Below are 1,153,433 nucleotides of genomic sequence, written 5' to 3'. Positions count from 1 at the left end.
AGTTAAGTTATAAATGGGTGATACATTCCGTCTTTGAACAGACGGCCATTTTGTCTGATCATTTGTGGGAGGACAAGCTCGGCCGAATGCCTTAACCTTAGTAGATCCAATGGTCGATGCTGACCGTCAAGTCACATATCAACCCTGCAGCCCGTGAACCCTAGATTTCACACAACCGGTACTTCTATGATTATTTCCCAGAAGGTGTATTTACATATATCACATAGAAGACTGAATGGTATCATTTCCGATAATCTGTCCAGTAACCAAGCTCAGTTCTAGTCCCTGCGGATTTCCAAGACCGGAATTGTGCTGCGTTATTTTCTCATACTAATTATAGTTATTAGACGTTATATTAATGCATTTGGTGTTACATTAATCTGGAAAGTGTGGCAGTCATTTACAAATATTTCTATAAACAAGTCTAAACATGATGCCAGCATTAAAATAATTTCTGGAGGCACTTTGTAGCTAAGCAGATGGGTATAACCATCTTGTGGGAGGAGCCTGGTGTCCGGCAGTTCTTGATATGTTTGCTGAAGTTCCTTGTGCATTCCCGGATTACATGCGGAACCTCTAGCACGGAATGTTTAGTATCATAGGAGACATTGCAGGTCCTGATGTAGAAAGCTTCCTATAATACCATCCAGGTCATGCACGTGCGGGTACCATGACTGTCAGATGGTGATAATTTTGTTCAAAATATAGACTAAGGGGAACTGTACTGGGTACAGCGTAGCAATGCTCAAAGATGGGAACATTTTCAAGGACCAAAATTCTTAGTTATTATTAGTTAGTACAATTGCATTTGTGTTTTTCACGGATAGGAAGCATATATGGTAAATATATAAATAGTATATGTAATTATTATTTAAAAACTTTCTAAGGCAACGTCTGGGAGTAAATGTATCAAGCTGAGAGTTTTCCGGCGGGTTTGAAAAGTGGAGATGTTGCCTATAGCAACCAATCAGATTCTAGCCGTCATTTTGTAGAATGTACTTAATAAATGATAGCTAGAATCTGATTGGTTTTTCAAACCCGCCGGAAAACTCTCAGCTTGATACTTTTACCCCCTGGTCTCTTATTGGACGTCGTATTTTATAGGTACCACAACACATGTACACCTGACCATACTAAACGTGGTTGTATAAGCAAGTGCAAAAAGAGCGTGTGGGAAGGTGATTACATCGTCTGGAGTAAACCAAATGACTAGGCTTTTTAAATCAGATGCAGATTCCATTGCAGCAATTATTTGTATATATAGTGGTCAAAGCAAAAATGGACATTTCATGGCCCGCCTCTCCCTCCCCCCCCCCTATACTTTGATATATCACGGTGCCTCTCAGACTTTAGTTCCGACATGGCATCTTCAATTTGCATGTGGCTGCCTCTTTCCTTACCCCTCACACAGCATTTTCTACCTGGAAGAGCTAGCCATGCATCAGAGTTCAGTCATTTTGGCCACGGTGCCCTAAATAATTAAAGCAGCAGGCATAAATATCCGGCATGGCATACCGCCACATACTGGCCCACCTCGACCACTGCATGTGTGACATAGGACGTGGAGCGAGGCCTATTTTGCAAACTGAAGTCCCCCTTTTGGAACCAAAAGGTATCTTAGGGAAGATACTGTGTAGATAACCCTGACAGGCCTTGGTGATCATCCAAGTACTATACCTGGACGTCTATTACATTGTCAGCATATGTCACACAGAAATAGTCAGTCGTGGGGGTATATTTACTAAACTGCGAGTTTGAAAAAGTGGAGATGTTGCCTATAGCAACCAATCAGATTCTAGGTATCATTTATTTAGTACAGTCTACAAAATGACAGCTAGATTCTGATTGGTTGCTATAGGCAACATCTCCACTTTTCCAAACCCTCTGTGTAGTAAATATACCCAATAGTGTTTATATTATCCTTAAGATCATATACACAGTGGAGGCATTTTAATGGCTGAACCTCTATTCACGAGAATGGAGGCTATCACTTCACTATAAACCTGTGACATCACTGAGGCACTAGGAGAGGCGGCCATTTATGATCATGCAGCCTATCAAATCACCCAAAACAAGTGACATCACCGGAACATGAGCCAACCAGCAACTAAGTAAAACACTTTAGCGTTGTATATTTTGTCGTACGAGTCCCATTTCTGCACTGTGCATGTTCATCAGAAATGTCTGGTGTAATGACACTCAAGGATACGGAAGATTTATCAGCAGCACTCTATAGCCGCTTCTGATTGGCTGATTGCATATGACCAATCCTTCAACTAATAGTACTTAAATCACTAGTGACTGTATTTGGACTACAGCAAGAAAGAAGATTCCTATTTGATTTTTTAAAGGAGCAAACAACAGATGCAAACTTCGCATTTATTAACAATTGTCAAGCCAATATTCTCTCTCTCTTATGACACTTTATTACATTATTATTCATGTAATATTGTGACTGTACCATTAACTACTGACACTGTCAAGCCACATATCTGTGCTACCGTAACACACTTATTACGTCTGACGTACAACTGGGGCAGACATTACTGTTCTTACGTTGCAGGCATCTCGGGATACATCCTACTCATCATATACACCTTTTTTTTTTTTTTTTTTGCTTGCTTGCTTCTTTTTCCTATGCACATTTGTGTCAATTTCTAAATGAACCCCAATGTATTTAGCCATGGATAATATATTACATAGGACAATCCATTATAAATAAGCACCTATGCTGGCGGGCCGCAGCTGCATGTTTGACAGAAGAAAAATATAAGAAAAGTGAATTTTTGGGGGCATATTCAATTCTTGGCGTTACTGCCAAAAGTAATGCGCCGTAAATACCGTTATTACGGTACTTTTCTCGCTGGATTTCAGCTCAGGGAGCTGCGAGCTGAAAGCCGGCTTACTATTACCGTAAATAACGGTAATAGTTTTCCGCGGCAGAGACCGCGGAGAATTGAATATGCCCCTATAAGTCTCATAACCATTAACAAAATATGTAAGGATTATTATAGTATGATGTGCGAAATGTATTACAGTTTTTACATTATTTGATAATATAGCGTGTAATTTGTGACTGCGGTTACAGTCCCTCGCTGCTTTACACAAAATGTCCCAATGTGTTTAATATTGAAGATATTCAAACATTCGGGACTGTACCTCATTGCTGTGGAGTTTATAGCCTTGTGTAGTGACATTAGCCATTTTGTTCTCCAACGTCTATCAGGCTTTGTGTACCACTGCAGACCATCTTCTGAAATAGGAATAACATTGCTGTATAATACCATATCCAATGCATTTAAAAAAAAAAAATACCATGTTTTCTTTTATAAATAGTGAACTGTTGGGTCTATACGTAGTCTAGCACCATGCCCCCGATTGTACCAGTAGACAATTACAAGTATATAGCGCATAAACGAAACGGCCACATGCATAAGAACACAGCTGTGTGAACGGACACTGAGGACGCAGTACCTCACAGGGGCGACCCCTGGTGCTTTGGGCTCCTCCACACACAGACACTGTGGCCTTTTCATGGGTGGGGGGAGTAACCCTTACAAATAGATAAATAATCCACATTGTCTTCCAGCAATGAATATTATTGACTTTTTAGCACGACAGCTGCAGAAGGCCCCGGCTTACAGAGGCTGGGGTGAGGGGAGGGAACGGGACTTTTAGGTAATGAAAGAAAGCCAGAGAAGATATATACATATATTGACTGCGATCAAAGATGACGCACGAATATAATATGGAAGGGAGAAGAATCTCAGACTGCAAGGTGTAAAAATAATGCTATAATTAATTCCAAATAGGTTTTGGACTATATTTATGATTTGTTCTGCCTTAGGCATTGTGAGTGAATATACCCTAAATTAGTAATTACACATCCCACATGCTGCCCACCACTCCCTATTCCATTATTTTTATTGGGAAAAATTAGTGTTTGGTAACTACTGATTGCTAGTTGCATTTGTATGTGTAGATTGTTTAATAAACCTCAGATGCTTTATATATCAAATATGCACCTAATGCTAACTTGGAGGAGTCAATGTACACGGCTTCAGAGAAAAGTTGCCACCTGCTGTCCAAAATCAGAACTGCAGCGTGTATGCTGTCATCACAGGAAATACATCCTAATACCTTGGGAATCTCACCTGACAGGCGTCATTTACTACTGTTTGCATTTTCCAGCAAGCACCTGTCACCTATAAACGTGTGTGAGGTACATAACAAAGGAAGTAGCGTGCAAAACCCTATCTGATGGTGCATGGGTCATGGAACAAGATGGCGGAGGAGTAGAAGTTTGCCCTGGGGTGAGAGGAGCAGGGCGGACTGCATTGGGTGGTGCACCTGGCTAATTCAGGACCTCAAGAAGAGTCTTCCTACTTACCTGAAGGACAGTCTGGCCTTAATCACATTAAGGGCATAAGTTAGTAGACACAAACATTAACTGACAACAGAGTTCCTATCAATGTTGAGAAAAGAGTAGTCTAGTAGCAAGTTAAGAAAGTAGTTCTCTTTTCATACATTGACTGTTGTACTTTTACACACAACAGCCAAGTACATTGAAGAATGCTAGACAAACAAATCATTAGGAGAGAACCCTATAACCAGCCCCAGACCAGGCTAATGACTTCAGAAAGACCATCAACCCTGTCTGGGGATTTAAACCAGGATCTCCAGCATCATAGTCAACAACTTGCCTTCTAGTTGAGACTTATCTATTGCGGGGGCGAGAACCGGGAGGTTGCCCTGCTCTCCCGGGAGGTCTCCCAGAAATGCGAGAGTCTCCCGAACATTCCGGAAGAGTAGGCAACTATGCGTTAAAGAAAAGCAGCTAATAAATCTCTAGAGACTGAAGTGTCTTTTACATTTCTGTCTCTATTACTGAAGTCATGTTGTCTTACCTGTCAGTATTTGATTAAATCTTGGTCTCCATGAAAATGGCCACTTCCATAGGCATCAATACATGGACATAGGACACAATTTCTGAACTGTGTCATCATTCCACAGATGGCGAAGCCAACCGCGTCTTGTACTGGCTCAGCATCAGGGAGAATGCCAGACTCTTCAGGGAGTGAGGGAGATCACCACTATTTCAGGGAGTCTCCCTGACATTCAGGGAGATTTGGCAAGCATGCCATCAACGTCAATATGGCTCTCAAAATCCTATCAACTAATATCAATGGTCTCAATTCCCCAAGGAAACGTTCCATAGTCCTGGGATCCCGCAGGATGGAAAAAGCAGCTCATCTTACCGATACTCATACTCAATTACAAGGTAGAAAATGCTCCCAGACCTAGTTCACCTCACAAGGCTGCAAGAAAAGAGGCACAGCAATCCTTTCACACAATAATATCCCGTTTTTAAACACTTACACTTAGTAGTGCTTGCCACTCTCCGCTCCATTAAGGTCCCCGCTCCAAATCAAGGTCAGGACTGATTATTCACTAAATTATTTTAATGCATTAAGTGATGACCCCCACTTCCTCGCATCAAATGTAAAACACCCCTTCCAGATATTCTCTGACCCTGAATATCCTATTCCAACAATAAAACTTATATGACTCCTGGAGCCATACAAACATTTTCGGCTCCTCACCAATTATACTCATGCATGGATATGATCCACATTTCTCGCTCAATGACAGATTCAATTATGGAAGCAGGAATCACTCCTTTTTCGTTGATAGGGGGAGTATATACCTTTCTAGAGATAATTCTGTCCTTTTCACACACTCACACACTCATCGATGGCACTGGGACGATTCAATGCTCTTAAACACTGATGCTTTTTCTGCAATCAATACAGTGATCCTGGATTATTTTATGGGCAATCCATCATCAAAAATCGTGCCAGAAATCGTGTGGGAAGCCCACAAAGCCACAATATGAGGGCATCTCATTAGCAGGGTCTCAGAAATTGACAGCTGCAGAAGTAGCCCTCTCTTGAATGGCAAATCTCATCACTGCTTGCCCAGCATAAACCATGCCCAAACTCTAGCCTACTCTCTTAGATCGAGGCTCTCAATGGCCAATTAAATACACTCCTCTCTTGCAGAGCTGCCTCTATCATGAAGAAGATTCAGCAACACTTCTATGGTATGGCCAACAAGGCCGATTCTGTGCTAGCGAGAAAATTAAGGCTTCGGTCTGATAGACCGAAAGCTCTATCAGAGCTTTATTTTCTAAAGAAGAAAAACGCCAGGTCTATTACTTTTAAACCTATGGAATTTGATAATGTATTCCAAGATTATATTCCCTAAAACCTACCCAGATCGACACCGAGGGGGGATCTAACCATTGATAACCTGGAGGCATATCTAACGCTCTCCCAAACTTAACATTCCTCAACTTTCTTCCTTAAATGGAGATACCACACAAGACTAAACACTAGCTGCTATAAAGTCTATCAAGAACCCTTCTGCTCCTGGCCCTGACAGCTTTAAAGCCCAATATTGCAAAAAGCTTTCGGAGGTCCTTGTTTCTAATTTAACAGATTTTTATAACAAAGTGCGGAGGGGGCATCCGTTGATTCGCCAGCCACCTTATCAAGCGTAACTGACACCGAAACCTGAGAGGGACCTTACCCAATGTTCTAGCTATAGACCAATATCCCTCCTCAATGTTGATCTGAAACTTTTTGCTAAAATTTTAGTGAACAGATCACGTGTCATCCAGACCAAGTAGGATTTATCTGGGGGACATAGACTCCGGATAATACCAGGAAGGCCATCAACCTGTTCCACTCCATTCATACATATCCTCTCTGGTCCTTGTGCTAGACGCTGGAAAAGCTTTTGATGGTATATCTTGGCCATTCATGTTTGGAGTGCTTGGGTCAATGGGCTTCCCTGGGAAGGGATATGGGCTCTATATCATTCCCCTTCAGGTACTACGCTTATTTTTGTGCTGGTTAAAGAACGATAGCCAAGATATGAGCTAACAAAGAGATATCTGATATCCAGGTGGGCGCCGTGGATCATAAATTGGCTCATTACGCTGATGACGTCCTCTTGAAAGTAGCAATCCCCACTACTCTCGGAAATTGACTCATAGGGGCAGATTTAATTGTAAAAAAAAATCGCCGTGTAGTGTCCCGGAATGGACACGAGACACTATGCAGTGATTTTTCTTTTTAGTGAAATATCCGCTCACTTTTGCTCGCGCTCCATAGATGCGAGTAAAGTGAGCGTTACTTTTTACCGTATAAAGTGAGCAGGGTCCTCTTCCCTCCTGCTCTCATTACCTATAACTTTTGCCCCCCAGTTATACTGCGCACCTCCTCATTGAGCTCTCTGCCCCTTGTCTACACTCCTCCATTGTCTTTGCATCTCTTTTAGCGGCTTTAAACCTGTTAGTTGCACCCCCGCTAATGGGAACAGGTTTCAGCCCTGTCCTCAATACACCCCTTGCACCCCATTATCTGTGCTGAAAGTTGTAGTGTTATTAGCTTACTGTATTGTACTGTTATACCATGTATCGTCTTGTTGTTTTCCCTCTGTACGGCGCTGTAGACCTCACGTGGCGTCCTGTAAATAAAGGTTATTAATAATAACAATAATAATAATAATAATAATAATTACTTCATATGTTATTTTTCATTGTTTTATTACTTGTTATTCCAATTTTGCTTGCAATGACTTGACCCTTTATAAATAAATGATAAAAAAAAAAAAAAGTTCTTAATGGTATGTAAAAAACAAATGTTTTTCCTCACCAAGGGACGAATACATGTCTTGGTCAATATTTATTATATTTAATATTTATTATTTATACAGATGTAACCACTGCGCTGCCGGCTACCTGTACCAACCTGGGGGCTGCAGATCTTGGCAAGTTCTACCAGGGAACCCCCAGCCCAACTCACTTCAACAACTGGTGATGACTCACACACACACACACACCAGGGTAAGAGTTAAACACCACTTGGTATTGACAAGCAGTTCACTAGTTCAGGTGTTTCGTCATCATCATCATTCACCTGCCCCTGACCAGCCGCAAATAAAACCACTTTTTCAGCCATATCAGCAACTGCGTCCAAGTCTGAATCTTTACGCAATTGTTTGAATACGCCCCTTACTGTACACCCCCTACATTAGAACACCCCTTCACGGCCCCTGTTCACACCTCTTCAGGTGTAAGGAGTCAAAAATAGCTGTAGTTGTGTAGGTTCACTTAACTGAGCATGCGCACTCAGATACGCTACTCAAATGGTCTACGTCTCATTTTGAATCAGGCCCTATTACTCTCGCTTTGAAGAAGATAATGATGGGGGTAATAGCATCAGTAATAGTAGTAGCAACTATGAGGCTAAAAATAATGATATGGCCATTAGCTGCAGAATCTGTAATATTTGGTAGTAACCCCTGAAGCAAGTGCAAAAGATGAGATGAGTGGAGGAGAAGTCCCGGCAGTGTGGGTCAGTTCAAGGTCACAGTACTGATGATTACCCCTGTGAACGGTGTTGTGCAGTATATTGTGGATTATTCACATTTGACAGTTCTGGATACCTGGTGGGTTCTTGAAATACAGGTCAAAGACCTGTATAGGCCTCCAGTGGCTCTCCTCAATAGGCTGTAACATAGAAATATCAGTAACAGGAACAACTGAAAAGGATCAGGGTATTCTGATAAAAATATAACTCTCTGACAATGGCAGACTCCCCTCTGGGTTATGCAGTTTGCTCTGTGTCTCTGGCAGCTCTCCCTGTTAGATTGGCAGCTCTTTTGGCAAGGCTGGCAGCTTTCCCTGCAAGGTGGGCAGCTCACTGTCAAACATGCAGCTTTTTCTAAGGACTCTAGTAATACCTGCCTCTTAACTCCCAGGACCCGTCCTCACATACAGGTGAGCACAGGGTCCAGGAGCTACACAGATATGGGATCTATTAACAAAAATGTTCGTTATCATTTTCTGGATAAGAGCGTTTTCCATAATCTGGAGCACCATAACTAAAATTGGCTAAATTGCAATTATAAAATACAGCAATATTTTCCCACACCATCACTGGCATTATCTTAATCATTATCTTTCTCATCACTTTGTGTAGAAAAGCACTTTATTGCAATAGTGGGAGGAAGCAATTGGAACTCATGCCTGTGTGTATTGTGGCAAAGAGGGATATTTTCCACAGTTCCCCTATAAGAACAGGTAGGAACAAAGTTAGTCTGCAGGGTTAAGTTTTCCCTAGGTTCCTCTCTTAGCACACACACACACACACACACACACACACACACACGTTCCACATGGGTGTGATTGGTTTGCTGTGATTTGTTGTAGTGCTTGGGGTGGAGGATAAAGACACTGTCTGTATGTGTGGGTGGGACCACCGATGCCAGTAAGTGGCCGGCTTGCAGACAGGGAAGTAATGTCTAGCCAGATGTAGGTGGTGGGGATTTTCGTGTACTGTTACTGGATATGATTGCTGTACCAGCATTGGAGCTGTTTTACCATCCTGACAACTGCTAATAAACAGCTAAATGTGTCCGATTCCTGTGAATGGTGTACGTTCTCACAGTATGACATTATCACCATTCAGCAATGAGTTACTTTTTCTTCTTTCTGGTTTTTGGAAGTTTCTGGATAATGTGTCGGTGAATTAAAGATCCCCTATCGGAATGTCATTTCACTTGTTTCGTTAATTTAACTTTAAAATTGTATGTGAAATCCAAAACCGAGGTACCACGCTATTCCCAGATTTGAGTAGAATTTATTGTTTTCCGTATCCTCAGCTAAACTCTGCTGTTATTTGATCTGCCGGGGATATGTAGCCAAGCTCTAACTTCAAGAATTGCCAGAAATTCCAGATTTAAATGAGAGTTACACTGGTACAGTGTAATATGGTGAATTATTCATACAATGTATGGTAGATTGACAGTAAAAGAAAATATTTAGGATTTATAAATGAAGCCTACAAATGTCTTTGTATTTTACTGCAGGAACCCCTATAATCTAAGGCAGCAGGGGCAAAGGCAGGATTTGTAGAGGGGGTTCTCCACACCACGCCGCCAGTGGGCGTGACCAGCATGCATGGGGGCGTGGCTATAATTTAGACAGTGCTTGGCTACTCTCCAACTTTTCCTATCCCCATAATATACTAATATACATGGACAATGCTGCCTGCACTACTGTTAGGTGCACGCAGCTCTCCCTTTTCAAGCAAAGCCGTGTGAAGCGGGGCAGGGTCCAACCACCTCAATTATACAGTGCCTCAGGCTTGGAGGGGGGTTTCTAGGCACTAGGTAACCTCCCCTCGGTTTGCCTATGGGCAGGTACCATGAAAACTGCTAGGCCTAACGGGACTAGTCAGGGTTCTGTTTTCAGCCCGAATTCGCCCAGGCCTCTGGATGAGGATAGTCCTGACATGCTGCCATGTGTCTCATAGATGAAGAAACAGCCAATATGGGCAGGGAGTTTTTTGAGGTGACCACTCATGACAAGGCCTGAATAAGGCTTCAGGACTAGGCTAAGGCTGGGTACAAAATACAGGTTTTTTTATCTAAGTATCGTGGCAATCATACAATAAACGACCGTTGGGTCCGATAGAGCATTAGTGTGTACACTCCAATGATCATGTCTTACCGCACCAAAGCACATCATATGGTTTCATTTGATTTTATAAGCAGACTAAAAATCTTGTTCCACGATGGAGCGATGTTGTTCCAATGCTGCAGTGTGTACGCACTCAGGACCGGCAGTGTCCATAGATCTCTATGTAGTGTGCAGAGACACAATCTTCTCAGCCGATGGTTATGACAGATGAAGAGCACAGATCTGATGGTAAATCATGTAAAATGTTTATAGTGTGTACACAGGAATCAACTGCTGATCAGGACCTTCAGTCGTTGGTAAAATTGCTAAAGATATCTCATCGGGGAAAAATTTCTGTAGTGTGTAACCAGCCTCATAGTGTCCCCTCGCCACACCAGGCTATTACGCAGTAGGTAAAAACAAAGTTGTTCTTAATGTAAAAGTCGGCTTCCTTCACCAGATGTTTATGTTCCTGTGATTTCGAAACTTGTGAACGAGCGCTACTGAGGGTGAAGATGTGAAGGGGGAGGAGTCTGTAACACCTGTGCCTGTTGCCTTCTTTGTCTATCATACTCGCTTATCCTCAAGCATTCGTCCAATGATGACTCATTGTCTTCATCCTGTGCGAATACGTCAAAAATTAAACTTTACTACATTTTTCTTGCATGCTTTTTACTTTGGAGAACAACTATTTTTATCCTTATTATTATATATTTGCTAATGAATTTCAGTTTATACCTCTCCCTGTCACAATTTTGCACCCCAAAAAATGTTGTGCCCTAGGTTGCAACCTAGTCACCCTATTGTATAATCGGGCATTGCTCAAGACTAGCTTCTGACCGAAGGATAATATAATTAATGATGATGATGAAGGATAAAAGTAATTAAAAGGACAGGCAGTCATACAGGCAGGAGTAGAGTCACTAACCTGTGGTTTGTTCAAACTGCAGGTTTTCTGGTGCTTTGATGTGTGATTTGTAAACCAAGTGATTTTCATAATCACAATAAAGCGCATGGTTTTAAACCTCAAGGATTATAATTGCCATCCTGGTTTTTATAAATGGGAAGTTTACATATTCTAAAAGCCCAGTGCTACTCAGCAGGGCCCAGGGGGCTAGAAGGGTATACCCGGCCCCTCACCCAAATTTTGCTCTGGGGCCCCTAATGCCTGCATTATATTGAGAATTGTTTGCTTTTGTTGTGTTGCATATGGAACGACACATGGGCAAAGCTTCTTTCTGTGAAGACGGCCAAATCGCCTTTCCTCTGGAATGTGGATATTTGCACAGTTCTGGGTAAGAAAAGTTCTCAGGGAATACATTAGTCAGACCTATATCATAATGGGCCCCCACTTGCAAAAAAAAAGATAAAATATGTTTAATGTTAAAAAAAAAAAACACTAAATTGTGCAGGTTGATAACCAATAATGAGAGTTTTTAAATTATTATTAACTCCTTTGAAAAACGTATCTCCTTGGGTAGATTTATTAAACATTCTAAAAAGGAAAAGTGGAGAGGTTGCCCATAGCAACCAATCAGATTCCAGTTATCATTTTTTTTAGAATGTACTAGTTAAATGGTAGCTAGAATTTGATTGGTTGATATGAGCAACACCTCCACTTTTACTTTTTTAGAAAGTTTAATAAATCTGCCCCAGGTTTGTGTGCTTCTGATTTCAACAGACAATTTAATTTGCAGATACAAAGTATTGGGTCACTCACCCTCATTGGAGGTTATGGAAGGGACTGCAAGAAATTTCTGTACCTGGTCCTGATATTTCTCTTGGTGGCCCTGCTGGTAGGCTAAGAAGATTGTGTATTTCAGTGTGGAATGAGTATACATTCTCTGTATAGCGCTGTATTATACTTTGACGCTATATAACTAAAGAGTAATAATAATCTTCTTTAAGCTTTAATATGAACATAAAAGTATACGGTTGTGACTTATTAGGGGGTATTCAATTGTTTCTTTTAACGCGCTAAAACAAAAAAAAACGAGCGCTCGAAAAAAACTTCATATTATACGGTAATTTTGTGCGCGTAAACAGTTAATACGGTACTTACTCGCTGCCAGCGGGCTGAATTTCAGCTCGCTGCTCAGGGAGCTGCTCGATGAAATTTAGCGAGTAATTACCGTATTAACGGTAATATTTTTAGAGCGCTCGTTTTTTTTGGTTTTAGCGCGTTAAAAGAAACAATTGAATACCCCCCATTGTGTGATACCATCATTGCTCTACTCACTTGTGAATCCACAGAACGGGCTGCTGTAGCAGTTTGCTCCTGGTAATCCCAGGAAAGGTTTGGCGTACTAGCCTGCCAGATTTTTATAAACTGGTCAAAATGTAACTATTTTTCATCTTCAGATATATTCTACAGATCATAACTCAAGCCGGGAAAGGCCACTCTGTCAATTACACAACCTAATTGAATCCTGTGAGACGTTCACTAAGGGCTCATACAGACAGTGTTAATAAAAAAAGTTATAGCACAGACAAGACCTTGTAATCAGTCCTGGCTTTTAACAAACTCTTCAAAGTTTGTTCTCAGAAGCATCTTGCAGTGTATTGTATCATGATAATAATGCCTTAAAACGACATTATAGTGTACTATGTGTTAACACTTTTGGACAGTACAGTCCATCTGCTGCAAGCAGAGTCTGTGTACAGTATGTCTGATTGTATGTGGGCTGGAAGGGGATTGTGTGTGTGGTCTTGGATCACTTTGGACCAGAGTTCAAGGGTCAAGCTTGTATTTGTGCAACGCAAATACAAACTTGACCCTTGAACTCTGGTCCACAACCAGCTCTAAGATTCACTGGTCTCTGTGAGTATCAGGAAGGTCCTTCTATTTCCTGCCCCCCTCATCATCATCAGCCATTTAAAGCCATTTAAACCCAATTGTAAAGCGCTATGGAATCTGCTGGCGAGAGACTAGGGTCAATTTAATAGCAGCCAATTAACCTACCAGTATGTTTTTGGAGTGTGGGAGGAAATCGGAGCACCCGGAGGAAACCCACGCAAACACGGGGAGAACATACAAACTCCACACAGATAAGGCCATGCTCAGGAAGTCATGACCCCAGTGCTGTAGGGCAGAAGTGCTAACCACTAAGCCAACGGTTATTCCAATGAGTAATTGTGCATTCTGTGAATCCTATCCCCTTTCATGCAATCAGTGATCAGTGCAAACGCTGCAGATTTTTTTCCACATAACATAAGACCATATTTTGATTATATCTTTCCATCAGGCCTATATGAGCTTATTTTTTAGGAATAATTTCTTTTTTTTAAAATCGGTGAATGGTTACTTATGGAATTCTTTTTGTGAATACCCAGTTGGATTGCAGAAATGCCAAAATGTGTTAAATATTACGAAATTACTGTCAGTAACAATACCCAACAACACCCCCTTTGTTTTGTACCATGCCATGCTATAAAATGTACCAGCATACGGTTCTAATTTTAAGAAAAATCCTTTCCATCTGTAGTTGATAGTAGATTATCCTTAATAAAACTGCCACTTGTATAAACTGGTCTCCGGGATTCTTCTATTCTGGTCCTTGTGTACAGTTTAACCCAGTGGTTCCCAAACTTTCTCAGTTTGAGGGACCCTTAGGCCAAAATAATTACCGGGTAGTCCAGTTTTTTAAGTAGTTGGGTCACAATAACGTAAGAAGTATTTAGGCCTCTTCACCATAACATTGTGCCCCTTCATCATACCACTGCACCCCTTCACCATATCAGACTGTCCCCCTTCATATCACACTGTGCCCCTTTACAATATCACCATGTGACCCACTTTTTCACACTGGATCCCTTCACTGTTTAACACTGTTCCCCTTGTCTATTTCCCTTTGTGCCCCTTGTCTATTTCACCCTGTGCCCCTTGTCTATTTCACCCTGTGCCCCTTGTCTATTTCACCCTGTGCCCCTTCTCTATTTCACATTGTGCCTCTTGTCTATTTCACCCTGTGCCCCTTGTCTATTTCACCCTGTGCACCTTGTCTATTTCACCCTGTGCCCCTTCTCTATTTCAGTATGTGCCCCTTCTCTATTTCTACCCTGTGCCCCTTGTCTATTTCAGTATGTGCCCCTTGTCTATTTTAATCTGTGCCCCTTCACTATTTCATACTGTGCCTTCTCTATTTCACTCTGTGTCCCTTTTCTGTTTCACCCTGTGCCCCTTCTCTATTTCACTCTGTCCCCCTTGTGTTTCACCCTGTGCTCCTTCTCTATTTCACTCTGTGCCCCTTCTCTATTTCACTCTGTGCTCCTTGTGTTTCACCCTGTGCCCCTTCTCTATTTTACTCTGTGCCCCTTGTGTTTCACCCTGTGCCCCTTCTCTATTTCACTCTGTGCCCCTTGTCTCACCTTTCACTTGCCCTTCTTTCTTCTGTGTTCTATCTTCTGGCTCTTCCCTGCCCCGCTTTTCACTGAAAATGTACGGCATAATGATGTCACACCCAACATTCAGTGAGAACGGAGCAGGGAGGAGGGGAGAGGGGAGGGCACCTGGGCGCCAGGCAAAATAAAAAAAAACAACGGAAAAACGGGGGGTGGCCCGCTCACCGCTGGCTCTGGCTTTGGCAACCCTCTTTGATCATAGTGCACAGCTTGGGAACCGCTGGTTTAACCCCATAGCTACTGGGCAAATCTTATAACAATGCATCAAATAACTTTTTTAAAATGTTTTTATAAAACATATGAACCAGTCACCAGTATCTTCCAATGGTCCCGATTTTGGAGGGACATCCCGATTCACGGACTGAAAAAGGGGTGGGGCTATACGAAAAGTGGGTGTGGGTTACAAAAATGTGCTTATTCATGGGCTGAGTTTGTGCTAAACAGGGGCGGGACTTATTTTGTTATGCTTTTGGGATTCTAAATGTTGGGGCTATACAGTTACCAGTGTGATGAAGTCCACTCTCTCTTCTCTCCCTTCTACCTGCCAACTGGATCTCAACCCCTCCCACGACCTTCGCTCCCTCTCCCCCACTGCCTACTCTCACCTTGCACACCTCTATAATCTGTCGCTCTCTCCTGGCATTGTCCCCTACTCTTTCATACATGCACTTATCTCCCCCATGCTTATCAAACCTAACCTTGATTCCTCCTCTCTAGCTATCGCTCCATGTCACTTCTTCCCATTGCCTCCAAACTACTTGAATGGATTGTCTGCAACCGCCTCTTCAGTCACCTCTCTGCTAACTCCCTCCTTGACTCCCTCCAATCTAGCTTCAACCCCCTCCACTCCACTGAAAACGCCCTGGCCAAAGTTACAAATGACTTCCTTTTGGGTTTGCCAACCACTCCTTTTCTATTTCCACTCCTGACTTATCCTCACCCCCTTCCGCCCTCCCCATTTCCTGTCCCAATTACTGTAACCTTCTCCGTACTGGCCTCCCCCACTTCCATCTCGCCCCTCTTCACTCTATTCTTCATGCAAGACTTATCTTTATTTCAGGCCGCTCTTCTTCTGTCTCCCTCTCTGCCTTGACTTACACTGGCTCCCTTTCCCCTACAGAGTCTTCTTTAAACTCCTTACCTACAAGGCCCTCTCCCCACTCCACTGCCCATTATATCTCTAACCTCCCCTCCATCCACACTCCCGCACGTTCCCTGCGTTCGGCTAATGACCATCGCCTTTTCTCCGAACTGATCACCTCATCCCACACCAGAATTCAAGACTTCTCCAGTGCTGCCCCCCTCCACTGGAATGACCTTCCTCCCTCCATCCGTCTGTCCCCTAATCTTAGCTCCTTTAAACGGGCTCTCAAAGCCCATCTGTTTCTCAAGGTCTACCAGCCATCCATCTAACCTTCTCCATCCTTGTTCTCCTCACCTCCCACCTCCCTGTCTCCACCTATGCTTGATCCCCTCTACTGATTCCTCTCGTACCTACTGTCTGTCTCCCCTCCCCTTAGTATGTAAGCTCTTATGAGCAGGGCCCTCTTCCCTTCTGTCTCAATACCATTTCTTCTACTCCTACACCACTGTATTTTGCTATGTCTGAAGATATTTAAGTCTTGATTATACTCGTTTTACTCTGTACTGTTGTACCCTGGTATACTGTCTGTATTGTATTTTGTACGTTGCTGTGGATACCTTGTGGCGCCATATAAAGAATAATAATAATAATATAATTATTAGTAGTAGTAGTAGTAATATTAATAGTAATAAAACAAATGTGAGGAGTCTGTGGAAATTAAGGGGGTATTTCTCAGATGTATAATTGCCAATCTGTATACCCAGTCCACAAACATAAGATTTCGGTTTGCAGGGTGGTACATTCAGCTGATCAGAAAAGGAAGGAGATGCGTCTATGTTCAGGCGTTCACCATTTTACAGGGTGCTGCAGAGTATTTTAGCAGACCTGAAATTTTCGCTGCTCCGAGATGTCTGGTATCAGCACTTTTCCAATCATTTCCACTATGTCCCTTCTCCTTACCGGTGCACATGATGTACAATCTGCCTAAATAAGCACTTTGTCACTTATACAATTGTCAGCTGCTACTTGAAGAACTTACTTGAGAGTTAAATGAGGCCAAAGAGAACAGAATCCTGGGAGAAAAACAGAAACGTTAGAATTAATAAGGGGGGCAGGAAAAGTGTAAAACTCTGGTTATTTGGCTTATAAGGTCATAGTAATAGCATTGTTACAGTTTGATTTGAGTGCTTTATGGTTTTCATAGCTGTGCATAATATAAAATATGCTTTACATTAAACTTTGGTGAGATGCATGAGTCTATCTACAAACACAAATAGCTCATTTGGCCACAGAGCTAATGTAAACGGATAGAAAGTTGCTAGGTAGTGAAATCTGCTGTGTATGGGGAAAATGTTCACCCTATGATCACAGCTTTAATGCCCCATTCATTTCAATGGGATTTCAAATAATGCATGTGTTGAAACTCCCTTTTTTTCAAGGGAGTTTCAACACATGCATTATTTGAAATCCCATTGTAATGAATGGGGCCTTTGAAAAGCATTAAAAACAGGCTAGTTATGGAAAGCTGGGAGTTCTAGACACCATAGAGGTGTTAATACTCCCCAAAGGATAACTGTGATGTATGTTATATTACATTTCGGAATCTTTCCAGTAACAATAATTGTTTCTTTCTCTCATCAATAAACAAAACCAAGACCCGACCCGTTACCAAGGCAGACACCAGGGGAGGAATCTTTGATTATTGGAACATATTAAATTATTGTGAAACACATTGCTATGGTCAATTGAAAAGTTTGATACGATCAGTTAAAATGATTATACATATGATAGCACCTGCTCTATTTTATAGTATTATATGTTCTTCAGACATTAACCCCATCTCATCCACAGCTCTGCGACACCTGTAAAAACATATGCCATATTTCCTGACTGCAGGGGCTGTTAGGAAGTACCAATAACTGGTGCGCACAGCAATGTACAGTCATGGCCAAACGTTATGAGAATGACACAAGTATTGGTTTTCACAAAGTTTACTGCTTCAGTGTTTTTAGACCTTTTTGTCAGATGTTGCTATGGTATACTGAGGTACAATTACAAGCATTTCATAAGTGTCAAAGGCTTTTATTGACATTTACATTAAGCTTATGCAAAGAGTCAATATTTGCAGTGTTGACAATTGTTTTTTAACTTCAATAGTATTTTTATTATTAATTTTTCAAAAATTATGGGGTACAGAAAGAAGAAAGGGATGGGGGGTAAGGAAAGGACACAAAATAAAAAGGGGAAGGATTGAAGGGGTACATAGTGGGGGGAACACATTAAACAATTCTGCTGTTAAACCATATTGAACACATGGGGGAGGGAACCTAATAGGATCCCTTCCAATTCGTGAAAGTTACACTGGTCGAATGGTCACCATGGAACTACTAATAGGGACATTGGGGAACTTCGCTAAGTGTAGGAGATGCAGGTAGTAAATCAGAGTCTATTCGGTCTGGACGCGCTCCCTCTCCGTCCGTAACATACACATGCCAGCTGAACCACTTCATTATCGGGGACGAGGTGGCAGTGGAGTAGGGCATCCCCTCTGTCTCCATTTCAAAGCTGAATTGCACCTTGGCCACTACTTTCGATATCAAGGGTATCTGTGGTGACTTCCAACCTTGAGCTAAGGACGCTCTTGCGGCAATCAGAATATGACTTGACCATTGTTTTTGAAGACCTGCAATTCGCCCTGGCATGCTGTCAATCACTTCTGGGCCACATACTGACTGATGGCCGCCCATTCTTGCCTAATCAATGCTTGGAGTTTGTCAGAATTTGTGGGTTTTTGTTTGTCCACCCGCCTCTTGAGAATTGACCACAAATTCTCAATGGGATTAAAGGTATGGGAAATTTCTTGGCCATTCACCCAAAATGTCGATGTTTTGATAACCGAGCCACTTAGTTATCACTTTTGCCTTATGGCAAGGTGCTCCATCATGCTGGAAAGGCATTGTTAGTCACCAAACTGTTCTTGGATGGTTGGGAGAAGTTGCTCTTGCAGGGCGTTTTGGTACCATTCTTTATTCGTGGTTGTGTTCTTAGGCAACATTGTGAGTGAGCCCACTCCCTTGGATGAGAAGCAACCCCACACATGAATGGTCTCAGGATGCTTTACTGTTGACATGACACAGGACTGATAGTAGCGCTCACCTTTCCTTCTCCAGACAAGCGTTTTTCCAGATGTCCCAAACAGAGAAAAGGACTTTACCCCAGTCCTCAGCAGTCCAATCCCTGTACCTTTTGCAGAATATCAATCTGTTCCTGATGTTTTTCCTGGAGAGAAGTAGCTTCTTTGCTGGCTTTCTTGACATCAGGCCATCCTCCAAAAGTCTTCACCTCACTGTGCGTTCAGATGCACGCACACCTGCCTGCTGACATTCCAGAGCAAGCTCTGCACTGGTGGTGCCCGATCCCTCAGCTAAATCAACATTAAGAGACGGTCCTGGCGTTTGCTGGACGTTCTTGGGCGCCCTGAAGCCTTCTTCACAACAATTGAACCTCTCTCCTTGAAGTTCTTGGTGATTCAATAAATGGTTGATTTAGGTGCAATCTTACTAGCAGCAATATCCTTGCCTGTGTAGCCCTTTTTGTGCAAAGCAATGATGACTGCATGTGTTTCCTTGCAGGTAACCATGGTCTACAGAGGAAGAACAATGATTTCAAGCACCACACCCCTTTTAAAGCTTCCAGTCTGTTATTCTAACTCAATCAGCAAGACAGAGTGATCTCCAGCCTTGTCCTCAACACTCTCACCTGTGTTAACAAGAGATCACTGACCTGATGTCAGCTGGTCCTTTTGTTGGAGGGCTGAAATGCAGTTGAAATTATTGGACTTTGAAATTATTTGCAATTCATCTGATCACTCTTCATGACATTCTGGAGTATATGCAAATTGCCATCATAAAAACTGAGGCAGCAGACTTTATGAAAAATAATATTTGTGTCATTCTCAAAACTTTTCCCCATGACTGTAGTAGGAGGGTTTATGAAGAAATGAATGGCAACTGGTACTTTTTCTGGACAATAACTTTATTTAAGCCTCTCTACTCCATGTATGGTCTAATGCCTCTATCCTTTTTGCTGAAACAGTCTAATCAATCCCTTGTCCAAATTTCTGTTTTGTTTTTTTAATCATTAGGTTTATTTTGTTTCACGGGAAGGGATACATAATTGCAAAAAGGGGAGGGGATGGTGGTACAGGTTTACAGAAACTGTAGCCTACATGAAAGATTTTACATAATTGTTTTGTATGATACAGACGTTTACAGAAAGGTTTCATATATAACAGAGACAATCTAGTTTGTGCATTTGGGGGTAAGTTTATCAAGCTGCGGGTTTGAAAAGTGAAGATGTTGCCTATAGCAACCAATCAGATTCTAGCTGTCATTTTGCAGAATGTACAAAATGAATAACCAGAACCTGATTGGCTGCCATAGGCAACATCTCCACTTTTCAAACATGCAGCTTCATAAATGTACCCCTTGGTCAGCGATCGGTTTTAATATATTTAGGTACCCAAATAGTGGAATTTCATGGCAGAATGTGGCTGACAGCAAGTCATAGTGTGTAAGAGCATTGAAAGCATTTGGAAAACTACCTGAAAATTGTGTTCTGTATTCCGCTAGGAGATCTTCAAAGATATCACATTAATTACCGTATATACTCGTGTATAAGCCGAGTTTTTCAGCATACTTTTGTATGCTGAAAAAGGGCACTCGGCTTATACACGGGTGAACTTACCTGGTGTCCGGTCCCTCGGCTGTCAACTTCTGCATATGCGTTCCAACAACAGGAAGTTCGGCATTTGGAACGCAAACTTGCGTTCCAAATGCCGAACTTCCTGTTGTTGGAACACATATGCGTTCCACTGCCGGGTAAGTGAAAAATGTTTATCATTTTCTAACCTGTGCTATCTGCCCTTGACCTTTGCAAAGCTCTGTCCTTGGACTGCTGTCTGACCACCGTGGTGTTAATCTACAGCTGCCTTGCAAGTCACAATCTGTGTGTTCTCTGTGGAAATCCATCATTCACTTTCAGAGGTCCCTGGTGAAAACTGGAGTTCTCATCAAACTCTGTGCCCCAAGTTAGCCAGGGCAAATCTCTAGCATCATAGAAGTGGACCAAAAGTTACATTTCACAAATAGATCTTTCTCTCTCTCTATTTTCTATTTTATTTTATTTATTTATTTTATTTTTTTTCCTCTCTCTCTCTCTCTCTCTCTCCTTTTTGTTTTTTTGTTTTTTATTTACAGTGCAATTACATAATCAACAAACAATACAGCCACCATGTTCATACATTTATATCCCTACCCCTTATATACCCCTTTATTTAGGTTAGGTTGTACCCAATGATTTTATAATCATTTATGAATGTTCCTTGTCATCTAGCTAAAAATGATTTCATAGATTTTTATTTAGGTTTTTAAATTAGCGCTCTTTTCCACCCTAGGCTTATACTCGAGTCAATAAGTTTTCCCAGTTCTATGTAGTAAAATTAGGTGCCTCGGCTTATATTCGGGTCGACTTATACTCGAGTATATATGGTAACGCTATCAAGTTATTAGCCTGGGCCAATAATATTATTTTGAATACCCGAATGTGACCCGGGTGCGGGGCCAAAATGATGCAATTTGTGGTGTTCTGCCCCCTCTGCATTTGTACTTAATCCCCCTCCCCCTCCAGCGGGTTTTGCAAATACCCCCAAGCCAGTGTAGATGCCCTTAGCGCTGGGCAGACTTGACATTTGCTGGGCAGAATTAATGCATAACTGATCAAACCACAAACTGCCTTGTTTAGATGGTGCTTTCTAGAGCCCTTCCAGTAAGTATCATATATAAGGTTCTATGTCTATATAAGGTATGCATGCTGCTATTCGGGCATAAATTGTTTCTCAGTAAAATGTGCCATGCTACACACAATGCTTTTTGTCTAAGCATAGAGCACTATGCACCGTCCTTATTTTGTGTCAAGAATAAGACTGTGAAAATCAGTTTATAAAACGTTTGTAAATGGCTCTGTTACAGTTTTTTAGATCAGTCTCCTTGGAATTGAGATTTGTTTTTTTTTAATTAAGTGTCAAGATGCATTTGAGCCTGGAACGGTGGTATGTTAGAGCTGCGGTGAGATTTCTGTGTGTTTCAGGTGGTATCTGGATGCGGCCAGCCCCCCTCTCTCTCCCCCGTGCTGGATCAGTAATGAAGTTATATGCTTCCATAAATTGTGTTTGTTTCAGCTCCTTTCTCTCTCTCCTTTCTCCGCCGTAAAAGCTGGAATATCTGTCCCGCTTCAGCTGGTTTCCTGGCAACAACGCCTGAGAAAAAAAGAAAAAAAAAAGAGGAACAAAATCCGCTGATCAAGACAGAGATTTTGGTGATGTGACCTCTCTGTTTGAGAAGGAGCGGCCGTCAACTGGCCCTAATGCCCTGCGCTGACCCACTAGCTCTTGACGTGGGAGGGAGATCCAGGTTTAAGGTCCGCTCAATCCCGTAATTGGGGACGGTGAAGGGTCTTTGGGTCTGACTAAGGCTTCCATCTGCTCACACAGCAAATACCAAAAGTTTGTTGGAGCAAAGAAATTAGTGTCACATCACAGAGGGGTAAAGACGTGACCACTTTGAAGGGAGGTGGTGGGAGAGACAGCAGCCTTTCTTCTGCCTGATGAATACATCTAATTAGTAAAGTCACAGCGATATGTGACGGATTCCTATACTAGGGATGGTACTTTGACAGAAGCTTTCAAGCAGTGTCCTTTTAAGAGGACTATGAGATTATTAATCTCTAAATGAATCATTACGCCATTGTGATGATATCATAGATCTAAATCAATCTCCAGTAGCCTATTATAATACACAAGTGGTATCAGAAAATTAAAGCTGTATAAAAGTGAGTTCTGATGTCATCAATTCAGTGCTCATTGGGAAAACATGAGTATTATAAGAAATAACGCACCCAGCCCCTGTGGGGAATGATTACAGGTATTAGAGGTCACCTTGGAATTCTGTGACTTGTATAAGCGCACTCTGCTCACTGCTTTGTGGCCTTAAATCTCCATATAACTTGCAGCAGGGAGTGCGTCCTGCTGTCTACACAATGTGCTAGATTTCTGCAATGCTGTACTGCATCATCAGGTCGCTCGGTACATTAGAATTATTGGGCTGCAACAACATCAATAAGATGCTGGCTGCCAATATCTGTTTATAAGTCAAATGCCTACAGGGGAAATTCTGCTCAGTATTCTAGAGTTCACTATTAGAAATTCTCAGCCTATTACAATCTCCCCAGCAAACAGTGGAGACGGTCATTATGAGAGGTGAACCGATGATCGATGAGGATGCAGCCATCGGTTGGCCATGAATTAATGATATTACTGAGGCATGAGGAATGCGATGCCTCGTGCCTCAGTGATGTCACAAGTTCCAAGTGCATTGATAGGCTGTACAATCAAGGATATCATTTTAGACAATAAAAGTTTTTTTCTGTAGGCCCCCGACAGCCGAGAGGGGGTGTAGTCACTCTGATGGCAGATTTAGTGACGGCCAGTCAGTAAGAGATTTTATCCTTGGTTAGTGGATTCAGGGTCATTTGGCCATTCACTCGTTTGGTTCAGTATTCAATTGTTTTAGCTGTCGCGCAGTTAGCTTTCTCCGCCACCAATTAATTCACTTTAATAAACTGTGACTTATTTTGCCAAAAAAAAAACCCCTGAAATAATAATTGCATTCGAATCTATAGATGCAAACTCTCCCAGGACTTGTCAGAAGGATATTTGCAATAAAGCTGAGTTTAATGAAACATTTCCTCTATGAACACCGGACTCTCCGAGTCTATTGCCCAAAACAAAAGAGTGCAATTTGGAGCCTAAAATAAAAAAATTACAAGTGATAAAAGCTTGTCCTCAGCTAGAGTAAAAGAGTAACCTTTCAGTCTCTCTGGTGATATGGGAGCTTTAAAGAAAAATACCGTCACCAATACAACATAGGGATGCCGCCATTTTGTGGTCTGAGCCAATAATCAGCCTATTAAATTAACTTTGTGCCTCATACCTCATGCCTCGATGATGTCCAAGGGCTCCAAGTGAACAGAGTCTACATTCAGTCCACAAAATGGCTGCCTCCACTGTGTGTGGAAGACGGGTACGCTTTAAATACATATTTGTCACATAATACCTTTCCATAATGGATTAATTTGTATTTCACATGGAGAAGGCAAACACCTCCACAACATAGTGTGACACACCTGTGTGTATATCACACGCTGCCATACTGCTGTCTCAGACACTGGAGTTTAATGTGCAAAGCTCACTGTTTTGGGTGCCAGGAAAAAAAAAAAGCCTATAAAGTCTGTAAGAGACTTCCAGTCCCTCCCAAAGACAGCAAAATATTTCATCTATAAGGCTGGAGCTATAAACGCGAGCCGGATTGTCTGAGACCACACTCAGGGACCAGCCAGCCTGGATTACCAACTAGGGTAAGAGAAGTGTGAGTGTGTAACGGTGTATAATATAAAGTTTTCATGCTTAACAGATGACATCAGAAGTTTAAAAAGCAGATTTTACAATTGTACATGTAACATATAAACTAGGTGTGTACAACATCATTTTGTGTAAGGATAAAGAGATTTTTACAAGTGTGTGATTGATATTATATAATATCGAGTACAGAAGTGCAGCAGTGAGAATAGTTAATTACCAGGATGATGTAACAGGTGTTATATTATGAAATAGAGCTTGTAATGTATTAAGAAACTGGACAATAGTGACAATTTATAGATACTGCTGACATAATCAAGGTATCCTTTATAAATACCGTGCGTTACCCTATGAAGTTTTCCCTGTGAACTGAAAAACAGACGAGCGTGCAAACATTTATCCAACTTTCAATGCGTTCCTGTAAAACTGTAAGTGAAGCCCAGAAACAGAACATCAGGCGTTAAAATAAGAACTGCTCTAGCTCAACGCAGCGCAACAAGTCTCTGTGTCAGACGTACTGCGCAGAAGATCATTCTTCATGTTCCTCTTATGTTATTCGCCATCATCTGGGGAAGCCAAAGTGATCTAAGATTATCCTGAAAATGTTGACGTGATCCATACATACGACTTTGCTCGAAGTCAGTCAAGTCATAATAGCATCTTGGAACCTCTATACATATAGTATATATAATATTTTGGTTTATATTTGGAGTAGGGTCCAAAGTGGTGGCTACTACAGTGGGGGGGGGGGGGGCCTGTGCGGACAATCGCCATCTGTCAGAGAACCATAAGGGACACACAGAATCCGGCCCTGTCTGTAACAATCACAGCGCAATATGTGTATGTGGAAACGTGCTGGATGCTCTGCGCTGCGCGAGGTCGCAGTGCTGTTAATGAGCGAACAGGGTGCCGCTGATCCTTGCTTAACCTCTTCACACCCAAGCGACTGCACCACCGTCCTTCCCATTGCATTCAAATATGCGCTGGAAGGGCACCGGTTAAACAAAAAGTGCGGTTTGCCAAAACCGGTGCCACGTCAACCACTTCATTTTCCCAAGAATGTGACTGTTATGTTTTTTTATTTGAATTATCTGCCCACGCAGTACACCAGGACACTAACGAAGGGACTGGTGGCACTGCTTTAAATCCTTAGACGCTAGCTTCCAGGTTTAGGTAACCTGTGAATCGCTAGACGAGGCTGGCAGAGGATAGTGGGCGATGTAGTTCAGCAGCAGCTGGTGAGCTTACCAGCAAGCGGTACATATCAGCACTCAAGATGTTAATACAAACGTTTCTTTTCTATACTAATTCCCAGGGACTTTTTGACACCTCGCTGACACTTTGTCTTCTCAGTAGGAGCAGAACAAACCCTCCCAGGTCATGAATCTCATGGTTTTTCTATGGGAATGGATGGGTTTGGGTGTGTGTAGGAGGTGAGGGGGTTAGAGGTCATTGTGGCTTCACAGGTCATCTGGAAAGAAAACCTTTAGAAAACTGCCCCTCTTCATCACCGGCCACAAAGCGCGCTACCAGCAGGAGACTGGCACGGCCCTTCAGTCCCTAATGGGCCCGGGTACTGCCCAGCATCTGGAAAGCAGGGACAGAGGGCTATTGTGTGGTGGGGACAGTCCTTTGTCATCACCACAGCTGTGTTGGGATGCACTGAATAACTAAGGGTGGAGTGGATTTAAGAAGAAAAGAAAAAAAATTCAGGGTCAGCGAATCCGTAACTGATCACACCAGATCAGCAACAAAATGAGATCCAAGCACTTGTTCCTCTCTATAATGTTATGTTGCAGTAAACATCAGCAGTGAGTATATATAAGAGGACTATTATCTCAGGCATGAACTGGATTTATGCCTGTCCTGTCGTGCTTAAATTTAATTTGCCCTCTGCTCAGGGCGCCGTCCCAGGAAGCACTTGTATATTGATCAGTTAAATGGCATAATGTTAGACCCCAAGCTTCATAGCATCATTCTAGAACATCCCCATTACCCGTGTGAATATTTTGATGCCGCTGCTTTTACACATTTTATGCTCTAGACCAGATACAGCTCTTGTGGAACTACAAGTCACAGAATGCTTTTAGAGACAGAGGCTTTCAGGCAAGTATTCTGGAACTTGTAGTTCCACAACAGCCGGCGAGCCACTGATCGCCTAACCCTGCCCTAAACAGACATATTTGGTTAGTGGTTTTAAAATCGGCCACTTATTAACTTTTAATTGCTAAGTCATAGTATCTGTGTTGCTATGTACCACCGACCCTAGCAACCAGCATTTAGAAATAGTATGTTGATTGCTGGTTGTCAGGGTCGGTGAGACATAGCAAAGGACTGCCTGGATATTGCAGGCGAGAAATATTGTCATATATGTATAGGTGGACATCTCTACAAGAGGGGACTGTGTCAGTGCCAAAAACTTAAAAGGATAACTGTCTCATGTCCGGCCAGTCCAGGAAATTAAGGACAACTCCACATATGCAGCTCAGTGATTGCGTTTGCAGATTTTTACAAGTTGCCCCACCCTAAAAACTAACAGCACTAACATTCTCTCCACAGGATAAATACATGGCAGCTTCACCAGACGCCCAAATCATTACTGACAGTGTTTACCAAAGCAATCGTAGTTCCAATTCCAGTATCATTCTTTAATAGTGGATATTAATTGCATTAACAATTGTATATATGTAAAATTGTACATGTTTGGCACTGTTGCTGAGCTATTTTGTATTGCTCTAAAGAAACTGATCAGTTTGGCAGCTTTCACAGAGTATGTGTATGTCCTGCCAAAATAAGAAAAAGTTCACCTAATGGTTTAAAACTGAAATCTGGTCTTTCAATCCGATTGATAACAATCACATCTGTAGGCAATTTGGCCATACATGCAAGCTAGCCACGCATGCAAAGTTTACTTACTGTTTCCTGGTCAGCCGATGACATCAAACATTCGCTAAAGGCAGGTAGTAGTGGTTCTGCCAGTACAAACCCTATCGGATTGGCTTTTGAACATTTAGATTGTGCGACCATGCATTAGTCTGCCAAGTTGGTCTAAACCAATCAAACCTTCCAAATCTACAGGTTTGTGACCAGTATGAGCTGCGAGATTTTGCTAAATAAAAAAACTCCCCACAACTTAGTTTATGAATAACTTGTGAAGCTTTTGTAGTATCTGCCAAAACCCCATCATATCCGTTTTTTAAATATGCATGTGATTAGTGGTAATGTGCGTTATTTGTTACTAATTTTACTTAAACCAGACACATACGACATTAAACACACATGCTGCATTGCAGTATGTTCCGAGACATGCCAGCATTAATTACTATGTGTATGACAAGACAGAACACTCGAGTTATCTAGTTTCATTCATAGTAGGATTAGACAGGTGTGAAAGTATTATAACTTCAGTATTAATCAGACATCCTATGCAACGTATAACATATCCCCTATACTAATGTTCTCAGCTGTCTCAGGACTCATTACTGACATGTAATATCCTTATAATATTCAGAGATGAGGGTGGCGATGAGTTTTTCTGGTGGGTATATGGATCTTGTATAACACTACAACTTGCACAGAACATACTGTCCTCTGTACAATCCAATGTTCTCTGCAGAGTTAATTGTCCGAAAGTGCGGACATCAGCACAAATTCTCCCATATAAACACAGGACATGTTCACATTTGTCTGGATGGGGAACTGCTGAGCAGAATATTCTTTAATGGTGACATTAGTTGGCCTTATTGTATACTGGCAAAAGTGACCAGTTCAAAGCTCGATGGGAAATGATAAATGAGAGGTTAATAGGCTGTTTGTGTCCTTGTGTCTTTGTGTGCAATAGTTGCTCTTCTATTGTGTGTAACTGTGCAATTGTTTTCCTCTTGTGTCTGTTTTCCGTCTATCGGGGCTGGAGAAAGGTCCCCAAATGTTTGGAGGCAGCGATTGTGTGAGAGAAATAGGAGAGCAAGGTAAAATGTGCAGACTATGCAGAAATACCGGTGTCTGGATATTTAATACATCGATAGTTATTTAATCAAAGCAAACTTACACAGCACCATACCTAGAAACAACCAGCATATAACTGGAGAAAGAGAATACATTATATAGTGAAAACCAGACAATCATATCTAACATACTCTTACTACAGTACATACCAGACTATATCCTGACACAACATATAAACTGGTGCTATCACTGTATATACTATATATTTAGTTCACTGCGTCCAGGGCGGTCGTCCCTATAACACACCCCTAGTTACGGCCCTGGGAATCCCACTGGACTCCTGGCAGAATAAGAACCCTCATCATCATCAGCAGCAGCTATTTACATAGCGCTGTACAGGGAATTCATCAGTCCCTGCCCCATGGGAGCTTATAATCTAAATTCCCTAACATACACACAGACACAGACACAGACACAGACTAGGGTCAATTTGACAGCAGCCAATTAACCTACCAGTATGTTTTTGGAACTTGGGAGGAAACCGGAGCACCCGGAGGAAACCCACGCAAACACGGGGAGAACATACAAACTCCACACAGATAAGGCCATGGTCGGGAATCGAACTCATGACCCCAGACCTGTGAGGCAGAAGTGCTGACCACTGAGCCACCGTGCTTGGTCCTGGATACTGCTTCACTTTAGCCTGAATTGGGATTGGCCTTGATGACATGAATTGATAGGAAACGCAACATCATGACCCCGCCCTCTACCCTGTGATGATGCAAATTGTGTCATTCTACAGTGGGCGGGGCTATGATGACGCAAATCGCACTGTCACGCCCCCTGTTTATTTTTCCAGAGGGGATGTACAAAAAGTCTGGCATCAATGGGTAATTCTAGACAGTACTGTACAAGAACTGTTTAGCTTCACCTAAAGTATTGTGTACCTGTAAATTATTTTATAGGGATTATAGCACCATTTTTATCGCCCTGACAGTTTACTTTCCATAAGTTTAAAGTTGTTGGAAAGCACAGATGACTATAAGTGGCAAAAACGACTTATATATTCCACTGTAATAAATGGTAATGTATATATCCCTATTTATCACATGAGCTTGGGTATTCACATTTAAATACATGCCCATAATTTATTGATGCCCTTTTCTGCATACTACATTTATGGGAAGGAAATACCATACTACAGATATATTTGGTTTAAACTGGAGAATATTATAATTAATGTGATGATCGACTGCACATTACATTATTATAAATGGTTGTGATGTAGAAAATTATAGTGGGAGAATTCGGCGTCAATGTTAGGTAGACTGTTATAACATCCTATCTGCTGTAAATTATAAAGATCAGGGTTGTGTTGTGTGATGATGACATCTATGACCATTGCTTTTGTCTGTGATCTTTAATATTCTCAGCAAAGGGTGCTGCAAATTAAATGTACAAATTGAAATAAATGATATAGGACTGTGCCCAAAAGTGTTCAAAATGAGGCATAATTTAAACATTATTATGAAAAACCTACTATAATATAGGACATCCCTCATAAACCATTTAATTCCTTTACGCATTTTGACTTTTATAGTTAGGATGAAATAAATCGAGGATTCAGTTTAACATTCAGTGAGTTGTATTTTTTTAAGCAAGAATTTTATTCTGCTGAATCATAAAATACCTTCTCACCAGCCAAAATCTACGAGTGTCACACGGAATTAAGGTGATTCCAATTGCCTTAAAAACACCAGTATTGGGGGAGCCTGTCCTCATTTTTTTTAGCGTCCAATTCTCCCTGCGGCGTCAAACCTTCAATAAAATACACATATTTGGCATTTAAACCAAGAAAAGTAGCTAATCCCAATTTGTAGGACTGTTCTAACTACATATAAGTATCTATAAGAAGTGTACTAAGTATAAAAGAGTTTAGATTTTCCTATGTGTGTAAATGTGCAGTAGAAAATCAGCAATTAGACATAATTGATTTAATGCTAGACAATGAAAGTTAAAGTGATTGCTGTGAGTTATTTTACACTTTGTACTTCTCCAAGATGTGTTCGGCTGGGAACACACTACGGAAAATTGCGATATCTTTAACAATTTTACCAATGATTAAGAAAAATAAAAAAAAAGTCCCGATCAGCAGCCGATTCCTGTGTACACACTATATACGTTTTACACGATTTACCTTCAGACCTGTGCTCTTCATCTGTCATAACCATCGTCTGAAAAGATGGTGACTCTGCACACTGCATAGAGATCTATGGACACTGCTGGTGCTGAGTGCAGACACACTGCAGAATTGGAACGACATTGTAGCATCGCTGAACGGGATTTGGTGTTCAGTTTAAAAATCAAATGAAACGCTACGATTAGCTTTGGAACGATAATCGTTCATTGGTGCAGCGTACACACTAATGCGATATCAGGTCGAACCGTTGTTTATAGTGTGGCCCGAAATCGGCTGAAAACCCTGTAGTGTGTACCCAGCCTTTATAACTGCAGCTACACAGAGATAGGGGTTCTCTGTGAAGATTGATAAATACCTGTATGCGTGATTCAGAAGCCCACTTATAACGCATGTACGTGTTTGAAGTATTTTAAATGCACGTTTCAGTTTCAGGACTGAATAATGGGACCTGTGTCACTGAAAGTAAAGTCTTCTTTCATGACTTAAATAGCGCATAAAGAGCACAGGGAAGGTGGTTAGATGGGATTGATCCCTTATTAAACATATAGGAAAACAAAGTGAAAATAAATAGCACTTATAAATCTTATATAATCGTATACTATAATTCCCCTGTACGTGGTCCAGTTTTAGGAAAGGTAGCCCGCAGCTCTCCTTCTGTGGCGTAAGCCCCAGCATCACTAAGGCTAATAAGGGGTAGTAATGCTGTGAATTTTCTGCTGCTGTAGTACCACAAGTCCCAGCATACTCTTGGGCCTATGTATTAATAATAAACGGTAGTTTTCTATCACTGCTTATTGGGGCAACAGAAGACCTCCCATCATTTAATTAGCTGCAGAGTGATACTGGCCCATAGCGTTAAGAGGTAACTTCCCGCCTAGCCGGGTCAGTATGGGGGGGATTCTGCAGACGGCGGTTAAAGCATGTACAATTGAACTTGAAGTTCTGGTTCCACTTTTGATTAGAAAAGAAAAGAGAAAAAAAATTAGAATTAAAAAAAAATAAATATGTTAATGAATTAACATAAGAAAAATGCTTTATTTAAATAAAGCATTTTCCCACTGTTATCTTCTGCTATTGCCATCTACCACAAAGGAACATTTACGCTGTCCTTGTTAAATTGCCGTCCGGAAGCGTACTGCATTAATAATTAATAAATAGGCCCCATTGTCACCCAAAGTCTGGCTCAGTGGTGGACATCCTGTCGCTCTCAATAGCTTGAAGAACTACTAGTCTCAGCATGTCCTGTCCGTCAGAAGCTGGATCTGAGGTAGACATTCTGGGCCTCATTCATTAAGGAGCGTAACTGGTGAAACGTTGCGTATAGCGCGCTCAATTACTCCGCGTAGGCCCAGAGCCGGAGCATACGTCATAGAGCGCAGCAACGTCCAATTCATTTTCGAGCGCAAAGGACCTTACTACAGCTTACGATATTAGGGGCGGAACAGGGAGGGGAATGGGCGGATGCGCGTAGTGCCAAGCTCGAGCATGCGCAGCCATAGGCAAACCGAGGGGGGTTTCCTAGTGCCTGGAAACCCCCCTTCAAGCCTGGGGCACTGTATAATTGAGGTGGCTGGACCCTGCCCCTGCTTCACACAGCTCTGCTTGAAAAGGGAGAGCTGCGTGCACCTAACAGTAGTGCATGCAGCATTGCCCATGTATATTATGGGGATAGGAAGAGTTGGAGAGCAGCCAAGCACTGTCTAATATTATAACCATGCCCCCATGCATGCTGGTCACGCCCCCTGGTGGCGTGGTGTGGAAACCCCCCTCTACAAATCCTGCGTTTGCCCCTGCGCAGCGGAGTCCGATTCAAGCTTTGGGTATCTCTGAAGTAGGTGATTTTCTGCTGTAGATCCGCACCAGCTATAGGTCTGGTCTAAGTGCCGATTACTAGGGATGTCGGCTTTCTATGTATGCTGCTAGAACATGTGTTTGCAATCAGGAGCAACTGTAAAAGTGTATTTTATGTACAGTAGACATTAATAACATCCTAACAAATGTATTTCATGGGGGAAAAAAACAATTAAAAAAACAAACTTTATTTTATAATGCTTTGACATTAATGGGCCTGATTCATTAAAGAAAGTTAAGCAACAGTAAGTAAGTAAGGCAAAACCATGTTGCATTGGAGGGGGAGGTAAATTTAAAATGTGATGGCAGATTTATATTTGGGGTAGGGCATGTCCTTGATCAACGTTAAATTTCAGTGTACAAATAAGCTATCAAGTATTTTTTTGCTACATGAAAAAACAGACAGTATTTTCCTTATGTGCAAAAAAATAAACTAATTTGCACCCCTTGTATTGCAAGATGGTTTTGTCCAGAAAACTTGAATAAGAGAACTTAGTCAATTTTTTTGCTAAAATTTCCTTAATGAATCAGGCCCTATATTATTATTAACAGGTGACACTAATTGAATGGTTCTTTTTTTTTTCTGTGTGTTTTTTTGTGACTTGATATAGCACATACGTATTAGACGTATCCTGCGGTGTATTGTCTATTAGAGCAGAGTGGGCCTACACCTGTATTCATCACCAAACGTATTTTCACATTGTTGAATACGGACGTGTGCACAGTGGCGGATCGCAGGGTCTTGCTGCCTGCGGCTGCACACTATGTGCAGCTCCGCTCGGCAGAGACAGACAGACAGACAGAGAGTCCTTCCCGGCGGCTGTGATTGTGTTTTAAACACAATCGGAGCAGACAGGCAGCACACTCTCCCTGCCTGTCTCTTCCGAGCGGACGGACCTGTACATAGTGTGCAGCCGCAGCTGTCAATAAGGGGGCGGGGACTAAACCCCACCCCCACCCCCAAATCACCCCCGGTAAAATTATATTCTAGATCTGCCCCTGCATGTGACTGATTTTTTAAACGCTGCGTCTCATCTGAAACAAACCTTTCCATGGGCTTCTCCCATGTTAATATTTAAGCATTGGGATTGGAATACGGTTCCCAATGAAGCTGCCGATACAGAAGACGATACAACGGAACAGGCACAATATATAAATATGATAAGACAAGGGCTGGTGTTTTGCAGTGTAGGGTGTCACCGGGGACATCTGACATTCCGCGCTTGCAGGTGATGCCAGAGGGAGATAACAGAAAAGATGTCTGTTCGCGGTTTGATTAATGGTTTTGCTCACGGTTCACTTGAGTCTTTATGAACAACTGAATAGCTTTTTTCTTGTACATTGTGGCTTTCCATAACTCAGCTGTTTTCCCTATGTCAGTTCAGCACAAATGAACTGGGACTTATGGTAATGAATTATCCAGCGAACCATCGGTGCCAGTTACTGTGCTTCAAAGCGCTCTACCATATTACTTTGCCATTACTTGTAGGAAGGCGCAGGCACCGATGTATAGAGAGGGTGTTAACGAGTCGGTGTCATTGGACGATGAATACAGCCATCATACAAGAGGCAGGCTGCTATTGGCTAAAGTAAAGAAAAGATCTGATTGGCTACTATTTTCTTTTTCTGTGGCAGACACGTACTGCTAACTGGAAAATCCATTATTTAAACAACATCGGTTCCAGCGGAGCAAATAAGAATCTCAGCCCTCGCCTGGAACAGAGCAGCGACAATGCAATTCAATACATGCATACCTCAGTCTTTAATTTAACCCTTCTCTCCACATGGGAGACACGTCATGGAATTAATACGGTTTAATGTACTTTTCTGCAGAGAAATATGTCTGGCAGCAATCGAGGCGGACGTTATAAATGCGGGCGTTAAAGAGAGGGAGCAATAGAGCAAAAAACTGCATTGGATAATATTTAGGTCAATAAAATCGTATATAAAGTCCATTGAATAACACGGTTCTAATAGTGAAAATGGAGTCTATTTATGACCCATCGGATATTGCTCATATTAATTATCATTTCTTATTGCATTAAGAAATTAATTAGCATACCAATTTATTACAATTCATTAGCCGGGACAGCGACTTCAATAGGAACCTGTCCTGAAAAATAACCTATAGTACAGGTTCTTCTAGTCCTGCACAATTTACGATGGGGGATGATCACAAAGCCTACCAGGGAGGGATTCCAAGATCCCCCTCCTGCGATGCTCTCGGCAGAGTCTTAGCACACACTTGTCATGTCTATATTCAGTGCTTTTTTTGTAAGAAAAAAGGTGCCGGAACTAACCTCTTTCTGCCCCCCTCATTTTTCTGTAGCCCTCTCTTTCTGCCCCCTCGCTTTTCTGTAGCCATTTCTTTCTACCCCCCTCATTTTTCTGTAGCCCTCTCTTTCTGCCCCCTCATTTTTCTGTAGCCCTCTCTTTCTGCCCTCCTCGTTTTTCTGTAGCCCTCTCTTTCTGCCCACATTATTTTTCTGTAGCCGTCTTTCTGCCCCCCTCATTTTTCTGTACCCCTCTCGGCAGAGTCTTAGCACACACTTGTCATGTTTATATTCAGTGCTTTTATTGTAAGAAAAAAGGTGCCGGAACTCACCTCTTTCTGCCCCCTCAGTTTTCTGTAGCCCTCTTTCTGCCCCCTTCGTTTTTCTGTAGCCCTCTCTTTCTGCCCCCTTCGTTTTTGTAGCCCACTCTTTCTGTCCCCTAACCCTCTCTTTCTGCCCCCTCGTTTTTCTGTAGCTCTTTTTCTGCCCCCCTCGTTTTTCTGTAGCCCACTCGTTCTGCCCCCCTCGTTTTTCTGTAGCCCTCTCTTTCTGTGCCCCCTCCCCCGCTTTCTGTAGTCTATACTTACCTTCTATGCTTCTTTTCTCGCTTCTCTGCTTGATCGCGGCTCCTCTCACTGACAGCGTCGTGACGTCACGACGCTGCCGGAGTCGGAAGCAGGACACACGCTAAGATGCGGTGCTGCACTGTAGCAGCACCGCAGAGTGAAAAAAAAATGTTATAAAGTTAATTAAACTTTGAAAACCCATGGAAAAAAGGTGCCGGAACTCCGTTCTGAGCGTTCTATGACAAAAACAGCCCTGTCTATATTGTACTAGAAAAGAAACAGCTCAAATCGGATTGGTCGCTGCCATTTACTGCATCTCTTTTTATGTACATAAATTTTTTTACAAAACAGTAGGCAAATTAGAAAAACAAAGCGGATGACTCCCAATCGTTCCCAAATGTGTTTTTTATTTTTTTTTATAAATCTGATGAAGTGAGTGAGTCAACTGAAGTTAAAAAGAGGAAAAATACAAGATACGTCATTTAAAGACTTGGCTAAGTGAATATGCTTTCCTGCTGTCTGTCTACAAACTGGTTGTCTATTTTAGAGTCTGGCTTTTTTGTTTTTTACATTTAAGATTTATTCAGAAATGTATCCTTAGTGACAGTATTACTACAACATCTAAATAAGAGAAGTGGAGGTGTCGCTCATAGCAACCAATGATCTTCTAGAATGTACTAGGTAAAAGAATAGTTAGAATCTGATTGGTTGCTATGGGCAACACCTCCACTTTTCCTGTAAGAAGGTTTAGTAAATCTACCTTTGGTGTAGATTAACTAAACTGCAGGTTTGACAAAGTGGAGATGTTGCCTATAGCAACCAATCAGATTCTAGATGTCATTTTGTAGAATGCACAAAATAAATTAAAGCTAGAATCTGATTGGTTGCTATAGGCAACATCTCCACTTTGTCAAACCTGAAGTTTAGTAAATATACCCCTTAGTCTTTAAAGACATAACACTGAAAAACTACTTTCATTTAGATAAATGTGTTTAGTAGAGCTTTTCTTTCTAAGAAATACAAGGATAATACCCTGTAAGAGGTATGCTTTGTATAGCTAATTGAAATAGCCATCATTTATAGGGCTTCCATATGTCCTAACTTTTCCACTCAGAAACTTTAACTCGAGATGTGTAATTTCCCATCATGCAAAGTCTTGACGAACTCAGAATGTGTAGACAGGTTTCTCTAACCTCTCCTTATGTCAGACCTAAAAGGTTGTATGGGGTAGATTTTATGTCCCAAGCAAACTTCAGATCACATGGGTGTCCCATTTTATCTATTTCAAGGAAGGGAACTCTAATCATGTGTCCAGTTTTTATGTTACTCAGGCCACCAGGTGGCGCTATTCTTTTAGATGAGATGGATGACAGATTTGCCCAAATTAAATGCACAGAACATAAAATTGTCAGTTCACTGTGTTATACATTCTTTCCACATATGTAAAATCTGTATTTCATAGGTGTGGCACGATGGTAGAAGAGACATAGCATAATTATTACCCTAAACCAGTGTTGGCTAACCTGTGACACTCCAGGTGTTGTGAAACTACAAGTCCCAGCATACCCTTCCAGCAATAAGCTGCTATATATTGGCAAAGCATGCTGGGACTTGTAGTTGCACAACACCTGGAGTGTCACAGGTTAGCCAATACTGCCCTAAACCATGCATAATATCTACAGATGGTTTGATATATAAGAAACAAGATAACAGACTACAACTCCCTGCGGACTGGTTGGAAAATGATATATGAAAAGGAATTGAGGCCCTTCAGGCCAGGCCTACAGAGCCCTCTTGTAGCTGGTCAGGGAGGGTATTCCCAGGAATCCATGCACCTGCTAGGATGTGTTCACTCAATACGTCTGATGGTGCAATACGCCCCCTAGTGTATGCTGCGTGCAGGTGTTGATGAGGTTCTTAGGCAGGCCTGGTCAACCTGTGGCTCTCCAAGTGTTGTGAAACTACAAGCCCCAGCATGCTTCGCCAGCAGCTAATCAGCCGAGAGCTGGCAGGGCATGCTGGGACTTGTAGTTTCACAACACTTGCAGAGCAACAGGCTGGCCAGGGCTGGTTCTTAGGAATATTGGCCAAAAAACGCACAGCCCTGTGAGTACTTATGCAGTGTGAAAATCTCCTCACACGTGTAGCCCTTTTTCGCAGTCAAACAATATGTTTTCCTGCCTAGTCCCATTCTGATTATAAATACAAGTATACATAAAAGTAAGAATAATTAGGCCAGCTACCCACCGGTGCTGCATTTGTGGTTTTTTTTTTCTTGTTTATTGCTAATAAAAACATGAGTTTGACACTTTTTCACTACGAGCATTACCCCGTTTACCCTCTGTAAACGCACAGCGAGCTGCAAGCTGCATTCGGAAGAACACAATGTAATGCACCGGAACGCTAGTAAAAATGTGAACGTGTTTGATGACATTACAAAACAATTGGTTCTATTGTCAGACACATTGCGGTAGCTTAAAAACACCAATAAAAACAGTAATAAAACACATAGAATTGGGTGGCTCTGTGGCACAGTGGTTGGCATTGCTGCCTCACAGTGTTCACAGATCAAATCAAATCATGAGGTAATTTATTTGATTCCAAGCAAGTCCCTATCTTGGAGCAGAGACTGAGGTGAATTATTAATTATTCTCTGTAAAGAGATGCATAATATGTGCTATTTAAATAACTGCTAAATAAATTAATGCCAGTGGTTATGAGGACTTAAATATATTTGTTATAATTATTATTAACATTTCTTTATATAGCTCTAGCACACTCTGCGGAGCTATACAATCGGGAATAAACGCTAATAAAACAGGACTGCTTATAATCTATAGGAAAATAGGATTTTGATACATGAGCCACAGATTGTGTATTGGTTCAGCCAGGTTGCAAGGAGAAAATGTGATTAGTGGCCCTATATGATCCAGTAACACAGAAATGCTGGTTTGGGGGTCAGAACTGTGTGGGGGGTGGTCATCAGGTAGATTAATCTGTGTGGGGGGGGGTGGTCATCAGGTAGATTAACCTGTGGGGGGGGGGTGGTCATCAGGTAGATTAACCTGTGGGGGGGGGGGGTGGTCATCAGGTAGATTAACCTGTGGGGGGGGGGGGGGTGGTCATCAGGTAGATTAACCTGTGGGGGGGTGGTCATCAGGTAGATTAACCTGTGGGGGGGTGGTCATCAGGTAGATTAACCTGTGTGGGGAGTGGTCATCAGGTAGATTAACCTGTGTGGGGGGTGGTCATCAGGTAGGTTAACCTAGGGAGGTTAAGAGGTAGTTTGCGAAGCTTGCATAAAGAATTGAATTTGTAACGATTGTAGGCTAAGGAATGATCTTGTTGTATGAGGGGAAAAAGTTCTGCTAATGGGAATAGAGGCAAATAAATTAGGGGTGTATTTACTAAACTGCGGGTTCGAAAAATTGGAGATGTTGCCTATAGTAACCAATCAGATTCTAGCTGTCATTCTGTAGAATGTACTAAATAAATGATAACTAGAATCTGATTGGTTGCTATAGGCAACATCTCCACTTTTTCAAACCCATACTATTAAAATGTAGTGAAATAAATACGTATTTTTCATTCTATCCGCCTCTATACAACAGGTGCTCCAGCGTTCAGTTACATATTTCCACTCTTTATGTACTGAAGTCCCTCCTGGTTCAGTGATGTACTGGACTTTATACAGCACATTCTCTCCAATATCCTATTTCTGTTCCTGTAGAGGCGTTAAGCAGTGCGGTTTAGGTGCGGTCTCTCTGGTCACCTGTATGAATGGTGCAAACAAGCTTTCCACCGACTGAATAAATCTCTCTGCATCCTACTTGGCTGCTGCCGCTAGTGAAGTCGTGTCAGGAGAGGAAGCGGGGACTTCTGCCAGGTAATGGATGAGAACCGATGAGAGGACTATTAAAAAAAAGACACAGAGGAAATTCTGGGTAATCCAGGTGCTAGAAACCAGCACGAAAAAAACAGATCATAAAACGTAAAAAATATCCAGCGCGGAGGCGTCAGTGAGAAGGAAAGTGAGATGATTACAGAGATTCAGGGCTGAAACTGGACTTCAAGGGGACACGTGTGCAATTTGGCTTCTGATCAGTAATACAGAATACATCTGGAAACAGGAGCGAGTGGCTTAGAGTTGTTTAAAGCTGCAGCAGACGGCAGATCTCTCCACAGCGGAGACTACCCGGGATGGGGAGAGAGCCAGGTCCGTCCAGAGGAGCAGAGGGTGAGTTGGAGAATCCCGATGGGATCGCCTAAAACCGTTATCCGTGCCTTTGTGTCCTTCTGGCAGAGACGGGGTTAAATATGTTGCCCGGGACTTGTTGGCCGCAGATTGAAGCGATGAAAACCCCATTGTCACCGCTGGGAGCCGGCGGCGTTGGTGGCTCTAGTTGTTTAGCTTTATATTTAGAAAACACTGAAGCACCAGCTGTCTCCATGTATTAGTTATGTCGCCGATTTCTGAGCCAAGAAATAACATTGCTGACATGTCGCTGACATTGTTTGTGAGGGAAAGGATGAATACACAGCATGTGACTTTTTTGAAGAAAAAAAGTAGCTTTTATTTGTGTGTTGGAGACATATGATCGAGGTGAGGAAATCTAATCTTTTCAACAGCTATGGGAAATAACTTTTACTTTGCAATCTGTTCCTGACGTCTATGGCAGATTAGAAGCAATATATAGTTGGCATTCAGAACCCCCTGCATGTGGGTAACTTTGGAGAGGACCTTTATCGACATTCATCATCAATATTTATTTATATAGCGCCAGCAAATTCCCTATTATAATATCCTTAATAAGCCGAAGCATTGATGGTACTTTACTGTAGTTGCTAAAACCAATAGCAACCAATCAGTCATTTGCTTTCATTGTGTAACTGGCACCAGACAGATGAAAGCTAATTGCTGATTGGTTGCTGTTATTGCACCTTTGTACAGTTTTAGCAAAATGGACGCTGCATACCTTTCACAAGTCTCCTCAGCCCCATTAAAGAAACATACTTTTCCCCCGACATTGGGTGAATAGCTTAGCATTATGGGGGGATATTGTTCAGTAATGGACAATTGGCTGATGGAACAAGGCTAATATAATATAATACTGCGATCATGTAAAACATGGCGTCACTCAGAGACAATATAGAATCGTTCTTTACGTGACATAGACGTCAACACTATATCATGTACAAGGAACGTTACATTAATCTTTTAGTGGTGTAGCTATCATAGCTCATCATCATCATCATCATTTATTTATATAGCGCCACTAATTCTGCAGCGCTGTACAGAGAACTCATTCACATCAGTCCCTGCCCCCATTGGAGCTTACAGTCTAAATTCCCTAATATAGACACACAGAGAGAGAGAGGGTCTACAGTCCCTAACGTACACACACACAGACAGACAGACAGAGACAGACAAAGACAGAGAGACAGACAGCCAGAGACTAGGGTCAATTTTTAATAGCAGCCAATTAACCTAGCAGTATGTTTTTGGAGTGTGGGAGGAAACCGGAGCACCAGGAGGAAACCCACGCAAACACGGGGAGAACATACAAACTCCACACAGATAAGGCCATGGTCGGGAATCGAACTCATGACCCCAGTGCTGTGAGGCAGAAGTGCTAACCACTGAGCCACCGTGCTGCCCACTACACCACTAAACCAAAAAAATAATGGTCAGTGATTTGTAATGATAAAAAGCAGTGTTAATTCAGAAACAATGGGAAATAAACTATATAATTTATTATCTGGTAGTCTAGTCCAATTAACAAATGCCAACGAGCAAGGTTAGGGGGGTATATTTACTAAACTGCGGGTTTGAAAAAGTGCGAGATGCCCTAATATTACATTTGTTTGTAAATTTAACTGAGACAGGCAATATTTGTCAATGTTTAATAACACAATGCAGTGATAAAGATAAAAATAGTACAAATAGTAAAGTATCGCAATAAACAGTACCGTATGCATATAGCAGAAAAACAATCAGAGTCTTATTATGTTTCAAAGAAGGTATCATAATGTTAAACTGTATCTATTTAAAGTCTTCAGTACCTATTTTATATCAGTCAGTGATAATAGCATCAATAACGCAGTCTTAATTCTTCTGGGCTCAGTTTTCCTAATAGAATCTGCAGTCCAAGTAGTTTAGAAGTTTCCGTCAATAGACGGTGTTTAGTTGTTGGGAGTTTCAGCTTGTCTCCTTAGAGGTAATATTGTCCTAGATTCTCTCAGTCTGCTTCGTTCAAAACAATAAAGAGAGGTATCTGTACTCACTATTCACTAGTCCGGCCGTTACGGTCCCCTCAGTGTGTTCAGTGTTTTCCATGTGCACGCGTCCTTGGGGAGGTCCGACGTCAGGTGAGAGGTTTTTCTCCAAGATCGTATCGGCTCCTGAGTGCTGCTGTGAGTGGTGGCGATACTTCGTTCGGCAGTTCTTCCTTGCAGGACATGTTTTGTTGCCCTCTGGTAAAGAGAGTATTGATTAGTCTTAACTACGCGTTTCACCTTTGCTAGTCTTCATCAGGGATAAACAGTATAAACAAATGGCAATTAGACTAGACGCATAGGGCCTGATTAATTAAGGACCGCAAGTCCATTTACATGCCGTCCATTTGGGCAGCACGGTGGCTTAGTGGTTAGCACTTCTGCCTTACAGCACTGGGGTCATGAATTCAATTCCTAACCATGGCCTTAACTGTGAGGAGTTTTTATGTTCTCCCCGTGTTTGCTCCGGTTTCCTCCCACACTCCAAAAACATACTGGTAGCTTAATTGGCTGCTAACAAATTGACCCTAGTCTGTGTGTGTGTGTGTGTGTGTGTGTGTCTGTGTGTCTATATTAGGGAATTTAGACTGTAAGCCCCAATGGGGCAGGGACTGATGTGAACGAGTTCTCTGTACAGCGCTGCGGAATTAGTGGCGCTATATAAATAAATTATGATGATTTTATGTATTTCCACTCAAATCATGCGTGAAACGGAGACATGTGACTGCCTAGGGTTTGCAGGGCGGAACATGGTGGGTATGGGGAGGACAACATACATTAAGAGCGTGCCAAGGGAGAGTGCGCACAGCAGCGTCTGATTCCAGCTTTGGGCATCTCACCAGCTACAGATCAGGTGTACGTGCCGAGTGATAGTAATGATGGACGGGTTTGTATGCTAGAACTTTTCTAGAGCTAGAGTTTTCTCCTCGACAAAACCATGTTACAATACAAGGGGTGCAAATTAGTTTATTATTTTGCACATAAGATAAATACTGTCTGTTTTTTTCATCTAGCACACAAATATGTGATAGCTTTATTTGTACATTGAAATTTAAAGTTGATCTAGAGCATGCTACACCCCAACTATAAATCTGCCATCACATTTTAAATTTACCTCCCCCTCCAATGCAACATGTTTTTGCCAAGGTGCAAAGATACTCTTTTTTTTTTTTTGCGTTCCTTTCCTTAATGACTCAGACCCATTGTGTGTAATGTGATATGATCAAGCTTGATGGTATCTTAATACAAAGTTAACCTGTTACAGTGAGAAACCACATAACAATTTCAATTAGCAATTTGGCACATTGAGGTCTTAAATATACAAGAGGAATCAGAGCCGGATTTACACCTCATGGGGCCCTAGGCAAGATATCGGTTTGCCCCCCCCCCCCCTCGCACACACATATTACACCTTGCTGGGTATTATTACTGGACATATTACACCTTGCTGGGTATTATTACTGGACATATTACACCTTGCTGGGTATTATTACTGGACATATTACACCTTGCTGGGTATTATTACTGGACATATTACACCTTGCTGGGTATTATTACTGGACATATTACACCTTGCTGGGTATTATTACTGGACATATTACACCTTGCTGGGTATTATTACTGGACATATTACACCTTGCTGGGTATTATTACTGGACATATTACACCTTGCTGGGTATTATTACTGGACATATTACACCTTGCTGGGTATTATTACTGGACATATTACACCTTGCTGGGTATTATTACTGGTCATATTACACCTTGCTGGGTATTATTACTGGTCGTATTACACCTTGCTGGGTATTATTACTGGTCACATTACACCTTGCTGGGTATTATTACTGGTCATATTACACTTTGCTGGGTATTATTACTGGTCATATTAAACCTTGCTGGGTATTATTACTGGTCATATTACACTTTGCTGGGTATTATTACTGGTCATATTAAACCTTGCTGGGTATTATTACTGGACATATTACACCTTGCTGGGTATTAATACTGGTCATATTAAACCTTGCTGGGTATTATTACTGGTCATATTACACTTTGCTGGGTATTATTACTGGTCATATTAAACCTTGCTGGGTATTATTACTGGACATATTACACCTTGCAGGTTATTATTACTGGACATATTACACCTTGCTGGGTATTATTACTGGTCATATTACACCTTGCTGGGTATTATTACTGGACATATTACACCTTGCTGGGTATTATTACCGGTCATATTACACCTTGCTGTGTATTATTACTGGTCATATTACACCTTGCTGTGTATTATTACTGGTCATATTACACTTTGCTGGGTATTATTACTGGTCATATTAAACCTTGCTGGGTATTATTACTGGTCATATTAAACCTTGCTGGGTATTATTACTGGACATATTACACCTTGCTGGGTATTATTACTGGTCATATTACACTTTGCTGGGTATTATTACTGGTCATATTAAACCTTGCTGGGTATTATTACTGGACATATTACACCTTGCTGGGTATTATTACTGGTCATATTACACCTTGCTGGGTAATATTACTGGTCGTATTACACCTTGCTGGGTAATATTACTGGTCGTATTACACCTTGCTGGTTATTATTACTGGACATATTACACCTTGCTGGGTATTATTACTGGACATATTACACCTTGCTGGGTATTATTACTGGACATATTACACCTTGCTGGGTATTATTACTGGTCATATTACACCTTGCTGGGTATTATTACTGGTCATATTAAACCTTGCTGGGTATTATTACTGGTCATATTACACTTTGCTGGGTATTATTACTGGTCATATTAAACCTTGCTGGGTATTATTACTGGACATATTACACCTTGCTGGGTATTATTACTGGTCATATTACACTTTGCTGGGTATTATTACTGGTCATATTAAACCTTGCTGGGTATTATTACTGGACATATTACACCTTGCTGGGTATTATTACTGGTCATATTACACCTTGTTGGGTATTATTACTGGTCGTATTACACCTTGCTGGGTATTATTACTGGTCGTATTACACCTTGCTGGGTATTATTACTGGTCGTATTACACTTTGCTGGGTATTATTACTGGTCGTATTACACTTTGCTGGGTAATATTACTGGTCGTATTACACCTTGCTGGTTATTATTACTGGTCGTATTACACCTTGCTGGGTATTATTACTGGTCATATTACACCTTGCTGGGTATTATTACTGGTCGTATTACACCTTGCTGGTATTATTACTGGTCGTATTACACTTTGCTGGGTATTATTACTGGTCGTATTACACTTTGCTGGGTATTATTACTGGACATTACACCTTGCTGGGTATTATTACTGGTCATATTACACCTTGCTGGGTATTATTACTGGACATATTACACCTTGCTGGGTATTATTACTGGTCATATTACACCTTGCTGGGTATTATTACTGGTCATATTACACCTTGCTGGGTATTATTACTGGTCATATTACACCTTGCTGGGTATTATTACTGGACATATTAAACCTTGCTGGTTATTATTACTGGTCGTATTACACCTTGCTGGTTATTATTACTGGTCGTATTACACCTTGCTGGGTATTATTACTGGACATATTACACCTTGCTGGGTAATATTACTGGTCGTATTACACCTTGCTGGGTAATATTACTGGTCGTATTACACCTTGCTGGTTATTATTACTGGTCATATTACACCTTGCTGGTTATTATTACTGGTCGTATTACACCTTGCTGGGTATTATTACTGGTCGTATTACACTTTGCTGGGTATTATTACTGGTCGTATTACACTTTGCTGGGTATTATTATTGGTCGTATTACACCTTGCTGGGTATTATTACTGGACATATTACACCTTGCTGGGTATTATTACTGGTCATATTACACCTTGCTGGGTATTATTACTGGACATATTACACCTTGCTGGGTATTATTACTGGACATATTACACCTTGCTGGGTATTATTACTGGTCATATTACACCTTGCTGGGTATTATTACTGGACATATTACACCTTGCTGGGTATTATTACTGGACATATTACACCTTGCTGGGTATTATTACTGGACATATTACACCTTGCTGGGTATTATTACTGGACATATTACACCTTGCTGGGTATTATTACTGGTCATATTACACCTTGCTGGGTATTATTACTGGTCGTATTACACCTTGCTGGGTATTATTACTGTTTATATTACACCTTGCTGGGTATTATTACTGGTCATATTACACCTTGTTGGGTATTATTACTGGTCATATTACACCTTGCTGGGTATTATTACTGGTCATATTACACCTTGCTGGGTATTATTACTGGTCGTATTACACCTTGATGGGTATTATTACTGGACATATTACACCTTGCTGGGTATTATTACTGGTCATATTACACCTTGCTGGGTATTATTACTGGACATATTACACCTTGCTGGGTATTATTACTGGTCCTATTACACCTTGCTGGGTATTATTACTGGTCATATTACACCTTGCTGGGTATTATTACTGGTCGTATTACACCTTGTTGGGTATTATTACTGGTCGTATTACACCTTGTTGGGTATTATTACTGGTCATATTACACCTTGCTGGGTATTATTACTGTTTATATTACACCTTGCTGGGTATTATTACTGGTCATATTACACCTTGATGGGTATTATTACTGTATTACTGGACATATTACACCTTGTTGGGTATTATTACTGGTCATATTACACCTTGTTGGGTATTATTACTGTTCATATTACACCTTGCTGGGTATTATTACTGGTCATATTACACCTTGTTGGGTATTATTACTGGTCATATTACACCTTGCTGGGTATTATTACTGGTCATATTACACCTTGCTGGGTATTATTACTGGACATATTACACCTTGCTGGGTATTATTACTGGACGTATTACACCTTGCTGGGTATTATTACTGGACGTATTACACCTTGCTGGGTATTATTACTGGTCGCATTACACCTTGTTGGGTATTATTACTGGTCATATTACACCTTGCTGGGTATTATTACTGGACATATTACACCTTGCTGGGTATTATTACTGGTCGTATTACACCTTGCTGGGTAATATTACTGGTCATATTACACCTTGTTGGGTATTATTACTGGTCATATTACACCTTGCTGGGTATTATTACTGGTCGTATTACACCTTGCTGGGTATTATGACTGGTCGTATTACACCTTGCTGGGTATTATTACTGGACATATTACACCTTGCTGGGTATTATTACTGGACATATTACACCTTGCTGGGTATTATTACTGGTCATATTACACCTTGCTGGGTATTATTACTGGTCATATTACACCTTGCTGGGTATTATTACTGGTCGTATTACACCTTGCTGGGTAATATTACTGGTCATATTACACCTTGCTGGGTATTATTACTGGTCATATTACACCTTGCTGGGTATTATTACTGGTCATATTACACCTTGCTGGGTATTATTACTGGACATATTACACCTTGCTGGGTATTATTACTGGTCATATTACACCTTGTTGGGTATTATTACTGGTCATATTACACCTTGCTGGGTATTATTACTGGTCATATTACACCTTGCTGGGTATTATTACTGTTTATATTACACCTTGCTGGGTATTATTACTGGTCATATTACACCTTGCTGGGTATTATTACTGTATTACTGGACATATTACACCTTGTTGGGTATTATTACTGGTCATATTACACCTTGTTGGGTATTATTACTGTTCATATTACACCTTGCTGGGTATTATTACTGGTCATATTACACCTTGTTGGGTATTATTACTGGTCATATTACACCTTGCTGGGTATTATTACTGGTCATATTACACCTTGCTGGGTATTATTACTGGACATATTACACCTTGCTGGGTATTATTACTGGTCGTATTACACCTTGCTGGGTATTATTACTGGACGTATTACACCTTGCTGGGTATTATTACTGGACGTATTACACCTTGCTGGGTATTATTACTGGTCGCATTACACCTTGTTGGGTATTATTACTGGTCATATTACACCTTGCTGGGTATTATTACTGGACATATTACACCTTGCTGGGTATTATTACTGGTCGTATTACACCTTGCTGGGTAATATTACTGGTCATATTACACCTTGTTGGGTATTATTACTGGTCATATTACACCTTGCTGGGTATTATTACTGGTCGTATTACACCTTGCTGGGTATTATGACTGGTCGTATTACACCTTGCTGGGTATTATTACTGGACATATTACACCTTGCTGGGTATTATTACTGGACATATTACACCTTGCTGGGTATTATTACTGGTCATATTACACCTTGCTGGGTATTATTACTGGTCATATTACACCTTGCTGGGTATTATTACTGGTCGTATTACACCTTGCTGGGTAATATTACTGGTCATATTACACCTTGCTGGGTATTATTACTGGTCATATTACACCTTGCTGGGTATTATTACTGGTCATATTACACCTTGCTGGGTATTATTACTGGACATATTACACCTTGCTGGGTATTATTACTGGTCATATTACACCTTGCTGGGTATTATTACTGGACATATTACACCTTGCTGGGTATTATTACTGGTCATATTACACCTTGCTGGGTATTATTACTGGACATATTACACCTTGCTGGGTATTATTACTGGACATATTACACCTTGCTGGGTATTATTACTGGACATATTACACCTTGCTGGGTATTATTACTGGACATATTACACCTTGCTGGGTATTATTACTGGTCATATTACACCTTGTTGGGTATTATTACTGTTCATATTACACCTTGCTGGGTATTATTACTGGTCATATTACACCATCTCAGAACGGTCATAGCCAGGGGTCAGCAAAGGAAAAATGCTTTACCGCGGACATAAATTTTTACCGATTACGGTAAAAAGTAAATCCAGCTTTTTGTTTGCACCTTTATAGGTTACTTCTGTAAAAAAAAAAAATAATCTGCACAAGGTGTCTCGTGGACGTTCCGGAGGAACCTCGTGCAGATTTTTTATTAATTGAATCTGCCCCCATAGTCTCTTTATGGCATCTAGTTAGGTGCACTTGTTGGGAATTATTATTAGCCAGTGCCTGTGGTGTGGTTGCCACCTAGTGGCCAACAAACTTACTTTACGTTAAATCCAGATCTGTCTAATTTGTCATGTTGTCTTCAGAACTGAAACTGTGAATAGTACAAGGAGCTGTATGTTACAAACTCAAACAGGAGGACAAAACGGCGGCATTGATCAAAGAAAGTAAATGTTTGCTGCAGGGGTTTGGTCTTGGTCACAGAAGGAGTTTGTTTCGTACTGAAAGAAGCGCACACAGAGGAATAGCCCATTGGAAATCAAACTTTTGACAGCAAAGTGTTTTTTGTTTATTAGACTGCACTAAGAAAGAAGTGGTTGTGTAAACGTGCTCTTTGCACTATAGCGCACGTCTGGTACAAAATATTCCTTTTGACATAGAGTGACGGATTTTGCAGCTATATCAACTATGAAACTATGCTACAACCATAAAATTCTGCAGTATACAGGCAGCCACATTACTATATGCTACATCATATGTCAAGCAAATGCAAACATAGAATTTGGCACTCCCCATGCTGCATTCTATAACAAGATGCTTAATTTACACCTGCTCTGTTCACATTTGAAATTATGTGCATTCAGAAAAGAGCAAGTAATGCAATATGTATACATAAATATGTATATATTACCCTTTTTATTGAACAAAAATGGTTGTTAACAGTGAAACTCGATTAAAATATTGATGTGTAGACTTTCCTGTGAATTTGCAAGGTGTTGGCCATGTCGTAACAAAGATAAATGGCACCATCTGCTGGATGTGAAAAGGAATTGCAGCCTAACCATTAAAATAAATTAGACTTTTTTTCAGGGATAACATCCCGACATATTTTAGAAATATCTTTTAAATCTTTTATCTTTTGTTTTATTTAAGAACCTTCATTTTATCATTTCCCTCTGTATTAGAAAGTGAAATTAAAAATGGTTACACTATTTTAAAGGTCTAAAACAATCGATATCTGATGTGTAAGAATATATAATAACTAATCGTAGCTGGTATTTTAAGCAGGAAAATAAAAAGCTAAAATAGTTGAAAGATGCGATCACCTTTTATTATTATTATTATTATTATTATTATTAATTTTTATTTATAGGGCGCCACTAGGTGTCCGTAGCGCCGTACGGGGACAAACGAAATTACAATACGAGGCGAGACAGCACAGTACAGTAAACAATAATCACAGTAACTCAGTGAGCTCAAAGCACAGCTAGGGCGGGGGGAGGGGGAGAGGGGAAGGTCCGCCAACGACGGAGTCCAAGAGGGAAGGCACGGATGACAAGGAGACCCCCAAGGGGAGAGGAGGGAGCGAGAGGGGACGTGGGAAAGAGGGTCCTCAAGGAGGCGGGCTAAGTAGCTGGAGAGCAGAGTTAACAGTGGTGAAGACAGGAGGAGAGAATACCCTGCTCAAAGGAGCGTACAATCTAAGGGGTGGTGGCAGTGTTTCCCAAACCCAGTCCTCAGGGACACCCAACAGTACAGGTTTTCCCTATATCCTTGCTGGAGCACAGGTGTACTCATTACTGAGTGATACAATGTAACAGATCCACAGGTGCTTTAATTATCTCACTTGTCACCTGGAAAACCTGCCCTGTTAAGAGTCTCTACATAGGTAGAGAAGCAATTAGTGACAAGTCCAATAACTTTCATGTAATCCATGTAACCGCAGTGTGCTTTGAAAGCCATTTTTCTACACTTACTAAAACAATACATTTTAAATAAGAAAAATAAATATTTATAATAAAAACAGGTTTACTAAAGATCTACAATTGAAATACAATATTTTAAAATACTGTACAAAAGTCAATAATGGAATCAAATGTCGCAAACTTACCATATTTATAATTAATGTTTTGATCTGACGCCCGTTTTCTACAATACATTTCTACTTGAACAGAGCTTTTATTCACAGACAAAACCTCTTGAGGATTCAGCCGTCTAGAACAGCTGTAAATAATAAAATACTAAAGATGGGAAACAGATAACAAAGAATGAAAACTGTGAATTTTGAGTGAAATAGATTACAAAGGTTAACTTATGTTTACCTTCCTGACCAGGCATGGTTGCTATTCACTCTCGCTGCTCCGTCTCAGCTGATACAGACGCAGCAGGTGCTAAGATAATGCACTGTGGAGCTTTAAGGAAACCCATCGCACAACTTTCCAGTCCCCTTGGCAGCCCTTACCATGAGTCAATGCTTTGGTCAGATGAGCAGAGAAAGGAAACCCCTCCAGAAGCTATAAGGACTCTTCCTAGGTGTCGCCTTTTTCCTGTCTCTTCAGCTGAGAAAGCAGTGCTAATAACAGAGGTCATTTTATTATTTTATGAATTTGGGCTTACCTGGAAATGTTCCTGGACAGATCCGGAGGGTGTCCTGCTCTGGGGGGGGAGAGCTCACTGGGGACGGGGGTATCTCCCTGGTCTCTCTATCATTTACCTGTCCGCAAACTATCAGCATCCCGTTCCATTGTCCGCAGTGGTCTCTTACCTGTCCGCAGACTATCAGCATCCCGTTCCATTGTCCGCAGTGGTCTCTTACCTGTCCGCAGACTATCAGCATCCCGTTCCATTGTCCGCAGTGGTCTCTTACCTGTCCGCAGACTATCAGCATCCCGTTCTATTGTCCGCAGTGGTCTCTTACCTGTCCGCAGACTATCAGCATCCTGGTCCATTGTCCGCAGTGGTCTCTTACCTGTCCGCAGACTATCAGCATCCTGGTCCATTGTCCGCAGTGGTCTCTTACCTGTCCGCAGACTATCAGCATCCTGGTCCATTGTCCGCAGTGGTTACTTACCTGTCTGCAGACTATCAGCATCCTTGTCACGGGCACTAGGAGTCTTTACCCAGGGATCACCAGATGGTAGGCTTACCAGAGCAATGTAGATGGTAATAGGGTACTCTGGTAGCTGGGTGATCACGGAACATGAAATGATGGCCGATGAGATGCTCAGGAAAGTCTATGACTAGCAACACTGGTAATAATGAGGTAATGATACACAAGGAACTGTATGGACAAGGAGACGTGAAGGTAGTCAGTGGTCTGCGATAGCAAGTTGTACCACTGCTATAGTGAGGAGGAATGTCCAACAGAAACAAGGAGGTGATGAGAGTCAGCGGTCTGCGGGTAGCAAGTTGTACCGCTGTCTGAGTGAAGGAATGGAATCCAAGTGGAGGTATCCAGGTAGTCAGTGGTCTGCGGTAGCAAGTTGTACCACTGCTATGTGAGAGGATAATGGAACAGGTGATACCGGAAACAGGGATCAGTGGTCTGACATCAGCAAGTTGTACCACTGCATATATATGTGAGAAGGTGCACGGGGGAAGACTGCAACACAGGATATACACAGGCACCTTATACACGATCCACAGTAATATGCACAATATAGGTATATATATATGTAAATGACTGATCAGGTCTGCAATCTAGAAAGTCTCTTGAAGTAGTCCAGCACAATGATAACACAGTCAATGATGGCAATAGACTCAGCGGATAGCAGACTCCAGAGAGAACCAAACACAGTCCAGCAAGATATGCAATACACAGCACAGTCAATGAGAAGTATGCATACCGTGGTTCAGCAGTAGCAGTCAGATGGGATTGCAGCGGTACCTGAGCGGCTGGAGGCCGACTGGATAGGAAGTCCCTGGATAGGAGAAGCAGCGGTCTAGCAGGTGCAGCGCACAGGTGAGTAGACCGACAGGGACACGAATCCACAGGAGTCAGCAACACGTGGAACTGGACTCATAGGAAACCCAGGAGAATGGAGATGATCCAGCAGAGGGTAGTAGAAGAGATACAAATCCAATGCTGACAGGAGGGTAGAGGCCAGTGGAACACGTGAAGGCGTGGAGAGTGGATCAGCAGGAGATGGACGATAGCGCTGACCACAGCGGCAGGACTCAGCGGCACACGGAGGTAACCAGTAGCAACCACAGGAACCAACAGCGATGGGAAACAGGAGTGCAGCGCAGGGCAGGAGCTGTAGATCACGAAGTGTAGCAGATGGTAATGAAAAGCGGCAGTCTCGAGGAAGTCACAGCAAAGATGAGATGAGAGTGTAGTGCACGGAGGCAGCGGATAGTAATCAGCTGGCAGTCACGATGTTGAACACAGGCGAGTTGCAAGCAGGAGACTGTAGTGCACAGAGGCAGCGGATAGTAGTCAGCTGGCAGTCACGATGTTGAACACAGGCGAGTTGCAAGCAGGAGACTGTAGTGCACAGAGGCAGCGGATAGCAATGAGCAAACAGTCACATTGATATAAAATAACGTTGAAGTGGTGTAGAAGACTGTAGTGCACGGAGGCAGCGGATAGGAATCAGCAAACAGTCAGGATGATAAAGTTGATGGTAGAAGTGGTATGGAACCACAGTAGTAGAAGTGGTTTGGAAACCACAGGAATCAGCAGCACTGAATACACAAGTAATACAGGAACACCTTCAGAGACTCATGAGGAATGAGACTCCAAGATCAGGCAACGTGGTAGTGACCACAGGTGCTTAATATAGGGAGGTTGCCTGATCTGCCAATTAAGTTAAAGGGGTATACACTGAAGTATAGAAAAGGGCTGCGCATGCGCAGACCCTCAGGATGGTGGACGGCCACGGTTCCTAAATGTCCGGGAAGAGGCACTCACGGTCCGGTGAGTGACAGTACCCCCCCTTTTAAAGGTGGGCACAGAACGCCTGGAACCGGGCTTGTCCGGATTTTTGGAGTAAAACTTCTTCAAAAGGGCAGGAGCATTAAGATCTTCAGCTTTGATCCAAGAGCGCTCCTCAGGACCAAAGCCCTTCCAATGAACGAGGAAGTGGAGGACTCCTCGCGAAATTTTTGCATCTAGTACCTCGGTAATCTCAAAATCCTCCTCCTGATGGACTTGAACTGGCTGCGGAGCTGAGGGAGGAGTTGAAAAACGGTTGATAATAAGAGGTTTGAGCAAAGATACATGGAAGGCATTAGAAATCCGAAGACTCTTAGGAAGAAGGAGTTTCACACATACTGGATTGATAACTTGAATGATCCTATATGGACCAATAAAACGAGGGGCGAATTTCATGGATGGAACCTTCAAACGAATATTTTTTGTGGATAACCAGACACGATCTCCAATTTTTAGTGGTGGAATAGCCCGCCTCTTCTTATCAGCGAAAGATTTATATTTGACAGATGTCTTCTTCAAACAGGTTCTAACCTGAGACCAGATATTTTTAAAGGTCTGACAAACAGTCTCCACCGCAGGAACTTGGGTGGGCGGGAGGGCAGGAAATTCCGGAAAAGACGGATGGTGACCGTAGACCACAAAGAATGGAGTTTTGGATGATGACTCATGGTACATGTTGTTATGGGCGAACTCAGCCCAAGGGAGTAACTCTACCCAGTTGTCTTGATTGGCTGATGAAAATATCCTTCTAAAAGTCTCAAGATCTTGATTGACACGTTCGGTTTGTCCATTGGATTGTGGATGGTAAGAAGATGAGAGTGCTAATCGTATGCCCAAGGTTTTACAAAGGGCTCGCCAGAATCTGGACACGAATTGTACTCCTCTATCAGACACAATCTCAGATGGACATCCATGGATACGGAAGATCTCTTTAATGAAATGTTCAGCCAGGATAGACGAGGAAGGCAAACCAGACAGAGGGATGAAATGAGCCATCTTCGAAAATCTGTCCACTACGACCCAAATAGTGTTATGGTTCTTACTAGGTGGTAAGTCAGTAACGAAATCCATACTAATATGGGTCCATGGTTTGGACGGAATGGGTAGTGGTCGCAGCAACCCTGCTGGGGTTCTGCGGGAGGATTTGAATTGCGAACATAATTCACAGGAAGCAATGAACTCTTTGACGTCTCTCCTCATTGAAGGCCACCAGTAACTTCGAGAGAGGATCTCAAAAGTCTTGTGTTCACCGGCGTGTCCAGAAAAACGAGAGGCATGGAACCACGAAAGGATTTTCCTCCTTAGAGTAGGAGGCACGAGGGTCTTCCCAAATGGTAGCGTTTTGGTGGATGAAGCAGCCAGTGAGATACATTTGGGGTCTAGAATGGTATGGTTGGAAACCTCTTCTATATCAGAGGACGTAGCAAAGGCTCTAGATAAGGCATCAGCTTTTTTGTTCTTGGCAGCTGGTTTGAAGGTAATTATTAATTCAAAACGGGAAAAGAAAAGAGACCATCTTGCTTGACGAGGGTTCAAGCATTGGGCAGACTGGAGATATGACAAGTTCTTATGATCCGTGAAGATCGTCACCGGATGGCGAGCTCCCTCCAACAAGTATCTCCATTCCTCTAATGCGGCTTTGATAGCCAGTAATTCCTTGTCTCCGATGGTATAATTCTTCTCTGCGGGTAGGAGACCCCGAGAATAGAAGGCACAAGGGTGGAATTTTTGCTGTTCCGAGCGTTGGGAGAGAATAGCTCCTAAGCCCACATTAGAGGCATCTACTTCTAGGAAAAAAGGGAGTGTCACATCAGGCTGACGAAGGATTGGAGCCGAAGAGAAGGACTCTTTTAATGTTTGAAAGGCTTGAATAGCCTCAGTAGACCATTGCTTAGGATTAGCCCCTTTACGAGTCAGGGCCACAATAGGAGATGCAATGGAAGAAAAGTCTTGAATGAAGCGTCTATAGTAATTGGCAAAACCTAAAAAACGCTGGATGGCACGAAGAGTAGTTGGCTGGGGCCAATGTAGTACAGCATTTACTTTGTCAGGATCCATCTTCAGACCAACTCCGGAAACAATATACCCCAAGAATGGAATCTGGGGTAATTCGAATGAACATTTTTCTAATTTACAGAACAATGAATTTTTCCGTAGCCTGGAGAGGACTTCTGCCACATGTTGGTGGTGAGAAGGCAGGTCCTGTGAAAAAATCAATATGTCGTCCAGGTAGACGACGACACATACATATAATAAGTCCCGAAAAATCTAATTGATGAAGCCCTGAAAAACAGCGGGGGCATTACATAGCCCGAAAGGCATTACCAGATATTCGTAATGCCCGTCTCTGGTGTTAAACGCCGTCTTCCATTCGTCACCGGAACGGATTCTGATTAAATTGTAAGCACCACGAAGATCCAACTTAGTAAAAATACGGGCTCCCTTAATGCGGTCAAATAGCTCAGTGATCAACGGAATGGGATACCGGTTCTTGATAGTAATGGCATTGAGTCCACGAAAATCTATACAAGGGCGTAATGATCCATCCTTCTTTTTGACAAAGAAGAACCCAGCTCCAGCGGGCGAGGTGGAAGGTCGAATGAACCCACGCTGGAGGTTCTCCCGTATATATTCAGATGTAGCTTGAGTTTCAGGTAACGAGAGTGGATAGACCCGGCCTCTGGGAGGAGTCTTGCCAGGAAGAAGATCAATCGGACAATCCCAAGAACGATGAGGAGGAAGACGTTCAGACTGAGCTTTATCAAAAACATCGGTAAATGAAGCATATTGAGGAGGGAGTCCCGGTGAAATAGCTGAAATGGAAGCTTGCTGTACCTTGAGAGGAATGACTTGGGAAAGGCAATGATGGTGACATTCAGGCCCCCAAGACGTGACTTGAGGGGTGCGCCAGTCAATCTGGGGAGAGTGACACTGAAGCCATGGAAGGCCTAGGACAATCGGACTTGTCGTAACAGGAAGAATTAAAAACGATATCTCTTCATGATGCAGAGCACCAATCTGAAGGGTTACTGGAGACGTACTCTGGGTGATGAGACCGTTGATGAGACGTGATCCATCGATAGCCGTCACAGTAATGGGAGTTTTTAAGGTAATCATTGGTAGAGACCATTGATTAACTAACGATTTGGAAATAAAATTTCCTGCTGCTCCGGAATCAATCAATGCCTGTGACTCAAAGGTCTTGGTAGCAAAGGAAATAGTCACATCAAAAGCGCAGACTTTAGATTTCATAGACGATGGAGAGGACTCCAGGGACCCTAACTTCACCTCTCCAGAACTAGTTAGGGCCTGGCATTTCCCGATCTCTTAGGGCAGGAGCTGAGGACATGAGTGGAATCAGCACAATAGATACAGAGTCTATTCTTGACTCTTCGTTTCCTCTCCTCAGAAGATAACTTGGAACGTCCAATCTCCATGGGAATCACAGCGGGTGACACTGGACGAAATTGAGGGTTAGAGCGAAAAGGTGCTTTAGCAGAAGTCGTTTTCTCAGCCTCTCTTTCACGAAATCTCATATCAACACGATGGCATAGAGAGATCAAATCTTCAAGTGACGAAGGAAGCTCTTGGGTAGTCAGTGCATCTTTAATTTTATCGGAAAGCCCCTGCCAGAAGGCGGCAACTAGGGCTTCAGTGTTCCACTGAAGTTCAGAGGCTAAGATCCTAAATTGAATGACGTACTGGCCTACAGTATGAGATCCTTGTCGCAGACGGAGGATGCTGGAAGCAGCGGAGGTCACACGACCTGGTTCATCGAACACACTTCGGAATGTAGAAATGAATTTGGCACTATCTTGTAATATTGGATCGTTCCTCTCCCACAGAGGGGAGGCCCAAGCCAGGGCTTGTCCTGAAAACAAAGAGATAAGATAGGCCACTCTGGAACGATGGGTAGAAAAATTTTGAGGTTGGAGCTCAAAATGGACTGAACATTGGTTAAGGAAACCCCTACAAGTTTTGGGGTCTCCATCGTACTTTGACGGAGTAGGCAGGTGAAGCGTGGAAGCTATAGACACCTGGGATGGCAATGGGGAAACGGAGGAAAGCACAGGAGCTTCAGTAGTAGCTGTCACAGTCTGTCCAGATGTTCCTTGGGAGGTTAATGACTGATAACACTGAAGTAACAGCTGTTGGCGGGCATCCTGTTGCTCCACACGGCTAACCAGATGTTGCAGCATCTCTTTGGCGGTAGGTTCCACATCTGGGTCTGTCATGGCCTGATCTTACTGTCACGGGCACTAGGAGTCTTTACCCAGGGATCACCAGATGGTAGGCTTACCAGAGCAATGTAGATGGTAATAGGGTACTCTGGTAGCTGGGTGATCACGGAACATGAAATGATGGCCGATGAGATGCTCAGGAAAGTCTATGACTAGCAACACTGGTAATAATGAGGTAATGATACACAAGGAACTGTATGGACAAGGAGACGTGAAGGTAGTCAGTGGTCTGCGATAGCAAGTTGTACCACTGCTATAGTGAGGAGGAATGTCCAACAGAAACAAGGAGGTGATGAGAGTCAGCGGTCTGCGGGTAGCAAGTTGTACCGCTGTCTGAGTGAAGGAATGGAATCCAAGTGGAGGTATCCAGGTAGTCAGTGGTCTGCGGTAGCAAGTTGTACCACTGCTATGTGAGAGGATAATGGAACAGGTGATACCGGAAACAGGGATCAGTGGTCTGACATCAGCAAGTTGTACCACTGCATATATATGTGAGAAGGTGCACGGGGGAAGACTGCAACACAGGATATACACAGGCACCTTATACACGATCCACAGTAATATGCACAATATAGGTATATATATATGTAAATGACTGATCAGGTCTGCAATCTAGAAAGTCTCTTGAAGTAGTCCAGCACAATGATAACACAGTCAATGATGGCAATAGACTCAGCGGATAGCAGACTCCAGAGAGAACCAAACACAGTCCAGCAAGATATGCAATACACAGCACAGTCAATGAGAAGTATGCATACCGTGGTTCAGCAGTAGCAGTCAGATGGGATTGCAGCGGTACCTGAGCGGCTGGAGGCCGACTGGATAGGAAGTCCCTGGATAGGAGAAGCAGCGGTCTAGCAGGTGCAGCGCACAGGTGAGTAGACCGACAGGGACACGAATCCACAGGAGTCAGCAACACGTGGAACTGGACTCATAGGAAACCCAGGAGAATGGAGATGATCCAGCAGAGGGTAGTAGAAGAGATACAAATCCAATGCTGACAGGAGGGTAGAGGCCAGTGGAACACGTGAAGGCGTGGAGAGTGGATCAGCAGGAGATGGACGATAGCGCTGACCACAGCGGCAGGACTCAGCGGCACACGGAGGTAACCAGTAGCAACCACAGGAACCAACAGCGATGGGAAACAGGAGTGCAGCGCAGGGCAGGAGCTGTAGATCACGAAGTGTAGCAGATGGTAATGAAAAGCGGCAGTCTCGAGGAAGTCACAGCAAAGATGAGATGAGAGTGTAGTGCACGGAGGCAGCGGATAGTAATCAGCTGGCAGTCACGATGTTGAACACAGGCGAGTTGCAAGCAGGAGACTGTAGTGCACAGAGGCAGCGGATAGTAGTCAGCTGGCAGTCACGATGTTGAACACAGGCGAGTTGCAAGCAGGAGACTGTAGTGCACAGAGGCAGCGGATAGCAATGAGCAAACAGTCACATTGATATAAAATAACGTTGAAGTGGTGTAGAAGACTGTAGTGCACGGAGGCAGCGGATAGGAATCAGCAAACAGTCAGGATGATAAAGTTGATGGTAGAAGTGGTATGGAACCACAGTAGTAGAAGTGGTTTGGAAACCACAGGAATCAGCAGCACTGAATACACAAGTAATACAGGAACACCTTCAGAGACTCATGAGGAATGAGACTCCAAGATCAGGCAACGTGGTAGTGACCACAGGTGCTTAATATAGGGAGGTTGCCTGATCTGCCAATTAAGTTAAAGGGGTATACACTGAAGTATAGAAAAGGGCTGCGCATGCGCAGACCCTCAGGATGGTGGACGGCCACGGTTCCTAAATGTCCGGGAAGAGGCACTCACGGTCCGGTGAGTGACAATCCTGTTCCATTGTCCGCAGTGGTCACTTACCTGTCCGCAGACTATCAGCATCCTGGTCCATTGTCCGCAGTGGTTACTTACCTGTCTGCAGACTATCAGCATCCTGTTCCATTGTCCGCAATGGTCACTTACCTGTCTGCAGACTATCAGCATCCTGTTCCATTGTCCGCAATGGTCACTCACCTGTCTGCAGACTATCAGCATCCTGGTCCATTGTCCGCAGTGGTTACTTACCTGTCTGAAAGCTATCAGCATCCTGTTCCATTGTCCGCAATGGTCACTTACCTGTCTGCAGACTATCAGCATCCTGTTCCATTGTCCGCAATGGTCACTTACCTGTCTGCAGACTATCAGCATCCTGTTCCATTGTCCGCAGTGGTCACTTACCTGTCTGAAAGCTATCAGCATCCTGTTCCATTGTCCGCAGTGGTCACTTACCTGTCTGAAAGCTATCAGCATCCTGGTCCATTGTCCGCAGTGGTTACTTACCTGTCTGCAGACTATCAGCATCCTGTTCCATTGTCCGCAATGGTCACTTACCTGTCTTCAGACTATCAGCATCCTGTTCCATTGTCCGCAATGGTCACTTACCTGTCTGCAGACTATCAGCATCCTGTTCCATTGTCCGCAATGGTCACTTACCTGTCTGCAGACTATCAGCATCCTGGTCCATTTTCCGCAGTGGTCTCTTACCTGTCCGCAGACTATCAGCATCCTGGTCCATTGTCCGCAGTGGTCTCTTACCTGTCCGCAGACTATCAGCATCCTGGTCCATTGTCCGCAGTGGTTACTTACCTGTCTGCAGACTATCAGCATCCTGTTCCATTGTCCGCAGTGGTTACTTACCTGTCTGCAGACTATCAGCATCCTGTTCCATTGTCCGCAGAGGTTACTTACCTGTCCTAAAGCTATCCTGTAATCTGCTCTATTGCCCACTGAGGCCATCAGCTACCCCATAGACGATCTTGTTTCATCTACCACCGCTGACCTGTTCCTCGTGTATCCAGGTTCTCCTTACGGGTCTCACCTAGCGCTTTCTCAGGGGACCGCAACCTGTGGAACAGAGGACGCAAAGTCCATACCGCCTTGTGGGGGTCCCTGGCGAAGACCACCTGCTCCATTAGACTCCGCGCCTCTGAGTAAAGTCAGGCAGACCTAAAGTGGTTCTTACCTTTCCTCCATGACATCTTAGTACCCATTCTGAATGTGTCGGAGGAAAGAAGAGGAATAGCTTACAGCCGTGTTTGTGGAGCATGTGATAAGGATACTGAATGACCCTCTACTCCAGGATCTTTAGATCCGTTAACAGATTATGAATTACCATCTGATTATGAAGATGCCTTGTAGAACACCAGGTGATTAAAGTTTGATTAACAAGGAATGGGAACAGTTGGATTAATGTCAATCTATAATCAACATCATCATCATTTATTTATATAGCACCAGGAAATTCCGTAGTGCTAACCCAAGTAAGACTTAATTGCATTTACCCTTTCCAATATAGTAAAGTGACAAAGTGGTATTTAATGCCTAAGGTTGATGCTGTTGTAGTGAATATTTCAGCTCAGGCTACTGTACCACTGGAGGTTGAGGCCCATCGAAAGATCCAATGGACAACAAAATATAGAAATGATTTAAGAAAGTTTCCGCAGGAATGGCAATCAAGACGGAAGTGGCAATAGCCTCATTTGTAGAGCACTCAGAATTTAGAGTAATACTCTGCATGAGGAAGTCCAACACAGAGGTAATTATAGAGAGCATTATAGAGAATATTGATGTTATGAAGAAAGAGGTTGATTTCATTGCTGAGGCACATTTAGATTCAATTACACTTCCCACCAAGAGTACGGCTTCTGCAGTGGTAGTTAGAAGAGCCCTTTGGCTGTGGCCTTGGGTGGCAGACCCACGGTCTAAGATTCGTCTGACAACCCTTACCTCTGAGGACAATTTACTTTTGGCGATAAGCTCAGTTTGATGATTCAGAAAATCACAGCAGGTAAATCCCCTTATCTGTCACCGGATCTTACAAGGTCTTTTCCCGCGTCTCCCTCCAGGCTGCACTTTAACAAAGTTTTCTTCTCAGCAGACAATTCGGGTAATAATTCTGAACAGTCCTTTTGTCCCTTCAAGGGCAAATAGGTGGGCGAAAAATTCCCAATGACTGGTGTTTAGGATAACTTACAATGGATCTGATCGGTAGCAGGATCTGGAGTTATATGGAAGTTTGGAAACTCACCAGTCAGGAGCACTGGGTATGGGACATTATCAACCTGGAATACAAAATTTGAATTTCAAGGAATACCCAGGAAGGATATATTTTATAATATCCCGGAGCCCAGCTTCCCCAGTGCAATCAGAAGGATTATGCAGCAATTTACAGATATAGGGGCAGATTCAATTACACACCTTGCCAGCTAATAAGGTACAGAATTCTCTGCTCGTTATTGAGCACATATTTTCGTAAAAACTCTGAAGCAATGTGTCTCCGCGGACCGTTCCAGAGACACATCGCATCACCTCGCTGCTAATTGAATTTCTGTTAGAAATCAATAAACTCTGTTCTTCATGCGTTAGAGAAAGATTTTCTCACATCCATAAACTTACAGGATGCTTTGTCTCCACATCCTAGTGGCAGTGCAGAATCATTGTTTCCTCAGAATCATCATTCTGGGTTACCATTTCCAGCTTACTGGCCTGACATTCGGTCTGTCCACATCCCAAAGGACCTTCACAAAGTACTAGTGGTACTTATAGCCACCCTCCGAAAGCATGGAATTGCAGACTGGCCTTGCTTAGACAATCATCATCTTTTATTTATATAGCGCCAGAAACTTCCATACAATTGGGAACAAACACAGTAATAAAACAATACTGGTTAATACATACAGACATAGAGGTAAGAGGGCCCTGCTCACAAGCTTACAATCTATAGGACAATGGGGGTCTGATACATGAGGTCAAGTTCTACACATTGAAAAAATTGGGGGTGTCACTTTGCGCTCAAACACATTAGTGAGGAGGTGTACGGAATGGAATAGATATGAGATGCTCCCCTGGGGGAACCGGATGGTGGGAGTGCCCAGGCAAAATGCAACAGTGAATATTAATAACAGTAATACAATAATCAATCAATAATCAAAATTCAAAAATACAGACAATGATGATGCAGTTAATGTTAAATCCACAGTATGACGATTAGAGTGGCAACCAACTATGGAGGTGCAGATGTGTTATGACAGTTCGCAGATGGTTAACCGTTGTAGGTAGCGTAAAGAGTTTGGAGAAATGGTCGTAGTGTGTCTCCAGTTTAAAGGCAATATGATGCAATTACCTTTGGAGGGTAGTTAAACCGCGTGTAACTACCACACATGGTTCAATCCTGTGTCTTGCGCCCGATGTGTGCTGCATGTGCGATGTATATGTGACCGGTTCCCATGGCGGATGCTGAGACCAAGTGCGACCGTGGGGTTGCAGGGGGCTGCAGTCGTCCGTTTGTCCGGGTGTCTACGGAGGGCACTACTCCCTTTGCGCCCTTCTCTGCTACGTGGGACGCCTGAGTGTTAAGATCCGCGCATGCGCGTGTACGCGGTTTGGGAGAGACAAGGAGAAACTACATAGTGAAGTGCTGCAAGGAATTTATTCTTAAACAGAAGAACAACCGCACTTACATTCAGGTGGTGAAAAAACAGCATATAACACAGAGTGTAGGAGGCGATGTGATGTCTCCGACGCGTTTCGTCCGTATCACGGACTTTCTCAAGGAGTATGTAGTGGCCATGTTTAGTAGTTTATAAAGCCCGGGTGTTTCCGTGATAGGTGGGCTTTGCGGGAATGGGATTGGATGGAGAGATTGAGAGGCGGGTGTCAGAGCTGCTGTGGAAACGGTGGGAGGGGGCGGGATGGGGACTGGCATGTCACACTGTTAGTGTGAGTACGAGCATGGTGATTGGAACAGAAATACAAAATATTTGATGGCGGGGTGTGTAAGAGCTCAGATAGGGTGAGGATATACAATGATAAACCATAATAAACAATAAACAATATAAATAATAAACAATATTATACAATCTCACAGGTGTATCCTGGGCCTAGTTGCATACGTGCTGTGATGACTGTTGTTTTACAATTGTGTTGGTGAATTGCAGACTGGACTTGCTTAGACAATCATCATTTATTTATATAGCGCCAGGAACGTCCGTACAATTGGGAACAAACACAGTAATAAAACAATACTGGTTAATATAGACAGACATAGAGATAAGAGGGCCCTGCTCACAAGCCTACACTCTATAGGACACTGGGAGTCTGATACATGAGGTCAAGTTCTACACATTACATATTGTTCTAGACAGAATGCAGAGTTAAAGGGTAACAGAGAGAAGAAAGCACATCGCCCAATCCAGCAAGGTCCAGGTAACCTTGTGCCTTTGCAACTGCAGTATAGATAGACAGTGAGAGACAAAGTATTATTGTCAGAGGAAGAGGAAAGACTGTTCAAAATACAATGTCTGGCACAGCAGAAAGTCTTCATTAGGTTGTTCTATTAACAAAGTTCTCCTCCAGGACCAACATCCTTCCATGGGCAACTTGACATATGAGAAAACTTTGGCTGGATCTCCGCAATCACTCGGGTCAAAGTTCCGGAGAGTCAAGCTCACCAAAGACACCAGGAAGTCGCTCTGCTGTTGTCAAAACCCAATACCGGAAGATCAGGGCGTTACCCTTTCAGAACCAGAATGGATAGTGCTAACAGATTCCAGCTCCAGAGGCTGGGGTGCGCACCTACATACAGAAGTGGTGCAGAGCACATCCAGAATGAAAGGAAGGATGGCAGATTATCTGAGTCACTATGAGATACACCCAGGAGTAGGAGCATTGCACAAAGACATTTTTCAACTTTTGGTTGAAAAGCTTGGACATCCCCAGATAAATCCGATGGCTGACGTCATGGTGACTCCAGGGCGAAACCTTGGAACTTTCATTTGCGGTATGTGTTCCCTTCTTTTCCTCTCATTGCACGCACTTTGTGGAAGGTCACAAGAGAAGCGGTAGAGGTAATAGTAGTCCTTCCATTTGGGCCTCGCCGACCTTTGTCAACGGTTGCATGGGAAATGCCCCTAGAAAAGCCTTGATCTCTATCACTGTGACCAGATCCTCCGAGTCAGGGACTGATTTAACACCTAAAGCAGGACACCCACTCATTGATGTGGTGGAGATTGAGCAGTTGTTGCTAAATTGCAAGGGAAAGCCCGATAAGGTGGTTATCATAATGATACAGCCCAGAAAATAGAATTCACTGGAATATATTTATTATATTGTGAAAGACTAAAGGGAATAAATCAGGCCTCACCCAGAATTCCCCAAAGTTCTTGATAAAGAGAAAAGCCTTGCACTTAATACTCTAAAAAATTCAAACTAATCCTGAATCCTTACCGAAGGTAGATTTCACTTTTCATAGTAATCAAGAGACCATACTTCCATCTCTCTGTCCAGAGACAACCAATTACAGAGAAAAACTAATCACATACCCAATTTATATTTAACTTACCAGAACAAAGGAATTTAGACTGGCGAACCAGCTCTTTGCCCTTCTACAGGTGTAAGAAAAGGGCACCATCTAAGGATACTCTAGTAAGATGGATCCAAAAAGTTATTGCACGGGCCTTCAGGGGGAAAAGATGTGAAGAGACCGAAAATCCCAAGAGCTCTGCGAAGCAGCAGGGTGGTCGCCTCTTCATACATTTAATAGACATTATCATCCGGATTAGTCTCCTCGGTGGCTGCCCAATTTGGGAATAGGATCCTTTAAGCAGTGGATCAGTAAAATTGTTTAAAAAAGATAATTTGGAACTAGAAATGGTTCAGAGAAGGGCGATAAAATTGATAAAGGGTATGGAGTCATTAAGTTATGAGGAAAGGTTAGCCAGTTTAGGCATGTTTACTTTAGAAAAGAGGCGTCTAAGGGGAGATATGATTACTATGTACAAATACATTAAAGGTCAATCCAGAGAACTTTCATGGGAACTTTTTACCCCAAGGACTATACACAGGACACGCGGTCATCCCCTAAGGTTAGAGGAGAGGAAATTTCACAACCAGCAAAGGAAGGGGTTCTTTACAGTAAGGGCAGTCAAGATATGGAATTCATTGCCAGGGAAGGTTGTGATGGCAGATTCAATAGATGTGTTTAAGTAAGGGTTACACAAATTTTTAGCGGCAAAGTGTATCCAGGGATACGACCGTTAATTAAAATTAAGAATAGTAGTGGATATAGGGTAAAAATAGGACTGTAATAATGGGCCTGGGGGGATTTTCACAATTGAAACAGATTGGGGGTTGCTTACTCTGGATCAATTTCAAGTGCAGGATCGCAGGGGATTCAAAATAGGTTGAACTTGATGGACTGGTGTCTTTTTTCAACCTTATCAACTGTGTTACTATGTATTACAAATTCAATGTTGGTTTGCTTATGAGCTCACAGTTCTCAGGTAGAGCTTGGGACGTTACACAAAGACACCTAGGAGTAGGAGTCACTATATACCCTCTGGTGGTGTCATCCTTCGCCTGCTTTCCTGTGCTCAGCCGACCAATGAGTTAACCCATTGTAATGACTGCCAAGGATTTGACAGAAATTAACAGGTAAACACAATAATTTCCTGCTTAATTACTCATGTCCATGTGCCATGTTTCTGGTAACACGGCTATGGGTGGGAAAAACATTGTGTCTGAAAGAAGTGGGTGAACCGTCCTTTTCTTGTAGGAGAAATCCTCTCCTCCAGGTACTGAGGCGCCTGCCTGTGACATCATAGCCGAGCGCCACACTCCCAAGGTAAAACTGACATAAAGGAATAAAAAGTTTAGTTTCAAGGGTCTAGTGTTTCACAGGTGAAACTCATGATGGACAGTAGGTAATCTTGGCACGTTTGTCTGTATCTGTGCTTACAAGTTGGGCCATGGTACAAGCTGATTATACCATGGCCCATGTTACTCCTTTATCATCATCATTTTATATAGCGCCACTGATTCCGCAGCGTTGTACAGAGAACTCACTCACATCAGTCCCTGCCCCATTGGAGCTTACAGTCTAAATTCCCCTAATATAGACACACACACACAAACAGACAGCGAGAGAGACACAAGGGTTAATTTAGAAAGCAGCCAATTAACCTACCAGTATGTTTGAGGAGTGTGGGAGGAAACTGGAGCACCCGGAGGAAAACCACGCTAACACAGGGAGAACATACAAACTCCACACAGATAAGACCATGGTCGGGAACCGAACTCATGACCACAGTGCTCTGAGGCACAAGTGCTAACCACTGTGCTGCCCACCTTTACGTCTTGCCTCAAATTTCTCTCTCGGACGGTTTTGTAGAACGAGCTGATGGAGAAGGCTGAGATGACTAATCTTTTCTTTTTTGGCCTAGAAAACATCTGTTTCCACTCGTACTGAGTCTGAACCTCTGTGGTTTACTCATTTTACCAAACGTATTATCTCATGGTCAGTTTCTGACTCCAGAGATGCTGTGTCTGTGCTTTGAACACAGAGTATATTAAAAGCCAAAGTACTTTTCTGAATGCTTAAAACCAGTGGTTCCCAAACTTTCTCAGTGCGAGGCACCCTTAGGATCTCCATGATTTTTTCAAGACACCCCTAAGCCAAAATAATTACCGGGTAATAACCTAATAAGTATTTAGGTCAGGACAGAATTACTTATTAAGTTATAAAAAAAACCAATTATATTTATTTCAAAGAACAATTTACAGTACTCATTAACAGGAATAAGATCAAACAAAATAAAACAACAAAAAGTACATAAATGTGCTTGGTCATTAAAGAATGTTATAAAAATACCAAGCTTATTATTATTATTTATTAATGGGACGTGTGCAGCTGTTGTGTATTACACAACTTTTCAAACCTTGGACTCTGCCAACCTTATTTCCTGTTCCACATGTATTTTTGAATGGTACTTGCTTTTTATTACAGCAACAGAGGAAAACCCAGCTTCACACAGATACATTGTCGCAAATGGAACGAGGATTCGCTGCGCTTTAGCACTTAGGGGGGTATTCATTTGTTACGAAATCCCGCTGCGTAAAAACTAGTACCGTTATTACGGAAGTAGTTAGCTGGATTTCAGCTTGCGGCTCAGGGAGCTGTGAGCTGAAATCCAGCGAGAAAATTACCGTAGTAACGGTTTTTCTGCGCACTATTACCGGCCACGGGATTTTCCGCGTTTCCGCCGACAATTGAATACCCCCCTTAGCATCGGATTTTCCTTAATGGATATCCAAAACTCTTCCAGTCCCATGCTGCTAAATTTTACTTGTCACAGGAAAGCTCAATGACTTTTTCTTCTTCTAAAGAAGTAAATCCAGATAGGGCATTAGTACTGAATGGGTCTTGGATCCATACAAATTTCTCCGTATTCTCAATATTTTTCAAACCAGTCGCTGAGCTTTGTTAGGTATCCTCAAAAACTGATTTAAGTTCATGTGTCAAGTAAACATCATTGGATGTAACAAACTGGTGCAGCAGGGGAAACAGTCATTGGGCCTAAGTCATTAAGGAAAGTAAGGAAAAAAAATGAGTAAATTGTTCAGGACAAACCATGGTAAAATGCAAGATGCAAATTAGTTCATTATTTTGTATATAAGATAAATACCGGCTCTTTTTTCATCTAGCACACAAATACTTGATAGTTTTATTTTTACACTGAAATTTAAAGCGGATCGAGCACATTCCCTGCCCCAACTACAAATCTGTCCACACATTTTAAATTTACCTCCCCTTCAAATGCAACATGGTTTTGCCCATGTGCAAAGTTACTCTTTTTTTATGCTTTGCTCTCCTTATGACTCAGGCCCATTGTAACCATCTTCATTTAATTTTCTTTTCCATGAAAGCAGTTTCTTCCTACAAGCTGATACAGTCTCTGAGAGTTTAGGAAATGTGTGTGCTGCTTCCCTGCTGTGAGGGGTTCAATGCATTCAGTTTGTCAAAGAGGTCACACAGGTGTTCCAATTTGGGCAAGAAAAATCAGTATCCAAGTAGTTATTGGCACGATCGTGTACTTCTTCTACGAGATAGGAGTAGAGTTCCTGCCGTAATTCAGACACAGGAAAGTAGATTGACACGACAAACAAAGATGTGTGCTCAGTTTTTATGGAGTTCACCACTTTCAACACGCTTTCCATGACTGCATTCGGAGGAGGACTCCGCTGCATTCAGAGGAGGACTCCGCTGCATTCAGAGGAGGACTCCGATGCATTCAGAGGAGGACTCCGATGCATTCAGAGGAGGACTCCGATGCATTGAGTGGAGGACATCGCTGCATTCAGAGGAGGACTCTGATGCATTCAGAGGAGGACTCCGATGCATTCAGAGGAGGACTGATGCATTGAGTGAAGGACTCCGCTGCATTCAGAGCAGGACTCCGATGCATTCGGAGGAGGACTCCGCTGCATTCGGAGGAGGACTCCGCTGCATTCGTCGGAGGACTCCGCTGCATTCGTCGGAGGACTCCGATGCATTCGTCGGAGGACTCCGCTGCATTCGTCGGAGGACTCCGCTGCATTCGTCGGAGGACTCCGCTGCATTCAGAGGAGGACTCTGATGCATTGAGTGGAGGACTCCGCTGCATTCAGAGAAGGACTCCGATGCATTCAGAGGAGGACTCCGATGCATTGAGTGAAGGACTCCGCTGCATTTAGAGGAGGACTCCGATGCATTCAGAGGAGGACGTGTACGTGGTGTCCACTTGAAATGTTACAAGCTCAGTCAGAAAATTTCTCCAGATGTGTTATAGTTACCGATTTTACCAAGAACTGGAAAAAATAAAGTCCCGATCAGAATCACAATTCATGTGTACCCACTATACACGTTTTATAAGATTTACCTTCAGATCTGTGCTCTTCATCTGTCATAACCATCGGCTGAAAAGATGGTGACTCTGCACACTCCATAGAGATCTATGGACGCTGCTGGTGCTGAGTGCATACACCCTGCGGAATTGGAACGATATCGTTGAACGAGATTTTTAGTCCAGTTCAAAATTCAAATGAAATGATACGATGAGCTTTGGAACGAAAATCGTTCATCATTGGAGCGTACACACTAATGCGATATCAGGCTGAACAGTCGTTTATCGTGTGAATGGCACGATACTTGGCTGAAAGCACTGTTGTGTGTACCCAGCATTAGTGTTAATGTTACATATTGAGGTGTAGCTAGATAGTCAGTATGATTGTGTTTAGTGTATGCTGTGGGGGTCTAACAAGGTGAATTATGCTCTTTAAATTCAATTCTGGGTGTTCATGTCTGGATCTTGTAGTGTGTTGAAGATAACTGGAGTTCTGTGTGGTGTGGGTATCTACTGGTAGCTTATGTGCAATCAGTATGCTGTGTTAATGTGTGGTAGATTGGATCCTGTGTAAAGTGACTGGTTTCAGTTGTTAATATATAGCTTTCAGCTCTGAGAAGTCTTTTATAGGATATGTTTGTTCTATAGCTGATATGCTCTGAGAAGGGCACTTAATTGTATTAAGTACGTCTGTACTTAATTACTGGCGGTCAGCTGTGGTCGTTCTGTTCTCTCTGGCTGCCTCCATGGGTGGAATCCTTATTGTGTTCCACAGGCTTGTCGCTTCCTTCCTAGTGGAACGCACAGGTGCTGGTGAGTAAACCAGCCTGCTTTTGCTTGAACACCAATGCGTTTCGACCTGTCTTAGTGGGACTTCTTCAGGGATGTGGAGAGGTGAGGTAGTTTCATCGGCGTTAAGTACTATTTTTGGAGTCGCCCAATGGGATGCGCGGGAGCTTTTGGAGGGAATTAAAATTATTGGATGTGGTGGAAAAGTGGGAGGGATAGGGGAAGGGAGTAAGCAGGTGTGATAATATGCCACCAATTATGTGTAATCCTATACAAAATGCAAGAAACCTTGGAAGTAAAGTTACTTTTCTGTATACAAGCTTGATTGATGGTGACTTGTGGAGGTAATAAGAAATATCTGTTGGTGTAATTGCTGTGGATAAAGATGGGTGTCCTATCAAGGCATATGGGAAATGTGTGGTTCAGAATGAGTGTGAATGATTAATAAAAAAAAAAGGGAAAAAATGGTAATGACAAAAGAATTGTTCATGCGCTTTATAGGAAGGTTCCTAGGTCGAAGTCTATGATGTTGGGACCCTTGGGTGACAGGGTGCCTAAAGTGTGGATCCATTTTGATTCTTTTTTGAATATTAAGAGATATGTAATCTCCTCCTCTCCATTACTTCTTTACACGTTTTATGCCTAGGAAGGTTAGTCCTGATGGGTCGTGATTGTGGTGTACTCTGAAGTGTCCCGATACGCAGTGGTTTTGTACTTCACCGGTATTCTGGTTCTTAGGACTCTAATTGTTCTCCCTATATACTGTAGTCCAGAGGGGCATTGGAGGAGGTAGATGACTCCAGTGGTGTCACAAGTGATCTTATCTCTGATTTTGTGGGTTTGGCTTTGGGTGTTGGAGGTGGTGGGTTTCGGTGAGGTGTGATTCGTAGTTTTGCTTGAGAAGCATCTGTTGCAGTGGTACAACCCGTTTCTTTTCCCCCCTAGCCATGTGCTGGTCTTTCTGGCTTCTGTGGGGATGATATAAGGACGCTCTTTCTTGTAGATGACTCTCTGGCCCTTTTGGAGTGTTTCTTTCAGTAGTTCATCTTGTAGGAGGATGTGCCAGTGTTTTTACAGGATCTTTTGTAGTCATTTGTGGTGACTGCTAAACTGGGTGATGAGTGGTTGGTCCGTTTCCATTATCCAGTTTTTGTCTGTGTAGTTATGTAGGGATTCCCTTGTTGTCAGTCTTGTTTTTCCAAGTTCCTTATTGAGGAATGGAAGATGGCATTTTCTTTTTTGGAATTTAGCTTATAGCGTAGTCGCTTCATTCTTGAGGTTTAACATGGTGGAGCAGTTTTTCTGAGTCTTTTGAATTGTCCTCCGGGGATATTCCGTAGCCGTAGTTTATAGTGGTTGCTGTACGCTGGGATGTTGTTGTTGCAATCTACTGGTTTTATGTAGGTTTTGGTGTGATGCTCTCCGTCTTCAATGTAGATGGTAAGATCTAGAAATTCCACCGGCTTGTTTCGGATATAGGTGGTGAACTTGAGGTTAAGATTGTTGTTGTTGACGTGGTTTGTTAATGTGCTCAGGTTTTCGTGGTTGCCTTTCCAGATGAAGAGTATGTCATCTATGTATCTTTGCCATATGACAAGGTTGTGGAGGTGGGCTTGTTGTTCTATATGAAGTCTTCTTCTCCCTTGGTCATAAGAGGTCCCTTTGATCTGTCTGCAGTATGTTCCTTCATACCAGAAATAGTTGTGGTTGAGGATGAAGTATATTCCGTCTATGAGGAAATTGGTTTGGCTGTCTGATATAGATGCGCCTTACCGTAGGAAGTGTTTGTTTTATTCGCAATCTTTATGGTGGTCGATGACCATATACAGGGAGGTGACGTCGCAGGTGGCAACTATGTAATCTTCTTTCCACTCGAGTTGTGGATTTTAGATAGATAGTAAAATACTGAGATTGTTAGGTGGGGGTTGGAAAGATACATGTGTTCTTTCTTGTGGCGGATACCTTTGATTAGTGTCCGTTGAGTATTTTGATGAGGTCTTTCTGGTATCTGAAAGTTGGGTTGCTTTTAAGTTTTTTGTAGGTGGAGATATCCTCTAGGTTTGCTTCTTCCTGGTAGTTTTTTTCGTTCAAGATACCGCCTTCTTTATTTGATGGTTTTAGGATAATCTCAGGGTTGTTCTTTAATTCCTTAAGGGCTTCTCTTCCCTGTGGGGAGAGGCTATTTGTGCTTACCTTATTGCTGTTGAGTTTTTCTAGGTCTTTCTCCACTAGCGTTTCGAATGTCTTCATGAAGACTCCTTTGACGTGTTGTGGGCAGAAGTTTGATCTTGGTTTCAGGATAGTGTGGATGTATTCTGTATCTTTAGCACTGCGTTCTATGTCTGATTCTGCGTTCTCCTCATCTTGAGGCAGAGTGGTGATTTTAAGTATGTCGATGTAGGTGTTGAATTTGTCAAGATGATTTTTTTGTGGCAAACTGAAGCTCTTTGTTGAGTAGGGAAGATATTTGTTTGGTGAGTTTGAAAATGCCTTCTGGTATGATCTCTTCATCTTGCACGTTCTTTTCCTTACTTCTTTTTGCTTTAATTCAATTGAAAAACTCGGCTACAAATTGCCCATGTGCCTCACCCTCCATGGCCAGTTAATAAGCACAGTGGGGGGGATATATATATATATATATATATATATATATATACACACACATCAGCATAGCTGGATTCTTCATTCATTCAGACAGGGCCACTATCAGGTTTGGCAAAGGTTAAACATGAGGTAAAAATACAAGGGCAGCACGGTGACTCAGTGGTTAGCACTTCTGCCTCACAGCACTGGGGTCATGAGTTCAATTCCCAACCATGGCCTTATCTGTGTGGAGTTTGTAAGTTCTCCCCGTGTTTGCGTGGGTTTCCTCCAGGTTCTCCGGTTTCTTCCCACACTCCGTTAGGAAATTTAGACTGTAAGCTCCATTGGGGCAGGGACTGATGTGAGATCTATGTACAGCGCTGCGGAATTAGTGGCGCTATATAAATAAATGGTGATGATGATGAAGGTTGGTATTTTTATCCAGAAAAACATGCAACACTGCACCTCCAGGATCCAGCAGAGAGTCAACCACCTACTTAGGTCTGGATATGATAAAGGGCCACATAGGCCCTGGTCCTACGGCAACATGGATGAAAGATTGGCACATTTTTTATTTTATATGTTCACAATTAATTAGAGCTGAATCATATATTCCCCTACAGAACTGGTTGCCACAACCACGGAGGAAGTCCCATTGCAGTGAGAAAAATGTTCTTAACCAGTCTCAATCCTGGGTATCCCCCTGTAAGTGTTCCCTTGAATCTTAGTTAAGTATCTTGCTCCACAAAACAAAATGTTTGCACATGGGTGTCAAATAGGGCACACCTGTGTACCTAGCCTCATTTAGTTATCAACACACCTGATCAAAAGATGCGGAAGTTTTCACTCCACATAGATGGCACCACCATGGTCTGCAAAGCAATGCACTTCTCCCGTAAACGAGGGCACACATGTATATACATAGGCTCATGACTTTGCAAAATGCCAGTCTCATAAATTATTATTATTATTATAAATCTTTATTTATAGGCAGGGCCGGATTAAGGGAATGGAGGCCCCTGGGCTAAGGGGGCCTCCATTCCCCCGTGAGGGCCGCCCCCCCCCCCTGTGATCCGAGCCGCCATACAGTGATCCGAGAAATGAGGCTCACGAGATCTCCTCAGTAAGGAGAATACAGCGCGCCGGGGAAGTACTGCAGTGAAAGTGCTCAGCAGCACTGATCAGGCTGGGGGCGCCCCCGTCCCCTGACCGATCAATACTGCTGCTGAGCACTTTCAAGGCCCCCCTGGATGCCCGAGGCCCCTGGGCTGTAGCCAAGTTAGCGCTATGGTTAATCCCACCCTGTTTATAGGGCGCCACATAAGGTCCGCAGCTTTGTACAGAGAGAAAACGACAAGACAGTACATGGTATAACAGTACAATGCAGTAAAAATATAACATTACAACCCTCTATATACCCCTTGCACCCTAAACCCGCTACTGGGGTGCAAGGGGTATATTCAGAAACCTGTGCCCATTAGCGTGGGCACAACTAAGAGGTTTACAGTTAATGCAAGAAGTGCTAAAACAATAGAGGAGTGGAGTCAATGGGCAAGGAGGAGGTGCGCAGTGTAGCTGATGAGCAAAAGTTATGAAAGTTATAAATCACCCTTAATACCGGTCAAAATAAATCTTGATCTCACCTGATGACAACTCATTTACAACCAGTTTAACTCGCCTGCTTTTGGAAAGTTGTATCATGACTGGGACCCTTTTTCACCTGCCTGAAAGACAAAAACACACCCTCAGTTAGGGCATCAAACTCTAATCATTTCAAAGTCACGTTGTCGCTAAAGACTGAAGAGGTGATTCCAGATACTCAAATTGGCCACGTTTCAATTCTTGAATCGCTGTGCTAAATCTTCTTGAATTTTAGAAACATTAAAACAAAAAAAGAAGAATGACTTGTATGCTGACAAAATTGTTCTTTCCATCTCCAAACTAATCGTAACACTTCCAAAACATTTTCAATTAACTACACCAATTTTGTTCCTTTTCAAATTTCAATGGCAAAAAGCTAATTTATCTAGGTATATGTCACTAAGAATCTTGACTCTTTGGAGGAGATTCAGTACAGTGTGATGTGTCTATGGAACAGCCTGTGGAGCCAATTCCCCATGGTGAAAATATGCGCATGCGAACATCGAGGCAATGTTCGGCGGCACCCCACCTTTTCCCCTACTCATCTCTATTATTAAATCAGAGCTTACCTGGTACAAATGACTTATATCCTGGGGCAGCACAGTGGCCTAGTGGTTGGCACTTCTGCCTCACAGCATTGGGGTCATGAGTTCAATTCCCAACCATGGCCTTATCTATGTGGAGTTTGTATGTTCTCCCTGTGTTTGTGTGGGTTTCCTCTGGATGCTCCGGTTTCCTCCCACACTCCAAAAACATACTGCTAGGTTAATTGGCTGCTATCAAAATTGACCCTAGTCTCTCCCTCTCTGTCTGTGTGTGTGTGGGTGTGTGTCTCTATATTAGGAAATTTAGACTGTAAGCTCCAATGGGGCAGGGACTGATGTGAATGAGTTCTCTGTACAGTGCTGCGGAATTAGTGGCGCTATATAAATAACTGATGATGTGCATGTGTGTGATAGAGGATATATATACATTGTAAGCTTCAGTGGGGCTGGGACTGACGTGAAGTACCAAATATTATCTGCAAAGTGCAGCATAATATGGTAGCATTATATAGATAAACATAAATATTGTTTAATTCCACAAAATCTGATTATGGGCTTACAGGTTTAATACAATAAAAATATGATATGGCTGTTAAAGATTTCATATTGTAAAGCATCTCAACTTTTTCTCTCAATAGTCTCTTTCTAACAGGCATCTTGATTGCTAACACTGGACAAATCATATACAAACCAAATGCATTTTCAAATAGGTTATTGTTTTTACACGAGGCTTATAAAACAAAATACCACAGCTGCTGCAGAACCCCTTTGGAGATGAATTGCCTCATTTCACATAAAAAAAGTGAAGTAGTTTCCTCTTTAAAAAGTAGTTTCATGGAAAGCCAAGGGAAAACCTGGAAGTAATCCTGGAATACAAATGGCGTTTAGCTGCCAAAGATGTTCTGCAGCAAATGCATCATCCCATGACCCAGATCTGCATTGTGTTATGAAGCCCTGACTTATATATTCGGTGTGTGACAGGCAGCTGAGAGGAGCAGCAAACTTTACCGGGGCCCCACTCCTTGCAGACAGTGTACCCCTCCCCTCCGTCCTGCTGAGAGCCCCCTCTCCCCTCCTCTCTCTGCCACACGGCCCTCCCCGCCTGCTCTCCTGTGTCTCCCTCCTCTGACACGTCCCTCCCGGTGCTCATCCATGGACCCTGCCGCTGTACAGCTGCTGCTGCTCCTGCCCGGCCTGATGCTGGCCGCTGGGCAGGAGACAGCTCCCGGTTCTTCACCCCCTTCCCTGGTCATCGCAATCCTAGCCCGTAATGCGGCTCATTCCCTGCCTTACAGCCTGGGGGCGCTAGAGAGGATGAACTACCCGAAGGAGAGGATCTCGATCTGGTGAGAGGTCTGGGTGTGACTGGGGGTATAGTGTGCAGTGCATCCCATAGTGTGCATGTGGGGGGCACTGTGTGTATAGTGAGGTAAGCTTTGGGGGCAACTATATGTGGGCAATTCAGACTTTGTAACCCCCATTCAGGGGCAGGCTGTGCTGGGGGACACAGGTCTGGTTACATAGTGGGCTACCCTGGGCTGGGTCACTGGGCCACCTGCAAATTTTTTCTTTAAAATTTCCCTGATACAGGGCCATCTTTTCCATTGGGCATGATGGGCAGCTGCCCGGGGGCCCCACGGGCAAGGGCCCCATAGGCATGGCTCTTAATGAGAATAAATAATCCTGCAAAAGAAAAAGACCTGCATAAGAAACCTACAAGGGTCACTGAGCAAGTACATCTATCTATCTCTATCTCTATATCTATATCTGTATCTGTATACATCTATATATCTATATCTATATCTATATCTAGGGGCCCCGGTGCACTGTTTTGCCCGGGGGCCCATAATGTTAAGATGGCCCTGCCCTGATAGGCTGCTGAGTCCGATTTCCCCCCTCTCCCCCTCTCCCCCTTCTCCCCTTCTCCCCCTCTCCCCTTCTCCCCAAGTTACAATTTGACACCCCTCCCCTGTCCCCAGTTTATTTTATGCAGAAAGCCTGGTCCTATCACTTCTCATCATATTGCTATCTTGTATCAGTTATTTTCTTATTGCAATAACCTACTGTGGTTAATATTCATTGATGTGAAAAATTAGCTTTCAAATCACTTAATTTTGCCCAGGTTAGGTACACATGTAAAATAAATGGACACATGGGGGCAGACACCTGTGTGCCAGGTGAAATTGTTCTTCTTGGGACGTTTGGGAATTGACTAAAAACATATTTATTTATTTTTTGCACCGATGAAGTAGTTGTTTTTCCTTTTGATATTAGATCTCAGGTATTGCTCATAGAAGTAATGTATCCGCCCCCAGACACACACACAAATTTAAGATGGGAAAAGATACACAAAAAAATTGGTATGAGTATACAGAAGGTCCTCCATCCGTCTGCTGTTCACACAGCACCAGCGTAAAAATGCCAGCAAATAGCACATGCACGACTATGGCATTTTGCTGCCAACCTGTGTGGACAGGGGCCGTGTGCAGGCATGCAAGCCAATGGTGTAAATGTCTGCAGCATTTTCAGAACTGCCTTCTTGCATTACATTCCACGTACACCGTGGATTGAAAAGGCTCTTTAAAAGCACTGAGGGCATATATATCTACACTGATGTTTTCTGAGTGCTTTTTAAAAACCTTTAAAAAAAAAAACACCCCCAGGCGATAATGTCAAAAAACAGCTTATGCACGATCTTCTGGCCTTACGGCCTGAGCTTTGTGATATACTGCAGCCTTATATTTCTGCCTTGTGTGAATGGCAGACGATTGCTGGCACAGGATTCTTCTACTCTTGTATCTGCAGCTTTAAAGCTTATCAAATGTCTGCTCAAATCGCATTGTGTGAAGCTTTGGAAAAAAAGTTCAGGCACCAGCCACATGTATGAGATCTGACAGGAATTAAAGAGACAACACTGATCTATACCCCCATATAAGGAATGCACCTAGTTCTGTTCAACTGCCTGTCACATCTATGCATTGACGTCTGTGTATGAATGTTGGTGGGGTTTTTGTCAGGCGTATTATTCACATTTACGAGCGAATAGGAACAGGTAGGAGGGTGAAAAATGTGTCCTAATTTTTCATGCTCCAACACGTCCAACACACTGAAAATTCAAGTGGATGTAATCTAATGTACAAGATAAAAAGATTTACACTTTGTTTGAAAGTATATAAACTGATGTATTAAATGTCTTCTATTATGTATTGATTATATATATATATATATATATATATATATATATATATATATCATCATCATCATCATCATCATTTATTTATATAGCGCCACTAATTCCGCAGCGCTGTACAGAGAACTCATTCACATCAGTCCCTGCCCCATTGGACCTTACAGTCTAAATTCCCTAACATACATACAGACAGACAGAGAGACTAGGGTCAATTTGATAGCAGCCAATAAACCTACCAGTATGTTTTTGAAGTGTGGGAGGAAACCGGAGCACCCGGAGGAAACCCACGCAAACACAGGGAGAACATACAAACTCCGCACAGATAAGGCCATGGTCGGGTATCGAACTCATGACCCCAGTGCTGTGAGGCAGAAGTGCTAACTAACTATATATATATATATATATATATATATATATATATATATAATCTTTATTATTAAAGCTGTTTAGAAGAATGAAAAATCATTCATCTATGGGTCCACTCTGAAAACAGCCACGGTAACTAGGATTACTCTCTGTCTCAGGTATAATTTCCATGACGTTATTAATGTGTTTGGTAAGATTACATACCTATGGTCCTATATCAGACCAGTCAGTTGTGTATGACATCCCACTGTACAAGTGAATGCTGCAAACCATGAATTATTACCACCGTTCCTCCATCTCTGCAGGTGCGTAACTGACCATAATGAAGACACAACGCTTGAGGTCTTGCAGAAGTGGCTGGAGTCTGTGCAGCCATTATATAATTCTGTGGTGTGGACATCACAGGAGAGGCCCAGGTGATTTATCTCCACCACCTGCATGTTCTGAATTAACATGTATGAACACGCTGAGTGCATGCTGGTGTTTCCATATTATATTCTCCTTACAGCAGTGGCAAAAATGTATAATCATATGCCTACCTACCTCAGATTACATTAAGGGGTCACTATACCTAAAATGCAAGCTCATTCAGTTTCTTGCAGCAATGTATGTAAACGTTATCAATATATGTGCACTTGTTTTCTATTTCACTATTGTCCTCTGTTATCAGCCCTTTAGACTCAAAGACTCAATTTACCGTCCTTCATTAGGGCTACTGACAGGGAGTTTATTGTACATAGCAAAAAGGCTTCCCCCCCACAATCAAACCCTCCTCATAAATATCTTCAGTTCTTATAAGCTCCTAATACATTTGTAGATGTTAAAGAATCCTTTTTTTTTGTAGACAGCAAATTAAATTTTAGGGTAATTGGCCGTGAACGTTCCTTTGGTGTAAATGTGATTTGTTTTCTTCATTTATAAGACTCTTGTTTCTTAGGAATAGTGACAATAATTACCCAGAGGCGTCTTTTCTCTCTCTGGGAGCCTGCATGAAATCCCAATTAAGTAAAGCACTTGCCTCCTCTAACTCCATTTACATTGATGATCTGGTTGTAAAGTCCTTTAATTCCTTTTTTGCCAGCAATAACAATAAAGGGGGTTTCCACATTCTGACAATTTTAATTTATAGGCTTGTATAGGCCCACTTTAAATACATTGCTTTGTTTTCCTAGCTATCTTCTGTGTTTTTCACCAAAGACTTTATATCCTCTAGACCAGGCCTGGCCAACCTGTGGCTCTCTAGGTGTTGTGGAACTACAAGCCCCAGCATGCTTTGCCAGTATATAGCCAGCCAATAGCTGGCAGGGTATGCTGAGACTTGTAGTTTCACAACACCTGGAGAGTCACAGGTTGGCCCTAGACAGTTGTTTTGACTTCCTTGCCTTTGGATACGATGCTAAACTATTCTGTGGATACTGTATCTAATGTGCAGAGCTGAGCAGTGTTGTACCCAAGAGAAACAGAATAAACAACTTTGCCAGGACTATATAAAAGCTTCGGTAAAAAGCACAGTATGAAATCAGAAACATAATGTAATACATGTTGTAAAACATATAGGCAAAAAACAAGAACATACACTTTAATACATAATTTTCTAATCTGCTAGAAAAACTTTGAATTGACCTTATTTAAAACAAAACAAATTGTCTTGAAATGAAAGGTCATACTGCCAAACACTACAATATGTATATTGTGTATATATTTAGCTGTGGATAACTAGATATTGTTTTACTTATTCAATTCGGCTTTAGGTCACCCCAAGAACTGCAACCAAACAAGTTTTCACTATAGGAGACCAGTCTACTTTTCTCTGTATATGTCTTTAGGTCAGCCGCCAATGAAAGCCATCACATAATCTTCAATCGATGGGGAGTGACTTGTTTTATATTGCTAGAGTCAGGGGCACAGTGTACAGGGGGTGTATAATTATTCTGGCCGTTTCATTGATGTACTTGATGGTTCACAGGTGGTATTCAGAGGAGATTGGTCCAAAACAGTGGCCCAAAGAACGCTATGAGCAAGTCATGAAGCTACGACAGCAGGCTCTGAACTATGCAAAGGAGCACAAAGCCGACTACATCCTGGTAAGGTTGAGGTGCTCCAGGGAATCTTGCGCCGTTTATAATAGAGCACCGAAGTGATAGGCACATTGGAGGACAACCGGAAATGACTGTGCTGTACGTTCGAGATGTATAGATAAGTGTTTCTAAGACAGCATATGTTTCCCTGTGCTACTCTGCATTAAGCTGTGTAAACACCAGTTTTGGAGGGAGACGTAGACTGTGACAGGGATGAGCTAAGGGAAAACCTGGTTCAGTTATTTGGGACAGGGAACCCGCAGAAACTGTTGCACAAAGAAAAGTTTTTCCTTAAAAAATAAAAATAAAACATTTCCTGGGTATTGTATCGTGACTTGTTGTCTTACAGTTCACAGACGCAGATAACGTCCTGACCAATGATGATACAGTGCAGTTGATGATGGCGGAGAATAAGACCTTGGTAGCGCCCATGTTGGACACACAGACGGGATTCTCTAACTTTTGGTGTGGAATAACCCCCCAGGTGAGTGACCACTAACGGGAGTGGTTTTCGGTGGGGATGGTAGACTAAAAACTCCTTCTGCCGAACAGAACAGGGGTATAAACGGGAGACCCAGTTCTTTTGTTTAGTTTAGTCCAGCTGCCATTTACGGGGTGCAAATACAATTTGTATTGCATGCAGGGAAAATAACCGCCTACTGCATGCAGCTTGTAAATAGTATTTTAGAGTTGTGCTAGGACACGCCCCGTCCCAACTCTAAATCTGTCTGCACATTTAAAGATGGTTTTCTAAAGGGATTCACTCTTAGCTCTTAGCAAGTCCCAGGATCCACAATAATACACTATTTAAACTTTTTGGAATGTTTCAAAGTTCATAATGACTTTTAACAATCGATCCCTTTAATAGCAATGGCAGATTTTTGTTGGTTTAGAAAGGGGGATAGACAGGTAACCGGAGACCACCTTTACAATGATCGAATAACGTAATGGGTCTTTGGATTTGGTGTCCTCCATATTACTAAGCTCAGCTGTAATTCTACATTCTTCTTGCCAGGGATTTTATCGCCGGACGGCTGATTATTACCCCACCAGGAACCGTCAGCGCACTGGCTGTTTCCCGGTACCCATGGTTCACTCCACCTTTCTCCTGGACCTGCGGAAGGAAGAGAGTCACACACTGGCTTTTTACCCCCCTCATCCTCATTACACCTGGACTTTTGATGATGTCATTGTGTTTGCTTACTCATGCTTGGCCTCAGGTACACATAGGGAGGGAAGAAGTTTAAACGATAAGTGTGGAGATTACTGCTCTTGGTCCTGATCTGGTGCCCGTTTAGTTGAAATGAATGTAGTTAACATTTTAATGGTGTTTAAAGCATGTCGGTGAGTGTAGGACATGCAACACTGGGATGCAGGCTTAAATGTTTTGATCAAAATATGAACCAATACCTCATGTTTTCATTTTACTAGATACACACAGATATGCAGTGTTCAGGATAAGGGCTGACAACAGCTGTCTTTTTTTTAAAAGTTTTGGATTGTAGTTAACAGTCTTTGTTTGTTTCAGGAGTACAGGCTTTCGTGTGTAATAGACAACGCTACGGTTATCTCAATGTCCCAGCACAGCCTCAGCAAGGCCTGGAGGACGACAAGCTGAATTTCGTGCACCTTACACTGGAAGCAATGGGTGAGAATGGACTTTATTGTCCCTAGTGGAATTTAAAAACTGGAGCATTAAAGCAAAGGATTTAATTTGTGGCATGGTTTTTTTTTTTTTTGGTTACTTCACTGATCTTTAACCTTTTACTAGGCTGTAGAGCACTTTTAAGAAAGGTGGGGGCAGGGGAAGGTTATACAGGCCCGTCCCGTTTAATTATTACACTCTCTTATTTCTTGCAGTGGAAGGTTTTCCCTTCGTTACGTCTCAATATGTATCCCCACTGCCGAAGCTTCCGGACAAAATGGGGTTTGACGAGGTAATTGGTTACTAGGACCATTCTGAACTGTACAGATGGCATTTTGTAGTATTCTTATATTCCCCATGTATATTAGGGTTGGGAGACTTTTCTGCATCTTGCGGCTACTGTACTACATCGCACGTGATGCCCACACGGTCATTTGTTGTAATTCACTAACAAATATTGTGTTGTCGATTATCATTCATTTATTACCTGATTATTTTCCATTTTACTCCACTGTTTCATTTCTCTTCTTCATGCCTTATGAAAGAGTTCCATAGTAAATGACCAAATTATGATGGTTATCCTGTGTCTTTTTTTAAACCATTGCCGTGTTTTATTTGTAAAGTATCCCTGTCCTTGTTTTATTTCCTCATCCTTGGTCTCATGCTCTTTGCGTCTTGATAATACAAATCAAGTCCTTTGTCTGATGACTCTACCATTGCGGCCTTTATGCCTTGGTAGTACCACTCTAATCCTTTGTCTTCTGATCGTACCATACTAGTCCTTTGTCTCATGATGGTACCGCTCCAGTTCTTTGTCTCATGATGGTACGCTCCAGTCCTTTGTCTCATGATGGTACGCTCCAGTCCTTTGTCTCATGATGATACCGCTCCAGTTCTTAGTCTCATGTTGGTACCGCTCCAGTTCTTTGTCTCCTGATCGTACCGTACTCAGGGGCAAACGCAGGATTTGTAAAGGGGAGTTTCCACGCCGCCAGTGGGCGTAACCAGCATGCATGGGGGCGTAGCTATAATTTTAGACAGTGCTTGGCTGCTCTCCAACTCTTCCTATCCCCATAATATACATGGGCAATGCTGCCTGCACTACTGTTAGGTGCACACCGTTCTCCCTTTTCAAGCAGAGCTGTGTGAAGCGGGAGCAGGGTCCAGCCACCTCAATTATACAGTGCCCCAGGCTTGGAAGGGGGTTTCCAGGCACTAGGAAACCCCCCTTGGTTTGCCTATGGTACTAGACCTTTGTCTCCTGATGATATCGCTCCAGTCCTTTGTCTCGTGATGGTACCACTCCAATCCTGTCTCCAGTCCTCTGTCACTCGACAGCACCTGTCCAGTAACACCAGTGCCTCTGTCTACCTTAGATATATCTGATTAATCTGCTCCGTCGCCCTGAGAAACGTGAGAGAATGCTCCGCTCTCTAAATGAACAGGAGATATCGTGCCATGTGTTGGATGCTGTTGATGGAAGGTAACTTTTTTTTTATCAGAAACTGGCCTAATAATAACAATTATTTTATGATGCTATTTCCAGTATCAACTACACTTATGGTATAGGCACTTGGGTGGGTTGATCTACCTGTATTTTATTTCATTTGAGTCCAAGAGATGGAATGTGGATGAATATACACATGGGGTCCATTGATTCCTGCGCAGGGGCATACGGACCTTGCACTGAGACTTTTTAAGAGAACCAGTGATAGAACGTTGATTAGAGACAGTAGAGCTCATCCTTCTTTATTCTAAGGTTCAGCATCTGTTCTGTTAAGAATCCTGGATTTGTTCCTTAATGAAGCTGTTATAATGTTGGAGGCTTTTCAGTATGAGGATCACTAAGGTGCAATATTAAAATCATGTTCAAAAATGCACCCACTTAATTCCTCCCATCAGATGACGCAAACATTTTGCAGATGCCACCATTTGGGCCTATATATGCAGATTTCCGTAAAACCCTTGATTGGTCATAAATTAACATCTAGCAACTATTGTGCTTTCCTGATTTCCTGCAGTGCTCTGAACAGTAGCGGCATCAAGCGTCTGGGTGTGAATTTACTGCCGGGATTCTATGACCCATTCTCTGGTCGGACCCTCACGAAAGGGGAGGTGGGCTGCTTCCTGAGCCACTTTAAAATCTGGCAAGAGGTAATCTGTTGGGCATTACTTTTATCTCACAAATTAATAGATGGAACTGAATAAAGCGGGAATTGTGATTGTAAACATTGTTTTAAAGAAATAGCAAACTTCAACCCTCTATATTGAAGAGACTAAGGGGTAAATGTATCAAGCTGAGAGTTTTCCGGCGGGTTTGAAACACCAATCAGATTCTAGCTGTCATTTATTTAGTACATTCTACAAAATTACAGCTAGATTCTGATTGGTTGCTATAGGTAACATCTCCACTTTTCAAACCCGCCGGAAAACTCAGCTTGATACATTTACCCCTCAATGTGTTGCTTACTTTTGGATAACATTCCCCTCTTTAGAACCCCCTTTCCCCCAGACCCACAATATTCGTTCTGTAGTGCTACCAAAGTGTAATCCCCATTAACCCACCCACCGAGACCCCAGCATTACCTATAATGAACCACTGCGTTTCCCAGTATGGAGAGGAGATCACCATTAGTATAACTGGCCAGGGGTTTCAGAATACCCAATCTTGTGTGGTTACAAAGGCACCTGACAGTAGACTCGTATGACAGCTAACTAACGAGTTGAAATTGTCAAGTAGTGGACAACCCTTTCAAAGGAGCCAACCTCTAATTTTGTGTGTATTTCACAAGAAGTAACTTTGGCAGGAAGGAACATTATCCAATTAAAGCTTCGGATAAATGGGAGTTGTTTCCGTTCAGAGATGCATGATTGGCAACCTGGATAAAGGTCACTTCACTCTTTGTAGTAGTCACGTGTCTGCCACACTCTCTCATCCAGCACACTTCTCTCTAATGTTCCCCATCTTCCCCCTCAGATTGTAGAGCGGCAGCTGGATGTGATCCTGGTGTTTGAAGACGATGTACGGTTTGAATCCTTTTTCAAGAGAAAGATGATCCGGCTCCTGGATGATGTCCGCACTGCCCAGCTGGACTGGGACCTGATGTATGGGGTCACTTACTACAAAGATATCTTGCAATATACCAGTGATGGCTAACCTGTGACACTCCAGGTGTTGTGAAACTACAAGCCCCAGCATGCTTTATCAGCTAGTTATCTACTGGCAAAGCATGCTGGGGCTTGTAGTTTCACAACACCTGGAGTGTCACAGGTTAGCCATCACTGCAATATACGATCTCGTATGGTAGATCTTAACCGGTCTCCCTCTTACAGATACATAGGGAGGAAACAAGTGACTACAGATCCTGAGAAGCCAGTGGAGAATGTGCCGTACCTGGTGGAAGCTGATTACTCCTACTGGACCCTTTGTTACATGATCTCCCTGCAGGGCGCCCAGAAGCTGATGAACGCTGAACCCCTCTCCAAGATACTTCCTGTAGACGAGTTCCTTCCCATCATGGCAGACACACACCCAAAGTAGGTGCCTTGGAGACCATGTTTTGTTTCCCTGAGATTCCAGTTTAACTTTTCTATCTTCCCTTTATCTCTGCTGTCTTTTATAATCCCTACATCCCGCATTTGTCCATTCACCCAGTAGCATTTGCGTCTTGCTACTCTCGTGTTTTGTCTTGTTTCACAGTGAGGAGTACAAAGGCCACTTTGTCAATCGGAACCTGAGGGTGTTCTCCGTCCACCCTCTTCTTGTTTACCCCACACATTACACCGGTGAGCCCAGCTGGCTCAGTGACACCGAGACCTCCACCCTCTGGGATGATGACAACGTACGGACAGATTGGAGCGGATCGCAGAAGACCCTCAAAGACACGCGGAGGAATGTACCACACGGGCTGCGCTCCACGTCACGGGACGAGTTGTGATCTTGAGTCATAAGATGAACAGTAACCTTAGGTGATAAGCAGTCACTTACTGCACAGCTTGGAAATAGGAAAGAAACGAGAGGCGTGCTAAGGCGTTATTCGCCATCCGTCTTCCCCTTTGGACTATGTTGTCCATCATTCCTGCACACAGGAACGTACAGATACCATCTTTTAGACCCTTCTGCGGCCATTGTTTCAGAAAATTCTATACCGAACAAGCTCTTATTGGACTACCAGGACCGTGAACATTTTCATAGTTTATTGCATTTTTTATTTTTATTTTTTTAAAATGTATAAAAGGGAATTTAATGTATTTTTTCTACTCTTAAAAAACATTATGTAATTGACAATCATCATCAAAATGTATATTTATCATTCGCTCCCACCGTGCTTTTCAGTTTGTTTGTTTTTTGTCTGTTTTTTTTAGAATCATTTGCTGTTGAGATCAACTTTTTTTGTCTACTTTTGCAGCCTGGGGCACTTGTTGAGAGGCTGTAGCTTACGTGTGTCTCTTCCTGTGTGAATGTGAAACACCTTTCCTCTGATTACCCTTCACACTAATCTTCATATTGTAGTATAGGTAGAACGCTGTCACTATGACTCCTGCAACACTTGATTTCGCTATTAGGGCTGCATTATTTAACATACAGATGTATATAAAGGGAGAGAGGAGGCAGGGTGAAGATGATAACGATTGTCACCAACATTTATTTATATAGCAACAGTGCTTTACAATTGGATACAAGCACAGTAATAAAACAATACTGGGTAACACAGACAGAGAGGTAAGAGGGCTCTGCCCGCAAGCTTACAATCTATGGGACAATGGGAGTTTGATACAAGAGGTTAAGTGCTACATATTGCATATTGGTTCAGCAAGATTGCAAACGTAAAAAGTGCTTAGTGGGCTATATGGTCCAGTCACACATCAATGTTGGTGAAAGGGTTGTAGTCTTGTTTGAACTTTGTAAAGGGTGGTAATAGGGTAGCCTAGGGAAGTTAAGAGGGTAGTAGAGGAATATTATAAGCTCGCCTGAAAAGGTGGGATTTCAGAGAACGCTTGAAGGTTTGAAGACCAGAGGAAAGTCTTACTGTGCGAGGGAGGGAATTCCAGAGAGTGGGTGCAAACTGAAAAAAGTTGTGTAACCGGGAATGGGAGCAGGTAGTGAGTGTGGATGAGAGACTCAGGTCTAGTGCGAAAAGGAGGTGTCGAGTTGGGAGATATTTTGAGACAAGTGCGGAGATGTATGTTGGTGCAGTTTTGTATGGTAGTAGACAATGATGGTGCATAGACATCAACCTGACACATTTCATTCAGGTGATGTTTGTATGCTCCAGAACTTGTCACTGACTGTTCCTAAATTTATCTGAGCTTATTTAATTGATAATAAATTGAGCTCAAGTTAACTAAAGTAAAAAAAAGAAGTTCAGGAGCAGACAAATATCTCCTGGATAATATGGGTTAGGTTATTGTTTCTGTAGGTACGACTGAGGCCTTACCGTGGCGACAAAGGCTGTCTACCACACAAAGCTTGGCCTTAGCAGAAGAGTCTCTATGTCCTCAGTTATTTTGATTATAACCCACACCGAGAATATTCTATGTCCAATGGAATAGATGGTAGTTGTGGTCGGACAATGATGGCATCTCAATGTTTGTGCAGCCATCGTCCAACCGCACCATGGTAGCAACGTCATATAAGGACTCATTCCAGTAAGTTATGTGTGCCTATTGTTTGATTATTGAACTCTTGCATGTTTGTGTGTTAAGTACTTTCTAGAGGATGGGGCCAGGACCATCTCATAGCCATGCGGAGCATTAGAACCTTTAGTTATCAGCCAACTTGTAAATTTTGAATACACTACATGGCCAAAAGCACGTGGACACCACTTCTGATTAGTGTATTTGGCCGTTTCAGCCGCATCCATTGCTAACAGGTGCGTAGAATTAAGCCGACAACCGTACAAGTTCTATAGACAGACATTAGCAGTAGAATGTGTTGTTGTGAAGAGCTCGGTGACTCAATGTGGCACTGTCATAGGATACTACATGCCAAGAAGTCAGTACGTCAAATGTCTGCCCTGTTAGAGCTGCCTTGGTCAACTACAAGTACTGTTATTGGGAAGTGGAAAGGTCTATGAGGAATAACAGCACAATCTTGAAGCAGTAGGCCGCACACAATGCGCAGCAAGTAAAAATAGTCTGTCCTTGGTTGCAGCACTCACCATCGCGTTCGAAACAGCGCAAGGATTGTTCGTTGAGAGCTTAATGGATTGGGTTTCTATGGCAGAGCAGCTGCGCACAAGTCTCAGATCACCATGCGCAATGCCAAACGTTGAGTGGACTGGTAAAAGGTACACGAACATTGGACTCAGGGGCAGTGGAAACGTATTCTCTGGAGTTATGAATTACGTACTGCCAACTGTGATGGAATAATACTCTGAGATTGTTTTTAATGGATTTGTCTAGGCCCCTTAGTTTCAGTGAAGGGAAATCTTAATGTTACAGCTTGTAATGACGTTCTAGAGAAACGTTTGCTTGCAACTTTGATGTAATAATTTGGGCATGATAATGCCCCCATTCACAAAGCGAGGTCCTTCAAGAGATGTTATGGGAGTTCGGTGTGGATGAACTTGACTGGCCTGCAGAGAGCCCTGACCTCAACCCCATCAAACACCTTTGGCATGAATTGGAACACAGACTGTGAGCCAGGCCTTATCGCCCAACATCAGTGCCCAACCTCACTAATGCTCTTGTGGCTGAATGGATGTGAACACCCACAGCCGTGTTACAGAATCTAACGGAAAGACCTCCCAGAGGCTTTTATAGCAGCAGAAGGGGAGACCAACTCTATATTAATGCCCATGGTCTTCGCATGAGATGTTCAACAAGCAAATATGGGTGTGATGTTGAGGTGTCCACATACTTTTGGCTCATTATATATATTCTCCCACCCCCCACCCTTTTTAATGAATAACATTTATAAATGGCAATGGCACACTGATACTTGGGGTCAAAAAACAATGGCGCACTTGTGGGGGGTCCCTATGCAATGGTACACTGATACTTGGTGTAACTGAACAATGGCACAATGTCACTTGGGGGGGTCCCTGAACAGTGGCTCACTGACACTTGGGGTAACAGAACAGTGGCTCACTGACACTTGGGGTAACAGAACAGTGGCTCACTGACACTTGGGGTAACAGAACAGTGGCTCACTGACACTTGGGGTAACAGAACAGTGGCTCACTGACACTTGGGGTAACAGAACAGTGGCTCACTGACACTTGGGGTAACAGAACAGTGGCTCACTGACACTTGGGGTAACAGAACAGTGGCTCACTGACACTTGGGGTCTCAGCTAAAAAAAAAGTTTGAGCGCCACTAATGTAGAACTTTGTTCCATAAACAAAATATAATCTCAATTGCCAAAAAAGTCAACAAAAATATCTTGAGGTTTGTAAATAACAAGCACATTTAGAGTTCTTGGTTTTTAAATAATAAATCGATTTGCCAACTAAAGCATTGTTTGCGCTTGTTTATGACATGTTGCCAGAAGCAAATAGTTTATAGATGCAGGATTTCCCTCTTGCCTTATGGTGTTATATAACAGCAGATGATAGAGCCTGCACTCTCCTGTGGATTTGCTTACATTTCTGACTCCACCATAGCTACCAACGATGGGATAGTGTAACACTGACCTCCAGTGACCAGCTGGTTGTGGCGCTAAATGGTGATGACTAGAAAGGTTTGTCCCTAAGGTTTCATATAAACGTGGCTTAAGCACTTTGCATACAAAAATCACATGCTGTGTAGCTGAGCCTTCAAATAGGTAATCTGCCAGCCCTAACTCTACTCTCCCTCTTGTGAAGAATTAATATATCAATCAGCGAGGAGAAAGAAACAGAATCGCATTCTAGCGTTTCTCCCTGGGAACTATATTGCCGGGACACAGCCCTGCTGTGACTGCTGTTAATTAAGGTTCACATTAATTATATGTTAATTAGTGGCAGATCAAAAATCTGGATTGATTCCATTTCTCGAGTGTCACGCTCAGCCACAGATATGGCAAGTGTAAAAAGAGAGTGAGATGCCATGCAGAGATGTATTGGTATTTACGCCATTCTGAGATTTCATCATGCCAGTGGTACTTGATGAGTACTCCAAGTTAAGTGTTAAAGTTTCACTGAGCTGCTGGAGTCCTGGGGACCGCATGGTGAAGTTTTCAACTCTGCTGAAAACAAGGCAAGAGCTGCGGCTGTCTGGACCAATAGGACCTCGCACGCAGAAAGTTGAAGGATTTTTATTGGTCTGCAGGGTTACACCCCCTTCTGGCAGGCATATTCCAATAGTTGACACATTTAACCAGCCGACTAAGGGGCACATTTATCAATATTCACATAAAGTAAAAAGTAGTTTTCAATCCTTATCGCAATGATAAGGATTGAACTACTCACATTTATGTACAGCCCTGCACAGAAACAGCAGTTCCGAAAAACTGCTGTTTCAGTGATAAAAAAAATAATACTTACCCCCCTCTTCGGAAGCGCTGTCTTCGGGTCTTCTCTTCACTCTTCAATTGCGCATGTCCAGTTCCAAGAACACAGATCCCCTCTCTGTCTCTGCAATGATAGTTGCAGAGAGAGCGCGCTGAGTGACAGGGAGGGATCATGTGATCCCTCCACACATGCGCTGTCCAGCTCTGCTCTCCGGAGCAGAGCTGATAGCATTAAATTTCCTCAATTCGGATGATGTACGCCATGATGATGATGTAACATGACAAGTTCCCGAAAAAAATGTTTTTTTCGGGACTTGTTAGATTGCGGCCAGGAGCAGTCACCATTCTGTTGAATGGTGACTGCTCCCAAAAACGAAGAGGAATGCAAAGCAGCAGATATCCATGATATCTGCTGCGATGCCCCCTTAATAAATTTGCGGAGGACACTGTGGGACCTTAATGACCCGTTAAAAGCACTATCGTGCTTTATTAAATATGCCCCTAATAATCCTGTACTCATGTCACAAAAATTGAGAAGTATCTGGAAAGATTGCTTCAGTGTGCAGTTCCCGGGGAACTCACTATGCAGGACGAGCAGATTAGTTAAACATTAACATTTAATTGGGAGCAGTCTTTAAAAGGCTATTTCCGACCAAAACTAAAAATTTTGGTTTGGGTGTAATCAGTTGACCTAAATAAATCACAATGTTTTACTCGTCATTGTTTGGTGGCTCCTTTGATTCATCTGAAGGTCCAAGCAGGAGATCTTGTCCCATTCTCTTATGGGCCTTGTTCGGGTGTCAAAATACCACCCCCACAAAACACTTCCCATTCTTATGAATGAGAGGTTTGTTGGTGACAGATTATGATAACTCCCAAAAAGGCCCACCGAAGCAGGAGCGAGGATCTTGTGCTTGAACTATTAGGAGCTTTGGGGAACCCGCTAAATCACTGTATACAACAAGTACTGGCAAGGAAAAGTTTGAGTTTTCAGTCGCATAATTCCAACCAAGACTATTTCTTTTACTTTTCCGTGGAATTAGATTTTACATATATATATATATATATATATATATATATATATATATATATATACACACACATACACACACGTTTTACATCTGCAGACAAACAATGAATTAGGAGTCTGAAAATTTACTTTAGGAGACTACTGATTCGCACTAAAACTATTGTCTGGAACAATCTGTGTAATACAGACAAATCTGTTGACTTTTTAGAGTGTTGAATACTTTTGTAAATCATCTTTATTTTATACCATTTCCACCATTAAAACAAGAGCATTATCATTGTTTGTGTGATTCGTCATTCCAGATATTCCAGATATTCGCCTTTGTATGCTTGTTTTATTTTATTTTTTATGTCAATGTTCCATTGCTGTAAATGTAAATATACAGTTGTTGACCAAATGCTCCTGTAAGGTTTGCATTTGCTGTCTACATTGCTCATCATCATCAGCTATTTATATAGCGCCACTAATTCCGCAGCGCTGTACAGAGAACTCACTCACATCAGTCCCTGCCCCATTGGGGGTCTAAATTCCCTAACATAAACATAAACACACAGAGACCAGGGTCAATTTGACAGCAGCCAATTAACCTACCAGTATGTTTTTGGAGTGTGGGTGGAAACCGGAGCACCCGGAGGAAATCCATGCAAACACGACAAGAACATACAAACTCCACCCAGATAAGACCATGGTCGGGAATTGAACTCATGACCCCAGTGCTGTGAAGCAGAAGTGCTAACCACTAAGCCACTGTGCTGCTCCTAATGATGCCACCCAAAGCTGAAAGGAAGCCGGCTGAGAGGTTCATACACTAAAAATAACTTATGAAGGAGCTGTGATAGTGGGAGCAGAGTTTCCAACTCTAGGATAAATGTTAAATGCATTGTACAAAGCACAGAGATCAGATTTCGGAAGTTTATAGAATGTCAAGAAGCTCTAGACAACCAGTCTATATGAAATAACCTTAAACTAAAATTGTCAATTGGGTATTATTAGGGGGACACTGACCATACCTCTAAGGACTCAAGTTTACCGGTATTGAAAGAGTTAACTTGATTTGTTCAGAAAAATATTGTTCAGGCCTTCAGCTTTGCAAGTCACAATAGGCTTTAGTTTTATTAACAAGTTTCCAAGACATGTAAAAACTGCAACTATGATTTGTAACAGTTATGTCCAGTTTCACAGCACATGTATATCTTTCTTTGTTCTTTGTAATATTTGTTGACGTTGGACTTTGTGATTCACGCTTGCGCAGTGCTAAAATGTCTACGTGACTAAAACATTATATATAGATGATGATTTGTTTTGATAAACTCGGAGCATAAACTACACCCCACCTGTGCGTGTATTTATTGTCTCTCCGGCCGTAATGATATTTTTCTGATCACTGACCACTAAGGAAATATCGCTATCAACGATAAGTGCGACACCTGCGCCTCTACCTGTAATTCTTGGCACATTGGAAATTGATGTTCCAGTCAAGGCACTTGATGTCAAAGAAGTAATGTACAATTGGATATACTATAGATGCAATGCTAATCCTTAAGCTGGAGGGATCAATATGCAATTAGCCAATGAAAAGCAGCTAGATGCTACTTATGGTAAATATTCATCATGCGTATCGTTACACCAGCTCTAACAATTCTAAAAGGAGTATCTGGGGATTCGTCCACATCTAATTGGGTCACAATTGTCAGGTGCCGTCCCCGCACACACATTAGGAGCCAGGGACGCCTGCCTGCTTTGCCCTCCGTGCGTTCCGTTGCTAATGGGATGCTACTTCCGGTTCTCGGCCGAAAGTTTGGGTGTATGCGCCCGAACATCTCATCTTCGTTGCAAGGCAACGGAGACCCCAGCAACGCTTCCTGGTGGCGGTCAGCTGTTCTGACCGCCGATCCCACGTCCACCAATGACAGGCCACTATCATTAACTTAAACCTGGCTCTGGTACCATTAGGGTGCCAGAGTAACTAGGTCTCTAGTCTCCAGCACCTTGTTTGTCTCCAGCATAAACCAGTCTTCTTGGATTCTGACCCGGTTCTGCCTGACTACCCTTTTGGATCTTCATCGGGACGTATACTGATTTCCTGGTATTGACCTTTGGCCTTCTGACTCCGCTCCTGCCTGTACCCTCTGTACCTGTATTGCCCGCACGGTTTGACCTTCGACTTCACGGCTACTCTTGTTCATCTTACACTTCGCTGGTAGCTATCTGGGAGGGCCGCAACCTGCACGTCCTTGCAGCGAACCTCAAACTTCCTTGCGGGGCTCCCTGGCGAAGACCAGAGGCGTGTTAAGACTCAGCGCCTCCTAGCTCAGCAGCGCCAATACCGGCAGGTAAGACCTTCAGAGCAAGTCTGTTCATGACAACAATTACCTGAATATGCCTTTAGTGTAATCAGTGTACACTTGACCACCTCTGTCAGCCTCCGTTCTCTCTCTCCGTTTGTAACAGGATGCAAATCAGTGACCCAGAAAACGGTAGAGACGGACATAGGCACAGCACAGAGATTCATATTCTAAGTAAAAAGAAGTATACCCCGGGATCTCATTCTGGCCTGTGACAGCGGAATGGCTCACTTCAGAGGGATGTTTTTATACTGATGATATTTCCACATTTGCTCTCTGGTCAGTCCTTAAAGACTGAAGAAGATTTAATATCTACAGCTGCTTTCACTTAAAAAGAACAGAATAAGTAAACTGGTTTATTGTCGCAGACAGTGCAATCCCTCTCTGAGCAGGTACTGAAAGAATTGGAGTTAAGGGATCTTAAACGGGGAGAAACATTGAAGGTTTCAGAAGAATCCCTTATTTACTTCATATGAAGGGGAACAAGCTATCTCTTCAATCTAGAGAGGATTTGAATGCGCCTATAAGTAGGAAAGAGATTTGGGGCTAGATTTACTAAGCTGCGGGTTTGAAAAAGTGGGGATGTTGCCTATAGCAACCAATCAGATTCTAGCTTTCATTTATTTAGTACCTTCTACAAAATGATAGGTAGAATCTGATTGGTTGCTATAGGCAACATCCCCACTTTTGCAAACCCGCAGCTTAGTAAATCTAGCCCTTGGAATCTCTTGAACCTAAAACCACCAAAAAAAACCTCGGAATCTCAAAATTATTTCTGCATAAGGTGCAGGAGACAAGTGGTTCCATATGTCCAGAGATTCCTTAACGCTTTATGAGAGGATAAATATCCCTCTTCTGAGCTTATAAAAATCCCATATGGTACTGATTCGTAAGAGAGGGAAGGATCCAAACAACTGTGACAGTTTCAGATCAATATCTGAATAAGGCTTCTCAAGCAGGTCCTGGAAAGAGGCTTAATGGCACGACTGTGAAATATATCATGTGCATAGATTTTAACTGAAATATGTAATGGAAATGACCATACTAGATGGTAATACAGGGCCTCTATATGGGAATTAAGTTACTCCATTTTTTGTAACATGTGGAATGTTGGTATTTCTTTTTTAGCGAAGAGTATGGGTATAATTAAGTATAATTACGGGCAGCACGGAGGCTTAGTGGTTAGCTTGTCTGCCTCACAGCGCTGGGGTTATGAGTTTGATTCAAAATTCAGCTCCACCTGGCTTTTTGTAAAGGTTCTCAGCAATCTTTGTCTCTCATTTCGTCTTCATTACAATCAGAACGGAGACATGAACGAGCGCTACTGAGGGTGAAAATGTCGCGGGCTGTCATGCCTGTGTCTAACGCCATCCTTGTCTCTCCCTTATCCCTCAAGCGTCCGCCCGAGAATGACTCACTGTCTTCAGCCTTTACCATGGGAACACTTCAAGATTAAAATCTTACAACATTTATCTTTCATATTTTCTTTCTACTTTGGAGAGCAATTATTCTCTTATATTTTAAAATGAATATCAGTTTATACTTCTCCCTGTCATAATGATGCACTGCTGAAAACTTTGCGCCCCCCCCAAAAGGCCTTGCGTCTTAGGCTGAAGCCTAGTCAGCCTATTGGCTAATCAGGCCATGTTTAGGGCTGTAGTATTGGTGATATAAAAATCACATACCCTGAAAGGCATAGACAGGGGAGGAACACTGTATGCTTGGGCCTCATAGCAAAATTTAGATGAAGGTACGATGATGGGGGCCTGGAAGGGAGGAGCCACACTATGCCCCTAGACCCGCCCATGCTCAGAAGAGGCTGAGCCTGGGGAATGCAATCCAGCATTGCTGAGCCCCCGTCACTTCTGGGCTTCGTAGTCGCCACACTCCCTGCAGTGGTGTTAGTTCCACCTCCGGGCAAAGAGAAAACCAAAAGCACACCTCACAACTGTCCCTATTTTGGCGGGATGTCCCGAATCGTGTCCCGCAAATGGGGCGGGGCTTAATAGGAACGTGGGTGGATTTTGACAAAAAATTGTAATTTCTAGGCAGGATTTGGGCGTAACTGGGTGGGGCTTATTTTGACGGGATTTTGAATGTTGGGAGCATTGTATCCTTAGTATCTTCCCCTATATATATATTCTCAGTGTTTTACTTTTTATTCTACATAAAGAGAACTGCTCAACGCCACTTCTATCTTTCTTCATCCTAAAACCCACCTCTTCAGACAAGCTTATAATATTCCTCAACCACCCTCTTAACCTCACTACATTACCCTATTACCACGCTTTACACAACTACCCCTTGACCAACATTGTTGTGTGACAGGATCATTTAGCTTATGAGTCACTGTTACTTTTGCAGTCTGGCTGGGCCGAAATGCAAAATGTAGACTTAACCTCATGTATCAGACTCCCATTGTCCCATAGATTGTAAGCTTGCGAGCAGGGCCTCCTCACCTCTTTGTCTGTTTTACCCAGTTTGTTTATTAGTTTACTATGTTTGTCCCCAATTGTAAAGCACTATGGAATATGTTGGCGCTATATAAATAAATGATGATGATGATGATCCCTAGAGCTAATTTCTAGAACTGATTTTATTATGTATGATGCTACAATCTGTTAACAGGGTTATTTTATATAATATAAATTACAATATGCCATTGTATGCAGGACGGACAGATATAATGTTCAGGACTCTCATATGTCTCAGATTCACAGGACAGTCCGATTTCTTCTGAAGTCTTTAACTGACTTCCACTGTAGGCAAAGTGCATTTAGACCAGAAGCTGCATTCTTTGGGCATTCAGTTACATTTTTTCAGTTACATTTTTATGCACGTTCTGTGTGAGGGATGACAAGAGTTTGCCGTAGGGCTCAATAATTCCTGTAACTGTTGTTGAATTTTATCCTCCAATATAAATGCACTTCAAAGGCACGTTCACTGCAACTGCAGACATGTGAACAGGGACTAATAAAGTTTATATTTCTACATGTAAAAATCTCCATAGCGCCTTTGAAACAGATTTCCCATTTGCGTAAGGTAGTATAAAACAGCCCTTGGTATCACACACAAATTCTGTGCTTACCACTGATATATCCCCAGTTAAATAAAACATGCTCAAAAGGATTAACATCATCGTCATCATCATTTATTTATAAAGCGCCACTAGTACAGAGAACTCACTCACATCAGTCCCTGCCCCATTGGGGCTTACAGTCTAAATTCCCTAACAAACACACACACAGACACACAGACTAGGGTCAATTTGTTAGCAGCCAATTAACCTACCAGTATGTTTTTGGAGTGTGGGAGGAAACTGGAGCACCCGGAGGAAACCCACGCAAACACGGGGAGAACATACAAACTCCTGACAGATAAGGCCATGGTCGGAAATTGAACTCATGACCCAAGTGCAAACATCATAACTAAACAATGAATCTAACTGAAAAAAGCAGTTTATGGGAGAGAGCTTTGTACTCTGGGATGGATGGCTCCTGCTCTGGAAGCCCACAGGGAAAAGCTTAAAACATTCCACAAACCCTAGTGGAGCGCATCTACACCAGCAGTAGCACGTCACTTCTAAACAGACTTGACTTCCCAAAGACCGCATGGTGTACCCAGCTGTGCAAGTGCCCTAGGTCCATGCAAGAGTATCGGACAGCCATGAAACCTCTCATGGAATATTAAGGGTGCAAGATATAAAAATACCCATTTCCCCTTTGCGTTGATTGCTTTAAAAAAAATGAAACCTGTGCCTTTAAAAAGCTAAGACAAAATATTCTCATTCATTGGTTCGCTGGATAACCTCCCAGTGAAACTCCAATCAGGGTCCGTCCTGTTTAGCTCTGACATGCAAAGCCAGAATGCACAAGACTTAGGGCTAGATTTACTAAACTGCGGGTTTGAAAAAGTGGAGATGTTGCCTATAGCAACCAATCAGATTCTAGCTGTCATTTGTTTAGTACACTGTACAAAATGACAGCTAACATCTGATTGGTTGCCCTAGGTAGCCCAGTGCCCCCTGCCCTAGGTAGCCCAGTGCCCCCCCTGCCCAAGGTAGCCCAGTGCCCCCCTGCCCAAGGTAGTCCAGTGCCCCATGCCCTAGGTAGCCCAGTGCCCCCCTGCTCGCCAGACCTTGTTGCTATCGTTAGCTCTGATCTTTTAGTGGGCCTGGGACCAGTCACCTCCATTGCCTGAAAATACACCAACAGGGTCAAAGGCAGTTTTTAGTCTCCACCTTACAGAAGTTATTTGAATACAGGAATTATATGATGCTACTAAAGAAACCCCCTTGGGGAAGTGAGCGGGAACAGACAGATAAGTCATAAAATTTTATAAGGCATTTCAAGATAACGTGAGACTATTTTAGCATTTCGGTTGACTATAGCTTTCCAGCAAACACCCTGGAGGCACGCCGGGTAAAAGACACATTGCCAATGGGAACGTTACAGACCCATTAGTGTTTTAAATGTGGATCTCGAATTAAATAAAAAAAATAATCTGGCAAACTATCCTATATGCATTCCAATTAAATATGTTAAGTCTATTAAGAAATTATTTATTAAATTCATATGGGCAGGCAAACTGCCACACATTCAGTACAAACTTCTTTACAGACCACTAACATGGGGTTGGGTGTTCCCAATCCTGAGGCATGCTAACATGCAGTATAGTGTGCTAAGATTGTGGACTGCAGCTAATATACAGCACAAGATGTTGGTCATCTTTCACCATAGAGCACCGAGTACACCTCTAGCTTGTGTCCCATGGATACCTAAAAGTGAGAGACACCAAATACACACACAGAAAATATAGCATTAGTTTTGAACCAATGAGATAGACAACCTCCCCCACCAAATTTGGAGTATTATGCTTGAATGACAAACCATAAGCTCACATTATAGCTAGGATTTGTACACTGGTGCTTATTAAAGACCCAGACCAACCGCAGTTATTTACGTATATATATATGGGAAACAGACCTTCATAAAACCATGATTAAGGCCTAATTACATGTTGGCAGCATGGTGCCTCAGTGGTTAGCACTTCTGCCTCACAGCACTGGGGTCATGAGTTTGATTTCTGACCATGACCTTTATCTGTGTGGAGTTTGTATGTTCTGCTTGTGTTTGTGTGGGTTTCCTCCCACACTCCAAAAACATACTAGTAGGCTATCTGGCTGCTCTCAAATTGACCCGTGTGTGTGTGTGTGTGTGTATGTTAGGGAATTTAAACTGTAAGCTCTATTGGGGCAGGGACTGATGTGAGTGCATTCTCTGTACAGCGCTGCGGAATTAGTGGCGCTATATAAATCAATGATGATGATGATGATGATGTTGGCAATTAACTATCAAGGGCTCTCCAAGATTCAGAAGACTGACTGTCAGGATGAGGGACCCAATTAAAATATTAAATGGTTAAAAAGAAATGAACGTGATTTTCTCTCAGATAAAAGTTTTGTTTCCTTTTTAAAACAGTTGGTCAATTAGCCCAGTGGAAGGTAATTAGTTTGAGCAGACCCTCTTTGAGGAAACCAACTTAATATATGCAGATCAGAGACATGTATTGTCTTTAATCATATATTCCACTTCCTAATTAATAGAGACTCCCTTTCAATAGGTGTTGTAAAAACAAAATAACCACTGGGTGTAAATTAGGGAAAGCCATGTGCCCAGGTTAGATCCTTGTCGACAAAGGCAACCCATGAAAGCTATCTATGCAGGTATAATGAAACATTAACTTCAAAGAAAATGCCTTCATATTTCCTATATCGGGAAATCCGTGTGCCACTCCATTTTGAAGGGCAGAAAACACATCAGGGTTGTGAATTATACTTACTAGCAGTACCAGGGAACAGCTATAATCACATGTCTTTGGGAAAGTCATGTCATATTTTTATAATTCCCTCATGTTTGGTATTTAAATGTGTGGGAGACAATTGACGGGGGAGTTATGTCTCTGGGATATATCTGAGAAAAGTTAAGAGAGGTCAACACTTTAGGAATAGTTTTGAACAAACCCTAGGTGACACCCATGAGACATTTCCATCCCCACATTAGCATCCACACTGCCCCTGTGAATTTGATTTTGCTTAAAAACCTGTGTTGTGAAGGGACAAAGGGTCAGCTCTCGGAAATCAATCTAATTGAAGGATTGTCCATCTCTTCTGTCTGCCCCAGGCATACAGATTATTATACCTGAGTTATGCTCTGTACATTCATCCCATTTGTTTTTTTAACGGTTATGCAATTTTTATTTGCATGTCAATTGTTTATTGATTGTTTTCATAACCTGTAAGCATTGTACTTTTTGGATATTAAATAAAAAAATGTAATAGTGATGTCCTTATTGCTCTAAATGAATTCACTGCCTGTTTAGAAGCGATAGATTGCTTGGCTGGGTTAACTCTTTAGATACCAGTGTGTGAAGTTGTAACTGTTTAGCTACCAGAGCACAGAGTGCGCGCAATTGGGTGATTAAGTCATAGGTTTGCTACGGGCCTTATACACTGGTGGCAGCGTGTCTGTGTTGGGAAAAGGACCAGCTATATCTGTAGCCTAAGAGAGAGGTTAGAGTGAGGGTTAGACTGGAATCCTGTGTGTTCCCTTACAGTAGCTTCCAAGTCACGAGTGCGGTTTGTGAAAGAGAAAGGGGGTGAGACGAGGTATATTTACAAATTAGAGGTGATATATATTGTTTGTATGAATATACGATAAGATATTAAATCAGGAAGTAGCCAGAGGGGGCTACTCCAGGGCCGTCTTTCCCATTGGGCACAATGGGCAGGTGCCCAGGGGGCCCTGCAGCCCAAGGGGGCCCGTCGGAGGCAGCACGGAGGAGGAGACCAGGGAGGGAGCCGGATCGCCAGCTGACCACAAGGTAAGTATTCTCTTCTTTTTTTTCAGGTTTATTTTTGTGCTGCTCCGACGGACCCCCCTGGGCTGCAGTTCCCATATATATAGTCACTTTTTTTTTTAATATATATATATATATATATATATATATATATATGTATATATAGGAGCCCCGGTGCACTGCTTTGCCCGGGGGCCCAACATGTTGTTAAGAGGGCCCTGGGCTATTCGTGACACTGACTATAAAATATTATTGAGCTTTTGTGAACTAATGCATATTAGCTATCCTCCAGTTTGTTATAGGTGCTAGAGATGTAGAACTGCAGTTTACTTATTGCATTTTTTCTGACATTGAACACATACACCGATCAGCCACAACATTAAAACCTAATATTGTGTGGGTCCCTCTGGCGCCACCAAAATAGTTCTGACCCATTGAGGTGTGGCCTCCAGAAGACCTCTGAAGGTGTCCCGTGGTATCTGCCACCATGACATTAGCAGCACATCCTTTAAGTTGCATGGTGGGGCCTCCATGGCTGGGACTTGTGTTTCCACCAAATCCCATGGATGCTCAATTGGATTGAGATCTGGGGAATTTACAGGCTAAGTCAACATTGTGAACTCTGTCATGTTCCTTAAACCATTCTTGAACAATTTTGGCAGTGTGGCAGGGCGCATCATCCTGCTGAAAGAGGCCACTGCCGTCAGGGAATACCGCTGCCATGAAGGGGTCTACTTGGTCTGCAACAATGTTTAGGTAGGTGGTACGTGTCAAAGTAACATCCACATGAATGGCCAGAGAATCACACTGCTTCCACCAGCTTGTCTTCTTCCTATAGTGCATCCTGATGCTATCTCTTCCCCAGGTAAACAACGCACGCGCACCCAGCCGTCCCCATGTCGTGATTCATAACACCAGGCTGCTTTCTTTCAGCAGTGGACAGGGGTCAGCATAGGCTCTCTGACTGGTCTGTGGCTACGCAGCATGTGGTGATGCACTGTGTGATCTGACACCTTTCTATCATAACCAGTGCAATTACCTTTACAGCAATCTGTGCTACAATAGCTCTTCTGTGAGATTGGACCACGACGGTTAGCCTTCCCTCCCGACAAGACCTGGCGTTACAGAGATGCTCTGACCCAGTCGTCTAGCTATCACAATTTGGCCCTGGTAAAAGTTGCTCAGATCCTTCCTCTTGCCCATTTTTCCTGCTTCCAACACATCAACTGACTGTTCACTTGCTGCCTAATATATCCCACCCCTTGACAGATGATATTGTAACCAGATAATCAATGTTATTCACATCACTTGTCAGTGGTTTTAATGCTGTAGCTAATCGGTGTATAGTATAATTTTGGAAAGAGGTTGTTTGTTAGGAGAAGATATCCATCTGGTCCTTGGCTAATGATACACCAGATGGAGGACTACTACGGTGCCCTCTCTCAGAGAGTGGATCTGCTTTATACAGTAGGTGCGATTGATATTAAATATTACATGTGAACTTCACAATACAGAAAAGTTGTTCATAGACACTTTGGTCAACAATATACATTCGGAATTCCTCCCTAAATATATTGCATGTGGAAAACTTCAAATGTATTTAAAAAAATAGCACTTTACAAAACGCAGTTAATGTATATTTAAAAAAACAAACCTTCAAAATGCCATTATAAAGTTAACACAAAACACATGCAGGATAATGTTACAGCCTAGGTCAGTGGGGGGAGGTGTGCAGGCCTTCTGCAGGCATCCCAGGTATGTCAGTATGACAGATCGTCACACGTGACCAGCCGCCTGCCAGCATGGCATTCTATGGGGTCCTACGGAGGGCCGCCCATGTCCTCGGGACACGCCCATCTCTGACGCACATGCCAAACGGGCGTGGTTATCTATGGAGCGCCGCCTTGCCGTTGCTTAGCAACCGGACGCTACACTGGGTGACAGTAACCTCAGCGGGCCGGGCACGGTGCACGATGCCGCCCAAGAAGAAGCGGGGTAAAGGCAGCGCCGCCGGGAAGGGAGCAAAGGGGGCGGAAAAGACCAAAGCGGAGCCCGTCTCTGATGAGAGCAAGGAGTTTTACCAGCTGCAGATCCGGGACCTGGAGGACCGGGTGGAGAGGTGAGGAGGGTGGCCGGGGCTCAGAGGTGGGGGACCTGCTACTGTACTGTAGGTGCCAGTATAACCTACCAGGGTCCCAGCGGGAGTTCTACCATAGCTGGGGGGTTGCCTAAAAGGTCTGTCCAGACTGAGAGACTGGAAAGCCAAGGACACGAATGACAGGCAGCACTGTCCAAGAGGTTCTGCAGGAGCTGTGGTCTGACATATGCCCAGTTTTAAAACAGGGATAGGGTAGTCATGCATTAATGATGATTATGTGAAAGTTTAAAGCAACAGAATACTGATAGTAAATCGATAACACTGCATTGATATACATACATTTATGCATATATGTATATATATATATATATATATATATATATATATGTACAGTGCTTTTTTCGTGAGAAAAAAGTGCCAGAACTCACATCACGTAGTCAATCACTGTACACACACCCACATGTGTCAGTTGTGTAACGAAACATAACGGTCGCCGCCCGCAGTAAGCACTCAACGTGCGATCACACGACCAATCACAAGCCGAGCAGCGCCATCACAACCAGCGCAGATGATGTACGCATGCATCGGACTGGACACACAAGCAGCCTGCATGCATCGTTTTAATGATTTTGCCGCCGACCTGCTACGCCCAACAGGGCGATTCAAGTCCACGTGGGCCAAACATCAAATGTTCAGAAGTTACTTTTAAAACTTGGAAAATCCGTCGAAAAAAGGTGCCAGAAATCAGTTCCAGAATATATATGTATATATATATTTGCAGAATAGAAGTATAGTGACTATAGTTTAAATTGCATCAATTAATTAACATTTTTTTGCACCAGATTAACAACAGATGTGATCAGTTCAGAAGTATGTATTTGTTGTTAAGTCTGTTGCAGTGTTGTTCACCTACACATTGTACACAGAAATATCTTATCTCTTCAAATTTTGTCGACGCTCAACCCATCCTCTTTCATTACTAGATAAACTATATCCTGACAGTGATGCCTGTATGTGTTATTTGAACCAAATGCACATTGTTTAGTAATACATGGCATTTAGAACCATATTTCTTATAGTAGCCTCATTGGTCAGTTTTCTTCTTTTTTTTTAAACAACGATATTTACATCTTTAACTGTGCACAATGAAGGGGTAAAAATATACGTGTATAAATGTATAAGAAGTATCACCTAGTAGTACATGGCGTTCAGAGATATATTTCTTCCACATTTTGCCAGTTTTAAATATTTTTGTAACTCTAGTAAAGATATTTAATTCCGTATGAACATACTCCGTCCTATTCTCTTTCTCTTCAACTATCACAGATATCAAACAAAATGGGACGAAGTTTCTGCAAAGGAGAACGTGTTCCAGGCTCAGTATAACCAGCTTTCCAGCGACAAAAATGAGATTGTGTCGTTTCTCAAGCGCACACTGAACCAGCGCACGGATGAAATCATTGACCTGAATGACCAGGTGGCCGGCCTCCAGCAGGCCAAAGACGCTGAGAAAGACTTGTATGAGGCGCAGCTTACTCAGATGCGACATGAGTACCAGGAGACCAAGGACCATCTAACCTCTGAGAACATGATGTTGGGTAATGCTAAAGGAAGCTTTGCACTTACTATTATTTTATATGGTTGGAATCTTAGACACCTCATATAATATATGTTATTATAATACCATTACATGTTAAATCATTTATGGGTGACTATTATTTGCGGATTCATGAAAATTGTTCAAAGGCTGCACACAGGTATTAGTGATTCATCCCCCCAAGGGGTCTTTTTATGCAAATGCAGCCTTTGAGGGACCGTCCTCCTTTATTAGGTCCGGGGCTTGGAGAAGGGGAACCACCCTCAAAACATGTGTGTTATTTTCTGTGTTTGCATTAATAAGCACATCCCATCAAGGGTGGTTGAATCACTAATACCTGTTACAGCCGTTGGACAATTCATCATCATCATCATTTATTTATTTATATAGCACTACTGATTCCGCAGCGCTGTACAGAGAACTTACATCAGTCCCTGCCCCATTGAGGCTTACAGTCTAAATTCCCAAACACACACACACAGACAGACGGACTAGGGTCAATTTGATAGCATCCAATTAACCTACCAGTATGTTTTTGGATTGTGGGAGGAAATCGAAGCACCTGGAGGAAACCCATCCAAACACAGGGAGAACATACAAACTCCTCACAGATAAGGCCATGGTTGGGAATTGAACTCATGACCCCAGTGCTGTAAGGCAGAGGTGCTAACCACTACACCATGGATACATACTTTATTTTGTGGTAGAACTTGCTCTTGCATTGCACCATGCATAGGGGCTGGGAGGCCGTGGGAAATCTGCCTGCCAGGCCGTACTCACAGTGGGCTCATCACTAGGCCACTTGGGCTGGATCACTAGGCTACCTACATTTTTTTCCTTTAAAATGTTCCTAATAGGCTGCTAAGCCGAGTCTTGCCCCCCGGGTAAAATTTGCCAGCCCTAACCTGGCACATAGAGGTAGTTGTGGTGTGCTCCATTTCTGATATACAGGTGGTCACACTGTACATTTAGGAAACACTGTGCAAGGCAATTTTACAAAATTATTACTTTTTATTTAAAAGGCGCCATCATTTTACATAATTCCAGTGCAGCACAAACAGAGGGGGAGAAAAGTTAACAATGATTACACAAGGCAGAAGAGGAAAACAAAAAGCAAACCTACACGGTCATAGGAGCATTAGACAAACCACAGCCGGAGTATCAAAGTATCAGACAGTGAGTGGGATGTAAACTAGCGAGATAGAGACAATGCTAGAGGTGAGGGAGAAGGATGCAAGGGGAGGACATGGTGGGGGCATGGAAGAACACACGATGAAGGAGAGCCCTGTTCCTGGCAGCTTATATGCTAAATTGGAAGGGGCGACATAATAGGGGTGACATGGAGTGGGGACGTGGCTATAGGGAGGGTGATCCTGCTCACTATCTCGTCAGGTACATTTTTCACCTAAAATACTACTAGCTCAAGTCTTTCATCTCTTATATAAATTGTGAATATAAGGAACCACCAGGGCTTTCTTTATTAAATGGGTACATTTGTATGTTTTTATGACATTGGTAGTTATGCACATAAACATTTAATTTTTCCTATAAAGGGCCAATCAAGTTGTCATGTACACACAGTAGAGTCAAACAGTATTCAGGACAATGCAGATTCTCTTTTCCATTGTTAACTGGATAGGCTGCACTGGATAGGATGAACCATCCCTCATTTCTTCTCAGTCCTCCCATCCCCGCCGCCTCTTTGCCACCTTTAACTCCCTACTCTCTTCCCCCCCCCCCCCTCTGTCCCGCCCTCCCTCTCCGCTTCTGACTTCGCCACCTTTTTCTCGTCCAAAATTGAGGCCATCAGACTGAACACCTCCTCCTCCCCTTCCCCCGCCACCCTCATTGCTTCACCTCCCCCCAACAACCAACTCTGGTGCTCCTTTTGCCCCACTACAGGTGAAGAAGTCCGCTCCCTTATTCTCTCCTCCCCACCCTCTACCTATCCTCTCGACCCCATCCCCTCTCACCTCCTTCGCTCTCTCTCTCCCACTGCTTGTTCTTACCTCGCTCACCTCTTCAACTTATCACTCTCCTCTGGTATAGTCCCCTCCTCTTTTAAACACGCTCTTATCTCCCCTATCCTCAAAAAACCCAATCTCGACCCCACCTCTCTTGCTAACTATCACCCTGTCTCACTACTCCCCTTCGCCTCCAAACTTCTCGAGCGGATTGTCTGCAGCCGCCTCGCCAAACATCTCTCTGACTATTCCCTCCTTGACCCTCTACAATCCGGCTACCGTCCCCTCCACTCCACCGAAACTGTCCTGGCCAAGGTTACTAATGATCTCCTAACGGCCAAGTCCAAGGGTCACTTCTCTATACTTATTCTCCTCGACCTTTCCGCAGCCTTTGACACAGTGGACCACCCCCTCCTGCTGCAAACCCTTCTCTCTCTTGGCCTCTCTGGATCTGTCCTTGCCTGGTTCACCTCATACCTTGCTAACCGCTCCTTCTCTGTATCAACATCTGGCTCCTCCTCCTCCCCCCACCCTCTCCCTGTTGGAGTCCCGCAGGGCTCTGTTCTCGGTCCTTTACTCTTCTCGCTCTATACTTCCTCACTTGGCGCTCTCATCTCCTCCTTTGGTCTTCAGTATCACCTCTATGCTGACGACATCCAACTCTACATCTCTTCACCTGATCTTTCCCCCACCCTCCTCGCTCAGGTATCTGACTGCCTCTCCGCCATCTCCTCCTGGATGTCGGAGCACTTTCTCAAAATCAACATTTCCAAAACTGAACTCATTGTCTTTCCTCCTCCCAGCCACCCATCCCACCATGACCTCTCCATTGTCGTTAACAACACTACCATCTCCTCCGCCACCCAACTCCGCTGCTTGGGTGTCACCCTTGACTCCTCTCTCTCTTTTGCCCCCCACATTCATTCCCTTGCCCAAGCCTGTCGCTTCCAACTACGCAACATCGCCCGCATCCGTCCCTTTCTCTCTCAGGAGGCCACCAAAACCATCATACACGCACTCATCATCTCCCGCCTGAATTACTGCAACCTCCTCCTCACCGGCCTCCCCCACTCTCGTCTCTCCCCCCTCCGCTCTATTCTCAACGCGGCCGCAAGACTCATCTACCTCTCACGCCGCTCCTCCTCTGCCTCCCCTCTCTGCCTTGCCCTTCACTGGCTCCCTTTCCCCTACAGAATTCTTTTCAAACTCCTCACCACCACTTACAAGGCTCTCTCCCACTCTACTGCCCCTTATATCTCCAACCTCCTCTGCATTCACACTCCCGCCCGCTCCCTGCGCTCGGCTAATGATCGCCGCCTCTCCTCCACTCTGATCACCTCTTCCCATTCCAGAATCCAGGACTTTTCCCGTGCAGCCCCCCTTCACTGGAATGACCTCCCTCGTTCCATCCGTCTCTCTCCTACTCTGTGCTCCTTCAAACGTGCACTCAAAACTCACCTCTTTCTCAAAGCCTACCAACCATCCACTTAACCCCCATCTCCTCCGCTCATTCTCCCCTCTCTCCCATTGCCTCAACCGGCTCCTCTTGTGCCTGGTCTGTCAACCCTCCTTTAGGATGTAAGCTCGAATGAGCAGGGCCCTCTTCCCTCCTGTCTTCTCACCTGTTCTTCTGCTCCATGCTTATTGCAGCAGCCTGCCTGGAGTTTCTGAAGTATTGGTATTTTTGTTTCTTGTTCTGTACTGTTTCACCCTGTATAGTCTACTGTTTGTACTGTGTACGGCGCTGCGGAAATCTTGTGGCGCCTAACAAATAAATTATAATAATAATAATAATAATCTAGTCAGTACCCATTGGTTAAACTGGTTGGAAGGAAGTTATTCTGTGCAAAACTATTTCTCTGCATGTGGCTACATATGATGATAAAAGTCACCATTTAGCAAGGACTTATCATAAACTCTAATCGAGCAGCGCCACCCAGTGGTTACATTTGTATGAAAATGTCAGAATGATTGTACAGATTTGACAAGTAAACTCTTATTAAATGACTTTAGTAGGCATGGGAACACCAGTATTGGGCAAGAAGATATCTACTAAATTTAGACTATTTTGAAATATTTAACAAACCTGGCACCTTTTTCACAATGTAGTAATAGTCTTTCCCACTTTAATAATTTGGGTTGTATTAGGTAATGGATGAAAAAAAAAATGCCTTTCTCTCTACATGATTAATTCAGCCCATATTATAGCAATCGGAAAACAAATTGGAAAATCAGGAGCAGACTATTATCACACCATGAAAATGATGAGGTTGGTATGGTTTAATGACCTTGTAAAACCTGTAGGCCGCATGACTGACCTATTTCCCCTAATCACAGCGGGTAAGTTGGCCTCCTTGGAAGAGTTCAGGGTACAAAAAGAGGAACTGATGGCCAAGTTTGCTGCGCTGGAGGAGAAGTTAAGAACACAAGAGGAAGAGCACAAAGATACGATGTACAAGCTGGAGAAGAAGGGAGTGCTGGATAAGGACAGGTTAGAGACGACGATGGTTGAATGACATTGGTTAGGCACCTTCTGCGTGATCTAGAACAGCAACATTTTGGGGTAGAAACCTTCTAAAAAGGAAAAGTGGAGATGCTGCCCATAGCAACCAATCAGATTCTAGCTATCATTTATCCAGTACATTCTAGAACTTGATAGCTAGAATCTGATTGGTTGCTATGGGCAACATCTCTACTTTTCCTCTTTAGAAGTTTTAGTAAATCTACCTCCTTATCTTTGCTGTTTATCCCAAATTTGAACACAACTATACATATTAATTTATTATCTTATCACCCTTTGGCGTTATATATTTCTCTGATGATACCATAATTACTTGAAATGACAAACTTTCTGGCCTGAGTAATACAAATCCCACCCTCTCCCCCAAGCTCCATCATAGCCTGGATTACTGACATAAGTGTTGCTATCTCCAGCCTTACGTGTTTAATAAATGGCATGGCCCTTACTTTTTTATGGCTTCACTCTCACAATCATACAACCTCTTACATCATGCAGCTGACGTTTAACTATTCCTAGTGCTGAGCAGGGAAATCTAGTTTAGACCTACCATTTATGCCAATCTCTTCAAGACGGTGAGGATAAGGACCAGAAGCTGGTCCAGAAACAGGTTTGTGAGCCAGACAAACCTTATGCTCATCTTCCCATAGGTTAAAGAAGGAAATGGTGCAGCGGGTCAACACCGTGGCGGCTGAATTCCGCAGGGTGTCCGACAGCCAGATGGCGGAGACCACAAAGCGAACGATCCGCGAGAACGTGTCTATCAGCTCTCAGCTCACCAAGATGTCCGATAAGAGCTTGGAACTGATCCAGGAGAACGAGGAACTGAAAGAACAGGAGTGGGAGTTGAAGAAAGAACTGAAGATACTGGAGGAGAATGAGAAAGAGTTGGTGAAAAACAACCTCAGCAATAAAAAGGTGAACTGACCGCTGGACATTTAGAATGATTCCATTAGATAAGATACCAGGCCACTAACATGAACAGATGGGGCTTTAAATTCTGGTTGGGACCTTCCCTGTGGAGAAACACACACTCCGTAAGCATGTAAACAAGTATTTTCATATAACGGAACATGGGTGGGAGAAATTAAAATTGCTCCTTCCCATATGAGCTACTTCCCATCTTCTTAGCTGTGTGTTACTGTGGGCAAGATTATAATTATCCTTGATTACACGGGGCTGTACAATAGGCAGAGCATATTATAAATACATTGGGCCTGATTCATTAAAGAAAGTAAAGCAAACAAATGAGTAACTTTGAACCTAGGCAAAACCAAGTTACAATGCAAGGGGTGCAAATTAGTTTATTATTTTGCACATAAGGAAAATACTGTCTGTTTTTTTCATGTAGGACGCTTTATTTTTACACTGACATTAAAAGTTGATCTAGGACATGCCCTATCCCAATCATAAATCTGTCCTCACATTTTAAATTTACCTCCCCTCCAGTACAACATGGTTTTGCCAAGATTCAAACATATTCATTTTTTTGTTTTTACTTTTCTTAATGAATCAGGCCCATTATATTCAATAATGTGTAGAAACAGAAGCTAGAACTGACCGAGTACCAAAATAAGTTACGATTTAAAAGATTCAGGAAACACAAGAAACTTACGATAGTAGAGACGTAACAGTGGTAGCAACAGATAGGGCCGTTGGAAAATTCAGTGCTAGAGGGCGAGTAGGAGTCAGGGTAACTTTTTTTAAACAGATAGAGGTCCGCATGATTTTGCAGGTTATGGAGAGTCTGAAATTTTGCTTGGGAAGACATACTGATTCAGGAGCAGACATTAGGTCATTGGAAGATCGCAGAGTGTAAAGGTGATTTTTTTTCTCTCTTACGCCAATCTGATTATGTGACATTTCAGGTGATCCGTATGTTGACAGAGAAATGTCAAAAACAGCAGGAGATGTTGGACCTAGCGGTCCAGAAGGAGGAGGAGCTTAATAATTTGCAGAGGGAGGATCTGTCCCTTCAGGAGGAGGCACAAAGTCTGAGGTGAAGTCCACGAAAAAGGTTACAATTAACGTCCATAACACACATGGATAGACTTGCTGCTGAGATTAGAGGAAAAATGGTACAAATACAATTATTTTTTATTCTGCACAATAAATAAAAAGCATATTATGAGGTTGCTCTCTGATGCTGGCAATTCTCTGTCAAAGTCCAACACAGGCTCCCTTGCATCTCGATCAATATGCTTCCTCATTAACCGCAATATCAGCTACACTTCTCTCATGTATCCATTTGAAATATCATAATAACACATTTTGAATGCAAAGTATTTCTTATACAGGATTTGCTCTGCTCTTAACATTTATATCAGAGAACCATTTATTTTGAGATATCATAATGGCATCTCCCAGTCAGGTAAAGTGGTGGGATCCGATGGACACCAAGGGCTAGATTTACTAAGCTACGGGTTTGAAGAAGTGGAGATGTTGCCTATAGCAACCAATCACATTCTAGCTGTCATTTTGTAGAATGTACTAAATAAATGATAACTAGAATCTGATTGGTTGCTATAGGCAACATCTCCACTTTCTCAAACCCGCCGTTTAGTAAATATACCCCCAACAGTTTATCACTTTCACATCACATGCATACAGAGATGTCTGTTACGTGTTTGGTATTATCACAGTGAAACTTCAATGTGTTTTCTCTAGGCAGAGAATGTCATCTCTAGAAGAGGAGGTCCACAGATTGATGGAGGAGAAGGACAAGGTGAACGGACAGCTGGACGATGAGAAGAGGAGGAAGCAAACCGTAGAGATGGTCTTGAGTCAGACAGCTTTCGCTCTGAAGGACATACTTGTGGTACGAGCTTGTAGACCACCACACGACCCCCAGTTTCATAAAACATTTTGCAGAAAAAAGTAAAAACTCGCCCTATAGTCTGATTTTTTAAAAAAACCATTATGAACATGTTGAAACTATACCAGTTTTGATTCATGCCCAGTCGGTGTTTTGCCATTAATGGCTGTAAACAGAAAATGTGTATTGCCACAGAGATCAATGATCCGCCAGCATACTGTATTTTCATTCATGTTTGTCTTTGCCAATAGCATCCCCCATTGTCAAAGGATGGAAAGAGAACCCTCAGTAACAGAGATCTATAAGGGGTAATAGGCAGTTGTTTAACCCTAGTAACCAAAAGATGGCCTAGTTCTAATTATAAAAAGCAAAACATCAACCCAAACTTGAAACTGAGCCCTAGACATTAGTTCAAGCAGTCATGTAAACCTACATTGTTTTCTAAAGTTATACCTAATCCCATCCCAAATAGTAAAACTCAAAGAAACCCCTTATGTAACACAATTTGTTGCATAGTACTACTAATTTATCATCATCATCACCATTTATTTATATAGCGCCACTAATTCCGCAGCGCTGTACAGAGAACTTACTCACATCAGTCTCTGCCCCATTGGAGCTTACGGTCTAACTTCCCTAACACACACACAGACAGACTAGGGTCAATTTGATAGCAGTCAATTAACCTACCAGTATGTTTTTGGAGTGTGGGAGGAAACCGGAGCACCCGGAGGAAACCCACGCAAACACGGAGAGAACATACAAACTCCTCACAGATAAGGCCATAGTCGGGAATTGAACGCATGACCCCAGTGCTGTAAGGCAGAAGTGCTAACCACTTAGCCATCGTGCTGCCCAAACTTATGAATCTATGAACACACTAGTTTTGGGAGCAAGGTATTAATTGCAGGATATTAAGAAGCATGGGGACGAGATGTGCTACAGAGGCAAGGGGGCCCAAAATTCTCTTGGCTTCTCTTTCCCTTTAGTACTTTCAGCGTTTACATATTTAGGTAAATTGTATTGTGCCCCTTCCAATGACTACAATCCCCTAACGTGGTCCTCACACCCCAGCTCTAGATCCTATCCAATTTACCAAATAAAGCACAACATTGGGAAGAAATACAAAACATAAATACAAAACTCTGTAGTCAATCACTGAAAGTGGTAGGCACTGGCCTCAATCTTTCATCAACAAATGTACTTAAATGACGTATTAAGGAGTGGGGGTCTCACTAATGTCTTAAAGCGGCTATCCAAACCTCCCTAAATCCACTCTCGTGCATCAGTGAGGGCGTCATCCTCTGGGTTTGGTAATTACTGTCGCACTGGGCTCCTGCGTTACGGTTGCTGTACTCTTGTGGTGCGCGCGTCTACAAAACCCCTGCGAACCACACCAATAAACTTGTGTGCCACGCGGGGTGTCTTCATGGTGTCAAAACTGATGGTAAATACGTATTCTCACATTGCCCGTTTGTGTCTCTGCAGGAGAAGCCGAACGAGGAAGTGGAAGAAGCAGAAGTCACATCACTAGAACGGCGGAATCAGATGCTGCAGAAACTCTTATTGCTGTTAAACAGCGCAGCCAGCCTGGGGGTGGGGCCTTCCTTAAACGACTTCCAGAGCAGAGAGCCTCAGTTTATGGAGCATCACATGACATCTAAGGGCAACAGGTACAAGTAGATTTGTAATGACTGTATAGTGTTTCATTACTCCAAGGCCAGGGGACCCTCCCTAACTGGATAGTGTGAGCAAACTTGGAAAACACTTCAACATCAAAACACTTTATAATCCTTCTCTACTTAATCCATTTATAAAAGCCAATCGATGTACGGTTTTAAGATAACAGTAACTAAACAGACTGATGTCCTTTCTAGGCAGAGGGTGTCATCGACCTTGAAGGGCCCTGGTGTTATTCCTCACTATAGAATGGGAGATCTGGGACTAATGCCTAGACAAGACATACCTAATGCTGTGCTCAGCAAAATAGGGATGCTGTCCAGAACCACCAGGCTTGGTCCAATCCAAGCTAACCCTGCTGTAGAAAAGGTAAGTCTCTTCTAGTGATCCAAGACAAGTCCTGCCTCCTGTATTATATACGTTACATATATATGTATATTTTCTTTATGTTTTCAGGACCTGCCTACACCACCTCAGAAGACAAAGCTACCAAAACACAGCACATTACCAGGAATCCCATCATCTGTACCTGCCAACAAGACACTTCTTATAGCTAAATAATGATTAGCTTGTAAATAGGTGTAGTGTAGAATAAATGAGGTCACTGTAAGATTTACCCATCCTCGCCATAAACACTGAAAAGAAAAATGTCCAGGACGAGTATTTCTGGACATTAGGACATGCAGCCTCCAGTACGAATTTGTACGGAGGATCCTTGCTGGAGGTCAGGGACGGATTCAATTAGCGGCAAGGTTTATCTGTGCACAGTGCAGACAATTACAGTACAGAAGTCTTTGCTCGTTTTTGTGAAAAAAATGGGTGAAGATTTTAACCATAAATATCCCGTGGAGACATCGGTCACGAAGCTTCTCAGCAACCTTGGGACTAAATGAATCTGCCCCTTGGTGTAGCAACATGAAATGAGAAGAGGGGTTCAATGTATGGGGCTAAAATGATAGCTGGCTGCTGAATGGATTATTGAATCAGAAGCTATAATTTTAGCCACATGCAATGGACACCTCTATTACAGTTTGCTAGCTCACTACACCAATGCTCCAGCAGAGATCCTCATAAGTACTGGTCATGGCTGCAACACCCAAAATTCTACACAAGGGGGAGTTCCCTTTCAGTGGAGAGTGTGTCCATGTGTTGTGCATTAAAGTACATTTAGAACAGCGCATGAGCATTGGGCATTAATATATTCACTTACTGTTGATTTCTGCATTATAAATAAAGCAGAGTATATTGTATTACATGACCGTGCCAGCTGACCTATATTCCCAGGAACATTTCAGCCTCAGTAAGTATAGTGCATCCTGGGCCAGCACTAGTATTAGGAGAACTAATGTGGTCACCTCTGAGGCCAACATTTTGGGACTAAGCATTGGCCACTCGGGGAGTTTAAATTACCCCCCTGATTCCTCAATGGTTGACAGGGGAGAAGGTGGCGGTGGAGCAGGTTTAATTATTTAAATGAACTTGAGCATGCCCTTCAAGTAAGTACTTGTGAAGTGGTCGAATGCTGCCCTTGGCCAGTGATAGACTTTAAGGCTGGCCCAATGCGCTATCACTAACCCTGACTGCACATGCATACCAAGTACATATACAAAGGTGCATATGCAGCTAGCCGCGGAGTGCCTCCGGAACGGTCGCAAAGGCGCTCAGCAGTGATGTAACACCGCAGATCTCCCTTCACACACATCCCCCAGAGGTGCGAGGAGAAAAGCTAATTGAGCTTGTCCCTTACAGTCCAAACAAATCATTGTACATTTAAGGCATGCCCCCAGTGATGTCACAAACAGGGGCAGATCTAGAATATTATATAGTGTGCAGACATGACAGCTAAGGCTGCCTGCAGCTGCACACTATGTGCAGGTTAATTCAGCATGGAACAGGCAGGGAGAGTGCGCTGCCCGGGCACTTTGATTGTGTTTAAAATACAATCAGAGCAGCCGGGAAGGACTCTCTGTCTGCCTGTCTCTGGCGAACGGACCTGCACATAGTGTGCAGCTGCAAGCGGTACCGGGGGGAGTTGGGGCCGGATCCACCACTGGTCACAAATCTTTTGCTACTAGGTCACACCTAATTATTGTACTGTGAAAATTACCACACCTCTAAGTGACATAGGAGCTCTGAAAGGAGATACATGCATTATGGGGAAAGAAAGTGAAACAATGGCAACTGTACTGAATGGTGAGCTCTGCAAACACGCTTGCCTGTACCATAATGAAACTTAAAGTGGAAGTTAAGTCATTACTCTACATTTATATATAAAAGGCTGCTTATTACTGAGCCGAATAATAAAAATGAAATAACTAGTGTTTATGCTCACAGAGCATGGGCAACATGTAGCAGCTGGCTAGATTTACTTTGCAGAAATGGACTGTGTTTATTGGTGGATTAATACGCAGGGGTGGGGCCTGTGGTGACACAGTAACATGACTATATTCTCACATTTCTGACCTGCATCACATCCCATTAGATATCTGTGCTAAAGATGTGGGAGGAGCTTCAGCTGGCTGCTGTGGAGCGGTGAGGGAATATGAAAATTTCAGGTTTGGCGTTTAGCGGTCCTTTATAGTCCTAGAAAAATGCAGGGTAACCGAGGCCGAACCCCCACTGAATACTATATGAAAAGCACTACTAATTTAAACCTAAGATATGGCGACCCCCCCCAGCCATCTTGTCCCTCCCCATAACACTATAAGGGAACATTACTTACCATCAACGCCCTTAATGTCCAGTCCTAAAATTCCTCGAATATCTGTACTGGCACCAGAACCTTGTGGGTATTGTTTTCTTCATAAATGATTCATTATGTGTGGTAACATAATCTGTGGTTGTGGCAGACATTGTTACACTGTTCCCCTTCATCTCTCACACAAATATTCCCATCATTGTGTCTTTATATATGTTAGAATCTTGTTTCATCATCACTTATTGTTCAAAACAAACAAAAAAAAAAAACAACAAACTTATAGAAAGTTGTTTCAAAAGAATGCAATACAATCCCTTTAAAACTAGCAACACACTGAATTGATAATTCTTAAGACGATGACTACAATTACCTATCTCTACCTTTAGGCTGATGAGCCCCCCACAGCTTTTATAAACATCCACTTTATTATAGATGTGCCTTACAAATACCCATTACCATTGTTTCCTGGTGCTTCATTACTGTGCCCTGTGAGAGGACATCCAAGTGTAACCCAACCAATCTCAGCTTTTCCTGGAAGAGGCGGCTGTGTGTGGAGCAAAGCATTGTGGGTATAAGAACTAAGTCAACTTTCTAAGGGCACTAAGTGATCACTTATTAGTCATATCTAGGGGTATGGCTGGCAGAGAAAGAGCCATCATCCTTATTTGCATAAAGCCAGCTTCCTAAACTTAGGTCCTAACTAAATAGCATTTATGCCAAAACATAAACCTAAAGGGTCACTAAAAAACTATATAGTGGAGGATATATAAATGTCAATAATTTATTTGTTTGGAAATAAGACACATTACTCCTTACAGGTCCTCTTTTGGTTTGAAGTCTATCTCATGTAAGATGACGTTGGTCTTTGTAAGATATGGTCTGATCCTACTCATGTAGCCATATCCATACAGTGATCCGTTTTATGCGCTGTTATAAGTTGGTGTGACTTGGTTTGTGCATACACAAGGCCGGACAGACTGAACACTGAGTGTGTTTTCAACCAAGCTGCAATTCTGGCTCAGTTGTCAGAGTTACACTGGAGTGTAGGTAACATAACTCCTACAGCTAGCCATGTCCTTCTCCATTATGGTGTTCGATCCATAGAATGTTGAGATCACACGAACAGAGACATACAAATAAATATATGTGCCTTGCAATATTCATGTTGCTTCAGGTTCACTGTAAAATCCGATGAAGACCCGATGTCAGCCCATGTAGTGTTAGACCACGTTTGATATTTAATATAAGTACTGGCCAAGCTCATCCTCTGTTTTCCACCGTCTTAGTACATGTCGTGGAGTCCGTCTTTGTTCTCTGCCTAATGTGCGCTAACAACAACTCCACTCCCCGCTCCATAACTTCAGATACCATCTCCTGTTCGGGCTTTGTGAAGCGTCCAAGTACATATGTTGTCACCGAGGAATTGTCATCCGGACGCCCGATGCCAATCAAGAGTCGAACCATCTTCTGCAAAAGTAGATACATCATTCATAAAATACGGATTACAGAAACCTAGTATATAATAAGGTGGGCATTATTGAAAATAATGAGTATATACTTACATCGGATTGAAGATATTCAATGCAGGAACGGACACCATTGTGGCCCCTGAAACACACAGAGACATATTCATAACAACAGTTAATATAATAGTATTAAACAATAAAATAAATAAACATAGACGGTCATAGCCTAACTCCACTTACTGCTGTCTTAATACTGGGGCTGTGAGAAACAGAATGTAGAAAGGAAAGCAAGTGGATTGACAAACATCCCATTAGAATATTTTGTGCATATTATATATCCCTAGAAATGGAATATTTCACTTATTGTTGACCTTGGGATTAAGCTGGACAATAACCAGAGATAGACGTTAGTACTCAACTACCACCATCAGAGTTCTTCTCAGGGACCATGATCTTAGAATAGCCAACACCAAAGCCCAATTGTTCCTTGTGGGGACTTTGTGAATACCAGCTGTCTAAGCATCCTGGGAGGTTCTCCAGTGTATTCACAAATTCCATCAGGATACCCTTCACAACCTGCTGATACCACCTATTTCCATGGCTGCCCAAACGAGCGGCATTGCATTAATGAGGTCACTGAGCCTGCTTCCAACAGCAACAGAAAATATTAATTCTAAGGTTTAGTATCATGATGTAGTACCGGATTTCCATATAACCACTTAATGTTATTCAGTATCTGAGAAGGCTGCACTGGTCACCTACTGTTAGGAACCCCTCCAGCCGGCACAACACAACCCGGAATCTACTCTGCCAGTCAGGTGTTCACTGGAGCCCCTGATGGTGGGGACAGACTGGGCCGCAGACTGACAGAGGGTCGTGAAGTGGGTACCAGCTGGGGAGAACCCAGGCAAGAGGAGTCAGGTCCACGCAGAGGTCAAGGGCCGGCAGCAGACAACAGTATCGATGAACAAGCTGAGGTCAGGGGTCACAGGCAAATAGCAGAACGGGTAAACAGGCCAAAGATCAGGGTCACAGGAAACACGAGCAAGGTCCAAATCAAAGCCAAGGGCCATACACGGGGAGTCAAATAGAGATATCAGGATACAGGACAAGAACTAGCAGGTTAGCAGCCTGGAACACAGGAGCTATAAACGGCAATGAGGCAGCAGACCTCATTGCCTTAAATACCAGTGGCCACCAATCAGAGGCTAGCTCTGAATTAGACACAGCCCCCAGCATAATTAATAGGCTGCATTAATTAGCCCACAGGCTAGAACATATGGTGAGCGCTGCGCCCGGCTTTCTCTCATTGCCGGGACGCAGCGCTGAAGCGTCTTCTCGTTGCCCCGGCAACGACCGGGTCAGGGCCGGAAGTGACGTCCCGGTCGCCATAGCGACGGCCGGGACGCAGGTGAGTGAGTCGCGGCGGTGCCCGTAACACCTACACACAGCTTGTGGGCTGAATTCATAATCCTGATGATGCAGCCTATCAATTCACCAGGAACTACTGAGATAATGCTCACTGTATATGAAAGCTTGTGTAACAAGAACAAAAGAAAGGACATTGATTATCAGGGGTATAAAGTTTAAAATCAGACGTTTCTTGGGTCTCAAAACTGCTCGGGCAAAAAACACTGAGGCTGTTGTCACATGGGCAGATTAGAACACAGAACTCTTTCCTCCTGTGCACAGAGTGACAGCTGATGGACAAACTCTTCACGTGTGTCAATATAAGAGCTTCAGAACACTGTACATTTCTAGCAGAAACATAGTAGGGCGGCGGATCATTCTCTAGGAGAAAACTTGTGTGGTATTGCAGTAGAGATTGTGTAAAATAACTACTGAAATCTCAGCCTCCATTCACTTTTTGAAGAGAGACAGGCAACCACACAGAAAACCACTGAGCTCTATGCAGAAAGGTTGGTGCGGTGCAAACTGTTATCTTCGTAAAGTGGATGATAAGCTCTACATTTCCCCATCCCTGGTGACTCTCTGCTTTGGTAAGTCTGCCTTATGCACTGCAGCAGCGAATATTAACAATCTCTATGCGAGTTCCCATTTCTAATACAATTACCAGCAAAATATAGAACAGAGGAGAGATGGTGGCTCAGTGGTTAGCACTTCTGCCTCACAGCACCGGGGTCATGAGTTCGATTCCCGACCATGGCCTTTTCTGTGTGGAGTTTGTATGTTCTCCCCGTGTTTGCGTGGGTTTCCTCCAGGTGCTCCGGTTTCCTCCCACACTCCAAAAACATACTGGTAGGTTAATTGGCTGCTATCAAAATTGACCGTAGTCTGTGTGTATGTTAGGGAATTTAGACTGTAAGCTCCATTGGGGCAGGGACTGATGTGAGCGAGTTCTCTGTACAGCGCTGCGGAATTAGTGGCGCTATATAAATAAATGGTGATGATGATGACAAAATAATGTTTGCCGGTACTCAAACTCAGGCTGGTGTCACAAGTGCACTTTAGTGCTTTTTCTGGACAGAGAAAAGCATCAGTCTGAAGCTGCCGCAGTGACAGTTGTAGCAGCTAAAGGGCTCTGTTGATCTTTTGTGTAATAGGGAAACAGCATTTCCCACTTAAAACTACCGCTACAAAAGCTTCTAAAATGTCCATGTGACATCAGCTTTAAGTTTCCAATTCCAGCAAAGTTATATACTTTTATATGCTTTCTTAGCAATATAATCACCTTGCGCTCCCTCCAAGCTTCAGAGACACCTTCCCAAGAGGTTTGTCCAGCTCATCATGCAGGAGATAGATATTTTCCGGAGCAAGGCGAAACTTTCGAGCTTAAATAAAATAAATAAATAAAATTAATAATAAGGGAGAAAGAGTCTTTATAACAAGATATTTCTATGGTCAATTTGTTACCTTATATAATAATATATATTCCACAGCTTAATCCATGATTATTGACTACTGACATTTTAATCCCTATTTACATCCTAAAGGAAAGATATCCCATATGTAGATACCCTATAAGTAGGTGTGTCTGGCTAGGGTCAGATTCCTAAGTATAGGGGCAAAAGAACACACAGTAGATAAATTTGGGAGGGGCTAAAACAACCTGTAGCCAGTTACGGCATTAAAACCTTAACAACAGCACAGATATTTGTGTGGCAACTTTGATCTGAAATGGGCTAGCCAAAATTGATGCAGGAAGATTATGGCATCAAACACAACTCTATATAAAATATTTATACACTAACCTTGTTTTTCTATAAAGTTCCATCCAAAAAGTCATACTTATTTAAATGCATTAACAGTAACAAAAACAGCCATTTGTTTTGCTTGGGAATATTATAATGAAGTATAACACATTCGCCACAGTGCCACCTACTGGTCACATTACCATGAAACTAGTGAAATCTTCACAGCAATTCCAAAACATAACTTTTTAATGAACTGTTGCTCATTTATAGGATTACAAGTATACTCAGAATAAAGAACAGTAACATAGGGGGACATTTATGAAAACTAGTGCACAGAAAAAGGTGCTGTAATCCATAGCAAACAAACGCAGTCATTTCTTAATAGCAGTGATATACAGGGCCTTTTTCCTATACACCATATATGATTATTGCGTTTCAGACACATAGACCAACACTTGAGTGGCATCAACACCCCTTGGGGAGTTCCACGTTTAAGTGGACAAATGTATAAAATTTTGGTAATATAGGAGTAACTGTTCCTATTGATAACTGATAACTACAGTTTTTTGTCAATTAAACTTTATAAATCATTCACAAACTAGGAAAAATGCAGAGAGCAATTACAAAAGCAGCTTATGACATCATGTGCCGATGTTTCTGCCGCTGTTCTTATTAAGGATGTGTGTAATTATTAAATGGACTCCTGTTTGTCCAGTCACAAATACTGGGGACGACGCACAGAGAGATTAATGTATAGGTCACCTGCATTAGCCACACTTGTCCCATTAACATTCATGAACTGGCGAGGTTTTAGTAACACCAGTTGCACGTCTTCCAGCTGGGCTGTGACAAGATCAGCTCCGGTCCGCCTGTCTGTTTTCCACTGATCAGCGACTTGGAGTCTCCGTGCCAGCAGGTTAACAGCTGCCATGCCAACACTGTGCCTAGTGCCTGGCATGCCATAGTTCCCCAGCCCTACCACCTAGATATAGACAAACAATAATTATTCCTGCATGTGCATAACATAGCTGTGATAAAGCATTAAATGGAGGAAGGCTGCAGCTAAATAACACCTGCTCCTAAATTAAAGATCTGTGCTGCAGTAGTAACATTCAAATATTATTTTGTTTTTGTAATTCTTTATTCTGAGCGGTCAATAGTAATCATATAAGCAATATACCAGCAGGACAAGCTCCCATTGGATTTCTATGGAATGTTGTATATACATTTAGATACTTGTACTTTAATTTCTTAAAGACACTACACCTAGTTGCACTGTTTAGTTGCAACGTCTATGAAAACTTTTGCAGGCCGTTTTACCAGCACGACCACCTTTGAATATCATGCTCTTTTCTAATTATAGTCTTCAACATGTCAATGGTTATTGGGGCATTACAAAAAGCATTAAAGGTCCATCATTATTGTTAATATCATTTACATCCATGACAGAAATTGAAAAGCTGTGGATCAGTGAGGTAGCCTAAAGCCTGGATTACTTACCACTAAATAGACACTTGACTATCTATCTTACTATTTGCCATATTACCATGCTATTCAGTTCATGACTTTGCATGCATACATGCTTAAACATGTGAATGTCCTCATTACAGGAACCATATTGTTGGAGCCAAGTATATACCATTTAAGCCGAATAGATCTCCAACAAAATGGCCACCGCATTCAAATAAAGGCGACCATTTATCAGTAGAAAAAAAAAGTTTATTCCCACATGACCCAGCACTTCAGTGATCCATTTACCCGAGTTATCACAGGAGTAGGGTGACAATCTTCTCATACCCATATTGCTGCTGTATTTGCTCATTCTACTACTATTAACTGTAGGTACCATAAACTTTTTAGGATAAACACTTTATATACTCACCATCAGGAGCTGTTCCCCCGTACAGACACTAACTTGGCTCATACAGCGACTGAAGCGACCAGAAAACAGATGTCTTATTGATTGCATGATCCTTTTTCCCCTTCAGCACAAGTATTTAGCTGGTGGCGTCACCGGGTCATGTGACTGCAGCAGTCACATGGTGCACAGTGCAGGGAGCGTGCTGCAAATGTCCTCTATGTAGCCAAGAGGGGTAATGTGGGGCACACTGGTGAAAAGAGTTCCATGTTACCAATGTATATATGCCCCATGTGGCTTCATTGCTGCCTTGACTACCTGCAGAGAACTGTACTGCTTTGTCTATTGAACTGGGATTACTATTTCTCAAGCTAAGAAAAATAGGATCTGTATCAGCGATTTGACCAATTATCCCTGGTTACTCAAATATTAACAATTTGTTTATATGGTATATTAGGATATTGAATGTATTTAATAATTCACCATCATCATAATTTATTTATATAGCGCCACTAATTTCGCAGCGCTGTACAGAGAACTCACTCAGATCAGTCCCTGCCCCATTGGGGCTTACAGTCTAAATTCCCTAATATACACACACAGCCTAAGGTCAATTTTGAAAGCAGCCAATTAACCTACCAGTATGTTTTTGGAGTGTGGGAGGAAACCCACGCAAACACGGGGAGAACATACAAACTACATAGATAAGGCCATGGACGGGAATCAAACTCATAACCCCAGTGCTGAGAGGCAGAAGAGCTAACCACTGAGCCACAGTGCTGCCCCAGCTGCCCCCATAATTGCAATATACACTTTTTAAATGAAATATATCCTAGTTTGCCTATTTTATTTAAATTAATTTGGTTTACTCCTCTTCAAGTTAAGATGTTAGCCTTGTATATATTCTTTTTTTTATAATTGTTTCTTGGTGGGATTTGGCAGTATCCCCATTGTACAGCTGATTATCTTTTGACTTGATTGTAGATGGCTCTGGATTTCATTCCTTTTTTGGCATTATACAGTATATTACATAGTATACATTATTATAAAGTACACTTTGTAATTATGTAGACCGTCCACTTTTTTAATTGCATAAAATAACTGGCAGATGGTATGGGAGGGTGTTACTTACATGTGGAATGTCTCTACCAAGGGAATGTCATTTGATGAGAGATCTCCACTGGACCTCAGGGCGTGTACTCTGCTATGCCTTGAGCTCTTGGGTCTTCCTGATATAGATGTCCTGTCTGGGATAAAATGTCTTCTGAGTAGCCAAGTATAATTCCACCAGAAATCTCAAACTTCCTCCGGTGATTGGTCTCTAGAGGCGGTATCGGCCACATTTTTGTAGCCTTCCTTCCTCCAACTTTTGTGATCTGCAGACAATCCTTACATATCCTAGTAACAGTCTTTAAGACACTAGTACTGTGATATATAAAGTGCCTGGTATCTATTTAGGACCTATTCCAAAATGATTTGCTTAAATGGGTGCAGTCCTTCGCACTCTTGTCCTAATGCACTGGCATTAATATACACCCTGTGAAGTTGTGCAGGATCATCTACTGCTTCTAACATCTGGTTCTGCATCTAACACATGCTTCGTAATACAATACAGCGTAGCCAATAAATGTTATATATATATATATATATATATATATATATATATATATATATTATTTTCTTATAAAAACAGTGTGAAAGACTTGTAATGGAATACTGTGCAAAATTTAAATGAATCCATTTCAGTTTTTAAATATTTACCATTTCCCAGATAAGTAAATTTTTGTGCGCAATGACAATTTATGTATTAGGTGTGTACCTTAGGCACAGCATCCTCCTCTCTTCAGCCTCCCCCTCCCTTCAGCCCCACCCTCTCCCTCCCAGTCCCCCTCCCCTTAGCCTCCCTCTGTGAGGAAACTGGAACGTATACATTGATCGTCAGACACTTTCACTTTCATTTCTCTCTCCTGCTGCCAGCGATGGCGTCTGCTGATCTGAGACAGGAGCTGGACTGTTCCATCTGCCTGAACATTTACACAGATCCTGTAAACCTGAAATGTGGACACAACTTCTGCCGGGTCTGTATAGATCGTGTGTTGGATACACAGGAGATATCTGGGGTGTATTCCTGTCCTGAATGCAGAGCAGAGTGTCAGGAACGCCCTGCACTGCAGAGGAACATAACTCTGTGTAACATAGTGGGGAGTTTCCTGACTATTCGGCCAGATCAGGAGGAGACCGGGATCTTCTGCACTTACTGTATTCATGCTCCTATACCTGCTGCTAAATCCTGTCTGCATTGTGAGGCTTCTCTGTGTGACAATCACCTGAGAGTACACAGCAAGTCGTCAGAACACGTCTTATCTGATCCCACCGCTTCTCTGGGGAACAGGAAATGCTCCGTCCATAAGAAGATCCTAGACTTTTACTGCACTGAGCACTCTATCTGTATTTGTGCGTACTGCTGCCTGATTGGGGAACACAGGGGACACCAGGTGGAGATGCTGAATTTGGCCTCTGCGAAGAAGAAGGAGAACCTGGGAAAAGTTCTGCAGAAACTGACTACAGGGAGAGCGAAAACTGAGAAAAGAGTCCAGAGTTTGCAGAAACGCAGGAGAGAAGACCAGGAAAAAGCAGCTGGTATGACAGAGAGAGTCATTGACCTGTTTAGAGACATCAGGAGACAGCTGGATGACCTAGAGGGGACAGTCTTGAAGGAGATCTCCAGGCAGAAAGACATCGTTTCACTCTCACTCTCAGATCAGATCCAGCAGCTGGAAATAAAGAAGGACGAGCTGTCCAAGAAGATGCGTCGCATTGAGGATCTGTGTAACATGACTGATCCAGTGACTTTCTTACAGGAACCAGACACAGGTGACTTGTGTGATACTGAGAACAGGGAGAGACATGATCAACAGGTCTATGGTGTAGGAGAAGTGGACATGGCTCTCCTCTCAAGGACCCTACACACATTATCTGATATATTAACAGATATAAATAAAGGGATCTACGCGCACGTACCTATAGACTTATCACTGGATATAAACACAGCTGCCAACAATATACATCTATCGGATGACATGAAAACTGCATCAGTGTCAATTATAAAGCAGAAACGTCCGGAAACACCCAAGAGATTTATGAATAATCAGGTTATAAGCTCCAGGAGCTTTTCTTCAGGGCGATATTATTGGGAAGTCGATGTCAGTAAATCGGGAAGCTGGATAGTAGGGATGTGTTATCCCAGTATAGATAGGAACGGAGTTAATTCGTGCATCGGGAATAATATCAAGTCCTGGTGTTTGGATAGGGATAATAATCAGTATTTAGCGAAACATGAGAGTAAAAAGATCTCGATACCGGAAGCTATTGCCTGTGAGAGAGTGAGGGTATGTCTGGATTATGAGGCTGGACAGTTGTCCTTTTATGGTCTGTGTGACCCCATTAGACACTTACACACCTTCACTACCACCTTCACTGAGCCCCTTCATGCTGCATTATATGTATGGAAAGGCTGTGTAACGTTATCTGGGGGGGTCAGGAGGTGGGAGAAATGATCATAAGAACCCTGCCCAGAGAGACTGGTGACACCACAGGGAGGGCGATCTGGAAATATACATTTCTGTGGGATTTCTCCATCTCTGGGTCACCGATAACTGTGATTGGCTGCAAACAGTGTATACCCTATTACAGTAGTCACTGCTACACTTGCTCCTATGGGCTTTAATTGATGCAGGGGGTAAATGAGATATTGCTCCTCCTCCTGGGAATTGTAGTCCAATACCATATTCTTACATTATATTAGATGACTTCAACTGCAACTCCCAGCATGCTCCGCTGCTGAGCTCTGCTGATATTTGTCAGAATGTCAAAGACTAATTGTTATTAACTCTCTATTATAAAAGTGCTCATTCTAGAGTGTTCCCTCTTATACCGCCCCCTTATATTGCTGCCCTCACTATTGAGTATTTTCTAGGCAAAAGAGTGCTTTAAAATGCATTAATGACATTATAAGTGACCCTCACTCAGACACCCGTTTTATCCTGTGATTTAACCTGTTATAACAGGAAGCAATGCATCTATAGCGGTAAGGGGATAATATGTACACAGTGCATGGTGTCAGTATGTACATGATAGGTGTATGAAAACTCTTCATTAACTTGCAGAAATGAATATGTGCATAGACTCAAAGCTCCCATAGTGGCCAGCATTGCAGGGAGAATGAGGCGGGTGAATGGCAGCTGTTTCAAGGCCACAAATCAGACTAGTGATGGGCTTCTTAATTTTTTATTTTGTCTTTAAAGTAAATAATTAATTGAAGAATCATCAGAGTGTTGCAATAAGACCAAGGGCTAGATTTACTAAACTGCGGGTTTGAAAAAGTGGAGATGTTGCCTATAGCAACCAATCAGATTCTAGCTGTCATTTTGTAGAATGTACAAAATAAATGATAGCTAGCATCTGATTGGTTGCTATAGGCAACATCTCCACTTTTTCAAACCCGCAGTTTAGTAAATCTTTCCCCAAGCATGATAAAGAGAGGCAAAACAATACTGATTAGAAACAGTAATGACGGTAAAATAGTTGAGCCTTGTACCTTGGAGGGGGTGAAGAGGGGGAGGAACCCTGGGCTGCTCACTACAATCTGTGACCCCCCCCCCCCCCTTCTGACAAGCAGACTGAGGTACCTAATACTTTAATGTATTGTCGAGTGAATGCCTCTGGTGGATCAGTTCCTCTACCCCATCCAATGCCTAACACCCCGATATTCCCAGGAATCTTATTTCTAAACACTGTCCTAAATGCAGCCTGTAAATGTATCCTAACAATAGGTTCTACCACGTGTCCACCAGATAGAGGTAGAGTATGAAAAATTGATATCATTAAGTTATAAACAATGGTTCTCCTGTCTTTCTAGGGTTCCTGGTCGGTGAGATATGAGACCTCATACAGCCTCTCCCATGTGGTTCCATTACAATGATAGTCTAATGGGGACCTCTGTCTAGTTTTTTGTAGTAAATGGCCATATTGCCCCTTTATTCACACAGTTCTGGCTCAGATCATGTGATGTGGTTTTGGCCACATATTTTTCACTGATTGGTTGATGCAGTAAGAAATCTGTACAGTATGTAAATTTATTGTGTGTAGGAAATGACAAATACAATGTTTCTGATTGCTTCACTGGTATAATGAGTGACATTATCTGACATATACATAGAGGGTACAGCTGGCACAGTGCCCTGTACCCGGCTTTTCAGTAAAAAGATTATAGGGGGTCATCAGTCCAATCTAACAGGAGATCCAGAACATGTGACTGTTCTCCATCTTCCCAGAAGTCAGGAATTATTTGGTTACTGGCTTTTTTTTAATTAAAGCATGTTAATATACATGATATACATGTAATAGCATATTACAACATGTCTTAATTAACAGGTCAGTGCTTTTAACAAATCGCAGATCTTGTGTACAGTAAGAAAATAATGAGAAACAGATTCTTCAACATTCCCAAGACAGAGCAGAATTTCGCTTCAGATTCATGTTAGATGCACTCTATTAGAGAGTGTATCTAACAAATAATTGAAGAGAAGGGTTTTATTTAGAAAATCAACCAAATGTTTCTATTATATGTATGTTAAAAAAAATAAAATAATGTCCACAGTAATGGACATGTCCTTATATATGTGTGGTTTAATCAAATAGATTTTGTATAATATGTAATGTAATATAATAAAATGTTGCCTTTTATTTTTTTGGTGAGTGAATTTCTTGACTAACAGGTCATTTCATGGGCTATGCATACAGAACAATAGACCAGTGTATCACAGGACATCCCGATTCACAGGTGTGGCCTTCACCAAATGGGAAGTGGCTAGGCCAGGGGTAGGCAACCTGCGGCTCTCCAGGTGTTGTGAAACTACAAGTCCCAGCATGACTTGCCACCTATCTGCTGGTTATCTACTGGCAAAGCATGCTGGGACTTGTAGTTTCACAACACCTGGAGAGCCGCAGGTCGTCTACCCCTGGGTTAGGTGCACAGGGGCATGGCCAAAGACTTGTCATGATTTGTCTATCAATGTTGGGAATTATATCTATGATTCTTGTAATCTCATTGTCACGTTTGGTAACAAAATAATAACTGCTCATACTTATACCCTTTGCAAATAGAATAATAACAGCAATAATATGATTGGTTGCTCTGGGCATTACACCATTATTTAGTTTTATATATTTAATTTGAGGAAAACTAAACAGAATTGCAAACATGCTGTTTGAGCTATCTTGCCAATCCGAACATAAGAGGAGGCACCACTGTTTTATGAATAATGGGGGCAATCATTATTTATTAAGGGGCAACATTAATTTATAATTAACTTATGAGGGCAAATTTTATTTTTCATTATATTCTAGGGGCAATTACCTGTTCAATACTGAGCACGTGTTAACGTCTGATACATTTAAAACATTTCATAAAGTAACTTAGATCTGCTGGAATCTAATGTGTGCTAAGCTGTGAGCAGGCAAGAGTGTTATCACAGAATTTAATAATTCCTAAAACACCAGTGTATTGCCAGTGATTAAAAGGTGCCTTGGCTGCAGGTAAAGCTTTATGTAAAAATGGACATTGATACAACTCCATTACAATATATGAGGACAATTTCCAGGCTGTGATTCCACTGTGAGGAGAGCTGCAGCCACATTATCCACATGCGGGCAAACGTGCTCAGGCTAATCTGGAATAAAACCAGGTGATGAACAGAATGAACTGGACCACACTTGCCAACTCTCCCGGAATGTCCGGGAGACTCTCGCATTTTGCGAGAGTCTCACGGACTCCCAGGAGAGTGTGGCAATCTCCCGGATCTGCTCACTTCTCCGGGAATCGCAGCGTTTGGCCCCGCCCCCTGCTGTAAAATACCGCGTTCACGTCATTATGGCACCGGGAGCGGGTCCAAAATGGCGCGAAATTTGGAGCCCCGTCCCCATCGCCCCCACCTCCCCCAGCAGGCTCCCAGAAGCCAACTTTAGAAAGTTTGTAAGTATGGCATAGTCTTAACTATGTGAGACAGTCCCCCAAAGTTGTCAGACTGTTCTTTTTCCTACCTGTCCTTGCAACTTTAACTGTCTGCTGCTCAGTTTCTGATTGGCTGGATCCTACAATGTTGTGGCCCTGTTTCCTCCTGGACAGCCGAGCAATAAGTGAACACTCTAGATCTGTATAACCTCAACCAGCCCTGATGTTAAATAGCATTCACATTTAATAAATAGGGTTCCTCCCCTGAGCTCAGCCTTTCATTAAATAGAGAGGCCTCAATACCCCCAACTTAGCCTCCCACCAAAGCCACCACAGCATTAAATATTAGTCCCCACCACTAAATAAATTATCCCTACCACCATTCCAGCAATAAATGAATAGCCACCACTCTCAGCCCCACTGGTACAAATATTGGTAATATTTGTGATCATTATCATTGTGGTCAATTCTGGGTAAATATGCTGATCACTACTAGGAGTGCACTAATTCTGGCATTACTGGAGAACAGCGGGCACTGCTGGGCATATAATATAGTCACTGATGAGTAAATATTGTGATAACTACTGGAAATAATGTTAAGGCCATGGATGAGTAATGCTGTACTCTATTAGATATACTGTGTGTTGCAATTTGTGGTGATATGATGGTAATATCAGCTGCTGTATTAATTATTCCAAGTTCAGTTACTTAGAACAAGGTAGAGGTAGCACACAGCAATAACATAATATATGATCATCATTTATATAGCGCCAGCATATCAGTAATAAAATAATACAGGGACATACGGACAGAGAGAAATCCATGGTACCATGTGAGAGATCTATTTGGCTGAGTTAGTAATTATCCCACCTGTTTCTGCAGACAGAAATCCTGAAAACATGGACTGTTGGTAGCCCTTGAAGACTCAGTTTGGACACCTCTGCTGTAGGGGATATAAGACTATAGTGTTACTCATACTTACCTACTTTCTTCAGCTCTCTTCCGGGAGCCAGCCAGTGGAGGGGGGCGTGAGGGGGCGGGGCGGCAAAAATCGCGTCATCTCGGCCCCGCCCCCTGTGACGTCATGACGCAAATTGCGTCATTTGACAGCGGGGGGCGGGGCTAAACGCCGCGATTCATCGGGAATCGCGGCGTTTGGGATCTAATTCTGCCCACTTCACTAGGAAGTGGGGCACTTCCTAGTGAAGTGGGCAGAATTCGGGAGATTGCCACACTCGCCCGGGAGTCCGGGAGACTCTCGCAAAATGCGGGAGTCTCCCGGACATTCCGGGAGAGTTGGCAAGTATGGTGTTACTGTGCCAAGGACCATGCAATTCTGATTAAATTAATAGGGCATCCTGACAGTGCTGCTTTACACAGTCTGGAGCTTCAAACATAATGTCCTGACATTAGGAATGGACATAATACTGACAATTGTTCTATTACAGTGTTGGCCAACCTGTGACACTCCAGGTGTTTGTGAAACTACAAGTCCCAGCATGCTTTGCCAGTATATAGTAGCTTATTGCTGGAAGGGTATGCTGGGACTTGTAGTTTCACAAACACCTGGAGTCCAACAGGTTAGCCAGCACTGTTCTATTAAATGCCTGAGGTCAGACACAGCTCAACTACAAAATTATTGCAAAATAACTGTGTGAATAGTATAGTCCTGAAATAATCTGCTGTAGGGAACAGGGAGAATACATCCAACCTAGATGGCTTTGCTGCATGTGACAGGGAGCTGACCAATCAGGGAGCTAGGGGCGTGTCTACATAAAGCAGCAGACAGACGATAGTGTGGGATGGAGTCCGGGCCAATCACAGTGCTGGCCCGTCATACGCTAGCTCTAGAGTGCCCGCCCCCAGCTGTAGCCCAGCAACCAGTATCACCACCATGTGGACTCCATAGCAACGGGACGCGGCGCAGGTAGGCCGCAATGTTTACACATGGGAGGGCGCAGGTTGTAGGGGTTTCTGGGATCTGTGCTGCAAGGTATGACAGCTTACACGCCTGAGGATACCCTGATAGTTCTCCTCTCACACACATCTGGTGTGAGTGTCCTTTAACACCCTAGATTAGCTATAGACAACGTGACAGCTACTGTGGAACTATAAGTCCAAGCATGCATGTTGGGAATCTTACAGGACATTCTGTGACTTGTAGTTCCACAGCAGCTGCAGAGTCACATGCCACCCAATTCTGCCTAGAAAGTGACCTGTGGACGTTTTATTTATCTGTTGAGTGCAGCAGGGGCTTTAACTTCCTTCTGTGACACATAAGCATCAGCATTTTGTCTTAAATTCCCAAACACAAAGTCAGATATCACAAGCTAAAAAAACATGTCATTGAAACGGCGCAGTATGTTACAGTTATGTGCGCTTACCTAGATACAGCTCCAAATCTCTCAATCCAGAAAGGTAATACGACACCAACAGTCCTTTCTCCAGGTAAGTAATGTCCTGTGATAATGTATAATTTATGAAACTATCAACTAGGTAAAATATTTTATGAAGGTGTCCCTCTCTCCAAGAGGAGCCTTGGGGGCTGCTGCATATTGCGTTTTTTTCCTGGGGCTTTTCCTGTGACACAGAACTGGCAAATCAATGAAGTTTGGCACTTTAAAATAGTGGCATAGGGGGGCGTAATCAGAGCCCCAGTCTGCAGGCTAGGCAAAGGGGTACTTTAATAATAATCTTTTTCGTGGCTGGTAGTGCAGATTTAATTGACTCACTGTAAATTTACAGCTGACTAGAGCCTCTATTATATCTCTAACCTTATCAGGGCCACTCATAACTATAGAAAAACCCCATGGTCTTGAAGTAGCTAAGTTTTGTTTTTAAATATTTTTTAATATGTTCATGCTATTTTGTGCCAAAATCAAAACCAAATCATTATTATTCTTTGTTCAGTTCTTTTTACTCAGGTGTTTGATGGCGGAGGGAGTGACAGAAATGCATACTTCAGTACCGGAGGAGGTAAGTTTAGCCTGCATTATGCTTTCACCGGGCCTCATTTACGCAGATTGGCCGATGCACTGTGAAAAATCCACTTGTGTGATGCTGTTCATCAGATTTCCATTAAGTTTATATGAGAAGGAAGATAGTGGCGTTTGCATCGGCCGGGCTCGGAGGTGTTAGCTGGAGCAAGGGTGTTTGTTGCTAAGTACAGAGTAATTGTTCAGGTTCGTTTCGTTTTCCAGATCAGGATTATTAAATTGAAATAAAGGAGCGGATAAGGCATTTTTGGAGACATTCCTTTCTCTCTGCAATACAGCTGATCTTTACACCAGCTCAGAGCTGATGTACGGTACTTTTAATAGGATGTATTTTGCGCCTTCCAGTTACATGTCAGTGGAGAAGCACATTTCTAGACTTCAAACAAAAAGTAAAAAAGCTACAAACTTACAAAAGTGGCACAGATGATTAAAACAGTTCCCATGTCCCTGTACTCTCATTAAATTACGCCTTAAATAAGGCTAAACCTAGTGTTTTAGGAGAAAAACAGAAAAATTGTATGTAATGGAAGGTGTGGTTCTAAAGTGGTAGGAGGCATACTCGTGTCATGGAGGCCCCCATCCAACCCACTTCACTAGGAATTGGGCAGCACGTGGGAGAATGGTATACTCTCACAGGAGTCCGGTAGACCTATCCGGAATTTGTGAGTCTGTTGGACATTCAAGGAGAGTAGGCAAGTATGGTAGGAGGTTGGACTATGATGTGACGTTTACACTTTTATATAGCGTGTCTTTTGAGATATTTCCATCTTCCCGTACACCCAGGCACCCTTCTAGTTGGTGGAGGCATCTTTAAAGACCAGAAAGTAGCGATTTACATGGCACATCCACTGTGCTTCATAAATGACGCCCACTTTGTCTTTCTGTAGATGGGGCTCCCATCATTAATTACCCCTGTTTTCACACAGATGACGGAGAATCTTTTCCCCACAGCAGTGAGCGAGGAGCAACTCCAGGAAGCTCAGAAGAAATTCCAAAAGAGAATATTTGGCTCTAGTCAAGTCTTTTTAGAATTGGATAGCAAACCTCACTGGCGGAGCACATTTGAAGATATTGTGCAAGAGAAGTTGACTGTACAGTAAGTCTGTTCTAAGATCCTGTCTATTACAATTTCTTTGAATTGGGGACATTTATACCCACAAAGGGGTAACATGCAGCCCTCTGCATCAAAGTACTTTCACTTCTTTAGTTCTTTTCCTGGTATGTCTGATGTCACAGAGTTAGTTGATGACAGAGCAGTGATGTGTTCATATCTGCTTGGTGGCTAGATTGACTTAATGCATACTTGCCAACTTTGAATTTTTGATGTCCGGGAGATCACAGAGGGCGTGTGGTGGGAGGACGGAAGGGGGCGCAGAGTGGCCAAACGTTTCATTTTGGCCCCGCCCCAACGACAACATCATCATTTTGTTGCAGAGGTCAGGGCCAAAATGACGCTACTCGCGTCATTGAGGCTCCAATCCTGCCCACTACACTAGGAAGTGGGCAGAATGCAGAAGAATTGCCCACTCTCCCAGGAATCCGGGAGACCTAAAAAGACACATCCCCAACATCACATAATCATTGGGCATGATTAGGGCTATTTTATTCCAATGTAAATACTCATCTTTATTAAATATTGTCTTATACAGGATACAAAATAAATATATTGAGAACATTCCCCCAGCATACAGAAACAGGATAGTGTTACTGCAGTTGGTATAATTAGTGTGATGCAAGGTGTACAAATGCATTTGCTATTTGCATGTAGTCTGTTTTTGACTTCGGCACACAAATATTGAGCAGATCTGGTTACACACTGTGATTTACTGTTGAGCTAATACGCATCCCCACCACCACCGCGCAATATGGTTTTACACAATTTACACATTCTAGCTAGATTTAATCCTAACTGCAAATGAGCCCCCATGTGTTATTATCCTGATAGGAGTTACGCTTATTTTTTACTTTATTTTTAATTTGTGTCTTTTCTGTTCTGCTAATAAAGCCGGACTAATGCCAGCAGTATGTGAATGGAAACACAGGGAGGGGACAGGCTAAGCAGTATTCTAGTAGTGTAATAAGAAAGATGGCCACTGACAACAGAACGGTGTCTGTGTTTACCCAGCAGTCTTCCTTATGTTCTACATCAATTATGGCAACCTGAAACACTTTGGGGCCACATGGTGCGGCCCTCTAACCTTCTATAGGATAGCACATTACCCTAATTCTCAGTAATAAGGTAAAACAATATATGTAATGAAAGGAAGAGACACCTATCTGTAATAACATATCAGTGAGCATTTTAAACAAGTTGTACAAGCTATAACCAAGAAATCTGACAATAAAGCAGGGGCGGGCTGGGTGCCACAAGCAGGGGCGGGCTGGCCTGGGGGGCATAGGTCTCCCGGGCCGCTCAGTTTATCCATTGTTAGGGCCGGCAGCCCAGCTCCGCCTCCCCCCCCCTCTTCCCCGGCTGCTCTATAACCTAATCAGGTCATGTGACGCGCTCGCCTCAGCGCACAGGCGGACGCGTCACATGACACGCGATGCGGCCGCATCATTGATGACGCGGCCGCATCACGTGTCATATGACGCACCCGCCTGTGCGCCCCCCCGGGCTGCATCTTGCCAGTCCGCGCCTGGCCACAAGTTATGGTTCGGAAGACCATCTATTGCCCTTCACTGTTCAAAACACTAAAATGTGGTTTATGTGTGTTGAACTTAGACAGGTGCAAAGTTCATGCATTTATCATTGAGGCTGTTTGGGATGCAGAAGTAGTAAATGTATAGTTACCTACAGCCATGTGTACATTTGTCTTCCCAGCTATGAGCGTGGTCTGCAGTACTTGTCACAGGAGGAATGGGAGAAGGCAGTTATCTCATTTTCTAAAGCTATTAACCTGTGTCCAGAAAAGGTATAATATGTCCATATTGTAGCAGAATGACACCGTTGCTCTTAATCTCTTGCAAAGCTGTAATGTCACTGTCATGTTATGCTGTCATGACAATGACAGCATGTGATCAGTTGCTATGGGTAACAGTACACTACCTGAGCACCAGTTTCTATGTCTCCCTTTTTCTGTTTCATGGCCACTATTGTCTTCTATAATGACCCCTAGTAATGAGACTGTTGTATGGTACTATAGATACAGCTGTATGTCAGGAGAGCAGAGGCATATCTCCAGCTGTGTGATTTCCAGTCTGCGGCACTGAACTTACGGAAGGCCTGCTCCGTTGCTCACCCGCTGGAAGAGCATGTAGAACTGTTGGCCTTTACATATTACCTGCAGGTGAGAGCCAGGTAAACTTGCCTAATGTATCAGTAAAATCGTTATCAATATGAAGTGTTAGATACATTCTGCTACAGACTGTACCTAGCAAGCAAGTATATTGCAATCTGCCAAAGACATACAATTTTATTACCACCAGCCCCCCCCCCCCCACCTGCAGTTCTACCTGTGCTGCACCTGTACTCACTGCCTAACTCAGACTGACCTGTGCCCTTTAAACCTACTTGTTCAGTGAAACCTAAGAAATTCCCTATGTCTCTGGTCTTAGTTCTCCTAGCTCAGTACTTTATCACCTATCCCATCACTTTACATACAGCGGTTATCATTAGTTCTACATCAGCTATTTACACGGCTGCGATACCACTAGGTGAACCTACGCGGCTGCAAAGTGTAGGGGTTGCCTAAAGCACTGAGTGACATAATGCCACTTATTCAGTGCCTCTATTTTCACAATGGCGTCCCCTCACTACACGCAGGCCGTTGAGATGGAGGTGCAGCAGCTTGAGAATGGGATTGGAGGGTGGCACCAGGCTATGATGTCACAGCCTGATGTCGCACTCCCACTGGGAGAACATGCCACCCTCCTCCAAACAAGGTGAGAAAGTGGAGGAGGGGCAGCACCTGTGGGGGGTTTGACGCTAACACTGCCCCCGGGGAGGGTGGGGTCGAGCCCCGTCTAGGTCACCCAGAGTGCATGTGCCAGCCCTGACTACTAATATCTGCTCCTCATTGCACTTTATTTCTTTTCTTGCACATCAGTTAGCTGGGTTGTCGGTACATAGCATTGCTGACCACTTACAAATCCTTGAGGCTATATAAACAATTGGCCCATTGTACAAAATAGGCTCTTCTGCCTTGTGTTTCATTACCACATCTCTTTTAGATTGTAAGCTCTAAAGAACAGAGCTCTCTCATCGTCTGTTTTAGTGTATTGCAGAGAATTGTTATTATGGTTAATTTTGTATCCCTGAAGGTACCGCACGGCAGAACATACTGATACCTCATAAATACAATGAGAATACATAAGCAGTTCTTTCTTTTTTCCTTGACGTGGCTTCTCCAATGACTACCGCTGTTATTACCGTGCAGGGCCAGAGCCTGTTTGACCAGATGTGTCACCTGGAAGCATTGGAATCTTTTACTCGTGCTACAGAGATCCAGCCGCAGAACAGACATTACCACATGCGCAGGTGAAACAACATGAAAATCTGTATCTATGTAGATTAGCGCCTGTTTCAGTTCTGTTTGGCTGTGTTAGAAATAACCTGTGTGGTTGCTGATCATTGTCAGTCTGTTTTGCTGACAGTATCTGTTGCCTTGCTGCCTTGGGAAGATATGCTGACTGCATCCGTTTGATCAACAAACGGCTGGAAGAGGAACAGGGGAATCCTGAGTTATATATTGTGCGTGCCAGGCTGTATGATCAGCTCAACAAGGTAACGTCATAACCGCGGCATAGAACATATAGTATATTGGTACATAATAACAGAATTTCTTCTGGGGTCCGTACTCTACACTTTATAATTATATATTCTCAGGCCATATTTTTTGATAGTCATGTCATAAAATATAGGCATCAGGAGTGTATTTGGAAAAATTGGGGCAGCAGACAAGGCTGTGTTTGTCAGTTGGACAACCCGGTTGTAGTACATCTAAATTCTGACATTGTTGATGGACACAGTGGCCTGGCTGAGTATTCTACATCAGATTCTGCTGCAACTGTCCAATGGCGTAGGCTGCCCTGCAGATACCAAATACGGGAAAGATAAAATCAAATGTTCTATACTGGTTAACCTAATTTTCAGGTTCATTTAGAAGTGGATCAATTTGTGTTTTGAAGGTACATAAAAAAATATGCATCCAGTTCAAACCGGTATCATTTGTGCTGGACGTACGTCAGGCGTACAAGTGTGTACACGTATAGCGATAGCAAAGAGATGGGCTTAACTGTGTTAGTAAATGCTGAAGTCCCCTTACCCTATTGGTACACAATATAATAATGTCCTAAACACGAGAGAGAGTATTATCCGGACAGGTATTAATAAATGCAAAAGTCACATTTCCAATATTAACTTTCCTGCAGTCGCAGAACTGCAACGTTAATGATTTAATTCAGCTGGCGAGATCAATACACAATCAGCCAATCAGAAGTAGCTAGATAGTACGGCTAATAGTGATCGTCATCAGCATTACCTGCCTGGCACCAGCCCTCCAGCACCCAAAAGAAATACCCCCCCCCCCCCCCCCAAAGGCATCCCTGCGGATGTCTCCACGTCTAATTGTGTCGCAATTACATGAACATGCAATTATTGTACTCTCCAAATGCTTGTCTGACCCCGTTACACTTCCCCAGGTGTAAGTCAGCAATAGGCAAAAATGTATATAGACGTATGCGTACACACGCAGAATAAATTAACATACAACCACCTCTAAATTACCCCCTATGTGCGTTTCATCCCTACGTGAGGTTCTGAATGGTTTACGATGTATTTCATAAAATGTCCTTATTCATCTCTGCTGATTTATTTCTTTATTTTGTATGTACTAAATTACTTTATATAAAATTCAAATTCCATTCAGCATTTATTGCATCTAAAGCCTGACCCAATTAACAAGTTCTTCCTTGTTTTTTCACTTATTATACTTTCAATTAATAGAATGCATTCAGAATATTTGATATTGTTACAATATATCATGCTAATTGGTAGATACAAATATACGCAATGCTTGTTGGCCCTGTGCCATCATTGTATGATTCATCAGATATGTTCTACATCCTCTAGGCCACATTGAGCTATTACGATGTGCAGAAAGCTCTGTCATTGGACCCAGAGCACCGCGAAGCCCTCGGCATAAAATATAAACTGACGGCAAAAGCAGAGGAGGCGAAGGCTAAAGCCGTGAACTACGCAGTCCAGGGGCAGCTACAGGACGCCTTAAAGAAGATCTGTTTTGCCTTAGAGAACAATCCATCCTCAGCCGAGTATCACATTTTCAGGTATCAAGTTTAAATGTGAATACCGATGATTAATATTTGGGACTGCAGTCCCCCGTAGTAGAGACACGCACAACAATAGTTATTGGGTATAACCTACCATGGTCAGGTTTATTGGTAGGTTAAAAAAGGACCTAACAAGCAGCGGCCCACAATGCACCATTTACTCATGGAGGCATTGGCTGCTATTTCCCAGGCAGTGAGAGACAGGCTTCTGCTATCTCACATCCTTTAAAGGAGAACTCCTATCACCGTAATTGATTTGAGCAAACGTCTTCCTTCCCCCAAGTAGAAAAACCACAATATTCCCTTCCCCAGGCTGAGTGAGTAGGCCAGTACAGGCGCAGCAAGTCGTGGAAGTCTTTGATGGCTTACTTATAATGAACAGTTCATCGCACAGACTTCTGCAATAATGGATTTGCATACATGTTGAGAATTTACAGCATTTTTCCAGCCATCACCCAGTCACCTGATCTTAATGCAATAGAGAATATGCAGGATCTGTTGGAGAGAACTAGTCAACATCAATGTCTTCCGGTGTCACAATCAGGTTGGTCCTAGAACAGGATGCACCTATCCAGATTGTGGCGTCTCTTTTGTGGCATGAACGTACTGTCATTCAGGCTAAAGGTTGCCCTAATCAGTACTACAGGATATTTTTTTTCCAGTACGTTCAAATGAAAGCCAAGATTATATAGAGAAGAAAATTAATTGGGTATAGCTAAAATGGGTGAGACTGGATCGACAAATGCTCAGCTCAACCACATTACCAATGTATTCCAGTTTTACCAATCTAGAAAGCAGTATAGAACTTTCAATGAAAAGGATCTAATCTAATTGGTGTTCATTCTGAGCCCATGCAAATGTATGTTTATTTTGACTTAACTAGTTGTTGCTGCAGCTATAGCTTGCCTTACAGCAAACATCATATATCATAATACTTTTCTATTTGTGGAATCCGTTTCTCCGTTTTGTGTAGTAACAACATTTATCCACATGAATGAGCATTAAAGTGGAGAAATAAGAGCTTACATATTGTCTACAAATAGCAGAATGGAACCTGTGTAAGAGTTTGTAGTATTTAACAAGAGATAAAGTTATGTTCTGTTTCATCTCTCACCGTTCAGGGGTACAGTGTACATGAGGCTGAAGGATTTCAGTGCAGCGGTGGATGACTTTGTACAGGCCATGCAGCTTTGCCATGTAGAGAATCAAGGCATGCAGTTATATACAGAGGCTGAGAGCCAGTTACTTCTCACCTATAATAACTTTGCTGTGCATTGTTACAAGAATGGCTTCTACCAGGAGGGGGTGCTGTTACTGAACAAAGCTCTGATGGGGCAGAAGAACAAGAAAGAGCTTTATATCAACCGGGGAGGTGAGTGATTCACATGGGTGAAGGGACAAAAGGCTTTGCTAGAATTATTAAATTAAATGTACATAGTTTTCACCAGGCCCTAAGTTTGAGGGATAGTGCCACGCTTTAAATATGTGTTCCTGATGGTGTTTGTCCCTGAAAATGTCCCTATTCATAGATCAACTTCACAATGAAATTCCGCTCTATCTGCATTTTTGAAGCAATCATCATCAGCTATTTATATAGCGCCACTAATTCCGCAGCGCTGTACACAGAACTTACTCACATCAGTCCCTGCCCCATTGAAGCTTATAGTCTAAATTCCCCAACATACAAATACAGGGGCATGGGGCGCAGGTGAAGGCTTGACGGGCCGCCTCTTGCCCACCACTGATCTAGGCTTTTGAAGTTAATATATATTGAAGAGGAGTATTGTAAATATAAAACCGTGCACTGTAACCAGATTCAGTAACAATGACAGAATGTGGGGATTGTATCGCTCCAAAACGGTGTTGCATGTAACCTGTGTGAATGCACCAGTTCAGCAGCAAAGTTTCCTTGGGAATTATTTTAATATGTTGGCTACTATGTATGTACAGATCAAGCTCATATCTATTTACATTCATTTTCTTCTCAAAATAATATTGTTTGCTTGAGTAGTTTGTGGGAGCAGAGAGATTTTTTTTACCCCATTACCAAACACTGCATTGGACAATGCTTTTAGAATTGAGATTGGTTGCTATGGGCAACACCTTTGTTTCTAGTTACCTTTGTGTCCTCCAATGACTCTAAAGTGCTAATTGAATCCATCCTTTTAACAACAGATTGCTTATTCCAGCTGGGTGAGCTGGCCTTTGCCCTGGCCGATTACCAGCAGGCATTCGAGCTGGATGAGGGAGATTGGGGTATACGGACTCGTGGAGCTAAACTGCTGGCTGAGATGGGATTGCAGGCCCAGCAGCTGAGGTGGGCAGTGATACGGGACACATAGGCTGTAAATGTCTTCTAGGTCCAGCACTAAGCACTCTCCTCTCACAGGCAGTACCAGCAGGCTGAACGCCACTTCTCAGAGGCCATCAGGAAACATCCCCTCCTTCCTCAGCTGTATCTCTACAGAGCCCGGCTGAGGCGCAGCCTGCAGAACAACATGGAGGCGCAAGAAGACGCCGTCATATCCATTCTACTGAACCCCAAAAGTGAGGAGGTAATTGGTTCCTAGTACAGTGATGTCGGCACCATGTGATCCACCACTAAAAGCATCTAGAGATAACATTTCTAAACATGTATCTATAAGTTATTATTACGTACCTCTCAACTGTCCTGATTGGTTAGGACGTCCCGCTTCGCGGCCTACAAAAGGGACGGGGCTTAACAGGTAAGTGGGTGGAGTTTTGCCTCAATATGGCTATTTGCAGGTGGAGTTTGTGTGATACAGGGGTGGGCTTATTTTGTCCTGCTTTCAGAATTCTAATTGATGGGAGGTATGTAATAAATCAGCCACATCAGTTACCAGGCATGATCTTACAGTATCTGCTTAGTATCTGGGTGTCCTGATCGGGAGCTGTAAAGTCATGTGATTCACCCCACAGCACCCATATCCGTCAGCACATAGGGGGGAACGGACCATATACTGTACTTGTATTGTGATGTCTCAACTAGTGGATGGTCGAGAAAGGATTGAATTTGAAATAAAATACATCTAACTTGTAAACTAAAACCAAGGACACTTAGATATCACATTTCTAATGACCCACAGCATAAAATCTGAAAATAATCACAACTGTGCTAATTTAATGCTTTATAATAACCTTGTTCGGTTAATAGTTATCCAATGGGGCCAGTATCATAAACTGATGCACGGTTTACTAACTAGAGGTGTGCAGTGTGATTAGATTGGTTGGAGCACATGTAAGTATCTGGGATGAGCCAGCAGAAGGACTATGTGACCTAGTGTCTGAACTCAGTGGTACAGGATGGAAGTAATACCTTGCACTGCAGTTAGAAGAGAGCCCCATACTAAACTAGAGGGACCAAGCTCCATCTCAGCAGCCAGGATACTTATTAGTTGACTGTATGAGTGAAAATATAATTACATTTTCCAAGGTTAGTGCAATCTATGGTTATTTGGTATATTAGTTATGCAGCTCCATGTTGGTTATAATAAATCCTGGTTTCTTGCTTATTAGTTATTTAGCCATTTTCCACAATGCAGTTTTTCTGCACCCTACTAGGTGAAGACAAACCTGAGATTACCAGTGGCAGAGAGAGAGTCTTTTCCAATGGGTAACATGACAGCTGCATTCACAGCAATGAGCTGTATTTTAACAGCTTTACAAAATGCTACGAACATTATTCAGACAGAACCTACCTGTATTTACCCTCCCCGAAGCGGGGACAGGGGTAATTAGTGTCCCAACAAGGCTTTTGTGATGCAGTCCACAAGCACTGTTGGGAAGGACTGAGGGGATTTGACAAGCAGCGGTCTGGACTTGAGCAACCTTGGATAACAGGTAGCTTTCCAGCTATTGCGAAAATAAATGTCTCAACATAGATGTGTGTTATTTAGACGACTGGATTGTAGGGAAAGTCTGAGCCCTGGATTTGCAGTTTTACAACAGTTTACAATGACTGTGCCTTCCCGGACAGGCGGCACCTACAATGTTGAATTTCTTCTCTGGTACATCGCTGGAGGAGATTATAAACAGCAAATTGGCCAGCAACGCTCGACGTGTCCTGGAGAAAAGTCTGAAAGATATTCCCATTCAATGGAAGGACAGCATGTGAGTAACCCTTCTTAAACGGGGGCCAGAGATGGTCATACGTATGATACATTATAGGACGTTTCTTCTTTTGCAGCCAATCTATGTGTGAACAGGCAGACGGGACCACTCTTGGAACCAAGAGAGACATGGCCATCTGCATGACTGACCAGCAGCTTGCAAAAATTGGTGACAGACAGAGACAGGTGAGATCCATCATGATTAAAAAACAAAACAAAAACTATTTTCATTCAAATAAGGCATCAAATAATTTTTATTTTTCTGAGGAAGTTGACACACCCATTAAATTTGGGTTCTGATTGGCCAATCTTCCTTTCCACAAACACAGTATAGCTGCAGACTAGAATCCTTGTCTGCTAAAGACATGTGTTTTTCTGGTATTGCCACTGGATGCTAAAATCTTCAAGTCAAAATACAACAGCCTCCAAGTCTTCCAAAATCTGCTGTGTCTGGTTCATTATATCTGAGCAACAGTCATTTACTGATTCTGTCACTTTAATGCCAGTTAGAAAATAAAAGCAACATCAGGTTTCCATAGACTTTGATCACACTTTCTAGTTATCTGTGGGTAAGATTTCATTCATTGGCTTTTATGTCTCTTAGTTATGCCCGTCCACTACTAGGTACATCACCGCCTCTATTAAGCTGGTAACCATATATCTGGGATTAGATGTATATTTATGAGCGATGTGTTACCAGAAAATAAAAAGTGCTTTTGTTCATTCATTGCAGCTTAAAACAGAGGTCCGGGCAGCGCTAAACAGACGAGGACGCTTGCAGTCGACAGCCCCGCATCTCACTAGGCCAACACTACCCCAAGAGAGAATACCCACCAACAAGGCTTCCCATCATTGGAAGACTTTTGGATTAGGACTCACTAACCCTGGATAAGCAGACTGCAATATATCACTAATGCGTTATTCACATTGAAGGTTTATTGGACAGACAAGTAATAAAACAGTATTAAGGCCATTGCATAGCGCTACAACCATGTTATAATTGAATTCTAAAAATTAAAAGGGTGCAGATGTTCCGGTCAGAGTCTTATAGGCCGTGATCAACTTTTATTTTGGTCTGTCATAAAGAATCAGTTTCCATATCCTTCCACGTCGACACAGTTCAGCATTCTTGTAGATTATAGTTGATATAAAGTTTAAGCAATCGGTCATTAAAAAACATGGCTTTCTAAACAAAGATAAGCGTTCAGCTACAGATTTTATAGCCGTAGCATAAACTAAAGTGTGATAGCAGATGATGGAAGAAACTAATTAGTTTTGTACATGTCCTTATGCAGCTTCTATGTATTGTATTGCTTCATCTTTCTGTCTTCACTTCTGTGTACATTGCCCTTGGATTTGATAGAGCTGCTCTCTCGATACAGTAGTAAAACCCATGTTATATCCAAAGGCACCTAAAACAATGGAGGGCATCAGCCATCTACTGAGTCTTCACCTCCTGCCTCCAGCTAGCTGCTCCTGCCCCGACTTGGCCTCTTTGTTATAAAGCAGAGAATAAGCCTGAATGGACCGGTCAGGTCATGTGACCTCCTCCGCCCACTGCCGAGTTCACAGCACAGTCAGGTGCATCAAGTGACAATGAGATGCCATGTCACCCATACCCTAGCTCCTCCAACATCCCGATTCATGATTATTATTCGTACAGCTTCACTGACCAGGCTGACTAAATCAGCTGGAATAACAATCTAGTCTCACGAGAGCCCGCGCCGTAATCTAGGCCAGGCGCGCGCCCACCGAGAGCCCGCGCCGTAATCTTGGCCAGGCGTGCCCACCGAGAGCCCGCGCCGTAATCTTGGCCAGGCGTGCCCACCGAGAGCCCGCGCCGTAATCTTGGCCAGGCGTGCCCACCGAGAGCCCGCGCCGTAATCTTGGCCAGGCGTGCCCACCGAGAGCCCGCGCCGTAATCTTGGCCAGGCGTGCCCACCGAGAGCCCGCGCCGTAATCTAGGCCAGGCGTGCCCACCGAGAGCCCGCGCCGTAATCTAGGCCAGGCGTGCCCACCGAGAGCCCGCGCCGTAATCTAGGCCAGGCGTGCCCACCGAGAGCCCGCGCCGTAATCTAGGCCAGGCGTGCCCACCGAGAGCCAGCGCCGTAATCTAGGCCAGGCGTGCCCACCGAGAGCCAGCGCCGTAATCTAGGCCAGGCGTGCCCACCGAGAGCCAGCGCCGTAAACTAGGCCAGGCGTACCCACCGAGAGCCAGCGCCGTAATCTAGGCCAGGCGTGCCCACCGAAGAGCCCGCGCCGTAATCTAGGCCAGGCGTGCCCACCGAGAGCCCGCGCCGTAATCTAGGCCAGGCGTGCTGCCCTAGAGTTAATACAATGATAATATATAGACCAGGCTTTCCCCCAGACAGTTGATTGGGTTATGGAGTAAACATTACACCAATTAAGACATACAGAATACTCTTAATAACTAAAAAGCCTATAAAAGAAACCTTGTTCCATTCTGAAATGAATTAAGGAAAAACAATCAAGAAAGGAAATATGACAGGAGCCGTGTTAAAATAATACTTTTGCAAAAGGAACCTAAAAATATTCAAAAAGTTTAAAATATTTCCTCACCCTGTCATCAAGCTTCACATTTCAAGAACTGGACAGGTGAGTTTTGTTGTAGATATGAGGTGATAATCCTTGAAACATGTAAACAAAATAAAATGTACAATTCAACCCTTAAAGTGCAAGTAGATGATAGGATGCACCGATTCTCTCACCTCATCAGTCTTTGAGCTGTAAGCAGCCAAGTAATTTGCAACGTGGCTTTATGATAAGGCCTTACAAACAGATGTGTACTTTGTACTTGACAAGTCACAATCCTCAATATACAAGATATCCTTTATCAACAATGGTCAGCTCTTCACATTTCTCCCATAAGTACCAGGGACTTTGCTGATGGGAGGTAGGAACCCTGAGGTTTTCAGTAAAATAAAGACTCATCTATCGTTTAAAGTTTAAGTCTCTATTAATCGCACCTAGAGCAGGAGGTCATAAGTAAAAGTTCATCCGCGATGGCACCGTTTTGCAGCCTGTCAATGAGAAAACCTTTTCATCTTCGGGGAAGTAAACTAGACTGTCGGTTACAGAGCGGACGATATCTTCTTCTGCCGCCAATCCCTGTTCCTCTAGCTCACGTCGCACACATTGTCTGACGTGGTTGGGACGCAGAGGCAAAAAAGGCACGAAGACGTCTATGAGATTCTGCTTAATAATCTGAGACTGGCAGAAGCCATCTGCAAAAAAACAAAACATTGTTTATTTTAGAATAGAAGAGGAGGAGTGTGGATCATAGACAAGAATAGAAACTTGGAAGACAATGACATTACTAGAGGGTTAGTTTGGCTGTACAAGGTTTTAACATAAATTCATGCTTCTTATCTTAGAGGAACACACATTTCCAATGGAAGGTTCTCTTCCATTATAGAGGATGGATCTATGGTTTTGGGCTAGATAGAGACGTTACACTCACGTTGAGAGTTAGATATCACAGTGTGAGAGATGGCAGATTCCACATCACTCAGCTGGATTTCCTCTCTGTCCATGCGTTTTCTCCAGAAATCCAGCGCTACCTGATTAATAGCTTCTCCTCCAGAATTACTGCAAAGATATAAGCATGTCCCACAAACCAGAGAAGGGAAACAGTGGTGGATTCATGAATTATAAATGTGGACAGAAAACAATTAAAAAAAAAACCCAAAAAAAACCCAAAACACATTGCTTTTGAAAGTTATTTTACATTAATCCAGCAAGGGTTTAAGGCACAGCTCAACAATATAAAACTTATCAAACCTCGTACGCCTTCTAGACCTGACAGTAGAGGATTCCTGTGGGATCTGTATCCTCCCATTACTAGTCAAGATGGAATTTGGTAGCTACTCTAGAGTCTCACAAACTTTTGCGCCACCCGTCAGTTATGGCCAAAACTGGTACTTCCAGATGCCATAGTTTTGTCGGTTAAAAGATCTCAATTCCCAACACATTTTACCCTTCACCCCTATTTATCCATACAGCTGACGAATGAGGGCCTGCCTTTCTGTTTGGGCATTACAAATCTCCTCACAATGATACGGATGCCATATCTTATACAATTGCAGCTTCCAGAGATTGTGTAACACAGTACAGGTGTTTATGATGACTGTACAAGCCTCTGCAGTCCTGTCACTCTTATTCATCTCTGTATGCTTGAGACTGATCATCTGACTGAGGGGAAAAAAAAAACCAACAAATGTACATGTTGCGATGTATTATATATGTCACGCTATCCTAGGTCCTAGTCACCTTACAGAAATGACAGCCAAGCAGCGCAAGAGGCTGAGTACCCATTATTTCCATAGTAGAGGCCTTTTTTTTTTTCACCTCGGAGGTCTGAGCTTCAACAAAATGGAGTCGCTGTACACAAATACGAGAAAAAAAAATTGCAAATATTCCTTTTCTAGCAGCATGGGACTGATGCATTGGGCTCATTAAGTGTTCATGTGGGTGGGGGGGGGGTGCTGAGAGTTAATTTGGTCTAGTGAATTATATTGTTTTGTTATAAATTTACCAAATTAATGGATGGTAGTCAGTTACTGGTTGCCATAGAAATTAAAAATTTAGTTCCAGCAGCATTTTTACACGGTTGGGAAAATGAAGAGCAAGTGCTTACAAGTCGGAATAATTTTGTGACCAAATTACGAAAACCAAAACAAACAGATAATATTAAAATTCACCTTTCGAATTGTATGCAATTCAGCAAAAAAAAAAAAAAAAATAATAAAAAAAATAGCTTGATCCGAATTAGGAGCATATTATTTGTATTATTATATTAGCAACTGTGTCATTATGGAATCCTATTCTGCCTACAGGAATAATACATTTTCCCTCTATGTCAGTTTTAGATTCAACTAAAGTAAAAGGCACTGAATTACGTAGTAGAACAGCTGCACCATTATGTTTATATGTGCGAGAGGCAGACAGTTCACTGACATCTCACTGAGGATAATGAGGGATGACCTGCCCTTTTACAATTAGTTTTGGTAAAAAAAATATATTATCCCCATGCACCTTATGCATTGCCACATGCAACATGGAACATTTCTGGCGAGCTTTCAGACCTTTGCTTTTAATATAAATAACTTTAAATATCATAATGTAAAAGAGGGAGCAACACCCCGATTGTGTGGAGTTAGCTACTTAACTTAAGAGAGCCTATGTGGTTCCTGACTAACCTCTGCCAAAAAACTAGGGGGCATATTTAATTGTTGGCATTATAGCCAAAATTCTCGCGGAGCGCACACTATTGATGGTAATAGTGCACGTAAATACTGGTATTACGGTACTTTTCTCGCTGGATTTCAGCTCAGGGAGCGGCGAGCTGAAATCCAGCTTACTATTACCTTAATACCGGTAATAGTTTTTCCGCGGCGGAAACCGCGTACAATTGGTAACAATAAAAGCTGAAATGGCCAAAGCACATCTTTAAACAAGAAACCCCCCCTAGGCATACTGTAATATAAACGATGATCAGTATACCTAATTAAACTAAAGCCGATTTAAGTGAAAATTCCAAAAGAGAAAGGTTTTCTGTACATTCTTTGACAGAACCGGCTACAAACTGTACTTAAAATCCCAGAACAAGCTTTGTCATGGTTCTATTTTCAAGAAGAGATTTCCTCCATGATGTGCACTAAAGATTCTGCTCCAGTCTCCGTACCACACATAGATGTACTTTACTTTCTTATAAGACCGTCGTAGAGAGGGGAGGAGACCACTCTCAGCAGAGACTATACCCACTGTTCCCCAATATAAACCCCTCAAGAGTAAGATAAGGGACTTACCTTATGAAAATAAATATAGCCTTCTTGTAGTTTGACCCAAAGACCACCCAAGAGGAGCCCAGAAATGGGACAATGACATCAATCAGCCCTGGTTGCATCTTATCCATCTCCTCAAACAGAAACACTGAGCGGCTGCAGGCAGTGAGGTTACCCTGGATCCATTGCTTCAGGTCCTCCTATGTAATCAGGATACAGGGGTGATCAGATTGGAGATAGTAAATCTTTGATGGACAACTCTTAAAAGTAAAGTGTTTGTATATCGGTCACTTGGGTTCATACAGGTTGATTTAAATCTTGTCTAACAAAGGATGGATCTCAGCGGTCCATCTAAAATAGACCCATCTGATGATGTATTGGAGGGTTCGTTCACTGATCCAGATATGCAGAATTTGAGACAGAGGGTAGTATTAATATCACTAATAAAATATACCCTGATTTTCAATGTGTAACAGGCAGCCACTCTGGTACATAAATCTCAAACCAATAAATTCAAAATTAAGAGACAAGACACTAAAAAATAAAGAAGCCAGTCTTCTGTGACAGCTTAACGTTAAACATCAATTAAACCGCGGAGGAGAACGTCAGCCTGTTGGCCTATGGAAGGAATTTCACACACTGAAATAGCTCTACACAGCCAGTAAAAATCTGAAACTCCATCAAAAGCATGGACAAACTAAGGGGTTTAATTATTGCAAACAAGAACAAATAAAAGCTTCATATGTGGTCTTAAAGGGGTTTTCCCTCCTTCAGATGACTATAATTGATTGCCTTTACATGACCTCCTGTAACTTACTAAATTCATCAACAAAAGTGCACCGATATACATCTCCTCATTTGTCTCAAAGTATCTCCCAAACAACACCTCCGTTCTGCACAAGATCTGCGTCTCTCTTCCACTCTCATCACTTCCTCCCATTCTCGGTTACAGGACTTTTTTCGGGCTGCACCCACTTTATGGAATTCCCTCACTCGCACCACAAGACTTTTCCTCTAGTCTTCAAACCTTCAAATGTTCTCTGAAAACCCACCTCTTCAGACAAGCTTATAATATTCCTCTACCACCCTCACTAGGTTACCCTATTACCGCCCTCTACACAGCTAACAAAAGACAACAACCCTCTGAGCAATATAGTTGTGTGACTGAGCATACAATTCACTAAATACTTTGTAACCTTTGCATTCTAGCTGGACAAATATTCAATATGATGTAGCACTTACCCTTGTGTATCAAACCATTGTCCCATAGATTGCGAGCAGGGCCCTCTTACCTCTACGTATGTATGTATTACCCAGTATTGTTTTATTACTGTTTGTTCCCAATTGTAAAGCGCTATGGAATCTGCTGGCGCTATATAAATAAATGTTGATGACCTTCCTAGATACCTTCTGTACTTTTCAGCTTTGTATTTCTTCACTGCCCTGGGATATGATAAGTGCTGGTAGACCATATGTACCAACAATTTACTGTCACTTTTAGCCCTGAACCTTCGCTGACAAACAGATAGTGGAAATAAAGCTTTGGACCTACAATGAGGCTTTGCTGAATGGTTTAACAATACATGAAGAATGGAAAAATCTAGTCAATTAGAGGCCAACTCTAGACTTCCACGTTCAATGAAATAAACCCATAAATCACAAATATGTTCCATAATACCAAGTCTATATGACCATTTAACAGATCTCCTTTATAACCAGAAGGTAAGACCTCTTGACCACAACACCTATTAGCAGCCAGATCTGTAGAAATAAGTGACAGCTCTACACATTTTGATATAACATTTTGCTCATTGTAGGGTCTTCAATAGTCTCCATAACACACTGATAAAGAGTCCTACTAACCTTGTACTGATTCACATACTGAGAATGAGGGAAGTGTAGAATAGGAGAGAACTGATGGACGTAAGGGCTTCGGTTTCCATCCTTGTACAGATGTTTTACCAGCAGGGAACTCACAAAGGTTTTACCAGTGCCGCTCCAGCCATGGAAAGATAACACAAGGGGCTTCGTGGGGTGGTCTGTCTCCGAAAACTCTTTCACAGCCTTCACCACCAATTCCCTTGCCAGGTGCTGCCCGAACACATTAGAAGCAAGATCACAATCCAATGCTGGGAAGACAAGAAAGGACAAAATATAAGCAGAAGTTGTACGCAGAAGGACAACCACTTATAGAGCGATAAATGGTGGAAAAATTACAACAACTAGTGCCCCAAGAATGAACTTTCAGGAAAACCTTTCAACTAGTATGCTGCTGTGCCTAACTAAAATATCAACAATAAAAAAACAGTATAGAGAAAACAATTCACCAAAAGCAAATTGGAATATTTAGTTTCACGACCAAAGGTTTTGGTATGGACATCTCTGCAGACTGCACTTATTTTAAAATATGACACCTATTCCATTGCATTCGGTGAGATTAAATAAACAAACCACACAATAGGATATTGTGACTTTTTATCCTGAAACCCATTACACAAAAGCCAGAAAAAAAAAAAAAGTAAATAGTTACTGTTTTTTGGCAATTAGCTTTGCTGCCTGACAGCACCTCCGCCTACATCCAGTGGGGATTAACACTAACAAATTAATAAGTATGGGAAAAGAGTGGCAATTTAGTATATTGGAAGCTCAACACAGCAAATTATGGGAAACCATCTTATCCAGAAGTCCCAAACATTCAGGATGATATATCTCACCAGAAGATATTGATATATTTTTTTTCATCTGGTAATTCACTTAACTCTGTAGCCAAAAACTTGGAGACTACAACTTCCTCACATGGCAACTGCAATACCCACACATACTGTATGAATATTTAAATGGTACACCCAGAAGAGACTGTATACAAAATGTAATGGAAATGGCATAGCACTGTATACACCGCAGCTTCGACCACTTGGTACACCATTATTATGCCAATTTGTTAATCAATGAGCTGTAGCCTATGTTCCAGGCTTGGGCAACCTTCAGCTCCGACTCTTCTGGAACCATAAGTAGCTGCCATAGACTTGCTGGAGATGCTGAAACTTGTACAACAAGGGCTACAAATGATCTACTAAACCTGACATATGCCACTATGACAGGATACAGAATTCTGCCCTTAACAGTGTCTGAATGTCATACATAGAAGGGGGAAGTTATTATGAGAACACAGGAAGACTTTATAAAGGAATTACAGAACAGATCCTAAGTTTAGGGACATTTCTCCATAGTATAACTAGAGTAAATGGATTGCACTGTATGGATTTACATTCCCATTGTCAGTTTTATTTGCATTGTTTGCAAATAAAATGTGTGCATGAATACAGTTTGTGTAACCGGTACCAGCATCTTCCTGCTGGTGGACTATACACAGCTGGTACAGGACTACAGGATGATGGGTCCCAGGCGCTGCACTCACCTTTTGGGTCTATCTGGAAGCCGCAATCGCAAAAGTTGTAGAAGTTGCAGTGAAAGGAGGACAGTTCCCAGCAGCACCCGGTGCCCAAGCCCCAGACAACCAGCAACAGCAGCCTAAAGCTGCCCGCCATCCTCACCGGTGTCCCGCGGCATGACGGTACATGGAAACTGACTCACACTAGTACTGGCAGACGCTGCTGTAGTGCTGGCAAATGGGCAGCTGGAGCGGTCACGTGATCATGCTTGACGGCGCTTGGCGGCCATGTTGGTGTGGGAACTGTTAGGAGAGTGGCTCGTTTCCCTCCTACTAAAGTGTCGCCTGACGTCATTATGACATCGCCAGGTCATGTGACTACTGCTGTCAGTGATATCCAGATAAGTACTTACTACAGTATGTAACCCAAGAACAAGGACTGTATCAGACACCCAGTGATTTATTATCACAGATGACATCTGACTAACAGTGCTAGTGTGTAATTGTACTTTTAAGCAGTTGTAGGTCCATTACCTGAGGCAATAAACACCTGTGACAGAATGGGCTTACTCTGCCACCCTGTCTCGCGTTTGTTTATCTGTGGTTTTACAGATTCATCTACGCGGCTGAAGTTAGCTTCTTATTCGTTTCAAATTCGTGCTCCAGCTTCTTATTCAGAAAAACTTATTTTTAAAGGATTAAATCATTTTGAATCACTGATTTCACATCAAATTAACACTACAGGGGGGTCCCTTATACAATATGCATTAGTATTTCGCCTGACCCAACAAGGTTATGGGCATGAAATCAGAGGGCAAAGTCACCATATTCTATCATTTTGAATAAGTAGCTGCAGTTTTTCAAGGGTTAAATGCCATTGGGCCAGCAATTTGACAGTGGGAATCAACACAGGGTGGTCAGTTACATATAAAACATCTGTCTTTTGCCTGGCCCAACGCTGTTTTGGGCATGCAATCAGGTGGCAAAGTGGGCACAGATAGCATTTTGAGCATTTTGAATAAGCTGCAGTTTTTCAAGGGTTAAATGGTGTTGGGCCAGCAATTTGACAGTGGGAATCAACACAGGGTGCTCAGTTACATATAAAACATCTGTCTTTGACACCAGATTGCATGCCCAAAACAGTGTTGGGTCAGGCAAAAGACAGATGTTTTATATGTAAATGACCACCGTGTTGATTCCCACTTTCAAATTGCTGGCCCAACGGCATTTATCCCTTGAAAACTGCAGCTACTTATTCAAAATGATAAAATATGGTGACTTTGCCCCCTGATTTCATGCCCATAACCTTGTTGGGTCAGGCGAAATACTGATGCATTTTGTATAAGGGATCTTTAGTGTTAATTTGATGTTAAATCAGTGATCCAAATTGATTTAATCCTTTAAAAATAAGTTTTTCTGAATAAGAAGCTGGAGCATGAATAAGAAACAAATAAGAAGCTGTCCGAATAAGAAGCTAACTAGCTAACTACAGCCTTGTGGAGATATGGAAGTGTGGAAATCCCTGTCCATTAGATATAAACATACGTCACCTCTAACATAAATAACTTTTTTAACAAAATACACACTCCCTATTGCCCTTGTTCCTCTATTTTTTCTTTATTTTTACAATACTAGTGTAACATAATTAAAGGATTGTACAAATTAAGGACTGTACTCCCAAAGTGTCCCTTACTGCAAAATGAAACTGCAGCAACGAAACTTTAAGGTAAATATTTCTATGTGAGGTGCTGCACCCTTCTCTGAGGTCACAGCTGAAGCACACTATGGATCAATATATAACACATAAATGTGGCACTCCCCAGAGACGGCAAGAATCCTACACTTCGACAGACAGCTTGGGTTGCTACCTGAAACTTTAATGGCTGTAGCTCAGGGATTACCATCCAGGGAATGTGTACTGGTTGTGGTGCTGGTTCAACTCATACAACCCACCGTGTCCATTTCCAGTTATTTCTCACCCAAGGGTTTATACTGCAGCTGGGCGGAGTGCTGTGGCGGGGAAAAGCCATTTAACAGCACAGGTAAGACGTCTGAGGAGAGTCCATTATGGTCAGTGGGAGTGAGAAGTGGGTGGGAAATTGGGAATGCATGAAATAATGGAAGAGTGTGACTGGAGAAATAGTTCTTGAAAATGAATTATAAAAAACAGGGCTGTCCAGATGCAGCTCAGAGGTCCCTACAAGAATTTTATATGCCCCCCTCCACCATCCTTGAAGACCTCCATTGATTGGAGTTTATGACATAACTGTTTTAATATTATTCAGCCCCTGATCGCATTCAGGAGCAAAGACAGGATTCTTAGAGGAGGATTTCCAAATTCATGCTTTCAGGAAAATAAAATCAAAAAACGCACTGCAATAATAATAAAATTAGAAATGTACCATGTGTATAAATGTTATTACATATGTTAAATTTAAAATAAAGAATGAGGCATAAATTAAACTGCATATTAAAAAGCCTACATTCATATTAATCTCAATCAGTATCAAAATAATATAATGTAATACCTTGTAAAGTCATACAATAAAATGAATACTAATCTAAATATTCTATTCTTTATTTATGAAAGATAAAAATGTTTTCTTCCATTTGCAAACACCAAAGTGTGGCCATGGAGATTTCTTTCCTAAATTGGCATTGGGAAGAATTTTGCAACTTACCATTGTATTTCTAGAGTATTTTTAGACGCACTTCGACACATGTAACACAAAGTTTTAGACACATAAAAGGGACACTGAATAAACACAGTCCTGATGTCCCTTCTCGGTCATGATTTAGTTAAGCCATAAAGGCTAAGCCAAGAAGCATTTCAGGAGAATAACAAAAAAGTTTAAGTGATTTATGGGGGTGGTCCTCAAGTGTTAAGGGATTGTACCTTGAAGTCAGAGGCCTGGGACGGAGATGAGGAGGTCTTTAATTCCATGAAATCCCCAGCAGAGAATCCCATGACATGAGAGACCCCAGAATGAGTGAGGGGGCATCACTACCTGTAGCAGTATGGGTGCACTATAAAGCCTGCCCTGAATATGATAGAGGGAGGAGACCCTTCCGAGGGGATGTAGGGGGGTTGCAGACAGCAGCCAAATGGAGGAGGAGAGGTTTCAGTCAGGTGCTAGCATGTTGGGTGCCCTCCTCTTTTATAAATTATTTGTTCATTCAATAATGCCTTGATTAATACAGATCATATAATACACTTTAATAAAGAGAGTGATACAAATAAATACATTAAACAGCAAGTATGAATTGCTACTTGAATAATATAAATGAAGAATATGCATTCCTTGTAATAAGATTTTACATTTTTGGCAAATTAGTTTGGTTATGCCCCCTTCTTTATTACACTGTGCACCCTGTTCATCACACTGTGCCCCCTCACCCTTCTTTTTCAACTTTGCTGTCCCCCTCCTTCTTCAACATTGCTGTCCCCCTCCTTCTTCAACTTTGCTGTCCCCCTCCTTCAACATTGCTGTCCCCCTCCTTCTTCAACATTGCCGTCCCCCTCCTTGTTCAACATTGCCGTCTCCCTCCTTCAATTTTGCCGTCCCCCACCTTCTTCAACATTGCTGTCCCCCTCCTTCATCAACATTGCTGTTCCCCTCCTTCTTCAACATTGCTGTCCCCCTCCTTCATCAACTTTGCTATCCCCCTCCTTCTTCAACATTGCTGTCCATCTCCTTCTTCAACGTTGCTGTCCCCCTGCTTCATCAACATTGCTGTCCCCCTGCTTCATCAACATTGCTGTCCCCCTCCTTCATCAACATTGCTGTCCCCCTCCTTCATCAACATTGCTGTCCTCCTCCTTCATCAACATTGCTGTCCCCCTCCTTCATCAACATTGCTGTTCCCCTCCTTCATCAACATTGCTGTCCCCCTCCTTCTTCAACATTGCTGTCCCCCTCCTTCATCAACATTGCTGTCCCCCTCCTTCATCAACATTGCTGTCCCCCTCCTTCATCAACATTGCTGTCCTCCTTCATCAACATTGCTGTTCCCCTCCTTCATCAACATTGCTGTCCCCCTCCTTCATCAACATTGCTGTCCCCCTCCTTCATCAACATTGCTGTCCCCCTCCTTCATCAACATTGCTGTCCCCCTCCTTCATCAACATTGCTGTCCTCCTCCTTCATCAACATTGCTGTTCCCCTCCTTCATCAACATTGCTGTCCCCCTCCTTCATCAACATTGCTGTTCCCCTCCTTCTTCAACATTGCTGTCCCCCTCCTTCATCAACATTGCTGTCCCCCTCCTTCATCAACATTGCTGTCCCCCTCCTTCATCAACATTGCTGTCCTCCTCCTTCATCAACATTGCTGTTCCCCTCCTTCATCAACATTGCTGTCCCCCTCCTTCATCAACATTGCTGTCCCCCTCCTTCATCAACATTGCTGTCCCCCTCCTTCATCAACATTGCTGTCCCCCTCCTTCATCAACATTGCTGTCCCCCTCCTTCATCAACATTGCTGTCCTCCTCCTTCATCAACATTGCTGTTCCCCTCCTTCATCAACATTGCTGTCCCCCTCCTTCATCAACATTGCTGTTCCCCTCCTTCATCAACATTGCTGTCCCCCTCCTTCATCAACATTGCTGTTCCCCTCCTTCATCAACATTGCTGTCCCCCTCCTTCATCAACATTGCTGCCCCCTCCTTCATCAACATTGTTGTCCCCTCTGTTATTTACTTACCTTTCTATGACCTTTCCTTCTCTTCTCTTTTTCTGTCTTCTTCTCTTCAGTCTTTTCTTCTTCTCGTCCTCTTCTGTTGGTGTGCTGGTTCCTCTCTGCGCCACTCCTCACTGAGTTTTGGGATGTTATGATGTCACGCCTGACATTCAGTGTGAACGGAGCAGCAAGGAGGAGGAGGGCGCCAGGCGCTGCACCGCATACAGGTTTTTTTATTTTTTCTCTTTTTTTGTGTCAGAAGATAAGCGGGGATAGGAGGCGGAGGGGAGCGCCCCTCAGTTCTGGCGCCCCCCTTCCTTGATTACCGCGTTCCTCCGGCCCTGGTTCCAGTCTACAGTGTATCAACTGTCTTAATAATCTGCCCTGGATGAGGGATATGTTTTAACAGTGCAGGAAGTGTAGCTGCAGTGAGAGTTGCTAAAGGGACCAAGAGCCACAACGACAATGTCAGAGCCCAAGTGAAATTACCCCAGCTGGGAGTGAGGGGTTAACTGCAGCTGAGAACTACACTGAATGTTTCAGAGCTGCAAGAGCTCTGTGGAGTAATAGTACTAGAGAAAGTGAAGTCCAGCAGAGAGCTGGGAGGACAAGTAGCCTGCATGTGGGAGTGGGCAGAATGAAACTGTGAGACAGCCTAGAAAAGAGCCTACAGTGCAGGAGCAGGTGTGACTTTGATATAATTGCAACCGGTTTCCCTGTTTTTATGGTAACTCAAGAACTGTACAGGCAGAGCAAGGAGTATATGTGGACTGATTTTTTTGGACTGATTAAAGGGAATGTTGCCTACAGGAGAGGAGGTATGGTCACTAGTGGATGAAGTACTATGCTAGTTACATCAAGGGTGAGACTCGTATGGACCTGGACATAGATTATTTTGACCAGATGAGTATTATTAATGTTGGGAGATATGAATCTGTCTATGATTTTCAATTCTTCTTTCATTTCAGCGCTGCATCAAGATTTGAGCACAAAACTTTTTGGGCAGCACATAGCTTATGAAATTGTTTACAAGGCCCTGACGGGGTTCATGATAAATGAAAACCCTAAGAAACCCCTGACGTTAAGCATGCATGGCTGGAGTGGTACTGGAAAAAGCCACGTTGCTAAAATCATTGTGAAGAACGTATACGAATTGGGAATGGAAAGCAAATTTGTTCATTTGATTTTACCTGTCGTGCATTTCCCAGATAGAAACCTGACCTCTATGTACAAGGTGGGTTTAGAACTATAAATTGTATCAGTAGCTGTTTGAGTTTACAAGATGCAAAGTCTCAGTTCTCTTATAGCTTTCACTCTAATGTTGGTGATACGCAGTGTAATTTGCTCATTCTGAAAGATGAGCTGCCATATGCAGTCCAATCTGGCTTCCCAATGTGTGTGGCCTTATTGAACGATGATCCTGCAGCTCGATCTGTGTGTGGTATTAAAGTCATTTTGTCACTTACAAATAATCATTGTTCAATGCGATTGTTGTGTTTCCAACGCACAAAGATATTTAATTGCAAAATATAGCAAGATTTACAGCAACCTATCATAATGCATTAAAGATGTTGCAATCAAGCAATAAAAGATATTATAATCAAACGGGAAAGTATAAACATAAACCGAATACATTACATGTTAAGTAGTAATTCACCAGGGCCCATGATAAGATAGGGTCATGTTGTCTGTGGTCAGGCTAAGAGATCTAGCTGGGGGAGCAGCTTGCTTATATGCAGCTTCAGTATAGAAAATAAACACTGATGATGTCACTATGTATACAGATAACACTTAGTGAGGTCTTCATTGGTCCGGGGTTAATGATATTCCAGTTGCCTGCTGGTCATAGGTCAGTTCATTTGATCCTTTCAAAGGGTGAGGGGCAACTTCCCCCAACTGTTGTCTACCTGTCTTCCCTCTGAATAACCAGTTCAAACTGACCCACAAATAAAGTACTTTTGAGTATTAATCTCATATTGCTTATATCTTGTGATGCGATCGCTACTCTATCCAAACCGGGTTAATGCTGGTGAAATAAGCTTTAATATGAGACAAAACTCTTTACCTTTTACAAGACTTGAACCATAAATACCTTTACTATAGTATTATCTATGCATAAATAAACAATCTAATACATTTTACTTATAAATAAATGTGGATTGGAACCTTAATAAATGTGTATTATTTACAAGTGTAAGTGCGAACGTAAATATGTGTGTTATGAATCCGTGCGAATGCATCATAATACGTGGTGTACTAATCACAATCGCACGGTAAAACAATATTAATCAATTTGGTTTACTTCATGCAATTATTTGACTTCCACAGTTGTCACCTTAAGGGTTCGTTCTGATGGCCATGCTCAACTTACTTGCCTTTTGGTCAATGCTGTGTTTTTAATTGCTGTTCTAATTGAGATATTAAAGTTGCAACGTGAATTACATGCACTTGCTTTCATTAGTGTAAGTCCTGTTCTGACTTGTACACATAAGACACAGCGTGCAAATGGACATACATACGGATATGATTCAGGCCCTATATGTTTTTCGAGGAGTCCTCCAGGTCTCCCAGGAGAGTGGGCCATCCTCCCGAAACCCGATTCTCTTGTGAAGTGGGCAGGAGCCGGCCTTGATAACACAAATCTCGGGATTTCTCCATATCTCAGATATGTCTCTGAGGAAATCGCTTTATGGCAATGAAACGAGTCAGACTGGTCCAATACATTTTTGTGATACCTGAACTAAGACACTGAGATATTGAGAAGTCCCGAGATTTGTGAGCCTTTTTACCTATACCATCGTAGAGTATGATAGGAAAATTAAATCTAAGGAGCTGCCGTGTCTGTGCACAGACAATATAAGGACAGCTGGAAGCACATTTCTATGTGAAGCAGAGGAGGGGCTATGGAGCGGCTGTAGGAGACAGAGGTCTGTGAATATCATTACCGGACGTACACGGAGCTGTGCGAGTAGACGGACTTTGAATTTTCTAACTTCGGTAAGCAATTTCTATATATGCAGCCCAAATTGATTGTGTGGAGAGGGGTCCTGCCGATGCTGTGTCCAAGAAGAGGGCGAAGAAGGAAGAGGACGCCAGATACTCACCGGTCCTGCGCTCCAGCGGTGAGTACCTCCATTCCTCCCCAACAGGTTCCACCAGCAGAGGGCAAGTGAGCCAATCAGATCTCACCTCCTCTTGTTGGGCAAGTGGCGGCCGGATAGGTGAGCCAATCCTGGCTCACCTCCGGCCGTTTAAACTGTTGGTGCCGCCGCGAGGCACGTTGGCACGCCGGCGGCTATATATGCCGCCGGGTGCCGCCATCTTCAGTCGAGTTCACCTGCGGAGAAGAGGAAGTTGTGGGATGTCCAGCACCGGAGATGCCGGCGGAAGTGTCGGGGAGCCCTTGTAAAGGCTGGGAGCTACCCTGCGACGCGAAGACGACGCGGCAAGTGAGGACACCGGCGAGAAGATTGTCGACGGGGAGCCCTTTTAAGGACTACGAGCGCCCCTGCCAAGAAGAGAGCGGGGACAACAGTGTTGAAGCGGTGAAGAGGCGTCGCCGGCTGGAGAGTCTGGAAGACCCGAAGATGGCGAGGCAAGCGGAGTTTCCTGCGCAGAGCAGGTGAGTATAAAATACTCATTTACGTTGGCCATAAGGCCCGTGGGCAAGTTCCGGGCACTAGGCCTGAGGAGCAGGTAGAGGTGGCCCCATAGTCAGGTGGGCACAAGGCCCCATAGTTAGCGATTGGGGCCCTATCTACACATCCACTTACCCACTTATGTACAATTAGTATGTGTATGTTGTTTTCGTCAAGGTTAAGATATGTATTCGCAACAGCAAGATCGCATGTACAGATAGCTGATACTGGGTTGATTAGTCCACCTAAACATTTTAATAAAGAGGGTTTGAAAGTTTTAAATAAATCTCCCAGAATAATATACTGGAAAGTTGGCAAGCCTATGGGGCCCCAACTGCCCAGCGTGCCCATGCTTTAAGACAGCTCTGGTCGTCAGCGAGTGAGAACCTCTGGATCAGAAGGGATAGAGAGAGTCGCCGTCATAGACTCGCTTTCGTGAGTATAGCCGCGGCGAGGGCTGTTCCCCTACTGCAAAATGAGTGCCCGGCACATGAGAACAGGGGCCCTTTTCCCTTTTCCCCTTTCAGGACCCCACAGTTTTCTGATATACTCCCTGCAGCAAGCCTGTGCAATCGGCTGATGATATTGTGTATACTTTGAGGATCATACGTTTTTGGAACTTTACTTAAAGTAGACCAGTATACTGGTACACCTGGCCTGGTTTGGATGAATAATATGTTAATTCCGGATCACTTTGAGATATGTTTCGATCACTAATATTATTCTGAGGCTCTAGTTGTATGGAACATTTGATCTATCGATGATAAGAGGACTAATTAAATAGCTATTTTTATGGGAATTTTATCTCTATCTCTCACAAGAATAGCACTGAATATTTTAAGGTGCAAGTCATATATCCAGGCTATATTCTAAATAGGGTATGATTTTTAATATTGTATTTTTATGTATCTTTATATGTTATAATTAATATATCTCAATAAATGAGCTGATTTCTGAATTTTCCGCAGTACACTTATTTTTGTGGTTCAGAGTTCTTTGCTGTAAACTTTGTTTTTTGGTATCTTTTCTATAGGGGGATTGCAGATCCCTTGCAGCTGTCCTCTGTTCCACAGCCTGTTAAGCTTAATTCAACCTAGAAGTGTCCCTAGGGGTGTGGAAGCTCTGCAGAGGTACACTGTAAAAATAAATAAGAATAAATAATAGTCACGTCAAAATCCAACATCTTACCACCCATTTCAATAAAAAAAAAAATCATTTTTCTCCTAAATAGAATAATGAGATTTAGCCTCATGTTTAATGAGGGGACATTGCCTATATTACAAAAGACAATTGTGTGTGTGCGTGAAGCCTTTTATTACATTGTTCTGAACATACCTCATGTCCCAATTTCAGTGGAACAGTCCCGAATTTAGGGGTCTGTCCTGCTGTCCCTCCCGGGTACATGTTTATACCGCAGGTGGGAATGTTGGGGGAAGGGAGATAGCTAATGGGCATCATCACGCTTTACAGCCCCCCCTGTACCGCTGCCGGGGACTTGTATGTCAGGAGGTAAGTTCTGGGTGCAACATGGAGGAGCAAATAGGGCCCCATTAAAAGTATAAGACCCGAAGATCGGTTCTGAGTTTGTGCAAAACTCAAGCCCTTTTGTGAAGTGGACAGACAGCACAGCAGGGAACGTTCCCAAAAATGGAAGGGAAATCTCGTTTCTGCACTGCTACCCAAACCTTGGCGCTCTGCTTTACTTACTCCGTACTTTACAAGAAACACAATACTGGTAGGAGTATATCCGCGCGGTCAGAACCACAAAGCAGCCCTTCCCCTTTAGGTACACAAAACCCCTATAGGTACAAACACATAACTTTATCCAAAAATAAAAGAGAAGATGGCGCTAAAGGTAATAACTTATAGTTCAATATTGTCCAAACTTTTTTTGCATCATATTCTTTGGATCCCATACAAATAAAAGGGAACATATATCCACGGTGAAGTGAAAAGAATCCTTCTTCTCAATTGATCCGCCCTGACGTAGGTGGGTGACGTCACACGCACCAGCGGGGAATCGTTTTGGACTTTACTCTTTTTGTCCGGACAGCGTGAGTCGCCGAAGTATCACCCGGGATGTCTTCTGCGAGGAATATTTAACACCACGCTTGTTTATTCTATCATAAGGGTAAGAGTCCATCTATTCCCTTTTGCTGCGGTGACGGATGTTGAAAAAGTTTTTTTGGAGTTTTATGTGTATATCGATGCATATGGAATAAAGTGTTTGTGGTTTTACACTATGGACTCCCTTTCTTTCCTTCCATGATTATCTATACGGAGAGGAATTTGAAAAGGTGGAGTAGAGATTCTCATGTGAAAACCATTGGTCATTCTACACGCTTGTTATCTAACGGGGTCTGAACAAAGAGGAATCTTGTAAAGTGGAATTAAGGTTCCCCTGCGATATTCTATACGTATTATACCCATTGTGGTCTAGTGAGTATATACCCTTAAGGGGTTATGAAGAATATTCTATCACGTGGTGTTTTTTAAGCATAAACGCACGGGTATTTCAGGGAACATTAACAACAGATCCTTGGATCCTACGGGCTGTGCTATGTTTGTTTTTCTTCTTTCCCCATATATGCATACGGAACGGATCAATTGAGAAGAAGGATTCTTTACAAGAAACACCCTCACTCTACTCAGCTCCTCCCCTCCACCCCTTCTGCAAAGTCTGCCATCTTGCTCCATAAACCTGTGTGCCTTGTCTTTTTGCAAATTGAGACACATGTCCAAACCTGGATTTTCTCTGCACAGCAGATATTTTACACTACATAAATGACCTCCTGTATTTTCCCTCCATATTATGAAATGAAAGACGAACTGACAATAAAATATTACAAATCGTTAATATGCCGAATCCTCCTTCTTTGACAGGACCAGTTACAGTCTTGGATTCGAGGAAACGTCAGTCAGTGCGCTCGTTCCATATTTATATTTGATGAGATGGACAAGCTCCACCCTGGTGTTATGGATGCTATAAAGCCTTTCCTAGACTATTATGAACATATTGACAGAGTGTCTTACCGTAAAGCGATCTTCATTTTCCTCAGGTACAGGAAAAAAATGGTGGAGTATTGTATATCGATATCTATTGTATATCTATATCTATTGTATATCTATATAATATGTTTACTACAAGAAGTAAATGACATTGCTGTTCAATAACATATCAATATACTCTATCCTGCACAGGGAGCATACTCTCTCTGTGTATTGTAATCTACTAACATTAGAGGGAACTTCCATATTACTTACTTGCTTTAGCTAAAGTAGATTTTAAAGGTACAGTGCCCCAGTGACCAATGACAGAATATGTGCTTAGCATCCCTAGAACATGGGAGTACACGGTTTATTCACAAGAGCTTCTCTAAAAAGGCAGATAACAGTTTTATAATAACTAATAGTGTTTTTAAAATGTTTACTTAAATGGCTCTAATCTAAATCACGGATAGGATAACTGATACACATCAAAAAGGCTTCACATTACCCTTAATCTCAGTAATAAGGTAAAACAATACATTTAATCAAAGAAGGAGACCCCTATCTGTAATAACATGTCAGCAGATATTTTAAACAAGCGTTAAGCTGGGTATACACTGGCGTTTTTTCAGGCAATTATCGGACCAATCACCCGATAAACGACTGTTTGGTAAGATATCGCTTCAGTGTGTATACATTGATATTGTTCCAATCACCTGCCGATCAGCTTTCACAGCTACCTGTCACTCCGTTCAGATGCATGCAGTTCCTCGAGCTGCCCCTCTCTCTTCTCCTTGTCCTTCTCTGCTGCAGCTAATTCAAAGGAACTAGAAAGTTGCTTCCAAAGAAGTTAACAGGAGCCACACTTAAGTGTAATGCTGGATGACAGGAGCAGCCTGCAGCGTGACAAACTGCAGAAACTTCCACCGAGCCCGCCTGGACTTCGGTGCATACCTTTCATACCTGAGAGCTCATGACTTCAAAGTGCTTGACATGAGGACATTTATTACAGAGACACACAGGGGACAGCGCAGAACAGCAGAAAGTGTGAGTGTTGGTGCTGCCAGCATGTTGCTTCAGCCAGGGATCCTGTCACATGTAGACCTGAAGGGAAATCCTTCTAGTGTGTACACAGGAATCAGCATGCTGATCAGGGCTTTTTTTTTCTCTTCTGTCGTGGAGAAAGTTGGTAAAACTATCGCATCGTTGTAAGTTTCCTGTAGTGTGTACCTAGCCTTACACCCAGGGCCGGTGCTAGCATGTCTGGTGCCCCCCTGCAAAAAATAAATTTGCACCCTCCTCATTTATAAATGATTTGTTCATTCAATAATGGTTTTCTTCTTTAATACAAATCATATAATAAACTATAATAAAGAGAGTAATACATATAAATACATTAAACGGTGAGCATTTATTGCTATATGAATAATATAAATGAAGAATATGTATTCTATGTAATAAGATTTTACATCTTTGGCAAATTCATTTGGTTAAAAGTATAGAAGACAAAAAATGCCCCCACTTTCATAACACCGCTCCCCCTTCATCATCACACCGTGTCACTTTCATCATACTACTGTGTCCTCCTTTATCATTACACTGTGCCCTCCTTCATCACACTGTGCCCCTTCATAATCACACTGTACCCTCAATCATCATTACACTGTACCATTCTTTATTCTTTCACTGTGCCCTCTTTTATTCTTTGACTGTGTCCTCCTTTATATCCACGGTGCGCTCCTTTATTCTTCTACTGTGCTCTCCTTTATTCTTTGACTGTGTCCTCCTTTATTCTTCTACTGTGCCCTCCTTTATTCTTTGACTGTGTCCTCCTTTATTCTTCTACCGTGCCCTCCTTTATTCTTTGACTGTGTCCTCCTTTATTCTTCCACTGTGCCCTTCTTTATTCTTCCACTGTGCCCTCCTTTATTCTTCCACTGTGAGCTCCTTTATTCTTCCACTGTGCCCTCCTTTTATTATTTTAGTGTGCCTTCCTTTATTCGACCACTGTGCCCTCCTATATTCTTTGACTGTGTCCTCCTTTATGTCCCGGTGCGCTCCTTTGTTCTTCTACTGTGCCCTCCTATATTCTTTGACTGTGTCCTCCTTTATGTCCCGGTGCGCTCCTTTGTTCTTCTACTGTGCCCTCCTATATTCTTCTACTGTGCCCTCTTTTATTCTTTCATTGTGCCCTCTTTATTCTTTCACTGTGCCCTCCTTTATTCTTTTACTGTGTCCTCCTTTATGTCCACTGTGCCCTCCTTTATTCTTTTACTGTGCCTTCCTTTATTCGATCACTGTGCCCTCCTATATTCTTTGACTGTGTCCTCCTTTATGTCCACGGTGCGCTCCTTTATTCTTCTACTGTGCCCTCCTTTATTCTTCTACTGTGCCCTCTTTATTCTTTCACTGTGCCCTCCTTTATTCTTTCACTGTGCCCTCTTTTATTCTTTCACTGTGCCCTCCTTTATTCTTTCACTGTGTCCTTCTTTATGTCCACTGTGCGCACCTTTATATCCACTGTGCCCTCCTTTATTGTTTTACTGTGCCCTCCTTTATTCGATCACTGTGCTCTCCTTTATTCTTCTACTGTCCCCTCTTTTATTCTTTCACTGTGCCCTCTTTATTCTTTCACTGTGCCCTCCTTTATTCTTTCACTGTGTCCTCCTTTATGTCCACTGTGCGCTCCTTTATTCTTCCACTGTGCCCTCCTTTATTGTTTTACTGTGCCTTTCTTTATTCGATCACTGTGCCCTCCTATATTCTTTGACTGTGTCCTCCTTTATTTCCATGGTGCGCTCCTTTATTCTTCCACTGTGCCCTCCTTTATTCTTTTACTGTGCCTTCCTTTATTCGATCACTGTTCTCTCCTTTATTCTTTCACTGTGCCCTCCTTTATTCTTTCACTGTGTCCTCCTTTATGTCCACTGTGCCCTCCTTTATTTTTCCACTGTGCGCTCCTTTATTCTTCCACTGTGCCCTCCTTTATTATTTTACTGTGCCTTCCTTTATTCGATCACTGTGCCCTCCTATATTCTTCGACTGTGTCCTCCTTTATGTCCAAGGTGCGCTCCTTTATTCTTCCACTGTGCCCTCCTTTATTCTTCCACTGTGCCATCCTTTATTCTTTTACTGTGCCTTACTTTATTCGATCACTGTGCTCTCCTTTATTCTTTCACTGTGCCCTCCTTTATTCTTTCACTGTGCCCTCCTTTTTTCTTTCACTGTGCCCTCTTTTATTCTTTCACTGTGCCCTCCTTTATTCTTTCACTGTACCCTCTTTTATTCTTTCACTATGCCCTCCTTTATTCTTTCACTGTGTCCTCCTTTATGTCCACTGTGCGCCCCTTTATATCCACTGTGCCCTCCTTTATTCTTTTACTGTGCCCTCCTTTATTCGATCACTGTGCTCTCCTTTATTCTTCCATTGTGCGCTCCTTTATTCTTCCACTGTGCCCTCCTTTATTCTTTTACTGTGCCTTCCTTTATTCGATCACTGTGCTCTCCTTTATTCTTCCACTGTGCCCTCCTTTATTCTTTTACTGTGCCTTCCTTTATTCGATCACTGTGCCCTCCTTTATTCTTTCACTGTGCCCTCTTTTATTCTTTCACTGTGCCCTCCTTTATTCTTTCACTGTGCCCTCTTTTATTCTTTTACTGTGCCCTCCTTTATTCTTTCACTGTGTCCTCCTTTATGTCCACTGTGCCCTCCTTTATTCTTTTACTGTGCTCTCCTTTATTCGATCACTGTGCTCTCCTTTATTCTTCTACTGTGCCCTCCTTTATGTCCATTGTGCGCTCCTTTATTCTTCCACTGTGCCCTCCTTTATTCTTTTACTGTGCCCTCCTTTATTCGATCACTGTGCTCTCCTTTATTCTTCTACTGTGCCCTCCTTTTCTTTATTATTTTGCCGGGGGATTAGCGGGGAGGGCAGGTGGGGGAAGCGCCTTTCTGGCATGGCACCCTTCCGCCTTGCTCACCCCGCTTACCGCGTTCCACTGGCCCTTCTTAAAAGCCATAACAAAGAAATCTTACAATAAAGCAGGAAGGAGCTGGAAGCCGCAGGTGAAGGCTCTGAGGTGGGCCGCTTGTTACCCATCAGTGATCCAAATGCATATCCATTTATGTTGGCACAAAACTTGCTGTAAAGAGGGAATAGTTATCTGTGTTGTGTGGGTATAATTTTGCACAAAATTGGGATTTTTTTTTAGATATGTTATTGGAATAAATGCCCTTATACGGTAGAGTTGCAGTTTTATCTCTGTAGCTTGTCTCGCTCACTTTCAGAGGTTTATAACTGTTGTGTGCTCCATACAATAGGTAACTGTATTATTAATCAGGTCATAGTCATATGCACTGAGTGTGCTGCGTGTGCCCAGGCACCCCCTAATGTCAGACCGGTTATGAGCCTTCTACTCTGACCAACGTCATCAACTTCATGCCCCATAACACTGTGTGCACAGTCTGATATTCTGTAGTGTCAAATTTGAACTTGTTTAGAGGGGAACTGATCAGTTCCTCTCTGATCAAGTAGCGGCAATTGCGGTGCTCGACATAGGTACTCCCAGTGAGGGGGAGTTGGTGGAGCAGATAATGTTACAGGAATAAGGGGTTCAATGGAGAATTCTAATGATAATGATGGAAGGGGATTAATGATGCGTTTATTTAAGTGGAAAAATTAGATTGTCCGATCCAGTTGCTTAAAGGGAATATAAATACATTTATTTAATAAAACATTAGTTTAAAATTGAATTATGCAGTGCAGCCAACATGTTAGCTTGAGATTTCAATACTGAAATTCCTGACCATAGAAGCAAGAGTGGAGTTTTTATACTATTCGAACAATGGGATCAGTTCACACATATACATAAATTATTACAATGTTATACAACAATTCCAAAAATAAGTTAAATATAATATGCAATAAGTTCTGCCTCTATGGGCAGATGGAATGTTGTCTTTGTTTTCGTCCCGCAGGCAATGTTGACATCTGGCTTTTTGGTCAATTAATAACCGGTAAATCTTAAATAGGAATATTACAATTAGTGAAGTCATATTTAGTCTTAACTTAACAAGGATTTAACGACAGGTATGATACTGACATTTTAAAGACTCTAAACCTTTTACTTAATACTTATCTTATTATTAAGATATTGAGCAGAGATTCTATTCCGTCTGAGAATGTTAAGCAGGGCCTCCCATAATCAATGTAAACAGTGCTTTGAACTTCACTGCTCACTTACAGGTGTTAGCTGAATATGGAACTCTATTCAGTATTGTATTTATATCTTTCCTGTGTTTATACTAACTATATGTGCAAATATAGTTTTTTGACGTATAGATTAGTTTTCACAAATTTCACACGAGACTCTAATTAACATTCAAAGTAGCTAGTGAATGAAAGTTATTTTCAATATATATTCAATATTTATTTTATATTTTATTTTATAAATAGACAAATATTTTATATTTTATTTTAATTTTATATTTATAGTATTATATTCAATATTTTATTCAATATATTTTATTCAATATATTTATCTTGCTTATTAAAGGCAAATATAGTAAAATACAATGAACTGACGATTAAAGATACAATCATATTGATTTATTAAAAATTACACTTTAACAGATTACTGGGAAATGATGGAGGGTGATGAGGGAGTCTAAGGCAGTGGTTGAAGTGGGGGTGTATATGGTTGTAAGCCATACCGCCACTTCTCCTACTGCCTTCATTGTAGAACTATCAAATTCCATTCACTTACATTCCCATTCCATTTTTCATACCGTCACTTCTAAATGTCCACTTTGACCACTGTGCTAATGGGGGTTCCTGGGTGCACAGCCTAATGAAATGTACTGTACACATGTAAGGGACGGTGACCCGAAAAAGGAAGCGGGGAAAGAAAAAGGCCTCTTCATCTGAGTCACTGCATGGAGGTCTGGCTGTCCTCGATGAACTCCTTCACTCTCACTGCCGGCGTTCGCAGAGGAGCATGGGAGGGAGGATGTTCTGGAACTCGAAAGTAGCAAGGGAAAGAGACCTTTGTCTCATAAACCGGGCACTTGTGATGCTGTAGATAAAACGAGGAGGACAATTTCTCTGGGGGAGTGCACCACCATGGACGGCCATCAGCGCATTGTACTTAGTAAACCCATGGCACACCGCGACACGTTGTTCTGCTTCGTTCCATTCCTGACTCCTCGCCTCGAGTCGCAGTTCTTCTTATCCTCACATCTGTGACAGCGTCTCGTGGAGTTGCTGGTCCGTACCTTTGGACAAACACAACTTTCTTAACTAGCCCATCCCTATCCTATACTGGAATGTAGTTACTAAACCCATGACCGACCATGACATGTTATTCTGCTTCAGTCCACTACTCACCTCCATTTTTAGTTCTTCTTATCCTTGCACCGACATCTCGCAGCGAGTTGCCGTTGGATTTGCCGGCCTGTGGACAGACACAACCTTCCTACCTGGCCTGTCCTTTACCTATCTGCAGTGAGACTTCTCTGTATCTGCTTGCGCATGAAGTAAATAATGGCCACTGCAGCTTTCGCATTGGACCAAAGCAGCTTTCTTGTAGGACTTCCACCAACAGCTTTGTATTGTTGATAGAATTCACAGTCTGCTCCCCTTTCTCTCTCAGCAATATTTTTTAAATCATTGTAAAGAAAACTCCAGTTAGGGTCTCTGCCCGCGGGGTAATATCATGGATGGGAACAAGTTCTAAATAACACAAATGTGTCTCGCAGACAACAATAGTACAGATTTTTTTTAAAAAATTATTGTAGCATATAAGAATGAGTACATAAATGCAATGCATAATACAAAGCGCTTAGCAGAACAATCAATGATATCAATGCTTAATGAACATCTTAATAGTAGTAAAAAGAAACCTTTAATAGAATGGCCACCAATCATACATGGAAATTGATACAATGATAGTGTGAATATTGGATGCTCCTTGTGTTCTATCAACAATGCGTTATCAACGAGGGAAATTTCTGTAGTAGCTATGTACCTCCCGGACTGTTCCGGAGACACATTGGGTCAGCTCGCGCCAAATTAAATCTGCCCGAGAAGTAAGTTTTTTTATTTGAACGTATATTATCACATTGCCTGTAAAACCTCCTGTTCCATACCTGTGATCTATATGCTTGTTGTTTTTAGCAATGAACATGGCAATCTGATGAACACAAAAGTGCTGGAAAATTTGAAAATGGGGAAAGACAGGGAGGAGATAAAGTTACAGGATCTGGAGCATGAAATCTCTCTAGAAGTTTACAACAACAAAAACAGTAAGTGACCACATTGTGTAATTAGTTGGTAAAAATGTAGTCCCTGCTCTGCCGAGTAAACCTCACGGTTGGGTAATCTCATCTTTTTAACCAGTTCTCAAATACAGTGCCTCCACCTAAGTTGCATTCTATCTTTGGGGTGCAGACCTTGGCAAGGTCCATCAGGGGTTGACTCAGGAAAACCCTGCCAGACTCTCTATAAGTGACTTGTGGCAACTGACACACACACACACACACACACTCTTCAGGAAAAGGGAATACTCCACCTGGCACATAATCGCAGGTAAGGTGGAGATCAATGTAGCTGTAAGATGGAAAGACATGCAATGACAATTATACAACATATTTGTAGATGAAGATTAACTGAAAAATGCACAAGAATATGACATTTAAGAAGACTGTGAATTAAAAATATCTGATAACAATTCAATGGTAACAATTATAACTCTTGATTATGATTCATATATATATATATATATATACACACAAAACTGCAAAACTTTTAGGCAGGTTGGAAAAAATTGCTGCAATCTAAGAATGCTTTAAAAATAGAAGTGTTAGTTTATTTTTATCAATTAACAAAATGTAAAGTGAGTGAACAGAAGATAAATCTAAGTCAAATCAATATTTGGTGTGACCACCCTTTGCCTTCAAAACAGCATGAATTCTTCTAGGTACACTTGCACAAAGTCATGGATTTTGTAGGATTAACCAATCATACCAAACAGGTGATAATGATCATCATTTTTATATGTAGGTTGAAACACAATCATTAACTGAAACAGAACTAGCTTTATAGGAGGTTTAAAAAAACTGGGTGAGGAACAGCCAAACTCTGCTGCAAAGGTGAGGTTGTGGAAGACAGTTTCATGTCAAGGTCATATACCATGGCAAGACTGAGCACAGCAACAAGACACAAGGGGGTAAATGTATCAAGCTTAGAGTTTTCCGGCGGGTTTGAAAAGTGGAGATGTTGCCAATAGCAACCAATCAGATTCTAGCTGTCATTATGTAGAATGTACTAAATAAATGATAGCTAGAATCTGATTGGTTTTTCAAACCCGCCGGAAAACTCTCAGCTTGATACATTTACCCCAAGGTGTGTCTTGGTTATACTGCATCGACAAGGTCTCTCCCAGGCAAAGATTTCAAATCAGACTAGGGTTTTAAGATGTGCTGTTCAAGCTCTTTTTTTACAAGCACAAAGAAACAGGTCAATGTTGAGGACCATAAACGCAGTGGTCGGCCAAGGAAACTTAGTGCATAAGATGAAAGACACATCATGTTTACTTACCTTCAAAATCGGAAGATGTCATGGACGTCTGTATTTCTCGATCGGGACCCTTGAGTCTAGCTGGAGCAGGACTGAAACAGAACCTAGAGGCCTTGATGATCTCTCTGCTCATCTAGAGTCCTCAGAGCAGCACAAGCAGTACAGGAGTCTTAGAACCGGAGTCTGTGTCTGAGTACTGAACTGGAATCCGGCGTAATAACTGACTGGAACTGTTCGTGGGAACTCAATCCCGGCTCCGTAGCCAGGCACACGGTACTGGAACCCACTAATAAGAACTCAGATAGGAAACTCAGAACAGAACGAACTGGAACTGGAGACAGGGACTAGGAACTCAGAAACGTGACTAAGGAATGGTGAACTCAGGACTGCATGGCAGCCACAGACCCGGAACAAACAAACAGATACACAGAACTGGAAATAAGCCCTAGATAGTCAGAACCAGCCATAGCAACAGAACATACGATACTGGTAAAGCCACTGGTACTGTAGAATAGATACTGGATGGTGCAATGTTCTTACTGAGGTTAGCGCTCTTGCTGAATGCAGAACACTGCAGGAAGATGAGCAGCTTGGAAGTGCAAAGTACTTGCAGAATGATGAACTCCGGGTACTGCAGGATGCCTCGAAGAAGATATGCTCTTTACAATGCAGGATACTTGCAAAGGGATATGTAGTTACTCAGAAGATGATCACTTTGTAACACAGGGAATCAGGAACAATGCAGGAACAACTGGAACCTGGAGCCAAGAACCATCCTCAGGAGAGAAGTGTGTTGTTCTGTTAATGAACTGATCTCAGCAGCAGGTTTAAATAGGGTGTACCAAACAACTATTGGCTGCACAGTTCATGTGATCACAGCTGCTGAATCTGGTTCGTCTGGAATGATCACCTGACTGTATCCAAGATGGCCGCACCCATGCAACAGAACAAACAGTATGTGTTTATTTACAAACGGAGATGTGATGGACAGGAATGCTGCAGGCGACCAGGAGGGACCGGGTAGCCATTATATGACAGCGGTGGTTGTTGTAGGTGCCGTAATGACCCCGAAGTATGACAGATGTCCAGTGCCATCAGCTCAGAACTGAAATAAAACAGTGGGACCTAGGTACACCCATCTACTGTTCGGAGAAGCCTGGACAGAAGTAGTCTTGGAAGAATTGTGGCCAAAAAGCCAACCTTCGTCGTGGAAACAAGGCCAAGCGACTCAACTATGCACTAAAACATAGGATCTGGGGTGCAGATAAATGGCAGCAGGTGCTCTGGACTGAGTCAAAATTTTAAATATTTGTCTGTAACAGAGAGCAGTTTGTTCACCGAAGGGCTGGAGAGCGGAGCAATAATGAGTGTCTGCAGGCATCAGTGAAGCATGGTGGAGGGTCCTTGCAAGTTTGGGGCTGCAATGCTGAGAAATACAGGCAGGTACTTATCCATCATGTAATAACATCAGGGAGGCGTCTGATTGGCTCCAAATTTATTCTGCAACAGGACAAGAACCCCAAACATACAGCCAATGTCATTAATAACTGTCTTCATTGTAAAGAAGAACAAGGAGTCCTGGAAGTGATGATATGGCCCCCACAGAGCCCTCATCTCAATATCATTGAGCCTGTCTGGGATTACATGAAGAGACAGAAGGATTTGACCAAGCCTAATCCACAGATCTGTGGTTAGTTCTCCAAGATGATTGGAACAACCTCTCTGCAGAGTTCCTTCAAAAACTGTGTGCAAGTGTACCTAGAAGAATTGATGCTGTTTTGAAGGCAAAGGGTGGTCACACCAAATATTGATTTGATTTAGATTTCTCTTCTGGTCGTTCACTTTGCATTTTGTTAATTGTTAAAAAATAGACTATTAACACTTCTATTTTTGAAAGCATTCTTCCTTTGCAGCATTTTTTCCACACCTGCCTAAAACTTTGTGAACATCACTAGATTTACTTTAATATTAGAGCAACTAGTAGTAAAGACCTGAATCTCTTCTCATTCTGTTACATCTCGATTCATCTCCAGGTGCATTCTGGCGCAGCAGCGTCATTGACGAGTACGTTGTTGATTTCTTCATCCCCTTTCTACCACTGGAGCGCAGGCATGTGAAGATGTGTATCAAGGAAGAGCTAAGACAATATGGGCTCCAGGAGGATAAAGATATAATAGAGGCTGTGGCAAATATGATGCAGTACGTCCCAAAGGAGTACAAAATATATTCTGATAGTGGCTGCAAACATGTGTCACGGAGAGTGACCCTGGAACTTAAGCCCTGCCAACTAACAACCCCACCAAGCTGCAAGTAATAGGTTTGCAGATTTCACAACTTACAAAGTTAATTATTTATCTGTATTTTATGTGTATACCTATTATTATCTTCCACAGCAATGTACATATGGAATGAGAACATGCAGCAAAATGACAAAATAGCATTACTACAAAAGTGACAAAATTCTATAAATACAAACAACACATTTACATCATTACAACCAGCAAAAGTACATACTTCCATACAGGGCCGGATTAAGGGAATGGAGAACCCTGGGCTAAGGGGCCCCCAATCCCCCCTGTTAGCCGCCCGCCGCCCCCCCCCCTCCGTGAGGTCCCTCCTTTTAGCCACCCGCCGCCCCCCCCAAGCTCTTACCTCCTTCTCCTGTCACTGCAGTCCTTCCGCGGCGCGCTGTAAGCTCCTTACTGAGGAGATCTGGTGACACTCTCACAAGATCTCTTCAGTAAGGAGATTACATTGATCGCCCCTGTTTTTTTAAAAGATAAGATACCATCCGTTCAGAGTGGTTTTAATCAGATAAGCACTCTGTTCACTATAAAAGTATGTATTATAGTTATCATTAGTTTATATAATACCAATCATATTACATAGTGCTGTATGGAGGATATGTAGTCATTCACATCAATCCCTGCCGTATTGGAGCTTACAATCTAAATTCCCCACCATGCACTCTAAGGTCCATTTTGTCAGAAGTCAATTAAATTACCAGTATGTTTCTGTACTGTGGGAGGAAAACGGAACATACATTATTTTATTAGTTCCATCATTGTAAGATTCGACTTATATATTTGGCTTATATGTTTGATATATATCCACATTTAAGGTGGACAGTTTCACCCATGGAGGAGAGGGCATATTATAAAAGGGTCAGAAAAAATATTATTATTTGATAGGAAATTAAAAAGCCAAAGTCACTTGGAAAAATTAACTAGGAAAACACCTGTTCCTCATATTTACCTATCCCTAAATGCAGAACTGGTAGTAAATATAAAAAGTATATAAATATACACTCAGATGTCAAATTTTAATAACTAAAGACACCATATTATTTTCTAATATAATCTTATAACTCAAAGCAGAACCTATATATTTAATTTGAGACAGCATTACCAATATCAATACCAATTAATATACACATATCCATTTATATTAAACAAGAAACTTCTTACTCTGCATTCATTCCTAATAAGGGCTACTGTTCTTAAATTAAAAATTAAATATCCAATACGCTTGGGATCTTTAGCGCAAATCAATCACTAGTAAGAATAAGGTCCAAATGAGTCCAGCTGTGATCACTCCAGGAGAAGTCGATCTTGTACTGGCCATTGAAGTTAGATGGGGGTAGCACGGTGGTGTAGTGGTTAGCACTGTATGTTCTCCCCGTTTTTGCGTGGTTTTCCTCTGGGTGCTCCAGTTTCCTCCCACCCTCCAATAAACATACTGGTAGGTTAATTGGCTGCTATTAAATTCCCCGTAGTCTCTCTCAGTCTGTGTGTGTATGTTAGGGGATTTTGACTGTAAGCCTCAATGAGGCAGGAACTGATGTGAGTTCTCTGTACAGCGCTGTGGAATTAGTGGCGCTATATAAATAGCCGATGATGATGATGGAGACCGATTCCTGCGTCAACCCAGAAAAGGGCCTTTGGAAAGATTTAGCACAAATAAAACATGGAAAAACGCGATATTGGTAATTAAAAGACCCAAACTGTATATTGAGCATCAATGTGTTATATGCTATTGTAAATAAAATGCTGTATCTAATAAACACATTTTGACTCAACAGCAGGTGCCTATAGCAATGTTTCCCCTTATATATTTCACCGCTATGTCTTTTGAACAGTAGATGGCGCCATAGCCTTCAGCATCTGAACTCTAAAGAGTGAAACTCATAGAACCTGTAGAAAAGTATTTTTTTCGTTGAGATAATGTGCATGGCTGGAGTGACATTGTTATTAAATGAAAATGTGAACAATGATTTAAAAGTAGTATTAAAAGTCTGACATTCTTTAATTTTTAAAGTCATAATGAATAAGAATAAGCTACTAGTGATATTAACTGGTCTATCATTTAGTACATACAATTTTAGGGAATGGTCTCCCTTGTTTATATTCTAACTGGTAACCATCTACAGAATATGACAATTAGTTTCTCTAATAGTTACAGTCAAGTCCATAAATATTGGGACATTGACACAATTATCATATTTTGGGCTCTATACACCACCACAATGGATTTGAAATGAAACTAACAAGATGTGCTTTAACTTCAGACTTTCAGCTTTAATTTGAGGGTATTTACATCCAAATCAGGTCAACGGTGTAGGATTTACAACGGTTTCTATATGTGCCTCCCACTTTTTAAGGGACCCAAAGTAATGGGACAATCAACTCAAAAGCTATTTCATGGACATTGTGTTGGCTATTCCCTCGTTATTTCATCATCAATTAAGCAGGTAAAAGGTCTGGAGTTGATTCTAGGTGTGACATTTGCATTTGGAATCTGTTGCTGTCGACTCTCAATATGAGATCAAACAGCTGTCACTATCAGTGAAGCAAGCCATCATTAGGCTGAAAAATCAAAACAAACCCATCAGAGAGATAGCAAAAACATTAGGTGTGGCCAAATCAACTGTTTGGAACATTCTTATAAAGAAAGAACGCACCGGAGAGCTCAGCAACACCAAAAGACCCGGAAGACCACGGAAAACAACTGTGGTGGATGACAGAAGAATTTTTTCCCTGGTGAAGAAAAACCCCTTCACAACAGTTGGCCAAATCAAGAACACTCTCCAGGAGGTAGGTGTATATGTGTCAAAGTCAACAATCAAGAGAAGACTTCACAAGAGTGAATATAGAGGGTTCACCACAAGATGTAAACCATTTGTGAGCCACAAAAACAGGAAGACCAGATTAGAATTTGGCAAACAACATCTAAAAAAGCCATTACAGTTCTGGAACAACATCCTATGGACAGATGAGACAAAGATCAACTTATACCAGAGTGATGGGAAGAGAAGAGTATGGAGAAGGAAAGGAACTGCTCATGATCCAAAACATACCACCTCGTCAGTGAAGCATGGTGGTGGTAGTGTCATGGCGTGGGCATGTATGGCTGCCAATGGAACTGGTTCCCTTGTATTTATTGATGATGTGACTGCTGACAAAAGCAGCAGGATGAATTCTGAAGTGTTTCGGGCAATATAATCTGCTCATATTCAGTCAAATGCTTCAGAACTCATTGGACGGCGCTTCACAGTGCAGATGGACAATGACCCGAAGCATACTGCAAAAGCAACCAGAGATTTTTAAGGCTAACAAGTGGAATGTTATGCAATGGCCAAGTCAATCACCTGACCTGAATCCGATTAAGCATGCATTTCACTTGATGAAGACAAAACTGAAGGGAAAATGCCCCAAGAACAAGCAGGAACTGAAGACACTTGCAGTAGAGGCCTGGCAGAGCATCACCAGGGATGAAACCCAGCGTCTGGTGATGTCTATGCCTTCCAGACTTCAGGCTGTAATTGACTGCAAAGGATTTGCAACAAAGTATTAAAAAGTGAAAGTTTGATGTAGGATTGTTTAGTTTGTCCCATTAGTTTTGGTCCCTTAAAAAGTGGGAGGCACATATAGAAACCGTTGTACTTCCTACACTGTTCACCTGATTTGGATTTAAATACCCTCAAATTAAAGCTGAAAGTCTGCAGTTAGAGCACATCTTGTTAGTTTCATTGCAAATCCATTGTGGTGGTGTATAGAGCCCAAAATATGAGAATTGTGTCGATGTCCCAATATTTATGGACTTGACTGTATGTATATGTGTGACAAGAGCGGGATACCAGATACTGTTAGTAAAAGTTAAGCCTACCTGGGACCCCCTCTCCTCTGAAAGAATGTCAGTGACACCTTCCCATTATGTTTTCAACTGTTATCATGCAGCATTGTTATATAGTAATGATTAATTAGATACTTCTTGTCGTGAACGCCCAGCCTGTCCCATATACAGCGATCTGAACAGCTGGCCGTGACTGGTGTCACCTCAGTTACTTAACAATGAAGACTCCATTTCTGCCACCACAAAGGATTTCTTACGTTCACCAGAACCACTTGTTAATGTTTCACACTTAAATCACATACACCTGTAGCATGAGTCTTCCTGGGCTTCATAAGTTCACCAAGAATCACAGAGAGTACGCTAGATAAAATATGGTTTAATCTAAAAAATGTGTTCAAGGCTTATTTACAAAAAGGTAATAAGCAGACATATAATAAATGCACAAATGAGTTTCAGAAAATAAAATAGGAAATAAAACCAGAATCCCTACTTACAAGTTTCAGGAATTGGCATGTGCGGAGTACACATTGAGAAGTTTTGGCACATTTAAGTCTTGACAGACTCTCCTCAAGAAATGGACACTGTCCTATTGGTACAAGGGATTTTTAAACCATTTTCTTGCTGGCCCCTTAACCCCCCCACCTTAGGAATTGTCACTTTCAATTAAGTCAAATTGATTCCCAAAAGGGACACAGAGTTTTCGGAGTAAATTATCTATCACTAAGATATATGGACATCGCAGAGGATCTCTCATCTCTGTTCTGCTTGAGTGGACACAGGGTTTACAACTTTGGGCCTCAAAACTCCCCACTCCCCCCCAGACCCTTATCTATCTGGCTAGTTTCAAAAGACTCTTAATTACACAGGTCACCTAGGTCATTCAGCAGAACATACTTTGAGATGTTATATAAAACATACATTGTCATACATGATTTCAACAGAATATAACAATCAGTCCTTAGATATACTACATAATCATCACACTTCTACCTTATTATTGCTTTGGCCATCATCAGGAACTTCATTGTGTTTAAGTATTACATATAACTCTGTTAGTCCGAGTCCCTGTGCATCATCCACGGCTACTGTCATTCCCGGGACATCGTACTCTAGCATTCAGCCACTGTGGTACAGAAATGCCGGTCAGCCACAAGCTCCAACTGACCCGAAAACACTATCAAGGGTTCGATTTAAGAGTAGACCAGGACTTAGACTTGTGTTGAACAAGGTTGATGGTTATTTTACGGTACTCTTATCTGCAGACTGCAGGGAGCTGTTCTCCGCAGCCAAACCCAGTGTACGGGATGGTCCTCTTCCACCCTAAGAACTTATAAAGGCCACCAAATCCTGACCACCAGATAAGTTGGTTCCCCTCTGCTACCCAGCAACCCCCATTGTGATAAACAGAGGGAACATAAAAGATGGTGCCAGGGAACCTGCAAGGTTGGTGGTGGTAGACAGGAGTGGCCGGGGGTTACGTCTTTCACTGGTTTGTTCAGATTGATTATAGCAACTTCCTTCCCTCTCAATTGATAACCAGACCACAATAGCTCCATTTATCTTGTGTGTGCCAAGAGAAAGTGGGGTAGTAGTAGTAGGAAGATGTCACATACAGGATCTTCTGTTCCAGAGATCAGATACCCAGAGTGTAATATCTTGATGCACAGTGTGTAATAATTATTCTATAGCCATTTGGGGATTGGGTTTGGTTAATAATAAAATAATATTTTTATGTAAGTATAAGACATTTGGTTAGGTGTGAATTCTGTACCCACACTAGGGGGTAAATGTATCAATATGCGGGTTCTTCAACACCCACGTGTTCAGCCTCTTCCGTGATTAAATTTCAAGCGGCGCTGCATTGTAAAGGGAAGTTAACCCTTTACAATGCAGCGCCACTTGAAATTTAATCGCGGAAGAGGCTGAACACGCGGGTGTTGAAGAACCCGCATATTGATACATTTACCCCTAGGAGTACTGTGTAAAAGGCTGCAGGATAAGCTTGTGGTGGTCATTCAGTGCTTGAGTCGTTTTTGGTTAAGTTTGGGCACACACCTCCCTGGTTAGCACGGGCAGTGAGCCACAAGTAGACCTGGTATTATGATAATATGCTAGATGTAGTTTTATGTTATCCCTCTGTGTAGGCTACCAGCAAACTCAAAGAGTTATGCCTGCTACTTCTTTGCTTTGTTTCTGGCACATTTTCAATTATTTTTGAACACGGCTACACCTCAGTGACATCAACTTTCCTCTGAGCTGTTGGGGTTCCGTGATGGAACTGCGGAGGATATTGGAGAATGCTCCGCTGTGGAGCATTATGTCCGTACTATCTCCTGGTGCCTGATTAGGCAGTGTTTAGTTACCAGGAAAATGCTTGTCTTTATAGAACAGCAGGTGTGCACCAGCGGCATCTGCAGGCTGAAAAAAGGTACTACACTCACTTAAAAACAAAAAACATAATGAAAATGAAAATACTGTTTCATTTTATATACATATGAAAATCACATTGGCAATAATAAACCCTTTAATAATAAACACTGGAAGAAAGTGTTGCACATTTTGCAGTACCTTGTCACGTTTTACAAACATAGTGTCACTGAGTTAGGGTCAGAGGACTGCCCGTACAGCCGGCTCATGTGAAATTACATCCCGAGAGGCGCAGAGTCTAACGTTGAGGGAGATGTTCGCCAGGGACTCCTGCAAGGGAGTTTGGAGTTAGCTGCTCCCAGACAGCAGGTCACGGCTCTCTTAGGGGTTGATGAGCGAGGCTGTATTGAGAACCAAGATAATAACTGAAGATGCCATGGATGGGATGTAGTTCAATGACAGAGACATAAAGGCAGTTTCCCAGGGCAACGGTAGAGCCACTGTACTGAGAGTAAGGAACAGCAGGCGAGTATGCAGGTTATACTGGAGACTGGTATCTATGATTTGCGGGTAGATGTGCTGGAGACTCAGAGAACAGGTAGCAATAATCTGCAGAGTGTTACCACAGGTTAGTGGAGTAGCCAAAGAGGCTGTGATGATCTGCGGATAGATGTGCTGGAGACTTCAGAGAATAGGTAGCAATAATCTGCAGAGCGTTACCATAAGATAGTGGAGTAGTCACAGGCTGTGATGATCTGCGGATAGATGTGCTGGAGACTCAGAGAACAGGTAGCATTAATCTGTAGAGCGTTACCACAGGATAGTGGAGAGAAGCAGGCAATTTCAACTTTACTGAAGGGGGATTGATGAGCCGGAGTAGTTTAAATTGACCGATGAATGGGGGTGCAAATTTCATGCATGGTACTCTGACTTGGATATTCTTTGTGGCCAGCCACACTTTATCGCCGACTTTCGAGGAATTGCCCAACGTTTCTTGTCGGCAAAATGTTTGTAACGAGAGGAGGATCTCCTGAGACTTTTGAGGGTTTGAGCCCAGATGGAGACAAAGTTCTGATAAGTGCTATCAACAGCAGGCATCTGGGTGGGTGGGAGGGATGCAAACCTAGGGACGTTTGGGTGTTGCCCATAAGTAATAAAAAATGGTGTGGACGAGGTAGATTCATGGTACAGGTTATTGTGTGCAAATTCCGTCCATGGCAGGAGATCAGACCAGTTGTTTTGAAAGGGAGAAGAATAAATTCAAACAAATGTCTCCAGTTCTTGATTTTCCCTCTCTGTTTGCCCATTAGATTGTGGGTGATAAACCGATGAGAAGTTGAGTTGGATATTGAGAAGATTGCACAGGGACCTCCACAATCTGGACGTAAATTGAACCCCTCGGTCTGAAAGAATCTCCAAGGGAAACCTGTGTAGCCGAAAAATCTCCTTCACGAACAATTGGGCCAGCTGAGCGACTGAGGGTAGGCCCTGAAGGGGTACAAAGTGAGCCATTTTTGAAAAACGGTCAACAACCACAAAACAGTGTTAAAACCTTTACTTGAAGGGGATCCGTAATAAAATCCATAGAGATGAATAACCATGGTTTGGTTTTAAGAGGCAGTAGAACTAGTGGACCAGCTGGCTTTACTTGAGGTGTCTTGTGTTGAGCACAGAGATTACATGCTGACACAAACTGTTTGGTATCGGTGCGAAGAGTGGGCCACCAATAACTTCTAGAGATGAGCTCAGTGGTTCTCCGGATTCCAGCATGACCAGAATAACGTGAGGCATGGTACGATTTAAGTAACTTCCTCCGGAGAGCTTGAGGCACAAAGTTTTTCCCAGGCGGTGCCATGGGAGAGGAGGATACAAATGTGGCCATCAGACAGTTGGGATCCAAGAGAGGACGAGACAGGGGCTTGGCTGGTTCTAGTTCATGAGGGAAAGCTCGAGAGAGGGCGTCCGCCTTCTTATTTTGAGAGCCTGGCTTGAAAGTGATGTGCAGATTGAAGCGGGAGAAAAAGAGGGACCAGCGTGCCTGGCGAGGATTTAAGCACTGGGTTGTTTGGAAGTAAAGCATATTCTTGTGATTGGTGGTAATATTAACAGGAAACTGTGATCCTTCCAGAAGATACCTCCATTCTGACAGAACTAATTTCATGGCCAAGAGCTCCTTATCTCCTATAGTATAATTTTTTTCCGCTGGTAAAATATTTCGAGAAAAGAAGGCAGAGGGATGGGACTTCTTCTCCGGTGTGAGAGTACCGCTCCTACACCCACGGTAGAGGCATCAACCTCTAAAAGGAAAGGTAGAGAGAGATTAAGCTGTCTGAAGATAGGGGCTGAAGAGAAAGATTCCTTAAGAGTATTAAAAGCTTAAATAGCTTCGGGAGGCCAAGTTTTGGTCTCTGCTCCCTTCCAAATAAATGCCACGATAGGGGCCACCAGGGTAGACTATCCTTGTATAAATTGCCGGTAATAGTTGGCGAATCCCAGAAACCGCTGAATTGCTTTGAGGCCAGTTGGAAGAGGCCACTCTAGTATGGCACAAACCTTCTCTGGATCTATTTGTAAGCCAGAGCCTGACACAATGTATCCCAGGAAGGTGTTTAAATAGTCTCAAAAGAACATTTCTCTAGTTTGCAAAACAGTTGGTTTCTTCGCAAGTAAGTACCTCAGCGACTTGGTGACGATGAGTAGTTAGATCTCGGGAAAAAAATCAGAATATCGTCTAGATATACAATGACACAAGAATAAAGCAAATCTCAGAAGATCTCATTGAGGAAGCTCTGAAATACTGCTGGGACATTACACAGGCCGAAAGGCATCACCAGGTATTCATACTGGCCGTCTTGGGTGTTGAAAGCGGTCTTCCATTCGTCCTCTTCACAAATGCGGATCAAATTGTAGGCCCCTCGGAGATCTAACTTGGTAAAAATCCGTGCACCTTTTATGCAGTCGAAAAGTTTGGTCACAAGGGGTAAAGGATACAGATTCTTGACTGTGATGGAGTTCAAGACTCTATAATCAATACATGGACGTAAAGACCAGTCCTTCTTTTTTACAAAGAAGAATCCTGCTCCTGCTGGTGAAGTAGAGGGGCGAATAAGCCGCGCTGGAGATTCTCCTTGACGTAATCATCCATTGCTTGGATCTCTGGTATAGTTAGTGGGTACACCCGACCTCTGGTAGGTGTTTTACCCGGTTGGAGATCGATAGGGCAATCCCAGACATGATGAGGAGGGAAAGTCTTAGAGCGGGCTTTATCAAAGATATTGGAAAAAGGTGCAAGATGAGGAGGCAGGAGTGTCCCAGAATCAGCAGGATGGGTTGATGTGCCCTGTAAGGGTTTCACGTGGATAAGACAGCAGGAATGGCAGGAGGAGCCCCAAGCCAAGATATCAGAGGAAGTCTAATCGATTTGATAAGAGTGCTGTTGGAGCCAGGGAAGGGCAAAAAAATTGGACGAGTAACCTGTGAGAGAATAAGGAGAGAGATCATCTCAAAATGCAGAGAACCTACTTGGAGAGTAATAGATTTGGTTTTGTGGAGAATAGTCCCGTTGGCAATACGATTGGTATCAATAGCTGTAATAGTAATGGGCCGAGGTAAAAGTTCAGTAGGTAGTAAAAGCTGTTTAACTAGTGTGGAGGATATTAAATTCCCTGCTCCTCCAGAATCCAAAAGGACAGAAGAGTCAAACGGGGCGGAAGACCCATGGAATTAACCGGGATGGAGCATGCAGAAGCCTTAAGAGAATTTGGAGAGGGTTTTCAGGACCATAGCCTGACCTCCCCCATGCAGGTTAGGGCATGGCATTTCCCTGGCGTTTAGGGCAAGAGGTTAGGAGGTCCCCAGACTCGCCACAATAGAGGCAGAGGTTATTGTATATTCTTCTCTGTCTCTCATCAGTCGACAATCAGTTGCATAAGTTCTTCAGCAGAACTGGGTGGCCAGAACCGTGGAGCCAGTTTAATTACAGAACGTCCAGTGGTGTCTTTCTCGGAAGCTCTCTCTCTGAAGCGAGTATCCACTCGGTGACAAAGAGAGATTAGAGCGTCAAGAGAGGTAGGCAGCTCTTGGGTGGCAAGAACATCCTTAATAAGGTCTGTGAGGCCTTGCCAAAAGGCAGCAACAGAATTGGATAACATACTGGGAAACAGAATGTGAGCCCTGATGAAGTCTGAGGAGACTTGGGGCCGCAGATGAGTCCTGGCCTGGTTCATCAAAGTTCTTCTGGAAAGCCGAAATAAAAGCTTTGCTGTCCCTGAAAATGTGATCTTCCTTTTCCCAGAGATGGGATGCCCAAGCCAATGCTTATCCAGATAGTAGGGCAATTATATAAGCCACTTTGGCACGATCCGAAGGAAAGTTCTGTGGGAGTAGCTCAAAATGGATTGAGCACTGACTGAGGAACCCTCTGCACAGTTTTGGATGGCCATCAAACTTTTGAGGGTCCGGCAGTCCCAAAGATGAAGCGACTGCCGCCGCTTTGGGAGCTTTTGGAACAGGAGCTGCAGCTTGTAGAGGATGGGGAGCAGCGACTTGTAAATTATCCACTCGGGCAATCAATGCCTGTAGGCATTGGAGTAACTGAAACTTTGCTGCTCAACTCTTGTTACAAGATGTTGCAGCATGTCCTTTGCGGAAGGTTCTCAGTTGGGATCCATTTTATGGCCAGATCTTACTGTCACTGAGTTAGAGTCAGAGGACTGCCCGTACAGCCATCTCATGTGATATTACCTCCCGAGAGGTGTGGAGTCTAACGGTGTGGGAGGTGTTGGCAAGGGACTCCTGCAAGGGAGTTTGGAGTTAGCTGCTCCCAGACCGCAGATTTCGGCCCTCTTATGGGGTGATGAGCGAGGTTGTATTGAGAACCAAGATAATGACTGAAGATGCCACGGATGAGAAATAGCTCAATGACTGAGAGACTAAGAGGCAGTTTCCCAGGACAACTGTAGAGCCACTGTGCTGAGAGTAAGGAACAGCAGGCGAGTATGCAGGTTATACTGGAGACTGGTAGCAGTGATCTGCGGGTAGATGTGCTGGAGACTCAGGGAACAGGTAGCAATAATCTGCAGAGTGTTACCACAGGTTAGTGGAGAAGTCACAGAGGCTGTGATGACCTGCAGATAGATGTGCTGGAGACTTCAGAGAACAGGTAGCCATAATCTTCAGAGCGTTACCACAGGATAGTAGAGAAGTCACAGAGGCTGTGATGATCTGCGGATAGATGTGCTGGAGACTCAGAGAACATTTAGTAATAATCTGCAGAGCGTTACCACAGGGTAGTGGAGTAGTCACAGAGGCTGTGATGATCTGCAGATAGATGTGCTGGAGACTTCAGAGAACAGGTAACAAACAGGAGCCAGGGAACAGGACATCTGAACAGGAGAGTAGACCTGAAGATCCAGCAACTTGGTAGAGAAGCAGGTACTTTAAATAGACAGAGCTGACAGGCAATTAGCCAATCAAGAGGATGCAGGAAGTATTGAGAAGACCAGGTGTGTGCATGCTCAGTTCAGACCAGCAAGTGAATGCAGGAAGAGGGAAACAGGTGAGAACAGTGACCATAATGCAGGTTTAGCTGGTGCAATGTGTGACACATAACAACCCATGACAAGTCAATAGCAATGTCCTCATACAGAGCCATCATGGCTGCACCAAATTCCTCCCTGAAAGCTTTGTGGTAAATCTGCTGTGTGACTACCAGATTGTACCAATGAGACCCAGGCAACAACAAAATAGGCTCTATGTTTTTATGCACTAAAGGCCTGAGTCATTAAGGAAAGTAAGGCAAAAAAAGGAGTAAATGTTCTCCTAGACAAACCATGTTACAATGCAAGGGGTGCAAATTTGTTTATTATTTTGCACATAAGTTAAATACTGGTTGTTTTTTCATGTAGCACACAAATACTTGATAGTTTTATTTTTACACTGAAATGTAAAGCTGATCTAGGACATGCCCAATCCCAACTATATATCTGTCCCTGTATTTTAAATTTACCTCCCTTCAAATGCAACATGGTTTTGCCCAGATGCAAAGTTACTCCTTTTGTATGCTTTGCTCTCCTTAATAACTCAGGCCTCTTAGTGCAGCACAAAAGCAGGCCTCACCCTTCTTTCTCTGCAGGTCTCATCTATAAAATTATGAGTGGCCTTGGTGCAAATGCCCACCTGTCCCTCCCCTGCCCCACTTTATCCTCCGAGGTTATAATGATAGATAGATAGATATGTGTGTGTGTTAAATGTTATGTTTTCTTTAGAAGCACTTATATGGAAACCCCCCCTTTAGCAATAATCATACACAAATCTGCAGTATTTATTTGCACCTTATTAAATAAGTGACATATACAACCTGGTACAAGGTATACATTCACAGATTTGAAATGACTAAATATTATGATTATCTGTATATATTCCATGTCTTCTGGGCAGAGTGTGTTTATACTATTCCATTTGCATGTATACAATTTATCTGCATTCTCATATTTTACCTGGAAAGATACACCGTGGCGTGTCTCAACATTTCCTAGGAATTTAAAAATCTTGTGTATTTTAGGACAGTTGGTTAATCCCAAACCATAAAAATGAGGCCTTCTGAAATGGTCTTATATAGCACGGTGGCTAAGTGGTTAGCACTTCTGCCTCACAGCGCTGGGGTCATGAGTTCAATTCCCGTCCATGGCCTTATCTGTGTGGAGTTTGTATGTTCTCCCCGTGTTTGCGTGGGTTTCTTCCCACACTCCCAAAAAAACCATACTAGTAGGTTAATTAGCAGCTATCAAAATTGACCCTAGTGTGTGTCTGTGTATGTTGGGGAATTTAGACTGTAAGCCCCAATGGGGCAGGTAATGAAGTGAGTGAGTTCTCTATACAGCGCTGCGGAATCAGTGGCGCTATATAAATAAATGATGATGATTATATGCTGGTGTGCATCCTGCAGCCTGTTTTTCTGTCCGTTACCATATGGCAAGTAATATTTAGGCAGAGCGTACTTACACCCAGATTCAATCGAAACGCATCCTGAGATTCGCTTTGAATGTGGTCGGAACTACACTCATGTTCCATTCTCTTTTTTTAAACCGCAACTTGCGTTCCGAGCATGAATCAGACCCTTAGGGCTAGATTTACTAAGCTGCGGGTTTGAAAAAGTGGGGATGTTGCCTATAGCAACCAATCAGATTCTAGCTGTCATTTTGGAGAAGGTACTAAATAAATGACAGCTAGAATCTGATTGGTTGCTATAGGCAACATCCCCACTTTTTCAAACCCGCAGCTTAGTAAATCTAGCCCTTAATGTTTAAATTAGTCTTCAGACCATCAAACTAAATAAATGTGAAAATGAGAATATTATTGTCAAATACTTATAATAGTATACAAAAACCTATTCAGCCCTTCTGGAACCTATATTGGCAAGTACCGACAAGCCAAATGTTTGGATACCCCTCTCTAACTGATCACGCCATATAACAGGACAATAAAATAGTTTTTGACGCAATGGCACAAATAATGAATGGCCTAACGATATCCTGTTGTGAATCAAGTAGGGTATTTACACATTGTTAAAAATTTAAGGGCAAATTCATACTGTTATTGCTGTCAGCGAGGGTCATTTTCAAACCACAAAAAGAGCTGACCTGAAACGCTTCTTTATATATACAAGTTTGACTACCTAGTCCTAGCACAGTTCAGGTTACGTGTCTATATCCTAGTCCTAGGAAAAAGGGCCCCGATAAAGGCATCCGGCCGCCTGAGGCTTACACACTCATAGCGCTCCTCTCCAGCAATGTTAGCCTTCGTTTTTATTGGATTGTTACAGATTAAATTATTAATAGCTAATACAAATTGTATTTATATAGAAATGCTTAATTTTCTTTATTGCCTTCAGTGATATAGAAACATAGATTAATAGTAGGAAATCATAAAATAAATTTAGTCGGCAAACGCACCATTTATTGGTTTATGTAACACATAAAGCAGCCACAGGGCTACAAGACTACATTGAACATTTATTTGAGGATAATTAATATTGCTGTTCAATGTTATTCTTCATAAATAATACTTGGAACCGCTATTTACCTGCAGACAGCGGCCAAGTATAGATAGACCTGATTGGAGAAGCTGGTGGGTGGGCCGTCCAGGGGGAGGAGCACTGTGTCATGAGCGCTCCTCATCCAATGACAGCAGCTAGAGAGCAGAAGGTCCGGAAGGAGGATCTCCCTGTGCTGCACTGCGCAAGCGCTCCTGAGGTATGACGGGTGGAGCGCTTCTGCAACATGGCGCCCCAACCACTCTTATCACGTCCCGCTGGCCCTGAGTGCTGGGGAGGATGCAAACAAGGCTCCACTCCCCTTGGTGCAGGAAGGATCTTGCTGGTAGCTTCCCTAAAATCTATGCGCACTAGGCCACAGCATGATCAGCCTATTGTTTGATCGGGTGCAGGAACTGCCCCTGGAAAATCCATCTGCACCTACATTTGCAGTTTTGGGGACACTCCAGAAAATGCACATGGTGGAAACAGCAAAAATATCAAACTCCAGCCTGCTTCCAGTTTAGGACCATGCCCATGGGTAATATAATTATTTACAAGTACTGCTCATTACAGCCATATTTATGTCTTAAATTAATCCTAAGAGTGAGGGGACATTGTGCCTCTATTACTTATATGTATTTGTATTTTTATTACATTGCTCGAAGTGCACCTAAAAACACGTATTATAGAACTGCAACTGAGAGGTGGAAAATGTGTCCATTTATAGGAATGAGACACCATCTCCTGGTCCTCACAGGGGGCAGAGAATTGAAGTCTAAATCGCTCTATCTATGGGAACTTTTATTTTTCTTTAAAAAACAGCCGTCAATGACAACTTATCACGAGTGTGATAATAGGTACACAGAGTAAGATAACTCATGGTAGTAATCAGGGAAAGTTGGCACGCAGACATTATTACTGGTATGTGTCAGGGCACTGTTAGCTTGGTTGTACAATGACCGAATACACAGACATCTTCCAACTTTATCTACCATCCTTCCCAGCCAACATCTGAAGACAGGACTGCAGGGTAGCAGGCAACACGTTGACCCAGGACACGACAGCCATGATTAGAATGTTAGCTCTTATGCGTAGGTGTGACGGTGATTGGCACTGTGTGATAGAGCGCTGCAGAAGAAGAGAGCCAAGGAACATCACTGCTGGCTCCCAAGTGCACCCATTAGTCAATAAAAACTGCACTGTACACATTGTACTAATAAAGTTCAAGGGAATGTCAAATACAAATGCACAAGACATTTTTACCTTCATTACTCAGATTTGGGTTCAAGTGATGGACAGTTTTAGTGCTCATTGTACTCCCTGGCAGCACACCCTGAAATCAAGCAGTGCCCTGTACCAGTCATGCTTCGTGTCCTAACGCAGATGTTGTGTACTTAACATTAACTGGTGCACTGGATGTGAGGGTGGATAGAACAAGGGTGCTCGGAATGTGCTTTAATAATAGTAGTAAGGAAAGAATAATGTTGTTAAAATAATTGGTTAATAAGTATAAGTATGGTGCTGTAGTTGTGTAGATAACGACGGCTGCAGCTCTGCTCCTATCCCTTTAGAGGCCAAACCCAGACGCAGAAAGAGGCGAGACCCCCAACCAGAAAGAGACCCCAGAGGAATGGACCACACTCAGTGGAATTAATGTATTATATATATGTAACACCCCCTTGTGTATTAAGCGTTGTGAGGGTATATATATATATATATTGAACCACGCAGATGCTTCTCACCTTGGTACTTGGTTTTCAGTGCCTCCACCCGAATCTCTGCTTTCTCTTCTGGGGGGTGTTCAAAAGATACACCAGGGGGAGATTCGGGAAACCCCCTGCCCAGTATTAACACTCTGTGACAAAATGTGTGCTGCAAAAGCCAGCCAGGCACATTTATTTAAATGGAAATCCTAAATGCAGCTTTGTAATTTTATAGAAAAATATACTTTGGTATAATTTGAAATAATAGTGCAAACAATACAATACAGTAATAAAACAAGTGTGGATGAAAGTGGCGCACCACTTCTTACTATGCACACCAAGTTAACACAAAAACTTGCAATAAATCAATAACAGCATACAATATAATATAATATATAACAATATAACCATTAACTGTCACAGCTTTATACACATGAAAAAATATATCAGATATCTTACTTGCTCCTGATACTGTGAATATCTTGCAGGGTGAATTTATATATTTTCCCTTATAGCCCTACAATGTACTGCCAAACACACACAGCAGTATTCAAACACACCACACAAATAGAGCAGTGCACTGCAAGTTGGGGCCCTTCTGTATGTATGCAGCATGGCATGGAAACATCATGTGTCCAGTTTGCAGATTTTGGAGATCTTTAAATCACTTGCAGTGAGGTACAGCAGTCACAGTATGCAGACCCTCCTCTAGCAACAACTGTAAAATCCTTTCTAATTTGTATCCTGGGACTTGTAGTTCCACAAGTGCTGATTAGACACACACTTGGTGCATATTTACCTGCCCACCCATCTATCCCTAACTCTTCAGCCCTTGTGGCCAGATATAGTCCAAACCCCACTTGAACAACAACAGATAGATAAAAATAACCAGTAACTTATCTGCACCAGTGTGTCACAGGTCTGAACTTGATTATCTCCAAAATGGCTGACTTGTAAAATGTCCTTCTTCAGAGATGCATGCAAACCTCCTCCTACAGTTTCAAACTGTAGCTTCCAGCAGGTTCTGTTCAGAACTGCACCGAGCTTTGATATCTCTGCAGACTGCTCTCTCTGCTCAGATCACTCATCCAGTGCCCTTCTGCCTAGGGTCACCTATCTGAACTGGTCACACAGCTCAGTCTCTCCCAGGATGCTCCTCTCTCCCTCTCTCTCTCCGCCCTCTGGTTTCTCAGTCTTCTTAGGCTCCGCCCCCTCTTCATAACAGCTTTCTGGGAGATGTAGTTCCTTCTCCTTGACTGGTAAATAGCTATATGCATCTCTTTTCTTACTGATGCAATTGTGATTATTAGCCCCTGGGTGCTCAAGTCCAACTGCAGCATCCCCAGGGGTTACACACTCCCCCTGTGGGGCAAGTCCACAATGAACAAATGATGAGGCTTGTCCCACATCCTGCAAATTTAAAGGGGTTAAGACATCCTGTCTAAATACACTTTCACATCCATACACAACAGGCCCTGGCATAACAGATATGGGAGTCAGATATGGCCACTGATAGACCCAGCTAGGATGAATCACCTTAGGAATCTCAGTCATATGACCTAGACTATCATAAGTCAACATCATTGGGGCTCTAGGGGTCCTTTTAGGCCGACCCTGGACTGGTGGGTTCCCTTCCTCTCCCCCCAACACCCTGTTGGGGCGTTCAGTGCATCCTCCATCTGGATCAACGACGTCCCCATCCATGTCAACTTCCTGGTTAGAGCCTTCCTCTACTGAACACTGAGAATCCAACCGTCCAGCTACTCTTGGGTTGACACTTTCATCTGAAATGGCAGGCATAGTTCTCCTTTCTTCTACTTGTGGAGGTCTTACAGCGGCCCCCTCGGTAGACCTAGTGAGCCTTCTGATATCTTGTCTCCAATCTATTTCTCCCAATTTACCTGGAGCATCATACCCCCAATCATCTCCATCATCTTCTTCTGTGGTCGGTTCTCTGATTCGCCGTGATCTTCTGGGTGTGGACACTTTTGGCTCATCTGTTTCAGGCTCCTCCCAAAACCGGACACCATCTCTGATGGGAAGCAAATGTTGTCGATGGTATGTCTTTATAGGGCCTGTTAGCCCCTCGGGCCTAATTCGATAGGCTGGGATGTCTGGCAATTTTGCAACCACAACATGAGGATCCTTTCGCCAACGATTGGCTAACTTGTGTTTCCCCGGGAGGCCCAAGTGTCTAAGTAAAACCCTGTCACCTGGCTCCAGAATATGCTCCTTGACCTGTAGATCATAACGACCCTTGTTTCGTTGTCCAGCTTTTGATGCAGCTGCTTCCGCTAGTCTGTAGGCCTCCTTTAGTTCTTGTTTCAGCTGCTCCACATATTTCAAATGGGGCTTTTCTTGGGGATCAGCAGTGTCCATTCCAAAACAGATATCGATTGGTAATCTAGCCTCCCTTCCAAACATTAAGAGATATGGGGAGTACCCCGTGGACTCGTTTTTCGTGCAATTGTAGGCGTGGACCAAATGGCTGATGTGCCTACTCCAATGTGCCTTTTTTTTAGTGTCCAAAGTGCCCATCATGCTGAGAAGGGTCCGATTAAATCTCTCCGGCTGCGGATCTCCTTGGGGATGGAAAGGAGTAGTCCTGGACTTCTTTATCCCGCAGACCTCGCACAGTTCTTTTATTAGCTTGCTCTCAAAATCCCGACCCTGATCTGAATGAATGCGGGCAGGCAGTCCATAGTGGACAAAGAACTTTTCCCATAGGATTTTTGCCACGGTCACAGCTCTCTGGTCTTTTGTCTGGTAGGCTTGAGCATAACGGGTGTAATGATCTGTCACCACTAGAATGTTACAATTGTTGCTTTCATCCGGTTCCACTGATAGAAAGTCAATACAGACTAACTCTAAAGGCCCATTGCTGGATATATTCTTTAAGGGGGCAGCCTTTTCTGGGAGGGATTTTCGAAGTATGCATGTCCCACAAGATTTACAATAACTCTCAATGTCTATCTCCATTTTCGGCCAGTAGAATCTATCTGAAATTAAACTCATGGTCTTCTCTATTCCCAGGTGGCCGTGTTTATCATGCAACGCACGGAGAACCATGGGACGGTGCTTCTTTGGCAATACTAGCTGTTTCCTCTCTCTGCCATCTTTGCGGCTGGTTTCTCTATACAGTAGCCCCTGCTTCACCACCAATGACTCTCTCTGTCTGCTTAGCAAAATAGCTTCCTCTGTTTTCAAACTACTCGGGTGGATTCTTTGTCTGTGTTTAACAGACCACCTAACTGCTGCTATAGAGGAGTCATTCTGCTGATCTTCTTTGACTTGGCTTGAACTCAACTTCTGAAGATCACTGAGCTCCATTTGACTCAGCCAGCAATATTGTCTTGGTAGTGCATCTGTCGTTGCCCCTAGAGCTGTTAAGCATTCTTTGACTGGAGGCACGACCACACGTCCCTCGTGACACATCCCCTTCACTTCTGGAGCTGGCAACTCTATCCATTCTTCTTCCTGAGATTCCACAAACCTTCCCGGTAATCTTGACAAAGCATCGGCATCTACATTTCTTCTCCCAGGCCTGTACTTTATTGTGAAATTGTAAATGGCCAGCGCCGCCAACCATCTGTGCCCAGTTGCATCTAGCTTTGCTGTGGTCTGCACATATGTGAGGGGATTGTTGTCTGTATGCACTTCGAATGGTACTCCATACAAGTAGTCGTGAAGTTTGTCAACAACTGCCCACTTAAGGGCCAGGAACTCCAACTTATGCACCGGGTAGTTCCGTTCACTGGGTGAGAGACCTCGACTGATGTAATAGACTGGTCTTAACCTTCCTTCTTGCACTTGGTATAGCACTCCCCCAAGTCCCTCAAAGGAGGCATCTACATGCAGAATGTATGGTAACTCTGGATCGGCATATGCCAGAACAGGCGCTTGAATCAGGCAGGTTTTCAATCCTTCAAAAGCTTGTTCGGGGAAAGGTGGAGTGAGGCTTGCGAACGCATCATTTACCCGGAACAATGGTTTCTCTTTCCGATGGGAACCTCTTGGAGCAGGATAACCTCGAGTTAGATCTGTAAGAGGCTTGACAAGTTTACTGTAGTTTGGGACAAACCTTCTGTAATAGCCACAGAACCCCAAAAAAGACCTTAATTCCTTCAGTATTGTTGGTCGAGGCCATTCTTTCACCGCTTCTATCTTCGCTGAATCTGTAGAAATTCCTTCCCGATCCACAACATATCCCACATACTTGACCTGGGTTTTACAGAAGCTACACTTGTCAAGGGACAACTTCAACCCTTTCTTTATTAAGCGATCCAATACCTTGAGGAGTCTTTCGTTGTGCTCATTCAATGTTTGGCCAAATACTATCAAATCATCCAAGTATACCAGCACTTCCCTGAAATTCATGTCACCCACAACATCATCCATGCATCGTTGGAAAGTGGCTGGAGCCCCTGATAATCCTTGTGGCAATCTTTTGAACTGAAAGAATCCAACCGGGCAGATGAAGGCGGTTTTCTCAGCATCCTTCTGACTCATCAATATCTGATAGTACCCGCTGCGTAGATCTAGCACAGAAAACCACTTGCTTCCCTGAAGACAATCAAGGGCTTCGTCTATCCTAGGGACAGTGTACTGATCAGGAATCGTGCGCTTGTTTAATGTCCGGTAGTCCACGCACATCCGTATTTTTCCCGTCTTCTTTCTAGCCACCACAATAGGAGAAGCATAGGGACTCTCAGATCTCTCAATCACATCATTCTCTAGCATCTCCCTTAAATGTTCCCGAATATCATCCAAATCAGCAGGGGCTAGGCGTCTTGACCGTTCTCGGAAAGGTCTGTCGTCCGTTAGCCTTATGTGGTGCTCCACTCCTGTCGCTAGACCTAAATCCCAGTCCCCCGAAGAGAAGGCAGCCTCTCTTTGTAGCATTTGCATAACTAGCCAGTGTCGGTCTTCTTGACTAGCATCACTACCATTAAAGCATTGATCAAAACTTCCTATTTGTAATGTGGTTTCTTTCTGAGATTTTTTTTTCTCTTTCTTCTTATAAGCAGCAAGGCACATAGGATGAATCTTAAGTGTTTTACTATAACTTGCTCCTCCCACCTCTTGGCACCAGTTGGCCAGTATCTCGAACAAATGGGAGTTAGTTCCAATAATCACTGAGACATCTCGAGGTTCTCCTTCGGCCTCAGGACAGACAAGTGCAAGCACGTTCACCTCTTCTTCTATTCCAGCTACTTCCCGTGGGAACTTCAAAGGTACAGTGATGTACCCAAGGTAGGGATAATTCTTGTCACTCAGACCCCAGATGGTCAGTCCACACAATGGCTTTATGGGCAAGTCAGATAGATTATCTCGGTACCACTTCTCGAACACAATGGACACCTGTGAACCACTATCTAGCAAGGCCATACAAGGTCTCCCATTTAGACATGCCGGCACGTGAGGAGAGGGTCCCAGCAATCCTTTGGGCAAAAGACCCCATTCCAGGTGAGAGTTCCCCACAGTGTTAATGTCAGCTTTCTTTAGAGGGCCAGTGTGGGGGTTCCTGGTCCTCCCTTTCAGTTTTCCGAAAGCTTCCTATCCCGGTGGGATGGTGAGGGTGACCACCTTCCTCCCTTCCTCTGAGGACATTGTCTAGCGAGATGCCCAACTTCTCCACAAGTGAAACAATTGTTCTGTTTCCGAGTAGTGTTAGCTTCGAGAACTTGCCGGGGGTGGATGTTCGGGTGCAGTTGCTCGGTAGTGTGGTATTTCAGCATCTGTGCTTGAATCTGCTTCTGCATCTCCAACAACTGAGCAATCTGCTCACCTTGTTTCTCCACAATCTTCATTAACTCAGTGCTGGGAAGGTCAGCCTCGGGCTTTGACTGTACGACCTTGACTTTCTTGGTCACCCTCTCTCGGGATTTAACTATAGCTTCCTCTTGTTTAACATCTTGTATCAACTGAAGAAAAGTAGGTGATGGTTGTCCCAGTTGAGCATTTCTTATCTTCATCGCTACTGGGTCATGGGACAGAGCACCCCGTAACAACTGTTGCATACGCCTGTCGTCTACTTCTGCTAGGGGTATTCCTTTCTTTGACACAATAAGGTGGATCAGCTTGTCCAGCCGATAGATATAATTGGACAATGTCTCCCCTGACTCCTGATAGGTGTGGCGTAGCTGATAGAGCAGATCTGTTGCATCCTCTGCCATTCCATATTCCTGATCTAGAGTCGCTAAGTAGTGTCGTGCAGTGGCTTGGGGGTCACTTCTCCGTACAGCTTGGATTAGTTCTCCAGCGGGACCTCGCAGACTTTCAACGATCCGCTGTCTCTTATAGGGTTCGGAGCAATGCCATTCCTCCAGGTATTGGGAAGCCATCTCTTTCCATGCCTCGTAAGTTTCTTCCCCAGTAGGGACTGGTTTTATTCCTGAGAAGAGCCGGAGCCTTCTGTAGCCCCCTTCATGCTGTGACTTTCCTAACTGGTCTACCAGTTTCTGTACAGCAGTGAGGAACAGTTCGCTTTGATCCTCATCAGTTTTCCTAGTACTGGAGGGTGACTGAGAATTCTCTTCCCTGGCCTGAGGGAATACTTGTCGGTTAATATCTCCATCTGGAAGTTCAGCATTAAGAGGTGCTGCGACTAGCTGTTTTGGCTTTAACGGTATCACAATATGCCATTGTTGTTTTTGTGGCCCAGAAACGAGGGAGGGAAGAAAATCTTTATCCAATTCTGCTTGCGTCTCACAGAGGATCAGACTGGTCTTATGCTGATCTCTACCTTTCCATCCAAGGATTTTAGGATGTTCTACCCCATAAATCCTGTGGAGCACATGCAGGACTTCCTCATCTGTCACTCCCTGAGAGTCACCATAGATCCCTAAACATCGAGTTGGGGCCACAGTCTGTTGTTCACACCACAGAAACACTTCTTCTCTTATACTATCCATGACGTCTGTGCTGATGGGTTTCACTGAGTGTGTCTTCAGTATCTCAGCAGTGCCTCCACTGTAACACCCCCTTGTGTATTAAGCGTTGTGAGGGTATATATATATATATTGAACCACGCAGATGCTTCTCACCTTGGTACTTGGTTTTCAGTGCCTCCACCCGAATCTCTGCTTTCTCTTCTGGGGGGTGTTCAAAAGATACACCAGGGGGAGATTCGGGAAACCCCCTGCCCAGTATTAACACTCTGTGACAAAATGTGTGCTGCAAAAGCCAGCCAGGCACATTTATTTAAATGGAAATCCTAAATGCAGCTTTGTAATTTTATAGAAAAATATACTTTGGTATAATTTGAAATAATAGTGCAAACAATACAATACAGTAATAAAACAAGTGTGGATGAAAGTGGAGCACCACTTCTTACTATGCACACCAAGTTAACACAAAAACTTGCAATAAATCAATAACAGCATACAATATAATATAATATATAACAATATAACCATTAACTGTCACAGCTTTATACACATGAAAAAATATATCAGATATCTTACTTGCTCCTGATACTGTGAATATCTTGCAGGGTGAATTTATATATTTTCCCTTATAGCCCTACAATGTACTGCCAAACACACACAGCAGTATTCAAACACACCACACAAATAGAGCAGTGCACTGCAAGTTGGGGCCCTTCTGTATGTATGCAGCATGGCATGGAAACATCATGTGTCCAGTTTGCAGATTTTGGAGATCTTTAAATCACTTGCAGTGAGGTACAGCAGTCACAGTATGCAGACCCTCCTCTAGCAACAACTGTAAAATCCTTTCTAATTTGTATCCTGGGACTTGTAGTTCCACAAGTGCTGATTAGACACACACTTGGTGCATATTTACCTGCCCACCCATCTATCCCTAACTCTTCAGCCCTTGTGGCCAGATATAGTCCAAACCCCACGTGAACAACAACAGATAGATAAAAATAACCAGTAACTTATCTGCACCAGTGTGTCACAGGTCTGAACTTGATTATCTCCAAAATGGCTGACTTGTAAAATGTCCTTCTTCAGAGATGCATGCAAACCTCCTCCTACAGTTTCAAACTGTGGCTTCCAGCAGGTTCTGTTCAGAACTGCACCGAGCTTTGATATCTCTGCAGACTGCTCTCTCTGCTCAGATCACTCATCCAGTGCCCTTCTGCCTAGGGTCACCTATCTGAACTGGTCACACAGCTCAGTCTCTCCCAGGATGCTCCTCTCTCCCTCTCTCTCTCCGCCCTCTGGTTTCTCAGTCTTCTTAGGCTCCGCCCCCTCTTCATAACAGCTTTCTGGGAGATGTAGTTCCTTCTCCTTGACTGGTAAATAGCTATATGCATCTCTTTTCTTACTGATGCAATTGTGATTATTAGCCCCTGGGTGCTCAAGTCCAACTGCAGCATCCCCAGGGGTTACATATAGAAAATATATTATATATAATATATGTCATATGTATTTGTCTAAAATACTTTTTGTACCATACAAAGGACAAAGGGTCATTAATTGCGAATTGAAAAAAAAAACAATTTCACCATTAGCATGAGGAAGGTTTCTTTACTGTAAAGGTAGTAAGCTGCAGAATTCATTACCATTTGGGGTAGTGATGGCAATTACACCATCAACCACACTTGGGGTTTTGTTTTCCCTTAATCTGGATTACCGTAACTAGAACTTGACTTGTCTTTTTTTAACCTTGCTAACTATGAAACTCAATGTCAAGATAAAGTGGTAAAAGTATATAATATATGAAAATGTGCAGTGGATTGTTGATATGATGTCAGGAGTCTTTACAGTCACTGGAAACGGATCATGGATAATTTATTATTTCATGATATATTCCATAAAAATACATAATGATTACTGATATAATGATGATATATAATGATATGTGTTATCCACAACGATTTTACCTACAACTGAATTTCCGATCAGCATGCCGATTCATGTGTACACACTATACACGATTTACCTTCTGATCCGTGCTCTTCATCCGGTCCGAGAGCAGTGTAGACGGTCATTCATGTCACACTGTGTCACGGGCACTAGGAGTCTTTACCCAGGGATCACCAGGTGATAGGCTTACCAGAGCAATGTAGGTGGTAATATGGTACTCTGGTAGCAGGGTGATCACGGAACAGGAAATAGCAGATGATGAGATGCACAGGAAAGTCTATGACTAGCAGCACTGGTAATATGGAGGTAATAATACACAAGGAACTGTATGGACAAGGACACGTGAAGGTAGTCAGTGGTCTGCGATAGCAAGTTGTACCACTGCTATAGTGAGGAGGAATGTCCAACAGAAACGAGGAGGTGATGAGAGTCAGCGGTCTGCGGATAGCAAGTTGTACCACTGCTATGTGAGAGGATACTGGAACAGGTGATACAGGAACAGGGATCAGTGGTCTGCCGCTAGCAAGTTGTACCACTGAATATATATGTGAGGAGGTGCACGGGGAGAGACTGCAACACAGGATATACACGGCACCTTAAACACGATCCACAGTAATATGCACAATATATATATGAATGACTGAACAGCACTGCAAATATAGAAAGTCTCTTGAAGTAATCCGGCACAAGATAATACAGTCAATGATGGCAATAGACTCAGCGGATAGTAAACTCCAGAGAAGAACCAACACAGTCCAGCAAGATATGCAATACACCAGCACAGTCAATGAGAAGTATGCATACCGTGGTTCAGAAGCAGGCAGTCAGACAGGAGTGCAGAGATACCTGAGCGGCAGGAGGCCGGCAGGATGAGAAGTCCCTGGATAGATGAAGCGGGGGTCTAGTAGGTGCAGCGCACAGGTAAGTAGACCAACAGGGACACGAATCCACAGGAATCAGTAGAGTGTGGAACTGGACTCTTGGAGGACCCAGGAGAATGGTGATGGTCTAGCAGAGGGATAAATGATGAGACACGAATCCAATGCTGACAGGCGGGTAGAGACCAGCGGAACACAGGAAGGCGTGGAGAGCGGATCAGCAGTAGATGGACAATTAGCGCTGACAGCAGCAGCAGCAGGACTCTGCGGACACACGGAGGTAACCAATAGCAACCAGCAGGTGCAATAGCGATGGAACCCGGGAGAGCAGAGTAGACCTGGAACTGTTGATCACGGAGAGTAGCGGATAGCAATAATAGCAGCAGTCTCGAGGAAACACGGACGAGTTGCAGGTTGAAGACTGTAGTGCACGGAGGCAGCGGATAGGAATCAGCTAACAGTCACGATGATGAAACACAGACGAGTTGCAGGTTGAAGACTGTAGTGCACGGAGGCAGCGGATAGGAATCAGCTCACAGTCACGATGATGAAACACAGACGAGTTGCAGGTTGAAGACTGTAGTGCACGGAGGCAGCGGATAGGAATCAGCTAACAGTCACGATGATGAACAGGTGAGTGGATGTGGATAGAAGGCTGTAGTGCACGGAGGCAGCGGATAGGAATCAGCTAACAGTCACGATGATACACAGGATGGTAGAAGTGGTATGGGAACCACAGTAGTAGAAGTGGTTTGGAAACCACAGAGGTAGAAGTGGTTTGGAAACCACAGGAATCAGCAGCGCTGAATAAACGAGGAAACACAGGAACACCTTCAGAGACTCATGGGGAATGAGACTCCAAGATCAGGCAACGTGGTGTTGACCACAGGTGCTTAATATAGGGAGTGTTGCCTGATCTGCCAATTAAGTTAAAGGGACATACACTGAAGGATTAGAAAGGGCTGCGCATGCGCAGACCCTCAGGATGGAGGACGGCCACGGTTCCTAAATGTCCGGGAAGAAGCACTCACAGTCCGGTGAGTGACACACTGATTATAACTTTGACTTTCCCACAAAGTCATTATAATTTTTGTTAGCTTCTGTGACTCTGAAAACAAGATATTCAGTCTCAGAAGAACGAATGGACGAATTAATCCACCTCCAGCACTCTCTACATTTAACAACACAGACACAGTGACTGGTTCATACTCTCTCTCTCTGGGCAGACAGTCGTGTGAGTGCATACACACTGCAGGATCAGAAGGCAATTGGAACAAGATTTTTAGTCCTACGGACCAAACAAATAAAACGACGATCGGTACTTTGGAACGATTGTCGTTCATCGTTCAAGTCTACATACTAATGCAATATCTGGCCAATATCGTTTATCAAGTGTTTGGCCCCATAGTTGGCTGAAAAACCTGTAGTGTGTACCTATCCTTAGGCCTCTAAGGCAGATTCACTCTAGTACATATAAGGCGTATTTTTGCACAATGTCCTATAGTGAGCTGGCTTGTTCCAAAAGTTACTCTGGAACACATGACCCGTGAGACTCTGTTTTGGCATCCAAGGTAAAGTTGGCAAAATATGACCAGTGTGCAATATAGTCCATTCTCTGGAGGTCTATGTTTGATAGACATCTTTCTTGGTTGGCCAGTGTAAAAAAAAGGAAGAAAAAAAAATGTCTCTCTGGTGGCCCAGTAGACAATACAAAAAAAACCTGGTGGCTTAGTAGACAATACAGCACACGTGCACACTCAAGCAGCAGAAGACAGCTTGTGTTCTACCAGCTCTGCTTCTCGAACTCTAGAAGCCAATCAGAGTTCAGTGCAAGTAACTCAACATTGTCAGCCAATAATAGAACAGTCTGCTGGAGTTCAGTGGAGAAAATCGAGTGAATAGGTGGGCAGCACCTCCTATACTCAGGAGAAGGTTCTCCAACACCGGAGATTCTCTCGTGTGGCGGGAGAGGTGTGGGTATGCCTGGAGGATTCTAATGTACCACTAGCTGCGATCCCTCTCTATGCATCAGTGCCACATTGCAAATGAAACGTGGTTATTTCTCACACACATCTGTTTGAATAAACCACAATTATCACATAGTTGTAATCACAATCTCTATTGGGCATTTTGGGTATAGGTTGCACAAAAATTAAATTAGTGTATATCAGACATTGATACAAGTAATACAACACTTATAAGATGGTTTTAAATTACCTTAAATGAGGTTATGAATTTCTGGTAACCAGAGAGGAACTTCAGGACCCTGTATATGTTAGTGCTAGGAAGCTGCAATGACACCCTTCAAGATGTAGGCAGTCGGAAGTGTCAATTGCGGACGATTATGAATTGCATGCAATTGCGTTCACTGGCGTAAGTCCCGTTCTGGAGTAATTTCACACAAATGGACTTGCGTTCAAAGATGAATGAAGCCCTCTGTGTTTCAATGTTTTAATGTGGGCAGCACGGTGGCTAAGTGGTTAGCACTTCTGCCTCATAGCACTGGGGTCATGAGTTCAATTCCTGACCATGGCCTTATCTGTGTGGAGTTGGTATGTTCTCCCCGTGTTTGCGTGGGTTTCCTCCGGGTGCTCCAGTTTCCTCCCACACTCCAAAAACATACTAGTAGGTTAATTGGCTGCTATCAAAACTGACCCTAGTGTGTCTGTCTGTATGTTAGGGAATTTAGACTGTAAGCTCCAATGGGGCAGGGACTGATGTGAATGATTTCTCTGTACAGCGCTGTGGAATCAGTGGTGCTATATAAATAAATGATGATGATGATCACACACATAGTAACCTCAATATGGCTATAAAGTGAGTTTTTCTTTACAGACTTAGAATTACATGTCTGACTTTAATAGACACAGTTTTCTGAACCTTTGTATCCTTAGATTTCACTCTTTAATGCTTCTAGATATGTTCTTCATTTCCTGCTGTCTGGCTGCTCAATCCATTTGGAATGTTAAAACCCACAAACCCCCTCCCAAACGTTATCCAATAAAACTTCTGCCACTAATACAAGCTGCTCTGTTTTTATTATCTTTATTTGTGAACTATTTATTGTGTTAGCGCTACAAATCTAAAAAGAATGTAGAGGCTAGAACAGCTCCGTACGGAAGGGAAGAGTACTGGAGAGCACGAACACACGTCACATCTGCATTAGTATCCGTACAACTATTATATAGATCACATCTATTGTTATCCCAATAAAAGTGTCTAGAGTAACAATTTGTACAGATTTGCCTTTTCTAGAGCGGCACAAAGTTATCACGTTTTATGCATACTTACCAACTTTGAAGATTTGTTTTCCGGGAGCCTGTCATGGGAGGTGGGCGTGACGGGGGCGGGGCTCCAAAATGCGCGTCGTTTTGGACCCACCCCCGTGACGTCATGATGCAAAATGCGTCATTTGACAGCGAGGGGGGGACAAATGCTGCGATTCCCCGCGATTCCTCGTTTGGGAGCTAATTCTGCCCACTTCACTAGGAAGTGGCGCACTTCCTAGTGAAGTGGGCGGAATTCGGGAGATTGCCACACTCACCCGGGAGTCTGGGAGACTCTCACAAAATGCGGGAGTCTCCCGGACATTCCGGGAGAGTTGGCAAGTATGGTTTTATGGCACCTTAGAGTCTGATTCCACCTTCCTCGCTAAGTAAAAGAAAACAACACTAAACAGAACAGAGCTGGTAGCTCTTGCTGGGACTTGTAGTCCCACAACAACTGGAGAGCCACAGGTTACTCGAGCCTAAGTGCTTTTACATAAACAATTCAGACCTGCAACTTTTTGGCACTTACGACTCATTACGCCTGAAGAGGCGCGCCGGGGAGGAGGGAAGGGATATTCAAACATAGGCAATGTACAGTAAGGGTGTGTTCAAGCAATTGTGTACGGATTCTGACCAGCACATGGTTATAGGGTGTGGCTGTACAAGCTTTTTTATTTGTGGCTGGTCAGGGGCAGGTGTAAAGAGCGGATGATGACAGCGAACACCCGAACTAGTGAACCGCTCGTAATTAGAGATTTGCGAATGATTGACAAACACTTATTGAGATTTTAACAGTAGCTCGGCCGTAGATTAGGATTTTGCTGAGGGTGTAGCAGAGAGACATCAAGGGCAAACGCAGGATTTGTAGACGGGGAGTTCCACACCACGCCGCCAGTGGGTGTGATCAGCATGCATGGAGGCGTGGCTATAATTTAAGACAGTGCTTGGCTGCTCTCCAACTCTTCCTATCCCCATAATATACATGGGCAATGCTGCGTGTACTACTGTTAGGTGCACGCAGCTCTCCCTTTTCAAGCAGAGCCATGTGCAGCGGGGGCAGGGTCCAGCCACCTCAATTATACAGTGCCCTAGGCTTGGAGGGGGTTTCCAGGCACTAGGAAACCCCCCTCGGTTTGGCTATGGATATCATTATTTTGTTTGTACGCATGTCGGGAAGTTGCTCCTGCTGTATTAGCTAGGTTATTCAAGTTTAAATGATGCTTCAAAGCAATAGCGTTCATAACATATAAAATAAAAGGTTTTGCACATATTAGCAAGTTGGACACATGTGTGAGGGGGGTGTCTATTGTCAAACGGATACATCTGCTACCCACTCAGACCTGGACGTTTCTGCCAATCTGAATACGGTGTACATATGCATACACTAGCGTGAGACTTTTTTACGCTTACGCTTGCATTCCCCTCTAAACCAGACCCTTAGTTTCCCTGAATTTGAGCTGATTTTGATGGACAGTATTCATTAAATAGAAGGAAACCTAAGAAAACATCAGAATTCCAGTGTGCCTGTTGTAAATAGTGTCTGCATTCCGTTAATTCAATGAATTCCAATTCCCATGTGATGTATCTGCCAACACTAAAAAGACCCAAAACAGACGTTTTTTTGATTGTTTGTTTATATTTATGCACTTGGTGTTGCGGCACTTGGACCGCTGTTCCGATTTGCATAATGACATCCACATCTCTTGCTACCATCAAACATTGTTGAAATTATTTTTTATCTGGCAGCTGAAAGGTTTATGACGCATTTCAGACATGTGGATGGTCTCAGAAGTGTCTTATCTTTGTTATATGCTAACTCTTTCTCTCTACAGTAACTGTTTCCTGGACTTGAAGAGGGTATTAAGTGTTATGTCTGCAAGTTAATCTTCTGGCACTTCAAATACAGGGTTCAGAGTAGTGATTGGAGGAGAAAGAACATTTTGGAATGCCGAAATGTTCTCATTTGAAATTCTGGACACAATCAAGGTAAGCCAGCCAAATATTAAAGCATCTCTGACATACCGGTGGCGGATATGATGGAGGCGTTGAGGGTGACTGCCTGAGTCCCAAGGCAATATTGATGGGGGAATGGTTTCAGGCCCATCTGACCCGCCTGTTCCTGTGGTCAATTTTTAATCTAGATTATTTGTTACTCACCAGGGACCAGCCACCACGTTGAAAGTCAAAATCCCAGTTTGAATTGTATGGCTCCCACCACTCTCTGGTCTTCCCCAATGTTACCCCCCTTAAATTTCTCCCTTTCCACTATCCTCATGCTCCTCCACCTCCTCACCTCCAGCTTTCGGCACACATACAGGGCCATCTTTTCCATTGGGCACGATGGGCAGCTGCCCAGGGGCCCCACAGGCAAGGGGGCCCCATAGGCAGGGCTCTTAATTAGAATAAATAATCCTACAAAAGAAAAGAACCTGCACGGATACATAAATTCCTCCCAGACTCTTCTGATCGCTGTTGGCGCGGGTGCTCCCATGAGGGTAACTTTATCCATATATGGTGGACTTGTCCCAAATTATCAAACTTTTGGGCCGAGATTAAACACCTGATCCAATCGATTCTCCAGATAGCAATACCATTAGAGCCTAAATTTTTTCTTTTGCCCTTGGGAGCACCAGCGGCGACTCGACACCAAAACAAGTTAGCTAGGCACATCCTGACGGCAGCTACCTGCCAAATTGCAGCAGACTGGAGGCAGCAATCTCCACCTTCGCTTCAGGCCGTTATTAACAGAGTTTGGCAGGTTCAGCGCCTGGAATACATGACCAGCATCATCAATAGGACATCAAGATCATTCACTAAGGTATGGAGCCCATGGCTCTCGTTTTTTCAGGCTTACTCCCCTTTCACTTGACTTTACACCTACATATATCCGTCCTCTTTTTGAGAACCCCTTTCTTCCTTTCCTTTTCTACTCTGTTCTAGTCTCTCTTCTCCTCTCTCCCTGCGTTATGCCCTCCTCTTTCGCGGCATTTCGCTCTCTCCCTTACATCTTTTAAAAAAAAAAAAAATTTTGGTCATTCTTTATAAACGTAATTTGACCTCTTTGCACTGATTTTTTTATATTCTGTTGATTTTATATCATGTTTTATGTGATGTGTTTTTTTTTTCTTGCTGACACTGCATATCGGTTTTGTTTGTTATTTGACCTTCCAAAAATAAAAATTTAAAAAAAAAAAAAAAAAAGAAAAGAACCTGCAAAAAAAACCTTCAAGGGTCACTGAGCAAGTACATCTATCTATCTCTATATATCTATATCTATATCTAGGGGCCCTGGTGCTCTGCTTTGCCCGGGGGCCCATAATGTTGTTAAGATGGCCCTGCACACATATAGGTCTAGTGCCAGCTCCTAACACACACTGACAGCAATGGAGGCAGACGGAGGAGCCTGCCTCCAGCAGTACTCAAGCTCTGCCGATCAGGTAATTGTGGTGGTGGTGGGGGAGTATTAATATAATGCACTGGGGAATATTAATGTAATGTATTTGGAGCTTTTAATGTAATGTAGTGAAGGTTGTTAATTTAATGTAGAAGGAGCAGGTGGAGGTTGTTAATGTTATGTACTGGAGGCTATTAATGAAATATATTGGGGGCTGATGGGAGCTATTAACGGAATGTGGGGAATATTCAGGTAACGTAGCAGTTTGTGGGGACTATTCATTGTATGTGGATCCTCTATTTATTAAATGTAGGGGTTATTAATATATTGTTCAGGCTGATAATCCAATTTAAGATCTCTGTATTACATTTAGGGCCTAGTAAAATGATTATAGGGATAGTTGGGTGGATAATATTTTATTTTACACTACAACCTAATTTAAATGTGTCCACAGCAGCAATGTAGCTCTACAAATGGTAATGCCTATGTCTCTCTTAAGTTCGTGACATGATGTTTTTTCCTAGTTTTCGTCCCCTCAGTTTGATCATTTAGATTTAAAAAGTAACATTAGAAAAATAACACCATATGATTATATATAACCTTAATAATAGCATTGATTAAGAATAAAATTGGGAACAATGCCATTGTTTGGAAGAGCTTACAGGTGCTTATAATCCCATGCAGGGGCGGATCTAGACTTTATGTTTAGGGGGGGCGATTTTGCATAATCACGCCCCTCCTTTGCTCTGATTGGCTGGCCTGCGTTAACCCCGCCTTCCGCCCGCGATTGGCCCCGCCCCCTCCCGTTGTGGTCGCCGGCTGGGACCACTCTGATTGGCTGGCCCACATTTAGCCCCGCCCCCGGCTCGCGCTTAGCCCCGCCCCTCCCGTTTTAATCGGCGGCTGGGACCTAGCTTTTTGCTGCTAGGGGGGGCGAATGCCCCGACCGCCCCCCTTCCCCCTGGATCCGCCACTGATCCCATGAAGCCAAGAGATATTGTTTAAATTAAAATGAAAAAAAAACACAAAAAAAAACAAAAACTGCAGTACCCCTTATGGCCACCAGGCAATTGGTATATTTATTGTACAGCATAGTTTATAGACTATTCTAGGGCAGCAGCTATATACAATGCTGGTGTATAATTTATGTGTGCTATGTATTTATACAGAATATTTGACAAAATGTGTAATGGTGCCCATGAAAAGCCTGGGTTCCCCACTCTAATAGATCATGACCTTAAGGATCCTCTAGAAAACTAAATGGCCACACTAGACTTCATTAAACCAACGGGACTGGTTGTCCTGGCACTCATATGCAGTTTCCCACAGCGGAATGTTTTGATTTCTGCAGTTATACAATTCTTACAGAGGAAATTACACCCCGGTCCTTCCTTCTTAAAACAGCAGTATTATTGCCTTGTGCGATATTTCCACTGGTCTTGTACAGATAGGATGGCAGATATACTATATCTGCGATTACTGCAGGAAACTGATAAAATATCTTGTAACGGACCATGTTCAAGTGGAAAGAAAATGTATATTATCACTTTAGATCTCAGAAGCAGCCAGTGTGTATTCAACCATATAAGAGTTAGTATAGAGCACAGAATTCTGTCTACATCGTTCCACACATGTACTCGTAAATATCTCATATCAGGGCATGTGAAGCATGTAACACAAGGGAATGCCTGTATCTTTAGAAAAACAATTAACTTAAAACAAGAAATGTGCCTTCGTAAAGCATTCCACTCCTCATTAAAAATGTAGCAATTATTCTTTATTTCATTGTCAATTGTCCCTCTCTTTCTCATGAGCAGTAGTAGCCCAAATTACTCCTTTGCGCCCAGCAGCATAAGGTGCCCAGCACCAACAGGAAAACAGGTGCCCACACGGGACTGTTGGTGGGTCCAATATCGTCAACTGTCTTAGAGGGTATTTTAAAAGCATCAACAGATGTTGCTCCATATTTTCTGCCCAGGATGAGTATACCAGTGACATCTGTCTATTATTTCCAGTGGGGCAAGCACAGTGTTGCCATTTTAGCAGGCACCTAAAGTGTCTCCCCAAATAACCATCTTCAGACTCTACTAAAACAGGTGCCATCAGTAGAGGAGGGACCAGTGACCATGGGATAAGTAGTGGGCAGATAGATCTGACCCCAGGCCTCTCACCCACCTGTTTCAGAGTTTAGGACTGGCAGAAAGGACACACCGTTAGTGCCAAGAAACCAGACCGGCATCAGTCCTCATTAACCATGGGCAGCACGGTGGCCTAGTGGTTAGCACTTCTGCCTCACAGCACAGGGGTCATGAGTTCAATTCCCAATCATTGTTTATACCCCTCAAGTCACTATTTCTACAACAAAGTAATTTATGAAAATGCCCTCTGAGAAGGTCAATGAACTTGAAAACTGCAGTAGCAGAAGTAAGGTGTCCCTCATAGACATTCCTAAAATCCATAAACGGGACTGATCTGATGTATGTCTCTGAGTGAATAAGTTACCTAAGTCTTTTATATTTTACTCCAGATAGCCCCCCACCACCACAGACATAGAGATCCCTGTCCAGATCAGATCTTCACCAAAACGCCCACTTTTTGGTGAAACCCAATACCATTTTGGATATGCCTGTCCCATTTAAGGTCTGCAATTCGGGGCTGTCTTGGCAAAGTCAGGACAGTTAGGAGGTATAACTTTTACAGACAAAGAACATGTTCTCACAACATAGCGTTGTCATAAAGAGCAGGGTTCTGAACTTCCCGGACTTTCCCAATGTGGTATCGCAGAAGAGAAGAGAGTTACGGCTGTTATACAAATCTCTATTGGAGAAAAACAGATTTAATTTACGTTATGATAATTGGAGGTACAAGTACAATTCCTTCACAACCCAACGGGAGCGAGGTCATTCTTACTCTTATTGGAGCAGGGGCTGTGGTATGTCTTGGATAATGGTTTGAATAACAGGTCCTTCCCCATCCTTGTGTCTATCCTGCTGCTATCTTCTTTGCTGTGTGCATGAATGTTTGTATCCTGTTTGTGTCTATCTTGACTCCTGGGGGTAAATGCATACTTGTCAATTCTCCCGGAATGTTAGGGAGACTCCTGAAATTCCGGTCGGTCTCACGGACTCTCAGGAGAGCAGGCAAGTCTCCCGCATCCCGCTACTGCCTAGTCCAGTGGATCCCAAACTTTGTCAGTTCAAGGCACCCTTAGGGTTTCCATAGTAAAGTAACCAGAGACCCAGGTAAGCAAAGACGCACAAGGGCCGAACCATTGAAGGTGTAATAGTCTGCAGGCAGGAATACACAGAGGTCCAGGTAAGCTTGGAAGCACTGGGTCGCTGGAGTTGTAATAGCCTGCAGGCAGGAATACACGGAGGTCCAGGTAAGCTTGGAAGCACTGGATCGCTGGAGTTGTAATAGTCTGCAGGCAGGAATACACGGAGGTCCAGGTAAGCTTGGAAGCTCTGGGTCTGAATAACTGGCGGAGCAATAGTCTGCAGGCTGGAGATAACAGGAATCACTGGAAGCCACATCTGCACATGCAGAGAGACTCCAAGAACTGCCACCATAACTCAGGACCAGGTGTTTTAAATAGTACAGAACTGACACTCATTATCCAATGAGTGTAGGAAAGAGTTAACAAAAGCACAGACCCGAAAGAAAGATGGCGGCCACGGCGCTCAGCGCCGATCCGGGTATCTGAGTCTGCAGGCAGGTAAGAGCACCACACCCAGACCGAGCTGACTGCAGGTCCGGTGTGTAGCAGTGGAAGATAAATGGCATTATAGTTAGACAGAAACGGAACAATACTGGGATTCACTTTAATGGATGATGAATTCAGAACGTAACAACTACTTCTGACATCTCTCTGCATTCCTTCAATAGATTTCACTCCCTGACGGTGGTCAGAGATATAACTGAGGGTCAAATCAAACAGGTAGACAGACAGGTGGTGTTCAATACCAGGTGGAAAATGTATTAAAGAGCCATTTTTGCAAATGGGCGATATTTGGCGACTGACAGCTAAATTTAAAATGGCAATGTGATTAAAGGCAAGATTTGCCTTTAAAAACATTGCTGTCAAAGTCGCTGAATATCGGCCATTTGCAAATATTGCTCCTTAATACATTTACCGATACTTGCCTGCTTTTGGCAAGTGTAGTCCGAGAGAGGGGCGGGAGGGGACGGGGCGCGGCCAAACGCGTCACTTTGGCCCAGCCCCCCCGCGAGGAAAATGCCATTTTTGTCGCTGGGGCTGGTGCCAAAATGACGCGATTCACCGCAAATCACGTAATTTGCTTACCTGGGTCTCTGGTCCCTTTACCTTCATCATCATCAACATCATCAACATTTATTTATATAGCGCCAGCAAATTCCGTAGCGCTTTACAATACCTTCCCAGGTATCCTGACTATCAGCACCCCGGATTTTCCTCCACCGTCCATATATCCTTGCGGGGGTCACTTCCGAACACCTTCTGCCTCATTAGACTCCGCACCTCCCTGTGGGTAGAGTTAACCCAAGCGGACAGCGAGGACCCTACAGACCCGTTAAACTGTGACATCCACCTTACAGATTTGAAAACTTAAACCAGGTTATTTTCCCTGAATATCTGCCCTAAAGTGTACAGGAGTTTACTGAATAAATGCTGCCTGAAATATCTCCAGTCTCTACATGAAGCAGACAAATTGGAGAAAGGTGAGATTTATGATTGGGATCCGGATGTGTGTGATTGTAATGACTAACTAACTAATGACTCTGTCACTGTCCTACAGCTTCTTTTTCATTCTCTATAGCTGCAGAAACAAGCCTGAATCTGCTTGTATCCGGCGCTCTGAGTCCCCTGCTTCTCATCCTGCTTTCACTATGGATGGAAGCAGATCGACTCCTAAACTCAAGTCCATTCCCTCTGACTCAGGTCTGGATGAACATGAGGGTGGCTGTGATTTATGGGCCGAGGCTAGAACTTATTATCCGGCCTCCATCTCTGATTTTTCTGATTATGAGTAAGATTCATGGTCAACTATTATTATGGGCAGTTTGGCATATCTGAAAATGGACTGAGTTTCCAGATGCCGGTCTATCTCCGCTCCATAAGTGACCTAATTCCAGGACGGCTGTGATTCCTGTATGTACAGATCCAGAGGTGGAACTAGCTGTGCAGGGAAGCCGGGAGAAGGGAATCGGGTCCCACAGCTCGCTAGTTCCTCATGCACTGGGCCCCACTATCCCTATGGGCCCTCGGTGAACTGCACTAGCTGCACCAATGGCAGTTCTGCCACTGTACAGATCCTGTCATTTAGATCATTGAAAACCTGTGTATGGTCTGACCAATCTGTCTCTGGTTTATGTCATCATTTGGTCATGTTCTCTTTACCTATGGATAGTCCAGAGTCCCAACTTCACCCATGGTCCCCAGATTCCCCCTCTTATAATGTGAACCAGAAGCAGAAAGGTACAAAAAAGTGCTGACCCCCCTCCCCAAGTCTATCAGTCCCAGGCTGACACAGGCCCTAAGTATTAGAAGTAGTATTCCTAGTATTATTGGGCTGCACGGTGCCTCAGTGGTTAGCACTTCTGCCTTACAGCACTGGGGTCATGAGTTCAATTCCCGACCATGGCCTTATCTGTGTGGAGTCTGTATGTTCTCCCTGTGTTTGCGTAGGTTTCCCCCGAGTGCTCCGGTTTCCTCCAAAAACATACTGGTAGGTTAATTGGCTACTAACAAAATTGACCCTAGTCTGTCTCTCTGTGTGTGTGTGTGTGTTAGGGAATTTAGACTGTAAGCTCCAATGGGGCAGGGACTGATGTGAGTTCTCTGTACATCACTATGGAATTAGTGGTGCTATATAAATAAATGGTGATGATGATATTATGGGGTTGACTTTTTTATAAACTCCTTCCCCATTACACTAACATACAACCAAATAAAACACACATGGGGTTAAAAAATATTTAAATAAAATCTCCCAGAAACCCGTCTTTTACCAGTTATTAAAAGTCTTCTTCCATGATGTAGTTCAAATGGAAAGAAATTAGGAAAAACCCTCTAATACGAGACAATAGCTCCTCCATTCTGATGCACAATGACAGTGTACGGAATTCACACAGACAAGTCTTCGGCGCTCAGCCAATCACAAGCATTTTTCCCCAACAAATGACTTAAAGTGGCTGATGGGAAAAGACCTGGCTGGTAGTACATCCCGAGTGGGTGCCATCCTACCTGACATCTCACTGCCATCAATGATTACAATGAGGAGAGGTAGAGACACATATTAGTTTTGCATCCAAGTTTTCTAATTGCCAAACCAGAGGCAAACGCAGGATTTGCAGAGGGGGGTTTCCACACCACGCCACCAGTGGGCGTGACCAGCATGCATGGGGGTGTGGCTATACTTTTAGACAGTGCTTGGTTGCTCTCCAACTCTTCCTATCCCCATACTATACATGGGCAATGCTGCGTGTACTACTGTTAGGTGCACGCAGCTCTCCCTTTTCAAGCAGAGCCGTGTGAGGTGGGGGCAGGGTCCAGCCACCACAATTATACAGTGCCCAAGGCTTAGAGGGGGTTTCCAGGCACTATGAAACCCCCCTCGGTTTGCCTATGCAAACCCAACACTTTTCGCCTCGAGGTGTGATGAGCAGACACTTTTTTGAATTATGGGATAATTGTGGGTGTAAAGACATGCACAATGTGTCCTTTTGGGCGTGAATTTGCTGTTTATAAATACGATTTAAGTTCCTTTTTTTCATGCATGTGTGAACGGACTTTAGATATCACACAGGCTCTTTCAGTCGGAAGACTACGGAACTTCAAAAATTTGTATTTCAGACTTTTTTGTAGGGGGTTGAGTAATTGATAGTTCTAAAGGAAACTAATGTAAATAGAATCTGCAGGGCTGTGTGTGCATAGTGTAGTATTTTTACTAAGAAAGAGAGTGAGGGGGCGTTTTTTTACATCCTCCTATTCCTTTAACCCTACATGTTCTACACACGCTTCACTCTTGAAGTGTTTCTGTGTAAGCAGGCCCTTGCCTGTCCCATCGTCCGGGGCTGTCGCCTCTACTCTCCATCGCCTATGGATGAATGCACGTCTCTTCCTGCAAAAATCATCGCCACGCCCTGTGCGTCTTCATGAGAAATGTCAGTGTGTCTGAATAGACATATCTTTCACCTGTCTGAAAATATATGTAAGTGAGACGACAGAATCAGGTTACTGTGCCCACGCCAACCTGCCAGGAGTCTACACGTTAAACCGGAACTATGCATTTTTCTAAGCCGTGTGACGTAGACTTGGTCATAGTTGCTTTCCTGCCTGGCTCCAGTTTCTTTTCACTACAGTAGAAATATGCTCTCCCTACCCTTGTCACCTGGTCAAAGGAACTCTCACCAAGAAAACAGGTTTGGATTTGCCCACCTGTGAAGTGATGTCTGACTAACTCTAACAAAACATATTGTCCTTTTTACCAAGAGTCCTTGGTAAAAACTCATTTGGTCTGTGACTGGGTCCCCCATCTGCTCTTCTCCCACCTGCTGTGTGAAATAATATGCGTGTTCCCACTGTAGAAGTGTGTATGTATATATAGCCATAGGTGTTCTTAATTAGGGTAGCATTCAGCTAGGACCTTCATTATCTCAACCTGTAGGCAATGCAACAGAGAGAGGTTTATACCCCTGTTATAAAAATGAATTGTTAGTGTAAGTATAGATCTGAACTAGATCACCTTGTGAGGTCGATGGACATTCACAGTTTGAAGTAAAGATTTCCCTGTCCAAATGAGCTTACAATCTAAGAGGTGGGGAAACACATGAAACGTTACAGATACAGGTACTGTGCTAGTTCCTGGCTCCAGGCACTTCATGGATACAGGTACTGTGCTAGTTCCTGGCTCCAGGCACTTCATGGATACAGGTACTGTGCTAGTCCTGGCTCCAGGCACTTCATGGATACAGGTACTGTGCTAGTTCCTGGCTCCAGGCACTTCATGGATCCAGGTACTGTGCTAGTCCATGGCTCCAGGCACTTCATGGATCCAGGTACTGTGCTAGTTCCTGGCTCCAGGCACTTCATGGATACAGGTACTGTGCTAGTTCCTGGCTCCAGGCACTTCATGGATCCAGGTACTGTGCTAGTCCCTGGCTCCAGGCACTTCATGGATCCAGGTACTGTGCTAGTTCCTGGCTCCAGGCACTTCATGGATACAGGTACAGTGCTAGTTCCTGGCTCCAGGCACTTCATGGATACAGGTACTGTGCTAGTCCTGGCTCCAGGCACTTCATGGATTCAGGTACTGTGCTAGTTCCTGGCTCCAGGAACTTCATTGATTCAGGTACTGTGCTAGTTCCTGGCTCCAGGCACTTCATGGATACAGGTACTGTGCTAGTTCCTGGCTCCAGGCACTTCATGGATTCAGGTACTGTGCTAGTTCCTGGCTCCAGGCACTTCATGGATTCAGGTACTGTGCTAGTTCCTGGCTCCAGGCACTTCATGGATACAGGTACTGTGCTAGTTCCTGGCTATAGGCACTTCATGGATACAGGTACTGTGCTAGTTCCTGGCTCCAGGCACTTCATGGATACAGGTACTTTGCTAGTCCCTGGTGCCCTAGCACTTGCCACTTGACTGAGATCTGTTGACTAGTATGGAATTACTACTGGGTAAATGAACATTTGGGTGATATCTGCAGCCATCTATAATATTCACTGTATTTAGTTAGTTCCTTTAAAGTGAGCTTTTTTTAATGCTTTATGAATTAGTTTGTGAACCCCATAACTCACAAAATTGTAAAGATCCAAACCAGGGCTCAACCTATTCGGTCATCTCTGATAACGGGAAAATTAGAGGGAATATATGTTTAGCCTTTAGTATCAACTGTACCAAAGAGATTGTGATAACCATGATTTTTTTTTTAATATTAGTATTTTTAATTTGGGGAGACCCTGGTTTGATTGATGGGTCATCTCTTTTGTCAGCACTAAAGGATTCAGTGTAAACTGGATCTAATAGCTCCACCTGATACAGTTCTCTCCTACACTGCCCTCTGGTGGCGGGCTAAGTCCTTGTGACATCAGAGGATTCTACCTTCAAGTAAGAATGCAGCACACGGCGTTCGTTTTGAACCCATTAATTTGAACAATCCTTTAAACTCTACCTGTCAACCACACAAGGCGGAGATATAGTGGGCTGAAACAATTCTCTTTATATCCTGTTTTCACAGCTATGTTTAATATGGTGACAGGTCTACTTTACATAATATTATCTTAAACAAAGTGGATTATTTTTCTACTCTTATTGGTGTGTATTAATGTGCAATTATCAGCTTAGAAAAAGAAAGAGAAATACACGTTGTAGCTTATCTCCTTCTGTGTAAAATTTGCCACCCTTTTGATGGGAATTGTGTCATTTAAATAGAACATTTCCCAATAAAATGTAGAGCATATGTGTGTACAACACTATGCTTTCCATCCTTCGTTTTGGCAGTGGTAGTGTTGCTTTTACTGTCCAAAATTCTATATAAGATACTGGACAGAAATATTGTCACCTTTGCAATTTTTACAAATAAATTCACAATTTCCTCTAAAGATCAGTTGAAATTAACAACAGTATTTGTTCTACACAATTATTTCTCTAATATTACAGAACATTTATTTTTTATTCTGGGTTTAATACTGTATATCCTTTTAAATCAAAAAGTGAAAAGAAATACCATTGACAAAAGGAAGTTTTGCATCCTGACTTGAACCATTCCTGGGTGCTTTTTGAAGTGTGTGCTGGGGTCTTTGTCCCACAGGAAGACCCATGACCTTCAGCTAAGAACCAGCTTTTTGACACTGGGCTCAACAATATATTATTATTATTACCATTTATTTATATAGCGCCACTAATTCCGCAGCGCTGTACAGAGAGCTCACTCACATCAGTCCCTGCCCCATTGGGGCTTACAGTCTAACTTCACTAACACACACACACACAGACAGACTAGGGTCAATTTGTTAGCAGCCAATTAACCTACCAGTATGTTTTTGGAGTGTGGGAGGAAACCGGAGCACCTGGAGGAAACCCACACAAACACGGCACGGGGAGAACATACAAACTCCTCACAGATAAGGCCATGGTCGGGAATTGAACTCATGACCCCAGTGCTGTAAGGCAGAAGTGCTAACCACTGAGCCACTGTGCTGATCCAACAATGCTCTCCAAAATGGCCTGGTAACAGCCATATTTCATGATGTCATGCACAAGTTCAAGACACTCAGTGCTAGATGCACCCAGCAACCCCAAAACATCACTGAACCTCACCATGTTTGACGGTAAAAAGGGGCTGGCTGGGCTGGGGGGCAGGGGGGCATCTGCCCCACAAGCCGGTCCCATAGTGGGCTACCTTGGGTGGGTCACTAGGCTACCTGCATATTTTCACTTTAAACCGTTCCTAATAGGCTGTTTAGAGTCTTGCCCCCCTGGGCTAAAATTGGCCAACCCTTACCTGACGGTGGTTCTTTGAAAAGAAAACACCCAGGGATATATTTATAAACTGCAGGTTTGAAAAAGTGGAGATGTTGCCTATAGCAACCAATCAGATTCTAGCTGTCATTTTGTAGAATGTACTAAATTAATGACAGCTATAATCTGATTGGATGCTATAGTCCAAATCTACACTTTTTCAAAGCCAAAGTTTAGTAAATATAACCCCAGTGTGCTCATTCACACCAGCAGAACCATGGAATTTGACCACCGAAGGGCATTTGGCCATAATTTAACACTCATAGGCAGGTAAAAGCCCTACTGCTGGCGATTTTCACTGATAATGGGGATATTTTTTGTTTTGCTCTATACGTGGAATAGTTAACACCAGTGGTGACCTGCTTTGCATGGAGAAGCCTTTTTAACATGTATCGCTGTAATACCCTTTCTGAAATCGCCATTTCAGGACACTGATAACAAAAAAAATTGCTTTATTATTTCAATAATAGATTTTTGCTTATGTGGTCGCCAGGGTCCCTGCATTGTACGTGGAAATGTCTCAGAAAAGAAAAACAATTTTGGAAACCTCTAATCATTTATTAAAATTCACCCTACTCTCCCCTGAATGGGCAGTGTTGGGAATTGTAGAACCATCTATAAGATGAATCAAAGAAGTAGAAAACTATTACTAATCATTTCAGCCATGTCTAGGAAATGTGTCTTGTAATCATGGATACAGGAATAACCACTTAATTTAAGCTTATTCAATAATAAATGATTTTATCTGTCTTTCGGATGGAATGGTTAGAGGCATCAATGCACAAACAAAAACACAGAAACAAACTCTTTGACATTTGGGAGAGCTTTATTGATGGTCTGTCCAACCCAATATGTTTACAAATACATTGTTGCTGCTAAATGAGACAAGAGTTTTTCCGGAAGATCCTCCGATCTTGGTAGAGAACGGGCAAACATGAAGGGAAAACAAATAAAAAACTAAAAAAAAACATGTGAGTCATGATTATATATTACTGAGATTAATTCCAACATTCAATATCATGATATGTTCCAAAACCAGATTTATTGATAAGCCTTCAACAAGGTAAATGTTTGTTAACAATACTTCACCACACCTGGAAATATATGTAATACAAGTAAACCCGTGCATGATACTCATGCATTCTAGTCAAATCAAGCTACTTAAGGTGTTAAAAAGGTTTTTGTCATGCATTTGGGCCATAGCCCAGGCCTCAACCACCAACCACTCCCCACTGTCACCCCCGGCAACCACCAACCACTCCCAACTGTCATTTCTCCTTCAAGAAATATATATATATATTTTTAAAATCTTTATAAACACTTTTACCAATTAACAAATTAAAAACATCTTAGTATACCAAATTTCAGCCCTTTCTGAGTTTTTTCCCCCACACACACTAAGAATTTAGTAGGTCAGTGTATAACTTCGCCCAGCAGGTGGCGCTGCAGCTTGTTTTTTTTCCCCCACACACAGACACACGCCACTAGGCTTTTATATAGTAGATATCCTATGTAATGATTATTGTCAAAAACTACCTATGTTCATAGGAAAAAATACCTATGTATTTCATGTCTGGATAGTTAATGTACTCTATTGTTATTTTTTCAATTGTCATTAACATACTTCTTACTATCCACAAAGTTGTGACACATCCAGCTGTAATTTAATGCTGCATTAAAAAATATCAGTCTCATCGTCGCAATAGGGACTGAGTTGTAAGTACGTCCCACAGTCCAGTACATCTTAAAATATCTATGTGGTAAAGACAGGCCCTCTGTAATGACAGGATGCCTGTGAAATTATAGAACAGCCATTGTAGTATTATTAAGAATTGTCAGTGATCCAAACCCGACTAACCACAGAATATTAATATTACTTCTCTGGAACAGAGCTTCCGTATGCAATAGATTTTGTTTGTTATTGTGAAAACTACGCTTGTATTTAAAACATCAAACAGAGTTTAGTCTGGATGATTTTGTTTTGCAGTGACGTTAAAGGGATTGACCACTTCTGAGAATTTTCATTTATTGGTTTATAAATCACACTTGCCTACAGAACAAGACGACCTCCCACGTCCTGCGGACTTCCTAGTGAAGTGAGTGGGATGAGGGTCTCAGTGAGGCGATTTGTGGAGATCGCTGGGGTGAATCGCCGTGTCACGTCCCACCACCACAGCTGAGATGTCTCGTGAACCATCTCCTCACGCACATGTGAATACGAGTATAGGATTAGCTCAATTTTTAAGCACAGGCGTAAGTTGTTCACATCAGCATTGCAACAAACCGTGCGCAATTCGCACTTTTATGTGTGGCGCAAATGATTATGTCCAGCTCTAAATCAATCCTTTAGTGATGGCATCATTGTTTTGTTCATTGAATTTAATGGCCATGTCTTTGAAGCATGAGACTGTGTGTGAGGTATTTTGTGCTCACATTTCATAATAAATCTTGTGCAATACTGACCACAGATGTCGTTATATCTGCAATGATATGTAGCTATTGGTCTGAGATCACAGTGTTTATTGTTCCTGAACAACCCCCATTCCCGATAACGATCCCATTGATTTTGAATATCGGACATGTAAGGGGCCTAGTTATAATTTTCTGCAAGATTGCTCTGTTAAATCGCAGCAGTGACAGATTACGTAACGGGGCAATTTACTAATAAAGTCATGCTGGGATTACTTTTTTCTAATGACAGCTCTGGGTTCTGACCCTGGAGTCTTTACTGCGCATGCGCAGAGGTCATGTTCGTTAAACAGCACAGTGGAGAGCGGGAAGGCGGCAGGATAGAGATCAGAAGATCCTTCTCTTGCGATGCTCTCCCAATAGAATCTTCAGATGACGTTAGCCGGCAGTTTCACAAGGGGTGATAAGTTCCGGTGATACAGGGGCACATTTATCATTTATCGGACAAAACGAGAAATACTTATCAATCCTTATCGCATGGATAAGGATTGATGTATTTCTCAAATTTATTAAAAATGGGACACAGAAACAGCAGTCCCGAAAAACTGCTGTTTCTGTGATAAAAAAAAAACATACTCACCACTGCCTCTTCGGTCGCGCTGGCTCCGGATCTCGTCCTCTTCGGCTTACTTTATCTTCTTCATGCTACTGCGCATGTGCCGACCGGAGAACTTGAGGCTGTGACAGGGAGGGATCACAAGATCACTCCCAGCGCATGCGCTGTCCAGCTCTGCTCTCCGGAGCAGAGCTGGACATACCGAAGAGCACAACTTTTACAAGTAATTCCTATGATGTACGATAGCTTCAGCTGGCGTACATTAACACAACAAGTTCCCAAAAAAAATATTTTTTCGGGACTTGTTAGATTGCGGCCAGGAGCAGTCACCATTCTGTTGAATGCGGAATTAGTGGCGCTATATAAATAAATGATGATGATGATGATGATGATGATGGTGACTGCTCGCAAAATCGATGAGTGCAAAGCAGCAGATATCAATGATATCTGCTGCGATGCACCTTTAATAAATTTGCGGAGAGCACATCCTGGCCTAATATACACGGTAAGAGCACGATAGTGCACTACCATGCTTTCTTAAATATACCCCACAGTCTTTAAATTTCACAATGTAATTGTTCATTCATTCTGCCATGCGGTGTGGTTGGAGTAAGACTGGCAACATTTTAGATCAAAATTTCAAGTGCCAAAATGTGAAGAGTTTAGGAATTTTCAACCTGCTGAAATGAATCAAATTGAGGCAGTTGTCTAAGGCAGCATGCTTTAGGGGCAGCAAAATATATGAAATTAATAAAAAATAATTAATGTGCTTGTTGCGAAATATTTAATTTGTGGCAGATGTAATAACGCTTAAAGTGGCAACAATATAGGTGTTTTTGTTTATTTTTTTGGATTGCTCAAAACAACACTATAAAGTATTTCGGCATTACATAGTGCAAAGCATATAATCCATATATATATATATATATATAACGTTTGCTGTAGCATGCTGTGGTGATCAGGGGCAAATGCAGGATTTGTAGAGGGGGGTTTCCACACCATGCCACCAGTGGGCGTGACCAGCATGCATGGGAGCGTGGCTATAATTTTAGACAGTCCTTGGCTGCTCTCCAACTCTTCCTATCCCCATAATATACCTGGGCAATGCTGTGTGGAGTACTGTTAGGTGCACACAGCAGAGCAGCAGCTGTGTGAAGCTGGGGCAGGGTCCAGCCACCACAATTATACAGTGCCCCAGGCTTGGAGGGGCCCCCCTCGGTTTGGTGCTTTATACGTTTTGAGCTGATTGTAACCTTTCCATTGCTGCTGCTGCTGCACGCAATCTGGTAGATTTTATTTGGGTTATGATCAGGCTTGTTTGGGGCCATACACGCTGCAATATTGGCCCAATTGCCTGATTGTGGCTGCAATTTTATTTATCTATGAAAGTGTTTTACTAGGAAGAAATACGCCGTCGCCTCAGGTATATCCTGGAAACACCCTACACAGCTCTGACATGATATTATCACAGCATGTGTGGTCAGTCCTAAAGTAATAAATACTATAACAGGTTTACAACGCAGAGGTTCCCACCCGTCTCCCTCCTCCTTCACCTCACATCACTTAGGAATTCCTTTCAGAATTGTGCACCTTTATTTCATTGACATTTTCACACATTAAAACCACAACAGCCCACATCGGCTATTATAAAGAACAACACATCGTGTGCTATTTATAGTACAGGGATACAAAAATAGACCCTGGAGTTACATGAGCTGCAGTCTCGTACCTCCCAGCATTCCAGTTTTTGAAATTGGGACTCTTCAAAAAGGGGTGTGTGACAACCTCATGGTGGAGGCTTGACAACTATGCATTAAGGGTGTGGCCGTTTACCCTAGTGCATCTGAAGTGTTAGGCTACCACTAAGCCCCTCCCCCTCAGCATGATGGCACAGTGGTTAGCATTGATGCCTTACAGCACAGGGGTCATGTGCCGTATCTCTGTGGAGTTTGCATGTTTTCTGCTTGTTTGGATGAAAGTGGTTTGAAAGTGGCGGGGCAAATGTCATTTTGGCCCCGCCCTATGACAAAATTTGACGTTTTGCGCAGGGGGTGGGGCCGAAATAACACTAGTCGCTGCGAATTGCTTAATTTAGGCTCCCGGCAGGCAGGTTGCGAGAGAATTCCTTGCTCTTCCTGGAGTCCAGGAGACTTACCCGGAATTTCGGTAGAGTGGGCAAGTATGTAATATTGTATTTGGAATACTAACCTCGCGAAAACTCAATGTAGACAGCAACTAAACTAAGAGGAACCCTGAGTACTGCCCATGAGTAGTTGTACTAGGCAGTTGTTATTTTAAAACTAATGGACATTCGAAACACTGTGTCTGCGCCAGGCATTGACGTCAGGTCTTATTTCTAATATCTATTCTGAACTAATTGCTCCCTCTACTCCTCCTCGAGACCCTCATGAGATGTCATGGGAACATGACCTGGGCTCTCCTCTTGATGATGAGGAGTGGGCGGAAATTCGGGACAATGCTGCCTCCAGCTCAATCTGCGTCCGAATAAAGGAAAATGTTTACAAACTTCTCTACCGGTGGTACTATGTACCTACTCGGCTACAAAAGATACTGCCTGATTCCTCTGACAGGTGTTGGCGTCTATGCTCTGGCGCGGGCTCTTTCTTACATATATGGTGGGACTGCCCGAAACTGATTCCCTTCTGGCGCGAAATTAAAGCATTGATAGAAATGTTAATTCAAATCCCCTTACCCTTCGACCCTAAATTTTTTATTCTTCCCATCGGTCACTAGACACCAAAATAAACTTGCTCGTCACATTATTTCAGCGGCCACATGTCAAATCGCCATAGAGTGGAGGCAGGCTGCCCGCCCTTCATTCTCCGCTGTAACTAATAGGATCTGGCATACGTATAAGATGGAATACATGACTAGCATTATGCGAAACACGGCCAAATCTTTTAACAAGGTCTGGGACCCCTGGATGTCTCACTTCCAATACCGCTCCCCCTTTACCTAATCATACCCCCTACCCTTACAGTGGCGCACGCAGGGGGGGTTTCTGAGTCTCTAGAAACCCCCCCTGTGCTAACTAAGTGGCCACTGTCCTATACAGCAACCGCGGCGATGTCAAAGAAGTGTCCGCGGCGGTGCTGTATTGTATACAGCACCGCCGCAGATGCTTCTTAGACAGCGCCGCGGCTGCTGTATAGGACAACGCGGGCACATGCCTAGCAGCTCTCTCTCGGGTTTTTTATTTATTTATTTTTGGGTCGGCGAGGAGAAACCCAAACCCCCCCCCCCGACAATCCTCCGTGCGCCCCTGTCTTACATAACCCTTTCCTCGCCCATTTCATTGCCTCTGACTCAAGAGGGATTTCCCACGCACCTCCCCTTCTCCCTCTCCACCTCTCACCTCCTCTTTTATCTTCCTCTTCCTTCTACTTTTCTTTTCTTTCTTCTTTTTGAAATATAAAAATGACGGTCTTTATTTAATTGAATCTGTGCTATTTTGTCTCTGAAGCACGGAGACTTCTACTTCACTATCCAATGTACTGAATATATTTTGTTTGATATAACATGTATCCTTTTGCACTGTTAATTCTTTTTTCTTTTGACCGTTAATAAACACTTGTTTAAAAAAAACAAAAAACTAATGGACATTCTCCAGAACAAATCTTCATATTAGACTTTTCCTTGGAAAGACAGCTGACTAGCGTGGAAAGATGCCTGATGATTCCGGCCCCTTACTCTTGTTTTCATTCCGGCCCCTTACTCTTGTTTTCATAGAATGCTGCTGACATTAGGAAGAATCTGCCTGTCAAGAACTTATACAAATAATTAACCAAAAAGGAATTTCTGGAATACATATGGTATGATACATACTGTGTTTTTGATGTGCTATTGAATTATAATTTAAAACCGTTCATTTATGTCGATAGGCCACTTTGATATTTCCACTACAGAGCGGTACGTAGACTTTTAAAAAATAATTTTGCTTTCTTCTGTGGTCACACAGCTGAATTTACCCCCTTCTTTGGTCACTAAACCCCTCCTTCTGTTTCCTCTCTTCCCTCCCTCTATTGCTGCCTGAGATTCACATTCACAACTTCTGTGTGCACTCAGCTCATTCCAGCCCAGCAAGATGGAAAATGAAGTATTTTTGTCCTTTGTGTTCTACAGCACTCTCCTGATTTTGAAAATGTACTTCTTGGCTGTAATCACAGGCCAGATCCGGCTTCGGAAAAAAGTAAGTAACACATTTTGTTATTTCCCCCCCAAATATAGTAGTATTTTATTTTTGTGGTGAGGCAGATAAAATGAAAGGTATTTCAATGTGAGGGGGTTAAACTTTCTCTGAAAGTTTATATCCTAGTTAATCCCCTGGGGGCTCACACTGGAGAACAGCAGTGCATATTTCAAGTTTAGCAGCTTAGCACCATGTGTTAAAAAAAACAGACGCGCTCTTTCTAGAGTTAAACCTAAAATAAAAATTTAAAACTTTAAAAAAGACAGGTGAAGGAACAATCTGTTGTTCATTGTGTTTGGCAACTTCCCTCTGTAAGTAATGGGTTAATAGTTGTGGAATTAGTGGTGTAGATGTCAACAGCAAAATGTGTTCTTGTGGTGGGAGGCTGAATTCTGGAAGTCATATGGGTGTTAACGCTTTGGGAGCCGGCTGTCTCCCAATGATTGCTTTTCAAGAAGTCTGTGGTACCCAATTTGTACAGTGGTTATGTTGTGTGTGATTTCTGAAACAACACAATTGCTACATAACCCCTACGCAATTCATACTGTCTACTTCCACGTGCATGACAGAGTCTTAATTACAGTTTTCTTTAAGAAGATCTAACACATGCAGCCGCTGTCTGGAGCCTAATTGCTTAAATCTAAATGCAACGTGCTCCCATCCATTATCTTGCTGTATGGTGTTTAAGTGCCCACTTCACACACAAGGGGAGAAAATAAGCAACAAGGCAGGTTTTCAGGATACACTTGTTTATTATGCTACTGTTTTATCTTGCAAACAATAATTTCCAGGATATTTTTTGAGTGCCAGTGCAGTGAAATACTGGTCTACTCTACACAGCTTCTATCACACAAGTCTCTGATCCCAGGTGATCTTCAGCCCAGATAATCCAATGAAAGCAACCATGATTTTTGATAATTGTCTCACCTGTGTTAACGTGGACATCCCCAAGAGCTGGTGATGATCTTAACCTGTGGAAGCCGGTGCTGTCACTGTGCGGCGATGGAGGGAGTGGAAAACCAGAAAGTTAGTAGCTTCAGGCACCTGGTGCGTCACCTGTTGTCATGCATGATGTAGCCTCTCAGAGGATCTTTCGTATGCTGATATTCTAATCTCTGTCTCCCAGCCAGGCCCATGGTTCACATATCACAACACAAAGGTCAGGTGACGTCTCCGGAATACAAGATCAGGTGGCAAGTGGGATGTAGGGCAGTTAGGTATTGGATTGGGCAGCACGGTGGCTCAGTGGTTAGCACTTCTGCCTCTCAGCACTGGGGTCATGAGGTCAATTCCCGACCATGGCCTTATCTGTGTGGAGTTTGTATGTTCTCTCCGTGTTTGCGTGGGTTTCCTCCCACACTCCAAAAACATACTAGTAGGTTAATTGGCTGCAAACAAATTGACCTTAGTCTCTCTGTCTCTCTGTCTCTCTGTCTGTCTATGTGTTAGGGTATTTAGACTGTAAGCTCCACTGGGGCAGGGACTGATGTGAATGAGTTCTCTGTACAGCGCTGCGGAATTAGGGGCGCTATATAAATAAATGATGATGATGATTGGGAGTATCTATTTAGCACCCAGCAAGGGCACATCAGCATGTCTTACAATGTAATATAATTGAAAGGGAATTAATCACAAGATTAGTTATTGTCATATGTGTTTTTAGATGTACATAAAACACCTCCATTTCTGGGTTGTGCCCGAAAAACAATTCCGCTTTTAGTTTTGTTAATCAGTTATTTTTGACTGACTGAATCTGTTTTGTCTTTATTAATTCACTGACAAAACGTAAATGTGCCGTTTATCCACAAATAACTATGTGTTGTTTACTGCCTTAGGATGGGTACACACTATACAAAATGATTTTACCATTGATTAAAAATAAATAAAAAGTCCCAATCGGCATTGCAATTCTTGTGTACACACTAAACACGATTTACCGTCAGATCTGTGCTCTTTATCTGCCATAACCGTCGGCTGAAAAGCTCTTGACTCTGCACACTCCATAGAGATCTATGGACACTGCTGGTCATGAGCGTACACACACACTGCAGAATTGGAACGACATCCATCGTTCCACCATCGAACAACATTTTTAGTCTGATTTAAAAATCAAATGAAACAATACCATGAGCTTTGGAACAATAATCATTTATTGTTACAGCGTACACACCAATGTGATATTATGTTGTAATACGCACAGCAGCACCGATTATTTCAGGAGACGTGTGAGCTGATCTTGGATTTCCAGAACAGTGGGGTTCTTTGAACCCTTTTGCGAAACCTGAGAACACAGGGCTGTCTTTGGCAGCGTTGCTAGTAAAGAGGACAGGGCTGCATGTGACAAAGACCCTACCACGATGTGAGGAGCGCAAATCATAGAAAGCCAGAGGTCCACCGACTGTGAGCTTAGATCATGGAAACAAGCAGGGTCCTCCCACAGCACAAAGTAGTGATGGATTCCCAAAAAAGGGTTTCAGAGCTTCCTGCAAACCAGAATACCTCTATATAGATGTTAAAGGCTATACCTTATTATCAGGGACTGACGCAGATTTTAAAGATTTGCCCCTTGTCTCTGGATATGTCCCAATGGTCTATCTTGAACAGCTGCAGAGTATAGTTTCCCTTCTTTGTACAACAGATGCAATCCCCACTGTCTATTCATTTTCTATGGGATTAACAAGTTTCTCTGTATTTATAATGTTACATTATAACCTGTTTAGTCAACCTGACATTATAGGAGCTTTAGGATCTATTTAGTGTTTGGAAACAAATATATACATTTTTGCAACAATGGATTCATCTACTTGTGCCTATTTGAGGAGATCCAGAAAACATGTACTGTTGGTAAAGGAAACGGGATTACTGTGGGCAGATTTGAAAAGCACATTGGGGTCTATTTATTAAAATGAGATAAACACTACCTCCTGCGAACAGGTGAGTTTTTGGAGTATTAATGGGTTCTCCCTGGCTTTGGTAAATCTTTACCCATTGTTATCGGCGGCTAACCATCGTCGGGGGGTCCTCCTACGATACCTCCAGTGGTGCATCCATTTATTCTCTCTTTATTTTATTTGTTCTCAAAAAAATATTTTACATTTGTTCCAACTTTAATATATTTTTATTATTTTGTATATATTATTTTTATATATTTTTTTTTATAGTTCAGACTTCCAGGTCCAGTGCGATCCAGAGCTTACAATGTCTGTGTTTTACTTAAATGTTTCTTTGGTGCACTACAGGCCCCAGCCGGCCAGGGCATGCTGGCCTCTGTGGTTCCCCAAATACCAAAGTGCCCTGGCACCCATGGGTATGCTGGTGCTTGTAGTACTACAAGTGACAGCATGCCCAAAGACTTAATGGCAGCTGGGACTATTGCCCCACACCCGAGGGCTGTGGGAAGAGCCCTAGTGCCTTCAGCACAGGGCTAGTTAAACCTGGGGTGGTCCACATTTATTTTTTGTTTTTTTGTGAACCTGATCTCCCTAGGGAATCCAGCCCTGTGCTGATCAGCCTGGGGTGGTTTTGGCATTATGGCAGGGGGACCCCACGCTGTGGATTCGCCTAGTATAGTTCTGTTAATAGTAACTTGGGGGGATCCAATGCTACTTGTCCCCTTGATTTTGCTAGTACTAGCCTAGGCTGGCAGCACTAGGGTTGGTTAAGCTTTTTTGGGAAGCACTCTGGTGTTTTGTTTTTTTTGTACGTTTATTTGCGTTTTTGTTTACATCTATTTATTTATGTCGACACTTTCCCGACATTCACACCCTGTAGACATTATGACAGTGTGTAAACATCTGAAATGTCGACATTTTAACTGTGTAGTCCGTATGAACATATGGACATAATGACTGTCAACATTATAACAGTGTAGACATTATGACTGTCAACATTATGGTGTAGACATTTTGAATGTGGATATTATGAATGTAGAGTTGGTTAATTAAAGAGTATATTTTATTGCAAAAAAAACGCCACTGCACTGAAGCTTTGTTTGCATAATGAATGCAAGGATTAAAAACAGTTCCGGCAGTGTAGTGTTTGCTGTGTTTTAATGTTATCTGTGAGGGAATTGATTATAAACTCTGTGTGGCCGGGATGAAATGAGAGAAAGCAGATGTGTAGGGAGGACTGGATTTTTTCCTTGCGGCCACGAGGCTCAGAAAGAAAACCTGCCGAGCATTCTCCAGCGCGGTGCCATGTTTTCCTGGTATCCAGTTACTAATGTGCTTCTGTCTTGAGTAACAATGGAAAAGTCTGCAGGAAGCTAGGCTGGGGGGACACGTAGTAGTCAGTGGTGCGGGCGTATGTTACATTCATGTTGGTAGTGACAGCATTATACAGATAAACGTTTATAAAAATTAATTTATTCCCGTGAGAGAGTAATTATCCGGCCAATCACACGATAAACGACCGTTCAGCCCGGTATCGCTGTAGTGTGTACACTTCCACAATCAACGATTATTGTTCCAAAGCGCTTTGGTAAATAATGGAATGATGTCGTTCCAATCCTGCAGTGTGTATGCACTCAGCACCAGCAGTGTCCATAGATCTCTATGGAGTGTGCAGAGTCGCCATCCTTTCAGATGATGGATATGACAGATGAAGAGCACAGATCTGACGGTAAATCTTGTAATACGTGTATAGTGTGTACACAGGAATCGTCATGCTGATCGGGACATTCAGACGTTGGTACAATCATTCACGTTATCGCATCGGGAGAAGTTTCCTGTAGGGCGTGCCCAGCCTAAGACGTAAATAAGAAATTTTGTTTAGGGATGAAAGTGGTGAAGTATCCCCAAGTTAAACAGAATTAAGTAAAAAAATTCTCCCAGCCTATTTTTCCAGTTGAAAAGTTCTCTACGTTACCCTTAATCTCAGTAATAATGTAAAACAATACCTGTAATAATATATCCGCAGGCATTTTTAAACAAGTATTACAAGCTATAGCAAACTAATCTGATAATAATAAAGAAGCGGTGGGCCGCAGGCAAAGGCTCGGAGGGCTGTACGCGGTCACAGACCCACCCGTTGCCCATTATTGCCTTAGGCGGTCATTTACACCCAAAATGTAGTTCAGTGCAAAAACCGTCTTTGGTGATATTACCAAGTAGTGGCTGCATGAGATTTCTTTTTATGGAGCCGAGGGCTGGCTGGGCAGGGGGCCAGGGGGCTATCTGCTACCTTGGGCTGGGTCACTGCATTTTTTTTTTCCTTTAAAATGTTCCTAATAGGCTGATAATGAGACGCACTCGCCACTTCCTCTTGCAAAACGGCGGAGAAGCAGAGTTACGCTAACGGAAAAGCGAAGCAATTTGCAGAATGCACCCTGTGTGCACCACGTATGACCCCCCCCAGATTTTTATTATTTTTCTTTTGAAGTTTTAATTCGTCTCTCACAAAAACTGGGGGCGAAATTAATTGACGAAATAAAATTTCGCTATTAAACCTTTTTCCTGCATTTGTTTCGTTTCAACAGTACACATTTTTTATTTTAGTAGAACTTATTATTCTTTTCTATTTGTCTGCATAAATTAATAACTTTCTCATATCCTGATCATTAAAATACAGTCATAAAACACGTCCGTCCTAAAATGATTGTAACAAATGGTGTGCGAAACATGGAATTACCGAGTTACTGTTTAACACCTAGTAAATCTTTACTCATATCCTGGAGATATTACAAAACAGTCCATTGCTTTGGAGCAAATGATTTCACTTGATATTTAAAGGAGATGTCAGATATTTATTGTACATTGATATCCTCCAATTGACAATAGGGTGGTTTAGATTGTTCTTGGTGCATTTATGGTTTATGGTTGAAAAACACCATCCAAATCTGTCACGTTTGTTGCAGCTTTAAAGGTTAACTGTTGCAAAGTTCAACAACATTGTTTCAACAAAGACCAGACTGTTTTGGAATTTCTATTTTAGTGAATAGGGACCGGAAACTTGTGTTGAGAGCTCAGACTGCTATTTTAGCCTATTTTAAGGCATAATAATATTTACAGAACAACGTAGCCAGTTTTAATGCATGTCTGGTCACTGTCACTGAGGTTTGTAAGCTCTGTCCCGAGAACTAATTCTGATGGGGTTAACTTGTCATGGCAGCATGGTGGCTCAGTGGTTAGCACTTCTGACTCACAGCACTGGGGTCATGAGTTCAATTCCCGACCATAGCCTTATCTGTGAAGGAGTTTGTATGTTCTCCCCGTGTTTGCGTGGGTTTCCTCCGGGTGCTCTGGTTTCCTCCCACACTCAAAAAAAACCCTTACTGGTAGGTTAATAGGCTGCTAACAAAATTGACCCTAGTCTGTTCGTCCGTCTCTGTCTGTATATTAGGGAATTTAGACTGTAAGCCCTAATGGGGCAGGGACTGATGTGAGTGAGTTCTCTGTACAGTGCTGCGGAATTAGAGGCGCTATATAAATAAATGGTAATAATAATAATAATGGCTAAACAGATACAGTTTTGCCACTCTATCTAATAACGTGCGTGAGTATTTTATATGCTATAGCTTGTAGGTACTGTGCGGCTTGCTCGGTATAAGACCCCCTGGGATCTCCAGGTGACAGTAGCCATTTTGAAATAATGGGCGGTATCTCCGTAGTTAATTCCGCCCTGAGGATAGCCCCCACCATCAGCTAATTAGCATTCTACCTGAAGCATTGAGACTGAGGCCTAAGACGGAGGGGGAGGGGCATATGGTGTAGATATGTGTTAATGTGTCGACATTAATTCCTATAAGAGTTTTATCAGGCTTTACTAATAATGTTCCACCTGTCGGTACAGCATGGCAAGTTCACTTTGCCAACCGCCCAGTAGATTGGAACAGCTTTTTGAAATATTTATTTATTTTTTTAAACAGGCAAAAATAATAAAAAATAATCTATTATTGCGACTTAACAGATATTAAGACCAAAGAGGCACCAGGTAAAGTAGCAGTTTTGGGGCTCCCATCTGCTATGATCTTTGATTACAGCGGCGCTGTGCCTAATTTTGCATGGTCCATATTACACATACTGCATTGCACAGTAACACCTTTGCACTGACATGTTCTGGAGGAGACCTAGGGGGTTGATTCACTAAACCTTCTAAAAAGTGAAAGTGTTGGCCATAGCAACCAATCAGATTCCTGCGATCATTTACTTAGTACATACTAGAAAATGTTAGCTACCCTCTGATTGGTTGCTATGGGCAACACCTCCACTTTTCCTTTTTAGAATGTTCTGTAAATCTACCACACGGTGAGCAAAGAGTCGATAGTGGCTGCTGGACTTCCCCAACAGAACGTTCACATAAAAACTGCAAACATCACATTGACATTCCAGTCAAAAGTCCTGCTGTGCCTACAGCACGGTTAGTGCGTCTCTGCTATGTACATTAACATTAACACAGAGAGACTTTTATAGTGCGACATATCCCTAGAGCCTCAATGTGAAAAACAGAGTTATTTCCTCTCCAGTCTTCAAAGGATAAAGCTGAGTACACACTATTGCATTTTATTTTGGATAAGATTTCTGTAATGATTTTACCAATGACTCAAAGTCCGATGATCTTGCAGATTCGTGTGTACACACCTACACGATTTACCTTCAGATCTGTGATTTCCATCTCATTACCATCTGCTGAAATGATTGTCACTCTGTACTCACTGTACAGATATCTGCCTACTCTGCTGGTTGTCAGCGCGTACACACTTCCACATCTGCCCGACATCCTTCTATCGTGATTTCTAGGAAGTTTATAGAACCAAATCAACAGATGCAATGTGTTTTGGTACGAAAAAACATGTTCAGTACACGCTGTAATATCTGACCAAACGTTGTTTATCGTATGATGTGCATGATAATTGCATCAGAGTGTACCCAGCTTTAGGGTTCTCTGTAAATAATGTAAGTTCTATACAGGCAAAACAAATGTTAGTCCAGTAGCCATTATCTCAAGGATGTCTCAAGGAAACTCAGATAAACATAGAAAAAAAAAAGACTATATTACCTCCGTCACTGCCTGATAACACTTTAATAGTCAAAGGCATCATAATTCTACCTACTTTCCAAGTTCGGTGTTGAATTCAATTACCATTCACCTACACCTCCCCAAAATATGTCATTTACACCATCTCCTCATCCGTACCCCTATCATTTCCTGCCTTGACTATTGCAACCTCGTTTGTTTGACCTGCAAATGACAAGACTATCCCCATGAACACTGGTGCAAGACTCATGTACACTTCACAGCCACTGATATCTGTTGCTTCTCAGTCCTTTCATTGGCTTCACCTAAACTTCACAATAACATTCTAAGTGCCTTGCTGCAAGTTCCAGCCTCATCCATAAATGCACTTCCAGATGCCCTCTGTTGTCCTGCAATGACCTAATGTCCACTCGTTCCTGTAACCTCATCCCAGACATGGCTGCAAGACTTTTCCCACAATCCCCTTTTATGGATCTCCCTTCCCCGCCATTTCAGACTCTCCTCCTCATTCAAAATCTTTGAAGAAGACTAATTTCTACAAAGACACCTATCATTCTCCCTCTCCTCCATAATCACTGGTCTTACACCAACTCTGCTTTACAGTAGCCCCTGAAAATGTCTCCACCAGCTGCTACAAGTAAGATAATTACTGATCCAGGCAAATATATCAACCTACCGGTGCATGATTAAAGAAATCCTGAAAATGTGGACTGTTTGTAGTTCTCGGAGTTTGGGCACCACTGTCTTAGACTGTATGCTTGTGTGGACAGAACCATGTCTGCTTAATCTTCTGTATCATGTAATATACATTTACTTTGCTTCTATCATGAACACCCCCCCCCCCCCTTTTGTCATGCAGCGCTGCCTATTATTTTGAAATATGAATAATAATGGTAGTAAACAATTGATGTTCAATATTGCACAGCTAAATCACACATTTTCTGTTTCCAATTCTGCACACAAAGCCTTTTATTTAACGTAGCTCCCTGTAGTTTTCGCAAAGCTGTGACGTTTTGTTCAGATGACAACATTCATTTCCAATGTCTTGCAATTTACACTTCCTTGTGTTTACATCACCTTTTCTATGGTCGGTAATTCTTAAACAAACGACGGAAGTTTGGGGTTATGTGGTATATGAGATCATTCATTGATGGCTGCAAGAGAAAAACGTTTGTTGAGACATCCTATCTGCCAAGAATGGAGACATGAATATTGTCATAATTAATGCTGTTTTCTTGCAATGTTCTCTACTACAGGCTTTTGCCAACCCAGAAGATGCCTTGAGACACGGAAGTATCGAGTTCTACCGTGAGGACCCAGATGTAGAGCGATATCGGAGGTACGTCCCACATACACTGTTTTGCAAACTGCAATTTTTCTTTGGAAGCATTCTTTCTTATTTTAATAATAATAATAATAATATGTTAGAGAGGAGCGCCGCGCTCCGTCTCCTGTTTCCCCGGTGGTCTAGTGGGACAGGAAGTGGGACAGTGCTTCGGCCGTCCACATAGTGCTACTGTGGATGTGCGAACAGGAAGTATCGTTCCTTCTGTGTTCTCAGTGAGAGAAGATGCAGAAGTAGTACCTGCGTAGGGGTACATGTTATACAAGTGACTTGAGGCTCTTATAAAAGCGGAGCCAATACGTTTCTGCAGAGAGGTGCAGTGTACCAAAAGCTTACATGCCAACTCTCCCTGAATGTCAGGGAGACTCCCTGAAATAGGGGTGATCTCCCTCACTCCCTGAAGAGTCTGGCATTCTCCCTGATGCTGAGCCAGTACAAGACGTGGTTGGCTTCGCCACCTGTGGCATGATGACACAGTTCAGAAATTGTGTCCTATGTCCATGTATTGATGCCTATGGAGGTGGCCATTTTCATGGAGACCAAGATTTAATCAAAGACTGACAGGTAAGACAACATGACTTCAGTAATGGAGACAGAAATGTTAAAGACACTTCAGTCTCTAGATGATCATTAGCTGCTTTTCTTTAACGCATAGTTGCCTACTCTCCCTGAATGTCCGGGAGACTCCCGCAGAGACTTCACGAGTGAACAGGGCAACCTCCTGGATCTCGCCCCTGCAATAGATAAGTGGCGTTGGGGGGCGGGGGGGCTTAATGGAGCAAATATTGTGTCAGCTTAGCCCTGCTGTAATTGGCCAAAATTGTGACAATCATTTAGGGGTGGGGCCAAAATGATGCAATTCGTCAAGCCCCACCCCCGCACGCCCACCTCCCCCGGGATTTCCCTGAAGCCAATGAGGAAAAGTTGGCAAGTATGACAAAAAGTTTACAACCTACATAAATGTATAAGGATACTGCTCAGTGTACATAACCTGCATCAGACCGTTGTACTACCTGATTGCTGCTGCAGCCATTAACCCTATAAGTACCTGCATTACTATTACTGTTACAAGTATTCTAATAAGCCAACAACCTGCTTAACTTTAAACGTGTGGGCTGACCTCCATATCCAACACTGCTGACAACTTACAGATATCAAAAGGTTCTGCTGATATAACAATGATGCAATGTACAATGTTCTAATGATGATCTAATGTGTCGTACTGTAATCAGGTCTGCAATCACCACTTCCTTATGACGCCACAGCAATTTCCAGATAACGGCTTAGGTATAAATTGCAATTAAATGACCACTAGTTATGTCTTCGTTATACCGATCTGACAGCTCCCTCTGGTATCATATATCTGAGGCTACCAAACCTCTGATGTGACTAACCGTAATTTAAAGGTCACTTTTAAATGATAACTGAATGAATTTTCAGATCCAAACAGTAGATGCACTAGATTGCACATTGCCCTATGCCAACTCTTCATCCCTGTGTCTGTACAGGTCTGATCCGTCTCCTGGTTGCTTTAACTAATTTTGTTTGGGTTCCATTTATGCTGCATATCCTTATGTACGTCATGTGTCGTATGCTGCGCGTTCTAATGAACTCGGGGAAACCTTTACAAACTCAAAAATGCTAAAGTGATGTAGGCTAAATGCAAATGAACATGACGAAGATTATCTGGAAGGGAGAATGAGTAAATAGGCGGAGGTGTGACCAAGTACTATTTAGAACAAGCCTTAATACCCCACTGTTTATGAATACAATGACTGGCAAAAGCATCTAATTCTTAAATTACCAAAAATTGTATCCACCCTATTCATTAGTGTAAGTTTTATTGCTTTTTGGTGTTTGCGGTTGACAATATTAAGATCTTGAATCCCCCTCTCTGCAGCTTGTGTTATGTTAAGGCGCAGGAGGTAGAGGCATTTAAACCAAGACCAATTTTTTTTTTTTTAAATTCATGTCAACCCGTAGACAACTCTACTGTAATCCTCCTTCTGCATCCAGTTAAATTGTTCCCTCCCCCCCCCAGAAGACAGAGCATTTAGGCCATAGTATTTCATTACACAGAGAAACACAATATCCCACTACGTCTGGGAAGAATTACTCTCTGGCAGGTATTAAATGTTAATACGCAATGCCAACACCCACAGCATGAAGCAATCTGCAGTGAAATGTTGTTTTTCAAAAAGCTATAATGTAATCTAATATTCCACTCCTTTTGGAAACATTTTTCTACACTTACTAACATTACTGTTAAACTGTGAGTGCTGTCTAGCACATCTTAACTGTAACCAACTTGGCACCTATCAGTACTGTGGACAATAGTAAGCTATGTCTTTATATCATCCGGTAGAGGGTCTTGGTTTTCTTTAAACTCTGTTTACTAAAACCAATGTATTTAATAAACTTTGCAAAGGGACATGTACGAGCCAATAAAGTCATCTGAATGTGTTTTTAAAGCCCTTTTGTTTAAAGGGCCGCTAAACCTTAAACGTAAATCAAAAAGCCACCAACGTAAATGTTAACGTTTCAGGAGCTTATCACAATAGAAAGTGTTTGAGATAATTTTGTGATGGGTGGATAGTGTTTTCATACACATAGCAGACTTCCGCTCAGTAATCCCATTGGGGATTGGGATGATAACACAGGACAATAGCTGCTATTCCATGTTCAGACTTTTTTGTATATATTTTGAATGCTATTCGTAGCTGTTTAAAGCTGCGCTACCACCTGGGGCATTATAGCGCTGCTCCCTCCCCAGAGGGATCCTGGGGGTTCTCTGTATAGTCATTTTCCCCAAGGCTCAGTAATTGGTCTTAGCCCCAGCTGTGGTGTGATTCAGATCTGTATTCTTACACGGAAGCTACGGTGTGATTCTCCTCTTTAGTGTTACAAGGCAGATTATTGCTGGCTTTTGTGTGATTCCTCTCTATGGTATTATAACGTAGGATAATGCTGGCTTTGGTGTGATTCCCTTCTGTAGTATTGTAAGACAGTGTATGGAGAGTTTTGGTTTGATTCCTTTCTGTAGTATTATAGACAGGATAACGCTGTCTTTTGTGTGATTCCTTTCTGTAGTATTATAGACAGGATAATGCTGTCTTTTGTGTGATTCCTTTCTGTAGCATTTAAGACAGGATAATGCTGTCTTTGGTGTGATTCCCTTTTGTAGTATTATAGACAGGATAATGCTGTCTTTGGTGTGATTCCCTTCTGTAGCATTAAAGACAGGATAATGCTGTCTTTGGTGTGATTCCCTTCTGTAGCATTATAGACAGGATAATGCTGTCTTTTGTGTGATTCCCTTCTGTAGCATTAAAGACAGGATAATGCTGTCTTTGGTGTGATTCCCTTCTGTAGCATTAAAGACAGGATAATGCTGTCTTTGGTGTGATTCCCTTCTGTAGAATTACAAGGCAGATTGTTGCTGTCTTTGGTGTGATTCCCTTCTGTAGCATTAAAGACAGGATAATGCTGTCTTTGGTGTGATTCCCTTCTGTAGTATTAAAGACAGGATAATGCTGTCTTTGGTGTGATTCCCTTCTGTAGCATTAAAGACAGGATAATGCTGTCTTTGGTGTGATTCCCTTCTGTAGTATTAAAGACTAGCATAATATCATAGGCTTGGCATCCTGTTCAGCCTGACTAAGAGAAAAGATATTTTACATCGGGTTAGAGAGGAAGATGGAATAATCGCCCTGTTCTTGGTCAGGCCGTATAAGGGTTTATGGATGGAAGGAGCGATCCCAGATGCCTCTGTGGAATAGAACCATTGCTGTTGCCTCTGTCCCATTTCTCATCAGCCTGTACCTCTTGCAGCATCAGTAAAAGCTGTTTCTTCTCAGCTGTAGTGAATGCAGGCCCAGCCAAATGTAACCACACTATTGCTTTTCCCCTGTAATAAAACCAAACTTCTGGCGTAAACATGAGAGCTAACTCCCCATGCTCTTCACACTTAAAGAAAACAAAATTCACATGAAACATTTGCTGCAAGAGTGACAATGCAAACTTACAAAGCAAATGCTCTCCCGGGACACAGCACACTAACTTTTCATGTTTTTTTGGTTTTGTTTTTTGAATGGAAATCCACATGGATATGAGGGCCAAAATGGCAGTGTCTACAGGGGTGCAAATGTTTTCATTTGCTGATGGGAGGGGTTGGTCACAAATATGCTACTCCGATCCCATTTCTTACAAATGAGTAATTATGATGAAGAGATTTGAAAGTTGCCACAAACCTCTGCAGCGCCGGACAATCTCGGTGACAAATCATATAAAATAAATAAAAATAGTACAAGAGCACATAAGTCTTAGGATGGAAGTGCTGATGTGAAACAGAGGGTAGAGACGGCCATGCTCGCGAGAGCTTGTTGTAGAGGCTTAGGGCAATTCTGAAACAATTGGAGCTAGTGTGAATTCTACTGTAACTGGCAGAACACCCAAAAGATGTAGTATTAGGTGGGGTCAATATAGACTATAGAGGTGGATATTGGAAAGCAATTGAAGATTGAGGGAGAGTCTGATCGGAAGGGGTAGGGAGTTCCATAAGTGGGGAGCAGCACGTGAGAAGTCTTGAAGTCGGGAGTGAAAGGTGGTTATCAAAGAGGAGGTGATGCACAGGTCAGAGGGAGATCTTAAAGGGCGAGTAGGACTGTATCTACCAAGTGGTCAGAGATATATGGAGGATACGAGTTGGTGAGGGCTTTGAAGGGGAGTAGCTTGAATTGGATTAGGGAGGTAATGGGGAGCCAATTTTTGGAATTTGTAGATGTGGAGCATCGAGAATGGAAGATCTGTCTCGCCATGACATTTAGGACAGATTGTAAAGGAAAATAGAGGGTAAGGCCAGATACCAGGAAGTTGCAGCAATCAATGCTGGAAATTATGGATAAGAGGACTGATAATGTCCAGAGTGAGAAAGGGGTATTGTCAGGTGCCGTCCCCGCACTTGCCATCGGTGCCAGGGATGGACGCCTTCCTTTGCCGGCAGCTTGTCCCGTTGCTAGGCAACGGGACACCGTCTTCTCCTTCCGGACCTCACTTTCTGTGCGCATGTGCAGTTCGCTTGCGTCTCTCCGTTACCTAGCAACAGGACATTTTTCTGCACTTCCTGTCAGCGGTCAGCTGCTTTGACCGTCGGCTCCACTGCCACCAATCAGGGAATCGGCTCCTCTATTTAAACCTGCCCCTAACACCAGGTAGACGCCAGAGTATCTATGTCTTCCTATGCTCCAGCGTTCCAGCCGGTTTCCCTGCTCTCTGACTGACCTCCTGGTTACCAACCCGGCTCCCTCTGGTTCTGCTCCTGGATCACCTTTGGCCTGATTGCTCCTGCTGTATCTGACCTTTGGCTTGCTGACTCTGATTTGCCTACGCCTCTGGTACCTCATTTGTCTGAAAGGTTTGACCTCTGCCTGAATGACCACGTCTGTTCACCATCCACTACGTTGATAGCTAACTTGGAGTGCCGCGACCTGCACATCCCTTGCAGCAAACTCCAAACTCCCTTGCGGGGGTCCCTGACGAAGACCGGGGGTGTATTTAGACTCTGCGCCTCCTAGCTTAGCAGCGCAGATATCAGCAAGTGGCTTTCAGTCCCTGTATCTCGTGACAGGTATATTGGAAGGGGGAGTCAATATGACAGCACAGGGGACTGGATTTGTGGAATAAAGCTGAGGGAGGAGTCAAGGATGACACCAAAGCAGCCTAGCATTGGGACGTGATAGGTTATTCGGCATAGTAGATGAAAGAAGAGAAGAAAAGTCTGGGTGGAGAAGTAGATTTTTGCATTGTCTGCATAGAGGTGGTAGTGGAGGCCAAATGGACATATTAGTTAGTAGAAAGATGCCCTTTTAACGGAAAGAAGACTGCTGAAAACTGATCCTTGAGGGACTCCAACCAATAATGGGGCCGGAAGATGTGCCAGACGTAGAGACACTGCAGGAGTGTTTAAAGATTTAGGAAGTAAACCGTTCCACAAAGGCCAAAGAAGTGTATGGTGTCCAGGAGAAGAGAGTGGCACATTTGTAGTGGAGGAAGTCAACGTTGGAGTTAGGTTTTCTCCATTAACAGTATAGGAGTACTTTTACAGGTGGCAGGTCTATTTGGGGTGCGGGGTCTTTGTTTGGACATGGTGTGGTGATTGAGCTGCCCCATATAGGACTGCAGTGAGTGTACTGTTGGAAAAAGAACCTGCCACATTAGGGCAGGACAGGGTCAAAATAGGAAAGAGGAGGTGGTTCATGTAAGGCTGAAAAGAACAAAGGGTCAAGGGCATTTAGCTGTCACTGTGTGTCAGCTAAATGCCCTTGACCCTTTGTGGTCAGAGAGTGGTAAGGCTGAGTTTGGATAACCTGGAGACGTCACCGAGATGGGAAATCTCGTGGTCCAAATAGTGTTCATTGAGTGAGAGTTTATGTTCATTGAAAAGACCATAGGAACAAGTAAGGGTGAGGAAATTAGAGGTGCCATTGCAGTAGGTTATTAAATGGGGAGGTTGAAATGCCTTAGTACGGGTGGGTCGGTCAGTTGAAAGGAACTAAGAAAGCCAGGCAGCAAAGTAATCAAGTTATTGGGAGCCTTGGCCTGGGGGTGATAAATGACAAAAGGACAGAGCTGGAGACAAGAGACGGATAGTATGGAGTGGAAGGAGGACTCAGAAGACGCAGCCAAGTCAAAAAAGGGAGCGTATTCCACCACCTTGCCAGTCACCTAGTCCAGGAGTATGGGTGAAAGAGAGTCCCTCATAGGAAAGAGCCGCAGGGGAAGCATTGTCAGATGAGAGGGGGAGCCAAGTTTCAGTGATTGTAAAATGGCTGAAGGAATTGGAATATAAATAGGTAATGGATACATGTTCACAGAATATTCATGACAAAGTATAAAACCATGTTGAATTTTTTGAGTGTTATCTGTACAGCGCTGCGGAATTTGTGGCGCTACATAAATAGCTGCAGGTGATAATGATAACCAAAAATGTTCACCTGGGATAGGGAGGGGGGTTTGAGGAAAGAAGTTGAAGGGGAGGTTACAAAGTGCATGAAAAGCAGATTTCGGAAGCCTGGGAGTGTCCAGGCCGTACACACAGCACGTTCTTGAGATGGAGGGTAACAGGCACTCGCAGGAGCCTGTTGGATTTTGTCCTCTTATTCCGGGTGGAATGTTCACCTCTTCTTCACCTTCTGTTGAATTTCTGTAGAGCTGTAACTGTACTATAATTCTAACACTAGTAACTAACACAATCTCTAGGCACCAATCAATGAGCTTATCAGCTACACAGACTGATGTGTAACCATTACAAAGATGTGTGACAGATGACTGGATTCAATACCCCAATAGCCTCATACTACAAAGGCAAGTGGAAAGAAAGTGGTACTGTAAGCAGAGCCGGATTTAGACCTCATGGGGCCCTAGGCAAGATACTGGTTTGGGGCCCCCCTACCTAAAACAATCCATAGCACTATATTTTTGTAGCATACCATATACCCCTATAGTTGAGTAGAAGGGAAGCTATGTGCCGCAAAAAGGGGGGGGGGGGGTGGCCATACCATTGTGGGTGTAACGTGCATCGTTGGGGGCGTACCTAACATGTGAAGAGCTAGGCCACCCTCCTACAGAAAAAGGCACCTCTAAATAATTACAGAGCAGTCCCATTTTTTTAAGTAGTTGGATCAAAATAACCTAATAAGTAATTAAGAGAACAGAAATACTTATTAAGTTGTTTGTAAGAATAATACGCATAAATTCAAGGATGTGCCCCTTGTAACTTTTGTCCCTCTTTCATCACACTGTGCCCCTTCACAATAACACATTTGCCCCTTCATTGTCACTTTTGTCCCTCCATCATAACACCATGGTGCCCCTTCATTGACAATTTTGCCCCTTCACATTACCACTGTGCCCCTTCATAATTGTGTTTGAAACAACTTGTTTACCCTTTATCATAGTGTGCCACTGTGCCTCCGTTAGTTTGCATACCTTTCTATTGCTTTCTTCTCTTCTGTTTTCTTCTTTCTGTTTTCTCATCTTCTGTTCTGTTTTGTCTTCTTTCTTACCCCGCCGCGTGCACTGCTCCTCTCCACTCCACAATGAGTCTTCTCTGAATATGATGTTGAGTGTGATGACGTCATACGGCGTGACTCACGCCCGACATCTAGTGGAACGCAACGGAGCAGGAAGGAGGGGAGGAGGCTGCCGGGGCCGCTGCAATCATGTGATTGTTTTTTTTATTTGTATTTTTCTCCCTCGGACAAAATATTTTTTTTATTGGCTGGCATATCCCACCACCTGCATGGCTGCCAGGCCCCCTGGGAACTGCTGGGCCCTAGGCGAGTGCCTAGGTTGCCTAGTGGTAAATCCGGCCCTGACTGTAAGCCCAGGTCCGAACTTCCAATTCCACCGTGCATGTGTGAACCAGCAAAGTCAGGACAAGCAAGCACTGATGCGTGCAGGGCTTGCTGGTAAAGTGCCAGACTCTTCTTACTGCTTCTAACCAGTATCACCGGGGAACTGAGTATCACTCCACTGCCCCGGTGAACTAAATTGCCGTGAAACAAGATTTTCTGTCGCTGCAATAAACGAATGATAGAAAATGTTACTTATGGATGATAAATAGCGGCCATAATCTTCAACTCCTTGTAATGTGGGAATAGAACAACTTGTAGCGCAGATCCTTGGAATGCTCACAGCAGCGGGTTGTTCAGGATAAAACATTTTAAGCCGTTTGTTATATGTGACTCGGTGAAAGTGAATCCAGCAACCTGGGCATCTTGCTTTCTGTGGCCTTATGGAACTGATTTAATCTAGTAAACTATAGAAGGCTGACATGCCATTCTCGCAATGTGATCAGATATTTGAGAGTTTCCTTCATGCAACAGACTAATCCTGTAAAACAAACCGTTTTTTTATTTGTTTTGTGTTATACGGTCTGAAGAAGATGAAAAGCAACAAAGTCCATTTTCATTAACCAGATTACCACCCACGCTCAGGATCGTGCTTTGGATGGGTCATTTCAGGATGGCGAGACACAAGCTTTTTTAAAATGTTAATCGGAAGTAATTGGAGCTTTTCACGGCAACAACACCTTCTTCCCATTGTCTGAATTGTTTGTAATATAATGGATGTAATAAATACTACTATTTGGGAAGTGTCACTGATACGCCATGTAAATGAAAAGGTATTAGAGCAGGTTACAAGACAGGTGAGGGTGAGGAAAGTAACGATCTGGAACATAAATCCTAGTAGGTAACTTGACCTGCACATAATGCACAACGCATTCCACCTTCTATACAATAAAGCAAGATCAGCTCCGAGTAAAGATATCTCCAATAGACAGTAAGGCAACTGCTACACACTGCAACAATCTACCTAAACAGACAAACTTGTTTTCCTTACCGACAGACACCAATACTACACCATGGGGAGCTGCATTCACCCTGAAATAAAACAACATGCCGAGGTCTTTAAACTATCCTTTGTGTGTCGTATTTTGCACGAAATAGCTCTGCACATTCTCAGAAACAGACCTTATGCCACTGAACATGATGTCTGGACACAAATGACAGTTACGACTGCCTACGACTTAAAGCGCGGAACGGGGGAGGGGCGGATGAACGTAGGCAATGTACAGTCGGAACGCGTCGATGCAGATGCGGCCAATTCAGGTCCTGGGTCTCTCTCTAATACACCTGATTTCAGCCACATCGTTTGCACCAGCTACAAGGCAGGTGTAAGTGCCGACTGATAGTGATGGCTGATGCGGCATAGTTTTTGTATTAAAAACTGCACGTATGCGCACCACAAGCTAGTACAGAAAATGTGTATGTAAGGAAGATAGATTATAAAAATGCATTGTATGTACAGTACACATTAAAAACATCCTGATTTATGTATTAATTTGTTTTCTAAAATATTTTTTGTGCAAGCGTTGTGACTTTATATTGCACATTGCATGTGCGTATCCTGCACTCAGTTATGTCTGTCTACATACGGCAAGTAATGTATAACCAAAGTGTACTTATACCCAGATGGAAATGTATCTTGAGATTCGGTTGTATTTGAATACGGCCGGAACTATGATCAAGTTCTGTGCTCGTTTACTAAAGTTCTGTGCATGTTGCATCTGATGATAAATCAGGTCTATAATGTTTTAAATATAAGATCACAACCTTGTACACTTAAATATAGTGCAAAACCACATTGCCTTGATCCTATATGATGGAGGGCAGAGAATTATACATTGTGGTTTGGAGAAAACCAAGGGCACAATCAATAGGATAACATGGGTAAGCCTAGCGCACAGTGGAACATGGTACAGTGATAAAATAAATATTTTGCATGGATGGAAAAAACATAATGTCTTCTATAAAAGAAGACAAACTTCTGTCTCTTCTGATGCTAATGAGTAAACAGTGGGTATGAGTTGATTAATCCCACAATAAAATTTCACTTTTATAGACAATATCCTTCCTGCCAGAAGAAAATAAAGAACGTCTGATATAAAAAGAAAATAAGCCCTCCTCCCACAACAAAACATTGTCATGCCCACCACATACATGATTACTGTGTTCAGCCTCTACATAACTGTGTCATGCCACAATATATAGTTCCTTGCCAATATACGGTCCTGTTACCCAGCAGTACTTGTACCTGCCATCACATATACTAGTGTGCAGTTAGGGAGGGTTTACTGTTGCCCAGAGACCCCCCACTCCCCCCGCGCACTAGAATGACACGATTATTACAGCATTCTAGCACTTGGAATGAGGGGCAGAGGGATAGTATAAGTGAGATTAGTACATCCTTCTATCACTCGGCCATGCTAGGGTACCAGAGCAGCCTTGTTATCACTCTGTGAATCCTGTGGGGGCGTAGACAGTACCGCCGTGGGGAGTGTATGACGGCAGTGTCACTTATCAGGAGGAGGTGGAGCAATGCTGAGCTCAGCTGGAGCAGCCCACTGATTGGCAACTCAGATCAGGTGACAGTTGTGCCGGCAAGCGGCAGCAGAATCTCGCACCAGCATCAGGACACACATGAGAGGAGAATATAAAGCCAAAATAAGAGCGAAATTATATTAATTGCCAGTAAAATGCCTCATTTGCAGTTAGGAGTCAAAAAAAGGAGCAAATTTGTGAAGTGGTTTCACCTTGGAACTCCACGAGTGGAACTGCCTCTTAGTTACTATACCCCCATGTCTTTCAATTACTGAAACCACTTTGTCCTGTGTCAGAGGAGAGTGAATCTGAGAAATCAATGAGGCATACTTGCCAACTCTCCTGGAATGCCCGGGAGACTCCTGGAATCCGGGTAGGTCTCTGGGGAGAGTATGGCATCCTCCCGCATCTGCCCACTTCCTAGTGAAGTGGGCAGAATTAGAACCAAAATGCCGCGATTCTCAGGGAATCGCACCATTTGGCCCCGAATGGCACAATTTGCATAGCCCTGCCCACAAAACGCCCACCTCCCGCAGGCACCTCCCTGATGCCATCTTCAGAAAGTCGGCAAATATACAATGAGGCCACTTGGCCAGTCCTAGTGGGTAAGAGCGCTATGCCATGCCACAGGTCACTGCCTAATATGGCGGATATGGTGGTGCTATATATAATTGATAAATAAAGCTTAAAATAATTCTTCATACGCATCATTGACATTCTCTCAAAATTCCAAGGCCGACTGGCCAGCTGTTGGGTTCTATTATCAGAATTTCCTGTTTTCTCCCGTTCCTTTGTTTGAAGTGGTCTTGGGATCTGATTTTTCCATCATATTCATATCCTGCTGCCTTCAAATTGTCAGTGACCCCTATTGCAACACTTTACACAGATAGCATCTTTACTCTCCAGTAAATAATGTATACTAAAGTGGGAGCAAACCCAAAAAAGAAAGCTCTGACCATAATTTGTTATAGTTGAAATGTCAGACTACGTTAATTAAGGCTCAAAAAAATGTGTCTCTCTCCCCCCACGCAGGTTTCTAAATCTTATTCAAAGGAAAAGGTTAATGCTGTAGGACAAAGGTTCTTTACCTCCCAAAATTCCTGAAAAAAAACAAACCATTGGGATATAATTGTTTATACCCACATATGCCAAACAGGCCAATCCAGACCCAATTCACTGTGGTCATGTCAGTCAGTCAAACGGCGCACAGACTGTTGGTGGACAATGGTTTTTAAACTTTTTCATCAAGGACTCAGATTATGGGGTCTATTTACTATAGGGAGAAATAGAGCTATGTATGAAGCCCTCGCTGCCAGTGATGGCTTTCTCTGGCGATTGCTATCGTCGGGTCTATAAATGGGGAAGCCTATTGACCATACTAGCCTACTCTCCCGGAATTTCTGGGAGACTCCTGAATTTCAGGGAGTCCTCCCGGAAAAATAAGCCTAACTCCTGGATCCTAAAAAAAATTCCAGGGGCGGGGCTTAATCGGATCATTAAGTCCCGCCCCAACTATTGGCGTGAATTTTGAACACTTTAGCACTTTATAGAGGGGTCGGAGCTATGATGAGGCAAAGACATCACCACGCCCCCTCCTACTGCTGTCACATGACCTGCCCCCATAGGATCTCCCGGAGGACAGCGTCACAAAATCGGCAAGTATGCTATTGACCATGGACCGCAGCCATACTAGCACCACACTCTCCTCCAATCGCATCTCAGGATGGCTATAGCAGATGTTGTGCACAAAAAAAAATGCTTTTATTGTATAAATAAAGCATTTTTTTTCTCAATTTAAATAATTTTTTTCCAGCAATGTTTAACTTATATCTTTTTTTTTTTTTTTGCTTTTTTTCATGGACCGTGAAACGAAGCCCAAAACGAGGAAAAAATGCTTTATTAGTCTAATAAAGTATTTTTCCCTGTACTGTGCCTCGGCTATCGCCATCCTGGCAGTAGCGTTCGGAGAAGAGTGGCGGTGCTTGTAAAATAGTTACTTGTTAAATCAGCTCCCCCATGCTTGGATTAGGGAACCTCCACCAGAGGCCCCAGGTGAAGGTTAATATTGGTATCAGTCTTTACTGTCCCGGGAGCTTTAATAAACAGCCTGGATACTAAAATTAGCCTTTTACTGTGAAAAAAAAGTGCCATCTTGCAGGAGTTAAGGCCCCTATGTCCAGTCACTGGGTCTGACAAGAGGTATTATCTCCCTTTACTGGACCAGGTGAGTCAGGATACTCCAGTTCTCCCCTCTAGAACACACACAAGTATAACGTAGCGTACACCCACACTCTCTGATTACAGCTCTCTCTAGATTATGTTCAGCTGCCCTCTTATCTTACCTTACGTCATAGTTGGCACATGCGGTACCATAACCCCAGACTCCTCTCCTGCATCTCTCTCAATTCCTTTAACCTCTCTTCTCTCAGAATCTTATTCCTTTCTCAACTCTGACTCCTCGGAACTCATTCTGGACCTCTCTTGTTCCTCCTCATCTCTCGACTCCTTAATAGGCATATACACGATGCCACAAGGGGTGTTGAACTGTATTACTCTGTATTACACAATACTGAGGATGATAGGTGAACTGCAGTATCGGTAAGAGCCCAGATCTAGCCTATCCCGCACTGTTCTGTCAAACACAGTAGACTGCATATTCTTCTGAGGAGCTTCAACAACATGGCTGATAAAGAAGACATCTCCACTGTCTTTACTGAAGCCCACATAACTATCATTCCCAAACTGATAATTACTATGTATAACAAAATTTACACCGCCACCTCCTGTTTGTCCTTACTCTCATTTTTATGTTAAGTATTTAATTTTGACATGAATTCCTTTCCCTTTATGTTAATTAAACAAATCGCAATGTTTAATGGTCAACCTAGTGCAAAGTTGGCTAACCTGCTGTGACACTCCAAGTGTTGTGAAACTACAAGTCCCAGCATTCCCGTCCAGCAATAAGCTGCTATATATTGGCAAAGCATGCTGGGACTTGTAGTTTCACAACACCTGGAATGTCACAGGTTAGCAAACACTGACATAGTGTGACACAAGCACCCTTAGGCGATGCATACACTAACACTTCTTGCAGTAAAGCAGTACTTTTATTGTTCCATCACTATGAACAGCATACACTTCCATCAGGATGACACCAGGAAACCCAACAGTCGCTAGACATAGGCCTCCTGTCAAGACAACGGCCACTGCTTGGCATTGGTCACACTGAACAGTGACACAATACAGGTTTTTATACTTGAGACTCCTCCCACAGCCTTAGCTTGATTGACAGGTGAAACTCCCACCTGCTGTTTAGAGAAGGTGATCTCTTCAGATGCTGTTTGATCTGTCTCACTGCAGACACACCCAGTCAGCTGTAAAAGAAAGCATATCCACTTCCACCATGCAAGATAATCACACTTTATACTTTTTTCTTTGTCGTACCTATGTTTTCCACCTGTTTGTCTTTGATCTAGGTAGACTGCGGTATAAGTATGACTGTCAGCGGATTAGCTAATTCCTCTCTTACATGTCTGTGGCAAATCACTTCTTGTCACAATACATAAAGACAGTATAAAATATGTATACAAATCTAAAAGACAGTTGTCAGCGCTTATCCTTAACACTGCATATATATGTATCTAGCAAAATGAAAACATGAGGCATTGGTTCATATTCTGATCAAAACATTTAAGCCTGCATCCCAGTGTCATCCCACCTCATTGTATGCAGGTCCTACACTGACCTATATGCTTTAAACACCATTAAAATGCATTTATTGCCTTATGTTGTCTTAGCAGTTGTCCATCAAGCCTATTTAAGGTTTTTTTTTGGGTGTGGCTCACAAGCCAGCCCTAGTTAGATGTAAACCCCTGTACCTGGAAGGTGAGTGCATTTGATTTTAACTGCATTTTAATGATGTTTGAAGCATATAGGTCAGTGTAGAATCTGCATACAATAAAGTGCCCTTGACATTGGGATGCAGGCTTAAATGTTTTGATCAAAATATGAACCAACACCTCATGTTTATATTTGCTAGATACACACAGATATGCAGTGTTGAGGACAAGCACTGACAACCACTCTCTCTTTGTTTTGTATACATATACAGGGCATTTATATTGCCATGGAGCTGGTACCATATATAATATGGGATATACCAAGCGCGGACATATTTCTTCTCCCTTTGTCACAATAGTTATATGTTACAAATGTTGTACTTTTATTCCCATATGTGAGACCACTGGGGCTGGAAGGAACTTCCTATCCATCCGTCAGGATGATTTTTACCCGTATGGGAATGTTGCCAGATTGAGGACTTCAGGAAGCGACAATTAAGAAGGACAGTAATCCATGTTTATGTTTAGTTATTCCCGTAGTAAACATTATAAAACTATCCTAAATATTATATCTATCTAATATTCTGGCAGAACGATGTTAACTCTGACTTTGAGGAATTACAGAGCTGTATTTGTTGAATATTTATGAAAGCTGACTAGTTAAAATCTAACCGTAATCCTGTTTCGGAAACACCCCATGGTTGGGTTATAGTAGTACAAAGAGGGCACAGGTAGTATTTCCAATGGTCTTCCTCCTGGACTGTTGGCTGCTGTGGCTATAAACCGGATGATTACTGGCTGTTAGTTTTTCTTTTGGTAGCGCGTGCCGTTTTTATAAACACACTGTTCCTTTTTACTGTCTCAAAGATAATACTGTCTTTATACCCCCCATGCTGAGCAGGTAGTATGTATATTGATTCAGGACCTTCGTTCATAAACTTGGAAAGTCAGTTGCTTTTATAACGACGGTTTGGTTTGTTTGAGGAAGAATTGCTTTTGGGCCGGCTTGAAAGAATTCAGCCTGTGGAATGTTACAATTTCATCACAGTCGTAAACATTATCTGGAGCGTTAAAGGTTACCGGACACGGTGTTACAAGCTGTCAAATAAAATAAAAATTAGTTTTGTATTACAGATACAAAGTTCATCTCTATTACTCAGCATATAGAATTACCCCCCCACACCTCCCTTTTTTAGACTGTTGAAGAATATAATTTAATAGATATAACTGATTTAAAGCTGAAACACTTACGTTTTAATGCTAAGATGAGAGATGACTAACCCCCAAAAAATGTTGTTTATAAGCACTTCATTTCATATAGAGGTTATATTACACCACAACTGCCCAACTTCAGCCTGACAGGGCCTTAACTTCACCATTACTCTGTGCTGCTGTTAACGATTCGATTCCAGGATTGGCTGCATGTTGGTCTAGCCCCTCCCACTTTGAACTTGGGAGTTGGCTGAGTTGAATAACTTTGTTGGGTCTATCTATTAATATTCGGTGATGAGGCTGATTTTTATCTCTTCGCTGGAATTTATCAATGAAATATCTCCGGGGCCGCTGAGATATAGCCAGCTGCCGCGCCGACACTGGCCCACGGGGGTAATGGTTAAATTGCCGCCTCGCTGGGACAGTCTGAGGGAATTTCACAGTGGGTCCATGCACGCACAGTGTAACGGAAACGGGCTTTCAGTTCTACTTGATTAAAAAAAAGCATGTAAATATATATATATATGTATGTTTAAAAGTCATCTCTACTACCACTTAAACTGTTTGTCTAGATGCAGATTTACTTTGATCTCCATGGATTAATTAATAGAGCGCTAGGATTTTTTTTTACAGTGATTGGCTTATTATGTTGCTAGGTAAAGTTCCTTAACTAGCAGAACAATAAACAGTGTTTGCCTTTACTTGCCAGTAGTGAGTGCAGGGTATGACACAGCAAGAGGATAGGTCTTATGCAAAGTACTGAAATATTCTGAATCATTTGCCTTGTACCAGTACTCCTAAATCATATTCTCTAATAACATGATGCTAAAAGAATAAATCAAGAGATGGGATTTCAGCTGCAAATGATAATTCCATCCAAATCTGAAAATTCCATTTTGGTTGAAATGTTGTAAGTAAAACCCTGTTTCAAAAGGTTACTTACTAGGTTTCCAGTGTTCACGCAATCTGGTAGGTCCCTCAATGCCATGTGTGCACTCTCTGGCATTTAATATGAAGGCGTTTCATTAGACGACATACTTCATTACCTAATCCATACTGGTATAGGTGGGCAATGAGGATTTGAGGGCTGTGTCCCGCCGTCCTAATTACGAGAGCTATGTCATCATCCTCACCATTTATTTATATAGCGCCACTGATTCCGCAGCGCTGTACAGAGAACTCGCTCACATCTGTCCCTGTCCCATTGGAGCTTAGAGTCTAAATTCCCTAACATACATACAGAGAGGGAGAGAGAGACTAGGGTCAATTTTGAAAGCAGCCAATTAACCTACTAGTATGTTTTTGGAGTGTGGGAGGAAACCGGAGCACCTGGAGGAAACCCACTCAAAGACGGGGAGAACATACAAATTGCACACAGATAAGGCCATGGTCGGGAATTGAACTCATGACCCCACCGCTGTGAGGCAGAAGTGTTAACCACTGAGCCACCGTGGGCTGCCCTGGGCTGTCTTGGGGGCGGTCCAGTGCGTTGGAAGTGCTGGTCACGCCTCTATCATGCGTTACTGTGCCCCTTCTCGTGTGCGCATTGTTTGTCCCAATTCCCCAACTTAAGAAGTTGGGAGGGATACCTAATCCTTACCCTGAAACAAGTACTAAAATACCTTGAAATGTGTTCTTCTGGTCAAGGCAGTAAGAGGCTGCCATAAGAAATGTTTCAAGTCCCTGAAAGTAATTCTCACACAATGAAACAGATTTGTCACATTTTTATATGCCAACACCTTATTTAAGACTCAATTTTCTGTTGTCTCTTTTATCAACATTGCAGTTAGGTTAAAACAATGCACTGAAAGACAGCAACCAATCAGCAGTTAGCTTTTTTTTCAGTCTAGTGCAAGTTGGACAATAAAAGCAAATGTTTGATTGGTTGCTGAGCAATGTCGCTATAATTTAATCTATTTCTGATTATGACATTTGAATTCTGTATTGTTACACCTAAGAATAATTTTATAAATGTACCTGGCTCCTTTCATATATCTTGCAATGTGACACGAGTGCTAAACATTATTTGGTGACAGAATGGTTAGCATCGCTGTCTTAGGCTTTATACCAACCAGGGCGCTATCTGCGTAGAGTTTGTGTGTTCTCCCCATGTCCACGCCGGTTTCCTCTGGTTGCACCCCATTGTCCAAAGACCTTCGGTTAGGTTAATTGGCTTCTGGGTAATTTTACTTTCAGGTTTGTGTTTGCGTATCTGTGGTAGGGAAATAAGAGTGTAAACTCTACTGGGGTAGGGACAGTTGTGTTTAAATATTATATTATATTATCAATGTTATATGTAAAATACAATGGATGTTAACATTTTGCTAAAAGGCAAATGTACTTTCTACACCCCTCCTTCCAAAAGCACATACTCGTGAAAATGTTTTGTTTGGTGTATGAGCAGGTAGATTTCAGGGACATTAACTTCTAGAGATGAATCTTTAAACCTGGGATTGTGCCCTGAAGTCATGGAAAGTTATCATCTGTGCAATATGATATCAGGACCATAATACAATACTATTACACTGTATACAGACATAGGACACTACACCTCCAACATGACCTGACCACTGGACATGATCATAATACAATACTATTACACTGTATACAGACATAGGACACTACACCTCCAACATGACCTGACCACTGGACATGATCATAATACAATTCTATTACACTGTATACAGTCATAGGACACTACACCCCCAACATGACCTGACCACTGGACATGATCATAATACAGTTCTATTACACTGTATACAGACATAGGACACTACACCTCCAACATGACCTGACCACTGGACATGATCATAATACAATTCTATTACACTGTATACAGACATAGGACACTACACCTCCAACATGACCTGACCACTGGACATGATCATAATACAATTCTTTTACACTCTATACAGACATAGGACACTACACCCCCAACATGACCTGACCACTGGACATGATCATAATACAATTCTATTACACTATATACAGACATAGGACACTACACCCCCAACATGACCTGACCACTGGACATGATCATAATACAATTCTACACCTCGCATTGTCCCCTTAATAGCATGTGATGTGAATCTCAATGGCGGTATGTTCTGATGGAGGAATTCTTCTCAGTCACTTGTTTATGAAGTCTGAATTTACTCCAGGGGGTAAATGTATCAAGCTGAGAGTTTTCTGTCAGATTTGAAAAGTGGAGATGTTGCCTATAGCAACCAATTGGATTTTAACTGTCATTGTCTAGAAAGTACTAAATAAATGATAGCTAGCATATGATTGGTTTTTCAAACCCGACGGAAAAACTCTCAGCTTGATACATTTACACCCTGGTTGGAATTGGAGCATTCAGAATCTTCCTGTCACTGTAAGTGGTGTTACAGTGATCGTCTTCGTACAAATGACTACCACCTGTATATACTATAGATACGTAGGTAGTACATACAATACAATAAGAGTTGTATCATTTCCCACCTTGAAAATCCTACTATAAGCTTATGCTTTGTTACCTGCTCCTTAGCACAAGTTCCAGGGATTGCTGAGCCTCAGTGACTGCCAGCAAGGCAATGGTCCGGCTTCACTGTCGCCTCGCTTTTGGAGAGCGATCGGATTCACAAGACCTGGAGTAACTTATCCAAAGGAAGAAGAACAAGAGTCCTCGCAGTCCTTATCCCTATATCCGTCCTCAGCTGGCAGAAACCATTACTTCCTAAACTATGATCTTCAATACCCTGAACTACTCCTTCTTATACCCCCAGAATAGCCTCAGGCTGTAGGGGTGTGTTTGACGTTCTTTTGTGTTTTAGGATCTTAAGGCAATTATAAATACAATATACATTTCCTAATTAAGGTTATTAAATCAGTCACACAGAGCCGCTATGTTTGGCTTGTGAATACACTTCTAGCCCTTATCTAGTTTGTCTAGAGATGTAGTTATGGCCATTATCTTACAGTCTCTCACTGTTGGTATGAGTACACTCTACAGGATTTTCACTTGTTCATCGGGCTAATCACACGGTAAATGTGCGTTCGGACCCGATATCGTATTAGTGTGTATGATCCAACAATATACGATTGTCTTTCCAAAGCTCATCATATCATTTAATTTTTGAAACGAACTGAAAATCTCGTTTAACAATGGAACAATGTCCTTCCAATACTGCAGTGTGTATGCACTGTCCACCAGTAGTGTCCATAGATTTCCATAGAGTTTACAGAGTGAGGATCTTTTCAGCTGATGGTTATGACAGATGAAGAGCAGATCTGAAGGTAAATCTTGTACAAAGTGTTCATGTGTAGACAGGAATCGGCTGCTGATCGGGACGTTCAGTCGTTGGTAAAATCGCATTGGGAGGAATTTTCTGTAGTGTGTACCCAGCCACAGCCTGTAACGTGTGGGTAAATGGCGATATCGTAGCAGGGCCGAAAAATTACAATCTATATAAATGGTTACAGGCGCTCTAGGCAGATGTGGAGATAAAAAATACATATTCAGTGGGTTTCATCAAAACTATGAGCACTGACAGAACTGACCGCTTTTCTTTGTAACATATTGATCGCTATTTTGACTTCCAGCGGTGCGGTGTTCACCTTCCGGGGAATGCATCTCCCTGTCGCACCCCAAGGCCAGTAGTAAATCATACCTTTTATATTAATCTGATATTCCGCATTAACTAGTTCAAATGAGGAACGATCTGCCAAATTTAGCTTATATTTTAATCTATCCTCAGTCTTAGGGATAGATCTATAAAACTTTCTTAAAAGGAAAAGTGGATGTGTTGCCCATAGCAACCAATCAGAATCCACCTAGAATGTATTAGCTAAATGAATGCTAGAATCTGGTTGCTATGGGCAACACCTCCACTTTTCCTCCTTAGAAGGTATGATAGATCTACTCTTTAGCGTACTGTACTCTGTAAATGCCATATATTTGGAGAATTTGACCTAGGACATGCAGATACTGCCCAAACCTCAGCTTATTCCATATATATACACAGTGGAGGTTTGTGTATACAAGGCCTGTGCTTGTACTGCCAGGGAGAAGGGAACTCCTCTGCTAATGTTTGTACAATTCTGTTTATATAATGTCTCACTTGTCGGTCTGAGTCTCCGTCAGAGAAAGTGGAGAAGGGACACATCTTGTATGAAATCTGCAGTTAATTACTCTGCAGGAAGAAATGTCTATTTTAAAGACGGCCTTTCCCTCTGCCAGGGATGTTTCCTGGCTCAGATGTTAAGCCCAAGGCTACATGGGATAATTAAAGACTATACAGTAGAGATGGGCGGGTCCGGTTCTCCGAGAACCGAACCCACCCGAACTTTGGGTATCCGAGTACCGAGCTGAGCAGCTCGGTACTCTCCCGCCCATTCCGAATCCAAATCGAGGCCGAACGTCATTGTGACGTCGTCGGATCTCGGGACTCGGTTCTCGCGATACTTCAACTTTATAAATACACGCCTCCACAGCAATCCATCGCCATTTGACAGAGGGAGAGAGCAGGGTGTAGTCATAGGCTAATTAGAGCAGGGACAGAGAATACCATATTGTTCTTGCAATTGCTCTAACCAAAATCGCTAGTGCAGAGAGGAGGATAGAGGTTTATTATTTTTTCTTCATATTTGGCACTCCCCAGCGCTTTTGGGGTGTCCCCCATAATTGTGCATTAATATTTCTGGCTGTCAAAAGTCATATCTGTCAGCAGTATCTACTAAATAATTTGTAGCACACCTCAGTGTTTTTGGGGTGTCCTCCCTAATTGTGCATTAATATTTCTGGCTGTCAAAAGTCATATCTGTCAGCAGTATCTACTCAATAATTTTTAGCACTCCTCAGTGTTTTTGGGGTGTCCTCCCTAATTGTGCATTAATATTTCTGGCTGTCAAAAGTCATATCTGTCAGCAGTATCTACTCAATAATTTTTAGCACTCCTCAGTGTTTTTGGGGTGTCCTCCCTAATTGTGCATTAATATTTCTGGCTGTCAAAAGTCATATCTGTCAGCAGTATCTACTCAATAATTTTTAGCACTCCTCAGTGTTTTTGGGGTGTCCTCCCTAATTGTGCATTAATATTTCTGGCTGTCAAAAGTCATATCTGTCAGCAGTATCTACTCAATAATTTTTAGCACTCCTCAGTGTTTTTGGGGTGTCCTCCCTAATTGTGCATTAATATTTCTGGCTGTCAAAAGTCATATCTGTCAGCAGTATCTACTCAATAATTTTTAGCACTCCTCAGTGTTTTTGGGGTGTCCTCCCTAATTGTGCATTAATATTTCTGGCTGTCAAAAGTCATATCTGTCAGCAGTATCTACTAAATAATTTGTAGCACACCTCAGTGTTTTTGGGGTGTCCTCCCTAATTGTGCATTAATATTTCTGGCTGTCAAAAGTCATATCTGTCAGCAGTATCTACTCAATAATTTTTAGCACTCCTCAGTGTTTTTGGGGTGTCCTCCCTAATTGTGCATTAATATTTCTGGCTGTCAAAAGTCATATCTGTCAGCAGTATCTACTCAATAATTTTTAGCACTCCTCAGTGTTTTTGGGGTGTCCTCCCTAATTGTGCATTAATATTTCTGGCTGTCAAAAGTCATATCTGTCAGCAGTATCTACTCAATAATTTTTAGCACTCCTCAGTGTTTTTGGGGTGTCCTCCCTAATTGTGCATTAATATTTCTGGCTGTCAAAAGTCATATCTGTCAGCAGTATCTACTCAATAATTTTTAGCACTCCTCAGTGGTTTGCGCTCAGAATGGATTCAAAGCAGTCCACATATGATCTAAATGAGCAACCAGGTTCTGTCACCAGTCCTGATGTTAGTGTTCCCAGTACGTCATCTGGCCAAGGCGATGTCAAACAACAGAGTGTTTTCAAATTAGTGCAAAAAACAAAAACCAAAAAAAAATTTACTGTATTGAAGCGAAAAAGAAGTGTAACTGAGCAAAAGTTAAGTGACGATAAAAAAAAAATTGCAAGCATGCCATTCTACACACGCAGTGGCAAAGAGAGAATGAGGCCTTCACCTTTGGCTATTAGTGGCAGATCCCAAAAAGTTACCCAGGCTACAATTGGTGCACAACTACTGTTACGCGTCAAAGCTGAGCTGCAAGATACCAGTGAGGCATTACAGGAGAATATTTGCTCTGATTCACAAATGACAACAATCCCTGTGGAGAGTCCATCCAACAGTGGGATGTCTAATCGTGAGCATTCTGCTGATGTGTGCCTTAATAGCCCGAGTGTAGCCGGTGATACCCAAATTGAGGATGCCACTTTGGAATTAGAAGAGGATGAGGGGGAGATTTGTGTAGGCGACGAGGGCGCTAATGAGGATGTTGATGAGGATGAGGTTGTTTGTGTAAGTCCTGCACCAGTGGCAGCAGTTCTGGCACGTGACAAGAAAAAGGCCATTGTCATGCCTGGGCATAAAACAAAAAAATCCACTTCTTATGTGTGGAATTATTTCTACCCAAATCCAGACAACAATTGTATAGCCATTTGTAGTGTATGTGAAGCCACAGTCAGTCGAGGGAGGGACCTTAACCATCTTGGAACCTCGTCTATGTTACGCCATTTAACGAGAGTTCATGGCAAAGTGTTGGGAAAAGCTGAAAGTTCTTCCCAAAAGAATACAAGCACTCCCTCATCAGCTAAGACCCTCCGCTCACCGACATACCGACGGCTACAAAATACACCCACCACACCATCCTCATCAATATCCTCAGTAGCGCTCGGAGTTAGCCCGGCATCCCACTTAAGGCTGGATGACTCCGGCACTATTATTGATTCCTCTGAAGAAAGCGTTAGTCCTGCTGCTGCTGTTGCTGCTGCTGGGGGTGAATCGTCATCCCAGAGGCAGGTGAATAAAATGAGCAGTCCTACATTTCAGCAATTAACTGTGAAACAATCATTTGCGAGGGGAAGCAAATATGACAGCAGTCACCCAGTCGCCAAGCGAATCACAGACGCCATGGCTGCAATGTTAGTGTTAGATCTGCGTCCAATCTCCACAATAAACGCAGCTGGTTTTTCACAGTTAATTGAGGTTTTGTGTCCGCGTTACAGAATTCCATCGCGACACCATTTCTCCCGTAAAGCTATTCCACAACTATACCAAAAAGTGTGTAAAAATGTAGAGATTGCGCTGAAAAATGCCATTCTGCCCACTGTTCACTTAACCACAGATATGTGGACAAGTGGAAGTGGCCAAACCAAAGACTATATGACTGTGACAGCCCACTGGGTTGGTCATTCACCTTCACCAGCAGGAACAGCAGCAGCATGTACACCACTACGTAACATTTGTCACAGGCAGGCCACTCTTTGTATCACCGGCTTCACTAACAGGCATACGGCTGACAATTTGTTACGCAAACTGAGAGATGTGATTGATGCATGGCTTATACCACTCGGACTCTCCCCAGGGTATGTCATTTCAGATAACGCCAACAATATAGTGCGAGCATTACAGCTGGGTGATTTCCAACATATTCCCTGTTTTGCTCACACCATCAACTTGGTGGTGCAGAGCTTCCTACGAAATAACCGTGAGGTGCAGGAGATGCTTTCGGTGGCCCGTAAAATTTCAGGCCATTTCAGGCATTCAGCCACAGCATGTAGGAGATTACAGCAGCTCCAAGAGCAGTTTAACTTGCCCTGCCACCAACTTAAGCAAGAGGTGGTAACTCGGTGGAATTCCACCCTGTACATGCTTCAGAGGATGGAGGAACAGCGCAAAGCCATCCAAGCATATTGCACAAGTCATGACATTGGGAAAGGAGGGGGGATGTATTTCACTCTTGCACAGTGGGGAATCCTTTCAGTGCTGTGCAAGGTGCTGAAACCATTTGAAGTTGTGACATGTGAGGTCAGTGCAGACTCTGCTAGTTTGAGCCAAGTCATTCCTTTAATTAGACTATTGGAAAAGCAGCTTGAGAAAATGAAGGAGGAGCTGAAAGCAAGCAATTCAGCAAAGTATGTTGGCCTTGTCGATCAAGTTCTTAATTCGCTTCACAATGATCCTCGAGTTATTAAGATCTTGAACTCGGATCAGTACGTTTTGGCCACTGTGCTTGATCCAAGGTTTAAAACCTACATTGAGTCTTTACTTGTAAATGAGCGAGATGTGAACTTTTGCAAGGAGCTATTGCTCAGCAAGTTGGCCGCTGAACTGGGCCTCGGCTTGACGACGTGTCCTCCTTCACTTTCTCAAGCTGTTGCTCGTAAAAAATTAAATTTCCAAAAAAGAAGCAGGGAAGACACAGGGGGCAGACGAGAACAATTTAACATCTGGGCTGGTTTGAAGGATTTTTCAAAAAAATGTGTCACTTTGCCCATAAGTCCATCCAATATGAGTATAAACATGCAAAGGATGGTGGAGGATTACTTTCAAGAGGTAGTTGATATGGAAATGTCAGACAGTCCCTTTCCTTACTGGGAAGAAAAGCAGGCCATTTGGAAACCCATGTACAAACTTGCTTTGCAATACCTAAGCTGCCCACCCTCCAGTGTGTACTCTGAACGAGTGTTCAGCACAGCAGGGAACTTAGTCAGTGATCGCCGTAGAAGGTTACTTCCCAAAAATGTGGAGAAAATGATGTTTATAAAAATGAACTACATCTTCCACGAGGAAGGCCTTCACCATCCAAGACATCCAAGCACTGACTGTTCTCTAATGGCGGATTCAAGCGGCGATGAATTGATAGTCTGTGATGATGACGTACACACTGATGAGGGTGAGGATGAAGCTGAAGATGATGCCGATAACATCTTTTTAAAACTTTCTATGTAAGTGTAGGGTGCAATCTACCCCCAAAGAGGAAAGGGACTTGTGGCATTTCCATATCACATACCATCTTGAAAGGCTGCTGTTAGGGCAATTTATCCTTAAGGGTAGGGTGTCATAGACAGAGTGACCCTAAACTGGCTTTGTCCATTTTTCATAATATTGTACAGTCTATAATGGCTGAATTTTTTAGTATTTTATACAAGTGGAGGGGGGCCTAGAGAGACAGAAACCAAACTGGCTTTCTCCATGTCAATTAATATTGTACAGTCTATAATGGCTGAATTTTTTGGTATTTTATACAAGTGGAGGGGGGCCTAGAGAGACAGAGTGACCCCAAACTGTCTTTCTCCATGTCAATTAATATTGTACAGTCTATAATGGCTGAATTTTTTAGTATTTTATACAAGTGGAGGGGGGCCTAGAGAGACAGAAACCAAACTGGCTTTCTCCATGTCAATTAATATTGTACAGTCTATAATGGCTGAATTTTTTGGTATTTTATACAAGTGGAGGGGGGCCTAGAGAGACAGAGTGACCCCAAACTGTCTTTCTCCATGTCAATTAATATTGTACAGTCTATAATGGCTGAATTTTTTAGTATTTTATACAAGTGGAGGGGGGCCTAGAGAGACAGAAACCAAACTGGCTTTCTCCATGTCAATTAATATTGTACAGTCTATAATGGCTGAATTTTTTGCTATTTTATACAAGTGGAGGGGGGGCTAGAGAGACAGAGTGACCCCAAACTGTCTTTCTCCATGTCAATTAATATTGTACAGTCTATAATGGCTGAATTTTTTAGTATTTTATACAAGTGGAGGGGGGCCTAGAGAGACAGAAACCAAACTGGCTTTCTCCATGTCAATTAATATTGTACAGTCTATAATGGCTGAATTTTTTGGTATTTTATACAAGTGGAGGGGGGCCTAGAGAGACAGAGTGACCCCAAACTGTCTTTCTCCATGTCAATTAATATTGTACAGTCTATAATGGCTGAATTTTTTAGTATTTTATACAAGTGGAGGGGGGCCTAGAGAGACAGAAACCAAACTGGCTTTCTCCATGTCAATTAATATTGTACAGTCTATAATGGCTGAATTTTTTGGTATTTTATACAAGTGGAGGGGGGCCTAGAGAGACAGAGTGACCCCAAACTGTCTTTCTCCATGTCAATTAATATTGTACAGTCTATAATGGCTGAATTTTTTAGTATTTTATACAAGTGGAGGGGGGCCTAGAGAGACAGAAACCAAACTGGCTTTCTCCATGTCAATTAATATTGTACAGTCTATAATGGCTGAATTTTTTGCTATTTTATACAAGTGGAGGGGGGCCTTGAGAGACAGAAACCAAACTGGCTTTTTCCATTTCTTTACATATTTAACTATAAGTGTAGGGTGTAATATACATTCAAAGACGATGGCTGCATTGCCAATATGCATAGATGGAGAGGAAGACAATCTGTTTTGTGTGTAGAATAGGCCTACCAACGAAGAATTAAACTGTTTTTTTGGATGATTTATTACCTCAACAATTAGATTACTTGTCTCTAAAACAGTTGGAGCACTAAATTGGGTTAATTTAGGCCCAAAAACATGGATTTTCCCAAAAAATAGCAAAACAAAACCAAACAAAACCAAAACCAAAACCAAAACACGCAATGGCGGTTTTGCAAAACCAAAACCAAAACCAAAACACGACGGTAATCCAGATCCAAAACCGAATCCAAAACCAAAACACGGGGGTCAGTGACCATCTCTACTATACAGGATGAAGAGACTCAGCTGCTATAGATCTTCTTGAGTACCTGCTGTCAATCAATGTTCTGATTCTGCCCAACTGCCAAGAACTGTGCTACCCCTTCTGTGTCCCTCTGTGAAATGGCGCTGGATCGCCGTGGAGGGCGGTACTTATAGGATCCAAAACTTGTAAGATCCGACGACGTAACAATGCCGTTTTGCCTCGTTTTCAATTCCGAGGGCGCGCGAAAGTACCGAGCCGACATTGTACTCAGATCTGCTAAGTTCGGGTGTGTTCAGTTCCCGGGGAACAGAGCCTGAGCATCTCTAAAAAAAATAAAAAAAATCTATTAGCAAAAAGGTCACCAAACAAAGAAAAGTATGTAATTTCAACAATTCTTCCACAGAAATGTTCCATGGTTACTATCCTGACCATTGCTCGGAATACAATGTTCATTACAATACACAGTAAATCATTCAAGTTCATTAGAATTTTCCGTTAGCATTTGACCCGAGTTGATCAGCATAGTCCCGATCCCAAGATCATGATTAAAGTGCACAGCAAGCCATGTTAGGCTGGGTACACGTTACAGGGTTTTTAGGCAATTATCGGGCCAATCAAATGATAGACGCCTGCTCAGCCCGATATTGCTTATCCATTGCTTATTTATTATTTTTAAATCAATATAATTATTCCAAAGTAAGACTGATCATGTTCCTTAACAAATGTTTTTCTGGAGCACAATCTATAATTTGATCTGTTTAATCCACCATTGATGTTGGTAGTAGATGCACAATAATGCACCAGTGCCAATTCTCAAATTCAATAGCACCCGTATCGGATGCCCGCCGGGACTTGTTTTCAGCAGCAGATGCCAGGAGGAAAATCATAGATCTTTGTTCACAGAAGAGTAATCTGTGTGGGTAGCTCAAACCTACCTGGACTAAAGTATGTAACTAACGCAGCTCCTGAATGGACAGGAGCTTTATCCAATCAGACTCTGTAGTAGTTACACACGTTTAGTCTATATTATAGAATGCTAGGAATGGCTGTGATGGATGCTTAATGCTGGATCTCCTCCCGGTAGCTGGAAAACTATATATATATATATATATATATATATATATATATATATATATATAATGTCAACCCGTGCATGATACTCATGCATTCTAGTCAAATCAAGCTACTTAAGGTGTTAAAAAGGTTCTTGTCATGCATTTGGGCCTAGCCCAAGCCTCCTCAGGGGAAGAGCGTTACTTCCCGACGCAAGCGCCCTTTTTTAACAGGGTTTTGTCCACATGTCACTACCTCATCATTTTTCTCCATCACCTCATCCTTCATCTTCATCGCCACATCCTTCATCAAGCTACTTAAGGTGTTAAAAACTCCCCACTGTCACCCCCGGCAACCCAACTGTCACTTCTCCTTCAAGAAATATATAGGTTAGTGTATAACTCTGCCCAGCAGGTGGCGCTGCAGCTTGTTTGTTTTTTTTCACACACGCCACTAGGCATTTATATAGTAGATAGAGATATATTATATATATATATATATATATATATATATATATATATATATATATATTAGTGTGTGATTTATATGCATGTTGAATGTTTTTGTTTTTTTTCATTTGCAGACTTTTTTTTTTTCTTTCTTCGTTTTTAATATACATTTTTCTTTGTTAATCCCCCTAGAGCTCATCGCAATGACATGGAGAATATCTTCCCGTTCCTGTTCCTCGGGGCCATCTACTCCTTGCTGGATCCAAACCCAACCATCGCCAGGATTCATTTCCTAATTTTTTTCCTAGGTCGCTTGATACACACAGCAGCCTACGTGCTGGCCTTGAAACCGCCAACACGTTCTATGGCCTACAGCATCGCTCAGCTCCCCTGCTTCTCTATAGCCCTGCAAATTCTCTTCTCAGTCGCCTCCTACTGGTAAACAAGGGCGCTGCATCCCCCCTACGCTGTAGGTCACTTTCAAGGTCGTCCTTTGGTTGCAGTGGCTGGGATACAAAATGTGTCTGAAAAGACTATAAGCGTCATTTACAAAAAGTGAAACTGTACCTACTGCAGTGGAAATGCCACACACATAGTCCATCCTTTGTTTCCATGGTTACAGATTTTACTGCTGTCTGTCATATGGCAATAACCGGGTGTTTGTGTTGGTTTTCAACAGACAATTTCAGGCAGTCCTATTTCAATTATAAGAAGCTTTTCCAGTAAGTTGTGGTTTGCAACATAATGATTATATTATGCAAAGTCACTTCTGAGTGGAGTTAACTATTAAGACAAAACTAAACCAAACAGTATTTTTTGTGAAGTACTGAAAAAATCAAATTAATGAAGGGGTGGGGGAGGGGGGGGGGGGGGGTCCAACGTGGTTTATTCACAACCTTGAATTGATGTTTTTGTCACTGTCCACATTGTGCTTTTCCAGTCAGACCCGCAATCCTGCACAAATGATAATGCGGGAGTGCCCTTTTGTATGTGCAAGGAGGATATATAGGCATATTTCTGCACCGTGAATGCTATACGTGCACTTTTCTAAATGACCTTTATTATGTAACTAGTAACAACCATCGTATTTTGACTGTACATTATTTCAGAAAGTGTTAACAGATTCTGAAGTAACTTTTATATTCTATTACAACAATCAAGAAATTCTTCTTTTTTTAATACAGTTTTTTAAACTGACTTATCTAATTTCATAAACGGTGACTTAAAATTGTATCCGTCTCCTACAAAGTGGTGGCAGCCATTTTGTTGGATGAACTGACAATAATGCAGCCTATCTGTTCAATAGGAGCCAGTAACATCTCCGGGCCACAAAATGGCTGAATCCACTGTGTATAGATGATAGGTACACTTTGAAGCTATAAAATAGCATTTTTCCAAACCTGCTACTTCCAGGGCCATATCTAGGCTTTCATTATGAAGTGCAATGGACAAATATGAGAAAACTGTACCCCATGATTCAGCCACATGCTGTGCTTAAATAGCAGAATTACCCTGGTGTGACAGATAATTCATTTTCCCAGATCACTTCAATGTTATGCCAACAGGTTGTATCCTTATTATAGAACGCCACTTGTTCCCTGGTCAGAAAATTGCGGGGTTCTAAAAGCGTCAGTATGGTCCTCACCATAGACATTGTGTAAATATGTCCTAACTCATCATTGTGCACCCCACATACTCCTGCACATTCTGACACCCCATCAGACATTATTTTTTAGTTGTTGAAAGTAGAAAAAATACTAAGAGGTATATTTACTAAACTGCGGGTTTGAAAAATGGGAGATGTTGCCTATAGCAACCAATCAGATTCAAGTTATCATTTATTTAGTACATTCTACAAAATGACAGCTAGAATCTGATTGGTTGCTATAGGCAATATCTTCATTTTTTCAAACCCGCAGTTTAGTAAATATACCCCTAAATGTAAAAAGTGAACATAAAACTACTTTGAACTGCCCCCTGAACTGACATGCCCCAGGCAGATGTCTAGTTTGCCTGATTGGTACATACAGCTCCGGTTATAAAAATCTCTTTCTCCCTAATGCTCAGAATCTAGAATTCCTTTGATAATTCTACACAACTTTCTCTTTAACCTGCCTTCTAAAACAGAAGAAGTGATCTTCTAGTTTTAGGACATGTTTGAGGCCTTGTTTAAAAGAGCCACATAAGACACAATGGATTTTTACCGATCATATGGACTGTGAGCATAGTCAACTACAGGAGGGGGATTACATTTACCTGGAATCCCCCACTAGACTAGAATTATTGAGTAAAATATAAAGAAAAGCTGACACAGACTCCTTTGTTCATTGTGGTATTATTTGTAGGCTATTTGAGAGCAGAATGTATGTATAATATTAACTACATATACTGTATTGATTCAGGTTAACTATATTTATACAAAGAATATTAAATATTTTGGTAAATGGCAAATTTGGAACCTTCCCTGCCGAGTAGAATGCTTATCCCTAGACAGTGTCATTTTAGCTGTTCTAATATTTAAAGCCATCTCCTCGATGGATACTAAAGAGATATGTACTCTGTTTGTAAAGACTTGTGTTTGCTCAATGTTTTAATTTCTGTACTTATATCTAGTGTGAGTTATTCTTTATTTGAAGTAAAATGAAGTATTGTTTACAACACTGGTTCTGGAAAGGGGTTTGCAGGCCTCCACCACCGTCCATGTCTAACGGGGTCTCCTCGCTGAAACAGAGGTATCGGGTATCTTAGTTCCCATTTTGGGCTCCTAATATTGTTTTTGTTTGGGGTTTTATTTAAAAAATTAGAATTTTTTTTTTTAAAAAAAAAATCACCCCCACCTGGATGTAGCCAAATATTCACCATGTTGGATGAGGCCTGAAGACCAGTTTGAGAGCTAATGCTCTACAAAATATCTATCCAAAGGGCAGCTGGGAGGGGTCATGTGGCCCCCGGGCCCCTCAGTATCCCTCACATGCATATCCGCCTGACTCCTTTTCACTGTGTGATAATACTCTCTCTTCTTTTCTCACTTATTTTTAGACTATTCTTAAAACCTGCCCCCACATATCAAATATGAGTCACCATGTTGCACCAGCTGTCGATTTTTTGCTGTGATGGGTTACACCATCTTTTTTCTTGTATACTTTATGAAAACTGGTGCACAAGTGCCTGGTAATGACTTTTGAATACCATCTATTAAATTCTCTATCACTATATTACTTTTGTTTGAAGAAATCTTCAAATTAATTATTATTACTTATTGATGGCTATGATGACAAAATGACCAGTTGTTTGAATGTTTCTTTCTGTGCAATATTATACCCTGTACATATTTATACCCAGAAGCTGATCCTGCATTTTTGATTGTGGCTCAGACTGTTTAGTAGTAGGGTCCATTAGATAGTATTATTTAAACAGCATAACGGTGTTTCTGATAAGCATAATTCAGTGTAAGAATTTTAACGTCTGTATGAATTGTAAATGTTTAAAATATATATTGTTTTCCATTTGTATTGTATTGTAATATAAACAAATCATGCATCAAATTGTCACTAAAGTGCAATTCTTGCAGCTTGAGAATATCGCCCCCTTGTGGATAATGGTGCAATAACAGCTTTTATATTTAGAGTTGAGAGAAAATCCAGGTAATTAGTAAAATGTGAACATAGGAGAAACATTTTTATTGTGCAGGAGTGGACGGATGGGGAGGGGGGGGGGTATGTAAAATGTACAACCTGCTTTATAGTTGTGAGAGGGGTACGACTTAGCCCAAATAAAAGTTGCTGTGTAAAAATAGAGCTGGACAAGGGTGATTGTGCTTAGTGTAAGAACCAGCACAATTTTCACTTAATTCCAAGATGTGAACCGCATTATTGGGTGGAGGAACTTAAGTTAAGCAACTTAGAGAGCCCCCCCCCCAGAAAGTGAGCACACCAGGGTCTGAGATTCCTTTTGGTGGCCTTAAGTGTAATATTTAAACATGAAACACATCAAAGGCTGCCACCATATGAAGTCACTAAAGGTTATTTACAGAAGTGGTAACACACACAGGAGCTCAGAGCTGTACAGTGTGCGCAGCTGTGTCTGTTTGTCTATCTAGCTCTAGCACATTCAGGAGTGCACAGACACACTCAGAAAACTGAGGCCTACATGTGCAGGGTTGTGGGTCCTACTGGGACCTACATCTTTCAAAGTTCATCCAACTCTAGCCAGAACTTAAAATGTGTGGGGTGTAGCAGTTAATATTTAATCCAACATTTACCGACCTGGTGTGTACCATTCCCTGATCCAACAGTTCCCTCGGATACCCCTATGAATGTCCCCTTTACAATTACACAGTTGGACGGTTTCAATCAAGTATAGATGTCGTCAATGTCTCTTCTCTGTGTACATCCCACTCACATGCACCGTAAAACAGGGAGATGAAAACCCATTGGATGCACTTCAGGCAGGTAAAATCCTGCATTTTATATCAAATTGGTGAACTCTACCCCACAGGCAGAGGGCAATAAGGGTATCAGCGGGAGAAACCTATGAACCGCAGTATGTAGGTTCAGGGACACTCGTCTCTTCTCTCTGTGTGACTGTGGAAGGAACATTAGGTTCTGCGTAGGAAGTTTTCTAAATAGGGAGCTGTGAGGACAGAGTGTCCTGGTGGGTTCTTAGAAGATCACCTAGGGGAATTGTTGCAAACAAAAGTGTAGTTTATTCAACAAATGGTAAAACAGGCGTCAATGTACAGATACCAGTGAAGAATTTCTTACAAGCTCAGCGTAGACACATGAAGGAAGCGCAGTTTGTAGTCCCCACAAAGCTCACCTGTTACAAACCAAAACTAGAGGTTATATAACCCTCATTATTCCCAGTGATAAAGCTAAGGGGGGCGTGTTAGGGCGGGGGCTAGCTTGTGATAGGTGGTAAGATGATAGAGCTAACCAGGGCCGGACTGGGACTAATAATCAGCCCTGGCATTTAAAGTACACAGGCCCGCCCCAGTCCCAGAATGAGAGAAACTGTGTGCCGCCGCTGCGCGGCGTGCCGAAAAGGGCGTAACCACATTGTGTTGTGGGTGTGGCCAACATGGGGCATTGATACATACATTATAATAAAACATTACATTTATCATGCCCTCCCAACCCCATCATGCCATCCCCAGCCCACTGTATTTATCTATTCTTCTGGTGCTGCTGACATCCATCAGGGTGGGAACTTCCTGTAGAGTGAGCAGGGAAGCTCTTTGTCTCACGAGATTACCAAATCTTGTGATACTTAGAGCTCCTTGGCTTGTTCTGTAGTCTGTGTCCTGTCCGGGAACTGAGAGCAGCTATCCGTTCCCTTCCCCAGAGCTGGATTAAGGCTCAGGGGGCCCGGGGAATTTAAGACAGCAGGGCCCCTATTATGTAACATGGTTATTTTTTTAGAAAAATACACAGGCAATACTGTGTGCACTACTGTTAGAAGCACACAGCTCTGCCTTCACAAGCTGTACGTTGTGAAGCGGGACATATCTCCCAACTGTCCTTGCAATCAAACCAAATCCTGACTAAGGGAGACAGTCACCCAAATTCAAGACTGCCCCACCAAATTCAGGACAGTTGGCAGACTGTCCTGTTCTCTCCTACCTGTCTTGGTCACTTTCACCACTTGTAGCAGCTGGTTTCTTTAGCTTAGTTCTTTCTTGTCTTGATCCTGGAATATTGGATGCCCTATTTTGAAAAAAAAAATGGGGTACATGAAATTTAGAAGACTCCAATCAGCCCTGGTGTTAAAACAATAGCACTCACTTTTTATAATTAGACTTCCCTCCAGTCCCCACAATAATAATATTCACATTTAATAAGTAGACCTATTTCCCTCCAACCAGCCCCAACATTAAATTAACAATATACCCATTTACTCAAAACATATTTCCTTCCCTGCAAAAATTCCCAGCAATAAATTAAATGGCATTAAAGTTTAATAAATATAGCCATTTTCCACAACCATCCCCAGCAATAAATAATTAAAATTCACATTTAATAAATAGACCTCCTCCCCAAAATCAGCACCATATTCAATTGATAGACCTAAACCACCTCAGCATGAAATTAAAGGTCCAGACTCCACACAATTTACTGTTACACAATTGCCAGTCAGACACACAGCCCCCCCAATGAGACACAGCCAGCCCCCCCCCGTGACACACAGCCAGCACCCCCCAGTGACACACAGCCAGCACCCCTCCAGTGACACACAGCCAGCACCCCCCCAGTGACACAAAGCCAGCAACACCCCCAGTGACACACAACCAGCACCCCCCCAGTGACACAGCCAGCACCACCCCCATTGACACAGCCAGCCCCTAGTAACACATAGCCCCCTTCCAGTGACAGCCAGCCCCTAGTAACACATAGCCCCCTCCAGTGACAGCCAGCCCCTAGTAACACACAGCCCCCCTCCAGTGACATCCAGCCCCTAGTAACACACAGCCCCCCTCCAGTGACAGCCAGCCCCTAGTAACACATAGCCCCCCTCCAGTGACAGCCAGCCCTTAGTAACACACAGCCCCCCTCCAGTGACAGCCAGCCCCTAGTAACACATAGCCCCCCTCCAGTGACAGCCAGCCCCTAGTAACACACAGCCCCCCTCCAGTGACAGCCAGCCCCTAGTAACACATAGCCCCCCTCCAGTGACAGCCAGCCCCTAGTAACACACAGCCCCCCTCCAGTGAGAGCCAGCCCCTAGTAACACACAGCCCCCCTCCAGTGACAGCCAGCCCCTAGTAACACACAGCCCCCCTCCAGTGACAGCCAGCCCCTAGTAACACATAGCCCCCCTCCAGTGACAGCCAGCCCCTAGTAACACACAGCCCCCTCCAGTGACAGCCAGCCCCTAGTAACACACAGCCCCCCTCCAGTGACAGCCAGCCCCTAGTAACACATAGCCCCCCTCCAGTGACAGCCAGCCCCTAGTAACACACAGCCCCCCTCCAGTGACAGCCAGCCCCTAGTAACACACAGCCCCCCTCCAGTGACAGCCAGCCCCTAGTAACACACAGCCCCCCTCCAGTGACAGCCAGCCCCTAGTAACACATAGCCCCCCTCCAGTGACAGCCAGCCCCTAGTAACACACAGCCCCCCTCCAGTGACAGCCAGCCCCTAGTAACACATAGCCCCCCTCCAGTGACAGCCAGCCCCTAGTAACACACAGCCCCCTCCAGTGACAGCCAGCCCCTAGTAACACACAGCCCCCCTCCAGTGACAGCCAGCCCCTAGTAACACACAGCCCCCCTCCAGTGACAGCCAGCCCCTAGTAACACACAGCCCCCCTCCAGTGACAGCCAGCCCCTAGTAACACCTAGCCCCCCTCCAGTGACTGCCAGCCCCTAGTAACACACAGCCCCCCTCCAGTGACAGCAAGCCCCTAGTAACACATAGCCCCCCTCCAGTGACTGCCAGCCCCTAGTAACACACAGCCCCCCTCCAGTGACAGCCAGCCCCTAGTAACACATAGCCCCCCTCCAGTGACTGCCAGCCCCTAGTAACACACAGCCCCCCTCCAGTGACAGCCAGCCCCTAGTAACACATAGCCCCCCTCCAGTGACAGCCAGCCCCTAGTAACACACAGCCCCCTCCAGTGACAGCCAGCCCCTAGTAACACACAGCCCCCTCCAGTGACAGCCAGCCCCTAGTATCACATAGCCCCCCTCCAGTGACAGCCAGCCCCTAGTAACACACAGCCCCCCTCCAGTGACAGCCAGCCCCTAGTAACACACAGCCCCCCTCCAGTGACAGCCAGCCCCTAGTAACACACAGCCCCCCTCCAGTGACAGCCAGCCCCTAGTAACACACAGCCCCCCTCCAGTGACAGCCAGCCCCTAGTAACACATAGCCCCCCTCCAGTGACAGCCAGCCCCTAGTAACACACAGCCCCCCTCCAGTGACAGCCAGCCCCTAGTAACACATAGCCCCCCTCCAGTGACAGCCAGCCCCTAGTAACACACAGCCCCCCTCCAGTGACAGCCAGCCCCTAGTAACACATAGCCCCTCTCCAGTGACAGCCAGCCCCTAGTAACACACAGCCCCCCTCCAGTGACATCCAGCCCCTAGTAACACACAGCCCCCCTCCAGTGACAGCCAGCCCCTAGTAACACATAGCCCCCCTCCAGTGACAGCCAGCCCTTAGTAACACACAGCCCCCCTCCAGTGACAGCCAGCCCCTAGTAACACATAGCCCCCCTCCAGTGACAGCCAGCCCCTAGTAACACACAGCCCCCCTCCAGTGACAGCCAGCCCCTAGTAACACATAGCCCCCCTCCAGTGACAGCCAGCCCCTAGTAACACACAGCCCCCCTCCAGTGAGAGCCAGCCCCTAGTAACACACAGCCCCCCTCCAGTGACAGCCAGCCCCTAGTAACACACAGCCCCCCTCCAGTGACAGCCAGCCCCTAGTAACACACAGCCCCCCTCCAGTGACAGCCAGCCCCTAGTAACACACAGCCCCCTCCAGTGACAGCCAGCCCCTAGTAACACACAGCCCCCCTCCAGTGACAGCCAGCCCCTAGTAACACATAGCCCCCCTCCAGTGACAGCCAGCCCCTAGTAACACACAGCCCCCCTCCAGTGACAGCCAGCCCCTAGTAACACACAGCCCCCCTCCAGTGACAGCCAGCCCCTAGTAACACACAGCCCCCCTCCAGTGACAGCCAGCCCCTAGTAACACATAGCCCCCCTCCAGTGACAGCCAGCCCCTAGTAACACACAGCCCCCCTCCAGTGACAGCCAGCCCCTAGTAACACATAGCCCCCCTCCAGTGACAGCCAGCCCCTAGTAACACACAGCCCCCTCCAGTGACAGCCAGCCCCTAGTAACACACAGCCCCCCTCCAGTGACAGCCAGCCCCTAGTAACACACAGCCCCCCTCCAGTGACAGCCAGCCCCTAGTAACACACAGCCCCCCTCCAGTGACAGCCAGCCCCTAGTAACACATAGCCCCCCTCCAGTGACTGCCAGCCCCTAGTAACACACAGCCCCCCTCCAGTGACAGCAAGCCCCTAGTAACACATAGCCCCCCTCCAGTGACTGCCAGCCCCTAGTAACACACAGCCCCCCTCCAGTGACAGCCAGCCCCTAGTAACACATAGCCCCCCTCCAGTGACTGCCAGCCCCTAGTAACACACAGCCCCCCTCCAGTGACAGCCAGCCCCTAGTAACACATAGCCCCTCTCCAGTGACAGCCAGCCCCTAGTAACACACAGCCCCCTCCAGTGACAGCCAGCCCCTAGTAACACACAGCCCCCCTCCAGTGACAGCCAGCCCCTAGTAACACACAGCCCCCTCCAGTGACAGCCAGCCCCTAGTAACACACAGCCCCCCTCCAGTGACAGCCAGCCCCTAGTAACACACAGCCCCCTCCAGTGACAGCCAGCCCCTAGTAACACACAGCCCCCCTCCAGTGACAGCCAGCCCCTAGTAACACATAGCCCCCCTCCAGTGACTGCCAGCCCCTAGTAACACACAGCCCCCTCCAGTGACAGCCAGCCCCTAGTATCACATAGCCCCCCTCCAGTGACAGCCAGCCCCTAGTAACACACAGCCCCCCTCCAGTGACAGCCAGCCCCTAGTAACACACAGCCCCCCTCCAGTGACAGCCAGCCCCTAGTAACACACAGCCCCCTCCAGTGACAGCCAGCCCCTAGTAACACACAGCCCCCTCCAGTGACAGCCAGCCCCTAGTAACACACAGCCCCCCTCCAGTGACAGCCAGCCCCTAGTAACACACAGCCCCCTCCAGTGACAGCCAGCCCCTAGTAACACATAGCCCCCCTCCAGTGACTGCCAGCCCCTAGTAACACACAGCCCCCTCCAGTGACAGCCAGCCCCCAGTAACACATAGCCCCCCTCCAGTGACAGCCAGCCCCTAGTAACACACAGCCCCCCTCCAGTGACAGCCAGCCCCTAGTAACACACAGCCCCCCTCCAGTGACAGCCAGCCCCTAGTAACACATAGCCCCCCTCCAGTGACAGCCAGCCCCTAGTAACACACAGCCCCCCTCCAGTGAGAGCCAGCCCCTAGTAACACACAGCCCCCCTCCAGTGACAGCCAGCCCCTAGTAACACATAGCCCCTCTCCAGTGACAGCCAGCCCCTAGTAACACATAGCCCCTCTCCAGTGACTGCCAGCCCCTAGTACACATAGCCCCCCTCCAGTGACAGCCAGCCCCTAGTACACATAGCCCCCCTCCAGTGACAGCCAGCCCCTAGTAACACATAGCCCCTCTCCAGTGACTGCCAGCCCCTAGTACACACAGCCCCCCCTCCCCCCTATGAGAGAGACACACTTACCTTTGTCACCTCGCTGCTCGGCGGACAGTTTCAATGTGCTGTGCGGGCAGTAATCACATGGGACGCGCACCACGTGACAGGTGCTGTCCCATGTGATTGAATAGCCGCACAGCACATTGAAACTGTCCGCCGAGCAGCGCAGCTGATGGCGCTGTTCGGGCGGGCATCCTGCCCCGCTGAATAGGCCCAACTAGCCATCGGCCCTTCTGGCATTTGCCAGAAGTGCCCGATGGCCAGTCCGGCCCTGGAGCTAACCCCGGAGTGTCCTACACCCGCTGGCTGGGGACCATTGATTTTATATTTCCATTTACTCCACTGTTTGATCTGCCCATATTCTACAAGCCATGTATTAAATCCACCTACATGGGGTAGGAGGTGCTCCATGTTTCAACACTTAGCCTGCGGGGTCCAAACTTTGCCACTTTAAATTACCATTCATGTAAGTCACGCACACGTCACACTGAAGTGCCTGGAGGACCGTCCATTCGGAATCCCTGCCTGTCAACCTGAGGTGCTATCGGACATCTGCTTCTTCGTCTTTCAGGTAAGTCTGCTTCTACTTAGTTTTTTTTTTTCTTGCCATTGTTTTTTTTTTTGTAGGTTTGACACTTGTCATAATCAGTGAGATGTACCCAACCTCTTACAACGCTACTCCATTGCGCATGTCCATTAAAACTGACGCTTAGACACCACACTAAAGAAACAAACATTTTCAAGTTGATCCTACATCTTTCTACATTAGCAAATAACACCCCTGAACCCCTTATTGACATGTCTGTGCGTATTTTGTTGTAGGGACAGCAAGGGAATACTCCATTACACTTTACATCCAGAGCCTGATTATCCAATAGGTTGACTAGGGCGCTAGGCTTGGGCATAACATTTTTAGAGGTCAAAAATTGTCAGGGAAAGGTATTAAATAATTTAATTTTAAAATTAAAGAGTTATACTCCAAAATATAAAAAAAGGGAAAGAAAAACGTAGTAAGGTTTTAATCTTGATATATTTCCATGGCAAAGGCTGAAGACAATGGGCCTGAGTCATTAAGAAGAGCTAGGCAAAAAAAGGAGTAAATTTGATCCTGGACAAACCATGTTACAATGCAAGGGGTGCACATTAGTTTATTATTTTGCACATAAGGCAAATACTGGCTGTTTTTTCATGTAGCACACAAATACTTGATAGCTTTATTTTTATATTGAAATTTAGAGTTGATCTAGGACATGCCCTACGCCAACTATAAATTTGTCCCCACATTTTAAATTTACCTCCCCCTCCAATGCAACATGGTTTTGCCAAGGTGCAAAGTTACTCCTTTTTCCCCCCCGTTTTACTCTGATCAATGGCTCAGGCCCATTAAGAATAAGCGAGTAGGAGACATAAGAATGGTGACAGGCGCAGATGTGACAACCCCCTCTACCTCCACAGCTGGAGATAGTGCTAGTTCATACCTACATTCTGCTATACAGGTCTGACTTCAACGAATGAGTGACAAAGATTCCTTTTAAAAAGCCAAGTGGATTTATAGAACACAGAAACATAAACAAAGCAGGGAGGGGGGGGGGGTGAAGGACGCAGGGTTTTAAATTAAGGACAAGTTCGTTTTTACATACCACGTGTTAGCACGGCATGAAAGGCAAGGGGACGCTATGAGCGTATTAGCCAAGGGGCGGCCTGAACCCGTAATGAGGCCCTGGTTACATCTGTAGACTAGAGTTCGAGACATGGGGCCTGATTCATTAAGGATCTTAACTTGAGAAACTTCTCATTTCAGCACACAAATATCAACTTTAAATTTCAGTGTACAAATAAGCTATCAAGTATTTGTGTGCTACATGAAAAAACAGGCAGTATTTAACTTATGTGCAAAACAGAAAACTAATTTGCACCCCTTGCATTGTAACATGGTTTTGTCCAGGAGACTTAAATAAGAAGTTTCTTAAGTTAAGATCCTTAATGAATCAGGCCCATGGTCCGTATCAGCGGCCATTGTTCCAGGCTGTATAATGACCACCTTGATGTCTCTTTGGAGCAACCTTAAATACAGCAAAGACTTCATCAAACTCTTTATTATGAAGCACTTTCAGGTTTTGCGATTCCACAGAATTCCTCAGAAACCTCCGATACTGTCGTCATGTTCTCTCCGAGGTGCATTATTCCATAGAAATCTCTGTTAAAACATAGCAGATGCTTGACCTGTAAAAGAAAACATGAGATGTTTGTATAATTCTAAATTCCGATTCTGATTTGTGACACACCAAAATAAATAAAACACATATTTGTAACGGAGAGCTCAACATTTGTTCAGAAACATTATTCTTGTGTACCCAAGGGTACAAAGTGTTGGCAACAGAGACTCTCTCCCTCTTCGGCGGCCCCCCGCTGTTAATGCTCTCTCTGGCATTCACATTTTCTTTCCAACTCTTAAAATATCTTTTAATGTCTTTCCGCGCAGGAGACATGCAGGCTGTGGTTATGTGGAACCGGTTTTATGGCTACAGTTTAGTGCTATGTGAGTGTGGTTGCTGAGGGAGTGTACGGGTCCCCCCTGCTTTTATTTTATTTTATTGACCCCTTCTTATTTTAACCCCTTTCTTTTATGTGGGTAAATATATCTCTAGGGATCGTCATTTTAAACGCCTGGCTGTCTCTGTGAGATTACCTGTGACGTCTGCAGGATTACCTGACGTTGACAGACGACTGAGACTGTGTCTAGTCTGATACTAAGCTATTTACATCTTGTCGGCTTTTACAAGAGTTAATTTGGGTAACAAGACACTTCATGCAAACAAATTTAAAAAAAACACCAGAAGATTCTGTTACAAGCAGGAACTGAGGAATAGCTAAAAAAAACTAAAAAAAAAACAAAAACCTAAATTGAACCTGCACACTGGGAATGAAGGATTTATGCCAACAAATAATAATACTCTTTTATAAATAGCTTTGTAATGTATAACCGTGCTGCTAGTAGATTTGTGGTGAGACACATTTAAAGTTCATCATTCATTTTTATTTAAGTATTTCGTGATCAAATGGGGGAGGGGTAGAGAAATAAAAAAAAAGGGGTGATGGTGGGGGTACATAGTAGGGATCAGACTAACCAGAATATTCCTGACACTGTTATCTTACAGCGTATTGAACACCACATACTACCAGACAAACCACTACCGTCTCAAAGCAGGGGCGGATCTAGACTTTATGTTTAGGGGGGCGATTTTGCATAATCACGCCCCTCCTTTGCTCTGATTGGCTGGCCTGCATTAACCACGCCTTCCGCCCGCTATTGGCCACGCCCCCTCCCGTTGTGGTCGCCGGCTGGGACCACTCTGATTGGCTGGCCCACATTTAGCCCCGCCCACCGCTCACGCTTAGCCCCGCCCCTCCCGTTTTAATCGGCGGCTGGGACCTAGCTTTTTGCTGCTAGGGGGGGGGGGGGCGAATGCCCCGATCGCCCCCCCCTGGATCCGCCACTGTCTCAAAGTGAGAAATTAAAGATGTTGATGTGAATAATTGAACCTGAGGAGCTGAGTGTCTACAGAATCGGTCGGGCGGAGGAGCAGGAAGCCTTCTCCGTCAGTAACAAACTCATGCCAATTAAACCTCTTGGCCAGAGAGGAGGAGGTCACCGCAGAGTAAAGGACACCTGGGGCTAGATTTACTAAGCTGCGGGTTTGAAAAAGTGGGGATGTTGCCTATAGCAACCAATCAGATTCTAGCTGTCATTTTGTAGAAGGTACTAAATAAATGAAAGCTAGAATCTGATTGGTTGCTATAGGCAACATCCCCACTTTTTCAAACCCGCAGCTTAGTAAATCTAGCCCCTGATGTCTCCATTTCAAAACTAAAACTTTGGCAACAATTTTTGGAGGATAGTGGGAGAGGAAGGGTGCTTCCAAAATCATGCACTGCCGGTCTGGCAGCAACTAGAATGTGACCCCAGACGTACCTATGGTGTTTCAGAATCTGTTCCGAGTACAAGAGAAGGAGGGCTACTGGCGGAGATGGGGGTTAGTGAAATCTTGGTAACCTTGTACGCCAAGGCAAAAACCTCAGACCAAAATGGCTGGATAACATGGTATGTCCAAAATACATGGAAGCTATCACCTACCTCACCATAGTTTCGCCAACAGAACTAAGGATGAGCAGGTCATATTTTGTGCATTCTAGCTGACATACAATAAAGTCTATACAGTAGCTTTATAACCTCTCCATATGGTTAGTGCACTTTATGTAAGTTATTACATATGTTCCCACTGGTCTGGGGATAAGGAAAGATGGAGATCTGATTCCTATTTAGACTGGGAGAATATCTTGGGTAAATCTGGGACATGGGTCAAATGTTGGTACCAAAAAGTGATGCCATCTTTACCAACGCTCTTGGTCGGTTTGGTATGTAGTAGTTGAGGGGGCAAATTAATGGGCCAGAGGCGTTGGCAGAGCCCAATGATCCTGAGGTGCAACTCCAGGTATTTATAGAGCGCAGTTGAGTGCATGTGGAATGTCTCCAGCAGTTGCACAACGGAGCTGGAACCTCAGCCGTGAATATATTGCTGAGGGAGGAGATCCCCCTGGCTGACCAAAGAGATAAGTTAAGGGATGAGTTTGGCTATAACAACTAGTGAGAGATTTCTGGTTGGGGGGAGTGAATTCCTTGGTCAATCCAATGTCCCATACACTTAGGGTGTCCAGGGTGGAAGATGGGGTATGAAGACATTTAGGTCTGAGCGAGTGGGGAAGCCAGATCAGTTCGGACAATGGTTAATGAGGGATTAAGGGCCCATTCCAAATCTACCCAGGACTTATGATGGATTGGGAGTGCCCAGTCTCTACTCTGGGAAATGACACATGCCTCTTGGTATTTGATCAAGTTTGGGAGAGCGGGTCCTCCTTGACTCTTGGGCGATCGGACACATTTTAGCATTTTTGTTAAACAACAAAACATTACTTACTTTCTAGGGTATCAGAGTGAATTTTATATTACTTTTTCATTTTAACCAAACTTTTTAACCAATTGCTACGGAACAGGTGTGATTCTAGGTGATTGGAGGATGTCAAATACAGAATACTTGTGCAGTAGCAATATGCACTTAATAAAGTTTTTTTCTTTTGAATGTGATGTGCTGTCAGCATCCAGAAATGCAGGAACCCTTGTAGCACTTCCAGATACCAGGTGGGTAAATGGCTAAATTGTCGTTCCAATTCTGCAGAGTGCATGCACATACAGAATTGGACCGCCATTGTTCCACTGTTGCTTGGGCAGCTGAGCTATGTTCTATCGCTATATCCCTGGTGATACTGCCTGGGAGCAGTAAGAGGACTCTTAGCACTTCACCAGCCGGTCTGTGGACAACCTGCACATACATGAGCTGGCTCACACCTGTGCACTGAAACTGGAACCCCGGATTTGAGTTTCCAGATTCATTAAAAATAAATAAAATAAAGTTAAAAAACATTTTTTGTAGATATTGAGAGAAAAAAATAAAAACTTTTATGTAAAGAAAAGGCAATAGTCTACATCAGCCTGAGTGCTGTGTTGAATAGTGAGAAACTCTAACTCCAAGCTTTTCTCTGTATAAATAGAGCTAGAGGTTTTCTCCCTATAATAAATAGAGCTAGATCTTTTCTCCCTATAATAAATAGAGCTAGAGCTTTTCTCCCTATAATAAGTAGAGCTAGAGCTTTTCTCCCTATAATAAATAGAGCTAGAGCTTTTCTCCCTATAATAAATAGAGCTAGAGCTTTTCTCCCTATAATAAATAGAGCTAGATCTTTTCTCCCTATAATAAATAGAGCTAGAGCTTTTCTCCCTATATTAAATAGGGCTAGAGCTTTTCTCCCTATAATAAATAGGGCTAGAGCTTTTCTCCCTATAATAAATAGGGCTAGAGCTTTTCTCTCTATAATAAATAGACATAGAGCTTTTCTCCCTATAATAAATAGACCTAGAGCTTTTCTCTCTATAATAAATAGACCTAGAGCTTTTCTCCCTATAATAAATAGAGCTAGAGCTTTTCTCCCTATAATAAATAGACCTAGAGCTTTTCTCCCTATAATAAATAGATCTAGAGCTTTTCTCCCTATAATAAATAGAGCTAGAGCTTTTCTCACTATAATAAATAGAGCTAGAGCTTTTCTCCCTATAATAAATAGAGCTAGAGCTTTTCTCCCTATAATAAATAGACCTAGAGCTTTTCTCCCTATAATAAATAGACCTAGAGCTTTTCTCCCTATAATAAATAGACCTAGAGCTTTTCTCCCTATAATAAATAGAGCTAGAGCTTTTCTCCCTATAATAAATAGACATAGAGCTTTTCTCCCTATAATAAATAAACCCCCTAAAATTTAAAATATTTAGCAAAAAAAACAAACCACCAAACAACCCTTAGTAAAAATGGAACCAGTAGCATCACAAGTAAGAATTGGATTGGTTACAATAACAACATAGAGTTTGTGTTGGATGTTATAGACAAGCTGGGGACACCACATGTAACGGATTGATGCTAAGCAGTATATTTTCTCACCCACATACTAACCACATTGTCCCTACTAGAATCACAACATTTCACACACTATGCTGCTCTGTCCTACCTGTTCTTCTCACTTTCTACACCTGTGGCTGTTGGTTTCTTTAGTTGTGGCTTGTCTGGATCCTGGAATGTTGGAGGACCTATTTGGGGGAAAAAATTGCTACATTTAGAAAATTGCAGCCAGCCCCACCGTTAAATCAATAACACCCACGATTAATAATTGGGCCTTTCTCCAGCCCCTACATTAAAATAATAGTATTCACATTTAATAAATAAACCTATTTCCCTTCCTGCAAACAGCCCCAGCAATACCTATTTCCCGCAACCATCACTGCCATTAAATATTTCATAGTCACATTTAATAAATAGACCTCATTCTCCCCAAACTCACCCCCATATTCAATAGCCCCCAAACCACCCTATCTTAAATTAATAGTCCCCACTATTAAATTGCTTCACTATCACCCTACAAACAAAAAAGCACCCATTAATTAGCCACCACCTACCTCACACTCACTACATTGCAACAAGCCCCCTGTGCCATCACACACACATTACTGTGCCCCTTCATCATAACTACACTGTGCTACCTTATGCTCACACTGCGCCCTCCATGCTGCCTTCCCTCCTTCTTTTTCCCCTTTGTGCCTCTTTCCCCCTTTTATTTATTTCTCTGTGCCTCTCTCCCTTATTTTTCCTCCTCTGTGCCTCTCTCCCCTTTCCTTATAGTACTGTCCCTTTCTGTTTCCCCCCTTGCCTCTCTGTTTCTTTCCTTACCTTTTCTTAGCTTCTTTCTTCTTTCTTCTGTCTTCTCTTCTGTCTTCATGCTGTGTCTGGCTGCGGCGCTCCTCACTGACTGATGGGCGTGACTTGATGACGTCACGCCCGGCAGTCAGTCTGAATGGAGAAGAGAAGAGAGGTGGGACGCGGTGCCACGATCACGTGAGTATGGGTTTTTTGTTTTTTTTCATCCAGCTACCCCCACGAACAAAGCCCGCAACCCCCCCGCGAAAAAAAATACAAAAAAAAATAAAGAAAAGATTGGAAAATAAAAAATGAAAAAAAAAAAAAAAAAGGAATCATTTAAGTTAGCAGCGAGGGCCCGGCCCTGGTAAAATGGCATTCTTTACACACGCTTCACAAACAAATAATTGAACCTTACTCCCAGGTCTGGTGGATGCAGAGGGGTAGCGTGGAACTATAGCATCTGGAGCAACAACATGCAACCCAAACCTCCCCACATGCCATTAGCTCTACCCACAATCCCAGACCTCCCCACATGAGCGTTACATGCTCATCAGACTTCCCCACAGGGCCAGATTATGGGGCCTGGGACTGAAAATTATAAAAGGCCTATTGTGAGAAGTGCCATCCCACCGGAGGTGTGGCCAGTGATGTGTGGGTGTGACCAGCTGTGTGGGGGCGTGGCCAGCACCATGGAGGGCATAGCTTGCACTTCCCTCCAACCACCTACATATCCCTCCCATCTTCCCTTATATAAAGAGTGCACCACTAACTGGATCACACAGCATGTATGTAACGTGAAAAGTGGAAATACGTCCCAGCTGTCCCTCATGCCGGGACAAGCTCCTGGCTGATCAGGATAGTCCCCTAAAATCAGGACTATCCTGATGGAATCGGGTCAGCCGAAAGGTAAAAATATAGTATTTTATTCACCATTGAAGACAAAAATGCAAACAATAGTTGGCCATTTTTATTTATAAAGTGCTTTAGGGTGCTGAAAACTTAAGAAAAATAAATTAAAAAATGAAACTTGAATCAATGTAATTATATATATATATATATATATATATATATATATATATATATATATATATATATAAATACTCTGTCTATTGTATGTATCTAGATTGGCCCCAATATATAAACATTCACTGTCCACTTTATTAGTTATACCTGAACATCTGCTAGTTAATACAAATATTTAATCAGCCAATCATATAGCAGAAACTAAATGCATAAAATCATTCAGATATCAGGGGCTAGGGGGCAGGGGGGCATCTGCTCCCCGGGCCAGTCCCATAGGGTACTACCTTGGGCTGGGTCACTGGGCCACCTGCATATGCTCTGACATCTTCACTGTTTGCACACTGGGGTTTCCATTTGGGTTTGCGCCTCTTTTCCAACATGGCGGTGCCGCTCCACAGACACATAGATTCTCATATTACCTGACCACTGTGCTGGACTCTGTCCAGTGAAACACGGGCTCAGTAAATAAGCTGTTGCATCCTTTTCATTACTTCTGTGTAAACCTGCATCAGAGCATGGACCAATGACCTGCTGCTAGTAATTAGTTACCAGCACCTGAGGATTCATCCACATGTTCAGGCCTATATAAGCAGCTTCCTGGGAACAACACTCTACCAGTTTATTGAGCTTCTCTGCTTAAACCAGCACTCTGTATCCTGTTGTCACCTGGCTGCCTTACTCTGTCCCTTGACTTGCAGATGACTCCCCTCTCTAGCATTGACCTCCGGCTATTGGAGGATTTCTTCACTGTTTTTGACCCCTGGCTCTTGGACAATTACCTTCTCTAGCTCTGGATTCCTAAACCCTGGACTTGTTGCTACATGAGACTCACTCTCTATATTTAAAGCTACAGTACCTCTTCTCACTAAAGTGTCTTCCTGTGTTTTCCTGCTACTGGAATCCAACAGTCCAATATTTACAAACATAAATCCTAGAGACCTGACACAAGCCTCTCAAGTAGTTTGGAAGCAAAGGGGAAAAGAGTAAAAGCCTGGTAGTTGGAGACACAGGTAGGGTTGCAGGATAGTTTATTGAGGCTAGGTGTAACATTTTATCTCAATATGCCACAGAGGAGTTATATGGAACTTACAATTTGAGACTGGAGGAATACATCTGAGTAATATTGTTGATTTGGAACCTCACCTACCTACCATAAGGACTTTAGTTGGACTTCCCCCTTAAGGACACATTAGTCTTATTCCTAATGATAATGCAATGTTATTAATCCACATTTTATATATGAGCTAAGCACACCCCTTCATGGCAACAGTATTCCCTGATTCCCTTCCACACTGCAAAAATTGTTCATAAATTGTTTGAGGAACATGACAAAGAGTCGAATATATTAAATTTGTCTCTCGTTGTACCGGCTGGTCCCATATAATTGGGGCACCCTTGTTCTCCATATTCAACTTGATGAACTGTGCCTGATACAGGGATATCGCTACTGGGGATTGGAGAGCTACTAGCTGAGTAGCAGAAAGGAGTAAGATAACTCTGTCCAGGTTTGAATACACAGGCAGTAGTAGAGGCTCTGCTTTGATTTTGCAGGTAAACTTCCTTTTAGTATCTTGGATGTTACAATAGTCTCTGATGACCTTGAGAAGCTAGGCTCATTGATGGCATTGAGAAAAGTCTCTGCACTGACATAACAAACAAGCAGGTTAGGTGGACTAGTAGTTTGGTCCTCTCCTAACAGCAATGGAAGAGTTCTTGGTTTGAGTCATAAGGTGGGTTTACTTTTTAGGCATTTGAATGTTGCACCAGGCTGGTTGATAACATTGAGTAAAATATACAAAAACACTGAAGGCAAAAACTAGCTTAGTTGTCTAGAAGCCCCAGTACCTGGCTATGATGGAGATGTCTTGAAGCCAGGTACTCATTCAGCTGTGATGGTGGAGCTTGTTACTTGAATCCCTAGGTGTGTTCTCTCTTACTACCATGAGTGTTGCACCAGGTTGGTTTGTGACATTAAGAAAAGTACATGAGCTGGTCCAACAAGCTGCCACCAGTGATGGTAGAGTCCCAGGTATGAATCTGCAGACAGGTATAATTTTCGCACTTAGGATATTGCACATGCTTAGTGATATTTAGAAAAGTCACCTCCTAAAGATACTGTGCTGGGTCACTGGACTAGTTACCCATGTGCTCTACTAGCAGAGCTGTTGAAGTCCTGGTTTATGTTCCCCCAGAGAGCATTCTGTTAGTACCTTGGATGTTGCTCCAGGCTGGTTGATGACATTGAACATAATCTCCCCCTCCAATGTTTAGCGAACAAGGTGGCTCCATAGACTTGTGTCCAGATTCTCTGTTTCTAATTAATCGTGGAGACTCTGGTTCAAACCCCAAGGAAGGCTTCTTTTAACTACCTTGCCTGGTGCACCAGGATAAATTATGATACTGAGGAACGGAACTCATATAACCTTAAACTGGCTCAGCAGGCTAGTATCCTGCTTGTAGAGATGACTGTTCTTAGTTCAAATCCACAAACAGCTGTAGCTTTTGTACCTTGGATTTTACACATGGCTTGTTGAAGACATTAAGAAAAGTCTCCCCCACTTTGCTTAGACCATATGGTGGCGCAGAGGACTAGTAGCCAGGTAAAATCTGTCCTTAGCTGCCTGTGGTGCTGGTTCAAATCCCCCTTTGTACATTGGTTAGTGTACCTGGCTAATTCATGACATTGTGAAGAGTCCTCCTACTTACATGAAGGATGCTCTGTCTTTAATCACATTAAGTGCTATAAGTTAGTGTGCAAGCAGTAAAGTGTTTAACAGTTCCTAACAATGTTGAGAAAAGAGTAGTCTAGTGGCAAGTTAACAATGTAAGAAAGTAGTTCTCTTTTCATACATTGACTGTTGTACTTTTACACACAACAGCCAAGTATATTAAAGAATGATAGACAAACAAGTTAACACATCACCAGGAGAGAACCCAATAACCAGCCCCAGACCAGGCTAATGACTTAGGAAAGACCATCAAGCCTGTCTGGGGATTCAAACCGGGATCTCCAGCATCATAGTCAACAACTTGCCTACTAGTCAACTGAGCCAGTACATGATGTAAGCAGCAGTGAGACTTTTATCAATACCATTAAGGGGCCTGGAGCAAAATCAAAGGAGCTGTAAATGTTACCTGGTTGGGGATTCAAACTAGGGAATCCCTATAACTTGTAGACAGATCTCCTATCTACTGCACCACCAAGTTAGCACATTTGCTTATGATATGTAGAAACTTTTCTCATGGACTTCTTCAAGCCTGATGCAACATTCAATTTACTAAAATGAAACCAAACAGGGGATTCAAACCAGAGCCTCCTCTATCACTGCCAGTAAAGAACCTGGTTACTAGCCCACTGAGCTATTCCCTTCTTGAATTAAGCTAAGAGACTTTTCTCACTGTCTTCAGTCAGTAACTTTGTATCAGGAATGGGCCATGTTCCAGGCTGGTTGATGACATTGAACATAATCTCCACAGCAATCTCCACAGCAATCTCCACAGCAATCTCCACAGCAATGTTTAATGAACAAGGGGGCTCCATAGACTTGTGTCCAGATTCTTTGTTCATAACTAATGATGGAGACTCTGGTTCAAACCACAAGAAAGGCTTCTTTTAACTACATTGCCTGGTGCTCCAGGATAAATTATGACACTGAGGAGCGGTACTTACATACTTAAGCTGGGTCAGAGGACTAGTATCCTGGTTCTCTGTTTCTAGAGATGATTGAAGTCTTAGTTCAAATCCACAAACAGCTTTAGCTTTTGTACCTTTGGATTTTACACCTGGCTTGTTGAAGACATTAAGAAAAGTCACCCCACACCCCACACCCCACTCCCCACACCCCACTCCCCACTTGCTTAGACCATATGATGGCTCAGATGACTAGTAGCCAAGTGCTCCTCTGTCCTTAGCTGCCTGTGGTGCTGGTTCAAATCCCCCTTTGTACATTGGTTAGTGTACCTGGCTAATTCATGACATTGTGAAGAGTTTTCCTACTTACATGAAGGATGCTCTGTCTTTATTCACATTAAGGGCACTCACAAGTTAGTGTGCAAGCAGTAAAAAGCTCAACTGGCAGCAGAGTTCAATGTTGATAAAAGTTAATAATGTGAGAAAAGAGTTCTCTTTTCATACATTGACTGTTGTACTTTTTACACACAACAGCCAAGTATATTAAAGAATGATAGACAAACAAGTTAACACATCACCAGGAGAGAACCCAATAACCAGCCCCAGACCAGGCTAATGACTTAGGAAAGACCATCAAGCCTGTCTGGGGATTCAAACCAGGATCTCCAGCATCATAGTCAACAACTTGCCTACTAGTCAACTGAGCCAGTACATGATGTAAGCAGCAGTGAGACTTTTATCAATACCATTAAGGGGCCTGGAGCAAAATCAAAGGAGCTGTAAATGTTACCTGGTTGGGGATTCAAACTAGGGAATCCCTATAACTTGTAGACAGATCTCCTATCTACTGCACCACCAAGTTAGCACATTTGCTTATGATATGTAGAAACTTTTCTCATGGACTTCTTCAAGCCTGATGCAACATTCAATTTACTAAAATGAAACCAAACAGGGGATTCAAACCAGAGCCTCCTCTATCACTGCCCACTGAGCTATTCCCTTCTTGAATTAAGCTAAGAGACTTTTCTCACTGTCTTCAGTCAGTAACTTTGTATCAGGAATGGGCCATGTTCCAGGCTGGTTGATGACATTGAACATAATCTCCACAGCAATCTCCACAGCAATCTCCACAGCAATCTCCACAGCAATGTTTAATGAACAAGGGGGCTCCATAGACTTGTGTCCAGATTCTTTGTTCATAACTAATGATGGAGACTCTGGTTCAAACCACAAGAAAGGCTTCTTTTAACTACATTGCCTGGTGCTCCAGGATAAATTATGACACTGAGGAGCGGTACTTACATACTTAAGCTGGGTCAGAGGACTAGTATCCTGGTTCTCTGTTTCTAGAGATGATTGAAGTCTTAGTTCAAATCCACAAACAGCTTTAGCTTTTGTACCTTTGGATTTTACACCTGGCTTGTTGAAGACATTAAGAAAAGTCACCCCACACCCCACACCCCACTCCCCACTCCCCACTTGCTTAGACCATATGATGGCTCAGATGACTAGTAGCCAAGTGCTCCTCTGTCCTTAGCTGCCTGTGGTGCTGGTTCAAATCCCCCTTTGTACATTGGTTAGTGTACCTGGCTAATTCATGACATTGTGAAGAGTTTTCCTACTTACATGAAGGATGCTCTGTCTTTATTCACATTAAGGGCACTCACAAGTTAGTGTGCAAGCAGTAAAAAGCTCAACTGGCAGCAGAGTTCAATGTTGATAAAAGTTAATAATGTGAGAAAAGAGTTCTCTTTTCATACATTGACTGTTGTACTTTTTACACACAACAGCCAAGTATATTAAAGAACACTAGACAAACAAGTTAACACATCATCACCAGGAGAGAACCCAATAACCAGCCCCAGACCAGGCTAATGACTTAGGAAAGACCATCAAGCCTGTCTGGGGATTCAAACTGGGATCTCCAGCACCATAGTCAACAACTTGCCTTCTAGTCAACTGAGCCAGTACATGATGTAAGCAGCAGTGAGACTTTTATCCTTACCATCAAGGGGCCTGGAGCAAAATCAAAGGAGCTGTAAATGTTACCTGGTTGGGGATTTGAACAAGGGAATCCATATAACCTGTAGACAGATCTCCTATCTACTGTGCCACCAAGTTAGCACATTTGCTGATGATATGTAGAAACTTTTCTCATGGACTTCTTCAAGCCTGATGCAACATTCAATTTACTAAACAAGCCATACAGGGGATTCAAACCAGAGCCTTCTCTACCACTGCAAGTAAAGAACCTGGTTACCAGCCCGCTGAGCCACTTCTTTCCTTAAAGAAAATGAGAGACTTTTCTCACTGTCTTCAGTCAGTAACTTTGTATCAGGCATGGGCATTTTTCTGAGCTTGAATACCATCAAGGGGCCTGGAGCAAAACCAAAGGAGCTGCAAATGTCACCCAACAGTGGATTCGACCGAGGGACGCTATATACACTGTAAACACATCTCCTATCTGCTGCTGCACCAAGCTAGTACATTTGTTTGCGGATATGAAGAGACTTTTCTCATGGACTTCATTAACCATGTTGCAACATGAAATGGAAGTCACTCGGAGCAGGGCCTCTACTATGACTGTCCATGGGCACCTCACTACTAGTCAACTGAGTAACTTTTCTCAATGTCTTCAATCAGCTGCTGCAACATTCAATTTACTAAAATGAAGCCAGACAGGGGATTCTAACCAGAGAATCATCTATCACTGCAAGCAAAGAACCTGGTTACTAGACCACTGAGCCATTTTCTTTTTTTTCACCTCAATAAAGTTTAAAGTATATGGGGGTACAGAAAGATAACAGGGGACGGATGGTCAACCCATTTTCTTCTTTAAGCAAGGTAGAAGACTTTTCTCACTGTCTTCAATCGGTAACTTTGTATCAGGAATGGGCCATGTTTCTGAACTGCAAGTCCCAGCAAATTCAATAAACCTCTATTTGACCATCAGTGGAGAGAGTCCAGCCACAACTGGGGTCCTCTATTTCTCTGACTGCAAAAGCCTTTAGTGTCACCCAACTCCGCTGCCTGGGCGTTACCCTCAACTCCTCTCTCTCCTTCGCCCCCACATCCAATCCCTCACCCAAGCCTGTCGCTACCAGCTACGCAACATTGCCCGCATCCGGCCCTTCCTCTCCCAGGATGCCACCAAAACTATCATCCACGCACTCATCATCTCCCGCCTTGATTATTGCAACCTCCTTCTTACCGGCCTCTCCCATTCCCATCTCGCCCCCCTCCGCTCTATACTCAATGCGGCTGCAAGACTCATCTTCCTTTCTCGCCGCTCCTCGTCTGCCTCCCCTCTCTGCCTTGCCCTACACTGGCTACCCATTCCTTACAGAATCCTTTTCAAACTCCTGACCGTCACTTACAAGGCTCTCTCTCAGTCTACTGCTCCCTATATCTCTAACCTCCTCTCCATTCACATGCCCATGCCCGCTCCCTGCGCTCGGCCAATGACCGTCACCTCTCCTCCACTCTGATCACCTCTTCCCACTCCAGAATCCAAGACTTCTCCCGTGCTGCCCCCCTTCACTGGAACGACCTCCCTCGCTCCATCCGTCTTTCTCCCAATCTGTCCTCCTTCAAGAGGGCACTCAAAACTTACCTGTTCCTAAAGGCTTACCAACCTTACACCTAACCTCTCCTCCACCTGTTCTTCCCCTCTCTCCTCCCACCCCCCTGTTCTCTCCCCACTTACTTCAACTTGCTCCCTGTGTGCCTGAGATCTGTCTACCCTCCCTTAGGATGTAAGCTCATTTGAGCAGGGCCCTCTTCCCTCTGTTCTCCATACCTGCTCTTCTGCTCCGTCTTTGCTGCATTAGCCTGCCTGGAGTCTCTGAAGTTTTGGTATTTTTTGTTAACCGTTTGTAATGTGTCACCTTGTTTAGTCTACTGTTTGTGCTGTGTACGGCGCTGCGGAACTCTTGTGGCGCCTAATAAATAAAGGATAATAATAATAATAAATCGAAGCTGGGGGCAGTTTGTGGTAGTGGTTAAAGAGAGACCTTTGGGGTCTCCTCACACTTGGGGCAGTTAGTGAGAGCCACAAATATTTAAGTTAGGTACAATGAAGTTATAACTAAGTTACAGACCTGAAAATACCTTACTGTGTGATGTATTTCAGATATTACTCTATAAGATAGACACAAAGGGCCTGATTCATTAAGGAATGTAAATGCCAATACGTGCTGTATTTTGTGTAAAATACTTCTTTACATACCCAGAAACAAACCATACGCCAGAGAGTGCAGCAACGTCCAATTCATCTTTGAGCGCAAAGGACCCTACTACAGTCTACAACTTCAGGGGCAGAACAGGGAGGGGAAGGGGGGTATGCAGGTAATCAATGTACAGTAAGGGGGTGCCAAGCTCGAGTGTAATCAGCAGCGTCTGATTCAGACTTGGGCTTCTCAAAGGTACGTGATTTTCTGCCGTATTACTTGCTCTATGTATATGTTTTTGATGGAGAGCAAATGTTATTTTTTTTATTATTTTTTAATGTTTTGCCATTAATAATTATAACAGGTGACATTCATTGAATTTTTTTTCTGTGTGTGACTTTATATTCCACATATGTGTTGGACATATCCTGCAGTGCATTGTCTGTTAGAGCAGAGCTGAGCTATACCTGTATTCATCTACACATGGACCTGGGGCTGAAAATTATAAAGGGCTTTCAAAAGCATGATCCCACAGCATTGGGATCATGAGGTTGATTCCCGACAAGGGTCTTCTCTGTGTGGAGTTTGTATGTTCTCTCCATGTCTGCGTGGGTTTCTTTCAGGTGCTCTGGTTTCCTTCCACGCTCCAAAAAAACATACTAGTAGGTTAATTGGCTGCTGACAAAATTAACCGTTGTCTGTGTTATAAGGAATTTAAACCGTAAGCTCCAAGGGCAGGGACTGATGTGAAAACAAATATTGTCTGTACAGCGCTGCGGAATTGGTGGCGTTATATAAATAAATGATGATTTATTTATTTTTAAAACGAATTGTGAATTACTGTCTGCAAAATATTTAGAAACTCAAATTTTGCATTTGGCATTTCTTCTAAAGAGGAATAGTTTTATCTGTCTCCCGGTAGAGGTCTGACTTACAGGTAAAGGGTAACGAGAACTACTAAGTGTGCTCATTCATATATGTATTTGCAGTGACAAAACCAGTCGTCCGGCTATCATGCCCAAAGTAATGATTTAACCTGTGTGTGGCCAGCATTGCATGGAGGCGAACACTACCGAGTCCTGAAAACAGTGTTATTCTCATTTGTTACACTAGATGGAGCCAAAGTTCTCTTTTACATTACAGTAAAGAAGTGATATAACGCAAAGTGTTATTTTGTGTTTGGGTTCACATCAGGCTAAGGATACCAGATTTTGAAACAGACATTTCAGGACAGAAATTCTATTAACTTTTACAAATATCACAGCAGCATTTATTTTACCTCATGTACCTTTAAGCATACCTTGGCACTTCTGTGCCTACCACTTACACCATGTGTTTCCCATATGCCTCAGGACAATTGGCAGGCAATGACCAACATATTCTTGTCCAGAATGACCAGCATGTCACTCAGCAGTATCAATATCATATGCCCAGCTGAAAGAAATGGAAGCAAGACACTATCAAAGATTAACGTTCTGGCACCAAGCAGTGATTGAAGAGGGGACAAGGGAGGAGGCCTGTCCAATCATGTGACCAAGGGCTAGATTTACTAAACTCCGGGTTTGAAAAAGTGGAGATGTTGCCTATAGCAACCAATCAGATTCCAGCTGTCATTTTAAAGAAAGTACTAAATAAATGAAAGCTAGAATCCGATTGGTTGCTATAGGCAACATCCCCACTTTTTCAAACCCGCAGTTTAGTAAATATACCCCCAAGTCTTTAAAAGAACGGCATACACAGTGAGGGCCGGGAGCGGCTGCGGAGAGAACGAGACTCAGCAGCGATCAAAGGCGCAAAATGTGAGTCCAGCATGTGACATTACCCCCCTCCTTCCCTTTTAAAGGGGGGCTCTGAGAGGAAATTTATGATAGAGCGTGTAAAGAGTGAGGGTCATGAACATCATCAGCTTTTCCCCAACAGCGTTCTTCAGGACCATATCCTTTCCAATCAATAAGAAATTGACATTTCCTTTTGGAGAATCAGGTTTTCAAAATTTGCTTCACCTCACCTCGGATTGATGTGCAGCTACCGCAGGAGGTGCACTAAACTTAGAAAAATAGTGACTAACAATAAGAGGTTTTCGAATGAGACACAAGACATATCATGAATTTGCAATGTTGAGGGTAATTGCAATCTGAAAGTAATTGGATTGATGGCTTGTCAATCTGGTGATGCATTCCGAGTAGAAAGGCATTCCTTAGCTCCCGCTTGTAGATTGGGAACTTGTCTTGGTTAGCTGATGAATAAATTCTTAGGAGGATTTATAAGTCTTGGCTAACACTCTCTAATTGACCACTAGATTGAGGATGTTAAGTTGAGGAGAAATTCAGTTGAGTTTCAAGTTGTTCACACGGGCATCTCCTAAAGCTTATAACAAACTGCGACCCACGGTCAGAGATGATCTCCTTAAGGGCAGCTATGTAATGGGAAAGTTTCTTTGAAGAAGAGGTCCGCAAGTTTGGAAGCACTGAGAAGACCAACAGGAGGAATAAAATGACCAGCCTTAGAGATTCGGTCTACCACCACCCAGATGGTATTATATCCTTTACTAGTAGGAGGATCTGTAATGAAATCCATAGCTGAGTCCATGGTCTATCTGGAGGAGACAAAGAAAGTAATGGAGCATATGGAGCATGAAGAGAAATTTTGTGGCACAAGACTGACCTGCAGCCACAAATTCTTTAATTTCCTTTTGAAGTGTTTGCCACCAGTAGCTTCTTGCAATGCGTTTGGAAGTCTTCTTAACTTCTGAGAAAAGTTGCAACCCGCAACCCTGGTGGAGATTCAGACACTGATCAATTTGAAAATATATAAGTCCATTTTTGTGATCTCTATATAAAGTAACAGGAAGTTAAGAACTGTTCAAGAAATATCTCCATTCTTCCAAGGCCAACTTCAGCGCAAGTAATTCTTTATCTCCAATGGTAGAGTCAAATTCGTCAGGAAGAAAGTTTCTGGAATAGAAATCACATGGATGGAATCTCCCTGAAGATGATCACTGGGAAAGAATAGCTCCTGTTCCCACAGAAGAGGCTTCAACTTCAACCAAGAATGGTTGGAATGAATCTAATTGTTTGAGAACAGGGACAGACAAAGGCATGTTTTAGGGAGGAAATGGCTCAAACTGTCTCAGGTGGCCATTCCTTGACATTGAGAACTGTAACGAGAGCCACCAAAGTGGAATAGCCTTAAATAAACTGGCATTAATTATTGGCGAAACTCATAAATCGTTGGAACGCCTTCAGCCCAGATAGTTGTGGCAAATTAATAATGACTTGGACTTTCTCTAGGTCCATTTGCAATCCAGTGCCTGAGAATATATAGCCAAGAGAAGAAATGCTCTTCTGCTCAAAGACACACTTACAATTTAAGTGATGTGTGCAAGGACATGAGGTGACCTTAACGTGAGAGTGACCATTAAGATGTCATCAACATAGACCACTACAAAGCTATACAGAAGATCTAAAAAGATGTAACTCACGAATCCTTGGAACAGTATTCATCGTTCGCTCTGCTGCGGATCAAGGTATAAGGTCTACGAAGATTGGTGGAGTATGGTGAAGATACAGGCTTCTTTGATGGAAAAAAATAATTCTCTCAGTAGAGGAAGAAGTTAACATTTTTTTACAGTAGTGGAATTAAGTCCTCTATAATCAATACATGGTCTGAGACCACCATCTTTTTTTCTTTGCGAAGAAGAAGCCGGCTTCTGCTGCTGAAGAAGATTTTCGAATAAAAACCTTTGTGAAGATTCTCTTTCATCTATTCTGTCATAGCTTGAGTTTCTGGCTCCAAAGGAGGGTGCACTCTACCACGGGGAGGCAGTTTCACAGGGAGAAGATCGATGGGGCAGTTCCATAGTCTGTGCCGAGGCTGTTCCTCTGATTGTTCTTTACCAAACATCCCAAACAGCAGCATACTATGGGGGAAATAGCAGGCATTTCAGAATGAGGAAGAATAGTTGAATGTCTAAGAGGAAGTACTTTCTTCAGACATGTATGCCAACAACCAGGGAGCATTGGCATTGCCAATGCTGTTTATGAGGGCACAATTTGCATAATGGTGCTTAGAAAACTGGCCAATAAAAATTATAGTCACATGAGAAGTCCAGAGTTGAGCAGAAGATGCTGTTTGGTTCATCATTAGGGTTTGGTGGGTACTACAATAATAGTACAATCAATATGGTATAATGCTGTGCGGAATGGAGGAATCCTGCCCAGGAGGGGCAAAATTGCACTGAACCATTCTCCCCCGTTTCTTTTTGCTTACACAGAGCTTAAGATACAATGATGTAAAGCACAAAAATAACAAAAAACATAATTAAATAAGATAATTGTTTTTACCCTTTCGTGTCTTCTCTAGAGTCCGCCGCCAGTCTGGTGTTGATCAAAGATGTTAAATTTCAAGCTGAAAGAGGGATTTACTGAACTATTAAAGGGTAAGTCTGTGTTTTGCCCCATATGGAAACGAGTGCAGACAATGTTCCTGGAACAATTTAATAACTTCTGATCCTAGTTTGTCTTTGTTTTCTCTAGAATTTACAGCCTGACGGTTTTCAGATCAAAGTAGTTGAGATTACAGGTTATACCAGGCTCGACAGTGTTCCGTGATTTTGATTTTATAACAAAAGAAAATGACTTTTATTGTGTTACAAAAAAAATAAATAAACCAGTTGTATAATTCAGAGCCTGCTGTCTGTCTAATTTACTGTATATGTAAGTATTGTATATGCATTCTGGGGTTTTTCAATATCTGTCTGACTGTTAATAAAGGACTTTGTTAATCACGTTTAGATTTTGTTTAAGATTCACGGTTATATTTTGTGTTGTCTGGTCTGGGGGAAACAGAAGTGAAATGTTTTAAAACCTGTAGTTTGGAAACAGAAGGAGTTTTGAGTTATCAGTCTGTACAGGGATGGGGGGGGGGGTGGGGTTCTGTGTGTTATCGATTGCAGGGACCCCCTATTCCACTCATGGGAATTAGGCTATTGAGAAATGACTAAATATGGATAGGAAAATACATCTTAGTCATATTTTGATATATGAAGTTGGTACCAATTAATGAATTAGTGATGCATTTAGTTATTATTTTTAATATTCTTTTCTGTTGTTTATTGTCTATTTTATCTTTTTTTTTTACAATGTTTTATTTGAATTTCCCTAGTTAAGACAAAAATTATGTTATTAAACTTTTGCAGAGTTATTGTAATCCAATCTTGCTTCCCCGTCCACTATTGGGTCTCTTTCCTACCTTTCCCCGAGTTTTTCCCAATCCTTTTTCACCAGTAGTTCTCTTACCTTACCATTCCAGACAAATCACATAGCGCAGGGTTTCCCAAACCCAGTCCTCAGGGCTCCCTAACAGTGCAGGTTTTCTGGATCACATGTGACATAATTAGGACCACCTGTGGGTCTGTTACAATGTGTCAGTCAGTAATGAATACACCTGTGCTCCAGCAAGGAGATATGGAAAACCTGCACTGTTAGGGAGCCCTGAGGACTGGATTTGGGAAACCCTGACATAGCGGCTCTTCTTCTCTGGAAAGTAGCTTTACATCGTCATTACAGCCACGGGGGGTGGAACTGCGGCTCTGCATTTTTTATATTTACCAGTGTTCCCCAAGGGTGGATGGAGTCTCCAGAGCCGTTGATGTAAGGGTGTTTTATGGCAGTACTGGTAGCACTTTTAAAAGTTGGCACTTGGTCTGTAATATTATTGTTATGTCTGGATTAGTGCAATGCAATGGCCGTTTGGCATTTGTATATCGTACAACATTCTGGAGATATAAGGATAGTCCCCCAGAGATCACCTAGGAGAAAAGAAGTTTGGACCACTGTCGAATGTGGGATTCAGATGTTGGCTTGTAGACAGGTCCCAGCAACTGTCCCTTTATATCATTCATTGTGTTCTGTCTGAGCATAAAAGAGATATTGAGGTCGTGGTTCCAGCGGAGGAGGCAGCAGCCGAAACCAGTGATGTCCCCGAAGAAGAGACCATTGAATTTAGGAAGCTTGCCATAGGGGATTCTATAATAAGATATTGATCTGGGAGTTGGTTATGAATGAAATAGAAAGGTGAGGTGCTACCAGGAGCTACTACAGTGACCAGGTAGATATTGTTGTACATGTTGGTACTAATGATTTAGCTATTAGTGAACAGCACAGAAATCTGTCTGTCTGATAGGTAAGGAGAATGGACACGAAGCGTCCTCAGTGTCTGAAGATGAAGGATAATAGAATACTTCATATTATTTTAACAATTGTTTAAAGGAACGATGTAAGGAGGAAGGGTTTGGATTCGTCAGTCAGGCCAGTGAAGTCTGGAAAGATAAAACATTGCTCAAAAGGGACAACTTGTATCCTGGTATTAGGTTAACAGAAGTTCTTCTACATGAGCAGCTCAGGTGTTTCATTAGTGGTTATTTAAACTGAAGGTGTTGGGTGAATACTCTGACAGCTCCCTCTGCCCCTTCCAAAGATGATGAAAAGTGTATCGGTAATGGTGTCTGCTTAAGGAACAGCTGCAGTGTGTTAAATTATAAGAGTCTGTGTTAGAATTAGGAGTAAATCCAGCTAAACTTGCAGTTTAGGAAGTAACACTGATTTCTATCATGGCAGCGGATAGATTAGACTTTGCAGCCATTACCAGGTCATGGTACAATTATAACCATGACGGAGCCGTAGTGGGTCCAAGTTATACCCTGCTTAGAAATGACAAAGTGGCAAGCAAGGGAGGTTGCATTATATGTAAAAAAAAACAAACAAGTTTAATATTGGTCACTTCAGTGAGGATTGAGGGTATTGGAATAAGCTCTAGAAACCAATGAGAGTTTTTTCTAATACAAAATAAATTATGGACCAGAAGAGGATTTAGAATAAATTATTAATACAGGAAATCGTGGAGGTGTAAATGAAGCACAGGAGGGGGGATAACGCTACCAGTGTACCGCCCCACACACGACAGATATGTTAGTATAAGGGAGGGATTATGGTTCTCCAATGAAGTGGCAATTGTTATAAGTGCTAAGAAGACTTTATATAAGAAATATAGATAGACCCAATCGGAGCATAAAAAAGTACAGTCAAAAACAAATGAAGAATGCACGAGGGAAACAAATTGACGTTAAGACTTACATAGAAAATATTAAGACCACCCCCCCCCCCTATATCCCACCTGAAAAAAGGCAAAATAGATGAAACTATAGCATCTTGTCTGCTGTCAAGTCTACGGGCTAGATTTACTAAACGGCGGGTTTGAAAAAGTGGAGATGTTGCCTATAGCAGCCAATCAGATTCTAGCTGTCATTTATTTAGTACATTCTACAAAATGACAGCTAGAATCTGATTGGTTGCTATAGGCAACATCTCTACTTTTTCAAACCCGCCGTTTAGTAAATATACCCCTATGTCTCTGTTACGTATCACATTTGCATCTCCCCTTGTTCATTTGAAATGTTTCACCCCCCCCCCCCTCCCCACAATGCACACCTGCAATACCCCAGCACAGATGTCTAATGTTTAATATGCACAAAATGCATTTGCGGGACTTTTGCTGTGTCCTCAGTTTGGTAGTACATTAATACCCATGTGGTTACCACAGTTGTATAGAATGTATTTTGAGTGTAACAAACGGCTAGTGATTATATATACACAAAGGTATCTGCATGTATTTAATTACGGCTAGTGTGTGCCAGAAACAAATAACAATCTATTATTTTCAACTGTATTTATATAATAATAATACAAAAAACCTTCCTATAAAGATACAATTATACAAGATAAAAAAAACAAAAGAAAAACAGACAATTAGCGATCCCTAATATTGTTTAATAAAACAAGTTGTTTTTTTTTGTAAACAACAAAATGAATCTGAAAGTAGAAATATCAGTAATGGATAAACAGAATAATTCTTCATGGGCATTTGATGGCTGCAGTACCTTATACAGTCTTTCCATTTTGCGGTGGCGCTATTTAGTTTTGTTCCCAATCATTGCCCACATATTCACAGGGTCATATGTATTAAAAGGACATTACACTGTAACATTATTTTATTCACATTGTACATCTGTCCAATCTGATTTAAACAAGTATATTTCCATCTCTGAGACAAGCTTTATCAAAAACTTATTGGTGGATAAATAGTTTAGGTCACTCAGGACTGAAATGTCTAAAAATGAAAAAAAAAAAAGAGATGTTGCCTATAGCAACCAATCAGATTCTAGCTATCATTTATTTTGTACATTCTACAAAATGACAGCTAGAATCTGATTGGTTGCTATGGGCAACACCTTCAATTTTCCATGTAAGAAGCTCTAGCAAATCTACCCAAATGGCTGATTTGATTTTTACCTTAGTTGAGGAATCAATACGGTAGCTTTCACAATAATACCTAACAAATGTAAATACTCAGGGAAATTAGAGTTTATTTGCAGAGTGACTTATCCACATGTGTTCCTTAACATTTTTATAACAACATTTAAATAAAACTGAACACAGAATGTAGGTTTCACCTTAGGAATATTTGTTCCAAAAATAAGAATAAATTGGTAAACGTGCACCCGCATTATCATAGCAATGCTCAACATGCCTAAATCATGGTTTTCCCAGAGAGTCTTGGGGCTAGATTTACTAAGCTGCGGGTTTGAAAAAGTGGAGATGTTGCCTATAGCAACCAATCAGATTCTAGCTATCATTTATTTAGTACCTTCTACAAAATGACAGCTAGAATCTGATTGGTTGCTATGGGCAACATCTCCACTTTTTCAAACCCGCAGTTTAGTAAATATACCCCTTGAAGTCTATTCAAGATAGGTTGTTCAAAATGTGTAAATGAGGCTTATGTAGTAACATGGTGGAATGTGCACACTAGCTGTAATTTACAGCAGCCAATCAGATTACAGCTGGTTATATTCTAGCGCAGTATAGAATAGAACGCTCATGGTAACAGCATACTTCTACACATTGCATTTTTTTTATTAAATACGCCTCATATTGTTTTAAGGTGACCCATAAACTCTGGTAATTAACCCCTACCTCCCCATCTGTTAATTAACTTTGGGCTCAGCCAGTATGTCCCCCTAAAAAATTACCATTATAATCACCAAGCAGAACCGCCATAGGATGGATAGGCCATGAATAACCGAATTCAAATCAATACCGAAAGTTTTACAATGCGTTATGTGCCGTTTCGCCCCCCCCCCAAATACTAATGTTTCTCTTATGTGAAAATATCAAAAAATTTCAGTCATGATTGTAAACTTTGTTTATTGCTTTGTTATTTAAAAAAAACCTCAATAACATTATTTTAGGGATAAAAAAAATCATAGGTAATACTGGAAAAGATGTATAGAAGTGATGAAAAAGTGTCAGTGATTTTATGCATAATTTGTATCACCGTAGTGAAATCTCATTAAGTGCCTGTTGGTTTTCTCAATTGTGCGTTGAAACAAAACAAAACAAAAATCTACATTTGGCTTTTGTTAATCCATCATGAATTAATGTCATTATATGTCGCTGTATTTACTTTTGCATACAGAAAGGTCTCGCTTTGTTAGAAAAGTCTTACTCCATTTCTACGAAATAATCATTTGTACCCTGATTTTGTACCTGAATCACACAGCTTTCCCATGGCTTCCTGGAGGCCAAACACCTGAATTATACCCATCAATGACACACAGGGCGGACCGCCATTTTGTCTCCCAATCACATATTCAGGAGAATGCAGCCTAAAAACCAATGAGGCGTGAGGCACCATGTCCACTAAGGTACACCAATAACCGATATTCATGAAGTGCCTCAGGTCTACCCGATGTTACCAGTTCCTGGTAAATTGATAGGTCACTTTCTCCTAAGTATTAGTTACAAAATGGCTGCTTCCACTGTGCATAGGTCATTGGAACACTTCAATGTGGAACTTATGACAAATAATGAAAACACTTATTTTAATACTTCATGTAAGATACAGGAGCTACTTATTACTCTGGGATAATAAAGTAGATTTTCTTTCTTTCTGGTTTTACACTGATATATCAATAAAATGTTGCCAAGCTGATGCAAGGAGCCTCTGGGTAGCAAGGCATTCACACATGTAGAGTGGAAATGGAAGCACGTGTTTTTGTAAAAGTATATATATATATATATATATATATATATATATATACATGGAGAGAAAATATAAAAAATGGACGAATGCTTTATTTAACTAATAAAGTATTTTGCTTGTGTACCGGAAGTGCTATCACCATCCCGAGATGGAGACGTTGATAGGAGGGCAGTGACTATGCTTGTATTGCCACTGTCCTTGTTAAATAGGCTTCCCAAAGCTTTGCCAGAGGACCTCAGGGATAGCCCACCGTCGACAATACAGATTCTGCCGATTGTAGCCTTTAATTCATAGGGAGAAGCCCCATCTCCGGTTAGAACATCCATAATCTACGAATTTAGGGCTTTTCTCTGTGATAAATGATTAAAATAAACTTACGTCAATTTATAAGTCTAAGTCAAATTGATGTCTTGCCATAATGATTTCAGAAACAGTGGTTAGTACTGTGCTGTACATACTTAGAGCGATGGAGAATCTAGGTTATTGGGAATGTTCTGGTTTGAGAATCGATTGTGTATGTAACCAGGTAAATTAGGTACGTTACAACAACTCACAGCGTACATTGCTTCTAGAGGCCGTAATGATTCATGTCACTGACTGAGCATGTGGGCTTACACTTCAACACATAAGCAACTTCTAATTATTTTTTTCTGACATAAAAGGAAAAGTAATAAGACAGTACAGGTTCCCTATTCTATAAAACATTATTTCTAAGGTTTACCTTCAAACAGAACACAGGTAATATAATAATCATATTATTAGACTGTTTTTACATCATCGCTTTCTGGGTGCCGAAACATGGTTAAAAAGTACATCTACCTAATCCAAATCTGCATACATTTATGTTCTGGCCCAAGGTCATGGAGTATTGTATAAAATGATATATTTACAAAGCACAGTATGTATGTACATATATACAGTGCATATCGATGGCACCGAGACACAGGAGAGGCACAGGGAAAAGAGAAGGGAAATGAGGAATGGCAGGACAAAAGATGCTGATAAATGATGAAAAAGTCTAAGTATAAAATATCAACAGTCACAAAATAGGTCTCAAGAGTCCGGTCCACTTGATCAACGTTCGGACCTTAGACGTTGCCCAGGTCATACATATCATGTCATAAAATACGGCACCAGTCGGACGAAGCGCTCTGGACTCCAGTCCGATTGTCGGATACATCTCAGCGTCTTCTTGCAGTAAAAGGAGCATGGAAATGGAGCCACCATTTTTTTCGCCGGTGGCCATGGGCTTGCCTGTGGCGTGTCCAGCACACCCTGTGCCTCGTGGCTGGCTTGAAATTAGTCTTTTTATTTATTTTTTTGGTTCAACCAGGGTTCAGTTAACAGTGGACACCTGGCTGTGGTGAAGACTGAACTCCTTGGCTTTAAGGCGCAGGCTGGCAATGCTGTCGGCCATGTTGACTCCCTGGGTGGGCAGCGTGTTAGGAGCAGAGGTGGTATTTGGATTATAAGGTGGCAAACTGGCACTGTTGGAATGAGCAAAATGACAGAGTTCAGTCACAAACAAAAAAAAAAGCAACAACTATAATCAATTATAATGTCTTACAATCTATATTCTAATTTTATTTTATTTTTTAATAACGGTCAGCGTAGTTTCAGCGTAGCTTCATGCAGGGCCGGTCATGCCTAACAATCGTGGTTTGATTTTATGAGGAGGTTTTACACTGGATCTGGGTAGGGCAAGTGTTGTGATATATTTGGATCTTGCAAAAGCATTCAATGCTGGGGGAACACTAGTTCTAAAGCAGACATAAGTACATGGGTAAAGGGCTGGAGACAAGGGGTAGTTCTAAATGGAATCATTTGGGTTATTTACACAAAGCAGGAGAGTAACTTGCTACAGAAAGACAAAAATGACAAAAACTAAGCTGTGAAATGGTAGATGAAGTTCTACTTACACATTCAATGGAGTACAATTGGGGGGAACTGCAATGAAAATGGATTTAGCAATACTAGTCGACAGACTAACCACAGTGCCAGGCAGTGGCTACAAAAGCTGAATAAAATCCTGGCATGCATAAAAAAAAAAATATCAGGATAAATGTACGTGATGCAAACCATTCATAATCCTTTGTATAAGTCACTAGTTACGGCACATCTTGCATATGGGGCACAGTAAGGACACGGGAGACCTTGAGAGGGGTTAGAGGCGGGGTACTTCATTAATAGATGGGATGGAAGGGTTAAATTATAAAAAAGGGGTGACCCTGAAATACGTCCAAGGTCAATATAAAGATTTGTCTCATAACCTTTTCATTAAACTTGATGGACTGGTGTCTTTTTTTAATCTCCCCAACTATATGGAACTATGTCATTAAAATAGTAGGAGTGGTTAAGAATCAACAAGTTTTGAACATTTGTCAGACATCTGTGAGTGTGCACTTGGAGCATGTGTGGGCTAATATGTCAGCATCTGTGAGTGTGCACTTGGAGCATTTGTGAGCTAACATGTCAGCATCTGTGAGTGTGCACTTGGAGCATATGTGGGCTAATATGTCAGCATTGAGTGTGCACTTGGAGCATGTGTGGGCTAGAATATCAGCAAGGGAGTGGGCACTTGGAGCATGTGTGGGCTAATATTTCAGCAATGAGTGTGTACTTGGAGCATGTGTGGGCTAGAATATCAGCAACTGAGTGTGCACTTGGAGCATGTGTGGGCTAATATGTCAGTATTGAGTGTGTACTTGGAGCATGTGTGGGCTAATATGTCAGCAATGAGTGTGTACTTGCAGTTGGAGCATGTTAGGTGGATCTAGGTCAGTGATAGGGCTGCATGTGGCCGTCCAGCCCTCACATTGGCCGCACAGAGGGAGGAGGGAGAGCACAGTGCAGTCCTTTCTCCCACTCCAGCTACAATGTGTGACCTCCCTGCACTGGGCATGGACAGGGCCGGATTAAGGGAATAGAGGCCCCTGGGCTAAGGGGGCCTCCATTCTCTCGTGAGGGCGCCCCCGTGATCGGAGCCGCCCCCTACCCCCCCGTGATCCGAGCCGCCCCCCTAGGCACTTACCTCCTTCCCCGGCGCGCTGTACGCTCTTTACTGAGGAGATCTTGTGAGAGTGAGACTCACGAGATTTCCTCAGTAAGGAGACTACAGAGCGCCGGGGAAGGGCTGCAGTGAAAGTGCTCAGCAGCATTGATCGGGCCAGGGGCGCCCCCGACCGATCAATAATGCTGTTGAGCACTTTCAAAGGCCCCCTGGATGCCCGAGGCCCCTGGGCTGTAGCCCAGTTAGCCCTATGGTTAATCCGGCCCTGGGCATAGATGGTCACATGACACAGAAGATGGCCGCCCCCCGTTCTGATAAGATCAGGAGCAGCCGGCTAAGGGGCTGCAGACAAAGGCTCAGATTGGAACTAGGTTGGACCTGAATGTGACATTTGGACTGTTCCCACTCTGCACATTTTCTGGAGTATTCACAAAATTGTAGATTTGAGCGCATTCCCCTTTTACCATCAAGTGTGTGTGAAATGTGCTGGACAATTAGGCCCATTGACAAGAATAAAAGAAGCAGTGCGACTCCACATTTTTTGCAGTTTATGAATGAGCCTTAATGTCCCCTTACAGGAGCGTCTACCTCAGATATATTACATCTTTATAAAGATACAACCAACCAATCAGATACTGCCGGTACAATGTCACTGTTCCTATGTGTGAATAACACGGTGCTCAGTAGGTCTTTCTATGGTAACGCCAGAAGTATTCGACCACATTTTGAGTCGGGGGGGTGGGTGCAACAGTGAATAACAACTTTAAATAAAGCCTTTGTTCCTATATGACGTGGTAAGATCCACAAACAGGAATGCAAGTATTCCATAATATAAATTGAACTTGTGTGTACGGTTTCCAGCCCTAAGATTTAACACATTCAATCCAGTCCAAGATATCAGTCAGCGCCAATGCAGTAGTGGCCGCAGTGGGAATCTGATTAATGACTCACATACTACACCAGCGTTCCCACATACTATTGTGGTGCGTGCCGAATTTCTATGATCACCAGATACCAGCGGAGGATTTACTCACAACTACGCACACTAATCACACCTAGCGCTTCCTGCTCAGTTTCCGCCCTTACTCCTTCCTTGACGGTCACAATGAACTACTTAGAAGCCGTTCAAATTACAATTCCATTCTCTGAGATCTGATTGGCTGATCAGCTGTTTATAGTGTGAATGACGAGGAAGGAGTCTAGTGTAAACATCATATCAGATCAAACTTGCAACCAATTTAGAACTATCCCTATTATTAAATAAACTTTTCTGTTTTTTATCCTAAAATATCGCTTTAGCCTAATTCGTAACTTAAATTATTAGAATGAGGGGACGTCATGGCTGCCTTTCCTACATGTGACACGCTTGTCAGTTTTCTATTTTTATACCAAGGTTGCCACTAGGAATGCGCTTCACCACAAAAGACTTCACATTAGAAATATAGGACAAGAGTGCATTTAAAAAGAAAAAGTGGAGGTGTTGCCCCTAGCAACCAATCAGATTCTAGCTATCATTTTGTAGTCTGTACTAGATAAATGATAACTAGAATCTTATTGGTTGCTAGGGGCAACACCTCCACTTTTCCTTTTAAGAAGTGTTAGTTACGTTATACTATGATCTCTACCAGGCAAAAATGAAAGTAGATGAAGCCACCCCCCTAAAAATGCACCCTCTCCCCCAACATTACCTCATAATAATCTCGCGCTGCAGAATGAAATTTAGTTTTTGCATTGCCTACTGCATACTTAGCAAAGATCGCCATTGCCCGCCCAGCTCCTCCCATTGGCCACTGCAAACCTCTGCTCCGAATCACACCCCGCCAACTAGCGCCTCATTATTAAATAACCGGTGTAATACTACAGGTACATTATTATAGTACGCTACCTGCACTGTGGGTACTTCTGCCAATGATGTCTGTGAAATATGTACATAAATCTTTATATAATAAACAATAATGACTAACAAATGACTTTTAGGATGGAACAAGGTATATCTTCACAATAGCTTCAATTTTCCAACCGCAAAATAAATAAATATAAATCAAGGACTATGTCACCTGTAGCTGTTAGAATTCCAGGACAGAAATTCAGGTGCCAGGCTGGTTGGTCGGGGACTGATCTGTTGTTCCACAATGGGATCTTGGCTGTAAGACTTTAGTAGAGAAGATGATCGGCTGGCAAGCATGGCTCTCTCGTTCCTCCGGAACTTGGCCCGCCTATTCTGAAACCACACCTGAAAAAAAGATGGCGGTAAACGGTCACATGATCATCAATCCATACCGCACTGTAGACCGATGGCTGCGATAAAATATACCGCAAAGGACGTATATAACATATAATAATAATTGACAGTACTGTATACACACAGTAATAGAAATATGTTGAAATCTCGGTAGGAAACAAGCATGTAGAGCCATGATAGGCAACCTAATACACTTCAGGGGGCTGTGTGGAATTTGTATGTTCCCCCTGTGTTTGTGTGGGTTTCCTCCGGGTGCTCCTGTTTCCTCCCACACTCCAAAAACATACTGGTAGGTTAATTGGCAGATATCAAATTTGACCCTAGTCTCTCTGTGTGTGTGTGTGTGTGTGTGTGTGTGTGTGTGTGTGTGTGTGTGTGTGTCTGGTGTATGTTAGGGAATTTAGACTGTAAGCTCCAATGAGGCAGGGACTGATGTGAGTGAGTTCTCTGTACAGCGCTGCGGAATTAGTGGCGCTATATAAATAACTGATGATGATAATGATGATGATGATAGTGTGGCCCTTTAACCTTCAAATGGGCCGCACGTTGCCCTTCTCTCAGTAATAAGTTAAAACAATACATTCAATCAAAAAGAGACCCCTATCTGTAATAACATATCAGCCGCCAGTTTAAACAAGTGTTACAAGCTATAACAAACAGATCTGACAATAGTGCAGGAAGGAGCTGGGGGCCACAGGTTAAGGTTCGAAGGGCCACTTCACAGACGTACAGTAAATTAGGGAGCTTTCTTGCCTCTCCGCCCTCTAGGTTCATATATTGCTTCTCTTAAAGTGACTAGGAACTAGATTAACCTGAAGGATCGCTAAGGAGATATTATATTGGGAAGACAGCGTACAATATATCCTTAACTAATACATCAATTAGAAGTTTGTTCTGATGTTTATATCCTAATTCACCAATGTACCATTTCGTTAAGCAATATCCATTACTGCCACATCTCCATTACAGAACACACAGGCAGCCATTTTGTCAGTTGAACCATCGATGACACTTATTTTGGGATGACACTTATGTCATGTAATTAACTTTAAAATAAAAGGGCAAGTTTTTAAATAAAATAAATTTGAAAACAATCACAATTAAAGGAAATTACACAGAAAATTCCGTGAAATATCACAGAACAGTAAATTGTATTATATTATATCTGATTGGTTTTCTTGTAGGGTTATAGTTTGACTCCAATGAATTTTACATTCCTGTTCTATGACAATTAAATGAATTTGCCTATGTAAGTGTCATCCTAATATGTACAATTTATTGTGTTCTTAATGCCAGGACATATAGTTTTCTCTTAACCGTCCAATGACTAGAATTGAGATTAAACTGAAGGATGGAAAACGTTTATTAATAAACACAGGCAAGGGTACAGCTTTCAGGGAGAAACTGCCAACCCCCCCGAATCCTAGACCAGCTTAGGACACACCCTTGTTAATGTTTGGTCACTGACTGTTTCAGACATTGTCAACATCATAACTTGTTTACTGGATTTTATCGTAACGCGCTTTTACTGTAAAGTTGGGCAATACTGAAAAAACGGGGACATTCCCAGGAACAAAACTTCCCACGGACAAGCTGACTCCCTGTAAATTAGGGACAGATGGCATTATGTGACACCAGCCATACCCAAGGTCAATGTGTCAGCCAAATCACATCACTTGTTACTATTCATTTTTAACGTTAACACTTTGAGGTCTAAATAAAAAAATCAAAAATAGTTTTGAGACAATGGGGCAGCATGCTGGGATTTGTAGTTCCCCAACGCCTCAGCCAAAACATATTGGAAGACATTTTGGAAAAAATGTTCCACAAGTAAATAGAAAAGGGGATGTTGTCATCGGCAACCAATTAGATCCTGTCATTGGTTTAGTAAATGAAAGTAAAGACATGATTGGTTGCTATGGGTAACACCACCTTTTGTTCAGTTACCAGTGGGAGCGCTTTCATGAATGTCCCTCACGGTATTTCTCGGTCACAAGGACTGACCTGTACTCTGGCTTCGCTCAGGCTGACCCTTCTCGCCAAATCCTCTCGTACAAAAGCGTCAGGGTAGTGGGTTCTCTCAAACACCCTCTCCAGGGCCTGAAGTTGGCTGCTATTGAACGTTGTTCTGTTCCTCCTCTGCTTCTTTTTAATCCTTGCGCTTTTGGTGCATCCTGAGATGGCGCTCTCGCCTAAGACAAAAAAAAAGATAAAATCAAAATATAGTAACAAGTCAATGTCAAATTTACTAAACCAATGTGCAATGAGCCTAGGGGGTATATTTGCTAAAGTGCGGGTTTGGAAAAGTGGAGATGTTGCCTATAGTAACCAATCAGATTCTAGCTGTCATTTTGTAGAATGTACTAAATAAATGACAGCTAGAATCTGATTGGTTGCTATAGGCAACATCTCCACTTTTCCAACCCCGCAGTTTAGTAAATCTAGCCCTAGATGTGGCTTAAGGCTGGGTACACACTACAAAAATTTTCTCCCGATTCGATATCGTTAACGATTTTACCAACGACTGAAAATCCCGATCAGCGTGCGATTCATGTGTACACAATACTGATGTTTTACACTAATAACCATTAAGATCTGTGCTCTTCATCTGTCATAACCATCGGCTGAAAAGATAAAGACGCTGCACACTCCATAGAGATCTATGGACACTGCTAGTCGTGAATGCGCACAGACTGCAGAGTTGGAAGGACATCGTTCCATCATTGAACGAGACTTTTAGTCCAGCTTAAAAATCAAATCAAACAATACAATGTTTGGAACGATAATTGTTCATCGTTGGAGAGTACACACTAATGTGATATTGTGCCGAACGGTCATTTATCGTGTGATTGGCCTGATAATCGGGTGAAAAACCTGTAGTGTGTACCCAGCCATACCCATAACCTTGCCCTAATCTCACTCTAAACACCTGATCCAGCATCCACCCAACACACACACTCTCCACTAGCTCCTGTCTCTTCACAGGCCCACACTTTGATCGTACTCCATGCCCCTTTATTGAACTACGAAGTTCGTTTCAGAGCCAGATCATCATTTAGGCAACTTTTGCACACTGAGGGGCCCAGATTACTGTGCCCCATTTTTATGCATTGTTTTTTTTTTTACAAGTGGAGAATAGGTCCAAACCAGTATCTTGCCTAGGTCACCATAGGGTCTTAATCAGGCTCTGTTTTTTTGACACTATATTATGTTGCTTTAATTAATAGTAAATGGTCACAGTCCAAATCTATAAATGTACCCCAATGGGTTATTTTAAAGAGCCTTAAGTCACCACTCGGGGTTATTAGCCAATATAACCAACAAGCAGCGTAAAAATGATTGATCATAAAGTGCTTCAGTGATGTCACTAGTTCCTAGTGAGCTGATAGGCTGCAGTCACTTCGATATTGGCTCCACCCACAAAATGGTTGCCTAAGTATACCCTAATAAACCGTACCAGCGGATTGATACGGTTTATTGTTCAACAAACTTTATTGTCTTTAACCACACCATCACTGACTGTCTGAATACAGGTTAAACTCTCTTAATGGAAAAATAACGACCTGTGTGGTTTGTTTTGCTTTACACAGCAATCCTGACTACCCCAAAAAAGTTTTCCCACAGTTTCAGTTGTTAAATGAAACAAGAAAAGTTATTCTTAAGGGTTCCTAAGACTATGTTTTGGTCGCCAACATTGAAAAAACTGGTTGAAAAAGTAAAATTACTGTCCATTGGTAAAAAAATTAAATAAAAATATATCAATCTGCAAAATCATGAAATCGTTGGGTTCAGATCAGTCCAATGAACACTTATTTTCAGTTTCATAAAACCCTTTACGACACTTTTAATAATTACTGAGAGGAATATACATAAGAATAAAATCAGAACGTTCCAATCTGTCATGAGAGAGGGGAGGAAGCCGTGTTCTGAAATATACATAAAGTAACAGACCTTTCATGTCACGCAAAATAGAATATATCACCCTGAGACAAACATGTTACCCTTAACACTTGCACACAATTCAACATTCACACAACTAAATAACTATAGATCCTGCGCCTAACTGAATGTTATAAGAGCATAAATATATTCTAATTTCTACCAGCAGAGGGCAGCACACTTGGCTCAGCATTCGCCAATTTTTATATAACAAAGCTTGATTTTCTTTGTTCCACAAATACAAAAACAAAGATGTAACTAAGCTGCAAACCACATACTTTAATTTCCTGTAACATAACATATGTCTAAATACATAGTAATATAGCATCATATAAGTAATTGAACTTAAATTGCATTGCCCATGTCTCGCAAATAAAAACCTGTTGCAATCACTTTCTTCTTTGTTTCTCCTTAATTTCTCTTGTGCTGACTTTTATATGATGTCTTAAGCATGTATACAAATCACTTCTAACAAGTTATTGCCCAATACACCATACCGTTCCCCTTGTATCATCCAGCACACACTGATATCTTCTGGCGATAACTTAATAATATTTTGCAACAATAACAGATCTTCAATCAAAGCGAAGATCTGTTATATCAGGCAGAGTAATCAATAGGGGTCCGTAAATGAAGGCTAAGGAGCTCACACCTAGCCAAAGACATGCCATAGGTTTATAGACCTGTCACAGTGAAAAGCTTTTCTGCTTGGACTATGGGTTCAAATCCAGCAGCAGTCACGAAAAACTGCTGTTCCTGCGAAGACCCCTCTCCTATCTTTTCTATGGTCACTATTGCAAAAAGTGACCACCGGATGGGAGAGCTGTAAGATGCAGAGAGGCGTCCGAAGGTTCCTCTACCACAATGCTCCTCCCATAGGAGCAGACCTGAAAAATGACACATACGGTAATGTACGTCGGCTCAGGCTGGCATACATTACCGTATGTGTCAATGCTTTTTCATAACTTATTAAATTGCGGTATATAGCAGTCCCCATAGACATGGCCTTATCTGTGGGGAGTTTGTATGTTCTCCCCGTGTTTGCGTGGGTTTCCCCTGGGTGCTCCAGTTTCCTCCCACACTCCAAAAACATACTAAAAAAAAAGTAGGCTAATTGGCTGCTATCAAAATTGACCCTTCTCTATCTGTCTGTCTGTGTATGTTAGGGAATGTAGACTGTAAACTCCAATGGGGCAGGGACTGATGTGAATGAGTTCTCTGTACAGCGCCGCGGAATCAGTGGCGCTATATAACTAAATGGTGATGATATCTATGGGGACTGCTCCGCATTTCGGGAAATAAATTGCAAAGCAGCAGATATCGTAGCAATGCAGTGTTAATACATTTGTATGATACGTAAATTTGCGTCTGCAATTTTCGGGGAATTTACATGAAAATAAGGATTAATAAATAGGATCCAAAGTGACTAAAAAACTGCTTGATCCCTTAGGACCGCTCACTCAGTTCCTTATTACGTACTTTTTGATCACATGCCCACCCATATGCTTATTACTCAGCCTCTAACCAAGTAAGCCCCTCTTGCCAATTAAGAGACCTTGCCAGGTTCTGAAACATGGATGCCTTGCCATCCTGTGCCCTCCTAGGACAGACTTCACAGAACTATGACTCTGGATTCAGAGAGCACACAGTGAAAGCTTCTACACACAGGATTTTACAACCCCAACAATAAAAGTGGTGCACACACATAGCCCGAACCATTACAATCTGTCTCCACAAACCCACCCTCTGGGATCCTGGGACACATTGCAAAACTGCACAGACTCACGAACATCTTGTTATCTCAGTCTCACAGAAGGTTCGTGCAAAGCTGTGTCAGTGGTGTGCACTTAACATGTGAAACATATTATTCACAGTCGGGATGCAGAGAGAGGAAGAACAACATGTCAACCAGAGCTCTATCTCCAAAAAAAACTCACAGGGTTCTGGCTGGGGGTACTATCCCAAAAATGGGGGAGCTCCCAGTGGAAAAAAAACCCCAACAACTTAGTTGAGACAATTAAACCTATAGGTTGTATACCATACATTGGATATATTCTTTCATTTGTAAATATGAGGGGAATTGTGCTATGAAAGACATTTGACTACTTATCATTGTCTGTGTGTCAGGATAAACAACACTCACAAAATAATACTAAAATAATATTTACTTACAACTGCCAATGTTCACCAACATGTTATTTATGTAACATGAAAATGCAAAAAATAAAATGATCAGTAATCAGGAGAACAAAGGGTCTCAGAAACTGAAAAATAGAAAGCTCACAGCACCAAGCGAGACTAAACCATCCAAGGCAGGTAGAAAAACCTTCATTGTACTGTGCAGTCATTATTGAAAAATAGTCACATTTAAAGTAAACACATTTTGAAGTGATTTAGGACAATCTAGTCCTGTTCCTCCCTTTCTCCTTTATCTTTCAATCCTTCGTTCCCCATCTACCCCCCCCCCCCTCCCTTTATTCTTAAAATAATTCAATTTTTTGTTTCACTGCTTGTGATGATATCTTTAATTTTGTAATATATTGGTCAGTACCTGCTATACTGGACTCATTGTCCCGCTGTTATAATATGTGTTTGTTCTTGCCTGACCATACAAAATAATTAGAAAAAAAAATAAATTAGGACAGTCCCTGGAAATTAGGGACAGTTAGCAACTGAGTTTAGTAGAATCAGTAAATGGCCTGTCACTCAGTGATTCCGCGTCCGCACTTTGCTTATCCAAACACTTAATGTGGTGACTTGCATTAGACAGCTGTTACCATTATTACCTCATATACAGACATGTAACATCTGTACTGACGTTTTAACTAACATTATAGGGTATCAACAGCCAAGAAAATATAAACTACAAACTGGCTGATAAATTTTAAAACACACCTGTCATCATACGTGTTTAAATAAAAATTAATTCATGACGGGGCCGTTTTCAAGTGACCCCCCCATCAGTTCATGGTTAAAAACAATAAGATAATGTAAACAGGGCTATACCAATCAGGAAGGTAAATGACACCAAGAAAAAGTGAGTTGTAGTATGAGCGGTCGTGTAAAACAATGGCTTTGGCTATGCTAAGTAGCAATTTGGTGTAATTTAGTGGGAGGTGAATATGAATATAAAAATGCATCACATATCCCAGTAGACAGAACAAGAGGAGTGCAGATATATATACAAAAATCAAGCAGGCTCGCTCAGCAGAATGTGGGTTTCTTTTTACAGCAAGGCCAATGTTTCACCTTGGCCTGATTTCATCAGTATTAATAAGCATTGATGGTATTAATATCAACGGTGTCCTTAGCAACCTTTATTTTCCATAATGGGGTCACTGTGCTGGAGTAACAGGAAAGCAGGGTTTTAGGTAGCCTAAATGATGATCACTGAAGTGACAACATGTCGAGGCGAAGCTAAGTCAAATTCCCAGAAAATGTACAATACATAGGTCTATAGATTTCACTTACCATTTTAATCTAAACAAAAGCCGATGGCTCCGGTATGTAAATGAGGGCAAGGAGGGCGGACCCTCCACAATCACCCTGTCACAGATATCAGCCAGCAAATTCCGTAGCGCTTTACAATTGGGGATGCAGGGAAGGGTCCCCCACCCAGCTGCTTTATGGGGGCGAGCAGTGACGGCTTAATCCTGCCAATGGCAATCATCAGCGTTAAAGCCACAGGAACTCTCCCTTTCGAAAAATAAATTAACTACAACAAACAACAAGAACTTTACACAAAGTATAATAATCTAATGCTCTTGCAAAAAAAACAGTGAGAATATCACCCCAGGTTCACTGTATTACGCACCAAGCCCTTCATCCAAAGCTCATTTAATCTCGTCAACCCATACTTGCACCACTGGGAAATTTTGGACAATCTTATAGTGTGTTACGGCCCCAAATGCTGTTAGGTATTCAAACAGAGGACTGCTCTGCTTTCCCCGGGCGCCATGGCTAATCTCACAACCTTGATGTTTTGGAGAAGAAACATAGAATTTGACGGCATTTTTAACCCCAAACTCTATTTGCTCCTTAGGCCTTTTATAAAGATATCCTTATGTCTATTCCAAGCATGTTTAAATTGCTCTACTGTATTAGCCTCTACCACCTCTGATGGGAGGCTATTCCACTTATCCACTACCCTTTCTGTGAAGTAGTTTTTCGTCAAATTTCCTCTGAACCTACTTCCCTCCAGTGTCGGTGCATGTCCTCGTGTTCTAATAGAAGTGGGAGGGCGAATCATCACAGAAACTGCAGATTCTCAGTGGTGCTCCCACTCCCCCCCCTTTCTGCCGCAATTTTAAAGTGAGGAACAAAATCGTCCACCAGTATAGGTTTTAATGCAGCTTTAACAGAGTGTTAGATGCATGTTCAATGACGTGTTTTTAAGTTTCTGTACAGTGTAATATAGACTAGTGGATCACTGAGCATTAACGCTTCTGAACATTTCACGCAATGTTGAAATTATTGCAAAGCAAACACTTGTCAGTAAGTTTACGTGCACACTGTCATGGCTACAAGTCACATGACGTAGTAAGCAGGAGCAGAGCCAGATTTAGACCTCATGGGGCCCTAGGCAAGAGACTGGTTTGGGGCCCCCTCCCTGAAAAAATCCATAGCACTATAGTTTTTAGCATAACATATACCCCTATTCAGGGGCTGGCTGGCAGACTTTAGCCCAAGGGGGCAAGCACATAGCACTGGCCCATAAGTAGTGGCCCATTTTTAAAGGTTGGTCTCACCGCCGGCCCTGGGAGGGCCCTCTGGGGACCGCTGGGCCCTAGGCAATTGCCTAGGTTGCATAGTGGTAAATCCGGCCCTGAGCAGGAGCTCTGAGCTGTCTAATGCCAAATGCCTCTTCTCCCCTCTGTCGCCACATGAAATGCTGAGAGCCGTGTGCCTGTGTAACCGGCAGCCATGTTTGTTAACCTCCAGAGAGAATTTGAAAAGGAGATAACGATTTGTAGAAGGACAGCTGAGAAAAATGACTATCGGATGTATGCTTAGAAAGTACTTAATTTGCTATTTAAAGGAAAAATAAATAAACCTACACTGGATTGTTGCTTTAATAGAGAAAGGAATACTAAAGTGTAGTTTTGGCACACAGTTATTCAAATGTAAATGTGAGTAGGAACGTCAGCTCAAAATAAAATGCAAATGACTTTAAATCCATTTGTTTCTTATTCCTTTAGTATGCTGTAACAATGATTAATGTACAAGAGATTGTAGATGACCCTTATTTTTCCTGTCAGCTGCTCTCTGTGGCCAGACTATTGGGCCTCAAACCGAACAAAATTTTTTGCGTGTTTTTGTTTTGCCGTTCCTAACAAAATTCTGATATTCCATGTTTCTATTGCAAAGTTTGCAGCGTATTGTGTGGCCTTTCTCTCTCAGCCAGTCAGAAAGCTTTTTATTGGAACTAGCAGGGTTAATACTGGGGGCGCTGTAGGGATTTCCATACCTGTAGAACGCTGTGAGGAAATTCTGAGCGAGAGATTTGGGTGTATAAAAACGGTAATGCCTTGAAAGTGTAGCTATTCAACGAGGCTATGTTAACACTTCAACTCTATAAATAATAGCTAATCCTTTGGAATTATCGCTTCAGTGCAACACCACAGTGAGACCGCCTAACTGTGACACCGAGTCCCTTGTACAGAGGCTGAGGGCAATGCAACACGGCAGAAAGGGTTACACATACTATTCACAGCTCTTTAATGCACATTTTTTGTCATCTGTGGAAGGGTCCTGGGAGGGGAAAAAAAAAAACTATAAATCTTCCCCAAATATATAAATAAACATTGGCCGGGCTGAGCTGTGGGAGTGTATTTCATTGTTTATTATTCTCTAGAAGGTGATGAGGGTATAATGCATCCTTTTCGGTAGCCCCCCCACCTCTTTCCCCATCACCAGATCCGCCATTTAATTAATTAACAGCTCCACTGGAAAATAAACTGGAAATTCGATAGCGGACGATGACAGGTGAGGAAAAATAAGCTAATTCAAATCCTTCTCTCCATGGATTTTACAAATTAACACCGCGGCGCTCGGATGTGAGAGTTGAGGGGGGGATCGGAGAGAGGGGACCACGTCAACCAGCGACAGCCAGAAACTACGTGGATGACGATTGGTCGACACAGTACAGTACAAGTGATTAGAATACAACAATCGTTATGGGCGCCCTTAACCAAAAGGAGTTAAAATGTTAGAGCTTGTACCCAAACTGTGAAAAATAAAAACATCTCGTGTAAGTAATAACATCTACCATTCTAGTGCAATATGATTGACGTGATTTTAACCGATACAACCAGGAGTGTTTTTTTTCCCCTTAAACAGATATTACACAAGAAACCTTAAATTTGGGGTAACGCAGCTGGTCCCGATCTTTTTTGATATTATTACACACCTGACAACATATCTGACATGAGACGTATTGTTTTGAATACATCAATGGTAAATCATTGTAGATAAAACTTAAAACAGGAGTTCATGATAAAACAAGGGGACAGTTTAACAAAATATTTTCAGCTATACAAATACATTTTAGTTCACGTATATCACCTCTATGGACCCTAAATTTTTGTGGCACATCGAGCCAGAGCCGTAACTTACAATTCTAGCCCTCAATTTTAACCAAATTAACCTAAAATATTCCTAAATTGTGCCCCCCTTCAGCGTTGCGCCCTAGGCGGTTGCCCTTGTTGCACAGCCCTAGTTACGGCCCTGTATCGAGCCTAATATTAAGACACACAAATATGTTCCGACACAATACTTTTGAATCACTGAGGTAAAGAAAGGGTGTTATATACAAGCGTATATACAAAATAACTCCAAAACGTACAATTCGATTAATCACATTTTTTTTTACATTTATTTTTATCAACCGTTACCTCTGATAAACAGAATCTTACAAATTATGTTTCTTGATTTTATATTAGTAAATAACATTTCCAATTTCCTTTTTACCTTGCTCTATCCTTGCAGTTAAAAAGTTCCTGTCACCTACAAAGGGCGGCAGCACAGCCATTTTGTGGGATGAACCACTCTGCAGCCTATCGGTTTGGTAGGATCAGGTGACATCACTGAGGCACCGTCTGACTAACATCTACGAGGCCTGACCTACCTATACTATAATGGCTCTTAGTGAATTGATAGGCCACAGTCTCATGAATATTAGTCCATCCCCCAAAATTGATCCCTCTCAGTTGACAAGGACACTTTAAATTTCTATATTACCTCAGAACTATGGCTACCAGATCAGTCATGTAAATACATATGGATTACACATATTGCATGGCTGCACTGTAATTAATACACATGAATCCTCAATTACCTGCAGTTTTTCTATGGAAGGATATATGTGAATAGGTCACAGTGCAGCCATGTAATACATGTGTGTCTAAATTTATATGGCTGAACTGGTAACCCTATTCATCATCATCACCATTTATTTATATAGCACCAGCAAATTCCGTATCGCTTTACCCTAGTCAGAAAACGTTGCCATTTTTACCGCATATGGAATATATTTATACTAGAGACTTTTCAATATGTGTGAACTCCTGTGAACTATCTTTATATTTGGCGTTTACCAATATTTGGGGTTTTGTGATGTCGCTTGTATCACATGACTCATTGTGAAAGTGTTCCATAATGGAATGAACAACCGTGAAGGCATTCCGATATGACGATAGCAGTACACAAGCATCTTGTTTTACGTCAAGCCGAAACCCGAATAATTAGGAGTGATTTACCCTTTACTGTAAAATGCAACAATATGATACCGTTTTATAGACATGGAATTTCTCAGCAACTTCTAATGTCCACATATCTTATAGCTGAGAGTACATTATTCCATGTCAATAAACCTCTCTTGTAGTGAAGCCAGTGAAAATAAAGCATTTTTATATGAAGTATCGTAAGTGCATTAGCAGATGAATAACATTACTGTGATTATTAATCATAACCTCCTATTTCACTTATAAACATCAATCCTAGTAGTTAAGATTTCAAGATAAAAGTAAGTGGGTACTAAATACTACTGCCCTACTATGTGGATATTACTCAGGGAATTTTTCTCAGAAATGAGCCTCTCATAAAAAGCATATTTAATTACTGCACTATAGATATACTCTGCGTATATTATAACGCCTAATGTAATAAGCTGACAGAAACGAAACACTGCAGGAACCATATCTGGGTGCTGCAGCAGCAGGTCTACCTGATATGGAAGGTGTAATAAACAGACAGAGCCAGACTGCTCCATAATCAGTCAAATGCTGTAAGACTTCCTGGGACAGGAGGTGTAATAAACTGACAGAACGAGCCTCCACCAAACCCAGCTGCTTGCTCAGGGCCTCCCTGGGACAGCAGATGTAATAAAGTGACAGAACTAGCATCCACAAAACTCTGCTAGGTGAGGGTCTAACTGGCATGGAGGGTGTAATAAACTGAGAGAACCAGCCTCCTCCAATCTCAGCTAGGTGCTGAGGGCCTCGCTTGGATGGAAGATGAGGTAAAGTGACAGAACCAGCCTCCTCCAACCTCCGCTAGTTGCTGAGGGCCTCGCTTGGATGGAAGATGAGGTAAAGTGACAGAACCAGTCTCCTCCAACCTCCGGTAGGTGCTGAGGGCCTCGCTTGGATGGAACATGAGGTAGAGTGACAGAACCAGCCTCCTCCAACCTCTGCTAGGTGCTGAGGGCCTTGCTTGGATGGAAGATGAGGTAAAGTGACAGAACCAGCCTCCTCCATCCTCCGCTAGGTGCTGAGGGCCTCGCTGGGATGGAACATGAGGTAAAGTGACAGAACCAGCCTCTTCCAACCTCCGCTAGGTGCTGAGGGCCTCGCTGGGATGGAACATGAGGTAAAGTGACAGAACCAGCCTCCTCCAACCTCCGCTAGGTGCTGAGGGCCTCACTGGGATAACACATGAGGTAAAGTGACAGAACCAGCCTCCTCCAACCTCCGCTAGGTGCTGAGGGCCTCGCTGGGATGGAACATGAGGTAAAGTGACAGAACCAGCCTCCTCCAACCTCCGCTAGTTGCTGAGGGCCTCGCTTGGATGGAAGATGAGGTAAAGTGACAGAACCAGCCTCCTCCATCCTCCGCTAGTTGCTGAGGGCCTCGCTGGGATGGAAGATGAGGTAAAGTGACAGAACCAGCCTCCTCCATCCTCCGCTAGTTGCTGAGGGCCTCGCTTGGGTGGAAGATGAGGTAAAGTGACAGAACCAGCCTCCTCCAACCTCCACTAGTTGCTGAGGGCCTTGCTGGGATGGAAGATGAGGTAAAGTGACAGAACCAGCCTCCTCCAACCTCCGCTAGGTGCTGAGGGCCTCGCTTGGGTGGAAGATGAGGTAAAGTGACAGAACCAGCCTCCTCCATCCTCCGCTAGTTGCTGAGGGCCTTGCTGGGATGGAAGATGAGGTAAAGTGACAGAACCAGCCTCCTCCATCCTCCGCTAGTTGCTGAGGGCCTCGCTTGGGTGGAAGATGAGGTAAAGTGACAGAACCAGCCTCCTCCATCCTCCGCTAGGTGCTGAGGGCCTTGCTGAGATGGAAGATGAGGTAAAGTGACAGAACCAGCCTCCTCCAACCTCCGCTAGTTGCTGAGGGCCTCGCTTGGGTGGAAGATGAGGTAAAGTGACAGAACCAGCCTCCTCCATCCTCCGCTAGTTGCTGAGGGCCTTGCTGGGATGGAAGATGAGGTAAAGTGACAGAACCAGCCTCCTCCAACCTCTGCTAGTTGCTGAGGGCCTCGCTGGGATGGAACATGTGGTAAAGTGACAGAACCAGCCTCCTCCAACCTCCGCTAGGTGCTGAGGGCCTCACTGGGATAACACATGAGGTAAAGTGACAGAACCAGCCTCCTCCAACCTCCGCTAGGTGCTGAGGGCCTCGCTGGGATGGAACATGAGGTAAAGTGACAGAACCAGCCTCCTCCAACCTCCGCTAGTTGCTGAGGGCCTCGCTTGGATGGAAGATGAGGTAAAGTGACAGAACCAGCCTCCTCCATCCTCCGCTAGTTGCTGAGGGCCTCGCTGGGATGGAAGATGAGGTAAAGTGACAGAACCAGCCTCCTCCATCCTCCGCTAGGTGCTGAGGGCCTCGCTTGGGTGGAAGATGAGGTAAAGTGACAGAACCAGCCTCCTCCAACCTCCGCTAGTTGCTGAGGGCCTCGCTTGGATGGAAGATGAGGTAAAGTGACAGAACCAGCCTCCTCCATCCTCCGCTAGGTGCTGAGGGCCTCGCTGGGATGGAACATGAGGTAAAGTGACAGAACCAGCCTCTTCCAACCTCCGCTAGGTGCTGAGGGCCTCGCTGGGATGGAACATGAGGTAAAGTGACAGAACCAGCCTCCTCCAACCTCCGCTAGGTGCTGAGGGCCTCACTGGGATAACACATGAGGTAAAGTGACAGAACCAGCCTCCTCCAACCTCCGCTAGGTGCTGAGGGCCTCGCTGGGATGGAACATGAGGTAAAGTGACAGAACCAGCCTCCTCCAACCTCCGCTAGTTGCTGAGGGCCTCGCTTGGATGGAAGATGAGGTAAAGTGACAGAACCAGCCTCCTCCATCCTCCGCTAGTTGCTGAGGGCCTCGCTGGGATGGAAGATGAGGTAAAGTGACAGAACCAGCCTCCTCCATCCTCCGCTAGTTGCTGAGGGCCTCGCTTGGGTGGAAGATGAGGTAAAGTGACAGAACCAGCCTCCTCCAACCTCCACTAGTTGCTGAGGGCCTTGCTGGGATGGAAGATGAGGTAAAGTGACAGAACCAGCCTCCTCCAACCTCCGCTAGGTGCTGAGGGCCTCGCTTGGGTGGAAGATGAGGTAAAGTGACAGAACCAGCCTCCTCCATCCTCCGCTAGTTGCTGAGGGCCTTGCTGGGATGGAAGATGAGGTAAAGTGACAGAACCAGCCTCCTCCATCCTCCGCTAGTTGCTGAGGGCCTCGCTTGGGTGGAAGATGAGGTAAAGTGACAGAACCAGCCTCCTCCATCCTCCGCTAGGTGCTGAGGGCCTTGCTGAGATGGAAGATGAGGTAAAGTGACAGAACCAGCCTCCTCCAACCTCCGCTAGTTGCTGAGGGCCTCGCTTGGGTGGAAGATGAGGTAAAGTGACAGAACCAGCCTCCTCCATCCTCCGCTAGTTGCTGAGGGCCTTGCTGGGATGGAAGATGAGGTAAAGTGACAGAACCAGCCTCCTCCAACCTCTGCTAGTTGCTGAGGGCCTCGCTGGGATGGAACATGTGGTAAAGTGACAGAACCAGCCTCCTCCAACCTCCGCTAGGTGCTGAGGGCCTCACTGGGATAACACATGAGGTAAAGTGACAGAACCAGCCTCCTCCAACCTCCGCTAGGTGCTGAGGGCCTCGCTGGGATGGAACATGAGGTAAAGTGACAGAACCAGCCTCCTCCAACCTCCGCTAGTTGCTGAGGGCCTCGCTTGGATGGAAGATGAGGTAAAGTGACAGAACCAGCCTCCTCCATCCTCCGCTAGTTGCTGAGGGCCTCGCTGGGATGGAAGATGAGGTAAAGTGACAGAACCAGCCTCCTCCATCCTCCGCTAGGTGCTGAGGGCCTCGCTTGGGTGGAAGATGAGGTAAAGTGACAGAACCAGCCTCCTCCAACCTCCGCTAGTTGCTGAGGGCCTCGCTTGGATGGAAGATGAGGTAAAGTGACAGAACCAGCCTCCTCCATCCTCCGCTAGGTGCTGAGGGCCTCGCTGGGATGGGAGGTGTAATTTACTGACAGAACAATGCTGCTCCAATCTGAGCTGGGTGCTGAGGGCCTTCCTGGGATGGAAGGGGTTAGGCTCGGGTTTGCAGACTAGTGAATCAGAAAGGAAGGGGATGTGGGTTAGTGATCATGTTGCACAAAAATGTTCTCATGGATTTTTCACCTCTTTAGCTGTTAGGGGAATGGAGCCGCTGACAGGAATGACTGCCCTCCCCGCTAAAACCTTTTCTGCCACCACAGCTGCTCTTAGGGAAACACAGCTTTTATTATACCTGGACCGCAACTGATGCCTGTAATACACTTGATGATAATTGGTTTTGCTGGAACTAGTCTCCAATTAGCAAAAGCAACATTTACAGTTCTTTTTTCTTATAATAAGAAAGTGGCCAACTATGAATCGCGGCGGAGGTGGCAGCCGCCAGGCCCTACAACACAGAGGTTCTGTCCTAGGCTGCTAATAAGTGCACAGCCGTGACAGGGAAATGCTATTTTTAAACAGAAATGACACCAAGAAAACAAAACGGGTTCTGCGGAAATGTACAGTATACACTTGTGTTTATATATTGTTGTATATATATGTGTCATCTTACTTATATCTTACAGGCATTCCTCAGGTGAGTAGCGATGATCAAAATGTCATCTGCACACCAAGGGCAGCCCTAGACAGCAACAAGGTCCAAAATGGGTGGTAACCAATAGAGACCCAACGAGAGCTTTCATTGGTCTAGGGCAAGTTAGAAAACAAACGTCTCATTGAAGGTTACATATGTGTGTAGGGTTACTATAACACACATGTAAACTGGGCACATTTGACAAAAAAACTGCAGATATGAAGCATTGATGTAAATTAATTGCAGGGCACAGATAATTAAAATAACCTTTATGTTTAGAAGTAAAGAAGACATTGGTGTGTCTTATAATGCAAAAAAGGACTAATAATTAGTGGTAATACCATTATATGTAATGTGCAGTATGAATGTACCAGGCTGGTACTATTAAAGTGTGTGCTTTTAATACGTTAGTCAAACAATTGCTGGCAAGCACTTATAAGACTACAATTCCCACCATTGCCAACCGACCAATCTTGGCAGAAGATTCCATATATTAAACTAAGGAACGGAACTTTCAGCAGTGAAATAGGATCCTAGGAAATAGGAGGGCAAGTAGGACACAAGGAGGTGGATGGGGGAATCAAGTGGGGTATCCCTGTTATCAAGCCTCCGCACTTCAGTAAACTAGTATCAATTCACGACATGACACTCCTGCCACTATGTGTTGGCCGAGATGGGCGGGGCTCTATGGCACATTTTGCTGTAGGCGGGAGAACTGCTTGCTGTTTCAGGAGACTGGAAGGTCTCCACCTAATTCACGAGACTCCCGGAAAATCTGAATTTATGAGTTAATTACAAATATGAGGTTTTCCTGCTTCTAGGTGTGATTTGTGATTAGTAAGTTAGGCAGACCATTATAGAACACATTTTAACAAGTTGGATGTATAACCTTCATCTCCTATAGAGGTGTGTTTGACAGTCGGGTACGTATTCCCAATGGCAGCAATGCCGACAACAATGATACAGACATAAAAATCACGATTAGCATCTGTGGAACAGTGAGCAATTATCTACATTCCATAATTTAGATGTACAATATCTCCGACACCTCGTATAGCCGTCACCAGTAAATTATGAATATACAAAAGCTGGCGACTGCTAAGCTCGTCCTTTACACTGCTCAGAGTGCGATTGGCACTTTTAAGGCGGCAATGGGTGGACCCGCCGCCTCTATAATGTGTTCTAGCGTCGGGTCCACCTATTGCCGCCTTAAAAGCGCCAATCGCACTCTGAGCAGTGTAAATGACGAGCTCAGCAGTCCATGGCTTTTGCGCATTCGCAATTTAGAGGTGACGGCAATAAGAGGTGTCAGAGATACTGTGCATCTAAATTATGATATGTAGATATTTACTCACTGTTGCACTACTTGTGATTTTTATGCTGGTGTCATTGTTGTCTGCATTACTGTCATCGGGAAAGTGACTACCACCGGTTTGACACCCATATCCTCATTCTACTCTCTGTGCTGTTAATAACATCAAGATGATGAGTTCAGCTGTTACCCTACCCTTTTCCTCACAATAGACGGCTGAGCTGAATAACTTTAATGATGCTTTTAAAACTTTACTTTGCTTCGATTGGTGAGTTTGACTCTAGTCAAACATAGTTGTAAACTGAGGTAAGTTAAGTAAGATAGGGAGGAAGATTATGTTTCTTGAGTACATACAGACAGATCACAAAGTTTTCACTTTGGCAGAACACACCTAGAAAACAAAAACAAAAAATCAACATAATGTATTTCTACATAATGTATTTCACTGTAACATACAGGGCTCCTTTGGATGGGCAGTTAATGAGCGTTTAGTACGATTTTGCCATGTGCTCACCATGGCTGCACTAGAGCGGCTAGATGATACTCAAGCAGCCCAGCGATAATGGTGGACATCGCCAACCAGTCTTGTTGAATATACGCACTCGCGTCCCGACTTTCCAGTTCTCAAGGCTCTGATTTGGGCTTCCATTACTTCTTAAAAAAAAATATTTTGTGGCATTCATATTTAAAACAAAAACTTTTTTTTTTTTTTTTCTATTAATATCCTCTGCTATAGCCATCCTGAGGTGGCAATAGCGACCTGGGGGTAAATGTATCAAGCTGAGAGATTTCCGGCAGGTTTGAAAAACCAATCAGATTCTAGCTATCATTTATTAAGTACATTCTACAAAATGACAGCTAGAATCTGATTGGTTGCTATAGGCAACATCTCCACTTTTCAAACCCACCGGAAAACTCTCAGCTTGATACATTTACCCCATGATCATTATTAAATAGGAATCTCCTGCTTTGCAGAGAATTCCGGGAAATCTGTATGCCGGAAGTAGCCTTTGAAATACAAGGAGCTTTTCTCCTATTAATAAATAGATCGGCAATTTGAGCAAATCACTGTGAATATTACACAGGAATGGGGATTATTTACCCTGGTGGGAGCCCTAAGTGTTAAAATGACATTGGTTAGACTTTTAAGATAAAAGGGCAACTGCTTGATTAGCCTTACCATAATGTAAAGCCAGTCACACATGGTGAAATATCATGAATTAGTCATTTGACCCAAGTGCCAACTGGATTTTGCCCGATTTGACCAATCACAAGGGGGGCCAGATGCCGCAGCGATCCTGCTGCTTAACTCTCGGCCACAGCGTCAAGCCTAACTGTTGTTCACTATATCTCTCCAACCAATGAGAATCCTTGTTACGGTCAGCTTTATAAAACATTGCATTTGTTAAAGTCTGGGAGGTTTCAGTAGAGAGTTTCACTGAGCTTTGTTATAGCACTTATTATAATGTGCATCAAACCAATCGTAGAATTGTCTACGTGAAATAAGTTGCTTAGTAAGTATGAATTATGACATCATCATGTACTTGGGGCGACACATTAAAACAAAAAAGGACAATGCTTCAAATTCATAAAATGCTTCCACTGTTTTGCAAGTTGAAACAAACTGTTTAGATCTACAAGAGGGTTCTGCTATCTAAGCTGGTGTTTTGCATCTACTGATTCTGTCATAGTTTCACCAAGAGACACATTCAGAAAGAATGATGTCATGACAGCGGGAGGGAGGGGGGGGGTGCAAACATATAACCGTTCGAGTTACAAAAATACAAGATAATTGCCTTAGACAACTCATTTATGTTTTATAAAACTAGGAAAGAGCTATTCATCTATTGCCTAGCGTCGAGCAGTCACCCAAACTTGTTAATGCCGAGCACCGTTTAGTAAACTGGGGCTTGTGGTTTTTAGGCGTCTATACAGTTTTGTGGTTTAAGCAATTTTTTATTCCCAGTAATGGAAATTATGTTGTTAAGTTATGCTCAAAAACGTCTTTTTTTTTTTTTTTTCTTCTTTTCTTCTAACCGTGCGGTTATCCTTTAATACCAGATACTATCCTAGCTGGACCTCCTCAAAAGCTTTCCTGGGTCTCGTTCAGTGATTGTCATCACACCCGCTGACCTCATATCACCGCTCTCTCATCCTCTCACCGACACTTAAATGTGGTTACAATTAGTGTCCTGGTGCCTTCTCTAATCCTGATATTTTTTTTTCCCCCCTGGTTTGCAGCCCTTCAGTTTATCATACACTCCGTCCCTTTAAACTCCCATCTCTCACTTCAATGATCTTTGCCAGCTACCCCATGTCTCCTAAGCTATTTACCAAGCATTATTCACTTCTTAAATATTTGTTTCAACCACCCCCCCCCTCTTCTTTCCTTTAATGCTCACTTTAGAGCCCCCCCATTTGAACGCCCTGGTGCCACTTCTCTGGTTACGCTTCCCCACTCTTCATTCCTGCCTGCAGGCAGCCTGCGTACAAGCCCCTCCTGTGTTGCTCCGTGCCCATGTGGCTGCACTTTTCCTTGCGTGTGTGCGGCACCTCCCAACATCTGGTTTAATGTCAGATGCTGGCGCCTTAGTCAGCCACAGGCTCCATCGCAGACAAAGGCTGTAAGAGCCTCTCTCTCTCTCTCTCCCCTGCCTAGACTGAAAGAGAAATTGATGCAACATCCCAAAAAAAAAAAAAAAATCCCCTTCCGCCCCCGTTTTCAGAAAATTCCCCAAAACGGCAGAAGGCGCGCTGATCCGGTGCAGTGTGACGCAGGGGTGCTGCCAGTCAGACTTACAGCCACACTGACGCAGCGTTCGCCACTTTACTCTGAGGGGGGGGGGGTGCATAATAGCTGGCTCTCCCCCGCCTTAAATTTATGTATGCATATTTAACGGTGATGACAATGTCCGATGACAAGGTTCGGTCGGTGCAGCCAGCACACACTGCGTGGAGAAAAATCAAGTCTTAGTTTATGGTTCATTAAATTGGCTTAACTAACCCTCTTGTTACCAGATGTCCTGTAATTCTCTACGGCAGCTAATGGGTTAAAACGTCATTCTTTCTTTTTTGCTGGTTTTCACCAGACCCTCAGTATTTGATCTTTTAAGATTACCTCCCCTCTGTCTCTGGCATGTGTGTCAGCTTTAAAAAGGCTCTTGGTGGAGAGGTAAAGTGTAAGTAAGTTACTGCTCCATTCCCACTGAAATGGGAGTACTCTCATTGTTTGGAGGAGCAGTTATCCAATGGTAGTGGATGGATTCATTCAGTGTTTTCTTAGCTTTTTTTTTTCCCCCCTGGTTTTCTTTAATGTTATTTCAGCGTATGGAGAACTGTGGTCAGTAACCAAACAATGTACAATACACTGCAACAACAAATATGCTGGAAAACAAATAAAGTACATAAAAATATTACAAGCAGCAGCCAGATTAAAAGTAAAAGTATCAAGGAAGGAACAAGTTTGCTGTCTAAAAACTTCTGACTGAGGCACCTCCCAGCAATGAGATCATCTTCACTCTTCAAAGATAAAAAAGCAGACACAGCTTCTACAAAAACTAGTCTTCTTTTTTTGTACATTGTTGTATAATGAATCTAAATGTACAGGTATGAGATAATACAGAAATTAAAAGAGCAAAAGAAAAAAAAAGAGTAAATGATTGCTGCATTTTGATGTATACAAAGAGATGATCACCTAGAGGCAAATGTATCAAACGTTCTAAAAAGGAAAAGTAGAAGCGTTGCCCATAGCAACCAATTAGATTCTAGCTATCATTTTATTTAGTACATTACAGAAAATGATAGCTAGATTCTGATTGGTTGCTATGGGCAACACCTCCACTTTTCTGTTTTGGAAGGTTTTGATACATTTGCCTTCCTATAGTTACTATGAGGAGCTCTGCTAAACTATTTATTGACAGGGGAAGGGATGTCTGGGGCAGAGTGTGTGTGTTTGTGGGGGGGAGAGACAGGGGTCATTTTTAAATGCAATTTAGTATATTTTTCCAGGTAAGGTGCTCCAAATTGTGGACAAACCCCTGATCTGGATAACCTTAAGTTCCGAGCATGCTGGGTTATAGATCCCATACCTGTAGTAATAAAACAGGAGGTCTGGTAGCCTTCGCTGTAGAGTTCCTAGACCCCTGGCTAGCTATCGGGGTATTGTGTACCTTCCTTTATCTCTCACCCCTTCTGCAGGAGCCATGTGCCTGTGCTCGACAGGGTGGAGATGCAAAAAACAACATTAACAGCAGCCAGAGAAAATAGTGTCCAAAGCAGAGTAACAAAAAAAATAAAAATAAGTGCAAAAGACAGTTACAAACCGCAGGCCCCGGAGCCGTTTGTGGTCCTGCAGCATTATAAAAACCTATATATGAAAGGGGAGCCCTGATCTTAATTAGCCCTAAGTAATGTGCCATTTCTCCAGCCTCCTGGCTCTTTGATGTGCCTGACTGCAGACCTGCAGGTCACTGGTTACTTGTTACGTGTTGTATAAACAGGGAAATAGTGGAAACCTAATCTCTTTTATGATAACATGGCCTGTGATGTGTTTTATAAACAGGGACATCAATTATATCGACTATTTTCCTGTTTATACACCGCTGTGCAATTAATGAGCTACCTCGGCTGAGGTCTGCCGTCAAACAAAATGTCAGCTCTCTGTCTTGATGCACATTCGAGGAATGAAAAAGTGTCAGGTATTTACTAAGAATAGGCTGCATCCCCTAAACAGTCCAGAAAGGTGTTCTGCTTTATTTAACGGGACATTGGGCAGAAAAATTGCTTATTTTGAATGCAATAAGTGTTTTAGAGGGTACGTTTTGTTTAGTACGTACAACTCAGGGCAACATTTTTTATTTTATTTTTTTAAAGCCGCATTATACAATTTTTTCATGATGATTTGCGCACTTAGGGAACAAATTCATATCTATTTTTGAACCTACCTGGGAAAAGAAACAGGTCCGCTACCACTTATAGAATGTAATCCTATAGAGAAATGGAATGTATTGTGATTTATACACTTTCCTGTTATCAATGTTACCAAAATAAAATATGGATTTGATGTTTCTTTCTGGGTGTGCAGGTAAATTGTATCTCTATAAAAGACTTGCACAACAGACAGGTCTCATTCAAGCAAATCTCCAGGCTCAGACTACCCTGGCTATTAATAACACTATCAGCTAATTAATGACCGTACCTATTATTTTGCAACATATTCAAACAACACTAAGAAAATGTAGCCATAAACGTGAATTTGGAGTTAATTGCTATTCACTAAAAATAGGTAATAATTTATCTTTAAACGTAACTGTAAGTTATACCATTTTGATAATGAAATTTGTCGCTTTAATAAGGTTCAAAAGCATAAAATTTGAAGCGCTGTGTCAAACCGTGCTATTATCTAAATGGAAGGTTGAAATAATGGATAGTTTCCTTTTTCTTATTAAAGTACCATCACTTTTGTCATGATGTCAAAACTTTGATTTGGCTTCTGATTTAAATGGAAAATCAGTAGACTAGTGGCAAAATTCTATGTAGAAAACTGCCACAGTAGTCTTGTTGGCGCAAACAACAAATATTTCATGACAGCTCACTACTTAAACTTTTTCATGTTGCCACTTTCTAACTGTTAATGACTGGTAATTGGAAAAAGGGAAACATACTAATGGAACACATACACGTTCCGCAACACGTGTGCCGATAGACTGTGGTGTTTACAAACCTGCTCATCTAAACACGCGGCAAGGCAGCCGCTTGGGTTAAAGTTTGTTAATTGCCGTAACAATTTTAGGGTATTGCAGATTCTTGGGAACATATCAGGGTAGAGTCATTGATTGGATACAGACAGTTGTGATGTCAATGGAATCTTATAGACAGTAGTGTTTGCTGCAGTCAACTGGTACCAAAAGGTGGTTCTTAAAGATTTATAGTAAATAACAGAAAAAAAAGATATCATACTCACCTCCCGCACGTGTGATGGTCCAGTGCACCCCTTCTAATCCCCCTCTAAAATTATAACTTGTTATTCTATGCTTCACTACATATAAAAGGACATATGTATATATAAGCATAGAAATATACAGACATGGGATCTATTATCCAAAATTGCTTGGGCCTTGGTGTTTTCTGCATAATTAAAAGCACCTCAAATATACTTGATTATATTTAATAATAATCTCTCTCTGTCCGTCACTGCCCCTGGCACTCCTTAGTAATTAGTACAGCGGTGCTTTTCACAGTGCCTGTAGAAAGAGGCTCTTGACGGACATGTCTGTGTATGACATGATCACCGTGCATCAGCAAATATTGACTGTTTGTTTTTAGCACGGATTGTAACGTATCACTCTATTAAAGCACTTTTGCTTATGTACGTTGACCTGTTCTTGTGGTGCCAGAAAAAATGAAACATACATGCATTTCATAGAGCATGCCAAGTGCAATGCTTTCTGCAAAACGAAAAGCTTTGAGGCTTTGTGTGTTTTAAAATCTTATTCCTAAGATTGTGTAAAGGGCAATTTTCCTCCCATTACACATTTCTACAGGCACAAATTTTCATTAATGCTGCAAATGTAGTACAATGTCACTTCACTGCCTGTAGGGTACACGTCTCAGAAAATACGATTATACTATATTATGCTACACTAGGAATCGCTGACTGTCACCCGATCAGCCAAGTGAATGGGCCTTCGTGTCTTCAGTGATTGTTAGCCATTAAACCTAGCCGCTTTAAAATCATTAATGTTATTTTGCTGATTCAAAAGTGCTTTACTATCTCAAGTATCTAAAAAGATAAACATCTTTTTCTTTTATCACCCGAAAATTTATTTGACCTTTCACTTTGTGGAAAACCAAATGCAGTATCTGGCGTGCCTGCTCTTTTTTGTCTTCCTAACAAAGTTCTGTAGTTAATCAGAATCTGCACTTAAAATATTTTTTATCATTTTAACATACTACGGCGTTATATGAAAACAGGAAACATTCCCTTGTACCTGGAGGATCGATTAATATAATTGAAAATTGCCCCCTTGGGTCTGTGAGTGCCGGGCAGGGATGGTAAGATTGCAGAAAATTCGGCTCTTTCAGAAAAAATATATATAATAAAATGTATATACAAAAATTAAAATATTGTGTGTAATATATGTGTATATATATATATATATATATATATATATATATATATACATACATACACATACATACATATACACATATATATATATATATATATATATATATATATATATATATATATATATATATATATATATACACATATATTACACACAATATTTTAATTTTTGTATAGTAATTTTTATGCTTGTTTTTCCCAATCATGTACACATTGTATACCATATTAAGAAACTTAAGACTATCAGGCTTACATTTCAGAATTAGTGTTTCGTTTTATGAGAAATTTCCTTTTTAGATAATCATTATAAACATTATAAAAGTCAAAACACCCTAAACTTGAGTACATTTTTTTTCCTGGATTCCTAGATAGGTAATCTCACGCGTTCTTACACCAGGTTAACCACAGCCTGTGCAAAACAGCTAGTTGTGACCACAGAAATCATATATAACTTTTGTGACAATGTCCTTTTATCGAACAGTATTAATGGACAAGATTTCAGCCACTTTTGGCCACGAAATCAAAATATATTTTGAGATTTTGGTCACGTTGACTTTTCTAATCACAAAACACCCCCCCACAAATGCATTGTGGTAGAAATACGTTACTTCTAATTTACCCTTGTAGACCGGCAGACCTGAGTAATTACTGACTCTAATAGGGAGAAGGCAAATTGGTTCCAGGTTTAATTACCCCTCAGGAACGCTATTTTACTACGTTTACAGTGATTAGCCTTATGAAATGTGACTTCATTTGTAACGAGCAGATCGATAATTGGAACTTTCCACGGCCTATGGTACAAAATACTGACCAGGATGTGGTTACAGATTAAGGCGAGTTAAAGGGACAGCTTAATCTGCCTTTAGATTTAGCGCCGATGTGCCTCAAATTCCCTGTTTTATCAGCACTGGAATATAAGAGCGTTCGCTCCATCAGCTAAGATATGCAAAAATTGTCATACACAACTGATTTTAACATATCCCCCTTACTAATGTCTTATGTGCAATACCATAGCTACTAGAGGTACAAACAAATCAATAAAATACAATTTACCATCTTGGACTATAATCTATAACTCTAGTTTTCCTAGGAGCAGTAGTGTCAACCAAGATTTTCTTACGCAACTATAGTCTACTCATTGTCACTATTTCTGTATAAGCCACTTAAGAGGCAGTGGTGCCTGTTTTATCTGTCCCTCATGTCCATGCCACTTGAATGAATGAGGCAGAGGAAATGTGTGTACATTCCTAAAGCTTTTGTGATTCAAGAGGAGCCTGGTTCCAAAAGCTTGCACTCTAATCCCTGGTCCCAGATCATGCAAAACATCCCTGCTCCATCCTGAACTAGCTTGCGTCCTGCAACAATTGCAATTGCTGCCAACTCTACTTATCTGTGCAGCAATGAGGCAGAAAATATTTCTTAATTTGAACAATTATCCAGACATCAGATTCACACACCCCCTTTAAACAGTGCTGACCCCTCCCCATATCTGTGAAGCATCTCGTGGGTGCAGCCCAGATGTCCCAGCGCCGGCACTTACCTTCCTGCACTGTCACTTCGCTATCGCTGCTACCCCCTGTCATGGGGTCCTTGTCCTCTTCCTCGTTAGGTGGCCGGAGGTCTCGGGAGCCGTGCATCCCTGCAGCCGCAGCTTCCTCCAGGTCCAAGAGGTGACTGACGCTAAAGTTCTTCCTGCTGTGGGGAAGTTCTGGAGCTTCCAAAATCCGCATTGTGTTAGGGGGTCCTGACTTATCCAGGCCAAGATCCCTGTCCATACCCCTTGACCTGCTCCCTTCCCCTTCCTTTTTTTTTCCCCCTCCTCAAATTATAACTTTTTATCACTTATTAAACTATTTTTCCTTGTTTATATAAACTTCTTCCCAAACTTCCTATTTTCTCTAATTATCCTTCCAGTGATTGTTCACACTTGTCCTTTTTGGATCTTGTTCTTCACTCGCACAAGTAATAGCTGTGGATAATCTGCGTCCTCTCCTTAAACTGACTTTACTTCCCCCACTCTGACTTTCTTCTTCTGTCTCCTATCTTGCTTCCCTTCCTCTCTTCTCCCCTCAACTCTCCCTGTCTTCTCTCCCCCTCTAGGGCAGGGACCAACTCTCACTCACATGCACTTTCAGCCAAGTGACCAAAAAAACGCCTTTTGCTGACGTCTAGAAGAAAACAGAACCTTTTTTTTTTCTCTCTTCCCTTTTTTCTTTTCTCTCTCTAGTTCTTGGATAAATCTTTCCACACGCCCCCTCCTTCTCTCAGTGGGTGACCCTTGACCCCCCTTCCCTTTTTCTTTTTTTCCCCTAGTAAAGAAAGAAAAAGGGAAAAATTAGATGGTCAGAATGTTTTCCTTTCAGCTCTTCAAGATGTGTCGTAGTGGTTCAAAACATGAGGTTAAGTGCTTCTATCAACAAGTGTCCATAGGAAGAGGGGGTCTTCTGAGAGCTAAGGGGTTACTGTCGGATCCTGGGGTGGATCCGAAAAAAAATTCCTACACTGAAATAAATGACCTTATAAACAGGATCACAACACCGTAAGGAGTCCTCAGAACAAGGATTAAATATATAAATACAATGTCTGCGCAGAAACATAAAGTCTTGATGTCTTTGGATTGGGTCACCGGTTTTTAAAACCAGTCACTCCGACTTTTGCTACGCTACACAAACAGATTTGGGTGTATAAAGTTGCTGTACGTTGACCAACGTGTTCCTGTGCAGCACAGATAATTACCAATATACTAACAGCGTTATTTAGTTATAAAGTGTTATCATCTGCAGCGTAAGCAGTACATACAGGATATTATAATAATTACAAGACTTGTGGCATTTACACTGAGACACAACAGGAAGGAGAACCCTTGTCAAAGAGATTACAATCTAATATACAATTTAGAACACACATAAATGATCTTCTTATAAAGTACCAATGTAAGTGTAAAACATACTGACTGTATAAGAACTGTGGTTACGATGCCATTGGTTTCGGCTGTGTACACACTACAGAAAGTTTCTCCTGATGCAATATCATTACCAACGACTGAAAGTCCCAATCAGCAGCAGATTCCTGTGCACACACTATACACGTTTTACAAATTTACCTTCAGATCTGTGCTCTTCATCTGTCATAACCATCTGCTGAAAAGATGGTGACTCTGTAAACCCTATGGAGATCTATGGACACTGCCGGTAGTGACTGCGTACACTCTGCAGAATTGGAACGACATCGCTCCATCGTTTATAGTGATTTTTATTCCTTTTATAAAATCACATGATATGATACATGATCCTTAAACACTAATCCAATATCGGACCTAACGTGTGATTGGCACGATAATTGGGTGAAAAACCTGTACTGTGTACCCAGCCTTACCCAACAGGGCTGTATTTAAATGTCTGAAAGAGGCATTAAAGTCCGAAGAATTGTACAGTGTTAAAATTAAACATTAGTGCTTTTGAAATAAGTGGTAAATGTAGGACTTATTACGGCACAGAGCAGAGGACGGCTGCCTTAACAGATTTTTTTTTAACAGCAGAATAATGTAATGTAAAAATGCAATGGCACATTAATATAAATGACCCATAGTTGCTGCAGAGAATTCTATAAAGGATTGCTGTAACATAGATCTTTATGTGTATGTGCACATCTGACACGGGGGAGCCAGAGGACTGACTGGATGAGGGAGGGGGGGGGGGGGGGGTCTGCAGTGTACAAGCCTTGTGCAACAGGCAACAGCTTCAGAGGCACAATCAGATCCTGGCCGCCTAAGTGACTCCTCCAATGAGCTCCAGGTCAGGACCCTTGGGAAAACAGATCTACTCTTAATGAGGTAATTAGGCCCCTCTCTGCAGTTACAAACGCCACGGTATGCATCCAGTGTGGAGACTTCTTAATGAAAACCAGCCGTACACAGGGGGGGAAAAAAACAGGAGCCTTCAATCTCTTGTCAGACTGTGTAGGTGAAGGGATAGATGAGTTTGGTTTAGGGATCAGCTTGAATAAGTCAGATTATGATGCCTGTGATAGCCTAAAAGCACACATGTAATTAGATGCCTGTTTTCTCATTCAGATTTACCACCAGTTAATTTCAGTAGACATACAATTTGGGCGCAGTCTCAATTTTTTTCCCCATGCCTTGCTGTTTGTGACGATACTGAGAACTGAGAAACAAAAAAAAAAAAAGACATTAAAAATGAAATGTGAGTAACGTCTATGTAATGAGTGTATTAGGAAATTAAGTTTCTTTGCAAGCCAGTAATCATATCTTGTACACAGTTATATATGTCAAATTTTTTTTCAGGTTCAGCTTACCTGTCCGGTGTAATTTGCGGTGTCAGGGCGAATGTACACAAGGAACGACTTTGATAGAAGATCGTAGCCAAGTATGTCATAACACAGCTAGGATAACAACTATACATACATTCAATACAACCTGTGATATCTCGGACCGGATGCCCCCGGGTACCGGTATAGTGCTGCATTAGTGCCCCTTGTATGACGTGCGACCCATCTGCCACCATGCTGCCCGTGTTAACCATTTCTTGTAAGTGCTATCATTGCTGTTGGTGCTTTTTGTATTAATAAACCTAATGCGTATTTTAATCCGGATATTACCTGGGTGTGAAAGTATGTTCCCACGTCCACGGTACTGAGGGTGAATAACCGGCCAGTGCCCATCAGAACAAAAAAACAAAAAACGTAATTATCTTTTATTTACTTTCATGGAAACCGTTTCGTACAACACAAGTTACCCTATACCAATAATACTTACCTCCATAACAAACAAAAACAGCCTACAGAGCGTGAAATGATAACAAACAGTTGTTGACTATGTCTCACTCTGCAGATGTTGAAACATTCTGAGGTTCTTTCTCAGACCAAAAAGAACATACTTGGCATCGTGGAACACAATGTATTACATGGGCAATGGGAGGCTACATCAAATATTTTGCTTGTGAGAACCAATTTTATTTCACCATGCCGAATGTTGAAGAAACTTCAAGCATCGCTCCCTGGAGATTCTTGATAGGTTGGCGCCAAGAGAAGACTCTCCCATATCGGAATGCCAAGGATCCCTGAGGCTTAACTTGTGCTAGCCACCATCTTTTTATGCACGTCAAGGGAGGCAGGGGTGCCGGATCAGCAACACATACATGACTCACGTATGTCTCAGACCTAACTGGTAGGGAGGTTAGGCAGCTAGTCACCAACTCTCAGCAATGATTAATAAGCTCCTCTTTTCAGAGGGAGCCACAATCCCTCCTGCCTAGGTGGACTCAGTCAGGACCGCATCCAGCTCACCCTAGGAAGGCAGCAGAGGGGCTGAGGGCAGTATTATTTTAACACTGCAACTACTTGCTCCACTAATACCATGGTATGTATACATAGAGCCTCACAAAACAGACATTGCACGGCAGGGAGTCGTAACAGGAAAGCACACTATGGCAAAAGGAATTCCTACCCAGAAGTGCTTATAAAATATCTTCAAAGTTGCTTTTAAGAGTGCAGATCCCATGTAGAGAAAGCTCAGCCTGTCCAGGTGACGAATGGACAGAACATTACATGGTTTTTCTGAAATCTGATTCCCAGCTGAAGGGCTCGTTCCTTTCCTTTGGCCCAGCATATAAAATGGTTTTAACAGCAGGCATACGCCTGACAGAATGCCCTGCACCGTTATACGCATGAGGTTTGGGGCTGCAGGAGACGGAGTGTTTATCTTCAGTATTTTCTCACGTAAAAAAAAAAACTAAGGTCCGCGCAGAACAAATGTTCTTTTAATTAAGAATTCTTGGTAAAGAATTTATTTCAGTACATTGTGTCATTTCTGGTGGGAATCCCCGGAATCACTGGAATATTATTACCACTTGTGTGTAGGACTGCGCCCTCTGGTTCCTCAAAACTATTAAATAACAAAACAGAAAAGAAACATAACCACTATATATTGTTTATATAGCACCAACATATTGGACAGCAGTGTACAGTACATCAAATCCCCTTGTCACTGGAACTTACAGTCTAAACGCTCTACAAATACACACACACGCGTTCAGTTTTTGTCAGCAGCCATATTAACCTATCAGTAGGTTTTTGGACCACGCTTATGCGGGGAGAACATACAAACTACACAGAGAGCTCCCTGGTTGGAATGGAACCCATGAACCCAGTGCTGTGAGGCTGCAATGCTAACCACTGTGCTGCTCAACCAACTACTGACATATCCCCTTTATCAAATGTGTCCACTCTTTCTAGAGATATTGTCGTTGGGCTTTTCATGAAGCAGATTGACGGGTGCCACAATCCTTTAAGGTTTGGCCTTTCCATCTCAACCCTTTGTATATTTGTAAAACCATTAAAAATACTTCATGCAAATACTTGTCACAAGTGTGTTATAATTTTTTTTTTTTACATATGTGGGTGTGAATACTTTTGCAGCATGCAAAGCAATGGAGTTAAGGGAATGGTTACTCTAATATTGTATTAAGCAAGATTCCGGCTTTTGACAATGATGCTACATTTTTGAGTTATTGTGGACGAATTTTACACAAGTACAGTTTTGGGGTAACCATTTAGCATGAGGTCACACCAAAAGCAATTTGGAAGTCACCCTATTCTAGAAAGCATAGTTGAAGTGTACAGAGACTTTTGAATGTCCGTTGATTAATTATGACGCTTACTGAACATTTGGCTATGTTTAAAAGCTTGTAGCCCATTGCAACTTTATTGGTACCATGCCCTAATACTGCTCATAGGTCTATTGTAAGATTGCCTGCTTGATTGCAAAGGAATTCATATATGTTTGTGAATCATCATGATTAGGTCATTACCAAGGCCGGCAGGAGGTTTCACAATCTGTAGTGACATGACTGAATCTCCGGAACCAGGCCTCGGGAGGTTAGATTGTAAGCATTTTAGGCCAGGTCTGACATTTACAAAGCTGCCCGGTAGTGGGAGATGGAAGTATCTAACATGGCTACGTTCTATTCCTTAACTAAACCAGTGCTACCATGTTTTCTGAGGAAAAAAACAGACATGGAAGGCGGACTAAAGGCAGGGTGGCACGGTGGTTAGCATTGCTGCCTCACAGCACTGGGGTCATGGGTTCGATTCTGACCAGGGCCCTTTTTCTGTGGCACTTGAAATACAGACTGTAAGCGCCACTGTGGCAGGGACTGATGTAAATGATTAAATATTCTCTGTAAAGCGCTTTGTAATATGTAGATGCTATATAAATAGCTGTTAAAAATAATACTAATAATAATTATAATAATAATAATAATAATAATGTGCGTGTGGTATAGACAAACACCCTGCGCTCTGTTCCTTGTCAATTTAAACTGTAAGCTCTAATGGGGCAAGGACTGATGTGAGCGAATTCTCTATACAGCGCTGCGGAATCAGTGGCGCTATATAAATAAATGGTGATAAGGATGAATATATATCATTTGGTCTTTGGTAGTCTACCGTTCTTAATCAATTGCAATTGACACCTCAAGATTCCTAAAATAAGACTGTATTTTAGGCAAATGGGTTATGAAACCCAGATTCACACAGCCAATCAGGCGGATCTATCACCAATGTGACACCCGATCCTGCAAGTTACTCAGATACATAAATGTAAAGATGAAAATATTATATTATTTAAACTCTTAAATGCATCGAATATATAGAAACCATCTAAAAACAGAACACACTTTGCACAGATCCACAGAAAATGTTCCGGATATATATGAATAAATCATCTATTTACCCACTAATTTACTAACCCTCTAGCTGTCTAACAATCGCCATCAGCATTGCGTGTATAATAATAATGATTTAATAGACGAAGCAATATAAGTGACAGAACATTGAGCAGAAGCTGGAGAGAAATATAAACCCCTCTGAGGAAGCCCCTTGCTCTTAAATACTCAATACCCTTCTCAGGCACTCCAGCTAAACATCTACAGCCCCCAGAGAGTTCTGAAATGCATTTCAAAGCAACACAGGGCAAAGGAGATGAAAAGGCCACATATGTATCAGTTAAAAAAGGCACCATTATAAATGAGTCTACGTACATAATACATTACCTCTTCAACAGCTTGCCAGTGCGGAGAGAACTCACGTTTCTTACACTGTATGTACAGTAGTGTATGATGTATCAGTCTTTTATGTGCTTTTAATAATAATATCTTTAATAACCTACTTGGGGACATGAAATTCAGACTTGTTTTATTGGAATTAAAAAATACACATATTTTTATGGCTTGAAGTAGCCACAATCGTGAGTCATTGTGTAATATAAGTGACAGGGGTAGATTTATTCAACTGTAAAGGAAAAGTGGAGGTGTTGCCCATAGCAACCAATTAGATTCATTCAGAAGGTACATTCTAGAACACGAGAATCTAGAATCTGATTGGTTGCTATGGGCAAAACCTCCTTTTACTAAATATACCCCCCCCCCCCCCACACACACACACAAGTTCCAGCATGCCCAGCCACACTTGGGCAGCCTGTGGTTCTCCAGATGTTGTGTGACTACAACTCCCAGCATGGCTGGCAGGGCATGCTGGGATATATGTACCACAACGTTGCCTACCACTGATGGACACAACATCCTAAGTACATCAAGGGCTAGATTTACTAAGCTGCGGGTTTACAAAAGTGGGGATGTTGCCTATAGCAACCAATCAGATTCTACCTATCATTTTGTAGAAGGTACTAAATAAATGAAAGCTAGAATCTGATTGGTTGCTATAGGCAACATCCCCACTTTTTCAAACCCGCAGCTTAGTAAATCTAGCCCAAAGTCTCCTTACAGAATATCAAAGCGATGACATAAAATGATTGATTATAAATGGGGAAATCAGAATGATTATTTGTGGGAGTTTAGATACAAAACAAACTAAAATACAGTACCAAAAGAGCCTCTGTAAATATCTTACATAAATGTGTATATTTATGTAGTGTATAATAATTTTTTTTACTTCAGTTTGAGATCAAGCATTATCACGTTTGGCCTTAGCCTCGTCGTCTTCAGCTTCTGCTAATGACCAAAATGGCGCCACAAAACCCTCCAGCGGCGGACAGCCACAAATCATACAAAATAAAATCACACATAAATACAGGCCCAGTACAGACCAGGTTGACGAAAGAGGTATAGATGCGAGACAGAGGGTAGAGACAGCAATGGTCGTAAGAGTTTGCAGTCTAGAGGGAGAGGGCAATAGACAATAGGCGCTGGTGGGACACAAGGTGGACGTGGCACTGGGGCTAGTAGAACATGCATAGGGGATAGTATCATGCGGGGGAGGGATAGGCTATATTCATGAGATGGTTTATAAAAGAGCATTTGAAAGATTACAGGTTGGGGAGAGTCTGGTCAAGCAGGGTAGGGAGTTCCATAAGTGGGGGCAGCGTGAGAGAAGTCTTGAGAGGTGGTTACCAGAGAATTGGAGAGGTGCAGGTCAGAAGTAGAGGGTGAGTGGGAGTGCAGCTATTTATGTAAGGTTACCTGTGCACCTGGTCTGAAAAATACCCTCCAACATTATTCTAGACCAGTGTTGGCTAACCTGTGACACTCCAGGTGTTGTGAAACTACAAGTCCCAGCATACCCTTCCAGCGATAAGCTGCTATATATTGACAAAGCATGCTGGGACTTGTAGTATCACAGAACTTGTTGAAGAACCCGGAGCTTCATACATTTACCCCCTGGAGTGTCACAGGTTAGCCAACACTGTTCTAGACAAAACAGCCTGGACATTAGAAAACAGAATAATACTGCAATAAAACATGCCGTATTAAATGAGGCTACTATGCTTAAATTCGGCTTAAATTTATGCAAATTTTCTTTTCTTTTGGCACTTTTAGGTTAATTACACAGACACCAGTGTAAGTCATCAGCATCACTTCTTCCACACAAATTCTTTCCGAAACTTCTTCTGCCTGTCTGACGTGATGACTTATTCACTGACTTTATGCAGCAGCGGTAAGATTTGAAAATAAATATAATTAAGCACCTTTCATTTTTTTTTTGCAATTAGTAAAAATCATTTTAATGGTACTGCATTAGATGACATGCTTTATTATATGAATAGAGCCTTTTTGTAATGCTTCTGTTCTGGCATCAACTATTATCGATTATTAAGAGTTATCAGAACAGGGAGAGCCGTCTCGATGCTTGATAAATAAGGTCCGCAAATCGGAATTATGACTGGCGGCAGTCACACTGATATATAGGGTAAAGTGAAAACATGTCCTTTCAATAGTTTTCTCAAGCAAAAGTTATTTTCGCCCTTTCATAAATCAGCCCCTGTGTTCTATCCCTAATACCACTTTAAGTCTGACCTGCCACTGAAGGGCCACTGCTGCGTGCTTGTGCCCAGGCCCGGCGCTCCCATTAGGCAAGGTTAGGCACTTGCCTAGGGCGCCGGGCTCTGGAGGGCGCCACAGAATGGTAAATGACTTTAAAACTGTGCGGCGACCGCTGACCATACCTGTCACGGCCGCCGCACAGCATTCAGATGCACGGGGAGGGGGGGAAGAGGCTATTGCTCACCACCGCCGCCTCTCTGCTCTGTCTCCTCCCCTCCACTTACTAGTGTCAGTGAGTGGAGGGGAAGAGACGGAGCAGAGAGGCAGCGGTGGTGAGACAAGGTAAGGAAAGATGGGGTGAGGGCCGATTTTGTAAAAATACCTAGGGTGCCATGGACCCTAGCACCGCCCCTGCTTGTGCCCCAGGCTAAAATTTGCCAGCCAGCCTCTGCCACTTACCCTTACCTTTCTTCAATGAAAGTGTGTGAAATGATGGGGAGGGGAGCCCCAACTACCATGTCAGGTATGGAGCTCACTCAGGGGCGGATCCAGACTATTGCTATACCCTGGGCGATTTTAGGGGGGGCGATTTAGGCCCCGCCCCCTTTCTAATTTGTAAGGCTGCCGGCGGCTGCACAGTATGTGCAGGTCCGCTCGGCAGTGACAGTGTGCTGCCCCGCTGCTCTGATTGTGTTTAAAACACAATCAGAGCAGCCGGGCAGCACACTGTCACTGCTGAACGGACCTGCACAGTGTGCAGCCGCCGGCAGCAAGCCCCTGGTAGGGGGGGCGATCGCCCCCCTTGGATCCGCCACTGAGCTCACTGTATATTAGACAAATTAAAAACAAAAAAAGTATTCATTTTTTGTGCAACCACCAGGGACTCTAAAGAGCCGATTTAGACACGTAAATCGGGCATACGGATGTCTGTATTCAACTAGAAGCGGACCTGAAGATACATCTGGTGATGAATACGGGTCTAGGTGCGCTAACACCCTAATACACTGCAGGATACGTCCAATACATAGGTGGAATATAAAATCCCAAAAGAACGCATAGAAGAAAAAAAAAGAGACTATCCATTGATCGTCACTTGTTAATAATAATATAGTCATTAATGACATATTTGCTAAAAAAAAAAATATATATATATATATATTTCCACACCAAAACATTTATCATGTTATATTAATGTCCATTGTGCATAAAATGCATATTACAGATGCTCCTGGTTGCAAAAATAAGTTCTAGCTGCACACACACAGCTGTCATCACTGGTAATTGGTACTTACATCCGACCTGCAGCTGGTGCAAGTGATACGACTGAAAAAGACGTACCTGTGAGATGCTCACAGCTTGAATCGGACGTTGCTGCCTGCGCTCCAGCTTGGCCACACCCCTACTGTACATTGACTACGTGCATACGCCCATTACCCTCCCCGTTCTGCCCCTGAAATCGTAGCACGTCGTAAGTGTCCTCTGCACTAGCAGAACTGGAGGTTGCTGTGTTCACTGAAGTACTTTACGCAAAATACGTCTTGTATCGGCATTTACGGTCCTTAATTAATCAGGCCCTAATTGTCACTAGATATACTGGTAATTTATGCTCATCAGTAATAATAATAAAAAGAGATCTGTAAAAGTATGACACCTGATTAACAGTACTAAACTAAAATAACGTACACCACCAAGTACATTGGGTGGGAATCAGGCATTTGTCTACTAGATGCAATTATTGGCAACCCTGTAGGTGGGTTACTACCACAATGATGCTGTTTTGAGAACCCTTACAAAGAAATAATCTTGGAAGAATGTGTTTATATGTACTAATCATGTCAACGTTACCTCCATTGCTGCCTATGCATCCCACTCAAAGCAATAACAAGGAGCACGGTCTTGCAAAGAGCAATGTACCGAGCAATGAATTGTCCCCCCGAATTGGCTTATTTAATAACCCAGTGTTGTAACTATTAACAACGGATCCCTTTCATCAGTCTAGTGCAGTGTTTCTAAGCCTTTATCGCTAGAGACCCAAATTATGTTTGCGACTCAGCTTAGCAACTAATGATTCAGTTTTTAATTATAGGCTTCCTTTCAATTACTTTGCCTACAAATGAAATATATTATTGTTTAACCAGATTGGTATTAAACGTATGATAAATAGGATTTTGGAGATTTGTACAAAAAATAAGAACATTCAAATATCTTTAATAATTATTTTTTGTTTTTTTAACCTGATCGTACAGAATGGGTGACCAAAGAGGATCATGGAGACCTACGCTAAAAGAATTGTTGCCCGTTGGCCAAACCTGACGCTCAGTCTGAACACCAAGAGACAGGATCGCTTTCCAAATTAGCCCCACACAAAATCCAGCATTTCAGCCATCAGCCAGTGACCAGTTACACTCATAGAACCGGTCAGCCAATCAGTTGCTTGTTTTTATTTTTTAACAATTTGGCCAACCAATGCACGATGTGGCCCGAACCAGGGCCCACCAGGAGGAATTTCGGCCCCCAGTACATCGACTTCTTGGGGCCATTTCCATAGTCACCGAGAGGGGCTTGTCCACACCAGGTTGGTGGCTCCTCCCACAACCCAGGCAAACGCCCATCACTGCAGACTGAAACTGATCACTGGCCTGGCATTGAAGGCAGACATGTCAGATGTGCGCTGGCCAAATTGTTTAGAGAGTCGGTTATTTGCGGATCAGGGTACACAGTATTTGACTCTGGCACATTTAGGGGCAGAGCCGTAATTTAGAATTCTAGAGCCTGGGGCGAGAAAGACAAATGCCGCCCCCCTAGCCCTCAATTTTAACCAAATGAACCTGAAATATTCCTAAACTGCGCCCCCCTTCAGCGTTGCGCCCTGGGCGGTCGACCCTATCGCACAGCCCTAGTTACGGCCCTGTTTAGGGGACTACAGGTACATAGAATCCCATTAAGTCAAGAAATACAGTCCCAAAGATGCTAAGAAGGAAAAAAAAAAAAGAGGGAAAAGAAAAATTGGTGGTATCATCACTTATGACAACTCAAACTATATATTTATTGCATAATGTAGTCTTTCAACGACACTTGGAAGGATTTATTGATATCTTGTGAATATTACATCATGTTTTGTCATTTTATATGATTCTTTTTAACTGTTATGCAATGCAAACATTAAAAAAATTTCTTTCCTGTCTTTATAGATTCTATTTTATGGACCGACTAGCTGAAAGTTATATATTATAAGTACTACATGCTAGACAACACTAAATATTTGTCTTTAGGCTAAACATTCCTGCCACATTATGTTGCTGCTGGCTGTGGTTCCTCTTTCAGATTGGACAACTAACCCTAACAATAGGAAAAGGAAAAAAATTATGAAAGGCAAAAGAAAAAAAATTATGTTCAAGGAAATTACGGTAATTGTTACAATAAAAAAGACTGATGTTTTCTACAGGTTTGTATTACTTGGAATGGATTTTTTTTTTAAAATAACACTTTTGTTTTATTATTCACAGAAGTGCTATAAATGAGTGAAACGTATTTCAGGGAAAGGCAAACTTGCTCCTAAAAGTCTATTGATCATCTACAAAAAGTGGAAGTAACCATTCTGCAGGGTGAACTCGGTGATGTCACCAGTCCCTAGTGAGTGGATAGACATCATCATCATCATCATCTACGGTATTTATATAGCGCCACTAATTCCGCAGCGCTGTACAGAGAACTCACTCACATCAGTCCCTGCCCCATTGGAGCTTACAGTCTAAATTCCCTAACACACACACACACAGACCGAGAGAGACTAAGGCCAATTTAATAGCAGCCAATTAACCTACCAGTATGTTTTTGGAGTGTGGGAGGAAACCGGAGCACCCGGAGGAAACCCACGCAAACACGGGGAGAACATACAAACTCATACAAAGTGACCTGCAACAACATTTATCCAAAACATCTCTACTCCCACATCTATCAAGAGCAGCGTCATAACTTCATCACAGCCAATGTCCACACTGGTAATTATACAGTGGGTCTCATCTACAAATCCACTGCAAAATGGCTGAGGCACAAGGCAAAGCGCTCTTTGACAAAGTCATGTGATTCGTGCTGGTGTGACTTGTTTCCTGCCGGAACAGCTGTGGGGCAAGATGGCGGCGTTTGCTGAGGAGGATACATTTGCTTGGGCCGATGGGAGGAGTTAGGTGGCGTGAGGGAATTTCAGGCTAAGGGCTAGATTTACTAAGCTGCGGGTTTGAAAAAGTGGGGATGTTGCCTATAGCAACCAATCAGATTCTAGCTTTCATTTATTTAGTACCTTCTACAAAATAACAGCTAGAATCTGATTGGTTGCTATAGGCAACATCCCCACTTTCTCAAACCCGCAGCTTAGTAAATCTAGCCCTAAGTGTGAAGTAGGTGCATCAGTGAGCCTAGATTTCTAGAACAGTGCAAAGGCAAGATGCACTATGAGCGGTGTAAAAAGAACTTCAAACCACACAAAAGTTCCACATATAATAAAGAAAGTTCAGATGTCTCTTAATTAACTTAAGTCATAAATGTGGCTAAACCAAGCAGCATTTTAATGTGGTAAGAAGTTGGACATTGACGTGACATTTACACAGGTATAACGTTAAAGCAATACGTTTCTAACATCAAAACATTTAATTATTGCTCATTTATTAAATGCTGAAAATTCCAAAACTGTTTCAAAATAAGATGGAATAAATACAATGCCGTTGAATTTATTTTACCACCACCTCACAGAATATGGGGTCTATTTATCATTATGTGGTGATACATAACCCGATACCACTGCAAGGAGCCTGGCGAAGACCCCACTCCTGTGCGAACAGTTTTTACGGTTCACCGGGAGCCTAGCACTGCCAGCGAATGCTGAAGGTGCCGTGCGCATGTGCGGCTAATGTTCGTGCATGTGCGTAGGATTTGACCCGTCGCGGGATCATTCGTAGCCATTCCAGCTTCAGTGGATCCTGTAAAAGACAGGTATGATAATGCCATGCTGAGATGACCATTCTCCGGGATTATGGCTGAATAGAATATATATAATATAATATTGAATAATATACTCCTACTGGAGGTCAAGTAATTGTCTGATAAAGCCATAGACTAAATCCTTTTATACAGGACACAAAACTCCAAGTTGGCTTCATATATTGATATATTTCCTTGAAAACAAATCAAATCATGGACTGGCTAATGTTGGCAGTTCCGTTGACAATGGACAACCGTATTTCTTATCACCATTATCAAATATTGACACAGAACCTTCTTTATTTAATCCCAATTTTGAGGAATGTGACTAACACGTGGCAGGTCGTGGCAACGGTGAACTTCAAATTATATTCTAGATGGGACTCATGGATTATAAGAGCCCTATGATATCCACGGTCACTTGGAAGAAGCTTCACCGTCGTCCAATGTGGCCAGATAAGTAGGACTCATTAACGTATTAGGACACATGACACCAAAGAAAGAAAGAGTAAAATAAAAAAAGTTAAGCAATCTAAGAAGCTAAAATATACTTAAAAGAGATAAAGTAAAAATGTATTACACTAGACAAATAACAATATACCAATTAGCAAAGAGCTAATGAAACCCGTTTGATAAATAGAAAACAAACTTAAAAACAAAAAAAATGTATTAAGCTAAAAGAAAAAAAAAGAAAAAAAAAAGGACATCTAGTAAAAAAGCTCCACAACGGTGCTAAAGATGTATATGCGGAAAGACAGTAGTGTGGATCCTGTAGGACGCACGATCGTGCCAAGAGATGAGTGTACACATCTGCCAACATCCCCAATTGAAAATTTGGGACCAAACAGACCGTGCCCCCAATCCACCATACTCCATCCATTTCTGGTAACAGCACACCCCTGGTTCCAGTGGGACATGCCTAAGGCTCCTATGTGTCTCGTTTTTCCTAGGACAGTTCCCCTTTTTGACACCCAAAATCTAAACTCCGATACTTCTTTTCCCACAATTTAAACTCCTAAGGGACCCAAATAAATAAGACCATTATCTTTCTAAAAAGAAGTATGAGGCGGATTTTACGGCAAAGAGCCAGTTTTTTAATTTGAAAAAAATGGTGAACGCTAGGCATGCCTCATTGAGATTATGAAAACCAGGACTAGCGAAGAAATCGGGATCGCTGCCAGGTATTAAACAACATTCCACCATCAACGGAATGCGGTCATATTACAGACAATGGAAATATTGGCAGACTAAATGCCGCAGTTCCATTCTGGTCACAGCTTGAAAACTTGGACAGTGCGATGGTCGACATTCACAATATCAACAGTCACAATGCCGCTATCAAAAGAGCAATTCTAGCGGACCCGCAATCAGCACAGATTTGGATGAGTCTTGGGAAAGTGGGCGGGGGGTAGTTTTGAACTTTATTAGTTTTTTTTGTTTTTTTTTACAATAGTTTTTTGCCTACGGGGCCGGCAGCGATATAGCTCATTGCTCTTTTAATGTCACATTGTGACTCTGTCTCTTCCTGGACACAGAGACAACATTTCTGCTTGATTGAAAGTGGTTCTGTTAGGCACCAATTTGGCAGCGAGTGCGTCCGGCTTACTCATTTTTCTGGCCTTGTGAGCGTTGGGTCTTACGATGGATTGTATTTATTTATATCTGTAAATGAATACATAACTTTCTCCATACACACACATTCCAAGCAGTAAGTCAGGGCTGTACATGGCTCAGACTCACCAGACACACGCGGCTTGTTTGCTGTGTATGAGCTCCAGCCAACAGGATAGAGCAGACAAAATGCAGTCACGCAATTTGGAGCGGAACAGAAACTTCAGCTGTCCTGTGGCATCTGTGGCCGGTGGCAGGCGCAGTGGAAAATTTTGGGAGAACAGAACGAGCTGACCCCCCTAGAAGAGGCCTTGAAATTGTTACGTCCTAAATGATCCAGGCAGAATCTCGTAACACATTAACAGATTTTATTTTTGTAATAGCCTGCATTACAGCAGACCAGAAAGGCTAGATACATGTAACATACCTCCCAACTGGCCGAAATTCAGCGGGCGGGACAGTCACGATTTTAGGGCTCTGTTCCGCGGGTGGGAATGTTGGAGGAAGGTGCAGCCCTCTGGGGACTTGGTCACACCCCCTTACCGCTGCTGGGGACAGACACGTCGGAAGGTATTAGGTGGTCAGAGAAACTTACCTTGACTCTTCTTAGAACACACTCCGCACATTTTCCATTCACTGGTTTCAACCAGCTTCCCCTTTTACCGTTTAGATTGTAAATTGTAATCAGCACCTTACCCTTGTGTATCAATGTGCTCTTAGTTTGTTATGTCTGTGCACCACTTAGAAATTGTACAGAGCTACGTAAATTGTATACACTGTTTACTGTTTATAAACACTGAATAAAAAATATATAAAAAAATATATAAATAAAATAACAATAATAATAATACTGAATACAAAATATGGGCAAAATGTTTTCTGGAGACAACTTTTATCACAAGGAGCCTGTGACATCATTGAGCAATGAAGCCTGTCACCTTTACACATTAGAGTATGTGCAGAAATTGCTAAACCAATAATTCCTTATTGCAAGAAATAGTAAAATGTGCTACAACTGGTGAAGATGGAGCACATGTTCCCGATTTTGGGGCAGAGCTTTTTTGCAGCTTAAAAGGCTCAGATGCTAACAACACTCTGTTTGCACAATCTGAGATAAAATGGTTTTTCGTATATGTAATCCAATGCTATTTAAAGAAAATCGAGGTAGCTGATGATTGAAATGAAGACAACCCCAATGTGTATGGAGTGCCGTTTGTTAATTACGTCTACATAATTCCGCATAAACTTGCATGTAATTGGTTGTTGTGCCACAAAATAAATCTCTTTTTTACGAAATGCAAAACCTGCAGACTCACAACGCTGTTATAGGTGCGCAAGTGCGACTAATTGTCCGCCAAGTGGGTTTCAAGCTACACTCCTCTTTCCTGGCGATTTTGCTTCTTTTGGAAACACCCCTGTAAAATCAATCTGTGCCTCGTATTGCGGTTTGATGGATGCTCCGGAAAATGCGCATAGTGGAAAAATAAAACTGGTCGCGTCGAAGTCAAACCTACTGTGATATTAGGACATCCACATTCATTCGTTTAACTCCTAATATACTGCTCGGTTCAGTGTAGACCAATGCTGAATGTTTGCATAGTAAGAACTGCAGGAATTCACTAGTTGCGGTGCAGCAGGTATATTTTATATGTTTTCAATGGCTGATCTGGCAATCCTAATTGTATAGAGAATCTGTAGCTCACATTCAGGGCCGCCATCAGGGGGGTACTGTCAGTACGGCTGTGAGGGGCCCGGACAGACCCCTGCGTCTGCCCTGGACTGCCCAGACCCCCTAGCTCTCCTCCCTGATGACGTCCTCTTTGGCAGTACAAAACACACGGGTCCCCCAGCAAAAGCAGACAGCGGAACGCATCTGCGTCGGTGCGTTTCACAGAATACAGGAAGTTCGGCGCTTGGAATGCATTTGCGTTCTAAGCACCAGAACTGGAAGACGCTCGGCTGCCGCTACATACAGAACTGAAGCCTGAAGTTAAGCTTTACCTACTTTTAAACTTTTTCCTCTCCCTTTTTTCATATTTTCTCTAGCCTAAATCATCACCATACTTAATCAGCTTTTCTACCTTATATTTATTTTAATTATCTTTCTATAATTGAAACTAATTCTATATTTCTATAGTTTACACTATTATACATAATTATATTTCCTCTGCACACATTTCTATATTGATTTTCTTTTTTTTTTACATCCCGAATATATCCTATATTTAGTTTATTATATTTAATTTTACATGTGAATTGATTTTTATTTCCATTTTACTTTTATTATCAATTGTATTTATTTTTATTTTAAAAAAAATATCATTTTAACGGTAAATCTATTTTTAGTTATATTTAGTTTTCTTAATAATATTTATGTTTTTAATAATACTGTAATTGGGGGGGGGGGCATGTACAGCAAAGAGGGAGGAGGTGGGAGGACCCTGCCAGATTAATTAGTCCTGGGCCCTACAGCTTCTGATGGCAGCCCTGCTCCCATTTATGAAAGTGCAGTATGGTGGAGTATAAAGTACAGTTATAGGGTGACTTAGTGGTTAGCACTTCTGCCTCACAGCACTGGGGTCATGAGTTTGATTCCCGACTGTGGCCTTATCTGTGTGAAGTTTGTATGTTCTCCCCGTGTTTGCGTGGGTTTCCTCCGGGTGCTCCGATTTCCTCCCATAATTCACAAACATACTGGTAGGTTAATTGGCTGCTATTAAATTGACCCTAGTCTGTCTATTGGGGCAGGGACTGGTGTGACTGAGTTCTCTGTACAGCGCAGCAGAATTAGTGGCGCTATATAAATAAATGATGATGATTATTATTATTAATCGCATTTCACAAAGACTGGAGGAATAATTGAGTGACAGACTGCAGGAAAACCGAGCCCACCCAAACTTGGGGGATCTGAGTAGGCTCGCGAGGCGGCTCTGTACTTTCGTGCGTCCTCAGATCTGAATCGAGGCAAAACGTCATCGTTGCGTTGTCGGATCTCGCAGGTTTTGGATTCCATAAGTACCTCCCTCCCCAGGAGATCCAGCGCCATTGCTCACACAGAAACAGGGGTAGCAGTGTTCTTGTCACTCTCCATTCTCCAGTGACATTGCTCAGTGCCATTGCTCACACAGAAACAGGGGTATCAGTGTTCTTGTCACTCTCCAGTCTCCAGTGACATTGCTCAGTGCCATTGCTCACACAGAAACAGGAGTAGCAGTGTTCTTGTCACTCTCCAGTCTCCAGTGACATTGCTCAGTGCCATTGCTCACACAGAAACAGGGATGGCAATGTTCTTGTCACTCTCCATTCTCCAGTGACATTGCTCAGTGCCATTGCTCACACAGAAACAGGAGGGGTAACAGTGTTCTTGTCACTTGAGAAAAACTGACGGGAAATTACTGGAAATTAATGTTAAGGTTAATAATAATGTAGGAACAAAAAAAAGAGCCAAATTATGTGATTTTAGCAAAAAAAATAGGGGTTTAAGAAAAAAATAGGGATCCAAAACCAAAACACGTGAGAGCGGTTTTGCCAAAAACAAAACATGCATTTAATCCAAAACCAAACCAAAACACTGGGGTCAGTGGAACATCTCTACTGACTTTGTAGATCAATCACAGTTCTGTAACTGGCAAACAGCTTTTTTGGTTAGTTTAAACTTGTGGACTTTATTTTTATAGATGCTACAGATAATGTTTTGTGACAATTTTTTTTGTTACGAAAGAGTTCATTTCAAAATCACACTTGAGAACAGTATGTTGTTTGTAGCTACAAAAATGTTTCAGTTCAAATTATTAATTTTTTTTTTCACATTTGCTAGACAAAAGAAATTTTGTGCTACCAAACTGTTATTGTGTGCACCCAATTAACAAAATTATTTATGATATATATAATAATATAAAATGAATTATATTACCAGTCACAATATGTTTTATCCATATAATGTTTGAAGAGAAAATATACTGCTAACAAAGGCACCTCATAAATGTCCCCCTTTTATGTCACCTATTGTGGTGAAACCAAATGGATGAGGACGTATAAGAGTTAATTGTGTTGTGACACTATCATTGGTCACAGCATCTGAACAGATGGGGTGTGAACTTATTTAGCAGTGACAAACGGAGTGAGCTGTGGTGCACTATTATTTTTTGCCTTGACTCAAAAGGACATAAAACTTTATTGAGCACTTGTTTGACTGCACCATGCGATAACTTATACCTAAGGATCTCAAGGATGTGCACTTATTTGTCTTTTAGCAATAACACATCCTCCATAAATATATGTTATTATATAAGTCAATATGTAGTTTCAGGGTGAGCCTCCCAGATATTTCGGAAGAGTAGGGAAGTAGGACAGAAATTACTCACTTTTTGTCCGATTGAAGACAACTATTCAAACTATTAAATGGTGGAAAATGTTAGGTGCTGCATAAATAAACGATAATGCACGACAGTTCAACTGAGCTACCGACCATTTTCTCTCAAATATCTCATAACTTTCTGTGTTTAAAGCAAACAAAAGTACCAAGAAATTTAGTTTTAGGGGGGAATTCAATTGGCTGCGTTTCGGCAGTAACGCAGCCTGTGCACTATTACCGATATTATGGTACAGTGCGCACTATTACCGATATTACGGTAATAGTGCGCACTATTACCGTTAATACAGTAATCTTTAACGCTGGATTTTGCTCGCAGCTCAGTGAGCCGCGTGCAGAAATCAGGGTTAAAATTACCGTATTGACGGTAATAGGTTTAACGCTGAGCTACTTCGGGTGGCATTGAATTCTCCCCTTGGATTTTAAATATATTACAGTTTTTGACAGCCATTTTGTAGACTATTTGTAAGGATGCAGCCGATCAGTTTATTCGGTCCATCTGTGGAAAGGCCATACAGGCACAATTTCATGGGCAGATAGCTGTGCTTTGTTTCATCATATGATTTCATTATGTATGCCCACCAGAATAATAGGAATTTAACGGTTTAATAACTTTATTCATCTCTTTTCATAGATGGTGCATATTTATAAAGGCAAAATATGTCTCAACCCCAATTGCCCAAACTCTGCTCCCAGATTGCTCAAACACACCCACCTTTCACTTGATCATACTTAAATCCTTTTAGCGAAGGTCCGCCCACTTCAGGTGTAAGGTCTGCTCCTTTCGTGGTCCTCTAATAGGGGCGGTCCTAACTAAATTGTTTCTGATGCATGCAATAAGGATTCATACAAACTGCTAGCTAACGGTAGCCATGTTAAAGCAGGAACAGAACACACAACATCCAGGTCAAAGGTAACGCCTGGTAATATGAACCAAAAACATTGTACCACAGGGTGGGGCCAGCCATCAGGATAACATCTGTAATATCTCTGTTTCTATTTTGTGTATTAGAACACAGCTAAACGTCTACTATACATCTATAAGTTGAGTCTGTCAGGGGGCCGTATTGGACGCTGGTTCCAGGAATAAACAGTGCTCTATTGGGCAGGAGTCTGTGTAACTTTAATAGGTGTTGATGAGCTGTACGGAGGAATCACCGATGGTGTATGTGGATCCTCTTTGCCAAAGTTGAATGTTCTATGCTTTCATTCTGACATCTCACTGGTATGACATCTGTGGTCTGTGACCTCCCAGACCCGACTGTGGCGCCATTGGACTACGTAGTTCCACGGTCAGGCTAGAGGCAGAACGTCCACCGAAGTTTGGCATCGCTGATCGTTGTGCTACCCCCAGGTCCACATGATTGTACCTGTAAAAATAGTACTGTCCACGTCCACAATTTTAGAGCATGGTGCAACCTTCCCTACACAGGAAACTAGTCTCCAGTGGCCTGGCTGATGAATCGTATCCCACTTCTGGCACCATGTTTGCAATAAGGACTCGCACACAAACTCCGAGATAACTGTAGCCATGTTAAAATAGGATCAGAACACACAAAGTCTGGCAATAGTAACCAATGACATTGCACCACAGGGTGGACATAAGCTGGACATAAGGATAACATCTGAAAGAGAAACTGGACAGTCGGGAGGTAGGATGGTGTATGAGATATGGTGAAGGCTTAGAAATCTGGGCGGAATTGACTTCAACATACTTCCCAACTGTCCCTATTTAGGTGGGACAGTCCTGATTTGAGGGCTGTGTCCTGTGGCTTTGTCCCGTGGGTCAAAAAGCTGGGAGTTATATACAGCAGCAATGAATGGATGTTGGAAGGGGTGTAAGGGTGCTTCAAAAATGTACTCAGGACACCCCTGGGGTATGTGATCACACTCCACATTACAACATGACCACACCCCCTGCCCCGATTGTTGCGCCCCAAAGTTTGAAGATATTCTTTTAACCAGTGACATCACAATTTATGAGGTCATCCAAGTATGAGGATTGTAGTTCACCAAGATTCTCCGGCGCTGCAGTAAAACGTTCCTGGAATTATAAAATGCTGATTACACCCATTTTCCCTGCAAGATGAAAACTAGAACCCATGATGCATTCTAAGTGAACGTATATACTTTATTTTATGACTGGTATGCTGGTGTTGTACTTTACTGAAATGTCTGATAGATTATTATGGAATTACAAATGACTAAGAACCCCCTGTCCTTGTCCCATGTGGGCACAATCACTTCACCAGAAAATTTGTAGTCTGGGATTATACAGATGCTGGGGACACACAGGGTTGACCTCACTTCTTTTATACTTCATGATATCAAGTGTACTTGAGGGTCTTAACAAGCACTATTTACAGCCTGAGCCCTTGAGCCCAGCCAGTATCATACATCAAACAGCGTAATCCTTGTACAGCAGGCGTAGCGCTGGAGCACACGGCAATGAATATCCAGCCTCACTCATAACGAGGGGGGGCGATAAAATGCCAGTATACGGATCAGTTCTCCTAAGACCCCATCAATTCTCTGCTAATCAAATTATCTGGGAAGAGATATTATGTTACATACGCAATCAGTTAACTTTGTTTGACAACACGATCAATGATGTCAGAAGAAGCAAAATGAAGGGTCCTCTAGGTCCTTTTGGCGGGACCCCACGTCTGCATAAAATAACTTAAAGGGGGGATATTGCATTAAAAAGAAACAATTTAATTAATGGGTCTTCAGGACTGTTGTTCTTTATATTGTTTATCAGCTTATGCGACTGAGTAATAAGGTGGGTGTGGCATTTACAGAAAGCACTTTATAGATTTACATATTATTATTTTTTTTATTGATTCAGCATATTAAAAAAAAGTAGTCAATTATCCTATCTGAAGAGAATATTGAATGTCTATAAAACAACTACTTTCTCTTGTTTAAGGAATAAAAAAAGACATGGGGGTAGATTTACTGAGCTCCGGGTTTGAAAAAGGTGGGATGCTAATAGCAACCAATTAGATTCTAGCTGTCATTTTGTAGAAAGTACTAACTAAATGACAGCTAGAATCTGATTGGTTGCTATAGGCAACATTCCAACTTTTTCAAACCCGCGGCTTAGTAAATCTAGCCCTTGGTTTCTTTACAACCTAAATAAAGACTTTTTAATAGAATATTCTGTATAAGACTGTATAATTTAAAGAAACTTATAAGTACATTTTCAGATTCCTCCACTCACCATCTACATGACGCGGGATCTTATGACAACTGTCATCAAACATAAGACAACCCTAACATGAGATATAAAACTACAACAATTTACTCTGCTGTTATGTCACAGTTCCTGGTGGATATTGGTTCAGTCTGCAAATGGCGTCTACTGTGTGCGACAAGTCTACTCGACCTTGTAAAATTGTGTGGGTACTCCTAACGTTTTTACCATTCTAATTTACCATTTGCTATTTAAAATGCACAGTATCGGTTTTCTGTTTTTATAAAAATCACTAAAAAAATATGATTTTAATTACTTTAAATCTGGTGATTATTTATTTAAGATGTGTTGTACAAAGTACAACAAAGGTACTCCCATTTCTGGTAATCAAATAACCTTCCATTTATGAAACTTAGGACCTTCTGTTGCAAGCCATGTACGGGCTATTATAACTAATATAGAAGCAGTACTATCAGGGGTAACGTCTTTATGATCACATATAGAACATTTTAGTATGTATACTTGATTGCTTATTTCTGAGGAGACAATCAACAGATCATCTCCAACTTGGTCATTAATGGAAATATATATTACACCTTAACTTGCTCATGCTCTTTGGAGTATGAACATTGCATAAAAATGCAACTTATAAATCATACTTGCCTGCTTTCGGCAACTGCTGTCCGGGAGAGGGGCGTTACTGGAGGGCGGGAGAGGGTGGGGCGCGGCCAAACGCGTCATTTCTGCCCCGCCCCCGCAATGGAAATACCGTTTTGACGCGGGGTGGGGACAAAATGCCACGATTCACTGCAAATCGCTTCATTTTGGCAGGCAGTTGCGGGATGCGGAGACTTGCCTGCTCTCCCGGAAGTCCGTGAGACTGATCCAAATTTCGGGAGTCTCCCGGACATTTCGGGAGAGTTGGCAAGTATGTTATAAATGGCATTACTTGCCCTGACTTATTATTAGGTATGCCCCAGTGTGGTGCATTAATAGCCTGCCATCACAAGAATAATGATCCGACCCACCAAAATGGCTGCCTCCAATGTGCACAGAACAGGTTCACTTTAAATATGTAATCGTTGCTAAGTTTCAAGCACATCATATTTTGTACCACATGTTCAGAAAACTCACCTAGGCAACTGGTTATTTGGGTAAAGTGTACCCCATACACACAGGGTAGGCATTCATTTAGTAAGCTAATGCTGTATACATGAGATTGGCAGCTATATGATTCATAGAGAACCGCTTGACACAATTCACCTGATTATCAATACAGTACACAAGATGGCCGCCTCTGCTTTGTTTATGTGACAGGAGCTCTTTTTGGGTAGACACCGTTCCACCCCAAAATACATGTCTAAGCTGGGGAGATTCTAGTCATAGCCAATACCCTGAAACATAAAATCAGATAAATTGGTGGAAACGCTGACGGCTGACAGTCTGCAGTGTGCAAATATTTATTTTAGGCTAGCGATACATTTTCTTTCCCAACGTAATAGCTGTGCATAAACACGGAACAAAGCTTTTTCTTTTTAAATCTCTAAGGGCACCAATTATGTTGGCCCAACAAAAGTTCAGCAATTACAATCAGTCCATTCTTTGCAGGATCCACTCTGCAAAAAAAAAAGTACTTTGCACTACACAGGATTTGGGTCAGATGGCATTAAACCCTAAGGGGGTGACACATAATTGGGTATGAAGTCAGACATTGATTTGTGTTGAATTTGCTGATTTGAAGCAGAGATATCTATAAGAAGTTAACCAGTGAGACCCACTGTCCGATCTGCATAGATCAAACAATGCTGTAACTTCAAAAATCCCATAAGCCTCTGGGGCATTGCTCCCAAAACCGTATCTGTCTTTTATACATACAGTAATACAATTATTGTCATGCCTAGAAATCTATATGGCAGATGATCTTGATCTACCTGGATGTGTCTTCTTCTGAGCGAGCTAATAAGCTCACATGTGATTCTGCCTGATCACCAAACATATGGATCTCTGATGCTTGAGCCAGCGTACCACCAGTGTGACGTTTTGAATATTTATACAGAACCGCTTGGGGACTCGTCTCTTATCAGGCTCCAAAACAAGATGGATTCTAATTCAAACATGCGCTGTATTTGTGATAAATAATCAACGCAATGGGGCAACAGATTTCTGTGCAAAGCCAAGTTCACATTTTGTATAAATAATGAATTAGCAGCACCAAGTGCCACGTCTCCGTGTTACATGCCACCCTGTCAGTGGTACAAGTTTTGAGACCCGTCCTGGCCCAAAGTCCTATCCTCCTTGTCTGACAAGTCACTTCTTCCCGTCTTCCTGGAATGTCTCTCTGTCGATATCCTGATACCTTCCCTCCCTCCCCAGCAGCGAAACAGGAAAAAGTACAAGGAAGAAGAAGAAAAAAAAAAAAATCAAAAAAATCAAAGCCACACATATTGATTCCAGATGTTTGCTGTGCTCGCTGCACCCCCCTCTTTCCTTGCAATTTAATTAAATTCCCCCAGACAGCCAGGAGGAATTTTTTTTAATGATCAAATTTCCCTGGCTCCACTCCTAAAGTGCCCCCTCTCCCCGCCCTTCTGATAAATGGCCAACTACATTCTTCCTGAAATCACTGCAGCCAAAGACCAGGGAGGGCAGCTTTCTCCCAGAATCCTCCTGAAACCAAGTTCTGGAGTCTGACAGCATCTTGTTCCCAGCAGACACCAATCCCTGTGTCATTAACCATTTCACCCCTCTTTAAAGCGCTCCCACCGAAAATATCAAAAAGACAATGATCTAAATCATTGTCGTGTCAGCGGTAACTGTACCACAGACTTTCTGCAGACTGCGCACCCTCTATTTTTGATGTCCCCGGTGCAGCTCACGACGTCACTTCCTGGGGTCTGCGCTTTGAAGCGGTAAAAGCTCGTTAAACTTCTCAGTAGGCAGGACCTCTGCTCACCTGGATAAGTCGTTAGAAAGGGGTTCGAAGCAATCAAAAATAACGAACAGGATCATTATAACTTTGACACATATAACAGCTACACGTTCCCAAATTGCCTAAGGTTCACTGAGGGGTCAAGCGCAGAATCCGACGGCAGATAGAAAACACCTGACCAAAATGGTCTAGAAGGCGTAATTAACACTTTTGCTGCCAGGGCAATAGGGCCGTGATAACTATAACAAACCCACTTTCGGAGCTAGGGTACGTAACCAAATTATCAGAAAGTTAGCCCCCGTCTTGGCTCAGGGACACAACATACATTACAAAAGACTGAGAAAACTGACATCTTTATTTGTAATTAAAATAAATCTACTGAGGTGGGAAAAAGGAGCGATGAAAATAGGTCTATTAGGGCAGAAATTGTATATAAAATAATGCAAACTGCTCGTACAGATACAGAGTAGTCGAATGTTTTGGCTGCGTTTGACTGTTGCTGTACTACAACTCCCAGCAAGTCCTGCCACACATGCAGTTTAATAGCTGCGTCAGACTTTGCCTATCCGTCTTGTCATAAACAAGCTTTCCCATATTCCCAGTCTTGCATAAAACTCCAACATCCCCTCACTCCCAACCTGGCGCCTTTACCCTCTTCTCTGTTCAGAAACTACTTTGTGGCTTTTAGAATTTAGTCTTTGGCTTATACTCTTTCAACAATTAATCATCAAGTTGTTATTTGCTGAGGTAGGGGGAAGCAGCTTGGGTTCTTAGACCTGGCCGGAGCGTGCGGTGAAAAATGGCAAGATCTTTCAGCTGGGCTTTCCTGGGGGGGAATGCTTTCATTCGCCCAGGAGTTGGCTTTGTCAGACATGCAGACATGTGACTGGACCCCTGGGACGCTACACAGAAAAATCATATCACACCTCGATTTCTAAGCAAAACTCAGACATTCTCTCTCTCCCTGCCATTTCCGCTGCTGTCTCCTCATTTCCATTAATATGGGACAGCGCTGGCTGTACATGTCATCTCCGCCTGAGATTATATGAGGTTAACATGAATTACTTGTATTTTCTGTAATCAAAAAAGAGAATCTCACCATGCTCCCTATACATTTGTATAGTATTCTCAGAACTGTCAGAAGGTGCACTTACCACACTAGAATAAACAAGTAATTCCATGTAATCGTCCCTACTGCATATTGTTACAAGCTCAGGTGAATGAACACTAGTGGTCATTTTAAGAAACGAAGGCGCGTTTGCCATTGTGACATCACAAAGGTAATTTGTGGAGTGTGGACCTGTTTCTACGGAGCCCAGTATGGATGTGCGTCCATAGGTGGATCGTGGGAGGCCACTCACCACTGCATGATAGGCAAAACATTGGCATGGTACGAGATGTTACTCTCAGCTATTCAGGGCTTGACCCCAATGGCTATCCGCAAGTAAAGATGGCATTAGCTATTGAATCCTACTGGGAGAGCATCCTAGAAGAGGGATTTTTGGATCCATCAGTGTTGCTGCTCTCCTCTGCCCTGTTTTACGCAAATCGCAACTCTGCAGTAAAGACTCTGGGACAGAACCCAAAATATTCAGTAGCAGAAAAAAAATCATAGCCGAAACAGCCTCCAATAGGATGTACTGTCCCGACATGACTTCATTAGTTATACCCCATTCATACTGCACCAAAATCCCGGGTTTTTGCCGGGGCGAGCTCAAACGACCCGGGATTTATCGAGGGGTAATTCCCGGGTCTGACCCGGGTTGCCTGCACTATGAATGGTGCAACCCAGGTTTTTCAACCCGGGTTGCACAGAAAACAAGCTGATTGGCTGTCTGCCTGTCTCTGGAGGATGATGTCATCGGTGGAAGCCCGTGGAAGATTCGAGAAGGAGTTTAGGAGAAATGGTGGATGACATCACCATTTTTCAGCCAATGAAAACTGCTCTGGTGATGACTCCCACAAATTGTCAGGGCACAGACTTGTGCAGTATGAATGAAATTCCCGGGTCCGAGGTGCAGTATGAATGGTGTTTCTGAGCTGGGACGCTCCGAGCCCCGGCAAAAACCCGGCTTGAAAAACCCGGGATATTGCCGGGGCGGCAGTATGAAAGCGGTATAAATTTCCCCGAATGGTCATCTGTCATCGCAGCAATGACAGATAATACTTTACAGGGCTAAAAGACAATCATTATTAAATAGGCCCCTTTAAGGTTTTTAAGCTACGTGAAATGACCTGAAGCTTACACCACTTCGGTAGATGTAGAAAGTAGTATTTTTCAAGGTCATTTCCATTAAAGCTCTTGTTTAACTATGCTACAATGAAGACACAACATTTATTGTCAAGAGTTGTAACTAAAGCCGAGTACACACTACACAGTTTTCATCCAATAATCGGCTCAATCAGCCAACATACGACCGCTCGTTCAAAAGTCAGGTCAGTGTGTGTAGTGACACGATGGTGGAAAGTCTGCCCAAATGGACGATTGTCGCCTCATTTGGTTGGTCGTACCGTTTAATATTTTCGTTCCAAACTCGTTTCCGCTGTGTAGTGTGTATAAACTTCCGACCCATCCACAACAGTGAGTACGAAATTACAGTCATTGCTCACAACAACATGGCTGTAAAAAGTCGCTAAAGGGACGTCCGCTCTTCCCTTTATCGTCCTAAATAAGGCTAGTGTGTATGCAGTCCATGGACCGAGCGATCGGAACATCGATCGCATGTAAAATCGATCGGCATAAAAAGTTGGTGGAAAATTCTGTAGTGTGTACCCAGCTTAACACGAACGAAAGTCAAATAAGCAGTATATTGATAGAAGCATAGAAAAATTTAATTTAACAAGGGGGCTGGTCGAACAAACGTGGCAGTGATGTAGATGAAGATATGTGCTGCAGAGTGTGGCCATCGTATGTGTGGATAGACCATAATCGTGTTCACTGAGGATGATCACACGTACACCCAAACCTCTAACTAAGGGCAATTGTGCATATATAATTTTTTCAGCGGTGTTTAAGTTTTGCTCTTTGTAAATGAGTTTACAAAACTTCAGGACAACACACATCCACTTACCGAGTAAGTAGAAGGGACAGCGAACCTTTGACTAGAACAGTTACACGTCTGTAAATGTTTTCCTGAGTTCAGTAATTAGCCATGCACCTAATTTCCGCTTGCCTCGGCTTCCTCGCGCTGCCCTGCTAATCATTATTTAGAGGGTGTTGTTAACACCTTACTGGAGTTACTAGTAATGACCTACATAGCTTCACACAATCTCCCCCGTATCAACACTTGCTGGAGGCATCAGAGTAATAGATTTAGCAATCAGCACAGCAAGGCTACCTTTTTTTTATTACGTTCCTAGGGCCACAGGGGACTCATTCATCCTGCTACATACGCACAAAATAAGAGTGTTTTGTATATTAGAGCACTTTAGTAAAGTGCACCATGTAAACGTATTTTGCCCAACCTAAAGTTATGCTTCATTTTTTTTCTTTATAAGAAACGAAAAATTAAACACTATTACATACATATAAAATCGTGGAACTGTGCTGTATTTAGTGAGAGCACAGACACTTCTGTGATAAACATATTTTTGGGTAGTGTCAAACAGGCGCTCTATCAACTTTCCAATGCATGCGTTATCAGAGCTTAATTGCTGTTGTGTGCCAGCGTAAGCCTCTTCCAGTGGTGGATCCGTTGTTTCGAACACAATCAGAGCATCTATGCAGCATTCTCTGCCTACTTCTTGGCCACCAAGTCCTTATCCACCAATCAGAGTGAAGAACGGGTGGCGCTCTGCTAAATGCCCCTTCCCCCCCCCCAAAAAAGTCTAGGGGGTAAATGTATAAACATGCGGGTTCTTCAACACCCGCGTGTTCAGCGTGTTCGGCGATTAAATTTAAAGCAGCGCTGCATTGTAAAGGGAAGTTTCCCTTTACAATGCAGCGCCACTTGAAATTTAATCGCTGAACACGCTGAACGCGCGGATGTTGAAGAACCCGCATGTTTATACATTTACCCCTAGATCTGCCACTGGCCTCTTTCTTACTCAGGGCACTACCAAAACTTTTATCCACTCTCTTATTATCTCCCACCTTCACTACTGCAACCTCCTCCTATCTGGTCTTCCCCTCATCCGTCTATTCCTGCTACAATCCCTCCTAAATGCCGTGGAGAGACTGGTCTTCCTATCTCAGGCACCTCATCTGCTGCACCACTCTGCAAGTACCTGCACTGGTTCCTCATAACCTCCAAAACCCAATTCAAGCTATTTACCCTCACCTTCATAGCACTCACCAACGCCTCCCTCTCATAGATCTCTGACTTAGTCACGAGATCCCCTCCCTCGTGCCGTTAGATCTACCTCTAATCGCTGATTACCACCTCCCACTTGTCTCCAAGACTTCTCCAGTGCTGCACATCTTTATTGAACTCCCTACACCACAGGTTGACCCTTAAACTTTGGTTTCTCAAGCGCTCTGTCAGAGTCCGTCTATTCACTATGATCCTATACTACCTCTACCTGATACTACTCCCTCTTTATCACCAACTACAATACTCTCCCACAGGCTACAATTGTCTGAGCTTCGCCCTCTCCCTTTAGCTTGTAAAACTTTTGCGATCAAGGCTCTCTCTGCCATGTTTGATGTCCTTGTCTTGTTTCTGTCTGATTTTTGATTTGTATGATTTCTTAGTGTTCATAGTGCTCAAATTGCTCCACGTTGACACACTTCAGTAAACAGGAAATGCTATTATATTACATATTGTTATGTAAATAAATGAACAGGGTGTAGCAGCATATATTGCTGATGACAGCATGGTTATTGTTACATCAATGATTTAAGAGATGGGATGGATTTGTTTTTTGTTTTGTTTTTTTACAGAAATATGGTAGTGTACAAGAAGACATGTTGGAATGATTACCTGAGTACTCAAAACTGTTCTGTCATTCAAGGAAAGTTTATAATTTTCCACCACTGCAAAGCTTAAACAAGTCATTTGTTTAAAACATTCACTTCCCCTTTTATATAGGTTACATACCAGAGCAATGTTCTTTTTTACCTTTAAAAGGGAGGTGAGCTTATGCCAGCCGCTATACAGTCTGCAACTGTGCAATCAGGGAAGAACTAACTGACTATGGAGGAAATTTGCTAACATTAGGTGCAAATTTAGGCAGTGCATGACAGCAAATCAATAGTCCATAGCAATCAATCAACTATTAGCTTTGATTGGTCTAGTTACTGCATTGAGCAAGTCTGCACCTATTTTAGCAAAGAACCTTCATAGTAGGGAGATGCCATATAAATAATGTGTGCTTAAATTTAATTTGGCTTTAACGATTAACTAATCTCAAGTCAAGAATATGGGAAGTCCCCATTGAAAACTTACATCTAGACCAGAGTCTCTTAGCCTGTGGTACATTAGGCTTCATAGGGTACCTCTGAAAGATTCATGGGATACGTCATTAAATTAAACTCAAAGTAACAGTTTAATGTAGCAGAAATGTGTTTGAATCTGACTCTAATATACATATAATTCATATAAATGTATTAAAAATATAAAAAAAAAGTGTCTATTTAAATTGATTTGTCACATTCCGCAACAGGGGACTCAGCGTCTCCTAACTAGCCCGCTTTCTGCAGCCTTGCTTCCAATAGGTCAGCTGGAGGAAGGACACGCAGGGAAGTGACAGGACTAAATGCCAGATCCTCTGTGTCCTCTGCATAGAGGGAGCCCAGGACAGGAGCATGTGTGGTCCTTGTGAGTCCGCAACAGCCCGAGTGGGTGCCATGCCTCCAGCCATACCACTGTTATCAATGGATTAATGAAGTGCTTTGGTGGGTGCCATGCTGCCAGACATACAACTGCCATCGATGAATACATTAATGAAATGCCTATGGGGACGACAACTGCTCAGGCACACAACTGCCACCAATGAATGGATGAAATACCTGGCAGGTTCCATCCCACCAAGCAACCCGTTTCCAGCAATGACTACTAGGAGGTGAGGCAGCAGCTTCTCTCCACAAAGGTGGATGCCAACCCTTTCCTAGTTTTGCATCCACTTTTCCCACTCGCCAAACTCCACAGTTTTCACTTAATGTTCAGTGCGCAGGTACTTGCTTTAATTTTTGACAAGAGAGAGGCCATATGCCGAACGCACTTAAAATCATGTGTTTAGGTGAACGTCATGCACTTACCTATTCGGCGTTAAGTCACCTGCATCCCCAGCCATAAAGATCCACAGGGAGGGTCCTAGGCTTCCATATATATTTTCGCCCCAGTGGATGCTGGTTCTCCTGTTCCCTGCACTGAACATCTCCCTCCCACCCTGCTACTGTAATGGTTGAATTTTGCATTGTTAACCATATTTCTTTCCCTGTCACAGAGGAGGCACAGTTTGGCAGGAGAGCATTGCAGTCAGCGACTAATACGGTGCTACCGCTGATTGGCCGCAGGTCACTGACCCGTTCTAAGAAACCTGACTCATGGTCCTTATATGCGGAGGATACCTTGACGTTATTGTCGAGTCCAGAAGGGGATTATTCACTTTGACGCCAGGTTCTCCACCGGCCAATCATAAAGGATTATATCCTGGGACCATTGGTATAATGGCAAACTGACCGTCCACTGTTTGGTTTAGTGATTCGTTTTAGCTGATTGCATTGCTCTCGCCGCCACTATATATATTTAATTATGTTTTAATAAAGGGTGACATTTTGCCAAATTTAAACATGTGTCTGTGTGGTTATTATGACATTAAAAGAGTAAGTTGAATCTGAACATACGAAGGAGATTTGGGCGCATGGAGAGACATTAACACTGTGCAGTTTATTATTGTTTTTCACAAGTCAAGGAGTAGAACATAAACAATGTAATGTATTCAGTGAACATTACATAGTAAAAAAAGACAAATTTAATTGAAAGCAGAATCATATTATTAGTAACTATCCGAGACACTATGCCATCAACCTTTTAACTTGTTTTTTTTTAGGGGAGGACAGTAGCAGCGAGAATAATGGAGAATCAGGCATTTTAATCTGTATGATTGAGTTAACGAGAGCTTGAACTTACTGCCAATATGGTCTTATTCTGGGACAGGACCACCAAATGTGCAGCAGGTACCCCGAAAGCCGAATCCTCTCCAGCATTGATCTGTAGAGTTTGGAAATATGTCATGTAAATGTGAGGGGACTAAATACCATCTATAGAAAATTTGGAAAGAATTATCTTTCACTCTGACCGAAATTGATGATTTAGTAGATTAGATCTAATTTTTGACCATTCCTTAGGATCCAGGGTCTCTCCAATGTCCCTTTCCCAAGCTGGCTCATGTGGATCTTTGGTCGGAAGGTTGTGATTGATAAAGTGTGGATAGTAGGGTCAGGACACAGAGATACCAAAGTGGAGCTTTGATCCGAGGGAAGCGGAGTTTGCAAGGAATGAAAGAAGTGTCTGCAGATATTGGTAAAAAAAATATGTGGTAAGTCCAGTCTTGTATTAGATTCTGAGAATGAGGGGGGAAAACACACAAGGGCAATATCCCAGGTGAAAAGTATATTGTGTTGGGTCCAGTGGCGGAACATTTTGTGATCCAGACCTGGAGCAAAGTCTGCATTGTTCCACAAAGGGACCAATAACGGATATTTGGAGCGGAGGTCATAGGTACGGGTTATTCAATCCCATGTGGATATACAAAATCTCGCTGTTGGGATTTGAGCCAGGCGTCTAGTTCTATATTGTGGAGATATCCAGAGCAAGGAATATGGGGAGCATATAAGTAATAGGTCAGATTCTATATGGGTCCAACCCGTTGGTGGGGTGGTGAAGGCCAAAGAATGCATTGTGAAAGGTGTGTAGCTCGATAATATTTTAGTAAATTTGGTAGACCTAGGTCACCTGATGTCTGATATTTAAAAAGAATATATCCGTACCCTTGGTTGGCGGCCTGCCCAAATAAATTTGGCGAGTTTGTAGCAAGTGTGTGGGCACGTGGAGGAGGAGCGTCTGCCATAAGTACAAGAGTCTGAGTAGACGGCTGCTATTTGGCCACACCAATGAATAATAAGTTTAGTCCATTGCGTTAGATCAGATTTAATTGTGTTAACAAGCATCGGGGAGTTGGCCGCGTAGAACTGTGAATAAGATTTGGTTAAAAATAGTCCAAGGTATTTAATTTTCTGTTTTGCCTGCAGAAGTTGTAATTAGTTTTTAGATTCTGGCCCACATGGTGAGGCACATGGAGATCCAGTATTTCAGATTTATCAGTGTTAATTCTGTAGTTTGATAAAGAATTGTATTCCGCTATTTCTTTAATGACGTTAAGTGCTGTGAGGTTTGGTGATAGTTAAAATGACATCATCAGCATATAAGACAATTTTGTGGTCTCTGTTGTTAGTGGGGATACCCTTGATATCAGGGTTGTTTCTTATTGGTGTTGCTAGGAGTTCCATAATGAGGGCAAAAGAGTAATGGTGAAAGCGGACACCCTTGTGTCCGCTATGTTGAAGGGGGTGGAGGTGAATCCGTTGGCTAACTCTTTAGCTGTTGGGTTGTGATATAGAGCAGAGATCCCTCTACAAAAGGCACCTTGGAAATCCATGCTTGCAAGAGTGTGTTGCGTAAAAGGCCAGGCAACTCTATCGAAAGCCTTTTCGGCATCTAATCCGACCACTAAAGCAGAGAGAGCAGTAGTATTGGCTACGTGGATCAGATTAATTAATCTCCTGGTGTTATCAGAGACCTGCCTCCCAGGGACAAAGTCAACCTGATCTGGTTGTAAACCAAACCCAATCTCCCAATCTGTTCACTAAGAATTTAGCAAAAAGCCTTAGATCCACATTAAATAAGAATATGGGTCTATATTTACCTGCCTCGGTTGAGTCCCGATCAGGTTTGGGGATAACAACTATTCCCGACCCAGTGGTGGCCCTGTCAAATTTGCCTCCCGCTAATATGGAGATGAACAGACCCGTAAGCGTGGGGATCAGCAGTCTAATACATTTTTTGTAGTATAGTGAGGAATGACTTTTTAACGCTTTAATAGCTTGGGTGATCTCTTCTGTGGCGATTTCTGTATTAAGTGTAGCTAATTGCGCTCTTGTAAGTTTAGGAAGGCGACACAATTGTAGATAGTTTTTTTATGCTATTTCTAAGGAGAAGTGGGTCCTTTATTTCCGGTTTTAGGATGTATAAGGATGTGTAGTAATTTCAAAATCACTGCACTATTTTTTTGGGATCCAAAAAAGCAAACTGGTTGAGGATTTCAAGGTGATAATTCTATTTTGAGTGCATCGAGCCCTGAGTTGGCGTGCTAGGATAGAATCGGCTTTGTCATATTTTTCGTAACACTTATGTTGAACCCAAAGTAGCGCCTTGGCTGCCTTTTTTGATAACATTTTGGACTTTAAGTGAGAAGAACTTTATGTATAGGCATTTCTTGGGGTTAAATCAATGTTGGCTTATTGCCTGCGGAATTTGATTTTCTAGATTGCGGACATTCTAATTAGGATTCTACGTATGGTGGCTTTGTGGGCCTCCCATAGAATAGCTTGTGATATTTCTGAGGAAATATTCTAAGCAACATAATCAGAGATTTCTTGAGATATCTCAAGGATTTGTTCTCGTTTAAGAAGAAGCGATTCATTAAGTCACCATTTGGATTGTTGGTCTATATTAACTCTAAAGCCTCATGGCCAGACTAGGACACGGGGAGGATCTGGACCCCCTCCAATTTCTGCGTAGTCAATTGGTCCACAAAGAAGTCATCAATTCTTGAGTATAGATCATGTAGGGCAGAATAATGCGTGAAGGCTCTAGAGGTTGGATATGATACCCACCAAGCATCATACAGATTGAATAATTTGAGTTGGGTTTTCAATTCACAGGACTCTTTGGCATGCCCTGAATGAATATGTGTAGGGTTCAATCGATCTAGAGACTGGTCTAAAATAGTATTGAAGTCCCCTACTATGATGGACATGCCGCCAGTGGATTCGGCAAGCTGTTGAAAAAAAGTCAGCATAATAGGCATCTTGCTGAACGTTTGGAGCATATATGGAGGCTAAGGTTATGGGAGATTGATTCAACTAACCTCTAAGAATTAAATATCTACCAAGTGTATCTATGGTGTGTCTATTGTAATTAGAACCCTGTGGTGTATTAGTATTGCTGTACCTCTCTACGTTTCATATTTGCAGAAGAGTAAAAAGCATGTGGGTATGATTTAGAGGCTAGTGATGGGTGTGGATCTTTAAGGTGTGCTTCCTGTAGGAAGATTAAGGCAGGGTCTTTGTGCCTCAAATATTGCTGTGCCATAGTTCTTTTATTTGGTAAATTAAGACCGTTTACATTAAGGGATAATATATTAAGCTTCAGGGTGGTTTGAGATCTGTGAAAGTCATAAACTGGGGGAGAGGAGAGACAAATAGGGTATGACAGGTGGATTGGGATGACTGGTCCTAAAATCAGGAGGAGTCTTAGGATCCGGTGGAAAGAGAGGTGGTGAAAAGAAAGACATTGCCTCTTTTATAGAAGTGGAGGGCATTTGGTGAGTATGTGGTGTCCAGGTGCTTAAACCTCTACTAATATACCATTAGATGGTTGGAGATGAGGTGTGGGTGTGAGGGGAACAAACATATAGATACATTTTCTAAGTTAAATAAACTATTAACGGTTATTCAATAACAGAAACATTTCAACTATATCAACAGTCAGTATGTTAACGAAGGTATAATATTTGATTGTGTGGGTAGAAGAATAAGTGAAGTGTTAGAAGGTCTAATGTGCTGTTCAACCACTTAGCTAATGTGGAGAAAGTGTTTGAATTGGACGGCATAGTTGTTTTTCTATAAGCTTAACTAAAGAGGTTTACACAATGAGCCTGTGGATTGCAAACAAATAAATATTAGACGTCACAGTGAATTCGAAAATAATACTTAAACTTTAGAGAATTGCTTTTTAAGAGAGAACTAATCATGGAGACAAGTCACTTCTATGCATCAGAAGTGGCGCCGAAGCAGGGGATCTTCGTTGGGTCAACGGAGCTGTGGTGGAAGTTTCCGAGTCCTGTAGTATACCGAATCTCTTGAGCAGGTTGTAGCCTTAATCTTGAGTCTTAATAGAATGATTACGACTGTCTTTCGATACTATCAGTTGGAAGGGAAAGCCCCATTTGTATCTAATGGAGTGGTTGCACAAGGCCTTTGTGACGTTAATGAGAACAAGTATCCTTTATGGCGGTGAAGATGGACGAAAAGTTTGCATTGCATTGCGATTCTACAGGATCAGCTCTTCTCTCCTAGACAGCTGCACAAGTACAATCTACATGATGCTGCTTTAAATCTCTCTGCTCCACGTTCAACACATAGAGCTGAAAGCTTTACCCTATCCTACCCTCCTCCTATATAAATGTCTATTTTATTCTTCTAATCTTTTTTTTAATTCTTTTTACAGTTTTTCCACAGTTCCCCTCCACTACTGTGAGTGGGACGTCTGCACTTTCTTTAAAACTTGAAAATCTAGTGGAGTAGCCACTTGTGTATTGGAAATGTCTTGATCTCTGCATTGGGAACCCCACTTCCATTCTGTGGCCCCTATCGGCTCCTCAGCCACCCCTCGGCTTTGGTAAAGAAAATGGGCGTGTTCATTCCTTTACTGAATAGTGATGATGCGAATGGGGAAAAACCTGAGAAGTTTGGGGAAGAAGAAGTTCTTTAATATAGGTGCACTGCCAACTCTTCATTGAGTATATAGTTTAGATCAAAAGGAGCATGTCCAGATTAAAACTTAACTTTTATTCTTATATATAAAATTAGCGAAATATAAAATTAAAAATAAGTGAAAGTGTTCAAACAATAGTGAAAATAAAACTGCTGTCTGCACCACTTAATATCTCCTGTATAATATATAGACAGCTATCGCTTTGTTAATTTCAATGTTATAAGCTTATAAGGAGGAGCTTTAAATTGCAAGTGGTTCAGGGTGAGAAAGGTTCTGATCCTGTATCTGTTGAAAATGTGGAAGCAGCATTATTGGGAGGGGCATTGAATGACGAGTATGAAAGAGAGGGAGATGTGAAGGATAACTCAATGGATAGAGAGATGCGGGGAGGTGAGAGGACTCAAGACGGTGGGAACATGGGGAGTTCAATTTTAGACATACTGGGCCTGATTCATTAAGGAAACGAAACAAAATAAAAATAAAAATTAGTAACTTTGCACCTTGGCAAAACCATGTTACATTGAAGTGGGATGTAAATTTAAAATGTGATGGCAGATTTATAGTTGGGGTAGGGCATGTCCTAGATCAACTTTAAATTTCAGTGTACAAATAAAGCCATCAAGTATTTGTGTGCTACATGACAAAAACAGACAGTATATATCTTATGTGCAAAATAATAAACTAATTTGTATTCCATTCATTGTAACATGGTTTTGTCCAGGAGAAAACTATTGTTTTTGCCTTACTTTCCTTAATGAATCAGGCCCACTGAGTTTAAGGAAGTGCTGAGACATCCAAGAGGAAATAGCAGAAAGAGATTTGGAGATGCGAGAGAGTAGAGAGGGGACAGGTAAGGAGAGGAGAAATAGATCTGGGTTTCATCATCATAGAGTGGATATAAGAGCTGATGAGATCACCATGGAATGGAGTGTACAGGGAGAAGACAAGGGGGTAAAGAACGGATCCTTGGGCGAGGCCAACAGTTAGAGGAAGTGGTGAGAGGTGGAGTCAGGGGTAGAGACAGAGAAGGAACGGTTGTAATGGTAAGAGGACAGTCCGGTGAGGACTGTATCCAGGGGCAAACGCTGGATTTGTAGAGATGTGTTTCCACAGAACGCCGCCAGTGGGCGTGACCAGCATGCATGGGGGCGTTGCTATAATTTTAGACAGTGATTGGCTGCTCTCCAACTCTTCCTATTCCCATAATATACATGGGCAATGCTGCGTGTACTACTGTTAGGTGCACGCAGCTCTCCCTTTTCAAGCAGAGCTGTGTGAAGCGGGAGCAGAGTACAGCCACCTCAATTATACAGTGCTCCAGACTTGGAGGGGGTTTCCAGGCACTAGGAAAACAACACACACACTCGGTTTGCCTATGGTATCACGCAGACCAAAGTAGTGTAGAGATGACGGTTTTAAAGGACGGAGAGGATATGAGAAGTATGAAATAGGACTGTTAGGAGAGAAAGGGCAGAGCTGAATTTGAAATGGAGAGCGTGACTTCCTCCAGTGCATCTCGACAGTACAAGGGCATTTTTAAAGGTATCAGCGAATGATATAGCAGTCGCTGCTTTGGGGTCAGCATTGTGTTGTAAAATCAGAAAGAATTACACATGGAGGCCCTGGCCCGGCTGACTGTGGGCACCGCAGTCCCATTTGGACTTTTGGACAGTTTCACAAAATTTTACTATGGGGACCCGTGATTGCTACAGATGCCCGTTTTCCAGACAATACAAACAGGTGTGAGACTAGCTGCATTGTGATATCAGCACTGTAATAAAGAGATACTGAGGATCTGTTTTAATATTGTACATATGTGCATTTCCTTATGGCGCATCCGTAACAAAATGCGCCTGTATCTAGATTTGTGCGTATTTTAGACTTGCAGCCCCTTATGAATGGAGAGGTGGAATGAGGACAGGCAATCGAAATGTTTAGTACGATAAGGGCGTGCTCATGTAAGTGTACCATGCCCCCAGGAGATGCAACATTCCCAGATCCACCTCTTGCATATCTATGTTTTTGCAGTTAATGATGCTGTGTAATGACCCCTCCAGCTATTAGAACTTCATTTGTTATCATAGCGGCTATATTAGAGCAAGTTGCTGCTGTTTGACACGTTACTTGTCATGTCTGTTTTGACTACTGAACAGAAGATTGACATTTCATTTTTAAAGGGGGAAAACACAGGACATGGATGTGTGTGTATTTAATTTACATTTTATCTGGAAAATCCGGCTTTCGCATTTATGAACAACATTATTCTCTGCTGCGTCTATGAAGCTTAATTACATTATTATATTGTGTACAGATAGGGTATTGTGACTTTAGCATTGATTACTAATACAGTCAAGCCGTATCTCTATGGGCAGCACGGTGGCCTAGTAGTTAGCACTTCTGCCTCACAGCACTGGGGTCATGAGTTCGATTCCCGACCATGGCCATATCTGTGTGAAGTTTGTATGTTCTTCCCGTGTTTGCGTGGGTTTCCTCCGGGTGCTACGGTTTCCTTCCACACTCCAAAAACATACTACTAGGTTAATTGGCTGCTATCAAAACTGACCTTAGTCTCTCTCTCTCTCTGTCTGTGTGTGTTAGGGAATTTAGACTGTAAGCTCCAATGGGGCAGAGACTGATGTGAATTAGTTCTCTGTTCAGCGCTGCGGAATCAGTGGCGCTATATAAATGAATGATGATGATCTCTATGCTATCATTACACATAAATATAAGTACGACTGATGTATTCTGATAGAGCAATACGGTTTCTGAATTGGACCTATCCAAGCACTCATTTTTCGTGAAAGAATCTTTACATACATGTTCAAAAGTGCGAAATGCGTCAAGCTCTAAATGAGTCCCTGAGAGTCTGTTCATCAATATGGAAGTGGTACAGTTTCTAAAATGCCTTCAAGTCCTTGTTTATTTATTAGTAAATATGTCATACTGTAAACTACTTCAATTTAGATTTTTTAATTTAAAAAGTATAGGATTTGTTTTTTTTTTAATTTTAAGAACATTTAATAGTAATTTGTAATTCAAAATACATCAAAGTCAAATTACACTTTTAATAAAACCAACTCATTAGCCAAGTCTGGGAACTTGGTAACCAGAGCACAGATTTCAAAACTGGGTCTACAAAAGCAGTTGAGAAAACTATCAAAAAAATCAATGTTTATAAAGTTCAGGGCTGGTTTAAGTGAAGGTTACAGCCTAGTAAATTGGCTTCTCATAGTAGTCTTATTTCAGATAATTTGCTAATAAATCTCAGGTAACCAGAATTAAATCCAAAAAACAAAAATATATGTATATAAAAATGTAAGTGAAATGCACTGTTCAGTATCTCCCTGACTTTCCAACCAAGGTTAGTTAAAATGTACAGGGACAGATTATTCCCTCATCCTGCATGACACACAGCGATGATACATCCATGACGGCTCTTAGGCAATGTCACTGTGACCAGACAGAACCACTGAACTGCGGCAGACAAAGGTTTCTGATTGCTCATTGCTAGGTCTGCAGACCGCTGTGGTCTTTAACCATTTTTTTGTCTTGTTCAAACAAAAACCGTGCCAGAGGCAATAAGGTTTGGATCAATTGTAGCCCACACATTATAGTAGCCTATTCTCCTGGAATGTTCTGGGTCTCCTGGCTTATTAGGAGATCTCTTCCGGACTTCCAGAAAAAAACAAACAAACAGGAAATTCTCCCTGAAGGATGTGGTAATGACGCAAATCGCGTCATCAAGCCATGCCCACCTTAATAACCACCGAGTGGGCAGGTATTTGAAGACACTTTATGAGGCATCATACACCTTGCCCCGTCCACTGGATGGCGCTGATCGCGTCATCGTCGTCTCTGTGCTCATTTTCTTTTCAAACCTTTTCCCGGCAGGAACTTATGAAGTATGCCACACTTGGCTTCTGACCTTTATGGTCTAAAACAACCAAGTTGGCCATATAAAAGTGCTCCCAATGTGAATTTTTATATTTCCTGCATAGTAGAAGGTGGTGTATTCATTCATAAAAGTGGTATAGGCCGACCAACCGGTGTCCCACGCCGTGAGCTAATAAAGAAAGACTCCGAGACAAGTATTTGGCAAAATTATTTTGGTCACAACTTTATTAAACAATTGCGAACTTGGCAGACAAGCGGCGTGCAAGGCTAATCAAATTTACCACCTTTTCCAGTTCCATCTGGAAAAATAGGGCGTGTTCTGCCTACTACCATGTAGGCACCGCAACAATGTCCTTGGCATAAATCACCCTCCAATTGCTGAAACCTGGCATGCCACCCGTATTGGCCCAACCGATGAAGCTGGAACCAGGCGTGCGGCCCTCTTCACCAGGTGATACTGCCCGGCCCTGCTGGCTCCCTCCCCTCCCCCCCCCATTTCTATGCCTTGCTCGCCGCTTTCCCGCTTTTCCAACTGTGACAAAGCAATTTGAGCAATAAATTATATTCATAAAGCATACAATGACAACAACATTACTTGTCAACCATTTACAAGGATTACATATATAAAGTGTTTAATATACAATATATATTTTTATATTTTACATTTTATTTATTTCTTTTTAAAGACATACCTGCATGTACTGTAGGGGATGGGTGGGTGGGAGACTGAAAAACCATGTACAATAAGCTTCCTTCCCCCTCTCCTTTAACTACCCTCACCTTGTCCTGCCTCCTGTCTCGCCCCCTCCTTTCTGTGGCTACCTGCACTGCTCAGGTGTAACAAAGTAGGACGGACTCCGTTGTCTGCCCCCCCATCCTTTCTTCAGGTTACTTCCATCGGGCCGCCTAGCGACCATCCTCCCTTATTCCTCTTCGGCGCTTTCTTTAAGATTCAAGGAAATAAAGCAGAGTTTGCAGTTAGAGAATTACTGCAAAAACCAACGCCGACATGCAGCAGAGATCCATATAGATTATATTATACCTTTCACCTAATAGACTTATGTTTAATGAGTATAGCGTCTGTTTGAATTTGTTTGCACAGATCGAAAAAAACAGGTCTGGAAAGTGATGACCTTTCTGTGAAAGGAGGTGAAGTCTGATAAGGACCTGGCAGTCCAGATAAACAATCACTGTTCTCATAGAGATCACATTTCTGTACAGTCAATAATCACCAGCCCAAAAGACAGACAATGCCATAACTCTATACCTGGCAATCACTCTCAATCTGACATGTCTTTGGTTCAGACCCAGTGTTCTGTAAGTGTGCAGACACATCACGAGGGGCACAAAACGAGCTAGCACTCGGGGCATGCGTCTGCGCGGGTCAGCCGGCAACGGGGGCACGGAACGGACAACGGATATCACTACTTTGGACTAGTACAAAAGAGAACGGAGCCTGCAAAAGATCCATTCAGTTGGTATCCGGCTAACAGGCTCCCCATGACTTTCCTGTTTTTGCAACCCCGTCTATTTTGTTTTCTTTTGAAAGCCCTAACCCAGCGCCTCCCTCCCCCCTTCCCTCCTTCGTATTTCTGGCTCGGCACCCTTCGAGGGGTGGCGAGAACCGTCAGCAGCAGTCCAGAGATCTGGATCTCCCGAGCTGCGTGCTCAGCATATGTTCCAGGAAGAGAACTATTTTAAGTCGTAAGCTCTTGAAAGAGAAGTGGAGCCTCTCTCCCTAGGGGAGGTGATGAGAATGCAGGAGGCCCGGCATACAAGCCTACACTTCAAATGCTGGGGGAACTGCGCTGCAGAGCACGTCTCAGATGGGATGCTGATGGCAGCCCGTGAATTATTGCTCATTAAAATGAAAGGGATGCAGATTCTAGGCCTTCTAGTGATCTATGCCATCAGGACACGTCGCCCAGCAGATGGCCACACTAAACACAGCCTAAGGGTATACACATATACTGGGGTGCTTTACAGCAGCGCTAGACAACATCCTACAACACAGATACTGCAATATGGTATATGAACGACGTTAGCCGTGTCTGGAATGCTAATACCTGCTACTGCTCTTATCAAAATAAAAACAGGATTAATCACGTATAATCCACAGTTTCACAATCTGTTATTTACAGGAAAACTGCAAGAAATAGGGCTGGAGATAGCTTCTCTTATGTCTGCCCGCAGACCTCAACCATGGCAGCACCCTCCCTAATAAATGAATCAGCGGAGAGATGGAAATAAACTTATTTCATGCTAGACCTTACGGCAGCTTCACTGAACAGCATCATACTTATATGTACACATAAATTAGAATATCGAAAGGGTTAAAACAAAGACCTTTAAGTCCTGACAAATCAATGTTTTACTATTATTATTATCTAGTATTTATAAGACACCAACAATTTCTGTAGTAGAATTAGTAAAAGGCGTGCTTACACTAAATAAAAGCACAAACAGAACCACGAGGTTGAGGACATAAATATAGAAATAGTGTATGTAAATGTAAACATGTATAGGCCCAAGCTACACTGAAGAAATATATTCAATGTAAGAACCCCTTTTCTTAGATGTATCACTAAGGCCGGTTACCCACGGGCATTAAGAAAACGCTGGTCATACCGCATTAAGTCAAACATGATCGTGTTCGACACAGGGTGGTTACCACTTGCGGTCAGGGCCTCAGTACATCGACCTCATTGTAGTCACTTGGGGCTAGATTTACTAAGCTGCGGGTTTGAAAAAGTGGGGATGTTGCCTATAGCAACCAATCAGATTCTAGCTTTCATTTATTTAGTACTTGCTACAAAATGACAGCTAGAATCTGATTGGTTGCTATAGGCAACATCCCCACTTTTTCAAACCCGCAGCTTAGTAAATCTAGCCCTTGATGTGAACGTGTGTAAATGGAACATCCCGGATACGCTGCCTCGATGAGGTCATGGGAACCAATACGATCCATCCCTTTACCCCTTTACATGCTTGTACTAGCTTTTTAATGCCCAAGTCTACTGATGCAAATGGGTGGAGAGGTGTCTGACAAGAGCCATTAATTTCAAATTAAATTCAGATTATTCATCTATATAGAAAATGTTTAGACGGTACAGATGGCGGTGGATTGGATGGAACATCGCCGTAGAATGTACAACTATTACATCCATCCGCTTACTGCAAAAGTGCGTGTATGCAGAAATCTAGCCGAGGGCTCGGCGATTCCAAATCTTACGTGCCATCACCCAGGTAGAGATGGCCATGTTGGGGACTGAATCAGTATCCACGCAAGTGCAGACTACCATGCATCACGGTTGCCGGAGGTACTTCATCTCACTAAGCACATCTTCCGCAGTGGGCGATTGCTCTCTGCGCCAGTACCAGAATACAGCTCTGCAAATACGCACTCGGATTACCCGTACTGTTAGCCGGATACTCATCCGTTTGCGCCAAGATTTATAGTCATCCTGTCTTGTAGGAAGATACATCCACACTAAGAACATTAACCAGAAAAAGCGACAAAGAATTAAAATGTGGGTACCACTGTCAAGCCGAGGATTTTGCAATCGCTATGTAAGCGGATGTTATGAAACAACGCAAAAAAAAAAAAAAAAAGACTGCAGTCACACAATTCCTTCACTGTTGTCCCCATAACGGCAGTAGTCAATGAACAAGCAGAATTAGCACTGTGAAAGAAGACCATTAGCATAGTAGATGCGACCACTAACACAGGATGAATTATACAGAAAGACAAACAAACGGCTTCCAAAATAACTTTCACTTTTATCCCAGGAGCATATCCTGGCATGTTCTTGAGCAATGCTGCATTTAATTACCATAAATTGTAATCATGTGACTTTCTCCTTAAAAATATTGTTAATGCAGTGTAACAGCCACATAAAAAAAAAAACAACAAAACAGCTATTGCTGGTTCTTGCAGCCCCAACGCAACAGCTGAACACTGGTGACCTCTACAGGTAGCTTCATCACCTTACTCGGCACAGCAAACATGCCGCCGCTCCAGAGGCTGGAGTATAGCTCCAATGAAGCCTTTTATCGGAAACAGCTTGTGTTTAAATAGAAGAGCATGCTCTCAAACTCAACAGCAAATTGCGCTTGGAGACGGCTTAGACCCCCGTTGTCTTATCTCTTATCTGTTCCAATCTTGTTCGCCCTTCTACAAATATTCAAGCACACGTATAATATATAATATTGCACTAAGCTGCCTGGAACGTTTAACTACATTGCATAAAATATATTAAAACCTGTGAAGACATGGAAACGTTTCCGATGGGATTAACTTGTACCATTCTCTGTACAAGGGGTATATGCCAAATGTGTTTAGCTATTCAGAGTGACCTGACGTGAGGTGGGCTATAAAACTAGTCATTTCCCCAAATCCTTTGCAAACTACCTAATTAGAATAATATTTTAAATAATTAGTGTTTTTATCATTCCTCAATGATAAGCAATAATACACATGCACCCTTTATTTTTTGCATTCAAAGCTGAATGTTTTTTTTGTCTCTTACGAGACAGATGAATTTCCAAAATGGCAGCTGCCTCTGGTAACTCAGGACCACCCATAAGAGTTATGGACCCACTAACAGTTTTTGATCGAGATCCCACCATTCCTTCAGAAGCGAGTTTGAAGAATGTTATAACTCAACGTCTAAATAATAATATTAGGCATAGAACAATTGTTTTACTATGTTTTGGTATGGGTAAAACAATCAACCGGTGGGTTAGAACACAGGACCCTTTATCAAATGTTTCTTCATAATGTAAGTTCTTGCAATAATAGCCATGGCCCCCCCCTTAGATCACAGCCCCCCCTCCCCACACCCCCTTAGATCACAGCCCCCCATCCGTCTGCCCCCCCCTTCCTCTCTGTGAGCGGCCCGCTCTACAAATGCAGACATGTAATGAGGACCATTTCAATATAACAAACTCTGACCACGCTTTACTGTTCATTTAAAGTAAACAATTTAGGTTATGTTATAATTCCTGGGTATTAAGAGAGGTCTAGCCCTCGTGTTCAATATATTACCAATTTTACAGGACAGCAGATGCCCCACACAATATTATAAAGAATTCAATGCCAATAAATATTGCCTGGATTTTAAGCACATTTTTTTTTGCTTAGTATAATATGAATATGCAATAAACATTTCTACTTACATAAACACATTTTCCTCAATCTGAAGTGTGGTATACATATGTTTTGTTTTTACATTGTGGTTGGATTTTTTTTGTGCAGTGTTTTCAATTTCCCTTGCACCCTATTAATACACGATTTAGCTAATAAATATTTTGAGTTTTTCCCCTCGATTTCTCATGTTTATTTTCATTTGTATTTAATTAAGCTCAGACATATTCTTGAATTGTCAACTTGAGCTGTACAACTAAAAAGAAAAAACCCCAATACATCTGAGGGCTTGATCCTGCCCCAGTGCCATTGCTAATCCACCGTTGCCTCGGCACGGACATCCTGCAGAACGCAGCCAAATGGGCTATTATTTAATCATTTTAGTTAAACTTGTCATTTTGTACTTTAAAAGGTTAATCAAAACACAGGGTGACACAGGGTCGCGCTTAGTTATGTGACCTATTTTGCTACTAATATGTCTTGCACCCCCGGGCATATTTTCTTTTGCCCGCTCTGTGAAACGGTTCGTCGTCTGCAATCCATTACCCAACGTGCCGCGGGAGCGGTCGCGAAGGAAAATCCAAGTCGCAATCAGTGAACTTCTAAAAGTTGTTGCAGAGATATAAAGGAATAAATATTCTCAGATTCACCAAAGATTGTTAGATTCAGTAGTAATTCAATATCAGTAGAATATCAATAATCTTTCTCACTTTGACCAAAATCAAAGCGATGACAGTTGATAAACTACGCATTCTATAAAAGTGGGGGAAAAAAATCAAATTTATAACATATTCTAATCAAAAGGATGCAAAAACTTTTTTTCTAGTTGTTAAAAAACTTTTCCCTTGCTTTCTAAAACAAGTAGACTTTTATAGTTCTCTTTAGAAATTATAACAACAACACTTCTTTAATTTAGAGAGCCGATTCAAACAGAAAAAAAATATGTAAAAAAAAACAAACAAAAAAAATACCTAATGCGCATTTTATAAAACGGACATTATACCGTGGCGCTAACAAACCACGCCCACTATTTACACATTAGCATAAAAAGAGGTGGGTCTGGAGGAAACAATGCATAACTTTACAGAATACAGAGTGTGAAAAAGGACAATTTCCATTCCTACAGTTTTATAGATTATTCCCTATAGTGGTGGGAAATATTGTCGCCATTTCTACGTTTTTGCTATATACACAATACAACAATGTTAATAAAGCCATTCTAACTTGGGTTTTAGAGGTTTCAGAGTGTGGTTTCATTCCCTTCAATTTCTCTTATTTGGATGGTTTGTGGGTACGTTCCAAGTACAAGCACCAAAATGGCATTTTTGTGTTACAGCCCTCTCCATGAATTCAATTGGCAGCCAAATAAAAGACAAAAGAAAATCCTAAAATGTGCAGCAATTTACCACAGCATGTTGCAATTTATAAAATTGTGAGGTAAATTAAAATCCAGTCATTTCTGAAAAACAAAGTCAGTCAGGATTTTGTTAAAAAATAATATATATATGGCAAAGACAGTATCCCTAATGCCTGTCCTATTCACAAAAACATGCTGTAGATTATTAACATGTGTGCTCAGTTACCGATCTCGTCATAATTTATAAAAATATTTTATATCAGATAATTCTCACGTTGAGGTGTCCGTCGCCTTCACCTATGCTACAATTCCGAGAAATATTTTCAACTACAGGTGAGACGTCGTAGTATAAATAAGAATGCAATAGTTGTTTCTTATTTTACAACTTCACTATATGTATTGCAATATGTGTAGTCTTTTATCTCAAAATATGCAATACATTATCAGAATGTGAAATCATTTCTCAGAACATGTAGTAATTCTTTATTAATGATCAAACTGTGTGGTCTTGTATTAAAGCTCTGCTTTAGCACCTCATTTTTTTTTACTGGCAAACCATAAAAAAATTGGAATACTCCGCAAGTCTAGCTATAAATAACCGGTATTGTTCTGGAAAAAAAAAATGCACACTGACTCCTCAAAGTATTTAATAATATACATATTTGCCTTTAAATTGGAAATATGGCACAGGTTTGTAAGATATTTCCTGCGACTTCCTGTAAGATAAACCGACCAATCAGAAGTCCAATTTGATCAGTCTAGTTAAAATAATGAAATCAAATGCATCTCTGGTTGCTATGGAAGTACAGAGTATTAGTGCTTTTAAATGAAGTGAACTGTAGGGTTAAAAAGTATTACAACGGAGGTGATAAATCGGGCAATTTAATATGTTGACGCTATATAAATAAGAAGAATAATTGTATTAATAATAATTTCACCTTTAATGCTCAGTCCTCTCTTCAGCAGGTCTCAAATGACTTCTCATGCCGCAATATGATGAGACTGTCCTACTTCCATCATCATCACAGATGTTGTATCTCCACCTGGTGACAGAAAAAGAAGATTACTGTAGTTTCTCAACGACAAAAAAAAACCTCCAAAAACTATAATATATGTATATAATAAACAAACTATATAATATATGACATCGGTTATATTTTCCAACGACGTCAACACCAAAGTGTCCTTAGTTTTGAAAGATTATTTTTTTTAATGCCCACCGCGTACTTTTACAAATGTGCTACAAAAAAATGAGTGAAACATGAAAATTTAGCCACCTAGTATGGTACACTGTGTGTAAAACTATTATACTGAGGTAAAAAAAAAATTTTTTGAACCATGGCAGGAACTTCCCAACTTAAAAGTAATGGACATCACCTGCACTGAACTGGCGTTAAAAGCTTTTACTGTATTTTATTTTCTGCATAATTTTTGGAAAAATATTTCTTTGAACCATAATTATGCAAAGTCTGGCCTTCTAATGAGCAAGAAAAATATTGAAAAAAAAATGTATTTAATGTTCGCAAATGACACAACACAATTTTACTGCTTTGGTAACGAACAAAGGCAGGAATTTTTTTTTCCCCAAAAAAATGATGCTTTCATTTCTTTTAATCAAATTTAGCTTGTATTTTTGTTGTCGCAAGCTGACATGTGCTAATATGGCTGGTGTACGTCACTTTCAATTTGCTCAAAGACGCTTTTTTTTTTCTGTCAAGGTTTAAGATAAAGTACAAATGTTGTGCGGAGGTAACAACATTAGCGTAGACAAGCGGCCTTTCATTTTCATTTTTTTTTTTTTCTGACGGGAAACTGAAGTTGGGTAGTACAGGTTTACTTTACAAGTTTCAGATTTCCACGCAATCCCGGCTTTAGTGTCTTTATATTAAACAGGAATAACTGCTTATGAAGGCTCAGACTCATGTTTGCTCACAACAGAGATTTTAGTTTCAGGCTTAAAGGGACACAACCCTGTAAGAAAAAATAAAAAAATGAAAAAACATATTCTACATATTATTCGAAGGCTCTCATCTGAGTTTTTTTTTACCTTTCGGACAGGTAAAACAAAAAATCAATGTATAAAAAAGACAAAAAAATAAAATGTTTTGAATAATGGGAAGTGGAAATAATTTCCGCTGTACATTTTTTTTTAAAACTATTCCCTTTTGTAGAAAGAGATATTGTGAAAACGTTCCGTCTTGCATTATTCACGCGTTTGATTTGTGTTTCGTTCCCATCATTCGTTACAGGTTTACTTGCAGTATCTGACTGTGAGTCACACTTTGAAATAAAATACTGTTGGATTCCATTCAATCTATTTCCACATAGTTCTTTTAAAATAATTTTTCTTTGGTTGAGGCCTGTGGACAGGCTATAAAGTTGCTCTTCACATGCGTGTTGGGGCATCTGCAGACCATTCGTCGTTGCCGATGTACATGTAGTAATAGCCCCGGCTCATATAATTAATGAAAATTTTCTTCAAGACTTACAATAGTTGCCAGCTTCATATTAACTTATATAACAAAATAAAAAAAATAATAATATAAATTCAAAATCAAACAGATCTTGTACACACAAACTGTCGTACCGTAATAATTCATAGTACCAATACTTAGGTATCATACAGACCAATGCATTTGTTATGTGGATGCACGAGCTAGCGAATGTTCGGTATCCTTATTGCACTTCAAATACATTATTCTTAACGGAATTAGGTTAATTGGCAGCTGATAAAACCCTAGTTTGTGTGTGTATGTTAGGGAATTTAGACTGTAAGCTCCAATGGAGTTTTTTTTTTTTTTGTTGGAAATAAAAAAGTGCGTCAAGGTAAATGAGACCAAATTTAAAAGTGTGAGTATAAATGTTTTCACAAACACAGGAGGAATGCCAGCGATTCAGTGTTACGGCCCTGGGTGATATTGTACTCATATTAAAGGTAACGGAGTACCTAGAGAAACTCTAACACCAATGTCAGATGTTTGGAAGCTGTGTAGAACGCACAACTGTAAGAGAAGACTTGGGTGTGTACAGCGCATGGACCGACTAGATGACTTACACAGCACAAAATATTTTACAAGTAAGGTTTAATGACATTTAACTGGCGCATAAAATACTTGTAGTAATATGAAGTGACAGGTGGAGGAGGGCGCAAATGGAAAGAAGAGAAGGTAAGGGTAAAAAAATGAAAAAGCAAAAAAAAAATAAGAAAAAAAATGTAGAAATAAAATTAAAGTATAAAAAAGGTAAAAGATATATTAAATTATAGTAAATAAAAAAAAGATCACTCAAAGAAAAAAAAAAGGAAAAAAGGAAAATTATTAAATGATTCTGATGGATGACTTTTCTCTAAAAACACAACAATATCAACATTTGAAGTTGACACAATACCTTTCTGACCAAAATATGCAAAATATACAGCAATAATGTCCACACTCCACATAGGATAATGTAGAAATCCACATAATAATGTCAAATGAGGTATTTGTAAATTCTCACTATTATTCAGCCATAAGATAGCCATCCCCCAGGCGTCCGTCATAGATATAATTGTTATAATTATAATTGTTAGAAAGTATATTAGGACTTTCTTCTGTCTCGGTCTGGCAATATGTACTGCACCCTCGGTTGGATAAAATGACAGTGTATAAAAGGCACATCTACACAGAAAATTCCACGTGTTCTTGAGTGCGCCAATGCTAATAGCGGCGTCAGGGGACAAACCTCCGTGATGTACACTTGCTGTTGAGGTAAATTTAAAATAGATCTCCTATGTGTCACAGTCTTTCCATAAATATCCATTTTTTCCTGCAGTCATACCTCAGAGAATTCTGAAGTGAAATATATGTACAAGTCAGGCCTCACCCCTGATTTGCCCATGGTTCGCATTGTTCCATAAGACCGTTAACGTGCTGCTGAGACCTACTTTCTGGCCATCTGGTGACATTACAACTATGGTGTCCATGTAGAACAGCCCAATAGCTGGTATTAGACCCCAGCAGCTCTTCCACGATTCTCCTAGTGTTATAGCATGAGCGAACATGCTCTAATATAAGAATAGATCATAGTTATAGGCACAGCAGGAAAATCTGGAAAGGCATACATCAGCCTCTTCACATGCCATCAGATCTCTCCACATGCCCTTTGGCCTCCAAAATGCCATCAGACCTATCCACATTACATCAGATCTCCCTACATGCCCATCGGCCTCTACCCATATGTCCCTTAAATGCCCATCAGACCCACATGCCATTGTGGGCAGCACGGTGGCTCAGTGGTTAGCACTTCTGCCTCACACCACTGGGGTCATGCTATAATTGGGAGGCTAGCTGAGTAGATTTTGATGTAAACTCCTTGTGCTGCACTAATTGTATAAAAAATAAATAAATCCCCATTATGGAGAAAATCAAAATAATCACAAAACAAATGAAAATGATACAGATCACTGAGCTTCGAAACATCTCTGGATATAAAGGAGTTAACACAATTACATGAATGTGTTCCTAGAAATGTTTACTTTATTCAAATCCTAAAAATGATGCAGCGGACACAGATCAAACTTTTAAGTAACACGGTTGTCCAAGAGCTTTATCCACACACAGCAACAGAACAGTGCCACCTAGTGGTTAATTGGTCTTAAAAGATATTTACAGGACTCGTTTGTCATTAGTACATAATGCTAAAGAATCCCTCAAACATCGATATATAGATTTGGAACAGGTTAAAACTTCAATCAAATCACTGGGTCGATGGCTACGTACATGTCCCCAGTATAATCTTCAATAGACCCTGATTCAAACTCGAAATTTGCAGCTTGCTTTTGCCTTGTGTGTTAAAATTAGTATTTTTATTTTTTTTTATTTTAATACAAGGTTTTTAAAATAATAGAAAGAAATTTAACTTTTTTTTTTTTGAAATTCAAACAGTGAACACTACTGTTTAAATTTCGATATTTACCACTAAGGTACATTGTCCTCCGTTTATGTTTAAACATTGTTAAAATTTAAGCTCAAAACATTCAGTATTCACATGCGCTATCCAGTTCGATCACGGTTGAACCTGTTTGACTTGCTTGAATTTACATTGATTTATTGGCTATTTGACCACTTTTTGTTATGTATTCAAGAGTTAACGTTGGATAAGTCGTAGATTTCTCCAACATTAACCTAATTTACTGAGCTTACACATACTTGCCTACTTTCTTCAGCTCTCTTCCGGGAGCCAGCCAGTGGAGGGGGGCGTGACGGCCAAAATTGCGTCATTTTGGTGCCGCCCCCTGTGACGTCATGACGCACACGTGTCATTTGACAGCGGGCCAAACGCCGCGATTCACCGGGAATCACGGCATTTGGGATCTAATTCTGCCCACTTCACTAGGAAGTGGGGCACTTCCTAGTGAAGTGGGCAGAATTCGGGGGATTGACACACTCGCCCGGGAGTCCCTCACAAAATGCGGGAGTCTCCCGGACATTCCGGGAGAGTTGGCAAGTATGAGCTTACCGCTGTCCCCACAGATCTCTATGGGGACTGCAGCATTTGTTAATTTATTAAGCTGCGAAAAGCAAGTAACGGCATCTCAGGATGTCATTACCGGACATTTTTAATGAGATCCAGCTGAAGCCTCTGTGGCTTTGCTGGATCCCTCACTGTGAAAGCGATTGCCTGGGGGAAAAGATGGCACCAGGATGCACTATGAGAAGAAGGGTGGCGTAGTGGTTAGCACTTCTGCCTTACAGCGATGGGGTCATGAGTTCAATTCCAGACCATGGCCTTATCTGCGAGGAGTTTGTATGTTCTCCCTGTGTTTGCATGGGTTTCCTCCGGGTGCTCCGGCTTCCTCCCACACTCCAAAAACATACTGGTAGGTTAATTGGCTGATAACAAAATTGACCCTAGTCTCTCTCTGTCTCTGTATGTGTGTGTATGTTAGGGAATTCAGACTGTAAGCCCCAATGGGGCAGGGACTGATGTGAGGGAGTTCTCTGTACAGCGCTACGGAATTAGTGGCGCTATATAAATAAATGGTGATGGCAATGTTTCTGGAAAACCTTGGGTGCTGGCATTCAAGTGGATGTTACTTTGACCACCCACCAAAACATTGTTGCAGACTAAGCACACCCCTTCATGGCAGCGGTGTTCCATGATGGCAGTGGCCTCTTTCAGCAGGATAATACATCCTGCCACATTGATCAGGAATGGTTTGAGGAACACGACAAAGAGTTCAAGGCGTTGACTTGGCCTCCAAATTCCCCAGATCTCAAGTCCGAGCCATGGAGGCCTCACCTCGCCACTTACAGGACTTAAAGGATCTGCTGCCAACGTCTTGGTGCCAGATACCACAGGACATCTTTATAGGTCTTGTGGCGCCCACGCCTCGACGGGTCAGAACTGTTGTGGCAGCATGTTTGGGATATACACAATATTAGGCAGTTGGTTTTAATGTTGCGGCTGATTGGTGGATATTTATATCTACATCTATCTGTTTCATCAATGTTTTAGAGGCCAGCTTAGAAAGCCAATTGCAACGATTTACTACATGACTTAGCTACCACCGTGCGATATCATCATATCTTTATTGAGCAATTTGTATTAAGTCGCCCGCTAAACAGATAACAGGCTTGATAGCATGTTTCTTTTATTACCACCATGCTACAACATCTGCTCCGCAGCGCCTATCTATACCAGATGGGAGTTATTATCCTAAACGCTGTATTAAGTACAGTTGGGTTGGTGGTGTATTTTACGGCCTTCACTGATTAAGGCAGTTTGGATTCTGGCCAGTCCCCTATTTTATTTCATTTTTTTTTTTATTCTATAAAAATTTAATATGAGTAGAGCAGGAATTATTTTTTTTGGCATAAGAACTGGTATTTAATAGGTCCTTGTTTTTTCCCCGTTCCTGTGCCACTTCGATTTTAAGCAGGATCCTTGTTTTGCCTTTGCAAGTGGAAATGTTCCCCTTATCTATGCACACAGGAGGCAGACATTTTGGGAGCTTAGCAAAAATGAATCAGTACATTGGGAACTGGTGACAATGCTGAGGCAACTGTATGTTTTGTTTTATTAAAGCCTGAGGTGTGTGCTCCAAACCACCCAATGCAGTACAGTGAATGTGCTGGGAGCTTGGGACGTTTGACCCTTCCGAAAATGGAAAGGGACCCGTTACTCCCCATCCCCCAGGAGCTAAAAGGCCCCAGAAAGAGGCAGGGGTCAACAGGTCCCCCTTTGCCAGACCTTGACATCCCTGACCTCCGGAGTCAAAAGGCCCCTTAGGAAGCAGGGGTCTTCGGGCCCACCACCACTGCAAGGGCCTGAAGATACTTGTCTCCCCTAAGTAGGCCAAAGCTTTTCCTAGGGGAAATGGTTCTTCATCTCCTCCCACAAGGTGATAGCAAAACTTAGCCCAAAACTCTCTACCCAAACACCTCAAAAACGTGCCAAACATGACAATACAAACGTAACACATGAAAAAAAATGCTAGGTGCTTACTGCTGGTGTCAATAAATAATTAAGTGCCTATAGGCCCTTGCCCAATGGCCGGTGGGGATAAAAGCCAAAAGGCCACGAAAACGCTACGATAAATTAGTGAGACTACTACACTGGACTAATTAACATTTATTCTAATCCATTTTTTTATTATTATTATTACTATTTTTTTATAACACCTGTTGAGGGGGTGGGCAAGGTGTAGGACAGGTCACGTGCGCTGGTAGATAGATTATGGCAGGAGTGGAGCTACAGACCAAGCGCAGCAGAAGAAGGAGGAATTGGATCCACTGACAGCGCTGGAACGCATGAAGCTGAAAGCCTTACGGTTAGTGTGTGTTTGTGTGAATGTATAGAGCACCGTAATGTAAGGTCTTTTTTTGAGGGTGTCTATCAGCGGGGAAAGTTGGCCTGAAACAATTGGTCGTGGTGCTTGGTGAGGTATACCCAGAGGTACTTAATTTTTTGTGACTGCCAGCAGAAATGGTACTCTTGACTGTAAAGTGTGTAGTAGTGGTTGGGGGATGTTTAGTGGAAGTGCTTCCATGTCATCTGTGTTATTTTAAAATTTGATAGTTGGCCATATTCATCGATTGCATCTAATACAATTGGGATGGAATGTTGTGAGTTAGTTAGTGTGAGCAGGGTGTCGTCCGTGTAGAGGGCCAGTTGGTGATTGTGTCGGCTAACTCTAATCCCGGTGATGTCAGAGTGGTTGCGGAGTGAGGCCGATAGGGATTCATTCGCTAGTGCAATAAGAGGGGGGGGGGGACACAAGTGGATTGTTGGTAGGCTTTGAGGAACAGGTGAGTTTTGAGTGCCCGTTTGAAGGAGCACAGACTGGGTGAGAGACGGATGGAGCGAGGGAGGTCGTTCCAGTGGAGGGGAGCAGCTCGGGAGAAGTCTTGGATTCTGGAGTGGGAAGACGTGATCAGAGTGGTGGAGAGGCGACGGTCATTGGCCGAGCGCAGGGAGCGGGCAGGGGTGTGAGTGGTGAGGAGGTTGGAGATATAGGGGGCAGTAGACTGGGAGAGGGCTTTGTAAGTGGTGGTGAGGAGCTTGAAAAGGATCCTGTAGAGGAAGGGGAGCCAGTGTAAGGCAAGGCAGAGAGGGGAGGTGGAGGAGGAGCGGCGTGAGAGAAAGATGAGTCGGGCGGCCGCATTGAGAACAGAGCGAAGGGGGGCGAGGTGGGAGAGGGGGAGGCCAGTAAGGAGAAGGTTGCAGTAGTCGAGGCGGGAGATGATGAGAGCGTGTATGATGGTTTTGGTGGCATCTTGTGAGAGGAAGGGCCGGATGCGGGTAATGTTACGCAGCTGGAAGCAGCAGGTTTGGGCTAGAGATTGGATGTGGGGGACAAAGGAGAGAGAGGAGTCAGGGGTGACACCCAGGCAACGGAGCTGGGTGACAGAGGAGATGGTTGAATTATTAACCACGATGGAGAGGTTGTGGTGAGAGGGGAGCCTAGGGGGAGGGAAGACAATTAGTTCAGTTTTAGAGATATTAATTTTGAGAAAGCGCGAGGACATCCAGGAGGAGATGGCAGAGAGGCAGTCAGATACACGAGAGAGGAGAGTGGGAGAGAGATCAGGAGAAGATACGTAGAGCTGAATGTCGTCAGCATAGAGGTGATACTGAAGACCGTAGGAGGAGATGAGAGTCCCGAGTGAGGAAGTGTAGAGCGAGAATAGTAGGGGGCCGAGAACAGAGCCCTGGGGGACACCAACCGGGAGAGGGGAGGGGGTGGAGGCAGAGCCAGATGTGGAGACAGAGAAGGTGCGGTTGGCGAGATAAGAGCAGAACCAGGCGTGGACAGAACCAGAGAGGCCAAAAGAGAGAAGAGTTTGCAGAAGGAGGGGGTGATCCACAGTGTCAAAGGCCGCAGAGAGGTCGAGGAGGATGAGTATGGAGAAGTGACCCCTGGATTTGACTGAGAGGAGGTCGTTGGTGACTTTGGCCAGGGCGGTTTCGGTAGAGTGGAGGGGGCGGTAGCCAGATTGGAGAGGGTCGAGGAGGGAATTGTCTGAGAGGTAATTGGTGAGACGACAGCAGACTAACCGCTCAAGTAATTTGGAGGCGTAGGGGAGAAGTGAGATGGGGCGATAGTGAGCTAGTGGGTGATTTGTTGCCCACTGATTCAGTGGGAGGAGGAGTACATGGATTAGATTTGTGAGAGTAACCTGAGGTCTCATGGGAAGCGAATGTGAAGGTCAGTCTTGAAACCAAGCTAACCTGAACATATTTCTAACATTTTACAATATAAACAGATATACAGTTCCTAGAGAAAATTCAACATTCAATTTCGAACAACATCTGAACTGTAAATATGGGATGAGGATGAGCCTGCGACCTAGAGGATCTGAGCGGCGGATGTGCACAGGTGGGGTACTTGGTATAAAGTGGTAGAAGGGGTGGTGATCAAAGGTACAGATCAAAAACACTGACACATGTTAAATCATACTGTTCCATTCCCCCAGGGCCAGCAAAGCTGGAGTAATGTGCCGCATGGGAGCGCGGGTAAGGCGGCTGGGGCCAGGGGGAGGGAGGGACAATGCAAAACAAGAATCATGTACTGCAGTTATGAAGATACTGTAAAAACCAGAGTAAATGCGTATTAATGTCCAATCTGACACAATGTAGTAGCTTTTGTGAGTATCCACTGTACCTGCAGTAGAGAGGGAGAAAAAAGGAGAGGAGAGACAAAGGAAGGAAGAGACAATCTGAGGACTGAGGCTAGTCTGTTGTGTTGGGGATGCAGGGAATCTGGTCGCAGGTCAATCCCAGGAGTAGATTACGCTGTAGGCCATTCTGGCTGAGGAAGTCTTTCAGGGGAAGAGGTATCCATGGGGGCTCTGTGGATGGGGTGAGGGGTATCCCAATGTCCTTGAGAGCCTCCAGACCCTCTTCCGGAGTTCTGATCCTGTAGGAAGTGCTGTTGTGGGTCACTGGGAGATAGAATGGAAAACCCCAGCGGTAGTGATTCTTGTGGTTTCGTAAAGCCTTAGTAATGTTAATCAGATATCTTCACTTCTGGAGTATGGTTGGTGCAATGTACTGGTAAATCTGCAGACTGCTCCTCGACTAGAGGACTACTGGAGCGATACGGACTAATGTCAATTATTGTTCCTTTGTCTTAAAGAAGTGGAAGCGAACTATTACGTCTCTTGGTGGTTGATCTCCTGGAGGTTGTCAGACGCCGTCTCCGTGCTATGCCTGCCGCACAGAGACGGACGTCTGCTTCTGTGACTGAGCGCTCGGTTGCCAGGCAACCGAGCGTACTTCCGGGTCAGCGGTCGCGCGTTCCGTTGCTAGGCAACGGAACGCTTCCTAGTAACTCCGGCGGTGGTGTTTAGCGTCACCACCGCCAGTGATTGGTCTGCACCTGTATAAAAACCTCACTCTGGCACATGGAGAGTGCCAGAGTATTAGGTCTCATCCTAGCTCCAGCGTTCCTGTGTACCGTTTCCAGCGCTTCCTGTGTATTACCCGGCTTGTTACCGACTACCCCTGTTCTGTGCTCCCTGTGAACTTGACCTCGGCTTGATATTTGACTCTTCCTCCTGTGCTTCTGACCTCGACCCGGCTTCCCTGACTACGGCTTTGAACTATCCCTTGGACATCTCCTGAATTCACGGTTTGGACTGGGCCTGTACGACACCGCTTTCATCTACTGCTTCACTGATTACTCCCTTAGAGGACCGCGACCTGCGTGTTCCCGCAGCTAAGACCACACTTCCTTGCGGGGGTCCCTGGTGAAAACCAGGAACACGTTAGACTCCGCACCTCTTGGGTGAGTAGTGCAAAAATCAGTAAGCAAATACCCTAAATCTGTGACAGAGGTCTAGTCCTCAGCGCATGGTATGCCCTGTCCTGTTGGAATCTCTCTACTGGGCAGTCTGCCAGACATTGTCGGTAGGGACCCTTCAAGTAAGGTGGAAGGGAGTCCGGCTCAACTGATTCAGGGATGTTTCTGAAGCAGGGGTTGTTGCGCCTCGTGCGGTTTTCAACGTCTTAGAGGTGCTCCTTCATCAGCTCAATGTCAGTGTATACAGCAATGAAGTCACGTTGGACCATTTCCTGGTATTGACAAATGTCATCCACTTTGCGCTCCAGCTCAACTTTGCGAGTGCCTATTGAGGTTATCTCTGTTTTGAGATCTTGCATCACGGCCCGCATTTCTGATTGGTTCGCGGTTTGAATAAGCTTCATGAGCTCGGGGGTGAAACATATCACTCTGCAGGTGGCAGGTTCATCTGTAACCGAGTCTGAGACTGGAGCAGAGTGCGTTGGTAAAGACACGCAAGTCTGTTTTTCACGTCTCCTGAACATGGCTGGTGGGTGTGGAAGAGCAGATTGTTTAGCTTTGTGCGACATAACTGTACACTTGTGAAAACTGAGACGATTCAATTGAGAGAAGAGAACGTAGTAGAGTCAAGATTGGTCCTGGTTTTGACATGTAACAGGGAAAGTTCACTAGAGTGTCTGGGTCCTCCTGTATATACTGGGGGATCAGTCATGGTGCAGAGGTCCAAGATGCCTGGAAGGGCAACAGAACGGAGTAATGTTCAAAAGGAGGTGAAGCAGGTGCTCTGAGGGATCTCAGTGGTAGCAGATATCAGTAGTTCCAATTGAGACCGTGGAGTGGGGTGCAGGACTAGATTTGGCCATATGGTAATAGATTTGCACTGAACTATGGAGACGGCTACTGGAATGTCGTGTGTCCTGAGAGCTCCAGGTGACACTACAGCAGTTGTCTAGAGTGAGCCATCAGCAGTTAAAAGGCGAGTGCTGGGACACAGGGGCCGTTATTTGGCCGATGCTAGTGGGATACTTTTTGGCAACGGGAAAGCAGTGGGGATCAGGAGCCGGTATTACACTCTGCCTGAGCACGGCAAGTGGGCAAAATTCTTATTGATATTAGGAACCATTAGATTGTTTCTGGATGTAGCTTTTAGTTAACAAGTGCTGAATACTGCAGGAATAAGAGGTCTGTGCATGTCTTTGGGTAATGGATACAGAAAACTTTTGAAGTATAAATCAGCCATGTGCATATGCTACGCCTGGAATCCAGGAAGAACCAGCCTAGATCTCATAACAGGTCACAATGGTGGGTTTTGAAGTTGCACAGGCAAAACGGCAGATTGAGTTATAAAATGTATCAAGCTTTCAAAAGTGAATAATAAACTACATCCCCATAGTTTATAAGAGGTTTTAGCATAAGTTGTGTGATGCACTTTCTGCCCACGGGACTAAGAGAGTATTTCTATAGAGCAAGCTCTGTTTGGATGCCAGGTTGTCTACATAAGTGACGGATTGGCAATAGAGTAGGCCAGTAGACCTGTAGTCCCATGGTGTCAAGGGACCACCCGGGAGCTGCAATAAGGCTGCCTGAACTGAGTAATTTTTATATATATTTTTTTTCTCAAATTTCTGTTTTTGTTAGTTCATTTATCACCATATTTGGGTCATCTGGACTAATGATAACGTGCCGCGCAGAGCCATCATAACACAGCACGCGAGATCAGACCTGCAGGAACTTCCTCCCTGGCAGTCTGTCGCACTGCAAACAGTCTAGTGGTGAGATTAAAGGGTGAATTAATGTGGGTGGAGGCATGATGTCAGCAAAGATAATATGAGGGTCAACGTGAGGGGCATTATCTGGGAAGAATCATCAGAAAGGCATGATATGCAGAGATAAATTAGGGAGGGTGTCATTATAGCAGGTAGTATTAAAATGGGGAGAGGGGCATAATATGAGCAGAATCAATAAAAGGGTGCCATGATATGAGGATAAAGACTAGAGGGGCGGCATGATAGAGGAGAGAATGAATACAGGGGCAACATTGACAGAGGAGAGAATGAATACAGGGGTGGCATGATAGAGGAGAGAATGAATACAGGGGTGGCATGATATGGTGGAGAACCAATACAACGGTGGTCAATATATGAGGATAATCAATATGGAGGGAGCATGATTTGGAGAGAATCAATATGGGGGGTGTGACTGGATCACTATTTTACTTTCGGTAAAAATTTATTTAAAGAAAATAGTGCAGGGCACTTATTTATGTAATTGCACGTACACTTATTTTTGATATTGTGTATATTGTGAGATAGGAAATCATTATCTCTGAGACCAGGGTAGAAAAGTTGATTTTTCTGTTTAACCTTTCTATAGGATATCCCTATTTCTGATGTATATATCTGATACAATGAGCCTGTGTTTACCAAGTCTTTGGTGTATTGTGATGTGGGGAAGTAGCTTGCTTTGGGGGGGGGGGGGGTTTGTTGTTCTGTGGAAATGTGTATTCAGCGACTGTCTGAAGTATTCATGCCAGTCAGACCTTTTGACTTGCTAGTGAGTCTCCTGCCTCTGAAATAAGATCTAGGAAATCACAGCAAAGTTTTTAAGAATTTCATAGCGAAGTATAAATATTAGTGGCTTTGCAATGCATGTAAATCCATGTTTGTGTAAATAGAGTACATCCTGATTCTAAAAATAGACTATTTCGGAACTGTATAAAAGATGAACTGTGTGAGCATGTAATGTATCATTCTGATGTTCCATCTGACCTGACCACTGATATCTTAAATCAGTGGAACTGTCCTTGTCCGGACACTTGAGCAATAAACATCACTCTGCTTCAAAGACCTGCTTGACAACTTCTTCAATATTGCTGTAATCCTGTGACCTGCCGATTAGACCCTAAATCTAATCCGTTCTCTGGCTGTTTGAGGTTTGGACCCAGCTCTCCAGTACCACCGCTCTGCCTGCTACCTGCAGCTCTGGTCAGTGTGATAGGCCAGGGAGGATCCATCCACAGTAACACGGATCCATAGTAAGAGGTCCGAAGTTACCATCCCAAGTGTACCAGCATGGGAGTACACTAGCAGTGACAGTTACCCAGAAGGAACATGGTTCTGAGCGCCATAAAGGAGCTCAGTGGTGGCAGCATTATAAGCTCCTCCTACTGCAGCAAGAGGGCGCATTTGGGATAACGAATGGGAACGGTGGCAAAGTAAGCCCAGCCGGTTCCCAGCAGCAACAGACAGGGTGGCATAAGCGGTCCATCCTGTCACAGGGGGTATTATATAAGGCTAGATATAATTCAGGTCCAGCATGGTATAATGAAAATCAATCCGGAGGGGGCATAATATGGGGAAGAATCAGTCATGGAGGGATAATATATAGGGAGACAGAAATACATGGGATCACAGGCACAATGTGTGACAAGGAAAGGATTGGAAGCACAGGGCCTGATGCAAAACAAACAAAGGAATAAACTTGCTCCTGGACAAATCATGTAATGCAAGAGGTGCAGTTTTAGCATGAAGGGAAATACTGGCTGCTTCTGTACACAAATACCGGACAGCTTTATTTTTACACTGCAATTTATAGTCCATCTCCCACTTCCAAATCTGTCCACATATTGTAAATCCCCCTCCCGGCCTCCAGCGATGCAACATGGTTTTGCCAAGATGCAACTATGGTCATTTGCACTGCTCCTAACTCAGTATCGGGAGCACAATGTCTAACAGGGAATGGTTCCCTGTTCTCTATATTGTGTGGTGGTCAAAATAATGCTCTCTGTATTATGTGTCAGTATGTAGGACGCTCTCTGTATTGTATAGCTGTTAACTAGAATGCCCTGTGTATTATTTGGTGGACACAAGGACACTCTCCGTACTGTGTGGTGGTCACTAGGGCGCTCTCCGTACTGTGTGCCGGTCACTGGGGCGCTCTCCGTACTGTGTGCCGGTCACTAGGGCGCTCTCCGGACTGTGTGCCGGTCACTAGGGCACTCTCCGGACTGTGTGCCGGCCACTAGGAAGCTCTCCGGACTGTGTGCCGGCCACTAGGGTGCTCTCTACGGAATGCGTGGCGATCCCTAGGGTGCTCTCCGGACTGCGTGGCGGCCCTTAGGGCGCTCTCCGGACTGCGTGGCGGCCACTAGGGCGCTCTCCGGATTGCGTGGCGGCCACTAGGGCGCTCTCCGGACTGCGTGCCTGTCACTAGGGCGCTCTCCGGACTGCGTGGCGGTCACTAGGGCGCTCTCCGGACTGCGTGGCGGTCACCAGGGCGCTCTCCGGACTGCGTGCCGGTCACCAGGGCGCTCTCCGGACTGCGTGGCGGTCACTAGGGCGCTCTCCGGACTGCGTGCCGGTCACCAGGGCGCTCTCCAGACTGCGTGCCGGTCACTAGGGCGCTCTCCGGACTGCGTGCCTGTCACTAGGGCGCTCTCCGGACTGCGTGCCGGTCACTAGGGCGCTCTCCGGACTGCGTGCCGGTCACTAGGGAGCTCTCCGGACTGCGTGCCGGTCACTAGGGCGCTCTCCGGACTGCGTGCCAGTCACTAGGGCGCTCTCCGGACTGCGTGCCGGTCACTAGGGCGCTCTCCGGACTGCGTGCCGGTCACTAGGGTGCTCTCCGGACTGCGTGCCGGTCACTAGGGCGCTCTACGTACTGTGTGGCAGTCACTAGGGCGCTAATGTTTACAAGTAATCACAAGGTCACTAGGGCGCTCTCCGGACTGTGTGCCGGTCACTGGGGCGCTCTCCGTACTGTGTGCCGGTCACCAGGGCGCTCTCCCGACTGCGTGCCGGTCACTAGGGCGCTCTCCGAACTGCGTGCCGGTCACTAGGGTGCTCTCCGGACTGCGTGCCGGTCACAAGGGCGCTCTCCGGACTGCGTGCCGGTCACTAGGGCGCTCTCCGGACTGCGTGCCGGTCACCAGGGCGCTCTCCGGACTGCGTGGCGGTCACTAGGGCGCTCTCCGGACTGCGTGCCGGTCACCAGGGCGCTCTCCGGACTGCGTGCCGGACACTAGGGCGCTCTCCGGACTGCGTGCCTGTCACTAGGGCGCTCTCCGGACTGCGTGCCGGTCACTAGGGCGCTCTCCGGACTGCGTGCCGGTCACTAGGGCGCTCTCCGGACTGCGTGCCGGTCACTAGGGCGCTCTCCGGACTGCGTGCCGGTCACTAGGGCGCTCTCCGGACTGCGTGCCGGTCACTAGGGTGCTCTCCGGACTGCGTGCCAGTCACTAGGGCGCTCTACGTACTGTGTGGCAGTCACTAGGGCGCTAATGTTTACAAGTAATCACAAGGTCACTAGGGCGCTCTCCGGACTGCGTGCCGGTCACTAGGGCGCTCTCCGGACTGCGTGCCGGTCACTAGGGCGCTCTCCGGACTGCGTGCCGGTCACTAGGGCGCTCTCCAGACTGTGTGCCGGTCACTGGGGCGCTCTCCGTACTGTGTGGCGGTCACTAGGGCGCTAATGTTTACAAGTAATCACAAGGTCACTAGGGCGCTCTCCGGACTGTGTGCCGGTCACTGGGGCGCTCTCCGTACTGTGTGCCGGTCACCAGGGCGCTCTCCCGACTGCGTGCCGGTCACTAGGGCGCTCTCCGAACTGCGTGCCGGTCACTAGGGCGCTCTCCGGACTGCGTGCCGGTCACTAGGGCGCTCTCCGGACTGCGTGCCGGTCACTAGGGCGCTCTCCGGACTGCGTGCCGGTCACTAGGGCGCTCTCCGGACTGCGTGCCGGTCACTAGGGCGCTCTCCGGACTGCGTGCCGGTCACTAGGGCGCTCTCCGGACTGCGTGCCGGTCACTAGGGCGCTCTCCGGACTGCGTGCCGGTCACTGGGGCGCTCTCCGTACTGTGTGGCGGTCACTAGGGCGCTAATGTTTACAAGTAATCACAAGGTCACTAGGGCGCTCTCCGGACTGTGTGCCGGTCACTGGGGCGCTCTCCGTACTGTGTGCCGGTCACTAGGGCGCTCTCCGGACTGCGTGCCGGTCACTAGGGCGCTCTCCGGACTGTGTGCCGGTCACTGGGGCGCTCTCCGGACTGCGTGCCGGTCACTAGGGCGCTCTCCGGACTGCGTGCCGGTCACTAGGGCGCTCTCCGGACTGCGTGCCGGTCACTGGGGCGCTCTCCGGACTGCGTGCCGGTCACTGGGGCGCTCTCCGGACTGCGTGCCGGTCACTAGGGCGCTCTCCGGACTGCGTGCCGGTCACTAGGGTGCTCTCCGGACTGCGTGCCGGTCACTGGGGCGCTCTCCGTACTGTGTGGCGGTCACTAGGGCGCTAATGTTTACAAGTAATCACAAGGTCACTAGGGCGCTCTCCGGACTGTGTGCCGGTCACTGGGGCGCTCTCCGTACTGTGTGCCGGTCACTAGGGCGCTCTCCGGACTGTGTGCCGGTCACTGGGGCGCTCTCCGTACTGTGTGCCGGTCACTAGGGCACTCTCCGGACTGTGTGCTGGTCACTAGGGCGCTCTCCGGACTGCGTGCCGGTTACTAGGGTGCTCTCCGGACTGCGTGCCGGTCACTAGGGCGCTCTCCGGACTGCGTGCCGGTCACTAGGGCGCTCTCCGGACTGCGTGCCGGTCACTAGGGCGCTCTCCGGACTGCGTGCCGGTCACTAGGGTGCTCTCCGGACTGCGTACCGGTCACTAGGGCGCTCTCCGGACTGTGTGCCTGTCACTGGGGCGCTCTCCGTACTGTGTGCCGGTCACCAGGGCGCTCTCCGGACTGTGTGCCGGTCACTGGGGCTCTCTCCGTACTATGTGCCGGTCACTAGGGCGCTCTCCGGACTGTGTGCCGGTCACTGGGGCTCTCTCCGTACTATGTGCCGGTCACTAGGGCGATCTCCGGGCTGGGTGCCGGTCACTAGGGCGCTCTCCGGACTGCGTGCCGGTCACTAGGGCAGTTTTGAAAGCCACCCCCAATAAGAGATACAGAGGGCACTGGGACAATGGAATCTCTTCTTGGAGGTAAAGGCCTAGTGTTCTCCATGAGGCATTGATGTGACTAAGGATAACTGTGCTGTAACCATTCAGACATTTGTGTTGGCCCTGCCTACAGTTCACTTGGTTCCGCCTACATGAGGCCACTTTCAGAATTGTTTCCAGGGCCACAATCTGCTCCTGCCGATCACCGATCTACATATTTCAATGACATGGCTGTGATATATGGAGTACGCATTTGTAGCAATTCCGTCATCAAAAAGTAGCTGGCTACAATGTCGTTCAGCAAACGGGTACGTTTGCTGTAATATTATTTAGCGTGGTATAGGTTATTTAGAAAGATATCCTCGTGCCTCCAATTAACCCTTTTAAAACAACATATATTTAAACAGGTGCACATTAGCTTAATTTATTTCGTCAACACTGATTACAGGACAGTGTCCTGTACAGTGGTCAAAGTGGACATGTAGAAGTGGCGGTATGAAAAGTAATGGGAATGTAAGTGAATGGAAATTGGTAGTTTTATAATGAAGGCAGCGGGAGAAGTAGCGGTATGACATACCACCGTATACACCCCCATACATTAATAATTATATATATATATATATATATATATATATATATATATATATACATATCATGTTTTTCATGTTAATGAACTGTAACTAGGAATAGTTGTCTCCATCCTAAACAGTCTGCCCTTTCTAAGGCACAACAGTACCCAACTTGTCCCAAACAGAGATACTAGATAATTTTTAACCAGTTTAAAATTCAATCATATTCATTGGATCAACTCCACACATATATGTGTTTGCGTGGGTTTCCTCCGGGTGCTCCGGTTTCCTCCCACACTCCAAAAACATACTGGTAGGTTAATTGGCTGCTATCAAAATTGACCCTAGTCTCTTTCAGCCTCTCTCTCTCTCTGGCTGTGTGTGTATGTTAGGGAATTTAGACTGTAAGCTCTAATGGGGCAGGGACTGATGTGAGTGAGTTCTCTGTACAGCGCTGCGGAACCTGTGGCGCTATATAAATGGTGATGATGATATTAACGGTACAATCCACTATGGACCCCAATTATAACATTTGCGGATTGGGGGTCACTGTTCGCTTTGAAATGAATGTCTTCTTGAAATATATTTAATTAAGATAAAAGTATTCTAACATTTAAAAAAAAAAAAAAAAAATCAATCTGTGTACTCTACTGTAATTGCAATTCACTATTTGACGTTTGCAATAAACTAAACCGCCTAAGTTATTCAAATGTAATAAATAGAATGTGTTTGAATCTGTTCTACTTGGTCGCTTCCTTCTTTAACCAGTTCTGAAATCAGAGAAATTACAATAATTTTTTTTAACGGATTTAAGGATTGAATCACGACTGATTTGTGCATCTAGAGTCCTAAATGTTAGTATATAGCAAAGTGTCGGTGTATTTCTGGTCAGGTAATCCTGGTAATTTACAGGACTGTGGGGAAAATACTATATTGCTCCTTGGGCACTGAATAAATAGCTGGAACATATATTTACCTACACATCTCTTCGCTTCAGAAAAGGGTGTTTACATTTTTTATTACAAGACTTATTCAATAGTTTGAATTCCCCGCAGCGTTAAAACTATTACGCTGGATTTCAGCTCGCGGCTCCCTGAGTCGCAAGCTGAAATACAGCGAGAAAACTACCGTAATAACAGTATTTACGCGCACTATTACCGTAATAATGGTAATAGTGCGCACACCGCGAGATTTTTGGCTATAACGCCAACAATTGAATATGCCCTATAAAGTCTGTGGTCACAGAGAGCATTATTTGTATTATGAAGATACATGTTAGAGAATTATCAACACTGGAGATTGTTTAATAAGATACAGCAGAATCTGTATTCACCTGGATAAGCAAAAACATCACATATATAAATTCACTGCACTTTATATTCACACTGTGCATTATTTTTTTTTTGTTTTGGGCTTTTTATACATTGTCACTGGGATAATCATCCACTCCACGCCAAGGGGGACATGCAATTAGCCGTGAAGTGTCCTCCGCAGAGTCCGTGAGACACTTTGCGGCGGAGATTTGACAAATCTTTGTCTATAATTTATAATCACTAAATAGGCAGTTAGCCCATTACATTTTCCTAAATTGAGGAAATTTTAGTTATCAGGAATAATACTCTCTTGTTTGAAGGCACCAATACCATCTAAATAGTTGAGATTGAATTTGATAACACTTTTAGGGGCATATTCAATTCTTTTTTTTCCGCGCCACGGAAAAACCATTACCGTTAATACAGTAATAGATAGCTGGATTTCAGCTCGCGGCTCAGGGAGCTGAAATCCAGCGAGTAAATTAACGTATTAACGTTTTTTCCGCGCACGATTACCGTAATAACGGTAATCATGCGCGGACCCCAAGATTTTCGCCGTTTCCGCCGAGAATTGAATATGCCCCTTAATGTGAACATACAAGCTAGTACTAGGTCTATAAAGTTGTATGATAAATATGTATATGTTTGTTCTGTATTCTATTTACTAAGACATGGTTGCACTTGTGCTCCGCTAATATATGTTTTTAAGTATTTTTTTTATTGTAAACAGCCCTTAGGGCTAAATTTACTAAACTGTGGGTTTAAAAAAGTGGAGATGTTGCCCATAGTAACCAATCAGATTCTAGCTGTCATTTATTTAGTGCATTCTAGAAAATGACAGCTAGAATCTGATTGGTTGCTATAGGCAACATCCTTACTTTTTCAAACCCGCAGTTTAGTAAATATACCCCTTAGGCTCATTTTACAGTTACCTTTCAGTTCTATCGTGCAGCTTAATCGCCCGCCATTCCTTCCTAAATACTTTCAAATGTATAATAATCACCCTCAACAACACAAAGCTGGAAGACCTGTCCCATTGTGTGCAGACCTAAAGCCAGGTAGTGAGGTTATGTTAAATAGCTGCAGGAAGCAAATATATTGTTGCTATGCGATTGAACTATTATAATACAATTAAAAAGCCCAGCTCAGTAGCTTTAAAGTTTAAACAACCTGCAAAACAGCAAATGTGTAGAGAGAATGGAGCCTGTAAATCTACTTACCATCCTCAGCCCTGCATTCCACAGTCACCCCTGCAGTGCCCTCTGCTGGACAGAGACTGTATTTCACAGTCATCCCTCCACTGCCCTCTGCTGGACGGAGAGTGTTATTTTACAGCCGTCTCTCAGCTGCCTGCTGCGGGACAGAGAATATAGTAGCCATCTCCCTATTGCCCTCTGCTGGACAGAGACTGTATTTCACAGTCATCTCCCCATTGCCCTCTGCTGGTCAGACTGTATATGGCAACCCTGCCGTCTTTCGCTACGGTGAAGCTAACGCCCTCTACTCTCTGGACCTGTTTCGTCGCCACTTCCGCTTCCGGTTGTAGGAGCTGAGTGCTGCAGGTGAGAGCTGGATACTGTGTAGCTGATTGAGACCTGTCTCATATTTAGGGGTTGGGTAACAAGAAGGTTAATGAGCCCCCCTTCCCAAAAAAATCAAAATCTCTCTTTTTCTGTCACCTTGTGCTTGTTAATGTTATAGGGTGAGATCTTTATTCTAATGTGACGTCATACCTTCACCCTTGGGGGTGGGTGACGTCACTACCGCCAGATACAGGGCTGTATTTATATTTTTGCACTCTGTGTAAGCTCAGTATGTGGATGATCAGCCTTGCCTTCTATATGAATTGTGCTATAAGCAGTATAGTATAGTGCTGATCTATGGAGCAGGCCTGTGGCTCTCCAGGTGTTGTGAAACTACAAGTCCCAGCATAACCTGTCTGCTAACCACTGGCTTGTTGGCTGGCAGAGCATGCTGGGGCTTGTAGTTTCACAACACCTGGAGAGCCACAGGTTGTCCAGACCTGATAGAGAGTGTGTTCTAAACAGCCTACAAGGCCTGTGGTTCTCAAGCTGTTGTGGAACTAGTAGTTCCAGCATGCTTTGACAGCCACACCCACTGAAGTACCACAGGCTGCAAAACCCTGATATACAGACAGGGGCATAACTAGACATTTGTGGGCACCATAGTGAGATTTTACTGCCTAAGGATGACTAGCACATATACATGGCAGCTGCAACCCTGTTAATATGATACGACATCTGTGCCTGATACATGCTGTTTGGATGGTAGCATTCATTTATATACTGATAATGTAATAATGTCACTTGTTGCTGCTTAACTCTAGCTCTATTGTACTTGCAAATCTAGATGTGTAATTATTCCTTGCCTTTTTACATGTATAGCTTTGTGTTTTGTACTTACCGTTGGTGTACGCTGCTGAAGCTCCCAGCATGCCTTTCCTCCACGGCTTTCGGAGGATAATATTTGAATACCAGCCTCTGGTAGATGAGATTCTGGGAGCAGTGGGAATACATGACCCAGAGCAAACAGAAGAGACACACAGCACAGCCAGGTATTGTTACACATTGACAATCCATTATTCAAATGAAATATAATAGTTATATTGAACATTGACCTATTTGGGAGTTAATTGCAGAACCACTTTACCTAAAGAATAAGTATTCTATAAATTGCATTTTATTGTGGTTCAAAGATATAGGTCATTGTAAATGTTTTCCATGTGGGATACATTTTATCTGTGCACGTCAGACTTCCTGTTCTGCTTCTTCCTCAGCTATCTGGCCAGTGACAATGACAAGTTCCTAACTCTGAATGAACTCCTGGAGAGACATTCCCAGTCTGCGTTTTACAAGGAGGGGATAAGCTACTCTCTCTTAAAGGTGGCTGAATTGGGGTTCGTTCATGCTGCTGAAATACTCCTGCAGTATGGTGCAGATCTCAGCTTTGAGGGTAAATATAAGTTCTGTATAGGAGACGTTCTGTATGGGATAGTGTACCCCCTGTTGTAAATCATAAGGGCGTTACCGAGGAGTTTTGTTACCGTATATAGGCCAAAGGCTGCAGTGTGAATGCTTTTATAGAGGTCATGGATCTATTATTTACAGTAATCCTTAGAGCACACAAGTGTCCCAGGGAATACTGAAATGATGACTTCACAACTATTTCATTATAAGTGATGACATCAGACCTCAGTTTATATAAATATTATTGACAGGAGTTCATATATTAGCATAATTTGTTAATTCTATCTATCTAATCTATATACACTGCAACAGGCACTCTCCATTTAAAGATGAAAAAGAATCTTTATTCCAACATTTCAGTCTCTGATGGGACCTTCATCAAGGACATACAGATACAATTGCGAACAAGGACAATATAATATATATATATAATTAGGTTATGACAAGCTGTTAAACTGTTTACTAGAAGTAACACTAGAGACTTTTTTGATGGTTCTTTTAACAGTCCTGTGCTTCCCAGATCCTGTGACTTATTACACACCGCTACACATCGCAGTTCTCCGAAACCAGCCCGACATGGTGGAGCTGCTAGTGCAGAGTGGAGCTGATATAAACAAGAGAGACAGGGTGAGAAATACCCTCTGCTTTGTGAATTTATATGTATGCATATAAGCTGCAGAGACCCCCTCCTCAACTAAATGTTCCTGCTTTGTATGCAAGCACCAGACACACACTCGCTGTACATGTTCCTGCTTTGTATCCGAGCACCAGACACACACTCGCTGTACGTGTTCCTGCTTTGTATGCGAGCACCAGACACACACTCGCTGTACGTTCCTGCTTTGTATGAGAGCACCAGACACACACTCGTTGTACGTGTTCCTGCTTTGTATGCAAGCACCAGATACACACTCGCTGTACGTTCCTGCTTTGTATCCGAGCACCAGACACACATTCGTTGTACGTTCCTGCTTTGTATCCGAGCACCAGACACACATTCGCTGTACGTTCCTGCTTTGTATGCGAGCACCAGACACACACTCGTTGTACGTTCCTGCTTTGTATGCGAGCACCAGACACACACTCGTTGTACGTTCCTGCTTTGTATGCGAGCACCAGACACACACTCGCTGTACGTGTTCCTGCTTTGTATCCGAGCACCAGACACACACTCGCTGTACGTTCCTGCTTTGTATGCGAGCACCAGACACACACTCGCTGTACGTTCCTGCTTTGTATGCAAGCACCAGATACACACTCGCTGTACGTTCCTGCTTTGTATGCGAGCACCAGACACACACTCATTGTACATGTTCCTGCTTTGTATTCGAGCACCAGACACACACTCGTTGTACATGTTCCTGCTTTGTATCCGAGCACCAGACACACACTCGCTGTACGTTCCTGCTTTGTATGCGAGCACCAGACACACACTCGCTGTACGTTCCTGCTTTGTATCCGAGCACCAGACACACACTCGTTGTACGTTCCTGCTTTGTATGCGAGCACCAGACACACACTCGTTGTACGTTCCTGCTTTGTATGCGAGCACCAGACACACACTCGCTGTACGTTCCTGCTTTGTATCCGAGCACCAGACACACTCGTTGTACGTTCCTGCTTTGTATCCGAGCACCAGACACACACTCGCTGTACATGTTCCTGCTTTGTATCCGAGCACCAGACACACACTCGTTGTACGTTCCTGCTTTGTATCCGAGCACCAGACACACATTCGTTGTACGTTCCTGCTTTGTATCCGAGCACCAGATACACACTCGCTGTACGTTCCTGCTTTGTATGCCAGCACCAGATACACACTCGCTGTACGTTCCTGCTTTGTATGCGAGCACCAGATACACACTCGCTGTATGTTCCTGCTTTGTATCCGAGCACCAGACACACACTCGCTGTACGTTCCTGCTTTGTATCCGAGCACCAGACACACACTCGCTGTACGTTCCTGCTTTGTATCCGAGCACCAGACACACACTCGTTGTACGTTCCTGCTTTGTATCCGAGCACCAGACACACATTCGTTGTACGTTCCTGCTTTGTATCCGAGCACCAGACACACATTCGTTGTACGTTCCTGCTTTGTATCCGAGCACCAGACACACATTCGTTGTACGTTCCTGCTTTGTATCCGAGCACCAGACACACATTCGTTGTACGTTCCTGCTTTGTATCCGAGCACCAGACACACACTCGCTGTACGTTCCTGCTTTGTATGCGAGCACCAGACACACACTCGTTGTACGTTCCTGCTTTGTATGCGAGCACCAGACACACACTCGCTGTACGTTCCTGCTTTGTATCCGAGCACCAGACACACACTCGTTGTACGTTCCTGCTTTGTATCCGAGCACCAGACACACACTCGTTGTACGTTCCTGCTTTGTATCCGAGCACCAGACACACACTCGCTGTACGTTCCTGCTTTGTATGCGAGCACCAGATACACACTCGCTGTACGTTCCTGCTTTGTATCCGAGCACCAGACACACACTCGCTGTACGTTCCTGCTTTGTATCCGAGCACCAGACACACACTCGTTGTACGTTCCTGCTTTGTATCCGAGCACCAGACACACACTCGTTGTACGTTCCTGCTTTGTATCCGAGCACCAGACACACACTCGTTGTACGTTCCTGCTTTGTATCCGAGCACCAGACACACATTCGTTGTACGTTCCTGCTTTGTATCCGAGCACCAGACACACATTCGTTGTACGTTCCTGCTTTGTATCCGAGCACCAGATACACACTCGCTGTACGTTCCTGCTTTGTATGCGAGCACCAGACACACACTCGCTGTACGTTCCTGCTTTGTATCCGAGCACCAGACACACACTCGCTGTACGTTCCTGCTTTGTATGCGAGCACCAGACACACACTCGCTGTACGTTCCTGCTTTGTATCCGAGCACCAGACACACACTCGCTGTACGTTCCTGCTTTGTATGCGAGCACCAGACACACACTCGTTGTACGTTCCTGCTTTGTATCCGAGCACCAGATACACACTCGCTGTACGTTCCTGCTTTGTATGCGAGCACCAGATACACACTCGCTGTACGTTCCTGCTTTGTATCCGAGCACCAGACACACACTCGCTGTACGTTCCTGCTTTGTATCCGAGCACCAGACACACACTCATTGTACATGTTCCTGCTTTGTATTCGAGCACCAGACACACACTCGCTGTACGTTCCTGCTTTGTATGAGAGCACCAGACACACACTCGCTGTACGTGTTCCTGCTTTGTATGCGAGCACCAGACACACACTCGCTGTACGTTCCTGCTTTGTATGCAAGCACCAGATACACACTCGCTGTACGTTCCTGCTTTGTATGCGAGCACCAGACACACACTCATTGTACATGTTCCTGCTTTGTATTCGAGCACCAGACACACACTCGTTGTACATGTTCCTGCTTTGTATCCGAGCACCAGACACACACTCGTTGTACGTTCCTGCTTTGTATGCGAGCACCAGACACACACTCTCTGTATGTTCCTGCTTTGTATGCGAGCACCAGACACACACACTCGCTGTACGTTCCTGCTTTGTATCCGAGCACCAGACACACATTCGTTGTACGTTCCTGCTTTGTATCCGAGCACCAGACACACATTCGCTGTACGTTCCTGCTTTGTATGCGAGCACCAGACACACACTCGCTGTACGTTCCTGCTTTGTATCCGAGCACCAGACACACATTCGTTGTACGTTCCTGCTTTGTATCCGAGCACCAGACACACATTAGTTGTACGTTCCTGCTTTGTATGCGAGCACCAGACACACACTCGCTGTACGTTCCTGCTTTGTATCCGAGCACCAGACACTCACTCGTTGTACGTTCCTGCTTTGTATCCGAGCACCAGACACACATTCGTTGTACGTTCCTGCTTTGTATCCGAGCACCAGACACACATTCGTTGTACGTTCCTGCTTTGTATCCGAGCACCAGACACACATTCGTTGTACGTTCCTGCTTTGTATCCGAGCACCAGATACACACTCGCTGTACGTGTTCCTGCTTTGTATCCGAGCACCAGACACACACTCGCTGTACGTTCCTGCTTTGTATGCGAGCACCAGACACACACTCGCTGTACGTTCCTGCTTTGTATGCAAGCACCAGATACACACTCGCTGTACGTTCCTGCTTTGTATGCGAGCACCAGACACACACTCATTGTACATGTTCCTGCTTTGTATTCGAGCACCAGACACACACTCGTTGTACATGTTCCTGCTTTGTATCCGAGCACCAGACACACACTCGCTGTACGTTCCTGCTTTGTATGCGAGCACCAGACACACACTCGCTGTACGTTCCTGCTTTGTATCCGAGCACCAGACACACATTCGTTGTACGTTCCTGCTTTGTATCCGAGCACCAGACACACATTCGCTGTACGTTCCTGCTTTGTATGCGAGCACCAGACACACACTCGTTGTACGTTCCTGCTTTGTATGCGAGCACCAGACACACACTCGTTGTACGTTCCTGCTTTGTATGCGAGCACCAGACACACACTCGCTGTACGTGTTCCTGCTTTGTATCCGAGCACCAGACACACACTCGCTGTACGTTCCTGCTTTGTATGCGAGCACCAGACACACACTCGCTGTACGTTCCTGCTTTGTATGCAAGCACCAGATACACACTCGCTGTACGTTCCTGCTTTGTATGCGAGCACCAGACACACACTCATTGTACATGTTCCTGCTTTGTATTCGAGCACCAGACACACACTCGTTGTACATGTTCCTGCTTTGTATCCGAGCACCAGACACACACTCGCTGTACGTTCCTGCTTTGTATGCGAGCACCAGACACACACTCGCTGTACGTTCCTGCTTTGTATCCGAGCACCAGACACACACTCGTTGTACGTTCCTGCTTTGTATGCGAGCACCAGACACACACTCGTTGTACGTTCCTGCTTTGTATGCGAGCACCAGACACACACTCGCTGTACGTTCCTGCTTTGTATCCGAGCACCAGACACACTCGTTGTACGTTCCTGCTTTGTATCCGAGCACCAGACACACACTCGCTGTACATGTTCCTGCTTTGTATCCGAGCACCAGACACACACTCGTTGTACGTTCCTGCTTTGTATCCGAGCACCAGACACACATTCGTTGTACGTTCCTGCTTTGTATCCGAGCACCAGATACACACTCGCTGTACGTTCCTGCTTTGTATGCCAGCACCAGATACACACTCGCTGTACGTTCCTGCTTTGTATGCGAGCACCAGATACACACTCGCTGTATGTTCCTGCTTTGTATCCGAGCACCAGACACACACTCGCTGTACGTTCCTGCTTTGTATCCGAGCACCAGACACACACTCGCTGTACGTTCCTGCTTTGTATCCGAGCACCAGACACACACTCGTTGTACGTTCCTGCTTTGTATCCGAGCACCAGACACACATTCGTTGTACGTTCCTGCTTTGTATCCGAGCACCAGACACACATTCGTTGTACGTTCCTGCTTTGTATCCGAGCACCAGACACACATTCGTTGTACGTTCCTGCTTTGTATCCGAGCACCAGACACACATTCGTTGTACGTTCCTGCTTTGTATCCGAGCACCAGACACACACTCGCTGTACGTTCCTGCTTTGTATCCGAGCACCAGATACACACTCATTGTACATGTTCCTGCTTTGTATTCGAGCACCAGACACACACTCGTTGTACATGTTCCTGCTTTGTATCTGAGCACCAGACACACACTCGCTGTACGTTCCTGCTTTGTATGCGAGCACCAGACACACACTCGCTGTACATGTTCCTGCTTTGTATGCGAGCACCAGACACACACTCGCTGTACGTTCCTGCTTTGTATCCGAGCACCAGACACACACTCGCTGTACGTTCCTGCTTTGTATCCGAGCACCAGACACACACTCGCTGTACGTTCCTGCTTTGTATCCGAGCACCAGACACACATTCGTTGTACGTTCCTGCTTTGTATCCGAGCACCAGACACACACTCGTTGTACATGTTCCTGCTTTGTATCTGAGCACCAGACACACACTCGCTGTACATGTTCCTGCTTTGTATGCGAGCACCAGACACACACTCGCTGTACATGTTCCTGCTTTGTATGCGAGCACCAGACACACACTCGCTGTACGTTCCTGCTTTGTATCCGAGCACCAGACACACACTCGCTGTACGTTCCTGCTTTGTATCCGAGCACCAGATACACACTCGCTGTACGTTCCTGCTTTGTATGCGAGCACCAGACACACACTCGTTGTACGTTCCTGCTTTGTATCCGAGCACCAGACACACACTCGCTGTACGTTCCTGCTTTGTATGCAAGCACCAGATACACACTCGCTGTACGTTCCTGCTTTGTATGCGAGCACCAGACACACACTCATTGTACATGTTCCTGCTTTGTATTCGAGCACCAGACACACACTCGTTGTACATGTTCCTGCTTTGTATCCGAGCACCAGACACACACTCGCTGTACGTTCCTGCTTTGTATGCGAGCACCAGACACACACTCGCTGTACGTTCCTGCTTTGTATCCGAGCACCAGACACACATTCGTTGTACGTTCCTGCTTTGTATCCGAGCACCAGACACACATTCGCTGTACGTTCCTGCTTTGTATGCGAGCACCAGACACACACTCGTTGTACGTTCCTGCTTTGTATGCGAGCACCAGACACACACTCGTTGTACGTTCCTGCTTTGTATGCGAGCACCAGACACACACTCGCTGTACGTGTTCCTGCTTTGTATCCGAGCACCAGACACACACTCGCTGTACGTTCCTGCTTTGTATGCGAGCACCAGACACACACTCGCTGTACGTTCCTGCTTTGTATGCAAGCACCAGATACACACTCGCTGTACGTTCCTGCTTTGTATGCGAGCACCAGACACACACTCATTGTACATGTTCCTGCTTTGTATTTGAGCACCAGACACACACTCGTTGTACATGTTCCTGCTTTGTATCCGAGCACCAGACACACACTCGCTGTACGTTCCTGCTTTGTATGCGAGCACCAGACACACACTCGCTGTACGTTCCTGCTTTGTATCCGAGCACCAGACACACACTCGTTGTACGTTCCTGCTTTGTATGCGAGCACCAGACACACACTCGTTGTACGTTCCTGCTTTGTATGCGAGCACCAGACACACACTCGCTGTACGTTCCTGCTTTGTATCCGAGCACCAGACACACTCGTTGTACGTTCCTGCTTTGTATCCGAGCACCAGACACACACTCGCTGTACATGTTCCTGCTTTGTATCCGAGCACCAGACACACACTCGTTGTACGTTCCTGCTTTGTATCCGAGCACCAGACACACATTCGTTGTACGTTCCTGCTTTGTATCCGAGCACCAGATACACACTCGCTGTACGTTCCTGCTTTGTATGCCAGCACCAGATACACACTCGCTGTACGTTCCTGCTTTGTATGCGAGCACCAGATACACACTCGCTGTATGTTCCTGCTTTGTATCCGAGCACCAGACACACACTCGCTGTACGTTCCTGCTTTGTATCCGAGCACCAGACACACACTCGCTGTACGTTCCTGCTTTGTATCCGAGCACCAGACACACACTCGTTGTACGTTCCTGCTTTGTATCCGAGCACCAGACACACATTCGTTGTACGTTCCTGCTTTGTATCCGAGCACCAGACACACATTCGTTGTACGTTCCTGCTTTGTATCCGAGCACCAGACACACATTCGTTGTACGTTCCTGCTTTGTATCCGAGCACCAGACACACATTCGTTGTACGTTCCTGCTTTGTATCCGAGCACCAGACACACACTCGCTGTACGTTCCTGCTTTGTATCCGAGCACCAGATACACACTCATTGTACATGTTCCTGCTTTGTATCTGAGCACCAGACACACACTCGTTGTACATGTTCCTGCTTTGTATCTGAGCACCAGACACACACTCGCTGTACGTTCCTGCTTTGTATGCGAGCACCAGACACACACTCGCTGTACATGTTCCTGCTTTGTATGCGAGCACCAGACACACACTCGCTGTACGTTCCTGCTTTGTATCCGAGCACCAGACACACACTCGCTGTACGTTCCTGCTTTGTATCCGAGCACCAGACACACACTCGCTGTACGTTCCTGCTTTGTATCCGAGCACCAGACACACATTCGTTGTACGTTCCTGCTTTGTATCCGAGCACCAGACACACACTCGTTGTACATGTTCCTGCTTTGTATCTGAGCACCAGACACACACTCGCTGTACATGTTCCTGCTTTGTATGCGAGCACCAGACACACACTCGCTGTACATGTTCCTGCTTTGTATGCGAGCACCAGACACACACTCGCTGTACGTTCCTGCTTTGTATCCGAGCACCAGACACACACTCGCTGTACGTTCCTGCTTTGTATCCGAGCACCAGATACACACTCGCTGTACGTTCCTGCTTTGTATGCGAGCACCAGACACACACTCGTTGTACGTTCCTGCTTTGTATCCGAGCACCAGACACACACTCGCTGTACGTTCCTGCTTTGTATGCGAGCACCAGACACACACTCGCTGTACGTTCCTGCTTTGTATCCGAGCACCAGACACACACTCGTTGTACGTTCCTGCTTTGTATCCGAGCACCAGACACACACTCGTTGTACGTTCCTGCTTTGTATCCGAGCACCAGACACACACTCTCTGTACGTTCCTGCTTTGTATCCGAGCACCAGATACACACTCATTGTACATGTTCCTGCTTTGTATCTGAGCACCAGACACACACTCGCTGTACGTTCCTGCTTTGTATGCGAGCACCAGACACACACTCGCTGTACATGTTCCTGCTTTGTATGCAAGCACCAGACACACACTCGCTGTACGTTCCTGCTTTGTATCCGAGCACCAGACACACACTCGTTGTACGTTCCTGCTTTGTATCCGAGCACCAGACACACATTCGTTGTACGTTCCTGCTTTGTATGCGAGCACCAGACACACACTCGCTGTACGTTCCTGCTTTGTATCCGAGCACCAGACACACACTCGCTGTACATGTTCCTGCTTTGTATCCGAGCACCAGATACACACTCGTTGTACGTTCCTGCTTTGTATGCGAGCACCAGACACACACTCGTTGTACGTTCCTGCTTTGTATGCGAGCACCAGATACACACTCGCTGTACGTTCCTGCTTTGTATCCGAGCACCAGATACACACTCGTTGTACGTTCCTGCTTTGTATGCGAGCACCAGACACACACTCGTTGTACGTTCCTGCTTTGTATGCGAGCACCAGATACACACTCGCTGTACGTTCCTGCTTTGTATCCGAGCACCAGACACACACTCGTTGTACGTTCCTGCTTTGTATCCGAGCACCAGACACACATTCGTTGTACGTTCCTGCTTTGTATCCGATCACCAGATACACACTCGCTGTACGTTCCTGCTTTGTATCCGAGCACCAGACACACACTCGTTGTACGTTCCTGCTTTGTATCCGAGCACCAGACACACACTCTCTGTATGTTCCTGCTTTGTATCCGAGCACCAGACACACACTCTCTGTATGTTCCTGCTTTGTATCCGAGCACCAGATACACACTCGCTGTATGTGTTCCCGCTTTGTATTCGAGCACCAGACACACACTCATTGTACATGTTCCTGCTTTGTATTCGAGCACCAGACACACACTCGTTGTACATGTTCCTGCTTTGTATCTGAGCACCAGACACACACTCGCTGTACGTTCCTGCTTTGTATGCGAGCACCAGACACACACTCGCTGTACATGTTCCTGCTTTGTATCCGAGCACCAGACACACACTCGCTGTACATGTTCCTGCTTTGTATGCGAGCACCAGACACACACTCGCTGTACGTTCCTGCTTTGTATGCAAGCACAAGACACGCTCACTGTACACTATCTCCCTAGATTCATGAAAGTAGCCCCCTGGACTTGGCTAGTGAAGAACCAGAACGACTGCCATGTTTGCAACGACTTCTTGAGCTTGGAGCAGATGTGAACGCAGCTGATAGAAACGGTCAGTAACTGATGCCGCTGCCACTGCTGTTGGCACAAAGTGTACCCATCCCTGGTTGCCTATATGCCCCTTTCTCTCATTGAGGATCGGCTTTTTAGAAGAAGTGGAGAAAAAAGTAAAATATAACTAATATAAGATATTAATTATTGTACTTGTATAAAAACATAATATCCTGTAATGTTCTCTCTTTAACCAACACTACAAAGTTGTAAGCCACCCTGGCTGTCCTTCACCTCTGACCCGCCAAGTGACCTCTTTCATCAACAGTTGGAGTCATAGATTGCTTATCGCTGGTTTATAATTTTGCTGCATAGAAAATTGCTAAATAAAATATATTATGTGTTTTTAAATGTAGGAAAGAAGTAGCATATTGTAGCGGACAATAGTCTGTTTATGGTCTATAGTGAAACAGATTAGCCTCCAATGAACACACACTGTAACATCACAAACACATTAGAAATATTGATGGGAGCCAAGCAGAACAGATTCATTCTAATATAAAGACGGTGATCGTCAGGCAATGATATTGTGGAAGAGGAAGCAGTGTTTGCTGCCTTACATCAGGGCCGTAACTAGGGCTGTGCAATAGGGGCGACCGCCCAGGGCGCAACGCTGAAGGGGGGCGCAATTTAGGAATATTTTAGGTTCATTTGGTTAAAATTGAGGGCTAGGGGGCGGCATTTGACTTTCTCGCCCCAGGCACTAGAATTTTAAGTTACGGCTCTGCCTTACATGGATTCCTTAATGTAGGGCCTGGGTATTCTGTAGATCCGCAGCTGGAAGCTGGCTCGTGACAGTGAGGGGGCAGAAGATTTTTTTTATTAACTATTTCAGGAGAAAAAGTGAAAATTCATTAGATAGATGTATTAAGGTTGAAACACTTTTGTAAAGTTTATCGATAAGTATACTTTAATATTTCCTGTTCTGTTAAAAAAACTAAACTTGTCAAGGTGGAAAAACCTTTATATATTTATCGATATGTTACAAGTCTGTAGAAATCACTTTATACTTTAGCTTTCACTTTGCTATTTCCGCCATAGTTAGTGTTTAACATTGTTCCAGTGATCCGTGAAGTGTAAAGTAAATATGCTCATTTGTTATTGGGTGTATTGTTCCCTCAAACTAAACCAGTTTTCTCGTTTTGGCAGGTAAGACGGCGCTTTTACACGCCCTGGCCAGCAGCGACGGAGTGCAGATCCACAACACGGAAAATATCAGGTTGCTGTTGGAGGGAGGTAAGTGACTCGTGGTCCCTGCTTTTACTTATTAATACACACATATCGCAGCATTTCTTAAAATAAAATATTGAATTTTTTTTAGATCGGTCACTTCATTTGGCCTTTATGTGGTATTTGACCATTTTCACTAAGCATTTGGTCAGTCGCACACCTTAAAAACATATTTCAAGAAAGACTATTTTTATATATTGTTATAATCTAGAACAATGTTTCCCAAACCAAGTCCTCAGGGCTCCCTAACAGTGCAGGTTTCCCATATCTCCTTGCTGGAGTGCAGGTGTTACTGACTGACACATTATAATTATACCACCTGTGGACCTGTTACAATGTGTCAGTCAGTAATGAGTACACCTGTGCTCCAGCAAGGAGATAGGGGAAACCTGCACTGTCAGGGGGGTACCTGAGGACTGAGTTTGGGAAATACTGATCTAGCCAAATATTGCAGTATCAGGAATTAAGCCCCCTTTACCTCTAGAATCTGAAAACTTGCAATATATGAAAACTAGAATACAAGACTGTTGGCGCTAATTGATATAAATGTGCCCCGTTATATACGGATATAACAATGGTTAGCTACCCACTGACGCTTGTGCATGTTTTGCCCATTGCTGTGAGCACCGACATCTGCATGTGGCTTTAAGAATAAGAGCAGTTGATGTGTGTTGTATCTAAGGGCAGGGAAAGTAGACATAGCTCAGCCTGGATGATATAATATATAAGGAATGAAGCAACGTATTTAGCAGGATGGCATGTGCATAGTCCTAAGGCTTTCTGAAGGTGGATATGTGCTTTAAATGTTAAACCTACCTGTGAATGTTGCACAGTTTACCTGCAGTGTTTTCCTGTCTAGGTGCGGACGTGAAGGCCATGACCAAGGACTGCGACACCGTGTTTTCAAGCATCATATTTCTGTTGGGAGAGACTGTTGGATCGGATAAAGACGAAGCAAAGCTGATTAACGGCTTCTGCTTCCGCGTCAGCCAGTTGCTGCTGGCCCACGGCGCAGACCCCAGCGAGTGCCCGTCCCACGAGTCTCTCACCCACACGTGTCTCAAGAGCTTCAAGTTGCACTTTCCCCTCCTGCGTTTCCTCCTGGAATCCGGTGCCTCCTACAACTGCTCCCAGCACGGTCCTTCCTGCTGGTCCGGCTTCCACATAGTCTTTGACAGGCTGTGCACTTACCTGGGCAGCTGCGAGGACTGCGACTCTGTGGACCTGCTGAGTAAAGCCGAAATTGTCCTGGACCTCATGATCGCCCAGTCTCCGAAAATCGTGCTGCCCAGGAACTTTGAAATAAACACGTCGAGCTGCAGTAACCATGCAGACAAAGTGACCGCCTTACACCAGTCCCTGAAACAGCTGGAGCAGTCGCCCCCTACCCTAAACCATTTGTGCAGGGTGTACATTCGCCAGAGGCTCAGGCCTTGGCCCGTTGATGTTAAAGTGAAATCCCTTCCCCTTCCGGACAGGCTGAAATGGTATCTTCTCATCAATCCCACTGCTTCCTGTGAAGATGATTTATAGTGGACTAGTCCACCACCTGTCAGGAGGGGGGTGGCTCTCAAAGGACTTCACACAGATTGTCTAAGGTCTGTGGTTTGGAAACAACATACAAATGTCAGCTTCTGCAGAGCAGAAGCTGCTTCCATCAATAATTCTCATGTGTTTGTGATGTTACAGTGTGTGTTGGTTGGAGGCTAATCTGTTTCACCAGAGACCATAAACAGACTATTGTCCGCTATACAAAACCTGGTTTCTGCATGCGTCACATTCCCATAACCCATGAAGGAAACTATTTATTCCAATAAACAAAGCAATGTTCGTGCAGGGCAGCTTTTTTTTATTACATTTTTCAGGATAAAATATCTATTACGTCAGTGGTGGAAAACAGGCGGCCCCTTGAGCATTCACCTGCGCCCCCCCCCCCCCTCAGCCGGTTGTTCCCCAACGTAATCTCTGCTTTGTTAAGGCAGAGAGAGTACAGTCGAATTCTGTGTCATGTGACCTCTTCTGCACAGCGCAGGGAGGTCACACAGCATAATGGAGCAGGGAGTGTACTGTACTCTCCCTCCTTCCTCTGTGCAGCCCTCCGTGAAGGTTGGAGTGTGGCAAATACGGCCTTTGAAGAACGAGGTGTTGCCCATCACTGTATTAAGTATATGGGACATACAGTGAAATTAGTCATTTTTAATCTCCATGTAGGTGGGATATAATCATGACTTTGAAAGTGATAAGTAAATAATATAAACTGATTAAATTAGTGCTATTATGGTTCCTAGGTGGTCAGTACATTATATACTGAGAGCAAAGGAAATGATACTTTATGAAAAAATTTTTATACTCTAGGTCGGGAACATGTGTCTCCATTCATTGAATAAAAGGTCCCAGCATGCTCGCTCTTTAATCCCAGGGAGTTTCACAAACTTGTGATTTAAGCAATTATTCGCTATTTCCTATATAGCGACTAAAATACAGAATGTCATGGTGAACACAGATTAATGGCTTAATTACCACCATTTTGTTCCCTTGTCTTTCTTTCTGTAGTATTTGACAGTTTCCGGTTACTAAATGGCTATAAGCAAAACCTTCCCCTACGTATTAGCTGAAAGACAGTATTCATGGACTAATCCAGGCCTGTCCAACCTGCGGCCCTCCAGTAGTTTCACAAACATCTGGAGGGCCGCAGGTTGGACAGGCCTGGACTAATCTGCTACCTTGGCTGTTGGAATGCATAAGGATAAATTACATCTGCAAGAGTTTAGGACCACCAGGCCGTCTGTTCTCCGCTGTTTATCAATACGTTCCCTTTATTATGTTAAGGTAGATGGATCAAAAATATACAACTGGTTCTATGTCATAGTATGCAGTGCCACCCAGTGGTGAATTTTGTGTACTGCCACTTTCCTCTGCATTGGTTCCCTTTCATTATAATATGAATGTGCTATATTCCTCTGCAACACACATGTTCATAAACTGTTAGATAGCAGAATGTGATCAATCACTTGTTCTTACCTCACCCAGCTTCTGATTTTAGCTGGTTGTAGTATTGGTCTTTTATTACTGGTATCCAGATGTCAGCACACAAATAGTGAGCCTGCCACAAATGTATATTTAGCCGCCTTTGTGACCACAATGCGAACCAAACATTTGGTGAACGGGAGTGCTTCATTCCACAGCAGCGGGTTCTCAGGCTGAAAGGGGCCCCGGTGAGAGAGAGATTAGCAAAGCAAAAGGGAAGGAAACGAAGTAGCTATATATATCTATATAATATTTATGTGTATTTAGATCCCACGTTTTAATTTAAATAATTTTTATGTTTATTAGGAGGTGGTAATAAGATTATTTCACAATTAATCTAAGCAGTGTTGAGATCACAGCTTAGATTCTAACTAAAGCTATGTGCGGAGTTTGCCTGTTCTGTGTGTTACTTCCTCTCTAAAAACAAAGTAATGCTGGTACTGTAAAGACACCATCCGGTCTGACTGAACTGGCCCTGCTCTACGTCTGTGCTAAGGGAATTATAACGTAAGCTCCACTGGGGCAGGGACTGATGTGTCTGCGTGTACAGCGCTGCGGGGTATCGTGTATATAATTTACAGACTCCTAGCAAAACTGCTTGCCGCAGAGAATATGATGAAGGAAAAGCTCTGTAACCTGTAGGAACTAATTTGATGTCTGGTTCTATTTTCAATTATACACTAGAAAAAAAAACTGGTTGCTAATAGCAACACTATCTTTTTCTTTGCACATAGTTTTATACATGAGCCAATGGCTTTTGGCTCAGTTGTAGGTGGAAAAGAACATGGGAAAGTTTGTAAGAACCAGTGATTCAGTATCAGGCGCTGTTCTTCCCCTGTCAGCTCCGTCAGTGCCATGATTTGTGTGGTTCAAATCTCAAATGACCAGATATTTTTTACAAAAAATAATTTATTATATTCAAAATATTTTTCATTCATCTTACACTGGCAGCGGAGCCTTGAAGCAGAAACTCTGGATTTGAAGGCATGCAATTGACCGCTTTACAATGTATCCTTGACCCCTTGTGCCCCAACACGAGCATTGCTCACCTCTTGTGAGGACTATTTAAGCTTTTAAATGAGATCAGTCCTCTACACAAAGCGGAAGCAGCCATTTTGCGGGCTACAACAATAGTCAGCAGTTTGCTTCCCATTGACGCAGCCAACAAAATGGCTGCCTCTGTGTGCAGGTGACAGGTTCACTTAATGCTCAAATAACTCAAGGGTACAATTCATTTTTGGCAAACACACACAAAAGCCACTCAAAAACAATGCTATCCACATGCATTCGTTTAAACTTGAAAAACCAGTCTTGTCTTTTAGTTTCTGTGCCGCCGAGGAGGGCGTTGTATTGTGCTATGGGATCAGCTGAAGGCTTAGATGGATTGCGAGTTTAAATACATGACGCTGACCAGACAGCCTATATACCTGCTTGTGTAAAGCAAATTATGGCCGATTTCTAACACGTCATCTAGTCCCTTTGCCCATGAAGGCACAAAATGGATCCAGGTGAACGGATAGGCTGCGCTCTCAAGAATGTTGGTAGAGCCGACAAAATGGCCGCTTCAGTGTTTCGACGATGGGTACGAAAGGGATAAAACTCATACAATTTCCATTACCACATCTTCCAGCTTTCTCCTAAACTCAACATGCTTAGAATAAATGACTTTTTTGGCAAAGCAGAACAGTCAAGAACAAGTACTCAGGACAGCGGACAGGTCTTCCATAAAATAAGATACAACATCCGCGAAGGAGTTTATCTTATGGCAATGGAAAAAACATGGTAGATTTCGTCTGGGAAGTTTTCCTGCTTTTCCTGGGCCAGGACAGCGAAGCCGGCCTGTCTGATGAGCCGACGTACCACGTCCATGTCTCTGCAGATGCTGCTGTCGACATCGTCCATTATGACGCCCTCTTGAGCCATGTTATCCTTGATGACTACGATACCATTTGGTCGCAAACCGACTTTACACCTCTTCAGGAACTCGACGAGATCGCTGTCCGTTAAATGCCCTGGTGTGAAAATAAAATTACATTTAGACACGGTTAATATAGAAGTATGCAAAACATAAAAGGGACTCCCCATCCACAGCGTTTATATAATGTATGGAGCAAATACGGCTATAGCAGCCAATCAGATTCTGTCTCATTTTCTAGAATAGTCTAGATAAATGATAGCTTGAATCTTATTGGTTGCAATGGGCTACGCCTTTTCAAATGAAATCTCCCAACTCACAAGTAGATAGGTTAGAACCCCAATATATGCTTATTTTTCCATCAGAAGGCAGCAGAAAAGTTATAAATTGCAAATAATCTTAAAAATGGGAAATTTACCCTTTATAATTACCAATCATTCATTAATGCATATGGACATTTAAAGTGGCACTCCTCCAATAACATGGCAGAATGCTGGGTTGGCATGACGATCATTATCTACTATATTTAAGACAGAAGGGCCCTACCTATCACCCACTGGATCCAGATGACATCATAGTGGCTTGGCTTTGGCGCAAAGTCTTGCAGGCCGCAGCAATAGTAGTCGCCAATCCGCTTTCCATCTTCTCCCAGGTAGCTTTTCGCCTTGCTGAGAAACTCATCCGTGACATCGACCATGTCAACAGTTTTAAAGAGCGGCAGCAGGAGGCGTTTGGTGATACGGCCAATGCCGGCGCCACAGTCTAAGGCATGGGAGTTACCCGTCTTGAGGGGGCCGTCCTGTGAGATACACCAGTGGAAAACAGTGCTTAGATAACTGTGGCTCTGAAGCATATGGACAGGAGACGTACAAGTGCTCAACACCTTTTAGCAGCATAAAAAGAAATAACCAGTCACTTAATTTTTTTACGCCAGTTTACTAGAACACGAACTTTCATAACTCCCCCCCAATGTGTACAGATCCCACCGCGGACAGGAGTACAGAAGGGGTCTTAGTCTACTATTTTCCAAAGAAAAGTCCAACAAAACCAGCGTGTTTTTAACAACCTCTGACACATACTGCAGTAGCAATAAGATGAATTACCGTGCGAAAAGAATATTAAAATAAAAATCATTGAAAATACAAAATTCTCATATGCAAAAAATTATTGTGCAGCACTGAACAGTATATAATGTTTCCATATCTAGACATAACTTGAAATAATGGATTCTGCATGTGCTGACAGAGGGAAACTATTATATGTGCACCCCCGAGATTCCTGTAACGCAGACAGTCCTGCTTCGGCGGTCAGTAGTATTTCATTGTAACACAGCAGGAAGCCACATGTTGGACCGGAATGGGGGAACTCGCTATTCTCAGCTGATTGATAGAGCACATACAATTTCTGATATATTCCTGAATATTTAATATTTTATTTCTACTACATATTGCACTGTTTCCATTTAACCCCACTAGTTCAAAGTCTCTTTTCACCAAGTTTTGTTGGGGTTGATAGTTTTTTTTCTTCTGTTTCTTAGAATAGCCCCGCCCATCAAGGAGGCGGGGTATGCACTAACCAATCAGTTTACGCCAGCACCAATAAGGCCCACTGCAGATCTATATGGAGTCTAAGAGTTATAGTTGACCATTCAGTTGCCTGGATCACTGTGGACTCAGTACTTTAAGGACTATTTCCTGGCATACACATCTAACAGACTAAAGGTTGGGTCGCCTCATGCACTGGGTTATAGACTCTACGGCTCGCCAATAATCGCCTTGAGGAATGGTAAATACTAGAGAAGTCCTTTAACTGCTGCGATGACGGAACAGGTGCCTTATAGGTGCTGGCAGAGCCTGATTGTGCATATTCAAGTCAACCTTCTAGGTTATCTCCGATAAAAGGTTTAAATACCCATTTAAGGGGAGACTTACTGAAACATGAACTGAATGATCTAGAAATGATTCTACCCCTACTCCCCCTTCCAATTTTCAGGTTTACGTTCCAGCAACAAACAATGGAAGGTGAAACTGTCCCAAAGACAGCAGTGTCATAATGATTGACACTGCTGGCTTTGTTCCGCACAGCTGTGCTCTTGAAAAGGCTCTACTCAGGTAGGAATTTACAAGTACACTGCCTTCTCCCTGTTCTCCATTCCTCTCCTCACATCACATGCAGTACTCACGAACAATCGCACAAGTAGACCAATCACTGCCTCCCGCACAAGATCGGAGGCATCTGCTGGCCTCTACTATGGACATCCTGATGATGTGATTGGTGGATTTTTCTATCCAACTTCACTTTAAAACTGAGTACACACAGATGTGTAGAAGATGACCGCTGTCAAAAGCACCTAAAAACGATTGTTGTTCATAGGCGACAGGCTCTTTATGTAGCCACTGTTGCCTACATAAATTTGAGGCAGCCGTTTTGTGGGATGCATGAGGAACAAGAGTCTCAGTTATGTCTAGTTCCCAGTAAATTGATTTGCTAAATCAGTATTCGTAAGACTGCAGCCTAAGAGGTTGGTTTCTGATGTTGGTGCACTATAGTACTCGTTAAAACATATCATTTTTATTGTACGGAAAAGGGGGTAATTTACCACGTTCCAATAACCAGACCAGGACCCGTCCACCAGGACAAGGCACAGACAGGGATAAGGATCCTGCTGGTGTGCTGGGCTTCCGACGCCGAACAGCAGCCGGACAACAGCTAGGGCTGGTGGGCTTAGCTAGTGTCAGGAAGCCATGGACCATTTAATGACTGTTACAGTGTTGTTGTGACCAAATAAAACAGCAACTGGTTAAGAAGACCGGAGTAAGGAGTCACACATTTGGTAATTCTTACAACTGATTTACATTAAAATTCTTTCGTCCCCTATGTAAGTTCTTATAGGTAAAAAACAGTGAAATAAAAGGTGAAGTTAGGTAGTGTACGAAATAAAAATAGTGTGAAATAAAAATTGCAATTGTCAAATGCAATCCTGGTGTGTTGCCTCTTATAAATGGTGAATTATCCAACAATCTGTATATTACTTATTATAGGTTTATAGGTTATGGCAGGGTTTCCCAAACCCAGTCCTCAGGGCTTCCCAACCCTGGGTTATGGGTTTATGGGTTTACCCATTTGGAACTTTATAATAAGTAAATCACCATTTATATGTTAATAAACAAGAGGTAACACGCCAGGATTGCATTTACATTTGCAATTTTTATTATACATTAATTTTTCATTTGTGATCACTGATTTAGCCCACAAAATCTGAAAAGAAAAACAGGCACTTTCTAATGTATGATAAAACAAATATTTCACTACAAGTGAGTGAATAATTATGGCCACACCTACAATGGGTGGGTGTGGCCTGTAAACAAACAGGTGAGTCAAAGATGAAATCGGTGTGCAGCTCAGAATGAGTGCAGTTCTAAATAAATGGGCGGAGTTTTAGGTATGAGTAGGATGGGCTAGTACTGAAGTGGGCAGAGCTATCACAAAGAGTAGTTATGTAGCTGGCCTCTAGGCTGCTCATTTCAGTAAAGTCTACTGGGCAAAGTAGGAAAATAAGAGTTATACAGGAGTATAGCTACCCCTCCATCATTCTATTTTGCTTCGGATACAGACTTTATATCAAACAGAAGTCCTTGTAACACAGAAATAAACAAGAAGTGGCAGTCAACTGTGGGTTGTAGTAATCAGGGCCAGATTAAGAAGGGTGGGCACATGCCCCTCAGAGGGCCCCCCCCCCCACCCCAGACCAGGTGTGGCTCTTTTTGTTGCCCCCAAATGTCAGTATACAAGGGGCAGCATAGGGTTCAGTGTTTAAGTGCTCTGTCGGGACTATAAGCACAAGTATGCTTTTTTTTTTTTTTGAGTCGTCTGGGCTTCCGTAGGGGGCGATTATGGACATGGAGTGGTTTGCAGAGTGACAACCCAGGAAGGGAAACCAACGCTGATGAGAAGGGGGTTGAGGATGCTAAGTAGGTGGGGAATGAGGAGTGAGAGGGAAGATAGAGAGTGTTCTTAAGGGGGACAGAGGATTAAGAAGAGGATTAAGGAGTGGCATGTTGGGATAAAAATGGAGAACAGAGAAGTACGATGTGCTCAGACCTAGATTTTCTATATATTGTGGACCCTCTCTCCATGCCCCAGGGAAGTAGCATTACTAAAACTGGGCATTATGACAAGCTGTGACATTGGAGGATGCCAGAGAGGCTAATGTGAGTTTTGGGAGAAGAAGTGCTATTTATTAAATGTGAATATGAATTATAAAATGTTGACAATGGTTTTGGGAAATGGGTTTATTTATTACATGTACATGCTATTAATGTATTGCCAGCCTGTTTGGTGGGGAGGGAAATAAGTTTATTTATTAAATGTGTATTAATTTAATGTTGGGGCTGCTTGGGGAAGAAGTTCTATTATTAAATGTGAATAGTATTCATTTTATTTAGTTTCAAATTTGGGGCTGGTTGCAGGGAGGGAGGTCTAATTATTAAAGGGGGTGCTATTGATTTATTACCGGGACTGTTTGAGGACTCCTAAACTTTATGTACCTGTTTTTTTTTCAAAATAGGGCCCCGACATCCCAAAATGTACACAAGCAGCAACTGAGCTTAAGACACCAGCAGCCACAGGTGGCGATAGTGACAAGAGCAGGTAGGAGAGAGCAGGACAGTCTGACAACTGTACTCAATATAGTGGGACAGTCCAGATTTTGGGTGACTGTCTCATTTAGTCAGGATTCGGTCTGACTGCAAGGACAGTTGGGAGGTATATCCTACTTCATACTGTTATGCTGTGATGGCAGAGCTGCATGCAACTAACAGTAGTGCACACAGTATTGCCTGTTTATTTGTCTAAAATGAAGACCATATTACACAATAGGGCCCCCCCCAGAACCTTAATCCAGCACTGGTAGTAATATTACTCTTCTCCAGCATTCATTACAGTTAATCCAGATTTCCCAGCTTCACACACAGCACATGTACTTACTGGTCTAAGTTTAGCGCACTGCATGACAATACTAACCAGCAGCTCTATGTATACTCACTCGGAGAAACCTTTGTAGGAACTTTTTGGAGCCATTGATATCGATACTGGATATATGACCATATCCTCCGAGCATCCCATCCACTGTGGCCGGGACATTTTTCCAGTACTTCTTTGCTTTACAGTAAAACTGTGTCTCGTCTTCCACCAGAATAGTCGACATTATGGAAATAACTTAAGGGGACAAAAATAAAATAAAATGTATATATGGTTCAGATTACCCAAAATTTGAGGGTACAGCTTCTTTAAGAACTTCCTCTCTGAAGGAGGCAAAGTACCCCAGTACTCTCCTTCCACCAAGTACTTCTCTAGAGGTCTGTAGAGTGCTTTCTGGTCTGTCACTTTCTTTAAATACCAAATTACTCCGTCAACTGCTGAATGTTTTCTTTGTGACAGCCTAGGGCTGGTATGCATGCATTTAGTGCCGTTCTACGACCTCTGCCTGAGCAGCTTTCCACACCAAACTTTATCAAGGATTAGATTACACTGCACGGAGCATTCTGCTTCTGCAATGCAGCGGTATTATCTCTGACAGCTCTTTACACAGGGCATCAGCTGTGCCAGGGCACGGTGCCTTCTGCAGCCCCTCTATTATGGGTTTAACCCAATGGCTGCCATTAAGGGGGTGGGGATAATATAATCGGGCAAGGAAAGCACTGCAAGAGGGGAAAGAATTCGGTTCATTTCATCACACGTGTCAATCAAGCACGGGGAGCTGAAACAGCCTGTGCGCGAACTTACTGGCTTACAGGCTCCATCTGTTTAAAACACCAAACGCTCATGAAAAGCTCACTAAAAATAGTGATTCCCTTGCAGCATTCACACATACCATCCGTGCTACACGTACAAGAATAACAGCAGACATTTGCTAGAGACAAATAAAAAAAAAAACACAGGCAGCAGCATCTCTGGATTGTAGATGGACATGAGGAGTACAGGATTAGAAACTAAAAAAACAACATGGTAATATGTGTAAAAATATAACTTAACAGCAGGTAGAGCCACCCTGACAATAATATACACAGAGGACAGTATTGCTGAGCTGAATAATAATATACATGAGATAATGGGAGTGTTTATACATAAAGTCTGCAATGTTTCACGCCTCTGCAGTAAGTTACCATGTGCTTCTCTTATTCTCCACATTAAGCTGCACCCCCTTGTATCACAATATGGGTTATGTGGGTGAAAATTTGCACCCTTTATCTATCTGTATTTTTTCCTAACAGTAAATGAAGCCCTAAGTGACTAACAGCTTAGCAGACCTGCTTTGAAAATGGACAGTGTTAATTGGTTGATTCATACCCAGAAAGAGGGATGTCACAGTAGCTCAAAAGACTGCATACTCTGCGTATTGACCTGAAACACAACGCTATAGGAGGAGTTGCGGCTGTCTGCAATGTAGTGTGTGGGGTAATATTTTACTATCTAACATAGCAGCACTTTGTGAACAGTTTAGTTGCCCTGTGCTGTTTACACAAAAAAAGCAAATGTCTGTCTGTACAGGAGCAAACATGGTCAGAGAATTAGGGTGACCGTACAGGGGGTGGTATGGTCAGAGGATTAGGGTGACCGTAGAGGGGATGAGTATGGTCTGAGGATTAGGGTGATCGTACAGGGGCAGGTATGGTCAGAGGATTAGGGTGACTGTACAGGGGGGTGGTATGGTGTATGGTCAGAGGATTAGGGTGACCGTACAGGGGACAGGTATGGTTAGAGGATTAGGGTGACCGTACAGGGAGTAGGTATGGTCAGAGGATTAGAGTGACCGTACAGGGAGCAGTTATGGTCAGAGGATTATTGTGACTGTACAGGGGGGTGGTATGGTCAGAGGATTAGGGTGACCATACAGGGGCAGGTATGGTCAGAGGATTAGGGTGACCATACAGGGGCAGGTATGGTCAGAGGATTAGGATGACCGTACAGGGGACAGGTATGGTTAGAGGATTAGGGTGACCGTACAGGGAGCAGGTATGGTCAGAGGATTAGGATGACCGTACAGGGGACAGGTATGGTTAGAGGATTAGGGTGACCGTACAGGGAGCAGGTATGGTCAGAGGATTAGGGTGACAGTACAGGGAGCAGGTATGGTCAGAGGATTAGGATGACCGTACAGGGAGCAGGTATGGTCAGAGGATTAGGGTGACCGTACAGGGAGCAGGTATGGTCAGAGGATTAGGATGACCGTACAGGGGACAGGTATGGTTTGAGGATTAGGGTGACCGTACAGGGAGCAGGTATGGTCAGAGGATTAGGGTGACAGTACAGGGAGCAGGTATGGTCAGAGGATTAGGATGACCGTACAGGGGGCAGGTATGGTCAGAGGATTAGGGTGACCGTAGAGGGGGTGAGTATGGTCAGAGGATTAGGGTGACCGTAGAGGGGGTGAGTATGGTGTGAGGATTAGGGTGACCGTACAGGGGTGAGTATGATCAGAGGATTAGGGTGACCGTACAGGGAGCAGTTATGGTCAGAGGATTAGGGTGACTGTACAGGGGGGTGGTATGGTCAGAGGATTAAGGTGACCATACAGGGGGCAGGTATGGTTAAAGGATTAAGGTGACCGTAGAGGGGTGAGTATGATCAGAGGATTAGGGTGATCGTACAGGGAGCAGTTATGGTCAGAGGATTAGGGTGACTGTACAGGGGCAGGTATGGTCAGAGGATTAGGGTGACTGTACAGGGGGGTGGTATGGTCAGAGGATTAAGGTGACTGTACAGGGGGGTGGTATGGTCAGAGGATTAGGGTGACTGTACAGGGGACAGGTATGGTCAGATAATTAGGGTGACTGTACAGGGGGGTGGTATGGTCAGAGGATTAGGGTGACTGTACAGGGGACAGGTATGGTCAGAGGATTAGGGTGACTGTACAGGGGACAGGTATGGTCAGAGGATTAGGGTGACTGTACAGGGGGGTGGTATGGTCAGAGGATTAGGGTGACTGTACAGGGGACAGGTATGGTCAGAGGATTAGGGTGACCGTACAGGGAGCAGGTATGGTCAGAGGATTAGGGTGACGGTATGGTCAGAGGATTAGGGTCACCACACAGGGACAGCTATGGTCAGAGGATTAGGGTGACCGTACAGGGGGACAGGTATGGTCAGAGGATTAGGGTGACCGTACAGGGGCAGGTATGGTTAGAGGATTAGGGTTACCATACAGGGGCAGGTATGGTCAGAGGATTAGGGTGACGGTATGGTCAGAGGATTAGGGTGACTGTACAGGGAGCAGGTATGGTCAGAGGATTAGGGTGACGGTATGGTCAGAGGATTAGGGTCACCACACAGGGACAGGTATGGTCAGAGGATTAGGGTGACCGTACAGGGGCAGGTATGGTTAGAGGATTAGGGTGACCGTACAGGGGCAGGTATGGTTAGAGGATTAGGGTCACCACACAGGGACAGGTATGGTCAGAGGATTAGGGTGACCGTACAGGGAGCAGTTATGGTCAGAGGATTAGGGTGACCGTACAGGGGCAGGTATGGTCAGAGGATTAGGGTGACTGTACAGGGGCAGGTATGGTCAGAGGATTAGGGTGACTGTACAGGGGCAGGTATGGTCAGAGGATTAGGGTGACTGTACAGGGGCAGGTATGGTCAGAGGATTAGGGTGACTGTACAGGGGCAGGTATGGTCAGAGGATTAGGGTGACTGTACAGGGGCAGGTATGGTCAGAGGATTAGGGTGACTGTACAGGGGCAGGTATGGTCAGAGGATTAGGGTGACTGTACAGGGGCAGGTATGGTCAGAGGATTAGGGTGACTGTACAGGGGGGTGGTATGGTCAGAGGATTAGGGTGACTGTACAGGGGGGTGGTATGGTCAGAGGATTAGGGTGACCGTACAGGGGACAGGTATGGTCAGAGGATTAGGGTGACCGTACAGGGACAGGTATGGTCAGAGGATTAGGGTCACCACACAGGGACAGGTATGGTCAGAGGATTAGGGTGACTGTACAGGGGCAGGTATGGTCAGAGGATTAGGGTGACTGTACAGGGGCAGGTATGGTCAGAGGATTAGGGTGACTGTACAGGGGCAGGTATGGTCAGAGGATTAGGGTGACTGTACAGGGGCAGGTATGGTCAGAGGATTAGGGTGACTGTACAGGGGGGTGGTATGGTCAGAGGATTAGGGTGACTGTACAGGGGGGTGGTATGGTCAGAGGATTAGGGTGACCGTACAGGGGACAGGTATGGTCAGAGGATTAGGGTGACCGTACAGGGACAGGTATGGTCAGAGGATTAGGGTCACCACACAGGGACAGGTATGGTCAGAGGATTAGGGTGACTGTACAGGGGGGTGGTATGGTCAGAGGATTAGGGTGACCGTACAGGGGACAGGTATGGTCAGAGGATTAGGGTGACCGTACAGGGGACAGGTATGGTCAGAGGATTAGGGTGACCGTACAGGGGACAGGTATGGTCAGAGGATTAGGGTCACCATACAGGGGACAGGTATGGTCAGAGGATTAGGGTGCCCGTATTGGTTATGTAAGGTCAGAGGAATAGTGTGACTTTGGGGTATCTGGATGTAGCTTTATTGTGAGTGGACATACAGATTCCAGCACATCAGGATTAGTCTCTGTCTGTCAGATAAGACATTTCATACCAAACCACTAACTTCCTACAACACGTTACGTACTATATACATGACAACAGGACGGCCCATGTGTACAGCAGAAATGACACAAGCCCGATACTCACTGGCACTGCCCGGCCGGACTCTCCGCCACCCGCCGCGTCTACCGACTAATGAGTGCTAGAGGGCGCATGTGAGCGACACATCCACCACACTTCCGGCTTGAGAGCGTCCTAACCAATCACATCGCGCTTAGCGGATACAACCAATTAACGCTCCAATCGTCACATAGCAATTTACCAACCAGGACAACGCTGCTACTAGATTGACAGGAGAGTTATCCAATCATTGTGCGACCGGCGAATACTTGACTGACAAGTCAGTCTTCCAGGACTGCATAATACAAGCTGATGTGTTGCAGTTATTAAATATTAAATCACGTGATCTATGAATATGTATTACTAGTTCTCTCTTGTATTGCACAATTATCCTATCAGGCAACCCATGTTCTGCAGAATATAAATTGCTGTGAGAAAAAAAATGCTTGTTTTAAATAAAATGTTTCAGTAAGTCATTGAAAATTATGTAAAAGACACTATTGGCTGAATACATTTTATTGAGAGAAATATATTTCAGTAGAAATAATATAAATAAATAAATATAAATAAAACATAAAAACAACATTGTAGCATAATAAAAAATAAAACATGAAAAATGAAAGCACAGTAGTGGGGAAGTTGCATACAAAAAGGTCATTTATGAGGCTGAAAAGTGCAAATATGAATAAGGCTCATATTGTACCCACATGCAAACAGGAGATTTTGTTTTGTGGACAAGATATTCAAATACGCTTCAAAGGTTGCATTCCTGGGTTAGTGTGAGGCTGCAGAGCCTTATTCCCCTGCAAAACAACTTGATTCTTAAGTGTGTGTAACGCCGGTGGCGTTAGTGTATAAATTAAAATAGTGTGAATAAAGTGGTATTTAATTTCTCATGAGATGGTCTGGTACCCAACATTTCATCCACAATACATTATAACATCAAGTGTTCCTGCAGGGGTTTCACGTGTGTTTGGCGAACAGCAGACATCAGCGAGACGCTTCTTGCACCTTACAAGAGCATTTTATAAGCAATGCAAGGCGTGCAAATTAATTTATTATTTTGCACATAAGTTAAATACTGGCTGTTTTTTTTCATGTAGCACACAAATACAAATAGTTTTATTTGTACACTGACATTTACAGTTGATCTAGCACAGGGGTCAGGGAACTTTTTTACCTTTTACCCCCAAATATATTTAGATATGCCGACGTTACCCCCTTGATTTGAAAGGAAGGAAATCATATATTATTATTTATTGGAATTCAGAATTTTATTGAATCTATTAAAAATTTCTTTGAGAGCTTCAACTTCAAAACTTCAGGTATTGGAGAAATGATGTTGCTTCATTTTTGATACAAGAGCATCAATATTGGGACATTTTTATGTCAGAGCAATTTGGATACAGTCTTCAGCGTCCAATCGATTTCTCTGCTTTGTTTTTATGTTCGTTAGAGTGAAAAATCCTTGTTCGCAAAGGTAGGTTGTTGCAAAAGGCAGCAACTTTTTGACTGCCTCCTCATGTGCAATTTTGATGCCTTTGCAGCTGTTGACATCCAAAAATATGACAGATCTGCTTTGTTTTCAAATGCAATACGTTCTTCATTATTGCATCGAAGCTCAAGAGGTGCCTCTGCCAACCCTTGAGGTTCTTCTGGTACAACAGCAATTTCACATTTAAAGGGGTCTACAATCCAACTGACAGCATGTGAATCGGCAGCATTATCCCCAGGAATTTCATTTTTACCCCATTTGGGGTAATTTACCCCTCTTCCCTGACCACTGATCTAGGACATGCCCTAACCCAACCATAAATCTATCCCCACATTTAAATCTCCCCCCTCCAATGTAACATGGTTATGACTAACATTTTTCTCCCTCCGTTATAGACCAGGCACAGTTGTCAGCAAAGCATTGGTGTCAGCCGCTAATACAAGGCGCTTTCGCTGATTGGATGCAGATTACTTCCCCCTTCTTTGTACTTAGTGGTTCTTGGTCCTTTCGTGTGGACACGTCATCGTGAGTCTAGAGGAGGCGTTTGCTTCTGTGACGCCAGACTAAGCCATTCAGTATGATATCCTGGGTTAGTGGATTCTGGGCCACTTGGCCATCCACTTGTTTGGTTTTCTTATCGGTTCTTTCGCTGAACCCGCATTTTGCTTTCCGCTGCCAATTTAATTATAATTAAAAACTATGACCTTGGCAAGAAAATGCATCCTCCACATGTGGATCCAGAGCACATCCCCAACACTGGACCTCTTTAAAGAAAAATTGTTCTTTGCCATGAAAATGGACTGGTTGGAAGCCTCCCTCCAAAAAACAAAATACACAGGGAGATTTTTTGACACTTGGGAGAGCTTTGTTGGCACTTTGTCAGTCCCGCTGAGAGAGCAAATACAAAAATGTTTTCAACACACCCTTTGGTACGAAACTAGAATATTCATGCAAGACCCACCTATCTTTCTGGACTAGGAGAGTGCTTGTGTTGCCCCGGTCTCTCCAGGCTTCTGTATCTTATGTGTGATAGCATATATTTATAGTTCACTTCAGTAACTCACAGATGACGACTTTCCTCATACTATGTGTCGTGGTTCATGATTATTAAGTATAAACATATCTTTGTTCTAATTTATTTACTGATGTGTACATGTTTGACATTCTTCAATAAAGAAATAAAAAAAACAAAAAAAACTGTGACCTTGATATACCAAAGTTATACCTGTGTCCGTTATCATTATTTAATTTTAGACTAATAAGTTTGACGGGTAAAAAAAGGTTTATTGTGCAGTGGAAGGAAAACATCAATGTTATGTAGTTTGGTAAGGAGTACATAGCTTAACCCCTTGGTTGCCAGATGTCTGGGTACTTTTCACCTCAGCAATAGGAATTAACCTTCCCCTGATTTAATCTACTCTATTGTATTTATACGTGCTTGTCCGGGAGACTCCTGAATTCCGGGTAGGTCTACTGCACTCCCAGGAGAGTGGGGAAACCTTCTGCATTTGCCCACTTCCTAGTGAAGTGGGCGGCATTAGAGCTGTTATGACGCAATTCCCTGAGAATTGCATAATTTTAGCCACACCCCCTGCTGTAAAATGATGCCTACGCATCACTACATTGGGGAGGGCATGGCCAAAATGATGCAATTTGTCAAGCCCCATCCCCCCCGCCCATACCACCCACTTCCCCTCCCAGACAGCAACAGCCAAAAGTTGGCAAGTATGATATTATATTGGTTTTGCTGTATAAGGAAAAGAAGATGCAGAGTAGTGGTAAGGCTACATAGCCCCTAGCCTAGGACATCAGAATTGTAGAGGCAGCATAATGGGTTTGATTTAATCAATTCACCATATTTCCTTCGCTTCTCAGGTGGAGGAAGTCAGCTCTGATTTGTTTTTTTAGTTGAGCTGCACTGTAGGTAGTAACCAAATATTATGTATGGCGCCTCTCTGCTTGAAAAGCTGGGTACTGCATCTTTGTGTATAATTGTACACAGAGCCTTATATATGGGGGAAGTTTGGAGTTTCCAGAACTTTCAGCTCTGGGCAATTTGGTGCACCAAAAAAACTAAATATGGCAGATAAATAAAAAAGTACTTCTTTGTTCTGCCCCTTGGCTAAGTATCCTATAAAAAAATGAGCTGCTTGCTGGCAAGGGAATTTCACAGCAAAATGTGAAATATAGTTACTGGTCCAGACCTGAGTAAATATCTTACAACAATGGTACAAGGGTTATTGATTATGTCACAATAGGACTAGGCAGTGTAATCTGTCCAGCCCAGTCATGCACAGTAAGCTGCCAGTCTGCCATAGCTAATTGTTGTGTAATTTACACTATAAATGAGTCTTCCCTATAGCAGATCTGTGTTCATAACCTGCATCCATGACAGCAGCTCACAACAATCACACCAAATAACTGACTAAATCACACCCACAGGCTGTGCTAACACCTGAGCCAAATGTGAGCCTGGACAGTGACCACAGCGGAGAAAAAAGTGGACATTGTGTCAGCATCCTAAAAAAACGAACTATATGCTGGTTTTATAACAACAACTGAACAGAACAAGCTATTTGCTGCCGTCAGCAGTTACAGAGAACACTTTATCCAGGTATGTTTACACATGGATAGTTTCTGAATATATGTGCTAATATTCACCAACACTGTCTTCATTACAATCAGTGAAAATGACATGAAATTAGTGCAAGAACATACACTTTTTTTCTGTACAAACGTGTACATGCAAAGGGGTATACTTACTAAACTATGGGTTTGAAAAAGTGGAGATGTTGCCTATAGCAACCAATCAGATTCTAGCTATCATTTATTTAGTACATTCTACAAAATGACAGCTAGAATCTGATTGGTTGCTGTAGGCAACATCTTCACCTGCAGATTAGTAAATATACCCCAAAGTCACTTACGAACACCTTCCAGCTACCAACTAACATAAAAAACACACTCTAAACATACACAGCCACAAACAACACACATAAACTCACAATAATACATACAGGGATATAGTTTTGGTGAATTTGGTAGCCACACAGACTTCTCTATGAGGCGTTCTGGCGTTATAACTCAATACGGATGGATTGCTGTTCATTTAGGATTGCCGACATATGAAAATGTTACGTTTAAGGGCATTTAGGATGCTGCACCAAACTTAATATATTAGACCTTATGGATGATTAGATATTCATGCATTTATGTGTATTACTCTATGGATATTGCAAAAGCCTTTCCAAGAGTTTAAAAGGAATGCTCGCTCTTTTTATATCCCCTCAGGTAGTGCGCTCCTCTCAGGCACCCCGTTTATTAAATTACTAATGATGCTGGTTCTTGCTGAATTTTAAATTGTCCAAACATGAAACAATTTTATTTGTTTTTTAATTGAAAGATCTAACACCCACGTACACAGAAATACATTGTATTCATGTACTGGGTGATAAAAACGTCACATGCTGGAATTGTAATTAGATTGCTTTGTTTTAGAGAATTCGTGTGCCACCCATGTAGCAATAGGTGTCTGATTATATAATTTTATAAATTATGAATATATTGCAAATAAAATCATTGTGTGTGTACTTTTACGCCGGTGGACTGAAGCAATTGGAAAACATTTATTGGGCAAGTTTACTAAAGTGTGTTGTTTTTTTTTTGCAGTTTGTAAACCTCCACACACTGAATGCGGTTTTTGAGCCCATAACCGCAGGATTGACTAATCTGCGATACGGGGACTGAAAACTCAAACTGTATACGATGTGTAGCAGTTTGCAAACACCAAAACCACCTGCAGTTTAGGCAAAACCGCCAGGAGAAAGACACATTTTTTTTTAGAGCATACATTATCCTCTAATGCCTTACTGTTTTCCTGCAGCTCGCCTTTCACGCGTAACAGTAGTTGTGCACCACTTTTAGACTCCAAATTACTTGGTCTTGCTTGGTCACGAGTGACCGTACAAGAAGAAGGCTCAGTAACATTTCTTGATCTGCCACTAATAGAGAAAGGCGAAGACCTCATTCTTTCTTTGCCACTGCGTGTGTAGAATGGCATGTTGGCAATTTTTTTTTTTCGGCAGTTAACTTTTCCTCAGTTACACTTCCTTTTCGCTTCAACACAGTAAAAAAAATTTGTGTGTGTATTTTTTCCTGATTTAAAAATACTATGTACTTTTATATAGGCTTTACCAGATGACGTACTGAGAACACTACCATCAGGACTGGTGCCAGCACCTGCTTGCTGATTCTGCTCATATGTGGACTGCTTGGAATTCATTTCAATGAGACCAAAGCACTTGTAGTGCAAATATTCAATAGATAGTGCTGCAAATTATGACTTTTTGCAGCCAGAAAAATTAGTGTTTCACACTGGGGAATATGGGACACCCCAAAGCACTTGTAGTGCAAAATATTCAATAGATAGTGCTGCTAAATATGACATTTTGCAGCCAGAAAAATTAGTGTTTCACACTGGGGAATATGGCACACCCCAAAGCACTTGTAGTGCTAAATATTGTATAGATACTGCTGCTAAATATGAATTTTGGCAGCCAGAAAAATTATTGTATCACACTGGGGAATATGGTACACCCCAAAGCACTTGTAGTGCAAAATATTGAAAAAAAGACTCCTCTATCCTCCTCTAACAATTGCTAATAGAATTGGTATCAGAAATGCAATAATAATTGAAAGAATAAGGTATACAATTATTGCTCTGTCCCTGCTCTAATACAGCCTGTGACCTAACCCTGCTCTCTCCCTCTGTCAAATGGAGATGGATTGCTATGGAGGCGGGTATTTATGCATTTCAAATATTGCGAGAACCGAGTCCCGAGATCCGATGATGTCACAATGACGTTCTGCCTCGATTTCGATTCCGAACGGGTGGGAGAGTACCGAGCCTGCTCGGCTTGGTACTCGGATAGGCAAAGTTCGGGCGGGTTCGGATCTCGGAGGAACCGAGCCCGCCCATCTCTACTTGAAACACATTCGTTTTAGGGGTTTGCGAAACACCATACATCGAAGGCTGTTAGAATTTTCTGCCTCCAAACTGCAGATTAGCAAAGCCGATGTGTGGCAGTTTGCAAAACTCATACAAAAACGCTGCTTAGTAAATTTCCCCTTTAGTTTTGTCCGGAGAGTTGTGCAATATAGTCAGGACTATGTGCCATGGGCATCCAGTCAGGTGCTGCCTTCTACATCCCAGTAGTGCCAGCTGGGCATTATTTAAGCAAATTGACTGCAATACAGAAGTGGGCATCTTCCAAAGCTACAGTGTGACTGACTGAATATATATTTCCTATGATACAGCTCTGGGTATTGGAAGTAGCTGGAAGAAAATCTCTATTATCAGACAGTGACATCCAGAGTCCAAAGGACAATAAGCAATGTCAACTTTACCTCTTGAACCAATCTCTCCAGTGCATTGAAATGTTTCCTGAATTCTACCTAAATACTGCTAGTTTCCCCCTCATTAAGATATTAGTCTAATTTTATTGCATTTTTAAATATATTTATTAGATGTGTTTGTCTGAAAGATTAAATACATTGGTATATTACCACCTTAGTGTATCCTAGTCACATGTTTTGCATCTAGAATGTGCAAACGGAATGCCGCTAAAAGTGGCAATTTAAGTCACCTCCAAGATGTAATTAAAACAGACCCTGTGTGCGAGCAGAATGCGGGTGACCGTGTACAAAGTGGGAAAATCCTTAAAATTTTTCCCAATCAGGTCAAATATATTTGCGCCACATTAGATGCATAGGCCAGTAATGGTAGGGAACAATGGACTCACTATTAAACAGACAGGGTGCATTTCCAGGAAAGCTGCCGTCAGTGTAGAAGAGAAAAGGATGACTCCTTTGTACCTCCCAACATTTCAGAATCCCGAAAGCGGGACAAAATAAGCCCTGCCCCCCGTTAAGCCCAAACGTCACTCACAAATCGGGAAATTACTGTAACCCCACCCACTTTCCTGTTACACCCCACCCCTTTGTGTTGCGCTCAGTGGGATTTCCCTCCAAAATCAGGACAATTGGGAGTTAAGTTCCTCCCCATATATTCACTCGTAAACAAACCTCCAATAGTACAGTATTTTTAAATATTAGAAACATTCTTTGTGTTACTGGTCCTTTAATGAGTGACACCTCCCCCATACTAATACATAAAAATATATTGACAAATAGGTTTCGGTGTGAAAAATACCATATGTTTCACTGAACATTTATGGAAATGGTAAGTTTAAAATTACAGGAATTTTCACCTTCAAATGAATTAAATATCAACTACATTTATGAAAGAGTTTCACTGCTAACGATGTAGGTGTCTACAACATGGCCTGTCCCACATTAGGTGGCCCATGACGTGGATTGTACATTATTTGGCTTCTGCGTTGGAACTTCTGTGAACCTGGAGGAACCTGGCTCACATGTAAAAAAAATTAGACACATGGGGAAATTAAATTGCTATCTCCATGCATCATAGAGCAGGGAAGGTTGATCATTGCCACTGTGCTCATACAAAAAAAAAAAGAGTAAAACAAATAGGGTTAAAGAGCAATAAAAAAATAATAAAGTAAAATAAGTAAATAAAATAAACAAACACTGTTGTGAGAGTTATTTAACGTTGTTGTCCTTGGATACAGCACAATTTTGATGTGCTCTTGGCATGTATAAGCCAATATATTAGTCATCTGAAGGTCGAAAGCTCTTCTAACCCAATATATACATTTGGTTTATTATCCTTGTTACCTAATAATTCTGTTTAACTGCGGTAATAGAAATATTTTACCTTTTTTTCCTTTCTTTTTATCTCCCTAAGCAAAACTATTGTGGTATAATGCAGCCGGCACTCTGTGAGGTAGGGGACAGAGACCCTTAGTGTAAGACACGTTGATGGATGTATCTGGCAGTGACAGCAAAAAGTTAGATGTATTCTACAGTGAGCTTCGCCGAAAATATCCAAACACCTTCACCCTTGCTACTAACCTTGGCAAAGGAGGTGGAGCAGTACAAAAATTGCCACATCTGCCATCTCTTGGGATTGTACCAACCTCCCTGAACCATCCTCCCAATCAAAGATGGAGTCAAGACAGTTTCCTCTCCAAAGTTGAACTTCAGAAAACACAAAATGAACAGAGGCAGGGGGCAGAAAACTCCCAGCAGAGTGGCCGTTCCGTCATCATCCAGGATAAAATCATATCTGTGCCAACCTGGAACAGAAGCAATGACCTGGGTGCTCAAAAACGGGTCCCGTTCCATCTCCCAACTCTACGTACTCAAGTTGAACAAAACAAAACGGAGCTGAAAAATCGACTCAACCTATCCAAAAAGGTTGACGGTGAAAAATATAGTAGCCAAAATAATAGTGTAGATGATGCAGCAGTTGCCTCTTCCAACAAGAGCGGCTCTAGTCAAGATCCATTAGCAGTTATTGTGAAAGAGATTTTGCCCAACAAGCCCAGCAAGTTAATAACGGACCCGTCTAAAAACACGGACAACTTGTCAAGTAACGGTAAAAGTTTATCTTTAATAGTGGTATACATTTATATATGTTATATAAATCAAAAATTGTTATAATACCCCGACTGTAAGTATTCTCAATGGCAATACACTATGTCCATGAACGCGGCACAGGGTAACACACTTTGTCTATGAACGCGGCACAGGGTAACACACTATGTCCATGAACGCGGCACAGGGTAACACAATATGTCCATGAACGCGGCACAGGGTAACACACTATGTCCATGAACGCGGCACAGGGTAACACACTATGTCCATGAACGCGGCACAGGGTAACACACTATGTCCATGAACGCGGCACAGGGTAACACGCTATGTCCATGAACGCGGCACAGGGTAACACGCTATGTCCATGAACGCGGCACAGGGTAACACACTATGTCCATGAACGCGGCACAGGGTAACACACTATGTCCATGAACGCGGCACAGGGTAACACACTATGTCCATGAACGCGGCACAGGGTAACACACTATGTCCATGAACGCGGCACAGGGTAACACACTATGTCCATGAACGCGGCACAGGATAACACACTATGTCCATGAACGCGGCACAGGGTAACACACTATGTCCATGAACGCGGCACAGGGTAACACACTATGTCCATGAACGCGGCACAGGGTAACACACTATGTCCATGAACGCGGCACAGGGTAACACACTATGTCCATGAACGCGGCACAGGGTAACACACTATGTCCATGAACGCGGCACAGGGCAACACACTATGTCCATGAACGCGGCACAGGGTAACACACTATGTCCATGAACGCGGCACAGGGTAACACACTATGTCCATGAACGCGGCACAGGGTAACACACTATGTCCATGAACGCGGCACAGGGTAACACACTATGTCCATGAACGCGGCACAGGGTAACACACTATGTCCATGAACGCGGCACAGGGTAACACACTATGTCCATGAACGCGGCACAGGGTAACACACTATGTCCATGAACGCGGCACAGGGTAACACACTATGTCCATGAACGCGGCACAGGGTAACACACTTTGTCCATGAACGCGGCACAGGGTAACACACTATGTCCATGAACGCGGCACAGGGTAACACACTATGTCCATGAACGCGGCACAGGGTAACACACTATGTCCATGAACGCGGCACAGGGTAACACACTATGTCCATGAACGCGGCACAGGGTAACACACTATGTCCATGAACGCGGCACAGGGTAACACACTATGTCCATGAACGCGGCACAGGGTAACACACTATGTCCATGAACGCGGCACAGGATAACACACTATGTCCATGAACGCGGCACAGGGCAACACACTATGTCCATGAACGCGGCACAGGGCAACACACTAACTATGTCCATGAACGCGGCACAGGGCAACACACTATGTCCATGAACGCGGCACAGGGTAACACACTTTGTCTATGAACGCGGCACAGGGTAACACACTATGTCCATGAACGCGGCACAGGGCAACACACTATGTCCATGAACGCGGCACAGGGTAACACACTATGTCCATGAACGCGGCACAGGGTAACACACTTTGTCCATGAACGCGGCACAGGGTAACACACTATGTCCATGAACGCGGCACAGGGTAACACACTATGTCCATGAACGCGGCACAGGGTAACACACTATGTCCATGAACGTGGCACAGGGTAACACACTATGTCCATGAACGCGGCACAGGGTAACACACTATGTCCATGAACGCGGCACAGGGTAACACACTATGTCCATGAACGCGGCACAGGGTAACACACTATGTCCATGAACGCGGCACAGGGTAACACACTTTGTCCATGAACGCGGCACAGGGTAACACACTATGTCCATGAACGCGGCACAGGGTAACACACTATGTCCATGAACGCGGCACAGGGTAACACACTATGTCCATGAACGCGGCACAGGGTAACACACTATGTCCGTGAACGCGGCACAGGGTAACACACTATGTCCATGAACGCGGCACAGGGTAACACACTATGTCCATGAACGCGGCACAGGGTAACACACTATGTCCATGAACGCGGCACAGGATAACACACTATGTCCATGAACGCGGCACAGGGCAACACACTATGTCCATGAACGCGGCACAGGGCAACACACTAACTATGTCCATGAACGCGGCACAGGGCAACACACTATGTCCATGAACGCGGCACAGGGTAACACACTTTGTCTATGAACGCGGCACAGGGTAACACACTATGTCCATGAACGCGGCACAGGGCAACACACTATGTCCATGAACGCGGCACAGGGTAACACACTATGTCCATGAACGCGGCACAGGGTAACACACTATGTCCATGAACGCGGCACAGGGTAACACAATATGTCCATGAACGCGGCACAGGGTAACACACTATGTCCATGAACGCGGCACAGGGTAACACGCTATGTCCATGAACGCGGCACAGGGTAACACACTATGTCCATGAACGCGGCACAGGGTAACACACTATGTCCATGAACGCGGCACAGGGCAACACACTATGTCCATGAACGCGGCACAGGGTAACACACTATGTCCATGAACGCGGCACAGGGTAACACACTATGTCCATGAACGCGGCACAGGGCAACACACTAACTATGTCCATGAACGCGGCACAGGGTAACACACTATGTCCATGAACGAGGCACAGGGTAACACACTATGTCCATGAACGCGGCACAGGGTAACACACTATGTCCATGAACGCGGCACAGGGTAACACACTATGTCCATGAACGCGGCACAGGGTAACACACTATGTCCATGAACGCGGCACAGGGTAACACACTATGTCCATGAACGCGGCACAGGGTAACACACTATGTCCATGAACGCGGCACAGGGTAACACACTATGTCCATGAACGCGGCACAGGGTAACACACTATGTCCATGAACGCGGCACAGGGTAACACACTATGTCCATGAACGCGGCACAGGGTAACACACTATGTCCATGAACGCGGCACAGGGTAACACACTATGTCCATGAACGCGGCACAGGGTAACACACTATGTCCATGAACGCGGCACAGGGTAACACACTATGTCCATGAACGCGGCACAGGGTAACACACTATGTCCATGAACGCGGCACAGGGTAACACACTATGTCCATGAACGCGGCACAGGGTAACACACTATGTCCATGAACGCGGCACAGGGTAACACACTATGTCCATGAACGTGACACAGGATAACACACTATGTCCATGAACGCGGCACAGGGTAACACACTATGTCCATGAACGCGGCACAGGGTAACACACTATGTCCATGAACGCGGCACAGGGCAACACACTATGTCCATGAACGCGGCACAGGGTAACACACTATGTCCATGAACGCGGCACAGGGTAACACACTATGTCCATGAACGTGACACAGGGTAACACACTATGTCCATGAACGCGGCACAGGGTAACACACTATGTCCATGAACGCGGCACAGGGTAACACACTATGTCCATGAACGCGGCACAGGGTAACACACTATGTCCATGAACGTGGCACAGGGTAACACACTATGTCCATGAACGCGGCACAGGGTAACACACTATGTCCATGAACGCGGCACAGGGTAACACACTATGTCCATGAACGCGGCACAGGGTAACACACTATGTCCATGAACGCGGCACAGGGTAACACACTATGTCCATGAACGCGGCACAGGGTAACACACTATGTCCATGAACGCGGCACAGGGTAACACACTATGTCCATGAACGCGGCACAGGGTAACACACTATGTCCATGAACGTGGCACAGGGTAACACACTATGTCCATGAACGTGGCACAGGGTAACACACTATGGGCATCTGTTAATCACTATATGACCGGATGGTTTTTGCCCCCTTCGTGGCCATACTAATTTTCACATTTTGGTAATGAGCCTGTTCCTGTTTTCGTCAACAAAATTAAACTTTATACGTTTTTTTTCCATGACAGATAGCGCTTCATTTGGTAGCATAGTTTAATATCTTTTAAGTCATGGGCAATATATAAGAAAAACAGGTACAAGCCATGATTTACCCTCATGTTACTTATATTCAAACAGTGCCAGCCCCGATTGTAACAAAATGGCTTTCCAGAGTACAGGGAAGCCAAATGTATGTACTTTATATAAGGTGTGACATTGCTTTAGAGAGACAAAGTTATGCATTTTAGTTTTAAATATATATTTTATTACCCCTCATACTATGCTGTTACTACACATGACTGCGAAACACCCATATGCATATTTGGTCGAGGGTGGGAGGACCAATATGTGGATTCTAGATTGGAGAGCTTCCATCTCAGTCACCTGCTATTCTAAGAAGACAAAACCAGTTTCATTTTTTACTTCAAATGTAAGGCTAAAACATTAATAGTAAAAAAATCAAGAAATACTAGTATCAAGCTTATAATCTAAATACTGACCCTTACATTGCCCTAATGTTAGCCCAAGTCCTAAATCTGAAACGACATCAAGTTTTAATCCCAAACCTAAACCAAGCTGATCTTGTCATCACCAACTTGCCTACTGATCATTCATGACACCAATTGACTTCTGTCCCCTCCACATCTTCTGGAAGGGTGGGATGAAATGTAGGCTAGTATGCTTTAGTATATATGGGGAGGGCTCACTAACTTTATTGTATATATAAAGGCATGGGTAATCGCAGTGGTGGGAATTGGCCTGCTCTATCAGGAGTTCAGGAGGTCTCATCCTAATTCTGCAGTCTTCCGGACTCTCCAGGAAAGTAGATACCTATGTATTAAAGTTAGTAAGACCTCTCTGTATATATTAAGTAAGGTGGTTTCACATAAATTATTTCCATGTATAATGTATAATAAAGTTACTTAGGCCTTATATAAAGTAAGCCATTTCCATGTATACTAAAGTTAGTAAGGCTTCCTACCAAAACATGACCCTCGCAAAGTTATAGTAGGAACCCTGGGGAGCCAGTTTTTTTTGTTTTTGTTTTTTATTTAGGAACGAATATTAATATATTGAAAACTGAAACAAATCATGTTTAACAATGAACCATTGTTTCTCTGGAAGCACAAAGACTGACACCTGTGAAATGTGAATTATATTGCACCACGGAACACAGAACTCTCACAGGCATTTCATTATCCTGATTTTTTCCAGGTGGTTGGAATTCAGACCGCAACTCTGGAGTCCCTGTGTGCACACCCATAAAAATATTAAGGTAAAATCTATTTTCAAATATCTAAAAACATTTCTAAAACTGGTACACAGGATAAAGGGGCTGAATCCAAGAGCCAATCAAACTTTTACTTTCATTTCCTAAACTGTACTAGGAAAAAATTAGATTGAATTTGAATGGTTGCTATGGGTTACAGCATCTTCCACCTGTGCATCCGTTTTCATAAATGTTCCCATTATGGTTCTGAAGGAATAATGGAATTCTGTGTAGGCACACAGAACATTTGGTTCTTAATCATTGGTTGCTGACATTATCCATTACCCTATCAGCATCACTGACATTATTGATTGGACTAAAGGCCTTATGATCTTGCTGGAAATTAAAGTTGGCCCATTTTGTCCGTTGATCTGGTTTGAATGATCTCAATTTTTCCCAACTCTTTCATTTTATTAAAAACTATCACAACACTTTATGATATAATTCATTACACAACAATTATAATATTCATTTTCCACCTTGCTTTGTCCACAAGGGCTCCTAACCTTCTCAGATCCAGGTTAGGTCTATGAATTGGCTGGGGGTCAGATTTCCTTCCTGTTAAATAATCTACAAGACCCTTACCCAAAAAATGATGTTTACCTACTGCAATATGTACTTCTAAAAGTGCTATTTGGAAAAACCTATTGACCAAGCCATAAAAATGTATAATAGGTGGCTGATCTATCAATCATGAAATGTATGGCTCTTTGGTACAACAATGGATGCTGTATAATCCTATGGTAATTCACCGGCCTTCACAGACTGTTTTATAACAAATATTACAAATATCATTTGAGTCAATAGAAGGCCTAAATGATTAAAAGTGGAATTGGCAAAAAATGCAATCATGACAAAAGATTTGTTTAGTCCATTATAGTGAATGCTGGATGGACCATTGAAGTATCATTCCCTATTGTTTTGAGTCCATAGGGCTAGATTTACTAAACTGTGGGTTTGAAAAAGTAGGGATGTTGTCTATAGCAACCAATCAGATTCTAGCTGTCATTTTGTAGAATGTACTAAATAAATGAAAGCTAGAATTTGATTGGTTGCTATAGGCAACATCCCCACTTTTTCAAACCCGCAGCTTAGTAAATCTAGCCCATAGTCTGTCCAGCATTCACTATGAATGTGTACTATAGGCACATTATCCAATGGGTAATCTATATAGCAAGTGGTGTTTAGGCTGTGCTCGCCCTATAGTGAACGCAGTCATCTAAATGTATTTATGAAACACTGAATTTTGTACTGTCCTGTAAGCGATCATACACGGGAGAAGATGCTTGTGTGCACACTCCTGTAGACCGCAGATAAAATGCTAACCATAATTATCAAATCATCTTATTATAAATTAGGGGATACGTACCTCCCAACAAGTGTCCCAGTTTGACGAGACTGTCCTGTCAGTCGGCAAGTTTGTCTCACCTCCTGGGAAGTTGCAATCCAAGAGCTGGATTTGCCAATTAACCTACCGGTATGTTTTTGGAGTGTGGGAGGAGACCGGAGCACCCAGAGGAAACCCACGCAAACACAAGGAGAACATACAAACTCCACACAGATAAGACCATGGTCGCAAATCGAACTCATGACCCCAGTGTTGTGAGGCTGAAGTGCTAACCACTAGGCCACTGTGAGTCTTCCTTGTTCATTGAAACTTGCACTCAGCCACTAGTCTAAAGTAGGAGACTATTGGAATGAAATTCAATGCTGGAAAAATAATTTCTGTGAATCTCAAATGCAACTTCCAGCTTTTGTTGCTTTTACTCAATTCCCACGATTCAAAATGCTAATTTAACCAAGCGTAATACTCTTTCCTGCTTTCTATGAGTGGCCAAAATCAATAATCCACTGATTGTGGGAAACATATCGGCTTCAATAAACGCTGTTGATTTCTTGTCCTATTCGGTTGCATGTTCCCACCACACATAGGGCCTGATTCATGATTGGAAATAACTTACACGTAACTTTTTGCGCATAAAAGCGTTTTAAAAAGAGCACAGAACTTGTGCCTAGTTCAAACCCCAATGTATCTCAAGAAACATTTCCATTTGAATCTGGGTGTAAGTACGCTCTACATACAGATCAGACTGCAGTATACTGTTCAATAAAAGGTCACATCGGAACACATAAAAAAAAAAAGGACTTACTGGGAGACTTCCTGATTGGCTCCCTGGTCATATCACCACTCCTCCTCCTGCCTTTATTGTAAAACTATCACAATTCATTCACTTACATCTTACATACCAAAACTTACTGTGTAGTACTAGAAGTATGGTTCTTAATAGACATTTTAATATACTGTACCTTGGGTGAGTGGCTTCCTATGTTTCTCAGTGTGTTTCATAAGGAATATTAAAGAATGATGGTTTGAAAAAAGTGAAGTGGGGACTCATGGACTGTGCAGTAATGATAATAGTATCCTGCATAAATGTATGGTAAATTCATAATTTTAGTTAATTTATAATTTGTGATTCTACGGAATAGCGAGTTTTGTGTAATCCTGATGAATATATGTTCATTACTTTTTTTTTTAATCATTTTCAAAGGCCAAAAATCAATAATCATCATGACCCACACCTAAGGGACATCAGACAAAAATTGTCAGCCAAACCCAAAACGACTTCTGGACCAATTAAAGGCGATCACATGGTATTGCCGGACAACTTGTAAGTCTTTTTTTGAACATCATATATTCTGTACTGCTTACTCTGTGAAAAGCCAAGTGGTATACATGATTAAACGATACCCACTAATCTCTAAATGTTGCATCCTATCAGTATAATCACTCTTTGATAGTGTGCAGGTATTTGTCTTGAAAACAAGTGTATTGTGAAAGTAAATGGAATATGTATGTTTTAATTTGATAGAACGCAAATTGTGAATATCGGTAAAAGTCCTGTGACTCTTAACTCAAAAAAAAGTTCAATCAACTTTAATGAGAAGATACCACACAGGCCACCAAAGAATAGGGTGTGTTTTGAGGATGAATCAGAAGAAGATGCGAAGTCTCGTTACCAGGAAATACGTCTTCTGGAGAGAACATACGCAACTAAAACGATTACAAATATATCATCAGGATCCCAGATAAAGTCTCTGGAATGGAATGGTAATCGGGAATCTAGAGAGACATCTCCTTCACCATCAATTGGTGAAAAGCCGCCAACCGCCAACCAACAGACTGTGACTGTTCCATACAGTCGTCAATCGTTTTCACCAGACGTAGCTAAGACAGTATTCATCGATATCCCAAGTAGTTTTCTTCCTGGCAGGTGTGCAGTTCACACTCGGATATACCCAGCCATGAGGCACATAACTAATAAACCAATATCTCCTAGGAATGACAAAGAGGCCTCTTCTCTTGATGGAATTACAATTAGCTGCACAAACAACAGCCAGAAGTGGCTTAAAGACAGCCAAATTATCTCAGGAAGAGAAGAGGAGAATAAGAGCAATCGAAGTCTCTCTTCTCTGGAAACCATCGAGAGCGGAACCACGGAAGGTAATATGTATAACACCATTATAGCTTTGGGAATTGTTGGGAAAATCTTGATAGTGGACCAACCACTACACACTTTAGTCATGAGTATGCACCCTACTAATTCACAAGGAACAAGTGACAATACTAAAGCACAAAGTTCACAATGTTTAGTGATGAAGGCTGCACGTGGGCTTATTGGTTAGCGCTTCTGCCTCACAGCACTGGGGTCATGAGTTCAATTCCCGACCATGGCCTTATCTGTGTGGAGTTTGTATGCTCTCCCTGTGTTTGCCTGGGTTTCCTCCGGGTGCTCCGGTTTCCTCCCACATTCCAAAAACATACTGGAAGGTTAATTGGCTGCTTTCAAATTGACCCTAGTCTCTCACTGTCTGTCTGTGTGTGTGTATGTTAGGGAATTTAGACTGTAAGCTCCAATGGTGCAAGGACTGGTGTTTGCGAGTTCTCTGTACAGCGCTGCGGAATTAGTAGCGCTATATAAATAGCTGATGATGATGATGATTCTCATTGGCTCAGCCCACAAGATGACAGCTTTGACTAGATTCAAGAACCATCTCATCTAAACAATTGTCTATTACATTTGAAAGGTTATATTAAGTACCTGAAAAAATAGTCAAATGTTTTCCTGCCTAGTTAAAAGTTTAGGGGATTCATTTAATTGGGTAATATTTTAGTTCATGATTTTCCAAACCCTCAAATAGTCAGAGCTTAGAAGAGGATGGACCCCTTTGCCATATCAAAATATTTATCTTTATTGTCTTGAAGGCTCCAGAGCAGATCCAGCGTAGGATGTAGCCAATCATGTGATGCTCCTCCTGAACCCGAGCCACCTATGGCTGCTGGACCTTCCGTCCAATTACAAGAGAGATTGCAATTAGTATTTAATTGTTTTATTCAAAGCTAATCAGTATTATGTACCTTTCAGACTTCATGTAGGATTCATAGAACCTGGTACATGTTCTCACATCAATATATGCCTCCAAAAAAAAATTAAAAAATAAATATATATATATATATATATATTCTTTGAAATACAAGGATACTAACAACACTGCTACTACTTATCACAGTTTCTTCTGAAGTGACAATACCAACAATGGGATCAGGAGGTTCCTTACCCTCCATTGGTAGTGAACATCCATCAAAATCATCAATTCAAAACTGTAGCCTCGAACTGGATCACCCATCATTGGCTAAAGGTAACCAACAAATGTTTTATAATAAAATATGCTTAGAGTTAAATACAAATGACAACTAAGGCACGGTACATGTTTAAGTTCTCTAAGAACTCATTACTACATATCCTGCAGACCAAGTAAATCTTTAATTTTGTTGGTGCTTGAAGTATGAAGGAGGAACATAGAGGCCGTATAGGTTACTGATCGGTATGGCATATGCTAAACATGTGCGTGGACTGTTTCATGGTGTAGTAGAGAATCGGGATGGATGTCACCCCTCTGAACACTGTTTATGCAATTGAGATGGTCAACTAAATTACCCCAACATCGCTCCATATGTAGAACGATCAACCACCTCTATTGAAATCCATTTCAGCTTGCTTAGGACAATGACTACATTGTCATCTGTGTGTGAGGTCATCGCCCAACTGCACTGCACGGGGTCCTTCCTCATCCATCGACACTGTTGATCACGTTAAAGAACTGAGCTGGTCATGCATGACCAGTTTTACCTCTGACGTTAATTACAATTCAGAGAAGGCTAATACTGTTAAATTCGTAAGCAGGATATTTGACACTCAAATAATACCATATAATAAATACGTTAAGATTTTGTGTTTTTATTTTGTAAGGTACAAATATCTCCTTCTACAGTAAACTGAAGAGGGGCCTTCATGTGAAGCGAAGTACGGACACCAGGTATGTAATAGTGGTCAGACAGTTATAAACTAGGAATCTAGAGGCAGACTAGAGTTTGTACTCTTCAATACAACTTGATGGGCAAGATCTGAGCATTTCATAGATCCCATAACATCTAAAAAGGTTGTTTATGAGATATTAACATTAATTAGTGCATATAATATAAAAACAATAAGGGGGAAAGTTGGGATTATATAAAATGAAGCTTTCACTCCAATATGAAATGGACCAGAGGCAAAACTACCATCGGTGCTGCAGGTGCCGTGCACCGGGGCCCAACTAGATAAAGGGGCCCGCAGCATGGCAGATGCAGAGGGTAGGGGGTCCCGGTTCCCTTCTCCCAGCCTCCTTGTACCGGCGCCCACAGATCGCTAGTTCCACCTCTGATATGGACCCTCACGATCATGCTATGAAACAGCCTGTACTTATGTAGAAACATCTCTAGGTAAGGCTGGTACACCATTAAGTCATGCCAAGTCCACAGTATTAATTCTTAAAGGAGGCGTGACCAATAGAAGTATTCTTCCCCCATATATCAGAACAGAAGTAGCTGTATGATGGCTGATTCGCCTGACAGTAGAATTTAGAATCTTCACTGTTATGCATGACTTCTAATGTGTCATAGACATAGATCAACCAGTGCTACAGACAAGGTGTAAGGGGAGAGATTCAATTCAGCGCAATGTGTCTCCAGAACAATCCACACTGATGTTGGGGTGGAAACCTCGCTCATTTTCCTTACCGTAATGGCCAGCAATGATGCAATTGGCCGTTATATCCGGTGGCACCTTGCTTCTAATTGATTCTCCCCCAATATGTCAGTAGAGGGAAGGGTAAGTATCTCCCAAACTTCATAAGTCGCAGGCATCAGATCCTTGCCGTTCTGACATCTGTGGGGTAGGGGTTACTAGTAAAATACCTCCATCGTTGGACATCTGCTTTAATAATTGTAACATTACTAGTAATTCTACAGCCTCACAATGCGCACAGCACCACACCACAAATGTCTTCTGTATGAATCTACAGCGTATTTCCCATGACCTCATACAAGAGACATTTTTAGGTAGACTCTCTGCAGTGCTTTCCCCCCCAATACTGAGCTTAAGGAGGATTTTGAAAGGGGATTAACTGAAGTTAACCCAATCTTCCTTAGAGCCAGGGGCAGCTAATAAGCTCAGAGCCAAGGCTTTAATCAGCTCCTGTAGAAAACAGATGTGTTGTGTCAATGCCTTTCTGTGTCATATTCTGCAGTGGATATTGTCCCCATAATATGATTCATAATGTAGAGGGATTTGTCTGATCCACGTTCTGTTTCCACACATAAATTCAGCATTGGAGATTCCTGATTCATATCTCTCTTTCAGGCAAGAGAAAGCTGTAGTTCATGGAAAATCTAGCCCGTGGCGTACTACTAGTCCCAGCCCATCCAGCCAGACTGTGACAAACGAAAGTGTACCCTGCCATATCGGCAAGAATAGGGTGAAGATGAATGCTACCCCCAGTGTTGAGTCAGAGAACACCATCCCAGTAAAGGTGACATTGTATAGAACATGGAGAATAAGTCGCTAATACTATATCAGCTTTGCAAGGCACAAGTAATGTTTGTAGTTGTTGTACAATGATATGGATGTTAGAAGAACGTCATACAATCATGGTGCTGGGAGGTAACTAATTGTGCAAGCTTTAATTTAATCTATGTGGAAACTTAACACGTGTCAGTATATAACTGATAGCTATTTTGTGTGGGTTACATTTTTTCTCAAGACTCTCAATTTTCCTGTTTTATTGTCGGAGCTGCAGCTGTTTTATATTGCTGCTGCTCTCCCTCAGTCCCTTCTGCTGTAAGGAATCCGCACACAGTAGTATCTCTAATGAACTGACTTATTTAATAAGGCAATGGAAAAGCGAAGTCAGCAAGATGATCTCCCGGCAGCCAGGAAAATTCAGCAATAGCACTTTTAGGGCTAGATTTACTAAGCGGCGGGTTTGAAAAAAGTGGGGATGTTGCCTATAGCAACCAATCAGATTCTAGCTGTCATTTTGTAGAAGGTACTAAATAAATGAAAGCTAGAATCTGATTGGTTGCCATAGGCAACATCCCCACTTTTTCAAACCCGCAGCTTAGTAAATCTAGCCCTTAGGGTCTTTGTAAGTTTCCATTAGCTTCCCTGCTGCCTTATAGGCCTGTTAGACATGTGAGAACTATTTACAAACTATTCACAGAAAGTGAAAAAAAACATCTTGCACACTGATTGCTCTTTACACAGCCTGACCAATGTTGCCTAATATGGTTGTTGTAAAGACTACAAAAGTGAACTGAGGACAGGTATATTTATCAATATGCTGTGATAAATGTATTGCCCCAATTTCCCAATATATTTTCGCTGGGGCAGCTGACATGGGTCGCCGACAATAGTGGCTGGCGGAGGTAAGAGGAGTCCTACCTGCTTCGCCAGCCTATCTGATTGCCTGTGCGCATGCGTCACCCAGCTTTGCCGGTTCATCCACGCGCAATGGAACTTGTAGTTCCACTTTCAATTAAAATAGAATAAAAATGTAAAAAAATAAAATTAAAAAAATAATTTAAATTAAGTAGGCTTCCTCAGGGAAAGAAAAAAAGAGGGGGAAGGGCAGGAAATGAGGAGTGCAATTCATCATCACCATCATCACCATTTATTTATATAGCGCCACTAATTCCGCAGCGCTGTACAGAGAACTCAGTCACATCAGTCCCTGCCCCATTGGAGCTTACAGTCTAAATTCCCTAACATACACAGACAGACTAGGGTCAATTTTGATAGCAGCCAATTAACCTACTAGTATGTTTTTGGAGTGTGGGAGGAAACCAACGCAAACATGGGGAGAACATACAAACTCCACACAGATAAGGCCATGGTCGGGAATTGAACTCATGACCCCAGTGCTGTGAGGCAGAAGTACTAACCACTTAGCCACCGTGCTGCCCTTGTGAGTGCAATTGATATCTATTGTACATGTAGAGTATTTAAAATTCAACAGCAGCATTTCTTATAACATATACTACCATACACAGGATTAACTTACTGGTCAACAGTAATGAAGGTCAAGAATTATTCCATACCAAGTGTCTGTGTTATCCCAAAGTTCCATGCCGGGCAACTTATTCTGGCCACTTGGCTCTTAATCCTTAAAAGGTCACTCATGGGTCTCATCTTGATGCTTTTGGGTGTCTGTTTGGTCCACTGAAGGTGACCGTAGTGTAGCAATAATGCACTCCGGCAATAATTTTCTCCAGTACAGGAGCGTCAGTGGAGTTACACTTTTGGGCTATAGCTGCCTTATTGGCCAGTATAATATGATCAATTACATATTTAGTATTCCTACCCCAATCTGGGGGATATCGGTGGATCATTGAATGACCAATACCATGACAGAAAATGAGATGTTTGACACTATATTGGCACTTCCTGTGCAACTCTGTTACCAGTTGCAGTGGCAGCTAATAAAACAGGAAACCCAGTGTGCAGAGGAAAAAATGTTCCCTGCTTTTACTAATGAGGAGATTATCATTCTATACTAAAATCTTTGGTTTTAACTGGCTATTTTATAAGTGTATTAGACACTATTGAAATCTCACATAAATGTTATTTTTTTTCACTTTGAAGGCCCCATTGTTATCTATGAGAATGATGCAGTCCTTGCTGAAGAAAAATCGGCCAAAGAATTACGTGGTCAGTGTACCATCTCCTACCCAACAGGAATCCAGGTAATAGGCTGAAAATTAAACGTTTCTTGGTGAATCGCGTCATTTTGGCCCAACCTCCATGACCCAATGATACAAATACGTCATTTTACCGGGGAGGACGGGCCAAAATGACGCGATTCACCAAGGATGCAGGAGAATAGCCTGTTCTCCCGGGAGTCCGGGAGACCTACTCGGAATTTGGGAGTCTCCCAGAAATTCCAGGAGAGTGGGCAAGTATGTATAAAACAAGCTCTTGGTCATTTTAAGTAGTGACATCCTAGTCTGTTGGTTAATCTTATATCCTGGTTTCCCGTTTTGTAAAAACTTCTGCTTTCCTATCCCATCTCTGTTTAGATTTCCTTGTATGTATATCTGATTCTATGATGTTTAATAATGCCACCTGAAATAAAAAATGACCTAGGTTCTCCACCAGCACGTAGTAGGTCCTGAATGTCTTGAAAAAACAGGGATGTAGGAGAGCCTGACCCCGATATTATCACTGTGGGGCTGATTCATGTTCGGACGTAACCTGCACGCAAATTGCATTTAAAAAACGAGCACGGAACTTGAGCATAGTTCCGACTGTGATAAAATCCAAGCGGATCTCAGGATATGTTTCACTTTGAATCTCAATATAAGTCCGCTCTGTCTAAGTGTGACTTGCCGTATGTTAACAGACAGAACACAGTACAGGATATGTACATGCATATGTGCGATATAAAGTCCTACCACAACACATGCAAAAAAAAAAACATTTTTATAAAATAAATGAACAATTCATACTATAATCATTAATACAAATATGTGCTTTAAAAGAATAATTAAATACATAAATCATATTCTTTATGTGTACTGTACGTAAAATGCAATTTTATATTCCCTCTTACTTGCATACACATGTTCTATGCTGTCTAGTGGCACGCATACATGTAGTTCTTTGATACAAAGACGATGCCGTGACAGTCATCACTATCAGTCGGCAGTCACACCTGTCCTGTAGCTGTGCAAATAATACGGATATAAAAAAAACCTACATTGGAGAAATCCAGGACTTGAATTGGCCACATCTCCGTTGGAACACCCCCGGCACGCCCTTTCTGTAAATTGCCTACATTCATCCACCCCTTTTCCTCCCTTAAAGTCGTAGGTAATCACAAGTGTCATTTGTGTTCTGACATGAATTGCATGCAATTGTATTCCTTGACGTAAGTTCCGTTTCTGCTCATGCGCAAAGTTATTTCACCCAAGATGCGGCGCGCAAGCGGACTTACGTCCAAACTTGAATCAGGCCCAGTAACTTTACTTTGAAAGCACCCATTATACAAGATTGAGCTGAGATAAACACTGTTATTAACAATCCTTTAATAGATTTATTTGCAAATTAACTTGTAAAACATGACTTGTGATTTAGTGGATTAGGAAACTGTATTCTTATATTCCTAAATATTGCTCAGATATGTGTATTATTTCTAGTTCATGTATATTTATTTATGTATAACCACTTTCAGGCCACAGTCTGGATTTAAAAGAGAACAGGTCTCGGAACAGGCATCTGCAAGACTACTAACTGCCCGACCAGGTTCCAGCCGTGGGTTGTATCTCACAAAGAGAAATTAGAATTATGACCCGGTAAGTGGATGCTCAATGTATCATCATATTAAACCCTCAGTCTGGACCACATATAAACCAGGATATTTTTGCTCACATTACATTCACTTGGTTAGCTATAAGTCGCAGCCTACAGTTTGGAAGTACGCTGGCTTTCTGAGTTGTACCCGGCAACACATGTAATGTATGATTGACCCCGCAAAGACAGGAGAAGGAGGAAGGAGGTAAGTGTCTTGGGGGGTGGTGGGCGGCTCACAGGGGGGCCTCACCGGGGGGGGAGGGGGGGCTCACATGGGAATGGAGGCCCCCTTAGCCCAGGGGCCTCCATTCCCTTAATCCGGCCCTGTCTGTGCTCTTCATCTGTCATAACCATCGGCTGAAAAGATGGTGGCTCTGCACACTCCATAGAGATCTATGGACACTGCCGATCCTGAGTACATACACACAGCAGAAATGGAATGACATCGTTCCACTGTCGAGCGACATTTTAGTCTGGTTTAAAACGCAAGTGAAAGAATACAATGTGCTTTGGAGCGATAATCGTTCATCGTTGGAGCGTACACACTAATGTGCTATCGGGTCGAACACTCGTTTATCGTGTGATTGACCTGATAATCGTCTGAAAACCCTGTAGTGTGTACCCAGCCTAACACTCACTTCTTTTGCGGATAACCCTGAGACTAACAGGATTTTATATATTTCCTGCTAATGTATGATTATCTAATGTCACCAGCTCCAAGATTAATTCCAGTTAATGAACCCAGACAGGTGATACTGAATAGAAGAATGCAGTAGAGAAATGATGACAATGGCACTTTCACTAAATTTCAGTCTGACTGGAACCCATTGTCAACAAAAATTTTAGTATGATTTCATTATTTAAAGTTAAAATAATCTGCAAATTAAATGAAGGTGGGTCGATAAAATGTTTACTTTTATATTAGCATCACTGTGTAATCACTTTTTGAAACTCACTACACTGTTCTGTTCCTCTAGGCTCCTGAGAACTGTACTGTAACTTGGGGTCCAAGTGCCGTTATCGAGACTACCAGTGGGAGCAAAGGACTGTTCCAAAAAGAGAGATATTTACAGATGGATGTCTCCTAATATGTTAGCTCACAGTCATATCAATGAAGACATATGTTCTGATATACCATAGAACTGCATAATAAATTATATTTATATACACTTATATCATCATCATCATCAACATTTATTTATATAGCGCCAGCAAATTCCGTAGCACTTTACAATTGGGTCCACTTACAGAATAATAAACTGAAAATAAAGCCAGGTGTCGTGAACATAGAGAGCTTGCAGTTATTTATAAGGGACAATTCATAACTGCAGTGTAAATAGGTGATATCAAAGGAATCCATTGATAAGTTCTGTTAAAGTGTAAAATTTAAAGACAGAGGGCCCGAGTCATTAAGGCAAAAAAAGGAGTAAATGTTCTCTGGGACAAACCATGTCACAATGCAAGGGGTGCAAATTAGTTTATTATTTTGCACATAAGTTAAATACTGGCTGTTTTTTCATCTAGAAAACAAATACTTGCTAGCTTTATTATTACATTGAAATTTAAAGTTGATCTAGGACATGCCCTGCCCCAACTATAAATTTGTCCCCACATTTTAAATTTACCTCCCCCCTCCAATGTAACATGGTTTTGCCCAGGTGCAAATGTTACTCCTTTTTTATGCTTTGCACTCCTTAATGACTCAGGCCCAGAGAGTCTGATGTAAGTGTGTTTGATGGCTTTGCACATCCCAGTGTGAGAAGATAGAAGTGTCACCTGGGGGGGGCAGCTTCAAAGAACTCCCGGGGTGAGATCTAGACTATTTGTGACACCTGAATAGACGTTTAGGTACCACTCAGCATGTGGTCTGGCTCAGAGAGGCCATGTGCTGACATAGGCTATACGTAATATAGACCAAAAGAATTCAGTTTTAAAATATGCCCCTTAAAATCAATAAAAGTAGTGATCAACCACATATTCCTCAATAGCATGATGAAGGGCAGCTCATATGTTGAATTAAGAATTCTGCCCCACAGAGACATGAAGGAAAGGAGTGTAAGCTCTGAGAATGCACTTTATTTAGGCGTGTTTGATGTCAAAAGATGGACAAAGTCATAGAGGATTTATTAATGATAAAATTGGATCGATGTAACGCTCTACAGAAAAAATATATCACATAGTAGAATTGGTTAGTAAATCAGGCAACATGTAAATGGTGATTGAAAAAGTGTCCCAGGCCACAACCCCCAGTTAGCATTAAATGCTGCCCCTGTGAAGACCATCCCATTTCATGTTGCTTAAAAACCTGTGTTCTGAAGGAACAAACTGTCAGACTTTTTAGGAAATCAATTCACATTGATAAGCTGTCCATCTTCTTCCAAGCCATATTTCCCTTGGCCAGAATGCAATTCATGTAAGTGCAAATCTGAATGTAACCCCTTTTTATTTTAAACTGCTTTTGCTTGTTATGCCAGTCCATTAATTGTTATTCATTATTTATTTATCTGTATGCCCTGTATTTTTGTATATTAAATCTATAATTTAATAAGTTGCGTCCTTGATACTCTAACGAATCCATTAGCCTGTTTAGAAGAGGGGAATATGTGACACCCCAAACACTTGTAGTGCAAAGTCAGAAATATATAGTGCTGGTATATTACAATTTCAGCAGGCAGAAAATAGTTTTTTAGAAGAGGGGAATATGTCACACCCCAAACACTTTGTAGTGTAAATTAGGAAAAATTCCTAATCTATTCCTGCTCTATTCCTTCCTGCGACCTAACCCTTCTCTCTCTCTCTCTCTCTCTCTCTTAAATGGCGCTGGATGTCTGTGAAGGCGGCTATTTATTAATTCTAAAAATCGCGAGATCCAAGATCCAACGACGTCACAATTACGTTATGCCTTGTTTTGGAATCCGAATAGGCGGGAGAGTACCGAGCCGACTCGTCAGTGGTACAAGTGAAAACCACGGATATTACCCTTTATAGCCCCTGCTCGGCAGCCTTAATAGATTACCCCACCCCCCTCTGCAGTTATACTGAAGCACAATCTAACTAGGAACTGAGATATAAGTACTTCCACATCGTCAGATGCAGTTACTGTGGTTTCCTATTGTTGCCTAGCAACCACAATGTGAAGTGAGGCACATTAAGCTGAACGACCTTAAACTTATCCACTTGTAATACCCCGTGTGGTGTTATTTAGAGTATTACATTAAAATTGCATCTTACCAGTATTAGATAGTTCTCTTTCTGGTTTCAACACTTCAGATTTTCTATGCACCAGAGAGGTAAAGAGGTTTATCCAGATAGCTTTAAAATGACACCAGTGAATTCTGAACTAATTTCCTTTTATTATTAAGAAGTTTTCTAATAGTTATTTTAGAAGCACACAATTATCTTTAAACAATATCTTATCACTTTAAAACTATTTACAATTGACAAACCTTTAAATTCGCCATACTAATAACACTGACATCTTATTGGAATTCTACGTCTATAGATGTTTCTACCAGAATAAATTATTAATCTTCACACACATATATATATATATAATTACCTAACATTAATATATAACTTCATTTCTCATTACAACTTTAAGACCTACATCAAATATTTCAATAGCTACTTGTAGAAGTGGTGCACGTGGTTGGGGCCCATAAATTTATTTTTTAATCCCATTGCACTTTATAAATAGTCACTTTATTAAGTAGTTGTAGACCTTCACAAGGAGATTTTCAAAAAAACCCCTATTTCTGTATTTTGTCTGAAAAAACTGATTCTTTATGGTAAGCAGTTCAGGTATATAGGGATCAGTGACATGTGTCTAAGTAACTGTTGTTTGTTTCTGAGCGCCGGACAACATTTTTCTTTTATTTGCACTTGCACATTGGTCTTATTTGTCCTTGGCTGCCGTCTCAAATGATTTTATACACTTGTACACATATTATTAATTTAAAGAAGCGCCCTTTTTTTCTTTCACTATTTTCTAGTTTGTTTTTTGGGAGTTGACCTCTCCCCACAGGTGCTGCAGGCTTTATAAGATGGAGGCTCAGGGGAAGGTTTTAAATGGAACACCCTAAATGTAAATTTGTATCACTAGCTTAGGGACTCGCCTATAGGAGATTCCGGCGAACTTAACCCCAATATAGCTATATTGTGCACAAAATTCTCCTTCATGTTTTTGCTGACACAGTGATTTTTAAATTTTGTTTTTGTTTCTGAGCGCCGGACAATATTTTTCTTTTATTTGCACTTGCACATTGGTCTTATTTGTCCTTGGCTGCCGTCTCAAATGATTTTATACACTTGTACACATTCCATTAATTTAAAGAAACGCGCCTTTTATTCTTGCACTATATAGGGATCAGTGACATGTGTCTAAGTAACTGTTGATGTTTTCAGTGGCAGTGATGTAATGGTGGGAGTTATACTGATCTGTGTCTAAGTAACTATTATTGTACAACTCCATCTTGTCTCTCCTCTCACACTGTCCTCAGTACATAGCTCAGTCTCTGTTTACTGTGACTTCACAGATCTCTATACTGATTATTTATTTTCAGCACTTTCCTTTTTACTCAGCCTCTCTTTTGCTCACTTCCTCTCTTCTTATACTTTATTTACTTTTAATCTGCTTATATATCACTTTGTGCAATTTTCATTCTGTCCCTATTTTTCTCTCTCAGTCTATCCAGACACAGGGATCTCTCTCATTGGGCCTGAGTATCGCACCCCTCTCTCCCTGTCACCACCGGCAACCACCAACCACCCCCAACTGTCACCCTTGGCAACCACCAACCACTCCCAACTGTCACCCCCGGCAACCATCCCCAACTGTCACTTCTCCTTCAAGAAATCTTTTTTTTTTTTTTTTTAAATCTTTATAAACACTTATAACAATTAACAAACCACATCTAAACAGGCAGGTACATGAACATAGGCATGAGTACACACGTATTTACATATAGGTACACCTCAGGGTACTCAGGTTTTGGGGTATCACACACATGCTCAAGAATAAAGCACTTGCCTATTAAAGGGTTAAGTTGTTAGATATCTCCAGCCAATATAATCCTGCGGGAGTGTTTGGGATGTGTGCCCATATACTCTCACACAAAGGATGCTGGATCCTCTCTCATGGCAGACATCAGGCTGAGTGGCTGTGTCTGGCTGAGTAGCTGCAGTTTTATAACATCACTGTCTTTGAGCTGTATTTAAACTGTTTTTGTTGATATTGTCTCTTCAGACATAATTTACCTCATATCTGTCCTTACTGTGCTTGTTCCTCACTTTACATTCCTGTTTCCCTGTGCTCCCTACCTCACACATATTGCCATCTCTCTCCCTCATGGATCACCAGGCGCTGGCTGGCAGGTTTCAGCCCGAGGGGGGCGCACAGGCGGCCGCATCACATGACACGCGATGCGGCCGCTTCATAATGACGCAGCCCCAACGCGTGTCATGTGATGCGGCCGCCTGTGCGCAGTCGCGGCCGCATCGCCTTACAAGAGGTGCGGCCGCCGGTAATATTAAGCCACTATTGCATGGGGGGGCGGCCGTCCCGAACAGCCCGAACAGCCCTTAGACAGAGCGGCCGCTGCCCCCCTGCCCCCCGGTCCAGCCCGCCCCTGTGGATCACCCACACTGAAATCCAGTGTGCACAGACGAGCTGCTGGGTAGCTGTATCTTTAAAAAACTGCTGTATATTTTGCACTGTCTTAAACATATTGTTGTCTGATTCCTTTTCTCTTGCTTTAACTTTTATCACTTACTTTTCTCCTCTCCCCTGCTTTTTCTTTAGTTTCCAATTTTTCCAGTCACCACTGCATCTCTCTCCCTCTTATCTATATTCTTTCCTTTTACCCCCTTTTTCATCTTTATAAATTTTACCTCAGATTTTCCCTTTTTTGCTGCTTCTCTCTCTGCTGCCATATCCTGCCTGAAATGCTAACCTCCCCTGCCTCCAGATACTTGCTTCATTACAAGTCCCCTTCAGTGATCTTCCCCACCCATAGGCAAACCGAGGAGGGTTTTTCTAGTGCCCGGAAACCCCCTCCAAGCCTGGGGCACTGTATAATTGAGGAGGCTGGACCCTGCCCCCGCTTCACACAGCTCTGCTTGAAAAGGGAGAGCTGCGTGCACCTAACAGTAGTGCACACAGCAATGCCCATGTATATTATGGGGATAGGAAGAGTTGGAGAGCAGCCAAGCACTGTGTAAAATTATAGCCCCGCCCCCATGCATGCTGACCACGCCCACTGGCGGCGTGGTGTGGAAACCCCTCTCTACAAATCCTGCGTTTGCCCCTGCCACCCCTCCTTCAGCTGCTGTCCCTGTCAGACTGCTATGGGGGAGAAACTTAGTTTTGTTTTTTATTTTGAGCCACCAGAGGAGTTTTAATGAGCCGGGTCCAAAGGCATATAAGGGGCCCGGACAATGTGCACCCCCTGTTCATCAGCCTACGAACAGGATTTTTTAGTAATTCACCTGCCCCCCCTTCCTTCATCATGTCTAGTCTGCAGCAAAATCTGCATTCCCCATTCCCTTACTCCTCTCGCTGAGCCAAAATAGGTAGCACAGACAGCCCCCCCAGTTTCCTAGTTATTTCTGACGCTATAACAATTTAGTAGTATAATGGCCAGGCTGCACAAAAGGAATTAAAAATGTTGAATTTTATTTATCTTGGTGCCCCACTAACCTGCATTTAAAGTTTTTAGTTCCTCATATAACATGGTGCACTTTCAACTAATGCTTACATTTACAACCCCCCGTCTGAGAAACTTTAAGTTTACATTCAATCATTTGCAATAAATAAACCAATAAATGAAAAAAAAAAAAAAAATTGAGAAAACAATAAAAAGAAATAAAAGCAAATTCCTTATCCCCTCAACCTAAGTACGCTCTAACAACATAATAACCACTCACGGCGGCGCCTGGTGCAGCAGCATACACCCCAAGTCCCAATTTATCCTCTGCACCCTTCCTTCTCTGACCCCTTTCAGCCAGTCACCGCAGCTCCTTACCACCTTTGCCCTTGTCGGTTCTAACATGTTTCCCTCTACAATAACACAGTTGCTAAGGGCTAGAGAACTTTTTCAAAAGCACACAGGAGCCTCCCAGGTGTCCGAGTGGAACGATGGGCTGATAACCAACGCCAGGCAGCAAGACGTAGAGGAGCAACGGGACGCATGGCTCACAGCGCCTCTTCCTCGAGTATGACGCAGCTTCTACATGTTCCTACACTATGCATTTTATGTCATATTTAAATGCTATTACCCGCTCCTCATACATAGGGGAGTTTATGATACACTTAAATTTTGGCTGTATAGTAGCACACCGAGATTAGGTGCCCATCTGCACATAGGTAGGGCGGAGTAAGGTATAGCTGACAACCCTAAGGGAGATACCAGGGTGGCGGATTATGACTCCTACCATGATATCATGACTATTACTTGCGATTTAGCCCAAAGGGAATTTTTGGCACTCCCTGCCTTGGTATGAATGGGATATTGCCCTTTATACGGCTGAAGATAGCCTTATATATTTGTCCTATCATCAACACACACAAAAAAAAGGGTTTCATATGGTTTCAATTTTTATATGCACAATTGTCATTCATGATGATCTTGTTGACAATTAATATGTCTTTTCCTTGCAGCATAGGCCATAGCTTACATAAATAAGTGTAACTACATTCAGACAATGTTTTACGTAAATTTAAACGTCATCCAATTTAACAGATTTGAAATTTTAAGAACAGCTTTATGACAGAGAGAGGCTCACATATGGTCAGGAGTGACTGCAGGTTTCCTGGGATTGTGTGATACAAGTTTAGTGGTCCCGTACTTTCGGCTTTTTTTTTCCCCCTGACTCAGCATATAATGTGAGTCGGAACGCCGGTTAAACCCTAAGGTTCCTCCTTTATGTGTCCAGGTGGATTGTGCACTATTTTGAGATCCTAAGTTACTTAATTTGTTTACTCTGCTTTGGGTTACAAAGCGGACATAGCTCGGGGAATATAGCGTTGATACCTCTTCCCCTGGTTATTACTTTAGATCCGGACATTAAGTCCAATGAGCCATCTGTATACCCTGGGGCTTAGGCAATTTGAAGTTTGTGTTGGTATACGCACGTTTAGAGTATGGCGGGTTTATATGACCTGAGAGAGAGGAGAATCATCCGCACAGGGCTAGGATACACCTCATTCCTATATCAAAATCACTGTTAGAATGAGGGGGTGCTCTTACCATTGATAACATAAGGGAAGATAAGAGAGAGAAAGAAAGGCAATGGATTGCCAGAGCACTCCTATCCACTCTAAATAAAATATATATTTTCTTGGGTCAAATGCCTTTATTAATATTTTATTTGGAAAACATAGCTAAACACATTTTTTATTTGTTTATGCCCTCATTAACAAGAAGTGAAATATAAAAGAAAAAGAGAAATTAAACGTGATAGAAAAAAAAGAGATAATATATAATAGTGTATTAAAAATTAACCACGGAATGTGGAGCCAGCGAGGAGAAAAAGGGGGGGGGGGAGAAATTTTATTAACCAAATATACTCCAATTCTATTGATCCCTGATGCTACAATGTATATATATTATATTATATCATGCAGTATTATATCAGATGTATATATAATATGGGTATACTATATGTATTTCTATGTATACTCAAGGACAATAAGGACTGAACAATAGATCCCTACTACGGGGAAAACACAATGGAGATACTATGTGAGTATATATATTACTCCATAGTCATTAGGGGTTCTATTCTTCTTTTCCCCAAAAAACATGGGTTGATTATGATAAAAGTTTGTTCAAAATAATGATCAGATGACCAAAGGGATCAGAAGTAGATGGTATAACAAAGGGAATATAAGAAAGTCCCATACAAGTTTGTGTCAAATATTCATTGTATAATAAACGGATTATATTGTTCACATTAGAATGGGCTTATCAATCCCCCTCTGTTAGTATAATGAAAAAGTATAAGATCCCAAAAGAGTCTGTGTCAAATGTTGTTCATAATAAGCAGAGTCCAGTGTTGTATTGTTCACATAGATTACGAAGCTTATAAATCTCCCTTTGGCAGTTTAACAACAAACGGACCAGGATCTAACAGTCCCATCAATAGCTTTATGTTCTGTTTTTAGAACATGTCTCTCAAAAATAGTAGTTGTCCTGCCAATTCCCAGATTGAATAAGCAGCGCTACTAATATGAAGTTACTACATTAGTATAGCAACAAGCGGACCAAGGTCTAGAGGAGAGAGTGGAGTCAAGAGTGACACCCAGGCACCGGAGTTGGGTGACAGAGGAGATGGTAGGTGGTTGTGCTATTAACAACGATAGGGAGGTTGTGGTGGGAGGGGAGGGGGAGAGAAGACAATGAGTTCAGTTTTAGAGATATTAATTTTGAGAAAGCGCGAAGACATACAGGAGGAGATGGTGGAAGAGCCAGATGTGGAGACAGAGAAGGTGCGGTTAGCGAGGTAAGAGCAGAACCAGGCGTGGACAGAACCAGAGAGGCCAAGAGAGAGAAGAGTTTACAGACGGAGGGGGTAATCCACAGTGTCAAAGGCCGCGGAGAGGTCGAGGAGGATGAGTATAGAGAAATGACCCCTGGATTTGGCTGAAAGGGAGGTCGTTGGTAACTTTGGCCAGGGCGGTTTCAGTAGAGTGGAGGGGGCGGTAACCAGATTGGAGAGGGTCGAGGAGGGAATTGTCCAAGAGGTATTTGGTGAGGCGACAGCAGACTATCCGCTCTAGTAATTTGGAGGCGTAGGGGAGAAGTGAGATGGGGCGATAATTGGCAAGGGAGGTGGGGTCAAGATTGTTTTTTTGAGGATAGGAGAGATAAGAGCATGTTTAAATGAGGAGGGTACAACACCTGAGGCGAGTGATAGGTTGAATAGGTGTGCAAGGTAGGAGCAGGCAGTGGGAGAGAGCGAAGGAGGTTAGAGGGAATGGGATTCAGAGGACAGGTAGAGGGTGAAGAGGAAAGAATAAGGGAGCGAACTTCATTGCCAGATGTAGGTTAGAAGGAGCACCAGAGTTGTTTGTTGGATGGGGGTGGAGCGATTAGGGCAGGGGGAGAGGGGATTGAAGAGGAGATGTCTGATGGCCTCAATTTTGGGAGACAAAAAAGTGGCGAAATCAGCAGCGGAGAGGGAAAGTGGGACAGGAGGAGGGGGGGAGAAAGGAGGGAGTTGAAGGTTGCAAAAAGGCGGCGAGGATTAGAGGACTGAGAAGAAATGAGGGATTTAAAGAAGGTTTGTTTAGCAAGGGAGATGGAGGAGCAGAATGAGGAGAGGAAAAATTTAAAGTGAAGGGAGCGAGATTTCCTCCAGAGGCGTTCCGCAGTGCGAGAACACTTTTAGAGGTAGTGGGTGAGTTTGGAATGCCAAGGTTGGGGAATGAGGCGGCGTCGGCGGATAGGAGAGGCAGGGGCGACAGCATCCAGGGCAGTAGTGAGGGAAGGGTTGTAGAGAGAGAACGCTTGGTCTGGGCAGGCCAGGGATGGAAGGAGAGAGAGGAGAGAATCAAGAGAGGAGGAGAAAGAGATTATGTCGATCGCTTCAAGGTTGCGGCTGGTGAGGGTGGTTTTTGGCGGGGGGGAAGCGGGGGAAGAGGACAGAGTGAAGGAGAGGAGATGGTGGTCCGAGAGTGGGAAGGGAGAGTTGGAGAAATCAGAGAGATCACAGAGATGAGAGAAGACTAGGTCGAGGGAGTGGCCAAGACGGTGGGTGGGGGAGGAGGTCCACTAAGTTAGGCCAAAGGAGGTGGAAAGGGTAAGAAGTTTGATGGTGGCAGGCTCAGAGCATTTGTCAATAAGGATGTTGAAGTCGCCGAGTATGATGGAGGGAAGGTCAGAAGAATGGTAGTGGGGGAGCCAGGCAGCGATGTTATCCGGGAAAAGGGAGGTAGGGCCAGGTGGACGGTAGATGACGGAGACACGGAGGTGGATGGGAGAGAAGAGACGGATGATGTGTACTTCAAAGGAGGAGAAAGAGAGGGAAGGTACAGTGGGAATGACCCGAAAAGTACAGCAGGGGGACAGGAGGAGGCCCACTCCACCTCCCGGTCTGGTGGAGTGGGTGAAAGAGAGGCCCCCATAGGAGAGAGCGGCGGACGAGGTGGTATCAGAAGGAGTGAGCCAGGTTTCAGTGATGGCAAGAAGGATAAGAGAGTTGGAGATGAAGAGGTCGTGGATGGAGGTCAGTTTGTTACGGATGGACCCTGAGTACCAGAGGGCACATGAGAAAGGGAGGGAAGGATGAGGGGTGATGTGGATAAGATTGTCGGGGTTGATTGGGCGAGGGGGGGTGAGAGTTGGACCAGTGAGGGGGGCTGGGGGAGAGGTTGATGGAGCGAGGGGGAGAGATAGGACCATGAGAGAAGGACCGGTGAAGGTGGCCCGGGGAGAGGATGGGTATAGGAAAGGAGCAGGGCGGCATAGTGAGAGATGTGGGACAGGAGTGAGAGAGAAGAGGCAGCGGAGGCAGGAGGAGAATAATTGAGTATAGTTAAATAAGGACTGATGGAGCAGTGAAAGACAGAAGGTGGGACTGTACAGGATAGTTGGACGTAGTGAAACAGAAGGGCGGTGACAAGACAATGTAAATGATGTAAAGTGGAAAAGAGCAGTGGCAAAGCAATGAAACAATGTAAAGTGGAGGAGAATAAAATAACAATGTAAACAATGTAAACAATGTAAACAATGTAAACAATGTACAGTGGAGAACAATAAAATAATGGTGGAATAAATAAATAGATTAAATTAAATAAATAACTTGGTGGTAGGGTGAGATAAAACACAAGAAAAAGTAGTGAGGGGCTACAGAGAGCAGGTACTAGGAGAGACGAAGGGAGGACACAGGAACGGGAGAGTCCGGGAGGGTTCCAGGTAATCACAGGAGCAGGAGTAGTCCGAGGGGTCCAGTGATCAGGAGCAGGAGTAGTCCGAGGAGTCCAGCGATCAGGTGGGACCAGAGTTCCGGAGGGTCAAAGCAAACGGTCCAGAACAGAGTTCAGATGAACCCGGAGGTATGGTCAAGAGTTTAGGTGAGTTCAGTAGGACCCAGTCAGGGATTTAGGTGTGGGGGGGCAGTGAGAGGGCCTGTGTAGACTGAGAAAAACAAGGGCAGGGGCACATGAGGCAACCCAATATGGAGGCAGAAACAGGGGACACTGAGGCAGCCTAAGATGGAGGCCGTTGGTGGTGAGCCACGGAGACGTGGATGCCACCAGGGACTAGGCACAAGGGCACCAACAGGGAGAGGCGGCAGGCGGGTAAGGGTTAAAAAATGTGGAATAAACTGCGGCAGGCAGGGGGGCTGGTGGAGAGGAGCAGGTCGAAGTTGCGGCCTGTGGTGAGGTGGCAGGGTGTAGAGCAAGAGAGAGCAGGCTCACCATCAATCGGAGCAGTGGGGGACACCTCAGGAGTCGGAGTAGCTGAAGTCCTGGACGGAGCAGCTGGAAGTCATGGGAGACAGCTCTGGAAGGGATCCGCAGGACTGGAGGAGAGCAGCAGCGTCGGGACCGGAGGGGCAGGAACGAAGAGGCCACAGGAATGGAGCAGCAGGAGACCACAGGATCAGCAGCCAGAGGACCGGTTACAGAGTGGCAGCAGGAGACCACAGCAGGAGACCACAGGACAGGAGGATCCGCCGCCAGAGGACCGGTAACGGAGCAGCAGCAGTCGGAGACCACAGGACCGGAAGATCGGCGACCAGAGGACTTGTAAGAGAGCAGCAGCACAGGTCAGTCACGTGGAGGCAGGAAGTGGTGCCCCGGAGGTCAAGACTGCAGGCGTCATCACCCGGTGGGTAGAGCGGAGAGAGAGCGGGATTTGGCAACATGGGTGCCAGAAGGCGGCAGGCAGTGCGGCATCAGGTAGGAGGTTAGCCGAGAAATAGGCCCAAGCCAGGAGCCAGGAGAGGCCGGAGAGTGAGGCCCAAGCTGCGGCCAAGAGTAGAGATGGCGGCAGGGGAGCGGGCAGATGGATCGAGGGAGGCAGAATTCACCAGCCATCAGCATCAGGACACGGTAGAGGAGGCAGGCATCTCCGTGATGAAATGCGGGGCCCAGAGGGGGTTCCAAGCTGGGCTCCAACGGAGAGCAGGCAGGACACGTCTGTCCTGTTCAGAGTTCAGAGACATACAGACCTTTGAGTTTCGTGGGCCCTTCCATAGCAAACAGTTTGCTAGTTCTCAGATCCAGCCATTCTGTGTCATTATATCAGTTCCGATAATGTTATCAGAACCTGAATAATACCACATAGGAATTTTTAAGGTGAAATCATTGTTGATTTCCACAGTGACTTCCTCAATTCTTTGGGCTTTTACCCCCCCTTGTTGGTGATCAAATCCAGTCACCACACACTGAGGGCTGTCTGGTAGTAAGTCATGTTCTACATTTGTGATTGAAATTTCTGCCCCAGTATCAAGCAGAATTTTCATTAATTCGTTTTTTATTTTGGCCATTATGTGGGGTCTTCCTGAGGAATCCAATATGATATTGCATATTGGTGCCAGATCCTTAGGGGTCCCTAACCTTCAATCTAGTTGCACCAGATTCCCAGTAGGGACATCTGTTGTGCAAACTGCTACTTGTGCTTTCTGTACGTCACAATTGTTTACCTGTTCTAAAGAGTTCTGTGTCTGTGGAGTCACTGAGTTATGTGACTGTACATGAGACTGTCCTGTTTGGCCAGTAAGTGTACTTACAAGCGACACACATTTTTGCATCTGATTCAGGTGCTGCAGTTTTGACTGGTTATGTGTTTGCTCATCTAACTCTCTAACATGGGGCTTGTTTTTAAAGCCATTGTTATTGCCCAGGTGTTCAGAGTCCCTTATATACTCTTTGCGAACACCTTGTGGACAGTTGCGTCTTACATGGCCAAACTTTAGGCATGCATTATATTGCACATTCACCCATTTCTCCTGTGGAGGAGCTGTAGGGGTAATATGTGTCTGTCTGCGCACATTGCCATATGTTGTGTAACGGTTATCTTGTGCGCTGCCATTTACCACAACATATTCCCTGATATTCAGTGACTTCCTATTTTTCATCAAATCTTGTCTATACTCTTCTATAACCATTGCTGCGTCTGCAAGCGTTAGTTCTTTAGCCGCACTTAAGCGAATTGCTTTGTCAACGTAAGGAAACTTTTCCACAAACATGCGTATCATGCCTTGTGGATCGTCTGTACCTTGATCTTTGGTTACTTTTCTATACATTGCTTCAAACATACCACATAGAGACAATGGCTCATCGTGAATGGTTGGTTTAAAGTTAGATAGGATCTCTGGGGTAACTTCCCAATGGCCAGTTGCCAATTTCATGAGAACAGAAAGTCTCTCTTCCTCATCGTGAAATTGACCATTTTTGGGAGCAGTTTTTCTAGTTGCTGCATACCTCTGATTGAGGTGAGTGGGTAACCACAATTTAAACAAGTCCATGCGATGTTCTGGGGCGACACTAAATTTGTCACACTGTCCCTCAAAAATATCGCAGGAGGTAAAAGGGTCTATAATGGGATCATATTTTGGATTTCCTTTTGGATTTTCAACAGAAATTGAGTCTTCTCCATACTATAATTTTGATGGGTAACATGCAATCCTGTGCCGTTTGTGGTGTAGGAGCGGTATGTACAGTTTCCCAACCGCTCCCTAGGTCAAAAACTTGATCATCCAAAAATTGTGCGCGACCATTAGATCCATTCCCCATGGGTGTTGGGGAATAAGTTAATGTGTGTGCTACAGGGTCAGCCACTGAGGCTATTGGATTTCTCTGATCTATCACAGGAGTAAGTATGGGCATATTTATATTATGTCCTATACTCCCTGTTTTACTGCTTCTCTTATCTGTTATACATACTGTATTATGTGCTGTGAAGATGGGTGATAACTCATTGATAATTTTTTGCATATTGGTTTACCATCTGTGCTCTATTGATTAAATCACTTTATAATTCAGCAATTAGAACTTCATTAGATGCTACCTTATCCCTGAATACACTGATCTCTGTATTCAGTTCTGCCAATTCCTTATCAACATCTGTGTAATATTTTTCTTTCTCTAATATTTGGGAATTGAGCACACAAATTAGAGATGGTCACTGACCCCCGTGTTTTGATTTTGGTTTTGTATCTGGATTACCTTCGTGTTTTGGTTTTGGCAAAACCGCCCTTGCATGTTTTGATTTTGTTTGGTTTTGTTTTGCAATTTGTTAAAAAATTTAGTTTTTTACGGCAAAAATAACATAATTTAGTGCTCCACCTGTTTCTTTGATAAGTGAGGTAAATCTACAGCTAATATATGTCAACGAGCGCTGAGCCCCCCGTGATGTGTGCTTTTATCAGACACACACCAATCCAGGGTGGCAGCCAACGGTCTTAAAAGAGCTATTGAAACCCATAGCAAAAAAGGCAGTTTGGTGTCTGTCTGTATATTACACCCTACACTTATAGTTAAATATAAAAAAAAACAGCCTGCAAAGACTGCATGATCAATAGAAATGCCCAAAGCAGCTTTTCGGTTTGGCTGTAGTGTACACCCAAACCTTATCAGTGCAAATTATGAAAAATACAGTTTAATCCATGTTGGCCGTCCTTAATTCTAACACTTGCCTGCAAATTATACAGCACAAGCCTGCTTGTCTTCCTCTCCATCTTTAACTATTGGCAATGTAGCCATCATCTTTGGGTGTATATTACACCCTACACTTATAGTTAAATAGAAAAAAAGCCAGCCTGCATAGACTGTACAATAAAATAGAAATGGACAAAGGGAGTTTGGTGTCTGTCTGTATCTGACCCCCTCCACTTGTAGTTAAATAGAAAAAAAACAGCCTGCATAGACTGTACGTTAAATATAAATGGACAAAGGCAGTTTGGTGACTGTCTGTATATGACACCCTCCACTTGTAGTTAAATAGAAGAAAAGCAGCCTGCATAGACTGTACGTTAAATATAAATGGACAAAGGCAGTTTGGTGACTGTCTGTATATGACACCCTCCACTTGTAGTTAAATAGAAAAAAAACAGCCTGCATAGACTGTATGTTAAATATAAATGGACAAAGGCAGTTTGGTGACTTTCTGTATATGACACCCTCCACTTATAGTGAAATTGACAAAACAGCAGCCTTTAAAGACTGTACATTAAATAGAAATGCCCCAAGTCCCTTTCCTGTTTGGGGGTAGATTACACCCTACACTTACGTTGAAAGTTTTAAAAAGATGTTGTCGACATCATCTTCAGCATCATCCTCACCCTCATCAGTGTGTAGATCATCATCACAGACTATTAATTCATCTCCGCTTGAATCTGCCATTAGAGAACTGTCAGTACTTGGATGTCTTTGATGGAAAAGGCCTTCCTCGTGGAAGATGTAGTTCATTTTGATGAACATCATCTTTTCCACATTTTTCAGAAGTAACCTCCTATGTCGAACACTGACTAGGTTCCCGGCTGTACTGAATACACACTGGAGGGTGGGCAGCTTAGGTATTGCAAAGCAAGTTTGTACATGGGTTTCCAAATGGCTTGTTTTTCTTCCCAGTAAGGAAAGGGACTGTCTGACATTTCCATATCAATTACCTCTTGAAAATAATCCTCCACCATCCTTTGCATGTTAATAGTCGGATTGGATGGAGTTAGGGGCAAGGTCACACATTTTTTTGGTAAAATATTTGAAACCAGCCCAGGGGGTAAATGTATCAAGGTCCGATTTTGCCAGCGTGTTAAAATCGCGGCAAATCGCCATTTTAGTCCCAAACTCATCAAATGTATCAAGCTGCGATTTTTACCTTGATCTTCAAAATCGCTGGTCATCTCCGGCGATTTGTTGCGATTTCAAACTCTCCCGTGTTTAGCAAACTCTCCTGTGTTTAGCAAACTCTCCCGTGTTTAGCAAACTCTCCTGTGTTTAGTATAAAATTTACATTGCAAAAAAATATATAATTTCTTATTGGTTGCCAGTTTGAACAGCAAATCCCGCGGGATTTTGAACTCAGTAACATTATAAAAAGGCAGCTACTTCCTTATTTTAGTTGAAAGGGGTTTAAGAAGTTTAATAGAGAGAGAGAGAGAGAGAGGGAGATTTGATAAGGAGGGCTAGTCGTATTTCTGTTGGTGTGAGAAGGTTGGTTTATTTATTTTTTTTTCATTTTGGTTCATTGTCTGCCCATATTTGTCTTTATTTTTTTTGGTTTGACTTTTGTTTGTAATTTTTTTTTTTTTTTTTCCATTTAGTCTGTATTTTTGTAGTGTGTGTATTTCTTTGTTGTGTTGTCTTTCCCTCCTGTTTCCCATTTTTATTTTATTCCCCTCCCCTTCCTTTGTGTGTGAGTATGTTGAGAGGATGGAGAGGTGTGGAGGGTAGGGAGAGTGGGGAGGAAGAGAGAGGGGAGTTAGGAGGTCAGGAGGAGCAGGAGGTCAGGAGGAGCAGCCTGGCCCTTCTGCTGGTAAAACAAAATCCGAGCGTAATGTCCGGTTTAGTTTTGCAGAAAATTGTGCCCTTGTGCACTCTTTAGTGCCTATTTATGGTCGCATTTTAGGCAGCCTCGCTGCACAAACTGCTTTTTTAAAAAAACCAACAAATGTGGGCCAATTTAACTGATGCTGTGAATGCAGTGGGCCCCATCAAGCGGTCTGTGGACAACTGCCGAAAACGCATCAGTGATATAAAACACAGGGTAAAGGAGAAAATGGCTGAGGAGAGACGAGCTGCAGCAGGTACTGATTTTGTGATTTTCATGATTATATCAGACAGGGTGATACAAGGCTCAACAAATGCAAAAACACCAACAATTCGCGTGTCATGTGATGCGGCCGCCTGTGTGCTGACACGGCCGCATCGCATGCGTTGTGATGCGGCCGCTTGTATTATTCATTAAATATTGTATTCAACTGGGGATGGGGGGGGTGGCCCAAATAGCTGTCAGACAGAGCGGCCTGGAGGCACGATGCCCCCCTGCCCCCCGCCCCAGCCCGCCCCTGGTTGGAGTCTATATTATCCCACACTACTACACACTACTTATGCTACATCATTTACAGCATGTGATTCATCACCTTATGTAACCTTCAACGGAATATCAAAACATGAGCATCATGTACCTTAGGATGTGTTAATTTTCACATCTTCTAAACATGTATTTATTCATCTACTCACCTTCTAATATTTGTTTTGGTCCAGTTCAAACAGTGAATGTGTGAAGGCCTTTGTGGTTATTAGGATATGTGTCTTTTTTGAATGGCCAGAACTGAATGTACAAAGTTATATGATTTTAGGTGAGGTTGACAGTCAAAAATGAATGGTGTAGTGTCCCTTTGTACAAGTGGTTATTTATGTATTTTATTTCATAGGTACTGGTCCTCCACTAGTGCTAACATATACATCCTACAAAGCTGAATTTAAGCAGCTTATTCCACCCGAATTCATTGAGGGAATAAATATCCGGGACACAGACCGACCTGTGTCTGAACCATTGCCTAGTAAGTATTGTATAATGCTTTAATAGTGAAAAATATATGTGTAAACATTTATCCTGCAATGTCATTCAATTTTTCCCATGTAAACAGTAGCACAGAAGTCGGATCACTTTTATATGTTTTTTGTTTGATAATGCATTAAATGTATTGGAACACAAAGGATTATTGTATGTTACATTTCACATGTGTCTACACACAGGCTCCGCACAACAGCTGTGTGTAGACACAGAGAGTCTCCCTCTCTGTCTGTCTGTGTCTGTGTGTGAGTGTGTGTCTATATTAGGGAATTTAGACTGTAAGCCCCAATGGGGGCAGGGACTGATGTGAATGAGTTCTCTGTACAGCGCTGCGGAATTAGTGGCGCTATATAAATAAATGATGATGATGATGATGTGTAACCCAGAGCCAGCAGGACCTGTACCACCGTCCGCAGCAACATCACTGGCAACACCTGAGGAAGAGGAGTTTGTAGCTGGTAAATCCAACTATGTTTTATTGTTGTAAAATACTATGTTTTAATCATTTGCATGTCATGTTAATCACCTGTTTCTGCTACTGGACAGAGATTGGTTAATATTTTTTTTTTATTTCTATTTGGGTTAAGCAACATCACAAGCAGAAGAGCAAAGTATCAGTAATGAAGAGACACTCAACACAGATGGTGGAGACTTCACTGACGAGTATATTATCTTACAACCAGTCACACATATGGCCGAAGTCCAGCTGCAGCCAGAATCGGCACCATCCGCTGTAACTGAACAGCCAACACCAAGCCAACCCAACCCACAAAGTGCACCTACATTAGGTGAATCTGTGCGAGAATTTAGTAATGTGCAGGCAAACTTGCTAGCTTTCCATCAGGACTCAATGCGCGGAATCCAAAGGCAACTGGCCAAAGGAGTTGGAATAATGCAACATATTCACGATGAGCAGAGGCGGATAAGCAGTTCCATGGACCACATTGATAGCTCTTTAGTACGCATGCATAATGCGATAGACAACCAAACAGGGGCGGTGCGGGAAATGTCAACAAATTTAATAACTGGTTTGTCCCAAATAATGACCATACCCCCACTTCCCTCAACCTCAGCTGCTAGCAGCCTGAATACCACACCCAGCCCCTCCTTACCCGCTAGTCCAGTGCGGTCCAGTCTATGCATCAGGGGTGGGAGACGCACACCCAGCAGTCAGGGAAAGTCTCCTGAGCCTGCGGGAAAGAAAAATAAATTTTGACGTTTTGCTGGTTGAAATTGATTGCGTCTATAAAAATTTATGAAGTGCAAATGCACACAAGTCAGACATTGTGCCATATGTGTTAAGTTTATATTTTTCAAAAAATAAAGATATATTTTGTTGGACAATGCTAATTGCAGTGGTATTTCTTCTTAATATAACATGTGCAAAGAGTTACAAGTCTTAAAAATTAACAAATCTTACAGTTCGTCAAAAATGTGCTTCTAAAAATACATACACATACATACATTCTAAATGTTGTTAGCTGATTTGTGTATATATTCTGTGTTGCTGATGTTAAAGGTTAGTCTATAATACCGAACATTTACAAGAAAGGTTAAAGTTCAATCACAATTATAGTTACTTAAAAACCATGCTCATCTGTGGAATATGTTTGGATTATAGTTTCTCGCATCTGCCTCCCCCCTCCCCCCCTTCCCCCCTCTGTATTATCCACATCAGCTGATGGAATTGGCTCTCCTGCTTCGTTACTGTCTACTGCAGGTGTTAATGGTAAATTTGTAAATCGGGGCCAAATTATGCAGCAGACAGCACAACACAATATCTGCCACGTTACCTGGGGCATAGAGAAGCACACCACCAGAAGTATCAAGGCACCTGAATCTGCTATTTAATAGGCCAAATTTACATTCTATCACCCCTCGAGTGGCTGTTTGCCGCTCTTATCTGTGTCGTGCAGAAGCATGTGGAGTCAACAGAGGTGTCGTTAACTACGATTGACACCCATATCCAGAGTCACATATAATGAAGAATAAATACATTTATTTTCTGTGAAAAAACATTTTTTAACAGGTAAACAGCACCCCACCACCTAAAAATACTTAAACAGTAGGCACCTCTGAGGCATTTCCCTGTGCTCCAATTTTTGATAGAGGGACATAGGCATCATGCCAAGAGCCAGGGAACCCTGCAACCACAGTCATTTTTTTAATTTCAATCAATTTCATTTAATTACATTTTACATAAAGAATTATACATATTTTTAACTATTTAAACCTGCACTCAAATTATTATTCGATGGTCCCACACACAGGTGTAAGTCGAAAAAATAGACTGGCCTCAGAAAAGCCACAAACATTGGTTAGTTGTGTAAAATCAAAGGACATAATTTTTTTTTTTTTTTACATTGTGCCTGCTGTTATATTTACATTGGTCAACAGGGGAGGTAATGAAAATATTGCACATTGAAAGGTCAAGAACACTGTAAGATGAGTGTGAATTGAGCCACTCAACTTCACCACATGTGCAGGAGTGTTGAGAGAACGAGAATAATGTGTTATTGTTTTTAGAAAAAAAAGCGTGGAGTCCCCCCTCTATTCATGCTCAACCCTAGTGCTGCCTGACTACTGCTGGTTCCGTGAAAATCGGGGAAAAATTTCGCGGTGGGTCCCACCGATTCTCACTTAACCAGCACTAGGCAAACCAGCCGGGGTTGGAGGCACTATAGCAGGGGGGACACGCAGCAGGGGTCCCCCTGCCATAATGACTAACCAACCCCAGGCTGTTCAGCGCTGGGCTGGATTCCCTAGGGAGTGGGGTCCGCCGAACAAAACGAGCGGGCCCCCCCCCTAGGGGCACCCAGCCCAGTGCTGATAGCACTAGGGCTCTTCCCACACCCCTGGGCGGTGGGTGTAGGTAATAACGGCGCATATATGGTTAAAAAAACAAACGGATGCCATTTTGTTTCGTGGAACTACAAGTCCCAGCCAGCCAGGTTGCCCAAAATATTGTGGCCATGCTGCTACTTGTATAACTACAAGCACCAGCATACCCACGGCAGCCAGGGCATGTTGGCACTTGGAGAACCACAAGTGCCAACATGCCCTGACACCCAGGGCTGGCTGGGACCTGTAGTTCCACAAAAGAAAATGTTTACAAAACCACCACACCCTCATTAAAACCACTAGGATTTATTAAAAATAATAAACCCACAATAAATACAGTAAACACCCTCATTGATACCACATATTTTTATTAAAAATAAAAAAATCCCTGATACTCACCAATGAAGTTTTCTCCTTTTGTCAGCAGCTTTCAATCCAAAAATGGCTGTAAACCAAGTCCAAAATAAATTTGTATCCAAAGTCCGGCTTGCCCCTGTCCCAAAGTAATTTATACTTCCAAATGTCCTGGCTTGACAAAGTCCAAAAACAATTTGTATTTCCAAAAGTCTGGCTTGCCCCTGTCCCAAAGTTATTTGTACTTCCAAATGTCCTGGCTTGTAATCTGTTCAATTCTTCGCCCAGGGGGAAACCATTGTTGATTGAAGTCTTCTGTTCTTCACCCAGGGGGGGGGGGGGCATATTTGTACATCCCACAATTCTTCTTGCTTGATTGCAGAAAAATAAAAAAGGGAGGAGCCGCCGCAAACATCACTGTATTTGTGAGGACAATAAACAGCATGGTGATCACTAGGATGCTCTCTGTATTGTATGGTGGTCACAAGGCTTCGGTGTGTATGGTATGATGGTCACTAGGATGCAGTTTGTATTGTATGGGAATCACTAGGATGCTCTCTATATTGTATGGCGGTCACTGGGATGCTCTCTGTATTGTATGGCATTCACTGGGATGTTCTCTGTCTTGTATAATAGTCACTGGGCTGCTCTCTGTATTGTATGGTGGTTATTAGGCTGCTCTCTGTATTGCATGGTGGTCATTAGGTTGCTCTCTGTATTGTACGGCGGTTACTAGGATGTACTGTATATCTATCACTAATAATGGCAAAAATTATCATGCAAAACAGAATATCTGCTTTGTCCTACTCGCAATACATTTTGCATGACATGTTCATGGGAGTATTTTTATTTAATTCAAACAAAAAAAAGATTTGTTGAATTGGTCACTGCTCTTTCAGTGAGGCTAACTGTTGCCACCAGAAAATAACCAGGATCGTCAAAGCATTCCACTCCAGACGCTACAAAACAGTATAGGCATAAAATAAACAGGAATTTGATACACAAATATTAATTGACGTTCCTTAGGCATTTGTAAACTCTTGGCCCGGGGGTGAACCTTAAGCAGTCTCCCATCACCGAGGAGGTTGTGGTCTGAGATGTGATGTCACACACAGTCTGCCAGGCTCGTGAGTACTCTGAGATTTTTATATCCATTGATTTCCAGTTGCACCCTGTACTCCTGTGCATGTCCTATAAGCAGGCCTTCAATTCTACACCTCCCTTCCTCCAACCAATCCACTTGGTGGGCAGGGCCAAGCCAAGCACATGGTCTCCGGAAAATCAAAGTTATAGGAAAGCTCCCAGAATCCTCTACTCGTCTGCCAAAGAGGAAGAATGCATAGCTCTGTCACAGCCAACATCCTCTCAACATCTTGGCAGATCCAGAACCAAACCACGCACATTAGTAACAATAAATATTTCAAGGGGGGTAACCATGCATAAATATGGTAAAAAAAAAGACCTACAAATGAATGCAGTTAATCACACCAATAAAATGTTTGAGACACATTCAGTGAACAGGACAATATGGGGGGAAAGAAGGGATAGGATATGGAAGGAAGAGTAAACAAGAGGGACAAAGTGCATACTAGGCAGAAGAACTGGGTTAAAAAGAGTAGCAAAGGGAAAATCCAGAAGTGTTGGGACAGGCTGTCTTGCCAATTTTCTGTATGGTTTTGTCCTGCCATTATCTTGCGGCTCCTCTATATCATGATGGAAGCTGAGTGTGTTTAATACTGAATTTACTCCCTAACCCTCTCTTCTGCCTAACATATTACCAGCCCTGAAATGCAGTGATATAGAGAACAAGATACCAAACAGAGTACAGCGTAGAGGAAGCAGGAGGAGAGGATGAGGTCAGAGAGCAGGTAGACAAGGCTGGGCTGGGGGGGGCGGTCCCATAGTGGGCTATCTCGAGCTGGGTCACCTGCATTTTTTTTTTCCTTTAAAATGTTCCTAACAGGCTGCTGAGTTGAGTTTTGCCCCAGAAAATTAACACACAATATCTGTAGTGTATCTCGTCTGAAGGACGGAGTCATGGTAACAAAATGATCCATTTTCTAGTAGAGAACTGAACCAACTTTCATCAATATATCTACAGGTGAACCATAATTATTCTTATAAAAACAACAAGATGCACGTACCAGAAGTAGATACAATGACAGCATATAAAAACACTTATTATTTCACTCCTACGATATCTGTAGCCGGAGCAGACCTCACAAGCAGCTGACTCCTTCCAATCCCTCTACGCGTTTTGTCACACAGGCTTCGTCAGGAGGGGTCCCTGTGTGATGAAACGCATAAAGGAAGCGCCCCTCTCTTTTTTCTAATTTCATAGACAAGCATTGGCCCGTGGAGATCGGGATTGTGAGAGGGAGGATGCGCGGATTACCATCTGCTGGATGACTATCTTTCTCTTTGTGACCTACAGTAAAGGTTCCAGCGGGTCCGCCGTCTATACCCCGTTTCGTCAATCACACTGTAGACATTGTCAACCTGTCAGCATAATTGAAGTGTCGCCATTTAGCCTGCTGACATTTCCTCTGTCGCAATTATGGCTGCCACCGCTCAGCTCCGCTAAGACTTTTGTGTGTGTGTATGTTTGTGTATGTTTGGGGGGGAGGGGGATTGTTGTATAGTATAAGAGTGACTGTGGGTGTACAAAAAATTCATTTAACACTGCAGTACAAACAAGAGCACAATCCTATTTAGTTAAAACATATTTAGCTTCTGAAATAAACAATTATTAAAATCACTTCCCCATTCCACAAACACAGCACTCGGCGCTTCCCCTTTAAAATGTTTCCGTTTTCACTTTACTTTCAAACTTTATTTTTTTGGAGTCTTCTGGGTCAGGAATTTGTTCTGTCGGGAAACCGTATAAACCTGTGGGATACAGGGTTTAAGTTGGAATGATTGGTGAAACAAGACAAACTGCTGTGCTGGATATTGCAATTAATTATGTCCAAGGATTTCTTTTAAATAGAGGTCTAGTTAAGAGAGACTGTGTAATGAGTTTGTCAATACTCTTTCATTCTATGTTTCAAATTTATTACCCACGATCGCTGTCAGGAGCAAGATGCTGGTAGTGCTGTTTCTGCATTTACAGTGCACACGCATGATAGAGAAGATCATTGTCAATATGACATACAGCACAATAAATCAATGTAAATTACTTGTCTACCTCCATCTGTGACCTCTCTATTGTGTTCTTATATATATAATAGTTCAACGTTCAAAAACTGACCATTTGTAACATGTCACATTAAAGAGTTTCAAACGAACCTACATTTTTTACTAATTGGTATACTTATATTAAAAACAAATTGTACTTAGCTTGGAAGCAATGTACCACGGTTCTATCAGCATCCCCGATGACTGTAATAGCTACTACATTTTTAGATTTGAGTGTAGTTAAAGTAGTTACCCTGAACTGTTATCTGAACAGAATTTTTACCTTTTTCCCTGTATTCCATTATCTCCAATCCGTCTCCATGTACGGATTGACAAGCACTTGTCCAATAGACAGAGTGGAAACTATGGGCTGAACCAATAGTCACGGGAATGCAACTAGAATCTAATAAAATAGCCAAGCTGCATTGTCATCTATTTTGGTCCAGTCCACAAAATGGCTGCTTACATGGTGGGTAACGTTGTCATACCTCTCAACTCTCCCGATTTCAGGTAGACAATTCCGATTTTAGAGCTTTGTTCCGCTGTCCTGCATGGGAGACATGTTTGTCCTGCGGGTGTGAATGTTGGGGGAAGGCAGATGTGTAATGTGCAGCATAGCGCTTTACAGTCCTCTGGGGGTGACCATGCCTCCATTTTGTTGTGGCCATTTCGTTGTGGCCACGCCCCCTGACATGCAAGGAGGTAAGAATGGTGTCCTACTTATCTGTCACACAAATATTTAGTACATGAGAAATGACCACTGCACTAGAAATGACCACTATAAAACACAAATCTTTATCGAAATTAGATCTGCCAGTAAGGTACAAACCATTCTTCATATTTATCAGCATGAAAAAGTATTTTATTTAACTTAAAGGGAACCCCCAACCCCACCACTGTGTTAATATTAGGTTTTTTTTTATCTGTACACTCCTCAACGGCCTCCTAAAGCCTGCATGCTAATGGAATGCCTCCATCTGTAAACAATGCTTGCCAACTTTTACTGTCTCTTCCCCCCTCAGGTGGCAAACATGGTAGGAGTTGTGGTGACGATGCAGAGCTGGAATTACGCCTGTTTGTGTAGCGTAAAATGTGAAAATTTGCACTGCACATGCACTCCTTCAGATTTGCATATGACATTTGCACCTCCTTGCAACCGGATTGGACGAGCTGGTCTAGTGTAGGCTGAGTACAGTAAGGTAATGTTCACGCAAAAGTGGCTGAGACATATACACATATACACCTGGCAGGAGCTGTACCTTTTGTGGCAGGTAGATGGCGGGTGTAAATGATGCTGACGACGACTGACGCTATTAGCTAGCTTCTGCTTGGATGATTGTGGATTCACCTCTCTAGCTGATGCTTGGTTTTTTTTGCGGTCAGACTGCAGTTCTGTCGAGGCATGTAAATTTTATTTTTTTAGATTACACTCAGTGGTTGAAGTGGAAATTTAGAAGTGACGGTATGAAAAATGTAATGGGAATAGAATGTGATAGTTTTACAATGAAGGTAGTAGAAGTGTGGGTATGTCACACCACCGTATACACCTCCACTTCTATCACTGACTACACTGAATAGAGAATACATGTTTTGCTAGCAAACCAAATTATATTAAGCTAGGCTTATGTGATTGTGTATGGTTAGTGTACTGCTACTGACCCTTGTAACAATTAGTATTCTGCCTTGAAATGTATTTAAAAATATTTTTCCCTCAGATATTTTGAGCTTTGTAAATTTGATATGCCAGGATTACTACCAGTAAGAATTTTTTCATAATTCTATTCTCTGATTATAATATCCATGCAAATCTTATGTATTGGCGTGTTATATCCCGGCAATGTTGTCGCCTTCACCGACAGCAGCAACAACTACAGCCTAGGGAGCATGTCTACAGGTCACTTGTAAGCATTTTTGGGATGCCAGACACAGAGGTGATACATCGGTTTCAGCTACCACCTCATGTCATCTTGGACACTCTGTAGATTGTGCAGACTGACCTAGAGCCTATGATTGGCAATCGAACAGTAGCACCACCCCTGACTTAATGGTAGACTGTGTTACATTTCTGCACGTCTGGGTCTTTCCAGACCACAGTAGCTGTGGCAGCAGGAATGTCCCAACCAGTTTATTAATTTTCCATCTGCTGAAGATTCCCTTGTGCCCGATGTTTACTCCATTGCTCAATTTCCACATGTCATAGGGGCAGCGACCAGTACTCATATATTCCTAATACCAACGGGAAGAAATTAATCAATATTTCGGAAATTAAAACATTTTCACTCCATCAATGTTCAGACTATAGCATTATTGCCAAATTTCCAGGGAGAGCCCATGGCCCCTTCATTATGAGACAATCAGACAAGTGGCAGAAATGATCACAAAAGCATTAGGTAATATTGTTTATTTACTTAAAATTTGTGAACATGACTTTTGTAAGTATTAATGAGCATAGAGCACCAGAGTTGCCATTCAGACGCCTCTTGAAATACTATCAACTGTTAACAGAAGAAAAAATATTTTATTATAAAGTGAATGCCTTGCACAGCTGAAAAAACTTGTTTAAACAACCGGAAGGGCGTACCAGTGACGTAGTCATGCGTGTCCACGCCAATTCTTGCTAGATATTATAATATGAATGTTTGCTTAGCAGCCATTTTATTTAAGGGATTTTTGAAATCAGCGGCGTTGTGTCAGCGTGCGTACGTTAACAAGGACAACCCTTGTGATGCCACACAGCCAGTGATGATCCTTGAACATTTTAATTCAGTTCCAAGCATGCGACATGCAGGTTTTTCAAACATGAGCTCCTGATCTTGACAGAAAGCATGGACAGGTACATGTCACTAGTAATACCCAAAAAGAATGGGCGATAATGCCGGTAAACGGAATACATGCCACCAGCTGGCTACAAGCCAATCCATCAAGCAACTTCAATGCCAGGAGAGCACTCTAAGGCAGAGGCACTTTTCACACAAAAACATAAAATGGATTTTGCATATATGTAAAGTGCTACGGAACATGTTGGGGCTATATAAATAAATGTTGATGTTGATATTAGTTGAACGTTAGTGTATATTCCTTTATTAGTTTTTGTTTTTTTATTTTTTGCGTGTGAGATGTTTGCAAACAATAAAGGCATCACTGCAAAAGGGAATTATAGAAAAAGATTTGGCAGTTTCAACAACCATTGTATAAGAAAGAGACTTTGGAACTATTTTGAACTCTGACTCTTCTATTTTTTCGAAGACATTGGTACCATTATTCTTCTCATTTCTATGTGTTATTGGTCTAATTGAGTTTTGCGGGGGTGACTTTGAGTAGAGTGGGCTGCATTTGTCTTTTGGAGCGCGTTTGGTTTACTTGTTTAATTTCACATTTTATAGATAAGAAGGAGATAAAGTGGCGGCCTAGCACTATCAGCTGGCTAGACATGCCGCTGGGGGTGTAGGTAAACCCCTACAATGACGTGGACAAGCCCCCTGATGATGCTGACACTCCATTTTTCGTCGACCACCTTGCTTTCAAATCCGACTGTTGGGAGATATGCAAGATTGATGGAGAGATCTGTTGGAGAGATCAGATATGACAGATTTGGGAGAATAATAAACAAGTAATTGCTGTGTTCTGGTATCACAGAATAATACACCAAAATGTCACCCTGTGGAGAGATCAGATAAGGCAGATTTTGGAGAATAATAAACACATAATTGCTGTGTTCTGGTATTACATTACAGTATAATACACCATATTGCCACCCTGTGGATAGATCAAATATGACAGATTTGGGAGAATAATAAACAAGTAATTGCTGTGTTCTGTTATTACATTACAGTATAATACACAACACTGCTACCTTGTGGAGAGATCAGATATGGCAGATGTGGGAAAATAATAATCAAGTAATTGCTGTATTATAGTATTACATTACAGTATAATACACCATATTGCCACCCTGCGGAGTGATCAGATATGACAGATTTGGGAGAATAATAAATAAGTAATTGCTGTGTTCTGGTATTACATTACAGTATAATACACCACACTGCCACCCTGTGGATAGATCAGATATGACAGATTTGGGAGAATAATAAACAAGTAATTACTGTGTTCTGTATAATGCATCACACTGCCACCCTGTAGAGAGGTCAGATATGACAGATTTGGGAGAATAATAAACAAGTAATTGCTGTGTTCTGGTATTACATTATAGTATAATACACCACACTGCCACCCTGTGGAGAGATCAGTTATGGCAGATTTGGGAAAATAATAATCAAGTAATTGCTGTGTTCTGGTATTATATTACAGAATAATACACCACACTGCCACCCTGTGGAGAGATAAGTTATGGCAGATTTGTAAGAATAATAAACAAGCAATTTCTGTGTTCTGGTATTACATTACAATATAAGGCTCTGGACTTTGAATGGACTGGACTTCACTGTTCCCTGCCACAGACCATTGGCCGTCGCCTCTCTTCCATGATGATCACTTTATTCCACTCCAGAATCCAAGAATTCTTCTGGGCTGCCCCTCTTCATTGGAACAACCTCCCACGATCCATCCGATTTTTCCCTAATTTGTGATCTTTCAAGCGCAGTGGCGCATGCAGGGGGAGTTTCTGAGTCTCCAGAAACCCCTACCTGCGCTAACTCAGTGCCCACCATATCGGCACTGTCCTATACAGCAGCCGCGGCGCTGTCAAAGAAGCGTCCGCGACGGTCCTGTATAGGACAGCGCTGCCGAAACGGAGCTGCGTGCGCCCCTGAAGCGGGCACTCAAAACTCATCTTTTCCTCAAAGCCTACCAGCCACCCACCTAATCTTCTAGCAATACTTGATTACCTCACCCTCACTCCCCCCCCTCTTGTGCTCGATCCCCTCCTCCTACTCCCTATGTGCCTCCTGTCGGTTTACCCTCCCTCTAGAATGTAAGCTCTTATGAGCAGGGTCCTCTTCCCTCTTGTTTCTCTACCTATTCTTCTGCTCCTACTTCACTATGCGGAAATTTTGTGGTGCCCTATAAATAAAGTCTAATAATGATAATAATAATAATAATAAATGGATTATGTGAATTTGCTGGAACAAGATAATTAATGATTTATATACAATAAAAATATATGAATAAAGCCTTTACTTTTAGTCATATGCCTTTGTGTCATACGCAATGAAGTGCATGCCTTCTTAGAAAAGAGTGTGATTAATTTGAGGTCTAAGGGGTCTATGCATCAATAAGATGCAGTACAGCTAAATATGCATCGCTGCACATCGCAGTGATGCATATTTAGGTACCTCTAAGATGCACCATGATGAGGCTACTCTGGGAGCCCGGCGAAGTGACCCCTCTCCTGTGATCTTTTTTTCCTGCTTAGCGGCATCTTAGCGCTGCCGGTGACAGGAGGAAATGCTGCACGCATGAGCACAGAACTTCCACTCTACTGGATTCTGCGCCGCCAGAGAGGCTTCAGCAGAATCCCATAAGATGTGCTACATCAAAAAACAGTCAGTATTTAACTTATGTGCAAAACAGAATACTAATTTGCACCCCTTGGATTGTAACATGGTTTTGTCCGGGAGACTTAAATAAGAAGTGTCTTAAGTTAAGATCCTTAATGAATCAGGCCCATAGACATTAATGAAAAATCCTTTAAAAATTAAAACAATTCTAATTTATGTGTTATATGATATACATTTATCAGGATGTTATTAAGGACTACTGCACATAAATATGCATTTTTACAATTGCTCCTGATTGCAAACACATGTTCTAGCATGTACACACAGCCGTCATCACTAGTAATCGGCACTTATACCCGACCTGTAGCTGATACAAATGATATGACTGAAAAACACGTACCTGAGAGATGCCCAAAGCTTGAATCGGTTGTTGCTGTGTGCGCTCGAGCTTGGCACCGCTTACTGTACATTGACAATGTGCATACAGCCATTCCTCTCCCCGCTACGCCTATGAAATTGTAGGCTGTCATCAGGGTCCTTTACGTGCTAGCATGAATTGCGTTCTTCGGCGTATGTTTAGCTTTTGCGCACAAAATACGGCACGTATCGGCATTTACATTCCTTGATGAATCAGTCTCTAGGTCTGTAATCGAGTTTCGCTGCTTACATTAAGGGTCTTATCACACTTTGGCTTAGCCGCCAGACGATTGTAGATTAAGATTAAGATTAAGATTGCAGATATAAATTTTCTGGATAAATTTGAAAAGAGATTGGACTAACTTGTCACGGCAGAGGCACATGATTGGACAGGTTACGAAAGCCAATCGCACTTCAAGGTCAAATGAGATGTCTCCTCTCATTGCAGGGGCAAACGCAGGATTTGTAGAAGGGGGTTTCCACACCACGCCACCAGTGGGCGTGATCAGCATGCATGGGGGCGTGGCTATAATATTAAACAGTGCTTGGCTGCTCTTCAATTCTCCCTATCCCTATAATATACATGGGCAATGCTGCGTGCACTACTGTTAGGTGCACGCAGCTCTCCTTGTTGAAGCAAAGCCGTGTGAAGCGGGGGCAGGGTCCAGCCACCTGAATTATACAGTGCCCAAGGCTTGGAGGGGGGTTTCCCCTCGGTTTGCCTATGCATTGTAAACTATAACTGAAAAGGCAATCCCTAGGCAGCTGAGCCCAACATCAGGCCTGATTCATCAAGACACGCATGTGTGTTTGTTTTAAAACAAACGTAAATCGGCTCTGCGTACTCCCGAATTTAACAAGGAACAGATCTGAATATACGTGCGCTGAATAATATGGGTGTAGGTCTATTCTCTTCTACTACATAGGACGCTGCAGGATATGTCCAATACCTATTTGGATTACAGATTCGCCAAATAATGCACAGGAGAAAAATCAACTATTGAATTAATGTTACCTGTTAATAATATTAGCATTAATGACAAAACAGATTTAAAAATATGTTTGCAATGAAAAAAATGTATAGCTGCCAATCAGGGCTCAATTTAGGATGATCACAAATAAGCCTTTGCCTTGGGGCAGTGGCGGGTGGGAGATGACCTTTATCTACAGCAGTTTCCCAACCCGAGTCCTCAAGTACCCCTAACAGGGCAGGTTATCCAGGTGACCAGTGATATAATTATACCACCTGTGGATCTTTCAAAATGTGTCAGTCAGTAATGATTACACCTGTGCTCCACTAAAGAGATGTGGAAAACATGCACTGTTAGGAGTACTTGAGGACTAGGGTTGGGAAACACTGGTCTACTGCATAGTTTCTTAAAGCCAGTCCTCACGGACCCCCATCAGCTCATGTTTTGGGGATTTCTGTCTGAGGAACAGGTGGGATAATTACTGACCAAGCCCACTGGCGGATCCAAGGGTGGCCGATCGCCCCTAGCAGAGGCTTGCTGCCTGTGGTTGCACACTGTGTGCTAGTCCGTTCGGCAGAGACAGGCAGACAGAGAGTCCTTCACGGCTGCTCTGATTGTGTTTTAAACACAATCAAAGTGACCGGGCAGCGCACTCTCCCTGCCTGTCTATAATTGTAAGGTGCCACAAGACTCTCCAGAGCTGGTCTAATGTACAGTATATAGGTCTGTGTGTACCGCTGTCAGTGTTTTGCTGAGAAGATCCTGAACAAAGCACTGTCTGTGGTACACACGGTGGCCACTAGCTAGAAGGATTGTTTTGGACATATTGACTAACGAAGTTTTGCATTGTGTAGAACTTAGCAACTGAGAAATATATACCAGTGTTATTTAGCTCCAGCCGGGTGTTTTGCTGCATTGCAGTGTGAATCTACTTACCTGAAGATCTACAAACACCATTTTAACCACTACAGGGCATCACACTGACTACCAACTTCCTTTCATAGTAAAAACCCACACTTGTTATAGTTTTGCCTACTCAAACTATGTGTTTTGTTCTGCAAGGTTTCAGAATCTTAACTAACTTGTTGTAAAGTAAATGATTCTTAAATGATCTATACAACACATGCAATCTCAATTTGTGTCACATGGTGGCGCTGTTGTATTTCCTCTGAATGTGTCTGGCTGAAACGTCTAAACTGGTCTTCTAGGGTTTAGTTGAAGTGACACTTTTTCATGCCTTGTTGGACCTATAGAAAGCTCGTTGGATGTATTAAAAATCCTGGGACCTCTAAAGTGCTATAATGATTAATGCTCTGGATGTGTGGGTTTCCTTCCTACTAGTTCTATTATTTCTATATGTTTAGTATGTTAACAGAGAGACTAGTATATGATAGATAGCAGGATAGTGATATTATACACGTAACTGGCACTGAATATGTCTGTAGGATGGGTTTATTTAGACTTTTGCAGAAGGGGATTCTTGGCCCATTAATCACATATTTAGTGTAAGGCAGGAAAACTTCCTTTATCTTAATTGCAGAGGGTTCCATTCACACTGCTAATCCACATGCCATAGAGTACCAAGCACATTGTGCAGCTCATTGCCTGAAATGTTCTATATTCTATGTATATAATAATTTACTCATAAAACACCAATATATCCTGCTGTGCTGTACCATACTTCCCAACTTTCTAGTTTGGAAAATTTGGAAAATGAGATGGTTGCCCCACCCACCTCCGGCCACACCCCTTTCCCAGATCGTCATGGTTCTTATGGCCATTAGTAATTGGGGCTGTCCCACAAGAAAGTGGGACTGTCGGCATGTGTGCTGTAAAATGGGCCTACGGAACTAGCTATATCTTATTTGCCTAAGTATATTGTGGTCAGCTGCTTTAGTAACACTGACGGACATTGTTGGGCTGGAATATGAGGACCCACCAGTAAAAAATAAATCCAGTTACAACATTACAGTGTAGAGTCCAAACAATACTGTGTATTATAAAGCACAGGCACCAACTATCTCAATTTCATTTGTGCAGTCCTGATTCTAGTGTTCCACAGTCCAGATTCTAGTGTTCCACAGTCCCGATTCTAGTGTTCCACAGTCCCGATTCTAGTGTTCCACAGTCCCGATTTTAGTGTTCCACAGTCCCGATTCTAGTGTTCCACAGTCCCGATTTTAGTGTTCCACAGTCCCGATTCTAGTGTTCCACAGTCCCGATTCTAGTGTTCCACAATCCCGATTCTACTGTTCCACAGTCCCGATTCTAGTGTTCCACAGTCCCGATTCTAGTGTTCCACAGACCCGATTCTAGTGTTCCACAGTCCCGATTCTAGTGTTCCACAGTCCCGATTCTACTGTTCCACAGTCCCGATTCTAGTGTTCCACAGTCCCGATTCTAGTGTTCCACAGTCCCAATTCTAGTGTTCCACAGTCCTGATTCTACTGTTCCACAGTCCCGATTCTACTGTTCCACAGTCCCGATTCTACTGTTCCACAGTCCCGATTATAGTGTTCCACAGTCCAGATTCTAGTGTTCCACAGTCCCGATTCTACTGTTCCGCAGTCCCATTTCTAGTGTTCCGCAGTCCCGTTTCTAGTGTTCCGCAGCCCCGATTCTAGTGTTCCGCAGGCCCGAATCTAGTGTTCCGCAGTCCCGATTCTAGTGTTCCGCAGTCCCGATTCTAGTGTTCTGCAGTCCTAAATCTAATGTTCCGCAGTCCCGATTCTGTGTTCCACAGTCCAGATTCTAGTGTTTTATCCCAGGTACCGGGACTTTCGGGAGAGTGTACAGGGTGTAATTAGGGCAGAGCTAGGTGCGACCACAGGTTATGTGGCTCTCGCCAATGTGGTGCGCCCCTGGTATCCCCTATTCAGTGGTGTTCTGCTTGGTGTGGTTCCCAAACTTACATTAACAGGAATCAAGCCAGGCAAGTAGGGGTATGATAGCTTCCCAACATTCTCAAATTAAAAACTAGGGACAGATTTACCAAGCCACCCAAGACAAGAAATAGGAATCTGATTGTTCTAAATAGATTCCATCATGTAAGTTTATCAAGCTGCGGGTTTCAAAAAGTAGAGATGTTGCCTATAGCAACCAATCAGATTCTAGATGTCATTTTGTAGAATGTACTAAATAAATGACAGCTAGAATCTGATTGGTTGCTATAGGCAACATCTACATTTTTTCAATCCCTCAGCTTGATAAATGTACCCCGGTGTATGTTGTTCCCCCTTCAGATAGTGGCCTCAGCATAGATCCAGTCCTGCTGGTGAGGCTAATCCATAGTCCAAAATGTAAGGAATCTAAACTGTTTCTGCTTCCAAAAATACCCTGAAATCTTCTTAATATAATCCAAATGCTGAGCCGTGAAGGCTCAATTCTCACAACTCGGAGAGCTGGATCGTGTAACTGCAGCCTAGTGAGATAGACAAATGAACGGACATACTCAGGAAATTCTAGCGACTGACTATAAGACTGGTAGTTTTTAGGTACAATGAGGGGTTTAAAGCCCCAATCTGTGGATCACTCAGCCCACAATTTTACTCCAAGTTTGAAAATTATTTTCTACTGTCTCTTATTACATGATTTATCATTACTACTTGCTCCTATTATTTTGTTAACGCCAATGAGCTAAAAATGGAAATACCCGTGTGTGACATTTTTACGTCATCTGATTTCGGGATCTTTCGATATGAAGGGGTGGTTGGAGGCGTCATATTGTGATTTAACGCGTCTCGGAGTCAGTTTGTTATGTGAATCGACGTTCCTTTACTGATGTCCCAAAAAATCTCTGGCTTCTAAAATTACTATAAAAATATTCATTACATGCAGCATTGTAAGTGCGCTGGTGTTTGTGTCTGTATATATTAGTATCTGACAGAGGAGGATTTATTATTAGGCACTGTAGCCCTGTGCATAGGGGACACAGAGGAAGCTGGTTCCGGGCACAGAGTGTCTGGTAAACGTTTTTCTTTTATTGGCAACGACAAATAGACTGTAAAGAAATGAGAAACGTGAACGTTAGTTTGGGAAATGTAAAATTGACTGACTTTGGGGATTTTTACCTGAGGAAAATGAATTATCTGAGAGGAGGATACAATGAGCAGGGCATTTCTTCTGTTTTCTACCCGCGTGACAGGACTAGAGAGAGTTCAGGATGTTATGTGTAAAGGAGACAGGCTTACAACAGTGATGGTCAGCAGGCGGCCCTAGGAGCCATCTCCTGTGGCCCCTAGCTCCTTCCTGATTTATGAACATGAGCCCCCATTTTCTTATTGAATAAGAGCTGGGACTGAGGGTGAAGCTAAAAATAAAGTAGAAAATAAAGCTGAAATTGTGTTATTAGTTACCCAGGGAAGCTGAATCCCACATCACATGACCTCCTTCTCACAACGGAGGAAGTCACATGATGCGGAGGGTACGCCAATTAGCTGCTGAGATCGGAGGATTAGGGATGTACAGTCTGCACCACGTGGTCTCCCGCCTTGCTCCACGGGAAAGAGCTTTATGATTCCTTAGTATGTCATCTAAGAAAGGTAAGGCACTTTACTGAAGGTTTTATTAGTCATTCGATACTTGGGAGTTATATTTACTAAACTGCGGGTTTGAAAAAGTGAGATGTTACCTATAGCAACCAATCTGATTCTAGTTATCATTTATATTTAGTACATTCTACAAAATGACAGCTAGAATCTGATTGGTTGCTATAGGCAACATCTCTTTTTCAAACAAGCAGTTTAGTAAATATACCCCTTAGTGGGTCACTGATACAGTGAGGGGTGAGTGGGGGATTGAAGATGAGTGTTTTGTCTAGTATAAGGGACATGGGGAATTTGAGAAATAAAGTGTGTTTCAGGGTAAATAGTAGGCATTTTGAGGTATATAAGGTTCTAAAGAGTATTTGGGGTTGTTTTAGGTGAATGGCCATTGTTTGTGAGTTTGAGGTATGTGAGTAGAGGTTTGATTGGTATGTGGGGAAATCTGTAGAGTGTTTTGGAGTACATGTGTGATCTATTCTAAGGGCATGTGGTGTCTGATTAAAGGTACTGTTCTTATTACTTGTTGCTGAGATTAAGGGTAATGTGCGGCCCATGGCCTTATCTGTGTGGAGTTTCTATGTTCTCCCCGTGTTTGCGTGGGTTTCCTCCGGGTGCTCCGGTTTCCTCCCACACTCCAAAAACATACTGGTAGGTTAATTGGCTGCTATCAAATTGACCCTAGTGTGGTGTGTGTCTGTGTGTGTATTAGAGAATTTAGACTGTAAGCCCCAATGGGGCAGGGACTGATGTGAGTGAGTTCTCTGTACAGCGCTGCGGAATTAGTGGCGCTATATAAATAAATGATGATGAATGCAGCAAATATTGTGTGCCTTTAGGCTCCAATGACGTTAATCACGTCCTAGGAATGTCTTTACATTGGACCTCACAAATTTAGGACAACCCGATCTGTCGAAACCACTCACCTGATCAACTTGACCATGTCCACAATTCTATAGCCCCGCCCCGCCCCTTTTAGTTATTATAAACACAGCACCTGCCGAAATCGTGACTATTAGGAGGTACGCTCATAAGTCCCTAAATTTCTGTAGAACTGACTTCTGGGAAATTCCATTTATATGGCAGCCTTATCTGTCAAGTTTTTGATAAATCAGTGAATGACACCGGCACGTGCTACTCCACCATAACGCCAGGTATTGTGTGAAATAAGTCTTAAAACGATTAATTAGCCCTGTGTAATACCAGGAAGCAATTGTTTTTGGGATTTTTCATAACAAAACAAACTAGAATTGGTAAAGTTACCGCTGTCTTCAGGAGAACCATGTAAGTACCGCTGTGTAATTTTGTGTCAACAGATTGGCAGATAATATGATTTGACTACTGTACAGTCCACTTACCTGAGCCCTTCTCTCGTCTCAGCTCTATAGACTAATTCTGCAGTGACATCAGCAATGAGCATGGTCTATGAATCACTCAGTGACTCACCGGAATACTTCTTAGTGGAGCTAGCCTCACAGCGAAGGCTTTAACTAGTGTTTAGATTACAGTTGGACAAGACAGGACTGCAAGCTGTAAAGGTTACACATGTTTACTAAAGTTAAACAAATATTTTTTTTAAAAAAACAGAAGTAATACTGTTCCCCTGTTTCTAACTTCAAGCTTCCAGGCACAAAACGTGAGTGACCGAGGCAAGTTTAGGTAATCTGTAGTATAAATTGTAGTATCAATTTACTATCTATAACATAATTTACAATGTACAAAAATATAAAATAGTTACTATACGATAATAGTTACTATCATAGGTCTATACACAGTGGAGGTAGCCATATTGTGGGTGGAGCCAACAGGCGTGAGAATGTAGCCAATCAGTTCCCTAGGAGCCAGTGACATCACTGAGACATGAGGCAAGTGACTCAGTGGTTTCCAAACTGTGCACCGCGGCTCCCTGGGGTGCCACGGCCAGGGGCGGTGGTAAGCAAGGCAGAGGGCTACTTGGTAATTATTTTGGCTTAGGGGCGCCTTGAAAAAACTTTGGAGACCGCAAGGGTGCCTCAAACTGAGAAAGTTTGAAATCCACTGGACTATTTTTTAACAAGTTGAAAGAAATGCAATTCCTGTTATAGGGATACGGTATGAACGAGAGGACAGGAGCCAGCCCTCTGCTGTTTGCACCTTGCCTTAAAACATGAACACATTATTGGATTCTAGTTGGCTGTATTTACAGACCGAACATACGCATAAAAAGATGTACTCAAAAATAAACATTCTTATGTGTGTGTGTTGTGTTATGAATCTCGAGAGGCACAGCTCAAAAACAGTTGTATTTACGTCAAGGATAGGTCAGGTGAACAACTGCATTTACTTATGTCTAACTATAGCGTACAGATACGGCTTGACTGTGTTAGTAGTAAATGATTAAGGCGTGTTATCCTATTTGTGCACAATATAATAATATAATGAAGTGTCAGATACATAAGAGAGAATTATCCATGTAAAATGTAATTAAATACAAGCCTTATCTGTGTGGAGTTTGTATGTTCTCCCCGTGTTTGCATGGGTTTCCTCCGGGTGCTCTGGTTTCCCCCCACACTTCAAAAACATACTGGTAGGTTAATTGGCTGCTATTAAATTGCCCATGGTCTCTCTCAGTGTGTCTGTGTGTATGTTAGGGGATTTAGACTGTAAGCACCAGTGGGGCAGGGACTGATGTGAATGTGTTCTCTGTACAGCGCTGCGGAATTAGTGGCGCTATATAAATAACTGATGATGATAAGTGGGCCTTATGACATTGGTTAAATACACACCCATAGTGGGCTACCTTGGGCTGGTTCACTGCACTACCCAATTTTTTTTCAATTTAAAATCTTCCTGAATGGCTGCTAAGCCGAGTTTTACCGCTCCCCCCCCCCCCCCCCCCCCAGACCCTCCCCTGCCCATGGGCTACAATTTGCCAGCTAGCCGGTGATGACAGGAGCTGTCAGCCACTGCTATACATGGGATCTCGCAGGGTTGGCATCCTGGTTTAAAAATAAGTGTCCATAAGATCATTGAAAGTGTGGAACTGTGGGTAGTTTGTTCATGAAGACTAAGAGCTAATCTCACACAATGCGGCCAGAGGCTCATTGCAATCTCCGTATAGACCTTGTCCATAGCTACAATCAACGTCTCGTGTTAATCTGGGTCTGAAAAGCCTTTTCTCCATCTAATTTAACCAGCGCTACAATGAATGTATCTGCTTCTCCTACTGTGTAATGCTGCATCCAGAATCAGCTATAATGGAGAGCAAGATAAAATGCAGACACATTTTCCGGGAAGGCTGCATTTCCATATCTAATGGCTGGACATTTGCCAGCTTGTTTTCTAAAGGCTTTATGGGGAATAGATCTTGCACATCTCTTCCATGCACTGTGATCACAGTTATCGTCTGTGGAGCCAACCTGGAATTGGAATGCAGATTACAAGGCCGTAGAAAGCAGTGGGTTATTTCTACCAGGAAAGAGGCACGATGGTCTGGCCTGGGTACAAGTACATGTAATTTCCTGATATACAGTCCAGAACCTGCGCCATACATCTGATTGCGTCTAATTAAGAGTATTCATCAGTTCTAGATCTTTAAATAGCTACATTTACTAAATATACAGAACATTGTTCTGCTCCAAGCACAGTGACAATAAATAACAATATTTTTTGGGGGGTAACTAATATACCACTGAATGCGTAGCATCCATATTGGGGTATTCTGCACCTCTTAATAGGATATTAGACATAAACATGTCTCATTTTAGGACAATAAAGGACAATTATGTAAACTAATGCAAAGCCGAAAAGGTAGTGGCTTGCGGGTACCACTGATGCTTTTGTTGTAAATGTAAAAAGAAAAACCTTTCTATCCATGGCACTGCAACAGCGCCACCTTCAGATGACAATTATGTACTACACTCCATAAAAAATACATTTGATAAATTTACATTAATTTGTGGAACGATTATTTTTATTACATAAATAGGAATTTAGTGTTTTGTATCATATAACATTTCTGTTCTGTGGTACTTTCTAAATAGACTAATTATAACAGGTTAGGAAAATATTGCAAAAGATTCTATATAAAAAAAAAATGGTTCTTAATTCCTAAAGATAGTAAAAATTCCAACACTTATTTTAGCTGCTTCTACATATTGCTATCTCCAGAATTCCCTGATCATAGAATACAACACAAAGTACTTGAGATAACACCTTTAGCACCTATACTAAAAATCAAATCCAGTGATATTGTTACCCTGTGTCGTCTCGTCTATTTAAACAATCTTGTATACACAACCAATGCCTCCTAGCAGGGCCATATTTTCCATTGGGCACGATGGGCAGGTGCCCGGGGGCCCCACGGGCAAGGGGGCAGGGCCATCTTAACAACATTATGGGCCCCCGGGCAAAGCAGTACACCGGGGCCCCTAGATATAGATATAGATATAGATATATAGATGTATACAGATACAGATATAGATATAGATATATAGAGATAGAGATAGATGTACTTGCTCAGTGACCCTTGAAGGTTTTTTTTGCAGGTTTTTTTCTTTTGCAGGATTATTTATTCTCATTAAGAGCCATGCATATGGGGCCCCCTTGCCCGTGGGGCCGCCGGGGAGCTGCCCATCGTGCCTAATGGAAATGATGGCCCTGCAAGGGGGCCCCATAGACAGGGCTCTTAATTAGAATAAATAAACCTGCAAAAAAAACCTTCAAGGGTCAAGAACATCTATCTCTATCTCTATATATCTATATCTGTATCTCTATACATCTATATCTATATCTATATCTATCTATATATATATATATATATATATATATATATATATATAGGGGCCCCGGTGCACTGCTTTGCCCGGGGGCCCATAATGTTGTTAAGATGGCCCTGCCTCCTAGTAAAGACTTCTAACCAGAGAGAAGTTGTATTTTGTATAATAATATTTTACAGATTACCTTGTTTTATAAAACATAATAAATAGTTCTCTATAGATTACCTACGGAACGTCTGAAGAGTGTACTTGTCTGTTTGGTATCTGGAATCCCTGGGAGAAGGGACCCATGGCTTGGTGGTAATGACTCGTGATTGGCGGCAGAGTCACTTGCAAACACAGACAGAGACATAGTTAGAGCTATTTCAGGGTTATCTAATACAATCTGTGGGAGCCATGGTCATGTCTGGGTTTTATGATGTCTGCAATTACCAATAAGTGAACCGCTCACAATGAAGTTTTAAAGTACTCTAAAATGTGACCTGTAGACAATGCTGTAGAACTTGACCTAGGTAGTGATACAATAGAGTTTCTGCATAACATTTAAAAAACGAGTCTTTTCAAACAATTATATTATATAAAAAAGACAAAACATGTTTCAGTTGAGTATTCTTTGTATAATGCCTTTCTAGGGTGCCTGTGATTGTTACACTGTTTTTAGCTGATTGCAGAATAAAATGGGCACTAATTAACCTTTAAATTTAGCCAATTATTGTGGCCAATCACACGATAAACGACCGTTTGGCCCAATAGCGCAGTAGTGTGTACACTGCAACAATGAACGATCATCGTTCCAAAGATCATCGTATCGTTTGATTTGATTTTTAAACCGCACTAAAAATCTCGTTCAACGATGAACGATGCCGTTCCGATTCTGCAGTGTGTACGCACTCAGGACCGGCAGTGTCCATAGATCTCCATGCAGTGTGCAGAGTCACAAGCTTTTCGGCCAATGTTTATGACAGATGAAGAGCACAGATCTGAAGGTAAATCTTATAAAACGTGTTTAGTGTGTACACATGAATCGGCATTCTGATCGGGACTTTTTTGTGTCGTTGGTAAAATTGTTAACGATGTCACATCGGGAGAAATTTTCTGTAGTGTGCAGCACCCAGCCTTAGTTTTAGTACATGGAAATGAGGAGGTACATGGCAGATGGTGGTAGTCTTACAATCCATTGTTTAATTCTGTTAGGTAATTTGCCACCACCTCATGTGGCAAGGAATACGACAGGTTGACCACCCTTACAGTAAAATCTCCTTCCTATGCTAATGGTGATCCCTTCTTCCTTCCATTCACCACTGATGACTCCTTGTCCTCCGTACGGCTTTAGGATCAAAAAATTCAATAGACAAATATTTGTCTTGACTTTAATTTCTTTTTATACATACTAATAAAAAGTCAACTGTAAGGCACCAAAGCAAACAGACCTAGTTTTTCTAATTACTTTTTGTAATTTAATAGAGTTGTATAATTAAGGATTGTGAACCGTTATGTACATTGAAGTCACTGATGCAATTTTCAATTTAGAATGGAAAATAATTTATCATTCATTTAAATTTTTGATTTTTTTTATTGTAAATTTGTAAAAAAAAAACACATATGTTTCTCGATGATTTTTTTTGCTTTTTTTTTTTTGTCGAAAATGGGTACCCGCCCCTTCTGTTTTTGGGTTTCACTTGATTTTCGCCATCAAGAATTGACTTTATACTAACGGGGAAGTTGAAAATGTCTGTTCACAAACAAGTCTGGTGAGAATGACGACAACTTAATTAGTTGAGAGAGACTAACGATGACTCTTAAGTTACTGAAATAAGGTAGGTTTTGGTAACATACAAAAATCGTTAGTTAAGCATTTTGGGAGTATATTTACTAAACTGCGGGTTTGAAAAAGTGGAGATGTTGCCTATAGCAACCAATCGGATTCCAGCTGTCATTTTGTAGAATGTACTAAATAAATTAGAACTAGGATCTGATTGGTTGCTATAGGCAACATCTCCACTTTTCCAAACCAGCAGTTTAGTGAATATACCCCTTGGTCTATCTGGACATGGTCCATCCTTGCTTTCACACACTGCCACCTGCTGTGGCTACCACTGTTTATTCTTTTTTCTCTCATAGCAATGTCAAAAAATATCTTTTTTTTTTTTCTTTTAACAAAACCTTAGCTGTGTCTGTGACTTTCACAGCTGCACTTAGAGCATGAAATAGGTTATAAGCTAAAGCTTAGGAAGCAGGTAATGCTTAAACAAGTTAGGACAGCTCTTTCATGTACGGTGGCCAGTGATCCCTGCCTTTCTAAGGCATTGCTTCAGTTCATCAAGGCCCCCGGGGAGGATTCGCACGTCAAAGAGTTCCGGGATGAAAGGAGATTTGCAGGAACTTGCAGCTTCTCTCCATCCCACCACATCTCCTTTCAACAGGCAGATTTCAGTTTTGAAGTCAGGTAAAGAGAGCTGCTCAGTCTACTCCATCAGATATGATGAGACAAACATGAAAAGGTGAGGAAGCTTTTTAGTGGGAAACAAACAAAACAAGGGGGCCTGGCAGCTGGGTGGTTTAATACTAAGTGCTGTTTATGTCTTAGAATAGGAGAATAGACACATATAGGAATCCTAGCATACAGTGATAATGTATCGTAACATAACATATTGTTATATAAAGGTTATTTTAATGACCAAGGTCATATAGTGGAAGAATTAAAAGCTTACAGTGGCCATATGCAAAGATGTGTTAAAATATTTAAAGATAATGGCTGGTATTTTGGGAGGGGCTTATACAGTTCAGTTTTGGCTTTCGTGACATCACTTGTCCGGTTACCCACTAACAGAGGTCAACTCTGCGCACATAGGGAGAATTGAATCGGTTCGGGAAGTGAAGTGTTTCCCAAACCCAGTCCTCAGGTCCCCTAACAGGGCAGGTTTTCCAGGGAAATAATTATACCACCTGTGGACTTGTTACATTGTGTCAGTCAGGAAGCAAGGAGATCTGGAAAACCTGCACTGTTAGGGGTCCTGAGGACTGGGTTTGGGAAACCCTAGGGTATTGCTTCAGCATAACTTGCTTAATGGGGGTCATGGTCGTTTAAGCTGAAATGTCAATAACCAGCAATTTTTGCACATAAATGCCATGGAATCCAGCAGCCGCTGAAGTGTATAGGCCGCCCTAGGCTAATATGCTCGGCAGTGGCGGATCTAGAAACTAATTTTACCAGGGGGGCGATTTAGGGGGGAAGGGACGATTTAGTCCCCGCCCCCTTTTTGGCAGCTAAGGCTGCCTATGGCTGCACACTATGTGCAGGTCCGTTCGCAGAGACAGGCATGGAGAGTGTGCCCCCTGCTAGAGGGGGAGATTGCCCCGAATGCCCCCCCCCCCACCTGGATCCACCACTGATGCACGGTAGGTAAAAAAATGAACTTGTCATTCATTTAAAATCCGCTCCCCACCCCTAATGTTTACACTTCTGTGTTTTCAAAACTCAGCTCCACTTGGCCTTGTAAAAGGGTCACAGCAATCTGTCATTCATTTTGTTTTATTAAAATCAGAAATGTATAGCAGAAAGGAGGCGTCCACGAACGCTACTGAGGGTATGTTTTTTTTAGGGGTTGGGGGCTGTCACACCTGCACCTGTCCCCATCCCTGTCTCTTCTACTCGCTTATCCTCAAGGACCCGCCCAAGAATGGTTCATTGTCTTCAGTCCTCACCATGTGAATAAGTCACCTTACCATATAGTTCTTTCATGTTTTCTTTTTATCTTGGGGATCAACTATTCTCTTATATTTCAAATTGATTTTCAGTTTATAGTAATTTCACACATTGTACACGTGTCCACAAGCATGTGGCAAAAGTAACGGACATTCGTGCACTGTAACAGCCCATCATAAATGACTTGTAATATTCTATTTGTCAGGCAAAGTATTTTAAATTTTATATTTATGGTATAGGAATTGTGGGTAACTTTAGTTGACCTTAACTGGCAAAGCAATCTGGGAGTTGCAGCCCCCACCCGAATATAACAAGCTGCCTAAGTCTGTATGTGCGGCTATATGCAAGTCAACAGGAGCCTATTATTTATTATGACAAAAGGAAGATCATCATCATCAACTATTTATTTATATAGCGCCACTAATTCCGCAGCGCTGTACAGAGAACTCATTCACATCAGTCCCTGCCCCATTAGAGCTTACAATCTAAATCCCCTAACACACACACACACACACAGAGAGAAACTAAGGGCAATTTAATAGCAGCCAATTAACCTATCAGTATGTTTTTGGAGTGTGGGAGGAAACCGGAGCACCCGGAGGAATCCCACGCAAACACGGGGAGAACATACAAACTCCACACAGATAAGGTCATGGTCGGGAACTGAACTCATGACCCCAGTGCTGTGAGTCAGAAGTGCTAACCACTGAGTTACCAAGCTGCCAAAGCATGCCAAATTTGTCGCACTGCACATATACACCGCTTGCACTGTATTGTCAGGTTCTTGTGGAAGTGGACAACAATAAGTGCCAGGACTCTAACTCATGACTCCAGTGCTGTAAGGCAGACGTGTTAACCACTATGATTACAAACATTAGGTTCAATGAGTTACTCTCTGAATTTGGGGTTTAGCCAAGCATTGCTTTGGGACCCTACCTTGTGGAAAATCATGGCTCTCCACTCTTTATCTTTCAGCCTTCCAACACAATATTCTCTTCATCCTTTCCACCTCTGTCCACCCTCCTCACACTCAGACCATCACTGTCTAACCTTTTGACCTCGTCTTTGACAGCCGCCTGCCCAGTCCTAATGCCAAATCCTTTATTCTGCTCCTGTCAAGATTGTATATGGGTCAGCAAAGCAGTGCCTTCACCTCCCCATTTCCACAGGGAATCTCGGAGCCAGAGATGAAATCGAGGAGATCAACGGCCGACAGGCAAAGGGCCTGAGATGATATGAAATCCATTCTCTCCTTGGAGAAACCAGCTGTGTCCTCCTGCGTGCGCTCCCAATGGCTGCTGGCTTTTGATGGCATCATCTTCATAGGGTCTAGCTCCAATTGTTCGGACAATGCAACATCTATTCCATCTCATGTCATTACGATCAACTCATCGCCAACATCAATGATGACTCGTAGGATACATTTCGAAGCCAATGCTGGAAAAAATGTCTTGGCATTGAAGGCCGCGATGTGATTGCAGCGTGTAAGATGTACAATAAGAGAATGGTGAAGGCAGCAGATTTTATTGGGATATGCAGTAGAAGACTTAAGACAGAAGATACCTGGTTACTGCAGAATGTCTACCTATAGAAATAACAATGGCTTGTGTTCAGTAATGGACAGTTGCTCCTCTTACACCAAGCCTCCGATCCAATTGACCCTTCTGCTTTCAGACAATCTTAGTTCCCTGCTGAGCGCAGAAAGTGTTCTATGGATAAATGAATCATCTGGTGTTGCATGGCCCAGATAGACATCTATGGTTAACTTGAATAGTGTTGTTTATGTGTTACATTGATCCAACGCTATTACCAAAGGTACATGATGTGTTTTTATTAATTTATCCACGTTATTTTGTAAACAGTCACAAAAGGTCATTGTCAAAAGAAGAAAACACACAGAGGCACAATGCAAATGCTGTTTTTTCTTCTTTCGTGATATCGTTTAGCAAATTTGCTGCCGGAAAAACCATATTATTATTACCATTTATTTATAATTCCACTAATTCCGCAGCGCTGTACACAGAACTCACTCACATCAGTCCCTGCCCCATTGGGGCTTACAGTCTAAATTCCCTAACACACACAGACAGACACACAGACTAGGGTAAATTTGTTAGCAGCCAATTAACCTACTAGTATGTTTTTGGAGTGTGGGAGGAAACCCACGCAAACACGGGGAGAACATACAAACTCCACACAGATAAGGGCATGGTAGGGAATTGAACTCATGACCCCAGTGCTGTAAGGCAGAAGTGCTAACCACTAAGCCACCGTGCTGCCCCGTATCTGTAATTCTCTAGCCTTAATATCTTACATTACAGAGGAGTATTTCAAATGCAAAAAAGTATGTTATAAAATTCAGTAATGTAGTGCTTCTAGGTCCACTGAGACCGTATTGCCCATAATGTGCTTCTGTGCAGCGGCTCAGCAGTTACATATCCCTGGAAACTGCTGTAAAGTGTTGCTAATTATGCACTTATCGTTATAATATTGATTCCCCATTCTCACCTATTCCCTGTATCTGCTATGTCTTTCCACTCACAAGGGCGCACTTACCGACATTGCATTTGGGTGTACAATCTGTAACAAACCCGACCAACCACAAGCAGCCACTTCCTCCTGACTTGCAGTAAACATGTAAGATCTGATTGGCTGATGTGGGTCTAAATATAGTGTTAGTACATGTGTCCTAGAGAAGGCAGAGTGCAGAGCCGCTTGTTCTCTCTACTCTCTCGTGTTCTTTACAGTCTGATCGGAATTTGTTTAAAAATATATTTTTGTTGACGGTACTAAGGCTATAAAAATCCTCACCAACCCTACCTGCAAAAGCTTAATTGCTGATATGTCCAGATTGTAACATGTGCCTATATTTTACTTCTCAAATTGGCACCACCGCTAAGATCTTGCAGGATGTACAAAAATACATATTACAGTAACATGACTTATTTATGGTTTCAAGCTGCTTAACGTGTTACTATTTTTGCAATCAAACGAATCCGACAGAGAAAACAGGTGATAACAGAACTACAGCTGGACGCAAAACGTAGGAATTTCTCAAACTGTTTAATTTCTGTGCAATCACATAAACGTACAACTGAGGCACACACGTTACAATTCAATCGTTTTTAATTTGATTTATAGTTTTAATCAGGCCACTTATTTTCATCCAGTTACTCAGTGATGCACTTTTAAGGCATAAGGGGGAGAGTAAAACTATTAAAGAGTTTAAAATGAAAAAGGGTTTATATTATTAATATATTATATTAATATATTATTATTATTGTTAATATATTATTAAATAGATCCTTTATGTTCAATAAACTGATGAAAAAATATGTTTTAATCAAACCATGAAGTGATCCCAGGATGATTCAGGCAGTCAGTTCTTGGTACTGGCACAAACAAATGTTTCTTGGGTGATATTGGGCGAAGTTGACATCTCACCGTTTGGTTAACACTCTAAGATTTACTAAAGTGCGGGTTTGAAAAAGTGGAGCTGTTGTCTATAGCAACCAATCAGATTCTAGATGTCATTTTGTAGAATGCACTAAACAAATGATAGCTAGAATCCGATTTGTTGCTATAGGCAACATCTCCACTTTTTCAAACCCGCACTTTAGTAAATATACCCCTAAAATCAGAGAAATCCCACTGATCTCTGACATAAAAAGCAGATTTAATCTTGGAGTTTCTACAGCCAGATGAAACATCTCTAAAAATGAATGTATGAAGCTGAACGCAGAGTAAATCTGAAAGGTTTCCAAAGAAAGTTTGTGTACAGCGGGCAGACATGTGACTTACTGACAGGTCATAGCTAGAAGTGAGTGAGATATGATTCTGTGGAACAAGATCACATGCAAACCAGCATCACATGACGCAGCCACAGCCGTATGCCGTAAACAGCTTCCTTCTGGGACTTGGTTTAACCCATTAGTGCCCTGCTCCTGTAGCTCTGCTCGTTATCTTTCCCATTGGCTACAAAACACTGTTTAAAGTACAAATGTAGTAGTAAAGCAGATTATGGGGTATATTTACTAAACTGCAGGTTTGAAAAAGAGGAAATGTTGCCTATAGCAACCAATCAGATTCTAGCTGTCATTTTGTAGAACGTACTAAATAAATGACAACTAGAATCTGATTGGTTGCTATAGGCAACATCTCCACTTTTTCAAACCCGCAGTTTAGTAAATATACCCCTAAAACCTCTACATTTGAGGTAGTTTTGGGGGACAGTTATTTTTGCTTTTCTGGTTCATATTTTGCAATGTGCTTGGTGCCACCTGAGATTATTTAAAGAGGTTTCCGCTTCCGTCTTTTTTTTTTACTGCAATGGAACCTCCTGACTTAAAAGGACCTCCCGATTTTACTCAGAACCTCATATTTGTCTGTCTTTTAGGAAACATTTGATAGGACAATCCCTGTTTTACAGATTTTACTATATAAAGCCAAATAAGGCCACATGCACATTTTTCCCAGTACTTTAGGGCTCGTTCAGAGGAGCATTTATTGAGTGTTCAGTAAAAATTTAGTCGCACAGTGTTCCAGGCGGAACAAGACATATGCGAAACGCAGGAAGTGACTTCTTCTCCCATTAAGTTCAACGTCCACACTGCGTTGTACTCACCTCTCCTAGATTGTAAGCTGTCAGGAACGGGGCCCTCTTTCCTCCCGTCTTCTCTGTTGCCCTCTTGTCAAAATTTGTGTCCTTGTATCTGCCTTTTCATATTATGCTTTATGTTTGCCTGGCATTTTTGGAACTTAGTTGAGTATTTTGTTGGCTGCTCAACTATTTATTGCGCATAATGTATAATTCTGTATGTATAATCTCCACTTTACAGCACTGCGGGAGATGATGACGCCCTATAAATAAATTATAATAATAATGCTTGGTATTCCAGCATTTGGGACTGACCCATGTTTTTTCTTTTTTAACACTATTCGTCTGAACAGCAGAGGAGTGCAGTCACTGGGATCAATGCTCCCTATGCCTACACAAGATTTTTGGTGGTATGTAACCGCTCAAAAGTGTCATAGGGCTTTTTTTTAGTTTTAGGGGGTGCCTAAAAAAATGAATAAGTGACATAGGGGTAGATTCAATTAGCTACGGTAATAGCTGAGCATTATTACCTACGGTAATTTCTCCGCTCTGTGAGCCGCGGACAAAAATCTGCGGAGAAATTACCGTAGTAACGGTAACAATGCGCAGCGAATTGAATCTACCCCATAATGTCACTTAATCAGTTTTTTTTTAGCATGATACAGTCCAACACAGTAGAGAACCTGTGTAATGATTAACAGGTGATCGCTGACCAGTAATTGACAAGGCAGGAACTAACATAAATGTAAAGGATGTAAGATTATGCAGAGAGGAACAATGACTCATGGATAGAGCAAGACAGATGTAGTGTCCAAGGGAAGGAGTCACAAAAAGAAAACAGTCACACGAGCCAGGGTCATAAGCCCGGAGCGGGAAGTCATATAGAAAAGAAATAGCCATCTGGGCAGGGGTCATTACCAAGAGTCAAATTAAAACATAAACAGGACACAGACAAAACAAAGGATATCCAACAAGACTGAGGGTTGGGGGGGAGAGAAAGGACCGGTCACCTAAACCCCTACAGGAGAATCTAGCATGATCTCAGTGCTATAGCAGCTCCCTTTTATCTCACTGCTGCCCTTGGATACGAAAATACCCTCAGGACTTGGATAGCACAAGAAACTTGGAACTACAGCAGAGTCAACTGAGGGTGACGGGACCAGAACACAGATACAAGTGAAGGGAGTAACAAAAGCTGAACAAGGCAGACACAGGCCACACAGTGGGACAGGGTTAACAGGAAACAGAGACAAAGACAAAAATAGAATCTCAAACCAACAGACTAGGACTTAGACAATGACTAAAGGTAAACACTAAGATGCAAGTTCAGATCCAAGGATACAAAGTAGGACTGGTCACATGTGCAGACCACATGATGCTGCAAAGGACAGGCTGGATAGACTCCCAGAGGATGCTGGATATGTTATTAGGGCACAGAATGCAGCAACTCAACAAGAGTCATAAAGCATAGTCCTGGGTCCAATCTCCAGCTGGACCTTCCACCCTTATCGCAGGAGCTTACAATCTAGGGGCCTGATTCATTAAGGATCTTAACTTGAGAAACTTCTTATTTCAGTCTCCTGGACAAAACCATGTTACAATGCAAGGGGTGCAAATTAGTATTCTGTTTTGCACATAAGTTAAATACTGACTGCTTTGTTACAAATATTATTTGAGCTCTTACAAACTGACCTGCTGACTTCACAGAAAAATTGTGTTTCCGTGTAGCTGCTCTGTTGTGAGTGTTTTGTGATTGTGTTTGGCGGATCACACACCAACAACGAGGAACGCATGTGTGCGCTTCCTAAGATTCAGGGCACACACTCTCTTCCTGTATTAGCATGAAAACGTTGGGCCCCTGATCACAACCACGTGTGAATTCCTTTCTGTAGATCTGAAGGTGGTCGAGTATTGGAGATTTTACACAGTATTTATTTTGTGGAGATATCTGTGAATGGTTCATTGATTTCGCCTGACTCCTGGAATATGCACAGATTCTTAAAGTAACAGAACTCACATATTACTAGTATGTTTGGTAACAGAGTAGTCGAAGAGGTTAACTAACATGTCTCATTTCAGCCGGGTGATGACAGTTCGCTTCCATTTTCCCCGTTGATTTTCCAGGTGTCTGCGAGTTCCCGGCAGGTTGGAAAAGTGGAGATGTTGCCTATAGCAACCAATCAGATTCTAGCTAGAGGTAAAAGGGCTATGCTCATAAGCTTACAATCTATTCTTTAACAGCATACTAATTACCAACCATTCATTCCATGTAGGTCCGCTGGTGGGCGGGGCTATGTTTTAACATTGCTAAGACGTACAAATCTGCAGGAAAAACTACAGCAACCAATCACTAATTAGCTTTTATCTGTCTAGTGCAAGTTAGACAATGAAAGCCTATGTCTGATTGGTTGCTGTAGTTTTAGGTTGGTCTACGTGTATGATGCCTGCTGAATAGTTTGTATATATGAACTGACACAAGGAACTAACAAATACAGGATTGTATTGTCCATAGACAAGAAATTTCCAAGAAAATGGATAGTTTGATCACAAAGACTTAACGCATTTCGCCATTTTTTGTTATATGGTGTGGTAGGGTGATAGAGCGTAGTTGTGGAGTTACCTGGAGAGCTTGGCAGCGGCTCATCCGCCAAGTGTGGGTCAAAAAAATCGCAACTGGTGGTTTCATATCCTACATAAGAGATCGCTGGAACTGCTACCTCTGAGTAACTGCTAATATAGAGACACTATGACATTTTTAAATGTGGGGTTAAATGTGGGGAGAGGCTGGGTATTAATTTAATGGGAGGGGCAACTTATTTGATGGTGGGGACTATTAATTTAAGGCGCTGTGATGGTTTTATTTAATTAATGCTGGGGTGGTTTGGGGATTACTAATTTAATGTGGGACTGAGTTTAGGGAGAAAGAGAGCTATTAATACCAATTATTTTATATTGGGGCAATTGGGGGGGGGGGGGGGGTAAGTGTAATTACTAACTGGGAATACTGATTATATTTAAGTGGAGCTGTTAAAGCTCCTGTAATAGCTATTTCAGCAACATCAGCATTGCTAAGATCGTGCTTTGTTCCTGTTCAATTCCCGACCATGGCCTTTATCTGTGAGGAGTTTGTATGTTCTCCCCGTGTTTGCGTGGGTTTCCTCCAGGTGCTCCGGTTTCCTCCCACACTCCAAAAAATATACTGGTAGGTCAATTGGCTGCTAACAAATTGACCCTAGTCTGTGTCTCTGTCTGTGTATGTTAGGGAATTTAGACTGTAAGCTCCAATGGGACAGGGACTGATGTGAGTGAGTTCTCTGTACAGCGCTGCGGAATTAGTGGCACTATATAAGTAACTGGTGGTTATGATGATGATGATTAATTAAGTTTCCTTAATGCTGTGCAATCATGCTTCTCAAGCTTGTAATTTCATTAAATATTAAAACATCTTTTTTAGATCCATAAATAAGTGTTTTCAGTGCATCCCAACCAAAATACCCAAATGAAAAATTGAGACGTATTAGGCCACCCAGACCACACCTCAATCCACCAAGATTACACCCTTTAGAACAAGATCACAACCATTTTCAGGATAGGCTGTGAACTATTTAGCTGCTGGTGCTCGGTACTGAACTGGCCACATTGTGTAACACAAATCTCTCCTGGCATCCAGTGATGTCATGTTTCAATAGCATGTTGGCTTGGTTGGAAACACTAACCCCCTTCAAGTTCATGGTACATCAAAGGCTAAGTAAAACTATACATAACCTAGAACCAAATGATGTATTGGCTATTATTATTATTATTATTATTAATATTTATTTATAAGGCGCCACAAGGCATCCGCAGTGCCGTACAGAGACAAACAAAATCACAATACAATGGGAGACAGCACAGTACAGTAAACACAGCAACTCAGTACGCTCAATGCACAGCTAGAGAGGGCGGGGAAGGGGGAGGGAGGATCCGCAAACGACGGGGCCCAAGAAGGGGGGCGCGGAAGACAGGGAGACCCCCAGGGGGGAGGAGGGAGCGAGAGTGGACGTGGGGTGGAGGACCCTCGAGGAGGAGGGCTAAGTAGCTGGAGAGCAGAGTTAGAAGTGGTGGAAACAGGAGGAGAGATGGCCCTGCTCAGAGGAGCGTACAATCTAAGGGTATAGCATTGATTCAAAGACATAATTTTACCTCATGTACATTAACCCCCTCTATACATGCCAAGGTGTTAGTCCCCTTAAATCATGCATTGTAGATTCTGTAAAAGGACATGTGTATAAAATGGACACTGTTTTGCTCTCTCTGCATAGATCGTCTTGCAGAAATGTTTACCGTATGCAGTACAGTTTGGACTAAATAAAGCAAATAATTGACAATATGTCACGCAGTACGCAGTGTCTATTTATAATCCTGTTTACCAGTAAGTAAACTGTTTAACTAGCAAGAAATTTGTGTAGACAATATTATTATTATTTGCCAAGAACAACTAAAAGCATCAGTTTGGAAACTCGGTATTGAACATCATAGGACAGTAATGAAACTATATGTACAATCGGGTGCTTAGAGTTTAACCGGTTTGGAGACCAATTTTTTTTTTTACTTAAAACTTGTAAGAAGTTTTGTTCAAAACTTATTTCTGGAAACTCATAGCGATTGTTCTATCAATTTACATGATAATTTTGACAGGGAGTATCTAATTTATGCTGCCTATAGGCCATATTTAATTTTACCACCGGAACTGTTTACTAATACCCGGCAATGGGGCCACAAGCCATATAAATCAGATGTGTCAGAAGTTTAAAAGATGTATACCCATAAGTAGTGGCTCGGCATACATTTACTCATGTTAGGAGGTACTTTGATTAAATCTACTTGCTTTAAAGGGCACTTGGTAAACATTTACATTGATGAGCACTTGAGGGTATATTTACTAAACTGTGGGTTTGAAAAAGTGGAGATGATGCCTATAGCAACCAATCAGATTCTAGCTATCATTTATTTAGTACATTCTACAAAATGATAGCTAGACTCTAATTGGTTGCTATAGGGAACAACTCCACTCTTCAAACCTGCCGGAAAACTCTCAGCTTGATACATTTACCCCCCTGGTCTATAATGCAATATCTGATAGGGAACAGCCTGGTTTGTAAAGAGTAGAATCTGATTGGCTCCTGTACCCCTGAACAATCATTCTGTTGCCATCGTCATAGTGACAACCAAACACTGCTTGAGCAGGACCACTGCTTGGGGAACAATGATTACAGCTATATTACATTCCCAGTGTGCAATCACAAGCTCCTCCGTTATACTATATAATATCCTGTGACTTGGGCATAATTAAAATTGGTGCAATTGTTTCATATTTTACCAGTTGCCCTGTAATAGCACATGCCCTGTCCTGTGATTTCATGTGTCTCCCTATAGTGTGTCCTTATAGTGTACCATTTGTTGCATAGGGAGTGATCAGATTAATGTTCTGTGGTTGGTGCAGAATCTCACAGCTTCATCCTCCATAAACGTCTTCAGCAAAATATCCCATTATTTCCCCTTCTCTAGAATAATGAGGCACTGAGGAGTTTAATGCTATTTTCTGGACGTTGCTGAGAAGAAGGAGGAGAGTTATTTACATTTCCACATGATGCAGAAAAGCTCCAGAACTTGCTGTCTCGATCCCCACTCCCTCAGTCACATTGAGCTTAGGTTTTCTAGGTCAGAAGCAAAGCTTTCCTCTGCTCCCATTGTTTCCTAAGCTGCAAGCAGCAGAAATGCGATTGTATGTGCTACAGCCACAGGCTCCTCAGTGACAGACCCGCTCCTTCTTACAAAGAGTATACGGCGACGGGGGGAAGCTGGGCAGCTCACGCAGCCATGTCTGTCTTCTGATTCTCTCCACTTTACGTCAACAGAGCTTTAGTAATATATTTGTACATTCTTTACGAACACATAAATACCCGTTTGCTGGACAGAGGTAAAAAAGAAAAAATCTTCCTTGCAATATTTGGTGGTGATCATCAGTATCCCAGCCTATTACTGCTGTCTCATTCTAGCCAAGACAGACGTGTTCCTGGCTTATACCAGCAGAAATCCACCTTATGGCTCCATAGTATAGATCGGAATCACTGAACAAATGACTTCTATGTTACTGCTGGCTGACATCCAGGCTTGTCAACTCTTGTAAATATATGCTAATCTGACAATGGTATAAAAATGTCCTGACAGCCATCATTTATGTGGTTCTAAAATGTAACAAAGTGAAAGTAATTGTCTCTAGAGAAAAAATAGGGGGTACAGGAACTAAATTTGGGAGACTCACTCAAAACCCATACCCATTAGTATGTGCTAACAATTTGCAAAATGCTGTTTTGTTAAAAGGACTTTTCCAACTTTGTGACATTTTATTTTAACCTTCCCCTTTCCCCCCTTTCCCCTAGCATAGTTTGGTCTACCTATAAGTCCAGCTTTCTGTTGAGGTCAGTAATTTATTACCTCATCATCCAATCAGGAGCTAGCTGTCATCTCACGAATTAGATCCCTCCTTCCTCTGGTTATCAGAGATGACGTGATTGGAAGGTGGAAAATAACTTTAACCTCTTTGAATACTTATAGAGTTATTAACAAATAACTGTACATACAGATAAATTCTGCAAAGTCTCACTGCTGTTGACCACATGGTTGCTTTTATTTTTGGAGAATATTATATAATCATGGAAAAATGGCCAAGTTCTGGCATTGTTTTCTTTACCCCTCATTTCAAAACACTGGGAATTATTTATGAACAAAGTGCTGTAAGAGTCTGCTCATAATAGAAGGTATTCACATGCTCACAGCTATTTTATAATAACCAGCATTGGCCCACAGATCTCAAAGCTCTCACTAGAAATTGTGAGCAGAGTCAAACTCCCCTTATGTGCACATGTTAAATCATGCACCAATAAACAATGATTTAACTAGTATAGATGTAGGGAAGATACATAGAGAAGTAAATTCAATTTGCACACAGCCTGTTTCAATCTTGTTAGATTTCATCAGTGCAGGCTATGGTTCCTGATGTGTAGAACTTAGAGACTAAACTGCACCCATATGGGGGTTTTCTCTTGTGAAGGCCCAATTTCATCAGGGGTCCTCCTGAAGCAGGGGAAGGGGGCCTATGGTTAGAGACCACCATCATTCAGGTAAGAAATGAATTTGTAAATCCACTTGTTTAAAAGTGGAAATAGCTTTTTGAGTCATTGACTGGGACCAACTAAAGAACATAAGGAAATTATGTAATTTCTCTAACCTCAATTAGCAGAATCAGATAAGGTATTGATGTGGATGTGAGATATGATCTTGAATAATCTAATTTGCAAACGGGAGATACAAGTTATATTTAGGGGTCCCTAACCGTGTAATTGTGTTACATTGTGAGATACGTGTTATATATTATTTTATTTATACAAGTGGATATTGGGCGTTTTACTTGTTGGTAGCTTTTGATCTATATTGCTCTTATCAATTCTTAATTCCATCAATAATATATAATTTTTTTTAAATAGCATAATCTAAATATGTACTATTATATTTTTAGAAAATATTTGTCTATGTCTGTTTTTAGTTTTTGTAGACATGCATGTAGATGGATCCAACACTAGACACCACTGCTTCTAGTGTGAGTTGTAGCAGGGCGTCAGGCCTTTCAGTGTAGAGAGGCCCAGGTCTTTGAGGGAGAGGAGCGATAGGCTCCTGTCAGTGTAACAGGGTAGCTGCCCTGTAGTGTAACAAGGGCATTGGTGCAGGGCTGTAGGCCCTTATAGTTGGTAGTGGGCGTTAGGCCTAGGTCTAGCAGGACGCTAGGTCCCTGAGTAGCGTAGGGGACGTTTAATCCCTTGATAGTTAAGCAGTAAAGTACAAAGCCCTCCATCCGCCCGGAAGGGCACTTAAGTCCCGAGTCCCAGGAAAATGTGGGCTTAACAGCCAGGGCTCGGGCTGCGGGCGAAGGCCTGTGGAGTGACAGCGTCTCTGGACGTGTGAGTGGGAGTATTCCGAGAAGAATGGTACGGTGCCTTCCGTAGCGGTCCCTCAAGATTTAGTATCTGGGGTGTTGGGATAGGGATTGTTCTGTGTGGCTTTGTCTCCCTTATTTTACAGGTGTTGGTCTTCAGACAAGGTTTGCGGAGGATCCCGGTGAGCGAGGATCTCGGGAGCAGAAGGGAGAGAGGGAGTCGCCGTCGCAGACTCGCGTCCGTGAGTATAGCCGCGGAGAGGGCTGTTCCCGTTGTGCACTCACCTTGTGGAGCTGTCCGTCCCGTATTTTCCCCTTTTTCCCTTACAGTAAAATGAGTGCCCAGCACACGAAGACAGGGGCCCTTTTCCCCTGTGGCGTTTTGGGCGCTCGGACATCTCCACCCTACCCCCAGTGGACCCCTTACACGACTGCAAGGATAGTTGGAATATACATTCTGCTTCACACTGTACTGCTTATTAAGGGCGAGCTGCTTGCATCTAACTGTAATGCATGCAGCCTGTCCTTCACGAGCATGGCTTGAGTTCAAGCCAAGAGAAATCCCCATGTTATTATATATGACTGCTGACGCTAAGAGCTCATTTGCCCCGGGAGTTCTAAGGCGCTAGTATATGTCATGTATGAGGGTTTTTTATTTTGCCAATCCAAGGATCACTGGATCTATTACAGATGAAGAGCTGGATCTATGAGGAATAAAGAGGGTGAATGGGGGATGTTTTGGGGTGTTTTGATTTCAATTAAATTCACCTTAACACTTGTGTGTGTGTTTAGCTTGGCCATGCTGAGACCTTTTATGCACCAGGGATAATATGGATTTATAAATTTAAACAATTAACTTTACCCCACACCCAGCACCCTAGGTGTCTGGGAAGAGCCCTAGTGCTATCAACACAATGCTGGTTAAACATGATGGGGGGGGGGCATTTTTTGGGGGGGACTGGATTGAGATTATGGCAGAGGGACCCCACGCTGCAGGTTCCCCTGCTATAGTGCCACCAGCTCAGGCTGGCAAAGTCTAGTGCTGGTAACATAAAATTTGCGGTGACCCTATGCTTTTTGTCCCCCTGATTTTGCCAGTACCAGCCTAGGTTGGCAGCACTAGGGTTGGTTAAGCTCTTTGGGCTAGCACACCATTTTTTTTACATGTTTGTTTAATTTACATTCATTTATTGCCGTTTTTGTTTACATCTATTTATGTGGACATTTTGAATGTGTAGACATTATGTTGGTCTACATTGTAACAGTGTAGACAATATCACTGTCAACATTATTATGTAGACATTTTGAATGTAGGCATTTCGACTACATCTCGTCTTGTCAATGCCTCAACTGAAATTGTTGTCTATTTTAAACAGTTTTAATGATATGCTTCTTGTTATATACCAAATCAACTCTATTTTTATTTTCAATACACATATCTGGACACTATTTAAACAAGGGCTGATTTTCAAGCTAATATCCTCCCTGAAGTCCCGTTAAAGTGGTCAGGAGATTTCTGGTGTAATCGGCATGCTGCTATATCTATGGTAATATTCATAGTTACATAAAATCTATGTTTTAATAAATCTTCCTGGAGCAGTTACAATCTTATTGTAGAATATTAAAATGCATCCTGCTGAAATGCACTTACAATTAACATTGCACCTGGGTGGTTATTTTGGTTTAGGGTCTGCTGTCGGAGATTCGCCTTCTCCTGACATGGTAACCTGCTGCCGAGGAGTGAAATAGAACACAGTGGATTATTTAGTATAAACACTCCAGTTATTTCCGCTATTATAGTGGCTTTTCTTGCATTAAAAATGATCTTTAACATGCCAACAAGGTCTACACACTGGCTTCAGATCCCTCTCCACTTATTCCCATTTTCGGGAACCCACTTCTACTTCGGGCTATGATCCATCCTTCTCTTCCACGTGGCTGGCAGGTGGTATCAGATTACTCAACGATATAACCCGCACGCCTGCATTTCCACAGTTTTCGTAACTCCAGACTGTGACTTCTACTTATATATAATACACTTTGGGTCATTTAAAGCTACTGTAATCTCAAAAAATGTAGGGGAAGGTATATGCTAGATATAGTTGCATGGTGGCTAAGTGGTTAGCACTTCTGCCTTACAGCGCAGTGGGTCATGAGTTCAATACCCGACCATGGCCTTATCTATGAGGAGTTTATATGTTCTCCCCGTGTTTGTGTAGGTTTCCTCTGGGTGCTCCGGTTTCCTCCCACACTCCAAAAACATACTGGTAGGTTAATTGGCTGCTAACAAGTTAACCTAGTCTGAGTGTGTATGTTAGGGAATTTAGACTGTAAGCCCCAATGGAGCAGGGACTGATGTGAGTAAGTTCTCTGTACAGCGCTGCGGAATTAGTGGCGCTATATAAATAAATGGTGATGATGATAGTTTTATGTTATTCCTCTTTGCAGGTTATGAGCAAACTCAGAGGGTTGTGTCTGACACCTTTGTGCCTGATCTCTGTTATATTTTCAGACCTTTCCAGACCTGGCCATAACCCCTATGAAACCCTGCAACCATCGTTCATATAAAACAAGAGAAAAAAGGGGGTTCAACTATAATGAATGTAGCAGATGATGCTGAGCAATGTGAAAATTTTTTGACAAGTGGGTACTCCCTTTTGGTCTGTTGCATACCAGTAAGGAGTTCAGTGGAGGAAGTGGAAGAAAGCACCACTAAGTGAGGTGTTCAGTGGAAGAAAGCACCACTAAGTGAGGTGTTCAGTGGCAGAAAGCACCACTAAGTGAGGTGTTCAGTGGCAGAAAGCACCACTAAGTGAGGTGTTCAGTGGCAGAAAGCACCACTAAGTGAGGTGTTCAGTGGAAGAAAGCACCACTAAGTGAGGTGTTCAGTGGCAGAAAGCACCACTAAGTGAGGTGTTCAGTGGCAGAAAGCACCACTAAGTGAGGCGTTCAGTGGAAGAAAGCACCACTAAGTGAGGCGTTCAGTGGAAGAAAGCACCGCTAAGTGAGGCGTTCAGTGGAAGAAAGCACCGCTAAGTGAGGCGTTCAGTGGAAGAAAGCACCACTAAGTGAGGTGTTGAGTGGAAGAAAGCACCACTGAGTGAGGCGTTCAGTAGAGGGAGTGGCAGAAAGCACCGCTAAGTGAGGCGTTCAGTGGAGGAAGTGGCAGAAAGCACCGCTAAGTGAGGCGTTCAGTGGAAGAAAGCACCACTAAGTGAGGTGTTGAGTGGAAGAAAGCACCACTGAGTGAGGCGTTCAGTAGAGGGAGTGGCAGAAAGCACCGCTAAGTGAGGCGTTCAGTGGAGGAAGTGGCAGAAAGCACCGCTAAATGAGGCGTTCAGTGGAGGAAGTGGCAGAAAGCACCGCTAAGTGAGGCGTTCAGTGGAGGAAGGGGCAGAAAGCACCGATAAGTAAGGCTTTCAGAGGAGGAAGTGGAAGAGACTTCAGAAGATTAAACTTTACATACGGTCACAATATACCCTATATTGCTTCAGGTCGACACCCATCATTTGCCGATCTAAGAGGGTGAAGCAGGATCAGTAGGTGAAGCAAAGCAGTGCACACGGACAAATTATTACAATAGATTTTGGGGGGCTCATTATTTTTTGGTGATTAACAGACCCATCAGCTAGTCACCAAACCTTTTAAGGGAAAATTGACCTGTAAATCAGCAGTTTTTCTACCACCACGACCCCCCCTCCCCAACAAAAAACAAACACGCAAACAAAAAAAAATGTCCAGAGATTGCAAAATCACTACAGTCACAGACTTTTCCAAGGTTAATTATAAATGTTTTAATTGGTTTGAGATTGTGTGAAGACTGGACAGCGGAGAAAACTTTGCCACCCCAATGGTTCCTGTATAATGTACTGGGGTCCCTAAGACACCCCATTATGTCAAAATAAAAAAAAAAAAAACACAAGCATGAATTTAAAATACATTTTAATTGAATAAAATGGCCCAAACAGCTTGTTTACCTGTTTATTAATTATAAATAATATCTTTGTATCTTTGTTTTTGATCCATTGTAGTCCAATGGGTAAATCCTCTTTTCTTCTTTCTTTATTCTTGACACATCATCGTACAATAGAAAATAATCTTCAGTTTACTTCTTATCTGTTTGTTGTCATAGAACACTGTAGCTGATCTCTTTTCGTCCTGTAGATTTTGTCTAGGTAGTGTTGCGTTGGAGATATGCCAAGTCTTTGTGGATGGTGAGCTGCTAGGAGTACAAAAAAATCTAAAATTTTGGAGGAAGACGGATACGTATAATGTGTAATGGAAGGAAAGGTGTATGTTATGGTTGGGGACAAATTTGGTCCAAATTTATAAATACTGGGTGTCCTCACATGCCCCACCCCACCTTCTAGCAAAGAACCCACACAAACGGATAAGTATATTATTTTTTAGCATTACTAGATGGAGGGCACCAGGTTTTTGTAGCACATACACAGCTAAGCACGTTTGTATACCTACTTATTTCTTCGGTATTGATCCTTTCTTAGTCCAATGGAAGAAAAAAAAACTCCCTTGAAAAGATGCAGGCACTCAAAATCTCTGCTCACTGATAAATGATCAAACCAGGGAGCCCGGGGACCTTCACTACCAGCCAATCAGAAGTAGAGTCCCACACTGGCTGCTTGTGATTGTCTGCAGGTGAAGGGGAGGCTTTTGATCTCACATCAATAAAGGCTAACTTGATATCTATTGATGTGGGGAAAAACAGTGAACAACGCTGGGAAATTTCAGAAAGCTTTGCCCGTTAATTTTTTATATGTGGAGCATATATACTGGAAACCCCATTAAAAAGAATGGGCCATTGAAATGAATGTGAAAAGTTCTGAGATTTTTAAATCAAGAACCAAAATATCAAATTGTAAAGAAAATTCCTGTTTGACAGATTCTAGAGCTGGGACAATGAATTCCTGGTTTTTTTTTTTGACAATTTTGATTAACTATAAAAGGTGGAAGATCGACTTTAAGTAGATTTTCCTATAGGACATTATTAAGCAATCCATCATGGTTTGAAAGGGTGATTCCTCCGTTATCAGAGCATGATACATAATACTCTGAACAAACTTTGATATTCCCAGGAAATCATAGCACTGGTTATCAGAGGCAGTGGAAACAAGGCTATTGAGCTTCCGTTCTGAGATCAGCTAGCTGGCTTTGTGATGGATACGAGTGGAATATAAAATGAGGGAATTTTGCTTAGAAAGATTGTTCAAGATTCACTCATAGGTTCTATACCATATTCCAATACCATATTCCTATGCTGATCTACCAGCAGAAATTATCCTCCTTTCCATTATCCCCAATAACCAATATTGTTGTTTCTCTGGGATATTTAAAATGTGTTTAAAATATTATCTATAATGCTCTGATGGAGGAGACCTCCTTCAAAATGCTCTGGATTTTGCATTTCTTCATTTGATTTTGGGTGGCAAAGTGGTTAGCACTTCTGCCTCACAGCACTGGAGTCATGGGTTCGATTCCGACCAGGGACCTATTTCTGTGGAAATTGTATGTTCTCCTCCGATTTCCTCCCACAGTCTAAAAACATACTGGCAGGTTAAAGTTAATATGTGTACAGAATTTCGACTGTAAACAGGGGGCTAATGTGAATGACTGACTAAATCATCATCATCATCATTTATTTATATAGCGCCAACATATTCCGTAGCGCTTTACAATTGGGACCAAACACAGTAAACTAATAAACAAACCGGGTAAAACAGACAAAGAGGTGAGAAGGCCCCTGCTCGCTAGCTTACAATCTATGGGACTAAACATTCTCTATAAAGTCAAATCGAAATATGGCGGCACCATTTAACTAAACAATAATAATAATTTGATAGTCACTGGGGCTATACTTTTAGTTTTGCTGCCATAGAATACTATACAAGTTCTCTGATAACTGTGCACTTTGCATATACATATAAGATACATTTCAGCCTTAATGGTGAATATAAAGCCATAAAATAGAAGAATTAGCTCCTGTTTTAATTGCAATGGTCACGAATCCCTTTAATGGCGCTGTGTGCAACTTGCTGCAGGGAGGGTTACCAGCAGAACGATTCTCCTGGATAGACAGGCTTATTAAGTATGCTTTAATGGTCCCTAGGCAGTGCTATTTCATATGAGCAAGCACAGAGAGAGAGAGAGAGAGGAAACAGCTTTTTCGGGCTGGCCAGGGCAAGCTTGATAAAATTGTGCTGATGCTGTACTTTGACACTCTGCTGACAAGACTGCTGCTTATTGTTAGGGGAGGAGTGATGCTTCTCTGGCAGTCCTGAAGCTTCCCGAGCGCGCACACAAGGTTCTTTTCATTCAAGCCCCTATCCATAATCTCGACAAACGTCTCTTCCCTGCATTGATTTCCATTTCAGCCAGCGCAGGGTCCTGAACAATAATGAGTCGACCGTGAAAAGGGGATGGAAAGGATAGAGGCAGCGGCCTATAAGGTGTTATGGATACACAAGATATACAGCTGTGTCAATAGGGGCAGCCGCGTTGAGGAGGTGACCCAGGATTTATCGCCAATGCATTTTCCATCTGGGTGACCTCCCTGAGAAGTTCAGAGAATGTGGAGATGCTAAGCTGGATGTCACCTGCACCCCCCGCAGAGGTGCAGGCACCAGCAAAATGCTGATCCACGTCCTCTAATGTCTTTATGCATTCTCTAAAGAGCCGTGGTGTACGCTCAGGATGTTATGGGGGAAGCTGGGCTGGCGTAGTGAAATAGAAAACGCGCTGAAGCCGAGTCTTAAAGAAGAGTCTAATCTGTCCATGAAAGCGAAAGCAATGAGCATCCTCCAATATTCAATATGTTCAAGGATTAGATTCTTAGCCAATCCTGTACTAAAAATATTATTACACTTATATACCAATAGTGGTCCAGGCAAATATTAATAGTAATGGAATAATTGCGGACGAAGAAGTGGGGGTCAATTTGAATAAAGTTTTAAGGTTATTCTTGGTGTCTAAGTACAAACGATTTAGCAAAATATATCAGGGAACAAGCCCGGATTTATGTAAAGATCATCATCATTGTTTATTACTATAGCGCTACCAATTCCGCAGCGCTGTACAGAGAAATATTTGTCATTCACATTCATTCCCTAACACACCTACACTATAAGGAGAATTTGGCAGCAGCCAATTACCTACTAGTATGTTTTTGGAGTGTGGGAGTAAACTGGAGCACCCAGTGGAAACCCCCTTGAACACGGAGAACATACAAACTCCACACAGATAAGGCCATGGTCGGGAATTGAACTCATGACCCCAGTGCTGTGAGGCAGGAGTGCTAACCACTGAGCCACCGTGCATAGAAATGGGACTATGACAGCAGGAACTGTAAGGGCGAAAGACTGCACCTTAAGTAGCCGATGGCGGATTATAATTGTTATTCTTTGTTAGATTTTTATTTTTTAATATTTACATGGCTGCCTGCTAGGAATGGACGTGCTGAGAGCTGCCAGTAACAAAATCTCCAAGGTTTTCAGCAATTTGGGGGTTTGGGGAGGAGGGGTTTAAAATCCAGGCCTGTCGGTAAGTGTTCTGTCATTGACCACCCCACCCCCTCCCAACACCAAACACCTGACGCTCTGCTGAGTGTCAGTAATGGGGAACAGCTCAGCTCCGCTACAATTGCACAGCTGGGCGATCTCATTTGAATCTTTTGGAAAACGCCGACAGAGGCAAGGTTCTGGCATGGCCGAAATGCCATAGACCAGTGGATCCCAAACTTTCTAAGTTCAAGCCGTCCTTAAGGTCTCCATAATTTTTTCAAGGCACCCCTAAGCCAAAATAATTACCAAGTAGTCCCGCACCATGCTTACCACCAGCCCTGGCTGCGGCACCGTGGTGAGATCCCAGGGGGAACGCGGCGCACAGTTTGGGAACCACTGCCATAGACTAAGGTGGTAGCTGGAGCAAGCAATGCCCTGTAGATCTTTAGAGAGCGTGCGAATGAATAATCTGCAAATTGTCTTTACAACCATAGGGGGCGCTACACAGAAAAATAAACTGAGTTTCTGGGTGTTACTTGTACACAGGGTGATATTTTCATTACCTTAGAAAAGAATAATTACTTCACCAGACTATTTCCTTGTCATTATTCTTTACCTCTTACTGTATATTTATGTATTTACTTGAACATCTATTTATTCCTCGGTTTCTTCTATAAATCATACACGGTGAGGTTCTGCTTGGGTCTAATTAATGATGTATAAACCAAACTCACATACTCATCTGCTTCTTCCTGCAAACCCAAATATTGAAGACTCCCAGGGTCATATTTACTAAATAGTGAGTTTTAAAAAGTGGAGATGTTGCCTATAGCAACCAATCAGATTCTAGTTTTCATTTATTTGATACATTCAATAAAATGACAGCTAGAATCTGATTGGTTGCTATAGGTAACATTTCCACTCTTTCAAGCCCACAGTTTAGTAAATATACTCCACAGCCTGGCCCAAAACCGGCTGGTAATGAAATATGCTCCAGGTCGCCATGATTATCATGTGCAATATAGACATGCTTGTACACTAAAACAGTGACTTCCTGTTCTCACTAATCCCGCAACAGATCTGCACCCCCACCATCTAAAACTAAACCCCCGTCACTTCAGGCTCTGCTCTCTATAAATAAATATTAATAATCTTATTGTGCCGCTATAATACACTGGTACATAAACAGTATTAGAAATGTAATGCCTAGCTTGTGTTATTGTGCTAATTAGGCATGAATAACTATTTTTAAGCCTTACCTCATTAGCATACCATAATTAATTATTAATAATATTGCATCGCGCAACTCCCAACTGTCTTTTCAAGAGCCTCTGTGGCTCTATCCTTTCATGATGTCCATATTGTGAGTTTGTCGTGTAGACATTATTCGACATGTAATGGGCGTTTACCATTAAAGGGCACTATGTAGAGTTTGATGCAATTTTCATCATTGCGTCCGAAAAAAAGACACATTTTGTGTAGTATGAGGAGTCAGACACATCTCAAAATGCATCCAGGTCTGAATCGCTGGTATATACGTTTAGGTTTATGCCTGGAGAAGGCAGAAGCATATACGTCTGGTTTACAACCTGGGGTACAAGCCTACAGATAAAGCATAGAAATGTAGCTGGACAGTGTTAGGCTGGATACAAACTACAGAATTTTCCACAATGTTTTATGCCGATCGAATTTACATCCAATCGCTGGTCCGATCGCTCGGTCCATGGACTGCATACACACTAGCCTTGTTTTAGTTGATAAAGGGAAGAGCGGCAGTCCCGTTAGCGACTTTTGTCGTCATGAGCAATGATTGTAGTTTTCGTACTCACTGTTGTGGATCGGTCGGAAACTTATACACACCACACAACAAAAAGGAGATTGGAATGAAAATATTGAAAGGTACGACCAACCAAATGTGGCGACAATCGTCCAATTGGGCAGACTTTCGAACATTGTGTCAGTACACACATTGAACGAGCGGTCGTATGTCGGTTGGTTGAGCCAGCTTTAGGCTGGGTACACACTACACAAAATTTCTCTTGATGTGATGTACTTTACCAACGGTAAAAAAAAAAAAAATCCCGCTCAGCAGCCGATTCATGTGTACACACGATACACATTTTACACGATTTACCATCAGATTTGTGCTCTTCATCTGTCATATCCATCGGCTGAAAAGATCGTGGCTCTGTAAACTCTATGGAGATCTATGGACACTGCTGGGCGTTAGCACATTCACACTGCAGAATTGCAACAACATTGTTCCATCATTGAACGAGATATTTAAGAATCAAATGAAACGATACGATGAGCTTTAGAATGATAATCGTTCATTGTTGCAGTGTACACACTAATGCGATATCGGGACGAAAGGTCATTTATCGTGTGATTGGCCCGATAATCGTATGAAAACCCCGTAGTGTGTACCCAGCCTTAATATCAAATGTATTAGTATTACTTAAATAATACATAATATTATATTCAAACGAAGTGTCGTATACATAACAGAATAGGGTATGGATAGTGTTTCTCATATAGTCACATTTAGAATTTAAAATACCATTAAATACAAACATCCACTCTGTTTTAAAGTCAAATCCTAGTTTTGTTTCCTGAAGAAGTTACAAAGCAAATAACAATTAAGGAATGAGAATAAATTGCAGAGATTTAGCATTATATAGCAGCCACAGTAAGGTTCTGGATTAAGTCAGTGGGAGGGGTAAATACGTACCAATTAGATGTGGCAGCTGTCATTAGTATCATCTCGTCTCACACTGGGGGTAGAGCACACGCAACAGATAAATTTCCTAATAGTTGTATCTGCGTCCAGGTCTGCATCAGTCGTCTTTACTTGAACACGCCCTCATCAGGGGCAAACGCAGGATTTCTAGAGAGGGGTTTCCAAGCCATGCCGCCAATGGGCATGACCAGTATGCATGGGGGTGTGTGCTGGGCTGCTCTCCAACTCTTCCTATCCCCATCATATACACAGGGCAAACCACCTCACGCATACAGTGCCCCAGACTAGCAGCGGGTTTCCCAGGCACCAGGAACCCCCCCCCCCCCCCCATGGGTGCACCCTTGCTCATTGTACTTGGTCTAAGTTTCCACAACCCTTCATCGTCATCATCTATTTATTTATATAGCGCCACTAATTCCGCAGCCCTTGCCTCCCCCAATTCGCCCTCCATAAGCATAAGGCGTTATATACACAAGATGCGACTGACTCTGCCTAAGGATCCAAGTCTTTTTTTTGTGTGTCCATACACACTAGTGTCTGTGTGCCTTTACAGGTCATTTACAAAAATGGTAACTGGCTCATGACCTCGCAATATGGAAGCTGCACAGCATGATCCTGATGCGTTTTTTTTAGTTTTGCTGTTTTGTATAGTTTGTTGCTTTACATAAATTGCTGCATTTTATGTTGCTTTATCTTCTTTCATCTGCCAGTGTGTGTGTGTGTGTCTGTGTCAGAGCTATAACTTAAAATTTTAGCGCCCTGGGCGAGAAGGTAAACTGCCGGACCCCTAGCCTTCGATTTTAACCAAATTAACCTAAAATATTCATAAACTGTGCCCTCCATCAGCGTTGCGCCCTAGGCGGTCCAACCACTCGCAGCGCCCTAGTTACTGTCTTACTATGTATGTAGCTGAGAAACAAGCAAAGTCCTTTAGTTTTTTTATATTTTATATGTCCTTCTTTAGTCAGTACTTTCCTATAAACCTTAAATGAGCAGACAGCAGAGAGAGACTCATATTAGTTCTACTTTTCCCAGGACAGTCAAATCTTAACCCTAGAAACCTCTAACTAGGAATATTCTTTTGTCACATTGAGGACACCTAATCAGGTTTCTCTGGCTGGCTGACTAGGCTTGTTTCCACAACAGCTAGAGAGCCACATGTTGTCTACTTCTGCCCTAGATGACCAGATATAGTATTAATAATATTAACATTTATTTTTATTAACATTTATTTCTATAGTGCCAATATATTATATAGCACTTTACATTGCAACGCCCGTAGGAAATAGTTTTATTTTGTCCCATGAAATACATTTATTAGGATGTTGTTAATGTCTACTGAACATAAAATACATTTTTACAGCTGCTCCTGATTGCAAACACATGTTATAGCATGTATACGAAGCTGTCATCACTAGTAGTCAGGACTTAGACTAGACCTGTAGCTAGAGCAAGAGATACGGCAAAAAAAAACAAGTAACTTTAGGATGCCCAGAGCTTGGTTCAGACTTGGCTGAGTGCACTTGAGTTTGGCTCACCCTTACTGTACACTGACTTCAGAAAAAACGCCATTTCCCTGTCCCGTTCACTCCCTGAAATAGTAGGTTGTAGTAAGTGTCCTTTGTCTTCGAAAACTAAGTGGTCCGGACTGTGTTTCATGTCCCGGTTCTGGGCATCACAACTTTTTTGTCTGGATTCCAGCACAGTTGGGAGATTTAATTGCTGACCGTTGTCCATTCAATGTGTGCAGCGGTGTTTTTAGGAGAGATGAGAACTGGGGGCAGGCCGGAGCTTCTGAGGTACTGGGTTTGTCCCTGGGGACATCCCCTAACTTTATATGACCCACCCCCCCTTCCACTGCGTGCAGCAGTGTGCGAAAGTTGAGAGGTATACTTAAGGCGTTGACCCTGGCAGATCTGGTTGGTCAATTTGGTCTTTCTCAACTACCCTGGCCCATATGGGTTCAGAATGATGAGTATTTGCCTGATCAAAATCTAAATTTTAACTACTTTTATCAGGTTGGATTTAAGCTATATGGCCTGACACGTGTGAATGACCGGATATGATCTAATGTAGCCAGCAGTGGTCAGGAGCTGGCTGGTCTTGGAGTTACAGAGGGCAGGATTAATATTTGGCTAAACATGGGTGCCTCAGGAATGTGGAGGTCAGATAGGACTTCTGCCTTCTGAGCCATTTCTTCCAGGAGGCCGAGGCACAATCCTAGAAGAGGCATATCCGAGGCTATCCCTTCACCTCCTGGTCACTAGCCTGCTCCTTCCACTCTTCATCTGACGCTTCAGTCTTACAGGTCAGCATTTTCCAGTTGTCTCTTCATATAGACTTAAACAGATATTGTGAACTGTGTTTAGTCTAAAAGAGAAGTGGTACTGTGCAGCTGTCCATACATACATACAGAGTACTGTAAATAGAAATACTGTGAACTCATAGGCAAACCGAGGGGGGAGGGGGGGCGGGGTTAATAGTGCCTGGAAACCCCCCTCCAAGTCTGGGGCACTGTATAATTGAGGTGGCTGGACCCTGTCCCCGCTTCACACGGCTCTGCTTGAAAAGGGAGAGCTGTGTGCCCCTAACAGCAGCGCACACAGCATTGCCCATGTATATTATGGGGATAGGAAGAGTTGGAGAGCAGCCAAGCACTTTCTAATATTATAGCCAAGGCCCCCATGCATGCTTGTCACGCCCACTGGCGGCGTGGTGTGGAAACCTCCCTCTACAAATCCTGCGTTTGCCCCTGGAACTGTACTTAGTATAACGGACACACACGGCAAAAACGGTACTGTGAAAGTGTCCATACAGCTGAGATCACATAGAGGATTACGGTGCTGCTCATTTCCAGCCACAAAAGTGTAAACCATTTTATCGGTATCAAAAAACAGGCATATTAAGGCAGAAAACCTTCCAGTAAAAAAAATTTTGAAATTGGACATCATATCATAACTATTCTTATTTTTTGTGGCTATTTTTCAAAATGTGCCTATTGATTTTAGTACAAGCTGAACAATGAATGTCGGATTAATAACTATGGCTTTAGTCCAGATTTGCACCTTTAAGCAATGCCCGACCTCCTGACTTTTTCAGATTTTCCAAATTGGGACACTATGCTCTTGCCCACCGCAGCACGAAAAGGGGGTCACGCCACATGGGGCATATCCACGTCATGTTGGGGTGTGTGCCACGTCCCCCAGGAGGGTGCCCAGTGCTCCCAAAGTGCTGGGCTACCTCCAGTTCCTCCACCTTAAAACAACCCTCCAGTGCCACGCGGACCTGAAGCTGGCGCTTCTATGAGCAGCGCACATCACTCAACTCTCCTGGAATCGTTACAAAAGTCTATAAATTATAAATTGTATTTCTCATATAGAATCACAGTCAGACTCTATGGATATATGGGGGAAAATATCCTAACATGGCCAGAGACTTGCAGGGTATGCTGGGACTTGTAGTAAACACATAGGCCCCTTGTGATCCTGGAGCTGTGGTGCACTTCAAATCCCAGCATGCCCTGCCACCAGCCACACTGTACAACCAGGGTAGGTCCCCGTGCTTATATATATAGATATATATTATAGTGTGTGTGTATATAAATAAATAAATAAATATATATATATATATATATATATATATATATATACACACAAAGGAAAGAAAAAGGTAGTTTTGCTCTGCCCCAGGAGGGGTGTGTGGATTGATCGAATGCAGGTTAGTGTGGAGCCGGTGCGAGCCTCAATCCCCGTTGCTGGCTTACAATTATTGGAAAAGCACTCGTGCTGCTGCAGTGAAATTAGTTATTGATCCCTTGTCCGGGTGATGAGCCTGAGCTCTCAGTTCCTGCACGCTGCAGAAACAATTCCCTCTCCCTCACATAAACTGACAGCCTTGACTCCTTCTGCACAGCCCTCAGCGGCAGAGATCTAAGACATGCCTACATTGCAGAGATGGCTTAACCGCTTAACTGCTGTCTTCTCTGACATTTCCACTGGTTGGTTTTTTTTTTAATCTGTGATCACTGGTGTCTTTTTGTCCTTGCCTTTGGGGAGGAAAAAAAAAACCAACACTGATCCGTGTTTGTTCCATATATAGAAAATGACATTTTATATAGCAACGGGGGGTCCTACAACTGCCCTGCTGTGCAAGATCCAGCGGATCCCATATGTTTTGTCTGGTGCTAATGCCATTATCTTTTATCACTGTGCGGAAACATATGGAAGACTTGTTCTGCCATCCTTAAAGGACACATCGTACATTTGGAGGGTCTCCTTGAAAAATTGTAAAGATTAAATACAAGTTCATCCATTATAAAATAATATTGCCTCAGTCACACAATGGTGTGCTGCTGGCTCAGTCCTTTCATTTCATTTTCCTTGTAAAATCATATTGATTTGTGTCTTCTACGCCGGTAGCCCCTGTACAATTGAGAAGACTGCATTGCAAATTTGCCCTGAAGGTTATGCAGCTAGAGCTCCACTCTTATATCCTGCAAGACCCTTACCAGCTCTGAGTGGGTTACTGGCTGTAGGTGGAGCAGGCTGGGAGGCTTAGTTAGACGTGATAAGGAGGGGCTTACATTGACACACAAAAAAAACATATTTTTCTTTTACGGTGTTCAATAATGTATTCAGCCTTGGAGGACATGATTGCCAAGATTCCTGGTGTAGCCTTGGGGAGAGGTGGCTACAAGGGAATGTGCCAGAGATCATTGAAGATACCGAGAGGACATCTGACCCAGCTACCACTAATCCCCAGGGATGGGCCTCTTGAGCGTCGGGGCCCATCCACGGTTCCCAGAACCCTGCAGTGCCTGGGATGGGGCCATCCACCCTAAGATGACTTTTTTTTCTTGTGTGGATGATTGGAAAGAGCAAGATTTACCTGTTTCATCCCAGTGGACAGTGGTCTGTCTACTACAATCCCTAGCGGTTCCTCCACACAGACCCAGAGTGAGCTGGAGCCCTATGATGACGGTGAAGTTCAGCGGCGGTTTAGGACCACAGCGGGGCACCCAGACAGACTTGGAATTCTTGGCTACTAGAGGAGGGCCTCAGCAGGGTGACATCTATGGCAGCGGTGATGAGATTGTCACAGTTGGTCCATTCCAAGGACTCTACTAAGTCTAATGCACTTCAAACAAAGAGGTTACAGAATGTGGATGGAGCTTGGATCTCCAAAACGCAGCGTCTGCAGCAGTGGCCTCTTTGTCCAAGTTTCGGGTAGGAACTTGCAACCTTCAGTTCATGGCCACTATACTACATTTCCTTAAGGCAGTCACAAGAAAGGAGGTTCTGCTTTACTATAGGGCCTTGTGCCTCAGTGTAGCTTGCTGCATTGGTAATCTTGTGTCACAGAATGGCTAGGTAAGTGTGCAACACAAGCTTTTGGGTCACCTTACTCAATTGCGCTCCAACCGGCACCTACAGTGTTACCACTATGGTGGATTCTAACTTGCATTTGTGAAACAGAGTGATTGCAGTAAAGAAAAGCAACCCCTCTCTTTCCATAGTGCTACCCCAAGTACTGCTTGGGTGGGGTCACCTGGATTGTAACTGCAGATACTTGGACAGTGTACCAAGAGGATGAGCAGCTTTCAATGTGGTGGCCAAAGCTGGGTGTGAATTCCAAGTTCCACAGGCTGAAGATGAGAAATGAATATGGTGCATGATCAAACAGGGAAACGCGTAATGGAAAATGCACAATGTATAAGTAACGACTATCTAAAAGAGAAACGCACAAATTCTCTGGGCACCCGGCAGTCAGCCATTAAAAAAGGCCAATTAAAACTGTCTCCTTATCTGTCAGGTATTGCTGGCCCTTGTAGTGCCTACCTTAGGCTTTGGTAGAACCTCCTGGCAAGTTTGTTCTCAATTTAAAAATGTAAATATACTGTATGACTCAATATGGGTTTAGGGTTAGGACCATCTTATTAGTAGAAGCTAATGTATGGACATAATTCTCCGGTTTTCCGAGCACCAGCCAGTAACAAGGAGGGTCTTATAAACACTTTCTTTAGATTCTCTTTAATGCATGGCCTTAGAGTCTGGGCCTGATAGGGCATAAACCTTGTGTTTAGGAAATGTGGAATTGAGGATTAACTCAATGGGCCAGCCTATAAGGAGGCAATGGTCAGCAGTATTCTTTCACAAAAACATCTTAATAAGCCCAGTAAGGTTCAGGTATGTTTTTAAGACAAGACAAGCAGTAACAAGACGGATAGGTCAGAGCAAACATTGCTTTCTTTTCAATCAATACTAGAATTGTGATTAGCCAGCCACAGATAACCTATAACACTATAGGAGAAGACATTCCTTCAACGTGCATTAATATCATATTAGGTCATATCCAATAGTGATTGACCGCTTCAGACAAACGACTGCCGTCTAATTCACAAATCCGGATACCAGGAATTTTCAAAGGATTCTCGCTCCTGTCTTCAGGAATTGTCAAAGTTTAGGCAAAATATCAAGGTGAGCGGCAATCTAAAGAATGGTCAATATACAGGCAGAGTCAAAATCCTAACCAGATTCAGTACCTGAGCCGGGCATCAATCAGACTCACAGCAAAGATAACTACACCAATCACAGGCAGTAAACATTATAACTGCCTGCACTATAAAGGTGCAGAAAGGACACATGGAGGTCACACATGACAGTGTGCTAAACTCACAGTACAAACACCTCTTCACACAAAGACAAAAGCAGACAGATTTTTCACATTTGTGTAAAACACAAATCGAAGCCCATTTTAACGTCTTCGTTTTCGGTGTATACTTCTAATATAGCTCAATTCCACACAGAGACTTACTTTTAGTCTCCAGATTTCTCCTCCCTAACGTCCTTAAATTTGAATACCTCCTATAGTCAATATTCCAACATAACACAGGAATATGCTCCCCCCGGTCAGTAGAAAGAGATGGCAGCTTCTTGTTCACTATGGGCTGACTATTTTAGGCATAATGACAACACAGTCATTTAGGACTCTTAAGCTGGGTACACACTACAGGTTTTTTTGTCCAATAATCGGCTCAATCAGCCGACATACGACCGCTCGTTTGAAAGTCGGGTCAGTGTGTGCAGTGACACGATGGTGGAAAGTCTGCCCAAATGGACGATTGTCGCCTCATATGGTTGGTCGTACCGTTTAATATTTTCCGATCAATCATCTAACGATCATGTAGTGTGTATGCACTCATGCTGACGATCTCCATAGAGTTTACAGAGCCAGGCTCTTTTCAGCCGATGTTAGCAATGAATGTCAGAGTGAATAAATGTAGAGAGTGCTGTAGAAGGAATAATTAATTTGTTCTTTCTGAGACAGAATATTTCTCTTCAGAGTCACAGAAGCTAACGATATTCGTTAGGACATGTGGATAGTTATAACAAGGCGGTTTTTTTAAATCCAGTATTTTTATTGAAATTTTTTAAGATATAAACATACTAAACAACAAAAAGAAAAGAAAAACAATCGCATACATATCGGAATTAAATGATGGAATTTACAAGATTACATTAAAGGATAATAATAATAAATGTGCTATATTCATTCAGGATCATACATCGTAAATGCTTATACATAAGTATGTTACACATGCAGGGTTTATTACATGGACTCAGATACTTATTATAAGAACTGCGGTAGCCATACATTTAAGTAGATAGAGCATCTGTACTAGATGACATAGGATAGAATGGAGACTCTAACCATCTGTACCATATATTCTCAAATTCCTTCAGAGCCTGTCTGCTAGTATAAACAAATCTCTCGTGCCTTATGGTGGTATTGACCAGTGCCTTCCAATTTTTAACCGTGGGACTCGTCGGGGCCAACCACAGCCTCGCTATACAGACCTTAGCCAACATCAATAACTGTGAAATGTACATTTTTGTCAGTTTATTAACTTTCCCCTTCAATCGGAGCCCAAAGAGACAAGTGGCCGGTGAACTAAGAGACACTTCAATTCCAGTAACCTGAATACATCTCCTGATCCTTCGCCAGAAGATTTGTATACATGAACACTCCCATAGAAGATGCCAAAAGTTAGCATTGATCGAATTGCATTTCGGACAGTTAGGGGTAGCATCCGGGCGAAGTTTTGCCAATCTAATAGGGGTAAAGTAGGCCCTGTGTAAGATAAACACCTGTATTTGTTGAAATTTTAATGATGAAGTATAACCTTTAGTACTGTCTGTAACCATTTCCCACTCCTTGTTTGATAACGGGCCAATATTTATTTCCCACTGATTCCTCAAACCATCCAAATCATCAGTTGATTCATACAGAAGACATGAATACATTCGAGAGATCAGACCTCTATAACCCAAGGCCTGTAATTGTTTCCTCAGTGGATCCACCCCAAACACCAAAGTCTCCCCTTTAAATTGTGTGTTTAGGGCGTGTCGTAACTGAAGGTAAGAATAAAACATTGTTCTTGGTACAGAGAATTCCCCAACCAACTGTTCGAAGGATTTAAGTACATTTGTATCATAAAGCTGACCTACCGACACCACACCCAACCGAGACCACTCCCTGGCCCTCTTCACTGTATTCAACTTCTCAAATTTCTTTGCCCCCCCAGATAGGAGTATATGGATCAATGTCAGTTTGTTTCATTATTTTATTACAGATTGTCCAAATCTTAACTGCCTGAATCAGAAGCGGAGGAGCCCGCATACCAAGCCGCCCCGCCAGCAGTGACTGTAAGGGAGTGTGATTAGAATTAAATTGGTGTACCAACACCCAATGTAGCTCATGGTAATCGGGGTCTGAAACCCATGCCTTAAGGTGGACCAATTGAGAGGCAAAATAATATAATTTCAAGTTAGGAAGTGCAAATCCACCAGAAGATCTGGATCTATACAGCGAGCTGAGCTTGACCTTAGCCCTTCCCCCTCCCCAAACCAATGAAATCAAATAGCTATCAATGCATCGGAAAATGGAGGGTGGAATATATACAGGTGACTGCTGGAGTATATATAAAAACTTTGGCTGCACCATCATCTTAATTAAATTTATCCTACCGGAGACAGAAAGTGGGAGCTTCTTCCATACATGAGTTTTTTCTTTAATGTATTTGATCTGGGGCCGCAAATTAAGTTCTACATATTCAGCGGGGGTATTAGAGATCCATATTCCCAAGTATTTGAATTTCGATGCCCATTTTAACTGTAAGCCTTCTGGCATTGTCACGGGACACTCCCATCCCAGAGGGAACACGCTAGATTTATCCCAATTAATTTTTAGGCCGGAAAAAAACCCAAATCCATCAACCACCCGCAGCAAATGTTTTAGGGAAGTGTCGTGATCTGAAAGGAACAACAGCATATCATCTGCATATAATGCCACCTTATCCTCTCTGTGCTCTGATCTAAGTCCCACAATTTCTCTATCATGCCGGATGTTATAGGCCAGCGGCTCTATTGCTAATGCAAACAGGGCCGGAGACAACGGGCATCCCTGTCTAGTACCCCGCTCTAATTTAAATTGTTGAGAAAGATGCCCATTGACACAGACCCGGGCCACTGGATGTGAATACAAAAGTTTAACCCATTTTATAAATTCCGGGCCCACTCCAAATCGGGACAATACCTCCTACAGGTATGGCCACTCCACCGAGTCAAACGCCTTGGCTGCGTCCAAGGACACCACAACTTCGCTCTCAGAAGAGGGTGACCGCACCTGCAGGAGAGTATACAGCCTTCTAAGATTGATAGACGTGGACTTGCCTGGCATAAATCCCGTCTGATCCGGATGAATTAATTCTAACACCACTCTACTTAACCTCAAAGCCAGTAATTTTGCTAGAATCTTAACATCATTTGACAAAAGTGAAATCGGGCGGTAGGACTCAGGGTACAACAAATCTTTCCCTGACTTAGGCAGTACCAACACTATTGCCTCTGTCATTGAAAGGGAAAGAGCGCCAATCTCACCCAGCTCGCTGAATGTATCCAACAACCTAGACACAAAAAAGGGCCGGTGTTTTTTATATAATTCAATTGGGATTCCATCTACTCCAGGGGCTTTACCATTAGGGAATGACATAATAGCTATATCAATCTCTTCAAGAGTAAAGGGTGAGTCCAAAAACTCCCTACTATCATCGGAGAGGACAGGAAGGGAGATACCATTCAAATACTGCTGTAACGTATCCATGTCATATCTGACCTGTGACTTATATGTATTTGTGTAATATTTATGAAATACCTCAACAATATCAGGCATCAGATACTTCTTAACCCCACTGTCATCACAGATAACCGGTACTGCTGCATCTGCCCTCTCCGCCCTTGTCAGATAAGCCAGGAAGCTACCATTTCTATCGTCCTCTGCATATCGTACATGCTTACAAAACAGAAATTTACGTTTGGATTTCTCAAATACATACTCTACCCACTCTCTCTGGGCCAACTGCCATGTTCCCCTTGCAACCTCAGTTTTGTCCGCAATGTATTGTGCTTCTAAGGATTTACACTTTTTCTCTAATATCTGTTCTTTTTGTCTGGATGACTTTTTAATTTCAGCTATGCCAGCAATTAATGTCCCCCTTAGGAAAGCCTTAAAAGCGTCCCAAACTATAGGTGGCCTTGCTGTTACCAGATTATCTACAAAGAAGCCTTCCCACTGTGTCACCAATGTCGCTCCTGTACCCATCAAGGAGAGCCAGAAGGGATTTAATTTCCAAAAGGACTGGCCTCTATCAATTGCGAAATCAATAGATAGGCAGAGGGTCGAGTGGTCAGAAATTCCCCTAGCCCTATATTCCACGCTCCTTACCAGCGGTACCAGAGAGTGTGACAGCAGAGCCAGATCAATTCTTGAAAATGCATTATGTGATGTAGAAAAGCAGGAGAATTGGACATCTTCTGAGTGCCTCAAACGCCATACATCTACTAACCCCATTTCCTCAACCAGAGCAGAAAAAGCCGACTTAGAGTTGCCAACTACAGCATTTTTCTCTCACCATCTGTCCACCTCTCCATTTATCACATTATTAAAATCCCCTATACAAATGGCTGGAACATCTGGGAACAATGCCATGAATTCTCCACATTTCCTTAACACCTCACCATTATACGGTGGGGGTATATATACAGCTAACAGAATCACCGGAACCCAATTATTAAGCCTTCATCAGTACAAACCTTCCCCCTGCATCCACTTTAATTTTTTCCAAGGAGAAGCAGAGACGTTTATGTACCAATATAGAGACCCCTCGAGAATTAGTCGTGTATGTAGAGTGGTATGCCCTACCTACCCATGCTTTTTTAAGGGCGAGTATTCTATCACCGTGTAAGTGAGTCTCCAATAGACAAACAATATCAGGATCATTTTTTCTAATTTATCTTAGTACAAGAGAACGTTTCACAGCATTATTTAGGCCCCGCACATTCCAGGAGAGAATTTTCAGCTCATTATCAGATGTACCAGAATACATATAATAGTAGTCCCTCTTATCTCACTACCCCGCATCCCACACCCCTGCAGAGCATACATTGACATACTTATAAGCACATATAATCCTTGTCTATATATTTGCGATAACATTAAAACTACCCACAACTTAAATAACTTTAATACTAAACCCATACCCCCACCCTGTATACTCCACCCAACTTAAGTATACCTTAAACCCTAACTAAAATTACCTTAAGATATTCAGCAGGCCAGCACACTACCAAAAAAGGTCACCCGTCAACCCGCAAAATACCAGAAGATAGTGGAAGGAAAAGGGGCAAATTGAGACAAGAGAGAAAAAGAACGGCCTTAAAGCCATGGGCTCTCCAGCCCATTACATTTTTTTTTATTTTTTTTTACAGTGGACCTTTCAATATTAGTTTGAAAATCACAGACCCCACCTGAGCGAAATACATTTTTTTTTTTTTTTTGTACCACAGAAGAGAAATTACATTATGTATAGCAAATACCATGCATAATATCAATGACAAATCAGCAATGTCCAAAGGACTATCAGGAGAGACATAAAAAAGTACTCATCCAGCATCAGCGTCCAGCAGCAGCTAGGCGGTCCAACCAAATTGCAGCCTCTCGGGGAGTATCAAAAAAAGATGTACGGCCCTCCCAAACCACTCTCAACCGGGCAGGGAAAATCATGGCATATGGGATCTGTAAATCTCTCAATCTTCTCTTCACCGGAATGAATTGAGCCCTGTTCTTTTGTACATCCAGAGCGAAATCAGGATACATTGCTACTCGCTGACCATTGTATTCCACTGAACCTTTCTGCCTAGCCAATGGTATCTCGGTCACGATAGTGCAACAATTTGGCTATGAAGGTGCGTGGGGGGGCTCCAGGAGGGGGTGCTTGAGTTGGAATACGGTGGGCCCGCTCCACTGCGAATTGGGCTGTAAATGAATCTGTACCAAACAGTTGGATTAACCACTTTTCCAAGAAGGATTCTGGGGAGACACCTTCTGCCTTCTCGGGCAATCCAACCAACCGAATGTTGCTGCGACGCAAACGCCCCTCCATATCCGTAAGCTTTTGTTTAAACAGAGAGGCTTGCGACTCCAGACTCTCCAACCGGCCCGCAACTGGTGCAGAAGTGTCCTCCAATGTAGACACACGTGTCTCCACTTCACCCACTCTCTCCCTGATTTTTTGCACGTCTTGCCGGAGAAGAGAGGTCCACCTGCACCTCTCCTATTTTATCCGTAACACGCTTTTCAGATGCCCCAATGGCCTGCAGGACCTGCTGTAATGTAACTTCAGGGTCCGCCAGTGGAGCCGACAAAGGGGGGGTAACGGGATGTGATGCATCTCCTGAACCAGAGGCTGTAGTGGAGGAGCGAGCAAAGCGGTCTAATTTTCCCGCTGCGGTGGACTGATTATGTTTGCCCATAATTTCACAGGAAAGATGGGATGATATTTATCCTATAAACTTATATGCAACCCTGTAACCTGTATAGCTTTAATTACATATAGGTGTACAGCTCAGATTGTATTGCTAGCAGTGCATTGCAGCCAGTTATCTTCACAGAGAAAGGTATATCTCCTCCAACAACACTGATAATGATAATCAAATAAGTCCAGAGCCCAATTCAGTTACTCCTCACTTGTACAAGGATATAAATGTACCTGTATCAGATGGATATCACAGGCTGTGTTCACCTAGGCCAGTATGTGGTATTACAGAGGCGCTATGTCCCAGCAGTCATCAACTGCCACAGACTGCCTGTAGTATTCCTCTACCCAGATGCTCAACTCTTTCTCTCCCAGTCTCGGGTAAAATGGCACGAGCACTATCAAAACAGGTACACTATGTACAGCAACTATTCGGATGCACAGTTTTGGGTCCAAAAGTTTCTTTATTCCACTATAACGGAGATCAACAGGATATCTGGGATGGAGAGCTCGTAACTGTGCTTGCTACTCCATGCTCGTCCAGGCCACGCCCCCCAACAAGGCGGTTTTAATCAGTGTGACAATGTGACGGTAGTGAATGAATGAATGAATATTGTGCTGTCATTCTCCGGACTAGAGGACCAGATAAAGGACCAGATGAAGAGCACAGAGCTGAAGGTAAGTCGTGTCAGTGTGTATGCATGAATCACCAGACTGATCGGACCTTCAGTCGTAGGTACAATCGTTTGAGATAGCACGTCGGTAAAAAAAAATCTTCAGTGTGTACCTAGCTTTAGTAGTCATGGATGGAGGAATTTTAAATGAGACTGAGCTTACATCTAATGGTGATCTTGGTAATTATGGACCTCCGATATCTAGAGAAGAGAGTGTAAGGGCAAAACCTTTACTGATGTTTGAGGCAGCCGTGCAAACACTGGTGTCCAAAAAAGAGAGTGGTATGCTCAGACACTGAAGCCAGCACAGACGTGTCCTCCCATAGCTGGTCAGCAAGGCTAGTTAGTAGGTTGCCAGCACAGACTGGTCCAGCAGCAGGTCAGCTAATACCTCACACTTTGGAGCCTTACTACCCAGGCACATTTGGAGAAGATCTGAATGGTCAGCCAGACAATCTAAAACCAGCTATGCCACCAAGGATATTTTTGAGGGTACTTTAGAAACCAGATTCTATATAGTCTCCATTTGAAAGAATATACAGGACCATGACTGACAAAGTGCAGATTCTTGCAGACCAGCGCTCATTTGTTTGTGACCATATTTAATGGGGATTACCAATTCGGTAATGACCATGTACAAATCACAGCTCTACATTACTTCTTTTTTGGCACAAGAATTCCTAATTCTCCGCCAAACACTTTTCAAAGCGCACATCCAGTTCCCAGTCTTTGGAAACACCCTTGTACATTCAATCTGCATCTACATTTTCAGGTTTTTGGTTGCTCCATAAAAAGTACATGGTGGTAGAAAGAGTAAAAACCATAAGGTTCAACCTACTGCCACATCATTAATTAAAACGTTCCAGTTTCTCTCCTGAAATACTCCTCGGTTACCCTCTTTGATGGCTTCATATCTTAAATGAATCATGAGTGAGGGGAGATTGGGAATGTCATTGTGATTTTGGTTCACCTTTTGTGTTTGTGAATGTTTTTATTATATTGACCATATTTATATTATATTGACTAATATATTTATTATTTTAAGTGTGCTTAGCTAGGTGCTTTTCAACAAAAGTGCAATTGGAAGGTACAGAATGTGTTCCACCATAAATATTATTATTATTAATAATAATAAGGTTTATTTAAAATTCTGTTATGCCGTAGAGAAATAAGGGCTATGGTTGGGTTTCCAACACCTCTAACCAGCGGAGAATTCAAGTCTTCTTGTGGGGAGGGAAAAATCAGTGCTCCTACCCATAAAACTAATAACGTCTCCTTAAATTCATCTTTTGGAATGTTGGGATGTTTGTAGGACTCAACGTTCCAACAGAAAGTTTTGTATGAAGGGCTGCAACTGTAGGATCAGGGTGTTGAGGCAACTGCACACCAGTAACTCGTGCAACAGATTATTGTTCATTAAACAAGTAGCCCATGAACACCTCACAATTAGCAACATTATGAGCTGGGTGGCTGAATATGTTACCAATATTAAATAGATTTGTGGTTGTTGGAAATTAGCTAGTTCTATTCATTACATGGGTAGACCTGATAGATTTTTCTTTTGTTACATCATCCTGCTACTAGGAGACGGCATTGGACATAAATGAAACAGACTGGTAGAACAGACCTAGATTGGTATTCGGATGGGGGTTTAATAAAGGATATAGGTGTGCAAATCCCAGCATTTCTTAATAAATCAAACAGACGAAAAGAGTTTCCCCAGCTAGGTAGTAAGATGGCAACTTAATTGAAAAGATACAGATGGGCAAAGCCCGGAATTTTTAAATGATAGTACAAGAAGATGACATTAGATATAAATGAAACAGACAGAAAGAGCAGACCCAGTTAGATAGTTGGTCAGTGAGTGTCTGTCTGTGAGTGAAAACAATTCTTACTTTATTGTCCGGCTAAATTCTAATTTGCCGTAACAGCCCTTCTGTGCTCTTCTCACACTAGGCTTCAACAGTGTTCCAGACTCTTCATCATCATCAACGTTTATCTGTATGGTGTCACAAATTCCCTTTTCAGTGATTGATTTTATTTATTGATATTGCCTCACCTTTTTACCCTTACCCATTTTCCTCCCTTTCTGCTATTCTGGGTGTAAGGAAGCCCATAATTGGGCAACACGGTGGCTCAGTGGTTAGCACTTCTGCCTCCCAGCACTGGTGCCATGGGTTTGATTCCCAACCATGGCCTTATCTGTGTGGAGTTTGCATGTTCTCCCCGTATTTGTGGGGGTTTCCTCCGGGTGCTCCGGTTTCCTCCCACACTTCAAAAAAACCATACTGGTAGGTTAATTGGCTGCTATCAAATTGACCCTAGTCTGTGTCTGTCTGTCTGTGTTAGGAAATTTAGACTGTAAGCTCCAATGGGGCAGGGACTGATGTGAGTGAGTTCTCTGTACAGCGCTGCGGAATTAGTGGTGCTATATAAATAAATAAATGATGATGATGATATACTGGTCATCCTTTCTGAGGACTAATGCTCCCTTTTTCTAGATTCATTTACCTTTACTAAACATACCACATATTTCACCATGAGATTCAAAATGGTTTCACTTAGTGCCAATGGGCTTAATGCTCCTAGACTATATGATTGCCTTCACCTCTTTCAAAAACTAAAGAGCAGATATTGTCCTGTGTCAGGAAACGCACTTCAAGACTCCTCCTCGCTGGCAGATAAACAGTTTACTCAATCCTTTCCTGCCCCTGCTGTCAGCAAACACTGAGCAGTGATCTTAGTACATAATAGAATCCCCTTCTCCACGGAATTACACACAGGTGGTAGGCTTATCATAGTGATTAGAATCTGGTCTAAATGCTGTTTAAGATATTTAAATATTTACTACTTGTCTCTTAGTTGATTTGGTATGGAATAAGGCCTAATACAGTTACTAATAACTTTAAAGAAGGTGGCCAGGGGGCTTCCAGATGTTAGGAAGTTATCTCCTAGCATTGTGGCCCAGTATGTACAAGTGCCCTCTCCAACTGGTTCCATCACTTGGATGGACATTAAAGTCGTTTCCTTAAACGTGCAACGTTTAAAACCACCATCCTTAGGGCACCCAAACACCTCAAACCTGCCTCTTTATAAAAGATTACCTGGTTATATAAATTTCTACAACAAAATGGGTTCATGGAATCGGTCTCTATGACCTGCTCACAGCCCCCACTACAGTGTTTTCCTTATGGAATAAACCTTGTTCCATCCTGGTATAAACCCCTCCACTTATTCTGCCTGAGTGAACAAGAAGGTTAGATTTCTAAACTATCAGATATTTCACTAACTTCTTCCAACCTCAGTTCAGAACAACCCACTTTTCTTCATTTTCTGACACCCTAAATTATTAGGCACACCAAAAAACCTCGCCACAATTGCCATATAGCCTCTGATTGGAATAACGCCCATTCCACTTGTTAAATTTATTTGTCAATCAGAAAAGTTTTACTTTTGTATTGGAATATTACTCAAGTATCCTAAATAACTTGGCGTCTCTTTCACCATTGTGTGGAAACCATATTCAACTGACTATAATGTCATCCCCATTTTTAACCATTTAAGAACTACATATCCTTATCGATTCTGACACTCTACACTCACCTCTTAAATCGTCTAAGACTTCTTTATTTCTTTGGCCCATTCTGGCCTTTTTCCATGGTCACATCCTGACCCCACCATTTTTGTGCCATAATAATAATAATAATAATAATAATAATAATACTACAGTAGTGACATTTTCTACAAGTAGTACAAGAAGATGACGTTTAACATAAATAAAACAGACAAAAGTGCTGCCCCAACTAGAGTAAGATGACAGATTAATAAAAGATACAGGAGGGCAAAGCCCAGTTTTTCTTAATAGTACAAGAAGATGATACTGAAAGCTAATGGACGAGATGGAAAGAGCAGCCTCAAATAATTAGTAGGATTGGCCTCCCACCCAACCATATCTTATAGATTAAACAAGACATGTGCATAGTTTAGAAAGTAGGTAAAATATATAAATTAACCTCACTGATACAATGAAGTTCACAGAGATTCCAAATCGTGTCTAGATGCAGCTATCTTACTAGAATGGTTAGAGTCGGAGAAAACTAATCAGAGCAAAGCCACTCCGGATTGCTTAGTCGAGGACAGGTTCTGGCTTTCAAATTAGGAGTTTAATAAAATAGTGAAATAGGGATTGGGGAAGTATTTATTGTAATTGAAGGAATTTTTCAACAATGTTTTTCAGTATTTTCCTATGGGGAATTACAGGTCGTTTGTAGTTCTACAAGCACCAGTATGTCTGGCAGGCCATGGGTATGCTGGTACTTATAGCTTCACAAGCACCAGCATACCCAAGTTGTTTAAGGCTGCCAGGCTTGCTGGGATCACTAGTGCCACCTATGAAAATGCAATTTTGTTTGCTTAAAAAATTACTACTCCAACATCTACCGGTCAGGCGTGCTGGGAGGAGTCATAGTGCAGGACAATCCCACCATAGCAGGAAAACCCCACACTGTAGTTTCCCTGACAGCTGTTTGAAGCTTTTGCGGGCGGGCCAATCGCCCCTGTATTAGCAGTAACCAGCCTAGTCTATAGCTGGGTACACACTACACGGTTTTCGTCCAATAATCGGCTCAATCAGCCGACATACGACCGCTCGTTCAAAAGTCGGGTCAGTGTGTGCAGTGACACGATGGTCGAAAGTCTGCCCAAATGGACGAATGTTGCCTCATTTGCTTGGTCGTACCGTTTAATATTTTCGTTCCAATCTCGTTTCCGTTGTGTAGTGTCTATAAACTTCCGACCGATCCACAACAGTAAGTACGAAATTACAGTCATTGCTCATGACAACATGGCTGTAAAAAGTCGCTAAAGGGACGTCCGCTCTTCCCTTTATCGTCCTAAACAAGGCTAGTGTGTATGCAGTCCATGGACCGAGCGATCGGAACATCGATCGCATGTAAAATCGCTCAGCATAAAAAGTTGGTTGAAATTTCTGTAGTGTGTACCCAGCTTTAGAGTGTTGGTGACTGGTTCACTTTTGGGGGAGGGGGGCATGCTTTTTATTTATTCATTCAATTATATATTTATTTTTAATACTGCAAAGTTCCGTGCTATGGTCCTAATCATCAGCATGGATCTTTGCTCCAGAGTTCGAGCACTTGAAACAGATACGCATCCTGACAGGCATAGCTACTTCACCTGTAATTATATAGCAATTATGTTAACACACCCTTACTGTACACACACCTTCTCTCCTTCCCCACCCTTTATATCCTCTCCAGGTGTAAGGAGACACAAGACAGGGATACATAAAAATCTTAATACAGATGCATGCACATTTTCAGTGTGCAAAATACGCAAATGAGTATTTTTTACGCAAGCAAGGCGGGTTTGCGCCCAACTCTATGTAAGGCCCAATGTGACAGAGCAGTGATGTCACTAGTTCCAAGCAGATTTAGAGGCTGCAAGGTCACGAATAATGGGTTCAGCTCCCTGTGACTGTACACTTTCAGGTACTCATTCTTCTAATGCATTACAGCACGGTGGCTCAGTGGTTAGCACTTCTGCCTCACAGCACTGGGGTCATGAGTTCTATTCCCGACCATGGTCTTATCTGTGAGGAGTTTGTATGTTCTCCTCGTGTTTGCGTGGGTTTCCTCCGGGTGCTCCGGTTTCCTCCCACACTCCAAAAAACATACTAGTAGGTTAATTGGCTGCTATCAAATTGACCCTAGTCTCTCTCTCTCTATGTCTGTGTGTGTGTGTTAGGAAATTTAGACTGTAAGCTCCAATGGGGCAGGGACTGATGTGGGTGAGTTCTCTGTATGGTGCTGCGGAATTTGTGGCGCAATATAAAATAAATGATGATTATGATGATGATTACAGGCTAAATAAAACAAAACAAAAAAACAAAGGCAACCATAGGAGTTTAAATGCTGTTTTATCTGTCAGACAAAAGGTACCACAACTGCTAGTGTGAACATAGTGTACAGTAATATATGTACAACACATTGCAAAGTGTTCCCAGAATTGGCAGTATGGGAGCCCGAGCAGAACAATACATTGTAAAACAAGGACACAGGATTTTGCATTCAAACTAGAAGCAAACTCAGACACTGGGGATGACACCCATTGCCTGAACTAATGAGCCTGTAGGGCATTTACGGAAAGTCTTTGTTTCTGCCCCTCCCCGCTGAAATGTAAATACTGAGCTGCTAAGAGACAGGCTGCAGACAGCTGCTTATTCACAACAGCCTTTGGCAAAGGCGAAACATTCCCATCTATTTTCTCTGTGTCCCTGTTCCTGCCCTGTTTATACTCCTCTGTGGAACAGCATGCACACACTTCAGGTTCCTGTGTATCCCACAAGTGTAGCACACAGGATCCTTTGTAACAAGAGACTGATTTATGCTTTGCCTTTAATAGGACCTATACTGTCAGAACAGGCCATTAGATAGGACTTGTTGGATCACTACCTGTTACTTTATCACTATCCCCTCCATCGCATTAACATAGCATAATAAAGTTGTTGGCATTCTGATTTTAACAATAATCAGTAAGTAGTTGCTGCAATATAAATAGATAGCTAAATTAAAGCCAATCACAAATACCTTATATTTGCATACATTGCCCCTGGTGAATATTCGCAGTAGCGGGAAAATGATTACAGCGCTGACCAGCGTTATAGATAATTATCCAGGTATCTTACGCACACTCCCAGGTGCTTTCTCATGTCCATCATCATCATCTTCATTTATTTATATAAATTCTGTAGCGCTTTACAATTGGGAACAAACACGGTAATAAAACAATACTGAGTAATCCAGACAGAGAGAGATAAGTAAGAGGGTCCTGATCGCAAGCTTACAATCTATGGTCTATTGTCTGGTCAGTCACATGCTATACACAGGATACACCAGGGACATAGCTAGAGATTTGTGAGGTCCCTAGTAAAATTTTGAAGGGGCCCCCCAAAGTTGCTATATAGAGACACCCTCCCCTCACTTATCTTACCAGTCCTCCTGCCCGTCTCCCCTTGTTGTCTCTGGCAACACTGAATGCCACTCTGCACTTCCTGCTCAGAGAGTAAAGGAACATCAGTGTCCTTCCCTGTAAAGCAGAATTTAATTTTTAAACCCTAAAATGCCAGCATACACGCACAGGATTCTGGGTCTTCAAATGCCTTGCAGTGACGTCTGTCATACAGTAGGTATATAATTCCTCCTGACTGCGCTATATAGTAGAGGGAAGCAGGACCAGGACCAGGAGATGTATGGGTGGGAGCCAAAGAGCCTTGGCAGAATGGCCCTCTCAGTGTCTGGGCACCCTCAGTGTCCGGGCCCCAAAGCAGCTGCTGCCGCTGCTTCCCCGATAGTTACGCCCACGGAATACACAACACCTGAAATAGGAATCATTGGTCATTCACACAGCATTTATCTGGAGTTCTAGATGGGACATGACCTCAAGAAAATACAGTAAGTAGCAGTAATAGTCCATCCAGTGTTGATATATATCACAATATGTACTTCTACGTGGGCATCAATGATCCCTCTATGCTGCATTCACCATGTGGCTGAACACTGCTCAGGTTGGCCAGCTCATGGGTGCATTACAAGCGCAGAAGTCCATTTACCAATTCACTTATGTTCAAATGTTTGAAAGATCCATTTCTTACATATTAAGTGCAGAATACTATTTTAACATCTGTAGATCCTGGGCATATCTACGTGTTACAGCAGTTATCGAGGGGTCGGTCCTACCACTCATCCTTAGCACAGAGGGACCTCTGTGTCCAGCTTGGACACATTTTTTCATGTAGCACACAAATACTTGATAGCTTATTTGTACACTGAAATTTAAAGTTGATATGTGTGTGCTACATGAAAAAACAGTCAGTATTTAACTTATGTGCAAAACAGAACACTAATTTGCACCCCTTGCATTGTAACATGGTTTTGTCCAGGAGACTGAAATAAGAAGTTTCTCAAGTTAAGATCCTTAATTATCAACCTAAAGTATTAGCAAGGTCTCTTTATCCTAAATACAAAGTGGAAACCAATCATTTGCAAAAAATATTTCTTTCTGCTTTGTCTTATGACACTGAACAAAGGCAGGTTGAAAGCAACAATTCAAAAAAACACAAACACAACATTTAAAATTCATAATCCACTTCCAATGCTTTAACAGAAGATTTATTAGGCTATTTCTAAATGAAGCTGTATTTTATACAGACATTAAATAAGAGCTATACAATAATACAAAGGTAATAATTACAATGGAGTTGAAAGGCAACCGGGTAAAGTGGGTTTGTTAGAGATCAGTTCTGTTAGTGTCACCTGTGATGTCAATGATGAACACATTCAAATACACAATGGCTAAAATACAAACAATGCAATCTGAACAAGTCTTCATTGGCTTAGACTATCTAAACCTTGCAGTAAACCTTTCTTTACTGATAGTATCAGTGTTCCATGGCTAAAGGATCAGAATGTAAAGGTCACATTAAAAAAGTTTTTAGAATTCGGAACAAAACGGTCTTTAGAAAATGTTTTTAAACGTCAAATTTTATTTAAAAAAAGATAACCAATTAAACAAATGTGCATTATAAACAACTGTTACTACTTTAAAGAAGTATTTTTAAGCAACGTTTTTGTTTTACCCTTTAATAAAGGCTTTACAATTTGATTTGACGAACATCAATGTCCAGCAATTCAAACTGACGGGCAGCACGGTGGTGTAGTGGTTAGCACTTCTGCCTTACAGCACTGGGGTCATGAGTTCAATTCCCGAACCATGGCCTTATCTGTGTGGAGTTTGCATGTTCTCCCTGTGTTTGCATGGGTTTCCTCCGGGTGCTCCGGTTTCCTCCCACCCTCCAAAAACATACTGGTAAATTGTAAAGCGCTACGGAATATGTTGGCGCTATATAAATAACTGATGATGATGATGATAGGTTAATTGGCTGCTAACAAATTGACTCTAGTGTCTGTCTGTGTGTGTATGTTAGGGAATTTAGACTGTAAGCCACAATGGGGCAGGGACTGATGTGAGTGAGTTCTCTGTACAGTGCTGCGGAATCAGTGGCGCTATATAAATAAATGGTGATGATGATGGGTATCGCTTATATCTGACCTCTTTTTGAGAAAATAGGAAGCAAAGGAAAACCCGCTGAGAGAAAATAAACAGTTCAAAGATTATAACAAAAGTTAAAAACTTTTGTCTATAATTGAATTAACATGCAGTACCTTCGGTATAACTCTAGGTGGTGATGTGTGCTTTGTGTATATGCATTCTGTCACTGGCAAAAACTTTCCACTGAAATGAAGCCCCAGTAGCCATGCCTGCAGACTGCACCCCCCTCCCCCCCCAAAAAAGAGACTTCAATATAAAGCTATAAATATAATTTAAAGAAATTCTGGTGATACAAATCCAGAGGATTATCATATTTAACTTTTCAATAATAATAGAAAATATATTTGTTTATTTTATTACACATTCAAATGTTGATTTTATTTTTTTTCCCTGTTAAAAATACAGAGTAGAATCTGGGTTAGTCGTAACAGAAATGTATTTTTTTTAGGGAAACAACAGAAATGGGAAAAACAAAACAACATAAAACTTGAAAATCTAGTACAGACAATACTCTGTTTGTTTATTAATTGTCATTCATAGTGTATTGTATTACGTAATTGCTACATTTTAAAAAAAAAATTGTTATTACAACCATCACTGTGAGTAAAAAACAACCACACACAATCTTTAATTTATTACATTTTATTATTTAAACAGAGAGGAATTAGCATCTTTATATTTGTTTATTAACATTTATTTATATATCGTCACCATATGGGGACAAACAGAAAAATAAAACAGCTGGGTATTATCACACATACAGTGTGAGGTAAGGGGGCCCTGCTCCCAAGCGAAAATTCCATCGGAACACTAGTTTACTGATTTCTTCCACACCTAATCATGGCGCTATCACATTGTGGCAGCATAGCAAAGCCGCTCAGCTTAGATCATATCCTTCGTGATTTTTACACACCGTCTATTGTATAGTAGGTATTCTCTTAGTGATGATGGTAAGGTGCAGACTTTAAATTGAAGGCACAGTTTTCCTACTGTTACACCAAAACGGTGTGTGACTGAGCATACAGCCCACTAAATACTTTGTAACCTTTGCATTCTAGCTGGACAAATATTCAATATGATGTAGCATTTACTCTTGTGTATCAAACCATTGCTCCATAGATTGTAAGCTTGCGAGCAGGGCCTTCTTACCTCTCTGTCTGTATGTATTACCCAGTATTGTTTTACTACTGTTTGTTCCCAATTGTAAAGCACTACGGAATCTGCTGGCGCTATATAAATATATGTTGATGTTGATACTCTGTATTGGCCTTAAACCCCCAAGCTTAATTGCACCTAAACAGCTGCCACTGCTGCCTAGTCCTTGGCTTGACCCTGCATACAGCTACAGTATATCATCAGCTATTTATATAGCACCACTAATTCCACAGCGCTGTACAGAGAACTCACTCACATCAGTCCCTGCCCCATTGGAGCTTACAGTCTAAATTCCCTAACCATACATACACAGACTGAGAGAGACTAAGGTCAATTAAATAGCAGCCAACTAGCCTACTAGTATATTTTTGGAGTGTGAGAGGAAACCAGAGCACCCGGAGGAAACCCACGCAAACACGGGGAGAACATACAAACTCCACACAGATAAGGCCATGGTCGGGAATTGAACTCATGACCCCAGTGCTGTAATGCAGACGCGCTAACCGTGCTGCCCATTCAGGGAAACCACAGCAAATTGTGTTTCTGCTAATGCCCATCTGTATGATCACTCAGTAATTATATGTTTGTTTTGTTTTTGACGTGTTAAACTCTTAAACATGCTGCACAGCAAATGCCGCTGTTTACATAGTCGTAAAGAGCTGAGATTGTATGTGCACACGCTCCAATATAACAGTATATATAACAGGATATATATACATCATTACAGAAATGTTGGCTGTCCTGTCTTTTTCTTGCTTCTTGGAATGGAACTGAGGTATTAGTGGTGCCTTTGGTTTCAGCACAGTGCTCAGACACAATTAGTTCTGTGCATGTGGTTTGTCGTATAAACCCAGTAACCGTTGTCTATAAGGTGTGGTTATAAAACTGGCAGAAAAAAGACTAAACCATAAATAATTACTATTAATTACTTTGATTTGCGTGTCTAATTATATAAGAAAATGCAATTTAAAAAAGTACAATAAGAGCCTTATTTAGGAAAAAGCCTCCAAAATGTGGATGTTACTGCAGTGATTTCATTCACTCAGTACCACTCATTAACGTAATTACCTCCTTTTTGGCTATTTGGAAGTCATCTGATAGGTTTACAGAGTAAAGACGGTTTAATGATGAGCGGGTGAATGAGAACAGGAGGATAGGATATTTAATGCACCCGAAAACTTTCATACTAAAATGTATTAATTTCAACTTGAGCCCTATAACAGCATCACGGCTAGAATACACCTATGGGAAATATATTTCTGAGCATACGTCCACCAATGCAATAAAGACATTAGACTGTATGATAGTGGCGCGTATATTAAAGTCACTATATCGCCTCATATAATGGGATGCATTTTGCACCCTCTAATTGCACTTTCAGAGTAAGTGATTTCCTGGTAGGAAATGTGGATGCCCACCTATGAATGGGCTAGAGAGACCAATAGGCACATTTGGGCAAAAATAAAATGGAATTTGCTGCGTTATTTCCCAGTTAGTAAATAACTGCAATGGTCTGGTAGAGGCAAACCACTATTTTAAAATTTTTAATTATAATTTTCTCCACTGGGGGCAGTATTCTATTGCTTCTATGGTTAATATTGCCGTACAATATGGCAACGTTCATGTTGCTAAATACAGACAAGCCGATAAACACGACTCTCTGCATAGAATAACTTGTCCATATATTGTACTGGACATTTATATATGTGATAATGTAAGCCCTTGCTGAAAATGATTACATATATTAGAAGTCGTTCAGATCGTCCGAGGTTAATGTGATCATTGCGCCCCCTCTACTTCTACGCCAGTCTCATGTCCGGTAGGTGAAAAAGTTTTATGTCCCTGTGATTTGGAAATTTGGCTCCATTTGGCTTTCTAAAAGGGTCACGGCAATCATTGTCACTCATTTAATTTTCATTAAAGTGTATCGCAAACGCAGGCATGAACGAGCGCTACTGAGGGTGCGAGGGGGAAGGGGTCTGTCACGTCTAGGACTGTCGCCATCCTTGTCTCTCCTACTCGCTTACCCACAAGCACCCGCCCCAAGTATGACTCGTTGCCTTCAGCCTTTACCGTGGCAATGCGTCAAGATTAAAACCTTACATTTTTCTTTTTGCTTTGGAGAACAACTATTCTTTTATATTTTAAAAAGAATTTCAGTTTATATCTCTCCCTGTCGCAATATGTACACCAAAAAAATGTTGCGTCCCCCAAAAGCCTCGCGCCCTAGGCTGCTACCTAGTGGAGGTGAAGGCTAAAATCTGTCATATATTACAGCGAGGGTGTGTTATTCCTTAAAATATACCTGTTTTCCTAGTGAACACTGAAGTTTATTCGTATAAAGCTTGTGTATTATAACTGGTGTATTCAGCCTTTATTCTGCAGATATGTTACTGACTGTTAGCCCTTCATCTGGGGAGTGTGATAACTGCTTTACCTTTCAATGCAGATCACCTATACATTATAGTAGACAAGGATGTGATCTGGTGCAGGATATGAACGAGTAACGACTGCCCTCCAGTGTAAGCCTCCTGTGAAGCCGAAACACTTACGCATTTATCTCAATTTCTTTTTCCAAGGACAGAGAAAGGCACTTTAATTATAAGGCAATCCCTTTGGTTTGCCTGAAACAATAGCAGCTCTCCCAACAATGTAAAGTTAACAGAGCCTAGCTCTTAAAGCCCAGTAGATGGCAGATAGAAAACTGCCGATTGTTTAGAATGCCAGGCGGGGGTGTAGACAGAAAGGAAGCTGCATTTCAAAGTGTTTCACCTTCCCCAGTCTTTCCTCCGCCTTGTAAACCACACATCCATTGACATAAAATACAGCTACCCTGGGAGGTCCTGGGCAAGGACAGTGCATCTTATCTCGGTGGCTCAGGTTACAAGTCATGCATTTATTTTCTTCTTTTCCAGAGAAGCCCCTTATTGGTCTATACTGGAAGCTCGTTTACTGTAACAGGAACTGTTGCACCTATTTTAGTATTTGGAATATCACCAGGCTCTCACAATCTGGAGATCCTTTTGGCTGGTGACAAGAGTACAAATAAACAAACGGACACATCTCACAACATGGAGAGCTGGGGGACTGGGGTCTGTGAAGGCTGCCACACACTGATATCTTTATCTGTTCTTTAGCTATTCCAGGTAGATCTGTCCTTTTAAAAAACACTCCTAAGGGATTTTACAGCTTGCAGACATGTTACGTGAACCCTTTAATTCCCCTTCCCTATCATCAGTTATTTTTATATAGCGCCACTAATTCCACAGCACTGTACAGAGAACTCATTCACATTAGTCCCTGCCCCATTGGAGCTTACAGTCTAAATTCCCTAACATACACACACACACACACACACACACACACACAGAGACTAAGGTCAATTGTGATAGCAGCCAATTTATCATCATCAACATTTATTTATATAGCGCCACTAATTCCGCAGCGCTGTACAGAGAACTCATTCATATCACATACGTACAGAAAATGTTGATTAGGTCACCAGTGACAAAGAGAAGGCAGGAGATAAACACTTTTAACTTCGCCATTCTGAATTTAGTTCAGTAATTATTATTATTAACATTTAATCATATAGCGCCAGCATATTCCATAGCAATTGGGAACAAACACAATAATAAAACAATACTGGGTAATACAGACAGAGAGAGAGGTAAGAGAGTTTTGCCCACATGTTTATAATCTATAGAGAAATAGGAGTGTGAGGGTGAAACTCCAAAAAGTCCTGTAACCGAGAATGGGAGCAGGTACTGAGGGGCAGATGTTGGGTAGAGTGGAGGGACAGATCCAGAAGATATTTTTAAACAGGGGTATGCTGGTGCTGTTTTTTTTAATGGCTTTTATCATACTTGCCTACTTTATAGTCCAAAGGGCATGATGTCACAATTGGCATCATCACGGCCTCGACGAGCAATGATATGATGGGCATCCCGACGGGCAGGGCCACAATGAAGCAAATCACGAATCAAGGCCTTACAGCACTGGGGTCATGAGTTCAATTCCCGACCATGGCCTTATCTGTGAAGTTTGTATGTTCTCCCCGTGTTTGCGTGGGTTTCCTCTGGGTGCTCCGGTTTCCTCCCACACTTCAAAAACATATTGGTAGGTTAATTAACTGCTAACAAATTGACCCTAGTCTGTGTGTGGGTATAATAGGGAATTTAGACTGTAAGCCCCAATGGGGCAGGGACTGATGTGAGTGAGTTCTCTGTACAGCGCTGCTGAGTTAGTGGCGCTATATAAATAAATGGTGATGATGGTGATGATTCAGGGACCGCCCCATCCGCCTTACAAGAAGGAGAGCCGGAATCCGCAAGGGTGGGCTACTCTTCCAGGAGTTTGGGAGAACTCTCCGAAATACATTCTGGATGAATAGGCGAGTGTGCTTTTTAGGTTCTAAAAAAATGTTTGTTTCTGATTCTGTAAAGTAAAGTCATCAATGTAGGGACTGACGGGGTCCAGCAGCAGTGGAAGAACATTTGGCAATGAAAAATAATGTAGACGCTACATTCAAATTGAAATTGAAGGGTGAAAATCTGTTTAGAGAAGAAAATAACAATAAGAAGGGAATAGACAATGTGGGAGATTGAGTGTATGTAAATCCATCCATCCCCACTATTGACATGTTTGTATTCTGGAGATAATTTGGTATACCAGATTGGATGTGAGGAACAAAGGGCACTTCCTTCATCGATGACACCTAGGCAGCAAGTTTTAGGGGTAAGGCTTATTGTCATGTTGCGAAATAAAGACATCAGGCCAGCTGCTTCTCTTACTTGGTTGAAAGATTAATCGCACAGTTTTTGAACGGTTAACTTTGAGGAGGTAAAATAACATCCAACATGAAATAACAGAAAGACACTCAGTAATGCGGACCAACACAATGGTAAATGATCCAGAGAAGATATTATTGTGATTGTTTATAAAGGGCCAACATATTACATAGAACTGTACATTGAGTTGATCATGACAAAAAAATACACATAATGGCATAAAACAGTGGGTACAGATGGTCCTACCCAAATGGTCTTACAACTTAAGAGGATACATTTCACCCACATAGAGGTGATCCTGAAACCCAAAAAGGCTTAATGGGTCTAAATAGAGAAGAGCGGAGGGCCTAGGACTGAGCCTTGTGGCACTGCAGCTGATATAGGTAGTGCATCCAGAGAACTGTACACTGAAGGAGCCGTTTGATTGATACGATGAGAGCCAGCATGAAGCATTTGTATGAGATGTGAGTGGACGATGGTGTCAAATGCAGAAGGGGTCAATGAGAATAAGAAGAACGGAGTGTCCTTAAGATGTAGCAGTGATCAAATCAGTGATCATCTTAATCGGTCTCTGTGGAGTGTTGGGAATGAAAGCCTTACTAAAGAGGGACCAACATGTTGTGTGAGCAACAGAAGCGTGTGAAGCGATTGTAGACAAGCCAAGAAGTATCGGCGGAGAAGAAGAGAGTAGAATTGTAATCAAATGAGAAGAACGGTGCCAGGTGGGTACGGGAAAGGAGATCATCTTGGAAATCTAGAACACAAGATATCGGGCAGTGATGGCTGGAGGTCTTGGTGTGGAACGGTTGTAAAGAGATTTAAGTGGATTAAAGCGGCATTTGGGGTTAGAAGCCTGAGCAGAAATGAAAGAAGGAAATTATATTTTTTTGACAGTGTACAGAGTATTTTGGTAGTATTATTATTATTATCCTTTATTTGTTAGGCGCCACAAGGTGTCCGCAGCACCATACATAGTACAAACAGTAGACCATACAGGGTGAAACAGTACAGAACAGTAAACATAAAGTACCAATGCTTCAGAAACTCCGGGCAGACAAATGGAGTAAATACGGAGCAGAAGAATGGGTATGGAGGCAGGAGGGGAGAGGGGCCCTGCTCATTCGAGCTTACATCCTAAGGGAGGGCGGACGAAACAGGCACAAAAGGGAGGCAGTGATGGAAGGGGGAGAGAAAAGGGGACCAGGGGAGAGAGGGGAGAACGAGCGGAGGAGATGAGGGGGTTCAGTGGAAGGTTGGTAGGCTTTGAGGAATAGGTGAGTTTTGAGTGCTCGTTTGAAGGAGCACAGATTGGGAGCGAGACGGATGGAGCGAGGGAGGTCATTCCAGTGCAGGGGGGCAGCATGGGAGAAGTCTTGGAGCGGTAGGCAGCAGTAGTCCGAGATTTGTGTCAATTACATTTTTGCTTTGTTAGAGATTTTGAAGGTGGTTCCTCTGTGGGTCACGGCAGAGGTTGTGGTTGACACCGAGAAGAAACCATAGCTAGAGTCACACAGCATGGAGGCCAAATGCACAAATACATCTATTACTAACTAGCGGGGCACAGGCCGTCAAAGCCACGCTGACGTGACTAAAGTGATTTTGGGACACCTGAATGCAGGGGGTCCACAAATTAAGGGTCCATGTGACCTGTACTCCCTGCACCCATAGTATATAGTCCATTGAGTGTATAAGATGGAATTTTGATATGATGTTTTTACAGTTTCCAGCCTGCAAAGCTAAGCAATGAGTGATTTCATAGAGGTGTTTTCAAAGACGGCAGAATGGGTGTACAACATGAAACATGCCAGACAACTACAAGTGGCTGCTCCTATACACTCATCAAGATTGCTTGTCACCATTCATAAATGACTCTTAGGGGTATGTTTACTAAACTGCAGGTTTGAAAAAGTGGAGATGTTGCCTATAGCAACCAATCAGATTCTAGCTGTCATTTATTTAGTACATTCTACAAAATGACAGCTAGAATCAGATTGGTTACTATAGGCAACATCTCCACTTTTTCAAACCCGCAGTTTAGTAATTATACCCCTTAGTCAGTGATACCTTTTAGTGGCAATAGCCAGATATGTAGTTACAATTTGTGGTGTAGAGAATAAAGATGCATTCATTTAGTAATTGTACACCCTACACCTAAGCCAGGCGTTATTGGCTCTCCAGTTATTGTGAAACTACAAGTCCTATTAAGCCTGTCTCTTCATACCAGTCTCTTGCTTCCTGGGACTTGTAGTTCCACATCATCTGAAGCGTCAAGGCTTTCTAAAACCTGCCCTACAAGATTATATTGAGCTATCCAGCATCCTCTCTTCCATGACTCTGGCTGGACCGATTACACCCACAGTAATATGAATAAAGGGAAATAATTACATAAAATAACTAGAAATTAGCATATAACGGTAATTAAAGCCTTGCTGATGGCCATATAGACAAAGCGGTTGCTGGCGCTGTCTCTGCTTAGCTGAGAGTTTTCCAACAACCTCAAGCAGAGCTGATTTATAATATGAAGAATTCATCAGCAATATGGATCTTGAGTGAAACATCAATGTGTGTCTTGAAGCCGTGGGTCTAACATTTGTATGTAATAGTATGTTTGAAATACATAAATAATGTTTAAAAAAATAAATAAACAATTTTTGACATTTTCAGATGAAAATCACCAATATGGATATTCTAACAGAAGCCAGTATGTAAAATGTATTAGGTCATATATGAAGCATCATAATCATCAGCTATTTATATAGCGTCACTGATTTTGCAGCGCTGTACAGAGAACTCACTCACATCAGTCCCTGCCCCATTGGAGCTTACAGTCTAAATTCCCTAATATACACACTCAGACAGAGAGAGAGACTAGGGTCAATTTTGAGAGCAGCCAATTAACCTACTAGTATGTTTTTTGGAGTGTGAGAGGAAACCAAAACCCACGGAGGAAACCCACGCAAACATGGGGAGAACATACAAACTCCACACAGATAAGGCCATGGTCGGGAATTGAACTCATGAGTAAGGCAGAAGTGCTAACCACTAAGCCACCATGATTCGGTTCAGGTACAAGCACCTGACTTGGTGCTTCATTATGAAGGCAGTTGTGGTTTCTGATGGGAGATGCCCCAGGAGGGGGGGTTGGTGACAGTAACATCATTCAAAAATGAGGGACGGCCACAGGATTATTCAAAAATGAGGCACTTCATACCTCATACCAGCGTGATGTCACTAGTTCCTAGTGAATGGACAGTCTGTAGTCTCATGAGTATTTGCTTAGGTCACAAAATGACTGCGTCCGCTGTTTGTGGGTGAAAGTTGCTCTTTAAAGTGGTCTATGGGGAATTTAATAGCAGAAAATGAACCTACCAGTATGTTTTTGGGGTGTGGGAGGAAACTGGAGCACCTGGAGGAAACCCACGCAAACACGGGGAGAACATACAAACTCCACACAGATAAGGCCATGGTCGGGAATCGAACTCATGACCCCAGCGCTGTGAGGAAGAAGTGCTCTACAGTGAAAATGTCAACGCCAAAATGTCTACAGTTATAAGGTTATAAGGCCGACAGTCATAAGTTCTACATGTTCGACACAGTTAAAAGGTCGACATGTAAATTGGATACAGGGTTGTAAAGTGAACAGTCAAAATGTCGACATAAATAAAATATTTTACCAGAATGAAATACATTGAGTCACCTCTTATTTTCAAGTATGTTCTGGATACACCATATATAGTTGTGACCTAATACAGACAAAGGCATTAAGCAATACAATTACAAACATGTTTGTAGAGCTAAAGGTTTTGAAGGATGTAATACAAGTTGTATATTTACCTGACTCAGGTTGTTACAGAAATGAGGAGCTAGGTAGAAGAAGGCATATTGTCCAATGATACTGGATTAATAACGGTAGTAGGACCCAACTGAGCTGACAGCAGATGGAGTTTGATGTTCCTGGTAGATAACTAGATTCTTACTTTAAAACCAGAAGTTCTGAATGTTTATCTGCAAAGTACTTTTGTTTGCAAACAGCGTGCTATAATGAAGATCACACTTTCTCCTAATTTGTTTCATATAAGAAACTGTAGCGTCTGCCTCTCTAACGGCTTAAGGAATGAGGTAATGTGAAGGAGTGGAATCATTGAAAAGGAGAAGAAAGTAGAAGACCAACGGAGGAGTGAGGAGGATTGTTATGAGTAAACTCTTCCTAGGACAAATAATTGGACCATTTAAATGGATGATCAGATGCTTAACATCTAAGGTGTTATTCCAATGACTGATCGCTATGTTTTGTCTGTTCATTACTCTGTGGCTGATCAGAAGAAGAAAATAATGCAATGCCTTAGAGTTGACAAAAAGCTTTCTAGAATTTTGAAATAAATTAAGTTCCTGTGTCAGGAGTTCTTTGATAGGTAAATATGTGATGTATGAAAGGTAAACTTGTAGATGGGATAGTGCTATAAAATCGTCTCATCTTGCTAAAACTACAACCTCCCAGATTACAGTACATTCCTTTGAATGGGGTAATTCAACAACGAAATCCATTTGGCTCCAATGTTTTGTGGGTATGTACAGAGACTGTAACTGCCTAAAGCTGGGTACACACTACAGAAATTTCCACCAAGTTTTTATGCCGAACGATTTTACATGCGATCGATGGTCCGATCGCTCGGTCCATGGACTGCATACACACTAGCCTTGTTTAGGACGATAAAGGGAAGAGCGGACGTCCCTTTAGAGACTTTTTACAGCCATGTTGTCGTGAGCAATTACTGTAATTTCGTACTCACTGTTGTGGATCGGTCGGAAGTTTATACACACTACACAGCGGAAACGAGATTGGAACGAAAATATTTAACGGTACGTCCAACCAAATGAGGCGACAATCGTCCACTTGGGCAGACTTTTGACCATCGTGTCACAACACACACTGACCCGACTTTTGAACGAGCGGTCGTATGTCGGCTGATTGAGCCGATTATTGGACGAAAACTGTGTAGTGTGTACCCAGCTTAAGACGGAGATTCCATAGAGCGCGGGCCAATCATTACAGATATGACATACATGAATAGAGTATGCATGAACAGAAACATAAAAACAATTAAAAAATAACAGATACATGAAAACAATAGATAGGGGCACACATTCCATCTGTGTGAGCAGACAGGTAGCATAACACTCCCACAGAATTCGGCAACAGACTTGACAAGGGACATACCAGGTGGACGGACAGTGGACAAACATGAGACATACTGTAGAGAGGACCCTGCTCATTTGAGCCTACATTCTAGAACTAATAATAAGTGTTGGGTAATGGCAGCAATGATCTGTGATTTGGGTACAATGGGGAGAACCTCACAATGTATTCTAAAAAGAAGCTTTGGGATAAAAGAGCCGCTTTCAGGTTCTTGGGTCCTGGTTTATAAGTAATAATATAATTGAAATGTGAGAAGAATAAAGACCATCTCGTCTGACGAGGCTGTTTCAATATATTCAAGATTTTTATGTTCGGTGTAAAGCTGGGTACACACTACAGACAATTTCTCCCGATGTGATACCGTTAACAATTTTACCAACGACTGAAAGTCTTGATCAGCATGCCGACTCATGTGTACACACTATACACATTGTACCGTCAGATCTGTGCTCTTCATCGGTCATAACCATCGGCTGAAATGATCGTGACTGTAAACTCTATAGATTTAAGGACACTGCTGGTAGTGAGTGCGTACACACTGCAGAATTGGAAAGACATTGTCCCATCAATTATAGAGATTTTTAGTCTACTTATAAAATCAAACATAACGAAGTGCTTTCAAACGTAAAAAATGATTGTTGGAGCACAGACACTAATGCGATACCGGACCTAATGGTCAATTATCATGTGATTAGCACGATAATCTGGTGAAATACCTGTAGTGTGTACCCAGCCTAAACCATGATAATGACTGATGCTCCGTCTATCCAGTGTCTTCATTTCACAAAGGCCCGTTTAATAACTAACAATTCAAGATTCCCAATGATATAATTGGCTTCAGAGGAAGAGAATAACCTGGAAAAATAAGCACAGGGATCCAATTTTTTTTATAACTAGCAGAGTATTGGGACAAAGGGGCTCAGGTTCCAACTTTAGAAGTGTTAACTTCAATAATGAATGGAAGGTATACATTGGGTTGTTGACCTACTGTGGCTGTAACAAAGGAATGATTTCAACTTGTGAAGAGCGAGCAGAACTTCTGGAGACCATAATGAAGAACCAGCTCATTTTCCTAAACTGTCTATAGTAATTGGAAGATCCTAAGAATATCTGTACAAATTTAAGATTCATATGCCAAACCCAATCTATAATTGGCTGGACCTTAATTAGATCCTTATGAAAAGATCTTTAGAAATAATATAAACCAGCAATGGCATTTAAAGGACTTCAAAAGACACATTTTTGTAACTTGGCAAATAACATATTTTCTATCAGTTTTACTAAAACGAGGATGACATGTCTACACAGTGTGCAGACGACAAGCAGGGTGAAACCAGAATATAATCAAGAGATATTATCACAAATTTACCTAAACATGCTCAGAAAGTATTGTCTAAAAGACCCCGGATCAGAATATTATATAACCCTGAAGGTACAACCAGATTTTGAAAGTATTTTCCTTATGTGCAAAATAATCAACTAATTTGCACCCCTTGCATTGTAACATGGTTTTACCAAGGATCAAAGTTACTCATTTTTTGGCTTTACTTTCCTTAATGAATCAGGCCCTATGTGTCTAAATATTTTCACTAGGTGGATAATAGCAGACAGAATCCCAAGAATGAGGAGGAAGAATCTGACCACTGACCAATGTCACTGGAGAATGGAGAGTGACAAGAACACTGCTACCCCTATTTTTGTGTGAGCAATGGCGCTGGATCTCCTGGGGAGGGAGGTACTTATGGAATCCAAAACCCGCAATATCCGACAACGCAACGATGTTTTGCCTCGATTCAGATCCGCGAAAGTACTGAGCTGGCATGCGAGCCTACTCGGATCCCCTAAGTTCGGGTTGGTACGGTTTTCTCAAAGCCGAGACTGAGCATCTCTAGTTGGAACCAAATACCAACGAAACGAGGGTTTATATGCGTTTTCTTTTAATTTTACACAAATTAAACTTGAAGCTGTATTGGTTCTAATTTCCTCCCAGTCCTCATTATCCAGGGCCTCCCCCAGATCTTCCTCTTAAGCCCGTTCATGTGAGGCTAGATCGCCTGCATCTGGGACTTTAAGTTCCTAATAATGGATATGAGACCTTTAGTAGAGGACCGCCGAAGGGAAAGCGACTCAAAAGAGGTCAATGGCCTGGTACCCAAACTTGATTTATTAGTGTAATGAAAATTCCTTAGTTGTAGATACTGAAAGAAATGTGTATTTGGGTTTAGCAAATTTTGTTTTTAGGTCTTCCTTTTTAGTTTTAGTAAATCTACTCTCGGTACTTTCATAATTTTTAAAAGGGATAACCATGTGACCTGAAGTTTGCTCAGGCCATACAATCCCATTACTTACTTTTAAGTCTCAGTTAAGATAAAGCAGTTGTATGACCATATACCCACACCCTGTTAATTTGGATCAGGATTGTATGCTATGAAACACAAGTATTCTAAATTAAATATTTTGTGGGCCAAAAAAAGATTGTAGCTTACTGTCCAAAAGACTGCTAAATTATAGTGAGGCCTCCTGGACTCCCAAGGTAGCAGACAATTCTTATATTCTCATTTTCAAGCCCCACCCACCTTAGTGAACTCTAAGGGGTATATTTACTAAACTGCGGGTTTTAAAAAGTGGAGGTGTTGCCTATAGCAACCAATCAGATGCTAGCTGTCATTTTGTAGAATACAATAAATAAATGAAAGCTAGAATCTGATTGGTTGCTATAGGCAACATCTCCATTTTTTTTTCAAACTTGCGGTTTAGTAAATATACCCCCTGATATTTACTGCACCCATACCGAGCTATGTATGTGTACAAAGTGTATATGTGTGTATTTACAGTATACAAATATGTATGTACAACATTCAGTGTATGTATGTAGTTTAGTAAATATACCCCTAAGTGGGCAAAGGCATGATGATGATGAACCTTGTGTCCTCATATCCCTCATATCCCTAGCCCCACTCAATGGATGCCGAAATTTGTGCCATCAAGTCATGCCCACCTCTTTTTTTTTTTATCATATCTATCTTCAGCTTCTCCTGGAAGAGGATATGGAAAGTAAGCAAGTATGGGAAAAAATGACTGCCCTTTAAATATCAGGACACACAGGAGTGCTAGTATGAGGTGATCCTGACACCTAGACAGTGACTGATCCACCTTCAGAAGCGTCATAGGACACAACTGCTAGTTGGCATGTGAAAGACTGACAACACTACAGCTGTTTCTCGGCTGTGCCAAACCGTACATAAGAAAACACTGGCACCTGGACAGTTGGTGACTCAGTGATAACTACATACTTACCAACTTTTGCAGCCAGCTGTTCGTGAGGGGGCTCCATCATGGGGGCGTGGTCATGAGAATCACATCATTAGGCCACTCCCCCTGCTAATCTTTGTCAATTTCAGAATCGGTGGGTGGGGGGCGGGTCAGGATGATGCATTTACCCCCGCCCCCACCCACTTCACCAACGGGGTGAGCTGGACCCAGGAGGTTGCCCTGCTCTCCAGGGAGACCGGGAGAACTCCCAAAAGTTTGGGAGTCTCCCGGACATTCCGAGAGAGTAGGCAACTATGAATAATTATGGTTTCTGAGTAATGACTATTGGCACAGCCAACAACATGGCTGCTCCCACCATGTGGATACTCTTTTAAATAGAGAACTATTATTTCATTCCACAATATGGCTGCCTCCTCTGTGTGTAGAGGTGGCAGGTTTACATGTATAATTTTGTGAGTTCTGCAGTATGTTCCCTGGTATAGCTTTCATTTTGCATATAATTCTCATCTTAATATAGGTTATAAAATCAGCATGTTTACCCAAGAGCTTGTCAGAAGAATTCAAAGGGAGGCTTAGTCAGCAGCCACTTGTGCTTATGCTAACAGCCCTTTGCCAGGCTGATAACATTACAAAGGCCTTTTGTTACTGTATTACTGCTAGGAAGCAAGGAGCTGTTTACAATTTATACTGGCGTTTGTCTCCTTCCCTTAACCAATTTGCCTAGAAAAGGGGAAAAAACTGACTATTCTTTAGTGACAATACAAAGGTGGGTATCGCCCCCTCCCCTCCAACAACTCCTTATAAATACAAATGGGTGATACCTGTTACTTGAGTAAATATGAAAAAGATATTTCGGAAGAGCTGAAAGGTAGATCCTGACCTTTGATAAAACATAACTAAACGTAAGGGCACGATTAGAAACATATTCATAGGTATTAATTGACTAATAGTATTTTAGGCAAACACTAATTTGAAAGTCCATTCGGGTTTTTTTTTAAGTACACTATAATAGCAGGAATTTAGAAGCCTGTAAGAGTATGAAAGTTGATCCAAGATGAAAATCAATCTTGCAATAGCCACAAGATTATAATATTAGTATTACTACTACTCAGGCTGAGCTGAGTTAAGTCTTAGCCCCCCGGGCTAAATTTTGCCAGCCCCCCCCTGTTACTACAATCTTTATTGTTTGTGTCTATAGAGCCAATCATATCACACAGCACTGAGTAGGAAATATGTAACCATTCACATAAGCCCCTGGAGCTTACAGTCTAAATTGTCTACGACACACTAGGGTCCATTATTTTCAGCAGCCTATTAACCTACCAGCGTGTTTATGTAAAGCCACAAGTACTTATGAAAAAGAGAGATGAGATATGTGAATTTATATGCACCTTTGATAGTGTGCTAATTTCACGCAACTGCCTTCATACACGAGTACAAAAGGCTTTCTGCAGTGTATTACAGTACACTTATTATTATTATTACTGTTGTTATATAACAGAAAGTCTTGGGTGCATAGAATACAAGTCTTACATGGAACACAGTCAGTAGTGGAGTAAGACAAGTTGGGGCCCTTGGCTGTACGTACGCCATGGGCTTCCATCCAGGGCTGCCAAGGGGAATTTCAGGCTTCATTACAGCAACATATTGGGGCCTCTTCCATACACTCCAAAGGGGCATCTCCCACTGGTGGATCCAGAGGGGGCCCCCTCCCCAGCAGCAATCTTCATCCCATTAAATTGCGGTGGAGGTCCTATTATAGCGGAAAAGGGGCAGGGCCAACAGGTACCAATCAGATTGAAGGAGGGGTGTGGAGTTAAAATTGCCCCCACCCTAAAAAAAAGTCTAGGTCTGCCCCTGGCATGGCCACACCACTTTTGTGGCTATATATATATATATATATATATTTATTTGTGTGTGTGTATATATATATATATATATATATATATTATTTTTTTTTTTTTTCCATACACACACTGAATGTTGTGCATACCTATTTTTATACTGTAAATATACACATATATACTTTGTACATATATATATATATATATGTATATATATATATATATATCTGTAAGGGTATGGGCACAGATACTTGTACATATTAAATGTTCACTCAAAAGTGAGGTTTAATCCACAAGAGTGATGAGTGAATGTTACTAGCTGACAAATAATTGGCACACCGCTGCTTGACAAATTTATGGATTAAACCACATTTTATATTTAGAGCAAAATCCCCCAGCACACTGCTATAACCAGCAAAGGAGCTGCTACTTCTACTCGTACATAAAAATGCAAAAATAACAGTTGTACACATTTACAAATGTATGGAAAGCCACCCGCCACGTCTCGGCGCTTCTGCCAATAGGGTGGTTCTAACTCTAAACAGTGAGAGTCCCTATATTTGGGCCATACATAACTTACCAAGAGGTACCCCAAAAAGCCTCCAAAAGGCAATGCAGCACTCCCCCTCAGCTACTGATACCAAACGTGCCTCTCAAACAAACAATACAGAAGTGGAAGTTGCTCAGTCAATTTATAGGTTCATAGCAGGTGCTTGAAAGGGTGGGGTTATCCTGAAAGGAATACAGAAAAAAATCCCCCAGCACACTGCTATAACCAGCACAGGAGCTGCTATTTCTACCTTTCAAGCACCTGCTATGAATCTATAAATTGATTGACCAACTTCTACTTCTGTATTGTTTATACATTTCATATTTATTTATATATCTCCTCTGCTGTCCCCTTCTCTCCCCTCCACTCTCTCTCTCCCAAAGTCTCAACTCTCCCTCTCCCCCACCCCTACTGTCACTCCACCTCCACTCTCTCCCTTTCATCATCATCAGCAGCAGCTATTTATATAGCGCCACTAATTCCGCAGTGCTGTACAGAGAACTCACATCAGTCCCTGCCCCATTGGAGCTTACAGTCTAAATTCTCTAACAGAGAGAGAGAGAGAGAGAGACTGGGGTCAATTTGATAGCAGCCAATTAACCTACTAGTAAGTTTTTGGAGATTAGAGGACCATGTGTGCGCCCCCTGATGTGTATCAAGTTACCCATCACTGACATAAACCAACAAATAAGGTTAAATTAGAAGTACCCTGCTTTTCAAAAATCTCAGGTTTGACCTGTGCGTTTAAGTACGATAGACATGATATGGATATATTCGTTCAATACAAATTTGCAGACCATGTTTATAACATAAAATAGATTTTACATCTTGAAAACAAATATATTTGCTCCACAAGGGTAGGTTTCAGCCAGACATTCCATTAGCAGTCTACGCAAAGCTGGGACTACAAAGAAAACTGCATGTTTTCCCTCATGAAATTGTAAACATGACATGTCTTTAGCAGAACATGCTCCAGGACAAGCTATCTGGGTAACACACCATCCAATTGCAGTGAGCTAGGAGGCCAATACTTTGCAGCCTTCCTAAGCTCTACAGTAGCAGGAGACATTTTCCAGATAATTGCAATTATATTAAAAAAAATGCTTGGTTTGAAGTAAACCAGATAAAAGCATTTTTTTGCAACTGTGTCAGCTACATGGCCATCTTTTCCATTGGGCACGATGGGCAGTGCCCGGGGACCCCACGGGCAAGGGGGGCCCATATGCAGGGCTCTTAATTAGAATAAATAACCCTGCAAAAGAAAAAACCTGCAAAAAAACCCTTCAAGGGTCACTGAGCAAGTATATCTATCTATCTCTATCTCTATATATTTATATCTATATCTGTATCTCTATACATCTATATCTATATCTATCTATATATATATATATATATCTATATATGTAGGGGCCCCGGTGCACTGCTTTGCCCGGGGGCCCATAATGTTGTTAAGATGGCCCTGGTCAGCTAAACACATAACCGAAATCAGGGGGGTAGAGGAGGTACCAGTGTATGGGGCCCAGACCGACCAGGGGGCCCACAGTCCAGCATTTGTTTTTTTTCAATAACCTGTTGAGACCCTCACTCATTCCAAGTGGCACTCCAGGTTTGAAAATGTAGGGGGTGGGAGGCTGTAAGGCATTATTGGGGTCAGCCCTCTCTTAAGGAAGGCAGGTCATGTCTTGGTGGCTGGCTCTTCCCAGCAACTAATGAGCTGCCTTCCTTTCTAGTCCATCCCTTCCTCTGTCTCCCATCCTCTACCTCTTTTCTACCATTCTAGTCATACCCTCTCCTCCTACTACCCAGTCTGCTTCACCCTTCCCCCCATCAGCTTTGGAAGACAGGCAAGTGACATGGGGTGACTAATGTTATAGGGGGTTGCTATAATATGTAGGGTGGGTATTATAGTTAAGGGTGTCATGAGAGGTTCTGCTGGGGCTATTTTGAAAATGCCATCTGTGACTGGATGGGCTTACTTCGCCATCTGGTCTGTTGGGGAAAGAAGGATGAAGGGAGGTTCTTCCTGTATAGTTTATATAGGTTTCTTTCTCACCGTCAGTAACTGACTGTTACTGACCCCTTCTACTGGTGTCACCTGCCACCAGACACTCGCCGACTGCGAAAGCCAACTGCGCAATACTAGTGGAAGAACCTTGATTCCACCACTAGGCTCCTTCATGGTGCCTAAAACCGCTTTCTTCTGGCGAAGAAAGTATAGTTGCTATAGCACCTCTTTGCTGTGGGTTAGCTGGTGCCTCCTGACCGCTTACTATGGATCAGGACTGCTAGATAGCGTTGACAGAGAGAGATGGTGGGTTCAACACAGGACAGCCTGGTATCGGATTAAAGTGTAAGCTATCTTTTGGTCACAGGAAACAGCAGGCAATAGGCGTCAGACAGAATCTTCAAGTAGTGGTGTTTATGTCCTTACAAGGACCATTACACACTAGTTGGAGGTTCTAATGATCATCTAGAAGTACAGATGGTATAATACATTACATGGTCAAACAGAGCTCTTTATATACTGTTTGTGACACACATGTTCGCAGGGGGTAAACCATACCTGGCACCACAAGGTCTGAGATATTACATTCAAATATTAGCATCAGGCTATAATATGTTCTCTAAACATGATTTAACTGCAATTTAAACTTAACAAAATTTACATCAATCTGTGATTTCCTAAATTACTTACTGTTAGGTTTCCTGTCTCTCTAAGACACAGGATGAAAGTCTAACTACCCCCTCCTGTGCAATCAGGTTAAAGAATGTCGTGGTCACTCACAAATGAAAAGGCCTAATTAGCATGGGTTTTCCTTTCTTAAACAAACACATTTCCTCTATCATATGCCTACTGCATCAGAAATCAATACATTTCTAATACAAAATGATATACATTTGAGCACTGGGCCACTAATTGAAATACATTTATAGAATAAGTTTTTTTTAAGTGATCCAGTCGCACTCCTTCTCCCTTTGTCCATCCGGGTCCCACAGTTTGGCTACTGGTCCCACAGTTTCTTGGGGAACGGACTTTCTGCCGAAACAGTTCATATGCATTGCTGTGGGCCTTTCCTTGCTTGTGAACAATATAAAAGTCATACATTTAGCTCCACCACAACAGTTTGCCATTCTCCACAGTAAAATATCGTCCATTCAAATAAGGTTGAAGTTTTTTCACTGTCCAAACAATGGGCAAACATTCTTTCTCAATTGTGGCTTACTGCACCTCCTGCGTTGGCAGTTTCCTGCTCAAATAGGCCACAGGGTGCTCCTGCCTATCGGGGCCCCATATGTCTAAGTACTGCTCCATGTCCGTACTGTGATGCACCAGTTTGCACATTAAAATTCTTGTCATAATTGGCGCTATCAATACTGGAGGGCAAACAAGGGCTTCTTTCAATGGTTGAAATGCCAGCTCACAAGTGGGTGTTGAGTCAACTACATTGGGGAGTTTCTTCTTAGTGAGATCTGTCAGGAACTTTGCTACAGTACTAAAGTCAGGGACAAAACGTCTTAGTGCCTTGCAGTCCCTAAGAAGGCAAGTACTTGTCTTTGGGTTGTGGGCCAGCCAGTCTCGGATTGCCTCTACCTTAGCTAATTCTGGCTTAATCCTACCTCCCCACATACAATGCTCTAGGTACTGTATCTCTACTTGGATGGTCAGACCTGCCCACTGAATTTTTCCCAATACCTGCCCTATATGTTTTAGATGGTCCTCCCAGGACTTACTGAAAATGGCATTGCCAGTCAAGTAAGTCTGAGTAAAGCCTTTACACCCGTCCAACAGTTAATCAACCACACACTGGAAAGTGGCTGGTGAGTTCTTCATCCCAAATGGCATGGACTTAAACTCAAACAGGCCAAATGGAGTGATGAATCCTGACCGTTCTTGAGCTTCAGGGGTCAGTGGTATCTGCCTATACCCCTTGCTCAAGTCAAATGTGGAAATATACTTTGCTCCAGCTAACTTGTCTAACAGAGCATCAACGTGGGGCAGAGGATAGGGATCAGACATGGTCACCTTGTTCAACCAGCGGTAATCTATGCAGAACCGCGTTGTCTTGTCCTTCTTGGGAACCAATACAACTGAGGACGTCCAGGGACTGCGCGATGGCTGGATCACACCTAGCTCAAGCATCTCTTGCACCTCTTTGCATATACATGGCCACCAGTGCATCTCTAAGGAAGTTTGGCCGGGCTTCCTACTAAACTGAGTCACAAAGGGCCGCAGTACTGCCTCAAGCTGCTCCCTCTTGAGGTTACTCAACTGCTCATCCCAGCCCACGTTCTCCACACCACCCTCACCTGTCGCATCCATGAGGAGGTCAGGTAGTGGATCGCTTCTGGGTTCCTTAGTTGGTAAGCAGCAAATCGCCGCTACCACTGCACGCACTGGTGTTATGCCTTTAACATGTTTATGTGGTAGGTCTGCTGCCGCCTACCATCGCTATCAAATGACACCATGTAAGTGAAGTCACTTAGGAGTTTTGAAGCCGTGTATGGACCAGCCCAGGCAGCCTGGAGCTTGTTCTGACGCGTGGGCACCAGAACAAGAACCTTCTGTCCAACTTCAAAAACTTTGGCGTGTGCGCCCTGATCATACAAAGTATTCTACTTGTCCTGTGCTTCCAGTAGATTAGCTTGCGTAAGCCCCATGAGATTCTCTAACCGATCTGAGCTTGATCACATACATCATCATAGAGACATCCTGGGAGGGTAGCTCCCCTTCCCAAGAAATCCGTAACAGGTCAAGAGGTCCCCGGAGTCTGCAACCATATAGTAATTCAAAGGGGGAGAAACTGGTAGACTACTGCGGCATCTCCCGATAAGCAAACAGGAGTTGGGACAGGTAGCATTCCCAGCCCCAACCCCCCCCCCCCTCTGAAGTTACAAATGCCTGTAGCATATGCTTCAGAGTGCTGATGAACCACTCGCACCGTCAATTTGGGGATGATAGGGGCGGTACAGAGTTGATGCACTCCACCCAGAGACAATGGACCAGTTCACTCAGAATCTACTAGGCACAGGTAGTGAACCTACTATGTCCACAGTCACTCGCAGGAAATGTTCCCCAACTATTGACAAGTACCTGAGGGGAGCACGAGCACTGAGGCACCCAAGCCACTGACACACATCACAGGACTTATAGTAGGCTTGGACATTATCCAATGTTCCAGATCTGAGTCAGGCGCTCAGTGTTCAGTATCGCCCCTGGTGTCCAGCTATAGGGATTTTATGGGCAATTGACATCTATGTGGGACCACCAGTTGAACTTGTTCCCAGACTGGTCTATCTCCATCTTCCTTCCTGGCTACCCGGTACAGCAACCATTTACGCCAGGTCACACTCCCCACCTCCATCCCTAAAAGGCCACTGCCAGCTTAGCGTCTCATGCCTTCCAGCAAGGGGTCAGAGAGCTGAGCTGCCCTGAACCCTTTCCTTCAGCCCTCTCTATCATCTATGATTGACACTGAGTCCAACTTTGTTTTCTGACCACTTTCTCATATTGTTCTCTAAAATTGAACTTGAGGACTTGGCTTAAGGAAAATCTGTGCAAAGTCAAAATATTTTAAGATTTTAAACATTTTGTAAAGAAGTTTTATTTGTAGATAAAACCCTTATATTTAATTCTTAAGTTCCTGATACTTTGACATAGATCTACATGTAAGAAACTTTATAAAGTTTATTTTTTGGTTACTTTACATGTTTATTTGTTTCAATCATAGCAGTTTGGTCAATTTGTAGCACATGACCATATTTGTAATGTGTAAACGATTTCAGATACTGACCTCTCTCTCTATAGTAGTGTCCATGGTTCTGTAGGAACAAACACTCGAGACAAAGAGGTTTTTGATCATTTATTTTCCATTAACTAGTATAAAGGAGGAGTAAACACTGGTAGGTGGAGTGAACATACCTGTGGGTAATGACAATCATGGTAGTAGGCACGTCCTTACCTCCAAGAAGATGCTCCACCTTCTAAAGCCCTCTGTACCTCTCCTTAGGGGCAGTTTCGTCTTTCAAAGATTAAAAAACACATGCCTAAAAAAAAAAAATATGATTAACTACCTGTGATTAACTTACTAGCTTTAACAATTCAACAAATGCTAACATACAATGTTTTAAAGTAAAATGTAGCAAGTCAACTCTAAAGGATAAAAACTATACTAAAGTGGGAAATTTAGTTTCCTCTGCTGACTATCATCATCACACTTGCAGCTACCATAAACATCTCCATCTTAGTCTGCCCGGACCCTAGGAACTCTTTGCTGTTGTGTAAAGTCCTGCCACTTTGATAGATGGAAAAGCCTTCATACTGGAGTCCAAATTCTTAATAGCAGTGTAAAACACAGATCATGTTGCCATCTCCTGTCTCCTGCACCCGAGATTTTACAGGGTCGATGCCATGATGATGGAAAGGTCATGCCCCCGAGAAGAGGTTCCACCCTCCCAATGCCCTCTGTACCTGTTTTTAGGGGCATGTAATTCCATGATAGATGAAAAAAACTCAAACATTAATTTTCAAATATATATATATATATATACTCACACAAGTGAACCCTTGCATGATACTTATGCATTCTAGTGAAATCAAGCTACTTAAGGTGTTAAAAAGGTTCCTATCATGCATTTGTGGCTAGGCCAGGCCTCCTCAGAAGAAGAGCGTTACTTCCCGACGTAAGCACCCTTTTTTAACGTGGTTTTGTCCACATGTCACCACCTCATCATTCTTCTCCATCACCTCATCCTTCATCTTCATCGCCACATCCTTAATCTCCATCGTCTTACTGTTCTAAAACCTCTCGATACACGTTTCTGCTAAACACCTTATCGCTGTGCTCAATCAGTCTTCCTTGAAGGGCAGTATTCATAACCTGCACTTTCACATCACTGCTTCTCCGTACTTGTGAAAATGTGACATACAATTGTCCATGACCAACACAGGCTCTGGTAAATAAATACCCACACGGTCAAGAGTTTGAGCCCTCAACTGGTAAATTTAGCCTTTACTACCCCTCCCACGGGGGGAAGGAGGGATGATGGAAGTTAACTGACTTCACTATTATAATTTTTTTGTCAAATAATGTCAGTATACCAAATTGCAGGTCAATTGGATGAGCCCTTTCTGAGAAAATAGTTTTTTCCACACACACACACACAAACACACACACTAACACACGCCGCTAGGCTTATATATATTATATATATATATATATATATATATATATATATATATATAACCACAGCCCTCACTTACCTGTTTATTAGCCTCTTAAATGAATAGTGAATAGACTTACTTCTTTCCTGAAGTCATCCAGATGGGTTAAACATATAAAACCTTAACAGTATGACACTATTTGCTCCTTGTGGAGCTGCAATGAGAATGAGTGAAGAGCTAAATATGCAACAGTCAATCAGAACGCCTTGTGTCTGATTGGAGCATGGGAAAAACACTGATTGGCCATTACAATACAGAGAGGATTCTACTAACCTTAATACAACACAGAGCATTCTATTGCAGAAAACAAACCAATAAATAGATTGGATAATCCAACTCTTTAGGACAGAGCCACTTTTGAAGGCCACCCCTGCTCGCAAGAGGGATGGCAGGGATGGCTTTCAGAGATAAAAAAAAATACATCCTTTTAGATATAACTGGTTAAACGTGAAAACTGTAGCTTCTAGAATTCAACAAATCCTAACATACAATGTTTTAAATTAATATACACAACAAAGAGCATTCTACTAATCCAAATACAACCGAGAGCATTCTACTGTAGAATATAGACTAATAGATCATATAATCCACCTCTTCAGCACAAAGACACTTTGAATGCCACCGTTGCCCCCAAGAAGAGGTTCCGCCCTCCCGATACCCGCTACCTCTTCCTGAAGGCAGAGATGGCTTTCAAAGATAAAAATACATACTTTGAAATATAACTATTAGAACTGAAAAAAATAGCTTCTACAATTCAAAAAATGCTAACCTACAACGCAATAAAGTAATATATACAACACAGAGAGCATTCTACCTCAGAAAATAAACCAATAAATAGATTGGATAATCCACCTCTTCTGCAGAAAGCCACTTTGAAGGCCACCCCTGCTCCCAAGAACAGGTTCCACCCTCCTCTACGTAGTCCCTGTCCCCTGGTACACACACACTCTGCGTAGTCTGTGTTCCCCGATGCACAACTCCTCCGCACAGTCTGTCCCCCGATGCACACCTCCTCTTGCGCAGTCTGTCCCCGGATGCACACCTCCTCTTGCGCAGTCTGTCCCCGGATGCACACCTCCGCGCAGTGTCTGTCCCCCGATGCACACCTCCTCCGCGCAGTCTCTGTCCCCCGATGCACTTCTCCTCTTGCGCAGTCTCTGTCCCCGATGCATATTTCCTCTTGCGCAGTGTCTGTCTCCCAATACACACCTTCTCTTATGCAATCTGTCCCCCAATGCACACCTCATCATGCGCAGTCTGTCCCCCATTGCACACCTCCTTCTCGCAATCTCTGTCCCCGAATGCACACCTCCACCAGCTTCTGTCCACCGATGCACACCTCCTCTTAAGCAGACTGTCACCCGATGCGCTCCACCTCTTGCACAGTCTCTGTCCCCCGATGCACACCTCTTGTGCTGTCTCTGTCCTGATGCACACCTCCCCTTGCACAGACTCTGTCCCCTGATCCACACCTCCTCTTGCGAAGTCTCTGTCCCCCGATGCACACCTCCTCTTGTGCAGTCTCTGTTCCCCGATGCACACCTCCTCTTGTGCAGTCTGTTCCCCGATGCACACCTCCTCTTGTGCAGTCTCTGTTCCCCGATGCACACCTCCTCTTGTGCAGTCTCTGTTCCCCGATGCACACCTCCTCTTGTGCAGTCTCTGTCCCCCGATGCACACCTGATCTTGTGCAGTCTCTGTCCTCCGATGCACACCTCCTCTTGTGCAGTCTCTGTCCCCCGATGCACACCTTCTCTTGTGCAGTCTCTGTCCCCGATGCACACCACCTCTTGTGCAGTCTCTGTCCCCCGATGCACACCTCCTCTTGTGCAGTCTCTGTTCCCCGATGCACACCTTCTCTCGTGCAGTCTCTGTCCCCCGATGCACACCTCCTCTTGTGCAGTCTCTGTTCCCCGATGCACACCTTCTCTTGTGCAGTCTGTCCCCCGATGCACACCTCCTCTTGTGCAGTCTCTGTCCCCCGATGCACACCTCCTCTTGTGCAGTCTCTGTCCCCCGATGCACACCTCCTCTTGTGCAGTCTCTGTCCCCCGATGCACACCTCCTCCTGTGCAGTCTCTGTCCCCCGATGCACACCTCCTCTTGTGCAGTCTCTGCATGTTACTCCACAATTCATGACATACTGCGGAACCAGTCTATGTATATTTCAATTCAGTGAGGTCCAAAAACAGACACGTGACATCATAAATCAGGAAGAAACAGCGAACCTCAGAATTTTTCTGAATTTATAAATGATCCCACTGTGTGATAATATGGCAATTTTTCTCCTTTCACTATGTGATAATACTCTGGTTTTAATGTTCAGACTTCTTTGCATTAACTACATTAATTGGTTTTACAAATGCCTCTATTATCAGTAATTAATTCAGCCACGTCATTTACGGTAGAAAATGAGGCACCTAAAATAGAACCAGGTCACTATTACACCAAGAAAGGAGTCAGGTTGGTAAGTATATGATATGGTAGCAGTGGTCGAAGAGCGTGTGTATATGGTGGTGTGTTATACTGACACTTCTCCTGCTGCCTTCATTGTAAAACTATTATATTCCATTCACTTACATTTCCATGACATGTTCCATACCGCCACATCTCTATGTCCACCTAAAAATGTTGCTTTTGGGGCATTGTCCCGCCGTTCTGACTGCTAGGAGGTATGTGACGTTCCGGTGAGCGGATGGTGCACGCGGCAATGCAGTTTTTTTTTGGAGGGTGTCTTGGTCACTCACAAATAAAAAGGCCTAATTAGCATGGGATTTCCTCCTACATATGCCTACTGCATCAGAAATCAATACATTTCTGATACAAAAATCAGTACAATGATATATATCGGCGCACTGCGACACTAATTGAATTAAATTTATATAAGTAACTCATAAGTGATCCAGCCACACCCTCTGTAGCAGAAACTCACAGGGTGCTCACCAGGATACTTCCCCTGTAGAAAGGCAGAATCTGGGCTAGTAGTAAAACCTTACCCACAGTCAGTGTAGTGTATAGGATATGTATCTCACCCTCTCGGTATCTGTGCTGTGTTTATCAAAGAAGCTTCTCTCTCTCTGGTAAAGGCCAGGCATGTAGGGAGGTCTGTGGGGCATGTAAGTGGCATGTGGGAAGATCTAATGGGCATGTAAAGGGCATTTGGAGAGGTCTGTGGGGCATTTGAGGAGATCAGAGGGGCATATGAGGTCTGATGAGCATGTAATGGGCATCTGGGGAGGTCTGGGGGGCCATAATTTTGCTCCAGGTGTCATGGCTCCACACTACGCCTCTGCCCGTTTCATTTATAATGGACCCCACTATTTCTGATGGCAGCCCTCTGCTGAAAGCTTATTTCTCCACTTGTGTTTGCATGTCAATATAGTATTAAGACGCAACCTATGAGATGTGCAACCCGAAATACAGCACATATATGCATGTTGTGCAGATGTCAAACTTGCAAGGTGCCTTCTTTCCACCTGTCTGGTACTTTGTTAGTAAAGCTTTTGACAGTCGGTGAAAACCAAAATTCCGACCATCTCACAGGGTGTATCTAAAGTGCCTCTCCACGCCCTTATGTTTGTCCACTTCCATATGAACGTCCCTGGTCCGTCACAAGAGCCTGACAATACAGTGCAAGCTGTGTGTATGCGCAGTGCGATAAATTTTGCATGAGCAGCTTGGTGGCTCAGTGGTTAGCACTTCTGCCTCACAGCACTGGGGTCATGAGTTCAATTCCTGACCATGGCCTTATCTGTGTGGAGTTTGTATGTTCTCCCCATATTTGCATGGGTTTCCTCCGGGTGCTCTGGTTTCCTCCCACACTCCAAAAAAACATACTTGTAGGTTAATTGGCTGCTAACAAAATGACCCTAGTCTGTGTGTATGTTAGGAAATTTAGATTGTAAGCTCCAACAGGGCAGGGACTGACTGATGTGAATGAGTTCTCTGTACAGCGCTGCAAAATTAGTGGCGCTATATAAATGATGATGATGATGAGACGTATATTTACAACTCACATATGCACTTGCGTCCAACTCAAAATCAGCAAATGTGTGTCTATTTTGCACAATTAACTCCCAAAAAATAAATCCACATAGGCTGTATTTTATATGCCGCGGAAAAACTATTACCGGTATTACGGTAATAGTAAGCTGGATTTCAGCTCGCGGCTCCCTGAACCGCGAGCTAAAATCCAGCAAGAAAAGTACCGTAATACCGGTATTTACACGCACTATTACCGTAATGACGGTAATAGTGCGTGCGGCGCGTTAAGTTTTGGCTATAACGCCAACAATTGAATATGCCCCATAGAAGTAAAAACCACTTATTCTCAACACACCCTACAGCATATTATCTGCCACTATAAACAATAACTATAACTCTTTTAACTGTGGATTTAACAATCAGCAAATGACTGTTAATAACAATATTTATCAAATGACGTAATCCTTCTTAAATATCATGACATTGAACTGTGCAATAAATATTGCACCTTATCAAGGATGCAAAAAACAAAAAAATGCAATCTTATCAGGTCACTAAACGCTCAATGCCTAGAATATTGCCGGGACCACACAATAAGAGGCATCCTGCAAAGAGCACATAGTGATAGCTGCAAAAGCAAAGCAGGGATACAGGGCTGGGGGACATAAAGGCAGGTAGCGGCATGGAATAAGGCGACTGACAGGGGGCAAGGGTGGGATAATAGATATGCATGCAAGGACAGCTATGGACAGATGTATGGAAGAGGCAAGAGATGGAAGAAAAAAAAAATGAATAACAAAGGAGAAGAGGGATAAAAAAAAAAATTTGCAGGCAGAGGCAGCTGAAGAGGGAGTTAGAAGGAAAATCTGTTCCCCAGGATCTGTGCTTTTTTTTTCCTGACAGCCTGCTCTGATTAACGGGCTGCCTTCCAGCTCCCAGCCGGCTGCGGTCCTCCCTGCACCCCCTCCCCGCTGGCTTCCTGGCGGGGGCGGGGCCTGCTGAAAGGTTACATTTGCACAATGTGCCTCTGGAAAAGCAATGCCAGGGGGGGGGGGGAGAGGGGAAGGGAGGGGGGCACACAAACCATTCTGCGGTGTCTGTGTAATGGAAAAAACCCTCTGGGGACGTGCAGAAAAATATCACGTTACACTCACTCAGTACAATGAGGAGAGGAGGAGGTGGGGGGGGGGGGGGGAAATAGCCTCCTCAGCCTGTTCTGTGGAAAGAAAGCTCGTTCAAAGGGAGCCGGGATTCATCTGAGCGAATTGTCCTGTCTCCAGCACTACTTAGACCAGAGGTGTGAAAAGAGGACGCTTTACACTGAGGACAGATCTGATCATGAATCCAATGGTGCATTAACCCTGTGGCTGCTGCACCCCTCATATAACTTTATCTATCTATCTATCTAGTTATCTCTATCTATCTATCTAGTTATATCTATCTATCTATCTATCTATCTATCTATCTATCTATCTAGTTATCTCTATCTATCTAGTTATATCTATCTAGTTATATCTATCTAGTTATATCTATCTAGTTATATCTATCTATCTATCTATCTATCTATCTATCTATCTATCTATCCATCTAGTTATCTATCTATCTATCTATCTATCTATCTATCTATCTATCTATCTAGTTATCTCTATCTATCTATCTACCTATCTATCAATCTAGTTATATCTATCTATCTATCTATCTATCTATCTATCTATCTATCTATCCACCTAGTTATATCTATCTATCTATCTATCTATCTATCTATCTATCTATCTATCTATCTAGTTATATCTATCTATATATCTATCTAGTTATATCTATCTAGTTATCTATGTCTATCTAATTTCCACAGCTCTGTCTAGTCAGCTGGAAGGAGGCTTGCTAATTGTTCAGCCAGCAGTGTTTATGAAGAAGTGTGAAATATGTTCCAGCGGATTAATGCATACTCTAATCTGCAGGGGAGAGATGTTTTAGGCTGCATGAAAAATAGATGGCTGTGTCCACTATGGTTTTTCGTGATTTGCCTAAACATACAGGCTGAAAGTAGATAAAGTGTTAGCCTGAGTGGAGTTACTTAGTAACATCTAGTTAATACTGTACTTAATTCATTTACAGGCTGGAGGGGCACAATAGACGGCACGCGGCGGATAAAAGTGGACAAAAGTCATTTATTTATTGATCCCTATATAACACATACAATTTTGGGCAGCAATGCAGACATAATTGTACATAAAAGTAAATTTTAGTGTCTGGGATGCAGGGATCTGACCATGAGAGTCAAACCAGGGTTTCTGCCACATTCATCACCAATGGCAGGCTGGGCTGGAGGGCAGGGGGCATTTGCCCCCCAGGCCAGTCCCATAGTAGGATACCTTGGGCTGGGTCACTGGGCCAACCAGATTTTTTTTCCTTTAAAATGTTGCTAATAGGCTGCTGAGTTGAGTCTTGCCCCCCGAGCTAAAATTTGCCAGCCCTCCCCTGTTCATCACTGAGCTATTATTTTGAGTCTTCAATAAAGGTTTTCAAACACTGCAACATTGGTCATTGGCAGTCCCTATGCCAAAGTCGAGAGGTTGTCATTGTCTCTGTAACTTATGTGACTCAAAACCAGGGGTGGTGGAACACGAGGAGTGCGGCAGGAGGGAGCCACGCTTGCCAGGACATCCCGCCAGTCTGCCTGCGCTGAAATTTATTTATGTTTGTCGGCACAGTTGACGTGCAACCTTGAGTTCCGACTCCCTACTTTGCGGATAAGAGAGCAGGTATTGGATGAAGTGCGGGGTATGTGGGAGCGCCACATGTGCAGTGACCATAGAATACGCATGCACCATAGAATGCCAAAAGGGCTTCACCATGCATGCGGGGGGCATTGGAGTTCCCAGCACCGGCCCTACGAGAGGTGACCTATGTGTTCAAGATATTTTCAAGCACATACAGAACTTGGCTAAATGGGTTGTTCCATATGGAAGAACCACCCATGACATAACTATCCATAGCCAAACCTCACAACATGTAAGTCCTCGGCAGTGGGACAGGGGGACGTGACTACGTCACAATGAGGGCGTGGTCATGCTATAAAGCGCTAGGCTGTCCATTGGCTTATGAACATCCTTCATTTAGACATGCCCCACATTACATTACCTTCATTTGTAGGCATCATTTGGGTCCCCTTGACTGACAGATATGCAAGGAGTCAATCCGCCATCAAATATGGAGGAAAGAGTGGAATTGCGCTACATCTGCTCCATGTTTGCTTTAATATATACAGCTACTCTGTTTAATAAATAATTTAGTGCCTACTACATTTTTAATGATGTTGAGATGTAATCCACAACAATTAGCCCAAATCTGGTGACAAGATTGGTGCCATTTGGTGTTTTACAAACCTTCTAATTCTCAGAGGTGAATTATTATAACTAACGTATCATCTCTGTCAACATTATTAACGTCATCTAACCCATTCTCTGCCATGCTGCCAGTATTCCTGACCTGGACAAACAGTATTTATTAATGACACCAAAGTTTACCTGACAAATCTATTAACAGTCAATAAATGGAGGAACAGTCCAGGGCCGAAACTAGGGCTGTGTGAGAGGGGTGACTGCCCAGGATGCAATGCTGAAGGGGGGGGGGGGGGGGGGCAGTGTATGAATATTTTAGGTTAATTTAGTTAAAATTGAAGGCTAGGGGGGGAAGCAGTTTTCCTTGTCGGCCCGGGCGCTAAAATTTTAAGTTACGTCTCTGGAACAGGGCCAAGGTATATCCCCTCCCCTTTCAAGTGTTCATGCAGTGACGCAAACAAGGGAGTGGGGAACCATTAACTCCTTATTGGTTCATGTGGTCACACCCCCGAGGTTGTGCGCACAACATTCGCTTGACCTCACAGACTCGGTTGGGGGGAGTGGGGGCAAAAAGTCGTCAGATAGTGGCTCTCAGTAGCCCCACTTACATGCTGAAACATGTAATAACTGGGCTTTGCCAAGTAGCTTTTTCCGCCCATACATATATCAGCAGAGAAGAAAGTCATGGTAGAGATGGCCCAATGTAGGTATGAATATTATACAGCATAATGCCCCCCCCATGAAATATTAGAAGTCACCAAGGAGGTCTGTAACAATGTAGGAGTTATGTAATTCCTTATATTAGTATTACGTTTTGGCAAAGAAAACAAACATGTTCGTATTTGTATCACTATTTGTTGAAACATTTTTTTGCTTTTCTTTGCTTTTTTATTTTATGTTATTTTATATTTCTTTTTTTTAATGAGAGAAAGGGGTCTCAGAGATGTACTGAACAAAAGGTTTGTGTTTCTGTGAACACAGAAGGGGGGTGGGGTGGCTGCAGGATAGATGCTTATATTAGGACCTTTTCTGGTCCAGGAGGAGTGAAGAACGATGCAGAGAGAGGGTAGGAACCAAACACTATATGGAAAGATGTGAAATAAATTGTTATTGACGTCACTAGACATCATTACTCTGTACATATTTCAAGCTTATTTATACAAGTATTGACATCACTCATGTAAAATTACGTACAGTCCCATGTACACTACCTGCTTAAACCCCTTTCTGTTTATGGTTGACCCAGAACAAGTAGACAAGTCCCATCGGCAAAACTAAAGTTATTTTGAAACCTGGCTCAAGTTAGGAAAAAATAAATCCTTTCTGACTCCGAAATCGAATACCGCTGTGGATCAACATTCAGCATAGAATAACATAAATATATAAAATAATAACAAAATAAAAGAGAGCAAACAGAAATAGAGAAACCATTACCCAGCAGCTATTTTATGTGCTGCCCCATTCTCTTTATTCCTAGTTTTTATGGACTATTGCTTTGGATAAAAATTGGTTTCCATTGTCTTCAGCGAAAGTAGAACTGACCTTCTGTTTATTAAGGTTTGCACAGCAAACTGCGACTGTTATTTATCTATTATTGCAACGGTTCTTAACCTTTTCTTTCAGCCCAAGTTATGTCTCTAGCTTGCAGCCCCTTATTTAGGCTTTCCACCTTCAGATCACTTTAAATTATTTGCTTATACATTTCTTCCTACAACTGCTTTAACTTTCTGGCTTGAGTTATTGTTTTTCAGCCATGCGTTATTAATAATTAGACTTAGTGGTTTATTAACACAGCTCCTGGGTTAGATACAGACTCTGCATTGTATCCAGACAGCAGCTTAAGCTGGGTACACACTACAAAGTTTTCGTCCAATAATCGGCTAAATCAGCCGACATACGACCGCTCGTTCAAAAGTCGGGTCAGTGTGTGCAGTGACACAATGGTCGAAAGTCTGCCCAAATGGACGATTGTCGCCTCATTTGGTTGGTCGTACCGTTTAATATTTGTTCCAATCTCGTTTCCGCTGTGTAGTGTGTATAAACTTTTGACCGATCCACAACAGTGAGTACGAAATTACAGTCATTGCTCACGACAACATGGCTGTAAAAAGTCGCTAAAGGGACGTCCGCTCTTCCCTTTATCGTCCTAAACAAGGCTAGTATGTATGCAGTCCATGGACCGAGCGATCTGAACATCGATCGCATGTAAAATCGCTCGGCATAAAAAGTTGGTGGAAATTTCTGTAGTGTGTACCTAGCTCAAGTGTCATATCAGGGCAAGGAAAGTAAATAACTGATTATATAACAACATGTCTGAAAACCCCTGCATGAATTTAGAAAGAAAAAAAATGTACAAGTTACAGCAGGGCATGTACAAGTCAATAAATTAAAGTTATCTTAAGGTGGAAAATCCCTTTAATAATATACAAAGTCTACATATAGAGGAACATTGGGACCCACCATGAATGTCAATGGTCGCTTTTGTATATATATTTGGAGAGCTAAGTTTCCTATGACTCCTACACTCTCATTCTCCTTGTAACCTCCCTGAAATCAACTAGCTGAATGCCTGACTTTCCAAGACATTCCTGCCGGACGAGACCCAAACTGCCAGGACGGTAAATTAATTATCCATGGATTTCATGCAAGGCTTCTGGAAATTGGAAGAGTTCTTTTTATTAATGCAACCCTCCCAAAAATACTTTGTCTTGACTCCTTAGTATATCTGTATACATTAGAAGCTACGTGAACTGTTTTATTCTATATTTTCAATCTGTTAATTACACCAAATATATAGTACATGTTCATTGAAATGGGCAGAAATATGTCAAGTTTGTGCCTAGGTTGTGAAAGATGTACCTCCCAACTTTGGATGTCTAGAAATCGGGACAGACTAAAAGTACTAGGGTACCACTGTACCCCCCCCCTCCACTCCCCTCAACACATTCATTGCTGTGCGCACTCCTGTGCAAAGCAACTGTGAGCGGGATATAACTCTAAACTTGAAAGAGATGCAAGGTGTAAGCATGGTGGCATAGTGGTTAGCACTTCTGCCTCACAGCACTGGGGTCATGAGTTTGATTCCTGACCATGGCCTTAACTGTGTGGAGTTTGTATGTTCTCCCCTTGTTTGCTTGGGTTTCCTCCGGGTGCTCTGGTTTCCTTCCACACTCCAAAAAACATACTTGTAGGTTAACTGGCTGCTATTAAATTACCCTCTCTTAGCCTGTGTGTGTGTATGTTAGGGGATTAAGATTGTAAACTCCAATGGGGCAGGGACTGATTGAATGAGTTCTCTGTACAGCGTTGCTAAATTAGTGGCGCTATATAAATAAATTGATGATGATGATGAGATGGACTGACATCTATTCTATCATTTCCTAACATGTGTAGGTTGTACTGCACTACTACATCTGTGTCATCCCTACTTGCATTTGCAGGGGCCCTTTTAAATCACATCAATTATTGTCACCTCCCCATTGAAGCTTACGGTCTAAATTCTCTACCACATGAAGACACACAATAGGGTTTATTTTGTTAGAAGTCATTTAAACAACTAAGCTTGCAAGCAGCAGTCATGTGATCACAGAACTTTCCACATGCACCTATGTATGAACGTTCTGTACCCTCTTACCCGTTGTCACTGTTCACCCTCTGTTGACCTCCGTCACTAACTTCTTTCAAAGATACTTTTGTCAGTCAACTCCCAGCATGCATCACAGGAAATCACTTTTGCAAGATAGTGGGTGGGACTTGGGATGTGAGCCCGCAGAATCATGCTTCTCGCGTCTGATTGGCCCCTTGGCTTCTCTCAGCACCAATTATTCCTCTGCATTTGGCACCCTGTTTCCTGACACCCTCCCCTGGTACCCTCTCCACTATTCTCTGACACCCTGATCCTCTGCCAAGGCTCCCAGTCTCTTTGTCTGACATCCTGTTCACTTGGCACCATATTCCCTTCCATGGCTAACATTAAAACAAGAAATTACCATCTTTATTTCAATGTTCAGCACTGCGTAACACATTAGGGCTTTATAAATTAAATATAACAATAATAAGGGATTTTTCATTTTTTAGGTTGTAGTTATTCATTAACATTGAAAACACTGTTTTTTGCATGTAAAATAACAGAAGTAATAGGCTCCAAATTCCCAATAAAATTATCACTGAAAAAACACTTGTCAACTCTCCCAGAATGTCCGGGAGACTCCCGAAATCCGGGTCGGTGTCCTGATATCAACTTTCAATTTCAGTGTACGAATAAGCTATCAAGTATTTGTGTGCTACATGAAAAAACAGTCAGTATTTAACTTATGTGCAAAACAGAATACTAATTTGCACCCCTTGCATTGTAACATGGTTTTGTCCAGGAGGCTGAAATAAGAAGTTTCTCAAGTTAAGATCCTTAATGAATCAGGCCCTTGGGCCCTAGTATATATATATATAGTTAAAATAGGTAAAATATCAAAATTATGTACAGTTTATATTAATGTTTAAACATAGTTGCCAATATTTTATGTTAGTTTCAGGGACACTTAGCTGCTGATCCGATGCACAAAATACACAATACTGCTACTGAATTTAATTATAAATCCTGTTGCAAATATGAACTTTTAAAGCCGATAGAATGATTAATGCAAGGTTAAGAGAGAACTTGTACTGTGCAGTTGGTCAATATTGAAAAATAGAGGCATTTCCAGGAAACAAACATTCCCAATGATAAGTCTTGAAAACGCTAGGCAGTCTACGCATTGTGAATGAATGGTGAAAGAGACCTCTCCAAGAGGCCGGACTGCTCTGCGGGACTCACAACGAGACATTGTATCTGCACACACAGAAATTACAAATGGGTAACGTTAACATTTATTTGTATTTTGAATAATATATTAGTTTAATTTGAAAAAAAAACTGCAAAACACATTTATCCATGATAGTCCCTTTATAACTAAAATTGTCATAACAAAACAAATTGCTCAGTAATCCCTGCGCCTCTTGTTTGACAACATATATTAAATCCCAGGCTCCTCTAAAAGAAAAACCTTTGAGCCCATTATAATTCCTTATCTGCAGCATGGTATCATATTGATCCAGTACCTGCTATTATCCACCTCTTCGGAAAGAGAGAAAAACAATGTTATAGAGCCCTGTGATGATCTGGAAAGTCTCCGTTTTTCTGTGCGTTACACAGGTTTTGTCCCGCAATGCTCCTGTGTTTAATGTAGAGTGAATGCCCAGTACGGCTTCCATTGTTTTGGTTGTAGCATGCAGTTTTCATCATCTATAATTATGTATACTCGATAATACGCAATGATTAGCTATTTACATATATAATATTATTACATGCGTATCTAGTGGTCGTGGTCTGTAAGTGTAGTGTTCTATCTGTATATATATTGTGACAAAGGAATGGTTTCCACAAGCATAGAGGAGTATGCATTGCATACAGGGTTAAGTTCTTGCTTAGTGGAACTCCTAGGCTGAATACACATAGGTGATAGACAGGGTCTAATGAAGCAATTAGACCAAAGGGAAAGGTTTTGTGTATATAAACCGGAGTTGTGCTTTTGTACAGTACCACCAATGCCAGGCAGTGGCCAGCGTCTAGACAGAAGGATTGTGTGTAGTAAGTGTTGGGTCGCCTGGTGTCATCCTGACGGAAAGTGTGCTGTTTACCTCTGATATGAAAACAATAAAAGCTCTGTTGATTCAGCAATAAGTTGTTTGTGTGTGCATCACCAGAAGGGTGCCCGTGTCACAATAAATAAATTACAATTATATAAATAATTGTCTTTTGATCTGGTCCAGTGGTCAGGTCATGTGAGCACACCATTAGGTGTAGCAAGCAGCCCTTGCAGTAAAAATACTCCTGTGTGAGATATTTGTACTCACTGGGTTGTGTTGCAGTTGAACTCTCTGTTCATATACACTTTTGGTTTTAAGTGGTAGCCCTTTATAACTTACACCAGATGGAGATTAGTGAGTTTGGAGATATTATAGAGTGGACCTTTGCTACGCACTTTTTGATCATTATTGTCCCCTCTTCATCAGACTTATTTTTTTGGCTCATATAACTTCTTTACTGTTATTTCGGGAATGGTGGCAAACTGTATGCATCTCGCCTGTAGTTACTTTTAAATCCACTGCCAGTGTTTTTGTGGGATTGTATGTACAGTAAATACAAATTTAAATACGATATAATATATTGGTGTACAATAAAATCTCATTGCTAATAAATAGAGAGGAATGTAATTTTGTATTTTTTGTCATTTTGTACCATTCTGTCTTTAGAACACTTCACTGGTGGAATTTTGGTCTTAAGGGATCCTAGTGGTACCTGGAAAACACTGCACATCACAATGAATTACTTGTTGTCACTTCAGTTCTATTCACAGGGTGAAATGACGACACAGCACCGGAAGATTGTATAGCTACAACCTACACCTCTGCTGGTTCTGCAGCCAAACTACAGGAAATGTCCCGATATACATATAATACTATATTATCAGTACCTTAGAGTCCATGGTATTGTATAATTTATGACTCTGCTCCACATGATTACTATTAATCTTAAAATTGATATTTTGCTGCCTTGACGTGTAAGTGTTATGTTCCCGTTACTGACTGTGCATTCCAAAACTGTAACACTCACCAGTGTTTGGGACACAACTTTGAACAACACATTGAAAAAAAACACATTACAGCACATTATAAAGTTCCTGCCAACAATGTAATTGTGAAGGAGCTGTCCGGATGTTTTGAAATATGGTTATTGCGAGAGATTTGCAATAACAAATTGAAGTCTATGGGGCATATTCAATTGTCGGCGGAAACGCTGAATCTACCGTAACGGTAATAGTGCGCGGGGTAAAAACGTCATTACGGTAGTTTTCTCGCTGGATTTCAGCTCGCGGCTCAGGGAGCTGCGAGCTGAAATCCAGCTAACTATTACCGTAATAACGGTAATGGTAATAGTTTTAACGCGCCGCGGAAACCGGACGATTGAATATGCCCCTGTAAATGTAAAGTAAGTTCTATTTACTACATTGTGACTGACGCAGACTAGTTACATTATAGATAATTTTAATCTCCTGTTACTGCTACATTCACTGTTTCAGCTGAGCTGCAGGACGACACTCCTGGATGGTTACATCACTGCCCTTCCTGTTATGTCAACTGTTGAAGGCAGTGGTCAGAGAACAGGGGTAAATTACCCCAAATGGGGTAAAAATGTAATTCCTGGGGGTAATGCTGCCGATTCACATGCTGTCAGTTGGATTGTAGAGCCCTTTAAATGTGAAATTGCTGTTGTACCAGAAGAGCCTCCAGGGTTGGCAGAGGCACTTCTTGAGCTCCGATGCAATAATGAAGAACGTATTGCATTTGAAAACAAAGCAGATCTGTCAGATTTTTGGATGTCAACAGCTGCAAAGACATTCAATCAAAATTGCACATGAGGAGGCAGTCAAAAAGTTGATGCCTTTTGCAATAACCTACCTCTGCAAACAAGGATTTCCCACTCTAACGAGCATAAAAACAAAGCAGAGAAATCGATTGGACGCTGAAGGCTGTATCCAAATTGCTCTGACATCAAAATGCCCCAATATTGATGCTCTCGAATCAAAAATGAAGCAACAAAATTTCTACAAAACCTGAAGTTTTGAAGTTGAAGCTTTCAAAGAAATTTTGAATAGATTCAATAAAATTTTGAATTCCAATAATTAATAATATATGATTTCCTTTCTTTCAAATCAAGGGGGTAACGTCGGCGTATCTAAATATATTTTGGGGTAAAAGGTAAAAAAGTTCCCTTGACCCCTGGTTTAAGGCCTTATAACGTCTGACGTCAAATTCATTCATTTTTAATGCTAGTACAACATATACTAGTGGCTATGAAAACAGAATCCATTAATTCCAATGGCACCACACAATCTAGCAATTTTGCTTTCAAATGCATTGGGTTAGTTTATAAAAGTGGAGGTTGTAATTCATAGAGTATGCCCCCAATCCACCCAAATCATGGTCTTGACCTGAAACGTCTGTTTTTGCATAAGCACCGCCCCTTTTGAGGTTCACAATTCAAGACAGTCGTGCCGAAATCTATATATAGGTATAGGCATATATATATATATTACTGTAGCTAATTTCCCCCTATAACGTCCAGGGAGCTGGAGAAACCTCTAAACCAGTGTTTCCCAACTCCAGTCCTCGGGGACCCCTAACAGTGCAGGTATTCCAGGTCATAAGTGAAATAATTATACCACCTGTGGCTCTTTTAAAATGTGTCAGTTAGTAATGAATACACCTGTGCTCCAGCAAAGAGATATGGAAAACATGCACTGTTAGGGATTCCTGAGGACTGGAGTTGAGAACCAGTGCTCTAGACACACCCCTTACACACTGACCACACCCCCAATGTCAGGGCGCCTAAGCTTCACTATGGCAATATGTACTTTTGTGCTTTAACTGGATCGGTGATTAGAGAGGAGTCTGAGCAGTTGCTGTCTCCGGGCACCATGGCATCTTGCTGCACCACTGGACATATCTACAAGCTCTCCTGATGACAGTTCTGGTATTAATGACTTCCCGCTAGCCAGGACTTTTCTTCCGAATGCCGGAATGTTGGAAGGAATGTCCTGCTCACTACCATTCTGTAGAACAGCAGTCAGGGTGTACGTGGTAACACAGAGCTGTACTTATGGGAGATTCAAGATGAGTAGACTATTTGTTATATATAACATATTAAGCTCTATGATGGCATTAAGGAGCTATATGGGGGCCTTAGAGAATTAGAGAAAGTATGAGGCTACATGGTGGAAGTATGGGGCTATAACTAGGGATTACGGGTATATCGAGGTGCATTACTAAACTATGTGGAGGGAATATGAGACTATATAGTGGCATTATGATACTGGCATGAAGATTATATCTGGGCTGGCATACAGTGATATGTCATACTGCCACTTCTCCCACTGTCTTCATTGTACAACTATCCCAATCCATTCACTTACATTATCCACACTGCTACTTCTAAAATTCCACTTCGACCGCTGGAGTTTATATTAGTGACTCCCAACCAATGCACAGGGAAACATTTGTGTGACACCCTAATAGGCAGAAAGTGTCACACGGATCTATGAAATACCTTTAAAAAATACTCAAAGAGCATTATATGCTAGGTGCATTTTAATCACAAATGAAACAATGTTTTTTGAAATGTGCACTTATATAGCTTTTTATTACAATAATTTAACATTGTTGTTAGAAAACATTTGCCACATACCACAAGATGTGTTACATTAAAGATAAGGGAAACCACTATTATGTGCAGCATCATTGGGCTATCCGAGTATATTTTTACTGTGCAGATATCCAAACGTACAGAATACAAAGATATACTGAGAATTATATTCATTATAAGAAAAGGAGGAGTCTTATGGCCCATCTTATGCCAAGTGATTTTCCCAAAAAATGTTTTATGCGATATGCCCATAAAGCCAAGTCAAATGGTTCGTGCCCAGTAATGTGCCCATCAGCATTTTATGCCAATAATATCAGCAAAGTTATAATCAGCATTGTATCCCTCTTGTATTTTATATCCAGTAAGCTGCCCGTTACCGGTTTTATGACCAATATAGAGGCCATCACATTTATACCCACTGATATACCATCAGCCTGTGTATGCCAAGAAGTATGCCCATGTTAGTATATGCCCATCAGAAGTTTTATGCCCAGTTTTATGGTCTTTTCTATCAAATTTAATACATTAAATGTAGCTAGGGATGTGCTTCCGCCAGCTCTCAGCCCCCCAGGATAAAAAATCCTAAATAATAATAATGCACGGTGGCCTAGTGGTTAGCACTTCTGCCTCAGAGCACTGAGGTTATGAGTTTGATTCCTGACCATGGTCTTATCTGTGTGGAGTTTGTATGTTCTCCCCGTATTTGCGTGGGTTTCCTGCGGGTGCTCCGGTTTCCTCCCACACTCCAAAAACATACTGGTAGGTTAATTGGTTGCTATCAAATGGGCCTTAGTCTGTCTGTGTGTGTGTTAGAGAACTTAGACTGTGAGCTCCTATGGGGCAGGGATTGATGTGAATGAGTTCTCTGTACAGCGCTGCAGAATTAGTGGTGCTATATAAATAGCTGATGATGATGAATGCAAAAAAAAGCATTTTTTTTTAAAAAAAAAAAGTTCGTACACAGGGGCTTCTTTCCCATAGACCCCAGCACAGGAGCAATGCCTGCACTGTGGGTAGTTACATCCATATATATGCGGATTTACTCTACCTGATGGGCATTGGGCTGTATATGATGGACAACTGGGTCTGACTTTTACTTATATTGGCCTATGAGAAATGCTAAATGCTCACTTTCCTACAGCACGCAGAGAATATCATATTTACCATAGAATACATGCAGAAAAGGAATAATGTATTGCAAAGCTTGATTAGGGGCCCCTTCAAAGGTGCTATAATCTAATTAAAGATAATTAGAGGATAGACTAGTTAAGCACTAGTCACGCCCTCCATGGGCTGACCATATCCTCTCCACAGACTGCTCACACCCCACCTATGGACTGCGCAATCAGTGGCGCTATATAAACAGATGATGCTGATGATGATGCTGATGATGACTACACCCCTCCAGTGGTACGCAAGCTGCCATAAACATGTATGAGTTGTGTGAACCGTAAAAGACAAATATAGTCATTTTTCATTAATAAAGCTGCCAAGAAGATAATTATCACAAATTTTCTACATTTGATTGAAGAAAATTGCTATTTTTTTAAGTTAATTCCCTTGTTTATGCTCCAACCCCCATTTTTTCTGCCTGAGACAGCCTCATTCTAGGTATAACCTTATTTATAGCCCACATTCAGCAAGTATACAGATGCAACGTTGACATGTGCTTATCCATATAAAAGAGCAAATAGGTGCATGATTATGATCATCCTCATCAACATTTATTTATATAGCGCCAGCAAATTCCGTAGCACTTTACAATTGGGAACAAACAGTAATAAACTGGGTAAAACCCAGTGTCAGCTGGATACTGCCTTGTAAGTCTATTGTATGACATCCCAGGTTCCTTGGGAGCGATCTATCCTCCATTATAAAGAATATAAATAGAAAGCCACAAATAATAAGAGTTCCCTGCTCACAATCTTACAATCTATGGGACAATGGGAGTCTGACACATGACGGTAAGTGATGATATGTAATAACAACCGCCCCAGTGTCCCCTCATTCTCACACTTTATTTAAGACAAGAATGAGGTAAGATGAGCAGTGTTTAGGAGAAGAACTGGAAAGTGACAGTAATGACAGGTTGGTTGTACTTTAATGTGGCGCTTACAGTTTTGCACAGTGGCCTCAGACGTGGAGGGCAGATGTGCTTGAGCTGTGCCCATGGCGGCATAACCATGGAGTTGGTTGCCCATCAACTCAAAGCTCATCTAGATGCATTGCGCTACATTGCATTGCAAGTGCCCTATTTACACTAGTACCACGGTTCCCAAAGTGTGCGCCGCAGCTCCCAGGGGTGCCGCGGCGCTGTCACAGCGGTGCCACAGCCAGGTAGTAAAAAAAAACGTACCAATCCGGTAGCGCCCGGGACCCAGCATCCTCCGTCCTTGCTTCTCACTGAATGTCGGGCGTGACATCATCACGTCCGACATTCAGTGACAAGCGGCAGGAGAGAGGAGGATGCTGGGTCCCGGGTGCCACCGGATTGGTAAGTTTTTTTTTTCTCTCCTCCTGGCCCCCAGGATGCAGAGGGGGCAGAGTGAGAGGAGGATGCAGAGGGGGCAGAGTGAGAGGAGGATGCAGAGGGGACAGAGTGAGAGGATGCAGAGGCACAGAATGTGTGAATGCAGAGGAGGCAGAGTGAGTGGTTGCAGAGGGACAGAGTGAGGGGATGCAAAGGGCAGAGTGAGGGGATGCAGAGGGGGCAGAGTGAGAGGATGCTACAGAGGGGGCAGAGTGAGACAATGATGCAGAGGGGGCAGAGTGAAAGGATGCAGAGGGGGTAGAGTGAGTGGATGCAGAGGGGGCAGAGTGAGTGGATGCAGAGGGGGCAGAATGAGTGGATGCAGAGGGGACAGAGTGAGTGGATGCAGAGGGGGCAGAGTGAGTGGATGCAGGGGCACAGAGTGTGTGGATGCAGGGGGCACAGAGTGTGTGGAGATGAAGGAGGGTCTGCTCGGTAATTATTTTGGAGGGATGCCTTGAAAAAATTATGGTGCCGCGAACTGCAAAAGTTTGGAAACCACTGCCCTAGTACAATTCTGCACCATCTGTGCTCCTTCTATTCCTTTTGTACTTTCAATGCATTTATTGACAGGTAATCTTATGTGTCAACATTCTAAGCAGAGTTACTGGCATAGGAGCAAGTCCCTCACTAATGCAGCAAGGTGATATGAGAGCTGTACATACGGCTAAAAATACTACATGAAGTAATGGAGTCTCCAACAATAGAATTCTCCAAGCAATAATGGTATGTATAACCATTATATTTTGCAGAATCCCATAGGTAACACATAAAGCGGAGAGAAATTATGCACGTGCATGCTATTAACACAATATCATGTATTTTATTTCAGTCCTAAAGGACATACAGGGCATTTTTGTACAAGTAGGGGAAATAACTAGAGGATAGAAAGCAGTATATTGCTACCTCCGTCTCTTATAGAATTCTGGATGCCCTTTCTAGCTACAATACATAATATTAATGCATGCCAGTAGCTCTGGTATGGAGGACAATGTTTAACCCTTTCACTGCCCAAAGCCGATGCCAAATTTTTATCTCTGAAGTCTTCACCATTTCCGACACTTTGGCTTAGTCGGTGTCAATATGTTTTACCCAAAGGAAATGTATTAATTTTGGAAATAGGCATTTATATAACCTATTGAAATAATATGGGGCAAGAAACTGATCAAAAATATGTACTTTTCCATAGAATTAATTCAACCCACAATGTACTATACTATACATTCTACCCCAAATGTTATTTTGCAACTTCTAACATTTGTAAGGCTATCAAGTACGTGAACTTTATTGGAGGTTCGGTGTGGGCCATAATGTATATCTAAAATGTGTTGTTGTTTCTTTTTTTACTTCTGATTGCTTAAGCATGTGTCACAATACATTAGTCTATATTAGAGCATGTAAATATGATCTAATAAGCGGGGATGGATTTATCAAACCTTCTATAAAGTGGAGGTGTTGCCCATAGCAACCGATCCGATCTAGCTATCATTTATGTTATACATTGTCCACCTCCACTTTTCCTTTGTAGAAGGTTTGATAAATCTATCTCTAGGGATGCTTTGGGTTTAGAGACTATAAAGGTTATTTTATTTTATTTGTTTTTACACAAGGGGAAAATACATTATGAATTCCTGTGGTGACCCTACATTGTAGATACTCCCATCAGATGGAGCAACATTTTGTAACCCTACAGTCATTTCCATCTTAAACCACTAAGACATGGGCTTGCCCCTTAAATCAGTATTGGGTATCTAGACTAACTTAGATTTTAATTTTTTTTATCAACCTAGGCCAACACATTAAAAAAAAAACCATCACCTGTATGACTGTGGGTGGGTCTTTAGAATAAGAAGGGAGAATCCTTTTATTCCCAAAATCCTGGGGCCAAAACACTCTTAACAGGTGCAATGGTCTTTGTGCCTCTTTTGTTACGACACCAAAGTTTCACCCAGAGGATGAATCTTCCAATGTCCAACATATTGGAGCTTCTGACCATGCCCGGACTTGTTTGTTTTGCCTCCCCACGTTATTCTGTGCCAACCGACCAACCGTAATACCATAGCTCCCTCTCTAATTCAGCCCATGGGTACATAATATGATATTCATTTACAAACTAAATTAATGATAAAGATGTGTAATGTGAGCGGAAAACACCCCAGTAAACCTGAAGACCAAGGCTCAGGCCTGTTCCACAAATACTTCCGAAATCTTTAGGAAAGTGGGAGTCAGAAGACCTTATTACTCCACCAACACCTTTGAGTGTAGAGCTACAAAGCTGCTAGCCATGGCGGTTCCAAGCCTATGTGCAGCCTCAGCCGTCCCTCCACTGCCAAGGCCACACTCTTGCTCACTCTCCCTACTACCTGGTGAGCTCCATCAGTTGCAAGGCCAGTGACTGAACAGATAACCACTCGCCTTCCCTTGCATCTGTATAGGGATGAGGGGGCCGGTGAGGGCTGAAATAGAAGAACTGAGAAGGGAAACCTTCCCCAGTACTTCTATTTGTACTCTCACCAATGTCGTTCAATGCAGAATGCGGCCAATTTTGACTCAATCATAAACTGACTTTTCACCCCTTCTGCTCTCACCTAGCTCACTCCAGAGAGAACGTAGGACTTGTAGGATGCCAACCTGCCACAAAATAAAAGTTATTTTATTTAAATTCCCTCCACTGCCGCCCCCTACAGGGTTCCACCCAAGGAGAGGTGATAACCTCACTTCATGGCAGTTACTCCCCTGCTTCTAACTCATGTTCAATAGTGAAAAAAATAAATCAAATACAGGAGAAATTAAACAGCTATTACCATTAAGCCCTTAGTCAAGATAAAATATGTCTCTGCTCAGACATCGAAAAGAAAAGAGAATGTCTTGGCATAGACCATAGTGTTAAGAATGTGGTAAGTCCAATCGAGTCCTAAGACAAGCAGCACAGAGGAACGAAGTTGATCCATACATAAATCTGCCATGTTTGGAGACAAAAGAGCTCTCCTAGATAAATGAGGTTCCGGGTGGGGTGGGGGGTTAGCACACATGGGGTTAGGGAGGATAGGTGTGATAGACAGGAAGGGATTAGGTGCACCAGTCTCTATTTCACTCCAGGAAGGGAGATGACCTTTGACTGCACTGGGGAAGACTAACCTGTCAAGACAACCATCAACCTACATTCCTGAGACCTTTTTCCCTATAGACCCTGTCAATCATCATCCGTTACTGAGAAGACTGAAGGGAGCAGAGAGCGCGGAGTGCTGAAGATAGGAGGCAGGAGCAGCTGTTGGGGAGAGGGTGTTTGGAGAAAGTGCTGGGGCAAGTTACAGAGGGAAGAATTGGCAGATGTAAGGGAGGAGAGAAGGGACAGATGTAGGAAACAGAGGACAAGAAGTGGAGTGGGGTGTTCTTGTGCCTCATACCAGACACTGTCTAGACTGCAGCAATTATTGCCAGCACAGAACACCCAGGCTCGGCCGTTTCGGCTGAAAGGGAGCTTAACACAAAGCAAACCAGAAATAAAGAGACGGCTGGCAGCAGATTCGAGCTTCATGTACTCAAACTGGGATGGGGAGATGGGCTGAGAGGACAATCATTATAATCTAGGCATAACTACTGACTAGAAACAAAAACACATCGGTTGGTTTGTAACAAAACAAAATCCATCAGTTAAATATTTTATGCTTTTTTATGTCCTTTGTTAATATATAGTATATAATATAATTCATCTTTATAGGGAGTTACATTGCCTTGTTTTCTAATTTTGTTTTTATGCTGCTCCTCTGCAGTCGGGTAACAATGTCTTACAGACTGAAGGTGATAGTGTTGCTGCCCCGCAATTGGTGTTGTTGTTGATTAAGGGGTCTATTTACAGAAACTCTTTTATAGCATATAGAATATATAAATAATAATAATAATGAATTTTCACCAGCAATACTGGTGTAAGGAGGAGTCTTACCATTCGCAGGGGTAGTGCAGGGTAGGGGGAGAGCCGGCTTGCACACTAGGGGCTAGATTTACTAAACTGTGGGTTTGGAAAAGTGGAGATGTTGCCTATAGCAACCAATCAGATTCTAGCTTCCATTTATTTAGTGCATTCTACAAAATGACAGCTAGAATCTGATTGGTTGCCATAGGCAACATCTCCACTTTTCCAAACCAGCAGTTTAGTAAATATACCCCTTAGGACTGGAAGCCCCGACTTTCAGATTCCTTAATAAAAGAAAAAATAAAGGTAAAGAAAATAAATAGGTGTCCATTGTTCTTGAGGTCCTGCTCCACTCAGCCAGTGTCTACGTATAGCCTATCGCATGCACAGTGGAGCCCCTATTGGGCCTCTTGGTTGTACAACCATAACAGCACATTTGTCACGTGGTAATTCCATCACCAAATACAGTATATGTATTTTTAATTAATGTTGCATTTTCTTGTAATGGGTCTTGGGGAGGTTAATTGATCTAAAGTGAAGCCCAAACAAATTTCAATTGGAATTGCTAGTTAATCGACAACAGACAAATTGACCGGTATTATCATTTCTCGTTTGGCCAGCTTAACACGCGTGTTCAGGCATCTCAGATCATGGGCCAACCATTGGCTCCACTTCACCAGTCTAACTGGCTGGCACATAAATATTACATGGTATTATACACAAAAGCGTCTGAGTACAGGTTCACCATTTATAGCAGAAAAAAAACCTGCAATTGCAGTCTAATGACTAAGTCTAATATAATCAATAAAAGACTACTGGTATCCATAAATGGTACAACATTTTATCAAACTGGGAATCCAAAATAAGGATGAATTAGTCCTTGCAAATAATGCCTAACAAGATAGAGGATCACAATAATGTAAGTCCTAGCTTAGGTAGATTATGTCAGGTAAAGTGCCTGATGTGTATATGTTATTGTGGATTCTGATTGTACTCTTGTGTGTTCTACCCAGGACCTTCAAAAAGAGGACACCAATATCAGCAGAGAGCAACACAAAAGAAGACAGTGTTTACAGCAGATTATCGGACAAATCAGATGATAAACGACTGATTGGCCCGATATCACTGTTGTGAATACCCTGCAACGAGAAATAGTTATCGTTCCAAAGCACATTGTATCATTGAACGAGATTTGTAAACAGAAGTAAAAATCTTGTTCAACGATGCAACAGTGTCGTTCCAATTCTGCAGCGTGTATGCACTCTGCAGGATTTAGCTGCATCACCTGTCACTGAGAGACAGAGAGGAGACCATGAGTTGCAGCCGATGGTTATGACAGGTGAAGAGCACAGAAGGTAAGTCTTGTAAAACGTATTTAGTGTGTACACATGAATCGGCATGCTGATTGGGACTTTTTTTTTCTCTGCCCTTGGTAAAATCGCTTAGTTATCGCATTGTTAGAATTTTCTTGTAGTGTGTACCCTTACACATGGTCTCACCATTTGCAGAGAGATGTATCCCCAATGGGTGCAACTCCTTTCTCCCGGGTAGCCCGCTCTGTGGGGCAGAAGCAGTGACCTAAGAACTGGATGCCTGATGTTTAAAAATATATATTTTATTTATTCCAAATATAAAATTAAAAATGAGAAACAAAGCCTCAAATCTATATGCCTTGCACTCCGATTTTGAACACTCACCACAAGTTGCTGTGTGCCTTCCACTGTTGAGCGCACTGCCCAATATTTTATTGATGATGTTCAACATATTCATTTGAATTCAATCACAGCGCTCGTTTTATTTTCTGTTACATATTGTCATTGGGGGATGCTGGATATGGGCAGCACGGTGGTGTAGTGGTTAGCATTTCTGCCTTACAGCACTGGGGTCATGAGCTCAATTCCCGACCATGGCCTTATCTGTGTGGAGTATGTTCTCCCTGTGTTTGCGTGGGTTTCCACCGGGTGCTCCGGTTTCCTCCAACACACCAAAAATATCTGGTAGGTTAATTGGCTGCTAACAAAATTGACCCTAGTCTGTGTGTGCTTGTGGGAATGTAGACTGTAAGCTCCAATGAGGAAGGAACTGATGTGAGTGAGTTCTCTGTACAGCACTTCGGAATTAGTGGCGCTATATAAATAAATGGTGATGATTATGATGTCACCCTTATCCAAGCTACTCTTGTGTTCATTATCCTTCCTTTACCCCACACCTTGAACTCAGATCCTTATCTTTTCCAGGTTCCTCATTGGTGTTGTAATTAAATCATACAAGTCAACAACCTGGACACAAGTCTATAAATTCTAAGGATGGGTACACAGTACAGTATTTTCACTAGATTATCGGGCCAATCACACGATAAACGACTGTTCGCCCCGATATCGCATTAGTGTGTACACTCCAACGATCATGTTTTATCGTCCTAAAGCACATCAAATTGTTTGATTTGATTTTATAAAAGGACTAAAAATCTCATTCAACGATGGAACGATGTCGTTCCAAATGTGCAGTGTGTGTGCACTCAGGACTTGCAGTGTCCATAGATCTCAATGGAGTGTGAAGAGTCACAGTCTTCTCAGCCGATGGTTATGACAGATGAAGAGCACAGATCTGAAGGTTAATTTTGTAAAACTTGTTTAGTGTGTACACATGAATCGGCTGCTGATCATATCATTAATGATATCGCATCTGTAGTGTTTCCAGCCTAAGGGTTCCACTAACTTCTTTGTTATCCAACCTCATCTCATCCAACTGTATCATTTATTAACTGCAATCCCTCATAACTCCTAGGTGTATATTTACTAAACTGTGGGTTTTTATTTAGTCCATGCTACAAAATTATAACTAGAATCTGATTGGTTGCTATAGGCAACATCTCCACTTTTTTAAACCCGCAGTTTAGTAAATATACCCTCTAATCTTTATGTAAAACACTGATTTGTCCATGGAAAAAAAATAAATGCAACAATATTGATGGTGAATAATGGTCTCACATTTAATACACTATTATCCATGTACCTTTATAATATCAGCATTCCTAACAAACATGTTAAGTATGGGAAAGTCCACAATGACCTAAGATTTACTAATTGTGTTGACATTCTAGGTACATTTATTGGGCAACATACACACATTTAGGGCTAGATTTACTAAGCTGCGGGTTTGAAAAAGTGGGGATGTTGCCTATAGCAACCAATGAGATCTCAGCTTTCATTTATTTAGTACTATCTACAAAATGACAGCTAGAATCTGATTGGTTGCTATAGGCAACATCCCCACTTTTTCAAACCCGCAGCTTAGTAAATCTAGCCCTTAATCTTTATGTACATGGCGTTTATTTAGTCCTTTGAAACCAGTAAGTGGGAATTTCTATACAGATCTATATTCTACAGTCTCAACCTTCGTTTACTAAGGGCGGACATGGTGATCAATCGGTTATGGTCAGTGATGGTGGGCTGGATATGCTGTGAGCAAAGCTAATTCCAAAATATTGCAAATGTTTTGCTCTGTATATTTAAAAAATGAACCACGTAAAAATAAATAGCATGCATGTAGCAAACTTCAGACTTTGGTGCTATTATCGATTTCCGTGCTCGACTAAGGTCTCAGAAATCTGGTAATCAAGTAATAAATGAGTTTCTTAATAAACTGAGCTGTTCTGACCACAAAAGAAGTAAGAGACAGCACGATTCTCCCTTGATTGTGGGCAGTTGCTGGATGAGCAATTGTTTGAGTCTGAAGGAAATAACTTCTGATTGGATGATAATACTCTTCACTCACCCCGTTCTTAATCATAATCTATCCTCCTAACAGCTAACCCCAGGGCCGTAACTAGGGCTGTGCGATAGGGGCGACCGTCTAGGTTGCAACACTGAACTGGGGCGTAGTTTATGAATACTTTAGGTTCATTTGGTTAAAATTGAGGCGTTGGGGGGTGGCGTTAAAATTTCAAGTTACGGCTCTGGTGCAGCCCATCGCACACATAGCAAAACCCTAACTTCTTCCCCTGCAGCCCAATCTTACCATTTCCCCACAGCCTAACCCTAAACTCTCCCTCGCATTCTAAGCCTAGCAACCCGTTCTCTAACATATCCCCCTCTGCAGCCCAACCCTAAATTCCCTCTTACTGATATTTACCTGACCAGCAGGGGGCAGATCAGAGAAAAGCTCCAAGTGAAAAGCAATGGTAAAGATCAGTGCTGTCAGCAGGGAGTCAGGGCCAGCTCTGAATGAATAGGGTGGGGAGAGGACAGCTGGTAGCAGAGGTGATCGGCGCAGGGAGCAATCATATTGAGATATCATTTTTTTAAGGTTCTAATGGACTCAACTGTCAGGGATTCTTTGAACGCTGTGCCACTTTTATTCATCCCTATGGTAAATGAACCTTTAATACACACAAACATTACAGCAAAGGACACAGCATGCACAATTGTTATCTACCTATGGTCTGTCATCTATTTTAAAAGACTGCATATGTACATTGGAAATCTATTTTGCAGAAGGATCAGTTATCCCGATTCCAAGATCCTTAAGTGCAGCGGTTACGCACCCAGCCTAGCTTGTACAGGGCGCCGATGATTGTGTGGGCTTAGCCTTAAGGAGCTGCCTTTTGCATTTCGTGGGGTTTTTTTTCATGTCACCTCCGTTCTCCGACATCACAAGGGAGACGCACATCATTGCCGTGGTTTAATTGATGTCAATACTTGGTTTAATTGGCAGCAAAACTGTTTTTTTGCACCTTTGACGTGATAGTAGCACTTTTAATTAGCATCACCGAGTTTTAACAGCTACATTTAAATCAGAACAAACACTAATATAATTAATTCCACTTTAAAAATACAATTTACCAGTGATTCATGATTCAGAATTGTGGAAAACACCACAGTTTGCATTACTAAGGTACTTATGTATTATTTACATTATCCCGGTGCTAGCTATACAAAGCTAGCTACTCATTGGCCTTAGGAAAATGGCAGGGACATGTGATTGTGTTTGACATGAGGTGGTAATCAGTGCTTGCACTTGTGGTTGGGGGGAATAATGATGAACACTCTATTGACCCAAATTATTTCACTTTCAATCAGTTGGGTACGCTTGAGTGATGAGGAAAAATCCGACATCGACAAGCCCTACAAATTTCTGCAAAACCGATTGGAAAATTAACAGACTTACCTTGAAGCTGACGTTGGTGATCTCCGATTGGATCACCGTTCTGACAGCAAGTTATTCCGATTGGAGAAATGTTCGGCACTGCAGCTTGATGTCATCGCTATGTCTGTCAATAGAAATTTATAGCGGCAATGTGGGGACCGCTAAGGTTAAGTGTTTAAACACTTAACCCAACATTGCGCTTTAAATTTCTATTGATAGACGTTGCGATGACGTTAAGCTGCAGTGCCGAACACTTGTCCAATCGGAATAACTTGCTGTTAGCACGGTGTACCAATCGGAGATCTCCAACGTCGGCTTCAAGGTAAGTCTGTTTATTGTCCAATCGGATTTTCAGAAATTCGGATTTTCTTTGTAGGGCTTGTCGATGTCGGATTAGTGGTAATCGTGAAAAATGGCCTAGATTTTATACTTCGCCTGTCATAAATAAATTATAGTGTATTTCCCTTATAAAGTGATTATTATTCTCCATTATTCATATAGCGCTAACATATTTCACAGTGCTGTACAATCAGAGAGTTCAGCCCCTGACTTAGTGGAGCTTGCTATCTATTTTCCCCAGGTGCACAACTCATCATCATCATCATTACACTCAATTACGGTTGTGGGAAGGGGGGGGGGTTAAGGACCCCACTAACCTCAACACAATCATCTGCAGTGAGTACAAGTAAATAGAGCAGGCAGCCAAACAACGCTGCTACACAATCGCGCGCACACACAGGTGCCATGCCCAATTTTCTTGCTGGTATAAGAAAGAAAATGGCAAGACTTTTAGACAGTTTTCTTTCCCTCTACAACATTTTATTTATTTCTCCCGTCCGCATCATATTATATCTGCCTTGGCCGTTCCCAGTCTCATGTTTTGGACCACAAATGCAGCAATTTAGGGCCACTGCGGTGAACCCTTTTAAAGCTTGTATTTCAAGATATACCAAAGAAGCACTGTACTGTGAAATATACATCTAATGCCTGTAGCTAAAGCCCAGCTTTGTGGAACGGCAAATTACTACAGCAGTACATGTATTTGTTTTATTTCCATGGTCTATGGGGTGTTGAAGGGTTGGGCTATTTGTGCGTATTAGTGTGTGTCTGGGGTGGGGGTACAACAAAATCTAGCCTAAAGGAGTGAAAAATGTAAATTTGGTCCAGCCTCCACTTTACCCCTGTGCGTAAACAACCAAAGTTGACATCCAAGTCACAGTGTGTGTGGGTATCTTAAGGGGCTCAAAACTGCATTCTATTTACTAAATACTAAAGAGCACATTTCTTCATTTATAATGCCAAAAATCTGATTAAAAAGGCTGCTTCCATTTATAACCCTATGGAGGCTATCGACTTGAAGTGTTGGCTGGCTGGAGCTACGACAAGTAGAACTAGGAGACCACCTAAATCACCAAGGTTCCGCAGTGAGTACCAGCAGGCCCCGTCCTCATTGGCAGAACACAATAGCATAAAAAAGGAACCACACACCGCCATGTTTGGGAATTTCCAGACAAAACGAATTAGGAGGGAGATGGATGGCGGACCATGTGGTTATGAAGCCCTTGTTCTCATGGCCATGACCATTCCATATCATAGCCCCCTCCAGGGGTGAGGGATTGCATGCTGAAACTTTGCCTAGGGTGCCTAGTACCCGAGCAATGGCCCTGAGTTTTGGAATGGAAAAACTGTAAATAAAATAAATGTAATGACCGCGCAAACTGTATAGAACAGCTAAAACAAAATAAAATAGGGATAAAACCTGATTATTATTATTTATTTGTATATAGGGCGCCACAGATTCTGTATCGCTGGACAGCTCGTTCCACTTCGTTGGCACCGTAAACTTCAAACATTTTAAAATAAGTTCAAATATAGGTCCTGTGACTTTACAATTCGAGTTGCCATTTTAATAGTGGCTGAATGGCCAAGGTGCTGTATTCTGGCTGCCTTGATTACTTTATAATACATCAATCTTCAGTGAATAAGAAAATACACCAATCACCCTTGTTAGAGCTATACGTTTAATACAAGGATTCCAGCAGAGAAACTTAATTTACCAATTGAATGATCCTAACAGCCAATTAATTAATCAATAATAAATTAGTCTAGTAAGCTGCTTCACAGCCAACAATACAAATCCCAGAATTTCACAGCCGCCAGCGTGGGAAAGTGCAGGATTAGCCTAGTAGATGACATGTGAATCATAGAAGGTGTCCTTCATTCTGGACTGTAAACTGCTCCATTCCATCGGTGATGGTGACCTTCACTCATTATATCAACTGTACATAAGGGGCCTGATTCATTAAGGATCTTAACTTGAGAAACTTCTTATTTCAGTATCCTGGACAAAACCATGTTACAATGCAAGGGGTGCAAATTAGTATTCTGTTTTGCACATAAGTTAAATACTGACTGTTTTTTCATGTAGCTCACAAATACTCGATAGCTGATTTGTACACTGACATTTAAAGTTGATATTTGTTTGTCACCACCGCCGCCTCTCTGCTCCGTCTACTCCCCTCCACTTACTAGTGTCAGTGAGTGGAGGGGAGGAGACGGAGCAGAGAGGCGGCGGTGGCGAGACAAGGGGAGGAGGGAGGAGGGCGGCGATTTTTGCGGGGGGGGGGGGGGCGCTTTTTTAAAAATGCCTAGGGGGCCGTGGACCCTAGCACCGGCCCTGGGTATGCAATACAGTATTCTTATAACCAGGACTAGAAGAGACAGTTCTGGGGGCAGCTCTTGTTTCCTTATGAGTTACGATCATTATAATGTACTCTATAGAACAAACTTCAATAGTTGGCTCTTTTGCTTTAACTAATGTTTATAGTTTTGAACAGGTCGTCTTACCGACCCCCTCCACCTCCCTCCCACCGTTCATTTTATTTTTGTGCCCTTCCATCCCTCTCTCTCTCCTATTGCTACATGAAACTTTAAATAAAAAGTTATTAAAGAAGAAACGAGTAAAAAGGAAAAACACCGCCACACTCACAAAACCGGATGGTATTCTAGTTTAAAGCTAAACGTAACAATGAATTCCATAGGTCTGTGTTGGGGGTGTGATTAATGTCATCACTGAGAGAAGGGATCCTGTTATTGGGTTCTTGTGTTCTATGCCAGAAAGGCCAAATCACTGAAATAGAAGAATCCCCCCCCCTACTGTCTATTGATGAATGGGTGATGTGAGATACAATGTACTGCCCCATTTCACTCACTTATATAAGCCGTGGTCGCTCAGACAAGCACCCCCCACCCCTGTTAACAGCAGCCTGTGTTAAAAAAAATCTTGTAAAAATAAAATATTTAACAAAAAACAAACAATGAGATAGAATTAAAGCTAAACTAAGTTGTCCTATTAGAGGAATGATCAATATTGTACTGTACTTTATGAATGGTTTCTAAATAAAAGACCTCACTATTTTATCAGACTATTCCTTGAATGAGCTTTTGAATAGCGCCAGTGCTGTATTAAAGGCCAAGAATACTTATTTTTCCATTAAATTAGTGTAAAAGGGAATACAAAAATTAATAATTAAAATGATATTTGTTTTGAAAGAACTGTATAGTATTTGATGCTCAAACAGACTCAGTGAGTAATAAGCAAGACATCGCTTTTTAATTGATTGTTTCTATCCCTCTCAGTGATTTACTCCTATCTTCCATGTGAGTGAAATCCTGCCAATGTTATTCCTGTTGTGAGGTCAAACACAAAGAGAGGGCTGGTCTACTACCTAACAGTTGGAGGTTAAGTTTTAGCAGAAAGGGGCGAACGAGCTAATCTCTATTCAATAATTATTGCCAACACATGTAAATAAGACTCTGCTTATAATAACCACCATGGAATTGCAGGAAATTAAAGTATATTAATCTCTATATAGTGCCAACATGTAACGCTGTACTTTGTAGAGAATGTTGTACACCTTTTAAATGATTGGGTATCTAAAGCCAAGAATGTCCAATTCAGAAATGTTTTTAAACAATATTAAATTTGTTTTGCTCACTAGTATCTCCTTACTGGTAATTAACAAATTTATTATGATTATTATTATTACCATTTTTTTATACCGCCAATAATTCCGCAGCGCTGTACAGAGAACTCACATCAGTCCCTGCCCCATTGGGGCTTACAGCCTAAATTCCCAAACACACAGACAGTCTAAATTCCCTAACACACAGGCTAGGGTCAATTTTTTGTTAGCCGCCAATTAACCTATAAGTATGTTTTTGGAGTGTGGGAGGAAACAGGAACACACAGAGGAAACCCACAAACTAAGGCCATGGTCGGGAATGGAACTCATGACCTCAGTGCTGTAAGGCAGAAGTGCTAACCACTGAGCCAACATGCTGCCCTCAAAAATTATTTTAGTTGGCTTACAGATAATTCAAGATGGTGTAATGCTGGCCTTAGCAACAAGTGTAGTTCTGCTGGATAATGCCAAATACCTGTCTACCATTGTCCTACTTACCAACCTCTTGCTAAATTAAATCTACCTTTGTAGATTTAATTTAGCTCCATTAACTTGAATTTAAAGCCTGTTTAAATCTCATTAAGGTATATTCATGATAGTAACAGGACATTGGGGCTGCATTGACTTCAAGGGGTAGGTTTACTAAAACTTTTAAATAAGGGGGGAAAAATGGAGGCGTTACCCATAGCAAAAAAAATCTAGAGTATACTAGACAAATGATAGCTAGAATCTGATTGGCTGATATGGGCAACACCTCCACTTTTTTTAGAAATTTTAGTAAATGTAAAAGTGTCATTTTTATTGATTTTATGTTCTCGGTTAAACTAAGTTTGGGTTAATGTTAAGTCTAGTGTTAACATTTTAGGATAAGTTCAGATTTAGGACGGCTGTGTAAGATATAGGATAAAAATGATTAGAATAAGTCTGAGGCCATCTTGGAGCATCGTAATAAATACAGTTGGCATATAATGATGTTATAACATGGGGCTCATTATGTGCTTTGTATATAATATGTCCCGTGAGTCTAATATTAACCCTTTCACATCTCAAAGGGGTTTTTGCCCCTTCATAGCTGTCACAGTGTTGGATCCTAGGTTTGCCTAGATTAGCGCTACTCCAGTGAGACACGGAGTCTAACGGAGAGGCGGTTTTCACCAGGGACCGCCGCAAGGTGGTTTGGTCTTATCTGCGTCTATCCTGCAGGTCGCTGCCCTCACTGAGAGTACCAGGCGAAACCCAGTAGGGGAAATACAAGAGAGGTCAGCGATAGCAGATAGCACAGGGGAGGAGAACTCACTAGACGATAAGAGACTGCGGGCAGCAGGTAACATAGGAATGTAGTTCACGAATGAGTGTCAGCTCTGTGGACAACAGGTTACTGCAAGAATGAAGGAGAGTCAGCACAGTGGAGAACAGATTACCACTGGGATAGTGTCGGAATTCAGAGATGAGTGCCAGCTCTTCGGACAACAGGTTACTGCAGGAATGATCCAAAGTAAAGAAAACACCCAGCAGGAGCAAAGGAGCCATGTCTAGTACCTAGCAGGTAACTTGAAGAACATGCATCAGATGCCAGGAGGAGGTGCCTTTTGATTTTGGAGCCAAAATGAGTCAGCCAATAGGAAGCAAGCAGAGGAGATGAATAGATCGGGTCAGCACATGCGCAGACCCGAAACGAAGATGGCGGCGGCCGGAACAGAGCGAGCTGTCAGCGGGGACCAGGTAAGAGCTCCGGGCATCGGGTAGGCAGCCCGACTGCCCAGCGTGTGACAATGGCCAGTCGTATTTTTATGTGTTGGTGACCTGCCGGTTTCACTGAGAATAATTTTTTTCTATTCCTTACTCTATACAAGAACATGTTATATTGCATTTCAGTAGAGATAGGGCTTTCTTTTGGTAACAAATCAGAATATATATTTTTCATTACATGGGCAAATAATGAGAAAAATCAGGCCAAAATACAATTTTCCATGATCCGTCCCATTTAGCTGTGTGACTGGATCATATAGCTTACTAAGCACTTTTTATCTTTGAAATTTGGCTGGACCCAGGGCCGCCATCAGGGCGGTACCCTTGTATATATACATGAGTGTATATACAATATATATATATATATATATATATATTTATTTATTTATTAGGGGCCCCCTTAACTTACCTTTCAATCGCCTAAGTCTGACCCCCTTCATGGAAGAGAGGACCAGGGAGGGAGCCGGATCGTGACCACAAAAGGTAAGTTTTTTTTCAGGTTTTTTTTTCATTGCCTTGGACCCCCTTTCCCCCTGGGCCCCCAGGCACCTGCCCATCGTGCCCAGTCGGAAAGATGGCCTTGGTTCATGGGAGGGGGGCCCTGCCTGCTTCATTGTACTAGGCCCCATGATTTCTGATGGTGGCCCTGGCTGGACCAATATGCAATATGTAGCACTTAACCTCATGTATCAAACTCCCATTGTCCCATAGATTGTAAGCTTGCGGGCAGGGCCTCTTACCTCTCTGTCTGTCTGTATTACCCAGTATTGTCTTATTACTGTGTTTATTCCCATTTGTAAAGCGCTACGGAATTTGCTGGCGCTATATAAATAAATGCCGATGATGATGATGATGTTGATAGTTCCTTTCACTGAATTAGTGCAGCCCCAAATAGTTATACCAAAATGTAATGACCCAGTTCTCTAGAGTGTAGCGATATCATATAATAGTACATCACACAAGGTCTGGTACAGTTATAGGGTTCAGGAACGAAGGTGGCATGTTGGTTGTAAAAGGTTTCTCCTTACCTAATTATATGCTATATTTACACACAGGTACAACTTACTCATTTGCATAAGTGTATGTTATAGTGTGTCCTGCATGACACCTGCTTTATGGTACCCTTAGGTCGACCACCCAGCTGTAGCTCAGTACCGCCCGTCCCAGGGTGTGCAGGCAAACGGAAGTAGCCTCCCCATTTCGGGGGGTGTGATATAGATGAGTTATAGGTGAGGTAGGTGAAGTGGTGTAGACACGCAGTGCCTGGTTATCTTCTGGGGTGAATAAATATTAAAGAGGGCACCATTTCAACTCCTACGAAGCAAGGGGGAGTTACAATCAGGGGGCGAGGAGGCTGAGCCAAGTCTGGGAAGATAAATCTGGGCTGTTTTTAGGATGAGCATCATAAAACGTAACATTTATGCATTTTTGCACATATGTATTACACTGTATGCTATGTTTGTGGTGTGGTTAGGGAGGAAGGTGTTTTTATTTATATGTGTTTATTTTAACTTCTGTGCATCTTGGGGGGTGCATATTTTCACACACCCCTTGGCTGCGCCACTGAATGCTTTGCCAGAGTGGCTGGTTGACAAGTGGTTAAAGGATAACGTTATAGACATACACATATCAGCCACAACAAGGGCCAAATTGTGATGGCTAGACAACTGGTTCAGACGATCTCCAAAACGGCAGATCTTGTGGGGTGTTCCCGGTATGCAGTGGTTAGTACCTACCAAAAGTGGTCCAAGGAAGAACAACTGGTGAACCGGCGACAGTGTCATGGGCACCCAAAGCTCATTAATGCGCATGAGGAGTATAGACTTGCCCGTCTGGTTCAAACCCACAGAAAAGCTACTGTAGCACAAATTGCTGAAAAAGTTAATACTGGCTATTATAGAAGGGTGTCAGAACACACAGTGTATCGCAGCTTGCTGCGTTTGGGGCTGGGTAGCCGCAGACCAGTCAGAGTGCCCATGCTGACCCCTGTCCACTGCTAAAATCGCCTACAATGGGCATGTGAGCAACAGAACTGGACCATGAAACAATGGAAGAAGGTGGTCTGGTCTGATGAATCACATTGTCTTTTACATCATGTTAATGGCCGGGTGAATGTACGTTGTATACCTGAGGAAGAGATGCTACCATAATGTAGTATGGGAAGAAGACAAGCCGGCGGAGGCAATGTGATTCTCTGGGCAATGTTCTGCTGGGAAACTTTGGGTCCTGGCATCCATGTAGATGTTACTTTGACACGTACCACCTACCTGAACATTGTTGCAGACCTAGTACATCCTTTCATGGCAACGGTATTCCCTGATGTCAGTGGCCTCTTTCAGCAGGATAATGCGCCCTGCCACACTGCAAAACTTGTTCAGGAATGGTTTGAGGAACATGACAAAGAGTTCAAGGTGTTGACTTGACCTCCAAATTCCCTAGATATCAATCCTGTCGAGAATCTTTGGGATGTGCTGAAAAAACAAGTCCGAGCCATGAAGGATGCTACTAATTTCTTGGTTCCATAAACCAAAGGACACTTTCAGAGGTCTGTGGAGTAGACGGGTCAGAGCTGTTTTGGTGGCACGACCTACACAATATTAGACAGGTGGCTTTAATGTTGTGAATGATTGGTGTATAGGATTGCAGATGTACGCAAGTAACAGTATCAATACCCAGCCAGTGGCTGAATATATCTGTACTTCCTGGATGTCTCAGAACATCCACTACCCTTAGACCAATGTACAACCTGGGCTTGTTCCAGTCCTGTACCCGATAGCATTCAGTTGTCCTCAATGTATGAGTTCTGTGAACCTCTGCCAAATGCTGTGTGTCCATGAATCTTGAACATTTTAAACACGTCCAGCTGTATAGCCGGGGATTAAACAACGCACATTACAATAATGGCACGCCAAATATAAACTGATATAAAAGGTGAAAAAAGTCCTCCGCACTTTACAACCAGTATAGTCCTTATATCTATTTGCAGTTCACCTTACATGGGGGAAAGGGGCATTTTTTTGGGCAAAGAATTTGTTCTTGGCAATCTTTTCCTTTTTCCAATATTATTTCTATATTTTTAGACCTCTAATAATTTAACATGCTTTCAGTCAATTGTATTTCCTAATCTTTTATTTGGTTTATTAATTTAATCTTTGTGAAAAGGTATAGTATAGAATTTTGTTGCTGATATCTACTTGAATGTTTTTTATTAATGCTCTTGGCTGCTATGTATCTACCGTAACATTCAAAAATGTACATAAAAAGATATTATTCTGAGAAAAACTATAGATATTCTGAGAACTATTAAAATCAAACAACAGAGATGGGCTAAAAATAGCAGGATTGTAATAGTTATAGATATTTCACACCAGTCTGTTAAACCCTACGTAAAAACAAATTCCCTTGTTACAGCACAGTGGCGATTAAGTAAAAACTGTGCGCGTTTTTAAAACTAATATCTACAAAGATTGTTGTTAAAATGCCATCATCCCCAATAAACAGTAGTTGAAATGCAGAGTCACACAGCCAGCCAAATTAAAAGCACCTCTCTGCAATTATAATCTCTTATGTTCCATTCGTTCTTTGCAGAAATAGGAGCAGAATTTGTATTCACTTGAAAAAAAAAAATCACCATCGAGAAACAATATTAATTTAATTATCATTAGCCTATTCTTGCCGAGAAGCTTCAAAGCTGTGCATGCTATGTGTTTAATGGCAGTTAAGTTATCAATAAATTAGAAAATGTGGGGGGAAAAAAAACTAAAATACAAAGAGACTGCCATCTGCAGTCCAGTTACTGTAATTTCCAGAAATTCAAAGGAGACGCTATTATTGCTGAATTTAAACACAGCTCAAGGCCACTGACAAACACTATACTGGTTTGGTTGAGCTTATCCCAATGAACAGTGTCTATACAATTCTGCTGGAGCTACTGTCAGGAATTACTGCCAGGGTCAGACCCAGAGGTTAGTTTAGAGAGCGCTGGACGGGTTACAGTCACAGTTATTAGTGCTACGTGGGGAGAAAGTGACGGGCAAGGGGAAAACTGTTTTTTTTTGTTTGAGCCAAGAAATCAGCTGGCTATTGGGCACACAAGTAGAAGGGATGGGGTGCAGAAGAGGATAGCGCCCTCACAACGCAGTAAAGGTTATTTACAAAGTGTAATGTGGACCACACTGCTTCTAAATCGGGTCTATTTATTAAAGTGCAACAAGCTCTATCGATGGCAAAAATTGGTGGCAACGTGCCACTGCCAAGGTTGAATTCCTGAAGAATCAGCCTGGACCATGCTATTAGTTAAACATTGTATTTAGGAGCAGTGTAGTGTTCCACACATTGCCAAGGAAGGGGGTGAGATCAACCACTAAGTCTGGGTAAGATTTGATCTCACTGATGATGGTTTCTCTGTTTAACAAAGACTGTAGCGGTACAGATACTGCCGCAATCCTTCCTCTGTTATCGCCATCTCAGGAGAACAAGCCTGGGCGTTCAGTTCCACTGCATGTATGCGGACCGGCCAGTCGAGTCACACATGCTCACATTACCTCAAATTGGCTTGGTGAAGTGAGTTCAACCTCACTACACCAGGCCAGAATCGCTCAGCTCCCTTGGCGAGATTTAAATAGTAAATTGAAGCAATGTGGGAAGAGGAAAGTGGCATCTAAAAGATGCCTGTATGCATACCCGCCATTTTAAGATTGGGGCGGGACGAGTGTGCTCAGCCGCTTTGCAGTAGCATGTCCCCATGCATCAAAAGAACTGGTCACATCCCTCAGGGGTGTGACCAAGCACTTTCGATGTGCTGGGCTGCTGGGCCTCGTCACAGCCTTGTGAAGAACCTATAGGTGGCCCTGTCTGATTACCGTGTGCAGTCCTTAGCCATGGCTAGCTGGTGGGTATGGGAAATTAAAGACCAGAGGCCCCCACAAATACAAGGCTGTTTAACACAATGTGGTGGAAGGTGAAGGTGCAGTGCAAGTCATTTAGTAGGGATTCAGACAATCTCCGTTCAAACAAGAAATCTTTATTTACAGACTTCTCTTCCTCCTGCACCAATCGTACCGGTTACAAGCACAGCTTATGCCTTCAGCATAGCCTTAAGCAGATGTAATTGCTACTTGAATGAACCTCTCTATGGGGGCACGTCTCAGACTATTGATATGGGGTCTTTTTCTCCCCCTTCGGACAGTATTTACAAGCCCTTCTGGCTACCCACCAGGCACCCACCTCTCCTGGTGGCCTATTGATGGGCAGCAGTCTATCCAAGGGGCCCCGGAAAGTGGGGACACTTCCCTTACATGTCCTTTGCAGCAGCTGCTATGATCCCACTCTCAGGACCTCCTCTTCTCCTGTCCTGGGTCCACAGCTACTATGTTCTCTACATCTCATGAGGGAAACCCGAGTCTTTAAAGACTTGGGTCAACACGTAACTTGGCCAGTCAACCATGTTTACTGCTTTTAACTGGCTACCCGTCCCTTCAAGTGATGCACTGTTACCTATCACAAGGCCTACGACTTGTTACGGAAAGTGACCCCCTGGAGACCTCGGTTGGTGTGATTATTCCAAATGCCACGGGTGTTACAGCCACACGTACCAGTGTAGGGCAACAGTGAATGGATCATACTTCCAACATGTTCACCGGACAGTGCCCTCAAATCTGTCACACCTAAATTGTGATAGTTCCTATATGTTACATTTAAGGTTATTTTTAAATTATGAATATTTTTTTCTATTTTTTTAACTATTATTTTAAAAAAAATCAATTTTTTTTAAAAATTCTCATTGAATTTGCTACTGTCCGCATGTGTGACCTGACGAAGAGGTGATTCTCTGCTTACCGCTGCCAGACAGTTGTGCCAATTAATGATAAATAGTGTTGATAGATTTTCTATCGCTGCGAGATGCGTTAACTCTCTTCTATCACCGCTCTTCGTTAGATACATGCAATTGGCACATTTTTCATTTATTTATTTATTTTATTTAATTGATATGCATTTGATTCCTTTCTGATTTACGAAACAGAGTAAAGGTAAAACATTGGATGCGGGGTTCATCCATACCCCGTAAAGCTGCACATTATATCTGACATTTCAGTATAATGATCCCTTCGGTGGGCTGTTTGATGAATGAAGCAGACAGTAAGAATGTGAATCATAAAATCAGTCTGTAACATTTGCAAACTTATTACATTGTAACTTATTACATTATTTACTTTTTGTTATGTCTTAGGATTTGCAGAAGCTGCCACATTACTCGCCCTACTGAATAAAATAACAGATGAAACACTAGAGAAGAATGGGGTAAATATTTCCCTTTATCAATAACAAGACCCACGACCTTCTCTTGTTTTGAGCCTATCTGAGTTTTATTATAGTTTGTAACTATAGCTTTTAACATACCTACCATCTGTCCCAATCTAGGCAGGACAGTTCAACCCTGGAGTGACACTAATATCATGCTCTGTCGCCATTTTTCTGAGGGAGCATGGTTGTGTACCGATTTATGCAGGACACCCCCTCGATAGTGGAGCAATGCAATCAGGCACGCTAACGTGATGGTGAGGGGATGAGTATATATTCCCATCTGCACCTCCGTGTCATCGGCAGGGGCACAGAGAAGGGGGGCGGAGCAGCCCCTGAACTGAATGTGTAGCGGGAGGAGCCACCCACCAGGTGTAGCCACGCCCCCTTCTGGTGCTATGAAAGTCGCTGTACCGGAGCCCGACATTCCTCTTGGTGTATAACGTGGATAGCTAAGATGATAAATATTAATAAAAATATGTAAATATTAAAGAAAACCCTTTCGTTCCTACCCTGACCCCATCTACATCACACTCAGACCTCCTCAGGCCTTGTATCTGAATGTGTGAATGTGACACAGAATGACATTTACCCCTCTACCCCTGTCCCTCAATGTTATACCAGCCCCCAATATATTCTTCTTCATCCTGGACCCACCCTACCTTTCTCCCACACGGAGCATTTGTGCACTGGTACAATGAATGTGCAGTGGTGATTAAAACTAAAACATGCAAAATATTCACCACAGATCCTGGAACCTATAACAAATTTTGTATAGAGTACAAGTATTTGCTATTACTATACTTGCAGAAGTTTGTTAATTACATTTTTGGGTGAATATCTAGGATTGTTATGTGAAACTATGGGAAGCATAATGCCACAAAAATATTTGTATTCACTGCTCCCTATGTCATGCTTATAAATCAAAACTACAATGATTCTAATGGGCTCCAAAAAATCTGTTCTGAAATAATATAATATTCACTAGTAAGGACATAGAAATACACAAGTTATGTCTATATGAATTGACACACCTGCAAAATGTGACAAAAAAGTGACAAAAAACATGCAGTTTTGAAATGGTTAATGTAAAATTGAATCAGGATGTTACATTTGACAGGATGTTGGCATGTGAGGCTATATGGAGGTACATATATGTAGGTATATATATATATATATATATATGGAGGTACTTATATGAATGTATATATATATGGAGGTACATATATGAAGATATATATATGGAGGTACATATATATGAGGTACATATATGGAGGTATATATATATGGAGGTATATATATGGAGGTACATATATGGAGGTATATATATATATATATATATGGAGGTACATATATGGAGGTGTACATATATGGAGGTACATATATGGAGGTATATATATATATGGAGGTACATATATATGAGGTACATATATGGAGGTATATATATATGGAGGTATATATATATATATATATATATATATATATATATAGAGGTACATATATGGAGGTATATATATGGAGGTATATATATAATATATGGAGGTATATATATATATGGAGGTATATATATATATATAGAGGTACATATATGGAGGTATATATATGGAGGTACATATATGGAGGTACATATATATATGTAGGTATATATATATGGAGGTACATATATGGAGGTATATATATATGGAGGTATATATATATATATATATATATATATATATATATAGAGGTACATATATGGAGGTATATATATGGAGGTATATATATAATATATGGAGGTATATATATATGGAGGTATATATATATATGGAGGTATATATATATGGAGGTATATATATATATATATATATGGAGGTATATATATGGAGATATATATATGGAGGTACATATATGGATGTATATATGTATATATGGAGGTACATATATGGAGGTATATATATGGAGGTATATATTTGGAGGTCCATATATGGAGGTACATATATGGACATATATATATGGAGTTACATATATGGAGGTATATATATATGGAGGTACATATATGAAGGTATATATATAGAGGTACATATATGGATGTATATATATATGGAGGTTTATATATATATATATATATATATATAGAGGTACATATATGGATGTATATATATATGGAGGTACATATATGGAGGTATATATATGGAGATATATATATATGGAGGTACATATATGGAGGTATATATATGGAGGTACATATATGGATATATATATATATATATATATATAATTATATATGGAGGTATATATATGGAGGTACATATATGGATATATATATATATATGGAAGTACATATATGGAGGTTTATATATGGATGTATATATATATGGAGGTTTATATATGGATGTATATATATATGGAGGTACATATATGAAGGTATATATATGGAGGTACATATATGGATATATATATATATATATATATATATATATATATGGAGGTACATATATTGAGATAGATATGTATATATATGGAGGTATATATATGGAGATAGATAGATATATATATATGGAGGTATATTGGATATATGTTGGCTAGATATGAGAAAAGACGCAGTGACATTTTGTGCAATTCGAGTTCCATGGGAAAGAGGAAACTCAAATGTGGGATATGTGTGGTCCAGCAACACAATCTTCAAGTTCTACTTTTGTCTCACCAGTCCGTTCTATGTATGTAAATCCACATGACCATCACTTCACATTCACGCTTCTTTGTGGTGTGGAGACACTTAGGGCCAGAGGCCGTAACTAGGACTGTGCGACAGGGGCGACCGCCCAGGGCGCAATGATGAAGGGGGGCGCAATTGAGGAATATTTTAGGTTCATTTGGTTAAAATTGAGGGCTAGGGGGAGCGGCATTTGTCTTTCTCGTCCCAGGCGCTAGAATTCTAAGTTACGGCTCTGCTTAGGGCCTGATTCATTAAGGAACATACATGCTGTACTTTGCGTAATATCGCCCAGACCATACACCAGTGAATACAGCAATGTCCAATTCATCTTTGAGCGCAAAGGACCCTACTACAGGCTATGATTTCATGGGTGGAACGGGGAGGGTAAAGGGCGTATCCACGTAGTCATTGTACAGGCGTGTCAAGCTGGGTCGCACACAGCAGCGTCCAATTCAAGCTTTGGGTATCTTAAAGGTACATATTTTTCTGTCGTATCACTTGCACCAGCTGCAGGTCGAGTGTAAGTGCCGATCACTAGCGATTAACAAGTGCTGTGTAATCAAACAAGAACATGTGTTTGCAATCAGAAGCAACTGTAAATATGCATTTAATGAACAGTAATACTTTAATAACATCCTAATAAATGTATTTTATGGGGGGGGGTGCATTTTAATAATTTTTTTTTGGTCATTATTGACTATATTATTAGCAGGTGACAATTTTTTTTTTTCATATACATTCTTTTGGGACTTTATATTCCACATATATATTAGACGCATCCCTGCACTGTCTTGTCTGTTAGAGCAGAGTGGACCTAGACCCGTATTCATCACCAGACGTATCTTTACATCCGCTCCTTGTTGAATACAGATGTACATGTGCCTGATTTAAGCACGTTTTTCAAAAATTCAAAATACGTTCGATTTGCGTGCTTAGTGAATCAGGCCTTTAAGGTGAATTTCCACCTGCGAAACGTGTGAGGTTTCCCGGCCAAATGCGTAACGCTGAAATACTTTGTATAAATTTACAAAATGTTGCTCATCTTCTATATTGGGGTATGTGAAACTATATAGAGCCATGTGAATGGGATTTCTTTTTGCAATTCTGTGTGCATTAGATATTTACATTTTCGTCAAGAACTATAGAATTTTTACTAGAGAACGCGTATAGTAATCACATCGTTATGTCGCGTTTATATTTGTTCACAATAAAGTGCAGTGTGTGGTTTAATTTTTGCATTAACATGATGATGTAGACTTTTGGCTTTGCACACCACTATGCATAAACAAATACATTTTGCAGTTTGTGGTGCACTAGATATATGATTTTCGGAATAAGAGCATTTACATTTAACTTTCTGGGGCAAATTTAATACAGCAACTTAAGTAAAATTTAGGCAGTGCGCATTGAGCACCCCGCTGACATAGCCCATTGGTTCGTCAAGTCACTAACTTATTTCAACAATCTTACTGTTAAAAAAGTTGAAGCTGACAGGTCTGTAAAGCTGGGTACACACTACAGAGAACTTCTCCCAATGCGATATCATTAACAATTTTACCAACGACTGAATTATGCCGATTCCTGTGTACACACTAAATACATTTTACACGATTTACCATCAGATCTGTGCTCTTCATCTGTCATAATCATCGGTTGAAAAGATTGTGACTCTGTAAACTCTATGGAGATCTATGGACACTGCTGGTGCTGAGTGCATACACATTGCAGAATTGGAACGACATTGTTCCATCGTATATAGTGATTTTTAGTCCGTTTATAAAATCAAACGATACGATGTGCTTTGGTGCGATTTGGTACACACTAATGCGATATCGGACTTCACGGTCGTTTATTATGTGATTGGCACGATATTTGGGTGAAAAACCTGTAGTGTGTACCCACTTAATCTTGCGCATCGAATAAGTCTTTTCACCATCTCACACATGAAAAATTATCGGCCTTTGTGTTGGATTATACTAGGCTAATTAAGGATATTCTGTTAATTTAAGCCTTTGTACAGCGGCACTGTACCTGTCTGGCTTAGCACAAGGTGGTAATCCAAGGCACCTCCTCTATCTCCCCTCCCCACAACTCCTGTCCCTGAGGGTGGTTTTCATAGTGATGAGGAATCCGTGTGCAGAGTTCTCATAGGCAAACCGAGGAGGGGGGGGGGGGGGGGGTTCCTAGTGCACCTAACAGTAGTGCATGCAGCATTGCCCATGTATATTATGGGGATAGGAAGAGTTGAAGAGCAGCCAAACACTGTCTAAAATTATAGCTACGCCCCCATGCATTCTGGTCACGCCCACTGGTGGCGTGGTGTGGAAACCCCCCTCTACAAATTCTGCGTTTGCCCCTGGTTCTCTAGCATAAATGTTAAGTGGACCAACAGTCATGGTCATATTTGGAGTTGGTGCTAAACTGGATAAATCAGCCATTTAACACTACACACAGATGCATTCTGCATATGTGCAATATATAGACTACACACCCTATGCCAGCTCTGGCATTTCCTGGGGGCAGGGAGGACAAGTACACTTGTCCTGTTTCCCTTCATCACCCACCGCTCTGTGCTCGCTACTAAAGAAGCTGAGGCAACGACTAGGAAACCACTGTGTGATCACCTCTGGATTGTATACTAGTTATCTGAATTGGGGTTTGTTTTGCTCTCCAGCCACCAGAACCAGGGCCTGCCTTGTATACTAGCCACCATAATAAAGGCCTCTGTTATATACTATTCACAGGCCATCCCAGCTACCCGAGTATTTTGTAATAGCCAGCAACATAGGAATCCATTTCACATACTGGTCTACAGAAAGGGTTTCTATTATCTATTATCACCAAAATTGATGACTCCAATGTATTTTAATCACTGGAATTGGGCTCTGCTTTGTATTATAGCCAACAGACTTGGAGTCTGCTTTGTCTGCATTCTATTCTAGACTCCAGAATTGCGGTCCACATTGTATAACATGCCACCAGAATGTCAGTGTGTGTTGTATTCTATCCTAGAATGTTGATCTATTTATATAATATCCCCCAGAATGACGTGCTTTATCTGCTATCCTCCAGAACAGGATTCTGCATTGTATACTGGCCAACACACTGGGGCTTGTTTGCAAACAAGCTGAAAGAAATCTCCTTTTTTTTCCCCAATACTAATCACAGAACCAATTCTCTGTACGTTTTGAATTTAACAGTATCTGTTTTATTCCATATTGATAAGTGTGAGTTTGTCTATGTGCAACTCTATCAAGGGACCCCATCCTCGGTCTCTGCCTTTGGCCCCCACGTTGTCTAAAATTGTCCTTGCAACATGCATTTTAAGTCGATTCAATTCAACCATCCAGCGCGCGTATTTCTCATGTTTCTGGTTTTAAATGGCTGATCGGGCAGCTCTAATTAATAAATTAATACTCCTTAATTTAATAACCGTCCATGTCCTATGTTCTCTTCCATTGTCTTGGCTGGGGAACGAACCGTCAATCAAGAATATGTAGAAAAAATTAAAGGAAATATGGACAATATAAATGCCATTGAAATGTTTCATACACCATGAACAATGCTGCTTAAGGCACGACTGTTAAATACACTGCTGGGTGGAGTTTTGTTTTTTAGCTTAGGTTGGGATTCCAACCGGTCTCTCCAACACATTTGTATATATAATGCGTGTATTCTTTTCATGTATAAATAAAGCTTAGCAAAGGGCTTTGAAGTTCCTTTAAACAACTCCGACATCTCCATTCTAAGTTGTCAGCATTAACAGCACAGTGTACAGACACCAGTTTATGCAGTGTGAGTTCCCCTATCTGTCTTGTTGGCACAATGCTCTCCTGTCTCTCACATGCGAATTCTCAGCTTCTCCTACAATTGTACTTTTGTCCTTTTTTTTTTTTTTACTTGCTGCACCTAAAAAACTTATCTTCTGCCCTCTACAGTTTTTTCCTAGGATAAATATAATAAAGTTTCTGGGAACATGCAAGCCTTGCCTTCCCTGTTTGGAGCCCATGAGAATAGATTTCTTCCTTTCTCAGATTCAGCTCCTCCCCGCTTCCCCCACAGAGATCTGACTAACATGCTGAGGCTCTGGTTGCCAGCTCAGCTGGAAAGGAATTTAACCACTTCAGCCCTTGCAATCGCAAAGTGATTGCAGACCAGAGGAGCTGGGGCTCTTCTAGTACCACTTGGATGGGAGGGGTTGGTGGAAATAGCTCACAGTGAAAGCGCCTCTCGTTTTTTTTGCATGTCAGATAGACTATTTTTCTATCTCATTCTGCATGAGCAGATGTGTGCAGGCAGAGAGATGTACAGAGTATAGATATACAGAGGACGGGGAAACGATTCCATCTAAACAAATGTGTATTGGGTTCCGATCAAGCTCACTCCTAGTTGTTCTGCTGCAATATCATTTATAGACAACAGGATATCTTAATTTCAGATTAAGGGGGACTTTCGTCTTTAGGATGTCCATAGCAGAAAATGTGTCCATCTGTGTGAAAGTAGGATGCTCTTTTTACTTCTATATGTAATGCAATATTGCCTTAATGAGCCTCTTGCTATTACAGGATGATTGGCCAGGGTTGGGGCTGTACTTAGTGGATAGGAAGTCACACACATCGAAGAGTAGAGAGTTTCACTATGTAACTTTACCATGCTTAAACTTGCCTTTGGGTTCTGAGTCAATCTCGACAACAAGAGAGGTTGCCGGGAAGACCGAAATGTGGATTATCAGTACAGCTTCACAGAAGTCTATAGAGAATTCTGGTTTTACCTTTATCGGAAATTAATATTCCATGTATTCCATTGCAGGGACATATTATTTTTAAATCAAGTAACACACAAGTTGGATGTACAATCTTCATCACAAACAGACGTGGTTTTCATACCACAATCGTCTTGTATCAGTGTGACATTAGCCTGACACTAATACTCTGTAATGTCATGCTACTGTCATATTCAGATGCCCGATTGGCTGCATGATGTTCTAGCCCCTCCCACTTCAAATGTGCCTACACATGGACATGTAGGAGTTGACAGAGCTGAAATACTAGGTGCTGCTTTTACAATTCTAATACTCTGAATGGATACAGGCCATCAACAAAGCTGCACCAACATACATCTCCTCTCTTGTCTCAAAATATCTCCCAACTCGGCAACTCCGTTCTGCACAAGATCTGCGTCTCTCATCCACCCTCATTATATCCTCCCATTCCCGCTTACAGGACTTTTTTCAGGCTGCACCCACTCTATGGAATTCTCTCCCTCGCACAATAAGACTCTCCTCTGGTCTACAAACTTTCAAGCGTTCTCTGAAAACCCACCTCTTCAGTCAAGCTTATAATATTCCTCAACCACCCTCTTAACCTCACTACATTACCCTATTACCATCCGTTACACAATTTCACACAAGACAACTACCCCCTGACCAACATTGTTGTGTGACAGGATCATTTAGATTATGAGTCACTTTTACCTTTGCAGTCTGACTGGGCCGAAATGCAAAATGTAGATTTAACCTCATGTATCAAACTCCCATTGTCCCATAGATTGTAAGCTTGCGAGCAGGGCCTTCTCACCTCTGTCTGTTTTACCCAGTTTGTTTATTAGTTTACTGTGCTTGTCCCCAATTGTAAAGCGCTACGGAATATGTTGACGCTATACAAATAAATGATGATGATGATCCCCCCCCCCCCCACACACTGAACCAATTTCCTGTATGTCCTTGTGTCCCAAATTTTGGTGCTCTAACTCTACTGAAATGCACCTAAAAAGAGCGTAGATGTGATTTCTACAAATTATCAAAACACTACAGGACAGATAACAATCCACAAACATGTCAATAAACTAGGCTAAGATGAGTTATGTACTAGGTGAAATTTAACCCTTAATGAAAGTAAGCCTTTAACCTTCTTTGCAACTCATTGGGCAGCACGGTGGCTTAGTGGTTAGCACTTCTGCCTCAAAGCACTGGGGTCATGAGTTTGATTCCCAACCATGGTCTTATCCAGGCACGGGCTGACAACATGCAGCCCAGGGGGCGCACAGGTGGCCACCTCGCGTGTCATATGATGCGGCCACCTGTGCGGCCCGAACAATGGTCACTCTGAGTGGCCCGGGGGGCCGATGCCCACCTGCCCAGCCCGTCCCTGGTCTTATCTGTGTGGAGTTTGTATGTTCGCTCCTTGTTGTGTATCAAAATCTAATAGGAGTAGAAGATGCAGCCTCTGCTTACAAAATGCACATTTGGCAGGTTGGAATTTAGCCTTAGTTGTGCCCAGTCTACCCCGATCACACAACACAGCAGAATGAACTAACCGTCGTCGTGCCAGCTCAATCATAGACTATAAATCCCATGAAAAGCACATTCTCAAATACAGTGTGTCAGGGCATTACTCAGAGCGACAAACCAAAAGTGAAATCCAACTGTATCACCAGAACTTTGCACACCTGCAAATCGGGATGTTGCACGACCAAGATCGGTGTATGAAATGTTCGCTGATCTCTACAAATGTCCTACAGGAATAGGGATTCATTTTTGGCAGAGTTCTGGCTGCACTATACTTGGTGTAATTTAATTCAAGGCTAAAAAAAGAAGAATATTATAAACCAATATGTAGTATCTCTTTTGAACTGTTAGTGTTGATAATTAAATTTCATGGTACCACATAAAACTCCTCATACACTTTTTTTTCATGCACAACAAATGCACCTGAGACAGCATTAAATAATACAACCGATCTGTCCTTTGGGGTTTCAGAGTCTGATCCATGTGAGCCTGGGACACTGTAAGTGAAATTCACAGCTGGTATTGTACATGGTTTTGGTTTTCAAGAGCATGTCACTAGATTGAACACAGTGGGCCTAATGCAGGGTGGAACGCAGAGGTAAGCATAACTTGTGTTTGAAAAAGTTACACGTAACGGTATGTACACCGTGTTCAGAGTTTACCATGAGTCCAGGTCTGAATGAGTAGGAGATGCGTTCGCTTGACAACAGACCTCGCCCCTCAGATGTTTAAGTCTAACTTGCGAACATATCATCATCCTCAGCTATTTATATAGCGCCACTAATTCCACAGCGCTGTACAGAGAACTGACTCACATCAGTCCCTGCCCCATTGGAGCTTACAGTCTAAATTCCCTAACACACACAGACACACAGACTAGGGTCAATTTAATAGCAGCCAATTAACCTACCAGTATGTTTTTGGAATGTGGGAGGAAACCAAAGGACCTGGAGGAAACCCACGCAAACACGGGGAGAACATACAAACTCCACACAGATAAGGGCTGTGAGGCAGAAGTGCTAACCACTGAGCCACTGTGCTGCCCATATAAAATCTTTTATTTTATATGTTACAAACTGCTATGAAGCACCATTTACACTTTAATTAACTAGCTAATACAGCAGGAACAACTATGCATACAAAAAGTAAATACATTTATATTTCCTACAGCAAATCCTAATCTAAAGCCGTGCGACTGCTAAAGTCTCATTAAGTGTCTGCGAAGCATTTGCAAGCCTCTAATTACAAGCGGTCCGCTAGTTTGGGTGTTCATCATCATCATCACCCGTTACTAACAGCTGCCCCATACCACCTGCAAATAAAACCTCTTTATCAGCCTTGTCTGCGACTACGGCCCATTATTAATATAAAAGCAATTGCTCAAACATGTCCTTACTGTACATTGCCTACGTCAGAACGCTCCTTTCCTCCCCTGTCACATCAATTTAGGCATAAGGAGTCGTGGGTTTGAATAGCAGGTCACTTTCTGAGCGTGAGCAGTGTGAAAAACGCAAATATACGCTACGCGAATGGACGTACGTCTCACTGTGAATTAGGCCCAGTGTGTATATGCAAAACAGCTAGTAAACCCTTCCGTCGTCTGCGTGTTCTCCGTAAATAATCGAAATATTGTTTAAAGCAGTTCAACCATCTTTCCATGTTTCCCCTCCTTGCTCCTCTCTCTTATCGCTGTAGATTCCAGTCAGTCTTCAAAACAGAGCAATGTTTCATGATCCCACAGAGACGGATGGATCGATAGCAGATGATATTCTATCAGAATGACCCATCCATCAGTGACAACCTTCACTGAAGACTGATTTTAGAAACCACCGACTAGTGCGATAGGTACACGAACTGCAGTATGATTTGGGAGATACGGACTCTTCCTCTTTTTATCCCGCCACAATATTTTCCATTTCATGTTAATTGATATTAATTATTAATCGTATAGGTATTCTGGAAAACTAGCATCTATGTAAGTGGATCTATCAAAACGACATTTACTCCACCTGTGTTTATGGAAGGGCATCCTAAAAACGCATTGCTGGGCAAAGCTACAATCCCATTGGGGAATGACCACAAGCAGGATATCTGCAGTGATGCCAACATTGTCAAGAGGTTATAACAGTAAATACAATGGGCAAAGTCATCATGGGTAAAATAACTGTTTACTATGAAACGCATACAGCTGATAAAGACATAGGCTGATGTGAATGAGTAGCCCCTGTTTTGTATAGTAATTGTATGTAGGTTGGGTCTTATATGCTGCCTTATTATAAGAACTTGGAGTAAATGTACCAAACATTCTAAAAACAAAAAGTGGAGGTGAAAAGTGATTGGTTGCCTGTAAAAGCCAATCAGACTCTAGCTATCATTTATCACAGTCTACAAAATGATAGCTAGAATCTGATTGGTTGCTATGAGCAACACCCCCATATTTCCGTTTTAGAAGGTTTGATACCTTTACCCTCTTTTCTCTTCGTGAGACTAACACTTATAAACCACTAAAACATTATAGAGTGTATATGCGTTAGCTTTCTGAGGTTCCATTGCAAGTGATCTCCAAGATATCCAATAATTATTGACATTACATGAACAGTTTTTGTAAGCTGGGCAATATTAATCTATTCATGTTAATGAATATAATTATGATTTACATAGAAATGCATGTTAAATATTTCAATATAAGAAATAAACTACCAAAGACAGGACTAACAACAATGATGTATGCGATGCATGTTATGTTATAGAAAAGACAGGATTCTTTTGACAAGCAATTAATCCATCAAGTTGAAAAGTGAGAAATGTGTTTCCTGACAAGTAAGTTCCTATTGCAATTAGTTGAACTAAAATAACTTTAAGCTTATCAGGCTGGGGAGGAAATAGTTCAAATTGCCATAAAAACGCCTGTGGTGGGAAATCCAGGACATGCTCCACACCAGCGAGACAGAACTATTTTATGAGATTGCTGTAAATACTGTGGGACGGCTGTACAATGAGAACTAGCTCTCATCATCATTTCTTTTTATATGCAGCGCTGTACAGAGAATGTTTGTCATTCACATCAGTCCCTGCCCCATTGGAGCTTACACACACACACACACACAGACAGACACAACACAGACTAGGAAATTTTGTCAGCAGCCAATTAACCTACCAGTATGTTTTTGGAGTGTGGGAGGAAACCGAAGCACCAGGAGGAAACCCACGCAAACACTGGGAGAACATACAAGCTCCATACAGATCAGGCCCTGGTCAGGAATCGAACTCATGACCCCAGTGCTAACCACTGAGCCACTGTGCTGCCACCATTTATGAGGACGGTTTAAGCAGGGCTATGGGTGTAGTTAACTGTGGTGACTGACAGTAGTGATCACCAACAGGCACTTTACATGCTTCATAACATGGACCCGATTCACTTCTATATCACGTCAACGGAGCCAATTTATCAAACCTTCTAAATTAGGAAGAATGGAAGTGTTGCCCATAGCAACCAATCAGATTCCTGCTATCATTTCTTAAATACATTCAAGAAAATGATAGCTAGAATCTGATTGGTTTCTATGGGCAGAGCCGTACTAAAAATGCCACCCCCAAGCTCTCAATTTTAACCAAATGAACCTAAAATATTCATAAACTGTGCCCCCCTTCAGCGTTATGCCCTTGGCGGTCGACCCTCTATCGCACAGCCCTAGTTACACTTCCTTTTTTCCATTTTAGAAGGTTTTATAAACCTACCCAGGGTGAGAGGGACAAGGTTGAGTCTGCAGGATGAAGTTTTGTCTCAGCTGTTGTGATATCATTACAATGGATATAGACTGAATTTGTTTAAATTTGGTTTCATCTGACAGATTTATGGTCCACAAAGGAGCTGTCATTAGATGACTACACTGGCGCAGGAGGCACAGACAAAATGACTCTACCTCGCTGTGAATATAAAGGAATACTCCTAGATATAACCAATCTGTGGCCTCAATTAACAAAATGCAAAGTGAATGAACAGAAGAGAAGTCTAAATTAAATCAATATTTGGAGCGATCACCCTTTGCCTTCAAAACAGCATCAATTCTTGTGGTACACTTGCACAAAGTGAGGGGTTTTGTAGGATTATAGTCAGGTGTATGATTAACCTATCATACCAAAGAGGTGATAATGATCATCCTTTTCATATGTAGGTTGAAACACATTACCTGAAATAGAAACAATTGTGTAGGAGGCTTAAAACTGGGTGAGGAACTGCCAAACTTTGCTACAAAGTTGAGGTTGTGGAAGACAGTTTCATGTCAAGGTCATACTCCATGGCAAGACTGAGCACAGCAACAAGACACAAGGTAGTTATACTGCATAGGCAAGGTCTCTCCCAGGCAAAGATTTCAAAGCAGACTGGGATTTCAAGATGTGCTGTTCAAGCATTTTTGAAGAAGCACAAAGAAACAGGCAATGTTGAGGACCGTAGAGGCAGCGCTTGGCCAAGAAGGCTTGTACATCAGATGAAAGACACATCATGCTTACTTCCTTTTGAAATCAGAAGATGTCCAGCGGTGCCATCAGCTTAGAACTGGAACAAAACAGTGGGACCCATCTACTGTTTGGAGAAGTCTGGCCAGAAGTGGTCTTCATGGAAGAATTGCGACCAGAAAGCCAACCTTCGACGTGGAAACAAGGCCAATCAACTCAACTATGCACAAAAACATAGGAACTGGAGTGCAGGAAAATGTCAGCAGGTGCTCTGGACTGATGAGTCAAAATATTTGTCTGTAACAAAGAGCAGTTTGTTCGCCGAAGGGCTGGAGAGCGGAGCAATAATGAGTGTCTGCAGGCAACAGTGAAGCATGGTGGAGGGTCCTTGCAAGTTTGGGGCTGCATTTCAGCAAATGGAGTTGGTGATTTGGTCAGGGTTAATGGTGTCCTCAATGCTGAGAAATACAGGCAGGTACTTATCCATCATGTAATACCATCAGGGAGACGTCTGATTGGCACCAAGTTTATTCTGCAGCAGGACAACGACCCCAAACATACAGCCAATGTCATTAAGAACTACCTTCAGTGTAAAGAAGAACAAGGAGTCCTGGAAGTGATGATATGGCTCCCACACAGCCCTGATTTCAACATCATTGAGTCTGTCTGGGATTATATGAAGAGACAGAAGGATTTGAGCAAGCCTACATCCACAGAAGATCTGTGGTTAGTTCTCCAAGATGTTTGTAACAACCTCCCTATCGAGTTCCTTCAAAAGTTGTATGCAAGTGTACCTAGAATAATTGATGCTGTTTTGAAAGCAAAACACTTCTATTTTTAAAATCATTCTTACTTTGCAGCATTTTTTCCACACCTACTTAAAACTTTTCCACAGTATTGCACATTAAATGTTTGCTTTCATACTTATGCAGCAGGTTCCCATGTTAAAAGATAGGTGCTTTTATAATTGAGCAGACAGAGACTGACTGACAATTTTTTAAACTTGCTCTGCAGAAATGAACTGTGTGGATTAATAGATTTATAAACAGAAGCAGATCCAGGGAACTCCCAGAAGCTTTAACTTACTTAACTCTCAGTTTTACACATACTTAAGCATACACCCACATTCCGGTTTATGGAACTGCCCTGGAAAATCAGTCTGCACCTAGTTGCAAGATTGTGGGAGTGCAGGAACAGAGCAATAAACTAAAAAAAATGAAATGCAAGAAATTTGTGCCAAATGCATTAGTAATCACTAAAGGTAGAAAAAGCCGATATCGTTCTCTAATGAAACGGCAGTTGTTAGAAGTACTTGGAAAACTGCATTTAAGAAAGGCAGACCGACGCTCAGAAGAGGATAAAAAAGGATATAAAGCTAGTCTAAAAGAGACTAAACAAATAATAAAACGCGATAAAGCGCAAACAGAAGTAGAGAATACGCAGTCAGTAAAAATTGTGACAAAAACTTTCTTTAGACACATTAGCAGGGGCTTGGGGCCAGGCGGGCATCTGTCCCTTGAGCCGCACCCATAGTGGGCTACCATGGGCTGGGTCATTGGGCTACCTGGAAGGATAAAAACTGAAGGAAGTGGATGTTGAAGTAGACAAATACATGGCAGACTGCTTAAATATCTATTTTTTGCTCTATATTTACTGTTGAAAATCCAAAGGGGGGACTCACACTAGACAGGAAAGATATACCTTACTGTACTGTAGACAAAAATATATTTACTGAGAGGTGATGTTACTTGAAATCAGAAAATGAACTAGAAAAGTCAATTGGTGCAGATTGTATACATCCTGTTACGGCTAGTGTCCCAAACATAAACTCCTAGAACAGGCAGTAGAGTTCTTCGCCTAGTGCAGCCACCTTTCCCGTAGAGCTGATTATGCTCACAGGTACTCGGATGCCCCCAGGTGTTTACTCTGAATAGTAGGAGTTTATGATTAGTGACCATAGCGTGGGTGGTAGGAGGAATACCTAGAGACAATACTGAACCTTGGATGGTCCTAGATACAGGCCGAGGTCCGAAGCAACAGGTACGTAGGTGGAGTCCGGTAATCAGGCAGAGGTCAGGGCAACAAGCAAACAAGCAGAGTCCAGCTTCCTAGCAGAGGTCAGGGCAACAGAAGTCAGTCAATTTGTTCAAAAGAACAACCTGGAACTGGTCAGCAATTTGGAGAACTGAAGCTATAACGGGCAGGGATGCTAAGTCCTCCCTGCCTAAACTAGCACTACTGCCCAATCAGAAGCAGGGCTAATCCCCACACTAATTAGCCCCCAGAGGTTTGTTAATTAATCTAATAGCGTACGTGCATGGCAGCTTGCCGGGCATGACGGCAGTGGAGAGGGAGCGTCCTGGTTGCCCTGGCAACGGCAGGGATGCAGGAGAGCGTATTAAAACCATGCTGCAATGAGGTGTAAATATAAATTTGGTTTGCATGCAGGGAAAACAATGGCTGCTTTTGCTTGTAGCACACAAATACTGACCAGATTTATTGTTACACTGTTATTTAGTGTTGAGCTAGGACACGCCCCCTCCCAACTGTTTTAAATTAGCGCAACATGGTCTTGCCAGGGTACAAAACTGCACCTTCTAGAAGGATTTACTCCTAACTGGAAATGAGGCCCAAGTGGTAGTCACTGGTGTAAGCTGAGGTGAAGCACCTCAATAAGTATCTCAGGGATCAGTGCTGGACTCTAATTTGTTTATTCTCTATATTAGTGATCTTAACCTGGATATACACCTATGCAGTTATCGTGCAGATCACACCATTCATAATCGTTTGGTCAGATATATCAAGAGTGTACAATCACACAATCATGTTCTATCGTAAAAAAAACACATCTCATCTGTTGATTTGGTTTTAGAAACTTTCTAGAAATCACGATCAACGATGGAACGATGTCGGGCAAATGTAGAAGTGTGAACGCACTCATGACCAGCAGCGTAGGAAGATATATGCTGAGTGTGTACAGTCACAATCTTTTTAGCAGATGGTTATGAGAGTTGAAGATCACAGATCTGAAGGTAAATCATGTAGGTGTGTACGCATGAATCTGCGTGCTGATCGGGACCTTCAATCGTTAGTCACATCGTTAAAGAAATTGCATCTGACATAAGATTGCAAAATTGTGTATCCAGCTTCACTTGGGGGCTACAGCACAGATGCAGATACACAGGTCTGTATCAGGTACCCATGATGGGGTAAATCAAATGCGTAGTGATTTAGAGAAAATAGAGGAATGGACTAAAGTGTGGAATCATAAATTTAATACATCAAAATGTAAAATCATGAATGTAGGACACAAAAAATCTGAAAGCAGGATACAAAACAAATGGTTTTATAATGTAACAACAGAGGAATATGGACCTTAGTTAGTTTCGGATCCAGATAAAAGCAGGGGGATAAGCCAGTAGAATAAGTGGTTACATAGTAAGAGGTATTAGTAACAGGAAAAGGTTATATTTATAACTGGTAATCCCTCACCTCGATTACTGTGTTCAGTCCTGGAGTCTTTAATTTCAACAAGACATTATTAAAATAGAAATGTGTCTGTAGGAGACAAGGGCTACTAACTGGTGCATGGGTGACATGACAAAATTCATCAGGGAAGACTTCAGGAGCTCACCCTGTACAGCGTAGAAGAGAGAAGGGATAGAGGTGATATGAGCAGATGACATGGTGGCGTTATGGGGGGAGGGGGGTATTTGCTAATGTTTTGGGATTCCGTGATTACAGATAGCTATAAAACTAGTAAGCACTGCAGGCCCTTAATACGTTGTGAGCTATTTGATGCATATCTTTATGAAAGTGCTAACCACTTAGCCACCGTGGCAGCACGGTGGCCTAGTGGTTAGCACTTCTGCCTCACAGCACTGGGGTCATGAGTTCAATTCCCGACCATGGCCTTATCTGTGTGGAGTCTGTATGTTCTTCCCGTGTTTGCGTGGGTTTCCTCCGGGTGCTCTGGTTTCCTCCCACACTCCAAAAACATACTGGTAGTTTAATTGGCTGCTATCAAAATTGACCCTAGTCTGTGTGTGTGTGTGTGTGTGTGTGTGTGTGTTAGGGAATTTAGACTGTAAGCTCCAATGGGGCAGGGTCTGATGTGAATGAGTTCTCTGTACAGCGCTGCGAAATCAATGGCGCTATAAAAATGGTGATGATGATGATGATGATGAAGTGCTTTTATATAGTGTAAAATATAAACTAATTTGCAGACAACAAATGGTGGACACACTAAGGAAAAAGAAATCACAGGCTGTTAAACTATACCAGGCACCTACAAGAACTGACTATTTACCTCTAATAATAACACTGGGTTAATAGTGTCTGTATACCCCACAGCTATCAGACCACCAACCAGCCAGACCACAAAAACTGTTAAAGTAATCAGAGGGCCTTTGATGGGGGGGGGGGAGGAAAATCCCCACCCACAGGTATCTAAACTCCAAACATGCTTTGAAACCTGAGCCGGAGGGAGACTGTTTGTAGAGGCAGCAAAGAATCTCGGTGAGGGACACCATATACTTAAACCACCTCCCGGAATTCCTCTGCAGTCCATTGTTCGGTCTTTATGACCATGTTTGGGAGGTGGGGTTAGAACAACTAGACACTTTTAGTAGAAACATTGGTTCTATTGATGAAGGCATTTTTCTTACTATGTATTATTGATACGTAATAACCAGCCTGTTAATGTACACTATGATGCTCATTTAGGTAATGGGTGGTTAGGAATTTTACTGTGACCTGAGCTGGCATTCTCTATCGATGAGATCAATCCAACAATGGAAACACTTAGGGCAAGTTTGAGCAAACTCCCTAAAGGTAAATAAGCAAAATTCCACTTCTGAAATGGAGAGGCTCATTTGCATATATCAGTCTAACTCATAATGAGATTAATTGTGTCCTTTTTTTTTTATTATTTTTTTAAACAAACGTTTTATCTTGTAACTGACACATCCACTTGTACACAAAAGACATGTTTGGGTTTGTGAAATCGTCTGCTTTTATTTTAGGAAGTAAGATTGTCTATGCCGTAGATACGCTGAAATAAATTGGATTGTGTCAAATTGATGTAGGTAAAGCACAACTTCGCCAAAGAAACAAACAACATGGGCTTCCCCTTGCAGATTCAATAAATAAATAATAAAATTGTTTTTTTTTATTTAAAAAACCTCAAAACAAATAAAAAACATTTTAATAAAAATGTATTTTTCTTTCCACCAGTCAATAACCTATGATAGGGACTCAGAGTAGGTTTCTACGTGCATGCAAATCTATTGTATAATATTCTCATTATTTATTATGTTTTAATATGCATTTTCCTATTCATTCACTATTTTCACCATATACTTTCTTAACATTAAAAGCATTAACATACAGAACAAAGTTAATTCACAGACATGATTGCCATTTCCCAATGTCCTGCAGACAAAGATAATGTGGGTATGATGGACAGTTTGGGGACGTGTTTAAGTTTTGACCCGAGGTTTGCATTTGGCTCCCACCCGAAAAAAGGTTATGAACCCCCTCAACCAGAAGAAAGGAATCTGAATCCACTACCTCAGAAGATGACCTATTCTATCTACCATGGTATGTGTGACTGGATCACTCATAAATAACCCAAAATCGAATCTGTTGCTGGCTGTTCTGAGGTTTGGACCCAAGCTTTTCCAGTACCACCGCTCCGTCTGCTACCCACGCAGCCCTGGTCAGTGTGATAGGCCAGGGGGGATCCACCCACAGTTCCCTGATCCGTAGTAAGAGGTCAGGAGTACCAGCCCAGGTACACCAGTAAAGGGGTACATTCGCAGCGTCAGTTACCCAGAAGAAACCCGGGACTGGATTCCGGTAAGGAGTCCAGTGGTGGCAGCATGTGTAAGCCCCTCCTAATGCGGTAAGAGGGCGCATTTGGGATAATGAAAGTGAGCGGTGGAAAAATAAGCCCAGCTGGTTCCCAGCAACAACAGACAGTGTAGCATAGGTGGTCCATCCTGTCACAGTATGTAACAGAATTCTGTTCCCGTATTTCCCATTTATTTCCCACTGAATTTAGCCGAGCTGAAATATTTCATATCAAATGTAGGTTTTATCATCAAACTTTTAATTAAATACAGGCTAATTCAGTTGGAAAATCAGTGATAAAGCAGAAGCAGGACATTAAGTCCCAGGTGAATCAGATACTTTATGACTGGAATGACATATACAGTGTGAGAAACAGGCGCCTCTAAAACAGGTTTGTGGTTGGCAAATCTGTCAGCAGCCTGGAAACGGTGCTTGTAAAATCTATAGCGCGAGGTATAATGGATAAGATAATATTGTGCTTCTATATTTACAGTTAGAGGAAATTATTATAATGCTTATAAAACCAAGTTTGGCATTTCAAATTATATCCAGGGTAATCACATGTTTAGGGGAATTTGGCCCAACACATAATTCCTTTGTAGGTGTATGGCACTTTGCAAATAGTACAGGAAAAATAGGTTACTCGGTGATAGCTTTTGTATAAAAATATAGGCAAGGAGAACCCCTGCCCGTGCATGCTATTGTAATGTGAAATAGAATTGTAATTGGGAGCTTGATACGTTCCATTGAACAAACCTGTAGTGGAGTTTTACAAGCTTTAGAAATTCACAGGGTTCTTTCCTCAAATAAACTGTGAGGTTTGATTGCAAACGGAGCTATGTTCAATAAAATACACAGGAACATACGACATAATGCATATTAACAAAAATATTATATTATACTAATATCTCATTTAGAACCCTTTGCCCACGCTGATCCAAAGGTCTGGGAGACTTTACCCTCCAATATCCTCTTCATACCTTCAAAACCATCCTCAATCAGCTCTTGCGGAAACAGTCAACTAACAACAAGGCCCTCAGTGAACTTTGACCCCTAAGCACAAAGAAGAGAGAAAAATGTGTCGCTATTGGGGCACTCGGTGATCGCGTTTCTAATAACATTCCAAACTTTATTGGTATGATTGTTCAAAAATAATGTGCAAATAAGTGCAAATGATATGCAATAAAATAGCAGTAGCAAACTGCTAAGCCTCGCTATTGTGTTTAATTGATTCGTCATTAAAAACTACATATGCTAAATTTAATCTCCTGTCTTTATTCGACAGTACTAAATACACTTAAGTTTCTACTTTTAATATAATGTATCACCTCATCATTAGCTATTTATATAGCACCACTTATTCCGCAAGCACTGTACAGAGAACGCACGCATATGAGTACATGTCCCCATTGGAGCTTACAGTCTAAATTCCCTAACATACACACAGAGAGAAAGAGAGAGAGAGAGAGAGAGAGAGAAACTAGGGTCAATTTGATATCAGCCAATTAACTTACTAGTATGCTTTTGTAGTGTAGGAGGAAACCGGAGCACCCGGAGGAAACCCACACAAACACGGGGAGAACATACAAACGCCACACAGGATCATGGTCAGGAATCGAACTCATGACCCCAGTGCTGTGTGGCAGGAGTGCTAACCACTAAGCCACCGTACTGCCCCACCTCTGATCACAATGTATAACTCACAAATGGATAATTCCCTTTATGATCAATGGATATGCATATTAAGGGTTACAAAGTAACCCCCATATAGTTATGATGTAGAAAGAACCCTCTCAGGGATTATGTAACTCCCTTTCAATTCATTCATTGGTCAAGGCAAAAGCAAGTTAGCGAAACGCGCGTCGACATTCGCTTCACTATGTGATTACTCCTTGTCTACTTGTAAATTAATATTAGTTCTTGAGCTAAAAATTAATCTGATTAAAAATTAATATATATGAGTAGCTGGACAAGCCATTCATGGCTATTTATATGAATGATTATTTGCCACTGCAAAAAAGTGTCTCTCTCCTGAGCCAGTCAGTCAGGAAGCTCCTCGGTGGTCACATCACGGTAGAGAAAGAATGCTGTGAACATTCCAAAACATCTCTGTTCACTATATCAAATGTCATGAGACTGTGGTTGACATGGTAACTGCATGCTTAGCAAACTGTATATCATTAATAGCAGCTTGAATCAAAATCCTAAGCAACACCATGCATTATCTTATCTAAAAAAAAAACAAACACGCAATTGCTGTGTTAAATTCAGTTAATTAAATTAATGCACACTTTTTGACCCTATTCATTTTCTGCAAGGCGTGCACAGGATTTACTTAAGCTTGGGCTACAAACAGGTACTCTTGACAATGGCAAATCCGCATAGATATAAATAGAGGTTTGGGTTGAAAGTCACTGCAAAACAGACCTCGATTACTAAGCGCACTGGATACACAGTGCATAATGGTTTTGTACCACTGCACCGAGATGTCTGAGCAGCGCACATCAATGTGTGCGTCTACTTTCCGGTCTTTGGAAATGATTCCGCAAACTAGAAGGTGAACAAATATTGAGGTGCAAATATATAAATATCATAAGTCCAACCTCATAATACCTTTTGCATTAAACTCTTCTATTTTGCTCCGAAAATAATTTTCATTTTCATAATATTTATGGCTGAATTGTGAGATTTAGGGGAAATTAAGACATGTCAGTATTGTGTGTTTGAAGAGTTGTTTTACAATAGGTAAAGTGTATGTAGAAATCCACTTCTCGGCCGAAGTACAAATGGAATGTGCACAATGCATCAATTAAGTATAGGACAAGACGTGATCTTCTTCAGCTCTCCACACAGCCATGAACGACCTCTATCTCATTTCAATAACCTTGGTCTGTAAAGTGAAATCTCCTTTTTTGCACTGCTTCACAAACTTAGCGCATTAATGCGTCTACTCTGTCCTGTGTAGCGAGCGCCGTACTCCGCACAATTCTCTTAACTCTCTCAATCATGTCACAGAGCAATATTTAAGAACCCATGATAAAATTCTGCTTTCTCCAACGACGATAGTCTCAGTCGGCCAGAACCTTTATTGTAGAGATGTTCACTGACCCCCGTGTTTTGGTTTTGGCAAAATTGACCTCGCGTGTTTTGGTTTTGGATCCCTATTTGTTTCATAAAATCCTTATTTTTTTCCTAAAATCACATAATTTGTCTCTTTTTTTGTTCCTACATTATTATTAACCTCAATAACATTAATTACTAGTCATTTCCAGTAAATTTTTGTCAAGTGACAACAAAACTGCTACTTCTCCTGTTTCTGTGTGAGCAATGTCACTGGAGACTGGAGAGTGACAAGAACACTGCTACCCCTCCTGTTTCTGTATGAGCAATGGCACTTAGCAATGTCACTGGAGACTGGAGAGTGACAAGAACACTGCTACCCCTGTTTCTGTGTGATCAATGGCACTGGGCAATGTCACTGGAGACTGGAGAGTGACAAGAACACTGCTACCCCTCCTGTTTCTGTATGAGCAATGGCACTGAGCAATGTCACTGGAGACTGGAGAGTGACAAGAACACTGCTACCCCTGTTTCTGTGTGATCAATGGCACTGAGCAATGTCACTGGAGACTGGAGAGTGACAAGAACACTGCTACCCCTCCTGTTTCTGTATGAGCAATGGCACTGAGCAATGTCACTGGAGAGTGACAAGAACACTGCTACCCCTGTTTCTGTGTAAGCAATGGCGCTGGATCTCCTGGGACAGAGGTACTTATGGAATCCAAAACCCGCGAGATCCGACAACGCAACAATGACGTTTTGCCTCCATTCAGATCCGAGGACGCGAAAAAGTACCGAGCCGGCTCGCGAGCCTACTCAGATCCCCTAAGTTCAGGTGGACTTGGTTTTCAGAAAACCGAGCCCGAGCATCTCTACTTTATTGTAATAGCTCAGTATCTGACTCACTTCACAAGCCCCTCATAATTTTTAGCTCAAGGAACATTGGGCCTTTAATCCGGCAAACTGGGCACACAGCCATCGCACTCCACAAAAATACTTTATTTTTATGCCAACTCCGAACGGGCGATCTGGTCTTGCATTATATTTTTAATAATATAATGCAAGAGCATTTTGCTCCTTCCAATTGCATGTTGAGGGAGAAATTTATTCCTAGGGAAACTTTGCCCAAGGTAAGAAAACTTTTTACACAATCAAAAGTGCCACATGTAATAATGAGGAGTATAGGAGAAAAACATTTACAAGTACAAAATGTAGAGAATGGAAAATAGGCATGCATCTTAAAGCGCGTTGGGTTGACCATCCAGGTACACTGATCAAAAAGACGTTTTGCAGTGTTATTCCAGTGTGCTGAAGTCCACTGTCTGTAGGCATATTATCAGTCCATTAATTAAGAGCAGATAACTGGAAAAGGAAAATAAAAGGGAAAACAAGAGCATTCCATTTTGTATTGGGGCGAAACGCGTCATGTAGACAACTATTCATACAACTCCTATACCCCTGCATGGATGGAAAAAGATTAAAACTAGCCTCTTTTCAGCCAGTAAAGAATTACTGGCTAGCAACCAATTAATTTGAGCTGACATTTCCATAGTACAGGTTAGAAAATTTAAGTCAACACCAGATCCGTTGCTGGAGCTTTCAGCATCTTTCCTCAGTGCGTCCAATTTCATAAATGTCCCTGATTTAATTAATTAATAAAGTTAATCTTCTCATACAAAACCTAAAATATCACTTTGCAAAGTATCATTCATTTTGTTTTAATCGGCTTACAGTTGCATGGAAAGAAAGGGGCCGATATTCCTCAGATTTGTTTTCATTTTACAGGAAAAAATTATATTCTAATTATTGGATGACCCCTTAATACCTGCTGACGTTAGAAACAAACTGATGTAAATCTATCAGCAGTGCGCTGGATAAGATGGATAAAATGTGTCATTTTATGGTTATTTATTGTGATGTTATTAGAGCATTATCACTGAACATCGATGAATAAATCAGAAATGTAGACCAAACATTTTCCTTACTTGCTGCCTGCTAGGATCTCTGATGCTCTGGCCAAATAACGCCGCAGCTGAAATATTTTTCAGTTAAAGACATTTCACGTCAAAAAACTCTAAACTGATTAAAGTTGAAAGCTTGGTTTCCTTCTTTTCATCACAGAGCGAAGTCAAAATCTGCTTGGAAAGATGCTCTCCCCCCCCCATTCCCAGTGCTCCGAAGGCAGTGCCTGCATCCTTCCTGCTGTGTCCCTGCATTTTAATTACTACCCTATTAATATTCATGAGCACAGGCACTCAAGAGGGATTGCAGTCTGTCATTCTCTCTCCTTCTCCTTGTTGAAACTTTTTTTAACAGTTGGTGGTACAATACCCTATGTTTGTTTATGCAACTGTTTAGGATATCAATGCATGTCAAGCAGAATGGACGGAATAAGTCAATGTCATGTCGAGATAAAAGGTAGAAAGCCAGGAAATATCAAGGAAATATCTAGACTCATTGGTTAGCAAATAGACTACATACTTACATAGAGCACCCGAAACAAACGGAAAAATACAATAAAAATTCTAGAATACTTTATGGGAAGATTGTAAATACATTGTAATCATGACAGAGGTCGTTGTGTAACTGAGTAGCTGAGTACCAATTATAAAAGGAGATGACCTAATTTTCTTGAATGTATTTATGAATTTTGCCGTTAAATTGAAAAACAATATACAGAGTTACTGACGGTGTAATAGAAGTATTGTTGTCTATATTTATATTTTTAAGACTGAAACATGTCTTTATTTAAAACCAATATGGGGGTCATGTACTCTAAGAAAAAGGTACTGTAACCCATATTAACTAATCAGAGTTTTGGTTTTATGTCCTAAACTGTACTAGAATGACAGAATTTGATTGGTTGCAGCAACACTTTTTTACACAATTACGTGAACCAGTTTTAGTAAATATCCGCTAAATGTTTTCTGAGGTCATTTTTTGTTTTAATAAATTAAAGACTCTGATGTTTGAGGAATGATTTATTTAAAACATATCTGAGTAGTATAATTTGTATTTGAGAGTTGCAAAACCTTTGAGTTTTTAAGAATTGTCATTCATCAAGGTCGAGCTAAATAAATCCAGAGTTAGAAACAAAAGTCCCTTTTAAAGAATATTACACCTATAACATGTTTGTGGCTTTTTTATTCCCAATCTAAACTGTCGGCCAAATACTGTGAATGATTCCGCACACTGAACTCTGCAGTGGCGGATCTGGGGAAGGGGGGGGCAACTCCTATCAGCACAAGCCCACCTTAAAATAATAAGGGGCGTGATCAAGCACGGGTGGGGGCATGGCCAACCGCGGCCAGCCAATCAGAATGAAAGAGGGGCGTGACTATGCTAATTTACCCCTGTTAAAAGTAAAGTTTAGGTCCGCCTCTGGAACCATGGCACATTGGTCAAACTCTACTATTGGCATAGCATATATATTTTTCCGGAACACAATACTACGAAGGCCCATGTTTAGAATTTGACGGATTCTGTGGGCTGAACATGTGTATGTTGAGACGCCATCTCAAGATACATCCAACTCAACAGCAATATTTCTGTCAGGTGTTCATAAGTGTATACTTTATGTCCCATGATAGCGTAGTTATGCGGCTTGGCAGTGTTAGATGTAAATGCAAAAGTCACATTGACCTAACTGTACACAATATAATGTCATATACACAAGAGAGAATAATGTCTTGACCCTGTTATTAATAATGTGAAAGTCTCGTTTTCCAATATAAACACACCTGTCATTTTTCACTTTAAAAATCCACCAGCAATCTTCATTCCTGAAGTTGTCCAAATGGAAATGATAAATAAATAATCTGAGTAGATAGCTGCAACTTAATATAATATAACGGCAATGCTAATGAAGTACTATAAGCTGGACGGGGTCAATGTACAAACAGCCAATCAGAAGCGGCTAGATAGTGCTGATAGTGTCACCATCCCCACTAGGTATCTGTACACCTGGCCTCCACTACCTGCGAGAGACACGCCTCCTAACAAGTGGATTTGGGGCTCTAGCTAAGTCTCGGTAAGTCGTACCTCCAGGAGGCGTGCTACACTTACTCTGGCCCTTGCCCGTACCGCCTCTCCAGAGGTAAGGGCCTATAATCTAAGATAGGGACAGATCTAAATATGGAAATCGCCCAACTCTATACAAATCCCAAAGTGCACTCTTCTACTAGAGTCCATTTAGCATGCGGAGAACCTGCTGAATAAATTAAACGTAACCATTACAAAACAATTAAAGTGAAAATACACCTAGGGTCAACAGTATATTACCCATTGAATAAAATGGGAACCATACAGTTTTGTTAGCGGAGATGACCAGATTAGTAAAACCCTGGGTTTTGCGACATAAGATCAGTTTATATTTGTATTGGTCACTTTTGAGAGCGTAGTTTATTGTTACATTCAGAATATTGAGTTGTGCTCGGCAGTCACAGAAAGGCAATTTCTGTGGATCTTTTGAATAAAGAAAGAGGAAGCGACTCAAATGGACCAGTAAAGGAGACTGCAAGGTAGCAAAGGTCTGATGCCCTCTGTCGTCAGGAAACTAATATATGAAAATATTTGTTCCAAATTAAGTGGGCAGAAAACGCACAAGAGAAGTGCTGCAGCCGTTCCAGAATGTCAGACAGTTGATGGTTCTAACTGACAATAATTCACAGGAGCATTTGGATACATTTATAGCAGTTGAGCCACGCCTAGATCTATATAGACACAATTACACTAGCTCTGGCCTTGTATATTCTGGAGTTAGATACATCGTCATCATCACCACAAAACTCTGCAGTGGAGGACAGTAAGTAAAACAAATCATACTGCCCATAGGTGATAGAGCCCATGCTGGCCAATCATAATTGTGTCTATGATCATCATCAGCTATTTAAATAGCACCAATAATTTCGCAGCGCTGTACAGAGATCTCACTCACATCAGTCCCTGCCCCATTGGGGCTTACAGTCTAAATTCCCTAACATACACACACACAGAGAGAGAGAGAGAGACTAGGGTCAATTTGACAGCAACCAATTAACCTACCAGTATGTTTTTGGAGTGTGGGAGAAAACCGGAGCACCCAGAGGAAACCCACACAAACACGGCGAGAACATACAAACTCCACACAGATAAGGCCATGGTTGGGAATTAAACGCATGACCCCAGTGCTGTGAGGCAGAAGAGCTAACTACTAAGCCACCATGCTGCCCACATATATAATTATTTCGGCAGTGTCCATGTTGCCTCAACATGATTATATCAGTAGATGTGCACATAAATTGCAGTCGAAAACACCGGAACGCAGGCACATGAGATATATAAACATCATGATCCAAAATTCCAGAATCAGGACAACTATTTATATGATGGGGAATTAAAGCCAAACCAGAGAAGAGTTCTTACACCGCAATAAAAACGCTGCATGTTGCTATGGCTACTACATTGCTACCACAATAGTCCAGCGTGATGACATTTATTTGCTCAACAAAAACTACGGTGGATAAAGAGATATATCCAATTGTTGGTATACTGACCAGGGTAATAACTGAGCGACCAAAACTCCATATATAAAACACAATGTTATGGATAATGCGTTGAACATAGGCCTTTTTGCGTAGAGTAAAATCTGCATATTTGTGCTACGCATTTAGACGTGTGTGTATGCAGATTTCCTGGCATCTGACGGTTGCGACTGGAGAGGCGGAACGAAAGAGGGAAGGATGGTGGTCTAAAGTAGGCGAGTACAGAAAGAGTGCGTTCGCATAATTGCAAACAGGTGTAGACCTGCACAGAGATAAATATACGGCTGTTAGTAGCCGCACTAATTGTAGGTGCCTCTGGGCAAGTGCAAATGCACGCAGAAGATGACGTCGGGCACCAGTACTGGCTAGTTTACGTTCACCTCTGTACCTGTGCCTTCTTCATTGACCGTGCATATATATGATTTTTTATTTTTTTATTTTTTTTCATTATTTAATTTTATTCCAACCTAATGAAGAATGCTTATTTTGATATCAAAAGTTATAGTTTAAATATTAAGTGTGTGTATATGATGTGTACCTTAAGTAAACCTGATTATGATGAAACTAACTCCAGAACTTTAAGCATCTTGAGATTCGTCCAACTTTGCAAAGTTGCACAATTGCAGTTTTTTGCGGGCAACTGCATTCAAACTCAGCATCAGTCCTCAAGTGGTTGACCAATCCAACTATACAATGCACAAAAACATTAATATTAATACTTTATATATATATGTATGTTGTGTGTTATTGGCACACAATATACAGATTTATCAAATACAAAGGGTCTGAGTCATTAAGGTGAGCAAAGCATAAAAAAGGAGTAACTTTGCACCTGGGCAAAACCATGTTGCATTGGAGGTGGATTTAAAATGTGGGGACAGATTTATAGTTGGGGTATATATGTCCTAATTCAACTTTAAATTTCAGTGTACAAATAAGCTATCAAGTATTTGTGAGCTACATGAAAAAACTGTCAGTATTTAACTTATGTGCAAAACAGAACACTAATTTGCACCCCTTGCATTGTAACATGGTTTTGTCCAGGAGACTGAAATACGAAGTTTGTTAAGTTAAGATCCTTAATGAATCAGACCCCTACTAATTTGCACCCCTTGCATTGTAACATGGTTTGTGCAGGAGAAAATGTACTCCTTTTTTTTGTCTTGCTCTCCTTAATGACTCAGGCCCAGTGTGTTTTGTATCAAATTAACTAATGCAAATAATATACGACAACTTGCCCTGTCAAATGAAATCAACAAAATATCATAAATTATTAAAAGTTGAACAGTAATATAAATTGAAAAGAGTCCGGTTTAGTTTATGATTCCTTCTTTGTCTCTTGTGCATAAAAGTGCAGAGGAAAATAAATCACAAAATATATTTGTCATAAATGGTTTCCTAAATAAAAAACCTCTCTAAAAGGTAATTCAACTTATTTTTTTTTAATGGGAGTTACTGACAAAGTGCAAATGTGTCATAACCCATAGCAGCCAATCAGACAATTGCTTTCATTGTATAACTTGCACAAGTTCGAACTAAGCTCTTTGCTGATTGGCTACTGTGGGCTATGGCATACTTGCCATTAGGAAATTTGTAGCAAAAGCTTCCTCACGCCAAGTACAAAACCTCCCTCATCAATGTTGCTCAACTAGGTGCTGGGGGGGGGAGGGGGGTCTTGTGTGCTGTGCTTTGGTGGAGAGGTATGGCTGAAAACATTGAACACATGGAAAAAAAGCTGCAGTGGTAGAACCCTGGTTTGGAGAAATGCCCGGAGAGGGCGTGGCCCCGGGTCACATGACGTATGATGTTCCAGTGGGAGTCAGTGGGATATACAGACAACCCCTCCCTCAGATAAAGGATTGCTGCTTTACATGACCACATAAACCTTTATTATAATAATAGTGAAAATGGGAAATATTTTACCTTACCAGTGGTAAAAGCATGACATCATCTCCAGTATAAAACCAATGAATGGGTCACAGGGCTGCAGCAGGGAAATACCACACCCAGGACGAGAACACATGCTGGTGTCCTGCACTCTCCCCATCAGGTGTTAATAAGATATCTATTTTCTTAAATCTCTGATTTCTATATTAATGATTATGGGGAAGCAAGTTTGTGAGATATGGAGAAAAGGGAAAGAGGTATGAGTACGTTAAGCATACAGTAGTGGCACGGAGTGCCGAAACATATAGCGAGGGGAAGAAGAGGGAAAAAGACTGTAGTACAGCATTCTGCATTGCTAGTAGGTTTATCTGTCTGTACAGATGTATACCACCACACATGCACAGTGCTGTCCTGCAGTCTGTATTTCATCATGTGCTTTATATGTATATAAATAATAGTAGTCTATACAGGCCCAGCGGCCTGCTGTAGTAGCAGCCACGCCATCTCAGTATTCACTAAACCTGCTGGGCACACCGCATCCTTGTATCACAGTAATGGGCATCCTGATGCACTGAAAGAGCCACATGTGCAGCCCTCTAACCTTACCAAGGGGCCATATATTACCCTAAATCTCAGTAATATGGTAAAACAATATATTTAAACAAGGGGACACCACATGTTCTTAGAGCAGACCCCACATGTCATTCAAATCCATCACTCGCCCCAAAACACCTCTCAGACCTCCCACAATGCCCACCAGGGCCGCCATCATGGGGGTATGGGGGGTACTGTTGTACCAGGCCCTGGCTCACCAGGGGGCCCGGTACAACAGCACAACATATACTTACCTGGGGGCCCGCCGCTGGTCTCCGCTACTGTGTCTTCAGCCTGGCTGTCACCGTGACAGCCAGGCACCAGGATGCGATCGTAGGGGTGGAGGAATCATTCCCCCTGCGATCATGTGATCTGTCACAGGCAGAGCACATGATCGCAGGGGGAATGAATCCTCCACCCCTGCGATCGCATCCTGGAGCCTGGCTGTCACGGTGACACGGGGGGCCCGTACTGGGCATGATTATTTCTGAAGGTGGCCCTGATGCCCACTAACCCAAAACTTCTCCATGTGACCACTTGAACCCATTACCTTGGGGCAGCACGGTGACTTAGTGGTCCTTCAAAACTTTTAGCTCTACAAACATGTTTGTAATTGTATTGCTTAATGCCTTTGTCTGTATTAGGTCACAACTGTATATGGTGTATCCAGAACATACTTGAAAATGAGAGGTGACTCTCAATGTATTTCATTCTGGTAAAATATTTATGTCGACATTTTGACTGTCTACTTTACAACCCTGTACCCAATTTACATGTCGATCTTTTAACTGTGTCGAACATGTAGACATTATGACTGTCGGCCTTATAACCTTATGACTGTCGACATGTTGGCGTTAACATTTTCACTGTAGAGCACTCCTCACAACACTGGGGTCATGAGTTCGATTCCCGACCATGGCATTATCTGTGTGGAGTTTGTATATTCTCCCCATGTTTGCGTGGGTTTCCTCCGGGTGCTCTGGTTTCCCCCCCACACTCCAAAAACATGCAAATAGGTCAATTAGCTACAATCAAATTGACCCTTGTCTCTCTCTGAGGGGGTCTGTGTGTGTATGTTAGGGAATTTAGACTGTAAGCTCCTATGGGGCAGGGACTGATGTGAGTGAGTTTCTCAGTACAGTGCTGCGGAGTTAGTGGCGCTATATAAATAGCTGCTGCTGCTGATGACGATTGCCTCAAAATGCCCCTCATACCTCACTCACTTATTTAATAAGAGCTGGGGTAGCAGAAAAAGCTTAGTGGGGCAGATAATAAGAGCTGGGACAAATGGGGCATAAAGCAGCAAAACAGGACAAGAGCAGGAAGGAGCCTAAGGCCTGGGCCTTCAGTTGTCCATCACGTTGACATCAGTCTCTCTATCTCTCAGCTGATTGGTGCAATTGAATAGTGTCTGGAATAAATACCGCTGTCAGCACCAACCTCAATGAAGCTTGTGTCTTCATCACCCTTGCTCCGCTCATCCCATCTACATTTCTGACAGATAACATGGAAGTGTAGAAACTGGATCAGAGGCTTGTTTTCATCATTGGAATGGACAAGAATAGGCGTGTGAATGCTACGGTCTTGGAGGTAGCAATCACTAGGCTTCTGTAGTACTATGTACCTCCAATTAAATTAGCCTTACAGCTACTGCCAGAAAGGGAACAATCTATCATTTATACAAGAGGTAGTTATTTTCCACCTTACACCTAGAGGTCAGTGAATCCTCACGCGAATTGAGAGGTGCAGGGCGTACCACAGAGGTGCAAAGTTCCGGTGATACACTTTTGCTATACCATTCAGCACTGTCTGTAACTTTGCAATCGGCTTAATTTATAGCCTAGAAATATATCTGAAACGTTGACCGTCAATTCATTCTGCTGTGTGTTGTGTTTGGGGAAGGACTCAGAAAACTTAAGGCCAAATTCCGCTGGTGAAATGTGCGACTAAGGATATTATTCAGTCTTGCGCATTTCTATATCATTTTTGTCCCCGCCAAGTCCCAATCCAGCCAAACCATTGTGAACGCCAAACAGTGAGCCATGTCCCAAATTGTGCAGACCCTCAAAATCACCTGACCACACCCTGGAGATGTGAACACAGGATTTTTGGGGAGTATGACTGAAGGATAAATCATCTAAGCACTGTATAGAGGGCTCCTGTTGTTAGATTGCCATTTTTTATAAGCAGACATAATTATGCAGCTCCTGTCTTCCCTTTGTAGGTTAAACATTCTGTGATAGAACATTGTGAATATAAGGTCACACATGTGGGCGAAGTCCGTTTATCGATTACATACAAAAGACGGTAATTTTGGGTGAGTGAAACGCAGCAGCAATGAGACTTTTGATGCCAAATTTCCAATAACACAGACTGCAAGTAATGTCATATACAGTCCATAAACACTGCATGCAGCTGATTAAAGCACAAGTACTCAAACTCATAAGGCAATAAAGTATCTTTAAAAGAAACTTTAGGTGGCACAATTGCTATATCTGTCTAACCCACTGGCATGAGAAGAGTTAGCCATTTGGGTCTTCATGAGCCAAATACAATGAGCGGTTAATCAGTAACTCTTAAGTTCGGTTTACGTACTACAAAAAATTTCTCCCGATGTGATCTTGTTAATGATTTGGTTGTGGGTAAAACCGATCAGCATGCCGATTCATGTGTACACATTTGCACAATTTACTTTCAGACCTGTGCTCTTCATCTGTCATAAGCATCTGTTGACAACATCCTGACTCTGCACACTCCAGAGATCTATGAACACTGCTGGTCCTGAGTGCATACACACTGCAGAATTGGAACGACATTGTTCCATCGTTTATAGAGATTTTAGTCTGGTTATAAACTCAAATGAGACGATACGATGTGCTTTGGTACGATAAAACAGGATCGTGGGAGCTTACACACTAATGCGATGTCAGACTTAACAGTCATTTTATTGTGTCATTGGCCCGATAATCGAGTGTGTACCCAGCCTCACTGTAACACTCACTGAACGTTCAGTTAGGCTCAGAAGCCCACCACAAACGGCAGATCTGTCTTTACTAAATCCTCCAAAGAATGTGGTTTCATCTTTAGGCTAGACTCCTAATTACTTCCCAGGAAACCTGTCTCAATGCTCTCCCTGACTCAGAGGTTTGAGTGACTGAGCCCACAAAACTAACTGGGTTTCTGTGATGCAATCCAACATAAAACATATTACACATCAAGTATGCCCTCCATGGAGCCTTTGCTGTATCCATAGACTTTTACATTGTACTTAGAATCTGCAGTATACACAAGGACTGGAATTATAATTAGATATGTCTATGATCATCTGTATGGCAGGGACACTGCAACCATACCTAACCTTTTTGGGGTTCCTCCCAGGCTGTCTATGCAGCCTCTGCAAAACTGGTGCTGCCCGTGCAGCCTAGAGGAGGCCCTGGATCTTTATAGCCACCGTTGGCACCCTAGACCAGTGTTGGCTAACCTGTGACACTCCAGGTGTTGTGAAACTACAAGTCCCAGCATGCTTTGCAAATATATAGCAGCTTATTGCTGGAAGGGTATGCTGGGACTTGTAGTTTCACAACACCTGGAGTGTTACAGGTTAGCCAACACTGCCCTAGACTGTAACGATAGCAGCTGGATAAACTAGATTTTAATTTGGTAGGCAGGAAATTTTAGCAAAACAATGACCAATATTTACTGTACTATTTTCAGGACTTTATGGCCACTGGGGGCACTGATCTGATACGATCTATGCATGACATGTCTGTATGGCAGTTCCAACTGTATATTAATACATTTGCGGAACAATATGATTCTTTGAATAGTTTCATTGACCATTTATGGAATTAAGAAGTTAAAAAAAAAACCTTACTTATTCATATATTTTATTATTACTTTTGCACGATGCTTTAAAGCGAAATTAGCTTGTTTAAATGAATATACTATGCAGACAGCAATTCTTAGACAATATATGGGCTTTTTAATTTTAAATTCTATGGTCTGAGATTTTTTTCTGTCAGACTACCTATAGTCACAGCAGCCCCTGCATCTTCTATGAGGCCTTATAACGAAGAGGATCCAGTACCCAAAGAAAACCATGTGACCAAGCGGTCATGCTCACTCTAGCAGAAGGGTGGTAATCCATGTACAGCAATATGTTTTACCATGCCCGTGAAGGGTGGTGAATTAAGGGAATTGAAACAGCGAACGTTTATTTCTTATTTGTGCCCAATACAGGGATTTGTACATAGGAGACACAGTTTTATGTTACCCCTCTGTGCAGCATAAGAGAAAACGTAGGGAGTTGTGTCTGTCGACTCTTTGCCTGCTCTTCATCATGTTCCTTTTAATATCTGATTGGCCAATTACAATCCTCCCCGCCCCCAATGATGTCATACATATCCTCTGCCACTAGGCCACGCCTCCGAGTTATTGTACTGTGAGAAGATTATCCCTCCTCAGTAAGATTGACAGGAGAGCTCTGGGAGGATATATACAGGGATGATAGTGAAAACAAAGAATTGTATTGTGCGCTATGCAAACAGGCATAATAACACTGTTATAGAAACTAGGTTAGGATCTACAATAAAAATATGTTTATATACTCATCCATTAATACATATATTGTATAAATACAAAAGGAAAATATGAAATATAATGGGATAAAGTTGTATCAAGCAGCAATACTTTTACCTACAGTAGTAACACATAAATAGAAAAAACAACATTTAATCTAACATTTCAGCCAACATGCCATCTTCAGGCACTAGATGACATTTCTAGTAATAATAATATTATATTATACTACTGCATCTGTAGGCTTTGCATTCTCCTATAACACGCATGAGATCATGATAATATGGCGATAGCAGAACAGGTATCGTGAGGGGTACAAGTATTTCTGTGAAACTGCAAAATGGGCTTCCTCCTGTAAAGGCGCGAGGAAAACTGCAAATCTTACCGCTGGTAGGATTATCATCCTCAGTAACCACTTTGATGTAAATGGCAATGAGGCTTTTTCACCTTTTTCGCACCGTGGCTTAGTGGTTAGCACTTCTACCTCACAGCACTGGGGTCATGAGTTTGATTCCAAACCGTGGCCTTATCTGTGTGGAGTTTCTATGTTCTCTCCGTGTTTGCGTGGGGAGAACATAGAAACATACCAAAAACATACTAGTAGGTTAATTGGCTGCTATCAAGTTGACCCTAGTCTGTGTGTGTGTGTGTGTGTGTGTATATTAGGGAATTTAGACTGTAAGCTCCAATGGTGCAGGGACTGATGTGAGTGAGTTCTCTGTACAGCGCTGCAGAATTAGTAGCGCTATATAAATTGCTGATGATGATGTTTCTTACCAATAAAATGAAATTTTGTTGGTACAGTATACCCAGTTTCAACCCTCAGCAGGTATAGTACCGTATATTAGCAGTACCCATTACCTCTGCCCAGTGTAGGGAGTCATTGTCTAGGCTGAATCGCCTTTTCTTGTGTCATAACGCAACTTCGGGGCCTCTGATGCAATTACCTTTCATAGTCCCAGCTCTATAGCTAACGATGTTGGGGCTTTGAACATAGGCGGCAGCCTGCTCAGATATCATCCTCCAGATTTTCTCTGCGACTGCAACAGAGCAAAACAAGGGGTCCTAGGTGGGTGTGACCTTCACCATTTAGATAGGATGGGTGGGGAATTACATTAGAAAATAAAGGGCAAGAGGTATAATTAGCCTTTACATTTGTACTTGGTTGAAGACTAATGATTGATATGATGAATAATGGTTTAGCCCACAAAAAGGTAAACTCCACTGTGCCTAGGCCACAAGTGCACTTTAAACCGATGAGCACTAACTAGAAATCATAGCCAAGTTTTAAAGGTGCTCCATCCACACAAGTTACAAGAACTTCTCCAGCACCCAACACTTCAAAACACTAATTACAATGATCAAACTTACACAGGTGCCTGATCTATGTAAACATTCACTGTGACCTCAGAAGCTGACAAATCTGATTTAATTCACTGTGCAAGCCGACCGAGGGGGCCCTAGATTCACATGTTATTCTTTGGGTGCACGGTAGGCTGCAGGACCACAAAGCAGTTTCATGGGCTGCTATAACTATGGTGAGGCCACTACCTCTTCCTTTCAATTAGTATCAATATTACTAATTCTCCATTTCAGTCATCGGTGGTTGCGAAAAGCTGAGCACAGGCGGCTCGGTACAAACAAGTTAGTCATTAACTCGTGCATACCTCCAGCAAGACTACATGAGTTATACGAACTGCTTGAATCTGTCCAAGACCTGGGATTTCAGTGTATATATATATATATATACACAGAGAGAGAGAGAGAGAGCGAGAGCTCTATATATATATATATATATATATATATATATATATATATATATATATATATATCTCCATTCTATAGCATTGCCTGTAAGTAGGTGATATATTTTTTTAAAGTTAGATTCATTATGACTAGAAACTTTAAGCTTTCATTTTATACCAAACAATTTTAAACCTCCTTAAATCAAGCTTATGACGTCAAATAATATAGTGGATTAATGTTTCCCAATCACCGGGAGTATATTTTAGTTTAAAAAACAGCACAAAGAGCCCTGCTGGGGAGTTTTTTTATTTTATTTATTTTTTAATAAGAAAAGCAAAATAAATATATCTTTGGTTACCAATTCTACATAGAATTTAAATTTCCCTCACTTGCAGGCAGAATGTCACAGAAAAAAATAATATAGGAGATAAAAAAAAAAAAAGCCCAGGTCGTTTTTGAGAAAAGGGTATAACAAAAAACAAAAAACAAAAAAATCAGCTGTGAATCTCTCCCCCCCCTCTGTTCTCAGTTTGGTTTTTCGTGTGCAGCATTAACAATCTCTCCCTACCCCCGCAAGCCAGCTGCCTCTCTCCCCTCTATCTCCTCCCCTCCACCTCCCTCCCCTCTCCCCCCAGCTTCTACCCCCCCTTCTTCCATAACTCAAAAAGCTTGTCAGGCTGGTTCCAGACTGCTGGCGCCAGGCTTCTCTCCAGGAAAAAAAATAAAGCGAACGAGAGAGAAAGGCATGCACTGCAAAATAGCCCCACCGCATGCTCTCCCAGATCAAACCTTCCTTTATCTCTACGGAATTTTCCCCTCTCTGCCTTTGTAAGGCTGCTGCAGACAGCTGAGAGGACTCTAACCCTAATGCAGGAGAGCTGAGCTTGCACACACGCACTAACAAATCTCTTTATACAAAAGGGAAAAAAAAAAAATGGACAAAGAGAAAACCTAGCAGCTCCCAATGTCTTTCTACAGCGGTAGAAAATGTAAATAATTGATCAAATTCTTCCTGCTAAAACACAAACAGAAATCAAATGATTTAAAAAAAAAAGTAATTAGGATTCCTATTGTAATAGTGAATCATTTAATGAGGTTCAGTAGAGCGGACGTGTCATTGAGGAAAGTAGCACAAACCTTGCATATAGGGCTATAACAGGGGTAGGACAATTCTGTGGGTTCTATGCTGACCAGGACACTGCGGAGTAAAGCTGGGTACTTGGTACGCACTACAGAAAATTACTGCAGATGCGATTTCTGTAAATAATTTTACCAACGACTGAAAGTCCCGATGAGCGCGCTGATTCATGTGTACACACTATACACGTTATACCGTCAGATCTGTGCTCTTCATCTGTCGTAACCGTCAGCTGAAAAGATTGTCATTCTGTAAACCAGTGGATCCCAAACTTTTTCTGTTCAAGGCACCCTTAGGGTGTACATCATTTTTTCAAGGCGCCTCTAAGCCAAAAAAATTATCAAGTAGTCCCCCACCTTGCTTACCACTGGCCCTGGCCGTGGCACCCCTGCGAGATCACCGAGGCACCTCAGGGAGCCTAGGCACACAGTTTGGGAACCCCTGCTGTAAACTCTTAGGGGTCTATGCATTAATCTAATTTGATACTTAACAGATGCAGAAATGGAAGTTTCCTCATCTTTTAAGTATAGTTGCCATGCATTGACTGCCTAGCGGAGGAGATTTCAAAGAAATCTCTGTTTAGGCAAATAACGTGCAGCATCGCAGTCCCCATAGATTAATATGGGTATGGGGACTGTGATGTTCTGCAATGCATGAAGCTTTGAAACACTTTGCATTGCGCAAATGGGATTCTGCTGAAGCCTCTCTGGCTTTGTAGAATCTGATATCATCATCATCATTTATTTATATAGCGCCAACATATTCCGTAGCGCTTTACAATTGGGGACAAACATAGTAAACTAATAAACAAACTGGGTAAAACAGACAAAGAGGTGAGGAGGCCCTGCTCGCAAGCTTACAATCTAATGGACAATGGGAGTTTGACACATGAGGTTAAGTCTACATTTGCAGTCGGCCCAGCCAGACTGCAAAGGTAAAAGTGACTCATAAGCTAAATGATCCTGTCACACAACAATGTTGGTCAAGTGGTAGTTGTATAACAGGTGGTAATAGGGTAGTGTAGTGAGGGTAAGAGGGTGGTTGAGGAATATTATAAGCTTGTCTGAAGAGGTGGGTTTTCAGAGAACGCTTGAAAGCTTGTAGACTAGAGGAAAGTCTTATTGTGCGAGGGAGAGAATTCCATAGAGTGGGTGCAGCCCGGAAAAAGTCCTGTAAGTCCTGTGATATAGTGATAGTGCTATGCTCAACTTCGGCCTAGCGCTGCCGGTAAATAGGAAAAATACTTTGCAGAACAGGGGTTTTGCGCAAGTATTTAAAAGTAAGGGGAGGCTTGCTGGCTTAGAGCGGAACATTAATATGTAGTGCAGCGTTCTGCAATACATATTGATAGATTCCACAACCCACTGTCAACAATGATGAATAGACCCCTGTAAGATCTGCCTACACTGCTGGTCGTGAGTGCAAACACACTGCAGAATTTGCCCGACATCGTTCCAGTATTGATTGTGGTTTTTAGGACGTTTAGAAAACCAAATCAATAGATGCAATGGGCTTTGGTAGGATAAAACATGATTGTGGGAGCGTACACACTAATGCAATATCAGACCAAATGTATGATCTGCGCACTAATTGCATGAATTTTCTGTAGTGTATACCCAGCTTACGTTCATGTTAGTTTGTGTGTGACTGATTACACGCTCCCTGTTAAGCGTTTGCATTAAATGTTGGCGCAGTGTAAATATATAATAAAAATCCACTGGACTCAACAACCAGAATGGAAGCAGGTTTTGTTTGGTACTGAACAGCTCTGTCATATAAATTTGCTAAATCCTGATCAATTAACGTATTTTTAATTTTGCAGATCATTTTTCCAGTTTGTGCTAATCATCAAAAGTCAATTAGTTATTGCAGATTTCACCTCTTAATAGACAGGACTTGTTCGGACAAGCAATTTGGGGAGCGTTTTTAAGTTGCGTTCCATTTGGGATAAGAAGAACTATATTGAGCGCCCTGCCTGCGTTTTGTTCTGACGCGTAGTTCCTCCTTTCACCCGTGTGAACAGCAGACGCTTGCAGGCTAACGATGTTATCATCTCAGCAGTGTAAACGGTGTGTCAGACCGAGATGCCATAAAACAGCACAAGATAGGGGCTGTGGTTTACACTGCTGATGGTGTGAACAGCAGATGTGTGCACAGGGATCAATACCCTATATTCTTGTTCCAAACAATGCAATGTGATAAAATGCTTTGAAGACATGTGTCTGTATAATCACATACAGAGTGATAGAGTAGCTTCAAAACAGAATTTATTTAGATACACGAGGAGGGGGGGACGGGGCCCCCTGCTCGGGCGGAATGCCCTCAGTGCATCCCCCCGACCACTCTCCGCCACTCTGAGTCTGGAGGGCCCAAGTCTTGGGGCGCCAGGGGTCTGCGGCGATGCCGGTTGGCCACCTGCCCTGTCTTGAAACACAGACAAAGGAGACTGATGCGCATGTGAGTCGGAGGGCTCGCCGCAAAACCCCAAGGCGCATACCTATATTGCATGCGCTCCAGCACATTATCTCTTGTGGGGTTTATGTTCCTAACCTTAGTGATGTCCCTAGTTCCTAGTGAATTGTGAGATTGGATATTTGCTGAGCCCACAAACTATCTGCCACCAGTGAGTGTAGGTGATAGACATATCTTAATGCTTATCGAGCTTGTTTATTCTAGGCGTCCACTCCTGGTTCAGAAGTAACTTTAAAGGAACTCACATCGATCTGTAATTGACCCATCATAACCTACATAGAAATTATAAAAATGATAAGTTATTTATGCAAAATAGTCATGTTATTATTACAGATATAGTCATTAGGTTGAAATAAGGCACAAACCTCTGTTGATCCAGAAGAAGGAGGAAAAACTCATTAAAGCTGGTTCCTAACGTTATCATGGGGAGTCACAGATTTCTTGAAGCTATTAGGCACCACTTGTGACTTTCTCTAACAGAACAGGTTCTTATTCCTCAAAGTACGGTTTTAATGTAATAACCCTTTCTCCAAATTGGAAACTAACCCAGGAGTCTTCTGGACTTGGACACCCTAGATTATACTGTGCCAAGTGACAGTGCTCAGAATAGTGGATGAGTACTATGGATATATATCGGACATCTACATGAATTGCCTTGTTGACGGTGAAGGGGTGGCTAAAATAATGTTCCTACATATGTTATGATGTCATTTGGGGTAGTTTGGCCACGTAAAGGAAGCCCAAAATTGTACAGATTGAGTCACTTGTAAAACGATCAGCTAAGAAGATGCCCAAATCATTCTGTAGATCAGATTTTTAGAAGTGACACCAATTTGATCACACAGACTGGATCGTTTGTATGGTACACGTGTGTCTTTGTATGGACCTTACAAAGAAATATATTTACTAATGGGGCTCACAATAATATGGTATCTGCTGGACTTGACAAATCATGAACACTCATTTCTGCAGGGGTATATTGTCTTATATGGACACACTTCACTGGACCATCTATAATGGTTATAGCGACCCAACATTGCATAACACATGCATAATGCATGCAACCTTACATTGTAGCTCCAGAGCTTTATCTGCCGTTAATCATAATAAATGCATCCTATGCTCAACCAGGGGGTGTAATCATGCTAAATAGTTGGGGGTAGCATGAGCAATAATTTCTTACTATGCAATTTATAATGTGATGCATAATGTAATGGCAACTTTTATGTGTAGCACAATGTGTGTATTATATATAATAGAGAGTGACCGCTGTACAATACAGAGAGCATTCTAGTGACCACTATACAATACAGAGATCATTCTAGTAACCACTATACAATACAAAGAGCATTCTAGAGACTGGTATCCAATAGAGGGAGCTTTCTAGTTACTACTATACAATAAAGAGAGCATTCTAGTGACCACTATACAATACAGAGAGCATTCTAGTAACCACTATACAATACAAAGAGCATTCTAGAGACTGGTATCCAATAGAGGGAGCTTTCTAGTTACCACTATACAATAAAGACAACATTCTAGTGACCACTATACAATGCAGATAATATTCTAGTGACCACTATACAATGCAGAGAATATTCTAGTGACCACTATACAATACAGAGAGCATTCTAGTAACCACTATACAATACAAAGAGCATTCTAGAGACTGGTTTCCAATAGAGGGAGCTTTCTAGTTACCACTATACAATAAAGAGAGCATTCTAGTAACCACTATACAATATATAGAGTATTCTAGTAATAACTATACAATACAGAGAGCATTATAGTGACATGTCCAATAGAGAGGGCTTTTCTAGTTACCTCTATACAATTAATAGAGAATTCTAGTGATAACTATACAATGCAGAACGCATTTTAATTATGTCTTTACTATAAAGAAAACATTCTAATGATTTATATGCAGTACAGAGTGTACCCTTCTGATCAATGTAACTACATACTGTATACTAAAAACCACTAAACAATAAAGACTCCCAATCACTGGTGACTATGCAATACAGAAATCAAATCTCTAGTGGCTATATAATGCAGACCCCAGACCGTAGGTAATGCTACAATTCAAACCTCAATTTAGTTATTTACCTTTCCCACAAATGCCAGGGGAGAACTGCATTACTACAACTTCATATATTTCTCCATAAGGCGACAAGTGTGGCTGTTCAGGCCAATCAGAGCAGCAGCACATAGCAAAAAGAACAGCACTTGGTAGCCAATCATCAGACCGTACACAATGTGTACCTAATCTCATTGGATGGTTCATGTATGCAAACTCCTGATGATTGGCCTCGCATCCCAGCGTGTGGTTGCTCTCATAGGCCCGAACAGCAGCAACAGTCCTGCGCTGTGTGTGTCTTGTTAGCTTAAAACATCCACACTGGGTGCTGTCATGAAGTAGCAGCAGCTCACATCATGGACATTTTGGCATATCTCTCTAGTTTGAGCAAGACGAGTGGGACCCAGTAGTACAGATTTACGGAGTGATGGGGCTTCCTCCCATGGCTGATTCAAATAACCGGGCACTTTTTATTCCTGGCCCTTGGCTCGCAGAGCTAGTTTACTTTGTTACTGGCTTTGCACATGAGCCCAGTCCGAGGGGTGGATGATATTATTACAGTTTTCCAGGGTATTTTATTTTATGGCAGCTTAGGGTACATTCACCCTCTTGGTAGGGTCACCTTAAACAGATACAGAAGATTACTTTGGATAACAAGGTCAAATAAAAATTCTAAGATCGGTGCAATTTTTTGTTAAATAAATGCTGCAAAAGAACAGAGGTCAACACTTTCTGCACATGTTTCATATATAGCAGTTTGTATACATTTAATAAGGATTTGTAATGAGCAACACGTGTGCGAGATGTCTTTTTTCATCCCGGTGTTGGTGTAATGTGAATGCTGCTAAAACCTGTGCTACAAATACTCTTTGCAAGTATCGCGATTATCATTATCGCAAAGTAGGCGCAAAATAGTAGCAAATAGCGATGCAATAAACATTGTGGGCAATTCAAAAGGAAACACTGAAAACGTCACAGCAAAAACGTTCAGCACTATTCACAGACAGTACAGTATGTGCTGTAAGTGGTGAAGATATTTAGCCAATTCATGTTGCTCCTAAGCCTGATATTACTGAATTGAGCTAGATGCTAAGAGCAAAGATCGACATGTTTACACTTAGTTTTTCCGTTGCCTTATTAAACCTTTAATAAGGCTGTATGTCTCATAAACTCATAGCTGACGTTAAGTTTAAAGATTAAAATTCCTCAAAGGCTGCAATTTCTTTCCTATTTCTAGGAGTATGCGATAGATAGGTAGAAGCCAAATCATTGGTATTTCTCCTGTTTTACAATATTCTGATGCCAGTCGCCTTCCTAGTTATAAATGTAAAAGTTGAGGTATTTAAAGTAATTTGTTTTTGCTGTTATACAGACAGTTTCTTGGTGGGATATAAACATTATCATCATCACCATTTATTTATATAGCGCCACTGATTCAGCAGCGCTGTACAGAGAACTCACTCACATCAGTCCCTGCCCCATTGGAGCTTACAGTCTAAATTCCCTAACATACACATACAGACAGAGAGAGACTAGGGTCAATTTTGATAGCAGCCAATTAACCTACTAGTATGTTTTTGGAGTGTGGGAGGAAACCGGAGCACCCTGAGGAAACCCACGCAAGCACGGGGAGAACATACAAACTCCACACAGATAAGGCCATGGTCGGGAATTGCACTCATGACCCCAGCGCTGTGAGGCAGAAGTGCTAACCACTTAGCCACCGTGCTGCCCATAAACATATATGTTAACAAAGTAACAGATGAATTGCACTTCTGCAAGTAATACTGCAACCACATTTATTAAACCCCAAACTATTCCTCTTGTGTCTGACAACCTTGTACAGTACTGTTGATTTTCGGAATTTTCCAGGCTTGTGTGCCTGGAGAATTATTGGTTGGAGACAAATGGGACACTTGCAGTTATGCTACAGGTCATGGATTAAAAAATATATTTTGAGTAGGGAAATATCACAGAACATTCCATTCAGTCAGTAACCAAGGACTAACTAAATTTCAGTACATGATGTACCCAAGAAGTAATCCAATAGATTCTAAATCAGCATCTATGTAGAAAGTCTCCATTAAAAAAAACACACTTTTTTATGCAGTAGCATTAAGACCATGGGCCTGATTCATTAAGGATCTTAACTTAAGAAACTTATTTAAGTCTCCTGGACAAAACCATGTTGGGGTGCAAATTAGTATTCTGTTTTGCACATAAGTTAAATACTGACTGTTTTTTCATGTAGCACACAAATATCAACTTTAAATTTCAGTGTACAAATAAGCTATCAAGTATTTGTGTGCTACATGAAAAAACAGGCAGTGTTTAACTTATGTGCAAAACAGAATACTAATTTGCACCCCTTGCATTGTAACATGGTTTTGTCCAGGAGACTGAAATAAGAAGTTTCTTAAGTTAAGATCCTTAATGAATCAGGCCCCATATCATCATTTTTAGTGTGCTACAACAGTAGATGATCTTTTTGGAAATAAATCAGAGGCGCACTTAGGGGAGGTCCCAGTTCCCGAAATGCAATCACCCCGACAGTCCTGTTTCTGGGCTGTGGCACGGTATGCTCCGTGGATTATGGCACCTCCCCAAGAACCAGGCACTTTACTGCATGCAACCCTGGATCTCCTGATCCGTTCCTCCCCACCCTTCTCTCCCCTGCTTACAGCATGTCACGCGAGAGGCAGACAAAAGAGACTCTGTAGTGCTGGATGGAAGAACATAAGGTTGGAGGGAGGGCTCTTAATGTAATGTGGGAGGGGGAGGGCACAGGTTATTCAATTATTAGTGGGGGCTTACCATTTAATGGTGGTAGCTATTACTTTATTGATGGAGTGGTGGTGGGCATCATTTAATACAATAGTGCCATCAAAGCGCTTCCTATTTTAAGGTGTGGTGGTGAGACTATTTATTTAATGCTGGGGTGGTTTGGTGGTTATTTATTGAATGTGCGGCGGCATTTGGGAAGAAAGAGGGCTATTTGTTTAATGGGAATACTGATTATCTTATGTCAGGGTTGTTTGGGGTGGGGGGATAGGTCAATATATAACATGTGAATGTTATTAGTGTAATGTTGGGGCTGGTTGAAGTGAAATAGGTCTATTTATTAAATGTGAATCATCATCATCATTTATTTATATAGCGCCAACATATTCCATAGCGCTTTAGAATTGGGGACAAACACAGTAAACTAATAAACCAAAAAGACAATGCTATTAGTTTAATGTCGGGACTGGCTGCAGGGAGGGAGACCTAAGTATAAAATGCGGATGATTTTGATATAACGTTGGGGCTGGTTGGGAGGAGGCAGGTCTAGAATTGGGACAAACCATATAGCAATGCACGAAATGCAAATTTAATTATATATTTATTTTTGCATGTAGGGAAAACACGGCCTTCATTTGCATGTAGCATAAGTACTGGGCAGCTTTATTTCTACACTGTGATTTAGATTTGTTCTGTCTGCACACTTTAAATGTGGCCCCTCTGTAGAGCAGCATGCTTTTGCCAATGTGCAAAACTGCCTCTTCTGTCTGAATTCTTCTACCCCTTACTTTAAATGAAGCCACCAGAGTTTTTTTTAACTTCATTTTCATTGGAATGCACCCCTTCCCCCTGTTGTATGGCAAAGACCAAACTGTTCAGTCTTTTCTAGGATGAGACTATTGACAATTTGTGACGGCTGTGTGCACAGGGACACACCTTGATAGTCTGTACAATTTGGCTTCTCTCACATATTCCTGGAAAAGTAAAGAATTATCCACTTACATAAAGACCCAGCAAATCTGTCCGGCAATTCCGTGGAATCTTCCAATAATAAAATATCATTGCCAGGCATCATCGTGTCCCCTTGTAGGCAGGTTTGTATGTTTTAAACTAATTCATCATCGGATGGCCCAAGTGGTGGTAATAATAAGGGCATTTTGGGCAATTGTCTATGGTTCAGATTATTAAGGGGGGGCAGGCCGACCATCCCTATTTAAACTATATTCTATATTCAGATGGACATGGAAAAAATACTGTTTCTGACAATTACTTGTATTATAGGCTTACTGAGTATATTAATAAGTGGTCCTGAGGGGATATTACAGAATCATATGTGGTTCTGTGGGTGGTCATGTAACATACAAGTCTACAGAGGGCAAAGAGTTTTAATTTGCCATTGGATGGCAGATGATATCTTGTATTTTATATTACCTTAAAACTTAAACCTTTGTATCTCAATCGATCAACCTAGGCTAACTAAGCGTAAGTCCGGATACAAAGATGGGTGCAGCCAGAAGTCAGTGAGTGAGGGTCCTGCTTATGATGACAGCTTTCAATCAAATGGGAAGGGTCAAGGCTGAGACTGGGGGGGAGGGGGGCACAAAGTGAGAGCGAGGGCAGAGGTAGGCCGGGTCCACACCTGTGCAATCTTAATCAGATATGATTTTTGTAACGATTTCACCAATGTCTGAAAGTCCCGATCAGCATGCTGATTCATGTGTACACACCTACACGATTTACCTTCAGATCTGTGATTTTCATCTGTCATCTGTCGAAATCATCGGCTGAAAAGATTGCGACTCTGCACACTCTATAGAGATGTGCCTACGCTGCTGGTCGTGAGTGCGTACACACTTCCACATTTGCCCAACATCGTTCCATCGTTGATGAGGATTTCTAGGACGTTTATAAAACCAAATCAAACAATGAGACGTGCTATGTACGATGAGAGCGTACACACTCTCAAATATCTGACCAAACGGGGGCTTATCACGTGATCCGCACAATAATTGCATCAGTGTGTGCCCAGCTCTTAAACTACTGATTCATAATTTTCGTTCCATAACATTCCAGACCATTCTCGACTCCTTCACTAAATTAGTTTATAGGAGCGTATACACTGGTTATTCTTGTATTCTATTGTATGTGCAGTTGATGAACCATACGGTTGCATTGTGCGGCTCTATGGCGTCATGAAGGGTCTATAGCGGTGACCTTATAGAGATATAACAGTATAATGGTGCAGCTCTATAATGTGGTATATGAATGGATTGCATTTGCTGGACATTAAGCTGTATGTACTAAACATGGGTGATATAATTTGCTGGGCAGTAGGGTCTGATATACTACATGGGACTGAGAGAACAAAATGGGAGTAAATTGCGCTTGAAAAAAGAGTGCGGAAAACAAGAGTGTTGTCGGCAGAAGCGCCAAATTTGCAGTCTGCCTTGGCGCCAATATATGTGTGCCCACTTTCTGGGCATGCACAGTGATCTAATGCAAGATGCCCTACGTAAACTAGCGTACATCCCACCAGTGGCGGATCCAGGGGGGGGGAGATTGGGGCATTCGCCCCCCCTAGCAGCAGAAAGCCTACCTTTAAAATAGGTCCCAGCTGCCCATCAAAACGGGAGGGGGCAGTGCCAATCGTGAGCGGAAGGCGAGGCTAAATGCGGACCAGACAATCAGAGAAAAGGAGGGGTGTGATTATACAAAATCGCCCCCCTAAACATAAAGTCTAGGTCCGCCCCTGCATCCCACTCTGCATCGACTGCTAAGTATTTAGGATTTTTCAACGTACAAAGTGCTCTGTTATATACAAATACTACTATTTATAATAGCATATATGCTAAGTACTCACTTTTAGGGCCCAGGACATATACACCTTTTTCTCCATATCACTTATGTCAAGAATATAATTTTTTTGCAGCTCTAACCATATTGTTTTTTGCTGTAGCCGTGCACGGCACATATATTTAACAATTTTAACCCTATTTTTGAGACTAATCTAACCGCTTTTCTACTTCCTTACTGTGAAGAAAAGTTGGCAGGCCTTCCGTGTTTTGTGAGAGGACCCGTGTGAGTTACATGTCACAAGTGCAGGGACTATACACGTACCGAACAACTCCCACTCAATAGCTGAATATAGCTGCCTGACAAAGAGCTCAAACCTTACCCTTGTTACAACACGTTCTACTATTTGACTAAGTGAGCGTGACCCTTCCCCTGTTGTGCTGAAATGAATAGGGGCACAAGCTCAGGTTCCTACAGGCCTAAAAGGAGTACAACGGGAAGAGAAAAGAAAAGGATGTAATATAATAAGAAGAGAGCGAAGAGCGTGCCCAGGTCTGATACAGACATGCTGCGACACAGAGAGGAACTGTGCCCCCCATCGTCACAGAAGTCCTCATTGCTTTCAATGGAAAAGAGCAAAAAAAATCAAACTTTCCCCATGGTCGGTCGTTTCCTGTTTCTGCTGCTTAAAAGGGGCCGATTCAATTGTTAGCATAACACAGCGGAAACGCTATTTAGTGTGATTTCGGAGCACGATAATGCTCCCCGCAATTCAATTGTCCATCAAAGTAGTTTTTTTTTTTTTACTGAAAACAGGGTATCGCTGCGAGTTAGAGCCTGATATAAAAGTATAGGCTAAAAGCAAGTGAGCAATTCAATTACATGTTAAAAGGGCCAGTTTTATCTCACACCTCTCCTGGCCGGGTAAAAAGTTGTAAACCCCCTAAAACTAATAAAATAACAAAGTATATATTATAGTAATGTGTCTTGAGGTACTTTGGTATGAATATAACTGTAAATTAGTGTAGTGTAATTAAAATATACTAAAAAAAAAAATGGGTAGTGTAATGTAATGCAATTTAAATCTTCACTGCAAAAAATTGCTAGATACTATGGAGTCATCAGAAATCCCAGAGATTGCTGGAGATTTTTGCTATGCCTTCAACATGGAAGCGTTAAACCCTCCCCTCTCCTCCAATAACTTTCGCATTCACCTACGTTTAACGCGCGGTGGAGGCATTTCTAGTTTTTGAATTGAATTGCACACAGCGGAAAGTGAAAACGGCAGCGTGTTCTGAGTAAATGCAGAGCAGTGTTTTAAGCATAGCGTTACAAGAATTAATTGAATCGGCCCCAAAGGATTCAAATGTTCAGCCACATAAAGCGCAATATTCATTATGAATAATATTTAATTTCACATAAAAACTAAACACAAAATTAAAATACCTATTACATCTACATGTCTGTATTCCCTTCCTTTACTGACCAGGAGCTGACGTGATCCCTGTCTAATAATGGGTAGCACAGTGGTTAGCATTGCTGCCTTACAGCACTGGGGACATGGATCGGAATCCGACCAGGGTGCTTGTAATGTTCTCCTTGTGTCTGTTTGGGTGTCCTCACTGGTCCTAAAACATACTTGTAGGTAATTTGGTTTCTAACTAATTTGGCCATAGTGTGTGTGTGTGTCTTTGGTAGGGAATTACATTGTGGACTACACTGGGGTTGGGACTGAGGGTCCTGAATAAAATCCTTTGGTTCTCCAGTGCTGCAGAATATGTTGACTCTATATCAAGGATAATTATAATGTACAGTCTATGGTGTTTGCACACACCTTGCAGAGAATACAAAGGGGAAGGGGGGGGGGGGTCATTTATGAAAACTGATACACAGGAATATGTGACTTCATAAACATGTTCTGTACAGCACTACTTTATATGTTGGTGCTATATTAATAAAGAATAACGATAGCAAAAATGACCATTGTATCAATGCTGGTTAGTTGTGGAGAATTTGATATGTTAAGTTTTGTTTACACTTCCCTGTAAATTAAATGGCGGCAATAAGCTGAATTCTATAAAGATCATGTATGATGTGTACCTGATGCACACCACTAAACACCTTGTGCACTTAACGATCCACCCGCACACATCAAGGTGCGCGCTTCATCTCCAGGCAGGGGGTAAAATCTTTAGGAGGTGCACTGTGGAAATATGGAAACGTCAATCAACTAGATTAAAAGTGGTGAACAGGAGCTTAGGGGAGTCTTTGATTTGATTGAAGTGTGTTTTTTAAACTTTTTTGGTATAATTGGTGTCTTAGGTACCCATATCCATTATACTGGAGCCACTGGGAGGCTATCATGTTAATCACTTCAGGCCCTACATGCCAGGTTAGTCAGACAGAGCCCCTGTGTCGGCTGATAACGTCTGGTGGGGTGGGGGGTTTATATATAGAACTCCCCTCTACATAGATACACTAGTCCTGCCCTGTCCTGTGGCTGGGATCTCATGGTCTCCTAGTTATAGTGGAAACCAGCCCAGACTGTATAGGACGAGACTCAATATCCACTAGCTCTGAGCTGGAACAGAATTGAAGTCCTTTTATGTTTGGGGGAATGGTCGTTCATGGCAAGAAAACTGTACCCTCTGCATCCTCTTATCTCGTTATAATAACCTAGCTTCACAAATGAAATCTCGTTTCTCATTGCAAGCTGCTGATGTTAGCCTACTCCGTACTTGGCAAGGAACTCTTCACTCTGCCCAAGTCTTTCCTTCTCTCTGTGTAATCTGCTGTTTCTCCATAACTTCGCCCACCTTGCTCCGCAAACTATGGAATCTGGTGGAAATCTAGACGCATTTGTGCAAAGTGGGTCCAAAGCTGTATTTGCATTACATAGTGCCTGCTTTGTGCTTTGTGCTTTGTAAAGCTGGGTACACACTACAGAAATTTCGACCAACTTTTTATGCCGAGCAATTTTACATGCGATGGATGTTCCGATCGCTCGGTCCATGGACTGCATACACACTAGCCTTGTTTAGGAGGATAAAGGGAAGAGCGGACGTCCCGTTAGCGACTTTTTACTGCCATGTTGTCGTGAACAATGATTTCAATTCCGTACACACTGCAGCGACATTTGAGGGGAAATGTACGAGATACCGAAGACATTAGCATAAAGGGGCAGAGCTTTAGCTATAGTTAACTCCCTTCATTTCTATAAAATAGAGGTTTAGTAATATACATTACATTTAGAAAAACATTTAACTGCTAAAGTGGAATGCAATGAATATTCCCTAATAATAAAACCCCTTTGTATGTAATGGAATGCTCTATTCTCGGCGTGCATCATCGCTGATTGGTCCACAGCAGAAACAAACGCCCATGTCTGAGTGTATAAAATGACAGAGGAACCTGTTTGGCGCCGAGGAGCGTCAGAAGATGGAGACAGAGAAAGTGACAGTGGGGGTTGCGGGTGAGGAGAAGGTGACAGTGGGGGTTGCGGGTGAGGAGAAGGTGTCAGTGGGGGGTAACAGCTATGGAGACGGAGATAGAGTCAGAGATGGTGCTGGATGGGCCAAAAAATGTTGGAAAAGTTAAGGTGGGGGATGGAGATACTCAAGAAGAGCAATAAGCAAATCCAATGAGCCCAAGAGAGGTGGAGATGATGGTCAAAGTACTGGACCAGGACGACAACGACATTAAAAAAGGTCAGTAGCAGATGTAGTGTACCTGTAGTGTAGATGTAGTGTCACATAAAGCAATGTAAAATGCTAATTTATAACCTAATTTTTTATGTCAGAACGAAGATTTAACAGTGAGAAGGCCTGTTTAGATACCACTGATACCACTAATGTTAGCAAACAAGGAGAAATTGAACAAGAAAAATATACTAAAGAAGTTCTACACAAAGGTATTTCAGCAAACATGTGTCGAGATGTAAATGCTTTGGGCACATACCTGTACCGTTATAATAACCAAAATGGCGCCTGTTTTCCAGAATGCTCGGAGGTTAAGCCCGCTACTATTGCGATTTCGCCACAGGGACCAAAATATAAATATAAACTGATCTCGAGCAGTGTGAAAGGTGAGAAAATGAGAGTATTTATGTAGTAGAATATAAATTACAGATATAGAAGTTAAATGATAAACATTTTTTTATTTCCTTGTTTCGTAGATAAAGAAATCAAAGGGAATAAAAAAGACATCAAGACCTGTTCTGCCACAAACCGGTAGCACCTTTAAAAATAACTTAAAAATAATACTCTGCAGTATTCAGCTCTGTGATTGGTTTGGGCGCGCTCACTTCTCATGCGGATCTTTCTGACAGCTGTGTGTGTTACAATTTGTGTACCTTTTTCTTGCAATAAAAATGTTGCTTGAACACTGTGTGGTTTATTCTGGGTAATTCACAATTATAGGTTAATAAAGGTTAATATAACTTTAATAGGTTATAAAGGTATAAGTGTATAAAGAGTAAATATGAATACATTGCCGAAATAGACGCAAAGGGTAATAACACACGTGCTTTACACAGGTGTAATGGTCTGCAGCCAGACAGGTGCAATATACATCGATACAAAGCACAGTGATGTGCGGATTCCGCACCACGTGGGACTGGGATTGACATAAAAGTTAACATACACACGCCCCCCAGTTCAAGGAAGTATCGGAGGATTGTCGTGGATCTGTCGGAAGTTTATACACACTGCACAGCGGAAACGAGATTGGAACGAAAATATTAAACGGTACGACCAACCAAATGGGCGACAATCGTCCACTTGGGCAGACTTTCGACCATCGTGTCACTGCACACACTGACCCGACTTTTGAACGAGCGGTCGTATGTCGGCAGTTTGAGCCGATTATTGGACAAAAACAGTGTAGTGTGTACCCAGCTTAACTCATCTGTGTGATTAAATACTAGCCATTGTATTTAAGGACAAGGAAGCTTAACAATCAGGTTATCTTGTGCAATAATAAACTGCTAGTAACATTCCTAAAGATATATGTAATTGTTTCAGTAGGTGATCAGACCTGAACAAAACCTGAGAAAAATTGGTGATCATGGGGAAATCATCATCATCATCAACATTTATTTATATAGCGCCAGCAAATTCCGTAGCACTTTACAATTGGGAACAAACATTAATAAAACAATACTGGGTAATACATACATACAGAGAGGTAAGAGAACCCTGCTCACAAGCTTACAATCTATAGGACAATGGGAGTGCACATCATATTGCACACTGGACCAGCTAGAATGCAAAGGTTACAGAGTATTTAGTGAGCTGTGTGATCAGTCACACAGCAATGTTGGTCAGAGGGTTGTTGTCTTGTTTAAGGGATATAGGTCGACTAACCGGCGTCCCACGCAGTGAGCTAATAAAGAAAGACTCTGAGACAAGTATTTGGCAAAATTATTTCGGTCACAGCTTTATTAAACACTTCCAAGCTTGGCCGACAAGCGGCGTGCAAGGCTAATAAAATATATCACCTTTTCCAGTTCCATCTGGAAAAATGGGGCATGTTCTGCCTACTAACATGTAGGCACCACAACAACGTCCTCTTGAGACCAGCCCCTTGGCATTAATCACCCTCCAATTGCTGAAACCTGGCACGCCGCTGTATTGGCCCAACCATTGAAGCTGGAACCAGGCATATGGCCGTCTACCCAGGGTTTTCAGAGAACGCTTGATGGTTTGAAGACTAGAGGAGAGTCTTACTGTGCGAGGGAGGGAATTCCACAAAGTGGGTGCAGCCTAAAAAAAGTCCTGTAACCGGGAATGGGAGGATGTGATGAGAGTGAAAGAGAGACGCAGATCTTGTGCAGAACGGAGTTGTCGAGTTGGGAGATATTTTGAGACAAGTGAGGTCATGTATGTTGGTGCAATATATATATATTTTTATATATAATATATATTTTTTGTTAAGCATACCAGACTTCTTGTCTTTAAATCTATTTAATGACACTGGATCTCATTTACAAAGTGCACTGGATGTGTACCACATGCCTATTTTACGTTCTGGAAACACCACTGCACACTAGAATACGGGCGGATTTGGGGGGGAAGGGGACGATTGAGGCGATTGCCCCCCCCCAGCACACTGCCATCTCCAGTGCAATGGGACGCACTGTCCCGCACCTTCCTCCCTGACGGAGAAGACAGAATGTAAGGTTATCCCCGGCGCAAATAAGATGAAATTAAGAGTTTGTGAAAATATGTATGTATGCCTGCATAGACAGAAAGCAGGCGGCAAGGTATATGCAAGTGAAAATAAAATGCAAATTTATTTTAACCAAATACTAAATAAAACGGTCCGGACCGGTAAATGGAGGTCTGAACAGAGACCGTGGAATACACAGATTCACAATAAGCACAATCAGGTCACAGGGACAAAAAAGAAACAGGCTAAACAAAGTTAGTCCAGAGGTATCTGCATTTAGTAATGTAGGACCTGATATAGTGGATTTTCAGCAGGCTAAGGACTTATCCATATATAGCCTAAACCATATCCAAAGTAGGTTGGTGAATTAATGCAGTCAGCAATCCTGAAATTAAAATTGGCAGCAGTCCAGAGATAGAGTCAATAGTATAAAGTTCCAAAAACAAGGTAACTACCATATACCAAGTAAGAAAGGGAGACCTGACTTACAGTTTTGTGAGTGCATACATCGCAATCCTCTGGGATCCTCCAGCTCTATTAGCAGCTTCCTTTAAGGAGATACATTCCGTCTTTACCTCCCTCTTGGACACAGTGTGATGAAGGGGCACAGTGTGATAAGGGGCTGTAGTGTGATGAAGGGGCACAGTGTGATGAAGGGGCACAGTGTGATGAAGGGGGAGCAGTGTGATAAGGGGCAGTACTGTGATAAGGGGCAGTACTGTGATAATGGGAAACTGTGTGATAAGGGGCACCAAGGGGGAACAGTGTGATAAAGGTGAACAGTGTAATAAGGGAGCTCAGTGTGATGAAGGGGGAACAGTGTGATAAAGGTGAACAGTGTGATGAAGAGGGAACAGTGTGATGATGGGACAGACATATCTGTTATTTTTTGCTCTTTTGTGATTTATAGCTATATCTTGTTTTACTTAAAATAAAGCAAAGAAAAAACCTGACTAACTTGTATCCTAAAATACATTAATTTGTAGTCTTGGAGTAGAGACTGGAGAGTGGTAGGAGACGGGACTGGAGAGGGGGGAGGATTCGGGATTAATTGATAAACTGCCCCCTTAATAGAAAAGTCTAGATCCGCCCCTGCGCTAGAAGTGTATATAACTGTGCAGAGAGGTGGAAAAGTCTGCGCAAAAGCCTAAACGTCACATAAACAGTCCAACCTCATACCACTTTAGAACCACCCATTTTATTCAAATAAATTTAAAATTTATCATTTTCTTGTAAAAATATTGCTCTGTTGAACTTCATTTTTGGCTTAAAGTAATCATGTAACCGGGCTTCTTTTATCCTGTGTCACTGTTCTGTTTTATTTAGATTGGCCAATGCGTACCTAGAAATTTGCTTCTTGTCTGAAGTGTGACTTAAAGAGGGTGAGACCCGATCTCCAATGAGATCAAGTTAATTTTTGCACTGCTGCACAAAACCAGGTGCACTGGTGTGCTTACTTCGTACTTAGAAAGGAACGCCTTCACCCCACCCAACTCCACACTTCCCCTCCTCCGCAGTCCGCCGCCATCTTGCTCCACAATGGCACATTCTTACCTTTGGATATGCAAAACTAGAAAATGCAGACTAATTTATTCCAGAACCAGGATTCAGTTTTATAGGTGCAGCTATAACCTAAGAAATGATATGACTGAGAGAAGAAATATTTGTCAGTCTGCAATTAGCACGCCCCCACGTACCCACAGCTCCAGGCTGCAGTGGTGCCATGTCTTATGGCAGAGACATGCAACTGAAATGTTTCTTGACAGCTCAGCCAATTATGCACAACTTGCAGCTTTATTCTGGGGTGCAGTGATGTGGAACGACTGTCTTAATTGGGTTAATAGCTGAAATCTGACTAGATCATTTACAAAAAGTGAGAGGGAGCAGCTGACACAATACACACAATTAGCACTGAGACCAGTTGTAAAACAAATATAAAAAGCATTCAATGCTTAACCCCACGTCCCCCCTAAAAAACCCATTACTCACTCCCAAATGAGAGACTCATGCACCCTACCTACCTTCACTCTTAACTTACGCTGGCTGTGATAGACAATTGGTACAAGCAGGACCTGTGAAGCTGCACAATTTCATTCAGTGTGGCCAATGTGCTCCAGCAGCCAATTCATCATCATCATCATCATCATCATCTATTTATATAGCACCAATAATTCCACAGCGCTGTACAGAGAACTCATTCACATCAGTCCCTGCCTCATTGGAGCTTACAATCTAAATCTCTACCTTGCACACACACACAGAGTGAGAGAGACTAAGGGCAATTTAATAGCAGCCAATTAACCTACCAGTATGTTTTTTGTAGTGTGGGAGGAAACCGGAGCACCCGGAGGAAACCCATGCAACAGATAAGGCCATGGTTGGGAATCTAACTCATGACCCCAGTGCTGTGGGGCAGAAGTGCTAACCACTAAGCCACCATGCTACCCAATTGGAGCTCATTTATAGTTAGCAAACTCCTATTGCCCACTGACGTTTATTGAACAACAGCAGTCATCGCTGCAATTGGCTGCACTGTCTGCAATTCATGAATGAGGTCCTGTAGTTTATTTCACATGTGCTGGCCTCAGCCACACTGTGGGGTCTATCTATTATTCTGCAGTGATACCAATCATTATGCAGTACCACTGCCATTTACTATGCAGGGGCTGCTGTTGGAGTTCCCTCGAAGTCTCCCCTGTACAGCAGAGTAATTTGGCTCTTCAGCGGCACTAACGCTGCCAGTGAAGAGTAGTGAAATTTGCATGCGCGGCTAATTTCTGCTCATGTGACGATATGGCGATGGTGAATCAGTCGACAGCAGACCGTCGACCGATTCATTCTGTCGACATGTTTAAAATGTTGACATTGTGAATATTGACAGTAATAATGTCGATATTCAAAGGACAATGTCTTGCAATACAGCCGGCGGGTCCGGCACAAAATAGTTAATATTCGCCGGCACAAGAAAGTAAATAAATAAATAATTATAAAAAATACAGCATGTCTTCCCCCCCCCCTTCCACCCCTGCCCACCTCAAACAGATTAACCCTAGGGGGAGGGGGACTAAAAGCATGGAGTCCCCCCGATTTAAGAACCAGCGCTTGCCATAATGACAACCAGCCCCTGCTCAGCACGGGGCTGTATTTCCTAGGGAAATAGGGTATGCAAAAAAAAGTGGACCCCCTCCCCTTGGGGTACCCAGCCCCGTGCTGAATGTACTAAGGCTAATATATATTTGTATAATAAAGACACAATTTTGTGTTGGTCCCAGCAAGCCCAGGCTGCCATCAACTGTTTGGGCATGCTCATACTTGTAGTACTTACAATTGCATTTTAAACATGTCGACAGAATGAATCTGTACACAGACCCGAATGTCAACACTTTGGTGTCGACAGATTCACCATCGCCAATATGCCTGCAGCCCTGACCCAGGGGACCAAGAGAAGCCTTTCTATCTCCACTGGACCCCACATGAACAGTTAATGCAACGCCCTCCTGAGATGGCGTTAGTTTGCAGCGAAAATCAATGCTTTTCACTGCTTGAGAAATCACTGACATTCTAGTTCCCATAGAGTTCTATGGGAAGTGCGGCAACAAACGAAAAGCAGGTTAATGCACTTCTTAAATTAAATGAAGTCATGCGATAGCTGTTCTCCGGAGAAAAGTACTGTGTTTGTCCAATTTTTGTGCTATCGCAGTTTGTTAATTAGAGCCCTATCTATGTGCTGTTATCCATGTCGCGAGATCTGATGGGGCTGTAGCTTACACAAAATAATGAAAAACAGAGCAAAGATGGTAGCAACTGTGAACACAACTAAATACAGGCGTTTCATGGTTTCCAGCTGAAATAACTTTCTATACTTGCACAAATCCACAAACCCAATAAGGCATTTGCCTAAACTGCAAATGAACTCAAATAAGAATAAGGGAATATGAGGGCTGTCTCTATTACAGCATTCCCCCCCAACTTTTGGTTGTCCCAAATCTACATGAGAAGGGACATGGTCACATTGCACTGACGGCATGGCCGCGTCCTTTTAGGGCACCTCGCTACTGGTATGACGGCACCCGTCAGTCGGGCATATCTCCCAACTGGCCTGCAATTGGAACAAAAGTCCTGATCTGCACTACAGTCCCCTCTAATGACAACTGGGCCACCTCAATATGGACAGTTGGGAGGTGTGTTACAAGTTACTAATTTTGTGGGTGTGAAGCCTTTTATTACAGTGTGTGGAGTGCATCTGAAAATAAGTTCCCCCTTTGAAGTGCAACATGTAGGCCTAAAACAGGTTCCATGAAAAGAATAGGACGAGACCCAAAGACCACCAGCTCTGACCTGAATTCAATTCCTTTTGCTGAACGGAAATGGCAATCCGCCCCTCCACACAGCAAGGAATGCCCCTCGAAATGTACCCTGTTCACTCTTTATCTCGTTTTAATAGTCTCACTCCGTAAAACGAAATCGTTTTTTTGCATTACCCCATAATAGGCGCACCGATACACCATCTTTGTACTTTGCAAAGACTTCTCTCTTCAGCCTTCTGCAAACGCCGACATCTGGCTCCATAAAGCCAAACTTGTTCACAAAGTGGTCGAGGTGGAAACTTACAAGTGACTGTATGAAAATGTAATGAGAATGTAAGTGAATGTAATTTGATAGGTTTATAATCATCATCATCAGCAGCAGCTATTTATATAGCGCCACTAATTCCGCAGCGCTGTACAGAGAACTCATTCACATCAGTCCCTGCCCCATTGGAGCTTACAATCTAAATTCCCTAACACACACAGACAAAGAGAGACTAGGGTCAATTTGATAGCATCAAGTTAACCAGTACTTGCGCAAATCTAGCTACACAGCAAGTTTAATGCTAGTTTCATACGACTTTGTACATGAGCTCTCTTTCTATTCAGCTATTTTAAATATCAAAGTTCTAAAGTTCTCTATAGAACCAACTGAGAGAAAAAACAAGTTTATTTAATGTAAATACACATTTAAAATCATGAAAGCAGAGAAACAAATGTGCGTTTCTCTCTTTGTATACTTCCTTTCCGTGCCGGGTCTGGAATGACGTTAAGCATTTATATAGACATTTTAATGGCTGACAAAGATTGATGGAGGCTTTAAAGGAAAGACTGATAATCAGAATTGCAAAGCCCTCTTCTGGCTACAGACTGTATCATACAGCATCTAACTCCACAGTAGCTTAACATAATATATTGCTCACTTGTATGTCTTTAAGCTGTGTTAGAATATTACTTATTCACAAACATTTCTTAGCCATTATTCAACTGATCAATTCTAGTTTGTATTTTTCACGTTGACAAGAGATAGCTGGGAAAAGATCCAAAGAACCCAAGAGAGATTTTTACAATAGTTTAGGAACTAGACCGTTGTGACAGCTCAAGTAATAATCATACTGCAGTTTTAATGCATTTTACAATAGCCAATGAGAGGTGCAGGTAAGTGGGAATGTTATTAACTCTTTAACTGCTGTAGTGTTTCTCACATCTCTGCATCCAAAATGTGAGTATTTTTGTTTTTATATTTTAATTTTTGTGAAACCATCACATTATCACCAATGTATATGATGACGCCAATATTCAACAGGGCTTGAAAGACAGAAGCATTCAAAATTAATCCTGTTTTTGATGTAATTTTTCATCAGACCGGCTGCACCTACAACTGGGATTCATCCTGACCAATAAAGAGTTACCTTATTAGTGCTAGCTTGTATCCATCATCATCATCATTTATTTATATAGCGCCACTAATTCCGCAGCGCTGTACAGAGAACTCATTCACATCAGTCCCTGCCCCATTGGAGCTTACAGTCTAAATTCCCTAATATAGACACACACTCACACAGAGGGAGACAGACAGACTATGGTCAATTTTGATAGCAGCCAATTAACCTACAAGTATGTTTTTGGAGTGTGGGAGGAAACCGGAGCACCCGGAGGAAACCCATGCAAACACAGGGAGAACATACAAACTCCACACAGATAAGGCCATGGTTGGGAATCGAACTCATGACCCCAGTGCTGTGAGGTAGAAGTGCTAACCACTGGGCCACTGTGTTGCCCAGCCACTTGAAAGCTCTCTCAAAGTTGCAGGACATTGCTGAGTTAGCAGTACCCTCTAAGCTGAGAAGTTTGGAAACAACAGTGTTAAAGCTGAATGGGGTTTAGGAATTTGTTTTTGAAGGGTTGCAATGAACTGTAGATTCTCAATGCATGGCGTTCTTGTTAAATTAAGCTTTTAGCTTAATCTCATATCCTAAGTCACTGACTTGTAATGAATTAGCTTTCCTGTTATCAGGGTGCATGCTCTTGCAGACTTAATGTTTCCTGTCTACATCTGACTTTAAAAAGTAAAGTCAATCAGATCATAGTATCTCCCACTTTAAGATCAACATAGCAGCTCCCAATCAGCAAAGGGTAAATCTAATGGAAGCCAGTATATCATACCCATTCAATATATGTATCTTAAACAGTGTTATTATAAAGCTACATTTTAAACATATTTAAGTTTTCTTCCATGGCCCTACATACACTTGCCCCCCATATACAGTTGTGTGATCAGATACTATTAGTCCAATTTTTAGTTAAAATAAAAGTGGTAAAATGTTGGTAAGTTTTTAAATAATGCAACACAGGGCTCCATTATACCAAACATATAGCTCCATCACATCAACATATAGCTCTATTGTACCAACATACAGCTTCATCACATCAACATATAGCTCTATCACATCAACATACAGATCCATCACATCAACATATATCTCCATCACATGTACATATAGCTTCATCGCATCAACATACAGCTCCATCACATGTACATATAGCTTCATCACATCAACATATAGCTTCATCACATCAACATATAGCTTCATTACATCAACATACAGCTCCATCACACCAACATATAGCTCCATCACACCATCATATAGCTCCATCACACCAACATATAGCTTCATCACATCAACATATAGCTTTATCACAACAGCATACAGCTCTATCGTACCAGCATACAGCTCCATCACATCAACATATAGCTCCATCACACCAACATGTAGCCCCCATCACACCAACTTATAGCCCCCATCATATCCCCATATCGCTCCATCACACCAACATATAGCTCCATCACACCTCCATATAGCTCCATCACATCAACATATAGCTTCATCACACCAACATATAGCTCTATCGTGCCAACATCCAGCTCCATCACACCAACATATAGTTTCACCACATCAACATATAGCTCCATCACATCAACATATAGCTTCATCACATAAACATATAGCTCTATCGTACCAACATACAACTCCATCACACCATCATATAGCTCCATCACACCATCATATAGCTCCATCACATCAACATATAGCTCCATCACGTCAACATATAGCTCTATCGTGCCAACATCCAGCTCCATCACTCCAACATATAGTTCCACCACATCAACATATAGCTCCATCACATCGACATATAGCTTCATCACATAAACATATAGCTCTCACACCAACATATAGCTCTATTCTGCCAACATCCAGCTCCATCACACCAACATATAGTTCCACCACATCAACATATAGCTCCATCACATCAACATATATCTCCATCACACCACCATATAGCTCCATTACATAAACATATAGCTCCATCACATCAACATATAGCTCTATCGTGCCAACATCCAGCTCCATCACTCCAACATATAATTCCACCACATCAACATATAGCTCCATCACATCAACATATAGCTCCATCACGTCAACATATAGCTCTATTGTACCAACCGACAGCTTCATCACACCAACATATAGCTCCATCACATCAACATATAGCTCCATCACACCAACATATAGCTCCATCACATCAACATATAGCTCCATTGTACCAACATATTGCACAAACATATAGCTCCATCACATCACCATATATCTCCATTACACCATCATATAGCTCCATCACATCACCATATATCTCCATCACACCATCATATAACTCCATCACATCACCATATAGCTCCATCACATCACCATATAGCTCCATCACACCACCATATAACTGAATCACATCTCCATCACACCATCATATTGCTCCATCACGCCATCATATAACTCCACCACATCACTATATAGCTTCATCACACCACCATATAGCTCCATCACACCACCATATTGCTCCATCACACCATCATATAACTCCATCACATCACCATATAGCTCCATCACACCACCATATAGCTCCATCACACCACCATATAGCTCCATCACACCACCATATAGCTCAATCACATCTCCATCACACCATCATATTGCTCCATCACGCCATCATATAACTCCACCACATCACTATATAGCTCCATCACACCACCATATAGCTCCATCACACCACCGTATAACTAAATCACATTACCATATAGCTCCATCACACCATCATATAACTCCATCACACCATCATATAACTCCATCACATTACCATATATCTCCATCACACCACCATAGAGCTCCATCACACCACCACATAGCTCCATCACAAGGCTTCCTGCCTTATTCTATATTGAAGAATCTGTCCTTAAACAGAATGTTCAACATGTTCCCATGACCTTATGAAATATTAATACAATAGCTATGTTTACAAACCTCTCTACTGAACACTAATATGTGGTGCAATATTACATTCAAATGCATTGATGAAATCCTGTTGTTGAGCAACACACACTAAGACGATTGCAACATGATCATTTACTGACCGTGTTATTTCCTCCTGAAATGAAGAGTTTTAAGATGTTTATTCAGAAAACATACCTTGCAATACTCATTGTCTGTATAACTAGTCAGAGATGTTTACCTCATGACAAACACGTATTTCATCATTTAGGTCTGACTCAGTAAATTCTCACACAGACTGAACCTGCTACATAAATACACGTATACTATACACCCTTCCAAGTTCTGCAAACGCTGCTGTGATTATGTTTCTTGATATTCTCTACCCAGTGTTGGCTAACCTGTGACAATCCAGGTGTTGTGAAACTACAAGTCCCAGCATGCTTTGCCAATATATAACAGCTTAATTTTGGAAGGGTATGCTGGGACTTGTAGTTTCACAACACCTGGAGTGTCACAGGTTAGCCAACACTGCTCTACACAGTGCTAGAACAACCCATTACGCTGATCAGATTGTCCAAATGTACTGAAGAATCGTGTCACATCTGCTCCTGTGATGTCACTCAATTTCAAAATGTGGTAATGGAAAAAAAACCTAAATTAATTATGATGATAATTAAAAAGCTTTGGGCACACCAAGATTTTAGGTCGAGTGTCACCAACTAATTTTTTTAAAAAATGCCATATATATATATATATATATATATATATATATAAAAACTTATTTTCCTCTGTAATTATGGTATATTGACAAGGCCTCAGTGTTACACAAAATAGAAATAACATCCTTCACTGATATCTTTCCCTTATAAAATATCTTATGAGACTATATTCAATTTAGAATTCCCTACTAATCCTAAGTATTTACCTATATAATTAAATTATCAGTTGGGAGATTAAATTAAAATAATTCTCTATTTTACCTCTCAAACCAGGTGGGAAACAATATAATTACCAATTAATTTTATTACATGTATTCATTTTTAATTATATGTAAAAAAAAACAAAAAACACAATTAGCGAGATTTAATAAGGCTATACAAAGATCCCTCTCTTTACAAGGTGTATTGTCATTTTTTCTGTGTTGGTGAACTGTGAATTGCGCGGAATTTTCTTAAAGTTCTAAAATATCACAAATAGCGAAGCAATAAACAAGGATTGAAAACATTGTAGCGAAAATTCCAATAGGCGTCATTTGCAAACAGGCTGAGAATATTTACCTAACTTATGTAACTATTAGCCTGTTCTGCAATCATTCAATGCCACAATTTATTTGTGCTGCATGAACGTTCTAAGGATTAGTCGCGTCTGTTGTCTCTAATGGGATGAGCAATTAATTCATGCGATACCTTTAGATGACTCAGGGCAGGAAATGCTACTTTGACCTATGTAATGACATTTTAGAGAGATTAATCTAAGGTGATTAATCGCGCAAAGTAGCGTAAAGTAGCGCAGTGTTTTCTGTGAAATTCATCTCATGAAATTTATTCGCAGAGACTAAAAATCGTCAGTGTGTTTTAGGGCTAGACTAAATGGGAAGTTAATTCTCAATAAAGTAAAGAACTCTTTTGAGCGCCAAATTTCATGAAATTACTCACAATATTTTGTATACAGTTACATCGTGTTTTCTTAAGCGATTAATCTCATGACATTTAAATGCAAAAATTGTATATTGCCAGTGTGTTATGAGCCGTGGCGGTGCTCACAGCCGCCGCAACTCACTTCCTGTGCTCTCCAGCATCCCGCCCGTCACCTTGACGACCGGGACGTCACTTCCGGGCATGGCCCGACCGTTGCTAAGGCAACAGTTGGACGCTAAATTCTTCAGCACTGCGTCCCGGCAAACTAAGGAAGCCGGGCGTGTGCACAACTCTCTCACCAGCCTGTGGGCTAATTAAATATTTATAAGTATTTAAACAAGGGGCTGTGGATACTTTCAGAGCTGGGCTCTGATTGGCTGTGTTTTGTATTTAAGGCAGGAAGGGTTTAGCCTCCCTGCCGGTTATAGCGTCCCAGTTGTTTACTGTTGCTGACCTGCTGTGGATACTTTTGATTGTTGGATATCTGTTGTGACCCTTTGCCTGTTTCTTGGACCTTGCCTGTGACCCTGATCTTTTGGCCTGTACCTCGGATTCTGCTGTTCTGCCTGTGACCCTGACCCTTGGCATGTTTTCTGACTATTCTTCCCTGCAAGTGACCTCTGACCTCGGCTTTTGTCTGACCATCCATCACCATCTCCGCTGCCTCCTTGCCAACAGCTGCGGTTTAGTATAACGAACCTACACTACATTGGGGTTAAGTCCTGGGGGCATCCGAGTACCTGTGAGCGCGTCTAGCTCTACGGGAAAGGCGGCTGCTATAGGTGAATAGGCCTATCAGTTCTGCAGGTTCGTTATCTGACCAGACAGCCTTACACAGTGTAGCCTTAGCCTGAGATGTAAGAGCAAAGATGAACAAGCTTTTCAACTGCCTTATTAAATAAGCATTCATGAGATGTACTTGCCACTACTAAATCTCAAATTGCAATTTAGACTATGATTTTTTGCTTTATAATGTCTAAAATGAAGTATAATTAAAAAAAATATCCTCCACTTGTGTGAGTGGTGCTTGGCTACGATGTCACAGCCAAGTGCCACATTTCCACTCCCAGTAGGGATGCAACCCCCTCCTCCCACCTATTAAAGTAAGCAGCAGGATGGGGACGCAATGTGAGGGGGGTGGTGCACAGCTTGTGACGGGAGAGCCATCTGAGCTCCCCCAGGGCCAGCGTTGACCCTGAAACCAGCACACAGTGACTGACAGCTAGACAGACTTGCATATTGTGGACTGGTTGATTCACACACAGCTGAGGGGCCAGCAAATCAGTCTCAGCTTCTTTACCTGTATCGGAAATTCGCCGTATTGCAAATGTCTAACTTGAGTTTCAGAGCACAGGTTTCGTTCAAAGCGATCACTCTACGTTTTCACACAGCAGCAGTGGAATATTCACATCTGAACATTTTACCTCCATGAAGAAAAATCCTGAATTCTGTGGTACTGGTCCGTTGCTTTGCTTGTCTGTCACTAAAATTATTTATTGAATTACAGTTCTAGGAGATTAATTTCAGGGATTTCTAATTACTCATTGATCGTCATCTGTTCCTAATCAGTAGCCAATCAGAAGCAGCACTGAGCTATTTAAACACAGCAGCTTCCTGTTTCCCTTTCCTGATTAATGTGGTATTGCTTTACTACTTTTACTATTGTTACCTGTGTATCTTACCAAACCTGCTTGTCCTTTGACTACTAGTGTTCTGACTTGTTTAACAACACTGCACTTCTGCCTGCCCTGACCTTGGCTCGTACCTGATTCTTTCCACTCTGATAACTGGGCTTTTTCTCTGAAACCTGATACGTTAAAGTGGTCTCATAAGTCACATATGTAAAGTACACAAGGGCATATTCAATTCCGATCCCGATTCACGGGATCGCGCCGGAACGGCCGCAAACCTAATCCGCGGTACCGCAATAACGCGTTATTGCGATACCGTATTACCGACAGTAGTGCGCATTTTTCGCGGTAACGCGCATTACCACGGATCGGATCGGAATTGAATATGCCCCAAAATATGTACATACCCTGCAATTGTATTTTTTAAAGTGTTCCAGTTCTTTCTGTTCACTAGGATATTTATTAGTCAGTGACCAAAAGCTCTTCATGATTAGAATAAAACCACTAAATACAATTAAGAGCAATCAACTTTTCTAGCAATACAAAATGATTAGTTTAATTCTATACATTTTTCTACATCATAATCAAAAATTGTATGCTGATGATCGTTATCCTTCAAGAATGGGTGCTGCAACATACTGTATTTTTATGTCATTTCTGCAATTGTTAAGAATGGAGAGATTTTCCTGTTGAGACTATGGTTAAACTCTGATATACCACTATCTGCTTTTTTTTATACCAAACATACATACAAATAGCAGGAATAATTCAATAAAAACAAAATAATCATCCATCTAAGGTTGGATTTACATACCTACTGGAGACCCTTCGCACACAACTTCTAATACTGGAAAATAAATGCCTGCATTGTGTGACATTTACATTTTTAGAGTGGAATATTACATGCGTTCTTCTTATAAAGGAATACCGAAGCATAAGATACATATTATTGGGTTTCCTTTTTTATATGCTATTTGAAGAAATCATTCTTTGGAGCCTCATAATTTCAAGCCATATTCTCAATATGATTCCGTTGAACATTAGATTAATATTAAATTAAGTATTCAAGGATTTCAATACACTTATAAATCACAAGCTTATTCTTGCAACTCCTGGATATTATAATAATGTATTGTATGTATTGGAATCAGTATATTGTATTGATATGAACCTGGAATGTAGTTGGTAGACTAAGAAAAATGTAATCTAACATGGAAATCTTGTTATTTTGTCATAGATGTAAAGTAATATCATATAGTCCAGTGCTGATCCAAATAAAAGTTATATGTTTTATTTTATATTTTTATTTTCCGCTGTAGAATGAAAGCTCAAATGCCATTTTACATCTCCAGGCATCTTATGACTGCTGCACCCATTGGGCACGGTTTTATTCCTCTTACTAGTAGCAACAAGTAAACTTCATGATTGCAAAGTAAGTAATCGGTTGGGGTGGGCAGCACAGTGGCTTAGTGGTTAGCACTTCTGCCTCACAGCACTGGGGTCATGAGTTTGATTCCCAGCCATGGCCTTATCTGTGCGGAGTTTGTGTGTTTTCTCTATGTTTGCGTGGGTTTCCTCTGGGTGTTCCGGTTTCCTCCCACAATCCAAAAATATACTAGTAGGTTAATTGGCTGTTATCAAATTGACCATAGTCTGTGTATATGTGTATGTTAGGGAATTTATATTGTAAGCTCCTATGGGGCAGGGACTGAAGTGAGTGAGTTCTCTGTACAACGCTGCCTGTAACCCAAAATAAGACTCTTTTCAATTGGATGTACTTAACTTGTGTCTGCACGCCCTTAATGTACTGCACGTGCACGTCAGTGTCCCTGATCCGCCCCTCTAAGCACAAGTATTAGATAAAATTTTGACATGCAATATTACCAGGTGCAAATGCACTTGCATCTAACTCTACATCATTCTGTTAATTTGCATATACTTTTGATAATGGTGAGTTATGTACCTACATTATTTCATATGTTACTCTACATAGTTACATATTTAGCAAGGTTGAAAAAAAGACACAAGCCCACCAAGTTCAACCTTTTTGAATTCTAGATGTGTTGATCCAGAGGAAGGCTAAATAAACCCACCAGCGAATCATCTGCCAATTTAATTTCACCAGGGGAAAATAAATTCCTTCCTGACCTCTTACATAGCCATTTAATTCTCTGGATCAATCACCTCAACTAAATTAAAAATGTTTTTACCTAGATGACAAAACTGTACCCCATATTTCAGACTACAATCTAATCATGGATTTACACCATTGTAAAATTACATTTGCTTCCTAGGCAAATATTTTATGCATTCCAGGATTGTATTGACTTTTGCAGCAGCTGCCTGACACTGAGTCCTTTTCCATCTCTGTTCTCCCATTCAGTCTGATCCAATTGTATCCCATGAAATGTGTAGATATCACAATGTTTACATCTGCTTGTATTACCTTACATTTTGCTACCTTGATCCTCATATGACTTTTCTTTGCCACCTTTTTATTATCATTATTGTAGATTTGTAAGGTGCCGCAGTGCTCCGCAGCGCCTTACAGCACTTTATTTCATATAAATCCTCCTGCCGTAACTTACTGTTCTGATCTGTGTTAATAACATTACATAGCTTAGTGACATCGCCAAATATTGACACTTTAGTTCCTAGACCATCTACAAGATCATTTATAAAAAAAGATTGAATAGGACAGAGCCCAGTATTGATCCCTGAGGCACCACACTTAATAACTATAGCACAATATGAATATGTTCCATTTAACACAACCCTCTGCATCCTATCTCAGGCCTATTTTCTTCTAGTCCAAGTGATTTAGTTTTACATTAAAGGACAGTATTGAATGCTTTTGCAGAATTCAAATAAGTCACACTATTACCAGTTAACAGCTTACTTCCTCAAAGAAGCTGACCAGATTACTTTGTCGTGACTTTAACTGAGTGGGCATTGCAGGTTCCCTAGTATAGGAGTAATATGGCCTCTTAAAGGCTATAAGAGTATTTGCAGGTTTTTAGCAGTTCTTAGTTGTCCGAAGGGACATGCTCTCAAGAATACTTGATAATTGCCCTACATGGCTGCTGCTACTGCCACTACGAGATGTCCTGTAAATAGGTGAATTTATAAGCACCTATAGATGTTCACAATAGACAGTAAATAAAAAATATGTGTTTTTATATTGTCATTTAATCTTTGTATTTAACGTGTATTTGATAGGTCCACTTTACCGTCCGGCTAAGCAGCCGTTCTGACATCAAGGAAAGGTGACATAAATAAGTAGCAACACCCTTTATTGCAGCATGTCAAGCAGATATTTCTTGAGACCAATCTAGATACATACATGTTCAAACATGACACACATTACAAATACTGTATATGTTGAAGCCGGCCACCATTTTCATTATGCTTACACTAATAGGATGGTGCTAAGTCTACCCCATGAGAGTAAGGCTGGGTACACACTACAGTTTTTTCAGACGATTATTGGGCTAATCCCACGATAAACGACCATCCTGCCAGATATCGAATGTGTGTCTGTACGATTATCATTCCAAAGCTCATTGTATTTCTAAACAGGACTAAAAATCTCATTCAACGATGAAACAATGTTGTTCCAATTCTGCAATGTGTATGCGCTCACGACCAGTAGTGTCAAATAGATTTCTATGGAGTGTGCAGAGTCACAGTCTTTTCAGCCGATGGTTATGACAGATGAAGAGCACAGATCTGAAGGTAAGTCTTGTAAAACGTGTATAGTGTGTACACATTAATTGGCATGCTGATTTTTAAGTCATTGGTATGATCGTTAAAGATATTGCATTGGGAAACGTTTTCTGTAGTGTGAACCCAACCTAACTACATTGAGTCACATTTTATGTTTTTAAAATTAAGATGGAAACTAAGAGTGAATCTTATCTAGACAACTAACCAAGCCAGAGGTACTTTTTCCATGTGTGGTCGAAGGTGTCCAAATGCTGGCTTCTCTTAAATGTCATGGGTTTCATCTACTTTTAAAATGACTGGATATAATGGGCCTGATTCATGAATGAAAGTAAAGCAAAAAATGAGTAACTTTGCACCTGGGCAAAACCATGTTGCAGTGCAAGGGGTGCAAATGAGTTTATTATTTTGCACATAAGGAACATACTGTCTGTTTCTTCATGTAGGACGCAAATACTTGATAGCTTTATTTTTACATTGGCATTAAAAGTTGATCTAGGACATGCCCTTCCCCAATTATAAATCTGTCCTCACATTTTAAATTTACCTCCCCTCCAGTACAACACGGTTTTGCCAAGTTACTCATTTTTTTGCCTTGCTTTCCTTAATGAATCAGGCCCAATATGTTTAATTCCCAGCTACCATATGATCCAGATCTTGGTTAATACAACGTTTAGAAGATTTTTGAGCAAGCACTTCATTGAAGGTCCTTGCAAAACCAATGCAGATTTAGTAGGTTGATCCAGTGAAAGATTCATCAACATATAGTATAGTATAATGTAGAATAGAATGCTTATTCTATTCTTGCAATTAACTCCATTGTTCAAAACCATATACTGCTAAACTAATTAGAGATCTATTACAAAATAGTTTGGAGTCCTCGCTTAGGGCCTGATTCATTAAGGAAAGCTAATGCCGATACGTGCTGTATTTTTCATAAAATTGCACTGCGTATGCCCAACAATGGACTGTACGCCAGAGATTGCAATTACATCCAGTTAATCTTCGAGCGCAAAGGACAAGTCTGACAGCCTCATGGACGGATGGGGGATGGAGGTGGCGTATGCACATAGTCAATGTACAGTAAGAGCGTGCCAAGTTTGAACGCACCCACATCCATCCAAGTCATGCTCTGGGCATCTCACAGGTACGTGATTTTCAGCCGTATCTCCTGCACCAGCTACAGGTCAGGTGTAAGTGCAGAGTGATAGTGATGACGGATGTATATACATGCTAAAACATGTGTTTGCAATCAACTGTAAAATACATTTTATGTTCAGAAGACATTAATAACATTCTGGTAAATGTATTTCATAGAAATTTTATTATATCTGTACAGCGCTACGGAATTTGCTGGCGCTATATAAATAAATGTTGATGATGATGATGATATTTTGTTATATTATTAACAAGTGACAATAATTTAATTTTTTTTTCTATTGAACATATGTATTGTGTGTGTCCTGCAGTGTGTTGTCTGTCTCAATATGGCAAGTGCCGTATACGAAGAGCGTACCTACACCCGTATTCAGCAGGAAACGTTTCTTCAGACCCGCTTCTAGTTGAATACGGACGTGCGTATACCCGAACTACTTGCGTTTTCCTTTCTTTGATGAATCAGACCTTTAATCTTTAGCCAGGGTGCAAAATGTACTACAACAAATTCTACTTTATGTGTACATCTAAAAAAATAAATCTGCCAGTTAGATAGAGAATATAATTTTGAATGTGCTGTAGAGTTTGTAGAGGAATATTTCCAGCAAAAACTTGAATAATATTTAATATCTGTGTGGATGGAACACTTGCTTTAAACACTTATATCTTGCTGGTAATTAAATTGCTCTCTTCCCCTCTCCCTACAGCCACACACATTGTTTTGCAAGTTTCGTTGAAAATAATTAAAGTTTTAATAAACTTGGCTGCAAAATATAAATTGGGGGCAAGTCATCATTACCTAAAGCAGGTGTAGGTAAGACAAAGCGGTTCTCATTATGCTGCGCAAGCTTTATGTTGCATTGATGCAACTAGAAGGTCCAACCAGCACACGTCAATGTGCACGCCAACTCGCCACTTTCGGGAACGTGTCTATAAACTATAAGTCCACTCATATGCGCGGAGAAGCGCACAAGTCTGAAGAGGCGCACTGTGCAAACATTTAAACATCACATCAAATTCCAAACTCCTAACGCTTTAGATCCACATTTTATTAAATTAAAAGTTTCCGTTTTTCTTCTAAAATGCTGCTCAGTTTAGCCTCATGGCTTTAATTATGAGAATTTGGGGAAATCCACAAAACTAGGTGCGCTGGTGTGCCCACTGCGTTCTGTGCTGGAAACACGATTCATCGGCCTTACATAAAGTTTAATTGTGTTGATCAAGTGGAATTTAAAATATCCTCGAATCCCCCTCACCCTCCCCCATAGGCAAACCGAGGCGGGGTTTCCTAGTGCCTGGAAACCCCCCTCCAAGCCTGGAGCACTCTATAATTGAGGTGGCTGCACCCTGCTCCCGCTTCACACAGCTCTGCTTGAAAAGGGAGAACTGCGTGCACGCAGCATTGCCCATGTATATTATGGGGATAGGAAGAGTTGGAGAGCAGCCAAACACTGTCTAAAATTATAGCCACGCCCCCATGCATGCTGGTCACGCCCACTCTATAAATCCTGCGTTTGCCCCTGTCACCACTGAGACAATTACTAGCTTAGACTTACAGGATGGAAGAAACAGATAGACATCCTGTCCTGTATCAAACACCTCCATAGTGTCCTTTACTAATTATAGTTACAGACACCATTACCATTTCCACAATCCATCACTCCCACATGCGGTAAGAAATTCCACAGTTTATCTACCCTTACAGTAAAGAACCCCTCCCATGCTGATAGGACAGTAGCTTATGCTCAGCCTCACACCAAACGTAGCTCTGTTAATGTATGAGAAATGTTACTTATATATATTAGGGAATCTTATTAGTAGCTACTCTGGTATTCGTGGCCCTTTAAGCCTGATAGCTGAAGTCAGCAGCTTCAGTATAAGCTACAACACACTTTTATGAGGTGCTTACTGACTTGCTTATCTTGGTAATGGCAGTGCCATCAACTTTGATAGAGAATTTTACTGGAGTTTGGAAGCTTAGGCTGTGATTCTAGGACTAATGAATGTTGCTAAAATTAGCACCCCTAAAGGGATGAATGTCTGCCTCTCAAGGGGGTTCTAATGTAACAATGTTAATGTTGTTTATATTTAAAACTTTAAATGCAAATATTACACCTGAAAATAAAGCCTATGGTAAGCTAAATTGTATAACTGCATATAAAGATATTATATTGATAACTTCTATAAATCTACAGTTGTGAGTGAAGAGAATTTTACACCTAGATCATGTAGGGAGAATCCACAGCACTTCACCTGTAAGGGCAAGTTGCGTTCTTCAGATCCATTCACACCAGTGCTTCATCTGTACTTTAGCTGTGTTGTGATTACATACTGCCACAGGGCAAATGCATGTATACATTGTACAGGTTTTCACAAGGAGGTAAACAAACATACATTATATATAGATATCTTAATCAAAAGATGGACTATCCAAGATGTGCTTCTCCCAGACTGGGGCTAACTGTTAAGTGCACATGACCGAAAGGCTAACTCGTATCTACACATGCAAATACTGGGAAATCATGTATCAATACACATATCAATAATATGATTTTACTGCTTAGTCATGTCTTTTTTTTTAGGATAATAGAGGAATAGAAAATGTAAGATCTGATTTACTTTGAGCAGTTACCCAGCATTTTCCTATCTGGCTGAGTTTCATTGAGCTAGTATTGAACGAAACAGATAGTACGTCAGACAAGGCTTAGAAAAGGGAACACTGGTCGGTATGAGGAGCGCAATGATCGTTCACATGGACTGTCTGGGAGAACGCAGGATGGAGCATAGATGGATGAAGTCAGTAGAAGATGCTTCTAGGCTCCATCCTGCATTCTCACTGCAATGAATGAAGGTTTGTGTGGATGGCCAATGTGGATCAATGATCCTGTTTCCGAGCCCAATCTTAAACGCTTTATGCTGCATTTAATTAGTGTTGTGGAGGATCATGCAGGGTGTCCTGTACCAGAGTATGTATACACGGGTACTTTTCATTCACCCACATAATCGTGTACAGTGCGTGTCTAGAAATACCATAATGTTGGTGATGTTGAAGACCCACAATTAATGCTGCTGTCTGCCAGCACAGGGGGTTAATGATTGATGAAAAATGAGTGGTTAATGTTGCAGGATGATGGGTTAATCCAGCTGATACCAAACTTTCTCAATTCGAGGCACCCTTAGGATACCCATCATTTTTTCAAGGCACTCCTAAGCCAAAATAGTCACCAAGTAGTCCATCGCCTTGCTTACCAGCGGCCTGGCAGCGGCACCCCTGTGAGATCGCCGCGGCACCCCGGGGAGCTGTAGCGCACAGTTTGGGAACCACTGGGTTAATCATTGATTAAAGACCACCACCAGTGGAAATATGAAGGGGGGGGGGATCTACGGCACTGTTGACTGAAGCTGCCTAAACGCCCACACATCTTCCGTCGGCCACTTGGCTGTATTTTGTGCCTGCCCTTTGCCCTTGTTGCTGTGAGTCACAATTATAACGGGGTGCACACCCTAATGCGATATGCTGCGCACGCTTATGTGCACCTGTGGTATATGCAGTGAACGCAGTAGGTTTCAATAAACCCCATGACAAACCCTCCAAGAGTACACAAAAGAGTTAGCACTGGATCGATTATGGGTGCAAGGCAATAAAACATGATGCACGATCTGTCCATCATTCACGCTGAGCACTTGTGTGTACTGTCAGCGCGTTAGTCATAGGGTTCAACGAAACCTATTTACAGACTTGCAAGTTACATTCAGCATGTAGTGAACACAGTGTAGGCAGAACGTACCATGAGCACATGAGATGCGGCCGTGTGAGTGAGCCATGGAAATGTTTACTCAATCAACATGAAGTGCTTGTACCTTCTGTACTTTGTGTAGGCACAAAAAACGCACTTACTCCACTGCACACAAACGCCCCTGATCCGCAGTTCAGAGTGCAAGGGGAGCGCCAGAGACGCAAAGCACCAAATACTGGCGATAGTTGTAAATTACCTCCAGTTGTCATTATCCTGGATTGGTCAGAAATTTTTTTATTTTGTTTTGCTGTTGTCAAATAAACCTTTGTTATATTTCAACCAATGGTAAACTTGTTGCTGTTAATACAACCTCCCAAAAAGCAAGATGGCCGGTGGCTGGACATGACTTGTTCCCACTTATAAAACAACATGTAAACCATATTTCACTTTAATATAACTGGGAAAAAAAACAAATGAATCAAAGTTCCTCGTGTTTCAAATTGCATTAAAGTGAAAAACATTATTGTTGTAATATGCCGTTAGTGGCTACATATACCACTGTTGTAATCTAAACACTAACTGGCTGTAGAAGATAAGGATTCATCAAGTAATGGCTCTCAGTGCACCACAGTATGAGCCTCTGTGTCCACTCATTGTCAGTGAACGCAGGAAGGGTTCTGCAGACCACTGATTCTGTGTTACTTGTGTATGTGTCATTATCCCCTGTTTTAGAAGCTCAGAATAACTCCACATTCTTCGCAATTGTTGTGTTGTTATAATAGCTTATTACACACATGGGCAATATTTGGCAGTTTAGCAATACTAGAGCCCAGCAGTTGTGCTGTAGCTCAGCAATACCTTTGAGCCATTTCACACATGCATCAAAAATGCGTATTTAGCTATAATTAGTTTTATAAATACATATGAAGTATGTGTGAAAGGGTTAATGAGTGAATTTGTTAAAGGGATATTCAAGGATGTTTGTTTAAAAAAAAACAGCATTTTACATTACATTACATTGTCAGATGTGCATTAACCGTAACCGGGGAATCTCTACCTGTTATAACATTTGTGCATGGTTTACAATATGCAAATTTAAATAATACATGTAAATGTGAATTTTTACTATATGGATGGAGTTACTCTGTCAGTGCTTTGATTGTATTCCCATTTTCGAAGTTATCAGTACATGAAGTAGGGGAAGTAATTTTCTTCGGCACAATTCATAGATTTAGTTACAAGTTTATGGTACTAGTGAAAGGTTAGCCTCTGCAGCCTCAATTATCGTACAGAGATATAATAGGAAAAAGGGGGCTTATATAGGTTAAGGGCTACTGGTATAACAATTTGAAGTAAGGATGCAGGGTATGATTTTGACTGCATTTCATGGCTGTTCTGGTATGTTAGTGGGATATTGGGGATTTATCGGAACAATGGGTAACATCTGTATGGTATCAGTTGCTCTGTCTGCATAAGAGCAAACTTTGGCCCTTGGCATTTTTATCAGGCTCCTTTCCATTTTTTGATGGATCATTTTCAATCTGAATAGATAGAAATTGGGGCCACGTGATGCAATAGTCAGCCAATTGGGTAAAAAAAATAAATATGACAGAACTGGCCAAACAAAATTGCACATGTGTGGGCATTTTTAGGCTTTAGGTACGTCGGTCAATGCTGTCCTAGCAACAGGATCAGTGTACAATTTGACCACACAGGTAGTGAATGAGATTCGGTTGTTCAGTATAAGGGTTGAGCAACAAAATCTCTTATGGAATGTTGGAAGACGACCACGCACAACGGCCAATAGCGGTCATCTTCCACGCGCCTTTACCAACACACCCAATAATAATACGATCTGTATGGGGCATTGGCTTGTTTTGGGCCCACACATAATGCAATAACGGACCAAATGCCTGATATCATTACCGATATCGCAGAAGGTGTCGCCAGCTGTAGGCATGGCTTAAAATTGGCAATTGCCTACTGAAGAGCTGAGCTAAAGACCCTTAACACTAATCCCCCTGCCCTTATCAATGTTTTCTTTTTAAAAGTAGATAATGAATTTCTGGAGAACTGCGTTATAGACTCAATTACAGCCCTAAAATTCCTTGATGCACCTTTTTATGGACAAATGCATAGGAAACATTCAGTAAAGTTTTGGGGCTAGATTTACTTAACTGTGGGTTTGAAAAAGTGGAGATGTTGCCTATAGCAACCAATCAGATTCTAGCTGTCATTTGGTAGAATGTACTAAATAAATGACAGCTAGAATCTGATTGGTTGCTTATAGGCAACATCTCCACTTTTTCAAATCTGCAGTTTATTAAATATACCCCTTGGTCTAATTGCTTCCCTGATTCTACCATATAACAGCCCTCACTCTGCAAAGTACCGTTGAGGATATTTCAAGGTAGTGCAGGATCCCCAGCTCAAGACATTCACTGACATATTATTAGGCACATATATGTTTGTACAAAAGATTCTGAAAAGTATTAAACAACAACACAAATACATCTTAATAGCTGGTCTTGAAAATAAGGCAATTAAATTTAATAGTCGGTAAAATACACAAAGAAAAGACAAATTCTGATATTGGTGCTGAAAACTTGAACTATTCTAATTATTCCTATAAATTCCTGTAATCTTTTCTGTAAAAATGGGCCTCAAATACACAAAGTGTAAAGGTATTTGAGCCTCTTTCAGAGCTAAATTCAGAGTAAATACTACAGTAAGTCTAATAGTTATGTTAAGAGCAAAAATAGCTGTCATTTGGCAAACAGGTATTGTGAACAAGCTGCTTGAATGACAATAATGCAATGACACTAATACAATGACAATAATTAATAATAAATGTTGGTTTTTTTTGCATATTCCATACAAAGAACAAAAAGCAGAAATGAAAATCTATAGGGATTAGGACACGTATAAGAACAATAATCATATAAAACACGAGAATATATATCTACGAGCTCAGGAAACAAATGCATTATGAAGGGGAAAAAAAAGTAGATGAAAATAGAAAAAGAAAATTATAATTATTTTTTTTTTTTTGCAAAAAATAAAAAAAAAAGCAAAGCAAGAAACTGAAAAATAATATACACTAAATTCAGTCATTAAGAGGAGACCTGTCCGAGTAAAGCAGGCAACATGGGGCTTCGCGGAGTCTTGCTTGCAAGTAAATACAAAGGCTGCAGCTCTTCAGCACTCGCTAATGGTCGACCTCTCTCGTCCTGAATGTATGCCTGCCCCAGTTACATGAGCTGGTTGCTATAGCAACTGAGCTCTGACTAATCATTTGCGCAATGACCTTTTTTCCCCCCTGAGAGGGAACGAGGGAGCGAGAGAGAGCGAGAGAGATAGAGCAGGAAGGAAAGAGGGAGGTGAGCTATGGAGGTTACAAATAACAGTTACACTATGACAGAAATATTTCCTGTGGGGAGGGGGTGGGGGGGGGGGGAGAGCGCAGGGAAAAAAAAAAAAAAAAAAAGTTTTAAAGGATGAGGCCTGTGATTTTCACACACTGTAAATTGTAAGGGCAATTTCAGAAGCCATGTTTAATTGTGTATGTGAGGCTTTTATATCACTATGCAAGCGTTTTATGCCTCATTCCGTAATTGGGAGAAGAAATACATTATTTTAACTCTTACGTCTACGTATTTATGAAATACCCACCAGCTGCCCTTCTCGCTTGTCATATTGTCTCGGCTTGTTCTGCATTAACACATAATAGGGATCCTAAATAGTCGTTTCCACTTAGAATTCTGGATTTTCAAAATTCTTGGTCAAAAACTCAACATTCCTGGTAAACTTCCCTATCAAACTATGTGGTAAAAAATGCAGAAAATGAAAAATGTATCCTTTCCGTCCTTTCAGTCTGCAATTTGTTTAGTAACTGGTACGTGTCACATCAACTCCATTTTAAAATGACCTTTCACATACCACTTTGGTTAGTTTTTAATGGAATATATTCAGATTTTTTTCCCTTGTGGTAAACAGTATTAAAATATTCACAGAACACATATATCTTATTCCTGCTGAGGGGCTAGTACAAATCAAAATTAAAAATTACATTGTGCTTAACCGTCTTTTTCCTTTCCAAAGGGTTAATTACCCCTCTCGCATAGTGGACAGGTAACGGCCCTAACTCAGCAACAAATTTAGCCTCCCCTTTACCCACTCAGTGATAACAACTGGTGCGAGCTGGAGTACACGGTGGCTCAGTGGTTAGCACTTCTGCCTGACTGCACTGGGGTCATGAGTTCGATTCCCGACCATGGACTTATCTGTGTGGAGTTTGTATGTTCTCCCCGTGTTTGCGTGGGTTTCCTGTGGGAGCTCCAGTTTCCTCCCACACTTCAAAAACATACTTGTAGGTTAAATGGCTGCTATTAAAAATTGTCCTTAGTCTCTCTCTCTGTCTGTGTGTGGATGTTAGAGGATTTAGATTGTAAGCTCCAATACGGCAGGTACTGACGTGAGTGAGTTCTCTGTACAGTGCTGCGGAACTAGTGGCGCTATATAAATAGATGATGATGAGTACAGGGAGGGAGTTGGGTGGGATGTCATGATGGTCTCTTTCCCCCAGCCATTTTTTTTCTTTTCACTTTTAAACTTAAAACTGGGGGGAAAAGCGCTAAGTGGAAACATTGCTCCTAAATTATTATTATCATAGATTTGTAAGGTGCAAGAGGGCTCCGCAGCGCCGTACAGTAGGGAAAACAGTACATACATAAGACAGGGACATACAAGGTAGACAAAATAAACGCAGACATGAGAACAAAGGGTATGGAGGACCCTGCTCATTAGAGAGCTTACATTCTAAGTGGAAGAGGGCACAGCTGAAACAAGAGGAGCGAGTGTGGCCCAGAGTGGAGATTAGGACGGCTGTGAGGGTGCATTAGTGTGACTAGTGTTATTGGGGATATGGTAAACTTTAATAAAGAGATGGGTTTTCAAACAGTGTTTAAAGATTTGAAGGCTGTGGGAAAGTCTGATTTGGTGTGATAGGGAATTCCAAAGTGGGGAGCAACACGGGAGAAGTCTTGTAGGGTGGAGTGAGAGGTGGTTACTGAGACGTGACTAAATGCAACATAATTATATTATCCCTATTACCGTGAGTAATATTGAACTGGAATAAAAGAAAATAGAAAATACATACAGCTATAGGATTCCTTAACCAGAATCTGGTTAACCTGAAGATTCCAAAAATGACAAAGAAAGGAAATATTTGTTGCTACCCAGCAAGTTTATCATACAGGTATGTTCGGTGTTAATCTGATTCCCGATGCTGGAAACCACGACAAGACACCGTGACATCTTTAGTGCAAATCCTAAGCAGCCCGACATATTCTTCCTCACGGCTGTTTACTAAACTGACTTGTAGTAAATGCGATGAACGAACAGGCCGGCAGCACAGAATGACGTGGATATGCACGCCGACAGTAATCTTTCTATACTTAAGGGGGTTGCGAGTATGAGATACATTTCTGTTAGACATGAGTTCTCCACGTTCTCCACAAGATGCAGGAATGTAATTAAAAATGATCACTAGGTGGCATAGAAAGTCAATTAAGCTCTATAATTGTTTCTTCAGTGTCTGTCCATATGTTTGTAGGTGTTTGGTAGAGACATGTACCACAAGTCACCTTTGGTGGTGATGCCTACAAATGAAATGGTTCTGGGCCTACTTCCTAAACCTTTGTGAAAAACACTTGCAAATTAAGATTCCAAAAACCCATGGGTCATACGTTTACACAAATCAGCCCGTTCACTTTCCCCATCAAAATTTAAAATATCACTGGTAATGCATTTAAGTCATTAATTCCAAGTATTGGAAGACCAGTTCCCACTACACTAAGAGTAGTGTTCTAAAGTAGACTTTACTGTGCAAACCCTTTCAGCTAGGAATTTGCAGACAAAGTTTTATGTCATATGTTGTGTCTGTTTGGAGTTCAGATAGATGCAAATATACAAGAAAGAAATGATTACATCTTAACCTTGTGAAAACCCCAGTCATTAGACAATGAATATCTTAAGAGAAGAGTTGTGTGATCTGTCTGGTCTATCCCTGTTTTATTTTCCCAGAATGGATCTTTTACTTTGGTCTTTAGCTGTATATATTGTAAACTCACTGTATAGATGTCTGAAACAAATATCTTGTGGTCCATTGTAAACTGTAAATGGCTGGCTTTGTTTCTTTTCTAGTTTTAATGAAAAAATGTTTCAAAAAGAATATAAAACACAAACAGACCAATGTGAAACGGACAAAGTAGGTAAAAATACGATATATAACATGTTCTACAGCTAACATCGCTCTTGTACACTGGATTGTGAAACAAATAAGGTAATACTTTTACTTTTAAGACTAGAACTACGCAAGATTAGGGATCTTAACTAATATAGGCTTCCATTTCATAAGTCTTGCTCATTGTGAATCCAAACATTATACACTGGTGTGTAGCAAATGGGTAGTTGCTGTAGGTCTACAGCACTCTCCAGGTCCCTGAATTAGACCCCAAGTTACCATACACCGGTGGCTTGATAAGTTCATGAGCATCGCCTTGCTAGAGGTGGATGCTAGCTGTGTGCCAACTGTGAGCTAGCAGGATGAATAGAAGACCCACCTTAATATATACAAGTTAAGCACTTTCAGCCATTGGATGTCTCTGTATAATGTCCTGGTGGATCGTAGAAGCTTAGTAGTAGAGTTGACCATTTCTTTGGATCACCCAGTGTGGGCCAGGACATTGTAATGTACAAAACAGGAATTAGTGCAGGAGATTATAAGTTCTGCTAATATAAAATATATTATTTACTGCTTCTCTGAGCACAGACGGGACATTATTACTCTGGAAACCAAATGGTGTTAACTACACATTAATCAAAATCCACCATATCACCTGTCAACTAGCCGTCAGTAAATAAATAAGGCGGCACTAGTACCCTTGGGGACCAGAAAACTCGGTGGAAGAGTTCCAGAGGGAGGTCGCCACCTATTCCAAAGTTAATATAAATAGCCAATCAGTAAAGGAAGCCAGGATTCTCCCAGTACTCCTGAGAAGAAGGCATTCCTTTGTGAGCAGGGTTAGACTTCACTACCAGGCTCCATCCAGATAAATTAGCATGTAGAGATCTTAATACATTTGGGGACAGTACTTTGATTGCAGGTTGAATTCTTGAACTCTTTATCCAGGTTAAAATGTTAACCTTATAGTATTGTAGGGGATACATATCATCAAATCACTGTGTAGTCCAATATCTGTATAGGTGGGATGGATCGGTGAGAAGCTCCAGGTAGGGGCATGGGCTGAGAAATAGAGCGCATCTGAGGTTCTACAGGTAAGTCAGGCAATCCTCCTACATGACAACTGCAAATGCTGCCAACTCTGCTCTAGATCCTGTGGTAAAGACTTGTATGACATCTCAGTCTCAGTCTTTGGATGTATGGTTAGAAGACACTCCCCATAATGAGTACCATGTTATCTGATTTTATTGCTAAGGAAAGGTGGCAGAAACTACAGTTTACATCATGGTTGCGCTTTCTTGCAAGACTCAGACAAACCAGAGAAGCTCCCGGGTGGATATCCACCTCCATTTAGCCTTACTTACTTTCCATTTCTGACGTGGACAATGCAATAGAATTATTATTATTATCATTGTAGATTTGCAAGGCACCACACTGCTCCGCAGCACCGTACAGTAGGGAAAGCAATACATCCATAAAACAGGGACATACAAGGTCGACATAATAAACGCAGACATGAAAACAAAGGGTATGGAGTACCCTGCTCATTAGAGAGCTACATTCTAAGTGGAAGAGGGCACAGCTGAAACAAGAGGAGCTAATGTGGCTTTGAAAAATTATCGAAATTGTTACTTAATTTAAACTCATAAAAATTAGTCTACAAGTCCAATCACAATGTCCCGTGATGTTGGTGCCTTGAAATCGGCTCTACACCTATGATGGGTGTATCCCAATACCTAGGAGGCACTGTGATCTCCTCCTTTTACTTTTAATCTAAACTTGAAGGTGGAGCAATCTTCCATTCTCTTATACGTCACTACTTTCCAATGTATGATTTTTCATCAATGGCAACGCTCTCCACACATATCAACTTATCGTAGTAGACTCACTGTTCTACGATAGGGATCTGCGTAAGGGACACCCCCTACAATAGCATGAGTTCTGCTCCTTAGAAAAGACATTATAGCCAGTCAATCAAGGCACACACAAGTTTTTTCAGAATGTTTAGCTCCCAGCAAAGTCTACTCATCTCAGTACCGGTGGGAGTGTTGAACCTAGAACCGCCATTTGCGTCTGCCAATTCTTCCAGCATGTGAAGTTCTTCAGGAATGCTTCAGAAATGCTGGAAGGGAAATCATCTGGGTGCCAATTATTTCCTATGCAAAACACAACCATGCATTTTATATGCTGTAGGATGCGCCCTTGTATCCAATGTTGACTTATTATTCAGAAAGTAGGCTGTGCTAAATTGGCATCCAGGAGAAATTTGTGATCATGAAGGTGCTGTCCAAATGTTTCCACCTCCGCCTCTGACCACTAGCACATATGTATTAACTGATGCACGGCAAACACAAAAATAAAAACTCAGACAATGGAGGTTGTTTATTATTTAAAATAGTGAAATTAATATTTAAATGGCTATTAAAAGAGGCAGAGGCAGAATACAATAGAAAGTAAGAACAAACTTCCTTGTAAAGGTAACTTAGTACAAGGCTGTGAGCACGTTGTTAATATAGATTGGTCCAGTTTCTGAAATCGGATCTTAACTGAGTAACTTCTACCTATATACACAAGGTTGTGTCCTTAACTATAATTGTTTCTTACATGATTGAGGTCATGAGTTCGATTCCCAACCATGGGCTTATCTGTGTAGAGTTTGTATGTTCGCCCTGTATTTGCGTGGGTTTCCTCCAGGTGCTCCGGTTTCCTTCCACAATCCAAAAACATACTGGTAATTTAATTGGATGCTGTCAAAATTTACCCTAGTCTATCTCTGTCTGTGTGTGTGTATGTTAGGGAATTTAGACTAAGCTCCAATGGGGCAGGGACTGATGTGAATGAGTTCTCTGTACAGTGCTGCGGAATCAGGGGCACTATATAAATAAATGGTGATGATGATGATCATGAACACGTCCCATGACTCTTGACCATGCCCCCTTCCCGCACACATTGCCCCGATACCCCAGCTTCAAAAGTCGTGAGGTATGCCTTGTATTTATATAATCAGACAGCATTATGGATGTCAGTTGTCCTGGGACACAGAGAAGCTTTGTGTTGTATCCATGGGAAGAAGAATAAACAACTCGGCTTCATGATTTAAATAAACGGGTAAAAAAATCAAACAACCCTAGAGGCAGGATGGAAAGTAAAAGCAACGAGGATAAAAAAAAAATTAATATAATCATAAGCTCCAAAGCCCCTTTAAGTTATTTCCTGCACTCTGGTTTTCAGAGTTTAGTTGGATGAGTAAATAAAAAGTATGCTCCAGACAAAGCAGCTGTGTGAGTCTCTATTTGTATGTTTATGCTGTAGAAAGTATTACTTAGGGGAAGCTATTCACCACACACATATCTGTGTGGGGTAGAGTCAGCTGGCAGTCATGAGTGTGAACTCTTGATGTTATCCCCTTCTCTTTCTTTCACATGTTGATATTGCTTTACACATCTCAAAGCCCCAAGGTTGTCAGCTCCAGGATCCGACAGCAGCTTCTTGGCAACTCTACTCTATCACTCCGTTAGTGAACATGAAAGGGCGGGAGCGCAAACTATTTCTGCAGGAGTACAGAGCACAGCTGCCTACCCCGTCTCAGGGCCAGACCGTCCGCAGCCACTGAGATCTCTTATGAGGTTGGAAATTTAGAAACAGGATCTGCGGGGAGGATAATGAAGCAACTGACATCCACGTCAACTACCCTGTGTCTGTGCTTTCAACTTAGAGACACGCCAGCTATGTTTCCGCTCTTAATTCATTACTACAGTTCCGGCTCAGTTTACACAGTTGGCACTTCATTATTTCAATGTTAGAGATAGAATTCTGATATTAATACTATCTATACTGCTTATGCTGAGCTCAATTAATGCAGCTGGCCAATTAACACAGGTACAAGCTGGCCTAGTGGTTAGCACGTCTGCCTCACAGCAATGGGGTCATGAGTTCGATTCCCACTCATGGCCTTATCTGTGTGGAGTTTGTATGTTCTCCCTGTGTTTGCGTGGGTTTCCTCCAGGTGCTCCGGTTTCCTCCCACACTCCAAAATCATACTGGTAGGTTAATTGGCTGCAATGAAAAAAAGAATTGACCCTAGTCTGTCTGTCTGTCTGTCTGTCTGTGTGTGTGTGTGTGTGTATGTTAGGGAATTTAGACTGTAAGCTCCAATGGGGCAGGGACTGATGTGAATGAGTTCTCTGTACAGCGCTGCAGAATTAGTGGCGCTATATAAATAAATGATGAAGGTGGAGGAAGGTATGGAAAATTGTATGTTTTGGCAGTAGTACGAGTGGGATGTCCCACACACTGCGGCTTTTAGAGCATGAAATATACTTTTGCTGACACAGATCATTCACCTGCTGGTAAAGAGCATTTCATCAACCTCATTTGGTGTCATCAGTGCAGGACAAGTTATTCTGGTCAACAAGAACCATAGAAAAAGCTTCACTAGAACATTGAGTAGCGAAAGGGGACTTTCAGGCAATGGTCTCTGGGAAAAAGATTCAAATAATCCTGTCCAAAAAAGAAGGTACTTATTTATATGGTAATTCTGTGGGGGAGATTCGATTAGTCGCGAAGTGTCTCCGGAACGTCTACGAGATACTTTGCGAGATTTGACAGAAATCTCAGCTCATTTTCCGTCGCACTGGAAAATAGTAGAGTAGAGATTTCTACCATAATTGCTGGCAATGTCCATGTGCCACATCGCCGCCAATTGAATCTCCCTTGTGAGTCTGTGCACTGCTCATTGGGTTTTTAGAACATGTTGTTGGCTTTTGTGAGGCTCTTTCTATGAAAGTTCACACAAACCTACCCTTCAATAATAGATACACTATATCGGACACTTAACCATTACACCAACAGGGACTGTAATGACATTGTATTCAAATATATATACTTTAATATGGAGTTGATCCCCCTTTTGCAGAGATAACATCTTCACTCTTCTTGGAAGGCTTTCCACAACATGTTGGAGTGTTTCTGTGGATTCTGTGCCCATTCATTCAGTAAAGCATTTATGAGGTCAGGCACTGATGTTGGACGAGAAAGCCTGGCTTGCAATCTCCGTTTCAGTTCATCCCAAAGGTGTTCGATGGGAGATATGCGGGTCAGTCAAGTTCTTCCACACCTAACTCATCAAACCATGTCTTTGTAGTCCTTGCTTTGTGCATTGGGGGACAGTCATGTTGGAATAGAAAAGGGCCTTCCCCAAACTGTTGCCACAAAGTTGAAAGCATAGCATTGTCCAATATTACTTGGTATGCTGAAGCATTAAGATTGCCCTTCACTGGAGATAAGGGGCCTAGCCCAAACCCTGAAAAACAGCCCCATATCATTATGCCTCTTCCACCAAACTTCACAGTTGGCATAATGCAGTCAGGCAGGTAACGTTCTCCTGGCATCCACCAAACCCAGACTTGCCCATCTGACTGCCAAACAGAGAAGCATGATTTGTTACTCCACAGAACACATTTCCAATGCCAGTGGAAGTTCGGAACTCTTCAGCTATGGAATCAGCAAAGCGTTGGCTATTTTTAAGCACCATGATCCTTAGCAGTCATTGACCCCGCTCTGTGATTTTACGTGGTCTTCCACTTCGTGGCTGAGTTGCTGTTGTTCCTAAACATTTCCACTTTCTAATAATATCACTTACAGTTGACCGTGGAATATCCAGCAGGGATGAGATTTCACAAACCGTCTTATTGCAAAGGTGGCATCCTATCACAGTACCACACTTGAAATTACTGAGCTCTTCAGAATGACCCATTTTGTATCACAAATGTTTGCAAATGGAGACTGCATGGCTAGGTGCTTGATTTTATACACCTTTGGCAATGGGTCTGATTGAAACATCTCGATTCAATAATTAACAGGTGTGGCCAAATACTTTTGTCCATATAGTATATTCTGTGTCATGCTCTAAAAGTACTTTCTTATTGGAAACCCTGCAGAATAAATAACTGTTAGATACACGCTACTAGAGAATGTAGTTAAAGAACAATTAGCTATAATATAAGGGTTACATTTGTATTACTGAAATGCCCAGGTCCGACTTTACGGAGAAGAGCTGATAGCGCTGGCCAGGGGTGTTTAGTAAATGTCCCTTTTAATTGGATTACCCACAGCTCCTATCCAATCAAGAGCTACATTCACCACTTACATAGTGAGTTGTAGTTTAAATCTTTGACAGCATCGCTCTGCAGGCGCAATTCAGCAAATATGGGGATCGTGGGAAGGAGAGCCCAATTCCAGCCCTCAACAGCTGCGATCACACGTGTTGTCCAAAGGTGCACTACCCCCTTAATAAAGGAATAGACAGCAAATATAATTTTCCAAGGTGTTGCAGCATGTGACAGAGCTAACAATACAGTACATGCCTATATACCAGGCCCTTACTCAATACGCTCATTCTGGGTTGACATCCACACAGGGATGAAGCAGACAATTAAGAGGAAGGTTCTGTATCTGTATGTTAATACATTTGCTGCCAGGAGGTGTATTACCAGAATAGGCACAGCCCCAGGGACATTTCACACATGATAATGGCAGTGCTCACAGTGGAAGTATCCTGGGCCTGCCAGTCACAGAGTGAGGTCACAGAGTTGCAGTCTGACTAAGCGGATATTTAGGATTTGTGGACAAGGAGCCATGGTGAGGGGTATCACACTTCCTTTCAGTCCTACCTTAATGCATTTAAAGAACATTTGCTTCTCTCACCCCGTTACACATTACTTCCCCTAAATGCCACTTTACAAATAGAGGAAGACAGCAAAATAAACACAGTGATAACGTAGGTTTTGTGGAGTTAGTATTTAATATTTTATTTATTGCTCATATATTCCCTGGACTTTTATCACTGGAAAAATGTTGATGGAACTTACTTTTAATACAGCAGTAATATTACATATTATATTTTTATAATAAATAATCCGTTAACCATCCAGTTAACATTGATTCTTCTGTAAATTATTGAGAGGATAATGCATCCTGGACTGTACTGATGTGTACTGGGACCACATAACAGCATAGGACAGCGTGTGTAGTGTGTTTGTACAGATCACAGAACCCAAGTTGACTTCTAATATGCTTATAACAACCCTTACGATACCAACATTGTAGTTTTGAAATATCTAAGATAAGTAGCCAGTTGCATATATTGCTTGCAATTTAAGTTCTAATAAATGTACTATATTAGGTTGTAATAGAGCTTGTTGCTTTAAGAACAGGGGCACATTGGGAATTAGGGACACTCATATACATAGACACTGATTTCCTTATTACCACATTTTTAATGCTACGTAGATATAACTTGATTAACTTGTTCCTAGTACTCAGTGATTAATGATGTCATCAGCTATAATCACCCAGGAGTGACATCATCTCTTCACCTATGTCGAGTTCTGTGAGTTTTTTATGGCTCTATGTTTGGTATCCATATCATTTTTTATTACTATAATTGTAGTATGTTTATGCTAAAAAAAAAGCAACCGGTTTTAGCTGAGAGGGCTTTTCTTGCACTGGAGAGAAGTCTTTCATAATTCTAAACTTGGCAACACATTGTGACACTGGTAGCAATATTGGTCAATTGGTCCCAAAATGTCCCTTGTGCATTTATACACTTTTTAGGTTTCCCTGCGACAACTGACTCCATGGTTGTCTTTCTATCCTGCCAGTGTAGTGGACTTTGTCACCTATATTTGCCAACAACACCTGTCTTTCCCTGGGCCAAAGTAGGTCTCACTGGTAATTCCTCCCAGTTCCAACGTGTCCATTTCCTGTTTGGCAGAACAGCACCCTGATCATAATGAGATCAATTGCAAACATTGTTATTCATTTTTCTGCTGTCTTATGATTAAAAAGCAAGACTTAAAACTATAAACATCCCTATAGCACATCAGGCAGTGTGTCTTTCAGAAAGGACTAAAGCTGGGTACACACTACAGAAAATTCCTCCCGATGTGATATCGTTAAGGATTTTACCAACGACTGAAAGTCCCGATCAGCAGCCGATTCATGTGTACACACTATACACGTTTTACAGGATTCACCTTCAGATCTGTGCTCTTCATCTGTCATAACCATCAGCTGAAAAGATTCTGTAAACTCTATGGAGATCTACCTACACTGCTGGTCGTGAGTGCGTAGACACTGCAGAATTGGAGCGTCATCGTTCCATCATTTATAGAGATTTTTAATCCGTTTATAAAATGAAATGAAACAATATGATGTGCTTCGGAATGATAAAACATGATCGTTGGAGCGTACACACTACTGCAATATCGGACCTAACAGTCGTTTATTGTGTGATTGGCCCGATAATTGGGTGAAAAACCTGTAGTGTGTACCCAACCTAACATCGCGTTTCACCGACAGCCCACGGCAGCTGAAATATTGCACGCTAGGGATCAGTTGATCCCAAAGCCATGTGCAGTATACATGGACAGCAACGAAATATGAAACGGAGATACATGTGAGAAAATGATGCCACCTTTTCTTAAAAGAAAGAAATGTATGAAAAGAGAAAGGAAATCCAGTAAAGAGAGGTAAGAGAAAGGTTAATAAAGGATAGAAAAATCCTGAATGTGAAGTAAGCCATTATAAGTAAAATACCCAGAATGCATTTAGGGAGAATCCAAGTTAAGACAATTTGTGGAAATAGCAAACGTCTCAATGGAATTTATGGGCCGCCGATGACGACCACAGACCAGAAATTATAGTAATTACCCGCTCATATTCATGGTGTGTTTCGGAAAAGACATGTTGCACTAGTTTTGGTTATTCACAGGTCTCGGCAAACCGCAGACCTGGTTCTGCTAATTAGTTAATTTAATCAAACCTTACAGAGCATAATTTAGTGGTCTTGTAAATGACATTTCTCCATATCCCATCTCTCTTCTAGCACCTTTTTTGTGTTTTATGACTGCATGCTAGTGGTCGTAAGAAAATCACATTTTCCAGGCTAAGTCTGCAGGCATGCTTCCGAGTCCCTGAGAAATAATTCCATGCAGACATTAAACATTTGTTCCATTTTTTTACATTATGTGGCATCGTATTGAAAAGTGGTGTTTGTCACGTAAAGGAGCAAATGTTCCCATCCAGGCTTCCAGCATGCACTGCTGCAACCAAGCTAATTAATTGCAGCTCAGTCCCTGCTAAAAATATCCATACGTTTATCAGCTTTGCTGTTAGCTGAAAATGTGAGAAGCTAACAGCATGATCTAGAGACGCTCTGTACTACACTGCACAGACAAGCTTAATTTATTTTGGATGGGGTTCTTCTTATTTCACATGGTGAATACCCCTACGGTTCTAGCAGCAACCTTGACCTGAAGGACGTTAGGGTCAGCAGTCTACAAGGTCTCATTAGCAGTAATTTGGTAAGATGGTACGCTCTCGCCACTTCAGTAAAGGAATGAGAGTCACCAAAAATGTGCTACCCCAAGCCATGACCTGCTGGTTGTAAAAATATAATATAAGTTTATGCCGGTATAGGGACAAAGACAGAACCATTTTTGTATTTAGTTGTGAAAATGCTAACGTAAGAATGCTCAAAAAATAGGTAGGAATACTGAGTGACCAGGGCTTATTTAACGAAGAGCTTTGTTCAATGAGTAAACTGTAACAATTAAATTATAGTAAAAAAACTAAGTATATTTACACACTATACAAAATTTCTCCACATGCGATATCCTTAACGATTTTACCGACAATTTAAAGCATGCCGACTACTGTGTACACACCATACAGGTTTTACACGATTACCGTCAGATCTGTGCTCTTCATCAGTCATAACCATCGGCTGAGAAGATTGTGACTCTGTACACTCCATAGAGATCTATGGACACTGCTGGTCCTGAGTGCACACACACTGCAGCATTGGAACGACATTGTTCCATCGTTGAATGACATTTTTAGTCCAGTTTAAAAATCAAATGAAACGTTACGATGAGCTTTGGAACTATAATTGTTCATTGTTGCAGCGTAAACAGTAATGCAATTACGCCCGGAATGGTCGTTTATCGTTTGATTGACCCGATAATCGTCTGAAAACCCTGTAGTGTGTACCCAGCCTAACCGTTATCTTTAAGGACTGTATTTATTAATGTCTTAGCGGTTGCTGCTATCATTGTTTTCAAACCCTGATTGGTAGGGAGTCATTGAGCCAGATTTTCACTTGAGCATATGAGATGGGCTTTTGAATAAGAGGAATTCAAATACATGTTTAAAGGTCCGTTTCATTATTAACATTGATTTATATAGCAAAAATATACCCTGCAACACTTTCCAACTGTCAACAAGCACCGTTATAAAACAAGACTGGGAATTAACAAACAGACAAGGGGGGAATTCAATTAGCTGCAAGGTTCCGTGGTAACCTCACGGGTATGGTTATGAGCATTACCATCAATTACGGTAATGAAAACATGTGAAGATCTTTACCAAACACACCATGTGATACTTCTGTGGCACTTGAAACTCCCTCATAGAGTTACAGGGACGCTTCTTGCAAACTTACAATCTATAGGGTAAATTAGGTTGCAGAATAGACCATATCAGAAAGAACTTCATTAAACATATAAGCTGGGGAACCAAAGTGTCCTTAAAAAAACCAGAGTATGGAATATGGCTAAAATCAGTTCATTCTGGGTAAGGGGTTCACCGACTTTACAAGTGTCCTCAGCAAATCAGCGCAACTCACCCAGCTCCTTCATCTACCTAAGACCTCTGCTTCCTGACGATGGGTTAGACTCGTACTTCTTTCATATACTTTGGCTATTGCCTTTAGCACAACTCAAAGCAGCTTTTCTGACCCACTTCTTACCCATCTTCTGTGACAATGCCTGCTTTTAGGACAGTTCTTCACAACCAGGAACAGACCTGAGTTTTGTCTTCCCTATAGCACAATAGTTTTCTCCTGCACTGCACCTCGAGAAGGTCCTCTAGTGGACCACCCATGTTTTTTTGCAGATCAGACATTTTTCTCCGTTGTGGTTATCAGACTTCACGTTGCCCTGAAATCCGGGCAACCTGCCAGTATGCTGGCAGGCTCGGAGGAAGCATCCAGTGTCGAAGGTGGGACTCTGAGGCTGAGAAATGGCCAATGTTCTGCAATAAAATTGCCCATTATGCTTTGTAGTGCGTTTAAATAGAAAAAAATAATGTATATGTCCTCTCATGTCGTCAGAGCTACATTAGGAGTGGACAAAGCTCCAATATCTGGCCCACGTGATGGGTGCCAGGTCAGGAAAAATCTGAACAGTGTGGACCGCGTACTCCAAAAAGCCAAACCAAGACAAGAACCTCTTCTCTGTTGATGCAGATGGAACACTACATCCCTCGGTTACTCTTTTTTAGGCCGTCATCAGCATGCTATTTCAAACCTCAGTATCGGCTGAGGAAGTTTGGGGAGAATGTGTGTAAGTCATGCTACGTCACAAGATCTGAGACTGTCTCCAGGACTTCTTTGGGGCAAAGGTTATTTTGCACGACCCTACCCTTTATACATCCTCCCAACGTTCTTTAATAAAGCCCAGTTGGGAATAAATGTCCATAGTATGTTCATCCACAAGGTCTGCCATGGCATTGATTCGGCACTCCATGTTATCACCCGTCAAGAGGTCATCTAGAGGTTACCTCCTTAGAGACTTGCTGATGTACGGCACAAACCATTTTTGCTGCAATATAAGGCTTATATATTTGCGTAGAGGTTGTGTATACTCCCTGTGTTCACATGGGTTTCCTTTAGGAGCTCTGGTTTCTTCCCACAGTCCAAAATATATATATTGGTAGACTAATTGGCTTTGTATAAAAACAGTTCTAGTGTTTGTGTGGTAGAAGAATTGGACTGAGCTAGGGACTGATGTGAATGATTAGACATTCTCTGTAAAGTGCTGCATCATAGTTTTTAATAATAAAAAGGCCTGGAAAAAGTCCTACTTTTCTGCTATATAATCACCCTGCCACTGATATGGAAAATAAGAGGTTTCGTTTAGATCTTTCTGGCTCTAACAATTTTTCACATGCAATAAATAGCTGAGTAACAGTTACAGTATGGAATGTAATCTTCATAAGATGTGCTGCTTACTTGGAATTACTTTTATTTTACCAATTTGAAATGTGTTATTTTGCCAACACTCCTCACATTTTTTCTTCCAGATTCTTTTGCCATAATCACACTTCCATGAAGCTGCAAAATAATTGCTCCCCCTAAAGTAGTTATCAAAATTAACTGTCAGTGCAACATAATTAAACCCAAAGGAGACTTTCATTTATGAGAAGATAGAGCACCTTTTTGCACCCCAAGTTCTGCTTGTTACGCCAAAGTATTATCCATTTCAATGGAAGTACCTGGCTAACATTGCATGCTGAAACATGTAGCTACAATAGCAAAAAAACAAAACACAGACATATTTTGAAATAAGTTTAATTGAATAAAACACTCTACAAAACCCATTGTTCACCACTTAATATAAAATAAAATCTGTCTTTGTTCTTCAATGTAAACTAATGGGAAATGCTACTATCTTGGTCATCCAACGGGAGAAAAAAACCCATAAAAGCCAACCAAACTGCCAATTGGTAGCAGCCGTCGCTGAGTGACCGTGACTTCAATTGACCAGGATTACACTTAGCTGCAAGCCAATCACAAGCAGCCTGTGTGGGAGAATGCTTGTGATTGGCTGAGAGTCTAATGGAACTCTTGGTCACTCCCGGTCACTCCACATGCTTGTAGCAAGCAGTTTCATCAATGTTTGTGGGCTTTTCCCTCATGTTGGGTTACAAAGAAAGAAATATCTTTTATTGGATTACAAAGGATCAAGATATAATAATAGCGGGGTGAATGAGAGTTTGGAGACTGTTTCATTCAATTAAATATTATTTTAAAATATGATTAGGCCCCTTAATTAATTCTAACCTCACTAACCCAGGAATCATGCAGTCCTTGCTAATCAGCATAACAATATTCTTCTAGAAGATGTACAGATACAGTTGTTTGTCTACCTATAGAAGATAATTAATATCTCAACCCCGATGACCAATTGCTAACATAGTGTCCTGAATGATGTTTATCCTCCTCTTCCCCCTTGGTATCCGGAATACTGGAGTTTTAGACTAAGAGATCAAGCAATTACTTTACCTTCCGCTGGAAAGCAACAGTGGGTAGAACATCACTAATGAAACGGAAGCTAAGCTATTGATGGACTGACTGATACTGAGTGACTCGGATTGCTATTGATATAGATTTAGTTACCGTTGTCACACAGTGGAAACTTGATGTGCCACCTGAATGCGGAATTAGACAGAAATCAAGCAAGTACTGCTAATTTCGTTTTGTTTGCCACCCTTTCATTTTACACAAGGTCTCTTGGTGGCGCAGTGGTTGGCATTGCTGCCAATCAGCACTAGGATCTTGGGTTGTGCAGTTATGCTTTTAATGGTGCTTCTTCTGCCATTTAAGTGCCTGATTTAATATCTCTTTTTTTTGTGGCTATTATGCTTTGTTCTAACGTCATCCACTTTAAAATTGCCTACAGTATCTACAGGTTGTTGTCACTAGTATACAAACAAATACAATAGGTACTAATGGAATGAATCTAAAATGTATACAAATTAGAATGTATGATTAAAACAAAAATAAAATGAAAACACCCATTGTAAGAATTATAAACCACCCACATACAAGTTAAAGTCATAAGTGATTGTTCTATACCGATATATCAATAATCACAAGCTCAGGTTTTGCTGACTAGCGGGAGCCATGATGTTTTCAAGTCAACTGTACTGTGCTCAAGTGTAACGAGAGGGGGGGCAATTATGGTGGGGACCTCATTCACCGATGGGTGAATATAGCCCCAACTTAGCCATATTAATGGGCAGGAGACAGTGACAGCACACAAGTATAGTATCCTATTGGTATGTACAGACAGACCCCTCCTAGGCTGCCCACGCAGCCACCATGCCTCAGGGCAATGCAGCCCTGACTGTGCTGAATACACTGGGCCTGATTCATTAAGGAGCGTATATGGCGATTTTGTGCATATAATGTACGCACAATAATAATATTGTTTCTGTGCGTTCTTTTGTGAATTTATATTCCACATAGGTAATGGACGACTCTTCTACCTACACACGTATACATCACCACACAAATCCTCAGACCTGCTCCTTATTCAATTCAGGTGTATGTCTCTGGCAAAGTGCTATGAGCAATATTAATAAATTATACAAACACGGTATCGTTTTCTCAGTGTGGCACCTGTTGTTTGTTTCTTACAGGTAACCAACTGCCTCATATTGTGTATCACATGGTTGGCTCATGGAAGGCATAGCCTAAAACCTTTTTCATCGTGCTTGGAGCTCATACAAATAGGCACTTTGCACAGTGGTATGTGGTACGTCTGTTCTAAGCTGCAAACACCAGGACTGCAGGCAGGACTCACTGACCCTGAGGAGGGAGGTACTGAGAGCTCACAGTGACCACTGAAGGGTGACAGTGACCACTGAAGATTTACTAAACTGCAAAAGTGGAGAAGTTGCCTATAGCAACCAATCAGAATGTAGCTGTTATTTTGTAGAATGTAGTAAATAAATGATAAAAGGAATCTGATTGGTTGCTATAGGCAACATCTCCACTTTTTCAAACCCGCAGTTTAGTAAATATACCCCTGTGGGTGCAGCATGTACTATTGTCTGTCCGGTGTTTAATGAACTCTATATTTAGTGTTTTCTCTGTTACCACTTCAAGCAGGATGGAAAATGAGGCAGTCCTTATTCTTTACACCTGTACCAACGCTCGTAGGCAGTGATGAGCTTTTTTGGGGGGTCGGGGTCCCATTGAAGTGAATAAAGAGGTGTTTCAGCAATGTTCTAAAAGGTGATTCAAATATGCTCCAAAAAAAAGCCTGTCTAGATTCAACCTTCAAGCTGTGAACAAAGCTCAAAGCAAACGTAGCACATGGAAAAATGCAGGTGTGTCCGAGACTTGTGAGACAACGAGCTACTAAGACCAAGGGGTAAATGTATCAAGCTGTGAGTTTCCGGCGAGTTTAAAAAGTGGAGATGTTGCCAATTGTAACCAATCAGATTCTAGCTGTCATTTATTTAGTACATTCTACAAAATTACAACTAGGATCTGATTGGTTGCTATAGGCAACATCTCTACTTTTTAAAAGCCACCTGAAACTCGCAGCTTGATACATTTACCCCCAAGAGTCACTCTACACCAGTGGTGGCCCACCAAGCCTTCACCTTCATCCCCCAGCCGGCTGCTCCCGATCTTCCACAATACACGACCTTCTTCCTCTGTGTGGCCCTTTTGAAGCACATGTGGCCCTCAAGGTAAGCCAAGTTGCCCATCACTGCTCTACACCAATGTCTATTAACTTCTGGTGCTGGTCAGTGGTGGCCGAAAATAAAAACACAAAACTTTGCCTTTAAATAGTTTGATAAGGAAATGATATGATCTCATTAGAATATAGGTCATGTAATTGCTCGCTAATAGCACATATTTCTGTCTATGCCACAAGTCTCAGAATTGCAAAAGGACAAGGAAAAATAATTTCCCATAATGATGTTAAAAGATGCTGGGTCAGGATTTCTCTGCCTGGCACAAGTCCCATATTACATTATGACACGCAGCCTCCAACACTGACAGAGCGCTATAGGTTTTACTGAGTAAAAATAGCTCCCACCTTTATATGCATGAATTGCCATGCAAACCGGAATACGGAACATTTACATATTTGGTAGATTAACGACATCACGACCTTCCAAATAACAGTTCAAATTTATAGTATTATTGGTTTATATATTTTCTCATTTCCAAGCAAATACAAATTGAATTGTGTTTTAAGCACCACAGTATTGAATGTATATGTGTTGTTTTTAGTTATTTTTCACGTAGTTTATGTAACATGCCTTCAAAATGTTCAATCAACCCAACTTGACATGTGAATATCAGACCAACTAGTGTGATAGAACTGCATTGTTGCTGCAGTGACTGTCAGAACCATTTAAGGTAACCACAAGCATTTACCATTCCTGTGATGTTCTGTTTATATCCCCTCAGATAGGTTTGCAGTACTCTGTGGTCACTGGGTTTAAGGCTGGGTACACATTACAGAACTTTCTCCCAATGCGATATCATTAAAGATTTTACCAACGACTGGACAAAAAAAAAAGTCCCGATTAGCATGCTGATTCATGTGTACACACTATACACTTATTACAAGATTTACCTTTAGATCTGTGCTCTTCATCTGCCATAACCATCGGCTGAAAAGATTGGGACTCACTCCATAAAGATCTATGGACACTGCCGGTCGTGAGTGCGTACACACTGCAGAATTGTTCAATCATTGAACAAGATTTTTAGTTTGGTTTAAAAATCAAATCCAACGATACGTTGTGCTTTGGAACGATAATCGTTATCATCGATGGAGCGTACACACTAATGTGATATCGAGGCGAATGGTCGTTTATCGTGTGATTTGGCCGAAAATCCTGTAGTGTGTACTCAGCCTTAGCTGCAACTCCTGGGCAAGCAGTATTATGAGAGAGTCCTCAGAGAAAATGGATAAGGAGAATGGGCAACACGATAATCAGACAGGCCAGGTCATACAAGAACTGTAGAGAGGTACCAAGCCGCAAAGCAAGAGCGGTCAGAGATCGGAGAAAGGTCAATGCAGGTAGTGAGGAACTAGCAAGGTTTGGCAATATACTAATATGTGATATAATTGGGTGCAGAAACTGAACAACCAAATATTATAGTCTAAAGAGTAATATGGAGTAATGAGGAATACAGTAAAGTAAAGTATCCATTTGATATAAACAAATAACAATAAAACATTTTTGTTGGCTCTGTGAATGCAAAGAATACAGCGTGTTCAGTCTGAACCTACACCCAAGTCTCAATGTTCTGCACCCAGGACTCAGTGTTTTGCACCCAAGTCTCAGTGTTCTGCACCCAAGTGTCCATGTTCTGTACCCAAGTCTCAGTGTTCTGCACACAAGTCTCAGTGTTCTGCACCCAAGTGTCCATGTTCTGTACCCAAGTCTCAATGTTCTGCGCCCAAGTGTCCGTGGTCTGTACCCAAGTCTCATTGTTCTGCACCCAAGTGTCCATGTTCTGTACCCAAGTCTCAGTGTTCTGCGCCCAAATCTCAATGTTTTGCGCCCTAGTGTCCGTGGTCTGTACCCAAGTCTCAATGTTCTGCGCCCAAGTGACCGTGGTCTGTACCCAAGTCTCATTGTTCTGCACCCAAGTCTAAATGCTCTACAACCAAGTCTCAGTGTTCTGCGCCCAAGTCTCAGTGTTCTGCGCCCAAGTGTCTGTGTTCTGTACCCAAGTCTCAGTGTTCTGCACCCAAGTCTAAATGTTCTACAGCCAAGTTTCAGTGTTCTGCACCCAAGTGTCCGTGGTCTGTACACAAGTTTCAGTGTTCTGCACCCAAGTCTAAATGTTCTGCACCCAAGTCTCAATGTTCTGCACCCAAGTCTCAGTCTTCTGCATCCAAGTCTCAGTGTTCTGCACACAAGTCTCAGTGTTCTGCACCCAAGACTCAGTGTTCTGCGCCCAAGTCTCAGTGTTCTGCACCCAAGACTCAGTGTTCTGCGCCCAAGTCTCAGTCTTCTGCTCCCAAGTCTCAGTCTTCTGCATCCAAGACTGAATGTTCTGCACCCAAGTCTCAGTGTTCTGCATGTAAGTGTTCGTGTTCTGCACCCAAGTCTTAATGTTCTGCACCCAAGTCTCAGTGTTCTGAATCCAAGTCTCAGTCTTCTGCTTCCAAGTGTCCATGTTCTGCACCCAAGTCTCATTGTTCTGAATCCAAGTCTCATTGATCTGCACCCAAGTCTCATTGTTCTGAATCCAAGTCTCAGTGTTCTGCACACAAGTCTCATTGTTCTGAATCCAAGTCTCAGTGTTCTGCACACAAGTCTCATTGTTCTGAATCCAAGTCTCATTGATCTGCACCCAAGTCTCATTGTTCTGAATCCAAGTCTTAGTGTTCTGCACACAAGTCTCAATGTTCTGAATCCAAACTCAAGTGTTAGATTTATTAAAAATCGTATTTTAAACTGGGATTTAAAATGCCACACATCACCGACAGTTTACTGCTCCAAACCACTGTACTTCTTATAGGGTAATTTGAGGCTGGAACGTTAAATGGCTGGCGATTTAGTCACACCCGCCAGTAATGTATTTTTAATACTTGCTTCTGATTAGCTAGATAGCTCAAACATGTTGTTTGAGCTACCTTGCCATTCAGAACATAAGAGGAGGCACCAATGACTTATGAATTATGGGGACAATCTTTATTTATTAAGGGGAAAAATAAATTTACAATTAAATTATGGGGGACAAATTTTATTTTTCATTATATTAAAGGAGCATTCAATGTTGTTTCAGGTGGGCCCTCCACATGTCATAGTTCAGCATAATGTTGCATGTTTGACAGTTGGGGGCCCCCGAAAACAGATTCTCAGCCAATCTCAGGATCCCGACACACAGGTTGGGCATCTTTGAACTAAGATTTGGGGTATGTGTGACACATAGTTTCAGTGTAAAGAAAACACCAGATTGACCAGAATTTCATGGAAAACGAAACATATAAAATAACATAACAATGAGACGAAAAATGTTGCAAAGAAAAACAAGCAGAGAAATGGGGAGATGATGGAGGGGGGATAACAGGAGGGGTGTAGGGCACCTTCACAGTTTTCATCCTGCTCTTCTCAGCTCTAATTAGGAATGAGCTCAGCAGCGCGAAGCAGCAGTGAATTAATTCAGCCTCGTTTGCTCCTTTACAAACAAATAGGCTCTCTCTGCAGTAGGCTGGGAGAAAAGAAACCAGCAGATAGACGCCCAGGAGCCGAATATTGAGAATAAAACGATCCCTGTGACCACAGATAGGAACAGAAAAGAGCTGATCCCTCTAACACTGATTTTCTTCAAACCCAATTATTATAAAGTTGTGATTTTCTTTGTGGCACAGAAATCTAATCCACACGCCTATTGGGATAATGCATTTTAAGAAACATTAAATATGTAATAAAAAAAAAAAAGTGTTGTTGGGTAATTAAAGTGTAGGTGTTTCTTAAGTTAAAACTAAACAAGTGTTTCATATAAGGTAACACAAACACTGTGTGTGTGTGTGTGTGTGTGTGTGTATGTATATATTCAATGACTATTATACATTCCACTGTACAACACTTTCAATATAAGGATGTGACACAAGTGGGAGAGGTCTCTTTCACGAATACATACACATATAAGCAGGGGAGGGCTGGCAAATTTTAGTGCGGGGGGGGCAAGACTAGACTCAGCAGCCTGTTAGGGGCACTTTAAAGGAAAAAATGCAGGTGGCCCTGTGACCCAGCCCAAAGTAGCCCACTATGGGACCGATCCGGGAAGCAGATGCCCCTTCTTATAAGGGCTGACGATTTGGCCACAATCATGCTCAAAACCACAGGCGTTCACTAAAAAAATATGCAAGCATATGCAAAGCTGCAACTGTCACAAGATATCAAAGATATATGTTACAATTCCACCCATGTTTATAACTATTTGATTCACTATTGGTCAGCAATAGAACTTCAAAAATCTCTCTAACACAAGAGAAACATCTATATATATATAGAAAGATAATAAGCAAAAGGCGCTTAGTGCAGTATTAGAAAAACACCAAATTGTGTGACAATGATTTACATATATATGTGTGTACCTACATACCCAGAATCCTCTTGAAAAAGTCGAGTGACGAAACGCGTTGAGGGGGATAAGGCGTTTTCTGTGTGTTGTTTTCCGTGGATCACCACATCTACCCCGGCCAGGTGGTTTTGAGAGATCCGTGATTACCATCAGGAAAGACTGCAGATAAGCCTATATTTGTTTTATATGATGTACGGGCGCATTTTATATATATTAAGGATTTTATCTTTGAAATAAAACACTTTTATGGATCATAATCTTATGAACTTGTGTTGGTACCCAGCTTTGAGGAATTGTTGATAGCCTTAATTGGCATACTACACCATAATAGTTTTGCTCTGAGTCCATAGTGATCTGAACTTCTGGAACCATAAGGACTGGACATCAAGGAGTCTATATAGGATGTCGGGAATCTAATTACAGATAAGCTGTTTATTATTTGTCTTTTGGTACGAGGCCAATTCACTTGTTTGCCACATTGAGAAGACTAATTGTTGGTCATTTAATACACTATGCGTGGCGCTTCTCTTTTTTTGTCTTTTATCTATATATATATATATATATATATATATATATATATAGAAGAAAGCACCTATCAGTGTCAGTAGAGCATTCGCAAATAGCCAATCACAAGCGGTTCGTTATTGCTGGTGATCGTCATCATCATCACCTGCTCTTTGCACCAGCAAATAATATGGATCAGACAGGTATATATGCTTCGTCATCATCATGACCATTTATTTATATAGCGCCACTTATTCCGCAGCGCTGTACAGAGAACTCACTCACATCAGTCCCTGCCCCATTGGAGCTTACAATCTAAATTCCCTAACACACACATAGACTAGGGTTAATTTGTTAAAGCCAATTAACCTACCAGTATGTTTTTGGAGTGTAAGAGGAAACCCACGCAAACACGGGGAGAACATACAAACTCCTCACAGATAAGGACATGGTCAGGAATTGAACTCATGACCCCAGTGTTAAGAGGCAGAAGTGCTAACCACTGAGCCACCATGCTGCCGTTATGCTTCTGTTCTTAATTGTGCAAACACGCCCTTACTGTCCCCGGCCTATGTTAGAATGCCCTTTCCTTCCACCATGCCGCCTCTCCAGACACAGTCTGGCATAAGCGCCAGAATCACATACATCTGTATAGGCACATATGCATGTGGCCGCTGTACTGAACATGCACAGAACGATCTCACGCTATATGCACCACTCAAAATAGTATTCCCTCTGCATCTATAGAATGTAAGCTGTCACACGCAGGGCTCTCTCTACCATCTGCGCCTTCTTTGTCGACCTCGTATTGTCTCACGTCTGCCCTCCCTCTCGTCAAACTTGTATATACTTGTTCTCTTTTATATATGGCTTGTATTTTGTATAATGTGCTATACTGACTGTCCAATGCTGCAGAGCTTTGTGGTGCCTAATGATGATGACGAGATATAAAGATAAATTAGGAGAGCATAAAGATGTCTTTTCTTTATGCAAATCACACCTAAAAATGTAGTTAAAAATATATAATTGAATGACTGAAGACATCAAATTACCAAACAATTTATCCTTTTATGATTCTTATGTGGTCATTAACTTTTAAAAATGTGCACATAGTAAACCAGTAATCTTTTATGCTTTTTCATTGTGTTATAATGTTATTGTCTTATACATTTTATCTTTTTAAAGAGAGATTTTTATTCATGCTAAAGAATATAATTGTGGGAACTCTAAGGACACTCGTTTTAAACACCTGGCAAAATGGAACCTCAAATGAGTGAGTGATACATGATGACATGCCTACAGTATGACGTATTGTCTGTGTGTAATTTTCTCTGATTAGTAGACATGGGAGTGGTTTTGCTTGTTGGTTTTCTATGAACAAAATAGCTGGTTTACACATACTGTGCAGGAGCTAAAAATGATGTTAACTCACAAAGACATATGGGTCATTCTGTAGTAAGCGGCAGTAACTTCAAAACTGTACTCTAGTACCACAAATCTTGATAACGTGTACATGAAATGAGACCCTCAATTCCCACAGTATTCCCGGGGGCAGGACGGTGGCTCAGTGGTTAGCACTTCTTCCTCACAGCACTGGGGTCATGAGTTTGATTCCCGACCATGGCCACACTAAACATGTTTTACACGATTTACCTTCAGATCTGTGCTCTTCATCTGTCATAACCATCTGTTGATAAGATCGTGACCCTGCACACACCATAGAGATCTATGGACACTGACGGTCCACACTGCAGGATTGGAACGACATCGTTTAACAAGATTTTTAGTCCGGTTTAAAAATCAAATGAAACGATACGATGGGCTTTGGGACGATAATCGTTCATCATTGCAGTGTACACACTAATGCCATATCGGGCCCAACGGTTGTTTATCTTCTGATTGGCATATAACATTATAGTGTGCACCCAGTCTTAGAACACAAAATAGCAGCAATCCAATCTGTAATCTGAACTGAGAACTTTGCCACTTGTCTTGACTGAGTGTTTTTGTTTGGAAAATGTTGTCCATAGGATGTCATCAGCAATCATCTTAGCTTTTATCATACCCTTCCAAGAGATGGAGAACTCCAGAAACATGGACTATAGCAGGACAAAATTAAGTTTAATGTTTAGCTCTTTCCACTACTTGTACACCGGACACCTGCTCTGCTTCCAAACACAAATTACGTGTATATGTTACTCTTTGAAATGACTACCGCAGCTGCTATTACTTTGCTCACCCATATTTAAGCCAGGTCATGATTTTAAGTGGACGACAAATACATCACCGAAATGGTCCTTAGTTAGTTTACGCCTGTCGGGAGCATGAAGTGAATGAACAGTACTGGTTACGGACGACATCAAGAAATTACAATGGCCATGTTTTTGCCGATGATTTTTAGTGAAAAAGACATTATATAAATTGGTGAAAAGGTCAATAAAAAAAAAAAACACAAGGAAAGACCATTGTAGATCAAGGAAGACGTTGTGGCTGCCTCCCTTATGTATAGGGGACATCATACTTCCTTAGGCTGCCCCAACTTCTCCTGTAGGAGGCCTCAAGTAGAAGAAGTTCTCAGATGACCCGAGCATTCCCACTTGGCCTCATTAGATGGATTCTCCATTGTACAGCAGCTACCACATGGGTCTGTACTGTATACTCTCCTGGATCGTTGTACTATTAAAGTGTATGGAACCATTGTTCTGGTATAAATGTTAGTGGTTTTCTCTAGTATAATGTGTACGGTCACCGTTGGGTTACATGTTACCAGTAATGGTGGAAATGGAAAATGGGTCTCAATTTCAGAGGTTGCAAACTTCACCTTGATTGCCCCATCGCCGTACATATAGGTGTATATTATGAAGATGGGAAATTTCTAATAGTGACAGGAATATTAAGTCGATTTGGTTTGGATTTGTGAAGTAGAACAAATGGATATTAGTCATGGGTGAAATAGATCTGTATGCATCATTATAGAAGAGTATTGAGACAATTTCATGTGTTTATAGGTGTTTAATCAGGAAACAGCATTGGCCTAAAGACTAGTACATTCATTATTAGTATAATACTGTCCTTTTTAGGTGAAATTAGCAGCATTATTGTATTGAGGGCGGAGAATGTGTATAAACTGTATATATCTCACACAGAATGATGTGACAGTGGAATTAGGTGTTGGTCACACATGATTCATGCAAATTATTTCCTTGCTCATTTAAATGTAGAGAAAAACAACTAATTTTAAATATGATATTTTTCCATTTAAATCCAGTCCATACTGCATCAAGCATTTAGAATTCTAGTACAACCTTGTGGAATGAATTTCATAGACTGTTTATCATGCTGTAAAAATGTGTTTATTAAGTAATGCTAATCCTTATATTGTAATTACTAGTTCACTTTCAAATGTTCACATTTTGCAAGTATGAGTGAAATGAGAACAATATTGTTTTAAAAAAAATGTTAATTACGAACTTAGACTTAAACGTGGATTAAAATGAATTTTTTTTCTTTTGTTATTGCCCCATTGAGAAGAAAAAAATATAAATTAAACTAATTAAACATACCCGCCTCATTTGTAAATACGCTTCCTCATTTCCTCCTTACACTTGCCATTTCTTCTGCATGATCCTTTACTCTAGTGTCCTTGGTCTATCGGACTCTGCAGACCACCGGAAAGAACCATCAAACAATGTACTTGCAGACGGGAAGACTTATAAATAAATGTTTGTACTGCATATAACTTTAAGATATGTGTGAGTGATGATCTCACACCTCTGTATTCTTGCTTCAAAGGCCTGGGAGTTAGGATTGGGACCAGAACCCCACAGGACTAAGAGGCGAGTACTATTTTTATGCCACTATCCTCTCTCCTTCTCTGGGATGAAGGGTGGATGAAAGAGAAGGAGCAAGAACTTAAAAAGCCAAGGACAATTCAACCAAGTGTAAGAGGGATATTATTCAAATAGATACCTTGTTGGTTTAGTTGAATATGTGCATTTTTAAATTTATACTTTTGTTTCCTAAGATATTTATTGCAGAGTCCAGTGCAGATATATGTAAATAGGAGGCAGGTAATAACCAGGGAAGTGACAAACTTTGAATCAATCGGCCATTGTTAATGTGCTGATGTTAAGTCATTATTGTGCCAATGTGGAGTACAGTAGATCTTAGTGAATACATTCAGTGTAAGTTGTGTAATTCCATGGTGTGTGTGTGTGAGGATGAGTGTGTGTATGCGTGCGTGATAACTGCATTATCACCAGTGTTTCTGTCCGTTTACATGACAATATGAACTATATGAAATCACAAGCGCTGTCCCCACTTTTCTCCAGCTTCCACTCTACTAGCAAATTGTAATTTTTACATGAGCCGTGTTCCCTACAGTGCCCAGGCCCCATGTGTTTTAGTAGATCCAGCTGCTCCATCTCAGTTTACTGAATGACAGGGGACTTGGGAACATGCAACATATTCTACAATCCACAACTTCATTACTGGAGACACTTTGTTGAACACCGTATATGCAGCTTACAGTGCTTGGAGGAGAAAGGTCTCCCAGCAGTTGAAGACCACAAAGGCTTTTCCTAACTCCAACATTCCATCCTCAGATACTACAGCATGCAGCCTTACCATAACAGTCGCCCTGGAAACAGCAGCATTGTCATTTGTATGCTGTATACAGTAAACCAATATTTACCTCCTAGGCTGTTATTTTATGAGTGTTCCTTGTGATGCTAATTGCAACAACAAACTGAAAGCAAGTAGCCATCTGTCGGTAGCATCCATGGTTTGTATGGGTTAGCATGCAAGCCTTTCAACGTGGAGAACACTGCTTCCTTTGTTAGTCATGGAGGCCGTTGATGGTTGAACTTGTCCCTTTAAACGGAGGGATAGGAAAGGAATTAACCTAGTTTTGTCCCTCAAACATTCTACTTGGTTAAAGGAAAAGTGTCAGATATGCCGAACCGAATCAAGGCCTGGGACTGCCATCTTGTGTGACGTGCCATTATCCCACCTACAGTGAAACCATACCGATGACCACTTGGATCAACTGACTTAATACCTATATGATATTCAGTCTTCCTTTATTCATTTACCTTGAGTACTCTAACGCCCTGAAGAAGTCTCCCCAGATAAAACGCGTAGGGCTCCTGCAGGTGTTCCCAACTTCTCTGAGCTGTTTCCTCAACAATTCTGTGGAAATTCCTATATGGCAGGAAGGAGATTAGGTCTCCATCTATAATTATTGAAAACTCATTTATTGAGGCGGAAGCTGATGTATTTTACTGTATCCTGGATGGTGCTGGTAAATACTTTCAGAAAAACCTGGTCGATGTTTACATAGGATATGAGCGTATTACCCCTCATGTATCAAAATTTTCACTTTCAATACCTAAAATACGACACCGTATTTGATTTTTGTTTTTTGATGTAACAGAAGTCCATACTTGGCATTGGACGACCTCCTCAAATTCATATAAGCTTCCATTTCATCACACTTTTAATACAAAGTTACTCACTATTATTGATTCACGATTTTAGTGTATCTGTATATTTCACCATTGGGTGCCCCTTATTCTTTATTCACAGATTCACTTCACTTGGAGAAGCAAAAGGTGATTTTCAAGAATGGGCCGCCACTCTTTTATGTTATTAAGGGAGTAGGAGTTTTTTTTATTACATCAACCTTTTATTTCTATTCACTGTTATATGCCACATTTAGTATATTGAACCTCTAACTTTATAATTCATTAGCACCTACATCACTTACGATTAATCCTTTATGTGGTTGAGTTGTCCACAGATCTGGTTGTTTGGCGATTGGATCAGCCAAACCTTACTGACCATATCCCAACAGATATGGTAAGTTTTACAAAGTCAATACCATCCGCTTCTTGATTCCAATAAGAATTTAAAGACATTCGCCCAAAACTTAAGATATTGTATCGGGTAGAGTTTAATTAGTTTATATAAAACCTGAAGTTTCACTTCACTGGGGTGTCCCATTCTCCCGATCCACCATGGTACACCAAATATTTCAGTTGTCCAATGCTGATATCATATACAGTAATTCTGCTACCTTCTCTATGGATTTCTCATCCGTTGTTTGTTTAGACCAGTGGTGCTCTATCCCACTGCCATATTTGTGGGACCCTTAATGAGGCAACTCTCAAAATTATGTACTGCATACCTAGCAATCAAGAGACCTCCAGAAACAGACCCACATGTTCCGTACCACTCTTTTAGACAGTTCGTGAACATTTTGCAGCATTTTGTAAAGCGCTACGGAATATGTTGGCGCTATATAAGTAAATATTGATGATGATGATATTGTGACCATTTACAAAATTTGATCATAGGTTTGGATAACGAAGTAAAATGCCAAGTTTCGAAATGGTATTTGGATGACAGTACTAAAAACAAACTGGCTTACAATAAACCACTACACTAACAACATGCATGCAGTAATGGTATCAAGGTGTAATTATGTAATGAAATTAATTAATGCAGCTGTCGTAGGCACCAGGTTTTTTTGAGTCAACAAAATTGACATAAGAAATGCTGTATTCATCTGAATTAGTGGTTTTTACCTTGTTTGTGAAGCTAGTAACAATTTAAGTGGCCTTAGGATGAGTACACACCAGTGTTTTCAGCTGATTATTAAGCCAATCACACGATAAACGACCATTCGACCCGATATTGCATTAGTGTGTACACTACAACGATGAACAATTATCGTTCCAAAGCTCATCGTATCGTTTCACTTGATTATTAAACAGAGCTGTCGTTCCAATCCTGCAGTGTGTATGCGCTCACGACCAGCAGTGTCCGTAGATCTCTATTGAGTGTGCAGAGTCACAATCTTTTCAGCAGATGTTTATGACAGATGAAGAGCACAGATCTGACGGTAAATCATGTAAAACGTGTTCAGTGTGTACACATGAAATGGCTGCTGATTGGGACTTTTTTTTTCAGTCGTTGATTTAAGTCTGGACGTACGACTCTTTGCATACCGTTTCTTGCGTGATTTAACACTGCGCGTGTCCAGATGCCAACCTACGTATCTGAACTCAACTGCACAACGTCTTACGACCTGAGAGCCGGAACAGCGGAGGGGGCAGGCGGACTAACGTAGGTTATGTACAGGGAGGGCGTTGTTCACGCAGATGCAGCTAATTCAAATTCTGTGTTTATCGTAAATACCTTTCTTTTCAGCCTTATCTTTTACCCCCAGGGCAAGTGTAAATACCAGATGATAGTGATAAATTTAAATAATAATTTATATTAAAAAAACTCTTTGATTTGAATAAGGGCGGAACTATACAAAAGTTGCGTACTCTTTTTAAAACGCAAATTACGGCAAATTGCGTCCAGGCCCTATGAGTGTGGGGAGATTGAACGATTAGAATAAAGCAATTTATTTTTTACACATGCTCAATATATTACATCTATCAGATTCGGACGTATATGAATGATTTAACAAAAAAGATCATTACTATAACTATACAGCCATAATAGCCCATTCAGGTGCTACCAAGACAAGTAGAATATGGGAACGGGAACCAAGAAAACAGAATTTACACGATAGAGTGCTTTAAAAACAATAAATGTAAAATGCAAAATTCTACACTATTTTGTTTGGATTTGTTGTGCATTTGAGTGTGAGCTGTTGTCCTCCGTTATCAGCACTTTATTCAAGAGACCGACTGCAATGTACTTTTCGTTTAAGGTTTAGTGGTCCTTTAATGTGTATTGCAGCCTGCTTAGGCTCCAGCAGAACATGTATTTTATGTGAGACTGAGATAAATAGAAAACATAGATTTGAATGCTTCACATTGTTGCGTGAATGTACCAGAGACCTGGACACAGGTCAGAGTACTGTTGGTTGAGCACATCTCACACTAAGCGGAATTACGCAGGTTTGCATGCAAAGTCTTCTCACAGAGGCACGAATTAAACAACAGAGAGGCTGCCAGTGCTTGGGCTGTATTCATCAGGCTATCTAGATGTAGCCTCGGCAGGCTGTCCCCCTAGCTGACGGATTAGACATTAGACAATTAGGTTTTAGACACACACACAAAAAAAAAAAATCTTCTCCGCAGCCGTCTTTCCATCCATCTGCGAGGCAAAGGCCGTTGCACACAGCTGTGCTGCCCTGAAGACTCGGGATAAAGCAGAAGACTGACTACCCCACATATTTCAGCACCAGTTCTCAGAATGAGAAAAAGGTCCCCGAAGAGATGACACAATCACCGAGGAACTGCTTAACCCATTGCAGCCTGGCCTTTTCCGTTAACACCAGGCAATATAAAAGCAGAGGAGATAGTTATTTTCCAGGCTGCACAACAATATTTCTGACAATTGTTTTTAAAAAGCCCAAAGACTGTGCGTTCGGTTGATTTCACATTGTTCTGAGAAATACAAAAGGTTGTATATTTAGTATTTTTTTTATTATGAAGTACCTTTATTTCCTTTATTTCAGTTTAACAGAGCTCATCCTTCATGAATATATCAAACCAGGACCGGCAGAACATGGTAAGCAAAGCAGGGGGAGGGGGGGGGGGGTGTGCCAGTCTTACCGGGGCATCCCGCCAGCCCGCCTTTTTTTACTTGGTGTGGACACCTGCCCCATTAACACCGAGTCCCCACTTTGAATAGAGCAGGGATCGGAATGGGCACTGGGATATGAGGGAACGGTACATGAGCAGTGAAGACCCCAAAGGGCTTCACTGCGCATGAGCAAACCTCGGCAGGGGGGTGCTGGAGATGCCGGTGCCAGTCCTGCATGGAAGCAGAATACTGGTTTGAAGCTCCAATAACTCCACAATGGGTCATTTACAGTACCAAAAGTGGGGGCAATTTTTTATGAGCATTTGCATCTACTTTACCACTCTATGCATATTTACGTGCCCCGATTACACTTTTTAATGGCAACATTTGCACATTTTTTAGAACTGCATGCGGCCCATCCAAGCCCCCAGCCCCTCACTGCTTTATTGTCATATTGGTTTGTTATAACTTGTGTAAATTGTCTGCTGATATGTTATTACAGATAGGTGTCTCTTTCTTTTATTAAATGTATCGTTTTAACTTATTACTGAAAATAAGGGTAAATGTGCGGCCTATTTGAAGGTTAGAGGTCTACAATTACTTTTGGGCCACTCACTACATTAAGTTGAACTTTTTCTCCTAAATTCTATGGGTTTGACCCTCAATCAAGGCTTTATTTACATCCTTATAGTCTGTATGCATAGAGACATTCGTTCCCTGAGCCCATCCAATCACACCACAGAATATGGTGACACTATTCCCTTGCAAGACAAGCTCATATGATTTGACTTTTCTCATACACTCCATTCATTTTCTCATTCACTCCATTCACCATTTCTGGTGAAAGAAAAAACACTTAGATATACATGCTGAGCTGGAAGCTGCTCAAGGTCATAAAAGCCTATGAGTGCTTAACGCTCATAGGTCCGGATGACCACAGGGTGTTGCAGTGACAGTGGTCCGCTTGCCATCACCTCCGCTGTCAAGAGACAGTGGCCATTGTTGGTACAGTCACACTGACCTGTGGTCTTGGTCTACCGGTCACTTTACCGCAATCAACCAGTTGATCACAATCGACCACTTGGGCACCACTGGTGTACGTGACTGAGGATAATGTTTTTCAAGGATTCTAATAAGACATCAAGTCTATCTTCATAAAATTACAACTCCAATTTGTAAAAAACAGCACATATTACATTCAAAACAATGAAACTTACAACAATATCTGAAGAGAATATCATAAAAGTCATTTGGGACTTCCTGCAATCATTTAAATCATACATCCACACAGATGATTCAGCAGAGAAAGATCTGAAAAAAATGAAGATTGTAGTGCTGTTCTTGTGGCCTGAGGGCCAGATGTGGTCCTTAAAATATATATTTTATGGACCCCCACCTTTCCTGATTAACGCTGTAAATAATTGGACAACACTGGTTGACACTGCTTTCAACCTGCTGAATGGATAAGTTTTGTAATGGAAATATAGTCGCAGGCAAAAAAACACATAGAGACCATAACTGACCCAAGAATTATATTAGATACTTGCATTATCTCCAAAATTCAAATCAAAAACAGATTTTAGAACTTTGCATGAATTAGTTTATTTACCGAACACTGAAAAAGAGAATAAGTGAGAGAACGGAATGTATCAGGCTGTTTTATTTTTTTAATCAGTTCCAAGTTCCAAGAGCTAGCTGAATAATGGGGTCCTCAAGCTGAGACCCTTAATTAATCAGGAGATAGATCAAATGTTTAATTCTGCAGGCATTGCTGAATCCTGAATGTATAGTGCCACAGTAATGTTATATGTTGCTGTTGCAGGTTAGGGCTTGATGACATGAGCGGAATACTCTTGGTCGATTTCAATTGCAATGTAAGGTGAGTATATCCTCCAGCAAGGGATCTATTGATCCTTAATCCATTAAGGATATGCTCTCCAGATGGAAGTGACCGTGAACATCAAAACTTCAATAGATCTCTTGATATTTATCTTACAGTATTATACAGTATTTCTATTTGGTGTGGTCTTCTTGTGTACAAGTCTTTCATTGGACTATGTTTATGTTTATTCAGGGCTTTATCTCTCAGCTCATTGATTGATAAGAACTTGAAAGTCCATCCCACATCAAAGTGGTAATATATAAGCTTACAGATTTAGTGGCATTGTGTGCTATAGGAGACTTTACCTTTTCTCTGCTTGTAACTGTAGACACCTATGTCCTATACTGGGACACCTACTGGTTATCTACCTGCACCAACCAGTGAAAAATGTACACAGTGTTAACTGGCAATGACTACCGCACCAAGTGAGTGCTTATCAGGATACGTTTCCTCTATCACCTTCCCCAATACTATGGACATATTCACACTCATGAAAATATCTGAATAAAGAATCTAAAGTTTAACACAAATAAAGATTTATAGTACATCATCATAATCATTTATTTATATAGCGCCACTAATTCCGCAGCGCTGTACAGAGAACTCACTCACATCTGTCCCTGCCCCATTGGAGCTTACAGTCTAAATTCCCTAACATACATACACAGAAAGAGAGAGAAACAGACTAGGGTCAATTTTGATAGCAGCCAATTAAACTACTAGTATGTTTTTGGAGTGTGGGAGGTAACCGGAGTACCCAGAGGAAACCCACGCAAACACAAGGGGAACATACAAACTCCACACAGATAAGACCATGGTTGGGAATCAAACTCATGACCTCAGTGCTGTGAGGCAGAAGTGCTAACCACTGAGCCACCGTGCTGCCATTCGCCACCATTCGTACAATTACTCTGTGCATGCCGAAAACAGGCACATACGCCACAGAACACAGCAACGTTCCATTCATCTTCGAGTGCAAAGGACACCGTGCTGCCGATTTACAAAAGGGTTAACAGTCACACTGTGTAACATTACAATTAGCAGCCTCTGTAAGTTAATTCCTGGGGCCTCTCTCAGAGCCTGCAACTTTATTGGTTGCAGGCTCTGTTTTCTCCTACCACCAGCAATGCAGCAGTCTTGTTCAAGTGTCACTCTGCTTTCAGAAGACACACACTGTCCCAGGATGCACAGGATTCCTTTAGGAAGGAAGAGGATATCCGATCTTTGCAGTAATTTCTTTTCAGCCTTCGGTCTCTGACAGTCCAGCAAGAGCTGGATTACAAACCCAGTCCTGTCTGCACTGACTCTGATTCTCCAAGTTTTAATCTGCTCCACGGTCAAAGATTCCTGACTCACTGTTCCACCTTGGTACTCCTAGACATTGTAGTGGGCACTGTAATCTCCAGCCTGTCCTGTTAGCCAAGTCTTCAAGAACTTCTGAAATACTGTTATTTTATGGCTGCTTTGGTTCCCACAGACTGGCAGCTCTTATCTGCTGGGGGTTGCATAGTGGCAAAGGCTCTCTCCCTGACCCCCTACTGGCTGTGGAGTTCAGGGAGAAAGATGTCTGGTGATAAGATGCCTACACAATGGTTCTCAAGAACGTACCATAACTACTGTAAATGAAGTTAGCTGTGATAACCTTTCTGAATGATCCCGCTATATTCCTTTACAAGGTTTACAAACTCTGAACTAAAAGATGGATTCTGGGCCGCCCTCTGAAAGCATAATTCTGATACTACCTGTGCGGAGGAATTACCCCAGGGAATATTAGGGTCTTTTACAAGACATTGTAACAGTAAAAGACCCACTATGATATTTAGACACTGATAGAGAATATGTATTAATATACATATGGAATCTCATAATTCTAAAATGTTTCAGAAAAACAGCAAGATCAGCTCCCCAACCTCCCTGGAATACATAGCAAGCTCCTATTCAGAAATTGACATAAGCTCTTGCCAACATCGCAATTACATGGGATTGTGGAAGTCTGGTCCAGGTACAGCCATGGGCCCTGAGCAAGCTCCCTAACTTCCCTATTATATTCAAGCACCGATGTATACCTTCTAAATATGAATTTTGATTTTTCTGGTCAATTGAATGGTAATGTAACTTTTTATTTTAACCTACCCATCATTTATTATGAAAAATGGATTACATTAACGTTTTAGATATGTACCATAAGCACTAATAGTGCCAAGATACCACCAAAAGCTCAAGTGGAATTATGGCACATTCGTTAGCATTGTTATTTCACAGCACTGGTGCCATGACTTAACTAACTCCGGTTTCCTCCTACAGTCCAAAAATTCAGGTAGATTTAGGGGGCAAAACAGGCATCACCGAGTCCCATAGCAAAATTTGGGTAGTAGCCTGGCGATGCCGCTGTAGCCTCCGAGACTTTTCTATGTGCTCTCAAAATAGCAGAGCGAGAGTCTCTTCTTAGCATGTTCCAGCGCATGTGTGTGCCCTCTGTGCATGTACCAGCTTAGAGAGTCTTTTGCTCTTCTCTTTTGAGAACAGAGTGGGGGGGTTTAAGGGGGAGCAGGGACCTCAAAAAGGGTCAAACTGACATTGATGGACCCCTCTCACTTCCTGACCCTGTAGCAGATTAATCCAACTAGGATAACTGGCTGCTGAAAAATGGCATTGCTATGCGAGAGAACTTAGGCTGTAAGTTCTAACGGGGCAGGGACTGGTGATGCATAATATGGTAGAACTATATAAATAAACAATAATATTAATATTTCTTATAGCAATCCCCTGATCCCCACTCCAGTCCATACAAAATGCTTTACCAGCTTATTTTTTTGCTCCACTACCAAAATCCCTCTATAGCCTCTGCAAAGCCTCTTGCAATTCTGTGTCATCTTATATATTCTTTTTTCCAAATTCCAGCCTATATCTCCATTCTGTTTAAATCTGTCCCACTGCACTTCACCCTCTCTCAGTCTTTTCATCTTCACTTTTATGAGAACCAGTCTGGAATTGTGGCTCAGAGAAATGTTCTCTTGTAAATCCTAGTGGAACACATTATGCACTACAAAGTACATAGATCCTGGCATCAGAAAGTGCTTACATCAACAGAACGTTAGCTAGCTGCCACCATAGCATCTTAAAACTCTGTCATTTACAAGTGTTAAAATATATACACTGTATCATCTTAAATGTTGAATATAAGATTTCAGTGTAGTAAAGACTTAATTTGCCTGGTCAAAGCACCAACGATCCCTCTGCCTGAGAGTTTTTTTAAATCCCTGTTGGCAAAAGTTGATGTGTCCTATGTGCAGGAGCCGGCTGGGCTGGTCCAATTTTGGGTCGATCTATCTCCGGCCACAGGTTTATAGCCACAGCTCAATGGAAAGGCAGACGAGTATCCTCTGCCTCCCTCTCGGGTGAAAAATTGCAACCATGAACTTGTGTGACCACACAGTTACTGGGTAGGCTGTCATACCCAGTAGATGGCTTCTAGCATACTGATAGGTGGACAGCTCTGATTCTCTAAATTGTAGATACATTACTAAAATGCTGCCTGTATTGTGTAGATGCTACTAGAATGCACACTGTATTCTATAGAATTGTCACCCTGTTGGTAACTCCATGGTGTATGGCGTTTGGAATATGCCCTCAAAGCAGCAGCTGATGCCAATGACCATGTTGTTCTCACGTTCCCCTAAACAAGAGTACACAATTCATCCTTCTGTTGTGTAACAAGGTACACCGCCAGGAACAGTGAAATATTAGGATTTTGCACTTTAAATTAAGATCCAGGTTAAAACTCGCTCTGGTCTCCATCTAGGCCCACTGGTCATAACTACCAACCGTCACGATTTAGGCAGGACAGTCTCGAGTTGATAGACTTGCAATGACCATAAGCAGTCATGAATCATACACCCACCCCTGAGACAGAGATACATAAATTAGTTTGGCTACTTGATTTGAACCCACTCCCCTCTTTTAAAAATGTCTTCTCACTGGGGATAGGGCTTTTCTCTGTTTGATAAATAGAGCCCTGTCTCTATTTCACTGTTTGTTTGCAATACCAAACTCAACACAGGGGTCAATCAGTCAATCACAATTACGCCTGCCACTAGAAATTGCGAGGCCCAGTATAAATATAACAGGCAGGGTCCCCCTCCTCCCTTCTCTCACCCCACCCCTATTTTTAAATTATTCTCTACCCAACATTTGCCTCTCCCCCAATCTCTACAGTCATCCCCATCCTGGTTCCATCTAACACCTGCAGTAGTTTATTTACCTATATGCGTCTTCTTGCTGTCTCCTATCGTCTCCTCTCTGTTGACAGTGCTGTGACTTTATTAAGGGCTGGGACTGGAGCAAATAGCGGCAACTATGGGGCCCCGATATCTTGTGAGCGGAGGCAGGCTTGCTGCCTACAAGGGAGCCCACTGCCACATCCTTAATTATGTGCAGAGGTCTCTCCCCACACCAACTCTTCATCTCAGATACTGCCTAGAAATGGCGCTCGCTACCTCCTTTAAATCCCTAGCGGAAGCCCCCACCCCTAATAAATTTGTTTGGGCCCAGGGCTGGTGGGGCCCCACTCTGCTGTTGAGCCCCATACAGCTGTACTCCCTGTACCCGCCTGATGGCGGCCCTGATCACAAGTGTCTAGTTAGTGCTGCTGGACATCACCTCCAGCATTGCACCTCATTGTACCAGCCCCCCAGCCCTCTCCAGAGAGGTGCCTCCCCATAGGTGTATCTGGGTCTGAGTCCAGGTGATCTTTAGTCGTAATTATATGTATATCTCTCCGACTCTCCAAGCTTAAGGAGGAGCTTAAGGAGGCGAATGCATGATTTGTTTCTGTATAAATGCGCAGTAAGAAATTGTGTATTTTACCTAAATAAGCAGACGTACACCCAATTCTGTATAAGCCCCAGAGCGCACAACAGTCATCTGCAAATAGCTTTGTGGCTGAACTTCTGGTGTGTGATTCAGCGCTAGCATGATACAAGTGCAACCAAGGCAACCAGCAAGGTTTACACTTCTCTTTTTAATCCAGGTGCTGTTTGCCATGGTTGTGTGTGGGTGTGTCGGTCTATGCTGCTTGCAGACTGTACACTGTGTCCACCAGCAGTAGCATGTGCTTGGGGGCTGTCAGTTCTATTGAGTGCCTATTTATAACCATTCTATAAATGCACTAAGCTGTACAAAGTATACTGCCACACCTTCCTGCTTGCTGTTATAGGAAAGGTTGTATTTTTTCATAATATGAGCATTAAAAATAAATTCTTAATTTCTGTATATTTTTTTTTTCAGGATCCCTAATGTATATTTCAGATTACCCCCTGAGCTCAATAATAATAATAATAATAATAATAATAATAATATTAATAATAATAACAATAAAAAAATCATGTTTATAGAGCTGTTTATGACATAACACAAGTGATGTAAATGCTGTTTGCACTACCAGTTATCTTTAATTTATTGCAACCCTATGAACATTTCTCTGGTAACATTCTGCAATACATTACAGCTGGTAGAACCTAAGCCACTTCTGTGTACCTAGCAGTTTAACAGATTTCTGTCTTGTGTCTTCATCACAACTCTGCCCGTCAGCAAACGTGACATAGAACCTGAATAAGAACTGGCAGATACACCTACCAGTGTTCGTCCCAGACACACTAGACATATGTTTATGTCCTACGGTAAACAATTACTCGTCGTCGTTGCTGAAATCCCCTCCGTCCATACATCATGTTTCAGAAGTAAACAGCTCAATGCACAATTGCTGGCGGAATTTTAATGAAAGACACCGCGAGACATCGCGGGCTGCAGTGTGGCATTATTCTGTACCCTTTGACCCCCCTAGTATTGTGCAGGGTAACTGCAGCTGGTGCTGGGGTATGTTGTCTAATAGCGTGGCCGCTGCTGAAGGCACAGTAGTATCCCAAGGGAGGCTGTAATGAAAGGGTGGAAACACACACGGGCAAGACATAAGGCAGATCAAGAATGTAGCAGCTGATATAGCTGCATAAACAGGAATATATATATATATATATATATGTATATATATATATATATATATATATATATATATATATATATAGATAAAGATAGTAATATACCTATTTTATTTTATGTCATATATATACCGGAACAAATGTAGTTCACTAGACATCATTTTTTGTTAATGCATTTAAATAAATAAAACAAAACGTGTCTGCAAAGTTTCTCTCCATAACATGTGTCGTCATGTTTAATTTTTCTTTGTCGTGAATAATGTAATTTGCCTTATCTGAATGGTAGGGCTTTTTTACATTGTAGATGCATGTTGTGCTAGAGGCACCAAGGTTGCCCACAGCTTTAGTAGTGAGGCTTTGTAAAAAAAAAAAAAACAGCAATAAGGAAGATTTACTACTTTGAGCTCTATTAACTGGGCCATCTGGATCCCCAGCATCACTATGAGTTATTGGGAGACCACAGCCTGAGCTTCTAAATGTGTGGTAGATAGACGCGGGCGGCGTGTATCCAGCTATCCCTTGTAAGCTACATCAAGGGACTCTTACAGTGAACAGGGGAGAAATCGTGGCTCGTCTTACAGAGAGCCTTTAATGCCTCAAGACCTTAATATCGCAACATGTCCCTGGCATAGGTGTAAAGGAAACATGTACAAATAAAACACAAACGCTCCCTGACTGATTCCTTAATGTGCTACAAGGGCTATAAAGTTGCTGCCAAAATACGGCACTGAGAGAAAGCTCTATTGATGCCACGTCTTGGACGCCTCAAAGCGCTCTTAGACAAGCCACTAATCTGTATAACTAGTCTGGGGTAATAGTGATGGTGTGTGCTGCCTAGGGCACTGAGAATAACATGCACTAGACGATAAACTGTTCACCTGGCATTGCACTGTCAAGGAGAAGAAGGGTAGTGACCCCTACACTACCATGCCCGATCTCCACCACCCACTAATGCTGGTTACCCACTGGCATCATGCTCGAGTGGAAAAAAATGAAAGTGCAAATGCATATAACTCTGTACACTTTTGCATACATCCAATATGCGATATACCCTGGCTGATGTGCACAGGACGCGTTGGCACGTGCTTGTGAATGCGGTCAGTGTGTCACAGAGCTGCTCTAATTCATTTTAACGAGGTTTCATTTGTGGAGCAGCCCCAGTGAAATGAACAGGAGAAGCTGTGTGTAACAGAATGGACATACTGTGCTCTCATGTCTATAGTGAACAGTGGTATCCTGCTGTTACTGTCCACTCCTACTGGTGTACCTCTGCCACCAGACACCCACCGACTATAGTGTCAATTGCACACCTGTTTTCTGAGAGTAGTCACTGCCACCACCTGGCTCCTTCACTGCCACCGGGAACAGTTTACTTCTGGGTTGTGCATGCAGCTACTGCAGCACCTCGTTGCTGGTGGTTGTGGCTGCTTCCTCCTGGCCTCTTACTTAGGACCATGACTGCGGGGTAGCAGGCAGATCGTTGACTCAGGATGCTGGGTTCAACACAGGAAAGCCGGGGGACGGATCTGTAGGTCACAGGAACTCAGCAGATAATAGGTGTCGTGCAGGAACAGAACCGGATCTTTAGGAAGAGCTGTTACACATCACTGAGTGGTAGTGATGATACGTAGATGTTACACAGAAGGATCTCATAGAATATATTTTATGCCTTTTATACAGCTTTTTACAGACATGCCGGCCGGACCCCAGTCCCTTTAACTAGTCTTGGGCGATTCACCAATCTTGCACATAAATCGGAATGGGGTGAGGGGGGGATCGGCCCCTTCTACACTTTGGTGCCACTAAATTTGGGCTGGGACATTTAATCTTTAAATCTCCTACTCAAACAACTTCCAGGAGACCTGCTGTTGGGTCTGGTACCACCCCCCCCCCTTTCCTTGACTCCAAAGGTTGGCTGGGTCGTATCCTGGTGAATCAGTCTTCCTACTGTCGTTACAAAAGCCCTCTCTAAATCCATTTAAATCAAGGCGGCTCCATCCGAAGCCCCTCTGGCACTACTGCTCTGCGGCCGTCATCTGCGGCTGAAGAGAGGCGGCTATTCAGGGCACCATTGTCTCTAACCCACCAGTGATGGGGGAACCCTCCAGTACTAAAGCACTCCGGTTCCTTTGGGTGTAAAACAGAGCCCCGGCACAAGTCTGCCGGAGGTGGCCTGATCTCCAATGGACCAGAGGAAGTTAAAACAAACTTTTACTAAATACCTTTGTAATTAAGCCATTTATACATTGTAAAACACTGTACATATATATTAGGTACACTGCACTGGATGGTTTACTTAACATTAACTAAAACATGCCATTAAAAATCGGGCATCGTGTCCCCACTACAAATTTCCCAACCAGCAAGCCTGGACCGGTTCTCATTAATGCAGGGGGGCAATGAATGTGGGATCCCATAGATTGTACGCTTGCGGGCAAGGCCCTTCTACCCCTCTGTCTGTCTGTATTATCCAGTATTGTTTAATACTGTGTTTGTCCCAATTCTAAAGCATTACAGAATATCCTGGCGCTATCATCATCATCATCATCATCACCTATTTTATATAGCGCCACTAATTCCCTAGCGCTGTACAGAGAACTCACAAACATCAGTCCCTGCCCCATTGGAACTTACAGTCTATATTCCCTAACATACACACACACACACACACACACACACACACACACACACACACAGATAGAGAGAGACTAGGGTCAATTTAATAGCAGCCAATTAACCTACTAGTATATTTTTGGAGAGTGGGAGGAAACCCACGCAAACACAGGGAGAACATACAAACTCCACACAGATAAGGCCATGGTCGGGAATCAAACTCATGACCCCAGTGCTGTGAGGCAGAAGTGCTAACCACTGAGTCACTGCGTATATAAGTAAATCATGATGATCCCCCCGGCTAGAGAGCCTGTCTGGTTTCAATTATTACTGTTCCGCTATGTCATTGCAGAACCAGACCCAGGCTGGTCAGTGTGGCACTAAATCTTCTATGGGTAGGTGCAAAATAAGCAACATGCCCCCCCAATTCCCAAAGACCACCAATCCAAGGCAGATCATCTTCTTTTACTCCACTGAAATGACAAAAAAAAAAACACACAAAGTATGATGCAAAAAGTTCCGGACCCCTGCCACAGAATGAAAGACAAGTGGTTTACCCCATAGTAGCCACAATGTGATTGGCTAGTGGTAAACAGCGGTCCCGGAAGCTCCTTGCTTTGATCACACAAAAATAGAGATTAATTGAAATTCTATTAATGTGGGATGGGGGAAATAAAATTACAGATGTTGTGCAGCTCCATTCATGTCTATGGCCCATTTATTTCAATATCCTATTTATGTCGAAAGGAGTTTCTACATGTAGCACACTACTCCATTGAAATGAAAGCGATATTTGAATGAATGGCTCACAGAAATCAATAAGAAACTTATAGTACAATGCTGGTGAAACAGCTCATGCTAAAACTTAATGGGTATGTACCCACGACGCACCCATAGAAATCAATTGCTTTTTTCAACTGCAGGAACATGCTTTGACCACACTGAAATGAAACAAGCAGCATTCAAAAAACCATAATGCAACCAAATGGGTATGGATACATAGAAATGGTTTTATTTTTACATGCTCTTTCGTGCATTACACTTGTGTTAAAAAACTCAGGTCAGACACAGAGTTTTAACGCCAGTGGGTGATAGCCCTAAGGGGGGTATTCAATTGTTAGCGAGATTTTTTTTCCCCCCGCAGCGTTAAAAAAAAAGAAAAATCTCCGGCGGGTTTTTGACGTCAATAGCGACTGTTTTGAGTTAGCGTTCCCTCTTTTTCCCTTGAAAAAGAGGGAACGCTGCCCCCCGCGCGTTAAACATTGTGTTTTCAAGTTTTTAGGGGAGTGAAGGGGAGTTTTAACGAGGTCATGTATGACACAAAAAAAAGGTTTCCCATACATTAGATTGCATTACACATTGATAATATCTACATTACAGTACTTTCTTTGGCATATTTTTTAATTTAAGTATTTTTTACCATAGAATCATATATACCATGTCAAGACACATTACTACATTCATATTTGTACCAAAAACATACATAAATATAATTAATTAGTGATTTTATTTTTTTTTATTTTTTTTAATGTTTATTTTATTTCATTATTTTTTCACAAGAAAATCAACTTACACAAGTAAGGCATTAGTGATAAACATAAGTTTAACTTTTTTCCACATTATTACATGATTTCAAATACTTTTTTTTATTTTTAACACACCCCAAAGAGGTGCGAGATAAAACAGCATATTTTCCTGTTTAACGCGCCGCGTTAAAAATCAATTGAATAGCTTTTAACGCGGCTGCCTCTTGCATACCCTATACTTTCAATAGACCTTCTACTGGAGCGCGAGAGGACCGTTACATGAAAAAAAACTGAGCGTAAAAAATTAAATTGAATCGCGGTGACGTTAACCCGCTCGTAAATGATAAAAAAAAACAGCGTTAAAATGACAACGCAGTAAAAAAAACACAACTTGCTGACACCCCCTAAGTGTGCTACTTAAAAAAAATGGAGTTTTCAAATCTATTTACATTTTACTGCACCTAATACTGCTTACATCATTTCATAAATTATACACATGAATTAGTAAAATCATCAGCGGAGATCTTTGTAACCAGACCTTGCAGCTATCTCGCTGGTGTATGGTCACTGGATTTTCCCTTGTCAGGAGAAATAATTATGGGCAAAAAGTGGTTGAAAAAGTGCTGTTAACAAAACATCAATGCCTCTGAAATGGGTTGACAATGGTCAGAGTATTGGCAACAAACTGAAGTTTATGTAGTATATTGGAGTGGTATGGTAGTACAGTCATTAGCTGCAGCCATGGGTTCTATTCAATCAGAGCACTATCTGTGTACAGTCTGTATGTTCTCCCTGCCGTCATGTGGGTTTCCTTTGGGTACTCAGGTTTCCTCCCATAGTCCAAAAATATACTGCTAGGTTAATTGGCTTCCGACAAAATTGACCCTAGTGTGTTTGTGTGGTAGAGAATATAGACTGTAAGCTCCACTGGGGCAGGGACTGATGTGAATGATTAATACATTAAATGTAAAGTGCTGTATAATATATAAATAAAGGATAATAATATATCTTATAAGTAGAGAGTATTCAATACTACAGAGATCCCCCCATACCACAGAGAAATACCCCCATCGATGGCAGTATACCGCAGAGTAATACCCCCATCGGGGGTAGCATACCACAGAGAAATACCTCCATCGATGTCAGTATACCGCAGAGTAATACCCCCATCGGGGGTAGCATACCACAGAGAAATACCTCCATCGATGGCAGTATACCGCAGAGTAATACCCCCATCGGGGGTAGCATACCACAGAGAAATACCCCCATCGATGGCAGTATACCGCAGAGTAATACCCCCATCGGGGGTAGCATACCACAGAGAAATACCCCCATCGATGGCAGTATACCGCAGAGTAATACCCCCATCGGGGGTAGCATACCACAGAGAAATACCCCCATCGATGGCAGTATACCGCAGAGTAATACCCCCATCAGGGGTATAATACCACAGAGAAATCCCTCCATTGGGGGTAGCATATTACAGAGAAATACCCCTATCGGTGGCAGTTTACCGCAAAGAAATACCCCCATCGATCATCATCATCAGCTATTTATATAGCGCCACTCATTTAGCAGCGCAGTAGAGAATTTACATAAGTCCCTGCTCCATTGGAGCTTACAGTCTAAATTCCCTAATACACACACACACAAACACAGATCAACAGACTTAATAACAGCCAATTAACCTACCAGTATGTTTTTGGAGTGTGGGAGGAAACCGGAGCACCGGGAGGAGACCCATGCAAACACGGGGAGAACATACAAACTCCACACAGATAAGGCCATGGTCGGGAATCGAACTCATGATCCCAGTGTGTGATGCAGAAGTGCTAACCACTAAGCCACCGTGCTGGCAGTATAATGCAGAGACATACCCCCATTGATGATGATGATGATTGATGGCAGGATACTGCAGAGAAGTACCCCACGCTGCCAGACATCTACAGCAGGGTTTTCCCACCAGATCAAATTTCTCTCTGTGGGGGAAGGTGACATAATTACTGACACAGGCAAATTAACCTGTGGATGATAATAGAAATCAAAACAGCATTTGTTGGAAATACTTGAGGACTGGAGGTGAAATGCCCTATTACATGTATAACCCCCACTGCCAGCATATGCTGTACAGCAATACCAACACTGCCAGCATATGTTGTACAGCAATACCAACACTGCCAGCATCTGTTGTACAGTAATACCTCCACTGCCAGCATATGTTGTACAGCAGTATGGTATGATTACTAAAGTCTCCAAATATCTATAGTGGAGAAGGGTTTGCACTTATGGTTGTATATGGTCATATGCATCATTGCCAGCCATATGTTACACAGATATCCCTCTTTGCTGGCTGTTGCCACCTGGTGACCTCCTTCATGCCACGCATGGAGGTAACGCAGCTCCAGCACCACATCTGAGATCAAAGGAGGACCGTGCAGCCTGCACCATGTGGTCTCCTTGCTTCCTCCTCTGGAAATAACTGTGTGATTACTGCTCCTTTAAAGGAGGGATTTATAAGCAGCCCTTGTGATGTGCTGCAAAATCATCGTCTACATGTGGTTCTATTTACACATATGAACTGACATTAACTATCTTGGGGCACTTTATAAACAACAATAGGTTGACGTATGAAACCAGCCATACACCTAACTTTCAAAGACTGGTGGAAACTCCGTACACCCAAAAGTCACATTTGTTTGTTATAACTTGTTACATTTGTTTATCTTCAATGACAACATCCGCTGATGTGTTAATAGAAACTGGTGCCTCTTTCCTTGATTAAATGCATAGTTTTAACTTATTATTGAGATTAACGGATCTATTTATCAAAGGGCCAAAAAAAAACTATCACCGGCGGAACTAATTAAAAAAAATGCTTTATAATTAGAATAAAGCTTGTTTTTAATTTTAATAATTTTAAATATTATTTTTTTTAAAAAACAAATATTTATCTATTTATTTTATTCATTATTTTAATTAGCGGTACCGAAGGCCCAAGTTCCACTGCGTGTGTGAACTGGCTAGCTAACTAATCCACTGCCACTGGCCAGCAAAGTGGCTAGTTAAGCTTTACCCTCCCTGGGAAGTATAGCCGAGGCAGCTGAGTATTACTGAGCTGCCCTGACGATAGTACATTGATAAATAGGGGCGATGACAGATTTTCTATAGCATGTGCAGCCCTTGAAATGTATCGGGTTGCTCACCATACGTTTAATTACGTGGATTCATAACTAATGTCCCATAGAAACAATCAAAAGTGTTTTCCTGGTTTTTAAAGTGTGCTGTTTAGTTTAAACTACAAGGTCCATTTAAGTGTACACTGAGTACAGAATTAAGAAGTATTTCCAACATAACAAAGGAGAGACTGGTGTAATAAATATAAAATGATGAGACTCTTTTCTGGCGTTACCAGTGGGATGAAATTATATGTCACCCATAAGACCATGTTTATGGTCTTACATTACTCTAAGGTTCTAGGACAATTCCAACCATATAAGACTTTCCTTTAACATTTTATGAGTATATTGTCTGCACTGATCAGGAAATGGAACATTAATATTTTCCTCTCTGCTTTATAATTGACTTGGTTGAATAGCGCTGTTATGTACTTGCCCTTAGTTTTGCCCTCATTCAAGATGGCCGTGATTGCATCATGAAGTTTCCATCTTGGATCTCTGTTATGAACTTGCCCTTACAATAGCCCTTATCCAAGATGGCCGGGACTGTCTCATGAAGATTCCATCTTGGATCCCATTTCCTGTTTGGGCCTAGAAAAGGCACTTCCTGTTATGAAGCCTTTGCACGAGTATTGTGTTTGTCTCTGAACCAGATGCTTCCACAGAACCTTGCCTCCTTGTGATTTGGACTACAAGTACTTGATACTTCCACCAGACCTTTAACCTCTTGTTACTTTGGACTTTATTTGTTGGACACTGGAGATTTATTTGTATACCAAAATAAATCCTTTTGAATTCAGAAATACCTGGCTATTGGGTTCGTTTGTGATACCAGAAGCGTGACAGGATACTCGTGCCCAAAATGACGGAGCCCGCCGGGTCAGAACCATCTGCTTTACAGCGACTTGCGGATCTGAGTTTCCACATGCATTCTGCTTCAAGACAGCTACAGGAATTTCATGCAAAATTTCAAGAACTGGAGACCCAGTGTACAAATAATTTTCAACAGCAAAATCAACACGTAACGGAGTTGCAAATAAATGTTCATGAACTCAAAGATCAAATAGCGCTACAAAATGGAGTTATTACAGAACTACAGGTGCGGCTTCAAGAAGTTAATGCTGTAGCACCTTCAGCTGCAGTACATCAGCCCACACTCCCACTACCTCCGGCCCGATTCTCAGGTGATCGTAAAAAATACAGAGGTTTTATTAATCAATGTAATATGCATTTTGATTTACATCCTACTTATTTTTTGACTGATGTACAGAAAGTACGTTGTATTCTTTTATTGTTGAAAGATGATGCCTTGGCATGGGCTTCTCCTTTGATAGAAGCAAAAAGTCCCATATTACAAAATCTTTCTAATTTTATGGATGCAATGAACCAGATATTTGATGATCCAAATCGAAGTGCTACTGCTGAGTCAGTTTTATTAAAAATGCGTCAGGGAAGACATTCAGTGGCTGAATACACCTCTGATTTCCGAAGATGGATTTTGGACACTGATTGGAATTCGGCAGCTAAGCTGTCTGTTTATCGAAAGGGGTTATCTGAGTTCATTAAAGATGAATTATCTAGAGCTGATGCACCCACTGAATTTGAAGCCTTTGTTAAACATTGTATTCGTATTGATGCTCGTCAAATGGAAAGGAAACAAGATAGATGGGGTTCCATGTGGACTCGTCCTAATTATCCAGAACCAGCAATATCAAATTACTCTGGAACTCCTGCAACACAACAAATTGAGGAGTCTGAGCCAATGCAAATAGATACCATTCGCAAACAGATTTCTATTGAAAGAAGAGATCAACGACGACAAGAAAATCTCTGCTTGTATTGTGGTAAATCTGGACATTATGTTTCTAATTGTTCTCAACGACCTCGCAAGACAGTTGCTACATTAATGGAACCTAAAGACTCTGACCAGGAATCTATTATTTCATGCTGCTCACATCAACTGAATGCTATTATTCCTCAAATCTCTTCACTGTATACATTGGAGAGAGAGAACAGAAGAATAAAGAATCATTTTTCAATACCAATACAACTTAAGATAAACTCTCAACTTATTTCAACCATGGCAATGCTGGATTCAGGAGCCAATGGTAATTTCATGGATATAGATTTTGCTAAACAAAACCATATAGTATTTCAAGAAAGAAAGACCCCTGTATTGATGGAGACAGTTGATGGGTCCCCTCTGAATTCTGGTCCCATCACACATGAGACAGAACTTATGTCCTTGATGATAGAACCCAATCATAAGGAGGAACTCACTTTTTTTCTCATCTCTTCTCCAAATTTTCCCATAATTTTGGGTCTCCCTTGGTTCACTAACAATAACCCAGCCATTAATTGGGAGTCTCAATCCCTAACGTTTCAAGATCCTATCGGTATGGTCCTGCTTGCACAGGAGGAGAGTCAGATCTCAGTGTCCCCCTCTTCTGTGGAGGAACAATTGCCTGTTCAATATCAGGATTTTGCAGATATCTGTAACAAACAAAATGCTGACAAATTACCACCCCATCGACCATATGATTGTCCCATTGATCTATTACCTGGGGCTGCTATTCCTTTTGGTCGGATTTATTCATTAGCTGATCCTGAATTAAAGACACTAAAGACTTACCTGGAGGAAAATGAAACTAAAGGTTTTATACGTCCTTCAAAATCTCCAGCAGGGGCTCCTATTTTTTTTGTAAAAAATAAAGATGGATCTTTGCGGCCATGCATTGATTATAGAGAATTAAATAAAGTTACTATAAAGAACAGACATCCACTTCCTCTCATCCCAGAATTATTGGAAAGACTGCAGACAGCAAGTATTTTCACAAAGCTTGATTTAAGAGGAGCGTACAACTTAATACGCATTCGACCAGGTGATGAATGGAAAACGGCTTTTCGAACAAAGTATGGACATTATGAGTACCTCGTGATGCCGTTCGGGTTATGTAATGCCCCTGCTACTTTCCAACATTTTATAAATGATGTCTTTCGAGATTTGCTTGATCTGTTCATTATTGTATATCTTGATGATATCCTTATCTTTTCTAATTCTTTACCAGAACATCAAGAACATGTTCGAATTATTTTACAACGGCTACGTATAAACCAATTATACATCAAGTTGGAGAAATGCGAATTCCATCGTACTCAAATAAAATTTTTGGGTTACATTATATCCCCTCAAGGACTGTGTATGGATCCCTGTAAAGTGCATGCTGTGGTAGATTGGCCCATACCTAAAAACATCAAAGATGTGCAACGATTTATGGGTTTTGCTAATTTCTATCAACGTTTTATAAAGGACTTTTCTGGAATTGCTGCCCCCATTACTCAGCTCACAAAAAAGGTTTCCTCCTTTCAGTGGTCACCAGCAGCTGATAAAGCTTTTTCCATTTTGAAAACTAAGTTCACGTCAGCTCCTATATTAATTCATCCTGATCCTACACTCCCATTTGTTTTGGAAACTGATGCATCAGATTCAGCTATAGGAGCAGTAATTTCACAAAGAGTAGGAGAAAAAATGTTACTTCACCCCTGTGCTTTTTATTCAAGGCAAATGACTGCTCCTGAAAGAAACTATGATGTGGGAAATAAAGAACTTCTTGCCATTATAGCTGCTTTTTCAGAATGGAGACATCTTTTAGAAGGTGCAAAGCATCAAGTGATAGTCCTCACCGATCACCGGAATTTGGAATTCCTTAAATCAGTAAAAAGATTATCTCCCCGACAAGCTCGATGGGCTCTCTTTTTAAGCCGTTTTGATTACCTAATTTCCTATAGACCTGGATCGAAGAATGGAAAAGCCGATGCCCTCTCAAGAGCTTATGCGGAGAATCCTCAACAGGTAAAGCCTGTTCAAACAATAATTCCTGATTCAAATTTTTTGGGGGTTATTTGTACAACGGAGTTATTAACAGAGATCAAGAATGGATATGATATGGATTCTACCCTCATGAATCCTCCAAAAAATGTTAAATTATCTTATGACAACAGAGTCTGGCATATGGCACATCAACTATACGTTCCAGAAAAAGCACGGTTAAAGGTCATGCAACTATTCCATGACTCTAAATTAGCAGGCCATAAAGGACTTCAGAAAACTCAAGAACTGTTAAGCCGTTCATTCTGGTGGCCCAACTATAAGGAAGATATAGCAAAATATGTATCCTCTTGTACAACGTGTGCCAGATTTAAGACTCCTCGTGCTTCTCCTTTTGGACTACTACAACCTTTGCCAATACCTACACGTCCATGGGATTCCATTTCCATGGATTTTATTGTAGAACTTCCGAAATCTAAGAATATGACCACTATCTTTGTGGTAATTGACAGACTGACAAAGATGGCTCACTTTATACCCTGCCAGGGTACTCCTACAGCAAAAGAAACAGCCGACTTACTTATAAAAGAAGTTTTTCGTTTGCATGGCGTTCCTAATGATGTGGTGTCAGACCGAGGCGTTCAATTCACATCACGATTTTGGAAACAGTTTTGCAAATCCCTTGGCATTGTGGTGAACTTGTCCACTGCATTTCATCCACAGTCAAATGGACAAACGGAGCGAACAAACCAAACACTTGAGCAATATCTCAGATGTTATATTTGTCACCTACAGGATGATTGGGTTGATATCCTCCCCATGGCTGAGTTTGCATACAATAATTCTCAACATTCATCTACAAGATTTAGCCCTTTCTATGCTAATCTAGGATATCATCCAAATATTTGTCCCAATCTACCTTGTGACTCTCCAATTCCTGCTGTGGAAGATAGACTGATTATTATGCAAAATAATCTTGAATTATTAAAAGAGACTTTGAAAACTGCTCAAGAAAGATATAAACGTGATGCTGACAGATCACGAAGGGCTGCTCCAACTTTTAGTATTGGTGATGAAGTATGGTTGTCAACTAGACATTTAAGAATGAAGGTACCATCTGCTAAGTTGGGAAGTAAGTTTATTGGTCCATATAAGATCATTGCACAGATTAGTTCAGTGGCTTTTAGATTGGATCTTCCTGATTCCATGAAGGTACATCCTGTTTTTCATGTATCATTACTAAAACCTTCAGTTAAGAATCCATTTCCTGGTCGCTCTTTGCCTCCTCCTGAGCCAATTCAAGTTGATGAGCATGAGGAATTTATTGTCGAAAAGATCCTGGACTCTCGTATGTTTCGAAACCAATTACAGTATCTGCTACGTTGGCAGGGTTATGGGCCAGAAGATGACTCTTGGCAATCTGCAAAGGATGTTCATGCCCCACTTTTGGTAAAAGCATTTCATAGACAGCATCCTGGGAAGCCTGGTCCTAAGTCGTCCAGAGGACGTCGTTGAGAAGGGGGCATCCTGTTATGTACTTGCCCTTAGTTTTGCCCTCATTCAAGATGGCCGTGATTGCATCATGAAGTTTCCATCTTGGATCTCTGTTATGAACTTGCCCTTACAATAGCCCTTATCCAAGATGGCCGGGACTGTCTCATGAAGATTCCATCTTGGATCCCATTTCCTGTTTGGGCCTAGAAAAGGCACTTCCTGTTATGAAGCCTTTGCACGAGTATTGTGTTTGTCTCTGAACCAGATGCTTCCACAGAACCTTGCCTCCTTGTGATTTGGACTACAAGTACTTGATACTTCCACCAGACCTTTAACCTCTTGTTACTTTGGACTTTATTTGTTGGACACTGGAGATTTATTTGTATACCAAAATAAATCCTTTTGAATTCAGAAATACCTGGCTATTGGGTTCGTTTGTGATACCAGAAGCGTGACAAGCGCCCACTATGACCCGGACATTGCCTTACCACTGGGGGGGGGAGGGGGCAACTGAAACTGGGAGCCTGCCCATCCCTTACACAAATCAGTATAAATATTTAGATTGGCAGGAGGAATATGTAGGACATAAAAGGATTATGGGTAAAGAAGCAGACAATGGCTATTTCTACTAAATAGTTAAACAAGTAGGCTTAGTAACACATTTATCGAAACTACATTTCTATAATATGAATATTTTTATATACTCATCTTGTACAATTTATATTAGACAAATTCGAAGACAAAATAAAAAAATATGGTTACTGTGCCTTTAACAAACAACAGAGGGGGACGAAGGCAAGAAGCTTCCACCATGGTCCATTCTGGGTGTAAATAACAATTTAGGACATCCATTCATTGGGTCCAATCATCCAAAGTCTAAAACCTTGTCCAGTGCTGCAACAGAGGTCCTGAACAAAATTGTAAATACCCAGTCATTAAATATGTACCATTTGGTAGACAAATGACATCATACACAAAGTGATGAGGTCATCAGCTCCCCAGAATTTTTTAATCCCACACTCCAAAAACATAATGGTAGTTTATTTGCCTGCTGACAAAATAAGCCCTAGTCTGTGTCTGTCTTTCTGTCTGAGTGTGTTGTAGGGAATTTAGTTCCAATGGGACTGTGAATGACAAATATTCTCTGTACTGCGCTTTGTTATTGGCGGTGCTATATAAATGAATGATAATGATGATGATGTAATATGTTATGAAGGACGTTTTGCGGCTCACATACACTAAAATGTAGAACCAATGTAGTTGAAACAACTCAAATTGGCAAACCAGACCTAGCCTATATAGTGAGCTTAACTATATTCTTATTAAATGAGGACCAGCACATTCAAATCCAAAATAAACAGAATACAGGGTCTGGCTCTTGTAAGATTCTAACAATTACCTAAAATGCATCCAAAAATAGCATAGCATTGCTGAAATACTCCACAATGTTTAGCACTCGAAAAAGGAAACATGCGGTTGGGAAAAGGAGGGCGGGCGAACAGTTGGGAAGAACTAACAAAGCAGGAGATATAAGGATATAATGTATAGAATGTTGACGACAGCAGACTTCTGTCAATGACCTGAAATCAGTGAACGGGTAAAACTGCCCTATACATTCATAAACCGGGTAACACCATAACCATATAATTTTACCACATACAAGTTATGGGTACACATACGTAAATATGGAAAATATGAATTATAGGGTTGAATTTATTTAAAGTATCCCGGTACCCCTGTATGTAGAAATTTCTCAGCATATACAGCAGTATCTTCCCAGTATGGTTTTTATCCAATGCTCCAACAAGGAAAAGAATCACAGGCAGATTTTCCGCTTGCCACAAGTGTGGCTATAAATTCAGGGAAGTTTAGATACGGGCAGGGTTGACAACCCTTGAAAATATTCCCAATCGATCATTTTATAAAACATTTCTGACAGCCAACACCTTCTGTACTGACATATTTTATGTGATTCCACAATGTATCAAAAAGTGAAATATTAGCACCTAGTTTAGGATTGTCCGACTGCTCACAAAGCTTTCTTGTGTCCCCAGCTTTTGTGAAAGTTCTATAGATTCTGATGGGCTCCATCATTATGTAGATATTCCATCTTCATGGTAATAGTCAGCCAGCACCTACCTAGAGTTATAAGGGGTTCTAAGGACGGAACATAGAGGGCTCGTGTTATGTTACATTTAGTACTGTCATATGTTGCTGTATTTTACTGATCCCCTTAACAAAGGTTAAAAATGTAACTTTTTTGCGTAACTGATTAGACAGGGTAATTTACAAACCACAAAAGTGCAAACACCCCTTTGTGATGTCACACGCTTACTTTTTTCAGGTTTTACAAGGATGCACGTGGATTTGCGGGCCAAGATAGTGGCATTTTGTAGGTGAGAATGTTTGCATCGTCTGATCAGAGAACCCACGAATCTGTGGCATTCCTTCATGAACACGGCTTAATAGTATGATTGTGCCTACTTTTGCATTTAGATGCAGAAACAAAATTCCCTTTTTGCTGTATAAGATTATTTCCATTAGATAAAGGGATAGAGAAGTCGCGATTACAGAGCATTCCCCCTTTTTTGTGAGAGGGGTAAGAACAACCTATTGCACCTTTCACTTGCACCTCAGCAGGAAAGCAATTTCTAAGCCCGATCTAACCAATGTAATAAACAGTCCCACTGTCCTCTTAATCTCATGATTAACTTTTATGAGGCTATATTGACCAGTATTTTAGTAGAAAAGTTCTGAGGTTTTAGGAGTCTATCTAAGAAACATTATTTTGCCTTAAATCCTACGGTAGCATCTGTTTCAACGGGATTAAGGCAATTTTTAGTATGTGGGCTATTTAACAACAGTGTAACGCTGAATATCTCCAGCGCCCACTAAATTATCTGTAAGCAGCTCAGTTCCCCTATCCTCTATGGGAAATGCAGTCTTGTCCAATTTAACAATTAGCTTAGCTTCTTACAGCTCTCCAACTTTAGTAGAAGCTTAGTCGGAGAGGGATCGTCTGACCCTTCCATGGTAGTCTGGACACTCCTCTACTTTTAAGCGTTCTCTGAAAACCCACCTCTTCAGACAAGCTTATAATATTCCTCAACCACCCTCTTAACCTCACTACCTTATCCTGTTACCACCCGTTACATAATTTCACACAAGACAACTACCCCCTGACCAACATTGTTGTGTGACGGGATCATTTAGCTTATGAGTCACTTTTACCTTTGCAGTCTGGCTGGACCGAAATGCAAAATGTAGACTTAACCTCATGTATCAAACTCCCATTGTCCCATAGATTGTAAGCTTGCGAGCAGGGCCTTCTCACCTCTTTGTCTGCTTTACCCAGTTTGTTTATTAGTTTACTATGTTTGTCCCCAATTATAAAGCGCTACGGAATATGTTGGCGCTATATAAATAAATGTTGATGATGATGACGATAATGAATCTACAAAGCCTTATTGGGTCTCAAACAACCATGAAATTGCACAAGCAAAACCAGAACTTTTGTATAATTAATATTTTATGGATAACAAGTTTATAGAACAGCTCAGACTGATATGGCATTTCCAAAGCAAACCATTCGTTCCAATCAGAGGTAAAATGCTTCTGTTTAACACTGATTTCAACACTGTTCTCCTGCAATTTCCTCTTGTTTGTCCTACATATTCCTCTTCCCTCCATCGTTACCTGCAAAGGTGCAGCAGCCAGCAGATTTTAATGAAGGTAAGGGAAAGGGGGGGGGGGGGGGAGAACAAAATGCGGCAGCCTCCTTTTCATCAGTGTATCCGTGGTAACCTCCTGCAGGGAACTGCGCTCCGCACAGCTATTGCAGGCCTCAGCAAAAAGGATTCTATTTTCTGCCGCTTCCTGTTCCTCTTCGCCATGTCGTCATAGCAACCGTGTTAGCTCAAGGAGATTTGCTTCTCTTGCTGTCTTTTCACTTGCACAGTTTCTTTGCTCCTTGCACCTCTCCTAGCTGCCTCTTTCAGTTTATTATATCCTTTCAGATACCGCAGACCAATTTTTTTTTTTCCGTGGCTATAGAAACACAGTACGAGCAGCTTATCGGGAAGACGCTTATACTGCTGAATGGAGTTTTAAGAGCACTGTGTTATTTGGTTTTAAAAGAAAAGCTATGATATTCACTATAAATGTTTTTTGGTTTTTTTTGGGGGAGCCAGAGAACATTGCTTTATTTTTCTTATTGTCTGCAGAAGCTGTTTACGAGACAGTTTGATATGTCCTTTCTCCCTGTATGACCCGCAGACTTAGGGCCCAACGTCTGAATAAACCCCTCTAGTGCAGTAATGGTTTGCAGATCACGTCAAGCATTTAAAAGCTGTTAGGAGCCGTGGGTTCTGCAAAGCATTACCGAGCCGTGCTTTCCAATGCTTTTACAACTTCTACGAAGAGCTTTAGGAATCCAGAGTCACAGCTGAGCAAATGCTGCAGCTGTTTTGTTGGGATAAAGTTTTATCGGGACATAATAATACCATTTTCTGATGATTTCATTTCTGCGCACAGTCGGTGACTATTAAAGACAATTATCTGTGTTAACCATGTTGTCTTAGTCATACTTACCGACTTTTAAATGTTCCCCTTTGGAGGATTCCGGAGGGGAGGTGGGGTGTGCTGATGGAACGGGGTGGTGTTCGTCGAATCGCATCATTTTGGTCCCATAATGTGCCATTTTAGCTCAGGGGTGGGCCAAAATGACACGATTCACAGAGAGAAGGATATTGGCCTGCTGTTCTGGGAGACCTACCCCGAATTCTGGTGTCTCCCAGAAAATTCTGGGAGTGTGGGCAAGTATGGTCATAGGCTCGGTACACATGACAGGTTTTTCATATGATTAACGGGCCAATCACACGATAAACAACCATTCGGCCAGATCTTGCATTAGTGTGTATGCTCCAATGATGAACGGTTGCCTTTCCAAAGCTCATCGTATCATTTGATTTGATTTTATAAATGGACAAAAGCTCTCGTTCAAGGATGGAACAATGTCGTTCCAATTCTGCAGAGTGTACGCACTCAGGACCGGCAGTGTAGGCAGATCTCCATAGAGTTAACAGAGTCACAATCTTTTCAGCCGATGGTTATGACAGATGAAGAGCACAGATCTGACGGTAAACCTTGTAAAACGTGTATAGTGTGTACACATGATCTGCATGCTGATCGGGACTGTCAGTGGTTGGTAAAATCATTAACGATATCGCATTGGGAGAAATTTTCTGCAGTGTGTACCCAGCCTTAGTATATAGAGTCTCTCTACACATCAGAGATATGTGAATCATATCTGGCCATCTATTGCTGAAAATACAACTATTCTCAGCAACTTTTCGCAACATCCTGCTTCCAGGAAAATCCCAGGCAGAAGTGCACAGTGATTGATATACTAAACTCTAACACAAGGGACAGTCTGCAATTATCCATTAACTGCTCTGGACTGCAATGGTAACTAACGAGGGGCCATGGTGGATGGCTCTGCATTGGGGCTTAGAGGAAACCTAATGAACTTCAGGAAGGAGAGAGAGAAGAATTTAATGACCCCTGTGACAATGTTCTCAGTAATCCTTACACTTCACTAACTAGGCTCCAGCCTTGGTGCAATTTCCATGAGAGTTAACCTGTCACCAGAAATTTTGATTGCCTTATGTGTAGAAAACAACCTAAATCATGCTTGTTCTGTTTGTTTTCCAGAAATTATTTGAGTTATTCCTCTTTTTCAGTTCCATATGCAAATTAAATGCAAAAACAGATTCGGCAGCATTATAAAAAAGCAACAGAAAGACGTCCCCAGCAACTTTGTTTTAGGGAACGGATAGAAAACATAATTACAAAAGTGCTGTTCTTTTTTTTTCAGGTAACTTCTTTAATTTTCTATATACTTTTCCAACATAAAGATGGAATTGGCATGCAGTAAAGAACATTAAGGGGTAAATTTATCAAGTTGCGGGTTTGAAAAAGTGGAGATGTTGCCTATAGCAACCAATCAGATTCTAGTTATCATTTATTTAATACGTTCTACAAAATGGTACAAAAATTCTACAAAAGCGCTATGGAATCTGCTGGTGCTATATAAATAAATAATGATGATGATACATCCAATACTTATTTGGATTATAAATTTGCAAAAGAGCGTATAGGTAAAAAAAAAAATATTGAATTAATGTCACATGTTAATAATATAGGCATTAATGATAAAACAGTAAAATTAAATGAAATACATTTATTAGAATGTTGTTCATGTCTACTGAGCATAAAACACATTTTTACAGTTGTTCATGATTGCAAACACATGTTATAGCATGCATACAAGAGGTGATCAGTGGGGAGGAGAGGCGACGGTCATTGGCCGAGCAGGAGAGTGAACGGAAAGGAGATTGGGGATGTATGGGGCAGTGGAGTGGGAGAGGGCCGTGTAGGTGAGGGTGAGGAAATTGAAAAGGATTCTGTAGGGGAAGGGGAGCCTGTGTAAGGCAAAACAGAGAAGGAAAGCAGAGGAGAAGCGGCATGAAAGGAAGATAAGTCTCGCAGCCGCGTTGAGTATCGAACAAAGGGGGGCAAGATGCAAGCAGTAGAGGTCGGTGAGGAGAAGGTTACAATAATCAAGATGGGAAATGATGAGCGCATGGATGATGGATTTGGTGGCAGCCTGAGAAAGGAAGGGCTGATACGGGTGTTGTTACGTAGTTGGAAGCGACAGGATTAGTGATTCTAATTCTAAGAGATTCAATGTGGGGGGCAAAAGAGAGGGAGGAGTCAAGGGTGACACCCAGGCAGGAGTTGGGGACCAGAGGAGATGGTGGTGTTGTTAACAGTGATAGAGAGATTAGAGTGGGATGAAGATTTAGAAGGAGGGAAAACAATGAGTCCAGTTTTGGCGGTGTTGATATTAACAAAACGTGAGGACATCCAAGAGGAGATGGTGGAAAGGCTTTTTACGGAATATCCCAGCCTAGTTTTACATCACGGTGCATGGATTTGTGCAGCATGATACGTATTTGCTCTGATTTTTGCAGGACAATCTTGATTATCAAAAGGAGCATAGACTTCTGGAAAATGGGTACCGTCTCACCAGAAATAAGAGCGGCATAAGCAGACTCGGGAATCATTTTGGGAATCATTTCAGTGAGAGATGTGGCCTAAATTGTCCCATTTTGTTCAATCAGGAATCCTGGGACATATGCAGGTGAGTTTTGCTTGGAATGATATAGTTACAACTTTGACAAAACAGCAACAACCATATTAAATGGCAGCACAGAGCTCTTTTTAATGCACAAAAATGATTCACCTCAAAGGTGGCGTTAACTGAGAAATACTTACATCCGCTGGCAGTACAATTGACTCTTCTTCTATACTAACAGCGAGGAGAAATTGAAAACTCTGATTAAACACCAGGCATTGAAAGGTTCGTAATGCAGCTGATTGGACAACTGTGTCTGGTCCAATCAGCTCTGTTTCCAATCATTCAGTGCCCAGCTGTTAGCTCGAGAGACGTGTTAGCGGCAGCACCGCTGGATTTATTGGGAAATAATTATTTTGAAATGGGATACTCTTTAAACCATTACTTTCAATAGAGTGCCGTTTTGTATTCATATATATTTGACACTTGAAATTAAGAAAGCCATGATGTTCCCCTATATTCCTGAGTCCAATCATCGCTAAAGAGAGTCAAGACTCAGGAAATGTTCCATTTAATGAGAGATGTAATCCATATGCGGCAGTAGACAATGCTTTGACGTTTTTACCTTTGCACCCAATGAACGGAGGTAGCAGAACAAATAAGATGACTAAGGGAGCGCAGAAGCCTATGACATAAAGAATTTTATTGCACATTGGGGCAGACCTCTAAGTGTGTACAGAGCGCAATAGCAGACACAGTGTCAAATGAGGAACATTCATGTCTGATGCGCTGTGTAGTTGTAAAGAACCCCCGATGTGTTTATTGCAATGGGTCATAGATCAGTATATAACATTTGTATATATTATTAGGCTCAGGGGAGGCACAATTAATACATAGGAGACATTTTCACCACAGTGGAGTCTGTACGTCCATGTGATAAGGCATTAAGCCAACTGTACACCACAAGTCACATTTTTTCCAAGTGACTCTTTAATTCCTACTTTCCCACATTCATCAAGCACACAGGGGCAATCACATTCATCAAGCACACAGGGGCAATCACATTCATCAAGCACACAGGGGCAATCACATTCATCAAGCACACAGGGGCAATCACATTCATCAAGCACACAGGGGCAATCACATTCATCAAGCACACTGGGGCAATCACATTCAGCAAGCACACAGGGGCAATCACATTCAGCAAGCACACAAGGGCTAAAACATTCAGCAAGCACACAGGGGCAAACGTGTTCAGCAAGGACACAGGGGCAAAAACGTTCAGCAAGCACACGGGGCAAACACATTCATCAAGCACAGAGGGGCAAACACATTCAACAAACACACAAGGGCTAAAGCATTCAGCAAGCACACAGGGGCAATCACATTCAGCAAGCACACAAGGGCTAAAACATTCAGCAAGCACACAGGGGAAAACACATTCAGCAAGCACACAGGGGCAATCACATTCAGCAAGCACACACGGGAAAACACATTCAGCAAGCACACAGGGGCAAACACGTTCAGCTAGCACACAGCGGCAAACGCGTTCAGCAAGCACACACGGGAAAACACATTCAGCAAGCACACAGGGGCAATCACATTCAGCAAGAACACAGAGGCAATCACATTCAGCAAGCACATAGGGGCAAAAACATTTAGCAAGCACACAGGGGCAATCACATTCAGCAAGCACACAGGGGCAATCACATTCAGCAAGCACACATGGGCAGTCACATTCAGCAAGCACACATGGATAGTAACATTCAGCAAGCACACAAGGGCATTCACATTCAGCAAGCACACAGGGGCAATCACATTCAGAAAGCACACAGGGGCAATCACATTCAGCAAGCACACATGGGCAGTCACATTCAGCAAGCACACATGGATAGTAACATTCAGCAAGCACACATGGGCAGTCACATTCAGCAAGCACACAAGGGCAGTCACATTCAGCAAGCACACATGGATAGTAACATTCAGCAAGCACACATGGATAGTAACATTCAGCAAGCACACATGGATAGTAACATTCAGCAAGCACACATGGATAGTAACATTCAGCAAGCACACAAGGGCAATCACATTCAGCAAGCACACATGGGCAGTCACATTCAGCAAGCACACGTGGGCAGTCACATTCAGCAAGCACACATGGGCAGTCACATTCAGCAAGCACACAAGGGCAGTCACATTCAGCAAGCACACATGGATAGTAACATTCAGCAAGCACACATGGATAGTAACATTCAGCAAGCACACATGGATAGTAACATTCAGCAAGCACACATGGATAGTAACATTCAGCAAGCACACATGGGCAGTCACATTCAGCAAGCACACATGGATAGTAACATTCAGCAAGCACACAAGGGCAATCACATTCAGCAAGCACACATGGGCAGTAACATTCAGCAAGCACACATGGATAGTAACATTCAGCAAGCACACATGGGCAATCACATTCAGCAAGCACACATGGATAGTAACATTCAGCAAGCACACAAGGGCAGTCACATTCAGCAAGCACACATGGGCAGTAACATTCAGCAAGCACACATGGATAGTAACATTCAGCAAGCACACATGGGCAATCACATTCAGCAAGCACACATGGGCAGTAACATTCAGCAAGCACACATGGGCAATCACATTCAGCAAGCACACATGGATAGTAACATTCAGCAAGCACACATGGGCAATCACATTCAGCAAGCACACATGGGCAATCACATTCAGCAAGCACACATGGGCAATCACATTCAGCAAGCACACATGGGCAGTCACATTCAGCAAGCACACATGGATAGTAACATTCAGCAAGCACACAAGGGCAATCACATTCAGCAAGCACACAAGGGCAATCACATTCAGCAAGCACACATGGGCAATCACATTCAGCAAGCACACATGGGCAGTCACATTCAGCAAGCACACATGGATAGTAACATTCAGCAAGCACACATGGATAGTAACATTCAGCAAGCACACAAGGGCAATCACATTCAGCAAGCACACATGGGCAGTCACATTCAGCAAGCACACATGGGCAGTCACATTCAGCAAGCACACATGGGCAGTCACATTCAGCAAGCACACATGGGCAGTCACATTCAGCAAGCACACATGGGCAGTCACATTCAGCAAGCACACATGGGCAATCACATTCAGCAAGCACACATGGGCAGTCACATTCAGCAAGCACACATGGATAGTAACATTCAGCAAGCACACATGGGCAATCACATTCAGCAAGCACACATGGGCAGTCACATTCAGCAAGCACACATGGGCAGTCACATTCAGCAAGCACACATGGGCAGTCACATTCAGCAAGCACACATGGGCAGTCACATTCAGCAAGCACACATGGGCAATCACATTCAGCAAGCACACATGGGCAGTCACATTCAGCAAGCACACATGGATAGTAACATTCAGCAAGCACACATGGGCAATCACATTCAGCAAGCACACAGGGGAAAACACATTCAGCAAGCACACAGGGGCAATCACATTCAGCAAGCACACACGGGAAAACACATTCAGCAAGCACACAGGGGCAAACACGTTCAGCTAGCACACAGCGGCAAACGCGTTCAGCAAGCACACACGGGAAAACACATTCAGCAAGCACACAGGGGCAATCACATTCAGCAAGAACACAGAGGCAATCACATTCAGCAAGCACATAGGGGCAAAAACATTTAGCAAGCACACAGGGGCAATCACATTCAGCAAGCACACAGGGGCAATCACATTCAGCAAGCACACATGGGCAGTCACATTCAGCAAGCACACATGGATAGTAACATTCAGCAAGCACACAAGGGCATTCACATTCAGCAAGCACACAGGGGCAATCACATTCAGAAAGCACACAGGGGCAATCACATTCAGCAAGCACACATGGGCAGTCACATTCAGCAAGCACACATGGATAGTAACATTCAGCAAGCACACATGGGCAGTCACATTCAGCAAGCACACAAGGGCAGTCACATTCAGCAAGCACACATGGATAGTAACATTCAGCAAGCACACATGGATAGTAACATTCAGCAAGCACACATGGATAGTAACATTCAGCAAGCACACATGGATAGTAACATTCAGCAAGCACACAAGGGCAATCACATTCAGCAAGCACACATGGGCAGTCACATTCAGCAAGCACACATGGGCAGTCACATTCAGCAAGCACACATGGGCAGTCACATTCAGCAAGCACACAAGGGCAGTCACATTCAGCAAGCACACATGGATAGTAACATTCAGCAAGCACACATGGATAGTAACATTCAGCAAGCACACATGGATAGTAACATTCAGCAAGCACACATGGATAGTAACATTCAGCAAGCACACATGGGCAGTCACATTCAGCAAGCACACATGGATAGTAACATTCAGCAAGCACACAAGGGCAATCACATTCAGCAAGCACACATGGGCAGTAACATTCAGCAAGCACACATGGATAGTAACATTCAGCAAGCACACATGGGCAATCACATTCAGCAAGCACACATGGATAGTAACATTCAGCAAGCACACAAGGGCAGTCACATTCAGCAAGCACACATGGGCAGTAACATTCAGCAAGCACACATGGATAGTAACATTCAGCAAGCACACATGGGCAATCACATTCAGCAAGCACACATGGGCAGTAACATTCAGCAAGCACACATGGGCAATCACATTCAGCAAGCACACATGGATAGTAACATTCAGCAAGCACACATGGGCAATCACATTCAGCAAGCACACATGGGCAATCACATTCAGCAAGCACACATGGGCAATCACATTCAGCAAGCACACATGGGCAGTCACATTCAGCAAGCACACATGGATAGTAACATTCAGCAAGCACACAAGGGCAATCACATTCAGCAAGCACACAAGGGCAATCACATTCAGCAAGCACACATGGGCAATCACATTCAGCAAGCACACATGGGCAGTCACATTCAGCAAGCACACATGGATAGTAACATTCAGCAAGCACACATGGATAGTAACATTCAGCAAGCACACAAGGGCAATCACATTCAGCAAGCACACATGGGCAGTCACATTCAGCAAGCACACATGGGCAGTCACATTCAGCAAGCACACATGGGCAGTCACATTCAGCAAGCACACATGGGCAGTCACATTCAGCAAGCACACATGGGCAGTCACATTCAGCAAGCACACATGGGCAATCACATTCAGCAAGCACACATGGGCAGTCACATTCAGCAAGCACACATGGATAGTAACATTCAGCAAGCACACATGGGCAATCACATTCAGCAAGCACACATGGGCAGTCACATTCAGCAAGCACACATGGGCAGTCACATTCAGCAAGCACACATGGGCAAACACTATTTTTAATCCACATCTTAAAAATAAAACTTGTATAAATAAATTCCATTCTTCAACCTACAGTTAGCACATATTACAAAAAAAACAATTTATAAACAATATTAGAAGACAGTGGCTGTCAAGAGGCATTTTCTTTTCCCGTATACAGAACAGTAAATGCGAGAACCATAACATTATTAAGGATAAGGGTTATCTTGCCAGCCTTGCAATATTTCCGGATCTGCTGGTGAATTAGGCTGCATAGTGGAGCAGTGTGGCAGAAAGACTGCTCATTAGCGTCTCCTGTATTCATTAACATTCACAGAGTGTCGGCTCTCCCACTAACATGCCAGGCCTTCGTAGGAGGAATATACAAGGGGAAATGTTCTTTTGATGCCTCCCTTTTATTTTCTGTGTGTGCGGACGAACAGAGTATCAAAAATATCTTGTTCGTTAAGATTCTTGTATATTCGATGAACAACATTATTCAGAGATATTTACGATGGGTCCGTTTCGTCAGTGATTAGTGAAACAAAGTGGCATGACACTTGTGCTATAGTGTTACACTGTGACAGTCTCATCCAAACCTGGCAAAAAAAATAATATTATTAGTGGTTTCCCGTCTTAGTTGTAACACTATGGTGTGTAGCAGATTCAATGACTCAAACAACGTTTAGTGTGTTTGGCTCACAAGATGTTGTTGGATTACATCTCCCATGATGCTCAGGGAAGACAGAAGAAGAGCATCCTAGGGAATATGCTGGAGTACAATAGGTTACCTAGCTCTCATTTAATTTATGAGATAAGGATGGAAAACATCTAAAACAATAGTAAGACTTTTTTTTACAGAAAACTGAGGCAAAGGGAAGAGGTTTTGTTGTCCATAGCAACTATTCCGCAGTGATGGATGCGACGGGAGGAATCGCTGGGGAACCTAAAAGGTTTCATGTTTCAAAATATAGGGGTCTATTTAACATTGGTGGTTAGCGGGTAACTATCATCATCATCAACATTTATTTATATAGCGCACTGATTCCGCACCGCTGTACAGAGAACTCACTCACATCAGTCCCTGCCCCATTGGAGCTTATAGCCTAAATTCCCTAATATACACAGAGAGAGATAGCATACTTGCCAACTCTCCCGGAATGTCCGGGAGATTCCCAAAATCCGGGTCAGACTCCTGGGAGAGCAGGCAAGTCTCCTGAATCCGGCAAATACCTGTCCAAAATAATGCGATTTGCGGTGAATCGCATCATTTTGGCCCTGCCCCCCGCATCGAAACATCATTTTCAACGTGGGGGAGCGGGGCCAAAAGGACATGATTGACCGCGCTCTGCTCCCTCCTGCCCTCTGTTCGGGATCTCCCAGACTTCAGTGCCTAAATGTAGGCAAGTAAGAGAGAGAGAGAGAGAGATTAGGGTCACTTTTGACAGCAGCCAATTAACCCACGCAAAAACGGGGAGAACATACAAACTCCACACAGATAAAGCCATGGTCGGGAATCAAACTCATGACCTCAATCATGTATGAAACAATTATGGTTAATGACACAACCTTGTGTATATAGGTAGAAGTCACTCAGTTACAATCCGATTTCATGACCCCAGCACTGTGAGGCAGAAGTGCTAACCACTTGGCCACCGTGCTGCCCACTATTGTTTTGTACCGCGATGGTACAACGTGTACTACCACTGGTATTTACCTCGTTGGCGAGCCTGGCGAAATCCCTCTCCTAAACTTACTAAAAACCCCTTCACCCACAGTCTAACGCTGCCGGCAAAAGGAGGAAGTGACCCAGGTGGGGCGACTACTCAGGCAGACAGCGATGGGACCCAGCGACGGATATCCATAGAGGCTTCTCCGGCGGCGCTGGATGGCTGTGGACTCCACTGGAAAGGTAAGCTAACACCATCTCATCATCATCACCATTTATTTATATAGCGCCACTGATACCGCAGCGCTGTACAGAGAAACTCATTCACATCAGTCCCTGCCCCATTGGAGCTTACAGTCTAAATTCTCTAACACACATACACACAGACAGACACACACACACAGACAGACACACACACACAGGTCAATTTGTTAGCAGCCAATTAACCTACCAGTATGTTTTTTGGGGTGTGGGAGGAAACCGGAGCACCCGGAGGAAACCCACGCAAACACGGGGAGAACATACAAACTCCACACAGATAAGGCCATGGATGGGAATTAAACTCATGACCCCAAGCAAAGCTTTTCGTCACTTGTTAAATTGGGCCACATCACAGTCCCCATAGATGTCTACGGGGACGGCAGTGACGGGTGTAAAATAGGTTACAGTTATGAGAATTCTCTGATTTCTCCTGCTTTAACCCCTTGATAAATTGAGAGAGGAGCTGTGACGGCCATTCTCTGGAGAAAACAGCTGTGTTCTCCGGAATTTTGGCTCAGTGCAGCTTAATAAATACACTCTGTTGTATTTTAAGTCATTGTAATACTTCATGAAACCGTCTGTGCTCTAAAGGAGTCACGTGAAAACAACATTTCAAAGTAGATCTGCTTAAAAATATTACATTATACTTTATTTTAACTGTTATAGCACTTTGTCTGCCTGTCTCTATTTTCCTTGTGTAGCTACAATAGACATTTTACGGTGACAGTGGACTATTAGAAACAGGATGAATAACTATAACAAGAAAAGGAATTGGTGGGGGGGGGAGGGGGAGGGACAACATTAGTCGTACAACTCACGTAATCTCTTTGGGGTAAATCATCATCATCATCATTTATTTATATAGCGCCAGCAAATTCCGTAGAGCTTTACAATTGGGAACAAACATTAATAAAACAATACTGGGCAATACAGACTTCTAAAAAGGAAAAGTGGAGGTGTTGCCCAAAGCAACCAATCGAATTGTAGCTATCGTTTATTTAGTACATTCTACAAAATGATTGGTTCCGACGACAATGGGACACTCGATCACTTATCACCATTAAGTATTTATACAAAGGATTTTTTTTATTTAGCCAAAACTCTCTGTGATATGACAACGATCTGGCGGGTCATAGTAGGGGTGAACAGGGCGGCTATTTCAATTGACATTTAAATGTAAGACACTATGCGCAGCCTTCAGGAGATGGTCCTCATTAAGTATTAAAGCTCTGTGTCCAGGGGCAAATGCAGGATTTATAGAGAGGGGTTTCCACATCACGCCACCAGTGGGCTTGGCCAGCATGCATGGGGGCGTGGCTATAATTTTAGACAATGCTTGGCTGCTCTCCAACTCTTCCTATGCCCATATTATACATGGGCAATGCTGTGTGCACTACTGTTAGGTGCACGCAGCTCTCTCTTTTCAAGCAGAGCCATGTGAAGTGGGAGCAAGGTCCAGCCAGCTCAATTATACAGTGCTCCAGGCATGGAGGGGGGTTTCCAGGCACTAGGAACCCCCTCGGTTTGCCTATGTTGTCCAATGTTCAACAGCAGCTAGATAACATAAGACATTATCGCATTAGGATACAGGCCAGTGTGGCCCCCATCCACTCATCTCCTCATTACTCACATACGCCACACCCCAAAAAAAAATGACAAGCAATCAAACTAAACTAAACTTAATAAGGTAAAATTAAAGGACACTAGACTAAACTAATATAAATGTACCCAAATTAATTGAGCATTGATAAAATGTGATTACTAAACAAGACTAATTACAAATGAATAACATATAATCATCATCATTGTCATTTATTTATATAGCACCACTGATTCCGCAGCGCTATATAGAGAACTCAATCACATCAGTCCCTGCCCCATTGGAGCTTACAGTCTAAATTCCCTAACACACACACACACACACAAAGTGAGAGAGAGAGAGACACAGACTAGGGTCAATTTTAATAGCAGCCAATTAACCTACTAGTATGTTGTTGGAGTGTGGGAGGAAACCGGAGCACCCGGAGGAAACCCACGCAAACACGGGGAGAACATACAAACTCCACACAGATAAGGCCATATAAATGTATAAATCAATAAAATGTCAACCTAGATCAAACCATGCGGACATTCACACACAAAGCCATGTAGTAGCGTGGTTATATACACAGGGGGCCTGATTCATTATGGAAAGTAAAGCAAAAAAAAAAAAGGAGTAACTTTGCACCTTGGCAAAACCATGATGCATTGGAGGGGGAGGGAAATTTAATATGTGGGGACAGATTTATAGTTGGGGTAGGGCATGTCCTAGATCAACTTTAAATTTCAGTTTTAAAATAAAGCTTTCAATTATTTGTGTGCTACATGAAAAAGCAGCCAGTATTTAACTTATGTGCAAAAAAACAAACTAATTTGCACCCCTTGCATTGTAACATGGTTTTGTCCAGGAGCAAATGTACTCCTTTTTTTTGCTTTGCTCTTCTTAATGAATCAGGCCCAGGTACTTTGCCACAACTGGGCAGAGTATGAAGATACCATGGAAGTCACATTGGTGGGACAATGTGAAACGTATAACTGAATATTTTATACAGATTTAAATCCATTTTATAGTCTCAGCCTCACCTGACCAGGAGCTGAAATAATGATCTCTCGCAGAGTGGGCATCGCTATCCCAAATATACTCAGTGTAAATAGAATATAATTGAATAAGTTGACATGTTTTGCTCTGATTGCCTATTGTTGTAACAGTCTGAGATGTATGCAAGCCAAGGAAGGGATAAAAAGCCTGTTGTGGAATATAATATTGTTTACATCAATAGAACAGACTGAATACAACATCTAATTGCGGTGCACAGTACTAACACGTATACCATTCTTAATAATAAAAAACAAAAAATACTATGCAACTATGTCCCCCCCCCCCCCCCCCCCACACACACACACACTTTGTTTGGTACGTCCTGCTATAACATCTGCAACATTATTTAAATTAGCTGCTTAAAAGCTGAAATACTTCCCGCAGTGTGACAATATCATAGACAGTGTTTCAGGAGCATAGTGAGCATGTCCTACCAGTACATGGGACGTATACACACGTTCATTAACACGCATGAACATGTATATTACCCAGAAGATAGATAACTTCATGCAAACATATAAAAGAGGAATTTAGAAGGCACTATTTAGCCGTAACTAACACAATATAAATATAGTGGGTTTCTGTTTAAAGGGCAGTTGTGTGTAGCAGCTCCCTTGTACGGTCAGTGGCAGAGGATGGGGCTTTCGCGGAAATGTGCCAGCACACAGCAGCATGCGAAGAGCAACTTATCAATATTTCCTTTTTTTTTAGTGCCGCTGTACGGTAATATTTGGGCTGGTCAATTTGACAAAACTGACCAAACGTGTTATTCTATATGAGCTCACCAGTCCAGATTAAAGTCAGATTTAGGAACAGGAATAGTACTTTATCTGGGAATGGTGAAAAACCAGCTTGAACTATAAATGCCGCTATACAAGGATTATCCTTCCACACAGACAGAAGGACATTCCCTGTACTGCGATCTGGCTGTTCCTGTAGAACAAGATTAGCGCTATCCTCTAATTGCTGAATGATTTGGGTAGTTCAAAGTTGGTGCCTAACACCCATAACTGAGTGTGTGGTCAACATAAGACCAAGGGCTACACATAACGGGCGATTTTGTAAAAACACTATTTTTTGGACATTTTTCCCGGGGGCGGGTATTGGAACAGTCAGATTTACTAAAGGCAAAATCTGGAAAAGCATCGCTCTGCAAGAACCACATGACAAAGCGCCATCCTGAATTTTAACATGATAAAAAGAACAAACCATCATATTTACTATCCGCAGGAAAACCCACCAGAATAAGCATATAAAGCATGCTGTGTGAGTTATCTGTCATTCACAGGAGGCAATCTGTATTTATTAATTAAGGGGGCAAAATTAATTTATAATTAACTTATGAATTTGCCCTTAATATAATGAAAAATTAATTCCGTTCCTTAATCAATAAATAATAATTGCCCTTATAATCCATCAGCCAGTGGTGCCTTCTCTTATGTCCTGAATGGCAAGATGAATGCAGTTTGAACGCTTTAAGCAGATCTATTTAGACAAAGCAGGGATAGGCGTTTTAAGACACATCCCTAGCGGTTTTAGATTTCAATCTCAAACCAAAGTGTAGTAAATTCAGCAGTTTGGAGGTAAGAACCCCCTGTGATGTCTGGCTGTTTTAAACAGCCAAAAAGACCCCCCTCTCATAAATCTAGTCCCAAGAGTCTGTCACACACGTTTTACCTGCTCTGGGACCCTGAGCACAACAATACTCAACTAACAGCAACACACTGTAGGGATGATATACTTGAGCTGTTGTAAAAGTGTTGTGGATGTAATCAACAAAATAGAAATGATGTAATATTTATTAAAATATTTTAGCCTTGATTTTCTTGAAAAATATAACTAAAAAGTCAGGTCAGTCACAGTATCCGTTTGCCACAGAGCCAGAAACACTTTATACTGAGTACTTTTGGGTTATAGCAATGTATGACATGCTACAAAGCAATTGACGTTTCTAAAGCTTTGGTTGTGTGGCAGACATGCTGGTTATGAGGTCATCATGGCTCCATGGCAGATATTATTATTATTATTATTATCCTTTATTTATTAGGCGCCACAAGAGTTCCGCAGCGCCGTACACAGCACAAACAGTAGGCTAAACAAGGTAACACATCACAAACGGTTAACAAAAAATACCAAAACTTCAGAGACTCCAGGCAGGCTAATGCAGTAAAGACGGAGCAGAAGAGCAGGTATGGAGAACAGAGGGAAGAGGGCCCTGCTCAAATGAGCTTACATCCTAAGGGAGGGTAGACAGAACACAGGCACACAGGGAGCAAGTTGAAGAAGTGGGGAGAGAACAGGGGGGCGGGAGGAGAGAGGGGAAGAACAGGTGGAGGAGAGGTTAGGTGGAAGGTTGGTAAGCCTTTAGGAACAGGTAAGTTTTGAGTGCCCTTTTGAAGGAGGACAGATTGGGAGAAAGACGGATGGAGCGAGGGAGGTCGTTCCAGTGAAGGGGGGCAGCACGGGAGAAGTCTTGGATTCTGGAGTGGGAAGAGGTGATCAGAGTGGAGGAGAGGCGACGGTCATTGGCCGAGCGCAGGGAACGGGCAGGGGTGTGAATGGAGAGGAGGTTAGAGATATAGGGAGCAGTGGACTGGGAGAGAGCCTTGTAAGTGACGGTCAGGAGTTTGAAGAGGATTCTGTAAGGAATGGGGAGCCAGTGTAGGGCGAGGCAGAGAGGGGAGGCAGATGAGGAGCGGCGAGAAAGGAAGATGAGTCTTGCAGCCGCATTGAGTATAGAGCGGAGGGGGGCGAGATGGGAATGGGGGAGGCCGGTAAGCAGGAGGTTGCAATAATCAAGGCGGGAGATGATGAGTGCGTGGATGATAGTTTTGGTGGCATCCTGGGAGAGGAAGGGCCGGATGCGGGCAATGTTGCGTAGCTGGTAGCGACAGGCTTGGGCGAGGGATTGGATGTGGGGGGCGAAGGAGAGAGAGGAGTCGAGGGTAACGCCCAGGCAGCGGAGTTGGGTGACAGAGGAGATGATGGTATTGTTAACAGTAATAGAGAGGATGTGGTGGGCGGGGAGTCTAGGGGGAGGAAAGACAATCAGTTCAGTTTTGGAGATGTTAATTTTGAGAAAGCGCGATGACATCCAGGAGGAAATGGCAGAGAGGCAGTCAGATACACGAGAGAGGAGGGAGGAGGAGAGATCAGGCGAGGAGATGTAGAGTTGGATGTCGTCAGCGTAAAGGTGATACTGAAGACCGAATGAGGAGATGAGAGCCCCCAGGGAGGAGGTGTAGAGCGAAAAGAGTAGAGGGCCAAGAACAGAGCACTGAGGGACACCAACAGGGAGAGGGAAGGGGGTGGAGGAGGAGCCAGACGTGGATACTGAGAAGGAGCGGTTAGCGAGGTATGAGGTGAACCAGGCAAGGACAGATCCAGAGAGGCCTTACTTACTAGCGATACTTACTAGCGATACTTACTACACTGTATCCTAAGCCTCAGCTGACCACTACTGGAATCAGTAGGCATCTAATGGATGGCAGGTCATTATTTTTATTATGAATATTTCATACTTGCCAACTCTCCCTGAATGTCAGAGAGACTCCCTGAACTAGGGGTCATCTCCCTCACTCCCTGAAGAGTCTGGCATTCTCCCTGATGCTGAGCCAGTACAAGACGTGGTTGGCTTCGCCATCTGTGGCATGATGACACAGTTCAGAAATTGTGTCCTATGTCCATGTATTGATGCCTATGGAGATGGCCATTTTCATGGAGACCAAGATTTAATCAAAGATTGACAGGTAAGACAACATGACTTCAGTAATGGAGACAAAAATGTAAAAGACACTTCAGTCTCTAGAGATTCATTATCTGCTTTTCTTTAACGCATAGTTGCCTACTCTCCCGGAGACTCCCGCATTTCTGGGAGACCAGGGCAACCTCCCCATTTCTCGCAAAAGATAAGTGGCAGGGGGCGGGGCTTAATGGTGCAAATATTGTGTCATTTTAGCCCCTTGCTGTAATTGGCCAAAATTGTGACAACCATTTAGGGGACAGGGCCAAAATTATGCGATTCGTCAAGCCCCGCACCCGCACGCCTACCTCCCCTGGGATCTCCCTGAAGCCAACGAGGAAAAGTTGGCAAGTATGGAATATTTATCTATATAGTATGCAGCACAACGCTTCACAATTGGGGGCAAACACAGTAATAAAACAAGGCTAAGTATTGTCAGACAGACAAATCAGTAGCATACTTTCCTACTCTCCCGGAATGTCCGAGAGGTTCCCGAGTTTCCCGAGTCCTCCCGCACTCCCGGAAGAGCAGGCACCATCCCGGATCCCAGTTTTAGGGGACACTTGTCACCTTGCCTCCCCTTCAGGATCTCCCGTAGGGAAGGTACTAAAAGCTGGCAAGCATGAATTTGAGGGCCCTGCTGACAAGTTTACAATCTATGGATTATTAGCATAGATTTGTAAGGGGTTGCAGTGCATTGATGCGCAGGACAGAGGGGAAAGCAGGACATATGATGTAAACAAAATAAATGCAGGCATGTAAACAAAGGGAGAGCTTACAGTCTAATGAGAAGAAGGCACAGCTGAAACAAGAGGAGCGAGAGTGGTTCAGAGTGGAGATTGGGACAGTTGTGAGGGTGCACTGGCGTGGGTAGTATGGGCGGGAGTAGGGTAGGCATTTTTAAAGACAGTGCTGTTTTTGTAAGAAAAAAAGGTGCCGAAACTCAACTCTTTCTGCACCCTCATTTTTGTGTAGCCCTCTCTTTCTGCCCCCCTCGTTTTTCTGTATCCCTCTTTCTGCCCCCCTCATTTTTGTGTAGCCCTCTTTCTGCCCCCTCATTTTTCTGAAGCCCTCTCTTTCTGCCCCCCTCGTTTTTCTGTAGCCCACACTTTATGCCCCCTCATTTTTCCGTAGCCCTCTTTCTGCTCCCCTCATTTTTCTGTAGCCCACTTTTTCTGCCCCCTCTCTTTCTGTGCCCCCTCCCCTGATTTCTATAATCTGTACTTACCTTCTATGCTTCTTTTCTCGCTTCTCTGCTTTATCGCGGCTCCTCTCACTGGCAGCGTCATGATGTCAAAACGCTGCCGGAGTCGGAAGCAGGACACGCGCTAAGATGCGGTGCTGCGCTGTAGCAGCGCCGCAGAGAAAAAAAAAAAAAGTTAAAAAGTTAATTAAACTTTGAAAACCAATGGAAAAAAGTTGCGGTACGCCGGTCTGAGTGTTCTATGACAAAAAAAAGCCCTGATTAAAGAGATGGGCTTTCAGAAAGCGATTAAAGATGTGAAGTCGGTGGGAGTATTTGATTAGGCGTGGTAGGGAATTCCATAAGTGGGGAGCAGCACGGGAGAAGTCTTCTAGGAGATAGTGAGAGGTGGAGACAAAGGCAGGTCAGAGCCAGATCAAACAATATAAACTTATGTTAGAAAATAAATTAAATAATGAATAATGTGACTTAAATTCAAACATCCATGGACAATTACACAGTTGATATGGAGGAAACATGTACGATGAAAGCTATGCAGTTTCCGTGGCAATAATACTCTTGAAAGTTAGGAAATTATATTGAAGCTGATGGTGCGGCAACAGCAAAGGAGTGAGGAGCGGTTGTATTAAAGTTCAGAGATGGGACAGAATGTTTATAACTATGTCACCATTTCTTTGGGAAGGGACGATAACATGGGAAAAATTTATAATAATCAGATCTATTCTGGTTGAGATCAATCAGTCCTATAAAAGAAGGAGTAAATTCACTGACTACCGAAACGTACTAAAGATCCTGGTTTGAATCCCATTGTCAGCACCTTGCACTCTTGAACAAGTCACATTAGGCACCAAAAATACAGGTCAGGAAAAAATGCTTGAAAACTTTCAATTGAGCCAAGTAAATTGCTGAATTTGGTGAATAAATGAAAAATAATTAGATCGTCACTATTATTTTAACCTTGCAATACACTGCTCCATGTAAAATGTCATCTAGTATCAAATGGGTAACAATAAACACAGACATGAAGGCATGGGAGGATAGGAAAGAAAGTATTAATCGTTGTAACAAGTGCGTTCTTGTATTAAGTGCTGAACAATGCCATCTCTATAGCGAATGGCAGAGGGATAATTCATCAGACATCACCGGTGGAGTCCAAACCTGAGTTAAACATGTTAGAGATAAATGATAAATGCTTCACTGCGCAGATTATGGTAAGTCTGTAACGTCAGATTTCTACGTGCATTCATATTCCCTTTGTCAAGGTCATAATCAGGATTTTTCCATAGACCTTGTTCATACGTTTCTCTGCATACCAACTTTCAATTAAACTATCTACATAAACTAATGAAATAATCTCTTAGTAAATAAGAGAGAGCACAAACTAATATACAGATGGTCACCAATTCACAACATCATAAATTCTCCCGGCTCTGCAACGTCAGAAAGCCTACTTCAGATCTGCTTCTACTCATCTGCATGCTGATCTGCATGTGAACAGTAAATAGTTGAGGTACAATTATATCCACCACCGAGTGCTGAAATTGTGCGGGGAGAAATAGCTAGCCAGCTCTGGTCCGAGAACCTAGCTTTACAGCATGTTCACACTTTTTGTTTACATGGAGTGCTGCATTTTGTCAGGCGGTTCTGTGCACTTACGATGGACAGTGCTGTTTTCTTACAGAGATTATAAGGACTTTTATTATTATACTCAGTGGCCACCTGAATTTTTCATATAGTTTTCAGCAGACAACTGCACACTGCCACCATCAGACATATTGGGGCCCCCTTCAACTTGATAAACAGGTCCCCTGGTTCTCCCCTTTTCGACACCAGTAGTAGACTCATTCCTGTTGGCTAGCATACAAAGTAGAAACCATTGTGGTAGCAACTGTACAAGAAACAGTTGGCTAGTATAAAAAGCAAATCCTATTTTCTCCGTTAGTATACAGATAAAGCCTATTTTGGCATCTAGTATACAAAGTAAAGCCTACTCTGGTGGTTAGTATACAAAATTAAGCCTACTCTGGTGGCTAGTATACAAAGTAAAACCTATTCTGGTGCCTAGTATACAAAGTAAAGCCTACTCTGGTGGCTAGTATACAAAGTAAAACCTATTCTGGTGCCTAGTATACAAAGTAAAGCCTATTCTGGTGGCTAGTATACAAAGTAAAGCCTTTTTCTGGTGCCTAGTATACAAAGTAAAGCCTATTCTGGAGGCTAGTAAACTAAGTAAAGCCTATTCTTGTGCCTAGTATAAAAAGTAAAACTTATTTTGGTGGCTAGTATACAAAGTAAAGCCTATTCCGGTGCCTAGTATACAAAGTGAAACCTGTTTTGGTGCCTAGTACACAAAGTAAAGCCTATTCCGGTGCCTAGTATACAAAGTGAAACTGTTTTGGTTCCTAGAATACAAAGTAAAGCCTATTCTGGTGCCTAGTATGCAAAGTGAAACCTGTTTTGGTGCCTAGTATACAAAGTAAAACCTATTCTGGTGGCTAGTATACAACGCAAAACCTATTTTGGTAGCTTGTATACAGGGCCGGCGCTAACACTCGGCGAACCTAGGCAGTCGCCTAAGGCACCAGGGTTTAGAGGGTGCCTATACTACTTAGTGACATAATGTCAATCATTCAGTGTGTGATTGTCACCGCAGTCTTCCATTACTCTGTGCCAGCCACTGACATGGAGGGGCAGCACTTAGCAGCTTCTTACCTGTGCTGCTTCTCCATGTTGGTAATGGACTGGAATTGCGGCTTGGATATGATGTCACAGCCTTGAGCCACTCTCCGAAGAGAACATGTCACTGCACACAAGGTAAGAAGTGGGGTGGGGGCAGACTGCACCCGATGGAGAGGAGTGCCCAGGGGCAGACGCCAGTCCTTCTTTTATACAAACTAGCGCTCATTCAGGTGACAGATGTACACTGCACAGCACATTCTGGTGGCTAATGTATAAAGCAGCCCCTCACCCTGGTAGTTAGTACATACAGCTAAAACACAATTTGGTGCCTAGTGTAGAAGGCAGCCCTCACTGTTGTGGCTAGTGTTTAAAGTAGTGATGGACAACCTGAAAAACTTTGGGGGCCACATAATCTTCAACATTACCCTTAATCTTAGTAACAAGTTAAAACAATACATTTAATGATCAAAGAAAGAGACACCTATTTGTAATAACATAGCAGAAGGCGTTTTAAACAAGTGTTACAAGCTAGTACAAACAAATCGGACAATTAGGTAGGAGCTAGAGAAACTGGTGAAGGCTCAAAGGGCCACTTGTGGCCCTAGGGCCACCTCTGATCCATCACTAGTTTAAATTCACTATGTCTATGTCACTGTCTAAAATACAAGTTGTTTTATACAAGATATCTACCACGAGTAGGACAAGTGTCTTGTTATCACTATTTTGTTGTTGCTGCAAGCAGTGCGTACCCTTCCTAAAAGACTTGCTGCAGTTCTGATATTACGTACCGCCTCATTTTGCTACAACGAGCGCATAAAATTAAAAGTTCCTGCGCAAATTGCTTTGTATAGCACTTTGCAGGGCATTGTCATAGCCAGATATTTTATTTGCAAAATGCTTTCTTAAATACCCCAATTGTGTGTGTGGTTTTGCTTATATGTTCAGATATTTCACACATTTCACAGGTATTAATAAAGTACAAAAAAAACATTTGCTGGATCCCGTGAACGTTGTGTTGGCGCTAAGGATTTGAGGTGGTGTTTGTTGACAACAGATAGTTTTCCAAGTTCCAAGTTCAACCTGCGATGTAAAGTAACTGTTAAGAAAAACACAGCTGTCACAACCACACACTCACAAGTTTGCAATCGATGTTTAGTCTAGGAGGGGACGCAGCTGTAGAACAAGTTTATATTTGCCTACCCGGCTTATTTCACAGCTTAGACCTGGAGCCGCAGACAGATATGTTTGCATTTTGCCTCCCAGTTTAAAAAAAAAAAAAATCATTGATCCAGTGGAGCAATTTGTAATCTGAAAAACTCACGTTCATTCAAACGTATATGTAAAGGTTTCCATACCATACTTTTTTCAGTATCATTGTAGATAGAGTAAAAATAGAGATTGTGCATTTTCTACAGCATTGTAACAGTGCTGGTAACAACATGGAGTCTTTGGGCCTCATTATACACTTTGTTACTTCTGCACAGGCCCACAAAGCGTTAGTTACGTTTGCAGCCATATGAAGACTGAGACGCATCTTGCACTTATGGCCCCTTATGATTGAAGAGGTGGAACGGGGGAAAGTAGGGGCTTGTGCGGGTGTGTTGGAGCAAATGCGACTTATATAGACTGAGACTTAGACGCGTATGCGTCTGCCTGGAGGCGAGAAATGTGCGGTTGCTCGATCACTGGTGTAAGTTAGGAACTGATAGTTATGACGGACGGTGAGTTAAGGCTGGGTACACACTATGCAAAATTTCTCCCGATCCGACATCTTAAACGATTCTACCAACTGCTGCAGAAAAAAATAAAGTTCCGATAAGCATGTGATTTCTGTGTACACACTAAACACTTTTTACAAGATTTACCTTCAGATCTGAGCTCTTCATCTGTCATAACCAACGGCTGAAAAGATCATGACTTTTTCTACGGAGATCCTGATCATGAGGGCGTACACACTGCAGGATTGGAACGACATTGTTCCATTGTTGAAAGACATTTTTAGTCCGGTTTAAAAATCAAAGGAAACGATGTGATGAGCTTTGGAATGATCATCGTTCATCGCTGCAGCGTACACACTAATGCGACATCGGGCCGACCGGTCGATTATCGTGTGATTGGCCCGATAATTGTCTGAAAACCCTGTAGTGTGTACCCAGGCTTAGAAGCGTCCTGCTCAACATACTTGTGTAAGATGTGTCTTTTTGTTGGGATGCAATTTCCATCTACCTTATAGACTCTTTTAGACATGAGGCCCCTTTGCGAGCAAAGATGGCAGCATTTACTAACGCTCACAGGAATTGGCTGGGATCTCGTTAAGCTGGAATTTAAAAGTGAAACTCTTTGCCCACATGTCATTACATCGTTCTTAGGTCTCATACACAAGCAGCGTTCACGGTCTGAAGAGCATTTGGGAATTTGTCAGCGTGTATTGACATTGCAATTGCTATAGAGATTAATTATCTCTATTTTAACATCCGTCGAAGCTGCGGTGACTGCAGTTTGCTGACCGTACCATGGGCACAAAGCAACAACCCGTGTGTATTAGCCCCCAATTGTGTGCACAGATCAAGCATTACATTAAAGGGGGAAACCTCCTTCATATTACTTACATTGTTGGGTGTACATGTTGTGACTTTTACTAAATACAATGCTCTATCTTTCTGTCGTCCTTCTGTGGGGGTTTTTTAGCAGTGTATTTATATCATCAGACACATTTTATTTTATTGCCATGGGAAACAACACTGCTCTCCGCATTACAGTCTATCCAGGGAGCTGTATTGTGTCATATCCCATGCCAATAAGCAACATGATGGATCACTAAGTGTTTCATCTTACGGTAACTATGAGGGACCCTGCTAGACAATTTAATGAGCGGGGGAATGCCAGGAACAGCGTGGGAAAGGATGGGGGTATTTTTAAACTTAAATTGCTATAAAAGAGAATCAGAAACATAGAATTTGGTGGCAGAAAAGTACCTACAGGTCCATCTAATTCTCATCTTGTTTTTTTTACAAAAAAAAACTTAATTGTAAAACCTAAACAGTCTGGTTAATATAATATTAATCATAATAATAGCCAACGGGGGAGGGGGTCAGGGGGGGGGGGGGGTGGAGGAAGAAACAGGTGTCTCGAATCCCTTCCTAGACAAAAAATATTGAATGGGCTTCATAAAATAGTCAAACTAATAGTATGACAAGGTATTTCAGTGTATAAATCTTTTCAACTTTTCAATCACTTTATCTTATCATGTATTTAAGTTATGAAAATATTACTTAAGTAAGGTACATAATTCCCCCAAAATTTGCTTGAATAAAACACTTTCTTTCTGGTCCCCTTATATTCATCAGTGGTGTAATATTAAAGATGAGGTTTAAGCATCAGTAACATCATCATCACCATTTATTTATATAGCGCCACTGATTCCGCAGCGCTGTACAGATGAAAGGATTAAAAGATGAATCATTTTACTGAATAAACAATAAGACAAAGATTTAACCTAATTTTGTCAGCAAAATAACACGGTGGAAGCACGGTGGCTAAGTGGTGAGCACTTCTGCCTCACAGCACTGGGGTCATGAGTTAGATTCCCACTCACATGGGTTTCGTCCAGGTACTCCGATTTCCTCCCACACTCCCAAAAAAAATCTCCACTCATTTTCTCCTCGCATCTCTATTGGGCGCGAGGGAAAATGAGTGGCGATTTTAGCAAAAACTCTGATATGATGTGAGTCCGTGGACTGTTTAATAGGGGGAACCTTTAAGATGAGGTCATTGGCTTTGGGTGTCTTGACAAACGATGATGATTCAACTACATGTATCGTATTGTTTACACAAAAGAAAAATGTTGTCCCAGTGCTCAAAAACAATATATAAATCACTATGCGTCAGCATATACATAAGTTTGTGCACAATATAGCTATATTGGGATAAGCTCACCTGCCAATGTCAAGGAATCTCCTGTAGGTGAGGTGCCTTGACGTTGGCAGGTGAGCTTATCCCAATTATTGTTTACACAGTTTCAGTAAAAATATGGAAATAGAGAGTAGGAAATGGTATTTGGGATGGTATAACCTTCTCAGATCATCGATGCAGGATCAATCCAATAAGAGAAGAAAAAAACACTTAAAAAAGACAAAGTTCTCAAGAATTATAGATGTTGGTCCAAGACGAAATTAGTGATCAGTGGGGGTAAAATTAATTCTAGGGTTCCTCACATTGTACGTGGGTCTAGTTTATACGGCAGTCCAGTCTCTGAAAGCGCCACATACCTATACGCTCAGTTATCACTCCGGAGATTGGAAGGATGGTCAACAACGGATTTACAGTAGAAAGACACTGTGGTGTTTAGCTGGATACAGCTGCAAAACACGGCGATGACAACACCCCAGAGGCTCTGCACTAAGCAGCTTCTCCTGAACACTTGGCTGTGGTGTGAACGACATCTTGTCAGTCTCAGAAGAGATTCTGCCCCTGAAAAGCTTGTTGTGTTATTTACTCATTTCCTTATAATGTGTGCTAAGCTGAATAGTATGTGAGTGTGATAATAAAATATATGAGTTTCTGTGACAGCCCTGTGTGATGGAGAAACACTGGGACACAAGATAGACTATTCTACTTCAAACCCGATCTTGTAGTTATACAGAAATAGAATCTAATAACTAACAAGACAGAACTGTCTGTATTAAATCGTTCTGCAAAAACGTGTTTTAACCGCAGTCATTTCAAATGTATCACAAGGACTGGCAGGAGAGTGGCTGGAAAATTTTAGCCCTGGGGGGCGAGACACAGCTGAGCAGCCTATTAGGAACATTTTAAAGGCAAAAAATGCAGGTGGTACAGTGACGCAGCCCAAGGTAGTCCCCTATGGGACCGGCCTGTGGGGCATATGCCCCTCAGCCCAGCCTGCCCCTGAGGACTGGTAAGTATAGAGCGTAACAGAATGATTTACGGACCTGGAATAATCTGAACGCACAGAGGAAATGCTGTTTCTTAACCTTTTTGTGATGTCATGCGCCTGTTTGAGTGCGCGGCTGATATAAGTAAGTTGGCGGCAACTGTGGGGTACAAATTTTGTTCCTGCTGCTGAATGGAAGATACCCACAAAAACGGAACTCATACTGCACCCAAATGCAAAAGTGAGATTTCACGTTGTGGGATGAGATATTTAAATAGGTTTCATGGGCTGAAAGCTGTGAATTTATGAGGGGTGTTCACAGTATAACAGGTAGCTGCAGAGATTTTAAGGACATTTTTGTTTCATTTTATTTGCAAAGTGTACATTATACAGGAAAATGGATTTATATCATTCTTATTATTATTGTGGTTGATTTGTGAGACACTTTAGTGCTCCGCAGCGCAGGGCAGTAGGGATAACAGGATGTGCATAAAACAGGGACATACAAAGTAGACAAAATAAATGTAGACATGAAAACAAAGGGTAAGGACCATGTTCCTGAGAGACCTTACAATCGAATACAATAAGTGTAAATACCAATGTAATTAAAACATTACAATGACCTTATTTCCGCTCACTCTCAGGTCTTAATTAATACATAAATACGGCTCAAATGAGTTGTATATTAGGATAAAAGGAAACATTGTAACCAATTAAAGGTGGAACAAAAAGTGATAGTAAGCACGAGTTTAAAGTATACTTGCCAACTTTGGCCAATTGCTGTCCAGGAGATCGGGGGGGGGATGGGGGTTTTTAGGGTTAGGATCAGGGGGGTCTTGGACGTGTGGGGGCGTGGCTCAGCGATTCACGTCATTTACCCCGCCTCCTACACTGACAACACACGGTATAGCCTATTACAACAGGGGGCAGGGCCACGATGACGTGCAAATCGCGTCATAAGCTCAGCCCCCCGCCGCTTAGCTTGATGAAAGGCCAGAAACTGGGGGGTTTGCCTGCTCTCCCGAGCGTACGGGAGGACTCCCAGAAATTCGGGAGTCTCCCAGAATGAGTAGGCAACAATGGTTTAAAGTGTCATTTTTTTAGCTATGATAACTAAGTATATTGTAAAGCCAGTGACTTATTTTGTATAGCAGACAGTTCTAGGGGTAAATGTATCAAGCTGAGAGTTTTCCGGCGAGTTTGAAAAGTGGAGATGTTGCCAATAGCAACCAATCAGATTCTAGCTATCATTTTGTAGAATGTACTAATTAAATGATAGCTAGAATCTGATTGGTTTTTCAAACCCGCCGGAAAACTCTCAGCTTGATACATTTACCCCCTAGTGTGATTTAATTTATTTATTTTATTATTAATATTGTTGCTCCACCCTTGGGATATACAACTAGATCTAAATTTTTTAGGGTTGCAATTTAATTCATTGTTGTTCCTTTTTTTTTTTTTCTTTATTTTGTATGAGTGAAACTTTATACACATTGGTACAACAGAACAATGTGTCCAAAACTGTACGTGTAGACCAACAGACATCAAAGTCAGACATAACAATAACAATTATTAAGATTCAACATAGAACAATAGGAGACCAGTTTTAATAAAAAGGAATGTGGTGGATGTAATTTAAAAAAAAAATTAAAAAAAAAATGTGTTAATGAAGGAGAAAGAAATTTAGCTTATAAACAATGAATCAACATGTTTTATATTCTTTACCTTCAAGAGTTGTTCATGTATGTTCATTACTATTCATGCATTTGTTTTTAACATTACACTATATTTTCTTTCTTTATCCACACATCTCTCTGTATTTTTAATATTTCATTTTTAATATAAATCTCTGGAATAAAAGCTTTGTGACAATGAATGAGACAATATGGGCCTGAGTAATTAAGAAGAGCAAAGCAAAAAAAAGGAGTAACTTTGCACCTGGGCAAAACCATGTTGCATTGGAGGGGGAGGTAAATTTAAAATGTGGTGACAGATTGATAGTTGGGGTAGGGTATGTCCTAGATGCACTTTCATTTTCAATGTAAAACTAAAGCTATCACATATTTATGTGCTACATGAAAAAGCAGCCAGTATTTTCCTTACATACAAAATAATAAACTAATTTACACCCCTTGCATTGTAACATGGTTTGTCCAGGAGAAAATGTACTCCTTTTTTGCCTTACTCTTGTTAATGACTCAGACCCAATATATGTTGATTTTTAATTTGACATTGTAACAGATTAGTGGACTGGAGTGTAACAGATTAGTGGACTGGAGTGTAACAGATTAGTGGACTGGAGTGCCTTTTTCCTCTGGGCAGTTCCAGCTCTGGTCTTGAACGTAAAAATGTGAATATATTTTGGATCAGCACCCCCTCAACAACAGTTTGGTAAAGCACCTATCAACTCTGATAATAAGGAGAGTCCCATTCCTTGGTGATTACAAGTTCTTTTATACTATTCATGCAACTCCAAGCTTTTCAGCTGTGCTATAGTAGAAACAGATGAAAATATTGTGATAATAAAAATCAAAGAAGCATAAAAATAACTCATAAAAGATGTCTGCCAATTACATTGTAATGTTCTCATGGTAGGCTGGGGTAGTAGATACATAAAACATTAAAAAAAACTATTGTATAATGGCCAGTCACACAGAGTAGCCGAATAGAGACGAGAATAGGAAGATACTGCAAGTTTTCCGTAGCAAATGGTAGGGCTGCATACCAAGAGCGAATAGCTGGGGGTTGATGGAATTGGGGAGAGTAGTGGTTTTGCTAGACAGGAAGGAAAGTTAGAGGTTATTGAGAAACTTGATATGCTTCCAGATGTGCGTTTTCATGGAACACTGAATGGTTTTGGAGGCCTGGGGAGTCTGATAGAAAAAGGCAGGACACTTCTCTAAGGTAGCTGCAGCTTGCATCGATGTAGGTCATGAATAGGGCATAAGGAACAATTTAAGATATACACTTAAAAAAGTGAATATATTTTATGGAGGAGGAAAAGCAAAATATAAATGTGTGGTTTTATAAATTTCAGGGGGAACTTCATTATTTTATGTTTTTCACGGAAAGCAAAACAGCCATGTTCAGTTGAGAAACTTGTTTAGTTTTATCATCACCATCAGCTGTTTATATAGCGCCCCTAACTCCGCAGCGCTATACAGAGAAGTCACATAAGTCCCTGTCCCATTGGAGCTTACAGTCTGAATTCCCTAACATACACACAGACAGAGAGAGAATAAGGTCAATTTAATAGCAGCCAATTAACCTACCAGTAAGTTTTTGGAGTGTGGGAGGAAACCGGAGCACCTGGAGGAAACCTACGCAAACACGGGGAGAACATACAAACTCCACACAGATAAGGCCATGGTCGGGAATTAAACTCATGACTCCAGTGCTGTGAGGCAGAAGTGCTAACCACAAGTCCACTTTTTTGGTGGTATTGCCAGATCTCCCCTGTTCTTCCCATCAGAAATTGCCAGCACATTCATTTCTTGCCTCATAAAAACAGGTACACTTACAAAAATAGAGGCACAAATGGCATATGTTCTGCGGGAGGTGCGCTTTGCACTTTCAGAGATGCCCTTTAAAGAATAGGATAGATGGACCTGCCAAACACAGCCACTCTATTCCATAATGGCAGAGAAATCATCCCTAGGATTTAGGATATTTTTGTTTTCTTTGTACTCATCTTATGAAGCATTGTCCAATCATTAAGAAGTGACCAAGAATGAGTTTTTGGTGATGTTCCAATACTCACTGTGGCATGAAGAAGTAACGTCCTCTTCTCTGTGGATGGGTTAATGTATGGTAAATTTGTAATCATGCACCTTGCATGCTCACGGTGCACTGTCCTCCTCCAGGATTATGGCACAACTCACTCCCACGGACCAGTCGGTACTGTCCACAAGGCGGTTGATGCCATAGACCAATACAGTAGACACACAGCAATGAAAAGGAAAGATTAAACTTATAATGGTATAGTACTAAATTTAGCTATACTAATATAAAAGAAACAGACAGTAGAATGTAAGCAAAGAATAAATTAAACCTTCTGTGCATTTTATTTAATTCTGTCTGTGTTTATTTGCACAACACTCATTCCTATCATCAACATAGCACGATTGATGCCTTAAAAGGTTAGTTGACTGTTACTGGGGCCTATTTACTATGCTCTGGCAATAACCTCTATTTTCTATCTCAGCTTATCGCAGCGATAGGAAATCTAGGTTTACCCGATTTTATCGGGGTAGGTGCGCGGTAGCTCCCTGGCGATACTGGCTGGTAGCGTTAAGAGAACTCTTACTTTACCAGCCATCGCTGGTTCACAGCGCTCGAAGGTTTCCAGATCCACTTTCATAAAAAATATAAAAGAATAGTAAAAAATAGAAAAAAATATTATTTTACTATCTTTATCTAAGGAAAAAAGGCTCTATTTAAATAATGAAGCAGTTTGTCCGGTACTGATCCCCGGCTGTGAATGTACTTGTACCAGCACTGACATTGGTACAAAGGCATCCCCATGATGTGTCTTCACCGGGGAACCCGGGGGAGATCTATCATCAGCAATACCAGGAGATGGCTAACCCTGGTCGGGGAGGCTTTGCCGACAAAGGACTTTTCTGCCTTTCCCAAAAGGCCCACTCTGTGGTGTTCAATTCTAAAGCACCTGATCAACCATAAGGTATTAAAAAAAACTAGTTCCTATAAGACCCCCCCTGTCAGGAAATGTATTTTGTGGACCATTTGAAGCATTGCCAGGCTAAACATTTCCTTTAAATGATAATTTTGCCATTCATCATACTTTAAGGCTTTGGAGATTTTTATTCATTTCTACAGAATGGATTACAAAGAAGAGGATAGACTAGGAGAACAAAATGGATAAAAGAGCAACAAGATATAAATACAAAGTAAAATCTATAATAGGAAATATGATAAAGTAGATTAAACGGAGCTGACAAGGACTTGAGAGAGCTGATATTTTTGGGACTATGCAAAGAATTAGCTGAGACCATGAGCCTGATTCATTAAGGATCTTAACTTAAGAAACTTCTTATTTCAGTCTCCTGGACAAAACCATGTTACAATGCAAGGGGTGCAAATTAGCTTTCTGTTATGCACATAAGTTAAATACTGACTGTTTTTTCATGTAGTACACAAATATCAACTTTAAATTTCAGTGTACAAATAAGCTATCAAGTATGTGTGTGCTACATGAAAAAACAGTCAGCATTTAACTTATGTGCAAAACATAAAACTAATTTTCACTCCCTTGCATTGTAACATGGTTTTGTCCAGTTTCTTAAGTTAAGATCATTAATGAATCAGGCCCCATGTTCCTGCATTGATTTACAAATCATCTTTATTTGCATGTAATGTGAACTGAGAGAACTGACTTTCAATGTTGAAGAACCAAAATCTAAAGGCATAAAAGTTATAAGCCCACCTTAAACTTAGATGCATGTTACCGCACAGAAAAAAAACTGTACCTCTGAAATAACCCAAGGTGCCTGAAATTGTAAATCAGTCTACAAGGCTCTAGGTAAAACATCGTCAGTGAAATAGTTTTGCAGAAACAACTACAGCGGAAGGCCAAGGCCCTCATCCTACATACAAAGACACAACTCCTTAATCCCCTGACCAATAAATCGATCAGCTTTTTATTTGCTTTGAAAGAGCCCTTGGACAAGTTGTCTGGGTACAATCCTTGACGTGACAGTATCAGACTACATTATCCGACAGAGGAAAAAGTACAGAATGGCAGAATGATTCCGTTTGTTTTAACATACTTTTCAGTTTATTATTTGTCTTTTTTTATATTAGGAACAGTCAAGGGGGCGATAGTGTGCTATCTTTTATTACAGGGGTTTAGGGTGGTCCTAGATCATTCACTATTTTGCAAAGTTATCAAATACCAACCATCAAACTACTTATAACATGCAGTCTAACCTCAACAAATATTTAGATAATTAGATTTAGATACATTTTTATAAAATGCCATGTTTCTAAACAAAGCAATGGCAAACCAGTGTCTTGAGAGGCTGAATAGCTGTTACTACTGGATAGAAACATAGAAATATAGAATTTGATGGCAGGTAAGAAGAACCACTTGGCCCATCGGTTACAATTCTCAGTCAGTGTTAGCGCTGACCTTCCCAAGACGCGGAGTCTAACGTACCCCCTGTTCTTCACTAAGAACTACCGCAAGGTGGGATGCGTGTTGCCGCGGAGGTCCACAGGTCGGGGCCCTTAAGTTAGCGCAATGATGTGATAGATGACGCTTGGTAAGAGACCAAGGCTGGACCAGGTAGAGCAGACTCTGTAGCAGTAGTGTAGTACAGTGAGGTAAAGCAGGATTTAGTTAGCTGAAGTAGTGCAGAAGACACAGAAGAATCCTAAGCCGTAATCAGAGGAACACCAGGTCAGATACACTGAAGAAACACCGCACACAGGAGAGTCGCCGGGTCGGATACACTGGAGCACAGACTGAAGAGTGGATGTCCAGAAGCAGAGGTCTAACAAGCCAAAGGGTCACACACAGGGAAACATCAGAATGCAGCTCAAGGATACACAGGGAGAGCCAGACACCAAGTAATAACTTGTTACTCTGTCCAAGCTGCAGTGTCAAAGTGAGCTTTATAAACTCTGCAGATTGATTAATTTAGCTCTGGTAACCTCCCTGACTTAATCCCCTCCAGTTGTTTATCGACATCTAGAGCTGTAGACCTAATAGTACTTCCTATGTGTGTTAGTCGGCCCTTCGGCCCTCTGCGTGCATTGCATCGCTACCAGCAGTGCAAGAGCAGGCACTTAGCACAGCTTTGGAGCAGGCTGCTCTTGGCTCAGTCTTGGCAGTATTGGGCTGTCACCAGGGTGGCTACAGCTCTTTTAGAGTGTTGATACTGTTGTAATGATGGAAACACAGTAAAATCATACAGGATACATACATAGTCATATGGGGAAATGTGGAGGGAAGAAACTGGAGGAGAGGGGGTTCTGGCAGGCTTAACCTTTATTGAACATGCCGTATTCCTGTTTCTTCTTGAACCATGAGAATAAGGTGACAGAAGGAGTAAAAGTTACTCCTGACTAAAGTCTATACCATAGTTGGCTATACTCCCGGAATGTCCTGGAGACTCCCAAATTTTTGGGAGCTCTCCCGGACACCCGGGAGTGCAGGGCAACCTCCCGAATCCTGTCCACTTCTTTGTGGAAGTGGGTGGGGGCGGAGCTAATAGTGTCATCCTGGTCAGATGCCATTGGCGTGACCAAGCCTCCAAGACACGGCCAACTTTGGAGATCTCCCAGAGGGGTGATCTCCAAAGTTGGCAAGTATGTCCTATAGCAGTGTTGGCTAACCTGTGAAACTCCAGGTGTTGTGCAACTACAAGTCCCACCATATCCTTCCAGCAATAGGCTGCTATATATTGGCAAAGCATGCTGGGGCTTGTAGTTTCACAACACCTGGAGCATCACAGGTTAGCCAACACTGGTCTATACTAAACTATGATGTCATATGGAATCAAATCATTAAATAATCAAATAAGTTCAAATTTATGGGTGAATTCCCAGTTGAGTAAGTGGCCATAGAGTTTCTTTCCTCATCACTTCAGAGGTGGGGCAGAGCAGACAGCGGCCTATACAATTGCAATTTTCCGGTTGCACATTTTATGCAGAAAAATCCCAGCATAATAAATTATTAAAATGTTTTTAAGAGAAAAATAGAAACATTTGTATTAATTAAGGAGGTTCCACTAAAGTGCTAGTAGGAGAGTTTGAGGAGATGGTATTTACCTTCCTGGAATATACATTCCCATCTTAGCCTGTATCATGCAAATAGTTGTGCAATGTATCCACTGAGGCCGTCCTGAACCAGGAAGTGGGTGTCCTGGTGGTTCTTTATCATCACTATCATCATCATGTATTTATAAAGTGCCACTAATTCCGCAGCGCTGTACAGAGAACTCACTCACATCAGTCCCTGCCCCATTGGGACTTACAGTCTAAATTCCCTAACACACACACAGACAGACACACAGACTAGAGTCAATTTAATAGTAGCCAATTAACCTACCAGTATGTTTTTGGAGTGTGGGACAAAACCAGAGCACCCGTAGGAAACCCACGCAAACACTGGGAGAACATACAAACTCCACACAGATTAGGCCATGGTTGGGAATCGAACTCATGACCCCAGTGCTGAGAGGCAGAAGTGCTAACCATTAAGCCACCGTAGGCTCTGTACAGCACTCATGGAAACCTGAGCCTCTCTCTTGGACCTCAAGCTAGCTTGTCTCTCGAAACATAGCGCACTACCCCTATAGTCACAGAGTAGGTCACTGCTCGAAGGGATGATGCCGTCAGCTTGATTAGTTTATTATAAAGCAATTTTTTGGGGATCATACAGGTAAGAAGCAGCAGAATAAGGACAAAACGCACTTAACCAAGGTTCTGCCCTTATTTTTTAATAGACGCAGAATCGTTTCTTCCCGGTGAGGGAACCCTGGTGATGATGTCACTGGGATTGCCATGTGTGGCAGAAGTAGAGCAGCAGCCACAAATGCGCAACGTTCTATTAATTAAAACATTAAATTGTCGACCTAACGACCAGAAGAGCTTAATTTGGTTCCTAGCTGATGCACAGGAACGGGGCTGTCATTGGGGAAAGAGCTGTGCAAACAACCCTGGTAATGGCATGATTTATATATACCCCCTGCTATGCGACTTTGTGACAATATACATTTATGGGAACTTTTATCTGGATCTTGGGACTTTGCAATAATTTGGAGCACCACAAACCACATTCCAAACGATCCAGTCTTTCCCTGCAGTGCTTCCAGCGTTCCTCTCCCCATTACCTTGTGTAGCAGAGCATAATAATGTAGAAGCTGGTCTTCTCTCCACAAGTTGTTGACGCTGTACTTAGGTTAATATGAAATTGTTTTCCCTACCTGGTAAAGCACCTAATTTTTGCATACAATATGAATGTGTTTTTCAGAGTCATCTTCAATGTAGTGTAGGCTTAAGCAAACAATGCTAACAATAGTACCACATTTGTTTCTCACAATAATGTGTATCTGTGATATTTTTTGAGTGCACTTAACAATGGTAATTCTTGGCCTGGGAGGCTTACGATCTAATTGTGCTGGAGTTCTTAAAAAGTGCAAATGAAACAAATTTCTAAAGGTAAAAGGGACTTCTCTCGGGTTCTGCGGAATGGTTTTGAAGGCTCAGATAACATTCATCACCTTTTTAAACTTTTACATACAAAAGTAACAAAATCCTGAAGGAGCATCCCCTTCCGTGATCTGTAAACTATTACAACGATATGTATTCCGGCAATGCATTTTGAAAGCCTGTTTCCAGCGGAGACGTACTACAGTCTCTTGAAATTCTACACACTAATAAAATTGTAACTAATTTGCATCCGAGATGGGGAGTGAGTGGCAGCGGTTGCTATGGCGACCATCTCCCAAGCCCCAGCTACCAGCAACGGAGCACAGCTGAGAGCTCAGGAGATCCTAATCATGCTCCAGCTCACGGGAGGCTGAGGCCAATTCATACCGGCCCCCTCTCTCCCGCTTCCATCTACGGAGCAAGCTCTCCTATTAAATCAGAGGAGACAGCTGCCTTTTTTTTCTGGCACCGGCATTGATACGAATGTGCCCTTTGCTCTGCCGACTCTAAAAAAGGCCGCTGCCGGGGAAAGAGCCATGGACCAAGTTGGAAAACAAAATCCAAGCACCCTCCGTCAATGACAAAATATAAGACCACTGCACCTGGGGGTCAATACCATCTTTTTTTATTATTAAAGAAATGAACGGTTAGTTCCTCAATCTGTAGTAGTTATTGTAAAAAAAAAAAAAAAAAACCACACTGTGATATCCATGCCTTTGTTGGTTCCTATTAATTTTTCATGAGAGCGCTGCAAAGGGGGGAAAACTTTTGCAAGATATGCAGAGAGGTCCGCACAACAGCGTATGAAATCAGAAAGCATATCATCAACACGCTGCAGCCCGCTCGCTAGATCTCTTTAAATATTCACAAAAGCTTAGCAGCAGTCTTTAAAACTCCCACGTCCACCCGAGAGACTGCAATCTTAACTTAGTGGCAAAAGAAAAGGCTTCAGGCTGAGAATCTCAGCCCCCAATTACGCCGGCTGTAACAACACGAGATTCTGCTTATGTTGTTGTTCCGAAGCATCGCGGCTTGGCACGCCAGGTCTGGTCTCTGATCGCCCGTGACCTAAATGTGTTTCATGCCAAATCATTTTTCGCAGAGGTCAGGCATAGGTGAAATGAAAAAGGATTCAAGGTCACGGGCAGAGCACAATGTAAGATGTACAGAGGATGCATACAAAGCACCGAGGTAGCTGATCAGATATGCAGGCGATGTAAATTCATCCCAAGCCAGTTCTCCACTTGCCGATCAGGAGGAATATTCTTTATGCCACTTGGCTTGTTATCTAGTCTAGGTACAAGAGCCACAGTACGCATGAAACTGACATGATGTCCCTGCTTTCAATTCCATGGTTGGGATGTGTTTAATAGTTCTAGCTGGGAACTAGGAGAATGGTGTTGAGTTATAATGTATTGACTATAGCCTGACCGCCTTATTTCAGTAAACATTCTGTTTACATCATTGTTATTCCATATTACATTGCAGCTGGGACCACTAACATATGTATAAGTAAAGTGCATGTATTAAATATTGTATGGCTGAAAATGTAACAGCACAAGATCAGGCACTTGCTGATTGTACAGGGGCCACGCTTGAGGTGGAGGTTGAGTTGCGCGGCTCTGTGTTCTCCGCTGCTCTCTAGTATTTTTCCCACCGATACACGGTGTCTGCCCGCTCGCTTACGAAGCGCATAAACGAATCCCTGGAATGCGAGGTGGGCGGGGTTTATGTCAGAGCGGATCTTCCTCTCCAAGTGCCGCGCCCCCTGTTATTAACACGTACCTAAGATCATTTTAATAGCTTCTACCAAAAAAGAAAATTGTTGAGATCTAAAATAATGCAATTTACAGATGGAGTAGCGTTTATGTTGAACATGTTAAACAAACATACAATACATAGAGGTTTGTTTAGCAAATAGAGAAAAGTCCTAAATACATAAAAAACTGGAGTTTTCACCAGAATTAGTGTTTCTCCTCTTTTTTCAAAGCCTCCAGACTGGTAAGGACTATCGCCAGCTATTGGTGGACTATTTTTCATGGACAGCGGCGGTACAAGTACCAGAAAAATCGCTTTATTAATAAAATAAAAAGATCAAACATTTTTTGTTATATTTTTACCATATTTAAAAAAAAAAAAAAGTTATTAATATTATTTTTTTCTTTACTAGATCTACTAATCTAGAGCTGAAAGACCAAGTCCAGCCTTCCAGTTACAGTGTGCCAGCGCCAGCTTGCGCATGCGTAGATGGACCCGTCTCTGGACTGGCGAGCTGTAAGACTCCTCTTACCGCTCTCAGCCAGTATAAGCAGCAATAGAAAATCTTCAATATCCCCCTATATACGATAAATAGACCCCTTCATGAGACTTAGAAATCACTGCTCCACCTAACGCTAATACTTTCTTTGACTATACAGCTGACAGCGCACTTCCTCTGTCACTTAGGCTCCTCGCTAATTCCTACTTGCCGACTTTCTCTGTTACTTCGGGAGTGCGGGATGCGACTGAGAAGGGGGGGTAAAGCATTGAGAATTGCGTCATGGAGGCCCCCATCCTGCCTGCTATACTAGGAAGGGGGCAGGATGCTGGAGAATGATCTACTCACCGGGAGTCTGGGGTACCCACCCGGAGTTTGGGAGTCTCCCAGAAATTCCGGGAGAGGGGGCAAGTATGAGCTAAGTAGGAAAAAAAAGGTGAGCACCTCAGGTCTCAGACATAAGATATGAAGTTAGGTTTTAGATACAGTCATGGCCAAAAGTTTTGAGTTTTCACACAGTTTGCTGCTTCAGTGCTTTTAGACCTTTTTGTCAGATGTTGCTACGGTATACTGAAGTAAAATTACAAGCATGTCATTGGTGTCAAAGGCTTTTATTGACAATTACATTAAGTTTAGGAAAAGAGTCAATATTTGCAGTGTTGACCCTTCTATTTGAAGACCTCTGCCATTCACCCTGGCATGCTGTCAATCAACTTCTGGGCCACATACTGACTGATGGCCACCCATTTTTGCCTAAGCAATGCTTGGAGTTTGTCAGAATTTGTGGGTTTTGTTTGTCCACCTGCCTCTTGAGGGTTGACCACAAGTTCTCAATGGGTTAAGGTCTGGGGAGTTTCCTGTCCATGGACCCAAAATTTTGATGTTTTGATCCCCAAGCCACTTAGTTATCACTTTTGCCTTATGGCAAGGTGCTTCATCATGCTGGAAAGGCATTGTTCATCACCAAACTGTTCTTGGATGGTTGGGAGAAGTTGCTCTTGGAAGATGTTTTGGTACCATTCTTTATTCATGGTTGTGTTCTTAGGCAAAATTGTGAGTGAGTCCACTCCCTTGACTTAGAGGCAACCCCACACATGATTGGTCTCAGGATGCTTTACTGTTGGCATGACACAGGACTGATGGTAGCGCTCACCTTTCCTTCTCCGGACAAGTGTTTTTCCAGAAGCCCCAAACAATGTGAAAGAGGATTCAGCAGAGAAAATTACTTTACCCCAGTCCTCAGCATTCCAATTCATGTACTTATTGTAGAGTATCAGTCTGTCCCTGATGTTTTTCCTGTAGAGAAGTCGCTTCTTTGCTGGCCTTCTTGACACTAGGCCATCAATTAAAAGACTTCGCCTGACTGTACGTGCAGAACTTTAGGAGACGGTCCTGGCGCTTGCTAGATGTTCTTGGGCGCCCTGAAGCCTTCTTCACTATTGAACCTTGAAGTTCTTGATAATCCGATAAATGGTTGATTTAGGTGCAATCTCACTAGCAGCAATATCCTTGCCTGTGAAGCCCTTTTTGTGCAAAGCAATGATGACTGCACGTGTTTCCTTGTAGATAAGCATGGTTAACAGAGGAAGAACAATGATTTCAAGCACCACCCTCCTTTTAAAGCTTCCAGTCTGTTATTCTAACTCAATCAGCATGACAGCGTGATCTCCAGCCTTGTCCTCGTCTACACTCTCGCCTGTGTTAATGAGAGAATCACTGAGCTGATGTCAGCTGGTCCTTTTGTGGCAGGGCTGAAATGCAGTGGAAATGTTGTTTTTGGGATAAAGTTAATTGTCATGGCAAAGATGGACTTCGAAATTAAATGCAATTCATCTGAACCCAACCCTTCCAGTTATGGCTATACAAAGGTATTTCCAAGGCGCCTTGGGAATATCTGCAATAGACTTACTGTTGTGAAGTCTGGTGTATTGAGGAAAAGAAGGTGAACTATGAAAGAGATCAAATTTGGGCAACACTTTTAAGCTCTTTAAGATTGTCTGAATCTTTGCTTATTATGACTAACATGTAAATGAAGCATTCATAAAAATCTACTTGAAAGTATTCTGCTTATTTAATTTACTTTGTAAACAAAAACATCCAACATCTCGTGTTGCTGTATGAAAAAGTAATAGTCTCCTTAGATACGCTAATTGGTTTCACACCCTTTAGCTGCGACCAAATGTTTTCAGTAATTGGTGATCATGCTGTCACATTGATTGGGGCACAAATTACTCGCTTCATGATCTGCCACAGCATTTTTATGTGGTTTATCTCTGGACTAGGAACTAGAGAAACCTTCCAAAAGTTGCAAATCCATTTGCAATTCAGAATTTAGAAAGAAATTGTCTTCTAAAACGTTTTTGTTTCATTATATTTTCTATACCAAATTGAAAATAATTTCAGTATAATTATCCATTTATAGCCTTAAAAACATCTTGTGTAGTGCACAGAAAACAAGGAATTTGTACACTACAGAAAACGTTCCTCCTCTTCACATCTTTATCGCGCTTTGAAGTTCAACGTGCTGAAAGCAGAAGATATTCAATTTGTTACTGAATTAATCTCTACACAAACATAAGGGGATACTGATCTGAGAAATGCTGGTGTAATCAGGTATGGACAGATCTTTATCATGAGAACCTATAGCGTCTCCCAAGGCTGGGTACACACTACAGAAAATTTCTCCCGATGTGATATCGTTAACGATTTTACCAACGACTGAAAGTGCCGAGCAGCATGCCGATTCCTGTGTACACACTTACCCGATTTACCGTCAGATCTGTGCTCTTCATTTGTAAGAACCATCGGCTGAAAAGATGGTGACTCTGTAAACTCTATGGAGATCTGCCTACGCTGCTGGCAGTGAGTGCGTACGCTCTGCAGTATTTGCCCAACATCGTTCCATCGTTTATAGAGAATCAAATCAAATGATACGATGAGCTTTGATCGTTGGAGCATACACATTAATTCAATATCGGAACTAACAGTCGTTTATCGTGTAGTTTACCAGATAATTGGGTGAAAAACCTGTAGTGTGTACCTAGACTAACTGGTATGTTTGATAGAAGGAAAATGATGCTGAATTCACTGCCATGTTTCTGGAGACATTCCATGATGTTACAAGTTGTGACAAAGTATTATCTTGCTATAAAGCCAATTTACAAATGGGGGGTACCCTGCTCAGTGTCGGATCCAGGGGGAGCAATGGGGGCAATCGCCCCCCCTAGCAGCACTAAGTTCATTATATTTGGGTCCAACACGCCGATCAAAACGGGTGAAGGAGGCGGGTTCAATCACGGCCAGTGGGCGGGTTTTTGCGGGGCCAAGCCAAACAGAATGAAGGATGGGCGTGATTATGTAAAGTCATCCCCCCTAAAAATTATGTCTGGGTCCGCCCCTGACCCTGCTCGGGCTAGAATAGAGCAGTGAACCTGATCAGCAACTAGGATCAGATACCCTGCGTCATTCAGACATTACTCTACTTGTATTAAGGTTTCCCAGCGTGTAGCACAAAAACACCCCACTACCAGCCTGCATTGTTAGCACACGGCAGGATGGATCCATTATATGGACTCATGAAGTGTTTGCCATGTCTATCACTATGAAGCAGCAATATTTTTACAGTCTCCCATTGTCCACTGTTTGTGGTCCATAGCCCATATTATTGTTTCAAAAGGAGTGGACCGTGGATATTCAGCTGCCATACACCATCCACATACCTCCCTACACTGAAACATGTAAAATTGGATCAAAATAGTCCCCACCCCCGATCAAGCCAAACACCGCCCAGATCCTCCGCCCAAAAAAGCAACTTTTTTTTTAGTAAGCTCCGCCCTTTTGAAGACCACAACTCAGGACTGTCTTGCCAAAATGGGGAAACTTGAGAGGTATGCATCAAAGATACCAGTTCTGTGTGCTACTTTCAGCACCAATGTTGTACTCAGCTGTTAGTTGATTGATTTAAAGTCTCTTACTCTGCACAAATCTCCATCAGCTATATTGATTAATTGTCTGTTTTTGACCATAGTATTTTCATGTGCTGGATGCTATTTGTCTGGTGCTCAAATATATGATACACTGTTGTGTGTGAAAACCTTAGTAATGTTGTTGTTCATGATACACTCATGCTAGTAAGACTCCACTACATTAGGTCACTACTTTGGCATCTAGACTGTGCATTGAGATCTTTCTGGTTTAGCAGGTATCTGCAGAGCCACTTTAAACTACTTCATTTTGTTCAGGTCTTCTGAGGTGATGGTGATTGAGCTCCAGCCTTTTGTTCAGTGGGACGTTCATTGTGTCATTGAGGCACATTTTATATAAGCACATTGTGACAAATTAAGTGTATGACCTGAGGGGGCGGGGCTTCGCAAATCGCACCATTTGGCCCCACCCCCAGTGGCGTAATGCCTGTTTTGGGTCTTTTTACACCTGTAAAAAGAACCAAAACAGACATTACGTCACTGGGGGCGGGGCCAAAATTACGCAAATCCCGTCATACCAGCTCTAATCTGCCCACTTTACTAGTGAAGTTGGCAGATGCGGGAGAATTGCCAGCTCTCCTGGGTTTCCAGACCTACCTGGAATTCAGGAGTCTCCCGGACATTCCGGGAGAGTTGGCACGTATGTCCAAAATATATAGTAGTACTTTGATATGACATTTTTGCATTTGCTGATATACACACTCCTGTCAAGGACCACAATTCTGTAAATTGCTGCACAAAGCAGCTCAATAAATGGGCTTTGACCAGTGGAATGGGAATGTAACTGTGTATTTAGACTGTGGACAAAGAGTTGCTATTGTAAAAATAAGTATGTTCCACGCCTGCAAATGTTTTTCCAGTTTGCAAATGACCCCCAATGTCATAGCACCAATGAAAGACCTTTACCTTGCATTGAAATAATCATACTTTCTTTGCTTTCTTTACATGAATATCAACCGTTAAGAATTTTAAAAGTCCTGTACAGAAACAAATAATATCTGATATATAGATAACACTGATATTACCCATATTCTCCTAGAAAGGCTTCCTTGGATAATGTAAAACATAATAATGTGGGGAATACACAACAATTCTATGAATTTTAATTGAAAAGATCTTTTCACAAATAATCTTTTAATTGATTGGTGTAATCTCTAGAATGTAAACTCTCACGACATCATTATGTAAGTTTGCGTGTTGTAATTTTGTTGTTTGTATTAATGTAATTTTGTCACTTTTGTACTTATGTTATTTTGTTGTATGATCTAATCCCCTTTGTGTGGTGCTGCAGAACCTTTGTGACACCTATATATATATATATACAAACATTGCCAATTATATTTTAGAACACTTTTTTACATTTTAAGCTATTTTGTAGGTTACACATGTACCGATAATTTTAAGAATTAATTGGAGAAAAATGTGTTGTATGTATATTTGTATCACCACCGTATTTTATTTATAAGGCACCACAGAATCCACAGTGCTGTACAATCAACTAAATATAAACTAAACAATATACAAGTAAGGCTTGGTACACACTGGAGCGTTTTTGTCCAATGATCGGGCAAATCAGCCAACATACGACTGTTCGGTCGAAGGTCGGGTTTAGTGTGTATAGTGACACGATGGTCGAAAGTCGTTCAAAGTGTCGATTGTCGGCTCATTTGGTTGGTCGTACTGTTTAACATTTTCCGACCAATCACCGACTGATCATGTAGTATGTATGCACTCATGCTCACGATCCCCATAGAGTTTAGAGTCATGCTCTTTTCAGCCGATGCTAGCAATGAATGTCCCGGTGAATAAATGTAGAGAGTGCTGTAAAAGGAATAATTAATTTGTTTGTTCTAAGACAGAATGTTTCGTTTAACAGTCACGGATGCTGACGAAATTCGTTAGGACATGTGTATAGCTATAACAAGGCGGTTTTAATCAATGTGACAAGAATGAATAAATGAATATTGTGCTGTAATTCTCTGAAGACTGGAGGACCAGATGAAGAGCACAGATCTGAAGGTAAATCGTGTCAGTGTGTATGCATGAATCGTCAGACTGATCAGACCTTCAGTCCTAGGTACAATCGTTTGAGATAACACGGGAGAAACAATAGAATCAGTAAAAATCAAGAAGAGACAATAGAGAAAGCAACTACACAAGAAGACACAACTGGAACAAAGGGAACATTACAAAGAGGATGAGTAGATAGGAGGTAGAGAGGGCCATGCCTGTGAGAGTGTCTTTAGTACTGGAACTTCACCTGCGTGCAGCACTCAATGTCAGATGAAATATGCTAGTCCAGACAAAGATGGATGAAGGCTTTGCGGGCCCTGGGGCACTTAAGACAGTGGCCCCCTATGGTCTTATACAAATAAAGATAGTGTTGTCCATATACAAACATTGTGCCCCTCGTATCTCTCACATTGCTCCCTCATGTCTCTCTCATTGTTATCCCCACCCAATATCTTGGTGTGAGCAGACGCTACCTCCTAGCGGCATCCCCCAGTCCTCTACAATCGCTAGACTGCCCTCCAACCCTGTGTGCGCTCTCCTACCTGTTCTTGCATCTGCTGCCGGTGTCTTCAGGCCAGTTGCTGCTTGGTGGGATCCTGGAATGTTGGGGCCCTGTTTGGAAAAGAGAGAGTTATTATTCACTTCCTGGAAAGCAGAGCAGTGACTAAACACTAGGCCACCCTAACCTCAACCAGCCCGACATAAACTGAATAGCACCCAGATTTAATAAAAAAGCTTCCTTCCCGCAAACCAGCCCCAACGTTAAAAGCATTCACTTTTAATATGTACATATATTTCCCTCCAACAAGCCCCGACATTAAACTAACAGTATTCCCATTTAATTTGTAGACCTACTTCTCCCTCTACACCTGTCCTTACATTAAATTAATAACATAAAAAATAAAATAAAAATCATTTCTCCCAACCTTAATTTTTTAATAGATTGGGTGCCAGACTAGTCTAGTCAAACTGCCACTCACATATTTTTTTTTTATAGATTTGGTACCGGGTTTTCTAAGCCAACCTTCATCCCACCTCCACCATGGGATTTTGCTGATAATTTGCTGTAAATATATCATTGTTTTAAAATAACAAAATGAAATATATAAAAAAAGTATTGATGATTATTAGAAAATGCACCTCTGTCCAACCTGCCCCCAAAAAGTTTACTTACAGGCTCCTCTCCGTTATTTCTTCTTTCCTCTGCTTATCTTCTAACTCTTCTCTGCTGCCAGTTCCTTCTTCTCCTGCGTTGCAAAATGATAACATGTGCAGTGGAGAGGAGGGAGTGGAGACCTCGTCCCTGCATCGGGTGGGCCCCCAACAGAGAGTGGGGTATGTGGTAGGCCCCCCCCCCCCCCTTTAATGCGGTTTTGGGTCCAGGTTTAAATCCATCAGCAGTCAATTAGCCTACAAGTATGTTTTTGGAGTATGGGCAGAAACCAACAGAAACATGGGGAGAACAGTACCCTGGACTGAAACAAACCCATAGCCCCAGCGCTGCAAAGGAGCAATGCTAACCGCCCAATGAAAGCCCCCATTTCTTTTATGCACATCTGCATTCAATACAGGTTAAGAAAACAGTGCAAGTAGGACTAATGTGTATTATACCAAAGCAACCAATCAGATATTAGCTTTAATTAATCTTGGTACATTACAGAGCTGAAAGCTGATTAGAGGATTTGTTGTTATTGGTTACAGCACATCAATATTTTTTGTATGTAATGAAATCAAAATTCACACTACCGCCCACAATGAACTCAATGGTAATAGGGGACACCAGCTCACTGTCACCTCTATACTAGGCAATAAAAATGAAGTGTATCTACAATGTGCAATCACTATAAGTGGTGTCCTGTCACTCTCCTCTAGATACACTCTCTAGTACAGTGACGGCCAACCTGATAAAATTTGGGTGCCGAATGGTGCAGCCCTCCAACCTTTAATCTCAGCAATAATTTAAAACAATATATTTAATCAAAGAAATATATCTGTAATAACATATCAGCAGACATTTTAATTACAAGCTATAACTAACAGATCTGACAATAAAGCTGGAAGGAGCTGAAGGAGGCCGCAGTGAAGGCTCAAAGGGCCCCATGTTGCCCGTCACTGCTCTAGTACCTCTTTTTGCCAAGTCTAGTACTTCTTATTGCCTATTCTAATACCTCCTATTGCCTAGTTTGGTACCTCTTATTGCCAAGTCTAGTACCTCTTATTGCCAAGTCTAGTACCTCTTATTGCCAAGTCTAGTACCTCTCATTGCCAAGTCTAGTACCTCTTATTGCCTAGTCTAGTACCTCTTATTGCCTATTCTAGTACCTCCTATTGCCTAGTTTGGTACCTCTTATTGCCAAGTCTAGTACATCTTATTGGCTATTCTAGTATCTCTTATTGCCTAGTCTAGTATCTCTTATTGCCAAGTCTAGTACCGTTTATTGCCTAGTCTAGTACCTCTTATTGCTAAGTCTAGTACCTCTTATTGCCTAGTCTAGTACCTCTTATTGCCAAGTCTAGTACCTCTTATTGCCAAGTCTAGTACCTCTTATTGCCAAGTCTAGTATCTCTTATTGTCTAGTCTAGTACCTCTTATTGCCTAGTCTAGTACCTCTTATTGCCAAGTCTAGTACCTCTTATTGCCTAGTCTAGTATCTCTTATTGCCTAGTCTAGTACTTCTTATTGCCAAGTCTAGTACCTCTTATTGCCAAGTCTAGTATCTCTTATTGTCTAGTCTAGTACCTCTTATTGCCTAGTCTAGTACCTCTTATTGCCAAGTCTAGTACCTCTTATTGCCTAGTCTAGTATCTCTTATTGCCTAGTCTAGTACTTCTTATTGCCAAGTTTAGTACCTTTTATTGCCAAGTCTAGTACCACTGATTGCCAAGACTCCATCTTCAATGGTCTAGACGAAACCTGTCTGCAACCAACTCATACCACTATTATCACTCTGTCATATGCCCGACATCAGTGGTCTTTAATCAGTAGCTATTCACACTAGAGGGTTTAATGCCGATCGTTTAGGACATATAATGGAACAGTGTGTATAATGGGGAGCATAAACTGCATAAATGCAGGGAAACTGCAACAATCACACATTGTCCCACTACCTCTTAAACTTCCGTAGCCATTTGTATTTAGTTACGTCGTCTGTTTGATTATTACTGACATTAGCCACAACATATAGACACTCTGGCTCATTTATTTAGGTGGAAAAAATGTGCAAATGTGCAAATTTACAAACACTTTTTTTTTTGTGACAGTGGTTATAATGAACCGTTTCCACCCAGTGCAGTTCATTATCACATCCCCTCCCACAAAACATTATTACATGTGCAATATATCAACTTGTCCTGTATTCCATATGAAATTATGCTCATTACTTGGAGCACGGTGTGCTAATTAATGTGCACATTCTTAAAAAAGGTGCAGAAAAGAATGATTTACGGCAGACAGAACCAGCATCCTTTCTGCGTTTGTAACTTGCAAAGCAGCTTCTGCCAGCATATATATGTATGTATATCTAAATATATATATCATAATCTTAGGAGTATAATTTTATATTTTTATTATATGTTTATACAGTTTAAGACAATATCAGCAGATTAAATGTCTATAACAGACTCGCTGCCTCTTTAGAGTCACGTTTTGCTTTAAACAGACCAGTAAACACAAGCAGCGTGACTGTACATGGTTGATATACACCCAGGCCATTAGGGGTGTGCTGTTACTTAGAGACAGTGGTTAATGAAAAATCAGCCAAGCCATCTCTTGATCTCCTCTGTGCTCCGTGCCATGCCGCTGCAGGCAGGCTAGTCACATTGGTTGAGCTACACTGAACAAATCATGAAGTGATAGTGAGCAACCTCTAGTGAAAAAAGCTGACAAAACACTGGCTTCTGATTTCCATGTAGAAAGTAGGAATGTGGAGTAATTTGCTCCCTGCTCAGATGCAGCCCAGGTCCTGCCTTTAGCCATCACGGACTTGGTATCGCACATATTTTTTTCTGATACCTTAGTTTCTTTCTCAAGAAAGAAAAAATAATAACATGTCATTCAGTCTTTTAAACAGGCAGCTGTGGTTTGGTAAAACTGTCAGAAATGTTAAAACTCAGAATTCATATTAATCCATCAGGAGACTTTTAAAATTGGAATGCTCATTCTGAACACCTAAAGTTGATGACTATTAAATATCTATTTTTTTCTGTCTATTTATTTTGCCATTTAAGATTCTGAACATCACTTTACACTTTGCTTGGTTTTCAGAGCATCTATCTATAGCAGTGGTAGTCATATTATCCCAGGGGCGCACGCAGGGGGGGTTTCTGGTTCTCCAGAAACCCCTCCCCTCCGCGAAGAACAGTGTCCCTACATAGCGGCACTGTCCCTACATAGCGGCTTCTTTGACCCAACGTCTGTATAATGTAATTCAGGTGCTGGGTCCGACCATTGCCGCTTTAAAAGCGCCGTTCTCAGTAGCGCCATTACAGGTGACGTAATTTCTTAGTGTAGATGTTTGTAAAGTCGCATTTTTGCTGTGGAGACAAAATAAAGCTACCGGAAACAGTGGCATATTTTCAGCTCGTCGCTGTCCCACTCATCGCTTTTTTTTTGTTCTTGAAAACGTTGTCTGCATAGTCAGTGAGGATAAATCCCACCACACCCATCTATAGTAATCCTTTGGCTGGGTGCACACTACAGGTTTTTCACCCGATTATCGTGCTAATCACACGATAAACGACCGTTGGGTCCAATATTGGTTTAACGTACCAAAGTACATGATATTGTTTGATTTCATTTTACAAACTAAAGACTAAAAATCTCTATAAACAATGGAACGATGTCGTGCAAATTCTGCAGTGTGTACGTACTCACTACCAGCAGTGTAGGCAGATCTCCATAGAGTTTACAGAGTCACCATCTTTTCAGGCGATGGCTATGACAGATGAAGAGCAGAGATCTGAAGGCAAATCGTGTAAAACGTGTATGAATCGGCATTCGGCATGCTGATCGGGACTTTCAGCTGTTGGTAAAATCATTAATGAAATTGCATCAGGAGAAATCTTCTATAGTGTGTACCCAGCCTTTATCTAGTTGGTGGTGCAATTCCCTCTTCCCACCCGGAGCCCCTTTTATTAGCATTTTAAGTGTAATTTATGTAAGTGCATAATTGTGGGTCCACAGTACAAATGCCATTTTGTGCTACCGTGTGCCTATTTTTGCTTAAAGTGAGGCTAAACAAACCCGTATTTTAGGAGGCAAACAGTGTCAATAGGCTGGACCTTTTAGCTGTTTCCATCTTACACATTTCCAACTGGACCTGCAAGCCCATAAAAGTTCCAAAAACCATAATGTGGGCGTGTTCCTTGTTATACTCAAATGGACAGTTAGGCGCATTCGTTAAGTGCTGTGCCCCTATATAATCATACACTGATTTTCATAAATTAACATTTTAAGTTCAATTAGCACTATTGCTAGTCTAGAGTCTACATAATACTTGTTTCATGTAAAAATATTGCCTATTAATCTGTTCACGCTAATAACGATTTATCCTTAAAAATATTAATTTATACGTCCTACTTTTGGCCAGATACCCTTTGTCCCTTCCAGACTACCTCGCTTCGGGTCTAGTTTATAGAAACAAAAGAAAAAGTCCACCAATTGTTCCAAAAGTATCACTGTGGCTACTAAATTTAATGTTGGTGTTGTCATGAACAGAAAACAACAATGCATCAGCTTACAGTGTAAAGGATTATTCCTGCCATGTTATATTTTAAATATTAAAGCTCTATTAATGAAGCTAGAGTTTTCTAGTAAAAATGACCAGTTTGTAACTGTTTTTTATAGTTCTAGCACGTGCTGAGTCCTCCCAACGGCTGTGCGCTCTTCATGCTGGGCAGTGTGAGTTCCTATACATGCCTCACCACCCAGCGTCATGTAGCTGATTGACAATCTCAGCTGATTAACTGCAATAGCGCTGACTGTCAGTCACTGGTATGAACATGCTGGGGGGGGGGGGGGGGGTTTCAAGTGCAAACTCCCCGCTCTGTCAATAGTTGCTGTACCAACATGAGAAGAGGAGGCCGTGGGTAGGAAGACTGAGTTGCTGTAACTACGGAAGGCTTATATTACACACAGGTTATTTTCGTTGAAGAATTATGTTAGAAAAACCGGACTTATGTTTGGGTGCCCATCTATGTCGGTAGACAAGAGGTCCTTCCATATATTAGCCCTAATGCTTAATACTAGGATCAGGGCACTTTTCGTCACCCCTCTCCATCCCTTTCAAGTCCGAATATCCCCAGGTTTAATGTGGGTAAGGAGAGAGCATTGTGTAGCCAATTTTATGCTAATATTGACCATACTTCCCGGCCGTCCCGATTTGAGGGCTCTGTCCAGCCATTCCGATCAGGACAAAGTTGGAAGTATTGTCTGATCACTGCTGCCCTGCATGATAGGTCAGCGGTGAACGGGTACAATGAAGGTGTTTGGAGTGGCAGGAAAGAGAGAATGGGACAGCCTAGCGTTTCTAAAGGCCTACGCCCCCATTGTGATGTGGCCACGCCCCCTGCCCTGTTACCGCCTACACAAGTATTGAGAGGTATGTATTGACTAACTGTATGAATGTATACCGCATTCAATTCTCTACGACTGTTCTTCTTTAGAAAACTGGATTTATCAGTGTAAGATTTAGTGCCAGGGAGTATTTAAAATATAATATTACATACTTCTCTGTCAGTCAGTCTCATCTTGCAAAATATGCTTACAGGGCTTCTCCATCTTAAGATAAAAATGAACTCTGCACTGACTGCAGACAGTATAAACTAAGTTGGTAATACTCACATCTACTGCCCCAGTAGTATATGCTGCTGCATCTCGGTGACTCTGCTTTGCCCGGGCTGTAGCAAGCAATGAGAGGTACAGTTTGAACTAATATTAGAAGCCCCAACCTTCCAGTTCCTACTTGGATTGTAATTGCCCCAGTATTTAAGGTTTGTTATCTAGTCGTAGACAAAAGCACTTTGTTGTGCTAGCATGTGTGCAGCAAGGTGCTGGGAGAACACCGGTACAGAGAGCGCTGAGCGGACAGAACACTGGCGTAGCAGAGCTGAGAACATATATGTTACTATTCACTGCTCATTGTCAGTAGAAACCATTTAACTCATACTTGCCAACATTTGGAATTTGAATTCCAGGAGATCCCGGGCAGGAGGCGTGCTTGGAGCGCGGGAGGGGGCTGGGCGTGCTCAATCGCGTCAAACACGACATTTTGTCGCAGGGGGCGGGGCCAAAATGCCGCGATTCACCGCAAATCGCGTCATTTTGACTAGTGAGTTGCCATATACGGGATACTTGCCTGCTCTTACCTAACGTACCTGAATTTCGGGAGTCTCCCGGACATTCCGGGACAGTTGGCAAGTATGATTTAACTACGCCTGTCTTACCACAACGTGTCAGTAGAAATGATTTTTAAATGGTGATAACTACTGTATAGTGATTGAAAAAAACATTCCTATTGGTTGGTTACTATATTCATATTAATGATAACACTCACACTGTATCCGTGAGTCTGCACAATCCGCAATGCAGCGGCCAATCCCTAGTGGACCTGCTGCCTTTCCTGCAACTACCATCTCTATACCTCGTCTTCTGTCGGTGCAGTACTTGGATTCAGTCAATGCAGTAACAAAGTCACTTTGCCATAACATTGCAGTCTTACCTTACTTGCATGAACTACCTGCTTGAAATAAGATATCTCGTAAATATCACAGATCCCTGCCGTACATTGCTCTTAAAATGTGCCGCTACACGCTCAATGCACTGTACAACACTTCATACTGTGGAGAACATTACAAGTTCTCTTAAGAAGCCTAAAGGACACTTCAGAATTGATGTATTGCGTGCAGAAAAAAAACTCCAGCTTTTTAAGATGTGAGATTTAAGATTCTTTGAAATGCCAATATGAAAGCTGTAAGAACGGAAATCTCCTTACCAACTTTTTCATGTATGGATTGTTCACACTCCCCAATGATTTGTTTGCATACCTGTTTTCTTCCGTAAATTTCTTTATGGCTTTATAAACTATAAATTCAAGATATATTCATTCTCTGGCTCTATATAGTGGATGTCATATACAAAGATTTTTTTAAATAGCTTTAATAAAATGGTGAACGATGGTTTGGGGGAGTTGATAATTCACGTAAAGTTTATTTGAAATTTATTTTTTATTTTTTTTAACTCTTAGGGATTCCCTCATTATACAGTGATCATAGGGGTGTCAAAGTTTCCATTCCATGCATCCCAATTTTGGGATTACTCCATCTCCTTCAGGTCAGCTAGGATGAAAAGAGCCCCAGCACTGGTAGCCTATGGTCAGCGGGTCCCTCCTGCCCAAATCCACAACCAGCCCCAACAATAGACATTGTGAGCTGGCTTCCACTGAAACAGTTCAAAGTGGGCACGTTGCCTTCTTTTTAATCGTTGACTATTTTATTTGAACAGGTCTCAAGTATAGACCTTCAGCGTAAAAGTCTATTTTAAGGGGCACTCCGAACAATGTAATAAAAAGCTTCACATACACAAAAGACTAAACCTAGCAGTATTTTAGGCCAAAAATGGAAATGTTTAGGCAGTTAAAAAGCACTTCCTACTGATTTTCCTGCTTCTTCACACATCCTGGCGCACTCTCAGCTTAAGGCGGTTGCTCCTGAGACATGTGGACTTTAAAGTGTATTGTGTAGCCAATACAGGACGGAGGCTCAGTGGTGAGCACTTGGTCATGGGTTCGACTCCCAACCATGGCCTTATCTGTGTGGAGTTTGTATGCTTTCTCCGTGTTTGCGTGAGTTTCCTCTCACACTCCAAAAACATACTGGTAGGGTTAACTCGCTGCTGACAAAAGTAACCCTAGTCTGTGTGTTAGGGAATTTAGACTGTAAGCTCCAATGGGGCAGGGACTGATGTTAATGACAAATATTCTCTACAGCGCTGCAGAATTAATGGCGCTATATAAATAAATGATGATGTGTACTGGGCATCCTATCAAGGCTCACTGGTGCAAAACCAAGGTGATGTGCGGTGCGCACCCCACGCGCTTTGTAAATGAGGTATAGATATAGAGTCTCTCTAATTCATCATTACCACTCTATCTTATTATCATGTTTTTTCTTCAGACCATTGGTAAAAGAGTGGGGCCCAATGCTTCTGGTTAGCCACAACATTTTTAAAATTAAATATGTGATATTTTTTACCTTATTAGGATAGAACATATTTTAATAGGGCCAAATTTGGGGTTTTGGTTGTTTGCAAAAACTTTATTTTTAGCCTTTAGTTGCACTAGTGCAAAATTACTAAGCGCACAAATAATAACAATCAGAACTTGGTTCTAGAAAAAGAAATGGGATAGAGAAAATATTCAGCTAGGAATTGGCTTTGATGCAGGTACCTCCATAGGTTGCTGTGACATTTCAGTTTCAATCTTTGAGGTATAACCATGAAATTCTTTTATCTTCTGCTATTTAATCCAGATCTGATTTAAATAGTAAGTAAAGTCACATGTGACATTAATATATAAAGGCTGTGTATTACTGAGCTGAATGATACACGTGAAATAACTGAAGGGTTAATACTTTATGCAAAAGGGGCCTGATTGGTCAAGCAACGCATACTGAGTGCAATGCGCATTTGGTTCATGACGCACGTAATTTGGGTCTGTGCGCGCAGGATCTCAAAAGGGAGCGGATATGAAGATATGTGCACTAATGACAAATGAGGCTGAATAGGACGAATGCACTTAAAGGGCGACAGGGTTTGTAGTAAGCTAAACACTGACCTGAAGGTGTTAACATGGGTTGGCCCGACCAATGTGTAATCCAGTGGGAGGGACCTTGATTGTTATAGGAGGCTGCACTTCCTGTTCTGTTTCATTCCACAGCACGAGATCCCACCCACCCACTCCTTTGGTAGGGTATGTCCGGTGATGTTGCGGTAGGAAGGCACTGCGTTCAGCGGCTAATTTGTGGGCGCATTGGTAGTTGTCGTAGGTCACTGCCCCCCGTTGAGGCACCAGTAACTCCCTTTTTGGCCCTTCGGTGAGGAGGGTCCCTGTTCGACTCGGTGAGGGAGGGCAGAGTGAGTTTTAAAAGGGGCAGTCACTCTGACGCCAACTCAGCGCAAAAGTTATGTTAAGATTTGTTCCCTGTGGTGGTGGACGTACGGCGGTTTGCGCCAGTCCACTCGTGATAGTGTTTGTCAGCTTGAGAGTTGTTTCGCAGTGCCCTTTCTCCGCCACCATAGGTCTAGTTAAAATTAAAATCATAATAAAAGTTCTGGCAATTTTTTATAACTTATTCAAGTCTCCGTGTCTTTATTTGCATGCAAAGGTTTTTAGAATTATAAGGTTGATGTAAGGTTTACGAAACATACACGGTGAGCCCTTTATGAATACAGGTGTAGGTTTGCTCTGCTCTACTAAACAGCACACGGCAGGGTATATCCAATACCTGTGTGAAATACAGAAAAAACTAAGGGGCTTCTGTAACTAAACCAGCAGATAGCGACTGACAGCTAGGCAGACTTACTTTGCAGATGTAGATTGGTTGACTCATACAGTGATGTCACAGCAGCTCAGCACTTTGACCAGCATCAAATATCAATAGGACAAAGATGTGGGAGGAGCTCCACCTGCCTATAATATAGTGGGAAGGTGATCCTCCTTAGCATTACTCACACTCATCTGTGCTGCTGACATGTATTACCCCAGCTATTTGTTACTTGCTTCTGTATCCGGCACAACGGAACCTGTGGTACCTTATAAATAAATTAATAATAATAATAATAAAATTGTTCTAAGTTGGCATTTTAGTGGTATTTTAACATTCATGCCTTTTTGCTTTCAATACTTAGTTGCCCATAGTTTGGTCTATAAAAACATACAAAATATGATACTTTCTTTTGAAATCAATGACTTCATAAAACTAAACGAAAACGGTTTTAAAGAGGCAGCTTTGCAGAAGATAAAAAGAAATAAAACGGGCAGCCATTGATACATATAATTCTGTCTGTCATTTGTCACACTTCCTACCACCTGCAGCCTTTTTGACACCTTGTCCTGTTACGTGGTAATAGAAAGCACTTTGCGAGAAGCACACGGAGTATCAGTTGGCATTAAGAGTTTTCACAAATGGCCCAGCAAATGATCTTAATCTATTTAAGCCAGGGGATGACAACATGCCTACTTTTTAAGATATCCTTATTATGTAGTATGTATGAATAAGTAGTATTACATTTGTTTGGTTTAAGTGCAGCAAAAGAATATTTCGACATATCTATAAGCTTGCGAGCAGGGTTCTCTTACCTCTCTGTCTGTATGTATTACCCAGTATTGTCTTATTAATGTTTGTTCCCAATTGTAAAACGCTATGGAATTTGCTGGCGCTATATAAATAGATGTTGATGACGATGATATCTATGGTTGTAAGCACTATTAGTTAAAATTTCTGCTTCCAATCCATTACTACCCTTATAGAATATACTGTGCCAGCCCCAACCTTGGCTCCATGGGAATTACCTTTGTTGCAGATCAGGGGTTGGCTAAAATCTAGTCAAGCCCAGGTGTGCCAATTGTGCATTTAGATTTTATATTATATATATATATTATTAATAATAATGGAATTAACAAATAAACATTCATATAATGCCACACAGTAGTGCCCCAGTTCAATTTATGCCACATTGTTCAATATATGCCACAAATCATATTATGCCACACAGTAATGCCCCCAAATCATATCATGCCATACAGTAGTGCCCCAGTTCAGTGTATGCCACAAATCATATTATGCCACACAATAATGTCTCCAAATCATATTATGCCACAGAGTACTGCCCCAAACAATATTATGCCACAGAGTATTGCCCCAAACAATATTATGCCAAAGAGTATTGCCCCAAAACAAGATTATGCGACAGAGTAGTGCCCCCAATTCATATTATGCCAAGAACAGGCTACCCCCCAGGTAAAAAGGAAACATTGTCAAGTTTGAAAATAAAAAAGCAAAAAAAATTACAATAAAATAAAGTAAATGTGACTTACCTCTGCTTCATCGCTTCTCTGTGGTCGGCTGGGCAGGGTCCTTGCAGCCCCTGTACGCTGCCAGCATCGCAACGTCATGATGTGTGCGATTGTTGAAGGTGCAGGTGACTTGCGCTTTGCAAATTTTGGACTTGGGTGGGCCCCACCTACACAGAAAAGGGCAGAGGCAGATTGGGAACTTAAAGTGGCCCTGGAAAAAAAGCCTGAAAGTGACATCATGTAGACGGGCCAAATAAATGTTAAGCGGGGCCCATTATGTGTGTGCGTCTACTGTATGTACCTGAGTATGTGTGTCCTTTTCTTGTCACTTTCCTGACCTGTGGCTGCTGGTGTCTTTAGCTTAGTTGCTGGTTGTCTGGATCTTGGGAGTCTACCTGAAAAAAAAAATGGGTACATGACATTTAGAAAACTCCAACCAGCCCCGGCGTTAAATCAATAGTACACATGTTTAATAATAATTAGACCTCCCTCCAGCCCCAACATTAAAATAATAGTATTCACTTTTGATAAATAGATCTATTTCCCTCCAACCCGCCCCGACATTAAATTAATAGTATCCGCATTTAATAAATAAACCTATTTCCCTACCTCCAAACAGGCCCATATGCAAGGGGGTTTTCTTAGTGCCCGGAAACCCCCTCCAAGCCTGGGGCACTGTATAATTGAGGTGGTTGGACCCTGACCCTGCTTCACACGGCTCTGCTTGAAAAGGGAGAGCTGTGTGTACCTAACAGTAGTACACACAGCATTGCCCATGTATATTATGGGGATAGGAAGAGTTAGAGAGCAGCCAAGCACTGTCTAATATTATAGCCATGCCCCCATGCATGCTGGTCACTCCCACTGGTGGCGTGGTGTGGAAACCCCCCTCTACAAATCCTGCGACTGCCCCTGAGGCCTAGCAATAAATAGCATTTAAGTTTAATAAATATAACAATTTCCCACAACCATCCCTGGCATTAAATAATTCACATTTAATAAATAGCCCTCCTGCCCAAACTTAACCCCATATTCAATTAATAGCTCCAAACCACCCCAGCATTAAAGGTCCCGCCACCTCATCTTAAATTCACTATTAAATTAAATTGATCCACCATTACCCCACAAATAAAATTGCACACATTAGCTACCACCTACCTCACACCCACATTATATTACCACAAGCCCCCCTGCCCTCACCCCAATTTCACTGATACCAGCCCCCCTCCCCCCTGCCCTCACCCCCACTTTCACTTATAACAGTCCCCCCGTCCTCACCCCCCATTTCACTTATAACAAGCCCCCCCCCCCATCCTCACCCCCATTACATTGCCACAAGCCCCATTGCCCACACACACATAACACACACATATTACCATAACACACACACACACACAAATTCAATTCTCATACACACAGACACACACACACACACACTAATACATTTATCATACACACTGACATACATTCTTTCTCTCATACATACCATACTTGCCAACTCTCCCGGAATGTCCGGGAGACTCCTGCATTTCGGATGAGTCTCACGGACTCCCAGGAGAGTATAGTAATCTCCCGCATCGGGCAGAATTTAGTTCAAATTGGCCCAAAATGACACGATTTTCGGAGCCCCGCCCCCTGCACGCCCACCTTCCCACTGCAGCTCCCCAATCATACTTGCCATAAGTTGGCAAGTATGATACATACATACACACACACACACAAACTAATACATTTATCATACACACTGACACACATTCTCATACATACAGACACACACTAATACATTTATCATACATACTGACTCACTCCCCCTCTCTCATACACACAGCCACACACATTCTCTCACACACACTAATACATGTATCATACACACTGACACACATTCTCATACATACAGACACACACTAATACATTTATCATACACACTGACACACATTCTCATACATACAGACACACACTAATACATTTATCATACACACTGACTCACTCCCCCTCTCTCATACACACAGCCACACACATTCTCTCACACACACACACACTAATACATGTATCATACACACTGACACACATTCTCTCTCACACATACACACTAATACATGTATCATACACACTGACACTAACACATTTATCATACACACTGACACTAACACATGTATCATACACACTGACACTAACACATTTATCATACACACTGACACTAACACATGTATCATACACACTGACACACATTCTCTCTCACACACACACACACACTAATACATGTATCATACACACTGACACACATTCTCTCACACACACACACACACACACTAATACATGTATCATACACACTGACACACATTCTCTCTCACACATACACACTAATACATGTATCATACACACTGACACTAATACATGTATCATACACACTGACACTAACACATTTATCATACACACTGACACTAACACATGTATCATACACACTGACACACATTCTCTCTCACACACACACACACACACTAACACATGTATCATACACACTGACACACATTCTCTCTCACACATACACACTAATACATGTATCATACACACTGACACTAATACATGTATCATACACACTGACACACATTCTCTCTCACACACACACACACACTAATACATGTATCATACACACTGACACACATTCTCTCTCACACATACATAGACACATCTTACCCTTCCTGCTTTGCTTCCTCCATGGCAGAGTAGGTAGGGGGCGTGTCTGCTCTGATTGGCTGAGTGACTGTGTCAGCCAATCAGAGCATAGCAGAGGGGGTGATGGGAGACAGTGAGGAGTTCCTGCCTGAGCAGGAAGCTCCTCTGCTTTACCAGCAGCACAGGCTGCTACTACACTTACCTCCCGTGGGGGCCCTGGTGAAGGCATTCTGGTCCCGCCCTCTAGTGAAAGGGGAGTGGCCATGGGACAGTGGGGCCTACCAGGTATTTCCCGAGACCTTGCCAGGCCAGTCTGACACTGACTGTATTATCCTCAACCACCTCTGATGGGAGGCTATTCCACTTATCTGCTGCATTATTTTGGGGAGCACTGCAGGTAAAATAAATATTGGGACACTAGTGATGTAATAATCTATGCGTGCCATTGTTGTTATAATTATGCGGGGTTCTACGGGTGTAATGTGTGGGGCATTGTTGGTAAAAGTATATGATGTTCTGTTAGTATAATGTGTGGAGATTGCTGCAGTGGAGATTGGATGAAGGAATCCAAAATGATTACCCTGCTTAATCGGAAACCTGTTTTCAGACATGCATTTAATGCAGATCATCTACACCTCTACCTATATAAAATATATGAGCTGAGATATGGTTTAAGTTTAAGTAACTAATTTAAATTGATTTATTCTTAAGAAAAAAAGGGATTAATGATTCACTCATCCTTTGATAAAGAAGGAATGTTCCACAATGTTGTATGCAGGAGAGAGCATTCCATACGTGGACCACTCAGAAACATCTTCCAAAACTGTTGGCTCTAGCAAGTAAGGATTACCAGTTGAGGAGATCTCCCCATTGCCACTCTCACTGTACCACCACTCTTACCTCAATATCAGTATTGCAATTGTAATTTATATAAATCTATCTCACTATTATCGAGTTGTGTTGTTAACTTTGATCCTCCACAGCTTCTGTAGCCTGTAAAGTCTAGGAGGTATATTTACTAAACTGCGGGTTTGAAAAAGTGGAGCAGTTGCCTAAAGCAACCAATCAGATTCTAGCTTTCATTTATGTAGCGCATTCTACAAAATTACAGCTAGAATCTGATAGGCAACATCTTCACCTTTTCAAACTCGCAGTTTAGTAAATATACCCCTAGGTTGGCATTTGGGCTCTTTTGTTAGGTCTAGCACATATACATGTATATATTTGTTTGTCAGTACATTGTTCAGTGCAGAGACAAGTTACAGTCTGGAGGAGTTCATTTACAAAGCAGCCAAGGTGCAGGTCAAAATTAGCTTTGGTCGCACTGTGCACCTCAATTTGGCCAAGTCCACCAGGATTATGGGATTATACATCAAGATGAGAAGCAGCATTCCATATCTCCTTGTTGGAGCATGGGTGTATTCATTACTGGCTGTCAGATTGTAACAGATCATCATCATTAACATTTATTTATATAGCACCAGCAAATTCCGTAGCGCTTTACAATTGGGACAGGGCAGGACCGTCTTTCCCATTGGGCACGATGGGCAGGTGCCCGTGGGCCCAGGGGGAAAGGGGGCCCTGGCAGGTCTGCTGTAAAAAAAAAAAGAAACTTACCTTTTGCGGTCACCTGACCGTTCAGGTCAGGTGACGATCCAGCTCACTCCCTGGTCCTCTCTTCCGTGATGCGCTCGCAGTGAATGTCGGGCGTGATGACATCATCACGCCAGACATTCACTGCGAGCACAGCATGGAGGAGCACAGAAGAGGATTCAACGCATCGCGATTGAAAGGTAAGTATATATAATCCTTTTTTTTTTACTTATATATCTATATATAGGGGCCCCGGTGCACTGCTGTGCCCGGGGGCCAATACTATTGTTAAGGTGGTCCTGGGACAGGGGTTATAACTACTTTACTTGTTATCTGGAAACCCTGCACTGTTAGGGGTCCCTGAGAACTGGGTTTGGGAAACACGGTTCTAGGTCTTACAGCTTACAAGACGCTCAACCTAGTAAAATAAATAATGAACATTGATGGGGACTGATTGACGCCTGAAAATGGTGAAGGCGTCAAGAGGAATGTATGGGAATACTGGGTGTAACAGTGAAGATCCCAGTCCCATTGGAGTGGGTGAGTTCAATGGGAGCAATGGATAATAAATGAAATACCGTAATACACTAAGAATCTCCATAGAACCAACGCACCGATAATGAGAGAGCACTATACAAAACATTGAATTACATCTCATACAATGTACTTAAGTGTTGTTGATGCCCACTGTGTATACTGGATGAAGAGAGCAGTAACAGAAGGCCTACATGACATAATCATTGAAGATATCCTGTGCATAGGAAGACAAGGACTGAAGACGGCCAAACAGGAACAATGTTATGTTCCTTTTCTGTGATTCAAGTGGATGACTCAAGCGGTGTTTACTCAAGAAGACAAACTTATGTGTCACATGTCATGTCAGTAACATAGACTGATAAAGCAATGTTAGCTGTAAACTAGGATGTACATAATCCCATCATTACATTTATGGTAGCAGAATAAGGGATGAAACAGACCACAAGCCACTAGAACACTACAAACACCATACCTGCAAAAGTTCATCATCTATATAACACCACCAATTCTGCAGCGCTGTACAGAGAATATTTGTCACATAGGTCCTTGCCCCATTGGAGTCTAAATTCTCTAACACACACACAGGTGAATTCTGATAGCGGCCAATTAACCTAGTATGTTGGGAGGAATAGCAGCCAATTAACCTAGTATGTAAATTGGCAGCTATAGCAGCCAATTAACCTAGTACGTTGGGAGGAAACCAGAGAACCTGGAAGAAACCCACGCAAACACAGGGAGAACCTACAAACTCAGCACAGATGAGGCCATGGTTGAGAATTAAACTCACAACCACAGCGCTGTGAGGCAGAAATGCTAACCACTGAGCCACCGTGCTGCCCTAGGATGATGTTGACATGACAAACTTATCTATAAAAACCAGATGAAAACATCTTAATGGCAGACGTTTTATTCATGGCATTTCTATCTAGAAATGATGAACAAAAGGAACCGGGTCTGGTGTTACAAATGCATGGCATTACAGCACTACTTCCACTGACAAATCCCAAATAGGAAGCCATGCAAAGACAATAACTGAGTTTGGAGAACTCAGATACACACAATTATTGGAGCGTGGCCAGTAAAAGAAAATAAAGTTAATTCCATAACAAAGGCAGTGGTCTTTTTATAATTATTAGTGCTTATTTATAGGGCTACAAAGTTCCGCAACGTCGTAGTACAAACATGATAGACACATGACATTTGTGTAAAGGTGGCTCAAATGTCGGAAACAAACAAAATATCTACAGGAATGGGATCTGCTATCCAGAAAGACTATAATAATAATAATAATAATAATAATTTCTGCTGCTCACAGATAAGTCATATACACAGATATGGCTAAAATACGTCTTTAACTAATTTTATGAGGAGGGTAATAACAAGGGCAGGGTGGGAAAAGACAGGGTCATTTTTAAATGTAATTTAGTACATTTTAGACACCGTGGACTAAATTATGGAAAATCCACTTACCCGGAAAACTCTATTAGATCCAATAGCTGTATGTTTTCCCATGGTTAAATATTTTGGGTTTTGTTTTTTTTATAATTGCCATAGCCAAAATAATACCCACCGTATAAACTGAGGCTAAACAATTTCGCAGATCATACTTTCTGTTAGAAGGCCACTGATCTCACGGCCCTTTATCCTGGAAAAATGACGTCACCTGGTGACTGATGCAAGATTTTATATAACTGGGCCTTCAGATATTTGGAATTATCCATGGGTATAATTTACAAAAAAAATAAAATAAAATGACTACATATTATTTCTACGGAAATTTGATAACACAGAGTAATCATATTATAAAAACCATTGTGTTACACAAGATGGTATATATTTGTGGCTTTACATGCGTTTAACCTGTGCTGCGCTAATGTGGCTCTTTGAACGATTCTTGTTCCATTTCGGTGTGTTTGACGTATGTCACCGCATTCAACTCCATAGGGGCGAATTATAAACACAAGGAGCAGCGTTTAAGAAACTTTTACATATGCATTTGGCCTGAGCAAGATCATTTTTCGAATTGTCAGAGACCCATGTTTAAAGAATGCAGACGGAACGCATTTATAAATAAGTCTAAAACACATATTAGGCGCATAAACAAAATGCTGTTTAGCATGCAATAAAAAATGTAATTGTCAGAGTCTATATGATTTCAGTGAACATTGGATAGACCACACATTTAGCTGAAATATTCACGTACATTGGTTTAAGAGGATAGTACTGTTATGAAGACTCTTCAGCGTGTTCTTGGTTTACGATAACTACGGCTTGTTTGGTTGGAAGTGGAAATGCCTTATGCAGTCGAGCAACTCATGTGTTTTGAATCAAGAGTCTATGTGAATCAAAAGAGAGCAGGGATACGGCTCTGAATTTATACCCATGCTGACCCCAGTCCGCAGAGTTATACAATCAATAGTGAAGAAGCTCTTTCATTTTCTTGATGTGTTCCTCTGATGGATAGAAAAATCAATTTTTTTCACAGGAGAGAGCAAGAGAGTTTTCAAAAGGGAACAGAATGAGAAAGCATCTGAAGAGGAAGCAGTCCTCCTAGTCAACCGAGGCTCATTAGCAGGGCTGGTAATCCTACCCTGGAGGAACACAAATTCTGAAGCCAGATTTTCACACAATGATCATTATGGTTTCCAAGGTTGTTGACCACCTCTTTCCAGCTTGATGGTTGTTTTAAAGCACAATTTCATTTCTAGACTTACATTGTTCCCAGAACGAAAAAGAAAACATCTTTCTGCATCTTTCACCCCAGTTTATCATCTAATGTACACAGAAATATGTTGCATAATGGAGGATCATGTGACAATATCCAGGTTGGTAAGTCTAACGCTTCTTTGAAAGCCGAAACAGCTAGAGTGATTCTGCAGACAGGGTAGACTGGAGAATTGTGGATCCAGGTAGATAGCCAGACAGCGGTAGCAACTCCACTTTGACATTTGAAAAACTTATTTTATATATAACTATCTTTGGCCTCCTAAACAGAGCATGAATAATGCCCAGGTGAATATATGCAAAGCACATCAACACTGAACCATAAATGCATGTGTATTTTTGATGGTCTAAGCAGGTCTCCAATCATTGAACATAAAACATTGTGCTCAATACATGAAAAATGCATGTCACCACACATGCACAGTTAATAGCTGGGAACACATGCCTGTCTGTAGACAATTACAGTACATACTTGCCTACATTTTACACATCCTCTTAGGGAGATCGCATCATTGCTGTCAGGCGTCGCCTCCGCACTGACTCTGGTGCAAGAGGCAGTCGCCCAACCCGGCAGCTCGTCGCATCCTGTTCCCTAGCAACAGAGCGCTTCCCGCTCACTTCCGGGTTACTGCACATGCATGCGTGGTCCTTGTTGCCTAGCAGCGGGACGTGCTTGGCGGTTAGCGTCCCTGACCGCCGCAGCTCTGCCTCCTATCAGAGGAGACTTGGGGCTATTTAAGGGAGTCTCTGGCACCATAAGGGTGCCAGAGTATTTGGTCTCACCCTTGCTCCAGCTATTGCCTGCATCTGTTCCTGTCTGTGTTCTAAACCAGCTTCCCTCTGACCTTCCGTTTTGATTTTGCCTTGTACCTTGCCTCCAGCTCCGACTTCCTGATATTTGGCCCGTCTCTGACTATTCTTCGAATTTCCCTTTGGAACCTCGCTGCCCGTTGGTTCTGACCCAGTTTGATCGACTACGCTTAGTCCACTCTGTTCCTAAACTGGTCAGCGCAATGTATGAATCCTCGGCAGGCCCGTTGGTCACTCTTCTTTTCTAGATTCCAACTAATCCTGACCTTTCGTTCCGGTTCCAAGAATGGCAGGGCTGATGCTCTTTCAAGGTCCTTTGATCCATCTGATTCCTGCTCTTTTGTTCCCAGACCCATTATCAGCCCACTCAAGGTCCTAGCCCTTACTAAGTCCTCAACCAAGACACCTGCGGTTGGAAGTTCATTTGTGGATGTACATCTACGTCCTAAACTGTTATACACGACTCTAAATTTGCCGGTCATGCGGGCATTAAGAAAACCATTTCCCTACTTTCCCGTAATTACTGGTGGCCTTCTTTGAGCTTTGATCTCCACAAATATATTGGTACCTGTGACGTTTATGCCCGTCACACGACTCCTAGGCGATCTCCAGCTGTGCTTCTTCTACCACTTCCGGTTCCAGAAGCTCCATGGACAAGCATCCCTATGGACTTTGTCACTGATCTTCCCAACAGTCATGGGTTCAACACCATTTAGGTGGTGGTGGATCGTTTTTCAAAATGGGCACACTTTGTTCCTCTCGAGAAATTACCCTCAGCCTCTGAACTCGCTCTCCTTTTTATCAGCAACATTTTTTGCTTACATGGTTGTCCTCTAGAGATCATCTCTGACCGAGGTGTACAGTTTATCTCTAAATTCTGGAGATCATTTTGCAAACATCTTGGCATTCAACTAAAATTCTCCTCTGGCTGCCATCCACAGACTAATGGTCAAACTGAGCGGGTCAGCCAGGATTTAGAGACCTTCCGTTGTTACTGGTCAGACCATCAAGCATCCTGGAGTATTCATCTTCCTTGGGCGGAGTTCTCTCACAACAACCATCAGCACGATGTTTCTCTCCTTTTCACTATTTTTGGTAGACATCCTGTCTTACCGACCTTTTCTGAGGATTCCGGTATTCCTGTTCCGGCTGTTCAAAGTATGATTCGTGATTTTTCCAGAATCTGGTCTCAGGTTCAAAACCGATTTTTGCAAGCCTCCAACCAACACAAACACTTTGCGGATAGCCATCGCAGAACTCATCCACTCCTTCATGTAGGAGACAAGGTGTGGTTATCCACTCGTAATCTTAAACTCAAAGTTCCATCTATAAAGTTCACTCCCCGATATATCCCATAGATTGTAAGCTTGTGAGCAGGGTTCTCTTACCTCTCTGTCTGTATGTATTACCCAGTATTGTTTTATTAATGTTTGTTCCCAATTGTAAAGCGCTACGGAATTTGCTGGCGCTATATAAATAAATGATGATGATGATGATATATTGGACCCTTCTGTATTTCACAAATCATTAATGCTGTTATCTACAAACTTCGGTTACCTCTCTCTCTCCGGGTTCACAACCCCTTTCATATGTCTTTACTCAAAACCTTAATCCTTAATGAATTTGCTAGGAATAATCCTCCTCTTCCCCGTGTCAAGATGGATATGGGAGATGAATATGAGGTCGAACGTATCCTAGATTCACGTACTGTTCGGACCAAGACTCAGTTCCTGGTTCATTGGAAAGGATATGGTCCGGAAGAGAGATCTTGGATGGACCAGAAGGATTTACACACTCCGCGTCTTCTCTCTTATTTCTGCAGGAGCCAGTCATCCAAACATTTTGTTCCGGAAAGAGGGGAGGGGGTACTGTCAGGCGCCGCCTCTGCACTGAATCTGGTGCAAGAGGCGGTCGCCCGACCTGGCAGCTCGTCGTGTCCCTTTGCCTAGCAACGGGACGCTTACCCTTCACTTCCAGGTTGCCGCGCAAGCATGCGTGGTCCCGGGAGTGTCCTAACACCCTAGTGTTCTATACCTAAAAAAAACTGATGCATTATCCATTCTAGAGAAGCCATAAAAGTGACCTCCAACCACTGAATAAAACTTCAGACAGGCCCCTAAAATTCTAATGTTTATACCCAGGTCTTTAGAAATTTCTACCAATCAAGGGTAGAGTTTTCCTACGAGCTTCCTAAAAAAAAAAAGTAATGAGGAAACATGCTTATGAATATCTTCATGTTGCCTGCGTAATAAGAGTAATAATGAAGCAGCCGATATTGTAGTAAAATAACTGTAAAATAAGGGTTTCGTTTGTCTGGCTGGCTGTATGCAAGGGATCTGGCTGAGCTGTGTCTTGTTACAAATCAGAATTTGGCCTAAGTCCTGTTGCAAATTCTGGATCCTGCAAACCCCTAACATTTTTATCGAAAGAATCAATGCACATAATCACTGAGAGATATACCATTACAAGGCAATAATTAGGTGCAAAAAGCATAGTATATAGTTTAAATAATATTCTAAGTGGAATTAGTCAGTGTGACAGATATATGCACTATGGAAACAGCTTTATATCCATTTATAAGCTTCTACAACTCTTAGCTAACAAGTTTCTTTACAATACTCCAATGTAACAGAGCTCTGCACATCTAATTTGAACTAGCGATAAGTATGACATCTCCATTATAGAGGGGTAGAAGGATTGGGGGTATATGTGAAGGACTATAAGATTATAATGTCACGGTAGCAGAATTTATCTCCCAGAGGATTGAATTGCGGTTTCCAGATTTTTTTTAAACTGATTCATTTTGTCTTTTTCTATTGATGGTTTTCATGTGAACGCAACTTTTTTTATTTCAGTAAAAGGTCCCTGGACTACAATAATCATTTTTGTAATTAACATTACGTTATTGTGCAAGGGCCAATATTGTTCCCACTCTGTTTGTAAGAAGCTATTGCAGACAGGAGTAAAGCTTCCAGTGCTGTCTCAATATAACAAAATTGTCCTGTGCGTTCTCAATACTGCTGTGATAAATAAAATTATCTGTCAATCCGCCTATGGCTGGGTCATTGTGAGTATACTAGGCTAATGTTTAGTCCTGTACTGCCTGCCAGCTGACGGACCTGCCCGTGTGTCAGCTCTATGTGTTGCCCCTGGCCTTTCCATAACTCAATGTGGGTTAAAAACACCACTTAGGCAAATAGTGGATGAAAGCAAATATGTGACAATACCAGGGGGTGATAATACCAGGGGGTTCACCACACTGCAAACTATAAATGTGCAATTCCATGCTTGTCACTCCTCTACTCAGGTGATAGGGACTAGGCTCATGGTTCTCCTGCTTTTGGCAGGTTACAAAGAAACCTTACCTGGGATTGAGTTTCCACTCATCCCTTCCCTCCCCATCTCAGCTCACTCGCAGGTCTGCTAAAGTAGGATGAGACTCAGTGGGAGGCTTCCTAGCTAGGACCAAGATGCATATTACACAAACAGCAGGCATGTTTACATAATAGTAGCAGTGTGTGCCACCCTGCCTGGCAACATTTAATAATTGGGCAGCACGGTGGCTAAGTGGTTAGCACTTCTGCCTCACAGCGCTGGGGTCATGAGCTCAATTCCCAACCATGGCCTTACCTGTGTGGAGTTTGTATGTTCTCCCTGTGTTTGCGTGGGTTTCCTCCGGGTGCTCCAGTTTCCTCCCACACTCCAAAAAAATATATAATTGTAGGTTAATTGGCTGCTATTAAAAAAAGGACCATAGTCTCTCTCTCTCTCTCTCTCTTTCTCTCTCTGCCTGTGTGTGTGTGTGTGTGTGTGTGTATGTTAGGGAATTTAGACTGTAAGCTCCTATGGGGCATGGACTGATGTGACTGAGTTCTCTGTACAGCGCTGCAGAATCAGTGGCACTATATAAATAAATGATGATGATGATGATGATAATTGTACATTGGACATAAAATACCTGCAACACAAACCAAGCAATGTAAAACACAGTTTGGACAAAAAGGTATGTCAAGCAGGTTAAACCGCAAGTTTAAATGTTCTGACACCCCCATCTTGTCACAGCCATGTTTTAATGTTAACTAGCTAATCATGTACTATCATAGAACAAATAATTTTTTAAAACTATGTTGTAGATTGCTATTTCCTTACAGCTGAATATCATTAAATTAGGAATATAATGAAATAAGAGTATTTACCATAATAGCCATAACATTTATTTAGTACAAAACAGCCACAAGGCCAAGGTCAGGTCAAGGCAGAGACAACCGTAATGTATACTTCACAGCAAGCAATGTTAGCTCTGTATTGTATACTCTGTGTTGTATACTAGCCAACAGGGAAATTAGTCTATGGGGTATATTTACTAAACTGCGGGTTTGAAAAAGTGGAGATGTTGCCTATGGCAACCAATTAGATTCTAGCTATCATTTTGTAGAATGCACTAAATAAATGACAGCTAGAATCTGATTGGTTGCTATAGGCAACATCTCCACTTTTTCAAACCCGCAGTTTAGTAAATCTAGCCTTCTGTTGTAAATTAGCTTCCAGGGAATCAACTATGCATTATCACAAGGGAACAGACTCTGCATTATACACCAGAAAATGGACTGTGTCTTGCACACTTACCATCAGGCAATGAGTTCTCTATTGTACATCAGCCAACATGCAGTGGGCTCTATAATGTACACTAGCCACCAGGTAATAGACTGTGTTTTGTTTAATAGTCACCTGGAAACTGAATCTGCATTGTATATTAGCCATAATACAATGGGTTCCGTATAGTAAGCTAGATTCCAGGAATTGGCTCGGTATTATATAATAGCCACCAGGGAATGAGCTCTGTATTGTGTACTATGCACCTGGCAGTGGGCTCTGTATTATATAGTATACTGCATATACTACAGTCTGTATTGTATTATTCACCACAGAAAAGGTTCTGTGTTGTGCTTTCATTGCCATAGAATGTATTGCATACTGTTCACTGCACAGGTATGGTACGGGACACTATGCTGAAATATTCAGTGGGGTCGCTCTTTCTGGTATAAAGTGTCTGATTAACTTCTTGTATAATGCGGGGGTAACTGCTGGGCTTAGTCTATGGACCTCTATTGAGTATGATGTATGTGAAAATAGTGGAGTTCGCTACTGCCAAAACTGACATGGGGATGCATTTTACCAACTTTGCCTTTAGTGCCTAAAGTTCTCATGCCACCGATTCCATCATGTCTAATATATTACAATGGTGATGATTTTCAAGATGGAACAAATCACTTAAGCACGTAAAAAAAACCCTAAACTGTAGCAGATTAATTAGAGAGCTAGATAAGGGATGTGTAAGCCGTCAAACACCCCCAGTCCTATCATTAATTCTCTCCTACTATTAATGCTTTGGTTACAACTTTATTCCTGGATCCTGATTATTACAGATAGCTCTAACCATCTGCTATTTCTGAGTAAGTACTGACTTAGTCTAATTATTCTACCAGCCTTTGTATTATCGTGCGATCTTGGTATTCCTGGCAAGGGCTACTATCTGTTTCTTTTCCCAGTTCAATATTTTCCACCTTCGTTGGCACTGTCAATGAAGCCTAGATATACAAGTTACATAAGACTTACCCTTTAGGAATTCAGAAGTAGGACACCACTGGAGTGGTTGGTGGACTGACTATCATTACATTAAAAGGACAATGAAGACCAGGCATTGAGCTTTCCTTGAAAAAGTGACCCAGCTCACCCAATCTGTCCGGGAGATATAAGCTCATCTACCAATTCAAGAGAGTGCAAGTAACTTCACACAATTCCTACATCTGTGTTGCCTTTTTCTGGCCCAAAAGTGCCACTATCTGAAAAACCTGCCAATCACTGATGATGATTGGGCCTTCACAAGTAATGTCATTTGTTTTTCCTTCTTATCCAACAGAAAACATACTTAGTCGGTTTAGTGGTATCCCATCTGCAGTGTATATGCAGATTCTTTAGATAAAATATTGGGAGACAAGAGACCAAAAACCCTGTATCTACTTAACTTATCTCTCTCTCAGCCAATTTTTTGTCACAATACGTTTTATAAGTTACACGCTTGTTAAGTGTTTTTGTGGGTTTCCTCCAGGTGCTCCGGTTTCCTCCCACACTCCAAAAACATACTGGTAGGTTAATTGGCTGCTATCAAAAAATTGACCCTAATCTCTCTGTCTGTATGTGTGTGTGTGTGTATGTTAGGGAATTTAGACTGTAAGCTCCAATGGGGCAGGGACTGATGTGGATGAGTTCTCTGTAAGAGCTGTGGAATTAGTGGCGCTATATAAATAAAGAAATGATGATGATATATATATATATATATATATATATATATATATATATATATATATATATATATATTTATTTGGAGAGAAGACAACTGCAACAATGGGCATTGTTTGTAGTAACTAAGTATGTGTGACAATCTGGATGACAGAAGACACTCGAATGTTCACACTCCAATCTGCTTTTCTTGAAACCTACAGGTGTAACCAACCATTGGACTTGCTGGATACATTAGCTAGAAGCCAGATCAAGTGGGTTCCAGAGAACAGTGTGCCCAGCATCAGGAGTCCAGACACAGAATAGGAACCGGCTGGATCAAAGTACCAAGGTACTAGAATCTGACACCCACTAGAAGCTGCAAAATGGATATGGTAGCTTCAGTCAGGGTCGGCTGCAGGTAGGTGGGGTAGTGACTGTTACACTGAGCATGCCGAGGTGTTGAATGGGTTTGTTCTGGGCATACTTAGGAAATTTGAAAGTCTAAGGGGTAGATTTACTAAACTGCGGGTTTCAAAAAGTGGAGATGTTGCCTATAGCAACCAATCAGATTCTAGCTGTCATTTTGTAGAATGCACTAAATAAATGATAGCTAGAATCTGATTGGTTACTATAGGCAACATCTCCACTTTTTCAGACCCGCAGTTTGGTAAATATACCCCCAAGACTATTCCATTATTCTACTGGAAAAATAGGTAGATATAATAGTCATGTGCCTGGTTTGCTTATATGCTGAAGACACCCTTGAGCATGGCTAAATTTTGCTAAAATTCAGCCTTTACATCTTTGTGGCATTATAAAACAAAGCTCTCAACACAGAAATATTTATATTATAAGTATTATTAATATTATTATTATTATTACTACTTTTCAACAATACAAGTGAATCCAAAAAGAATAAGGTTTCTTAATATATACAGTGATCCGATACAACAAGCATTCATATTGAGGTCCGTTTTGCTAACATCTTACAAAGTATAATCTTTTAACAGTAAATGCCATCTCCTTAGTGTGTCACATATAGATGTGATAGCATGGGTTGTAGTATATGGGAAATACAGGATCAGGTACCTGTATAAAAGAACAAACCGATTACTCTTATTGTGGCTGCTCTTTTACGCTATACATATGCAAGTGGAATGCTGAGGTGGAAGAAAAGAGGGGGGGGGGGGGGGGCGTATTTATAACTTTGCCGAAAATAAGCCTCAGCTGAAAATATGACATTTTCATGCTATCTTTAAACAGACTTACCAACATGAAGAGAGAGGGGGAAAAAAAGTTGAAAAGAAACAGAAGCAGATATGCCTTTCTGGCAACTTCAGTGTTTTTTTTTTTAGAAGGAGATTTTAGCAGCATCGTGAACAGTTTGAGGATTAAAGCTGTAGGCATCAAAAGGCAGTTGACAAGGAAGCATCAAGCATGCTAAGAGCTGTAGTCACTACGGCTTAGAGAGAACGCTGTGTGTGTAACTAGCAGCTTGCTTTACTGGAACCCTAATGAGTACACATCTGTAGAGAAGCGCGCCTTTCTGTGCGCTTTATATTCTTATTAGAGAACAGTGGTCCTGTCCCGTGTTTATTGCCGAAATGGAATAAAAAAAAAAACCATAATAATGAAATCAGGGATACATTCAGGCTACAGATGTACTACAAAGTCCTAGTTGGTTGTAGAGGAAAAAAATAAAGTTGATGGGGCTGCTGTTGTTATTGCTGTTCCACTAACCAGCAGAGCATTTCGTGCCTTTATGAAGAATGAGCTTTTAGATCACCTTAAAATAATTGCACAGGACCCAAATTAAATGGTCTGTTCTTTCTAAAAAAAATAAAAAATGAAAGAGGGTTGACTAGTACTGCCTGGATAAAAAAATAAAATGTAGGGGGGGGAGTTCATCAGCAGTGTAGAAATACTGGATTTTCAGGCTGCAGAAACTCTGCAGTTCTCTGTGCTCACAAGGATGGCTCATTAATCACTCTGCACTTCCACAGAAAGAGAGCTCCTGCACCGCCTCGGCCAATCACAGAGCTGTTACCACAGGGACGACCTTTACCCTTGAGAGGCTTCATAGATTTTTTTTATTTTTTTTATTTCTGTTTTTTTTTCCGGGAATCATTGGCAGGCTCAGATGTGAGAGAGAGAGAGAGAGGAGGAGGAGGAGGATGATTATCAGAATAACAAATCCAATGGCTGTGGCACAACTAGGAGAAATACTAATAAGATAATAGACATGGAACAGCATTTAAACCTTATAAAAAAAAAAATAACATCTATTTCAGACATCTTTGCATTTTTTTGCTTTTTTTTCTCCCAGTGTCAGAGGTGGGGCAACAATCCTGGTTGCACAGCCAGGTTGGAGGAAAAATGAATGCATCGATCAGTGAGCTCCAGTGGGATAAAAAAAAAAAGGTCAAAAGATGCAGCTAACTGGGTCTTAAAAGACCAGGAAGGCTTATGAAGCCAGGCAGCCTATTCTCTGTGCTCGTTGTAGCCGAAGGATGTGAAGCTTAAAGAAAGGGAACAATTAAAATGGTTAAAAAAATAAAAAAAATTCAAAAAAAAAATATATGTTTAACATTTCTGATATATACAAAATTGCAGTGATCTATCCACATATAGTAATGACATCTATCAAATGTATTCTATAAATGTTTAAATAGACTGGGGATTATTTATTATTATAACAGAAAAAAAGTAAGTCTCCCCCCCCTGCAGTGTATTTAATTATGTGCAATTGCACCTATTTCTCCACCTAGCCCCTTATTTGCTTTTTGGGAATTGCCCCTGTAAAAATGTTTGGTGCTAAATTTTATGGGTCCAGGAGGAATTGCACATTGGACGATTAAAAACACCATCTTTACAGTCCTGCCTTGTATTACTATAGGATCATCATCATCACCATTTATTTATATAGCGCCACTAATTCTGCAGCGCTGTACAGAGAACTCACATCAGTCCCTGCCCCATTGGGGCTTACAGTCTAAATTCCCTAACATACAAACAAGGGGCCTGATTCATTAAGGATCTTAACTTAAGAAACTTCTTATTTCAGTCTCCTGGACAAAACCATGTTACAATACAAGGGGTGCAAATTAGTATTCTGTTTTGCACATAAGTTAAATACTGACTGTTTTTTCATGTAGCACACAAATACTTGATAGCTTATTTGTACACTGAAATTTAAAGTTGATATTTGTGTGCTACATGAAAAAACAGTCAGTATTTAACTTATGTGCAAAACAGAATACTAATTTGCACCCCTTGTATTGTAACATGGTTTTGTCCAGGAGACTGAAATAAGAAGTTTCTTAAGTTAAGATCCTTAATGAATCAGGCCAAGCGAGACGAGGGTCAATTTGTTAGCAGCCAATTAACCTACCAGTATGTTTTTGGACTGTGGGAGGAAATCGGAGCACCAGGAGGAAACCCACGCAAACATGGGGAGAACATACAAACTCTTCACAGATGAGGCCATGGTAGGGAATTGAACTCATGACCCCAGTGCTGTGAGGCAGAAGTGCTAACCACTACGCCACCATGTTGCCCTTCCTTAAAATACCGCTCTACTACTGGTTGACCCTCATTTATGTCTTTATTAACTTATGAAAGTAAGGGGAGATTGGGACAATCTGTATTACATGTGTCACTATTGTACACGTCACTTTATTTTATTATATTGGTACCACTGTGCTTACAAATGGTCTTTTTAAAGTGTCCCTGAAAGACAAAAGACATCCTAATGAAAGTATAAGGTGTGGCCCAATCGCCACCACCTACACAGATGTGTAAAAATCAAGTCTTTTTTCAGGGAGAGAAAGGCAATGTGGTCCCCAGATATCATCATCATCTATTTATTTATATAGCGCCACTAATTCCACAGCGCTGTACAGAGAGCTCATTCACATCAGTCCCTTCCCCATTGGAGCTTACAATCTAAATTCCATTACTTACACACACACAGACTGAGAGAGACTAAGGGCAGTTTAATAGTAGCCAGTTAACCTATCAGTATGTTTATGGAGTGTGGGAGGACACCGGAGCAACCGGAGGAAACCCACGGAAACACGGGGAGAACATACAAACTCCACATAGGTACATTCCTGTAAATGTGCTTGTTCTGTCCTTGTAGCTCACTTAAATATCTTCTACCACAAACTGAGATCTCATTTTTGAATGTGAACGCAATATAAATGCACCAAGCCTCATTCAGCAGTGGACATCCTGAAGAGCCCAAGCCTCCCACCAAGAGGAGTACATTTTTGACCCCCCACCATCTTGATCCACTAAGGCATCCTCATACCCATACAAACAGACACATTGTTCAAAAACAAGAGCCTGATTTCACAAAGAATTCTTTTTCACCATTGGTCCCTATATTTTTTAAACCTCATAAATTACCTTCAATTAGAGTTCATTCTTATATGGCGTGTAAATTCAGCTTTTCTAAATGCATTTCTTTAATAACGTTAATGAGCTGAGGTATATGGAAGCACTGTTTGGCCAGGTATAAGTATGAATATATTTCCCCAGGCTGCCATGGGAAGCCTCTTATCCAGAGCCAAGTAAGGTGTGGACGATTCCCTCCATGACAAAACACCACTTTGTATGATTTATAATGGCTTGGCTTGTGAGAGTATAGTACCGTTAATACAATGATATTAGTGTCAATCAAATGATCTGGCAGTATGAAGACCTGGAGGTATATGCTCGTTCACATGTTGCTCTTCACTTAGATTGAATTTAGTTTTTCCATGTAGGTATAAGTAGAAGCACTGACTGGATACAAGCCATGTTCCCTTACCTTAAACAAGGAACGGTACAATATTCTCTCTAGCTCCAATAAATTTAGTCATGAAAGAACTAGGCTGCCCCAGAAGCCTGTACATTAATTTTTGGGAGTCACCTGAATTTGATCCCTTCCAGCGCTCAAGGTTTTCACCACTAATTTACAGGATTTCCTGAGACCAGGAGATGACCTCTAAATAGTAAATAGTGCTATCTGCGGCCTGCTGTAGTGTATATCTGCACTGACTCTGGTTGTTAAGACTACATTAACCTACAGCACAAAGTGAGAGTCCAGGAGCTGTGATCAACGGTTGGATTGGGTTGGGGGTCCTGAGTCGCCACCAAAGAATGGCATATGCATTGTACAATAGCCACTAGAGATTGGGTTTTGTATTGTATAGCAGCCGACAGAGATTTGAACCTGCACTGTATAGCAGCCACCATTAATGGGCTCTGCATTATATTGTAAACAGCAGGGATTGTCATCTGCATTGTATAGTAGCCACCACATTTGGGTCTGCATTGTGCACCAGCCATGAGAGATTGGGATCTGCTTTCTATATTAGCAGTTGAGATTGTTGTCTGCATTGTATACTAACCACCGGACATTTGGAACTGCATTATATAGCAGCTACTAGAGATTTGGATCTGCAATGTACAGTGATCAAGAATGAACTATGCAGATATATTGGTCTTCAGAATATCTTCTGCATTGTACAGTTGTCTTGAAAATATGGTTCGTATTGTAAAGTCAGTGAATTTCACGTACATCAGTCAGTCTCAAGCACATTAGTCAGTTACATACAAGAAAGTTACACACACTTCAGTCAGTTACAAAGACGTTAGTCAGTCTGTTACATACACATTGCTGTCTTCTCTCCCCCTGATCATCTTCCATGTAACCCTGCACCCTTCTCCCACTCATTTGCTAGTCCATCCTCTCCCCTTCTATCCTTCCTCTCCCTACTCCCTTAATCTTTCACCATGTCTCCTTGCTCCCGTCCAATACCCATCCTCACTCCTTACCCTAATCTTCATCCCAGATAAAGCCCACCCCCACGCACCAGCAACCCAGTGAATGTTATCCATATCTCTCCCTTTCATCTGTGCTCTCTGGAATTCCAGATCCATTCGCAACAAACTGCCTTCTATCCCCGACCTCTTCATCTCCAACTCTCTTAATCTTCTTGCCATCACAGTAACCTGGCTTTCTTCCACTGATACTGCTTCCCCTGGTGCTCTTTCCTATGACGACCTCTCTTTCACCCACTCCATCAGACCTGATGACCGCTCAGGTGGGCATCCTCCTATCCCCCAATTGTACCTTTTGCATCATCTCCTCTGATCTCTCCCTTTCTTTCTCCTCTTTTGAAGTCCACTCTATCCGTCTCTTCTTACCCATCCATCTCCAATTTCTTGATAATTTTGCTGCATCCCTTCCCTATTACCTTTCCTCAGACCTCCCCTCCACCATCATCCTAGGTGACTTTAACATCCCCACAGACAACCCAACAGACCCAGCGTCCATCAAACATCTGACCCTTTCTTCCTCCTTTGGCTTCTCACAATGGACATCTTCCCCCACCCACTGTCTCACTCCTTTGACCTTGTCTTCTCCCATCAATGTGCTTTTTCTAATTTTTCCCCAACTCTACCTTCCCACTCTGTGACCACCATGTCCTCTCCTTCACTCTTTCCCTCTGCACCCTTCCCATGCCTGAATCCACCCTATCAGCTAACAATGACCGTTGTTCCACCACATCTCACTCCCTTATCCAAGATTGTTTCCATGCCCTCATTCATCCTCCATTTCTCCCACTCTTTAGATACCCCTACATTACTCACCCCCATGTGTCAACCATTTGTCTGCTCCTTTCCCTTTTAGATTGCATGCTCTAGTGATCAGGGCCCTCTTCCCTCCTGTTCTCATTACCTATAACTTTTTATCACCAGCTACACTGCGCACCTCCTCCTTGGGGCTCTCTGCCCATTGCCTCCACTCTTCCATTGTCTTTGCACCTCTTTCAGTGGCTCTAAATCTGTTATTTGTGCCCAATGGACACAGGTTTTACACTGCACTGAATGTACCCCTTATACACCAGTAGCTGTGTTGAGAGTTGTAGTGTTATCTGTTTACTGTATTGTACTGTTACACCATGTACTGTCCTGTTGTTTTCCCTCTGTAAGTCGCTGCGGACCTCATATGGCGCACTATAAATAAAGATTAATAATAATAATAATAATCTAGTCATCAAAATGTACACAGTATTATATTTTGGCTTTAGAGTGCTCTCTGTACTGGTCATTAGAATGCTTTCTATATTGCCTATTTGTCACTAGAATGCTCTCTTTATTGTAAGATGGTTACTAGGATGCTCTATGTGGGCTCTCAGAATAGTATATCAGTCACTAGAATGTTCTCTGTATTGTATATTAGTCACTTGGATGCTCTCTGTACTGGTCATTAGAATGTTTTCAATATTGCTTATTTGTCATTAGAATGCTCTCTTTATTGTAAATTATTTACTAGGATGTTCTATGTGTGCTCTCAGAATAGTATATCAGTTACTAGAATGTTCTCTGTATGTATACTGGTTACTAGGATGCTCACTGTATATGATATTAGACCCTAGAATATTCTCTATATTGTATATTGGTCAGTAGAATGTTCTCTGTATTGCATATTGGTTACTAGGCTGCTTGTTGTATAGTATATTAGTTATTCAAATGATCTATGCTTAGGCTCTGTATTGAATACAGATCAAATTGGTTTCTGTTGTATTTGATGATAATTTTCATACTATTCATTGGCTAAGTAAACCATCAGACTAATCATGGCCATATTTTTTTGCCATTCATATTTTGAGCTCATCTTCCCAAATTGAAATCTCTGTGTGTACTAAAAGCCTGGGCAGCGGCCCAAAACTGTATGTGGAGCCTGTAATAAACTATACATTTAATATATAGTTGCTTGTAGACTGTAAGCTCCCACAGGCAGAGTTCTTTCTACTCTATGGGCTAGATTTACTAAACTGCGGGTTTGAAAAAGAGGAGATGTTGCCTATAGCAACCAATCAGATTCTAGCTGCCATTTATTTAGTGCATTCTAAAGGCTATGTAAGAGATAGAATATAGAATATCAGTTCTCCAGTGATGGGTAAACAATTTAAGACAAATCATCTACCAGCTCTAGTAAGATTTGGTTGTTAAATGACGTTGAAGTTTTATAAATTATTATTATTATTTCTCAAAGCAAATTGTTAATTTAGTTGTAAATTAAGTGGGTTGGCATCTAACCCTAGTTTATAGATTTGACTTGTACTACAAAAGGGTAAGGGCACTTTGCAATTGTATTAAACGATAGAAGCCTGCTGTGATAGTTTGGAGCCAAGTCACACAGTGACCTCTTCCTAATACGGGATTGACAATGATTAGATACGATAAAAGAAGCTGCGTGTGTGAACTCTTGTGCATATTACTCAACAAATTGGGTCCATGACATGACAATATTACCTTCAGTGAATGATCCGTTCATGTCATATTCAGTATCTCAGCCTTCAGGGAAAGCATCTTTATGTTTAGTATAGTGTACATTTGTAAAACTACCTGTTAATAGCACTATTTCTTTTTGGCTTATTTGTAGCTTGATACATAGTTTGTGTTGTTTAGGAAAAGATAAATTCGGTATAAAATCTCACAGTTTGAAGGTTTGTATGTGGTGTAATTATAGGGATAACTGGTGTCATCTATTGATACAGCATTACTGAATGTCTTTGCATATGAAAACAGCAGCGCCTGCTTATGGAATCTGAAACTATGCAAACATATCATCATCATCATCACCATTTATTTATATAGCGCCACTAATTCCGCAGCGCTGTACAGAGAACTCACTCACATCAGTCCCTGCCCCATTGGAGCTTACAGTCTAAATTCCCTAATATAGACACACAGACACACAGAAAGACTATGGTCAATTTTTGATAGCAGCCAATTAACCTACTAGTATGTTTTTGGAGTGTGGGAGGAAACCGGAGCACCCGGAGGAAACCCACGCAAACACTGGGAGAACATACAAACTCCACACAGATAAGGCCATGGTCGGGAATATAACACATGACCCCAGTGCTGTGAAGCAGAAGTGCTAACCACTGAGCCACCGTGCTGCCCCCATATAGATAGTTCTTGCCACTGCCAGCTTAATAATGCAGCTAGATGTGCCCATTTGGAGTAGAGATATCTGACCCATATTATCAAACTCGTCATACACTGATTTGAAAATAGGTAAGACAAAATAGGGGCTGGCTTGCCAAGTTATAAAAGTGCCCATAAACACTGCAATTTGGATGACCAAAAGGACTACTGACTCTGACCCTATTTGCAGTCATTGTCTGACCATACTCATGTAGCTCTGTCAGGAGTTGTGTTAATGTATAGCCATAGGTGGAGGTGTTGCCCATAGCAACCTATCAGATTATAGCTATAATTTTCTAGACTGTACTAGATAAATGATAGCTACAATCTGATTGGTTGCTATGGCCCCCCCCCCACTTTTCCTTTTTAGAAGGTTTGATACATTTACCCCCTGGCCACGAAAAGCTTGTGCTGAGTGGTAGGTTTGATAGAGTACCTGCAAATCCACACATGTAGGTACAGATTGATTATCTGTGACAAGTTCCAAAGACCATGAAGTGGGTGTGCACCATGATGTCAAGCGCCATCCCCACACTCTCCCCGTTGTGTGGTCGTCTTCTCTTTCTTGCCTGGCAACGGGACGTGGCTTCCTCCCGGTCGTTTCAGACTCCCCCTTGGCATTCGCAAATGCGCGCGTCCTTTTGCTAGGCAACGGAACACTTCTATTGCCAATTCCAACAGTCAGTGACGTCACTGACCGCCAGTCCCACAATCTGGCCAATTAGACCCCTATAAATAGAAGTCTCTGGCACCACTAGGAATATTAGGTCCATCCTTGCTCCAGCATATTTACCCAACTGTACCTGTTCCCAGTCTTCTGACTCCTGTTTAGCTAAATTACCTATTGTGACTTCGGCTTGGCATTTGTCCTATCGATCTGGATCCTGATTTAGTCCGCACTACCTAACTGGCTCCTGTCCTTTGGCTTCCCGACCATTGTCCTGCATTCCCATTTCCTACTCCGCTCCTGTCCTGCTTGACCTTGGATTGTCTTACTTCACTTTTTCACCTCTCTATTTCACCAGTGACTGACGTAGAGAACCGCGACCTGCACGTCCCACGCACCAAAGCCCAAACCTCCTTGCAGGGGTCCTTGGTGAATACCGGGGGTATGCTAGAGCCCACGCCTCTGTTTAGTGGTGCCAACCACTAGTAAACAGCCTCCACCCACTCCTATGCATTAGACAGACAAGTAGGCGCACCTTTGCCCATAAAGGAGCATTGAGGACTCTGCATCTTAGACAATGTGTGCAGTATAAGATGTGTTATTATGGAACATTGGTTTATCTGTATTATAATATTTAGAATGCAGTATAGATGTTCAATGTTCTAATTTATTGTGTGTGGGTGGGGGCACCACCATCGCTGTGTTCCTTGAATTCCCCCTGTTTTATTTGTTCTGAAATATTACAAAGGGTAAAGATCATAACCCTTTACAGAGAGATCAACTGAACAAAGGACTGTCAGAATAAAGATAGATATATATTCTCACGTTAACACAAAAATAAAACATCACTCCTGCACCTGAATAAGGCCTGGTTTTAGCTGGCATATGTTTTGCTCTTCCTTACTTTAAAAATAGCCACAAAACTGCATTTATATTAATAGTGACAATAGGCACATATTCTTCCACATGAGAAGAAAACCATGCAATGTTTTGACCCTTACGGTGCAAGACGTTGACGGCATATCTGTACGGCATGCTTGGCTACTCACAGAATTTCTGTGAGGCTCCTGAATTTTGGGGAGTCCTCCTTGGAGAGTAGGCAGGTCGCGTAATCAAGCCCCCGCTATGCAATGCCGTGAATCTCGGACCGCGGTTATCCGTGATAGAGTCACCACGCACTTTCCAACTCACCACCCCTCTGGAATCTCCAGTTATACAAGTATGGTGCACGGCGTCACATAACATGCATAACATTTACCTATGGAGACTTGCATACGATGCCAGTGTAACAAGACCAGTGAAACTGTTATTTCCAGAGCTGGGTGTATTTTGTGTGTTAAAGCTACAAATATCCAAACCCTGCTCTACTGATAAAATCAGCAAGCTGAGCAGAAATGACCATGAGAGCTAGAGAGCTATCTTCCATGTAAATCAGCAGTCCAATACAGCCAGTAATATAATGCAAGCTTTTTATATTGTATTACCAAAATATAGGTGTAACAGAAGGAATGCACAAAGCAGTGGACAGCTAGACATAAAAGGAAGATATAACTGATATTGCCCTTTAATACAATGTATATTATTTTTTTATTTTCAAGGGATAGTGTTTGCAAAGTCACACCAGTATTAATTATAGGCTGGCTTCAATGCAAGATACCTGGGACCTTCAATCTGTGCAGAAACATCCCTCTCTGGTAGACATCTCAAGGCTTTCTCTTGATCTGACAGCTCTTACATCTCTCTTAATGATAATGCAACACCTATCTAATAACACGGTTAAGAGTTCACGCCTCTTAACACAACCTTCAATTCTGTAACAGTCTTTGTACGCACTCTCTGTTAGGAAAGATAAATGGACTCACTTTTAAGTCGCCCCCTAAATATAACGTGAGTGCAGAGGGTCACACAATCGTGTTTACTGTTGATTAAATGTGCCAGGAAAGACACCTATTTTTTTATATGACCTCAAATCATCATCATCATCTATTTATATAGCGCCACTAATTCCGCCGCTATGTACAGAGAACTCACTCACATCAGTCCCTGCCCCTTTAGAGCTTACAGTCTAAATTCCCTAACCACACACTCAAATGTATAATTAAGGAACGAGTGGTAATTCTACCAGTGCAAACAAATGAGAAACACCATCTATATTATAAATATATTATCATCCCATAGAGTGTAAGCTTGCGAGCAGGACCCTCTTACCTCTCCCTCTGTCTGTATTACCCAGTATTGTTTTATTACTGTTTGTTCCCAATTGTAAAGCGCTACATAATTTGCTGGAACTATATAAATGATGATGATGATAATGATATGTTATAGCACGGATTAAAATGAAGTATCCTACCTCACTTCTCCTTGTTTGTCAAAGCACTATAGGACACATTTAGAGTTAAGGGCATTTTTCTGATTTTGCATGTAGTACACAAATACTGGGCAGCTTTATTTTTACACTGCAACTCTAAAATTGTACACCCCCCTCCCATGCAGTGCAACATGGTTTTGCCAAGGTGCAAATTTGCTCCTTTTTTGCTTTGCTCGTTCAAAAGTCGGGTCAGTTTGTGCAGTGATACGATGGTCGAAAGTCTGCCCAAATGGACGATTGTCACCTCATTTGGTTGGTCGTACCATTTAATATTTTCGTTCCAATCTCATTTCCGCTGTGTAGTGTGTATAAACATCTGACCGATCCACAACAGTGAGTACGAAATTACAGTCATTGCTCACGACAACATGGCTGTAAAAAATCGCTAAAGGGACGTCCGCTCTTCCCTTTATCGTCCTAAACATAGCTAGTGTGTATGCAGTCCATGGACCGAGCGATCGGAATCGGAACATCGATCGCATGTAAAATCGCTCGGCATAAAAAGTTGGTCGAAATTTCTGTAGTGTGTACCCAGCTTTAGAAAGTACTTTCATAGTTCCCCTCCCAACTAACAGCCAATCCTGTTTGTTATATGATTCCATGTGAACAAAAGTGGTGTCTATCAGGTTAGGGTGTGACTGCTGAGAATGGGGGGTGTGGTCAGGGGGATGGGGGTGTGCCTGTACAGTTTGGGGGCTTCAAAATTTTGGGAGGTATGCTACTATCACATTTGTAAAGGACAACTCACTTTTGAACTTCAGCTTCAGTATGAGGAACTAGTTTACAAGCCGTCCCAATGATGTTATGTTATTTTCATCAAATATCTGATGACAAAGGATTCTGTTGTCATGGTAACAGCTCTCCCCCCCACACACACTATAAGTCTTAGGCAACTTGTGGCTCTTAAGCCCCTGTTTCAGGGTATGATGATACTTGTAGTTCCACATCAGCTGGAGCGCAAAACATTTCTTCTTGGGAATGGTTCAGCTCTAAATCTACTATAGGGCTTCCAGAATTTTACATAAATTTTCATGGTAGTTTTTAGTCACTATAAGACACTGTAGATGTGCTGACGAATGTGTATTTGCTTTGCCCCATCACGTCCGAAATGTGATTATATCTGTTACTCCCCAAGAATCCATGCAAGTGAAACAAGATCATTTTGGGTTTTTACTAAAGTTCTTGTCTCCTGAATGCCTCTTTAATAAGTCATTTTTTTTAGATTTATTTTTAACAGTGGGTGAAAATGAATCCTTATATTTCCAGATAAAATAGATTGTAATCAACACTACAATAAAAGAATATTCATACTTATAAGTCACCTTCAACAGAGTGATGCATGAAAACGGGAGATTGCTAAATCGTCAACACGGAGGACAACATAGTCCCATACATAGTATTTGTATCAACGCACCCAGACTTGCTCTTATGTACAATTATAATTGTCTATTGGATTCACATCAAATTCAAGAATAAAAACAACTAAAATAAATGCAAAAAAGGCATAAATACAATACACATCCCTGTATACATGTTACCCTATTGTTCACATGTTCAGGCTTTATAGAGTGAAGAATTGAGTTTTCAGAAATGTCTTATTGGGGTAACTGGGTTCTGATGTATTGTGACTATCTAGGTAACTGTTTGGTGTTATGTGACTAAATGCAATAAGAAAAGAATTTTGCTGGTCTCCTATATAAACAATTTTGCATATATTTAAATTCCACAACAGAATTTTTTTCCCCCCTTTCTACTCTAAACCTAATATCAATTCTTACACCGAATAAATTACACAAATCAGTCTTCTCCGTTTTTTTTTTTTTCCCTCGCACCCCCATCTATCAGAGTTTAAAGGCAAGTCAAGTCGAATGTACTTTGGAGCAGAAGACGTGGGGTTTAATGGAAATCTGCTCCTGACTGTGCAGTGCCACATCTAGCTAGGACAGGAGCTGGCACATTTGCATACATATTAAACGAAAGCAGTAAAAATGCATACATGCAAACCACTTGGACGAGGCTCGCCTCAGTAACGCGCCTGCCGGGGAATCAATCTTCTTTTCTGTAAACTGGGAGCCCACCATGCAAAGAAGAAAATAAAAACAGGCGTTCTCTAGGGATGGGATTCAATAGTCAGGTAGCCCCACTTTATGAATTTCTATTTGTATATAATTCCTTATGATAATCCTATAGCCAAATATTACATTTATGATAAGTAGAGAACAAATTCCTTATGTTTATTAGCTCTAGTAACTTGAGCTACAGCTTTGAATATAATACAGCAAGTAAAGTTTAATCTCAATATATAATGTACTCCATAGATGCTAACTCTTTAAGTAAGAGGTGGTGTATCAGCCACTTATATAAGGAAACAAATTACTTTTTTCCCAACTGAATATTTCTAATTAGTGGGCAATGGGAAATTAGGAAAGTAGTGAAGGCAATGGGCTAGATTTACTAAACTGCGGGTTTGAAAAAGTGGAGGTGTTGCCTATAGCAACCAATCAGATTCTAGCTGTCATTTATTTAGTGCATTCTACAAAATGACAGCTAGAATCTGATTGGTTGCTATAGGCAACATCTCCACTTTTTCAAACCCGCAGTTTATTAAATATACCCCAATGTATTGTTTTACATCTACTTTTAGGCACTGTGCATAAAACGGTTTCTGCCTTATGCGCAATCTCATGTTCCATCTGCTTACATGGCTTGCGCGATCATTGCATGTTATTAGCTTTGAACCAAATGTGCATGGATTGGAGTTGTGACAGATATCGGAGGAAGGGGGGGCACTGACTACTATCAGATTTGGGTGGAACTTGTGTTTGACACATTCCTATTTTCTGCCAATACTGGTCACATTCAGCAGAGCTAGGAAGAAACCAGGAAATGCATTGGGGTCTTATTTCTAGAATTTCTAGGATTAAATACACTGATTGTGTTGTGTAGAAGTATACATTGGTATAGTAGGCGGAACTAGCGAGCTGTTCCCCGTGCAGTGAGCCCCATTATCTCCATGGGCCCCGGAGCACCGTTCCTGCTGCACCAATGATAGTTCTGCCACTGATTTGTTATATATTCTCCGCCTAGAATGAACAAACACTATTCCCATTTACAGATTTGGTTAAGCCATGGATACCTACACTTAACAGTGGCGTAAAATCCATGCCTTCTGCGTGCTGACAAAGTGTGGTAAATCACTAATATTTAATATTTCACTCCCACAATAAAATTTTACTGATTTAGGAAATCAGATGGTCACAAAATTGTGACTTCACTTTAGTCCATAAAATGGCCCAGGTCTCTGATTCAACCATTATCTAAAACTTTGCTGCTTTACAAAATCCACTTTCTTGCTATGTAAATACCAGAAAAGTGACACAAACCCTAACAAATAAGGGGCACAAAAGCAGTCATATGACATCACAACAGGTGAAAAACAACTTTTGTTTTTCGTTAACCCATTAACACTTATTTATTATTGGCCTCCGGTGTATAATCTCACCATCAGCTGCACGGGCTGTTCCTAATACTATACAGCGCTACACCAGATTCCAAGCTAACCCTGTTATAGGGAGGGGAGCTTATGTGAAATGAACCAGACTCATCTCAGCTGGATGACTATATCTGTGGGCATTCAGAAGGTCTGGTCCTTAAAAAGTGAACATTTAGGAGACATTGTGGTGTCTCGGGGCTTCAGATAGAATGCCTCTTTTGAGAAATAATTTCAATCCCTTTAAGGAAATATAACGAGCAAAAGCTAAATTTTTGTGGCATGAAAAAATACTATTTATCCATAGATATAACACAAGCAACTTTTCTCAGGAAAATAGTAAATTATAATATACAATACATACAATTCAACCATAAAAACTCACAAAATCTGAAAACTAGTGATTTATGTTGTACTGGATTACACTCCAGTGTGTAATATGAAGGAGGGTAACTCCCTAAATGAATCAGTAGACCAATGAAGCCATTGGTCTACTGATCAATGGCTTCATTGGTCAGTAGCTTAGGAACAGTGCTTTCGTTACCAAAAGTGCAAAAACCCAAAAAGTGCACTAGAGGGTGCGAAACTGGGTCCCTCCTCTATAGTGGAAAGGCCCTACCCAACCCCCAGAACCAAAAGGTCCCTTAGGGGGCAAGGGTTTTTTCCACAAGGCTAGGGGGGCCCGTTTTGCCCCTGGAATCTACCGAAGCTTCACCCAGGGCACGACAGCTGACCCATCCCTTAATGATGGGTTCAGGGGGGCTGGAACCTCAAGTCCACACAGTCTAGATCTTAGGGGAAATTGGAGCCCATAAGGGCCAGCCAACCTTACCCCTACAATCTGTGAAACAAAAACCACAAAAGTGGAAGTGACATACAAAAAGTGTACTAAATAGAAAAATAAAAAACTGCCGATTGGTTATGACAGTAGAAGTCTTGTACATGATCACAATGGGTGAGCACAATAACTCCAGATGCCTGGGCACAGCTAGAGGAGACAGTCCATGGTACAGTGTAGACATCTCCCAGTCTGTCTAAAGTCTAGTCTACAAAAGCTGTACAAACACTCTCAACAAATAACCAGCAAATTATCCTATATGGCATATGCCTATTTCCCCACTGACAGTACTGAGAGGCTCATGGACCTCTGGCTAAATTGGGAGCGTTTAATATTTAATTGAGCCTGGTTTCATCATTAAACGTCCCTATTCTAAATACTGACTAAATACACATCCGCTATATATTTTGCTCAAATACATTATGGATTTCACTAGGAGACTGAAATATAAATTCCCAAAAAGGAGCCTTAGTCAGTACAGTACAATATACATTAGAATAACTTCCTTTAGACTAAGAAATATTAAGCTTCTTTGTTTTAATCTAATGCTAGCTAGGGTACGTCCTGCACACCTTGTGCTGGTAACCCAGCTCCAGACATCTCCAGATAGCCACTGCTCTTCCCCTGGCAAACTAATCTAATACCACCTACAAGATGTTCTTGAGGACCCCTCGGAGCAGGAACATATAGATTACTTGCATCTCATTGAGTTGGATATTAACACTTGGACAGAGGATAGAATGTACGAACATTCCTAGTCTTACCGCAAGGCTGATGGGATAACTTGTGTGCAATAGGGCTGTCTGAAACCCCAGAAATTCTGTCGTAGCTCCGATTTTTGGCATCCCAGCTGTGTTATGACCACATCCCACTAACTAACAACCATCTACAATATCCGTGGAAGCAGCAGGCAGCACAACACTGTGAGGCAGGCAAATAAATGATGATGATGGTGAGGAGAGAATATTAGGAAGAGGGCTTAAAAGTTTTTTTATGTTGGTATATAAAGTGGGTATAGCTTTATTTGAACTGTAATAGTGACTAGATAATTGGTATCTCGGTTTTGTCCAAGCCATCACATCTCAAAAATTGAAAGCCGTCATTTCTAAAGCTATAATATTTGCACCTTGAAGGAGAGTGCTCCAGGAAGTTTCCAGTTGTACCATTTTCCAGCAGTGATGGTCGGTGATGACAGGCATGGCTAATTTGAACATTAAGTGACGATGACTGAGAACTGAGAACTTAAAGTTTGCACTTCGCAATTGTCATCATATGAAGCTTTAGTCCCAGAAACCTCGCCATTTACCTGTACTGCCTGCAAAGACAACAACGCTAGATGTACAATTAAATTAACATGCTCATTTTCAAAACTGCCATTTGTTTCACAGGAGCCTATGAGGCCATTCCATGTGTTAGATCAGGGCCGGCGTTCGCATCTTGGTTCCCTGGTGATTCTGACTGACCCTATGTGCACACACTACACACTTGACCATTACTATTATATCCATTTGGCTTGCAATGATGACTGGCCTTTTAATGGGGAAGTTTCTTACTTGTTTGTAAGGTTGTAGGTGATGACGAGCTGGAAGCCATGGCAATGTCTGCTATTGTGTTATCAGTTTAACTTAGCCTATGAAAACTACACTTTACTTCTCAGTAGAGATGAGCGGGCTCGGATTCCGCTAATCCGAGCCCACCCGAACAGTGCGGATCCGAACGGGATCCGAGCACTGTTCGGATATTTCCGGCAGGCAAAAAATTGAAAACGAGGCTCTGTCGTCCAAGTCTCGCGTCGAATCTCGCGAGGGGTGGGAGGGAGGGCCCAGAACAATTCCATCTTGTACCTCTTTTTTTGGCATTATGTGCTCAAGCTACCTCGGTGCAACCTTTTGGCCTAAAAACAATATTGTGAGGTGTTCAGAATAGACTGGAAATTAGTGGAAATGATTGTTATTGAATGTTATTGAGGTTAATAATAGCACAGGAGTGAAAAAAAAAAACACAAAACTGGTTTTTAGCACTTTTTATGCTTTTTTAAAAATAAATCAAAACCAAAACCTTTCGTTGGATGTTTTGGCAAAACAAATCAGAACCCAAAACCTCAAGCTAATCAGAACCCAAAACCCAAAACACTAAAAGTGGCCGGTGCACACCCTTACTTCTCAGTGTCATGGTATTTTTTGAATGGAGGATGGGGGGTTGTTGGGCTTTCTCAATATCGTTTTCCGGGCAGGAATTTGTCTTTTTATCGTCACTTTATTAATGGATTTTTCGTTAACTTTTGTCAGTAAAGCAGTACAACATACAAGGCATAGATGTAGAACATAACAATTCTATAAACACAGTGGCAAAGAGCAGAGATACAATCACACAGTAAAAATAATAGAAAGTGTTACAGAAAACAGACAAAGGCAAGAGCACGGCGTAAGTATCAGTATATTACCGCGATTATGGGAGGTAGGGGGGGTCAGAAGTGTGTTTTGGGGGAAGGAGGAGGGGTCCTTGGGAGTTAGCGAGACATCATGGTATGCATACCACAGATCCACAATTTTGTGGAAGGAGGCTAACTTATTATTCTGGAGGCTGTTGATATATTCCATTTAGGATATGTGGGATGGGTAGTTCCCTTTTTTTTCAATTTTGAGCTATTTTAAATTTGGTAGCACAGGAGAAAATGGATTTGTCAATATGAGGAATGGGAGGGCACAGGAGCAGGTTGGTGATGGTCAAACAGAGGGCAAGCCCAGTAACATCTGTTAGAAAACTCAGAATGTCAGTCCAGAAGGAAACTGTAGCCGGGCTGGAACACCAAATGTGTTTGAAGTCTCCTTGGTGGACGCATTCTCTCCAACACATATCAGAAGTGTTTGGGAAGATTGCGTGTAAGCGAGTGGGGACCAGGTATCATCTGGTAAGGACTTTATAGCAATTTTCCTTTATGGCAACACTGATAGAGTATTTGGAGACCCGTGCCTGTATGGTTCCTCACATTTTCTCTCCAAGGCGAGTTCTCAGGTCAGCCTTTCAATCCACTACATACTACCATATCTGAGCCTAATCAAAATGCAGACCCTTATCTGGTGCCCAGTGTAACATACAGAGCCTTATTTGGAGCCAATTATAATATGCTGGGCCTTATTTGGTGCACAGTATAATATACAGAGCCATAGCAGATGCCAAGCCTAATGTGCAGAGGGATACCTAGTACCCAGTGTAATATGCAGAAGGACACCTGTGAAGTGGTCTATCCTAGTGGCACTGTGTCACTAACCTAGAACCTAGGTGTGTCAGCTGACTATGTGGAGGTTCTGATTGGTGTTTCTCTGCTTTGTATATTAACGATGCTTCAATAGCAGTGCCTGTTTCCAGATTATGAACATAGTCCTTTGATATGACAAGAGTTTGGGTCAGTAAAACAGCCCCATTGGGACACATCATTCTGGCGATTTTGCATAGCCACTCCCCTCCCTCACGCTGATTGGTTGGCCCGCCCCCTGCTCTTGGGGGGAGTGATTGCCCTGATCGCTCTGGATCCGACCATGTGTTACTTTACGTCATACTTACCAACTTTAGAAAGTTGGTTTCCAAGAGCCTGCTGGGGGAGCTGGGCGTGATGGGGGGCGGGGCTCCAAAATGTGCGTCATTTTGGACCCGCCCCATAACGTAATGACGCAAACGTGTCGTTTGTCAACGGGGGTGGGGCCAAACGCCGCGATTCACCGGGAATCACAGCTTTTGGGACCTAATTCTGCCCACTTCACTAGGAAGTGGGCAGATTCGGGAGATTGCCACACTGTCCCTGGAGTCCGTGAGACTTTCGCAAAATGCGGGAGTCTCACATACATTCCGGGAAAGTTTGCAAATATGCTTTATGTGCTAAAATTGCGGATAATAATAAATATGAACTAAAGCCTGATGCATGTCATTAAAGATTTGCGCAGCCTGCAAAGTGTTATATATAAGATATTAAATACCTCCGATAAATAAAGCCAGTCCATTACCACTTTACTGTTCAACTGGAAACCTGGTGGAATTTTATCTTTAAAAAAATCCAGTTTACTTTGGGGTTTTTTAATATACATTCTGTAACGTTTTACTTTTTATTCTGTTTGGCAGATACAGGAGATTTGGCCCAGCATGCTTGCTATAAACTACAAATCAGCTGTACATCTCACTAAGTACAGCATACTGTGTTTGCACAAAATGCAAATAAGCGTTTCATTTTCTTCCTAGTTTACATGTTTTCTACCATGACATAACGATGCAGGGTGGTAAAAGCAGACTAAAAGAAAGATATATCTGTGCACAGCTTCATGGGAGCACGTAAACAATGTTCCTGTCACACTGGTGGATTACTCAACCCAAGTCTCACGTAAAAGTTGTTCTTCCACTAGCCCTACCTCCCACAGTCTCTCTGCATTACATACATTCCTCCCAACCTTGGGTTCAGCCTATGAAATGAGGAACTGAAACAGAAGAGCAGCCAGCAGAATTAACTCCTTGCTGGCCTTAGGCTTCTTCCTTTGTACTGTTTATCACAGCATCTAACAGCCAGAGCACTTTGGTTACAACTTTAACAGGCGCATTCCTAGCTGTTCAAATAAAATATAGTGAGCATGACTCCATTTTTTCAAGAAACACAGATATGGCACGGTGTTATCTGGTGGAGAAACCAGAAAGTGATAAATAAGAACCAAACATTTTTTAATCATAGAGACTAAAGTAATAAAGTGCCTCTAGAGCTAGTGTTTTGCCACGTTACAATAACTTTTTTTGCAAAAAGTGACCATTGGAAGGAAAAAAAAAGGCAGAAGAGTCTATTTATCAAACAGATTAAACTATTTTGATTGGAGGGGAAGTCAGTTAGACACGAGGTTCCGCGATGTGACGACGGAACAGTCCGCGGAGACATCTCACGGCGGAGATTTTACTAGAATCTCCTGTAATTTTCTCTCCAATCCCATAGAGATACAAGGGACAATTAGCAGAGATTTCTGTACTGTATTGGGCGGTAGTGTGCGCAAGCGGACAAAGGCAATGTCCCGCGGCCAGCAATTGAAATACCCCAGTGGCCTAGTGGTTAGCACTTTTGCCTCACAGCACTGGGGTCATGAGTTCAATTCCCGACCATGGCCTTATCTGTGTAGAGTTTGTATGTTGTCCCAGTGTTTGCGTGGGTTTCCTCCAGGTGCTCTGGTTTCCTCCCACACTCCAAAAACATACTGGTAGGTTAAATGGCTGCTATCAAAATTGACCCTAGTCTGTCTGTCTCTGTCAGTGTGTGTCTATAATAGGGAATTTAGACTGTAAGCTCCAATGGGGCAGGGACTGATGTGAATGAGTTCTCTGTACAGCGCTGCGGAATTAGTGGCGCTGTATAAAATAGATAATGATGATACGTTGTGTTGGATTTTCCCTTTCTGCATTTTTACAGTTCATAGATTTGCCTATTTAGTAATTTCTATAAATCCACTTTGTTAGGAATTCCAGAAAACACTTTGCCAATTCCAATCTGGTTAAGTCCATTGCTTCCACTGCAGACATTACTGTGACCTATCTCAAATCAGAACCTCACTAGAATAATTTGCAAGTTTAACATGTTGTACACACAAAATAACAATATTGAGTGTCTTTGCTTTGCTAGTTTACCATCATTTCCCCCCTGACTTTTTTGTCTGTTTAGTCAAAGTACAGTACAGTAAAATTGTTGCAATGCAAAGTCAATCTGTGGTGGGGGGAATAATGCATTTTGATAAAAAAAAGATTTCGGTCGGAGCTTTCCACCATATTTCCACTAAAATACTCTTGTTTTTCACACCACATTGGAGAATTCGCATGAATGTCAGCATGAGCTGCATAGACTCTTGTGTATGAGTTATTCTCAACACAACAGCATAGCTAATTGTGTGTACACCTAATTATCCAGTGAACTGACACATTTTTCTATAATTTGACACCCATAGCACATTGTGTGCTCTGCCTCTACCTATAACTAGAATGTGAGAATATGGTTACGTCACATGAAACCAATGTGCATGGAAGGGCTCTCACAGTCTGGAATGCCAGTGCCAATCTGGCTTGCAGTGCACAGACCGAGAGCCAGAGGAAAACCAGACAAGGCATTTCTGTGAAACAAGAGTGTCTCATTTCAAAGACTGCTCATCAGTAAAGTAGAAGATCTGGATTTGAAACCTGTTCCTCCCATACTGACCAAACCACAAGGTGCTGCTGTTCTGGGGAACAGGCGAACCCAGCGCCCGTCACAGGTTTTAAAAGATCAACTTTTCATTTAAAACTATATGTGGTTTTCTAATCTAGTTTCTAATCTACTTAAAGCAGATCCTTAAAGGAGCAGGACTTTTTTCGAGCTGCACCCACTCTGGAATTCCCTCCCTTGAAAAATAAGAGTTTCCTTTGCTCTACAAACCTTTAAACGTCCTCTGAAAACTCACCTCCTCAGGCAAGCTTATAATATTCCTCAACCACCCTCTTATTCTCACTGAGTTACCCTATTACCACCCTTTTCACAATTCACACAAGACTACAACTCTGACCAGCATAGCTGTGTGACTGGATCATATGGATCACTTTTTACATTTGCAATCTGGCTGGACCAATATGCAATATGTAGATTTAACCTCCTGTAGCTGACTCCCATTGACCTATAGATTGTAGCTTGTGAGAAGGGCCCTCTTACCTCTGTTTTACCCAGTAATGTTTATTACTGCGTTTGTCCCTAATTGTAAAGTGCTATCGAAGTTGCTGGCGCTATATAAATAAATGTTGATGATGATGAGTAAGGCTGGCACTACAGAAAATGTCTCCTGATGCAATACTGTTAACGATTTTACAAAGCCCGATCAGCATGCCGATTCATGTGTACACACTATACACGTTTTACATAATCTACCTGCCGATCTGTGCTCTTCATCTGTCATAACCATTGGCTGAAAAGATCCTGACTCTGCTCACTCCATAGAGATCTATGGACACTGCTGGTCAAGAGTACATACACACTGCAGAATTGGAACAAAATCGTTAGATCGTTTACCGAGATTTTTAGTCCATTTATAAAATCAAATGAAACAATACGACGAGCTTTGGAAAGATAATCGTACACACTAATGCGATATCAGGCTGAACAGTCATTTATCATGTGATTGGCCCGATAACGGGTGAAAAACCCATAGTGTGTACTCAGCCTTAGAATATTCTTATGTTTGTCTTGACAGGTGTGAATCAAACACAGCAGGAATTACATTCCATTCAGACCCAGATTTAATGAAAATGTAAAATTGAGTGCTAATGTTTTTGATAATTGATCTTTATTAGGACAAATTAACAAACAAATGGTGGCCTAAATCTTATCTATTAAGTGAGGCCACCAACTGTTTGGGGGTATGATAAAGTTAATGTGTACCATAAAATAATTAATTAAACTAAACATATTTTTATTCTTAGAATTTTTTTTCATTTAAACAAAACAATATATATGTTTATGGTAGGATTTCTTTAAAGTATTAATAATCCCAAAACACTCATTGTAAAACATGCACCATGTAACAAGCACCTATATATATATATAAGAAGGGGAGTAATTGGTATTTTGTACTGGCGTATATCAGTTCTAAAATCTTAACTTTGGGCTTTCATGTTAGTCTTGATCAAAAAGAGCGCCATTATGCTTTTTTTGTGTTGAGGACAAAGGAAATGTTAGAGCAAAAATGTTTGCACTGGTTTTCTGCTCATTTAAATTTTTAATATAGTATATAAATATGTTTAAAACAAGATTGCTGTTTCAGAGTCAGACAGTGAAATTCCCTCCAAACAGAAATGGAAGACCTGCAAAATGTGCCAAAACTATTGGAGAATCACACCAAGTGACACTTCAATATATATCCAGAGCTGGAACTGTAATTTACTTGTTCACCAACTGGTATACCAGTGGTTGGCCCTTCCCTTTGGCATAAGGAGAAAGAGACAGACATGGCTGCACCTGATTGGACGGCCATGTCCAGCCAATCAGGTGTCACTATCCCTTCAAAACCTTGCACCATTTCCTGGGAACAGTAGCTGGAGAAAATGAAACCTACTGCAATCTTGGTTGCATAAAAGAGCCCATACCCTGACATCTGTTTTAATTAGGTCTTATATGAGCATTATTGAGCATGTCGAAAAAATTAATGGTGTGTGTCATAATAATCAGATAAAGCTTGTATTCTCTACGTAACAGTACACTTATGCTATTGCACCCAAGTTGTTAGATAAATATTTTCCCTCTACTTACCGTAAATATAAACTACATCATCATCATCATTTATTTATATAGCGCCTGCAGATTCTGTAGAGCTTTTAAATTGGGAACAAACAGTAATAAAACAATACTGGGTCATACATACGTAGAGGTAAGAGGGCCCTGCTCGCAAGCTTACAGTCTATGGGACAATGGTTTGATACACAAGGGTAAGTGCTAAATCATATTGAATATTTGTCCAGCTAGAATGCAAAGGTTACAGAGTATTTAGTGGGCTGTGTGCTCAGTCACACAACTATGTTGGTCAGAGGGTTGTTGTATTGTGTTAGCTGTGTAGATTGTGGTAATAGGTTAACCTAGGGAGATTAAGAGGGTGGTAGAGGAATATTATAAGCTTGTCTGAAGAGGTGGGTTTTCAGAGAACGCTTAAAGATTTCCCACAGAAAAGGGACAGTAGATAGGGGTTTATTTGGTGTTAGGAACAACAGTTATAGGTTGAGCCTGTAATGCTTTTTGTTCAGCAAACCAAGGTGTATGAAACTAGGGAACATTGATCCTTATAGTAAATAGATTAGCTGTACTCTCATACTCAGATGGAGAGACATATGGCATACGGTAAGGACAGAGCATGAATACAGAACCATTTTCTCTATAACTACTTTTATGTATAAATATCCCCCCAACCCGCAGAGTTATGCTGACCCCAAATCATTCTGAACCGGTTTAAAAACTGGTTTTGGCACTGCAAGCAGAACCTAGGTAAGCTGTCTACTATTGGCGCATGTGTGAGGCAAGTGTCTAATTTAGGAAGTGCACCATTTACATTTGGAACAATACCTCTTAGCCTCAATTTGGCCCTGTACGTGTTACAGTCATTCTACAAGTCAGACAACTGGATAACAAATTGTGTGGACCAATATGGACTAAATAAGTTGACATTTCAATGGAGTTTGGGAAGATAAGAATTTTGAAACTTTGCAATATATATAGAACTGTACGAGCTGATAGAGGTATCAATACATATTTTTGAAATGTGAAAATGATCTTTTACAAAAATGTATTCCTTAAATGATTTATTGCGACAAACATAATCTGTCACTTAAAATTTGGAGAATGCAGCAAATGCACCTCTTGGGAAAGAATGAGACTCTTCCTATTCATCCACAGGTACTTTCCTGGGAACCCAAGACTCAGGGGTGCGGCAACTACCAGAGTAGCCCATGCAGATGCCATGGGACCTGGCAGTGACATTCTGGAAGTCCTTGCTCTGCCCTCAGCATGTGCAGGGTGAGGCACATTGAAACTGAATGCCCAAGCTGGGCTCCAGTGGGCATCGCCCATGTTCAGAAGAACAGATTTCCGGTGCTATAAGTACACATACATTGCCCTCTCCCACCTATGGGGCCGGTGATTGCCACCCTATCAGTGCTAGGTTGTATCTTGTCCATGTACGTACGTACGTATGTTTGTCCCGCTTTGGGATAACTTCCTCTCTTTATAAACTACTCCACCTTCTCCTGATTTCAGCCAATAAATAGACAGGGAGGAGGAGCAGAGATAGTTCGGCACTGGATGACTGAAGACGCTCCTTGGCATTCAAGGGGCTACAGCATGGTTGGCCGTAGCTCCTGTCCAATCAGGAGCCACAGTCAGTACACACAGTACACACTTTATGCGTGTATAAAAGTAAAACAGCCTCTAATAATGAAGTAATGGTCTTTGTCCCTTGTACCTGTCTAGACTGGCTTGGCAGATGGAATCAGGTGTGGGCGATGGTCCCACCACAATTTTAAATTGGCGGTGGTATTTAAAAAATCTAGGAGGTTATCCAATGGTGTACAACCCTTATAAGGAATATTTTTAAGCTGGATGCTTTTAACTCATACTTGCTAACTCTCCCGGAATGTTCGGGAGACTCCCGAAATCCGGGTCGGTCGCCCGGACTCCCGGGAGTGCAGGCAAGTCTCCCACATCCTGCAAATAAGTGGCCAGAATAACGCGATTCGCAGTGAATCGCGTCAGGGTTGGTTCCAATGTAGGAATGAACTAAATGAATTTTGTGGCCCGCTTCCATCACATGAGGAAATGGGTTTTTTTTACATTGGAGGTGTTGGGGATCAGGTCTTTTTTTTTTTTTTTTTAAGATTTTATTTTTGCAAAGGTCAACATTGAACATCAAACAATGACGCATTGTGTTACAGTAGACTTACGTATGTTCAGGAGATGAAACAATCAGCGTATATTAAGAGGTGTAAAATCAAGATGTTGACCTAATTTTACTATAGAGACAGAGGGGAGAAGAAACAGAAGAGAGCAGTTAGACAGCAGTATGTAGGCAGGATAGGATAGGGGGCGGTGTGGCCATAAGATGAAAGGTAGAAGAGAATGAAGCAAAGGATCGAACAGAGGAGGGAGAGGTAGGGAAGGTGAGGTGAAGGATTGAGGAGGGGTATCAAGTGGAATGATGTAGAGAAGTCATGGGACAAAAGGAGTTTGAATTTGGAAAAATGATATCCATGGCGCCCACACTTTATTAAATGATTTAGAAGTATTGCACAATATGCATATTATATACTCCATTTTGTACGAGTGCCAAATTCTGTTAATAATTGTCTGCAGTGTGGGCGTGGCAGGTTGTTTCCAGTTAGTGGCAATTTGACACAGTGCCGCAGAGACTATGTGACGAAACATCTTCATTTGATGTTTGGTAGCAGATGGAATTCCAAGTGGGAGAAGGAAACATTTGGGAGAGATTGGGATGTCAATTTGAAGTAGCTGAGATGCGAAGTTCCTTAGTTCCATCCAGAATGGGGCAAGCTTGGGACATTGCCACCATATAGGGAGGAAGGACCCTTCCGACAAACATCCTCTCCAGCATGAGCTGAATGAGTCCGTAAAATTTGTTTGCAATTTGGTTGGGACAAAGTACGGAGATCATTTTATACTTTTATTATAAAAGGATGCATTTGGCACCTATCACTTGCGCTCTTACAAGAAAAAGCATTCATGGGTGCGCTACAACCAATGTCAACGGAAACCATTAAACAGACAAAAAGTGACACAAGTAATAATAACTGACCCAATGGCCTCTCACGCTCACGAAGATAAACCGGGGAGCACATTAGGAGAAAAATTGAAAAGTTCATATGGATAACTCGGTTGGTCATTCCCTCCAAGTGCAATTTCTGGTGTATCTAGGTAGGCATAGATTCATTTTCTGGGGCCAGGTCCAGTTCCAAGGACGGAGAAGAGGGTGGGGCATCCTCAAATGCGCCAGCCAGAAAAGTAGGCGGACTCATAAAGAATACTTGTGGGTCCGTACTTTTTTGCGCTTCATAAATGTCCCTTAAAGTTTCTGCTACAGTGAAATAGATAACAATATATACCACTATCTAGTATTTTACAGGAGGGCGAGAAGCCATAAAGACTCACAGAGAAAATATTTGCAACACCAAAACTAACAGACAATTTAAAAAAGTCAGATTTTTCTTACCTTGGCGATATTGTTCTTGCAGAGAATTGTACAGATTTTATTACAATTCATTGTCTAAATAATACTAAAATCAATCAGTCAACAACTTTTATGTTAGTGTTCCGATTTCACATCAGTATCTTCAATGGATGTAAAAATCAAAGAAGGACTCCCCCTGGTTGAGAAAAGGTTATTGTAAAAACGCTGTAGGTTGGGAGAGAAACTGTGGTGAGATACTGAGCTTTGATACAGCCTGAGTTATCTATCATATACATAGAGACGCTAGAAAGATTTTGAACCTTTTTGGTTAATTTTTTTTTTGTGCTTGGGATTTTCCTACGGTTCCGTGGGTAAAGGTTATAACATAACCTTGCCTTGCTGTGTAGAAATCTCAATGCATACGTCTACCTAATGCTCCCTAGTAATTATATGCATTTCCAAACAGCCAATCAGCTGTCAGGCTGACAGATACTGATCTTCTTTTTTATTTTTAGCTCTGTGCTTCCCCCTCTAGATGCAAAAAAAATTGTGTTTTTTCCGTTTGCAGTACTCAACCCGAGCACAGCCTTTTTCTGAGTAATACGCTGGCTTCTCAAGCCTGCACGACGGTGGGAAGCTGAAGCAAGACTTTTACTGCTCCTTCAATAAGGAATAATAATCCGATACAAACAAGCATCTAGAAAATATCAGTAATTAGAACATTGTAACAGAAACACTTAGACCTGTGGCTCCACGTATTATGCTATTCAACACCAAGTTGTGCATACAAAGCATAGTAATTATTCAATACAATTGCTATGTCTGTGTCAAAGGACATTTTTTTTTCTTTCAACCAACTTTATTCTTCCTGTGACGTTTTTAAAAATAATCATATAAACCATATCACACCTGGCGACTCAATGTGTTTGTTTTACCACTTTTAACATACATGTCTTATTATCATCATCATCATCTATTTATATAGCGCCACTAATTCTGCAGTGCTGTGCAGAGAACTCATTCACATCAGTCCCTGCCCCATTGGAGCTTACAGTCTAAATTCCCTACTATAGACACACACTGACAAACAGAGAGGGAGAGACTAGGATCAATTTTTGATTGCAGCCAATTAACCTACCAGTATGTTTTTGGAGTGTGGGAGGAAACCGGAGCACCTGGAGGAAACCCGTGCACACACACACAGGGAGAACATACAAACTCCACACAGATAAGGCCATGGTCAGGAATTGAACTCATGACCTCAGTGCTGTGAGGCAGATGTGCTAACCACTAGGCCACTGTACTTCTTATGGGTACCTGGGATGCGGTACCTGTAGTAACTTTGTAATAGTTACTCAGTAAAGCAGGTGTTAAATCCTGCAGAGATTAAATGGGCAATTTTCATTGGCCAATTAGAGAGAAATGTTTTCCAGAGGGCAATCCTGACTGTTAGGGGCATATTCAATTAGGCACGGAGAGCCTCCGGAATGGTCACAAAGGCGCTCCGCGGCGTTGTAACATTGCGAATGTCTCTTCGCCTCTCCCCTATAGGGGTGCGGGGAGAAATCTGTGATGTTGAGGTACCGTTGTTCGGAGATACATTGTGGCTAATTGAAAATGCCCCTTAATGTTTGAAATGGGATTGATGTATACAAAGACTTTTGCAAGAGTATCTTCGATTATACTCTTTGATGTGTGTTATCTCTGCCCACACACATGGTACCATATGTGGGTGGCATTTTTTGAAAACTGACATGCCTAACCATTGACGTAGGAAACATTTTTTTTTTTAAAGGAAATGATATTTTATTTTAGCAGCAATCTCAGGCAACTGGCCCCGAATCAAGCCCAATAACAATCCAATTGAACTTGGTTAAGGTGGGTGGAAGATAACCTATATTAGACTATGACAGTGGATTCCAAACTTTTTCAGTTCAAGGCACCCTTAGAGTCTCCAAAATTGTTCTAAGCCAAAATAATTACCAAGTAGTCCCCCTGCCTTGGTTACCACTGGCCCTGGCCGAGGCACCCCTGTGAGATCTCTAAGGCACCCCAGGGAGCCTAGGCGCACAGTTTGGGAACCACTGGACTATGTGGCAGATTTAATTAGCATTACTACGGTCATTTCTCCACTGATGTTTGCTCGCCGCTCTATGAGCCGCAAGAAAAAAATCCACGGCCGCGTTGTTCTAATTGAATCTGCCCCTATGTGTGCAGTCATCTTCTGACCGCAATAACAGGACCTGGTGACACCATGTATGTGGCCAAATTAGACAATTATGTCTTAAATGAATGATTGAGTGTAAGGGGAACTCAGGAGTGTATGTAAAGCTTTTTATTACATTGTTCAGTGTGCACGTAGCAAAACGATTCGAAATGTAACATGGACGTGCAAATTGCGCCACGTTAAAAGTGTAAGACAAGAATACAATCTGCCGGCGCTGAGCTGGGGCAAAGTAGAGTGCCCCTTCTACAAGTAATGACCCTAAATGCACCCAACACAAAATGTAATCTTGTTTTTGCTCTGCTCTGCAAAACTTATGATTCTCCGTCCTGTTTCCAGTTAAAAAGAATAGTCTACTATTAAAAAAATAAAAAAAGTAGAAGTGTTCTTAAGGGAACGCACTCAGCACTTAAGGGTGTCCGGTCCTCCACTGGTACTCCAAATTTAACTATGGGATCGAGAACAGCCCAATGAACATTTAAAATAGTTCCCTTGACCTGAACCCTATCCAACATCTGCACATTCAAAGCTACAGTAAAATGGTTGCAACAAAAGTCCTTATTCACTAACGTCTAATGCTTGATTGCACACTCATAAAGGGACAGTCCATGTGGGGTGGGAAGTCATGTAAAAAAGAAGAGGAGTGCAAGCTCCCAAAGTTCTAGTTCCAAAACTAGTGGGTTGTGTGCAGGCTCAGATGTAAAAAAAAGCATTGTTCTATGATCTATGGACACTGCCGGTCCTGAGTGCATACACACTGCAGAATTGGAACGACATTAGTCCATCATTGAATAAGATTTTTAGTCGGGTTTAAAAATCAAATCAAACGATACTATGTGCTTTGGAGCCATTATCGTTCTTCGTTGCTGCATGCACACTAATGCAATATCTGGGTAGCACGGTGGCTTAGTGGTTAGCACTTCTGCCTTACAGCACTGGGGTCATGAGTTTGATTCCCAACCATGGCCTTATCTTTGTGGAGTTTTTATGTTCTCCCCGTGTTTGCGTGGGTTTCCCCCAGGTGCTCCGGTTTCCTCCCACACTCCAAAAACATACTGGTAGGTTAATTGGCTGCTATCAAATTGCGCTTGGTCTCTCTCGGTCTGTGTGTGTTAGGGGATTTAGATTGTAAGCTCCAATGGGGCAGGGACTGATGTGAGTGAGTTCTCTGTACAGCGCTGCGGAATTAGTAGCGCTATATAAATAAATAGATGATGATGATGATATCAGGCCAAATGGTCGTTTATCGCGTGATTGGCCTGATAATCCTCTGAAACACCTGTAGCGTGTACCCAGCCTAAGGGTAGCTAAGAAATGTGACTTTACAGTGGTAAACTTAGTTGAAAATGCTAAAGTTGCATTACTCACAATATAATAATGTAATGAAATGTCATATACACAAGAGAGAATAGTGTCCGGACACTTATTCACAAAACCGAAAGTTGCATTTTTAATTATAAAATGTAATGCATTGCAAACACCCCCACATCTGCTGTTTTCTCCTTTAAAAATCAAATGGGAATATTCTGTCAATCAGGCGATCAAATGGAAGCATCAATAAAGTAATGTAAATAGACGTCCGCCACTTCATATAATGTAGCCGGAATGCTAATGATTTAAGCACTATTGGCTGGAGGGGTCAATAAGCAATCAGAAGCGGTTAGATGATGCTGCTCATAGTCATCACCATCAGTTTGTATTGTTGTACAAGCCGTTCAGTGCCCACAAGAGACATGCCTTCTAATGGACTGCACCCACTCTATGGAATTTACTCCCTCGCACAATAACTCCTCTGGTCTCCAAACTTTGAAGCGTTCTCAGTAAACCCACCTTTTCAGACAAGCTTATAATATTCCTCAACCACCCTCTTTACCTCACTAGATTACCCTATTACCACCCTTTACACAATTTCACACAAGACAACGACCCCCTGACCAACATTGTTGTGTGACGGGATCATTTAGCTTATGAGTCACTTTTACCTTTGCAGTCTGGCTGGGCCGAAATGCAAAATGTAGACTTAACCTCATGTATCAAATTCCCATTGTCCCATAGATTGTAAGCTTGCGAGCAGGGCCCTCTCACCTCTCTGTCTGTTTTACCCAGTTTGTTTATTAGTTTACTGTGTTTGTTCCAATTGTAAAGCGCTGCGGAATATGTTGGCGCTATATAAATAAATAATGATGATGATGATGACAGTCCATATGGGGTAAGTTATCAAGGAATAAGAAGAGGATTTTGTCTCCTCCGAGTCATTCATCACCACTCCAAGATGTCTGCAGGCATCTAAAAAGCCACCTACCATCCAAAGTGTGCTATAGTGTGTTGTGAATACACCCTTATTGTACTCAACTTACGCTAGTCTATCCTTCTTCCTCCTTTCCAGGGGTAAAGAGACGCAAGTCAGCGATTCGTGTCTATTATCTAGGTAAGGACATAAGCGCATACATCTTTGGTGCACATGTCCAGTACGTACATGGAATCTATGACAATCCAAGGACAGTTGTCATTATTGGGCAGCACAGTGGCCTAGTGGTTAGCACTTCTGCCTCACAGCACTGAGGTCATGAGTTCAATTCCCAACCATGACCTTATCTGTGTGGAGTTTGTATGTTCTCCCTGTGTTTGCATGGGTTTCCTCCAGGTACTCCAGTTTCCTCCCACACTCCCAAAAACATACTAGTAGGTTAATTGGCTGCTATCAAAATTGACCCTAGTCTGTGTGTGTGTGTGTGTGTGTGTGTGTGTATAAGGGAATTTAGACTGTAAGCTCCAATGGGGCAGGGACAGCGCTGCAGAATCAGTGGCACTATCAAAATAAATGGTGATGATGATTATTGGAAAAGTACTGAGTTACCTCCAAGATGGTGTAAGCTTCATGTCTTTCTGTATGGCTTAAAAGCCCTGTGTGTCATGCATAATCAGGAATACTCTTAAATATACACAATTTCATCCCTTTCAAATACTAAATATAAAGGAAACATTGCATCTATCCCACAGTGGTAATCAGTGGTGAGTAATGTACAGTGCCAACCATCATCTGCTGCAAAAATTTACTCACATCCTATTGTATCTCCCAACCAAGCACAGTTCTGTGTAAAGTAGCACACAAAGGGCTAGATTTACTGAGCTGCGGGTTTGAAAAAGTGGGGATGTTGCCTATAGCAACCAATCAGATTCTAGCTGTCATTTTGTAGAAGGTACGAATGAAATGAAAGCTAGAATCTGATTGGTTGCCATAGGCAACATCCCCACTTTTTCAAACCCACAGCTTAGTAAATCTAGCCCAAAGGGTCATTTACTAGCCACAAATATTCAAACTGGCAGAAAGATTGCTTTTGCGCAAATGAGCCAATCTGTCCTCAAGCGCTTTTAATGTTCTGCTCCCATAACGTGGGGATGCCATTACTTTTGCTTGTTTTTGCTGGTTTGCTCAAGGAAAGTCTATCTTTTCTACCTCTTTAGTATCCTCGCCTTCGTTCATTTCAACTTTTCCTGTTTTCTTAAAATACTGCTTATTTTAGTGTCATTGATGTATTATTGGAATGGGCAGAGATTGGACTGCAATTGTTACATGTGTGTGTATGTGTGTTAATGTTTACAAGGATATTTATGCACATATAAAGGCATTTACCTACATGGAAAGTACAGAACCACTCTCGGCAAAGGGCAACTCGAGCACAAGTTAAAAAAAAAAAAAAATGGGGATGGGAATATATTGTATATTAATTGAAAATAACTCACCCTGCAACATTGAATTTTGGTTTTTGCATGTGGGAGCCCAGTCTACATTTAGCTAGGAGCTCTTAGATCAGTGATGGCTAACCTGTGACACCCCAGGTGTTGTGAAACTACAAGTCCCGGCATGCTCTGCCAGCTGTCAGCTAGTTATCTACTGGCAAAGCATGCTGGGGCTTGTAGTTTCACAACACCTGGAGTGTCATAGGTTAGCCATCACTGGCTTAGATCCACCCAGTTCTTCCCATGCAAAGTTGCAAACTCAACAGATGCCACCATCTAGACTAGTAATGGGTAAGAGGCGGCTTATCGAGGCTTCATCTGTGACCTCCAGCTCCTTCCAGCTTTATTGTCAGATGTGTTGGTTACAGCCAGGGGCGAATCTAGGAAATTGTTATACCGGGGGCGATTTAGGGGGGGCAATTTAGGCCCCGCCCCCTTTCTGACTTCTGAGGCTGCCGGCGGCTGCACAGTATGTGCAGGTCCGTTCGGCAGTGACAGGCAGGGACAGTGTGTTTTAAACACAATCAGAGCGGGCGGGCAGCACATTGTCCCTGCCTGTCACTGCCGAGCGGACCTGCACATACTGTGCAGCCGCCGGCAGCAAGCCCCTGCTAGGGGGGGCGATTGGCCCGATCGCCCCCCCCCCCCCCCCTGGATCCGCCACTGGTTACAGCTTGTAACACTTGTTTAAAATGCTCACTGATCTGTTATTACATATAGGGGTCTCTTTCTTTGATTAAATCTATTATTGTATCTTATTACTGAGATTAAAGATAATGTGCGGCCCTATTGAAAGATAGAGGGCCACCCTTCAGGTCTATCAGGTTGGCTATCACTGCCGTAAAAGATAAAGCTGGAATTAGTGGTGCTATATAAATAAATGATGATGATGATGTGTATAGTGCCTAATACAATCAGCAGTGTCCACGTTGGTGAACCCTGTATAGCAGAAAGCATGCCAGCCAATCACTACTACTGGTATGTAAGTGAGCTCATTGGCTGAACCAGAAGTAGTACGGAGGAGTGTACATTGTATTGGACCAGATCTCTACAATTTAGCTTCCACTTGAATAAACCACCTACGTTTTCTCCAATAAGCTTTTAAATACAATTAAGGGCCTGATTTTGAGTTAGGAGCAAAGCAAATAAAAGGAGCAACTTTGCACCTGGACAAACCATGTTACAATGCAAGGGGTACAAATTGACTTATTTTTTTGCACGCAAGGGAAATACTGGCTGTTTTTTTTATGTAGCACACAAGTACTTGATAGCTGTATTTTTTACACTGAAATTAAAGTTGATCTAGGACATGCTCTACCCCAACTATAAATCTGTGGCTACGTTTTAAATGTACCTCCCCCTCTAATGCAACATGGTTTTGCCCAGGTGCAAATTTACTCCTTTTCTTTGCTTTGCTGCTAATTCAAAATCAGGCCCTAAATGAGCAGTGTAACTTTTGCATTTAGGTAGAATTCATTAAATGATGAATATCACTGTTAGATGGTACTAATCAATAAAAAAGTGTGGAATTACTTGGGCAATTAATAGAATAAAAAGAGGCTCATAACTGTATAAGTTACTCAACATTTACAGTAATAGTCCCTAGTGATATATAAAATAAATCACCATTGTTATTGTGTTTATAATGACTATGCATTAAGATATGGTATTATCAGCTATTTGAATTGCAAGCCTCTTATGGACGTACATTAGGTTACCTATCACAAGTGGTAGTGGTGACATGCTTGATATTCACATGATCACTGTACAGATGTACAGTGTATATTCATTCTCCTGACCTGGCTAGTATTTGACACATTGGCCAGAAGGTATCACAAAATCAATGTGGACCAGCAGATTTTTATCAGACAATGGACCAGATTTAGAACTGTTTGTAAAGACGTCCCCTTTATTTTGAGTTACACGCATTACATAGCTATGTGCGAGAGAGGCGACCATCTTCATCAACTCCAAAGCCTGCAGATGGTTTATGTAGGTGCAAAATGTTGATATGTTTCAAGATCCATGTAATTCAAAACACGTCGCGTCTCAGGGGGTGTTTCAGCACTCCTGCACTGCGCTACACTTATACAATAACACCACTGATTCCCCCGCTACAGTTCCAAGCAGCAGCCTGAGCAAATACAGACGCAAGTTGTGCTGTGTGTCAGTCATGCAGGAGGATGCATTCTTATATGGGGCAGCACGGTGGCTAAGTGGTTAGCACTTCTGCCACACAGCACTGGGGTCATGAGTTCAATTCCCGACCATGGCGTTATCTGTGTAGCGTTTGTATGTTCTCCCCGTGTTTGCGTGAGTTTCCTCCGGGTGCTCTGGTTTCCTCCCACAATCCAAAAACATACTGGTAGGTTAATTGGCTGCTATCAAAATTGACCTGTCCAATGGGACAGGGACTGATGTGAGTGAGTTCTCTGTACAGCGCTGTGGAATTAGTGGCGCTATATAAATAAATGGTGATGATGATATTGTGGAAATGCACTTATGTGGGACTTAAACCAGGCCCATTGTTGGCAGATAAGTAGGTATGAGCACAGGTAGGTACAGATAGTTCACTAACCATACCATACTTCTTTTAGTTTCTCAACAACTATTCATAACTTATTTAACTATTAATCATCCACCACACACTAAAAACCCTCTGGTGTGTCAGGATTTCCCATCACAGTAACATTTACAAAACAAGATTGAGATTTAAGATTGCAAAATAACTCCAGTAAATGGCGTTCCCTGAAAGCCTTATTCATGTTAGTGAGATATAGATCACACTAACACGTCACCACTATGAATAAGGAATCTTGTTCACAACTGTGATTTTGTGCCATCAGAGTTTGACGTGTGACATTAAAGTTTAGGAGTTGGCCACGTCTTTAAAATCTGCCTAATTTTATATCTACTCTTCTGTGGCAGCTTCATACCTCCCATCATTCAAATTTTAGCAGGACCTCTCAGCCTCTACATAAGTCACCCCAAATTAATTTGTACATAAATTCTTTAAGTAGTCCTTCATTTAAAAAATTGATAATGCAACCTTATATTTAGAATATTTTTAAACAAAATCTGTATTTGAATCCAATTCAAGGATAATATTGGCAAGCCAACAGCATAGGAAAAATATGTATAACTTTACTGACTGCCCAAATGTATTATTTACGATGAATGTAACTACGTTCTACTTCATAGTTTAAAAACAAAGGACTAAAGACAATCAATCAATCAAAAATTCCTAGTAAAATACAAACAAAAAAATCATATTTGGACACAAAACCAGCAACAGGGAGAGGGAAAAATACATATTTGGCTGTTAGATGTGTCCTGTGCTCTCTAATAACACAAGGTGTCATTGTATACCCAAATCAGTTTCTAGAGCCTTGCAGTATTTATAACAATTAAAAGACGGGGGAAGTGAGAACAGCAGCGGGGGGGGGGGGGGGGAGTGGGAGGAGAGAGAGGCGGCTGCAGTTACACAGGCATTAGAGATTAAAGTCATCATGCTATAGAAACACAATCATAAAATTGCTACATTCTAATTTAAATCTAAATAATAAAAAGCATTGAGTATAGAAGGTGAGCGGGTAAGGTTATAGTAAAGATATATCAAGAAAAAAGGTTACATTGATGATATGTGTAAAGGTTGCCTGTCATAGTCTGTAACTATTTTTGTTTAAAATAATGTCTTAATTAATGTAATGGCTGAATATGTACGATGACGGCTGTATATGTGACGTTTACATTGTAAATCTATCCCGTACAAAGGACTTGTGATACATAGATGCTAATGCCTATCAGTGTTTACACTGTATGATTGCTGAAACTAATGAACGTGTGTAAGAACATACAATGTGGGTCATTTGCCAAGGGCGGTGGATGAGTATGGTGTTCGCATTGTGTGACTGGCAGCGGGCAACATAATTCATGTGCCCATACCATCATCATCATTTATTTATATAGCGCCACTAATTCCGCAGCGCTGTACAGAGAACTCACTCACATCAGTCCCTGCCCCATTGGAGCTTACAGTCTAATTTCCCTAACACACATACACAGACTAGGGTCAATTTGATATCAGCCTATTAACCTACTAGTGTGTTTTTTGGATTGTGGGAGGAAACCTGAGCACCTGGAGGAAACCCACGCAAACACAGGGAGAACATACAAACTCCACACAGATAAGGCCATGGTCGGGAATCAAACTCTTGACCCCAGTGCTGTGAGGAAGAAGTGCTAACCACTGAGCCAGTGTGCTGCCATGTTTACAGGCATTAAAAGCAAGTGACTCGCCAAACGTGCGTTTCTTCCTCATATGCGTGGTTGCAAAGCTTCCATACACACAGTCATAAATAGATTTATTATTCTTCTGTCTGGCGCATGTGAGAATAAAAGAAGCTTAACATTATGTTTTATTATTATCCTTTTATTTATATAGTGTCAAAACATTCTGCAATGTGGCATATCAGTGCCTAAACCATTGGAGCTTGCAATCTAGTTTCACTACAACGGCCACACAGACACAGAGCAGGGATAATATAGTCAGAAACCAGTTGATCTACTGGTATGGTTTTGGATAGTGGGAAAGTAAGCCATGTGAACCCAGGGAAATATACAAAGTCCACGATGATGGAAGCATGGACAGAGTTTAGCAATCAATCAGATGTTAGCTATCATTTTTTTTATCACATTCTACAAAATGACAGCTAGAATCTGATTGGTTGCTATAGGCAACATCTCCACTTTTTCAAACCCGCAGTTTAGGAAATATACCCCTGAGTCTTTAATATTTAAGAAGTCATACATCTAACAATAAAATGCTTATTGCGCTGGATCCATATTTTATGAATAAAGAACCAAGCTTCGGAAAGTCCCATTCATTGTGCATTATTGTTGGAGAACACTGAGGGCCTGTTTATATTGTCCTCTCTCCATGCAGCAAATCACACTTACCAGTTTGCTGATGGTCACAGAACTTTTCCTATGGTTAGCTGTAAATGCAGCATTACCATGCCCCCCCCCCCCGTCTTTGGACAGTTGGGTAGAGAGACGTTAATATTGTACTTTAATATAATGTAATGTTATATATATTGGTACATCTACTCTGCAATGACCTTACTACAAAAGAAAGTTGCTAAATAGTGGAAAGGCAGCTGTGAATGTGCTTTCCAGCATGAAACTGTTAAGTAGTACAGTCATCAGACACAGGTGTATGAGGACAGAGCACATACCACACCTGCGCAGACTTGCCTCAAATAAACTGTTCCTTTCCTGCTGTCTGCAATGTGGAGAACAACTAAATCCTTTCCCCGCCGGGGCTGTTGCATTGCTGGCAAAGTGTTATCTGGAAACCACCAGAACTTCTGTAGTTTGTTATTCTGTATTGTTATTTTATGCACTAAAGTAAGAAATTGATTTACCGGCTTTATTTATTAACAGCCCTTCATAGTTTAGAATTCTTCCAAGGACTGATCCCTGATATACATGTATAGGTTTATTTATATGTTACAACTGGGTACACCACACTCTATACATGTTCTAAGTATACAGCATAGAGAGAGTAAAACGTTCAAGGGAAACAACTACAAGTACATTGACAGGGATAGAAGGAATGTTAGGATGTAGCCCCTGCTTCACGTAGTTTACAGTCTAATTAGGTGCATGGGTGGCCGAACAGAAGGTGACAATTATCAATAAGATATGTAGACAGCGGTACCAATAATACAGGAAAAGTAATATACATACAGGTGTAGGCTGTCAATGAGCAGCTAGATCGTACAGTACATAATACAAAAGGACATGTATACAGTTAAAAAAATAACAATAATCAAATAAATCAATAAATGAAAGTCTAAGGGTCATGAGTCATTATGGAAAGTAAAGCAAAACAAGGAGTAACTTTGCACCATAGCAAACCCATGTTGCATTGGAGGGGGAGGTAAGTTTAACATGTTGGAACAGATTTATAGCCGGGGTAGGGCATATACTAGATCAACTTTAAATTTTAGTGTAAAAATAAAGCTATCAAGTATTTGTGTGTTACATAACAAAAAAAAGTCAGTATTTTCTTTATGTGCAAAATAATAAACTAATTTGCACCCCTTGCATTGTAACATGGTTTTGTCCAGGAGCAAATTTACTCCTTTTTTGCCTTGCTCTCCTTAATGACTCAGGCCCTAAATATCTAATATCTATTTATCTCATATCTATCTATCTATCTATCTATCTATCTATCTATCTATCTATCCCAACAGTTTGGGACAGTCCTATTTTGGTGGGACTGTCCAGATTTGCATGTGTGTGTTGTCTGGGTGTGGTTAGGGGGATCCGGACATAGTTTGGGGGATCTGGGATCGTGTTGCTTTTTGAAAAGCTGGGAGATATGTTATCTATCTATCTATTGATATCTATATGATACAGCCTATGATTTCTATCGTTAGTCGTTCCAATGTTTTATAATTGCAAAGAAAGTAGTAATGGATTAAACCCAAGCATAATTCAGTCAGTAAAAACAAGCACAAATATGGTCAGCAGCATGTATGTAACTGGGCTGTTCATGCCCTTAACACCTCTAGGGGAAAATAAAGTAATTTGACTATGATCTTCTAGTGATATATACTGGACTGACCTGGTTGCCTATATTTGTGGCTACTATGGCTTCAATCGTAGACCTAAATGACTGTGAAAGAGGGGTGACTGTTGTGGCTTCTTTGGCAGGAGCACCAGGGACCAAGACAGCTCAATGTGCTAATGCTTCACAAGCAACGGTGTCTACCGTGATGTCAGTCTGGATTTCCGAGGGAAAATAATGATATTGTTAATTGCAAATTTTAAACCTTGGCGTGAACAGTCAGTTTCTTCAAAAAACCTCTAATGACACCTAGTAATGCACATTTGTGAGTTCAATGGTGCAAAGAGCACCAGTAATGGACTAGCGAGCAGCCAAAACGGTGATATGGTCAGATGGATCTTCCATCAAACGTATGAGTGCCAGTATGGAGCCAACCTTAAGACCTCTACAGTCCTGAGTGCTTCTTTCTAACTGTGACAGGTCTGATGGTTCCATATTGTTACAGAAGCATTTTCCTGGCAAGGTTTGGGGCAGTCATTCCCTAAGTAGGCAAAGTTAATGCTAATTGCAACTTAATGCATTGGAGTGTCTTCCAGAATGACAAGGTCCCCATCCACGGCGCACATGTGGTCTTTGATGAGCATAACAGTGATGCTATTCCAATGTCATGGCCTTACCAGATCTAAAGACAATCAAGCATTTATGGCATATTCTGTAATATAACGCCTATTCTGTAATAACTCCTTGGGCAGCACTGTGGCTTAGTGGTTAGCACTTCTGCCTCACAGCATGTGTCTCCACTACATGCCACCTGCAACCCACTGGTGGATCTCTTGATAACTTCAATGGCAAATCTATGTCTAGCAGGAAAAACTTTTTACACTAATAATAAAGGTGTATTTAACTGTAGAGCAGTTGAATCATAGGGGGTTTGTGTCAGTGCATTCCTATGAGAGGACCAGCAGAGCAACAGAACACTATGTAAAAAGATGATGTATATATATTAGATGGAGTGATGCTTAAAAAGACAATTTGTGTAAATACAGTCACAAATAAAATGCATCCAGGCCTGGTCTATCTGCATAATAATTCGGAACATTTAAAGCTTAAATGGTGTAATTTATTCAGACTGCTCCCAAAAGCAATCAGCTAGCAGAATCTACCACTTATTCTGGTTGACATTTCAAGATAGTCATGTGCTGCTTCTTAATCCTTCACCAGGGTTAACTTAATTTCACATTATTAGGTTAAAATACATCGGGTTTAATGGTTTCTACAATATTGGTTAAATCGCCAATCGCAATTCATTATGATGTGGATTTAATTTTAATAGAGGGGCTCTACCAATTGATTACAGGGAGAGAATAAAAAGGATGTAAAGTCAACGAGATATGTAAGGCGCCAAAACAAAATTGAAAAGCGGGGTACGGAACTGAGTTAATCATCCGGTATCCTAATACCGGATCATTAGCATCATCAGGGTTTCCTAATACAGTAAAATGTTTGTCTGGCTCCAGAGCTGATCTTTTGCATGCTTGGAGACATTCTGAGAGTGACTTTCTCAGCAATCCTTTCTGGAACTATATATTGAAAGTGCAGCATTTTTAACAATCACTTAGTTAACTAAGAGGTGCTAAGGGAAGTCTCAGAACAAGTGAGTTTTTAGTGGTGGATTGGAGTTTTACTTTAAATGAACATTGGGAAACCGTCAAAAAAAAAGATTGATATTCAAGTAGGTAAATCCACATTGTGGTGTTTTGTATTGTAAGACACGTACAACATCATTACATGCAGGGTCTTCAGAGTGGAAGAGCTCTATTGTAACTGGGGAAGAAGATATCTGCAATGTCACAATGCCAAGTGTGAACTACAGTTAAACAGCAGCAGAAGGACACTAACGTTCGTTATGTTTTGCCAAAGACAAGAACCAACTTTTGTCTCACCTAATAGGTTTGTCTTTCATCTTAGTCAAATAACAGACTCTGTCCACTTGCGTAAATATCGGAGTGTTTTCCATCTTCTTCTTTCTATTGGAGTCCCCCAAGACTCCGTGCTGGTCCGTCTGCTCTTCTCTCTCTACTTCACCTCTCTTGATGAACTTATTCAATCATTTGGCCTCCAATACCACCTCTACGCAAATCTATCTTTCATCCCCTGACCTCTCTCCCGCCGTCCTAACCCAGGTATCTAACTATCTCTCAGCTGTAGCTGCTCGAATGTCACAGCGCTTCCTCAAGCTCAACATCTCCAAATCCGAGCTCATCATCTTTCCTCCCACCGATGTTGCTATCCCTTCCAATATCTCCTTCTTGGTTGACAACATAACTCTCTCTCCTGTCACCCAAGCCCGCTACCTTGGCGTCACCCTTTACTCTGCCCTCAGCTTTACCCCTCATATCCAGTCCCTCACCAAATCCTGCCACTTCTTCCTCCGTAACATCATGAAAATCCGTCCCTTCCTCTCTCAGAAAGCAACCAAAATCCTGGTCCATTCACTCATCATTTCTCGTCTCGACTATTGCAACTTCCTTCTCACTGTTCTTTCTGCCTCTCACTTTTCCGATCTTCAATCCACCCAGAATGCTGCGGCTAGGCTCATCTTCCTCTCCTGATGCTCCTCCTCCGCATATCCTCTGCGTAAATCCCTCCATTGTCTTCCCATCCATTTCAGAATTCAGATCATGCTCTTTACCCTCACTTCCAAAGTCCTTACCAACACTTCTCCCCCTTACATCTGTGACCTTGTCTTGAGGTACATACCTACCCGGCCACTCTGCTCTGCCTCTCACCTCCTCCTTAATTCACCCCTCATTACTCCTTTCAAGCTCGCCTCCAAGACTTCGGCCTCCCTACCCCGCCTCACTCAACTCTCCCTCAACCTTCAGTCCTTCAAAAGCTCACTCACAACTCACCTTTACAAGCTCGCCTATCCCACCACCACCTCACCATTCTATCCATCGCCTCCTCTTTCTTGCCTGCATCTTCTCCCAGTTGCTCCAACTGTTTCTCACTACCCCTCCCTCTAGAATGTAAGTTCTCACAAGTAGGGCCCTCTCTACCTACTGTCCCATGTCTGTCTACTGTCTGACTCCCTTGTACGCCCTGTCACATCTTTTGCTGCATTCTGTGTGAGTCCCCATAGCATTACACACACTTATATGTGCCACTTATGTGTATTACCTTATCTATTTGTTACTTGCTTCTGTATCCGGCGCTACGGAACCTGTGGAGCTTTATAAATAAATAAAACAATAATAATAATAATAACAGTCACTGGCAACAAAACACTAATAGATAGAAAGGTTGTCTAACTTCCATAATAGTCCATCATTTATAATAATATATTAAAACACTTGAATGAATCTAATAAAAAAACAGATTGAAAAATAAACACACCTCTAGTTTATTTGAAATGTATTGGTTGATTTTTCAATTGCTTGGAAGTGATTCTTTGTTAAAAAGAAAATAATAATGTAATGGCCCAAGTGCATTAACAGTAACAATATTATGAAACTATTATTCCAAAAACAAGTTAAGAATTGTTCCCAACCGAAATTGACGCCTTCTAAATTTCTAAATGCAGCAGTAAAATTTTAGGCAACAGTGGTGGAAAAGAAACCAATAATCCTATTTATAATGCACTCTTCAGGCAGCAACAAGCGCTTGCGATGCTGATAGGGGAGACGGGCCCTAAAAAAAGATTTCTATATACTAAAACAATATCCTTGCAGACATAGTATATCAGTTCTGAATGAAGTTGTGTTCCCAACATACATTTTTATATTGAAACATTTTAATGTTACGTATGCTAAAGAAAACATCTTTCCATCTGATATTTGTAATATGATTTGAGTATGTCGTTGTACTTTTTATTTATACAGATGTAGATACTCATTTTTTTTTTCTTTAGCACTCATTCTGCTCGTCTTTGTCTTTTCCTCTTGTTCGTACTCTGCCTTCTGCTCAAGTTCCCGGCTGATCCAGTGGGACACAGGTTGGAGTCTGTCGATGCAGCTAGCTCTTCTAACCAATAGCCGTCGTTAGCTCCCCCCAGGACCTTGGGTAGTCATGGAAACGCTATCCAATCAGAGAACTCAGCCACAACAGGGGCACGGATAGAACACTGATGAACAGGTAGATCAGGGTTAAAGCTCAGTTTTAATAAAATCATTTCAGTGGAAACTCGCTAAGTTCTTACATGCAATGCCACTAAATACAATTGCTTAGGTACTCCAGTACTGAACTGGTTTGTGATAAAGGCACCACTTCTGCATTTGTGTGGTTTATTTCCATATTAAATAGCTTTGCCTCTTGCGTCCCTACAGACCTATTAAGGCAGAATCATAGGAAAAAAATGCTACCTGGAACGACTTTCCTGACGTTTTAAAGTTTGCATGAGCTTACGTAAACAGTTCTACAAATAGCTGAATTTTATGTTCTCATACATGGTGACTTACACTGCCTTAGCTCGGTTGTAAGAACAGTTCTGTTTAATTCTGAATTTATTGATAAGTTACTGGTATTTGCCTATTGCAAGTCCACTCCGTAATGTGTGGATTTCGCCTATACACAGTGGTCCTCATATACACAGTGCATGTGCAGCACAAATCACATTGGTTTTGCACCAGTGCGTCTAGAATCCCCACCCACTGCACAACTACTTTCCAGTCTTTAGAGACATCTCAGCAAACCAGAAGTGAGCTTAGGTGTTTGAGCTGGTGGAAAAATCTGAAGAGAAGCACTGTGCAAACGTGTAAAATGTCACATCAATGTTCAATCAGGATGCTGATTTGTCACAGCATCCTGTGGTAAATATCATCATCATCATCATCATCATCATTTATTTATATAGCGCCACTAATACCGCAGCGCTGTACAGAGAACTCATTCACATCAGTCCCTGCCCTATTGGAGCTTACAATTTAAATCCCCTAACATACACACCGAGAGGGACTAAGGGCAGTTTAATAGCAGCCAATTAACCTACCAGTATGTTTTTGGAGTATGGGAGGAAACCGGAGCACCCGGAGGAAACCCACGCAAACACAGGGAGAACATACAAACGCCACACAGATAAGGCCATGGTCGGGAATTGAACTCATGACCACAGCGCTGTGAGGCAGAAGTGCTAACCACTTAGCCACAGTGCTTTTAAACAAGCTGCATAGTAATTTTACAGAGAGGCAAGATTAAGGCTGGGTACACACTACACAAAATTTCTCCCAATGCGATATCCTTAACGATTTTACCAATGATTTTTTTAAAAAAAAAAGTCCCGATCAGCATGCCGGTTCCTGTGTACACACTATACACATAAATCAAAATTTACCGTCAGATCTGTGCTCTTCATCTGTCATATCCATCGGCTGAAAAGCTTGTGACTCTGCACACTCCATAGAGATCTATGGACACTGCCGGTCCTGAGTGCATACACACTGCAGGATTGGAACCTATCATTTCATTTGTTGAGCAAGAATTTAAGTCTGGTTTAAAAATCTAATGAAACCATATGATGTGCTTTGGAACGCTAATCGTTCATGGTTGCAGCGATGGCCCTGAAAAGAGCCTCAGAAGTGAGCACCAAGCTTAACAATATTATAATGGTGCCATCATGCCTAAATGCCAGCATGGGGTAAGTAACATAGAAACAGAGCCAGCTGCAGAGATCACTGATGTCTCTCTTAAAGATAAACTATCTGTCCATATACTCTCACCTAACGCAGGAGAGTCCCACAATCTCACAACGCGATTTTAGAGGGGAGAGAGCGTCACATCTGGAAGATGAATAAGCTGCAATTAACATCTGCATCAGTTTTACGAAGCATTACCCCACTTTCCCTAACAACAGTGAAGGTCTGGAGAACGGGCTTTTTAAACAATTTGCCCTTTGTTTGTTTTCCTGGAAGCGTAGAAAATGGCAAAATGGAGTTTTCTGGAAGAAAGTTGTTATGTTAGGTTTGTTTCACTCAACATTTCCTGTTGAGCGAGCATATTGCCTCTCTGGGAAGGTACCGCTGTGTGCTCCAGCCTGTCCCGTTATAGCTACATTTTCTAGTTACGCTGATAAAGAAAAAGTAGGGCTAGCCCGACCTGGGCTTTCCGTTCCACTTGTCAAAAAATGTTAAAAAACATATAAAAATAAGAAAAAATTAAATAAAACATATTATTTTGCAGGTATTCCGATTTGAAAAAATGTATTTAAATATATATATTATTATTATTATCATTTATTTGTTAGGCGCCACAAGATTTCCGCAGCGCCGTACACAGTACAAACAGTAGACTATACAGGGTGAAACAGTACAGAACAATAAACAAAAAAATACCAATACTTCAGAAACTCCAGGCAGGCAGATGCAATAGGCACGGAGCAGAAGAACAAGTGAGGAGAAAGGAGGGAAGAGGACCCTGCTCATGTGAGCTTACATCCTAAAGGAGGGTAGACAGAACAGGCACAAGGGGAGCCAGAAGAGAGAAGGGAGAGCGAGTGGAGGTGGTGAGGTGGTCAAGTAGATGGTTGGTAAGCTTTACGGAAGAGGTGAGTTTTGAGTGCACGTTTGAAGGAACACAAAGTAGGAGAGAGACGGATGGAACGAGGGAGGTCGTTCCAGAGAAGGGGGGCTGCACGGGAAAAGTCTTGGATTCTGGAGTGGGAAGAGGTGATAAGAGAGGAGGAGAGGCGGCGGTCATTGGCTGAGCGCAGAGAGCTGGCAGGAGTGTGAATGGAGAGGAGGTTAGAGATGTAGGGGGCAGTAGAGTGTGAGAGAGCCTTGTACGTGGTATATATAGCATTTTTTCATTGAATATCTCCTGCTATCACCATGCTGAGACGACAACAGCAGAAGAAGAGTTGCAGCACGACTTGTGCCGCCCTGATCCTTGTTAAAGAGACGCTCTTCTCTACCTAATAAATAAATTACTGCCAAGACTAAACCTTGTTTTTAGCTTTAGTATACTCCTTATCATTTGAAGGCAAAGGAAAAAAACAACATTTTATTACTATATTCCATTTAAATTGCCTGTATATGCACTTTTAATTTTTCTTGTTCATATTCATTCTCAACAAAAATATATTATACACTGTATTGCTATATTATTTATTATAAGATTGTGAAACCTCTCGCAAGTGATGCTTAGCCACGACTGATGCATCAAATTATACAACTGAAGTAGTTAGCTTGCAGTCATTTGGGTAGAAGAACACAAGGAAACTTCAGCTGTTTTCCTGCTCTCAAACCACCGAAGGGAAGACGGACTAACCCTTAGCTCCAATGCTCGACAGCTCTGTCCTTACAGTTTAGGAATCAGCCATAATCATCATCATCATTTATTTATATAGCGCCAACATATTCCGTAGCGCTTTACAATTGGGGACAAACATAGTAAGCTAACAAACAAACTGGGTAAAACAGACAAAGAGGTGAGAAGGCCCTGCTCGCAAGCTTACAATCTATGGGACAATGGGAGTTTGACACATGAGGCTAAGGCTAAATCCACATTTTGCATTTCGGCCCAGCCAGGCTGCAAAGGTGACTCATAGGCTAAATGTAGTTGTCTTGTGTGAAATTGTGTAACGGGTGGTAATAGGGTAAGGTAGTGAGGTTAAGAGGGTGGTTGAGGAATATTATAAGCTTGTCTGAAGAGGTGGGTTTTCAGAGAACGCTTGAAAGCTTGTAAATCAGAGGAGAGTCTTATTGTGCGAGGGAGAGAATTCCATAGAGTGGGTGCAGCCTGAAACAAGCACTGTAACCGGGAATGGGAGGATGTAATGAGGGTGGATGAGAGACGCAGATCTTGTGCAGAACGGAGTTGCCGAGTTGGGAGATATTTTCTTGGTTGCTGATCTTGTTTCTCCAAATTCACAATATGAAGATATTTACAGTCAAATGAGAAGGTGCTCACACACTGAAGAGGCTGTCAGAAGCAAACAGAGTTAAAGTTGACTATTTTTTCATGTAGCACACAAATATCAACTTTAAATTTCAGTGTACAAATAAGCTATCAAGCATTTGTGCTACATGAAAAAACAGTCAGTATTTAACTTATGTGCAAAACAGAATACTAATTTGCACCCCTTGCATTGTAACATGGTTTTGTCCAGGAGATTTAAATAAGAAGTTTCTTAAGTTAAGATCCTTAATGAATCAGGCCCTATATTATTAACAGGTGACATTAGTTGAATAGCAGACCTAGACCCGTATTCATCACCACACGTATCTTCACATCCGCTCCTTGTTCAATTCGGGCATGCGTATACCTGTTTTACGTGCGTTTTAAAACAAATGCACATTGCGCTCAGTGTGCTTTGACGAATCAGACCCACTGCATTCATTACAGTCAATATGTGTACATGCTGTATTGCTGTTCATCGGTGTAGCGAGGAGCAGAAACCAGTGTATGAAAACTGCCTCTTATTCTTTAGTGCTGCAGTGTGGCTCTAAGAGCTCTCTACTCCACCTCACTGCTCATTTTGCAGTCTATGTAGGCTGCAGTCTGTGGGATGAAACTCCAAGAGGAGCTCTGAGTCATAAACTCACTCTCTGAGCAAATGTCAAGATACGTTAGTTCTCCAATCTCCCTCTGCACACAGAGATCTGCTCTCAATTTCCTTGAACTTTCTGTACTGTTTGCTTGTGACTAGAAAATTCTGAGTCTGGCACAAAGTGAAACTCTGTCTTTGGTTAAAGAGCAACTGTGCTGAAAATTATATTCCATTCTAAATATACTTTACCCAGAAAGCAGTACCTTTGTGTTCAAAGAATCTGTAATACGTTTGTATAACCATATACCCGAATGATATTAAAACATATCACATAGTTGTTTGCCTAATGAAAAAAAATACTGCGTAGACAGCTATAGAATTATTGTTGTATTGTTTCAACAGGCTGTAGATTAGTGCGTCTTAGAAGCCTATTTATGGACCCAAAATTTGGGTCCATCTCACAGACTCCTGGGAGAGCAAGCAAGCAAGTCTCTCACATCCCGCAACTGCCTAGCAAAAATGACGCGATTCGCGTCATTTTGGCACCGCCCCCGCGACAAAATGGCATTTCTGTCACAGGGGCAGGGCCAAAATGATGCATTTGGCCGTGCCCCGCCCCCTCCCACCCTCTAGTTACGCCCCTTTCCCGGACTACACTTGCCGAAAGTAGGCAAGTATGAGTAGGCATAATTTGTGATTTTGCCGGACCAGTCGCCGATACGCGTATGCGTGGTCCAACTAATGAGCTCGCTCGGGCTTTCAGTTCCACTTGGTAAAAAAAAATAGTTAAAAATAGTACAAAAATAATGATTTTCTCAGTTGATCTAAAAGTTTCAGTTCCACATGGCAAAAATAAAGTTAAAAATAGATGAAAAATAATACAAAAAATAATAAAAACCTTTAAAAATATTGACAAGAACGGATTATGAAAATAATAGAGCATTTTTCATCGCTATCCACCGTGAAGTTTGGTAAATAGACGACAGCCGGTGAAGCTGGCTGTGCTATTTCCAGCGGGAACCCCGTTGATCTACTGGGCTTTTCGTCCTTTAATAAATATTCCTATTAATTTCTAACTCTCAACTCCACAAGGTCAATTGGAAACTGAAAAAAATGCTGACACGCACTACTGTTTGACTGTACCCGCAGTGTATTGCAAGGTGTACGCCCGCATCCAGGTCGCCGGACTGGGACTAAATATCAGCCCTGGCATTTAAAACACACAGGCCCACCTGCTGTGGGCTCCATGCACAATATTGCAATATTGGTGCACGCTGAAGTGGCGCAATCTTGCACATCACGCTTTGTCTTCTGCCCACCCTGATCAATTCCCTTTTTGTGCAAATCACCTGTAGCACCGTGAAAATGCACAAAACTGTAATGTTTTAAAATAAATATATATATATATATATCACTGCTCCTCACCTTTAGAAATACACACAAAAAAAAATTGGGTAAAACATTTATAAATGATTCTTTTGTGAGGAAGGGCGGAGCAGGATAGAGCCTGTAGACCAGTGTTGGCTAACCTGTGACACTCCAGGTGTTGTGAAACTACAAGCCCCAGCATGCTTTGCCAGTAGATAACTAGCTGATAGCTGGCAGAGCATGCTGGGACTTCACAACACCTGGAGTGTCACAGGTTAGCCATCACTGCTGTAGACAAACTATGACTTATGACCAAAGACAATGCGTGTTCGTCATCGCCATGCAAATCCGACTACTCAGCAAATTGCAGTAAAAGAAAAAACAAAAAGCGAACAGGACAGAGGTAATATCACGTCAATACCTACAAAGTCGGCGAACAAGACGCCACACCATTTTTGATGGCGGAAACTTTAATTATACAAATATTAATGCTTATAACTGTCAAATTCGGTGCAATAAGATCTGCACTTGTTATATTATCTTACTCTAATTTTTTTCTGTCATGCTAATATATATATATATGTATATATATATATATATATATATATATATATATATATATATATACACATACACACACACATGCACACATATCATCATCACCATTTATTTATATAGCACCACTGATTCCTCAGCGCTGTACAGAGAACTCATTCACATCAGTCCCTGCCCCATTGGAGCTTACAGTCTAAATCTCCTAACACACACAGACAGGGAGACTAGGGTCAATTTTGATAGCAGCCAATTAACCTACTAGTATGTTTTTGGAGTGTGGGAGGAAACCGGAGCACCCGCAGGAAACCCACGCAATATATATGTTTATTCTTTGATGTCATTCCTTTCGGAAATATAGGTACAGTAGTTAAAAGGCGTTAACATGAAAGAAAAAACAAATATCACATACATATATACATATATATATATATATATATATATATATATATATATATATATATATATATGGCCGCAGCTGTAAAATAGGACCTTGCCAAATGGCCTAACACAAACCAAAAAACGACATAAAAAAAAATGCCAAAAAGACCATTAAGAATTCTTTGAATTATTTATAAAAAATTGTCTAATAATAAAGATGTAGTATAAACATAAAACACCTTATTCATCTACCATAAAAAACTTCAAAAACTTTGAAATATTATAAAGACATACACATAAACCATAAAATGACCTTCTTAAAATAATAAAATTATAATTGAGGAATATTGATGTGGTGCACACTTCTAGAGTGTCACACCTGCTCTCCACCAACTAGTATCTGTATGGTTGGCAGTATAAGAGAAAAATAAGTCCATACCTAAAAAGTCCAAATTACAATATAATCCAATGCTTGTAATATTATTGTGGAAGAAACATTTCTTAGATACAGAACATAATAAATTAAAAAAAGATTCACTGTAATGGTTTTTAATGAAAACACAGATGCCTCCATTGTATGACATATTCAGATTACAGCCATTTTGGTACAGTAATTAATTGAATTGAATTACCTGCTGGCTGGCTGGCTGCCTGCTGTTATTTATGTGTGCCTCACTCACAGCCCAGGGAAGAAACCGCGCTTCTGTGCCTGCTCCTCTAAGCTACTACGTCGTGACGTCATCGCGCTACCGCGCGACAATGAAAACGCCCATCAAGCTCTGCTCTGCTTGATGGGCGGTGCTTCTGACCAGGAAGAGATGCGAGAGGCCGGACCGGCCCATCTGGCATTCGGCCCTTCTGGCAAATGCCAGAATTGACAGATGGCCAGTCCGGCCCTGCCTGCATCCCAATCCTTATAAGTGCCCCCAGAAAATCGATTTGTACCTACTTTGTTGGGATTCTGTAAATAAATACACATGGTGGAAAGAGTGAAACATCTTACCAAACGTACAGACACTCTCCAGTTACTGCACTATTCCACCCCTGAGATTTAAATAATCTCATTAAGCAAAATAAATGCACTCACTTTAAAACTCTGTATTTGTGCGTGACGTCTCACCGGAACTTTTTTAAATAAGCTTTACTCATACTTGCCAACTTTTCCTCATTGGCTTCAGGGAGATCCTGGGGGAGATGGGCGTGTGGGGGCGGGGCTTGATGAATCGCATAATTTCAGCCCTGCCCCCTAAACGATTGTCACAATTTTGGCCAATTACAGCAGGGGGTGGGGCTAAGGTGACACGATATCTGCATAAGTAAGCCCCGCCCTGTCACTTATCTATTGCGGGGCAAGAACCAGGAGGTTGTCCTGCTCTCCTGGGAGCCCTCACAGAAATGTGGGAGTCTCCGGGAAATTCCAGGAGAGTAGGCAACTATGTGTTAAAGAAAAGCAGCTAATGAATCTCTAGAGACTGAAGTGTCTTTTACATTTCTGTCTCCATTACTGAAGTCATGTTGTCTTACCTGTCAGTCTTTGATTAAATCTTGGTCATCTGAAAATGGCCACCCCCCATAGGCATCAGTACATGGACATAGGACACAATTTCTGAGGTAATTGGCCAAGGTACTAGCCAACAGGCTAAAGGTTGTCATTGGGCGAATTGTTCATCCTGATCAGACTTGTGGCATTCCTGGTAGAAGGATTGCAGACAGCCTTGCGCTGCTGAGGGACACGGTTCATTATATCAAAGACCGCCATGCACATGTGGCCCTGGTCAGTCTTGATCAGGAGAAGGCCTTTGATCGTGTCTCTCATGGTTTTATGCGTAAGGTTCTGTGCAGGTTTGGATTGGGTGATATGTTTTGTTCTTATGTTAACCTGATGTACCTTGATATTTACAGCTCGGTGTTGGTGAACGGCTGGAAGACTGACCCCTTCTCTGTACTGTCTGGGGTCAGACAAGGCTGCCCTCTTTCACCTCTCCTTTTTGTCTGTTGTATAGAGCTCTTTGCGATGTCCATCAGGCGAAACCCAGAGATCAGAGGGATCACCGCACCGGGTCCAGACCGACTAGAGGCCAAGTGTTCGCTCTACATGGACGACGTCACTGTCTTCTGCGCTGATCAGCGTTCGGTGGCAGCACTCGTCCAGACCTGCAACAACTTCGGCCAAGCTTCAGGGGCAAAAGTCAACTGTGGGAAGTCAGAGGCAATGCTGTTTGGTCAGTGGCACCTGTCATCCCCCGCTGCATTCCCCTTCACAATCAAGCCGGACTTCATCAAAATTCTTGGAGTTTGGTTCGGTGGAGAGGAGGCGGCCCTGAAGTGCTGGGAAGAGAGACTGGCAACAGTCCGGCAAAAGATTGGACTGTGGAGCCTCAGACTTCTTACCATCGAAGGGAAAGCACTGGTACTGCGCAACGAGATTCTTCCCGTTCTTCAGTACACGGCCCAAGCTTGGCCACCTCTTGCTGCCGTCTGTAAGACCATCACGAGGACAGTCTTTCACTTCATCTGGGGCTCCAAAATGGACAGAGTGAAGCGGTCTGTTATGTACAAGGAGCCCCACAAAGGTGGGAAAGGGATCCCTGATATCCCCACCATGCTGCGGGCCTTCTTTGTTTGCAACTGTATCCGCAGGACACTCCTTGAAAAGAACGTTTGCTCTGCTGGGAAGTCCATGTCACGCTTTTTCCTTCTTCCTCTTTGGAGGAAACTTGGTTGGGACAAGTGGGACAGCTCCTTCCCTTACAACTGGACTACACCTTGGTTTTACCTGGATGTTGGACAATTTGTGAGGGAGCACCATCTGGAGGGACTTAAACCAGACTTGTGGAAACCTAAAACTATCCACAAGCTCATCAGAGCTAAGGACATTATGGAGTCTGTTCCAGGGCTCCCTGTGGCCACGGCCAAACATGTTTGGGAGAATGTGGCCTCTAAGAGACTGACTAATGGACATAAAGACATTGCATGGATGGCCATTCAGGGGGGTTTGCCTCTCAGGACATTTATGCACTCCCGAAACCTGTGCAGATATGTTCACTGCCCCTTTTGTATTACCAAGAGGGAGACTGCTCAACATATCTTTTGGGACTGTCCCACTGCACAGGCATTGTTGGATGCCCTGGAACATGAACTTAAGGACAGTGTGCCCAGGACTTGCCTCTCATACCATTCGGTATTTTATGGATTATTTCCTGGGACTCACACCGTTGAGGCAATCCAGGAGGCCTGGCGCCTTATGAACTGTTTTAAGGACGCTATGTGGCTTGCCAGGAACCGCCTCATCTTGAAGCGGGAGAAGATGACCATCCAGGACTGTCGCAGGCTTATCCATAGCCTGTTAAGAGACTATAACACCCTTGACAGTCCTGAGGAAGATGAAGACGACGATTGATTGTAATGGATTGATTGTTGTCTCCTCTTCTCCTCCTCCCCATTGTGTCTATTTTCAATAAAAAACTTTGGTTTGTGCTCCCCTCCCTTTCCCCCTCCAACCCACTCCCCTTCACAGCATGAAGTATTATTGAATGTCATGTCTATTTATGCACCCTTCCCTTTGTGTCTGTCCTCAATAAAAACTTTTTGCTCGTGACTCCATCACCCTACCCCTCTCACCTACCTCCCCCTCACATCCAATGTTATTTTATTGTACTGTGATACGTTTTAAGTTTGAATGGTTAGTGCAGCACTTGATGTATATAGTGTAGGATGTCATGTCTTGTACTTTATGCCCTGTATTGTACTAAAACGTATGCATGATCATGTCTTACGGTGTACTGCGTACACTTGAATGAAATGTATGAACTGTGTTTTTTGTACTTTATACAAAATAAAGCTACTTTTTCAATCAAAATAGGACACAATTTCTGAACTGTGTCATCATGCCACAGATGGCGAAGCCAACCGCGTCTTGTACTGGCTCAGCATCAGGGAGAATGGCAGACTCTTCAGGGAGTGAAGGAGATCACCCCTATTTCAGGGAGTCTCTCTGACATTCAGGGAGAGTTGGCAAGTATGGCCTTGCTAGTATTATTCTTGGACATGAGTGAGGAGCTTTAGTTGTACTTATGTAGTATTGGACATACACCATTTTTTTGCATAATATACGTATTTCCATACTGCATGTGTGCACCAACAATAAGTACATATATATCTGCATCTCGATTTTTGATTATTGTTGACTTGCATCATCGTTACGTCTGGAGAGCCAGTATGGGCAAGCATAGGCTGAGTACAGTAAAGAAATGCACAACGGCAGAAGAGAGAGCAAGTGTTACATTGTGGAGCACAAACACTAAGAGGTATATTTACTAAACTGCGGGTTTGAAAAAGTAATGATGTTGCCTATAGCAACCAATCAGATTCTAGCTTTCATTTTGCAGAATGTACTATAGAAATGCTAACTATAATCTGATTGGTTGCTATAGGCAACATCTCCACTTTTTCAGACCCACAGTTTAGTAAATATACCCCTAAGTCTGAATTTTATTACAATAATTTGAAAAACACAATTTTATTCCTCTTGATTACAATATGGACTTATATTAGCTCAATGAAGATTGTGTGTCAACGAATTTATCAAAACATGTAAAGTGTAGTGAGTTAAAAACTGTAGGTTGGAAGTAATTTCATTATTATAATATCTATCTAAATAGTATGTTGTAGGATGTCCTCAAGATAGGATTTAGTGTGGGGTAATTATAGCTGTAATAGGATCCTTGGTAATTATTGATTAAAGAGCTGTTAGTTATGCTCTTGGATCATGGCGTTATTGGATAGTTGTGGATTTTTAACAGATTAGTCCCAATTTAGACTGGACTAACAGTGAATTACAGGTTGTATAGCACCAACAGGAGAACCGAGGCTCACCTATTTTTAGGTTAAATGATCATTTTGAATCTACTAATAATGTTACAAGTAAGTAAGTTATCTCAGACAAATTGCGAATCGACAAATGAAACAAATTCCTAAGTCGCGTGGTAATGCTACACTGTTGTTATATAATTTGATTCATTTGTAACATGTAGATTAGTGGTCTAATTCACTGTTAACATATAAATTGAGAACGAGAGATCTCCGGCGTACAACGCGTTTCGCTGCTATATGCTTTGTCAAGGCAAACCAATAAGCGACAGAGCGGGACATATAAAATTGTTCTCACCAATCACCATGTACCCTAATAATCACACCCAGATATTTAGTGTGCATGTCTCTTGTATTAACTATTTCCTCTCAGTTCATCATCACCATTTATTTATATAGCGCCACTGATTCCGTAGAGCTGTACAGAGAACTCATCCACATCAGTCCCTGCCCCATTGGAGCTTACAATCTAAATCCCCTAATACACACACACACAGACAGAGAGACTAGGGTCAATTTGATAACAGCCAATTAATCTACCAGTATGTTTTTGGAGTGTGGGAGGAAACCGGAGCACCCGGAGGAAACCCATGCAAACACGGGGAGAACATACAATCTCCACACAGATAAGGCCATGGTCGGGAATTGAACTCATGACCCCAGTGCTGTGAGCCAGAAGTGCTAACCACTAAGCCACTTAGTTTCCAATTCCTTTAATGAAATGCTGTTTGAATACATTTGCCACATTGTGTTGATGTAGTTGTATAAAATTGATGTTATCCTTTAAATGTTTATGAAGGAGATTTTATATTGATGGACAAGAGAATAAAATGAGTAATAAAAACGTAAGTGCTTATAAGGTAAATCTATACTTATAGATTCATTCTTTTGTTGATAAATTTATTGTGTTGTGTGGACATAATAAAAAGGGTAATGATGACAAGAAGTATGAGATATATTTCATGTATATTATATCCAGATTTTGAATAGATCTTTGTACTAAGTTCAAGTAGTGTTCTCTACATTGCCGAATCATATCAATTGTTGGTGTCTGTATTATCTGTGTCTATTGTTAAGATTGACATAGGGTTCATTATGCAGAATTCTCAATAGTCAGAAAATGTTATTCATTTAAAAAAAGTACTTAGATCATGACCGTAATATTTAGTGTGTGAATCATTTGTAAGTTGTAAACCCACAAGAAAAATAGTGCCTCAATATACTATATATAATATATATATAGGGCAGCACGGTGGCTAAGTGGTTAGCACGTCTGCCTCACAGCGTTGGGGTCATGAGTTTAATTCCTGACCATGGCCTTATCTGTGTGGAGTTTGTATGTTCTCCCCATGTTTGCGTGGGTTTCCTCCGGGTGCTCCGGTTTCCTCCCACACTCCAAAAACATGCTGGTAGGTTAATTGGCTGCTAGCAAAAATTTACCCTAGTCTCTCTCTCTGGCTGTGTGTGTGTGTGTTAGGGAATTTAGACTGTAAGCCCCAATGGGGCAGGGACTGATGTGAATGAGTTCTCTGTACAGCGCTGCGGAATCAGTGGCGCTATATAAATTGATGATGATGATGATGTTCAAATTAAATCTAACTGAAATACAATTTTATTATACTATTTAAAACAAGATGATCGCTGTGTATATATAAATAATCTGTTGTAGCGAATCCCATCTAGTAGAATAATAGAGCCTATATTATTGATTTTCTATGGATATAACAGTTATCTTTTATTTTCACTTCAATTTATTCCTAAACAGATAATCTCCACGCTGACCTTTCAAATAGTCCACGCCGGCATCGCGCCCAGAGTCTGCGGCATCGTTCCATCTCTGTGGTAAGTATAGTCAGTATAATATTAAACAGTAAAAGGATTTATGCTAGATGATATTGGTTTAGATGTTACTATAGTATTTGTTCTAATTCTGATATTTTTATGGTGTTTATCGTATTTGATTTAGTCCAAATATCCGGCATCGTCTCCTCACAGACCGCCTCGCAGTCTGTGACGACCACTAATCTGCATGTTACAAATTAATCAAACTATATAACGTCAGTGTAGGATTAACATGCGGCTTCGGTCCTCCAGGGCTAGTTAGTTTGTTACTATTTGTATCATTTGGCGACTAACAATCCGTGTGAGATAACTTACTCACCGCAATCTTAGGTATTTCTATCAATGAATTTAGATACCCACCGGAGTAACAATGTTATAGCATAGAATTAGAATGTGGCATAGTCTGCAAAGGAAAGTTAGTCTATTATAACTACTCATAACCCAGTGACTCGCCACTTATGTGAAATAGTTAGTCCATGAACCAGAGACTATTTTGTGTAACATTATTAGAAAACTCAAAAAACTACCATTTAACCTCAAAAAAAGGTGAGCGCAACCCGCATTTCCCCTATTGGTGCTTTACAACTTGCGATTCACTGTTGGTCCAGTCTAATTTGGCACTAATCTGTTAAACACTAATCTAAAAATCCACAACTATCCAATAACGCCAAGATCCAACAGCATAACTAACAGCTCTTTAATCAATAATTACCAAGGATCCTATTACAGCTATAATTAGACCACACTGATTCCTGTATTGAGGACATACTATATTACAAAGTACTATTTAGATAAATTATAATAATAAGATTACTCCCGACGTATGGTTTATGCTGTTTAGTATTTGTGCGCCACAATATAACACTTGCTCTCTCTTCTGCCTTTGTGAATTTATATTGTTTCAAGTGGAAGCACCAACCTGTGACTATAATTTTTACTTTAAAATAAACGGATAGGATATTACCAATATTATATAACTTTAAGGACCGGGAGCCAACCAAAACAATTACATTCATAGACAGAGCTAGTGCGGCGGAACCCTTTGTTTGCTGCAGTAATGGAATGTTCACATAATTGTAACATAATTAGACATTGGATGCATCGCAGAAGCAACTCTTAAGCTGGGTACACGCTACAGAAATTTCAACCAACTTTTTATGCTGAGCGATTTTACATGCGATCGATGGTCCGATCGCTCGGTCCATGGACTGCATACACACTAGCCTTGTTTAGGACGATAAAGGGAAGAGCGGACGTCCCTTTGGCGACTTTTTACAGCCATGTTGTCGTGAGCAATGACTGTAATTTCGTACTTACTGTTGTGGATCGGTCGGAAGTTTATACACACTACACAGCGGAAACGAGATTGGAACGAAAATATTAAATGGTACGACCAACCAAATGAGGTGACAATCGTCCATTTGGGCAGACTTTCGACCATCGTGTCACTGCACAAACTGACCCGACTTTTGAACGAGCAAAGCAAAAAAGGAGCAAATTTGCACCTTGGCAAAACCATGTTGCACTGCATGGGAGGGGGGTGTACAATTTTAGAGTTTAGTGTAAAAATAAAGCTGCCCAGTATTTGTGTACTACATGCAAAATCAGAAAAATGCCCTTAACTCTAAATGTGTCCTATAGTGTTTTGACAAACAAGTAAACTACACAGCGGAAATGAGATTGGAACGAAAATATTAAACGGTACCACCAACCAAATGAGGCGACAATTGTCCATTTGGGCAGACTTTCGACCATCGTGTCACTGCACACACTGACCCGACTTTTGAACGAGCGGTCGTATGTCGGATGATTGAGCCGATTATTGGACGAAAACCGTGTAGTCTGTACCCAGCTTTAGAAGGTGCAGTAGGGTTGGTGCAAAGATATACAAGATGATTATGAAGACCCCCAACATCACTATCTAACTGCTTTGGATTGACTGTTTGTGTATTGACTTAAATCATTAGCATTGCGGCTACACTGTATCAAGTCACGCCCATCTATCTGCATTACTTACTTGACATTTCCATATCGTCTAGTGCGGGAAAGAAGTTTCTCGTTTGATTTTTCAATGGGTAATCCACCGATGTGGAGGTGTTGGTGTTTAATTCAATTTTATATTAAAAAAGCAATTTCAATGGTTAATAACCATCAATACACTATTCTCTCTTGTATATATGACACTTTTTATATTAGTATATTGTTTACAAATAGGGTAATGTGACTTTAGTATTTACACTATCAAGCCACATCGCTACAATTCATACTTGTATGACTGATGCACCCCTGGCTCAAATACTGCTGTTTTTCAGCTGGATGCACCTTGAAATATGTCCGAATTTATTCTGAATATATCTAGAGTGCTACATGAAAAAACAGTCAGTATTTAACTTATGTGCAAAACAGAATACTAATTTGCACCCCTTGCATTATAACATGGTTTTGTCTAGGAGACTGAAATAAGAAGTTTCTTAAGTTAAGATCCTTAATGAATCAGGCCCAATGGCTTTATCTGTGAGGAGTTTGTATGTTCTTGCCGTGTTTGCGTGGGTTTTCTCCCACACTCCAAAAACATACTGGCAGGTTAATTGGCTGCTATTAAATTGCCCTTCGTCTCTCTTGGTCTGTTTGTGTGTATGTTAGGGGATTTAGATTGTAAGCCCCAATGGGGCAGGGGCTGATGTGAATGAGTTTTCTGTACAGCGCTGCAGAATTAGTGGCGCTATATAAATAAACGATGATGATGATGATAGCTGGATCGATTCAAAGGGTCAATAGGCAAAAAGCAATGTTCAGAAGAAATCTATTTTAATCCCATCCCACAATATTTTCCGTGCTATTTTATTCAATTATTACTATGATTTCTTCTAAAGAAATGTTCTACAAAATGTGTGCAGTACGGTGTAAAGAATAGGCACAATGCTGTTCCAGCTGATTACCCTTAGTTTCAAATCAACCTCAAAAGCTTTAATAACACTTCTGGTCCTGAGCATAAATAAACCCCCTTTTTTCCAAAAAGTAACAATTTTAAAGTAAAAGTAGTGAGCAATTATAAACGTACATATAATCAGAATAAAGGTATAGAACCAAACTGTAGTTCAGTTTTAAGTTTACTATTTCTTTAATTTTGGGGTGTGACAAATTATTGTCAATTTCTTGTCCTTCGGCTGAAAACATCTGTACAGTTAATAAGAGGCGGCTTGCAGGTAGATTTTAAAAATATCCTTACTGAAAAACGACTGAGTTTGAGGATAGAACCTCTCACATAGAGAATAAAATAGAGGAATCAGTGTTAGCACATAATCACATAAGTAAGAGTAAATTGCTCAACACATACTTCCATAATGTTTTCAATATTTGCTCTCAGATTGGCAAGCCTCAAAGATTCCCTAAACCTAGGACTACAAACTCTATCCCTCAAGTGGTTATTGCTCATATAATCAAATATCAAAACTACTAGAACCAAGAGTAGTTACAAGCTACTAATGGTTTTAAGGAATCCTCTAAATAAAGAACTCTTAGGCTGGGGACATGCTACAGAAAACTTCTCCTGATGCGATATCGTTAATGATTTTACCAATGTATGAAAGTCCCAATCAGTATACGATTCAAGTGCACACACTATACACGTTTTACACGATTTACCTTCAGATCTGTGCTCTTCATCTGTCATAACCATCGGCTGAAAAGATGGTGACTCTGTAAACTCTATGGAGATCTGCCTACACTGCTGGTGCTGAGTGCGTACACACTGCAGAATTGGAACGACATTGTTCCATCGCTTATACAGATTTTTAGTCCGTTTATAAAATGTAATCAAATAATACGATGAGCTTTGGAACGATAAAACATGATCATTGGCGCTTACACACTAATGAGATATTGGACCTAACGGTTGATTGGCACGATAAATGTGTGAAAATCCTGTAGTGTGTACCCAGCCTTATACTGCAACAGAAGATGTCATATCGATGGCGTTTCCTATAAAATTCCTGATCATCAGGAATGGTATCATCATTGTACTTATCATTCCAGCAGATGCTTTGTATGCCCTCAGTAAGTGGGTTCTAGCTAGAGATGGGCAGGTCCGGTTCTCCGAGAACCGAACCCACCCGAACTTTGGGTATCCGAGTACCGAGCTGAGCAGCTCGGTACTCTCCCACCCATTCCGAATCCAAATCGAGGCCGAACGTCATTGTGACGTTGTCGGATCTCGGGGCTCGGTTCTCGCGATACTTCAACTTTATAAATACACCCCTCCACAGCAATCCATCGCCATTTGACAGAGGGAGAGAGCAGGGTGTAGTCATAGGCTAATTAGAGCAGGGACAGAGAATACAATATTGTTCTTGCAATTGCTCTAACCAAAATCGCTAGTGCAGAGAGGAGGATAGAGGTTTATTATTTTTTCTTCATATTTGGCACTCCCCAGCGCTTTTGGGGTGTCCCCCATAATTGTGCATAAATATTTCTGGCTGTCAAAAGTCATATCTGTCAGCAGTATCTACTAAATAATTTTTAGCACTCCTCAGTGCTTTTGGGGTGTCCTCCCTAATTGTGCATTAATATTTCTGGCTGTCAAAAGTCATATCTGTCAGCAGTATCTACTAAATAATTTTTAGCACTCCCCAGTGGTTTGCGCTCAGAATGGATTCAAAGCAGTCCACATATGATCTGAATGAGCAACCAGGTTCTGTCACCAGTCCTGATGTTAGTGGTCCCAGTACGTCATCTGGCCAAGGCGATGTCAAACAACAGAGTGTTTTCAAATTAGTGCAAAAAACAAAAAACAAAAAAAAATTTACTGTATTGAAGCGAAAAAGAAGTGTAACTGAGCAAAAGTTAAGTGACGATAAAAAAAAAATTGCAAGCATGCCATTCTACACACGCAGTGGCAAAAAGAGAATGAGGCCTTCACCTTTGGCTATTAGTGGCAGATCCCAAAAAGTTACCCAGCCTACAATTGGTGCACAACTACTGTTACGCGTCAAAGCCGAGCTGCAAGATAACAGTGAGGCATTACAGGAGAATATTTGCTCTGATTCACAAATGACAACAATCCCTGTGGAGAGTCCATCCAACAGTGGGATGTCTAATCGTGAGCATTCTGCTGATGTGTGCCTTAATAGCCCGAGTGTAGCCGGTGATACCCAAATTGAGGATGCCACTTTGGAATTAGAAGAGGATGAGGGGGAGATTTGTGTAGGCGACGAGGGCGCTAATGATGATGTTGATGATTATGATGCAGACAGATACCAAATTGCCTTTCTCAATTTCTATTTATATTCTAGATTATATAACGGCTGAATAGTTTTCTATTTTACTCCTAGTGGAGAGAGGATCTGATGCAGACAGATACCAAACTGCCTTTGTCCATTTCAATTCATATTGTACAGTATATAACGGCTGAATTTATTAGTATTTTATACAAGTGGAGGGGGGCCTAGAGAGACAGAAACCAAACTGGCTTTCTCCATGTCAATTAATATTGTACAGTCTATAACGGCTGGATTTTTTGGTATTTTATACAAGTGGAGGGGGGCCTAGAGAGACAGAAACCAAACTGGCTTTCTCCATGTCAATTAATATTGTACAGTCTATAATGGCTGAATTTTTTGTTTTTTTAAAAAAGTGGAGGGGGGCCTAGAGAGACAGAGTGACCCCAAACTGTCTTTCTCCATGTCAATTAATATTGTACAGTCTATAATGGCTGAATTTTTTGGTATTTTATACAAGTGGAGGGGGGCCTTGAGAGACAGAAACCAAACTGGCTTTTTCCATTTCTTTACATATTTAACTATAAGTGTAGGGTGTAATATACATCCAAAGACGATGGCTGCATTGCCAATATGCATAGAGGGATAGGAAGACAATCTGTTTTGTGTGTAGAATAAATGAAGGCCTACCAACGAAGAATTAAACAGTTTTTTTGGATGATTTATTACCTCAACAATTAGATTACTTATCTCTAAAACAGTTGGAGCACTAAATTGGGTTATTTTAGGCACAAAAACATGTATTTTCCAACAAAATAGCAAAACAAAACCAAACAAAACCAAAACCAAAACCAAAACACGCAATGGCGGTTTTGCAAAACCAAAACCAAAACACGACGGTAATCCAGATCCAAAACCGAATCCAAAACCAAAACACGGGGGTCAGTGACCATCTCTAGTTCTAGCATCTGCGCCAGATCTATAGTCCACGGCTCGGCCGGCGTGAGGGTCACTCAAGAATGGGGCTCAGTGCTTTCATCCTTGCATCCTGTAACCAATCTAACAAGAAAGGAGCACTTCCCCACTTCCAAATGTAAGATCTAGGGGCATATTTATAGCCCTTTGCCCTATAAATCAAGGAGGTACCGGCGGTAATAGCAAAGCCTGGGAAGCCTATTGAACAAGGATCAGGATGGCGATAACAGAAGAAAATCAATGAATGAATGAATAGACAACAGGCCTGATTCATTAAGGAAAGGAAAGCGAAAAAAATGAGTAAGTTTGCACCTTGGCAAAACGGGTGTGGTACGTGTCAGCTGCTCTGACAAAGCCGACACACTTAACAACTACAAATTAAGTCAGAAACCAATAATAGCGATAGTATGAGAATATGGACTTACCATATAGCAGGCACTAATTCTGTCCGCCAGCTGTAATGATCTACAAATGTAAAATGCGACTGTTAGAAATATCTACTAAAGAAATGACGTCATTTTAATAGACACAGTGCAAATGCCGCTTTTAAAGCGGCAATGGACGGACCCATTGCCTGTATAATGTAGTACAGTGGGTGGCGATGGCTTGTAACGGAAAACTTGCCCTTACAAGCCATCACCACTTTAAATATCCCCTTTAAAGTCGCAGATTTCCGGCAAATGGCAGAAATCGGAACTTGATACATTTACCCCCTAGAGAGCCAGTATGAACAATGGACAGCGGTTACAGCCAGGTAAGTCATTTGTACTCTTTAAATGTAAAATGCAAAAAGTAGTTACTAAAGTAGTTAAAAAAAAGTGTTTGCTATAAGTGACTAACATGACATACGCTTTTGACCCGCAATTCAATCAGACGATCTTAAATGAACGTGTGCTCTGATCATATTGTCCCTCTGAAAAAAATGAATATGTATTGGTGCTTTTTTAAAAAGAGAATAGTAACGAAAGTATTGAATTATATATAATAGAGTTTCTCAACTGGGGCACTCGAGATAGATGGAACAGAGTACTTCAATATTGGCCTTTTTAATTGAAGAACAGTTCCTTGTTTCTCTAATTCTAAACTAACAAAATGATTGCTTAGCCATTACTATTCTTTGATGGCTTCCCGGTATTTCGTAATTATATGGGTGCCACACTTGACATGACCGCCACCTGACACAGAAGGTTAGCTGTGCAGAATACTGCCTGATGTCCTCCGGTCCTCTCTGGTGTTTTTCCCGTAGACACACGCGTATTCCCCACCACCACCCCCCATCTGCCATCAGCACACTGCCAACCTAGTTCACAATGCCCTCTGCGGCACCTGTATAATTGACAAGTGTCCCTCCGTCCTCAACAGTCACTCAAAGAGTAGATGGTCGAATGCCTGGAATGAAAGCTTGGTAGAGAGCATGTCATAGCTGTGGCTCCATTTCTTGTGACACCCATATAATTAACCGGCGTTTGTTCAAGACCATGCCATCTGTGCATTGCGGCACGAGCCATGTGCATTGTTTTCTGCGCTTCTGTCTAACTTATGGTTCCTCTAGGGGTAAAATGCAAAGCTGTGATGACCTCTGTGGCAGGTTTGAGATCATGAGAACTGGATGTCATTGGGAGACACTCACAGCTACATTTCTGGGCAGCACGGTGGCTCAGTGGTTAGCTCTGCCTCACAGCACTGGGGTCATGAGTTCGATTACCGACCATGGCCTTATCTGTGTGGAGTTTGTATATTATCCCTGTGTTTGCGTGGGTTTCCTCCGGATGCTCCGGTTTCCACTCACACTCCAAAAAAATACTGGGAGATTAATTGGCTGCTATTAATTGCCCTTAGTTTCTCGCGGTCTGTGTGTGTATGTTCGGGGATTTAGATTGTAAGCTCCAATGGAGCAGGGATTGATGTGAGTGAGTTCTCTGTACAGCGCTGCGGAATCAGTGGCGCTATATAAATACATAGATGATGATGATGATGATCCTCATCTAGGAAATTAGCTCACACTACTATATTAAAATTGTACTAACAATGATTCCTATATGAAGTAGGCGTACACCACTGAACTGTCACCAGAGATGGTGCTTTCTTTTTAGAATCTCACCTGATTCCAATATAAATTTGTGTCTGCTATTCAAATTTAATAACCACTTTGTCCTTTTTTCATCAAAATTAGACTTACCTGACCCAAAGAGTGTCAGTAATAAGTTGTTCAAGTGGCCAATAGAATGTGTTACATTACACGTCTGAGAAACCGTCAGGTCTTGTGGAGCTTCTCTGCCTTTAATCAGCTTGTAATCACTTGGCTCAGGGAGCAATTTGAATGAGTTGACCTCTAATAATGGAATGTTGGGCCTCCCAAAGAGTCTACTAAAGGTGTCTTGCAGCCGGTTTAGTGTAAAGTAATCTTCTGGGTATTGGGTCATTCCCTGTTTAATACGACCTATAGTAGAGATACATTCGGGTGCCACATAGCTGTAGAGAGACAAGATCAAACAGCACTTTAAGTCAACTGCTACATGGGCACGGTCTGACCATGCTATATGAAAAATTTATTAGTGATGTTGGGGGTCACAGCTTGGTCTGCAAATATTTTGAGATGGGTAAGAAGTGCTTTTGAGCTGTGTTTATTTATAGCTACAGAAGAGGGGATAGGTGTGTCTAGTTTGCTGTCTAGGGCAGTATTAAAATCTCCAGCTACTATCACCTCTTCCTATCTATCTTACAAGATTTTCTGATCGAGGGAAGAAAAAAAGAGGAGTAGACCGCAGTTCGGCCCATAAACATTTACTAAGGTAATGGAGAAATTATGAAGAGTGTCTGATAATATGCTGTTAATATGAGATATCTAACACTTTCAAGGGCTTCACCTCAAGTGGAGAAGGGCTGCCACTTCTGTGTCTGTGTCTGACGTTGCACGCATGGACAGAGGACTTTGAGTATAATTTGGGAAAGGTCTTTGTCTGCAAAATTGGTTTCCTGTAGAAATACCACATATCCTGCCATTGGAGAGAAATAGAGATTTGTATATTTTTAGGGGCTATTCAGGCTATACACATTAAGGACCTCGTTTAGAGTCGGACGAAGTCCGTTTTAGGCGCATCCAATAAAGCTTGCAATAACAGCTTGCGGCTCACTACGAGAGAATGGGTGGAGCACGGAATTGTGAAGGCGTGACCATGTAAATAAATCCTAGTCGCAGTGAGACGACTAGGATTTTTTTCACATCAAAAAAGGGCTAAAGCTGTGCGGCAGGAATTAGGTGGCGCAAGCGGTTAGCTAGCTGTAGGAACTGCTCGCAGCTCAGTATGGTATTACGAGTGGGATGCGACTGGGGTTGCTTGCCACTCGTAAAACCCTACCAAGCAGCGGCACACTCCCACTCCTACACTTCTTAAACAGACTTTGCGTCCAACTACAAATGAGGTCCTAAATGAGATCACCCCAGTGGTTATTTAACAATCAAAGAGAGGAGATAAAAAAAATAAACATCAACGATATTCCCTGCAGACTAAGGAACAGATCAGGGAGCACAGCTCCAAAAGGCAGAAAAATTGAAAGGTGGTAAAGGGGGGATAAGGTGACTTATAACACTTAAGGTGCAAGGAAAAAATGTTGAGCTATAGGAAGAGCAAAAGGCTGAAACTTGGTTTAACTCACATCCAATGGACTAGTGGGGGGCGAGCCCACAGTTGCATGAGCATTGCTAGGTGGTCATGTTCAGCTCCTCAGGCCATTAGCCAAATTCGTCATTTCTGAGAATCATGGAGCCATTTAGAGAAATATCTTAAAATAAAATCTTAATACGCCTTGCACACAGCACAATGAAAACCCAACAATACCGATTAAATTCAACATAAGAATTGACTCTAATAGTTAACAAGTAATGGTTGATATATATCTCAAGGAGGTCCATCAGCTATTTGGAAATAGTCTTTCATAAACCCCTTATACTGTATATAATTCATTGGTCGTAATTTACCAGACTGCTGTAATCTTAACAAGATTGGAGATAGAGATAAGGTTCAATTCAGTTTTGCTCTACACGCATCCCATGTTAGTTAACTTTTGGATATTATAGAACACTAATTGTATGCAGCATGTGTAAAAACAGTAAAGTATACAATGCTCACATACAGCAATTGCAAAATGAGGTAACATATAAAATTACCAGGGTTCATTTAAGAAAGAGGTAGTATGGTAATATATATTCTGTTATTCTCATACCTTCTTGGCAATTTAGACAATGTCTCTACATATGAAAATTAAGATCAGGGGGTATATTTACTAAACTGCGGGTCTGAAAAAGTGGAGATGTTGCCTATAGCAACCAATCAGATGCTAGTTATTTATTTAGTACATTCTACAAAATGACAGCTAGAATCTGATTGGTTGCTATAGACAACATCTCCACTTTTTCAAACCCGCAGTTTAGTAAATATACCCCCAGGTCTCAAGTAGATTTTTATGGACTGCAAGCCACCTCAGGATCTCTGACCTGTCCTTCCTTGGTATTCACTATGGTTTGTTCATGGCCATAGAAATTGGGGATCTTAATGTTAATAGAAGATTCCATTTGGTGGCAAGTTTTAGAGCCTCTCCTGGGGCCCTCGCAGTTTATTGTGACCCTTGTGTTTAACAAGGAGGCTCAAAGGGAATCCCCATTTGTATTTCATCATCATCACCATTTATTTATATAGCGCCACTGATTCCGCAGCGCTGTACAGAGAACTCACTCACATCAGTCCCTGCCCCATTGGGGCTTACAGTCTAAATTCCCTAACACACACACAGAGACTAGGGTAAATTTTTGATAGTAGCCAATTAACCTACCAGTATGTTTTTGGAGTGTGGGAGGAAACTGGAGCACCCGCAACAAACCCACGCAAACACGGGGAGAACATACAAACTCCACACAGATAAGGCCATGGTCAGGAATTGAACTCATGACCACAGCGCTGTGAGGCAGAAGTGCTATCCACTAAGCCACTGTGCTGCTGTATTTAACATTATTCTCCCTTAGTCTTAGTAATGTCCCTGATTATATACTTCTTATACAGAGTGAGGGGTACTGAAAGCTGGGGGTCTTCAAGAAAGCAATTATTTATGTTCCTGGATTCCAAGTGCAGTTGCTTTTTCCTCCTTGGATTCAGAGTTCACCCTGCTCTGGGGAGAGGTGGTTGGATAAGTGGAGTGCACCTGGCTTGTTAACCCTTACCGTTCCAGGCCAGTATCGCAAAGGCAAATGAGTACTAGGGCTGTGCGATAGAGGCGACCGTCCAGGGCACAACGCTGAAGGGGGCGCAGTTTATGAATATTTTAAATTCATTCTGTAAAAACTGAGGGCTAAGGTAGGATGGGGGGGGGGAGCGGTTTTTTTTCTCGCCCCGGGCACTAAAATTTAAAGTTACGGCTCTGCTGTTTCCTTTTTAAATTACATTTTTCTTTGCTAAATAGTGGTTTTAAAAGATTTTTCAGACCATTAAAAAAAAAAAAAAATCATCGCTACTGCCGCTCATTCGTAAATAGGGCCCTTAGAGGGAATGTTCCAATCATATAGTTTTATGTTTGAGCAGAGATGTGTATTGTTTTACAATCAGATTTTTCACTATATTAAGTTAGCGGGTTATTTATTATACTATATCAGCTACAATAGTTCTGGAGTCCCAACTTTGTATGTGGATACTGACTGTATTAGATGTCATAGTTGTGGCTTGGACCCTGTAGTCCAGTGGCTCCCAAACTGGGCGCAGCGGCTCCCTGGGGTGCAGCGGCAATCTCACAGGGGTGCCGTGGCCAGGGCTGGTGGTAAGCAAGGCGGGGGACTATTTGGTAATTATTTTGACTTAGGGGTGCCTTGAAAAAAATTATGGAGACCCTAAGGGTGCCTCGAACTGAGAAAGCTTGGGACCCACTGCTGTAGCCCATCCAGCCCCTTTCTAGTAACTGAGATGCCCAGTATTGTGTGTTCAAGAGAAGGCCTCACATAATCAAGTGTGGTTGCACTGACAGTACTGAGCTGCTACTTTAGGAGAGTTGGCTCCTGCAGCTTGAGAGTTGGGGTGTGAATGTAGTAGGACCATGCTGTCCAAGTGCATCACAGAGATTGGTCAGGAGCAGTTTTCAGGAGAGTGTGGTAAATTCCCAGTGGTTGCCCGGGGCAAGCTGGGCTGGAAGGCAGGGGGGCAGCATTTAACCCTCCCCCGCCTCCCCCCTGGGTCTGGTTTCATAGTGGGCTACCTTGGGCTGGTTCATCTGAATTATTTTCCTTTAAAATATTCCCAATAGGCTGCCGAGTTGACTCTTGCCACCAGGGATAAAATTAGCCAGCCATCCCCTTGTGGTTGCCCTCCATGAATGTTCAGCCAGTTGCTCTCATTTGTCAGAGGGAGCCTATTTATACTTATGGAGGGGTCTCTGTCCTCCTTAATGTCACCACTCTCTATGGTGTTTGGTTTGGTTCTGGCAGAGGGAGTGGAGACACGCAAAGCCTGGTGCTAGACTGTATAGTGCAGGTGTATAGTGCAATGGGGGGAATTCAATTGGCGGCGATATGGTGCTCGGACTTCGTGCCGCGCACATTGCTGGTATTAATTATGGTAGAAAGCTCTGCTCATTTTTCGATAGGAAAAATGGGCGGAGATTTCTGTCAAGATCTCCGCCGCACAGTGTCTAATGTCCGTGAGACACTTTGCGGCTAATTAAATTCCCCCCAATGACTCCTCCAGGTACATGTGCAGCTTCATGTGGAGGTGTTAGAGGAGTCCTTTGAATAGAAGTATTCGATTTTAGAAAATGTCTGAGGAACTTTAAAGGATGCGACTGCTTTCTAATGCCACCAAACCAATGCATCACCATAAGTTTTAATTTTGAAGTATTATTCTATGCAAGCTGAATTAATATCAGTGATCCAAGCTTCCTTTCTGAGGTATTTCTCTTCGCTTTTTACCAAGGGCTTGTTTGCCTCAGAAGAAAATCCTTGTTCCCTGTCAGCAAAATGCAAACTATTTAAATTTCCTCAGATGTCTACGAACCTGTGATGATCCCATTATTTAACCGTTAATCCGTGTTTACTAACCATGTCTTTGTATCACGGTTTAAAGCATCTATTTGTCTCTTTAAAACATTTCACCTGCGCTAGCCTTACTTTTGTTCAGAGATTCCCTTCAAGTCCAACACACTCTCTCGAACAGAAAGGCTAAGGTTAGTGGAATATCAGCCATGTTCAAACACAGGCAATTTTCTTCTGAAACTTCTTCCTAGCTAGATGGCACTTGGAGAAGTTTAAAGAGTTTTTCTTCTCTTCTTCAGCCCCCCCTAGTAGGCGGGGAAAATCCCTGGAGTCAAACTTCAAAGGAAATCCTGAGTTCACGTTGCATTCATGTTGAACTCACAGCTTAACCACAGACTTCTAAAGCACCCACGCCCAAAAACATGCTGCTTTTTAAACGGAACTAGAAGCGGCGCGGACATGTCAAACTAGAAAGGACGTAGTACTGCTCCTGCTGAATCACTCCAGCAGCCTTATGTGATAAAAGCAAATATACATTCCTTTCAGGTATAACATCAGTTTGTTCTATATAGCTACAAATGGAACACCCATAACCCAGGGAACATCTACCAGCTAAAGGGTTACATTAGGATGAGCTCCGACAGTACCAAGAGACAAAATCAAGTTGCCATTTTTTATTCTTAGGCTTTCTCACACACATGATTATATCAATCAATACCAAGGGCTAGATTACTAAACTGTGGGAGGAGATGTTGCCTATAGCAACCAATCAGATTCTAGGGCCTGATTCATTAAGGATCTTAACTTGAGAAACTTCTTATTTCAGTCTCCTGGACAAAACCATGTTACAATGCAAGGGGTGCAAATTAGTATTCTGTTTTGCACATAAGTTAAATACTGACTGTTTTTTCATGTAGCACCCAAATACTTGGTAGCTTATTTGTACACTTAAATTTAAAGTTGATATTTGTGTGCTACATGAAAAAACAGTCAGTATTTAACTTATGTGCAAAACAGAATACTAATTTGCACCCCTTGCATTGTAACATGGTTTTGTCCAGGAGACTGAAATAAGAAGTTTCTCAAGTTAAGATCCTTAATGAATCAGGCCCCTAGTTATCATTTATATAGTGCATTCTACAAGATGACAGCTAGAATCTGATTGGTTGCTATAGGCAACATCTCCACTTTTTCAAACCCACAGTTTAGCAAATATACCCCCAAAGCTTTGGACACAATGAATGGTGCTAGGGAACTGTTTAAATGTATATGACTTTGTCCCTGTGATTTCTGTCTGTCAATTAAGTTAACCCTTGATAACCATATAAGATGAGAGATCTGAACTTGTATTATTTACAGCTATCGGTGCAATTGCTTTATTGTGAGTATTTCCATCCTAAAATGAGACTAATCCCTAACGCTTAAAGAAAATATAATTGGCTGGGTCTAAAAAAGCCTGTGCAGACAGGTTGCTAACAACCAGGTACTCCTTAAACATTGTTAACCATGCACACATTGTCATCCGTTTATTGTAACTTTATCTTCTTGTACAGTACGACCGCACATCCAAGATCTAACGAGAAGTGTTTACTAATAGCTCCGTCTGTTGGAAATATGACAAAGGGGGTTAAAAGTGCCTTATCTGGAGATTCGTAGACAGACATTTATCTAAAATTAATTACTAGGGAATATTTGGCAGGCCAATGCCTCTTTGTGGGCACTTTTGGAACCTTTAGTTATTGAATAATTTACCTTTGAAATGGTCATACAAGGAACACTTACAGGATAATTCCCGACAAACAAAACATTGTATTAATAAAATCCCCTAACCGTACTAGCACATCACCCTACAGATCAGCGGCTACTCATCCTTGTTTTCTCATTTTTAAAAGTACATAGCCTGCGCTAAACATTTGTCATTGAAGCGTGTTGGGAGTGTTGAATGGCATGTCCAACAAGCTGCACTGATAACCAATCAGACTGTGTACATTCATTTTTCTCCAAACTTTTATGCCCACGGCAGCAACTGTTACCAGTGAAGGATGGATGGGTGTCAGCTGTCCTGGGTAACGTACACTGCGCGTCTACAACTCAGTAGTATTGATTATTGTATTTTTTTAAAAAACTTAATTTTAATCTGTTTTTTCTAGAGAAAGTAAAGCCAATTTTTGTCTCTCTCTATTATATTATATCTCTATTATACACTCTCTCTATTCCACTTATCCACTGCCCTTTCCATGAAGTAATTTTTCCTCACATATCCTCTGAACCTACTTCCCCCCAGTCTCAGTACATGTCCTCGTGTTCTAATACTTCTCTTCATTTGAAGAATGTTTCCCTCCTGCACCTTGTTAAAACCCTTGATATATCTGAAAGTTTCTATCATGTCCCCCTTTACCCTTCTGCTCCAAACTATACACACTTTTAGGGCTAGATTTACTGAGCTGCGTGTTTGAAAAAGTGGGGATGTTGCCTATAGCAACCAAACAGATTCTAGCTGTCATTTTGTAGAAGGTACTAAATAAATGAAAGCTAGAATCTGATTGGTTGCTATAGTTTGTGCTGTAGGCCATTCATCATTTTAGTTGCCTTTTGTTGTACAGTCTCTAATGTATTTATATCCTCCTGGAGATATGGCCGCCAGAACTGAACACAGTATTCTAGATGAGGCCGTACCAATGACCTATACAGTGGTATTATTACTTCTTTCTTTCTGCTACTGATTCCTCTCCCTATGTAACCAAGCATCTGACTTGCCTTTCTCATTGATTTGTTACATTGCTTATCTGCCTTTATCTCACCTGAAATAGTGACTCCTAGATCCCTTCCCTCCTCAGTAGTTTCCATTATTATGCCATTAATACTATATTTAGCCTTTGGGTTTTTGAGACCCAAGTGCATGATTTTGCATGTTTGGGCATTAAACTGTAGTTGCCACACTCTTGACCATTCCTCTAGTCTAGCTAGATCATCAATCATTAGGTAGAGACTGTCAGCTGAACCTCCTTCCCCTTCTTGTTCTGGAGAAAGCTCTTTCTTTTGTGCTGCATGGGCACTCTTGTGGTTATCTGCCAGCTTGGAGTAGCTGTCGGTCCAGTAGTTTTCTTTGGCCTCATGCTAACTCCTGGACACAGAGCCAAGACACTTTTTCCCCCATGTTCACAGAAGTTGTAGAGGCAGCTGCTGTCACCGAGGTAGCATCACAACTTTAGGCGTAGAGTACCTGCTAACGTTGGCACAACTCGAGAGGAAGGTGCGGAATCAAACGTGTCCCTGGTTTTCACCAAGAACCTCCGCAAGGAGGTATGGGCTCCACTGCAGGAGACACGCAGGTCGCGGTCCTTCACTGACTAGTATAGCGAGGCACAGGGTGAGAGTAGTCTGGTGAGCCGGTTGGGTAACGTGCTGGCAAAGAGGTACAAGGGGGAATCCAGAAGAGAGGACAGACAAGTTGGGTCGGTGACAGTCTGGAGCAACAAATGCACAAGGGAAAATCCAAATAGAAGTCAAACAATCCGGGTAGTAGGGGTATAGGAATATCAGAGGTCGTCAGGCAAGCCAAATCACAGGAACGCTGGAGCAGGGAGTAAGACCTAATACTCTGGCACAGATGGTAGGACAGGAACTGCCTTATATAGTATGGGCAGCCAATGAGAGGGAGAGAGGCGGCGGCACTGTCATCAGCCGCCCTCGGAGGTCAAAAAATATATAATTATCTTAAGTAATTACAAATAAAAACAGACAATATTCAATTACCTTACATAAGTGTTCACCCGTTTTGGAAAATATGTCTAATTAAACCATTGTGCAATCAGTTCTCTTCAAAGGTCACTAACTTTATGGAGTCCCCTTGTGCACAATTAAAGTGTTTCAGTTCATTTTTTTAAAATAAATAAACCAGTCAATAAGAGGTCCTACACTTTGTTAGTTAATTTCCAAACATTTCCCCTGGGCCACTGTTAGGGCCACCAGAAAGAGATGAAGAGAAGAAGAGATTATGGGACAATCTGCCATGTCAGAGATGGGAACAACTATAGCCCAGTCCAGTGGTTCCCAAATTTTTGCAGTTTGCGGCACCCTTAGAGTCTCCATAATTTTTTCAAGGCACCCCTCCAAAATAATTACCAAGCAGTCCTGTTTTATAAGTAGTCAAAAAAAACTTAATAATAAGTAGTCAAAAAAAACGTAATAAGTATTTAGGTCAGGACAGAAACACTTATTTAGTTGTATGCAAAAATAATACACCTAAACCCAAGGGAAAAGAATATTTTTTAAAAAATTTTCAATTATATTTCTGTCAAAGAATAATTTACAGCTAACTCACACTGTGCCCACCTTCATCTCCACACACTCTGTGCCCTCCTTCATCTCCACACACTCTGTGCCCTCCTTCATCTCCACACACTCTGTGCCCTCCTTCATCTCCTCACACTCTGTGCCCTCCTTCATCTCCACACACTCTGTGCCCTCCTTCATCTCCACACACACTCTGTGCCCTCCTTCATCTCCTCACACTCTGTGCCCCCTTCATCCACACACTCTGTTCCCCTTGCATCCACACTCTGTGCCCCATGCATCCACACACTCTGTGCCCCCTGCATCCACACACTCTGTGCCCCCTGCATCCACACACTCTGTGCCCCTGCATCCACACACTCTGTGCCCCCTGCATCCACACTCTGTGCCCCTGCATCCACACACTCTGTGCCCCCTGCATCCACACTCTGTGCCCCTGCATCCACACACTCTGTGCCCCCTACATCCACACTCTGTGCCCCTGCATCCACACACTCTGTGCCCCTCTGCGTCCACACACTCTGCCCCCTGAGCATCCACACACTCTGCCCCCTGTGCATCCACACACTCTGCCCCTCTGCATCCACTCACTCTGCCCCCTCTGCATCCACTCACTCTGCCCCCTCTGCATCCTCGCTCTGCCCCTCTGCATCCTCGCTCTGCCCCTCTGCATCCTCGCTCTGCCCCCTCTGCATCCTTACTCTGCCCCCTCTGCATCCTTACTCTGCCCCCTCTGTATCCTTACTCTGCCCCCTCTGCATCCTTACTCTGCCCCCTCTGCATCCTTACTCTGCCCCCTCCTTCATTCTTTTGCCCCTCCACTGCTGTTTCCTATCACCATTCCCCTCCGTTTCTTTACCTACCATACTTGACCTTCTTTCGTCTATTTCTTCTGTCTTTTCTTCTGTTTTCTTACCAATCCGGCGGTGCTCGGGACCCAGCATCCTCCTCTCTGCCACTTGTCACTGAATGTTGGGCGTGATGACATCACGCCCGACATTCAGTGAGAAGCGAGGAGGGAGGAGGATGCTGGGTCCCGAGCGCCGCCGGATTGATACGTTTTTATTTGCTGGTTTTTTTTTCTTTTCCTCGCTGCGGCACCCCTACGACAGGGCTGCGGCACCCCTGGGAGCCGCGGAGGACACTTTGGGAACCTAGGGCCCAGTCACTTATCTGCACTTTATGGCAGGGGTTCCAAAAGAAAACCATTGCTGAACAAAACTCACATGAAATTTCACCTAGAGTGAGTGGGAAGATCCACAATACAAGTGGAAGAAGATTCTATGGTCTGATGTTATTAAACTGTTTGACCAGGCACTGTGTGGGGGTTTTCTGTATCTACATGGATTCCCCACCCCCTCCCCAATCGGATTAAAATGTTTTTTAATTCTCCAGGAAGTCAAATAATAAATAATTATTATTAAGTGAACAATATTAACGATGAAAACTGTAATATTTCATTATTTGTTTTAGAAGAATGACCATTGAAGACACTACAAAGTATACTATGCATGTTGATTTATAAAGGACTACTTCAATGTGATTTTAGTGACTGTGCTTGCCACCTTTGAGGCTAGTGTCACAGTTTAGATTTAGCTCAGCGCTTGCATATAACAGGCAGTGTAAACTCTAACTTCCTATCACAGGATCACTATTACATTCTTAGAACTCTGTCTGCAATATTCATAGAGCTCATCAGCGATAATGTAACAGGAACTGAGTTTACACGGCCGGCTGTGTGCTGACAACTATGTAAAGTGTATTAAACATTGAACTTTTAACATCCCTATAATGGGCCTGATTCATTAAGGAAAGTTAAACAAAAGTAAGTAAGTAAGTAAGCCAAAACCATGTTGCATTGGAGGTGGAGGTAAATTTAAAATGTAGTGACATATTTATATTTGGGGTAGGGCATGTCCTAGATCAACTTTAAATTTCAGTGTACAAATAAGCTATTAACTTATGTACAAAATAATAAACTAATTTGTACCATTTGCACTGCAATATGGTTTTGTCCAGAAAACTTGAGTAAGAAAACTTACTCAATTATTTGCTTTCCTTAATGAATCAGGCCCAATGGCAATTGTGCTTTTTTAAAGTTAATATTAATAAGGCAAAATAAACTCAGGACACTAAGAGGCCTATATATGTAGGACTGCATTTTTGGCCCATAAAATATCATCTCATATTGCTGCTGATCACATCCATAAGAGACGCCTATTCATATCAATGTATGATCTTGTTCAAGCTCCGGAGGCTGTCTGGTGAAGACAATTCCATTGAGAAAGCTTTCTCATTCTATCCCCTGAATGACCTAACTGTGCATCCCCCAATAATTTGACAGGGGGAGGGATCCTAAAAGATCCCTCTATCCATTGTATTTGCAATGCAGTGCCATAGACTTCAGCCGCTAAGCCAGTGGACCCCAAACTCTCTCAGCACCCTTAGGGTCTCCATAATTTTTTCAAGGCACCCCTAAGCCAAAATAGTTACTTAGTAGTCTCCCGCCTTGCTTACCACTGGTACTGGCTGTGGCACCCCTTTGAGATCGCCGTGGCACCCCAGGGAGCCGCGGCACACAGTTTGGGAACCACTGCGATAAGCGTTAGTTTGGATAAAGCAGGAGATATGTTTGATAGCAAATGCTTTAGCCTATTGGCAATTAGCCCTGATCAGGGCTGTCTTTCCGACTGGGCACGATGGGCAGGTGCCCGGGAGCCCAGAGGACAAGGGGACCCGAGGCAGGACTCCTATAGGGAAAAAAAAAAAAAAAGAGAAAAAAAACCCTCACCTTTTGCGATCATCTGACTGTTCAGGTCAGGTGACGATCCGGCTCCCTCCCTGGTCCCCTCTTCCGTGCTGCTGTGAATGTCGGGCGTGATGACATCATCATTCCCCACATTCACTGCGAGCACAGCGCGGAGGAGTGCAGCACGGAGAAGCGCAGGGCAGCGACGAAGAAGAAAAGAGGATCAGACTCGAAGAACAGGGCGATTGAAAGGTAAGTTAATTTGAAAAAAAAAAAAGTGATATATATGTAAATATATAAATACACATAATCACTTTTTTTGTATGCACACACACATATATATATATATACATAGGGCCCCGGTGCACTGCTATGCCCGGGGGCCCATAATGTTGTTAAGATGGCCTTGGCCCTGATACAGCCTTTTACGTATAATTTAAGGTAAATAAATACTTAATACATAGACCCCTAAAGCACTTACTTACGCCTAGTATGACGCCACTCACTTCCTTAAACTGGGTACACACTACAGAAATTTCAACCAACTTTTTATGCAGAGCGATTTTACATGCGATGAATGGTCCGATCGCTCGGTCAATGGACTGCATACACACTAGCCTTGTTTAGGACGATAAAGGGAAGAGTGGACGTCCCTTTAGTGACTTTTTACAGCCATGTTGTCGTGAGCAATGACTGTAATTTCATACTCACTGTTGTGGATCGGTCGGAAGTTTATACACACTACACAGCGGAAACGAGATTGGAACGAAAATATTAAACGGTACGACCAACCAAATGAGGCGACAATCGTCCATTTGGGCAGACTTTTGACCATCGTGTCCCTGCACACACTGACCCGACTTTTGAACGAGCAGTCGTATGTCGGCTGATTTAGCCGATTATTGGATGAAAACTGTGTAGTGTGTACCCAGCTTTACGCACTGAGAGCAAAAACAATTGTTTAATAATAGAACTATTTACTCTGAGAGCTAAAGCCACCAACACTGGAAAACAACTTCTGTTAATAGCGTATACAAAACTTTGTACTGTGTCCTATCTTTTAACAGAGCATGCAAAGTGTGTTCTCAAAGCTCCCCTGCAGCATAGTGTACTATGTAATTAATAAGAACTGCATTACATTGCACTGAGCATAAGCATGTGAATGCTGCAGATAACATATGAATGGACACCATGTAAGTGCATGTCAGAAAGTGTGTGTATGGTTTTGTTAGCATATATATGCCAGGTTTACATCAGGAGTAACAATTGTGTACACTTACGCCCCAAGATAGCATAGAGAAAAAGTAGGGATAACTTGTTAATAGTAAATGCAAAAGTCACAGTATCCTATTTGTACACAATATTTTAATGTAATGACGTGTTATATGCAGAGAGAATAATGTCTTGACGGATTTTAATAAATGTGTAAAGTCACCATTTACCATCTAAAATATAGTTAAATACAAACAAAAATTCAATTCAATTCATTACAGACATCTATTTAGGGCACCATGGTGGCTTAGTGGTTAGCACTTCTGCCTCACAGCACTGGAGTCATGAGTTCAATTCCTGACCATGGCCTTATCTGTGCAGAGTTTGTATGTGGGTTTCCTCCAAGTGCTTCGGTTTCCTTCCACATTCCAAAAACATACTGGTAGGTTAATTGGCTGCTATCAAATTGACCTTAATCTCTCTCTGTGTGTGTGTGTGTATGTTAGGACCATCGATCACATGTAAAATCGCTTAGCATAAAAAGTTGGTGGAAAATTCTGTAGTGTGTGCCTAGCTTAAGAATGTGGGATAGACTTTCATGGAAATATGTCAGCACTCAGACACATGAGCTGAGCAAAGTCTGACTAATTTTCTGATTAGCCAGAACTGTTCTGACATTTAAAAAAAAAAGGCAAGACCATAGAGTTTACTGCCTACAATGTATCACAGCATGCTGTTGGCTTTAGTACCACTTTAAATAAGTACAATATATTTACAAATCAGTTGTGATTCACACCACGATTAGGTATATATTTGTCTAAAATCAAAGTGAAGATAAGTCTGTACCAACAGCAAACATTGGTGCTCGGATGTCATTTCAGAATAACTAACCCTTGTTTCTAATTCCCCCGTTGTTTCTTTTAACAAGTAAGACAGGCAATATTGACAACATGCCCATCAGTGACACCACCAAAAAATATGGCTGAATTAAAAACTACTCAATCACAACGGCAGATCTGTACTGGTCAGCAGTCACGTTCGCTGAGGGATCAGAGCAGATCTTGCCTGGCTCATCAATTCGTTAAGCTGGGTACACACTGATGCATGGTGGCTCAGTGGTTAGCACTTCTGCCTTTTAGCAGTGGGGTCATGAGTTCAATTCCAACCATGGCCTTATCTGTGAGGAGTTTGTGTGTTCTCCCTGTGTTTGCGTGGGTTTCCTCTGGGTGCTCCAGTTTCCTCCCACACTCCAAAAACATACTGGTAGGTTAATTGGCTGCTATCAAATTGACCCTAGTCTGTCTATGTGTGTGTGTGTATGTTAGGGAATTTAGACTGTAAGCTCCAATGGGGCAGGGACTGATGTGAGTGAGTTCTCTGTACAGCGCTGCGGAATTAGTGGCGCTATATAAATAAATGGTAATAATAATAATTATTGGTCATATATTGCAGAGTGTGCATGCTCCCTCGATCATGTTTTATTGTACCAAAAACACATTGCATCTGTTGATTTGATTTTATAAACTTCCTAGTAAAAATCCCGAACATTGATGGAACAATGTCGAGCAGATGTAGTAGTGTGTACGCAGTAACGACCAGCAGCGTAAGAAGATCTCTGTAGAGTGTGTACAGTCACGATCTTTTCAGCAGATGGTTATGAGAGATGAAGATCACAGATATGAAGATAAATCGTGTATAGTGTGTATGCATGAATCGTTATGATTTATGATGAGCGGGCTCGGATTGCGATAATCCGAGCCCGCTCATCATAAATCATAACGATTCATGCATACACACTATACACGATTTATCTTCAGATCTGTGATCTTCATCTCTCATAACCATCTGCTGAAAAGTGCGGATCCGAGGGCGATCCGAGCACTGTTCGGGTATTTCCAGGGGGGAGAAACAGTGAAAACGAGGCTCTGACTCCAAATCCCGCCGTCGGATCTCGCGATACTCGGATTCTATAAATTCCCCGCTTGCCGCCGCCATCTTCAGTCGGGCATTGATCAGGGAAGCGGGAGGTTGGGTTTTTAGACTTAATCTGTTTTGGAGATAAGGAAAGGCGGCCTATTGATGTTGTAGAAAGGGGAAAAACTCTATTATCACTGAATGAGGCTACACAAACTAAAAACAAAGCGTGCAACAGGAGTTGCTGGAGTTTGATCCTGATAAAAGGGGTTGATATTTCTACCATATATAAAACACTTAACACCTTCATGACTGGAGGCTATCATTTACTTGCATATTGGAGTAAATGTATTTTCTCTTATGGGCATTAGATGTAGAACATGTAGACAAATAATTGGCACAAATATAATCTTCCTTTATTTTTTCCCTTGATATGTTCACTTGGGTTATCCCATGTATCTCTCAGGATGTCTCTACCATGGATGAGAATTTTTAGTGGTGCTGTGTCCTGTGCTCTGTCCTGCTGAGTCCATTGTTATAAAAAAATGATAAAAAAAATTATAAATAAATTATAAAAAAAGTATACAAAAAATTCTACTGCAATATCTAACTACGTTCACTGTTCCTGCAGTATAAAAAAAATACTACTGCAATATATAAATACGTTCACTGTTCCTGCAGTAAAAAGGAATTTCTACTGCAATATCTAACTACGTTCACTGTTCCTGCAGTAAAAAGGTATTTCTACTGCAATATCTAACTACGTTCACTGTTCCTGCAGTAAAAAGGAATTTCTACTGCAATATATAAATACGTTCACTGTTCCTGCAGTAAAAAGGAATTTCTACTGCAATATCTAACTACGTTCACTGTTCCTGCAGTAAAAAGGAATTTCTACTGAAATATCTAACTACGTTCACTGTACCTGCAGTAAAAAGGAATTTCTACTGCAATATCTAACTACGTTCACTGTACCTGCAGTAAAAAGGAATTTCTACTGCAATATCTAACTACGTTCACTGTTCCTGCAGTAAAAAGGAATTTCTACTGCAATATATAACTACGTTCACTGTTCCTACAGTCAAAAAAAAATTAGTACTGCAATATTTAACTACGTTCACTGTTCCTGCAGTCCAGAAAAATTAGTACTGCAATATTTAACTACGTTCACTGTTCCTGCAGTCAAAAATTGTTAAAGTGCGCATGTCCTATTTCAACAACATAATGGTGGGTGGGAGGTCCCAAGGACAATTCCATCTTGCACCTCTTTTTTTGGCATTATGTGCTCTTTGGGGCCTAGCTTTTGAAACTGCCATCCTGTCTGCCACTGCAGTGCCACTCCTAGATGGGCCACGTATTTGTGCCGCCCACTTGTGTCGCTTAGCTTAGACATCCAGCTACCTCGGTGCAACCTTTTGGCCTAAAAAAAATATTGTGAGGTGTGAGGTGTTCAGAATAGACTGGAAATGAGTGGAAATGAATGTTATTGAGGTTAATAATAGTGTAAGAGTGAAAAAAAAATTTAATATGTATTTTAGCACTTTTTATGCTTTTAAAAAAAAAACAGAACCCAAAACCCTAAATCAGAACCAAAACCTTGAGTGGGGTGTTTTGGCAAAACCAATCAGAACCCAAAACCTGAAGCTAATCAGAACCCAAAACCCAAAACACGAAAAGTGGCCGGTGCACACCCTTAGTTATGATCATCTGGCAGCACAGTGGCTCAGTGGTTAGCAATTCTGCCTCACAGCACTGGGGTCATGAGTTTGATTCCCAACTATGGCCTTATCTGTGTGGAGTTTGTATATTCTCCCCGTGTTTGCATGGGTTTCCTCTGGGTGCTCTGGTTTCCTCCCACACTCCAAAACCATACTGGTAGGTTAATTGGCTGCTATCAAATTAACCCTAGTCTGTCTGTGTGTGTGTATATTAGGGAATTTAGACTGTAAGCTTCAATGGGGCAGGGACTGATGTGAGTGAGTTCTCTGTACAGCGCTACAGAATTAGTGGCGTGTATATAAATAAATGATGATGATGATCATTGGGACTTTCAGTCGTTAGTAAAATCATTATCACATCTGAAGTAAAATCCACTAGTGTGTACCCAGCTTTACAGCTCCCATAAAGAAGGATCACAATCTCTCACCGCTCTCAATGAAGCCCCCCACTCAGTTTATTCATCCTGTTGTAACATACAAAAGAAACATCTCACAGTTTCCGTTACACACGGCGTGCCAATGAACTTGCAAGCAAAATGCATGCTGGCTTTTCTTAGAGACAGGCTCACTGCCAAAGAACAATAAACAATTACAAATGAATAAGAAAAGGTAGTGAAAGTTTGGTTGTTTTAACCTTAAATAAGGTTATGTATCCTATTTCCTTTGATAGGATAATCATTTTCACTTTCTTTTGTCTCTGTTAATGTGTTACAATAGAGCATGTAAAACAAAACAAAAAAATGTACTCATTCAAACTTTTGTTTCCAGAAAGTCTATTTCTGCAGATTAGACATCCACTGACTTCAAGGCTTCATTATCAGAGATAATAGCTGCAGTGTAGGCTGGTTTTCTGTGCTGGACATTCTGGTTAAGATACTGTTGGCTCTGGATTCTACATCATCATCATCATCACCATTTATTTATTTATTTATATTCCACCACTGATTCCACAGTGCTGTACAGAGAGCTCATTCACAGCAGTCCCTGCCCCATTGGAGCTTACAGTCTAAATTCCCTAACATACACACACAGACACTAGGTTAAATTTTTTGAAAGCAGCCAATTAACCTACTAGTAGGTTTTTGGAGTGTGGGAGGAAACCGGAGCACCCGGAGGAAACCCACGCAAACACAGGGAGAACATACAAACTCCACACAGATAAGGCCATGGTCAGGAATTGAACTCATGACCCCAGTGCTGTGAGGCAGAAGTGCTAACCACTGAGCCACCGTACTGCCAACATTATTTTTCCCTCCTGGCTTATGGGTTCAGGAGGTGGCCCACCCCAGGGTCCCTACATAATTGTCAGAGTGCTGCTGCTTCTCATAAACTAACTAAGCAAAAAGAGAATTATAAGATACATACAAGAGAAGAAAAATTATCAAATTTGGATCTTGATCCTGTCTGTGTGTGTGTGTGTGTCTATATTAGGGCATTAGACTGTAAGCTCCAATAGGGCAGGAACTGATGTGAACCAGTTCTCTGTACAGCGCTGCGGAATTAGTGGCGCTATATAAATAAATGATGATGATGAGGATGATAATTAGATCCCATATCTTGTTACAGTTTTCTAAATATTGGAAGTTATAGTTTTCTATAGTTATATTATTTCATTTACTTTGTGCCTCAAATGCAGCTAAATTTCACATCGGATGTCGAGGAGAATGGAAATTAATACATTTATACCCCATTCACACTGCCTAAAAGACCCGGGTTATTGCCGGGGGGAGCCCCGACGACCGGGGTCTAGTCTCAGTGTGAATGGGTCCCAGGGCATCTACCCGGGTCGGGTGACTGGGGAATTAGACCCGGGTCTTTTGGAGGGTTTTCAACCCGGGTCTCACCGAACACCATTGTAAAGTAAAAAAAAAAAAAATCACAAGAGGAGCCAATCAGAGCACCCCTTGTGATGTTGCCATGGAGACCCAGGCAGACCCATATTCAGTGTGAACACGTTCTACCTGGGTATTTGGCATGGTGGGTGGCACTGTCCTCCAGCAAAACCCTGGGTTTGTATACCTGAGATATTGCCGGGCTGGCAATCTGAAAGTGGTATAACTAACACTTTCCTATTCCAGTTTAAAACAAGATAAATCTATATTATCATAGGCAAACCGAGGGTTGGGGGGGGGGGGTTCCTAGTGCATGGAAACCCCCCCCCCCTCCAAGCCTGGGGCACTGTATAATTGAGGTGGCTGGACCCTGCTCCCACTTCACACAGCTCTGCTTGAAAAGGGAGAGTACCTAACAGTAGTGCACGCAGCATTGCCCATGTATATTATGGGGATAGGAATAGTTAGAGAGCAGCCAAGCACTGTCTAATATTATAGCCACGCCCCCATGCATGCTGGTCACGCCCACTGGTGGCGTGGTGTGGAAACTCCCCTCTACAAATCCTGTGTTTGCCCCTGATTGTGGCGCTATATAAATAACTGATGATGATATCTGTACATGTTAACTAATTGATCTGACTTCTTTTCTTACAACTTTGTATTTGTCAACTGACTGTAAATACGGTTACCAAGAAAGTGTAGGCAGCTGTAACGATAAGCATTCGTGCAATGATGAGTTTAGATTAGTAGGTAAGAGATAACTAAACGGAAGAGGAAGTGTGTTAATCTTTCTCAGTGTTCTGGTTTTCATGTTGCCTCTTATGCTTGATGCGTTTAAGTTAATATGTAAAGTCTGCTATGTGCATTTATGGGAAGAGCAAGTCGATGACTACAAAATAACAACTGGACATCAAATGGATTATTTTGAAGGCACTTGATGTCAGAAAAGCATCTAGGGAATAGTTACATTAGATCCACAGTTTTAAACTTACTTTGTTTCAGAAATTACTACAAGATACAAGTACACGATGTTCCACAGGTAATAATTCAAATGGTCATAGAAGATTAGCAAATTTTGCATTCACATTTATCACCTGTAGCGGGAACTGCGACAAATACTGTGTTTTATTTTTTTCAGTGTTCACTTTATTCACTATTAAATTGTGACCGCATTTCTGACAATATGTTCATAAGGGTTTGTAGGATTGGTTTCTATGCATTTTCCTGTTTTTTATTAAACGGTTTTAAAACAGTTGTTGCTTACACTAAGGTAATACAAAATATGTTGTTTTTAAAGTACTTTTCTAATATTGTGTTATCAGTAGGGGGTATAAGTCATTTTTCTCAAAGTTTATTTAAACGTTGGATCATCGTCAGCACGGACCATTCCGGCTAGGTATCCGCAAAAAGATGTGGCTACTGACAGGTCAGGATCGTTTGCAATTATGCAAACATGCTGTTATTGTACTCAGTCTGCATTTGCGCGTCTCCTCCCTTCCACGTTCTGTCTCCCCAGTGGTAAGGAGGCGCAAGATACTACAAACTCTCCATACACCCTTATGTGTAGGAGCGGATCTTGAATTGTATTGTACGGGGGGCGATTTAGTCCCCCTTTTTGATTGTTAAGACTGCCTGCGGCTGCACACTATGTGCAGGTCCGTTCGGTAGAGACAGGCACATAGGCAAACCGAGGGGGGGGGGGGTTTCCTAGTGCCTGGAAACCCCCCTCTAAGCCTGGGGCACTGTATAATTGAGGTGGCTGGACCCTGCTCCCGCTTCACACAGCTCTGCTTGAAAGGGGAGAGCTGCGTGCACCTAACAGTAGTGCAGACAGCATTGCCCATGTATATTATGGGGATAGGAAGAGTTGGAGAGCAGCCAATCACTGTCTAAAATTATAGCCACACCCCCATACATGCTGGTCACGCCCACTGGCGGCATGATGTGGAAACCCCCCTTTACGAATCCTGTGTTTGCCCCTGAGGCAGGGAGATTGTGCTTCCCGGCAGCTCTGATTGTGTTTGTGCCCCCCCTGGATCCGCTACTGCTTATGTGTATACTATTAATTGCGGGCATGCGCAGAGCAAATGCGTGTATGCCCAACTTACCATCATCCCTTATTTGCACTTACATGTGTTCCATATCGAATATTGAAGGGGACGTCCCTGAACGTGGTTTACTTCATCTTCATTGCCTGTTATTTTCCAGACATATACAAGTACAACTTCCTTATCTATATGCTCAATAATAAATCTATGTGGTGCTCTCCCAAGAGTGTCAGGAAAGACCATTTAAAAAAAAACAAAAAACTTGATTGAACATACCACCCCGGGCGCTTCTACAGACACTGGGCCTGATTCATTAAGGAGAGCAAAGCATAGAAAAGGAGTAACTTTGCCCCACGGCAAAACCATGTTGCATTGGAGGTGGAGGTAAATTTAAAATGTGATGGCAGATTTATAGTTGGGGTAGGGCATGTCCTAGATCAACTTTATATTTTAGTGTAAAAATAAAGCTGTCAAGTATTTGTGCCATTCATGAAAAAAACAGCCAATATTTTAATCATGTGCAAAATAATAAACTAATTTGCATTGTAACATGGTTTGTCCCGGAGAACATTTACTCTTTTTGTTTGCCTTAATGACTCGGGCCCACAGTCTACAAGAAGCTCTCTGGGACTTCTTCAGCCTTCCAATACCCTCCTCAGAACCACTGGGGCACTCTTCATACACTAATGCAGGAGGAAGAGCAATCTGATTAGTCAGTGATACTGTACCCAGTGGGAATGGAGGCACTGAGGAGGAAGACGACTGGTGTAGGGAGTAGGTCTAGGTATCAAACGATCCTCATGTCTATACGCTGGCTAATATTTTCATTGTTTTTAATAACACTTCCCTTGCTAACCCACATATGGCTGTCATTCTAATGTTGGAACCCACAAAGCCTACATTGGGTAACACAGAGGGCTGAATGTGTAGAAAGAAATGTTGGGAGAATGTTGTTGTATTTCTTGTTTATTTATAACATAATAAATGTAGCATGATTCCATGTGTGCTGCGCAGCAGTAAGTTTAGAATTCTGAACCATTTGAGCAAACATCCATTGGTGTCCTCAGTAGGTTGGAGCACAAAGCACGCTCAGAAACCAGCAAAATAGAATCAGTTGCCACAATACGGGAAGGAAGCGTTCCGTTACTTGCACTCTGCTGTGATTGGTTGGTATGTTAAACAGTGCATAGCAACCGATCTAACCAAATGCTAAAAGACAGTGGTAAGCAAGGCGGGGGACTACTTGGTAATTATTTTGGCTTAGGGGTGCCTTGAAAAAAAATTTGGATACCCTAAGGGGGGTATTCAATTGTCCGCGGGATCGAGCGCGTAAAAACTATTACTGTTAATACGGTAATCCCTCGCTGGATTTCAGCTCGCAGCTCCTCGAGCTGCGAGCTGAAATCCAGCAAGTAAATTACCATATTAACGGTTTTTCCGCACAGGATTACCGTAATAACGGACACCCCTGCCTTAGGGGATCGTTTGCTTTACATTCATGCTGCGACTTTCCCCTTCCACCACATCCCAAAGGTGCTTATTTGGGCTGAGATATGGTGACTGTGGAGGCCACTGGAGTACACTGAACCGATTGTCCTGTTCGTGGAAGCAGCTTGAGAGGACGTCTGCTTTGTGACATTATCCTGCTAGAAGGAGCCAGTAGAAAATGGGTAGACTGATGCACAGGGCCAGCAACAAACATGCAGCGGAAAATGAGATTGGTCAGAACAGGCAACATTTTTCCAATTTTCAACTGTCCAGTTTTGTTGAGCCCCTTCCCTCTGTAGCCTCATGTTCCTGTTCTTAGCAGACAGGAGTAGAACCCGGTGTGGTCTTCTGAAGCCCATCCACTCAGGGCCGGTGCTAGGGTCCATGGCGCCCTAGGCATTTTTACAAAATTGGCGCCCCCCCCCCCGCAAAAATCGGCAGCGCCCCCCCTCCCCCCCACGCAAAAATCGGTTCCCTCCTCCCCCCTCACCCCGTCTTTCCTTACCTTGTCTCACCACCCCCGCCTCTCTGCTCCGTCTCCTCCCCTCCACTCACTGACACTAGTGAGTGGAGGAGAGGAGACGGAGCAGAGAGGCGGCGGTGGTGAGCAATAGCCTCTTCCCCCCCTCCCCATGCATCTGAATGCTGTGCGGCGGCCGTGACAGGTATGGTCAGCGGACGCCGCACAGTTTTAAAGTCCTTTACCATCCTGTGGCGCCCTCAGAGCACTGCGCCCTAGGCAAGTGCCTAACCTTTCCTAATGGGAGCGCCGGGCTTGCATCCACTTCACGGTTTGACATTCTGTGCGTTCAGAGATGCTCTTCTGCATCCACTGCTGCATGCACGGTTAAGCTTAAACCAGTTTGGCCACTCTTCTCTGAACCTCTCATTAACGAGGCATTTTCGGTCACAGAACTGTCGCTCGCTGGATGTTTTGGAGTTTTTTGCACACCATTCTCTGCAAACTCTAGAGACTGTTGTGCATGAAAATACCAGGAGATCAGCAGCTTCTGAGATAATCAAACCACCCTGTCTGGCACCAACAATTATTCCAAGTCACATTTCTTCCTCATTCTGGGGTTTGGTCTTAACAACAACTGAGCCTCTTTACCATAACTGCATGCCTTTATGCATTAAGTAGCTGCCACATGATTGGCTGATTATATATATTCATTAACGAGCAGGTGTACATAATAAAGTGGCCAAAACGAGATGTTTTTATGCATTGTGCACACAAATTTTAAACGACCTCTATTGTACCTTTTCCACACCTGTGTTCCAAATAAAGCCGTCTTTTTTTAACATGCACACTACAGTACATATTAGCAAGTTCATTTGAAATTGTGTTTGGATTCATTAAAAAAATGAAATAGATTGTACACACAGGCCCTGCTATCACCACGGCAATACACATTAAAAAGAATCCCAGGAAACAAGTATGTATGCACCTATATCCACATTGTAAATGCTCAAGCCAAACAGGAAATTACACCTCTTCATTCCTCATAAAAAAAAAGTATAATGTGTGCTTTAGAAAAATCTCAAAATATCAAGCACTCTGACAGGTCCATAGCCCAATTTCTTTAGATAAATGGACTCAACTGCACTATTTGATCCTTCGCTGGGCTACCTGGTCTGATGTTGATGCAAACGCAGAAGGCTGCTATTACGGGCAGCAAAATAGATGTTTTGATCCCAGCTGACTGCTGGCCTCCGTATGTGTATCGGTTGCACGGTGATCTATCACTCATAAATTATCACCTTTAACCAGCAGTATAAACATAATATAGATTTTGAATTGTAATCTTTCATAGTGTCGTCCTCGGTTCAGTAATTGGAAAATAAAACCACAGACATGCAATAGACTATGCTGAGAAAATCTTTTTAAACTTGATAATAGAAGGGAATTAGGAGACACAAAAGCGGTAAATATTGATATAAAGGAATGTGCTGTGCATGGGTTATTCCTTTCTGGAGTCTTGCTATTAAAAATGCAGCCAATCAAATGGCCCAAACACAGACAAGAAAATCCTTTGCTGGAGATATTAATTAGGGATGCAATGTTAATTATATTCAGTATTATCTGTGCTAATAGTACAAACAACTGCAATCAATGTGCCCAATGTTAATACTGATACTGATGCTGTGTCCTGTGCATTCTTAAATCTACAATGTGTATGTAAATATTATTAATAATACCTTCCCAGCACCGATTATAGAAGACTGTCCAGCCGCCCGACAGTCAAAACATTTGTCCCGATTGTCATGAATGCACTGGGCGGGAGACACACACTCATGCTACTGGTGAATGTGGTAATACAGGGTGCTTTTTATGGATGGGCATGTGGGCTGCATAGTGGCTTAGTGGTTAGTACTTCTGCCTTACAGCACTGGGCTCATGAGTTCAATTCCCAACCATGGCCTTATCTGTGTGGAGTTTGTATGTTCTCCACGTGTTTGCGTGGGTTTCCTCCGGGTGCTCCGGTTTCCTCACACACTCCAAAAACATACTAGTAGGTTAATTGGCTGCTATCAAATTGACCCTGGTCTGTGTGTGTGCGTGTGTGTGTATGTTAGGGAATTTAGACTGTAAGCTCCAATGGGGCAGGGACTGATGTGAATGAGTTCTCTGTACAGCGCTGCGGAATTAGTGGCGCTATATAAATAACTGATGATGATGGGGTTGCTCTTGGTGAACGTGACAGGACCCATTTTGATGCGGTCATGTCCCTTTTATATGAGTGCGTTCTGGCACATCGTGAGGTAAGAGGCACTGTATAAATGACTTTGTTCTCTAACATTTGCCTCTACATCCTGGGAGATGAGTAAGTAAACTGCCAAACTAGCAACATCAGTATATGCCACATTATTATTTATTAGCTTCATTATTCCTGTAGTGTTTGAATGTTTGAGTAGATCGTTTTCATGGAAATGTTCACTTTGAGGAATTTCTTTATGGCAGCACCCGGACAACAGAGGCTTAGGGGGGATATAGTGCTGCCCAGTGGGCCTCCATAACTGTCAGTGAAGGGGCTCCGTGGCGATGTATCTCTGCTCATTTATCCTCACACCACATATAGGGATGCAGGAAAAGGACCGAAGATTCCTTACCAGCGGTACAGACTGACATGGTGGTGATGTCCGCCAGCACATTGCCTACAACTTAATTCCTCCCTTTTTGAGAACTTTTTGGAAGTTGGTATATATACTAATCATTTGCCACTTTAAAGTAGATCTAAAAACTACACAGGAAAGGTGGACGGTATTTCATTAAAGCTTTTTTACATTCCATTAAAAACACAAATTCAGTTCTTTAATTCCTACTATTTGCCGACTGCAGTTAACGCCACAAATTCCAATATTCGCCTAGAAAGACATAAAAAAGTAATCGTGAAATAGCCGTGCACTTTTAGTGAAAGTGAATAAAAAATAGAACCGATTATTTGTATGGTGTAGTTCGCACCAGTAAACTACACCACACTCAGTGCTGCCCCTTCTTTTTGAAGACCTCTGCAATTCGCCCTGGTATGCTGTCAATCAAATTCTGGGGCACATACTGACACGCACAGAGGGGGCGGGGACAGTCATTGAGGTGGATAGGTCCCGCCCCTCCCTGCCGGGAGGTCATGTGATGTGAGTGATCTGTATTGCTGATTGTAATTAGCTGCTTTGGATGTGCATAGCCTGGCTGTGACACATCTAATATACACTGGAGGGAGATGTGCAGCGTGCATATAGTACCCATGTCACCTGACCTAATGCTGTAACTCTGTGTGGGAGACTGGTAGCTTGTAAATGCTGTTTACTTGGAGAATTGCTAAAATGCCCTGCTGAATGCAATGCCATAGCCTTTGTAGCAAATACAATAATCACATAGGTTGTGCTGCTGTTTTAATAAGTCCTGGTAAATGCATAGCCCTATGCAAAAACAATTATAGCTGTGTAGGTGTTTGTGTGAAATATATGTAAGTGTGTAGATGTAGTAGTATGTGTATATCATGTAGCCCCCTAAATATGATTGTGGGTGCTTTCGTTCCCCCCCCCCCCTCCCCGCTTCCTATATAATGAAAAATTCCATACATACAGGTGTTCAGCAGCAGCACAAATATTGTGGTGCTGAAGCTCATATACAGCGCTTACTACTTTTATCAGCCATATGTCCCACTTTGTTCTGCTGGAATAGCTAGTGTCTGATTTTTAAGCATTACTTTGTGTCCGACTGGGTTATAATGGGCATAGTAATAGTATTTCCTTCACTACAGTGATTATCTCCATGTAGAAGACATTTAAGGCACACACCTGCTGGTATTTTTTAAATGTATTTATAAAATGTATTTAATAACAGTTATACATATATCATTTACATATTCCACAGCGCTTTACAGAGAATAATCCTTCACATTAGTCTCTGCTCCAGTGGAGCTTACAATCTATATTTCCTACCCCATAGAGACACACACTAGGGTTAATGTCGGCAGACACCAGTATGTCTTTGGGGTGCTGGAGGAACAAACTCCACAGAGGCCCTGATTGGAATTTTGACCCATGACCACCGTGCTGTGAGATAGCAATGCTAACCACTGTGCTGTCCTAAAATGCATGTGAACAGGTCTGTCTGACAATAGGAATCAATGGTTCTAGAGTTACCATAAACATTTGGATTTTCATTAGGGTTGCAGTTGTGTTTATTCGAACGCTGCTTGATCCGTTACCATGCGCTTGCTGCGTTTCGAGTCCACGGAAAGCATAAAAATGCATGTTTCATGTGAATTTCTACTAGTGTTAAAAAAAAAATGCATCTAAAACCTCACTTGGTTAGAGTCCACAGGGCAGCCAAGTTCCCTCTTATTTTTTGACAGATCAAAAAAAGCAAGAAGGAATACCAACAGGTAACCTTTGTGACTTTTTAGAATTTTTCTTTTCATAGCTCCACCATCTTCTGCGGCGCTGCTGCACAATAGCGTTTGGAGCTCTCTAGGTTTCCACAAAGCGTGTACCCACGGCACATGCATGTAGAATATCTGACAATAGGGGGTACGGTGACACTAGTAAAATATGGTTTATAATGACATAACTGCCATAGCATTGAAAATGTTCATAAAACGCATGTAAGTAATGCCAATGAGGTCCTATCACCGACCAGGCTGTGAGAGGCTCCTGGTAGCAAGAGCTTACAGTTTGATGTAGATGTGGGAAATGAAACATAGACCACAAGTGTTAGGTTTGTATAGTGTACCTGTCACAGGTAACAATCCTGGATGAGGGGTGTATGGATTGGCCATCCGGTTAGTTTCAGTAGAATTGCAGAAATGAAGTGAGGATGTGTCAAGAGCAAAGAGGGGAAGAGGACATAGGTGCTCTTAATCGACTGTTCACTCATTTAAAGTAAATGAAAATTGCATAATTATTCCGCAGCTGACAGAATGCTCACTTTGAAAGCCTCCAAATTGCGTGCCACAATTTCTGCGTTACCCAGACTGTTGGTAAGTGCACTGTGGGCTAGATTTACTAAGCTGCGGGTTTGAAAAAGTGGGGATGTTGCCTGTAGCAACCAATCAGATGCTAAAAATTAATATTGCCCTATACTGGTAGTTAAACTGAGTTGTTTCAAAATAGTTACATTTCACCACCACTGAGACACTCATTTTTGTTTTTTGGCCCCTTCATCCGAACAGGTTTATCCAGTCAACAGTACCTGTAAAAAGTGCAGAATAAGTGGCACCTTTGTCAACTGGTTAGAAGCAGTGTTCCCTCTAAACTGCTCTGCGAGTGAATGATTTAACAGCTTAATCTAATGTGAGTATCTGCTATTCAGGGCAACTAAGAGCAATGGATCTCTCTTTAGACTTATTCTCAAGTTGTTTGGCTTTGAAGGAACAATGTATGAGACCCAAGTCTTTGTGTTAATTAGGGGGAGAGTTTTGATGTATCTGCATAATGTCCTGCTAAAGTTTGGTGACTAGGACACAAGAAATCCCTGAGTAGGCTAAAGTCACAAGGAACTGACCCTGAGGTTCAAACCAAGTCTCTCTGTCAACGCATGTATCGTGCCCACAACGTTAACCACTGAGCTATTGCTTCCCGATATGATTGGCTTACTGTCAGTTGTATCTGCAATGCCCACATTTAAGGAACATTATACTGAAACACGACTTAAATGAACCAGCTGGGTGTATGCATTTTCTTTCATATAGAAATATTACATATGTCAGTCGTGTGGAACCAGAATCACACATGCATTTGTGTTACGTCTGTGATGTGTTCTGCCTGCAATCGGCAGGACTCCGCTCTCCTGCAATGTGGAAGCAAAGAGACCCTAAAGGGTATATTTACTAAACTGCGGGTTTGAAAAAGTGGAGATGTTGCCTATAGCAACCAATCAGATTCTAGCTGTCATTTTGTAGAGTGCACTAAATAAATGACAGTTAGAACCTGATTGGTTGCTATAGGCAACATCTCCACTTTTTCAAACCCGCCGTTTAGTAAATCTAGCCCTAAGTCTGACTGCAGCAATTCAGTGCACACTAGTGATGTCATTTTTACAAATTCTCTTTCTAATCTGTATGTTAAAGAGTTTGTCTGTGTCCCTCTACCCTATTCTTCCGCTGCAGATATCTCCGATACCAGCTACCGTCCCAGCCTCTTCAGTCGCAAATCCAGTCACCATAGATGTCTACGGGGACTGCGATTTTGCTCTATATATCAAGCTCTGAAATCAGAAGCTAGATGGTGTTAGCTGTTATAACCTATGGGGAGAGCATTGCAGGAGAGGGACCTTCCCCTACAGGCTTCGTGCTCTCCACATTGCAAATTCAGCCATGTCCTAGAAACCTGTAAGTAAAGGGATTGCAATTGCGATAACTTTACTATAGATTACTCGCTGGGACAGGCTCCTGTCTGGGCCGCTGACCCAGCTAATCAGTTTTAATAAATTGCCATATTAATTCACTTGTAATCATAGCAATAGGAAATTAAAATGATCTTGAGCAGGTTGTTTTTGATCATAAATAGGCCACGTAGTATCTAAAGGGCTTTGACAAAAACTGGGTTGCTAAACCTGAGGTCCATGGACTCCCATGGCTTTCTGGTGCCCCCCCCCCCCCCCCATACATACACCTTTTCGGACAATCTCAAATTACATGATAATAATAAATAGTATTTGTCCTGCAAACACACAGTTGTAATAACACAATGCAGCCCTGTTCATGCCCCGGACATATCTGGACAACGCTGCCATAAGTAGATTTTTTCTGATAATATGCCAGCTTCCCTGTAGACGTATATATGGTTTTATTTTTTATTGTTGCAAAGAATATGACTTCTAGATAGCGTTGTACTCCAATTAACCATGTAAGTCGTGAGAAAAGTTTGTCTATTTTTCCTTTTATGATTCAAAACACATTAATGCTTGAAAAATGGAAGGCAATTTTAATGTAATGGGGACAAACTTAGGGGGTAAATTACTAAAGCATAGAACTTTTGACAGCTGCGCAGACCCGCGGTCTTCTGCCACGGTCGATCTGAAAAACATAACAAAAACAAACAAAAGAAACCAAGCCCCATGATTGGTCAGAATTGCAGAGATGTCACAAACCACGTTCTATAGTAAATTGCCCACAAAGTGCATGCAAAACAGAACAATGACATTAACTTAGGCACTCTTGCTGAAAATATCCAGATAATACAATATAACAGAGAAGCTGCTCTCTATACAATAGGGAACACGTTTATAGGGTGATTCCGTTCACCAGCAGCGCAGTTTACGAAGCGGGACCTGCCCTTATGTATATGAATCTTTTTCTATCTTTAGATTTTAATAACTGGCCCAGAGGAACCACATAAAGCACACTCTCGATCCCAAGACTATTCGCTATAGCCAATTATTTGATTTAGAAAAGAATCTCATTTATCACTTTGAAACCAACACACAGTATCTTTCCCCATTAGTTTTGCAGCAAAAGAACAAAACGTTAGACTAGAGATGGCTAAACGGGCATGAAGTTATTGCGATCCGAGAACACATGTATTCTAGGCATATGGTGAATTTGTCTAGTATTGCCTAAATGACATATGAATTTCAGTGCAATTCCATTTCTATAATTTATGAAACCAAGCCACTGTCTCTTGTACAATGTAGCCCATCATCCTGCAGTTCGTCACCCCCCAGGCTTGCTTTACCCAGGAACTGTCAGATGTGAAGTCATGTTTAGTGCCTACTGCGGAAAATATATCTCTTGTCATGTTGTTTTTCGATTAAAAATGAAGGGGTGGGGGGGCGACACAGATTTTAAAGTAAAAATGTTTTTACTTGTCGGATAACAATATTGTGCCTGTGGCGTTGTGTGTGGTAAGAGGATATCTGCACTCATAGTGTCATAATGTACTGAAACAATGGGGATTGTTTCATAACAAAGTGTGACTGTGTAGTAACCGATAGCAACCAACCTGGCACTTGTAGATGGGTTGTAGCTAATTGCTGATTGTTTGCCATTGGTTACTATAGGTTTGCAAATACCCTCCAGTGCTGTGTGTCTTATTTTTCAGATGAATAATGTTAAATTAAACTATTTTAATGTTCTAATAAGGTGGGATGAGACCCTTTAAAAAACTTTCCAGGACTGACCCAGATTCTGCAGCTCCACCAACGCAATAGTTAAACAGTGTGCACTAAAGTCAGGTGCTCGCCATATGATGCAGATGTTTTGTGCAGTTACTTTTGACAATAATTCAGTTCTGGTTTGGAGGATGGCATGTATATATATATATATATATATATATATATATATATATATATATATATATTGTAACAAAGGGAGGCATTTTTCTGACAAGAGGCAGAGAAAGTATACAAACAGAATAAAACATTGGCACAGTTATGTACCTAGGTTGAGATTAAACCAAGTAAAAACGTATGTGTAGTTTAAAGTTTGTTAACTTACATGATTTCCTCTCAGCAAACAGACAGGGTGTGTCTGGCCAAACAGAGCCACTGATGGGTGTTTTCTTTTAAAGAGAAGGTGGGTGTGTCACCTGTCCATCAAGCTAAGGCTGGGGGAGGAGTAACATGTATAAAAGATTGTTTGTGCCATTTGTTCAGGGAGATCAACGCTGGGGAAGCTGGCTGGTCTTGAGAGAGCAGAGCTATGTCTAGCTAGCGTTTAGGGTCTCCAAGAAATGCTGTGAAATCTGTACGGTGTCAAAACATTTACCATCCTAACAATAAAACTACATAAAAGGAAGAAGTTGTTTGCGTGTGCTTCTGCAGTAGCGGGCTTTTGCCACAATATATATATATATATATATATATATATATATATATATATAGCGTTTTGTTTTATGGTTTCTTCCAAAAAAATGGCCAATTATCGTTTTCCTGTTTTTCAGATGTTTTGTTCAGAGTTTGTTGGGGTAAATTTTGCATCCTCCCCCCCAAAAAAAGCATTTAGTGTCGCTTGGATACACAGAAAAATGTTATGATCGTTACTAAGGGTTTGTGTATTTTTTAGGGGAAACGCTAGTTTGATACTTCCATAGCTTTCTACAGCTTGTGTGTGTGACCGACATTCACTTCACCGGAACTGGACTTCAGCAACATTTTTACCTGCTAGGCGAAAACACTACATGTAGCCTTTGTGAGATACTTTGGAAACAGTCAATGTTCCAGTGAGGGGCAGATCCCACAGACTGTAGGACAGCACGGGGGCTCAGTGGTTGGCACTTCTGCCTCACAGCACTGGGGTCATGAGTTCAATTCCCAACCATGGCCTTATCTGTGTGGAGTTTGTATGTTCTCCCCGTGTGCGTGGGTTTCCTCCCACACTCCAAAAACATACTGGTAGGTTAAATAAAATAGATATAGGAATGTTTCAGCGCTGTTGGCTGCAGTCACATAGGTGGATATAAATAGGCTTATCTTCCTAACAACATATATAAATAGTGATAAATAAAGAGAATACTTATATTTTGGAGGTAGATGTGTGAGTCACTTTGTTCAGATCTTTCCTCCAATTTGTGATGACATAGCATAAAAAATACAAAAACACAACATAGTGTGATACAGTAACAACAAGTGACGTTGTGTAGTGAATGTGAGATTGGCTTCAATCCAATGTTCTCTTCTTATGTGAATCCACTCACCAAATACAAGATATAAACGTGCCTTAATTAGTTATATCATATGGTGTCTTCACCCAACTTCTTATGTGATAACACTTTACAAGATGGAAAAAGATAGTAGCTGGGTTCAAATTTCTTTAAAGTCCTCCATTTAGATAATCAGGATCTTTCTCTCAGATAAATATTTTCCATATTTTAAATATGAAAAAGAAAAAGAAACGGATCTAGTGTGATACCGTTTAACTCCCCAAAAAATTTATTGCACTTACATAGCATAAAAATTTAAATAACATGTAAAAAACAGCACATAAAAGCTGGACCATAGGATTATGAGGGTCTCTACCAGATACAGGTGGATAAACAGCTTGTAATCAATATCAATATCCCTGGGGTCCACTTTGCTGGTTGTTCTCGAACGCGTTTCAACCTCTCAATTTAGGTCCTTGAGAAAGACCTAAATTGAGAGGTTGAAACGCGTTGGTAAAATAGGGCTACTGGACCTGAAATTTATGAGGACCCCACTTATTGTGGGATATTGATATTGATATTGATTACAAGCTGTTTATCCACCTGTATCTGGTAGGGACCCTCATAATCCTATGGTCCAGCTTTTATGTGCTATTTTTTACATGTTATTTTAATTTTTTATGCTATGTAAGTGCAATAAATTTTTGGGGAGTTAAACGGTATCACACTAGATACGTTTATTTTTCTTTTTCATATTTAAAATATGGAAAATATTTATCTGAGAGAAAGATCCGGATTATCTAAATGGAGGACTTTAAAGAAATTTGAACCCAGCTACTATCTTTTTCCATCTTGTAAGTGTTATCACATAAGAAGTTGGGTGCAGACACCATATGATATAACTAATTAAGGCACGTTTATATCTTGCATTTGGTGAGTGGATTCACATAAGAAGAGAACATTGGATTGAAGCCAATCTCACATTCACTACACAACGTCACTTGTTGTTACTGTATCACACTATGTTGTGTTTTTGTATTTTTTATGCTATGTCATCACAAATTGGAGGAAAGAGCTGAACAAAGTGACTCACACATCTACCTCCAAAATATAAGTATTCTCTTTATTTATCACTATTTATATATGTTGTTAAGAAGATAAGATTAGCCTATTTATATCCACCTATGTGACTGCAGCCAACAGCACTGAAACATTCCTATATCTATTTTATTTATTGTATTCGACATTGGGAATATTGTGTGATTCCTATAGGTGTGTTTAGCAGCAGTGGGGTAGTAGCGTAATCTACCTCTTCTTACATAATACTTTATTATACTAGTAGGTTAATTGGCTGCTTACAAATTGACCCTAGTCTCTCTCTCTCTCTGTCTGTCTCTGTCTGTCTGTGTGTATGTATGTTAGGGGATTTAGACTGTAAGCCCCAATGGGGCAGGGACTGATGTGAGTGAGTTCTCTGTACAGCGCTGCGGAATTAGTGGCGCTATATAAATAAATGGTGATGATTGTGTGTGTGTGTGTGTGTGTGTGTGTGTTACTGTGCTCTACCTCTACCTCTATGGTGCCCCTGTGACCTCCAGCTACTTCACGTTGCCCCTCACTGCTTTAGAGGCTCCAATTAAACACAGTTTTAAAAAATCCTTTTACTGAGTTGATATGATGTCCATTCACAGAAAATAAATATATGTATGATATCAGTAAGCTGTTTACACTTTAACATTATAGACCTTACTCCAGGACCACTTTTCATCCTATCCATATGAACTAAATCATACTCTAAATCATTCTCTTTCTGATTGGTTAGCGCTTCTTTCTACTGATATATTCGTGATCCAGAAAAACATGGTGATGTCACCAGCACCCAGTGCATGCTGGGATTTACATGCAAACCTCTCTAGCAGGGCATGGTAAACTGACCAGTTTAGGTTATCAGTAGTTGCCTGAAAGCAAGTCATATCTATTGCAGGCTGGAACTGGTAATTTAATCCTTTAGAAGATGATGGCTTCTTTGATGTTAGATGCTTCCTGGTAATCTCTTATTCAGTCACAACCCTAGACCCATGTATGCCACAGGCTTCTTTTCATTTTGTAATTAAGTCATTTTTTTGTCTTCTCTCAGTGGTCAACCCCAGCTCCTCAAACATTTTACATACTCCGTCCTCCTTTAGTCATTCACAATTCTCACTGTTGCTTCACAGATGGACACTGTCTTTACATATTTGAAATTTCTTCTTCCCCGTGTCTACCTTTCCCAAGTCGTAGTATTTGACTATAGACGGACCAACGATACATTTCTGGAATTGGCCTCTCTTTCCTCTGTGATGTCACTGGTTGCTAATGAACTGCTTGGCTGCAGTCTAATAAAAATTGTCTCAGGCCCCATATAGCCTTAAAATTCCATAATTATAAATGAGACCAATGACCACCTTACAGTTAGATAGCATATGGTGGCACAGTGGTTGGCATCGCTTCTCAGCCCTTTAGCTAAGATTAAGTTTTTTAGTATCTGTTCTTGAAGGGTCTAGTCCCCCTTTCCATTACAAGAAGCTACCTTGGTCCTCTGGCGTAGGGGCCATCAGCAGTGAAAGCCCGGATATGCATCCCTGGGATGCCAGCAAATCACAGTGCTTTGATGGAACCATGGGTGAATGCGTGGAATTCTGAACTTCCTTCAGTAACTACTGGGTGCATGACTTGGGTCCCACTGAAGAGGGACATTCCTTCTCCAGTTCAGATCTCTGATGCAGAGATTGGTCTGTACAGAGGTCTGCACCCAGCACGGACCAGAGAAGTTGTAGAAATGAATTTTGCTCATGAATGTTTTAAATGAAGCTTCAGTGTCCTTCGAGTGAGAATCATAATCATCAGCATTTATTTATACAGCGCCACCAATTCCGCAGTGCTGTAAAGAGAATTTTTGTCACTCGCATCCAGGGCCGGATTAACCCGAGGTCTAACTGGGCTATAGCCCAGGGGCCTCGGGCATCCAGGGGGCCCTTCAAAGTCCTCAGCAGCATTATTGATCGGTCCGGGGGCAGGGGTGCCCCCAGCCCGATCACTGTCACTGTAGTCCTCCGTCCCCGGCGCTCAATAATCTGCTTACTGAGGAGATCTCGCGAGTGAACTCTCGCGAGATCTCCTCAGTAAGGAGCTTACAGCGCGCCGGGGACGGAGGACTACAGTGACAGGTAAGCACTTGGGGGGGGGCCCTCACAGGGTACGGGGGGGGCGGCGGGTGGCTCATATTGGGGGCCTCACGGGGGAATGGAGGCGCCCTTAGCCCAGGGGCCTCCATTCCCTTAATCCGGCCCTGCTCGCATCAGTCCCTATAATACACACACAGACTAGGGTCAATTTGTTGGCATCCAATTAACCTAGTATTATGTTTTTGGAGTGTGGGATGAAACTGGAGGAAACACGCAAAAACGGGGAGAACATACAAACTCCACACAGATAAGGCCATGGTCGGGAATTGAACTCATGACCCCAGTGCTATGAGGGAGCAGTGCTAACCACTCTGGGAATCGGGTCAGGGGCTCTGTCCTTATGATCGAGGGGAGATAGTGTGGCCACTTTGAACCTTCTGAGGCCCCTCCATTTTTTTTTGTTTTATATTTTGGGCCCGAAAACAAAACTCTCCAATCCCTGAGCTTTTTAAAATACGTTGATGGAATCTTGAGTTTGACTCCACCCAGGGTGCTATATGTATGGAGTTTGTATGTTCTTCCCTCGTTCGCTGGGTTTCCTTTTGTATTATTGCCTGAAGTTTTACATTGAAATGACCATGTCATTCTTGTCTTTAAAGTTGCAGATGACTAAAACAAGCCAGAAACATATATATAATTTTTTTTTTCTCCGAGTATTAAACTTTTACGTTTGTTACTAGTCTCATAAAAACAAACCAATCTACTAAAACTACAAAAATATAATTTGCAGCTTTATGTTGATGCCTTGCTTGCCGGTTGGTGCATGGAAAAAAGTATAGACCCTTCCAGCTGCAGGCTTCACACAGGTCTTCTGCAAGCATTGGTACAATGAGCACAGAGAACCACTCCTCCCCCTCCCTTTGTTCTTCGCTCTGCAGGCTCAAGCATGTAGAGAGACTGAACGTTGACAAGGGAGTGGCCTCACATTGCTGAATCTGCCTGTGAAATAGAAGCTTAGGGCAGTTGGAGTCTTTACATTTGTTCAGCACAAGCCAACTAGACAGCTTAGACTGTCTGTGAAAGCAGAAAGAAGCCTTTACTACACCTCTCAACCCTCTCCCCGGTATATACCGTGATAAAGGCTGCAAACATGGCTGAAGAGTGAAGGAGCATTAAATATAAAACACAAATGGCTTCATATAAAAGATCTGCCTATCACAGAAATGTTTCAGGAGCTTATCAGAACCAGATCAGTTTCGCATATGCTCTGTTCATCGGGGAAGCCTTTTTCATGTACACACCTGACTTCCTATTTGTAGTTGAGAACAATTCAGGGAGGATTGTAGGAGCTAAATATGTTATTGATTCAGGGTAATAGCTTGTAGTGATGTAGATGACAGGATTACATTAATTATAAGTATCTCCATCATGGTACGTGACCCTTAATATGCATTTGTTTGAATATTATAATATGCCTATTCACATAGGATCAACTTTTTGTGTATTCACTGGTTTATTTAAGTCAAACAGATATTGTAGTTACATCATTTGTACAATCTATTCGTTTTTTAGCCCAGTCTCCCTGTGACAGTCTCTTTCAGGGCTTGTTCATAATTCTATATGCCGTATAGTGTATTATATGTGGATAAGGGCTGTTCTGAACCTTCAGATGAAAGCACAGTGAACGGACCTTAGAATGGACAGCACAGTGGCTCAGTGGTTAGCACTTCTGCCTCACAGCATTGGGGCCGTGAGTTCGATTCCCGACCTAGGGCCTGATTCATTCAGGATCTTAACTTGAGAAACTTCTTATTTCAGTCTCCTGGACAAAACCATGTTATAATGCAAGGGGTGCAAATTAGTATTCTGTTTTGCACATAAGTTAAATACTGACTGTTTTTTCATGTAGCACACAAATATCAACTTTAAATTTCAGTATACAAATAAGCTATCAAGTATTTGTGTGCTACATGAAAAAACAGTCAGTATTTAACTTATGTGCAAAACAAAATACTAATTTGCACTATAAATAAAAATTAATAATAATAATAAATACTAGTTTCAGTAGCAGCATCATTTTGATGAAAGCAATGAGACCCAACCATGAGACTTCACGGATTCCCCAAGCTTTAGTTAGAGCGGAGAATTGTGGAAGCAGGAGCAAATAGTTACATTGAAGTATTTGAATCCCCGGGTAGCGCCAGGATTTTGTCAGGCGCATTTGAATTTTTCTTTTAAGCAGATGAGTTGCTTGTTGTCGATGTTTGTGGGGACGGCCTCAGTTTTTGTAGCATTGAGTTTATACAACAAGGCTCTTCCATACTCATCCAGAATAGAATGTAAAGTGTGTAGGGAAGCCTCATGGGTGTTTATAATACAAAGTACATCCTCCACAAACAGACATAGTTTATTATGTGTATCGCCTACTGTAGGACCACTTACCTCAGTATTGTTTGGGCAGCACGGTGGCTTAGTGGTTAGCACTTCTGCCTCACAGCACTGGGGTCATGAGTTTGATTCCCGACCATGGTCTTATCTGTGTGAAGTTTGTATGTTCTCCCCGTGTTTGCGTGGGTTTCCTCCAGGTGCTCTGGTTTCCTCCCACACTCCAAAAACATGCTAGTAGGTTAATTGGCTGCTATCAAATTGACCCTAGTCTGTGTGTCTGTTTGTGTGTTAGGGAATTTAGACTGTAAGCTCCAATGGGGCAGGGACTGATGTGAGTGAGTTCTCTGTACAGCGTTGCAGAATTAGTGGTGCTATATAAATTGATGATGATGATGATTGTTTCAGCTTGCGGTTCAATGTCAAGCATATGTATTAGAGGGGACACTGATGTGTGCCATTAAATACCGTAAATCTATAAGAGAGAAAACCGCTGCAAAAACCCTATCAAGCTGCGAGTTTCCGGCAGGTTTGAAAAGTGGAGATGTTGCCTATAGTAACCAATCAGATTCTAGTTATCATTTATTTAGTACATTTTGCAAAATAACTAGAATCTAATTGGTTGCTATAGGCAACATCTCCACTTTTTAAACCTGCCGGAACTCTCAGCTTAATACATATACCCTATGGTATCATCTGACTAGCATGGAGCCCACCTGCTCTGGGTAACTAGATTACAAATAACCAAGCTAAGTTTGTTTGCAGTGAGTTTAGCAAATATTTTATGGTTAGAGTTCAGTAATGCGATTGGTCTGTAATTTTTGCATAGGCTTGTGTTTTTCGGTTTAGGAATAATTATAATTTGGGATTCCGGCTTCTCTGAATAGCTCCCCCTCTAAGAGCTTATATTAAGTTAGTTAAAATTGATTCTATATCTGATTGGAAAGTGGCATAAAAGTTATTTGAGCTGGTGGGAGTACACTAGCATTAAACTATTTGCATCTGAAATCTGGGGAAGACGGGGCAGACCCAGAGGGTCCTTAATTCTGGTTACAACACTTATCAATATGGACGATATATCAATGGCTGATTGCCACTCGGCACAGCTATCTGGCTAACATGTCTAGAACTTAAAGATTTTCCTTCATTTCTGCTGATTGAGCTTCTATTTAGGCACTCAGACCATAACTTGATTCCCTCAAAAGAGAAGCCCAGACCCTCACCTTTTTTTGCCCTTGCATCGGGAGGGAAAGAGTCCTGGGGGTACATGTATTAAAATTGCAATTTTTGCAAATCCCCGATAACCGGCGACTTTGCATGGTACATTTAAAGCGGCAATAGTTTTAAAGGCAAGTTTTGCCTTTAAAGCTATTGACACTTTAAATTTACCATGCAAAGTCGCCGGATATTGGCAGTTTGCAAAAATTGATACTTGATACGTTTACTCCCTGGAGTTTATTCTTGTAGAGAGCACACTATACAACTACCCTTTTTAAAACACTGCTCAGCATTTAATATCAATTCATCCAGTCACTGCTGACTTTGGTCTAGAGAAGACTAGATAATCTTGCTCTAAATCCCCCCCCCCCACCATTTATTCTTGACCCTGATCACCTACCCCACCTTTTTGTGTTAATGTTACCTCTTTCATGTTTGAAAATTAAAATCTTTTGTATTGATGTACCGATTTAAAAAATGAGGATTACCCAGGCCTGTAGGTCTACATGTCTTATTGTGGTTCATGTTTGTTCAATGAAGATCAAACAAAAGAAAGTTACTTGAGTTGCCGTCGGGGGGCCGATGCTTTGTCTTTAAGTAAAGATTGGATGGTGGTTACTTTGTTTCAGGCCAGGGGATGTTTAGGGACTCTAGAGAGACGGGGTCCAGAATAGGGGCTTTAACAGAATTACTATATGGTATTCTATGGCTGAATGATGCGAGGGTAATTTTTCCACTTATAAAGTTTGGAACAATAAGAGTTTAATAAATCGTCTATATCAAGGAGGTTGGAAAGTTTACATCCAGCTGGGTTAGTCAAGTTTCATATTCTATTTCTTGCTTGTTGTTTACTCACTAATACCTTGTTGGTCCCGCTGCCTAGGGCATTTCATTTTTGGCAGAGACATGTCAGTGCTGTCTTAGTATTTTGGATTCAAGGTCTTTTTGTATCTGTATATTTTTTCTCTCGATTCTAGCAGCAGTTTGGAGAGCGATCCCCCTCATAGCAGTCTCGAATGTAGATTTGTCCACGAGAGGTTTAGTTTGTGAATAAGAATTCTGAGCCTCTTGAAAAGTCGTCATCATCATTTATTCATATAGCGCCACTAATTCCGCAGCGCTGTACAGAGAACTCACTCACATCAGTCCCTGCCCCATTGGAGCTTACAGTATAAATTCTCTAACATACACAGAGAGAGAGAGAGAGAGAGAGAGAGAGAGAGAGACTAAGGTCAATTTGATAGCAGCCAATTAACCTACTAGTGTTTTTGGAGTGTGGGAGGAAACCGGAGCACCCGGAGGAAACCCACGCAAACACGGGGAGAACATACAAACTCCACACAGGTATAGTCGGGAAATGAACCCATGACCCCAGTGCTGTGAGGCAGAAGTGCTAACCACTAAGCCACCATGCTTCTTGGCTTTGTGTTGAAGCTAGGATGTGGTTGGCTAGCCTCCACGGATGGTTACGGGTCTTGACATAGCTGATCCATTGCCAGTGTAAAGGACCATGACCCGTCCACATTATAGATAATATGGAGATAGTGTTAGTGTGTTGGAGGATTAATTTGTCTGTAAGGAGGAAGTCAATTTGGGAATATGTATTATGAACTGAAAAAAGCATGGGTAATATTGCTTATTTGGGTGCAATGACTTCAAAGATCGTATAGTTTGAACTCCGCTAGTAGGTGTCGGGCTACTTAAGTATTTATTGGTAGGTGGGGCTCAATTTCTGGGTCACTACACATCCACTAAACGGAAACCTTAACTTTGAAGGGAACCTGTAAAAAGTTGGAGGTGCAGTTCCATAATCCATTGCAGTGATGGCAAATGTAATGCAATTGAGCCTTTGTTATGCTGCCAGAACAGCTTTAGTATTAAAGTGTCGCTGACCATACAATTCAAATGGTTTTATTAAGCAAAATAAAAAAACTACTTAAAAAAGTTTTGCAGAACATTCAGTATATTATGTGTGAAGTCTGGCCTTGGGTGTTCATACAGTCTAATATATTAACTTCCTTATACAGGAAACATAACATAACATTCACACGATTGTAAATGTTACAAAATGATTTGTCATTTTATATCAACTTATACATGATTGACTCTTTAACACCAAAATTTACCCAAAAACTAAAAATGACTTAATAAATTGCACTGTAGCTGCCAATGGTAAAATTTGATTTTTGCCAAATAATTTCTAATTATTTTGCACCAGTTCGGTCATCTATATGGGTGATGATAATACAGAATTTGACAGTAAATGGTATTATTAGTCAGCCACAAATAAAGGCTGCTGTTGTCTGCAATTTGTCGCAATCCTGTCCTGCCGACTGTCACTGGTGGTAGTGGCATTGCTAAGGTGTTTTCATGGAAGGGGAGTCGGGAACAATCTTCAGAATAGACGTCTCCCTTGGGGACGTGGTCCTCTCCCAACATGACGTGACCATGCCTCCTTTTTGGGTAGTGGCCCAATTTGCAATGATGACATTTTGATAGGGATGTTACTGTGGTCATGTTAGTGTCGTTATAGTAACAACCTGACTATTCTGCAAAATTGAATTAGCAAAATTGTGACATAATTTATCAGCAAGTGATTGAAGAAAACATGTCCAAGAAGGCGTCTTGTTGGCTGCATTGCATCCCCTTCCTGAGTAATTTTAGGGAAGAGCGAGGGACGCTTCCACATGCAGCAGATGTAGCGTTGTTAATGGTTTAACAATATTGCGTGTAAGCGGTGTACGTAACTCAACCAAAGCTCATGGATCCTTTGACATAATACGAGTGGATACATATTATATGTAGCATATGTGCATCTTGTAATTTTTGTTTGTGTGTTTTTAGGCACATTATCAGTGAGTGCTATTTTATAGACAGTGATCCCTATTATCTGGCAGTGGTGAACAGAATCTATGCAATACACTTCAAAAATATTAGGGTCTTTCCAAACCCAGACTGACATTCCCATGGCTTGACCAAAAATTTGAAGATAAACATTCCACTAGCTTAAGTGAGCATGTACAAATCAAACCTTGCAATTGGACTGTTTATATTTAGAGAGGAATTAAAGACTTCATGTTGCATTATTATATATTAAAAAAACTGAGTAGTATAGTACATTGCATTGTCACTGCTCTGCAGTAGGTGGCCATCTTAGATGGGAGGAGCTTCTCTAACTAGACCAGCGGGTGTTGCTGATGACTGTAGTCCAGTGGGGAGCAAATACTTTACTTTATAACAGAGCTGTAGTATCGGATTAATACGGAACAAGGTGTTTATCCTCCATGTCCGAAAGAAAATACATTTTGGGATTTAGAGTTTTTTAATAGTGAGGAATAATGCACATGAGAGATGTTTTTTCCAAATTACCGGTACATTCTTCATAATACTAAAATGTTGTTTAGTTCTAGGAGGAATATATTTGTGTAAAAGGGATAACAAGGTAAATGTAATCTATAAAACATGCAAGCACATTTAATAGTATGTTTTTTATATGTTGACTAAATCTGCCCAACAGTTAACCAGTCGTCTCTGTAGCTGTGCTGTGAATAAAACAGCCTTGCTCATGGATTCTCTCCCGGAATGTCTGGGAGGAGACCCGCAAGAGTGGACACTCTCCCGGATTTCCGGGGCATAGGCGTGGCTTAATGGTGTGAATCGCGTATGTGGGCCCAACCCCTACAGCTTCATGCAGCGAGTTGCATAGCGCATCACCACGCCCCCTCCCACACTCGCTGACTTGCTGGTTACCTCCCCTCCGGGAACTATCACAGGGGAGAACGAGAAAGTTGGCCAGTATGGCCTTGCTTAAATGAGCATCTGCTTGGTATAAGTGAATAAAGACCCTCCTTGTGGTAGAGCTTGTCTTTTTAATAACCTAAAAAAAACAACAACTTTATTTTCTTTATTCATCCTTCTGTATTTGCATGGTCTTATTATTATTATTACCATTTATTTATATAGCACCACTAATTCCGCAGCGCTGTACAGAGAACTCACTCCCATCAGTCCCTGACCCATTGGAGCTTACAGTCTACATTCCCTAACACACACAATGACAGACTAGGGTCAATTTTGTTAGCAGCCAATTAACCTAATAGTATCTTTTTGGAGTGTGGGAGGAAACCGGAGCACACGGAGGAAACCCACACAAATACAGGGAGAACATACAAACTCCACACAGATAAGGCCATGGTCGGGAATTGAACTCATGACCCCAATGCTGTAAGGCAGAAGTGCTAACCACTTAGCCACTGTGCTGCCAATGGTCTTAGAGAAAATAGGAAACTAAATAGCCTCTCCAAGATGATATGACCACAGGACGTGATTAAAAGCACTTACCTTAAGGAAATCGTAAAACATACACAACAAGTTAGAGGTGCTTTACTGTTGTACAGAGAACAGATATTGAGAATTTCATCCACTAGAACTAGAGAAGTGGTCATGTGCGATTGCCTTCACACACAGTACATTAGAAAGATGCTGGGGAATAAAAGAAATGATATTGTGCTGTCACCTGGATGGAGAACATTTATTTAAAACTTTAATTTAGTATGTTATGTGACAACAATACAATATCGTTCTCTAAACCTGCAGAATAGGAAAAGTTGCTGATAATTTTTCCAGTATACAAGACGGGAGAAGTGTTACAATGTAGCAGATAACTAATTCGTTCTGGTAAATATTTATTATTAAAACCTTCCGTAATTTGAGGATTTGCAGACCATGCAGTTATCTAAAAGAGAGAAGCTTGCCCCAGTCACACCACAATGACAGTCTATAATATCGCTGGCTAACATTCTAATGACAGTCTGCACCAAGCCACATGCATTGTGTGGACAGAATCAAGCAGCCCTGAGCCTGTGTACTGAGAGGAAAGGCTTTATCTAAGGTCAATGTCAATCCATAGCTGTGATTGCCAGGGAATTAACAACTCCACCTTGTGGTCTTCTTCACCTTTTATTTTCTCTTCCAGAGAATCTGGTGAGAGATTTAGTGAATATGCAGATGAGTGCTGAGCTGTGTGTAGTGTGCAGGGGAGCAGGGGGAGAGATGGGAGACAGCGCTGTTTTACTTTACAGGGCTGGAAGGAAATTCTAAAGAGTAAAGGACTTGGGTGGAATAGAAGTGTCAGACTGTGCACTTTTAAAAGTCTTCTAAACAGGAAAGCATAGAAAATATTATAATTAAATACCTGTAAAGAGTGTGGCTATATTTACATGATGTAGCAAAGTTGTAGATAGAATTAGGTGAAGTTCAGTGTCTACTAGAAGTGACTTGCCAGGATAATATTATTATTTATTAGGCGCAACAGATAGTAATTCACAAATAGATGAGGTTATACACATAAGTAGCACAGATGAGTGTTAGTATTGCTATGTGGACTCACACAGAGTGCAGCAAAAGGCGTGGCAGGACGTACGAGGGAGTCAGACGGTAGACAGACATGGGACAATAGGTAGAGAGGATCCTGATGTGAGAACTTACATTCTAGAGGGAGGGGTAGTGAGAAACGGTTGGAGCGACTGGGAGAATAGGAGATGGCAGGTGAGGAAGAGGAGGTGATGGATAAGATGGTTAGGAGGTGGTAGGATAGGCGAGCTTGAAAAGGTGAGTTTTGAGTGAGTGTTTGAAGGTCGGGGGAGAGTCAAGTGAGACGGAGTATGGAGTTCCAAATAATGTGGGCAGCACGGGAGAAGTCTAGGAGTGGGGAATGGGAGAAGGTAATGAGGCAGAGGTCAGAGGCATGGCAGAGTGGCCGGGTAGGTATATACCTTGAGACACGGTCACAGATGTAAGGGGGTGAAGTGTTGGTAAGGGGCTTTGTAAGTGAGGGTAAGGAGCTTGAACTCAATTCTGAAAAGGATAGGCAGCAATGAAGGGATTTACGCAGAGGAGAAGCAGAAGAGGTGCGGTGGGAGAGGAAGATGAGCCTAACCGCAACATTCTGTGTGGCTGAAGGTCAGACATGTGAGAGTCAGGAAGACCAGTGAGAAGGATGTTGCAATAATCAAGATGAGAAATGAGTGAATGGACCAGGATTTTGGTTGCTTCCTGAGAGACGAATGGATGGATTTTTGTGATGTTACAGAGGAGGAAGGGTGACTAAGGTAGCGGCTTAGGTGGCAGGAGAGAGAGTTATGTTGTCAACCAAGAGGGAGATATTGGGAGGCATAGCAACATTGGCAGGATAATGTTGTCTTCAGTATGACATCTGTGAAGTTCCAGCCCTTCTGGTACAGGACAACCATTAAGCAATATATTTTGGTCCAATATGACTATTATTTTAGACAAATACACAGGCAACACTGTGTGCACTACTGTTAGGTGCACACAGCTCTCCCTTCACGAGCAGTACAGTGTGAAGTAGGACATACCTCCCAACCAATCCTGACTAAGAGAGACAGTCACCCAAATTCAGTCGGTAGACTCCAGCTCTCTTCCATCTGTACCTGCAGCTTTCCCTATCCATGGGTGCTGATGTCTTAATGTCTTAAGCTCAGTTGCTGCTTATCTGGTCTAGGAATATTGGGGGTCCTATTTGGGATACAAGACAGGTACATAAAATTTAGAAAGCCCCAACCAGCCCCCACCCCAAACAGCCCTGGCAATAAATTAATAGCATTTATATTTACTAAATATAACTTTTTCTACATTTAATAAATAGCCTTCCTTCTCCCCAAATAGAGCCCCACATTCAATTTGTAGCCCCCAAACAACCCCACCATTAAATTAAGGTCCCATCAACCCACCATAAATTAATAGACCCTCTATTAAATAGTCCATCATTAAATAATAAGCTCCCACCCATACTCTACAGTTTAACTACCTTTACCTTGTCCCATCCGCCAGGGCCATCTTAACAACATTATGGCCCCCCGGGCAAATAGTGCATCGGGGCCCCTACATATATATATATATATATAGATATATATATATATACAACTAGAACAAAGCACAGGCGGGGCGCCTCATAGTGTTATACCAGGACAACAAAAAACAAAATATGTATATATATGCGTACCGTCAAGTAAAGATGTATAATCAAGACTTGAGTGTATCCTCTTGGGGAGTTGTAACACTGGATCTCAACTCAGGAACAATCCAAGGGCGTGGAAAAAGGCAAATATAGTATAATATTGTAATGCAAAGGATAGTGCACCACGTGAAACACCACAGAATATTCAAAAGGGTGTCATGTTCAAAAAATACACCAGGGTATATATATAGAACAACGTAGCCCAGAAAAACACACACCAATTTATGTGTAGGTAATAATTCATATGCGTACCAGAAATATGAGCATAATAGCTAGAAGATGTTTTCTTTAAAGGCAGCTGTATCTCATACAATGGACACCCAGGAATATGGGCATAATAGCCAGAAGATGTTTCTTTTATAAGCAGCTGTATCTTGTGCAATGGACACCCTTCCAGTGGCGTTATAATAAATGGAAGGGAATACAATTGTAAAGAGCAATAAAAATTTAATAAACAAAGTAATACTGAACTCACATGTAGTTCACCAGGTACAGCTGATCAACAGTAAGGCTCGACGCGTTTCGTCTTGGTACTCACAAGACTTCCTCAGGAGCACAGAGATGTATAACACCGAATTAAACGGCTTTTTATCGAGTCCGCGCGCCATTTTGGCGCATGCGCACAGTCCGCCACAGTGTGCGCAGGTGCGGGATCGAGAATTCAAAAAACTTTATTGTAAACGAATTCTATGTGCAATCACAACAATAACAATGAACCTACATGTTAGATGTGATCCGTACACAGCGCCAGAGTATACTAGCCCCGTTTTTATAAAAAATTATTATAAACCTTCCCTTTATGTCTTCCCCTTCCCTCCACTCTTCACATCTTTATAATTGTTATTAGAGCTATATTTATGTGAGCTATTTTCCATAGTTTGGTCATCTATGGATTATATATAGATATGAATGTCTTTTTAGGCATGAAGTATGTTATATGTATTTGCACTTTATAAATATGTTTATCGTTTATATAATGTGTGGGCAGTCTATGGTTTTTATACACATGTATTTTACACTGTATTAGAAATTTTAAATCTCATCTATATTATATATTATGTTATATGGATTATATGAGATGGTTATCATCTAGCTTTGCATTATTGTTTATATTAATGTATTTTTTATTTGTTAATTTTAGCGGTACATGAGGGACTTACTATCTGTGCCGCCTATGTGGTGATGTAATGTTTTTGTTTATAAGTATATACTCTGGCGCTGTGTACGGATCACATCTAACATGTAGGTTCATTGTTATTGTTGTGATTGCACATAGAATTCGTTTACAATAAAGTTTTTTGAATTCTCGATCCCGCGCCTGCGCACACTGTGGCGGACTGTGCGCATGCGCCAAAATGGCGCGCGGACTCGATAAAAAGCCGTTTAATTCGGTGTTATACATCTCTGTGCTCCTGAGGAAGTCTTGTGAGTACCAAGACGAAACGCGTCGAGCCTTACTGTTGATCAGCTGTACCTGGTGAACTACATGTGAGTTCAGTATTACTTTGTTTATTAAATTTTTATTGCTCTTTACAATTGTATTCCCTTCCATTTATTATACCGCCGCTGGAAGGGTGTCCATTGCACAAGATACAGCTGCTTATAAAGGAAACATCTTCTGGCTATTATGCCCATATTCCTGGGTGTCCATTGTATGAGATACAGCTGCCTTTAAAGAAAACATCTTCTAGCTATTATGCTCATATTTCTGGTACGCATATGAATTATTACCTACACATAAATTGGTGTGTGTTTTTCTGGGCTACGTTGTTCTATATATATACCCTGGTGTATTTTTTGAACATGACACCCTTTTGAATATTCGGTGGTGTTTCACGTGGTGCACTATCCTTTGCATTACAATATTATACTATATTTGCCTTTTTCCACGCCCTTGTATTGTTCCTGAGTTGAGATCCAGTGTTACAACTCCCCAAGAGGATACACTCAAGTCTTGATTATACATCTTTACTTGACGGTACGCATATATATACATATTTTGTTTTTTGTTGTCCTGGTATAACACTATGAGGCGCCCCGCCTGTGCTTTGTTCTAGTGACTATTTTCTTCTGGATTGACCATCCGGATACAGGCTTATATGTGGCTGCCACTCACACATGAGTGAAGTGATCGTGGACTTTTATTATTGCATCTGATACTATATAGTATTGTGAACCTCTATATATAATATTAACTGATGTGGTAGATAGCGCCAGTGTATATCTATTGTTGTGGATATATATATACAAGTTAACCCGTGCATGATACTCATGCATTCTAGTTAAATCAAGCTACTTAAGGTGTTAAAAAGGTTCTTGTCATGCATTTGGGCCATAGCCCAGGTCTCCTCAGGGGAAGAGCGTTACTTCCCGACGCAAGCGCCCTTTTTTAACGTGGTTTTGTCCACATGTCACCACCTCATCATTTTTCTCCATCACCTCATCCTTCATCTTCATCGCCACATCGTTCCTCAAGCTACTTAAGGTGTTAAAAACTCCCCACTGTCACCCCCGGCAACCACCAACCACTCCCAACTGTCACTTCTCCTTCAAGAAATATATAGGTCAGTGTATAACTCTGCCCAGCAGGTGGCGCTGCAGCTTGGTTTTTTTTTTCACACACGCCACTAGGCATTTATATAGTAGATGTATATAGATATAGATGTATAGAGATACAGACATAGATATATAGAGATAGAGATAGATATATGTACTTGCTCAGTGACCCTTGAAGGTTTTTTTTGCAGGTTTTTTCTTTTGCAGGATTATTAATTCTAATTAAGAGCCCTGCCTCTGGGGCCCCCTTGCCCGTGGGGCCCCCGGGCACCTGCCCATCGTGCCCAATAGAAAAGATGGCCCAGCCATCCGCGCTGTGTTGGGGAGGCAGACTGTTCGGTCTGCCTCTCTTGCAGACTGCACGCATGGGACAGCACCTGTCATGTGATGCGTGTCCCTTTTTGAGACCTTGTCCGTGAGGGAGACGGGTACATAAAGAAGGAGGTGGCCACATACACAGGGGGAGGGAGGAACGGATCATACGATCTGTGGCAGCATGAAGAACGTGGCTGGTCCTGGAGGAGGGGCCAGCCACCAAGAACTATATAATGTCATACAGTACCTAGTCCAGGTGGGAGGGGGGGGTCTTTTAAGAGGGCCCGTGGCCTCCTAATCCGGCTGTGATGCAAACCAATTATATTATAATTAAGTCCAGGTAATATGTCACTATGGAAATTGAGGTAGACCAATGTCTGCCTACACTGAACAGTATGTGAGGTGTTTAGATTTAACTGTCCAGTAGTAAAGGGTCTATTTTAAATTGTTCTCAATTATGTAATAAGTCACCCTGTGTGCTTTGAATTAGCGTGAGGTTAAAGCTATAGGAACTTTTAATTTTCAGGTGTTGTATAATATAAGCTTTTTGTGATATATGGTTGTAAATAAAAAGTACTTCAGTGGTTGACGCCATACTGGATGCTCTATTTCAACTGTGAAACATTTCTAAATGGATCTAAAAACACAAAAAAATAAATGATGGTTATCTTTGCTGATTGCAGGTATAAGAATTGTACATATTGAGATTGAAGAAAGGTTCCATGATAATGGACGTTCTTGGCACTGTTTATGTGTTGATATGGATGATGTGAATATAATCCATACTTGCCTATTTTCAGTAGGCGACGTCCGGGAGAGGGGCGTGGCTAGAGGACGGGAGGGGGCGGGGCACCTTGAATTGCGTCATTTTGGCCCCCTCGAGTAAAATGCCGGGTGGGGGCGGGGGCGAAAATGATGCGATTCCCGGTGAATCGGGTCATTTTAGCAAGTTAATTTCGGGATGCCAGTCTCCCGGACTTTCTGGGAGAGTTGGCAAGTATGATATAATCTTTTTTTTAAAGATTATTCCTAAACTTAACCCGGTGCAAGATTAATAGAAAAGTAACTGTGCCCTGTAAAAAAAAACAAAAAAAAACTATTATTGTACTATGATAGGTGTAATATTACATTGATTGGAACAAATAAATGTTCTGCAACAAGTAAAACTAGATTCCATAAAATATAATACTGCAAATACAACTTTTCATTACAACCCTCTTGGGGTATGTGAACTAAAACAGGAAATAATTTAGGATGTGCCAGATTGCAGAGGCGCAGTGTTTAACGTCATGCTCCTTGATTTTCGCTGGTCTGAATCTTCCAGCCAAAGTGCTTGGGTTTATGGGGGCGAGAAGGTGGCGTATGCACCAGCCTTATTTAAGAGTTGGATGAATGGATGGCGTTCCTTGCTAAATGTGGACTAGGCACCCTTATGCTGTCATCTGGAGATTTTGCTTTGCAGAGCGAGACTGTTAAAATGAGATAAAGTCGTGGAGAGTGATTATTCAAAAGTTTGCACCAGCTCAGACCTGGCAAAGTTCGGCATTTGTACATATATGATGGTATTGGAACATTTCTGCAGTGCTGGTGTTGAGGCAAAAAAAATGTATATTAACTTTATTGAAACATGAGCTAAATGTGGACTCAACTATCTTTTAGCATCAGGCAAATGTGATTCATCAAAGGGAGTTCAAGATGTAAGTGCCGCTTAGTTATACATAAAATGTGACATACTTTGCGCCGTCCACTTGCGCTTCTGTAGAGAAGCGCACTTTACACAATGTTATTAAAACTTTAAAACACTCAAAAATGCCACATGTACAAAAAACAGTACCGATGTCCCCTTACTCTCAATTCCTTTAATCCAACAAAAATGCTATACCAAGCAGTATTTTAGGATAAAAACTGGTGTCTCACTTAAGGAAAGGAGATTATAAAGGAGTAATAAGCTGGACTTAGATGTTTTGTCTACACTCTTGTATAGTGCAAATCTTAAGCTTTTTTTCGCCTACCTGCCTGCAAACATAGGTGCTCTTCTCAAAAGACTGGAAAGTTGGCAGCATGGTGGCTCAGTGGTTAGCACTTCTGCCTCACAGCACTGGGGTCATGAGTTCGATTCCCGACCATGGCCTTATCTGTGTGGAGTTTGTATGTTCTCCCCGTGTTTGTGTGGGTTTCCTCCGGGTGCTCCGGTTTTCTCCCACAATCCAAAAACATACTGGTAGGTTAATTGGCCACTATCAAAACATTGACCCTAGTCTCTCACTGTCTGTGTATGTATGTATGTATGTATGTTAGGCAGGGCCGTAACAAGGGCTGTGCGACAGGGGCGACCGCCCAGGGCGCAACGCTGGAGGGGGGCGCAGTTTAGGAATATTATAGGTTCATTTGGTTAAAAATGAGAGCTAGAGGGGCGGCATTTGTCTTTCTCACCCCAGGCGCTAGAATTCTAAGTTACGGCTCTAATGTTAGGGAATTTAGACTGTAAGCTGATGTGGGTGAGTTCTCTGTACAGCGCTGCGGAATTAATGGCGCTATATAAATTGATGATGATGATGATGATGAATGGTGCCGGACAGTCCAAATAGGTGTACTTGTGCCATGCCAGGGCAAACAGCATCTAGTGCATCTCGCAAACAACTTTTTTTTTTTTTTTAATGGTTAGCTTTGCCATCTGTGGCATGATGACACTGTTCAGAAATTGTGTCCTATGTCCATGTATTGATGCCTATGGAGGTGGCCATTTTCATGGAGACCAAGATTTAATCAAAGACTGACAGGTAAGACAATATGACTTCAGTAATGGAGACAGAAATGTAAAAGACAATTCAGTCTCTAGAGATTCATTAGCTGCTTTTCCTAAACGCATAGTTGCCTACTCTCCCGGAATGTCCGGGAGACTCACGCATTTCTGGGAGACCTCCCGGGAGAGCAGGGCAACCTCCTGGTTCTTGCCTCCGCATAGATAAGGGGCAGGGCTTAATGGCACAAATATCGCGTCATCTTAGCCCCATCCCCTGCTGTAATTGGCCAAAATGGTGACAATCGTTTAGGTGGTGGGGCCAAAATGATGAGATTTGTCAAGCCCCACCCCCGCACGCCCGCCTTCCCCGGGATCTCACTGAAGCCAACGAGAAAAAGTTGGCAAGTATGTTTTAATCTGCTCCTCTTGGTAGCTTAAATTCTGTATAAAGAATAAATTATTATCTGGAGCACACTTAGGAGTAGATTTATCAAAACTTCTAAAGAGGAAACATGGAGGTGTTGCCAATAGCAACCAATTGGATTTTAGTATCATGTATCCAGTAGATTCTATGAAATTATAGAATCTGTGTAGTTGCTATGGGCAACACCTCCACTTTTCGTTTTTAGAAGCTTTGGAAAATCTATTAAAGATGTTTTATCCACCACCTGCAGCCCCCATTTCTGGGTTCCCTGGGAACACTTACATTACACAGTTTCATTATACCCTTGTTTAAATGCAAATAGTTTTATTGGTTTTTCAGTAATGACTGAAAGGAGTGAAGATAGTTACTCTTATAGAAGGGACGGTGTTCTGTCGTCCAGAAATGGTCTATTTTTTCTTGGCATTTTATAATACATCAGTGACTTGCAGTGTTTATCCTAGGGATCAGTATTGCATATGGACTGCAGAATGCATGGTAGGATATAGAACTGCCGTGAATACTTGTTATCTACATCATCTGCTTTTCATGTTTTAAATGAATATAAACTGCATTAAATATACAACACATTGGGACTTACCGTATTTCCCCATGTATAAGACGCACCTTTTCCCCAAAAAAATTGGGTCTAAAACCTGGGTGCGTCTTATACAGGGGTAGCAGGGATGCGGGGGGGGGGGGGAGGGTCAGCGTTACAGGGGCAGCGGAGGGGGATTGAGGGGGGGGGCAGGGCAGCATTACAGTGGCAGCGGGGGGGGGGGATCCAGCAGGCGGGGGGACAGGCAGAGTGTCAGCGGGGATAAAGCAGGCGGGGGACAGGCAGAGAGTGTCAGCTGGCATCAGCAGGCGGGGGACAGGCAGAGTGTCAGCAGGGATCCAGCAGGCGGAGACAGGCAGAGTGTCAGCAGGGATCCAGCAGGCGGAGACAGGCAGAGTGTCAGCGGGGATCCAGCAGACGGGGACAGGCAGAGTGTCAGCGGGAATCCAGCAGGCGGAGACAGGCAGAGTGTCAGCGGGGATCCAGCAGACGGGGAAAGGCAGAGTGGCAGTGGGGATCCAGCAGACGGAGACAGGCAGAGTGGCAGCGGGGATCCAGCAGGCGGGGACAGGCAGAGTGGCAGCGGGGATCCAGCAGACGGGGACAGGCAGAGTGGCAGCGGGGATCCAGCAGGCGGGGACAGGCAGAGTGTCAGCGGGGATCCAGCAGGCGGAGACAGGCAGAGTGTCAGCGGGGATCCAGCAGGCGGGGACAGGCAGAGTGGCAGCGGGGATCCAGCAGGCGGGGACAGGCAGAGTGGCAGTGGGGATCCAGTAGGCGGGGACAGGCAGAGAGTGGCAGCGGGGATCCAGCAAACAGGGACAGGCAGAGAGTGGCAGCGGGGATCCAGCAGACAGGGACAGGCAGAGTGGCAGCGGGGATCCAGCAAGCGGGGACAGGCAGTGTGGCAGCGGGGATCCAGCAGACAGGGACAGGCAGAGTGGCAGCGGGGATCCAGCAGGCGGGGACAGGCAGAGTGGCAGCGGGGATCCAGCAGGCGGGGACAGGCAGAGTGGCAGCGGGGATCCAGCAGGCGGAGACAGGCAGAGTGGCAGCGGGGATCCAGCAGGCGGGGACAGGCAGAGTGGCAGCGGGGATCCAGCAGACGGGGACAGGCAGAGTGGCAGCGGGGATCCAGCAGGCGGGGACAGGCAGAGAGTGGCAGCGGGGATCCAGCAGGCGGAGACAGGCAGAGTGTCAGCGGGGATCCAGCAGGCGGAGACAGGCAGAGTGTCAGCGGGGATCCAGCAGGCGGGGACAGGCAGAGTGGCAGCGGGGATCCAGCAGGCGGAGACAGGCAGAGTGGCAGCGGGGATCCAGCAGACGGGGACAGGCAGAGTGGCAGCGGGGATCCAGCAGACGGAGACAGGCAGAGTGGCAGCGGGGATCCAGCAGGCGGGGACAGGCAGAGTGGCAGCGGGGATCCAGCAGGCGGAGACAGGCAGAGTGTCAGCGGGGATCCAGCAGGCGGGGACAGGCAGAGTGGCAGCAGGGATCCAGCAGGCGGGGACAGGCAGAGTGGCAGTGGGGATCCAGCAGGCGGGGACAGGCAGAGAGTGGCAGCGGGGATCCAGCAAACAGGGACAGGCAGAGAGTGGCAGCGGGGATCCAGCAGACAGGGACAGGCAGAGTGGCAGAGGGGATCCAGCAAGCGGGGACAGGCAGTGTGGCAGCGGGGATCCAACAGACAGGGACAGGCAGAGTGGCAGCGGGGATCCAGCAGGCGGGGACAGGCAGAGTGGCAGCGGGGATCCAGCAGGCGGGGACAGGCAGAGTGGCAGCGGGGATCCAGCAGGCGGGGGGGACAGGCAGAGTGGCAGCGGGGATCCAGCAGACGGGGACAGGCAGAGTGGCAGCGGGGATCCAGCAGGCGGGGACAGGCAGAGAGTGGCAGCGGGGATCCAGCAGGCGGAGACAGGCAGAGTGTCAGCGGGGATCCAGCAGGCGGAGACAGGCAGAGTGTCAGCGGGGATCCAGCAGGCGGGGACAGGCAGAGTGGCAGCGGGGATCCAGCAGGCGGAGACAGGCAGAGTGGCAGCGGGGATCCAGCAGACAGGGACAGGCAGAGAGTGGCAGCGGGGATCCAGCAGACAGGGACAGGCAGAGAGTGGCAGCGGGGATCCAGCAGACAGGGACAGGCAGAGTGGCAGAGGGGATCCAGCAAGCGGGGACAGGCAGTGTGGCAGCGGGGATCCAGCAGGTGGGGACAGGCAGAGTGGCAGCGGGGATCCAGGAGGAGGGGGACAGAGGCACAGTGGCAGCGATTGCAGGGAGAGTGTGCTGCCCAACTGCTCTGGTCACAATCAGAGCAGCCGGCCATTACACTCTCCCTTCTTTTTTGACAGCTACCGTAATATTTCTTTTTTCAAATTTTGGGGCCAAAAGTAAGGTGCGTCTTATACATGGGAGCACCTTATACATGGGGAAATACGGTATTTAAAACCATGGTGCAAAGGATGTACTGTAACCCAAAGCAACCAGTTAGGTATCAGCCTTTACCAATGGAGTATAGTCAGGGTAATGTAGCCTAATATGTGACTGGTTGCTGTGTGCGCATTTTATCTAATAAGCCGTATGGTAGCGTTCACATTGTCCCAGTGACTGTATAGTGCATTGAGCTTGATTTTATGTAATGCAGAATGCTATATTTATCAATTAATGTCCCTTTTTACATTTATACAATGGACTTGTCTCGTAGTTATCATCATCGTCATTTATTTATATAGCGCCACTAATTCCGCAGCGCTGAATAGAGAACTCACTCACATCAGTCCCTGCCCCATTTGAGCTTACAGTCTAAATTTCCTAACACACAAAGAGAGAGAGACTAGGGTCAGTTTGATAGCAGCCAATTAACCTACTAGTATGTTTTTGGAGTGTGGGAGGAAACCAGAGCACCTGGAGGAAACCCACGCAAACACGGGGAGAACATACAAACTCCACACGGATAAGGAATTGAACTCATGACCCCGGTGCTGTGAGGAAGAAGTGCTAACCACTTAGCCACCGTGCTGCCCCTAATTATTGAATTAAAAACAAATGGGAAGCCCATCTGCATTATTATTATTATCATCATAAATTTATTATATATTTTTATGTACTTTGAATATACCAAACATATAGACAAGAACAAGCATTCTTTCAATAAGCACCCCTGTGTGCCTTCCACTCAAGCAGTAGCCATGTCACTCTTGTGCTTTGAGTGTTGTTTCCTTGAACCCAATCACTGGGAACCATGTTCAGAACGAATGAGAATGGTCAGTGGGGTAGCGTTTAAATCTTTGAACGCTGCAACCTTCAGCTTGGCTTTGCAGTGCAATCCTCTGTTACCTTGCATGCAAAGGGTTAAATCTCTGCCTGTTGGTTGTATATTTCACTACAACCTATAATTTTAAAACCCAGTGTCATTTTTTTTTAGAAGATTTGGGGCCAGTTGCTATTATAAACTGCTAACATTGTCCAGGGATTCACACTAGTTGTCCCCTTTTTGTTCCATCCAAGGCACCTGAAACCTAACATTGACAAATGCCTACAGTAAAGCAGTGTTGGAAACCCCCTAAAGTTACTCACTGAAGGGACCTTTTACCCTGCAGCATGTGATCAGACTAGGGTGAGGAGGTCACACAATGTCCTTCTGTAAAATATTGCCCACCTATGATTCCACCTATCTATGTGAGACTGGGCTCAGATTATAATGCTCGGTGGAAGAGGGGGATACGGAGTGCGGATCGGATTTCATGACATTACAGAAAGGTGACTCATTCCCAGACCCACCAAAAGTGATTCACCCCTCAGCTGCGCGTGGAGCCGCTGACTCCACCAGCGCTGCGCTCTGGCCATTGGGAATAACGCTCTTCTCACGTAGTGTAGACAGCAGTGTGTGCGTTGTATGGAGCAAGGAGGATGCTGTGTGTATGTATAGAGCGATTCTACAACTGGAACGCGTAAGAGTAACATTTCACCTATGTCATATAGGAAACAATATTTATTGAAAATAAATTAAAGAATACATCAAAGCATTTTATTTAGTTCATAAAACCACTGCATTTATCTATTATCGGTACTCGCAATTTGTCTCATACCAATACATAAGGCAGGGTTTGAAGCCAATATTCTGCCGTTTAAAAAATATTTGATCCGTATTTTACCCAAATTACGCACAAAAGACGCGTTCAGAACCCTCTCCGGCTGTACAACAAGTACTTAAATATTATATGGATTAGTCCTTAATACATTTACATCAGCACAAACTAAAAAACACGTTTTTTTTTTTACATTTGGATTTAACATGAACAGTTTCCAAATACTTTTTTATTAAATAGAATAACGTTGTATCATGTATGTGACCTATAAGAGACTGCAGGGTGTCACTTGGAACGTTGGGCACTGTCTTACTATTCAGTATCGTTACCAGAGTTCCAATAGGAGTGATAGATTAGTAAATACCGAGGTGTATGATGTGATCAGTACGTTTATCATGTTCTACACTCTGTTTAGTACTGGGGTACTTTTATCTGTATGATCAAAAGAGCAAAAATTACGTATATACGTTGAGTGTGAAATTAAAACGAGATAGGACATTATTTGTAAATGTGCAATACACAGCATGAAAGGTATGTATATTATTCAGATAATCTGTGTATTATTTTTTGGCTGTTATATAATGTGTTTTTCTTGTGTTTTTTGCTTTGTTTTCTTGCATGATTTTAGTAAATATATATATATATATATATATATATATATATATATATATATATATATATATATATATATCTGTCATACTTTACCTTGCTGGGACTTGTAGTTGTTCACAGAAGAATAGCTATGATTTTTCCTACACTTTTCTTTTAATGTATATCTCACAGCAAAGTTCAGGGGCAGGTAAATTGCACTCGACCAATTAGATCATTAGCCTCCCCTGTGTTTATGTGACTGTCATCTACTGACCCTTTGTATCTTACCTGTCAAATACCTTCCCTCTCCCTTGTGACTTGCTAATGCCTTGTCATTTCTATTATATTGAAGTCTGTGTAATGGCTATTTTCCGTTAGCATATTGTTCATTGCTGTACACACGTTAGACAGTACACACAATTTAAATGCATGTAAGCTCTGTCCCCAAGAGCTTGCAATCTAATGTTTTGGTACTTACAGGTAATTTAATCGTGTATTCCAAATACTTTTATTGCAACATAAATTATGATATAAGCTAAGTGGGAAATATGGAGGATAATTGATGTGCGTGTAGGTTCCTGGACCAATTAATATATTCTTTTTGTTAAAAAAAAATTATAGATCTTATACATTTTCTTAGTGGAAACCGGTTATCAAAGCATTAACCTATTTTTAATATAACCGGTTAAATATATTATCCTGCAATTCGGATTTCCGATCCCTTTAAAGAGTGTCCCTGACAAATATTGTAAAACCGGGCTCATGGCTATATCTAATTCCCGGCAGCGAAGACAACTTTAGTATTTGAATAGCACAAAGGAACCGCCTCGTTTCTATTGGCTGAGAAGTCTTTTGGTGGGCGAGTATTTACTGTCAATCAAGGATAATGCGCCTAAGTGATTGGCGGAAGGCGGCGCAGGCGGGACTGCGCTTGGAGTATAAATACGTCGGTTAGATAAGGAAACAGGCACAACCAGTTCAGAGGCTTTGTAGTGAGAAGGGGCTGAGAGGCTGCCTGATCCTTCAGCTAACCCAGGGTGGTTGAGGGAAAGTCCCGCGTCTGTGTTAGAGACAGCGCTCCCCAAACAAGGCTGCTGGAGTCCGGTACAGCATGGAATGCGCCCTTGACGCACAGAGTCTAATCAGCCTGTCTCTAAGGAAGATCCACAGCTCTCGCACTCAGCGAGGCGGCATCAAGCTGCACAAGAACCTGCTTGTGTCCTACGTGCTGCGCAACGCCCGGCAGCTGTATCTGAACGAGAGGTACGCCGAGCTGTACCGGCGCCAGCCCTTCCCGCAGCCCATGGAGTGCGGGCCGGCCATGGAGGAGATCCCAGAACTCAGCCCCCTACAGATACCCGAGGAAGGAGAGGACGAGATGCACCAGCTGCCCAGGATACAGACCGGAGCAGAGCTGCTGGAACCCGGCTGCGTCTCGGTGCTGACCCCGGAGGAGCCCCTGGAGCTGCCACCGTGCGCGCACACCCCGCACCCTGGGAAGGACTTCTACCCCAGGGGCTGCTGCTCTGAAGATGCCGGGGTAGGGGTCCCTCACTGCAGCCAGACAACGGTGCTGGATTTAGACACTCACGTTGTGACCACGGTAGAGAACGGGTATCTGCACCAGGACTGCTGCGCTTCGCAGTGCCCGTGCCATGGCGCACCGTGCCCTGCGCTCCCAGTGGCTCCCTCTCCGCTTCCAACAGCACCTAAGCGCAAATACCCCCCGGTGGGGTACAGCTACACAGGGCATGCGGAGGAGGAGGACATGGAGCCCCACTTTGTGCCCTGTAAAAGGGGGAGGTATGAGGACTTTTGCCCGCAGATGGGACCCCCAGACCACACGGACTCTTCCAACATTTCCAATCTGATCTCTATCTTTGGTTCTGGCTTCTCGGGACTGATGAGCCGACAAGCAGAGTCTGAGCAGACTTTAAACGGACACTTGTGTGGGAAACAGGCGCTAGCTAGCCTGGGTGCTTGGACTAGAGCGATCGTGGCTTTCTAGCGTCCCCTCTCCGGAGTGCTGACGGGGAGAGAAGACATTCTGGGGAACTGTTGTGATGTTTAGTGGGTGTCTTGAAGGGCACTGAAATCAGGACTTGCAAATAATCAAAAAATGTTTTATAGAACTGTACAGACTCTTAAAAAAAATATCTTGGACTTTATTTTTGCAAAGAAAGAAAGCACCTATTTAATTGAATTTTGTTATGTTTAATTTGTGATGGTTGATCTAGTGTCACACAAGACAGAGGCTGCGGAGTGGGAGAAATAAGATTTCGTTTTTGGAGGCTTGTAACCATCATCCCCATGTAGCTTATAGGATGGGCTTTATTGAGAACTCCAAACTGAAGGCTACTCAATTCCTTATGGGGAAGTAAATGGGGGTTATGCTTGGTGTGGTGGGGGTTAACTTTAGGAATTGTGTGCATTTTAACCACTTATGGGTTAACCCTCAAAAGACATGGATGAATAATATCTCAAAGTTTAATGTTCCTTCCTAACCTTCCCTTTTAACTGCCTCAGACAGTCATCCACTGCCGGGCACATCCTGAGAACAGTCAAAGGGAAGGTTTCTGGGGATCAATAAACTGTTGTATATTACTTATCCTACGGTCTTTTCACCTCTTTATACAGCCTTGTCAAGTTGGGTGACTTAAAAGGGTTACAAGATGAAGGCAGAAATGGTAACATTTTAACTTTATTTTTTCCTGTGTTGTGACTTCTAATAATGTGAGACTGTGTAATGCAGCTGCATATGGGGAAGGGGGTGTTTTGGGATTGGGGCTGTAGTGTCCCAGAGTTCATTATATGTAGGGTCCTGCAAACTCTACAGATCACCTCCAGCCCCTGAACCAAACATTCTCTATGGCTTGTTACTTTTTTTTTTTTAATTAGTCAATGTCCCACATTTGTGATAACACTATTCTGAAGACCATGCACAGCAGTGTGGCCCCCCATCTTTAATCCAAAAGTTCACTTGTTCTAATTTCAGCCTTCATGAAACCAGCATAGTTTGGTCTTGTGATCTGTCCATCTTTTGGTTTTGTTAATATATGTATATTAACAATATCACTTTTTTTTTTCTTATTTTGGCATTTAATCCTTTTGTTGTAAAAAGGTGGTTTAGGGTGAGCCTGCCGTGCCAACATTCACACTTACAAGCACTATGTGTATTAAATATTTTGCCAAACGTTTTATTTTGTGTTACAATTCCTGTATTTTGTGTATATTGAACTGTATATCACCGGGTAAACTGTTCGAATTATTTGTTTAAATTTATAATCTTAAATAAAACAAAACTTTATGCAATCTTGCTTGACTTGTCACTGTCTCTCCCTCATTACTGACAACAGAGAAGTTCTCTATGATCCAGAGGATACAGTTGGTCCTGTGTGGAACCATGGGAAATAAGTACTGTACCTAGGGGAGGTATTTATCATGTTCATACTGGGCAGAACACTTGTTAAAGTTCCTAGCCTGAGTCCACAATGACACACAGAGTAAGGTCTTGCTGAGAACACAAAGAAATTATCTATGTACCACACTCTTGTACATTTGGCACAATTGATTTACACCAATGGGTATTTCACTTGGCAGAGTAGATGAAGACTGGTATATGTGCCTGCAGGTTGGCATGATCCAGCAGTTAACTTTGGTCCAGCAGTCAGAATAGGTAATGATGAAAGTGTCATCAGTTCTTCCCATCAGTTCATCCTCTTGTATGAAGTTCCTTCTTTTCCGTGTTTGTTATCCCAGCATTGTGCCACTTGGTGGTGTGGTGCCCCCCTCCCCCCAACCAAATGAAGGAACGTAATGAAAGCCTATCTATCCACCTATAGGATAACCTCTCAATGAGAACAGTTTTAAAAACAGTAGTTCTGCAGATTGTAGTCCTCTACACTTGTATCAAAGGATTCTACCCAGGAGAAGAACATCAGACTCGGGAACTGCAATAAGGAGAGACTTTCATGCAGGAGTATACATAAATATCCCTACACCTCTATGTTGTATTCAAGTAATACAAGAGCCAATGTTGAAATCTGGGAAAGTCCAGGAGAGGCATAAAACAGCCAGTTGTTATTTTACAGAACAGCCTAGTCGATTTAATCGATCCTGTACTCTGCAGACTATTGCAACCTTATAATAGTTATGTGTGCAGAATATCATCAAAGGGAATTAAAGCTATAGGTTGGTAGGGACAATGAAAACAAATAGACTACATTATCACATAGGAAGCTAATGTTGCCTATTGAAGCGATTTTTTTTCCCAACCTTATTTAGTTTTTATTTTGTGCGAGAAAATAGAGGATATGTTTATAGCGAGAAGCCCCGTCCAGCGATCTGCTCCTAACGCTGTTTGTGTAAGCAGTTGCCAGAGCTCCTCCTAGTGGCGGTCTTTGGGAACAGCAGTTTGAGCTCTCTGGAAGGTGTGATGATACCAATATTTCCAAATCTTTGCAGAAAGAGCTTATCACTAGCAGTTCTTGTCCCCTGACACACCGTGGCGGGATTGCTATGATTTTTCAAACTTCTTCAAAGCTTCTATAGCTCAACTTAGTTAGGCTGTAAAGCGCAGATGAGCCACTAGTAGCCCACCGTTCAGTCTATATTCTAAATGAATCAATAGGATGAACTGGATATGCATTCATGAACAAGGTCAATATGGCAATGTATTCAGACCCATGTCCTTTTATCAATGCAACGTTCTCTGAAACATTGTGTTATGAAGGCACAAAACAAATATTATTTAAAAGGACCTCACATTTTTTTTAGCACAGCTTCTTATATTTATTTTTTCCTCTATCTGTATTAAGACATGCATTATTATTCTGTTTTTATTTATGTCTTGTTCATACCCCTTCTGGCCTTCAATGACATTCAGTATCCTTCATTCTACAGCTTATGAGCCCTGGCTAGTTGGCACTTGGCAGAAGCATGACTATTCTCTGAGCTGCTAGGAGAGATTTGGTGCCTGTGGTATAGAGAATACAGCAGAGAAGCCCACTGCAGTACAACATAGCAGTAAAGGCTCAGTATAATGTACGCAGGACAAATGCACTGGAACAACACTCAATGTTTTGCAAGAGGAAGCGGCTCAGCAGAGACGGAGAGATAAGCAGCACAGAGTGGATATAGCGAGGGGAAGGGAGAGACAGCTGTACAAAGGCTGTGACAGGGGGGCTGCTGGTTGCAAGCTATAAGCTAGCAAACAAGACAGAGGCAGCGGGGCTGTGAGAGGGTTAGAGGCTGTAGAAGTGAAGGGACACTATTTAATTGGGTTGCAGAAAGAAAGTCATTGAAACAAGAGCTATTGCTCACAGAATAGGAGAATGAGTGAACAGTTGCAGAAGGAAGGCAATGTTTTCTCTCGGAACTGGTTAGTCTGGCTGGGTGGCTCAGTGTACCTGGCAATAAGGAGTGGCTGCACAGTGACAATGCAATGCTATAAGTGAGAGGCACACTGCATACCACACACAAATCACATACTTGGTATAGTTTCTTGTGATGCAACAACAACAACAGAACACCAAATGTGTCAACAGCACACAAGGCAGCCAAGGTCACATGTTGTTACTGCAGCAACTGAACTTATCACTTTGCCCAGGGTAAATTAATAGCTCAGACACATGTATTAACAAGTCACTATAGCAACTGCAGTCTGAGGGCTGCACTTTAATATCCCCAGCTCCCAGGTGAGGGTAATTGGCATCAATTTCTCAATATACAACATAATGACATCACTATACACAACATTCACAAGAAAGTAATGACACAACACATTGACAAGGAAGTAATGACATCACTATATAAAATATTCACAAGGAAGTAATGACATTACTATACAGAACATTCACATGGAAGTAATGGCATCACTATATAAAATATTCACATGGAAGTAATGACATCACTATATAAAATATTCACAAGGAAGTAATGACATCACTATATAAAATATTCACAAGGAAGTATTGACATCACTATACAGAACATTCACATGGAAGTAATGACATCACTATATAAAATATTCACAAGGAAGTAATGACATCACTATACAGAACATTCACATGGAAGTAATGACATCACTATATAAAATATTCACAAGGAAGTAATGACATCACTATACACAACATTCACAAAAAAGTAATGACACCACACTACAACACATTCACAAGGAAGTAATGACATCACTATATAAAATATTCACAAGGAAATAATGATATCACTATACAGCACATTCACATGGAAGTAATGACATTAATGAGGCATAGAGTGCCTCATTCCTCAATGATGTCAATGCATTCATAGGCAGTTTATTTATCCAAAATGACAGCCTCCACTGTGTGTAGGTAGCAGGAACACTTTGCCACCACAGAATCCTATGTTTAAGAACATTGTTAAAACTACCAGAAAACTTTTATTTAGCTATGACAGTATGGTCATTGGTAAGTTATGAGTATGTCCAGGTCTCTGACGTGTGCTTATGAAAGCACGCTGACTGCTCTATGCACACGCCTGCGTTCACACTGTGCACTTGTCTACTGTTAGCAGCTGTTGTTTACAGGAGCCACGGTGCCTTTATATGTGTATCACTAGGCCACTGCTGGAAAGAAGCTGAGTAGTTAAGAGCACCAACTGTGAAACATTGTCACTGAAGAAAAAAGGTCAGACCCCAGTGTTGGATCTTTGTATCATTGGACATAGCAGGAAGAATAGAGTCACACTGTAGTCCTAAATGGGTGGGTGCGCCAAATATCCTGCATATTGGTGCATACAAGTATCCTTCCATGCTGCTGACAAAGCTGGTAATTAATGTGTTTTGGATAATGTTGGAACCTGAATAAAGTTAGAACCCGCGGAACGTGAACAATTATCTAGAGGTTCCGGGACATAACAGTGTATAGTGCAGTAGGACATCAAATAGCAGAGTGTAGACAGTGAATAAGCCCTAACACAGCCAAGGTTACTAAAGAATAATCAGAACATGGTCTTGGCTCCCAAAACATTTACATATATATATATATATATATATATTATCGAACAGCATTATTATCCTTTACTTTACATATTACCAACATACTAACTTTTATTTTCTTCAGGCACATGGGCTCTAACCCCAGTGATTCGGCAGCGCTGTACAGAGAACTCACTCACATCAGTCCCTGCCCGATTGGAGCTTACAGTCTAAGGGGCACATTTACCAATATTCACATAAAGTGAAAAGTAGTTTTCAATCCTTATCGCTATGATAAGGATTGAACTATTTCTCACATTTATGTACAACCCTGCACAGAAACAGCAGAGAGAGAGCGCTGAGTGACAGGGAGGGATCATGTGATCCCTCCACACATGCGCTGTCCAGCTCTGCTCTTCGGAGCAGAGCTGACAGCATTGGATTTCTTCAATTCTGATAATGTACGCCAGCTTCAGCTGGTACATTAACACAACAAGTTCCCGAAAAAAAGATTTTTTTTGGGACTTGTTAGATTGCGGCCAGGAGCAGTCACCATTCTGTTGTATGGTGACTGCTCGCAAATACGATGAGGAGTGCAAAGCAGCAGATATCCATGATATCTGCTGCGATGCACCTTTAATAAATTTGAGTATGAGACACCATGGACTAATTTACACGGTAAGTGCACGATAGTGCACTACCGTTATGTCTTAAATATACCCCTAAATTTGCTAACACACACACACACACACACAGAATCATATCGTCACTTCGACCACTGGTCCCTCCTCAACGTGGTTCCGGTCTGAACTTTGATTTGGCCATTCCAAAACTTTTGATTCTTTTTGTTTTTTTCTCCAGCCACTTATTTGTAGATTTTCAGGTGAGTTTAGGATTATTGTTCTGTTGCATGATTCAGTTTCGGCAAGCTTCACTTGTCAGACAGGTGACCTCACGTTTTCCTCTACAGTAGTCTGGTATAAAGGGGAGTTTATAGAGGACACAGTGTTTGTGAGGTCTTGTGGCTGCACATTGACCCCATCACACCTCCACCACTGTATTTGACAGTTGGTATGAGGTTCTGGTGGGGAAACATTGTTTGGTTTTCACCAAACTTGGTGTTGTGCTTTAAGATCCAACAACTCCACTTTGGTGTTTTCAACCTTGAGGACATTCTTCTGTTCCACAAGGTTCATGTTTCTTTCAGATGTAACTTTGCAACCATAAGACGTATAACAATAGTTAGTTTTTGTTAAGAAGGGTCTTCCATGGAAGTTCTGTCTTCTGAATTGTTCTGTCTTTTCCTAATGGTTGCTATGTTCTCCATTTGCAAATATTCTTTCGCTCTGTTGAATGACAGACTCCAAAATCTTTTGAAATGAACCAATAACTCTTTTTAGACTGATGATCAGCAAAAATTGCCTCACTTGGATCACTGTAGGTGTCTTAGCTCCTTAGCACGGTGTTAACACTAATCTGACTGCTCCTGACCAAAGGTTCTGCTTTAATATAGAGTTGTATCACTTCCTGATGGTCAAACCTGGTTCTAATGGCCATCTTTAATATGGAAACAATAGAGATGTTTGCCGTCACCGTGAGTGGACGCTCTGGGATCAATAGAGTGTTCTCCACCGTCCTCATTCATCACAAGTGCGGTCGTCGCCACCTTGTGTAAATAACAATTGTGTTTGGCAAGTGGTATCTTGGGCATTTCCACAACGCTGGTGAGTAATCAGTCTGTGACACAAAAATGACACTATAGATCTTGTGAGATTGTTGTGTTTTGTTTTTTTTTAATCGTTTGTTATGCTGGAAAATATTTGTCTTTAATATGGGTGCATGCATGTTTTGTAAGAGGGGGTACAGTCTATGAGGTCTAGTATTTATTTTATAAAGAAACCATTTAATATAAATGTTATTAAAAAAAAAAAAAATACTTTAATGTGCAAGAGGTGACTCAGGCGACTCTATAGCTGGCACAACATAAAGTCATTCAATGATGGAAGAGTGGGAATGACTGTGTGTATTTCTTCAGCGGTTCCCAAGTGCTAGTCATTAACAGAGGCACCTTATCTAGGTTACTGGCTCGTTACAATGCAAATGAGTTATTGTACTAAACAATGTTGCTGGCCACACACCCAGCGATATGGCCTAACATGCCCCCATGATGCGATTTAATGATCTTACAGATCAATTATGGGCACGCCTGTAAATTCGGTCAGAAGATGACTGCTATTGGTCTATGTGCGCGGTCATCTTCGGACAACCCAAATAGGTTTCCATGTGTTCTATTAGCGATCTAGCACGTGGCCTGAGCACCACGCAAGTCAGATCTTATCCAACTTGGGCTCCAATAGTGATCCCGTGGCTCTGGTTTCTGGCTTCGTCCATGCGTCACCAGCTTAAGTTAGAGTTTATTTTGTTGTTGCCTGAGAATAAAAAAAGAAGGTGCTCACTTGCCTGAAAAGTTACTTATTTTGGAATCTCTGTATTTTGAAAAAATAATTCTTATGTCCTGGAAAGGTGCCTAACCTCTTTATTCTTCTCCCTAGTTAAATGGATTTTATACAGAAAAAGCACGTTGTTCGTTGCAACTGTACTATTTTCTCTGAAAAATGTTTTGTCTTATTGTTATTGTTAGAGATGTTCACTGACCCCAGTGTTTTGGTTTTGGATCTGGATTAACTTCGTGTTTTGGTTTTGGATCCCTTTTTTTTTTTCTAAAATCACATAATTTGGATTTTTTTTTGTTCCTACATTATTATTAACCTCAATAACATTAATTTCCAGTTATTTCCAGTCAATTTTTGTCAAGTGATAAGAACACTGCTACCCCTCCTGTTTCTGTGTGAGCAATGGCACTGAGCAATGGCACTGGAGACTGGAGAGTGACAAGAACATTGCCATCCCTGTTTCTGTGTGAGCAATGGCACTGAGTAATGTCACCGGAGACTGGAGAGTGACAAGAACACTGCTATTCCTGTTTCTGTGTGAGCTATGACACTGAGCAATGTCACTGGAGACTGGAGAGTGATAAGAACATTGCAATTCCTGTTTCTGTTTGAGCTATGGCACTGAGCAATGTCACTGGAGACTGGAGAGTGATAAGAACACTGCTATACCTGTTTCTGTGTGAGCAATGGCACTGAGTAATGTCACCGGAGACTGGAGAGTGATAAGAACACTGCTACCCCTGTTTCTGTGTGAGCAATGGCTCTGAGCAATGGCACTGGAGACTGGAGAGTGACAAGAACACTGCTAACCCTGTTTCTGTGTGAGGAATGGCACTGAGCAATGTCACTGGGGACTGGAGAGTGATAAGAACACTGCTATACCTGTTTCTGTGTGAGCAATGGCACTGAGTAATGTCACCGGAGACTGGAGAGTGATAAGAACACTGCTACCCCTGTTTCTGTGTGAGCAATGGCTCTGAGCAATGGCACTGGAGACTGGAGAGTGACAAGAACACTGCTACCCCTGTTTCTGTGTGAGCAATGGCTCTGAGCAATGGCACTGGAGACTGGAGAGTGACAAGAACACTGCTACCCCTGTTTCTGTGTGAGCAATGGCGCTGGATCTCCTGGGGAGGGAGGTACTTATGGAATCCAAAACCCGCGAGATCCGACAACGCAACAATAACGTTTTGCCTCGATGCAGATCCCAGGACGCGCAAAAGCACCGAGCCGGCTCGCGAGCCTACCCGGATACCCTAAGTTCGGGTGGGCTCGGTTTTCAGAAAACCGAGCCCGAGCATCTCTACTTATTGTCAATGTCATGTAAGGCTTTTGCCATTTTCATTATAATGTAGTCACTGGGTGGCACTGTTCTAGTGTTGTCTATTACTTATACTAGACTTTAGAAAATATGTGGCAGCTTCCGGGGTGGAACACATCATGGCCTTGCCCCATAGAAAAATTGAAGGGCCCAGTGATTCCGGTCCACCCTTATGCTCATGCGCATGGGCCATTTGGGGCTTCAGAATGGGGCCTTGGGGGGGATAACCTGGTGACCACAGGAGGGTGACCCACAGCCCCCTATTCAAATAAATACAATTCTTGATTTGGAGTAAGTGATGTCCATATGGTTTACGGAACATTTGACTATTTCTACATAAAGTAATATTTCTAATCCATTGCATGTAATGCTGTGATATTGGGCGCCACAGCGTGATGAGAAAACAAGTTTTAGACCCAGAACACAGATATAAACCTAGAGGCTTCGCAGAAGATCTGCACCGGCTGTCTTCCCTTCCCAACCTCACCACTAGCATCATGATTAATTTATCAGGGTCTTATGAATATGCAGATGAGGTTGCTTCTCTCTAGCATCCACAGCTATTTTTTTTTTTTTTTAAAGGGGCCATTCAGGATTGGCTGAATCCGCATCTTTCCATAGCAAATTTCCCTCACATCAACATCATCTCCCAACACAAAATAAATGAGATGCCACAGACGCAGGGAGCTGTGTGCTGGAGGGTGGTGTGTGCACCGTGTCAGCTTTTGTTGTTGTTTCAGGGATGATTGTTTATTGTGTGTGTGTGTGTGTGTGTGTGTGTGTTTAGTGGCAGAGCTATTGTTTTTGTTCAGTGTGTATTGCAGCCTGGTGGAAATGTGTATGGATTGTGTATGGATTGTGTTCATTGTGTGTGTGCGCGCTTAATTGTAAATTTATTAATTAGATTGGTCACTAAACTCTGTTGACGGGTCACCCACCGCATGAAGTGCTAACTCAGATCCAAGTCAACGGCGGATAATGATGGACAACAATAGCATCTAAAGGGTGAATCTGTGTATTACAAGTCTTCTCTAGAAGAGATACTTAAGACTTAACCATTGGGAACCTTTATTGCTTAGCGATGGATATCATTGAGCAATTCTCACCACCGATCAACACAATATACTCTGTAATGTCAAATAAAGAAACAACCACTGTAAAGGTTTTACTTAATTACGAATAAAAAGGAAAATATTTAATAAGGATTTAGAATACACGTAAATAAAACCCGTAGCAATTAGTTGATGCCACGTAATGAATTGATGGGCAAAGCCTGTAATAGGTGTTAGGGAGGGCATCAAGAGGCCGTGTCGTGGGGTGACCCAGTTAAAATCTAGACCTCAATCCAGTAGAGAATCTGTTAACAAACAGTCCAAATCCAACCTGATGGGACTGGAGCAATGTTGACAAGAAGAATGGGTGAAGGTTGCTGCCCAAGTGGGCAAAGCTGGTAGACACATGCCCAAGTAGACTCTCAGTAATTGCAGCTTAAAGTGCTTCTACTATGTATTATAAGAAGGTGGTTGACCGTGTATGTAATCAGTTATTGTCTTTTTTGTGTTTGTAATTAATTAGGTACAAGTTTAGAGATTTTTTTTTTTATTTGTCATTACAGAGTAGTTTTTATCGATCAGTGGTAAGACTTCTCAAATAAATCCATTTGGATCATACCGTAAGAAAATAAGAAGTGAAGAATGGCAGAGGTGAATACTATTTATAGCCACTGTATATTATGTTTGTGTATAAAGTCAGAAACTGAGTAGAGACCATTAGTACATACCTCCTAACTGACCGATCTGTGCGGCCCTGCTCTCAATGATGGCATGTTCCAGTGAGTTTCTTCCTATGATTCAAAGACCTAGGGGTAGATTTATCAAACCTTCTAAAAAGAAAAAGTGGAGGTGTTGCCCATGGCAACCAATCAGATTGTATCTATCATCCCCTAGCCTAGACTGTACTAGAATCTGAATGGTTACCATGGGCAACACCTCCACTTTTTCTTTTTAGAAGGTTCGATAAATCTACCCCTAGTGATTGAATTGAATTATCTTCTGAATACATTGTCAATGGAAAGTGTGTTTGTATGTGGGCGTGTAGTAGGGATATTAGATTGTAAGCTCCACAGAGGCAGGGAATCGGGTGTCTGAAAAATATTTATTTGATTGCACAGCACTGTGGAATATCCTACGGCTATATAGGAGTTTGTGATTGATACATATAGGACAATGTGATGCATGTCATGATATGAAGACTGTGTACGCAGACTGTGATGTATATGAGGTTTATATGGAGACTGTGATATATTCGTTTACATTGGACATTGTGTTTATATGTAAAGCAACATAGAGAACAGGTTATAAAGAAATTAGGACATCTCTGCACTATATGAGGATACTGAGCTAATGCTGCTGACGTGGAAATTGCATTGGAATCTGGAATACACACACACGCACATGAGGGAGGTACATATTTATGAAGAAATCAGTAATACAAGTTAATGTACCTACACAGAGATAGAGAATAAATGATGATATATGTTTGGTGTGTTAAGGATATGTTGTAATATTATTTGTATAGATATATATCTGCATTGTGATTGTGTGTTTTATACCGCCTTGAAACAGGAACTATTGTACATAGAACTCGTGAGAGTTGGATGTTATTTAATGTGGTGAAAGGACTGGGGTTGGCGTGGCTTAGAAGGAAAAGTGAAAAACTTGTGGGTGACTAAGGAGACTGTCTAGGAATGGTGTATGGAGATGGAGTGCTCATAATCAATATCTATCTATCTATCTATCTATCTATCTATCTATCTATCTATCTATCTATCTATCTATCAGCCACAACATTAAAACCACTGACAAGTGAAGTAAATAACACTGATTATCTTGTTATCGGTGGGATATATCAGGCAGTAAGTGAACAATCAGTTCTTAAAGTTGATGTGCTGGAAGCATGAAAAATGGCCAAGAGTAAGGATCTGAGCAACTGTGCTGAGAGCCAATTTTTGATGGCTATATGACTGGGTCCAAACATCTCTAAAATGTCAGGTCTTGTGGGGTGTTCCCGGTATGCAGTGGTTAGTACCTACCAGAAGAGGTCCAAGGAAGGATAACCGGCGGCAGGATCATGGGCACCCCAGGCTCATAGATGCTCATGGGGAGGGAAGGCTAGCCTGTCTGGTCCAATCCCACAGAAGAGCTACTGTAGCTCATAGATGCTCATGGGGAGGGAAGGCTAGCCTGTCTGGTCCAATCCCACAGAAGAGCTACTGTAGCTCATAGATGCTCATGGGGAGTGAAGGCTAGCCTGTCTGGTCCAATCCCACAGAAGAGCTACTGTAGCTCATAGATGCTCATGGGGAGGGAAGGCTAGCCTGTCTGGTCCAATCCCACAGAAGAGCTACTGTAGCTCATAGATGCTCATGGGGAGGGAAGGCTAGCCTGTCTGGTTGTCACGGGCACTAGGAGTCTTTACCCAGGGATCACCAGATGGTAGGCTTACCAGAGCAATGTAGATGGTAATAGGGTACTCTGGTAGCTGGGTGATCACGGAACATGAAATGATGGCCGATGAGATGCTCAGGAAAGTCTATGACTAGCAACACTGGTAATAATGAGGTAATGATAAACAAGGAACTGTATGGACAAGGACACGTGAAGGTAGTCAGTGGTCTGCGATAGCAAGTTGTACCACTGCTATAGTGAGGAGGAATGTCCAACAGGAACAAGGAGGTGATGAGAGTCAGCGGTCTGCGGGTAGCAAGTTGTACCGCTGTCTGAGTGAAGGAATGGAATCCAAGTGGAGGTATCCAGGTAGTCAGTGGTCTGCGGGAGCAAGTTGTACCACTGCTATGTGAGAGGATAATGGAACAGGTGATACCAGAAACAGGGATCAGTGGTCTGACATCAGCAAGTTGTACCACTGCATATATATGTGAGGAGGTGCACGGGGGAAGACTGCAACACAGGATATACACAGGCACCTTATACACGATCCACAGTAATATGCACAATATAGGTATATATATATGTAAATGACTGATCAGGTCTGCAATCTAGAAAGTCGCTTGAAGCAGTCCAGCACAATGATAACACAGTCAATGATGGCAAGAGACTCAGCGGGTAGCAGACTCCAGAGAGAACCAAACACAGTCCAGCAAGATATGCAATACACAGCACAGTCAATGAAAAGTATGCATACCGTGGTTCAGCAGTAGCAGTCAGATGGGATTGCAGCGGTACCTGAGCGGCTGGAGGCCGACTGGATAGGAAGTCCCTGGATAGGAGAAGCAGCGGTCTAGCAGGTGCAGCGCACAGGTGAGTAGACCGACAGGGACACGAATCCACAGGAGTCAGCAACACGTGGAACCGGACTCATAGGAAACCCAGGAGAATGGAGATGATCCAGCAGAGGGTAGTAGAAGAGATACAAATCCAATGCTGACAGGAGGGTAGAGGCCAGTGGAACACGTGAAGGCGTGGAGAGTGGATCAGCAGGAGATGGACGATAGCGCTGACCACAGCGGCAGGACTCAGCGGCACACGGAGGTAACCAGTAGCAACCACAGGAACCAACAGCGATGAGAAACAGGAGTGCAGCGCAGGGCAGGAGCTGTAGATCACGAAGTGTAGCAGATGGTAATGAAAAGCGGCAGACTCGAGGAAGTCACAGCAAAGATGAGATGAGAGTGTAGTGCACGGAGGCAGCGGATAGTAATCAGCTGGCAGTCACGATGTTGAACACAGGCGAGTTGCAAGCAGGAGACTGTAGTGCACAGAGGCAGCGGATAGTAGTCAGCTGGCAGTCACGATGTTGAACACAGGCGAGTTGCAAGCAGGAGACTGTAGTGCACAGAGGCAGCGGATAGTAGTCAGCTGGCAGTCACGATGTTGAACACAGGCGAGTTGCAAGCAGGAGACTGTAGTGCACGGAAGCAGCGGATAGAAATCAGCAAACAGACTTGATGAGAAGCAGGTGAGTGAGGTAAAAGCTGGAGTGCACGGAGGCAGCGGATAGCAATGAGCAAACAGTCACATTGATATAAAATAACGTTGAAGTGGTGTAGAAGACTGTAGTGCACGGAGGCAGCGGATAGGAATCAGCAAACAGTCATGATGATACAGTTGATGGTAGAAGTGGTATGGAACCACAGTAGTAGAAGTGGTTTGGAAACCACAGGAATCAGCAGCACTGAATACACAAGTAATACAGGAACACCTTCAGAGACTCATGAGGAATGAGACTCCAAGATCAGGCAACGTGGTGGTGACCACAGGTGCTTAATATAGGGAGGTTGCCTGATCTGCCAATTAAGTTAAAGGGGTATACACTGAAGTATAGAAAAGGGCTGCGCATGCGCAGACCCTCAGGATGGTGGACGGCCACGGTTCCTAAATGTCCAGGAAGAGGCACTCACGGTCCGGTGAGTGACAGTACCCCCCCTTTTAAAGGTGGGCACAGAACGCCTGGAACCGGGCTTGTCCGGATTTTTGGAGTAAAACTTCTTCAAAAGGGCAGGAGCATTAAGATCTTCAGCTTTGATCCAAGAGCGCTCCTCAGGACCAAAGCCCTTCCAATGAACGAGGAAGTGGAGGACTCCTCGCGAAATTTTTGCATCTAGTACCTCGGTAATCTCAAAATCCTCCTCCTGATGGACTTGAACTGGCTGCGGAGCTGAGGGAGGAGTTGAAAAACGGTTGATAATAAGAGGTTTGAGCAAAGATACATGGAAGGCATTAGAAATCCGAAGACTCTTAGGAAGAAGGAGTTTCACACATACTGGATTGATAACTTGAATGATCCTATATGGACCAATAAAACGAGGGGCGAATTTCATGGATGGAACCTTCAAACGAATATTTTTTGTGGATAACCAGACACGATCTCCAATTTTTAGTGGTGGAATAGCCCGCCTCTTCTTATCAGCGAAAGATTTATATTTGACAGATGTCTTCTTCAAACAGGTTCTAACCTGAGACCAGATATTTTTAAAGGTCTGACAAACAGTCTCCACCGCAGGAACTTGGGTGGGCGGGAGGGCAGGAAATTCCGGAAAAGACGGATGGTGACCGTAGACCACAAAGAATGGAGTTTTGGATGATGACTCATGGTACATGTTGTTATGGGCGAACTCAGCCCAAGGGAGTAACTCTACCCAGTTGTCTTGATTGGCTGATGAAAATATCCTTATAAAAGTCTCAAGATCTTGATTGACGCGTTCGGTTTGTCCATTGGATTGTGGATGGTAAGAAGATGAGAGTGCTAATCGTATGCCCAAGGTTTTACAAAGGGCTCGCCAGAATCTGGACACGAATTGTACTCCTCTATCAGACACAATCTCAGATGGACATCCATGGATACGGAAGATCTCTTTAATGAAATGTTCAGCCAGGATAGACGAGGAAGGCAAACCAGACAGAGGGATAAAATGAGCCATCTTCGAAAATCTGTCCACTACCACCCAAATAGTGTTATGGTTCTTACTAGGTGGTAAGTCAGTAACGAAATCCATACTAATATGGGTCCATGGTTTGGACGGAATGGGTAGTGGTCGCAGCAACCCTGCTGGGGTTCTGCGGGAGGATTTGAATTGCGAACATAATTCACAGGAAGCAATGAACTCTTTGACGTCTCTCCTCATTGAAGGCCACCAGTAACTTCGAGAGAGGATCTCAAAAGTCTTGTGTTCACCGGCGTGTCCAGAAAAACGAGAGGCATGGAACCACGAAAGGATTTTCCTCCTTAGAGTAGGAGGCACGAGGGTCTTCCCAAATGGTAGCGTTTTGGTGGATGAAGCAGCCAGTGAGATACATTTGGGGTCTAGAATGGTATGGTTGGAAACCTCTTCTATATCAGAGGACGTAGCAAAGGCTCTAGATAAGGCATCAGCTTTTTTGTTCTTGGCAGCTGGTTTGAAGGTAATTATTAATTCAAAACGGGAAAAGAAAAGAGACCATCTTGCTTGACGAGGGTTCAAGCATTGGGCAGACTGGAGATATGACAAGTTCTTATGATCCGTGAAGATCGTCACCGGATGGCGAGCTCCCTCCAACAAGTATCTCCATTCCTCTAATGCGGCTTTGATAGCCAGTAATTCCTTGTCTCCGATGGTATAATTCTTCTCTGCGGGTAGGAGACCCCGAGAATAGAAGGCACAAGGGTGGAATTTTTGCTGTTCCGAGCGTTGGGAGAGAATAGCTCCTAAGCCCACATTAGAGGCATCTACTTCTAGGAAAAAAGGGAGTGTCACATCAGGCTGACGAAGGATTGGAGCCGAAGAGAAGGACTCTTTTAATGTTTGAAAGGCTTGAATAGCCTCAGTAGACCATTGCTTAGGATTAGCCCCTTTACGAGTCAGGGCCACAATAGGAGATGCAATGGAAGAAAAGTCTTGAATGAAGCGTCTATAGTAATTGGCAAAACCTAAAAAACGCTGGATGGCACGAAGAGTAGTTGGCTGGGGCCAATGTAGTACAGCATTTACTTTGTCAGGATCCATCTTCAGACCAACTCCGGAAACAATATACCCCAAGAATGGAATCTGGGGTAATTCGAATGAACATTTTTCTAATTTACAGAACAATGAATTTTTCCGTAGCCTGGAGAGGACTTCTGCCACATGTTGGTGGTGAGAAGGCAGGTCCTGTGAAAAAATCAATATGTCGTCCAGGTAGACGACGACACATACATATAATAAGTCCCGAAAAATCTCATTGATGAAGCCCTGAAAAACAGCGGGGGCATTACATAGCCCGAAAGGCATTACCAGATATTCGTAATGCCCGTCTCTGGTGTTAAACGCCGTCTTCCATTCGTCACCGGAACGGATTCTGATTAAATTGTAAGCACCACGAAGATCCAACTTAGTAAAAATACGGGCTCCCTTAATGCGGTCAAATAGCTCAGTGATCAACGGAATGGGATACCGGTTCTTGATAGTAATGGCATTGAGTCCACGAAAATCTATACAAGGGCGTAATGATCCATCCTTCTTTTTGACAAAGAAGAACCCAGCTCCAGCGGGCGAGGTGGAAGGTCGAATGAACCCACGCTGGAGGTTCTCCCGTATATATTCAGATGTAGCTTGAGTTTCAGGTAACGAGAGTGGATAGACCCGGCCTCTGGGAGGAGTCTTGCCAGGAAGAAGATCAATCGGACAATCCCAAGAACGATGAGGAGGAAGACGTTCAGACTGAGCTTTATCAAAAACATCGATAAATGAAGCATATTGAGGAGGGAGTCCCGGTGAAATAGCTGAAATGGAAGCTTGCTGTACCTTGAGAGGAATGACTTGGGAAAGGCAACGATGGTGACATTCAGGCCCCCAAGACGTGACTTGAGGGGTGCGCCAGTCAATCTGGGGAGAGTGACACTGAAGCCATGGAAGGCCTAGGACAATCGGACTTGTCGTAACAGGAAGAATTAAAAACGATATCTCTTCATGATGCAGAGCACCAATCTGAAGGGTTACTGGAGACGTACTCTGGGTGATGAGACCGTTGATGAGACGTGATCCATCGATAGCCGTCACAGTAATGGGAGTTTTTAAGGTAATCATTGGTAGAGACCATTGATTAACTAACGATTTGGAAATAAAATTTCCTGCTGCTCCGGAATCAATCAATGCCTGTGACTCAAAGGTCTTGGTAGCAAAGGAAATAGTCACATCAAAAGCGCAGACTTTAGATTTCATAGACGATGGAGAGGACTCCAGGGACCCTAACTTCACCTCTCCAGAACTAGTTAGGGCCTGGCATTTCCCGATCTCTTAGGGCAGGAGCTGAGGACATGAGTGGAATCAGCACAATAGATACAGAGTCTATTCTTGACTCTTCGTTTCCTCTCCTCAGAAGATAACTTGGAACGTCCAATCTCCATGGGAATCACAGCGGGTGACACTGGACGAAATTGAGGGTTAGAGCGAAAAGGTGCTTTAGCAGAAGTCGTTTTCTCAGCCTCTCTTTCACGAAATCTCATATCAACACGATGGCATAGAGAGATCAAATCTTCAAGTGATGAAGGAAGCTCTTGGGTAGTCAGTGCATCTTTAATTTTATCGGAAAGCCCCTGCCAGAAGGCGGCAACTAGGGCTTCAGTGTTCCACTGAAGTTCAGAGGCTAAGATCCTAAATTGAATGACGTACTGGCCTACAGTATGAGATCCTTGTCGCAGACGGAGGATGCTGGAAGCAGCGGAGGTCACACGACCTGGTTCATCGAACACACTTCGGAATGTAGAAATGAATTTGGCACTATCTTGTAATATTGGATCGTTCCTCTCCCACAGAGGGGAGGCCCAAGCCAGGGCTTGTCCTGAAAACAAAGAGATAAGATAGGCCACTCTGGAACGATGGGTAGAAAAATTTTGAGGTTGGAGCTCAAAATGGACTGAACATTGGTTAAGGAAACCCCTACAAGTTTTGGGGTCTCCATCGTACTTTGACGGAGTAGGCAGGTGAAGCGTGGAAGCTATAGACACCTGGGATGGCAATGGGGAAACGGAGGAAAGCACAGGAGCTTCAGTAGTAGCTGTCACAGTCTGTCCAGATGTTCCTTGGGAGATTAATGACTGATAACACTGAAGTAACAGCTGTTGGCGGGCATCCTGTTGCTCCACACGGCTAACCAGATGTTGCAGCATCTCTTTGGCGGTAGGTTCCACATCTGGGTCTGTCATGGCCTGATCTTACTGTCACGGGCACTAGGAGTCTTTACCCAGGGATCACCAGATGGTAGGCTTACCAGAGCAATGTAGATGGTAATAGGGTACTCTGGTAGCTGGGTGATCACGGAACATGAAATGATGGCCGATGAGATGCTCAGGAAAGTCTATGACTAGCAACACTGGTAATAATGAGGTAATGATAAACAAGGAACTGTATGGACAAGGACACGTGAAGGTAGTCAGTGGTCTGCGATAGCAAGTTGTACCACTGCTATAGTGAGGAGGAATGTCCAACAGGAACAAGGAGGTGATGAGAGTCAGCGGTCTGCGGGTAGCAAGTTGTACCGCTGTCTGAGTGAAGGAATGGAATCCAAGTGGAGGTATCCAGGTAGTCAGTGGTCTGCGGGAGCAAGTTGTACCACTGCTATGTGAGAGGATAATGGAACAGGTGATACCAGAAACAGGGATCAGTGGTCTGACATCAGCAAGTTGTACCACTGCATATATATGTGAGGAGGTGCACGGGGGAAGACTGCAACACAGGATATACACAGGCACCTTATACACGATCCACAGTAATATGCACAATATAGGTATATATATATGTAAATGACTGATCAGGTCTGCAATCTAGAAAGTCGCTTGAAGCAGTCCAGCACAATGATAACACAGTCAATGATGGCAAGAGACTCAGCGGGTAGCAGACTCCAGAGAGAACCAAACACAGTCCAGCAAGATATGCAATACACAGCACAGTCAATGAAAAGTATGCATACCGTGGTTCAGCAGTAGCAGTCAGATGGGATTGCAGCGGTACCTGAGCGGCTGGAGGCCGACTGGATAGGAAGTCCCTGGATAGGAGAAGCAGCGGTCTAGCAGGTGCAGCGCACAGGTGAGTAGACCGACAGGGACACGAATCCACAGGAGTCAGCAACACGTGGAACCGGACTCATAGGAAACCCAGGAGAATGGAGATGATCCAGCAGAGGGTAGTAGAAGAGATACAAATCCAATGCTGACAGGAGGGTAGAGGCCAGTGGAACACGTGAAGGCGTGGAGAGTGGATCAGCAGGAGATGGACGATAGCGCTGACCACAGCGGCAGGACTCAGCGGCACACGGAGGTAACCAGTAGCAACCACAGGAACCAACAGCGATGAGAAACAGGAGTGCAGCGCAGGGCAGGAGCTGTAGATCACGAAGTGTAGCAGATGGTAATGAAAAGCGGCAGACTCGAGGAAGTCACAGCAAAGATGAGATGAGAGTGTAGTGCACGGAGGCAGCGGATAGTAATCAGCTGGCAGTCACGATGTTGAACACAGGCGAGTTGCAAGCAGGAGACTGTAGTGCACAGAGGCAGCGGATAGTAGTCAGCTGGCAGTCACGATGTTGAACACAGGCGAGTTGCAAGCAGGAGACTGTAGTGCACAGAGGCAGCGGATAGTAGTCAGCTGGCAGTCACGATGTTGAACACAGGCGAGTTGCAAGCAGGAGACTGTAGTGCACGGAAGCAGCGGATAGAAATCAGCAAACAGACTTGATGAGAAGCAGGTGAGTGAGGTAAAAGCTGGAGTGCACGGAGGCAGCGGATAGCAATGAGCAAACAGTCACATTGATATAAAATAACGTTGAAGTGGTGTAGAAGACTGTAGTGCACGGAGGCAGCGGATAGGAATCAGCAAACAGTCATGATGATACAGTTGATGGTAGAAGTGGTATGGAACCACAGTAGTAGAAGTGGTTTGGAAACCACAGGAATCAGCAGCACTGAATACACAAGTAATACAGGAACACCTTCAGAGACTCATGAGGAATGAGACTCCAAGATCAGGCAACGTGGTGGTGACCACAGGTGCTTAATATAGGGAGGTTGCCTGATCTGCCAATTAAGTTAAAGGGGTATACACTGAAGTATAGAAAAGGGCTGCGCATGCGCAGACCCTCAGGATGGTGGACGGCCACGGTTCCTAAATGTCCAGGAAGAGGCACTCACGGTCCGGTGAGTGACACTGGTCCAATCCCACAGAAGAGCTACTGTAGCTCATAGATGCTCATGGGGAGTGAAGGCTAGCCTGTCTGGTCCAATCCCACAGAAGAGCTACTGTAACTCATAGATGCTCATGGGGAGGGAAGGCTAGCCTGTCTGGTCCAATCCCACAGAAGAGCTACTGTAGCATAAATTGCTGGAAAACTTAATGCTGGCTATGATAGAAAGGTGTCAGAACACACAGTGCATCGCAGCTTGTTGCATAGCCGCAGACCAGTCAGAGAGCCCATGCTGACCCCAGTTCACTGCCGAAAGCGTCTAAAACGGGCACGTGAGCGCCAGAACTAGACCATGGAGCAATGGAAGAATGTGGCCTGAACTGATGAATCTCTTTTTCTTTGATATCATGTGGACGGCCGGGTGCGTGTACATCGTTTACCTGGGGAAGAGATGGCACCAGGATGCACTGCGGGCAATGTGCTGCTGGGAAACCTTGGGTCCTGGCGTTCATGTGGATGTTACTATGACACGTACCACCTACCTAAACATTGTTGCAGACCAAGTACACCCCTTCATGGCGACAGTATTCCCTGACGGCAGTGGCCTCTTTCAGCAGGATAATGCCCCCTCCCACACTGCCAAAATTGTTCAGGAATGGTTTGAGGAACATGTCAAAGGGTTCAAGGTGTTGACTTGGCCTCCAAATTCCCCAGATCTCAATCTAATCGAGCAGCTGTGGACACCCTCAGAGGTCTTGTGGAGTCCACACCTCAACGGGTGAGAGCTGCTTTGGCAGCACGAGAGGGACCTACACAATATAAGGCAGGTAGTTTTAATGTTGTGGCAGATCGGTGTGTGTGTGTATGTATGTATGTATGTATGTATGTGTGTGTGTGTGTGTGTGTGTGTGTATATATATGTATGTATGTATGTATGTGTGTGTGCATATGTATGTGTGTGTGTGTGTGTATATATATGTATGTGTGTGTGCATATGTATGTATGTGTGTGTGTGTGTGTATGTATGTATGTGTGTGTGCATATGTATGTATGTGTGTGTGTGTGTGTGTGTGTATATATATATGTATGTATGTATGTATGTGTGTGTGCATATGTATGTGTGTGTGTGTGTGTGTGTATATATATATGTATGTATGTATGTATGTATGTATGTATGTGTGTGTGTGTGCATATGTATGTGTGTGTGTGTGTATATATATATATATAATGCATTGTATTTATGTACATATTAATGTATGTTTAGTATGCATGTAATATGTTCAAATCTGTTTTTACTAATACACACAGAAGAGGAGTTTGTCATTCATTGTTGAAGACACATGTAAATGCTTCTTGGACAATGCAACAATGTGTTACTTTAACATCAGTGTGTATGTAGCCTAGTATTGTCTTATAGATATTGCTGGTAGGTGTCACAGTACTTATAAACATGCTCATTCTAGGATAACATCATTGGTAACAAAGGTGAGATCTGTCCATTATACCAGAACATGGAACCATAAATTACAGGACAGTCTGCAGGGTGTCACTGGGATAAGCGGAACAACAGTCCGGTGATACAAACAGGAATGTTCTGTTGTGCGCTGGCCGGAGAGAGAAGCTCAGTTTTTCCTTGGCTCACGGTGTCCTTGCAGAGTCTCTGCACACAAGTACAGGCTGCTCCTGGTAATCATCCCTGCTACAAACAGCCTCTGGCAGAAAGAAGACAAGAGAGCCTTTCAGCAACCCAGCAGAGCAATACCCTAACCCATAATGTGCTGTAGACCATCCTCCGCATGACTCTGGTTTCCTCATTCTTCTAGTAGAGGGACATATCGGTTCCAGCCTGTGTTACATGAATCTTTCTGTATAGGCTCAGTTGGTCAATAACCAGCCACCATTATGATTGGTAAGGTTCAACTAAGGAGCGGATAACCGGATCACTATTTCCTACTAAGCAGGTTGGGGGCCAGGACGAGGCGGGAGACACACATCAGCCTGAGAGGAGATTCTCACCACCTGGGCACCAATATCTACATAAAACCTGGTGATAGGGCAGCACGGAGGCCTAGTGGTTAGCACTTCTGCCTTACAGCACTGGGGTCATGAGTTTGATTCCCGACCATGGTCTTATCTGTGTGTAGTTTGTAAGTTCTCCCCGTGTGTGCGTGGGTTTCCTCCAGGTGCTCCGGTTTCCTCCCACACTCCAAAAACATACTGGTAGGTTAATTGGCTGCTATCAAAATTGACCTTAGTCTCTCTCTCTCTGTCTCTCTGTCTGTGTGTGTATATTAGGGAATTTAGACTGTAAGCTCCAATGGGGCAGGGACTGATGTGAATGAGCTCTCTGTACAGCGCTGCGGAATTAGTAGCGCTATATAAATAACTGATGATGATGATGGTGATGTCACCTGCAAATTACTCAAATTGTAATGCAAAGGATAGATGGACTAGTTCATTAAGGAAAGTAAGGCAAAACCATGTTACAATGCAAGGGGTGCATATTTGTTTATTATTTTGCACATAAGTTAAATACAGGTTTGTTTGTTTTTTCATATAACACACAAATACTTGATTAGCTTTATTTTTACACTGAAATTTAAAGTTGATCTAAGACATGCCCTACCCCAACTTTAAATCTTTCCCCACAATTTAAATTTGCCTCCCCCTCCAATGCAACATGGTTTTGCCCAGGTGCAAAGTTTTTTTTTTTTTTTTGTTTATGTTCTCTAATGAATCAGGCCCAGAGAGTCTGAAAACAGTCCCAATATGAATAGTAGAGTTGTCCTTTTTTTGTTAACCAGAAAAATGGCTGACACAAATTGTTGTACAAGTATATGACACGGCAGCCAGCCTCATGTTGTGTTATCTATTGCTCTATTCAACCAACAGGTTTACCTCAAAGTAATAAAAGAGCTAACAGAGAAACGCAAAAAGCCATAGAGAATGACTGGAAAACGTGACCGGGAAGGTCATTTACAAAGTGAAAAATGGCTGAGGCGTCGTGCAAAATTCTTTTTATAGATTTCACACTCCTCAGTTCTTGCCAGTGCAGCCAAAGTGTATGGATTGTCAATGACTCGGGTGCACCCAGTTTTACAAAAACAAGATTTAATTTCTCTGAGCATGAGACAGTGGAGAGGACACACATTTAGAGGTGTTCCTTGCTTTGGGGAAGGGCACCCAGCTCTGTGTTTGGTGTCTGTCCTATCCTTTTTAATGGGATGTATATTTTGCACCTTCCAATTGTACTGCGGCCAACAAGAGCATTTCTAGAGTGGTGCTTGTCCAATGCGCATATATACCATTCAGAGATAATAATTACAGCTCTAACAGGCTGGGACCTTAATTCCAACAAAAAACACAACAATGTAGACCATAGTTGCCTACTCTCCCGGAATTCCCGGGAAAATCCCGAATTTCGGGAAGATTAGGCAAACCTCCTGGATTAGACGAAATTCACGGCATTGAATGGCAGGGGCGGGGCTTAATTGCATCATTAAGCCCCGCTATTCAATGCCGTGAATTTTGTCATTTTGTAGTGGGCGGAGCTATGGTGATGCAACAGTGTCACCACGACCCCTCCTACCTCCTGTGTCACGTGATTTGGTCCCCAGGATCTCCCAGGTGAGAAGTTTTAAAAGTTTGCATGTATGATGTAGACTTTGCTGAAAATCATTATCTATGCACCATACTGCAGAGTATACACTCCTACTATACACTCATTTGGCTTTTATTAAGTAGAAACTATGCAATATGTTGTGATAATGTCCTTTTAAACAAGACTCTGCCGTATACTAAAGATGCCTTATCTCCACAGCAGCACAGTGTAAATCAGCGTATTCACCCCTGAGGACGGCAGAGACCTATACAGTGAGGCATATCCCTCCGGACGTTCAGATTTTGCAAACCGGGACTCTGCAGAAGGGAGGTGCGTATACATCATGATAAGGGCGTGGTCTTGTCTCCCAGGGGCGCATCTAACGCTTCTGATGTACTAGGCTGCCCCCCATAAAAACAGCTCTGTATTCACGCCTGCACCATGGAGTGTACTCACATCCCCAGCGGTACAGTCCCCCAGATCTGGACTGCCCTTTGGAATCGGTACAGTTGGGAGCTACGATAATGATGACTTGGATTTTTCTATAATATTGTGCAAATAATTATCACGGGGGGGCGGGTAAAAAAAAAGTGTGAAAGACTAATAATAAAATTATGTAAAATTAATCTAAAAGCGGGAAAACGAAACACTTTGTTTCATGTCCAATTGTAAAGCGCTACGGAATATGCTGACGCTATATATATTATATAAGTGTTGATGATGATGATGGTACCATATCTCCCAACTGTTGCAATTTCACTGGAACAGTCCCAATTTTAGGGCTCTGTTCTGCAGTTGGGAATGTTAGGGGAAGGGAGGTATGTAATGGGCAGCCTACACTTCATAATGCTAGGCAGCCCTCTGGCATCATGTCCACGTCCCGTTTTTACCATGTCCATGCCCCCTGGCCCTGTGGCCACACCCCCTGTCCCGCAGGTATGTGGTACAGATAGGACGCTTACTGAACATTTCAGGCTATGTACTTTCATTTAACAATGTGTCTGCATATTTATTTTTGGCATAGTGAGTTTGCTCTGCCTGGCTGCTTCACTGACTGGGGCACAATAGCTGTATCCATTCCGGGTCTGTAGAAAGACCACAAAGGCTAGAGCCTAGGGAGGCAGAGCTGCCGGGTCGGCATTCTGCTACCTCGCACACCATTGTTTTGCACTCAGAGTCATTTGCCTATATTTGTTTATACACACAAGGTGCATTACATTTGTTATTTGTTTTGTGAATTCGTTTGTGGGGAAAAAAATCATTACAACATATGTTAAAACACAATGATAGCTTTAACGATTTGTTTGTCAATACCACTTATTGGTTTGGAAGTAGTTTTTTCATTATAATGCCCCTCAAGGCTAATTTTAAAATATGTGCATTGTGCTACACATGATTATCATCACATTCCTCAAAGTAACTGAACAGTGATTACACATGATGAATGCCGAAAATTAAAACCTGTCCAAGTCGTCTTTATTGTATCCGAGCAGAGTAGTACTGAGCTGTATGCATTGCATCAGAGATGCTCAAACATTTCAAACCGGTTTCAAATTCGATCAAATGTTATTGGTTCAATGACACGTTTGCGATCCAATGAACCGTGATTCGAAATTTGCAGCTCCTCTTGGCAAATAGTGTTTGGGGTGTGCTGATCATGTTTGCTATTTTGCCATTTGAGGATCTTGTTTGTGTTCAAATTAAACACAATCAAAATATTTTTTTTATTAATCTGAATGTTTTTTTTTTAAATTGTTCACCCGTTCTAAGCTCGCCATTTGTGTTCAAGGTTTGTAATGAAAAGTTATTAAAATTTAACACGAGCATATACGAGCCAGCTGGTACATTGTTGAACAGGCTTAAACATGGTCGACCCAAACCTAAATATGCTGAAACCTTGTTTGATTTTCTCGTTTCATTAATCTCTCCTGAAATGCCGGAAATTCCGACAAATTGTGCTATTTAAGAACCTCATCGTCATCATTTATTTGTAAGGTACCATCAAACAGAGTTACAAATCTTGTAAAATCGAATTGCACATAAAATCGGAACAAGAGCCTTGAGGAACCCCAACAGATAGAGGGTGGGGATGTGTCGGTACTAGAGACACTGAAGGAGTGTTCAGTTAGTTGATCCAGAAGAAAACAGTGCTGTGAAGGGTGACAGGGTGAAGAGGGTGATTACATAGTAACATAGTTGATGAGGTTGAAAAAAGACACCAGTCCATCAAGTTCAACCTATTTTGGATCTCCTGCGATCCTGCACTTATATTTGAAATTGATCCAGTGTAAGGAACCGCCAATCTGTTTCAATGTGGAAAAATCCCTCCAGGCCATTATCGCAGTCCAATTTTTACTCTATATCCACTACTAACCTTCATTTTAATTAACGGTCGTATCCCTGGATACACTTTTCTGCTAAAAATTTGTCTAACCCTTTCTTAAACATATCTATTGAATCTGCCATCACAACCTTCCCTAGTAGTGAATTCCATATCTTGACTGCCCTTACTGTAAAGAACCCTTTCCTTTGCTGGTTGTGAAATTTCCTTTCCTCTAACCTTAGGAGATGACCGCGTGTCCTGTGTATAGTCCTTGGGGTAAAAAGTTCCCATGAAAGTTCTCTGTATTGACCCTTAATGTATTTGTACATAGTAATCATATCTCCCTTAGACGGCTCTTTTCTAAAGTAAACATGCCTAAACTGGCTAACCTTTCCTCATAACTTAATGACTCCATACCCTTTATCAATTTTATCGCCCTTCTCTGAACCCTTTCTAGTTCCAAATTATCTTTTTTATAGAGTGGTGCCCAGAACTATACTGCATATTCAGGATGAGGTATTACCAACAGTTACCTGTATCAAAAGCGGCAGGGAGGTCAAGGAGGATGAGTAGTGAGAAGTGACCCTTTGACTTAGCCATTCGTAGATCCCGTTGGTCACGTTCGTGAGGGTAGACTCGTTGGCGTGTAGAGAGCGGAAGCCTGATTGCAAAGGGTTGAGAAGAGAGTGACCAGAGGGTCAGGCGGTTGTACACGAGTCGCTCAAGTAGTTTGGAAGCAATGGGGAACAGAGATGGCGCGCTAGCTGGAGAGAGAGGGTCAAAATGGTTTCTTGAGCATAGATGGCAGATGGAAGGGGATGTGCCAATGGAGAGGGACAGGAGGGCTAGGTGCTGGTGAACATTAGGGAGAGGGTATGCAGGAGTTGGGAATGGGATCGAGGGGACAATATTCCATTTAGAAGACAGACAGCAATCTGTATACTGTAGCTTTGTGGGATAACTAATGGCACATTTCAGCTTTAATTTTGTATATTATTGCACATAATATTTAACGTGAAACTACAAGTTATATATGTGCTGTACCTACAATGTAGTATATTGTAAAATTCACCAAATAAATATATATATAAACCTTCATACACCTTCTCACAGATTGCAATATATTTCAAATGGAACACGGGGGAAATAATATAACGTGGTGTTCATCACTTGTTGTGATTAGAAAATATTCAGGACGCTGTGTACATGGGTAGACAATCATTTATGTACCTCCCAAATCTCCCTCTTTTGACTATTTTAGCTTTAATTTCCACCCGGTGGCACACAATCTAGAGAGCTAGCTCCGGTCTAGCTGGCAGAATGGATCTACTGGTTGAAGATGCGGCATTTATAGACTGCCATAAACGTCATACCACTGTGACATTCTGTTCACACACACTCCTGCTGCTACCAAACGGTTTATCCAAGACCCAGTACTAACGGCATCACAAGCCATGACAATTGTGAGGTTGTGACATGCGGAACTGAACATATCAGCACACGGGTAACGCTCCATGCCTGTGGCTACTAAGCCTTTCGTCTCGTGAGTCTCTTCATCGTACCTTCTTGCATTCTTAGAGCATTTGATATATTGTTTACATAAAATAGCCGCGTGTGTCGGTTTTTACAAGACAGTACCCCCAGCAGGTTTGTTACAAAGCATGCTGGGAATATTGTCAGCCATGTAACAGCAAAATAGAAGACATTATATTATATCTATATTACTACGTGTGAAATGCAACTATTATAGAAACATCCTTGGCTGCAACAAAACCCCTATACACAAAAATAAAGCTGTTCTCAACATTTATTTTAAATAAGAATACAACTTCCCAAAGAGCTCTGGATTAAGATGTGTAGTAGTTCCAGGGCAAGTAGTTTGCGGTGGCTCCACACATGTGTAGGTCAGGCAGACAATGCACTGACTGCCTACTGTTAATGCCCAGTTGGCCTTGTCGGAACACCTGGCATGCAGCTCTCTGTGAGCTGCATACGATGGGCAACTGTACCATGAGGAGGGTACGGGGGGTCCAAATAGTTTCTGGAAGCCCAAGTCTTGCTGGTACTCTATTCTCTGTGCACAAAGCTGCGGGTGGGCGTGATCTCGCGCAGCTCACCATCCTGCACACTCCCGTGGAGTAACGGCATCAGAGAGAACTCACTCGCTACATGCGCAAAAACATTTGTTTTAATGTTACAAATCTATTACAATAATGAACAGGTAACGGTAATAGACATTTAGGGATCTAAAAAAAAAAATCACCATACCCTTAATATATAACCCATATACTGCCCAACCACAGCCCAATATGACCGTCCTTACCAGCTTGTGCCCAACAAGCCTCCCTCCTCGTGTCTCCCTCCTCACCTGACCTTCTCCTCAAAAGCTTGTGCCCCTCTGCTCACCTACTAGTGCCCCACATGCCACTCTGCTCACCTAATGATGTCCCATATGACCTCTTCTCATATTGTAACCCACATATCCACTCCTCACTTGTGCCCCCTTATTATCTGATTGTACCTTTGCTTCCTCTTCACCTGGATCTCTTTACTATGTGACTAGATCAGTCCAATGACAAGGTGATGTGACAGTGACATCAGAATATCCTTACGATAAACGGGAACTAGCCCATACTTGCCAACTCTCCCGGAATGTCCGGGAGACTCACGAAATTCGGGTCAGTCTCACGGACTCCCGGGAGAGCTGGCGATTCTCCCGCATCTGGCCCATCGGCCAACTTCAATAAAATTAGAGCCAGAATGTACGGGCGGAGGGGGCGAGGCGTCGCGATTTGTGTCATTTTGACCCCGCCCCCAGTGATGTAATGCTTGTTTGGGGTCTTTTTACACTGTAAAAAGATCCAAATCGCGAAGCCCCGCCCCCTCCGCCTATACACCCCTCCTGTCCTCCAGGATCTCCCGGACCCGGCCAACATAAGGTTGGCAAGTATGAACTAGCCTCTCCTGTTATTGTGATTGACAGCAGGGGTGTGATGGCTATGCAGTGAGTAGCAGAATGGGGCTCCTCGTCCATTCTACCCCATTACACAGAGTTTGTCACCCCCTCTGAATGACAGTATCAAAAAGAGTACAACAGTATGCTCTAAAGCATTTTTTTTAATATTACCAATAAATTAAAATTATGTACCACAGGCAGTTGTAAACATTGAAAGAAAAACCCCACCAGCACTGCTGTAATTACAGTTATACACATAGCCGTCACTTTTTTATTTCCGGACCATTATTAGCCTGAGCCCCATATCCACACCCCTGGATGATCACCACCCTGTACGTCACATGCCCCTCCTCGCCAGCCTGTATCCGTAGAGCCCGTCTATACGCCAGCTGTGATCCCAGGTCTGTAACCTGCTTTGCCAGCCTGTCTGTCATCTCATGTTCTCTCCCTCCCTTCCTCAGCGCCAGCAGTGAACACTACACCAGTGTATGAGAGAAGTGCAGCACTCCAGGCCTATCATAATCTATGTGATGTCCTAGTTCCTGTGAACTCAAATTCTCTGTATATGGGGCTCATTTAGTAGCGGTCACACATGCTCAGAACCGTATGTAGGGAAAAACACCCATAAAAATAAGCGTATTTACCTGTATATGAGTTTGATGTCAAGATGAGTCCAGATCGAACCCATATGTGCCAGGTGTACACTAGTACGTGTAAGACGTGTGTATATTTATGTCCCAAAAAGCAAATGAAATTAAATAAATCATCCCTTGTTTTCCCCTTTGAAAATCCAACAGGATTCGCCATTCCTGCAGTAGTCCAAACAGAAGTGTCAGCTTACCTGCCAAGAGGTGGGCGGGGTCATTCCGCAGTGGTGAAGTTTGCGTCATCAAACCCCGCCCCACCCCAGTGAACTCTGAGCGGGAAGGAGTGTGACGATGCAACACGCGTCATTAAGCCCCACCCACCTCCTTTATTCACCTCCCCTCTGCCCCTTCCAGAAGCTAGGTATGGATATAGGTGAGTACCAGCAAATTAACCTACTAGTATGTTTTTGTAGTGTGGGAGGAAACCGGAGCACCTGGAGGAAACCCACGCAAACACGGGGAGAACATACAAACTCCACACATATACACACATATAAGGCCATTGTTGGAAACTGAACTCTTGTGAGGCAGAAGTGCTAACCACTGATCCACCGTGCTGCGCATATATATGTATATATATATAATCATAATATCATATATAATATAAAAGTTGTATCTACCTTACCCCCCCCCCCTCATGAAAATAATATTTCCTTTCTGGGGACTGGATATTGTAAAAGTTTCAGGCAAGAAAATAAATAGATAATTGCAGTGATTATTTTTTCCAGCATTTCTATCTGTTAACACCAGTGCACAGGCTGGAGATAGCAATGTTGCTGTATATAGCATAGTGGACATAAGTCATATCGCCCTTTTCACCAGTCGATATGTAGAGCTCTTTGTTTTATCACAGCAAACTTAATCTTAAAAAATATATTATTTTGAGGTGCAGAATAACAATTTAACTCAACACATAACAGATTTTTCTTTTCTTAATGCCCGCAGAAAGTGGCAGAGAGAGAGATTGCTGATGTTACAACGCAGGGTGAGGTGACAGAGGGGGTAAAGGTGTCAGCGAGGAGAGACGTTATGGGATTAGAGTGACAGCTGGAGAGCACAGGTGAGGTAAGGTGTCCTTGTGTTGGGTACCTGCAGCTGCCCGTCCTGAGCCTGCGGCTGCCACCGTGGCCCTGGGGAACTTTATGCACCAGCGTTTTCTGATTAAGCTGCCAAAATAAAAATTGCGATGTGTTGACTTCAATTTTTTATATATTCAATCCCAAAATACATATTCTGGATTTAAGCAAAACTGCAAAAGTAAAAAGCCAATAGCAAATTGTAACCAAAACAAAGAAAAAGTCATTGGGCTAAATTTACTAAGCTGCGGGTTTGAAAAAGTGGGGATGTTGCCTATAGCAACCAATCAGATTCTAGCTTTCATTTATTTAGTACCTTCTACAAAATGACAGCTAGAATCTGATTGGTTGCTACAGGCAACATCCCCACTTTTTCAAACCCGCAGCTTAGTAAATCTAGCCCATTGTATCAGGATCCAAGCCCTGGAATGAGTGTTCAGTGGAACTCCTAGGGGGGAAAAAATAAAATTATTTATCATCATGATCATCATTTATTTATATAGCGCCAGCAGATTCCGTAGCGCTTTACAATTGGGAACAAACATTAATAAAACAATACTGGGTAATACATACAGACCGAGAGGTGTGGCCCGGGCTGGCAACACCACTCATCTAGGATTAAAATCCAGGTCCTGACAAAGACCAGCATCCATCTCAACGACTGGGCAGTGTTCAACAAACAAGATAGTGTTGCAAACCTTAGAAAGTACCGCAGCGCACCGTCGGCTCTGTACAGGCATCTGGAAGGCTGCGTTCTATAACTCCTCTGTTAATGACGTGTCGCTTGGTAACTTTCTTTGGCTGCAGTAACGGGATTGTCATGAAACAACTTCCAGGTTCTGCATTTCCTAAAGACAAAAAGAAAAGTTATATTCCTTTATTTAAAAATAAAAGGCAAAAAATATAATAATCTTTATTTTTTTAGCACAAGAAAAAGACTCGCACAGCAGTCAATCATGTGGAAAATTACCGCTAATGTTGCCGCAGTTTAAAGTCATTGCGGAATGGCCCAGGGAAGCCACAGCGTTGAGTATATTCTGTTTGGAATCATTTATAGAATGTAAGATTTTTGGTGTTCCGAAAAAATTGTTCCATTCCGTGCAGCGGTGCGATGGTCACCTCCATGAAATTGAGAGCACCCAGAACATTTGGTATTCCTACTAGGGAATAAAATGCCCCTTTAAGCCTCTGACGCTCAGTCCCGCTCTGCGGAAAATGAATAGAGAGGTAAGTCTTGTCATGACCTGGAACAGACACTGCAAAATGATTGGTTGTGAAAAACCAGCCACAAGTGCCACTGTTATCTGAGAAGTACCCAACGTGGGCCAATCTCACCTGACGTCTTTCCAACAAAACCTGTTTTGGGTTGAGTTTAATTGATATACTAAACCAATATATTGCAGTTTTCTAAATAAGTTTTTTGTGTTAAAAAAACAAAGATTCCATTTATGAAAGGGCGAAAAGCTATTAGATGGCTACAGGGCTTACTTTCACTTCAACCGATACTTCTGTCGGCAAGTTTCCCCGGCAAAGACTTGCCTATGTCTGGTTATCATGTACGGCTTCAATACCTGCTCTGTGAACGCTCTCTCAGCATGACGTTAACAGATAGAGAAGCTGAAACAAAATAATTTATTACTGCAATAATTGTTTGTAGCCGGACACATTTTAAAATAAACGGGGTTACTGCTCAGCTCCCAAAAATAAATATTATATTCTAGGGAGAGGTAGATATTATATATATATATAAATTTATTTTTGTTATTCAGGGAAAAGAATCAGTTGCAAGTAAAAACTTTGTGAACTAATCGCGCAAGGTGAAATAAGAAAATTGCATTTTTCATATGTGCATCATGCGCAGCTCACTGAATTATAGCTGTCATTTTGTAGAAGGTACTAATTAAATGAAAGCTAGAATCTGATTGGTTGCTATAGGCAACATCCCCACTTTTTCAAACCCACAGCTTAGTAAATCTAGCCCTAAGGCGGAAGTGAATATATAACACAGGTCTGCAACCAAAAATCTGTTTTCATAATTTTATCTGATTCTTATGTTTTTTTGGTGCGCTGAATTCGAAAATGACCACCGTTTTTGCCTGGGACGTCAGGTTTTTTCACAATCGAAATGTGCCTTGGTCAAACAGGTAGCTGGAACTCGCTAAATTGACTCTTCCAAAAGAAGCTTAAAAGCAGTTTTACTTCACAATGGTGGCCGTTATGCGTCCATTCCTGTTGCTCATTCAGTGTACTTGAAGGAGACTTATGAGAACTTGGAGTTGGTACTCAAGAAAGTGGGTTATCAAAACCAAAACTGGTTGGTATGTGGGGATTTATAAGTATTGTGTATGCTGCTGGGACAACAGGCTGGGTGCACCAAATACCCTTGTTTACCTATGTTTATGGGACAGTAGAGACCGACAAAATCACTAGAAGCAAAAAAATTGGCCACCAAGAAGTCTAGTTGTTGGTGAAAAGAATGTTCTCAGAGATACATTGGTACCCCCTGCAAAGGTTTTATTACCACCACTCCATATAAAATTAGGATTAATGAAGCAATTTGTTAAGGCACTTCCCAAAGATAGCGAATGCTTCAAGTACTTGGGATCCAAGTTTCCAGGTTTAACGGAGGCAAAACTGAAAGAGGGGGTTTTTGTTGGCCCGGATATTAGAAAACTCATATCCGACAAAGACTTCATCAATGACTCCAACTAAAAAAGAAGCGTGGGTTGCCTTTACTGTGGTCATAAAAAACTTTTTGGGAAACCAAAAGGACCCAAATTACAAGGAAATGGTGGAAACAATGTTGAAAGCGTTCCACAAGCTTGGTTGCTCCATGAGCTTAAAAGTCTGTCACTCACCGGACTGTGAGTGCTTCTTCCCGGACATTTAGGAACCGTGGCCGTCCTCCATCCTGAGGGACTGCGCATGCGCAGCCCTTTCTATACCTCCAGTGTATGTTCCTTTAACTTAATTGGCAGATCAGGCAACCTCCCTATATTAAGCACCTGTGGTCAACACCACGTTGCCTGATCTTGGAGTCTCATTCCCCATGAGTCTCTGAAGGTGTTCCTGTGTTTCCTTGTTTATTCAGCCCTGCTGATTCCTGTGGTTTCCAAACCACTTCTACCTCTGTGGTTTCCAAACCACTTCTGCTACTGTGGTTCCCATACCACTTCTACCATCTACTGAATCATCGTGACTGTGAGCTGATTCCTATCCGCTGCCTCCGTGCACTACAGTCTTCTAATCACTTCAACTCTACCATGTATCATTGGGACTGTTAGCTGATGCCTATCCGCTGCCTCCGTGCATTACAGGCTTCAACCACATCCACTCACCTGTTCATGATTGTGACTGCCAGCTGATTCCTATCCGCTGCCTCCGTGCACTACAGTCTTCAACCTGCTACTCGTCTGTGTTTCATCATCGTGACTGCTAGCTGATTCCTATCCGCTGCCTCCGTGCACTACAGTCTTCAACCTGCAACCCGTCTGTGTTTCATCGTGACTGTTTGGCTGATTCCTATCCGCTGCCTCTGTGCGCTTCAGTCTTCAGTCCTTGTCAACGCTCCCGTGTTTCCTTGAGTCTGCCTCCACTATTGCTACCCGCTATTCTCCGTGATCAACAGTGCCTGTTCAACTCTGCTCTCCCGTGTCCCATCGTTACTGCACCTGCTGGTTGCTATTGGCTACCTCCGTGTTCCCGCAGAGACCTGCTGCTGCTACTCCTCAGCACTACTCATCCATCTACTGCTGATCCGCTCTCCACGCTTTCCTGTGTTCCCTGCTGGTCTACCTTCCCGTGCGCTGCACCTACTAGACCACCGCTTCACCCATCCAGGGACTTCGCATCCTGCCGGTCTCCTGCCGTTCAGGTATCTCTGCACTCCTGTCTGACTGCCTCCTGAACCACGGTATGCATACTTCTCATTGACTGTGCTGTGTATTGCATACCTTGCTGGACTGTGTTGGTTCTCCTCTGGAGTGTGCTATCCGCTGAGTCTATTGCCATCATTGACTGTGTTATCTTATGCTGGACTACTTCAAGAGACTTTCTATATTGGCAGTATTGTTCAGTCATTTATACATTTATATTGTGCATATTACTGTGGATCAAAGTCAAGGTGCCCGTGTATATATTGTGTTGCAGTCTCTCCCCGTGCACCTCCTCACATATATATTCAGTAGTACAACTTGCTAGTGGCAGACCACTGACTCCTGTTTACAGTTTCACCTGTTCCAGTATCCTCTCACATAGCAGTGGTACAACTTGCTAACGCAGACCACTGACTCCCCGGATATCTCCACTTGGATTCCATTCCTTCACTCTGACAGCGGTACAACTTGCTATCCGCAGACCGCTGACTCTCATCACCTCCTCGTTTCTGTTGGACATTCCTCCTCACTATAGCAGTGGTACAACTTGCTACCGCAGACCACTGACTACCTTCACGTGTCCTTTGTCCATACAGTTCCTCGTGTATTACTACCTCCATATTGCCAGTGCTGCTAGTCATAGACTTTCCTGAGCATCTCATCATCTGCTATTTCCTGTTCCGTGATCACCCTGCTACCAGAGTACCATATTACCACCTATACTGCTCTGGTAAGCCTATCACCTGGTGATCCCTGGGTAAAGACTCCTAGTGCCCGTGACAGTAAGATCAGGCCATGACAGACCCAGATACGGAACCTACCGCTAAGGAGATGCTGCAGCATCTGGTCAGTCGTGTGGAGCAACAGGATGCTCGCCAACAGCTGTTACTTCAATGTTACCAATCGTTAACCTCCCAAGGAACATCTGGACAGACTGTTACAGCTAGTATTGAAGCTCCTGTGCTTTCCTCCGTTTCCCCAGTGCCATCCCAGGTGTCTACAGCTCCTACGCTTCACCTGCCTACTCCGTCAAAATATGACGGGGACCCCAAAACTTGTAGAGGTTTCCTTAACCAATGTTCAGTCCATTTTGAACTCCAACCTCAAAATTTTTCTACCCATCGTTCCAGAGTGGCCTATCTTATCTCATTGTTTTCTGGACAAGCCCTGGCTTGGGCCTCCCCTCTGTGGGAAAGAAACGATCCAATTCTACAAGATAGTGCCAAATTCATTTCCACGTTCCGAAGTGTGTTCGATGAACCAGGTCGTGTGACCTCCGCTGCTTCCAGCATTCTTCGTTTGCGACAAGGCTCCCATACAGTAGGACAGTATGTCATTCAATTTAGGATCTTAGCCTCTGAACTTCAGTGGAACACTGAAGCATTAGTTGCCGCCTTCTGGCAGGGGCTCTCCGATAAAATTAAAGATGCACTGACTACCCAAGAGCTTCCTTCGTCACTAGAAGATTTGATCTCTCTTTGCCATCGTGTAGACATGAGATTTCGTGAAAGAGAATCTGAGAAAACAACTTCTGCTAAAGCACCTCTTCGTTTAAACCCTCAATTTCGTCCAGTTTCACCTTCTGTGATTCCCATGGAGATAGGACGTTCCAAATTATCTTTAGAAGAGAGGAAACGAAGAGTAAAGAATAGACTCTGTATCTATTGTGCTGATTCCACACATATGCTCAGTTCTTGCCCTAAGAAATCGGGAAATGCCAGGCCCTAACTAGTTCTGGAGAGGTGAAGTTAGGGTCCCTGGAGTCCTCTCCATTGTCTATGAAATCTAAAGTCTGCGCTTTCGATGTTACGATTTCCTTTGCTACTAAATCCTTTGAGTCACAGGCATTGATTGATTCCGGAGCAGCAGGAAATTTCATTTCTAAATCACTAGTGAATCAATGGTCCCTACCAGTGATCACTTTAAAAACACCCATTACTGTGACGGCTATAGATGGATCACGTCTCATCAATGGTCTCATCACCCAGAGTACGTCTCCAGTAACCCTTCAGATTGGTGTACTACACCATGAAGAAATTTCGTTTTTAATTCTTCCTGTTACGACAAGTCCGATTGTCTTAGGCCTTCCATGGCTTCAATGTCACTCTCCCCAGATTGACTGGCGCACCCCTCAAGTTACGTCTTGGGGGCCTGAATGTCACCATCGTTGTCTCTCTCAAGTTATTCCTCTTAAAGTACAGCAATCTTCCATCTCATCTTCCTCCCCGGGACTCCCTCCTCAGTATGCTTCATTTGCCGATGTGTTTGATAAAGCTCAGTCTGAACGTCTTCCTCCTCATCGTTCTTGGGATTGTCCGATCGACCTTCTACCTGGCAAGACTCCTCCCAGGGGTCGGGTCTATCCTCTCTCGTTACCTGAAACTCAAGCCACATCTGAGTACATACAGGAGAATCTCCAGCGTGGGTTCATTCGACCTTCCACCTCTCCCGCTGGAGCTGGGTTCTTCTTCGTCAAAAAGAAGGATGGATCATTACGCCCTTGTATAGATTTTCGTGGACTCAACGCCATTACTATCAAGAATCGGTATCCCATTCCGCTGATCACTGAGCTATTTGATCGCATCAAGGGAGCTCGGATATTTACTAAGTTGGATCTTCGTGGTGCCTACAATTTAATTAGAATCCGTTCCGGTGACGAATGGAAGACCGCGTTTAACACCAGAGATGGGCATTACGAATATTTAGTAATGCCCTTCGGGCTGTGTAATGCCCCCGCGGTTTTCCAGGGTTTCATCAATGAGATCTTTCGGGACTTATTATATGTATGTGTCGTTGTCTACCTGGACGACATATTGATCTTCTCACAGGACCTGCCTTCTCATCACCAACATGTGGCAGAGGTCCTCTCCAGACTACGGAAAAACTCATTGTTCTGTAAATTGGAAAAATGTTCATTCGAGTTACCCCAGATTCCATTCTTGGGGTATATAGTTTCCGGAGTTGGCCTGAAGATGGATCCAGACAAAGTAAATGCTGTACTACATTGGCCTCAGCCAACTACTCTTCGTGCCATCCAGCGTTTTTTAGGTTTTGCCAATTACTATAGACGCTTCATTCAAGACTTCTCATCCATTGCATCTCCCATTGTGGCCTTAACTCGGAAAGGGGCTAATACTAAGCAATGGTCATCTGAGGCTCTCCAAGCCTTTCAAATCCTCAAAGAGTCCTTCTCGTCTGCTCCCATTCTGCGACAACCTGATGTGACACTCCCCTTCTTCCTAGAAGTAGATGCCTCTAATGTGGGCTTAGGAGCTATTCTCTCCCAACGCTCGGAGCAACAAAAATTACATCCTTGTGCCTTCTACTCTCGGGGTCTTCTGCCCGCAGAGAAAAACTATACTATCGGGGACAAGGAGTTGCTGGCCATCAAAGCTGCATTAGAGGAATGGAGATACTTGTTGGAAGGAGCTCGCCATCCGGTGACGATCTTCACGGATCATAAGAACTTGTCATATTTGCAATCTGCTCAATGCTTGAACCCTCGTCAAGCAAGATGGTCTCTTTTCTTTTCCCGTTTTGAATTAATTATAACCTTCAAACCAGCTGCTAAGAACAAGAAAGCTGACGCTCTATCTCGAGCTTTTGTGACGTCCTCTGATGTAGAAGAGGTTCCCAACCATGCTATTCTAGACCCCAAATGTATTTCTCTGGCTGCTTCATCCACCAAAATGCTACCATTTGGGAAGACCCTCGTGCCTCCTACTCTGAGGAGGAAAATCCTTTCGTGGTTCCATGCCTCTCGTTTTTCTGGACACGCCGGTGAACATAAGACCTTTGAGATTCTCTCTCGTAGTTACTGGTGGCCTTCAATGAGGAGAGACGTCAAAGAGTTTATTGCTTCCTGTGATTTATGTTCTCAGTTCAAATCCTCCCGCAGAACTCCAGCAGGGTTGCTGCGACCACTACCCATTCCGTCCAAGCCTTGGACCCATATTAGTATGGATTTCGTTACTGATTTGCCACCAAGTAAGAATCACAATACTATTTGGGTAGTGGTAGACAGATTTTCGAAGATGGCTCATTTCGTCCCTCTGTCCGGTTTACCTTCCTCGTCTACTCTGGCTGAACATTTCATTAAAGAAATCTTCCGCATCCATGGATGTCCGTCTGAGATTGTGTCAGATAGAGGAGTACAATTCGTTTCCAGATTCTGGCGGGCCCTTTGTAAAACCTTGGGCATACGATTAGCACTCTCATCGTCTTACCATCCGCAATCTAACGGACAAACGGAACGAGTTAATCAAGATCTTGAGACTTTTATTAGGATGTTCTCTTCAGCCAACCAAGACAACTGGGTAGAATTGCTCCCTTGGGCTGAATTCGCCCATAACAACATGTACCATGAGTCATCATCCAAAACTCCATTCTTTGTGGTCTACGGTCACCATCCGTCTTTTCCGGAATTTCCTGCCCTCCCGCCCACCCAAGTTCCTGCTGTGGAGACTGCTTGTCAGACCTTCAAAAATATCTGGTCTCAGGTCAAAACCTGTTTAAAGAAGACATCTAACAAATATAAGTCTTTCGCAGATAAGAAGAGGCGGGCTATTCCACCACTAAAAATTGGAGATCGTGTCTGGTTATCTACCAAAAATATTCGTTTGAAGGTTCCATCTATGAAATTCGCCCCTCGTTTTATTGGTCCATATAGGATCATTCAAGTTATCAATCCAGTATGTGTTAAACTTCTTCTTCCTAAGAATCTTCGGATTTCCAATGCCTTCCATGTGTCCTTGCTCAAACCTCTCATCATCAACCGTTTCTCGACTCCTTCCTCAGCACCGCAGCCAGTTCAAGTTCATCAGGAGGAGGATTTCGAGATTACTGAGGTATTGGATGCAAAAATTTCGCGAGGAGTCCTCCGTTTCCTCGTTCATTGGAAGGGCTTTGGTCCTGAAGAGCGTTCATGGATCAAAGCTGAAGATCTTAATGCTCCTGCCCTTCTGAAGAAGTTTTATTCCAAAAATCCGGACAAGCCCGGTTCCAGGCGTTCTGTGCCCACCTTTAAAAGGGGGGGTACTGTCACTCACCGGACTGTGAGTGCTTCTTCCCGGACATTTAGGAACCGTGGCCGTCCTCCATCCTGAGGGACTGCGCATGCGCAGCCCTTTCTATACCTCCAGTGTATGTTCCTTTAACTTAATTGGCAGATCAGGCAACCTCCCTATATTAAGCACCTGTGGTCAACACCACGTTGCCTGATCTTGGAGTCTCATTCCCCATGAGTCTCTGAAGGTGTTCCTGTGTTTCCTTGTTTATTCAGCCCTGCTGATTCCTGTGGTTTCCAAACCACTTCTACCTCTGTGGTTTCCAAACCACTTCTGCTACTGTGGTTCCCATACCACTTCTACCATCTACTGAATCATCGTGACTGTGAGCTGATTCCTATCCGCTGCCTCCGTGCACTACAGTCTTCTAATCACTTCAACTCTACCATGTATCATTGGGACTGTTAGCTGATGCCTATCCGCTGCCTCCGTGCATTACAGGCTTCAACCACATCCACTCACCTGTTCATGATTGTGACTGCCAGCTGATTCCTATCCGCTGCCTCCGTGCACTACAGTCTTCAACCTGCTACTCGTCTGTGTTTCATCATCGTGACTGCTAGCTGATTCCTATCCGCTGCCTCCGTGCACTACAGTCTTCAACCTGCAACCCGTCTGTGTTTCATCGTGACTGTTTGGCTGATTCCTATCCGCTGCCTCTGTGCGCTTCAGTCTTCAGTCCTTGTCAACGCTCCCGTGTTTCCTTGAGTCTGCCTCCACTATTGCTACCCGCTATTCTCCGTGATCAACAGTGCCTGTTCAACTCTGCTCTCCCGTGTCCCATCGTTACTGCACCTGCTGGTTGCTATTGGCTACCTCCGTGTTCCCGCAGAGACCTGCTGCTGCTACTCCTCAGCACTACTCATCCATCTACTGCTGATCCGCTCTCCACGCTTTCCTGTGTTCCCTGCTGGTCTACCTTCCCGTGCGCTGCACCTACTAGACCACCGCTTCACCCATCCAGGGACTTCGCATCCTGCCGGTCTCCTGCCGTTCAGGTATCTCTGCACTCCTGTCTGACTGCCTCCTGAACCACGGTATGCATACTTCTCATTGACTGTGCTGTGTATTGCATACCTTGCTGGACTGTGTTGGTTCTCCTCTGGAGTGTGCTATCCGCTGAGTCTATTGCCATCATTGACTGTGTTATCTTATGCTGGACTACTTCAAGAGACTTTCTATATTGGCAGTATTGTTCAGTCATTTATACATTTATATTGTGCATATTACTGTGGATCAAAGTCAAGGTGCCCGTGTATATATTGTGTTGCAGTCTCTCCCCGTGCACCTCCTCACATATATATTCAGTAGTACAACTTGCTAGTGGCAGACCACTGACTCCTGTTTACAGTTTCACCTGTTCCAGTATCCTCTCACATAGCAGTGGTACAACTTGCTAACGCAGACCACTGACTCCCCGGATATCTCCACTTGGATTCCATTCCTTCACTCTGACAGCGGTACAACTTGCTATCCGCAGACCGCTGACTCTCATCACCTCCTCGTTTCTGTTGGACATTCCTCCTCACTATAGCAGTGGTACAACTTGCTACCGCAGACCACTGACTACCTTCACGTGTCCTTTGTCCATACAGTTCCTCGTGTATTACTACCTCCATATTGCCAGTGCTGCTAGTCATAGACTTTCCTGAGCATCTCATCATCTGCTATTTCCTGTTCCGTGATCACCCTGCTACCAGAGTACCATATTACCACCTATACTGCTCTGGTAAGCCTATCACCTGGTGATCCCTGGGTAAAGACTCCTAGTGCCCGTGACAAAGTCCATTTTCTCAACTCACACCTTGGGCTAGATTTACTAAGCTGCGGGTTTGAAAAAGTGGGGATGTTGCCTATAGCAACCAATCAGATTCTAGCTGTCATTTTGTAGAAAGTACTAACTAAATGAAAGCTAGAATCTGATTGGTTGCTATAGGCAACATCCCCACTTTTTCAAACCCGCAGCTTAGTAAATCTAGCCCCTTGACTATTTTCCTGAAAATTTGGGAGCAGTGAGTGAAGAGCAGGGAGAACGTTTCCATCAAGATATAAAAGAAATGGAAAGAAGGTATCAAGGGAAATGGAGTGTTACGATGATGGCTGACGACTACTGCTGGATGTTGTACAGGGATCTTCCGGAAGCCACCTACAAGAGGAAAAGCTAAAATAGAAGTTTAAAATTTAAAAAAAGACGATTTCACAAGCAATCTACTTGAGTGTGGTGTTAATTTTGTCGTCACCTGTGCAAATGAGTTAATGTTTTTCATGTAAACAAAATATTTGCGTTAAGAGATTTTTTTAAACGATGACCACACGTTTGTTCGAAAACCTGACGTCCCAGGACAAAACGGCTGTCATTTTTGGATTCAGCGCACCAAAAAACGTTAGAATCAGTCAACTAAACCAAAACAGCTGTCCCAAAAAAAAAGTTTTTGCAGCTCTGTGTAATTGATAGAAGTGATTGTACCTTCTGTAAAGCTGCCCATGCCAAAGTGGGCAACCAAAATGGATGGCTCTAGTGAAGGGGCCAAGTAGCCAGATCACATGTGGACTGATCAACAACACTCAATTTATGTCAATTCTGGATTGCTGGGAGTTTTGGTCCCACACTAAGCAATTTATGGCCAGTATTGTTATCATTTGCATATCAACAGAAGTAAACTGCTATGTTGTGGCGCCACAGTTATTGTTGAACTACAAGTCCCAGCAGGCTTTTGTATGTCAAATGCAGCTGACAATATCTTGAAGCATTTCCGTGTGACCCCCCCCCCCCACCCCTTGGGAGACTAGGGGGGGTTAGACCAGAAACAAAGCTAGAGTTTACTGACTTGTCCCATACAGGCCTAACACTGGCCCCTCTGTCCAGTGTGTTAGTCCTACAGACGGGGCTTACTAGTGACCTATGCGGAGAGGGCAGCCGCCTTGGGCTACAGGGCCAGCAGCTGAACAGAGATGGCTTTTTCTAGGTAACAAGCTCAGCCATTCAATCTGTGCCATTCAGAAGGACTGAGCCTGCAATGTCCCCCTGTCATGCAGACGGCTTGTTGTGCTGAGGGAATTATGAGCCTAACCCTTGCAGACAAGATTAAATATTGAGGCAAAAGCCAGCCCAGCATAAGCGAGTCCTGATGTGTATTTATTGCACACAATACACTGCACAGAGGACATTTCTTTACTTTGGCTTTGCAGATGATACTCTTATTGTGTCCTATTAGCAACCAATTTCCAGCTACACAAAGCAAAAGCTGCAGACTGACACGGCCTTACTGATAATCCTGACAGGCACAAATAGCTGTCTGAGGACAGATCCATTGGTCATGTCTCCCAGGCACAGCCTTCTGCCTTTCAGCATCGGAGGAGCTGGGCCCTTGAGTTGTCCTTGTGCGAGGGCACGGTGTTTAACCTCTTGGTAGCAGGAAATTACCCCCACACGTGCTTATCCTGAAACCACTGTTGTCCTCCATTCTTCTAGCTTAGCTTTAGACAGCCAGTTGCAGACTGATTGCTGTGATCTCTCATCTGCTGTATCCTATCCTCCTCTGAATCCCATACACAGTGGGGAGAGGGTCGGTGTAAAAGAGGTTGGTGCAGCTTAAGTGGGGTCCAGATGGACATTTTTTGGAGTGTGTTTGATGCCTTAAATATATATCTAAAACACCTCTCCATTGACTAGAATGGGATTCCGAAAACAACACTAATGAGCATTTTTGCTTAACTAAAGTGCAGAAAATGAGGACTGACACGTTTTGCACTCTCCTAGATCGAGCATGCGGAAAAAATGTTTAAACGCATCTAGACGTGACCTTAAAGCACAACTTGCACCCGTCTAGATCATACTTGCCAACTCTCCCGGAATGTCCTGGAGACTCACGCATTTCGGGTGAGTCTCATGGACTCCCGGGAGAGTGTGGCAATCTCCCGCATCTGCCCACTTTCCCTCCCTCCAAACAACCTCAGCAAGAAATTAAATAGCATTTATGTTTAATAAAAATAACCATTTCCCACAAACATCCCAGGCATTAAATAATTCATAATCACATTTAATAATTAGACCTCATTTTCCCCAAACAGCCCCACATTCACTTAATAGCACACATTATAGTCATAAACTGTCCCCCACACACATTATAGTTATATACTGTCCCCCACACACATTATAGTCATATACTGTCCCCCACACACATTGGCAATTTTTATTTTCCCCCTCCTACAGCCATTGTCCCCCCCCCCTGCAGACATTTTCAATCACCCCCTCTCCCCCGCAGACATTTATTGCCCCTCTCCCTCCCCCTGCACACATATTCTGTTTCTCTCCCCCCCCCTGCACTCATATTCCGTTTCTCTCCCCCCCTGCACACATATTCCGTTTGTCTCCCCCCCCCCTTTCCTGCACACATATTCCGTTTGTCTCCCCCCCCTCCCTGCACACATATTCCGTTTGTCTCCCCCCCCTCCCTGCACACACATTCCGTTTGTCTCCCCCCCCTCCCTGCACACATATTCCGTTTGTCTCCCCCCCCCTCCCTGCACACACATTCCGTTTGTCTCCCCCCCCCCTCCCTGCACACACATTCCATTTGTCTCCCCCCCTCCCTGCACACATATTCCGTTTGTCTCCCCCCCCCTCCCTGCACACACATTCCGTTTGTCTCCCCCCCTCCCTGCACACATATTTCGTTTGTCTCCCCCCCCTCCCTGCACACACATTCCGTTTGTCTCCCCCCCCTCCCTGCACACACATTCCGTTTGTCTCCCCCCCCTCCCTGCACACATATTCCGTTTGTCTCCTCCCCCTCCCTGCACACACATTCCGTTTGTCTCCATCACCCTCCCTGCACACACATATTCCGTTTGTCTCCCCCCCCTCCCTGCACACATATTCTCTACACTTACCAAAGCACTGACAGCTGCCTCCACTGCAGCTCGTCCTACGCGGGAGCCGGGCCGGCGCACAGAGCCCTGCCTATAATATACATGGGCAATGCTGTGTGTACTACTGTTAGGTGCACGCAGCTCTCCCTTTTCAAGCAGAGCCGTGTGAAGCGGGAGCAGGGTCCAGCCACCTCAATTATACAGTGCCCCGGGCTTGGAGGGGGGATTCCAGGCAGTAGGAACCCCCCCCCCCCCTCCTCGGTTTGCCTATATACAGTGTACCCGTCACCTACACACAGTAGAGGAAGATAATTTAAGACTGCAGCCTGTTCACTGAACTGACTGGATGGCAAACCCTAACTTGCTCTCCATGTCACCCCTGGTTCCTAGTGACCTAATAGGCTGCATTCTCATGGATAGAGGTTCAGCTCACAAAATAGCTGCTTTCTAATTCCTGTAGAATAAAAAATAAATAAAAGAAAGTTGAAAATAAATACATACATGAACAGTATTATATATAATCTATAATTTCTATGTAATTTGTTTCTTAAATTAATAAGTCTATTTCTTTTCTTTTTATTAGTAAATTAATATAGGTTAACCAGTACTGCAGTCCCAATGCTTCATTCCAAGAATAACACATTTTTGGTTAATGCCAGTGTGATTGATACTTATGTAAGCAATGATGTCAAGACAACTAAATCTAAACTCTTATAGGAAAAAGTCACAGTTCAATCACAGATATCTATTTAAAGGCCCCATAACATGACCGAATTTAATAGTGAATAACTGAAATTGTATGCATTCCTGTTAGCTAGATGAACAATGTTGTCTTTTGAAGTCCATACATTGCTCTCAGTGACTGCTGGCAGTGTCCAGCCCAGCTATACGTTCTGGTGTACACAGATTTGTCTCCTCTGTGGAACACAATCTCAAATATCTTCCATTATGGCAAGTTCCTGAAACATCTACACCAGGCGCGTCCAATTAGTGCTGCTGACAGCCCTCCCCGTCTTTCATTGCAGATTTTCAGTTTTTACTTAAATGTGCCCCACCTGCAGATACTTCAGTGTACAGAAAGGTTTCCATTGCCACCCAAAGCTTTTCACAGTTAAACTGATAATAGATTTGTCACTAGACAGTAAAACTTATCTTAAAGCTAAAACACCATGATTTTTTTTTACTATAATCTGGTTTACTGTAAGATGCATTATGGTGTTTGTTTTTCCTTACCTTTGTTCTTGAAACAGCTACTAATGATTTACAGATTGCTAAGTGTCATATGTTGCTACCATGGCAACCACAGTCACATGACATGTGATGTGTTCAGCAGAGAGGCTTTGGAACCCCCCCCCCCTCCTTCTCAGCATGCTTGTCCATAGCACAATTCCCCCATCTCCCTCCTCTGTCATCATGTACATGGAGGGAAGGCTCTGACTCTGATGTCAGGTGATCCTGTCCTCAGAATCAAGCTTGAGAGCTGAAATGTGTTCTAGCTGAGATGGGGATTTAAATATAATAAACTGCAATTCCATCATCATTATCAACATTTATTTTATATAGCGCCAGCACTTTCCGTATTACTGGTAATAAAACGATACTGGGCAATACATACAGAGAGGTTAGAAATATAAATTTGTAATAAGATGTTTAGTGACTACAATAAATTCTGCATTACCTTAACTAGTGTGTATGTGTGAAATATGTTTAATTGTGTAATATGGACTTCACTGAGATTTACCCAATCCATAGGGGTATTTGTGTCCTTTGTGTCATGCCAGATCTACACTTATTTATGACTTTTACTTTTAGTTCTTTGATATAAAACCACTTGTATTTTATGCTTAATTTCCCTTTAACCAGCAAATATTTGTCTCTCCATAGTAAACAGTTGCTAGGCCAAAAAAATTGTCATTTGATTTCCCTTTCAAAGCTGTAAATTCTCCCCATAAAAAAGATACAGAACTTATACAGCTGAGGGGGAATTAGAAGGAGGCAAATCATTAGAATATTATTGGTAAGTATAATTCTCCTTTACTGTTCATCGCAGGCAATGGACATAGCTGTTCCCATCACTGGGGAGGTATGTTAGGGCATAATGTGGAAGACAAATGCAGTTTATACCACGGCAGCCTGTTCCCATTTGTCTTGTGTACTATGTGTCCTGTTCTGCTCTGCACGTACCATACACCGGCTTCTAGGGGGAGTGTAGGTCTTCAAGCTGGATTCCTGGCTGGACTCAGCACACCAGGGGAGCCCCTAATCATTAACCCCCCCATAGTTAATCATGCAGGCTTGTGCAGATCCAGAGCAGCATGTACACATGGGGGACTTGTTGAAATATACACTTTTGTTGATATTTTTGACACAAGAGGCTCATTTTTATATATTTAAATATGAGTAAGTGCTGTAGAAGATTAAACACAATAGATTTGCATGACATACGACTAGCAAATTAGTGCACTGTTATCAGATACATCAATACACATCATAAACTGTGTACAGCGCTGCGGAATTAGTGGCGCTATATAAATAACTGGTGATGATTATGTACGCTACAGTAGTGGTGGGCACCGTAGGTCCTCATGTAGCCCTTAGTTTCTCAGGGGAACAACAGATAAAACGTTCAGGGAATCAGCCAAATTATAAATGCATCATCATCTCCATTTATTTATATAGCGCCACTAATTCTGCAGCGCTGTACAGAGAGCTCACTCACATCAGTCCCTGCCCCGTTGGAGCTTACAGTTTAAATCCCCTAACATACACACACAGACAGAGAGAGACTAAGGGCAACTTAATAGCAGACAATTAACCTACCAGTATGTTTTTGGAGTGTGGGAGGAAACCGGAGCACCCGGAGGAAACGCACGCAAACACAGGGAGAACATACAAACTCATTACAGATAAGGCCATGGTCGGGAATTTAACTCATGACCCCAGTGCTGTGAGGCAGAAGTGCTAACCACTACGCCACCGTGCTGCCCGCGCCCCCTCAGTTGTGTATATTGTCCTGTCCCTAGCGTTATCAAGTCTCAGACCACAAAGCTTAACGGCGGGTACAGGATTCTTCATGACTTGTGTGGGCTACAGTATTCAGGGAGCAGGACAGGATGAGGGCAGAGAGACAGCTGTATCCAATCAGAGCTTTAGGGGCAGATTCAATTCAAACATACACACACACATAGACAGACAGAGAGACTGGGGTCAATTTGATAGCAGCCAATTAACCTACCAGTATGTTTTTGGAGTGTGGGAGGAAACCGGAGCACCCGGAGGAAACCCACGCAAACACGGGAAGAACATACAAACTTCACACAGATAAGGCCATGGTCAGGAATCGAACTCATGACCCCAGTGCTGTGAGGCAGAAGTGCTAGCCACTAAGCCATCGTGCTGCCCACGGTGCATCACTTCGGAGAGCCTTTGCGACCATTATGGAGGTACTCCACGACACATCGCTTTCAATTGTATCGGCCCCTAAGAATGTTTACAGCAGCGCAGACTATTTTAGCTCAGCCAACTCCCGCATGTAGAGTGGGAGAGGGACTAGGCCATTGAGCAGCCTATCCAAGAATGTAGACAGCACAGCACAGTGATATGAGGTTCCTGTCTGGTGCAGGACGATTGTTGTATCAAGACAAGTTTCTACATTATTTATTATTTTGCATACATTTATATTTTTAGTTTAAAGCATTAAATACATGTTTATATTTTATATTTTATCATCTGCATTTATTTAAGTTCATGTTGAAGTTTGTGTAAATATTATTTAGTATATTATAAGCAGAGCCTTTGTAAGTCACATAAATTCACCTGTGCAGAGATGATATGACCAGAGAAGGATCCGTAGACATAAGCAGGCCGTACACACTCAATTTTATTGTATTTTTCGAACAAACAATTTCTGTACAAGCACATCATTAAACTATTCAGCTAACTGCAGGGCTGGATTTACATATAGCCCCCCCCCCCCCTCCAATGAAATAAAATAAAATAAAATGAGTACAACAGTGAAAATATCACTTTTACAGTGTTCAAAGAAAACAATAAATTGTATTTTGAAACTGAGGCATTGGTTTAATCCTAATGAAAAAGGAAGGGGGTTAGTAGATGGATCAATGGAGGAACTTGAAGGGGGAGCCAGGCGTTGGTCTACGAAGGAAATCTGTGATCGCTTTAAATTGCCGGAGTAAGATTCGACACCTTGTAGTACTGAAGTTTTCTGACGGCTACTCAAGTTTAGTTTCCCCCATTATAATAAAAAGGAAGGGGGGTGGATAGAGAGGCCAGTGTAGAATCTCATTACTTACAGTGAAGTTTTGCTAGGCAGGAATATTTCCACCATATATAACATCATCATCATTTATTTATATAGCGCCAGCAAATTCCGTAGCGCTTTACAATTGGATATATAGGGGAGGGCCCAGGGATCTGTTACAGCGTCAGCACATGTCTGAGATGCCCGGGAACATTTTCTTTAAGGAGAGCAGGGCAACTTTACCTGAATTAACTTTAAACTAGATTTTTATCACAATGACACTCTGCAAACATGAATATCTTAGATTGTAAGCTTGCGAGCAGAGCCTCTTTGTCTGTATTACCCATTATGGTACATTATTGTGTTTGCCCCCAATTGTACAGCATTACGGAATTTGCTGGCGCTATATAAATAAATGATAAGGATATGAAAATGTAAAGATTTTTAACCATTGGTCTTCTGACAACGCTACACCCTGTTCCTAATCCCGAGCTTCTGCATACTGTGGGAAAGGTCCAGAGGCATGTTCCAAATATTAGTCTATATAGAAAATAAATAATACGTTTTAAGTCCTCGAGTGGCAGTACAGGTTGACTTGGATGGAGTTAGTCCTTGATTAGTTGTATCATTCTGGACCAATCGCTCAGAAATTGTCTAATCTGGTCGAATTCTGAATCCACGGTACTATTATTTCTGGTACTTGGAGATAGCACTCCATTACTTCATTTGCCGACCAGATCCACCTCACCTCCCTACTAAGGAGAACAGTTTGGTGTTGACTTATAAATAGGGCGACTTGTTATATGCTTGCACCTGTAAAGTATGTAATGGCTGAAGCACGGTCTTCCACCCCAAAGTCTGTGAAGCCTCTTGAAAAATGCAGAGGGAATCTGGATTGGGAGCGATTCAATAAGAAAATTATGGTCTCCCGTTCCTGTCTGAATCCCCACAATATCCGGGTTTACTGTACTGGCTTTGGCCAGGGCTTCCATAGTATTTACAAAGATCAGAGGGGATCATGGGCACCCTTGTTTTGTGCCTATTCTTGTATTAGAAATGAAGTGTAATCTGTTCTAGATTAAACAATGTGGAAGAGAATACAATGTGCAGTCCAGTGTCCTGGAATGTTGGGGCCTCCAAGCATCAGCCAGCCAGTGATCATATACCACTCACCGCACCCTTCAGTGATCTCGAGAAGAAGATCTAGGTATCACTGGATCCATTACTCAGTTCCAATCCCCTCTCTGGATTAGCACAATTTATTGGTGGGATTCTAAGCCCTCCAGGAAGGAACTGGTGCTGGTTGGGAGCATTTTGGTTGACAAATTTAAGTAGTTGGTTAAACAACATGGTGTGAAATTTCTGTAGCAGGTAAACGTTTGGATATCAACTTTCCTGTTGGGTTTTTGCTAAGGGAAATTTGGGTAGCAGTGGTTTTGAATTGTCGAGGTTACATGTTTAATGTGGATTTCCTGAATAAAAGCAACATCAGTTCTGTCTGTCGTTTTGTAGTATTCAAGATTTATTTATTCTCAAAATATCAGGCAGTATAACTATGGCGTTAAAGGAAAAGAAAAATAGATAAATAAATAAATAAAAATATGCATATTGCATAATACAGATAAATATTTCAGAAGTTCAAGGCACAGATGAAAGGCACGTTCTCTTTGACTGCAATACCTTGACATATCTACTATTTCTTTGGCCTTGGGTAGATTTGTAGCTGTGCCAATTTCTTTGGACTGTGTGCCATCTTTTTCTTGATGAGCATGGTAGAGGTTCCAGTCTGGAGAATGTTTGGTAACAATCTTGTTCTCATAGTCACTCCTGTTGTGGACTAATATTAAGCTTAACGTTAATCAAGGATTGGTTTCAAACGCCTATGCTGCTGCTGCATGTGCCGTGAAAGGTCTTGATATATATGGAGCTTACGCCCATTGAAGTCCATACCTTCCAGACGTCTGGGCCTCTTTAAAATTTCTTTCCGTACATGCCAGCAACTGCGATTGTCCAAATCATCCAGTCGCCTATGTATTATTCTCAATTCCAGTGCTTGCTGGCTCAGCGTATCTAGTAATTTAAAGCAGAACTCCTCAGATTCTTCTACTTCCTCTCCTCAAGAGCTGTCAGTCTGGATGGTATATATAATAAATCCGTTAAGAGTGTTCACATTTCTGTTCTGTCTTAAAACAAAAGTCTTGTTCTGTAGGCAAGTTCTTAAGATAATGCAACATTCCCCTTGTCTTCTGGAGCAAAGGTGGACAATGATGGGTCAGACATGATCTCCTGACAATTGTTGACTAGAAGAGGGTGCAGGCTGACATCCTTCGAACCTGGGTCATGTTTGATTACAGGGATTGTTCTCAAACTGTCCCCATTTTGTTAGGAGCCGCCCCGGCCGCCACGACCCACTTCCCCCTGTCCCTGGCGTCCCGGCCATCTCAATGACGACCGGGACGTCACTTCTGGTGCTCGGCCCGACCGATGCTAAGGCAACGGCCATACGCCGATCTTTCAGATTAGCACGCCCCGGCAACACAGGGAAGCTGGGCGCGTGCGCCGGGACACCTACAGCCTGTGGGCTAATTGATCATTGCATGAATTAATTAAACAGTGCCTGGGGATGATTTCAGGGCAAAGCCCTGATTGGCTACCTTCTGTATTTAAGGCAGGGAGGACTTAGCCTCCCTGCCGGTTATAACGTGGACTCTGTTGCTGACCTGCTCCTGTCCTGTTCCTGTTTGTCTCAGTGTTCCTGTAGATACTCTGCCCGTTTACTATTGGACCTCCTGTTGTGACCCTATTTATTGTTTCGAGATTCTGCTCTCGTGCTGGTGACCCTGACCCTTTGGCGTGTTATTTGACTATTCTTCTTGCCTGTGATCCCTGACCTCGACATACATCTAACAATCCGTTTCCATCTACTCAGTCTCCTCCGGCCCCTGCCGCTGCGGTGTGGTTAATGAACTTACACTACATTAAGAGTAAAGTCCAGGGGGCATCCGAGTACCTGTGTGCACATAAAGCTCTACGGGAAAGGCGGCTGTTATAGGCGAAGACCTCTACCATCAGTTCTGTAAGTTCATTATCAGACCGGCAGCCTAACTCATTTAGGATTCTGTAGTTACTGGTGTAACGTGGCTTCCAGGCCAATTTTGAGAATAGCTGAGGTTGAAGAAAACCTAGCAAAATGTTCGAAATTGGCAATTAGAGAGCTCTGTGGCCATTACATTTTAGTAAGACCAAGTGGGGAAAACACTGATTGTGGATTTCTAAAGTACTGTTGTGGAACTACAAGAGGATGTCCTGTTAAGCAGCCAGGCCATAACCTCCCCTATACTTACTTCCCCAGAACATTTTGCCAGCCAGGAGGCATTAAGAAGCAGCCGGGTGGGGGCAGTGCAATACTTTTCAATAATAATGAAAAATGTTGGAGGTTATTGCCCACACCTGCCAGGACTGGTCAGACTGGTGGTCAGTGGTCTAACACACACTGCTGGCTGTGGTGCTCACATAGTGCCTGTTATACTAGGAGAAACAATGGTTTATTATATTATAGGACTCTGTTGGGCTCCAAGAGCCGGGTGATAAGTAAAACCAGACGGGTAGAGCACCCGGGAAATAGGTGCTGGGGAGAACACCGCTTCCCCCAACAGACAGATTGAAAAAAGAGTAACTAAGAGACTTTATGATATCACCTGTGGACCCAACCAGACCCCAAATGGTCCCAGTGAGCAGATTTTCTTCCAGCCTCTTAGCCGTGACATAATGATAAGACTTTTCTGATTACTAGATCCGGCTATTAGTCTGTAGAGAACAACTGGGCTCTATGTCTGGAAGCTAAGCATATATTGGAGGTTAACATATCACTGGTTCCAACCCCTACAGCATTCTATCTGTATTAAGTAAACACATGGACCTCACCACCCTCTGTCTCACGTTTGTCCCTCCTTAGTCAACTGGTAGGTATGTGTTCTGTTTTTATGTATGATTTGTTATTTAGACTATTCACCGCTGCCGAGTTTACGGTGTGTTACTAATAATCGATGATGATGAAATATTTCATCCCTGAGTCCACGGTTACGTTTTATAAAAATCTAAATAAATAAGATACAAACGTTAAAGAATGCCAGGCCTGGGTCGGTGAGACCTTTAAACAAATCCAGACCTGACCACACACGTTGAGATCTGATTGCAATTCAAAGAAGGAATGATCGCTTCACGCACCTAACAATCTGACACAGCAGAAAGATATTTGCAGTGAATGCACAATGTGAGAAAGTTGTAGGATTGTTAGACTTTGATTGTACGATTACAGTATAAACACCACAATATTCTTCAGGACAATTCTTGTTTTCCAAGAGAAGAACACTGAGGATGGTAGAATTCCGTTGGCTACAGTGTAACCGTCCCGTTCATTCACTAGCTGTGAGTGCAGGGTTTGGAGCACACCTCTGGTGCAGGAGGATGAAGCCTCAGGCTATGTTCTGTATACAATCCTGCAATACAGCTGCACAGCTCAGGAAGTGACAGTTAGAGGGCGGCTGGCGAGGAGGGGGCTGCCAACGTTTGCGGTGGAAGGGAAAATCTCTCCAACAGACTAATTGGAGAACAAGGCTGTGGCAGAAATGCAAGGAAATAGTTTGACGATTTCTGCCCCTTATTGCAGCTGTCACCAGCTTTTACCGGGGGATTTGTCTGTATTATCCTTTATAAAATAAAAAAACAAGAAATTAAGAAGGATCAAAAGACCAAGGAAAGTATTGAATGGAAAATCGTCATGTGTTAAATCAATGGACCAGTCACAATGGGCTCTATTTAATAAGTTGTATAATTTGCTGCACAATACGGTCATCTTAGTTACATTGCAAAGTGGACACGTAGAGTAACAAAAAAAGAAGTAAATTTAAAAATGTGGTAAACTTTCAGGTTTAAATGAGGGTCTGAATAAGATTATAAGGCAGGAACTTGTCCACGGGAGGCGTCTGATTCTCCAGGTTTGACCGGGGGGTAAACGTATCAAGCTGAGAGTTTTCCAGCAGGTTTGAAAAGTGGAGATGTTGCCTATAGCAACCAATCAGATTCTAGATGTAATTTTGGAGAATGTACTAAATAAATGATAGCTAGAATCTGATTGGTTTTTCAAACCTGCCAAAAAACTCTCAGCTTGATACATTTACCACCCAGGGCACAATTATAGGAGTGACTTTACACAATGTATAATGCACAACCTATTATGTTTTAACCTCACCCCCTAAAGTGCAGAAATGGAAAGGTCGTAAGATTCAGAATATTTTAAACTCTTCACCGCTATGATAAATACAAGCTGCCCACAGATTAAAATTTTATTCAGGAGAGAAATCAACTTTTTGTTTGGTAAATAAACACCTATGAAATCATTTTCCAAATGTAATAATCCGCAATCTGTTGTTCACAATTTGTTTGCCACAAACAACCCGTGCAAATCAGATGGAGGGGAAGGATTAGACATCAAGCTAGTCGTTTAACTCGTTTGCTATGTGGGAGTAATCAATATAGAGGATTTTAATGTACAGGTTTGGTCAATATGCATGCACAGTGTAGGTAGCGGACCAAAAAAAATTGGAAAAGCCAATATAAAGTCACTTGGTAAGGCGGTGGCCACCCCATGCAGCCAATATGGCCAGTTTGCACTGGGCCATTGAGACTACCAATGTCTGCAATTGTGCAGCAGGGCTGGTTCTTCCGCTAGAAGGACATTCCAGAATATCCCATAACTGCTTAATTGGGTTCAGATGTGCTGACTGAGGAGGATGACATATGGCTATATCAGTCACCACTGGGCGATTACACATGCTCTGTGGATGGGGCTACTGTCATCCTGGAAGACATCTCTCGCATCATGAAGATGCTGCAACAGGAAGATGATCACTCAGTACCATTAAGTAGCAATTAGCGTGGACTTTGCTTTCTAATGTAATGACTGCACCCAAACCATACTAGGAAAATGTGCCCATACGACATTGACAACCAGGACTCTTCCATGTGGCAACAAGCAATCAGGGCTGTAGATTTCCTTAGGTTACTGCTACATGTTTACTCGTCCATTTGTCAACATGGTGAATAATAACGCCTCTGGCTCCATCAACTTTCTTCGCTAGTAGTCCATTGATTGTGTTCAGTGCACCAATAAACTAGAAAGCATGCATTGCAAGTCTGGTGAACAGTTTGTGCACTGCAGTCCGGCTGATGTCCTGCTCTGTGGAGATTCCGTTGGATCGCTTTACATTAAACTGGGTGCTTGCGCCACAGTTCTGATATTTTGCAGTCAATTGATATTCAGTTCCTCGCTCCTTCTGGATGGATATCACAGTCCTGGGGTATGCACCTCTATACAGCCAGTGTCTGAGAGTTCCATGCTGACATCACCTTAGACCAGTGGTTCCCAAACTTTCTCTGTTCGAGGCACCCTTAAGGTCATCATAATTTTTCCAAGGCACCCCTAAGCCAAAATAATTACCGGGTAGTGGAGTTTTTAAGTAGTTGGGTGAAAATGACGTAAGATGTATTTAGGCCCCTTCACCATCACATTGTGCCCCTTCATCATATCACTGCGCCCCTTCACCATATTACTCTGTCCCCTTCTTCGCCATCTCTGTCCCCCTTCAGCGTCTGTCCCCCTTCAGTGTGTCTCTCTGTCCCCCTTCAGCGTCTCTCTCTGTCCCCCTTCAGCGTCTCTCTGTGTCCCCCTTCAGTGTCTGTGTCCCCCTTCAGTGTCTCTGTGTCCCCCTTCAGTGTCTCTCTCTGTCCCCCTTCAGTGTCTCTCTGTCCCCCTTCACTTACCTTCTTTCCTGACATCCTCTCTGCTGCTGCTCGGACTGATGACGTCACGCCCGGCAGTCAGAGAGGAGGAGGATCCGGTGCTGGATGATTGATAAGTTTTTGTTTTTTTGTTTGTTTTTTACCCTCTTCTTTTTCTTCCTAGGGATCGCGGCACCCCAGGGAGCCGCGGCGCAGTTTGGGAACCGCTGCCTTAGACACTGTTGCTTGTGAAACATTAGCTCGTTGCACTGTCTTGGCCACTGAAGCCCCAACAATCACCCCTCTTTCAAACTCCCTGAACTCTCCTCTTGCAGCCATGATATCCATGATTCCAAGGAACCAGGCCAGGCCAACGTTTCTATACCCTGAACATGCTGCCATATTATTTGCATCACTAGCACTTGAGCTATGTATGGGAGTGTTTGCTGTCATTATGCTTGGTGTCCCTTATTTTCCCAGGTGTTTTCATTTTTATTTATTTATTGATCCAAGTCTACTATATGGGTACAAATATAAGTGACAATGTAATATAAATAAGCCCCACATGAAATATTTGTCATTTTGGTATGACTAGCAGCTCATACGGTACAGTATGAGTATTACAACTACAGTATTCCAGACACACATGGACATGGCTTGTGGGACAGATATTTACAGAAATATGGCAGCCTCCAGTACAGCTATTGTTTTAATTAGTTTAACTTACTGTTTTACTTTTAATGCTTTTTTTTCTTCTTATAATATTATGTTTTTAAGTTAGAAATGGTGAAGTCACAGTGCAACCAGGAGTCCCATCATGTTATCACATGCCTTGTAAATAACTTCACAGCATATGCAAACACGGACTTTGCTCTTAGACACATTAGGTGTTCAAATTATAGTTCAGCATTGCGCCACTTTTGTTCCATCTTGCTTTTTTATTTGTTTAAGCGTATGGTGGGGATGGTGACGAGTTGTAACGCATGTGTCCATTGGCTGCTTACTGATAGAACACATCAGAACGGGCGACACAAACCAAAATTTTAATTACCCTATAACTGAGAAAAATACATATTTAGTTGATTCAGCCACTGTCCTTCCTAGATCTACTTTGCCCGTATTGTAAATCTCAACCAACCGTGGCTGGCACTACCTGCACCAACTTCCACTGGGCTCCGAAATCACTATGTAATGTGGCATCAAAAAAAGAGCAATGCCCAATGGATTGGCTCATTATTGGGCATGGCTGTAGATGCAATCGGAAGAGGGCTGCTATAAACCCGTGTGCGGTCATCTTTCTGATCGCACTAACCCACCCCATTGTGGTCCAGAAGTAATTTGACCGCTGTACCTGAGCACTGAACACTGAACACTGGGCAGCACAGTGGCCTAGTGGTTAGCACGTCTGCCTCACAGCACTGGGGTCATGAGTTTGATTCCCGACCATGGCCTTGTCTGTGTGGAGTTTGTATGTTCTCCCTGTGTTTGCGTGGGTTTCCTCCGGGTGCTCCGGTTTCCTCCCACATTCCAAAAACATACTGGTAGGTTAATTGGCTGCAATCGAAAATTGACCCTAGTCTCTCCCTGTCTGTCTGTCTGTGTGTGAATGTGAGTCTATAGTAGGGAATTTAGACTGTAAGCTCCAATGGGGCAGGGACTGATGTGAATGAGTTCTCTGTACAGCGCTGCGGAATTAGTGGCGCTATATAAATAAATGATGATGATGATGATGAACAGCCGAATCCCTTCACGAGGGACTGCAAGTCTCATGCAGCCACAATATCCCCATAAACCTGTACTATCCTTCTATTAATCATAAGAAGACTAAACACAACAGGTTTAGAGCTAAAAAAATATTGTAACCAACCCGTAGAAGAATGGAAATATACTGCATTATTTTTTTCACAACAACTGGATAACCATTAACAAAAAGAATACGAGTGTGATAAACAGAGTTGCAAACCCAGCAACTTACAATTCACAATTGACCTACTGTGGGTTGGGAAAACTCCCGGTAGATATCCCACCAGTGACCGTTATTGGAGATACATTGGGCAGCACGGTGGCTAAGTGGTTAGCACTTCTGCCTCACAGCGCTGGGGTCATGAGTTCAATTCCCGACCATGACCTTATCTGTGAGGAGTTTCCGTGGGTTTCCTCCGGGTGCTCCGGTTTCCTCCCACACTCCAAAAACATACTAGTAGGTTAATTGGCTGCTATCAAAAATTGACCCTAGTCTCTCTCTCTCTCTCTGTATGTTAGGGAATGTAGACTGTAAGCTCCAATGAGGCAGTGACTGATGTGAGTGAGTTCTCTGTGCAGCGCTGCGGAATCAGTGGCGCTATGATGATGATGATGATGATGAGACATTGTGGTTTCATCTGTTTTCTTCTAAATTTGAGACAGGTCCACTGCTTCCGAAATAGACACCTATCCATATTAACATGTTAAAACTTAGCATCGCTTTACCTGGTGTGTCAATTCTGTAGCGATTCCCCACTTCCAGCTGCTAAATGGAAATATGTCCATTAGAGCCATTTAAAGGTTTCAAAATGAATAAATAAAACATCACTATACATCCCCCTATAATGCAACTTGCACATATGAAGCACATGGACAATTCACCATCAGGGTCTTGAGATATTTTATTGGTATACACCCTATAAGCTGCACGAGGAGGCAGAGCTCCATTGGCCCTTTTGGCCTTCAAGGACATCAAGTAAATCATGATGACTCCACAAGTAGATCTTCTTGCAGCTCACTTCCGTAGGTCATGACCAGAAGCAGAAGAGAGCGGGGAAACTATTTGTTACATTGTGCAGGGTTTCAACTTACCACGTGGAGAACATCCTATAAACTAACAAGACTCCCAATGTGTCGTTTTGGTTTCATCTTCTGTCGGAGGGGACTTAAAGACCCACCTTGGTGCAAAGGTTTAACATACGAAGTAACCAGTCCGGCTAAGCACAAAGACACCCAAGAGTTCCCCCATACCACGCTGGCACCAGGCGCTGTGTCTAATACCAAGATACTAACTTAATCTCCCACCCTCTCTCCTCTTGAAACGTGACGGGGCCTGTGGAGGAACCCTCTATCCGCGGCTGGATGTGAGAACCTGGATAGGATAAGTGGCCGCGCAGCTGGGAAGGAGAGGAGGGCAGGGAGGACTTGGGTCTAGAGGCAGAGGGTTCTCCGTTCCACCTCCTGGATCCTTAGGACTTGACAGACTTAATGGGGAGCAAGCTGCCAAATTTAAAGTGCTGAATCACAGGAAACTTCTCCAGACACTGCAAGAGAGAGAGAGAGAGATAAAGAAACAAACTGAATTAGTTGCAGAGAGTGAGGACACTGCAGAATATGGAGACACAGAGCTGGTGTCTGAGCTGCTACTACAACAGGGAGTCATTATAGAACATCTAGGCACATAGTAGATTCATAAACACTTCCTATCAGATGCAGAAATAATATGACAAATCTGTTGATAGCACCATCGTGTTCCATATATTGTGCATATGTGCCACTACATTTTTATTTACTATATATCTCTACCCTCTCCTTTACAGACAGACCCTACCTGATGCCAAGTGCATTGTATGCAAATGACAACAAGGAGAGATACTGAGCAGGAATTCTAACAGCTTAAAAAGAAAAGTGATCCCTGAGACTGTGGCTTGGAGGAAGGGGATAAAGAGGTAATTGTGTAACTTATCTTCTGTTTTCAACACCACAGATACCGGACAAATCATTACTAGAAATGTGACTATGTAGGAATGACAGGTCTGTGTCCCATTACCGTGAGGCTAAATTAATATTTGATCATTTTAAAAGCAGACTGTATTGATGTGAAATTTCTGTATAAAACCCTGGTTATATTTTTATAACAATATATCCTGTATAGCGAACATCACCAGAAAATGTTCCTGGTTAATCTGATGTAACCAAGGGCCTTTCGTTGTATCGTTCTCAAATGAAATCCAAAGTACAGAATATAATTTACATGTTTATTTCTAAAAAGGAATAAAAAGAGGAACTGTGTTACTCAGTGGGAACTTGTGGTTCCCCAATTTCCTCCAGGTGTTCTGGATTCCTCCCACAGTCCAAAAACATGTGCGTGTGAATTTAGAGTGTATGCTCCAATGTTCGCTATAAAGCGCTGCATAGTAATGGCGCTGTATAAATATATGATAATAATAGCAATCACTTTGACATTTGTCTTGGTTTTCTAATCTGTACTAGAACAGATTTTCTGCATCACTGTGCGGAGACTCCCATCCCTGCTCTGTGCTGTACGAGGACCCTGCTTCTTCCACTATAGATCTCAGGACCTTATTTCTGTAGCACAGTGTATCGCTCCTGTACGTTCGCTCGCTGCACGGGACGAGGCCGGAAGAGAGGGGACTGTGTGTGAGAGCTCTCTGTCTTTGTAGGAAGTTTACTGCTAAGGAAGTTTCCACATGTGTGTGTGTGGGAAGAGGCAGGGAGAGGCAGCTGCTCTCTCAAACAAACAGGGCAATAAATGCTATTAACACTTCAGCTGCCAGTGGATAGTCAGTGGGCTCCTGCTCTGCGATGTATAATCAGCCTCTGTTACAGGGCATTAATCTTTAGCATTCTTCTATTCAAATTGTTTGATTGTATTACATTTATAAAATGCACCCCAAGAATTTGTTTTCACATCTGTATTATTTAGTCTACCTTTTATGTCCCTATTTTACGTATGCCCTGTTTTCTCCACTGTCCGGCACTGTGGAGCCTTACAAATCAACCACAGTTATAATAATAATGATTTGTGATTTATCTTCCCCATGCTCAACATTACTGTGACAATCGCAGCCAGCAATTGCATACAAAACACAAACTAGTCAGGACTAGTGATTATCAATTCAATGTTGACGTTACCCAGGATCTTTGGATTATTGGTGATAATTTAAAAATAAAACAATAATGTTCATTCCAATAAGCACACTATAAGACAACCTGAAATTTCCCAGTGGCTGTGGAATACAAGTACCAGAATGAGGGCACTGAAAAAGCATGCTGGGACTCCTAGTTCCACAAAGGCTGGAGAGCTGCCGATTGCCCCAGCCTGAAGAATTACTCCAATTGAAAAGAATGTCTCTTTAATGTTCTTTTTGCAGAATAAAACAGGATTCCTCCTATTTCTGTTTATATTATAACGTTAGTGTTGTGAAGCAAACATTTCCCCATTGTGCCCAGTATTTGGGGACTAGAGGGACTAATCCACTGTTATATATAGATGTCACCTCTTTTCTGATACAATATTCCCGCTAACGTTAATACAAAGCAGAGACAAAGTTACTTATACAGAATAACTTACGCTGATATATATTATATTCCTTCCCATTTATAAAGTGGGAATAGTCCTTGCTTATAAATAGGGATATTTGCCTATTGATACTAAGAGAACAGCAAAGCAAGGTACCTTTAGGATCTAATTTATCCAGTATTAGCCAGGACTACCCGCCTAATCTAAAATTATCTGGATAATGTCAGCATTATCCATATTGCCAAATTAGCTTATAACATTATTCTACTGCTCTGCACACGCTTTATAGACTCTCAGGCATAAATGTATGAAGCTGCAAGATTCCGGCGGGTTTACATATAGCAACCAATCAGATTCTAGCTGTCATTTTGTAGAATGTAACAAATGATAACTAGAATCCGATTGGTTGCCATAGGCAACATCTCCATTTTTCAAACCCGCCAGAAACTAGCAGCTTGATACATTTACCCCTCAGAGACAGACATAGACAGCCCGCAGCTCTCCTGGTGTAACCAGAATTGTGGGGTATTTACTGGGTGCCCCGCAGCTCATTTCTGCTTTAGTGTGAATGGCCCGGTTCCCTTTCAGTTACAACATGCAGATATTCCTCCAATCTGAATAAGGTTTTTATGTGTTTAAACCATTTCCAGAGCAGTTATAAGGGAATTATGTTTTTACTCTACAAAGGACATATCCTCTACAGTTTAGGTTTATCAAGGCTTAGGCTTAGCCTGTAACATTATGAGATTTAGACCAAATTTATTTTTTCTTGGTGTCGTAGAACAATATACCTATATCTTCCCACTATACTATACGTATAGTATACTATACACTATACATACAAAACCCAGCCTTTCATTTCACTGTGAATGTGGATGAATGGAGCTGGTCTCATCTGCGTTTCGCCTCCTGGTAGAGAAAGAGCTCAGGCGTCCTTCTGGACTCCAACAGCCCCACTACCCTGGCCTGGCCCAGGCACGCAGCTGCCGGTCCGCTGATGTCATGAGGCAGAGGCTGGGGGGGGGAGTACAGAGATCAGGCCGCATGGAATTCCAGCCAGGGTGAAAGTTCACTTCTCTTCCCAGAGACTCAGGGGCCTGGAGGAGGCTGAGCAAACATGAGCACAGATTCAGACCTAAAAGAGCTGTGCTGTTCTCCTGGTTTATGTGGTGGTGTGAGAGGAACACACATCCAGAGAGATGAAAGGAAGAGGCCTATCACTTTGTGCTGGGTTAGTCACAGGCTGACACACATGGGCACAGTATGCTCTGCTCTGCGCTGCTAATGTGAAGCAGCTCTCGGTTACAAATCAATACCACAGCTCCTTGTAGTGCCAGGCAAACAGCCCCAGCATTCATCCTGCACCACACACCAAGGAGAGTACTGCGGAGACTGAATGTGTGCTGGATCCTGTTATTGTGGGTTGTATAGAATCGTCTTATGTCCCTCTTATACTATATATGGATCTCTGCACAGAGTGTGGAGGAAAGAGGTCTATAATGTATTGGCTTAGAAGCAGGCTTGGGCAACCTGTGGGCATCCTGCTGCTGTGGAACCTGTGAGCAGGGCATGCTGACACTTGTTGTCCTACAAGAACTGGATGCTCACAGGTTGCTCCACTGTGGATTCACATGTACCAGCTTCCCTAGGGGTAGCTGGGTATGCTTGGACTTGTGGTTCCACAAACTACTTGCCTGAATGGATCAATATTTTCGTAGACGCTCATTCACACATATGTTGGAGGTCCCTAGTCACTAACTAAAACAGGGACTCACTAATAGTCCCAAAAAGCCACACATAATATACACACACATTGATTATGAATCTTAACTGTGTGATTAACATTAAAATGATTATTTACTACGGTTTGTATTTGTACTTTCAGCTCATTATGAAGCCCCCTCTCCAGCCAGAAGATGAGGGCCGTACCCCCTCTGGTCTCCGTGCATGGGGTAGGTCTGCTCCTCTCGGCAGCAGCTGCTCTCTGTACACGGAGGTACAGACAGGGACTGGTTAGCAGGAAGGAGACAGCTCAGACTTCCAAGAGACTGGCTCCCAGATTACAGAGGTATGTGGGTGGAACCTTACACAGGATGTGAAGCCGGCAGGGGGGGGAGGAGGAAGGACTGATTCAGTGCTCCAGGAACTTTTCACCTCAGTAATTCTATTCAGTACATGTGCTCTGCCTCCTGCATGGGTTAAAGACAACTGTGATTACTGCTGTGGTGATAGATCTCAGACCATTAACCCTTCTCGGCTGCTGAGTGTGTGGACTTACTATCATCCCTCTGAGCCCGCATGACTTTCATATACCTATTCATACTACTACATTACTTACGCATGAGTCCTCTAAACTACCAGCAATGATCTCCCTCCCCTTCTAAAACCTCGTCCCGCTCACTCCTCCACGACCCTCCAGGCCGCACCTCAGGTATAGGATGCCCTACCCCATCATCATCATCATCATCAATTTATATAGCGCCACTATTTCCGCAGCGCTGTACAGAGAACTCACTCACATCAGTCCCTGCCCTATTGGAGCTTACAGTCTAAATTCCCTAACATACACACAGACAGACAGACTAGGGTCAATTTATTAGCAGCCAATTAACCTACCAGTATGTTTTGGAGTGTGGGAGGAAACCGGAGCACCCGGAGGAAACCGGAGCACCCGGAGGAAACCCACGCAAACATGGGGAGAACGTACAAACTCCACACAGATAAGGCCATGGTCGGGAATTGAACACATGACCCTAGTGCTGTGAGGCAGAACCACTGAGCCACCGTGCTACCCCAACCATCTGGTCAGGCTTCTCCGACCGGATCTCTTCTCTCTTCACTGAGGCTTGTCCGTGCCTTGAGAACAGCAGACAGGACGATAGGGGGGCCATGTGCCGCCTGGGCTGATCCCATAGACCGGGTCCCTGGGCGACCTACATTGTTCCCCTTTTAGAATGTTCCAAATAGGCTGCTGAGCAGAGTCTCGGCCTCTGGGATAAGATTTACCAGCGCTCCCCTGACAATGGTGGTTCTCATCCTCCGACCGCATTTACCAACACGGCCAACAATGATCATATCCGTTTCCATCATAATATTATCGGGCACTGTTGTGATGTCGGGTGATATTGCAGCGTGCATGGCCACTGAACACGCAGTTCTTTAGAATGATCCATCTCCCGGGTATGTGTGTATATCTTGATTAATGTAGTACCACAGAATATGTTTGGAGTTTTATAAATAAACAATGAATCGGTAACGATAATGGAATTCCATGAGCACTACGTGAGTCAAATGTTCAAGAATGAAAAGTGGGAAATAAGTAATAACAGCGGCACAGTGGTTAGCATTGCTGCCTCTCAGCGCTGGGGGCGTGGGTTTGATTCTGACCAGGACCTTATCTGTGTGGAGTTTGTATGTTCTCCCCGTGTTGGCATGGGTTTCCTTCCACACTCCAAAAACATACTGGTAGGTTAACTTGTTCTGACTAAATGGACCTTACAGTGTAAGCGGTAATGGACACTGACGTGAATTACTATATATAATTTTGTACAGCGCTGCAGAATAAGATTGGCGCTATATAAATATACGATAATAATAAGTGAGATATTTTGTGATTCTTTGCCAATTTAAGTAATTAGGGTAATGAATCCAATGCATAACACAATAGAGCAGTGGATTTCATCCCAAAACCATGCCCGATAATGATCCCATCACAATCTATAAAACTATTATAATGATGACCACTATAGGGGTGTGTATGCTTCATCTTCTGTGTGATCTGGAAGTGATAAGGCAAATGCCAAATCTCATCCAGCCTGGTCGCCTATGTGTGCTGACTGACCGGACAGTGATCTCTACAAAAAAGAAAAACATTTTTGGGGAGGTGATCACCCTCCTAGCCATGCAGAACACCATGGCATATGTTGGTGCTACGCTGGAACACGCTTTCTGACCAAATCCATCTGGTTTGCTTGATGATGTAATTAACACAGATGATGGCAACATGAAAGCACTTTGCCCCGATAGATGTGTTTTGTGGTTGACGCTTAGAAGAAAGAGGTTTGATCGTACACTCAGACACCAATAGAACTGTATATATTTCCTTGCAAAAATACATTTGTTAGATTTCAGTACACGACGTATTGTTTGGTTTTTCTGTGGTTACTAAAAACCACAGCTTGTGGCTTTCATTGTAAATCGGTCACTTCTCTAAACAAACAGGACAGTAAATCAGTGATTCCTATTCTTAGCTGGTTTGTTACTAGAGGGCTGAATGAAAAACCTGCTTTAAAGCAAATTACTGTTGACTTTATTTCATACAGAGGTGTATTTGACAGCACAATCTTCCCGGATCGAATTGACCGGAGACTCACGTGACAAATCTGCTATGGGAGACCCTGCTCCTTCCCACTATCAAACCTAGTCTGTAGCTTCCTGCCTTGTCCTTCCCCCATCACTGTTTCTGTCACATGATGCCCTCCCCTCAATTACTCAACCATACAAGAATAAAAACCACATTCTCCCCCAAGATCAGCACAAGCATTGCCTGAAATGCTCTGTGCTGCCTCAAACTTTCAGATGATCTGATTGGCCAAACAATTGGGGACATCCTGGACGAAGATAAGGACTGAATGCGATCAGGTGCTCTAAACGTAATGAACCACACTTTAAGCAGAGGCATTGATAAGCTGCATCTTTTTACCTTGTTTGCATAAATATACGGTATATAAAGACCAGACAGAGAGGGCTGTAAATACACGTGAATCCAAGCAAAAATGGCCCTGCTAAATTCAAGCTAAATTAATATCTGCTTGTTGGTGTAGGAGGGGTAAGTCTGACCCTAGTGTGGCTCACCTCTGCCTTGTACATGCGGACGAGGCCTTGGTTGACTTTAGCCCACGAAGGGACTGCGCTGATGTTCCAAAGCTGATTGGAGTGTTCCGCAAAGGGGCCGGTCTTCATCTGCAAACAGAAACAACGGTGTGAGCCAATGAAATCCCATTTACAGTCTTCTAAATAACTATAGAGCTTTCAAATGACGCCTCGTTAAATAGACATCTGTGCTCCAGTGCGCAGTGTACACAGCAAAGTTATACTCCGCGGCAATGAAGTATAAGGGTTACTATGGGATCTTCCATAACAGAGACCGGTAGACATATTTGATATTTCTTACAGATCAATAGGGTGTATGAATACATCGCTAAAACATCTATTCTGCTTTATTAACACATAGGTTTACTGAATAAAACAGTCCTGTTTTGAGGACCTCTTTGGGATTCATTTTTGTAATGTACTGTACTTGATCTGCAACCTTAAGTTCTCACACTGAGATATCCTGAAAACATGACAGGCCGAGGATATTTAAGAAGAGTTCTGAGAACCTGAAAGCAACTAGATTATAGCTGTCATTGCTGGAGCACAGTTTAGGAAATGAAAGCTAAAATCTGATTGGCTGCTTGGGGCTACAACACTTTGTGCTATGTAAAAGCCTTTTTATCCCTACAATAGCCAGGAAAAGCAGGTGATCAAATTGCAAGACGCAGTGATGTCATCTCCAGTAGGTGAAACAGAGCACTTGTCTCTGCACTTCCACAATATAAATACTGCTGTATGATTAGAGATATATTCACAGCATGGAGCTGGGCCATCATCTTTCAGCTTCACCAAGTCCCAGGTTTCCCTAAGATGCTTCCTGGTTCAGCTGCCAGTTTCCTCCCTGAATTTCCTAACAGGAGACTCACAGTTCTGCAGTACAAGGTAGTGACAGTCCCCTGCCCCCGAAGTGTTACTGGCAGGCTGAGCTTGGGAGGAAGTCTGATGACCTGGGTCCAAGTAACAAGCAACTAAATTGGACTCAATGTCACAAAGCGGTGGGTTTATAAGCCATGGTTCAGCACTGGTAGGAAGAGATGGGTCCGATAAGTAATTGCTTTAAAGAGGACACTAAGAAGAAACACATTTGCAGGATCGCACCCATTAAGTGCAGCAAGGATCTAGGTTTTAATTGACATTTTATGTAGAAAGGAGTTTTATCCCTCACAGCTTCACCGTCTCTCTAAAATAAGGTTTATTCCACTGTGATAGTGTCATGGATGGATACAAGTAAACGCTGTAGCAGAAACTGTGTCTAATGCCCTCTGAAGAGAGTGTACAAGTTGGTAACATCTAGAATGGTTTCCTTATTCCACGTGAACTATCATCACCAACATCATCACCGTTTATTTATATAGCGCCAATAATTCTGCAGCGCTGTACAGAGAACTCATTCACATCAGTCCCTGCCCTATTGGAGCTTACAGCCTAAATTCCCTTACATACATACACAGACAGACAGAGAGAGAGAGAGAGACTAGGGTCAATTTTGATAGCAGCTGATTAACCTACTAGTATGTTTTTGGAGTGTGGGAGGAGACCAGGGCACTCGGAGGAAACCCACGGAAACACAAGGAGAACATACAAACTCCACACAGATAAGGCCATGGTCGGGAATTGAACTCATGACCCCAGAGCTGTGAGGCAGAAGTGCTGACTACTGAGCTACCGTGCTGCCCATCCCGGCATTTCCATCATCCAGCAGGGAGAATACAGAATTGTCTGACGTGGGCTAGCGGAAATCTTCCCTCTCAGCACTGAGATATCTGTGTGAGGAGTTATCCCCGAACCAACCACACCCTTACCTCCCAGTATCTTCGATGTAATTGTACCTACTCATGATCTTCCACAAAACACCATGTGTTATAGTGTGGAGGATGAAGACACCCCAACTTCATACCCACTGGTATTTTTATCACTCATTTTACTGTTCTTAGCCGGTCTAACAGTAGAAACGACTGTTCCTAGGGTCATCATAAGCAGTGGCATATTTATTTGCAGTGCATTCCAGTTTCCAGAACATATCTTGTCCTATTTGTTAAGATTTCCGCAAGGAACACATTGAGGGAGCCTACAGTAATAACAAAGGCTTATGAAATGCGTTGGGGAGCTTTTAAACCTGAAAAATCCAGTAGGTATTATGCTTAATGCTGGTCAAACACTGCCGGACATCCAAGAGACAGGATCATAGGTCTCACATCTGTGGCTAAACTGGATGCAATCTGGAGGGTTAGGCTCTTGGATTGACTGTCTGGATCACCTCTGGCTTACAATGAGAAGATAACCGCGCACACAGCCAATAGTGGCCATCGTCCAAAGTGTCCAAGATAATGATCCAATCATTTTAGACGAGGTGATTACTAGGCATCACACCCAAGTTGGTTCACCCACGCTGCAATATCACCAAACGTGCTGTGTATCGCTCCATTTTAATACAGTGATGTTTTATTGACTATCTGCAAATTCCGAGTGGTGTGTATGGACATGCCTTAATTTACCGATATAGGAATTACTAGGATCTAGAGCAAAATTTAAAAGTGCCCTCTGCCCCTCCATAACTATTCTTATTTGCAAAAATTGTAGCCATACACCAAAACCTTTCCTATTCCAAAATAGCAACACACCCCTAGCATCCGATCAGGGCTCAGCCACATAAGCCGCTATGAATTTAGATAGATGCCCTTATTTAATTTGTGGATACTTCTCAATGTTACACTACTCTTGTAGCACTGCTGTGTGCACCTCCCGTATACAGGAGACCACTGACAAACGTAATACCCCGTGCTACATATTAAAGAGGTTTAGGTGAAACATTACAGCCGCAGAACCTGAGGAAGGATCATGCTGGGCACGGAATCCAAAGAGAAGGTCCAGAAAGTCCACGTCTGGAAGGATTTCTTTTACCTCTTGATTCGGTCATTGTTTTAATACACTTAAAATGACTTTGTATGTTGAAAATTGAGGGATAGAGAATTTTACCACCATTATTGTCTTTTGGAGCCCACCGCTTATAATATCTCTGGCAGTAGAGCTGCCCAAACAGGAGACGATTGTGTCAGACAACCCTAAAGCACCACACGTGTGAGGCTCCAGTCACCACCAGGCAAGAACCTCCACCCAGATGTAATCATTCCCAGCCACTAACCACTATGGCTATATGTGTGCTGTCAGCAGCTACATCTCACTAATGCAGCCTCGTGTGTGGCTAATGTAAATAGAGATTTAGCCGAATGCCCAAATGTTAACATCTGTGGCCGGCGTGAGGTGGGCCTGGCAGTAAGGCAACCGGGGTCCCTCATTTGTTTAGTGCTGTAAAACGGACCACACATGTTGCTATCCAATCAGATTTCACAAGTAGCCAATTCACACAGATTGGATCAGATATGAATACTCTGATTGGATTGTAACGGCAATTGGCTTTACAGCCTTCCACACAATTTAAAGGATAATACCATTTTTGAATAATATTTATATTAAACCTTAGATATTCCCAAGACCTAGGTCTGTTTTTGTTTTATTATTGTGAAACCAGAAATACATTTTGTAGTAGATCCCATTAGCTGTTTTTTTTTGCATCTTTTTAAAACGTATTTATAGCGGGTGAAGGCGGCTTGCAGTGACATCACAGCACTGTGTGCAATGACTGTGGCGCCATCACTTGTCACAAACATGCTCTCCCTCACCATCACTAAGCTGCCTATAGTCTGGAGGCATCAGCTAGTGCAAGCTGGCCAGGACTAGAAGTCCCAGCATACCTTGCCAGCTATCGGCTGGGGGTCTACTTGGCAATGCATGCTGGGGCTTGTAGTTTCACAACACCTGGAGAGCCACAGGTTGACCAGGCCTCAACTAGTGATTCATTAATGCAGCGCTAACACCTGCAGAAAAGGTAACACAAAATGGAGTTGGTATTGGGAAGACCAGGGCAAACAGTCCCAATGCTGCATATTGGCAAGCGCTACGGAAATTGCTGGTGCTATATAAATAAATGTTGATGATGATGAACTATTGATGACTGTCATCTGCTATCTATAGCAATCAAGGAAAGAATGCTGCTCGTACTTAGGCTAGGCATCATTGGACCTCACTGGCAAAGATGCATGTTTGGGCTGAAGCTATTTAAGGGAAGCCACTTGTTTGAAAGTGGAACTATCCTTTAAGGGTCCACCAAAGAACCTCACCACGTTAGTGGGGGGATAGGTCAACCTAGCTTTCCATCCTGAAATCAGATTGTGATCTGTCAGCATGGAGCCACGCACAATAACCAGACAATTACAAGCAAACTGGCTATCAAAACATACAAATGTGTGGTCAGCTTTAAGGTGGCCTGACAATTGGTCATTTTGGCAGCCAAATCGACTACGGATCCATCCGTCAATCTGGTTGGACAACCAGATTGTAACATGTGCACCCAGCTTTAGACCTATTCAGAAGAAGCTTCTCAAATTTCTTCATAGAAACCAAAAAAAGGCTTCTTTTTTTTTTTTCTTACCTTAAACTATACTGTTTAAAGCGAATATTTGATTGGTTGCTTTGTTACACCATACTTGTTCTAATCGCCTGATCTTGTAGGGCGAGTTCTGCTTTATGTGGTTAGACTCTGGTTACGTAAACCTATACCTAGAACTGATGGCAGGCAGTCGTGATTTTATGTTACTTTTACTTCCCACTTTCTGTGTTTACTGCTGTATCCTTCTTATCTTGTTCTCTACAGAACAAGATATTGTGCAGTGTCCCCCTGTCTTTCTGCTGTGCGTATCCACTGTAAGTGCTTAACAAGCGGACAATCTGCCCGGTCACAATGAAGTTACCCAAGGTTGTACGCCGAGATGATTCCACTTCAAAGACCGGCAGAGATATAATATAGAGCACGGTGAAAATACAGAGGGGGGCCAGAAACGGACAGCAGAAAAAATAAACCCTGAAAAAAAAAAAAAAGGAGAGAGAGAGAGAGAGAGAGAGAGATGATGTGAAAGAGAGAGACGGCAGGACACGGAGTCTGAGACATCACATGATGGAGAGAGAGGGAGAGAGCCAATCCTGCAGTAACCTCAGGGGGATTGTATGAGTCAGAGAAGCCATATTGAGCAGGAAATTACTCACAGGCTCTGCGTTCCTGACTCTGCTCTCCCCAGAGAATGAGCCTTTTGTAAATGGTTCCTCAGTCAGTAAGAGGAGGGAGGTGGGGAGGGGGGGAGAGAGGGATAAATGAGAGCAGCCCCTTCCTGTCAGTTCCTTCCCTTCCAGCAGAAACCTGAACCCTCCCTTCTCTAGGAAAGGGGAAGGGGGGGGGGGAATAAAAAAAAAATCTCCTCCAAATTTAGAAGGGCAGATTGAAGCGGAGACTGTGCAGGCAGAGGAGAAAGCTGCACAATGCTCTGTGCCTTTCAATTACAGCTAGTCTCTTTCTCTCGTTAAGTCAGCATCGCTCATTCCAAACTTCCCTGATCTCATCCTTTGTGGTGGCGCTGTGTGTGCGTTAACCCCTGGGCTGCCAGAACAGCAAGCCTTCCCACCGATACGCCTGCGAATAACCCTAGAATAAGGGACATTGTACAGTCTGATGCCAGTCACATACAGATTCGTATGCCGCTGGTGACATTGGCTCTACCCTTCCAAGCAAGGAGCTTAGAAAATGTATTTTAGGATCCTGCTCGCACCAACGCTCTTTTAGGGCACGGTCAAATGCGTTTTTCCAACCAGGGGACCGCTACGTTGTACAGTGACGATACGCTCCCTAAGTGACATTACAGTGAATGGGGAACGCTCTTCCCCGGTCACGTCAGAAGAATTCCACTTTCAAAGTGTTTCATACAGAACTGCTCTGGTGTGACGGTGTTACCCATACAGTTTAATGTTGAGAGGAGAATGTCACCCCTACACAATGCACCGATATCCTGGTTGGAAAACGTTCTACAAAGCCCGTCTGTTGGGGTTTATTCGGATAAGCAATTTGGAGCACCATACATAAAATACACTTAATTACATTTAAAAATGACCTCTGTACTCCTCCTATCTATTTCAGGCATTGCGTTTTCCCATGAAATTATTTAGCAGTGCTCCTCGCAGTGACTGTAGTGGAGACGCTTTGAGGATCATGTCTGTAAGAAATAATCACTGAGCAGCAACAACTGGATAAAGTGTTACCAGAAAATAGGTCTTTACTATAAAATGTCAACATAGTCCTCATGCTCTATAGCCCAACGAGAGACTGGCATCTGTGTTTCCAAGCACATATTAATTGGTCGGACATCGCGTCATCATAATTGTGCATCCCGGGGAGACGTATGCAAATCAGTTTTAGGATCATTTATGTAAAGTGTTTAAGGTATTTGCAATAGGATATAGGAATTCCTGAATACTTGTGGAGTTACAGCTATTGTACTACAAGTTCCAGCGTATATATGATAGAGCCACTGATTGTACGCAGCCTCTCCCAACAACTGGAGTTACCTAGAGTCATGTAAAATTACGTGCTGACGTTTAACGATGTGGATGCCCATTACACAAGCTTGTTCTGGAACACTGATGTCCTCATGCTAGGAAAAAACTGTCTGGTTTTGTCTGTAGCACATAAATACTGCACAGATTTATTAGAACACTGCGATTGAGAGTTGAACCAGGATATGCCCCCCTGCCAACTCTATATCTGCCCGTATGTTATAAATTTGCCCCCCTCAAACCCAACATGGTTTCGGCAAAATGCAAAATTGCACATTCTAGCTGCAGTAACTAACTCTACATGAGCCTTATAGTGTCAAACACTTGGCGTTACGTTTTAGTATGTGGACTTGTGTGAATGTTGTACGTTCCAGGAATCGAACAACATATTGGAGCCGCACATCACTTCCACAACCCCTGAACGCTGCCATGTTCCACATAATGCTCACTGATTAAACATTAGGCTCAAGTAGACACGTGCAGATGTTTGGTTAGTACCAGCACCCACAATATACAATGTCCTACTTCTACTGCGGATACAGAACACTACTGTAGACTTGACAAGACGCCTGGATCCGCTTCCATTTAGTTGTAGAGGCTCATATGAGCCCAGGTTATTACAGATCAGAACAACTTGGTAATAAAACAGTGGAGGTAATTTGTGTGAACAGAAAGAGGATTAACACCTAAAAGCACTTTATGTTTTTATGTCTATATTCCACCCTCTAGTTTCTGGTGGCTTTGGAGTATTGTGGTGGTCCAGTCTCTCAACTCACCATCACATGGAAATGTGTATGTGGTTTATCTCTCGAAAGGACAGCATGCGATTGGATGAATGACATTACACAGAGCTCCCCTATTGGCCAATGGAATCCAATTAATCAAAAGGTGCCACGTGGTGTCGGGTGGAATTGTCTTACGTATATGTTGGGGATCCCAGGGCAGGAGAACACAACATCCGCTAATAACTGTACAATGCACAACACAGAACAGGACACATAACGTAATAACAAACAGGATGTTGTTGTTGTTGTTGTGATAATGGATGAACCAAGTACTGACGGGACAAAGCGAAGAAAAGGTCTCACCTGTGTTATAAACAGGATACACTCCAGAAACATATAATCTTTGTGATTTTCGTTCACCATCTTTTCGTCCACAAAATGTCTGGGCTCCAGTGTGGAATGGTCTGCAAAACACATTGACTATATGTGATCTACGGTCATGTTTCAGCGCAAGAGACCACAAAACAGGAACTTGCATCTATCTTGATCTTTCTTACGTGTACTAAACAGACAACATACATCTAAGAACACAAATCACTGGTGGTTCCGGTCTCCACGGAAGGTTAGAAAAGTAAGCAGCATTGATTTACAAGCCTGTAATGGAGCATCAGTCCTGTGGCCCAACTGATGACAGGTTACACGTCATGTAGATAGAACCATCCTACAAAGATGTTGTGTTTACCTACAAGTTGAGCACTGCCCCATATAAAAGGAAGAAACTGGAAGTCGTCCAGGCCCCAGACTCCTTGGCTGCCGGCAGGCTCCATCCTGTAGGTCTTCTGCAGCTTCCGCATGACCTCAAGGTAACTAAGGGGAGAAGGAACAGTCCATGAAAGAGATTCTGCAATATAATGCTTCTCGTCAGTGAATGATCATCAGAAGAGCATAAGTAGTATTCAGACCTGACAAGTGGATGGCCTATCTTACTCTGCATAGCCAACCTAACCAACTTTGCTATGTTACTTTGTACTTATCAGAGGTAAGCTGGAGAACCAGAGGTCCCCTACTTCTGTCCCACTTTGTAAGCTATGAGGGATAAGACATAACCTATCAATCGCTATTTCACAATTATTCTTTCTCTTATTGTATCGAGCTATGTAATAATACCGCAGAGTTCCGTTCTTCTGAAACGTACCCAAATATCCTCGATATACCCATTTCTTACCGATTAAACACCTTGAAGACAATGGCGAGCTGGTCATCCACCTGAAGAACACCGATCTTACACAGGCAGCACAGGAAGGCAGCAAATGCAGCTTCGTGCCCTAAGGAGACAAGCAGCTTAGCGAGGTGACCCTAGTCCAATATATCATTAAGAAGCGGAGCCTCCAGTAACAAGACACTGGGTCGTTACAGCCTGGATTCCAACCGCCTATATGCAGAAAGGGTACAAGACTGCAGCAACAAGGCCATCTTCTCAAGGGACATTTTGGTGGAACATTACCAAGTTGAATGAAAGTAAAAAGAAAACAGACATGCAAAATAAATAAAAAAAAAAAAAGAGAGCTGACAGACAAACCAATAGGAGGCAGTAGAAACAAAAAGAGCTGTAAGAATGACTTGCATTGCAGTGCCAGACAACGACCTATTAGCGAACCTGATTAGTGTATATGATAATGCAGAGTTAGGCTGCTGTGATTGTAAAGAAGGAATCAGAAATATGTTTCTTATATATACACAGGGAATTCCTAAAAAACAGCTTCATGAGCAAATCAGAATAGGCCAGTGCCCGATTTCTTCCACAACAGGCTCACAATTATCTATATCTGCCACGATGCACGTGAAACGCGTCAAAACAGTGTGCCATTATATCCTCCCAGAATTCATTGCTTGTAGCCCATCTCACTCATCTGCAGCCTTTCCTGCCTCCCCAACTTCCTTCCCCTCTCTGCCCCCTCCCCAGGCTTCCCATTCCTGTGCCTCAAATAGGATCTTTCAATGGCCTTTAACCCCTTATTGACTGCTGGAAGAGCTTCCGGCTGACAGTAAAGGGCGAATTGGAGTCATTGAATAAAAACTACCCCCCTTTTTTCAATCAATATTACAGCTTCCTGCACTGCTACACACTCTTACTTACAGTTAAATCTATCTGCCGCTGTTATGTGGATTATTATTTAAACACATTGCTACACTATTTTAATTCACTGACCGTATTGTAGATCTATACGTCCCTCCAAGTACATTTCAGACCAGGCTTAGGCAACCTGTGGCTCTCCGGCTATGGTGGAACTACAAGTTCCAGCAGGCTCAATGCTGGGACTAGCGGTTACACAACGGCAATAGAGCCACAGGTTGCCTCCGCTTGAGACATAGCACGAGGGGGGTTTAAACACAAAAAAAAGGCTTTCAGCATTTTGCTCCAGCACAAGGAATTTACAAATCATTATGGAGTGACCTAAGCTGCTGAACTTCTTATTGGCTACAGCAGAGAGATGTATTCCTGCCGCTGGAGGTATGAGGAGTACGTGAGTTATGCTCCATGCTGCTAGCACATCTCGCATGTCTACCAGCAAACATGTGCCACTGATGCTGTCACCCCATGGAGTTACAAGGCACAAACCGTTTTAGAGTGACTAACAGAGAACAAGAAATGATGTAAAGGAGAGAGAGAGAGAGAGAAAGAAAAATGACAGCACAGGAAGAAGTGGGCTACAGCATCCAGCAAACCACTGCAGGCAGCAGGCAAGCAAGTCACTGCTGTAGCAACAGGGCACCCTAGTGGTGAAAAGCAGAACAGCGGCCAAGTTTTATTTCTTAACATTTACTATTGTGATGTGGACAAGAGATGATTTGTTACTAAACTAAAGCCAACTCGAAAATACACAATCAACAGGTGCACATCTACATGAAGATTCCAGTCTCGTTGAAATAAAATGTATAACAAAAACAATCGGAAAAAATTATGTTTTATCGCGAATTTCGTTACCTGTGCCAAAGTCAATGCGGGTGGAGTTCCCTACAGATTCCTTGAGATACACGGCCACCTCTGGCACTGCCGCGCTCATCTGTGAAGGGATCACGGTGGAAAGGAGATTCTCTGCTTCCTATGCACAAGATTGGGGCATTAGGCAGGTCTCTGGTTACATTGGAAACACGGGGTGAGCCAAGCCTGAGCAGAAATACAATTCCTCAATAACAAGTCACACGGGTGCACAGGCTTGGTGTAAGGGTTTTCTAATGACCAGACAATTCTGCACCCTTCTCTTGGAAGTAGTGCCCATCGTGGTTTTGCCATAGGTTAGACACTATATAGCCAAAAGGACAGCCATATAGACACAGTTTATTCATAAAGAAACACTAGCCTACAATTCAGGGGTGGCAGAACCTGTAAGTATAGAAATAGCAGGAGATGTGGTTACTGCTCCTCTTTAGTTACCTCTCCTGTCCACCTTTTAAATTAGGGTTCTATGAATGGTGCAATGATAAAATAAATAAACTAATAGCCCATATGTGAAGAGCATATTATACTGCCAACAGCTGGGCCATCTCTATATACACTTGTTAATCTATGAACTTGGTTTATTGATGAGCACGTTACCAATGCACTATATATGACTGATCCTTAATAAAGAAATAGACATTTAAGAAAATTAGAATACATGAAGATGTAAGGCTTGTCTACACGCACATCATCACATGTACAGTGTTTGGTGACACAGGGACCATTAAGCCCTACGGTCGCCATACCCGCGCCTGTTCACCTGCCCGCGAGATGGATTTTGTGATGCGCTGTATAGGAACAGGGATGGAGGGCAGTGAGCTGCTGCTGCCATAGCACAGGCCCAGCGAATGTAAAAATGAAAATGTGAATGAACCCTTAGCTCCTAGTTACTTCAAAAACGCGATGGTTTATGGAAACATGTCAAGGTCACGTAATTGATTAAGGGTAGGTGCACATGGGTGGTTCTGATGGGCTCATGTTCCATACAGTTTTCTAAAAGCTGGAAGCAGGGCAACAGAACCTCACATAGGGATGATCAATCTCTTTGGATAAAAACATTTTCTTTATGTGCAAGAGATTTTTAAAGGGACACCGACATCAAAAATGTTCTGTGCTTCACTGTAACTAGCACAGGGAAATACATATAGATGCTGGACATACATTTCTGTTACCCTTCTGTGCAGACCATGAGCACAGTTAGGGAGTTGTAGCTGCCACCTATTTGCCTATGCTCATATTTTCTGATGTTTATGGACCTAGCCACGCCCCCAATGAGGTCACACCCCACGCTCAATCATAACACACTTATCACTGACCATTAGATCACACCCCCAATGAGGTCACACACCACACCTAATCATATCACAATTATCCCTGAACATTAGGCCACGCCCCCAATGAGGTCACAACCCACACCTAATCATATCACACTTATCCCTGACCATTAGGCCACTCCCCCAATGAGGTCACACCCCATGCTCAATCATAACACACTTATCACTGACCATTAGGTCACACCCCCAATGAGGTCACACACCACACCTAATCATAACACACTTATCACTGACCATTAGGTCACACCCCCAATGAGGTCACACACCACACCTAATCATAACACACTTATCACTGACCATTAGGTCACACCCCCAATGAGGTCACACACCACACCTAATCATATCACACTTATCCCTGACCATTAGGTCACGCCCCCAATGAGGTCACACCCCACGCTCAATCATAACACACTTATCACTGACCATTAGGTCACACCCCCAATGAGGTCACACCCCACACCTAATCATATCACGCATATCCTTGACCATTAGGTCACACCTCCAATGAGGTCACAACCCACACTCAATCATAAATATAACGCTCACCATTGTAGTGTCGTCGTCCCCCCCATACTCCTTTACTAGTCTTAGCACTAGACAGCCTGGTCTGGTTTCCACTATCACAGGAGGACCCCAAGCTGCGGATTAATAGTGGGAACTAGCCTAAGATATCTAGTATTGGGGCTGGTTAAGGATTTTAGGAGTAGCTACGCTACCCATTTTCTTTATTTGTGTACAGGGCTTTCCTAAAAAATGAATGGCCTATTCATTTCTAAGGCATGGAATCCCCATTGAAATAAATGGGAAATTTCCGTATACAAAAAAGGTTTTTATCCTTTGCACATATCTCGCTCGTTTTCTCAAGAGTCTGAATTCAGCAAGCTTATTTTTGGAGATTTTCATGGTGATTCTTAACATTTTACTTTACTAGATCACCCCGTTCTATAGCTTGCAGAAAACCGTGATTTTGGTGATTATGTTGATATCTGGTGTTTAGGTTTTTTGGTTTGAAAAAGTAGCAATATATACGTGGGGATTTGTTTTTACTAGATTTGGCAAATTGCAAATTGCCATGTGTATCACTGAAAAATAGCATTTTTAAAAGATTTCTGCAAGTCACCCTTTACCCATGTGAGCTTTTATCACCCCCTGAAAATCACTCTCTGGAAACAGGAGACCACACAGGCCAATCAAAATCTCCTATGTGCCCTTCCTGTTAATTCTCTGTCTCATATGCAACCTGAGGCTTTTCAGCTGTCGCTGAACTAAGACTATTAGACCCGTTGGCTGAGCAGAATGATCGCAGTTATGGTACAATAGCACCTGGAATGTGACAGGTTAACAATACCCTTCCTGTAGCACAACATCTAGGGGTAAATGTGACTTCCAGCTTGATACACTTACCCCCTAATCATTACCTATGCAGCTCTTTAACAAAAAGTTTTAAAAATGGTGGAAAAATCAATATTGCTGGTAAAAACAAAACATCTCTGGTTACGCTCATCCATCCACCACTGATACCAGTGTTAGTAATGTACTGAACATGAGATTTACACGGATATCTTCCACATTGTAGCATCGGACCACTCGTCCCTGTGGCATCACATAATAATGGACTGTGACCTCCTGCGGTGCCCACCTGATCCAGCTTGGAGTACCAGGTGCGAAACGCCTTGTTGCCGAAGCGGGATGGCTGGTCCACGGGGGGAGTCTCATCAATCCAATGATCCAAAGTGTCCAGTAAGGCCATCAGCTTCTCGATTGCCTGTTGGGGCGTCAAACACACACTCAGCACTGTCCTAGATGGAACTAAATGCAGTCTTAGGGGTAAATCTACTAAACTGCGGGTTTGAAAATGATGTTGCCTATAGCAACCAATCAGATTCTAGCTGTCATTATGTAGAATGTTCTAAATAAATGACAGCTAGAATCTGATTGGTTGCTATAGGCAACATCTGCACTTTGTCAAACCCGCAGTTTAGTAAATCTAGCCCTTAGATTCAATAGCTTTGTTAAGGTCTATCACTTGGCCGGTTCATTTTATTGTATATCTTCAATGTAACAATCCCTCTCACCCCCATACCACCTATTCTACCCCAATTATAAACTAATATGTTTTACAAACCCTGTGTTATACGCCATGTTTATGTTTGGAATGTAAATGACTGATTATACCCATCTTTCTTCCTGTATTTGTACCCATATTTTGCTCTCCCTACTCAGGGTCTGATTAAGGGTTCAGGATGCCCTAGGCTAATACGCTTGTAGTCTTCCACGCCAGTCTAATACGCGGTAGGTAAAAACGAACACACACCCCCCCCCCCTTCCAAAATAAAAAGCCTTGCAATCTATAGGAAAATCAGGCCCAGTCCGTACTACAGAAGATCTGAAAGAAAATTTCACAAATATAGATGTAAAATTTTCAGCAGATTATCAGCAGATATGATCATCATCATCAATTTTATATAGCACCACTAATTCCGCAGAACTGTACAGAGAACTCATTCACATCAGTCCCTGCGCCATTGAAGCTTACAGTCTAAATCCCCTAACATACACACACACACACACAGACAGAGAGAATAAAGGCAATTTAATATCAGCCAATTAACCTACCAGAATGTTTTTGGAGTGTGGGAGGAAACCGGAGCACCCGGAGGAAACCCACGCTAACACGGGGAGAACATGCAAACTCCTCACAGATAAGGCCATGGTCGGGAATTGATCTCATGACCCCAGTGCTGTGAGGCAGAAGTGCTAACCACTAAGCCACCTTGCTGCCCCCGGGGGAAGATATTTTGCTATACACAACAGACTTCCTGTCACCAATCTCATTGAAAAACACCGTAGTCAGCCAATTATAGTAGCATCTTATAGGGAAACAAATGGCCGATGACAAAAAAACAATAGTATATACTCATCTCACAAGCCCTATAATGGCAACTAAAGAGAATATATGCATTAATCCGACAAGTCATTCTATAATATTCACACATACAATATTTAATTTTGGCATCTCCATCATTGGGGGGCAATTACCCTCTTATAGGCTCTGAGATGCTCCATTGTCCTACACTAGGCTTACCGCCAGGAAATCTCATGAGCACAGGAAAAAAATAACCCGTCCGCCGCCCCCGTAAAACCCTTATCTCAAAAGTATCCATTTGTGATTACTCCTGAAATGTTTGCACATATAACTGCTTGTGGTTAGTGACTCTTTCCTATATAAACCAACTTGCATCTCAGGCTTGGTGGCCCTTTAACCCAGCAGCAGCTGTCATGGAGCTCCCAGCGACCTCTGGGACCTGCTTGGTTAACAGAACAGGTCAATACTCCCAGCAATACGGAGTTAAACCGTCCCCGGTTCATAAAGCCCCAAACATTGAGCTGTGGGTGCTGCAGGTTCACATTGTAATTAAGAATCACGGAGGAAGAGGCTGGTGTTAACCAGTGCTGATGATTTACATGGCCACCAGCCTCCCAGCTATAGGCAGCTCATTATGGGCAATTCTGCTTTTTTCCATCCCTCTCGCAGGCTGAGTAATGGCTGGCAGGGGATGGCTGTACATCTAGGCTTAGGAGCTGGAGAGGAGGTGGGGGGGAGGGGTATGACAGTCACGCATCCATTGCTTTCTACTGCTTTTTAAAGGGATTAAAAACAGCAGAGCCGTATGCAGCTAGCAGGCCCCAGCTGCCAGCCTAGGAAGCCTAATACATAATTAAAGAGACACAAGGGTTTGTTGCTGTCTGGGTCTCTTTGAAAGGCAACGTGTGGAAGCGCAGGCGGCGGCATCCTATTGTCCGGCTAAATTAATATTGCAACGGAAGCATTAGGTTGTGTGTCCCGTGTAGCCGGGGTCACCGGCAGCCTGAGCCAGAGACGACCGTGGACAAAACCCATCCTGTGCATTGTAACCAGACAATCTAATCACAAAACACACAATGACTGGTATTATTGCAAGTCCTTCTTACAGGCTCCGATGCATGGAAACCAACTGCAAGGGGCAGAGAGGCAGGTTTCCTGCTTATCGTTATACAGATCCCTAAATGATTGTACAAAAGGTGCATGTGTGTCCGTGGGTAATACAACAAGGACAAGATAAATTATACCTTGGATCCCTAGTCCCATTATTGTATCTTTAATAATGGTGCATTTCCTATGTATGTGATATTTTACCCCAAACCAATAAAATAAAACTTCAAAAAGCAGCCATTGTGCCTCACTGGAGACTGTGCAGAGTATAAAGTGCTGTATGCACGGTGGCTCAGTGGTTAGCACCTCTACCTCACAGCACTGGGGTCATGAGTTTGATTCCCGACCATGGCATTATCTGTGTGGAGTTTGTATGTTCTCCCTGTGTTTGCGTGGGTTTCCTCCGGGTGCTCCGGTTTCCTCCCACAATCCAAAAAGGTACTTGTAGGTTAATTGGCTGCTATCAAATTGACCCTAGTCTGTCTGTGTGTGTTAGGGAATTTAGACTGTAAGCTCCAATGGAGCAGGAACTGATGTGAGTGAGTTCTCTGTACAGCGCTGCGGAATTAGTGGCGCTATATAAATAAAATGATGATGATGATGATGTATAATGAATAAAGTCCTTAATAGTGGGGAGATAGATGAAGGAAGTATCCACTCGCTGCACAGCATACCTCCTAACATTAAGATCGTGACACAGAGGACAGTTATATACAATATTTGCTTATTTGTATAATGTTGTATGCTGTCCCTATCTTAGAAAATATGGGCTTATGAGTGAGTGGGGATTGCTTCAAAATTAATGTTCCGCCATGTATCAAGCTAAATTGTCCACTAGGTGGCAATGTTCATATGCAGTCTACGGATATTGCATTTTACCTCTGTAGAGCAAGCAGTATGTCTGCTTCTACTCAAATAAAGCAATACTAAGAAATATAGGTTATACTTATGGAATTATTGCACAAGCTATACACATATTTACACAACAGTAGACTCCTGGGCCCCAAGTAACATAGAAATAGCCACATAAACACACACCTTAATACAGAACTGACAATAACACTATTATATTGACATTTGGAACTGACCAGACACATATGGAAGTCACTGAAGGGGTGTGTATTTATAATATGATAAACACAAAACAAGTAATTAGGACAGGAATGATAGACTATGGGGGTTTGGGCCTAATAGAGGATCCAGCATTCATCAGCATATATGAAGTGCCAGACAGATAGGCAACTGTGACTTTTCAGCTACAGTGGAACTACATGAAGTAGCATCCATCTGACTGCAGGGGGCAGCTAAACTGCTAACAACTATATTTTTATTCATAATATTTGCACTATTTAAAAGCTGCAGTAGAGCACACGCTTATCTTTACAAAAACAAAGAAAAACAAAATGAAGGTATTCACCTTTAACCGGCACACAGCAAAAAAACAAAACTAAAGGCAGTCTGGTCACAAAGTACCACCTGTCATAGGGGTTAGAGGAAGGCCATCATCTATACACTAAAGCAGGGGTAGGCAACCTGCGGCTCTCCAGGTGTTGTGAAACTACAAATCCCAGCATGCCTTGCCACCTATCTGCTGGATATCTACTGGCAAAGCATGCTGGGAGGTTGCCTACCCCTGCACTAGGGGAAGCCAATACTGGAGAGAATGCAGCCTGACCATTCATTACCAATAAGTGACATCTCTGGACTGAACTGGGAAATACTTCAGTGGTGTCACAAATTGATATGTTCTAATTGCATGAATAGTGATTCTGCCCAAAAATGTCTGTCTCTATACTGTGCATACACTTTAAGGACAATTTCATATGAAGGACATTATATTCACGGATCTATATTTAGATAGATATATTCTACAGATCCAGTAGATGGCAGTGTTTCTACCCAGAAATCTTTTAGTAACTGAAAGGGAAAATCTCTGCATGATTTTGGGCTTGATCACATATATGTACTGAGAACATCGAGAATAGCAGGAGTCCCATTTTAGTAATGCAGTTTTAATGCATTTTCCATGCACTTAATAAGCATTGCGTTTTTACCAATACAACCCATTGTACAGGTACCATGTGTAATGCATGCTGTGCTCTAAAAATTTTAGCGCAGTATTAAAATATTGGATATTAGTAGACAATGGTGCGAAACGAGAACAAGAAACCATGTTGTTCTATCTTAATGCGGTTTTCAGATGCTAGTTAGCTGCTGTAACAGCAGATAACAACCTGAGTATTTACACCAAATACAATCATACTGTGTAATCAGCATAGAGGTATCAGCCAAAACACTGAAAATAATTATTCCATGATAAATGAAAACCTTCATCCAAATATAGTCTATACCAGTGGTGGGCAACCTCCGGCATAGGTGCCAGACGTGGCACGTGGACCAGTATTGTCTGGCACCCCGGAGTGCCGCAGCGGCTTCACTAGAGCAGCTGAAGACGGCTGAAACGTAGGGGCTGCGCATGCGCAGGATCTCCTCTTCGGGAATCTACGCCTGCGTTAGTGAACCCGCTCCCAGGTTCCATTGTGGAAGGAAAGACGTTATGTGGCATAATATGAACCGGGGGCACAACTATGTGGCATAATATGAACTGGGAGCAGTACTACGTGGCATAATATGAATTGGGTCCCTACTGTGTGGCATAACATGAACGTTTATATGTTGGTCCCATTACTATTAACATTGGCTTGTTAAAATAAGAAATAGTTTTAAAAAATGATATTAAGAAGTAGCCCAGTGGAGGGCAGTGTAAGTTTGCAATAATTTTGATAAATGTTGGAGGTTATTGCCCACACCTGCCAGGAATGGTCAGACTGGTGGTCAGTGGTGTAACACACACTGCTGGCTGTAGTGCTCACATAGTGCCTGTTATACTAGGAGAAACAATGGTTTATTATATTATAATAGGACCCTGTTGGGCTCCGAGAGCCGTGGGAAATATATATATATATATACACACACAACTGGGCTTGAAAAGCCTTTTGCAGACCCCTGGTCTATATGTAGGGTTTAGGTAATTCATCAAATGCTTTATAAGCAACTTAGAGCAGACAACCAGATTTATCATATTTGTGTGATAACATGAGTGACAGCTGCTCACCAAAGATAACATGAAACATCATCCATAGACTCCAGTGGAACAGTGCCCCCCTGTGGCTAAATTGTAGTATACAGTGCAGAAAGGTTCCACAAGCAAAACACCTTGGAGCCAAAAAAGTTCTATGATATTTGTTTTCAAAATATGTCACTGAAGTACAAAACAAAATGTTGTGTAACACAAAATATAACTAAACATTATAATTCATTTGTTTAGAAAAAATATATATGATTTTAACCCTTAACTGTTAGAGGTGTGTACCAATTTTCAGCCTTGGGTGGAAATAATGCTACAGAATTTGCTGGGGCTATAGAAATAAATGGTAATAATAAATACATAAACGTTATTATTATTATTATTAATAAAAATAATAATAATTCTGTTCTGCAATGTTTAAATGAATACCAAAATGTGTTAGGTATGTGGTATAATTGTGTGGGCCATATGAAGCACCAACAATTATATCTGTGTCCTTTTATCCCCATAGGGATAAAGTATATAATGTGTGTTACTTGTACTACAATATCATGTGTGAACATGCAATAACATAGGCTTAGATGCTTGTGGTATTCAAAGCCCATGTTAGAGAATATTAACATATGCTTTAAAACTAGGGGCACAGAGAGCAACCCCACCAGCCCCCACAAACTGTTCCAAGGGTTTTATATTATAACTACAGGGTTCGATTATATCTGGCCATATATTATTCATTATCGTTGTGTTTCATGGTACTTTGACTATGAACTCTGTTGTCTCCGGGAATCTGGAACTCTATTAAGCTGGTACAGTTATTAGAGGCAGCGTTATCAACACTGAACTCTATGCAGCCGCACTATAGCCATTGTATAGGCAAGAGGGGCAATAAGATATAGGGGAAGGAACAGCAATTGGTCCACCAGCTTCTATCATTCAGAGGTCCTCAACCTGCTCCTCAGGTGTCAGTAAACTCAGGAAATCATTGCTTCTAAAACAGGGATAGATGTTGACGATGCCAAGGTACCCTGATGCCAGGGTGATACTCTGTTCATCAGTTATTGCTTGGTAAAACCAAGCAACTACTCAACCATGTTGTATAATAGTTTGGCCACTGGGGGGCACCGATGAATCTTACAGCCATTATATAATTTTCTTTGCACTGAGCAGTATGGGAGTATAATAAATAAATGAGGTTTTCCAAATAATGTATCTGTGCAGAAAGATTTATCCCTATATAAGGATATGCCTGTAAGTCAGAGACATATATAAAACTGGTCTGCGCACACCTAGAGGGACAAGAAACTCAGCTCAGAACCTTAACCTACATTAACCTGTCCCTTTTCCCTCACTAAAGTCCATTCAGGTTTAATATAAAGATTATTACTACTAGACTGGATTTCCATCTCGTTCCTAAATACCCAACCTGTGCCTGGTTACTGAATAACCATGTCTGATCCTGAACGTGTGGGCACATTCTCCACAGATGTAGTGGTCGGTGTGTACAGCTAGGTGGCAGTGTGTGGGCACCGTAGTCAGCATCAGTTGATTTGTGTGTGTATTGTGTAATCACACCGCACCTACCTCTGACACGGGGTAGTCACACGTCAGCTTCTTCCCCTTCACACCCTCGTTTAAGGCCAGGATGAAGCTCATGTAGTCAGCGTAGGCCTGTGGGGAGAAGACACCGCGGGTTACAACAAATTACATGAGAGAAAATATATTCATCATCCAAGGGAGAAATGGAAAGAAATCACTGAATAAATGCCACAGCCATGGAGGAACAAGCTTCGCCTTTGTGAGACGCCTGAACCTACCCTCAGTAGTGGCAGCCATTTAGTGGGTGAACCAATGTTTATGAGCATACTGTGAACCGTTGACATCAGACGGCCATTTTGTAGTTGATTTAGAAGTAATCTTACCACGGTGATACTCACTAAAATACACAAAACTTACATCACTGTATAATAATGATATCATCACCTCTATCCCTTGGCTATGTTGTGTAATAGTTGTGACTGGGTAGGGGGGCCCCGGTACCATCTCCTGGGGTAGATGGTGTTTATAGCAGCCGAGAGGTTTCACACAAGTCCAAAGGTGTCTTGCAACTGGCCTCAGTCAGTTTTATTCAGTAAAATAAACCAAAATGAAAACTCCAAAACAAACACTTTGCCGTCCGGCTCGGACTAAACACTGGTCACTCCTGACTAACAAACGAAGACAAAACAAAAATGAAGTTTCAGCGCAGTTACTTACAGGCAGATAACAGGCTCTCTCTCTCTCACAGAGACTCTGCAGCCCCTGTCCCCAGGCAGAGAGAGACTGACTGAGCTGCATTTAAACCTTTCACTAGCACCACTCAGATGCAACTCCTGATTACCAGCAGAATCGCTGGTAATTTGGAAGACCCAGTGTATGGTCCTAACAGATGGAGCCCGCCCTCACTCTCCATCCATAACCCCAGGACCCTTTTCCGGCTTTTCAACAGGCCTATAGCTCTTCAGCAGCTTACACACAATAACATTTCCCTGGGGTTTTAAAACAAGTAGGTTAGGACCCTAGGTGAAATATACCTGCCTTCAAACACTAATCCAGTGGGGCTCTGTCACATAGCATATTCACCCACTGCAGATAATAAGCATATTAAGAGATACCTTGGCGTTCCTTGACCTTGTGACCTTTTATATGACCCCAGTACTGCTCAGAGGCTTGTAATACCACAATATGATTTACAATCAGTCCTGGTAGCATTAGATCTATAGGTGCCCTTAAATACCAGAAGCCAGATCCGCTGCTACAAGTGACAATAATATACAGGCTCTCTCTAGCAGCTGTGCTTACTAAACGGATGATACAGGAGGAATAAATTGCTGTAAATATTTCTGCAGGGGAGAAAAAAAATGTATTTTGTGATTGCAGTTAAAGCTTCGCAGAATACATTGAATTTGTTCCATGCACCTTGAGACACTTCACTAATGTAACACTGAGCATTACCAAGCTGTAGAAATGGTGCATTTTACATTTAGAGGACTCTTATGTGGCCCTTTACAAAAGTATCACAAACTGCAATAACAGAGGTAAATGGATTTCAAGGGGCTCCGTCATGTGGTGGAGATTTCATACGAGCGCATACTGTCTTATTACAGCGATCTAGCGAGCGCCTGTAGTGGTTAGAATAAAAAACAGACAGTCGTCTATACCGGGGGCTCTAAACCTTTTTCATTCTGAGCCCCCCCCCAAACAAAAATGCTTAAAAAGACTTTTACAACACCGTATTTCCTACATCTAAAGACTAAATAAATGCTGCTAGTTATCCACTTAAATACACAAGTGTAACCACAAGAAATACTTTTATATACATATGTACAGACATTTTACTCCAGCGAAGAGTTAGATTTAGATACACAGCTTTTTGTGTATCTATGTTGTACTATCCCTTTAATCCTGGGAATCAGGACACATGTATGATGTTATGCATCAACTTCCCTGAGGAGATCAGCATTTACCACAGGGTTCATACACGCAGTTTGCCAACAAAAACAACAACACTGTTTGCCCTGCTGTAGATAATGCACGATGGCTTAGTGGTTAGCACTTCTGCCTCACAGCACTGAGGTCATGGGTTCAATTCCTGACCATGGCCTTATTTGTGTGGAGTTTGTATGTTCTCCCTGTGTTTGCGTGGGTTTCTTCCGGGTGCTCCGGTTTCCTCCCACAGTCCAAAAACATACTGTTAGGTTAATTGGCTGCTATTAAATTGACCCTAGTCTCTATCTGTGTGTGTGTATGTTAGGGAATTTAGATTGTAAGCTCCAATGGGGCAGAGACTGATGTGAGCTATATAAATAATTGATGATGATGATTATAATTCTAAGTAACCAACCTGTCCCCAGCCAGGAACACACTGATCTTTTAGGGAACTTGCTCCTTCCATAAAGGAGTAACTACTGGCTCAGCAGCTCTCCCCATCCCTCTGTAAAACCAACATGGCTGGCTATAATCTTGGTGGTCGTTTTCTTAATGAGCATCTGATCTGCACAAACTGTATATTACATAATCTCCCCCCTACACTCCGCTCTCTAACTCCCTCCATCACCCTGCAGTCCTCTCTTCTCTTCTGCAGTCTCCCATCCTCCCTGTGCAGTTCTCTCCCCCATCCTTCCCCCGGCTGTTCTCTATCCCCCTCCTCCACCCTGCAGATCCCTCTATAAACTGCTCTCTCCTGCTGTTCTGGGACTCTCTTAGCTTAAAAGGATGTTATACTGAAACATTATATAGTTTAGAAATGATATTTACTTAAAACAATTGCTAAACCTGTTGAACTGAATAAAACTGCTATATTTGCTGTTGTTTAGAATGTATTGTTTAGTAATAGCAAACTTGCTTTCTCGATAACTTGTCCACATCAGTTCATGTTTCCAGGCCGAACATCCCACGTGGTAACTGACACTCTTGTTAGTGATGTTAGGAGACATCCATTAAAATGCAATCTATTAATGATAAGCCATTAGGCCCCTCAAGTATTGGAACGCAAGGGTCCCATGACCAGGAGGAACCCTGATGTGCTGGATATACTTCACCTCCAGCATCTAGTAAAAACTAATGGTAGAATTTTGAGTTTCATTTCTTCCAACCCACAAGGGCTTGTGTGTCACTGGCACTGACCAATCAGCAGGGTCTAATGTCCATCAACAAGGCTGTAAGTCCTGGTGGAACATCAGCAGCCCTCAACGACCCTTCTGCTATATAAAGTAACAGCACTACACAATGACTGACAACCATGCATCCCAATGGGTTTATCTGCCATCGCTGACTCTAACGGGCTTTCCTGGCCGTGTCTGTGCATACCAGTGAGATTCATTCAGGAAAGTCTGTTCTAGTCTCCCCATATCCTTCACCTACATCTATACCATGTATCCATTTCCAAGTGTGCTTTATTAAGATGAAAGCCGCTTGTTCCATGAATGACAGGTGTGATCAGGCTGAATAACTAGAGCAACAAAAGGGGGAATGTGTCCATTTACATGGTAACTAGTGCAATATATATGTATGTAAGACACTACTTCTAATGCTCCAGGCTCCAAACATGTCGCAGCCAATCAGTGTCATATGAAAAAGCCCCCGCTCAGCATGTACGAGCACCTGTGTTTGTAAGTAGAACACTCACTAGGTCTGATGCACGCCAAGCAACATGGTTCCTCTACTGTGCGTAATATGAACAAGTGAATTCTTAGCCACCGTTCCTTGTGCTATTTAGACCAACATCCACTCCTGTCCTTTCTACCACTTAATGCACATAACCCATAGAGTGGTCATACTCTACACGTCTATACTATGTATAGATAACCCCTGCTCACAGTGCAGATATAGAAGACCATATCTTTCACAAACAATTACACAGAGCACATAGACAATACATATACAATCTTACACACAGTACACATATAATATAGTTTTGTAGATGATAGCTCCCAGTTCTGCTCTGTCCCTTGTCTTTATGTATACGGCTCTAACTTGCTTGCACGGTGGCTCAGTGGTTAGCACTTCTGCCTTACAGGACGGGGGTCATGAGTTCGTTTCCCGACCATGGCCTTATCTGTGTGGAGTTTGTATGTTCTCCCCGTGGTTGTGTGGGATTCCTCCCACACTCCAAAAACATACTGGTAGGTTATTTGTTTCTCTTGGTCTGTGTGTGTATGTTAGGAATTTAGACTGTAAGCTCCAATGGGGCAGGGACTGATGTGAGTTCTATTTACAGCGCTGCGGAATTAGTGGCGCTATATAAAACTTGCATTTACTACCTCCTATGCCTAGAAAGGTGGCCGGGAGGCCTACAAGCACAAGTTACTTATAGTTAGTGTGTGCAGAAGTAAGTGTAGCACCCTGGAGAAACTGAGCCAGCAAAAAAGTGCAATTTCCCCTCTCCCTGCCCCATGCTAAATAGGTGCCAGGGCAGCGTGTTAAGAACATTAAGTAGATTTGTGGAACTACTGGTTCCAGCAAGCTCTGTCAGCCATTAACTTCTTGGGCATGCTGGTATCTTTCAGATTCCCTGCGAGCAAAAATCAGCGTTGAAAATTACCATACTAACGGTAATAGTGCGCCGGTCGCGTTATTCTCACAAGCAACGGGGTCAATCGAATTCCTTTGTTGGAGATGTAAGAGCAAAATAAAGCTTCTGCGACACCACATGTGGCCAGAAGGTGGCAATACAGAGCCAAATATTTTTCTCTTTCTACTCTGTTTAGCTCAAACCTGATTTTGTAAACTTAATTCAAAGTTTCCGTGTAAGCAAGTATTTTATAACGTCCAAAGGATGTGCAAAATGCTCATATTTGAGAATATATTTAACTGTGAATTTGCAGAAAAACAATGATCCTGAGTTATATAGTATCATTGAATTGTAAAGCTTGTTTAAGTCACTGGTGGAACATTCTCAGTAACTATCCTGCCCCAGAGGAACAGCAGGGGAACGTGTCCTCCGTGTCAGTACGTGACTGCGTACAGCTGGGCATAACACGGTTATACAACAAGCAGGGCAGCCGGCAGAGTTTGGTATAGGCGTGCTCGCAGAATGTGCTCAGGCACACCCTAACGTTGCAGTCAGTCTCCGCATTCCGATGAGCTGACCGTAAGTGAGCCACTCATTGGCTCGCAAGACATAGCGACCCTGCAGCGTTATAGTGATCTCCGTCCGTAAACAGGTAATATGTACTTTAAAAAGTAGGGGCCAGCTCACGTTCTCGTTTGGTAAGTTAATTTCACTTGAAAGAAACAGCTTGAATGATGCTTTAAGATGTTCCAAAGGGCCCCCTTAAAATCTGCCAGGAAATCCTTTTCTCCGTCTAATTCCGCATGTTGTAGTGCAAGCCAAAGGCAGGTCACAGCAATGCAGCGACAGTACTACGGCAGGTTGACTGTATATGTATAGGATTATATAGGAGTGCTTTGCGGATAAGAGTTCCTATAAATACCTCAGCAGATAGCAATCGAAATTGCCCATGGCTTTATGTATAAAATAAATACCTTACCTCATTTTTATTTTGAAATATGGATCAGTTGTTAAGATAAGAAAAAGACAAACTGAATCCAAATTAAAGTGCTGATAGTGGTACAAACATCGCAGGTTCCTCGGTTAAGAACTTACAATATGATAATGCTGCCGCCAGTTCCAGTAATGCTAGACACGCCCCTGTAGCGGCACGCAGCAGAATATCGCTCTCCAGATTTCTCTGGGTGCACACTCACTAATGAAATGTGCTGTGAACGCCTATGAAGCTTGACAACATTGACTCATGTGCCAACACTAAATTACACTATTACGTTATTTATTCTCTATTTTTAAAACAATTTTTTAAAACAAACGTAACCCCATTGTTAACATACAATACATCATAAATCACTGTGGCAGGCTACCAGAAGAATATTTGCATTTACAGTTTCCCTTGTTTTTTCATTCAGGCTGCTATTCAAGATTTATGATTCTTGATTACCATGGCAACCACAGTCACATGACACATGATGTAATGAGCAGGGATACTTTGGTGCACCCTTGAGCTCTGCCTGCACTGTGACTTCCTTCTTCTCCCCCATCTGCCATCACATGACATGCTAAGAGCTGTGAGCCTGTGTCTGTGTAGTAGACTGTGTGTGTCTGGCAGCCACTTTTGGTTGCCCCACCAGAGAAATTTTGAAAAGGAGGTAATGATTTGTAGATGCGTGCTTAACAAATCTTCCATGTGGGATTGCTGCTTTAAGCCAAGCTCATGAAAATTATAACTGATCATATGTAGTGTCGTCACACAGACTATAGATGTTACTTTTATCTTTGTGATCCATGCATAGTTTTTAGTGTGCTGTCATGTTCCCATGTGACGGAGGCTGAGCATTCCCCATTCACTTCAATGTGTCAGCACAGAGTAATTTCAGCACTATGAACGCTAGTGTGAGTCTTAGCTAGAAAACTGCCTGTCTGACACTACCATAAATGTCACTGTGGACTGGAATATCAGCAGTGCTATGACTAGGTAATGCACAGGTAGCAAAGAGAAATAAAGGATGTCCTATCATCAGCTATTTATATAGCGCCACTAATTCCGCAGCGCTGTACAGAGAACTCACTCACATCAGTCCCTGCCCCATTGGAGCTTACAGTCTAAATTCCCTAACACACACAGACACAGAGACATAGAGAGAGACTAGGGTCAATTTATTAGCAGCCAATTAACCTTTTAGTATGTTTTTGGATTGTGGGAGGAAACCAGAGCACCCGGAGGAAATCCATGCAAACACGGGGAGAACATACAAACTCCACACAGATAAGCCCATGGTCGGGAAATGAACTCGTAACCACTAAGCCACCGTGCTGCCCAGTCCTAACCAAATATTCATGGGTTAATAGTATAACGGAGCTAAAGATGAAGTGATGATCTGTACCTGAGAATACTTCCACTTGGCCATGTCAGGAACAGTGTTGATCTCCTTCTTTGGGACAATGAAGGAATGTCCGACAAGAGATGGAGGAACCTCATATCCATGATTGGAGCCTGACAAAGAAAAGAGGAATGAAGCAAATGGTTACTACTATGGAACTTGGATTCCAACAAAATGATTAGGTCTCAGAGCAGAACTTTGTCATATCCACGGCCAACAAACATACTCAGCTTTGCCTGATGATAGAAATACATGGCTGTGCTCTGTTTGTCCATTTAGCAACTTCAAGACTGGAGGATTCCCTCCCTATCATGACCAAGCCAATTTTTTTACATTTAGGGGTGCATATGATGGGTGTCTTATCAGGGGTTGGCTGGGCTGGTCCCATAGTGGGCTACCTTGGCTGGGTCACTGGGCTACCTTATTTTTTCCGTCTTTCTCCTGCATCCCGACCACATTTTAGTGAAGTGAGTGGAACGGGGGCCTCAATAACACAATCCACTGCACATTTGGTCAATTTGGCCCTTACCCTATTACGTGGAAAAAACTGCCATCGTCGGTCTATGTCGTAGCTAAAAGTATTATTATTTACATTGTTTGTACGACTACATGTATTGCCGTTAAGTCTTTTGTTTGCAGAGCTTATGGACACTACTCTGCATGCGACCAGCAAGTAGCTTAAAAAAACAAAAAACAAACACAAGAAGTAAACAGGCAAAAAAACATCATAAGAATTCTGTTGTCACATTATAGCTGATGGAGGTTTATTTGTTCAACTGGACATGTGACAGATTCTCTCAGGTATGTGGAAGCATTCAGTGAGCAACTTAAAGATGAGTTTCTGACTACACTGAGCTTTTCTGAAATAAAAGAAAACTAAAGATCCCTACTAATCCACACGTTATCAAACACCGTATCCAAAAATGCATTAGGAAAGTAAATTAAAATGGACATTATGGCTTATTTATAAACATTGTGGAAATAGCAGAATGTGTTGTAACCCATAGCAACCAGATATCTTTCTTTAGTCTAACTTTCACTTGACTAATCAAAGCTAAAACATCTGATTGTCTAAGAGCACATTTTAGGGGGAGGGTTTACACCAGTTTTCATAAATGTTTCAAATGAATTATACAGCATTTAAGTAATTTTTAATATAACAATAAAACATTGTGTGATAGAAGCCATATAAATATAACGATATACACAGTGATTTTATGAGGAAATATATAATGGAAATATGATAAGAATAGACAGCTCTTTCTCGAGCAGTAAAGCTAGGTACACACTACAGAATATTCCACCAACTTTTTATGCTGATCAATTTTACATGCGATGGATGTTCCGATCGCTCGGTCCATGGACTGCATACACACTAGCCTTTGTTAGGACGATAAAGGGAAGAGCGGACGTCCCTTTAGCGACTTTTTACAGCCATGTTTTCATGAGCAATGACTGTAATTTCGTACTCACTGTTGTGGATCGGTCGGAAGTTTATACACACTACACAGCGGAAACGAGATTGGAACGAAAATATTAAACGGTACGACCAACCAAATGAGGCGACAATCGTCCATTTGGGCAGACTTTCGACCATCGTGTCACTGCACACACTGACCCGACTTTTGAACGAGCGGTCGTATGTCGGCTGATTGAGCCGATTATTGGACGAAAACTGTGTAGTGCGTACCCAGCTTTACTCTGTAACAGTTTTTCATGCATATAGACACACAGATAAGACAGGTAAGAACGCTAGGTGATCTTTGTCTTGCTTTATAATCAATTATCACACCAGCCACTTGTACTGAGGAGATATAGCTAAAAGCTTTGCTGTTTATATCAGTACCCAGACAAGACACAAAGTAATACAAAGCTGCATCTCCGTTCACAGCCAAGTATTCAGCTATTAAAGATATCATTTTTGTATATTATGTTTCAACATGTTACAGCTTGAACAAAAAAATACCCTGAATTAGCCAAACATGAACAGTTACGTGAATGCACTAGATATAGGTATGAGGATAACGTGTCCCTTTGATGCTGTCAGCCTGCCCAAGATTTTACATAAATGGAGTCACTCCAAAGTAAGTTTGGTTGGGATCACACACAGTAAAGCTGGGTACACACTACACAGTTTTCATCCAATAATCGGCTCCAACAGCCGACATACGACCGCTCGTTCAAAAGTCGGGTCAGTGTGTGTAGTGACACGATGGTCAAAAGTCTGCCCAAATGGACGATTGTCGCCTCATTTGGTTGGACGTACCGTTTAATAATTTCGGTCCAATCTCGTTTCCGCTGTGTAGTGTGTATAAACTTCCGACCGATCCACAACAGTGAATATGAAATTACAGTCATTGCTCACGACAACATGGCTGTAAAAAGTCGCTAAAAGGACGTCTGCTCTTCCCTTTATCGTCCTAAACAAGGCTAGTGTGTATGCAGTCCATGGACCGAGCGATCGGAACATCGATCGCATGTAAAATCGCTCTGCATAAAAAGTTGGTCGAAATTTCTGTAGTGTGTACCCAGCTTAAGCCCAACACTATAACCAAATCAGGACCACTAACCCATAGATGGGTGTGCAGTGGTCAAAGTGGACATTAAGACGTGGCATTAAGACAGATGTAACGGGAATGTAAATGACTGGAATATTTTACAATGAAGGCAGCAGAAGAATTGGCGATAGGTTATACCACCGTATACACCCCACTTCTAACACCAGTGAGTGGATTTATCACAACATAGGAACATGCACTTGGTAAACATTACATAATATAATCACATAACAAGTAATCAATGTAATATGTGCTAGTTATCACTTAGATACTATACTAGGTCACCTATGGGTCTCATTTTGGGAACTGCAGGTCCTGCCTGGCTTTGGACCACTCAGGGGTCGGCAACCTGTGGTTTGCAGCTGTAGTGGAACTGCAAGTCCCAGCATGCCCTGTCAGCAGTGCAGAGAGTGGCGAGGACTTGTACTTCCACAACCACTGGCAAGCCCACCTGTGTGACCTGCCCACCCACTGAAGTCTCATGGTTACCATAGCAACGAGGGCCAAGCCATGTGACTGCCTGACACTTCCGGGGCCCCCTAGTCTCTCTCTGACTCGGTGTGGTATTAATTGGGGATGGGGGTGGGTGACTTGGTCCCCGGTGACAGACCTGTCTGCTGTTCTTTCTCAGCCATCTTCCTGCAGCCGGGTACTCTTCACCTTTAACTTTTCACCTTTCACCCCTTTCCTCCAAATGACACACCCTCCTTTGGTTTACCGTTCAGTCACTAGAAACAACCATCCTTTGTTCTCGCTCTTCTAGCTGACTACATACATAAACAAATAAACCTATAACTCGCTTTCTTTGTAAACGAGCGGCACAGACCAGAGACTGGCACATGCCAATTGTAAAAATGGCCACGAAAAAAAAAAATCGCTGCCCGCCATCTTTAAAAAGGGCAAAGGTCCCAAACCTTCACAAACTTGTGTGAGAAAACCACCGATGGACTTCAGTTAAACTGTGAGGGCGGAGATGTAGTTTAGCAAAATAGTTGGAAAATAGTCCCAAGCGTGTACACAGTATATTTGCCCTTCACAAATATGGCGATATTTTGAGTCTCTGTCATGTTTGTTCCTGGCAAGTGCGTAGATCTCATATTTACAAACATGTTTCCGTCCAATTGAAATCAGAATACCGACTTGTGATGTTAATAGTTAATTTTCTCGGGTTATGATACGTGACAGTATTCGAGGTGTGAGAGGATACCCTTTTTAAAAATGGCCCCTGCGCCCCACCCCGGGCAACGCATAGTATTTTGTTGACAGATCAGCAATGAAGTTACCTTGCACCCTTGTAACGCTGTCCTTGTGAGTGACATATTGTGAAAGCCACCAGTGACAGCTCCCCACTCACCCTGGGACTTTGAACTAGGGCTCTAAGTAGCATTACCCTGCAAGAGATATGTTGTCTTTCATAGCTAAAAGCATGGTAAGTGCAGCAAGAAGTAGGTCTTGGGGGGGGGGGGGGGTGGGGGGGGGCTTTTAAATTGTGGTTTACAAATTTAAGAATGTTAATATGGCTTTAGTGCATGTATGCAATCTACGTCTTACTAATTGCTATTGATGTGATTATTACAGCAAATTGACTAAGTTTGTGTGCATTAAATCAGCAGATCTCTTGATCAAATTTTAGATTTGCAAATATAATTGACCGTTCTGAACGTTTAACTGTTATGCCCTTGTGCTAAATTAACCGTGACATTCCTTTTGTGTTATATATAAACAAAGTAACTTTTGTTTTGAACAGGTTGATACTTCTGTTGATGGCTAGGTTAGATCTACAAACAATGATCACTGCTTGATTATATGTGACATATCCTTTCTTTGCTGTGTTAAAGAAAATTAATTCACATGATCACTTTGGCTAGTCTGTTCTTATAGGTTCTGTATTGACCTAAATGAGCTTGTGACACTTTTTGCTCTTTGCATTTTATGCAATGTAAGGCAGTCTAAATTAATCAGTTTTGATGTTGTAATACAGTCCTGGGGGTAAATGTATCAAGCTGAGAGTTTTCTGGCGGGTTTGTAAAGCCAATCAGATTCTAGCTATCATTTATTTAGTAGATTGTACAAAATGACAGCTAGAATCTGATTGGTTGCTATAGGCAACATCTCCATTTTTCAATCCCACTGGAAAACTCTGTTTGATACATTGACCTCCTAGTGTAATTGCTTTGTGTTGTCTTAGTAATTTGGTTAGGATTTGTGACCGTCTGTGGTAACTGGCTAATTTTACTTTGGTAAACAGTGGCATTATATTAAACCAAGGCAAGATACATGTTAAAGTATATCAGTGCTCTGTCTACTGGAACTAAACTTCTGCTGAATATCAAACATGTTTCTAGTATATTGTTTTGCAAATAGGCTAGTGTCTTTTCTGTATCCTTGAGGTGTAGACTGACTGTAGCCATAAAGTCTGTGGAATCAACAGGCACACATTGTACACATTGTACTGTATGTTTAAGAAAAAATCATACATGCAAATTGTTATGCTGCTACTTATTTCTGTATTTTCTCATCATTTTAGCATTTTGTAAGTCATACCTGTAATGTTGCGGCAAACTGTCAACTTTTTACAAATTCGGCTGATTAGTATATAGGTAAAGCATTGAAGGTTTGTCATCCGGTAGGAAATACAACAATATGTCTTCAGCATTATATATAACATTTGGAAGGTCAGTATGTGTATGGAATCCTCTTCCAATAAGCTGTGAAAAACATGTTCAATTGTACCCATCGTCTACACATGGTGGAGGCAGCCATTTTGGGTGTGCTGAACAAATGTTCAGGAGAATGAAAGTCTCTATATGCTGTGAACCGGTGACATCCCTGAAGCACTTACATGACTAACATTTATAAATGGGGAAAATGTCACCTGAATATTTCAGTAATGGGTTATGCTGGCTGGTTGTAACCAGGGATCGGAGTTAAGAACAGCATCTGATGGGGGTGGGACTTGTTGTGACATGTAAAACCTCCATGTGCATTAGCAGATGAGGGAATTTCGTAATAACCATAAAGACTCATTCGGGTAGACAAATGAATTCTCCTTTAAACCAAAACAGCTAAAATTGGTCACAGTGCCGCAATTCTTGCAGGGGTCAGGAGCAAATGAATCAGTTTACTGCGAATCGCCTCATCCAGGCCGCCATCCCGCCCACGCCACTAGGAAGCGAGATGTAATGGGGAGAAAGGCCTGCTCTTCCAAGGCTTTGGGAGAACTACCCGAAATTTGTGAATATCCCAGACATTCCGGGAGAGTAGGCAAATATGACTTCAACATGACCTGTTTCTATACAATATTATGCACAATATCTATTTATTTGCTGGATATAGCAGATTAGAGAAAGTAGTGAATGCAGTATGTGCAAAAGTTTCCAGTTGATTCACTTTCTATTTTATTTTAATGCAAAAAAACCTTGATCGACTCATTTGGTCTTAATTTAAGACAGTTGAAGACAATTCTAGAGTATAAATACTTTGTCACTTCTAACCTCTAGGGACATTGTACATATTCTCAACAACCTTGAGATCTTCTAAGCAGCTGACTTAGGACTTCAAATAAAGATAACTGACTGTACAAAGAGGCTATAAAAAGATGTGTAAATGCTTCTAGCTTGGAATTTCCACTGTCCGTAACATCATTAAGAAATGGAGGTCAAGGAGGACTGTTGACTTTGAGGCAAGATCTAGAATACCCTGCGAAATCTCCAACAGAACTTCCCAGGAACAATACTTTAGATAAGACAGAGACTTTTTGTGACAAAAGAAATGAAACTTTTTGACCACAACCACCAAAGTTACATTGGGAGAAAGGGCACCATGCCAAACGTTACTATAGGGGTAGATTGATTATGCTTTGGGATTGTATGGCAGCCAGTGAGTGATACTGGAGGTACTGCCCGGGTGGAAAAATAATGGATTCGCATTCAATTTAATTTTTATTTTCAATCTGTTAATTTTAGCAAATAAATAGTAATTGTACATTAAAATATGCAGTGATTTGTACCCTGCACAGGGGCAAACGCAGGATTTGTAGAGGGGGGTTTCCACACCATGCCGCCAGTGGGCGTGACCAGCATGCATAGCAGTGTGGCTATAATAATAGACAGTGCTTGGCTGCTCTCCAACTCTTCCTATCCCTATAATATACATGGGCAATGCTGCGTGGACTACTGTTAGGTGCACGCAGCTCTCCCTTTTCAAGCAGAGCCGTGTGAAGCGGGGGCAGGGTCCAGACACCTCAATTATACAGTGCCCCAGGCTTGGAGGGGGGTATCCAGGCACTAGGGAACCCCCCCCCCCCCCACCCCCCCCTGGTTTGCCTATGCTGCAGAAGTTGTATTCGCTTCTCATATCTTTTTTCTATACAACTGTATATTACAAAATTGGTGTTTAAATGAGAATACATGTTATTGTGTCTTCCCAAATTAGTTTGATATTGTTTAGCTAGTATATTTGTACTATTTGCAGGATCAGGCATGGTTTTAGTGGTCAAGTATAATAGCACTTTTTTTTTTCTTCTTTTCCATCTTTCTCCCAACAATCTGCAACAATTGCAGACATGTTTAGGAGCTTCTCTATCACTGCCCTGTACCCTCACCAGTGTGTTTATAGGATCAGGTCATTCACTGGCCAGTCACACTCTCTTTCCCCCTGTCTGTGTATGAGTAGTCTCAGCGATCTGCTGTAGGAGGGCGGTGAGGTGGACGATGGTTATAAACTCCTAGATCTTGCAGCTTAAAGCGAGGTGCATGAATGCCAATGTATTCTGGCTGTGTGTGGCTACTCTGTAGCCTCCATCAGGGCAGCAACTAGACAATTGGGGGGGTCCTATAGCAGGATTTAATATTGGAGTGTTTGAATGCCAGCTGGCCTGCACAGCATTCTGGCCTTTGGGGGTCCTCCACGAGACCACCAATGATGTGCCCCCAGATCGGACAACCACTTTCAAATATTGTTCATAGTAAAAGCATCTAGTAGGGCCATTTCTCTTTTGAGTGAGTTATGTGAGGGGGGAAGAGGTAGAAGGGAAGGGGGGGCAGAAGGGAGGGGGGGCAAAACCAAAGGCTGGAGGAGCAACAATTTTCCTCTGTTTTAAGTGAAGAGATTGATAAATAATGCATGGATTTATAGAAACTGAGAAGTCAAAGTGGTGTGACTTCCCCAAAAATGGGAATCCTACCTTAATGCTGGTCCACTCCCTCTTTGCCATTTTGAATGTACTTGCATAATACTAGTTTGATGTACGTACAGGGGACATTGTAAACCAATGTGTGCATATACACACACAAGCTGCTGACAGTGGCAGTATTCTACATAGGTAACCATGTCTTTCTCAATAACTGCTGTAGGTTTGTTCATGAATAAGTCTGTGTTCTATGCAAGGTTTTCAGATGACAGCTGATTGGACGGCTGTCATTGTTCCTCCAATCAACTGCATCGACAGCCTTACACTGCACAATTTACATACGATCTTCTCCAGGCTGTTAGTCCTGGAGCTCCATTGAGAGCAGTATTTCCCTGACCCGTGAGGTTCTTGGCAATGAAACCATGTGGCTCTACTAGGTGATGGGAATGTGGATCATAACGTATAAGAAAACTGGAGGCAAACGCTTAGAACGCTGCAGTGTCAATAATTTTGATTTGGTGCATTCTTGTTTTCTAACAATAAGAGCTATTGGTATAATAACATGGTGCTGGGTGTCCTATGTGCTGAAATCTTTAGCAACCAATCAGATGTTTGCTTTCATTGTCCTTCTATAACAGCCTAGAAAATATTATGAAATAAGCCATGTTGCATATGCATATATACTACTATGTGTCGTCTTGTTTGATTCGGTTGCAGTTGTATTTTCAGCACGTTAATGTTCTCCATTGGTAAATAGATGTTATTTACTGCTTAGGGAGTGTCAGAGCAAGCAAGACCAGAGAAGCAGGGCAAAGATATCTTTAATTTTTTACAGTGTATAATATAAAGATCTGTGGCTGCTAAAAAAAAAAACAAACAAACACATTTTCACTTTATTAAACTAAAAGCTGCCCTGCAGCCTGGTGGGCCGCCCCGTGCACCTCTTATCCCCAGGCTCTGTGGTTAGTCTGGCAGCCCAGGCTGAAAACTGTGACACTTTAGAGGTCAAGGAAAGTGAGCAGGATGACCAATCGCAGACATTGCAGCTTCTCATTGGACCTTCCACTCACGCCCCCTTTCTGCAGCCATTGGTAATGGAGATGGTAATGCAGATTGACATTTATATTTAATTCATGGGTTTATATTTCATGAATTAATTTTGCAGTTTAATCTCCACTGTTTTAAACATATTGTTGCACTGATACTTTCCATCTAAACATAGCTTGGTTCCCAAGACAGTGTCTATTAATAGTGGTTGAAAGGGAAAGTCTATATTTAGAGTGGTGTTGCCTCATGAATCAGGTTTGGATTGGGCAGATCTGATTATGGTTTGGGGGTGTGGCCTATTGTCCCAACTTTCCAATAGAGAATGTTGGCATGCATGATAGGATATTGCGATTACAAACAAGCAGGAGCCCAAAGACCTAGTAGATGATCTATTCCAACCATGGTTTGCAGGCCCTATATCAGGCTTCTATAAAAAGACAAATAAATTGTAGATTATATTGTAGAAATCTGAAATTCAATTTAAACTAATCTAAAAATAGATGGGCTGCTAACCAACTGCTGATCTAAATTATACCATCTCTCACTAAAATATTCACCAAGGAGAGCTACATTAATAACATACTTTCCTGCCCCATTGCCCTCCCCTATCACACCAGAAGACTTGGAAGAAAGATATAAGGGTTAATTTTAACGTCTTTAGTTCTGACAAAATCCTGAAACTTTTTTGTTTACATTTGTAAAAGTTTTTTATTATTTGTTTTTAATAACAGTTTGTTTTTGTTTGTTTTTTTAAAAAGTAGGTTGACATATACATTTAAGTTTATTTGTTTTGAATGTAGCAGATTATTTTCATTTTAATGGCTGGTATTTTGTTTTCTTGACAGAATAATACAGTGTAATGTCTAACACTAAACATTTTGAGCCTGCATGTTAATTAGGCTGTATTGGAGTGCACAGGTTAAGCTTACAAACAGGTACAACGATGGATAAGAGGCGCCAGTTGGATAAGGTAAAGTACAGCTCTCGGTGAGAATATTCCTGTCTCTTTCATTTAAATCCTTCCTCTGTAATCCAGTTTATTGCCTTGTTTACATTATCAGATTTGTGTATAGATTTAGATCTTAAAGCTGTATTACCGCCTAGGTAAAAGATTTGAATAGAGGGTCCATTCGCCTAGTGTAGAGCCCCGCGGGATCTGACCGTTCTGGGGGAAGTGTGTACGAGAGGACCAATCACAAACCTCGCTCATTTCCTCCATCTGACACAAACCCCTCCCCCTGGCTCCAGCCTGTAGTATCTTAGTAATATCTATTAGGAGGTGGCTGGGCAGCTTTAAGATAACGAGTGACTTTTTTTTCAAGAGTCGTTAGCCTCAAGCAGGGCCTTCTACTATAACACATTTATGGAAAAATTAAGAGTTTGTAGATGGCTAGTACATGTTCCCCCATCCACCAGCTCCTCTGAGTTGGTCTTACAGCCTGGTCACAAACCAAGGTAAGGCTGGAGCGGAAGAATCAATTTTGCTTGTTGGTTCCGTATTATGGAATCGTCAAAGCGGCACAGAATTCAACTTATTATTGGACTGGGAAGCCAAGACTGCACTGAGTACACAATGCCACAAGCTGACAATGTGATTGGTTCCTAGTAAACTGATTGACTGTATCCTCAATAAATGGCTGCCTCCACTGTGTGTAAGCGAAGTATTTTCAGACATTTGTGCTGGTCTTTGCACAGGCTGTTCCTCTGCACCTGTCATCTGTTCTCATCACAGACCAGTGAACGGATCTCACATGGCTAATACAACTAAAGCCTACATCTGTGAAAGCTGCTCGTACTGAGTTTTATGAAAATGACGTTGATTTTGGCTTTCACCTTAACTGCTAAAATATACAAGAATCTGATTGGTTACTATGAGTTACAGCATACGTGTGCACATTGGAGTATAGTTAATATAATGTAAGGTGCCTAAAATAAATATTAAAGAATTAATATATATTGTTTTAATAATTTGCCTAGCGTCTGTGTTGTGAGCTTTGCAAGCAGTCATATTAGCACAATTCATCGTGGTTCCATTGTTTGTCATCTTTTTAATCTATTTAGCTCCTCCCAGTGCTTTCCTGTCAATCTTACTGAGTGGTGATAATACTTCTACAGTAGAATAGCTTGGGGACATGACATTATTGGGGTACAGTTTAATGTCAGTGGGTGTGTGGAGAGGTCTGGAAAGAACCAAAGAGCTGACAGATAGTCATACCTCCCAACTGTCCCAATTTTGTTAGGATTTCCCAATTCCATACTTGCCTACTCTCCCGGAATTTTCAGGAGGCTCCCAAATTTCAGGGAGATTAGGCAAACCTCGAGGATCCTAAAAAATGCCGATACTCACAGCATTTCGGGGCGGGGTTTTAATTGCATTATTAAGCCCCGTCCACCACTATTCAATGCTGTGGATTTCGTCATTTTATAGTGGGGGAAGAAGAGCTATGGGGATGCAAAGGCGTCACCACGCCCCTCCTACCCCTGTCACATGACCTGTCCTCCCAGTGGACAGAGTCGGAGAGTCGGCAAGTATGCCCAAGGGCAAGGCTTAACAGGAGAGTGGGTGGGATTTTGATCAAATATGGTTATTTGTGGGTGGAGTTTGGAAAATCCCCAGGTGCCACTGGTGCGCACAGCAATTCAAAGGTGCAGAAACATTGGGCACGCCCCTTGGGTTATGGCCACACCCCTAACATGACAGGGCCGTTACTTATTTAAGAGGAGGTACGGCTGTGTCCCAATTTAGCAATTTGTAATGTTGTGAGGTATGAAGCTATGTCCAGTATATACAGTCTCCTGCACTAGACACATTTAGGCAAAGGACATTTATTAGGTTAGTGTTCCTTTGACACAGCCAAAGCCTAGAGGGGCTGTAAACGTGCATCAGGTTAGACCCCCCCCCCCCCCTAGCTATCGTCCTGTACGTGTACATGCGTTCTCGGTTGTCTCTCTCTCTTTTGTTTTGTTTATTTTAACTGGTCACTGAACTGTGACTGTTTAAGTGCAAAGCAAAATGAAGAAGTTGATGTGTTACTTTATATTGTTGTCATAATATTACACTTTGCTCTTGATAATAATTAAGTCCCTGTAAATTGCTTCTGCAAAGCGGTTGTCTTTGGAGAAAAGTGTTATTTTGTTCCTGGTCAGGATGTCTGTACAACTGTTAACCATTAATACGATCTTCTCCCTGTGGTGGCCTTTTGGATTAATAACAGTATATACAGTTCTAGAGTTGTGGCTGAATCGGTCACATGCTGCGTGTCTGACACTAAGGAATCCAGAAAACTCACCGGTCATGCACCACAGGCTTTTTTTTTTTTTTTTTTTTTTAATTCAAATTTTATTGAATATGGTGCAACTTATACATATTTGAAGCGTATTGTACATACAATTGAGTATTCTCATATGTTAATTAACAACATCAAACAACGCCTGTAGTATGGCTCAATAGGATGCGTTTAGATATTTAACAGGCTTCGCGTACACAGCTGTAGTTCTATGCAAATAAACTTAGCAAAGGGGGCGTAGTTGTCTAACCACTTTTTTGGATGGGGTAGAAGAGAAGGGGGAAAACAGGGGAGGGAAATTTCTTAGGGGGAGGGTTTAGTGGTTGGACTTTAGTTATCCCATTGGGTGTATAATGTGATTTCCTTGAACTCCATCCATTCAAACCATAGTAGACGGAATGCTCTGTATTTATTGCCTAAGGCAGGGTTTCCCAAACCCAGTCCTCAGGGCTCCCCAACAGTGCAGGTTTTCTGGATCACATGTGACATAATTAGGACCACCGGTGGATCTGTTACAATGTGTCAGTCAGTAATGAATACACCTGTGCTCCAACAAGGACATATGGAAAACCTGCACTGTTGGGGAGCCCTGAGGACTGGGTTTGGGAAACCCTGGCCTAAGGAGTAAATCAGGTCATCCATAGACATGTAGAAGTCTAAACGTTCAGACCATTCTTTGATAGAGGGGGCTGTTGGCGACCTCCAGTGGACCAGTATCACAGCCTTTGCTGTGTAGCTGAGGTATGTCACAATAGACTTTATATATTGAGAAATGGGCATTTTGGTATCCTTTAGAAGCCGACAATTTGGTAAAGCGGATCCCACTATTGCATTGGAAAGTAGTATAACTGTATCCCAGAAGGGCCTGAGAGATGAGCATGCCCACCAGATATGTAACGGCGTGCCTGGCACGTGGGTGTTTGCGCGGGTTTCCTCCGGGTGCTCCGGTTTCCTCCCACACGCCGAAAACATACTAGTAGGTTAATTGGCTGCTATCAAAAATTTACACCTCTCTCTCTCTCTCTCCTGTAAGCTCCAATGGGGCAGGGACTGATGTGAATGAGTTCTCTGTACAGCACTGCGGAATCAGTGGCGCTATATAAATAAATGGTGATGATGATGAATTAGCGTTGTCATACATCTTGCCTTCGCATCTCCCAGGCGTGAGGTGTATAAAATCCACCAGTGCATTTCTATTGGTCATGAAGTGTCAGAGGGATGTCTCTGGCTCCTAGTGAATAAATAAGTCACATGCTATATTGGAATGCATAGGCTGCATTCTCAAGAATATTGGGTTGGCCCACAAAATGACTGCCTCCAGTGTGTGTAGATGACAGGTGCACTCCAATATTGGAGAAAGTAGTGTTATATCGTTCTATTTCTGTAGCTGATAGCAGAAGATAATCTGTTTGTAACATTTCCTCAGTATTACTGTTCTCGTTCACATGCACTGTCGTTGATATCTGAATTAATCTGGTATTACTCGAAGGGACCTATCTCTCAGCTGCCTCTGCAAGATTTTTTAATGATCAATTGTTGTGATGACAGGATCGCAGCAGTTAGCGCTGATTAAAAATAAATAAATAAATAAATCGCCATTATAAAGAGGCCCCCGAAGACTTAGTTGACAAAAAAAATTGTATGATATTTTATATATCAATGTACAGATAGAGGCACTTTTATCATGCTGTTCCCTTGCCTTGATTATTCTTATCGCGTGTTACTCCTGTGTATGATTGGGTGATCTATATGCCCTGATTAAGGAGACATTGAACTTGAAAATGATGGTAAAATATCGTACTGAAGATTGATTCATTATTACTGTGTATATACAATTTTTTATTTCTCCTGTGCTTCCTAGTTGGACGTTGCCATGGGAACCATTGTTCACAGCATTGTTGTAACATTGCTATGGAAACGCTGACAGCACACAGCCGGCTATGTATTTAAAAGCCACGTTTGTTGTATTGTCAAGATGGGAGATCTTTTGAGAAAATGATTATTCCCAGCATTAAGGCTCTTTTCTCTCCATTGACTGCTATATACTCTTCCTGTTTGTTACGATGTATCATCGCAGTATGTAACCGGATTTTGTTATGTTGGATATATGTATTTTTGCACTTTATTAGTACAGTGATCTGATGGCATATTTACTTGTGGATGTGCTATGATTGCTTTCTGTATTGCTGGTTCGTTGCCCTGGGTTGGTCCGTACTGTCAGAAGCCAATTAACATACAAAAATGTCTCTACCACGGGCAAAGCCTTACCTTATCTTTTAATTGAATTTACACCCATTCTTTAATAATTCTGTAATGTATTTTACAACCAGTTATTCATAATTTTAGCTTTCTTTGTGACCAATCCATCTGTGATTTGCAGCACAGTAAGTGCATAACGTAAATTGCATACTAAAACAATAAGGTGCACAGGACTTCTACTGACAGCTGAAAATACTATAGCCGAGGTCGTGGGGGGGGGGGGGGGGGGTAATCAATGGGCACCCAAGCTGTAATATAATAGGTAAAGACAGACAGTCTTCACAGGGTCGTAACTGGAAATTTTAGCGTCTGGGGCAAGAAGGAAATGTGATGCCCCCTAAACCCTCAATTTTTTTTTAACCAAATTAATAGAAAATATTTATTCCCTGCGCCCCCTTCTAGGCCTTGAGTCTTTTCTTTAAAGGGTATTTTCCACCTAAAAGTAGTTACAAAACCACCCCCCACCATCCAAGTCCCAAAAGAGGCTCTCAGATCTAATGCCGCTTGCTGAATTCAGCAGGATTCCTGCACTTACAATTACTGTGACAACAGAATATAATGCTTATGCTGGAATCGTTCTCCATACTTGCCCTAAAAGGATTGTGGTAAATATTAACTAGCGTAGTTGGGCGGATTAGGCAATTTTTAGGATGGAGTCCGTGTATAAGAAATATTGATTTCAAGGATATATCCAGTAAAATTAAGTTTTTAGTCCATGTCCCTTATTCTGCCTAATTGGAAAACTGTTTGGGCCCCACGCCAGAGACCCCTGCATTTCGGGAGAACATGCCTCCCACCGTGGCTTCACTCTGTCCTCTCTCCCCACTAACAATCAGAGAGATTTCAAGTCAAGTCTGAGCACCAGAGGAAGGACAGATTTGATGTCTGGTCCTGATTGGATGGCCACAGCACTCCTCCCACTAGGAGCCTACTATCATTTCTATCCCTGTCTTTGATCCTCCTGCACCCAGAGATAATAAGGGCCATTAGAGGTTTCCAGTAATTGTAGTACTGGGATCCTGCTGAATTTAGCAAACGTAGAGGTCCGAATGTACAAACCCCCATGAAGTACTTGGTTTAAGTTGGAAAACCTTAATATATGTAAAAACTCTTGAAAATGATGTCTGTATAAGTAGGGAGTCCTGGGGGTATATTTACTAAACTGCGGGTTTGAAAAAGTGGAGATGTTGCCTATAGCAACCAATCAGATTCTAGCTGTCATTCTGTAGAATGCATTAAATAAATGATAACTAGAATTTGATTGGTTGCTATAGGCAACATCTCCACTTTTTCAAACCCGTAGTTTAGTAAATATCCCCCTGATGTTGTCACTTCAGTGTTCATTAAGAACATTGGCTGGTCCTATTGTGCTGTTTTGGTGTGGGGAAATGTGTGGGAAATATCCATGTACTATATTCTATGGAGTGCATTATCCCATCTATACAGTGTCTGTCTACATTTTACAGGCCAAGCCGGCTTGTTTGGTGAAACCTGTGTCGTTGGTGAAGCTGCCAGGAAGGTACTTGGCACACCAGGAGGGGCTACCTCACCTGCCTGTACCCGCACTGCAGCAGACGCTGGACAAATACCTACTGGCCTTGAAGCCCCTGGTCAGTCAGGAGGACTGGACCCACACCAGCAAGGTGGTAGAGGACTTCCAGACATCTGGAGTGGGCAGTCGGTTACAGAAGGGTCTCGAGAGGAGAGCAAAGAAAACTGAAAATTGGGTAATGTCAAGTAAACTTGATTACAGTGATATTGTGTAACTATTTATGAATTAGTTGGATATTTTAATAGTTATTGCATTTTATTGACTTTTATTACATTTACCTTTAGAAGGCAGATGGTTAGGTACTATTTGATATTATAAACATGGGCTAGCTACAATGTGGTCTTTATCCTATTCTGCAAATGTTCTTAAGAACTCTGCATAGCCAGCATGCTGTTCAGTGCCATCATATCCCATACTTGCCAACTTTTCCTCATTGGCTTCAGGGAGGTCCCGGGGAGGTGGGTGTATGGGGGCGGGACTTGACTAATCGCATCATTTTGGCCCCACCCCCAAAACGATTGTCACAATTTTGGACAATTACAGCAGGGGTCGGGGGATAAGATGACACGATAGTTGCGTCATTAAGCCCAGCCACTGCCAATTATCTATTGCAGGGGCGAGAATCGGGAGGTTGCCCTGCTTTTCCGGGAGCCCGGGAGGTCTCCCAAAAATGCAGGACAATCCGGGAGAGTAGGCAACAATGCGTTAAAGAAAAGCAGATAATGCATCTCTAGAGACTGAAGTGTCTTTTACATTCCATAGGCATCAATACATGGACATGGAACATATTTTCTGAACTGTGTCGTCATGTCACAGATGGTGAAGCCAACCACGTCTTGTACTGGCTCAGCATCAGGGAGAATGCCAGACTCTTCAGGGAGTGAGGGAGATCGCCCCTAATTCAGGGAGTCTCCCTGACATTCAGGGAGAGTTGACAAGTATGAGTATATCATCAGTTAGACCTGAGGAAAGACCTAAATAATCTAACTGTACATAGTGAGTTGTCGATACAGGTAGACCTGACAGAAAACATCAGCCGTGCATCACATGACTGAATCACATGATCGTATGAGCAAGTAAACCATAAAAACAAAATGGTGCACGTCGTGTGTGAAAATCACATGATCATTCCAGAAGAGCAGCGTTGGTACCTAGTGTAGCGGATCGGAAAGAGAACATTTAGCTGAATTAATAAAAATAAACAAAATATAAAAATACAAAGTAATGATATTAATGCATAGGACAGGACTGAGGAAATAAGAAAATATAATTGGTCTCTGTTTGTGGTTCTCCTCAGCTCTCTGACTGGTGGTTGCAGACGGCGTATCTGGAATACCGTTTGCCGGTGGTGGTTCACTCCAGCCCTGGAGTGGTTTTACCAAAGCAAGACTTTGCAGACAGACAAGGGCAGCTCAGGTAAATTGCCTGTGATTGAGCATTTGTTCACTGAGGTGAACTTTGTCTGTCCTGTGGCAGATTTCTGAGAGATAATAAAAGCTGAACTTTGTTCAGGGTGACCTTTCCCCCACTTACTCAAGAACTATTTTCACTGAGCGCAGTGCTCTGGCTGAGCTCAAAATACAGTCCAATATCATTTACCAAGTTTGTCTCTGTCACTCCCACTTACACAGACCACAGCCGGAGGAGTCTCAGCGTATACACCCCTTTCAACTGCTTACAGACCCTGAAGTTAGTCTGTGAAATATGATTGCATCCATTGGTAATCTGCCAGATTACTTGCTAACAGCGATATGCAGTGTGCATAAATTAGGTGTACCTCCTAGCAACCAATCGGATGGTAGCTGTCCTTTTGTAGTGCAGTTCAGGAAAGGAAGGTGAACATTTCATTAGTTGCTATGGGTTACAGCACATATGTGCACATTGCACCGTGTTATTAGATAAGCTCTAATGTGTCTGCTTTACTTTTTGTAACTTTATTAAAACTGTAAAGCATATTGTAAGTGGTGTTGTTTAAAGGGTGATTTAATTTTTAATTAAAATAACTATGGTGATCAACATACCTCCCAACTGTCCCAGTTTAGGTGGAACAGTCCTGATTTGAGGGGAGTCTATCCTGCCATCCTGCCTGTCTGCTCCTTTGTTCCGACTGTTGAAGCGTTGGGGGTATGACCCGTTTATCACTGCTGTGTACACTTGTGACTGGTGCTTGTGGCAGTGTATATAAATTAGGGGTGGGAGGAGTTAAGGGTGGGCTAGTGTTTCAGAAGTGCTTGGCACACACTGGGGGTGTGGCAATCCCCCACATTGTCATCTTACCACGCCCCCATTTGTCTGCGTGCTGCCATAAAATGGTAGTGCATACTATGACCGGCTTTCATTTATTCAAAGGTTGGGAGGTATGAGATACTACAACCTATTGAAATAACACCTGATATTTAAAATAGGGCTTCTGCATAAAACTGCCTGCTGAAACCTGGGAAACACACGGTTGCTGCCATTTGACATATTGTGAATTACTGGCCTTATTTAGCAAAATATCCATAACCATAGAAACAATCAGTGGAGATCTTTGTTTCTATGGTTACAAATGTTGCTAAGCAAGACCTGTAATTCACAATATATCTGACAAATGGCAGCAATAATGTGTTTCTAGGTTTTCAACAGCTGATTTCAGACAAGTCATATTTCAAGCATCTGGAGTTATTCTAGTAAGTAGTAATACCCAGCATAATGATTTTAATTAGGCAATATAATTTTCAAGTGGGATTACCCTTTCAGTGGCTATAAACGGATTACTCTGTTACAAAATTTACAATATAATAGTGCATGTGAAATACTACTAAATACTGAAGTGATGACTTAAAAGTCTGTGAGGGGGCATCAAGACTTTTGTCACTATACCTCAATTAATTCCTTCTATAAAAAATGAGATAATAGAGTGTAGTTTTCGCTCCTTGAAGACTTATATTTTTACAATGAATGTTGCTGCTTCTTTTAGATTCGCTGCTAAGCTGATTGAAGGTGTCCTGGACTTTAAGGCCATGATAGACAAGTGAGTAATGTCCTACAGCTCTGATAACTGTTCTGTTCGCTCGTCCCGGTGTCTGAATGATCTTCCCTTTCCCGTAGTGAGACCCTTCCCGTGGAATATTTGGGTGGCAAGCAGCTGTGTATGAATCAGTATCGCCAGATTTTATCATCCTGTCGGATCCCAGGCCCAAAGCACGACTCGGTCGTCAACTATAGTCAAGTGAAGAAGCCCCCCACTCACATAACAGTGGTCCACAACTTCCAGGTGATACCCACAATGTCTCATCTATCATCAGTGAATAATGTATCATCCAGAGGCCTTGTGTGTATATACCACTGTAACACATGAGAAATACTTAAAGGGTGCTCCCACTTTCAGAAGACTTTTAGGGGCATATTCAATTAGGTTTCCAGTCTGCGGTAACGCACCGAACGGGCCGCAATGTCAATCCATGGTACCGCAATAACGTGGATTTTGGTGCGCACCCCAAAGGGTTGCGTAGGAAAATCTGCATTATTGCGGTACCGTTATACCGTCAATACTGCGGACTTTTGACGGTAACGCGCGGTACTGCGGACCGATAACCTAATTGAATATGCCCCTTGGTGTGTTGACTCGTACATGCCCCCTGTCCCAGGGCCGTCTCTTCCATAGGGCACGATGGGCAGGTGCCCGGGGGCCCTGCAGCCCAGGGGGCCCGTCAGAGACCGCTAAAAAAAAAAAAAGTTCCTGAAAAAAATAAGAAAAAAATACTTACCTTGCTCTCAGCTGGCGATCCGGCTCCCTCCCTGGTCCCCTCCTCCGTGTGGCGCTCGCAGTGCATGTCGGGCGTGACATCATCACGCCCGCCCGACATCCATTGTGGAGCGCCGCACGGAGGAGGGGACCAGGGAGGGAGCCGGATCGCCAGTTGAGAGCAAGGTAAGTATTTTTTTCTTATTTTTTTCAGGAACTTTTTTTTTTTTTTTAGCTGCCTCTGACGGGCCCCCTGGGCTGCAGAGCCCATATATATAATCATTTTTTATTTTTTATATATATATATATACATACATACATACATACATACATACATACATACATACATACATACATACATACATACATACATACATACATACATACATACAGGGGCGCCGGTGCACTGCTTTGCCCGGGGGGCCAAAATGTTGTTGAGAGGGCCCTGCCCTGTCCTGCAACTTTTGCTAAGTAACCTCTTTAGATACAGCTGTATTCAATCTCTGATTATTTATTTATATATATATATATTTATATATTACAATACAGTGCAATAAAGTCATCTGAAAGTGGAGAACTTTAATAGTACCATAATGTAATATAGGTTTAGTAATAGAGGCAGGAGTTATAATTGACATTAGTGCTGCAAAAAGCGACAACCAAAATCAGTATTTATTCATCATGTCCTGAGTACCTACTGAATGTAGAAGCACCATTTATAGAACTATTGGGAGTATCATCATTACATAATGATTGGCTGTGATGCAGACATGTGTCACCACTGTATTGGCTGACAGGATTACAGTGTACCTGATCCATAATGAGAGTACTCCCAGTCATTGTAGAAACTATTAGGCCTCTCACTGGAGAGCGAGCCATTGGGTTGTATAGTGATTGTGTTCAGTGACCAGTATAACGTGCAATAATTAAACTCATAGTTAACTTAAAGTCACTTCCTTTGAACTGACGTTTTAGTAGTGCTAATACCTATATACAGTATGTGTATTATGTGGCGGCTGACAGAAAGATAAATGTGATAATAATGGTTAATAAGCATTTATGAAAATATTCCCCATCAATGAAACTTACATTTAAAGCGTACCATGTGTGCTGTGGAGGCCGCCATTTTGTAGACTGAACCAATATTCACTTGACATCACTAATTCCTTGTGAACTAATAGGATTAATGTTGGTTCAGCCCACAAAACGTCTGCCTCCTCGTCATGTAGGTATCAGGTCCGCTTTATATGCTGCGAGCCTGCGATGCTGGTTCCCCAGTCACTTGACATCCACGCGTTTCTCCCTCAGTTCTTCGAGCTGGACGTGTATAACAGCGACGGGACGCCCCTCACAGCGGATCAGATTTTTCTTCAGCTGGAAAAGATCTGGGGGACCTCGCTGCAGACTAACAAGGAGCCCATCGGGGTCCTGACTAGCAATCACAGGAACAGCTGGGCCAAGGCCTACAACAACCTCATCAAAGGTGCGCTGGGGAGATGAAGCCGACTGTTTACTATGTGCGATACTTGCTGCGCAGCATTGTACCGTACAAGCCCTATTGGCTGTCCCACCCAAAAACCATGCTCATAGCATTTACACAGAGAGCCAGTGACCTATCCGCTACTAGCAGATCACTATATGGCTGGGGGGGAGGGGGGAGCAGTTTTAACTCCCCATGTGCAGAAACACGAGGAGGAAGGATCCCAAATACAGGTTATCACCCACAGAAGATACAGCAGGAAATTGATTATTTCAAATTGATTAGAACCCTAAAATTTTAAATGTTATGTGCTATAAAGATCAATCACATGTCCTCTTTAAGAGAGAAAGCGATTGGCTGCTGACTAAACTGTACCCTAGTCTGTGTGCGTTAGGGAATTTAGACACTAAGCTCCAGTGGGTAGTGATAGATGTAAGTGACAAATATTTTCTGTACAGCGCTGCGGAATATGGTGGCGCTATAAAAATAAATGATGATAATAATATTTTTCGTGATTCCCTCTGGTCCCGGCACTGGGCCTCTAGTCATCAGCAGATTTAAGATCAACACTGAAGGATGTATTTTAAATCAAGATTTATTTATTTATTTTTTTCCAGGATGCCTACAAACCTTAAGACTATGTTACATATGACGATTTTTTTCTAGGTCTTCTTATTTTCTGGGTCACTGAGAGTATAGATTTGTTCTGCGTCTTAATTATATCTTGTAAATCATTTATGGTGCCTTTCGGCTTGTTGTTCCTCTGTTCCAGCTCAGTGGTGCGTTTCTTGCTCTGTACAAGGTGTGCGGTGACCGTTTCCGTTGACGTTTGAATAGTGTAATTTGTTGTTTGTTTGTCGATCAGAGACCTTTATAATACAGAGACACCCCCCTTGTTTCAACCGGTGCTGTCTGAGCTGTGTCCTGCTGTCCCTGAATAGTGTATACAATCTCGGGAGGGCAAAGCTCTACGATAGGGAGGAGTTTTACTTGGTTCTAGATTTGCCCATTTTGTTCTCCAAGGTTCTACCCAAGAATGTTTCCATGAACCACAAGTGATTTATCTAGACAGTATAGTTGCCAGCCCCACAATGAAGTTTAAGTATTCACATATTGATACATTGCAGTATGATTGTAAAGTAAACAGTTAAGGTCCTACTTTTGGGGCTGTATTACACCATCAGCAAGCTCTAGACACACCCCAGTACACCCCAAGGATTAGGAGCCTCAAACCAGTGGGAGGAAACACTTCTGAGTATATCTATATTATAGTATACTGTGTAGCAATCCTCATCAGCCTGATTCCGTAGTTAGGATCCTCAACCCCCCCCCCCCCCACAATTATACCACAAACACAGGTTAGGGGTCTTGTTTTGTACTGAATTGAGCTTGCTGAGCAATCCTCATCGTTTATATGGCGCTAGAGATCCCGTAGCCCCCGTGTAGCTGTCTAGACAGCAATCGCTGTCAAACACCCACAGTATATTGCCTTGAACCTATGCCCTAAGAAGCTGTTATCTGATTTTCCTGAAAATGCCCAAAGTCGAGCGCGTTTTGTGAGATCTACCATCACTCTGGAATGTGCTACAGAAATCCCTAAAACTGAGGAATCCCATCGTGTTAAGACTCAAAATACATGACAGACGTTTGCCACTGCTTACAATGATCATTGCTTACTTACATTGCCCTCTTCATAACCTCTATACTTGTATTGGTGTTTAACTTAGGCCCGAGCCACCTCCTTATGCAATGCACTAAATTATTATTACTGCTTATTTATATAGCACCACCATATTACATAGCTCTGTACAGGAAATATGATATGGTTCACATTCATTCCTGCCCCATTGGATCTTCGTCTAAATTACCTACCACACACACACACAATAGTCCACATTTGTCAGCAGCCAAACCTACCAGTATGTTTATGGACCGTGGGAGGAAACCAGAGCACCTTGAGGAAAACCACGCAAACACAGGGAGAACATACAAACTCCACAATGACACGGCCCTCCCTTGGCCACCTAGTCCTTGTATACTGACAACATCTCAGTCCCTCGCTCCTACTATTATCTCTGGACCTCCTCCTTCCCTACTGGTTGTTCACTCCTCCCGATATGTCTTCCTTTGGGGATACACTTGGGTTCTTTTAGTTGGCTGTGTATGCAAGGAAATTGCTACCCAATTGTTATGCATACTCGTGCTGATTTTTTAAAACATTTTTTTACCTGTAACTCTTACTTACCTGTCTATTGCAGGCCTACCTGCACCGTTGTATTTTTGCTTCTGCCGTTTTATTTTATGTTTATAAATGTATTGTTACTTGTGTAATGCAAGTCCAGGTAAACGAGATTCCTCAATGACTCGCTTGGATCAATAAAGAAGTTGATTGATTGGCACAGTTGTCACTCGGTACCTACAGGCAGGGGGAGGAACTGCTTACTTTACAGTCTTCATCATCATCATTTATTTATATAGCGCCACCACTTCTGCAGCGCTGTACAGAGAATTCACTCACATCAGTCCCTGCCCCCATTGGGGCTTTTTGTTAGCAGCCAATTAACCTACCAGTATGTTTTTGGACTGTGGGGGGAAACCGGAGCACCCGGAGGAAACCCACGCAAACACAGGGAGAACATACAAACTCCTCACAGATAAGGCCATGGTTGGGAATTGAACTCATGACCCCAGTGCTGTGGGGCAGAAGTGCTAACCACTAAGCTGCCATGCTGCCCCCAGTCTTGATGGACTTTCTCCAGCCCGAGTTATTTAAGCAGGATCCCCGATGTGCAGTAACGGTACCGGAGGAACTTAGTTGGATGGCAACAGCTCCTATAAAACCAGATGTTACGTTCAAACAACTTATTAAGCTAGGGTCCTTTTACTTGTTTTTGCTGTTGAATATTTCAGGCTTCAGCAGCCTAGTTTGTTGGTTCTATATACAGTGGGAAATCTGTGTCCTAAAGAGTTGCAAATGCGCACTGTATAGATGAAACGGACAATGTTACATGTTTACTCCAGACCAGTGTATAAGATAACATTTACAGGTCGCTAGTTGGCTTCTGTAACTAAAAGCCCCAATCTCTTTCCATTTTCTGGACGTGTGGTTGATCTACTAGTGTCCACCGTGACTGTAACTAGTGCCAGGGATGACGCCGTTTCTTCTCTGTCCAGATAAGACCAATAAAGAGTCAGTGCGTACAATTCAGAAGAGCATCTTCACGGTATGCCTGGATGCCCCCATGCCCAGGGTCTCCGACGAGAAGTACAGGTCCCGCGTGGCCGCCCAGATGCTGCACGGCGGAGGGAGCCGACTGAACAGCGGGAATAGGTGGTTTGACAAAACCCTTCAGGTAAGAGAGATAATTGTCTTCTGGGGGAGTTGTATATACAGTATGAGGTCATCGGGTTGTCATCCGCTCTTTGTTCTCAGTTTATAGTGGCGGAAGATGGTTCATGCGGGATGGTGTACGAACACGCTCCTGCGGAAGGACCACCCATTGTGGCAATGCTGGATCACGTTGTAGAATACACGTAAGATTCCTGTACTGAGATTGTTATTTTAAATAACCGTAAAAATCCAAAGTTACTGAGTGTGATGTATTTGTGTTATCCGAATTCTGCCATTTGTTACTCTACACTGTATTATAATATGAAGCACATTAAATTATTAAAGGAACAGACATCTTGAGGACCTATAGCTCATATATCATTCTGTCTGTGCCAGAAACATCCACTCCATCCATGGCATTCAATGACTCTGTTACAGATTTATTCAACATGAGGGGTGTTCTATAAGAAATTGGGTATAGCCATCGGCCCACTCTGGGGCCCGGTAATGCCTATTCATCTGCTATACTGGTTCTGCTCTTCATGAGCACTCGCCGGAGTCATGAAGCCTCTTTTGAGCTTTACAGTGTATGTGTCGTCCCCACTGATGCTCAGAAGAAAATTGTATTAATCAACCTAAAATTGAGTTGGGGTATCAAACTTGTCCTTATATACTGATTTGTATTTATTATTAATTGAAAAGATTTTAATGTCCTTTATGGTAAACATCTGACATAGATGTTCACCCTTACTTTCTGTATATAATAGAGACATTCGAGCTGGAAATTCAGATCTCTCTGTTTTAATGCAGGAAAAAGCTGGACTTTGTGAGATCACCGATGATTCCTCTGCCCATGCCCAAGAAACTTCGCTTCAACATCACTCCAGAAATCAAGAATGACATTGACAAAGCCAAGCAGAACCTGAACATGTGAGCTCACAGACGTAACATTGACATTGGGGGGGAAAAAAAAATACAATTTTGGGTGAAACTTGTATAGATACCGTAAGTGCACCGGAAACAGTAACGTTACAGCAGAGGTAGACAAGTTGTGGAACTACAAGTCCCAGCATGCGGTTTTACAACAGCTGGAGAGCCACAGATACTGGCAATTATTTACATATAACAATTACAGGATAATAATTAATCATCATCAGCAGCTATTTATATAGCGCTACTAATTCCGCAGCGCTGTACAGAGAACTCACATCACACACAGACACACAGACTAGGGTCAATTTGATAGCAGCCAATTAATCTACTAGTAAGTTTTTGGAGTGTGGGAGGAAACCGGAGCACCCGGAGGAAACCCACGCAAACACAGGGAGAACATACAAACTCCACACAGATAAGGCCATGGTCGGAAATTGAACTCATGACCCCAGTGCTGTGAGGCAGAAGTGCTAACCACTGAGCCAAAGTGCTGCCCATAATAATTCTCCTTGGAGCACTCAGCTGCTGTTCCTTCACAGTCACTGCCCTATTGGCGCTTACACTCTAAATCAGGGTTGTCCAACCCGCGGCCCAGCCCGCCTGTAAATGTGGCCCAGCGGTTGTGACAAGGGGGCAGCGCTGTTAATGAAAAAAATATCCTGCAAAAAAAAAAAGAAAGAAAATACTTACCTTGCGGTCACGTCAGCTGGCGCTCCGGCTCCCTCCCTGGTCTCCTCCTCCGTGTGGCGCTCGCAGTGAATGTCGGGGGTGACGTCATCACACCCGACATCCATTGCGTAGTGCAGCACAGAGGAGTCACCCGCGCGAACTATCAGCAGCAGTGAAAGATTATCCGGTATCTACTCTGAATTTGGACTTTTTGCACCATGCAATTATGAACTAGCTGTGTTCTCTGTATGTATCTAATATAAATATTAAGAGATAATTGTATGTTTAATATTTTAAACCATTTTAAATGTGCAGTGCTGAGTAGGGTGAAAATATCACCCACTGTTACCCTCATCGGAGGCTGCTCCATGAGCCATTTTTCCCGCCACCCTATCTTTAAATCTCTGTAGATTTCTATTAGTCCTCCTGATGCTACCTATATCGGTGACCATTTCAAACTGGTCAATAAAAAAAATGATTCATGGGTGCAGAAAGAGAGGAAAAAAAGTTTTTGCCATTTAATTCCCTGAACCCCACTAAGGGGCAGATGCAGGTAAGTTAAATTGCAGCTGGTAATGGGACTACTGCTTTAATCAGGATTCTGCAACAGGTTTCCTAACTCTTACTAACTTCATTTCCAAGTAAGTTTAATATGTTAACTATGTTTTCTATGGTTTTTTGGATGATCAGCTATCGTTAGTGTTAGTGTTAGTGTATTTTATGTGCGGCCCAAACCAACTCGTCGTCTTCCAATGTGGCCCAGGGAAGCTAAAAGGTTGGACACCCCTGCTCTAAATTCACCCACATTCCATTTTTGTCAGCAGCCAATTAATTTACTAGTATGTTTTTGGGCTGTGGGAGGAAACTCATGCAAACATGGTGAGAATATACAAAGTGTACTCGGATAAGTCCCTGGTGGGAATCGAACTCATAACCCCAGTGCTGTGAACCAGAAATGTTAACCACTGTGCTATCGGGCTGCACTTAAGTGATTCACTACAAGCACATTCTGGTGAATATAATTTAAGAAATATATTAGATTGGGAGTTTGAATCTCTCTAGTGGCTGTTAAGAGTGCGGCTGGGTGGGGGTCAGAGACGATTGGACAACACCTGAAATGTCGGCAAAAGAGGAGATGTCACCTATAGCAGCCAATCATATTGTAGCTGTCATTTTGTAGAATGTACTAAATAACTAGAATGGGATTGGTTGCTATAGGCAACAGCTCCACTTTTTCGAACCCGCAGTTTAGTAAATATACCCCTTAGTCTCTACAATCTGTGGCTCTCCAGGTGTTGTGGAACTACAATTCCCAGCATGTTTTGCCAGCTAATAGATTTTCCAGGCCTGCTCTATATTGAAACTAAACTAAATTAGATCATAGTACTTTTCACATTGGTTTCCTTCCTCACTGTTTGCATCTTCTCTTCTCTCTTTAGAATGGTTCACGATCTGGATGTAAAAGTCTTCGTTTTTGATGTGTTTGGGAAGAATTTTCCGAAGACAGAAAAGTTGAGCCCAGATGCCTTTATCCAAGTGGCCCTCCAGCTGGCCTATTTCCGGTACGTACGGGGAGTGTGGTGCTATAGCGGTGTTTACCAAGCCGCACCTGGCCTCTAAAGGGTTATAGTGATCCATAAGTTATTGTAAGTGTTAGTAACCATACAATAGCCCCAATTTCCCCCCCCCCCCCGCTGCACAGGACATATAACGGCTTGTAAATGGTGTCAAAATGTTTAGCAAATATCCAAAATCGATTTGTATTTTTTTTACACCAAAATGTATTCATCTCTGCTTTGAAATTGCTTTTGACTCATTCACACGTCATGATGCCTCCGCCTGAGCTCTGTTCCTTTGAACAGAGCAAAAAGTATCTGAGATGGAACTTTAAGAGATCACTGATCCCGATTAGGAGTGAAAGGGCTGTACACAGACGTATGGAGCAGAGCAATACAATATACGTATCTGCATTTCCACTCTGCTTAGGGCTCAATGATCCCTTTATCAAACCAAAATATAGATGATTTGTGCTTAATTCAACTGTTTATACAGAAAACAGCTTAGACAGAGGGGCCGCACAACATGAACTCCCATGTACTTAAACCCTTAAAGAGAAGCCAGGTCCCTAACAAATAATTTGTTTTGCACCGTTTGAAGGATGTATGGAAGTGCCTGCTCCACCTACGAGAGTGCCTCGCTACGGATGTACCGCTTAGGGAGGACCGACACCATCCGTTCTGCCTCGGTGCCGTCTCTGGAGTTTGTGAAAGGCATGGAGGATACTGGCAAACAGGTAACACGTTTTTATATACATACATAGGGTTGATCTGTATTGGAACCGGCTCCAAGGACATTACACCTGTATGTTTGTACTGGATTTCTGATATTCATTGAAGAGTTAATAAGTGCAGGTTTTGTTGATCGTTTATTCCCATCCTTAGAACCAAGAAAAAGTCGATCTGTTCAGGAAAGCGGTTCAAGCTCATCGCACATACACAGATATGGTAAGAGACAGTACATAACCTATAAGGTTTAGGACACGGGGTGACTGTTGTGGAGATCAAAGGGACAGCACACTCTGTTTTATCCCCATCCAGTAGATAATAAGATGATTTATTTAGTTTAAATAATATCTGTATAAACGGTGCGTTGTGATGCCAGAACACAGCAGTAATGTAGTTTACTAGCCGCCAGAGTAGCTGTAGCTAGTGATCATGTGACAGCCCTAATGTAAATCTAATCACCAGCATTATCGGAGCCTCATGTCGTGCAACCTTGTGCTTTTATATAGTAATGGCAACATCTCGCTGGCTGCTAATATCCATCTAATGTTCTGTAGATGGCACAATATTCCATTTATTCACTTTTCCTGCAGCCTTCTGGCAGAAGACTAAGCGTGTACTAAAGCGGTTTGTAAATGATGCACTGGCGAGCTCGTTACCTCCCTCCCCGTCTCTACAGTAGAACTTGGCCGTGTAAGATACATTGTAGTAATATTGTTGCAGCCCTTGCTGAACAGATAACAGATGAGCCGATACGTTTACATCTTGTTTTCCAACCACAAGAGAGCAGAATGATGTACCCATAACAATGTTTGCAAATAATACTATTGATCAGAGAACATGGATTACACAGAAATGGGTATCGTGTTTCACCCAGGCATCGGTGTGAAGGACACAAGCCTGACATTATCGGGTTAGAAGGGGAGGGGAAGGGGGAAGAGTAAATTGCTTTTGTGCTACTGTTCAAAGCCCCGGCATTCAATGTAAATGCTGTATTCTGCTATCCGGATCATAAGCTAAAGAAACAAATAAGTGATGGCGCGTTAGACTTGTGATCGGACAGAGCAGAGAGACCGTTCTGGGCTTGTGCCATAAAGGACAGTTGTAGGCTCATTTCACTTTAGTAGTATTACAATAACAACTCTACTTAGTAAGCTCCAGTCCTCTGCCTTTAGATGAAAAGGTTCCACCAAATGTGATCGGCTTATCAAGCAAGTTGGCCATGTATGTGTCATTGTATTAGATTTATTGTTGCCCAACCACATGTCAATTATTGTAACACCTTAATTAAAAAAAAGAAAAAGGTCAGATTGTAACTTGTGTACAGCCTTTAAACACCTATGCAAATTGCTTCACACAAAATAAATGTGACTCCCAAGCCCACAAATAAGGGTACATATTCCCCCCCTTTTGTCTTCCACCCCAGGCTCTATCTAGTTACTGCATCATGAAGATCTGTGCACAGAATCAGTCTAGACCAGGCCTGGGCAGCCTGTGGCTTTCCCTCCCGTGATACTACACATCCCAGCATGCTTTGCTAACCACTAGCTGGCAGGGCATGCTGGGACTTGTAGTTTCACAGTATGACCCACAGGTTGCCTTGGTCTAGACCAGGCCTGTCCAACCTGCGGCCCTCCAGATGTTTGTGAAACTACAAGTCCCAGCATGCTCTTCCAGCTATCAACAGGTTGTCTACTGGCAAAGCATGCTGGGGCTTGTAGTTTCACAGCATGAGCCACAGGTTGCGCTGGTCTAAACCATAAACTACAATGGGTACATTTGTTTCTGGGTCCTCCAACTCCATGTGACTTGAATGAAATGTACATGTTGGTTACTTTAATGCAATTTTTACAATAACAATATCAAGTCGGAAGATTTTGTAGTAAATATAGGTCCATAAGATAAAAGTAAATTTATCCCAATATGGTAGCAAAAGAAATCCCTATCTGGTCCAAATAACAGTCAGGTACGAAATGTGACACTAGTTAATTGCAGGAATAGTTCCGCTAGAAGTGTTGCAGGACATCCGTTAATACGCACCCATCAGCAAAACATACACTTGGGTTAGAGTGCTCCTTCTTTAGAGAGACAAACATTACCTATGTATCATAAATAAATCACATCTGTGTGTATAGATGAACCTAACAGCATCTCCCTCGCTACAGGCTATAAACGGTAAAGCCATAGACCGCCATCTGCTGGGATTGAAGCTTCAGGCCATTGAAGATTTGGTCAGCATACCCGAAATCTTCATGGACACGTCCTATGCCATGGCCATGCACTTTAACCTCTCCACCAGCCAGGTATAACGCTTGCTGACCTTTCAGTCACATAGAAGCCATGTAACTAATTGCATGCCTGACTCTGTATTACATTTGCAGGTGCCCGCTAAAACAGACTGCGTCATGTGCTTCGGACCGGTGGTTCCCGATGGATATGGCATTTGCTACAACCCCATGGAAGATCACATCAATTTCTCTGTATCCGCATTTAACAGCTGTGCTGAAACGAATGCAGCAAGAATGGCACATTATTTGGAAAAGGCTCTGTGTGATATACATCAGCTCATCCAAAGCACCCCAAAATCCAAGCTCTAATGGAGCAGAACAGACTTTACACCTGGCTTAGAGACTCTTACCAGACTTGATGGTGCATTAACCGGACACGTCCAGGCTTAGCCAGTGACCACTGAGGGGGATTAAACTATACGGTGGTCTTTTCAGCCATAATAATAAAGACGTAACCTCCCCTCCCTGGATTACCCGCGCTATTGGCATTTAATCAGAATGAAATCGGCACTTAATGATCAAAAATCAAGACTGCAAAAAGACACTAATCTGTTTTTGTCTAAATTTCAGTGGCAATTTTAATGTTCTTTTCTCTATTTACTTACCTTCGTCAAACCTTCATTTTAAGAAGTGTTTTCGTTGGGAAGCTGCACTCATATCTCAAGCAAAACTTTTGTTTACTTCGTCGTGGATATAAGGTTTACTTGTTTGTATAAAAAGCCTAAATGTACACACAGTACGCAGCCCGTCAATTCACTAAACACTAGTGACCCCAACGAGGCAAAAAGTGGCTCAGTGTTATCACTCGCTCTTGGAGGTTCAGGCCAAAAAGTGACGGCCTGCTGGGTGTGGAGACGGCGGTTACGCTTTACAGAAACTTAAAATGGAATTGAAGAATTGAAAAGTACCGCTGAAATCTAAAATGTGTATTTAAAAGGGGAGATTTTCTGGAAGTTCTAGAGCAGAGTTACCAGCAGTTCATGTTTTCAGGACTTCTTTCATCACGCACAGGTGAGCTAATCTATTTTTCTGGGTCAGTAACTATCTCATCGGTTTCTACAGAGAGAAATGCTGAAAACATGACCTGTTAGTAGCTCGAGGACTGGAGTTAAGCACCTCTGTGCTGGAGGAATGGTTGTAAAATACAGTATTGTCCACATGTAGGGCACAACCTACTCCAAAGCATGGGCAAGGCTGAGAAGAGACTGTTGCAGGGTATTGTATACAGGTGTGTGTGACAACACAATCATTATGTGTGGCAATTCATACGTACAACTTCAAATCACTGCCAGATCAGGCTTGCTGGGATCTACTATAAAAATAGGGACTATATTTTCCTGCAATTAAAGTAGAAAACATGATTTCCTAGTATATTTTTGGTGCATATATTTCAGTACTTCTATGCTCTAATTAGTAATAATGACAATGTTCCTTCTGTCCTCTAAATTAACATGTGGTAAACCACAAGTCCCAGCATGCCCTGGAGAGCACCACTAGTTACCTACCTCTGCTCTAGAGCCTGCAGCAGCATTACAAATATCTGCAAGTTCATTCAACATGTGCAAATGCTCCCTACAAGCAGTGAAGGTGACTTCATAGAGCGAGTATGTCAAAATAACTTATCCTTTTAATTATTACAGATTTGCATATGTCCCACCTGGTCTTTATTTTAGGATTCATGAAAAGGGTGGTACATTGTTCTGAAGCAAACACCAATGTACTAACGAGTGTATACACATAATAGCCTGAGTCGGATGCCTTGAATGTACTCCGAGTGAGAAAGCCTTTTCTACAATTCTTAAGACTGTTTTTACGGTCTCATCGTGGACTCTTGCCATGTTGTTATTGGGATGATGTTTACTGATCGTTGGGCTTGTCTTCTATTTGTTAATGATATTTCTAATAAATATAAATGTAAGCCTGGATGTTCTAGAGTATTTGCACCATATCAGGGAAATCACACAACAAGGACCATTTTATGGGCCTAACTTGCAGAACAACAGCTCCCAATGCTATAATCCAGGGTTTCCCAAACCCAGTCCTCAGGGCTCCACAACAGTGCAGGTTTTCCGGATCACATGTGACATAATTAGGACCACCTGTGGATCTGTTACAATGTGTCACTCAGTAATGAATACACCTGTGCTCCAGCAAGGAGATATGGAAAACCTGCACTGTTGGGGAGCCCTGAGGACTGGGTTTGGGAAACACTGCTATAATCTATGTCTATACTAATCTCTGGGTCCACCACTAAATGCAGATCACCTCTATGGTAAAACACCTAAATTATTCAGACACAGTTGTCCGAAATCCTGTGTGCCTCGTGTCCGACTTAGATTCCATACTGATTTGTTGCTGCTTTGAGAACACGTTCCTTTGCAAACTTTACTTTTGCTCTCGTGTGGGACAAAAGACCAGCTCCTGAAAAATAGAACACAGCTTAGAGATGCAGAAGTTTTAATCTGGGTCCAAGACCTCACTGTGACAATAGTTGTTCTGAACACAGGCGATTCCTCACTGCGAAAACAGGATGTGTTGAAGACAAAAAGAGTCAGGTTTAAAAAACAAACAAGAAGATAATCAGTATTTTGCATCAGTTTTATTTTAAAATAAAAATAACAAGTTTCAATTCATTACACTCACACTTGAAACAAAACAAACAAGAGTGATGATTTTGAGCCAAGAGCCAGTGGTAGACCAATGTACGGGTACCATACAGCCACCACAGTATTGGTTCGGGGCTGTACTATGCAGATGAACAAGCAGACTGGTGCCCTAACTACATAATAATTACCAAAAATGCCCCCAATTTGCATGTTGTGGGGGTGAATTTTGGGAGCCTTCCATGCAGTCCCCAGTAAACATAGGAAAAGTAACAATCTTATCTGTGCAAGCTCTTGCTAGTCATTTATACAGGACATGTATCGTTTGTAGACAAGTGTTTGCAATGCAACAATATAAAAGGCAGATATCAAGATCTGTCCTTAAGCCCTTTCCACGCGATTCAAAACACCAGAATATCCTAACATTTATAGAGATCATCTGCTGTGCTTAGGATGCATCACTTCCTCCCTTATAAACAAACGTGACAGTTTACATTAAAACTACTGCTGTAAACGACGTCATTTGGTTGGGATTACACAGAACAGTTAGGATGCATTGTGTCATACGCATGCATTCACAGTGGTCAGACAGCTGGGTGTACACTGCAGGGCTGCCTGTGTCAACCCAGCCCAGCGGACATTCCCACTTTCACTGAATGTATAATAAACCACTCCAATAGGAAACTCAATACCCACAAGTCTATTTTCCCTATCTCTCTTTTTGAAGTGGTTTATTTGAATATTGTCGCCAGGAACAGTGTCTTGGAAACCCCCCCCCTCATTTCACTTATTGTGTTAGTGCTTTCACATGCTGAGCAGAAGAACCTGCACGGAGGAGACAAGCCTGTAGCAAGCTGCCTAAGTGTATGGGGCATTGACTCAAAGAGCTGCCACGCAGTTAACCAAAAAACTTTTCTCCTTGTGGACTGGTTTATCTGCATGTTGTACTTCAGGAACATGGCGTGAAAATCCCACTATTATTTTAGTGAGGTTGCATAGCCCCCGACTGTAGTTTTCATATGCAATACTGGCAAAGTCATAGGATGCAGTCATAAAAATAATTTTCTAAGTGTGGAAACTAAGGACCGGACTTCTAATTCTAGTTTCTCCTGCATCCATTGGGGGCACACTGGGAAAATTGGGGTATAGTGTAGGGGGTAGCCGTGTGGACACTTTAAGAAACGTTTACACTTGACTCTAACTCCTCTCCCTCTATACCCCGTTCCTATTAGGCTTCCGTTTAGTTTAGTGTCAGACACATATGATGTATTGGGGATGATGGGCCTTTTTAATTTATTGAAATTCTATTTTTTTATTTACTTGGATGTTTTTGCCTCCTGTGCTTTATCGGAGTCGCAACGGCGGTTCCATTGCACGCACAGCTGTGCGCTGTTTGGAGCTGAAGGACCAGATGAACCGCTGCCAAGGGGCTCTAGTTCAGACTCAGTGAAGGCTGCTTGGGCTCGTTCACTAGCTGACTCTGTAGGGAGACTGGCCGGTTGGTCCGTTCCCAACCGGGGGAAGGGTAGTCTTTCCCAGGTTGTTCCTGCTTCTGCTGGGAGGCAGGCAGATCCTATTTCTGTTTCCTGGGCCAGGGTCCTGCAGGGTCCGTGGTTGCAGTCTCCGAGGAACCTGCCTGGGTGTGAGGTCTAGCGGCTTCAGTACAAGGTTCGGGACACCACGCTCCTAATCTTCATCATGTAAGAACAGGAGGTTGGTGGCGCTCTAGTCAGGAAATGAGTCAGATTCTGATTGTTCTTCATAAGAGAAGGGTGAAAAGGTTGTCGAGTCTGATGTGGAGAACTCCTGTTTTGGGGAGGAAATTCCCTCTGAATGTCATGGGGGTGGGGATTTAAGTCGGGCAGTGTGCCAGTTGCTAGACATTCTGGACACTGCAGTCCCTAAGACTGTGGAGCCGTCTGTTTGCATGGCGGTCAAAAAAATTCATTTTCTTTTCCCTATTCCTCAAAGAGGACGTGTAGGGTGAAGCCTGGTCGGGGCTGGATCGGAAGTACCAGGTATTCCGGCAGCTGTAGTTCGGTTACCTTTTCACCCTGAGGATTTTGCTAAATGGGAAGCACCTCCAAAGGGTGGAAGCCCCTGTTGGGTGGTTGGTTTAGGTCACTACAGTCCCTTTTCTCACTACAGCCAATCTTAAGGACGGTGCGGACCATAAGGTTGAGGGTATCCTAAGTATATGTTAGGGAATTTAGACTGTAAGGGGCATATTCAAATAGGATTCACGGCTGCGCGTGTAAAGTGTCATTATGGTACCGCAACATTGCAGATTTCTGTGCACACCCGGAAATCCACAATGGGTGTGCACAGAAATACAGAAGTACCGGGACCTGTGCAGCCGGGAATCCTAATTGAATATGCCCCTAAGCTCCAATAGGGTGGATGTAAGAGTTCTCTGTACAGCCCTACTAAATTCGTGGTGCTATATAAATAGCCGATAGTCCATTTTCGTAGCAGCACGTGACACTTTAAGGCCCGCATTGGCTTGGGTGAACAAGACTGTGGGATATTGGTCCAAACAGCTTTCAGAGAGTTTGTTGGCCATCCGAGTCCTGAATTGCTACCTTTGGTGGAACAGATTCAGAGGGCTAAAGACTATTTGGGGGTAAGCAGCCCTGGACTAATAAGGGCACAGATCTTTGTCTCTGTGGTCTTGGCCAGTTGGAATCTCTGGCTTAAGTCCTGGGAGGCTGATGTAGAGTCTAAGACAACTCTAAAGGCACTTCCTTTTTTTGGGAGTGTTCTGTTTTGGCTCTTTGAACACCTGCGGGTGACCAGATACAATATGGGCGTTTCTGATATCAGTGTATCACAGCATGGAACAAGGGGAGTTAATGGTGTTTCTGGACATCAAGGACGCCTCCCTGCATGTGCCCATCTGTGAGGGCCATCACTCCCTCCCCCCGATTTGCTGTTCAATCAGACCATTACCAGGGCCGGACTCTTCCTTTTGGTCTGCCCACAGCTCTATGGGTCTTCACCAAAATCATAGCAGTCATGGCTGCACTGTTGCGGTCCAAAGAGGTCACAATCATTCCTCATCTGAACAATCTTCTTCTGAAGGCAGAGTCCCCTTTGGTACTTCTTTCCCATCCATGTCCGGGTTACAGCACAGACTCTGGAGTTTCACAGTTGGATCCTCAATCTCAAGAAGTCCAAATTTAATCTGTCCCCATGAATAATCGTTTTGGGTCTTCTCCAAGACACCCACAAAACAGCGGACAAGATTCAGGCCTTGCGGAAGATGGTATGGTCTACATGGGGTATTAGACAGACTTCTGTAACTTTTGCATAAAAGGTTCTGGGGAAGATGGCATCGACTTTTGGGGCAGTCAAGTTTGCTCAGTTTCATGCATAGGAATTTCAGCTAGAACTCCTCTCGAAGTGGAACAGATCTCACCTGAAACTTTCTAGTCAAGTGTTTCATCTTTCCCCTCAGGTTCGTCTGTTGCTCCTTTGGTGGCCGCAGAAGGACAATATCTGTAGGGCTCCAACCTTCTCAGTCTGAGATTGGACTTTGGTGACAACTTTACAGGTTGGGGCGCCCATTTTAAAGGTCTTCAATGTGTTGAAACTGCGAGCAGTGTTAAGATCAGCGGACCGTTTGCTGTAGGGTAGGGTGGTGAGGACACAGTCTGATAATGCCACAGGGGTGGCATACCTCAATCAACAGGGCAGCACCAGGAGTCTTTTAGCCATGCGAGAGACATGATCTTTCAATAGGCCGAAAATCAAGTTCGGCCCGTCATGGTCGTTTTTATCCCAAGAGTGGAAAATTGGGAGGTGGACTTTCTGAGCAGGCAGACATCACCCCAGCAATGGTCACTCCCTCTGGAGGTGTTTCTCGAGTTGGAGGACAGATGGGGTCAACCGGACATCGACATGATGGCGTCTCAGTTGAACCACAAGATCAAGCTCTTCTCCTCCAGGGCAAGTGATCCTTGGACTGAAAATGTTCCCGTTATTCTGGTGGTACGGTATTGGCCTCGGAAGGCCTAGTATACCGACATTCTCGGTCGTAGAGTCGGTCACTCCAGCCAGACCTGTTAAGTCAAGGACCGTCTTTTCCCCACCTCTGTTGAGAATGGCTGGCCTTTGAAGCCATGATCCTTTGAGCGAAAGGCATTGTCTGAGCGCGTGGTGCAAAACATGCTTTGGGCTCGGAACCCGGCTTAGGCCAAAACCAATCCTGTCTGTAGGACGTATATTGCCTGGTGTGAAAGGAAAGCATTCCCTACCATTTTTTCCCCTATTATCCAGGTTACTTATGTTCTTACAGGATGGTCTGGACGCTGGCTTGCACATAAGTTCGCTTAAGGTTCAGATGTCGGCTCTGTCTTCATTCAAAGACAAATTGCTTTGATGCCTTATGTGCAGACTTTCCTGCAAGGGCGCTTCATATGCAGTTTCCTTCTGTACCTCCAGTGGTGTCTTGGGGCTTAAACTTAGAGTTGATGCCTTTGTAGCATTCCCCTATTGAACCCTTTGACATGGTGGATTTGAAATTTTTTATGTGAAAAGCAGTCTTCCTTTTGGCCATTTCTTTGGCTAGAAGAGTTTTGGAGCGGACAGTCATATCCAGCAAGTCTCCTCTTCTTGTTTATCATGAGGGATAGGGCAGTTCTTTGGCCGAAGCCCTCCTTCCTTAAAGGGTGTCCTGGTTCCACATAAGTCATGATATTGTTATCCCTACCCTGAGCAGATGTCTGTTTTCTGAGGACGAGATTTCTCTTCGTTCTCTGGTTGTGGTCAGAGATTTGAGTACTTATATGGGTAGAACCCAAGATTGGCGCAAGACTGAGGATCTGTTGGTGCTCTATGATGCGCACAACAGGGTCTGGCCAGCCTCTAAGGTGACTATTACTCAATGAATTACAGCTGGTTTATGGTGGGGCTGGAGAACCTGTTCCGGATAAACTTCAGGCAAAGTCGGCGAGTGCTTCCTGGGCGGCATGGCGCCTCAACTAAGCAGCTTTGTCGGAAGGCTCCTCGATTCACAATTTTACTGGGTTCTAAAGGTTTCATGTGTTTGCATCCAGGGATGCCAGTTTCAGGAGAAAGGTGCTTCAAGCAGTTTCTTCAGAACATTCCCACGTGATGGCGGCTTAGGGACTTTCCCCAAATGTTCCCAGTGCCTCCCACTGGATGCGGGAGAAAACAGGATTTTTACTCGCCTAAGATTTCTCTTAGTCAAGTGGGGGACACAGCCCTCCTGCTCTGGCTTTTCCTTTTGTTTGACAAGATGTGCTATTTTGTTTGAGAAGGAAGTTGTTGTTGTTTTCCTCTCTCTGGTATCTCCTTGGCTGTGGGGCTGAGGCCAAACAGGGGAGGGGGAGGAGCTAGTGTCAAACGTAAACGTTTCTTAAAGTTCCCACACGCCTATCCCCCTACACTATACCCAAATATTCCCGGGCTCCCCCTATGGACTAAGAAATTAATTTTTAGCAATTATAAAAATCCTATCACCACCTGACAGAGCAGGAGTTGCAGTCCAACATGATTTAAAGGGAAAAAGTGGAACACCGCTAATCTAATACAAATACACCCATTCCAGCACGTGAAGGTTGCAACTCACTCATTTAAATTTCGGTCATCATGTCTGAGATTATAATAGGAGTTTTGTTTCTGACACTATAAGGCAGAAGTAACAAAGTTAGATTTGTTATAGAGGCTAAACATAGCGCTCTCCTATAGTACAAAAAGCAGTGGAAACATTGGCTTAACCGAGTGTCAGGCAAGGTCAAAGGTGAACAACTTAGGAGGCTACAGAGCTAGATAGGCTCCCTTGTTACTGCACACATCAACCTTTCCATGGAGCTTGACAAGTAACAAATCAGGAAGAAAAACAGTCCCATTTCCACCCACTTTCATACAAACAATACATAAAAACAAAAAAAATATCACTAGTGTTAAAAGGGTTATTTGTAGTCCTTAATTGAAATCTTGTTCAAAGTGCAACAGGAATTGCTTCAAGCCCTCCAGCCGTCAATCATCAATAGGCACCTCGGGGAGCATAGCTTAGGCCCATGGGGCATTATTATTAAATTGGCCGCCAAGCTAGGCCCGCAGTGTGAGCGCTGTTGAAACCCAGGGTCGTGGTGCTTAAATGCCTGTGGTCGTCGGGGTGCGAGTCGAAAGAAGAAAATAAAAAATAATATGCAGAATCATCCGAGAGTCGCCGACATTCACCAACCCATACTTATTAGCGTCATTTTATTTATTTTAAAAAATATATAAATAAATAAAAGGTGGCATTCATGCTATTAAAAAGGGTTTTGTTTTGTTTGCTGGAATTTGGATTTCATTTGATCATCTCCTTAAAAGGAAAGGGGTGTGGGAGGGGGGGAAAAAAATAAGAATTTGAGAAAAACAACCTCAGCTCTTGTCATTTTCCATCAATCCGACTTCTGTCAATTGAACGATCAGAGGAGGATCATGGGACAGCGTGCATTTGAGAGCGTTGGTTGGCCCCAGTCCTGACATGCAGAGGAGGGCCGCTGGCAAGACTGGCATCGTAACCCAAGTGAAGGCCTCTCTCTCTTTCTTTTGGTCCGTCAGTTTAAATGTTCTTCGGTGCGCCATGGGCTGTACTGGCTTCAGTTCCTTTCCAAAATATTGTGAATCCTACCATCATCTCCCTGTCAGTTGGTCTGTCTTGCACTCACTGAAGCTTTGTGCCAAGTTTACGTTGTCTATTCCTGGAGGAGTAAAACAAAATTTAAAATTTAAAATATTACATCAGCTTTAACCTGCTACTTTTTTATAGTGTCCAAAATGCATAGGCTAAACACAGGCTGTACAGAGCGAGACCATGAGCCTATCATCATCATCACCATTTATTTATATAGCGCCACTAATTCCGCAGCACTGTACAGAGAACTCACATCAGTCCCTGCCTCATTAGAGCTTACAGTCTAAATTCCCTAACATACACACACAGACTAGGATCAATTTTGTTAGCAGCCAATTAACCTACCAGTATGTTTTTTGGAGTGAGGGAGGAAACCAGAGCACCCGGAGGAAACCCACGCAAACACGGGGAGAACATACAAACTCCTCACATTTAAGGCGGGAATTAAACTCATGACCCCAGTGCTGTAAGGCAGAACAGCTAACCATTGAGTCACTCTGCTGCCCTATGCACCGGTCTTCTCTTTGCAAGCTCTAGAGCTAACCATACCCTCAATGATATCAGGCAACATCACCTATGCCAGATAGGGTGCTGGGGGAGTACTGTTAAAAGCTATTTTGTGAAAACTAATGGGTCAGTCAATAACATTTTTTACAACAGGGGAAGCCACTTAAAACAAGTAATCATATTATGGTGTTGATACACAAAAGATATGGCCGTTCAGTGAAATGCCACATATGTGATGGTTCATTAATCACATTAATCAGCAGCAAGGGACTTCAAATGACCCAACAACGTCTGTGCTTGTATGGCGACCTTAAAAACAAACAAGAGCTACCTTCAGACACATCTACAGGCACAGCCATGTCTATGCAGGTTCCCCTTCCAATAGTTACCTGGCTTCTGATCTGGTGACTGTATATTCAAACCACAAGATGTTCGGAATGAGACTGGTGTCACGAATTAGAAAGAATTCTGAGATTGGCCTGCAGGAAACGAGAGACAGAAGGCTGGTGTAGTAGCGGCTTGGAACAAATGTCCAAGAAAAAGAAACGTAAAGACATACGATCATGCCTGCAATAAACCAACAGATTAGAGGGGTAATTGGTCTTTATCTGTGCTTAATATTTTAAGTAGTACTGAGAGACACTGTACATCTGGTTCATCTCATTACAGAGGGAAATGTCCGCAAAAGCCCTTTCCATATTCCCACCCAAACAGTATTGACGCTGGGTTGCAGGCTTAAATGTTTTGATCAAAATATGAACTAATACCTCATGTTTTCATTTTTCTAGACACACACAGATATGCAGTGTAAAGGATAAGACAACTGTCTTTTTGTTTAGTATAACTGTGGCAGCCACATTCAGCCAACATCTGCTGTCAGTATAAAATTACATGTATAATTGTACCGTTCATTATACCAGTTAAATAAAGTGAGCCAGCTAACACATATATATAGGCCAGGCCAGACCTCCTCAGGGGAAGAGCGTTACTTCCCGACGTAAGCGCCCTTTTTTAACGTGGTTTTGTCCACATGTCACCACCTCATCATTCTTCTTCATCACCTCATCCTTCATCGCCACATCCTTAATCTCCATCGTCTTACTGTTCTAAAACCTCTCGATACACAACGTTTCTGCTAAACACCTTATTGCTGTGCTCAATCAGTCCTTCTTGAAAGGCAGTATTCATAACCTGCACTTTCACATCACTGCTTCTCCGTACTCGTGAAAATGCGACATACAATTGTCCATGACCAAACACAGGCTCTGGTAAATAAATACCCACACGGTCAAGAGTTTGACCCCTCAACTGGTAAATTTAGCCTTTACTACCCCTCCCACGGGGGGGAAGGGGGGGGATGATGGAAGTTAACTGACTTCACTATTATAATTTTTTTGTCAAATAATGTCAGTATACCAAATTTCAGGTCAATTGGATGAGCCCTTTCTGAGAAAATAGTTTTTTACACACACACACACACACACACACACACACACACACACACACACACACACACACTAACGCACCCCTCTACACATGTGTGTTCATGAGGTAAAATTACCTCACGAAAATGAGTTTGAGCCCTACCAAATTTCAGCCCTTTTTGAATTTTTTTCCCCACACACACTAAGAATTTAGTAGGTCAGTGTATAACTCTGCCCAGCAGGTGGCGCTGCAACTTTGTTTTTTTTTTTTCCACACACAGACGCCACTAATCATTTATATATTAGATTAGATACTCTAGGTACAGATGCCACTGCTTATTACTGACTTATTTCTATAAACATCCTTCCTACCTCACTGTCTTTAATGGTTTACAACCTGTGCATTAGGGAAGTTGTTTACTATAGCGAGATTAACCTAATTAACGGGAAACATGTCTGCCCAGCAATTCTAAGTATATAAAACACACAGCGTTGTGTTTTTAGAAGGTCACAGTGACTTCTAGTATTCATATAATTTGCAGCAGGGAGTGCATTATCCTATCCAGAAAAAGAATAAGATCATTACCTGTGCTTTAAGCACTTAAAGAAGAATAATCACTGGCTAACGTGAACATGTATAATTCCGTCACAGTATAAAACACAGTTCCGTACGTCACTCTCTTTATGACTTACCAGGCAGCGATTCTAGGGAACAATGGCGTTAGGATCTCCTGCGTGACAGCAAACCAGGCTACAGCCAGGATGCTTCCAACCACGGCTCCATAAGTAACCTGGCTCCAGCTATGGTACATTAGATACACTCTGCAGAAGAAGCAGGGGACATTAGACAAACACCCAGTGCCCAACAGTAAATGGAAGAGAATGTCAGCTTCGTGCATACCGACTATACGAGACTAGACAGGCTGCTGCCAGGAGACAGAGAGACAGTATATGACGCCAGAGCAAGTCCAAGAAACGCGCGTTGTTTGTCTGGTGCATCCTGAAATGAAAACAGCCCGAGTTAAAGTCCAAACGAAATCAGATGTGTGCTTAAAAGACAAGTATAACTTTATAAGCGAAAATACACCCATCAACATCATCATCTATTTATTTATATAGCGCCTCTAATTCCACAGCGCTGTACAGAGAACTCATTCACATCATTCCCTGCCCCATTGCAGCTTACAGTCTAAATCCCCTAACACACCTACACATACACACATACAGAGAGAGACTAAGGGCAATTTATTAGCAGCCAATTACCACAGATAAGGCCATGGGCGGGAATCAAACTCATGACCCCAGCGCTGTGAGGCAGAAGTGCTAACCACTGAGCCACCGTGTACCATGTACAAAGCATCAATACCCATGAAGCATTTGTAACCCACCTCCCTTTAGACTCGGAGCCAAGGTTTCACAGAAATACAGCTCACCTTAAGTATAGGAACAGGAATGAATAGACAGAGAAGAACCACATGAACTGTGAATGACTGGAGGGTAACCCATATTCCGTGGTGACTGTTGTGTGTGTACCTGTCAAAAGCAGGACATAAAACCAAAATGTTAAAATCGAGAATAAATCACAAACCAGAAGCTCCATATGGACACACGGGATGTGAGCAGTTCACATTAGAGTACACGAGATTCTCGCTAACCTTCACAGGGACGTGGTTCCCTCACAATATTCTTTATTAACCAGTTGACACCTTCATTCACAACCAAACCGCCCAGGAAAGAAATCTGAAATAGAAAGAGACAATGAGAAAACATGTTCTGGAATGAAAGGATCTTAAAAAGTGAGTTTCAAAAGAGGGAGCAGTAAGACGGAATCTAACCGTGTGAAGCTCTCTCTTGAATATAATTAATGTCACAAAACTGATGAGAATGACGACTGGTCCAAGGCTGACGTAGGCCAACAGCTGCCCGTAAACGTCCCCTAAAACAAGAACAACATACAATGAGACAGCAGGAAGGTGGCTTACTATTTATTTGGTGGACATCACAAGTAGACCACAAGAGTCAATGCTGTTAAGGCACCATATTTTGAAGCAATGGACTGGTTTCTAATAAAGGCAACAGAAAAGAATAAAATCTTTGTAAATATCACATTTAGTCATTTAAAGCGTCCCTTTTATACCAGTTACATTGCTAGCACAGTACGTGTTGTTTTGTCATTGTGAATACATACTTAACACCTGTTATACAGTGGAGGAGGACAGTTAGGGAGCTGAACCAATCTTCATAAGAAAGCAGACTATTTAATACACTACTAGGACCTAGCGACATCAAACACGATCGGGGCCAATGTATGGACAGCTTACCGGACTCCCTAAAAGATCCTGCTTGCTCCTAGATTTGACCGACTAGTTCTTAGGACTATTTTGTCTACCCTGCTGTAATACCAGACAGGACTAGATCAATTATAACAATAATCCTTTAATTATATAGCACCAACGTATTATTCAGTATGTACCGACAGGATCAGGATAGACATAAATAACATACAATGATATGAGAAGGTGAAGATGTCCCTGGCCATATGAGCTTGCACTCTAAGTGGTGTGGGGAACAATTGATACATAGGGTAGAGTAATAACAATTGTAGCTATTGGGTGTGGAAAGTGTGTGTGTGTGGCTACTGCAAGTCAGAAGCATTACTAGCCACGGATATTAAAGCAGTGACTGGTATTTCTGTGCAGCTACCGATGGGGGGGTACGGTTGGAAGGATAGGAGAGGGGTTGAGGAGAGACTGGAAGGTGGAGACACTAAGGATGCAGTCATTGTAGAAATCTTACGCCAGTCGGCTGCTGGCAACCAGGACGGTCACAATTTATCTTAACAGAACCTCCTTCCTCTGTTGTGCTGCATGGGGACACTTGTGGCTATCTGCCAGCTGAAGTAGCTGAGTGCCCGGTATCAATCAATCTCTCGGCTGGGTAGCCAAAGCTCTAAACCTGTATTGCTGATGTCTAATATTTTAAAGTGATTTCTATAGATCGCAAGGACCACCACTTCCTTGGCTCATGAAAAACGTCTAACCAGCTCCTTCATCCTACACCATTTAGTCCCAATCAGTGGCCAGGGCTGTACAAACATGGCTCATTTAACAATATAATGGGAAAGTGCCTATTGCTTTTGCAGTATAGAGGAACAGTCTTATGAATAATTAAGTCACTCAGTTTTGCTGAGCCATTATCATGAAATATTCAAGGAAACCACAGAGCAGAGAAATCAAGATGAATGCTGGAGTCTAACGCAGTCTACCGAGGATGAGAGAGAGCGCTCTGGTCATACATTAGAGAAAGGGATCCCTCTTTAATCAGGAATTACACAAATATATAAACTATTATTTACCACTTCCAAGTCTATTAAGTACTCCCAAGTATTATTGATCTCTGCCAGGGCACACGCATCAACTCATCATTAAACACCAACATTTAAATAGTCCGATATGAGCCATGGAGGTAAACTACAGTATTTGGTATTACACAGACTTTCCACTGCAGCTCTGTTAAAAAGTAAAGTTTTACACCTACACTCCATTACAGACAACCCCCACATATTTACAATACTGGTAAGCTCTGATGCAAGTTAATAAGCAGAGACTGCAGTCGCTTAAGGTGCTTCGATATCACAAGCCCTGTCCCTGTGTAGGAATCCACACAATGCATTTCTGAAAAGCAAGTCTGCCAAACTGTCAGTCACTGTGTGTCTGTTCTATTACAGAAGCACCTCCCTCCTAACATAGTAACCTACTGCAGAGGAGGAAGAGAGATCATGGCAAAGATAATTAGTAAAGTATAACCACTCCAGTCGTCTCAAGATTATTTTTCAGTTCACTAATACACAGGCTGTAGTTGTTTGGGTTATTTTTCCACTACAGAAAAATATTTTTTTCTTTTATATCACATGTATAGTGAGATTTTACACAGGGACCAGAGACTTATGACTGAACAGTCTCTTATCAGTCAGCTGCCAAACGGTCTCTTTCCAACATGAACCATAAGATATACAATATCATAAGGAAGGGACCTTTACAAGTACTTGACGAGTTCTCTAATTTAACACGCCTATAAATTTTTCTTACAGTTACAGTTAGTATTTGGTCTACAATGAGAATATGGATTTGCAATACAAATTTCTGTGTACAGAGCCCAATTAGAAAGGTCAGCCAATGACAGCACACATTAGCAGATTGCAGACATCGGGTCTCAGTGGCGATTGGGGTTCATATATACACCAATTTGGTTCAAAACGTCCAAATTGCTGCGTTTACAGGCAGCGTAACAGAATGTAAATCCCATAATTCTAGGTCAATAAAAGTAAAAAAAAAAAAAAATGTAATTGAATAGCTAACGTCATACAACAGTGGTCTGGCTTGTTATACACTCAGTGACTCTCTTTTGGTGGGGTGGGGAGGGAAGTCATCTAATGCGGTCTTGGTCATTTCACTTATATTCACTTTTTACCAATATAAATTACTCTACTACCAGAGCACTTTATCCATAAGAAACGCAAACTACATATCAACTCGATACCAACAGAGCACTGAAGCTGATTTTTTCAGGTGTGGAAGTGTAATATTCAGAACACTGAAGGTTACAGACATGGTTATTGGTCTCTAAACATTAATGTTTATCCAAATAGACAGACCGATAACTGGGTGACACTGGGGTATGATTCAATAATGGCGCACATGTGTAGCCAAGCTTTTGGTAATCTTTGTAGGCTTTAGCCTACTCTAATTGACATAATGTGACAATAGTAATATACCAGTGGTGGGGGACTTATGAGGACAGGGTGTTGCACTTATGGAAAGACAGACACGGAGTTCCATGAATACAGAAAGGGTTTTTTGAAGGACAGTGTTGCACGTGTAGATTGAGAAGGACTACTGAATCTATTGTATTCCGAGTTAGGGAATTGGCACTATAAGCTCCAATGGGGCAGGGACTGATGTGAATGATTCCATATTCTCTGTACAGAGTTGAATATGACTGGCGCTATAAAAATAAAATGATGATATTATTATTATGTTTCACAGTTGAACCGAGAGACAAGAGGGAGAGATCTGACCGCAGTACATTAAAGACATACACATCAACAGACAGCAGTTCTGATGACTATGCTGTCCAGGCAATTAGTACGGCTACAGTCAGCCATTGAAAACTAATCCTATGAATTACACATACTGATTTGAAACTGTAGTTTAAATGCATGAAGCATATCTGCAGGCATTGAGAATGCTTCCTATTTACAACATAGTATGTAGTTGTATATTTCATAACTCTAGAGGAAAGTGCTGGACATTAGGGTTGCCTGGTCAAGCTGCACACATAACATATACATACTGCATTGTGATCAGTCACAATGTATTGTGCATGTCAATAGTAATAGTTGTAGGCATGCAGCATGGCCCTGACCCTGCTTCTTTGCAGACAAGTATTTGGGTATTAAACTGCGCGCGCACACACACACACTATACATATTTCATTGTGGCAAGTTGTAATGCATGGCACGTCTCTATGGTAATAGCTGGAGACATACTTCTGATACAACTGCTATACAGACAAGAAAATGTATTAAATAGCTATAAATGATTAGACCAGGGGTACACAGAGGAGGACAAAACGACATAAATGTGCCCTGAGGACAGACTACAGCACTGGGAAATACTCTGAGCACATTATGTTGTAGGATCTGACAGACATACACTCTACTGTACTATAGGACAAGTCCTGAATACAACAAGCAATGGACAGTCCCTTGTCTCCATCACAAGGACCCCAGGTACACACATACTGTATACATGCCGCGCATGCGCACAACTCTGCCATACTACTTGCCAGCTATGTTACGGGCAATACGCATGCGCAGAGCCCAGACAGTCCCGTGAACAGATCACAATCTCGCCATTAGATCTTTCATCGGCAGTTGTAATTCAGGCTCGCGGGAGCCAACGCCCGAAGGCTGGAAGAACATATTTACCTGCAGGATATTCAACGTGAGTAAGGGAAACTGGGCGCCATTGAGCTGACAGCGAGCACTGTTCTACAGCCGCCATCTTACCCGGATACCGGGCGTTTGGAAACAACCAATTGAGAGACAGGTAGGAGGAGGTGCCGACCAATGGGAGGGAAATGATAGCAGATACGTCAGAAATAGCCAATAGAAAACCAGAACAGGTACGGGCTTGGACCCAATAACTACAGAGGTGGAAAGACAGGCGACTACAGTACGTCTGCGTCTGTTACGCAGCCAATCAGAAGAAAGAGCTTTAGATGCGCTAACCAATTAGCATTTGAAGTGCGATTTTTAAGGCGTAATGGAAATCTACCAATGGGTGTCGAAGCTGTGTTGTCCAATCGCAGTAAAGGAACAAGTTTGGCGGGAATTGCATGCTGTCTCCCGGGATTGGGGGAAGTGTTACAGTAATTTGTGTAGTTTATTGGATGGATCTATTCTACACATAAATGTGACTGTCAGATAAAGTGACTACTATATTTCTAATAATGTACTTTACTTATTAAATTATTAATGCCTCAAAGTCAGACATATTTAAAAACCATTTGTGAAATAACACTCTGTTGCTACTTGCCAACTCTTATTTGTTATTTGTTTACTGACACTTTTGTTAGTTATAGTTGCCAACTGCATACTTGCCAACTCTCCCGGAATGTCCGGGAGACTCCCGGGAGAGTGTGGCAATCTCTCGGATCTGCCCACTTCACTAGAAAGTGCTTCCTAGTGAAGTGGGCAGAATTGGTCCCAAACCCGGAATCGCGGTGTTGGGCCCTGCGCATTTTGGAGCCCCACCACCCATCATGCCCACCTCCCCCGGCAGGCTCCTGGAAACCAACTTTCTAAAGTTGGTAAGTATGCAACTGTGCCTAATTTTCTGCAATTCCTCTTATACTGTGCATTAGACCGTAAGTCTTACTTTCTGTTCTCATATAATATGTTGTGGAGCCATGCACACCTAGAGTAACACTTTCAGTTTAAATAAAGACATAACTCCCAACATTTAGAGTCCAGAAAGAGGGATCAAGTAAGCCATGACCCCATTCAGCCTAATCTCCAGCCACAAATTAGCAATTTAAAAATGCCATCCACTTTCCTGTTAAGCCCGCCCCCTTTGTGGCACACAAATCAGTATGTCCCTCCAAAATCGGGACCATTTGGGAGATATGATGTTATGTATCTATATGCTCACAATCTCCCATACAGTTTACTACTTGCATTAATTGAATAATCGTATAACACATCATGACCTCTCCTGTGTATTCCGCTGTCTCCACCCACTCATGCGTGTTCTCCTAGTCTAACTATGCCCTCTTCTCTCACTGTGTGCAGGTTGAGCTCCTGATTGGTCGACAAGTTGACAAATAGCACCTGGCGGAGTGTGGCTTCCAGCAGATGTACAGAACCGGGAAGTTGATTGCATTCTATCCGCCTACAGCGCCCTGTGAGCGGGCAGCAGACTCCGCAATTTGCCGCCCAACATGCTCCGTCTCACCGGTCCGCTCTTCCTTCTCTTTCTGCCAAGCTGCTTGGCACTCAACCCCCGTAATGTCTACTCCAACTACTCGGCTGTACAAGTGCCAGGGTGCCAGAGGGACCAGAGAAAGCTTCAGAGCTGGCTACTAAATACGGCTACCTGATCCTGGAGCAGGTGGGCATCAAAACCGGAGCAGATCTTGTATCTCTCATATCTGGCAATTATTAACACAGAATAAGTGGCTCTAACAGCAAAAGGTCAGTGTAAATATGGTAAGAGACACTGGTAGCCCCCACCCCCAGGTTTGTGTCAGTGTGAGTGGATGGACTGATGCCAGCACAGAGGAATCCTGGCCGCGAGTTTTGACAGCTTGACGCATGCGCGCTGACAGACACAAGATGGCGGCCCCCATTGACAGTGGGGACGTGGGTAACAGGGTGTCTAGGCTCAGGAGAAGGAGGGGGGTTGAGGCTGCTTCTCATCCTGCGGGAGATGATCGAGAGTGGACACTGAAGACCAGTCACAGACATGCTTCTCAACTGTCACTATTCCAGAGGGACAGTCCACCTGAAATCTGGACTGTCCCGCTGTAATCGGGACAGTTGGGACGTATGCAAAGAGCAAATTAGTGCTGACCCAGATGTGTGAGAGTTTCCCAACCCCAGTTGCAATTCAAACTATTATGTTGTGCAGTCCCAGATTAAGGCCACATGTGCCTGGGGCTGAAAATTCTAAAGGGTCTATTGTGAGAAGTGCCGTCCCACCGGAGGTGTGGCCAGTGATGTGTGGGTGTGGCCAGCTGTGTGGGCATTGCCAGCACCATGGAGGGCATAGCTTGCAGTTCCCTCCAACCACTTACATCTACCTCCCATCCTCCTCCTCCCTTATATAAAGAGTGCACCACTAACTGGTTCACACACCATGTATGTAACGTGAAGAGTGGAAATACGTCCCAGCTGTCCCTTATGCCGGGACAAGCTCCTGGCTGATCAGGATAGTCCCCCAAAATCAGGACTATCCTGATGGAATCGGGACAGTTGAGAGGTAAAGGTATGTTATTTTATTGACCATTAAAGACAAAAATACAAACAATGGTTGATTATTTTTATTTATAAGGTGCTTTAACAGAAACATACATGAAAAATGCTAATTTTCAGGTTTTTACCATTGAACAAAGTACAGGACTGAAAACTTAAGAAAAATACTTCTATGTATAAATATATATAAATACACTGTCTATTGTATGTATGTATATATATATATATATATATATATATATATATATATATATATATATTGATCCTAATATATAAACATTTACTGTCCACTTTATTGGGTATACCTGAACGCCTTAATGCAGATATCTAATCAGCCTATCAGGTGGCAGAAACTCAATGCATAAAAGCATACAGAGATCAGGGGATGGCTGGGCTGGGGACGGGGACTTCTGCTCCCTGGGCCGGTCCCATATTGGACTACCTTGGACTAGGTCACTGGGCCACCTGCATTTTTTTCTTTAAAATGTTCCTAATAGGCTGCTGAGTTGAGTCTTGCCCCCAGGCTAAAATTTGCCAGCCCTCCCCTGGCAGACATGGTCAAAAATGACAATTGTAGTTCAGACCAAACACCAGAATGCAGAAGAAATGTGATCTAAGTGACTGTTACTGTGGAATGATTGTTGGTGCCATACGGGTTGTGTCAGTACCTCAGAAACTGCTGATCTCTTGGGACATAACAGTCTCTAAAGTTTACAGAGAATGGTGCTCAAAACCAGAGTGGTATTTTTGTGGGTGGAAACGCCTTGTTAATGAGAGATGTCAGAAGAGAATGACCAGCCTGGTTGAAGTTGACAGGAAGGCGACAGTAACTCAATTAGCCATGGGTGGTATACAGAAGAGCATCTCTGAATGCACAGCACATCCAATCTTGAAGTGGATGTGCTACAGCAGCAGAAGACCACACAGCGCCTTTGTGACCTCCACACAATACACATCACCTTGTCACCACCACATAATACAGAGGGTAACCTTGAGACCAGCACACAATACAGAGGGCAGACATGAGACCTCCACCCAATACAGAGAGCAAAATATGATTTTTATTCTTTCTTCAATTGTTCCAGACTTTAAAATACAAATAGTCAAACACAGTTAAATGTCAGTGGTACCAGGGTATAATCTCCATTGAGAATGTTGGTAGTTTTGTTGTAAGAAAAGGAACGGATCCCTATGACACTACACACACGCAATTCATATATGCATATTATATTTTCACATATCCCCTGCTGTCACATATCCCTTGGTGGGCCTGTTGTCAAATATCCCATGTTGTCACATATCCCCTGTTGTCACATATCCTCTGTTGTCACATGTCCCCTCTTGTCACACGTCCCCTGTTGTCACACATCTCCTGTTGTCACATATCCCCTGTTGTCACATATCCCCTGTTGTCACATATCTGTTGTCACATATCCTCTGTTGTCACATATCTGTTGTCACATACCCCCTGTTGTCACATATCTGTTGTCACATATCCCCTGTTGTCACATATCCTGTTGTCACACATCCCCTGTTGTCACACATCCCCTGTTGTCACATATCTGTTGTCACATATCCCCTGTTGTCACACATCTCCTGTTGTCACATATCTGTTGTCACACATCCCCTGTTGTCACATATCTGTTGTCACACATCACCTGTTGTCACATATCCCCTGTTGTCACACATCCCCTGTTGTCACATATCCCCTGTTGTCACATATCTGTTGTCACATATCCCCTGTTGTCACATATCCCCTGTTGTCACATATCTGTTGTCACACATCCCCTGTTGTCACACATCTGTTGTCACACATCCCCTGTTGTCACATATCTGTTGTCACATATCCCCTGTTGTCACATATCCTCTGTTGTCACATATCCCCTGTTGTCACATATCTGTTGTCACATATCCCCTGTTGTCACACATCTCCTGTTGTCACACATCCCCTGTTGTCACATATCTCCTGTTGTCACACATCCCCTGTTGTCACATATCCCCTGTTGTCACATATCCCCTGTTGTGACATATCCCCTGTTGTGACATATCCTCTGTTGTCACATGTCCCCTCTTGTCACACATCCGCTGTTGTCACATATCCCGTTTTCACACATCTCCTGTTGTCACATATCTGTTGTCACATATCCCCTGTTGTCACATATCTGTTGTCACACATCCCCTGTTGTCACATATCTGTTGTCACACATCTCCTGTTGTCAAATATCTGTTGTCACATATCCCCTGTTGTCACATATCCCCTGTTGTCACACATCTCCTGTTGTCACACATCCTCTTTTGTCACATATCTCCTGTTGTCACACACCCTATGTTGTCACACATCCCCTGTTGTCACATATCCCAATTGTTCCTGCCTCTTGTGTTCAGTGTCGGTGACCTCCATCTGGGAATGGGTGGTAGTTTGTACAGCATGAGTCACACAGCCTCTCTGCTGCTCTAGAATGATAGGACCGACCCTTGGCAATCAGGGAAGCCGCCAGTGGTCCACATCTGCACCACCCATCACCCCCCCCCCTTCTCCACCGCCCTTACAATAAAAATAAAAGAAATTAAAAAAATTCCCCCTCCCTCCTGGGCTGGGCCTATTTCTGTGGAGTGGCCTGGGGCTGCATCCCCATTAGGCCCATTGTTAATCTGGCCCTGATGTTGTGTTGGAAAAGTATAGGTAATTTACATTATAGCAGAGAAAGGGACAGACCTTTCAGGGCCCAAGTCCTTATTTTTGGTGCACATGTCCAACAAAGTGAACACCTAAATATCTTAAACGGACGCATCTCGAGCAGATCTGCATATGGGCAAAATACACTATTTTAATTTTTTCAGGATTATTTTTTTCCCAACTCTGGACCAGCCAATATAAGTTCACAAATTACAACAATTTATACAGGGGGGTGGGCATTCATATATTTATTCTTTTATTTAATTAACTTGTGATCAGGCCCTAACCTTCGCTAGGTTAATCTAACAATTTGCAGTGGCGCATAGCAACGTGTCTTTTTTTGTCTTCTGAAATACGGTAATACAGGCTAATCAACTACAACTAACAATAACAATTAAGAATTTGGCAGAGTGGCATGGAATGGTTTTTAAATCTCACCAGATAAACTCACTCTACATGTGCCTGATTCATGATCAGAATGTTCTTGGTGACATCACAGATACTAGATGTCATTCTGATGTCACAATTGTTTCACTCTCTTAGAATGAGTCTCTGATAAATATAAAAATAGTTATGATTGGCAACCAGAGAAGAACTCCCATGACAAATGACATTTATATGGAATAATACTTTGATCTCGAACTTGCTGGAGCTTCTAAACGAGACAATAACAGGTATTGGATACATTTTTTCCTGCATTTTTGGGAGCGCTGACCAAACAGTTTGGGATTATCATTAACAAAAGTATTTTGCTTGCTCTCCAGCTATAGACAGAGATGTGTGTACACCTCAGCGGAGGTCTGAACACAAACTAATATAAAAGTTCTTACTATTAAAAAAAAGACAACCCCTATGGGGCTGTTATAGGAAGATAGCGAAACGCGTGTTGGAGTTCACCTCACTATGCGTCTTGTATTGATCTATATCTGACTTTAAACCTAAACTTATCTTAGACTTTGGGTGAACTAAATCATTTATTAATGATACATTAAGGACAGGCAAAGGGAAGGATGTGACAATGTTGCTTCCAACGTAAACTTTATAGTCTACAAAGGGGAATCTATCTTTAGCTTAGCTGTTAATAATAGACACAGCAGCTTTAGACGTTATAAGAAGTGCAGTTACTGCAATAATTTCAACCACACATTTGGGACAATGTATTTTTGTGTTATTAACTGCAAAGCTAGCTATAGTAATGAACGAAAAGATTATTGTATCTGTGAGATTTCTATAGCCTCAAAGGAAGAATTATCTATATCGTAGCTGCAAATAATTGTTAAAATTAATCGGATTGGCAGCAATTAATTCATTATATGGACAATCTAATCCTGTGCAATGTTCAATAAGACTTAGGTGGACAATATTAACGCTCTATGTAATGTACACATAATACCTCATTCATTAAGGAAAGTAAAAAAAAATAAAAAAATGGAGTAACCTTGCACCTTGGCAAAACCATGTTGCATTGGAGGGGGAGCTAAATTTAAAACGTGGGGACAGATTTATAGTTGGGGAAGGACACGTCCCAGATCAACTTTAATTTCCTGTATAAAAATAAAGCCATTTGTGTGCTACGTGAAAAAAAAAGCCAGTATTTAACTTATGTCAAAATAATTAACTAATTTGAACCCCTTGTATTATAACATGGTTTTGTCTAGGAGCAAATCTACTTCTTTTTTTGCCTTACTTTCCTTAAGGAATCAGGGCCATAGACTTTAACAGTAGTTATTCATCAATAATAGAGGATATTTATCAACAAACTATAAATTGATAACACAACATATTTGATACATCTTTATTGATAGTCAGATAGATGATCAATTCAAAAATATACGCAAATTGTTAATCAATATAATATTCAGCATAGAGAGGCTTGGGGGCATAATACTGCTATTTTAAACGCACTTATTTATTTTTTTCAACTTACTCACAGCACCTTATTTAAAACATTGTCGCTAGCAATGACCACTCAGAAATTATATGGTAAATCTCACGTTTTTATTAAATTGAAAATAAAGAATGTCGTTTTATCTGGTTTATAAAGATGAATTCCCAGAGTGACTCAGTTATGACACATTTTTTTCTCTTTTGTCCTTCATGAAGACTCATATTTGGATATAGTAATTACACAGAGTGGACGTTATATAATACACACATTTTTGAGCCAAGGATGGTGTTTCTACACAAAGTATATGTATATAGAGTAATATCATACATGCCCACTTTTAAGACGGGAGAAGTCATGTGACATGGGGCAGGAGGAGGGCGTGGTGACAATTCGTGCGTCACCATAGCTCCGCCTCCACTATAAAAAGGCGAAATTTGCGGCATTGAATTGAGGGAGTGGAGCTAAATTATATGATTAAGCCCCGCCCCCTCAACTGCCGTGAATTTCGACAAATTTCGGGAGTTCTGCCTACTCTAATATTGAACATACTAGAAACTGCTCATACCTACAAAGGGGTGTGCCGACCGTGAGGTAAAACTTGGGCGGGTGTCTAAGCTCAAATTTAGGGAAGTGATTTAAAATATACCCATTCGTAACCATTGTTGTTGGGTCGGAAATATATTTAATATTTTCTTTTCTAAGAGTGTAAACTATACAAATACATTATTTATACTAATTTATGTAAGGAGTAGGCCATTTCAGGCAGTGTTTTGACAAGGCCTAAGCTTGAACTTACAAGTATTGGGTCTTTCTATCTGCTTATTTAATTCACATTAAATACATTTTTATTTGCAGAGCTAAATGAGGGGAAAAAAGTGGACCAAGAAGAGCATAAAAGCAAAGGTAATTCTGTGTGTGTCAGAGACCACTAATAAATGCTGATTCATCTGTTCATCCAGCCATTAATACGGACACATAATGGGATCACTGTCCTAATCAGAGAATTTGGAAAGCAAAACTGACCAGATATGACTTTTTGCTGCCTGTGCTAAGTGGCTGGATGACATAGGTTGCTCCTAAGAGCTTAGATCCTAAAGGAGAGGGGGAGGCATAAATAGGGTGGTAGCGATTGGGGTAGTGGGGGTGATAACAGAGGTAAATGAGTTAGGAGGAGGGCTGATAGACTTGAATTAAGAAATGAGTCTTAAGGGCACGCTTGAAGCCTCTGGGAGTACAATGTACCTATCAGGTGTGGGGGATTGTTCCACAGCTGGGGAGCGGTCCGGGCAAAGTCCTGGAGGTGGGAGTGGAAAGAGGTGATCAGTGAAATAGTGAGGTAACGGTCATTGGCAGAGCAAAGGGGGTGGCAAGGAGTGTAGGCGGAGATGAGGTTGGAGATTTGGGGGGTGAGAATTGGTTAAGAGCTTTGTAGGTGAGGATGAGGAGTTTAATTTTTATTTTAACAATACTAGTATATTTAAATCTGATATTAACTTTAAAAGGCATATTCAAATGTTTTTTTTCCGCGCCGCGGAAAAACTATTACCGAGCTGGATTTCAGCTCGCGGCTCAGGGAAATCCAGCGAGAAAATTACCGTATTAACGTTTTTTCCGCGCACAATTACCGTAATAACGGTAATCGTGCGTGGAGATTTTCGGCGTTTCCGCCGAGAATTGAATATGCCCCAGAATGTTCATTTTTTTTTTTTTTTTAATCAACTGAAAATATCTTGATTGCGGCTTATGATTGGTCCTTCACCAACACACTTTTAATCTGGGACTGCTTTGGGGGAAAAAAAAACAAAACAAAACTGCATTTAGCAGCCCACAGGGCTCCAGCTAGAGGGTGGGGAATGCTAATAAATTATTTTACATAGGTGTCAATGCAGCTTTAAATATAAGTAAGGGAACATTGTGCGTGTCTTTATTTCATGTCACGTTTGTAGTTTTAAATGTTTTTATTCCATTTGTACAGCTGTCATTTTGTGGGTGAGGCCACTCACGAAATTGGGAACATCCCCAAAGTTCACAATCTATTTCTAAGACCCTCCATTGTATAGCTTTGTATTTCACCCTTACCCTCTCTTCCACTTACCTGTATAAATTATCTCTATATAACGTTAGCATGTCCCATAAGCCTTTTCTCCGTTCTCTTCATGTTTACATGTCATGTGCTTCTCTCATCAACACATTTTGTTTGTTTCCTCAACAGTAATCCCTATCTGGGCAGTTACTACAACTGTTTTTGGAATCAGTATTCTGGTTGTCGTAATTTGGTTGGTCTTTTATTTATGGTAAGTTTCTAAAATCATCGACACATTATATTATATTCTAATACCCAGAAAAGGACTATTATAAGAAATAATCTATTGGAAAGTAAGTGAATACCCGAGCGTTTATTTGAAGAGCATGCAAAGTCTCTAGGTGAATGACGAGAGATGTTTTAGGTAAACAGGAGGATCAGCAAATAGATTAGCTTAAAACATGTAAATTCACCATTGACACTTTATTTTCATCCTCAAGACAACATGCAAGCAACACACACACCTCAAAACCTACTACAGTCACCCAGAGACACTATATACAAATAGAGAAAGATGCCAACTATTGTTTTTGGAGTTTAAACATGTCATCAGTTTGTGAATGGTTAAAGATCAAAAAAAATCACGTCAGTGTTCATCATGTCAATCATCATTGTTTTATTTATTTTGCAATTTTAGTGGGAAAAAACCAAAGAAGGATAAAAACCAGCTTCCCTCAATGAAGGACTTTGATGATCAACCTAAAGACGGTAACAATAACTGATTTTATTGCGATACAATATAGTTAAGATATATGTATGTATACGGGTAAGGGGTATAGCTATCTGGTTTCCTTGGTGTTCTTGAACAGGAGATCACGTCATAGAACTCTTCTGTCTTTTCAAATAATTAGCTTTTTCATGTTACTGTTATTTGCACTTACACATTTCTTTTGGGAGCAGCATATTGGGCTGGTATTCCCATAGCTCTAAATTATACACTGAGACTCAGGAGTAAATGTATGAAGCTGCGATTTTTGAACAGGTTTAAAAAGTGTAGATGTTGCCTATAGCAACCAATCAGATTCTAGCTGTCATTTTGTAGAATGTACTAAATAAATAACTAGACTCTGATTGGTTGCTATAGGCAACATCTCCACTTTTCAAACCTGCTGGAAAAATCGCAGCTCGATATATTTACTCCTAAGGGTTAGATTTATCAAACATTCTAAAGAGGAAAACTGGAGGTGTTGCCCATAGCAACCAGATTGTAGCTATCATTTCCTAGAATGTACTGGAGCCCCCATGGCTAGCCCTGGGTATACCTGTGGGGAAAAATCAGTGCCTCTTGCCACTTTAATAGTACAGGGTGGTATTTACTTTGTAACACAGTGATAAATGGTCCTCACAGTAGCACAGTGTTTTAGTGCACATTATGCAGGGCCATATGTCCGTATATGGTAAGGGGACACAGTAAACAGCTACTATAATATAGGCACAGGCTAGTCTGGGTAAGGGCACTTGGCGGAAGACTATTTACACAGTGTATTTACAGTGGCTTCTGCTTTTCTCCCTTTATACCGTTTCTATTTTGACATCACCACATTTTCCCCTGTTCCTCAAGCCCGCTGCCTTAGTGTCATTCTCAACTCCACCCTCAGCTTTCATCTTTACTCCACACATCCAGTCCATCTTGCACTATCCTGTCGCCTCAACCATCGAAACATTGCCAGAATATGTCCCTTTCTCACTCGAGACGTTATAAAAAAATAAAAAAACAACAAACAAACAAAAAAACCAAAACCATTATCCATTCCCTATCTCCTGCCTTGACTGTCGCAACCTCCTACTAATTGGTTCTCCCTTTACCTGCCTTTCCCCTCTACAATCCATCTCAAATGTATCTTACAAATTAAGACTGATTATGAATAAATACATCTTGGTACATCTTGCGTTGTAAAATGATAATAGCAGGGGCGGAGCCATCATAGAAGCAGGGGCGGAGCTATCATAGTAGCAGGGATGCTGCCGACGATGGTTTCTCAATTGTGAGTAGTCCCCCTCCTTTGTCAAAGCCTCAAACAGCTGCAGGAGACGTCTAACCCCTTCCTGCTTACTGAAGCTCCCTTTAATGACCAGGCTGTGGCCATGGAATGATCAGTAGAGGGAGCTTCAGTTAGACAAAGGAGGTCATGCTTCATGTACATTGGGACCCTTGCTTTGGTTTCCCCAAATATCTAGTTATGCCCCTGACTAAGGGAGTATAAGACCAGGATAATGGACCTACTAAAATGCATCAGGGAGTGAAAGAATTGTGCAATAAAAAGTGCACATTCTGGGAAAGGGTAAAATGACGTTTTGCTGCATATCTGCTATAATACGAAGGTTGTGTTATTCATCATTAATTTCGGTGTTCTATTTTAGAAGTTCCCAAGGAAACAGCCAAATGGGAGTACCCAGAAAGCAAAGATCCTAGAAGTAAGTTGTGGCTGAAAACATATTGTAAAGATAAGAGAATAATGGTAGGAAATATTTCTAACATTTTACAATTTGCAGGACGGGGGGATATGACAACAGAAGTGTATAAAACAAAGGACATCGAAAGAATTAGTGTTGAGGATATCAAGGAGGATATCGAGGAAGAGATGGTAAAGAAAGGAATGGAGGGTCAGGAGCAGAAGAATGAGAGCGATGTGGAAAGAGCAGTAACCAGCGCTGAAAGTCAGAGAAACAAGACAGAAGTAAAGAAAGTAGAACGTCCAAGTCACAGTAAGAAGGGGATGAAATGGAAAAAAAGCAACAAAAAAAATCTAACAATTAATTAGAAAAAGTCACGTGACAAGGAAGACGGCAAAAACCAACACTACATACAAAAGGATGAATTATATAAAGAGGAAATTGAGTAATAAAAGCTGTTAAACTGGACGTTGTACATGCCTATACTTATCGCATATGGACATTTATGAATAAGTTTGGTCTGACATGAAGTATAATATAGAATAGAAAAGAAACAGATGCATTCAGGGTAATTAAAACAAGGCGTTAAGCCGAGTTCTTTAAGGCGGACAGGATGTGTGGCATTGGGGTAATAACTCGAGCAAGAGAAGTAAAAATCACAGCCCTCGCAGGTGACCTTCTCCTGTACATTTCTAACACAAGTATTACACTAAATTAAATAATAGGGGCAATATGGGACAACCCTGCTTTGTGTCTCTATGCAGTTCAGATATGTAAGGTGGAGGGGGGTATAATGGCTATTTATCAGTATTGTAAATTAATTGGTACAGGAGGTATAAGATAAATAAGACCCCTAATCTACAAAACATGGAACAAGATTGGCCAAGAGACTTTGCCAAAATCCTTATCTGCATTTACGTTTAAAAGAAAATATGTTAACTGGCTGAGCTAGCAGAGGACGCTCTCACCTCTGAAATCCATGACAAACGGAATATGTCTCGCCCCTAATGTATATTGACAGCACGGTGGCTAAGTAGTTTGCACTTCTGCCTTACAACACTGGGGTTATGAGTTCAATTCCCGACCATGGCCTTATCTGTGTGGAGTTTGTATGTTCTCCCCGTGTTTGAGTGGGTTTCCTCCGGGTGCTCTGGTTTCCTCCCACACTCCAAAAACATACTGGTAGGTTAATTGGCTGCTTTCAAATTGACCCTAGTCTGTGTGTGTGCGTGTGTGTATGTTAGGGAATTTAGACTGTAAGCCCCAATGGGGCAGGGACTGAAGTGAGCGAGTTCTCTGTACAGCGCTGCGGAATTAGTGGCGCTATATAAATAAATGGTAATAATAATATATTACTGTTTTGTAAAAGTAAAAATTGAGACGTGCAGATTTCTTACAGAAGGTAAGCAAAATTTTAGTTAGCAAATCAGGAGATGACATGAAGCAGAGAGGATGAATTGACATGATCAGAACACACAACAGACTCAAAAGAAGCAAGGTCAGGTCAAGGTAAAGTTCTCTGGACATACTGAAAGAGAATCCTTCGCACCTCACTAAATTCCTAAACACACAGGTGGAGATTTACTAAGGGGCGCTTTTGTACATGGTTTGCAAACTGCCGCACATCACTTGCGGTTCTAAGAGGCAAACACCACTCAGCCAATCACAGAAAAGACCACTCCTGGTTGGTCAGCCAGGACATCAGGGTTTTTTTAAATTTTCCATATGTATCGCCTTCTTCCCATTGGATTACATCAGAACAAGAAAGATTTTAGGGAAGTATTTATTAAGAAAGCAACATCTGCTTAGAGATTATATAGGGACAATAATAACTTCATAATCGGGGCGGCAATATTAATTTATTAAAGGGGGCACTAGACTTTATTATTTTAGTACAGGGGCAACACTTGTAGTGCATATTTTTAAATATAATGCACAGGAGCCCATGTGCATGCTGGCACTTATAGTGCTACAAGTGCTTCATCTATATTTTAGATTATTACCCAGTTACCCAACAGCCAAGGTACCAAGAGGACAGAGCTCAATACATAGCTGGCTGGGCTCTTACAGAATGGAAGATACATTTTTTTCCTACTATATTTACTTTTTTCTTTTCAGTTCTGACAAGCAAGGGCTTTTAGCTACCTGACCTGTCAGAATTATGTTTTGTTTGTTTGTTTTTTTATACATTCTACATGTAAAAATTGTGATTGCGGTTCAGAACTTGCCATTTTAGTAGATCACACGGCTTACAAACCACTCTTCAAAGCATTAACAACCATGGGATTATGCAAAACCGCACTTTAGTAAATCCCCCTAAAAGAGTTGTTCCTCATAACCTCCTCTCAGCTGTTTCCACAGGTCTTATTTTCATTTGTACACTCCCTATTAGGCTGGCTGATACCAGGTCTATGTATGCATGTAAACTTCATTTTTTTTATTATTATAGTAGGATAATCTGTACACACCAAAGAGTTAAATGACGCATGGTAAAGTATATACTTGACATGCATGACATGGCAAAAGATATTTATTGAAGGCAAACATATAGTTACAGAAAAAAAAGGACATAATCAGTGCTCAGGTTTTAAAAATATAAAAAGTAAAATACTGGTGCAGTATATGTAATCTCTGCATACATCAAACCAACCAGCACACACAGTGCCTCACCATATACAGTCCCATATCACCGTATTGTATGCTGGTATTCTATAGGATATAGGTGACATCAGTATCATAGATCAGTGACATAGCCGAATAAAACGCAGAATATTGGTTTTTAGTTGGTAAAAAAACGTAATGGCCTTTTCTGGAACATGTCATACATTCTAGGCACGTTACGAGTGATTCACTGGATTTTAGCCAACGAGAACTTTAAAAAGAAGTCCACAATTAAATAAACACAAGCTTTTTGTTTTTAAAAAAAAAAAAAAAAAAAAAAAAAAAGATGCACTTATGGATCTTCATTAGAAATGATAGATTAAATCTTACCATTAAAACGAGGGGACAGGTTGCTTTCTCTAGAAAAGGCCCACGAGCAGCATTCACAAATACATAAGCAAAAGCGAATAGAACGTGATAGAACTGAATATATTGAACTTAGAAGCTGTGGTTGAGAGTACACTACACTTCACTAGTCATACGTATAAATCTTATGGTTCAGCCTGATCCCTCCCCTGGTAATTATTGGTAGATGCCTATTTGCAAAACTATTTGGGGGCAAATTTGGTTGGAATCAGCTGACAAAATCTCTTCCTCTGGCCAACGTTCCTTGAGGGACTAACAAGAGGACATGACCTCCGCCCACTGGAAACATAAATCGGATGTTCGGCAGATGCAGGCTTAGTTTGGCTGAAATTGGCCAACGTCAACTGTGCGTCTATGGCAACCTTTACTTATACAGTCCTCCATGTTATGTTCAGTCATGTGATCGATGTTTTAATTACTAACCATAAGCGTTATTTGAAAATGGGCTACATTATAGGAATTCTAACGTACATAGACAGGAAGTCGTTCACCACCACCAAACCCTTCTCTGAAACATCTTGTTCCTATTAAGACTCCTGAAGCTCTTCTATATATATTCGTGAACCCTGCTACTATTTTTACAATTTGCAAATTACCAACGTAAATACCCAAAGTTCTTACTAGGAATGGAGAGAGTTACATAGATTTGTGAATGGTACATACCGGGTTTGATGGTGGGGAACACTACCACTAAACCTAATACACAAGTTACCTTTAAAATGTACTGGCATAATTCACAAATAGATTATGTAAACAGTTCAGAAATGTGTGATAACTGAAGGCATGTGAGATAAAGTTGTGATTATTTGTCTTCCTTCTGTTGGAATCAATTTGTATTTTACATGTAGTGGTCATTTAAATAAGGGCAGGATAAACAGCTAATGCAATATGAAAACATTGCACGCAATGGAACCAAAGGTATTGTAACCAATGGCAACCAGATTTCTAAAGTGCTGAACATTCCTAGTAGATTTGAGCAACGTAAGTGTGTCCTGCAGCGTGGTGGCGTTCATCTGTTGTTGTCTATACAATATGCTCTTTGATTAATATTTCGTTCAATATTTTACTAGAGAGATATACCGACTTCAATACTATTTATTTCAGATATACTGAAGTGCCTCGGGCCTTAGTCACCATCATCATACAATGACTGGTACACTTTAGAAATATATCTGTATCTTAAGGTGCATTGTTACATCTGGCATAACCGGTACATTGTACAAGAAAAATATAATTGCCATAATAGAAATTATCTCCGTCTTTTCAATACTGTGAATATGTGTTGCAAATCTAGCTATTTAAAAGGTTTTTTTTGTACCATTTATTGTTCCAACTCTATAAGATATGTTTCTTTATAAATAAAAAGGACAGTATAGGAAAATATTATACGTTTGTGGTATTGCAACTCTTACAATTGAGTAAGTTTGACCCACTATGCGGCCCATGGCTCTACATCGGGCGAGGATGTTACTGGATGGGCAAGTTGGGACTTGTAGTTCCCCAACTGGCAGGCCAGTCTGGGAAAAATCCATAAAAAAAAACCCAAAACTCTCTGGATGCAGTTCCAACTGTGACCAGAAGGGTGCGCTGGGCTTGGCGAGACCTACGTCTGTACAACAAACACTTTGTAATGTTAGGAGGATAAATATAAAAGGTGGAGAACACAATATCTGCGGTTGCTATGAATTTTTTACAGCAAGTTATCCAGATAAAATGAAGGATTTCTTTAATAGCTTAAGTGCTTTAGGAAGCTCACAGCCTCTTGTTTTACCAATCTGACCAAGGGTTTTCCCCCACAATCCAGCGCTGAGACCATGGTACCAGTGCCTAAGACAATATCATTAATAGAATGGAAATGCAGCCTATGTCCCATCCTCTTGTCACCAGAACCGTGTGGGTTGTCACTTCCAGCTTTGCTGCAAGACCGTCGTCATCTCACAGAGAACCTGATAATGTCGTTTTTTTCAACCAGAAGGCAACAAGAAACGAAGGAAGTTTTACAGAACATCTTATTACAAATGTAATTCTGTATTTTACACATCCCCTTTAAGACACTCACGTTAGCCAAGGAGCCAACTGGTGGTAGCTTCTGTGATAACCATCGTTACACTTTCTATCATGCAAGGTTCCATTTACGACTTGATATGACAAAAAAAAAAAAAAGTAAAACAACAATACATTGACACATATAAAAGACACTGTACAGTGAATTTATGAAATGCACATTTTGTGGCTGCAGGATTGCCCATAAACTCTTCCCTACTGGACATTTTTTTTTTAAACAAAATCCAAATGTGTAGTTCTATCGTACAGGCCGGTCAATGAAACACAGTACTTGGATTCCACCATCACAAGTAGAACAAAAGATGCTTTGATTTGTTGGTTAAGGGCTAGATTTACAAAGCTGCGGGTTTGAATAAGTGGGGTTGTTGCCTATAGCAACCAATCAGATTCTAGCTGTCATTTTGTAGAAGGTACTAAATAAATGAAAGCTAGAATCTGATTGGTTACTATAGGCAACATCCCCACTTTTTCAAACCCGCAGCTTAGTAAATCTAGCCCTAAATGTGCAACAACAGAAGTCAGTCTGTTAGTAATCCTTTAGTGCAATAAACAGCTCAACAATACCCGGAACCACAGACTAGTCAGTGCACGGGGCAATATAGGGTTCTGCGGAGTTATGGGACAGTGGTAGCCTATCAGCATTCAAATGTGTCCGCACTATAATAAAACAGAGGACGGATTACGTGTTCCGATAAATTAGTAACAGCACAATGTCCTGTTTTGTGCATTCTCTGTTCCGTCTGTTCACAGTTTAGGTAGAGTAGCTACAAAATATAAATTTACAAGACAACCTTCATGGACACAAAACATACAATCAATCATCAAATTACAACCTTTTGACTTTTCCTTCATAGAAAAGTTCTTTTTAAAATGGTTAATAATTGAAATAATGAATTAAAAAACACAGTTCTGTGATCTCCATTAGTGTCCGGCGAAAGGTAATCGTAGACGTACAATTGTGCAAGAAATAATTTAAAATAAGATAATAAAAACGTCACCAGGACTTCCTCCTCTCACGGCCCAAGGTTCCTCTCGTCTGTATGTTGGTGCAGCCTAAATTCCTTGAGCCTTTTTGATGCTTAAGGGGCACCGAGCTGTTTGAACATTACAGTATTAAAAGTTCTTAGGGGTTCCTGAAAATTGGTGCTTCTTCATTGTAGAGTAGTCATTATTATTAGAGGGGGATTTCTTGGGGTCTGTTTCCAGCAGGGACATCCCCGTTCATCTCGCGTAGCGTGTCCATACCAAGGTATCCCAGGAGGATGTCGCTTCGTCTGCGCGAAAGGTGTTGGATGTCTTCCGCCAGCGAATGGACGGTAGTGTATCTCACTTTATCCAAGTCAAACATGTCCTTTAAATACTGCACTATCTGGTACTGTTTGGGAACAGAATCGGAAACATGTTCTTTAGAACACAAGAAAAACAATTACTTTTAATTCTGTACAGAAGCAGTATATACATCCAAGAGGATGTATACATGTGGCACAAGATCTGAGTCTCTCATCCACCCTCATTACATCCTCCCATTCCCGGTTACAGGACTTTTTTCGGGCTGCACCCACTCTATTGAATTCTCTCCCTCGCACAATAAGACTCTCCTCTGGTCTACAAACTTTCAAGCGTACTCTGAAAACCCACCTCTTCAGACAAGCTTATAATATTCCTCAACCACCCTCTTAACCTCACTAGATTACCCTATTACCACCCGTTACACAATTTCACACAAGACAACTACCCCCTAACTAACATTGTTGTGTGACAGGATCATTTAGCTTACGAGTCACTTTTATCGTCTGGCTGGACCGAAATGCAAAATGTAGACTTAACCCCATGTATCAAACTCCCATTGTCCCATAGATTGTAAGCTTGCGAGCAGGGCCTTCTCACCTCTTTGTCTGTTTTACCCAGTTTGCTTATAAGTTTACTGTGTTTGTCCCCAAATGTAAAGCGCTACGGAATATGTTGGCGTTATATAAATAAATGATGATGATGTGGCAATTTTGTCTACAAATATGGGATTGTTACGAGACTTGGGATCCACGAACCAAGACCGTTGTGTCCAGGAACGATTGAAATTCCATGGATTTCAACAAACACTGGGCAGAAATGCAGGTGGTGGATGCTCACTATCGCTGTGTGTGTGGTCGCGTGCCAATACACATTAAGGAATGCCATGAATTAATTGGGTTAGAATTAAATAATGAGTTTGGGTGGAAATCTCTTAACTGAATAGAACAGGAGTATTAATCCTTTCTTAGCCCCTGGCACAGACACAGTCACAGTACAACACAGTATTCACAGTGGGCACCGGCTTGTATCCCTGTTTGCCGTAGGGAAGACTTCCAACTACGCTCTGCGGCAGTGCATTGGGGACGAGTTAAATGTAACCAAATATCTTTCTGCTATTATCTTTGTTGACCAATGGCAGATTATATAGTGGTAAAAAAAAAAAAAAAAAAAAAATCACAAAAATTATGGATATACTTTACCTTAAAAAAATTACAGATTTCTGTTAAATTCTCTTTCGGGCCGAGGAATCCATATGCTAATATGGGGCTGACATGCTCCGATACGGAGTAGAAATGTGATATGAAGCCATCTGGAACCTGATGAAGCACAATGGAGATTTAGATTAAAGGGATACATTTATATTATAGTATAAATATATTCTGTATACATACACACTCAATAATCCATTCACTGCCTATGGAAAATACCAATCAGTAACCACGATCTCGAGTAACCACGAATATCAATCAAGTTGGTTGTATAGACTTTGTTTCATATAGTTACGTTTGATCCAACAATGACCTAACAATCCTCATGAACCAGACACTTTCCACTCCAACTATCTAACACTTAGACCGTGGCCCCCTGCTTGCCACATCATGAAATTGCCCGTGTCACATGCAGACCTGCCCTCGCTAACATAAATACACAGGTAGAATAGTACACTCCTTAAACATTCTGTGCTGCTGTGAGATATCTGACTGGCTACAGGTTGTTTAAACTTGGGGACATCTAGATAGGCAGGAGATGACGGAGGGCAATGAAAAAGTGCTCTGACCCTAGATCAACACATTTTAAGAATGCCCAGAAATCTTTATGAAGTATGTGGAGTGTATAGGTGACATTCACAATAGCTCTTTACATGTCCAATACATCACAACAGTATTTACCATGAGAAGTCTACGCTTTGCTTTTAAAACCGACCAGCAAGCCGTCGCTAATGCCTAGAACATATAAATAATTGGTGTTAGAAAAAAAATAAAGTGTAATAAATATTTAGGCAAAATAAGAAATACATGTAACATGAACACCTAAAAAATATATCTAAATATGGTTTTCAAGATTAGCTCCACGTGGAAGTGAGTTACTCCACTATATTGAGAGAATGAGTGATGTCAGTGTAAACACCATCCACCGTCTTCTGCAATGGAATCTTGTAACTTTTGAGCATTGCTATTGTTAAATAAGTTGAGCTCATTCTATAGACAGGAACAGCAATACTGTTTGCTCAATATCAAGGAGAGAAATCATAATCTAATCAGAAATGAATGGCCGCAACATGACGGCAGTTAATGTTACACAACAATTGTGAAACCTGGTGCACCGCTATCTGAAAAAGTTGTTGTAACCCAGCAAAGCCAAGTCTCTAAGCTGTACTAGGAAAACGTCACATGTTGGGTTGCTATGGGTTACAGCGTTTGCCGTTACCTGCGCACCAGTTTTCCTTAAAGCCCAGTAGGACTCTAGACATTCCTCACTACCTACCGTTTCCTTGAAGCTATCGGACAGCCAGCGATTCCGTAGAACAGCAATCACAGAGGTAGGTGGGTTTTCCAGGTCCTCGAAGGCATCCATCAGGATGAAATCCAGGGCGATGTCAAAGAAATTCATGCAGACCACCTGGACAGAACAGGACAGTATCTCATGTCACTGCATCCAAGAGCTGCCGTAACCTTACCTCAAAGCAAATATCCACTAGAGAACACTGGAAGTCCTGCCAGGATTGCCCTCAATATCTATTATGTGCCGGGATTACTTCTTGTATAATTAGATAGGGATCTAAACAATAAACATGTACTTAATGCTTGCGTTATCCACCAGAGACCCCCCCTGGCAGTAGCGCTCTTGTTATCATAAACTGCTTCTTATTGCTCTCTTATCCCGTGAGACTGACTGGATCTCTGCATAACAAGTTCAGAAAATTAAAGCTGCACAATAAAAAGCTTTGCAAGTCAAGCTCATCTGCACTTAAAGCCCTCACAAAATAGTGAAAAAATACTTACATCATAACATACATATAAGAGGGGCTTTTAACCAAGAAAGTGAAGAAACTCTTAGAGGGCCCTGGGAGGTAGGAGCAGACTTCTGCTGGGGTTTGGCAGCAGGATAGAGAACAGACATAATACGACTTCAGGCTGCAGACTGCCCACTGCCTCACCTCTAAGTGGGTCCCCCCCAGACTTTGTAAGTTAAGGATGTCACTTGAATAAAGGAGTTTGTGGGTGAATGGAGCAGCTTACTAGAAATGGTAAACTAGCGATGTCTGCTTCCTAGAAACGGTAAACTAATATGGATTGTGCTAGCACCGCACCAATGAGTTATGACTTGCAGAAAAGGGATCATAATTACTTAATGCCTTTCATACTACCAGCAGGACCTATACCTTGCATCATCCAATTAAAAGCATGTTTGCTGCTGCCAAGACGCTCCTCACTGAAATCACTGCCCTGCACACATTGCTATTTAATATATGGTAACAGTCACCCAAGGACCTTTGGGGCTAGATTTACTAAACTGCGGGTTTGAAAAAGTGGAGATGTTGCCTATAGCAACCAATCAGATTCTAGTTATTTATTTAGTACATTCTACAAAATGACAGCTAGAATCCGATTGGTTGCTATAGGCAACATCTCCACTTTTTCAAACCCGCAGTTTAGTAAATCTAGCCCTTAGACGGCAGAGATCTACTTTTCCTTACCCCACGTCCTTCAAGTTCTCTCTGTGTGGTGGGCCACGTGTCTTCCTTTAGAGCGTAACGCAGCATCTCTTCATAATTCTCTATGAATCCCTTAGGATTCTGAAAAATGTACATATGAAATGAAAAACCAATCAGTAAACAAGCCTTTATTCCACTTCACATTATGAATCTCTCGGCAATATCTCTCCCGCTCACCCAAGCAATACCTTCTCAGCTTTCACCATAAGCCCCGTCACCATCTGCTTGCCGACTTCACCAAAGAACAGCCGGTTCCCTTCATCCTGAAGTAACAGCTGTAAAACGATAGTTTTTCTTTTTTGTACTTTTCACTTATAAATAAAAGATACCGACTATGACACAACGCGATAGATCTATTACCTTGAAGGACTGACGGACACAGTGCAGTTTGGCCAGAAAGTCCTGATCATTATAACACCCCAGCAATGACGTCCTGAAATTAAAATACACAACGCTGAATTGTATCTCGGTTGTAAAGTCATCATTTAAAAAGGACCATCTAACAGCAAACGTATAACGTTAGGAAAAGAAGCATGAAGGTGAAACATTACCCAGCGTTACCTTGCCATTGCTTTTTTAATACATCAATGTAACAAGAGTAAAAGCTGTTGTCAGCTATCGCTCCGTGCAGTACAATTACAGACAGGAAGACTTGTGTACAAAGCAGAAAATAAGTAATACTTCCTCCTCAAACACAGCTTTATCATAAATAGCTTCACTGGTATCACAAACGTTTGCATATATAAAGCAACCTGCAATTTAGGTTTATCATCGTCGGCTATTTATATAGCGCCACTAATTCCGCAGCGCTGTACAGAGAACTCACATCAGTCCCTGCCCCATCGGAGCTTACAGGAGAGACAGAGACAGAGACACAGAGAGAGAGACACTAGGGTCAATTTGATAGCAGCCAATTACATACCAGTATGTTTTTGGATTGTGGGAGGAAACCCACGCAGACACGGGGAGAACATGCAAACTCCACGGTTGGCAATCAAACTCATGACCCCTGCGCTGTGAGGCAGAAGTGCTAACCACTGAACCATTGTGCTGTTCGTTTTATAGGCTCTTCAAAGCAAACACTGGCAGGGCATGCTGGGACTCGTAACACCACAGCAACTGAACAGCCTGCTCTAAGCAATCGGCACAGGCAGTCTTGGTTGACCCAATTACCTCACTGTTCTGCAGGTCACCTCCCCTCCCTGTACCAGCCTCATTGCCTCTTCATACGCTGCTGCTGGTTTGGCTGGTATAAAAGAGCCCTCGTTCACTTGCAACGTATCAAAAAGCTGAAACATAAAAACAAAAGATTTTGCAAGATTAAACCACACCTAACAAATATCTGGGAGCGCAAAACCGATCACCAGAATTGTGAGGCGTCACCGTGGTCATGTGATCAGACAGAAGGAGAGAACATAGAAGTTATTGGCAAAAAAAATAACCTCATCTGCTCTGTATGTGCGAGTTTTTTTATTTATTGTTATTTTTATATATTTAGATTATTATTATTACTATTCTGTTATTATACCCTTAATATTGTTGGTGTAAGGTTTACTGGTAAACAGAATCATGAGACATGTTGTAGATTGAAATAAGCAAAGTCTATTTTTTCCTTTGCACATTCCTCCATCCTTCTAGCAGAGCCGTGGGCATCTTACAGGCAGCGTCTGCTACAGCCAACTGCAATCACAAAATAGCCTGAAGGCCACGTGTGAAGACAACAGGAGTTCCATATCTCAATAATCAGACACTATACTGCTAGTAATGAGTGGACATACTGATTTAAGCTCAAAAATTAAAAAACGTACCCTATAATGTGATGTCAGATGCATCTATTCACCATGTGAATGTGATCTATTGAGTTTCATCCAACATTTCATTAGCTGTCAAACCTTCGTTATTGCGGTGAGCGGCCAATGCTGCGTTCACTATGCCAAGAGTAACCAACATTCTATGATAATGGAAACGTTTGTGTGATCGTCTCTATTTTTAAAGAGCAAGATGTAAACACGCAAAGTAAGCTAGAAGAGGGGAATTTACGTATGCATCCAGGCTAGTGACTTGGGACGTGAAACGGACTGTCACAAAAATATGGTAACTTATAAATGAGAAATTCAGAACGGTTTAGATCTGCAGAGAAGGGTAAACTAGTACAAGTCACTCCCCCCAGGACAACAGCTGTACCTCAGCTGCGGAGAAAAAGGAGTCGTCCGATATCGTACTGATCTCGTCGTCCATCTGTATCACCCTCCTGCCGTCCATAGGTGGGAACATCAATGCGCCTTCTGGAATTAAAACCAGACAAAGAATGGCAGAGAAGTCAAAAGGTGAATATTGCATGTTCATAATTGTGCAGTGAAGACAGTAGTAGGTAACCAAGAGCTTCACTAGATACTCTTTACAGATTTGTCTACACATTGAGGTCTAAGCTTATTTTGGAATACTTATCAGTAAATGTCTATTTTCATAAAGCGTATTTATTAAAATGATAAATAAGCAGTTCTGTTGATCATACACAAGCATGGAGTACCCCATGTGTAGCACTTTGGTGGAGATCCTATCAATACCAGAGCAGAACAATCGTTCACATACAGATTTAGTTATTTAAGCGCTAAAGGACTAGAGCTATCCTTGGAATGCAATCTGCAAGGATGTAAGGGGCGGAATGAACAAGGCTGCTGATTGGATGGCAGTTCCTGCAAATCAGGTAACACGTTCTCTACACACTTTCCATCCAGGAAGACTTCAATTACCAACCCAAGTCACCTTCAAGGGCATTAACGTTGCTGCCGAGCAGAGCTGGAGTTATGAGTTTGATTCTGACCAGGGTTCTAAGTGTGTGAAGTTTGTATGTTTGCATCATCTGGGTGCTCTGGTTTTCTCTCAGAATCCAAAAACATACTGAGGGGTAATTGGCTACTGACAAAAATGGACCCTAGTATATGTGCGTGTTATGGAATTTAGACTGTAAGCGCCAAGTAGACAGGGACGGACGTGAATGATTCAATATTCCCTGGAGAGGTCTGCGTAACACGGCGGCACCATAAACACAATACCACCTCTCTGCCATCCCTGATCTGATGGCCGGTGTCTATTCTCAGATAATGCTGGGTGCTTCAGTGCCACAAGAACTACACTACGGATCCGCTATTATAGGAGGGGGGAGGTTATCAAAAAGACAAAAAATAAATAAATATCAAGGGTTTTTATTCACATTGCTGACGACTGCCTTTTTCAAAAGTTAGGCATACGTTTATAAACATTTTAATTTGATGAAGTGCAGTACAGTCTTATAGCCTGTAGGTGTCATGTATGTTAAAGGTTTATGGAAAAAGTTCACATGGTCATTTAAACACCAACACTCCGTGCTTGGGATGAATCACCTAAGGTCTGTTAGTGTAGTTGGCAGAGGACTGCATGACGTGGGTCCACAGCAGTCATTAACCGTTTATGTTCAAAATTTCTCCAATCAGATAATTCTTGGACATGGCAATAATTTAGGGGCCACACACGTACTGATATAAAAACAATTTGACTACATATTGTGCATTTGTGGCTTAGCACTGCCTAGCTATTAGCTCAACCACCCTAGTGCTAATCTAAGGGGCAGATTCAATTACTGTGTTACTGCCGAAAGTAACGCAGCCGCGGACTATTACCGTTACTACAGTAATTTCAACGCTGATGTTTGCGGGTTATAATGACCGTATTAATGGTGATAGTGTGCAGGCCGCGTTACTTTCGGCAGTAAGGTGGTCAGAGGAATCTGCCCCTAAGTACACAATGCTTCCCTTGTTTACCGTTCTATACTTTAATAACCTGAGGAAGTAAAGAGATACGGCTGGTGTCCGGTATATTGTTTTTTTGATTCTTTGTTACGCAGCACAGAAACAAAAAACAGGAACACAAGAATATGCAAAACCAAGACACAATTATACAGTATATAGTGTAACAAACTTTTACGGAGCTCAATGGTTTTACACTTTGACAACGCTTTCCTTTAAAGCAGAAAATAAATGTGATGCTGTTGTGTTTAATATAAAATCTGGGCATTACATATTTCATCTTCTGCATTCCAACACATCCCCCTCATCGCGCAAAACAAAGCTATTTTCAGGAAGTGTGATCGCTCTCTCTACATCTCCACCTTCTACACTTCTGCTGAGCGATTAGAGGAGATTTATTTTTATTTAATGCATATCCTCTAATTGCTAAAGTAATGAGTTATAGACACTGCCATTCATTTACCTGCTAGCATATGGTCTAGAGCAGGCCTGTCCAACCTGTGGCCGTCCAGGTGTTGTGAAACTACAAGTCCCAGCATGCTTTGCCGGTAGACAAGCAGCTGATAGCTGGAAGGGCATGCTGGGACTTGTAGTTTCACAAACACCTGGAGGGCCACAGGTTGGCCATGCCTGGTCTAAAGCATGTAAATTGCTCTGCTGTATAAATGGTTATAGGTCCAGGTTATAGGCAGCAACATTGTTTTAGCATAAATCTATTTTAGTGAATAGGGAAGGGCGATTGGGATAGAATTCCGACTACTGATTGATGTACGTAATCTTTAGGTCCCAAGTAGAACTTAAATATATGTTTTTAAATTTACGACATGAAGGAAGCAGAAAATAGTATAATAATTTTTAAATCTTATCTTATTCTTACACCGATCCCCCAAAATCCATCAGCAGGGTTACTGCAAGTGAATAAACAAGAGTCTGTTGAAGATGGCCTTCTACACATATTGTAAAGAACACACCATGAGAGAGCCATGCTTGTGCTCCTCCGAGGCACAAGGGAAGATGGATGTGCAGTCCCCGATAGGACAAGCAAAGGCTTGTTCTTTAATCCATCAGATTACACAACACTTATGACTCACCCAGATCCAGCAGCACGTTATCCGGGGGAATGCTGCTCCCAAATTCTTCCTGCAAGTTGTAGGCACGAGTCAGCAAGGCCTCTAGTTTGCCTGAAAAATCCTTATTTTGGGGACCCTGGGGTAACAAGAAGATCAGCACATCTGTCACTCCATTTAAAAACCAAATTATATTCCTGTCTATTTAAATTCCACTTGTCACCTACATACATATAGCCATTAATGAGTGGATACAAGCCCACAAAACGTGTACAGGTGCAGTTTGCATTTTGTCCACAAGAGGGTAATATTTTCTTCATCACAGAACATGCCATTATTTACAGGGGACTCACCTCAGGTAAGATTTCGGAGAGGCTCTCATTGAGCTCACTATTCTGAGCTGTTGGGGTACTTGAGCTACATCGTTGTCCAATGTTCAGTGCCTGCTCCCACTTATGCAGAGCTTCTTCAAACAGCTCCATTCCTAAGCACCAAAACAATAGCAGTCACATTAGGGAGATTACAAGTGTTTGTAAAGCCGTCAGGTAGGAAACGGTTCCTGTCCGCAATATTTATTTTACCGATTAGATAATCTGAGCAGCACAATAAACAGAAATAACTGTTTATGGGCATCATAAAGACTGCTCTCTCCATCAGATAATTGCGTTTGTTTTCTACACACAGCAAGATAAATGACAGAATATAATGTGTTGCCATGGGTTACACTATCTTTAATATGCACTAGTTTTCATAATAGTCCCCCGATTGGGTTTTAAATGTATGGTGTTCTGTTAAACAAAACCTCAACCAAAACACGTACACAGGTGTAAGATTTTAGAAACCTGTTAATGTGGTGGCAAGCCTCACGGTGCTTCCAGTGACCGCAGTTCAGCATCTTAAATTATACCTTGAATGTAAAGGTTTCCTGCATTGGAGTCATCTGCCGACAACTGTTCATCCACCTCTTGAGACTCCCACGGTGCCAGGGATGTTGCGTTCAAGCTGGAGGAGTTGACAGCCACCACCTGGACAACCAGGAAGAACAAGGAGTAAATAAGTGCCACAGACCAGAAGTAATACACGTGGGCAGATTTATAATGGCTATCTTTTACTTCTATAGCACCAACATATCCCCCAGTGCAGTACAATGAGCTAATATAAGGAGGCGGATCAGTCCATGCCTGATGGTGCTTACAATCTTATTTTCCTACCAGAAGCACACCACGGCCAATGGGAGTCAGAAAATAAGTGTTGCCAGCATGACATTACACCGCCCGTATTAAAATCCAAAACATTGATGCTCAAACTACACATCAGACACAGTGATTGGTAGTTACAAAGTGATTGTTAGCCTGTTGCACACATTCCCATACTGTACCATAGGTCAGCAAGATTGTATTTTGCACAGGACTGTAGACGAAGGAACCGATATGGATTAACACAGTTGGATTTTAATCCAAACTGTGATATGTGCAGATTAAGCAACAAAGAGTTTTGATATGCTGCAAATAATTATATTACCAACGCTTCTACTGCTACTGACAGTATTGCTGAACGGATACTCTGCAGCACTAGCTGCTAAATCTTACACAGGAGGCTGACATAGTGTGCTGACACTTTCCTCTATGTTGTGTGCACTTTAGACAGAAGTCAATTAACCTATCAGTATGTCTGACTTATGGGGGACACCAGGAGGGACCCCACACACAGAGAACATACAAGCCAGAATCAAACCCAGGCCCGCAGCACCGCAAAGCACCAACCCTAACCCCTAGACAGATCTCCAGCACATTCATCATTTCCCCTATGACAGCAGAACTTACTGAAGCCAGACTGTGAGTGGAGCTGGAGCGCTTGCTGGAATGCTTGCTGGGCTCAATAGATGAAATGCCACTCAGCGTGTCGTTGCTTTTACTGCTTGGACTCTGCACCCTGCGAGTGTGTCCTAAAAAGAAGGATCAGTACAAGAGATCATAAGATAGAGGCGGTAAATGGAGCACTGTCAGTTTTGCTTCTGGCACATGAAGCCGATAACAGTGGTGCCATCAAGAAGCTGTAAATATTTGTAGTTACACAGAGAGACCTTTTCCCCTTGCTATGCTTACCTGGTCTTGTGTAGTAAACATGCCCTGCATATCAAAGTATAGATGCTTCTATAGTGCAACTCACACATTGCCCCGGCTTGAAAATTGACATATATTTATTAAATCCATGTCATAACAAAAAAACAAAACAAACAAAAAACAAAACAAAAACACACAATCACTATTTTCTTATCACTTGTTCAGTATTGCGTTCTAAAATGCTAAAAATTTGCTTTAAATAACAGAAACCGGCACAATCTGTACCTCACGCGTTTCCAGTAAAAACGCATCACTAAAGGGAACAGAGCTCTGGTGGGGCTTCCTTGGTGAGCAAACTGCTGCACTTCAGGTCCTTCTGATGGGCAAGAAGGGTAAAAAGATTACCCCTACTGTTCTGCAGGTGACTGAGGTAGGGACTGCAGCGCATAATATTTTAGGTGGGGAGGACTATGAGCCAGACACTCCCTTATGGCACAATAGCTCCACAAACTGCATAAATGGACTAAAGATGATGTTTGGCCTAAGTTTGGGGTGTTTGCGTTGGGTCATCTTCATGGTAATGGTGTGTTTACATCCTTTGATCAAATGGGGCAGAAATTTGGTCCTCCCAACTCTGTCTTTTACCGTTACTTGCAGATGACACATGCTGCCACTTATCATCATTGCCGACTATGGGTAAGAGAAGAGTCAAATCTACACCCTATTCTGACCTTGGCTTTCACTATGCACCCGATGGCCTCTTAAATCTAAAAGGGAGGGGGGCTTGGGTGCACTCTCTGACAAGGAGTGGAGTCGTATCCTTAGAAGTATTAGAGATCCCACGTCGTGCGTCTGGTTTCAACAAATAAACTTATACTTACTCCATAGGATACATCACTCCCCGATGTCTTTAGTTAAGATTAATAGCAGGCACAATGCTGAATGCCCTAAATGTGGTTTGAGCGATGTACATTATGACACATGAATGTTGAGTAGCATGTATATTCTGGACTGCAGTGGGGATGTGTATGTAACAGTTGATGAGGTTGAAAAAAAAACAAAAAAACAAATACCATCAGTCAATCAAGTTCAACCTATATTGGATCTCCGCTCGTGTATTTGAAATTGATCCAGATAAAGCAGCCACCAATCGGTTTCAATCGGGAAAAAAATAAAAATAAAATCGCTCCTGACCCAATATTGAAGTTCTATTTCACCCAGGATCCACTACCATCCTTCATTTCAATTAGCTGTCGTAACTCCGAATACCCGTTTCCTCTAGAGGTTTGTCTAACCCTTTCTTAAACATATCGATTGAATCTGCCATCACAAACTTCCCTGGCAGTGAATTCCATATCTATACTGCCCTTACAGCCCCAGGCTACAGTCCCAAACGCCCATTATAGTTCATCACTAGAGACATTAACAGAGCTTGCTAATGCTGCCGATTTCTGGTCTCTTCCCCCTTCCCTCCCTCCCCCCCTTGTCTGCGATTTAGGGAAGATAAGTTTATCCTACCTTGGACTAAACACAACTGCAGATCACCAAAAGCTCAGGAGAAGCGTAAGCCTGGCACACAAGGGACAGTTTGCAGCCAAAGTGAATTAAATATGGATTCTCTTTACTGGCAAATAGATCGGATTTTAAAATGTCAAGCTTTCAAGGCTATGGAAGTCCCTTTGTAAGTGTGTCATAATACAGAAAGTGAAATGGCTCATGTATATACAAATCTCTATAATATCAACACAATCAGTCAGGTTACTGTACAATTAAAAGAAACAGCCATGCCCCAGCGCTAACAAGCAGCTTGCTAGCCGATAGCATAGACCACATCATATAAACTCCATTCATGGTGGGACTGCTACAGGTTTCAACAGACAAAAATATGGACTGTAATTTATAATTAGTGTCTCTTTATTTCTCCAATGTAAATATTAAGGACAGTGTTTCGCTCTCCATGCTCAGCTGGTCACTATGACGGGTCAGGAAGATCAGTGTTCCGCTCTCCATGCTCAGCTGGTCACTATGACGGGCCAGGAAGATCAGTGTTCCGCTCTCCATGCTCAGCTGGTCACTATGACGGGCCAGGAAGATCAGTGTTCCGCTCTCCATGCTCAGCTGGTCACTATGACGGCCCAGGAAGATCAGTGTTCCGCTCTCCATGCTCAGCTGGTCACTATGACGGGCCAGGAAGATCAGTGTTCCACTCTCCATGCTCAGCTGGTCACTATGACGGGCCAGGAAGATCAGTGTTCCACTCTCCATGCTCAGCTGGTCACTATGACGGGCCAGGAAGATCAGTGTTCCGCTCTCCATGCTCAGCTGGTCACTATGACGGGCCAGGAAGATCAGTGTTCCGCTCTCCATGCTCAGCTGGTCACTATGACGGGCTAGGAAGATCAGTGTTCCGCTCCCTATGCTCAGTTGGTCACTGACGGATCAGGAAGGTCAGTGTACCATTTTGGAAGGGACATCACTGGTCGCTATGGAGGAGACAAAGTCTACAAATCCACAGGAGAGTGCAAGCTGCAAGATTCGCTATTACACATCACCGAGAGAGAAAAGGGAGATACCCCACCTATTATCCATATGTTTTTCTATTGGTAAAGTTATCAGGGGGTCGAAGTGCACTTCTGCGGTGAAGGGACTGCGGTAGTAGTCTTGCAAGCCTCAGAGTTCTGCTACAGTACAGGTCCCATAACGCATACACGGCTTTCAAAGGTGTTCTTTACCCTTGTCCTGGTGGAGACAGTATACCACATCCCAGGAGTATTCAGTCTCCCATAGGTTATAGCATTCCCCCCATTTCCTACATCATCTTGTTCAGTGTTTCTTGCTTCCATTCCTCAGATACCACCCCCCTCCCCACCACCAGCTCATGTCTTTATCAGCATGTAGTTTTCACACATTCCAAACTCAGTAGACCACAGATATAGCGGCTTAAACACAATAATGACTAAACCCTCAAGAAGGGTTTTCCATGGCAACAGAAATGGCTTTTCTTTTTTGTAAGGACATCAATTCGACTCGGCTTAGCATAGAGCGCTCCAGATCTTTTATGACAATACAGAACGGTTTAAGCTGGTCTCTGAGCCCATGATTGGAAGCAGTATCCAGGTCAGTGCCTTCCGCACACATCAAGTAAGCTGGGTTTTGGGCCGCTTACAGAAAATGTCAGTAAAACTTTGTAAACTATTTGCAGTTTCCCCATTAGTTAAGTCAAAGAAAAATAACAACATGGGGAAAAAAAAAAGTAAAACAAAATAGGATTGGCATCTATGCAGACCAGGTTTTTTTCCCCATGTACCATCATTTAAGAACACCGTTCAGGTGTCTGATCTCCAGAGCGAAACAGTCCTGAATAAAAGTCCAACAAACACCTACCAGTGCACAGATCTGGGTAGAAAGTAAGCATTTTAATACGACAGATACCTTGATAATAGATTTATTCATCATCATAAGAACATATCAGAGACATTTTTGTAAAGAGATACTGTATATGCAAACAAACAGAATGTATTCAACAATGACTCATCATTAGGGCATCTGAATAAACGTTCAATTCTCCGTGACATATAAATTTGTAACAAAACAGTGCTGTGCAACCTTGCATATAACTGGCAATGGAGGAAGCTTGCTTTCTAACAGAGCCGCTGAATGGGTAGTCAAGGTAAGACAGAGCAGCGCATTTCACATTTATGGTTCACACGGGTTCACTTGTGCTAGGAAGACAATGCAGCAAAAGCTTTTAGACATTTCATTCTGGGATAACCGTTCCATCAATAATTGCATAGTTTTTATACACGTAACATTGCAAATTAACTGTTATGAGTACACATGCAACCTCATTTATCATGTATTCGTTTTGATTCTTATCAGTACTTCCACTTTGTGCAACTTTATAAAAGAACTTAAAGATAAACCAACAGCCTATACATAGGGTATTAGGGTCACATGACATTAGTGACTGACCTTTCTTTACAGAAGAGGTGTGTCTGACAGGTACCATTGCTGCAGGCACACCGCCCGGCTTCAGCCCTCCGCTATCTGCCGTTATCTGCTTTTTCTTATGCTTTCGTCTTTTTAGCTGGTGAGCAGCGAGGGCCAGGGCTACTGTACCCAGAGCGGTGGCAAACAGGACTCTTCTGAGCCCTGGGGACAACCTGAGCTGCGAGAAAGTTGTCTGAAAAGAGAGAAGGTTCCAGAGATAAACGAGACTACATTATTACATCAAACACCATAGTAATATGAACATTACAGTAGTAATTGATTCAGTGCCTCTGCAAAAAAACACCCTGTGAAACATGGGTTCTATTCTGACCAGGGCCCTATCTGTGTGTGTGGTTTATACACTATAGGGACAAAAGTATTTGGCCACACCTGTTAGTTATTGAATTGAGGCGTTTCAATCAGACCCATTGCTAGAGGTGTATAACATCAAGCACCTAGCTATACAGTCTCCAGTTGCAAATATTTGTGATACATAATGGGTCGTTCTGAAAAGCTCAGTGACTTCAAGCGTGGGACTGTGATAGGAGGCCACCTTTGCAATAAGACAATTCGTGAAATTTCATCCATGCTGGATATTCCAGGGTCAACTGTAAGTGATATTGTTAGAAAGTGGAAGCATTTAGAAACAACAGCAACTCAGTCACAAAGCCAAAGACTACGTAAAATCACAGAGTGGGGTCAACGACTGCTAAGGCGCATGGTGCGTAGAAGTCGCCAACGCTTTGCTGATTCCACAGCTGAATAGTTCCGAACTTCCACTGGCATTAAGGTAAGCACAAAAACTGTGCGGCGGGAGCTTAATGGAATGGGTGTCTGTGACTGGATCACTGATTAATAACTTCTGGTATAAATTTATTTAAAGGAAATAGCACAGGGTGCTTATTTATATAATTGCACATGCACTTATTTTTGATATTGTGTACATTTTGGTAAGGGAAATCTTTAATTTCTGAGACCAGGGGAAGAAATTTGTTTCTTGTTTAACCTTGCTAGAGTAGATGCATTATTTCTTAAGGTATATATCTGATACAATAAGCCTTTGTGGATGGAAGTCTTTTGTGTGTTGTGATGTGGGGAAGTGGCTTGTTTGGGGTTTGCTCCTTTCTTTGGTAATGTGTATTCTGGACTGTCTGAAGAGGGGGCCAATGCTAATTAGATCTTTTGATGTGTGAAGGTCCAATATTGAAGGCAGGAACTTTTAATTAAGACAGGCTCCTAGATTTTCTGCATCTAAAAACCAGATGCAGGACATCACAGCACCTCTAGAATGTCATAGATAAGTGTAAATATTGTTGGCTTTGCAATGCATGTAAATCCATGTTTGTGTAAACACATTGCTTCCTAATTCTAAGGGGCATATTCAATTGACGCCGGGATCGCCGAATTTCCCGCGCTCAAAAAATATTACCGTTAATACGGTAATATCTCGCTGGATTTCAGCTGAAATCCAGCAAGTAAATTACCGTATTAACGGATTTCCGGCGATCCCGCCGTCAATTGAATATGTCCCTAAAAATAGCCTGTGTCCAAATCAGCATAAAAAGCACTGTCTTGTACACTGAAATGTTGTTCTTGTTTCATCTGACCTGATCACCTGGTACCTTCAACCAGTGTGAGAGCAAATAAACATCACTTGCTTCAAATAAATGCTTGAAAACATCTTCAATATTGCTGTATTCCTGTGACCTGCAGATTAGACCCTAAATCTAATCCGTTCTCCAACTGTTTCTGAGGTTGAACCCAGCTTTTCCGGTACCACCGCTCTGCCTGCTACCCTGCAGCTCTTGTCAGTGTGATAGGCGAGGGGGGATCTATCCACAGCACCCCTGATCCATAGTAAGAGGTCTGGAGTACCAGCCCAGGTAAACCAGTAACGGGGTACCCGCGCAGTGTAAGTTACCCAGAAGAAACCCAGTACTGGATGCCAGTAAGAAGTCCAGTGGAGGCAGCATTTTAAAGCCCCTCCTACTGCTGCAAGAGGGAACGGTGGCAAAGAAAGCCCAGCCGATTCCCAGCAACAACAGATAGGGTGGCATAGGCGGTCTATCCTATCACTGTGTCCATGGCCGAGCAGCTGCATGCAAGACTCACATCACAAAGACCAATGCCAAGCATTGGATGGAGTGGTGTAAAGCACACCTACACTGGACTGTGGAGCAGTGGAAACGTGTTCTGTGAAGTGATGAATCATGCTTCTCTGTTTCGCAGTCAGATGGTCTAGCCTGGGTTTGGCAGATGCCGGGAGAACGTTACCTGCCTGATTGCATTATGCCAACCGTAAAGTTTGGTGGAGGAGGGATAATGATATGGGGCTCTTTTTCAGGGTTTGGGCTAGGCCCCTTATCTCCAGTGAAAGGCAATCTTAATGCTTCAGCATACCAAGTCATTTTGGACAATGCTATGCTTCCAACCGTGTGGCAACAGTTTAGGGAAGGCCCTTTTCTATTCCAACATGACTGTGCCCCAATGCACAAAGCAAGGACTACAAAGACCTGGTTTGATGTGTTCGTGTGTGGAAGAACTTGACTGGCCAGCACAGAGCCCTGACCTCAACCCCATCGAACACCTTTGGGATGAACTGGAATGGAAATTCCGAGCCAAGCCTCCTCGTCCAACATCAGTGCCTGACTTAATAAACGCTCTACAGAATGAATGGGCAAAAATTCCCAAAAAAATACTCTTGCAATAACCTTGTGGAAAGCCTTCCAAGAAGAGTGGAAGCTGCTATCGCTGCAAAAGGGGGACCAACTCCATATTAAAGTATATGTATTTGAATACAATGTCATTAGAGTCCCTATTTGTGTGCTGGTTAAGCTTCCGAATACTTTTGTTCATATAGGTTGTGTACTCCTCCCATTGTGCGTGTGAGTTCCCGCCCATACCCCAAATACAGGTTACTTAGGTTGGGTACACACTACAGAAAATTTCACCAAAAGCGACATCTTTAACAATGACAGAGAAAAATCTGTGCTCTTCATCTGCCATAACCATCGGCTGAAAAGATTGTGACTCTGCACACTCCAGAGAGATCTATGGACACTGCCGGTCCTCAGTGCACACACACTGCAGAATTGGAACAACATCGTTCCATCGTTGAACGAGATTTGTAGTCCGATAATTGTTCATCGTTGGACACACTGATACGATATCTGGCTGAACGGTTGTTTAGAATTTGATTGGTCCGATAATCGGCTGAAAATCCTGTAATGTGTACCCAGCCTAAAGCTAGGTACACACTACTACAAAATTCTAACGATACAATATTTTACCAATTTAGCTAACGACAAAAAAAAAAAAAAAAAAAAAGAAAAGTCCCGATCAGCATGCCAATACATGGGTACACACTACACTCGATTACCTCCAGATCTGTGCTATTCATCTGTCATTAACTATCAGCTGAAAAGTAGCAGCATAGGGTCTCTCCATAGTGTTCTCTCCTGGTACCCAGCTAAACACATCCTCAGCATCAAATGCCGCAGCAGTGAGTTTTTTTATCGCAATAAGACTGTAAGCTTTACAAGGGATCTAATAAACTGCAGGGAGCTGATGCAGAGACCCAACTTTACCTTTGTTTGAACTCCACATTCCTAAATTTATATTCCCAGAGTTGCATTAAGTCACAATTATCAGTGTGTAGTAACACTGGATTGCTTGGACCAAACTATTTCTATCACTGAAGTATTTAACAGCATATTATAATATTGTTCTGCTAGTGTTTCAGATTGTTGTTTTATTATTATTATTATTATTACTATTATCTTTTATTTGTTAGGCGCCACAAGGTTTCCGCAGCGCCGCACATAGTACAAACAGTAGACTTTACAGGGTATAACAGTACAGAACAATAAACAAAAAGTACCAATACTTCAGAAACTCCAGGCAGGCAGATGCAATAGACACGGAGCAGAAGAACGGGTAAGGAGACAGGAGGGAAGAGGGCCCTGCTCATGTGAGCTTACATCCTAAGGGAGGGTAAAACAGACCAGGCACAAGAGGAGCCAGTTGAGGGAATGGGAGAGAGGGGAGAATGAGCAGAGGAGATGGGGGTTAAGTGGATGGTTGGTAGGCTTTGAGAAAGAGGTGAGTTTTGAGTGCACGTTTGAAGGAGCACAGAGTAGGAGAGAGACGGATGGAGCGAGGGAGGTCGTTCCAGTGAAGGGGGGCTGTACGGGAAAAGTCCTGGATTCTGGAATGGGAAGAGGTGATCAGAGTGGAGGAGAGGCGGCGGTCATTGGCCGAGCGCAGGGAGCGGGTGGGAGTGTGAATGGAGAGGAGGTTAGAGATGTAAGGGGCAGGAGAGTGGGAGAGAGCCTTGCAAGTGGTGGTGAGGAGTTTGAAAAGAATTCTGAAGGGGAGTGTCACAAATCAGGATCTTAGCCGCACTTACCCCATCCGCCGCTGTCATATCACAGCTACCTGGGTCCCTTCTGGTCGTCTGCAACATTCCTATTCTCCACACCTCCGTTTGTAAACAAACACACACACTGTTTGTTCTGCTGCATGGGCGCGACCATCTTGGATGCAGTCAGGTGATCATTCCAGACCAACCAGATTCAGCAGCTGTGATCACATGAACTGATTAGCCAATAGTTGTTTGGGACATCCTATTTAAACCTGCTGCTGTGATCTGTTCATTGCCAGAACAACACACTCCTCTCCGGAGGATAGTTCTTGGTTTCAGTGTTGCTGTCTGTATTACAAGTGCAGTGTTCCTGACTGCATTACAAGTGCACTGTTCCTGTCAACATTTCCAGACTGCTCATTCCCCTGCTATATTCTACAATCATCAAGAACATGAGCAGGAAGATCATCCAGGCTGCTAGGTTCTGTTTCAGTCCTGCTCCAGCTAGTCCCAAGGGTCCCGAATCGGATCAAGAAATACAGACGACCGTGACAGGGAGCCAGTGTAGGGCAAGGCAGAGAGGGGAGGCAGAGGAGGAGCGGCGTGAGAGGTAGATGAGTCTTGCGGCCGCATTGAGTATAGAGCGGAGGGGGGAGAGACGAGAGTGGGGGAGGCCGGTGAGGAGGAGGTTGCAGTCATCCAGGCGGGAGATGATGAGTGCGTGTATAATGGTTTTGGTGGCCTCCTGAGAGAGAAAGGGACGGATGCACTTGGATACACTTTTATAAGTGTATCCAACCTGCCACATTGTAAATCGCATCTTGCTACAATGATACTTCCTTTCCTGATGTAACAAAAATGTTGCGTTTATTTTGTAATAATGCATAGTAGTGAATTTCTGCCTCCCTTGCCCTCCTACGCTGCCTGGCTCTCTCTCTCCTTTCATGTGCTATCATTGTAATATGCCATAAGGAGCAAGTGTGTCTATGTTTTTAGTGCCCGTTTACAGCTATGGTGCAATAAATCTTGCCTGGCCATAAATGACAAAAACCATCCTTATATAGGAGAGGCCCCTCAGACCTTTAACCCTTTATATTTCAAAAGTGAAATAAGTCTTCATTACTACCAGAGAAACACGTGAATAGCGGAACACATTACATATGTTTGAATGCTTATGAAACTTAGGGTTATAGTTGAAACTGGCATTGTTTCTGCTATTCATAAAAGTAATGTGCTTCCTTACAGCTTTGTAAAACCCTCAGGTGAAGCCTGGCTATGCCCACTTATAATATATACACATATGTATAGCACACCTGTCACACACAGCCGGCGCAAAATCTTCATGCTCAGTCGGGTTAAAAGGAATAATCTGCACTATAGAGCTGTCAATATTTAATTACCTCGAGGATACTTTTTAACTCCCTTCAGCAGTTTGCATAGAAGAAGAATTTCTTACAGCTCTGAAGCATCTCCTAAACCTTGTCCGTTATACGGCAATCTCTGCTGTCACAACGGGAGAAAGTATAGAAATAGTGTAAAAGTGTACACTCCTGTGCCATGCTGATGACAGTCTCCTTGGTGGCAGAATACTCATCCTCTTCCGTGAAAGCATTATACAGGAACGAGTCTCCCTGAAACTCGTACTGATCCAGGATCAAGGCAAGGGACAGGCGCATGAATGAAATAATCTTTACGAACTGAAACAGACCCAAAATTTGCTGTACAGTTGTGCCAAACCATGTGTAGATGAATAAATCAGCAGAAGACACAGAAAACAGTGTCCTATAACCTTTTGTGTTAATACTTTGCAGATTATTGGCATTCTAACATTACTGCATTACTGGAGATCTGTCTGTGTCATTTCATATACTCTTGTGACAGGAAACACTCGCTTCTCAAACCACTTGCTAGCACTGTACTACTTAGCATATCAATATACTATATATTTCACAGCATGCAGCCTGGTAACTGGAGCGGGGGTAACTGTCACTGATTCCTCCGGGTACCACAGGGGCTGTCACTGTGCAGGATCGGAAGGTGATCAGAACGAAATTATTAAACAGTACGACCAACCAAATGAAACGACTATCGGTACTTTGGAACGATTGTCGTTCATCGTGTAAGTATACACACTAATGCGATGACTGGCCGAGCAGTCGTTTAGCGGGTGATTGGCCCGATAATTGGCTGAAAAAACTGCAGTGTGTACCCAGCTTTAGGGGTATATTTGTTAAACTGCAGGTTTAAAAAAGTGGAGATGTTGTCTACAGCAACCAATCAGATTCTAGTTGTCATTTTGTAGAATATATAAACAAATAACTAGAATCTAATTGGTTGCTATAGGAAACATCTCCACTTTTTTTTTAAAAAAAAAAAACCTGTAGTTTAGTAAATATACCCCTTAGTGCCAACAGAAATTAAGTTGTGTGTGATATAAAAATGAGTCTTTTAGCTCCACTGGTGCAGGGACGGTTATGAATCATTAAATAAACTTTTTAAAGTGCTTTGTAATAGGTCGGCACTACATAAGCAAAGAATACTACTACTATTAACAGCAAAGGCATTCAACCACTGCAAGCATTAACCAAGTTTCATCAATAATCTCAATTTACCTTTCAAAAAGAGCATTAAGAGTGAAAACGGCATAACTCCATTGTAATTTAATGACAGTGCTCAGCTCTCCAACCACAACAGACAAGTCTAACAGGCACTCTAAATGGATTCCTAAATTACTATTGTTTTCTTTCTACATTCATTAGAATCTTTATTTCTGAAAGCATCAAAGTAGCAACAATGAATAGTGTAAGCAAAGAATCATCAAAGCATTATGCAGGACTGAAGGAAAGAGAAACAAAGAAACAGGATAGATAATGGGCTGATATGCAGATTATAAAAAGGTCAAACAACCTTAACTAGCTGTCAGGAGAGTCAAAACAAACCAGCAGAATCTGTGTAACAGGACAGGGTTCAATCATCATTTGACCCCAATAAATTGATTTTTTATTGATATTGCAGGTCTATTTGAGAAGAAAAATATTTAATTATATATCAAGGTAGCTGGTAATCAGCTGGATATCTCAAAAGTATTTTCTTTACTAGATATATTTTTTAAATAAAACGATATAACAATTAAGAAAATAGGTACTTACAGAAAATATTAGTAAATATGCCCATATACGATCCATATTATTGCAAAATGTAACATCCTCAGTTATTGCTAGAATTGGCCAAATATTAACCTGTCCCTGTTAAGCTGGGTACACACTACAGATTTTTCCACCAACTTTTTATGCCGATCGATTTTACATGCGATCGATGTTCCGATCGCTCGGTCCATGGACTGCATACACACTAGCCTTGTTTAGGACGATAAAGGGAAGAGCGGACGCCCCTTTAGCGACTTTTTACAGCCATGTTGTCGTGAGCAATGACTGTAATTTCGTACTCACTGTTGTGGATTGGTCGGAAGTTTATACACACTACACAACGGAAACGAGATTGGAACGAAAATATTAAACGGTACGACCAACCAAATGAGGTGACAATCGTCCATTTGGGCAGACTTTCGACCATCGTGTCACTGCACACACTGACCCGACTTTTGAACGAACGGTCGTATGTCGGCTGATTGAGCCGATTATTGGATGAAAACCCTGTAGTGTGTACCCAGCTTAACTCACTAAAATCTGCAGAGGGTGACAGGTTGCTAAGACATTGGGTGTAACAGGCTTAACATTTTCACTAATAACACAGACAGGCATAACAACTTATCACTGTACCACAAGTTTAAAGAGCAGACACATTAGTGATAACAGCTTGTGTTTACCTGTCCAAAGGTTGTGTACAAGAACACGGGTATTTCTGCCACTGTCATAGCTAAAGCCTGGATAATGGACATGCCTTCCGCTCTTTGGAATGCCATATTGATCAGACGGGCAGCAACTTATTCCAGTGCAGATGTTAAATCCCTCTGCTCTGGATCAGACACAGGACACGAAATAGACGGATTCAGGAGTTTCATTTTCCAAGCAGCTCCTGAAAATCAGTTTAGGAATGCATTCAGAAAAATCACAGCAATAAAATAAATTTGAATGCTGTTCAAAGACCTACAAATAGTTGATAGCAAGTTAGTGAACACATATGTATGATAATGTATATTCAGACTGAGGGTTATGAACTAGCATCGTTCAACAGCATCCAATCAACAATTAGCTTACTTTAACTAACTTGCACAAGATAAATTAAACCTACCTGCTGATTGGTTGCTGTAAAATTTTAGTGCAGATTTGCAGTTGAGCAATGTCACTAAACTTATAGACAACAATGTACACTGAATACCAGCTGTCCACAGGTATGATCAATGCCTCTGTACACTACTATGTAAACAGTAAATATATAGTATTACAGCACTTTTAATTTATTTGCATAGATTTCTGTGACAGTTCCTGAACACTATATATCTGTCCAAATTGGAATGCAAGCTCTTGAACAATACCAGTACACTTCATTTATACCATCTGTTCACATATATAGCATTCAGGAGCTTACAATCTGTAGACATATGAGCTTGCAATCTTTATGTAGCCAGCTTTAATGCTTACAATCTAATTATAGTAGATGTCCTAACAGAGATTGAAGGCTATGGGGCACTATATTGAAAACAGCTATACACTAGATCAGTGTTGGCTAACCTGTGACACTCCAGGTGTTTGTGAAACTACAAGTCCCAGCATACCCATCCAGCAATAAGCTGCTATATATTGGCAAAGCATGCTGGGACTTGTAGTTTCACAAACACCTGGAGTATCACAGGTTAGTCAACACTGCACTAGATTATAAGCACCTTCTAAAATATGCATGACGTTAACGAATAAACAACATTCATAGCATCTGCCTGCAACTATAATAATACTTATATTTAATTAATTTGCAAATTTAATTTGGCATTAAGCATTGCACCACCATGCCAGGATAGGACAGTGAGCAGGGCACTTAGCATGCTGCTGTAGTATATTATCACAGTAGTAGTTGCATGCATCCACTCACCAGCAGCTATACTCCGCACTCAGCGCTTCCTGCCCCCAGAAGGGCAGCGTCTCCTCCAGTTTAGCGCAACCAAACCCTGAAGCCTGAGAGACATCTCGTATGACCAATCAGGAACAGTACAGCCTGCCCCCAGACCTCACGGCATCCAATCCGCGCAGCGCAGGAGCCCGGCTCTTACATGTGTGGTTGCGCTAGACAAGCAGAGGACGCTTCCTGGTCGCTGCGCTCTCTGATTGGCTGGCCTGCGTCAGAACACAAAGGGGGGGGGGGGGAGGGGTTACTTAAAGTGACAGAAGCTCAACAATGAGCAGGAAGGAATAGTGTTATTAATGGAAATGATTAGAATATATCTGTAAACTGCTCATGTCTTAGCAGCACATACAATTAAACAATCAGAAAAATGTATCTACTAGCAAGTTTAAATAAATGTAGGAACAGTTGTGTTTGTGTTTTCTGCAGGCTATTCATATTTGGGAGAATGGATGTACACAGTCTTCTGGTTTGCCTCAGTCAGTGATTTCAAACTAAGGGGCCTATTTATCAAGGTCCTTTGAGCGGAAATCCCCCGAAGACTGCACTTTTTGCAGGATATCCGCATTATTAAGTATGGAAGTTATTTCTAACTAGGATCGCAGCAGATATCAGAGATAGGTTTCTATGGGGACTGCTATTTTGCGTGATTTACCAAGTAACTTGTCCGCAATAGCCAACGCCATCCATTGAATCCTATGGGGAGAGCATTGCGGTAGAGGGATCTTCAAGTCCCGCATTGCAGCGTACCTGTTCTCGCCTTCGGTTACTATCGCAGATATGTCTTTAGGAGACCTTAGGTCACGCATGCGCTGAGCAACTTCACCATAGCGACCGGAGAGAAGAGACAAAACCCTGTTAATTAATAAATATGCCCCTGATTCAGTGGAACTTTCATAGGCCACCTGAAGGTTTAGGAGTTTTGATGAGTGATAGAGTGAAATTAATTTTAGATGCATTTTAACACTATATAATATATTATAGAATATTAAATGATGCAAGGCTATCCACACTGTGTCCCCCACCTCTCCTGTATCCAATTACCTTTCCTCTGTGTCCTTACACCTCTCCCTCATGTCTCCCTTATATCTTCCATATTACCCTTTATCTTTCTCTGATCTGTTTCCTTTCTCGGTTGTTCCAATCTTCAGTGCAGGTATCCCATACTTGCCAACTCTCCCGGAATGTCCGGGAGACTCCCGCATTTTGTGAGAGTCTCCCGGACTCCCGGGCGAGTGTGGCAATCTCCCGAATTCTGCCCACTTCACTAGGAAGTGCCCCACTTCCTAGTGAAGTGGGCAGAATTAGATCCCAAACGCCGCGATTCCCGGTGAATCGCGGCGTTTGGCCCCGCCCCCGCTGTCAAATGACGCAATTTGCGTCATGACGTCACAGGGGGCGGGGCCGAAATGACGCGATTTCGGCCACCCCGCCCCTTCACGCCCCCTCCACTGGCTGGCTCCCGGAAGGGAGCTGAAGAAAGTAGGTAAGTATGAGGTATCCCCCTCTCGTTCTCCCTACCTGCTTTCTCCTGTGTCTCACATCCTGTGTCTCTCGCTCCTACCTTACTCGTTCATCCTCTCTATCCCTGTTCTTGCTCCTATTATTCCCTCTCACTAGTGAAGTCACACTTTTGCCCCTCCTTCATCACATTCACCACACTGTGCCCCTTCCTTTATCACATTTGTCCCTTCATCACTGTGCTTCCTCCTATATCACACGTTTGTCCCTCCATCACTGTGCCTCCTCCATCATCACACATTTGTCCCTTCAACACACTGTGCCCCCTCCTTCATCACACATTTGTCCCTTCAACACACTGTGCCCCCTCCTTCATCACACATTTGTCCCTTCAACACACTGTGCCCCCTCCTTCATCACACATTTGTCCTTTCATAACTGTGGCCCCTCCTTTATCAAATGTTTGTCCCGCCATCACTGTGCCCCCTCCTTCATCACTCTGTGACCTCTCCTTCATCACACATTTGTCCCTTCCTTTATCACACTGTGCCCCCTCCTTTATCACACATTTGTCCCTCCATCACACTGTGTCCCTTCCTTTATCACACTGTGCCCCCTCCTTCATCACACATTTGTCCCTCCATCACTGTTCCCCTCCCTTTATCACACTGTTCCCCCTCCTTCATCACACATTTGTCCCTTCATCATACTGTGCCCCCTCCTTCATCACACATTTGTCCCTCCATCACTGTGCCCCTTCCTTTATCACACTGTGCCCCCTACTTTATTACACTGTGCCCCCTCCTTCATCACACATTTGTTCCTTCATAACACTGTGCCCCCTACTTTATCACACTGTGCCCCCTACTTTATTACACTGTGCCCCCTCCTTCATCACACATTTGTCCCTTCATCACACTGTGCCCCCTCCTTCATCACACATATGTCCCTTCATCACACTGTGCCCACTCCTTCATCACTGTGCCCCCTACTTTATCACACTGTGCCCCCTTCTTCATCACACGTTTTTGTTCCTCCATCACTGTGCCCCTCCTTCATCACACTGTGCCCCTTCCTTTATCATACTGTGCTCCCTCCTTCATCACACATTTTTTCCCTTCCTCACTGTGCCCCCTCCTGCAAACCGGAATCTTTATTTATAGATATATATTTAACACTGTGCCCCTTTATCAAATTGTGGCCCCTCCTTCATCACATGTCTGCCCCTTCATCACTGTGCCCCTTTCTTTATCACACTTCATTAAACTACTGCCCCTTCTATCTTTACTTATCTTTCTATGACCTTCTTTTCTTCTGTCTTCTTCTCATCCCCTTCTTAGTTCTTCTGGCTGCTCTCTAAGTGACTCCTCACTGACAGTGTCGGGACGTGATGACGTCATGTCCGACAGTCAGTGAGAAGAGAGCAGGGAGGAGAGCGTCACGACCGGCAGCAACAATTTTTTACAGGGCCAGGGGTGTAAGGAAGTGGGGCGAAGCAGTGTCGATATGCAATACCCGCATATACTGCCCACTTTGAGTACTGCCCTGAGAAAAAACTACATGCACTGCTCTGTGCTCTGAGATTGTGAAAGGCATACCTCTATTTCAATTTTGGGGGACATCCCAAAGTCCTGATTGCGCAGGACAGTCACACAAAATTGGGACTGACCAACCAGAATGAGGACCGTTGGCTACCATTACCTGTGTATTTGAAGGCACGGTCTCAAATGATAGCAACGTCCCTTACATGCATTCTGTGTAGAAATCCTGCATGTGCCCCTGAGAGTGTCATGCAGATCTTAAGTATCCAGACCCTGATCTGCCAAATTTATAAACTAAACGCCAGTAGTTCCAGGGGAGGGGACCACACCAAAGCACTAGTGTGGGCAAAGGGGAGGGGTTAAAAAGTAAGTTGGGAAGGTGAAATTTCTCATTAAACGGAAGCTTACCTATAATATTATTTTATTGTATGATAAAATTGAGTGATTCAGTAAGGTTATAATTAAGTTAATATTGACATTTTTTATGGATACAGACATATTTGCAGAATATATTCTTGTACTCAGCATTATTCAGATGTTTTATATACACAGTATACTCTTTTTTATGTTGTTTCTGTAGGCCAAGTTGTGCAGGATTCTACTTCTCAGAAGTTGTTGTTTTTCAGCTGTTGCTTAGCTGCATGTATTTAGTATGTGTCCCAGAATGGTAACCATGCCCTATATCTGTATATGTATGATGTGACTTGTACAGTCATGGCCACACGTTATGAGAATGACACAAATATTGATTTTCACAAAGTTTGCTGCTTCAGTGTATTTAGACCTTTTTGTCAGATGTTGCTATGGTATACTGAAGTAAAATTACAAGCATTTCATAAGTGTCAAAGGCTTTTATTGACAATTACATTAAGTTTATGCAAAGAGTCCATATTTGCAGTGTTGACCCTTCTTTTTGAAGACATCTGCAATTCGCCCTGGCATGCTGTCAATCAACTTCTGGGCCACATACTGACTGATGGCCGCCCATTCTTGCCTAATCAATGCTTGAAGTTTGTCAGAATTTGTGGGTTTTTGTTTGTCCACCTGCCTCTTGAGAATTGACCACAAGCTCTCAATGGGATTAAGGTCTGGGGAGTTTCCTGGCCATGGACCCAAAAGTTCGATGTTTTGATCCCCAAGCCACTTAGTTATCACTTGCCTTATGGCAATGTGTCCATCATGCTGGAAAAGGCATTGGTCCTCACCAAACTGTTCTGGAATGGTTGGGAGAAGTTGCTCTTGGAGGATGTTTTGGTACCATTCTTTATTCATGTGTTCTTAGGCAAAATTGTCAGTGCCCAATGACCCAGCCCAAGGTAGCCCAGTATGTGATGGGCACGGGGGGACAGATGCCCCCCTGCCCCCCAACCCAGCCTGCCCCTGATCCTCAGGCGCCCCATCCATTAGGTGATGCACCACACCCTGCTTCCTACATTGTGTGAAGGGTTAGGGTGATGAAGAAGGGGGCACAGTGTGATAGAGAGGGCACAGTGTGATGAAGGAGGGGGCATAGTGTGATGAAGGAGGGGGCACAGTGTGATTAAGGAGTGGGCACAGTGTGATAGAGGGGGGCAAAGTGTGATGAAGGAGGGGGGCACAACCAAACTAATTTGCCAAAAATGGAAAATTTTATAACAAAGAATACATCTTCATTTATATTATTCATATAGCAATTCATGTTTGTTGTGTAACATATTTATTTGTATTCCTCTCTTTATTAAAGTCTATTATATGATTTGTATTAAAAGAAAAACCATTATTGAATGAACAAATAATTTATAAAAGAAGAGAGCGCAAATTTATTTTTTGTAGGGTGGCGCCAGACATGCTAGCACCGGCTGTGCATGCAGTCACCAGTTTCAAAGGTTAGAAGCTGCCGCCGACAAATTAAATACATTGAATTAGTGACATTATGCGACTGTCTAGGTTGACCTACCGCCAGAACCAGCCCTGCGTATACCTGAAAAAAATAATCTCTGCACTAGTGACGTGTTTACTCAACAAAGAAAGTTCAAATCTAAACTAAAATAAATTCTGAGTTGTTGATAAACTCTGATGTTTTTAATATTGTTATAGAAAACTTAGTTAAGAAATAATTAACAAAAAGAGCAGAATCGTTTACAAATTTACATAAAATATATCATTTACATCCCGTATATGCTAACAGTATTTATTTTAGATTGTAGACAGCTGCCACTTGGCATATGGAGATTGTGATATACAGTATCTCCTTTATAAGTGATGATGAATTGCTACAACAATAACTGGACAAGATCTGGGTCAATGCATCCTTACTATAAAGTATATCCATCATTGTCTCTTAGATTGTGTAGAATGAAACAACCTTTCACAACATAATTGAGATCTAAATTTATTTGTGGTATGTAGAACATACCGTTTATTGTCTACAAGTTTGAGGGCTAGATTTTCTAAACTGCGGGTTTAAAGAAGTGGAGATGTTGTCTATAGCAACCAATCAGATTCTAGCTGTCAATTTGTAGAAAGTACTAAATAAATGATAATTAGAATCTGATTGGTTGCTATAGGCAACATCTCCACTTTTTCAAACCCGCAGTTTAGTAAATATACCCCTGAATGTACATTGTTATTGCTCAGGACAGTCTGTGGTTTTATACATGTCTAGGACCTGATTTTAAGTTAGGAGCAAAGCAAAGAAAAGGAGCAAATTTGCACCTTGGCAAAACCATGTTGCATTAGAAGGGGAGGTAAATTTAAAATGTAGGGAGAGATTTATAGTTGGGATAGGGCATGTCCTACCTAGATCACTTTTAATTTCAGTGTTAAAATAAAGCTATCAAGTATTTGTGTGCTACATGAAATAAAAAAATTTGTACCCCTTGCATTGTAACATGGTTTGTCCAGGTGCAAATTTGCTCCTTTTCTTCGTTTTGCTTTTAACTCAAAATCAGGCCTCTAGCTGAATTAATTTAACAGAATTTTTAAGCACATTGTAATCTGCACTACTTCTGTAGCTACCAATGTCAACTGTAATGAAACAAGCTTACTTTATAAGGCAGTAAATTGAAAATCATTTCTAATAGTTAACAATTTTGAGCCACTATGTTGTAGCAAGAAAAGTCTAATGTGCTTTCCACCCAAAGATCCCAAAAGATATGGAAAATGAGTTGTCTCTGTGTATTTTTGTATGTATTATTCAGCATAACTTTTTGTGCCAGATTGGGATCTATGCAAATCTCAACTTATTCTAAATGCTGCAGCAGGATTCACCGACTATGTAACTCAAGGTTGTCCTTCTGATGACAAATGTCAAGCACATGGATCACAAACCACTGTCCAGTGACAAGAACTATATACACAAATTTGAAAATCAGATGTTAGTTTTTATTTTTTTAAATTGAATAATATATCCATTACACATGTAATGTGACACTGTATATTACAAATTACACATAACACATGCACAGGAAATTAAGGCTACACATTCTTCTAATAAGAACCATAGAATGTTATTTATTTTAATACACTCCCTCCCCACATTTGCATAAACTGAGTGAATCCCTAATAGTTTCTTCTGTACTAACCTCTGCCTCAGCTTAGGAGAACTTGAATGAATATAGAATGTTAGCCGGATCGGGGCAGGGATTGATGTGAATGACTACATATTCTCTATACAGTGCTGCGTAATATGATTGGTGCTATATAAATAAACAATAATAATATTTATCTCTTCTATCCATGTTGCATAAGATAGAAGAAGTGTTCAATTGTCTAGCGAGAAAATCGCGCATTACAAGCTGTGAGCTGTAAAGTCACAGATCCTCTCCCTTGATGTAAGGAAAACTAGCGCTTCAGAAGCTGGAAAAGTGTCTGTATGACACCAACATAACATACCTTCTAACATGTCTGCCCCCACCAGCGGGATAGGGGACGGGGCCATGACAAAATGGAGGGGTAATCATGTAGCTATAGAGCGTTAGGCTGCCCATTACATACCTCCTCTCCCCCAACATTCTCACCCATGGGACAAATATGTGCCCAGGCAGGACAGACTGACATAAGTACTGGAATTGCTAAAACAAGTAATTTTTTTTGTGTGGGCAGGATATTAAAACATACTTTCCAACTTTACCTTGTTGGCTTCAGGGCGATCCCCGGGGGAGGTGGCTGTGCGGGGGCGGGGATTGATGAATGGCATCATTTTGGCCCCACCCCCTAAACGATTGTCACAATTTTGGCCAATTACAGCAGAGGGCGGGGCTAAGATGATGCAATATTTACGTAATTAAGCCCCGCCACTTATCTATTGTGGGGGTGAGAACCGGGAGGTTGCCCTGCTCTTCCAGGAGGTCTCCCAGAATTGCGGGAGTCTCCCGGACATTCCGGGATAGTAGGGAACTATGCATTAAAGAAAGGCAAGTAATGAATCTCTAGAGACTGAAGTGTCTTTTACATTTGTGTCTCCATTACTGAAGTCATGTTGTCTTACCTGTCAGTCTATGATTAAAATCTTGGTCTCTATGAATATGGCCACCTCCATAGCCATTAATACATGGACATAGGACACAATTTCTGAACCGTCTCATCATGCCACAGATGGCGAAGCCAACCACGTCTTGTACTGGCTCAGCACAGGGCCGGATTAAGGGGATGGAGGCCCCTGGGCTAAGGGGTCCTCCATTCCCCCATGAGGCCCCCCCAATCGTGATCCAAGCCGCCCCCTGCCCCCGTGATCCGAGCCGCTCCCCCGGTGATCCGAGCCGCACCGAGCGACTTACCTTCTTCCCCGGCGCGCTGTACGCTCTTTACTGAGATCTCGTGAGAGTGAGACTCATGAGAACTCCTCAGTAAGGAGAATACAACGCGTCAGGGAAGGACCGTAGTGAAAGTGCTCAGCAGCATTGATCGCGCCGGGGGCGCCCCCGCCCCCGACCGATCAATAATGCTGCTGAGCACTTTCAAGGGCCCGCTGGATGCCCGAGGCCCCTGGGCTGTAGCCCAGTTAGCCCTAGGGTTAATCCGTCCCTGGCTCAGGATCAGGGAGAATTCCAGACTCTTCAGGGAGTGAGGGAGATCACCCCTATTTCAGGGAGTCTCCCTGACATTCAGGGAGAGTTGACAAGTATGTACTAAAATGAGGCAAAAGAGGTCGGGAGCTAATATCTGTGCAATGTGATATGGTACTGAGCTTGTGGTTGAAAAGATTTTAATGCCACCTCAGGTGTTATACACTACTTTTCCACTGGCTCCATTTTCTTCCTTTGCTCTATCTAGTAGCATAATTGTAAAGTATTGTCATATGCACATTGGGCCTGATTCATTGAGGAAAGGAAAGCAAAACAAGGAGTAACTTTGCACCTTGGCAAAATCGTTTTGCATTGGAGGGGGAGGTAAATTTAAAATTTGATGGCAGATTTATAGTTGGGGTAGGGCATGTCCTAGATCAACTTTACACATAAAGCTATCAAGTATTTGTGTGCTACATGAAACTTATGTGCAAAATAGTAAACTAATTTGCACCCCTTGCATTGTAACATGATTTAGTCCAGGAGAAAACGTACTCATTTTTTTGCCTTACTTTCCTTAATGAATCAGGCCCATTGTATTTAAATGTCATAGTAATTCTTCAATATTGTCAGTAGATGGCAATGTATTCATTTTTATGTTCTATTTTTCCATTTGAAGTATTTAATTTCCTGTTAGAATGTCAGGATCTATTTATTAAAATGCAGTGATAAGGCTTATCACAGCAACAGGAAATCACCTAGCAACGCAATTTATCATTAAAATCTCAATGTGGCAGCTGAGTATTGCTCTGTCTGGGAAGTCATAAAGAAGACAGAGGTAGGTAGATCAGGTGTGAAATAGAGGGGGAGCTGGTTAGGAGGGAGGAAGTAGAGATTGCCAGAAGAGATTAGATAAATTTAAATTAAGGCGATCCAGGATTATAGAGTAGAATTATGTTTTAGAACTCCCACCCACCCTTGCCACAGATGGGTTATAAATTGCATTGTATGTTAAGTTGTGTTTAATTTGCAGACGAGGCACAACAGGGTGGAAAAGCAATGCAGTGAGTGGCCATGGGGGGGCGCAAGTGGCAGCCATTGGGATACCCCCCCTTCATCATCATCATTTATTTATATAGCGCCAGCAAATTCCGTAGCTCCCCCTTTGAAATGCTCGATACCACCCTTATGGGGGGTCTTGTTAGAAGCCTGGGTTGGGATCCCCCAGGCCTGGAGGCACTAGGACGCATTGAGGGGCCCCTCTTATTGGTTGTGATAATTACGGTTATTACTGGAGCTGATGGAAGCAGTGCTGTTATCTTTGCCACCTTTCAAAAGATTGATTTTAAAATAAAACTTTGACCTTTTTTTTTCACCAATCAAATATCATGTTAAATGTTAAATAAAAAATAAAATTTAAAAGAAGCTGTACATTAATGTAAATAATATTAACCCCCTTTATATAAATGTAACCATCTCACTAAATAAATACTACTCTACAACACTAATAATAATTTTCCTTCACGCCCATTTAAAATATAACATTTTAAAATTAAGGTTATAGATAGTCACCCACTGCTAAACATCAGGGAACTACAAAGGAGCGCTGGTCATTTTATTTCCACATTGACATATTTTATAGGTCAGAAAAACACGGTGCTAAAGTGTAAGTAAAAATAATGCACTACAGCCTGACTGGTACGTTCTTTGTCGCTAGAACATATATCATGCTTTTAGGTAGACGCATTTTTTTATTTTTTATTTACATGAGAACAGTTGTTGTATTAGAGAGGTTTTTTTGTTTTGTTGATATTTTATTGATATCTAATAGCGAATGCTTTTGTTACACATAAAACAAATGGATTAAAATATGGGCCCAATTGGAACTTAAGCGTCTGTGAAGCCGCGTCTGATGTAAACCGGGCCCATAGGCTACTGGTGAACCGCTGAGTGGATCTTACAATGCGTACGGCTCAGCAATATAAATATGTTTTTTGTTTTTTTTTAACTTAAATATACGGCCATTTTGCGGCCAAGTCTCCACAGGCCCAGTCTGTTAAACTTCATTTAATGCAGATATTAAGTGACAGGTTCCTAGAATTCAGCAGATAACATGATTTTAAAAAAGTGGGTAACTGGACCCCCCCACCCCCCCATGTGCTTCCCTGTTCTGTCATAAAATTGCTTGAAGCATCACTCCTTTTGTATGGGCGTGAGTTGCATCCAAAACCATATGCGGTGGCTTAGTGGTTAGCACTTCTACCTCACAGCACCGGGGTCATGAGTTCAATTCCCAGCCACTGCCTTATCTGTGAGGAGTTTCTATGTTCTCTCTGTGTTTGCGTGGGTTTCCTCCAGGTGCTCCGGTTTCCTCCCACACTCCAAAAACTTACTGATAGGTTAATTGACTGCTATTAAATTACCCTTAGTCTCTCTCAGTCTGTGTGTGTGTGTATGTTAGGGAATTTAGACTGTAAGCTCCAATGGGGCAGGGACTGATGTGAATGAGTTCTCTGTACAACGCTGTGGAATTAGTGGCGCTATATAAATAAATAGATGATGATATGCTGATGTGTATCTCTCATTATTTCGAAAAAAAAAAATCCTCTTTATGAACATGTTTGTTATTGACTAGGAGTTTGGGCCAAAAGGAATTAATTATCCCTCAAGTAGGTTGAGAAATAGCTCCAAAGTTTCAAGTAAGCGCTAATGGAGAATGATCTGAGATGCCTCTGGGGAGGACGTCCACAGACTGCAAAAATGGCAACAGACCGGAAACACTAAGTGCTCCATCGATTCTGGAAAAGGCATGATCGGGTGAAGATTAGCGTCAGTATTTAATGTCCCCTGGATGCCATATTTGCCACACATCTACCAGTCGTGGGAACATCGTGGCATACTTCATATTCTTATTCCTTAAAAGCATTGCCTCCTACTGAAGTTGTGTAACTCCATTTGTATGTGTCAATAGAGAAATCCAGATACACACAGGATGGTTATCACATCTTATCAGCCCATCCTTGTGAGCCATATTAAGGAGAGTACTCCTGACTCTGTAAAGTTCATTCTCATACAGCATAGGGGAGCAGGCTTGCCCACCAAAGTTATCAGTCAGCCATTTTTCAATAATGGCACAAATATCTTTGCCTTCAGCTTTTTTCTTGTTCTCCAAATCATCCAGCTTAGATAAACATTCCCCCCAACCGTTTCCTGGAGATAGTCATAGAATTGGCAGCCAATAGACTTGAGGGGTCTTCCAGGGAACCTATGCTAAGCTCTCCTTCATCTGCCTGGTTCTAGAGGATTTGCAAATCAGCTGGCGCCATTAGCACCCTGGATTGTGTCCGGATTGTGTCAGAATTGCCATCCAGTCTGAAATGGTGGGTAACAGCACAACCAGAATGTTTTTTTCCGGTGTGTAATCACAGATAAAATGACTGGATGATGAGCCTGTAGAGGAGAATCCATAAACATAACCACTCACATGCTCTGCATCTTGTGACCACCAATGTGCAAGCAATTTTTGAAGCAGTCATTCGTTGTCAGCTATCTCTAATTTCCAGGAACAGACCCAGGTTTTAAATATGTGTGCCTTGAAATGTTTGTCCCATAATGATATCCTTTTATAATTTCTAACCAACTACACAGTACAATTCCTGGTATGTTTCATATTGAATGCAATTCTCACTCTCTTTTGTCATGCTCTGGACTTAATAAGTTAATAATGAAGATAAGCATTTAAAATGCAAAAATAACACCTATAACCAAGTGTAGTATGTTGCTGTGACAGGGAGAACATGATCTGCCACCCTGTCGGGAATGGGGGGGGGGGGGGGCATATTTATTTCAGGCTTTCTCTTACTGTAAATAATCCGCCACTATTGACCACTCTTACTAGTGCTAGTAAGCCACCGGTCACTCACTGACTGTCAACTGCCCCCAGTTGTAGCAAAATAGTCAAATAGCACCTGGAACCAATGGCTTCCTGGTGCTGTGTGTTCTAGCACCTTGTATATGGAGGAATAGAACAGGGTCTTTAAATATAGTGATATTTATTTGCGCAGAACTCTTTAAAAAAGCAGTGATCCACAACACCCACTTTAAGGTAGTAGATATTACACATGACTGACATGGGGCGTTTCTGCCCTTATATAGTTCAACACGGGCATGCTAGCAGGGGGTAATCCAGCGCATCTCAGCTCCAAGTACTTATGTAAACAACATGCAATTTTGCAATTGCACCTACTATGTTAAGTCACAAAAAAATACAAATAGAAAACACCCAAGTCAGTTGTAATTCTAACCCTAAACATGTGTGCAGCTTATGGGTGTGTATTTAACTTGCATTTCTATTATTATTATTTATTTATTTATATGGGGCCACAGATTCCATAGCGCCGGATACAGGGGCAAGTAACAAATAGATGGGGTAATACATGTAAGTAGCACAGATGAGTGAGTATTGCTATGGGGACTCACAGAGAGTGCAGCAAAAGACATGACAGGACGTACGAGGGACAGGAGGAAGATGTGGGACAATAGATAGAGAGGACCCTGCTCGTGAGGGCTTACATTCTAAAGGGAGGGGTGGTGAGAGACAGTAGGACCAACTCATATTGTACTTGCACGTCAATGTCACTGATTCACTTCTAAGAAATGTAAGTGTTAGATGCGTGAAACTCAAAATACTGGCGTAAGTCATACTTGGTAACTCTCCAGAAGCGGTAACTTTGGAGAAGAACGTGGCACTGCAAGTTGCATAATTTTGGCCTTGCCCCTGCAATTGTGTCATTCAGTTGTGAGGGCTAGGAAGTGGGCAGGATGCGGGAGAATGGCTTGCTCTCCAGATAGAGTTACCTGGATTTCGGAAGTCTTCCAGACATAACGCATACCTCCCAACATTTGGAGGTCCGAAAGAGGGACAAATAAACCACGCCCCTGTCAAGTCTAATCACCGCCCACGAACTTCCTGTTTGCGCAGTAGCATTTTTTGGACAGATGTCCTGCCCCACTTTCTTCAAGACCACCGAGGAAACTGGCTGCAATGTCCCGGTATCGGAGTGTGCGCTCCGATACTGGGACAAATTGAAAGTCGTAAGTCGGGCGGGACAGTCCACTGAAACAGGACTGTCCCGCTGGAATTGGGACACTCGATACCGGGAGAGTGAGCAAGTATCGTGCAAGTTGTGATAAACACACTACAATGTTGAATGTGTCAGGGGCGCACGCAGGGGGGGGGGTTCTGGCTCTCCAGAAACCCCTCCCCTCCTTGAAGAACAGTGTCCCTACATTGCGACACTGTACTATACAGCAGCCGCGGCGCTGTCAAAGAAGCGTGCTATGCACCGCCATGGCCGCTTCTTTGACAGCGCCGCGGCTGCTGTTCAGTGCAGTGCCGCCGAAATGGAGCTGCTGCGCATGCGCGGCCGCATGCGTGTATATTTTTTATATATATATATATATATATATATATATATCAATCTATCTATATTTCTATCTCTATATATAGATATATCTATATCTATCTATCTATAGTTTAAAATGGCTAACAAGAGGTTATGCAGTGGTTGCATGCTCACCTGGTGGTGTGATATGACTGCCTTCAGCAGTAGCTTTTGCAAATAAAGGAGAATGTTTTTGTGCATGCTGGATGTCAGTAAACTTTTTTTTACTAGTCCTTTATAAAGCCAGATAAAAGTGAATGGCATTTTTCCTTTAATAGGTAAAGCGGTCGATTGCGGATAGCATGGATGGATGGAGTAAGTTGGATGCTGTGCGGGATTGATTGAGCTCCCCTGGCCAGTAGCAGTGGGTGGGAAGATCTGGGAGTAGAGGCAGCTGATGCCTGTGGCTCACAGGACACTTGTGCAAGAAGCTGCTGACACCATGGATTTCAATGTGAAGAAGCTGGCCTCAGATGCTGGGGTATTCTTTACCAGGGCTGTGCAGGTGAGAGCCAGGAGGGGATGTCTGGGCTGATGGGGGGGATATGTGGATCTGTGTCCCAGGGATCTGCCCCCTGCACCCCTCCCTTCTGCAGCATTCTCTGAGAGCTGATGCTTGTTATCCCTCCATCTTTGCTGCACTATGTGCATCTCCCATTATACAGACCCACCTGCTGCTATGATGAGCTATCACATCTGACCAGGCTATCAGGGCTGCTAACTAAACACCTATATGCTGTAATATGGAGATTGGCTGCTGCAGAGAATCTTCATTAAATGGCAATAACTGTCCTTTATTATAAGGGAGTTATATAACAGGTGCATGTTACACAGTGGTGGCATTTTTGCATCAGTGCCCCAATGCACCCTAAGTCAGGATTAATGGGTAAATATTTGTGAAGGGATCCTACATCTATCATACTAGAAATGCATCATTGCAAGATAGTGATCAATAGTGTTTGTATGAATATTGTCGTCTCAAACTGTTAGTTATTTGTTGTTACCCTGTATTCCTTTTTTTTACATTTTATATTCCTGATTCATTATCTTTTTTGCTGATTGAGATGTCAAAACTGGAGGTTTGAGGTTCTGGTCAGTCATGTGATTATATGTTGTCTAGTAGGCCGCAAACAGTGAGCAGTGTGTTTATTTATGAACTGTTGGCTAAGGACATACTGAGATATATTAATCGTTAGTGCAAATTTGCCAATCTGCAAAAATGCAAAGCTACCAATCAGATATCTACCCTTATTGTTCAAAGCTAATTAATGTTTGGTTCTGATGGGTTAGTACATGTTGTTGTTTTTTTTTAAATGAATAACCCAATATAGCTGCAGTTCTTCCATTCTGTCATTAAATGTGTTTAGACAGTTGTGATGTTTTATGTATGCAAAAATGAACATATATAAAAGAATCAAATACTACTTTTGACAAATCTATGATAAAGAAGGACCTGACGGTATTTATATAAAATGGAGAAAACATTTGTGAGCCGAGTGGACGTTTGTTGAGTAAACATTGTATGCTCTATACCACTTATAATAGATAACATACTGTCTGGCGGTGAAAGGGTTAACCCGAACCAGTTGCAGCTGCCATGTGACAGTCACAGTCCCCTGAGTCACTGTGTAATAACAATACACTGTTTGGTGAACTGTAGCCACAGGTGAATTCTATACTTTATGGATGTTGTTTAACCATCAAATATAAATATATAATTTTTAATCGGATTGGAAGAAAGAATACTGAAAAAAAATGGTTAAACTCGCTAGGTATGCTGAAGAAACTTGGTTTAAAACCTAAGCCTCTGCCCACTGATGTAGGTTCCTTTTCAATAAGCGCCGTTGCCAAGCAAACTGTTGAGTATATATTTTTTAGTGATACTGATCCCCAAGTCCAGTATTTGGGAACAGCAGACTTTTCCGAGCATACGTGCTTTGAGTTTTTCATCCGCAATAGTGTTTCTGACTTTGTCCGTAAGAAGACAGTGAGGATTTAAAGGGATGCAACTCTCTGTTTCATAAACTTTGCAAACTGAAGTATATAACTGATATCTTTTGTGTGTAATAAGTTGCAAAAACTCATTTTAATTGAAACTGCAACTGCAATCACTGTTACTTTTCACATCAATTTCAATGACTTGTCAGTTTGTATGTACTGTCTCTAATTAGCTTATGGTGTTCTGTAGTATATAATGTTGGTAGTCTACCGCATAGATACCACATATAGATAAGCAGCAACAAGCCCAACAGGTTTGTACGCGTCAGAGCACCTATTCATAATCGGCTATTAATATAGCGCCACTCTCTGCCCATTGGAGCTTACAGTCTAAATTCCCTAACATACACACAGACTAGGGTCAATTTGATAGTAGCCAATTAACCTACTATTATGTTTTTAGAGTGTGGGAGGAAACCGGAGCACCCAGAGGAAACCCACACAAACATAGGGAGAACATACAAACTCCACACAGATAAGTCCATGGTCGGGAATCGAACTTATGACCCCAGTGCTGTGAGGCAGAAGTGCTAACCACTGAGCCACCATGCTGCACTTTTTGCATTCACTCTTAAAAATTGCTAATGTGCGAATGAGCAGGACTTGAAGTAGGTGGGGCTAGAATAAGCCACACTTGCCAGCTTTATAACTCTCTACTCCGGGAGATCCAGGAAGGGAGGACAAGTGGCGAGAACAGGGGCCTGCAGAGCAAACTGGATTTTGTAAGGCTCTTGTCAAACTAATGTGGAAAAACTGGTGTCAGATTCACTTCAATATAAAGCAAAACTCATGAATGGAATTTGTTTCACGATGGCGTCCTTTATAGCACTAGACTCTTTTACCCCAGTAAACGTTACTAAAAACAAGACAATATTTTTTTTTTTTTTTTTTTCAATAGACATTAATCAAGGGCTAACCCTCTGGTTATAATTTTTTTTCTTCCTCTTTAATACTGCAAAATTTTATTTTTCCGTGTAATAGTCTCACAAATCATTGAGGTAGTTTGCACTTTCTTTACAGCGTGGGATAATTTTGGGTGCAATTAGTGCTTTTAGTGAATGGTGAGTCACACATCCTATACTTTCAGTTTTTAGAAGCTTACACCATGGAAAGTGTTGCTGGTATCTTGCAATGCTGGTATTTGTGTTATGGGTCACCGAAGCACAGTCATTCTGCAGTAAACATCTGACTTGGAGGTTATGACGGAGTCTTAAGGGAAAGTTATAGCTCAAATACACGTTGGAGTGACTGACACATCAGCACTATTGTACGTGTATAAAAATAATAGGAATCTGCAAACGCATACTGCTTCTGATCTTCTTAATAGATTTTATTCTGAAAAAAGAAAATCAATCAAAGTATATGTATTGTCCCATAGACAAATTTGCATTGTTAGCCTAAATGTTTTTTTTTTTTGCCCTATAAAAAAAATCCAAAATGGTCTGTCTTAGTCTTTTGCATGGATGTTTCATATGCTCATATTGGCTTCAAACAGCTTTACCCAACAGCTCAGCAGGACTCTCTACAATAGCCCTAAATACATCCGTCCGATGTGTGCTGCTAACTGCATTGTAGCTGGGGCCGTGATGTTGAGTACACAATTTCGCCTGATCCCAGGAAGAGCCACCTAATTCACCACGTCCTATCCGTGATAACAGCCCCATGTGGACTTTGTTAAAACGTATAATGTCCTCATAGCCCATTAGGGATGTGAGACTGAGATCCAGTAACTCAGAGATAAGATGATGGATCTGCAGAATGCAACAATCTTCGCATCGGGTTAATCCCAGACTATGGTCCCGATACGGAAATGAAGCCTTCTGTGATTGTTATTTTACCACCCAGATTTGTTACCCATTGGTAGCCCACCATTACTGACCTCTCCTACTGGTGCTACTTGGATACCAGACACTCATCCACTGTAAGTGACGTGTTGCCCCAGTTGTAATAGTATAATCCAGGGTTTCCCAAACCCAGTCCTCAGGGCTCCCCAACAGTGCAGGTTTTCCATATCTCCTTGCTGGAGCACAGGTGTATTCATTACTGACTGACACATTGTAACAGATCCACAGGTGGTCCTAATTATGTCACATGTGATCCAGAAAACCTGCACTGTTGGGGGAGCCCTGAGGACTGGGTTTGGGAAACCCTGGTATAATCGCTGCCACCACAGGACTCTTTCACCGCCATCTAGAACTTGTTGTTTCTGACTCTTGCGTGTATCTGCTTCAGGTTCCTTCTGACCACTTATTGTGGATCAGGACTACAGGGTAGCAGGTAACATTGAATCGGGTCACTAGGGGCTCTATGGATCAATTGGATGTGGTACAGCTAAACATGCATCGCTGCACACCGAAGCTGAAGAGGCTTCAGCAGGATCCCATAGAAAATGACAGGTAACGCCATCCTGAGATGCCATTACCTGTGTGAGCAATGCAAAGCTTGATGCTTTGCAGAACATCACAGTCCTCATATTAATCTATGGGGACGGCGATGCTGCACGGTATTGGCCTAAACGGAGGAGATTTCTGTGAAATCTCCTCCGTTAGGTATGTAATGCATAACAAACATACATAAAAGATGCTGAAACTACAGCTACTGCTGCTTACAAATATGCTTGATGCATAGAACCCTTTGTTTAACACGAGACAGCCAGAAGATGGGTTATACTATAACTACAGTGTTGGCTAACCTGTGACACTCCAGATGTCGTGACACTACAAGTCCCAGCATGCTTTGCCAATATATAGCAGCTTATTGCTGGAAGGGTATGCTGGGACTTGTAGTTTCACAAAACCTGGAGTGTCATAGGTTAGCCAACACTGGGTTATAGTGTTAGCTGTTATCTGTAGGTCACAGAAATAGAGCAGGATCTTTAAGAATAATCATGTTTATCGGTTCATCAATCGAGTTTTCAACACTTCTACGTTTTCACTAACACAGCGCTGCTACTATAACAGATATAAGTTTTCCTGAAGTGCATACGGACCGGGGGAAGGGGCACATGACCACCCCTGTATTTAAGGACCTACTGTCACACATCTGAGTGAAACCCATCTCAACCTCAACACCTTACAGATCCCAGAGATGTATCGTTACTCCTGCATTACTCCCACATAAAGGAAAAGGTCCTAAGCGTAGAGCTGCAGTCAAAAGATTCCTGTGGACCCGACCGCTGCGAGACATCCAGCTGTTCCTTGATCTTAATGCAGCTTCCCTCGCTATACCGATAAGCTTCACTGAAGCTATGTCAGCCAGATGTTCTTAATAGCCTTGCCCGAAGCAGGGATGGAGGCAATCGCTCATTGTAACCTTCTGTTGCACCAACACATCAGGAATAGGTCCACCTGCTGCTGTGGGTAGAGGGGTCAGAGGCAGGTTGGATGGCTTAGGACCACGCACACTGCTGCTAGCTGTAGTCACAGGAGAGGTGCCTGCCATAGGCATCTCAACCAGGCCTGTGACTTCCACTCTCATGGTCTGCTTCTGCTTTTCCCAGTTTGCTTCCCTTCTCCCCTCTCCCGTACCCTCAGCAGGCTCATCAGTGGTGAATATTTTGTTATCTTTATGGTGGTGTTAAGGGAAATAATTCTTTCAATTGTTAAATTAAGTTGGAAGTTTTATTTTATTTCACATCAATGTGGACATTTCTGTTGGAAAAACACATATTTCTATACATTTCGGCAATCTGCTCTTTCGTAGGCTGTGTGACCAGTGGAGGGCTGGCAAATTCTCGCCTGGGGGGCAAGACTCGATTTAGCAGCCCCTGCCCCCCAGTCCCGCCTGCCCCTGTGGGTGACCTTTGCTCTCCATTATAATTTGTTAAAAGCTTTTCTCTATATGGCTATATCAGTTACACAATCTTTACATCTAATCCTCATTGGTTATTTCCTGATAAGGAATAACACATGCTCAGTACTTCTGTTCGTTTAAATGCCGGTGTCTTTGTGAATCGCACATGCACAACACCCCTGAAGCAATAATTGGGAAATCCGTTGAGGTCTGTTCAGTTATCACAAAACACGTTTGTCTGAGGCCAGTTCAATTGTTAACCTTCTTAAAGGATTAGTATTAGACACATGTTTTCTAGCTGTGATACAAATATAATTAACTTCTTAATTTATATAATATTAACTATAAGCCATCCATATTGTGTTGATGAGGTTGTCTTCCTCATCAGTGGTCTAGGCTCTACTCACACCCCTGGACATGCTGGGACCTGTAGTGCACCAGGGACATATTGCTTTTATACGCTATAAAATTATTATTACTCACCACCCAGGGGTGTGGGATAAGCCATTTTTTTTTTCTTAACAAGTATTGGCGTTTTAATTCTACTATGTTGACATTTTGACTGTCAACTTTACAACCCTGTACCAAGTTTACATGTCGAACTTTTAACTGTGTAGACGTTTTAAATATGTAGATATTCTGACTGTCGACTTTTCATACCCAGTCCCTACTAGCAGAACGCTGAGATAGTTTCTCTCCAAGAGATAGACCTTCTTGGAAAAACACCTCCACTGCATCGTCAATCCATAATTTTTCCACTATCTAATCAAGAGGGGTGAGGGTGAAAGGAATAAACCTTTCTGTGACAGATGGCTAACACAGTGGGGCTTATTCAGTTAGTTCCTCCTCACCTCTATGGGGGAGGGGGGCGAAGTGAAATCCGCAATGTTGCATCTTTGTGGAGTGCCTTGGCGACCGTTCCAGGGACACTCCGCGGCTAATTGAATGTGCCTCTATATCATACTTACCCACTTTGGAAGGCAGCTGTCCGGGAGAGGGTCCGTCGAAGCGGCGTGGCCACGCGTGGTGCACCGTTAGGCTCCACCCCCTGTCAATCTTATGTAATTTTGGCCAATCGCAGCAGGGGGTGGGGCCATGATGGCACATTTAGCCACGCCCCCTCCCATCTTCTACAATGGGAACAGCTGGATCCGGGATTTTTGCCTGCTCTCTCGGGAGTCCGGGAGAACTCACAAATATTCGGGAGTCTCCCGGACATTCCGGGAGAGTAGGCAACTATGCTCTATATGTCATTTATAAATATTGATTAATCAATATTAAAATGTTTTTATGAGACCACATCAACGTGCACCTGTAAGTTACATGTAAGATAGGCAGCTGTTTTGTGGGCTGTACCAGTATTCATGAGAATACAGCCTATCCATTTGGTTTGCCTGGGACACGTAGACTCTGTGTTTTCATGCCTCATTAGTCCTAAATATATGACAGTGGACTTTAACGGGACTATAATCCTATATTATTCTATATGTAAGCATTGATGTATAAACATATTCTTGTTCTCGGCAGTTACCTAGTTTATATAAACATGGTAATAATAGGGCTGAAAGAGCTCAACATTTATTTTAGGTACCGTTCTTTCACTTCCCCAAGTCCATTTATCGTTTCCAGGAGCTCTGCTCTCAATCTTATTGAATTGAAGTGAGAATACAGTATATTACACCCATGGCTCAAGACCATACGTGCCGACTTTTCCCCATTGTCTTCAGGGAGATCTCGGGGGAGGTGGGCATGCGGGGGCAGTGCTAGATTAACGGCATCATTTTGGCACCGCCCCCTAAGCGGTTGTCACAATTTTGACTAATTACAGCGGGGGTGGGGCTAAGATGAAGCAATATTTGCATCATCAAACCCAACCCCTACCACTTATCTATTGCAGGGACGAGAACCGGGAGGTTGCCCTGCTTTCCCGGGAGCCCAGGAGGTCTCCCAAAAATGCGTGAGTCTCCCGGACATTCTAGGAGAGTAGGCAACTATGCGTTAAAGAAAAGCAGCTAATGAATCTCTAGAGACTGAAGTGTCTTTTACAATTCTGTCTCCATTACTGAATTAATTTTGTCTTACCTGTCAGTCTTTGATTAAATCTTGGTCTCCATGAAAATGGCCACCTCCATAGGCATCAATACTTGGACAAAGGACACAATTTCTGAACAGTGTCATCATGCCACAGATGGCAAAGCCAACCACATCTTGTACTGGCTCAGCATCAGGGAGAATGCCAGACTCTTCAGGGAGTGAGGGAGATCACCCCTATTTCAGGGAGTCTCCCTGACATTCAGGGAGAGTTGGCAAGTATGCTCAAGACAAGGGATATATACCATAATTTGGGATGTAGTATGGCTGTTAGAGGCGTGGCCAGGTCGGTTCATAAGAGGAAGCAAAAAGGCAGTGGGTGATGCGCTAATTTTGCTGGTTCCCTGCAGAGAGACTTTAAAATCTATAGATCGCAATGCTGCAGGCAACATCTAAATTAATGCAACGCAAATGTATGTCATAAAGTGTGTGTGTGTGTGTGTGTGTGTGTGTGTGTGTACAGGTCCGTGCACCTGCATCATTTTTTGATTTACAGCATTAAAGAGGCTTTAAGAACATGTGTTAAACACTTTAACTCTCCAGCTGATAGTTCTATTTGTGACCACTGCCCACAGCATGTTGTTCAGGAGCAGTTCCAAGTTTTCTTGTTGCTGAAATTCCTGCTATGTGGTACAAATCTCTGTAATCTCTACATTCTGGCTTCTGTTGCCAGCGTAGAGAAGGAGACTGCTGTGTTATCCAGTGCTCGCAGTGGGTGGATAAGCCTGTTGGCTGGGAAAGTTTACAGAGGTTTTTTTTTTTTTGTATGCTGGTTTTAGAGCCAGTCCAATATCTTCATACGGAGAGGTGCACAACCTGTGGGCCTCAGAATCTGCTTTTTGGGGTCCCCTGGTTAACAGATATCCAATACATTCAATTGGGAACCTTACATTTTGGGGTTCAGTGACACACAGGAACACACTCCAGCTAAGAGAAGGTTAAGTATCGCTGTATATATATATATATATATATATATATATATATATATATATATATATATATATATATATATTACTCCATATACCTGATATGCATTGGTACTCTAGAATACCTGCGGACCTGACAGCTTTTCACAATGTGGTAACATTCTGTTCTGCTTTTCCCACTTATTTTCAAATTCATCATTTATTTATATAGCGCCACTAATTCCGCAGCGCTGTACAGAGAACTCGCTCACATCAGTCCCTGCCCCATTGGAGCTTACAGTCTAAATTCCCTAATATAGACACACAAATTGCAAATAACATGGATTGTATTAGTTAACTTTAAAAAAAAAAAATGCTTCTAAATTCAGTTAAGTAGGCCAGTTTATTCCTTGTGATACATACATTTCCTACTTCTTGAATTAGACTGTGATGTCCACCTTTTCCCACACCAAAACTATCATTATATCATACGGGTTAAGATCCCGTGTGATACCATAACACTGTCATTTGTTCTTTTAATATAGCAAAAAACAGATACTGAGGGACGTATCAACAGAACAAGCGTAGTAGTACTGTGAAAATGTCTGAACAGAGAGTGAAAATGTCTCCAATCAAACATAATAAAGAGAATTGGTACTATGTAGTTGATTATACATACATCACAAGAACAGTTACTGGGAATTACACACCGGGATAGTGGTATGGTGTAAATTAATTTGTGATGTTTGTTGCCAATAGAGAGGTTAAGATATTAAACTTGAATTCAGGTGATTGATAGATAATATGGAGAGATGAGGTCTACACACACGCAGTTTACACACAATCACGGTACACTGCGATATTGGACAGCCGGATATCGAGTTGACGTCCGGCTTCACCTCGCGGCCAGTTGAACCTGCCCCATTGAGTGGCAGAAATTTAAGGAATGTATTTGTATGAAAATATGTAACAATTATCCAGTAATAAAAATATTTGTGGGCAATAACAGTAAAGATGTTACTATCCTATTATACACTTATAATGATACTAATAATCTTGAGCACATTGCTTAAAAAAACCCCCAAAAAAACAATAGAGTGTTTATTATTGTGGGACTTAGGACCAGTACTGAGTAACAGAGGCCCCTATCAAACAGGCACTTCACTGGTTTTCAGCACCCACCCAAAATTCAGAGTTGTTATAAGTTCTTTGAAGTGACCACTAGAAACCTTAGCCCCTATGAATAATAGATGTTTGGCCCTTCTGGGTGGCTGTGCGTTGGAGCTGCTGGTGTACTTCTGAGACAGACTTGCATAATTTATCTGTACGGCAGCAGGAAAGCCGGTTAAATCCTGACTGCATGAACAGACAGGGAAACGATTATTCTGTCTGTGGTTGGCACCTCGCTAGTAGGGATCTGTACCAGTTATTTTCCTGGTAGGCTTGTAAGGATCTGCTAATTCTTTATAAAAGCCCGACCCGAACCAGCGTGCCGTCATGTAGTACAGTAATGCTCTATATTCCTTTCCTCTACATTACACAAATAAAACAATCTCATGGCCATTTAAAATGCTTTTATCCTCTCTCTGACAAGACAGCTAGTATTGATGGCCTGGATTTATAAATCTGCATTTGATTAACATCCCCTTGCCTGTATTGATCCACTGAAATGCATTAACTGTTTATTGCCTGCTTATGACTTATGTGAAGTAGCGTTATAAAAAAGCACAGGTTATGATTTCAAAAACGATATATTCTTAATTGTATACTTGAAGGACAGCTATTTGCAAAATTTATTTTAATGTGCAGTTTAAAATGAATAGCAATTTTTATTACAACCACACCCGATAGTTTTAAATATTTTTTCTCTTTTTATGAGATTTATTATAGTATTATGATCTTGCATGGAAAGGTTTTAGTGACAGGCCAGACCTCTATGTACACATAGGCAGTAAAAATGTACAATGCTGTATAGTAAGCGGGGAGAAACATTACGAGATAACATGGGAATGAGCCTAGGCTCGCTGTAGGCAGCCATTGTGTGAGTTATTCCTGACAACAGATCACCAGGAGCCAGGGACATTTTGGTTGCTATGTAAAGACATACATAGCAACCATCATACATTTTAGTTCCTATGAAACACCATCCAAGTATTGGGAAATATGAGTGGAGGGAAATAAAGGTTATGTAGTGCGAATATATAAGGGGGGGGATCTTCACTGTCAGTAATACCTAGTTATTCTACAAGTTTTAACACCTCACAATTTACAATAGGGGAAATGGTTGGTGACTAAGTGGTTAGCACTTCTGCCTCACAGCGCTGGGGTCATGAGTTCAATTCCCGACCATGGCCTCATCTGTGTGGAGTTTGTATGTTCTCCCTGTGTTTGCGTGGGTTTCCTCCGGGTGCTCCGGTTTCCTCCCACACTCCAAAAACATACTGGTAGGTTAATTGGCTGCTATTGAATTGACCCTAGTCTCTCTCTGTCTGTTTGTATGTTAGGGAATTTAGACTGTAAGCTCCAGTTGGGCAAGGACTGATGTGAATGAGTTCTCTGTACAGCGCTGCGGAATCAGTGGCGCTATATAAATAAATGATGATGGTTGTAAGCTGAACAGCCCAATTGCTCCCATATAACTGTTATTTGGTGTATTACAAGAACTAGCTTGAATGCTCAGTCTTCCTGTCTCCAACATATTAGCATCCACGTACATGGCTTGCTTTATAATGATGTTTTATTTCGGGATTGATCACAAACTCTGCAATATGTAAATGCAGCTTGATACAAGCAAAATTTCATTTAAATTCCACTCTGGTGAAGAATTTTTAATTTCCTGCCACACAGAATAAATACATTTACGTATATATGTTGAAGGCAATCTGATTTAGGAGCTAGACAATAAAATTATAATCGGACCGTTGGACATAGCAGACCCTTTCATGGCTGGTTGGGGCCGTAGATTTTAATACTCTTATTTTATAGGGATCACAGTGTTCTTATTTACTATTAACATTTATTAATGTAGCGCCAGCATACTCTGCAGCTCTTTACAATTGGGAACAAACACACAAATTAAACAAGACTGGCAGACAAAGAGGTAAGAGAGCCAGCTTACAACTGTACAATGGTGGTTTGATACGTGAGGTTAAGAGCTACCTAGTACATAATGTTTTCTGGGGGGGTCCACAAATCTTATACAGCTTTTGTTGACTCGCGGTGAGTTAATCCAGTCTTCAGAACCCACCTATTCATTTTAGAATTAATTGCAAAGTCAAGATGATGATCTGTAGATGACAAGTGTGTCGCTTTCAGTTTACAGAGGAGAAATTGGGCCAAGCGGAGAAGACTGAGTTAGATGCTCACTTTGAGAACCTCTTGTCAAGAGCCGACAGTACCAAGAACTGGACCGAGAAAATTCTACGTCAGACGGAGGTCCTATTGCAGCCCAATCCCAGTGAGTAGATTTGAAGGAAGCAGCGTTACATCTACATGCAGAGAGGCAGGAAACCTCTTTACCAATCGCTGTCTCATTATCTATTCCGTAGGCGCTCGAGTAGAAGAGTTTTTATATGAGAAGTTGGACAGAAAGGTCCCCTCTCGAGTGACTAATGGAGAATTATTGGGTCAGTACATGACTGAAGCAGCCAATGACTTTGGGCCAAGCTCCCCCTATGGTGAGTAATGTGAGATCTCTGCAGGAGGGTGTCATAAACTAGCTCTGTGTACTGAAATAGTGTAAGATTAGTGAGATAACACTGCTATGAGTTATGGATTATTTGTCTGTAAATTATAGAAAATAATAATCGGTGAAGAGAAAGTAAGAATAATTCAGACCTTACCAGTGGGAACACAATTATGTAGTGCATGGGCATATGGAAACTTTGCTTGCCTAAATCGAAGGGCTGCTGTCACTATGTGTAGGTATAAGGTCTATTTAGATCTGTTTGGATCATTTTGATAGGATATATACTGTAGAATATATTTATATTTATTCCATTTAGGATTCAGACTTCCAGTAGAATGTGGCAGAACACTCCTCACCATTGTATGACTTTCATGCTGTCAAGCCAACATACATTTTTATCTTTTGGCTCGAAAAAGAATGAAAGTGTTTCTGGGTCCTATATTGATACGACAGGGTCCACCTTGTTAGTTTGTGTTTTATGCCCACGTGGAGAGAAACCTGCGTTTGTGTCCAAATATATGCAGAGGTCCATATGCATATTCAGCATTTGCTACATTCCATTGTTTTACACTATTTGGCCCTTTAAAACATCGTTTTTATATGTATTAACGAAGTGGTAGTGAAGCGTTAAAGAGCAATTAAAGCCGCTACTTCGCTATAACATTTACCAAATGCTGTATAGCACTGAGCAGAATAATATACATGGTAATGTGATGTGTTTATGCTTCATTAAATATGTCCATCGTACTCCAGCTGATGCCAGGGGGTGTAGGTGCTTCCCTCTCTGAGCCAGAAGGGTGTGAGTAACAGCCAGAAGGGTGTGAGTAGCTTGCTTTGCAGAAATGCATTGTGTGGAATATTGGTTTTATATAGCAGTGTCTCAGCAGCTTAACTGACCACAATTTCAGCTTTTTGACCTGTATCAGATTCCATTAGGACAATGCCCTAAAGTCCAACTGTCTGTAGTGGAGTAGGGAGATAATACTTAACTCTGAGCAAGGTATTTTACACTTCTGGTAGATATAGGAGACTGCAATTTTTTGGGGTTCAGTGGTCATGTATAAACATTGCTTGCTGCTGATGTGCTCTGGCTATCAGCACCACGGAACTGTCCACGGGAACAAGTTTGAAGTTCCACTTCTACACCCTTTATGTTTGTCCTAGATAATTGATGTCTCTGTTCCTGCATTGAGCAGTTGCTGAGCAGACTTATTGCAAGCACAGATGGAAAATAATTTCCCCTTATTCATTCCACACCGTACATACATGAAGCACATTTCCCAGATGTCCTGCCTGTTCCATCTCACTTGTTGCCAATTCAGTTTCTGGCTTTCAGTCTCTGGCTGATGCGAATGATGAGGCTGTGATTGTAGCCTGTGGGCAGGCTATGTCCTTGCCTTAATTGTATTCTGCTCTGTCTGTGCGCTCGGCTGGCCTCTAATCTGATTCTCTGTACAGCGAAGCAGCGACGTCTCCCCTATCCGACGCATTTAATTTTATAACGCTCCTTCTTTGTTCCCAGGACAAACACTCATCAAGGTTGGAGAGACTCAGAAGCGTTTAGGGGTTGCAGAACGAGACTTCATCCACTCTTCCTCCATCAACTTCCTGACCCCTCTGCGCAATTTTCTGGAAGGCGATTGGAGAACTATTTCTGTAAGTTAATTCATCATTAGAGCAGAGATACACAAGTCTTAGTATGCCCTGTCTACCGATTTAGTTTTCTGGATTTGTAGGTTCAGTTCAACAGTGCTTCAATGGTCCGCTAACCACTAACGTTGTATCTATTGAACGGTCAGTGTGTTTATATTCATAAGTACCTGATCGGAACGTTCCACTTGTCTGACTTTATAATATATAATTGCACACGTGTGAGTAAGTTTTATATATTTAGCATATTGCCAGCCAGAAATAGTAAAGTCTGTCTCTCTCTAAAGCTGACTTGCATATATCGGGCAGTATACCCCAACCATAGTTGTCCTACATGGTAAATACAGCCTTGTAGTTACAAGCATGGTGGAGGAAGTAATATTTCACGATGCTTCGGTTCATTACAAAGTCTTCATATCCGAATATCTTTTTCTATCTTGCAGAAGGAGAGGAGAATCTTGCAGAACCGCCGCTTAGATCTTGACGCCTGCAAAGCGCGACTGAAAAAGGCGAAAGCGGCAGAGGCCAAAGCCGCGGTAATGTCCCAGATCATACCGCTATGTGGGGGTGTGCATGTGTATTCAGAGCCTGCATTGGGCACATTTCTGTAGCCATTAACCTCTCCCTATTAATATGTCCCCACATAAACCATCCCTCTCACGTCAGTAGAGTTATGGGGTTGAGGGACTGCTGGTAAACCAGAACGAGGAGAATTTAGCGACCATCCTTCCATCTTCACCAGCACCAAGCCATCTCTATATTTTTCAGAGTAATTATAAATAGCAGAAAGGTTCATGTATTTGGGAGGGGAGGGGACGGGGGGAAGGGGGTACCTACATCATCATCATCATCTCCATCCTAAAACGACTTGTTTGGGGTGTCTGTGTTTTTTGGCTGCTATTTACCTCTTCCCTGTGTTTTGGTTTTCTTCGACGCTCACTAACCTTGTGGTGTTTGTTTTCTGTTTTGTTTTTGTTTGTAATTTGCTCAGTTCGAGGGGGATGTGAGTATTTGTCGCTGAGGTCATTGCCGTGACGATTCCGTTTTCTCTTTTTTGCATATTTTATTTTTTTTTGTTCATCTGAAAACTTTATTTGCCACTGTCTCTGTAACTGACCGAGCCGGGGGTGTCTGTAGCACCCTCCACAGCAGGGAGCATTACAGGGTATGTAGAATTGGAGATTCCTTAGTAAGAGATAGGACAAGCTCTATCGGATAGCAGTTCTCGTCTTATTTTACTATGGGCCTCAACTTAATGACCTGAGATATCATAAGTTAATTGGTCAACCATTCTAGTCCTGTATACTGCACTGTTGTAATATAGAGATACAATATACATTTAATGAAGAATACCTGGTTAAAATAAGTGCAAGACAGGGAAACCTTGCCGAGATATCTTAATATTCTCTAAAATGCAATAAAAAGAACATATTTTGCCCAACATCATCCACTCCTCCAATCTCTTCCTACTTTCCTGGCTAGCATGGAGGCCTGGCCACTTGCCATGTAGTGTGGGAGGTCTGAGCAGCTCCAATATTATTTGAGAACAGAGAACCAATGTTTTTAATAAGAGGGTGAGAGGTTAAGGGAAACACACACCTGTCTAGCATTTTGTGCAGCTATCTGTGCAAATACAAATGTGGTCCTCAGGCGATTAGATTCTCCAGCATGTGCTGCTTTGATCAGGTGATGGATGACAGGTGCTTGGATTCCCCCCAGGCTAAGAGGTATTGTAATAAAAAATGTATGCAGTACCTCTTTTGACCAGGTGGAAATTCACAGCCCTTCCATCCAAACTATAGTTTAAATAGCTTGTATTCTGTATTCCTTTTTATATGGTATGCACTATAAAATGAAGATGTCAATCTCTGATATTATACAATGCACACCTCAACCTTTGGTGGGTACAGTGCAGTGCAGACTTCCCCCCTCTTACACCCACCCCCTCCCAATATGGGTACTTGCCACTGGTCTTTGACTCTGTGCACTTGTATCTAGGGGAAGTGTTGGGGCTTGTCACAACATTAAGCATAGAGATAGTGCTGTCTGACACTTGTACAGTGCTGGTCACCAGGTAAGAGGGTCAGAAGCTGGTTCTCCACTGGCTCCTGCATTTCCCCAAGCAATGAGCCTACCTCTGCTTTAGGGGGGTACAGAGTCTATGATGGAAGGCTCTGTACTTCCTCTCTACTGACCTTAATGCAGAGATGGTAGGAGAAATTTGATTGTCGCCCATAGTGATGAAATGCAGACAATTGGGGGTTGAAAGTGTCCTAATATTTTATTAATAATAATTTTGGATTAAATGCACTTATTACACAGTGGAAGCAGCCATTTTGGTGTGAGATGAGGCAATATTCAGGAGAATGCAGTCTGCCTCCTATTGGCTCGGCCTGCCTAGCTCCTATTGGCTCGGCCTGCCTAGCTCCTATTGGCTCGGCCTGCCTAGCTCCTATTGGCTCGGCCTGCCTAGCTCCATTATATAATAATTAAATATTTATGTTCTTAATATAATTAGACTAAATAAAAACCCTTACAAGAGGTAAAGTTTTATAAAAGCTTATTTGTAGCTCCAGCTCGCTATGAAGAGTTGCTGTGTAACCCCATTCTATCTTAGTCCTGTGTCCCAGAACCGTACCAGAAGTTATGTCACAGAGAATAGATGAAGCTTCTCAGCCCACAGAAGGGGAGTCCAGGAATACAAGAAACCCTGCAGGGGAGGGGGGTGTCCACCCTATGCGTTATGTTCGCAAACCTCATCGGCCTTGTGGCATCCCATACTGACGGATGCAAGTATATAGTGCCCAAGTTTCCACAATTGAATTGGTGTTAGGTACTACCCCATGCTGATGTTTTGGGTGAAATGTCTTTAGATCGCAGGGAGGCAGATGGATGATGCCACAGTTTTTTTGGGGTGGAAACTGACCTGTCGAAGACTGCCCATAGTTAGGTTGGGTAGTACGACATGAAATAATATAACCAGCATACGTATGGACACTGATGTTTTAAGATGACCAATCAGAGTTATAAGTGTTGTATATTCTCCAAACCAAAAAATAAAATAATCTATAATAATCTATACCCCGTATATACGAACAAGCACAGACATGACATTAAGAGTCCACACCTGACCAATAAAGAGCCTGTGGGAGGAGTGTTGCTATGGTGATCTGTGTTATGCTAATAAAGTCGGCGTTTACAAAGCGACTGATTTAACATAGTAATGGAGCTAAGAGGCTAATGATCATTGATGTGGAACCCACTCCTCCTTAATTGTTATATAAAGTATACACACCTCCCTAAATCATACAATGGCTGCTTCCACTGTGTGTCGGTAAGAGGCTCTAAACTTTCTCCCAAATGCGAGTACGTATGACAGTGTCTGAATCTTATGGAGCAGGCCTGCACGTTTAATTATGCATTTACCTGGAGCTGATGGTCATCATTACAATGTTGTCCCTCTCCATAATATCTCTAACAATGGCTAGAACTTGCTAATGGCTCCAACGAAGTGGCTGTATACTGCTTTTCAGCTAGTGTTCAGGACAGCTAGAGAGGGCTAAATTGTTGGTCCAACCCTTTTAGAAAAGACTTTTCTGACACTTTAAATGGCCGCACTGGGATCCACACCTCCTGCCGGCTGTATCGTTTCAATGTTTCCGTTTCTGCGCCTCTTCCGCTCTCTGCATGCCGCTGGCCTTCCTGCACTGGGCTTTGTAACGCTGCATTGCAACTAATTAATCGGACAGAAAACCTTTTATATGAAAGGCGATACCTGTGGTGCATCCCAGTGTGTGCAGCGTGAGAGATTAATGGTGGCTTTTAGAGTGGTGACATCTAGAAATGTGATTCTTTTTTTCTATACAATTACAGACCTGTGTTCTTGTGCAGTGATATTGGGGCTTATTTAATAAACTAGTGCTTTGTGCTGAATGTAACCCATCAGATGTTTAGTTTTCTACCTTGCACTTGAACAAAGACAGCTAATGTTTCAGCACCTGGCACCATTTTATTAAATAAACTTGCGTCTTTCATTAAATCCCCATTGTAAAGCATAACCCTCGTCTTAACACAAACCATTTTGTGGATAGAAACAATATTTGTGAGAATGCAGCCTATCCATACATCAGGAACCAGTAACATCACTGAGAATGCAGCCTATCCATTCACTAGAAGCCAGTGACATCACTGAGAATACAGCCTATCCCTTCACTAGAAGCCAGTGACATCACTGAGAATGCAGCCTATCCATTCACTAGTAACTGGTGACATCACTGAGAATGCAGCCTATCCATACATCAGGAACCAGTAACATCACTGAGAATGTAGCCTATCCATTCACTAGAAGCCAGTGACATCACTGAGAATGCAACCTATCCATTCACTAGAAGCCAGTAACGTCACAGAGAATGTAGTCTGACAATTCGGAACCTATGACATCACTGATGCACAGTTTGGCATAAATGGTTCCTAGTGAATTAGCAACATACAGCGTTCTCATGAATATTGGTTAAACCACAAAACGGCTGCCTCCAATGTGTATAGGTGACGGTTACACATTAAAATGAATTGTCATTTGCATGCCACAACCTACAGAGTTTAATTTATCTTTAAACAATACTTATAACATAAATATACATCCTGCGGCTGAGTCAACACAATGACAATTAACTTAAAAGGATTCTTATTGTCTTAGGCTGATTTAGAGACGGGGTCTAGGATCTACTTTTAGGCCTGGTTCCTATTTTGTCAATTGCTCTCTGCCCCTTTTTGCCATCCATGTGTTTGTTTGTTTGTTTTTTAGTTTTCTTTTTAGTTTTGTGTGCTTCTGTTTTTCGTTTTCTCATTCAAGTTTTCCCTGCATGACATGAGCTCTGTTCCCCGCAGGCTTTGCCTGATTTTCAGGAGACCCGACCTCGTAATTACGTACTGTCGGCCAGTGCGTCAGCGGTAAGATCAATCTACCCCCTACTCCCTCCTTCGGCCCTCGTCAGTTCCCTTTCAGCTCCTCAGGATTGAAAGGCTAGGTTGGTCACAGCATAAGCAAAAGCCAAAATCCTAGCTACACTATTAAATTGGACAGCTTAGCGTCCTGCCCTGCAGGATGACACCGTTAACACGGTGTGTGTGTTTGTCTTTAACATTTATTAAAAACCTATATAGTGATCTTGTGATTTAACTATAGATACCCGATGAGAGCTTAAATGAAGATTAAAAAATAAAATGAATAGTAAGACGTAATGGATCCATGTATAGACCACTGAACACACTTTTAGTATAGTCATACAGCCGGCATTTCCATAGTAACATAACTTTTTACTAATCAACTTATTTTTTTTCAATTTAATTGTAATTACATACTCTGAAGCTTCTGAATGGACAACAGCAGAGGAATGTATTTACTTTGTATGTTCAGTTAACAAGACTCTGCTGTTCTGTATTATGATCAGTAGTAACACCTAAACCTCACTAGATGGCTTGTTGATTATAGCTCTCTATGCTACTAGAACGAGGGTTAATTTGCTCTTGTGAATTGTGTTTTGACCAATTTGGTGTAATAAGATGAGGCAGTACATGTTTCTTTAGTTTGCAGAGGTAGCACTAGTAGCTGTATTGTGTATTAGGTGTATATATAATACATTTGAACCAATGGTACCTATACATTGACGGAAGCTGGGTCTATATATGAAATCTGGCCACAAACTTGTGTAGCAGATTCAGATTGATCGTATGTTGCCCAATTAGTCCATCAGTCCGACCGTATATTCTGACCGTTCCAATTGTCATCTGAAATATCCTGATCAGCATCTGTGATTAGGGCCCTTACAGGACACGTATTGAGGCCTTTTAGGCTGGCGCAGTGGCATGATGTATGGGGACATTAAGGAACAGTTGTTACCAGATTAGCTTGTGTGACTATGTCTTGTTGTTTTGTTTTATTAGTTTGACTAGTAGTTGAGTTGGGATGATTTTAGGTTACAGATAGGCTGTTGGTCTCATGTATTTATGTGTTAGAGTCTGACATACCATTTGGCGTCCTGAAGTCACCTCCTTTCCCACTTCACACACTCTTACCACTAACTTCCATCTGCTGGTATCTTAAGTCCTTATGGGGAGGGCAGACATTGTATACAGACTTTTTGGAGGTGTAGCGGTTTTTGGTTGAAGTGCTGTGCATGTGGCTGGCAAGCCAAGTAATTTATAGACCCATTCCTATGAGGTCTTTAAAGGCACCTCAGAAATGTTTTTTTTTATTTTTGCCTAGTGCAAAGGAGTGTGTGTGTGGAAGACTGTGTTA

At 42.3% G+C, this 1,153,433-nt stretch overlaps 18 protein-coding genes and 5 long non-coding RNA genes across 43 annotated transcripts in view; 13 read left to right on the top strand and 10 right to left on the bottom strand.

Moving 5' to 3' along the window:
- Positions 1-10,909: 10,909 nt before the first annotated feature.
- Positions 10,910-41,691, bottom strand: LOC142101694 (uncharacterized). The gene is made up of 4 exons (XR_012679130.1): positions 41,610-41,691; positions 17,056-17,089; positions 12,252-12,332; positions 10,910-11,151 (listed from the first exon to the last, which is right to left on the bottom strand). It is a non-coding gene; the product is annotated as an uncharacterized LOC142101694 (long non-coding RNA).
- Positions 41,692-75,854: 34,163 nt separating this feature from the next.
- Positions 75,855-86,499, top strand: CERCAM (cerebral endothelial cell adhesion molecule). Its single transcript, XM_075185096.1, has 12 exons — positions 75,855-76,243; positions 78,759-78,869; positions 80,420-80,537; positions 80,881-81,015; positions 81,547-81,751; positions 82,060-82,179; positions 82,392-82,468; positions 83,553-83,659; positions 84,198-84,330; positions 85,154-85,281; positions 85,510-85,713; positions 85,877-86,499. The coding sequence occupies exons 1-12, from the start codon at positions 76,050-76,052 to the stop codon at positions 86,112-86,114; spliced, it is 1,770 nt and encodes a 589-aa protein (XP_075041197.1). The 5' UTR covers positions 75,855-76,049; the 3' UTR covers positions 86,115-86,499.
- A 16,214-nt stretch (positions 86,500-102,713) lies between these two features.
- Positions 102,714-114,573, top strand: CFAP157 (cilia and flagella associated protein 157). The gene is made up of 9 exons (XM_075185092.1): positions 102,714-102,962; positions 104,268-104,539; positions 108,840-108,993; positions 109,671-109,938; positions 110,889-111,019; positions 111,688-111,838; positions 113,324-113,508; positions 113,713-113,884; positions 113,972-114,573. Exons 1-9 carry the CDS (start codon positions 102,817-102,819, stop codon positions 114,074-114,076), a joined length of 1,584 nt encoding a protein of 527 aa, XP_075041193.1. The 5' UTR covers positions 102,714-102,816; the 3' UTR covers positions 114,077-114,573.
- On the bottom strand, positions 113,118-122,880 carry PTRH1 (peptidyl-tRNA hydrolase 1 homolog). Of its 3 annotated transcripts, XR_012678957.1 has the most exons (6): positions 122,717-122,880; positions 121,597-121,816; positions 120,372-120,471; positions 117,776-117,821; positions 117,030-117,680; positions 113,118-113,495 (listed from the first exon to the last, which is right to left on the bottom strand). XR_012678957.1 is itself a non-coding variant. In XM_075185094.1 (5 exons), the coding sequence occupies exons 1-5, from the start codon at positions 122,801-122,803 to the stop codon at positions 117,474-117,476; spliced, it is 660 nt and encodes a 219-aa protein (XP_075041195.1). In that variant the 5' UTR covers positions 122,804-122,880; the 3' UTR covers positions 116,979-117,473. The 3 variants fall into 3 exon arrangements, 2 of the variants coding, with proteins under 2 accessions (XP_075041195.1, XP_075041196.1); XM_075185094.1 differs by lacking the exon at positions 113,118-113,495 and having other exon boundaries at positions 116,979-117,680; XM_075185095.1 differs by lacking the exons at positions 113,118-113,495; positions 122,717-122,880 and adding an exon at positions 122,335-122,384 and having other exon boundaries at positions 116,979-117,680.
- A 1,753-nt stretch (positions 122,881-124,633) lies between these two features.
- LOC142101046 (E3 ubiquitin/ISG15 ligase TRIM25-like) lies at positions 124,634-128,322 on the top strand. Its single transcript, XM_075185091.1, has one exon. It carries the CDS (start codon positions 124,672-124,674, stop codon positions 126,247-126,249), a length of 1,578 nt encoding a protein of 525 aa, XP_075041192.1. The 5' UTR covers positions 124,634-124,671; the 3' UTR covers positions 126,250-128,322.
- A 3,327-nt stretch (positions 128,323-131,649) lies between these two features.
- Positions 131,650-144,386, top strand: TTC16 (tetratricopeptide repeat domain 16). The gene is made up of 14 exons (XM_075185087.1): positions 131,650-131,697; positions 132,615-132,680; positions 133,627-133,796; positions 135,525-135,615; positions 135,847-135,990; positions 137,080-137,180; positions 137,297-137,426; positions 138,774-138,988; positions 140,113-140,363; positions 141,167-141,308; positions 141,381-141,546; positions 142,989-143,122; positions 143,199-143,307; positions 143,855-144,386. Exons 2-14 carry the CDS (start codon positions 132,636-132,638, stop codon positions 144,011-144,013), a joined length of 1,857 nt encoding a protein of 618 aa, XP_075041188.1. The 5' UTR covers positions 131,650-131,697; positions 132,615-132,635; the 3' UTR covers positions 144,014-144,386.
- On the bottom strand, positions 144,040-152,630 carry TOR2A (torsin family 2 member A). The gene is made up of 5 exons (XM_075185090.1): positions 152,344-152,630; positions 150,789-151,054; positions 148,950-149,125; positions 146,603-146,730; positions 144,040-146,366 (listed from the first exon to the last, which is right to left on the bottom strand). Exons 1-5 carry the CDS (start codon positions 152,471-152,473, stop codon positions 146,122-146,124), a joined length of 945 nt encoding a protein of 314 aa, XP_075041191.1. The 5' UTR covers positions 152,474-152,630; the 3' UTR covers positions 144,040-146,121.
- On the top strand, positions 152,608-174,957 carry LOC142101044 (torsin-1A-like). 2 transcript variants are annotated; one of them, XM_075185089.1, is made up of 6 exons: positions 152,608-152,702; positions 154,140-154,358; positions 157,965-158,230; positions 163,518-163,693; positions 170,798-170,925; positions 174,232-174,957. In XM_075185089.1, the coding sequence occupies exons 2-6, from the start codon at positions 154,196-154,198 to the stop codon at positions 174,510-174,512; spliced, it is 1,014 nt and encodes a 337-aa protein (XP_075041190.1). In that variant the 5' UTR covers positions 152,608-152,702; positions 154,140-154,195; the 3' UTR covers positions 174,513-174,957. The 2 variants fall into 2 exon arrangements, with proteins under 2 accessions (XP_075041190.1, XP_075041189.1); XM_075185088.1 differs by lacking the exon at positions 152,608-152,702 and having other exon boundaries at positions 153,742-154,358.
- Positions 174,958-224,379: 49,422 nt separating this feature from the next.
- Positions 224,380-266,445, top strand: PTGES (prostaglandin E synthase). The gene is made up of 3 exons (XM_075185086.1): positions 224,380-224,549; positions 233,780-233,862; positions 263,093-266,445. The coding sequence occupies exons 1-3, from the start codon at positions 224,445-224,447 to the stop codon at positions 263,340-263,342; spliced, it is 438 nt and encodes a 145-aa protein (XP_075041187.1). The 5' UTR covers positions 224,380-224,444; the 3' UTR covers positions 263,343-266,445.
- Positions 266,446-297,124: 30,679 nt separating this feature from the next.
- PRRX2 (paired related homeobox 2) lies at positions 297,125-331,545 on the bottom strand. Of its 2 annotated transcripts, XM_075185084.1 has the most exons (5): positions 330,939-331,545; positions 306,677-306,864; positions 304,488-304,663; positions 301,340-301,367; positions 300,799-300,907 (listed from the first exon to the last, which is right to left on the bottom strand). In XM_075185084.1, exons 1-5 carry the CDS (start codon positions 331,171-331,173, stop codon positions 300,887-300,889), a joined length of 648 nt encoding a protein of 215 aa, XP_075041185.1. In that variant the 5' UTR covers positions 331,174-331,545; the 3' UTR covers positions 300,799-300,886. The 2 variants fall into 2 exon arrangements, with proteins under 2 accessions (XP_075041184.1, XP_075041185.1); XM_075185083.1 differs by lacking the exon at positions 301,340-301,367 and having other exon boundaries at positions 297,125-300,907; positions 330,939-331,544.
- Positions 331,546-378,512: 46,967 nt separating this feature from the next.
- On the bottom strand, positions 378,513-400,464 carry LOC142101693 (uncharacterized). Its single transcript, XR_012679129.1, has 3 exons — positions 400,212-400,464; positions 379,834-379,938; positions 378,513-378,997 (listed from the first exon to the last, which is right to left on the bottom strand). It is a non-coding gene; the product is annotated as an uncharacterized LOC142101693 (long non-coding RNA).
- A 568-nt stretch (positions 400,465-401,032) lies between these two features.
- On the top strand, positions 401,033-415,106 carry ASB6 (ankyrin repeat and SOCS box containing 6). The gene is made up of 6 exons (XM_075185082.1): positions 401,033-401,566; positions 401,789-401,964; positions 402,499-402,605; positions 411,933-412,041; positions 413,190-413,276; positions 414,130-415,106. Exons 1-6 carry the CDS (start codon positions 401,445-401,447, stop codon positions 414,801-414,803), a joined length of 1,275 nt encoding a protein of 424 aa, XP_075041183.1. The 5' UTR covers positions 401,033-401,444; the 3' UTR covers positions 414,804-415,106.
- Positions 415,107-417,181: 2,075 nt separating this feature from the next.
- Positions 417,182-472,582, bottom strand: NTMT1 (N-terminal Xaa-Pro-Lys N-methyltransferase 1). Of its 2 annotated transcripts, none has more exons than XM_075185080.1 (4): positions 472,515-472,582; positions 423,257-423,429; positions 418,759-419,011; positions 417,182-418,309 (listed from the first exon to the last, which is right to left on the bottom strand). In XM_075185080.1, the coding sequence occupies exons 1-4, from the start codon at positions 472,543-472,545 to the stop codon at positions 418,053-418,055; spliced, it is 714 nt and encodes a 237-aa protein (XP_075041181.1). In that variant the 5' UTR covers positions 472,546-472,582; the 3' UTR covers positions 417,182-418,052. The 2 variants fall into 2 exon arrangements, with proteins under 2 accessions (XP_075041181.1, XP_075041182.1); XM_075185081.1 differs by lacking the exon at positions 472,515-472,582 and adding an exon at positions 427,958-428,046 and having other exon boundaries at positions 417,183-418,309.
- On the top strand, positions 445,061-455,308 carry LOC142101692 (uncharacterized). The gene is made up of 7 exons (XM_075186078.1): positions 445,061-445,650; positions 446,718-446,846; positions 447,458-447,524; positions 448,889-449,057; positions 451,169-451,269; positions 452,757-452,877; positions 453,853-455,308. Exons 1-6 carry the CDS (start codon positions 445,452-445,454, stop codon positions 452,863-452,865), a joined length of 774 nt encoding a protein of 257 aa, XP_075042179.1. The 5' UTR covers positions 445,061-445,451; the 3' UTR covers positions 452,866-452,877; positions 453,853-455,308.
- Positions 472,583-496,098: 23,516 nt separating the features above from the next.
- Positions 496,099-499,535, top strand: LOC142101038 (uncharacterized). Of its 2 annotated transcripts, none has more exons than XR_012678956.1 (2): positions 496,099-496,417; positions 498,792-499,535. It is a non-coding gene; the product is annotated as an uncharacterized LOC142101038 (long non-coding RNA). The 2 variants fall into 2 exon arrangements; XR_012678955.1 differs by having other exon boundaries at positions 498,695-499,535.
- A 66,132-nt stretch (positions 499,536-565,667) lies between these two features.
- On the bottom strand, positions 565,668-799,281 carry LOC142101037 (uncharacterized). Its single transcript, XR_012678954.1, has 4 exons — positions 799,215-799,281; positions 796,822-796,915; positions 796,542-796,687; positions 565,668-565,970 (listed from the first exon to the last, which is right to left on the bottom strand). It is a non-coding gene; the product is annotated as an uncharacterized LOC142101037 (long non-coding RNA).
- Positions 799,282-799,321: 40 nt separating this feature from the next.
- LOC142101036 (uncharacterized) lies at positions 799,322-1,000,553 on the top strand. Of its 4 annotated transcripts, XR_012678953.1 has the most exons (7): positions 799,322-799,590; positions 811,361-811,557; positions 869,158-869,234; positions 905,367-905,487; positions 961,048-961,158; positions 996,248-996,376; positions 996,921-997,873. It is a non-coding gene; the product is annotated as an uncharacterized LOC142101036 (long non-coding RNA). The 4 variants fall into 4 exon arrangements; XR_012678951.1 differs by lacking the exons at positions 905,367-905,487; positions 996,921-997,873 and adding an exon at positions 999,857-1,000,553 and having other exon boundaries at positions 799,334-799,590; XR_012678950.1 differs by lacking the exon at positions 905,367-905,487 and having other exon boundaries at positions 799,335-799,590.
- On the top strand, positions 935,809-938,163 carry IER5L (immediate early response 5 like). Its single transcript, XM_075185073.1, has one exon. The coding sequence runs from the start codon at positions 935,959-935,961 to the stop codon at positions 936,853-936,855; it is 897 nt and encodes a 298-aa protein (XP_075041174.1). The 5' UTR covers positions 935,809-935,958; the 3' UTR covers positions 936,856-938,163.
- On the bottom strand, positions 995,312-1,033,196 carry PTPA (protein phosphatase 2 phosphatase activator). Its single transcript, XM_075185078.1, has 10 exons — positions 1,033,004-1,033,196; positions 1,029,839-1,029,948; positions 1,022,987-1,023,073; positions 1,015,984-1,016,109; positions 1,012,996-1,013,113; positions 1,011,235-1,011,334; positions 1,010,752-1,010,876; positions 1,010,373-1,010,473; positions 1,002,826-1,002,933; positions 995,312-995,971 (listed from the first exon to the last, which is right to left on the bottom strand). Exons 1-10 carry the CDS (start codon positions 1,033,026-1,033,028, stop codon positions 995,897-995,899), a joined length of 975 nt encoding a protein of 324 aa, XP_075041179.1. The 5' UTR covers positions 1,033,029-1,033,196; the 3' UTR covers positions 995,312-995,896.
- Positions 1,033,197-1,033,399: 203 nt separating this feature from the next.
- On the top strand, positions 1,033,400-1,062,302 carry CRAT (carnitine O-acetyltransferase). Of its 2 annotated transcripts, XM_075185075.1 has the most exons (15): positions 1,033,400-1,033,822; positions 1,039,417-1,039,541; positions 1,045,584-1,045,844; positions 1,046,967-1,047,085; positions 1,048,629-1,048,682; positions 1,048,760-1,048,925; positions 1,050,705-1,050,879; positions 1,054,051-1,054,229; positions 1,054,310-1,054,410; positions 1,055,018-1,055,137; positions 1,057,249-1,057,371; positions 1,057,967-1,058,102; positions 1,058,251-1,058,313; positions 1,060,257-1,060,394; positions 1,060,473-1,062,302. In XM_075185075.1, exons 2-15 carry the CDS (start codon positions 1,039,515-1,039,517, stop codon positions 1,060,686-1,060,688), a joined length of 1,878 nt encoding a protein of 625 aa, XP_075041176.1. In that variant the 5' UTR covers positions 1,033,400-1,033,822; positions 1,039,417-1,039,514; the 3' UTR covers positions 1,060,689-1,062,302. The 2 variants fall into 2 exon arrangements, with proteins under 2 accessions (XP_075041176.1, XP_075041175.1); XM_075185074.1 differs by lacking the exon at positions 1,039,417-1,039,541 and having other exon boundaries at positions 1,033,402-1,033,822.
- A 661-nt stretch (positions 1,062,303-1,062,963) lies between these two features.
- On the bottom strand, positions 1,062,964-1,077,659 carry DOLPP1 (dolichyldiphosphatase 1). Its single transcript, XM_075185071.1, has 8 exons — positions 1,077,552-1,077,659; positions 1,073,398-1,073,498; positions 1,073,218-1,073,302; positions 1,072,996-1,073,095; positions 1,072,464-1,072,562; positions 1,072,256-1,072,384; positions 1,070,528-1,070,617; positions 1,062,964-1,069,698 (listed from the first exon to the last, which is right to left on the bottom strand). The coding sequence occupies exons 1-8, from the start codon at positions 1,077,625-1,077,627 to the stop codon at positions 1,069,662-1,069,664; spliced, it is 717 nt and encodes a 238-aa protein (XP_075041172.1). The 5' UTR covers positions 1,077,628-1,077,659; the 3' UTR covers positions 1,062,964-1,069,661.
- A 13,993-nt stretch (positions 1,077,660-1,091,652) lies between these two features.
- On the bottom strand, positions 1,091,653-1,119,624 carry MIGA2 (mitoguardin 2). Of its 2 annotated transcripts, none has more exons than XM_075185077.1 (16): positions 1,119,551-1,119,624; positions 1,118,331-1,118,539; positions 1,110,124-1,110,334; positions 1,105,912-1,106,033; positions 1,104,996-1,105,113; positions 1,104,442-1,104,572; positions 1,104,113-1,104,227; positions 1,101,421-1,101,521; positions 1,100,410-1,100,525; positions 1,099,597-1,099,669; positions 1,099,425-1,099,511; positions 1,099,219-1,099,317; positions 1,098,006-1,098,140; positions 1,097,411-1,097,464; positions 1,096,721-1,096,837; positions 1,091,653-1,095,606 (listed from the first exon to the last, which is right to left on the bottom strand). In XM_075185077.1, exons 2-16 carry the CDS (start codon positions 1,118,424-1,118,426, stop codon positions 1,095,406-1,095,408), a joined length of 1,776 nt encoding a protein of 591 aa, XP_075041178.1. In that variant the 5' UTR covers positions 1,118,427-1,118,539; positions 1,119,551-1,119,624; the 3' UTR covers positions 1,091,653-1,095,405. The 2 variants fall into 2 exon arrangements, with proteins under 2 accessions (XP_075041178.1, XP_075041177.1); XM_075185076.1 differs by lacking the exon at positions 1,119,551-1,119,624 and adding an exon at positions 1,118,756-1,118,894.
- Positions 1,119,625-1,133,352: 13,728 nt separating this feature from the next.
- Positions 1,133,353-1,153,433, top strand: part of SH3GLB2 (SH3 domain containing GRB2 like, endophilin B2) — a 30,083-nt gene continuing 10,002 nt past the window's right edge. For 4 of the 10 annotated variants that reach the window (XM_075185069.1, XM_075185068.1, XM_075185065.1 and 1 more), the window contains exons 1-5: positions 1,133,354-1,133,516; positions 1,145,113-1,145,254; positions 1,145,346-1,145,474; positions 1,147,008-1,147,141; positions 1,147,579-1,147,671. In XM_075185069.1, the coding sequence (XP_075041170.1) occupies positions 1,133,409-1,133,516; positions 1,145,113-1,145,254; positions 1,145,346-1,145,474; positions 1,147,008-1,147,141; positions 1,147,579-1,147,671 (606 nt within the window). In that variant the 5' untranslated portion in view covers positions 1,133,354-1,133,408. Of the gene's footprint in view, positions 1,133,517-1,145,112; positions 1,145,255-1,145,345; positions 1,145,475-1,147,007; positions 1,147,142-1,147,578; positions 1,147,672-1,148,126; positions 1,148,139-1,152,022; positions 1,152,086-1,153,433 lie in introns of all 10 variants that reach the window. The other 6 variants (XM_075185063.1, XM_075185062.1, XM_075185059.1 and 3 more) reach the window with 3 other exon arrangements.

The sequence above is a fragment of the Mixophyes fleayi genome, chromosome 9 (assembly GCF_038048845.1).
Source record: "Mixophyes fleayi isolate aMixFle1 chromosome 9, aMixFle1.hap1, whole genome shotgun sequence".
Lineage (NCBI taxonomy): Eukaryota > Metazoa > Chordata > Amphibia > Anura > Limnodynastidae > Mixophyes > Mixophyes fleayi.
This window is presented reverse-complemented; position numbering and strand designations above follow the sequence as displayed.

Coding starts and splice junctions, on each gene's coding strand:
- TTC16 (XM_075185087.1), top strand. CDS start 132,636: ATGGCGGAGGGAGTGACAGAAATGCATACTTCAGTACCGGAGGAG. Junction 135,991..137,079: donor CCTTTACATATTACCTGCAG/GTGAGAGCCAGG, acceptor ATTACCGTGCAG/GGCCAGAGCCTGTTTGACCA. Junction 137,181..137,296: donor AGACATTACCACATGCGCAG/GTGAAACAACAT, acceptor TTTTGCTGACAG/TATCTGTTGCCTTGCTGCCT.
- PRRX2 (XM_075185083.1), bottom strand. CDS start 331,173: ATGGACAGGGATCTTGGCCTGGATAAGTCAGGACCCCCTAACACAATG. Junction 306,865..330,938: donor CGAAGTGACAGTGCAGGAAG/GTAAGTGCCGGC, acceptor TTTTTGTCTTAG/GCGAGAGCGCCATCTCAGGA. Junction 304,664..306,676: donor TGAGCGAAGCCAGAGTACAG/GTCAGTCCTTGT, acceptor TCTTTTTTTCAG/GTGTGGTTTCAGAATAGGCG.
- PTPA (XM_075185078.1), bottom strand. CDS start 1,033,028: ATGGCTGAGAAAGAACAGCAGACAG. Junction 1,010,877..1,011,234: donor GTCTTCAAGGTGTTTAATCG/GTAAGAAATGGG, acceptor TTCTCCCCTTAG/TTACCTTGAGGTCATGCGGA. Junction 995,972..1,002,825: donor TCCGCATGTACAAGGCAGAG/GTGAGCCACACT, acceptor TCTCTCTTGCAG/TGTCTGGAGAAGTTTCCTGT.
- TOR2A (XM_075185090.1), bottom strand. CDS start 152,473: ATGGCGGGCAGCTTTAGGCTGCTGTTGCTGGTTGTCTGGGGCTTGGGC. Junction 146,731..148,949: donor GCTATATTTATTTTCATAAG/GTAAGTCCCTTA, acceptor ATATCTTTGCAG/TAATTCTGGAGGAGAAGCTA. Junction 146,367..146,602: donor TGTGATATCTAACTCTCAAC/GTGAGTGTAACG, acceptor GTTTTTTTGCAG/ATGGCTTCTGCCAGTCTCAG.
- PTRH1 (XM_075185094.1), bottom strand. CDS start 122,803: ATGCAATCAATAAGACATCTGTTTTCTGGTCGCTTCAGTCGCTGTATG. Junction 120,472..121,596: donor GACAAGTGTGGCTAATGCAG/GTGACCTATACA, acceptor ATTTTATTTAAG/CTCGAAAGTTTCGCCTTGCT. Junction 117,681..117,775: donor TTGAATATCTTCAATCCGAT/GTAAGTATATAC, acceptor CTACTTTTGCAG/AAGATGGTTCGACTCTTGAT.
- CRAT (XM_075185075.1), top strand. CDS start 1,039,515: ATGGATAAGAGGCGCCAGTTGGATAAG. Junction 1,054,411..1,055,017: donor GATCACGTTGTAGAATACAC/GTAAGATTCCTG, acceptor GTTTTAATGCAG/GAAAAAGCTGGACTTTGTGA. Junction 1,058,314..1,060,256: donor ATCGCACATACACAGATATG/GTAAGAGACAGT, acceptor CCCTCGCTACAG/GCTATAAACGGTAAAGCCAT.
- LOC142101044 (XM_075185088.1), top strand. CDS start 154,124: ATGTGGCACTCCCCAGAGACGGCAAGAATCCTACACTTCGACAGACAG. Junction 154,359..157,964: donor AAAGCCATTTAACAGCACAG/GTAAGACGTCTG, acceptor CTTTCATTTCAG/CGCTGCATCAAGATTTGAGC. Junction 158,231..163,517: donor ACCTGACCTCTATGTACAAG/GTGGGTTTAGAA, acceptor CTTCTTTGACAG/GACCAGTTACAGTCTTGGAT.
- PTGES (XM_075185086.1), top strand. CDS start 224,445: ATGGAAAATGAAGTATTTTTGTCCTTTGTGTTCTACAGCACTCTCCTG. Junction 224,550..233,779: donor AGATCCGGCTTCGGAAAAAA/GTAAGTAACACA, acceptor TCTCTACTACAG/GCTTTTGCCAACCCAGAAGA. Junction 233,863..263,092: donor GATGTAGAGCGATATCGGAG/GTACGTCCCACA, acceptor TAATCCCCCTAG/AGCTCATCGCAATGACATGG.
- LOC142101692 (XM_075186078.1), top strand. CDS start 445,452: ATGAGGCACATAACTAATAAACCAATATCTCCTAGGAATGACAAAGAG. Junction 449,058..451,168: donor AGAACACCATCCCAGTAAAG/GTGACATTGTAT, acceptor TTCACTTTGAAG/GCCCCATTGTTATCTATGAG. Junction 451,270..452,756: donor CCTACCCAACAGGAATCCAG/GTAATAGGCTGA, acceptor AACCACTTTCAG/GCCACAGTCTGGATTTAAAA.
- DOLPP1 (XM_075185071.1), bottom strand. CDS start 1,077,627: ATGGCGGCTGTAGAACAGTGCTCGCTGTCAGCTCAATGGCGCCCAGTT. Junction 1,073,499..1,077,551: donor TCACGTTGAATATCCTGCAG/GTAAATATGTTC, acceptor TTCTTGTTTTAG/GGGACGTTTACGGGCAGCTG. Junction 1,072,385..1,072,463: donor TGTCTAGTCTCGTATAGTCG/GTATGCACGAAG, acceptor CTTCTTCTGCAG/AGTGTATCTAATGTACCATA.
- CFAP157 (XM_075185092.1), top strand. CDS start 102,817: ATGCCGCCCAAGAAGAAGCGGGGTAAAGGCAGCGCCGCCGGGAAGGGA. Junction 104,540..108,839: donor CTCTGAGAACATGATGTTGG/GTAATGCTAAAG, acceptor CCCTAATCACAG/CGGGTAAGTTGGCCTCCTTG. Junction 111,020..111,687: donor GAGGAGGCACAAAGTCTGAG/GTGAAGTCCACG, acceptor TGTTTTCTCTAG/GCAGAGAATGTCATCTCTAG.
- NTMT1 (XM_075185080.1), bottom strand. CDS start 472,545: ATGCATAGACTGGACCGCACTGGACTAGCGG. Junction 419,012..423,256: donor TCCTACAAAGGTTTCTCCGA/GTGAGTATACAT, acceptor TGTATCTCACAG/GACGGCCCCCTCAAGACGGG. Junction 418,310..418,758: donor CTGGATCCAGTGGGTGATAG/GTAGGGCCCTTC, acceptor TTTTCACACCAG/GGCATTTAACGGACAGCGAT.
- IER5L (XM_075185073.1), top strand. CDS start 935,959: ATGGAATGCGCCCTTGACGCACAGAGTCTAATCAGCCTGTCTCTAAGG.
- MIGA2 (XM_075185077.1), bottom strand. CDS start 1,118,426: ATGGCATTCCAAAGAGCGGAAGGCATGTCCATTATCCAGGCTTTAGCT. Junction 1,099,512..1,099,596: donor GTGTCCGTCAGTCCTTCAAG/GTAATAGATCTA, acceptor ATCGTTTTACAG/CTGTTACTTCAGGATGAAGG. Junction 1,095,607..1,096,720: donor AAATCTGTAATTTTTTTAAG/GTAAAGTATATC, acceptor GTTCCCAAACAG/TACCAGATAGTGCAGTATTT.
- ASB6 (XM_075185082.1), top strand. CDS start 401,445: ATGCCTTTCCTCCACGGCTTTCGGAGGATAATATTTGAATACCAGCCT. Junction 401,965..402,498: donor TGCAGATCTCAGCTTTGAGG/GTAAATATAAGT, acceptor TGTGCTTCCCAG/ATCCTGTGACTTATTACACA. Junction 413,277..414,129: donor CAGGTTGCTGTTGGAGGGAG/GTAAGTGACTCG, acceptor TTTCCTGTCTAG/GTGCGGACGTGAAGGCCATG.
- CERCAM (XM_075185096.1), top strand. CDS start 76,050: ATGGACCCTGCCGCTGTACAGCTGCTGCTGCTCCTGCCCGGCCTGATG. Junction 80,538..80,880: donor ACAAAGCCGACTACATCCTG/GTAAGGTTGAGG, acceptor GTTGTCTTACAG/TTCACAGACGCAGATAACGT. Junction 84,331..85,153: donor ACTTTAAAATCTGGCAAGAG/GTAATCTGTTGG, acceptor CTTCCCCCTCAG/ATTGTAGAGCGGCAGCTGGA.
- LOC142101046 (XM_075185091.1), top strand. CDS start 124,672: ATGGCGTCTGCTGATCTGAGACAGGAGCTGGACTGTTCCATCTGCCTG.